The sequence below is a fragment of the Rhinolophus sinicus genome, linkage group LG02 (genome assembly GCF_036562045.2).
Source record: "Rhinolophus sinicus isolate RSC01 linkage group LG02, ASM3656204v1, whole genome shotgun sequence".
NCBI lineage: Eukaryota > Metazoa > Chordata > Mammalia > Chiroptera > Rhinolophidae > Rhinolophus > Rhinolophus sinicus.
Genome location: NC_133752.1, coordinates 127,510,738 through 128,664,170, shown reverse-complemented (window position 1 = coordinate 128,664,170; position 1,153,433 = coordinate 127,510,738). Strand labels below are relative to the sequence as shown.

General features: G+C 35.5%; 3 protein-coding genes, 1 long non-coding RNA gene, 1 other non-coding gene and 2 pseudogenes across 7 annotated transcripts; 5 read left to right on the top strand and 2 right to left on the bottom strand.

Annotated features, from left to right (window-relative positions):
• Positions 1–69,906: 69,906 nt before the first annotated feature.
• LOC141570300 (U6atac minor spliceosomal RNA) lies at positions 69,907–70,032 on the top strand. Its single transcript, XR_012494305.1, has one exon. It is a non-coding gene; the product is annotated as a U6atac minor spliceosomal RNA (small nuclear RNA).
• Positions 70,033–190,659: 120,627 nt separating this feature from the next.
• Positions 190,660–198,158, bottom strand: LOC141568638 (UPF0729 protein C18orf32 homolog pseudogene; annotated as a pseudogene).
• A 274,490-nt stretch (positions 198,159–472,648) lies between these two features.
• SYT1 (synaptotagmin 1) lies at positions 472,649–978,528 on the top strand. 3 transcript variants are annotated; one of them, XM_074325375.1, is made up of 11 exons: positions 472,649–473,036; positions 573,934–574,047; positions 633,556–633,613; positions 789,277–789,459; positions 835,868–836,052; positions 842,029–842,151; positions 845,511–845,678; positions 848,980–849,147; positions 888,940–889,057; positions 971,138–971,271; positions 975,437–978,528. In XM_074325375.1, exons 4-11 carry the CDS (start codon positions 789,294–789,296, stop codon positions 975,641–975,643), a joined length of 1,269 nt encoding a protein of 422 aa, XP_074181476.1. In that variant the 5' UTR covers positions 472,649–473,036; positions 573,934–574,047; positions 633,556–633,613; positions 789,277–789,293; the 3' UTR covers positions 975,644–978,528. The 3 variants fall into 3 exon arrangements, with proteins under 3 accessions (XP_074181476.1, XP_074181478.1, XP_074181477.1); XM_074325377.1 differs by having other exon boundaries at positions 472,652–473,036; positions 842,038–842,151; XM_074325376.1 differs by lacking the exon at positions 633,556–633,613 and having other exon boundaries at positions 472,669–473,036.
• A 48,418-nt stretch (positions 978,529–1,026,946) lies between these two features.
• On the top strand, positions 1,026,947–1,032,333 carry LOC141568541 (uncharacterized). The gene is made up of 4 exons (XR_012491687.1): positions 1,026,947–1,027,154; positions 1,028,839–1,028,997; positions 1,029,356–1,029,437; positions 1,031,765–1,032,333. It is a non-coding gene; the product is annotated as an uncharacterized LOC141568541 (long non-coding RNA).
• Positions 1,032,334–1,047,043: 14,710 nt separating this feature from the next.
• Positions 1,047,044–1,144,839, bottom strand: PAWR (pro-apoptotic WT1 regulator). The gene is made up of 6 exons (XM_019751255.2): positions 1,144,007–1,144,839; positions 1,078,199–1,078,330; positions 1,067,961–1,067,995; positions 1,053,529–1,053,676; positions 1,051,765–1,051,869; positions 1,047,044–1,049,725 (listed from the first exon to the last, which is right to left on the bottom strand). Exons 1-6 carry the CDS (start codon positions 1,144,529–1,144,531, stop codon positions 1,049,639–1,049,641), a joined length of 1,032 nt encoding a protein of 343 aa, XP_019606814.2. The 5' UTR covers positions 1,144,532–1,144,839; the 3' UTR covers positions 1,047,044–1,049,638.
• LOC109457962 (large ribosomal subunit protein eL36) lies at positions 1,073,769–1,088,520 on the top strand (annotated as a pseudogene).
• On the top strand, positions 1,144,620–1,153,047 carry LOC141570015 (uncharacterized). Its single transcript, XM_074324874.1, has 3 exons — positions 1,144,620–1,144,713; positions 1,144,832–1,145,220; positions 1,152,585–1,153,047. Exons 1-3 carry the CDS (start codon positions 1,144,620–1,144,622, stop codon positions 1,152,735–1,152,737), a joined length of 636 nt encoding a protein of 211 aa, XP_074180975.1. The 3' UTR covers positions 1,152,738–1,153,047.
• Positions 1,153,048–1,153,433: the final 386 nt, after the last annotated feature.

Below are 1,153,433 nucleotides of genomic sequence, written 5' to 3'. Positions count from 1 at the left end.
GAGAGCAGAGAGAAAATTGTATATGACCTTGCATTATCCATCTAACCGTAGCAAAGCTGTGCAAAATGTCATTGAGATTTCCCACTGGATACAACTCCATCATGTTACCTATTAGGGAGGTGACAGACTTTCTACTTATGTTGCCCTTGTGAGAAAACCCCTAGAGTATTAAATTCAGTCCTGGATAACTCAATACTAAAGAAATAGAAAGACTGAAGGGGGCTTGGAGAAAAACAACATTGTAAGAAATATCATAGGATCATAGGACTGAAAGGGACCCAGAAAGGTCATCTAATCTCCCAGCCTGCCTCTGGCAATGATTGCATTTAAGCCATTGAATCTCCTTTGAGAAAGGAAATTGTACAGCATTTCTACTGTTTTAATATTTCAGATATGTATTTGGGACATTTAACCTAAACACACCAAACTATAACACTTTTTTTGTAATTTCTTCAAAAAAAATTCAGTAAAGTGCACAAATTTTAGGTTTAAAGCTCCATGAATTTTTACAAATAAGTATACTAGTGAGATTACAACTGAAATCTAAATATATGATGTTCTCAGCATTCCAGAAACCTTCTTCAATCCCCTACAAGTCAATCCTCAGCCCCAAACACACTGAAATTAACTACCACTCTTATTTCTATACCTATTAATTAGTTTTCCTTGTTTTGAAATTCATGTATATGTAATTATATATGTTGGTCTTTTTTTCTGGGCTTCTAAAAATTCAGTATTGTATATTGCAGCCTTGAATAAAGGAATTTGTTTTTGCTATTCTATATTTCATTGTATGAATTATAGCACAATTTATCCATTCTACTGTTGATGAATATTTTGGGTGCTTTTTTCCATTTTGTCTATTATAAATAGTCTTTTTGGGCATTTCTGTGTACATCACTTGGTAAAATGACATACTCATTTCTGTTAGGGAAATACCTACAATGGGATTGCTAGAGTAAACAGCATGTGTATTAGCTTCAGCAGATTCACCAAACTCTCAATTTACCCTTTCATTATCAGTGCATAAGAATTCCTGTTTTTTCACAATCTTCCCACAACTTGGCAATGTAATTTATTTTTAAATTGTAACCACTCTGGTAGTGTGTAATGATGTCTCACTGAGGTTCTAACTTGCATTTTCTTGACGCCTAATGAAGTTGAGTACCCTTTCATATTCTTATTGGATGTGTTGATATCCTCTTTTAAATACCTGTTCACGACCTGATGTTTTTAATTGTGCATTAAGGAAATTATGTATGTGTGTGTGCCCGTGCATATAACTTTTTAGATCTGAGACTGTCTTTGATTTAGGGCATCCAAGTTTATGTCAGAGGTTACGCCTTGATAGCCAATCTAAAGAAGAAAGAAAAAGAAAATACAGGATTGCAGGAGGATGCACTAATGGAAGAGGCATGAAATTGATGTACATCACTTTTACACACATTCTAGTAGTCAAAATTAATTTTGGCTACAGGAGTGCCATAGCTACAGAAAAATGTAATTGTCATGTAGAGACTATAAGTTTGTTTGAACACCTAGTCTCTGGCACATAAAAAATAATTCTATAGAAAAGTTTTTAGCAAGCAAGGGATGTCAGTGTCATCATTAAATCAACCTAATTTGGTAGCACATGTTTAGATTGTCTCTGTTAGAATCCAAAAGTATGTGCTTACCACTCATTTCTGATTTTGACTATATTTACATATATAAATGAATTCATCCCATCTAACACTTTGTTATATTAAATTAATTTCATAGATATTCCTGTTATATAGATTTCTCAGTCTTTTATAGAATCCCAGAGTTGAAAAAGAACTCAGAGGTCATCTGGTCCAATCCTTATCCAAAGCATAAATCCCCTCCAGCTGGTTAAACTCATTTTTAATTCCAAAGCTATTCTCCAAGCTTCTAGTCATTTCATCAGCAAACTTAATTAACAGGGAGTCTATTCAATCTATGTACTCATGAGGCCAGCTTAACAAAATTAATAAATATATAATTTGGCTGACTGCACAGTGAGGTGAAAGAGGTGGGAGTCATGTGCATTAATTCAATGCCTGTGATTCCTTTCATAACATTACCAAGCAATATTAGATAATCTTGCATTCACTTTGCTGTGAAAAAAAAAAAAAATCTGCCTAGTTACAACAGCATGCTCTTGGGAGATCAAAAATAAAATATTATGCTTATAAGTTAAAATGTGCTAGATGGACAAATTAACATTTCAGATTAAACCATGGGAAGCAAAAAACACCTAAGTCAGTAACTTAATGGAATTTTTCTTGAAGAATGTACCAATTTTAGTAAAGTTACCATGACTGATGACTGTGGATGATCAGTGGCCAAGCTGCCTTTATTAGGTAGTGCCATGTATATAAACTGTAATATAAAAAAATGTTCCCTGGGGTTGCTCAGTCCACAGACACTTGCTCGTAACCAGTTCATGCATATTCCAATTTCAACAAAAAGGAAAATAAAAAGTTTGAATGGATATCATGTAACATTTGAAATTTAAATATGGTCACAAATATGCCATTAAGAATATCTGATCTCCAGTTATAATGTAGATTGGTAACTTTCATTTTGATGGATATGTGTTCTTTTATCATTAACATCATGCTAGTTTTCACTGGTCATGCCACATCTAGTGAATATTACTGACTCAACAATTGCGTGTTTCCCTACAGAGGCACAATGAAACCCATATTATGATTGACAATAACTGTCATGAGACGTACAGTGTAAATTATGATTATGAAAAAATAACTTCATCGACTTTTAAGTTTTGCATTTTAAGTGAATTTTTGTGGCTTCAAAATGACTTTTGCAAACACAAAAGATTGTTCAGAGGTCAATTTTTGTTTTTAAAATGTATATTTTGTTTATTAAAGGAGCCAGATCTTAAGATTTTAAGTTTACAAGTATTTTTATTTTGTTTGTAAGTAAAGCAAATGTGAACAGTCACTTTTAAGAGCACTTTTGATGAATATGGGGTTCCCTTCATAAAACTGGAAATTTAAATGCCTTGAAATTATAATTATAAACTTTAAAGTATTAAATTTCTTTTTTATGTTTTTCAATTACCTAAGAGATAAATCTTCTAATTCATTCCAATTAATTTAGGAGTGTTTCCAAAAGGAATTTTTTAGGGTTATTTCCTTGCGAACTAACTGCTGTTAGTTAGTTCTAATCCAGAGATTCACCCTGAAGCTGACAAGAACTGGGGTGAGTTTTTTCGTTTTCTTTTCCTTTTTTTTTTGCATACTTATGACTGCTCTAATGAAACCCTTTCTTACTGCCGTTTATTACAGACTCCAAAATTTAAAGAGAACATTGGTCAGGGAGCAGAAAAACACGAGGGTTAAGTTGTATCATTACCTAATTTACAAGTCAGATTAGAGTCTCTAAACCTCAACGAGGTGACTGTGATCTTGGTTGCATATAACCAATGCATTTTCTAAGTCATTCAACTCTGAATTATGTTTATATTTTCTTTCCTATCTACTATGACCATAGTTCCTAAAGATAATAAACTAATATCTTACTGAATTTTTAAAATTTTACATTGATATATATGTGCCTTTTTGTCACACTTTTAAAGTCATACTACTGACATATAAAATTAAATATTATGTATTAATTTTATATACAGTTATCTGATTTATTTGTTTCATGTTATATGCACCAAAGTTGGGGTAGGGTGGAGTAGGGAGTAAGGGTACAGAAATGAAGTCACTCTTGATCATTGAACTATCTCCCAATTACTATTCTTAGATTTTCCTTGTATTTTATCTCAGTGTTCCAGGTATATCTTGCAATGAAATTTCTTAAAGTAGTATGAGTTTTCTATCAGGTAGCAGTAACACCTAGAACATATCCAGAAAATATATCCACACCGTCCCTCTCTATTCAGGGATGCCATCATATCAAAACAGTCTATAAAGATCAAAGCCAACCAAGGGAATGAATGTATTCTATGCAACCTGTTCTCCAGAGTCCTGGCTTAATGTACAGGCAGATTTCAGAGAACCTAGTCATGCTTCTCAAACTAGAGTACCTTCCAGATGACAGCTTATGTAAATATGCCAATGACTTTCTACAGCTACAGGATAACCAAGGCCAATTTCAATTCAATGCTAATTTTCCTTGAACATTTGGAGAAAAATTGATTTCAGTGTGTGTATGACGTGTGATTAAAAAATACAGTGAATGTTTAAATTTTAAAAATTATGACAAAAGACACATTGCCTTTAATCGCCCTCAAAATACTCCCCCTCACTTTGAACATACTTTTCCCATCATTTTTGTCACTATCTGAAGCAGTTCTGGAAGTCCTCTTTCATGACTGTCTTTAGTTGCGCTCTGTGGCTGCCTCGATGTCCTGCATCATTTTGACTTTGGGGAAGAGCCAGAAGTCACAAGGTGCCAGATCTGGTGAATAAGGTGGATGAGAACACACCATAATGTTTTTATTTGACAGAAATTGTCATATACCAGAAGTGATGTGTGACACAAAGTGTTGTCATGATAGAAGATGATTGATGGCACACTTTAAAATACACCTTCTCCCAACCGTTGCTCACACCTGACTGACTGCACCAAACAAATTGAAACTTGTCACACACTGTTACTAAGGTTGAATGTGCTGCTTCTTGTATTGAAGATCCCTGCCTTTCCCTTGGATGCCACTTAGCAGCAGCATTACCTTACTGTTTGATCACAAAGAAAAGGCTCCATGTCACACATCACTTCTGGTACAGCAATTTGTCAAATAAAAACATACGGTATGTTCTCATTCACCTTATTCACCGGATCTGGCACCATGCAACTTCTGGCTCTTCCCCAAAGTCAGAATGATTCAGGACATCAAGGCAGTCACAAGAGGACAACTAAAGACACTCACAAAAGAGGACTTCCAGAACTGCTTCAGAAAGTGGCAAGAATGATGGGATAATTGTGTTCGAAGTGAGGTGGATAAATGGCACTCTCTTTCACTGTAATAATTTTTTATTTAAATATTCTCTGTGTTGTTTGATCACACCTCATACTTTTAAAATGCACTTCTATGCATGCTTATATGTAACACAGATAGAATCTCACTTCATTACGTCAGCCAATCTCATAGATATTTTTTGACAGTGAGTTCTTTTGAGATACTAGGGCATTCTGTGATATGGTTTATTTAAAAAAGTATTTCAGAGTAAATAAAGTATACCAATATATGGCATGGATGAGTGGTAACAACTTTTTTGTTGAAGTTATGGAGGGTGACATTAAAAATTTTTTGAAAAATTTATGTCACCTTATGAACAATTTAAATTTTTATTCTTACTTAAAATAAACTTGACTCTCAAAAATCCATTCATCTCCATGCTATAATTATTGTAGATCAGATGTTTGGTTATATGTTGTATTGCTTAGTTTCTCTCTCTCAGTAAGTGTACGAAATAGTTCAAGTTTTGTGATTTAGTGATAATTAACATTTAAATATTTTATTTAAACATATGTTAACTTGAAATAATAATATAGAAATTAAAAAATTAAAAAATCTTAAAGATATGAAAATTAACCTGCTAAAATGTACAACATAATACAATAAGATCAAAGCAACATTAAATTATTAACACAATAGCAAAGAAGATATTATCATCATTTTAGTCATAACATGTAACTTGATGGTAGGTGGCAATGAACAGTCAAGAAAGAATGTGTTTATATGTTTTTTTAAACTATTAATACCAAAGATAAAGGTAAGTTGTCCACCTCAGCAAAAATTATATAAATTCATGTCTTTTGTATAATTCTACATACATGGTAATCATGGACAGTTTATTTATTTATTTATTTATTAATTAATTTATATTCAATATTATTTTATATTAATTTCATGTGTACAGCATAGTTGTTAGACATTTATGTAATTTAAGAAGTGATCTCCCTTGACTAGTCTACTACCCACTTGGAACTAAATATAGTTATTACTATATTACTGACTATATTCTCTATGCTTTACTTTACATCCTCATGACTATTTTGTAAGTACCAATTTGTATTTCTTAACCCCTTCACCTTTTTCACTCTGCCCCTCAACTGCCTTTCCATTTATCATCCCAATAAATCTAGTACCCATCTGACAGCATACATTGTTATTACAATATTATTGGCTATATTCCTTATGCCAGCACTGGGCTTAGAGGAGCCTCCAGAGGCCAAGCCTCAAACTGAGGGCAGCTGTTGCTAATGCCAGGTTAGCAGCTGCTCAGCCAGAGGTACAGGAGATGTTGAAGCCAGATGCTGCTTGTTTGGGTTTTGTGAATCTTTGAGAGATTTTAGGAAAGTCTGCAGCATGAGCTAACACAGATTGTTTGTATGGAAAAGCCACTGGAAGCAGCTTGGGTGTGCCCAAAAGTTGGATGGGGTGGCAAATCAGGGAATCAGAGCAGATGAAAGGTGTTAACCAAACTGATGGAGACTCAGATATGGTGGCGGCCTGCGTCTGCACGCAAGAAGGAGGAGGGCTCAAGAAAGAAACAATCACTTCCTCCAGCTTCTCCATCCAGGAGAAAGCTGCCCCTCCAGCTCTCATTCTGAAGTTAGACAACTGAGTTCCTCCCCATATGTCCTGGTGCCTTTATATCTGCTTCCCCAGCACTGGAGCTCAGAATGAATGAATCTGTTAGCAGGTAAGTTCGTGCGGGGGCCCCTTAAGAGGAACTCCTGAGAGTGCAGCCACCTTATGTCTCACTCAGCCACAGTATCTGCTGGTTTGCACAGCCAGAAGTTATGGAGACTTCTCTCCTCAGCACTAAAAACCTGGGCTGGGGCGGGGCTGGGACCCCTTGCTCCTCAGGGGAGGACCTCCATAGCTGAGTTATCTGTCTGGATTTTTAATGGTCACACTTTGGTGTGGGACCAGCCTATTCCATGTCTCTGCCCCTTCTACCAGTCTCAAGGCGGCTTCTGTATGTTCTTAGTTTGTAGGGCTTTAGTTAAGCTAGACTTCAGGTGATTCTCAATGATGGTTGTTGTGTAGTTTAGTTGTAATTGATGTGTTCCTGAGAGGAGGTGAGCAGAGCAGTTACCTACTCCGCCATCTTGGCCAGAAATTCTAATCATACTCGTAGATAATTAAAATGCAAATCACCAGCTGACTTCGCAGATAAAAGAAAAATATTGTTTATGGGACAAAAATAAAATAATAACAATCAAAATAACAAAAATTGCTTGAAGCTTATTTCAAGGTCAGCTTTAGAACTACCTAAAAAGATTAAGTTCTAGACTAGTATATGAGCTTACCTTTTTAGGTAGTAATTGATATAATTATTATTACCATATTGTAGAGATAGTGAAAATGTGTAGGTCAGAAAGAGACAGCAAAATTGAAAACAAAAGTGTTTTATTAAACAACGCTAGGTAATTGCAATTTAAATGTGTTAAAGACATGGGTCCAAATGGTTGAGAGACTGGTAAATCTGATTCTTTATTTTACAGTTGAATTACACCATGAATATGAATTATTTTTCCATTTCATTTGCCTTCAATATATTTATGTTTCTATGAAGATATCTATGAAAACCAACATTTAAAGAATGATGGATGACAAATTACTTGGTGAAAAAATAGGATAAAGATGGTACACTGATTCTTTAAAAAACTTATTTTCTGAGAGAAAATAGAGTCAAATTTGTATGAAAAAAGATTGGGAATGGTAACCCACGTTAAAGTCAGTGTTTATCTTCTTTATTTTTCTTCAAAATTGTTTGGCTATTCTTGTCTCTTTGCAACTTCACATTATTTTTAAAATCAGTTTTTCAAATGCCGTGAAAAAAAAATTGTCTGGATTTTCAACTGAAATTTCATTGAAATTATACATAAATTTGGAGGAAATTGATATCTATATATTATTGATATTGATATATTGTTGAGTCTTGCAATTTAGGAAAATCCCTCCAACTATTTATGCATTCTTCAACATTTCTCAACAATATTTTTTAGTTTTGTATGTAGACTTTCTATATCTTTCTTTTTATTGCCCGTGCTTTAGTCTCAATATATTTTATTAACTTACTTATCTTCCAACTAGGCCTCTCTTCAGCTATGTCTAATCTGCTGTCAAATCCATCTGAGTTATTTCTTTTTGATATTTATTGTATTCCTTAGTTCTAGATTTTTCATGGTTTCCATAGTAATTCTTCATAGATTCTGGTTATATGCTGATATTAACAATATGCCCCCAATTTTCTTTAATATATTAATCATAGCTATTTCAAAGTCCATGCCTGATATCTCTAATGTCAATATCTCCTATAGGCTTTCTATTTTGCTTTTGATTGTGGTAATTCAGTGTATCAGATGTGGTGTGGTCTATTGCTGTCAGTTAATTTTTGATTACATGCTGAATATTGTGTATGAAAAATTATTGATATTTGAATCTTTTGAAGATGTTATTTTTTCTTCATTGAGGATTTCCTTTTGCCTCTGGTAGGAGTTAGACTAGGAGAAGATCATTCATGCCAATCATAGTTTAAATTAGATCTCTGTCATTGTGAAGACTATTTCTGATTCTCCATTAGTTCTTTGCTGTAGCCTTTCAAGCATCTCCACTGAAAATTTAAGCATTTCATCAAGATCCCTCCTCACTGATAGACTCTGGCTACATTCTTTTTTTCTTTCTCACCTCTTGAAACTGATAAAAGCTACTCAGTGGCTCATCCGTTACTAACAAACTGTCAGATGCTCCCAGGACAAAAGATGTACTAAATGCCAGGCTGTCCCTCTGCACTTCTCTGAGGATCTTGGCTATACATTTGAGTACGTTGGTAGCTCCCTCATGTCTTCAAACAGATGTTTTTAATAAATGTCATCCAACTTTTGAGAGGCACTGCACATGACTTCTGCACCCAAGGCTTTCTCAGGGAGAGGTCATTTTGGGATAATAGGCCTAGAATGTTTTATGCTCCCAGAGCCTTTCTTATGGTTTCTCAGTCATAGCCAGAGATTATACCTATATCATATCAATAAATCTGGATGAAAATTGGAAAACTCACTCGATATCTTGCCTGCACAGTAAAAATGGTTGTCAGTGCTTCTGCCTGATCCTTTTAAGCAGGAGCACCAGAATTGGAGTTTCAACAAGCTCAAAAGATACAACATAAAAAATATATAGCACTGCTGTGATTCCCAAAGGATAAGTATTACTAGATATGAGACATCTTTTAGGAGGTATAAAGATACAGTGTTACATAGCAATGACTGAGAACATAACTCTTTTCAATTCTCTCTCAATCCTCTGATCACCTAAGATCAATAATTTTTAAGACTATTTCTCTAAACACTTTTCTACCACTGTCCCTTTTAAAAAGACAGAGAAATAGCTTTTGGCAGGCAATAATACCACAGTTGGATATTTACCATTGTTTTGTTTTTGTTGCATTTTTATAATTATTTCATATTTATAGTTTTTAAATATGACAGATTTGAAACTCCCTTTCAAATAAAATTGAAGTAAAAATCTGTTAATTTTAAATAAATTAAGGCAATAATAGTATAGTTGATACATAGATATGGCAAACACTGATGGATGTGTGTTAACACTGAGGCCATTTTTAAAGCCACTGATGTACAGGATAATTGGTGATTTAAAAAAAAAAAATTAAGCTAAATACACAAATCCATGACAGAATTTACTCTCAGAGTTTTAAGCTAGTTTAAGAACCATTTTCAGTTCAGTGTCTTTTATTTCCTTTTGTTTACAAAAGAGTGTTAGCTGAATGCCCTCTAGCAGAGCAAAGGGTCTAGGTCACCCTGTGACTCTATGCTCTTCCCTCCAACCAAGATGACACCTGGCTGGAAGGAGGGACATGATGCAGTCGGTTGAGATCCGGACACATATTTCCTTTTGACAGGAGCACAGATTTTTCCCTCTCTGGAAAGATCCCTAAAGACAGCAGCTATTCAGCCTCACCTCTAACACATCCCTAACCTTGTCCCTTTTGGAGGAGGGCCAAGAAATTCCTCCAGGATGAGACAAAGTATAGGATCCATTACAGAAAAGATCCTTATGATAGAAAGAGTGCAGCACAAATATTGATGAGACATTATTACTAGTATAAGACAACTGTCTTCCCCATATATAGTACCAAATGGAATGAGGGGACATTTAGATGCTAACTTATAATCTTTCTTTCTTTTTCTTTTAAATCTAAAGCTTATTTAAATAACAACTAACTCCTCACTAACTCCTCAGAGTCACTAAGATCTATAAATCACTTTTTTTTTTTTTTAATGCTGAGGAAAAGAAAAAGATTACCTCTAAGTGCTTCAAATCCCAGCAGTGTTTTTAATGAACCAAGCTTATTTTTAATCAATACTTAAGCTGTGGGGTTTCTTTTTATTTTTATTTTTATTTTTTTATGGTGCTGCTTTTAGATTTCTGTGCTTGCAAAGAGATAATAGCAAATGTCATGCTTGGGAAAAGGAAGTGCCTTTGATGCTGCAAATCAATAAGAAGCATTGTTCAGCTAAGTATGACAGATAAATGTGAACACCACTCCCCAATCTTATAAAAAAATCCTCATCATCGGCAGGTGGGTGCTGGAAGAGGTAGCCTCTGAGCCTGGAACTTTATTAGGATATTTGCAGAAATCTTTTCAGGTTAATATGAGTCAAATGTAATGCATTCCAGAACATTAAACCTGTCTTTAATTGTTAATCTCCTTTATTTGTAGACCATTTTATTCTGAACAAAGCGCTCCTTACCTCACATTGTTTAAACCTCACAACAATCCCGACAGGCAGCCAAAGTGGGTTTTTACTATATTCATCTGACTGATGGAAAATAGGGTACTCAAAGATATTAGGCAATTCATTAGTCCAAGGTCATACACGTGGTAAATGGTAGAGCACAATGGGTACATAATTCATATAGAAGGTGAGGAGAGTGAATTTGTCCTTACTTCGTAGCCAAAATTTTATCCATGGATATATTGAAGAGAAGGAGCTAAGAAAGAATATTTGAAAACTCAGTTTCAAATGTAAGACTAATTCAATGCAAATTAAATTCTTTAAATCCAATTTAATCATTATTAATTTATTCAGTTAATATTTATTGTACGCTGACTGTAGGCTAGACATAGTTCTGACACTGAGAATAGGGCAAAAACCAAGGCAGTAGCAATCCCTGAGCTTAAGAAATTTAAAGTCTAACAAGCGATATAGTTAAACATTTTCTTTGAATATTTTATCCAGTTTTCTTATTGAATAGCTTGGCATTGTACATTGAAATTTAAAATGGATGAGTTTGATGCCACAATTCTACTTTTAAGAATTTATCCTAAAGGACATCAGATGTATATGCAAAGATTCATACATTGTATATTTTCAGAATTTTCTAGTAACAAAAACTGGAAGTAATATGTATGTCCATTAGTATAGGGATGGTTAAATATATTATGATACAATCACATAAGGGAATACTATTTCAATATTATAAATAATTATATGTTGACATATAATTATTGACAGTTATGGATAATAAAAGCTGCCCATAATATTATTTTTAATAAACCAGTTAGAGATTATGTGAGGAAGGGGAAAAATTCCCCTTTCCCTCTAGTTCTTTTTGGCTGGCTAAACAATTAAATCAACAGGAGGCAGATGGACAAGAGAAAATCAAATTTAGTGTTGTGAGCATGGGGTTTCCACATGCATGAGGCAGTCAGAGATGCCACATACATGAGAGGTTCAAAGATAGAAAGGGGCATGGAGGTAAATAAGACATCCTGAGCTAGGGATGAGATAAGGTTCTTTGGGGGCTTCAGAAGGTCATTGCAGGATGATTAGAAGAGCAGAACGTTAGTAAATAGAAGTTTGTCCTATCCTATGGATAGGTCAAAAGAAGTTATAATCTCTTCCGGGTAAGTCCTCTAATTCAAATTCTTCTAGGGGTGGGGGAGGGGGATGGTTCTCTTGAGTCTGAAGCTAAAATTGCCTTTAGCTCAAATAATCAGCACTACCATTAAGGTACATCTTGGGGTGGCTTGTTCTGGACCCCCACAATTGTATTGCTTGGTTTATCAAATTTATGTAATGTTATTAGTGTATATACATAAGCCTGAAGGGCTTTCTGAAAAAATAGCCAAATGTTAGCAATTACCTCTGAATGATTAGATTTCACTCATTTTTGCTTTGTTTTTAAGCTTTTTGTATTGTTTTATTTTTGATAAGCATGTTGTATTTTATGATTACAAAATAATACCATTTTCATTAAAATTATTTGTTAAAGATTAGTTATTTAAATAGCATGCAGCCTTATAATAAAATGTGTTCTTAAGAAAATTTTGGAACATGACTTTATGATTTGAATATGTAGGACTTTTTGCTTGTAGTGCCTTGTTCCATTTTTCATGTTATTTTGTTACTTAAATTGCTCCATTTGGAGTCTGTTATATTATAGCATATATTTGACATGTTAGAAGCCTATCCTGATATCATTCATTCATTTGAACTTGGTTATTCCATGGGCCACATTGTATTTCCTTATTATGGTTAGTTTCTATCCAAATTTCCAAAAAACAAACAAATGAAAAAATGGGTAGCTTCTCTTTTCAACCACTATCAGTCTCATACTAAAACCTTTATGAAGAGTTTTGGTTTAGCATTTAGTTTTTATTTCTTCTCAGGTAAATTTTTTCCAAAGACAAACAATTATTTTTCCTAAATTCCATCTAAGAGGATACAATTTCTTCCACTTTCTGAGGCCTAATCTTAACTTACACGATAAAAATGCCAGTTCTGCTTTGTCTGCGACTGATGGAGAAAAAAGGATAATCTGTTTATTTAATGCCTTGATTCATATAATTTGGATTTCCTGAAGCTTTTATCCCCCCTTTGGGAATCTTTGAATTTGGGACAGACGTTCTATACTTCTTTTTAATAGAAACTTATACAAATTCTCATGTAAGGTATTTAGATTGTGAAAAGTAGAGGATGCAACATTCTTGATATAAATGAACAGATTCTCTTACTGACATGGCACAATATATCACCAAAGATTTTCTACTGTACCAATGCCTGGGACGGAAAAAAAGAACAGACGTAAATAAAATTGGAGCAGTCACAACTTTGAGTTCCCAACCTCAGGACTTCGGTCAGTAAAGCTCTTTAATGTCTGTATTGAGAAGAGTCATGATAACATTGAGAGGGAAATAAATGTGTGGTCTGAATTTCCAACTCCTGATCCCAAAAGTGATACCCATTTCATACTATGACTTGTTTCAAAGGATCTCCGAAGCCAGCTTTTTCACTTATTATATGTGCTTTAAATGGGAAGCAGCAATCATTACTTGCCTTGATCAGAGCCATTTAACCTTAAATATATATGTAATCACCTTTTTAGAATGACATCACCAGCATTTTCTACATAGGGATGGTGATATTAACTTATAATGGTGGCCATGATGAGATAGTCTTTGACAACCAGCATGTACTTATTGGCAGAATGCTGAAATCCATCACTGATATCTGCCAACTGCAAAAACACGCCACATTTGCCCTCTGTTGAAGTTGCAACTGACACTCTACATTCTGGAAGGTTATACAAACCAATCTTCTTTGGCTGGTTTATAAGAGAAATCCTTAAGAATTAAAATATTAGTGAAAATTCTTATTTTAGGGAGGAAAAAGAAGCAGTTGTCTGTGATGATTAAGAAAAAAGGACTCTAACTCAGGTCTGTCTAATCTGTGTGACTTGGACAGTTATTAGAATTCTGTGTTTCTTCATTGGTAAATGGGGATGTTGCTTGTTTTTCTTCAGAGGTTGCTATGAAGATATTTTCAGTCTTTCATTCTGAGCCAAGTACTTTGCTACCAGTATATTTAGTCTTTACAGTGGATAAAGGAAGTTCTCGTAGATAAACTAATCCTAATGGATGAAAAGTTTAGTAAATGAACAAAGTTTATTTACTTGAAGTAAATAAAGAGTGGTGAGTGGTCTTTCAGCACGATAAGGCCAGATTTGTTAGTCCTTGACAATATGGTTAAAATTATACTAATGTCATCCCAGTAGCAATGAACACAACAACTACATAGTCCATAGATGTTGATTAACAGGGCTCCCTGGAGAAATGGCCAGTTCTAGGACTGGGTCAGTATTTTACAAGATGAACCTAGATCATCTTATAGTTCCAGAAAGAAAAGAAGTACTTCCACACATCCAGGGGAAGGGATATATGACACAGGAGCCAGATACAAGAGCTTCCAACAGCCAAAGCTGGACAAATTTGAGTAGCTAGTACTAGATTTATACCCAAGATATTAATTAATATCTCTGAGTCTTTGCTTATATAAATAAATGAGTAAATCAGTAAATGGGGTAGAATAGATGAATCTCCCATGTAGAAAAATTCCAAATAATTTATGTAGATAATTTGTCCTCAGGGAATTGGAGTATAACTCCCCACTCCATAAGTGTGGGCTGTATATAGCAGTGACTTTTAAAAAAATTAATATAAAAAGAGGGGGAAAAGAGTAATTACAATGGAGAAACCTGACAGATACTACCTCAGCCAAGTGATCAAGGTAAACATCAACAGTGATGAGTCATGTTAATGGTATATACCCTAGATAAAATGTGATGACAATTGTCTTTTTCAGAAACTTTTCCTCTCTTGTCTTTCTCTCAAAACCGATAACCACAGTCAGACAAATGCAATTGAGGGACATTGTACAAAATACCTGACAGTACTCTTCAAAATGTTGAAGGTCATCAAAATAAGGAAAGCCTTAGAAACTGTCGCAGCCAATTAGAGCCTCAGGAGGCATGCTAACTACAGGTATAGCTCCTTGTATTGCTCTTCACTTTATTGCGCTTCACAGATGTTACATTTTTTATAAATTGAAGGCAAGACCTTCTATCGACAGAAAGATGATGACTCACTTTATTGTGATACTCTGTTGTGGTATCACAATATCTGCGGGTATCACAAGCCCGCAATATCTACGAGGTACATCTGTACATACAATGTGGCATCCTGGATGGGATTTTGGAACAGAAAAAAAGGCCATTAGGAAAAAACCACGGGAAGCTGAATGAAGTAGGGGCTTTAGTTAATAATAATGCATCAATATTTACTAGTTATTGGAAATGTATCACTAATATTAATAACGGGAAACTTAAAGTGAGATATATGAAACTCTGTACCATCTTTGAAATATTTCTGTAGTCCAAACTATCCTAAATAGAAATTCATTTAGAAGTTATATTAACAAGAAACTTTCTTCCTCATATAGATACAACAGGGTTCTTCACAATAAAATCGTTCCTTGGGGAGTGAGGTGAGACATGAGGTAAGAAGAAAACCAGTGAGAACCAGGAGTAAAAGCCTCTCATTCTCATTCCTGCAAGCTGGACAGGAATTCATTACTTTCTCTTACAGAACAAGGAAACGATGAGATGTAAACACCTGTTTCTATCTTCAGAGCCAGCAGAAATGATGTACAGAAATTACCAAATATTTGCAATTGGAAATTTTAAGGCAATAATGATTTTTTTTTCTAGAGTAATGTATAATAAGACCTAAGAAAAAAAGGAGGGTTAGAGAGCACCTTTGGAAGTAAAGGGCAGAAATGGAAGGAACATACCTTAGTGACCCCACAGGATAAAAAAGGGGTGAGGAAGTGAGGTCCGGATCCCATACCCCTCCTTCTTGCTAAACCTCTACTACAGCTTAGGTAAATTGCCTAGTTCCTTGAGAAAAGAAATGCATAAAACTTTGCAGCTCTGTGTGTGTGTGTGTGTGTGTGTGTGTTCAGTTCAGGAAGTGTTGGGGATGGTAATGGTGGTAACCTCGCCCACCCAAACCTGTTCCCAAAATAGACAGCACAGGCTGCTGCTTGGTCTTGCTGGACTACTGTGAGATGCCTCTTCTCAAAGTGATACAACTGAAGACTTTGGAAGTTTCATTCCTGTTCCTCCAAGGATACTTAGGGACACTTTGTGGGTCAGGGGGGAAAAAAAGAGCCTCTCTGACAATTTACATTTTCTCTCAGAAGAAAAAAATTAAGAACACTAAAATAATACTTTATTGTCCTTTATTAATATTTCGAGTGGATCCTTGATTATTGAAATAGCAGCGTGTGTTCATCACTCTGATAATAAAAGTGAGCTAAATATAATGACATCGGCACTTTCCGCAAAGCCATTCTACACACTCAAGGGCACAGAAACCCTTGGAGGTGCGGCCAGTCAGTCTGCAGAGCAGCATGGGGCTGAGTCAGCACTCCTGCCCTGCAGGCTGCCAGTGGGACTTGGCAGATAGTTGGCAGCTGAGGAAAGCAACACAGATGCTCAAGTTTTATATAATGTGTTGAGTTTCTTCCCCTCTCTTTCACTCAGAAACCTAGGTGACATTTTTGTGTTCAATTCTCAAACAAAAGGGCTGTACACTGGAGGCTTACTGGAAGGATACACAGGAGAAAAGTGCAGCTAGATGTTGTGGGAGCCAGCAATTGCCTTCCAAGCAGGACTTACGGAGACGAGTTACACTTGGAAGCTGGAAGCTTATTCAGGGGAACTCACTGATTGCTCAGAAGCAGGCGTTTTTACATGGTGCACTAGTGCTCTATGATTTGGGTGACTTTTTCGTTCTCTCAATCTCTCTGTCTCTAAGTTTTTCACTGTTTATTATTTTCACTTATTTTTCATAGCATCTGCTTTCTCAAGGCTTTTGCAACTATCATCAGAATCTCCCGGCCTGCCTCATAGTTAGAGAATCTGGTTCATTTGGAACTTCAGCATCTGGTTCAAAGAATTCCTGTTGGGCAGGGCTTTTTTACTGTAGTGGACGAGTGGCCATCTTATAATTGGGTAAAGTCAATGGACATCGCCAACATGCTTGTGGAAAACTGAACAGTGAGCACTACTCTGGCAGGATAATTCAGCTGAAAAAAATTCAGATTAATTCCTTGCCCCTCAGGGAATACTTCGAGATGCCCAGTAGGTCAGAAAATGAAGCGGCCTTTTAGGTATAGTCAACTCTAGTTAAAGAGGACGGCACTGCAGTTTTTTTCCTGGATGCCACTTGCCTAGGCCACTGCCCTCAGCAGAAGGCAGCTGTGGGCATGGGCATTTTCCCCATAATGTCCTGTGGGCACAGCAGGCATTGGGGTGACCATCTTTCCTCTCCTACCCTTAGTCATTCCCCCTCAGACTAGCCATAATTCCATAGTACAGTAATGAAATGTTTCTGAAGTTTTTTAAGAATGAGGACCCAACTATGTTTACAAAGGCATTTTGTGGTAGGTTTGCACAGAAGCTCGGAAACCATATATCCCTTGGAATATGAAAGTGGCAGATAGCCTAAGGGCCCTCTGGCGGGCTGTGAAGTAGGTATGGCTGGGGAGAGGCACCCAGTAAGAAACATGTGGCTTTCTCCTTTCTTCTTTAACTTGGGTTTTGTTTCATCACATCCCTTTCATTCATGCTCTTTGTCATTGGCAATTCATCTCCAGGTCTCCCTTAACTCTGAGATAGTTCCCCAGCAAGTCAATAAGGCTTCCAAAAACTAGCACTGTGGTTTATTTTTATTATTTAATTTCAATAATTATTAGACTGCCTTTTTTTGCAACTTTTTTTTTTAATGTCATGCCCTCTTTCAGTCTGAATTTGATTCCTTCTATCTGCACATGTGACTAACACTGGTGTGCACTAGGGAATTGATGTTTTAATTAAAAATATAAGAAGAATAAAAATAATTTCCACCTCACTATTACATGCTATAAATATTGGGATTGTATTAAACTGTGTTGCACAAATATGCCTTCTAAAGGAGAGTTTCCCTGTAATAGAGATCGGTTTTCCTCACAATTTATATCAAAGAACACCAAAATCAAATCTGAAATTTGAAAGGAACTCACAAAAGAAGGACCGGTTTTCTACCAATTTCATGTAAATTATACTCTGTAAAATAATGCATAACATTTAGAGACAAATATTCTATAAGATTCTATGTGTATTCAAGGATTTTGGACTAGTTTTTCTTATTTTTCATAAAGTCTAATGCTAAAGATCTATTTGCATATTTTTATATAAAAGTTATACCAATAAATTGTTTATGTCCAAAAATGATATATTTTTGCTTTTTTCCTTATTCTGACTATGGAGACATGAATCTCTTCTTTTTTTTTCTCCTTTAAGATATGCTCTATTTCACAGCAGCTCGAATATAATAAAGACCTCAGGCACTGCAGAACTTACTACCGTATTTCTTTAGGTGTGGCATTGACAACACTTCCAATTCCAATTTGAAATGACTATAATACAGCAAGCTGTATCACATATGAATTTACTCATGTGGATGCTTATTGAAAATAGATAATAATTGCTCCTACTGTTATTGTTATTTTAAAGTTGAGTACTTAGAATCCTATTACTCATCTCATATTGAACATAATGGTATTTTTAAAGTCTTAATGGATATATTTGTGTTTTAGCTCAATAGAATATTTGAATGCACGCAATTTAAATGGATGAGCTGCTGGGATACTATTCTTTCTAAAACTGTGTTCTTCCTAAAGCTCTTTCTACTAGCTCCTCATTATCTCTGACAGCTAATATTTATTTTGTGCCCTCAAGCACATGGCCAAGGGATAGAAACCATCCTAGGCTCAACCCCACAAAAGCTCAAGCTCTAAAATAGGAAAGTGTTGCCAAATTTTATCAATTTCCACTTGGTGGTTTCATTCATTCTCTCCTTTCTGTTCCCAGTGCCACCAACCTAGTTCAATCCTTATAGCATTATCCACCTCTGTGTTTTAGTAGCTTCCTAGCTGAACTAGCGAAGCTGTTATACTCATGGTGTCCCTCCAAGTTAATGTTATTCAAAGAACATTGTCCGATCATGTCACTTTCTTACACATGTAAGAAATGTATAAGTCATTTAATTAAGTGAATTAATTTTTGTAAAGATTTTATTTAAAACATACAATATTGTTATTTTCAGGGGTATGCCATAGTTAGTCAGCATTTATATATCTGAAGAAGTGATCACCATGATAAGTCCAGCAACCATCTGACTCTGTACCACGCTATCACAATATTGTTGACTATATTCCCTATGCTGTACATTACATCCCCATGACATATGTTTTATACCTGGAAATTTGGACCTCTTATTCCCTTTTACCTTTTTCCCCTTTTAATTTTTGAATTAAAGTTGACATTCAGTTATTTTATATTAATTTCAGGTGTACAGCATAGTGGCTAGAAATTTATATAATTTAAGAAGTCATCCCCTGACTAGTATACTACCTACCTAGCACTATACATAATTATTACCATATCATTGACTTTATTCCCTATACTTTACTTTACATCCCCAAAACTATTTTGTAACTACCAATTTGTACTTCTTATCCCATCACCTTTTTCACCCTGCCCCTAACCCCCTCCAATCTATCACCCCAACAAATCTAGTACCCATCTGACACCATACATAGTTGTCACAATATTATTGATTATATTTCTTATGCTATACACTACATCCTCCTAACTACTCTACTTTGTAGAAACCAATTTATACTTCTTAACCCTTTCCTCTTTTTTCACCCACCCCCCATTTCCATCCCATCTGGCAACCATTAAAATGTTCTCTGTATCTATGAGTTTGCTTCTGTTGTGCTTGTTTATTTTGTGCTTTAGAGTCCACATATAAGTGAAATCACATTGCATCTGTTTTTTTCCTGTCTGATATATTCCATTCAGCACTAAATGCTCCAGGTCCATCCATGCTGCCACAGATGGCAAGAACTTATTCCTTTCCATGACCGAGGAATATTCATTCCATTGTATATATGTACCACCTCCTCTTTGCCCATTCTTCTATCATTGAACACGCAGGCTGCGTCCAGATCTTGGCCACTGCAAACAATGTTGCAATGAACATATGAATGCACATGTCTCCTAGAACTAGCATTTTGGGTTTCTTCAGATAAATACCCTAAAGTGGAATTACTGGGTCCTCCTTTGTTTCTTCTTATAGCCTTTGTTTTAAAGTCTATTTCATCTGATACAAGTATTGCTACCCCAGCTTTTTTTTTCCATTTTCATTAAATAATTTTTTCCATCCCTTTACTTTCAGTCTGTGTGTATCTTTCCCTCTGAAGTGTGTCTCTTGTAGGCAGCATATATAAGGGTTTTGTTTTCTTATCCATTCAGCCCTTCTGTGTCTTTTGATTGAAGTATTTAATCTATTTACATTGAAAGTAATTACTGATATGAAGCTATTGCCATTTTGTTATTCATAATTTTTATTTTTTTTTCACATCTTAAACAAGTCCCTTTAAGAATCCTTGTAATACTGATTTTGTGGTGATGAAATTTTTTTAGCTTTTTCTTGTCTTGGAAGCTCTTTCTCTGTCCTTCAATTCTAAATGATAGCTGTGCTGAGTAGAGCTCCCTTGGTTGTAAGTCCTGGCTTTTTATCACATTAAATATTTGTGCCAATCCCTTCTGGCCTGCAATGTTTCTGTTGAGAAATCAGCTGACAGTCTTATGGGAGTTCCTTTATAAGTTACTAGTTGCCTTTCTCTTCCTGCTTTTAGGATTCTCTCTTTGTCTTTAACCTTTGCCATTTTAATTATAATGTGTCTTGGTGTGGGCCTGAATTTATCCTATTTGGCACTCTCTGTGCTCCCTGGACTTATATGTTTATTTTCTTTGCCAGGTTAAGAAAATTTTCAGTCATTATTTCTTCAAATAGGTTCTTAATTCCTTGCTTTTTCTCTTTTCCTTCTGATAAACCTATAATGAGGGTGGTATGCTTAATGTTGTCCCAGACATCTCTTAAATTATCCTCATTTTTTTTGGATTATTTTTTTCATTTTGCTGTTCTGATTGGGTGTTTTCTGCTACCTTTTCTTCCAAATCACTGATTTGATCCTCTGCTTCATCTAGTCTGCTGGTAATTCCTTCTGGTGCATTCTTCCTTTCTGTTATTGTATTCTTCACCTTTGACTGGTTCTTTTATATGGTTTCTATGTATTTTTTTATGCTTGTTATTTCTCTGTTGATGTTCTCAGTAAGTTTCTTGAGCATCCTTATAACCATTGTTTTGAACTCTGTATCTGGTAGATGGCTTCCCTCCATTTTGTTTAGGTCTTTTTCTCAAGTTTTCTCCTATTCTTTAATTTGGGATGTATTTCTTTGTTTCCTCATTTTGGCCTCCTCTCTGTGTTCATTTCTATGTATTAGGTGGGTCTGCAATGTCTCTCAGCCTTAACCAGGTGGCCTTATGTAGCAGGTGCCCTGTGGACCCGTGGTACAGCATCCCTGAAAACCTGCTCTGGGTGCTCCAGGAGTGTCCCTTGTGTGAGTCCCTCCTATTATAGTTGAGTCTTGATTGCTATTGGCATGTCAATGGGTGAGATTGATCCACAGGGTGATTGGCTGTGGGATGTGGCTACATCCACAGTTTATGGGCTGCTGTGCAGGGGGATTACCCCACTGAGTGATATTTGCCCCAGAGGGCTCTGGTGCTTGTTGACACTGCCCTTTGTGTGCTGCTTGTGGGACTAATTGGGCAGTGCTCCACTGTGTCCTGAAGCCAACCTCCAAGTATGTTTGTTCTGGGGCCTCATAGGAAGGACTCGAGTGCAGGCTCAGGTCACCCACTGCCTGTGACTGGCCAGGGACATCCTGGTAGTAGCTACAAAGCAATCCACAGTTTTTTCGTGCCTATGCTAAACCTGGAAGCACCTGGGAGAGGCCATACGGTGAACTAAGGACAGTTGCCACCAGTACTGGGCCTGGGAGAGCTCACAAAAAGTCAGGAGACTCCAAGGTCTGCTGCCACTTGCCAGCTCCTTTAAGGTTCAGCTACTGATAGAGCCTCATATGGTATGTGAGCTGGGTGAGGCAGGGTCTCAGGGAGTTACTAGAGTGGGAAGAGTTGTGGAGTTGTGGTCACCTGGTTAATGTAAATTCTGGTTTGGTGCTAGTGCTGAACCTGGAATGACTCAGCAAAAATCTCAGAGCACGCTGAGGCTATATGACACCCACCTAGGGCCTACCAGACTCCAATAATTTTCCAAGAAAAAGTGCAATGTGGGCAGGGCTGGCTGCTCATGGACAAAGTGCCTCTTATATTGGGAAGTTGGGTGGGGCAGGGTCCCAGCAGAGTTCACTAGACCAATCAGAGTCAGATTTACCTGTGGGAGAGGGCTCAGCATAGGAAAGATGGTGCACGGGAGCAGGACCCTTCACAGAGAAAATGGTGACCATCCTCCAGCCTTCGCCACAAAGCCACGCACCTCAGTCTACGCCCCCATATGCCTCCAACAACCCCCGAGTCATCATCCCTCCATCATCCTTGCAACCCAGGGTGGGTACCTGGGAGCAAATGAGTCTGTGCAGGGGCTGTTTAAGAGGATGTCTGGTTTTCCGCAGCCTTCTGTCCCACATGAAAGGTTGGAATTCTCACTGTTTTTCACAGCCAGAAGTTGTGGGGCTTCTCTTTTGGTACCAGTACTCTGGGATGGGGAGCCTGGTGTGGGGGGCTGGGGTCCCTCACTCCTCTAGGGGGAATCTCCACAGCAGACATATCCCTCTTGATTCTCAACCACCACACAGAAGTTGGGGCCTGTTCCGCATTTCTGCCTCTCCTACAAGTTTTGACATGGCTTCTTCATTATGTTTTTAATTATAGGACTTCTATTTGGCTAGACTTCAGGTGTTTGTCCAGGCTGATTTTTCTATAATTTAGTTGTAATTTTAATGTGTTCACAAAAGGACACCAGCACAGTGTTTATCCACTCTGCCATATTGGATCCTCTTAAGTCAATTAATTTAATTCAATGACTTCTAATAGTTTTAGATATTATAAGTACTTACTAGGTTCAGGAATTGCACTGTGCTGTGCTAATATGAAGATGAATAAAACAGCAATCTTGCCTTTGAGACATTTATATATTCCTAGGGAAAAATTTTATGTAGTATTTACTATGTAGATTTTACTAGAAATTAAATGCATAATTTATAGCCATATTGATATGTCTATAAGTAAGTGCATACATATAGAGTCACACAGATAAATCTAAGAGATGTAGAGTGGGTATAAACCTGGGTCCATTAATTGAGGAGTGCAAAAAAACATTGAATTTTGTATAAAAATTCAGTTTCCAAAGTGAGCCTTCATTTTACATATGTGACAGAAATGTAACTGTCTGAACCTTACTTTTAGACTCTAGCACTTATGCCAAGTTTCTGGAAAGCAGAAGAGGGACAAAAGAAAGGAATATGTTGAATTAAGCCCTCTGTTTTACAATTTTTTTAATCTATAAATTGACATAATTGTCTTGTATGTCTCATGGATTTTCGCATATTAGGAATAGATAATGTATCTAAAGCATTTAGCACATTGATTGACTCTACAAAGAACTCAATAAGTGTTCATTTTTATTATTAATTTTTTCTTGAAATGACTTAGGAATGTCTATATTTGGGATAATGGGTGTGTGAAGGTTTTATTTCAAGTCATATCAGCAGAGTTGAGGTGCTGTTCTCACAAATTACTAGTTACCAGTGATGTGACAAACTCACGGTGGTGCCACTGCCAAGAATATCCCTTGATTATCCTCTTTACTATTTAAGAACTTCTGTTATCTTTGTTTTCTTTGCACACACTCTTTGTGATACTCTTAACTGTTCTCTTTTCCTGTCTCTCTCAAATCCCGCCCCCACTCCTTCTTTCCATACTTCTTCAAATAATCTAGCAACTTTCCTTTATGTTTCTTTCTCTCTATCATTTATCTCCCGGGTTCTTAATATTGACTGTAACTTTGCATTCAGGAGCATACCAAGCAATTGGGTTTTTGTTTGTTTGTTTGTTTTTGGTTTTGGTTTTGTTTTTTGTTTTTTGTTTTTCTTATAGGGCGTTAGAATAATTTTTAACAGGAGTAAGACAAAAATAGGTGGAAACACTTTCTTGGCCCCCAAATTCTGAAAATTCAGAAGGAAACATTTTAATTTATTTGTAGGGAAATTATTTTTCAATGTGGAATCACTTTTCTAAAAATTATATTTATGTTAAGAGATGTTTGATAATCACAATGGCTTGCGATGATGATGATGATGATGGTGATGGTGATGGTGATGGTGATGGTGATGGTGGTACTCCTTAATAACAGGCTATGGTCCTCCCCCTTGTATTTCCAGCAAGTAGCAGAGTACTTGGCATGTGGTAGTACTTAGAAAACTTGTAAAGAAAAGAATAAATAAAAGAATAATTAATGAGTATATAAGTATGATTATAATATAATGTTTACGATATAATAATTATGATGTGTGAATCTGTAGTCCTTTTTTTGGTCAATATACCTGCTGAAACTCATATGTTCAAACTCAGGCTTCACCAATTCTGGGAGACTTAGGAACAGAAACACATATACACCTTACAAATATATCCCATACCCAATTTAATCAATCATTTAAATACTTGCCTCACTCTGGAAGACTAATACTGACGATGCTGTGCTCAAATCCCTATGACTCTTTAAAGAAGCCCCACACAGTTTCAGAATTATTTCACTCCCTGAGAATATCCCAGGGATAAAGCCCTTGTGGAATTTCTTTTCTGTTTACAGAGATGTTTTAGCTGGCCTACTTGAGATAGTGTTAAAAACTCAGGGAAAGCATAATTATTATCTGAGAAGTCTATGTTTATCTTTTTAGTTGTAGCAAAAAGTCTTTAAAATTTGACTTATGAAGAAAGACTCTGAACATCAGATGATTAATATTTTACAAAAACAAAGATCAAATTGAGAAGAAAAGGAATTCATTACCCATACCAGAATAAAATTACTAATGTGCCAATATGGGAAAGGTCATTGTATGTGATACTTGCATTATACATAAAGAGATGAGGCTTCTTTTGAAGTGTTTATTACAGTGATTTGCCATGGACTGAGTTATGCAATCACTGTGTATAATTGAAATGCAGAGTCTCTGAGTCCTGTAGTAACACACTAGTGTTTTTTTACAACCTAGGACACACTGTTGGCTATTTGTGAACATACTTTATGTTTAGAGAAGAAAAAGGAATTAGCTGTTTATATACCAGATGTGTAACCTCATAATAAAACATAATTGCTGTAAGACTATTGACATCTCAGTATGATGTGATTTCTTTCTAGCTAGTAAAAGATTATTTCATGAGCTTTGTTATGGAAGTGTTAAAGTACAAGTTTATAAAAAGAAGCATAGAGTGGTGTAGTGAGCTGATATAGAGACTTCGAATCAGAACACATGAATTCACATTACAGCTCCCTTCCTTCTCCTGATAAAACTGGACAAATGTCAACCTCCCTGAGCCACCAGTTTCTCATCTTTAAGTGGTGGGAACAATATCTACTCATCTCACACACACACACACACACACACACACACACACACACACACACAAGTTTTTTAGGCTAAAGTAAAAATAAATAAATAAAATTACAAAGTGGCATAAAATGCTAGTTAAGTTTTAAAAATAATAGTTTTCATTATTGCAAAGAATTAATAAGAGTGAGATATTCTCAATGACCACACTGAAATGAAGGTGGTTCTTATGATACTTGTTGATTTCTCTGTGGCTTTTCTAGGATCTATCACAGTTCTGAAAGATGTTTGTGAAAGTGTAGCTTTAGTTTCAATTCTTAATCTAATGTGTTCATTATTTGATACATCACTTTGGGAGGGGGGGCAGACAGATTTCCCAAGCATTTTCCCATTTACCCTTTATGTATCTATGCAAGACAATTATGTATGCTATTTTTGAATGGTTTATAAGGAAATATGTGGAAAAATTTTGTTTTTTCTATGATTATTTTCTTAGGCTCGGTTAATAGGTTGCTGCATTACTTAGTGAGTCTAGACTTGAGTATCCTGTTTGCACATGAATAATTATCACTGTGAGGCTGCCAGCACTTGTTTGAGAGTAAAAGTTACATTAACTTTCTGACTTGAGTAAAAATGCTTTCTACAGAAAATGTTTATGACACTTTCTTCTACTCTTCCTTTTTCTCTTTTTAACTGTCATATCTCAGATACACACACAAAAAATGAGCTTCTAGTTGTATTGAGGACGATTATCTCCAAATACTATTTTTTAGTTATTTAAATAAATTCTATATTTAAGAAAATGTGGAATGGTTTTAATTAACAAAATAATTTTCTATATATTTTAATAAAATAAACCTCTACATGAAGTTCAGGCATAACTACATTATTTAATGAAATATGTGGAGAAAATGGATTCAACAGTCCTGGGTTACTAACTGTGTAACTTTGTTAGCTAACTTGTCTGACTCTCCATTTTCTCTTCCATAAGATAAGAAGAGGAGTAATAGTACGTAATCTAGTAACACAGATTTGTGGTGGAGATCAAGGGTGCTTATACAGTGTACAACGATGTACTATAAAATGTGAAATATTATATATATATATGTACATATATCCTTATTAATGGATATCTTTATCACACTAGAAACATCATTTAAATGCATTCAATATGGCAGGTTCCCTTCTTTTTGAAACACCTTTGTTGAAAGAAAGGCTACCAATTTCTGGTCATGTCTTTTGTTTCCCTTTGTTGTATCCTCTTCCTCTGTATATCTCTTCAGTGTAGCTATGAGAGCCATTTAATATTTAATCTTCTCTCTTCACTTCTTATATTCCTACTGGTTGGGCTTTTTCTGTAATTCACAAATTCATCTTGCTATGACTGTCTCCTGAATCATATTCCTCATTCTGGAAAATTGTAACAGCACTTGCCTAACCACTCATGTCAGAATCTACATTCTTTAAAATCTACATTCAACAGATTACCAAGAATCGCTAAATTTACCACTCAAAGATTTCGCAGATTTCTCTGTAGACACTGTCTTTACTCAACATTGCCTCACTCAGACTGCTAAAATAGCCTCTTAATTTCCCCATCTTCAGTCTCACCTCAATCCAGATGAATCCAAATTATTCTGTTCAAGTGATCTTTCTAAAACACTTTCTGGACTTTGGTTTTCCATGGCTTGTAATTCTTTAATGGGTTCCTGTACTCTACAGGACAAAGTACAACCTCCGTATTACGCAAGCATTTTTCATACTGTTTTCTTATATGCACTTCATTCCAGATATACAGACCTGGTGGGATTTACAAAAATAGAGCATGAATTCCAAAATTCTGTGCCTTTGTACATGTTCCTTTTTTTGAAGTGGCCCTTTGTTTCACCCCCTCATTGCCTAAGGAAACGCTCACCTCAAACTTAACTTCCTCTCCGGAGTTTTACCTGTGCCAAGAGGCTCTTTGAGGCCTATACTCCTTTGTGATTTTACAGAATCCTTTTTATTCTAGGACTGACTACAGGCTTCAAGAAGATTCTATTATAAATATTTCTCTTATGTTTTTCTTCCTCACTAGTCTGAGCTTATTCTTCTCTGGTCTCTTTTTCTACTAAAAAAATAAAAATGCTTGTTAAATGTTTACAGAAAGAATTAATTAATGATAATGCAGTTTAGTCTTTCATTTCTTATCAACTCCAAAATAATAAGAAAAAGAGAAGACAAGGAAAATCTTGGGAAATCGGAATAAAGTGAGGGACCAGTGTGATAAGCTTCCATCAACTTTATCAGAAAGAAACCTCTTTCCCTGTTTGTTCTGTGCACCAAAAGAGATTCTTTCTGACTTGTTGTTTGTGACAAGTTAGGGCCTGTCCTGTGACTCTATTTTGTTTGTAAAGACTATATGTAGTTATCATTGTTTAATGAAATACCACAAAATGTTTTTCTGAGGTTTCAGATTAGTAAATGGCTTTCTTTTCATGAAAGCATTAAAAACTAGTAATTCTGACCAATAATGCTTCACATTTTTGAACATTAGACTTTCTTTATATCTCTAATTTATAGGTTTTGTGGGTAAATTCACATTTATTACAAACATATTTGTAGATAAAAACATCTTTTGAAAGAAATATATATAATGCTTTTTTATTTATGCTAGGTTATTTGCCTGACATTATATCTATTTTTAAGAGTAAAAACAAGCACCTGAGCAATAAATGAATAGGATTTAAAAGCAGCACCTTGTTGTCGTCAGAGAACCCTGAAGTACAATGTGTGATCATATTCCTGAAGCCCAAGATCCATCATGACAGGGAGCTAGTATATCATATTGTCATGGCAACAGGATGTCTTTTCAGGTCTAAATTAGTTTGTGTTGCAGATCTATAACTTTACAGGATTACCCAAAGCTTTTCAAAAACAAGTTGTATTGCTTCCATGGTGCATGCTGTATGCTAAAAATTCATGGCGCTATTGCAAATGGTAATTTGAGTGTTCATTACTTTTGTTCTTTTTGTCTCCAAAGCGTGCAGTTATCAGACTGAAACGGTTATGCCTGAGTGTTTTGTTTTGTCATTCAATATAGAACTGTGGGGGTAAAGATTTTCTTCCCAGTATTTGCTGTACAAAGACTCTGGATTTAGGTTTTTGAATATTTGGATATGTATTTGGAAATATATGTATTCTTTCATTGAGACAATAATGATGAAAAACAAGCAGCTATTTTAATGGGCTGGATATTACGAACTTAACAAGCTTTATATGTTATCCCCAAAAGCCAAAACCTTGCAGCACTGTCAATTCTTTCTGCATGGAAAAGATACTTGTCCTGCAGATTCTCTGTAAACAGTGAGGAAAAACAATGATCAATGGTCCTGTTCATTGCAAATGTCCTTGACACCTCACATTGCAGCACACGCTTAACAGCTCATTTGGAAGCAGGGGAGTGAGAACCACCACAAAGAGTGAGAAGGAGAGAATGAGGGGGGTTGGAGGGTGTGTGTGTGTGTGTGTGTGTGTGAGAGAGAGAGAGAGAGAGAGAGAGAGAGAGAGAGAGAGCTATTTGTGGTTGCTTTCTTTGCATTCTTTGTAATTGTTAACCCCTTAGAGATGAAAATTTCCCACATCAATATGCACTGTAGTATTATTCCCTCCAGTAAAGCAAATTGCTTTTGTAAGTCAGCTTCGTCTTTAAAGAGGCATACAGATGAAGGTTATGGACAGAATGTGAAATAGAGAAAGCACTTCGTGATGGTATTAATACTGAAGTAAGAGGAAAAGCATCTGCAGATTAAAAACAAATAACTACACTGGGAACTAAACTATACTACGTTATACCTTTTTTTCTATTGCCAATTATTTGTCTCAGTGTATACATGTATGGATGATGAAAACGATAAGATACAAGACATTCAGTAGGTTTTTGAAGTGGACCTCAGGAGTTTTTGTCTTGTTACTATTTTTGTAATTTGATTTTTTCCCCCTGCTTCTTTCTGAATATGACATAGATAGCAAGAGCTAAAATCTCGGAGTTCTTATGCCTGTTTATCTGCTATCTATTTGCCTAGAAATATGATAACTTGCATGTAGTCCATTTCATTATTTATAGTTTGATTTAAAGAAAAACTAAATTTGTGGGTCTCATTATAATTATTAGTCACAACTCCTCTGAAGTTCTTAGCTGTATGTTTTAGGAAAGAAAATGAGGAGTGTTGTATTAGATAAGAATAGAGAAACAACCATTTGTTTGGTTAGCAAAAATTAATCCTTTACTTCCATTGTTGGAAAATCGACTAAGCTTCTAACATCCATGGAGATGATATAGCATGCCTATTGCAGAAAGACAAGAATACCATTTTAATATCACAGCAAACCAGATGTTCAGGGCATGCTTTACTCCAGGTTCTGAGTATAGATTAGACATTTTTCTTTTAGGTTCCTCAAGCCTGGAGCCATTTATGAGTATTACAGACACTCTGTAGATCCCCAGTGGATTGAACGAGTAAAGACTTGCTTTAAAATTCCAGCTTGTTCCAAGAAAATTGCTTTTGGTGATGGAAAAGTTTCTTCATATATTTCTGCTGGTAATAAGTGTCATAATATTAAGTAAGCATCCTTAGAACATTTTTCAAAGGGCCGGGATTTTATATGCAATGAGTTGGAGAGAAGGTCCAATCTTTGTAAAGTACAGTTAAACTCCTCTCTTTTCATTCCCTCTCCCCTACACACTCGCACTAAGGGAACATTAAGCTCAAACTCATTTGAGGGAAAGAGAATCATCACCAGAAGAGACTGTTTCACTTCTTCAGGGACTATATTTGTAAGGAATATTCAATCAAGATGCGGTTGGTTGAATGGTACCCATCCCCTGCCCTCCCCAAAAGATACATCCACGTAAAATCCTTGGATCCAGTTAATGCTACCTTATTTGGAAATAGGAATTTTGCAGATGTGATTAAGTTTTGGATCTTGAGATGAGTTTTTCCTAGATTATCCGCCTGAGCCCTAAAGACACAAACAAGTGTCTATGTAAGAGAAAGATAGAGGGAGATTTGAGACAAACAAGCAGAAGAAAAGAAGGTAATGTGACCATGTAAGGAGAGATTGGAGTCATTTATCCACAAGTCTAGGAATGCCAACTGCCACCAGCAGCTGGAAGAGGCAAGGAAGGTAATCTCCCGTAGAGCCTCTGGAGGGAGTGCAACCCTGCTGATACCTTGATTTCAGAGTTCTGGCTTCCATGACCGTGAGAGAATACATTTCTGTCTTGCATGATGACACCAAGTTTGTGGTAATTTGTTACAGCAACCACAGGAAATTAATACACAGAGGATCATGAGACCTGAGTGAGTGATATGTGATGGTTACTGCTTCACCAACATCCCTCTTCCCACGCCCTTTCCCCTCTCTCAGTCTGTGCAATCATAGGAGAGAAGCAACCAGTTGGAAATTGAGAAAGCCATCATATTGCTTTGAGCTATTCCTGTTTCCTTCTGCCAACACTCTCCCTTGGCTCTTATGCACCACCCTGCTCCCAACACACCAACTTTAACATCAGTGGCTTTGCTTCTTATTCACATCCCCCTTTCTGCCTTACCTTCTTTGAACTCACTATCATTCCCAGGTTTTATGTTTCCAAAATGTACTGCTTCCCAATAAAAAAAAATATTGTTTGTGTCTCTTAAAATGTTTGAGATGCTTTTGAATCAAAGCTTTTGCAACTTCTGGCGTTTTCTCCAGAAAATTCTAGGTTTAACTAGGAACTGATCATAGAGGGATGCCAAAAAAAGGAATATATAGAAGAGGGCTGGCTGCCAAATGCAGTCTCTTCTGTTGCTTCTGTTTTTAGATCTGTGTATTTTTTCTCTTTTGCAATTATCAATATCCTTTATGGCTAGCACCTGCCATTCTCCTAAAAATAACAGCAATCAAATTGGACACTAATTGGTGAGTTTGTTTCTTTCTAGCATTTTTAAGGCAAAGGCTGTTGAGAGATTCTGGTCATAGAAAAATAGGAGATTTTGGTTTGTCTTATAGCAACAAATATAATTTTCCAATCATTATATGAAATAATTGACTTAGAAGAGATGGATTGCTTACTCATGTTTGCTTTCACATCCAAGCAAAAGAGAAATCACTGTAATTGCAGTGAGTTGAAAGGCTGGACAAGGCTATAAACTCTTATAGCTTCATCCTTTGCCACCATCTGATATAGTGGCAGAGATAAAATTTGAACATGCAGTAGCTGATAAAATTGACTTTCTCTAACTACATATTTTTGATTGTGTGTAGAGAGCATGGAGCCTGATGGCTAGAGATGGACAAACAGTTGAGGAAAGTGTAAAGATGGTTAAAATATCAGTTCATATTGAGACTATTTTGACACTGCATTTTCTTTGGTAGCACCAGGTAAAAATCCTATTTATCAATGATGCAACTTTTGTGGAGCTGCTCCCTTACATAATAGTTGGAAATTGAATTAATAATCCAGTAATTCATTAATAAGCTATTCTAAGTTTAAACAGGAATCTCTGTTGTAATTAAGCTTATGATCTTTGGAATCAGACAGGATTACAATTCTGACTCTGAAATATATTCCTAGACTTTTGTGTCATCTTACTTAATTATTTGTGTCTTATTTTCCACATTATCATTGAAATGGTTATAATACCTACCTCAAAGAGTTATGAAAATTAAAAGAGGCAATGCATAGCAAAAGGAGCAATGGTTGTCCCATAGTGTGTGTTCAAAAATGTGTACTATTGCTATTTCTATATGACAAACCCTGGAAATCCTCAAGTATGCTTTCTAGTATAAATCCAGAGAAGACAAAAAGGAACATGTAAATTAGTGTGAGTTAAGCATTCCCTGAACTGCTTTGAATGTCTAAATAATTTAGAGGAGCAATAAACTCTGAAAAGGGGATTGTTTGAGATGCACAGGAACAGAGGATATTTCCATGTAGTGACAATTAATTTAAACTCTAATAAATAAAAATAAGGAATAAATTAAAGTCGATTTAGCAAGCTACGAACATGAAAGAATGTTTAGTCAATGGAAATCTTGAATTTACAACGGGTATACCCTACTCCAAAATAAACCAGAAAAGTATGGTAAAGCATGACAACATGTTCCTCCATATTTTTGGTTTTCATCTTTATTGCTGTGAAATAGTAAGATAATCAGTGTTAGGAGGAGGGAGAGAGGAAAGAGAAAAAGCAATCAGCAGAATTTCAGGGCTCAGGCACTGGGAATGTTAGAAATTTAGTCCTCATGAAAATACTGGAAGTCAAGTACTCTCACTTAATAAGTGAAGGAATTGAGACGCAGAAAGATTAAATAACCTCTCCAGTATCCTTAGCTTATGTGGGTTACAAAAATAAAAGAAAGTATTTTTGTCCCTTTTTTCGGAGTCTACTTGATGATAATCAATGAATAGAAAACCTGGGGAACAGTTTCATTTGGTAGAGCTTGACTTCCTTTTTTATGCACCGCTATTAGTTATCTTAATGTATATATTTACAACTGTTCCAGATGGTGTTATGGGGGAGAAAACAAACAGAATAAATGCTTACAACGGGAGAGAAAGGAGGTGAGGAAGAACCATTTTCTCTCCCTTGGATTAATATTCCTAGGGAAATAACTCAAAGTGGATGGTACAATACCTCATCAAAGCTCATCTCAGATGTCAGTTCAGATAGCCTGTTACTTTGTATAATTCAAGAATTTAGGCATGGAAGCCAACAGGTCTAGATTTTACATGAAGCAAGAAATTCCAAGGTTTTGAAATCTATACTATTAGCAAAAATCATCATACTCAGGAGACAGTAAAATAGTTTGCCATTAAAAATATACTGAGGAGTGAGGAAAATAATTTTAAACTTGATTCTTGGTTTATTCCCCAAAATAGTGGGGTTCTTAAATTGTGGTCCCCACGGTAGCAGCATCATCCTTACTTGGTAATTAGCTAGAAATGCAAATTTTCAGACTCATTTGTAGAATAAGAAACTCTGGGGGTGGGGCCCAGCAATCTGTGCCTTAACAAGCTTTCCAGGTGATTCTAATACAAGGTAACTTTTGAGAACCCCTCTCCTAGAGTTGCAAATGAAGACTAAATAAAGGAAATGACAGAGGGAGTGAACTTAAAAGATCTGTTGCAGGGATTTCTCTTTCCAAGGAACAAAGTGAAACAGTGACAGAAAAAGAGAAAAGTCATCTTTAAAAAATAAAAATAAAAAAAGGTCTTGACTGAGACACACTATCAGAACTCCAAAGGCAGGCATTTGTCTTCCTAGCACTTCCTTGCTCAGGAACCCAAGGGCAAGACTATCACAAAGGGACAGAAATCAAAACATGAAGGCAGAGAACTTGAAAAGAGGCCCTGTGCCCACATTCTCTTTCCTAACGCAGCCAGGAACAGAATTCTTGGGAACTTTGGAGCATTGCATTGATGGTGACCATAAGCATAAATTGTTCCCATCTCTGGACCTGTTGAGGGGCCTCTGTGGAAGCACCCTGTGTGCCTGCGCAGTGACATATCTGTGTTCCTGAGCTGCCCTCTAGCCTCAGGACGAATTTGTGGGATGTCTGAGGAGAGATGCAAATGCTGTTTGATTGTCCTCAGGTGTTCTTCTGCTCCTCTGCCCAGTGTGGCTGTGCAGCCAAGCCTCATTTCTCATGGCTTTGTGAAACGTTGTTAAAAGCCACCTTTTTTTTCCAACAAACAGTGCCCATCAGGGCACTTAGAAATAAATGCCAACCTGTGCCATTTGAGAAGAAGAATATAGTACTGGCACTGGAGTTCACAAGATGTCAACACGAAAGCTACGGAACAGAATCCTGGAACTAGCCAGAGTCCCTGAGGTCTTCTTGTCCAAATACCCTACTTCTCAGATGAGGAAATGTAACCATGGAGAAATTAAGTAACTGATACAAGGTCACACGTGAGCAAAGACAACTCTGTTCCGGGTCTTAATTTACTCAACAAATACTGATTAAGCATCTAGTAAGTGCTGGATAGTAGATGAACAATGATGAGTAAGACTAAGCCTTTGCTTTCAAAACTCTTACCTCCTAGTGGACAAACTCAATAAGAAAACAAGTGATTATGTGGAATTTAGTAATTTAAATAATACAGATAAGCCTGTGGCACTATACGAGCACATAGTAGGGCATCTAAGTCAACCTTGGAGACTGTTAATGACCGCTGTGAACCAGGGACAGCTCCGTACCTTCCATTTCTTCTTGAATGAAAGCATCTTTGACCATCATCCTATTCTCACCTCACCATTATATGTTGGGTACAGATAAGCAAAGAAGCCTTGTGGTTCACAGGTCTACAGATTGAGTGGAACTGCACTTGAGGCTGATTTAGCTGAGAGATCCTGGGCTTCAAGCCAGTCCCCTAACAGGATGAGTCTTTGAGGCTGCTGGGAAGAGGATGAGTATATTTTGCACATGGGAGAAATGTGACTATAATGGCCAGAGGATAGGCGATGGTCAGTAATTTTCAAAATGGTGGCCACCAAGTGTTTTCCTATCTATAGCACATGCTAATCTTCACATCAGAATAGGGTCTAATTTTCCTCCTGTTAAACTCAACTGTCCTGACTGACCAGCTTGGTCAATAATATATAGCAGAAATGATATGTGAGTACTTCAAAGTTAGCTCATAGGAAAGCTCGTTGCTTTCACCTGGGCCCCTGGGAACTCTGTGTTTGAGATGCTCCCTCTTGGAACCCGGTGCGCATGCCTTGAGATCCCAAGCCACATAGAATGGCCACAGTTGACAGGCCTAACTAAGCTCCCTGCCCACAGCCACTATCTGTGGCCAGCCATATGTATAAGTCATTCTGGACATTCAGCCTAGTGAAGTCTTCAGATGACCACAGCCCCAGGCTAACATCTGCCTGCAGCTGTTGAGAGACCCCAAGTGAGAACTGCCCAGGTATGTCCAGTCAACCTACAGAACCAGGAGAGATAGTAATAACCCATTTTGAGCCCTCAAGGTTTGGGCTGGTTTACTGCATAGCAACAGATACTTGAAATACCGTCTTATACATGAGGAGGCCAAAAGAATTAAGTAACTTGTTGGAAGTAACAAAGTACGTCACAGAGTCTAGAATTTAAGGTTTTAAGACATATTACTTTATTTCCCAGCATTCCCTCCAACTCACTATATTTTATTTCTTCCCACTGTTAATATATCAGACATTTACTATGTGACCTTGACTGAGCCTAATTCCTCATCTATGAAATGAGATGCTAGACTGAAAAAAAAAAAAAAAAACAACAAACAAAAACAGTGACTCTTTAGACAGAATTTTTTGATTGTCTATTCAGTACATATTTTTTTAATGCTACTATAAGCCAAGCCCTGGACTCTTATCATCACACTTTCCTTTAACGACTTCACTGTATAGGATACTATGCTGATACAGGATGAGAATAGTTATGTTATTTAAGGTTAAAGCTTAGGTGCTTTATCAGTGAGATCCTCAAATATAGTTATTCAAATATAATATAGTTTTTTGTTTGTTTTGGTTTTTTGTGGTTGTTTACTTAATAGTTCAGGCAGTCACAGCTGGTGAGGCAAACCTGCTCCAGGAGATGTGAGGCAATTGTTCTTTCCACCATGTCCCTCCACCTTCAAAGACAGTGTGCTATCTGTATGGTTGAAGCTGGGTCAACACACACCCATGAAAGGTGATTAAAACACCAAATGGAGGGCATCGATTTATTTTAAGTACGTGAAAAGGAGGTTGTCATTAGGCTCCCATTCCTATTGTGAATTTAGTCCTATGACCACACCTAGTTGCAAGGGGGGCTGAGAAATATTGCCTCTAGCTGGGCAGCTACAATTATATTGTTATGGACAAAGGAGAGAAAGATGTTGGGAAACAACTAACAGTTTTCTATAGATAAGAAATATTAGCATAAATATTATCACATCAATATTTCCATTCTTAAAATTTATGTGGAGAGCAGCCAACAATGCTGCTGGGTAATTACGATATACGTTGCCTAAAGTCTAAAGGGTGAGTTGAATTTGTCTATAATACGTGTAAAAAGTGTTGGGGTTATTTTTGGCCATTTCTGACAACTTTGTTTTTAAAATATTTTCAGCCTCTGAGGAATTCTATATTTAGAAATGTAGAGAATACCTAAAATTCTTAAATTCTCTAAGTGAAGATGTGATCAAAGAGTGAATTTGGTCTTGGGTTTCTATCTTCATCTGCTTGCTATGAGATTTCTTATTCTAGGGAAATTCTCCCCCTAACTACTGAAGAATATTAGAACCAAATTATGAGCATCTTTTTTATAGCAAACCACTTGATTCACCATATTCTCTTAACATCTAATAAAGTTCACGCACTGAATTTTCTTGAAATCTACCTACAATGGGTACTCTTCATCTACCTTTATTTGTATTTAGCTTAGAGGGCTATTTTCTACAAAATCCTATCTGATCCTGACAACATAAGCAGTACATTGGCTAGGTCTCATATGATTTAATAATATTGTTAGCCTCAGGATTAATTTAGTTCAATTTTTACAGTTCAAATTCCATAAGCATTGTAACAAACAATTTTATAATATATAGCAAGACTATTAAAATAAATCAGATGAAAAACCAGACTTTCAGAAGCTCTTCTAATGAAATTATTGGTAATTTATTCACAAGAAATTATTTCTAACAGAATACATCACATCCTGCATCATCTGTAACTGTTATATTTCTTTCAGAATGACATATATGTCTTTCAAATGGCTCCATATTAATAGTTGGAGACAGGAATTCTTTGAAGAAAAATTTTAAAACCAATTATTAGATTATATAAATTAACAAATGCTTATTATTAGATCTATTAGATTGACTTATTAAATCTCATTATGTCCATCTCTAAACCATAGTGATTAAAAAACTATTATAGTCACATAATAGACTGTTTTTCATGAAACATCCAGTTAATTTAGTTAAATAATCATTTTTCTAAAAAAGAAAAAGTTCCAGTAAACTCAAACAAAATTAGTTTGACTGCTTTTTGGACTTATGAACTTACTGACTTGTCATTTGAGTCAAGATATTCATATCAATTATGTGTATAGTTAAAGCCCATGAATCTTAAAGTTCACTAACTCCCATCTAATACAGTCAGAATGTATATAGTCTTAAACTATTGAGACTCAAATTACATGTTACAAAATAATTTAATCTATCAGATTTTTGTGGCTAAAGTGTGGCTTCTTCCAACTTACATATTCAGAAATTACAGCCTTAGCATTTGCAAAACTATTTAAAATAATCACAGAGATGAAAACTTAATATTCTATTATAGATATAGCTGGAACTATATGCACACTGAAAAATCCAACCTGCCTTTTTATGCACAATTGAAGTAACTCTTTTCACATTTCTTTGGTTGTTTTTGATACAGCTTTCTAAACAACTGACTCAGATCTGTCACTACAGTATCCAGAATATCTGATTGCTGCTCGATTTCCCACCATCTTTTTGATTTCTTGACCATTGTCTAGGTTAATGCCAATATGATTGGAATGAGATACAGAATTTCATGCTGAGCTTCACTCCTATGAGTAAGTATTCTAAGTAACCACTTTCTTGCATATACAATAGTGTAGGTGATGGAAATATGGAAAAGCTAGCACATCTGGAGTACAGTAGGACCTTTAAGAAGATTTATCATGAACAGCTCATGTTTAAGCTTTGAGTATCAGGAAAAGTAAGAGATAACTTAGTAGGTGATAAAAAAATGATAACCATTGCTAATCAGAATGGTAGTTTCTAGTGAAGGGCTAGAGAGTTCTACCCTATCAAGTATTATATCCACAGATACAAAATTTATATAGGCATATTCATACACTTTGTGATGATATAAGATACGGATTTACACATGCAATGTATTTTTATATCAAGATGTCAAATGCTTTGACAGTCTTTTGGGCTGAATCTATGAATCAAATCTAGGACTTCACCCTTTTCCTCAACATCACCCTTTTCCCCACCAGTAAAGGATAGTGAGATATTGAGATGTGGCTGAAAACCAAAAATTGACAAATCAAACCCTAAAATCTAAGTGAAACTTTTCCAAATTAATAGAAGTACAATATCTCAAGCCAGTATGAGCATGATGACTATTTTTATTGGTCAGTTTATGAATGAAATTTTGATTTGATATATTTAAGCTTATAGTAATCACATGGTGAAGAGATATAGGCAGGGGAATTGAAAGCACTCAGCATGTTTATGCTACAGAAGAGAAGATTTAGTGGGAGGCAGAAAAAGCATAGTATTTTTTCATTGTCATAGGAATGACAGACTAAGCTTACTGTACATGGCTCCAAGGGCATAAACAGGAAACTGCAGGCTGAAGGGGCAGATGTAGCCTTGACTTAGAGGAGAATTTTGTAACTGAGCTGTCCTGTCCCGAGACAGAATGAGTCACTCAAGAGAATAATCAATTCCTCATTTTGAGAGTTTTCAATAACAGGCTAGACTATTATTGGCAAATATAACATTTTAGAAGTTCAACTATTACATAAGTAGATGATAAAGTGAAATGATAGATGATCTCCTTTCCAATGCTCTAACATCTACATGTTTTACACTTTTTCTCTGGAGATTGACTGGAAAAACATGTTTTGGGATAAAAAGTTTATTTTAGGTTTTTACTTTTAATAATAATTTGAATTCCAGGTTGAGATAAAAGCAATTTATATAAACAAAACATTTCATTAAAAAGATTGCTGAAATTAGAATTTAATATTTATCAACCCTGTGAGATAACTTGCATATTTTTGAGGTAGTAGAAGAAATTATGAAAGAAAGTGTTGGTGGAGTCTTCCACAATTAAAAACAAACCAAAAGAAAAAAAAAGTCTTCCAGAATGCTTTTAATGAGCTATAATAAAATTAAAATAACACATAAAATGGAAAGCCATTTATACTACTTGCAAGGAGTTAATACACATACACACACACAAAATAAACAAGCTTACACAAATATACAAAGCACATTTTGAAATCCTTAGAGATAAATATTCGAAGAATAATACAATTTGCAAAGAAGGAATACAGATATTAAATGTATAGAAAATTTTACTTTCTAGTAATAAATTAAATGTCAATTACATCAACTTTGGAATAATTTTACACCTATTAAATTAACAATATTGTAAAGATGATTGGACCCAGGTACAAATGAATTTATTGGGAAGTTATACATATATACACTTTATAAGGAATTGCAAATTGTTATAATTTGTTTGTTAAGCAATATTGTAATATGATCATTTGTTTGGTATTGGGAGGAAATCCTTCGTAGGTCTTTCTCATTTCTGTACATCATGTGAACAGATGCACTGATGCCTTTGCTCTAGAAAACCTTTTCAAGGGTATTTAATAGCAAACAGCCTTTGAAGATAAGGACAGTTAGTGCCTTTTTACTACTCAGTATCATAAAAGTAATGTTTCCCCCTGAGGGCAAAAGGCAGTTATTCGTACTGCTCATTATAAAAATATTGAGATATGAAAAAGACTGAGGGTTCCTTTCCTGTAACTCAGCCCACTGCATTTGCAGGTGTCCCCTGCCCTTCTTAATATTACCCAGTGGGAGTCAGGGCTTGAGGAACTGATACAAGAAAAATTATGGTATTTTGGTTATTTCTATTTCTGTGCATGTGAAACTGTCCTTTATCTCTGGCCCTGGTGTCTTGTGTGTTCTGTTGGCATCCATGAAACTATGGCAGACTTGCCTGCTAGTTCTACAAATAGGGAAAAATCTCAGTTCTTGACATCCAGCATAGAGACAATACAGTGTATTTATGTGTAGAAGGAACATGAGCTTTGGATCAAACCATTTCATAGTGAAATCAATCTCTGCCTTTAAGTTATCCTGGGTAAATCTTGAGACCTCTCATAGTCCCAGTTCCTCATCTCCAGAATGGAAGATGATCATGCCTAACTTTTAACATTTAGGGGAATATTCAGTAAGAAAAAGCAGGTAACGTGCTGACATTTTGACCTGGCAAATACAAAAAATATAATTAATGCTTATATGAGTATTTGTCTTTCCCTTCTTCCTGCCCCCCCAAAAAAAATTTCCATCTCATGGGCATTCAACTTAAGAATGTCAATTAGCAAAAATAAACTCGTAATTTTTTAATAAATCACATTTATTGCATATTAGTCTCTTTTTTACTTGACAGGATGTTCGGCCAAGATCAGGAGTTGTGTATCCTGGTCATCCAACCTGTTAAGAGCTTTCTTACCATTACTGAATCAAGTTCTGAAATGTTCTTATATGGTGTTAAGTCCAACTGCAAAGGTATCTGGAGAGAAACAGGGAGATTGGCAACCATATCAGACAGCATCTTAATAAATCGACCCTAGAAAGCTTAAGGATAGGAAGGAAGGTTGTATGTGTTTGTTTGCTTCTTTATCATTTTTTGCCTGGGGTGTTGCTTATCTCCTCAGTCTCTGATATTATTCCCAAATTATCTGAGGCAAGTTTATCAGGAAAGGTATCTGAGGCAATTTTCTCTTTCTCTTCATTCTCACCATCTCCAAAAGACCTGGATATGGTTCAAATGAGTCTTCCATCTGTTTCTTCTCCCAGTGCCATGGCTTCAATCCTCTTTCTTAAAGCTGTATTTCCCTTTGAACACTAATTACTGCCTGGGATCTGAATCAAGTTTGTTTCTCAACCTCAGACTCAATGACTCTGCTGAGCCAGATTCCTTTTAACCTGTAAACACTAAATAGGCTTATATTCTCTGCCTATTTTTCTCGTGGGTGTTGTTTTTTTACTTCTTATTTTGTAGGTACTCCTTATGTGTTCTTCCTATGAAACACATCATTTGAAGGTTTGCTTGTTCGTAATTTGCTTTTGCTGATTGTGTTTTTAATTATGAAAATGTTGAAGTAATAGATTTTTAAATGACTTCTGGAATTGAGGTTATAACTTGGAAGCCTTTCTTTACTCCAAGACAGTAAAGAAGTATGCCCATATTTATTTTCTTCTAGTATTTACAAGGTCTTGTTTTCTTTTCTAGACTTATCTTGCTGCCTGTTCTGTTGCTGTGTAACAATGTGAGTGTTTACTTCTGATTCAGTTTGGATTTTCAGTGAGAAAGGAGTCAATTCACCGTGTAGAATAAAAACATAATAAAATGAATGAGTTAATACATTTATGATTTTAAATTCATTTGATATTGGAAAAATAAGGAAAGACTCAGTGTGTTATAAATTTTTTTAAAAGCCCTGGTATGGCGGTATTGTGTATTTTAAGTGTACATCAAGCTTTCTGGAGACACCTTGAGATGGATGTTTAGTGTGTTGGTGTTACATTTTCAGACATGTCCCCAAGGTCTCATTATTTGTCTTTTCATTCTTGCACCTTCAGCAACTAGAAATGCCTTTGATATTTCAAAATCCTGTTGTATCTTTTTACTGTAAATTTAGATTTTGAATGCCATTGTCACTTGCTGAATGCACATTTGTAAGAAATGTGCAAATAAGCAAATCTTTTTCAAGTGTATTTTGGCTAAATTATCTTACCTTGATGAATAGTTCCAAAACAAAAGACATGGGTGATAGTCATTACCTAGTTTTGTTGTTGCTACCTTGGCAAACTACAAAAGACAATTAAAAGTAACCATTTGTTCTAATTTATAAAGAGTAGAGTTTTGTTTTGTTTTCTGTTGCCCCTAGAATTTGGCTTTGTACAGCTACTGTTAGCGAGCTAGAGCTATAGAAATATACTTGATAAAGTAACAAAATGAAAATGCTTTCATGACTATAAACAGATAACACCTTACTCAGACAGTGACTAGTTATTTTCTGTTGAAAGAACATTTATTTCAGTAGCGGCACTGAAATATTGAATATAAAAATAATATTATTAAATATCCCTAAGTAATTATAAGTAATTGTGTCTATTATTATTATTAATAAAGACAGCATGTAGCATTCAACCTTAACATTTATGAGTTGGGTAAATAGCTACTGCAAGCCTCAGTTTTTTCATGTGTTTAATGTAGATAATAGTATCTACCTCATTAGTTGATTATAAGAATAAAATGAGACTGCATCTACCGTTGTAAGCACACAATTCTAGGAGAGTACGGATAGGAAGAGAATGCATGCTTATTGCCACAGAATCTTACTTTACACCTCTGTATGTGACTTCACATTAATTTCTTTTAGACATAAAGCTTACTTCCATATTTTTCTATTTATAGATTAAATGGTTTCTTTAATAAAAACCATCAAACTAAAAACCATACACACGTTCATATTTACAAGCAGATTATTGTTTTGAAAGTCTGTTTATAAATCTGTTCAGAGTTCAAGATTTAGGAAAGGTGATTTAAGTTTATAGTTCTTTCTGTAAGTATAAGAGTAAGACTATATTCTTCGGAGTTTTAAAGAAATTCATAGTCTTTTTTTCTTACAAATGTGTGTTCTATTCAGCAACTTTATTTAAAGTAGGCCAACTACTTTATCAACATTGAAAATCTGTGAAATAAAGTAATTTGATTTCAACTTTATGTTTTTTGAGTTTATCTTAGGGCTGTGCTATCTAGTAAGATAGCCACTTATGCTATTTAAATGTAAATATAAATGAATTAAAGTATAATTATAATACTAACTTTAAAATATTATTAATTAAATAATATTGGAAATTTAGTTCTAAGTTGCACTAGCCACATCCAATGCTCAGTAGTCACATATGGGAAGTGGTTATTTTATTGAACAACACAGATATAGAACATTTTTTATCATCGTAGAAAGCTCTGTTGGCCAATGTAATCTCATAGAATCTTAGGAGCTACTCCTTTACACAGGGGTAATAGGCTCTGACCTCCTGTGCTTGATATATTTTTACAACAGACACTTCTTTAATATTAAATTTGAGGTTTTAGATCAATTCCCAACCTTCTCCTGCATTAACATTATATTAGTTGGCATCTGGCATTGAAGCTATTACTTTAATTCCGTGACCCTCAGTCTTGGCTGCACATTAGAAACCACTTGGAGAGATTTTTAAAAATATCTAGATATACAGGCTACAGGCTATATCACAGATCAATTAAATTGAGAATCCCTGAGGATGGGCTAGCAGACATTAGTATTTTCAATGCCCTCACAGTGAGTCCAATATCTGGCAAAGTTCATCAACTGTGGATTCAGTCACACAGATCTGGTTTTCCCATTGGTTTACTCATTTTTCTCATCAGTTGGTAATCGTGTCTTGCAAAGGCCCATAGCTCGTGATTTATGCTTTTCTCTTAAGATATTACATTCCATAATCACTTTTTTATGCACATGTAACATTATTTTCTCACAAATTGCTTAATTTCATTAGTACTATTTTCATTCCAAATGAGAACAAAAAAAAAAGCCAAAAAGAAAAACCAGGTAGAGGAAAATAAAATGATCATATACTACCCTTTTTCAAATGCTTGTAAAAGTGAGAGTTAAGGTACTTTTGCCCTAGAGTGCTGCATTTATCCATGCACAAACTTTTTTAATTTAAAAGTTCATAAATGTAAGAGCTTCTGTATTGAGATCCTTCCAAACAAAATGATTTTCTAGGAACAAGCTTAAAACTACCTATTTTGGTAAGTCTCATAGTGCAAAAAAATTATATTGAGAACTTTAGGCAAATGCTAACATTTTCTTTAAATAACAGGTGAGGAAAATCTGTGGATGGTGATAATTGAGAAGAAATACATCTGTGAAATAGTATTTTAAGCCCATGTGGCACTGAAATTATATTTTGCTCATCTATCAAAATAATCCAATATGACAGCAAGTGCTAGATATTCCCCAATAACTACTCTTTCTTTTTTGTCGATTAATAATAACACTTTTAGTTGATAATAGTAAGATTTTTAAAGATGAGATTTAAAAAAAGAAATGAAAACTTTATAAATTTAAGGGACTAAATTTAATATATACAGAGAAAGGATAATGCTGAGTCATTATGGAGGTTGAATGAACATAATAGTTTGAATATTGTTTCAGCTCAATAGTAGAAAATAAAGATAATAGTGGCTTGATCAAAAGAGACTTTCTTCTGTTTCATGTGAAAGCCTAGAAAGTTGATCTAAACTAGTATGGTAATTCTATAAATACCAAATATCCGTACTTCTTCTACTTATTTTTATTTTATTTATTTATTTATTTTTTGCCCTTTCATCTTTAACAAGCAGCTTCCATCTCATGGAACAATATGGTTTTTACTAGTTAGAAGAAGGAGAATACAAATGGAAAATAGAGGGCATATTTCTTTCCTTTATGGCCATGAATTGGAAGTTACACATGGTAGCCCTACGAGTATTCACATTTCATTAGCCAGGACTTAGTCATAAGGCTATACCTAAGTGTAAGGGAAGTTGGGAAATTTTGTCTTGAGTAGTTTAGTGTTCAACCCAAAATCCTGTAGGTATATAAGAGGAAAGAATAGAAGAATAGATTTGCGAGGCAAATATTAATCTCTACAATAAGGCATTCAAATATTTAGACACATATTCCTCTACCTTAAACATGCTCTCCCCACTACCTCATCAAATGAGACAACCATTACTAAACTCAGCTTAAAATCTAGGATTTCTGAATGATATAGTTTTCCTCTTTAGATTTTAAACAACAGCTTAAAATAAAAATTTTATCCATGGATAGTTACAGAGTCTGGCATTTCTTAGGAAGACACCTTACAGAGTTAATTAGGAAGAAGAAAACGTCAAGTGTTACTTTTAGACATCTTCCAAAAATACTGTCCTGCTTGAGTTGCCATTTTATATTTCTTATTAGAAAATGAAAGTTATGAGGAGTGACAGTAAGATACCACTAAGGATTCAATTGTCAAATCACATTCATAAAATCTAGAGATGTGACCCAGTATCAAACTTTTCTAATAATTCAAAGGAAAAAGAGGTAAAATATGGTAAAGTCTGAGACTAATAACACAGTTTTCCACGTCTTTCCTTATCGCATTGGTATCTAACCTGACACAGATTTAATATATGAATCTTAAGTGATGTGTGAAGGGCACTGCTGATACAAAGGGAGATGTGATGGTCATAAAACTCATTTCATACTTTGTTAATTGCATAGCTGATGTGGCATTTGTATCTAGCCATGCCTCATATATCCATAAGGCCCAGGTTTGTTTACCATTAACAATCTGAGTAATCAAGATAGAGTCTGTTAAAAGCATCCACAGATAAGAACTTTCCATTACCTTCCTACTTGTAACTACTAGTAAAATGTTGAATTAACTTGTTTACTTAGAGATTTAATTAGGTGTCATTTTTCCCAATAAAGATGGCTTATGCAAAGGGAAAATGTAAGAGACCATATAACATAAAGTCAAAATGTAGGATGGCTCAAGTTTGGTTCAGAGACTTTATTATCACAGCACAGACCCATACTCTTTTCTTCTTTCCACTCTGCAATTTCAGTGTGTTGGCGTCTATCCATAGGTTGGTTTCCTCTTGGTCACCAGAAGGCTGCCACAGCTCCAGGTAGCACATTCTCTTTTTATAAAAAATGAAAATGTTTTCTAAGAGCCCATCAACAAACTTAACCTTGGTGTCACTGAAGAAGACAGAGTCACCTGCCCACACTCTATCTGAGAGACACTGAGTGACTATCTAGTATTTTCTGCCACCAGAATGAGAAAGTAGGATCTACCAGCAAAAAAGAAAAGGGCAGAGGAGGGAATGGCCATTGTTTAACCAACTGAAAGTGTCCTCTTCTACGCCTTTAAAATTTGTTTCTAATGCAAAATATAAACAGCAAGATTGTTGTCTTTTCTATAGTTCCACACAAGTCTTCCTAGTTCAGAGCTAATCTCCTCTACTGAACTTTGATGAAATTTCATTTGAAACTGTCATTGACTAGAAAAATTGAGAGTTACCCATGAGAAATCACTCCGAGAGTTAACTCAGGCGATCCTTAAACCATATTAATCTCCAAGAAGAGCTAAAAAAGCAAGTACCAAAAATAGTTCAGAGGGATTTTTTAAATACTGCTATTATATTGTCCCTATTAGTATTCATCATCACTATGAAAGGTCTATAATTTAAAAATCATACTGATATAATGTGTGTAAGCCTACTACACACATTATGTGAAAAATAAAAACGTCTAGGTGGTATCATCATTATTCAATGTTAATTTGAAAATACTTTAAAACTCACAAAAATGGTTATGCTTTAGGATCATGATACAGAAGTAAGCCATATAAAAATCATTTATTCAGTTACCATGAAAAAATATTTTAAACCTTTTTCCTCTTCTTTATTAGTGTTTTATAGCACAACCTAAGAACTTTATTAAAGCTCCTCATAGTAACTTTTGCTCATAGTTAAAAGAAAAACTACATAAACTTTTCTCTCTATAATTGTGGCTCCCAACTACTATACATAAGGAAATTTTGGATCAATCTAATGTTTACCAATGAAATATAACTGAAAACCATTATCTAGTGTAATTGTAATTCTTCACCACACCGTTATTTTGGTAAAATTCTTATATTGGTTAAATTATCTGCAAAATTAATTCCTCCTGATTGCTTGCAAGCAAATGATTACTTAGCCTTGGGGCAACACTTCAAGTTGATGCTTGAGTCCTGCCCCAAGTTTGAGGTTTTCTTAAGGAAAGCTAGAAGGAGAGATGACTCTAGTTAGGCTGTGAGTCACTTCCTGGAGGTGCAAAAGTGCAAGTACTTTAATATGGTTATACTGGTAGAATTTCAGAAGCAAGAAATAGTATAGTGGAGGGAAGGGGTGTGATATAAAAAAGGGATTAAGTTCTGAGCATTTGAAATCTTTGGAAAGCTAAAGAGATGATAGTAGTTCAATTTCAGTAAGAAACCAGTACTGGATTTGGGAAAGATGGGAAGGGGAAATTCAGGAATGGATCTTACTGGTGGGACAAATACTGAGATGGTTAAGGTCTGTGGGATATAGAATTACAAGGTGGAAGAATTAAATGATGAGACTAAGTCAATCTTACCTTCCTAGCTTTCTTTCATATGTTGATCCTTTTGGTCTTTCAGTATCTATAGCACTTTGCTCATGCATGTCTGATTCTCTGTGGCTCCTTTAAATTGCCATAACCTACACTTGGAGCTCACTGCCTAAAAATTAAGACCAATTTGTCACCTCTGACTGCTTTGTCTGAACTTCTTTTTTATTGCAAATGTCTTCAATGGCTTTCCATTGATCTTACTGTTCAAGACCAAAATTCAAGAAACGACCTATAAGGTTCTGCATCATCTAACTCTGACCAGTCTCCCCAACCTATCACTCCCTGTCTCCATCACCCTTTTCACTTTCTGTGCTCCTGCCTCACCGGCCAGTGTTTACTTCCTCCAATGCCTACTTCAGGGTCTTTGTGCATGTTCTTTCTCTTCTTTCTTTTTGCCTATCCCCCTTCTTCAAATCTTAGCTCAAATTTTACCTCCCTCTTTCACAGCATTTAATTGGTAATTATATATCTGTGTAACATTAATATCTGCCTCAGTTGGAACCAAGGCTGAATCTATTTCTAAGAATCCTCAAAGCCTGGACAGGTCTAGCAAGCAATAAGGACAAATCCAGTATAAACATACAGAGAATGCCAAAAAAATGTGTACACATGTTAAAAAAGGAAAAAAACTGCATTAAAAGTGTAATACTCAATATATACCAATAACAAAAGATGAATACAAGTCATGTGTATACCTTTGTTTGGCACCCCTGATATCTGTAAGGGACAGAGAGTATCCGGAGAGAAAACTCATTCTAAATAATGGGTTCCCAGTGGAGGTTAGATAAAGCAACCTTTCTCCAAAGAGACACATGTGAATTACATAAAGTGGGGGGCTACCCTGCCTGTTGCATATTTTAATACACCCGCCTCCAGAGATGTGACCCAGTGGATGAAACACTGTGTAGCTTAATTTTTGTCTGTCGATGAAAGGGTGGTATAGGCTTCAGGGATGTGAAGTAGAAGTGATCCAATACCTCTCCCCCTTTCCAACCACAGCTTCCTGTTACACTAAGGAAAATAGAAAGCCATCAGAAAATAACTTCCTCTACATTCTCCATTACATACCGTCTACTCTAGAGTGTATCCCTACTCTCTATAGTCCCTGCTGTCACTAAGGATGCAATGCTCCTGCTCCTACCTCATACTAACTCTACTGTTTCCTCTCTTGGTCTTATACCCTCTTACTTACTTAAGAACATTTCTCCATTAAGTCCCCCTTCTCTATCCAGTATTTTCATTCTTTTCCACTTTACTAACTCAATCGCATAGTCATAAAAACAGACTGTAATATCCACCACGTTAAAATCAAAACAACTGCTTTTATCCAATATTTACCTTCAGCTGCTCCACACTATTTTCTGCTCACCTGTATAAAACTCTTTGTAAAGGTCGTTCATATTCTGTTTCAAATTTCTCTCCTCCCATTTTCTCTTGAATCCTCTCCAGCTAGTCTTTCATCCATACTACTCCACTAAAACACATCTGATCAATGTCACCACAGACCTCCAAATTGCTAAACCCAGTCAATCGCAGACCCCATCTTATTAAAAACATCATGAAAATTTGACACTTGATTACTCCTTCTTCCTCAAAACAGTCTCTATCAGTCTGTTTTATCAGTTTCTTGTTATTACCCTAATCTTACAATATCGCAATGCCACAGAGCTCAGTCGTACTTCTTTACTTCTGCCCACTCTCCAAAAGGACCTCATGTAGTCTCATCACCTGAAACACCATCTGAAATACACCAAAGATTTCCAAATATATAATCAGAGTTAGACTCGTATAACCTACTTGCCTTTCAACACCGGCGCCTGAATGTGGAATAGACACCTCAAGCTTAGTAAGTCAAAAATCAAACTACTGCTATTCTTCCTCCCCCAAAACCGTTTCTACCACAGCAACGCAATAGTCACAAAGTTCCCTTCAAAATGTCAGTCAGATCATGTCAGTCCTCTGTTTGAGCCTTTCCAACAGCTTTCTTATCTCACTTAGAGTGAAATCTAAAAATACAATGATTTATAAACACCTATATCAATCACCTGCCTCCTCTTATTTTTCTGGCCTGTATCCTACCAGTGTGTTCTGTGGTTTCCTAGATTCTGTGTTCGTCTGCTTTGCATCCATTAATCACAGGTCCAAACTAATGGCCAAACTTGTTTACATCTCCCCTGTGATCCAATTTTTGCAGGCACATGAAAATGATACCATAAACTCTCCAAGTAATCCTGAGCCCATACTCCCAAACACCTCCCTTATCTAACTCGCACAGACTAAGCTAATATTTTTCCTGTCTGAGTCAGCCAAGGGTCAGATACCAGACAACTATGGACAGCTCCAATGTTCCAGAATGCCCAGAAATTGATGAAACTAGCCCATCTTAAGCTGTGTACCCTGCCTGGCCTTTCTGTGGAAATCCCAGTCAAAGTGGTGGCCTGTGCTTTCCCCTCAGTCATGCTTCTGCCTCCAGATCAAACCCAGTGCTTCTGGCAAGCGGCTCTGCGTGGTTTGGCATGCTGTCTTCTTTAGGGAACTGTAGGCAATGCATTCTTCCTTAAATGACGTTAAACTCTCTGTGTTGTCACTCAGTCACCTTTATAAATTAAGATCTGGGCACAATTTGCACTGTTGCACTCATTTACTCCCCTCCAGCCTCCCTGGTTGATCTCCTTACTGTTCCTCATGTGAACTGAGCATACTCTCCTCCCAGGGTTTTTGTCTTGTTCTTCCTTTTCACTGGAATTCTCTCCCACAGTTATTCACGTGGTGGAACCCCTCCTTTTCTTCAGGACTTGCTCAAATGTTATCTTATCAGCAAGGCGTTGGCTGATACCCCCTTAAGAATAGCAATTTCCTTTCACCTTCCCCACCCTAAATTGACACTGTCTGTTCTCCTTAACCTGCTTTATTTTGTTTCCCCATAGACTATATCACCACCTAAAGTATTACCTGTTTGCTTTTCTAGAAATGTGACTAGAACATAAGCTGCATGAGGAAAAGAGCTTTGTGCACAATGTAGCTCCAGAGCCTAGAGCAGTATTTAAAATAAAGTAGATATTCAGGAAATATTATTGGTTGGATGGATCAATAAATGAATGAATGAATGAATGAATGAACAAACCAACGAACGAATGAACATGGCCACTCCCAGGTTAGTCGAAGGGGCTGTGGACAAGATGGTCAGGAATAAAATATGAACACTTGTCTGTTTGTATCCCTATTTTAATCATCCCAACTTGCCCTTGTTCCCCATCACCCATGGGTAAGATACACGCTTCGATCTGACTTGGGAGGGGGTTGAGTACATTGAAATGTGAAAGAGAAAAGTTAATTTATCATTATAAAGGATAACTAAAAGCAACAAAATATGACAAAATAGGGAGTCAGTCTCTGGGGGCTCTCCTAAGGTGCCTGGTGGAGTGGCAGTAGTGTCCAGTGAGACCCCATGGGGCCCAGGAAGCATGAAGACACTAGAAGATAACAGGCATTCTATTTGATCCATTATCTTGCATCGGAATGTCGAATTGTGTTCAGAAATATTACATAGGATGAAAACAAAAGTCTGACACTACATAGTCCTGACACTACATAGCTTATTATGGGCTTTCCTCTCATCAGCCATGCTGTCTTCTCTGTCATGTAGAGAAACATAAACTACTCTGATATTTTCTTTCCAATATTTATATACTGAGTTGTATATAATGTTGTCCTTTTTACTCTTTTTAAATAGTAGCAAATTGATCATCATGTAGCATCTTCAATTTTTCACCCAGATATATAATTTTATTTCTAGATGAATTCTCCCTCCTTTTCTCATGGAAGAAATCTTTTCCAGTTTTAAGAACCTATACTAGCCTCAAAAGATATACATTTTCACATATTGTTTCTAACCATATATTTTACATATGAACATTGAATGGCTTTATAGATGAATGCACAGACAGGCTTTTTAATGGTTGGGGTCTTCAACTGTTTCTCAGCTGGGTCCTTAAAACCTAATTATTAGTTAATACATTGTTTGCAGCCTACAGTTTTTTTCACATTTGACCTTTAAAAAAAGAAATTAAATGCTTATGTTGTGCCAGGAATCGTTAGGCACTGTTTTAGTGGAAGAAAGAGCGAAACAGTATAGATATATGCTATTATAAAATTGATATAATTTTTGGTGTTTTAAAATTACATTGTTTATAAATTCAAATAGGAATTTCTGATTAACTGAAATGCTAAATTATTGCAACAGGTAGTTTCAGCTGTTACATACTCATAGTCATGGCGTAGCTGTTTTTCTTCAACTCTCTTGTTCATGTCTCTCTCTCTGCTTTCATTTCCTAATTCGGGGAAAGAGGCTGGTTGGTTCTCTCCCTGACCATCTCCACTCTTTTCTCCTTTCAATTAATCTTATTACAGCTGATAGAGGAATCTTTGTATATCAATGTAGTAAATATATGTCCCTGCTGAAATCCCTTTGATGGTCTCCCATTGTCAATAAAACGAAGTTCCATTGCTTAAGTGGAATCCAAAGCCCTCCCAACTTCACCCCACTGAGCTTTTATCTCTTGCTGTTATCCTTCCTCTATGTTAGGCTTTCCTTACACCATGATATACACTGTTTTCTGTAAATGACCTGAACTCTTTTTTTTTAAATCTCTGTTTTGTTCATGTGGTTTTCTCTGCCTAGAAGGACCAATCATATTTTTCCTTTCAAATTGCCACCTCCTTTGTGAAGTGTTTCTAAACACTTCTGGTTGGAATTAGCTTCTGTAGTTTTTACCTATCATGTTTTAATAGCACTTATAACATTCCTCATTTCATTTCCATCGTGTATTTCAATTGTTTATCACATCTCTCATGAATCTACATAGTTGAAGTAAAAGACCATTTCTGATCCATAGTCATGCCTTGTACAGCAGTGGGTTGGACCCCTGAATGTACAAGACTCAAATATTTATCAAATCAGAATTCATATATTTATATAACAAAGTTAAATAATCTTTCCTGAGTTCACAAGTATCCATATGTTTGATTTATTTTTTCACTCCTTTCCTGTCTTTGAAACAGCCTGGCTAGGAATTAGTGCATATGAAGTTTGGGCAATTAAGTTCGCGAACTCATCCTAGAAAAATTGCTACACACCTCATTGCTAAATACCACTATGGTCACCTTCAAAGTACTTCCCTTGGGAAGCTATGCACTGACACCAGCACTTAGTCCACCCTTCAAAGCAATTTGGAATTCTTTTTCGGGAATGACCATCAGAGTATCGTCATATTACCCTTGATGTCCTGAAGATTATTAAAATGTCTTCCTTTCAATATTTCCTTTTTCTTTGGGTAAAGAAAGAAGTCATTGGGGGCCAGATCAAGTGAGTAGGGAGGGTGTTCCAATACAGTTATTTGTTTACTGGCTAAAATCTCCCTCACAGACAGTGCCGTGTGAGCTGGTGCATTGTTGTGATGCAAGAGCCATGAATTGTTGGTGAAAAATTCAGGTTGTCTAACTTTTTCACTGCCTTTTCAGCACTTCCAAATAGTTAACTTGGTTAACTGTTTGTCCAGTTGGTACAAATTCATAGTGAATAATCCCTCTGATATCAAAAATGGTTAGCAACATCATTGCAACAAGTTCATGAACTTAATTGTTAGACCTCATACACCTCCCTGACAGGCCTTCCGTCAGCATTTTGTCACAGAGATCTAATTTTGATTTTTACTTTCTCAATCTAGTGTAGTATTGGGCAATCCTGCATTTTTATGCACAGATAATAATAATCTTAGAGATTAGTTATAAATTAATAACGATAAACAAAACGCCACAGATGATTGTCTCGTTTTAAGTTTCTCACTTTTGGTCTCGGTTTCCTCTTACTTATGAGGGTGATCTCTCTAGTCACTGCCCACCTGTGCATACTGTTTTAATAGTATCACCCATCAAGACCTAGTCCAGTTTTGCCACTTTGATTTTCATATTTTAAAGTCAATTATTAAATTGAGTAAGAAATCTCTGCTGGAAACCTTGCATTAATTATGGAAACAATCACATTATCAACTGTCAGCCCCCTTCTGCTGGAGGACAACAGAAGGACACTCAGGGAGGCGAGCAGCTCCACATCCATCCTGAATGCTCAAGTCATCTTGCCAGCATCACCTCTCATCTGTTTTCAGAACTGAATGAAATGATGGATGTTGAAACTACTTTGTAAGGTCTAAAGCACTAGCCACATCTCGGGGATCATTATTATCAGTTTTGATGCCAGCTTTATGGTGTGATCACAAGGCCATGACATTTTTGTTTTAAGCAAATGTACTAGCAATTATACAACTGAATGAGTTTTAGCCTCCTCAAATAGTATTTGGGAAGTTCTCCACTTATTGCAACAATGCTCCTATTGCTCAAACATGATTTAGAATCCATTCAAAAACAGAGAAGGAATTATTAATAATGTGTCCACTGTAATTTTTAAGAAAACTAGTTGTCATTATGGCATATACACTAAAGCTACATAATGCTAAATACATAATTTTGGACAATTAAACATTTCATAAAGCAGAGATGGGGATCTTAACAAGAAAGATACCACTTGATGTTGTTTGCCTTCAGATATAGTGTAATAAGAAGTAACTATACAGTAAAAGCTATGGAATATTCTTGCCAAAAATTTCAACCTGAATCTGATCAACATCTAGATCTAAAAACCAAATTAAAGAATATATATATGATATATATAGGATAGAGGAGCATTAAAGGGTAAGGTGATATAGTTAGTAAAATCCATAATTTAGAAATTCTATGGAAAGAATAGCCCAGTTTCTTTGGCCAAAAGGATTAGGAAAAAAAAATTAAAAGAGGACAATGTATTGTTATAGGTTGAAACAGGTGTAAGCGACAGATTAATCAAATGCTAAATGTTGAACTTGTTTGGACTCTAATTTAAACAAATCAACTTGAAGACATTTATGAGACAATCAAGGACAGTTGAGCACTGATGGGATATTTGATAATATTATTAATTTTATTTTGAATTTACATGTGACCATGGTTTTATGGTTCTATTACAAAACAAAGCATATCTTTTAGCAGTATATAGAGAAATATTTACTAATGAAATGTTATAATGTCTAGAATTTGCTTTCATATGCTCCAATAGTGTGAAGTCGAGTGAAAGAGGGAAGAGATGAAACAAGAATGGTAGAATATTGTGACTGATGAAACTAAGTTATAGTTTAATTGGTGTTAATTATACTCTTCCCTCTAGTTTTGTGTATAATTGAAAATTTTATAATAAAAAGTTCAAAATAAAAACATAAAGTAAGCATTTAAAGAGAAATTAGAGGTGTGAGAATATTTCTGGGTCTCACAAGTCCCAGTTTATAGAAGATAGCTGCTCTCTTGCCCCTGGGTTATACAAGATATCCTCAAACTCCGCTCTTTTTAAATTAAGTTTGCACTGAGATTCTATTTGCAACTGAGATCCCTAACTAATACATAGGACCAGCCAAAAAGAATGCTAATGAGCTTGCTTGGTAGTTGTATTAGAGAACTAAAAATGTTTCAATCTGCTTTAAAAATGACCTGTAAAAGGTATCATTACTTTCGTTTAAGTCATTTCAGCCATTGTTGGACATATTTTTCATCTAAAATAAAATTAAATAAGATTGAGCCTCTTGAAGAAGTATCACTAAGAAAAAAACAAAGAGAAAATGAGCTAAAAATACTCAAATTAAATCAGTGATTCTCAACCAGGGATGATTTTGCCCCATAGGAAACATTTGTTGATTTTGATATCATGACAGGAAGGAGATGGGGGTGGCAAGAGCAGGGAGGTACTGCTAGCAATATTGGGTAAAGGCCAGAGATGCTGTTAAACATCCTGCAATGCACAGGACAGCTTCCCTCCCTCTTTCCCCAGATAAAACCAACATGCTCAAAATGTCCTTAGTACGGAAACTATTACTTTAAATGTGAGGCAGTCAAATATCCCTTGAATTTTTTTGTCTATTTTAGCACTTGTTAATGTATTCAGCACTACTTACATTATGAAACATCATACATGAAAATATAGGCAAAAATCTGTTTTTCTTGAAGTTTGGGAAACAGTTATAGTGCAACCCTGAAAAAAAAATCAATCAACAATGATTGATTTTCTAGCAAATAAAAAATGTTATTTTCTGTCTTTAAAATTATATCTCTTCACATATTTGGAGTCATTAATTCTTTGCTAGCTTGATGAGTTATAAATAGTAATTGTTCTATTCGTCCAAATTACAGGCAATTATATTAATTTTCAGCTGACTTAGAACATGATATATTAGAAAAATTGAAAATACGTATTTTAGATGGTCTTAGTTGAAATTTTATTTCATTTTGCCATCTCTAGACAAATATTATACTAATACATTTATAAATATCAAAGGTGCTTCAAAAGTTATATCTTGTTATAACAACAGTATAATACTCATATTCATTTATACTTAGTGCAGAAAATGTACTATTAAAGCAGTTTGTTGTCTTTTGGGGGCCTTGGTGTTTTAATTTAAGAAAGTAAATTTTTAATTTAAAAACCCAATATGTTTTTGAGGTACTAAAACAAAAGGAAAAAAAGAGCTAATATTTCCCCCCTAATTACCTATTGTTATGTGAGTAACATATGCCATACTTTAGTGGGATGGGAAATACTATCACTTAAATACTTTTTTAAAATAACTTATAAAAATGTACCATGGTATTTTAAAGACATATCCAAAGGGTATATTTTACTCTTATAACCACTCTTATAATTTTCTTGTGTTAATAATTATTTTTCTGCTTTCCCCTTTTTTAGGTATTTCTTCCTTATTTACTGTTGCCTTTTTTTTTAAAATTGAGATCTCAGTTTTACATTCTACTTTCCCCCTAAATATATGTTGGTCATGCACTCCTTATTTCTATCCTCCATCATAATTTTTGCATGCATGATTACCTTAAAATCTGATGTTAATCAATAGTTCTCTAATATTCTTGGAAACTTGAAAGTTTTACAACCCTCAGTCTTGCATGTCATTTATTACAAAATTATAACTCGTCTTTTTTCTTTTTTAAACTACAATTTGGGTGGCTTAATCACAGAAATTTCTGTTATTTGTTGTCTCACAGTTTTAGAGGTTAGTTTTCCAAAACCAGTGTATCAGCAGGGTTAGTTCCTTTTGAGGGTCGTTCCAGGCCGTTCTCCTTGCCTTACAGGTGGCCATGTTCTTCCTTATGTCCCTTTGGATAATCTTCCCTCTGTGCATGTCTTTGTACACAAATTTCCGCTTTTTATAAAGACTCCAGTCATATTAGATTAGGGCCTACCCTGGTGACCTCGCTTTAACTTGATTATCTCTGTGAAGACCCTATTTCAAAATATATGGTGATGGAAGGAGAACTGACTCTGGGTGGGGAACACACAGTATGATATATAGGTGATGTATTACAGAATTGTACATCTTGAAGCCTATGTAATTTTACTAACCATTGTCACCCCAATAAATTTTAATTAAAAAAAATATGGTCACATTCTGAGCTACTAGGCTTTAGGACTTCAATATATGAATGTTGGGGCACCCGATTCAACCATAACACTCCCCAAATTAGACATTATTATGATGATCATCAATTTTTACTGTCAATGTTTGTTTAAATTTATGTTTATTGTTTCCTTTGCTCTAAAATGAAATGATAGGTTCTGAAATGTTTCTGGATTTGATTCCTTCCTTCATCAAAACAAGTTATTTTAGTGAGTTTCTATTTGTAATAAACTTTTATCTGGAAATGTCTTCATTCATTCTACCTCCTGACTGATAGATTATCTGTGTACTCCTTTTGAGTTGACAGTTATTTTCTTTCAGAAGTTTGAAGGTATTGTTCTACTGCCTTTTGGCTTACTTTGTTGCTATGGGAAGTTTCCTGTCAGTGCCAGTTTTTACTTCTTTGCACATATGTGTTCTCCTCATAATTGCTTTATACCCCCCTTTTTTTGAATTTTTACTGTTGTAAACTTAGGTTTCAATTAGTTTTTATGTATCCAGGTTTGAATTTGTTGAGCTCCCTGAACATGAAGAATCATATCCTTATAAATTCTAAAAGTTCTCAATGTTATTTCTTGGAAATTTTTTTCTTCCCTTTTCCTTTTATTCTCTTCTTTGAACTGGAAGACATTTTTCTTTAATCGCTCATGTCTTTTCACCTTTCTTTTATACTTTCTGTGACTTTGAAAATATTCCTTAGCTTCTTGTGCAAGCATCTCTGTATTTGTTGAATTTTACCCCATGTATGAATTTTGTTTGGTAAGGTTTTTTCATGAAAATTTAGTTTTTTATACAGTTCCATCCCTAATCTATGGGGGGCTCAGGAGAAGTATACAAACAAAGGCCTACATATCATATGTCTATATATTTAAACACTACAAATTAAGGTATTGAGTAAAATATGTTCTGTCTTCTAATTTTGTCAAATAAACTTTCATAACGATGTGAAAGGCTCCGTTTGAATTTAGAATTCTTTGACTCTTCATATATCTGTGTTAGAATGTGGTGGTACAAAGAAAGCCATCTCCTAGCCCCTGAAGCCTGCTCCCCTTCTCTACTCACGCTTGTATCCATCCTATTACATAGGGGATCCCCCCACTTGCATGTAGACACAGCATCCATGCATCCAAGCACCATCCCTGCCCCCATCAACAGCTCTCCCTTACTCAACCTTCCAGCCAGGAGATGTGAGTACCAATGGCTCAATCTGCTCTTAGGATGATCAACACACGGAAGAGACCCAAACAAAATGTGGAGCAGGCTAAGTAAGGTCACGCAGGCAGGGAATTTGGGTTCCTCTGTATCAAAAGCATGATCTAGAAGAGGAGAGCTAGAGACTCTTACTGGGCAAGTCTCCTTGAATCCATGTTGCTTACCCTTTGAAGACGGACATGCCCAGAGAAGGACCATCCAGGCTCTCCAAAGTGCAGGACTCAGGCATAGGCCTCTCATGCTTAGATGTAGGGGCGTTACATTTTTGGAAATAGAAGGATTGTTATCATTCCTTAAACTATCAGGAGCTTTTTCTGTGCCCACTACTAAAAAGTAGTCTGCTCATGAATAAGAAATACAACAACAAATATAGCCAATATAGTATATGTTGCGATTTCTATTTGCGAGGAACCAAGCTAGTGCTAACATATATTTTCTCATTCACATCCCTTGGTTTTACTACTTCCTATCCATCCTTACTGTCACTATTCATTCAGGTTTTTATTACCTTTCTCCTAGACTATTGGAATAGTTCCCTGGTGGGTCTCCCTATCTTACTTAAACATGATTTGTTTTCAGGCTTTTTATTGACTTCAAGATGAGATTCAAATACCTAGTGTGATTTCCAGAGGCATCTGTGATATCAACTGTTACCATCTTTCCTACTTAAGACCTTATCAGCCCTCCTTTTTATCTTCTAGCCATATCAACAAATTTGTAGTCTCTTGAATGTCCTTTCCATTTCCTAACTCCATCTTTTTCTTTTCTGTGCCACTTCTACATTTCTCTACATGTTATTTTTTCAATGAAGCCTTTTCTTGGCAAGCTGGTAGAATTCTTTGTGCCCCAACTGTATGCTGCTATTGTAGCATTTAAAGTGAATTAGATATATTGCCTTATATGTTTGTCTCCCCCTACTGGACTGTGAGACACTTGTCTTGGTTTATGGTAGCATCACGCGCGGCTACATTGAGAGCTGCCCACCAAACACTGAGTAAATATTTTCTGAACAAGTGAATAAATAAGCAATCAAATGCTATCTTGCTGCCTGATTAATCCTAAGGAACACATTACAGCCTGTTCTTTTTCTCTCTTTAGATCACCTTATAGGATAGTTTAGGGTAGTACAAGATGGAGGAAAACGCAACCGGTTATGAGGAGTGCTGAGTTCCTTAAGGCTTCTTATACCACAGAGAAATGGAGATGGCTTTGTAGCTGAGTCACTTCCTGCAGGCACCCTTTGCGGAATGGTTTAAGATCCATGTTCTTTCTCAAGTGATTGTGGTTTGTTTGTTTGGTTGTTTGTTTTTCCAATGATCTGTCTCTACTATTAAGGGGGGGAAAATCAGACTTATTAGAACAGAAGAAAGGAATGTCACCTTTTAGCAGTCTGTAAGGCCTCAGGCAAATCTTTCCAAGAAGAAAACTCTTTTAATTGTTCTCAAACCTTCTTCAGTGAAAGTGAAACCAAAGTATAGTATTTCCATTTTTCTTCCTCCCTTCCTTTTTTCTTCCTTCCTTTTTCTTCCTTTCTTCTTTTCTTTCTTTCCTTCCTTCCTTCCTTCCTTCCTTCCTTCCTTCCTTCCTTCCTTCCTTCCTTCTTTCCCTCCTTCCTTCTTTCTTTCAGTATATGATGTAGAATTGTGTAAGTGCCTTTTGCTATGGTCCATGTCATTTCAGTTTAAATGCTGGAAGCCTTAGTTCTTATGGATTAAAGCCTATATATGAAAAAACAGTGTATAAGTGACACCTGTAATAGAAGAAGCTGTAGAAATAATTTTTAGAAAACATTTTCAGTTTAAAGGGTTTTACTTGTTAAAAAAGTAATTCATTTATGTTTTCTTCCATTTTGTACTGGCATAGATTAACCCCTGGTCATTCACAGAAAGTGAAAGAATTCACAGAAAGTGAAAGAATTCACAGAAAGTGAAACAATTCACAGACTCAAAAGGGATAGAAGTTAGAAAGTTTCTTTAAGAAGAAAGGTGCCGGCAGAGAGGCTGCCAGGTGTAGAGTCTCAAGTGGACAACTGCACCTAACTTTAGGTGAGCATTTTCTTATGTAGGAAAGGATAGGTAAATTTTCTTACAGCAGGAGATATGACGTCTAGACTGAGGTCATTTGATTGACACGTGCAGGTTATACAACTAGTTTCTTTCTGCACATGCTCTTACCCATAATGCATACAGAAAAGCTTACAGGGGTGGAGGGGTACAAGCCTTAATGTTCATTTAATTCCAATTGTATTATAATGAGGCTGGAGTTCATGCTGGGGGCAGGCTTCAACTATTTGTGTGGGGGTCAACTTGATTTTTCTGGTTGGGTCTTATCTCTTTTTTCTAAGGATGTTCTGATAAGATTTATCCCTAGGGGCTGAGTTTGGGCGGTCCCTGGGGAGAGGACCCGGCCCGTGCAGTCCTGCTTGGGCTCACTTTTATTTACTCTTTTTCTGCCTCATCTCATTTTACATTGTATTTTATTAATAAACTCAACATTCAACCAAATACAGTTGTCCCTTGAACAACACAAGTTTGAACTATGCAGGTCCACTCATATGCAATTTGTTTTTCAATAAACATTATAAATGTATTTTCTCTTTCTTATGATTTTCTTAATATTTTCTTTCTCCAGTTTATTTTATTGTAAGAAAATAGTATCTAATACATATATCATACAAAATATGTGTTAATTGATTGTTTATATTATTGGTAAGACTTCAGGACAACAGTAGGCTATTACTATTTAAGTTTAGGGGAAGTCAAACGTTACATGTAGATTTTCCAATGTACCGGGGTGGAGAGCGGTTGGTGCCTCCGACCCTCATGTTGTTTAAAGGTCAACTGTTTTATATTGTTACATATTTCTCAGCACACAAAGGACTATTCTGATGACTTCACATTGTTTTATGATGACCAATTCTGGACTCTTCCAGAAGGTTTCTTGATGACTGGGAAGAGGAACTAGAATATATCTTCAGTGTGAGCTGTTGCAGGTGCTCTAACTGCCAGCCCATCAAAATCAGGCTATAAAACTTGGTTTAACATCTGAACCTGAAAGTTATGGATGTCTGTTACTTGGCTCGGGCAAAATCTCAGTCTGTGCACATTGAGAGAATGAAAACGTTTACCAATTTCAGCAGTTCTCTATTTTACAAATATCGTTGTAATCACGTCCAAATCAACTTTAAGTCTGGAAAATCCCCATGAGTCAGAATTATGAAATGTGAATGTGAATGTACATGTGAATGTCATGGTGACTTTCCTGTAACACAGTTTGTTAAACATTGTCCTTTTTAATACTGCCAACCTTCCCCCCTTCTTCCACTCCCACTCCATGGTGCTGTGCATTCTGGCTATTATGAGCACTTTCATATTCTTGCATTGATGAGTTAATTTAAGAAAACTTCATTAAGGTCTCGTTATGCATGGCACCGTTCTAGATGCTGGCATAAACAAGATGAACTCGGTACAGGCAACATGCTTAAGGTGTTCATAGTCTGAAAGAAAGGGCAGTCATGAATACAAGCAATTACAGTGTGTGTTAAGTACAAACTCTAGGCAACACTTGGGATTTTAAGGGAGCATACAGGAGGGAGGTAGCAGTGAGATTATTAAAAGGAGGAAACAAATTCCAGATAAAGCAGATACCATGAACAAGAGTTTGAGTTGGAGTCTCATAATGTTTAGGTTGATAGAATATAGCTCAAGATTCAAGTATAAGATAAAGAGGGATGGGATTGGAAGCTCCAGTTTGCATGCATATATGGAACTAATGGGGGTCAGTCTAACAACTGTGTGAGCCAAATAACAGCGAGGTAGGCTTGACTCCTTTCTGTTGAGGCCCGAGGGAAGCATGGGTAGGGGTAAAGGAGAGGTGAACATAAAAAAGAAAAATAATTCTGGGATGTCATCTGTTTAGAATTATGCTTTGTCTTTTAGTATTTGTAGAAATATCTGTACATAATTTGTGAAGCAGCATTTTCTAATGGTCAACAATAAGTTTGTTTCTGGATATTATACTATTTTGTGTCAAAATACTGCAGCTATCAGAGAAGTGATAATCAATTACAGAGTCGGGTTGAACCGAAGAAGGATGAAAAGTGATAAATATATTAGATATAGTCGTCATTACAGAGGGGGCTGTTAGAGAAGGAACACGGAAGAGACTCTTCGTTAGCTTGTGACGATAGCCAAAATGACACCTTCTTACTCTGAAATGGATTTGCTGTTTTATACTGCGTTGGAAGTGCTTATGGGATGTTGAGTTTGTTATTTTTGTAACTAAAAATCTTAATGGCATATATTGCTTACAAGCATTTTTATTTAAATAATAATATTTTTAAAAACCCAGAAGCCTCAACGTTCAGCACCACCACCTTCTTTGAAGAGTCAATATATTGTCTCAAACCACATTTTAAAAATAAAGTTTTGTCTAAAATTTATTTTTGTTTGAACACTTGCGAAACCTTGTTCACTGTGGAAATTTTTACTCACTGAGAATCACTGTTCATTTTCCTCTAGATTTCGTGTCATTCCAAACTGAAATTAAAAAATATATAAAAATAAAAAATGAAAAAAATAAAAATTAGTTTTCTAAAGAGGTACATTTATATTTTTTCCTATTGTGAAGCCAAGCCATATGGAGCACGCCCTCAGACCAGTGCTAAGAAAAAGACAGCTGCTTTTTTTTCTATCCGAGTCATGTGCTGGGGACAAATGCAGTCTGAAAAAGATGTGACTATGAGCTCAGAGCAATCCTAAGAATTTGAGGTATGGTGATAGGGGCTCATTATTTATTTTGAATTCTACTGTGAAACCCACTGAAACTCATTCCTAGTCATGTTACTGATTCCAGGTACTTGCATTTCTATGCTTTTTATTTCCAATTGTGAAGGACTTAAAGGCGTATAAAGAGAGATTTATTTTTCCAGTTAAAGGTGTATAAGAGAGATTTATTTTTCCTTTCTTCTCTTTTGTCCTTGTTGTTTGGTCTTATATCTAGGAGTAGGTCTGGTTTTTTGTTCCTGAAATCATCCTTCACCTGAGGTTATCACTAAATGTAAGCTTCCTTTAATAATCAAGTACGCAGAATTCAACTGAAGCATATAAAGCTGAAACTTGCCTTCTAGACCCATAGGTTTAAAACTGCTGGTTTTGATACATTAATGAGTGGATAAATTAATTGTGTGGGTTTGACTAACGTTTTACTAACAGATGCTCGTAGAAAATATTAGAGTATTACAAATAATTAGGGTAGGTTTCATGTTATTAAACTTTTGTTTTAGTTATACATACAAATGAATGGAAAAGTCTGCTGGATTTTCCCCAGATGCCTATTTGCCTCTTAAGATGATAACAACACTTCAACTACATTTTCCATCCACCCTTTAGCTGTGTGGCCATATAACTTTGAAGAGCACCAGAATATGCCACCCCAAAATATGCCTCTTTGGCATATGGATTTATTTTAAGCTACGTAAAAGCCACCAAAAATCAGCAGAAGCAGGAAAAGCTCTAAAAACAGGGCACACATTTTCCCTTTGTAAAGAAAATTTCCATTTATTCAAGCTGCTCCCTCTCCCATACCTGGAGGAGGGGGGCTCTTAACAACTCTTATCAATGGAGAAGGTACCCTCTCATTTAAATTTGCATAGCAAATCTAATAAACAATCCTTGTTTACCATACTTACCTGGTCACCTTCCCATAACTTGCCTGCCCTGCCTGGAATCCCCAAACCCTTGTTCCTTTGTTTAGCCTAAGATGGTATATAAGCCCAAGTTCTCACCAGCTCTTTGAGTTCAGCATTGATGGGTGCAACCCTGTGTACATTCACAATGCACAGGTTAGTAAACTTCTGTTCACTTTTCTCTTCTTAGTCTGTCTTTGGCCAGTCTAATTTACAGAGTCCTGGTTGGAAAACCTAAGATGGGTAGAGGAAAAGAGTTTTTTTCCTCTACTATAGCCTAATTCTGGTAAAGGGATGTGAATAGAGTGAAGTATTCTACGTTGGGTTATACCTTTGAAGAAAGGAAATGGGGTCTCTTTCCTCTGATTTCCACTTTAGCTGGAATGCAGGCATTTTGGTGACAGCTGGAGGAGTGAAACCACTAAATAGAAATTGCATACTCACCAGAATGGCCAGACAAGGAGGTCTAATGAGCCTGGATCCCTGAGGATTATGGAACATCCATCTCAGCCCTGGACTCAATTAGCTGACTTCTAATTAAGAGATAAACAAACAACTCTTTTGTTTCAGCTTTTATTATTTTGGATTCTCTCTGACCATGATTGAATTGATACTCCAGTTAATGCAGATAGCAGTACCTGGGAGTGGAGCTGTAGGAACACCTAAAAATGTCATAGTGGCTTACTGATTAGGTGGTATGGACTGAGAACACAGAGATTGGACTGGAAAGCTGTTGACAATAAATATGTCCTAGTAAAACATTTGCCAAATTTGACTTGCAGAAATCTTGGATATCAGACCCTGTGCCATCTGACCCTTTAATGTATACTCTTATCACCTATTGGCTGTTTATTTCTTCTTAAATTTTAAAACTATTCTGCTACATGACAAGTCCTACTGGAGAGCTGACACTCAAGTTCGAACTAGCCTAAAAGGAAGAGACTGGATCTCTGGCAAGGTAGGCTTTCTGTGTATTTGGCCTGCAGTCTAAATTGACTGAGAGTCTTACAATGCAGGGCCTTATCAGTCAGTCCTGACGTTGTAGGAATATTTTTCTGTGAGTCCCCAAATGATGTAGGGGAATTTTGTGTGAGTGAGTGCCGGTATCATGTCTCATGAGACCAAAGGATGGAAACACAGACCCAGGAGAGGTAAAGAGTTTTAAAAAGAGGATAGTTTATTGAAAGCAAAGAGTCAGAGATCCTGAGCAGGAGGGGGTCCGGAATGGGGGTACCAGTGACTGAGGCAAAAGTTCTTACTTTTATACCTTCCCTTGCCTGTTTGGGGAAAGAGAGCTGGAGCCTTTTAATGGAATTCGTCTACCAGGTTTGTTCTGTTAGCCCATCCTAAAGGGATTAGCAAAATAACATATTCCTATCTATCAGATCTCTTCCGTTTGTCAGGCCAAAAGGAATTTTATGATTAACTTCAAGGTGCTGTTACATTTGTCCTGGAGCAAAGGAGTGATTTCAAAACCTGGAGTTTTAGGTATGCTTTTTGTTTATCCCTCCAGGGACTTCCCTGTCTACTTAAAAACGTGGTAACTAACCTGTCTCATTGATAGGAAACAAAGGCATTTGTGCCCTAACTGAGGCAGTGATAAAATGCGTCTCTAAATCAAGAAAACAGTTTTAGCAGGAGATAAGAGTGGATAAAACCCTTACAAGGCCAGATAATGGGAGCCAGCCCATTGGGAAACATTAGATTAAGGACATTGCCTTCCAACTTAAGCCAATTGTTTTATTTGGCCCTAAGGTATTCACTATTATATTGAGCATGAATGATTGGCAGGGTACAGAAGCATATAAACAAAAGACCAGAATTTCAGGCTCAAAAGCAACTTACAGGTGAGAATATGGTCATTATTTACTTGCGACCAGAATCAATGAAAGTAAAGAGTCCGTTGGCCTTCTAAAAGTTTTTTGCAACATTGTGTTACCAAAGAAATTGTGGGCTAGTCTTGCAAAATTCTATTGTAGTTCACCCCTTAAAGCAATCTTTGTCTCCCTAAACTGTCCAACCAGCAGGAAGCAGCTTGCCGATATTCTGAAGCTCACAAGTTGGGAATACTCTGTAAGGTTGGCTTGCTATGTGGCCATGGAGATAAAGGACATGCAAGAGCCTCCCTGAAAACAAAGTCAGACATTGGCTGGATGCTTACCAAGGGGATCTGCTCCAAAGCTTAGAACCGAGGCCTGGCAGAGCAAAACATAAGAGACTACTCTGCTGCCGTGACAGTCAGTCCTGTCACAGTGGTGGTGCTGTTTTTATTTTTCCCTTTTCTGAATTCTGTTTTTTATTATCTCTATTCGGTTCCTGTTTCTATCCATCACTGTATATTAAGTTGGGGACATATAACTCAATTTGATTTGTAGTTTGTCAGTTCACTCCCAGTTTTGATAGAAATGCACCTCACCCAGAGAGGCCAGACTTGGAACAGGATTGGAGGACCTGGATGGGACTTAGGCTTGTCTCTTTTGCAGAGTGGGAGGGCAGGAGCATGCTTTAACAGTGAAAGAAAAGAAAAATGTGACCTCCATGGGCAGTGATGGCAAAGACTGAGGTAGACTTCAACACCCGTTGTCCTCTTCTGTGGCAGACAAAGCTCCCCGTCTACCAAATGTCACGCTCCCATTCATAGGACCGAGTTGGTCTTGGGAAGTGGGTGCTCATCCCGGGACTACATTTTCTAGCCCCTCTTGTACCTACATGGGATCGTATAACTACTTGCCAGTGAATGCGAGTCCATGTGACACGTGGAGTCTGTCATTTTTTGGCCAAGTTGTTTAAGAAGCATGCATACCTTCTCCATCCTCTTTGCTCACTTTCCCATGAGTAGAAAGGAGAAGGCAATCTCACTGCACCTCAGCAATTAAATCTATATATTGGAGATGGCAGAGCCACCTTCAGTCTGAGTCTCTGAACAAATGCCGAACATAAGTGAGAAATGCACTTTCATTGTGTGTGACCTATTTCGCACTTAGAAAAGCCTCTCCTTTTTTTTTCTCTTTTGTTTGTTTATAAATAGCAGATAATTTTACCCTGCCTAACATACCTTTTTACATGTAATAGAGGGTTGATTGGGCACATGGTCACCGAGCTACAGTCTGTATTTTCTAGTCTCTTTTGCACCTGGATGTGGCTACATGACTAAAGCCTGCCAGTGGGATACAAACTGAGGCAATCTATGTAACTTCTGTGACATGCCCTGTAAGAGAAGGGATATGCCCTCCTCTTTCATTTTTATTTCTTCCCACTAATTGAATGTGGGTGTGATGCTAAGAAGAGAAGTACCCAAATTAGACAAACAAGTGGTCTGATCAGGAACGCAGGTTACCAAGACAGATGGAGCCTAGGTCGGCATGATCGGTCTGGGCCTCCTATTTGGAATTTTACATGAAAAATAAACTTCTTTCTTATTTAAATCATGATTATATAACAGGTCTCTCTGTTACAGTGTATGAACAGATAGTTTATCTTATGCATATACGTATGTGTGATTAACAGGAAAATTTATTTTTGCTGTAGGTTGTAGTTTAAAGAAAGTTTAACTAGACTGTTCCATTGTGTTAATTCTATTAATATTCTTTTTTCTATTAATAATCTGATGCCTATTAATTTCTCCTAAGCATTCTCCTTTTCATGACACCTCAGTAGATCAAGGGTTCATAAACTCAGTGCCTTTTTATGCTGTCTTCCTCCCCTAGATATTGTATTTGTAATCAATGCAGGGAAGAAAAAATATTCTTTTCCTTTACCCTTCTAGGTTCTTGGCAGACACCCCTGTAATAAAAGATGGGTTAACAGGAGAAATATAAACAGAAATTTAATAACAGGTATTCCTCCAGTATACATGGGAGAGACTAAAGAAAACTAAGCAACATGCCAAAATGGCCCAATCCACAACCTTAAATACCATCCGCAGATAAAGATAAGAGGTGTTGGTGGTGGGGAGGCCAGTTGTGGGAGGTCACCAAGAGCACAGTAAACCAGGATGCGATTGTTAAGCAGATTTAAATCCTGGCCTTCTCCACTGATAACTCTTTCTAGAGATACCTGCACAAATGGAGAATTTCCTTATAAATGTAAATGTCTTGCACAGCTGCACAACTTGCATACCTGCACAACTGCATACCTGCACAACTGCATACCTGCACAACTGCATACCTGCACAACTCTTTCTAGAGGGAGCTACCTGCACAAATGGAGATTTTCCTTATAAATGTAAATGTCTTTCATGTAGAGGTAATTTTTAATGGGTTTTCAGAGCTTCTCCTGTGTCTGCAGTTTATTAAAAATGGTAAGGGGGGAGGGGAGTGGTAGAAGAGGAAAAGGGGATCAAACACGGTGATGGAAGGAGAACTGACTCTGGGTGGTGAACACACAATGGGATTTATAGATGATGTATTATAGAAATGTGCACTTGAAACTGGTATAATCCCATTCATTGGTGAGTAAGATTTAGGACTTTTGAATTTTAATGCAAGCAAGGATGACAATTTTATCTCACATCAATAAATTGCCCAGTCCTTTTGGAATAGAAATAATATAAACATTGATAAATTAATAAATGAGTAACTCATAGCAAATAAGTTAAAAATTAATGAAAAAAAATACTTGGCCAGATGAAGCTGTGTTTCTTGGTAGTTTATGTTGTAGTTCTACTTCCCATGTAAACCAATGATTAGCTTGCTAAGCAGAGAATAAATTAATGTGGATTAGTTTTTTTTGTTTTTAAATTATAATATTAACTATGTGTGGAACAAAGTTGTTTTCTTTAAAATTTCCTATTTAAAATGCACAGCTCTGGACTTTATGGGATTTAAATATCAAAGTCTAATAAAGGATGAGTACCCTGGATAAAGTAAGCACAAAGATCAATCAGTGCCACTCACTCTTCCACTTTAATTATCTTATTTATTTGCCTTCGACGAAGGAATGTATGTAATAGAACCTTAAAATCAACACTAGTGTTGATTCACTTGTTCGTGTGTTTTAATCTTGGGGGACTGGCTAAGTGACTGTTTACAGTCACTTGGGAAGCATCTATGATCTGATAACAGTGGGAACAGGATCTTGAAGAAATGAGGACATTCCATTAGGAGATAGATTTGTGTCTCTTCGATCTACCACTAAGAAGTTTTATGTCAGGGCAAATTGTAGCAATATTTGGACCTCTATTTCATCACCTCTGCAATGAGGGGTATATGCTAGAGGAGCCCTAAAATTCCTTCAAGTTCAAATGATGAGTTAAAGGAAAAAAACTGTAATAAAAAAATAATAAAGTGACACATCATAATGACGGATTCCTATTTTGAAGGAAAGGAGTGGATTTAGATGTGTATTTTGCTTTTGGGAAATAACCCAAAGTATAGTATAGGTCTTCACACTGTATCTTAGAAACATTCTCAATGCTCCCAATTTCTTCGGATTGTTTTGGCATCTCACCCCTTCATCTCAGCTCAACAGTAAATGACTGTTAAAATTTTATCCCCCAGATGGCAGTGCAGCATTCCAAGTTTAGAATGGTCTAGCCCAGTGCGGTAGAATAGGCAATACAAGCTTGCCTCTGGCACATTTCTGCCCTATGTTTCTTCCTTTGGGAGGAAATGTACTACAATTCTAATGTAACAAGGCTCGAGCAATCAGAGACAAATAGCTAATTTTGAAGCGAACACAGCAGCTATCTACTTCCACGCTTGCATAGCACCATGTCCAGCAAATAGCAAGTAAGACAGTCATATAAAGTAATCTACTGAAATAATGAGAGTTTAAAAATGGTTAGGTCAGAGAAGTCACCTATAGTTTTAATTTTTAATTTTGCATGTTATTTTATCAGAGTTTGAAAACATTTATTAAGTGTAATAGGATTAAGTAACTGCTTAGCAATTATTTGTAAAATATATAAATGAAATGGATAGCATCCACCATAACCTTCATTTAAAGAATTATAAGCTACTTTTGCTATTACAATTGCTGAGATATGCTTATAAGACATATAAAGACTAACAAAACAGCTTCATGTGGTGTTGTATGAAAGGACAGAAGGTTAGTGCTCCCCTTGACAAGGATGGAAGAGGCCCTCGGGCCTAGCAACATGCATACGGTTAAGGTATTGCCGCCTACTTTGTGGCATCTAACTGTAATTTAATTTTTTTTAAAGTATATATATATATATCTTCATGTGGTAAGAAGAAAAGTCAGGGAGGAGACCACGTTTCAATTTCATGATAAAAAGCTAGTGGAACCATTTGGATCAAAACAATTCTGTTCATCTATATGATGGTCAAAGAGATTAGAGTGAATTTTGTACGCTTCCACTATACGTTGTGGAAATTCTCCGCATTGTGGAAATCTATATTATGAAATTTTAGATTCATAATACTGAAGAAATACTCATTGGTAATGTCATGAAAGTAGTATAAGTAAGGATAGGAAAACAAAATTTTAAAAGTCTCTGAAGGGCCATCTTACAAATAAAAAAAATAGTTCATTTTGATGGATTGTAGAATGTGGTCACATTTTTATGTTCTGGAGATTTCTTTACCTTTAAGTTCAATGAAGTCTTCTTTCCAGTTTCATATTTCTTAGTAACAGAATGGATTAATACCACAGAGATTGGGCAAATAAGAATAAAAGTTTTGTTTTTCTTTAACCACAGAATTTGGGTTATTTTGTTGGAGCTGCTGCTTATAGACTTTCTACCTTGACCAGACATACCCCAGATGAATATTTAGTTACAGAATAAAATTCTGTCATTCTATACCTAGTCTTCTAAATAGTACCATACTTCTCAAATCAAGTCAATTAAGGAAAAAAATCCATATATGCACTGTAATATTCTAATCACTGCTTGGGATACAAAGAAAAATACATTATATCTGATTTCAATGAGTTTATACTCTAGTGGCGGTGATAAGCAAATTGCAAATAACCCTGGACAGAACAGGAGCTGGAAAAGAGGCAGATGGTAAGAATCATGGGCTCTGAAGCCAGCATGCTAGGATTAATATCTTGGCTCTGCCTCCTAATATTTTTGTAGCGTTGGAAATATTACTTTTCTGGTTTCTTTATAAAACAGATGATTGGGTATTTATACGAAATAAATAAAAACACTAATTTGAAAAGCTAGCTATACCTCCATGTTCACTGCACCATTATTTACAGTAGCCAATATATGGAAATAACCTAAATGTCCATAGATAGATGAATGGATAAAGAAAATGCAATATATATATATATATATAAAATTAAATACTGCTCAGCCATAAAAAGAAGGAAATTGTACCATTTGCAACATACTAAGTGAAAAAGTCAGACAGAGTAAGACAAATACCTTATGGTCTTGCTTATATATGGAATCTAAGAACAAAAAGCAAACTCAGGGATATAGAGAACAAACTGATGGTTGCCAGAAGTGGTTGGTAGGGTGGGAGATAGGCCAAATGGATAAAAGTGATCAAAAGTTACAAACTTCCAGTAATAAAATAAATAAGTCCTAGGGTATAATATACAGTATGGTGACTACAATTAATAATACTATGTTTCATATTTGAAAGTTGCTACCAGTGTAGATGTTAAAAGTGCTCATCACAAGGAAAAAAAAAATTGTACCTAGGTATGGTGATGGATGTTAACTAGATTTATTGTGGTGATCACTTTGCAATATATATAAATATTGAATCATTATGTTGTACACCTGAAACTATCATGTTTTTGTCAATTACAGCTCAATTTTTTTTTGAAGCAGATGATAATAAGAGTACCTATCTCATAGGATTGTTTTGAAAAAATGAGTTGAGTGAAGTGCTTGCCATTATAGCAAATTGATTAACAGTTAAAAGAAAAGTCTTAGAGTTAAGAGGAGTAAGAGGAAGGATATACCAGTAAATAAAGTAACCTTTGAGATTAGCCCTTAAAGAAACCCTTTAAGAATTGTCAAGGATAGAGACATTAAAGGGAGTGGGGGAGGCGGGATGGGAAGGGAACTTCAGCCTAAGATGGTAGTAGGCCAGATGTTAAGATGCAGGGGCAATAGCTTAGTTTGGCTGCAAATAGAGTCAGGGAGAAGAAAATGTAGGCCCACACATATATCAGGGGTGCCAAAAATATGTATACAAGTGGACGCTTTGGTCAACGTTGCTCAAGTAGTAGTTCGCCATAATCAGAAGTGTCTGGATGCTGATGGTAAACACTTTGAGCACCTCTTGTAATTTCAGAAGTCATATGTGACTCTTACTCATCTTTTGTTGTCAGTATATATTGAGTAGTACATTTTATACAGTTTCCCTTTCTTAAAATGTGTAGATATTTTTTGTACCCTCTGTATGTTAAGAATATATTGCATTGGGCTAGTTAGGAGATACTGCTTAATTTAAAAATATGGAATGACACTGAAGATTTTTGACACAGTAGATGGATAGTCAGATTTACACAGCAAACGTCTCATTCTGGTAGCACTATGACAGAGAAATTGAGTGTAGAAGGAACTAGAGACAGTGAGATCAGAGATGAGGAAGACAACAGAATCCAGGACAACAGGAATAGCCCTGATCATCACTAAATGATTACTGGTTGGCTTGCCAACAGATTTAAAAATTGCCTTAGCTACATAAAGGCCCTTTCAGTAACCTGCAAATTTTTGTCTTTCCTGTCAGAATGCAGAGTCCCACTCTTTCTCCCATATACATAGCATTTCAGATGCAAAGTTTAAAACTTCTACACAGAAATAGCTACATTTATCAACAGCCCTTCTTCCCTGCTCCCTGAACACTCTAAGACACAAACACAGAAGGAGCCACATCTTTTCCTCATAACTGCAGTTTATTTTGAGGAAGACTGAACAGGTTGAGGCTTACAACAGTAACTTTTTTTTCCACTTAGTTATTTTTTCTGATATCCCCATCAGTGATAAACTTGATCTAGCAAGAGACCCATTAGATGGAGCACATACAATGTCTATCGTCCCCCTTTTCACTTTTTCTTGTTTTGTTATTTTTCATTGTTGTTTATTTTCTGCCTTATTTTCTTTTTCCATCGGACTCTGATCTGTTTCTTACCCTCCATCATTAACCTTTATCCTTTTTCTTCCCACCTTCTTCTTAAATTGAATCAAAATACTTGAATGCTTTCCTTTACTTCTCTCTTCCCACCAGTGAGGGGTCTTCATTTAGCTGGGCTTTGCTGTTTTGAACAAACAATGCGATCTGACATAAAGCAACAGGAGTCCAGATGGGATGGTGATCTCATGCCCTGTTCCAATTGTGGAAGAACAGCCTGAATTACTGAGTAGAAACGGAATCATTTGAACTCTTGAATCTGCACTAGGATAAGTTCAATTATAAGTCTCTAGGAGAGCAATAAATGACCTTGATATGAAGCCTTCTTCAGGAACTTTCCCAATTTCCAGCTTTGATCACGGAGACTCTTAGTTATTTATTCATTTTTTTTTTTTTTTATTGGGGTGACAATTGTTAGTGAAATTACATAGATTTCAGGTGTACAATTCTGTATTACGTCATCTATAAATCCCATTGTGTGTTCACCACCCAGAGTCAGTTCTCATTCCATCACCATATATTTGATCCCCTTTACCCTCATCTTCCACCCCCACCCCCGTTACCCTCTGGTAACCACTAAACTATTGTCTGTGTCTATGAGTTTTTGTTTCTCATTTGTTTGTGTTCTTTTGTTGTTTTTGGTGTATATACCACATACCAGTGAAATCATATGGTTCTCTGCTTTTTCTGTCTGACTTATTTCACTTAGCATTATACTCTCAAGATCCATCCATGTTGTCACAAATGTTCCTATATCATCTTTTCTTACCGCCGAATAGTATTCCATTGTGTATATATACCACAACTTCTTTATCCATTCATCTATCGAAGGACATTTTGGTTGTTTCCATGTCTTGGCCACTGTAAACAAAGCTGCAATGAACATTGGAGCACACGTGTCTTTATGTATAAATGTTTTCAGATTTTTTGGGTAGATACCCAGGAGAGGGATTGCTGGGTCATATGGTAATTCTATTCGTAATTTTTTGAGGAACCTCCACACTGCCTTCCATAACGGCTGCACCAGTCTGCATTCCCACCAACAGTGTATGAGGGTTCCTTTTTCTCCACAGCCTCTCCAACACTTGTTACTATTTGTCTTGTTGATGATAGCCATTCTGACTGGGGTGAGGTGATATCTCATTGTGGTTTTGATTTGCATTTCTCTGATGATTAGTGATGTTGAGCATTTTTTCATATGTCTATTTGCCATTTGTATGTCCTCTTTGGAGAAATGTCTCTTCAGGTCCTCTGCCCATTTTTCAATTGGGTTGTTTGTTTTCTTGTGGTTGAGTTTCATGAGTTCCTTGTATATTTTGGATATTAGCCCCTTAATGGAGCCACTGTTTGCAAAAATCTTTTCCCATTCACTTGGTTGCCTCTTTATTATGTCGATGGTTTCTTTTACTGTGCAGAAGCTTTTAACTTTCATATAGTCTCATTCGTTTATTTTAGCTTTTACTTCCATTGCCTATGGAGTCAAATTCATAAAACGCTCTTTGAACCCAGGTCCATAAGTTTAGTACCTATGTTTTCTTCTATGCAGTTGTGTCAGGTCTTATGCTTAAGTCTTTGATCCATTTTGAATTAATTTTGGTACATGGTGACAGATAGCAGTCCAGTTTCATTCTTTTGCATGTGGCTATCCAATTCTCCCAGCACCATTTATTGAAGAGGCTGTCTTTGCTCCACTGTATGTTTTTAGCTTCTTTGTCAAAATTATCTGTCCATATTTATGTGGTTTTATTTCTGGGATCTCAATTCTATTCCATTGATCTATGTGTCTGTTTTTCTGGCAATACCATGCTGTTTTGATTATTGTAGCCCTGTAGTACAAGCTAAAGTCAGGAGTGTGATACCTCCAGTATTGTTCTTTTTCCTTAAGATTGCTTTGGCTATTCGGGGTCTTTTGTGGTTCCAAACAAATCTGATGATTTTTTGTTCTATTTCTTTAAAAAATGCCATTGGGATTTTGATGGGGATAGCATTAAGTCTGTATAATGCTTTGGGTAACATGGCTATTTTAACTATGTTGATTCTTCCAATCCTTGAGCACGGAATGTTTTTCCATTTCTGTGTGTCTTCATCAATTTCTTTTAAAAATGTCTTACAGTTTTCAGCATATAGGTCTTTCACATCCTTGGTTAAGTTTATTCCTAGGTATTTTATTCTTTTTGCTGCAATTGCAAAAGGAATTTTTTTTAAATTTCTTTTTCTGAGATTTCATTGTTAGTATATAGGAATGCAATGGACTTTTGTACGTTGATTTTGTAGCTGGCAACTTTACTGTATTCGTTGATTGTTTCTAATAGCTTTTTGGTGGAGTCTTTAGGGTTTTCTATATATAGCATCATGTCATCTGCAAAGAGTGATAATTTAACTTCTTCATTCCCAATTTGGATGCCTTTTATTTCTTTCTCTTGCCTGATTGCTCTGGCAAGGACTTCCAACACTATGTTGAAAAGCAGAGGTGATAGGGGACAGCCCTGTCGTGTTCCTGAACGTAGAGCAAAGGGCTTCAGTTTTTCACCATTAATTATGAGATTAGCTGAGGGTTTGTCATATATGGCCTTTATTATGTTAAGGTATTTTCCTTCTATACCTATTTTATTAAGTGTTTTAATCATAAATGGATGTTGTATCTTGTCAAATGCTTTTTCTGCATCAATTGATATAATCATATGATTTTTGTCCTTTATTTTGTTTATGTGATGTATCACATTGATGGATTTGCAGATGTTGAACCATCCTTGTGCTCCTGGGATGAACCCCACTTGGTCGTGATGAATAATCTTTTTAATGCATTGTTGTATTCGACTTGCTAGAATTTTGTTTAGGATTTTTGCATCTGTATTCATCAGAGATATTGGTCTGTAGTTTTCTTTTTTGTGTTGTCCTTACCAGGTTTTGGTATCAGGGTAATGTTGGCCTCATAAAATGAGTTAGGGAGTACTGTCTCTTCTTCAATTTTTTGGAAGAGTTTGAGCAGGATTGGTATTAGATCCTCTTTGAAGGTTTGGTAGAATTCACTAGTGAAGCCATCTGGTCCCGGACTTTTGCTTTTGGGAAGGTTTTGGATGACTGATTCAATTTTGTTACTGGTGATCGGTCTGTTTAGATTTTCCAGTTCTTCATGGTTCAGCCTTGGAAGGCTATATGTTTCTAAGAACTTGTCCATTTCTTCTAGGTTATTGAATTTGGTGGCATATAGTCCTTCATAGTATTCTTGGATGATCCTTTGTATTTCTGTGGTGTCCGTGATAACTTCCCCTTTTTCATTTCTGATTTTGTTAATTAGTGTCTTTTCTCTTTTTATCTTAGTGAGTCTAGCCAAGGGTTTGTCAATTTTGTTAATCTTTTCAAAGAACCAGCTCTTTGTCACATTAATTTTTTCTATTGTCTTTTTGTTCTCTATTTCATTTAGTTCTGCTCTGATTTTTGTTATTTCCTTTCTTCTGCTGACCTTGGGTTTCACTTGTTCTTCTTTTTCTAGTTCTTTAAGGTGTAACATGAGGTTATTTATTTGGGATTTTTCTTGTTTCTTGAGATAGGCCTGTAATGATATAAATTTCCCTCTTAAAACTGCTTTCGCTGCATCCCAAAATTTTGGTAGGATGTATTTTCATTGTCATTTGTTTCTATGTATCTTTTGATCTCTCCTCTAATTTCTTCTTTGACCCAGTCATTCTTTAAAAGTATGTTGTTTAATCTCCATGTATTTGTGTTTTTCCTGCTTTCTTTTTGCAGTTGATATCCAATTTCAAAGCCTTGTGATCAGAGAATATGCTTGGTATGATTTCAATCTTCTTAAATTTGCTGAGGCTGATTTTATGTCCCAATATATGGTCTATCCTTGAGAATGTTCCATGTACACTAGAAAAGAATGTATAGTCTGATGTTTTAGGATGAAGTGCTCTATATATGTCAATTATGTCCATTTCATCTAATGTGTCATTTAGGGCTGCTATTTCATTATTTATTTTCTGTTTGGATGATCTATCCATAGCTGTCAATGATGTATTTAAGTCCCCTAGTATAATTGTGTTTTGGTCAATTTCTCCCTTTAGTTCTGTTAGTAGTTGCTTGGTATATTTCGGTGCTCCCTGATTGGGGGCATAAATATTGATGACTGTTATGTCTTCTTACTGTACAGTCCCCTTTACCATTATGAAATGTCCATCTCTGTCTCTTGTTATCTTTTTCACCCTGAAGTCTGTTTCATCTGATATTATTATGGCTACACCTGATTTTCTCTGGGTACCATTTGCTTGGAGTGTCCATTTCCACCCTTTCACTTTGAGTCTATGCTTGTCCTTGTAGCTGAGATGTGTCTCTTGGAGACAGCATATGGTTGGGTTTAGTTTTTGATCCAATCTGCTACTCTGTGCCTTTTTATTGGTGAGTTCAGTCCATTTACATTTAGGGTGATTATTGATATGTGAGGATTTCCTGTCATTCTATCTTTAGTTTTCTGGTAAGGCTGTGTCTCCATTGTTTCTTTGCCTTTTGTTGTTGTCTATTATTTCTGTGTGGTGGTATTCTATGATGTTTCCCTCTGTTTCTTCTTTTATTACAGTATATATTTCAGTTCTGGATTTATTTTGAGTGGTTACCCTTAAGTTTATGTAAAAGAAAGTTTGATATTTAGAGTATTCCATTTTCTTCAGCATGCTTACTTTCTCCATTCCCATATTCCGGTGGAGGCCTTCACTCTCCCCCTTTTCAAGTTTTGGTTGCCACAAATTGTCCCTCTTGATGGTTGTCGAATAGCCTCCTTTAGTATTTCTTGTAATGCAGGTCGTGTATTAGAAAATTCCCTCAGCCACTGTATGTCTGGAAAGGTCTTTATTCCTCCTTCATATCTAAAGGATATCTTTGCTGGATATATTATTGTGGCTCATGATTTCTCTCTTTCAATAGTTTGAATATTTGGTTTCACTCCCTCCTGGCTTGTAGAGTTTCTGCTGAAAAATCTGATGATAATCTAATGGGCTTTCCTTTTTAAGGTACCGTCTTCTTTTCCCTGGCTGCCTTGAGGATTCTTTCTTTGTCGTGGATTTTAGACAGCTTCAATACAATGTGCCTTGGAGAAGGCCTGTTGGGATTCAGGTAATTAGGTGTTCTATTTGCTCTTGTTCGAGGATCCAGTTCTGTCCACTAGTTTGGGAAGTTTTCATCGACAATTTGTTTGAATATATTCTCTGTTCCTTCTCTCTTTCTTCTCCTTCTGGTATGCCCATTATTCTTATATTGCTCTTTCTGATGGAGTCAGAATGTTCTTGTAGAGTTCTTTCATTTCTTTTAAGTCTCAAGTCTCTTTCTTCTTCCATCTATGTAATTTCCAGGTTTCTATCTTCAGTGTCACTGATTCTTTCCTCCATCTGGTCAACTCTACTACCTAAGCTGGTTATTTCATTCTTAATTTCTTCTATTGAGTTCTTAATCTCCAGAAATTCTATTTGGTTCTTTTTTAAAATTTCAATCTCTTTCATAAAATGCTCATGTTGTTCTTTGATTGTGTTTCTGAGTTCATTAAACTGCCTTTCTGTGTTTTCTTGCATCTCGTTGAGTTTTTTCAGAACTGCAATCTTGAATTCTCTGTCATTTAAGTCACATATTTCCATATCTTTAAGTTCCTTTTCTGGAGACTTTTCACTTTCTTTCTGAGCTGTCTTGTTGCCTTGGTTATTCATGGCAATTACTGATTTATTATTTCTCTTCCTAGACATCTACAGGAGTGGCTTCTGCAACAGGTTGATAGGAAGAGGTCTTTCTTTTGTTTTCCAGTACTTGTTGGTAGAATGTTTTATTTTCTCTCCAACTGCAGCCTTTTTTTCTCTCTCACATGGTAGTGCTATGTTTTCTCTGCACTATTCCAGCTTCTCACACAATGAGGGGATTTCCTGGGAGATGGGCTTCTCCTCTGTTAATAGTTCGCCTGGGTCACAGGGTGTAGTGTCCATGTGGGTATGTGGAGAACTTTTGAAGTTCCAAAGCTCTTCCTGCACCAGATTCAGATCCCGTATGTTTCAGCAGTTCTGTTTACTCCTGCAGGGATCCGCCCAGATAGGTTGGGCCATGGGCGGAGTGAGTTGTGAGAGGTGGCCCAGAGCAGTGGCGGCGACCCCCACCACAGCTGGTCTTGTTTCCACAACTCCCTCCCCTTTGCCGGAACTAGTTGGGCTGCGAATCTGTGTCTGCAGTCCATGGTTCTCAGAACAGCAAATATTGTGTTCTTTTGATCTGACACTGCTACTATTCCTCTTCTAGCACCGGGCAGGTGGGGCCAGGTGAGCTCTGGGAGGGTACGGAGGGGGCGGCTCGTCTCAGTGCCTAAGGCTCCGTTCTCTGCTTGGCAGTGAGGGTTTAAGCCACTGTTTTGAGCCTTCTTCCCTCAGTCTTTTCTCTGAGGACTCTGCCGTGAGCGTTGGGTTCAGCCGTGTTATATGCTGTCCCCTCAGCCCTGTGTATTAGAAAATTCCCATAAATGGAGCCCTAGCAGTCCGAGTTCTTCCCTCTCCCACAGCTGCGGTAGTTCCGGGATGCAGCGAGCTCGGAGCACTGAGATAGGTCTGCATCCTGCGCCCACGTGGCTCCGTCTCTGTGCTTCTCCCTTCCCTCCTCCCCCGCTCGTGCAATTCACCCACCTTTAGGTGAATTTAGTAGTGGGTCTCTTCGTCTTGCCTGTCTGCTGTGCAGGGTGTCCTTTGTGGAGTTATAGTTGTTTGGTTAGTTGTAAATTCCAGGGGAGATTTACAGAGGCTCATCTCACGTGTCATTTTGATGTCCCCTGAGACTTTTGAGTCCCCCGAGACTCTTGGTTAAAAGAAAAGGTTTAGTTGATGAAAAAAGAACCAGAAAATAGCAAACTTTCAGGAAACCAAGTGTTCTATCACATCTCACATCACATCTCCATGGCCTCAGGGTCTTTCTTCTGGGTACTCTAACTGGTTACTCACTTCAGCCATCTGGTTTTATTTACTTCCACCTACATATGACCAAAAGAGGTTGTTCCAAGCTCCTAAATTGACATGCCTTCAGTTCCAGATGTCAGCACCAGGAGATGAGTATCTGAAGAATGAGCTACTTACTGTTGGTCCAATTAATTTGGGCCCTGGAGGCATAAGATGTGGCTTATAGGGACTATATTGGTGATGATATGATGCTGTTTTCATTTGAAAAAAGAAAAGAAAATCAGTGTATTAAATGACTTTGGTTTCTTCTATAATGTCAGAGTTTTACATTGGATTCTCTGCAATGGGAAAGCCAATGGGTGAAGATAGGCGGCAAATGGAGGTGCTCCTGGGAGGAATTTTAGATGCTAGTCCTAGAAGTGGTACTCATCACTTCAATCCACTTTCCATTGCCAGAGCTCAGTCACAGGTCTCATCTAAATGCAAGGGAGGCTGGTAAATTCTGTCTTTTACCCATGAGCCCAGGAGTAAAAGAAATGGAATTATCTTTGCAATAGTGCCCTATCCTTGTTGGTCAATAGGGAAGTTATCAGAAGAACAGTGTTGGGTGTTGGGCAGAAACTCCAAAGATGTCTTCTATTATGAAACAACTGTCTGGCTAATATAGTGACTTCAGCAAAGCCTTGGTTGGCTTGCTCAATTCCTAGACTAGTTTGAATTGCTTGTTTCAAATAAAGGATGTGATTTTCTGACAGCATTCAAGAGAATTAAAGAAATGACTTTATTTCCTTTTGCTGCTGCTCATCTATGTTCTCAGATAATGTATTGGTAATCTCTATTTCTTTTTAATGTCATCTTTAGGAGAGAAAATTCCATTTCAGCCAAGAAATTTCATTCTGTAATTACATCACAAAGAATCACTTTATAAAGAAGGCATTGGCTTTGAATTTCTGTCAGTTTTGATTTAAGTAGATGGAAATCATGGAATATATATCACAAACAGCAAGCTTTTTTTAAGCTTTGCAAGCCAGGTGTATTTCAGCCCTCCAAAGCATTTGACAAGCCTAGGATCTGCTTATCAAACCTATGTCTAATAAGTTTAACAAATAAACACATTGTTCATAAAACACAAATATGAATGATATTTCAGACAGGAGAGAACAGAGCTGTCTCTCAAAATGAAGTTCCATTGTTTCAATACATCCGGTTCCCCTCCAACCCCAACTATTCTAGCAAGGTTGGCTGCAAGTGCTATGTTCGCTCAACTTCAAGAAATCTGTAATAATCAAACCTTTAAATTACCTCTTCTGTTTCCCAGAAACCTGCTAGAAAATATACTGTGGGAGTGTAGAAGGAATCCTAGCTGTTAGAAACCATGTCGGCTCATCACAGAAATGTGATTTCCACGATTACTACCACACCAGTAGTAAAAATTTAGGAAATGAGCCTTTTCATCTCTAGTTCCCCATTTCTGCTGCTAAAGCCAAGAGACCCCCATTGGTATGCATGCCATTGACCTCCACAGGGCCCTGTAGGAGTATAGCTCTGCACACTTACAAGACGATAGATACTGAATGTGCATGTTGCTGTGTAGGCAGAAAGCTAATCCCTAGATTGTCTTTAAAGAACCCAAATACCATATCAAAGCAATATGCCTAAGCTTATGCATTTTCTAAGCCACTGAACACATTTTAGAATAAATAAATCAGATTTCATGGGCCAGAGACAACTCACTGGAGAAAACTTATTATATTTATGCAAGGTTGAAAATTATTGAGAATTGTGTTTTGAATGATAAATAATATGTTTTAAAAACTCCACAAATTTCACATCCCCATGTGCTAAGCCAGAAACCTGGGAGATGTTCTCTCTTCATCTCCCACACCCAGTCGTTTATGACAACCTGTTGAGACCACTTTCTATAACTCCCCTAAATCTGCTTATTTCTCTTCCAACTGCACTGCTATCACCTCAGTCCGGGCTCCATCACTTCTCACCTCATACATTTCTACTTGCTGCTCAAATTGAGGATCTCAGTTCAGTAGCATCAGCATCACTCTGGAGCTCATTAGAAATATGGAATCTCAGGTTCCACCCAAACCTCTTTATTATCTGCATGTTGACAAGATCCCCAGATGATTTATGTGCATGTTGCATTTTGAAAACACTGACATATCTTCCTACCTCCAGCTTTATTCATCTCCATTCCATTCTGAACACCAAAGCCAGAGCAACCATTATAGAATGCAAATCTGATCACATCACTATCTTGCTAAGACTCTTCCATGTCTTCTCCTTGCTTTTTGGCTAAAGGAGTAAAGCTTCAAATTAAATTACAAAGCCCTGCATGACCTGATTCGTGATTACCTCCCCTCCTTCATCTCATAACACTTTCTCTCCCACACAACACTATAGCCATCTGTGTTCTAAATGTGACCCCCCCCCTTTTTTTTTTCTTCAAATGGGGTCTTTGCTCTTGTTCTCTAGCCTGGGATATTCTTTCCCCCACATCGGTCACCCTCAGTTCTTTAGACTTCAATGTAAATGTCAGTTTGTTAGGAACTCTACCCTCTGACCACCTTGATCTCTTAGCATCATTTCTTGCCTAGTCATAATACCCAACACTGTATTAACTTGCTCAGTGCACATTCTTCCAAATAAACTTTAATTTTCAGAAGGACAAAGACCCTATCTGTCCGGTGCAGAAGCAATTTCCCTGGTGCTTAAGAGAGCAGCTGGCACATGACAGTTGTGAAAGAGTGACCAAATGAAATAACTTCTCATCAAGATGAATGGGCAGTTTTCCACATCTTTAAGAATAACTGTCTTCCAAAATTATGAGGTTTTGTCACAGGGAAGATGGATCTGAGTTATTCGGATGGGTTCCTGAGGGCAAGGTGATATAGGCAGGGTCCATGAATGACTGCACCGCTATATCTGAGCATGTTGTTGGAACCAAAATATCTCTTGACTAGATGAACCAGAACCAGTAAATACAAGTTTTAGGAAGAGAGAAAACATTCAAGAAACAACTTAATATCATTTACCGGGTACTAATAATGGAATGGATTGTTTGGTGAGGAAGCTCAAACTAAATGACCATTTAAAGGCAGGATATGGAATATAAAATTCCTGCCTTAGAAAGTAGTCAAAGTAGATGGTGTATCAGATCCTTCGCAACTTTAGGAGTCATTATTTTATCAGTTCCTCTGTAAGGGGAAATGGTGTTAATCATAAATGCTAGCTTTAATTTTTTTAAAAAGTGACTCCCACTTGTTAATAATTATATCACTAGTTTTATACAGAGCCTGGTCGTATGTTGTTTTATTATTTGGTGTAATCAAAAGACTGACACCAAATATTTCCCTATTTGGTTGTTACCAGTCCTTAAACTCCACCATTAGAGTCACTCCTTGGAAAATGTTCTTTCCCCAGGCACCAATGTTAAGAAGCAAATGTTACAGGAGAGGCAATGTATGTGGCTATTATCTGTAATTTCCATCTGCATTTGAGGTCTTTTATGAAAACCTATTCTTATAGTTGAGAGTAAGTGATGGAGGGGGTAGGGATAGAGTGTTAGCGTTCAGAAAGTGAGAGAACTTTGGATACTGCTCAGTTAAAATCTCTCCATCAGACTTTTTAGATGCCTCAATCTAAATATTGTGTTTCTTCGTGTGATTTTCTCTTTTATCAACCTCATTCAAAATATATGCAGGTGCCTATTATGTGCCAAGCATTCACTGTGCAAGGTACTTTAGATACATCAGTGAACCAAAGAGACAAAAATAGACAAAACATCTGCCACTGTGAACCTTGAATTTTCATGAAGTGTGGTGCAAAGACCAAGAATGCCAGCATCACCTGGAAACTTGTAAGAAATACAAAAATATAAATGTCGCCTAGAGCTAGTAAATCACGTTCTGCCTTTTAACAAGATCCTCAGATTACTCATGTTTAAGTTTGAGAAACACTCTTGTAGTGTACCTGTCCTTTATTTTGCAGTATTTTCACATTTTTAATGGACATATATATCTACCTGTTTATTTGGTTAAACCCTGTTTGCTCCACTAAACTAGAAGCTGTATGAGGTCAGAGACTAATGGGCAGAGATGGAAGAAATAGGGAAATGTCAGTAAAAAAGTTGATCTGTTATTCAGCTCTGCCAAGGGACATACTTTGCTTTCCACAAAGTTCTCTTTTCAGTCTCACCAACTGATTCACCCACTGCCTAGAAGGTTGGGAAACTGTAATCTAGCAGGAGAATTAGCTAATGTATGTGAATTATTTTCTGCCTTCTGCCTCTGCTTCATTATCTATTGCATTTTTAAAGCTTGCATGAAAAATAATTGACTAGCATAAGAATATTTGTAATAAAAATCAATGGCATTCATTCCCATGGATTAAAAAAAAAACCAACTTGTGGTTTGCGGTACTTGCAAAATCAATGTAGAAACTCTGCCTCTACTTTTATACCTGATTTAAGATTTTCTTTTCTATTCTAATTTTAGAACATAATGTGTCCTCTTTAACAGGCACAGTAGGCTTTCCTGGATGATAGGATTGTCCCTACATTGAACTATTTATAACCTATACCTTATACAAGGAATTGGCAAACTATGTCCCGTGGGCCAAATCTGACTGACCATCCCCATTCATTTTTATGTGACCCATAAAGAAAGAATTTTTTTTACATTTCTCAGTGGTTAAAAAAAAAGTCAAAAGAAAACTATTTCATGACACATGAGAATTATATAAAATTCAAATTTCAGTGTCTATAAATAAAGTTTGATTGGAACACAGCCATGCTCATTCATTTGTGTATTGTCTATTCCTGCATTCATGCTATAAAGGCAGAGAGGAGTAACTGAAACAAAACATATGGCTTCAAAACTTAAAATTACTATCTGGGCCTTCAGAAGAAAAATTAGTCAATCTCTGTTCTATAGTAGAGCCTTAGAAGTATAAAATGAACCATGTGTGTATTTTTAACTTTTCTGATAGATACATTTTTAAAAAGTAAAAAAAAGAAATTAATCTAAAAATATTTTATCCTAATATATCCCAATTACTATTTCAATATGTAATCAATATTAAAAATTCTTTATGAGATATTTTGCATTCATTTTTTGTACTAAGTCTTCAAAATCCAGTGTGTATTTTATACCTACAGCACAGCTCAATTCGAACGTGCCACGTTTCAAGTGCTAATAGGTGCGTGTGGCTAGCGGTTACCATATTAGAAAGTGCAGCTTTAGAGCATGTAGTGAAAAGTTGAATAATTTAGTTCATCTTAATTGTAGAGATGGAATTAAAAGTTATTATAGTATCAATATTAAATGATATCAGTTATAAGAATATGGTAAAGGAAATTTTACCTTGTAGCCTAAGACAACCCTTCTCTGATGTGCCAAGGAGGCAGAGCATTATAGGCATGTGGAAAATAACATTATAAAGACAAGTATTCAGACTTCTTGGACTCAGGTTTGCATAACAGAAGAAAATTTTTTCCCTAAGATTTCTGGAAAGAGAGAAACAAAACCTTGATAGGATATGTGGATGTAAGAAATGTCCAAACCTGTAGAGAATTTTAATGAGTTTATGTGAGCTAAATTGACCACAATTGCACAGATGAAAAATCTCAATGGATTAAGAAAATGCTCCAGAGAATGGCCATTTTGCAGCTTATTTTATGCATTAGAATCAAAGGAAGAGACGTAGAAGTGTTAGATGAAATCCATTGATGGTAGATTAAGTGGATGGGAGACAGCAAAGCAGGGAAATCTCTGGGATTGGATAAAAAGTAAAATGGAGAGACACATATTTCTTTTACATCGGTGAGTACATGACAGTTAATAATTAACATTACAGCACACAGAGATGGTATTTGGGGGACAAGATAACAATGAGGGGTTCTGTGGTCTTGTGCTTTGGTGCAGTGGGCTGTGCCCTGAGGGGTCTGGAAAAAGGGATGATTCTGGTATGTTATCTTAGATGCAAAAAGACAATAGGCAGGCTCACTTAAGGTAAAGATTGACCTTTGCCAAGGAAGCTTCAGGCCCAGGATGTGACTACCTACCAGGACCTGCTTCTAGTTAGGAATTTTTTATATTCAGTCCTTCCTATGTGGTTAATTTTGGTCTCTGAGTTTGTAGGGCTTACCAGGCTGGTATCCCCAGAGCTTGTTAGGTTTAACATGTGGCCCCTCTTTCATCCACGCTTACAATTTATTTGTCAGGAAAAAAGAGTTGGATTAATTTGTGGATTCGAATGCTCTATAGAAATGAGTGGAAGAGAGAGAGAAAAAGAGAGATCCAGAGATACTTCATCTAAAAAGTGCCATTGTAGCCTATTACTTAGCATAATCCATTTAATCTACTTTAAATGAACCACTGAGAAGACCACAAAAAATTTGTTTGACTTGAACCCCTTGAAAATAGAACACTGAGGATATTTTAAATATAGGATACTGTGATATTGTGATTTATAAGAAATATGTATTGATCTTTCAGATGACCAAAATATATTTCTCATAAATGTTTGGTCTTTGTCCACAATTCCTTGGAATTACTTAAGTGTTGAGAGTGAATAAAAGGTCTTTTGTTATGTCAATGAGTTACTGTAGAAAGTCCCTAAGGGGGCGGGGGTGGGGGGTGGGGGGGGTACTGGTTGCCAATGGAGCCAACCACATAATTAGAGTGTTGAAACTTTCAGTTCCTCCACCTGGCTTCTGGGGCGGTTGAATCAGTTGCCAACAGCCAATGGTTTAATAAGTCTGACTATGTGAGGAGGACTCCTTAAAAACCTGGGAGGACAGGGTTTGGAGTGCTCCGTTGGTGAACACGTGGAGGTTTAGGGAGAGTGGTGCTCCTGGAGAGGGCATGGAAGCTCTGTACCATCTCCCACATACCTTGCCCTATGCATCGCTTCTATCTGCTCTTCCTGAGTTATACCCTTTTATAAAAACACCAACGGTCTATCTAGGAAATAACATGTTTCTCTGAGTTCTATGATCTGTTCTAGCAAATTAATGGAACCCAAGGAGGGGATTGTGTGTACCTCCAACTGTAGCTAGTCAGTCAGAAGTGCAGGTAACTTAGGCTTGATCTGGTGTCTGAAGTGTGTGTGTGTGTGTGTGTGTGTGTGTGTGTGTGTGTGTGTGTGGTGGGTGGGGAGGAGGGCAGTCTTATAGAACTGGACCCTAAACCATGGAATCTGTGATATCTGGGTAGATAGTGTCAGAGTTGAGTTGAATCCTTAGACACCCTGCTGGTGGTCCTGAGAATTGTTTGTTGGTGTGGGGGAACCCCCTCATGTGGAAATTGAATCTCAAAACACCCTTTTCAGCCACTCTTTCCAAAGAGAGCTGTATTTACAGCCTCGGATAAGGCAGTAGGGCTTGTTTTCAATGTCTGGGATTTCTTTTCTATTTAGCATGCAGAACAGCATCCAACAGCCTTCCAAGTTACTAAATGAAGGCCTCCACATTAGTGCTTCCCTTCACTTACCATCTGTTCTTTTTTTAAAACAAAAGTGCCTCAGCTGTGCTGGAAATAGACAAAGTTCATGATTTTTAATTCTGGCTTCTATTTCTTAGCATTAGGTAGCTCTAATTACCTACCACTATCTCAGTTTCCCTCTCTGTTAAATGGGGATAATGATGATCAAATAATGGGCACAACAGAAGCAGGGGTTAGAAATATTCTGTTTTATCTGTTTGCTTAGATGGAAAGAACATGGTGCTGTTTTAGTGCAATACAAATGCACACACACACACACACAGAAAATGTCCTTTGCTATTTAGCAACTCATTTGCTTTTCCTGCTCTAAAAGATCCAACTTTCCTTAATTAAGTTTGGCAACCAATGGGCATCTCCTTCAGGTAAAACCTGTTTCATAACAAAAATAAAAGGATTTGACAAGGCGCTGGGATAGTTTCCAGTTCAGGGCAGGACATTAGAGGATAATTCAATGAAAGAGATAGAAGGTCTGAGAAGGCAAAGGATGACTCTTAATTTTACACAACAACAGAGCAATGTTTGCAGCAGACAAAAGTGAGCATCAAACAGAAGGATTTTTGTAAGGAAAACATATTCACACCTGAAGAGCATTCTACATTTTTGTTGGTTTGGTGTGGATCTATCCTGTGCTGACATAACACATTCTTTTGTATATTAGTCTTTGTGATTCTTCGCTCTTGTGGCCCTGAGACTTATAATGATATATTATTTCCACCAAGGGCAGGGTGTGCCTTATGATGGATGAGAGATCCCACAGTGAAGGAGATCCATCATCTCTTACAGTTGAGTTAATTGAAGTGACTCTGCCTGTGGCCAGTTGTCTGAAAGTACCCTTTAAAAAAGAATCTGGATGTGGCATGATGTGCACTTTATTTCGGGAATATGGCTGACCCTGTCACAGGAACCTTGGTAAAAAACACTAAACAAGTGGTCTACTAAAATGAGACACAAAACCATGGGAAGGTGACCTGTGATGATTTGGACATTTGACTGACTTCTGGAATAGACTAAAATGTGAGCCCTAAGAGTGCCCATTTTTCCTAACCAGGCCATAGAGCTGCTGAATGTCCTAAAGAGCCCCATTGGAAACCTCTGTTTTATAGCATAGCTAATGACTTAGTTTTCATAGATCTGAGTTATTAAATAATGAGAACTAGAGATAGTCCTGAAAGTATTCTACTATGGTATGTAAAATGTAAAGTTTGCTCCTTTAAGTTCAACAATACACAGATGAAAAGGTGTAAGCTTAGGAAAAAATGTTCTAGTTGCAGTTGCATTAACTCTAGCTGGGTAGAGTTGAGAAGTTCATTAACCAGGTCTGAATCTTTCTTTCCTTAACTTTTCCATGAATGTGCATTGAACCTGATGCATTGCAAGGCAGTATGGGGGAGACTAGCCACATGTATGTAGCCACACTGCAAAGTAGCTACTGCAAATGAGAGACTCATTTTAACTGTTATTTCATTTTAATTCATCTAAATTTAAATTTGAAAACAAAGTTACTGGAAATTTATTTTAATATTGATTATGTACTGGAATGAAATTAATTTAAATGTCACATTAAAATTAATTTCTCTTTTTTTGTTTTGTTTGTTTTTGTTTTGCTTTTTCTTCAACATGGCTATTAGAAAATTTAACCTTGCCTATGTGGCTTTCATTATATTTCTTTTGGGCAGTGCTATTCTAGAGAAATAATTCTCATTCACTGTCCTACTTTCATGGACATTTATAAAAATATAAATGTTCAATAGAAATATTAACGAGCTGTATTTTTTTCTCCTGTCCATAACTACAATTTATTTCCTTTTCCCACTTTAAACATTAAGTAGTTTTCATAAGAGGGAACCTATATTCTAGGTGAACAGGGGGGAATATCACTTTCCATAGGAACATAAACTCTTCACATTTATGGTTCATCTGTGCCTGCTCTACAAATCCAGAAAGGGCCATTGACCTTAGATTTAACTTTGCTCCTTTTAAGGACATGCTTCAGACACATCATTTGGAGATTAAAGACTACCTAAATTGCTAAGTCTGATGGGTCTTTCTTAGTTGAAGGACAAAGGAGAGGTATGTTTGTCCATGCTGTGCAATCTGAGGAGTGTAAGTTTTCTAGATTTTGAAGGAAATGAGGTATTTGCTTTTCTCTCATCAGCAGGGAGGATCATGACGCTGCTGGATCTTTAAGAGCAGTGTCTTGACCTTTCTTGCACAGCCCCGGACATTTAAAGGTCAGGATAATCAAGCCTATTCAGAGGTGAAAACTGCCATTTCACGATTTCATCAGCCAACTTCTCCTAGATATCATACGCACAGGGATTAAGATCAGCGTGTCATCATGTCCGAAAAATAGCACAGAAGCAAATGCATTTAGACAGATGTTTGCAAATGGACTGTATCTTTCCTGAATAGCTGAGACGGATATTTAGGCTGAGGTGGGGCATGCTTATCAAATGGATCTATTGATCAATTAGATATTATTGAAAACAATATTGCAAAATTAACATACTTTCTTGGCTGCATAGTAGTTTGCCGTAGAAAAACATCTGTATTCCGAACATCTTATAGTTGGTCACCCAAATAGGAAGCTTTGCCCCTTTAGTTCCGAACAGTATGCTCTATTTTTGATGGTTGAGACTGCTTTCATATTTTATTTTCTTCAGTGTCTTCTCTGTGCTTACACAAACTGGGACTTGCATGTTTCTGTAGCTGCCCTTGCATAGTGTCTTATCGGTATCATTCAAAGCTCTTTGTTTGTCTTTTATCTGGTGTTTTGTTTCTAATAGCCTAGCTTTTTTTTTTTTTTTTTTTTCTGCATATATTTCTTATTTCCAATCATTGTCATTTCAACAAATTTCCTCAAAGACCAAGAAATTTCCTTCACCCTAACTGCTTTTGAAGAGCTTCTGAAGGCTAATCACTCAACAGTGAAACAGCATTGCTACACCTGACTGCTTTTATATCTTTCATTCATGTATATTTTATTTCTCTGGAAAGAGAAAAGGTAGGAACTGACAGTGTTCTCTGACTTCTATTTCCCCTCTTTCTTAGAATGATAATCACTAGAAATATCTTTTTTCTAGGACAAGATGTTTGTGTATTTTTGACATTAAGACTCTCCTTCCCTGCTGATGACTTGTGTCTGAGGGAGAGGGGCACACAGTACCTCATGAAGAGGAAACCATTTCTCACAGGCAAGTCAGAATGACAGGCCTTGAAAATAAAGATATTGTGCTGATACAGATATGAAAACAAAGCATATCCACAGTCAAACATTATTAGGTGCCCAGTGTAGCAGGGCATCTACCGTGGTCTTCTTGAAAACTGATGGTCTGTCATCTGAAGATAGAATACAAAGATTATTGGTGGTACAGACCATCATTTTCAATGTAGCACACAATTAGGGCCTCCACAGTGTAGCTCAATTAAAGAAAATATTTTAATAGTTTTGTTTGCTTAATCTGGTCCAATTTGCTATTTTATTGCCTGACATTTTATAACACCTATTGAGCTTGAAAATCTATCGATATTTTATTATGAAGGAAGACTTCTTTAATTCCAAATCATTCCCTGAAAGGATATTCTGAAGTTCTTTGTAATCTTTTTAACAGGGAAGGTGATAAAATAAAACATAGCAATTCCCTTATAAGCTACTGGGAGCCTTATTGCTATGGTTATTACCTCTCCTCTCCTCTCTCTCTCTCTCTCCATCTATCCCATTACATCTCCCCTCCTTCCCTCTCTCTCTTTCAGGATTACTGATGCTAATATTATTTTTTATCCACCCTGCATAATTGTGCATATGTCAGGACTTAAGAATTTAATACCATTGATGCCATGGCGCTTATCACCTCCTTTTAGTTTAGATGTGACCTACCAGGCATGTTAGGTGGCAGTAAATACAACAGATAATTCTCATACATCACAATAAATGGCCATTAGCAACTACTAGAAATGAAGGGAATAATTTGAGCTGTTTATACTGTAAAATCAGTCCTTGGTACCAGCACTTCAAGAACAAAATGAGAAGTGAAGTGGAAAATTTGGTATTTCAATCAAAGAACATTTTTCCTGCATTTGTGTTTTCTCATTGGACCAGGCCACAGTGCTTTTTTGTTGTGGTTAGAAAATAAATCCATATTAAATGTATGTGCTTCTTTCAGAGAGGGGAATAATTATCTGTAGTTTCACAAGTTATGTTTTTCACACTTGGTTCTCTGTATAAAATCTTTCTAAAAGGAAAAATCTCATATTATTACAGAATCATGGATTAAACTTTAGTGTGATCATTTTATTTAACAGATTTGGATTAAAATTTGGGTAACAAAGAGAATCTTTAAAGCAAAACTATTTCTGTGTCCTGTTGCATGACCCCAGAAATGATTTGTTCATTGTTTACAATTAATTCCTTATAATTAATGATCTTATTGACTAAACTCCTTTAAAGTTTCTGATGCGTGAGTAATGATCAGTCACTCTTTCAAAAGAAATCATCAGCTATTTTCAAGGCATTTTGATGAAGGCTGTATCAGATAGAATAAGCTAGGTAATTCTGTGGTAATGATAACTACAAAATATTAGTGGCTTACTAAAAAAAAGAAAAAAAAGACATTTCTTTTTCATGTCCATTGCAGGGCAGCTGTGGCTTTACTCCACATTATCTTTACTATAGGATTCATGATCAAATAGGCACTCTCTGGAACCTTGATTTAGTTGACAAAGCCAACAGAGAACATGCAAAACATGTGCTCACAAGTGATACCCACAACTTCACTCACATTTCATTGGCCCAAACAAGTCACATGGCCAAATTTCTTAAACAGCATAGTCATGTAATATCCTCCCACAAGGAGGCGCTCTGAAAGGAGGCATCAACTATGTGTGAATAGTAATATAATCTACCTCAGAGAGTAGATCTCCCTCAGAGAGCGAGATGAGAACTAAAAAATATCTGGTGGCTTTTAGTTTTACAAACCAATGTCTTTGACCATATTTCACCTTAAATACCAAAGAGAAATCAGCATTTTTATGTTTCTAAAACCTAAATTAGAACAAAGTGTATATAAAATCCAAATGCTTAGAGTAGGAAAAAGGTAAGTTGAAATGTGAGGGGAGGGACAGAACTTATTGTCCCTCCATTAGTATTAAAATTAGGATCAAATTGTTATTGACCAATTTACCAAATAAAATCTTGGCACATTTCGTGCCAGATCAGCTAAAAGCTAGGCACAATTATTTATTATAATAGAATTGTACTGTAGTCTAATATATTTTTGGGTTAAAATATGCATTATTTATTTAACAACATTTATTTTGAAGAGATATAACATAAATATAAACAGGAAGAGAATTTCACAGGAGTTTCTGATGCTTTGCCCTAAATATTTAATTTAATAATTGTGAAAGGGGCTATGAAGACTGTATATACTAATATATATTTCTTCATAAATCACCAGTATATTTTCACAGCTATGTCCAGCATTGAGAAATTTTAGAGGAACTTATTTGTATTTTGAGGAACATATTGATATACTTCTCTGTTTCTTCGTCTGGAGATCATTTTATGTAAATTGGCGTTAATATTCTAGTCCCAAGTAATCTGTATGAGTACTCTCCTGGAAAACTCCCAGTCCAATCTGGATTCGTAAGTCTTCCCTTACTTTCTTATCTTCATGAAATCAGGACATAGTGTTAAAATTGACCAATTACACTCTAGTAATACTTTTTCACTACTTGATGGAGTAAGGACTTCTGTTGTACTTTATAAATTCAGCATGAGCAATTGCTGCTATTTCATAATAGCTTGCTAAGAATTAGCCAGTGTTTGTAACTGCTGGACTTGAAGGTTAAGGTCATTCCTTAGGTATATGGCAAGAGCTCCTGATTGGGGAGAAGCTCAAGGTCCTGTGAATTTGAATCAGAGCCAAAAGAAAAAAGGAAAGGCACATGTGAACTGAGACATTGAGTCACTATGGACTTCATTTTCTTGCTACAATGTTTGTGTTCATGTTTATCTTATTATATATTTAGGGAGCGTGCCCAGGGTGCTTAGTAATATTTTTGCAATGTATGTGAAACAAATCTCTACTCTGAAGAGCTCAGAACCCAAAAAATAAAATAAAATGACAGACCTGCAAATATGTAATGCACATTTCCTATGGGTGCCCCTTTTTATTTACTTTTAATTTTTCAAATCTCTGTTAAAGCTCTGTGCAAATTATATGCTGTTATGCTTTCTTTCTGGCTTATCTTCACTGCAGAGTTGTGGAAAGGACAGATAACTATTTCCTTTTTTACCAAAATATCCAAGGTTATCAAAGCAGGGCCGCAACTTGTTATCCTCAATTTTAGATTTAGCAGTTGACTCCCTTTAGAACAGTTACTGCTTATCGCACTTTGCATGAAATCAAACTCTGATTTTTAAACCCTCAAATAAGTTCACAAACATTTCATCTTCAATAGCTAATTTTTCTTGAATATAATGGGTGAACATTCTGCTATCTTGATGAAAAAGCTTTAGCTTGAATTATGTTCTGTTATTTTATTTATAAAACTAGGGTTAAATGAGATGTTACAGATGAAGCTTAGATTTAAAATATTCAAACTAATTAAAGTGGGAGACTTCACAGATGAGAATGAGATGTGTATTTCAGATTGTGAAGCTCAACAAATATTATGGATACTGCCCTAAATCTTCATACCAGAGGGACTTGGGAATGTGCTTATTTGTTTGAAACCAAATATTGAATATCAAATTCAGAAAATTAAAATAAATCTCACTGAATAATGTATTAAGCATAATGTAGTGTGGGTATTAGAGTTTGATTTTTTAAGCGAGAATCCTCTAGCTCCTTGAGAAGATAATACACATAAAGGACTTGACACATACTGTGTTTCCCCGAAAATAAGACCAGGTCTTATATTAATTTTTGCTCTAAAAGACACATTAAGGCTTATGTTCAGGGAGATGTCATCCTGAAAAATCATGCTAGTGCTTATTTTCTGGTTAGGTCTTATTTTGGGGGAAACATGGTAGTAAACAGCTATTTTCTAGTCATGTGAATCTGGGCAGCTTTTTCAGCATTTCTGAGATTTCCTTTTTATATCTGTTAAATTGGAATAATAGTAGTCACTTCTGGAGATTGTTATGAGGATTGAATGAGTATTGACAATGCCTAGTGATGTACCTCACGGTTTGAAGGTATACATATATGTTAAAATGTTAAATCCCTTGTTATTGGTTATGCATTCTTTGAATCACTGAAATAACTGTTATTACTTTCAAAACTAAATTTAGAGTCAGAAGTTTTGGTTTTGAAATTCAACTTAGTCACTTTCTCGTTGCACCTTCTTGGGAAAAAGATGTAATCACCATTTAAAATATGGAGATAATAATAGCATACAAGGTCTGACAATTAAGTTCCTGAACTTGCGACTGTGACAGCACTGTACAAACAGCTCAGTAAGGCTTCATAACCTTGGTATGTCAGTGTCTCACAGCTGTGTTCGTGTCAATGTGTGGCAGTGTCTTGCTGATGGCATTCATTATTGTTGTTGCATGTTTTTGTGTGCCATCACAAGAATGTCTGAACTTGAATTAGACCAACAAACAAACATTAAATTTCTTATTAAACTTGACAAGAGTGGGAGTTAGTCCAACTTTATGGGGTGATGCTATAAAGAGATAAGTGTACAAATGGATTAAACATTTTTCTGAGGGGAGAGAACACGTCACTGATGAAAAGAGGTCAGGGTGGCCAGTGACAAGCAGAACTGATGAAATCATTGCAAAAAATCATCAAATTTTGCGTCAAAATCATCAGCTGACTGTGAGAAGCATAGCAGACCAAGTAAACATTGACAGAGAAACAGTTAGGAAAGTCTTAACTGAAAATCTTGGCATGAGAAACATGTGAGCAAAAACGGTCCTGAAGGAGCTCACCAATGAACAGAACTAAAGGAGAGTTGAAGTTTGCCAAGACCTTTTGGAGAGGCAAGACGATGTTTTGGGCCGTGTTATCATTGGTGGTGAAACATGCGTGTGCCAATAAAAACCTGAAACAAAGTGTCAAAGTGCACAATGGAAGTCAGTCAATTCTCCATGACCAAAAAATTTCCGTCAGTCCAAATCAAACATCAAAACGATGTTGCTAACCTTTTTTGATATCAGAGGGATTATTCATTATGAATGTGTACTAACTGGGCAAACAGTTAACCAAGTTTACTATTTGGAAATGCTGAAAAGGCTGCATGAAAAAGTTAGACGACGTGAACTTTTCACCAACAATTCATGACTCTTGCATCACAACAATGCACCAGCTCACACGGCACTGTCTGTGAGGAGTTTTTAGCCAGTAAACAAATAACTGTATTGGAACACCCTCCCTACTCACCTGATCTGGTCCCCAATGACATCTTTCTTAGCCCAAAGATAAAGGAAATATTGAAAGGAAGACATTTTGATGATATTCAGAACATCGAGGGTAATACGACGACAGCTCTGATGGCCATTCCAGCAAAAGAGTTCCCAAATTGCTTTGAAGGGTGGACTAGGTGCTGGCACTGGCGCAGAGCTTCCCAAGGGGAGTACTTTGAAGGTGATCATAGTGATATTCAGCAGTGAGGTATGTAGCACTTTTTCTAGGATGAGTTTGGGTACTTAACCGTCAAACTGCACGTGTGTGTGTGTGTGTGTGTGTGTACTATTTCTATTATTTAAAAATTTCCTAGACATAATAACCTTTTAATTCAAAGTATAATCATTTGTGTTCCCATTATAGAGAAGAAGCATCTGAGAGTGCTTTTGGACTTATGAAAGTTTATGCAGTATGTTCAGGTTTACATGGTTAGTACAGAGTTGGGACTTAGATTTCATACATCTTTAGTCCCTCAGGTTTTGTCCTCTAAGCAACTGAAATATAGGAATTCTCAATTAATGAAAATGTTGAAACTTGATTTAGAAGATATGGATAAGGTAATTATGATATTTGGTTTCTTTGAAATGAGAGAACATTAGATAAAATATTAAGACAAATACAAAAGCTAGTGAATCTAAAGTTTAAAGGGACTTTGATGATTGTGGGGGTGGTATGGACTTAGACTGATCTGTAATCTTTATTTTATAAAGGGGACATTTCCAAATTTGGGGTGAAATTATTATATCGTTTTAGTTAGTCATTTAATTTGTGTACTCCCTTCATATTTGTAGAATAAGGAAAAATAATGAGCTTATTCAATAAGTTACTGTCTTAACATTCTATGATGTATTCCTATGTTAAAATATTACTGGATCATGGAATTGCAAGGAAATGCACATCTTCTATGAGTGATATATTTGGATAGTGCAAGAGTTTCTAATGGGAAGGGAAATGAGAATTAGTGGACACCTAGAAAATGTAAAAAATGTCATGTATATGTGCAAATGCATTGTTCTGTGAAGAAGTTCAGAGCTTTGATGAGATTCTGAAAGTTGTTCATGACCATACAGAGGTTATATAGAGGAAGGAGCTTTGGAATAAGAACTGCTGAAATTCTTACAGACTCCTATATGTAAATTGCTTACTTTATGGGGTAATGGAGATATTATATGATGTATAAGTTAAGAACTGGTTTTGAGAGTGTGTGTACGTGCATGCAGTATACAGTAGTTCTCATTTTCATTCATTGCTTGAGGAATAAAGTCCAGATTCCTTATCTTGGCATTCAAGAACATGGATGATTTGTATCAAACTGTCTTTTCTGTCTTCCTTTCCCTCACTCTGTTCTCTGGTCACTCAGAATGGATTATTCATTCTCAAGGACCATCCTCACATTCTTATTCCTCTAGGTTCTTGTTGACGTTACTCATTCTGTCCAAAGTCCTTCCTGCCTGTTTATCTGACCTAAATTTGGCCCAGATATTAAGGTTCAATTCAAGGGTTGCTATTATACCTCAGTGAAACCGTTGTTAATTTCTCCATGAAGATTTTTTTTTTTTACTTCTTTTAATTCCATGGCTAATGGAATTGCTAATGTTCTGAATATATTTTATTTAACAAAAAGGTCATGTGTGTATCCTATAACTTTTCTCTTAGGCTATATGCTCCTTGAGTCAAGCACCATATTTTCTTCAACTTTGTGTGTGCCTAAAACCCAGATAAAGAAAAAGCTGATTATATGTTTGTGGAATTACTGAATGATTCTAGTCAACTCCTTACCTACAGAGAGAAATAAATCTCTGATATTCTAAGCATGTGCGCATCTATGTTATCCTATACTGAGAATTTCCAATAAGCTCTCTGGCTTGAATGATATGGAAATTCAAATGCAGGAAAAAAAAATATTTCTCTTTCCTTCAGAAGAACACACAATGGACTTCATGTAACACCTAAGTCAGTGTCTGAGCCTCACACATGGATAAATTGTCCTAAAATAATTCAAAAGGTTAAAAAATACAGTATGTTTTATAAAGTTAGTTAACCTTTCCTTTAAAGTAATAAAACTCCCATTAATATTAACTACAGAACCTGTAATTGTTTTCCTCTTTTAACTTTTGTTCCATTAAAGTGATTATTTTGTTAAATAACTTTTGTTTCAGAACTGGCTGTCCTGACTGACTAATCAAGTTACTACCCACTCTTTTCCTCACAAACTGCAGCTCCCTGATGTACTCAGATTCTCTCTTTGTTCACAGTAGCTGAATATTTCAGGAGAAAATGTCCCAGGGAGCACTATTGTAGAATATTAAAAAGAAATATGTTGCCAGTGGGAAGCCATTGTATTCTCACCTCTCATAACTACATAGATGGCACAAAAGTTTGAGAGCTTTTTTAGCTAAAGAGGTGTGTAAAAATATAACCTGTTAATAATAATCAGTGATAACAGTGTGTATTGCTTACTTAATGCCTTATAGGTGCAACAACTTAGGTGTTGACCTTTCATTTATGTAAAATCTCTATACTTCTGTGTAGCCAGAAACTCAACTTTAACTGTGTCCTTCCTTTCCAGAGGTCAACATTTGGCAAATAATTACCCATAATAATTCTTAATCTCCTTTAGTCTAAGTGTTTCTTGTTCCCCTAAAATGTTGAAGGGGGGGGGGGGAGAGAGAGAGAGAGAGAGAGAGAGAGAGAGAGAGAGAGAGAGAGAGAACAAAAATTGTGTTGGGTGATAGCACTCAGTGAACTTAGGTAGAATAAATTTCTTGCCTGTGATGAAACCAATCAATCTCCAGAACACTGAGAAACTTATTTATTGATTATAAAGAGCATTGCAAGGGAAAAGATATTAGGAGAGACTAAAGTTATCACAAAATGGTTCTAGAAATTGGCTTCCGTCTCCAAGTGAATTGCTGCACATTGTCTTTATCCGTTATCAAAACACTGCACTTGCAACAACAGATGAGATTACAGGAAAGAGAAAAACAACAAACACACACATACAAATACCACAAAAAAAACTTCCCACAACCTTTTAGTGGGAAATAAAATATTTTGGCAAGAATTCCTACAGATCTTTATATTAAAACAATGGCTCATTTTAAAAAAAAAAAAAAAAGATTTTGATAAACCTTGATAAATCTTGACTTCACTGGCGTTAATCAAATAGCCTCTGCCTGAAAACGTGAGGGCTGCACTAAGATATTTTTAGAACCATTTTATCATACATTTCGTGCCTTTAGAGGATGTAGTTGCTAATTTTTCTAATAAGGTCACCTTTCAGTAGATGGAGTGTGTTTTCAAACTCTTGTGGGGTACTTGCCTAAAAATAAGGCCAATTTGTGTAAGCTAAAGATCCTTATTTTAACCCATGTCTTTCTCCTTACAGTATACCCAAATTAGAAGAAGAACACGGCTTTGGCAGCACTTATTTATATTGATGTCTGTGTCTTTCTTTGCATAGTTCAGTAAATGAATTTAGTGATGTAGGAATTCACTTCTGCCCTAGGTTTCTTTTATTTGGTGATCTTGAAGACAAAGGAAACCTTCCCTGATTCTTTTGTACTGACACGCACAGCGCGGCAGCCCAGGCTTTCCATAGAAAAGGAGCTCAGTGAACCTTTTTGACTGGTGTCTGGAGCCACGTAGTCAAATGGGGACAGGTTAAAACAATGTTCATACTTTCTTACCTCAAGGATATGCAGAGTGAGGAAGTAGGTCTTGTCACCCTAGCTGATGAATGAAATGGTTTAGGGATCAAAGGTTCTCTCATTTGGAGAGCTGGCAAAGTGTGTTCCTCTCGTTTTAACCCCAGTTATGCCTAATACATGGACTTAAGTTATTTTGCGAAGCAGCAGGAGGCACCAACTTTCTCTGAATGTTTTTATGAAAGTCTTCCTCCACTTGTAATTTTCATCCCTATGTGGATCCCTTAATAAAAATCCTAAACCTTTTATCGCTGAACTGTAAAACACATTTCAAGCTGAAGGGTGTTAACGGTTTCAAAGATAGTGTGTACTAAAGATAATGAGTGTTCTAGAGTGCTAATTGAAACAGTGGGAGAGAATGGTTACTTTCCAAATATCCCAGAGTAGTGCTATGTCCAAAGGTGGTGGCATAAATAAGCCAAACTAATGGACTCTGGTTTCTTAAGCCAGAGACCAAATGCAGAAATTTTAAGAAAGAAGTGTTTTTTATGCCATGAAAATTTGATAAGCACCATTCGTAAATTAATATTTTTTTAAAAAACAACTGTTTAACACAGACAAAAGAACTTTACCATATGTTAGTATTTCATTTGTTTAGAATATGGCTGGGGTATAAATATAAGATTGGTGAAAAAGTGTGGTTTTTGCAGTTATTTTTAACCCTTTAAACCACAATTACTTTTGCACCAACCTAATACTATTATTTTGATGCACCAGTTTTCTTTGATATGAAATAGTTACTTAATGGATTATTCTGATTGAATTCATATTTTTAACTTCCGAGTGATACACAGAAAACTATTTTAATTTTAACTCATTCATTTGTGAATTAAAATTTATTGAACACACATAAAGAAGAGAGAGTGAGGTTGCAAAGATGAATTAGACATGAATCTTTTTTTAACCACCCCCCTTAGCTCTTTGCCCTCTGGTAACCATTAAACTATTGTCTATGTCTATAAGTTTTTGTTTCTTTATTTGTTTGTCTTGTTCCTTTGTTGCTTTCAATTTTGTATTCCACACATCAGTGAAATCATATGGTTCTTGACTTTTTCTGTCTGACTTACTTTGTTTAGCATAATAATCTCAAGATCCATCCATGTTGTTACAAATGGCACTATTTCATCTTTTCTTATGACAGAATAGTATTCCATTGTATATATATATACCACATCTTCTTTTATTTACAGTGGCCAAAACACGGAAACAATCAAAGGACACTTTGGTTATTTTCATGTTTTGGCCTCTGTAAATAAAGCTGAAATGAATATTGGAGCACATATATCTTTACGGATAAATGTTTCCAGATTTTTTTGGTATATAACCCAGGAGAGGGATTGCTAAATCATATGGTAATTATATTCTTAATTTTTTGAGGAACCTCCACACTGCCTTCCATAGCAACTGTACCAGTCTGTATTCCTGAATAGACATTTCTCCAAAGAGGACATACAAAGGGCAAATAAACATATGAAAAAATGCTCAACATCACTAATCATCAGAGAAATGCAAATAAAAACCACAATGAGGTATCACCTCACACCAGTTAGAATGGCTATCATCAACAAGACAAATAATAACAAGTGTTGGAGAGGCTGTAGAGAAAAAGGAACTCTCATACACGGTTTGTGGGAATGCAGATTAGACAAGAATCTTGATCTCAAGAATATTTAAATTAGTAGAAAATAAAACATGTACATACAAAACGATAGTGAAAGTGGAAATTGATAAATGCCACACACAAAGTGCTGTTTATTTCAATGTTTTGTGTCAAAAATTTAATGAAAACATGTAACTCCATTATCTTGGCTTGTAAATAAAGCTTACTAGATACAATTGACTGTTTGATGTTAGAAAATTTACAGTTCACTCTTCCTAAATATCAGTGCTTATTATACAGCAATACAGAAAATAAAAAAAATTGAAATGAATCAGTTGTGACCCCATAACAATAAATGTAACAATACTCATGGGTTCTGCTTAGAAAATTGGGGTATTTCTGTTTTATATCTTAGGTACTACAAAATAGTGCCTAATACATTTCGCCATTCAATTTTAAGACACAGATTACAAGCCCACAGGTCTGAGTGATCTGAGTGTTTCGAGGAGCTGAATTAATTGTCATTATGAAAACAAAATAATTAATAATTTAAGATTATCGACAGTTAAAAAGAGCTTAAATAACACATACTGATTGTCAATATTTCCATTGCTTTCAAGGAATATGGTCTTCACTAAGGTTAAAAAAATTGCTTTGAACTTCCTTTACTAAAAGCAATTAACACAAAAGAATTTAAACCCAAATAAAATTGGCACACATAGGTTACATTGTGATAGAATAGTAATTGAAATTAGAAGACCTGGGTTCAAATCTCAACTGTGTGAATTGGACAAGCCCACCTGCGTATTGAAATCTGCAAACCCACTTCATAAGTTTGATAGTAGTAAATAAAAGAGTATTAGCAAAAGTACATTGCAGACATTCCTTGTGTTGTATTTATCATTATTATTTCTCTGAAATTTTGGTATGTTTAATATTATGTTGATCTTTATTCCTTAAATGGAGCCTTCTATTCACAAAAATAATGGCTCCTGATTATTGCCATCTTTACAGGAGCAGAAATCACCTGTATTCCATTGTTTGCTTGTTATTCTCAATGAATTCCTGAAGAGACAGTTTTGGATTCTCATGCATTATGTTAGTTTGCTATGGCTGTCTTTACAAAGTACCATAGACGAGGTAGTTTGGACACTAGATATTTCATTTTCTCATAGTTCTAGAGATTAGAAGTCCAAAATCAAGATGACTGCAGGACCAGTTCTTTTTGAGGACTGTAAGGAAAGAATCTGTTTGAGGCCTCTCTCTTTGGCTTGTAGATGTCCATCTTTGCCCTGTATTCTTCCCTCTGTGTGTTTCTGGTCCAGATTTCCTGTTCTTATAAGGACACCAGTTATAGTGTCCTTATTAGGATTAGGGCCCACTTCAGCAAGTTCACTTTAATTTAACAACCATTTAAAGACCCTATCTCCAAATAGAGTTACATTTCAAAGTACTGAATTAGGTTTTCAACATATGAATTTTGAGGGAGCCAGACACAATTTACCCCATAGCATGTATTATGATGGATTGAGAGAGAGTTATACAATTTCTGTGGCAAAGGTCTGCAAATGACATTATATAACACCTAGAAATTAGAATGAAATATGAATATATATATATATATATATTTCTGGAAAGTATTTGTTACTTGAAGACATTCTGTTCTAGTCTATCTTTTACAGTGGAATTATTGTTCCAAATCACAATTTCCTTCAATGAGCCAAGGAAAGGAAGAAATCTATTCAAATAGCAAACAAATCAGCCGGCATCTAATGCCAGGCTAGTGCCCTCTGGAGATGCTCTATATTGGCTAGTCGTCTATTTTCTTCTAACCATATGGTTTTGTGCAGATGATTTAGCACAAAAATAACCTTCTTCAGTGAATAGTGGTGCCATGTGCAGAAAGCTCGCCCTTATTTTTTTAACCGCTCACAGTGGTATAACCCCCACAGGAAAGGCATCTGTCCTTCAGCAACAGTTCAAACAATGGAGGTTATAGATTTGACAACTCACTGAAATGTCACAGAGAATCATTTTCTAAACAGAAATCTGCCATCCCTCTATATTGAAGTCCAGAACTTAAACAATGAGACAGAAGCTTTCGCTAGATCTGTGGGGTTGATTTTTATATATAATTTTTTTTTAGCATTTTAATATTTTATTTTCATTTATTAAACCAATGGAAAATGATATAACCTACTATTTTTCCCACTTTTTCTTTTTTTATTATTGATTTAAAGAATGGAGATTTATGGATGAATAAATACTTTCAGTACTTAAACTATGTTGTAACAAGAAAGTATACATAATAGTGCTGTATGGTCCTAAGTTTGTTTCTGGCTTTATGCATAATTCTTTTGAAACTGGGAGAAAATACAATATTTTTTAAATCATAAAATTTGTGTTTGCAAAATGAGGGTAGGAAGAGTAAATTATGGCATATAGCTAATATGAAGATAAAATGTTAGAACCAACATTAAAAATTAAGTCAGCTCTCAGTAGGCTAGTTTCTATCCAGCAGGACAAAGATCCTGATGAATAGGTGTCTTAGTACTTTTCATTCATTCATTCATTCATTCATTCATTCATTCATTCATTCATTCATTCTGTTGTGCTAGGCATTATCCTATACTCTTGGGATACACCAATGAATAAAACAAAGACCTTTCTCCTTGTAGATTTTACATTTTAGTAGGAGGAGATGTGCAATAAACAGTAAGCACAAAAATATACGTAAATGATATAATTATATTAGAATGTACAAAAAGAAAGAAGTAGAGCAAGTTGATGTAAACTGAGATGCTGCATTAGGGATACGGGATTAGATTTAAAATGAAGGGTCAGGATAGAGCCTCAAAGACTGTTTTAGGCCATACCATTTTTATTTTATTTTTCATAATACAAAAAAACGTTGCTTGAAATGAATCATTTTTGTATTAATTCTTCTTCCTTAAAAATAAAATCAGCTTTCAGAGTAAGGTATAAAGCATTTAACAAAGCACTAGTATTTAAGGTATTTTATTCAATAGCATGTTTCTTTGTCTGGCTCTTTAATAAATGGTAATGCTTTACTCTTGTAGTCTTCCATTGTCCCTGCCTAAGAAACTTGATTTGAACTCTCTAGCTCACTAGTCTCCTATCTCTCTCTCCTAAGTTTAAACCTGTGCCTCACGTTTCAATTCTATATCTGTAGACATGAGAATGTCACTGATACTGCAAAAATCTCAAGACATTTGTGTTTTCCAGGCAACTCCCAGTAGTGTTTGTTCATTTTTGTCTAGATGCCATGTGACATAAAAGGAAAAGAAAGGCAAGCTTCAAAATAAAAATTATCCATGGTAATGTGATATTGAATAACCCCAAGGTACATATAATTCTAGGTTAATTTGCTGTTAGCAATGCCTGTGCCACCAATTCAAGGTTTTGTGGCCAGGTCTTAAAAGCAAGTCCCTAAGCCCAGGAAATGTTAGTAAAAGGGCAAAATTGTATTTTTAACGAGAAAGGCAAACGAAGATAAAGGGGCACAAAGTCAGAGAGGGTACCTTGAAAATATACAATGCTCTATGAAGCTGGCAAAACATTATGAGACATCTAATTTCAGCTGTCAAAAGGGCTCACATCGATTTTTGTGTTCATTGTATGCACTCGTAGGGTCCTCTAAATGGAGTCTTATTTATTTGGCTCTTATATAACCTATCTTTCTCGGGGGAAAGTTAATAGTGCTTTCTAGTAGGAAAATAGGAGCTTAGTTTAGATTGGAATAGTTGAGAGTTCATTTTGCTTTGGTTGAGATTCAAGAGAATGAAAAGTCTCAGACTTTCTCAAGGTAAAGAAGTCAACAGAAATCCAGGAATCCTAAATCACTGCTTTAAATGCGAGCCGTTTTTGTCCTCCTGCTACATGCTTTTGTTAGGCAGGATCTGATCCATCTATTTTCAGCCTCCCCAACCCTGATGGCACAAAACTGCTTCAGAGAATGAAAAGTGTATCATGACTCAGTTTAAAATAATACTTTTTGTAAGACAGCATTTAAAAGCTGTCCAAAAATTACACCCAGACCCTGACCAAAAGAATCTGTCTAGGAAATATTATATGTCCTTATGGATGACTCAGTTCTATTGTTAACAAAATAGTCTTTTCCTAAAATCCCTTGGCAATAGCTTATTAAAACAAGCCATTTTGTTATCTTACTTTCACAACATGACATAGTTATTCTAATAGTACTTAGAAATAGAAAATGGAATTGTTTCACTTGGCCATTATATTTTCTTTTGTCATATTTTATTGTCTATTTATTGCATACTGAGGGGTTTTGTTTTTAGAGCTCTTGAAATAGATTTAATGTGTTAATTTAACTCCTGGTTTGGTGCATAGAATAATCTTCAATGTTAGACTGTATAATCTAATCATGCTTCCACTGGTCTAATTATCTTAAGATAAAACAACAGGTCAAGTAATATTTTATCGTTTAGTTAACTATACCAAGAAAATAATAATTTTGTAAAGTTTCAAAAGTGGTAGATTTTCTGTAATCAACCAAACCCTCAGACTGGCGGGAATATGGATAACCATTGTGTTTACTAAGTCAAAAAGTTGAATCTGAGTTCTGACACCTATGCATCCACCTATGTGTCTATCTATCTATCTGGAACAGGGCAGCTCTTGTATTACATTTTTCAGATCCCCAGAAGTCTGTTTCACATGTTCTGTAGTGTCACCTATTTGGATGGATTCTGAAAAAAATTCATGATATTAAAAACAAAGATAGACAAGGCAGAGAAATGTCTCAGAATTACTTCATTGTGTATTCCAGAAATCTTACAAGGCTTCTAACTTTGGGGAGGCACTTTCAGTTACACAGATACAATAGGACCTCTTTTAAATGCACAATTCTAGAATATCAAAAGAGACATTTTGGGGATGACTTCTTGGCTCTTTGAACTTAGTAACTCCTGGGACAAGGGTGATATGCAGAAATCTTGGGAAATAAAATAGATAGTGTGACAGAAATAATAAATAAAATCCAGTTATTGATGACCAACAAATATGCCTACTCTTCCCTTAAGGAGGCAAACCCATGTAACCTCTTTCCCTGAAAACCATTCTGTACTAGTGGCTAGACCTAAAAGAGATCAAAGAACTACCAGTGGGGGAACTACCAGATAACTGGACCAATATAAGGTATCTGTTTCCTTCCTGGAACTTAAAACTCCATATGAAATGTTGTATTATAGTAAGGATGATTTTATTTGTGTTTTGCAGAGACATTTAAGAAAGAAGGTATGTGAACTGACATACCTACAGTGTATAAAATGCTTTTATTTATGTTATCAAAGTTCATCCTTATATTAACTGTGTGGGTTAAGTCCAGGTTCCTCCAGCTTAGAAATGATGAAACTGAAGCTCAAAGTCATGTGACTTGATTAGTGCTAGACCTGAGAAGTGGTACAGGTAACCAAGAATATGGTTACAAAATTTGAACTTCTACTACTTCAAAATGTTGGTGCTATGCTTGTAACTTGGTTTAGATTGTTATTCATGTCTTACAGCAAACTGTAATGCAGATACCTTTGTTTCATTATTATCCCATTATTATCCTTTTTTTACAGAGAAGGAAACAATTTCAGAGAGGTTTAGAGGAGTGGTTCCCAAAATCTACTCACCATCAGAATTGCATGACGAGTTTGAAAAAATGTTGACTCAAGGGATCCATGCCCAAATATTTTTATTTAATGAATCTTTCCTGAGGGATTTATAATTCTTTAAACCTCTTCAGGGGATTCTAACATGCCACTAGGGTTCAGAAAGACTGAGTAGTGGACAGTTTTATTAGTTGAAGAACAGAGATTTGAACTCCCATTTATCTATGCTGTAGCACTATGTGAAACCAGGAAGTAGGTGAGATTTGAATGCTATTACAAAATCATTGACATTATGTAATTTAATGCTTATAATAATGCTCTGTGGCAAATATTTACCTCTTAGTGCTAATGGACACACAGAATTATATTATTTATTGTTGCAAAGCAGTCTTTATGAGCTTAAAATAACACACATTGAGGAATTCTACTTCCAGGAAGATGGACTAGATATACATTTTCCTGTCCCTTCCACTAAGGGCAAGTAAAATCCATGAACATTACAGTACACGAAGCAAATAGAAGAAAACTCTGAAAGGTAGAGAAAAGAAGGTAGACTGGCTAGGTCACTCAATGCCTAGAGAATGGTTGTCAATTCCCTTTTATTTTTCCTTTTATTTGTTTGTTTGTTTTCTAAGATTCCATTGCTTGTTGTCCAATGTGATAGTTTGAAATTTAATCACATTTACTCTTAAAAACAACTTTATTGAGATATAATTCATTTACATTACAGTTCATCCATTTAAAAATATGCAATTCAATGGTTTTTAATATACTCACAGATATGTGCATCCATCTGCACAACCAACTTTAGAACAGTTTCATCATCCCAAAGCGAAACCCCATATTATTTAGCTGTTATCTCCTATTTTCCTATCCACTGAGCCCTAAGAAACACTAATTTACTGTCATTCTCTATAGACTCATCTACTCTGGATATTTCATATAAATGAAATAAAATAATACATGGTCTTTTGCGACCAGCTTCTTTCACAGCATAATGTTGTGAAACTTCATTCTTGTTGTGGCATTCATCAGTATTTTTTTTTTTTAATAGTTGACTTATATTCCGTTGTATAGATACCCCATATTTTGTGTATCCATTTATCTATTGATTCACATTTGAGTTGTTTCCACCTTTGGCTAATGCGAATAATGAATAGTGCTGGGAAAATTCACTGATTAGTTTTTGTTTGAATACCTGTTTTCAATTATTTTGAGTCTATACCTAGAAGTAGAATTGCTGGGTCATGTGTTTAATATTTTTTAGGAATTGCCAAATGTTTTTTGGAGCTGCACTGCTTCACATTCTCACTAGCAATGTATGAGTGTGATGGTTCCACTTGTCCATATCATCACCAACACTTGTTTTCTTCCATTACAATTACAATTACTACTTCTAAAATGATTACTTCTACTACTACTACTACTATTACTACCACCTCCATCCTAGTAGATGTAAAGTAATATCTCATTGTGGTTTTGATTTGTATTTCTCAATGATTAATTATGAGCATTTTACATGTGCTTGTTAGTCATTTATATATCTTGGTAAAACTCTTTGTTTAAATTCTTTGTCCATTTTTTAACTGGGTTGTCTAATTTTATGTGGTTGAGTTGTAAGAGCTCAGTATGTATTTTGAATACTCTTATCAATATGTAATTTGAGATCAAACTGTAAATGTATAACAGAGACATAACAAGAAAATTTCCAAACACATAGAAAATGAAACAGTGCATTTCTAAATAATTCATAGACCAAAGAGAACATCTCAAGGGAAACTTAAAAATATACATTGAGCTGAATGAAACAAAAAATACAACATATTAAAGTTAGTGGGGTACAGCTAAATCAGTTTTTTTTATAGAAAGCACATTTATAGCATTAAATGAATACCTTAGAAAACAGTGAAAATTTCAAATCAATAATCTTTAACCTTTCTGCTAAAGACCCTAGAAAAAAAAGAGCAATATAAACCTAGAAGTAATTGCAAGCAAGGAAATAAAGATGAGAGCAGAAATCAATAAAATTAATTGGAAACAGAAAAGCAATAGGAAAAACAAAACAAAACAAAACAAAACAAAACAATGACACAAAGAATTGGTTCTTTAAAAAGATCAGTAAAATTGGCACATCTTCAGCAAAACTGACCAAATACAAAACAAAACAAAGAAGACACAGATTATTGATTCAGGACTGAAACAGGATATATCACTACAGATCCTAAAGACATTACAAGGATAACGAGGGAATACCATGAACAACTCTACCCATACAAATTTGACAAAAAATTTTCAAAAACCACAAACTACCACAACTCTCTTAATATGAAATATATAACTAGAGTAGTCCTATACATTTTAAGGAAATTGAATTTACAATTTATTTTTTTCCAAAAATATGTCTAATCCTAGATGATTTCACTAGAAAATTACACCAAATTGTTGAAGAAAAATTAACACCAATTCTAAACAACCTTTCCAGAAAAGAGAAAAAACAGTATCACTTCCAATTCATTTTATGAGCTAGTACTACCTTGATACCAAAACTAGACAAAGACAATACAAGAAAATGGAACTGCAGACTGATATCCCTCATGAATCAGACTCACGATCCCTTAAGAAAATATTAGTAGGTAAAACTTAGTCATAAGGAATTATATATCATGACCAAGTAGGCTTTATTTCAGGATGCAAAGCTATTTCAATACTGGAAAATAAATCAATATAGTCCACCATATTAACAATCTAAAGGAAAAGCCACATGATCATATAATTCACTTCAGAAAAAGAATTTGACAAAATTCAGCAGTCATTTATGATAAAGTCTTTCAGAAAACTAGCAATAATGGGAGCTTTCTCATTTCAATAACAAACATCTACAAAAATCCTACACCTAAAATCATTACTTAATGAAGACAGACTGAATACTTCTGACTTAGTTTCAAGAACTAAGCAAGAATATCTGTTCTCACTATGCTTATTTAGCACAGTACAGAAAATTTTAGCCAGTGCAATAAGAAAAGGAAATAAAAACATATAGACTGGAAAAAAAGAAAAGAAATAAACTGTCCCAAGTTACAGATGACATGATAATCTACATAGATAATTGAAAGAATTCTTAAGCAAATAAATAATTTCAGCAATATTACAGGATATAAGATAAATCTATAAAAATCAATTTTATTTCTAAATATCAACAATTAACACATGGACAAAATTACTAAAAAAAAAAAAAAAAAAAAAAAGAATGACTTAGGTGTAAATCTAACCAAACATAGAGAGGAACTGTGTGATGAAAATGACGCAATGCTGATAAAAAAAATTTTAAAAAAATCCAAAAGAAAAAATCATAGTATTTAAATATAAGAATCGAAATAAATGCAGAAACATATTGTTTTCATTAATTGAAAGATTCACATAGTAAAGATGACCATTCTTTCCAAGTTGATATAAAGATTTAATGCAATACTTATCAAAGTCCCATCAATATATTTTGTAGAAATAGACAATGATTATTCTAAAATTTGTATAAATGGCAAAGGAACTAAAACAGGTGAATTGATTTTGTAAATGATGAATGAAGGGAGGAAATGAGCCTACCAGATGTTAAGATTTATGATATAGTATAGCTATGGTTAAAAAAAAGGGGGGGGGGCAACATGAAGATTGTTGGGAAGTTTTTGTATCTTGACTGTGTCAGTGTCAGTACCTGGAATGACATACTATACTTTTGCAAAAATGTTTCCATTAGGGAAAACCAGGCAAAGGGTACAGTGCCTATCTCTCTGTAATATTTCATACAACTGCATGGGAATCCACAATTACCTCCAAATTAAAAGTTTCATTGAAAAATATTTAATTTATTCTCTCACATTTTCTGTGGGTTAGACATCCAGGCATAGTTTAACTGGTTCCTCTACAAGGCTGTAACCAAACTGTCAGGCAGGATTGGGTTCTCAACTAAAAGAATCTGCTCATGATGAATCTGCTTTCAAACTCAGGTCATTATTGGCAGCCTTCACTTTTTGTGGATTGTTAGATGAAAAGCTTCCATTTCTTGCTGAGCCACCTTCAATTCCTTGCCATGTGGCTTTCCCAATATGGCTGCTTGCTTCATCAAAGCCAGTTAGGGAGGGAGACACTTAGCTAGACAGATGTCATAATCTTATGTAAGATAATCATAGAAGTGACACCTATCATCTTTCCCATATTTTATTGGTTAGAAACAAGTCACAGTCCAATAACACTCAGGGGGAGGGGACTGCACCAGGTCATGAGTACGGAGACAGGGATGACTGGGGCTATCTTAGAGTGTCTCCTGCGCATATATTTACGAGTATATACATTTCTTTCCAAAACCATTGGTTTTGATTTCATTGGGACTGCATTCACTACTTTCTTAAGTATTTGACAGCTATACAATATGATTCTAAGTAATATCAGCTATGGTCTACATTTACAGTAGATCGTAGAACTGAAGGAGGCTAGAACATTTTTATCATATGAAATACAATGTATTCAAGCAGACTGAGAAATTGTATCCTATTCACATTAGACATTTTTAGATTATATGTTAAATCTCTTAGACTTCTGGAAAACTAGAGAACTTGGTATATGAGTATGCTTATAACAGCAATCTGAACAGGTTAATGTAATATCCCCCAAAACAACATTATCATTTGGAAAAACTTTTATCCTTTGAAAGAAACTTTTTCTACTGCATCTTACTTTTGTGGCAAAAATTCTTTTTGGAAAACTTTTCAATTGCTTTCTAAAGCTTAGAAAAGGCTTAGAAATCTTTTCAAAATAGAAAAAGTATTCCACATGACATCTTTTGTAGAGTGAATTCATTCAAGTTCCCAGTGACCTTGTAAGTATATTCAAATCACAATTCATCAATTAAGTAATAAATTTAGATTATTGTGAAGATTTGCATTGTTAACCTGTCTTTACTAGAAACCAAAATATTCCCCTTTTAAGAAAATGATGATGTGACACTTTCATTCTTCTTGTACTTCCTTTGCATTCCAAGACTTCTTAAATATTCCTTATTGTGCCTCTGAGAATAACTTTCAAATATTTCTTAATGCTCAGATAATAATGGAAATCACTTGGAAATAATAATGACAGAAATCACCATCATCATTATCATCATAACAAGAATAATTCACAAAAATAATACCTGCTATCTGGGTATCTCTAATCTCTGTATGTAAAATATGTAAGATTAAAAATGAGGAACTCCCTTTACTTTCTCTCTCCTTAAAAAAGAAACACACACACACACACACACACACACACACACACACAAACACACGTAAGTTTCCCTTTCCTTACATGGAAAGAATGACATTTGTCTCATATCTCTTCTGAGTCACACCCCAGCCCCCCATGTGGCCCTTGCCCGTCCGCGTCGCCTGCTTTCCCCAGGGCTGATCGTGGCCCCTTTTGTATCATCCTAATGGCGCCACAAAAATAAAACTGCTGATGGGAAACACCTTCTACTAAAATTTTCTGAGCTAACAGAGGGGTTTTCTGCACGGTACTGAATGAAGAACCATGTATATGCATTGTTATAATCAGGGTTCTTAAATGTTTCTTAGCTCTTTCTGTTGGATAATACATCACTGACCAATGTTCTTACCTGGCCTCTGCTCTTTCTCATGATGAGAAAGAGCTTGTCCATTTCCACAAAAACCTCCTCCAGTTCCCAAATGTGTTTCTTTATCATGCAGAGCACTTGACTATCCTCCTAGATCACATCCATAAGGCCTGAGCTTTCATAATTCTCAAAGCATCTACCTTAATGGTTTTTTCTAGATAACAGTAGTTCTTTGCCTAAAAATAATCCTGATATATTCCCAAGGCACAACACAAACTCTTAGTAGGTTTAAAAGGAACAACTTTTCCAGCTTCATAATAATAACCACTGCCATTCACTAAGAGATAAAGTACTCATAATTATCATTTACTGAGCTGTTCCAGCATTCTTGGACCATTCTATCTTTTCTACATATTTGGAGTTACTTAATTTTCAGAATAGCTCTGTTATATTTTATTTTACAATATAGTGATTGTGAGGAGAAGCTATACAAGCTTTAAAAGCATGTATATTCCAACAATACTACTAGATTGAAAAAACTCTAATTTTCCCCAGGATTCAAGAATAGGGAGCTTGGATAATTTTCCTGGCATATGGGAGAGCCAGATGTTTCTGGTTGCAGAATCTTCCAAATTAATCACAAGACCTTACTATATACAAACCTGAATTCCTGTGAAGAAAGATGTATACTTTTATGATATTATCTGTTGTGGTAACTAGAATAATGCCCTCCTCCCCAGATGTCTACGTCCCAATTCCAGGGACCTTATGAATATGTTAGATTATGTGACAAAGGGGAATTAAGATCATAGGTAGAATTAAGGTTGTAATCAACTGATCTTAAAATAGGGAGATTATTCTTGATTATTCAATGTAATACAAGGGTCTTTGAAACTGTGGAAGAGGTAAAGAGAGGAGTCAATGTCAGAGTAATTCTGTGTAAACAAGACTTGACAAACTCTTGGTGGGTTTAAAAAGAACAACTGGCTATTACTGGCTTTGAAGATGGGCTGGCGACAGGAGTCAAGGTATGCAGGCAGCCTTAAGAAGGTGAGAAATGCAAGAAAATAGAATGTTTCTTAGCTTCCAGAAAGGAACACAGCCCTGCTGGCATCTTGATTTAGCCCAGTGAAACCCATTTTTGGACATCTGACCTGCAGAACTATAAGATAATGCATCTGTATTGCTGTAAGCCACTAAACCTGTGGTAATTAGTTACAGCAATAGTGGGAAACTAATACATCTGTCTTGACTTTTTATTATCTCTTATTCCACTGTTTTTAGTTTGAAAATTATTATGCTTGATTGATATGTCAGTTGACACCTGACATTTCCCTCCCCCTTGACACTTCTAAGTAGCAGAACTTGTATTTCTGTTTCGTTTTGAGCTTAACAATTTTCAATGCCCATTTTTGTCATTAAAAACAGAAAAACAAACAAACCAAAAAAACTCAGTCTTCTTTGGCATTTAAGCTTCCAAACTTCATGTTAGCCAAAGGAAATAGAAGGTATGGCAACCAAGTATTCTTTAGATCTCATGAATTCTGGAGGAGGTGAAACATAAAAATGTCATGGGAGTTTTTGTTGTTGTTGTTGTTAGAAATTTTCCAGGTAAAGAAGAGGGAGTAGGGTATGGTCAAGATAGCCAGGTGCAATAACATGGTCCAAAACACAAAATACTGAAAGATACTGGTACACACAATGTAAATGAGGCAGGAATGAAAGATGAGATGGGAAAGGATCATAAACTAGATTGTAAAGGGATGCAATTGCCCCTCTAGGAAATTTGGATTTTATGTTGGAGGCTATGGGGAACCTGAGGAATATTTCACCCAGGAAGAACATGATCGTAGGTGAGTTTGGAAAGTAAATGGAGGAAACAATGCAGTGAATGGAATTATGTATCAAGGACAGAGGCTGGGAAATAAATTAAGAGGATTTTTAGAACACTAGGAAAAGATAACTGTAGTTATAATATATAGTTGTGGCCCCGGGAGTGGGAAAAAGTGAAGAGGTGTAAAAGGTATCACGACAGAATCAATAGTACCTGTTGACTAAATGTGGACTGTGAGAAAGCCCAAGAGGTCATGTTGCTGGTGAGGAGAACAAGATGTACATATGGGAAGTATGTTCACCTATCTGGGCAAAGTAACCAAGCTGAGGTAGAAGATGTGGTGTTCGGTTTGGGTTGAGTTTGAGTTATTCCGGGTCATTCTGTTGGAAATATGAATCACTACCACTTTCTCCTGGAGTTTTACTCTTTGCTCCTACTGTGTACCTGTCAGTTTCCAGGACCTACTTCTTGCATGCTGATAAATCATCCAGCTCTTCCTTTGGCGTATGCTGTGCCAGCCTCTGTCAAGTAATCTGTGATCAAGTACAGACATCTTTCATTAATTCAGTCTGCTTTTGCAGTGTCTTAGCACATTAACAAAATTAAACATTGTAACATCGTGAAGACATAGTGGGAAATCACATGGAGACCTGCTATTTAATAAAGAAGTGATACAAATGAAAGTTTAGGAAAGAACGAAATGATACGGCTGAAGCAAATGTAATAGACCATGACATCACAGAGCCTGTAAGAGGTCAATATGACATTTGGGACAATTGGGGAACAGGTTTTATTGACTGCTTCAATATTGTAGTTTGGCCATAACAAAAATCTGTGTATGATTTGATAATGTCAGATCAATGATAATAGAACCTCTTAATCTAATCTACTGTTCTGTTTATCGAACTGACTGGTGCTATTATTTGTACCTCACAGAGTAAAAGTGAATTGTAATTGGACTTGTTCTAGTATTAAAGGCTCACTGTTAGTATTTGTTGAGGATTACCTGCCAACGTATAGGACTGTGCTAAATGTGACGGGGGGATTAGGATGTATAAAATGAGATTCCTGTCACCAGGGAGGTGAACAATCACAAGAAGCCATTCAAATTACAAAAAAAAACCCAAAAAAAACCAAAAGAAATCAATTATCTGTGCATCTTATACATGAGTAATTCAATAAGCACTAGCTAAATTCACCTGTAATATTTTGTTTTATTATGACAGTTCTAGAGTGCAAAATATTATTTATTTTATGGAAATAGTATAACAACTTGAAAAAAAAACTACTATATATTATTAGATTGGTGCAAAACTGATTGTGGTTTAAAAGGTTAAAAATAATTGCAAAAACCGCAATGACTTCTGCACCAACCTAATACAAGTTTCTAAAAGGTAAAGGCTGTGTGCTTTTAGCTCATCAACCAAAGTACCAAAAGGCCACATTTACTAATTGCTGATTGTTACATTTCTAGCAGGTAATTTTTGTGTAATTCAAGAATGTCCTGTAATGAATGAGGGTGTGTACTTAAGCCAACAGTATATTACTTGAGCTTGGAGGTCTTTAAAAATCTGCCTCTATAAACAGGCCGCGGAACAATGACTTCCTGCAAGGGATAAAAACAGATATTTTAAAGGTTTAGGAAAGCCTATCTAGCATGTTAGTTTCTAGTCTGCAGAGCAAATCCCTTGCATGCCTTAAAAAAGATTGATTTTTGATGTAAAGGCACATTTAATCAGAGCTTTGAAAATCTGAAAAGTGTCTGTGAGGGTTTGCTTCTCAGTGGGTTGGAAATCTATTAGTATATAGCCAAGAAGTTACTGAATAGCAGAAATAAGACTTTTTAAGGATTCTGATAGGAAATTTGACGGGACATACCAAAGAACTACATTTCTAAAAGCATAGCACTGAAGCTCCTCTAACAGAAATATAACAAAATACATTCTTATTAGCATATTACTGTGGTCATGCTTCCTTCATTATGTAGTAAAAGTTAACCAACCTCGCAGACATTTCAAAATGTGAACTTCTAAAAATATTACCATCTAGAAACATTTTAGTGTCACTGGCCATTCTAGTCAATGATTCTGGGTTATTTCTAACCCCTTATAAAACAATGTGTGTGCTGTAGTGTCTACCATTTAGTTATATTTCTGTACATTCATGGTGTTGATAAGCAGTGCTCATAATGAGGTCCTACCTGACTACAAGACAGAGTTACTCCTTTTCTATCTTTTCTCATTTGGTTTGATACTGCTAATTTCTAAGGCATTCTCTCTATTTTCAGTTTGACCCCCTTCCCTTCGATTTTACACTCTGCCACCACAGTGAACTCTTTAAAATGCGAACCAAATCATGTCACCCAGTGCTTAAGATCCTTCTATCATTACTATTACCAGGAAGATAACATCAAATACCAGAAGGTGTGAACTCGCTAGAGCAAATTACTTAGGCAGGCAGGCAGTGTGTGTACACCAGCTGCCATGCTGGCATCCCAACTGGTCCGTCCTTCCACCCCAGGAGGTGTGGTGCAACAAACATACTGGGAATAGCACGTGGGAGATTACAGTTTCTAAGGTACATTTTTTATACCATGATTATGCACCCCATAATCAAAATTTTGCCCACTTTGTTATTTTTATGTCTCATGTAACTAGAATATATTTGTTTACAATTTCTACTCAAATTCAGGAAAAGTTAGCTTAAAATGATACATTTTGCAGAGAGCCATTGGAGAGCGAAAGATAAGAAATCACATTAAGAGGAAGGACATCATTTTAGTTACCTCTCTGTCATTGTACCCTGACTCCTCCCTGTTTCTCTTATCCTAGACATTAGTTAACATGAATACTACAAATAGATATTTTTTTCCTTCTCATTTCCCCTAATTTTTATCTCCAAAACTGGCATCCCTTTGTACTTAGTTATTCCTGTTTACTTCAAATTTCTTCTGTGCTAACCTCTTCCTTTCAAAACTTTGGGTCCACATTCTTCCATGAATGTGTAAATAAGTGTCATTACTTTCCACAGGTAGCATATCTCTTGATTTTTCCCTCTTCTCAAAGTCACTAAAACTCACAATATCAGTAAACGAGTTCAGTGTTCTCAAGGGAGAACCTAGGATCTTTAATAAAATTCATATACTCTGCTTACGGCACTGTTTTTACTCTTTTGAAGTCACCCACCTACCTTCCAGAGGAGATTTAAATTCTTTCCTCACTGATTTCAACATTTGTTTCAGAGCCCTTATTTCCATCCTCTGGTTTGATTTTGTATCGAAGACGGCTAATTATCTCCCAACTATGCAGGATCTCAATATGCAGTCTTTATTTTTTCATTTTAACAAAGAGCCCCATCACATGTATCAGAACATGGTCAGCCAACCTGAATTTCAGAATTACTTTATGGAGCTAAACTGCTGTAATAGATGCCTACATTTAGAATATAACATTAGGGAGCAGTATAGTTATTTGAGTGAGTGTATTTTGGGGTGTGTTGTAAAAGCAGCTTAGCCTGTACACAGCCTAACAGAGCCCCTTGATGGCACCTTTAAAATCTCTGAGAGCAACTTCTCTCTATCCAAAGACTACTATTTCTTTTTTCACCTCAGCTACCTATAACCTTAGAAATCTTTATACTCTAAGAAATCAAATATCAAAATCCCCTCTTTGTTTATAATTTTCTATGCACCTTAATCTTTGTGTATCTTAATTTTCTTGTAAGCATAATAATTCTAGACTAGGAAAGTAAACCTTACACAGTTCATGGTGAACCTTCAATTGTGTGATGTGTGGGCTGCATCATAAAGACAAAGAGAAGCAAACCATGTATCACAGGATTCATTCAAAGGCGTGAAATGATGAAAACGAACTTTAGAAAAGCTTCTAGCGGAATTGTGGAGAAAGACTTGGAGAAATGCAAGATTGGATGCTGGGAAAATTAAAGGAGGTTATTTGAGTAATCTAGGAGGGAAGTAATTATGCCCTAAGGTAGGTGGTGTCTCTGAGAATAGAGAGAATGAAAGCACTCCTGAGATATCTAGGAGGAAGAATTTTATCTAAATGGAGATTCTGTCACTAGTTTAATATATGAGTCTAGAGCTCACAAAAGGATCTAAGTAGATCAAGATTTGATTGTCATAAGCATGGGTGGTAGATATTAACTAGAGCCCTGGGGCTCGATTGGTAAGCTGCCCAAGGAAACTGTGTAGAATAGAGACTCTAAGACAAAATCCCAGGGACTGACAACATTCAAGGATATTGGGCAGTGATTCTCAATGCTCAGAGGGGAGTGGAATTTGGGGATTCTCAGAATAAGAGAATGCCCAGAGAAGGAGTGGAAAATGTATAATTTTAAACAAACAACACGCTAATCCTTTGCTTTAGTTTCTTCCCAGTTGTCTTTCATTTATTTTTGAAATTTTAAATAACATTATTCTTAAAAATAATAACAAGTGAATTTTTTTAGGCTAATTTTAGGATGTAGGTAGTTTTTTGAGTTGAGCAAGAGCAGCCAGAGAAGTTTGGAATAGAGAATGTAGGATTGCCTAGTCAATGGGAGATGAAGAAATATTTGAGGGCAGAGTTTGGCTGGGAAAAGGATAAAGTGGTAATGAGGTAGCCAAAAGGGGAAGCAGGAGTAAATCAGGGCGATTCGTTCTTAAATCGGAAATTTTGAGATGTATAACTACTGAAGAGAAGGATTGAGTGAAGGGAAATGAGGTATAATCTATAAATTAAGTCACTGGGAAAGAAGAAAAGTGGTTTCAGAGTACATGTAAGCATTGTCGTTAGACAAAAATTATAACATTTCTTCAATTGTAAATGGAGGGAAGGAAGAAACAATGATTAAGTTTTATGTGGATTTTAGGTTTGGTAACAAGAAGTTTAGAATTCTATTTTGTTCTTCCATTTATCTGAGGGATTCTGCCTAAAATTTAAATAACTTTCATTGCTTTCAAATGTTATGTTTTCTTAATTTTATTTGTGCATGCATGTTTATACATGTATGAATATATGTGTCTGTATGAATATAGGTATTTATGAATGTATGTGTGCATGAATATATGTATGATCGCATGTGTACATGCATGTGTGTGGGGGGTATGAATGTATATATTTTTGTTTGCATTTCTGAATGTATATAGATTCCAGGCAGCATACCTTGGAGGCTAAGAGTAAAGACTCTGACTGAGACCATGTGTTTCTTATCCTGGTCTCACCATTTATTCTTTGTGTGACCTTGGGCAAGTTACTTTATTTCTTCAAACTTTACTTTTCCATATGTAATGATGAAAATAATAATAGTATATGTTTCATATGGGAATTTTGAGGATTAAATGAAATAAACCACACACATGGAAGGCAGGGCACCTAATTACTTTCTGTGTTATAGATGTTATTATTTTAAATTTTTATCCTTTCTGTATTTTACATTTTGATGCCTCTTTTTGTTTATTTTTGTTTCCTTTTATATATTTTTATTTGCTTTATGAAAACTCATTTGTTTTTTATATTATGCATTATTTTGAAATTAATACCCTATTTCTAATCCAAATATTAAAAATAATCTAATCCTATCTATCCATCATCTTATTTTACATGTTGAATGAGTGAAGATATTTTGGTGCTTTCGGATGTAAGAAATCTAAAACTTCTATTTTCTTCTATACCAACCTCCTCCTTGTTTCAAGTGATATATCCATCTTAAAAAAAGTGTTAATCTTTCAAAGAAACCATGCATGCCTAATATTTTGCAAACACATTTACCACACTTTTTATTATTTCTATATGTTTTCTATATGTTCAACTCTTTTCCTTGTCTATCAGTAGCCTTTCGTCTCACAATTTACCATCCCTGATCTTGTTTGTTTATTTCATCCATTAATCACCTATGAATCTTTTTAGAGAAACTTTTTCAAAATAATGGTTTATTTTATGAGACTGTCTAGCTATTGCCTCACATTTGAACACCAGTTTGGCAAACGTGCAAATCACTGGTGATAATCTTTCCCTTCAACTTCTATAATATCGTTTCACCATGCTCAGACATGTGGTGTTATAAAGAAGTGTTGGGCCACCTTGCATCTTGCTTTTTCTGTGTTTAAAGTATTCTTTATGCTTAGCTTTTGCCAGTGTCACCAAGCTATCCTTTTCTTGTGTGGCCTTTGTTATTAATTTACTTGGAACATGACTAGACTCTCAGTCTCAAAATATAGATTATTTTTTAAAAACTGGATAATTTTCTATAATTCCTCTTTGATTATCATTTATACTCTACTTATTCTGGGAAATCACTCTTATACAAGCTGTATTTCCAGTTGGCTTGCCATTTCTCTCATTTTCTCTGTCAGTAGACTCTCTTTGCCCTTTTGCTCTGGATTCCTCACTGCCTTTTCAGTGTTGTCCTATAAGTCACTAATTAAGTTTTCTGTGACGTCAAGTCTGCTAATTATTGATTCAGTCGAAAGTATTTTTGTTTTTAATTCAATAAATGTGCTGTTTATCAACAATTTTTCCTCACCTTTGTCGTATTTCTATTTCATAGGGGCAATGTTTACTGTTTTGTTTTTCTTTCTTCTGTTCCTTAAGGAGAATGGGAAGCTACTGAGTCAGACACTATTCTCTACTTGTACTGAAACTCTTTCCAATATGCTTCTTAGTGATTTTTTTTGTGTGTGTGTGTTTTTTTTTTGTTGTTAATTATCTTTCTTAAAAAATAAATGTACTTTTCATGTAGTTTTACAACTATAAATTGCTCTGTCACAAATTGTCACAATTTTCTATCCAAATTCTTCATATAGGTTCCCACTAATATGCTAGTGCTTGTTTGCCTCCTGAAACTCTTAATAGAGCACCTCAGTTTCCACATAAAATTAACGTGTCCAAACTAGACTAAACATCATCTTTTTCCCCTTCCAAACTCCCACACAGCCATACTATCATTCTGCCAATCATCCAGCATTAATCGGAGCATCACTTACGCTTCTTCTTTTTGACCCTTTCTTAAAGGCAGAGTTTCCAGTTGCACAGTGATTGATGTGGTGTTTCCTTTACATGTGTGCTGTTCCTTCTCATGTTACATGTTTACTACTGTAATCACGATTTGGTCTTGTTCTAAAAGCAACCTGTGTAATTTTGTCAGATTATTCTTTTTAAAGTTTAACTCCAATAATGCATTTCTTCAGAAGCTTTCAATAACTCTCTTTTGCTCACTGAATTAAGTACACACTCTTCCCCATGGCATTCAAGACTTGTCAGAACATTACCCAATATTGATCCAATCTACATGTAAAGTCTTATCTTCCACCAGTCAATGCATACTGCAGTTTTGATGGACCAACTGGTCTGCAAGGGTGTCTGTGGCTGCCCACCAATATTCTCCTAGAAGGCATTCCCTTCCCAGTTTATTTTAATTCTGAAAAATATATTGAACTCTATTATGAGGCAAGAATGCTTAGTTATTAGCTATTAAACTATAAATATAATGTATCTTAACCGATGACTCTGACATATATAGCTCATAATACAATGTGATACTATGCTCCTAAATCAAAGTGCAATGGGAGCACAGAACAGAAACTGATGAATTCTGTTCAGGGGATTTAGGGTAGGCTCCACAGAGAAGGTGATTTTAGAGCAGTAACAGAAAAGATAAATTTGAGTTCACTATCCAGAGAAGAGTGAGATGGCATTCCATAAAGTGGGGACAATATGAGAAGAGTAAAAAAAAGGTAACAATTTATGGTATATTTAGAAAAAGATAAATACTCTGGCATACTAATCCTTGATGTACATACAACAAGGCATAGAACATGGCCTGGAATGTAGTATATGCTTAATAGGTATTTGTTGGATAAATAAATGAAAGACTATGAGACTTGGGAGTATTAAACGTGCATAATGGAAGACAGGATAGGAAAGCAAGCGTGAAACTATATTGTAAATGTGCAAATGTCAACTCAGAAATTCAGACTTTATCTTACGGACAACTGGGAAGCAGAGAAATGTTTTGCATGTGAAATTGAATGTTAAAATGAAAGTTCCAGCCAAAATTTTAAGAGTACAGATACCATACCAGATACTATAATAAAAGAAGCAGTGAGATACATCATTCTATAGAACTTTTACATATAAGAATTGGCCACAAACCAGGTTTGCAACTCTTTAACTGGTCAAAAAATTACGAAGAGTACACATAGGTTCATTAAGTGGAGCTTGAGAAAGTGGAGAGGAAAGCTGTTCTATGAGTCTCAGTTCCACCTATGACAGGGAGAGTTGGGGGTGCTTTTCCTTCACCTTAAGTCAGAAAAGGAGGGTGTTAAGACCACTCCCATATTTTAATAGGCACCCTCTGCAATTTTGAAGAGATGTGTGGGCAGATAGTTGACTCTTCCTTTCAAAATTCTAAAATCAGAAAAATGACTAAAAAGCTATTCTAATAGCTAACAGAAAGGACAAGAGGGTTTCTGTTGTGGCAAAGAAGGATTGATTGCTTGAGTGTTTTCTATGGGCCACACATAAGTCAGGAATTAAAGGAAATCTATGGGTATTATCTTAGGTCCTGTGTAAAGGGTTGTCTGCAGGAGCAAGCAGACATCTATTACTGGAATCTGGATTATGTGGGGAAGGAGTAATTGACCATTCAGAACAGAGATGCTCTTGTTTGGATTTAGGGAACCACAGATGAGAGATCATCAGTGACTGGGCAATCTCCTGAGGGCACTAATGAGGGAAGAGTGTGCTCTGGACAGCTGCTAAAACCACTGAATGAAGCTAAGTACCATGAGGTCCGTTCTGCCCTTTGTTCTGCTCTGCCACTCCTGGGCTCATCTCTGCAGAGGTCAGAAACTAATATTTTCAAGCTGGGAAGAGGAAGAAAGCACCTATTCTGTTTCAGATATTGATTTGATGCTTGGAATGCATCAAGGAATTAAACAGATTTAAATCCCTATTCACATGGGGTTTGCATTCTAATTGTCCAAGATGAACAATAAGCAATACACATGACACCTGAGCGACTTTTACGGGAACCAAGAAGATAGCAGAGTTTGCCACTCCAAAATATGCCTTTTAGGATATTGATTATTGTAAGCTGGTTATTCTTAAGAAACAAAAGACTCAGGAAGAAACTCTGAACTTTCCCCTAACGACCTAAAAAAAATTAAATAAAGGACCTGCTCTAGGAAGGGAGATATCATCATAGATAATTATAGTTTAATATGAACTAGTGTGTGGTAGACAGGAAGAACTTAGCCAGGCCGATTTGATCAAAGTTCTCTCTGTGCCCCACTGTTAAAGATGGGATAGCAAACATTTATTTATCAAACATTTGCTTTTCTATCTCCATGTGAATTGCCTTCCTCCCCTTTCAAGTCCTAAACCAGTAACCACGCCCCCTGCCCCCACCTCCACTCCCTGCCCCTGCTTCTCCTTAGCTCCAGGTGGCAAATAAGCCTCAACTGTCCAATGTGCCCTCATGTCTCATATTCTTGTGGAGCTCCATATATATATATGCACACACACACACACACACACACACACACACACACACACACACATAATTTGGTCATTTTCTTCTATTAATCTGCTTTATGTTGATTTGATTATTAGTTCAAACCAAGACCTTAGAAAGGTGGAGGAAAGTTTATTTTTCTGCCCTCACAATAGTAAAGTACAATAGAATAAAGAAAACCATAGAGTAAGGTAAAAGAATTTTTAAAAAGATGGGTTGGCGATATCACCATTTTAAATAGGCCCTTCTTAGAAGGGAAGATGTGAGCCGAGTCTTGAGGCAGGTAAGAGAGCTTGCCATGGCTATTTGGAGGAAAGAGCCAATTCCAAAGCCTTAGTGTGGGATGGTGCTGGGTGATTTGGGAAACAAGCAATCTTGTGTGGCTGAACAGTGAGCCGGGGGTATAGTTAAAGGGGATGAGGTCAAAGACATAATAGCAGCCAAATTGCGTCAGGCCTTGAAGCTCATTGCAAGGACTTTGACTTTTATATTGAGTGAGGCAGGAAACCATTAGAAGAACTACACAAACGAGAGACTTGATTTGACTTCATGTTGTATAAGAATTGCTCCTTTGATCTCTGTAGCCTTTTTTTTTTACTGGTCCTATGACATTTACCAAAGCTGATTTTTTTTAATAATATGGTTATTTGTGTATAAGTCTCCTCTTATAAATTTTAAATTCACGCATCAAAGAGGTCTAAGTCTTACTCAGCTTTGTATCACTTACAGTGAATAACCAGTACTTTACACGTAAATGATACTCAACCTGCATTTGTCAGAATATTGTTTTATATTCCTGTTGATGTAAGAAAGTCCAAACCTGTAGAGAATTTTTATAATAACTTACTTGAACCAAACAGAGGATATATCTGGAAGCAAGATCTTAACAGACTGAGAAAAAATGTTTCCAAGAAATGACAGTTTGCAGCTTCTTTTATGCATTTGGAATTAAGGAGGGGACTAAGGGAGATTACACGAAGGTGGGAGAAAACAAGGTGCCTATCAGATTACAGAATAGTTAACAAGATTATGTGTTATTTTGAGGATGGTCATGCTTTAGAAAGAGGGACCTGAAAAAAGGGCATTCAAAGGTGTGCTAACCTAGATGCACAGAAACAGTGGACAAGGCTTGCTTAACGCAAAGAGAAGCCGTTTGCTAAAGACATTATAAACCTGGAGTGTAGCTACCCACCATGATCTGCCCAGTTAGAAATTTATGATGAACTCATATGTGAGGTTACTTTTCTTAGAACTGCTTTTTCATCCACATTCCTTTAGGCAAGTGATGGTAGGGGAGGAAACATGATTTTCCCTTTACTCTTCTGGTTCTTGCCTGAGATACCCCCGGTAATAAAAGACAGATGAAGTGGAGAAAAACAAATGGAAAGTTTAATAACATATATACCTCCTGCATACATGGGAGACAGCCAAAAATAATGTGTGCCTCCACCAAATGATCCAAACCACTACCTTAAATAACATTTCTAACTAAAAACAAAAGAAAATGTTGGGGTTTGGAGGATAGGCCAACCCCTTGGGAGGTTACCAAGCAAAGAGCAGTAAAAAAGGATTAGGTTGTTATGTAGATATAAGTTACCTTGTGTAATAATAAGAGTTTCTAGAGATTTAGAACACTCCCCTCAACCTGGTACAGAGAGGAAGACAGACTTACAAATGGAGAGTTCCCGTGTAAATGTAAGAACTTCTACTTAGTTTTCAGAACTTCTCCTGTGTCTGCTGTTTTCGTTTTTGTCTTTTTAAATAATCTGTTTGCCAGAGAGACATATTTTGAGGTGACAAATTATTCTTTCCTTTATGATATTGATATAGTCTGGTACTCAAATAATTATTTTATCAGCTAGAGTACTGAATTATTTTGGAGTCATTTTGCTTTTATGTGAAATAGTGTAAATTGCATTTTGTATTTGACTACAGCATATGCAGTGGTGGGAAACTTCTCTTCTAGGTTCTTTGGATGGTCTAATATTTAAATTGACAAAAGACAGATTAATCGAAGACACACAAATTTTGTATGTACAAGAGCCCCATAAAAATATGAGACTCCCTGGCAGTCAGGTAATAGAAACCCAAATACCATCCTGAGCTAAAGAGAAGGGGGGAAGGGTCTGGAAGATGATTCACAGGAAGATGAGGAGAGCAGGTGTTTGGTAAACAAATGTTTGCCCTGTCATGCAGGTAAATCCTTCTGATATAAAAAGTATCCCTGGTAACAGGTCTCTTCCTGGTACAGGTTCCCTATATAAATTCTTTTAGACAGTTAAGGGCGAGGTAAAAGACTCTTCCTGAGTTGGCTGAGTCCTGATTATCTTCAATCTGAAATAATCCAAAATCTTGCACTTGAAATAATCCAAAATAGCACATTCTGGCATGGTGTATTCTTTTCTCCCTCATATAGAAATTAGGTCATTCTACTCTATCCTGTTAGTCTCTATAATAGAAAACAATTTCTTTCAGGTCTCTAATCATAATTGGATCTGATTTTTTCATTTGTTGCCTTTCTTCTTTATTTTCTGGGTCTCCTCTAGAGCCTGAGATCCCTGAATATCTTGTTCACTGTTGGATCCTTAATGTCTAATTCACTGACACACAGTGAGTAATCACAGACATTGTTGAATGAATGCGTGAAAGAATGAGAATAGTGTCCCATTATCATATCACTCTATACAACTAGAAAGGATCATCCAATTGAATGCAAATCATCCATTTCTTTCCATATGTCTCATGGCTAGAGTCAGACTTCTAGAGTAAATCATGATATTTTCATTACTTTAAGAGAAAGGAAAAAAGAATAAACAAAGAAAGAAGCAGAAGGACAAGAAGGGAAGGCTAAAAGGAGGGAAGAAGGGAAGAAACAAGGAAGGAAGAAGGAGAAAAGGAAGGAAGAGAAAGAGAGAGAAAGGGAGGGCAGTGAAAGGGTGCAGAATAGGCCATCCCAAAATATGCCTCAGATATAAAGATTATTATGAGCTGGTTATTTTAAAAATAAAAACAGCAGAAATGGGAGAAGCTTTGAAAACCAAGTAGAAGTTACACTATTATAAGAGACATTTACATTTGTATGGGAAATCTTCATTTGTAAGGGTGTCTTTCTTTTTTTACCAGGGAGAGAAGGATGACTAAAACTCTAGAAATGTTATTAATAAAGAAGGCCTTGACTTAGTTCTGCGTAACAATCACACCCTGCACTAGTATGCTTTACCTGATAACCTACCATAACTAGTTTCCTCCACCTCTGAAATTTTATCTTTAGCTGAAAATGGTATTCAAGGTAATGGCTTGGGTCATTTGGGGGAGTTACTAAGTATATATGTAATTCAATTTTCTGTTTGTTTTTCTCCTCTTAATCTGTCTTTTATTGCAGGACCATTTCAGCCAAGAACTAAGAAGGGTAGGGGAAACATCATTTTTCTTTCCTCATAGACAAAAGGAGGGAGAAAGAAAGGAAGGACAATTCTTCATTGCTGCTGAGATTTCTTTTCTTCCCATATCATTTTGAGTTCCCCACCTTATCTTTTGCACACAATTGGTTCCATATTGCTTTTTGCCTCACCATTTTTAATGTTTAAGCAATGAAAGGTACATTATGGAATAATACTTTCTGACTTGCTTGACATTGAATGATCCAAAAAAAAAAAAATCCATTTCTCAGTGGAATTTTTATTCTGCTTGTCAAGGAACTAGTGAGATTTACCTAGCCTCTTTACATATTAGGCAGCAATCATGCAGAACATAATAGCCAAGAACCTAGTGATTAATGCAGCTGACTGTGGAAATCAACTTCACTGAACTCACTTCATTGTAGAATGATTCTAGACCATTAAAACTCCTTACGTAAAGTAAGACACCATCGCCATTATTTCAATTACAATGGAAAATGCAGGATTTCGAAAAACATAACAGAACTGAAATCCTACCCTGCCAACATCTTACACAATCTTGTAAGTTGTCAAAAACATGTTATCTGTGGTTCTTTTTAAAATCTCACACAATATATATAGCATCAACTTTGTCCAGGAGGTAAAGAAGGAATCCTGCAACAAGTCATAAAAGAGAAAAGAAATAGAGAGGTCAATAGACCTGCTTTTCCCTGACAATAAGTGAAATTCAGCCTTCATGACCTAAATTACCTTGGCACTGATTATTTGCTTTGTTATGTACACTTTTTTTTTTTTTTTTAAGGAAAATAATAAGCTTTTTACTGAGGCATTATCAACAATTTTGTTGTCATAAATCAATTTCATTTTGTGATGTAGGGGAGAAAAAATAATGCTCATTCTATCCTTCTAAGTTCTTCTGACTGGTCTAATAATTAAAGTGACATGAAGTAGTTTAACAGGAGAAAATAAATTTACTATGTATCAGATGTGAGTTTTCCATAAGAATAGGGGACGCAAGGACAAACTGGGCAGTTAAGACATATATGCCATTTTGAGATAAGGAGCAATGGGCGGAGAGGTGGGGTTTGGGGTTTGGGACTTCAAAGGGGAGAAATGAAGTTCACATGGACATAAAAATAACAAATGCTTGGTGAAGAAACATTTTTTGCCTGGCCATTTTAACAAGGGGACACAGAGAGGACTTTGATCAAATGGGCCTGGCTAGGTTCCTCGCTGTCTATCACACTAGTTCATATTAAACTATAGTTACCTGTGATTATAGGTCCCTTCCTGGAGCAGGTCCTCTAACTTCTTTTAGGTAGTTAGGGGGAAGGTCAGAGTTTCTTCCCGAGTCTTTCGTTTCTTGAAAATAACTAACTTACAATCATCAATATCCCAAAAGGCATATTTTGGGGTGGCAAAATCTTCTTCCCCTTAATACTATACAGTTATTGAAAAAAAAAAAAAAAGCATGGGCTGAATAGTTTTTGTCTGTGTTGCTCAAACTCTATTACTGACATGACTTTTCTGACTATATTTCATTTATTAAGACACCAGTTTTTAATTTAATGTCCTGTCTGTATCACATGTCATGGAAAAAAGTTCTCATAGGTTAGAGCACTTGTTGCCTGGAATCAGGCAAGCTGGGTTCCAAACCTAAGTTAAATTCTGACATGTGCGGCAACAAACATCAGAATACATATATCTTTATGGATAAATGTTTTCAGATTATTTTGGGTAGATACCCAGGAGAGGGATTGCTGGGTCATAAGGTAATTCTATTCTTAATGTTTTGAGGAACCTCCACACTGCCTTCCATAGCGGCTGCACCAATCTGCATTCCCACCAACAGTGTATGAGGGTTCCTTTTTCTCCACAGCCTCTCCAACACTTGTTACTATTTGTCTTGTTGATGATAGCCATTCTGAGGTGATATCTCATTGTGGTTTTTATTTGCATTTCTCTGATGATTAGTAATGTTGAGCACTTTTTCATGTCTATTGTCATTTGTATGTCCTCTTTGAAGAAATGTCTCTTCAGGTCCTCTGCCCATTTTTTAATTGGATTGTTTTTGTTGTTGTTGTTGAGTTGTATGAGTTCCTTATATATTTTGGATATTAGCCCCTTATCCATGGCATTGTTTGCAAATTTCTTTTCCCATTTGGTTGGTTGCCTCTTTATTTTGCCGATGGTTTCTTTTGCCTGTCAGAAGCTTTGCAGCTTTATTTATGGTGGTCAAGACATGGAAACAACCAAAGTGTCCTTCGATAGATGATTGTATAAAGAAGATGTGGTATATATACACAATGGGATACTATTCTGCCATAAAAGATGAAATACTGCCATTTGCAGCAACATGGATAGATCTTGAAATTATTATGCTAAGTGAAAAAAATTAGACAGAAAAAGTCAAGAACCATATGATTTCACTGATATGTAGTATATAAAACTGAAAACAACAAAAGAATAAGACAAACAAATGGAGAAACAAAAACTCATAGACACACAATAGTTTAGTGATTACCAGAGTGTAAGGGGGGAGGGGGGTGGTAGATGAGGGTAAAAGGGATCAAATATATGGTGATGGAAATGTTACTGACTCTGGGTGGTGAACACACAATGTGATATATAGATGATGTATTACAGAACTGTACACCTGAGACATATCAACTTTACTAACAATTGTCACCTCAATAAACTTTAATTAAAAAAGAAATTCTGACGTGCTAATACCCTCTCTCGTTTTGACTTTGTTAAATCATTAATTGTTCTTAGCATCAGCTTTGTGATCTGAAAATGAGAATAAACATAAAACTATTTTAATAGTTATAATAAATATTGAAGAGAAAGTGGATGTAAACCCCCTTTTAAAATTATTTTTAAAAACTACAAATGTGTAGGGTGACATTGCTATTGCCACATGGCCAAACCTTAAGCCTGTATTATTTTTGATCATATGGAAGTTACCTTTTTTCTCCCTTTTCCTTTTAAAATAGATCATTTCTGTCATGGGTTGACTAAGGCCCCCCCCAAAAAAGATATATGACCAAGTCCTAATCCTTGGAATTTGTGAATGTGACCTTATTTGGAAAAGGGTCTTAGATGTAATTGAGTTACGGGTCTTGAGATGAATTCATCTTGGATTTGGGCTGAACACTTGAGTGACAGGTGTTCGTGTAAGAGACAGACAGAGGGAGACTGGAGCTACAGAGATACATGAGGAGAAGATGAAATGTGGAGGCAGAGATTGGAGTTATGTAGCCCTAAATCAAGAAGCACCATAGATTACCAACAGCCACCAGAAGCTATTATAGAAGGGAGAAGACAGTGTGGATTTTTCCTCAGAACCTCAGAAGAAATTAATTCTGCACTCACCTTGATTTAGAATTTTTGGCATCCAGAACTGTGAGGGAATAAACTTTTGTTGTTTTAGGCTATCCAGTTTGTGGTAATTGGTTATGGCAGCCCTAGCAAACTGATACAATTGTCATTAGGTTATTGTAAGAGTGAGTGACCAGCCTGGACGATTACTGAGTTCTGAATGCACTCTGGATTCAAAGTTAATAATAATTAGAAAAGAAAAGTCTCCAAGATGCTCTTTAAAGTACTTTCCACTCTTGTACCAAAGGATATGAAACTGTTTGAATAGAATGACTTCATTGTGAAGATAATAGAAATTTGTTCTCTTTCTTTCAAAAATCAAGGAGGCTGAGCTTCAATTCTAAGTTACATTTCATATTTGAGTATAAATTTATATCCCACTGTTGGAGCGTAGGCAAAAATTATTTGAATAAATTTAAGTTCCTTTTCAACCCCTTCCAGAGTAAATAATTCATCTGTTCATAGTTTCATTTTTGGTATGCATACATGTTGCAAACATTGTATTTGTTTTATTTACTTGGAAATATATTATTTGCAAAAATAAGTTTGAACAAATACATTCTTCAGATCACTCTATCTTAGTAATAGACTTATGAGTTAATTATTAATGCACTTTGTTAGAGACTTAATTTTCTAAAATATCTGATACATATTAATGAGTAAAACGTATGACCTACTAGTTTTTTAAATGTAATACTTATATTTCCTTATAAAATGAAAAAGGGAAATACTTCTTACATCTTCATAATAAGCCATACTGCTGATTCTGTTTCTACTCTTGGGGAAAAAAAAACCTAATAAATGAGGTGGAAGAAGTAAAAGGGGATCAGCTCTTTTATGAATCACATTCATTTTTTGTGTTTGAACTCAGATAGCTCTTGCTGACCTGATCTCATTTACTTTTAGCTCCTTACTAAATTAGGGAGGTTAGAGGTAGGAGGGGTCCAACCATAAAGATAGTAAGCAGCCATTCAGCAAAAACACTACAAAAAATTCTCTTGCTATTCTTCTTTATCAGAGGGGAGATTATGAGTACAAATGAAACAGAGATTCTCAAAGATTCGTGAAAATGGATTTGTTTGAATCTTGTCAACGCAGAGGAATTCTACAGGCTGGTCCTTGGGCCTGTCCTGTTTTTGTGGTTACCAAGAAGCATTAGGGCAGAGGTTCTTAACCTTTTTGTGCCATGTACCCCTTTGACAGCCTGAAGAGGCCTCTGACTTCCTCCTCTGAATTATGCTTTTTTTGTTTATTTGTTTGTCTCTTTTTAACCTTTTGTTTTAAAATAATTATGGGCTCATAGGAAGTTGCAAAAACAATTCATAGAGTCTGTTAATCTTTCATTTAGCTTTCCTCAATGTCGACAACATATATAACTGAACCAAAACATCAAAACCAGGAAATTCATATCAGTACAATAACAACCAGATTACAGAATTTATTCACGTGTCATAGGGTTTTGCATACAATCAGTTGTGTGTATGTGGCAGGGGGGGGGGAACGTGTATATCTCTACGTATCACATTTTTTCAGCATTGTTGAGATTGTTGATTTTGAATTCATTGTCTCATACTATATTTTTCATATCAGCTTTAAATGTATCATGCTGCTATGTCTTATATCATATATTGTCATATCTTCCTAACATCATCTCTGTAATTATTTCAGACCTGTAAACAGCAACAAAATTTTATTGGTGATAAAATGATAAGAAAAAGTAAAAAGAAGTAAAACATAGATCAAATATTCAGCCCACCTATATGGAACAGTAGGTAGGTACAAAGAGTTTTCTTGCTAGGAACTGGAAGATCCTTTTCCAAAGAAGGAAAATTCAGCTTCCATAGCAAAAGCCATTAGAAATAATTTGCCAAAAAGGAGATGAGAGCATTATAAATTTATTGTAAGAATCATTCATTCTTTTTATGTTATTTAGAAGTTTAGAAGCCAAAGAATATTACTTTGATTGAAGACTTGAGTTTAAGACCCAATTTTGGCTCTATGGCCTGAGGTAAATCACTTAACCTCTTGGAATCTCAGTTTATACAGCTGCTGTAAAAGAGGAAACCAGATACTTTAAAAATGCTGTAAACATAAAACAGTTGTTTTGTTTTGTTTTGTTTTCCATAGGCTGTGGCAGGTATGTATTCAGCAAAACTATAAAATAAGAAACTTACTCTTTGGGATTCCATGTCCGTTTGCATTATGACACGTTGAGTTGGATCTCTCACTAGGTTTTTTGCTGGTCCTAAATCCCTCCTCTAAATGGCTCCCTATTATCTAGTGTGCTATTATTCCAACCACGATACACTGTGGACAAGTATTTACCAAATCTATTTGATTACAGACTGTCTCCCCTTTTCACCGAAAACTATTAGGAAACCACTTTGGGAAACACTTTCCTCAGTCTTTATCCCCTAGCATCAGAACATTTCTATTTTTTTGTATCTATCCTACTAGACTTCATTTTAGACGATATTTGATAAACCTATTCATTTTATTCTGATAAGGGGGTAGGGAGGGCTACATACAGTTAACTTATTCATTTTTTAAAAATTATAAATCAAAAGAATTTTAAACCTCTAAATCATAGAGAAAGTGTTTTAATGGAGCAAACTTGTTTTCCATAGTTTGTATTCTACAGAATATGACCTGCCGGGCTTTGATTAGATAGGTGCTAACTTCCCTCACATACCAGAGTCTAACTCTTATTGCACCTTTTTTAAGGTAAACATGATATATTTTTCCTGTGTGGTTATAATCTTACAAAACATTTCACTCTCATTTTTGACATTAAAAATGTCTGATTTCAAAAACCTGTTTTCTAGCCTGAGCAGGGATGGGAAAAGTCAAATTAGACATGTTCATATTGGCAAATGTTATTATTCTCTTTCTTAGCTTTCCCAGTAGCTAGCATTGTCACTTACCATTGGTGACAGGCTTGACTTGGGATTCAGGTTCTCCTCCCATGTTTTACGTGCCACTTCTGAGTTTTCCATCTGATAGATGGATCTAACATCTATCTCAGTGGCCTCCTGTCAGCACCTCTATTGCATTATCACTGTAAAACCCTTACACATATTTTATATCCTCTCAGTCGCAAAGCTAAAAAAGAAAATTGCCTATTTCAAGATGTTTATCAAGTGGAGTGCACTATCTGGGACAAGCATTAGGTGCTTTTTCAAGCTATTTCACAACATAGCTCATTTTTTAGAATAGTCAGGTTAAATTAGTTAAATAACAATAAGGAGAATGCCCTCAGTTTTAAAATCAATTACAGCAATTCTGAAGCATTTTTACCAGTATAGTAAATTAGGAGAGTGTTGGATTTCACCCCTAAAACATGGCATTATTTTGGAGAATAAAGCTGATGTGCTGAGCTAGCCGTCACCTTCCTGTGTGAGTGTCTAAATGAGTGATATGAAGTGACCACACACTTGAGAGATTGGGTGTGTGTTAGGGCAGGTGGAGAAGTTTGGGGAAGAGCAGTCCTTTCCCATAGTGCATGAATATAAGACAATCCTTTGTTTTTGAGTACGGGTTGGCAAACCTTTTCTGTAGAGGGCCAGAGAGTAAATACTTGATGCTTTGGTGGTCATAGAGTCTCTCACAATTACTCAACTCTGTCAAAACTATACTGTGGAGGCTGTGTTCCAATACAATATTATTTATGGACGTTGAAGCTTGCTTGTATTTTATATGATTCTCGTGTGTCGTGAAATGTCCTCCCTTTAATGTTTTTCATCCATACAAAAATATATAAACCATTCTTAACTCATGGCTTGTATAAAACCCAGGATTTAGACCATGAGTTGAGCCATGGGTTGCTAACTCCGGTTTTAGGGCAACAACTGATATGTGCAAAGACTTGAGATAGATATCAATACATATTTTTTAATCTAACTGGACATTTGTTGAGATCTGTTCCTTGTTTTCTTTGAGTTTTTCTTAAAAAAATCAAAGTCAGTATGGACAGTCTATGTTATTGCTAGTCAATCTGGGAAAAAGTTAAAACTTTAAGTGGTCCAATAAAAATAATAGTAAAAAAGAAATTATTGCCTTGTATGGATGATGTTAAGCCTTGGTGACCTTAAAACTAGCTCTTAGTACACAGAGAAACATTCCTCCTCACTACATATCAAAACTTTCTGTTCCACATTCTTCTTACAGGAAGAAAAGGGAAAGATAGGGCAACCCACAGTTCTTTTTTCTTTTAGTTCTTCCCTTCTTTTCCTAAAGCCTGAAAATAGAAAATGTTGGTGGAATGGGTGTGTATCAAAAAGTGAAAGAAAAACAGTTGTGTTAGTTTTTTTTCTGCACTTCCATTGTTCTAGTAAGAACAACGTATAGATGTATATATGAGCTACGAAAGGCAAATTGTGTAACTAGGTGACTCCACACACAAGTTAAATGCTCTTATATTCTCATTTAAAACTGATATTGCAAAAAAATAAAGATGAATGACACAATTCATGCTCATAATTTAAAATTTTAATTTTTTTCCACTTAAAATGACGTTAGTAAATAATAAACACGATGAGGAGTTGCAAAAAGACTGTGGAAGAAAGGAAAAACTTTATATTTTCTTACCTTTAGCAACAATTTCTCCGATACTTTTGGAACAAGAGACGTGACCCGATCTTTTCATTTTGCACAGGGCCCCACAGATTACGTAACTCTACTTAGCATATATTGTTCGTAGAGTCAGCAAGCCAGCCGTCTGTGGCCCACCTGGCATCTAGCTAAGAAAACATCAGCTGTATCTCAGAGCATCCCTCCTCAGTGATTCCTTCCCTATCTCTTTGGCAAAATGAGGTGTTTCATCTTCTGTGAACTCACAATAATTGGTACCCCTTACTCACTCATAGTCATTTATTTCACAAATATTTGTTGCCTGCTAATATTCCAGGCACTGTTCTGAGTGCATTGTATACCTTCCTAAATGGTAATGTCCTCCTATTCTGTTTTCCTTCCTACCTTTCCTGCTACGTATAATGTTCTTGTAGATACCGGCTGTGTTTTTCAGTCACTGATTTGTTTATTCATTTTAAAACACTAGTGAGGGCCTACTACATGTCAGCCACTGTGTTTCAATCATAGTTTTTAATCCTCGGACATAAGCAGTGTGTAAACAGAAATTGATAATTGATAGCTCTTTTATAAACAACCAAATGGATGAAACAAACAGAAGCTATAAATGTAGTTTAGTAAAACCCACTCATAAAATCCAGTCATTGTCATGGACTTGAGTGGAAAGAAGAAACCTCAAGTAAAGAACTATATTTATCCATGGTAATTTTATCAGCTATTTTTCATCTCCATTTCTTAGTTCACTGTCAGAGACTTCAAATAGGCTTCTGGATGAGTTATATCAGTTACCTGTGAGTCATCAAATGGCAAACCTGGAACAGCAGTTTTGGATGTCAATGTTTACCAGCAGAGAAGCCAGCCCTGCTGCCCTTGAAATTCACTGAGCTGCATATGACGATAGGAAGATACCCAAGAAGTTATAAATATGTAAGAAGGGAAAACATTTCCTTAGGGCATTCTGAAGCATAACTTCAGGCAATAGGGCAAAGCTATGAAATGTTGTTGGGAGAACAGCAGTGTACACAGTAAGCCAATATACATGTCAGAATAAGGACATTTTTTTTTTTTTTTAATCAAAGGGTCCAACAATGGATGGCAAATGTCAGAATCACAGGCATGAAGTTGCCTTGATTTCAAGCACTGTAATTACAACCCAGAAGGATTTCTTACAGACTTCATTAGAAAACTATCAGAGGAAACAAACAAACAAAGAGACAGACAAAAGACAGAGTGAAATGAAATGTAGAGGGCGATGAATGATGGAAAGTGAGTCTAAAGAGTCATGCTAATGCCAGACTATAGTGTCTATTGTATAGAGTTGCTAAAATATTTACCTGTCTTCTGAAATCAAGGAAGGAGTTAACAGAGCTTTCTTAAGTAGTAGAATCTATTGATTGTGTTAGCAAAAGGACATAGCAATGTGGTACAGTTTTAGAGTCGAATAAGTTGGAGTGAGGCACGTGAGTATTTTGGGAATAGCATTTCAATCAGGGGCAAGTACAGTAAGTGCAGTTAAGAACCTGTAAGGTGGGTGACGTGAGTCAAATTGAGTCATTAATGGGGAGATTTGTAGGAGATAAAAATTATGGAGATAGATGTTCCAGAGGGAACATCATAAAAGAGCTCATAAGTTGTGGTTGGGACTTTGATTTTTATTCTAGTTGCAATGGAAGCCATTGCCGTGTTTTGAATTGCAGAGTGGCGTATCTGATGTCTAGTTAAGAAGGCTCATGTTGACCACTCTGCATAGATGCAAAGGTAGAAGGAGAGAGGTTGTTTAGGTGCTGAGAGACGACAATGGCTTGTAGCAAGATTTTCATCACAGAAAATGATGATATGTAGTAAGATTCTAGATGTATTTTAACAGTGTTTATTGCTATGATGTTAACAGTGTTTATTGCTAATTAAATGTGAAAAAATAGAAAAAGAGAAGATGAGTATAACTTCAAAGTTTTGAGCATTTCAGTGAATGTTGGAGCTGGGATGGGAAACACTTGAAAACCATAGGGGAGAAAAAACTTGATGGGAGTGAGGTAATTTAAATGTTCGGTTTTTCACATGTTAAGTATGAAATGCTTGTTAGACAACCTAGCAGGGATGTCAACTGGGCATTGTGTATGATTTGAATTGAAAATGAACCCATAGACAAAGGAGATCAATTAGAGAATGTTATGGGAAAAGAACACACACACACAAACACACACACACACTCACCAGGAATATAATGTATTTTAAGTTTATTAGGTACCAGAATGGACTTGATACTTAAATTATATTGCTTAATTCCCATCATAACCCTGTAGGGGAAAGTAGTATTTCCATGTGGCAGACAGGGAAACTGAGATACCAGGTGGTTAAAAGCTATCAAATGGTGGATTTGTTATTCTAAAACTTGTGTTTCTGTCATGATGCCTAATGATCTCCACAATAATGAAGAACAGCAGCGATTGTGGTGTAGGTGGGGATAAAACGAAATTCAACAACCAAAAGGAACAAACAACTTACAGTTTTGGTGACCTCTCACCCATTTTTATGGGGATGTATTCAGAGTATGAGTCTAGGCCGGGGTATGTGGAATATAGATGGATCATTTCTGGGATTTTCCTCTAAACATCTCCCCTGACTGAAGTCAACACTTTCCATCTTCTTCATGGTTCTTTACATTCAAGAAAAGAACAATAGTCAGTGTAGACAAAAAAAAAAATAAAGGGCATAGCATGGCTTATGTGGCTCACAATTAGGTCCTTTATTTCTTTATAGAAATCTTTTCTTTTTATAATTGGATATTTGTGATATTATTTGATTGATTCTTACCTCTTCCATCAGAACTTAACTTGTGTGAGAATAGGGTCTTTTCTCTGCTTTAACCACAAGGATAACTCCAGCTTGCAACATAGTGTCTGCTATATTTTAAGCACTTATGTGTATTCATTGAATGAATAGGTGAGTAAACAAAAGACTGTGGCAAAATTCACTTAGGTTTCATGGGGCAGCCCCACTCTGCCTTTCTCTGTTCTTGTCTTTCCTTATGAAGGGGGTCTGTACAGGATCCCCTTTCCAATATTCTACTGTTAGATTTAAGGCAGTGACCAGAAGAAAACAGAGTAAATTTTAGTTGGGGGAATAATAATGATAGACTTTTTAGAAAAAAATTTAATAAGCTCTTTATGAATATTCTTTTATTCTTGAAATTAAATGTTTAATTAGCACCATGATTTAACTTCATTTCTTACTTCCTTTTACCTAAAAGACTGCTTGGTTCAAGTCTCATAGGACATTCATAGTAAACATTTGTTAAATGAACGAGTAAATCCTGATAGGATGATGTATTGATTTAAAGCTCTGAACAGCACCAAAGCTGCAATGTGATAACAGGTTAAAAAAATGCAGCTGCTATCATGGGGCATATGTTAGTTTTTATACAGTCCCTTGCCTTGCAATGACAATCTTAGCACTTAGATAATCAGGCACTTTTTTTTGGACCTGTCTGAACCTTCTTCTTTGATGTGTGAAATTCTCTTAGCCATTAAATAAAGCAAAAGTTTGAATATAAGTTATTCAAAGAAAGGATGTAACTGTGAGAGGACAGCATGGGCTTTGCAGAAAATTTTTTCAGTGAAGTGAAAAAAGGCTTTTCAAAGCCCAGCAGTTGCTACTATGTATTTGACCCACTGTTTCAAGGCTGCAATTTCAGATGTTGTGCAAACTCTGATAGAATATAACACCACCAAAAGAACAGTGTTCTCTTCCTGAACCTTGCCTCTTGCTGATAGAATATAAAGTGTAATAGCAAAGAAAATTTTCGGCCGAGACTCCAGCTTCAAAAGACAAAACATGTGGGTTGCTTCTTAGCGGGAGTGAAACATATACATTTCTATGGGAAGATGGGGAGTCAGAGGTTACAATCTGTGGAATACCTCTCAAGGAGGACTCAATATCGAAATGCTCGTTAAAGGTGCCATGGCGGGCACAGAAGTCCAGAACGGTAATGCTTCAAGATGCCGAAAGAAAAGTGAGAGGGAAAGCTTTTCCTCTTGTACTTCGTTTAATCTTCTGTCATTTTGTATAGTAAGAGGCTGTACAGGTTTGTAGCCTAGGAGCAAGAGGCTGTACTAGGTAAATGTGCTTTGATTTGATTTTATCTTTTTAAATTTTTATCCTCAAAATATAAATCAGGGTACTACGATTGGTCGCAAAAACTTTCAAATAAAAATTCCTGAAAGGAGTATAGAAATACAAATCTTCTCTTACATTCATTAGGGAATAGTCTGTTTTGGAGAATCAACTGTCATGATTGTTGAGGTTGATCTTATGTGGATTATTGGAGAGTACAGAAAAGGAATTGAATATGTCAGACAGAACTCTTTGACTTGGGCAACTGGTTAATGGGTGATGCCATTCACTGAATTAGGAAAGACAGGAAAATGAATTGATTCTGGAAAGAAGATAACGTGTTCTTTTTGACATATTCTGGTTGTGGTATCTGTTTTATTCACTACTCAATAACCAATGCTTAGCAGAGATCTGGCACATAGCAGTTGCTAAATGAATTTGTTAAATGAATGAATAAATGAATGACATAATGGAACGCTTAAAGATACAGCTGGAAAGACTTGAGTTGGAGACAGACTTAGGAATCATCAGTATTTGGGTGGTAATTCATGGGGATTAATTAATGGGAATTATAAAAAGAAGTCCTGTAGAGAGAAGCTGTAAGAGTGAATGACAGACTTTTGAACTAACTATGTTTTCTTACAGGCTACAATTATTTATCTGTAATAAATTATTTATCTATAAGTACATTATCTGTAATTTATCTACCCTAGAATTGGGCAGACAATTTTAGGCCCTTATCTGAGTGTAGGACTTCCTGGAAACGGTGCCATGGAGATCAAGAGAATATACTTGGAGTCAGTCTTGTGCATTGAGTGAAGGCCCAGGAATAGGAAGAAGCAGGAGAACAAGTAAATATGTTGAGCTCCTGTTGATAATTTGCTGTTATAGCTTTCCTAGCCATCTCATTTAATTGCAATATCAACTTTATGGGGGGAAGGAGGACAGAAATGGAGCTGGCATTCACCATTTCTGTGTGATGGATCTAACTGGTCACACTTCTGTGCTGAATGGTTGGCACTTGTTCATTATTAACTTGCTAACTATTATTAGTATCACCCTTGAAAGTAGGCATTACATCATACTCCACTTAACAAAGGGGTCTTGTTCTGAGAAATGTGTCCTCAGGCGGATTCATTGTGCAAACATGACAAGTGCACTTACACAAACCTAGCAGGTGTAGCCTACTACACACCTAGGCGGTATGGTGTAGTCTATTGTTCCTGGGCTACAAATCTATACAGCATGTTACTGAACAAAACAACACAAGATTAAATCAAGCGCAAGAGACGATGATGCAATCAAGAGAGGCAGTAAACACGAGATGTATGAAGCTACTGCCTGCCTAACACAGCATATTGTTTTACAGCAAACTTTATAGTTTATAAGTAGAAAGGGTACACTCTAAGATAACACTAAAAGTATAATATAGTAAATGCATAAACCAGTAACAGAGTTGTTTATTATTTTTATCAAAAGTTATTACTGTACAGAATTTTGTATGCTATAGTTCTTATAACTGGCGGTGCAGTAGGTTTGTTTCCATCAGCATCACCACAAACACATGAGGAATGTGTTGTGCTATGATGCTATAACAGCTATGACAGTCACTAGGTGACAGGAGCTTTTCAGTTCCATTATGATCTTATGTGACCACCATCATATATGGGGTTCCTCATTGACCAAAACATGTTACATGGCACATGACTGTTTTAACCATATTTAGCAAACAAGGAAAATAATGCTCAGAGACAGAAAGTTCAAGGTCAGCCACGCTGTGAACCTGCTGGACAGTTATGCCATCAAACCCCCAAAGCTCCCCTGAGCTGCTGTCCTGGAGCTCCCAGCTCTCTGTTCCTCTCCTCCCCAATGGCAGAGAGAGAAGAAACATGTGCACCAAAGGGCAAGAACTCTTTGTATATGCAGGCTGTAGCCTCCATCATGTTCACCTCTTGGATGAATATTCTCTTAATAGGCCAGTGGTTGTTTTGAGTTGGAACTGCCATGAAAATATCATAGGTATTGCCTATTTGCGGATTTTGTGGAGTCTTTCTGCCTCCTGGCAAATCCACCTTCTTACTTTAGTTTTTAAGTCACTGATTCTGTAGAATTGATTAAAACCCGCCTCCTTTTCTCTATCTGGTTTTGCCTCTTTGTAGTTGCCCTCAGACCAACATTAAACACATCTTAAACCCATAGTTTCTACACACAAAAAAACAGTATATTTTATGTAACAAATAATACAAAGCATAATTTTGTTGTCTATGCTCTTTGAATGAAATCTAGAAATGATAAGTTTTAAGTGTGGAGACAATCATGAGAGTGGTGTGTCAGTAAGACACTGCATAGCATAGTTAAATCGGATCTGGGGTTGCTCTGACAGGGAACCTTCAGATGCAGATGACAGCTACTTAAAGGGATTCATTTAGGGAATTTAAATGGCTTGCATATTGTGTATGAAACATTCTATCTTCTTTAATAATGAGCAACAAGTTGCAAGACTAATGGAGTAGGTAAGATTGAAAAAAATTCATTTGTGATGAATCCTTTGATAAACTGCATCTAAAATGTATATTTTATAGTCAGTATTCTTAAGAGTAAACAAGCAGATAGAGTTTTGGAATTAGTTTTGTTCTAAAAATTCTTATTTGCTTAAAATATCTTTGCTGAAACTTCTTTCCAGCTGTAATTAAGGATTTGTTTTTAACAGTTAAATCAAGTAACAAAAACGACTTAGATTTAGAGTCTTTTTTTTTCTTTTAAAGGAATACTCATAGGAATACCTTTTTTAAAAGTTTCTGCTGAAAAATTAGCTGTAAGGCAATAGCAGTATCACAAATTCACAATTTTAATTAACATTGCATTAATTAGCAACGCATAGATTAAAATTCAAGAAAATGAATGCCTATGTGTTTATGTGAGGTGTATTAGTGCCAGTTTCTCAGTGTTTTCGTAGTTTTAATTATTTCAGAGAGATTTTTAAAATTGATTTGCTTACTGATTTTTTAAATTACCCATCACCAAATTTGGAAGGGATTTGTTATAAAACCGGAGCTTGCTTGATTAACAAAACCATTCAATACTTGCTGCTGATATTTCTAAGAAGTTCAGCATCTAATCATTTATAATATTTTCTTAAAGTATGTGTTATTTTACTTTTCAGGAATATTAGTTCTTAATGAATCATTTAGCATTTACTCATTTGGGTCTTAATGAGCAAAGAAACTGTCAGGAGAAAGTGAATTATATCCTGCAAATATAACATCAGGCCCAGTTATGCATATAAATGCTCATTTGATTGACAGTGAAAAGTAAAAAAACACCAGTTACCCTCAGCTCTTCTCTCTTTCCTTCCACACCCAATCATACATTACCCCAATAGATCCCACTAAATACATGATTTCATAGTTTATTTCTCTTCTTGAACTCTAGCAGTTAAATTCAGGCTATCATCTTATATGTAAACTCTGGTATCAGTCTCCCCTCAGCCCAATTCTTCAGGTGGCTGCCAGAATTATTTCTATTGTATGTATATATTTGTTTGTTTGTGACACTCAGCATTCAATTCCCCATCTATTGGCCTTTTCAATGAAGGCACCAACTATAGGATTGTTTCAGATTGGCGTCATTCCAGTCCTGACCAGTCAAGCTCCCCATGCCTCCCCCTCCCATACCCAACACAGTGATTTGTTCAGGTTGGAGACTATGAGCCAATTTGGTGCAATCAGATTAAATCTTGGAATGTACAGGCTAGCTACTGAGGAGAAACACTCTTCTGTTTAGAGTAGAGCCTGGGGGCAAGTGTTCCTGGGGTTGTTGGTAGCTGTCTGGCTACTTGAAAGAACCTTGAGATTCAGAAGAGCGCTTTGGAAAACTGACTCTGTTTTCTTTTGGATTAGTGCTTGGAAAGAATGTAGCTCTAATGCTTTGGCAGTTTTCTTGCCACCAGGTGGAGCCTGAAATAAAAGCAGCATGGACGAAAGCATGCTGAGTGCATCCTGGGGGAACAGTTTAAACTGAATCAACCAGCTGCTAAAGCTACCCCCATGAGACCTTTTTATTTGAGATTTCTGTCCCTGTCAACCAAATGGACCCTAACTGCTCATCTTTAGACTTAAGGTATAAGCTACTTACCAGAGCTTTCTATTGTCTTTCTAGTTTCTATTTCGTTTATTTTTGTTCTGATCTTCATTATGTCTTTCGTTTTGCAATCTTTGGGCTTAGTTTATTCTTCTTTTCCTACTTCCTTGAGATATAAAGTTAGGTTGTTTATTTGAGATCTTTCTTTTTTACTAATGTAGGTATTCATCACTATAAACTTCCTTTTTAAAACTGCTTTTGCTTCCTCTCATAAATTTTGTTAAACGTTTGCCTCACTATACTTTCTGACTCACTTTCTGATTTCTTTATTGACCCATTGATTGTTCAGGAGTGTATTTTATTAAATCGAGGTATTTGTGAATTTTCCAATTTCCCTCTTGTTCTTGATTTCTAGAGTCATATTATTGTGCTCCATAAAGATACTTGATATGAAGTCAACTCTAAATTTGTTAAGACTTTATGGTCCAACATATGATCTATCCCGGAGAATGTTCCATGTGCACTTGAGAAGAATGCATATTCTGGTACTGTTGAAAGCAATGTTCTGTATATGTCTATTAAATTCATTTTATCTATAGTGTTATTAAAGTTCACTGTTTCTGTATTGATTTTCTGTCTGGATAATCTATCCAATGTTAGAAGTGGAGTAATGAATTCCGCTACTATTATTGTATTGCTGTTTATTTCTTCTTTTGGTTCTCCCTATAGTTAATATTTACTTTAAATGAAGCTGTTGGGTCTGCAGTAGGGTCAGCATTTGGCAGGCTTATTACTAGGGACTCAAGCATGTATTTATCATGTCTGGTCCTTAGGTTAAGGGACTGCCTCTAGGACCTTATTCACTAGGCCTTTACAAGGTGCACAGACATGTGTGGCTCCTGCCAGTTACCTGGAAGGCTTCCTGCCATATCACTGGATATGCTCCTGGGTGGGCAGGAACTGAGTCCCAGTGCTATTTTGGGTTCACAGCCAGGGTTGAGGTCTGCAGATGTTGTCAAGGCCTTCTGGCAGGTCCTTGAATGAATAAGACTGCTTCCTGACCAAAGCTGGGAGGGGCTGAAGCCAAGTCACAGGACCATTCCAGGATCTGTAGTCAGGTCAAGGTTGGCAGGTTACCTCCAGGAGCATAGGTGGGTGTGTGGGTTTTGGGTGAGCTGAACTGCTTGTGAACCATAGCTGGGAGAGGCTGAAGCTGACACAAGCCCATTTTAGGATCTGCTGTTGAACTGAAGTTGGCTGGCCTCCCCCTTGGGGCACTGACGGGCATGCTTCCCAGCAAGACCCTGGGTCAGCAAGACTCCTCATGAACTGGAGCTGGGAAGGACTGGAGCAGAGTAGAGGGCTCTTTCAGCATCTCTAGGGGCCTGAGGGGAAAGTCTCCCACAAGCCTTCTATGTCAGCAGGACTGCTCGTGGACTAGGGATGCTTAATGTAACATTCAACCATATTCTCTGTTCCCACAAAATAACATTTCACTAGACTAAATATAAAATTAATGAAATAGTATGTGGTTCAATTTGCTATAAATCTGACAGTAGAGCGAACGCCAAAGTGGCATAGTGAATTATCTCTCTCCTTCTCTCCCTCTCTTTCCTTCCCCCTCTTTTCACATTTACCATGCTGCACCTAAGCCTGTATATACTCTTCAGTTTAAAGGGTGAGCATATATCTTTATTTTTTAGTAAAATGGATGGCATTTCTAGTTGAGTGGATGAATAAATGAGTGCATAAATGCATGAATGAGAGGAAGGTTATGCAACAATGATGGACATATTGTATTTCTGGATACTCTTTTACGACAGTCAATAAAAGGATTATAGTACTGATCAATGGAGCTCCTTAATTACTCTTTTGGTAAGGGAAAATTTTGACCTTAGAGATGAAAGTCTGACTGAAGAAAGTGAACTCTGCCTTTGATATTGAGCCCACTTGGCCCACATAAGACCTTTAATTGATGGAATCTAAGATGGTATGTGTTAAATCATGAAAACTCTGGGGTTCAGAGAAGCTGATAAATTATTTTTAGAACACAAATCAGGTTATGAGAGAGAGAGAGAGAGAGAGAGAGAGAGAGAGAGAGAGAGAGAGAATGCTTCAGATGAACAAAGGCCTTTGGGAAAACTACATTAAGGAAAAAATATATATACTATATAAGTAGGTCTATCATAACTATATGACTATAACAGTGGTTATATCTTGATTTCAAATAGACTTACTATTTTTTTCTTTTTTGTTTTGGATTTAATTAGTTTTCTGTTTTGCTTTTCAATCAGTGAAAAGTAAAATGAATACAAAATATTTTTGATCAAATATATCTGCTATTTAATGAATAGTTAATCAAAGCCTGATGGTTAACAAGTCCTGTTCTGCATACAACACTTTTTCTTTCAATTTTAACAACAGAAATGATAATAGACAGGCATAGGAAGGAAAAAAAAATCATTTGGGGCATTTCACCTGAAGAATGATTGAGTACCCATTATTCTTTATTCAAGTTAAACATAAATAGCTAAAGTAAAGTATTTCTCATTTAGTTATGATTCTAGGAAATAAAGGGGGGACATTTAGGGGGACATTTTCTAAACTGTGTTCAATGGAACATTAGCATCCTAAAAGTTTGCCAATAGGCATTCCTTAGAAGAGTTTTACAATCAAATGAGTTTGGGAAACTTGAAATTAAATGAAATAAAACAGGTTTATTTTACAGCTAGTTTCTTAGAGCCGTTTCATGTAATAATGTGCCTTGTGATTCTCCAGGGAGGAAATACAATGTGTATCCTAAATTTTCACCAAGAATTCCCATAACAACTAATTCCCATAACAACAATAACAACAAAAAACAAAAACACATGGCATAATACAGTTTGGGGAAGATATGATGGAAGATTTCTGCCACTACATTTAAGGACATAATACTCAACAATGGCTGGTTATTGCTGATTTTACCTTTACATTCTTTTGGTTCACTTTAAATGTATTTCTATCCTCAAACATAAAATTACCTTCCATTGTTTTCTTTTTATTTTTGAGAGATTGAATCAATATATCTTTTTTATAAGAAAGATAAGTTGTTATGAACTATATTCTCTTACAATAAGAAACATACAGAATATTTATTTATTTGTTTATTTATTTATTAGTTTATTTTTTATTGTAACATTTCTAGGCATACAAAAAGGTATAAAGAATGATATAATGAATACCTACCTGTGTAAGTACCAGCTTTAAGAAATAAAACAGTACAATAAAGTTGAGTTTCCCTAGTCCCCTCTTTCTCCTCTTCTACTATATCTAAGGGGTGGCATCTCATGAATTTCAAAATTTCGAATACAGGTCTTTTTATTTTTACTCTATGAATATTTTGTGTGAATGGTACAATGTTGCATATGTCCTTCTATACTCTTGTTTTTCCCCTCAGTAGTGTGGTTTTGAGCTCTTCCATGTTAATGATTTCAAGGCCACCATGATTAAAAAACAAATAAATAAACAGACAAAAAACCCCACCTTGGGGTGAGTGGCAAACTTACAACTTCCTGATGTGGGAGTCTTTAAATTCGTTAAGGTTTAATCAATGACCTAATATATGGTTAACTATCATAAATGTCCCATTTGTTTCTGAAACACGTCTGTTCTCCAATTTTTGAATGCTGTTCTTTATATGAATATGATATATGGGCGTATTTTTTATCCTATTGGTTCCATGTTTTATAAACTCACATTTATTTTGTCTATTGATATCAGCTCCTAAAAAAGATATTTTTTTCAGGGTTTTTTGTGTGTTTTGTTTTGTTTTTAGTTTCAGGTATATAAACAACATAATGATTAGACATTTACACACCTCACAAAGTGATAATTCACCTCCAAGTCTACTACCCCCTCTTACATCTTATGTAGCTGTTACTATACCATTGACTATATTCCCTGTGCTATACTTTATATCCCATGTACAACTATATATTTAATTATAGTTTACATTCAATATTATTCTATATCAGCTTCAGGTGTACAGGGCAGTGCTCAGGCATCTACACAATCTACAAATTGATCCCCATGATAAGTCCAGTGCCCATCTGGCCCCCCACATGATATATACAACATTACTGATTATATTCCCCACACTGTGTTTCATGTCTCTGTGACTATTTTGTGACTACCAATTTGTACTTTCTAGCCCCATTTACCTTCTCCCACATCCCCCATCCCCCTCCCATCTAGCAACCATCAGTTTGTTCTCCGTATCTATGAGTCTATTTCTGCTTTGTTTGTTCATTTATTCTGTTCTTTAGATTCTACATATAAGTGAGATCATATGGTATTTGTCTTTCTCAGTCTGGCTTATTTCACTTACCATAATCTTCTCTAGGTCCATCTATGTTGTTGCAAATGGTAAGATTTCATTCTTTTTTATGGCAGAGTAGTGCTTCATTGTATAAATGTACCGTAATTTCTTTATCCAATTGTCTATTGACAGCAGAAAGATGTTTTAAAATTTTGCGCATTCAAGTACATACAATTTTCTTACTTTAACTTTGTCAAATTCCTTTCATAATTCTTTCACTTTTTGCTTTATGTCCTTTTTTCATTCGTATTAGTAGATACAAAGTAATTTAGAATTATTATATCATGTCTTCTTGGTAGGTAAAACAAACTATTAAATTATTATATGTGTTCTACTTTGTCTTTAACAATGCTTTTTTTTTCTTTTTTTAAACCTTTAAGTCTATTTTGCTTGATAGTAACGTAGCTAAAACTAGTTTTCACAAACTTTGATTTTTAATATATTTCTGGGACCCTATGTTTTAGATATGTCTCCTTAAACAATATAGTTTAACACAACCTGGAAATATCTATTTTAAACTGATAAATTGAATTACTTTATATTTTTCATATACTTGCACTTTTTCTAATAGACATTTCTAGCTTTCAATTTATCCTCCTTTCTCTTCTTTTTTAAATATTAGAGTGACTTCTTTTGGAATGTTTGAGATATTTTCACATTACATGTTTTCCTATACTGATTTGAAAGTTATACCTCATTCTGTTCTTTAATAGTCATCCTTAACCATTTAGGATGTGTATTTAAGAAAATCTACAGTTGATATCTCTGTATGCCTTCTGATCAATTCAGTATGCTTTGACTCCCATTACTTCTTTCCAATTTACATAGTATCGTTTTCCATTATTTTATTTCCACCAGAACAATCTTGGTTTTTATCTCCCAAAATATTATTAAAGCTACTGCATTATACAGTCATCATTTGCTTAGATTCACTCACACATTTATGATTTTTCTTGGTCACCATTACTTTTTTCCATTTCACTTTTCCCGCTTTGGTTTAGTTTCCTTTCAGAAGCTTCTGTATAGGAGGTCCATTGGAGGTAAATCCTCTGTTTTTTTTTTTTTTTTTAAATGTCCGTATTTCATCTTGTTTCCAGGTGAAAGTTTATGTTAGTACTTAATTCTAGGTTAACAGTTATTTTCATTAAGAACTGTGTAGCACTATCCCACTCTCTTCTGGTTTCAGTTGCTACTGTTGAAATGTCCGCTTTAGTCTGTGTTTTTATGATGTGTCTAAACAATGACAAGATAAAATTGACTATCAGGATCCTGAGTCATCTCTCACTCAAGAAGCTGCAACTTAATGCCCAGTTCTCTATACATTACAGACAAGTCTCTGCTACCTCATGCCCCTGAAATCCTGTGTATTTAAAAGTGATATAACCCCCGAAACTGAAAAAATGTATTAGTAGCCATTCCTACCTTCACTCTACCTCTTGCCTCCCACGCCACTCTTCTTTATTGACAACGAGAGAATTGAAAGATCTTTAGATCAAAAAATCAGAATAGTTCAGGTGTAGTCTGTCCATTGGACATTAGACTGGGGGTGAGTGTCCCTCTGAAAATGTGACAATCAGGCCACAAAGATGCCTTGGCCCTTTGGCTACTAGAGAAGCCTGGAAAATAACCCATCTTTTAAATTTAGGGCATGATTCATCAACTGCATTAAGAGGGGGCTGAGCTACACCAAAATAACTGTTGAGCCATTTAAAAGAACTAGATAAGTAACAAGGAGGGTTGAGATATGCAATATATAGAGAACTTAGGCATTTACATTCTGAATCATTAGGACATGTTAGATTCTGTCTTGGTGGAGAACCCACTAATGCTAAAATTTCTCATGACTGCTAAACTGGGGGAAGAATATATACCTCAATTATTGACAAGATTATTTTGAGTCTGGATTCCTCAAAATTCCTCCTTTTGTTTTCAAAACAATGTATATAAAGTGTCAGGGGTGCATAGAGATTATTTGGGGTATCATTCTCTGGGTGAAAGACTTCTTTAATACATAGGTACATGAAATGATATTGAAAAACGATCTATCAGGTCTCTGAGTAGGACAAATGTGTGAGAGTTTTATCATGGAAATCAAGAAAGAGGGATGAAATTTAGGCCTAAACTCAAACGAGTGTCAAAATCAATCAAAGCAGTTGACTAAATGGAGGCATTTTTATAGGACCTGTATCCATAAATAAATAGATATTTATATGGATTTAAGAGATCTGAAATGGAATGCTTTGAGAATTAAAAATATGTCCTGAAGTATGTTTTTTTTTTTTTTTTCCTGTCACAGTCTGATGAGCATTCAGTTGGAATTTTGTGGCACATTTACAAAATAAAAATGAGATTCCATTAGTTTGCACAATGTTTTTAATGTCACATATTCTCTGTCACTGGGACAATTGTCATCCACCCCCCACATCTTGTCTCTCCATCCAAAAAAGAGAATATTAGTGCTGTTAGGCATGCCATATTGAATTATAGGGAAGATATGCTGGACATACAACTCCCTGCATCCAAGACTGAAACACAAAAATTACACACTGAATGTGTTGTTCTGATGAAAAACATGAAATTCCCTTTGATTTTTACAATACTTTATACTGTCTGGAAATTATGGGCTGGCATTTTGAAATTCCATTTTAGAAGAGGAAAATGAATATTTTAGAAAAATACTTCTTATGGCATATATTGTGTCAGAATGGATTTGTTTTTCAAATGGTGGATATCCTTATGGCCGGATTCTATCTTTGAAAACAGAAGAAAAGGGATGGAAAATATCATGTGACTTAAATACATCTTTCTGTATCTTAACTTCCAATTGTTTCTTTAAGAACGGACACAGAAAGATTGATTCCACTGCTACTGAAAACTGTCAGAAGATGAGAAGCAGTTTCTGCAAGAAAAGCAGACAGCAAACAAAACTAAGATACCAAAAGTGAACGCCACAAATCCTGAATAGAACACGACATGGATAAACTAATCTGTTCCACTTCATTAAGTCACACCCAAGGTGGAGAAGTTTGTAGGACTCTGCTATACATAGAGGTCAAAGTGGTATGTGTTTTTTTTTCCAACATAAATTCTAATTGTTCAGAGATATGAAGGTGAAGAATGCAAATATTGCAGAGTGGTTAAAAGAGTGGGAGCTCTGTGGTAAGACTGAAACTGGTTTCAGATCCTTAGTGTGTCATTTACTAGTTAAGTGCAGGCAAGTTACTTAATCTAAGTCGTATTTCCCACATCTGTCGATGCCTATGTCACAGGATAATTGTTTATTGTATGAAGAGTGAGAAGCAAATAAATTACCATCAGCATTAAGTAAAATGCAAGAACTCAGCAAAATGCCTCAGCATGCATATATTAAGTTCTCAGTAAATGTAGCTTATTATTTTTATTTATTGTTATTATAAGACAAAAAGATTGCCGTGCAAGAAATAGCCAAATTCTGATTTTAAACTTTTTCAAATTTTTTATAGTAAATTAATACTATTAGTAACTTCACAGATGGAAGTTACCATAAACTTTAATTAACTGTGGAAAAAAAATTTTAAAAACATTTTTATATTATCTCAACTCTGCTTTATCTGCTTCCCTGATTATGATAAGCTTTGAACACATCTTCCAAAAGTAAGTACTTGTCAGAACTCCTAATGGCCTCCAAGGAGAGAGATGTCAAGAAATTCATTTGAAGACTATTTTGGTGTTTAAGCCTGCTGAGACTGTGTCTCTAAAATTTAACACTCAGTGGAATCAATAAATGATCATTGTATCATCAAGAAATCAGATACACCCCTCCAAACATTCCAGTGACCCATTCCTTTCATATTCTTATGTGAAGAGATTCATGCTCATTTTCATATTGTTATGTGAAGAAATTTATACTCAGAATGCTTGTGTGTGTGTGTGTGTGTGTGTGTGTGTGTGTGTGTTTATGTATGTGCATTTAGAATGCTAAGTTTGAATCATTTAGTGATCTGAAGTAGATTCTTCTCATGGAGCAGCTATGTGTTTGTAGAATTGTACTAATCTTATCATTTAGTCAAGCAACATAATGCATTTACTTACGTGCTACCACATCCAACAAATCCAGTACTTTTCCTTATTTAATTACATATTAATATGGAAAGACTTACCTGAAAAGCATATCTTTAATTGGATAAAAAGTTCTACCATTCTAAATTTTCAATTCTCCCTAGATTGGTCAGGACTCTTCATTAAAAGTATGAGTAATCAACTTTAACAAGATTAAGAATAGAGGAAATATAAGAAAATATAAGACAGAGACAACTCAGGAACTCAAAGCTAGGAAAAGACTCAAGTCTCAAAAAGCAGGATTGCAATAAGAAATTGGTGAACCGTTAGACATTTTGTAGCTTATCTTTTTATACCTGTTGTGTCATTTTACCCTTAAAGGTTGACCTCTTCTATTTCTTGGCCTATATTGTGTGGGGAAGATGGCTGGCTTACATCTGCTTATGCATGCTTAAAATATAACAAAAATGGCTTACTTTGAACTAGAATTCCTTATTTTTCAATTCTAGATTCTCAGGGGAGAGAAACTCAGGAGAGAGAAGCTTGGGTCAAATATGCAAGAGTGGAATAAAGTTTTGACATAGAAGTAAGAGGTACTATAAACATGATTCCCTAGTTTCTCACCTTTCAGGTTTTTTGAGGCATTAAAGAGTAATAATGAGCTAAGCTGATACCATAAAGGAAGTCTACTGCTCTTCCTTTGCATCCCAATGTCTAAAGATGAGCGTCTCAGAACATTATAGGAGGTGCAACATTTATTTCATGTCCACTTTGATGCCCCTCTCCCAAGTTTTCTTTGTTGTAGTTGTGCCTTAATCTTTGTCATAGGTATTCCTTCTTAAAAATCTGTTGATTTTTTTATGTGGCCCCTTCCAGGATTAAGTGTGATTACTTTGAATCATACTTCTGCATTCTGTTGGTAGTATATTTTTCTAATTGAATGTTCTGATATTCATAATTTTAGTAAGATATTATTCATTCTAATATCTACAACATTCATAAATACTATCCCTGGCTTGAATCAACTCTTAGAATATTACTCAACACGTTGTCCTGAATAGATACACATATACATATACATATACATATACATATACATATACATATACATATACATATACATACATGCAGCTATAACTCACCAGGTGATACCTTTTAAACTTATTAGGCAAAAGTCATGATATAATAAAAATCAATGAGTGTGTGTGTGTGTGTACACGTGTGTGTGCATGTGTGTTTGGTGGGAGATTAATGTGGCATAGTGGTTTGTGGGAGCTGTCAAACATTGAAGAAATGTGGTCTCTTTCTCCAAATACTACTGACATAAAAAGAGGGAAATAGAACCTGTACCTACATGTCCTAGAATCTTGAGAATCCTGCATGGGTTTTAAAAACATAAGTATCAACTGATGGGAGCTTAGTCGTCTATTGCATGTGTATTTGAGCATAATTTTACAAGTTTGAGGTTTCATTCCCAGCCTTCTATTGATTTGCGTGGCATATTATTTTCCTAGACTATGAAAAGTTCCCTACTGTCGACTTCAGTCAGCTCTCCATTTAACAAGAGCTGGCAGTCAACACACAGCTTGAGCTAGTGAGACTCCCAAGAGGACTCCAGAGGACATGTTGCTAATCTCCACTTCCTCAATATTCCAAAGATTCAATCCCCTTCCCCATTTCTCTCACTCTTAGCAAATGATTTTACTTACAATTTTCCTGAGAAAATTAAACTCATCTAATATGGATTGCATCATCTTTAATCTATGTTCTTGTTCTTACTGGTATTACTTCCTACATCTGCTGAAACATTACTCCATCAAAAAGATCTATCCTTCAATCTTTTCTTTTCGCCTTATAACATGAATAAACCCCTCTACTTTAAAAGAGATTCCCATTTGATCCCTTAAATTACTATCCCTTTTTCCCCTTTCTTCTCCTCCAGACGACTTAACATAAATATCTACACTTAACTGCCCCCACTTCCACACTACCAACATGTTGAGTGCTTACAATCTAACTTCTGTTCTTAATTTTTTACCAGGTGACTAACTATTAATACTATCACAATTTTCCAATACTTAGGAGCTATACCAGGGTTACCTAAAAAACGTATACAAATAGACACTTTATTCAACGTTGCTCAAGCAGTAGTTCGCTGTAATCAGAAGTGTCTGGATGCTGATGGTAACCACTTTGAGCACCTCTTGTAATTGTAGAAGTCAAATGCTACATGTATTCATTTTTTGATATTGGTATATATTGAGTATTACAATATTAATAGTTTTCCTTTATTAAAATATGTATACATTTTTTGGCACCCTCTATGTGTGTGTGTGTGTGTGTGTGTGTGTATGTGTGTGTGTATATATATACATATATATAAGAAGATTTATAAGCAGATTGTTTTAGAAAAAAATACCTAGTGTTCATCAAGGTGATTTTCAAATCTGTCTGGAATAAAATTATTATTTTATTAATTTAATTACAATATATTATAAAATAAAATCCAACAAGAAATCCAAACTTCTGCATAAATTGTAATAGCTCATTACAGTAAACAATTATAAATAAAAATAAAACAAATATAATGACAGCAATGAATATTGGTACTTAACAGAGTTACAATACATAAATTGAAAGAGAACTGGGGGAATTAAAAATTCCCCACTATATCCCTTGTATGCCTTTTAGATCTGCAGGGGTTCCTCCCAACACCCTCTTAAACTTTACCTTAGCCACTATCTCTCCCACCTTCTTGATAAATCAAATTGCAAACCTATGGCTTTTAAACCATGATAACAATTTCTCCCTCTAGTGCAAGCCAATTTTGACCAGCTATTCCTGAAACTAGCTGAACTTCAGATGAGTCCCTTTTTAAAGACTTATACATTTTTCCTTTGTTCTGAAAGATAGCTTCTGGGCTTCTGAGTAAAAACTTATAATTAATGGAGATCTGTTTGATTTTTCCCCCCACAAAATCTAATGTATTTTATGATATGACCTACAGAGTGATAGCAGAGAGAGATCAAAAGAATCTCAATAATAAAAAGTTATGTAGAAGAGGAGAAACCAGGAAAGGAGAATCAAAGGAGTTGGACGGAAATCAAGGTAAAATGGTATCCTGAAAAACTGCAGAGGAAGGAGTCTCAAAAAGGAGGAAATGGTTGACTTTCAAATGCTGCAGAAGAGTCAAGTAAAAAGGGAAGAAGTATCATTATGATTTTTATTATTTTTGTAAATACGGAGGATGCCAAAAAAATGTATACACATTTTAAGAAAGGAAAAAAAAACTATTAAAATTGTAATACTCAAAATATACCAATAACAAAAGAAGAATGCAAGTCATGTGTATACATTTTTTGGTACCCCCGGTATGTATGTGTATTGATGCATTGTAAATCCACAATAACATTGTGAGTGGCCAAGTTAGTGTCCATGTAGAGCATCACCACAATCTATGCCATAAATACATCCATCACCTCCAAAAGTTTCCTCCAACCCTCTTTATTATTAGTAGCAGTAGTATTAGTACTCATAGTATTATTGTCATCATTATTAGTTCAGAGCTTAAGACCTACCCTCTTGGCAAATTTTTAAGTACATAATACAGTATTGTTAACTATAGGTTTTATGCTGTACCATGGATCTCTAGGAATTCTTCCTATTGTATAACTGAAACTCTGAACTCTTTACTAATATCTCCCCATATCCACCCACCCCAGTGCCTCGCAGCCACCAATCTACTCTGCTTCTATGAGTATGACTATTTTAGATTTCCTCGTATAAGTGGTATTATGTAGTATATGTTTTTCCATGTCTGGCTTATTTCACTTTGCATAATGTCCTTTCAAGTTCATTCATGTTGACAGGATTTCCTTCTTTTTTTAAGGCTGAGTAATAGTCCCTCATATGTTAATACCATGTATTCTTTATCCATTTTTCCATTGATGGACATTTAGCTTTCTTCCATATTTTGGATATTGTGAATTATGCTACAGTAAACATGGGAGTGCAGATATCTCTTCCCGATCATGATTTGAATTTCTTTGGCTATATATACTCAGAAGTAGAGTTGCTGGATCACATGGTAACTCTCTTTTTAATTTTTTGACAAACCTCCATAGTGGTTGCACCAATTTACATTCCTGCCAAAAGTGTACTAGTGTTCTTTTCACTCCACATTCTCGATAATACTGATATACATCCATATTTACCAGGGATATTTTCCTGTAGTTATTTTTGTTTTATTTTCTTTTTTGTGTTGATTGTCTGGTTTAATACCAGCGTGAAACTGCCCCACTGGCAGCTCAGCGACATCTCGTTGTCTTCAATCTATATGTGGAGGGCATAGCTCACTGGCCCATGTGGGAATCGAACTGTTGTTTAGAGCTCCCACTCTAACCAACTGAGCTAACTGTCCACCCCTATTCTTATATTTTTTAAATTATGTAAAATTTGATACACACAAATGAATATATGTGTACATGGTAAGAATAAAATGTGTTGGTCCATTTTGATTCCAATATCAAACATATTATTTCATGGAATTTTCTTCTGGGCACATACAAATCTGGGTTCTAAGAATCAAACTCATTAAAACGTCGATTTTATGAATCTTGGCTACCTTTGACCCTACGAAATTTTAAAACAAGGCAAATGGTTAGGAATTTTGTGTATTACTGAGTTTATTTAAAATTTTTTTAATGCAACAACTCTAGCTATCAACCTATCTGAACAACTAATGATTTTTCTTGGTATCCAGCAGGCTTTCTTCAAATTCTTATTTCTAAATTGTTCTGAAAGTAGTCAGTAACCTCTTGAGCCACATAAAATATGTATTGAAACAAGTTTTTGCCTCAATTTGTTTTTCATAATGTCTTTTAGAGATGTCCCTTGTATCCCAGAAGAACACAGAGAGCTATTTTGTTTTATTGTGTGATGATAAAATGAAATGCTGTCCCCTCTACACTATATAGAACAATAATACGTTGTTCATAAAATGTAGGTTCTCTTCTTTCATAGAAACATTTGAATTTAACTTCTTTGTTGGTTTTCCTTATACTTGTGTGTAATTTTTTGAGGATTTCTTTCTCAACCTATTTTCATACAATTAAAGCTTTATAAAAAACACAAATGTGACTTTAAAATACATTTTTGTACTGTGTAATACTATTCTTTTATTGCAGAGTTCCTCAAGTCCAATTTGATAACATAAATATTTTATCCAGATAACTGAAACAATGTTTGTATTAATGATTGTCAATCCACACTATGGGGAAATATATAGGCAATTTCTATATTCCACTGTTAACCTTTGTTGTTTATCAGGTAAGGCAATGAGAACCCTTGGGCAAATCCTATAGCCCCATAAGCTATAGAAGACAGAAGAAAATAAAAAAATATAGACTTCCTACCTTCCATTTCTTCTCCTCTAATACTTTTGAACACCTACCTCTACTTGTTATCTCTTTAGGAAGAAGGCCAGTCAAGACTCAACTTCTTCAATTTTAGGGAGAGAATCAAAGGGCCCTGAATACTATTAGGAAGTTTATCCATCTTTCAATTAGTTGTTTGCTTTGTTCTATTTTAGATAGTATGTACACATTGCAGATATTAAGTAAATAAATGTTGATTTTGAGAGAGTTGTACTTATTTATTATAACCTCCGTTTATTCTTATAATTATATGAGAAAAGAATTGGAGGCTTCCATCTCTTGCTTCCTGAAGCAGCTTATCCTCCTGTAAGCCTTGGGACAGCCTCTTGAAATTCACACTTGCTTCCTTACCATTTGTCTCCAGTTGAGGCAAAATGTTACATCAGTGCTTGCTACCAGGTTAAATTCTGTGATAATCTTACTATCCCTGGTTTTGTATAATTTCAAAAGAGGACGCTCTCTTCCACTCCATGGGTATCATAGATTTTTAAAAAACCGATAGAAGAAAATTAGGGTGAAATTTAAACATTAAATTCCATGGACCATGTATTTGAAGATTTAAAAACTATGTGTTTCACTTGGATCTGCTGGGAATAATTATTTCATATGAATCATCTGTATGCTTCAGAAAAGACATGGAACAACTTGTTTTTCTTAGTGTAGAACTTCACAAAGTTTTTTGTTTCTCCAACAGGAAGGAAAGAGGTCATTAAAATTTTCATAATAAATTGGTTCAATTTAATTGATTAATATTGTTTACCACTTAACTTCTATCCTTGTATTAATCATGAAGCTGTATTAAATTCCTCAAGGGAACAGTATTAATATTTATGTGAAACATGACCTTGATACAAGAATTCAGCTTTTCTGCATTCAAGTAATTATTTTCTTAATGTAAATAAATGACAATCATTTCTATAAATCTTAAAGAGAAAAAGTCACTACAGAAAACCCCTGATATGAAATGTTCCAAGCTGCTTTCCTAAAATATTTCCCACAGAAGAATCTTTCTTTCACATCCTAATCTCAGGTTAAAACCAACATAATTTCCTTTTGGAAAAAAGACAAGAATTTCTTAGATATTCGGGGAATTATTACTAAGATAAACATACTGTTAATGGAGATGAAACCATAAGCAACTTTATATAATTATATAAATAATGAATGTTACATTAGACTTTAACATTATGCACAAATTGGTCATCTTTTTAAAATATTCATGTAAGTAATGGGAAGCAATTGAGTGAAAATGGTCAAATTGCCTTTGTGGAGGCAGGTATAACCCAAGGGGAGATTAAATAGGGCACATGTATGAAGGTTTCCATTTTATGTAAGAAAAAGGAGAAGATTCCTTTCTTTTCAACACATAAATATGTGGCTCAGGGCAAGGCAAGAAGACTATACCCTTGGTCTTTTTCCTCATAAACAGAGATCTTGCTTTTTCACCTTTATAGCAATTTTGTAGGCTATGTTTTTATCAGTTTTGCAATAGAAAATAAAGATTGCTGGTGTATTCCTGAATGCAGGAGGATTGGTTTTAGCCACAGGCTTCGAATATTATCAATTTGCCATGAGGCTTGGAGAAACTGAAATGTGGTTGTTTCTTCTTAGTGCAGAGGGGGCAAGCTCTGCAAAGTTTGCACAACTAATTACTGTTTTCAGTGTTTATAGAGATGATCCATAACTAATAAACCTTCAGGCAATACTTTAATCAAGAACAGATATTTCATCTTTTTTGATTTTGTTACTTTAGCTGGATATTTTCAGAATGGTTCATGTTATTAATTCTCTATTCATCAAATCATTGTCCTCACGAAGCTTCCCTCTAATGGAAATCTGATTTTATTTTTCGATTTCATCAGATGAAGGGGTTTATCCTAGCTAATCAGCAAGCAATTATTGGATGTATGTGCTACACCAGATTAACTCTAGGTATGATCCCTAAACAATACACTTTTAATACGTAAGGGAGACCATATAAAAGATCCCGAAGAAATTGGCAAACAGGTAAGATAGTCCAGGCAAATTATGCAAGTTTTATCTATTTTTAAGTGTTGTATTGTGTGATATATATGTATGACCATATGTTACAAAACCAAAATTAGAATCCATGTTCCAATAAATTATTTTTATTTTATTATTGGGTATGAGAAACTGGGAAAGGTAGTTTAAGTGCTGCATTAATGGAATTTTCAGGGCACTATAATAGTTTATGGAGATAGCAAACAAATATTTGAAATTAGATTTGTTCCCAAGAATCTGAGATATAAAGGTACTTTGGAAGTTCAAATATAACAAAAAATAATGAAAACTGGAACCCAACTACTCAGGCCTTTATATTCATGGACCAACATAAAATATTTTTTTCTCATTTGTCCTTATGTCGGTCCATGTTGGTCCTCATGTTGGTCCATGAAAAATGTATCATGAATCAGTATTTGAGAAACTGGTGTTGAAGTAATCCAATGTGGCTTGATAGACACAATAAGCTGGGTTGCTCAAGCAAATTGGATTTGGGTAAACAGAGGAAGGATCAAAAGAAATTTCAGGTCAGGGGAATTACATATTTGAAGAAACTGAATCCAGGAAGAATCTAGCACATTTGCAGAACTATGATGTGGGTGGTATTTAAGTGAAAAGTACATAGTGTTGATTAGTTGGACATGAGGAATCATCAGCAAAATGTAGCCAGGATTATGGAAGGCGTGGAAAACCAGACGGTCTAGGCAAAATAGATGATCTGAATTATCACACACTGCTATGGTAGTGAGGCATGGAGTCAAATATAAGAATATTATAACTTTATATTTCTTTAAAACTTATATTAATGATAGATTAGTGTATTTCATGATGACTGTATTTTTTTCTAAAATTTGAGTTCTTTTTTTCTAATAATTTAAAACATATCGAAAGAACTTTGTTTCCTCCTCCTTCTCTTCTTCTCTGCTATTTTATCCTTCCCTCCTCTCTTTGTCTCTCTGTTTCTCTCTCTAAACACACACACACACACACACACACACACACACACACACACACATATGGTAATCGATTAAACTTGAATGAATATAAGAAAAACAATTGATGACTTTTGTAGTGTTTCTTTTATTTTTCCTATGGTACTATAATTTACTCCCTTGCTCCTATGTCCTAAAACTGTTTTTGAATACAAGAATAAAAACAAATCCCACTCTAATTTCTGGAAGTTCGTAGAAGGAAACTAATATGTATTAAACAAAAGCTGCTTGATAATCACTGATTGGATATCCTGCATGCGTACATCACTTTGATCTTCTAAGCAACCGTAGTAAGGAAAGATTATTTCCATATTACAAAAGAGAATATTGAAAATCCAAGAGTTTAATGAGTTTGCTCAAGACCACACAGTAGGTAAAATTTCAGAGGCTAGATTTGAATCCAGGTCTGTCTGGCTCTAAAACCTTTTTCACTCCTCTGTACAACACTCAAACAAAATACTGCCTCCACAGAGACAGTAGTCTAGAAGATTAAAATTAAATTGATCTTTTTAATACCCCATTTGTTTGAGATGATTCAGTGAAGTGTGTGTTTCTTTTACCTTTCAGTTCTGGGCCATGAAACAGTCACTTGTCAATTGTAATGGAAATAAAAACCGCAACAACTGATTAGAGTCTTTATTTGTCTATAAGGAGCCGTAAATTATGTCAGGAATCATGGATCTCAGGGCTACTGTTTGTAGTCAACAGAGAAAATAAACTGCAGGCAATTTTCCTGATAGTAAATAGTGAAAGCAATGATTGTGGCAGGAAAAACGTTAGCAAAATAGAATTGGCCCTTTTTTTGTTTATGACTCTCAGCTATTCACATTCTTACGGCTAATTCTGTTTTATCTGAATAGTGAAAGGTATAAAGAGAAAATTACAATATAATTACATGCTAATTTTAAAACACGGTACCCTGATCAGTGAATTTGCTGAATAATAAATGCTTCCCTCATCCATTGTGTCCCTGTCTGTGTATCAGTAACTCCCAACTACCTGATAGATAGTTCATTAAGGAAAAGAAAATGCTAAGATTTTCACAGCTCTTTTGCTCTATTCAGTAATTATCATTCTTGTCTTATTCACCTGCCCCACTTACTTCCATTGCTTTTGTTAGAGAAATGGTATCAGCTGACATTCGTTCAGCCCTTACTATGCGCAAAGTCCTGCTGAAGCACATTACAAGTGATGGCTTACTTATTCTTCCTACTTACCCTATGAGGCCCATTCTCTTATCATCCCTGTTTTACCGGTGTAGAACCTGATGATTAAACTGGTTATGGAGTAGTGATTTGAACTCGGGCACTCTGACTGTGGAGGCTAAACACTTAAGCCCTCCATTGTGCCACTCAATGTCAATGAGGAATTTAAACTGTTCTAAGTCTCATTTTCATTATTGGTAATATGTAGATAATATTTTCTAACTTTCAGAATTGTGAAGATTAAATTAGATAATTTATTAAGATGATTACCAGAGTGCCTGACACGAAGCATTTTCTCATTAACAGCAACTAAAGAGTAGTTGCTATTAATTATTCTATATTTAATTGTATATTAAGCTTAGTTATATATTATATAAATGAAATATGAATTGCATATTAATTATTATTATCTTTATTTGTATTGTGACATACCTGTCTTCTTCTAATATAGAACAGGATTTGTTATTTACATTTGTACTCAAGGTGCATAGTACATAGTGTTTAAAAATTAGAAGCTAGTTAACACACATTTATTGAACCAATTAGAAATATACGAAGTACTTAAGTAGTGCCATGTGTTTTGAGAGTTAGTTTTAAAATTAATTTATACTTTCCATACAGGAACCTTTGTGGAATGGAAAAATTTGATGCCTCTTAAAATTCCTTTCGTTGGATATACCATGTGATCTCTAATAAAGGGCAAAGAATGGTAAATTTCAATCATTAAATTCACTGAGAAATGCTAGAAATTGATGAGTATATAAAGTGTTCCTGGTGATATTTTTTACCTAATAATGCAACCTTCAGAAACTCACAGATATAAAGCCTAGATATTTATTTCATAGTGGTTGCAAAGAAAGATGTTTTGTCCAGTTATGCTATAAACAACAGTGACATGTTTCTTGAAAGTATTATAATTCAAGGAAGGGACATACTGTCAGATGATGGAATGCATTTTAAAAACTCTGCTATACTGGTAGCTTAACATTTAGTATATATAAATACAAATGACAAATATTTGCAATATCATAACTATTTTCTAATAACATGTATACTGTTTAAAGCAGTGACAATCTTGTCAACTTGTAGGTCTATCTAGAGTGAAATTAGTGAAAGAGATCTGGAGCTTATGAAAAGAGATTGGTATGTTGGCACAATATTGAAACTAGTAAGTAAATTTAGAAGCATCTAATTTCTCTTTTTTTCTATTCTGCTTTTAATCCCCTCATTCAGAGTCTCATTCAAGTGTGGAATTTCTCATGAATTCATCCTCCTCATCACTCATGCTTTTTGTTAATTTTCTTTCTCCAGTGTTCTACAGTAGAAATGGCATTTATTCATTATTAGAGTCATTTAACGTATTTAAAGATTGCACACTAAGTGGATGGATTTTGGCACACATATTAAAAGGTTCAAATCCTGTCTCAACCACCTAACAACAGCTGTGTGACCTCTCTAATTATCTAATTATCAATTTCCTAATCTATAATGTCTAATGGATATAGTGATACCACACCCCTGAGGTTGTTGTGAGAAATAAAATTTCGCTACATGTAAATATGGCCATTTGAAATTAATCTTGGAAATAGGCAGGAAACACAAAAATAAACAAATAGAAATATAAGAATGCATTCTATAAACTATACAACACAATATAAATGTTTACAGGAAGAGAAGCAGAGGTATCCACCTATTGTCCAGGAATATATGATATTTCCTCCTCCAAATCATTGTTGGCAGCCTGGGTCAGAGATTGCACTACATAAGGAAATAAGAATTCTAAGAAACGAAATTAAGGAGCAAATTTCCTAGGGGAAATTAAGGTGTTTACAATAATCAGAATATGTAAATCAGGAATTAGGTAAAGTGACATTGTGGAATATGATAAGAACATCTCTTACACAAGGTGAATTAGAGTGAATATAGCATTCTAGTCAGTATAGAGTATGTTCCTATATTTCCCTTTCTCATTCCCATGTTTCCTCTTGATTTAATTCAATGAATCCAATTAATAGGGATTAGTGTGAAAGACAAACTACAGCAGGATTACAATGGGGACATAAGGAAAAGAGTAGCTTTATTTATCAAGTGCATGAGAACATCTAGGAATGAAACAACTCATCAAATTAAAGAAATTATTATTAAACTTGATTATTATTTGCCATACATTGTTAAATAATATTTAGTGTCCATTTTAAAATGGAGTTCACATATAGCTCTTTTGAAAAAATAATTACAAATATGCCTGACTTTCTCTCTTTCTTCCTTCACCTCTCTTGCCTCTCTCCGATCCTTTCAAATATTCTGGCATGAACAACAATCAATGATTTTACAAAGGATATTTGCACAGTTTTAGTACTTTGAACAAAATAGCATGAGGTGTGCTCATCTTTCTTAAAAATTAACTTTAAAGAGCCTACTGAAACCCAGGAAACACACAGAGACTGAATTTCACAGCTAATGAATACATATTTATATTTCATCAGATCTGTTAATGTGAATCCCTCTGTTTGCCTGAAGACACCAGAACCTGTCAAAGAAAGGCCTTACTAATAAGTCTTTGATGCGCTGAAAAATCTTGTATTTTTGTTTTTCTTTTTTTCCCAAAGTTTTTACAGATGGATAAAAAAAATATGATTCATGCATCCTTAGCGTGCCGTTTTTACCAATAGGGGTGGAATGTTTGATATAGAGAAAATATACTTTTTAAGAACATATCATGGAGTAGGCACCACAAAAAGTAGAGACAGGGAAACAGGAAAGGAGATTGTGATTCTTTAGCAATGACTTTGGTGTTTATAGCTTCTAGTACAAAGACTGGTTTTTCGTACAATTTAGGCTTTTCAAAGAGGACAGTATAAGAATTCTAGATGACTCAGAAAAAAACACCACAGATATGATGGCTTAATCTGAACATGAAAGACACTGCCTTCAGAGAGATAAAAAGAACAGATCTTATTTAGAAAGATCTGGAAATATCAAGAAAAGGTGGACAAAGGACTGGGAACAAATTGCCACGATTATAGCAGGTCTGTATAAAGCGAGGAAGAAGAGATACTGGGTCCACAGGACCAGTGGAAGGATGTGGTGAGAATCCTGGCAGTAGTTTTTCCTGTTACTCTTCCTGTCTTCTCTTGAGTTAAGAAATTCCCCCCATTTTACATTACGCCACCTAGTGTTCACCTCTTGCCCACACATCCTGTGGTCAAAGCCAGCACAAATAGGATGGATGGTCCACAAACAAGATTGAGGGACAGCTAGAGAAGTTCTTCTGACTTAAAAGACAACTTCTGGAATTCTGTCTTCAGAGATTCAGTTCTTTGGGTTGTTAAGCAAACTCCTTTAACATTAAAGAAAGAAAAAAAACAGGAAGGAAGAAGGAAGAGAGGGAGGGAGGAAGGAAGGAGGGAAAGAAAGAAGGAAGGAAGGGAGAGAGGGAGGGTGGGAGGGACGAAGGGATGAAGGGAGGGAAAGTTGAGTTTGATCAATTGTTGAGGAGGAAAGAGATTTAGAGAAAATAAAATGAGAATTTCAACACAGTGGTTTTTGAAAAAATGTCCAGCATGCTGCCTCTTCTCCTTGTTTAAACTCCAGATCATAAGTGATAGAAATCCTGGAAAAGTTTGGAAAGTTCACAGGATAACACAGACTCTGCCTGAATTCCCAACATATAACCCAGGAGACAACAAATCTTATAGAGCAACACAGGATTCCCATGGAGCCTGAAAAATAGGGGTATCCAGGCTGATGGAAGAGTGACATACTCCCAATTTCACCATATTGTGAAATCTTTAAAAGTAGTCCCCAAATAGCCTAGGATCAACACAGAAAGCACATTGTGACTAGAAGCCGTATTGAAACAGCATAGCAACAATAGGCAGTGTGACATTATGATGTTGAGCAGAAGAAATGATCTGTGCTTTGAATGGAAACCAGGAAATTCAGATGCCAGCATTTGGACCAGATTTCTCCTGCAATTGTACCCCACACCAAGATGACTGAGTTGCCTTTGTTTAGCACAATTAACTTATCCATAATAGTGTGTAAATAGATTGATTTGGGAATTATATTTGCAAGGGGTAAAAAAAATTACATTTTATTTTAGTTCACCTAATTGAACCACTGTATTATAATTAATTAAAAAATCAAATGGCAACATACTTAATGTTGAAGCACTAAAAACAGTTTTCAATACTTTCAGGAACAAAAGAAGGATATCTGCTATCACTAAAATTATTTACTGTTATTCTGGAAATTCTATGTAATGCCATAAAAAATGACATACAAGTGAGGCCACCTGTTATCATCGCAGATCAAATGATTGTCTTCCTAGGAAACCAAAAAGAATTAACTGAAAGTCTGTTAGAAATAGTAAAGTAGTACCCAAACTGACTGGTTACAAAGTATACATAGAAAAATCAATATATGTTACACTGTTTAAAAGAACATGATTAAAGACCTAAATATTAATAGCTAAAAAAATTGATAAAATTATTAGAGGAAATTTTTATGACTTTGAGTAGAGAATTCCTGAAATACAAGTATATATGTCTTGAACATCTATTATGTTTTTATTTAATCATATATAGTATTTTAATTATATATATCAATCTAATATATATGTCTATTTTAAACTGAAATATGATTAAATTAATATATATGATTAGATTAATATATATTATTAAATATATATGATTAAATAAAAATATAAATGATGTTAAAGACATACTGGGAGAAAATATTTGTGAGATACATAACAAAGAATTAATATGCATAATGTACAAAGAACTTTGCATATAATATAGTAGATAAGTACACAAACTCTGGGGTCACCTTGCTGGAGTTTGAATCCCACTTTGGCTCCTTACCAGCTGTGTGACCTTGGGAAAGTACTTCAAACTCTCTAGGTGGTGCTCTCAGCAATATCAATATACTTTGCATATAATATAGTAGATAAACACACAATATACTGTGAATAGCTCCCAAATACTCAAACAATTTATTCACATAGATTTTTGAAACTCACCTTTTTATTATGTATAAAAACTTTCATCAAAATGAAGTTGGTGGTAGCAAAAGACCTATTTATAATTCACTGAGATGGTTAGGACCTAAGATCAGAGGAAATACTACACAATTGACCTTTAGGGAAAGGGATATCTTGTCTCCTAAGGGGTTCATTTTATTTTTTATTTTATTTTATTTTATTTTATTTTATTTTATTTTATTTTATTTTTTATGTTTTCAAAATAAGTTCCCAAACAAACAACAGTTGTTTATCTATTTCATGGCTAATTTTTAAATGACAAGACAATATAATAATAATTTGTGATAAAATTAATAGCTTCTAATTCTTTTGAATAGTCAAACTTTAGTTTAGAGGGAATTCGTTAGCCTTTGGTAGTGAGTTCAATCTCCAAGTCATGTTTTTGGTTTTGAAATATAAGTGACAGATTTCAATCTCTCATTCAATCAGTTGGAGGGAACTTCTGCTATACTTCAATACTTTGGGAATACCTTGTTTGTTTGCTTTTTAGACAAAAGTATTGAACTGATGCCATTCTCAAAACCCATAAATTTGCATAATCAGGTATTGATTTCTATTGCAATACATAGTTTTTATGATAAATGTCCTATGATGTAAGAACATTTTTAAATAACATCTTCAATAACCTCTCTAAGTTTCAATGCAAATGTACTATAATATATGTTTTTATTGATATTAATTACATTTGCGAATGCAAATTTATAAATTTTTCTCATGAAAGTCAAATTTTGAGTGTCAGAAATTGATGCAGTGTGATTAGTCTCTCTGGGACCAAAGTGATATATTATGGGGCTTAGGCTATGTTGGGACAGGAAGTCTCTCAGAGAAAATTAATTTGACTTACACAGGAAATTTCATAAAGAAGAACTTGTTATTCAAATAAAGATTTTTGTACAGAAGCAGTGCTTCATAAAATCAGGGAGAGTGTTGTTTACCAAGAAATGAAACTTAGGTAGCTAATTTAAGATGTTTATGAAGTAAATGAATATGTACTTTCTCTCATTCTCCCACTCTTCTTTCTTTCTTTCTTTCTTTCTTTTCTTTCTTTCTTTCTTTCTTTCTTTCTTTCTTTCTTTCTTTCTTTCTTTCTTTCTTCCTTCCTTCCTTCCTTCCTTCCTTCCTTCCTTCCTTCCTTCCTTCCTTTCTTTCTTTCTTTCTTTCTTTCTTTCTTTCTTTCTTTCTTTCTTTCTTGTGTTATCTGATTTTCTATTTATATTTATAAAAGAATCAAGTCCAGCAATGCGAATTAGATTGCCAGGGACAAAAAAAAAAGTTTTTTAATTAGATTTAAACTTTGGGTCCATTTTGTTCTCTTAGGATTTGAATAATCAGCATTTATTTTTTATCACTAGTCTTGTGACATGACAGCTGACATGTCTAAAACATGCCAATAATTTTCTCCAAGCCTTTGAATGTTTTCAAGTCTGTATAAGAGATTATTTCTCTCATCATCAATAAGAGGCAAGAAAGGCCCTAATGACAATTTTTCATTAGCCTTATCTTCAGCGCAATGAAATTCAGTGCAATGAAATTCAAATAATAGCAGCTTTAAAGTCAGATTGTGTAAGTGTACCATTTACTAGCTGCATAGATTCAGTTTTCTCAATGAATAATAATAATAATATCTTAGAAATTTCATGAAGATGCTATAAAATGAAACATATAAAAGGCTATATATTATTTATATATATACACATATATATGTAATATATACATATTACATATATATACATATACTACAACAATTTTTGACCCATAGTGATGTTCAACAAATGTATTTATATTCTTCCTCTTTTTCCATTTCCTTTCCCTCTCTTAAACTTATGAAATCCTTACTAATAAGTGGTATTAATTGTCAGTATTCTGTACCTACCTGAAAACTTTGTAGATCTCTTCTCTAACTACTTGGAATATAACTTTCCATTCTGCATTGAAAGAGAAAAGACACCTGATCCAATTGTGAATCATGTTAAAAGAAAATTATCTCATGTTCATGTGAGTGAGGAGAAATTCATAAACTTCCTCAAAATACATTTGTTTTTTTCTGAACATCATTTAAAATATTTATTAGCTTTCCAGTTTTAATCAATTTTATTGAGTAAATGCTTTCTAGTTGTTTTGATGTTGACTCGCTTCAAATATTTTCCTGTCACTTATTTTGATATAGCAGTGGACTTGTCTCAAAAATGTCTTTATTTTGAACACTTACTTGATAGTGCTATTGTTTTTAAAGATATTCATTAAAATATAGCTAACATACAATATTATATTAGTTTCATGTGTACACTGTAGTTATTCAACATTTATATACCTCAGAAGTGATCACCATGATAAGTCCAGCAACCATCTGACACTGTATCACGCTGTCACAATATTATAGATTATATTCCTTATGCTGTACATTACATCCCCATGACTTATTTGTTTTATACCTGGAAATTCCCCTTCACCTCTCCATCCTTTGTAATTTTTCAATTACAGTTGACATTCAGTATTATTTTATATTAATTTCAGGTGTGCAGCATAGTGTTAGACATTTATATAAGAAGTGATCCCCTGACTAGTCTAGTACCCACCTGGCACTATACATAGTTACTACCATATCATTGACTATATTCTCTATGCTTCTCTATACTTTACTTTACATCCCCATGACTATTTTGTAACTACGAATTTGCACTTAATCCCTTCACCTTTTTCACGCTGCCTCCAACCCCCCTCCCATCTATCACCTAAAGACACCTAAAGAGAACACTGTATTCAAATACAACGAGAAAATGATTGCTTATTGTATCAGTCATTGTACTCAGGTGAAAACAAAGTAGCAATGTATTAAAGTTCATTAGGTAGTTCAAAGTAACTTCTGGAGAGCCAAAGACTAGCAGGAATAATCTCCATGATAACATGTGAACTATTGTAGAAAAGAGATCACTGTCATTCCCTAGCTGCAGAAATAACATAGTTCTCAGGGTCAACACAGTTTGAACCATGGATGCTAGTAATGGACAGAAAACAAACTTCCATCCTGTCTACTCTTACAGGATCTGACTCCTTTAACACATTACTCACTGCAAGATGGATTCTGCACATGCTTCTTGTTTTTCCTACCTGTCTCATAAAGATTCCTCTTGTTCTTCCTAGCTGCCTCATAGAGGTGTGTCCAATTGGTAGAATCTAAGTCACCTGCCTATGCCCTAGCTGGGCTTGTCTTTAGAGGGATAGGACTCACAGTGTGGGAATTTTCCCAAATACCCAAAAGGTATTCACATCATTTAGGGCAAACCAAACATGACAAATATACACAACAGCAAAGAATCATCAATTAGCTTCTGAGCCATATAACTTTAATTTATCTTTTACCTTACTCTTAATTATTGATTGTTTTTCTCAGAGTCATAAGCGTGTAGCAAGGTTTTGGAACATTTTAGTGTTTCAATAAAATGGATTTTTCTTTCATATAGGATAAAGACAAAATTGGTTGTTGTTGATGATGATGGTTTTCACTGTGATTATATTTGAATATCTAACAAAAAGTGAGAGAAGTTTCCTAGAAGATTATAAACCAGTTATAGTTTTAAACATAAAACTTTAGATTTTGATATACTGTGGGAAGTACGTATAGTCTAATTTAGCTATTTCTCTTTTAATATATTTATTCCTTCCTAGAAGCAGATTGAAAAATTTAGTCCTCTCTCCTTTAAAACTGATAAGATTAGATAATGATTGAGTAAAATACTGTCTTAAAAAGTGTATGCAACTATTGTGAAAATCACAGTTATAGAATTATATACTATAAACATCAATGCAGGCATTTTAGTTATGATTTATGAACTATATTTTCATTTCTGGATGGTAATATTTTTCTGCTTAGCTTTTTTTTTAATCCTTTCCTTAACTTGAATCTAATTTTAATAGCTCTCATGTATAAATTCTTTACCAAGAATTTTTAAATACATATATTATTCATTTAAATATTTTACATATATTTATAAAGATGTCAGGTGCACTTAAATAATGGGTTGTTTCATAATGGTTTTTTGTTTTGCCTCATTTAAGTAAAATGGAACTGAGCCTCCCCAAAAAAACAACAAAAAAAAACAAAACTCTGAACAATTTTCATTATTTAGGTCACCATTACAGAAAGGCAGAAAGTGAGGCTGAAATCCTGAGTCAGAATTAGAAGGGTGGTATATGTGAATATGTGGCAGAACTGCAGGTAAATTGCGTCAGAGGAAGATCATTCAAGAAAAAAATGTTTGGCGTAAGGTGAATACGCTGAAGGATGGTATACACCTTTATTGGAGACAAATTCTTCCTTCACCATAATTTTTAGACCCAAGCCATTTAGGGGCTGTTAAAGTTCCCTGTAGAATCACCCCTTTACTCTTTGGGTTATTTAGTCCACACACCTGACTATGCAGGAATGAAGAATTCTAATGGAGGTCTTTGTGGGATTGTAAAGCAAGTGTTACTTCCATCGGTTTATTACTGTGTATTTCTATGCAAGGCTGGCAGAAAATTGGGCCATGCATGAATTCCTTTCGAATCAGTCAGCCAGACTACAACTTACCGCAATTGAAAAGACTTTGTCACAGTTGCCAAGGATGTTTGAACAAGCCAGATTTCCACAGCTTCCCACAGGGGAATCCTGACACATTTGTCATTTCCTAAATCAAACAGTGGCCTTGTTGTTTTGCTAACTTTACCGATGGCAGATCTTCTCTCCCCACAAGTACTGAGAACCTGACCGAGGGGGCTGAACAGTCTGCAGAAATATGTACCGCAGCCAGGATTGTCAAGCTGCTTGAGTGTTCCCTTGAGCTAAGAGACTTCAAACACTGTATGATACAATTCCTTGGACTAGCAAAGGAATTTTCAGAATAAAGTGTCTTTGTGTGTTTGACCGTGTAATAGATGCAGCACTCAGAAAGATTAATCTGATCATTATCCAAAGAATAGAACAGAAGGGAAATCCTGGCGTGGTACACCTTTAATTATGTCAAACACAACAACAAAATAAAACAACAACAATCTATTTGGAACACTTCATCCTTTTCAGGCTTTCTCACGTTTAGTTCATTTGACTATAACAACCTCATGAGACTTGAGACAATGTAATGTGTGGCTGAGCACAGGATTGGGAACCCTAAAATGTGGATCCAAGCTACAATTAAATGATGAGTCATTAGGGTCTGAGTGACATTGTGTACAAGATAATGTGAGGATAAATGTGATGATGAATGAGCAAAGTGCTTTATAAAAAGGCTTTGCAGATATAAAGCAATGATTTTCAAGTGAAGTGGACAATATTCGAGTAAGCAGAGTTGTGTACTATCATTTATCCAACCCAGGACATCTGTGAAGATTCAAAAAAATATACAAAGAAAGAAAACCAATGAAAAACCAGACCTCTATGGACAAGCAGGGCGAGCATTTGGACTATTATCATTTATGCTTGAAAGAAAAAGATGACCCTTGAAACCTGGAGAAATCTAGGACATCTGGGTTATATAAGGAACTCTTTGAAATGTAGCAATTATTTCTGGTCAGATAACATTGCAGGAAAGTTTTTATCATTCTGTTGTATGTGGAACAAACAGTACCTGTTCAGGTTCTAGAAACTGAATGATGCTGCTCATTTGAAGAAGCAGCAGCTAGAGGTGGCAGTTTTGACTTGACTATGAATCTATGGTGGGGGTGGGGGGGGAGAAAGAGGGAGAGAGAGAGAGAGAGAGAGAGAGAGAGAGAGAGAGAGAGAGGATTATCCAACAGACAATAATTTTATTTTCAGACTCTAGAGAAGTTCAGTCTCCATCTCCCATGAAAAATTAAATGTGTGTGTGTATGTGTCACACATGCAAAAAAAATGCTTACTTATAGGGCAAGGCTCGGGAATTTGGATGAAATTATGAACAGCACTATTGAAGCTGCTCTAATTTTAAATTCCCTCTTGCAGCTGCAGCATCCTGCTCTATTCTCTATGAATACAAAACATTGATTTAAATAAAAGTAGTTATCTGCATCATACTTCCTTTCACCAGCTGCAGAACTATCATAAGCCTTTGGTTTACTTCTTCTTAGAGTTATAGAAATAGTCATTTAAGATTGAAATAGTACTGTCTCCTATTCCAGTCCCTAGATCCTGCCAAATTTAACCTAATGTCAATTAATGTGACTGGTTTTACATTTAACGAAGGAATTAATGTGGTTCTTTCTGTGAAGTAGAGAGGAAATTGTTTTGAAGAAGGTCCAGTTTCTCTGTTGTCCACAGGTTCTGTCCTAGAGTCGATTGTACGGTTGACTTCCTGGATAGTAGTTCCTGAACAATGCACGGTCTGTCTTTCTTCTTGCCCTTGCAAAGCTTCTCCTTCTTTCTCTTATTTATCTTCAGAAAGTCTGTCTTAACAAGACTTTTCTTTCTGACCTGCCCTTGCATTGATAGTACACACAGACACAAGTCGCTTTAGGCGCCTCTTTTGTGTTTCCAAAGCACTATAAACCTCCATAGCAACACACATTTTATGAGAGCCTGATATGAGCACAGTCTGTATCTGTATTTCACCCACAGTTGTACCCTCAGCACAGATTGCACAGTGGATTCTTAATAAAAAATAATTAAACAAATGGAAGACAGGAATGGGTGTATTGCCAGTTTTCTTGCTCGTCTCTTCTAGTGCCTAATACTCGGCCTAGTACAAAGTAGGTGCTTAATAAGAAATATGTTGAAGAAATAAACAAACCCAGTTTATTACAGTGATTTTCACTTGTCTGTGTTGACCATACTAGGAAGAGAACTGTGAAGGCAGGACAGGAGCCTGTATTCCCTTCATCCTTCTCACTTGTGCTAGAATAAACTTAACGGTACCTATGGTGCTTAAAGCCCATGTTGGTCCAAACCTTACTCACCTATTCTGCTTCATGTCTTGCCTCTTACCAGACTTCTGCTCTCCAGCCCACACGATTACCCGCTGAATTACTGCAGACCTAATAAATCCAGCTTTCTTGTCAGACCGCTTGTGGGGGCAGAGCCCCAGAAAGAAGTTTCCAGGCTCTCGGCCTCACATAGACAGGTGCCTGGCTCAGGTAGTAAATGGCCATCAACTGTGATTGCATGGCCATCAGCTGTGGCTAGTTGGCCGTCAGCTGTAACCAACGAGCCATTGGCCACAAATATAACTGCTGTGGCTACGCTAGCAGAGAGAGGAGAGAAGAATGGGGGCTAGCAAGAAGATGGTGGCTGGGCGGGCAAGTGTGGATGGCGGTTTGCAGACAGTGTGGATCCAGCCTCCAGTGAGAGTATAGTGCCGCCAGAGAGAATATAGTGGTATGACTCCCCTACCTATGGCTCCATGGGTGTTCCTTTTTGGCCTCACCATATCCTGCGTTCTTATGTAGGGAGCGGGAGTAGAGACCCCGCAGGCCGCCCCGCATGACAAATGGCGCAGCGAGCAGGGTCTCCCGCATGACACCGTTGCATGTTTTTCCTTCAATCAGAAATATCCTTCATACTTCTTCACTTTGCTTCTTCAGCACTCAGGGCTTGAAATTAACATCAGTTTCTCCGAAGACCCTTTCCTGATACACCAGGTTGACGTTGGGGGAGTTTTTATGTGTTGTTATTTTGCATAATGAGCTTCCCCTGCTATAATAGCTATATTTTGTTGTAAATTATGAGATATCAAGTCCTTTGAAGCCCATTTCCACTAAAGGACATTGAGGGTCATTTCATTTAAGGTAAACCACAAGATTTTTAACTATGCAGCACAAAGGCTTAGGGGATGAAACCACTATTTGCCATTTCAGCTTCATCTCAGTCTTAGGATCTTTGGCCATAATGTCTCATCTAGTTGAAAAATTATTTTACCTTCCGTGAAAGTTCCTTCTCACCTTTCAGTCCTTGCTGACAGCCCAGGGCCTCTTCTGTGAACCCAGTGACTAGTTATTTCCTAGTTCAAAATATTCATTGCACAAATTAATGAGCTATCACTGTGCAGCTGACTGCACAAATAAGATGTAAGCTTATCATATTTTAGTTAAATCTGTAATCCTTTTACAAAATATTCAGTGACTATGTGCTTTAACAAAGAAAGGTTTAATACTCGGAAGATGCATCATACACATAGATTTACTTAGTATATGGCTTATTATTTCTCTCTTCCTTCTCCTACAGCTAGAACAGCTAAGAGCCAGGAGTTGGTTGTGTTGTTCTTCCCTCTTTACATCAATTAAATTCTTCAACAAGAATACCAAAGTAATATTTAGAAAGGAAAATGTTTCACCCACTACAGTTGAGAGTGCATGAGTTTAATGGCCACATCAATAAATAATCAATGCAAGGTTATAGTATTCACCTGGGCAAATTGTATAAACTAGATAGTTATTGTTTTAATTAAGCTCTAGAGCTCTTCCCATTAAGACCATTGCTGAAAGACGTGAAGGGAGAGAAAACAAAATGGATGTAGGGCATTTGAGTGTCTGAGCAAGACAAAAATGATGGGGAAACTTATCAATTTTGTATTATATAATGAAATCAGTTTGAGAAGTCAGATTGCAGGAGCAAGTTTTCTCAGTTTTCTGTACAGCACCTGATGTACTATATGCCTTAATGAACTGAGTCCTCCTTATGCCCAAGAACGTCTATATGAAGGGCTAAGAGCTGCTTAGTAAACCTGCTGTGCACATCCGTGAAATGGTAGCGATGCAAATTAAAGTGTTATGCAGAAGGCACTGGTGAGTCAGTGAAGGGATTTAAAAGAAGAGATGAATAATGTGTGATTATTTCACTTGAGGTTTAAGCTTACTGAAGTCATGGGAAATTAATAATGGCTCAAAAAAAGATTTAGATATATCATGGGCTCTGTCTCCTACAGATGTAAAAAAGCTGAGAATATTAAATATTCAGATTAACCACACATTAAGTTTTTGCTGTATATCAGTGGTTCAACTACAAGCTTTCTATATTTTTTCTCTAAGCTTCCTACGAACCTATGAGATTCAGGTTGGTATTATTCAAATCATTTCAGAGGTGAGGAAATTAGTAACTGCCCCCATGTCACATGCATACTGTGTTTCCCTGAAAATAAGACCTAGCCAGACCATCAGCTCTCATGTGTCTTTTGGAGCAAAAATTAATATAAGACCTGGTCTGATATAACACTTGGTGTTAAATTATAGTAAAATAAGACCAAGTCTTATATTAATTTTTGCTCCAAAAGACGCATTAGAGCTGATGGTCCGGCTAGGTCTTATTTTCGGGGAAACACAGTATTAGATGTCCGAGCTAGAATTTGAACCCAGGACAGTTGCACCCCAAATATCAGGGAATTTCCTCACCACTTAGCACATATTTATTTATTCCTGAAAATAACCCTGTTGAGACAGTGCCGTTAGCCTCATCCGCATTTTGTGGATGAGAAAATTGAAATCCAGAATTCAATAACTAACATAAGGCCATACCCCCAGTCCATGGTACAGATGGGATTTGAAACCGGATCTTTTTCGATCCTGTGCAGTCTTTTTTCCTGCTGGATTTGCTTTGATATGGCAGTCCCATGTCATACTCTAGTGACTCTGGGTGAGAAGGCAAAAAATCATTTCCCTTTCACACAATTAAGAGAGTTATCTTCACTTAGATAAGTAAACAAGGTGCTTGGAAATTGTGGCTATACATAATGGGGATTTCTTGAAACCAAACTTTTATAGGCTTACATGTCAGTATGATTTTGCTGTTCGAAAAGTATTTCTGTTTAATATCTGTGCATTTGAAATCAGTTAGTGCCAAGGACTATTCGAGCAACTTGCTGAAATTCTGAATTGAATTATTAATTGATTAATTTACTCTAGCAAAATCTAGCCTATGTTGACTAAAAAAAATCTGCATTCTTCCCAGCTCTGCCACTTTCTAGTTAGGAAACATTGAGTAACTTCTTTAATCTTTCCGTACTTCAGCATCCTTGTCTGCAAAATGTGGGAAATAATAATGCCAATCTTATACCGGAATTGTGGAGTTAAATCAATTAATATATTTATGGTCCTTAGACCAGTGTTGATACAAAGTAAAATCTTGTCTTTAGCTTCAATCCCCCATTATCTCAGATGCTTACAGATAAAAAGGATGAAACACTGTGTATAGTCTAAGAAGTTAACCAGGCTCTTCAAAGCAGTCATTTCAAAGCTTCTGCTGAATTTCTGGACTTGTAAAGGGAAGCCCTGACCTGAGTTGACAACAGGAACAGTGGAAAGCTAAATTGCTCTGCGTTAGGAAATGGGAAGCACTGTCATTAGTGTCATATTTGGGTTTATGTCTATATGTTTTTGCTTTTATTAGGAAAAAGATAAGAAAGAAAGAATAAATCACATGGAATCACTAAATCTCATAGTGGCCCAAGGATGAGAAATAATAATAATAATAATAATCAATCTTAAGATGTTTTTGTCCCTCTGATGTAAAACCATATTCATCTCCTCCAAACTTACAGTCACATAAAACCTTAGTAAATATTGTTTTTTGGTTTTTTTTTGGTATTTGCCTTTGATTTATTTTATGGTTGAAATTGCTTTTTGGAGGTCAAAGAATGGAGTTGAGGACAATGCCATAGCAAAGGTAAAGGATCATAAATGGTAGAGTCAGAAATAGTATCCAGAGAAAAATGCTGTAGAGCATCATCTATAGCCTAACTATAATACATTCATAGTCAATTCCAGTGTTATCCACTAAAATCCCAGGATATCAATATCAGAAACTATTAAAAATTTTGTTTATTGAATGAGAAATCAAAAAGGGAAAGGACACCAGTGGCATCAACCCCCTAGAATCTCCATGCCTCCATCTTTTGTCCAAGAGTAGAAGGCTCTCATGAGTCTGTCATGCTTCTCCTAGGGATGGATGAAGCTTCTCGACCATGGCTGAGTCTTGGAAGTTTCCACCTTTCTACTCTGGAGATAGCAGACTTTTAGTGAATCGTAAGTGTGGAATGAGTACATGGCCAACCCAAATAGTTCCCAACTGTGATGGTTCAGGATATTTATTGATCTCTTTCTCCCCTACGACATAAACACCACCACTCTCTCCTTCTACCAGAAGATAAGGCATTGCTCTTAGGCTGTTTTCGTTTAAAGCAAAAGACTGATGTGTCCCAGTGGTTTATGTCTTCCTCAGTTCTGACATAGGAGAGGTTGTCTGACATCTATTGGTTTAACATTTTTATTTTTTATGTAAGGAGATAAGTTTGTTGAAGTAAAATATGTATCCTGTTGGACTGTGTTTGGTCATAGATTGTTTTAAATTCATAAAATATTTGATCCAAATAGTGGAACATAGTAGTACACCATTTACTTATCCTAAAGGGAGAAAAGTCACCTGCAAAAGAAAATTTATATGTTCAGGTTTAAATATGCTTCACCCTTTTTAGGGGGAATATTAGATAATAGAAAGCATAACTTCAATAAATATTATATTTAATAATGTTAAGGTATCTTATCTCTTTTCGTCTCCCCAAATCTGCTCTCCCCTCTCCCCCATTTAGTACATGTATTGGTGAAGGTACTGGATTATTCACAGCACATATCATGGCAATTCTAGCCAATTTCATCAATAGGCAATTGGTAAATATACAAAATATTGATTATTTCATTTAGTCTTCACAAGAACCCTGTACAAATGATGAAACAGCCTTAAGGTGAGTTTAGATATTTTACTAAAATCACAAGCTAATGAGGACAGAACTGGGATTTCAACCCAGGTCCATATCTCTATTACTGCTATAATGAATCCTACAATAATAGCGTCTCATGAATTAAGCACTGATTATATAATGGTTACTATATTAGATAATCATCTCATTTAATGTTCCAAACAACCTCTGGAGTAGTAAAGATTACTCATTATTCTCACTTTAGTGTACAAAGCCCTTATCATATTTGATCCTTACAGCCAAGGAACCCTGGGGTCCTACACCCACAGCCATTAAGTGGTAGATCTATGCATTGAATCTGTATCTCTTGGTTTCCAAAGTTTTTCTTTAACTACAGTCTACATCTTTCTGTCCACCTCCCAGTCTTATCCCTTAACTCCTAAAATCCTCCTTGGAAGCTATTACTACACTCTCCTCTTTCTACTCATTCCTTTCTATCTGTTCTTGACACCATCTTTGAGGTCCTTGTTTCACTAGTGCTGCTCAAATATTAGGAAGGGTGATCCCACTCAGACATTCCAGTTTTATCAAACTATCATAAAGTTCCTGGCCGCTATTTGATTACCCCTGTTTTAAGTCATTGCAAAATGCTATATATAGTTTCTGGCAGAAAAAAATTGAATCACATCTCCATAGGTAGAGTGGAAAGAATTTAAAGTCAAACAACTCAAAAGGTGAAAACAGCAGATTATTCTTGGTCTACCTGAGATTTCTAAGTTTTATTCTCTCAGATTTTGAGGTATTACTTCTCAGGAATCATTCCCCTCAAAAGTTGGGGTGCTAATTATCTTTCAATTTTTTTCTTACAAATATTGATGCTACTAAGATCCTAAATGTGCTAATATTGATGTCATCTTGCTCCATAACGATACTTTTGCTGCTTGAAGTGATACAACGTTCAAATTTAAATAGGACACAGGAGAAGAAAAGTCATTTTACTCTCACATTAATTCATATTTAATAAGGCAATACTAAGAATTCACTAATTTACAGATGAATCAACTGCCCTTTCTTAAAGGAGCTTTCATTATTGTAGGTAAGATAGGTATACAGATAACTATAAGAGAAGGTAAAAATAATGAGTATAATTTAGAAATTTAAAAAAGGGCTCTTTGGAATTCAGAGAAGAGATTTATGACTTCTAAAGGGGTGGAATGTAAAAAAGAGTAGGAAAAACTTTTGAGGAGGTAGTATTTCAACTGGTTACATACGATTTGGATTAAAGGTGCATGTTCAAGAAGCATTACTGACACAAGACATAAGAAGATCAGTAGAAGTAATAAATCAAAGGGTATACATATGGGAGCAATATTTTGTGTGACTGAGAAGTGAGGTGCATAAGAGGAAGTAATGGGGATAAAATTATAAAAAATAAATTTTGGAAAATATTGACTACCAAGCAAAGGCATTTGGGTTTGTTCATTATTCGATGGAGAGCCATTGGAGAATTTAAACAAAGGGTTTACATGGTCAGAACTGAACTTCAATAGTACTAATCTGACAATAAAGTCGAGAGTTGATTGGAAGGGGGAGAGTCCAAATAAGACAAGTTAGAAAACTAGGCCAACATTTTGGAAGAAAGGTAAAGAGAAGCTGAATAATGCAGGTTCTGAGAAGGAAATTAGGGTTTAATGAGGTCCAGTAGGACTTGGTCCAATCAGAAATAGAAGGCAAAGAGAGGAAAGAGTCAAAGCTGAGTTAATTCTAGAATCAGTATAGAATTAAGGAAACCAGAATAAAGAACAGGAGTGGGGAAAAGGAATAGAGCTCGGTATACATGGAACCTGAGGGTTAAGTAGAACATCCAAGTGGAGAAATCTAAGAGAAATTGGAAATATTGACTGGACTATGGATTTCTTTGGGGAACAACACAGAGAATTTTCTGTTTTTAGAGTTTCTAATTTAATTTTAGATAAACTTGAAGTAGCAGTTAATTATATTCTACCCAGAAGAACATTTAGGAAGGAGAAGGAAAATAATTATTTTAGAATTATAATACTAGATAGCTGATAAATCTGATTGGAAAATACCTTAGAGATGCTTACAATGGATGTTTTCTATTCCTAAGTCAGACACATCTATTCTCTTAAATATCTCCTGGGGGACAGTTTCAATTGATGTTTAAAATTGGAATGGTCAAAAAATTACTATTATAACTCATTATTTAAATCTCATCTATTGTAACTTAAGATAATTTACACTCATTTTAGAGATATTCTCTATTGTTCATTTGCATCTTTTAATCAAATTGTACTCATTACTGACTATCAGCTCTAGAACTGTTTTTTCATTAATCACCTTCATATTTATATTTTACTCTTGAATTCAAATTTACTGATATGAATTGTCAGGAATTTTCAATTATTTCTTGATATATTTGAAAGATTTTTAATTCTTTTATCTTTCATTGTATTTATAGTGTACTTCAGCATAACATTACTTTGATGTCTGGTTGAGATAACTTGATGCTTCAGAAATATAATGAAAATGTTAATGACAGAACACAGAGAATTTATTTTTACATTTGTGGCATTTGGGGAATGCTTTTCTTCTTGCTTAGATCTGGCCTGAGGCATAGATAGTAAACTATTGGGGTGATTTAAGTCTTCGATATACCAGGCTTTACCTACTCGATATGCAGTTTTATAGTACATATATATATTTTTTTCCAAGACAAAAAAATGTCTATTTTATCTGGAAATTAACTAAAAATATAACCACACATGAAGTAAATTTTCTAGTCCCTTTCAAAATCTATTAATAATTTACTTTTTCTTGGACACAATTCCACTTTATCATGGTCATGCTTGTTCTCTTGACATCATTGGAAACAATGACATCATTGGAAACAATGATGTACATCCTTTTTCTGTTTTAGACTTGCATTTCACTTAACTTCAGTGACAATGAATACCAATGGTTTTGCACCTGTCAACCTGGTGAACATCTGGTTGCCCTTCTCTTTTTACTCTATACACCACTCAAAGAAAGATTATCAATTCCTATCGCTTCGTCCATTCTTTGTTAGTGATTCCCTAATTTTCTACCGTGGGTAGAGATTACCTAGCCATCTTTGACTCTTTTATATTTATGTTTAAATCATATCCTGTTCAACATAAGTCATAAATAATCTGTGTGTACTCCTCACTGACCCCATTGCCACTACTATAGACTGTGTTGTGATCATCACCCTGGATTGTTAAAATCAACTTCTAATTTACCCTGCCTCTAATTATCTACCTTGCTATGCCAAAGAGCATAATACACATATCTGTAGCATGCACCCAAATCTTCCAGAGCTTTCTTAACATGCCATCCAAGGCTCTTGGATGCTAGCTATAAACTTTTCAGAGAAAACTGAAATTCTCTCCCCCTGACAATATGTATTCTTTATTGATGAGTGTACTTTGGGTCTCTTGTCTCTATTCCTTTCCTCATGATCTTCTATGTTCCCAGGACAAACTTCCACTCATTATCTGCTTTATAAATTCCTGCACATTTTTAAAGGCTTAGCTCAAGTATCATCCCCTGTAGTTTCCTTTGATTCCTCTATCAGATTCACATTTTATCTTTATCTGATATTTCATAGATCTATCTATATACCACCATTATAGAACTCATCATGCTCTACTGCAGGAAAAGGTTTTTATACCTGAATGCATTTAGAAGATTGACAGCTTCCCACGGGTAGATGTGTCTTATTTCCCAGTGCCAACTATAGTACCAGAAATTACCATGCTCTCAATAATTGTTTAAATCACTGTTTTATCCTATTGAGAGGCTTAGAAAAACAACTGTTTCAAAGGGGGAACAGAGAACCGGATCCTGGAGGATAAAAAGCTATTGGGTTTTAATTTTTCACACAGAAATATCACTATAATCAGGACAAATGTCATTAACAGTGTATAGAGAATAAAGCAGCAGCTCTTCTGGAATACAAGCTGCACTTGGGGCAGTAGTCCTATTGCTATCTGGTGGATGAAGCATGTTTGATGAACAGCTAGCCAGACTGGACAAATGAAGGTAGGTATGAAAGCATCACATGAGAATTAGCAATACAGGATGGCCTCTGAATTAAGACTTTAGTAATAAAACAGCTTTACTGAGAATCAGGACATAAAGATGACCCCTAGTTACCCAGTAGACAAGATCACGCCTCTTTGTATGCACACATCTGTCTTCTCCATAGTATCTCTACTCTTATCACTTCTTCATTCTTTCTTTCTTGTTCATTCTTCTTCCAGATTAAAAAAACGTATATATGCGCATTAAAAAATACACACACACACACACACACACACACACACACACACACTCACACTCACACTCACACTCACATATGGGATCAATAAGGAGTAAGATTAAGGAAACAATAAGAAAGAATTTCTTGAGATTTATACACTTTATTCTCAGCTTCACGCTTATTCTATATTAGCGAAAGTAGTGCTAGCTGTACTACCAAGTAAATTCCAAAGTCTCAGTAGTTGAACACAATGGAGGTCTCCTTGTTGCCCACATAAATTCCAATTGGCAGTTTTTGTGTTGGGAGTGAGGGTAGAATGAGTCTGTGGTGAGTGTGTGGGAGGATAAATGTGTATAGTACGTGCAGTAGAGGGAATTTCTGCTCCAGACAGTCATTCGGGAATCCAAGCTGATAGAGACTCTACTTTCTTCAGCATAGATCTCAATCAAATGGACGTTTATAACTCTAATGCCATCTGTGAAATGAATTCTAGCCAAGTGCCAAGGAGAAAAGGGAATTGGATTCTGGAACACTAAGCCAATTTCTGCCACACTAAGCACAAGTGATACTACCTAGAGGTAGCAAGAGAATATTTCAGCTGTTATATTTATATTCATATTCATATATACCAATATGTATATGTACTTATAAAGCTACAAAAGAAATTCTGATAGAACATTCTTTTAAAGTAGAACAATAATCACATACTTTTCAAGTGTCTCCAGATGACATCACTAAGCTGTTCTTTAGTAAATTCATTTTATATTTTGGAGGCAGTGACTATAATATTATATATATATATATATATACACACACACACATACATATACATATATGTTGTGCACATTTTTTTCTTAAAAAAAACAGTAAGAACTTAAATCATATTTACTTAAGGATTCAAATGTAAATAGATTTGTGGGTGGAAGTGATTTACGTGTCATATAAATAATCTTATTTTTGTTTTGAGGGAACTGGAAGAAGCATGAAAGAGCAATACTGACATTCTTTGAGTGAATATAGGAAGATTGATTGTGAGTACATGAATTGCTGGAGAACTGAAGAGTAAATAACATAGATTTCCTTGATGATTGCACAGTTCCAGCTATAATTTCTACAATAATGTGACTTACTTTACAGAAAAATTAAGTTGAATTTCAAAATAAGAAAGGTAGCTTTGTCTAATGGATAATATGAGGTCAGAGTAACCCATTTCTGTCTCTGTACAAAGTATTTGCAAACACACCATTCTCACACTGTCCTTATAATTGCTAAACCTCAACCCTGGGCAATTAGTAAACTCTAGTAGGAAGAACCAGGATCTCACTTTGCAGTTGACCAAACACAGGTGCAACATTATTTTATTTGTCTTACGTTTAAATAGTGATAAATAGAGCCCCAGATTTCTTTTTTTTCCCTTAGTATGGTCTTGGAACTAATTCCATTGTCAGCTTCTTGCCCACACATCACACACACTTAAACATAGCATAATAGGATTTCATGTTTGTTTATTTCATCTCTGAAACACATCAGCAGTATATTATCAATGGGCCAGTGTCCTGTGCACCCCAGAACTGAGAGACACTCTCCCTCTAAGTGGACTTCTTTATGCCTTTACTGTTTGTGATTCTCTCTGCATGCACTCTGTCAACTTCATGTTAAATTGTACCCCAAGTAGCACTGTAATTTCATTTGATGCCTGGAGGGGTGAACATCAGTTAGTTACAAGTGTTCAAAAGGCTCCTGACTGGCAGGTTACATTATTCTTGTATGAGAATTTCAAATTGCTTTGAAGGCGTTTTCAATAATGTCAACAGGTTGCAAAACTTTTAAATGATTTTGCCACTTATCTTTGCCACCATTCCATTAGAACTCTAGATGTATCTACAGTGTTTAACACAGCCTGATCCTGGCCTCTCCAGATTTTTCTTTCTTTTTAATCTGTTTTGATTTTCTCAGAAATCAATAACATAACTATGTAGAAGAAAGAACTTTAATCAACAAGGAAGAGCTCAAAAAGTCAAAGTGATTTACGGTAGCTTCTCAAATGTTCGTGTCTGTACAAATCACCTGGGGATTTTGTGAAAAATGCACATTAAGATTCAAGTGGGTCTGGGGAGCACTTTCGATTCTACATTTCTGATAAAATCCCAGATAATGCTGATGTTGTTGGTCTGTGGATCGAAATGTGAGTGACAAGGAATAACATTTCAGTGGTCTGCAAAGCTAAATGTTAGCTACAAGCCTAAGACATATCCACAAATTTAAGTCTCTTGTTTTCTGATTAGTAAAATAAGGTCTAATATATTGTTTCAAAATATAATTGTTGTTAAGATACCTTAAGATTCACTTGAGGCTACTCATAATTTTTTAAACTTAATCCTTGGCAATTAACAAACCTGGTAGGAAGAGCCAGTAGTCCCAACGATCTGTCCTGAAGATCCTGGCTTCTAAATTCTGGGGAACAAATGGAGCAAATAAGAAATTTCACATAATAATTTGCTTCATAGTTGTCTTATTGAAGAGCCACAGAAATGTGGATCTATCTTAGCATCGCTGTTATTTAGCACAATATCTTATTTATTTCTCAGTATATATTCAGTGAATAAAAGAGTGCAATAATCTCTCATAGTTAAGAAATGTTGAAAACCAATGGCCTGCATAGGTCTGAGTCAGTTAATCTTCCTGATAGACATATTTTCCCCCCACAGAAGTATATTAAATAAAAGATATGCTCTCCCCAGATAATATGAATGGGTTTGTTGAAAGACTTTCACTATATAAACTTATTAGCAGTGATGTGTATTCAGGAAATAATCCAAGAAAGATATTTAAAAAAAATGGAAGATAGGAAGGATAATTCAATTAGTGATAAGAACTTAAGAAATGGAAGAAGGTAATGTAGTGAATGAGGCAATAATAAGAGATTCCAGATAAATAAAAAATAGGTAAGAAACATTGCATCTGGCATCAACTATATGCAGAATACATTAATGAGTGAAAGAATGAACAGTTATTATCTTTCTCCAAAGAAGTTGAACCCATGTTTTCAGAGAAGAAACTCATTTGTTCTATAGAGAGAATGCATAAAACTTTAACTCTAGGACGAATTATATAGATAGTGCAGTGTTGCTTTTCTCAGTGCTGAAAGTAAGATATGCAGCCACAGTTAGCAGAGAAGGAAAATTTTCCATTCACAGCATGTAGCATTTGTTTAGGGCTGTCAAAAGTGCATGTTGTGTTTCACCATTACAAGTTCAAATCCGCTGAAGCTGATAAAGGACAGTGAACTTTGAGAGACTCTGGACACCAGACCCTCACTCAAACTAAATGAAGACTTTCCTGACTAATGAACAATGGAACCTGTTTTAATCAACTGTGTTCAAACATATTGACTCATCTGAGTCATATCTGTAGTGCAAATTTTCAATCCTTAATTGACATAACCACCACAAACTCACTCTTTGTAACATTTAAAACCCCATGAAATTTCCCCTTGTCCAGGAGGTTAATAAACTATGGCTACAGACTGGATGTTTGCTTTGTCCAGATTCGTATGTTGAAATCCTAACCCATAATGTGATGGTTTTAGGAGGTGGGGCCTTTGGGAGGTGTTTATGTCACGAGGATGGCACCCTCATGAATGGAATTAGTGCCCTCATAAAAGATATCACTAGAGAGCTCCCTCACTCCTTCCATCATATGAGGGCACAGAAGTCAGAGGTCTGCCACCAGAAGAGGGTTCTCACCAGAACCTGACCATGCTTACTGGCATTCTGATCTGGGACTTCCTGGCCTCTAAAACTGTGAGGAAAGTTGTTCTTCTGTTATAGCAGTTACAACCTATGTTCTTCTGTTATAGCAGCCCAAACAGACTGAGACTTTTGCTACTTCTAAAGCTCTGAGAGTCTCTGTTTTGTTCTTTACGAGTTGCTGAATTAGCCAATTTCAAGGAGGTTGTGTATCTAGGAAGGAGAAAAGCATGTTTGAAGTATCAGTTAGGTTGGCAATAGTCACATAGTTCCCTTCTACCCCAGATACACGATAAATGAAGCCATTAGGACAAATCTAGGAGATATTTTAAGGGTTGTGAAGATATGAGCTCTACTTGAATGACAGTAGATGTTGCCCCATCTTTTTCCAGTTAAACCTTGGTACTCTATAGATAGGACAGCAAACAATGTACATGTTCTGGATATGATGGGCTTTGTCTCGACTATGTCATATACACATAAAAATGTTTCCAGGGAAAACTGAGACATCATACACTCGGGGAGATGTTACATAAGATATATTCACTTGTTCATTCATTAATTTATTCATTCTTTCATTCGACAAATATTTATTGAATATGGAGTGTATACAAAGCATTCTTCTATGTTCTTAGGGAACAGCAAGGAACAAAAGTGAAAATCCCTGTACTCTTAATGTGTGTGTGTGTGTCTAGGGAGGTACAATTATGGATCAGATAGTAATTGTATATAATTTTAAAAACTTTGGCTTTTCTTCAAACTTTTATTTTCAATACATATATATTTTTTAATTATTTTTTTCAGTTACAGTTGACATTCAATATTATTTTATATTGGTTTCAGCTGTACAGCATAGTGGTTAGACATTTATATAATTTATGAAGTAATCCCTTCTAATTACTCTAGTACCCACCTGGCACTATACATAATTATGACAACATTATTAACTATATTCCCTATGCTTGATTGTACATTTCCATGACTATTTTGTAATATGAATTTGTACTTCTTAATCCCGTCACCTTTTTCACCCAGCCTCCCAAGCCCTCCCATCTGGCAATCATCAGTTTTTTTCTCTGTATCTATGAGTATGTTTCTGTTGTGCTTGTTCATTAATTTTGTTCTTTAGATTCCACATAAGTGAGATCACATGGTATTTGTTTTTCTCTTTCTGACTTATTTCACTTAGCATAGTACCCTCTAGTTCCATCCATGTTGTAACAAATGATAAGATTTAATTCCTTTTTATGGCCAAGTAATATTCCAGTGTATATGTGTACCACTTCTTCTTTATCTGATTGTCTACTGATGGACACTTGGATTGCTTCCATATTTTGGCTATTGTAAATAGTGCTGCAATGAACATAGGAGTGCACATACTTTTCATATTAGTGTTTTGGATTTCTTCAGATAAATACCCATAAGTGGAATTGCTAAGTCATAAGGTAGCTCTATTTTCAGTTTTTTGAGGAACTTCCAAACCATTTCCCATAGTGGTTGCACCAATTTGCAATACCACCAACAGTACGCAAGGTACCTTTTTCTCCACATCTTCACCAGCACTTGCTAGTTGTTAATTAATTGATGATGGTCTTTCTGGCAGGTGTAAGGTGAAATCTCATTGTGCTTTTGATTTGCATTTCTCTGATGATTAGTGATATTGAGCATCTTTTCATATGTCTATTTGCCGTCTGTATGTCCTCTTTGGAGAAATGTCTATTTAGGTCCTCTGCCCATTTGTTAATTGGATTTTTGTGTGTGTGTGTTGAGTTGTATGAGTTTTTAATAAATTTTTGATATTAACTCCTTATCAGATGTATCATTGGTGAATATCTTCTCCCATTCAGTAGGCTGTCTTTTTGTTTTGTTGATGGTTTCTTTTGCTGTGCAAAAACTTTTTAGTGGGATGTAGTCCCATTTGTTTATTTTTTCTTTTATTTCCCTTGCCTGAGGAGATACATCAGAAAAAAAAAATATCACTGAGTGCATCAGAGAATTTACTGCCTATATTTTCCTCTAGGAGTTTTATGATTTCAGATCTTATATTTAAGTCTTTAATTCATTTTGAGTTTATTGTATATGGAATAAGAAGGTGGTCCAATATCATTTTTTTGCATGTATCTGTTCAGTTTTCCCAGCACCATTTATTGAATAGACTGCCTTTACTCCACTGCATGTTCTTGCCTCCTTTGTCATAGATTAAATGACTATATAGGAATAGATTTATTTCTGGACTCTATTTTATTTCATTGATCTATGTGTCTGTTTTTATGCCAGTTCCATGCTGTTTTGAGTACTATGGCCTTGTAGTATAGTTTGATATCAGGTAGCATGATACCTCCAATGTGGTTCTTCTTTCTCAAGATTGCTGTGGCTATTCGAGGTCTTTTCTGGTTCCATATAAATTTTAAGTTTATTTGTTCTAGACTGTGAAAATACCTTAGGTATTTTCACAGGGATTGCATTGAATTTATAGATTGCTTTGGGTAAAATGGACATTTTAACAATGTTGCTTCTTCTTATCCATGAGCACAGCATGTGTGCTTCTATTTATTTGTATTTTCTTCAATTTCTTTCTTCAGTGTCTTATTGTTTCTTACGTATAGGTCTTTTATCACCGTGGTTAAATTTATTCCTAGACATTTTTTTGACGCAATTGTAAATGGGATTGTTTTCTTAATTTCTCTCTGACAGTTCATTATTGGTGTTTAAAAATGCAATCAATTTCTGAACATTAATTTTGTATCCTGCTACTTTACTGAATCATTTATCAGTTCTAACAGATTTTTTGATGGAATCTTTGGCATTCTCTCTATATAGTATCATGTCATCTGCAAATAATGACCATTTTACTTCTTCCTAAAAACTTTGGCTTTAAATTTGAATGAAATCAGAATTTTTGGAAGGGCTTTGAGCAGAGGAAAGACATGACCTCATGTTAACATAGAATAATTTGGCCATTTACTAGGAATACATTGAAATGGAGTGATTGTGTAAACAGAGACCATTGAATATATTTTTAAAATCCCAGTGAGAGAAGACTGTGATATATACTGAGGGGATAAAGTGGAAATGGTGAAAAGAAATTGGATTCTGGATATGTTTTGAAGGCAGAGATGGAAATATTTGCTGATAGATCTAATGTGGGTTATGAAAAAATGAGAGAAGTTAATTATACCTCCAAGATGTGGGGGCTTAGCCAGTGGAAGGTTCAGGATGAGGATATAAATTTAAAGGTCACGATGTTATAGATAGTATTTTAAGCCAGGAGACTGGATAAGATTATTTTCATATAAAAGAGTAGAGGCTCAAATACTGAGTCCTGTGATGCTTCAATATCAAGAGTTTGAGGATAGGAACAGAAACCAGCAACTGAACCTCGGGGGGAGGGGAGCAGCTAGTATGGTCAAAGAAAGAATAACTATAGAAATCCTCAGCAATAAATTACTCCCAGTCAGCACAGGAGAAACCTTCAGTAATTCAAAAGTGAAAATAAGTGAGAAGATGAAAATGAATTTTTTCTGACCTCTGTGTATCAATGTACAGAATATAGAAAGTGATACTTAGAAATGTGATGAGATATCATCATCATCATTATTAACAATTAAAATGATAAAACAAGTACCATTTAAGTTATACACTTTAATAATTGAAAGTGGTAATATTAATGTTCACTTTTTTTGTGGAAAATGAAGATGAGAAGGATAAGTAACATTATCAAGTTCATTCAGAAACAAAGAACTGAGAGGAGACAGGAGTTACAACCGGAAATCAGACATCAAGTAGAGCGGAAGGACATTTGTAACTTTGAACCTAGAACATTCATTATAATTAAATTAAAATTGTTAGAATAGCATATATTCATCAGAGTGTATTAAATATAAGTACAGTTTAAAGAATAATGATAAAGCAAATAGTATAACTGCTACCACGGGCATGGAATTGAATATTGTCATAACTCTAGAAACTTTTTTTTTTAAAACTGAATATTCAATGTATTTTTTTAGGAATGGAAGGAATGCAACACAGATTAGAATTTTATAATATACAAATTAGACATTTATGTAAAAAGGGTTCCATTTTTCAAAGAAATTCCCCCTCTTTCCCTGTCTTTGCAATCTTTCTCAGAGCAGTAAGCAGTGATGACTACTTTGGAGATAAGCTGCTCCATTGCATTGGGCAATGACTTTAACTTTGTGTTTCAAGTCATCATCATCTCCAAAAACTCCCTTTATTTCACTGCACAGTCTCACTGCACTGTTTCATAGTAAAAATGTACTGTTCAAATTCAAAGAGTCTGAACAACAACAAAAAACTACAGGCCCAAAGATGTTTAGGTACTGATTTCATAACAATGTCTATTGGCACAAACCTTCATATTATTAAAACTGCAATAATAGGAATGAAAACTACTTTAATAAAAAAGAAACGAAACTCAGGAATGAAATCATTAGCTACAACTAAAGACATCTTAATTATAGTACCATGTATTTCCTGATTAGCATCAGGTGAGTATCTAAATTATCTACCCAGAATTCTGTTCTAAGAGAAAATGTCAGACAATTACAAAGAAGGTGTTTCAGATTATCAGGTCCATTCTGAAACCAGTGAGGTCCTCTGGGACAATCACTTTAGTCTTTCTTTTTATCAGAGATTTATGTTGGTCCTTTGGTTGGTAATCCATTTATGTCTGCACATTTTTAGTCTACTTTGCCTTTTATCATTGGATTCTCACAAAGCTTTTCTAGGCCACATATGACTCACTAAGGGAGAATGCAGAGGGTATGTTTGGCTCCAAGAACTGCTTGTAGACTCAGAGGAGAATGGGAATGATGATACAAGAAATGCACACTACTGTCCCAGGCTTGAGCTCCTGACTGAGACCACCAAACCCAAAAGCAAGAAACTTTTCAAATGCCCCTTCCACATCAACACCTTGCCTCTCCTCCCAGAAGTAACCACTATCCTGGTTTCTTTATTGTTCTAACTAATTCTTTATTGTTCTAAGTACTTGTGCCACATATGTACAAACGCTTAAACCTTGTAATTATTTTGCTTATTTTTAAACATTATATAAAAAGTTTCATACTCATTTATGTATTTTAGCATCAGAACTGCAACCAGCTATATCCAACATCATAGCTATTAGGACTAAAAACTAAAACTAAGTGTTGTCAATGTGACTTAGTTGTTCGTTACAGGAAATCTTTGTTCAGGAAGTGGAAAACTGTAAACCAATGAATAACACCACTGTGTGCTTCAGAAAATTTACATTAAATTTTTTTTGAGATTTTATAGGCATACATTTTATTCTTTATAAATTTATAAACATTTGCAAAAATTAAGAGATGTTTTTCATGTAGCGATATACTTAGTGGACATCAATTGGTAGGGATTGATAGAAAAATTGGGAAAACATAGCAAACACCCGCTTACCACCACCCCCGCCCCCAAGTATTTCTTTGAAATACATTTTATCCTGGGAAGTAATCGCTGATCTGTTTTTATTTTATTTTATTTAAAATTTTTATTGGGGAATATTGGGGAACAGTGTATTTTTCAAGGATCCATCAGCTCCATGTCAAGTTGTTTTTTCAATCTAGTTGTGGAGAGTGCAGCTCAGCTCCAGGTAAAGTTGTTGTTTTCTTTTTTTTCTTTTTTTTTTTAAAGATTTTTAGGGTGACAATTGTTAGTAAAGTTACATAAATTTCAGGTGTACAATTCTGTAATACATCATCCATATCTCACATTACATGTTCACCACCCAGAGTCAGTTCTTTCTCCATCACCATATATTTGACCCCATTTACCCTCTTCTAGAATCTCCCTCCCCCCTTACCCTCTGGGAACCACTAAACTATTGTCTATGTCTATGAGTTTTTGTTTCTTCATTTGTTTGTCTAGTTCTTTTGTTGTTTTCAGTTTTATATACCACATATCAGTGAAATCATATGGTTCTCTACTTTTTCTGTCTGACTTATTTCGCTTAGCATAATAATCTCAAGATCCATCCATGTTGTCTCAAATGGTACTATTCCATCTTATGGCTGATTAAAAATTTTATGAGACAACTGCTCAAAGCTATTAAAGATAATCATTTTGCTATATTTACAAATCTAAATGTATGGTGTCACAGGCTTCTCATAATCCAACCTCTTCCCTGACTCGAAAACCTCACTTTGAACTACTTGTGCCAAGACTCCATGATCCTAAAACTATCTTTCTTACAACTCCCACTTTCTGAATCAGTGCTAAGACATTTCTCAGGTGGTGTTATCCCTTACAGAAGTTATTCCAGTAAATTTAGCTTTTCTTTATTAACAGGTTGTCTGATGATACTTTGGGGAGTTCACCAAACTTGGGGAACTTTTGGGGTATCCCACTGAGATTCATTCAAAACTATCTCACTACCACAGTTCAAAGTGCTTGACTCAGAAAAGTGTTCTCCACAGAGGTCCTTTGAGCCTCTCACTCACTGCTCGGTGGAATTAACCTAACCGTGAGTCTCAGCACTGACACCTTTTCTTTGAACTCCAAATATTTATCTCGTATCCCAGAAGTAGGATCTCTTTAAAGGGTCTGTTGGTTTTCTGATCAGATTTGAAATCTCTCTTTTTTGTGTGAAAACTTACCCTGGGACTACAAATGCTAGTATTGGTTTTGTTTGTCCTTTTCAATTTACTTTGTAAATCTCTAAGAAAGAGTCTGTAGGGAGAAGATGTGCATTAGCTCAATAAGTCTGTCCTCAAAAAAGTTTGAAAGTCTCTTCAGGAATCCCTTGGGCAGACTTTGCCTTGGGTCACATTTTCAAAACTTTTAAAAGAACTTCTTCAATGGTTTTTGTAACTTATCTGTTTGGTTCTATCTATCTGGATTTGAGAAATTGGTTGGGCTCTTGATTGATGATAGATGCTCGGTAGGATAATTTCCGAAGACAATTTTTTTTATATGCACCTCTCATAATGACTGTTGCATTTCTCATGGGCCATTTACATGTAGGTCTTTAATCCACAGGAAACTGGTTTTTATATAAAGTGTGAAGTAAATATTTAATTTCATTATTCCTCTATATGCATGTATAATTTTCCAGAACATTTAGGGAAAAGTGTGTCTTTTCCCACTGATCTGCAGTGCTATTTCTGTCATATGTTGTGTTTATGTATATATTGGTTAGTTTCTTGGCTTCCTATTATGTTCCTTTGGCTAGCCCAGGACTGTTGGCACACTTTTCCAATTACTATATTTTTATTATAAGCCTTGATATATATTCGTGCAATCCATCCCACTTTGTTCTTCTTTATGAATGCCTTGGCTATTTAGACCTCTTTTACTGTTTTATACAATGAAGAATAAGCCTGTCAAGATTGACCAAAAAAAGTTAGGATCTTGTTTGGATGGCATTGAATCCATAAAACAATATGGGGAGAAGTGACATTTTTTCAATATTGGGTATTCCTGTCAAGAACATGTCATACTTCTCTATTTAGTTCTTCAATTAAATTTTATAATTTTATTTACAGAAGTATTGTATATATTTGCAGATACATTCATAGATATTTTGCATTTGTGATTGTATAACAGATGGTATCTTTCAATTTTTTCATATTCTAATTAGTTGTTGATGCTTTATAGAAAAGCAATAGGTATTTATATTTTTATTTTCCTCTAGTCAACCTGCTAACCTCTCTTATTAAGTCTAATAATTTACTTGTATATTCTCTTGATAATACAGATCACAATCACAAAATACAGATATCATCACTAAACAATAAGAGTTTTGTATTTTCCATCTAATCTTAGTCTATTTACCTTTATTTGCCCTACTGCTTGGTGAGGAACTCCCAGGAAAATGCTGAATGGAAATGTTGAAGAAAGAATTCACTTCAGATCATCATGTAAAGGAAAAACTCTCAATATTTTGTTGTTAAATATGACATTTGCTCTAAATATAATGGAGACATCATTTAGAAGATTAAGGAAGGTCCTTTCTATTCAAGTTTTCTAAGAATATTAATTTTTAAATCATGAATGTAAACATTTATTACAAGTATTCTGTTCATAACTCCACAAAGAAATGTGGTATCATCCTCCCTGCTCTTATTCTCAGGTTCCTACAATCAGTCTATCTTATGGTCTCTACCCTCAAAAAAAAACAATCTGACTACTTCTCATCGTCCCAATCCCCTACTGTTGTTGAGGTCGTCTTCCTAGCTCCTGGTTATGCAAAACATCTCCAACCTAATTGGACTCTGCTTCCACCCTTGTGCACTGAGGGCAAATGTTTATCATATAAGTCAATCAGACCACATGACTTTCCAATTCAAACTCTTCTAACTGCTACCCCCCCAACCCCTCCACCCCCACTGAGGATAAAAGCCAGAGTCCTGACAAGGCCAGTCTATACTCTTTAGAACCTCTTTCTCCCACATGTGCAATGCTCTTCCTTCATTCTCCTCTATTCTTTCCTGACTCTCGGAACTCCAGCACAGCTGTTCTTCCTGTTCCACGGATGTGTGAGGCTTGTTCTTATTCAGCACCTTGCACTCACTGGCCTACTACATAGGATGCTCTTTTATCTACCTGCATGCCAGACATTGTGAAGTCTTCACTCGGAAGTCATTTCTTCATTGATGTCTTCTCTAAACACTGTAATTAAAATTATATATGATGCCCATTCATACCTTGTCCCCTTATTTTTTCCTTAGCATTTATCAACATATATCATACCATGAATTTGGCATATTTTTTGACCCCTGTTTTACAAACAAGAATGGAAACTTCACAAGCGCAGACCTTTCTGTCTGTTTTATTCAATACTGTATTCTCAGAGCATAGAACAATACCTGGGCTGCAGTACTATGCAATAAGTTAGTTAGTTATTGTCTTTTTTATTTCTGAAATTTAAAATATGCGATATAATTTTATATAGTTTCCTGTTCCCTGTGCATACTTTCACATTTGTATTTTATTTATTTAATTCTAGTAAGCATTCATATTCTATAATCTATGTCTGATAATTCCAACTTCTAAAATCTTTTTTGAGGTTGTTTTAGCTCCTTTATTTCTATTGGTTCTCGAAGATAGTGTGATTTCCTTACTTTTGACTGTGAGTTTCCCCAGAGGGCATTTGCATTTTCTTCTGGCAAGCACCTACAACACTATTTCTCTAGACTTCATGAAAATCAATGTATAACATGAGGGTTTATTTGCAGTACATAGGTAATACAATTTTGTTATAGAGATCCGTGGAGCTCCATCTGAGAAACTTTTTTCCTCTTCTGCTCTGCTTGGAGCTGAGGTGATTTTTTATGCAATCTCTTGGGATGGAGATAGGGGAAGGTTTATTTATGGTTTGCCCTTTCACTAAAGTGTAGAAAAGTTTGGAGTTCCAGCCTTCTCTTCTATTGGATTCTCAAGCTTAGCCGGTGATTGTGTTTGATTTTGGTTCCCACTTCCAACAGTCCATCATAAGGATAAGTAGATTTTGCTAGTTTGATGAATGCTTTCAAGACAGATGTGTTTTCATTGATACGCTTATCTCACTTGGTTCCTACTTTCCCTTTGTCACATATTTCGCAAACTTTAAAAAGTATTTTTAAAACAACGTTAAAAGCATTTTAGTTGTTTTCAAGAGAAAGGATAGTCCACATAACTTAGCTCATTATATTAATAGGAATAGGATTTAAACATTTATTTTCAATCATATTATAAAAATAACATAAAAATGTAATGAAAACTTTAGAAATTTAAGAAAAGGGAAAAAATGACCTAACAAGATACCATATTAATACTAACCTATTAGCATTTTAATTTATGCTATATCAGTTTAAATTCATATTTTAAAATATGACTGTCAAACTTTATCCATGATTTTGCATTGTTTTTATCACTTAATGCCTTATCATAAGTGGTGAGCCTTGTTGCAGCCTTAGAAGTAGTTTTTGCATTATAGTGTTGATTAACAACTCAAGGCTTGGAGTCAAACTGAGGTAGGTGATGTTGGATCTGCCGGGAGTTTCTGAGTGTGGGCTGGGATCTTGTCTCGTGAAGCCGAAGAATGGAAACACGGACCAGGAAAGGCAAAAAGTTTTAAAAAGAGGATAATTTTTTAGAGGCAGGAGAAGAGGTTGCAGCTCCCGAGCAGGAGGGGGTCCCGAATGGGGGGTGCCCCATGACTGAAGCAAAACCTCTTAGTTTTATACCTTCCCTTGCCTGCTTGGGGAAGGGGAACTGTTTGAAGAAGGGAACTGGCACCTTCTAATGAAATTCGTCTACCAGGTTGGTTCTGCTTGCCCATCCTAAAGGAATTAGCAAAGTAACCCACTCTTTATCTATCAGATCTGCTCCATTTGTCAGGCCAAAATGAATTTTATGATTAATCTCAAGGCCTTGTTACGTTATGTCCTAGAGCGAAGGAGTGATTTTAAAACCTGAAGTTTTAGGGTATGACTGTCTTTGTTTATTCCACCAGGGACCTCCCTGTTTACCTAGGGACATGCTAACTCTCCTGTATCAAAATTACTTATTTCTACTTTTTCACTTTTACTGTGTGATCTACAGTAAGCCATTTAAACTCTGTTTTTCAGTTTTCTCATCTCTAAAATTTGGTCTTCCTTTCATTGTTGTTGTGAGTAAATTAAACAAAATGAGTGATACATGTAAACAACTTGGAACAATATTGGTCACAATTGGGCCTTAGCAAACGTTAATTTTTATAACCACATTTATATTTTAATAGTTTTACTTAATCTACTATGCATCATAACAATCAACTTTTTAATAATTATTTTTAATACTAGTTTATTTTGGATTATTTTCAATTGCTTTAATTAATGTAAATAATATTATGATGGACATCACCGGTTATCAGTTTTCTCCATATTTAGATTATTTCCTTGGGAAAATATCAAAATATCCACTACATGCATATGTTTATTGTTTTGGTACATAATGCCCAATACAAATTCAAAAGGATTACAGCAATGAACAGTAAAGGCTCTGCTCAGTTTAAATTATAGAATGGTCAATTATTGCTACTTAGACAAATATATTGCTGTTGTTATTTTGACAGGTGTCTAATTACTTGTAAGAATGAGTATTTTACCTTATGTTTGTTTATTATTATTTGTTTTACTGTTTTTCAAAATTATCTGGGTTTTTTTTGTTTTGGTTTATTTTGCCTATTTGTATTTTGAGATATTTTTTCCTATTGATTTTATGAGATTTTTTTTTATATAATAAAGAGATTAACCTTTGGTCTGTCATATTTCTGCCACTATTTTTCCTACTCTGTTTAACTTTTAATTCTAGTTTTTGTTTTTGCATGCAGAAATTTATACTTTTTATATCTTTGAACCTGTAGACACTTTCCTTTGGAATTTTTCCACTCACTTCTAGACTATGAAATTTCTTACCCTGAAGAGATTTATTAAACAGTATCTTTTTTTCCTCCTTAGGCTAAAATTTAGTGTTTACACTTAGCTACTTAGTTAAAATTCAGTTCATTTGGTATATAATGCTATGTAAAAAACCAAGCAGAATCTTTTCTAGATTGCTCACTATATATTCTAAATCCATTAATTAAGTAACTGCCCCTCCATTGATCTGAGATGCCACTTTTATATTTGTTAATGTATTAACTGTGTTAAAATTTCAAGTGTGATTTTGTTCTTCAATGTAAACCAATATGTTTATGATCTCTGGACTATCTTTATAACCAGGTATATTATATTTTGAGATAGGAAAAGAGTTCCTATTATATAACAATTCATAATGAACAGATTTTGAGGTTATCAGTTATGTACTTTTGTGCTGAAGAATAGGTATCCTCATTCATTCGTAGCTGCTGAATGGAAAAAGGATTCAATCACTTAGTTTGTCTCTAAAATTACAGTAAGTTGGATTGGAACATAATGAAGAATTTTCTCACAATTAGAGCTTTTCGAATGGAATTGACCATCTCAGGAAGCAATGAGTTCCCCTTCACCAACTGTAGTTAAAGAAAGTAGTTAAGTAAGAGCTCATTGCCAATTGGAGGATTTTCATAAAGAGTTCTTACTGTTTTGTACTAGAGGACTCCAGGGTACATTTCAGCTTTCAGCTTTAATGTTTCTTTAATTTACCTGCGCATGTGTAATTTTCACACTGTAAGATTTAGAGAGGGTAGGAGAATTTTGGTTAACTTTTGAGTAGGTCACAAACCATAGAACAAATGATTTCATCTAATTCTATTTAAATGACAGAATTGGCATAGATTCTCATCAAGTTTAATGTCTACACCAAACTCTACTCTTTCTCAACAGTGATATCAAAGTAGGGAATAGATCCACACCTAAGAGAAAAACACAAGGCTTATTTAGAAGTTCCCTACGTAGTTTTAGAAGTTGAATAAAACAGTCAAATGTACTTACCCAAAGAGGCTTCATACCATTACTGACTTTAAGGGGAATAATGATGATGAATCTATAAAACCATATATAAATTGCATTGAAAGCAAAGTTATATCTTATCTATTTAGCTGAGAAAAAAATTAACATTGAATTCTAGGATATTTTTAAAAAATTATAAGGCAATAAATCAAGAATTTAATAAAATATAATCCTGATAGAAAGATATTTATTCTGTAAAATAAATTGCTTCAAAAAATTGATGAGAATAAAATGTAATTAATATAGGTGTTACATTTAAGTGGATGTACCGTGTTTCCCCAAAAATAAAATCTAGCCAATCAGCTCTAATGCATCTTTTGGAGCAAAAATTAATATAAGACCCGGTATTATGTCTTATATTAATTTTTGCTCCAAAAGATGCATTAGGGCTGATTGTCTGGCTAGGTCTTATTTTCGGGGAAACACGGTATATAGGATTTAAAATTTGGCTTTCCCTTATAGTTAGAAAAATGTTGATGGAATTATAACCTCTCAATATGCTTATTAATCTCTCTTCTGTGATAACCTGAACATTTATCTGAACCCTTAATAATCAAAACAGTGTAAGTGGGTGGTTCTCATTGAAGAAATGTAATATACTGATGCATTTCCTGTGAAGCAAGGAGAACGCCATAAAAATACACACCACAGAGGAGGTAAGAATCTATGACTTGTAAGATGACTCTCAGGAGTTAATGAAATTAACACAGTGAATGAAATTTCTGCACCTGTGACTCCAAGAAACTTTGTAGACAGGTCAAAACAAATTGCACGTTTGGTACTTCCTCTTCTGCTTTATGTCTGCAGACACAAGCTGAACTATTTACATGGTACAGATGGTTCACAGTTCCTGGAACAAACACAGAGGAATTTGTAATGTATGATCATAATTTCAAAAATTTTGCATTTCCTTTTGTGCAAGAATCATTTAGTATAATGTGTCTACTGACAATCATTTTCGTTGTAAAATGTATAAACGTACACAAAGTGGTTTCACACATTTGAAGAGGAACATCCTTATTTTCAAAGAAATTGACATCAGAGTATAGGTTAAAAAATGAAAATAATAAATAGTGTTTTCATATGATTAAGTATTTAACAAGGAATAAGATGAAGACTTTTCTTGTGTCTCAGCTTCCTCAACTATTCAATGAGAATGATGATAGTACCTACTTCACTGGGAATTGAAAGATGAATTAATGAGTATGAAGCATAAGTGCTATGTTAATTGTCAATGCATATGCTTATTGTGCCTTTTAGTTTCATTAAGTATGATATGCTTATGTTCAAGTTGTCTGTTTATTAGCTTGTGCTAGGCACAATAAAGAGGAGGGGTGAATAAAATTGTAAACATAGGAGACAGACATGAGTTAAAACAGTCATAAGATCGGATGTGATGTTACAATAAATTGACTGGGAGACATGGTTCAGGCTAGAGGTGGGTGGATGATTGAGGAAGACAATCTGGGGGGGGCAGGTTTAAGCAGTTATTCATGGTTCAGAAATTCTGGTCCCTTGACCAGAAATATTCCTTTTATACATAAGCCAAAATTCTCCATGGTACTCTTTCAAGCTGCCTGATATTCTCCCAACTAGAGACATCCTACTTAAGTTCAGAAGCTTTTAAAACACATTCATTTCCCAACAATCCTCTAAATATGTTGTGCCTTTTCATATCTCTAGGCCTCTGAAAATTCAGTTCTCTGCCTGGAATGCACGTTGTATCTCCCATCTGGCCTGCTACAGACATCTGACAATCATGTTCTCACCCTCCAAAGTCCAGCTGAAAATTACTTCAACAGTGGAGATTTCTTCAACTCCTCAGCAGGTATGGTGTGCTGCCCTTCCCTTGGCATTTTCACAATGTTTTGGTTTGTGTCTTATAATGCATTTATCAAATCATGTATGATAGTTTGTCTATACTACCTAAAATAAATTTTGAGCTACCTAAAACAGTGCTGAGCTACCTAAAAACAAGGATCAGATCTTCCCCTACTGGATCTTCTAAAATCTAGCAGGTTTCTAACAGATGATTTTGCTTGAGTTGATAAATATAATAGTTTTCATATTATAACTTGCTAAAAATAACATAGACACAGAAACATGGCGGCCAGAGTAAGAGGGGGCAGACAGAAGTATCTTTAGGGGTGCTAGTTCTAGGAACGCACCTGGAAGCAAGGCTTCAGTAATCTCCAGATGAGAGGAAGGATTTCCAGGATTTCACAGACTTTGAGACAAAATTAAAAACAAACCAGCTACTTCTCAACTCTGCCCAGGACAAGCTCTGAGAAGAGGGTCTTCAAATCAAATTGCTGTTCCTTTGAATTGTACCCCCTTCAAAAAAGCCATCAAAAATATATTGTAGTAGTTCTTGAATTTTATTATTTCTGTCTTTTTTACTCTCCAGGAGTTTAATTAATGTGCTAAGTTTAATTTTTAAGATTTCATGCTTCTTACACTGCATTTCCCTTTCCAGGGAAATTTTATGAAAAAAAGTTCTATACAAATTTTAAAGCAAAAAGCTTACTTTTTGCACTATCAATTCAAAAATGTGTATCAAACTGAATTTTTCACAAAATCAGTACTATGCTAGGTCTGACTATGAAGGGGAAGAATCATACAAAGACGTCCAAACATGGTGTCTGCTCTGAAGGAGCTCTCAGGGTCATAGGGTAGTAATATATTTATAGCACTTTACAGGTAAAAAGAATGCTTTCATGTGTTGAGTCTCATTTCACCTTCTTTCTACATTATCCTGTACTTTTAAACAGATGAAGAAACTAAAAGTAAGAGATTAAATGACAATTGAGTTCACAGCTCTTAAGAGGAAGAACAGGGACTTGAAAATGGGTTTTCTGACTAGAAATTACTTATCTTTTTAGTACACCTATTTTGTTCTTTTGTAAGACTCAGAATCAAGTTGAGTAAGCCTGATCTGAAGAAGCCCAGTTTAACATTGGAGAAGGCACATTTCCAGTGCCTTTAGATATATATATCTAAAAAATGTATACACATTTTAAGAAAGAAAAAACTGTGTTAAAATTGCGTTGATGGTAACCACTTTGAGTACCTCTTGTAATTGCAGAAGTCAAATGTGACTTGTATTTGTCTTTCGTTATCAGTATTTTTTGTAATATTGATAAATACTGATAAATAAATAAAATTATCAGTAATTATAATATGAGTATTATAATTTTAATACAGTTATTTTTCCTTTCTTAAAATGTATGTACATTTTTTTTGGCATCCTCCCTCTGTGTATACCGGGGGTACCAAAAAAATGTATATATACCCAAGAGGGATGAGCTATAATATTGGGGAGTGAGATGAGAAAGAAATTTCCTGAAGGAGTTTTTATTTTTAAGCTGAATTTTGAAGAACAAGTAAGTGCTAGCTTGAGAAAAATTGGGAAGATTCTACCTTCATGTAGAGAGGACAAAGTGTATACCTGTACAGAGGTAGGAAGAGACAGGATGCATTTGGAGAATTAGAAGTACTGTGTTTCCCTGAAAATAAGACCTAGCTGGACCATCAACTCTAAAGTGCCTTTTGGAGCAATAATTAATATAAGATCTCATCTTATATAATATAATTATCTGTTCTTTGAAAATAGGAAACAATTTCTCTTTTTGTTTAATTCTGTAAGTCTGTATCTAGGACTGTACTTAGAGCATAGTAGGTACTCAGTAAATACTGAGTCAGTTGAATAACCAAATGTTTAGTAGGTGCTTGGAAGATAGTAGTATAAGTGTCATACATGAGACTGGGCCTTAGCAAAGAGAATGCATGCAGGTACTTGATTCTGGGTCTGGGTTCCGAATAGTCCATTCTGTGGAATGTGTACACAAAATTCATGCCTAAGGAATGCAAATTTTAAGGAGCAACTGAAGGAAAAGGAATTTGTGCTGCCATTAACCTCGACTTTGCCCAGCTGTTCTTTTTCTAAGCTCATCAAATCTAATACTCTTAATATCAGACCTGGTTCCTGGAGATGCTGTTTCATCTGTTAGCACCAGAATCAGCATGTGAATTCTCCCATGATGTGCACTGGTCTATCAAGGGTAGGTCCCACTTGCAACTGGAGGTCTTCTTACAGGTGGTCTATTGCCCACCTGTCTTCTGAGTTGCAGAGTTCCACCAGCAATATTCAAGGGTGCCATCAGCTTTAATGGACAGCCACTGCTCCTTCTGTGCATTCGTGTATAAGGCAAGCTGTATATGTTCCCTCTATCTGGACATCTCACAACTAACTTCGGTGCTGCCGCTATTATAGCATGAGACAACTGTGGCATGTTTAGATCGTAAAATCTAAATTTTGTGCTATTCTGGATTTAAGATTCTAATTAGACTCAGAGAAATGACAACATTGTGGGGGTGTGAAGTTACCTTCATGTCAGCTGAATGTTACTCCTTTATACTTATGTGGCAGAGAAGGTTGTGATTTGCTTTAGTATTTCATGACAGATACTGTTCAGCTTTCTGTCAACAGCTGGCCATTTGATGTACGCGCAACTGTTCTTCAAACAGGTAACAGAAATGTCTTAGAGTAATTCTCCAAACACAACCAAAGTAGTTTTTCTAAGTGATTGCAACAATAACAATCATTTTCCCAATTTCTGTTACATTCCAGAACATGAATAAGGCAAGCAGGGTAAGACTGGATGCTGGGTAAAGAGTTGCTTGTTGTGATCTGAGTACAGAGTGATAATGGCCTGAACTAAGATGGGAGCAGTGGAATTAGAGGGAAATGAAGGGATCTAAACGTATAAGAGCTATGAATTACGTGAGTTGGCGTTAAGATTGAGAGGTGATAAGCAAGAGGGAGAATCAGTGATGACTCACTCCCACCCCAATAATTTTAAGCACCCCATTTACATGCTCCATGCACTTTTCCTTTTGTGACAGTCCAAATATATGTTATTTCTTGTTAAATTTTATTCTTCACTGTTCTGTTGAACCTGAAAGAAGGCAGGGGCCACATCTGTCTTTTGCATCACAGTATCTTTAGCAGCTGATGGAGTGGATAAATGACCTTCACCAAGATGTGGATCATAGAAGAAGGAGCAGATTGGAGTTGGGTGAAGAAAGTGATAGTTATGGGCACATCTGAAACATTCAGATGGAGCTCTGTCATAACAAGTCTGAGACAGCCCTTTGGAATCAGGAGAGAGTTTTCTGCTGGACGTTTAGGTGAGGGAGCCATCAACATTTAGATAGTAATTGAAGCTATATAGAGGCTTTATCATCTATAGAGAACTTTTATGGTTAGAGAAGACATGTCAGAATTGTGGGAACACTAGAATTTAAGGATACGTAGCTAAAAGCTCACTTCTCTTTAAAGAAGTTAAGTGAACTGAAGAATTAAAATCAACCTTTGATTTCAGTACCAAAATCTCATTGATTACCTTGCTAAGTGTAACTTCTATGGGGTTTTGGCAATGAAATATTTTTGTAACAGGTGGTCTGGCTTCTACCACTTTTTGGAATGGCTATTTCCTTTTATGCAAATTTAGCACACTTGCCTTTCTTTCTCCACAGTTGCTCAGAGTTTACATTTTCAGTACAGAGTTTTCATCAATTTTATTATGAAGAGGTATACTTTACTCTAGTAGAGATCTTTAAAAATGCTGACTAAATCTTTTACCTGTGACTATTTTTTTCTCCTGTTCCGTATAATTCCACTCTGTAAGTTTCATCAGACTTGTATGAGTCACTGCAATGGTGAGTCAGGTTTTCTGTAAGTTTCTAATAAATTTGGTAGAAAGAGGGACGTTTTCAAGCCAACCTACAAATGACTTGTGTGACTGTCATGAAATTTTGGGTTGCAGTATCACAGATAGCCTTGACTTTAGAAACTCATTGTTTTTCCATCCAAATTTTCATGCTCCCATAGGTGAACGTCATGAAAATCCATCTCAAATTGTTCAGGTTACAGAAAAAGGAATGGACAGTAGTAATAACCTAACTCTATGCCAGTCACATCTGAACTAAACAAAACATATCTTCAGTAATCCCAACCTTTGAAACATCCATCATCTATACAATCAAGTTCAAAACAAACTTATCACCAAATGTCCCACATATGCAGCTGGAGAAACAAATGCAGGGAATAATGAAGTCTGTATCAAAGAACTAACAAAGCATGGCACAGGAGTCAAGGCATAGATTTGCTGGCCAAGATCTCAGAAGAGCAATAATAATTTTTGCCTTGTTACGCAGCAGGTGTGCACATTGGATGGGAATTAAGTCATCTTCTGATATGCCAGCAAAGGGCCTGTTCCCTACATTGAGATAGGGGAGTACTGACTTCCCTCAGCTCCCTGGAATATTGCTGAATTGAATCCCGACTGCTATTGTAGCAGATAGAGCCTGAATTATTTGGAGGACTTCAGTTATCATGGGTGTATCATGGGGCTTGAGGAATAGATTATTTCGTTCCTAATGTTGTAAATTTGATTTTCTTTCTGAACACCTGCTAAAGGACTAACTAAATCATTTACCAGTGTGAAATACATCACATTGAAAGTTGAGAGTGGCTGTATTTATTCTCATGGAGCCATATTTCCCAAGTCAGCTTTATTCTGTAGAGCCAGAAATGAATTTCTTAAGGAAGGTTTTATAACAGTTGACTCTTTCCAAGCTAAAGAACATTGTTGAGTATTTGCAGGTTATACAAAGTAGTCAGAATTGATTAAAATGTAGAAAGACTTTAGATTTTTTTTAATGGATATTTGTCTCACATTTTAAGTCTCTTAGTTGTGAAACTAGTATATGCAATTGTTATACTTTTACCCAAAGAAGTTCTGATTGCATTCTCACTGACAGTCTCCACAAACAAGTTTAATAATTAATAGGCAGGAAAAACAAACTGTCCTCCTACTACAAAAAGTAGGACAGAATTAGGTCACACATAGTTTGGGGAGGAAACTTAGAAGCTCTGCCTTGCTTTTTGAAAGAAATATAAAGTTTCTACTTTGCATCTTTTTGCCACTTTCCTGAAGTTAAAAGAAAATGAGCTACTGAGATTAAAATTAGGGAAATAAATTAATAATATGTGCATTAATATTTGCATTAATTCTGCAAATCTCTTGGAGCAGTAGAAAAGTAAACAAAAAACAAAACAAAAAAACTGATTTTATACCTTTGGTATCCTCAACAATATACACGAACTTAGGAAGAACATACATAACATTTTAAATATACAGTAGAATAGTCCATGATATGTAAAATCTTTTTGAAAAGATAATAATGAATATAACTCTAATGTAGTATTGTCACCAGAGTTTAGCTTACTTATTTACTTTGAGATACCTCTGAAAATAAAATCACATTGTTTCAGAAGAGAAGGAAATGTATTTCTAAATTGAAAATGACCTTTAAAGTAATCATTCTGGGAATAAAGATTGTTTGGTGAATTCTTCTTTGGAAACGGCTTCAGAATCAGACTCACATACGAAATTCAGGTTTTTATTATAGCAATATATTTGGGACCCTAAACTATATTACCAAGATGTCAGGTACATTATTCACAGAATTTATCAAAATAAATTTTATACCCATTATTCCTATTAATAGGAGAAACCGATTGTGCTCCCAAAGTGTCATATCCAGTATGGCCTCACTACATAATAAAGAAAATCTCCCCTTTGTTATTTCTTTAAAAAGAAAGATCCAAACACCTAATTACAAAGGCCAAGTACGTCAAACCTTGAGTCAAACCTCAAGGCAGACCTGAGTCGTCATCAGTTTCCCAGAAGTCTAACATAAGTCGTCGGGACACAGGAGCAGGACCTCTGCATTGCAGTGCTTCTCACGTTGCATCAGTACAGCTGTAGCAACTCTGGGAGATCTACCTACCACGATGGCAGGGAAGCTGGAAGCAGGGAAAGTATTGTTGAGAACATAATTCTAATCGTTAGAGGGAAATGTAACGGAGCTCTGATACGCTCCTTGGGTTCTCAGTATTTACAAACCAAGAAGAGATATGTTTATTGTTGCTTGTAGGTAGATGAGGCTGGTGTCGAGAGAAGTAGACACAGGGGATGGAAACACCGCCAAACATTTCAAAATGATGTGCATTAGAATCTAAAGATAACTTTGAAAGAGATGTTTAAAACTTGAACGTAATTATTTGAATTGGAATCAATCTTCAGGCTTGCACATTTGCTACTTTGAAGTGCTTCACCATCCATCTGGGAGTATAACTTCCAGTATATTATTTAAATAATACTTACGACCTTTATCTTTTAAAGTCACAGTGCTTACATTTCACGCCTTATGCTGACTGGATTTTAAATTATCTGCCTATTTAAATTTGAAATTTGCTATAAGGAATGATAGGCGTATTATGACCCCTAGATCCCAGTTGAATTTCTTACATTTGTTATGTTATTAGAATAAAATATGAGGATGTTATCGGCATCTTGTCAGCTCTGTTTCCCTCACAGTGAAGATTTCTAATGTTTGAGACACTAAGGTTGTATGTATTATATTAAATATATAACCCCCATAATACAATAGGCAGACTGAGATGAATTAATTTTACATTCTATAATTTCTCCTTTATTACCTTTATTTTCTCCCTGGATTAACTCTGTGCATGTTTGTCTTCACAACTTGATTTTTAAGCTACTTCAAGAGTTTGGACTATGTTTCATTGAAATTTATATCCTACACGTAATCTAGGGGATTGTTTTCTATTTGAACGTTTTTATTTAAAAAATCATTAGGACATGTGAGAATTCATGTGAATATAAGGACAAAGCACAAAGAGACACGTGGAAAGGTTGGGTGAAACGTACCCTATGGTTGAACACTGACTCTTTTCCTAGGCAACCCAAATAAGCAGCTATTGATTTTCTGAAAGCGCTATGCTACTTGTAATTGCTACTGCGAGTTTAACAAGGAGAGGGAGGTCTTAGGAAATGCTCTGAAATTATTGCAGTGAAGTAACAGAAAGCTACCTTATAAGGTCTGTGTGCTATCTTGCTGAGGGTAAGACTGGTCGTACAACGACCAACAAGCCAAGTGAATTATTGTTAACCCGAGGACCAATACTGAATAGGTGTTGATGAGCTGAGAATGTATGTGCTAGAAGGAGAGGGCAACGGAGCAGCTGATGTTCACGTTGCTGGACCAAATTAGGAGCTACTACATGGGTATGGAGCCACCTCCGCCTTCCTCAGGATATTTTCATACCAGGAAGGCTGTGCTAAGATGGAGGTTGGAGGACGAATTGTTTATGTTTTAAGTACCTTAAAGCAGAAAGCAGAGATTATTTACAATGTTCATGCAAAGCAAGAAATAGAAACACTTACTAAAAGGATCAAGGGCATTGACATTGAACTATGACCAGGTCATCAGTTTTCAGGTGGAAAAGGAGAAGAGGGAACTTCTCTGGAGAAAACTATTTGGAGTTAAGAAAGAAACGAAAACACAGCTCTCTTTTGGAAATGTTTGGTAAGGGAGGGCTAGAGTTTTGTCTTTATAGTTTGCCCCCTAATGCCTCAATGGAATTAGAGTATTTAGTAGGTTTTAATGTTTATTTTCAATTTATTTTTATTTTAAAATTTTCTTAATTTTAATCTCTCTATTCTATTTTCAAAACCACTAAACTTATTTCTTTTGTAAAAAGAAGAAAAAATTTAAAAAGGTAGAAAATACTCGGGCTTGTATTAGTTTTCTTCGCTCTGTTAAAGCAGATTGAAAATGGACTGTGAAGTCGTTTCTTTATGAACAACCAAATATCCCATTCTTTGCTGAAATGATCTTTTTGGTTAATTAAATATGTTGCAGGTATTTACACTTCTTTGTGGGCAGAGCACTTTACATGGGCAGTTTCAGCAATATCCTACTCTTAATACATGCTATAAGAACTTAAGCTATTAAAGGATGTATGTTTCTTTTCATTAACTGTCAATTTCCTGTTTTTGTTGTTGTTGTTTTTTGTTTGTTTTTGTTTTTGCTTATCTCTTTGGAATCTTTGCTAATGTAAACTTAAATGGCCAGTAGTTCTCACCAGAATATTGAATGAATAGCTCTGTCTGAAAAGGTTATTGTTTCCTAGACTTTCAATTTCCAGTGTATCCCTCAATTCTTCATCCTCTACCCTTGAAACATTCTCTTGCTTGCAGTCTATGTCAACAATTCACCCTGCCTAATCAATCTCTCTTGTCTGTTCCATTGCAAAAACTGCCATGGTAAGAGTAGTGAATGTAAGATGTGAGCTTTAATTTCCAATTCCGTATGCACTTGGACCACGTCCTAAGGAAGCTGTGAGTTTTCAGTATCCAATTTTTTTTTTTTAAGCAAGCGTTTGTTATGCATAAGTCTGGCAGATGGCCACAACACCTGGGACAATTAAGCCCTGGGGATGGATGGATAGTTTCTAAGGTGAGCAGAATTTTCCATCTGCTTAAATGGTGCTTTAGGGGTTTACACATTCCAGTGTTGACCGCCCCAGGAGTGTGCCTCACACAAGCCTACCTTTTGTCCCCCAGATACTCTTTAACTATCCTTCTAAAAAGTAGGAAAAGCAGGAAAATAAAAATTTACTCTATTTTACGGCTGTCTGGCTGCTGTAAATGGATAACTTAGATCCTTTAGGTTTATCTTTAAAAAATAAGATCAGTTTTCATGAAATTGCACTCAGATTTTAAATTCATGATTTATTTTGGTTTATTCTGCTGGAGAACATTCCAAAGCCAGAATTAAACGCTAAAGAATAAACTAGTCCATTTAAAATGTATTGGTATACCATGTTACACATTGTGGCTACCAACATTTTGAGTCAGTCCCCCCCACCCCTCCAAGGACCCATCACCCCCTACCACTGTGCAACCCACTCATTAATGTTGTATAATAGAATCCTGCCAAATTAGTTTTAGGAATATGTAATCTGGAACTTAGGTTGTTATTTTGAAGGTTTGTTTCTTAGGATAAAGCCACAGGAAATCTTTTGTGAATTGAGCAGGGTGTTTTTTGTTTGTTTTTCTGTTTGAGAATGTACAATACATTGGCTAATATAGGGAAGCTCTTACATCCTTGCAAACTTTAGTCACATTGCCATGTAAAGTCATTGCCAAGTTTTCAAAAATGAGCCTGGACTGCTATTCCAGTTCACCACTGTTCCTCCTCCGTGGCAGATGGCACTAACTTATGCAGGGGACGCAGCTGAAACTGTGCGGTGGAGATGTCATTCCACTGCTCACGGTTTAGATTTGGTTGCTCTGAAGAAGTTTTATGCCAGAGAGTTAGAGCTTCTCAGTCTTCTTCACGCTCTGTCCCCAGCTGGTGTTTGCTTTTCTCCCCATTTCCTCTAGACCATCCACTCCCCATCATTATTTCTGAACCATATTGACTGATATGGTTTGCTGATAATTCCTGAATATGCATTGTTAGCTCTGAGTCACAGTGCCCTTCTGGCTTAAATAGCTGGGCAAGCTTATGGCATTACTTGGAGAATCCTCTAAATGCTGAGGCCCAACCTGTCAAAAAGTTGCAGTAGCATGAAGGACTAAAGAGCATGGTCCTTGGATTCAGGTAGACCACATTTGAACTTGGCTGTGCCACTTGTTGTCAGTGTAGCTTTAGGGCATCTACTTGACCTATGCTATTTATCGAATGGAAATAGTAATTCTTTAGCAGCCTCACAGGGGTTTGGGGGATTAAATGGAATCAAATCTTTATGTTTAATATAGTAAATGGTAAACAATTGTTTACCATTGTTGGTAAAAAATTCTCACTGCCAATTTCCTGATAGTTGTAAGCTTCCAACTTTGGAATTATCTTTAATTTTTCACCCCTTTACCTTCTAAATCAAATCCATTGCCATGCTTTATTAATTATGGTGCTCCTATTTTTCTGTGTCCATGGTTATATTTTTTATTGGTTCAGACCATCATCACAAATCTGGAGTACTGCTATGTTTTACATCCAAATATCTTTACCTTTTTCTATCCCATTTAATATAATTACATTTTCTTTCCATTTTTAAACCTGAGTTTGACCTACAATGTACCATAATGATTGCTAGGCCATGTCATAGATAGGGTTGCTAAACGCCTTGGGAAGACACTATTAATTAAGGCTTAGACTCTGGATCCAGGTTACTTGGGTTCAAATACCAGCTCAACAATTTATTGGCTATGAAACTTTGGACAAGTTACTTAATATTTCTTTATTTCAGGTTCCTCATCTCTAATAAAGATATAATAATAGTATCTCATGTCATAATGGTTTTTATAAGAAATAAAAGAGACAATACATCTAAGCATGACTAACATGTAGAAAGCACTCATAATTGTTAATTTTTATTATCTTCAAATATTTCTTTTAGCATTGGCCTCTCAATTTAAATACCTACAATGATCACCTCTTCATTTTCCATAAAATTGAAGTTTCTTTGAGTTTTCCAGTAACTTCCTTTTAATCAGTTCATACCAAGTTCTTTGGCACCTGCTAAATGTACACATTCAGTTTGCATACACATTCACTTATTTTCTCTCCTGTGTGATCCCTATACCTCCAATCACCGTGATTTCTGCACAATATAGACTCTCTGTCTCAGTCAAACCATTATACTTACCCATGTTTCATTTTGAGCTGTACAGAATCTGATGACTCAGTGAATTCACCTAAGTCATTCCTACGTTTCTATTTTTTATGTGTTTGCTAATTTCTGAATTCTGCTCGGAACTCGCTTTTCAAGAATCTTTCCATTACTAAGTGCTCCTAAAGTAACCACTTTTGCATCCCCTCTGCCAATTACTGTCTGTTTGTGCTTTGTTGAATCTATTACTCCACAAACCTGCTTAAATCTTTCTGCTCCAGCCACATTGGTCTCCTGCTGTTCCCAAGGCAGACCAGCTAGCTATTCATGCATTGTAGCATCATTGCACTTGCTTTTCCCTTTAACTGAAAATAATGCTTTTCTTTAGATATCTGCATGGTTTGTGCTCTTACTTCATTCAGGTCTCTGCTCAAAGATCACCACCACAAAGAATCACACCATCATCCTTACATGGTTTGATTTTTCTTTGTAGCATTTGGTATAGGTGATTCTGATGTTCAATTGTGTGTTGTTTTTTCCCCCACTAGGGGGCAGAGCCATTGACTGTTTTGTTCACTTTTGTTCTGTCCCCAGATCCTAGCGCAGTGTCCTTTATGTAGTAGACTCTCAATTAATATTTATTGGTTGGATGAATGAATGAATTCATCCTCCACCAAAAAAAATAATTCGAAATACTTAAAGTTTTGGGATAATATCTTTGATTTTGTAACATACTACCTTATATTGTGATATGGAGGAAAACATGCTGGTTTTAGAACAAAAATGGCCCAAATAATAAATAAATTCTTATTTATTATCTGTGTGAATCCCAGGAAACATCTCTCCAAGCCTCAACATCTCTTTGTATAAATATAGTAATACCCACTGAGATGATTAACTTTTTGTGAACTTGCCTGGAGAATATAGTGTCTGGCGCTTTTATCAAACACCAGCCCAGATGCTGCTGTGAAGGCATTTTTCAGGTGTGATTAATATTTAGGTAAGTAGATTTCGAATGAAGCAGATTACTTTACATAATGTGGGTTGTCCTGATCCAATCACTTGAATGTTTTAAGAGGAAGGACTAACATTTCAGAAAGGAGAAAGAATTCTGCCTCAAGACTGCAACATAGAAACTCTTCCTGGGTTTCTAGTGGGCAGATTTTGGACTCAAGTTGCAACATGAACACTTCCCTGGATTTCCAGCCTCCTGGCCTGCTCTAAAGATTTCAGGTTTATCAGCCCCCACAATTGTGTGAGCCAATTTCTTAAAATGTCATATTCTCTCCCACTCCTTCTCTCTCTTTCTTATATCCTCTCTCCGTGTGTGTGTGTGTGTGTGTGTGTGTGTGTGTGTGTGTGTCCTCATGTACATACATACCATATCCTATTGGTTTGTTTTTCTTTTCCCCCTCTGGAGAATGCTGACTAATAAACCTACCTTGTTTGATTGAAGCTAGGATGAAATGAGGTAATGTGTTGAAAACTCTCTGGGAAGTAGTGGTAATTATTATTGTATGGTCAGTCAATTCTTTTGGCAGTTTATTATGCCTGCTACTTAGGAGGTACTCAATACGTATATGAAGGATGAATGAATAAATGAATGTAAGAAATCGGATGCCCGCTGAACAAATGTTATTGCAGATAACTGTACAAACTCATATGATTTGGTTGCCATTAAGCATTTCTGAGTCGTCTTTGAGGATGAATGTACAGCACATCGCGTTCCCTGGGGAGAGTCCAAGGCAGCCTATTCATATGCAACATCATTCACTGGAAATAAGTCAGTATTTCTTTTTGATGGCAAAAGTACAGTTTGAAAATGAAAGGAAGTCGAATGCTAAATCACACCATGAAACTGCCAACAGCTTTGAGATAAACCTCATTTTCTACATTTGAAAACACTTCCTAAGAGTGTTTTGAACACTAGTTAGCTAATTGGGGCAATGCTCTTTGAAAAAACTATATACATATTATACAAATGTTAACTACTTTAGTTCAGATAGAAATGGGAGGTGGTAAGGGATTTTTAAAGTGTTTGAGCATCTGGAAATTAAGTACACAAATTTTAAGATTATATAAATTTAGATGGTGTTCTGGTGAGATAGTATTATGTTCCAAAGAACTGAAAAGGTTGAAATAATCACTGTAGAAATTTAGTAGATTTGCATGTGTTATAAATGTGTAATGTAGGATACGGGCTTGGAGGCTTATCAGATGTCCTATTTGGGGTCTGCCTGAAGGTATCAACTAAGAAGTAGAACCATGTGTCAGGGATGGCAGAGCAAACATGAGGACAGTGGTAGGAGAATTTAGTGACAACCAAGCATCCTCACCAAAGCATAGGCTTTAGAGAGACATTTGCGGAGTAGATGAGAGAGGAAGGAATAATTGAAAAATGAGATGATGCTGGAAACCAAATTGTCTACTTTCAGTTTTGCCTAGTTTCCGTACCAGAGTCCTTAAAAAGAACATGGCATTTTAAAACAACATTGACATTCATACAGAGGGTGGAAATATCCTGAAATTCAGCAGCAAGTCTAGTTATCTTCAAGCGTCAACTTAGGATAAGTCCCCAACCCTACTGCCGCTGTCTTTCCAATGTCCCCTGATTTGATACCATGTTTCCCCGAAAATAAGACCTAGCCAGACAATCAGCTCTAATGTGTCTTTTGGAGCAAAAGTTAATATAAGACCTAGTGTTACATTATATTATATTATATAAGACCTGGTCTTATAGTAAAATAAGACATGGTATTATACTATATTATATTATATTATATTATAGTTATATTATATTATATTATATTATATTATATTATATTATATTATATTATATTATAGATATTATATTATATTATATTATATATTATATTATACCTAGTCTTATATTATAGAAAAATAAGAATGGGTCTTATATTAATTTTTGCTCCAAAAGATGCATTAGAGCTGATTGTCTCGCTAGATCTTATTTTCGGGGAAACACGGTAGCAGTGCAGTGAGAATTTTAGCAAAAAGTTAGAGGAAATGTGTAGATTTTAGTTATTTTCTTAGCATTTGAATTCAGGGCAACTACAGGGTATCAGCTTCTAGATGTGTTCAAGATGTCATTTTTTTTTTTTTAATGAAGTTTCACCAACATTGGAGATATTTGAGGGATAGAAAGAACACATTAAAGGAATCAAAGCAAGTTCATAGACTTTCCCCCTGGAATCCGAGGTTCCCTAAGTGACACAAAATATCTTGTGGCTGCGTGTGCCTACGATAAATGGCCATTTTGGACATAAGTTAAATTTCCTGTTTTAAAGAAGAAGAGAGAGATTTGCCCTAGAGCAATAGAGCTTGCAAAACGGAGGTACCATAAGCTGAAATGTTTTTACAATCCACACTAAACTTTTATGCCCCATGCCATAAACGGGGGGTGTCCAAACTTTTTTCAACATTTTTCACCGAGGGCCATATGTGGTAAAATACACAAACAGCCAGGCCACTCACTTGAGGTGAAGTACGTATTGCCTCACCTGGTTTATTTAAGTAACTAAATATATTTTTGGAATTTGCTGTGGGCCAATTAACAATGGATCACGGGCTGCCATAATTTGGACACCCCTGCCATAAATACTCAGGAGTTGTCCTTCACAATGTCTCTTTGGGTACTCAGTGCTCTTTGACTTGTAGGGGGTCCATGGACGGGCAGCATCAGTCAGCAGCACACAGCACCTGGGAAGCAAACGGAGATAGCAGTAGCAGGGTAACAAATAACAAGAGTGGCCTTGACAGGGAAGGGCATGAAAAGGGGCTGAGGCAGCCCTCCACTGAGATATGCTGCAGTATGAGGAAGAGGTCAGGGACCAGCTGAGTGACTTAGGGAGAACCACTGAAGGACCAATTTTAAGCCAAATGATCTGTAATATGAGGGATCCAGTCTCTCCGTACCCAGCCCCACTCGATCATTATTTTTCAATAAGCAAGATGGAATTTGTTACAAATGACTATTCTGTTGCTATGCACAGGTCTAAAGTGCCTTCAGTCTGATAACACTATTAAATAAGCTGCGAGATATCACTCAGCATGTGTATTTTTGAATAGAATTTAAAATAATTGCTACTAAAGCTTTCAACAGAGGGGAAGAACCTTCCCCTCACCCCCATCTCTTTAGTTTTATAGTTCAACGTCACGTTGTTCTGAGCATAGCTGCCTCTTGGGCCTTTTCAGAAAGCGTTGTCACCAAAGTTAAAAAAAATCTGCCAAATTGGGTTTTAAGAAGAACAATGCATGTCTTTATTGATTTTTTTGCTTGTTTGTTTTCATTTTTGTTAAATTGCAGATACATCATTCTGTGCACAGCTGGACACTGCACTTTCAAATACTTTTCCCCTCTCAGATATTAAAAAAAAAATACATACATATATTTGCTAAATTATCCATCACCCAAATACACACACAAAATAGTTTTATTAACCAATTTTATACTTCGAGGTGACAGATCTGTCTACAGAAACTTACCACTCAAGGGCTAGATAAGCTGGTATTGCTTCAGACAGGCAGCCGACATGTTGGCCACAGGTTTTGTTGTCTAAATCTGCTAAATGAAACCCCACACCAACAGTGGTCATTAAGCAATAAGGGTACAGATATTGTCAGAGAATCTAGAAACCATAAAATCTGCATGCTGTATGATAAATTTGCATATGCAATTAAAGAGGTCTTAACTTCAAGTCCAAAAACTAAGTGATTTCCTGAACTTAGTGCTCTTATGTTTCATCTCAGTGGTCACGTCTGCACCGCTGAAATTTACAACTGGTTTTGTCATGATGCTTTTGGAAGCATAGGGTAGGAGTGAGCATGTTTCTAGCTTCTAGCAGGGAATCAAGCTTCAGATGATGCATTTAGGCACAAAAAGACAGAAAAGGTCTCTTGTTTTGTCTCCTTTTTGTACAGGGTAAATGAGGTTAAAATTTTAATTTTATATTTTAATTAATCTGGTAGTCACAGTTCAACACTAGCTAGTGGTAAGGAAAGAGTTGGATGAATCTGACTCCTATTATTTTGATATTTCTCTTCTATCATATTGTCTTAATAGGATAAACTATAGCTACAGTAAAGAATTTAGAGATAACCCGCAACATTTTACAATTAATTATGATCTCTTCTTCTGTGATCCCATAAGAGCTGTCTGAGAGGTGTTCATGGAAGCTGAAAATAGCCAGTGACTTGTTACTCATACAACTCTACTTCTGAGAAAAATATATTAGGATAAGACTTCCTCTGGCTTTTCTAGTATGCAAACCTAATCATATCAGTTCAACATACAAAAACAACTAAATAAAACTCTTAAAGACTCACTTCCTGTGGCTCACGGTCATATCTATGTAGAATTGATGAAATAAAGGTTTTTCAACAATATTATTGATTTTCAGTTATTTGTAATTTATCCAAACCAACTAATATTGATATGTACTAAATATAACTTAATTGTTAGGATGACTAAAAATAACATATCAATAACTTTTCTAAACAGTGCTTTCCATTTCTTTTTATTTTATTATTATAAATTTTTCATTTATTAATTTAACACACACTTACCGAAAATAAACTATGCTTCAGGCATTGTGAAAACCTTTGAGAATATAAAGATAAACAGCAGAATCCCTCCCCCAGTAGTTCAAATTTCTTAGTGCTTAGGAGGGATTTCAGAGAGTTTTAAATCCAGTCTAATATTCTTTGCAGCTGCTGTTGCATATTTCATGGAAAGACTGGTGGCCAAAGCGCAAGGAGGGGAGTCAGAGGATATGAGTTAGAATCCTAGTTCTGTCATCTGCTTGGTGAGTAGTCTTGGGTAAGCCAGTGAAGAGTAAAACTCTTAAGCTTGTTTCCTAATTTATAAAATAGGGATGTAACAACGCCTATCACTTAGGGTTGTTGTATGAATGAAATGAATTGATATCATATCAAGTGCCTAATACAGTGACTTGCATAGGTTCCACATTATAAATAATAGCTATTTTCAAGGAATTAACATCCAAGGAAGACAGCTTATTCTGTTTTTCAACAGTTCTAATTGTCACAAAGTTCTGAAATCTGCCTCCCTGAAAATTCCAACCATTGGAACTCATTGTGTTCACTGGAGCAGATAAGTTTAATTCTTTGTTCCACATGAACACCCTTATGATATCAGAACAGAGTTTCTAGCCATCTTCATTTTTTCCCAGTTGTACATCTGCAGTGAACATTTATTGTTACCTATTTTTTTCTTAAATGTAATGAATATATTAGAAGTTTCAAAAATCATTTATGCTAGAGTGGGAATCAGAATAGGATGGAACATTTTGCACCTAATTTAAATCTGTTTAGTAATAGAAATTAGAAAATAATCTCTCTTCTAAGTTTTATTTATAATATAAATCCCCATAAACTTTCATCAAGGTGGTAGTTTCTTAGCCCCTTTCCAACCTGTTTACTAAGTCATGTTCTAAATACAAATCTGCTTTTCTACTCATTGCCCTAAGTGAAACTTCAGCTTACTTAGCCTAGTGGTTTGCAAAGTTTTTGGTCTTCTGACACCACCTACACCCTTAAAATTTACCGATGACCTCCAAAACTTTTATTTATATTGGTTAAATCCATGTGTATTTACTGTTCTAGAAACTAAAATTGAGAGAAGTATTTATTAATTCATTAAAAAATAACAGCTCCATTATATATTAACACAAATAACATATTTTTATGAAAATAACATTTTCAAAAACAAAAAGACATAGTGAGCAGAGTGGCATTGTTTAATATTCTTGTAAATAAACGTTCAATGTTTAGCTTAATAAAAGCAACTGAATTATCCTATCTGCTTCTACATTCAATGTTGTAATGTATTGTTTTGGTTGAAGTATGTGACAAAAATCATACCTTGCCGAGATATGTAGCTGGAAAATAGACTACTTTAATAGTCTTTTTCAGGTAATTGTGAATATTCTTCGATACCATGACAAATCTCAATAAATGGTAGTTTCTTATAGGGTAGTTGAAATGTGTGATCTCAAATGATATTAATGACCTTTCTTAGTCTGCTAAATTAAAATCTATTGATCTAACTTGCACTTTAAAGGGAACTTTTACCCAAAATTACCCAAATGTAATTTTGTAATATCATGTCATGATTACATGGAAAATATTGGTTCACTGAGTTACACAGATATTCCAAAAGTTGATGCATTTCATTATATAATACCAAAAATATCACATTCATTGATATCACCCTGAATCTCATAAAAAGTATGTTAACTACTGGAAAGCTGTCAAGCTCATGGTGGCAGATACAGGTTTGCCCAAATTCTAATTTTCTCTAAAACTTACATTTTGTCATTGGCAATAAATACTGTCAGTTGTTTACCTTATCCTGACAAATTACTTTGTTCACTTTCAAGAAAATATCTGACACTTGTTATAACACTTGTTTTGACATTATGGAACACCTGGTAGATGTTGGGGACCACAGGGATCCTCAGACCACACTTAGAGAACTGCTGTCTTCGCCCTTAATAAGTCCCCCTACAAGTAGCAGCCTGTCTTCCTCCCCTACTGTGTCTCTAATCTGCTCTGGCCTTCCCATCCTTGCCCTCTGAAAATCCTGAACTCTTAGTTTCCTGTATATCCCGGGCTTCTCTCACACTTCATCTCTACCTGTGATACCCTGCTAAAGACTCATTTTTTTTTTTTTGGCCAAGATTCATGAAACCTTTCCTGAACTGTTTCATGTATTATTAAGATATGATTAACCACTGCCTCCATGAATCTTTACTGTATATACCTTGTACTTACTTTTAGCATTGCCCTTACATAATTTCATTTGTATATAGATCTACCTTTTACTTTTACACAGTTAATTCAAATACTGTGATTCTGTCTTATTATTCTCTATATCAGAAAGGATATCCTAGCTTACCAATTATCAACTTGAACAGGTTTCTTAAACACTGTGAGGACTGAACTAGAAAATGTATACATCGGCTCAAAATACCAAGTATAACCATTATTACTAAATGTTTTTGAGGGATTACCCCATGAACAAGAGAATTGTTTTAACATCAAAATAATTAGTTAGAATTGAGTCTATAAAACTGAGTTTATAAGGATTTCTTGTCTTATATTTTTCTATACAGGACCTTAATTCTACACAGTGATTTATTTGGGTAATTTTTGCTTTTTTGTGAACTCTTTTTGGTAAGCAAAGATTTTCCAGAGATGATACTTCTCTGTTCTGTACTGAAGTCCTCTCCTCTACTCCAGTCCTTGGGTTTATGCCATGAAGCTCTGTATTTTAAGCACATTAATGGGGTTCAGGCTCTCACTGATGCAGTCAGTCTAGACTGTCCTTTCCTGACCAAGACATCCATTAACTACGTCCTGCTGTCTCTCAAGAAATTCTTCGGCTATTATTCCTAATGCTACCGTATCAGTTTAGATCCCTATCCCTTCTCACCTGGCCTATTCCAAATAGTTTCCAGTCCCCCTTACCTACAATTTAATCTCCATTCGGATTCCAGAGAGCTCTTCATAAAAATGCAAATATGACCAAAAAACCTTTATTAGCTACCTGTCACACACAAAGCGAAGTCAAATCTCTTTTGTAAAACATATTAAGTCTCTGTAGGCTGTCACCTCTTTATTTCTTGCTAAACGAACTTCTCATTTCATTCCTTCTGCCCCACCCCATCTCTCATGCAATTGCAGTTCCTAGAATATGAAATATCTATATTTTATGGCTCCATTTTTTTTTCTATTCCTGGGATGCCTTTCTGAAAATTACCAGTAAGCTTCCCAGATTCAGCTCTTTTCTGCTCTGATGTCATTTTGCTATGACTTTCCCCTCTCCAGAGTTTATTTAAGCTCTGTGTACTATAATGATTTATGTCATAGAGCACAGCACTTTGTTATATCTATTTGTGTTTATATCTGTCTTCCTTCACACACTAAGGCATATTTACAGAGCCTTCCAGTCATAAACTTTTCCACAGGAAACTGTTCTCCCTAAATGCCTGCTATAGAAAGATCCATGGCTTGGACCATGTAATTCTGTTCTGGCAAGGTCTTCTGATCAGGAATGTGCAACTGACAAGAAGGCAGCTACTCCAAAGGAGCCTCAGTGACCTCTGACTAATGACCAGTGGCATACCAAGTGTGAACATTTGAGCTCGCCTGATTAGATTGTCTTTGGCAAACTGAGTTGCAAAGAACTAAGTAATAATCACTAGGGTCAAGATGGCAGAGTAACTAAATGCTGTGCTTGTCTCCTCTCATGACAACACCAAAATTACAAGTAAACTACAGAAACGACCATCATTGAGAATCACCTGAAGTCTAGCTGAACAAAAGTCCTACTACTAAGGGCATACAGAAAAAGCCACCTTGAGACTGATAGGAAGGGCAGAGATATGGAACGGGGTTGTCCCATGCCCACGGGTTGCGTTTAAAAGTCAGGAGGGATATCTTGGCTGCAGAGATCCCCAGCAGAGAGGGGGGGATCCCAGTCCCACACCAGGTTCCCCAGCCCAGGTTTACAGTGCCAGGAAGACAAGTCCCCACAACTTCTGGCTGTGAAGACCAGCAGAGATCATGGCTGAGTGAGACAGAGGGTGGCTGGAAACCAGGCGTTCATCTTAAAGGGCCCCCTAATGAACTTACTTGTTGACAGACTCACTCACTCTGAGTTCCAGCTCTGGGGCAGCAGCGCAAAAGGTGCCAAGGTCATATGGAGAGAAACTGAATTGTCTGGGATGTCTTTCTCAAAGACCTGGGAGCCATCCCTTTGAAATGTAAGCATCAAGAAAAAAATAGAATTATCTCCTAGTCTCAGTGGGAGGGTAGGAGCCTAACTTCAATAAGTACCAATTAGCAAACACAGATGGCCTCATCACATTGACCAGCTTCCCCCTTAACTTCCTCTAGTACTTTTCCACTAGCTCGCTCCAGTGCTTAAAGCTCTCCTGCTTTTTGTTTCAATGGAATTGAATTCAGTTTTATACTGAAGTCCTCGCCTCCACTGCAGTAACTTGGATAATATCTGTCTTGCTGTTTTCAATGTGTCCACTGCAATTTCTTTTTAACGTTCTTGTAATTACTCTTTAACATCTCATACACTGTGCTTCCACACAGTATATATTTAAGAAATATTTTTTGAATGAATAAATGGATGCAAAAACAAATAAAAGCTAAAACTTTGAGAGGGAAGGAAAGAAACATAAGATAAAGAATTTATCAAGTATGTAGAGGGAGAATGAAAGAACATATGTTTAGAGAGTAGAGAGAGGGAAGGAAGGACAGGGGACAGAGAGCAAAGTAGAGACCACCTCTTAGCTGTCTCTGTTAGTTTCATATATATATAAATGTATATACACACACACACTATATACACAACATATATATGGTGTATGTGTGTGTGTGTGTGTGTGTATATACAGAGGGTGCCAAAAATGTATACACATTTTAAGAAAAACTGTATTAAAATTGTACTACTCAATATATACTGATAAGAAAAGATGACTACAAGTCATGTTTGACTTCTGCAATTACAAGAGGTGCTCAAAGTGGTTACCATCAGTGTCCAGACACTTCTGATTATGGCGAACTACTGCTTGAGCAACGTTGAACAGTGTCCACTTGTATACATTTTTTTGGCACTCCCAGTGTATGTATGTATATGTACTATAAAAAAGTATCAGAGTATGTATATATTATACTATATATTATAATAAAGTATGAATATATATAGATATATACTATAATATATAAGAATATATATATATATATACACACACATACACACTAAGGATATAATAAGTATATCCTTACAATAAACCTGCTTTTTCTTAAGTTTAGTAGAGTGAATTCTCTGAATCTCTGATCCTTGCTACTAGATGAAGCCAATTAGATCACTCTGTATTAGACTGTGATCTCTTATATAAGACCTCATCTTTGAACCTGGGGTGCCTGGCATTGTACCTACTATGTATCAGGTATTCACTGGCCAGATTTTGAATAAAAACATAAATATATCAATATCTTACTGTTCCACCCTCCTCTTAACTAGATCTTCTAACAGTTTATGAAGAGATTATGGACAAAATATAGTATATGTGGTTAAGATTAGCAAGAGCTAAAGAACTGTCTTATCTTGGGATAGAAATAGTAAGTTTGAATACTAGCAGAAGAAAATCAAGTTCTTTTGGAGTTGGTAATTGATAATTGTGCCTCCCCCACATCAATTTCTGGTTGTTAGAAATTGGAATTTTTATTAAATTGAGACAATTTAGTAAAACTTCTAGAACTACTAAGAGAAAAATGCATTTAGATTTCAAGTTCCAATTTTGTTATCACTTCTTTACATTTTGCAAACATAGAGTGCCTGGTTGTGCTGGAAACCCTAATCAAACCTGTCAGAGGAAACAATCAATAAATAAATAGCATAGAGACGCATGTTCCATTTGTATGACCCCTCTAACCCTATGGCTTTTCCAATTCTAATCTTGCAATCAGACATTTTCTTGGGTGAACTTTATCACTTTACTATTGTTTTTATAAGACAGCAGTCCTTGTTCCCTTCTCATATATATATTTTTGATCTGGGAGGAAAAACAGTATTCTGCATAGCTTCACAGTGCCATCTTTTGCCAGTTAACTTTGATGAACTCTGTGTCCATTCTCCACAACAATGGACTTTCCCCCTCTAAGAATCTGAAAGTCTTTTATATACTATCTAGACCTCTAAAGCAAAACAAAAAGTATCTGAAGGATTCGTAAGTCCTCGATGCTCATTATTTTAGTAATTTAGTTGAACAGGAAGATAGATATGATGTTTCTACTTATCGATCTATTTCAAGTGAACAATCTTTTGTGTGAGATAATTCTTTTTTTAAGCCGTCTAGTAAGATGTGAGAAAAGCATTTGTCTTTGACTTTAATTCCGGGCTTTTTTAGACCAGTCTTAAGGGATGTGTAACGAATGATTCACGATAAAAAGTTATGGAATTCTTTTTCTAAGGTGCAAATGTCAAAGCTGAATTGAGGTTCTTAAGTCAGTCTTCAGCCATAGGGCTCTAAAAAACAGTGCTCTCTATCCAAGTCTCAGCAGGTTAGACCTGCCCTAGCTAAATGTTAAATACAATCCAAGCATAGACTATACATGAAGGGGAGTCTGAGGGGATATGTTGTTCGCTACAGGGTCAAATACATAGTTTAAATCAGTCTCATAGCATCCTGGTTTCTTAGAAGAGGGAAGTATCTGTATTGAGTGCAATGGATAGTCCAGGGAGACTACGGTGTGTTTTGTTCTGCCTCTATTATGTAAAACGATTCAGGGAAGGTTGGAGACAAAAAAAAAAAAATATATATATATATATATAAACCACCCACATGGGTACAAGCACACACATTCATTTAATCATCTACCGATCTGCTTTCATTTGACAAAAGCAAAACTATTCAATGTTAAAGATTGAATAACCTCTCAGGAGACAAGGTTTGGAACATCATTTATTAAAGTTACAGTGAGATGCTTGAGTATCTCATGTTTTTCATACTCTATGGGAAATGTGATCAGATGGTAGCAATAAAAAATGGGATTTTCCTGATCCTCACTCCAAGGTCATATTTTTCTTGTTTTACTCTAGCTTTTAATTACATTTAACATTTATTATTACATATTCAAAATTAGGTAGAGCCTGTAACCTGCTGAGACATGTTACATCTGCCCTTTCCTAGGGAGATTTCATCTGACATTTCAAGTAAACTATTTAGATGTTTTTCCATTTTTCTATCTGGGGAAAAATTATGGGAACTCTAGTTCATTGTGGTTTGATTCAAGGACCTGGATAAACAAAATGTCTCCCAGAAAATACGACTTGCTTCAGAAGTTTAAAATGTTTATTTATTGTAATTACTGTTAGGAGGAATTGAACTATGATAGCTGCCATTTAAGAATAATTATTATAAGCTGTACTACCCAGCAAAATATGGTAATCAGGCTTAGAATATTTCTTTGTGGTCCTGATTAACATTCTGGAAGTTATTAAGGAGCCTTAAGCAAGGAGTGAGGCTATAAAGACCAATATGCAGAAAAGTTTTAAAACGATATAGCTGAAAAGTAAAAATATTGTCAGTAATTTAAATATTTCCTTATCAGACATCATAGATAAAAATATTGATATCTTTGGTCTTCACACTGATGGAATATAACACTGGTGCAGAAAATGAAGTCTGCTACATTCTCAATGGAAGTCATTTTCCTTGAGGCTAACACTTGGCATTTATCTGGTAGTTCATTCATTCATTCATTCAACAAGCATCTCATAGAGATACTACGGTGCATCAAGCAGCATATCAGGGCTTAATTTAAAGAGGAATAGAACAGCTTAAAGGAGGCCTGCTAAGGAAGGTGAAATATGTTGTGGACATTATACGATGCTGTTATTAGTACTGGAATAAGTAAACAGAAATGAGAGCTCTCTCAAAAACGTTCAAGGGCTTCCCATTTCATTTACAGTCGTGGAAACGCTTTACTTAAGTTGTCCTTCCCTTTAGCTTCCTACACTCTTCCTTTTGGCCACTTTGCTCCAACTGCATGTGTCCTTCAGGTTCTTCATCATTTCAAGACTTTTCTGGACTCGAAGCTTCTGCCTAGTCTCCTCTCTCTGTCTGGGCCACTCCTGCCCTGCTCTCTGCATGGGTCTCCCCTCTCATCCTTTGGACATGGAGTAAGTATCATAGCCATATTGTGGTTTTTCCCTGTCCACCTTAACTAAGGAGGCTTCCTCTGTCAGTTTTTATTCTTTTTGTGCGTGTGTATTAGCATCATTAACATAATTCATCATCAGATGCCATTTATTTATTTATTTATTTATTTATTTATTTATTTGTATGTATGTATGTATGGTCTCTATTGTATAGTGTAAGCTTGATGGGATCCACTGTATTATATATTAAAATGAAAAAAAAAAGAACAAAGATGTATTTATTACTCCCAAAGAGTCCTTGGTGATTAATATTTGAGGATTTGACCAGTAAAGTAGGTAGCCTCTCAGATGAATAGATCCCTAGACTAGACAGAAATAAACATTAAATGTGCCAAATCACACTATTTCCTATTTTGGACCCCAGACCTCGTAGAGCAGGAAGTTTCCATGTATAGATAGATATTCCATACCTGACAATAATTGGGAACTTGAGCTTAGCACTGTGCAGCAAGACATCTACAATATTGATTTAAAAAAAAAAAATTGAATATCTAGGCATTATTTAGTCTAAATCTTTATTTAAACTATACAAAATTATGTTTTAGAATGTTTCTCTGATGAAATATTTATAAATTCACACTTTCTTTCTACCTTGTAAAAATTGTCTGAAATTACAGAAAACATTAATGATTGTGAAGTTTGCATATCCTAGTTATATAGGGTACGCTTTTGGCATTTTTGTGTAAGTTTAGCCTGTTACTTCACTCTCCTTTACATTTTATTATATAAACCTAAACTGCAATTTCCTTATGCTCCTACTTTTTTCCCCCTCTTTTATGGTAAATGACTTCATAGTTCTTTGTAAAAATCCAATCATCTCACTTGTCCATATAAACCATTTTCTCAGAATAGGCTATTTTGCTTTGAGAGCTCCCATCATTCTTGAAAAATTCTGCTTGTTTCTCCCCGGTGGTTAAGATAAACTGTTGTACCTTTTGGAAAACAAAACTGCTGAAATCCTAGCTTGTAAGTCAAATAGGAGGACACAGTGACTCTCTAACCTGAACGATAATTTCAGCATTAGAGAGGTTATGTAGCATCTGGATAATTGAAATAAATCTCAAATAACAAAGCAGTTGAATTTCAGTAAAATTTTGAAGAAAGTTGTATAATTTGTCCTATGAGAAACAAAACCGAATTCCATCTTTAAATGGTCTGTTATTTACAGCAATATAGCAGAAGAATAGGGTTAGTTAGTGAACTAAAAATGAGTCATGTGCTAGTCTGACAAATCAGCATGTTATTGGATATCAAAACAGTTGTATAATTTCTAGAAGCAGCAAAAATATTTGTTTCTAGAAATGAAAGGAGCCCCTTGGCCACTGACCTGGCTTTTCTGGAATTAAAAAGTGAAAGTGTTTAGGAATCTGTTTTCTTATGTTTGTCTAAAAACGTAATACTATTTTGTAAACAAATTAACAGTTGTTCAGAAGAGTTTAAAAAATAAAAAGAAATAGATTCTGTTTGTTAGAGAAACATGAGTTGGATTATACTGAGATTTTTTTCAGGACTGAAATGGTGTGGTAAAGGGGCAGGGAGAGAATGCACAATGCAGATTGTCAATTGAAAATGTAAAACTTGGATCAAAGATTTTGCTAAAAGTGGTTGCTTGCTATGGTAGCAAGAAGTAAACATAGATATTAATGGGGAGGAAAATGCCATGTAGTGGTATCAGATAGGATCAGAGTGGCAAGAGAGAGTTTTATTTTCTTTCTAATTTGGAATGAAAAAAAATAAAAATGAGAAGAGTGAGTCCAGCAGGGACAAATCATAATTCAACTGAAACATATCCAAAATAGTCACTGTGTTACTTCAGGCTCATGGGGAGAGCCAGGTCTGGGTGAGAGAGTCCTTCCCCCAGGTAATAGTGATGGGCTACCTCAAAGCCACACTCTAGGGGGGAGGGGGGAGACGAAGGCTGAACAGCTGGAGCCCAGGTTTGCTATGTCTCTGGGTTTAACGCAGAAGGTCTAATATATGAGTTTTATATCTAATGAAAATAATAATCAAGTAGATATGTGTGTGTCTTTTTAATTTTTTCAAAAGGAGTTATATTTTTTGATTCTAAGATACCTGCGAATGAAAGATGCATTGAAGTAATAACTTTTTGAAAACAGTGGTGCATTTTACTTTTAATTCATCATCTTGTTTAAGAAACAATAAAATATGAAAATCTAGGATTTATTATAAAATATACAAATGATGACAGAAGTTCTATATATGCACATAACACCATCCAATGCAAAATATAAATGTGATCTAGATGAGCATCACTAAGCTTCACATACTACGTTTAATTTTTATGTGCTCTTCAAATTTAATGACTTGTGATCACAATGAGAATCTTACCGCTCCTCTCCGTCTCAGAATTCTGTGTCCTCTACTCCAGGCTCCTGTACCTTACCCCAGTCTCCTCCTAGGTATGACAGCAAGCACGAGGAACTTGACTTCCTCAAGAATCCTTGGCCTCCTCCCACCTTCTAAAGTTAGAGAATGTGGATTTTCTGGAGCAATTTGCGCTTTTAAAACACCTTAGCCCATAAGAAATTTGTCCTTCCTTTGCCAAAAGCCCTGTGCTTAAATGACAAAGGAGAGTGATCTTTTCGGTTTTAGCATGGGTATACAATTAAAGAAAGGCAGTGACTATGTATGTTTTTTGCTTTGGGCCCATTTTATCTCAATGTGCCTTGAGGGCCATCACCAACCATCCATATGTTTATGAAATTCTTGCCTGTACAATGTAATTGGCCATACAACTGAGCATATAGGTAATCAGTTCCTTTGCCTGCCAAAGCATGTACGCTGTCATAGGGGTTTTTCATCCAAGAGGGAGTACCTGTTTGGAATTTGTGCAAACGTACAATATAGGCTAGTGAGTAGTGACTAGCTATGCCAATGGTCACAAGCAGGGGGGCCCCCTGTAGATACAGTTTGAAGCAAGAAGAGACAGACCTGGGTATGGATGTTAGTGTATCTAGAAAGCCCATTTTAACATGGGTACTTTTCAGCAGCAGTAAAAGCAATAAAATGATCATCTTAACTACCGTTCATTCAGCATTTACTATCTACCTTCCTCTGTGCTTTATCTGATCTTATTTTCTCACTCAAAACTCAAAATCAACTTGTGAGACCTGTGGTTTGAATCCTCAAATTTCAGGTGAGGCTTAGGACAATTGAGTACCTCACCGAAGGACAAACCTCTAGTAAGTGGAAGGAACAAGAGTCTCTCTGAAGACTCAGTGCCAGGACCCTTAATGCGTTGTTGTCCTGATGCTGCCACAGGGTTCTTTTTGGGAGTCCCTCTATGTACCAGCTTCCTATTTCTTCTATAACATATTACCACAAACTTAGTAGCTTAAAATCATCCAAAATAAATTTTTGTATAGTTCTGCAGGTCAGAAGTCCTAATTGGATCTCACTGGGCTAAAATCAAGGTGTCAGCAGGGCTTTATTTCTTTCTGGAGGCTGTAGAGTCATATACCAAGAGACATTATATAAAATGTTTGCCATTAACGATTAAACAATACAGTCAACTACATTTTGGAAGCATCACATTGTCAAAGGAACATAATTAGGTTCTCACATTTCTTCTCTGTTATCATAAAGATCAAAGACCTAAGTGCCCAGAGGGTGTGTGTTTGTGTGTGTGTGTGTGTGTGTGTGTGTGTGTGTGTTCAGTTGAAGGTGGAAGTGCAATCCAAGAATCTTTTACTTATTCTAATGATCACTTATTTGTGAAGGTCATATGAAAACAAATTATATGCTATGAATATACTATCAGTAAAGAGTTTTTAAGACTTATTTCAGGAACCTGAATGAAGAGCCAAAAGTAAGAATTAAAGAACATGAGTATTAAGGTAAAACAGGCTTGAGGGTCTTCCCTAACTTAGTTTTGCCATCTAACTAAGGATAGCACTAGTTGGCAAAGAGTAGTAAGATTCTGGATGATTTTTTGTTTGTTCTTTCAAATTTTGGTGGGTATGTTTTCCAAAGTTTAGACAATAAACATGTATTACTTTAACAACATGGCAATGGACTGAATGTTTGTATTTCCCCCCCAGTTCCTATCTTGAAGCCCTCATCTACAATGTGATGGTATTAGGAGGATAAAACCACTGGTGTGCTAAAGTTGGTTTGCACCAGTTCATGAGAGCTAATTGTTAGTGTCTATTCCTGGCCCAATTCTGTTTCTCACGGCATCATGAAATCAGCTATGGTAGAAGTAAAAACCAGCCAATGCTCTTTAATCAAGACATTCTCTCTGACCAGAGAGCCAGTGATTAAAAATTTAAACCAATGCTTTTAACAAAATTCAAGTTATAAAATATTACCATTCCTATATCTATCTAACATTTGGGGAATAGAATAAAATGTTGGTCTTTTAATAAAATAAAACCAAGTATTTCCCTTCTACCAGATTAAGTCACTTAGAAGCCCTACACCCTGATGAGAATACAGCGCCCAACAATATCAAATCATAAAAATATGTGTCAGAAAATCCAACCAAGGTCTAGCTCATCTCCACGCACAAGAAAAAAAATGGTATTTTTTGAAATAAACACATTTAAAAAAATGTGTGCCTTTGCTTTGTAAGTCACTAAAATATCTGATTGGTTTGCATATTGAGTTATCCTGCATCAGCCTCCCTTTTATGTGTTCATTTCTTGGTACATTAAAGATATATTTAGAAAGGGAACACTGGCTCAGCATTTATTTTTCAGTACATGGTATGGATAGATAGATATTGTGTTTTTTAATTTCATTTTAAAAGTAACATCCTAAGGAGGGTGTTATTCTCATTTTTATGTTTGAAGACAAACTCAAAGAGCTTAAATAAATTACCATTCTAAGTGTTTAGAGCGTTGATTTTATTCCATCTCTCTGAATGCAACTATTATTGCACAAACACACACTACATTGGGTATAGCCTCTTATAATCGCTCTCTTTTTTTACTTTCTAAAACATGTTTATTTGAAATAAATGAGCTTTGTTCACATCTCTTCTCTGCTCCATTTTCCTAAAGGCTGCCACTACGGTCCTTTACATACTGTTCCTATTTTTTTCATGGTAGTTATTTTAGAGGGATGATAATTTTTCTCTCCACCACCCCCCCAAAAGAATCCCACATCCATCTCATACCAATGTGGGTGATCAAATTCTAATAAAAAGAGGCTTCATCATGGACTTTCAGCCCCTAAATAGTAGAGACAGCTCAGTCTGAAAAGTGGACGTAAGAGTAAAATGTCTGCAGAGATGAAAAAGGGGACTTTTGATTTCCAGAAGTTCTTATAATCTCTTATAACTAGAGGAATATGGTGACTGACTAGTACATAAAATAAGTTAAAGCTGTACTGGCAAATTGCCATGGCAACATATTTAATTTTGTATGACATTTTATATACACAGGTGACACAAAAGGCCTTCTTGAAGAGAGGCACTTTTCATTATCCATTATTCTTTGGCCCACTCTCTTTCTAGTTCTAGTCCTACTTTTGATATCTAGACGTATTCAGGCTATATTTGTTAAATGAATAAATGAAAAGTTAGTAGTTTTCTTATATCCTTTCTGAAATGATTCTGATAATACTGTTCTTTATTTACTATCTGTAGATCACTGAAGCAAATCCACATATAGTACCTCATTTTACTCTCACATCTGAATGGAATTGATTCAACTTATGAATGCTTCAACGAATGCTTCACTTAAATCCGTTCAATTAGTTAATGGCAGGGACACAGTTATAGAGCCAGATGACTCCTCGATCATGCTCAACACACATATGTATAATTATATAAACCATGAACAAATTCCTTTGAAATTTTATGAAAATTTGAATATATACTTTTACATCAAAATTATTACTTTAGCAATTAATAAAATGTCTAGAATCTTATTAACTTTCATTGTAATGAACTCAGATATGCCCATATGGTCAATTTCCTCAATGTGACCATAGTTTGAAAGTTAAGTTGAAAAGAGCATAGAATCTAAAGTGAGAAAAAGAGGAATATCAGAAAGGACTTTCTGGAGCCTTCTGAAAAACTGATGGAGAGACTTCAAAAATTTAAAAAACTACTGGAACTTTTGGAAATGGATTAGACCGATGTTCTTTTTTGTTTTTCTGTTTTCCATTGTGCCTCAGTCTTATTTTGAATTGGGTCATAACATTTTTGAGATAAAATTTAATTGCAGTCAATTCTAGCTTATCTGCAAATATTTTTACTTTTAAAATTACATACAGTCCTTTTCCTTTCCCTCCCAGGCTGGGTCCAGGCCTGGGGATACGGGGTCCTTTTTTGGGAGATCAAGACCAGGCAAAGAAGTATTCAGACATGAGCACCTGGGCAAATGCTTTACGAAATCAATTATCTCAAATTCTATTAAAAATTAAAATGATATTATTATTCTATAAATTAGAATTATGCAAGTTTGGTTGAATAAATAATGGTACATGTACAACAAAGAATGTTATACTATGTAGCCACTTAAAAGAATGAAGCTGATTCAAATGACCTGGAGTGATTTGCAATTTTCACAAGCTACCACTGATTGAAAATAACACAGAGAGAGGCGAGATAATTATTTTGAGTATACACTTATGAATTATGTAAAAAAAATCTCATGTATGTTCCTCTATGTCTGTATGCCACTAAGAGTGTGGAAAATGCAGATTTTTGTGCTCGGATGATTTAGACACATTACCTAGGGCTTCTGGTTATGGTTGTAGTGAGATAGATGTAGGCGGGTGGAATGGAGAGAAACAATAAGGAAGAAGAGGCAACTACATAAAAGAAAATAGTACCAAAATTGTATTTATGATCACATTTGTGTAAAATTGTGTGTGTGTGTGTGTGTGTATCAGTATAAATGTGCATTAGAGATAATAGAGGTACAGAAGGTTTATATTAGGTTGGTGCAAAATAATTACAGTTTTTGCCATTATTTTTAACCTTTTAAACCACAGTTACTTTTGCACCAACCTACTGTCTAGTAAGAAAAAGATGTGAAGTGTAAGAATATTAGCACATGAGAATATTTAACAATGGTATTTAACAGTTCAATGGGAATCGAAATAAGGGGTATATATGTAAGGTAATATTTAGCTTTGCCTTTGTATCACTTCATGTATATTATTTAAATCAAGATATTTAAATATGGCAGCAGGTGAAGGCAGTTAAAATGTAAAGAAAAAATATATGTTCTTGTACTCATGCATATATCATTCATACAATCAAAAGAGAAGCTGGAAATAATTATTTTTGCTAAGCATTTTTTCATGCAAAGAGTACATAAACTTAGCACTGATTGCATTTTTATATGATGTGATTTTTGAAATCAAAGGAAATCTTAATTATATCATAAAGAATACCCATTATTACATCAACATTTTCTATATTATCTATAATTTATTTCAGTTGTTTGATAGTTTCTTTTCCGTTGGATGTACTTTTCAAAGAAACTAATTGGTAACTTGTTCTTTACCAAGTTTTGAAATGATCATCAAGTGGAAGAACATGAATATGAGTCACAAAGTATTACTTTTATGTTATTGAATGCATTCTAATTATCTCTGTGTGCTTCTTTGCTGGAAGCGTGTTTTTCTCCTTACAGAGCCATTAATTTTCACAAAGATGAATTTTTAAACCATTTCAAATTATTTTACTTTGGTGTTCCATACTCCCAACCAGCAGGGTAGTCTAATTTGATGATTTTGGAGGAATAAACTGAATTAATCAGTTTTGAGATAAATACATTAACAATATGTTTAATTTTAAAAGAATAAACAAAACCTCAGATATCTGTAGTGAGAATGAAAGCATATTCTACCTATAGTATTATTCCTATTTCTATGGATACTTATTTAAGATCTGTAAATATCATCACACCAAAATAAATATATGCTGGCTAATTTTAACTAAGGAAAGAATATAAACAATATTTTTTTCTTATAAGTAAGAGTATACAAAATTATGAGGCATTTTTAGCGTATAAATCTTTGTATTTGCCTAACTAAAAAATTACTCTCACTTTGTAAAAGAATATGAACTTGAGCTTCCATCATATAACAAATATAAAATTTCTATCAGGACTATAACTCATTGAAATAAAATAAAAGATTAAATAAAAGAACATTAAAAATAAAAATGTTCAGGAGTTTAGATATATTGTATCACGTTAGTATGATGTTGCAAAACTAGTTTCCACTTTGATTTGCTGATTCTGCTTTTATCAAGTAGCAAGCAATGCTTTCTATAAATTAATGTAACTATTTTTTATTTTATTTTAGGGTTATACACAGTAACTATCACAAACAATAAATATAAACAATGCTTTGTGTATGGTACTATATTAAAAGAGAATCTTAAATATGGGTACACAAGTCACTCCTAAAAATGAAACATATGCATAGATAATAATGTAAATGGAAAATTTATGATTAGCTAAGTAGTGTCCCTTATACACTTGGGGTTCCTGCCTCTCATCCCAGGGAGAAATCCTCCCCCTTTGTTCTTCCAGTGCTTGTTTTTAGGGGGAAATTCTCCCAGGGGTAGCAAAATGAATAGAGGCTTGGGAATCCAAGTACCAGAGAGTAAATCCTTGTTAACACTAATTCAATGGCAAGACTCTTGGTAAAGTTTCACAATCTGATTTAGTAGTTTTTTGTTTTGTTTTGTTTTTGTTTTTATTTATTTTTTTTGCTTGCCTGCAAAATGGGGGCACAATGATTAGGGTTATCAAACAACATAATGTATCTGCACATAGACAGGTTATTTGTTCCACCTTAACTGCACCTGTTCTCTATTCTATTTCCACTTCCACAACTTCTCCGTTTCTCTGCTCCCCTTTGCAGCAATAGCTCTTGAAATAGATTTCTATAGTTAGAACATTCAATTTTTCTCTTAAACTCTCTCCACTAAGGCGGGTACCCCTCCACAGACACTGTTCCTGTCATGTCTGCAGTGATGGCCACAGCGCTAAACCCAAAAGTCAGCGCTTACCATTCTTCTTGTCACAGTTGAGTTCTCCTTCCTTTGGAAATACTTTTCTGTAGCTTCCATGACAACACGTTCTCATGACTTCTTTCCTACAGCACAGGCTGCTTCTTCTCAATATCTTTTGTTTTCCTTCTCATCTCCCTGATTTCTTAATTTTAGAGTGCCTCCAATCTTAGTTCTTGGACTTCTTCTCTACCCAGCCAACCCCTGAATGAGCACACTCAATGACATGGATGGCTTTTAAATACAGTTTATATGCTGATGATTCCCAAGTTATGTCTTTGTCGTCTCTACTCCTTCCTGAACTCTCTAAAGTTGCATATTCACCTACACTCTGGACATCTCCATTTGAGTATTGAATATATAGCTTAAACTTAACCAGGCCAAAATTGAACTCCTGATCACCTCTCCCACACCTTTATCCAGCATTTCCCCCATCTCAGTTATGGCCACAGCAGCCATCCAGCTGGTTAGGCCAAGGCCTTGAAGTCATCATGGATACATTCAATCAGACAGAAGTCCTTTCAACTTTAAAAATAACCAAAATAGACATATCATCACTTCCGCTGCTATCAGTCTAGTCTGAGCCACCATCTTTCTCTTTGGGATTGACACTATATCCTTCTAAGTGTTTTTTTATCTTCCTTCTCTTGTCCTTTTATGTTTCTTCTCACTCCAGAAATATAGTAATTTTGTTTTTTTAATTGTAAGTCAGATCATGGTTCTGACCTCCTCTGATCTCTGCAATGACTCTGACGTCATTCAAAGTAAAAAACGGTCCTGCACATCATCTTCAAACCCTAGATAATCTGCTCTGGCATTAATTTTTGGACTTCTTTGCAACCCTTCTTCCCCTTTCTCACTGTCTCTAGCTGCACAGACTTCTGCTATTTAGAGACTATCTCTAGCATGTTGCTACCTAAGAACTTTGTAATCGAGTTTTCATTCCCTGCGGTGCTTTTCTTCCAGATATCAGTATAGTTTGCTCCTGTGTCTCCTTTATATCTTTGCTCCTCATTTCCCTCCTTAAAATGCAAATTCTCAGCACTTTTTATCTTTTTCCCTTACTAGACTTATTTTGGCTGCACCCACCACCTTGTGATACACTGCATCATTTATTTGCCCAAGGAGAATGAGACTGTAAGCTCCCTCAGGATAAGGTCCTGGTCTGTTTTGTTCACTGCTCTCTTCTCAGAAAAGTGCCTGTCATATAATAAATGATCAATAAATATTTATTCATGGAATGAACGAATGCGTAAGAAAGCATTTTGTGAAATAAAAAGCACTATAAAAGCAGAGGTTATTATGTTTTTCCTGGTACTACAAGACACGATTAAAATAACTAACCATGCATGTAACTAGGCAGAGCAATTGGGTTGGAACTTCCTTACATTGGTTTGGAGGGCACACAGGTCCCAGGGACATAATACTTGTCTACTACATATATACACTGAATTATTATATACAATATACATGTTATGTATCTTGGCTACTATATTTGCACTCCATTATTAGCAGTCTGCCTTGCTATTTGCATATAAGCATTTTGAGAGCAAAGACCATGAAAATCAGGCCAGGTCAATGTTGTGTGACAGTGCGGTTAAGTGTTGCTTTGAGACGTTGCACCCCATTGAGTAGGACATATTAACAAAAAATGCTGTAACTTAAAACAATGAATAGAAGAATCAAACTAAAACTTGCAACAGGTTTAGAGGAAGACATCAAAGAGTTTCCTTAAAAGTCTGTCTTACATTGATTGCTACTTTATGAAAACTAAACCTCCTTGTCAAGAAACAGCACGGGTCATGACAGAGAATCTGTGTAGTTATAGTGCTCTGAGTGAGAACAGCAATGCCCAATAATAACGTCCATATTTTTATTGACTGTTTTTTTTACCCACTCTCACATGGCTCTATATACTATGGACAGAATCTTAAATACCTTGGATGAATGAAAAGAGTAAGGTGTGAGTGTCAAGTTTCCTGTTATATCTTATATATACTTTGAAAATCAGAAAAGAAAACTTTCCTGGCAGAAGAGTAGCTATCACACAATATTCTGGACTACCGTATGATAAAATTATAAAAAGAATAGGACAGAAAGAAAAGATCCACAGTATTCTCTTTTTGCCCAGAGTAACCACAGCAACCTCCATTGTAGCTTTGTATTTCAAAACTTTCATAAGCCACTTAAGCTTTGCGTGGGGAAAAGGAAAAGGGAAAAGGTAAACATGATAACATTCTCTTTTTCCATCTTCACACTTAGTGTCTTGGTTCTGCACTCATATTCCCAGTGGTACGGCCACTGTCTTCTCACTTTTTTTTTTTTCCTGATTCCAGGCTCAATTCTTTCCATCCTCCACGAAGCCGTCAGTGATTTTCCTACCACATGAATATGAGTTTGTTTTCCCTCTGCTTTCTGTCTTTAAATGTCTCCCACATATACAGTCAGTGTGGAACACGAGGCCTTCCAGGAGCCTACTTCTCCAATCTGAAGGTGAGGAGGAGGAGAAGGATAACAGCTGTCATTTATTAAACATCTTATTTTCCTAGACACTAGGAAGACATTTTAGGTGCCTGTTTCATTTAATCTTCCCAGAATCCCAACAAGGTAATTATTATTCTCTCCTTCTAACAAATGAGACTCAGATGAGTCATTTAATATGTTCAAAGCCACATAGCTGCTCATGGGTGGGTCGGGGCTATGAGCTTGTCCGACTTCAAAGTTCGTGTTCTTTCCTCTGTGATCATAATTTAAAGCTTAGTCAGATGAATCTACTTGGAATTCCCAGATGATTCTCCAGGTTTACATACCACTCTGTCTTTGTGCAGTGTGCTCTCATGGTCTGAAATGCTCTCTCTCCTTGATCACTTGGAAAGTCATTATTCATTCATCAAACAACTAATGCCCTCCTTTTTCTCTGAAGCCCTCCCTGCTATCCTTCCTGCCTAGAGACATTTAGGTAATCATCTCCCTCTACTGCCTCAGTCAATCCTGTGTATAACTTTATTACAATGCCTAAATTATCACATTAATGATTAAGGTTTGCATATCTGACTCAATTTTTTTTTACTATAATTTCACTTAGGGCAAGTATCATAAATTATTCATTGTACATTTTATGCATTTTATAAGAGCAATTTTAAGTAATTCCAAAACATTATAATCAAAGAAAAATGCTTTGCAAACAACTGTATTTTATATCTTACATGCATTTCACCACCTGCTGTTGAGAGATATTTGTCTCTGTTTAATCATGGAAAGCCGTATTTATTATTATTTTTTTAATTGATGCACTTGGTGTCTCTGAACTGAATTATTTGGCTCCAAGTCCCTGCTGCTTTTTGCTAACCAAGGTATTTCCCTTGTTACGTGTTCCGACTTTTCCTCTTGCGGCTGAGTACAGGCCTGAGATCTGTTGGACTTCCTGTGGTGCTGAGGCTGGGTGCATTTGGGGAAAAAAAGAAAAGAAAAAAGATGGTCTGGGAGAATAAGTAACCATTACTAGGGGTAGCATTTGGTCATATGAATGATATCTTTTAGATGGCCGAGGCTGAAATGAAATGCTGACTATCTCTGCTCAGTTACATGCAGTTATCTGCTACTTGCCTAAAAGGACAGTGATGTTAGAAGGCACATCCTGCTTCTGCTTTTTCTGACTCCTTGGCCTTCCTGGGGTGAGCGTCCTCTAAATTCTGTACTTCTGTTATCGCTATTTTGTCAAAAAGAATTTTCAGATCCCTAATCTCTAGGCATAAGAAATGAACAAATTCTCTTGCCCCTGTGATTTGGAGCAGGAAGGAATAGTATTTGTTACTCTTGTGTTTCCCCGAAAATAAGACCTAGCCAGATAATCAGCTCTAATGCATCTTTTGCAGCAAAAATTAATATAAGACCCGGTCTTATTTTACTATAACATAAGATTGGGTATAATAATATAATATAATATAATATAATATAATATAATATAATATAATATAATATATACATGGTATTATATAATATATTATTTATAATACTGGGTCTTATATTAATTCCTGCTCCAAAAGATGCATTAGAGCTGATTGTCTCTAAGTCTTATTTTTGGGGAAACAGGGTAGAAAGACCACCTCCTATGATTAGCAAACATAGACTATGATCTCTCTCTCTTTTTTTGTTTACTCCAAGTTTAATAACTCACTGTATAGCTGCTGAGAAAAGAATAATACTATATTTAATGCAGAAAAATGAGAATGACATTCTAACTCCAACTGTACAAATGGAAAAAGAAAACTAGAGTTTTAACCTTAGTCTTTGGTTACTATTTGAGGATTACATAGACAGAGATTTATAGTTTTGGAAATGCATGCATTCAAGAACAAAATTTATAATAGTTTATGAGTACTTATGAGCCTGACATTGGGGTATGTACTTTAGTTACTAAAATAAATAAGGTTAATTTGTTCTCTCAACAATCTTTGGATTCTAGTTGATGAAACAGACATACACATAGATAATTATAACACAATGTATAGACAGTTGAAGTGCACTCTTATTACAATGCAGATCAATGCTTCCAGAATAATCTTTTAAAAAACAAGCCATGTTACACTCTAGTTTTAAACTCTTGAATACCTTTCTATTGTTTAATGGATAATAGTCAAACTCATCGTGACATGGACCCTGAATACTTTTCTAAACTTATTCTTAAAGAACCATTTTAACACTCCATGCCTTAGCCAAACCAAGATACTATGCTTGCAGTAATCTTCTCTTCCTCTGACTTTAATTATGTACAAAATCATTTGACACAATCAGGATACATATATTATGCGTGTATGTGTGTGTGTAGATGTATATGATTTTTGACTCCCCAACTAGATTTTAAATGCTCAGAAAAAATAAAGCCTGTATCTTATTCTTTGTCTTGACCCAAGGGATAACAGTGATAAACTAATATGCAGTTGCACTATATACTTATTAGAAAATGAAGAACAAAAAAGCAAAAAAGAGAAAGGAAGGAAAATTTAGTAGATAGCAAAGTTGAGAGTGAGAGAGAGAATAGTGTTTGGCTCCAGAGCCTGAGACTGTACCTGCTACAATTGCACACATTGTCCACTGCAGTTGCCACTAGTCACATGTGGCTGTTTAAATATAAATTTAATGAAATAATTATTAATTAAATAAACAAATAAAATTCAGTTCCTCAGCCAAACCGACCACATTCTCTGTTCTTGTTCTCTGTATGTAACTAGTGGATGCCTTACTGGAAAATGCAGACCATTTTCATCATTGGAAAAAATTCTATCATACAGCACTGAGACATAGAATATAATGACTTCTGCTCCTAAGTGCAGATATATTGCCCAAACTTTTAGAAACCTTCAGATATTTTTAAAGTAAACAATGTTAGAGTTTCAAATAGTATCATAAAGGAACCATGTACAGAAGAGAAGTTTAGTGTGTGTTGAATTACCTTTGTGTTTGTGGTAACTTCATTCAACTTCTCTTTTCGCTACAGAAAGCCACATTTTATTAACACAGACCTGCTAACAGTCACATATATACCTCTTCACACACATACCTGCTTTGATTGGCCAAAGAAGATGTGATGGTCCAAAGAGGGTTGTTAATCAATATTAATCAATTATAACCATTTATTAAGAGGTACTTTGGGTTTAAAATTTAATCTACCTTAATGTTAGGGATGACGGATTTCTGACATACACAATATATTTCATATTTATTCTATTAAAATGGATATTTAACCCATCAGAATAATCTATTTGTAAACAAATGAAAGGTAAAAAGTTGAAAGTCTGTTTAAGATACCAAGATGAGGGATTACAGATCAAAATGGCAGTGTGAGGTGAGCCTCTGTAAAGCTCTCCTGGAATTTACAACTAATCGAGCAACAATAACTCCACAAAGGACTCCCTGCACAGCAGACAGGCAAGACAAAGAGGCCCACTACTGAATTCACCTAAAGGTGAGCGAATCGCGCACGGGGAGGAAGGAAGGGAGAAGTGCGGAGACGGAGCCCCGTGGGCACCGGATACAGACCTAGCTCAGTGCTCTGAGCTCGCTGCATCCCGGAACTACCGCAGCTACGGGAGAGAGAAGAACTTGGCCTGCTAGGGCTCTGCTTATGGCCCACAGGGCTGAGGGGGCAGCATATAGCACGGCTGAACCCAACACTCATGGCAGAGACCGCAGAGAAAAGACTGAGGGAAGAAGGCTGAAAATGGTGGTTTAAGCCCTCACTGCTGAGCAGAGAACAGAAGCCTTAGGGACTGAGACTAGCCGCCCCCTCCCTACCCTCCCAGAGCTCGCCTTGCCCCACCTGCCCGGTGCTAGAAGCGAAACAGTAGCAGTGTCAGATCAAAAGAACAGAACATTTGCTATTCTGAGAACTGTGGACTGCAGACACAGATTCCCAGCCCAACTAGTTCCGGCAAAGGGGAGGGAGCTGTGGAAGCAGGACCAGCTGTGGTGGTGGTCGCAGCCATTGCTCTGGGCCACCTCTCACAACTCATCCTGCCCCTGGCCCCACCTATCTGGGCGGATCCCTGCAGGAGTAAACAGAACTGCTGAAACATACCGGCTCTGAATCTGGTTCAGGAAGAGCTTTGGAACTTCAAAAACTCTCCGCATACCCACAAGGACACTGCACCCTGTGACCCAGGTGAACTATTAACAGAGGAGAAGCCCATCTCCCAGGGAATCCCCCCATTGTGTAAGAAGCTGGAATAGTGCAGAGAAAACATAGCACTGCCGTGTGAGAGAGAAAAAAAGGCTGCAGTCGGAGAGAAAATAAAACATTCTACCAACAAGTACTGGAAAACAAAAGAAAGACCTCTTCCTATCAACCTGTTGCAGAAGCCATTATTGCAGATGTCTAGGAAGAGAAATAATAAATCAGTAATTGCCATGAATAACCAAGGCAATAAGACAGCTCAGAAAGAAAGTGAAAAGTCTCCAGAAAAGGAACTTAAAGATGTGGAAATTTGTGACTTAAATGACAGAGAATTCAAGACTGCAGTACTGAAAAATCTCAACGAGATGTAAGAAAACACAGAAAGGCAGTTTAATGAACTCAGAAACACAATCAAAGAACAACATGAGCATTTTATGAAAGAGGTTGAAATTTTTAAAAAAAAAGAATCAAATAGAATTTCTGGAGATTAAGACCTCAATAGAAGAAATTAAGAATGAAATAACCAGCTTAGGTAGTAGAGTTGACTAGATGGAGGAAAGAATCAGTGACATCGAAGATAGAAACCTGGAAATTACACAGATGGAAGAAGAAAGAGACTTGAGACTTAAAAGAAATGAAAGAACTCTACAAGAACTTTCTGACTCCATCAGAAAGAGCAATATAAGAATAATGGGCATACCAGAAGGAGAAGAAAGAGAGAAGGGAACAGAGAATATATTCAAATAAATTGTCGATGAGAACTTCCCAAACTTGTGGACAGAACTGGACCCTCGAATCCAGGAAGCAAATAGAACACCTAATTACCTCAATCCCAACAGGCCTTCTCCAAGGCACATTGTATTGAAGCTGTCTAAAATCAACGACAAACAAAGAATCCTCAAGGCAGCCAGGGAAAAGAAGACGGTAACTTACAAAGGAAAGCCCATTAGATTATCATCAGATTTTTCAGCAGAAACTTTACAAGCAGGAGGGAGTGGAACCAAATATTCAAACTATTGAAAGAGAGAAACTATGAGCCAAGAATAATATATCTAGCAAAGATATCCTTTAGATATTCTGAAGGAGGAATAAAGACCTTTCCAGACATACAGAAGCTGAGGGAATTTTCTAATACACGACCTGCACTACAAGAAATACTAAAGGAAGCTATTCGACCACCATCAGCAGGGACAATTTGTGGCAACCAAAACATAAAAAGGGGGAGAGTAAAGGCCTGAACCGGAATACGGGAATGGAGAAAGTAAGCATGCTGAAGAAAACGGAATACTCTAAATATCAAACTTTCTTTTACATAAACTTAAGGGTAACCACTCAAAAAAAATCCAGAACTGAAATATATACTGTAATAAAAGAAGAAACAGAGGGAAACATCATAGAATACCACCACACAGAAATAATAGACAACAACAAAAAGGCAAAGAAACAATGGAGACACAGCCTTACCAGAAAACTAAAGATAGAATGACAGGAAATCCTCACATATCAATAATCACCCTAAATGTAAATGGACTGAACTCACCAATAAAAAGTCACAGAGTAGCAAATTAGATAAAAAAACTAAACAAAACCATATGCTGTCTCCAAGAGACACATCTCAGCTACAAGGACAAGCATAGACTCAAAGTGAAAGGGTGGAAATTGACACTCCAAGCAAATGGTACCCAGAGAAAATCAGGTGTAGCCATAATGATACCAGATGAAACAGACTTCAGGGTGAAAAAGATAACAAGAGACAAAGATGGACATTTCATAATGGTAAAGGGGACTATACAACAAGAAGACATAACAGTCATCAATATTTATGCCCCCAATCAGGGAGCACCGAAATATACCAAGCAACTACTAACAGAACTAAAGGGAGAAATTGACCAAAACACAATTATACTAGTGGACTTAAATACATCATTGACAGCTATGGATAGATCATCCAAACAGAAAATACATAATGCAATAGCAGCCCTAAATGATACATTAGATGAAATGGACATAATTGATATATAGAGCACTTCATCCTTTAACATCAGACTATACATTCTTTTCTAGTGTACATGGAACATTCTCAAGGCTAGACCATATATTGCGACACAAAATCAGCCTCAGCAAATTTAAGAACATTGAAATCACACCAAGCATATTCTCTGATCACAAGGCTTTGAAATTGGGTATCAACTGCAAAAAGAAAGCAGGAAAACACACAAATACATGGAGATGAAACAACATACTTTTAAAGAACGACTGGGTCAAAGAAGAAATTAGAGGAGAGATCAAAAGATACATAGAAACAAATGACAATGAAAATACATCCTACCAAAATTTGGGGATTCAGTGAAAGCAGTTTTAAGAGGGAAATTTATATCATTACAGGCCTATCTCAAGAAACAAGAAAAATCCCAAATAAATAACCTCATGTTACACCTTAAAAAACTAGAAAAAGAAGAACAAGTGAAACCCAAGGTCAGCAGAAGAAAGGAAATAACAAAAATCAGAGCAGAACTAAATGAAATAGAGAACAAAAAGACAATAGAAAAAATTAATGTGACAAAGAGCTGGTTCTTTGAAAAGATTAACAAAATTGACAAACCCTTGGCTAGACTCACTAAGATAAAAAGAGAGAAGACACTAATTAACAAAATCAGAAATGAAAACGGGGAAGTTATCACGGACACCACAGAAATACAAAGGATCATCCAAGAATACTATGAAGGACTATATGCCACCAAATTCAATAACCTAGAAGAAATGGACAAGTTCTTAGAAACATATAGCCTTCCAAGGCTGAACCATGAAGAACTGGAAAATCTAAACAGACCAATCACCAGTAACAAAATTGAATCAGTCATCCAAAACCTTCCCAAAAGCAAAAGTCCAGGACCAGATGGCTTCACTAGTGAATTCTACCAAACCTTCAAAGAGGATCTAATACCAATCCTGCACAAACTCTTCCAAAAAATTGAAGAAGAGACAGTACTCCCTAACTCATTTTATGAGGCCAACATTACCCTGATACCAAAACCTGGTAAGGACAACACAAAAAAAGAAAACTACAGACCAATATCTCTGATGAATACAGATGCAAAAATCCTAAACAAAATTCTAGCAAATCGAATACAACAATGCATTAAAAAGATTATTCATCACGACCAAGTTGGGTTCATCCCCGGGACACAAGGATGGTTCAACACCCGCAAATCCATCAATGTGATACATCACATAAACAAAATAAAGGACAAAAATCATATGATTATATCAATTGATGCAGAAAAAGCATTTAAGATACAACATCCATTTATGATTAAAACACTTAATAAAATAGGTATAGAAGGAAAATACCTTAACATAATAAAGGCCATATATGACAAGCCCTCAGCTAATCTCATAATTAATGGTGAAAAACTGAAGCCCTTTGCTCTAAGTTCAGGAACACTACAGGACTGTCCCCTATCACCTCTTCTTTTCAACATAGTGTTGGAAATCCTTGCCAGAGCAATAGGGCAAGAGAAAGAAATAAAAGCTATCCAAATTAGGAATGAAGAAGTTAAATTGTCACTCTTTGCAGATGACATGATGCTATATATAGAAAACCCTAAAGACTCCACCAAAAAGCTATTAGAAACAACCAACGAATACAGTAAAGTTGGCGGCTACAAAATCAACATACAAAAGTCCATTGCATTCCTATATACTGACAATGAAATCTCAGAAAAAGAAATACGAAAAACAATTCCTTTTGCAATTGCAGCAAAAAGAATAAAAAGAATAAACTTAACCAGGGATGTGAAAGACTTATATGCTGAAAACTTTAAGACATTTTTAAAAGAAATTGAAGAAGACACAAAGAAATGGAAAGACATTCCGTGCTCATGGATTGGAAGAATCAACATAGTTAAAATGGCCATATTACCCAAAGCAATATACAGATTTAATGCAATCCCCATCAAAATCCCAATGGCATTTTTTAAAGAAATAGAACAAAAAATCATCAGATTTGTTTGGAACCACAAAAGACCCTGAATAGCCAAAGCAATCTTAAGAAAAAAGAACAATACTGGAGGTATCACACTTCCTGACTTTGGCTTGTACTACAGGGCTACAATAATCAAAACAGCATGGTATTGGCAGAAAAACAGACACATAGACCAATGGAATAGAATTGAGAACCCAGAAATAAAACCACATAAATATGGACAGATAATTTTTGACAAAGAAGCTAAAAACATACAATGGAGGAAAGACAGCCTCTTCAATAAATGGTGCTGGGAGAATTGGATAGCCACGTGCAAAAGAATGAAACTGGACTGCTATCTGTCACCATGTACCAAAATTAATTCAAAATGGATCAAAGACTTAAGCATAAGACCTGACACAATAAACTGCATAGAAGAAAACATAGGTACTAAACTTATGGACCTTGGGTTCAAAGAGCATTTTATGAATTTGACTCCAAAGGCAATGGAAGTAAAAGCTAAAATAAACGAATGGGACTATATGAAACTTAAAAGCTTCTGCACAGCAAAAGAAACCATCGACAAAATAAAGAGGCAACCAACTGAATGGGAGAAGATTTTTGCAAACAATGCCTCTGATAAGGGGCTAATATCCAAAATATACAAGGAACTCATGAAACTCAACAACAAAAAAACAAACAACCCAATTGAAAAATGGGCAGAGGACCTGAAGAGACATTTCTCCAAAGAGGACATACAAATGGCAAATAGACATATGAAAAAATGCTCAACATCACTAATCATCAGAGAAATGCAAATCAAAACCACAATGAGATATCACCTCACCCCAGTCAGAATGGCTATCATCAAGACAAATAGTAACAAGTGTTGGAGAGGCTGTGGAGAAAAAGGAATCCTCATACACTGTTGGTGGGAATGAAGACTGATGCAGCCGTTATGGAAGGCAGTGTGGAGGTTCCTCAAAAAATTACAAATAGAATTACCATATGACCCAGCAATCCCTCTCCTGGGTATCTACCCAAAAAACCTGAAAACATTTATACATAAAGACACGTGTGCTCCAATGTTCATTGCAGCTTTGTTTACGGTGGCAAAGACATGGAAACAACCAAAATGTCCTTCAATAGATGAATGGATAAAGAAGTTTGGTCTATATACACAATGGAATACTATTCGGCGGTAAGAAAAAATGATATAGGAACATTTGTGACAACATGGATGGATCTTGAGAGTATAATGCTAAGTGAAATAAGTCAGACAGAAAAAGCAGAGAACCATATGATTTCACTGATATGTGGTATATAAACCAAAAACAACAAAAGAACAAGACAAACAAATGAGAAACAAAAACTCATAGACACAGACAATAGTTTAGTGGTTACCAGAGGGTGAGGGGGGTGGGGGGTGGGAGATGAAGGTAAGGGGGATCAAATATATGGTGATAGAAGGAGAACTGACTCTGGGTGGTGAACACACAATGGGATTTATAGATGATGTAATACAGAATTGTACACCTGAAATCTATGTAATTTTACTAACGATTGTCACCCCAATAAATTAAAAAAAAAAAGATACCAAGATGATTGAGATTGCAAATAGAAAAGAGGTAAAATATTAAACCTCATAAGAATCTAGGGGAAAAAACATTCATATACATTATGCAGGTATTCTCGAAACCAGTATTTTTAGTTTATGATATATTTAAGTTATTACGATATCTAAGAGTGGGCATGCTTTATAAAAATCAAAATAGTTAAGGAAGGTAACCAGATAAGAATGGCTCAAATCTTGAATCATTCAAATGTCCAAATATTATCAAGGGATTCTCATCTTACTGAGAAAATGAGAAGATCTGAATATATGTTAATAAAGTGTTCATAGTCAAGCCATTAGGTGTTTGAAGCCTCATTCTTCTTTGCAGAGAGTTGTTGTAGATCAAGTTAAAACAATATTTGTCCTAACTTATTTAGGTGAATATCGTTTCAAGGATCACTAGTAGAGAAACGATGACAGGCGAGTGTTTTTTTGCAGTGAAAGAAAAAATGTAAATTAAAGTAGACTACTTCAAAGCATTGAAACAGAATTTTAAGATATAGTCCTACTTGCTCTGATAGTTTTGAAATCTGCAGTAGCTGTTAATAAGGTCATCCTAAATCAGATACAATTTTCAATATTGAATGCAGCTCTTGTAATTTGTATGTACTATATTACATATTAGAGAAATGAAACGGGTAAGCCTGTATATATTTTAGGTATCTACACTTTTTAAAGGTGACTTTTATTTTGTATTAAAATTCTGTGTACCTTTTGTTTTTATGCAAAGATAATGTATTCCAACATGACATTTGAGAAAATCATGATGGGTATTCTTTTTTCCTTCCTTCCTCCCTTTTTTCTTCCTTTCTTTTTATGAAGATTTAGTGAACCCCTACTTTGTGCCACAAACTATGGGACATGTATGGTCATCAGCAGTAAACCAAATAGAGATGTTCTTTACCTTCTTGGAACTTACAGCATGGAAGAGACAAATTGAAAATTTATGATGCAGTGCAGATATAATTCTCACATCATATTACATTATAGAGGCAAATTAATATCACAAGTAATGCAAATTACAGCTGCCAGAGTAATCTACCAATACTCTCTAAATTGGATTCCCCACTATACGTCATTTAATGTGCTATTATTTGCAACAAAGAGAAAATTCAAGTCAATTTGCTTTAAAAAATTAAAGTGTTCCATTACTCCTTTATAAAATGTCCAAAGGGAAGGTGTGATTCTATCAAGGCCCTCACCTCTGCTTCATCCCTTGCTGGCATCCCTCATCCTGCAGCTATTGCTGGCCTCAGAACAACACATCACATAATCAGAGAAGAGAAACACTTTTTCAGAAACAGTGATCAATCTTTGCAATTCTCAGCAATCTGAATTGGGTCAAATACTCACCAATTACTGTGTTAATTCCAATAAAATGCAGGACACCACAGCAAAGAAGGGATGCTTTTGGCATAAAGAGGAGCCAATGGCATTTGGGGAGGCAGCTGAGATCCATTCTTTGCACACTTTGCCTTACACTGGACGTCAAATAATACAAACTGGACTAACTCTGAAGGTGGGGAAATAGAGGGCAGTACTCTTATAAAATACTTGCTTTTATAGTCCTTCTTTTACAGGAAAACATAGTATAAAATGTTATAATACATGGTATCTAGAAAATTGTTCACCATTTTTATAACTTATTTTCCCCCCTAGTTACTAAATAGTCATTGCATATGGAGAAACTCTGACATGAAACTATTAGAAGATTTACCAAAATTCAAAACTAGCTCATCCTAGTATTTTTAACGATTGCGTATTTTGCAATATGTGGTCCAAAATCTCATTGTCACATCGTGATAAAGACTGGATATGAGGATATACAGCGTAACAAATGGTAGGGAAACAACATATACTGCTTGCTGTTGATACTACTGGTGTTGTGGCCACTTAGTGACTGCTCGGCTTTGAGTAATTTGCTTAATAACTACATGCCTCAGTTTCTTGATTTCAAAAATTAGGTTACTGAGGCCCTGTTACGTAACATTGCAATGGGGAGCAATCGGGATAATGTATATAAAGTCACATGGACAAGTCTTATCTATTGATCAATAATACAGAGTAGTAATATTATCTATTGATTAATAACTCGGTTATCAAACATGAGGAAATATGTTTTGCATATATCAAACATTATGTATTGTAATAGAAGAGTTGGTCAAAGTAGTTAATAAATAATTGCCTCAAATATCTCTCTTATCTAGAAATTATCTGTTCCCCTCAATTTTACTCTAAAGTATTCACTTGGTCGTGCTAAGTGTTTAAGGCTGAGTGAAATTTAATACATTTTCAACACAAAATATTCCGTTCAGGGAGCACAAAAGCACTCCTTTCCTACAGACCAGCAAGAGCAGCAGGAGATGCTCAGAGATGGAGTTGGACAGGGAGAGTTCTTCTAGTTGAGAACTTGTTCCTAGGTCAGGTGCCATATGGGCCTACTGACATTTGAAAATGTAGTTTTTTTTATTTTTGGGGGGTTTTCTTCATGCAGCTTTTTCTTTTCTGGCATTGAAGTGTTATATTGATTTCCCTAAAGAAGCAACAGGGAAATGAACTGTAACAAATGCTGTTATTTCTGGAATGAACCCCTCAAGTCCTAGAGAATGGCCTGGGATTAGAGAAATCATTGGTACTCTTAAAGAATCTCATCTCTCCACTGAACAAAAGTGCAGAAAGCATGGCGGATGTTGTAAACAATTATGATTTTAATAGAAAAATGCCTCATTGAAATGGTTTGAATTCTTTGCAGAGATGGCACACAGATTTTGACTAAATAAATCCATAAAGATAAATGAAGTTCTAAAATATATTGAATGAAGAACCAGAGAATAGGCTTATTTCATGTTCTTCAGATGACAGCTTTTGATCATGTGGTTAATATTTTTAACTTACCTTTGATGAAAACTCTGAGGCATAAACTTAATTAAAATTTACATGAATGTATGCATAGACATCAAATAAATGTACGTTATACTTTATCAAAATGAGAAACTCTTCTGGAATTTTAAAAATTAAATATACAGAAATGAACATCTGTAGATTTCCCAATTATGAATTGCTTGAAATAATTTTGTAATTATACCATTGCTTGTCACATATACAGAATGTTAGGACATCTGGTTGTAAATAGTTCAGTTATAATTTAAAAAGTATTCTACTAAAAATTAATTATGAAGATATGTCCAAATTAGTCTGCCACCACCCCCACCCCCACCGTTTTTTTTTTACATTTTTTTTCTTGACAATTGAACAATTTTCTTTCAGGTATAAATTTAATAGTGTTAATTTATTAAGGAAGTAAGTTCTTTAATAGTGAGAGATGAAGGAATTTAAGACTCAAAGTTGATGTACCTGGCCTATTTTAATTACTTAATTAATTAACTAACTCCCTTGCTAGTGAATATAACCAGGTTTTCAAACCCCTAGTTTTTCTATACTCTTCTCCAGCACATGTTACCATGGAATAAGCCTAGAATTAATTTAGGCCAAGCTTCTACTCATTATGAATCCAGATTATAGTGTCTTGAGAAAGAAACCATTGCTTCTCTGATTAAACAGAGATTTGGCACACTATCACCCAATTCATTTTCAGATAGTTCTAAATCATTCAGTTCTTTCTAATAGTAAGCTGAAAGTTGCTTTTGCACAACTTTCATTCACTGCTTCTGGCATTTTTGATGTAGTGAAAAAAACAAGACAAAACCACAACACATGCTTCTTCTCTCAAAAAGTAAAAGTTGGCTCTTCTAACATCTCCACATCCCTCAACATCTCCTTTTTCAAATCAAAACAGTTCCATCAATCATTCTTTATGCATTGAATGCAATAAGCCCTCAAGTATAACCAGTTGAAATGAATTTCTATCAATTGAGCTATTTATGGAGGCTTTTTTTTTATGGAGTTGTAACCATGATTTCATAAGTATAATTCTTTACCTACCCACCTGAAATTTTACACCTGAAACAACCACCAAAAAAGCCCCCTGAAAAAATGCTAATACAATTTGACCAATAAAAGTATTGTGAGATGTTAAATGAACTTTTCTTGGTTTTGTATTAAGGTTTGTAAATGTTGTTCTTCCCTGATACCTTTGTGACCATTACTGTACATTTGTCAGATGACTTGTGTTTATAAAGATTGTCTTCTGGCATAAGGCAGAGAGGATCCAGCTGTGACGTGACCACAGGATTTTGTCTCTCTTAAACTCATCAACTACAGTATATCTGATACCTCTTAATGTCTATTACATTAAAAACACACTACAGTTGAAGACCATTCTAAGAGGAGTGTCCCACAGGGGTTTGCTTGTCTGTTTTACTTCCGTAAACCCAGTTTATTATCTCTTGCATGAACCAATATTAGAACCTAGACAGCTTGCTTGCCTCAAGTGTCTCCACCAGTTCACCCTCCATATTGATAATAGGACTAATTTTAGAATGTGTATCTTCTTATATTTTCTCTATAAGTGGAACTTGAGCTCTAATGAAATTCATAAAATTGCTCAGATTATGTAGGGCCTTGCAGTTTAAGTCAAGGATTGGGAAAAATCCCATAGGTAATGTAAAGTCATTAAAAGTTTTAGAACAGGAAACAAAAATGATAAAAATTTTGACCTAAGAAGATTGTTCTATTAGAGTCTGGCAGAAAAAAAATTTACACAATGCAAACTGGAAGTAAGTCAAACATAAAATTTTCACTTTGTGTTTTGCTCTGTTACTGACAGGCTGGGGAAAAGAATATAAAAAATTTAATCCTTTTCTTGCTAGCATATGAAATAGGTGATTTCACTATTTTACAAAAAACAAACATATGAATTTAAGTGGTATTTCAAAATAAATGTGTTATACCTTAAAAGGAAAGATAAAATAACAAATATTATGGTGAAAGTATAATGAACTAATCAAATTCTTAATATCATTGTATAAATATACATAGGTAATACTTTCAATATTATAGCTTTTCAAATACTCTTAGAATTAAAAATAATGAAAATGTACAAATGATGTCCATATTATTACACTGATTAAGATATGTGATGTTTAACAGGCATAACCTATCGCTTTGTTGATGGCGATGGGTTGATGGGAAGTTATAGGGTCTGTATGTGAGCATAATAGACAGAAAATAACCAAGATAATGAAACATCAGCTGTACAACTTTTATAATTGGCATCCAATTATTAACCACATCAGTTTAATTTAAACACAGCACACAACACAGTAACAAAACCAATTCATGGTTACCATGGTAAATTCAAACACATAGAGAAAGCCAGCTGTGAATCACTATTGCAAACATTCAATTATTAACTCAATCAGCTTCCGCTAAAGGACCTACTACTGTATTACACAGGCAATTAGTAACTGCCACAGAATAGCGCAGTGTTGTGCATACTTTCTTATTGTTATGTGTCAGGAAATACTTTGATAGTATTATCCACATAACATCACCCACCTCAGAGTCACCAGAACTGCAATTTCTTATTCTAGGGTAGCAAAGTATTTGAATTTATAATATAAAGTGAAATTTACAAAGTATTAAACTATTATGTTTTAAATGTGTTTTATATACAGGATTACAGCAATTGACAATAAATGACTCTTCTCTTACCTGTCTTAGACACAGTAAGTGCTATTATGTATAAACAAACCCATCACTAAAGTTGAATAACAGTAGTAATTGAAATTTTATGAGTCATTAGTAAAAAAACTTTTATCACTCAATGCAAATTTATTCATTTTTTCTTTTACTTAAAATTTCCAATATTAATATGACCCAGAGTTCACTCCATACTCTATCTAGTGTGTGTATGCATGTGTATGTGTGTGTTTTGTCTGTGGACTCAGAGCAGAAGAGATAGTGCAGACATTGAGCATCATTAGATGATAAAAACCTTGAAGGCAGAGCTGCCTGTCCATTTTGATCACCGTTTTATTCCCAGTGAGACACACAATAGATTCATACGAGATATCTGTTCAATGAAGGAAAAGAGAATGGTATCTGATCAAAGAAATGTATTTCTGGAATAAGGAATAGTGCTAGTTTCTTTTGGGGTTTGGAGTTCATCAGTGAAAATGATTTTAAAGGGGGAGTTCCATAGATGTTTTAAGTAAAACAGCCTAGTTGCATACTTTGACAGACCAATAGCATATGTAGGCTATGTAGGCTCTCATTAGTGCATTCTGTAAAAATCAGGTCTCATTTATATTCACACATGTAGTTGGTCTTTAAAGTCCATAGTTTAAAAGGAATTTTTTGAAATTCCTTACAGATGGAAAAAGAAGTGCTCTAGCAACAAACAATGAATTACCTACTCAATAGTCCAGGTGTTCAAAACTAATCTTTCGGGTTTCTTTGATGTCTTTGTACATAAAGCATCGAGTAAAAGAGCAAATATATATTCTTAAAATGAGATGTCTGAGTTGGTCTTTAGGAGATGGCAAATTCCCTTTCAGCAGAACTTTAGAGCCAGAATTCTGGAGTTAGTGTCTCAAATTGTTTTATCAGTCTATGAACATTACTCAAATTTGTCTTATTTACAGTTGATTAACTATGGGCTGTGCTATCATTTCTAATGATTTTGGAAGTTGCGCATTCGTTATTTACTTAATGAACACATATAGTCCACCTCTTCTGTGCCATCACTCAGTTAGATAATACATATTCAAGGTGAAGAAGATCTCATGACCCAGTAGGTAGGCAATAAAATGGTGTGGGGAGGAGAATAGGATCCTGAGCAGAGAAAGTCCTGCCCTAAGAAAGAAGGGTGTGTAAGGTGAATGGTATGGGCCAGTAGTTGTAAAGCTAGCCAGGGATAGATCATTAAAACAAGCAAACAAAACTATTTTATTTATGTTTTTAACAGGTAATAAGATGCAGAAAGTGGCATGACAACTTGTTCGATGAAAAAGTTTGCTTTGGCAACCAATACTGTGGTTGATAAGTGTAACAGAAAATAGACAAGACACAATCTGACAAATTAGAAGCTTATTTTGATACATATGCCACAAAATAAGGAAAGCCTGACTTAAGTAGAAGCAGTAGAAATGTAGGAAAGAAGATAACCAAGAAAGGTAAGAGGCTGATATAATCTGCAGTACTTGTTCATCACTGGAGGTTGGTGAGAGGAAGAGTCTGAAAGGAATTTGGAATAAATTGAAAGACTGAATGAATAACAATGGCATTCACTAGGAAGGGGGTAACAGAAAAGAGATTACGTTTTGGAGAAAAACATGATATCCACTTTGGGCACTAGATGTATGTTATTATATCACAAGTAAAGATTTCCAAGAGGCAGATAAATGTATAGCTTTGGAATTTAAAAAAAAGTCTGGGCTAGAGACAACTTTGAAAATGATCGGCATAAATGATAACCAAAGCTATGGGAGAGCGGAGGTTATACTGGGAGAGTGATATCATCTAACAAATTCTTATCTTTGTTTTGGTGGAAAAAGTCAGGAAAAATCATGAAAAGATCACATTTTAAGAAAGTTGCATGCCTCAAATATTAGGACTGCTCAAACAAATGACTTTAAGAAATTGTATGAGTAGTAAATGAATATGGGGTGTAGAGAGATTGTTAAGGACATTTGTTCACAAAGTCACATGCAATTGACTTGTCCCTTCCATCAGATTCCCTCCATACTACAGACAGTATAGTTTTCAAGAGAAACTGAGGATATCTTTCCTTACTCAGGTTTCAAATTGGAAATGGGTTTAAAAGCTCAAAATGTTTTAAATGATTATTGAATTTATTTTTTTGTATTTTCTTAAAAATTATAATCTCCATTTTCTACACAGATTATGTGAGTTAGAGCTCTTATAGCCGCAATAATAGAAAACTGAAATCAAAGTAATTTAAACAATAAAAAATGCATAGACTCACATCACCAAAAGATTAATGGTAGGTAAGTCTTATTGATTCGGAGATGTAGCAACATCATCAAGGACCATGTGTTTTCCATCTATATGCTTTGACCTTGGCTTCATCCTGAGGCTGGTTCCCGGAATGATTACTCATGGTGGTAGGATGACTGCCAATAGCAAACAAGGTTGCATGCTTCCATGTTCACGTCAGCAGCGTAAAACAGGAGATTTCCATGCCTTTCTTTTATGAATAAGACTGATTAGTCTTAGAAGCCTCCAACTCACCTCTGAAAAGAGTATCATTAGTCAGCATTGGAAAACTTGATGAAAATTACTCTTACATAACTCAGATCCACTTCTAGAGTTGAGTGGTGAAGCCAGGTTCCTTCAGCCATGTGGATATTGTTGGAAAGGATAGAAATGTATACAAAATTGAGGATCTGTTGGGAATGCATAAAGTAATTGTTTAGGTAGGTCAGTGTCAGCAATGCCTGCTGCAAGGTGCTTTAGTTCTATATTAATAATCTTAAGAGGGGAGGAGGGTGGTAGATGAGGGTAAATGGCGTTAAATATATTGTGATAGAAGCAGAACCGACTCTGGGTGGTGAACACACAATGTGATATATAGATGATGTATTACAGAATTGTACACTTGAAACCTGTGTAATTTTACTAACCATTGTCACCCAAAAAGTTTTAATAAAAAATTTTTAAATGCTAATAGTTTTAGAGAAATGTATCAAGAAAAGTGCTACTCACTTTATATGAATTATCACTGTTAATTGTCATAACGCTCTTTGTTTAGGTGATATTATATCCATTTTGCAATGGAAAAGATGGGACATTATATAATTTACTTGTAGTCTAACAAATGCAGGTCTCGATTCCATTTTTGTCTTCCTCCCAAGCTATTTGCCTTGACATTTCATTCAATCTCAAGGACTCTTTATCTTTCTGCCTCATTTCCCTTTTGTTGATAAAGATATTGTTTCTTTCCAAACGATTGACCAAGGCCTGTTTGGTGACCGTAAGTCTTCAGGTGTCTGAGGAACATCATTCATATAGGAAATCTCCTTTTTCTCATTGTGACCCACTTCCAACCTAGATGTCCAGGAGAATATCATAAAGTCACATGCTCAGAAAACTGTGTGATTCCTGGAGTCTCTTGTGCACAACAGGATATATGCAACAGTTCTGCTAGGAAGCAGACACGAAAATAATTATCTCAGAGCTCCTGGTTTATACAGGTGCTCTCAGAAAGAGGAACAAGGCTAAAGCTTTCTGCTGAAAATCTATTCGTTTCACAAATTAGAAGCAGCAAGGTAGATCCGAATTTAAACTTAGACTGTTTCATGAAAGCAAGCCTGCTAGTTTAGAAAAGCTACTTGGGGAGTCAGCCTTTTAAAGGTCATGAGATAGCAGCAAAATGTTATTTTTCTTCACTAGCTATACATTAGGCAAAGTGAAGAGAATCTCCTTTATATCTGCTCTGGATAATATGGGTGTAGAGTTTCTTTTGTGAAACATGTTTTTTCATTACAAAAATGTGATTTCACTGATATGTGGTATATAAACCAAAAACAACAAAAGAACAAGACAAACAAATGAGAAACAGAAACTCATAGACACAGACAATAGTTTAGTGGTTACCAGAGGTTAAGGGGGTGGGGGTTGGGGGGTGGGAGATGAAGGTAAGGGGGATCAAATATATGGTTATGGAAGGAGAACTGACTCTGGGTGATGAACACACAATGGGATTTATAGATGATGTAATACAGAATTGTACACCTGAAATCTATGTAATTTTACTAACAATTGTCACCCCAATAAATTTAATAAAAAAATAAAATAAATAAAAGAAAAAAAAATCAAAAAAAAGAAAAATTCAAACTAGATGAAAGAGACCTAATAAATGAGCAAAATGCTGACTATCAGAGCTTGCATTTGAAGATGCTTGTTATATTCTAATTTAATAAATGATTAATATTTTTCTTGATATGACTTGATCAAAAGTCCATATATCAAGAATTTGGATTGAAAAAGGCTTGGATTTGATTATATTTTATAGGGTTGATTGGATGATCAGACATTTTTCAATCACTAAGCACATACACAATTCCTGATTGGGAAGTAAAATGTAAGATAAACCAAAGTTAGAAAAGACGATGATTAATTATTTTCTCCTTCAAGAAGTTATTTAAATATGATTTATTTTCTAAGGGAAACCGTGTTCATTCACTTACTTTAAAACCATATTTAGCACAGGCAAGGAGCTATACATAGAATGAGATGTGAATCCTGCCATAAAGTGGCTGACAGTGGAATAGGGAAATAAGATTTGTGTTTAAATAACTAAAATACAATGTACAATCAGAAGTACCACATAAAAGTGCCAGCAAAAGTGATGGTATTGCCAAGGGACAACAAGTATTACATTTAATTGAATAATCAGGGAAGATTTGGTGGGCAGGTAGCGCTTAAGCTGAATTTGAGGATTTGGAACTTGTAGGTAAAGAAAATGAAGGTTCTTCGCAGGAAGTAGGGACATCACAATGATCAAAACAGTAAAGCAGGGAGTATGAATAGCTATTAGATGGTAGATTAATTTAAATGGAGGTCAGTGCCTAGGTCCCTGTTTCTTCTTGTGGGAGGAGACTGACCTTATCTAAGATGAAAGTTTTTCTCATCTGGAGCTTGAGAGTTGATTAATATGTTCCCAGCTTTGGGTGTTCCCTCCCTCAGATACATGGACAAAACCAACCTAGACTTTCAGTCTGGAGCATGAAAGGGGTGTTCAGAATGGCAGTGAGGCTGAACTGGGACCAGTGGAAAGTGAGATTGGGCCCAGGTGTTTTATTGTCAGAGGGAGGTAGAAGTCAGAGAGTTTGTTTGGTGGGGAGGGGGCAGATTTGGCCGTGGTGTTTCTGGAAGCCTGTGTCTGTCTTGTAGCGAATTCTGTTTGTTCTGTCTTCCTAATGTTTTCAAATGTTGGACTTAAAGATAAAGATTATTTGAGGAAAAATAAAAGGTGCATAAGTAGGGGTTGTGATTCATTTGCCTTTAATTCTTCAGTATCGAAGTATAGGCCTGCAAAAAACAGATGCTTACTAAAAGTTTTCATTTTTAATTGTCAGACATCTTATGTCAATGGACAAAATGAAATGAATGGGGAAAAAATGGTGAGTGGAAAAATGATTTAGAGGGGTTGCAAGAGACCAGCAGTGAACCTAACTGGGCCTTGGCTAGGGTGGTAATGCTGGCAATAGGGGGAGGCTATGACTGGTAAATATTTCAAAGGTAGAACTGACAGGATTTGAAAACTGATAGGCTATTAGAGTCAAGGATGAGATCCAAGTTGATTCTTAGTTTTGAACCTGGGGTTTGTGAATTTGGTGATGAAAAGAACGTACATATATAAGGAAGACAAAAATAATATTATGAAGTAACATAAAAAGTTTAGTTTTGAGCATGTGTTTAAGGTGACAGAGATATATTTTAGATGGTTAATAATAAGTAGTAGGACAGGCAAGCCTGATCTTTGCACGAGGTAAGGGCTAGAGATAAATTCCATGGAGGCATTTGAACCATGCTGATTGAGAAAGGAGGGCCTCAATACAAGATAAGAGCCAAGGGGAAGTTTTGAGGAAATCCTTATTTAGGGGAGTTTGAAGAAAACCTGGAGAATTTTTATTTTTTAATTATTAGTTTCAGGGGTACAAAGCAATGTAATAGCTGGACATTTACACCCGTCTCCCTCAAATTGCCACCCCTTTGACATTGCACATAGCCTCCACAGTTCCACTCACCCCAATAGCCAAGACATGGAAACAACCAAAGTGCCCATCGGTAGATGACTGGATTAAGAAACTGTGATACATTTATGCAAGAGAAGTTGTTGTTTTTTTAGTTAAAGTTTATTGAGGTGACAATTGTTAGTAAAGTTACATAGGTTTCAGGTGTACAATTCTGTATTACATCATCTATAAATCACATGGTATGTTCACCACCCAGACTCAGTTCTCCTTCCATCACCATATATTTGATCCCATTTACTCTCATCTACCACCCACCTCCCCTCTTACCCTCTGGTAACTACTAAAACTGTGTCTATGAGTTTTTGTTTCCTTGTCTTGTTGCTTTCAGTTTTATATCCCACATATCAGTGAAATCATATGGTTCTCGACTATTTTTGTCTGTCTTATTTCGCTAGCATAATAATCTCAAGATCCATCCATATTGTCACAAATGGCACTATTTTGTCTTTTCTTATGGCAGAGTAGTATTCCATTGTGTATATATACCACATCTTCTTTACCCAATCATCTATCGAAGGACACTTTGGTTGTTTCCATGTCTTGAGAAGTTTTTATAGACATAATTTCAATAAGCTTTTTTGTTTAATGACAATACTAGAAATTAATGAGCTAATAGGAAGCAGAAGTATCAGGACTATACTTGAACTCCTTCCAGGCCAAGGAGAGAAAAATCCAAATTCAAGCTTAAGCATGGGAATGCAAGTCACAAATCAGCCATGTTGGCCTCTTTACCACTCTTTATTTGGTATTGTGGACATAGTAGTTGTTCAATAAATGTTTAAAGATATTTGAATTAAATAGATTAAATAGGTTAAAAATCAATAATTTGTTGTGGAATAATTACTTTATTCTTTTTATTTTCTTTTTAAAATTACAGGTATAATATCATCTTACTATGAAAAACTCAAACAAAAAAAGTAAATAGTGAAAAGGAAATTGGAAATTACCATGAATGTTTTATCTGTTAATATAAATTAATATGTTAATATATGTTAATACAGTATTAATATATAATATTAAAATGTGTCTTAGATATTTTATATGAAACATGAATATATATATATATATATATATATATATATATGAATTTTCTTTTTACCCTTCACAATACATTATGGGAAATTTATCCTATCAGTACATGTACATCTATCTTACTATTTTTAGCAGCTGTATATATTGTTACATAATAGGATATGCAATAATCAGTTTTATCATACCATTACTAATGGGCACTTAAATAGATGCAATTTTTTTTTATATTTAGCAATAGTGATACATTGTACATTCTTATACAAATGTAATTGTGCATTGGTGTGACTAATTTTGTAAGATAGATTCCTTTTAGTTAAAGAGCATACACATTGCAAATTTTGTTAGTTATTGCCAAATTATCCTTCAAAGAGTCAGTATCAATATAAATTCTCTACAATTACACAAGCAAATATATAAAGGAACTCAACTACAACTTTTTTGTTCCTTACTATTTCGACAATAAGGATTTAAGTTCCAAACATCACTTTTTTGTTAAGTATTAAAAATTATATTTGTTATGTGAAACCTGGAGCAATGAACAAGCATTTCCTGTAATAAAAATATGCCACACTATTTTTCTCCTTCAGTTCCCATCTCTTGATTCCACTAAAACATGCATGTTCCTTGGAAGAGTTGGGCTGATTGCAACTGAGTTGTATAGTGTAGGTATGGTAACTCTAACATGAACAGGAAACCCACAAATATCCAGGAGATAATCAGGTAACAAGAATATGTGAAGTTGGTCTTGTTTGATACAACTGGGAATCTGAACAGGAAGAATCATATACCTAATATAACAGGGACATTCAAATGTAATTTAGTTTCATAGCACTTGCATATTAATCATCCAAGTTCAGTGTTATTTAACACATATTTTAAAATTATGCTCATCCAACATAGCACATCTGTGGGGCAGATTCTACCAACATAGCTAGTTTTAATTCAGTACCTATGGTGATGCTTGGGGTCCAAATTGGGTCTGAGTGGGTGACTCATGCCCTATTTCAGTATCTTTGATCCGGAAGACCTTTGGCCACTAGAGAGGAGGGAGACCATGTCTGCAAAAGGGTAATGGGGTCTGCTCTGAAGACCTAGTACTTGCCCTACATATCTTATATTTATAAAGCAGTTTTATTGAAAAGTATGTAAATCTATCACTTAAACTTCATAACCTCTCTTGTAAGTTATTATCAACATTTTATAGATCAGAAATTAAAGAGGCCTGGACAAGTAACTTGCTCCAAGTTTACGTGCAAGTAAATTGCACAGTAAACATCTAACTTAAATTTTACTGCAGAGCTAGAGCTCTTTCTAAGATACCACCATTATTCCTGTGAGTACCTGAAATAATTTCTGGAGTAAAAGTCTCTGGAGAAATCCCAGATCATGTCTTAAATTATACTGTGTCGCATGTTTAGGCATTTGGAAATTAAAAGCTGTAAGTGGTTAAGGTCCTATCTCTATGGGGGCACGTCCAGCGGACAAATAATCGTTCAGGGTAATTCATTGCCTCAATATGGGTATTAGAGTGCTATGCAGTGCTACCAACTAGGAAGAACAAGCTACAAATTGTAAGGACTCGACATTTAAACTGTGTATTCCTGTGGGAAGTGAGAAATAACAACCAAGTTACTAGGAATACAAAAGTGACCAGCTATATCTGAGAATGTCACAGTCCTTTGAAAGAGCAGTTATAAAATTTTGTAGAAATCATTAAAGATTAGTATTTTCCATGGGCAATAAAAATCAAATTCTAACCAGCTCAATAAAGATGACCAAAACTAAAATTAAATTGTAAACATTGTGGTCAATCTTTTCAATAACTTTAAACATTTGTCTAATCTCTTATTTATATCATCTCAGCTAATGGACTACATCCATTTATTCTAGTTTTAGAAGTAATTTTAAAGTGTAAACATGTATAAAATCAGCACTATTTCTTATCGGATATATTCATAGCACCTTATTCTCCTATCCATCCACGTGTAATTCATATCTTTCCATACTACTGAAATAAGAAGAAGCACCAAATACCTGATGTGAATTTGAAAAGTAGAATCACAATGTATTCATTTGTCTTAGATGTCCTATGTTATTATCTTTAGGGACAACCTCATTTATTTTTAAACATATATTCATTTAAAACTTGATACGCACGACAGAGGTATATTTAGACTCCATGTGCTAGCTGCTATAATAAACCATTCTAAAAATATCAATGACTTAATATAATAAGGTGGTATTTTCTGCCTTGTGTCATAGACAATTGTGGATCAGTTGGGATAGGAAAAGCTATGGTCCATAGAGTCATTTCGGGACCTGGGCAGTTTCACCTATGGCCATATCATCCTCTGAGGCTTTCGAGTTCTCCAGAAGGTATGTTATATCCAGGCAGCAAACCAGGAAAGAGAGCATGGAGGTCACATGATTTGATGCTTGTGCACCAGGCTTGAAGATGGTCACAATACATCACGTTTTATGACATTCCATTGTCCCCAAACCCTAACCATGTGACCAGGCCTACCCTAAAACTTAAAGGTCATTTAGAAATATAGTTTTAAAGGATTCCAAAGGAGAAACTAGAATATAGACCATGTCGGTGCTAGCAATCTTTACCACATGTAACTACTTGACAAATATTTCTCAAATATCTGTCTCATGCTTTACTTTAAACCAGCACTAACAAACATTAATAATAATCATCATCATCAAGAAAGAAGAAAGTACTCTACTCAAAATATATAATTATTTTTTTCTATATCTGTTGTAAAACTGCTAGATTCTCTAAATATTCAAAGTAACCTCCTTTGTATATTTTGTTCATTATATTAGTGAATAATAGAAAATTAAATAAAATATTAAATAAAATATTTTAAATAGCTAGGAGAGTGGTACCACAGGATTTATCATATGGTGACATATTATGCAATATATTTGGAAAAATATTTAACAAGATGGGAGATTATCCTGATATATTTTTACCAGCTTTATTGAGGCATAACTGATATATAATACACCACATATAGTTAAAGTGTACAGATGGATGAATTTTGATATATGTATGTGTCCATGAAACCATCACTACAATCAAGAAAATACATAAATCCATCATCCTGAAAATTTTTATCTTGCTCATTTATAATCATTGGCCACTGCTACTTATCTCCATGCAACCACTTACCTGCTTTCTGTCACTGTAGTTCTCGTTATATGTGGTTTTATATAAGTGGAATTATATAGATATGTGCTCTTTGTGTGCTTCATTTCACTCAGCATAATTATTCTTAGATGAATCCATGTGTTTTTATGTATCGTAGTTCATTCTTTTCTAATGTTAAGTAGTATTCCATTATAGTGTAGTATAGTAGTATTCCATTATCCCACAGTTAATCTTTCTATTTATCTAGTGATGGACATCACGGTTGTTTCCAGTTTTGGACTATTACAAATAAAGATGCTATGAACATCCATGTACAAGTCCTTGTACAGACTTATGCTCTTTTTTTCTCTTGGGTAGATATCTAGAAGTGATAAGTCTGGATCATATGCTAGGTGTTATATGTAACTTTTTAAATAACATTTGTCAAATGGCTTTTCAAAGTGGTTATAGCATTTTATATTCCCACTAGCAGTTTATGAATTTCTAGTTCATTCATATCCTTACCAACTTTTTCATGGTCAGTCTTTTTAGTTTCAGCCATGCTGTAAGTTTGTGGTGGTATCTCATTGTGTTTTTGATCTGCATTTCTATAACTAATAATGTTGAGCATTTTTCCATATTTATATAGACCATCCAAATATCATCTTAGGCGATATCTCAATTCAAATATCATTCCTATTTTTCAGTTGAGTTTTGAGAGGTGACCCTTTGCCCTTGGCATTGCTCTACCCACTGTAGTTGATAAAGTAGACCGGCACCTTGGCCTTGTGCCCTCTGGGCCCATGTTGGCAGCAGCATCCTTTGAGCCAGCCTTAGAGTTATCATTTCATTTTCTTGAAGGAAAAGACATGTTCACAGCTCAGTAGCTCCAACAGCCTCCTCATTTCATCCCATCGCTGGCCCCTTCAGTCTAAGCCAGCAATACTTCTTCTTAAGTGGTCGCTTGGATCCACGAGTTGCACTTCTAATCTCTCCAGCAACGTTTGTACAACCATACCTTGGCCCTGTTTCCTATAACATTAACTGGATAGGCTGAGATTTTTCCAGATCATCAAATTCTTGTTCCTTTTCTCTTAACAGTTCTTTTTTAAATTTATCTCTTTTCTCTCACATTGGCTATAAGCAGTAAGGTGCAACCAGGTTGCACCTTCACAGTTTGCTGGGAAATCTCAGCTAATTATCCAAGTTCATTGCTGAAAATTCCACTTTCTACCCAAAAGCAGAAAATAATGCAGCCAAGATTTTTGCCAAATTGCAAATGAATATATATATATATATATATATATGTGTGTATATGTGTGTGTGTATATACATATATACATATATAATGTACTAAATATATATAATGTTACATTATATATATAATGTACTATATAGTACATATACTATATACTATGTAGTAGTATATATATAGTATATAGTATGTATATATAGTATATGGTATATAGTGTATATATAGTATATAGTATATATAGTATATAGTATATACTATACTATAGTACATACTGTATACTATATATACTATATACTATATAGTATATATACTATATACTATATATACTATGTATATGCACTATATATATTATATAATGTACTATATATACTATATATAGTACATAAATATATATATAGTACATAAATATATATATATTTAGTACATATATATTTAGTACATAAATGTCATTATACTGTATATAAATTTCTCTCATATTTTCCTTTGCCAATACATTTCAAACATTCTATTTTGGTACTCCTATACATGTGTAAATACACGCACATGTATATAATTCTTTTTAATGTTATGTTTATAATATTTATAATAGTTTCACATTCTTCTCCATCCTCCAATAGTTGTGTGATCTTAGGGCAAGTTACTCAGTTTTTCTCTACCCCAGTTTTCCTTATCTAAAAAAACTGAGCTCATTGAATATTTATTTCATAGGTTGGTTATAAGAATTGAATTATAACCCACGTAAAGCTATTAGAACGGTATGTGGCAGAGAGAAAACCCTAAAGAATTGTCACCATTATTCTTACTTTCAAGAATCCATGCCGGTTCTTATGCCTGTGACCAGAACTCCTGGACATGAAAGTTCCTTTTAACCATTGTTGAGTGAGGTATTCCTTCTACCAAGTGTCTCTCCACTCTTGTTAAGTTCTCCTTTACCCGGCACTTCAGCCAGTCACTCAGGTGATCATAAAATTTACCACTGACAATGTGAAAAGCAGTCACATTCTGGATAACATGGGTGTCACTTTTCACTGTCCTGGCGGCTTTCTTCTTCTTCCATTGCCAGCCAGGCTCCACTCCACATGGCACCCTCTGAAACTGATAGCCTCTGACACGTTGCCCAGAAACATTTTGCTGTAAAGCAGCTATGTCACTTTTTGGTGGCCCATATAGTCAACCCTATAATATGACATCCCAAAAAGTCTCCATCCTCAAAGCAGCAGAAAAGTTTTTATGTTCAAAATAAAATTATTTTTAATTCAGTTATTATTATTATTATTATTGTTATTTTGGTAGAGGAGAAAAACATTGACATGAAGTCGGAGTGTTAGATTGGCACATTCTCAAAAGGCAGTAACCTATTACTTTGGAGTGCAGCATAGGACGAAATGTATTCTCATTTAAAATTTGTTAGTAAAATTTTGATTAACCCTTAAATGCATCAATTTGATTCATTAGTTTTCAACCAAATAAGTTGTCAGGGAAGCAGAACTATAAGAATCATAATCTGATAACTTAATCTACCATCCAGGTGTGAATTTTTAAAAACATCTCCAGTTCAAATTCTCTAGTAAGATTCTAGTGGGCAGTATGGAAAACAATTTAATGTGGGTAAAGTTGGTCTCCATTTATAAAATCACAATGGTGTTTAAGTCCGTAACATAAATTTCAAGAAAACTGAATTCAAGGAATCTTCTCTTCATTGTATCTGTTATGTTTATACAACTGGCAGCTGTTTTTAAGAAAGAAGATGAGCTTTTGCTCCATCTTTAAAACTGGGTACAAGCCAATTCAAGGTTAAAGTTGCAGCATGCTCCTTGGGTCTTGGGACAATTTTTGTTTAGAGAAGTTTGCTCTTGAGAAGGTGGCTGCATGAAAGAGTCTCCCTTGGCCCCACAGCAGCTGTTAAAAATCCATTCGGAGGTTTTAAGCAAAGTTCACTTGATTGTAGGTCAGTACCCGGTGGATAAATCACAAAATTGCTTCAAATAATGTACGTGATTTGCTTTCTCCCTGCTGAGGAGAAGCTCTGAGCTGAGAAAGCATGAAGTAAGAATTGTTTCCTCACCCCTAAGGTTAATGCCCTTGTCACAGCTGAAGTCACTGTCAAGGAAACACAGAGAAGTAGCTTAAAATTCAACTGTTTTCATCAATCTGCCACAGGCAGCAGAAAACAAATGATTGTGGTTCCTATCTGAGCCAGTGGCAGGGCATTTGTTAAAGTACAAAGATAAAAGCAAGGGACAAGAAATTCTTTGGCCAAGAGCATGAATGAAATATGCCACCAAAAAAAGCGAGGCCTTTCAAAAATGGTGTCTTGTAGTTACTGAGGCCTGTTAGGGTAGCGAAGTGTACTGTTTTGGTGAATTTGTGTTAGGTGTAAATGTTCCCCTTTGTAGTATTAGGCTATTGGCCCCCTGCTGCAAGAACAATCTTTTTCAAGCACCATTTTCATCATGTCATTCCTACTCAAGGACCCTTACAGAAAAGCACCCTGGTGTCTACCATATTTAATCCAAACTCTTCAGCCTGGCACCCCCAGTGGTCTTCTCCAACTGATCCTTGCCAGTATTACACCAGCAAACAGGCTCTCTTCAGTCCATTTAAATAGATTGGCTTGCTTTCCTCCACATAATTTTTTTTTCTCCTAGAAACTGCTTTAAGATTCTGTTCCTTGTTCTCCTCTAGCCTTGAATTTTTTTCTTATTGCCAAAGCTAGACATTCTCACATCCACTTTCATTCCATGCCTGTTTAATTCTCTAACATTAGCTTTGAAAGTGGCTTCTCTCAGGAAGTCTTCCCTGAATCACCAATGGTCCTATTTTATTAATTTTGATTCTGTATCCCTATGTTCAATGTATACTTTGTACTATTTTTAAATATGCATATATTCTGCACTGTGAATTTTGCTTCTATAAGTTTGGTGTCTCAGACTCGAGTTAAAAATATAACAACGGTAGCATGTTTTATGTTTGTCTTCCTGATTAGTTGATTATCATTCTTTCTTTTGTTTATTTAATGAATGTTTGTTATTTAATTACTATATGTTAGGAACATTGCTAAATTCTGAGTCCAAAACTAGACAATAAAGTGTTCCAGTCTGAGGGAATACTTAAGTTCTAATTGATTTGAGACCAAAGTGTTGTGAGAGTACAGAAGTTGGGCAAAGTTTTCTGCGAGAAACACTCATCTTAATCTATATGTGATTCCACTAGAGATAAACTAGGAATTTCTGGGACAGAGGAAACAAGTTCAAGTATCTCATTAATGTAATGTAATAAAATATTTTTGTGGGAAGTCAGAATATAAATATGGTTTTTAAAAGCCTCTACTTTATCTTCATGTTAGCACAATTATTTTTTTTTGTCCTGGACAGGTTTGCTGAATGTAAGGTTATTTCAAAAATTTGATTGCTCTAAAAAGATGCCTTTCTAGGTAGTGCATATTAGAGAATTACGTAGAATGTACCTGGGGGGGTCTCAGAAACTAAATAAATATTATGATCCTCCGTAGGTCACAAAACGTAGACATGCTCAGATAGTCACCCACTCAACGACCTTTTCTCATTACCCTCAACCTTTCAACAACATTCCTGGCTATTAATCACTTCTTCTTCATTAAACTCTTTTTTGCTCCAAGGCACAAAATTTCTGGTTCATTCCTTATCTCCCTGACAACTGACGGTGTTTTTTTTCTCCCTCACATTCCTGTGAACATGGTGAATTTCCATATTTTAGGAATTGCTCATTACTTTCTGTTCTCACCCCTCTATGTTCTATAGAAGAGAGCACCTTTCCTTTTCCTAGCTCATCCTCAAGAGAGGAGAAGAAACTGTTTCATGTAACGGATGAGAATTAGAGATAGTGATTAGGTCACATTTACTATAGGGTGAGGTCACGTCTTGTGCAGCTTCCCCTTATGCACTGCCGACTGCCAGCCTTCATGGGATGAGGAGTACTTGACCTTTAGGGCAGATATTCATCCTTGCACATTTCTACCTCTACGTCGTCTGAGAAGGGAAAGGGACATATAAGTTATTCTAACATCCACTGTTTAGATCCAGCCATCCTGCTTCTCAGTGCTTCTGTGACCTTTATCTACTTCATTACCTGGATCCCTGCTGAGGCTATAGTTGGAGGGCCAAGGCTAATTTATCTTCAGTTGGAGGAGGCCCCCTCTTCTCTTTTTTCTTGTTCTGCAGGGCAGACTAACTAGGTCAGATTGGGACCGGATTCCTAGACCAAGTAATATATAATATAATACAGATGTGCAGCTGATATTAGTACTATATTATTGAGAAATTATTTAGGATAAGAAAAATGTTACATGGAAAAGTCGGAGTTTCAATATGTAGCCTTTTTCGTCTGTATGGATGTATAGACTTACTTTTATTAAATAGTTTGATTCTTTTATTATTTCTTCCCCCATAATTTGTCTTGTCATCTGTAAACCAACTTTGAAAGTAGTTAAGTCTCATATGAGCTACAGAGTAGAAATATATGAGATTCTCGGCGTAAATGTTAGTTCCATATATTTGAGTTGATGGCCAATTTTGGAAGCTATATTGATACTGATCAGAGTTCTCCAGAGAAACAATCAATAAATTTAATAGGTGTGTGTGTGTGTGTGTGTGTGTGTGTGTGTGTGTGTGTGTCCATAATCTAGTCTAGAAGGATAGAGGCCCAGGGAAGAGCCAACTTGGAGTTCAAGTCCAAAGGCAGTCTTCTGGCAGAATTCTATCTTTTGGGGGAGAGATCAGTCTTTGTTCTATTACAGTCTGCAACTGATTGGATGAGTCCCCCCCATATTGTGGAGGGCAATTTGCTTTACTGAAAGTCACCAATGTAAATGTTAATCTCACCCAAAAGAACCATTTTCACAGAAGCATCCAGAATAACGTTTGACCAAATATCTGGGCACTGTGACTCAACCAAGTGAACACATAAAATTAACCATCACAGAAGCCAAAGGTTTCCCTCTTTGTCTTTAGATCTCATCAAAAGTTAAGAAGGGAACTGCCCAAGGCTCATCTTTTGAATTCACACAGTTTGACCATGAATTCATGAATCACAATCCTTCTACCACTGCCAACCCATTACAAACACCATATACCCTAACACTAGCTCTATTATTCACTGAAGTGTTCTTAACCCTGATTAATCAACAAATAGAACAATTTAAGTGTCCATTGATGGATGTGAATTAATAAAGAAAACGTGATTATATATATATATATATATATATATATATATATATATATATATATATATATATATATATATATATATATATATATATATATAAAACCCTAACCCTATATGTATATAAATACATATACCAGGGGTGCTAAAAAATGTATAAACATTTTAAGAATTGTTATCTATGTATTACTTTTCGAAGTTGAATTGACCTTGACACTTTTGATGAATACTGACTAGTTATTTTGTAAAATATAATGATTTGAGTTATCCGTTTATATTGGGTATTACAATTTTAATACAGTGTTTTCCTTTCTTAAAATGTGTATACATTTTTTGGCACCCTCTGTATATATATAAATTTTATTCAGCCATGAAAAGAATGAAATCTTGCTATTTGTGACAACATGGATGGACCTTGAAAGTATTACGCTATGTGAAATAATCCAGAAAGAGAAAGTCAAATATCATGTGATGTTGTTTATATGTAAAATCTTAAAAAGAAAAAAAAAAAGCAAAGACAAAGTCATAGGCACAGAGAACAGATTGGTGGTTGCTAGAGGCGGGGGGTGGGGGCGGGGATGGGTGAAATGGGTGAAGGTGGTCAAAAGGTACAAATTTTCTGTTATAAAATGAATAAGACCTGGGGATGTAATCTACTCCATGGTGACTTTAGTTAATAATACTTTATTGTACATTTAAAAATTGCTGAAAGATTAAATCTTAAAAGTCTTCATTACAAGAAAAAAATTCTACCTAAGCGTGATAATGGAGGTTAACTAGATTAACTGTGGTGATCATTTTGCAATATATCCATGTATCCAATCATTTTGTTGTACAACTAAAATTAATATAAAGTTACATGTCAATTATATCTCTATAAACAACACAACCAATATATAATGAGTGCTTATTAGATTCCATACACTATTCCAGGTACTTCTTCATATGTAATTTATCTTTGCCTGAAGGTAAAAATTCTCACAAACTCTCCCATAGATATTCCCTAACCCATGAGTTGGTAAACTTTTTCTTCTGTAAAGGGCTAAATAATAACTACTTTACACTTTGCAAGCCAGATGGTCTGTGGCACAAATTTCAACCCCGCCATTTTTAGTATGAATGCCTCAAGAGACAATACATAAATGGATGGGAGTGGCTATGGTCCAATAAACATTTACAAAAATTGGCAGTAGTTTGGATTTGTCCCATGAGCCAAGTTTGCCAATGATTGCCCTATTTGGTGGATACAATCATATTCCTCCATTTTTCTAGTATTATCATTATGATATCCTTGCAATGAGTAGTCCAATTACTGAGACAACCAAAAGTGATAGCTACTTATGTTTAGCAGTTAAAAGCCTAACTCTACTTCTCTAAACTGCTTTTTTTGCCCCATTATTTCTAGTGCAAGATTTCTGTAATTTCTCTACTTTACCTTTGCCCTGCAATGTTTTGGTGACTTATGCTGCTTTCTATGATTTCATTTACTTGAGTATTTTCTGCTGACTAAACTTGATGTTATTCCCTCCTCCAATAAAATACATTTCTATTTGAATCAATAGTATACGTCTAGATCAATGGACCTTTAGATTTTTTATGTAGACAACCTTAGTGGATCAGATGATAGTCAAATATAATATCTCCATGACTGTTTATGATCTGGTAAGTAGATTAGAGACTGGAAAGGATTAATGTGTCCAGTAAAATCTTTTCATGCCTTAAGACTGGAAGTTTCAGTTCCAACACTTTGTCACATTGAATAGACTGTCTAAAATCAAAGAAGTAAATAGTTGTCGTATTAATGTTCTTTAAAAAATAAGTACAAGAAATAATTTAATTCTTGTATTTTTAACATTACCTGCCTTAGTTTTATTAGTTTATTAGGTATTAGACATAAAAATATAATAAGGTATTTGATTATTTGATTTTCATGGTGTGACTCAAATTAGATCTATATATCACATGTCTTTGTGTATGTAAGAGTAAAGTTATCTCAAAAATAAATCAAGCAGACTGAGGCAATGAGAGAATAAATCATTGACAGAATATGTAAGCAGATTATCAGAGAATAAAGTCATTTCCGCAGAGAATAAAGTTATTACTGTACTAATAGTAACTTATCCTTGATTCCAGAGATGTAAAAATGATAATAAAGCAAATGTAATGAATTAACAAGTTATTTGTTTGTTTAAACAGGAGGGGGGAATCTATTAGGTTGAAGTTTTGTGTTTTTTATTAGTATTGCTTTGTTGTTTCTAACATTTGAGTTGGAGTGAAAATGCAATTAGTTTATTCTCATAAATAGATGTTAGGTCTAAAGCCCACTTCTGAGAACTTCAAAAGAGGGATTTTTTTTTTTTCCCTAGTACCATGGCCAACTACAAAAAAATTATTTTCTCCATAAAACATTTTGAAATACTATGTAACATAACAATCTTTCAGATGCACAGCTGATTTCACATGAAAATAAAGGAAAATACCCCGGTTCCAAAATCAAAGAAAAGTCTGGAAACCTGAATCATCAATTGGAACTGAAGCTGTATCCACCCCGAGTGCCTTTATAGATCTCAGAAATCTAGAACCTTGGACTATAAAAACCACTCTGAATTTACAAAAAAAAAAAAAAGGCTTTCGTATATGCACAAGGACAAAGAAGGAGGACAAAGGACAAAGAACTGAATTCCCCCACACAAACCTGGGACGCTTGCAAGACTACGGCTACAGTGAAAAGGAAGATTGAAGAAAAATCTATTGCCCTAAGGACTGGGGAAAAAAAGTCTATTTATTGCCCTAAGAAAATGACAAGGAAACAAGCCTGTTGACCTGCAACATGAAAAAAAGGAAGTTCCTGAGAATTAAATTCCATACTGCTCTTCTGGAAATTTGAGGTTTACATTTATATTACCTGCAAAGTACAGAAAATAATAAGAAAAAAAAAAAGAATAAATTGCAACAGTCAAAGTTGGTAGCCTGCAGAGATATGTGGCAGAGGTAAAGTGAATTCTTTCTCAAGGGGTACCATATATGAGAATCATCAGAAGCAACGGACAGTATAATTAAACTTATAAGAATATGATATAATTAGAAATATCAGAAAAAGAATATAAAACATGTATTAAATATATAAAGAAAAAAGAAACTACAAATATTAGCAAGGTGGATCCGAAAACAACAAAAGAATATCTGGAGCAATGAAAATTATAATTTTTAAAATTAAAACTCAATGGAAAATTAAAATGTATCGGTCCCAACTGAAAACAGAATTAGTGAACTGTAAAACTTAATCTGAAAAAAATTACACACAATATAACAAAATAAAACAACAAAAAAAGAAATGCATTTGACAATTCAAATATACTCTTTCCAGTACACACGAAACAGTGCAAAACTATTACTTATTCTCTGAACAGAATGCAATAACTTAGACACCAATAACAAAATAAATTTAAAAAGGCAACTGGAAATTTAAAAACACACTACAAAGAAGCAGCATTATTAAAATTAGAAAATAATTTGAATTCCACAATATTATATATCAACCTATGACAAATAGCTGAAGTGATGTATGGAAGAAAACAGACACCCTATCACTTGTGTTGGTTAAAAAAATCAAGCTAAGAATCCATCCAAAGAACTTAGAAATAAAACAATGAAATTAATGCAAATAAAGTGGAGAAACTAGAAAAATAAAGTTAAAACCAAATATTAGAGAAGATCAATAAAGCCATAAATTTGTTGAAAAATAAAAATGACTGATATAATAGACAAATTTTTGACAAGAATAATCAAGGAAAAAAGAGAAAGACGTGAGTAAATATTACTAAAAATGTAAAGGGAAATACTATAATTATAGACAGAATAAAGAGTAAAAATACTAAAACAATCATTACGAAAAACTCTAGGCCATTAAATTTGAAAACATATAAAATGATAAATTTCCTAAAACAAAAAAGTAACGTATGATAGTGACTCCAAAATAAATAGAAATTCTGGATATTTTTTTGATCATTAAGGAAATTCAATCAGATTAATCAGAAGCTATAAATCTATCCATCAAATACCATAACTATTAAACTACTAGGCCTATATTGTTTTACAAATAAATTCTAACAAAAGTCCAAAGTAAAGAGAGGCCTAGTAACATAGATTAGATAAAGAGGAGTAATATTCTCAAATTTTTCTTATGAGACTAGTGGTAAATCAAAAATGAATATAGCCTATGCAATTTCATTTCTGTTAACATTGGTGAATTTCACAAACTGTATTGAATAAAACCATTATTAATTAGAGACGGTAAAAGAGTAAAGTGTGCCTGAGAATTACAGATAAAAAAAACTTAGTTTCGTGTTTCTTCTTTAAGAAGGAGGAGAGTGTGAAAGTATGAAATAAGAGACGATTACACTCTATACTTAAACTGGTTCAGTATATTGTTAATATATTTTCTCTTGTCTGAAAAATTTTAGAGTAAAATGTATTTGAAAAAAGGAGATAAAAACTGCTCAAAATTTTCAGTTTTGTTTCCTTTATTATCATATGGCCTACCAGTCTAGGATGCCATTTTAAAAATATTCATCCCCAGAAAAATTTTGGCTGAATTCCTTCTGGAGTAGTTACTTCACTACATGGATGTTTACATATCTCTAGCTTTACTTTCTAATTCTTATGTTGTTCCAGATTCATAATACTTCTCGAGCAAATGGTCTGAAAGAAAAAGTGTATCATTTGCTATACAATAAAAACTAAGGATCACGATAAAAATCTCTCAATTATGTCTATAACTTTCAAAAGCTATTTGATATGAAGACTAGGTCTGAAGCAATTTGGCTCTTTTAAGAAATACTCAAAACCCAAAAGTTATTCCAGGAAAACAGAATTAACGAAGCTCTGTTCAATCATTCGCTGGCATTAAGTGAGTTAAAGTGTGTGTGTACTGTATGTCCTGCCCTATTTAACTAGGGGTAGTAAGTATATCCAGTGATGTAAGCAATGAATGAAACTTGGTTGATGCAAAGGTTTAGGAAATACGATATGATTCCCTTTTAAAATATGTAGGTAAAAAATAAAAGTGATCACAAACCATGAATGTAGAAATAAGACGTAATATAGGCTAAATAGAGGAATTTGGCATTCATATTTTTACTAGTAAAAAGAGTGGTAAAAGTTGCTACATAGGAGAATTGATTTATTGTAACAAAAAATAATAATAATAAAAACAATAAAACCTAGAAAGAACAAAGCTTAAACAAGCGTCTTTGACAGAGTAGGGGCACCAAACTAAAGATGTAATGAGGAGGAGAATATCCATAGTGTGTGACTCTTACAAGATGTTGATAAAACTTCTTCAAAATAGAACATTCAAAGGAATTATAAGGTTTATAAAAAGGCAATATAGGGCTCAATGTGGGATTAAAGAATCCAGTGTGTAGTCACCACAGTAGTACTTGGCACAACTCAACCATGCAGGGGCTAGATTGTCATAAAATTGTCAAACAGCTGTGACATGTGAGGAAGTGATACATATTCCTGTTTGAGCAGCAGAAGCAAAAAAGGATAAAGCATGCTGTGGCACGAGGTAGCACAGTGTGACACAGCTGTAGGGTGACTAAAATGAGAAAACCAATCAGTTAGCTTCTAGCAATACAAAACACATTATAGAGCAAAGAGACAAAGATGCAAGTAGTGGTCGGTCCCATAAACCAGAGGCAGCTGTGACCCAAGGGCACTCTTAATGGTAGAACTTTGCAAAGGAATATTCCTTAGGCATTTTAACTTGGGGACAAGAAATCATGCACTATCCTAATCCTGAGGGAAGCCTCAGAGGAGGTGACTTTGAGCCGGGTCCTGAATGAAGTGAGGGACCGAATCTGAGAAAAGAACATGTAGGAAATAATACAAAGATGCTGAGCCAGAAGCTTTCATGGTATGGAGATTCACTACACACAATAGCATATTAAAAGCTTTGACAAGTCCAGCTTTAAAGAATCTTTTTTTAAAAATCTGTTAGTATTTCTCCAATTTTTTGGTTTCAAATTGTATTGGTTATTGTTAGGGTGTTTTTCCTTAAATGCGTATTAGTGTGTTATGTTAGATATTTCACGTCCAAGTCCCAATCATTTTGCAAGTTCTACCTTTTGTTTTTCCTCTATAAGGAAAAACAGATGAAGGCAAGTAAAAATGTAGCTTCTTAGCATATTCCCTAACTCATAATAGTAAATTTGCATTAAGTAAATGAAACATCAGGTGTTATTATTATAGTTCCTTCAGACTAGGTCAGGGACACACATTTTCAGTTCCACAGGCATTGCCACCACACAATTTCAATATTTCTCAGCTCATCTTGGAATCACCTCCCCAATCAGTCTTACTGTCTCCTGCCACCTTCTGGATCCATCGCATTATGCAACCCCTGCTGGAGTAATCACCTTGAAAAGCAGTTTCATCTAATTGCTTCTCTGATCAATAACTGTTTCTGCACTGGTTACAGAATAAAGTTTCAAACGTTCTTATCTGATGTTCAAGGCTCTTGAGATTGCACCAAAATCTACTTTAAAAATTCTTATCTCCCACACTAGCCCACCTTGAAATTTCCTACCTATTACCATGCTCAGTGTTCTGCACCATCTTATATAATATCTCCCTCCCCCAATATAAATCTAATTCACATCACTCATATTTCAAACCCTATGTTCTTTTAAGAACCTTTCATTACCATCATGCAGCTCACAGTTCTTTTTCTTCCTCCTCAATTTCAATTATATTTGTTGTCTGTACCATTAAAGTGATATATACATGTATGGAAATTATATTGTGTGTTTCCTTAAGGTATGAATGATTTACTTCTTTTATTTCTATTAACACCAGAAGGATTGTCAACTCATAACAAATACTCAACATATATGTTAATTAATTAAACACTTACATGTAAAATACTGTAAACAAATATAATTCATGAATTTGCTAACATACCGTGTTTCCCCTAAAATAAGATCTGACTGGACCATCAGCTCTAATGTGTCTTTTGGAGCAAAAATTAATATAAGACCTGGTCTTATTTTACTATAATATAAGACTGGTATGATATGAGATAATATCATATCATATCATAAATATAATGTAATAAATGCCGGTTCTTGTATTAATTTTTGCTCCAAAAGGCATTAGAGACGATTGTCCAGCTAGGTCTTATTTTCGGGGAAACATGGTAGTTGCTCTCATTCCACCATTTCTTAAGGTTTGGCTTGTTCCCTAATACTTTTCCATTTTCCCCTCTTATCCCAGACATACTTTATAAAATGCATTCTTCATATAGTCTCTCTTTCTCTCTCTCTACGTATACATATATATACACATACATTTGCACAAACATATACATATATACTTACCACATATGCAGTTTCTCTCTATACATATCAGATATGAAATACACAGTGTTGGTTTGACAACATAAAGTCACATTTGCTACTACTACCTAGGTTATCATTAATTTTCATTTCTGAGAATTAAATAAATCAAGATTGTTAAATCTCACCCATTACTCGTCTTTGCAAATAAAGTTTATTGGAACACAACCATGTCCACTTATTTACATATTGCCTATAGTTGCTTTCCCTCTAAAAGGAGAAATTGAGTAGTTGCGTTATGGAGCATATGGCACACAAACCCTACAATATTTACTATGACCCTTACAGAAAATGTTTGCTGACGCCTGATACAAAATAAGAGAAAATGTAATACTTTTTGTTTACATAGTTATTGAGACCTGATGTCATAAATGGATGATATTCTTCTTTTTGACTTCTCCCTTTATCCACCCATAGGAACATTATATGCAAATCATCCTTTTGTTGTTCAAGGCTTTCAGCTTGAGGTATACTGGTCTTGAAAAATGTGGAAAATGTTATAAGGAGATCTCAGAAGGTGTAGAAGTTGAACTTAATCCAGAATTATTTCCTTCCAAAGTTCCTTTGATTATGCTAGACCTAATTAGCAAGCTAAGTATTAGCACAAGGGATGTGTTTGCTTTGCAAAATCAAATCAATTGCACAATTTATGTTTCCTGCAGCTGCTACTTCCCATTTTTATAGAAGCAGATCTATTCCAGCTGTGGGTATGAGCAGCTCTGCCTCACTGATAGTGAAGACGTTTCAGGCTCATCAATACTGACACCAACAGCCAAAGCTTGTAAACAAGTTTCTTAACAACAAAAAAATAAAAGTAAAAAAAATAAAAGGTCACTATTTTAGAGCTGAAAAACCACTAAAATTTAACATATTATAGGTATTTAGCAAGTCTGAGCAAATAGAATAATATACATTATTACACAGTAATGTATCAATTTCAAGGTTCATTCTACATTCTCGGAGTTTGAATTATATTTATGTATTTATGCAGTCCCCAAATAACACATTAAATTACTGAAGTATGACAAATTCTAATAATATAACATTGAAGAATAATATTCTTTTTCCTTTATAACATAACCTTAGCGACTAAAGAGAGGGTATACCTCATTTTAAAGAGACAACCAGTCTCTTGTTAATGAGTTAACAAACAAACTCATTTGCCATCCTCAATAAATTTCATTGATCTTGTCACATTCAAGCATACATCTGTGCAATATCTAAGGTATGGGTTTGGGCTCAATCTTTTCTTACTTATTAATGTCTGTTTTGCTTAATAAATCTCTGGCAATTAGTCATGTTCTTATTTTTCTAGTTCTACCAACCATTTATTGTATTAGTATTCCATTCGTTTTGAAATTAGCAGTGATATTAAACATTCCCAGAACTGTGAAAATATGACTTCTTGCCAAGCAATATATAAGAGCTGCATGTAGTGAAATGTAAATGGAATCACACAGTACCTTAAACAATAAATGTAATTGATGCCTGCTCACAGAGCAAGATTCTGAAATCACTGTCATTAACTTTTCCTGTGTGTTGAGAATTGTTGGTGAAAGCTGAGATTTTAGCCAAAATTATTTTCATACATTAGCACAAGCATATTCTGCATTTTTTGTTGTTATACATTTGCTAATTTGCACCTCATATTTCAAAATTTCTACTTCTACTGAAGTAGGGGTATATACTTAAGGATATCACAAATTGACACTGAAAAGGACAAAGAAAATAACATACAGTCACTATAATAACATGTAATATTATTTGAAAGTCTAAGAGATTTGGAATTTGTACATTAACATAACGTTTTGGTTTGTGCACATGGCAATTACTTTTGAGCCGACACATTCATTTAAAACTTAATTTTAGAAAAAAAAATTATGTGCCTGTCTTATAATGTCATTAGCACCAGTAGAAGAAATTCTCCTGAGCTTCTCTCAGTATCTCAGTCATGTGGGAAGAGTTGTACATGTGAGTAAGAGAAACATTTGATGAGGGAATCTAGGAGTAGGGACAATTTTTAATGATACGGATTCATATTTCATAAAGTGTATTTCTACAGTGGCATGGTAAAAGTTAAAACTAACATTATTCCATGGTTGAATAATTTTTGGAAAATATTGTATGTGATTTTTATTGAAAAGTTAGTATTCATTTGTGCATTAGAGGTTCTAAAGAATCCTAATTCAGGAATCCTACTTTTTTGTTTGTTTGTTTGTTTGTTTCCTTTGTTTCAATTTACCCTTTATTCTGCAAATTTATTTTATCATGAAGTGATTTCTCTAAGTAAAGCTATTGATACCTTTTGGAACAAATATTCCAAAAAACATTTGGGGAAAGATGGAACTAGGTCTTTGAAAAAACAGATGAAAACACACATGGGGTATGCAAAGCTTATAGGGCTTGGCCAATCTCTTGCCAGATTCATTCACAGCAGATGCCAATTCTAGGTTCATGGAGGTGATCTCCGGTTAAGAGGTGACTTTGCAAAAGAAGACACTCATATAGGAGCTGGGAGCATGACAGTGACTCTCATGCTTCTTAGATGTGTATATGACAAAAGGAGACCTTTCAAGGAATGCCCAGTTGTCCTCTGTGACACTGAGAATTTCTATCTGCTAAGAGCCACATGCTTCCTAAAGACCATATCCCTTGTTAAATAAACTATATAGCCAAGACCTACAGTCACACCATGTATCAGTAAAAATAATTATACAACACACTTCTTCCCAAACCAGGGGATCTTTGGGCCTTTTGCAATTGAATTAAACAAACATTTACAGAGACCAGTACATGTGTCCAACCCTATGTTAAGGCTGGAGATTAAAAAAAAAAGATAAAACAAAAGTCTCAAAGGAGTAACAACTTAGTGCAGGATACAGTCATATACACAAATAACTTTAAAAGTATGATAAATCCTGTGATGGTGGAATAATTCAAGTGTCATAGGAACACTGGTGAGGGGAGAAATATATTCTGCCTGTGGAAGACAGTGGTAAAAGGTGGCCAGAATTTCACAGAGTAGTTAACATTTTTTCTAAAATTATTTAATAATAAACAAAATAATTTAATGGAAATAATTCACTCCATGAAAAAGAAAAAATGGACTAAGAAACCTATTGCCTAGTACAGAGACAAATCTTTAAGTTGGGTCACAAGCCACTAAGAACAACTCTATCAGATCACTGTGTCATCTATATCTAGCAATGGCCTTGAGTAGTAATGGCTACTGGTCTGGAGAATTTACTGTGTATAAGACATACTTATTAGGTCCTAGGCATACACTTGTGAATAAGACACAAATGTCAGGCTTAAGATTCTAACAATATAATGCAAAAAAAAAAAATAAATAAAAATGCAAATAGGCAATTAAAGTAAGCATTTAAAAAATAAATATGCAAAATTCTTCCTGATTTAGTTCATTATGTTTTTGAAGAGTTTACTATGCTGAGAGATACAGTGGTGAACAAAACATTCTGACTATAGCCCTTAGGAATTTACAGTCATGGATAGACTTAGATAAAGCTCTGATTCTAGTGTTCGTATGAGTGTGTGCATGTGTAAATGTTTATAGAAAATTTCAAGTTATCTCCTTTGTAAAATAATCCATCAGTGAGTCTCAGCTGCCATATAGGCAATGATTCAGTTTCAAGACTGCAAAATGGATCGCTGTAAAAACTCAATGCATACTATGCACATGAATTCATACACTTACACATTACAAGCTCCCTGATTGATACCTCTAGTTGACTCAGTATTGGAGAGTTTTTCTCAATGTGCCATTTATGTTTTGGATATTTTCTGGTATTACTAAATCCTTTTATTAAGAGTTGGGATGGGATAGGTAGACAAAGAGAATTTTTGTATATATATATATATATATCTTTGTTTTCTCTAACATTTTGCACATAGGGCTTGCGATATCATTGATTTATTTTTTGTGAAATAATTTTTATTTTGCAATTACGGTTGGCATTCAATGTTACTTTATATTAGTTTCAAGTGTACAGTGTAGTGGTTACACATTTATATAATTTACTTGTATGTAATAACTATGTATGGTACCAGGTGAGTACTAGACTAATCTAGGGGGATCACTTCATACATTATATAAATGTCTAAATTATATAAATTAACATGAATAAAATCCCGAAAATGAAGTATCAATGATGGTGAAACTTAGGAAATATTTTAAAGAAAATAAAAGGTCCACAACCTCATATCCTACAGGTCATTGTTCAAATCTCACCTTTGTAGGGAGGCTTTCCCTCTCCACTGGATTTAAGATTTTGGGTTTCCACCGCCATCCTCACATTCCCTATTTCACTTACCTTCTTATTTGTTTCCATCAAGCAACTAGACCAGTTCTTGCTCCATAGTAGGTGCTAATATTTGTTGAGTGAATGAATTATAGATTAAGTAGAAGAAAAATGAAATCAACTCATTGCTTACGGAACATAATATAAAGGCAGCTGATAACAGGAAAAAAAGCACAGTATTAATCTTTAGATTCATCTTCTTCCATAATGGAGATGTTTTCAAAGTAAAAGGAAAGAACACACATTAAAAAGGAAATTAATCTTTGCACAAGTCAGGATAGATCAGTCTATGCTGGAGTTAAAAAAAAGCCCACAATTTTACAGTCCTGTGTAGGTTTGGCACTCTCCTTGGCAAGACACAGATTTATAGGCTCTTTCCATCTTGTGTTGCTGGTATCTTAACCACATGGTGCTCATGGTCACTGCGGAAAGGAAGAGTGGGGGATTATGCAAGGGTTTTTATGGCCAGAGTTGTAAGATATAGATAGGTAGATGGTAGATAGCTGATAGATAAGATAGATGAGATAGGTAGGTAGATAGATAGATAGATAGATAGATAGATAGATAGATAGATAGATAGACAGACAGACAGATAGATATTGACAGCATTCCATAGCTTATGCAAGTTTTCTTAAACAATATAAGCATCAGGACTGGGGCAGAGAGATAGATATGGATGGATGGATGGACGGACGGACGGACGGACAGACGGACGGACAGACAGACAGATAGATAGATAGATAGATAATAGATAAATGTCCCTTCACATCTTACTGGTCAAAATTGAGTCATATGGTTCAAATATAACTGCAAAGGAGGTTGGAAATGTCCTCCAGTATTCTCAGGAAGAGGAAATGGTTTGATATGCACTTTATGATATGATATGTTTGATAGACAGTCTTTGATGCCGTGCTCAAAGTAGATAGCCACTTAAGTGAATTCAAGTCCCCAACCCAAATTAATTGAACATCATATGTAAGGAATTTACATGTTTAATTGTGGAATCATTAAGAGTAATTCTATTTCAGTTTTGAAAAAATAGAAGTCATGCCAAAAGAATTGAGGTGGGAAATGTTTTCTCAAATTTGGTTTTTAACATGGTGAACAAGACAAATTCTAAGAAGTCAAACTGGAGAACATATACATTTTCTGTAAAACTCTAGAAAAGATGGTTAAACAGATGGCTTAAGAACCCCCCAAAAGCAAGTGGTGATAGCTAGGAGCAAACATGAGTTCATTAATAAGTCAGCATAGTTGGCATAATTATCGACTAAGCTCATGACCTAAGAAGGCTGAGATGGACAGGAATAGAGTGGATAAAACTACCAAGCTTAAAGAATCTTTTAATAAGCTGAGACAAGGAGACAAAATCATTCTCCAATGTTCATATGAAAAGAAAACAGGGATGTTAGTAGACTATAAACTCAATGTTAAGTCAGCAATTTGAAAAATACAATAAAGAAGTAAATCTATTCTTAGACTATATAGTAGTAATGGATCAAATTCAAGAATAATTAGTTGTTTACAAAGCCTGTCATGTCCAAATGTGATTCTACTTAATTTTTAACACTCAACAAAATTCCAGCTAACTGTATTTGTTATCTTTCTCTTATAAGGAATTTCTTCTGTTATCTCTAGCCTGATTAATGACTGCATTATCTATCTCATCTCACAACACGAAATATGGGAGTGGTTCTTGATTCATTCCTCTGTTTCACCTTTTATATTTATATAAAATCAATATTTTATCTTCTATATTTTATATTTTTATTTATTCTGTTTTATCACTATCTTCCTTAATTATATTTCCTGTTTTCTGCTCCCCATGCTTTATTTTAGTATTAAAATAGAATTAAAATAGTCCCTTAAGTAAACTTATTACTTCCAGTGCCAACTCTCTCCAATTTAACATCCACACTGCGGGAAGTGATATTTCTAAAATATATGCTTCAGTTAGGTTATTTTCTTATGTAAAGTCCTTCTCAATTTTTTGGTAGGATACATTTTAAATTCCTTAGAAAGACATGCCAATTATGGTGCAGTGTAGTATTGTTGTTCAAACAGTAGACTATGCTCTGAAACAGTTACAAAATAAATTTACTCTTTTATGATCATTTAAAAAATTAAATAGACTGTACCCAAATAGAAATATCCAAATAAATCAAACATAGTAAGGATTACTATAAATTTGTAGTACTTGAGATACATGCAAACACACACACACACACACACACACACACACACACTAATTTATGACATAAAATACATTTCTCACGGTCGATTGCAGTTTAAAAAAATTACTTTGAAAGCCACTGCCATAATGGTTAAGAGCGTGGCCTCTGGAGCAAGATGACCGGAGTTCCAAATTGAGTTATACAGTTTACTAGCTGCATAATGTTGAGCAAATTACTTAACTGTGTTCTAGTTTTCTCATTGGTAATGAAGCAAAGAATGATATCTACCATTGAGATTATTTTGAAGATAAATGAGTTTATATATGTAAATGTATAGGAAAGTACCTGGCTCAATGTATTTATTCAATGAATGTTAACTATATTGTTGGGAGGTTAATTTGTTTTAGTATTATTTTTTTAAATTTGGCTCTGTCTAGCTCTATACCTTATTTAACCTCCCCTATGTCACTTGCTTCACTACAGTCTATTTGAATTACTTAACATTCTTTGAATGTACTGTTGAGTTTAGCAGCTGATAAGTGAAGAAACTCGGGCAGAGAGGAGTAACATACTTTGCTGGAGTTCACAGAGCCACTTACTGTGTGGTGTGCTGAAGGCCAAAGCTCACGCTCTCGAGAGCCATGCCACACTATTTCTATTGCCTGCACTATAAACAGGGTGGCAACCATCTAAAATTCAGTCATTCTCATTCATCTTTGTTGTGCATCACTTACTGAAGTTCCCAACTCTGTACTATATATCTGTCTTTCATAGTAGATTGTCTTCCCCCTACTTGAAATGCTCTTCTTTCAAAAGCTTTCCTGGAAAAGTCTGATACATCCTTCTAGATTCTGCTCACAAGCATCACTCTCTAAACGCAACTTCTGATAAGCAGAATTAGTTCCTATTTCCTTGTACTCCAAAAGTGCTTTGTGATTTCCTCTAACAGTATTACTCAAATTGTGTTATAGGGAACTATAGCCTAATGAAATGCAAAACAAACAAACAAACAAACAAACAAACCGTCATTGTGGTCAAATTTTTGAAATGCTACACACACTCTGACTTCTTTTACTTAGGAAAATAACAAAGTATATTAGCATTTTAAAGGCTCAGAGAAGACCTACAGGAAAGATGACGATTTTTCTTTTTTTTTTTCCAGATTTTAAAATAAACATTGAACCATTATTTTTGCATAATAATTACTATATTAAGAAATCTCTTTGGAAGTGCTGCACTGTTAGAATTTATATCCCTAAGTTGGGATTTTTTTTTTTTCCAGGCCTACACCTTTCACTTGAGTGTTGTAGTGGACATTTTGGCTATCCAATGTTGGAATGCTCTTTCTGCTTCGTGATAATCCTCCAATATTTGGGAAAAGGGACTTCACCCACCAATACAAATGCAGAAGGAGCTATATTAACTTTGGACACCGGATGCCTAATTACCTTTTTTTATCTAGAAGTTTGACACTTAAGAGAAAATCAGCAAAGTACGAGTATATTGATGGCTATCTGTGTCCACTAGTATTGGGGCCATTGCTTTCCTGTGTCACTCAGCTTTTACTGCACAACAAACAAAAATCTCAGTGGCATACAACAAAGGCATTTGTTCCTCACTCATGCATTACATGTTAACTGGGGCTCAGCTGGACTTGGCTCCAGGCCATGCCTCATGTTTTGGTCTTCTCCATATGGCTCACATTTTTCTGGGACAGCAAGATACCTCACGCATGCACATTCCAGGCATATGTCAAGCCTCTGTTGTTTTATGCCCACTAACATCCTGCTGGCCACAGCAAGTCCCGTGGCCAAGCCCAAAGTGAAGAGACTAGGAAATATACTTCTCTACCAGGAGACCATGACAAGCCTCTGAGTGTACAATGTTATTTTGAGCGAATGGAGAAGTGAGAGCATAATACAATCTGTCACGTGTCCTACGCACACATTTCCGCAGTTGAGCCTTAACTCCTTTGGAGCCTTCTGGAGAGTATTTCTCTAGGCTTCCTATTGATTTGATGAGCTGCCCTTCAGCAGTGACATTTCCAATAACATGGCATCATATGGGCACGTGGGACAGTCTTTGGGCACAAAGATGTCTTCAAATGACATCAGGAGGCAACAGCCAACCTTATAACTTCATAAATCCAAATCCTGATTCATAAGTCTCCTCCATAAAATGCTCTCCCATCAAATATCTGGTTACCAGAAACATTGATCATTGTACAGGGTGTGATTTTTTTTTTTTTTTTTAGGAATTTAGCTTAAAAATAATATATATCACCTTTATTAGGATATGTTATTTCAGTAATTTTCATTCCAAATTCCTGGTTTGTAATATCTTTTAAACCAATATTTTCATCAAAATACTTTCATAAATATAAATTGGAAGTAATAATATGTATGATTTTTAGTTGCTTTTTTTTTTTTTTTTCTATTAGAAATCAAATTTGGAGTGGTGGGTGGGATGTCTCCAAATACTTACATTGGTAAATATCAAATAATTGAGCTGAGTTTCAAACAGTCAGCAGGAACTATTTTTTCCACACATGTAATATTCATCTCAGTTGCTAAATATGTAAGTGGTACTTAATTAATATTGCTATTAATTGGTATTAAGGCTTAATATTTAAAAGAGTACTTCACTTCAAGGCAGATGATATTAGACATCAAAAGAACGCTAGCTAACAATGAAATATGCAAACCAAAGCCTGGAATGAAGAAAATTTCCATTATACGTGGGAAAAACAAGGAAGCCTGGTGATCACTCAATGTGAATTATTCTCAATGCCCTCCCTTATGGTTAGAATTGTGAGCATGCAGAGTGATGCCCCTGCACGTCTGTGACTACTAGAGGGAATTGAGCGAGAGCACTACTGTCTATCCCAGAAGAAAGTAACATCTTAAAATACCTTGTAATGCAAGATAATGAGCTGATATGATTACGAGCTAATAGACTCCATTACATACACAGTACCTGACTGGGGTCCGTCTGAGATTCCTCTTCTCTCACTCCAGATGCCACTCTGCTATGATTTTCTTTCTCTCCTTTTACTGTTAGTGTACAGATTTACTGTTACTTTGTATGTTTAATTTTGTTCTAAAAAACTTTCAGTGAATTCTGGTCTAAGCTGGTATCAGGTGTCTGAAAAGTAAGTATAAAATCAATGCTTTGTAAACCGCAGGAAAGAATATTGACTAACCAGTAGGGAGATGCATCACTGCGAGACAGTGGCCTACACACTCAGGTTACTATTTGCAACAAAACAGTACTGTTTCTTCAAACTGCAATTATTTTTCCTGAAAGGAATAATTCTTGGTGGCAGGCTATATGTGCCATGGAAACTGTATCAGTTAGTTTATCACTTGAGTTTAGCTGAATGTAACAGAAAACCTAAATATAGCAGATTTTAAAATGTGGTATTTATTATTCTGTCAAGAAAGATAGGTTGGGGAGCAGACCCTCCCAACTTCCACTCTCATTGTCCAGAATTCTGATTTTCCAGAATTTAGCCACCTGGCCAATGCTACCTGCAAGGCCTTGCTTTTTATTGGAAATATTGCCACACTCAACTAAATAGTAAGGAAGAAAAGATTAGTCACGTATCTAATCCAACAACGACACTCCTGGAACCTGATGGTAAGTGAATACCTCATGTTAAGGAAGACAAACACAGCCAGGGAGTAAAATATTATCTCATTTGATAAGAAGAGTAATGTACTCCAGGTGACTGCAGGAGCAAAGCATTTGGAACTTTCAAGGAATTTTATCAGACAAAGATAAACAGGCAAGAATGTCTTTATTCAAGAGAGTTGCAGTAAGGGAGAGGGAGAGAACTTACCTCCACAGAAACAAAAGGTGAGAGAAGTTTTAAGCACTGTTAGCTAATGGAAAAGTACTGGAGGGCCTTGGATTGAGGGGAGCTTGGTAAATGTGATTGTGCCATCTGTGTTTGCTAAATTGACACTTATCAAAGTTAGGTTCTGACCCCCCTACACAGACTGGGAGATAGGAGCCCTAGCTTTCCTGATGATTACATTTCAAAGGGATGACTCCCAACTTCTGGAGAAAGACATTTCTGGGTTGTGAAAATGGCAAGAGCCTAGGAAAAGATTTATATCTTTTCTTGGAGAAACTCCAAGGAAGAAAGGGTTCAGGGGTCTATAGTCAAGAGGAAACCTGTCTAAAGTTTTGTCAAGCTGAGAGGAATGTTAAGAACCTCTTGGTCAATCTCGTTGTTTAGAAACACTATTTTATGTTTATGATAAAAAGACTAAATTTAAGTCAGTTTCTAAAAGTTGTTTTTAAATTCTCGAGAGTCAATATACCTCCTTATTGCCTGCACCTCAGGGCAGACTACTCCCACTGCTCACTCACCATATCCTTGGGATGCTACGTGCTGCAGGTGAGATTAATTTTATAGACTAGTCAATAAGAAGTTTAAATATGTGTATTTAATATTCTGAAAGACATATATGAAGTCACAGTGGTCATTAAAATGAACAAGAAATAGCAAAGCAAAAGTAGGTATAAATGAAACAAGAATAAATGTATGTGAAGTATGAGTAAGACATACTGGAAATGAAAATTATATTCACTGAAATAAATATTCGATCAGACTTAATCCTAGAGAATTAGTGAAAAGTATAGTACCAGACACTCAGAGCAAAGAGACAGACAGCTTAAGTGATTTGAAAGATAACTTGGAAAACTCAAACAAGTATCTACAGGAATTCCTGAATAAAAGAATGGGAGATAGTAGAAAGGCAACATCTACATGGCTAAATACTGCAAATTTCCCAAAATTAAAGACACAGGTTTTCAGATACAAAGTTTTACTGTGAGTACTGAGTAGGGTCAGTAAAGATAAATACAACATCTAAACCTGTTGTATTGAAACCTGAGGACATCAGCAACACAGAGACAAATCTTAGAAAAGTAACAGAGTAAATTCAAATTAGCAACAAATAATCAACAGTCATCAGATATCTCATCAAAAGTAAAAGTGGAACATCATCTTAAAGGAGTAAAGGACAATAATTGTGGAACAAAACTATCATAGCTTGATAAATTATAAATTAGGTGCACTGGCGAAATAAAGATATTTTCAGTCATACCAGATTTAATTAAGACAATACACTAAAAAAAAGTATTAGAGAATATTTCGTATGAAAAAAAAGTAAAACCAGCAGGTAGGCAACAATGTAGCACACAAATTGATAAAATATTTTGTAAATGAATTGTAAAATAGTGGTAATTTTTGTATTGAAAAAAGTATAGCTAAAAGTCTTGACAATTGAAAAAATGATTTTGCTCTTTTGCATCATAAAAATGTAAACTAACTTTAAATGCATTGCCATTTATAATTTGTAATTAAGCAGGAATATTTCAATGGGTAACAAAAGATTGGAAATACAATATATAGCTCCCAAGAGCAGCAGGTGAACAGCAGGAGGGGAGGGAGATGACAGAATTTTATCAAACCTCCAGAAGGCAGAAAAAGTAAATATATAATTAATCATAATATAAGTGAGTATTAAACTTATTTATTAAAATATTAGTACAAATGATTCAAGTCACCTGCAATTTATTTGTGTTCATACAAAATCCAGGAGAATTTGTATAAATATTATTAAAACTATGTGAAAGTTCAGCAAGATGATTTTAGATGAAAGAACATATCAGAACATAAAAATTAATGATTTTTCTTTATACTAATGAAAGTCAAACTAGAAAATATAATTGAAAAAATACTTTACAGAATCTTAAGTTACATAGAAATAAATCTCATAATATATGCAAGATCATAATGGAAAAGTTTTAAAACATTGAGAAGCATAAGAGAACATGCCAATAAGTGGAAATTATAAAGTGTTTAAGAATAGAAAGACTCAGTACCTTGAATATGTCAAATTGTCCTCAATTAATCTATAAATTCATAGCAATTCTAATCAAAATCCCAACAAGTGTTTTCAAGGAACAGAACAAGCTAACATAAAAAAGCATAAGCATGCATAAAAGACCAAAAAAAGGTAAGGTTATTTTGAAACTAACAAAATATGATGATTTTTTTTTTCTGTAGGACAGCAAAATATACTATCAGAATGTCATAGGAATTAAGACAAATTGGTTTAGACAAATATACTGAGGGAACAGAATATTGAGCCCACAAACAGACTCTAAAATAATGTATATTGAAGCCTGACTAAGATGTCACTACAATAAAATGTGGAAAGAATGGATCACTCAAAAAATAGTGCCAAGGTAACTGGTTATCCAAATGGGAAAAACATTAGAATAGATTCAGACCTTGAATCACACGTAGTACACATGCACGCATGTGAGCGTATACACACACACACACCCTTTCTAATTGGATTAAAAACTGTAAAACCTTGAACTTTTTTTTTTTTTAAAAAAAGGAGGACATGTTTATAATTTCAAGATAAGGTTTTCTTCTTTTAGAAAACACCCCAACAGTACATATAATTCTTAAAACTATACATGTTACTTCATTAAAATGAAACACTTTTGTACCACAAAAAAAAAAACCCACCATGAATGAAGAGTTAAGAAAAGCCATAAAAGTGAGAAGATATTTGAATGTGTAAGACCAATAAAACAATAATATCCAGAATGTATATAGAACACTCTTAAATTATAAACACATGAATCCATTTTAAAAACATAACATTGAACAAGACACAAGTTAAAAGTGATAAGTATAATGTAATATTTATCTGAAAATTGAGAATATGCCAAACATATCTAGTTTGTAGATCTATTCATATGTAAAATAGTATAAAATAGTGGAAAATATATTTAAAATTCAGATGGATTGGGAAAACACCATTTTAGGATTACACAAAAGATTTCAAGGATATTTATCATTGTTATGGGTTATACTTTGTTCCCCCCAAATTCATATGTTGAAGTCTTAACTCCCTAGTACCCAAGAATGTGACCCACTTGAAAATGGCGTTGCTGCAAATGTAATTGGATAAATTAAAATGAGGTCATACTGAGTAGGGTGGCCCTTTATCCAATATAACTAATGTCTTTATAAAAAGGGAGAATTTGGACACAGATATGCACACAAGGAGAATGTCATGTGAAGATGAGTTATGCTGCCACGCGCCAAAGAACACCAGAGGCTAGCAGACAGATCCAGAAACAGATCCTTCCCTAGCACCTTCAGGGGGAGTGTGGCTCTGCTGACACCTCAATTTCAGACATCTGGCCCCCAGAACTATGACGTGACAAATTTCTGTTGTTTAAGGCAATCGGTTTGTGATATGCTGTCAGGCAGCCACAGCAAACTAATTGTCATATTTTTATTTCTTAAAAATGATGTACAGTAGTTCTGTAAAAACTTTAAAATGGATAAAACTGAGTGATAATTACACGGAGGCATGCCATGTTATTCTCTGTGCTTACCTCTGACTTGAAAATGTCATGATCTAAAAAATTCCAATCACCAAAGATATAATAAAATAGAAAAGATATTCAATTGTAGAAGTCATTAGAATGTATTTTTTAAATCCCTCTCATGAATAGCAAAAGTAAAGTCCTAAACAGTAATAAATAGTGAGTATACTGAAAATCAGTAGAGTTGAAAAAATTATTCTTTAAATTTAAGCAAAACTGAAAAATACAATTAAGAAAAAATATTTATAAGCATAAAATATGTAAAGAAATGGAATATGAATGTAAAGAATTCAAAATATATGGAGATGATTTTTAAAAGAATAACGATACAAATAGCAAAGTTGCATATTAATATGTTAAAATATTTGAGAAAGAGAATGTTTTTTAAAAATACTATAAATCACCTGATATACATTTAGGAGAAAAATCCTAAAGTCCCACTCTATAAATGTAGAAAGTATGTATCATATAATTTATAAAAGAGGAACTACACAATTTTTAAAATAATCACAGTTACACATAACATATATGCAAATTAAAATAATGGAAAAGATTGTCATCTACCACTCTGCTTCAAAAAAATCCAAACGTTTCCAGGCATGGAAAGTTTAGGTGTCAGGGTCAAACGGACCACTGCAAGAAAATGAGAGGTGATAAAGGATTTTGACATTCAAAAGTAGAAACATCACTCTGCAGAAGTCCTCTGTACATTGTTTTCTGTATGTCCTTTTAACTGTCTCTTACACTAGACTGAAGCATCTTGAAAGCAATTTTGTTGTTATTGTTTTTGCTTTAATATTCCTTGGCACTTAAGAAAAAATGTACACATGAAAATGCACAATGTTGGCAATGTGTAGGTAAAAACTAAGTTCATTACACTGTTGGGAAGAATAGGCATTGGAAAAACTCAGGAAAATAATTTTGCAATATTCAGCAATAACCTCTAATTTCTATTTTCTGCAATAAATCCATTTCTTAAAATCTAGTCTAAAGAAGTAATCAGAAATCCAAACAAAGGTGTGTTTTGTTTTTTTTTTGTCAAATATGGTCATCGCCTATAATAGTAAAAAACTAGAAACTTCCCAAATATCCAGCAACTGGAAAATTATGTAAATTATAGTACAGCATATGATGCTATCTTTTAAATAAACTCAGACAATAATTTTTAATGATGTTAAAAATGCCTATGATATGGCTTGACTCAGTTTTCCTAATCATATATGGAGAATAATATCAACCATGTGAGCAATAATCAGAGAAAAGGAACATACCTAAATACAGAGTGCACAAATTCTTTTAATTTTTCATCAGTGCTAACCTTTTCATCCAATGTTAACCTTTATTTTTTTAAAGTTTCTCTGAAAGTAACTTTATTGATGCATAATTCATATGCTCTTTTAAAGTGTCCAATTCACAAAGTTATGTATCGATCACTGCTATCTAATTCCAGGACATTTTCATCATCCCCCAAAGAAACTCCATACCCATAGAGTCACACTCTACCATATGCCGCATTTTTCTCCGCCCCTGAAAACCACTAATCTACTTTCTGTCTCTACAGATTCACCTATTCTGGACATTTCATGTGAATGAAATCATACAATATTGTTTCTTTTACTTAGCATGTCATCAAGGTTCATCCATGTTGTAGAATGTATCAGAACATCACCCCAGTGTTATGATTGAATAGTATTCCATTGTCTGACTATACACATTCTGTTTAGCCCTCCACCAGTTGATTGACATTTGGGTTGCTTGCACTTTTTGTTTATTATGAATATGTTGCTATGAACATTCATGTATAAGTATTTCTGTGCACATATTCTTTTGTTTCTGTATTCATTTGTCTTGGCTGTATAACTTGGAGGGGCATAACCATTTTACATTCCTAGCAGCAGTGTTTGAGGGTTTCAGTTTCTCCACATTCTCACCAAAACTCATAGTTTCCTTTTGATTAGCATTTCCCTAGTGACTAATGGTGAGCATCTTTTCATGTGCTTATTGGCTATTTGTATATCTTTGAAGAAATATCTATTCAAATCCTTTGTCCATTTTAAAATTGAGTTGTGTTTTTTATGGTTGAATCACAATAGTTCTTTATGTAGTCTTCATACTAGACCCTCATTAGAATATGATTTTCCAACATTTTCTTCCACTCTATGTTTTGTCTTTTGACTTTCATGATAGTCTCCTTTGGATACCCAGTTTTTAACAAACAGTTTATATATTTGTTCTTTCATTGCTGTGAATTTGGTGTCACATTTAAGAAATGACTGTCTAATTCAAAGTTATGAAGATGTATACCTGTTTCCATTGAAGAGTTTTATAGGTTTAGTTCTTACATGTAGACAGGGTACTTATGTATTTAAAGTGGACTCAGCATCTGGGTGTAAATATTTGCTTAATTCACTTGTTGTCCATATGGTACTCTTAACTGTGCCTGACTTTCCCTAATTGAAACAGTGTCTGCTTTACTATTTTTAGAGAACAAATCTTCCCTCTCCTTCCAGGAATGGAGGGGGAAAGGCACCAAGTTGCATGAAGTATGGGATGGGATGAAGGCAGTACTCCACATTTTTTTTTTTTATTAAAATTTGTTGGGATGACAATGGTTAGTAAAATTACATAGGTTTCAGGTATATAATTCCGTAATACATCAACCACCTCCACCTTTACCTCAGAGGCAACAGGTGTCACCAATACTTAATTATGATTATCAGGTGTCAATGTCTGTGGTATAAATTGGGCTGTTTCTGAGCTTTCCCTGTAACTGCTTTGGTATCCAGCACCCTAAGACCTGGTAAGTAAGTTGGCTCTTTTCTATTTACACTTCAGTTTAAGAAATTGTGCTGTTATTTTATTCTTTTGTTCCTTTTGATCCTAAGTTTTAAATAAAATCCATCCTGTAGTTTCAGTAGGAATTCAGGAGGGAGTAAAAGTAAATGCCTGTTTCTATTCTGCCATCTTTATCTAGAAGTTGGGAGAAGTGTCTTTTATCAAGTTATCTGTTACTTGTGTCAAAAATCCAGAAATAGCAAAATCTAAACCACCAAATAAGCAGTATTTAGTTAAGGTTAATTGTGCATATAAAAATAATTTACAAACTGGGAGTCTCCAAAAATAAAAACTGATATAAAGTCCAGGGCAGGAAGTTACAGGATGGATTATAAAGTGAACATGAGGAAGCTGTTTAATCTTTACAATAATTAATTATTATAATGGGGTTTTCCAGACAGTAAATGATTGGTTAAAAGTAATTATCTCATAACATTTTTTATTGGAAGGTGACTTAAGTTGTGGTGTTTTTTTCTGTTTATGATTGTCAGAGGGTTATGCAGGTGGCATGTGGGGTCTCTGGTCCCGCTCCCCACATAAGAATGCAGGATATGGTGTGGCCAAAAAAAGAACACCCACGGAGCCATAGATAGGGGAGTCATACCACTATATTCTCGCTGGTGGCTAGGTTGGAGACACAGGAGGCAGGAGCCACACTATCCGCAACCTGCCGTCCACTTCTCTCTGCCAACCAACCTCACTTGCTAGCTGCAATCCGTTCTTGCTAGCTCAGCTACCATCTTCTTGCTAGCCCCATTTTTCCGCTAGCATAGCCATGGCAGTTATATTAGTGGCCAATGGCTCACGAGTTACAGCTGACGGTCAACTAGCCACAGCTGATGGCCATCCAATCACAGTTGATGGCCATTTACTACCTGAGCCAGCACCTTTCCACGTGAGGGCGAGAGCCTGGAAACTGCTCTCCTGGCTCTGACCCCACCCAGAGGCAGCTACAAAAACTAGCCTAAGTTAAGTTTTGCTTATGTTCATGAAATAAGCTAGATTTAGTTTTGCGTTGGTAGCCTACATGGTTTTGTCAGCTCAGAGAATTCTCAAGTCTGGTCTCCATTTTGTATTTAACAGTTGAAGCAAATTCGAGCCTCTACTGTGTGATTTTTTTCTACTTTAGTTCTATCTACTTACTAGTGTTATTTCTTCTCATATTTTGTTATGTTTTCTGATAGAGTGGGTCTCCAAAGTTGTGGTGAATTTTTTGTAATTGCTTTATGGATATTTTAATGATAGGCAGAGAGACATTGTATTATAATAGAATTTTCTAGTGAGAGATCACTTTGAATGAGAAACTATTAATTTTGTTCAGAAAAATTATGACAAGATTAGATGAGAAACTAGAATCTGGGATGCTGGCTTTGGATATTGTAGGGACAGAGTCCCAGAGAACAGTTTCCAGGCTCTCGGCCTCACGTGGAACGGTGCTGACTCGGGTAGTAGATGGCCATCAGCTGTGGCTAATTGACCCTCAGCTGTTACCAGTTAGCCAATTAGCCCCTGATATAACTGCCAGGGCTGTTCTGGTTGGTGAGTCAGAGAGTTGAGTCAAGAGTTGGTTGGCAGGCAGAAAAGTGGACAGCAGGTTGCAGGTCGTGTGACTCCAGCCTCCAGGGAGACTATAGTGGTATGACTCCCCTATCTATGACTCTGTGGGTGTTCCTTTTTGGCCTCACCATGTCCTGCATTCTTATGTGGGGAGCGGGACTTGAGGCCCTGCAAGCCGCCCCGCACGACAAATGGCATCGGAACGAACAGGGTCTCCCGCACAATAGATCTTTTGTTTCTTAAGAGAAAAAAAGCCTTTTACCACATTAAAAAAAAATAACATCTCATTACCTGAGGTTTATTTCAGTATATCCAGGTCATCACACATCGCAAATGTTCGATGAGTATGGTTAGGTAGTTACTCTTCTGAGAGCTCCTCTTACAGCAAAACTCCTGAAAAGAGCTGTCTGTACACACTTTATCATGCTCACTCCCTGGATAATATTCAATCTCATGACTCTAAATGCTATCAATAAGATAATGGGTTAAATGCATTTAAACTTAAAGAAGGTCAGAGACAGTTACAACTGTCTTAATTACATCCTCCTGTTGGTTCCTTCTGTCGTGTGGGGGACCCTGTTCGCTGCGCCATTTGTCATGCGGGGAGGCCTGCAGGGTCTCTGCTCCCGCTCCCCATACAAGAATGCAGGATATGGTGAGGCCAAAAAGGAACACCCACGGAGCCATAGGTAGGGGAGTCATACCACTATATTCTCTCTGGCGGCACTATACTCTCAATGGAGGCTGGATCCACACTGTCCGCAAACCGCCATCCACACTTGCCAGGCCAGCCGCCATCTTCTTACTAGCCCCCATTCTCTCTCTCTTCTCCTTCTCCTCTGCTAGCGTAGCCACAGCAGTTATATTAGTGGCCAATGGCTCACTGGTTACAGCTGACGGCCAACTAGCCACAGCTGATGGCCATGCAATCACAGTTGATGGCCATTTACTACCTGAGCCAGCACCTGTCTATGTGAGGCCGAGAGCCTGGAAGCTGCTTTCTGGGGCTCTGCCCCCACACCTTCCCATGTTGTTTCAGTCTCAGTAAAGGGCTCTAGCAGTTACCATGTTGCTCAGGCCCAAATACTAACAGTAATTATTTTTTAATTGAGGTATAATTGACATATAACATTTTATGAGTTTTAGTTGTACAACATAATGATTCGATATTTGTATATATTATGAAATGATCACCACAATAAGTTTATTAACATCCACCACCGTATGTAGCAAATGAGTCTCTTTCACCTAAAGTCAAGGCACTGTTCAAATGGCTGCTTCTGCCCTGGGCCATAAAGGAAGTGAATCTGTGCATAAGCCCGATAAGAGCCTTTTCTCAGTTCACAGCCAGCTGGGTCATGTGGGTGTGATCCTGGTTGGTTTTCCAGCTAGATGCTCTGGGAGGTGCAGGTCTTAAAAGTTGGAGAGCTTGATGTGGGATACGAACTCTTTGCTCTTTAGGGAGAAGCTCTGTATTTTGGGTTTTCTCCAGATTGTGGATCACTGCACTGTGGGTAGAGGGGGCTGTATGGCAAGATTGTGTCTCGGCTTTTGCTATCTGCTTGGATGTGGTTTTATTCTCATGTGCCCAATACAAAGTTGCTGTGCTAGTTTTCTGGGGTTCCCCCTGCCACAAGAGAAAACTGCTCTATAAGTAGCTGTAGATGCAGTGTGTTTGGAGGAGGAGCTGAGTCCAGGACCTTTCTGTCACCATCTTGAACTGGAACCAAAGGCAATCATTTTGGAAAGAAAATATGATAAATGATGTGTTTGCTGTTTGAACATGGGACTCTGCCATGATTATCCATGATCTACTTCTCAAAACCACATGCTGATTTTGTGTATTCATATGGGTGAAAGTTAACAATGATGTCCCTTAAATTCATCTCTTGTAAAATGGTTACAATTGCATACAAATTTTATCAAATAATTTACATTTAATACTTGGTAAATTTCATTTTTGTATAAATGAAGTTAAATGACAGCAGAGTTATTTTAATTCTGATTATTCAATAATTCTGATTATTTAAAAAGTATCATTTTCATTTTCACCATTCTTCCATCTGTACTTTTGATCTGGATGAGCGTTTTATCCTTTACAAACTAATCTCCGATTAAAAACTGCTCCTGGGAATATGCTGATAATTTTAATCAGGAACAATGAAATCTCTGATTTTATTTAGTACTTGAATGTGGTAGAATATCATAGACTCTCAAATATACAGCTTTTAAAAATAAAATTCAAAATAACCAAAACCAACTGCATGTGTTACTTTTAAGGTAACTCAAACAAATATCTTTTCTGTGCAGGTTTTCATGCCAGTATTGAAAATTAAATGCCTAGATCTTTCCTAGTTGAATAGACACTGTAGTCTATTATTTCGTTCTTCTTTATTACAGAAGACTATAGCCTTTTAAAAATGAAATACACTAAACAAACAAACAAACAAACAACAACAAAAACCCACTGTAATGGAGTGTTCAAAAAACAAAGGCAGTAGAAAATTCAATCCTACAAACATAAGCTACATAACTCAGAATTTGTCCCAGAGATTCATAAATAATAAAAAATAAAAAGATAAAGATAGGAAAAGAGAATTTCTTTAGGAATTGTGCAGTGTGTGCATTCCCAGTTGCATGAAAAATTGTCTTAGACTGGAGGTTACTTTTGAAAAATGCAGACTCCTGCTTAAATGCCAAAAGACTCTGCCAATCTCCTCACAGTAGTACACTTAGCTTACAGACAGATGTTAAACAAAGCTTCTCTCACTCTGTGACTTCAGGTTGATATGCTTCATAAACACCTTTCTTGGTAGAACAAAAGGCACAGTATAAGCTGGAAGACTTTGCAATTCTTATGTGATAATGATGCTGGTCCTAATCTAGCTACTTAAGGGCATTTGTCCTTCAACTATCAAACTATAAGATACACAGTTTAATTATAGGTCTTTTGTTTCCCCACATGCAAGTCACTTGTGAGTCAGTAAATTAGATAATTGCCTATATTTTGAGAGAAATAATAGAAACATGAACTAAGAAATTTTTGTAGTAAGATCCTATTTGAAAAATGGTTGAGAACTAAGGCAAAATCATCCTCATTAATTATTTTAATTACACCTCTAGCCATCTATTTATTTTCATTGTTGTTGAGTGGAGTGATAGGTACCTGGATGCAGAAACTTCTTTATTTTTAAATTGAGGCATAATCAACATATAACATTATGTTAATTTCAGGTATACAACATAATTATTCAATATTTGTATACACTGAGAAACAATCACAAGAAGTTTAGTTAACATCTGTCACCATACATAGTTAACAATTTTGTTTTCTTGTGATGAGAACTTTTAAGATTTATTCTTAGCAACTTTCAAATATGCAATACAGTGTTATGAACTGTAGTCACCATGCTGTATATTCTACCCCCCATAACTTATTTATTTTATAAAGATACTGGAAGTTTATTTATTTTATAAAGGTACTGGAAGTTTATTTATTTTATAATGGTACTGGAAGTTTGTGGGGACAGAGTCCCAGAGAGCAGTTTCCAGGCTCTTGGTCTCACATGGAAAGGTGCTGGCTCGGGTAGTAATGGCTGTCAGCTGTGGCTAATTGACCCTCAGCTGTTACCAGTTAGCCAATCAGCCCCTGATATAACTGCCAGGGCTGCGCTGGTTGGTGAGTCGAGTTGAGTGAGTCGGTCGGTTGGCAGAAAAGCGGACAACAGATTGCAGGTCGTGTGACTCCAGCCTCCAGTGAGACTATAGTGCTACCAGTGAGACTATAGTGGTATGACTCCCCTACCTATGGCTCCGTGGGTGTCCCTTTTTGGCCTAGCCACATCCTGCATTCTGATGTGGGGAGCAGGACTAGAGACCCCGCAGGTCATCTCGCACGACAAATGGCGGAGCGAGCAGGGTCCCTTGCACTACAAATTTATTCATTTTATAAAGGTACTGGAAGTGTAGTTATTTTATAAAGGTACTGGAAGTTTATTTATTTTATGAGGGTACTAGAAGTTTATTTTATAAAGGTACTGGAAGTTTGTACCTTTGATCCCCTTCATCTGTTTCACCAAACCCTTTCCCCCTGCCTCTAGCAACCACCAAACCACATTCTGTATCCATGAGCTCAGATGGTTTGTTTGTATTTGAGATTCCACGTACAAGTGAGATCATGTGGCATTTGTCTTTTTCTGATTTATTTCACTGATCATAGTGCCCTCAAGGTCCATTCATGTTGTCACAAATTGCAAGATTTTATTCTTTTTTATGGCTAAATAACATTCCATTGTGTATATGTACCACATCTTCTTTGTCTATTCATGTTAATGGACACCTAGGTTGCTTCCAAATCTTGGCTATTATAAACAGTGCTGCAGTGAACATGGGGTAGATATATCTTTTTGAGTCATTGTGGGGACAGAGCCCCAGAAAGTAGTTTACAGGCTCTCGGCCTCACGTGGCAAGGTGCTGGCTCGGGTAGTGGATGGCCGTCAGCTGTGGCTGGTTGGCCGTAGGCTGTGGCCAGTTGGCCAATTGGCCGCTAGTATAACTGCTGCGGCTATGGAGGAGAGCCGAGGAGAGCCGAGGAGAGCCGAGGAGAGCCGAGGAAAGCCGAGGAGAGCCGAGGATTGCCGAGGAGAGCCGAGGAATAGAGTCGAGGAGAGTGGAGGAGAGTCGTCAGTCGGTTGGCGGGAAGGAGGACAGCAGGTCGCATGTCCGGTGGGCCCAGCCTCCAGTGAGACCATAGTGGTATGACTCCCCTACCTATGGCTCCGTGGGTGTTCCTTTTTTGGCCTCACCATATCCTGCATTCTTATGTGGGGAGCGGGACCAGAGACCCCGCAGGCCGCCCCGCACGACAAATGGCTCAGCGAGCAGGGTCACATGACAGTCATTGTGTTTCGGGGTTTTTTGGGGGGATAAATGCCCAGCAGTGGAATTTCTGGATCCTCTGGTAGTTATATTTTTTAATTTTTTGAGGAAACTCCATACTGTTTTCCATAGTGGCTGCACAAATTGACATTCTCATCAACAGTGTATAAGGGTTCCCTTTTCTCCACATCCTCGCAAGCATTTGTTATTTCTTGTCTTTTTGATAGCAGCCATTCTAACAGGTGTGAGGTGATATCTCATTGCAATTCGATTTGCATTTCCCTGCCGATCAGTGCTGTTGAGCATCTTTTCATGACTTGTTGGCCACCTGTATGTCATCTTTGGAGAAATGTCTATTCAGATCTTCTGCCCGTTGTTTTTTTTCTATAGTTGCATGAGTTCTTTATATATCAGAAGCTGTTCCTGTAAGTCCTGTGGCTCTAAGGTTTCTGAGAGATACCCATGAACTCTGCTCTGGGCTGGTACTTTCTACTTCCCATTGGGCATGGTTCTCAGGAAGGTCCAATTTACTCTGTTTAATGGGCCTCTACCTGGAGAGTGATGTTATGGGGGATCCAAGGAACTGTTTCCCTCATACCTTACCTGGAGGAGATTATGTTCTAGTACAAATTTTACTTTTTAGCCAAGCCCAAAGGAAAAATAATTTCCCCATAGTTAACAAGGAAGCCATCTGGATGGAGGGAATGAGGAGGGAAGTTGCACTGGCTCCCTCATGGGGTTTTGAGCCCACTGCACTGAGGCTCGTAAGAGGAGACCTGATTTTTCACTTGCCTCTCACACATCCCCATTTTATTTTTAATTTCCAAAGCAGACATCTTTCATTTTCTTTTCCAAGAAATGAAGTTGTAAAGGTCAACTATGTCACCGAGAATATAAGGGTTCTTGGGTAGCTTTTTGATAGAGGAAAAACAAACTAGTATTTTTGTCATTGAAAATGTATTTTTTAATTTCTCTTAAATCTTTTTGCCTATACATCTCAAAGATGCTTGCATTCTGAACATACCTAAAGCTAATAAGAACTGAACTAGTTAAACATTAGAATGTGTGGAAATACTTTGCCTTCTTTATTTTATATTACCAATTTTATTAAATGATCTAAATTTCCAATAGAGAAAAAGTAGCAGTAGGAGAAAGTTTGTATAGTAAATCTTCTGCAATTAATTCTATTAAATTCCCTATATGCTAAAAGACTTGCTAGTGTATTTTCTATTTGGAAAATTGTGTGTGTGTGTGTGTGTGTGGGGGTGGTATATCAGAATTAGAAAAATAAAATATTTCAGTAGAGTCAGAGACACTGTGTTCTATAACTATAGGAAGTAGGATTGAAAGCAAGACTGGAATTGAGGTTGAAATAATTAAGCCATATCTTTGAGATGCCACTATTGAATATTTACCGAATGTATTAACATCCCAAAAGACTACATTAATATTTTTCCCCAGAAAATTTCAGATTGTCATTTCAGTCTTCTTGGTGATGAGGCAATCTCACAGTAATGCAAAGACCAGACTATTTGTTCTCCCTCATTAACTACCCCAAATCGTAAATGAATGCCTCCTCTCACTGCAGTCACTCTCTGTTTAGCCTCAAGCTCTCCTTATAACTTTATGACATGAAGTCCTTCTCAGCCACTTCTCAGTGAGGGCTGCTTTATACAGGTTACCAACGCCTTCCTAAATTGTCCATTCGGAGTCTTACCCTAGAAAAACCAAAACGTCAGAGCAGGTTTACAGTCCTCCCCTCCCCCAAAAGGTAAAGGGGAAGTGAAGAATCTAAGAGAATTAAGGCAAGTTGAGAGAAGTAGCTCTTTCTGTCTCATCCTTTTCACACAACCTCGAGACAAGTGTCACTATTAGGAACTAGGATCTTGAAATTTTATTGGCAATTATGCTAATCTGTTGAGCTTTGTGAGCAAAGGGGTGAAAGTCCTGCGCGCATGAAGGTGATCTCTCTTTGGTGCCATTGCTTAATGGATGGTGAAGAAATAAAACGCAGCTAGAGGGAGTTATTTTCCCTTTGCAAAGTCCATCTCTTTTGCTGTCCATCTTTCCTCTCCTCCTTGACTCCGATACTTGCCTCCAGAATAGAATGGCTCTTGGAAGTTTTCTCTAAACCTTGGGGAGGAATGTCAGAGCATTAGTTAACAAGGTCACTTGGGCAAGTCTGTTTCATTAGGGAAGGAATTGCTTTGAGATTTGAAGATAGAGCCCCAGCTTGGAATGAAAACCATTCTGTGTATACTATTCTCCAAGATTATTTTTCCCTTGGAAACCTTGTGTAGAAGTGTAGTTGATCTTAGAACAAGTCTAAATAGTATAACTTCATTTTAATTTTAGCTTCCACGTGATGATACTTGTACCTGACACTTGTTTTGAGCTATTTTTAATTTGCCATTGTTTTTAAGCATTCTTCCAATCTACCAACTTTATTTTGCTCAAAATATGAGTAAAAAAATAGTGAATTAGATTTTGAGAGAATATAAAATAATATTATTTATAATTACAGCCTAGTTGAGAGGATTCAATGTATAGGTAAATAAGATAAAGTACAATAGTGTTGATAAGTAACATGAGACTAGAAAACGAAACCTAAAACCTTAGTCACTCAGACCAGATTTTTTTTCCATTTAGTGTTATTAGGAAGTTTCCATAGTAAAGGTGGACTTTAAGCAGGATCTTAATGAGTTAGTAGAATGCCAGTGGTGTTTACACTAATAGTTATTACTTGTTATGAGAATGACAGAGGAAAGGCAGGAAAAAATGAAAAATTTTTTTGCATATACTCAAAAGCTGGAGTCTTTAAGTTTGCAAGTACTTAATACAATGCTAGGAATTATAACTCAAAACTGGAAATGGGATCAGATCATTAAGAACTTGAATACTAATCTGAGCTCTTTGCAATTATTCTGAAAAAAAATTATGATTTTGGAACAGGGATTCTAATTGAAGATGCAGAATGGTTTATTTGATAATGATATGCTTGCTACTTCTGGGCCAATCCCACATCCTCTCTGTCCATTAAAACCCACTGTTTGCCCTTAAATCTATCAATATTACATCCAGAGTGATCTCAATATGACACAAAATGGACTATGCCCTGTCCAAACCCTTCAATGATTCTTCAATGCTTATGGGATAAAGGAAACATGATTTCATGTGACTTCCCAGACCCTGCAGGCCTGGGAGCCTACTTCTGCTTCAGTGTAATGTTCTGTCATTCTCCACATGAGAAGTAAGTGATAGACTTGTATTTCGATGAGAATCTGAAGATAATTTTAAAATGCAAAAACTGATTTAAGTAAATGTAATATGGGAAGGGGAATTGCAGTTGACTTTGAGTGTTGATTCATAAAATGGTGGTAATCATTTAAAAAGCTAAACCAGAAGACAGAAAGCTAGATGAGTTAGGAATCATTTTGCATTGCTTCCTGTTGGGTTTGAGAACCACATGCAGTTGATAGATGGGGCCCAGAATGCATCTAGGAGTAAAAGTAGACCTAGTAATTGACTATTGATAATTTTAGGAATAATGGTGAAAGGGGAAGCCACACAAATTAAAATTGACAAGGGAATTGTGTAGAAAGAAAGACAGCAAAGATCCACTGAACATTTTATAACGTGCACAGTTAGTAAGTGAGTGTCAGAGGCACCGAGGGAGAGAGACACCTTCATAGAGACGATCTCTAGAGAAAGACTTTGTAAATTAGAAGGCTACACACACACACACACACACACACACACACACACACACACACACACGTGCGCACCTTTATGTACTCACTAGCATATACATACTACTCCACTTTCCATCTCCCTGTTCTGCTTGGTTGTTCTTCATAGCACTTTCCACCATCACTTATTTATTAATGTGTCTAATATGTCACCCTTCGTGAGAACAGAGACTTTGTTTCATGTCCACTATATATCTGTTCCTCAGAATAGTATTTGGAACATGGAAGGATTTTAATCGATCTTTGCTAAACTAGCTGAAGAAAAATGAAGGCATAAACTCACATGGTACTGAGACATTTTCTAGCAATACTGAGCATTTCAGCTTTTTGGAATGGAGAAAAATGATTCACCCAGAGTGACTCTGGGTGGAGGAATTCTTAGATGCTATCAGACACATTATTGAAAAGATGGGTCAAGCTACACAACTAAGAGGCAAGTAAGGCTAGAAAGGGATTATGGGTGTGGAGGAAAAGGTAAGTATACACGAGCATTCTGCAGACATGAAGAAGTGAGACAGAAGACCTTGTGGAGATTGCAGTGAGGGACAAGAAATGTTAAATTTGAGAGACTGCCTTAGCTCATTTTCCTCTGTCCTTCAGTGATTTATTTTTTCTCCACCCCTGTGACTTTAATTGTCATCTGAATGAAATGCATAGAGTGTCTGGCAGTTCTGATTACCTTCCTATCCTGGCTCTCCCTTAGTTCTGCATGCTCATCTACAAGCACTTCCTCACCATGTACTCTCTTTCCTCCACATTAGGTTAATACCATCCAAGAGCATTCTGGCCCTTTTCATAATTTATTGTCTTTATACGTGCTGATCCCACTATTTAGAAAATGTTACCTACTCGGCTTTTGCTTCTATTATGGTGCTTACCATGTTTTCCTTTTTCTTTCCTTTTATTGTGACTTTCTGCAAAAATTTGTATACGTAAAGCATAATACAGTGCCTGATGAATTGTATATGCTGAATGAAAGGGAAGCGGTACTGGGAAGTAGTTGAGCACCCTGGAGTTCAAAGTTAAGAGAAGGTTACAAGTACAAATTTTGGGGGAAACACACCTAATTTGAATTAAGTCACTAGTTTTTTTGTTGTTGTTGTAGAACTTGAAAAAGTCACTTAATGTGCTTTTTTATTATAGTAGAAAATTTCAAGGATATACAAAATCAAAGAGAATGGTACTTTGAACCTCCCTCGTGCTCATCATGTATCATCAGTTATTATTAACATAAGTCAAATCTTGTTTCATCTATACCCTATCTACTGTTCCCTTCTCCTTCTGAACTGTTTTGAAGCAAATCCCAAACTTTATTCTAATCCATAAATACTTCATCATGTATCATTAAAAGACAAGGACTATTTTTGTAAGACCTTATAACATCTCAAAAATTGATAATTTATTTGTCTTGTTCTTTTGTTGCTTTCAGTTTTATATCCCATGTATCAATGAAATCATAGGGTTCTTGAATAATGATTTCTTAATATCATCAAACATACAATTCAAATTTTGTGTAATCTCTAAATAAGCATATATGTTGTCTAAACAGCTACTTTGTGAGAACCAGTTTCCTAATAATTTCCCATGTCATGTGTTGATGCGCCTTTTAAGTATATGTAAATAGTTTCCTCTTTCTCTTTTTATTTCCTCCTTGCTATTTTGCTGTTGAAGAAACCAATTTCTCTTTGACTATAGAGCAGTACAGTGGTACCTCAGTTTTCGAACATAATCTGTTCCTGAAGACTGTTCGAGTTCTGAAATGTTCGAAAACTGAGGCACGGTTCCCCCAGAGAAAGTATGCAAAATGAATTAATCCGTTCCAGACCTTTAAAACCAACCCTTAAATCTGCAAATTTAGCATGAATTTTACTATCTAATGATACCATAGATCCATAAAATTTACGGCGTTCGTAAACTGAAATGTTCATCAATGGAGATGTTCGAAAACCGAGGTACCACTGTACTTCTCAAATATGAATGAGTCTATGAATTACCTGAGAATCTTGTTTAAAAATGCAGATTCTGAGTCAGTAGGTCTGGGTTCTAACAGACTCCCACCTAATGCCAAAGCTGCTGGTCCCTGCGGCGCACTTCAGAAACAGGAGCGGAGAGTTTTCACATTTCCGGATTTGCTAATTTCATCTTCACGATGTCACCTGCCATGTTCTTCTGTACTTCATGATATCCTGTAGACTGATAGTTATACCTAGAATCATGGTTTGATCCTTGGCTACTCAATAGCATCCCTGAGGAACTTTACAAAATCTTGATGTCCAACCCACACTCCAGACAAGATATTCAGGATAAAATCCTTGATTCTTTTATTTACCCATTTTTAGAACACTGAGTTGTTTCTCTATCATCTTCTAAGCGATTTTGTTTAACTTTATTAATATGTTTGTATCTATTTACCTATCTATATACATAGATAACCAAGAGTCTTCATAAAAAAGGAATTCGGTATTTTGCAACATGTATTGATGAACCATCTAAAGTTCAAATAGGGTGCTGTTTTTGGTGGTGGTAATGGATTTTTTTTCTTCTTTTTGTCTTCTTGTTCTGTATCTTTTTGGAAGTTATAAAAGCACAAGAGTCTCAGGGAAAATGTGTCACCAGCAGCAATAAGTCCACTTTTACACTTGGCACTGACACCTCTGCTGTGGCCTGACCTCTATACCTGGACTGCTGCCTCTCCAGCTGTGAGTACAGGTCCCCTCTGTATCCTGTGGACCCCAGACCAGGTGTGTGTCTCTGCTACAGCTCTAAGGGTAAGAAAATTATTTTCCATGTGCCCAAAGCTCCCCTCACGCCTCTCTGTTTTTAGGCTGAGTATAGACTTTTGTCAGGGACTGGAAGATTCTTTGTCTTCTAAAACAATGCTGCTTTCAGCACTGCAAAATTCCTCAAGTCAGGGCAATAGTGGACCTTGCTCACTGACTAGAAATAGAGGTGGGAAAATATGGAGAACATAACAAATTCAAAAATTTGTCATTGACAGGAGTCTCCTGTCCACTTTCTCACTTTCCTAATACAGCTTTAAAGACAGCATTTACATGAACAACACAATATTAAACTTACCTTAGAGAAACACACCTGCAGATGTTATGAATGTGGACGGAGGCCACTGAAAATTTACAGTTAATCTGAATGCTTTCAGAAAAATATTTCCTCATATGTATTTGTCCATAATAGCGTTCAAGATTTTAATCTGCAGTCTGTCTAGTAATCAAAGGCAGTAGTTAATAAGTGTGCTTCAAATGAAAAGAATCTCCTTGAATATAATTAATTTCAAGGGTTTTTTTGTTTTGTTTTGTTTTGGGTTTTTTTGGAGTTTACAATGGGATTTTAAAAATAAAACACATATAAGATCAGAGTACTTTGGAACATTTGTGTGAATGAGCTCTGATTTTTCAAATCCAGAGTCTTAAAATATGATGAAAATAAAAATATTGCCAGAAAATAAATTATACTCTACAGTTAGCTAGAGGCTAATTATTTTTTTCAACTGCTGCTGTTGATTTATATCCATTATTTTCACCATAATATGGACTATATTGAGGAGTAGGTGCTTTAAAAGTATAAAGTAGTATTATAATTATTATGATTAGCATAATACTTCATAAATTACAAAATACACTGAATGTATATATACACCAGCTCAAAATCTCATTAAATCCTGATAATATCCCTGTGAGACAGATACTGTTATAATATTTTTATTGAGATAGAAACAGGCTCAGCAAAATAAGGGCTCATAGACAGAAATCGATCTATTGGAAATTAGAATTCAGGTTTTCTGATTGAAGATCCTGGTGTGCTTTTTTTATGAGCTGACTAGATCCACATGAAATCTAGTATGAGAGGCATAATAATGTTTAGGACTACTCATATATCTGATTAAATAATCAAGCAAATGATTTGCTAATATGCTAAATAACTGTACATGTGTATATCACATTAAAAATGTTAAATATCTTTACTGTCTTAATCTCATTTTAGCCTTGTAAGAAGTCTGTGAGTTAGTACTTCAACACCTTACAAATGAATAAACAGAGGTCAAATGAAGTTATCGAACGCATTCAAAATTACTAATTTATATTGTGACAAAGCCAGATAATATTCAATCCTTTTAATTCCCCAAAGTGACCCTTTCCACTAGAAACACTTCATTTATTAATATTTAGCCTAAAACTTACCAACATAATCAGATTAAGTGACCAATACCTGTTTTAGGACTCCGAATCTGTCTAAATTTACGTGGGGGAAATATGCCTATGAGAAAGTGTATTTTCTTTTTAAAACACAACAAAAAACCCAGCTATGTTTGCCATTTGTAATTATACAAATCTGCTACATAGTTTTATGTGTACTGCTACTAACCTTTGCTCTACTGATTGGTTTAATCCTTTAGCCCAATATTTAGCTATAAAGCAAATTATAAAATAAACATTTGGTGTAAAAGAGAACAGACATTTTGTTTCCAAAGGTAGGGATATTGACCTGAGTACAAATTACCGTCTGAGAAACATCCTACATCATTAAGACTTTGACTGTTATCAGCATTAGACTTTCAGAATTTTCTCTCTCTCAGATGTTGTTACAGAGAAACTGAACATATTGTGCAGTTGAGTCCCCAGGGCTTTGCAAGCCACACAGCTGTGAAAGTTCTTCTCCTGAAGTGAGTTGGGCTGAAGTAAAAAGGTTTATTTAAGACCATAATGAGATGATTCAGGAGGGAAGTAGTTTTCAGCCCAATTACCACCAGCTGATTTGGGAAATCTATCTTGATACCTCTATCCAAGGAAAGAGTATTTGGATATCTGCTACTTTATGGAAAATGGTAAAGATGGCTATGATATTTAAAAGACAAAATAATCAACTAAGTAAGTACTTCTGATAGAAGAAGAGCGTGATTCCATTGCTTATAGTGACACCCAAGATTCAATATGAATTAAACATGTTTTGAAAATTCTGAGAGTCTTCTGGGAACTTCAGACAGCCCATCAGCAAGCTAGCCATGTGACTAACCAGAGGTGACTTTAGAACTGCCAGTTTCCTAACCAGGGAAGCTTTCCAAAGAGCCATATGCCACTAGAAATATGACTGTCATAATTTAGCATCTGAACCTAATGCTTGCTTTCCAGCTTAAAGAAATGGTGAAATGTTACACTAGAATGTTGAAACATTCTAGTGTAATTCTCTCTTGTATCCAATTAAATTGTTGTGTTATTTAGTAGCCAGAAGGCAAAATGACTAGTTATGGATATAAAAAATTAAAAGCCACTAGGAACAGGATCTTAAACTTCAGAAGCAGAAAACCTTGTTTAAATATAACAGTGTTATGCTACTTCACACTGCTCTAAACCTTTCCAGTTCCCTTCAAGGTCTTGATTCCTGAATAATGAAACCCAGGCATAAGAAAGGTACCGAAAATATCATGCATACAGTTGTGACATAAATATGTCTATGCTCCTAGGGCTTTACATGTTAACAGAGACCAAGAAACCTTAAGTAAAAATAATGACACTCTAGGGAATTACATTCAGGCACCAGTGAGCAGGAGGGAGAAGTATATTTCAGGGCATTGGTCCCTGTTCAGCATGCCAGAAATCATATGACATGAACAGATGACTTACTCCAGCCATATGTAAGTTTGGTCCCAAAATTGAGACTGTATTTCTCTGGTTGCCTATAAAGCAACAATTTCCTTCATCCCAATAATAATAACAATAAAAATATTAGCACTGTACATTAGTTGCTAATACGTTATTTTATTCTTAACAAATCAGTTACACAAGGCACTTATTCCTCCCTTCCTCCCTACTACCCCCCATTTTTCAGAAAAGACATACGCAGGAGATCTAAATTGCTTCCTAATAAATAAGTCTTATGAATTAGAATGAATTTTCTGGGCTGAAAAAGCTCAGGACTCATTGATTTTGGTAGGATTCTCCAGAGGCATGCATGCCTGTCACAAAAGGAACATTTTCACTGAATGAAAAGTGAGAATAGCAGCTATAGCTACACTGGGAAGTGCTATGAGCATGAGATGTAGGAAAAAGCAAATCCAGAGAACAGAAAAAAAGATTAAAAGGAAAGGAAAAAAATAAAGGAAATAATGAAAGGAATGAAAATTAGATGAAAGGAAATAATAAAAATATCCCAGGAATTCTAATACATATTTCTGTTGTTGGAAAAGGGGAGAAAATTGCTTGTGATCTTCATATTTAAAGATGTTTCCTGACCTACTCTCAACAAGTTGCAGATTTGAAATTGTGAAAATTATGAGGGTCTTCCAAAAAGAAACTCACATTTTTGACCAAAACACTTTGTAAGCTACCGTCTCCAAATGATGAGATAAGACAAGACAAAGAGAGAGAGACATCCACAAAGCAATTTCTTTATGACCACATAAAGTTTTTTCCTAAGGATCAAGCCTGCTGGTTTGATTACATTAATTTCATTTTATCATATACTCTGATATTGACCACCATTGAGATGTATCCATCTATCCAAATGAAACTGGAGGAAGAAAAGAATATTCAGAAGAGTAGACAAAGCACCCGAAGCAAAGATTAGGAATAGAATATTGAGCAGGGTAGATAGATAGTTGAAGTACTCAGAGATCTTTCTATATATTTTTTAGATATTCTACTTTCTAAGTAACAATGTACCATATTCCTAGTATTCATATTCCTAATATTCATATTTCTAAAATTTATATCTCTGCCATATTAAAATATAAAATATTAAAATATGTCATATTTTCAACCTTGAGAACAATATAATACTATGGAGGAGTGACTAAAATAATGAACGCTCCCATTCCATTTTTCCAATGTGCTTTTAGGAGCGCTCAAGTATGCAGCATCATTAGGAATAATGGTACTATGCTTCGTGCAGATTGAACAAAATGGAAAAAGATACATTAAGAAATTGTATCACATTAAGATGAGATCCTCCATTTTACCTTCATACGTATCTAATATTTGGGGTAAACTTTAGGTTTCCATTAGATGTTAATCTAATTGGTTAACACAACTATTGGTATCGCTCATGTTTTATTGCTCATGCCAGACTCTTAAGGGAATAAGATTAGCTTAAGAAAGAAAAATAAGAGGAGTTCTGAAGGTTAATGAAACTAAGGGTAGCAAAGAAGGAAGATGTTAGTTCTGGCACAAGAGCTGAGAATTTCACGTACAGGAGCATCTGTCTCCTGTCTGAAGGCCTATTACTATTAAATTGGTCAAAGCAACAGCACCTAATGCAGTTTTATGTTTTATACAGTGGAAGGGCATCTTTGACAAAGTTGAAAGAGGATTCTTGAGTTCACGGAAAACTCTTACTTTAACAAATGGAGTTTTCTTTATACATCCTGACCTGAGACCATTCATTTCTTGCCTTCATCAAGTCGATCTACATAGTTCTGAACAAACCTGAATATAGTTGTCCTGAGTATAGAACAAAGCCATAGAGCGTACCGCCTATAATGGACGGCCCAAATAGAGAAGGGATGCAAGTCCAGTAGAAACAGGCTATAAGGTGATTGAGGGCCACTGAAAGGCATTATAGCCAGAGGGAGAATCTCAGTCACAGTTAATGAGGAAACCAAATATCACGGTCACAGAAAAAGAACTGAGCATCAGGAACCAGGTAACTGAATTGCCTTTCCGATACAGAAACAAGCCTCCATTGACACTGGAACACCATCTGGTTCCTTTCAATACTGGTAATGGTGTGTTAGGATAGATCTGCTGCCTTTGCAATTATTCCCTTCTATTACTGACTTCCTGATAAAAAGTCTAATATACTCTGTGTACTGCTTAAAGAAGTACTACCTTCATAACAGATAAATCCTGAAATATTAGAGGCTTAATCTAATAGGTATGGTGGACTTGGTTATCTGTCAATAAAAAAGTGTCAACTTCTTTGGAAGTAGAGTCATTGTTGAGAAGCAACAGTCCAGGACAGAGCTTTATTTTACAACCCCATAGAATCGAGGCAGTGAGCATCTCACTGAATTTTGACCAATGGAATATTGGTAGAAGGACTTATCTCTCTACTGGGCCTATCTCTTGAAAAGCAGACAAACAACCTACCTCACATGTGCAATGTGCTTTCCGCTTTCCATTTTCCCTCCTCAGCAAGTTGTCAAAGTCCAGGGAAAATGGAAATCATGTACAGTAGATGGCAATCTTCTTTCAGCTGGATTTCTGATTAAGTAGAGTAGAAATCCCCACCTCAGCCACCTGCAAAATCTGAAATTTATGACGTTTACAAACTGGCCAATTCTTGATCTATAGCTTTCATCTAATGCTTGCTAAATTCAGCCTGGAGCAACTCCTAAGATTTTATTTCTATCCTCTTTCCTAAGAGCTACAGACAAGGGGTAGTCTGCCTTCAAAAGTATGGGTGACAATTTAACCCAATGTGCTTTCACTGCATAATATGTATCAACAGTTCCAAATACAAATAGCAGTTTTCTAATAACCAACCACCCTACAACTAAGCCAATTTCACGTATTTTAGTTTAATTTTTTTAATGACACAACACCACTTCAGATACCAATTTCTCTGTCAGTGTAAGGAAACACTAATAGTGTAACAGATAATCCTGGAGTCTTAGGGTTAAGACAATAACATGGTTTCTCACCCAAGTAAAAGCCAATTGGCAGCATAGAAAGAGGGCGTTCTACTTCATGCAGTCTTTCTGGGACCCAGGATGACAAAGGTTTTCCTATCCTCATGTTTCCAAGCCACCCTGGGAATGCAAACCCAGATGTTAAGAGTGATAAGAGAGTGTGTATGGAGAGTATACAGAATGTTTCAATAGTCCAGGCCTGAAAGTATCATATAACCAGCACCATCTAGATGCAAGGGACTTGTGTGGAAAGAAGAGTGGAAAACATAGTTCCTGTCTGGGTATCTACTGCCCCAAAACAGCTACACCATAGTCAATACCTAGTTACCCAGGCCATATTTTTTGGCTATTACAAAATAAACATCAATGACAAATGACAACAGCAAAACAAACAAACAAAACAACCTCACAAAACAATCAGAATAATAAAAGTAACCACTTATTGAATATCTACTACATACCAGACTCATAAAGATCCATGCTAATCCTCACAGCCCATGGCCACCCAGCAGGAGCCACAAAGCAATCTGCAGATGGCTGTTGCCCATGCCACAAAGCAACCTTGGAAGTGCCTCGAGAGGCCAAGCCACAAACCAAGGCCAGCTGCCACTAGTGCCAGGCTTAGCACTGCTTAGCCAGAGATACAGGACACGCTCAAGGCAGATGCTGCTTGTCTGGGTTTTGTGAACCTTTGAGAGACCCTAGGAAAGTCTGCATCATGAACTAAGGCAGGTGGTTTGTATGAAAAAGCCACTGGAAACAGCTTGGGTGTGCTGAAAGTTGGGTGGAGCAGGGTCTCAGAATCACCAGGGTATGGCAAACATACAGGCATTAGCCAGCTTGATAGAGACTCAGATATGACAGCCACCTGCATTTGCACGCTGAGAAATGGGAGGGCTCAACAAAGAAATAATGGCCTCCGCCAGCTTCTCTATCCGGGAGAAAGCTGCCCCTCACACCCCCATCCCAAAGCCAGACAACACAGTTTCCTACCATATGTTCCTGCCGCCTCTTTAACTGCTGCCCCAGAGCCGGATCTCAGAGCTAATGAGTCTGGTGGTAAGTCAGTTAATGGTCCCTTTAAGAGAAGCATCTGGGAGTGCAGCCACACTCAGTCTCACTCAGCCACAATCTCCGCTGGTTTTCACAACCAGAAATTATGGGGACTTCTTTCCCCGGCACTGGAACCCTAGGCTGGGCAGGGCCTGGGACCCCTTGCTCCTCTGGGAGGGAACTCCACAGCTAAGATATCCCTCCCAATTTTTAATTGGTCACATGTGGATGTGGGACCATTTTGTTCCATGACTGCACCCCTCCTACCAGTTTCAAGGTGGCTTTTTCTGCATTTCCTTAATTGTAGGGCTTCAGTTCAGCAAGATTTCAGGTGATATTCAATGATGGTTGTTCTATAGTTTAGTTGTAATTGATGTGGTCCTGAGAGAAGGTAAGCACAGCATTTACTTACTGCACTATCTTGATTGGAATTCTTCCCATACTCACATTTTAAACTCAAGTTTTCTTATTCCAAAATTTGTGATCTTCTGCAGTACACATTTCTATACCTTATTTAATAATAATTTGTAAGTTCTGGCCAATAGGATGATTAAGATTGGAAATATAAATAGTAAGTATAACTCTTAGAAATTAAGAGGCAAGGATATTTTACTTATCATGTAATGCTCATATACCTATGAGGTCAGACAATTAAGTTTGAGATCTCATCCTAGAAAAAGTACTACATACCTCATTGCTGAATATCACTACAGTCACCTTCAAAGTACTCCCCTTGGGAAGCTATGCACCAACACCAGCACCTAGTCCACCCTTCAAAGCAATTTTGGAACTCTTTTTCTGGAATGGCCATTAGAGCTGTCGTTATATAACCCCTGATGTCCTGAATGTCATCAAAATGTCTTCCTTTCAATATTTCCTTTATCTTTGGGTAAACAAAGAAATCATTGGGGGCCAGATCAGGTGAGTAGGGAGAGTGTTTCAAAGTTATTTGTTTACTGGCTAAAAAATTCCTCACAGACAGTGCTGTGTGAACTGGTGCATTGTCGTGATGAAACAGCCATGAATTGTTGGCAAAAAGTTCAGGTCGTCTAACTTTTCATGCAGCTTCTTCAACACTTTCAAATAGTAAACTTGGTTAACTGTCCAGTTGGTACAAATTTATAATGAATAATCCCTCTGATATCAAAAAAGGTTAGCAATATTGTTGCAACAATTTCACAAACTAAATTGTCAGATTTCGTAAAACATTTAATATAAAAATGGCATAAATGAAATTCAATAGCTTTTGTGTATATTGTTAGAAAAAAATTGCTGTTTCATATTTTACTGAATCAAATTTAAATGAAAATATTTTGGAAAGTAATTATTTTCATATGATTATTTTTAGAAAGTTCTTCTAAGCCAAAAAAACTAAGTATAGAGAAAGCACTAAGCTTTATACAATGAAAGATAGGAGGAAATATAAATATTTAGCAATACCAAATGGGTTAAACAACCTCTTGATGTAATGTCATACAACTATAAAAAAAAAATGTTCAATCCATTCAAAATACTATAATAGAATATAGAAAATGCTTAAGTTGCTGTGACAAGTTAAAATAGTGTACTATTTTTTTACAATATGAACACAACTCTTTATATAACATAAAAACAAAACTTAATGTATAGAAAACCAGGATACACACCAAGTATTAATTGTAGCTATTTTATATAAAAGGAAATAGTTGTTTTTGTCTTTATTTCTCTAATTGTTTTTTTTTTCCCTCACTATCTCTTGCATGGATAAAATTTACAATAGAAAAAAATATCTGACCTTTTATTTTAATGAGTGTGGCAGATAATTATACTTGTGAAAGTAAGAGTGATTAATGCAATTATCATCTGCAATCAGCAGTTTGGTATAACACCTTCCATGACCTACTCAATAAATGAGCAATCATAAATGTCTATGATATGCTAAGTAGCTACTTAAACCCCGTCAAAATATGTAGCCCTATATATTTCATTTAAAACTAGTTCTGTTACTTTTTCCAATGTAGAAAATTAAAGTTCTGAGCTTTTAAATTATTGTAGTAGGACATCATCATCACCATCATCATCATCCTTATTCTCATTTTCTCACTTTAGATATTTAACATAGATACTCAGAAAATATATGTTGTTCCAGAATAGCATCCTAATAAATTCAAAGACTTCTGATATGCTTTTATATTGATGAACTATTGTTGATAATTTTTGCTTAGCAGTCTCATCCAAATCTTCTCTGGCCAATTTTTCTAACGGGAGAGCAGAACTTCATGTTTTATAGCAAAATATGTGCCTATTTGAAGGACTGCAACACCATTACACACTTGAATAATCCTTATTCCATGAACCCCTATGTATTTACATCTGCTTTTGTTACTTTATAACTATAACTACCACCTCCATCCTGGAGAAAGCCTTGATAAGAGAAGCTAATTTCCAAGTATGCTATGGGATCCCGACCATTTTGCCCCAATATTTTTCATTTCCACCATCTCTTTAAATTATTATAGATCAAGTTCCTAATTCACATCTTGTTTTAGTCAAACCTTTTTCTCAATCCTGATATCAACAAAAGTGCAAGCTAGATTCTCTCTAATAATGAAATTATATTGTTATTTGACATAACAAAAATTGAACTATGATCTTCTCTACTGCTAATGTATGGTCAAATCATTCATCCACTAATAATTCACATTTATTTAATTGTGTTTTTTGTCCCCAAACATTTTAGATGCCACCTCCTTGTAGAAATCTTCCCTGACCCTGCAGGCTGACCTTGCAGAGTAAGCTGCCCCTTTTCTGAGTTCTTGTGACCTTCCATGCTTCTCCCAGTTGGGGAGAAGCTCCAACAGAATGGAAAATTAGCATGTGACTAAAATGCTGGCCACCGAACATGGCTTCCACCTAAGCCATTACTGACTCAGACATAACTCACTTACAAAGGAGAATGGCCGTTAGGTTAGATTTATGAAAGCCTCAGCATCTAAGATCATGTCTATCTGAAAAGTGTTACTGTGACTAAAACCACATAAGTAATTTGTCATGCCTGTCCTCATTGAGAAAACAATCCATCCAAGGCCTTTAAGCTTTAACTATCTTGCACCCAAAAACATGTCCCCATCATTTCCTCATAAAGCTTGTCAAACATAAGTAGCCACCTCTATGCACGGAAACAATATAGTCCTAGTCTTAGGCCATATAGAGTACATATGTAAAACATACAAACTATAGAATCATGGAACATGAAACAACTGCAATATCTGGTGGAATAAAAGAAGTTAAGACTCAAAGACAAGCTTGTTCCTTGAGATAAAAGATTTGTTCCTTTGTCCTTTGTTGAGTTTAATCATCTTTAGGTCTCTAGTCCACTCCTTTCCCTGTTCAAAGGAAATCATCTGGGAGAGCAGCAGGGCCAAGACTCTCAAATTAGACTAATTTCTAGATTCAGTTCCATGAAAGAGAGGTCTTCTAGAAGAGGTTGGGTAAATATCATCTAATTTGATTCTTGCATTCTCTAAAGTTTTTACCAATGTAATGACTACAATCAAGGGATTCATTCTCTGGGCTTGTTCACCATAATTATTAAGGACCTAACTCTGAAAAGATTCCACCTGGCACAAAAGGGGTATGGTCCCTTTAACATAAAGTATATCAGGTAAGACATGGCCCACTGAGTCATCCAGACACTCTGAGGAGACTTTCAGGGTATCCTAATGCTTCTCTCTCAGGGAGCTAGCCAGAACACTGCATTTTCTGTCAGACTTTCTAACCCACTTAGCACTCTATGTCTGGGCCTGGCCTTTCGTTTGTTTGCCTTAAGCCTGGACCTGATTTAGTTAGACAAGCAGCTCCAGCCAGATTCTTGTCATTTAAAGTAACTTCCTGACTCTCTTTATTTTGTCACTATCTCTAGCCTGTTTCTGACAGCCTGGGAAAACTTTTTCAATGATCATTTTCTTCATACATAAACATTTAAATTCCAAAATAAATTTAAATCAGCCGCTTCAAGTTCGATTTTATAATATTTAAATATATTTAAAGCTCAAAAGGCAAGCTTGCAGCTTAAAAGAAATGTATACAGAGAGAATCTTCTTATAAGGCAAAGATGCCTGAAAGAAAAGAGGGAGGAATGTGTGGTGAAATAGGCGTTGGACTGGCAGTTAGAAAACAATCTGCATCCCAGCTCTCCAAAGGCTTATTGTATAATCTCAGGGGTGCAAAAGCATCTCACCTTTCAACTTAAATTTCTTGTCCTTTCCAATTGAAGTGTTGGATCAAGAAATCTCCATGTTCTCATCAGCTTTAAAATTTTACTAAGTTACATTTTTAACTGCCACCTGAATTACATATGTAGAGGTTCCAAGCCTCTGCATAAGTGTCAACACAAATGACCCATTACATACAGCAGTCCCCAATTTCACCTGTGAACTACGCCTCTCATCAGACAAAGTCATAGGCTCTTACTCTGAATGGAGATAATTGTAGCTCATGTGAAATTAGACATTGGTTAGTTTTTCAATAGTCTGCTTTACACATAGTAATTTCCCACCTTTAAAAGGTAGGATAATTGTGCCTTTTATCACAGGGTTGTTATTAACATTTAATAAGATAATACATATTCTGGTGCTAGTATGGTATATCTAGAGGTAAAGAGAGTGAGTTTCATTTTTGACATTTAGATAGAATTGCCTATAGGCCATTGGATATTCTGGTCTAAAACCATGAGAGACATAGAACTAGATGTAAAATTGTTAGTCAAATAATTTGTCTGTCTTCTTCCCCCTCCCCTCCATCTCCACTATCCCTAATGATTAAAGTGTGGCAGAATCCATGCTCATAATTGAATTCACTGTAGTATCTACAGTGTTTGTCATAGTACGTGGCCCATTGTAGGGCTTCATGTTTGGTGGAAGTCAGTGGGATTTTGGAGGTACCTGAGAAGGAACAGGTTAAGAAAAATTCAGGGAGGCCAATTAGAAGGCTATTATAGTAATAGAATAGAAATGTTTATAACTTAGAAAATATTATTAACAGTGAAGATAGAATGATGTGGATGCACTTGAGAGACATTTACAAGGTAGAGTCAACAATACTAGGATTAAGTGGACATGACTAGAAGGAAGAGAGAGGAGTCTGCCAGATTTTTTAGCCTGAATTGAGTAGGAGATGGTGTCATTTACAGAGTGAATAGAGGTTTTGTACATATTAAATTTGAGATGACTGTGAGCTACCCAAATGTGAAACAGATGGTTAGAGATGAGAACCTTGAAATCAGAAGCAATGTGAGAGCTCTAGAAAAACAACATTCAGATTGTAAGTGAAGCCATGGAAGTGCATGGCATTTCTTAGATGAGAGGACATAGAATGGCTGGAGAGTCTAGAAGAGGATCCTGATATATTTTTTAACATATCATGATATAGTTCAGAAGGAAGAGCCAATTAATGAGACCAATGAATAGATGACAGAGAGACTGTGGCAAAATCTGGAGAGGCAGTATCATGAAAGCCAAGGGCAGAGTAGTATTTCTAGGAAAACGGGGTGATCAAATGCAGTGGAGTCATGAAAATGATGAGTTCTTAGAGGCATCCATTTGATTTAGTGACAGAGCTCATTGATGAACTCAGTAAGAGCAGATCCTGTGGAAGGGAAAGAGGAAATTAGCACCTACTGAGAAGTAAGTGAGAAGTGAAGATGCTGAGACACTGAACATAAACAACTTTTTTTGATTCTTGCTAAGTGTTGTTAAGGAGAAAACAGAGCAATAAGTGGAAAAGAGCATGTGATAAGTGAGGGGTATTTTTTGTCTGTTTTTAAATATAGGTGAAATTGATCATGTTAAAATTATATTGGAAGGAGCTGGTAGAAAAGTCATGTTTGAAAATATAAGAAAGAGGTAAGTAAAACAACAAATTTTTGAGAGGATAAACAAATGGGATTCCAAACAAAGGTAAAGGAGTTGTTCTTATTCCACTGTAACTAGAAAAATGTAGAAAAATTATAACTATAGTTAAATGAAGGTTTAATACACAAGTTCAGGTAGTTTTCACTCAATGGCATCAGAGAATAAAGGTGAGGATGGGAATTCAGAGCTTTGAGGAGAGTAGAGAAGTACAGAGTAATCCTTGGACAGAATAAGAATGTTGCAGAAGAAGAAAAGAAAAAAGAAAGAAAAAGACGTTCCATGAAGAAAACAAAGTAAAAACAGAAACAACAAAAAAGAGTGGAAAGCAGAGAAAAGGAGTCATTAAAGAAAAGCAGCTGTTGAAGTAAATAGACATGATTGGTCAGTAGAAACAAGTGCCGGTCACTCCACTCCATTCCCCATGTGTTGCAGCATTAACACATCATCTCATTCCAGTGTAAGTTTTTCACAAGTCCCCACCACCCCATCTCTTCTAACTTCTCCAGTTAATGCCAGAAAATAATTTATTCTTTCTTTTTGGTCTAAGTGGTTTCTACTTTCTTTGTTCTATTCATGAGCCTAAATTGTCCACTAGTTATTGTTTATGAAGTGTATAGCATACTAGTAAAACTACCTAGTTCAAGGAAGAGGAAAATCACATATTTTGAAATGAAAAAGGCAAAATAAATCACAACTACTCACCAGTTTCAAGCAGGTTATAAACTCAGTTTCCCCCATTTATCTCATTACCTCTTTTACTTGAGTCTGCTTCATCTTAGGCTCCAATGAATCAAAATTTTAAAACACTTTTAATATTTATAACATATTCTTATATATTGAGAGATTAACCCCTTATCAGCTATATAGTTTGTAAATATTTCTTCCATCCTGTACATATTAGCACCCTCATTTTCATTGCAGCACTGTTCACAACAGCCAAATTGTGGAAAAAACCTAAATGTCCATTGTCAAGAAAATAGATTAAAAAAAAAAAAAAAAAATATATATATATATATATATATATATATATATATATATATATATATATATATGGTATAGGCATACAGTGGAATAGTATTCAGCATTTAAAGAGAACAAAATTTTGCAATATGAGACATGCATGAACCTTAAGGATGTTATGCTAAATGAAATAAACCAGTAACAGAAAGACAAATACTGTCTGATTCCAGTTACATGAGGTATCTAAAATAGTCAGAATCATAGAGTAGAATGATGGTTGCTAGGACTAGGGGCAAATGGAGAATCACTAATCAATGGGCAAAACATTTCAGTTAAGCAAAATGAATAAGCTCTAGAGATCTGCTGTACAACATTATACCATAGTCAGCAATAATGTACACTGAAAAATTTAAGAGGGTAGGTCTTAAATATTCTTAACATTTCATATTAACAGTATTATAAACAATGTGCCAACTACCAAAAAGGAAAAGGAAAAAACAATCACAATCCAATAATCCCAAATAACTTGATACTTAGCCTACTAGTACTTCTTGGCACACACATCCCTGATATTTTAAATATCACAATCACAGCAATATGGTTTGTTTTATTTTTTCTTAAAAATAACACGTTACTACAGCTATATTTGACATAAAATCACGTCAATCGTTATAAGTCTGTTACAATCTGTTTTAGGCACTGTAGATACAAAGGTTACCAAGACAGAGATACTAATGATGTACAAATTGATAAAGTATGGTTCAAAAAAATAATAGAGGTATGAATAAAATAATGGAAAAACAAATGAGTAATTCAGAAAAAGCATCACAGAGGAGGAAGTATCCTAAAATCTGCATAGGAACTGACAATCCTATATGAAAGAAGCCTAATTATTTCCCTAATTTTGTAGGTAATTAAACTGACACACACATGATTAATAACTTGTCTGAAGTCACACAGCTAATATGTCATGTGGCTAGGATTTATACTCTGGTGGCAGAGCCCATGCTTTTTAATCATTATTAGGTGATGCCGTTTCCTTTCACCAGCAGAACTTTATTTAGTAGAAGGTATGCACAAAGGCAGGGCAATAAAAGTCTATGATATAGTCAAAGAAGAGTTAGATGTTATCTCTAGTTGTGTAGAGGGTTGATGTAAGGTAATAAAAGTGATGACACTGGAAGAGTAGTTTGCAAATAGATTATAAAAAGCATTTAATGCCATGTGAAGAAACTTGGAGTTTATCCTGCAGGCAACAGAGAGCCAGCCACTCAAGGATTTTAAGCAGGAGGAAGACATGGTTTTTGTGTGGGCTTCCAATTCATAATATTGGCATCACCTATTCTAAAGTTAGAAATCGCTTGTTAATTGTTTTCTTCATGTTCTATTTTTAACTTGCTTTTAGAGGGACGAAGATGTCATCAAGAACATTGACAGTAGTACCAGCTTAGATGGAGGAAGACTATCTGAGCCAAAGTCCACGGGGAAGCTGGGAAAATGTTAGGTTAGGATAGGTACTATGCACCTTTGCCTAGGTATAATGGCTTCAGAGCTCCTGCCGCAAGCGGAAGGGCCATCTTCTCCCTATTGCTGTGTTGCCCGGGTAGCCTTGGTTATACTATAGAAACTGAAGAAGGGACAAACAAAGAGACACCAGCTTTAAAGGTAAAGTGGATATAGCTGATTAAGTGAAGGATGTAAATTTACTACTTCTCTCCAGTAATAAATTTACATCCTTCACTACTGATTACGGACTTTCTTTTCCGGTTACTTTGCTACCCTCATTGTTCTTTCCCTTTCACTTTTTCTTTTTTTTTTACTGCTTTATGACTACAAGTAGAATGCATTCTTGGCTTCATCTTCATTGCTTGAGTAATATGCAATGATTTTACTGGAAAATATAATAGAATTTCAAAATCAATGATATAATTAAAGATGTCATTTTCCAAACCTGAAAAGTACTGTTTATCCACTTGAGAATCTGTCTTTTGGTTTTCCATGGTATTAGATATGATATAGAACAAGTGTTTTGGAGATATATCAGTCTTATTATTTCAAGTGCACTTTCTACCTCACCCTCCAAACAAACAAACAAAACAAAATAAAACTTCTTCCTAGAGCTACGAAGTGTCAAAAAGACTTGGTCAAGTGTCAAAAAGACTTGGTCGAAGCTTCAGAGCTTGATTTTTCTTTTCTCTTTTCAATTAGGAGTGGCAGAGAAACCCAAACTATTAAAACATGTGAAAAAAGGCCTAAAGGATAGAGCTGCGTCACTTCAGAGCACTGGTACTAAATAGGATTTGTTCATGCTCTCTTTTAGCAGATCCACATTGAAGGGACAGATCATGTTTTCTTATTTAGCAAATTGGACCATTTCCTTTCTTAGTTAACAATTAACAACCAGCCAAACTTTATGTGCTTCCTTTCATTTTGCAGCTGAAATTTGTAAAGCGATGGACTCTGCTCCTCTGCTTCCTAGAGATTAAAGGCAATTAGTCACACTTTGCCAAAAATCCAGTCTCACAGGAAGAATATTAAATTAAGGTGAATACATATGCCCACGTCCCTCAGTTAGGAAACTTAAGCAGCAGAACAAATAAAAAGGGAAAAGTTTTGCTGTATTGGAGGGACTGATAACTAGAACTGAGGCTTGAATTCTAAGGCTGAGTTCTGCCACACCCGTCTTATCTGTTTATGAGAAACACTGTTTGAGCTAGAAATGCCCTAGGTAAACATCTCACCTTATTTATCTGTTCATTTCCTCCCTCTTGTACATCTTTTTGTTCTACACATCACCCACTGCATCACCAGCTGCCTGTTTTTAATCCCCTCATATAAAGGTAAAAGTGAATTGGTGTTGGTGGATGCTGTCTGGAACAAGCAAAGCTTATCCCAAAGGAACAAGTCTCTGATAATGAATTTCAGGCAGTGTAACACCTGGATCAGTGTACTTTACAAAAATTATTTTTTGAAGTTTAAATTATTGTTGCCATACAAATGTATATTTCAGGTGTACAACATAGTGTTTCAACATTTTTATACCTTACAAAGTGACCCTCACAAAAAGTCTAGTAACCATCTGTCATAGTACATAGTTATTGCAATACCAGGGGTACCAAAAAAATGTATATAAGTGGACACTTTGGTCAAAATTGCTCAAGCAGTAGTTTGGCGTAGTCAGAAGTGTCTGGACGCTGATGATAAACACTTTGAGCTCCTCTTGTGATTGCAGAAGTCAAATGTGACTTGTATTCATCTTTTGTTATCGGTATATATTGGGTCTTACAATTTTAATACAGTTTTCCTGTCTTAAAGTGTGTATGCATTTTTTCAGCACCCTCTGTACATTCCCCATACTGTGGGAAGCAGATGAGTCAAAGTGGTTCTCCTAGGTCTTACTGCATCTTGATTATGAAGCATGACTTTGCTCTTCATAGTATAGTCACTGTATCTGTGCTACCTGAACTTGAGTCCCAGGTTCACTGCATACATATACTTGATGGAGCTATGGAAATGTACTTGGGCACACTATTTCATTTCTGGTTTTAGTTTCCTCCTCTCTACAGCTGAAATGATAAAGGTAATAATAATGCCTACCTTGTAGGATCACAGGAGGGTTAAAGGAGTTACTACATGTAAAGTGCTTACAACTATGTTGGCCACAGCAACTATTCAATAATTGTTACCTGTTATTTACTTCTACATTTACTCAGTTTTTTGTTTTTGTTTTTAAAGAAAAAAGAAAGATGCTTAGTATCAATTTTGGTATCAGTTCCCAAGGCTCACTATTGATACGAATATTAATAAAAGAATGTATGTTAATGTTTTGATTTACAGTTTGTGGGTTTAAATACCTGCAATTCTGTCTGATAAACTTACTGTTTTTACTGAGCTCCCTTTCTTCCAAAGATGGTGGTAGAGGCAGAGGAGATGCTGTATCATGATAGAGTAGAAAAAGGCTTGGACTTATAAGACTTATTTCAAATCCTTGTTCTGCCTCTTAAAATCTAAGTAGCCTATTAAATTTCTCTGGGTCTCACTTAGTCCTTTGTGAAATGGAGTCCTTGTCTGCCTTTGTAGCAATTGCCCATTTGGTTGGGTTATGGTGGTTTATGGAGAAGAACACTTATCCATACTTAATGAAATGGAATATTGAAGAAGAAAGACAGAGGTTTGTGGTGGGATATAGGTTCAGCCATGGTAAGAATTATATATGTCTCCGTTTCTCCTCCCTACTAAATATCAGTTCCTACCAAGTGATCCGCTAATTGTTGATCTGGCTGAATGGGCACTGCTTTCATAATGTCCCTTGGGAAAGCCAATCAGCCAGTGCAATCAGTGCAACTTCAACTAACTTTCTCTGCATGTTTTTCCCTTGGCTTTATAACATTTCTGACTTTTCTCCTACTTTATTGGCTGTGCTTTCTAGGATGGTTATTGGAGGCTTATCTCTTTTTAACTACTCCATTTAAACGTCCAGGTGCTCTTTCCTTTTCCCTCTGCTATTTGTATTCTATATTTCTCTTGGATGATCTTAATAGCTTCAAGTACCATTTGTAAACTGGTTACCCCCAATGCACACCTATCTCTAGGTCAGCCTTCTCTACTGTGCTTTGGACTAGCTAGCCACTTGTGTAAACCTCTGTGGGATGTCTCACAATCATCTGAAGCTCAGTAGTCCAGTTTTAAACACCAATCCCAGGTAAAGAATGTTGTCTTACATGCTTAGAAAATGACACTGCTACCCACCCAGTTTCAGGCCAGAAACCTGAGAAAAACCATCTTAGAAATTGTTTTGTATGTAACCTCCATTATCACCTCTTAAATATTCTTCCTCCTTACTGTTTCTCACTTTTGCAATCTACTCCTTTTTTTTTTTTAATTTAACCCCTCATGGCTTCTTGACTGAGTGAGTATAATAGTCTTAAAGTGGTCTCCTTATGCGTAATATTTTATTCTCAAGTCTTGCCTCAAATTATGACCATACTAATCTCTCTTAAGGCAGAACTGAACTTGTCTTTCTCCTGTAAAAAATAATTGATAATGTCATACCCCCAAATTGTAGTCTCCCACAGCCTTTAAAATAAAATGTAAAATACACAGGCTAGTCCATGGGCATTTCATACTCGGCCTCGCCTCTTTGTCTTGTCACTAGAATGTGCATGAGGTATTCACATTTATCACCCTGAGGTCACAGGACAATTTCTGACAGAGACATAAAGAACAGTGGTGGTGATATAGGAACCCGGAGTCTAGTGTGTTCCTGGGATTCCTGGTCTCATGTACCTGAAGAATGAGAACGCAGACCAGAGAGGCAAGGGTTAAGCTGTACAGTTTAATTGTAAAGCACAAGAGAAAAAGCTCTCTGAAGAGGGGGGATCCGAAAATGGAATGCCCCCCTCCCCCGCTCGCCAACAGGGCTATGCTAGGAACTATAATGTCTCTGAGTCAGAGCTAATTGGTCTCCTGTACTTGGGCAATTAACTTTGGAAGGCTCTGTAAGCTCATTGCCCCCACCACCGCCCCCAGCCCTACCCCACGTCTTTACACCTGAGCTGATAGTTTTGGCCAGCTCTGCAGCTTGAATGGCTTTGTGAGCTATTAAAGTTATTTCTTCTGGCTTTGTTATGGTCTCCGCCTTAATCCCCTCCACCTTGGCCATGTCCCTGACTGCCTATGATTTTTCTATCTCAGTTGGATTCAGGCAGGACAAAGAATTACATTTGAGGCACTTCCTCTTTCACACCAAATTACTTCCAGAAACAAAGGAATGTCATTTAGGAGTTGTTGGTTGTGGATCCAGGAAATTCAGTGACACACTTTTTAAATAACGTTAGTTGGAATCTACAAGCTGAGGGGAGTAGAGTGTATCTGGGTTAATTAATGGTGTGTTTTTTAAACCTTAAACACTCTTGGTGTAGGGATCATAAATTAATGAACTTTCTATACCTTATGTTTAATACAATGTTGAGCACATATTAAGCACTAATTAAATTATAATTTAGGGAATACATGAGAAAGCATAGGAGAAGATGCTATCAGCATGCATTTGACCCTGCACTCACTTCTTTATGATAGTATTCAGTGTTAGAAAATGAAAAGAAAAGGAGATATTAACCAGAAATTTAAAATGTTTATTATTGAGATTGAATTTACATAGAGTAAATTCACAGGTTTTTGATTGTTTATTTGTTTTTATTAATTTCAGGTGTACAAGACAACATAATGATTAGATATTTACCAATTTATATTTCCTAATCCATTCACCTTTCTCGTCCATCCCTAATCCTCTCCCATCTGCAACTATCAGTTTGTTCACTGTATTTATGAGTCTGTTTCTGTTCTGTTTGCTCATTTATTCTTGTCTGTAGATTGCACATGTAAGTGAGACCACATAGTATTTAGTATTTGTCATTCTCAGCCTGACTTACTTTACTTATCTAATATCTTCTAGGTCCTTCCATGTTGTTGCAAATGGTAAGATGTCATTCTTTTTTATGGCAGAGTAATACTTCATTGTATAAATGTATGACAATCTCTTTATCCAATAGTCTATTGATGAGCATTTCAGTTGTTTCCATATCTTGGCTAGTGTGAATAGCACTGCAGTAAACATGCAGACGCATATATTTTTTTTGAATTAGTGTTTTAGATTTCTTTGGCTAAATACCCAAGAGTGGAATTGCTGGGTCATAAAGTAGATCTATTTTTAATTATTTTGAGGAAACTCCATGCTGTTTTCCATAGTGCTGCACCAAGTTGCAATGCCACCAGCAGAGCACGAGGGTTCCCTTTTCTCCACATTCTCGCCAGCACTTGTTGTTTGTTGACTCATTGATGATAGTCATTCTGACAGGAGTGAAGTGGTATTTCATTTGGTTTTTATTTGCATTTCTCTGATGATTAGTGATGTTGAGCAACTTTTCATATGTCTATTGGCCATCTGTATGAGGTGTGATAAAAAATATGGTGAATATTTGAGTAAAAAAATTTATTACAGTAAAAGACACATTGCCATTAATCCCCCCCAAATACTCCCCCTTACTTCAAACACACTTAACCCATCATTCTTCCACTTTCTGAACCAGTTGTGGAAGTCCTCTTTTATGAGTGTCTTTAGTTGTACTGTCGTGGCTGCCGCAATGTCCTGAATCAATTCAAAATGTTTACCTTTCATGATCATTTTGACTTTGGGGAAGAGCCAGGAGTCACATGGTGCCAGAATTGATGAATAAGGTGGATGAGGACACACCATAATGTTTTTATTTGACATAAATTGACATGACAGAAGCGATGTGTGACACGGAGCGTTGTCAAGATGGAGGATGATTTACGGCACACTTTAAAACACACCTTCTCTCAACCGTAATTCACTCCTGGCTGACTGCACAAAACAAGCTGAAACTTCTCACACACTGTTCCTAAGGTTTGACGCGCTGCTTCCCAGATTGAAGATCCAGCTTTTTCGTTGTCTGGCACTTGGCAGCAGCATTCACCATAGTTTTTGATCACAAGGAGGAAAGGCTCTGTGTCACACATTGCTTCTGGTATACGGCAATTTCTGTTGAATAAAAACATTATGGTGTGTCCTCATCCACCTTATTCACCAGATCTGGCATCGTGCGACTTCTAGCTCTTCTCCAAAGTCAAAATGCCCATGAAAGGTAAATGTTTTGAATCGCTTCGGTACATCCAGGCAGCCACGACCGCACAACTAAAGACACTCAGGAAAAAGGACTTCCAGAACTGCTTCAGAAAGTGACAAGAATGATGGGATAGGTGTGTTTGAAGTGAGGGGGAGTATTTTGATGAGGATTAATGTCAGTGTCTTTTACAGTAATTTTTTTGTTATTTAATTTAAACATTCACTGTATTTTTGGATCAAACCTCATATGTCCTCTTTGGAGAAATGTCTATTCACGTCTTCTGCCCATTTTTTAACTCAATTGTATTACATTTCTGATGTTGAGTTGTATGAGTTATGTATAAAATTTGGATACTAACCCCTTATCAGATGTATCCTTAGCAAATATCTTCTCCCATTCAGTTGGATTTTTTTGTTTTGTTGATGGTTTCCTTTGCTATAAAAAATCTTTTATACTAAAATCTTTTAGTTTGATGTAGTCCCATTTGTTTATTTTTTTCTTTTGTTTTGCTTGCCTGAGGACTGAGGAGATATATCAGTAAAAATATTGCAAAGGATAATGTCTGAGAGTTTACTTCCTATATTTTCTTCTAGTAGTTTTATGGTTTTGGGTCTTGTGTTTAAGTCTTTATTGCACTTTGAATTTATTCTTGTACATGGCATAAGAAGCTTGTCCAGTTTGATTTTTTTGCAAGTATCTGTCCAGTTTTCCCAGCATCATTTATTAAATAGACTGTCTTTACCCCAGTGTAAATTCTTGCTTCCTTTGTGATACATTAAATGACCATTTAAGCATAGATTTATTTCTGGCTCTCTATTCTTTTCCATTGATCTATGTGTCTGTTTTTTATGCCAATACCATGCTGTTTTTGATTACTATAGCCTTTAGCGTAACATGATACCTACAGCTGTCTTCTTTCGCAGTATTGCTATGGCTATTCAGGGTCTTTTATGGTTCCATATATATTTTAGGATTATTTGTTTTAGTTCTGTGAAAAGTGCCATTGGTATTTTGATAGGGATTGTGTTGAATCTATATATTGCTTTGGGTAGTATGGACATTTTAACTATATTCTTTCTCTCTACCCATGAACATAATATATGTATCCATTTATTTGTATCTTTTTAAATTTCTCTCTTCAATGTCTTATATGTTTCTGAGTACAAGTCTTGCTTCCCTGATTAAATTTATTCAGTAGTGTTTTATTTTTTTCTGATGCAATTGTAAATGGGATTGTTTTCTTATTCTCTTTCTGATAGGTTGCTATTGGTGTATAAAAATGCAACCAGTTTCTAAATATTAATTTTGTATCCTGCTACTTTACTGAATTAATTTATCAGTTCTAATATTTTTTTTTGTTAGAATCTTTAGGATTCTGTATACATAGTATCATGTCACCTGCAAATAATGACAGTTTTGCTTCTTCCTTTCCAGTTTGGATGCCTTTATTTATTTATTATTTTTTTTCTTGTCTGATTGCTGTGGCTAGGACTTCCAAACTATGTTGAATAAAAGTTGTGAAAGTAGGCTTTCTTGCCTTGTTCCTGGTCTTAGGGAGAAGACTTTTATTTAGCTTTTCCCCATTGAGTATGAGGTTAACTGTGGGTTTGTCATATATTTCCTTTATTATGTTGAGATATATTCCCGCTATTCCCTCTTTGCTGAGAGTTCTTTTCATAAATGGATCCTGGATTTTGTCAAATACTTTATCTGCATCTATTGACAGACCATGTGATATTTGTCTTTTATTTTATTTATATGGTGTATTACATTGATTAATTTTTGTATCTATGTTCATTAAGGATATTGGCCTATAGATTTGGGGCTTTTTTGGTAATGTCTTTGTCTGGTTTGGAAATTGGCATAATGATGGACTCGTAAAATGAGTTTGGGAACCTTCCCTTCTCTTGGATTTTTTGGAATAGTTTGAAGAGAATAGGTGTTAATTTTTTTTTTTTTTAGATGTTTAGTCCTGTGAAGCCATCTGGTTCAGGACTTTTGTTTTTTGGGAGCCTGTTGATTACTGATTCTATTTTGTTGGTAGTAATTGGTCTGTTCAGATTTTCTGTTTCTTTTTGATTCAGCCTTGGAGAATTGTATGCTTCTAGAAATTTATCCTTTTCTTCTACATTGTCCAATTTGTTGCTCATAGTATTTTCTTAATTTTTTGGAATTTCTGTGGTGTTGGTTGTCACTTCTCTTTCATTTGTTATTTTATTTATTTGGGTCCTCTCTCTTTTTTTCTTGATCAGTCTGGTTAAAGGTTTGTCAATTTTGTTTATATTTTTTAAAAAATCTCTTGGTTTCATTGATCCTTTGTTGTTGTTTTTTGTCTCTTTTTAGATTATTTCCACTCTGATCTTTATTATTTCCTTCCCTGTACTCATTTTGTGCTTTGTTTGCTGTTCTTTTTACAGTTCCCTTTGGTATAAAGATAGACTGTTGATTTCAGATTTTTCCTGTTTCTTTAAGTAGGCCTGTATTGCTATGAATTTTCATTTTAGGACTGCTTTCACTGTATCCCATAGATTTTGAGTCATTGTGTTTTCATTTTCATTTGTCTCAAGATATCTTTTGATTTCTTCTTTAATATCACTGTTGACCCACTTATTATTTAGTAGTATGTTATTTCATCTTCATGTGTTTGTATGTTTTTCAGGTTTTTTCTTGTAGTTGATTTCTAGTTTCATACCATTGTGGTCAGAGAAGACACTTGGTATGAGTTCAATCTTCATACATTTATTGAAACTTGTTTTGTAGCCTAACATGTGGTCTCTCTTGGAGGATGTTCCATGTGCACTTGAAAACAATGTATATTCTGCTGCTTTGGGGTGAAATGCTCTAAAAATATCATCTAAATCTATCTGATACAGCATGTCATTTAGGACCTCTGCTTCTGTATTGATTTTCTGTCTGGAAGATCTGTCCTTTGGTGTCAGTGGGGTGTTAAAGTCCCCTACTATGATTGTGTTACTGTTGATCTCTATCCCTATGTTGGTCAATATTTGCTTTGTATATTTAGGTGCTCCTATGTCAGGTGCATAAATGTTTACTAGGGTGATGTCCACTTGTTGGATTGATCCCTTTATTATTAGTTAATGTCCTTCTTTGTCTCTTATTATAGTTTTCATTTTGAAATCTATTTTGTCCTGTATAAGTATTGCTAACACAGCCTTTTTCTCATTTCCATTTTTGTGAAATATCTTTTCCATCCCTTTGCTTTCAGTCTGGGTGTGTCTTTCAATCTAAGGTGGGTGTCTTGTAGACAGCATATGCATGGGTCTTGTTTTCTTATCCACTCAACTACCCTATGTCTTTTTTTATTTTTAGTAACATTTTTCTATATATCACATTGTGTGCTTACCCTATGTCTTTTGCTTGGAGCATTTAATCCATTCACATTTAAAGTGATTGTTGATAGGTACATAGTTACTGCCATTTTTTTATTCACATTTTGTATCTTTGTTTGTTTTCTCCTTTCTTTTGCTTAAAGTAGACCTTTTAACATTTCTTGTAATACTGGCTTGGTGGTAATAGATTCCTTTAGCTGTTTCTTGTCTGGAAAGCTCTTTATTTCTCCTTTAATTTAAATGATAGTTTTGCTGAGTAGTGTAATCTTGGTTGTAGGTCCTCGCTTTTTATCACGTTGATTATTTCCTGCCACTCCCTTCCAGCTGGCAAAGTTTCTGTTGAGAATTCAGCTGATAGTCTTATGGGAGCTCCTTTGTAAGTAAGTACTTGTCTTTCTCTTACTGCTTTTAGAATTCTTTCCTTGTCTTTAACCTTTTCCATTTTAATTATGATGTGTCTTGGCATGGGCCTTTTTGGGTTCATCTTGTTTGGGACTCTCTGCATGTCCTCGGTTGTATGTCTATTGCCTTCTCCAGGTTAGGGAACTTTTCAGTCATTATTTCTTCAAATAAGTTCTCAATCCCTTGCTCTCTCTCTTCTGGTACTCTTATGATGTGAATGTTGTTATACTTGATGTTGTCCCACATGTCCCTTAAATTGTCTTCATTTTGTTTTTATTCTTTTTGTTGTGGTGGTGCTGGTGGTGGTTGTGGTTGAGTGTTTTCTGCTACCTTTTCTTCTACAGCACTGACTAAATCTTCTGCTTTATCTAATCTGCTGTTGATTCCTTCTAGTGCATTCTTCATGTTAGTTATTGTATTCTTTACTTATGACTGGTTCTTTTTTATGGTTTTTATGTCCTCCTTATGCTTGCTATCTCTTTGTTGAAATGCTCATTAAGTTCCTTAAGCATTCTATAATCAGTTTTTAAAATTCTGTCTCAGTTAGATTGGTCTCCTCCATTTTATTTAGTTCTATTTCTGGAGGTTTCTCTTGTTTTCCTCATTCTGGCTGCCACTCTGTGTTTGCTTCTATGTGTTAAGTAGATCTCCCATATCTCTTAATCTTTGTTAGGTGACCTTATGTAGTGTTTGTCCTGTGTGGTCTAATGGTGCAGTCTCCTTGATCTCCTTTGCATATGTTTCAGGAGTATGCCTTGAGTGTGTTGGGTGTGTTCTCCTATTGTACTTGAGCCTTGATTGCTTTTGGCACATCGGTCAGTGGGATTGACTCCCAGACTCATTGTGAGGATTGGCTATTCCCACAGCATATGAGCTGCTATGCAGGGGCTGACACCACAGATGGGGATTCCCCCTGCAGGTTCTTATGCCTGTTGAAAATTCCCTTTTGGTGTACTGCATGTAAGGCTAACCAGGTAGCGCTCTGGTGTGGTCTGAGACTGGCTTGTCTGTGTGTTGTTTCTGATGTCTCTTGGGAGGGGCTCCTGTACTGGCCAATTTCAGCCTTACCTGTGACCAGCCCAGGGCAACATGGTAGGAGCTACAAAGCTATATGTGGTTGTCTGCTGCTGATGCTGGACTTGGAGGTATGTGAGTGTGGTCTTTCTGTGAATCAAGGCTGGCTGTCCCCAGTAGTGGATGTGAGGTAGGTTAGCAAAAAGCCCAGGGCCCCCTAGGCCTATTGCCTGTCAGGCCCAGATGTTGAACAAGCCTCCTTAGGTGTACATGGGCTGGGCTGGTTAACCCAATGTTGAGTGCCCTCGGCGATGCAGCACTAGATGGGTGGGGAGTCCCAAGGAATCATGAGACATAGCAAGTGTTTTTCACAAAGTTAATGCAGATTAAGTTCTTATGGCCTGTGACCACTTCACACAGCACCCTGAGAACACCTGAATCATACACAGCTCATCTTGGGGCAGTGCCTGGCCTGTGATCACTTTGAGAAACACCCTTAGAATACCACTGCCAGCCTCTGCTTACCTCAGGCTCACAAATTCCTGAGAGCTGCCCAAGAGTGGCTGCAGCACAGGTCTTGGGTTACTGCCCATAAGGAAACATTTCCCGGGCTGCATTGGCCTGCATCTGCATCAAAAAGGCTTCGGCAACCTGTGGGGGCAGCGCTAGCAACCCAGCAGTCAAGAGTGTCCCAGGCAATGTATACCAGCTGTGTGGGAGGCAGGGAGTGAGAGCATCACCAAGGCAGTGTGCACGTGCAGATTCCACCAGACCAATGTGGTCACAGACTTAGCACTTTTGGAGCCAGCTTAACATTGAAAAGATGGCACCCTCCTATAGGCCACAGGTGTGTCAGGCTCCACACAGGGACAACAATGGCTCCTGTCCCTCTGGCTCCCACTCTGAAGCCACACAACTCAGTCCTTCCCTGCACATTAATGAGCCTTCATGCTGCTGTCCCCCCACCAGAGACAAGGTGAGTATTTGCAAGTGAGTGAGTCTTATTTAGATGGCATCTGGGTTTCCAGCTACCTTCTGCCCCACTGAGACAGGCAGACAGAGTCCTTGCTAATTTTTACTGCCAGATGCTGTGGGAACTCTTCTTTCCCACATAGGACTCGAAGCCTGGGGAGCCCAAAGTGGGGCTAGGACTCCTCCCTCCTCACGGGGGACCTCTGCCAGTGAGGTGTCCCTCCCAGCATTCAAACACCATCCACAGGCTTGGGGTCAGCCTGCTTCATGTGTAGCCCCTCCTACCAGTCTCAATGTGGCCTCTTTATATCCTTAGTTATAGGGGTTTTGTTCAGTTAGTCTTCAGGTGATTCTTGAGGTTGATTGTGCTATAATTTATTTGTAATTTTGGGTGTGATCCTGGGATGCAGTAGGCATAGCATTTTACCTAATTCACCATCTTGCCCAGATTCCCTCACTGTTCTTAACTGTACAGTGTGAGGTTTTCACAAATATATACACCAATATAAAGATCGTCCCAATCAAGATACAGAAAATTTCCATCATCCTAGTTCTTTTGTGCTCTCTTTCAGGCAATCCCCCCACTCCCACCCAAGCAGCCACTTTGCTTATTTCCAACATCATAAATTAGTTTGTCTGTTCTTGAGCTTTGTATAAGTAGAATCATGTAATGTACACATTTTTGTGTTAGCTTCTTTTGCTCATCATGTTTTAAAGATTCATCCATGATGTTGAAGGTATCAATTTTTAAGTAACTTTTTATTGACTAGCATTCCATTGGATGAATAAAATATACAAACATTTATTTATACATTTATCTGTTGATGGACATTTCTACCCTGACTCCTCCCCGCCTCCAACCACCACCACCACCATACACACACAGTTTTGGCTCTTATAAATGAAGCTGCTGAGAAAATTCTTCTACAAATATTTCTGTGGACATATCTTTCATTTCTCTTGGGTAGAAACGTAAGAGTGGATTGGTTGCTCACATATTAAGTATATGTTGAATTTATAAGAAATTGCCAAAATGTTTTCCAAAATAATTGTAAGATTTTATACCTCTACCAAATATGAGAGTTCTAGTTGCTCCACATTTTCATAACACTTGGAATTGATGATGTTAAAATTTCAGCCATCCTAGTGAGTTTTAATTTGTGGTTTTAATTTGATTTTCTTTGATTACTAATAATGATGAGCATCTTTTTATGTACTTATTTCTATTATGGAACATTTTTGTGACATTGTGTTTATACAAATATTTTGTCCATTTTATTGGCAAAATTGGAGTTATTTGTAACTTTAATGAGTTGTGAGACAAGTGTGGCTTGTGTTATTTTCTTAATATTGTCTTTTGAAGAGTAGAACTTATTTTACTGAAGTCTAATTTATTAGTATTTTATTATGTTTATTGACTTTTGTTCTAAGAAATCTTTGTCCACCCAAGATCATATATGCATTGTCTTATTAATTTTGAATTAATTTTTGTGTATGTATGAGATATGAAATAGAGTTCATTATTTTCCATGTGCATATCAAGTTGTTTTAAATAATTTATTGAAAATTTTCCTTTCTGCATTAAATTGCTTTGTCACATTCTAAAGAGTACATTAACTATATGTGTTTGTCTATTTCTAATTCTCTGTTCCATTCCCAATCGACTTATTGATCCACACCATCTCATACCATGTGATTGCTGTAGATTAAAAGTAATTTGTAAAATTAATTAGTGTAAGTCTGTTCTTCCAAGGTTATTTTGGCTATTTGATGTCCTTTGCATTTAATAGTTTCCATACATATTTTAGAATCAGCGTGTTTTATTTCTACCAGAGAAGAAAGAAGAGGGGAGGAAAGAGAGAGGGAGAGATGGAGGAAGGAGGGAGGCTTGTTGGGATTTTGATTGGAATTGATCAGTGTTGGAACTGACACCTTAATAATGTTGGATCATCTAATTAATACACTGCTATGTTTCTCAATTTATTTAATTTTTCTTTTTTCCCTACAGTGTTTTATCATTTTCCAACGTAAAGATCTTAAATATTTTTTTACTAACTATATCCTTATTTTTCATGATATTATAAATGATACTGGTGTCTGATTTTCATAATCCAACTGTTCCTCAGTTATAAAAATGCAGTTAATTTTTGCATATTGTCCTTGTGAACTATAACCTGGATAATTTGCTTAGTAATTCTAGCATTTCTTCTCTTCTCTCTTTCTCAGTAGATTTTTTTGAATTTACTGTGAGCTAAGTAATGTTGTCTATGAAAAAAAAATACATTTCATTTTTCCTTTTCGAACTTTGATATTTTTGTTTATTTTCCTGGTCTTACTGCACTGGGTGGCAACTCCATTCTAGAATTGTTACAAATAATGAGAACAGACAACCTTGCCTGGTTCCCTTAGAAAGGAAAGTATGCAGTCATTAAGTATGATGCTAACTATAGATAATTTCTTATAGATGACTTTTATCAGATTGAAGGCTTTCCTCATATTCCTGTTTTGTTAAAAATTTTTATCATAAATGGGCATGGGATTTGATCAAATGCTATTTTTGTGCCTATTTTCTATCTACACAAATTCTTAAATGTTTAATAGACTTCATCAGTAAAGTCATTTGGCCCTAATGTTTTATTTGTGGGAAAGTTTTAAATTATGAGTTCAAGTTAATTGGTATAGGGTTGTTCAAGATCACTATTTGTTATTGGGTTAGTTTTGATAACTTGTGTCTTCAAAGGAATTTGTTCATAATATTCCCTTATAATTATTTGAATGCCTGTAGAATCAATAGTAATTCTTCTTTATTCCTGATACTGACAATGGGCATTTTTTGTCTTTTGTTGTTGTTGTTCATTGCAGCTAGTGTTTTATCAATTTTGTTTCTGTTTCTCAAAAACTGTTTTTAGTTTTATTGATTTTTCTCTATTTTCTATTTTCTACCTCGTAATTTTCTGTTTTTAAAATTTACTCTCTTCTGCTTACTTGGACTTTAATTTGATTTTTTTGAAGCTTCTTAAGGTGGAAACTTGGATCAAATATTTTAGAACTCTTTTTTTTAAAGCTATACATTTTTTCTGTGAACCCTATGTCACTATACTCTGCAAAATCTGAAGGCTGATTTCTCCCTGGAATCATTTTATTAAAGTTTCTTTTCAAGTGCTACTTTTTCTTAATCCCACAAAGAAGTATGATTTTCATTTTGTCTTGATTTTTCTTATTTTCATCATGGGAAAAAAGGTCTTTCAAATATTTACATCTTACCCTGTAGTGGAAGTCTATTCAATGGTGTTTTAGAGTAGATGTCTTAAAAATAGTGAGGTTCTGCTAATGCTCACTTTAAAAAAAAAGTATTATTAGCATCTTTCCCCATTTTCCTAAATTACCCCTAAATAAAATTCTGGCATACTAATTCTGGAAGATGTCAGAAAAATTACTTTAAAAAACAAAATGGTAAATGTAAGAGATAGCTTTTCTAGGCAAGAAAACAATTAGATAACCATTTTAATTTTTTTCTCTAAATGAGTTGCTGAGTTGTTAAATTCCAAGGTAAGGTTATATAATAGCTCTCTCACATCCTTTTATTTCTGCTTTATTATTTTTTTTAGTTCTGCTTTAAAAAGTTGAAGAATAAAGAAACATTTTATTCTACCATAAGATTTATAAGATATTCGATTTTTTAGATAAAAAAATATGTTTTCATGAATGACAGCTATTACTTCTATTCTAGAACATGTATACTTCAATACTCAGAGAAATTGCCATGAACTCCCAAAGGGTCACCTTTATTGTAGATTACTCATGTCAGATCACCCTACTGTGAGAGGGTAAAGCCATGCCAACTTGATGGTTTTATTTCAATAGATTTCATTTTATGCTTATGGCTGTCACTTGACTCTCTGGTTGCATTAGAAAAAGGCATGGTTAAAGGAGTCCCATTGTGAAGAGAAACCAGGAAAAAGCTTTGCTTTGAGGCAAGAGCTAATTCACTATTCTGTAGGGACTGATATTCATCTATCCTTCAATAAAAGCTAATGGCTCAATAGGCCCAATGCACTTAGCTATTCTAGGAAGAAGTTGATGCTTGGGAACTAGGATTCAATCAGGAATCATGCATAAGTGCTATTACTGCATATAAAAATATACTTACACCTACTTTATATAAAATATGACTAAATGCTTTTAAAAACTAATCAACTGACTTTAGCTTTGTCAATATTACGCAGACATTTCAAAATGTTATAGTTTTTGGATGAGGTGCTACTGAACATCAGATTAGGTATTACAGCAAATGATGATATCAACTAATTAGAAGATAAGTAAGCCTCTGGCCTGGAAATCAGCCTTGTATTCCCAAGGTACTTTAATGGAATAGATATATTTAAGCGATGTCATTTAAAAACAACTCAATGACCGATGTTTACTATTTAGTATTCAGATATCTTACCTAATAAAAGGAAATAAGCTTTCTCATAGAAGGTGTTTTGCCAAACATTCCCAAGAGTAAGAGTAATTTCCTTTTTATATGAGTAGTGTGTTGGCTATGCACATCACATCTGGTAAGCAGAGAGAAAACGACACGTCGAGAAAGGATGCAAACGAGAGAAATAAGCAGCATAACATTTGGAGATGATGTTCTTGTATAGATAAAGAGCAGAGTGCCTTTGTAAAATGTGCTGCATCGGTTGGAGATAGTATGCCCTGGGTATGAGTAATGAGTGATCAACGCAAAAAGAAAAGGCTTTAAAACACCTTCTCTTCTCTTAATTACATACTATTTCTTTAGATGATTCATTTTAGTTAAAACAGAGAAATCACGTTAAATTAGTTGCAATTGCATGAAGACAGAGAAGTTTGAAAATGATTTTGATTTGCCAACTACTCTTAATATAAAAATCATGTGCTACTGTTTTTATCATTTTAACCACAGTGATATCTGCTTTCAGTGTTATTTGGGATGATCTGAAGCTAAAGGCAAAAACTTAATTCGTAAAAGGGATGCACTGTCTTCCTAATGTGTTCAATGTAACCGTGCTTATGCATAGACAAGTGGGGCTTTATGTAAGTTGCATCAATAGATATTTATTGACTTAACATTCTACTCACAAATGTTTGAGTATTATCTGGCATTTGAGAATTGTCATATATCTTGAACTTTTAAGTCTCCAGATGCTGAAACAATTTTAGATGTGGTCTAAGCAAATAGCAAGTGCCCCACTATGAGTTTTTTCTTCTTAAGATGATAGGATATAAATTAAACCCTAGGAGTTGTGTTACATATTGAACACCATTTATGAACTCTCTCTCTCTGGACTTCAGTTTGCTCAAGAGGATAATGAGAAGTGTGACTTATATGATGATCTATACCTCTAATAGTTTTAATGTTTCATGATTGTGTGATTGTAGTCATTGTTCATTACAAAGGGTAGAAGTAGGCAGAGTTTCTTTACCCAAGAACATCCTATCCAAAATGTCTTAGATTGTTGGTTTCATCTCTAGGCAGTTGTGACCTTTGAGAGATTTAGGAGCATCTGAAATAATTGGTGGCATTTTATTTTTCCAAGGTTAAAATGAATTGCTCATTCTTTGTAAAAAATGAATTTTGATATTTTGTATAGGTTTCTTCATTTGAAGAGGGGATATAAAACCAGGGTGGTTTGAAAATGGTAGCTATTTGGCTTAGAGACACATCTTACTTATTTGTGAATCCTAGAATAAAACTAAGAAATTTCACAGTTGATTAACAGTATTAGTATTTATTGAGCATTATATGTGCCAAGAATTCTAAGTGCTCTAATATATGAATTAATGTAACCCTCACAACTATTCTTTGAGTCAGGTATTATGGTTATACCCACTTTACAGATGACTCACAAGAGATTAAGTAATTTGCACAAGGTATTAATAAGAGGTCAAGCTGAAGATTCAACCCATATGTTCCAGCTCCACAGTCTGCATTTATAATTAATACATTATAGTATTTCTATGGAATAGATACATGTTGAATTCGACACTATCACTACAGTTCAAGGTCATTGGTTTTACTTTTTAACACCAAGTTGGATAACATGGATCATCTTAGTGATCTGTGGCAGCTGAGTTCTCCTGCTTAGAGGGTCCTCAGATACAATTATCAGAGTCTTTCTTTTCCAGATCGTGACTTAGTTGTGTATTCACTATTCACTCAACTATTGACTATCTATAATAGGCCACTAGCCTAGTGGGCTTGGACTGCTATAACAAAATACCATCAACTTAATGGCTTAAACAACAGAGATTTATTTTTCACAGGTCTAAATGCTGGAAGTCACAAATCAAGTTTCCAGCATGTTTAGGTCCGGTGAGAGCCCTCTTTCTGACTTGTAGACGGCTGCCTTCTTATGGCATAGCGACCAAGCTCTGGTGTCTTCCCTTCCTACATGGCTCTACTTTCCTCACCTCATCTAAATTTAATTACTTCCCAAAGGCCTTACCCCCTAATACCATCACATTGAGGGTTAGGGCTTCAACATAGGAATTTGGAGAGACAAACATTCCATCCCTAACAGCCAGATAACTGCTCCCTTTCCTGGGGATACAGTAGTGAACAAAGCAGACAAAAAGCCTTGCCCACGTGAAACTTAGAGTCCCCTAAGGAAGATAAATAATAAGCAAGATATATAAGTAAAATATTTAGACAACAAGTGCTAAGAGAGATAAAAGGCAGGAAAGAAGAAAGCTAGCGTGTTGAAATTTTGGATAGAATGGTTGAGACAGTTTTCTGAGAAGTGGCTTCTTCATCTGAATGAGCCAAGCTGGGGATGAGCCAGGGCAGAGGGTGTGAGGTAGAGCCTCGCTGGTCTGTACAAGACAACAATAAAACGGGGTGTCTCAACTGCTGTGAATTCAGGAGAAAGTGTGAGAGATTAGGTTCGAGAAGCAAAGGGAGCCCAGACCACGGACATCCTTCCAAATCATAATATTAGCCTCAGATTTGATTCTGAATGAGATGAAAGCTATTGGAGAATTTTGAGTGGAGGAGTGACATGATCTGACTTTCAGTTTAACAGAATAATTCTGGCTGCTCTGCTGAAAATAAACTGAAGAAGCAGAGAGACCAGTTAGAAGGCTTTTACCTGTCAATTTATTGAAAGAGATTAGGCAAATGGGTGCTAATCATGTCTCATCTGAATTGATCAAATGTTTTGTTTGCTGCACAGAGAAAATTTGAATGTGATTTTTATGCTAATTTGAGAAGACTTCCAAGAATGTTGGCAAAGTGCACAAGGCATTAATCTCCTTCAAACTCTTGCAAAGAAGGAAAACAACCAAAATTGAATATAAACTACATATCTATTGAAACTACACAGTAGCAGTAAGGCCATACTTCAAATTCTAAAGGTTATCTGCTAGATAATATACAATTTACACCTAGATGAAGCACTCCTCAACTTAACAAATATTACCTAATATCCTAATGTAACAAAGGGTTTAGAAGGTAAACGGAAACATTCTGCAGGCTACTACTAAATTCTCTAGCATGGGGGTTGATAACGAGAGTTGTTTTTGGACTCAGTCTTGTTCCACAGAAAAGGAAGGAATCTTCTGACCACGCAAAATAACCATGATTTACAATTTTACAGGAAAGGTGCTAGATTGTAGCTATAGCTGGATCAAAGAAGCAACAAGGGAACAATAGTGTGGGGACATTTGGGGTCAACAAAGACATTCTTTGTATAGGTTCCATAGCAAAAATTCTATGAGGCATAGAGAAGCAAAAATTAATACAAGACCCAGTTTTATTTTACTATAAGACCGGGTATTATATAATATATTATATAAGTCTTATATTAATGTTTGCTCCAAAAGATGCATTAGGGCTGATTGTCCGGCTAGGTCTTATTTTTGGGGAAACCGGGTATTTGCTTCTGCAAGCCTAGATATGGGGAGCTCATCCTGACCTCATATCTGACCAGAAAAGACAATAGGAAATGGAAATCAATAAATCTGTAGGAAAAGTTGACAAGAAAGTAGCTGCCTAATGCCCTGTTTCCCTTAGTAACCACGCGTCCAAAGAGTTGAATAAGCTGAACAATTGGACAAAGGAAAAAATCATTAATAACACTGAGCTCTCCAATTTAACACATTGAAGCAATGCCATAAGAGGTAGGAATCCGAAGAGAATCTCTGAACAATATTTAGGTGCAAACAGTGGCCTCAGCAAAATTTTATATTAAAAGCAAAATTAAAAATAAATGCAGCATTAAATTGAAGTAAAAACTCTCCATCAAAATGAAAGAAATTTCTGTGTAAAGCTTAGATAAGTAGGTTCTAGAATTTTAGAAAAGAATCGCTTTATTCTCTCAGGTAAAGACTTGAAAGGTAAGATGCAAAATATCAAATAAATGATCAGTTGGAAAAGGAGCTACCAGGACTAATTAAAATAGATAATTTCAAAAACATATTGAAATAGAGCAAAATTATATTACTAGGATTCATTTCATGGCATGCCAGACAGATTCGCGTAGTATAAGTAAATACTGAGGAAAAAGGAATAGAAATGAATATTGTCAGAGGAAAAATTGTATTAGACAAAACAGGAGGACTTTCTTCAGGTTATTATAATAATGGAGAAAGATCAGAATGAAATCTGAACTCAACTCTGCTGAAAAAAGGTGGCAGGAGGGTCTTTAAGTGCTGATGTGCAAGAGACCATAAAACTTCTTGTCATATCTTCCTGACAAGAGATAGTTTTACATCTTGGAGCGAGACAAGTTAGGTTCCTACCATCCCACAGAAACTGGGAGTTTGATGTACTCTTTCCCCGATGATTACGTTTCAAAGGGGGTCCTGGGAAACCTATGTTTCCCAGATCCTTGAGAGAAGCGGCCCTAGCGTGTAAAAAGACTTAAATCGCAAAGGAAAAGAGAAACAATGTATAATGACAGGTTTCCTAAAGTAAGTGCTCTGAGAAAGAGGAGGGGAGGGACCTCTGTGGTTAGGCTGTCTGGATTTTGTAAGGCAGGTGAGATGAGGTCACATGCAGGAAAGAGTCTGTGTAAAATTTAGTCAGGCTGAGGGAAACTTTTAAATCCTTGGCCAGTGTAGACGATATATAGTTGATATGCAAAGCCAGACAATGGAGATCCAATTCACATGTAAGTAAATAAAAGACATAATAAAGACATAATAAAAGAATCAGTCCTGAAATCAATTAACACCTGGATTGGTACATATTCAGATCATGTTCTAGGAAAATTAACACCAAGGCTTACTTTGATGAAGTACATAAACTTTAAAGATAAAAAAAAAAAAAAAAATCTCATAGGTTCCAGGGAAATAAAACCATAATACAATTCCACAGGAGGAGAAATATTTAGCCAGACCACCTTCAGACCTCAGATCACCAAGTGTGGTCCAATGACATTTGAGTATTTGCAGAGACTGGTCAGACGGCAGAGAGCAATAAATTTCAAGCTAAGAAAGTCTGTCTTAATTTTTTTTCCCCTTATGTACTTTGTTTTTACAGCTTTATTGAAGTGTCATTTATATCCAGTAAATTGATGTCCATATTGAAATGTGATAAATTTCAACATACGTATAGACCCATAAAACCATTACCACAGTTAAATAACAAACATTTCAATGAACTTCTAAAGTTTCCTGGTAACTCTTCTGTAATCCAATTCTTCCACCATCCCATACCCAAACAACGACTGATCTGCCTTCTCTCATGATGTAAATTTGCATTTTTAAAATTTTACAAAAGATGGCGTCATATGTTATACACCCATTCGTGGAGGAAGAGAATGTGGCTTTTGTCACTTAGCATATTTGCTTTGGAAATCTCATATGAATCCATTTGTTGTTTTGTTTTTTTTAAATTACTGAATAGTATTCCACTATGATTACATCACAATTTGATACATCTGTTGGTTGTCATTTGGGTTGTTTCTAGCTTTTAGTTGAAAGTTTTAGCTTTTAGTAAAGAATCCCAAACAAATATATCTCCAATGAAAATTTGTGTACAAGCAAGTCTTTGTGTGGAAATAAGCTTTAATTTCTTTAAAGACCTGGAAGTGAAATGAAACTGTTGCATCATAAGGTAGTGAATTCTTAATTTTGTAAGACTCTTACCACCAGCAGTTTATGAGATTTGCAACTGGTCTACATCCACGCATACGAACACTCGCTATGGCCAGTAGAAATTCAAGTGGGTGTTTTTTGGTATTATGTTTTGTTTTTTTAATTTTTTTAAAAAATATTTCAATTATAATTGATATACAATATTATATTACTTTCAGGTATACAACATAGTGATTAAACATTTATATAACTTATGAAGTGATCACCCCAATTAGTGCAGTACCCATCTGACACTGTACATAGTTATTACAATATTATTGATTATGTTCCCTATGCTGTACTTTACCTCCATGTGATTGTTTTTATAACTGGCAATTTGTACATCTTAATCCCTTCCCCTTTATCACCTATCCCTCTAAACCCCTTCCCATCTGGAACGTTGTGTTTTTCATTTGCACTTCACTGATGACTAATGATCTTGTGTTTACTTGCCATTTGTAAATCTTCTTTGATGAAATGTCTGTTCAAATCTTTTGTCTGTTTGTTTATTTTTAATTAGGATGTGTGTCTTTATTATTGAGTTGAAAGAGTTCTTTATATATTGTGGATTCAAGTTCTTCATCAGTGATATGTTTGCCAATATCGTTTCATAGTTTATGGCTTGCCTTTTCCTCACCTTAACAATGGGTATTGAAGAGTTAGAAGTTTGTAATTTTGATAAAGTCCCATTCATCAATTGTTTATGGCTCATTTTAGTGTTTTTATTTGTTTGTTTTTGTGTTTTTTAAAGAAATGTTTCATAATATAGAATCACAAAAATTTTCTTCAGTGTTTTCTAATAGAAGTTTCATAGTGTTAACTGTAATGTTTAGATATAAGACCCATTTCAAGTAAATTATTGTATGTGGTATAAGGTAAAGAAGGCCTTAGGTTCATTATTTTGTATATAGATAATCAATTGCTCCAGCACTATTTTTTGGAAAGATTATTCTTTCCCTAATGAAAATTGTCTTTGTACCTTTGTCAAAAGCAATTGGAAATATATAGATGAATATTTTTCTAGACTCTCCATTCTGTTCTGTTGTTCTATCTATTCATCTATTTTTGCACCAATACTGCATTGTCTAATTGTCTAGATTACTGTGGTTTAATGGTACATTTTGAAATCTGTTATTATAACTCCTCTAACTTTGTTCTTCTTGGTGAAAATTATTTATTCCAGGACATTTGCATTATTGGCATTGTCATATAAATTTTAGAATCATCCTGTCAACTTCTATCAAAAAAGTCTTCTGGGATTTTGGTTGGGACTGTGTTGAATTATAGGTTGAATTGTGGAGAATCAACCTCTCAACAATAATAAGTCTTTCAGTCTATAATCATGATGTATTTCTGCATTTTTTATATTATTTTAAGTTTCTCTCAGCAATGGTTTGTGTTTTTGTTGTAAAAGAATTGCACAATTTTATCAAATTTATCCATTAGTATTTCATATCTTAAAGCTATCCATTGTATTTTAATTGCATTAGGTTTGAAATTTAAATTATTAATTGTGTTACTGGTATATAGAAACAAAATAGATTTCTTTGTATTGACCTTATACTCTATAACTTTGCTTTTTTGTGGATTTCTTATGTATTTCCTTTTTACCAGCTTTATTGAGGTATAGTTGACAATTAAAAATTGAATGGATACATTGTGAAATATTCACCATAATCTTCTTTATTTTATGTCAGCTCTTCCCAACTGGGTATTCCAAAATCAATGCATGCTACATTCTGTCTCACCCCCACTCTGAAGATTCATTTCAAATATTAGCACATTAAAGTATTAAAAAATTCCACACAAATATGTAGCTTTTTAAAACAATGTTTCTCAATATATTTGACTGCAAAAACTTTTTTTGAGGAACAACTTTTAATATTGCTCAAACTTTAGTAACAGTCCCCAAAATTGCAGTCTTAGGTCATTTGATCAAAAGATTGGCATCAATAAATGGGTGTTTTGGGGAGAGTAACACAGTTGCTGTGAATAGAATGGATTGGAAGCCAGGAGAGCTTACCAACTAGAAAGCCATTGAGATAGCTATTGCAATAAGCCAGACAGGAGGAGACGAGAGCCCAGAGAGTTGTAAAGAAAGAATTGATGAAATGCCTTGCTGACTTCCCTTTGCCTGAAATGCCCTGTTATCTCCTTCCCAACATGGATTTCAAAGAATCAGTTTTGTTTGAATAACTACTACAACAAGGAGAATATGGTTGTAGTATTTACTCCTTGACAAAGTGTAACCACTATTTTCCCCCTTGCTTCTACAGTCTTCTTACTGTCTTTATTTGAATGAACATGCAACTTGTTGTCAACAGGTTAGCTAGTTACAATAAATAGAATACTTCATTAATATTAAAAATCAGTGTTGGTAGGCTCTGCCTCCAAAACCATCCATAAAAAAAATACGGTTTGTTTTATAATCTTGGTCAAATCCCACTTCCTCACAAAGGAATCCTAGACCATGGTCTCATATATTAACTCTCTCACCTCTGTTGTAATTGTCTTCTATGGAAGGACTCTCAGATAATTGCTTACCCTCTCCTCAGCACCATCTATGGTCTATTGCACTAGGTACAAGATAAGTACTAATTGATTAGATGTAAACATTTTTCTGGATTTTCTATTTGATAAAGAGACTGTGAATTTTAATAAAATGTTCTGTGTATATTGGAGAGAAATGAAATGGAATAGAATAATTTCTCATGGAAAGGTAACAGCCTCTAAAAATGTGAAGTTTAAAGGGAACATATACACACAAGTAAATTAGTAGAAAATTATACTTGTGAACTTGTTTTAAATTCATCTGATCTCTAGTAAGATAAGTGAGAATACATAGACAAAACTATTCAGCAATAGAGCTTTTTTGGAAATGAAATGTTTGAATACATCATTTTCTTCTAAGCAGGCAGAAGTGAATGCAAACTGAGCATTTAAGTTGCCTGACTACCCTTTTAAAAAATTCCCACAGAAAAAGTACAGGTACTAATAGCATTTTATTAGATTCTCGCTTATGAAGAGTAGGACATTGAAATAAAAATTGTACTTGTGATTTTAGTAATGGAGTATAAGCTCTGCAGTCAAGGGAGTCAGTAAAATTTGATTTGAATCCCAGCTTTTGTTTTGTTAGCTAAATGATCCTGGGCAAATCATTCTATAACTGTCTATCAGTATCTTCCTATTTTGAAAATAATAGCATATTCCTCAAAGGATTGCTGTGAGGCCCATGAGATAATAGATGTAAGTTGGTATAAACAGTAAAGTAAGTAGGTTCTGTTTTATTCTTGTGTAATTCATTGTACGATATTGGAGGATGTTTGAACAAAATTGCTTTTGGTAAACAAAGAAATAGAACATCTAAATTAATTTTAGGACCATTAATTTCAGAAATACGTACTTAAGACAATAAAAATTCGATTTCACTGAATTGTTTACATGCGGAGAGGAAATGTCATAGGCCCCACAATGATTTTCACTGGATTTTTAGGAAAAGTACATAGTCCAAAGCCACAGAGTTTTCTTCCTATGTTTTTTCTAGAAATTTTGGTTTTGGATTTTACATTTAGGTCTATACTGCATCTTGAGTTAATTCCTTATGGGATGCAAGGTATGGATTGAAGTTCATTTTTTTGCATATGGATCACCAGTTATTCCAGCATGATTTATTGAAACAACAATCTTCTCTCCGATGAACTGTTTTTGCACCTTTGTTAATAACCAGTGGTCCATAAATATATGGGTCTATTTCTGACTTGCCCTTTTGTTCCATTGAGCTATATCTACTGTCTTGTTTATTGTGGCTTTACAAGAAGTTAGGTAGGGTTAATACTCCAATTATTTCAAACTTATTTGCTATTCTAGGTTCTGTGAATTTCGATATTGTTTTTAAAATTTGCCAAACTCTACAAAATTACCTCTTCAGTTTTGATTAGGATTGAGTTAAATGTATAGATCAACCTGGAGGGAACTTGCATCTTTAAAACACTGAATCTTCCAACCCACTTAGAAGGTATATCTTTCTATTAAGACTTTAATTTATCTCAGCAATTTTTTGAAGTTTTCAGATCTTTAATATCTTTGGTCAGATTTATCCTTGGGTATCCATATTTTTGGATGCTATTGTAAAGGGTATTACTTTAAAAATTTCAAGCATTTTGAAACAAGTTTGGCAGTATCTTAAAAATTAAACATACTTCTGACATATGATCCAGACTTTTCTCTTCTAGATATTTACCCAAGAGAAATGAAAGCATATGTCCATTAAAAAGACTGTACAGAAATATTCACAGCAGGTCTATTTATAATAGCCAAAAGCTGGAAACAACTCAAATACCCATCAAAAGGTGAATGAATAAACAAACTGTGACACACACACACACACACACACACACACACACAATGAAATAACACTTAACAATAAAAAGGAATAAACTATTGATCCACATCTAGAACATGAATGAATCTAAAAATAATTGTATTGAGTAAAAGAAGCCAAATGAAAAATAGAACAACCTATATTATTTTATTTATATAAAATTCTATGAATCCAAACTAATCCATAGTGGCATAAAACAAATTATTGGTTACCAGGAATGGGGTGAGGGGTTGGGAGGTGTACTGGTTTCCTAGGTCTGCCATAACAAAAAAAAGTCTGGGTGGTTTAAATAACAGAAATTGATGTTCTCAAAGTTTGGGAGGCCAGCAGTCCTAGATCAAGGTGTGGGCAGGTTTGGTTTCTCCTGGGGCCTCTCTCCTTGGCTTGTAAATGACTGCCTTCTTGCCGTCTTTGGATGCCCTTTCCTCTGTGTCTGCAAGCATCCCTGGTATCTATCTTTTCTTATGAGGACATCAATTATATTGGATTAGGGTCCCATCCTTATGACCTCATTAACCTTAATTACCTCCTTAAATGCCCTATCTCCAAAATACAGCCACATTGGGGGGTAAGTCTTCAACATATGAATTTGGAGGGTGACACAATTCGATCCATAGTATTCCATCCTTTGCCCCCCCCAATTTATGTCCCTCTCTTATGCAAAATATATTTGCACCTTCTCAACAGCCCCCAAAGTATTAACTTATTTCAGCATCAACTCTAATTTCAAAGTCTCGTATGAATATCTAAATCAGGTATGAGTGCGATTTGAGAAAGAATTCATCCTGAGAGAAAATTCCTCTCCAGCCCTGTGAAACTAGACAAGTTACGTCTTTTCTAAAAATACAATGGTGAGACATGGGTAGGCTAGCCATTCCCATTCTAAAAGGGAAAAATCAAAAAGAAGAAAGGGGTGACAAATCCCAATCAAGTTCAAAACCTAACAAGACAAATTCCATTAGAGGTTACGGATCAAGAATAATCCTCTTTGGCTTAATTTTCCACTCTCTGGGAGTCTCTGGGGAGGCAGCGTCACCCCCATGGTTCTAGGTGGTGAGCCTTCCCCCAAGACTGTGGGCAGCAGCCTTGTCCCTGAGGCTCTAGCCTGCTAAAAGGGAGCAGGGGACAGCCTAGGCCTTTGAAACCAAGGAGGAAAAGCCTTGTCCCCCTCCCCCACCTCAGGCCTGTGTACTCTAAGCCTGAAGTGGGAGTCTCAGCCCTGCTGATCTCTGAATCACCTTCAAGGTCATTCTTACTTTTTCTTAAAGGATAACACACATTCACAGTGGAATAGCTCTATTGTTCCGTCCTGTAGAATCCAAAATGCCTGGTAGCCTTTCATTTTGTCCCAGCTCTGTTCCCTTTAGTCCCAGTTGTCAATGTTTCCTCTGACATAATTCCATCTCTATTCCTGGTTTCTTCTGCCGAGATGGCTGATTAAATCCATAAGGAACATCCATGATCTCTTTATCAAATGATTTTCTAGCTACATCCTTGGTTTTCTTCTCTCCAGAACACACTTTCTCCTGGGAAATTTCCCAATCTTCAAGTTCTTGTTCCTTTTTACTTAATAATTCCTTCAATTTATTTCTCTATTCCTGTATTTTACTACAGGAAGGAGAAACCAGGCTGCAGTTTCAATACTTGCCTTCAAAATATCCTCAGCTAAATATCTGCGGCATTTTAATTTCTACTTTTCTGAAAATATGAAAATGCAATTCAGCCAAGTACTTTTTGCCACTTTGTAACAAGGATTGGCTTTCCTCCAGTTGTTGATAACTTGTTCCTCATTTCCCTCTGAGAACCCACTAACACCACCTTTGATTTCCGTATTCCTACCAATCCCTTTAAGACAATCGAGGCATTTTTAAAAAATGCATCTCAAAACTTTTCCAACCTCTACCCGTTACTTAATTCTAAGGTCACTTTCACATTCTTAGGTATTTGTTACAGCAGTGCCCCAGTACTTGTTACCAAAATTGAAATTAGGATTCTCAAGAGAAACAGAACCAATAGGATGTGGATATTTATTAATTTATTTATATTAATATACCCTTTTTCCCTGAAAATAAAGCCTAGCCAGACAATCAGCTCTGATGCGTCTTTTGGAGCAATAATTAATATAAGACCCAGTATTATATTATTTTATTTTATATTATACTATATTATATTATATTATATTATATTATATTATATTATATTAGACCTGGTCTTATAGTAAAATAAGATTGGGTCTTATATTAATTTTTGCTCCAAAAGATGCATTAGAGCTGATTGTCCAGCTAGGTCTTATTTTCAGGGAAACATGGCGTATATAATATATGTAATATATATTATATGTAATATATATTATATGTAATATATATTATATGTAATAATTATATATATATATATATTTATTTATTTATTTATCATAAGGAATTGGCTGTTGTGATTATAGAGGATGGCCAGTAAAAAAATCCTCATTTTAGGCTGACAGACTCAAGACCCAGGATTGCTAATGGTGCAGATGGAGTCTTAGGGCAGTCTGCTGAATTCCCTGTTGCTTGGGGAACCTGTTCCTTTCATTATTATGAAGGCCTTCAATTGATTGAATGAGGCCCACCCATATTATGGACAGCAATCTGCTTTACCCAAAAAGCACCGATTTAAATGTCAACCTCATCCAAAAACATCCTCAAGTCGAAACATAGAATTACCATCTCAAGTTTAGATTACGTTAGTTATCTTCATTCTGGTGATAGTTTCATGGGTATATACAAATCTCCTAAATTACCAAATGACATACTTAGAAATCTGTAGTTTATTCTATGACAAATATACTCAATAAAGCCATTAAAATATTATTGAGAAACAAATGCTAGGACTAATTTTCATATGTATATATGACAATTATGTCATTTATTGATCAAGACCTATCTCAGGAGATTTTTTTTAGGATATTAATAAACCACATGATTGGCAAGCAAAATTAATCAGAAACACGTGTTTAATAAGTTCCTGTATTTCTAACCAGAAAGATCACCTAATGAGTAGAAACCTGCTACAAAGAAAAAAAAAGTTTCAGCAAGTTTGCATCTACTTTGTATTCACTTTTCATCCAATAATGTATATTATCAAAAGAAACATATTAAATTCCACCAAGAAAATAAAGAAGAAATGGTAAATTCATAGCTCTAGGTCTTTTTTAAATATGTGTGTGTTCATTTATTATGTTAACCGAAAGTCTAGAAAAATTGTGTTTCATGTCTATGACTAACTGAATTATTTCTGTTTAGTTTGATAACTGATGATTTTACATAATAACTTTCTAACAAGAGATAGCAAAGTCAGTATAGAGAGAAGCTAACATCAATTACCACAGATCAAAATGCAATGCAAAGGAGAGTTAGTGAATATCTGTAAGAATTAAGTTGTTAAATTCCGTGATATTTAAAAAATTCACAACTAGTTGTTGCTCCCATGCTGTTGTACACAGGAGCTCTCCCTGCTATTTATTATTCGATTTAACAATATATTTCCCAACTACGTATTAGTAAACATTTGATATGAAGTGGCTGTTTACCCAAATGACAGGTCTGAATTCCATAGCATAATAATTAATGAATATGCACATATACAGTCTTAAGGATTCAATTAAACATAAATTTAGAAAGTAATTCATAATTTGGGGAGTTCTCTGCATCTGACTCCAAACAATAAACATGATTTCTTATACATATTCTAATTTTCCTTTGAACAGACTGTTTTTATATTTAACGTATTACCCATAAATTTATTAGTATTTAAGTCACACACTTACCAAGTAGGGAAGTGAGGGGTTACACTGTTTTTTTTAATAAACAGAAACTGCTTATAGCTTCTCACATAGAAGACCAAATACTTATATGAATGAGATATAAGGTATTTTATTAATAAATGCCACACACAACACTTACCCTATTCTTTGTAGACTCTACCTACTTTGCTTTTTAAATGTCATCCATATTTATCAGACTGCATGGTTCTTGACATTTAGGATTTTTTTTTAATCAAATTGTAACTGAAGCTTTGACAGTAGGAACTAATTATCAAGGGACCAAGAGTAACTTCATTTTTGTTTTCAGCAGCAAGCTATTGTAAAACTATGAATTATCAGTTATTTGTGATACTCCATAGTGGGGGCTTTTATTATCATAATATAGTTAAGTCTTTCTTAAAGTACTTCATAGTTCTTGGAAATTTCCAGGGAAAGTTTCAGAAATTAAGGTTGATGTATTAGACAAGTTATTCTGTCCTTTTGTCTTCCAAATCATCTATATATGTTGTATTAAAAAAAAGTCTTAAAAATCTTTTATAAAACAAAAGCCTTACTTGAGAAGATGCATTTAATGGAAATATTTCCCCATGAAAAGTGCATTAAACAAATATTACAATGTCTATCTCTGATCATTCAAATTAATCTTTTTAAAAAGCCCTATCTCATAGTGTATTAATGACTAGTCAATATTTTATAAACTTTAATATTTCCACTAGATATATTTGCAAATGATCAGCAATATTATAATTGTTTTCCTGCTCTTCAATCAGTCATGATAATATATATAATTCAACGTATGTTAAGAAACCTCAGGACCCACTAGGGAAAAAATGTGCTTACTAGGAAACTTGTAATAAAAATAGTGAATTTATCAAGAATTGTGAAGGATCTGAGATTTTACTCTCCTTCAAGTTAACAAATTAGTCTGCCATAGTTATATAATTGCCGATATAAGACACAAGACATGTAACTTTTCACAGCAATAGTAGTGGACAGTATAATTTTTGCTTTGGTTCCCTAATCCTCTGTTTTCACAGGGTGACATGAAGAGTACTAGTTGACATCTGCATATCCAATGGGTTGCATTACAGGAGAGGAACTGTGAGCTTGAGGAGCTGACTGTTTTATAATGAGCAATAAATGTGCCTAACATTTGCTCTGAAAAGAGGCACTATCTTTCTCTTTCAGGGTTGTTCATGACTCTAGAAAATAGAGTCCAAAAAATTGCCACTGCCTCTGACCTCAAGACATGTAAAAACATGAAAAATCCATGGACAATAGTCTTGCAGTAGTATTGCCTTATGTATGTGTCTTTAAAGTAGCAAACTCCTCTAATGGGTATTGATCATATGACTGACATTAACATTTTTCAAAAGTCTCAGTATATTGAGACCTATGAAATTAAATTAATTTGTCAATTTTCTTACCATAATTTAGGCATTTTATATAAAAATCCTACATGAAGGGCAAGTTTATGATCTTCAGAAGAATATTTTGCTAATTTTAAGGTAATGCTGAACAGCAGCTATGCACTGAAAAAATATGTAACTGAAAAGGAATTATAGTAAAACCAAACATATTTTAATATACAATAATTTCCCCTTATCCTCTCAGGGGATATGTTCCAAGAACCCCAGTGGATGCTTGAAACTATATATATATTAAAATAAGACCATTTTTTTGCTCCAAAAGACGCATTAGAATTGATGGTCCAACTGGGTGTTATTTTGGGGGAAACATGGTTCTTCTTAAAAAAAATGACACAAGTCTTTGGCTTACAAATAAAAAGCATAAAGAATAAAACCAAAAACCATGAGAATGAGAATAACAGGGGAAAAAGTCAAGCAGGAGGAGAGTTAAATCAATGACAGCAAGGTAGGGGAAGCTGCAGCAGCACAAAGCTTGGCTCTGAACTTCCTGGCAGCCAGGGTAAAGCAGAAAATGAGCTCATTTGCTTGCTAAATTTACAAATTTAACTTTATCGTAGGTATACATGTATAGGAAAAAACATATATATATATGTAATCTCCACACCTACTATGTTTTTTTCCTATACATGCATACCTACGATAAAGTTAAATTTGTAAATTGGGCATCATAAAAGATTAATGATAACTAATAAAAAATAGAACAGTTATAGCAATATACTTTAATAAAAGTTATGTGAATGGCTTTGGGGTCGATATTAAGTAAAATAAGACTTACGTGAACACAAGCCCTGTGATACCGAGACAGTCAGTCAGATAACTGACTGACTATCAGAAGACTGATGGGTGGGTGATGTATATAGGGTGGGTATGCTGGACAAAGGGATGATTCACATCCTGAGTGGGATAGAGCAGGACAGTGAGATACTTTATCACACTACTCAGAATGGTGAGCAATTTAAAACTTATGAGGTGTTTATTTCTGGAATTTTTTATTTAATATTTTTAGAGTGAAGTTAACCACACATAGCTGAAACTGTGGAAAACAAAACTATGAATGAGGGGGGACTACTGTAAATACAAATAATAAGGTGTGAATAAAAGCTAAAATAGACAAGAGAGTGAAAATAACAGAGCCTGGAAATGGCCAATATTTGATATTTGCAAGGCATTCAGAGAGTCTGATTTAGCTTTTTGTTTTAGATAGCTACCAGGTTTCCGGCTTCTAAACTATGAATAGATGTGTTTCCTTTTCTAGATTTTATGCCCTAACATTCAGTGTTCTTCTGCCCTAGTCTTGCCCATGAAATGTGGGCTCATTCGGTAAGAACCATCAGGAATATCGGCCCTGGGACATAAAGCCATCACTAGGGAGTGGTACCCAATCCAAGCACACTGAGTGATATGCTGTGTGTCAGGGAGAACAACTGCCCATGGGATGCTCGGTCAAAGCCTCTGCCCAGCAAGTGCAGTCTTTATTGGATGGACTTAAAATTATTCAGTTGGATATGCTCTTGTGATTTTCAAATGGGACACACACTAAGATTTAAATAGGGGATGCTTGATGATGAGGGTTTGGTCATTTGAGTTGCTATTTAGCCTGAAGCACAGTAAGATAATTTATTTCTATTCTTCTCCAGCCTATTACACATTCAATTCATAAAAACTGAGAGTGGGATCCAGTAACTATGCAACTGCTCAGATGGCTTTCCACACGTGCTCACTTCTCCTTACACTGAGACAATAAATCCTCATTACCTACAACAAACTGAGTACATATCTTCCCTCCAAGGGAAGAGTTTCCCTGATACACATAGGATTAATTAAGACCAAAATATATAATTTACTATATGGTTAGTTTAATGACAACTATACACAAACTTGCATATATTATATCATGTAAATCTATTGTAATTTCCAATCCCTCCTTTGTAGGAATTATTAAACGTGTTATTTATATGTGGCTGAGATTCATTATGTTTCTGTTGGGACAGTATAGTCAAATTTTTGCACCCTGGTTTTTTTTCTGTGTCTTCATCATTTCTCTAGAAAAACATTTAATATCAATTTGAGGGGATTCTACGTCTTAATCAGAAGCTACTCAAAATCTAATTTTAATTAGAGAACCCTTGTAGATTGAGTTTATGTAACTCAGGATAACTCTGCTTTTAATTGTATCCTGAATTGCCCAAAAGGTTAGACTGGCTTTTCCCCTTCCAATACAGTTTTAGTATCAGTGCCAATTTGCCCCCGACACAAAGGTTTGTTGGACATTTCACAGGACAATACACCCTTCTGTTTTTTCTCACTCTAGGAATACTTTGCTTATACTTGCAAAAGAATTGCAGCAGATATCTTTCCCTCTAAATCTGTAATCTATGGTGCTGCAATCCACAAGGGGTGGGGGAGGGATGTGGAGGCAGGAGGTCAGGGTTTTCTTCTCTTCTCCAGATACTTTTAAGGAGGAGCGATAATCTCATGGAGACCCAACGTGAAAATTCTCACCATGTGCACAAAACTTTGATTTCCTGTACATCACTATATTTTACATTTCTTTTAATTTTACAGTGTCTCTTCACTTTCATAGTACTGGTTATATTGTTCAATTTTTTTTCACGATCTCTGGTGTATAGGGTATCATTTATTTATTTTTTAGTTGTACATTAACATAAAATTTTAGTTGTAAAACTGCTCTGAAGATGTCTGAGGAAAAGGGGAAAACTAAGATCTACCAATGATAGAAATTACTTTGCTATAGTGAAGATGAAATTAAATGTGTGATTGTAACATTAGCACTCTATGTACTTGATAACTTCTCAAATTTCTAATACTAATGCAAATTTCTTACATGTTTTTACTCTTGACATAATTTTAATTTTTCATAGTTTTCTGATCATCTCTTGAAAAAAAGTAATTTGTTTTAGTGGAAACAGTATGGATTTAGGAATCAGACAAATCGAAACTCAAAATATAGTTCTCCCACTCATTATGTATTCAAACTTGAGAAAGTCATCATGCCCGCAAAGCCTCAGTTTCATCATCAGTAAATTAAGACTAATAATATCTAGTTTGCAGAGGCTTTGAGATTTTGCTATTACATGGGGAAAATACTAGGTCATTGTTTGCTCTCAAAAGTTTTTTAAAAATTAGCTTTGACATATTGGAATATTTACCAGTCTCATGTATATAGTGAATTTTTTCTTTTGGTGTTTGGTAATCAGTCTCTTAAAAACTTGTTATCTTTAATATAAGTAAAAAGATAATGCTATTTTCACCCAGACCTTTTCTGCTCTCTAACATGTTAATATTATCCATGCTTTCTTTAAGTTTCCATAATAATTTGCTCTGCCTTTCTGGGGGTGTGTGTCGGGGGTGGGCTGTGTAGCTGTGTGCGCATCACACACACAAGCACACAATGTCTGGATAAAAGGCACATCAAATAATAAAAGTTGCTTTCTCTGGTAAGTACCATAGCAGCTAGGAGAAGGAATGCAGTTATTTTAACTATAGAATTTTATACAGTGTGTATATTTATAATATACCATGTGTCCCCGAAAATAAGACCGGATCTTATATTAATTTTTGCTCCAAAAGATGCATTAGGGCATATTTTCAGGGGATGTCTTATTTTTTCATGTACAACAATCTACATTTATTCAAATACAATCATGTCATCTTCTTCTGGAACATCATCATACTGTACTAAATGCGTCCGTCTGACTGATGATCTTGACTGGAGCTTATTTTCAGTGTAGGTCTTATTTTCAGGGAAACATGATAACATGATAGTATGTCATATTGTTAAAATGATATTTAAGCTGACAAAAATGATAGCTTTGTTTCTTTTACTTTTTGACTTTGAAAACATTAAATTTATTCCACCAACTACCTTTAAATTCAGGCAATCATCTTCTTTGCTATCCCCTAAGACCGCTACTTGATCTAGCTCTTTCTTAAATCAGGAAACAAAATCATGTGACTTTATTATTTTAACTTATTATGTTATGCCTCTTTATGTCTCCGTTGGAATATTGATTTTAAACCCCTCACCAGGAAGGCTGTTATTAAAAAAAAAAAAATCATGATAGCCTATAGTGGATAATGAAGTTTATCATAGTAGTAACAAGCATGACATAGCAATGATTTTCTTTATTTAGGTTGCATATTGTTCATAACCAAATAATTGATCCCACACCAGCCTACTTAGAGTTCCTATGAGTCCAGAGAGACATTGTAAAGTAGCTACTATCGTAGAAAAGACTTTAGATGCAGTGTGTCTCTTATAACATATTGCTGTTTGGTGATCTCCAAGGAGTCTTTAAAAAATAGATTTTCTCCGTGGCAGGCTTACCTATGCAATTCTTTTTTGATTACAGTTTCCTTCTTTCTCTTTTTTCAAATCTTTCAAAAGTAGCAATACCTGAATTCACAAAACAACATCACTGTTACTCTTTATTATATAAAGTAGTTTTATAAACAAGGAGCTTTATATTCTCATATTTTATGACTAAATGATATATGCTCAAAGCAAGACCGCTATTCAGCCCAGATGCACAGTTTTCAAATGTGCCAGATGTTCTAGATATTCACATACATGAATCTTTCTAATCTACTTAAAAAAAAAAAAAAGCGCCACAGCTCTGAGCCCCCTCGGTACCTCCCCCAGTATTTTGGCTATCCTGTCAAGACTGCCTCAAGATCTAGGGTTAATGAGGTCACATTTGAAACAGTAGGAGCCTCCAGGACTGTACTTTAGCATGTGTTTATCGGTGTCATAATCCTTGCTAAATATTGAATGTCAAGGGGTGCTGTTTGGATGTTAATGATATATTGCATATTATTTTTGTTAGAATTTCTTATAATTAGAAGTATAGAGGAAAAAGCTCATCTAAGTATACTTTTGCATCTAATCCCAAGAACAAGGGCTATGTCTTTATCACCCAGACCTCTTTGGATCGGTCTAGTTTGGAGATGTTGTCTGGCATAGACATGGAGGTCTCACTGTCCATCCAGTGATTCCCTGGACACCACAACTCCCTTTATGGTAAAGAAAAAAAGAAACAAAAAGATCGGAAGTTGAGATTACCTGGATTCGAACCTTGGTTTTGTTACTCCATTAGCTGTGAGACCTTAGGTCACACATTTAAATTTTCTATGCCCTCCCTATCTGTAAAATGGTCTAGTCTATCTCATGGAATTTTTTTTAATTAAAATTTGTTGGGGTGACAAGCGTTAGTAAAATTGCATAGGTTTTAAGTGCACAATTCTATAATATTCCATCAATATACACACTAAAGTACAGTGTTCACTACCCAGAGTTAGTTCTCCTTCCATCACCATATATTTGACCCCCTTTACCCTCATCTACCATGCCCTCCCCCCTTACCCCCTGGTAACCACTAAACTATTGACTGTGTCTATGAGATTTTGTTTCTTTATTTGTTTGTCTTGTTCCTTTGTTGCTTTCAGTTTCATATCCCACATACAATGAAATCATATGATTCTTGACTTTTTCTGTGCAATTTATTTTGCTCAGCATAATAATCTCAGGATCTATCCATGTTGTCTCAAATGGTACTATTTCGTCTTTTCTTATGGCAGAGTAGTATTCCACTATGTATATATACCACAACTTCTTTATCCAATCATCTATCGAAGGACACTTAGTTGTTTCCTTGTTTTGGCCACCATAGATAAAGCCATAATGAACATTGGGGCACATATATCTTTACAGATAAATGTTTTCAGATTTTTTGGGTATATACCCAGGAAAAGGATTGCTGAGTCATATGCTAACTCTATTCTTAATTTTTTGAGGACCCTCCACACTGCCTTCTATAGTGGCTGCACCAATCTGCATTCCCACCAGCAGTGTATGAGGGTTCCTTTTTCTCCACAGCCTCTCAAATATTTGTTATTATTTGTCTCATTGATGATAGCCATTCTAACCAGTGTGAGGTGATATTTCATTGTAGTTTTTATTTGCATTTCCCTGATGATTAGTGATGTTGAGCATCTTTTTATATGTCTATTGGTCATCTATCTGTATGTCTTCTTTGGAGAAATGTCTATTCAGATCACTTGCCCATTTTTTAATTGGATTGTTGGTTTTTATGTTGTTGAGTTGTATGAATTGTTATGAGAATCATACGAGATACTTAATATAAAGCACTTATAAAAGTGTATGGCCAATATTATGTTCAGGAAATATTAGTTGTTACTGTAGTGTTGGTGGTCAGAGTTATTACTGTGTCATAGTGTCGTCACTCAGCAGGTCTGCTGATTTTCTGTGATCCTTAAATTTAAACCTAACTTTTAGAAAGCATAAGTAATTGTTCTACAATCTATCCTGGCAGAAAGTAAAAGTTTTCCTTCAATCTACTAAAAAAAATTATTTCTGTAAAAAACAGTACTCATTATCAAATCACCTTTAATAAAACGTAGTAATAGTAAAGCATTGTAATAATTTAGTTACAATTTGGTCTCCATACTTGCCCTCCTTCTCTCCTTCTCCTAGAAAGAAGATAAAGTAGTTTTTGGCATTCCACACAGTAGGTAAGACATAGCAACAATCAGAGCTACTATTTACTTAATGCCATGTATATAAGTATATATTTTTTGATTCTTTCAGCACTCCTTAAAAGTAGCTGTCATTATTCCCATTTTATAGCTAAGGAAACAGGTTATGGGAAAGGCTAAATACCTTTTCTAAGATTACAGGACTAATAAATTGCATAGTTGTATTCCTAATTCATGCTCAGATGATTAAGCCATTGGTAAAAGTGTTCAGTGAATAAATAGCCACTATGAGATTTGAATGGAAAAATCTATGGTGAATCTGCTTCTGTATATTTTCATGATATACATATACATATATATATATATATATGCTGCATAAAAAATGATTATTTTAGAAACTGAATCTTTCTGCTCCTAAATTAACTCTTCTGTGACAACTGTATACTTAGTAGCTAAAGAGGAGGCTTATCAATATAATGATATTGTGTACTTTCAGTCTATTTCTTAAACTCAATTAGTGAGAAAAATGAAGTTCTTAGGGTAAAATAAGTATTTCAACTTAGGGGTTATGGGCACGAGTTACATTCATCAGCCTTGGTATAAAATATATTTAAAAATTTTTTTTTTGCATTCACAAGAAAAACCCTTGTTGTATCTTTATAACTTTTGCCTGTCAGAATGGTTTAAAATAGTTTTTGTAATCTTGGGATATTCTTTCATTAAACTAATCCAAAAGCTTGAAAGAGGAACAGAACATTTTCCTTTCAAAGTGAAAAAACTAATCACATTTAACATAGATAACATTCCTGTTTTAATAGGTTAAAATAAGAAATACCCACAAATTGCTAAAACTATTTTAGATTAACATCACTAATAGGTTAAATATTTATTCGATATTGAACAACTCGTTTATAAAATTGTGATGATTCACCTGATTCTTACCTGGCGTGTAACTATCTCTAATAGTTATATATCGACTTTGCTTTGCTTTATTTTCCATAATGTCTTTCCTTACTCATTTCCACAATTCACTTTTACCTCCACATTTCTGAGTACCTAATGGTGCTCTATTCTAGCTAACGCTCTATTCTATCTTTGGAATAATCTTGACAGGCAAGGGACTTCTGATGATGCTGAAAATAATTCATCTCTCTGAGATTTATATAATATTTAATTAGAAGCAGGAGAATACATCCAAAGGGAAAAGATTTTAATGTCAAGGTGAAAATGAATTTTTCTTTCTGATTCTGAGGCTATCTTAGTTTTTTTGTTTTATTTTTAAAAATCCCAGAGACAATATAATGAGAGATCCAGTCTATTATATAAATGATTCCACCATCTAATTTGATTTTTATTTTACTTTTCAAATAAAGAGAAAGGAGTAAAATCAAATAATTAAATCAAACCTAAATGCAAAGTTTGAGCTGATCCACTAATTCTGCTGTATGTTCTCTGCAAATAACAAGCATATTATATCTAGCTTTATCATGGGGGTAAAATTATGATTTCTTCTCTAGCTTAATGTGAATAGTACATCATTTATGAATGATCATTATTCATAGAAAAAAGTCCACCTTTTGAAACTGAGCACCTTCCCAAATTGTTACTACTAATTGTTACTTCAGAATAACTCATCTCCAAAAAAAAAAAAGTTAATCAGTCTGCAACTGTATAATTTTTCCAATGAAATTAGCTGGTACCGTCACTTAAATTTCTGGAATCTTTTTTTTTTTTTTTTCATGGTAAAACATTCTGTCAACTGCCAAAGTTCAGCTTAATGCCAAGACAGTAAAACGCTAAAATTAAATGTCATTCTCAATTTAAACAATTGAAACAAAAATCCAGCTCTTATTGAGTAAATTAAACAAAAGATTTTGACATCAGAGATCACTGAGAAAAATGCCCAAACAAAAGCATGTGCAATGTTAATCAGTAAATCCTTGAAAAGCCCTGACTAAAGACACAAGCATATTGTAGTATTTTAATACATGGTGAGATTTTTTTCAATTTACATAAACTGGATTAAAAAGGATTCGAAGTGTAGGTGTTTTAATTCAATAGCTAATCTATGGAAAAAAAAAAAAACAATGGAAGGCTTTATTACGTTTTTGTAAAACTGACCTTTTCACACACCTTCAAAATTGTGTAAAGCTAGGCTACTCAAACAGATTGTAATGCGCAGAGACCCATGGTTTGGTTTGACTCTGCCCTACAGAGTAACTGCTGTAGCATGGTTGCTCATCAAACAGTTCTCTTTGCCCTGACAAACAGTGGTGTGTTCATAGCAATGCAGTTAGCACAGTCTTCTGAGATTAAGGACCAAGAAAGCAGGCTATGTTGCTTTAACATTCTTTGCACTATGCAGTCTCTCTCTCTGTAATCTCGTATTTAAGAATCATGGGTAGAACTAAATTATCAAATGGACAAATAATTCACAATTACATCAGAATCATTAATCAATCCTAACAGGAGCTTAATCTCAAACTGAGTGGTACTCAACTTCAGACCAAAAGGATGGAATTTGAGAGAAACAGACTAAGAGACATGCTATCATCTGTTTCCCAAATTCTCACAGTTTGCCCTCATAGTAAATAAAGTCATCAGGCAGTAATTTATTTTATTTTGCCCTATGGAGGCTATAAGAAGTACCCATTATAAAAATTTTTCATCTTTGGTGCCCTTTATAGATCATCTTTTGAGAACATCCGTAAAGACAGCATTGAATAGCAGAAATTTCCATGAAATGCAGAATAAGAAAATTTAAATTCCTGTCTTGGCTTTGATACTTACAAGTGCTATAACCTTTTACGTGGCACTTAATCCCCTTGGGCCTCAGTTGTCTCATTTGAAAAAGAGCAGGTTGGACCAAGTAGTTTCTACCACCTTTCCTAACTCTAAATATTCATACATTTCTTATTACATTCTCTCAGATATAGGGTGATAGCATGAGTCTGTCATTTACCTATTGTCTCTCAGTTCCTAACCCACCTCTGCTTTGTGAGGCTCGGAATGGGGACTCTGCAAACCACATGTCTCTTTTGCCACCTGATTTCCTGTTCGATTCTGACCATAAAAAGCACAGACGGCAAAGCTGAAGCAATTATATGGGACTTGGTTCTTTTGGGGTTTTTTGTCGGTTGGTTGGTTTTTCTTCCATGAGCAATGTCTAGCAATCATACATTGACCTCACAATTGGTTCGGAAGTCTTTCAAAACGCCTACTTTTTCAGCCCTCGATGTTTAGCCATTTCCCTATATGAAATTCCTCATTGTAGGTTCCAAAGCTCTGTCTGGACTTAGACTTGTATTTAGAAAATGGTGTAGTAGCTCAAGTCATACAAGTATGTAACAGAGAGACAGGAGCCATGTCTATTTTTTTTAACCTGTTCACTGATGCATTCACAGTCTAAAACACAGTAAGTTCCAAATATATAATGGCTAAGTGAATATGGCCTTTTAAAGACAGGTGACTTTGATTCAAATCCTACCCTTATAACTCAAAAGTTCTGTGATCCTGAAAAAATTTCCTAACATTTCTGACCCTCAATTAAATATTCTAAAAAAAAAAAAAAAAAAAAAAAAAGAAAGAAAGAAAGAAAAATGAAAAAAAAACAAACATAGAAATTGGTTTTAGTAATTCCTGGTCACTTGCAAAAAAACCATCTCAAAGGATTTAGTTTTTCTTGTATAACTTAAAGTCCCCAGCATCCAGCAGATTGTCTGGCTCCTGGCTAATACACAATACATTTGTGTTTAATGAATGATAAGTAAAGGGTGCATTAATGAACAAAAGAAATATTTATAACTGGCCAGAACAAGGTGGGTATTTGAAAATTTTGACTATACCACCTTATTATCTTTGCAAGACTCAGTATTCCCCATAGAAGAGAAACTATGGCAGTAAGGGCCATATTTTCCTTCACTCTGTTCTCTGTGTGCAGCATAGCACCCAGGCATAGTGATATTTGTGAATAGTTTAATGAAACATACTGATAATAGTACTCAACTACAGTACATGCCTCATCTTGCTCCTGGTTGCAGTCAATCTCCTTTTTTTATTACTCTGTGTATAGAGTAATGCCCTGTGTACAGACATGGTACACTTGTATTTGAGAGAGTTCAAAACACATTCCACAAATTACTAGCTGTTAACCTCTCTATTCACCAGCTTTCTGATATGGAAACTGAGATTATAATAGTACCTATTTCATAGAGCTGTTTTGAGGATTAAATAAGTTACTACATCAAAAGCTTTTAGAACAATGCCAAACGTACAGTAATCACTCAGTAATACTAGCTGTTGTTCTCAGGGCATATATTCAGAGTTATTAAACTCTTATTTTTGAAATAGGTGAAGTAAAGATTATAAATAAGCCAATTACTGAGTTAGTTATACTCTTAGAGGCATAAAAACTACTTGTTGAGAACATTATTTTGGTTACAAGAAAATAAGATTGATATTCATTTTTATGAATATTATTTTATCAAAGGATGATAAAAAGATAAAACATAACCTTTGCAATGTTGGGTTCAGTTGACACCCTGCAGAATGGGACATATTGTCTAATCCAAGAGAAAAAAAAATATATAAAATTATAATTCCCATTTTGTTACAGTTTAGGTAAACATGATACACAAAATAAACGTTTCAATTCTTGAAAAATGCAATAACTACTTTCAGTGAACTGTTTATATATGTGTATGTGTGTGTATACCTATACATATATGCTTTAAATATATTATACATGTATGTATAGGTATACACATAGATGCACGCATATATATTTATATTTCTTGTGTACTTTTAAAAAACTTTCAGCTTACTGTCTTCTTTAGTATTATAAAAAGCATTGTTTGTAAATTGAGGGAGATAACGGAATCCACTTTAATTTGGAATTCTATATGATTTATTATTCAAGTTAATGGTTCTTTCCAACTTAAAAATTTTTTTATTGTTGAAGCACTTTGCTCAGAAATTTTAAATAGGTATGTATGTCTGCAACAATTGTCTCAAAATAATGAACTGTGCAATTCTTGTCATTAAAACAAAAGATCTGAATTCTCCCTAATGACTTGTTCACTTCTCTATATTTCCTGCCAGTATATATATGATTGTGAGAAAAGCTTTGCTCACATTATGTTTTAGAAATGCATTTTACACACTCAAATTTTGCTGAAGCAACATGAAAAGGTTGGATCTAAGTAGATAAATAAAACGGCGCACATGTTTTGAAAGCTAATATGTGTGTGTGTGTGTGTGTGTGTGTGTGTGTGTATTCTAGATATAGATACATAGATATAACTATTTTTGAGCATCCATTAATTAATTTTGCCAGTGAACATACAAAGTAGTGTCATTACCCAACAGAAATCCAGACCAGAAACCTGGCAGCCTTTCTCCCCTGACGTCTAACTGGTCACTGAGGGTTATTATACAAATGAACCAAAGGTGGCCTCTGTGCATTAGTCCTTAGGTTGTTTATTTCTTCACTGCAGGCTGAGCCCTGTTAACTCAGAAGCTCACCAGCTCCAAACCCAAGTTTTCATATATCTAATTATTTTCAAAATAACCCCACTAAGCAAGTTTTAGCCATTTAGAGCCTATCTGCTTTACATATTACAGAAAAAAAACTTATCACATCTGCTGCTAGAGACTTGTAGTTAAATGACCTCAAGTTTCTATGGGTCTTCAGAGTTGTCTGAATCAAAGGCTGTAAATCATGTTGCTGAGTGATATCATCTAGACACATAAGCCCCTATCTAATTCCCCTCATCCCTGAGTTTAGTTCTCCCCTCTAAATGATGCCCCCTCCCGCCCCCTGGGGTTTATGAGCTTCCAATAGTGTCTTGCAGTGCGGGACCTTTCTTCTCATGAGTCTCTGTCCAACCACCAGTCAGTGAGCCTTGTTGCAGATCACTGCATCTCACAATTCTATCTTTTTCCTTGATCATCCCCCAAACCTCTTTTTGCTTTTATCTTTTATTTTTTTTTTAACATCTCTAGGATCCACTCTTCATTTTTTCACCCTGGCCACAATTGCAGTGGTTCAAGACTCACCATCATCTTTAGCTTCAACTTTTAAAATAGGCTTGTAACCAGTCTCTCCACCTTCAGTCTTCCCTTCCACACAATTGGCAGAATGACCTTCTCAAACATAAGCCTGATTATATTATGCGCTGCTTAGTATTTTTCATTAGTTAGTTTATAACACTGTGGCTTTGTTGAATTGAAGTAGGCAACGTGAATGTCTGATTCTAAACTTTTAAAATCACATCAATGTATAAATATGAATAATACCTAAAAAATTGAAATACAGTGTTACAAGTTATGTGAAAATAGGTAGGACTACAGAGAAGCAAAATATTAATTATTAGACTGTGACATGTGAAAAGACCGCCAAAGAAATTTTCATACATGTTTTTAAAATACTACATTAGATTTAAAATTATGTGAAGCATATTACAATGATTCCCAAATTGGTCTATGTTATTTTGATGTCCATAAACAGCACTGTCATTCATACAAGAATTCAAAAGACACAGGATTTTAAAAAGTAGTAGAAAAAAAATATAAATAGCATTTGATTTTCCAAATGTGCAAATTTACATGTCCATTCTAGCGAAACTTGTTTAAGTTAGGTTGGATTCATTTGTCATTTAAGAATTCATAAATTAATTCCAGAAAATAAATCTAGAAAAGTTTTCCTGAGAAAATTTTAGTCCCTTTTTACCATACTCTTTTCTAATATCTGGAATGTTTTATATCTTGCAAAGTTCAAATACCAAAGCTGTCCTCCAATATTTGTTCAGTTATTTAATATCTAGTGTTCTAGTCCCTTTATATACCAAGCTCTGTGCTTGGTGCTGATATGGAGACAAATAGAAAAGATACCTGACCTATAGCAGTTTAAAATGTTTTATAGGAAACAAAACATATAAACAAATAATTCTATGAGTAAAAATAACCATGCTGAGTTTTGTTTATAAAGATACAGGTATAGTTTAAAGGAGTCACAATTAATACCCTTCCAGTGAGTAGAGAGAAAGTTTGTAAAGAAGAAATCTTTAGCCTAAATCCTCAGAGTTCTTTAAAATACACAGAAGTTGACTGAGGGGTCCCTTCAAACTAGGGTCTAGTCCACTCCAGGACTCTAACTATTAAATAACCTGATATATAGTATGTCATTTTATGCAATATATGTAATAGCATTTCTCTAGCATGAGCTTTCAGATTTAGCTGTCTATCACTAGAAGTTTAGAGAAGTTTAAGAGATAAACATAATCTAGTCATTTAACCTATACATCTGTCTTCGGGAAAGTGTCCTTAGAGTTATCTCAAGTACATTTTTATCATTGTACTTCACCATAAAGTGGTAATTAAATCCTCACGATTTGCAGTTTAAAGTAGAAAAATGTATGCACTGCACAGATAAAATATGATAGAAATTATCTGTGCCTCTCAGTTTCTTCATCTGCAAAATAGGAATGTAAAAACCACGTAGGGTTATGGAAAGGAGGATTATATATGGAACGTGCTTATAAGAGTGTCTGTCACACAGTAAATCTACATAAATGTTATTTATTATTATCATCAACATCATCATCATTACTGCAATATTCTGAACACTCATGTGTATTTTTTCAACGACTCTTTAAATGAGACAAAATAGACAGACAGTAATTTTCACGTAGTGTTACTTACATTTCTGTTATCTTAATGTAGATGTAGTAGTTATTTGCCATAGAATAGTTGATAAATTGACTTGTAACAGATCACTTATGGGTTAACTTAAGGTGATCTGAGATGCTCTGTGCCTAACCTATAATATCATGCGTGAAGGGCCACCGATGCTGTCTGGATATAAATGACTCCCATGACTTCCAGCCCTGGAAATGAGTGGAGTGTAGAGGAGAGACATGGTTTAAAAGATATAGAGCCAAAAGCTAGTCTGTGAAAAGTCTTTCTAATCTTACAGGTCATGTACAAAGGAAACTTGACAAATGTTTCCCAAATTAGATGGTGATTCTAAAAATCTGTGTGATACTGTCATTTATGGGTTGTAAATCTAAAACAATAATTTCTAGACTATCAATAAAAGAGAAATCAATTTACTCTGGTAGAAGAACTACTTTTCTTTATTCTCTATAGAAAATGATTTTAAAAATTACTATCATAGGAAGATGCAATGAAGACGTTTACAGCCACCATGTGTAGGAGAAGAGCATTATAAAAGACAGTGTCAATCAGTTAATGAATACAAATATGCTTTATTTCCTCATCTTTGTGATATTTGTGGTCTCAACCAGCTTTTAATAAGTTATACTTTATTTGGGTTTCTTATTCTCAATGAATAATCACCGCACCAATTTTTACTCTCAATTTTGTATTGTTTTTTAAACAGAGCTCCTCAGATTGTTTCATTCAGGCTGTCTCCTTGAAGACTGTTGTTATATCTGATTTATAGTAGAAGAAACTGAGGCACAAAACCAAAAGTCACCCAGCTAACAAGTGATAGAGCAGGATTGATATGTTAAATGTGATGAGAAATGCAAGGATTACAACTATGGATAGGAACCTAGGGAAAACAGATCAAGTGTCCAATGTGATGAAGGAAGATAAAAGAAAAATAAATTACACACATTTGCAACCCAGAGAAGCATGTCTTTGTATCTTGAACAGGTTGAGGGATGGAGAGGATATTGGCAGAAGTTTAGAGATTAGCAGGGAGGTACTCTGAGGACAGTTTGGGAGGAGGGTGAAGAGCAGCCAGGAAAGGAAGAGAACGAAAGGGAATAAAAGAAAGATAAGGATGAAGGGAGAGAAAGCGTGAGAAAAATAAAGCTTTTGGTTTGACTGAACAATCTGTTAAGGTTCTATCTCCAAAGAATAGACGCCAACTTGAAAGTTTGTTTTTCGGTAATAGTGTGTGAGGAACATATGTGACCTATCTAGGGAAAATTTATTACTTGGCTCACTTAATGTAAGCTTACAGTTAAAAAAATTAAAAAAGTAAAGGAAAAGTTGAATATAAAGAAGGATGAAATAAAAACAGTAGTTATCCCAGGTCTAAGTAAAAATTGTATGTGATTATTCAACACTTTGTAATATACAATAAAATAACATCTTTATAGCCTAAATGGAAATTTTAAGTTAAAGCTCACAAATTTTGAAGAAACTGTTTACAGTAAGATAATTAAAAATAGATTTAAATAATGAAAAGTATCCTAATCACTCAATTATATTGCCACATGGCACCACCAAAACAAAGATAATCTGATGATATAAAATATTTATCTAGATTGTTTAAATACGTATTCAATTATTTCCCTTTTTTCACCCTAAATCACTTAATACAAGATATCTTAGTACGAGGCTGAGCCATGAACCAAAAAGCTGTTTATAATATTGACAATCATTCCTTCATTTATTTACACATTCATTCAAAAATATTGAATACCTTTTGTATTCTAAGTACTATGCTTTGTGCTGGAAAACAATGGCTAGCAAAACCAGCCAGAGACAGAAGTTAATCAAATAGTTACATAAATGAATGTATGACTATAGTGTGAGATAAATACTATAAAGGAAAGTCATGGAATGATAAGATGTCCCTGAGGATGTGTCTATCTGAATGAAGCATAGTGATGGGAAGAATATTCTAGTTGAGAGAATCAGTCATGTTAAAGTCACTGTGTCTTAGCTTAAGAAGAAGAAAGGTAGAGAATGGTTTGAAAAGAGGAAAATATGAATGAAGAGGAAAGTAGCTACAGGTGACAAGTGAAGTAGGCCAGAAGACAGTGTCTGCTTGGGTTAGGTGACAGTGTTGGGAATTGGGAGAAATGGAAGTATTCAAGAAATACTTATGTGATAAAATACAAAAGATTAATGATAAATTGGATATGGGAAGGGTGCTGAAAGGAAGGCCAGTATCAGAAACAACTCTCAGATTTTCAGTTTGTGCTTCTAGATAGATGCTTCCACTTACTAAGGTGGAAAATAGCAGAAAGGTGCTATGAAAGGATGGTGGTGATAAAGAATTTTATCAGGATTACACTGGACTGTTCCAAAGATTCACTGCTAATCAGCCTTACTCTACAACTCAAGGCTCTACATTAAGCCACAATTACCTCTAATGATAAATGACTATATAGGCATAAATCACTTAGCAGTGAGCAGTATTTCATCATCTTCACAGATAATTCTATAATAAACCAAGGGAAGTGTAACAGCACAGATTACATTCTGTTCTTTAATTAGGTGGTTTCTTCTGGCTCATATAATTGTTAATTAGGTGGCAGAATGGAAACAGAATATGTACACATATATGCAAGAACAAAGTTGGCCTTTTAAAAATCTATGCTAAATGTGTTTTTCTTTACATTATTCCTAAGTAGCCTTCCTGGAAAATGTAGTCAATTTACTATAATCAGTTTTTTGATCTCATCTCCCAACATAATTTCAACCAGAGTAAGACTTTTCCACTTAACAAACAAAACAAAAATCTAGTTAGTCTTCATACTTGGCTGCAAAATGATTTATTACTAAAGAGCACCATAATAAGAAAATTATCCTTGCCTATCCCAAACTGCATTTTTGCACAATTCTCATTTTTATTTTTTGATGATTAATGAATGATATATACAACAGATGAGAATTATGTATTCCTATTCAATATTCAATAGATTTAAGCTTCTCTCAGAATATACTGTATTCATTAATACTTTTATGGTCCCATAACTTTCCAAATTTACTTTAGTTCTTTAAGTGTGGATTCTAAGGACAGATGTTGAGTACATGTCAGATTTTGATTCAATCATTTTATTCCCCACAGTGTTAAAAATGCACTAGCTCATGGAATTTTTAAAATTAGAGCTAATTTCAGATAAGAAAATCAAAGCCCAGAGAGGTGAAGCCAGGCTTTCCCAGTCACATAGGAAGTTCCGACCAGACCAGAGCTCGGGCTAGAGCTGTATGGGTCCAGCCCAGAGTTTCTTCTACTGGGCTGGACCCATACAGCTTCTTTCTTGTACACTACTTCTTCATGAACATTGGCTCCCAAAGCCATTTCATTTGACACTTACTAGATGCTATATAAGTTCCTTGATAGTATCTCCAATGTTTGGTCACCTCTTAACGTCACATTTTTACAGATGAGGGACCTGAGGCATAGAGGCTGAATACTTTACCCCAGTAAAGGGTAGAAATCTATTCCAACCCATGAAGTTTGACTCTGCATCAGTGCAGTTAACCAGTACTCCAGGCTGTCTTTTTAGAAAGGAGCTCAAAACAGCTGAACCTGAAAATGCTGTCCTTTTTATAATCATGTATATTTATTTTATTAATTTTATTTTATATAAAAATATGTATACTTTATTCCATTAATATGAGCAATTTATTTAAAACTTTCTAAAATATATTTTTATTGTTGAATATGAGAGATAAATTATCATGAGCCTTTAGTCAGTAACATCACCTAAACTTAATTTAATATGAGGTCTGACAGTTGCGTTCATGAACTTGCCACTGTGTGTTTACATTGGCAGCACTGTACAAACAGCTGGGTAAGTTTTCATAACCTTGGCATATCCGTGTCTCACAGCTGTGTTCCATGTGGATGTGTGGCGGTGTCTTGCCGAATGGCATTCATTATTGTTGTTGAGTGTTTTGTGTGCCATTGTGGCAATGTCTTAGCTTGAATTAGAACAATGAACCAACATTAAATTTCTTGTTAAACTTGGCAAGAGTGGAAGTGAAATCAGGGACATGTTAGTCCAAGTTTATGGGGATAGTGTCATGAAGAAAATGGCAGTGTATAAATGGATTAAACATTTTTCTGAGGGGAGAGAACACATCGCTGATGAAGAAAGGTCAGGGCGGCCAGTAATGAGCAGAACTGACCAAAACATTGCAAAAATTCTTTGATTTCTACGTCAAAATTGTCAGCTGACTATGAGAAGCACAGCAGACCAAGTAAAGATTGATATAGAAAAAGTTAAGAAAATCTGAACTGAAAATCTTGGCATGAGAAAGGTGTGTGCAAAAATGGTCCTGAAGGAGTACACTGATGAACAAAAGGAAAGGAGAGTTGACATTTGCCAAGATGTTTTGGAGAGGCAAGACGATGTTTTGGGCCATGTTATCACTGGTGATGAAACATGGGTGTACCAATATGACCCTGAAACAAAGCGTCAAAGTGCACAATGGAAGTCAGCCAATTCTCCATGACCAAAATAGTTCCATGAGTCCAAATCAAGAGTCAAAACGATGTTGCTAACCTTCTTTGATATCACAGGGATTATTCATTATGAATTTATACCAACTGGGTAAACAGTTAACGAAGTTTACTCTTTGGAACTGCGGAAAAGACTGCATGAAAAAGTTAGACGACCTGAACTTTTCAGCCACAATTCATGGCTCTTGCATCACAACAGCACTGTCTATGAGGGAGTTTTTAGCCAGTAAACAAATAACTGTACTGGAACACCCTCCCTTCTCACCTGATCTGGCCCCCAATGACTTTTTTCTTTACCCAAAGATCAAGAAAATATTGAAAAGAAGACATTTTGATGACATACAGGACATCAAAGGTAATGCAACAACAGCTCTGATGGCCATTCCAGAAAAAGTTCCAAAATTGCTTTGAAGGGTGGACTGGGTGCTGGCCTCGGTGCCTAACTTCCCAAGGGGAGTACTTTGAAGGTGACCCACCAATGAGGTATATAGTACTTTTTCTAGGATGAGTTCACGAATGTAATTGTCAGACCTTGTATGTTTACCTCTAAATAGACTAACATTCTTTATATTCTACAAGGAATTCTTGTTACTATGACTGTTGAGCTATCATGGTGTAAAGTTATCACAGAATTCCCTAATATCCTTGAGAATTAGAATAACTTAATTCAGTAAAACTTCCAGTCTGGTTAGTTTTATTCTTTTTTGTAGTGAAAAAGTGATAAAGTAGCAAAGAAAGCCCAAAACGGCCCCATTACAAGTGTATCATATCTTTATTTGAACCATATTCTACCCTGCATTGTTTTAAGCCTTCCATTTAAACATCATTTTTATTGCTGCAGATGTGCATAGAAAAATAATATTGAATAGAATGAATTAAAAACAGTTGATGTTTTATGAGAGTTTCTACTGTGATATTCTCTACAGACATTGAAGCTCTATTAGAACTATGGATGGGTGGGGTAAAGGAAAAAAAATTACTGTTGGAATAGGAGCTAGGTATTTTCACATAAATTACCTTATTTTTTCACAGTTATAAGATATGCATATATTTTATTCATTTTACAAATAAGGAAACTAAGGCACAAAAAGGGAAAAGAATGTGCACAACACCCAGCCAATTATAGGCAAATTCAAGACCCAGATCCAGGAATATCTGTATGGTAGCTGAAGCTTTCCCTGCTACTTTGTGCCAAGTAGTCTACAAGTGCACAGATAACGTCTAACATTTTTGAGGAAAAGAGAAGCAAGGGGAAAATTTTGTTGAAGAAATCAAGAGCATTTCATGGTAGGGTGTGTAGAAGGGGAAGAGGTAACGTGGAGACTAGTATGGATGTCAATGAAGAGAAAACAAGGGAGAGAGACCACACAGTGGGAAAGACGGGGAGTGTGAACAGAATAGGTTGGGGTACCAGAAGGAGAGGGGGGATGTTTTCCAGGAGTTACCGTATGACATAGAAGAGAGAGAGAGTATATCTATCTAATGATAACAAGTCACAATTCATTGACTTTTGAGTATCTTTAAAGCCTGAGCAAAGATTTAATAGTTTTCTGATAGAAAGTTGTTATTTGAATGTAATTCTGCATAAACTCTGAATCATGTTGGTGCTCAATTCTATTAGTGTTACACACTAATGATGTATATTGATAATAAATTCATTCATAGATATTTCTTCATATTATCTCCTGTCTTTTCCCCTCTTTCTTTTTACTATGAGGGAAGGACAGAGAAGATGATGAAAGACTATCCTAGACTTAGAAACATATGTATAAGTAGTATTTATAGGAATCAATGTAAATACAATATATTAGCATTTTGGGTAAATTGAATAAAATTGAGTTTTACAGTATTTTGAATTGTTTAATTTAAGCAATTATAACTAAAAGTACTATTAGCTATTACCGTGTACCTGGATGTATATGGAAAAATATGCTTCTTTCATTTCCCAGCATTCTTCTCAGACATCCATCTCTATATTACTATTTCCGTTTCCTCAGATTTCAGATACTCTTTATTTATTCATTTGTGTATAATTTCTTGGTCAAAAACTTCCCTGATTTTACTCATCTATCCACTTCCCAAAAGGAATAAGTACCTACTATGTGCCAAATTCCCCATGAAGTTTTGCCTTTTACTCCCACCCTATCCCCACGCTGCTATATGAGTTGCTTGTCCTGGGATTACCCACAGAGTAAATATAATTACAATCAATCTTTGAATCCCTTTCCTCTCCTAATGCAGGACTATCCACTATATCATCATAGAGAAATGGTCAAATAGCTTCAGCCCAGGAAGATATATTCTATTTTTAAGCAGAAAAATATAAAATAACTTTTAGGAACTTACTCCTTTTCAAATCAAGCAGACTCCCTAGACTAAGGCTTAAAAGTGGCTTAGAAATTTGAAAAGAACTATTAGAGTAAAAGAAAAATGAAAAAAAATGAGAAACCCTTCTCAAAAATGTGGGTTATATGGAGGATTAAAAATATTTGGGCACAATGAGTTCTGTAAATGCCTTTAGTTGACTCTTGGGCACTTCTCATTTCATTTACAGGGAACAGAATGCATACTCCTCCCAGCCATCTTTCAAAGTACCTCAGGATACTAAGAGGAGTCAGTTCCTAATGAGAAAGTGTGATTTTTGCCAATAGCTGCAGCCAATTGTAAATATCCTAGTGAAAAAAAAATCTGAAAAAATAGAGCTTTTCAATGAGATAATCATAAATTTTGATATATTACTATTTTGAAAGTGTATCTGTAAAATATTTAACATTGCACCTTACAGAGACTACATGTAATCTTTTCAAATGTTCATAGAATTTTTTAGAAGTGTTGATGCAACCATTACAAAACAAGATCTTATATTAAGCTAAGTTATAAAGAACAGTTTAGAAAATTCCCCAAAGTAGAAATTTACTAGATGCTTTGTCTGACCATAGTAACATGACATAGAGTTTGATAAAATTTTTCAGCCTAATAGAGGAAGTCTTTGCATGTAGCCCACGTCCACTGACCTTCTATGAAATAAGTGAACTATATCCATTCATAGGTGTTATTTATCAGCAAAGGTCTATTTATACTGAATCTATTTGAAGAATTTCTATTTTGACCTTGACTGAATCTTGCATTATTCCTACACAGTCCTTGACTGATCAGAGAAAAGTAGGTTGGGGGGTAAAATGAAAGATGAAGTAGGACTAAGGGAAAATTTTGCCCCAATTTTTACTTATACTCCAGGTCCAAAAATGGAATAAAAAGTGTAAAATACCAAGGATTCATTTTTAAAATAGATTTTAATGGAATAAGAGAGCATTGTGTGGTATCTTCTCACTAAAATGTAAAAAAGTAAACTTGAATGTTAAGAGTGATATTGGGAGATCCCTTATAAGATCTTTTAGCTCCCTCTCTGAGGTTGGCAGAAAAGAAAAAATTACGATATTTTCTGTATTCAATATTTTTTTTTAATTTTATTAAATTTATCGGAGTGATATTGGTTAGTGAATTTATATAGGTTTCAAGTGTACAATTCTATAATACATCATTTATATGTTGCATAGCGTGTTCACCACCCAGAGTCAGTTCTCCTTCCATCACCATGTATTTGACCCTCTTTTTCCTCTTTTACCAGCCCCCTTTCCCCTTCCGCTCTGATAACCACTGAACTGTTGTCTGTGTTTATGATTTTTTGTTTGTCACTTTCAGTTTTATATCCCACATATGAATGAAATCATATGGTTCTTGACTTTTTCTGTCTGACTTATTTCTGTATTTGATTTTGAGATGCTCAGTTTCATTTTATTCTAGACTCAGTTTTGTTTTAAGTTTGACAATATGGCCTGGCTTCCTAGTGTATTTCTTCCAAAAGCAGTATACTGAAACAAGATTGCAGTGTCGATGATTGTATAATTAGGAGAACTGTGAAGAAAGCTTTCACACCTCTGCCCTGGTGGATGAAATAAACAGCTCCATGGGATGAATCTTTAAAACATTGAAGGATTTAGAAAATAAGTGTTCTGTTGGTGATTCATGCAACCCCTTTTAATTTGGGTTACATTTATCATTTAGTTATGCAGAATGATGCTTGAGTGAGCAATCCTTTTCTTGGAGAAAGGTAAGCTTAGATATTTCTTGACTTACCATAGCTGATAGAAAAAATGGATGCATGTTAAAAACAGTACTTCTCAATATTTAGTGTATGATATGTAAATCATCTGGAGATCTTATAAAATTTATATTTCCAGGCCCCACTCCATGATGCTCATTTTTAATAGACAAGATTTGGGCAGAGTGATCTCCATTCTGAATAAATCTTCAGGTTACTTTGTTACAGATGGTCTTAGGATCACATTTTGAGAAACACTGGAGTAAAACACAGTCTTCTATTAATCAGTTTACAGAAGAGGGATGCATCTGTAACTTACCTATGATAGGCATAAATCTTTGTCTTTACATCATCAAGACACCTTTTAAATCCTCTTATTAATAGATTCAGAAACAATTATAATGAGATATAGTAAACAACCCCCCAAATAATGTTTTTTTGGGCCTGTATATATTTTTTTGTTGTTGTTGTTTTTGTTGTTGTTAAGTACCGGGAAAATTCTGATGACACAAAGACCATTGAGAATATGAAATTATTCGGTCAACACAATCATAAGAATCGAGATCTTAATCAGAAATCCAGGGAACATGAAATAAGAAGCTAATAAGAGAAACTAAGGGAAGCTACAGCTTCTGCTTTACCAGAATGGAAATCATAGAACTATCCAGAAAAATCAGAATACAATGGTCTAGACGGGATTGTGTCAGTTCTGATAATTAAAGAGCTTGGAAGTCCTCACTCTTGTCCTTATAACAAAAAAATAAAAAAGCTAGACACATTGGAAATCTTTTATTTTTCTTAGACACATTTCAGAAATGAGGTTGTAAGCAAAACCAACCCTCTGAAATCTGGAGAGACAGAAGCATAGTGAGAGTCACATCTGAGATATGCTACCTTGGAGCAGGAGACTGGAGTCATAAGCTAACTGGTACAACACTTAAATCATAACTTTGACAAATTTTTAGAAGTGGAGGTTCCTGGTGGTCAATGGCACCTGGCTATTCTCTTTAGATAATTGAAGAAATATCCACTTGGAAGTTAATTTAAAGTTTCAACATACACTCAGGAATGTCAGCAGTCTTTGGTTGGTTTTGTTCTGCAGTTGTTAACAGATTAACCTCTCCTGTCCCTTCTTCCACTTTCTGCCTGCTTTAATTTAATTTAGGGCATCTCAGAATTTCTTTCCTTGTCAGTTCTCATATTGAAAATCTGAGAAAAATCCTCTCCTATGCCTGACAGAGGGAGGGGAAGAGTGTATTATGAAATACACTCAATACCTTCTCCATAACAAAGACCTGCTCTCCAATGAACAATAATTTGTGAACCTTATCTCATCTGAAAGAAGGTCATTCCTCCAGTTCCAGCCTCCATACCCTCTCTGTTTGACCTAAAGTGTGAGGCGAGGAAACAGTCACAAGAGTTCAGGGCTTCAAAGAAATAAATTAGAATAAAGGATGGGAGTAGAGGTGGGGTGGAGAGCTATACTTCTAAAAAAAACACTTGTGAAGGTCACAGCCCACACACACCCACTAAAAGATTGATACTTAATCATAAGACTATAGAAATATCCCTCTCCCCGCACCTTACCACCACACCCACGGGACTCCAGTGTAATAACAGTAAATCATAGTAAAAGAACTCAAGACACTAGCTCTCTCTGCAGAGGAGTATGTATATCTATAGCTTCAACATATTAAAATATTTCTAAAACAAGTAAAAGGAAAATAGTATCACCCTGGGACAAAAATTCAGAGCAAGAAAAATATTCAGTTCTTTGACTTGGCGTTTGACAGCTGCCTACAGTAGATAACATCTAGCCTGATTGCAGTGTCTTCATTAATTCAGTTATGCACTCAATTCAGCAGGTATTTGTTGATATTTAATATGCGACATACATCCGATTTAGGAGCTAGAAATGTTCATTTATTCCCTTAGTTCACATTTATTGAGGGGCCACTATAAGACTATCCCTAGAAATTTCCAAGATGAATTGGACATGCTTCTTATGGTTAAATAGGTCAGAAAAATGGGAGAAAAACACAAGAAAAAATTACAATAAAAAATACAATACAATAAAAAATACAATATAATAAAACATTAAATACACTCTGGCAGAACATGCACAAAGTGTTATGGAACTATAGGATATGTCACCTAACTGAGCCTAAAGGCTAAGGAGGATTTTTGTTACATGCTTTTTCTGAGCTGTAAGACAAAGTTCAAGATGGTAGTTAAGCTCCAGAAGCAGGCAGGAAGAATATAAGTGAGGTCAAATACTGCAGAGAGAGTATGAGCAATGAGAAAAACAAAAAGGAATATTCAGGGAGCCACGCACAGTTTAGTGGGGACTTTACCTCAGGAATGTTAGGAGATGACGCTGGAGGGAAAAGCAGGATTGTAGAGAGGCTTAAGCCATGTTATGGAATTTTATTTTTTTTTTACTGTGGGGATAGCACATGGATTTTAAGCTGGAAAATGGCATGGTCAGCTTTAGAAAGACGTATTTCTCTCTTTGAGAATCACATGGCCTCAGATATCAAGCTTTTTTCATAGGAGATGTATTTCCTTTAGTCTTTGAGGAAACCCAGAGTTTGGGGATAAAGAAATAAATTCTTGACATCATACCAGTGCCAAGGAGAAAAATTAAGGGCTCAAGGAAAGATAAATCCAGTGAGAGTTATCTTAGTAATTTCCTTTTTTTTTTCTTTTTTACAAGAAAGTTGGAACTATGAATTCCAAGTTCCAAGGCTGATCTTTAGAAACATCTATTTTAAGGATGAGAACATTTAAAGATATCTGTATAATAGGTTGGCATGTGTAGGAGGAAGGTATTTTGTATACTCGGCATAACCTGAGCAGGATCACTGAAATGGTCACAAGCAAGGCATGGTCATAATTGAAATTCAACTTTTGGTTTCTTCTTATTAAAATGTGGCTTTTGGTTAGCATTATAAAATGCCACATGACATAATACATGAAAGCACCTTCTTTTGATCTTGCTATAGAGATCACAGAAAAATATAACCTTCCTCTTCGTGAACTAAATGAAGCAAATTATACTGAGGGCTGCGAAAGAGAAAATTACATGTTGTCTTCAATTTCGGCAATAGAATAATAATTTTAATAAAAACTTTCCCTATTAATTTTGTCAGTCACTTTCCTTCTATTTGTTACTGTTGGATGACTAACTATCCCAGTAGTCTAGACAGGCTCACATGAAAAGTTTTGTTCTTAGGCAAAAGTTTTCTTAGAGGTCTCATAGAATTTAGTATTCTCACTCATTTGCCAAAAAATGAAATGAATGTGGCACATAAGAAACTCAAATTTGTTGAGAAGAGAGATAATTTGAAAAAAATCTGACAGGGCACTGGATCTCAGATTTCATGTGCCACAGAATCACCTGTTAAGATCCTTTAACATATAAATAAATGCTCCAGTCTCCAGCTCTGTTGGTCTCAAGAGGGAAAATAGCACCTACATTTTTAACAACCTCCTTAGACATTTCTCAAACCCAAAGTTTGAAAATCAGGGTTAGCAAATGATAAAAACCTTCCTGCATCCGTTTGAAAACTGATTTTTAAATATTACAGTAAGATCAAGAATGACTCTTTACTTCATGCTTAAACATACTTATTTCTAAAATTTTAAATTATCGGTTCAAGTACGCACATCATGTAGAATATAAAAATTTACGAAGACGAAAAGATAGTAACTAAGAGATGTAAAAGACTCAATATAGTAAAAGGGAAGTTAATAAAAAGTAAAATTTCTGATAGTTTCATATGAGAATGCAACTGTCATATGAGAATCCTACTGTCTAGGACTAGTTATCAAATATGAATCAAAGTATGCTTGTTGGGAGGGAAATGAGATTATGGCTGAACAAATGCTTTGAAAATAGTGAGTTTATATATATATATTTTTTAATGAAGTGGGGAGAAGGGTGGTAGATGAGGGTGAACAGGATCAACTACACAGTGATGAAAGGAGAACTGACTCTGTGTGGTGAACACATAATGTGATATGTAGATGATGTAATACAGAACTGTATACCTGATACCGATGTAACTTTACTAACCATTGTCACCACAATAAACTTTCATTAAAAACTAAATAAGTAAATAAATAACTTGTGAAAAAAAAGGAAACATGTATATTTTGAAGTAATATATTCAACAAGAATGTGAAAAGAAAAGGTGCCAAAAGTTAGGTTAATGGGGGAAAAAACTGAAAAGCAATAGTCTCTAAAACAGGATTTCAGTTTTCTGGTATTAATAGTTTGTTTTCATTAATTAATACCAACTCTTGGTATTAATAGTTTGTGGGGTTTTTTTTTTCTTTTAAACGTGTATAATGTGAAAGAAACAAATCTACCTCAAGCAAGCACATGTTTCAAATTTTTGGATGTTGGTGCAAAGAAAACACACCTGTGCAATAAAAATATTTCGCATTGATTAAGCATGCAGTCCAGTGTTTATGAAAAAGAGTTCTTTCCCCTATTTATACTTTTCTCAGTTGTGCTGTGAAATTTCCACCTGTCTCAGAAATACTCCATAAAATTAAATAACGAAGAGAATTTATTTTAAAGAGAGTGTGCATTAACCTGTGACAGCTAGTTTGTTGAAGGACCCCATAAATGCCTCTCACTTTAAATCAATGAGGTTGACGTAATCCTAGTTGAACCTTCAGGGCATGGCAGAAAGGAAGGGACATGAGGGACTAGAAGGCAAGTGTTCCACAGTTAACTCCTGCTCAGTTTGAAAAGTCAGTCTCCTGTCAGACTTTTATAGATCTGTGCCTCCCCGGGGCTACTGCAAACTTCTAGCTTCTGCTCTTCTGATTCAGTTGTGCAATCTCAAATAAATACAGTGGATAACCTTCTGAGTACAGAGAAACAAAATATGGAGTCTGAAACTTTGCTAAACTTTAAAAATGTCAGAATGATTTCCCCCAGGCCTGAAGATTCTATCACTCTATGTTTCAGTGAAAGGCAGCCAGCCCTGTTTTTATATTGGAGCGACCAGTAGGAAAATACACTGGGCAGTGAATGTGAGACTGCGAAGAGAGGAGTCACAGCGGACCAAAGCATCAGGTTAATGTGAGAAAAGGGTTCAATTCCTGATTCTGATAGTCATTCTCTGTATGACCTTAGCTATTGTCTCTAAGCCTTCTTCCTCATCTGACAATGGTGATAATATGTATGCTAATGGAGTCTTGTGATGACTAAATGTTGTAATTCATGTAAAGTACTTGAGAAACTGTCTAGGACTAGTATCAATGAGTAAAAAATATGTAGCCAGAATCATTCATTTCTGGCATATTTACTGATCACCTCCTTTGTGTGATAGGGGTGGCAGGTTTATCAAAATTGTTTGTGAGCACCTCTAATATTTTGAGGAGCACTTTAGAGGGACCTAGAAAGCCCATAATTCGTATTTAGGTATAAATAGATATTGAGGAAAGGGAACAGGACTGTTTCATATGCAAGGATTTCCAAGTAGTTTTGAGGGACTATAAATTTACAGTGGCAAAAGATGACCCACTTAAATCATTTTTGCAATGGTATATTTGTTACAATTAATGAACCAATATTGATATATTGAGAACCATCTCAATTGTCTCCTGTCCTGATATCTATCTTCTCTTATGATGTCACCCCACACATTTCTGTGCATCCTCCCCATAATTTCATTTTTTCAATGTTTCCTCTCCTTCTAATTCTTCTCTCTGGGATGGCCCTTTCATAGTAAACACACTTTCCTATATACTCAACAGTTTACTTCAGTATTATTAACTAAAATGTATAATTTATTCAGGTAGTCTCAGTTCTACCCTAATGTTCCTTTTTTTGTTGTTGTTCCAGAATTGTATCCTGAATAACATTGCATTACCTACATGGTCACGTCTCCTTAAACTCTTCTTGGCTCAACTTTCTTTGCTTTTGATGACCTTGTTAGTTTTAAACATTGTCAGTCAGGTATTTTGTATAATGTTTGTTTGATGTCTTTCTCATGATTAGACAAGGATAATGTGCTTTGGGGAAAGAACACAGAGATAAGGTGCCATTCTCTATACAAAATGTCAAAGGTACATATTAGCAATATGACTTCTCACTGTTGATGTAACCTGTCTTCATTTTCTATTACTATTATAACAAATTACCACAAACTTAGAAGCTTAAACAACAAAAATTATTACCTGATTTTTCTATAGGTTACAAATCCAAAATGGGTCTCTCTAGGCTAAAAATTAAGATGTCAGAAGAGTTGTATTCTTTTTCAGGGGCTCTAGAGTAGCTTGCCTGTTTGTTTGACTTTCTAGCCTCGGAGGCTGTCCACATTCCCTAACTCCGGTTTCTTTTCTCCACCTTCAAAGTCAATAATGTTGCATCTTTCTATTCATTTCTTTTATAGTCACACTCCCTCTTACTTTTCTGATTTCCTCTTTCATTTTGAAGGACCCTTGTGATTCCATTAGGCCCACCTGACTATTACATGATAATTTTCCTATCTTAAGGTCAACCAGTTAACAACCTTAATTTCATCTGCAACCTTAATTCCCCTTTGCTATATAACGTAATAAGTATATTCACATATTCCAGGGACTATGATATGGACATTTTTGGGACCTTTATGCAGTTTATCATATCAACCTTGATCACCAGCGTAAGGTATTAATTTTTTTTCTCCCTTTCCATAATATACTCTCTGGAAGAATTTCACGATGTGCAGTCTACAGGAAGTGACACTGTGCCTCCATACGGGCATAGTATCTACAAGTTATTTGGAAGTTGTTCTCCCACTTATTATTCAATTTTCTCCCACTTATTCAATCATCGTTTATCACTATACATTTGAGGATATTTATTTTGGATTATAATCTAAAACAACTCAGTTTTGTTTCTTAAGTTTTTGCAGCTTGACTATTGGGAGCTTTTTCAGGAGACTCCTGTATCCCTTTGACATATCTCATATTTTTTTTTGCTTGAGCTCTTTTCTTACTTTCTTGAATTACAAAATGCTCTAGGCTTATTTTATATGCTTCCTGCTCCATTCCAAGAATTAGCCATTTCTCTAAGGAGCTCTTGTTCCTTTCATTGGAGTCGAAAGTCTGGGTGCTAGGTATGCTTGTTGCTATTAGGGTGTCATTGCATCTAGAGCCTCACAGCTGACAGAGCATGGATACATATATACATATATATACTAACCTATGCATAAACACGTATTTACAAGTATTTTTGTATTTAGCCACCTATACCTATATTAGCTAACCATGCATTCATACTGATGTCTCCAAATCTCATCAGTTACTATAGGGACCGATCATTCCAGCTTCTTTCCTTTGCTTATCTGTAACCTCCCATTCCAAGACTGGCAAACCTTACACATACCAGCCCCTTCCATTTCCTTAATTGTTTAATTCCAGTATACATATCAAGTGTGCTCAGAATTGTTAATCCATATGCCCACTGGTAACAACTTTATCAACCAGAGTACAGTTGTTATGCACAGTTCCTGTTGCCTTTAGTCTAATATACTCCACCCATTTCCAAAGTTATTTGGGTCAGCCAGTTGTTCTCCCACCCCATCCAGTGAGGTTGTTTTATATCATTGTAATACAGTTAGACTTTTTTGGTCACATTTAACGTTTTATCCTGTGATTCCCCTGAGACCCTGAATAATTTCACAAACATTTGCATATGTTGAGGTTCACTGTTTATACTGTAAAGGTCTATGAATTTTGACAAATGCTTAATGTCCTGTATTCACCACTAGAGAGTTACACAGAACAATTTTCAACCCTAAAAAAGTTCCTGTGCTTCACCAGTTCTAACCCCTACCCTTTGAACTCCTGACAATCAATAATAGGTTTACTCTCTCTAGTTTTGCCTTTTCAGAATGTTATACAATTGGTATCATGCAGTATGTAGCTTTCTCAGACTGATTTATCTTACTAGCTTTGTACATTTAAGATTCATCTATGTTTTTGTATGGCTTGACAGCTCATTTTATTGTTAAATGATATTTTATTGTATAGATGTCCTATAACCTATCAATTCATCTATTGTAGGACATTTTGGCTGCTTCCAATTTTGGAATTATGAATAAATTTACTATAAATACTTACCTTCAGGTTTTTGTGTAGGCATAGATTTTCAAATCAATTGGGTAAATGCATAGCAGTATGACTGCAGGATTGTATGGTATAACTATGTTCACCTTTCTAAAAAACTGTCAAACCATATTCTAAATTCATTGTAACATTTTGTATCCCCACCAGTAATGAACAAGGCTTTCTATTGTCCTGCATCTTTACAAATATTGGTAGTGTTAATGTTTTTTAGATTTTGGCCGTTCTGATAGATATGTAGTATTATCTCACTGCTGTTTTAATTTGCATTTTACCAATGACAAATGATGTTGAGAATTTTTTCCCGTTGCCATTTTTATATCTTCTTTGATGAGGTGTCTGTTCAGACCTTTTGCCCATATTTTTTTTTGAGTTTTCCTTTTTTTCTTATTGCTGAGGTTTAATAGTTCTTTGTATATTTTGGATACTGTCCTTTGCCAGATACATGTTTTGTAAATATTTTTCTCCCAGTCTGTGGCTTGTCTTTTCATGCTCTTAAAAGTGTCATTTGCAGAGAAGTTGTTTTATTTTATTTTATTTTATTTTATTTTAATGAAGTGTAGCTTTTCACTTTTCTATTTCATGGATTTTGTTATTGTTATCGTATTTTAAAACTCATTGCCAACTCAAGGTCAGGTATATTTTGTTTTATGTTTCCATCAGAAATTTCATTGCTTGGAGCTTCACATTTAGGTATATGACCCACTTTGAGTTTGTGTGAGGTATAATAACTGTGTCTAGGTAAATTTTTTCGTTTGTTTGTTTTTTGCATATGACTTCCAATTATTCCAGCATCATTAGTTGAATAGACTGTTATCACTCCATTAAATTCCACTAGCACCTTTATTAAAAATCAGTCGACTATATTTGTGTGTGTGTGTTTCTGGGTCCTCTGTCAATTCCATCAATCTTTGTGTCTTTTTTCTTCCAAAACCATGCTACTTTGATTACCACAGCTTTATAATAGGTCTTGAAATTGAGTAGTATGAGTCCTTCAACTTTGTTTTTCTTCAGCATTTTGTCAGTTATTCCAGGTCCATTTTCTTTTTCCATATAAACGTTAAAATAAGTTTGCTGCTTAGAAATTGCTTGCTGGGAACTTAACTGGGATTATATTGACTATAACTATATTGAATCTAGATCAAGTTGTAAATAAATGATATTTTAATAATGTATATTACCTAGTAATCTAGAGGTGAGAGAGAACATCCTAGTATTGTTTCTGGTCTTGGGGTGAAAATGTCTAATGTTTTACCGTTAAGTATGATATTAGCTATAGGGTTTATATAAATTCTGTATATAAGGAATATAAATAAGGAAGTTTCCTTTTATTTATAGTTTTGTCAAAGGCATTTTAATTAACATGTCTGCTGGTTGATTGACATCTCAGCTAGGGACTGTCAGAGGAACACACACATGCGACCTCTCCATGTGACTTGGGTTTCTTTACATCTTGGTAGCTGGTCTATCAGGATGAGCAATCTAAGTGAGAGAGTCTGGTGGAAACGGTCTCAACCTCTATGGCTTATCCTCAGCAGGCATGCAAAGTCACTTCCACTACATTCTATTTATTAGAAGCAAGTCACTAAGGTCATTCTATAGCTAAGGAAAAAGGGATTAGATTCCATCTCTTGATGGAAGAGTGTCAAAGGATTTGTGGAAAAGTTTTTAAATTTTCCACAATGATTCATTTCTTAAAGGTGGAAACGTTAGTATCAGTACTCTCTGTGGAATAGAAATACTGGCTGCTCTAGAATAGACTAGTCATGGTCTAATTTGATTTCTGCTTTTGGGGTCTCTTAGCACAGGTATTCGGTTAAGCTCTTTCCATATTTTTCAAATCAGATGAGCTCAGGGCAACATACAAGGCATAGCTCTTAGAAGTGCAGATGCGACAGATACAGGATAAAGAGAGAGAACAGCAGAAAAAGTAAGGGGACAAGGCAGGCTTGTGGGGAGTTTTGAATTCTGGTATCATCTGTGTATTGTAGAGTCCCTTCACCAGAAGAAAACAAATCTATCATGCATAATAATTTCTTCACTTGGAAGTAAGTTAGTTTCTCAACTGTGTGAATATCAGATAAAGTTCAGAGAAATCCTTTAGCTACCTTTGCTACTGAACAATCTCCTAAATATAATTATAATAAAAGAGAGTGTGTTCAGCCAGGGAAGAAAGATAAACAGTATACTCTTAATCAATTAAATTTTTATCATCAAAACAGCCATTCTTCTGTTGAGTTTGATTGGAAGTGTCAAAATGTAACAGACCATCCTCAATGACTTACAACTACCATGTTTCCCCGAAAATAAGACATAACCGGAAAGTAAGCCCTAGCATGATTTTTCAGGATGACATCCCCTGAATATAAGCCCTAATGCATCTTTTGGAGCAATAATTAATATAAGACCTGGTCTTGTTTTCAGGGAAACACAGTAATTGGAGTGGCAGAATATACATAAAAAGATAGCTGAGGAAGCATAGTTAAAATATATAATGTTTGAAAAGATAATAACTAGCATGGGACTTTTTCAGGAGGAAATCATTTAGGAAAGCTTTGTATAAAACATACACAGTTAGAGTAATTGACAAGGCAAATTAGGTTATAAATTTTGTGGAAACACAATAACTGTGCTAACTTGACTAAATTACTTAATCTCTCTGAACCACCTATTTTCTAAATTGAACACCTATTTTCTAAACTGAACAAGCTAGTGATAAAATTCAAGTCATTGTGTTGTGATAATTGTGTGACATGCCATTTATGAAAAGCTTACAGTATCATGCTTGGAATACACAGTAAGTGTTCAATTAATGTTGGTTTCATTGTCCCAATTTTTTATCTTTATCATTATACTGGGGAGGGAAAAATGTACTATCTCTAGGAGTAAAAAGACCATTATAATCTTGCATAGTAGTCTAGGACAAAGATTGGCAAACTTTTTCTGTAAAGGCCAGATGATAAATACTTCTGGCTTTGCTGGTCAGACAATCACTGGCATACCAACCCATGTGCCGTTGTTGCTCCGAACAGCCATAGACAGTGCAGACATGAGTGAGTTCTGATAAAATTATTATATAACGTTTACTTGCAAAAACAAGCAATGGGCCAATTTGGCTTGTGGACCTGGTGTACTGGCTTCTGGTCTAGGAAAAATTACATTAAGTAAAGTTACAAGGGGTAGGAATTCATGAACAATTATTTTGGAAGAAAAAGTAAATATTGGCTAGAGTGCTGGTTTGGGGTAGGAGAAAGCGTGGGGTAAGATTGGAGAGGAAGCAGTGAGAGCCTTGAATGTCAAGATTAAACGTTTAGAATTTATTGTGAAAGTCAAGTTACAACATTTGGAAATATTTATTTGGTGATTTATTGTTAAATAACGTCATATAAGGTAAAGAACATTTGAGACACTGACTGCGATATCATGTCTTTAATGCAGTGGTTCTGTGCAGTTTTGCACGCTTCCTCTGTGTTCCTATAGCTCTCTGACTTTCTCTAGTTCACTTTCAGCGATCTGTTTACTTGCCACCTGGTTTTTCTACCTGTAGACTGAGAGCTTCTGGAATGCAAAGAACTTGACTGTTTTTAAATCACTGTTGCTGAACACAGCAACTGGCACTGAAAAAAAACATATTACACACAAACAGACATATAATACATGTCTACATGTATATACGCATGTATATACACACATGTATTTTTTTTACAAGTGAGATGACTACTTATTCAAAAAATCGTAACAAAGAAATATACACAATCAAAACTAAAAGGTCCCTGTAATCTCATACCACAAAGGTACCATAATTAAGAACTTACTCTATATTCTTTCAGACACTATTCTCTGCTCATCCTGATTTCATTTTTGTATAACATTTTAAAATATTCTGAAGTTAAAATTTACACATAATATATTTTTCTTAATTCAATGTAATATAGGAAGCATAATTCACACTATCAGATATTGAGTGCAATTATTTTTTGTCATGTCTGCATTATAATGCGTTAAACTGATAAAGTCCTAATTTTACTTAATGATTTTTCTATTATAGGTTATTTAGGTTCCTTCCATTTTTGTCAATTATTAATAAAACATGAATAATAGTCTTTAAGGGTTTAACTACAAATGAATTGAATTGGTACTTAAAATACATTCTCAAGAGTAAGATTAGTGAATCATAACCTGTATCTCTAGTTACATTGTCAGCAGGTATGTGAGTTACATGAGTGTGGCAGCCTCACACAAATACCATTAGCATCGCCACTTTCTTCCTATTCCCCTTCCTCTCTCTGTATATATATATATATATATATATATATATATATATATATATATATATATCAAATTTTATATATACAAATTAAAGTTAATGTATATTAAATAATTTAACAAAATAAAATATACCCAATCATTGCTTCATCTTGTGTTCAACTGATTGGTAAAATATAATACTTTATACAACATTTATTTCTCATTTGTGTTTTCTCATGTCATTATCCTATTTATTACAGCTTTCATTTTCACATGAATTTGAATGAGTTTTTTATGTACTATAGGTATTAACCTTTTATATGTGCTTGATTCGACTTCCTGTAAGTGATGTTTTCATTATGTGCCTCTAGGATTGTTACGTTGCATTCTCATCATCATTAATTTCTGAATACTGACTTGGAATATTCCTTACTTATTTCATAACTTAATACTGGGAGACTATGACTTTATTTTCAGTAATCAGAGTTTTTTTTTTTTTTATAGATACACTGTTATAGCAGAGATACATAGTAGTCAAGAAAAACAGTTGGTGATATTTCTGATTTTTCTGTATTAAATCTTACTTGTGGTTTAATATTTGATAAATTTTGATAAATTCTATCTAGTCATTAAAGCTAATGTCTGTTAATTCTATTGCATTATGTAGGATAATATTATTTATTTAATTTATATATCTGATTTTATCACCTTCATATGTCAATGAATATTTAAAATAACTAAACTTTATCACTTCAATTGTATTTTTGTACAATTTTTCTTATAACGGATTTATTCCCATTTTGTGACAACTTAGCATTGTTTGGTGCAACTAGATATATAATAACATTGCTGTTTTAATTAGTGACTGATTTTCTACTTACAACAGTATTCTTTAAAACAGAAAAATCACAAAATTTGGGACATAGAAAATGAAAATATTAGATATACCTATGACTAGAGAAACCTAATATTAACTGATTGCATACAATTCTTTATCTTTTTAAATGAACATAGTGATATTTATTAAAGATATGTCATTTTTACATACAAAACAGGTCATACTCTGCATACTCATTTTTTTCCATTGTGGTAAATTTATGTATGTGCAAAATAGAAGTGTTTTTTTAATGATTTTTTAATCTTTTTTTTTATTACAGTTGCCATGCATAATACTAGTTTCAGATGTACAGCATAGAGATTAGACATTTGTATAACTTATGAAGTGATCACCCCTATGCATCTAGTACCCATCTGACACCATAGATAGTTATTACAATATTACTGACTGTATTCCTTAGGCTATACTTTACATCCCTATGACTATTTTGTAACTACCAATTTGTATTTTTTAAGCCCTTCACCCTTTTCACGCAACTTCCAATCCCTCTCCCATGCAGCAACCATGAAAATGTTCTCTGTATCTAAATATAAGTCTGTTTCTGTTTTGTTTGTTCATTTACTTTGTTCTTAAATTTCACATATAAGTGAAATCATATGGCATTTGTCTTTCTCTGTCTAACTTACTCCACTCAACACAATACCTTCTAGGTCCTTCCACATTGTTGCAGATGCAAGATTTCATTTCTTTTATGGCTGAGTAATATTCCATTGTATATATGCACCACCTCATCTTTATTCATTTATCCATTGATGGACACCCAGGTTGCCTCTATATCTTGGTTATCGTAAATAATGCTGCAATGAACATGGATATTCTGTTCTTTCATTTGGGATATGTTTCTCCTGTGTTTGTTTCTATGTATTAAGTAGAGCTGCTATGTATCCCAGTCTTAGTAGAGTGGCCTTATATAGTACGTGTCCTGTGGGGCCCAGTGACACAGTCTTCCTGGTCACCTGAGCTGGGTGCAACAGGTATGTTGTGTGTACCCTCCCGTTGTAGTTGAATCTTGGTTGCTGTTTGCACATCAGTGGGAGGGATTGACACTCAGGCTTACTGGTTGTGAGGACTACTGACCATGACTACAGCTGAGGAGCTGTTGTGTTGGGGCTAAACCTATGGAGCAGGATTCACTTTAGCTGGGCCCTGGTGCCTCCCCATTCTGCTGTTGGGGTTTGTCATCAGCAGAGGCAGCTGGGTGGTGTTCTGGCTCAGACCAAAGCCAGCCACTGGGCATGCCGGCCCCGGGACCTCCTAAGAGGGGCCCCACCATGGGTCAAGTTCAGCCTCCACATGGCCACCTTCCATGAGTCACAAAGGAATTCACAGGTGTCTTCCATCCACACTAGTCTGAGAGGTACCTGGGAGAGGCTAAGCTGCAAACTGCTAGTGCTGGGCTTCGGGCTGCTTAGCAAGAGGTACAAGACACACCAAGGCCAGATGACTTTGGGGTTTGTGAACCTTTGAGATATTTAGGAATGTTTGCAGCATGAACCAAAACAGACCATTTGTATGGAAAAGCTGTTGGAAGTGGCTTGGTGGTGGGCTTGTGAGTTGAATGGGGCAAGGCCTCAGTGAATCACCAAGGCAGGGCCATCAATTTTAGCCAGGTTGATGGAAACGCTGATATGATGACTACTTACATCTGCAGACTGGAAAGGGAGAGGGTCAACAAAGATACAATGGCTTCTACCAGCACTTCTATCTGGGAGAAAGCTGTCCCTCCAGCCTTTGCCATGCAGCCAGACAGTTCAATTCCTCCCTGTATGTCCCTGGTGCCTTTCAAGCTGCTTCCCCAGTGCTACAGCTCAGCGAGTAGTTCTATATGTAGGCCCTTTAAAAATAATGCCTAGGTCTCAGGCCATCCTTCATCTCACTCAGCCACAATCTCTGCTGTTTTTCACAGCCAAACGTTGAGGGTACTTCTCTTCCTGGCACTGGAAGCCTGAGCTGGGGAGCCTAGTGTGGGGCTGGGACCCCTTGCTCCTCAGGGAGGACCTCTGCATATATCTGTCCTGAATTTTTAACCTTTACATGTGGGTATAGGGACCAGCCCATTCTGCATCTCCACCCCTCCTACCACTCAATGTGGATTTTTCTATATGTCCTTAGTTATAAGACTTCCGTTCAGCTAGACTTCAGGTGATTCTCAGTGATGGTTGTTCTCAATGATGTAGTTTAGTTGTAACGTTGATGTTGTCATGTGGGGATGCAAACACAGCATTTATCTACTCTGCCATCTTGGTTGGATATCCCCAACATAGAAGTCTGTGAAATACAATCCTATTTTGTCTAATGTATGTATATATAGAATCACATAACAAATACTCCAATCAAGGTATAGGATATTTCCATCATTTTGACAAGTTCCTTTTACTACCTTCCAAGTAAATCTCCCCATATTCTGATTTTTACCACCACAGATAATATTGCCTATTCTTGAATTTCATATAAATGATATTATACAGCTTGTATACATATCTGGTTTCTTTCACACAAATATATATATATATATATATATATATATATATATATATATATATATATATGCATGCCTGAGTTGATACATGCAATATATATACATGCAATATATATACATATATATGTATATATATTGCATGTATCAACTCAGATATTTTAATGTTGAGAAGTGTCTTATTTTAATGAATATAAAATATTTTTGTCTATGATTCTGATAAAGGTTATTTGAGTTAATTCCAAATTTTGGCTATTAAAAATATTAAGAAAAATTTGCTGCCAAGGTATTTCCCAAAGTGGTTGTGCAAATGTACCCTTTCACTTGCAATATATGAGTGTTCTCTTGTTCCACATTCATGGAGAATTTCGTATTGGCAATCTTTTTATTTTTAACAGTGGCAAAAGTCATATAATATGAAATTTACCATAAGTGGCATTTAGTACATAGTGTTGTACAGCCATCACCACTATAGTTCAAGAATATTTTTATCACTCCAAAGGGAAACCCCAATCCCATTAAACAATCACTTTCCATTATTTGCTTCCTCCCCTCAAAACTTTTTTTCTGTTTCAATCTCTCTCTATTCTCTTTCTTGGATTTCATGTATGTAATGATAGACTGCCTGACATTTTCCTTTAAGTCACTGAGGCTGTATTCCTGTTTTTCAGTCTTTCTTTTTTGTGGATCTTGTGACAGAATTATTTTTATTAATTTGTGTGTAAGACCCATTTATTATTTAGTCTCTAATCTGCTGTTAAGCTCATTTAGTACTCAGGTGTTTTTTTCAGGTGACATAATTATCAGTACTAGAATTTTCATTTGATTCTTACTTATATATCTTATTGCTCTGCTGAGATTTCCTATTTACTCATTATACCCATATTTTATTTAAGTTTTTAAATATTTGTAATAGTTATGTTAGAGATTTAGGCTACTAATTCCAACATCTAGGCCATCTTGAAGTTCTTTTTCTATTAACTTCTTTTATCTTTATTTCTTGCATCTTTTCTTGCTTTTTTATATTTATAATACTTTTTAATTAGAATTTATTGGCGTGACAGTCATTAGTAAAATTACATAGATTTCAAGTGTACAATTCTATAACACGTCATCTATATATCACATTGTGTATTCGCCACACAGAGTCAGTTCTCCTTCCATCACCATATATTTGACCCTGTTTACACTCTTTCACCACCCCCCTCCTCCCCTTACTGTCTGGTAACCACTGAACTATTGTCTGTGTCTATGAGTTTTTGTTTGTCTTGTTCCTTTGTTGCTTTCAGTTTTATATCCCACATATCAGTGAAGTCAGATGGTTCTCGACTTACAATACTTTTAAATTATATTCTGGACATTGTAGTTGATGCAGTATGGGATCTGAATGTTGTCTCTCTTAAAGGGTATCGGATTTTATATAATCAGGCCAATCAATCATTAACGGATAATTAATTATAACTTGTCAGAAAGGGGAGTGTGTGAGTGTGTTTGTGTTTTATTTTTATGTGTTTGTACATAGGTTCTACAGCTCTCAGCCAAGGATACATGGGGAATCTCTATGCAGTGTTGTGTGCCCACTTCTCTGTGAAGATTTCTCTTCTTTAGCACCTTTCCCAGTAAATTCTAGTCACCTCAGCAGCATGTCTGGTGTCTGCCCCGTCAGCTTAGCATGACTTGTAGGCTCTGCTTGAGCTCCATTCTTTTGTAGCATAGTCTGAAAGGAGACCACAGGCAGAAGATAAGGGTAAATATGCACTTCACCTGGCTTGTCTCCCTTCCCTTGCACATCATAGTTTTGTACTGCTTGTATTTAACGTTTGTAAACAGTTTTCTAAAATATTTTGTCGAGTTTTATAGTTGTTTGCATGGCAGGTCTAGAAGGGCATGTTTAGTAATAGTTACTACATAATGGGTAATAGAAATCTTTTATCATTTAACCTTTATCATTTAAAAATCACACTGTATTGTAAAATGATAATTGATATTCATAAAAATATTGTTTTGTCTATCCTTGCGATATTTTTGTTCAAGTGTGATATATATACATATCCCAATTTTTTTTAGCTTTGCTGTGTTTTTCATATTTTTTTATGAAGCATATTGTTGGTTAAAAATCAATTTAGAAAGTAACTTAGAAACTCCTTGAAGGGCAGTAATTATATTCCATAGCAATAAAATTGTAATAAGATATGTTAAATATTGGAGTAGTAAGTTAAAAAAAAAAGAATTAAGATGATAACATGGGAAGTAATCTTCAGGGAAATGATACATAAAAATCCTACTGAAGGGTACATTACAGTGTGGAGGTTACTGCAAGGTCCAAAGAACATAATGTGGGAATAGAGAAAATTAGAGGGTATGAGATAGAGGTTCTGCTGGCTCAACGTATGTGTTTATTTACTATACTTCATTACAGAGACCTCTTTAATATAAGGGTTATAGAAATGTGAACACTGACATAGAATAAAAATAGATTATGAAGAATACAGAAAAATAAAATTGAGGTCAAAACATTAAAATCCATGACCATGTTAAAGAAGCCACAAGTTTGCCCAGGAGATTCCTGGTAAACAAGGGAAAGAAGAAAAATGAACATAGTATTTATTATGCTAAAAGAAAATCTAGATGTTTAGAATATAGTTTAGTTAACATATTGGTTCCAAGAGCAAAGAGATTTCTATGATGGATTCTTACAGAGATAGTACATTTCAGCATGTTCTATAATTATATTAAAGACAAAGATACAGTTTCCTGAAGTAACATAATCACATATTTTGGTGTTCAGGTATAGTTTTCTTTCCTTTACACTGCTCATCCATTCTAACAAATACAATATATTGACAAATACTATGTTTTATTGTAAAAGATTGGTGTCCTTGATCTGCAGTAGTTTGTCCTTAATATTACTTGTAAATATTGTTTAGCCTTTTTTTTGCATATTCACTCTTTTTTTGTATGTGTTATTATTATTAGATATATGTAATATTTATATATACTATTTCTATTATGTGTATATATAGTCTTATATTACAGTTGATATTGTTCCTGGTTAGATTAATAAATGTGATTGCTGAACCATATTTTTCTCTGACTCGTTGATAGAATGATTTATATGAATACATTTCATAAACCATAAACATAATTTGACTGTACAATAAATAACTCTTCTTTGTCAAATATGTATATTTATCTATATAGCTCTCTCTATATATATATCTATGTCTAATATATATATTAGCTATATATAATATGATATATATTACATATCTATATATCTGTATCATATATATATATATATACACACACACATATATCTGAATGGAAGAATGGATAATTCAGGAGGAAGGAAAAACCCAAATCCTAAAAACTAACTTCCTATGTTGGATATAAAATGTATGTCTTGCAATGACTAACATTCACTTACCAGTTTGCCAAATGGCCAAATGGGAGATTTAGGAGCAGTAATCTTACAGAAAAATACTGGCTCAAGGCTTATAATTGACCTTTTTGATATTTATTATAGTTCAGTCTGCTCAGTTCCTAGCTTTCTTTAAACTCTGAAATGTTGAGACTATGCTAATCTTAACAGGAATGTTAAGCTTTAGCCTTCCCAGATATAAGAGCATATTTGCATACCATGAACTTTATAGTGATCTTATAATTCCTCAGATGTCTCTGATATATTTAAAGATGAATAAAATCCATCTCACAGAACTGAGATGGAAAATTAAAGGTAAAATTTGATTTTCACTAATTCTAAACTTTAAAGGCATCATCTTGGTAGAACAAGAAATGTTTTAAAACTTCTCACTCCCATATTTCTTGATCATGATCCCTAAGTGGGTAATCTTGCATTGGGAAGTAGTAATGAATATTTATTTTACTTGTATGTCCACACATGTCCTTTCTTCTTTTACTATCTATTATATATAAGTATGAGTTAGTCTAGTTTATGGGGAAAAATTAAATGACAACCCGAGTTAGAAACAGCATAAAGATATCAGGTAAAAAAAAAAAAAAAAATGGAGGATATTAGCAACTGAAGAAAGGGTTTAATCAACCTTTTCATGTGCAACTTTCTTTAAAAATGTGTTTCAAATTATGTCATGCTCATAATTCTAGAAACTAGATGAAACCTTATCAAAGAAAACTATAAAGCAGTCATGATAAAGTGACTAGACAGGAAACATGAGAGAGACAGGAGTTAGTAGAATCTGATATTACAGTTGATATTGTTCCTGCTTAGATTAAATAAATGTGATTCCTGGACCAACTTTTTCTCTGACTCGTTGATAGGATGATTTATATGAATACATTTCATAAAACATGAGCAATATTTGACTGTACTCTGAATAACCTTTCTTTGTCAATGATTATTTTTTTGCTATACTCCTAGGTATTTATTTAGTATTGAATATCTCTAAAAAGATAGATTTTGGTCTCCTGATAGATTTTTGTATCACTGGTAAGCAAGATTCATAAAATTTATTGAGAAACAACCTATATTTTCTATTTGCTGGAATATTGTATGGACTTTTCATTTGAAATCATTGAAAAAGTTATTTAAGTGATCCGTGGACATTACCTACTTTGGTTGTAATTCTTTAACAAACTTTTTATTTACCCTATTAGTGGTAAATTTTGTCTTGTTTCTTATTCAATTTTGTACATTTCAGTTTTTCTAGAAAATTGCCAATTGAATAAAATTTTTAAATGTATATCAGCATAGAATAGGATTCCTAAAAATGGAGTTTTGGAGATACTGGACTCAGAAACTAACAGTTATACTAAGAAATAAATGTATTCCTTAATAAAATAAATTTGCATATTATAACAGGGAAGTTAAAAATCAGCAATATGCATTAAACTGTCTTATCTTCTGAAAAATCCTAGTCAGAATATCTCCTTGTTTTTGTTTAACCTGATATTTCCTAAATATACTTGAACATTGACACTCTACTACCACACAAGAACTTGTCCTATAACATACCATAACAGTACTTTGTGGGACAATGGCGTAGAAACACTAGTATACAGACATGAAAAGTGATCTCCTATATTGACTTATCTATTTATAAATATATTATTTTTGTAATTACAAAAAGGGAATACACATTGTAAAATATATAGAAATATAAATGTGAACAAAGTTGGTGTAAGTCTTCATTTCTCTTCCTCCATTTGTGTTTCCTTTTATAGATTTCTGAATGGAAGAATTATTCATTTATTTTTTCTTCTTAATTATTAAGTAATATGTTAATTTTAACATATGAATTAGTTTTTAACTGCAGAATTTATTGCATCATTTGTATTTTTTATTTATATTTTTTCAAATTCTTTGGTTCCTTATTTGAAACATAATTATCTGAGAATGTTTCTTTTGTTAATTTAATAGTAAATGAAGATGTCTTATTTAAACGTTTTTCATTAACATTCACTTTGTTGCCCTGTAATTAGACATTATGCTTGTATAAATATGATTTTTAGGAGGTTATTGAAGTATTCTATGTACCTTAGTATTTAATAAGGTTGGTAAATGTTTTTTAAAAATATGTAGTCTTTCCTTGCAAAGTAAAATACTCAATATGAATCATATTATTATATTAATAATTTGTTCATTACACAATATTCAGACAAGATTCATTCAAAAAAGCACATTAAAAAAATGCCAAGATTGTGGTTGTTCCAGGTAAATATATTTAGCAAGAGAGGCATGAAAGCATTAAAGGTATTTGCAGAAGAATATTATCATTGTTAATAATTATAATGTTTTAAACTTCCATTGATTTATCTATTTTGCCTAATTTGTCTGCCTGAATTTTGAATGTTTACTTTGAACAATTCAACTACAGTCACACTTCCTTCAATTTTCATTGAATTTATAATAATTTTTTCTTTAAATTGAGTCATTCATTCATTCAACGAATATTTACGAAATATCTATCATATACTCCACAATTTTTATGGGTACTGTGGATATATTAGCTAATTTAAAAAAATAAAAAAATCCTTGCCCATATTGAGATCATTTTCTAGTATCACAGTACCATCCTTGATTCTGATATTTGACACAAAGATAATGAAAGATACATAGTAATTTTTGCTTGCTCTTTTATTAGTATACCTGTTCAGTATAAGTTGTCAACTTTTAATATTTGCACTTCTGCTTCTTTAAATGTGTACCACCTGGCAAAATTTTACTTATACTTTGATTTTTTAAATTCTTTCTCTCATTTCTTTGTTGTTCATTTTTTTTCATGATGCATATACCATTCTTTTATACCACAGATATTATTATCTGTTCTATTTTTGTCTGTTCTATTCATTCACTATTTATTGGTACACAGCCTGGAGCAGGCAGCTTTCTAATCCTTTGGAACAGAGAGAAGTGGAATATATCCAAGGTTCCCACTTCTCTGGAATTTTCCTTCAAGTGGGGAGAGACAGATCCTATTTTAAATATTAGGAAATGCTAAGAAGACAATAAAGCTCCATCCACGTTGTCACAAATGGCACTATTTTATCTTTTCTTATGTTAGAATAGTATTCCATTGTGTATATATACCACATCTTCTTTGTCCAATCACCTATAGAAGGACACTGGTTGTTTCCATGTCTTGCGGTAATTAGTAAGTAAGTAAGTAAATAAGTAAATAAATAAATAAATAAATAAATAAATAAATAAATAAATAAATACAGCTGCAATGAACATCGGAGCACATATATCTTAATGGATAAATGTTGTCACATTTTTTTGTGTAGAGACCCAGGAGATGGATTGCTGGGTCATATGATAATTCTATTCTTGATTTTTTGAGAAACTGCCACACTGCCTTCCATAGTGGCTGCACCAGTCTGCATTCCCACCAACAGTGTATGAGGGTTCCTTTTTCTCCACAGCCTCTCCAACACTTGTTACTATTTGTCTTGTTGATGATAACCATTCTAACTGGTGTGAGGTGATATCTCATTGTGGTCTTGAGATTATTATGCTAAGCAAAATAAGTCATACAGAAAACTCAAGAACCATATGATTTCACTGATGTGGTATATAAAACTGAAAACAACAAACGAACAAGACAAAAAAATGAAGAAGCAAAAACTCACAGACACAGACAATAGTTTGGTGGTTACTGGAGGGTAAGGAGGGAGAGGGGTGGTAGATGAGGGTAAAAGGGATCAAATATGTGGTAATGGAAGGAGGACTGATTCTGGGTGGTGAACACACAATGTGATTTATAGATGATGTAATACAGAATTGTACACCTGAAATCTATGTAACTTTGCTAACAGTTGTTACCCCAATGAACTTTAATTAAAAAAAAGGAGGACAATAAAGCAGTTAAATGAGATAAAGGGGGTATGAGATATTCTAGATAAGTGCACAGGGCAGATTTCTCTGAGTAGGTGGCATTTGCTGGTTTCTGAATCAAGATCCAGTCATGGAAGGATTTAAGAGAATAGTGTTCTAGGTAGACAAAAAAATATATCTTTAGCAATTGGAAAAAAATATATGTTTAGCAATTGGAAGAAAGATGTTGTAGGTGTATTGCATGGAGCAAGTGGGAATGAGGTTTAGAGTGTATGCAGGAGCCAGGGCTTTTGTTTTATAGAGTGAGTCACGCATGCAACAGGATGTTAAAATAAGACTGCTCCCATAGTGAAGTTTCACCTCAAATCCCAGGACAATCAGTACAAAGTAACCTGTCATTCTACATAATAGAACCTTATACAAGATGGGTCAGAGGTAACCAAACTGGTTCAGCCATTGTGAACTCATCTCCCACCACAATATTATGTGAACAAAAGCTAAGAATTTCTTCAAGAGGGCATTTTCTATGAAGAGAAGAAGGAATTCTATGATGAAAGCCCAATAAACTTAGACCTGTTATTCCATCACAGCCATAAAAAACAACAACAACAGCATGTTCAAAAAGACTAATAGGTGTCCTGGGATGGGACTGGCACTGAAACTGGTGCCTGTGCCAAGCCTGAAAAATACCTGAAGACCAGATGCTGGCTGGAGGGTCTGGTATGGCAGTGTCCATGAGAGAGAGAGGTGCTGGAAACTGAGCGAGGTTCAGAGTTTGGCAGATAAGGACCCTGCAGGGGTTTTCCTATGGAAAACATCTGAGGAAGGAGGCTGGATGAGAATCAGCCTGATAAGGAAGGAAAATGCAGTGGTTCCAGGTTGCTAGCACCTGCCACATGAGGTTGTGCATTCTGGCAATTTCTTACCCTGGCTGAGGCTGCCCTAGCTTGAGCTGGGTATGAAGCAGAACCTGGAACTCATCCACTATTCCACTTGGTATGTTGCGCCAGGCATCAGAGAGGGAAGAAGAAAAGAAGCTTTGACAGGAAAGAGATAGTCAGCTTTTGCTTCGTATCAAAGTTTATACATTTGGGCTTTATAAATTACAAAATGAAGCTTTTAGTCAATATCTGAAGTGACTAAAAATCTATGAACTCTAGGTGGTATTTAGGAACAGGGCCATGAAAAAAATCTATTTTAATAATTGCACTTCTACAAGTTTATTTTGTTCAATAAATTGACTGCTAGGACAAATTATATATATATATATATATATATATATATATATATATATATATATGAATATATATTTATATATATTATATATAGATCCATTTATTTTCCTATGTGACAGGTTTGGTCTTACTGTCTGCACATATTTAGGCTATTTTTATTGATGTTACCTGAGAAGTACATTATATTAATATTTTTAATTATTTGCTTTCTTATTAAGAATGTTTAATGGTTACATTATTTTTAATTTTGGAATTAATTTTTAGACTGAAAGTTTCTGTTTTTCTACTTAAATCCTTTTAAAATCACAATTCCCTTGTTCTTCCATTCTTTGTGTCATGTCTCACAGTCGTCTTTGATTAGAATGTCTCTTTCGTTAAATTTTTAAAGAAAGTAGATTGGCCTCAATGTCTGAGAATAACTTTGCATTGCTTTTGTATAGATGACAACTAGGTAGATAAATATTTTGAATTTGCAATTGTTTTTCCGTTAGAACCTTTTTTCTGAATGTTGTACAGATGACTACTGAAAATCTAATTTTGTTTCTAAGGGTATTTGTAGAATTTTGCTTCTTCCTTCATCCTTTTCATTACCAGACTTTGTCTGGGATTATGTCTCTTGCCCTTACTTAAATTGCTTTAGAAATACGTTCAAAAACTTTTTTTCCAGGTCAAAGTGTTTTCCTTTGCATTTATTTGATCACTGCTTCTAATTCATGTATTTTGTGTCTCTTTCTGAGAGCTGTATTATATGCAATTTTAAACTCCTTGTATCTTACATGAGACGGTCCCAAGAACAAGGGTCCCCTGCTTGGAACCTGTAGTCATAGGGATGTTATGAGTGTCTTCCCTAGTTGCTTTTGCAGCATTTCAACTTTCATGTAAGAAGCTTGCTCTGCCCGCCTACTAACATGGATTCATCAAAGTTTCAAAAAGCTGATGATTCTTTTTTTCTAGTTTTCAGCATTGATATGGGTTTATCCTGCATTTTTTTTTCTTCGTTTGGCCATTTCTGTGGAAATCTGGGAGGGAGTTATATCCATCTGTATTGTAATAACAAGTTTATCCAGACATCTAAAAGCACTTATTTTAAGCAATGTTATATGCTGCACCTTAGACATATCTATAATTACATCACTGAATGTAATGTCTAAGATAAATTTACAGAAGTAGAAATATTGGTTACTAATTATAAACACTGAAATCTTTTGATGCATACTGTCAAAATGTTTTCCGGAAATGTACTTTCAAATTATAAATCCTCTATCAATAGATGGTATCTGTCTTTCTATTGTTTTTCCATTTTGATAGGCTAAAAAGTACATCTCAATATTTAAGTAAACTTGAGTTTTCTTCCAGTGAGGTTGAACATAATTTCATAAAATAACTTGATGTTTTGTAAATTGTCTTTTCAGATCTTCAATCTTTTTTAAACAACTTTCAATAGGTCACTTATAAAGTTGAAACTGTTCTTTGTTTGTTAAGCCCCCTAAAGTCAGATTATTTTAGTTATAGTAACTAATATATAGTTACTGCATTAATAATAAACAGTAATAATGTACAATAACTAATATTCTTTACAGGCTTGCCTGTAATGAATATACTCTTTTATTCCTATTTTTATTTTACATAGTTGAGATTATTTTACATATGATTTTCACAATGGTCAGCACAGGAATATTTACAGGTTTTATCTTTGTCAAGGATTCCTTTTTTGGAGAAGCAAAATAATATAACTTTTTGTTTAGTTTTTCTTTCACCACAATGATTTTAAGTGGTTTTTAAAAATATGAAAATAAATCTCATGTAAATTGTAGGATTAAGAATGTGGCTCAGAAATCACATTCTCCTTCAGGGAGAATAAAAATTCAAAACCAAAATTTTCCAGTCCACGTGAGAAAAACTGAACAAATCAAATGAATTCCCAAAGTGAAGAAACAAATTGTATTAAAATTTAAAAAGTTCTTTTTTACTACAAGTGCTTCTTTTTTTAGGGTATGATTTTTCTTGTATTTTTCTCTATAAAGCTCCATAAAAACAGGGTACACTTCTGTTTTGATCACCAACTTATCCCAATGCTTGGCAGAGTACCTGACATGTATTGTCATACTAAAATATTTGTTGATTATAAAAAGAAAATCTTAAAGTTTTATGTGAGTGTATGCTCTCTTTTTCTATGTGTGTGTGTATTCAATAAAAGTATATAGGTGGTATGTTTTCTGAGCCCTTACGTATTTGGGAGTTTCATTATCTTCTAACATGGAAGAAATTCGTTTTTCTATAAAATTCTTGAGTTTTAAACTTGTTGGTGAGTACTTTTTACTACTATTCTACTGCCTTTAGCATTTTATTATATGTGAGTATAAAATTCAAAACTGTTTCTCTCCAAAGTTTATAGGCTTTGGTTCTCATCTCCTTTTGAAATTTAAAACTTTACTAAGACATTTCTTGATATGGATCTTACTTAACAGATTTGTGGGGGAAAGCACAGTGGTTCCCTTTTATCTATATAATTGTTCCTATTTTATCGAAAACAAAGTTCCTCATTTCTGTTCTTAATTATTCTTCACACATTTATAATTCTTGGTTTACTCTCCATTTTTCTTCTTTTATACCTACTATGTTCTCTCCCTTGTCATTTCCATTTGTTAGACTTTTCTTTTTAATAATAATAATAATAATAATGAGGAGGAGGAGGAGAAGGAGGAGGAGGAAGAGGGGAAGAAGAAGAAAAAGGAGGAGGAGAGCAGCAGCAGCAGTCAGTCTCTTCCACTGGAAAAGCTCTTTCAAAAGCACTTCTTATGACAAGGAGAAATACAAAATTAAGCTGCAAAACTTCTCAAAAGTAATCATAATAAACAGCTAAGCCAAGCGGAGACCAGAGCAGTTAGGCAAAGCCACAGTCAATCCATTAATCTGAAAAGAAAAAAATAATGTGTATTATAAAGGCAATCTAATTTTGTGGTTGTTTGTAGAAAAAGTTGATTAACATATTGAAAACTAATACATTGAGAACAGATTAGAAGCATTTCTTAAAGTCTGAAATAAAACAAGTATGTCACTATTATTACTATTTAACATTTTGCTGAGTTGTTAGCCAATGAAATTAGATAAAAGAATGCAGTTAGAGAAATAAGAATAAAAATTGAGAGGAGTTTTGAGGATGATGTGACTTTATATCTAGAAAACCCAGAAGAATTAATGGGAAAACTATAACTAATAAGAGAATGTGGTAAAAATAACAGGAAATAGTGATACAGAAATCAATACAATGAGTAACCAGTTAGAAGATATGTCAAAGAAAATCCTATTTTCCATAGTAACAGCAATAACAACAGCAAAGAAATATCTAGCACAAGCTTGAAGTTATACAAAAACTATATGAGGAAAAGGTTAAAACCCCCCCAAAAACATAAGCAAATAGAAGACATTTAAACAAATGAAAAACAAAAACACTAATTGCTCTTGCATACGAAAACTCAACATCATAAAAATAATGTTTCTTTCTAAGTTGTAAATTTGCATGATTTCTATAAAAAATATTAACAGGCTACATCAATTATAAAATATATATAGAGAAAAATAAACAAATATGAATTACCAGGAAAATACACTAAAAAATGGACTATATGGTGATATGGCCCTACCAGAAATTAAAATGTATCTTAACAGCTCTATAGTTAAAACTATTTCATTAGGTTCAGACCTACCAATGGAACATGTTCGTAAGTCCACAAATACATAGACATAAATACATGTGGAAATGTAATATATAGAAAATAAGACATCTCAAATATGTGAGGAAATGCGGACTTTTTTGCTAAAGATTGTGGTGACTCATTAGTCATTTGAAAAGAGATAAAATTGGGTCCATATCTTACATCATACTGCAAAATAAGTTTATGTTGTACTTAAAGAAAGCACGGGTAAATTGTTTTATAACCAGAGAAAGGAGAAAACTTTTAACTATAATTCAAAACATTACTAGACTTGAGTACATAAAAATTTGCATTCATGGAAACACCATAAAAATAAAAATTATGATTACATACTGGCTGAAAAATAACATTTGCGACATATAATACAAAAGACTATTCGCTGTAAGAACAGACTGTTCAAAGAGGAAGAAGTGAAAATGGCCTTTTAACATGTGAGGAGACAGTCAACCTTGTTAATAATAATGAATATAGAAATACATAATAAGAACATATATTAATATATAATAATACATACATATATATTATAATAGAGATAGATACCTGTAGAATAGAGGGCTTACTAAGAAAAAGTCACGTAATAGATGTCATTATGCTTAAATTACTTCTGTTTCAAATCTCACATTTCTGGACTAAACATAAAATCACTATAGAAAATAAGAGAAAAGCACTTCTACAATATCTTTAAGGTGGAAATGTTCACATTTTTTTAGGTCTCAGTACCAATTTGTTTTTAATTGAAATTTTATCAACTTTGTCATTATTTGAAATTCTTCACAGACTCAGACAGTAGATCGTCTGTATGAGTTTTACTGTTTCTTTTTTTTTTAAATTAAAGTTTATTGGGGTGACAATTGTTAGTAAAGTTACATAGATTTCAGGTGTACAACTCTGTAATACATTTTCTATATCTCACGTTGTGTGTTCACCACCCAGAGTCAGTTGTCTTTCCATCACCATATATTAGACATCATTTACCCTCTTCTAGAGTCTCCTTCCCCCATTACCCTCTGGTATCTCCTAAACTATTGCCTATGTCTATGAGTTTTTATTCCTTCATCTGTTTGTCTGCATTATACTTTGCATTATACTGCTCCCCAAAACTTACTAATTAAATTATAAAATCTTAATTATTTTATTTTTATGATATATTTCTAAGATCTGACAAGATAAATATTACTGTCCATCTTAACATGGTTTGGCTAATCTTGTTTATCTATTTTACTTAGTTAATATTCCAAGTCACTCTGCAATAAAAAAAATAAAAATAAAAAAACCTTTCCCATTTGACATTTTTCTTAAAATTGCTTAAACCTATAATTATTAGAGAAAACTTTGGGGATTTATATTTTGTTACTATAAAGGCTCATGATATGCCTCTTCATTTATAAGATTTCACTCATATACTTTAATATTTTTTCATAATTTTCATAATGTAGTTTCATTATATTTATTGTTAAACTTTTCTGAATGTTTTCTATGTTTATATACCAGTTGTTATATAGGACAGCTATTTATTTTGTACCCAGGCATTTTGCTTTCTCATCAGTTCTAATAGATAGGAAAGCATTTTGACTACAAATATTTATGACTGTGATGTCAGATTTCCAAAAGCATGTATCTGATTTGTGGCTTATTGACTTAATAAAATATCAGACTGATAATTCTCCTTTTCTTAAACCAAATTATAATGAAAATACTTTCAGATTTGCATTCAAATATGATGCTGACTGTTCTTCTTAGTAACGTATCTATTCTTAGTTTACTATTGGGAATTTTCTGTAATATCCCATTATTAGTACCCACTTTAAAAAGTGGGAATTCCAGATCTCTTAGGAAGACATCCCAATAATTAATAACCCACATTGTCAGGAAATAACTTTATACCTCACTTAAATCCATAGTGCTTCAATTCAAATCAACTACTTATACTATCCCTCATGAATTGAGGTAGTTCATAATCAACATTTTGTTACATCTCTCAGTGTTTATTTTTCTTCTATGAAAATTATTCCTCCTGCTTCAATTATTCTCACATATGCTTCAAATATATTCAGTGAAGAGAATGCTCATCTGAACAAATATATCATGGGATAAATTTCAATTACTATTATTACCTCCAATTCCCTTGTATGACTATATTTATCAAGCCTGAAAAGGTTTCAAGTAGCCCTGGGCCAAATGTTTTAAATTTATTTAATTTTTAACTTATCACTCAGAAAAACATGCTAATCAAAGAGATTATTCTAATTTTACTGTAAATAATAAGTAAAAGGAAATTCTTGGGAATTGACATTTCTGATAAAAGTAAATATAATTAGAAAACTGGTTGAGCTGTATAAAAGGTTTTTGTTTTTTTTAAAGGATTCTGCATTGAAGATTGTATTTTCATTGAAGGTTCTATTAACAACCATCAGTTGTTAATGGAGTTTAGATAACTAAGAAATAATGTTAGATGATTAGTCAAAGTTAAATATGAATACTGGAAACTATATATGAATTAGAATGCACTTTGTTAAATACATAATACCAGCAAGTAAATGAATAGCAAGGCAATAAAAATACTGATAAAAATACTGAATGATATTTCAACTTACATCCAAGACTATATGGTTTTAACTTTTGATGTTAGATAATAGAAGGGAAAGTTGGTTTTATTTTTGTTTTAAAAGAGTATTATTTTTCTGTACAAATATTGGGTAGCCCAAGGGAAGTTAAAAATGAGGACTACATTGATATTATTAGGTATACATGCTTGGAAGCACTTCTCAAGACTTGAGACAGACAGGTACTTTTAGTTGATCAAAAGTTTTACTGCGGTATAATAAATTCTAAATAAAAGTTTGTTGAATTAAAGAATGACTGTATCCATGTATTAAAGTCAGCTGAATATGGTTTTATGAGAAGATTCCAAAACAAACTATCCATGAAAGATTTACTTTCATATTAATCTTTTATTTCAAAATTGATTAATTTGTTTCTTCAAAAAGTAGAAATTATGAACGTCTGGATCATGTAATCTGACTGCAATTTTCAGTTCCATTCAATGTAAATAAAAATGAAATTCTCTTGGTGTTCCTCTAAATATGTCTATTTTTCTTCAAGAACTGTCCGAAAATATAAGATAAGTATGAACTACTATCCCATACTAATACAGCTCTCCCTGGGTGTAAATCTGTGAAGGACAATGTTTCCTCTTCATACATTGCCAATTACCAAAGGTTTTGAACTTCTAAATACTGAGTCTACTGCGATCACCCATCATGATTAAAATCAGAAATCTTTCAAGTGTCACTAATTTAAATAGGGCTTTTGTTATTTTATAAAATCCAATGGACCATTCTGAATGGCTGAGTTAACTTCTTTCCCTTAACCATTGCACCAGTGGTCTAATTCAGTCTTTATAAAACAATTCTTCCTATGTTCCTACGGCCTAAGCAAAACTGAGTTGAACTAAAGGGGGGAAAATAGATATTGTTGATAGAAACCAGAAAGAGATATTTTTGCTCATTACTTTCGCTTTTTTTTCTTCTAATTAACTTGGACTTTTCAAGGTAAATGGATTGTCGAACAGTTGTTAGTATGTTAGTTATTCAGTGTTATGGGAAAATGCAATACAACTGACGGTTGACTCTGTCTGCTTTGAGGTTTAAAAGCTTCTCCACAAATACTGTGCCATTTCATTTTTGGAACAAGCCAGTGAAAGAGTAAAGACATTTATGAGGAAGGAAATCTGATAGAGAGGAGGAATTTAACATGGTTTTCTGATTCCCAAAACAATCTCCAGACCTTACATATCTCTGACAATAGAAGAAAAAGGGGGTAAATGGCTATTATCTGGCACAGACAAATTTTATGTGGGCTCTGTATATTCATTTGTTCAATACAAATTTATTGAGTTCCTGTAATGTGATAATTACTGATAGGCACTTGTGATACAATGATAAACAACAAAGATAAATTCCATGCTTTCATGGGGCTGATACCCTAGAATGAGAAGACAGAAAATTAACAAACATACAAACTAAAAAAAAGTGCTATGTAAATAGACTTCTAATTTTGGCTAAAATGGGGTAACAGACAAATGCTCCACCAGAAAATAAAAAAGAGAAGGCTGATTTAAAGGAAAAACAGATTTAAAACATTATAGTCATCAGAGAACCACTAAGGACTTGGGGCACATATCCCTGAGAAAAAGCAGGTGTAAGTAAACCAACATTTTAAAGCTCCTTCTTCCCCTCAGTATTCTAAACACAAGACAGGAAATTGATGAACGTACCATGAAGCCAGGGAAAAGGCCTCTACTAATAGAAAAGTAGGATTGCTTTTGGCAGCTATGAGGTTAGAAAGGCAAACTATAAAAACATAAGGGGCCAGAATTCCAGTAAGAATAGCGTGGAGCCCTGATAGCAATATTGTGTCACTTTCACTCAAGATATTTGCCAAATTTTAAGTCTGCATGGGGCACAAGATTGATAAACCAGCCACAAACTCTGGAAAAAATTTGAAGGACATTTTTTTCAGTAGTCTCCACATGTTGAGACCAGGATTAGAGTTCAGAACACACGAGTGAACACCCCAGCTGTACCTGGAGGGCTACATCCAAGGATTGTGGATAATCCAAAAGTGGACAAAGCCTTAATAATCCTGAATAATCAGCCTTAAGCAGAGCCTTGACCGAGTCATAATAACAATCCACACCCCATGCGCTTAGCAACAGAAAGGTTAAATACTTTTTCCAAAATTTCTTTTGATCCCCCTTTTATTATTTTTTATTGAGGTATAAAAACATATTTTATTAGTTTCAGGTGTGCAATGTAATGGTTCAATATTTGTATATATATATTGAAATGATTGCCATAAGTCTACTTAACATCCGCCACCATACATCATCACAATTTTTTTCTTGTGATAAGAACTTTTAAGATTTACTCTCAGCAACTTTCAAATATACAATAGAGCATTTTCAACTATAGTCACCATGTTGTATATTGCATCTCCATGACTTATTTTACTGAAGATTTGTAGCTTTTGACCTGACCCCTTCACCCATTTTATAGCATTCCCCTACCCCATACACACACGCGCGCGCGCGCACACTCACACACACACGCCACACCCTGCTTCTGGCAGCTACTAATCTGTTTTCTGTATCTATAAGCTTGCTAGGGGTTGTTTTGTTTATTTCAGATTCCACATATAAAGGAGATAGCATGGTATTTGTCTTTCTGTCTGACTTATTTCACTTAGCATAACATCCTTAAGGTCTATCCATATTGTTGTAAAAGGCAAGATTTCATTTTTTTTATGGCTAAATAATATTCGTGTGTGTGTGTGTGTGTGTGTGTGTGTGTGTGTGTGTAGCTCACATTTTTTAATCCATTCATCCATCAGTGGACACTTAGGTTTTTTTCCATGTCTTGGCTATAGAAAATAATGCATCAATGAATATGAGGGTGCATATATCCTTTTAAGTAACTGTTTTTTCTTTGACTATCCAGAAGTGGAATTGCTGGAACATATGGTAATTCTATCTTTAATTTTTTGAGAAAGCTCCATACTGTTTTCCATAGTAGATGCACCAATTTATTTCCCACCAACAGTGCACAGGTTTCCCTTTTCTCCATATCCTTGCCAACACTTACTTTTTGTCTTTTTGATAATAGCCATACTGACAGGTGTGAGGTGATTATTCATCGTGGTGTTCATTTGCATTTCCCTGATGATTTCTGCTGTTAAGCATCTTTTCATCTACTTGTTGGCCATCTGTATGATCTTTGAAAAAATGTCTATACAGACCCTCTGCCTGTTTTTTAATAAAATTGATTTTTTTTGCTAATGATTTATATGTGTTTTTCATATATTTTGGATATTAGCTTCTTATCAGATATAGGATTTGCTAATATTTTCCCCCATCCATTAAGCAACATTTTCATTTTGTTGATGATTTCCTTTGCTGTGCAGAAGCTGTTTAGTTTGATGTAGTTTACTTCTTTATTTTTTGTTGTGTTTCCTTTTGGTGTCAAATACAAAAAAATTATCACCAGGACTAATGTCAAGAAGCTAACCATCCATGCTTTCTTCTAGTTTTATGGTTTCAGGTCTTACATTCAAGTCTTTAATCCATTTTGAGTTAATTCTTGTATATGGTATAAGATAGAGGTCCAGTTTCATTCTTTTACATGTGGCTGTCCAGTTTTCCCAACACCATTTATTGAAGAGACAGTGCTTTCCCATTGTATATTCTTGGTTGCTTTTGTTATAAATTAATGGACTTTATATGCACAGATTTATTTCTGAGTTCTCTATTCTGTTGCATTGACCTTTGTCTATTTTTATGCCAATACCATACTGTTTTGATTACTGTAGCTTTGTAATACAGTTTGAAATCAGGGAACATAATGCCTTCAGCTTTGTTTTTTTTTTTTTTTCTTTTTCTTCTTTAGATTACTTTGGCTATCTGAGGTCTCTTTTGTGGTTCCACACAAAGTTTAGGATTGTTTGTTCTATTTCTGTGAATAATGTCATTGGAATTCGGATAGTGATAGTGCAGGTGGTTACCCCACATAAGGTAGATCCCAATAAGACATTAAGGTCTGTTTTGTTGACCTAAGAAAAGGGGTGGAAGAAATCTTGTTAAATGCCAAAATGTATGCATAAAAAAAAATCTATGAACATATTATTATGTTTGAGATCACCTCAATCATGGTGTTGAACTAAGCTTGAATGCTTCGAGATATTGAGCTAGATATTACTTCCCTAACCCCATGCACACATATCTGCCTAGTAAGTATCAACTAGGTGCTCATGAGAAAAACCATCTCTAATATGACAAAATAAATAATTTATTTTCCCCTTGCATATCTAAGATATTCTGTGAGTTAAATTTTGCAATTTTAGTGTATAAGCATTTGGAATATAACCTGTTACCTGTGCTTTAAACATTTCCTTAAATTATTTTTGCTTAATTTGAAAGATATCCATTTGATAATAGCTGATGATACATTATTTTAGAGTATTCTTTAGAACTACTCACTATTAATTTTATGAGAGACTCTACATTATGTTGGTGAGCCTGGCTTTTTAAAATTGTGTTCAGTTGCCTTCAATGGTTACTTAACAATAAACATAATTAAAGTTTTTAAGAAGCATATATAAATTTGGAAAAATTGGGGGGAAAAACTAAACCAAACAAGTAGTGTTTGGATTATTGTTTTTACAGTAAGGACTTTATTTATAGCTACTCTGATTGAGTTATTGATATGCAGCTGAAAAATCACATTTTATTTTCCTTCTCTGGTTATTATAGTCAAAACAACAAAGCCATTATTTTATTTTTAATTATAATCTTTTCAGTTTTCTGCATTCCATTTCTTTTCAAGTGTATACAGTTTACTATGTCAGTTTTCACCTTAGGATGACAGTTTCATTTTCTAGAACTTCTGAAAACTCATGAACCATACTTTTTCATGATTTTTTGAAACATTATTTTCTTTTGACCTGCCATGTGAAAATATTGGAAGTTACTACTAATAATAAGCCCATTTCTATGGAAATGGTCTAGATATTATTTCATCAGTCTTGCTTGATGCTGAACAATTCATGAAATGCTTGTTGAATTTCAATAAGCAGTTCATGAATACTTGAATTGAGAGATTCCGTTTAAAAAATCAGAAACTGATAAGTTCCATCAGTGACAAACACTATCCCACTGAATTCAAACTGGTTCTGGAACACCTCTTTTAAAACTCATCCTGAATGCCCTCACAGCAGTGGGAATAGACAAGGTGTGACCACAAGGTAACCAATCCATTTTCTTGGGTGGTTTGTAAAATGGGCTCCCTGGACACAATTCCAGAAGAAGAGTTCCAAAAATGTTTCAAGCTGTGGTAGCATCACTGTAATCAAGGTTCCCAGGGTGATTTCTTAGAAGGTCAACACTCATTGTGGTACTTGTTAGTAATCATCCTTGTTACTTAATGGTCACACCTTTTACATTGGTGTAAGGTACGTGGCAACTGAAAGAATGCCTTTCAAAGGTCCTTGGAGAGGGTGGTGCAAGGAGCTTCATTCGCATCTGAGGAGAACTGGAAAATAAAATAAATTACATCCCTTGTTCTGTCAGTGTAAACCCTTATCCTGCCATGGATACATTTTTAATTGCTCTCCTTAAAAGCTTAATCCAAAATCCTTAGAAGTAAACAACTCTCTACCATTATCCTAATACAAGTGAACAGCTTCTCAATCCTGCCCTGATTTTCAGAAAGGGGAAAAAAAAATCATTCAAATATCATTCTGAAATATAGTTTCTACAAGCGTTTTCCTATGGGTGATCTCACTAGCCTATTAAACGTTTATAACCACACACAACTTGAAATATGGATGTGTAAGTATGTTAGCAGTGCGTAATCTCACTGTTCAGAAGATATCCAGCTCTCACAGTGAGCTGATTTCCAGAACTGTAACTGCACCAGCTCTCCAGGCAGCTGAAGCTGCAAGTCCAGCCTCCTCTCTCTCCCTTAGAGAAGAATAGGTGATAGCAACAATCCATGTGGGCGGAAACTGAAGAAATGGAAAAATAAAGTCGAGGAGGAGGGGAAGGTGGCACACACATGGCCGTGATGGGATAAATGACACAGCTTGAATTCACAGAGCTTCCTGTCCCTCGTCTCAGACTGATGATGCACATAGCTTTTTTTTATTTTTTATTCCTTTTTTTAAATTAGCAAACATAATCCTTACTAAGCACCTGGCTGTTTGGCTCCCAGACTGCTTCAGTGTCTGTCTCCTTTCATCTGTCATTTTAAAGCAAAATATGAATGCAGTGTCACTGCTTCAAGAGATTCACTGGGAGCCTCGTGATATTTTTCCAAGGACAGGCACACTTAAAACTCCAGCTCTGTAATGGAATAATAAAGGAGTGATGACAAGAATAAGCAAATGGTTTAGGGCAAAAATCATAATCTACTTTCCAAAAGTAAGTTTTAAGAATTGTATTGCTAGCCCACGTCATGACTAAATTGCTAAATAACTACAATGAGATAATAGATTATCATAAGTAAATGTTTGGGATCACACGGATAGCACAATTTTCTGTTGATTTGAGTAAATATTGAAATTTTTGTTATATCACTATATCAACATGTCATTTTATTCAACAATATAAATGTTTAAATCTTCTGTGGCTGCTTATGGGAATTCAGCCCACTCATCCGTTCTGTACCTATTGCAATTAGCTGTAAACACACAATTCCCAAGGTAGACAATTTAAGGCTGGGTGGAAAGGCTGGCTGTCCTTACTATTTCTTAGACACAATTGGATAGGTTATTGCTTACACCAAGGTCTTTTATCCTTCCACACAGGAATGCATAGAGCAGCACTAATTTTTGACTAGTGACATTCTTCACAGGACAGTCCACTATTATAAGTCATTGTTTCAGCTGAGCCTATACATGAAGCAAAATGAGAGGATGTGAAAGCTTTAAAGGTGCCAGTTCTTCGGGGTCCAGGAGACAGTCACAGAGTGACAGCAGTTCAGTAAGGGCTGTGTCAATGGCCCATCATGACAAGAGCCACCAGTGATTTCATGGACCCACTTCCCCTTTGACGTATGTGAAGTCTTATACCATACTTCCCCCAAAATAACACCAAATCTTATATTAATTTTTGCTCCAAAAGACTCATTAGGGCATGTTTTCAGGGGATATCTTATTTTTTCATGTACAACAATCTACATTTATTCAAATACAGCCATGTCATCTTCTGGAACATCGTCATAACTTACTAAACGTGTCCGTCTGGCTGACGATCTTAACTGGGGATTATTTGGGGGGTAGGTCTTATTTTCAGGGAAACACGGTATATAAAAAGAAGGGCCATAGTTATACGGAAAAGAGGGCAAGCAAATATAAACGTTGAAAAAAAATAGGCAAGTTGAATATACACCTGATTCTGCCATGATACTCTGTTATGGAAAAAACAATCAATATGAAATGATGGAATTAAAAAATAGTTATATATGGGAGGAAATGTCCAACCACATGGACATTTGAGAATGCTTTTGGGCAGTCTCCATTACAAGTATGGGTATAGACACCACTTTATTTCCTTTTTGATAAGTGTTTTTACAAGTTTCACATTTCAAATGTGTTCTAAAATCTGTGCTACAGAGCTAATGTGAAAATAGCCTAATTCTAAAATTATATTCTTAGTGCTGTTACTGCATGTATCTACTTTGGAAAATAATTAAAGTGCTTAATATCTTGAAAACTTATATTGAGAAATCTCATGAATAAAATATGCACCAGTATTTCCAATTGACAATGTGTGAAATAACGGATCCCAGGACGATATTTATGTTTAAAAATTATAGCCTTACATTTGACAAATAATTTTCCAAGTATAAACTAAAGCTCTTTGGCATAAGTTATTATTTTAGCTTTATTGATTACCATCAAGTAAGTATAGATTCTGGTAAAAGTTGACTCAGTTAAAGATCTGGCTCTTCAAATAAAAGATTGCAGTTGATCTAAACTCTCAAAAACTCTTGATGGATTACCTCAGATTCACAGGAAATATATTTCAGTTTTCAGAGAAGTTAGCTGCTTCAAAGACAATCTGTCTAAACACTTTCACAGCTTTAGTCAGTAGGACTTTTTATGAAGTAAGCAGCACACACTATTGCTTAAGATCATGAGATACAGATAAAGGCTGACCTAAATTTCATACTATGGTTAACCACTTACTTGCTTTTTGGGCTTGAACAAATCTCATAAAGTCACAAAGTCTTGGCTTTCAGATTTATTAAATAAAGATGTCAAAAATGTATCACAGGAATTTTTGAGAGAATTTAAATAATATGAATAAGTTGTTTATGACAATGCCTGGTACGTGTGAGATGTTGCTGTTACTATTACAAATCAGAAGTAAAGTTTAAATTACAGTGGATTAAACTGCGATCTAAGTAGAGAACATCAGATTGATTGCAAACTGAGTATAGAATATCATTGTATTATGTTGGGAAGTTAACATATGCCTCTTAATAACTTGTATCCAAATTTTCAGGGTGGCCAGGTACCATTATTACCCTGTTTCCCCAAAAGTAAAACCTAGCCAGACAATCAGCTCTAATGAGTCTTTTGGAGCAAAAATTAATATAAGACCCAGTCTTATAGTATATTATATTATACAAGACTGGGTGTTATAGTAAAATAAGACTCGGTCTTATATTATATTATATAAGAATGGGTCTTATAGTAAAATATATTACATTATATTATATTATATTATATTATATTATATTATATTATATTATATTATACTGAGACTGATAGTAAAATAAGACCTGGTATTATATTAATTTTTGCTCCAAAAGACGCATTCAAATTGATTGTCCAGCTGGGTCTTATTTTTGGGGAAACACAGTATTATTAAACCTTGAAAGAACAGCTTCATCTGACAATTACATAACTTGAACTAGTTGTTCTTTAGTTAAACAGTGGTATTGACCTAAAATCAGGAAGTTTAATCAGTTTATATTGAAAAAATAAATTAAGGCAACCTAAGATATAAAGAAAATCAAACCAGAAAGAAGAATAATCTTATCTTCATGAAATGAAAATGGGAATGTCACAGGTATTTGAGATGTCTTACCCTCCACCAACAAAGAATTTAAAGAGACAGAGAGAAATGAGAGAATAGGTATTACATGATCCAGCAATTCATATTGGAAGCTTTCATTCTTCAGGTCAGTAGATCAAATATGATCTCAGACAGTACAGAAAACTCTAAGTATACCCTTTATTTCTGCTGTGGAAAAGAGTATAATTAAGCTCTTTCCCACCCAGCTTCACACCAGACTCAGAGGGCTCACCCAGGAATGAGTCACTGCTCTGATGCGATGATTGCCCTGGGCAGAGCCAAAGCAGTGATTAAATAGCTCAGAGCTGGAGGGAACTTCAGCATTAATTCTCCTTCATGCTTAAATGAAGGCTGATTCTGGAGTCTAGCCAATGATTGCAAGGGATTTAGGAGGATGGTCTTCTGCAAACCATCCACAGGAACTGAGGCCAATAGGCTCTCCACTGAGCAGATCAAGTACAGGCTGGGGAGCTCTTGGGCTAATTTGTTTTTTATATGTGATGAATATTTTTAAACGTACATTATTATTTATACTTTAAAAGTTGACTATGTAAAATGAATTTTCAGTTAACTTACACTATAAATGGTCCGCAACAAATGAACAACTAAAGATACAAAAAAAAACACAAAGAAAAAAACCCATTATTCAACAAATGACTACGTTATTCTTTAGAATAAAACACTACGTTTTTTGTGTGCAATCTATATTATAGTCCTTAACTCTTATTTGGTCACATGGGAAGACTATTATAATGATCCAAAAGGATCACTTCTAAAGTGCTCAAAACAATATATGTTAATTGGCCCAGAAAGTGTAGTGGATGCTGGTTAGTTTCACTGGTTGACCATGATGCAGCTGCCAGGGTCACTGGCTTAAATTATGCATGTCCAGGTTAGCCATAGATAGCCATGCATTGCATTGAGAAAAATTATGCATTGAGAAAAATTCAGTTTCATACCCACAGTTTGTGCACATTTTCACAACTGATATGAATTTTAAATCATCTACCATGTTGTATGTGTATGAAGGATTTTATTAAACCCATCAGCACTGTTCATTGCTCAAAAATATATTTGGGGAGTTATGAAGACAAAGTGTATTGTACAAAGTGACTCATACATAGATTTGATTGTGAACCTCTATATGCTTGTAATCAAAGATAGATTGAACTGACAGAATGTGGAGTGCAGATCATTATTATTATGTAAATAAGTCATTAAAATGCATTCAAAGAAGTTGGAATTCATTTTCAGTTATAACTGGAAATGCTCTTCTAGTAGAAAGAGGAAGACAATGAATGCAACTTTATCATGCTTAAACTCTCCCACTTTGACGCCACACTCCTCTCATACTTTTGTGGTTTCTCTCTTTCCATTTTGATTCAAGGGGCCTTGAACAGTTATCTCAATAATGAGAGCCTTGGAGTTGAATTCCCATTTTAGCTGTCTCATTTGGGGCAAATGTTTAAAAGGATTTTAAGATTTACTCCCTTAGCAACTTTCAAATATGCAATATACTATTATTAACTATACTTGTCATGCTGTATGTTGAATCCCCATGACCTATTTATTTGATAACTTATAGAAATTTGTATCTTCTTTTGACCTCCTTCACCAGTTTTGTCCATCTTCTCCTCCCTGACTCTGGCAACCACTAATCTGTTCTCTGTATCTGTGAGCTTTGGCGTGTTCTTTGTTGTTGTTTGTTTCTTTGTTTCTTTAGAGTCCACGTATAAGTGAGATCATAAAATATTTGTCTTTCTGTCTGACTTATTTTACTTAGCATAATGCCTTCGAGGTCCATCCATGTTATCACAAATGGCAAGATTTCATTCTTTTTATATGGCTAAATAATACTACTGTGTGTGTGTGTGTGTGTGTGTGACACTTTCTTTATCCTTTCATGCATGGATGGACATTTAGGTTGTGTCTGTATCTTCGCTATTGGTGAAACTGCTGCAGTGAACATGGGGACACATATATCTTTTTGAGTTAGTGTTTTTATTTTCTTCAAATAAATACCAAGAAGTGGAATTGCTGGATCATATGGTAGTTCTTTTTTATTTTTTATTTTTCTTTTTCTTTTTAGGAACCTCCATACCATACACTTTTCCATAGTGGCTGCATTTATATTCCTACCAACAGTGCACAAGGGTTCCCTTTTCTCTGCATCCTTGCCAGCACCTCTTATTTGTTAACTTTTTGATGATAACCATACTAACAGGTATAAGATGATATCTATTGTGGTTTTGATTTGCATTTACTTGATGATTAGTGATATTGAGCCATTTTGTCATGGACCTAGTGGCCGTGTCTTCTTTGGAAAAAAATGTCTATTCATATTTTCTTCCCATTTTTTAATTGGATTGTTTTTTTGCTATAGAGTTATATGCGTTTTTACATATTTTGGATATTAGCCCCTTATCAGACATATGACTTGCAAATACCTTCTCTCATTTGGTAGGTTGCCTTTTTGTTTTGTTGAGGATCTTCTTTGCTGTGTAGAAACTTTTTAGTTTGATGTTGCCCCACTTGTTTATTGTTAAGTTTGTTGCTTTTGCTTGGTGTCAGACGTAGAAAATGATCACCAAGACCTATGTCAGATTAAAATAATCATCACCAAGACCTGCTTACCACCTATGTTTGTTCTAGGAGTTTTACAGTTTCAGGTCTTACATTCAAGTCCTTAATCCATTATTTTTGTGTATGGTATATGATAGTGGTCCAGTTTCATTCTTTTGCATGTGACTGTCCAGTTTTCCCAGCACTACTTATTGAAGAGACTGTCTTTTCCCATTGTATATCCTTGGCTGCTTTGTCATATATTAGTTGACCATATGTGAATGGCTTTATTTCTAGGTCCTCTCTTCTGTTCCGTTGATCTGTGTCTGTTTTTATGTCAATACCATACATGTTTTGATTACTATAGCTTTGTAATATAGGTGAAATCAGGGAGCATGATGTCCAGCTTTTTTCTTCTTTCTTTAAATTACTACGACTATCTGAGATCTTTTGTGGTTCCATACAAATTTTAGGATTATTTATTCTATTACTGTGAAGAATGTCATTGAATTTGTTAGGGATTGCATTGAATTTGTATATGCTTTGGGTAGTATGGATATTTTAACAATATTAAACTTCCCATCCATTAGCAAGAAATTTATTTCCATTTATTTTTATTTTATTCAATTTCTTTGATCAATGTCTTACAATTTTCAACTTACAGGTTTTTCACCTCCTTGGTTAAACTTATTCCTAGGCATTGTATTCTTTTGGATACAATTGATGGGATTATTTTCTTAATTTCTCTTTCTGATAGTATGCTATTAGTATATGGAAATATAACCATTTTTTATATTGATTTTGTATTTTGTAAATATACTGAATTTGTCGGTTTATTCTAATAGATTTTTTGGTGGAGTCTTTAGGGTTTTCTATATATAGTCTCATTTCATATAACAATAGTGACAGTTTTACTTTTTTCTTTCTAATTTGGATGCCTTTTATTTATTTAATTTTTTATTCCCTAATTGCTCTGGCTAAACTTTCTAATACTATGTTGAATTAAAGTGGTGAGAGTGGGCATCTTTGTCTTGTTCCTGATCTTAGAGGAAAAGCATTCAGCTTTTCATCATTGAGTATACTATTAGCTGTGACCTTATCATATGTGGTCTTTATTATGTTGAGATATGTTCCCTCTCTACCTACTTTGTGGACTTTGAATTTTGTCATATTATTTTTCTGCACCTATGTATTGATCACACAGTTTGTATCCTTCATCTTGCTAATATGGTATATCACATTTATTGATTTGGGGATGGTGAGCCATCCTTTCATCCCTGGATTACAGTCTACCAGATTATGGTATATGGTCCTTTTAATATATTGAATTCAGTTTGAGAGTATTTTCTTGATGGTTTTTGCATCTATGTTCATCAAGGCAATTGGCCTGTAATTTTCTTGTGGCATCCTTTCCTGGTTTTTGTATCAGGGTAATAATGAATTTGTACAAGTTTGGAAGTATTCATTCTTTTTTATTTTTTGGAAGATTTTGAGAAGGATTGGTATTAATTCTTCTTTGATCATTTGGTGGAATCCACCAACGAAACCATCTCGTCCTGGAATTTTGTTTATTGAAAGGTTTTTGATTACTGATTCAATCTCTTTACTAGTAATTGGTCTATTGGGTTTATTTCTTCATGATTCAGTTTTGGTAGATTGTATGTTTCTAGGAATTCATCCACTTCTTCTAGGTTGTGCAATTTGTTGGTATATAATTGTTCATAATGGTATATTATGAACCTTTGTATTTCTGTGGTATCAGTTGAAATTTGTCCTCTTTCATTTCTGATTTTATCTATTTGAGCCCTCTGTCAGTTTTTTTCTTGTTATATCTAACTAAAGGTTTGTAAATTTTGTTTATCTTTTCAAAGAACCAGCTCTTAGTTTCATTGATACTATCTATTGTCTTTTTAGTCTCTATTGCGTTTATTTCCACTCTGATCTTTGTTGTTTCCTATGTTATTCTTATTTTGGGCTTTGTTTGTTCTTTTTCTAGTTCTTTGAGATGTAAAGTTTATTTGAGATTTTCCTTCTTTCTTGAGATTTATCATTTATCATTATGAACTTTCTTCATAGAGTTGCTTTTCCTGCAACCCATAAATTTTGGCATGCTGTATTTCCACTTTCATTTGTCTCAATGTATTTTGCTAAATGTTTTTTGTAGACTCATTTGTTGTTCACTAGTATGTTGTTTAATGTCCATATATTTATTAATTCTCCAGTTTTCTTCTTGTAATTGATTTCTAATTTCATACCATTGTGGTTAGAAAAGGTACTTGACATGATTTCAATCTTCTTAAATTTATTAAGAGTTATTTTGTGGACTTATATGTGATCTATCCTGGAGAAAGTTCCACATGCACTCCAGAAGAATGTGTATTCTGCCACTTTTAGATGGAATGTTCTATATGGATTTATTTTTATCTGCTCTATTTTTATAAAGTTTTCAAAATTCTACCATTACTATTTTACTTTTTGTGAGCCAATGTATTTACAACTCCAAACCCTAAAAAATAAAACCAAATACCCAATGATATTTGCAATAAAATGCACAAGTTTTCTTCTCTTCATGCTATTCAGTACCAGATTAATTTCTTTTCCATCAAATACAGCTGTATTGAAAATCACTTTTATGAGTGAATTTGCATGCTTTAAATCAATTACTGTTTCTGCCTCCCTATGTCATTTAAATGGAAGAGCAATGTTAAATGGCAGAAATGTATTTCTTAAAAGGCTATTAATTTTTTTCCTAAAATTTTCACCCTTCTATGAGAACTACAAAATGGGAAAGAGGTTTTTTTCTATGTATGTCTAATCAGATACTATAATGTGTAAGTAATGTTAATTTGTATGTCACATCTAGAATATAATACAAATTGCATAATCATAAGGAAGATTTATATTTGAATTAAAATACACTAATGCATTGAAATACTGAATATATATATATATATATATATATATATATATATGGCTTAAAATTAGTAAGTTAATTAGTTCGGGACATAAAAATAATACAAAAAATTTAACTCAATTCAGTAAAATATGAAATGTGGATCCATTGATATATTTTTTTTCTATTTGGGACTTCTTAATTTATTTTATTTTTGTGGTCACTATTGGTTTCCAGTTCTGGTTTTCATAACATTTTTCTTCTTTACCTTTTCTCTTATTTATTCAGATGGCTGACTCTTCAGCAAAAGCTATGTCTTCTTCAACTGATAGTATATTCAACCCACTAATTTGTGCTTTATATAGTGGAGGAGAATCATGTTTATTACAATCAACAAAGAGTTAAATAATGCTGCCGATATATTATATACTGTGATGTAGATATGAAAATTCTGTGAAAGAATATTAAATAATATGGGAAAATAATTTTTAAATAGTTTAAAAAGATCAAATGTAAGATATATAACGTATTTAATCATAAATATTGTTACAGTTTTATAAAGAAATATGTATATATACATAGAGAATCCTAGAGGTTAACACGCCAAAATAATTTTCAATATGCTGAGGGTTTTCAGAGCTGGAACGTGCAATTAGAGATAACATTACTTTTCTTTTTTATATATTTCTTTATTTTCCAAAATTTGTATTAATTGTAGAATTTAGTATAAAATTTTTGAAGGTCACTGCCTTACTTCATTCATATCCAGTCTGATTTTATGAACAGAGACAATAACGTATCTTTACTAACAAGGGTGGAAAGTTCAGCTAACTACTTTGTTTACTATTACAAATTGAGAAACAATTAATTTCTCCATCTTCTCTTAATTATATCCAATTTAAAATTACATATACTGAAGAGGAAACAAACTATAGTGGAAATAAACCTAGCCAGTCAACTTCAGAGTATTTCAATATGACAATAATGTCAATAACATTTTATCTTAGAGTTACTGGTTTCCAGTTTTGTAGCCAATCATTTTAAAAAATGAAAATAAGGATTTTTTTTTAAACAGGGGTGAGAGAGCACCAGATAGAATAATATTTTGATTTTGTCTTTTAAGTTTTACTATAGGCTTTAAATCATTGCAAAGAACTTTTCAATTTTTATATATTTTTTCCTTTGTGAAAGTAATAAATGTTGAAAGGTTCTGTAAAATATAAGTGACGCTTTATGCATTGATAAAACAAAGCTACAAAGAGCATATCGCTCAGACAAGACCCAATTGAGCATGAGTTTTAACTGTAATCTTGGCTGACATTTATCTAAAATTGCCTCCTACTTTGTCATTACACTATAACAGGTACAAGTGTGAGTGGCCCATAAATCAGAGGTTCTCTAATTCTGTCTGAAAAATCAAGGCTGATTTATTTAAATTTATCTGAAATCCCAAGGCCCTTAGAGAATGGATTATTAAATAGAGATATATGGCTCTATGAAAGGTAGCCGACATTGTTCTATGGTCTATAAAAGCTCTATACTCGCCCCAGTCTTTTATCATATCACAATTCTGTATTTCAGAATAGCAGGTATATATAAAAAAGTAATCTTTACTTTATTGAAAAGTTTCAACCCATCCTGTTTAAGTTGTATAAAATGTCTCTAAAACTAGCCTTGAGGAGCTTTCTAAGAGAATGGTAACTATTTTTTGTTTGTTTGTTTTTTAATTAAATCTTTCATTCAAGAATTCTACCAAGGAAGTTCAGAGATGGTTGTGTGTCTATTATATACATGGAGATTCCAAAGAGGTACATTTTCTAGTCAATTTTATGGATCAGTGCCAGATTCCTGTCTTCCAGTTTTCCTCTACGATAGTATTTTCTCATTCACCATGCATGGATATAAGAGGAAAATGGCATATATTTACATATATATATTAAATTACTGCCATCTTTTATTATATTTACATCTCTAAGTGTTTGACTTATAAAACAAAGGACTTAAGGTCTTTCTTTAAAGAACATCAAAAACAAACCAAAAATCACAAAATTCTAATTTTATCTTAAGAACAAATTTTAAATTAAATAACTATCTGGTGATATATCTTTATGCCTGATATGCTGTTATTTAATATTTTGATCCAAATTTCAAATTACTTGTTACACAAAATATCATATGAAGAGTAAGTGCAGTTACTTTACAGTTTATTTTGTGCCTCAGTAAAACAAAATTTGACTTCAGAGTCTCCAGAAAGCATCTACCTCTAATTGTACTCTTAAAAATTTAGCCCATAATTTATTCTTTTCATGGAAAATACAATTTAAAATTTGTCAAGAATCCCTACTAAAGCATATATGTTGGTGAAGTAAACATCTTTTTTTTTTTTAATCTGAAATCAATGGAAAGATGAAAATTCCAAAATTTGTAAGGTTCACCTCCACAATGAATTTCTTTTATGAAACTAAATTCTAATCAGTTGTTCTCATAAAAGTTTCAAAATTATGCCAGTTGCAGGAATCCTTCATAAACGTTGCATGGACTTAAAGTCTTTACTTTGTAAGAGCACCATTTTAGTGCTCTCAATTTGGCCAGTTCCCTCCTGCAAGATCAATGTGGGACAGTAAAGAGAAAACAGCCATAAATGGTAAAACCACAGAAAGTTTCTTGGTTCTGTTTTGAACTAGTGTGTGCATCTTGTGTCAGGGAGTGGAGATGGAGGACAGCGAATAGAATTTTTGGCTTGGGACAAGATATTGCTTCAGAATGATAAAACAAAAATAAAAAGAACTCTGGGATTTTGTTCTTGCTTCTCCCTGCCACTGCGTTGGGGCACAATGTCTGCCTGACATTGGCAATGATTTAGAGCACTAGTCAAGGATTTATCAGGAAAGAAACCTGAAGCCCTATGCAATTCTGATTAAAATAGGTGAAAATAACTTAATTTAGGCAGTGCTTCCCCACCCTCCCTTCCTAAATTTACGGGGCTGATAAATTATAATCTAAAATGGATCTCCTCCAAGTGTTTTGTGTGTATGTGTGTGTGTGAGGGGGGCGGGGGGTTGTGGGAAAAGGTTGAAGATAAAGCCTTTTCTGATTCTAGGTAGTAAAGATGAATTGTCCATGTTTTTCTAGTGACTCTGTGTCTTCACCCTAGGGCTCATTTGCTCTCTACTCCTTTAGCTCTTTGGAGCTGTCAGGACCTTCCCAAATTGTCTAATAAATAACTGTTAGACTAGGAGCAACTGAGTTCAGTAGGTTATATAAAATAATAATAATAATAAAATTAACCTCTCCCCACACACTATTTATTAAATAAACTTCCCTTCACTCCAAAGAAGATAATTTTGAACAAATAGAGTAAATCACCCAAACTCATATCTTCTGTGCACATAATAATCTATTATTGCTGGTCCAGAAAAATACTGTTAAGTTTATCAACAACAGTAAAAGGAGCTCATCATTCATTTAAAAAAAAAAAAACTACTGTGAGAAGAAAAGATAAAGTACAATTACAATTTTTCAGCTGAAAAATTTCTGCAAACCATGAAGCAGAGGAAAACTGGTATATAACATCAATATAAATTAAACCTAATTAAATGTTGCAGATAAAGTACACCACAATGAACTACATATTCAAAAATAAAATGTTAATGGAATACAACATGATTCAGAAAATTAAAGAAAATCATAAAATCAACTAACAAATAAGTATTAAGATAAAAATGCCTAGTGGAGAATAAATATGACTGAATTTACAGTGATAGATATAGAGAACATGAATATAAAATGTAAAGGGAACAAAAATAAAGTTTGAAAAAAAATAGATTAAGATATGAAAAACAGTATGTAGGCACAGAAGATCCAACATACCTGCAATTAAGATTAGAAGGACTAATAACAAAACAAAATAATACAACAGAGCTAAATATTTTTAATTTCCTGAAATAAAAGCAGACTTGATTTGTCTATTGAAAGGGTCTACCTTTGTATCTACAAAAATTAACCTGGAGGAGTCAAGGCCAAAATATGTCAAAGTAAAATTATTAGAAAATCTGTGCTTCTTAAATAAATAAATAACAACAAAAACTAAGTGAAAGAAAGAAATTGATATGAATAAAGCTTCTAATGTGAAGTAGCCTTTCAAAACATTTTCTGTTGTTTAAAGTGGGATGATTCTCTCATTATTGAATTATAAAATTTCTCTGTATATTCTATATTAAAATATTTTATCAGATAAATGTTTTCAAATATTTTCTCCCATTTTATAGCTTGCATTTTCACATGTGGCTATTAAGCACTTGAAATGTGGTAAGTGTGACTAGGGAATTTAATTTTTAAATTTTACTTAAATTTAGTTAATTTAAATTTAAATACAAATAGACAAAAGGAGATACACAAATGCCCAAACAGCACATAAAAATGTGTTTAACACCATTAATCATTTGGGAAATTAAAATTAAACTATAATGACACAACACTGTGAACATACTACTAAGGCTAAAGTGAAAGAAACTGGCAATATCAAGTGTCTGTCAGAACGTAGAAAACCTGGAAACCTCATCTGTCTCTTAAAATATACTTTGGCAGTTTCTTATAAACATAAATGCACAAATCCCACTTTTACATATTTACCGAAAAGTAAACGTATTTACTCAGTGACTTATACATGAATATTCATAAAATTTCATTTATAATGTCCACAAACTATAAACTATAAAAATGTCTATTAACTGATGAATTGATAAACAAATGTGGCAAATCTATACAAAGGGAACAAATTGTTTATTCCACAACAATAAGGATGAATATTAAAAGTATGATGCTAAGTAAAAGAAGCCTGAAAAAAAATCATATATAATTCCACTTATATAAAATTCCACAGAGAGGATTTAAATAATAATTGTCAGCAATGTACTGGGTATGTGGAGGGGACCTACTGCAAAAGAACATGATGTAACTTTTTGAGGTAAGGGATATATTCTATATTTTGATTTTGGTGGTAGTTATATGAATATATACATTTGTCTCAAAATTTATCCTGTGATTCACTTGATGGATTTTACTGTATGTAAAAGTTGATGAATGTTACTGTATGTAACATACACCTCAATTAAGCTGATTATAATGTTCTTAGAAATGTATGATTATGAAAATAGTACTTATAAAACCGGTAGAATTCAGCAAAACCCATGCTTTGTGGATAACTTTCTTAAAGCCTTTAATATTTATATTAGAAAGGTAAGAAGCATCAAAATGAATAAGTTCAACATGCATCTGCAAAAATTACTATAGAATACACCCAGAAGAAGTAGAACAAGAGACACAATAAAAGAAAAACAAAATCATTATATAAAAACAAATATAATAAAGAGGACCAAAAACAGCTAAAAACTAAACATGGGCCAACTTGGCAAGCGGAGTCAGGTTTTCAGTGGTGAATTTGTTGGTGCTTTTTTTTTTTTTTTCCTTTTTTGCTGGTACTTCTTACATTATTATATTTATTAAAATTATCTAATGAATAACCAAACAAAATGTGCTAAATAATGACAATGATAACTGTTTCCGAAGAATAAGGCTTATTACTCATCGAACTCTGTACATCTGCCTTTATGCTTTTCCTCAACAAACTCAAATAATATTAACAATAACCTAATATTACTTTTTAGATATGCATGTATTTCAAGATATTACACATTTGAATTTTCTATTTTAAACTTTTCAAATTTTTAAATTTTCACAAGAATGTCTTTATAAGGAAATATTCAAGTGAGTAGCGATATTATGTTTTAACACTATTTCATTGACTTTTTGAAATATGAGCTCAAAACAGCATGATGTATATTCATGTGTGATAACAAATAAATACTGTGAAACATTTCTACCCAGGAAAGTGTCTTGTAGCGTATGTACATATATGCATACATATAGTATATACATATATACACATGTGTTGTATTTTATGTGCTGTATATACTATAATATAATGCGTGTAAATGCACATATATATTTTACATCTTCATTGTTCACTGTAATAGAAAATAAATTTTTGAAAACTGATATATGTACTTATCTCTACCACTGTAGAAAAATGTGCCATATGCAGAATTTGTATAATTTATGAAGACATACAGACTAAAATATTTATGAACTAGAACCGCTAGAAAACATCAGTGCTTGTGCATTTGTTTTTTTCAATGAATGTGATTACAAAACCAGAAACATAACCTTACTGTATTCTTTATCATTTGAGAAAAGTAATTAAAAGTTCTTCATTTATTGGCAGACATACAGTGACAGTATCATAAGAGTTGATTAGATCCAAAACAGAAAATAAAAACAAATTCCTAGGCCTACACTGGTACTTATTATGTAGAAATACTGCTTTAAAACTTCTTAGTTATCAATTAGTCATGGAATAGCAAATATGCCTGAATAGAACTATCTCTATACTTAAAATTACACCTATATACTCATTTTTATATGAAAATCAGTTTTCTCTCTTACTTAGCCTTACAAGAGCACCTGCATAAATTTTCATTGGAATAATCAGTTTGGGTGCTTAAATATTCAGATTCTGAGAAGTCAGTAGGAATACCAAAAGAGATGTAATGTAGAGCTGCAGAAACAAATCAATCAATGACATTTTAGTAACTCAAGCTCAAGAGAAGTTTATGTCTTACTCACTTATTAGTGCAAGAGGTGAAACCTGATCTCCAGGCAGCTCTTCTTTAAATGCTAATTAGGAGACCAAGGATCTTCCATCTGTGGTCCTACTACACTGTAGATTCTCATTATCATTTACATCCAGACATTGGAGAGGAAAAGAGTATGGAGCTGGCCCATCCATCTTTTTTGACCTTTGTCCGGGATATGGCACATAGTCCTTCCACTTTATTCTGTCCATTAGAACTCAGTGACATGCTCACACCTAACCACAAGAAAGCCTAAGGAATATAATCAGTTGGTGTGCCCAGGAAGAAGAGCAAATAAATTTCAGTAAATAGCAGTTTCTAATAATATAGAAGTTAATTTTATCCTGTATATTAACATCTAAGTGCTGTTATGTAAGAAAGCTGAGTTCCTATGGTAGAAAATATACAGCATGGTGTCATAAAAAGAGGATGAATTAAGAATCATTTTACTTGAGCTCTATGCTCTCTCCACCTTTAATAACTGAGGAAATAGGCCAATCATTAAACCTCAGTGAAACTCCATTTTAAAGAGCTTTGTGGCTGGATTTGCTCTAAGATTAGCTGCAACTCTAAAATGCTATAATTACACTTTGACAGTTTCTGAGGAGTTGAGTGAGACTTAAATGTAGAAATTTCCAACAAATTAAAAGGTGAAGAATACTTTCTGAAATGAATATTAAGGTTCATGTGGACATTTTTTTATTATATATTAGAGTTAAGCTATTCTTTTTATAGAAATTAAACTAGAAGTCAATAAGTAACTGTTATATACCAATTGACATTAGTCATAACTTTTTTTTAAATTTCATGTTTTTCACCATTTGGCGGTGATATCCTTATTTCAGGCATATTGTAGATACTCAGTAAATATGTGTTGAATGAATAAATGGATGACATGAATTAAAATGAAATTTAACTCTTATAGCCTGTATCCATGTAAAAATATCTCTTTATAGATAATCTCCATGGCTAATTGCAAAAATAAATAAATAAATATATACATAAGAAAAGATTACTATAACAAAATATTTAAATGCAATACTTTCTCTCCATAGCATGTTGCAAATGAAATTTGGATTGGTCTAATAATTAAACTAGCTCTAGCAAAAATCGAAAAATGTAATTTTATAACTGTGACCAGTAAGTGCATAGATATAATGTCGTTGAAATGAAAAAGGCTGCATTTTTCATAACATATTATATACCAGCATTGATATTTTGGGAGGAATTTCCTAAGGGAAAGAACTGGAGAAGGAATGTAATGTGTAAATGCAAAAGGATTTCGATTCTAAAGCTGGCAGAAAGCTTTAAAACACTATAGGATAATTGACACATTTGGTCCTTTCATATTCTGGAATACAACTACAATTCCATTCAACCAGAAACATAGAGGAGAATTTTTCATTCTCCAGGGCTTTTGAGAGAGAAAATTTTATTTATATTCAAGTAAATGCAGGCAAATTTCATCCACATATTTAAATAATTAATTCTTGCATTTGTTCATTTCTCCAAGAAACACTTCTTTGGTTATACATATTTTATCTCTCATAGTTTTCTTTTAAAAGATGTAATTGACATATAACATTACACTGGTTTCAAGTATAAAGATATAATTGACGAGTAACATTACATTGGTTTCAATATTTGTATATACAGTTGGTCTTCCATATCCATGGGTTCTGCATTCTCGAATTCAATGAAACTCAGATTGAAAGTTTCAAAAAAATTGTTACATCATTGCTGACTTACACAATGTAATTAGGCCTATGATGGTTGTGTCTGTAGTGAACATGTACAAACTTATTTTTGTCGTCATTATTTTCTAAACAATACAGTATAACAACTATTGACATAGCATTTAAACAGTATTCAATTTTAAAAGTAATATAGAGATGATTTAAAGTATATGGGAAGATGTACATAAGTTACATATAAATACTTTGCTACTTTATATAAGGTACTTGAGTGGATTTTGGTATCTGTGGGGGATCCTGCAACTAATCCCCCAAGGATACTGAGGAACAATTGTATTTGGAAATGATCACCACAATAAGTCTAATTAACATTCATCACTATACATAGTTAAAAAAATGTTCTTCTTGTGATGCAAACTTTAAAGATTTGTTCTCTTAAAAACTTTTAAATATACAGTACAGTATTATTAACTGTAGTCCCTAGGCTATACATTATATCTCCATGTCATTTTTATTTTATAATAGGAAGTTTACACATTTTGATCCCCTTCACCCATTTCACCTACTTCCCACTCCCTCTTCTGGCAACCACCAATCTGTTCTCTGTATCCATAAGCTCAGATTGTTTGTTTGTTTCTTAGATCCTACGTATAAATGAAATTATATGGTATTTTTCTATCTCTTTCTGGCTTATTTCACTTAGCATAGTGCCTTCAATATCTATCCATCTCATCACAAATGGCAAGATTTCATTCTTTTTTATGGCTGAATAATGCACAGTGTGTGTGTGTTGGGGGGGTGACATTTTCTTTATCCTTTCATGCATTAATGAACATTTAGGTTGTTTCCATAACTTGGCAATTATAAAAATTGCTGTAGTTAACACAAGGATACATATATCTTTTTGAGTTAGTGTTTTCATTTTCTTCAAATAAACACCAAGAAATGGAATTACTGGATCATATGGTAATTTTATTTTTAACTTTTTTTAGGAACATCCATATTCTTTTCCATACTGGCTATATTTATATTCCCACCAACAGTGCACAAGGGTTCCCTTTTCTCTACATCCTCACCAGCATTTGTTAGTTCTTGTCATTTTTATTATAGCCATTCTAACAGGTGGGAGGTGATATTTCATTGTGGTTCTGATTTCATTTACTTGATGATTAGTGATATTGAGGCATTGTATCATGGACTTGGTGGCCATCTGTATGTCTTCTTTGGAAAGATGTCTACTCATATCTTCCCATTTTTTAATTCTATTGTTAATTTGATTTTTGCTATAGAATTACATTTTTTAATATATTATGAATATTAGCCCCTTATCAGATATATGATTTGCAAATACCTTCTCTCATTCAATAGGTTGACTTTTTATCTTGTTAAGACTCTCCTTTACTGTGCAGCTTTTGAGTTTGATATTGTCCCACTTGTTTATTTTTACTTTAATTGTTTTGGCTTTGGTGTCAGATTCAAAATATCATTACCAAGACCTATGTCAAGGAGCTTACTACCTATGTGTTCTCTAGGAGTTTTATGGTTTTAGGTCTTCAAGTGTTTAATCCATTTTGAGTTAATTTTTGTGTATGATGTGAGATAGTCCAGTTTCATTCTCTTGCATGTGGCTGTCCATTTTTCCAACGCCATTTATTGAGGAGACTGTCTTTTCCCCATTGTATATTCTTGGCGGCTTTGTCATAAATTAATTGACCATACATGCATGTGTTTATTCTGGACACTTTCTGTTGCCTTGATCTGTATGTCTGTTTTTATGTCGATATCATACTATTTTGATTAATATAGCTCTGTAATATAGTTTGAAATTCGAGAAATTGTTGCCTCCATCTTTCTTCATCTCTCTTTAGATTGCTTTGGCTATTTGTGTAATTTGTGGTGCAATCTTCAACAAATATTTATTAAGTACTTTCTGGGGGTGAAACACATCTCTAAGTCTCCATGCATGCAAGTGAGATAAACACACATAATGCCTTGCATTATACACTATGCAATGTATAATCACCAATGATAAATCTCCCATTACAGTATTGAATTGGGGAAAAGGCGTGAATCTGACATTCATCAATTATAAAAATGCAAAATAGTAAGTAATTAAAATTAATGTAAAGAGATTATTTTCATGTAAAAAAAATGAAGTGAGGTAATGGAGGGTTTAAACACTATTTTCTCTGCCTTTTAGTATCTAGAGGGTGTGGAAATGCTAGAAAAATTATTACAGATATAAAAATAGGTAGATATTGTGAACTTCATTAATTCATTTATTCATTCTGCAAATGTTTATTGAATTATTACCATCGGGCCAAGATACAAAGATAATAAAATATTCTTTAGACAAGAAATAAACAGTTGCAAAACAATTTAATAGAATTATAAAAAGTAGTACAGTGCTATAGAGAACATAGAAAGGCTACTTAATACAGGCAAGCATACATCCTAATTGAAGATAATTGGTACGTGTAAGGGAAAACTTCAAGGAGTTAATTGTCTAAAGCAGAATGGTACAGAAAAGGGGCTATATTTTGACTAAAAATTGAAACCTGGCAGCTCACTGTGTGAACTCAGGCACATGACATCAATTCTCTGAGCCTCAGTGGCCTCATGCATGTCAAGAATTGTTGCAAGGATTTAAAATATAGGCCCAGGGGCTGGTGCAAAGCAGATCTTCTGTAAATAGAAACTAGTGTTAGAATCATTTAAGCAGTCTTAAATTTAAGTAAGAGTAGTCAAGGATGTTCCAGAGAAAGAAAAGTGCAAATGGCATAGGCTAGGGTAATAGAATGACTTTATATTAGATCCCCAGGTAACAGTTGAGAAGCCGACAGGAGGTAGGCTGAATAGTGAAAAGATTAATAGAGAATGACTCCAGAGAGGTAAAGTGGTAGAAGTTAGATAACGCCGGACTTGTATGATATGCTAAGGAATGGTACATAATCAGATTTTTTTTTACAGAAAATTATTCCGATGGCAGCTGGAGGGTTAATTGGAGATGGAGTAATACTGCAGGGAGAGCGCTAACATACAAAACATTCAGAGACATGCATCCATTCTTCCTATGTACATGGCACAATGAGGGGTACTATCGATACATACATGTAGAGCTGTCTGCTTTTAAATCCAGGAGAGAAGTTCTGAGGCTTGAAATAGTGGAAAAAGAGGGAGGACTTTAGAGGTATAATCGACAAGAATATATGACCAAGTAGATGTAGGATTTGAGACAGAGAAGGGTCAGTGTGACTCTCAAGTTTCTGACTGAAGCACCTAGGTAGACTAGAGGCAGGACAGTACTGGGTGGAGAGCAGAGCACGGTCTCTAGAGAAAAGGCTGCTTGGCTTCCACTGCTGGCTTCATCATTGTGTAGCTGACATACCTTGCGTAAGCAGCTCCTCCACTTACCAGCAATACGCCTGGGGTAGAACAGGGAAGAATTGGCCCTCAGTGAAGTAGAGAACTCTTCCTAACTAAAACTTGTTATACTATATTTAAAAAGCTTGAGGTAGAAATATAAGCAAGGTATGTGATTAATGGTTTGGCTGCTGCACTGCCCAATGCAGGAGCTACAAACTACCTGTGGCTATTTAAGCTTCACCTAAAGTTCAAAAAATTATCTCTTTAGTCACACGTATTGTATTGCAAGTGATCAGAAGTTCCATGTGTGTGGTGGCCACCATATCAGACAACAATTGTGCACATGGATCCCATTACCACAGACGACCGAATGGACACTGCTGAAAGCCTTCAATGACTTGGGAGGAACCAGATTCTTTTAACAAGTGGTTTGGGGTAAGAGCAATGTTTCTGGCCCTTTTAGAGTAGGCCTAGAGTGCAGAAATATTTTTGTTCTATCTGAATGTTTAATAAAAGCCCCTCTCTCAAATGGAAACTCAATCAAAGACACCAGTTCCCTTGGTATTTGTATGTCATTCTGTCTCATTCTAATCACCTGACTGTTCTATTGGTTACTAAACAAAGTGGGCATTTGATAGTAAGAAACAATCTCCATCAGTTCAACATCACAGTCTTCCACTCATTTAGTGCTGACCTCGCTGTGCCACATAGAAGAACCCAATTTTCCAGTAACAGTCACCATCCCAAAGCCCCCAATTCAATAAAATACCACAAAGGGTGCATCCAACTAGATACCCAGTATCAAGCTTACGACATTGGATGTGTTCCATTATTGAGGAGGCATGGAAGAGACATGTATTCTAGATTTAGATTTATTTTTTCTGCTCATCATTTTATACCAGCACAAACATTCATAGACGAGGTAAATGCCTGATCTACCCTCTTGGTATGATGATATCATTGCTTCAAAGGAAAAGTGTCATGGAAAAAGTAAAATTCAAAACTATGCTTCATTGGCCCTGTCAGTTAACTGACCATCAAGAAATAGCTGGTATTCTAGAATGATGAAATTTCTATTACAAATTAATTTCTCCAGCACAGGGAGTCCATCATTTTTAGGTTTGGGTTCTGTCCTGAGGATTGGTAAATGATCTCTATGCATGTAATCTTTCTCGTGTAGCTAGAACTCATATGTCAGGTCTCCTAGCATGGAGTTTGACACGGTGCCTGCCCTTAGAAAACCAAATGATCCACTTTTTAAAAATGTAATTGAAACAATATCTACACCAATTAAAAACTGATACTGCTACTTGTGCATTTGGGTTTCTTCACGGGTAAGAAGAGTTAGAGAACAATCCCCAACTGAAGATTGCAGAATTGCTATGGGCAGTGGATCTGTTTTAAGGAACACTGGGTTATAATCTCCCCACTCTAGCCCTCCTTATTCTGCTCTGCATATTCTTTTTCGTATTTATTACATGCTATCATTATATAAAATTATTTGTGTTCAATATTTATTATATGCCACTTCATGCTTGAATGTAAGTGACTCAAGGACAAAGATATTTGTTTTGCTCACCAATGTTTCCTACTGTATAGAACAGAGCCTAGAGTATATTAGTCACTTAACAAAGACATATTGAATGAATTGAAGCATGAATGGAACCGGAGACTCCCCTAATGTCACCTGTTCAGTGATAAAAGGTAATGGAACACTATTGCAATCCATTAAAAGTTGGATCACTGTCAGGCTCAGCTCCCACAAGAATATTGAGTCATCCTTCTAAGTTGAAACAAACAAACAAAAACAAACAAAAAACCAAACATTGCTAAAGGCAAAAGTAATAATGAATTGGCAATAGAGTTTAAAGTCATAAATACCAACTGTGGCTCCATGACAGAAGGGGGCTATGCCTGAAGAAAGAGAGGATGATTGTTTTTGCTTGGATTTTTCCTTCTTTTCTCCCTTTTTTCCACTAGTATTTATAAATCACTTTTACTGAGTCTACCATTAGGTAGACTTAATGAAATAAAAGGTGTCACCTACAAGTCTTGGGCTTACACACCTTGACTCTTGGAGCTGTCTGCAATAACTGATGAGATTTTAGATTGTTTCCCTTTGTGGAGGAAATTAGGTATATTTGCAGGATATTATTTTTAGAAATGTAGTGTAGGTAGAAGAATGTGTGAGGGAAGTATAGGCATCCAAAAGAATAACTGTATAAACATTTCATGGTTTGGGGTGCTATTAACATTGAACCATCCTTTCACTGGTAAAAGAGAAAACAACATGTATATTTGTTTCATTTCTCACTATGGCAACTGAGGGAAATGGTATGTAACAACAGCAAAGGCATGTGAAATTATCAGAAGTTCAGCCTTGAGTGTTGTATGTGAAATGAATGATGTAAAGGCAATAAGATTGCTGGTATTTATTAAAGTCAATTGTGACTGTGTCCAGACAAAGAAAATACCCCAGCTATTTATTTTATTTAGGAAGTACACATATAGATCTATAGACTATGTGCCAAGCCCAGCCCTAAGGGTTGTACAAATATTAACTACTTTAGAAACTTCTATTAGTCATTGACGCTTTTTGCCACAAATTCCGGACTCATAGAAGGGTTGCGCTCCCTGATGTTCGGTGTAATCAAGTGATCAGTTTTGGCCAGTGAGCTGTAAATAGAAGTGAAGCATGTCACTTTCAGTCCTATTAACGAGTTGTTCATATGATACCCTTTGGCCCTCTTTTACCTGTGTTATGGTCATTGACAATATTCCAGAGAATGGCTCCTTCTTCAGCCTCGATATACGAGTGAAGACACCAACACAGAACGGTTATTCAGCCAACCCATATGGAACATGTACCATGAGCATGAAATTAATCTTTATTTTAAAGATAGTGAGATTTGGGGAGTTGTTTGTTATCAGAGCATAGATATCCGTCACCTAATACAAACCCTTATGAGGTAGGTATGTTATTCCCATTTACAAAGGAATCTGAGCCACAGAGAGATTAAGTAATTTACACAAGCACACATAGTATAAGCAGCAAATCCAGGATTCAAACCCACTTAAACTGGCTTTACAGTCCATACTCATAACTGATAGGCTATGCTGACTGTAATAGACTACCATTTATAAAGGATGATTTCTGTCCTTTCTGATTTTCTTGCTTTCAGACTTGGCATTGTTCCTGTGTGTCTTCCAAGATTCTCCATTAGCTACCCATATTAGTGTGGGTCCTCCAATACGATTAGCTTTTCTTTCTTAAAATAGCCAGTTGTTTTGGTGCTTATATCCAAGAACCCTGAAAGAACCATGTATATGCATACATGATTTTTTAAAAAATCTTAACAGCAGTGGGGATTCACTGAAGTGGTTTAGGCAGAGGAAGTACCTGATCTCATTGTGTTAAATATCAACTATCTCCTTTTTTGTACAAAATTAGAAGTGTATTTTATAAATTAGAAATGTATTAAAACAAATTCACTAAAATAGGTATATTGGTAGAATGTCTTTAAAGTTTCTAATGAATTGGGTCATAAATCTGAGAAATTTTTAAATATTAGAAAAAGGCAATGAGGTAATATTATCTTCTCATTATGATGCTAACCTCAAATAATCCCAACTCATATACAATATACGCTTTTCAATCCTTAGAAATGCCTTCTATAATGATATGACTAAGGCGATATATTGTCAAAGTCCTACACAGCTACTTTTCTATTCACTATTGATCTTAAAGTGTTTTCCAAAATTCTGCTTAAACATTTGGAACTCTGTTTTAAAGGTTACAAAAGAAGTTCTGAAAAACTAAGCCTGGATTTAATGTTTAATGCAACTGCCAATTGCTTTTCAATTTGGTATTAAAAAATATTTAGACAGTAGGTTGAAAGTTTTTATGCCTAGCATTGAAAAGTGGTTTTTGCCTCCAGAATGTCTAATATAATAATATGTGATCATACAGAAGCCTAAGAAATTTTTTGTTGAAAATGGCTCAAACTGAATACCTCTCTCTTAGAGGTGAGACAATGCATATTGCCATCTTTGTCTTTCGTTGTTTCCATAATTGCCAGATTCCTTAAGTCAGGTTTTAAAGTCTGAAAATAATCAAAGCAAAATAACAATTTCACCCATGACAGTTGAAAATTGCAGAGAAATTTCCTTACTATTTGTATACATTAAGCCCTTCATTGGTAGTATAGGACTACATGTTATCACATAGAACCAACTATAATTTTTACTTTTTAGGGTTTGTAAGATAGTAAAAGGCTAACAGAATACAAGGAAGATAATTTTTTTTAGACAACATAAAAGAAAAAAGCTATGCTTATAACTCTTATTTCATCATTTGCCCCCATTTTTTATAAAAATTGGGTATATTCCCTATATCTGTGTATGTTTATTGTGATTTGTTATTATGGGATTTTTTTTTAATCATCCCCATTGCAATGACTTCTGCTTTCTATGTGAATAGAGAATATTAATAAATTTAGGGCTGTTGTTCCTAAGTAAGTTTTGCCAGAGTGTCAACAGAATCTTTTCTGTAAAAATACATTTTCATTTTTGCACTAAGCAAGGATGAATTAACATATGCAAGTCCTATGACTTTGTTTTTGTAATTGTTGATCTTGTTGCATGACCCTATTGTCTTAAAGTAAGATTTGTTCCTTGGTTTAAGGTTTAATAATATTGCTAAGCAAGGACATTTGTCTAGCAAGTAATGTTGAGAATAAAATCCAGGGATGCTGTGAATATTTTTTTTTGTCATTAACATTGCCTAGTCATGCTACAATTTTTTATCATAACCTCTCTCCAGTGATAGAGTGGAATGGTCTAGAAGTTGCCTGCTGAGGTAAAACTGTAAGTTAGAGACTATTTCAGTTTGCCCCAGCATGAAACAAGCCTAACACCTTAGTGGCCCAGGACCATTCAGACCTCGAAGATGTCAACCATCAGGCAGAGGCATGAAAGTGGTCACAGAACAGCTAGCAGGTATGGTCTTTTGGCAGAATACAAAATGGGCATGGCCTGACTCATAGTGCAGAATTGCCTCGGACTTGGAGGCCCCAAAATAGTGAATTAAAAGTGTCTATTTAGAATCCAGTAAAAAACCTGAAACATGAAGAATTAGGATAATTTTAATATTTGTGTACACTATTTCTCCAATAGTGAATATGAAATAACTGGGCTTTTCTTGTTTGATTTGGAAATTTGACTCTTATTAATCTCATTATCTGTCTAAATTCTTGCTTGTGACTGTTATCTGGATAAGAATATAACAATGAAAATAATAAGCATTAATTCTAAAGTACGATTAGCTTTGAAGTCTGTCAATTGAACATTTTGTTAGTTCCGTAAATGAGGGGAGAATGTGATCTATAATTACATTATTTATTTACCTGGAAGAACAGGAAGATCTAAACATATGTTTCAAAATCACAGTTAGATGGCTCCTTGCAGTGAGCTCAGTAATCCATGATAATTTGATGCAAACTGACATTTGGCTAAACCTGTGACAAGGAAAAAAAGCAAATTTTCTTTGGAAAACAGTGAATAATCTCCTAGAATCCTGAAAATGGGATAAATAGGTAGTACAGATTAAAATATAAGACTTCCTGACTGAATATAAGCTCATAAGTATCGCAGCACTTTCCTTCCTCCAAATTTTCAGCAAGCCTATATTTACGAAAGCCTCTTAGATCCCTTTCTTTTTGCCCTATGCACTTGTTTATTGTTTTTGAAAACTCCCCAGTGACTGAAGACATTTTTCTTAACAGGTAATTTTTCAATGAAATGTCATTTTGGTTTTGTGAGTATCCTTAGTGGCATGTACCAAATGACTCATTTTATTTGTGACCAGAGCCAAATTCAAATTAAATTTTCCAGAGGAGACAAGTTAATGTTTAACCTATTGTGCCACCTGGCATCCTAAATTAAATTTCCTGAACTGTTTTCACTGAGAACAGAATCAGGTATATTGTTTTGTAAAGACATTTTCAACTGTCAGCTGTGACTTCAATCATTTTTATAGTTATATAATTAACCCATTTGCTATAATTAATAAGTAATAAACATCCAAGATTCTTGATTTTGAAAATGACAATTGGGTTATTTCCTTCTATGGAACTGTAATAACTTATATGCTGAAAATTAAAGAAATATTAAAACCTCTTACCTGAACTTCCATTATAAATCATGTATAGGATATTGTGCCCCATGAATAATACGATAGAGTAAAATATTGATTTGAGATTAAGACCCAAATCAGTTTAATTTCAAAGCTCATGTTCTTTCTACCACATAACAGTAGAATTACAGACATTTTGTTAATTTTTATGGAAAGCATGAACATTATAAAGTTAAATATAAAAAGAATTCAGACCACTTCAAAATGGCATCTAGACACAAAGCTCTAATAATATATATACATCTAAAAAATGTAACACTTAATAAGGCTTTTATATATATATAGAATTCTGAGTCATTAGGCCACTTACTGTCCAGAGTAGCCTGGCACGTCACCAAAACACTATGTGTTCCGGTAAGTCACCAATTTGCATTCTAGCAGCAACTTGTTCATTTATGTTCAAATATTCAAGATGGCTATATATGTTTGACTAATCCCAAAATGAGCCCCTTTAAATAGTAACACATTTTACACTGCTCTGTTAAAAAAACTAAATAAGATGAATTTATGAGTAAATATTTTCTTTTTTCTTTTTACTTCAGAAACAATTTCTCCCTTTTTGAAATTCCTATATTTACGAAAGTACAGACCTTGCTTCAGACAAGGCTTCAAATTTCAGGTCCACCACCTCTTAGATGGGTAATTGTAGGAAGTAGTTGACCTCTTTGGGCTGTATCTGTACAATGGGAATAATAATAATAGCAACAACAATAACAATGACCTCATTTGGTAATTATGAGAATTACACAATATAATTTATGTAAAATACTTCAAACAATACCAGCATAGAGTGAGTACTCAAAAACCTCATGTAATATTGTTAGGTGCTAAAGTCTTCATATTTACAGTGCCTTCGCGTGATAGTACTCAGTCACTACTGTGTTTCTTTTCTCCTTTCCATCCTTTTTGCCTCATTTCTTCTTGCCACCAGTGTTAAATAACAATTGTAAAATATTTAGAAACAAACAAACAAAATGCATGATGTCTCCGTCCAAGCACATGGACAATAAATATTTGGAGGTGTTTCTTCTCAATCTATTTTTTTCCCTTTATGGTTTTATATATATATATATATATATATATATATATATATATATATATACACACATATATACATATATCTATATATATGTATATATACACACACACACACACATATATATATATATATATATATATACATATGGTTATATATATACATATATAGCTATATAGTGATATATACTGTTCTGCTCATATTGCATTTATAATTCTAGGTCTTGCTTTATTCACATAATGTTACAAAAACAGAAAGAAAATCTCTTTACCACAAAATAGACAACATTTTAATAGTTTAAGTTATGAATATTTGCTGGGTTATTCAACAAACCCCCTATTGTAGACCATTGAGTTTACTTTCATTTTCTTTCATCGTTACAGCTAATGCTATGACTCATTAATTCACCAAGAGGCTTCTCTGGCCAGAAGATACAGTAGTGAACAAAAAAGGCAGAATCCCCACCTTTGTGGAGCTGATTTTCTAGCTGGAGAAGGAACATAAACAGATAACCACTATATACATAAAAAAGAATGACAGGTGCTAGAAAGAACACTAAGGCAAGATATGAGTATAAAAGGTAATGGGGAAGCTCTCTTTTAGACAAGCTGAATTTAGAAAGCCTCTCTGAGGAAAAGATATTTGAACAGATACCTAAATGAAATGATTAAATCATAAAATTTTAGTGCATAAAACTTCTTATTGCAAATCTTTTTGAATATTTATATTACTATACATGGATGAAAATTAGTAAACACAAAAAAGTAAATTATTTAATGTCATATCCTAAAATTAATTCCCAGCAAACATTTAGCATAAAAAAACAATAACATTGTACCTTATTAACAATAGCAAAATAAGCGTATTTGACTCCCTGGTTGATATGTGAGTAGTTCAAAATATAGCTTAGAGAGTTACTCAGGCCAAATTTCTTGTCTGGTAGGTTAGAGGTATTGGATCTGAAAAACAACTTTGGTTTTATATATACCAGCATAATCCTCATCATCTGTTTATGAAAGAAAATATAATCAACGTCCACGGCTATGATCCGAACAGGCTCCTCTGTTTGTGTTAGTTATTGGCAACAGCATATCTACAGATTTATACACTTTTAAAACAATCCAAAATTCCTGTGGAATCCCAGTAGACAGAAATCTGTTATATTTAGCAATATGTAACTTGCAAAGGATTTCCGATAGTTAGGGTGCATGATGGAGGTTGCCTTTGCTTAGAAGTTTACATAATCACGTACAGTCAAGCTTCCTGGAGAAGTTCCCACATTCAGCGCTACAGCCCTTTGATCATAATACCATATGACAAATGTCATGAAATATATTCCTATAAAGTGAAATAAATCTTGTTCTTTAAACCAGAAATGACTATAAAAATCACCGTCATGGAAATTTCACTCACATGCATATTTTGTGTAAGAATACTGAATGACAATTAGGTGGTAGTGGTGTTTTTAATTAAGGACAAGATTAAACCTGACTTATCAGATTCTCACAGTGTAAGCTGAACATTTTAGTCTGTTTGCTACAGTAAAAACATGACACATTGACCTCAAAGTATTTGAGGGTCGTTCAATTTTCTTTGACTCAAAGGAAAAATAAAATGGATTTTGATGAGTTGTCTTGATGAGATAAATGCATCCAATATTTATATATCTGTTCTTTTATAGTATATTTATATATTTAGAGATAGAACAGCATTATATATATAATATATATAATTATGTTATAATATATTATTATAATATATAATTATAATTAAAATATATTATATTATATATTATATATTATTTTATATATTATATTATAATTATCATTAAACATATTATATTTAATTATATTAAATTATATTAAATATTATATTCAATTATATTAAATATAATATAATTATTGTATTATATATTATATAATATATATTATATAATATATATTATATTATATATTATATATATTATAATATATAATATATAATATATAATATATAATAATATATTATTATAATATATAATTATGTTATATAGTATATAGCAATGCAGGTAGGTTTCTATTTCACATAGATGGGAAGTTACAGAGCTCAAAAATCTAAACCAAGACTTAGGTATATTTAGAATTCTCATATTGGAGATACATTAATTTTAAGAGTGGAAATGTTGAGTAATAAAGAGAAGTAAAGTGAAAACAGACCTAGAAACTATAGGGAAGAATTACGCTAAGAACAGGAAGATAAGGGTCAAAAGAAGAGGCAGGGGGAGAAGTAAAAAAGGCGACAAAGAATGGATAGAAATAAGGAGGCAAAAGGGAAAGGAAGAGAAAAATGTAGGTAGAAAGGATTATGTCACAACTCAAAAAAAAAAAGGAGAGAGATTAGAAAGGAAAAAGAATGGAAGTAAAAGAAAATTGAGAAAGGGGCAAAAGAGAAATTCCAAGTCACCATTCTTGTGACTGAAAGTTGCACAATTCCACTACGACTAGGTTGCAATTAATTGATTAAGAAGAAAACATCGTGGGCTGGCCCAGTGGCTCAGGTGGTTGGAGCTCCATGCTCCTAACGCCGAGGTCGCTGGTTCGATTCCCACATGGGCCAGTGAGCTATGCCCTCTACAGCTAAGATTGTGAACAACTGCTCTCCCCCAGAGCTGGGCTGCCATGAGCAGCCGGAGGTCAGCGTGGGCTGCTGTGTGCTGCCAAGGGCTACCATGTGCTGCCCTGTGCGGCCAGCAGCTGGTGAGAGCTGCCTCGTCCTACAGACAACTTGCAACCACTGGCGACTGACTGCCTCAGTTGGGGGGTGGGGGGAGGAGCGCAAGGCTCATAATATCAACATGGGTCAGGGAGCTGTGTCCTACACAGCTAGACTGAGAAACCACGGCTTGAACCAGAGTTTGGGGAGGGGGGTGGCAGAGGTGGAAGAAAGTGGGTTAAAAAAAAAAAGAAAGAAGAAAACATCTCATGAGGACACACACGTGTCTCAGAGAACAAAAGCCATGGAAGTCCAACCCGGTCTTTCCAAGGACTAGGAAATGGGAAGCTGACAGTGTCAAAGACTCTTTTCTAGAGTATTTTATGTATTTGCTCTAGTCTTCTCCTTTGGAAGACTGGCTTCTGGTGGGAAGTTTGGTTTTGTTACAGTTGCCAGTTTTTGCATCTACTCAGTGCAATCAACATGAGAGACTGACTAGGATTTCTGAATTTCAGTCCCAAATTATCAAAGAAGCTTGTTTGATCCAGTTGGATCAAGGACTCACCCTTGTTGATAAGAGGTTTAAACAGCCTTCACCAGGGTGTGATAACTAAGATTAATTATTCTTCCACCTATGAATTGGGGGATAGTTCTTAGGGAAAGAAGTCATGGAATAGGTAGAAAAGTTAAAAAATACTAACTTCTTAGCAGTAAAGATTAATTAAAGGAATAATGGAAAAAGAATGTCTGTAGGTCAAGAGGTCAGTGAAGTAAAAGGATTGTTAAATTACAAAAAACCGCGGGGCGGGGGGGAGGAAGAGAGACTATGATAGAAAAAAACACAGGAAGAGTAATGAGGCAATAGAAGAATAGTATGGTAAAGAAGAATCTACTCAATTACAACCATCATGCTTCATATTAACATCTGTGCTTATAAAAACTCCTTAACACCATAAAAATTTATTTCTAGCTTTACATTTTCAGGGAGAATGAAATGTCTGCTCATGAATTTATATAAACTTAACCCTCTACAAGTGACATCTCTTGAGGGCAAGGATTGAGTCGTGTAGTGTGTTAAGGATGATTAATATGAGATCTACCCTCTTAGATTTTAACATGTATAATAAAGTATTATTCACTACAGGCATAATGTTGTACAGCAGATCTCTAGAACTTATTTATCTTGAATAATTGAAACTATATGCCCCATGATTGGCAACTCCCCAGTTCTTCTTCCCATCAACACCTGTCAGCCAGCATTCTACTCTGCTTCTATGGTGTAAGTTTGACTATTTTCGATATCTCATGTAAATGGAATCACACAGTATTTGTTTTGTGACAGGCTTATTTTTTACTTAGCATAATGTCTTCAAGGTTTATCCACGTTGTTACATATTGCAGAATTTCCTTCAATTTTAAAGCTGAATAATATTTCATTGTATGCATATACCATACTTTCTTGATCTATTCATACGTCGATGGACATTGAGGTTGTTTCCATATGTTGGCTATTATAAACAGTGCTACAATGAATAGGGGAGTGCTAATATTTCTTCAAGATCCTGATTTCAATTATTTTAGACAATTATCCAGAGATGTGATTGCTGGATCAAATGGTGGTTCTATTTTTAAGTTTCTGCAAAACTTCCATACAGTTTTCCATAGAGACTGCACCATTTTGAGTTCTCAACAGTGTAGAAGGGTCCACGTTTCTCCACATCCTCACCAACATTTGTTGTCTTTTCTTTTTATTGTAGCCTTTCCAACAGGTGTGAGGTAGTATCTCATTATGGTTTTGACATACATTTTTCTGATAATTAGTGACTTTGAGCATCTTTTAATATACCTGTTAGTCATTTGCATATCTTCTTTGAAGAAATGCTGTTCAAGTCTTTAGCCTATTTTTTAAATCAGGTTGTTAGGAGTGATTTTGCTATTGAGTTGTAGAAGGTCATTATATGTTTTGGAAATTGACCCCTTATCAGATACATGGTTTGCAAATGTTTTCTCCTATTCCATAGGTTGCCTTTTTTGTTTTGTTGATCGTTTCCTTTGTTTCTTCAGAAGCTTTTTAGTTTGATTCAGTCCCATTGTCTATTTTACTTTTGTGGCTTACATTTTTGATGTCATATCAAAGAAATCATTGCCACAACCAATGTCATGAAGATTTTTTTCCTATGGTTTCTCCTCTGAGTTTTATAGTTTCAGGTGCTACATTTAAGTCTTTAATCTATTTTGAGTTGATTTTTGTGTAAGGTATAAGATATGAGTCTAATTTCATTGTTTTGCATGCAGCTGTCCAGATTTCCCCAAACCATTTATTAACGACTATCCTTTCTCCATTTTGTATTTTTGGCCAGTCTTGTCAATGATCAGTTTATAATTATATGTGCGGATTTATTTCTGGGATCTATATCCTGTTTTATTAATCTACATATTTGTCTTTATGGCAGTACCATACTGTTCAGTTACTATAGTTTGAAATCAGTGAGATGCCTCCAGATTTGTTCTTCTTTCTCAAGATTGTTTAGGCCATTTGGGTTTCTCTGTGATTCCGTATGAATTTAATATATTTTTTGTTTGTTTGTTTGTTTCTATTTCTATTTAAAAACCATTGGGATTTTGATAGGAGTTGCATTGAATCTGTTGATCACTTTGAGTGGTATGAACATTTGAAAAATACTGCCTTCCAATCCATAAACAAAAGATGTCTTTCCTTTTTCCTTGTATTTTCTTTAATCAGTGTTTTATAGTTTTCAGTGTATAATTCTTTCACCTTCTTAAGCTCATTCCTAAGTATTTTATTATATCTGATGCTACTATAAGTGATATTGTTTTCTTAATTTCCTTTTCAGATTGTTCCTTGTTAGTGTGTGGAAAAACAACTGATTTTTGTATGTTGATTTTATATCCTGCAACTGTACTGACTACATTTATTATTATTAAGAGGTTTTTGTGACATCTTGGGGATTTTCTTAAGATCATGTCATCTGCAAACAGAAAATTTTACTTTTCTTGTTCACTTTGGATGCCTTTTATTTACTTTTGTCTAATTGCTCCAGATAGGACTTCTAGTACTATGTTGAATAGAAGTGGTTAGAGTGGCACACTTGCCTTGTGCCTGATTTTAGAGGAAAAAATTTGATTTTCATTATTGAATGTTATGTTCAATGTAGGCTTTTGATATATGGCCTTTATTATGTTGAGGTAATTTCCTACTCTTTGTAGTTTGTTTGTTGGGTTTTTTTTTTTTTTAATTTTTTAAATTTATTGGGGTGACAATTGTTAGTAAAATTACGTAGATTTCAGGTGTACAATTCTGTATTACATCATCTATAAATTCCATTGTGTGTTCACCACCCAGAGTCAGTTCTCCTTCCATCACCATATATTTGATCCTCCTTACCCTCATCTCCCACCCTCCACTCCCCACCCCACCCCCCTTTGTAGTTTGTTTTTATGATGAAAAAATGTTGAATTTGATCAAATGCTTTTTATGAATCTATAGAGATGACCATGTGATTTTTATCCTTTTTATTTTTTTATTAATATGGTATATCACATTAATTGATATTTAAAGCTTCCTTGCATTTTGTATATGGTTTAATGGTATCTCTTACATCCTTGAATTTTGGGCATGGTGATGGCATCCCAGGGATAAATCCTACTTGGTCATGGTGTATGAAACTTTCAATTGCTGTTGAATTTTGTTTGCTGTGATTTTGCTGAAGACTTTTACATCTATATTTAGCAGGGATATTAGCCTATTAGCCTGTAGTTTTCTTTTTTTTTTTTTTTTTTTGTGGTATCTTTATCTGGATTTGGTATCAAGGTAATTCTGGATTCATAATATGTGTTTGGGAGTATTTCCCTTTTATCATTTTTTTTGGAAAAGTTTGAGAAGGATTAGCATTAACTTTCTTTAAATAGTAGAATTCACCAGTAAATTCATCTGGATTTGGGCTTTTCTTTTTAGGATATTTCTAATAATTGATGCCATCTATTTATTATTTATAGGTTTATTCACACTTTCTATTTCTTGATGATAAGTCTTGGTGCATTGTATTTTTCTAGGAATTTGTCCATTTATTCTAAGTTATCCAATTTGTTGGTGTTTTACTTTTCACAAGTAGTCTCTTATGACCCTTTTTATTTCTGTGACATTGGTTAACTATCTCTTTTATTTCTGATTTTATTTTTTGAGATTTTCTCTTTTTTTTATCTAGCAACCTAGCTAATGTTTGTCAATTTTGTTTATTAAAAAGTCAACTCATAGTTTCACTGATTTTTTCGGTTTTCTTTAGTTTCTGTTTATTTTGGTTCTAATCTTTATTATTTCATTCCTTCTGTTACTTTTAAACTCAGTTTTTTCCTCTTTTTTTAGTTTCTTGGGGTGTAAAGTTAGGATGTTTATTTAGAAACTTTCCTCTTTTTCTTTTTTTTTATCTTAATATTTATCACCAAAAACTTCGCTCTTGGTACTTATTTTACTGCATCCCATAATTTTTGGTGTGTTGTGATTTCACTTTCATTTTCTTCAAGATATTTTCTAATGCCTCTTTTGATCTCTTCTTTGACTATTGGTTGTTCAAAAGTATGTTGTTTAATTTCCACATATATTTGAAATTTTCATTTTTTTCTTCTGGTATTTCTTTTTTCATTCCATAGTGCTTGGAAAGGTATTTGGTATGGTTTTTAATATTTTTAAATTTGATAAGGTGTTTTGTTTTCTTGAAAATATTGTCATTCTGCCGTTTTTGAGTTCCCATCTAAGTCAGTTTGATCTATAATGTTGTTTAAGTCTGTCATTTCTCTATTGATTTTTTTTTTCTGGTTGTTGTAGTCATTATTGACAATGTGGTAACAAAATTTACTATTACTGTGTTGCTCTGTATTTTTCTCTTTAGTTCTGTCAAATTTTACTTTATATATTTAGGTATTCTGATCTTGGGTACATATATGTTTATAATTGTTATATTTTCCTGTTGAATTGACACTTTTATCATTATTTAATATACTTCCTTTTCTGTTTTGACAGTGTTTGACTTAGAATCTATTTTGTGTTACGTAAGTGTAGCCACTTCTGCTCTCTTCTGGCTATCATTTGCATGGAATATATTTTTTCCATCTTTTTACTTCCAACCTATGTGTGTCCATAAATCAAAGGTCTCTCCTAGCCAGAATATTGCTGGATCTTGCTTTTTCTTTGTTCACCCACTGTATGTCTTTTGATTAGAGAGTTCAATCCATTTATTGGGTTGGTGCAAAAGTAATTGCGGTTTTTGCAATTTTTAACTTTTAAAACTGCAATTACTTTTGCACCAACCTAATACATTTGGAATAGTTATTGATAGGAAAGTAAACCAATTTAATTACCATTTTTGTTTTCTGTTCATCTTACTGTTCTTTTGTCACTATTTTTCTCTCTTGCTGTCTTCTCTTATGTCTTACTTTTTTTTTGTATTGATTTATTTTTCCTTGAATAACTTCTATAGGTATTTATTTGTGGTAATCATGGGACTCATGTAAAATATATTTATAACAGTTTATTTTAATCAGAGAACAACTTCAATCTTATACAAAAAAAAACACTGTACACTTTTGTTTCCCCCTCACATATACTTTATTATTGATACCACAATTTACATCTATTTATATTGTGTATCTATTTGTATATTTTAGTCATAGTTATAATGTGTATACTTTTCATTTTTAACTATTATACTAGAATTTAAAATGTTTCACCCATTTTCATTAGTAATGTAGTATTCTGCATTTGTCTATATATTTACCTTTACCGATGAGTTTTATACCTTATGTTGTAATGTTACTGTTTAGCTTTCTTATTTGTTTCAACTTGAAGAACTTTCTGTAGCATTTCATGTAAGACAGATCAAGTGGCGACAAATGCCTTCAGCTTTTATTTATCTGATAAAGTCTTTATATCTCCTACATTTTTGATGGACATTTGCCAGTGTAGTATTTTTTAGTTGACAATTGTTTTTTCCTTCAGTGCTTTGAATAAATCATCCTACTCATTCTGGCGTGCAAGATTTCTGCTTAAAAATCTGCTCATAGTATTATGGGGAAGCTCTTGTACATGACAAATCACTTTTGTCTTGTTGCTTTCAAAATTCTCTCTTTGTCTTTGACTTTTGACAATTTGATGATAGAAATGCTCCTTAGCTTCCAATGGAGGTTACATTTCAATAACACCATCTAAGTTGAAAATCATAAGTCAGAAATGAATTTAATACACCTTTTCTACCAAATGTCTTAGATTAGTCTAACCTGCCTTAAACAAGCTCAGAACCCAATATCCAGAAACTTTGGCTACACAGTACATTGTAGAATATTGATTGTTTATCCTTGTGATCACATGCCTTATTAGAAGCTGTGAATTGCTGCTACTACCTCATAAAAGAGCATTATACCACTTATTGGTAGCCTGGAAAAAGGTCAAAATTCAAAGTGTGGTTCCTAATGAAAGCATATCACTTTTGCACTACTGTAAAGTTGAAAAATCTAAGTCATAAGGCAAACTATTGTAAGTCAGGGACCGTCTGTAATGTGTCTCTATGAATTTTCCTGGGTTCATCTTATTTGGGATCCTTTGGGTTTCCTGGATCTAGATATCCATTTCCTTTCCCAGATTTGGGAACTTTTCAGTCACTGTTTCTTTGACTAAGCTTTCTCTCTTTATTCTCCTGCTGGGACTTCCATAATGTGTATTTTTGTTGATATCCTATAAATCCCTTAAACTTTTTTCTTTAACTCTTTTTTATTCTTTCTTCTTTTTGCTCCTCTGACTGGATACTATCAAATCACCAGTGCTCACATCATTTGAATTTTTCAGTTCAGTTGTTGTATCTTTCAGCTCCAGTATTAATGTTTGTTTGTTTTTAATTTTCTTTTTGTTGAAATTATCTTTGTTCATGCATCACTCTTCTGAGCATAATGAGCACTCTTATAATCATTATTTCTAATTTTCTGTCAGGTAATTCATATGTCTTCATTTCATTAGGATTAGTTTCTGGAGTTTTTTTTGTTCTTTGTTCAGATTGTATTTCCATGTTTCTTAATTTCCCTTAACTCACTGTTAGTATACACACATTAAAAAAAAAAAAATGCCACCTCTCTGTCTTCACAAATTGGTCTCATACAAAAGATGACACTCACCAATCAAGCTAGCCAAAACTCCTGTAGGCCTTGCAAATATATTTGCTAGTCTAAACCACCATTGTTGTTCTTAGTAGCCCCTAGACAGAAGAGACAAAAGCTAATCTCTTGATTATCAACTTGAACATTAATGAACAGTTAAACTCTTTCCCTCCCCAGGGAGAAGTTGGAGCTGAAGTTTTCTGCTTGCTCAATCTTTGCTAGATTGAGGGATGGAGATGTGATGAATGTTGGTGTGATAGCTCAAATTACCTTCTTCATTCTCAGTTTCCCCATTCATCTAAAATATGCCTGGTCCCATAAGCATTCTTATTCAGGCAGGACAGACTAGTCTCTTGGTTTGGACCCCTAGAACAGTTGGAATGTTTGAAGGACAATTTAATTATTTCCCTCCCCAAAGGAAAGTTGTGAGCTGGGTTTTTTGCTTGCTTATTCAATGTTGAGCTGAGGGATGAGCTGGAGCAAGTACCCACACACTAGTTTAACTCATTGCTTTTGTTCTCTATAGTTTCCAGGGGTCTAGCATATATGCTGGGTTCCATCAATACTCTGAGACAAGAAAGACAAAAGGCAATAACTCAGGTAGCACTCAGAGAAGCTGGAATGGTGAATATGTGGTCCAACTCTTCCCCAGGGAGAAGCTGAACACTGTGTTGTTTGGTTTTTCGCCCTTGACTTGCTCTATATTGGTCTTGAGGAGGAGCTGTGGTGAATTGCAGTTCAGATTTCTGCCTTGGTTCTTTGTAGTCCTAGAGATCTAGCATTTGTTACTCCTGTCAGTACTCTGAGACAGGTGAGATAGAAGCCCGTCCCTCAGGCTGCACCAAAACAGAGTGTTGTATGAGTGATGTTACTCTTTACTCTGGAATAAGGTGGGCACTGTGCATTTCCTGATTGTATGGCACTGCATCAGAGGTAGGGTTTATAGCAAGAGGAAGTCTCCCATTTTCCTTCCAGTTTTTATGTGGCTGATTTCACTTTTACCTAGGCTACAGGAGCCTCAATCTAATTTTTGGATATCTCACAAAGGGAATTGATTCAATTGCTACTGAATCAGTCTGCCCATGGGGGGAAGGAGAGTCCAGGTCTTCCTATTCTGTCATTTCTGAGGTCACTTAAATCTTATTCATTTTTGTGCCAGCACTTTGCAGAATGCCAGGCACTTAATCCATGCTTATGAATTGATGATAGGAAATCATACATTGTTGAGATATTGTGCTATTAGTTGATTCACTGAATGATATTTATTCAAAAAATAATTGAGTTTATTCTATTTCCTAAACCAACTTTTTCTAAATATGAAAGATTACCCACAAGAAATATGAAGATAGAATGGCCAGCCCAATGCACCAAATACTTTACATTAGGTTTTTTGAGGAAGCCAAATAAAAAGAATCCTTCTTTCCTATCTGCCTCCCAGACGAATTGAGAGGCAAGACAAAAGGCCAGCATATGGAGAAACAAAATATCTCTTTTATTGCTGATAAAGTTTAAAAGGAAGGACATAGTGAAAAAATGAAAATTGCTCACAGGACGCACAGAAATAGACTGACTTAGCAACCAGGCGGCTTTGCATTGGGCCAGGCTCCTTACAAAAGAGTCTGCCACCAAAGGAGTCAGGAGAAAATGTGATATCTCAGAATTCTACAAAGGAAGAAAACAGGAATGGTTACTCCACAATACTCCAAATTAGTGTCCATAAATCTAAATTGTAATGAGTGAGATGATGCATTAACTAATACTGAAACCAAAATATCAATGAATTATAAGAAAAAGTGATAACCAAAAAGTTTTACTAAATTTTGTCTTAGATAAAGATTTAATTTCTCTCATGAATGATGTCACCAATTTATGCTTGTAATTAATTTATCATTACAGTTTTGTTTTTTTAAATGACAACAGCTAAGGCTTTGATTATACTTCTCCTACATTAATTTAGTGGAAGCTATCCAATAGCAATCCATTATACTTTTCCAGTTAAGTTAGCGTGATGAACTTTTAATAACTCTTTTAATAACCATTATGATGATCAATAATATCGTGAAATCGAAATTACTCTTGATGACGTTTTTGACTTTGTGTAGTAACAGTGCTCAGTCATTGATTCTGGTCCTCTGAGAAATAAAAGACATTATTAATATATTTTTCTACTGTTATCAAGAAAAGTGGCCAAGTGAACATAGACTAGGCTAGACTTAACAAGATTTTAAAAAACAGGCTATTTCATTAGCTAAGCTAAAATTTTCATTTTATTTCATTGTGATTTTCTAGCTCTATGATTTTTCTAGTAAAATAAAATACAGATTGAAGGGATGGGATTTGATTTGGAATTAAGAGTAATAGATGGGACATCTATTTATATTGAAGAGCTTCATGTCATAGGGTCGGTCATGTATTCAGATCACCCACAAAGGCAAATATTGAGTTTAACTTAAACCTAATTTCCAAGTGGCATCCTCTGGGGTAAAGATTCTTTAAATCTTTATGTTCAGTGGGTGGCTTTTTCTTTTTGGTCTGTGGAAACACATGTCTAGACTCCCTCAATTAGTGAAAGCAAGGAAACTTCAATAATTTAACCTGATTTGTGTCTTGAGGGAAAGCTGTCAAATTGCATGCTGAGATCCTCCTAGGATATAGTATAAAGAAATTTCTGCAGGTGGTTGAGAGGTGTCCTTTATGCAACTGTGGTAGTGAAATAAAAATTGCTTACTCTAGGAACACTGACTATATGATATTTAAATTGTCTGTGTACTGCTTATATAGTTTACATTGCTGTAGGGGGAGGAAGGCTCACAGTTATGTTTCCATCCTCCCATCATCATTGCCTACACACACTGAATATTACAAGCAAAGCAAGTTGTACCGTATTTTTTATTTTAAATTTTCATTGCTTATGTAACATACTGTCACTAAAAAAAAAAAAAATGCAATATACATATAAAGAGAAGAAGAAATTTAGGAAGATTTTTCCTATAAGCGAGCACTTAAATATAAATACTATTAATGTTTTAATAAACATTCAGATACATTTATATGAATGTATGTTTTCTTTGTTTAACTTTCCTTCAAACATTCATGTATTTATTCACCAATACATTAAGAATATTTTATATGCATTTTTAAATATTTTCTAATCAAATACAAATATATAACATTTGGACAAAATGGAAGGAAAATACAATAATTTGTAATTACTATACATCCTTGTTCCCAGACACAACTACTGATAATATTTTAAGATAGATAGCTATTTATTTCATTTTCTACTTCGTATCCTGAATAATTGGGATAATTAACATAATAAGAACATGTTCCATGCCAATAAATGTAGAGAGACATCAGCAATGTAGGGATCAAAAGCGTTGTTTCTAGAGTCAGAATGTCTGGCGTTCTGATCCACGCTGCCACTTCGTTGTTGTGGAACACCAGATAAATGATTTAACTCTATTAAATATCATCTCTTTATTGGGAATAATAGCCTACCTATCTAATGTGGCTGTTTTAAAGCAACTAATACATAGCATTTTATATAACATAATATAACATAAAATCTTATAATTGTATTTTACACCATTACTGCATAGTTTGCCAAGCGAGTAGATATACCAGAGATTATTTAATTCTTCTAGTGGACTTTTATAGAAACTCCAATTTGTCACTATGAAAAATAATGTCTGCAAAGAAAATCTTTATGCATGCATTCTTTTATGCTTACCTAATTATTTTTTAGAATACATTACATGAAATGGGAAATTAAGTCCAAGATTGTTTTGTTTGAAAGAATTTTAGGAAATACGGACATTTTTGCACTTAAAAATGTTTAAATTATATAAAGAAAACTATGGACAAACCCCAAAAGGACTCCCTAATATCAACAGATGCCATTGCTTAAACTTGCACAGAATGAAAGGACTTGTCCAATTTCTTGGCATTTTATTCTTCATAATAGTCTCATGATTCTTTGTACTTTTATGTTATCAGTAGTAACATCTCTCTCATTTCTTTATTTGAGTCCTTTCTCTTTTTTTTTCTTGGTGAGTTGAGCTAAAGCTTTGTTTATTTGCTTTATCTAAAACAAAACTAAACAAAACAGAACAAAAAAAACCTCTTAATTTCATTAATCTTTTCTATTTTCAAGTTCAAAGTCTTTTTAGTCACTGTTTCACTTATTTCCACTCTGACATTTATGTCCTTCTTTCTACTGACTTTGGACTTTCTATTTCCTTGAGGTGTAACCTTAGACTGCTTGAGATCTTCCTTGTTTCTTAATGTGTTTCTTGCTACAACTGTCTCTCTTAGAACTGTTTTTTTTTACTATATTCCATAAGTTTTGGTATGTTGTATTTCCATTTTCACTAACATCAAGGAATTTTTTTCTTTTTCTTTTTATTTCTTCATTAATTAATTGATTGTTCATTAGCAAGATGTTTAATCTCCACATGTTTGTGAATTTTCCAGTTGTATTTTGTAGCATTTCTACTTTCATAATTTTGTGGTTGGTAAAGATGCTTGAAATAATTGTAGTATTCTTTTATTTTTATTTTTTTTAAGGAGGGCACAGCTCACAGTGGCCCATGTTGAGACTGAACTGGCAACCTTGGTGTTATACACACCATGCTCTAACCAACTGAGCTAACCAGCCACCCTAATTGTAGTATTCTTATATGTTATGAACTAACATTTAACTTCTTGCTTATTTTGAATTGCAGATAATTTTGGAAAATTACTAGTTCTACACTGTGACTTTTTTTGTGAATTATCTCATAAAAATTATGAAACTCAATAATAAATGTCACAATAATGAAGTACAGGACTCTATTCAGAAATGTCTTAGTGTGTTGAAATAGCCTAAAAACTTTGCTGATATATTCAAGGTCCTCAATTTTAGTTCCTTTTAGGATTGTCTTCATGACCATGGGAATGGTTTTTATTCTCTACAAGTGAATTTCTCATCTTACACATAGAAAAAAATAAGTCTTGATTTCATGAGGGATCATTTTGCTTGATTTATACAATTCTTAAATGGTTAAAAATGTCTAAAGAGCTTTTGTTAAAATAGTTTTAAAAAATGCTATATGACCAAAATTATTCCAACTGCTATATGAAATCATTAATTTTTTGTTTCCCCATATTATACCCATTTAATCTCATTGAAATGTCAAGAGAGCTATCTGCCCTAAAAACCTAAAATTATATTACTTATATTTAACCAAGATGTTTCTTCTACTGTTATTGTTCTTTGCCCATTTTGCATACAATTTAACCAGTATCTATTCTCTTATTCTAAAACAAATAACGTCTGTATCAAGGATTTTTAAATTGTCATACTTCAGATTTTGCCAGTTAATACCCTTTCCTTAAATTTATATTTTTAAGTTATGAAGAACAGCTTTCCAAGTTCAAATAAACACCTTTTCAAAGACCATGGCTTTATTACTCTATTTTTATAATTCTTAAAAAAAAAAAACTTATAAGTATCAATATATTCCACTTTAGTTTTAGTGATGTTTAATTTTATTAAATGTCATTATAAAATAATTTACTTTCATAGTGATTTTTATTAAGTGAAATAAAGTATTAAATGTGCATAGCATTATCATTTAAGATGCTCAATAAGTTGTAGTTTGACTATTGCTTCTAGATGATTAAGTACTGACGGTTCATTTATTTGGGAGCCTAAATAAAAAGTGCACAGTTTCAAGTATGATAATCATGCAGAACTTCATATTTTATGGAATGAGGGAAATAAAAGTTAATCATATCACTTTAAAAAAATATAGGAAAATCAGGGTGGTTGGTTTGTTAGAGCGTGGTGCTGATAACACCAAGATTGCTGGTTCGATCCCCGCATGGTGTCCTCCTTATGAAATATATATATATATATCAATGACTTTCATATATATATATAGTCATTGATGTAAAATGGACAGTGAAGAAATAAAATCTTATTAATGTTTTCAAACAATTTATTTTTTCTAATGTACAAAAAAAAAAGAAAACTGGTTAAAGAACATGCCTGAAGATCTTACAGTAGAAAATGCTTTCATATTCATTTTGAAACAGAAAACTTCCCACAATCCACTGGGATGAAAGCAAAGCAAGTGAGCTCCTGCGGTGTTATATGTTTGAGAGCAATGAAATCTCCCCAGTACAAGCATTAATATGCATTTTAAAAGACTATATTAAAGCACAGTATCGGCATGCTTTAAAAATAAACTTGTGGTTACACAGCAAAATTGGCATATGTGTGTTGCTCCATCTTTTCCAGTCTCACCAAATACAAAACACCCATCTGTATAATCCTGTAAAGCTGGAACTTGTAAATCCAGAAGATTTGCAATTGTTTGAGTTGAAAATAACATTTAAATAGCCCAAAAGCAAATATTGTAAACTATGACTTGGATTTAAGCTACTTAGTTAGCTGCAGTCAGAACTTGCACACGTGCCGGACAGTACAATTTTTAAAGCATGTAGAAAATTTAGAGGACTCTTGATGACCAAGGAATTGTCAGAGGAGGCCAAAGGAACAGGGTTATAATGTGGAAGGAAGGAAGGAAGGAAGGAAGGAAGGAAGGAAGGAAGGAAGGAAGGAAGGAAGGAAGGAAGGAAGGAAGGAAGGAGGGAAGGAAAAAAACAGATTTAAAAATATCTTATAATCCTTCCTCAGACTTAATTTGTCTAATGTTGTAGAAACTGAGGGAATACACAGATATTTTATTGAGTAGGACATCTGTCCTGTGATGTCCTGATAACATCTCAGATTTAATGAGGGGGCCAGAAAAGTTAGATTCAGTATAAAAATGTTTTGATAAATTTCACTTGTGGATGCTAGACTAGAAACAGAAGAAACTTAAAGAAGAAACTTCAGCCTGGCACCCCATCAACATTCAATTAGAATATATAATCCAAGTCTCTTAACCGTACTACATATGACCATCAAAACTGATATTCTTAACACATAAAACATATAACTTTATTCTCTTGTCCCACTCTTACCTTCTGGACACATGGGATCAACTCTTTCTCTTACTGATTTTTTTATTGTGGTAAAAAAAATATATATATATATATATAAATCAGAACATAATATGTACTCTTTTAACCATGCTAAAGCATGCAATTCACTGGCATTTTGGACTTTCACAATGTTGTCCAATTATCCCCACTGTCTAGTTCCAGAACATTTTTATAACTGCAAATGGAATCCCTATACACAGTAAGCAGTAGCTCTCCATTCATTCCTCTCCTCTGACTCTGGCAGCCACTAACTTGCTTTGTTTCTCTATGGATTTGCAGTGCCCAAGTTTTACACTTCCTTTGTTAAAATTATTCCTAATTGTAAAATCATAATTCCTGTTATGATTTTACAAATATAAAACTCTGTCTTCTGGAAATAGACATAGTTTTATGTTTTTCATTCCAATTTGGATGTCTTTTATTTCTTTTCCTTGACTTGTTGAATATCATTATCATGAAATGGTGTTGCATTTTGTGAAACTTTTATTCTGCATCAAGTGAAATGATCATATTTTTTTGTACCTCCCTTCAAACAATGTGTGGCATATTATATTGATTTTGGTGTGTTCAACCATTCTTGCATTCCTAGAATAAATCTCACTTGGTTATGGTGTATAGTCCTTTAAATACATGACTATATTCAGTTTGCTCATATAGGGTACAGGATTTTTGCATCTATGTTTATAAAAATGTTGGTCCGTAGTTTTCTTGTTATATGTTTAGCTTTTTATGTTTTCAGGCTACTCTCAAAGACTGTGTAAAGAAAGTGTTTCCTATTTTTCTAATTTTTGAAAGAGTTTGAGAAGGATTTGAGTTAATGCTTCTGCAAAAATTTGGTAGACTTAACCATTAAAGTGATCTGCTCTTGCACTTTTGGTTGAGAGGTTTTGTAGGGGGTTTTCATGTGGTTTTAATTTGTAACTTTATGAAAACTAATGATTTGAGTTTTCATGTACTTATTAGCCATTCATACTTTTCTTATATGAAGTGTCTATTCAAATCTGTCCACCATTTTTTAATTGTCTAGCTGTCTTTTTATTATTGGGTTGTGGGAATTATTAATTTATCATGGATATAAATCAGATAGATGTTTGTAATTTTTTGTAAATATATGCCTTACCTATTCAATTTCTTAAACAGTTTTTTTGAAGAGATTTTCAATATTGATGAAGTTTAATTTGTTAGTATTTTCCTTTAATAGTTATTAGTGTATTCTAAGAAGCTAGGAACTCTTTAAGCATTCTTGATTTAAGTTCTTTGTCAGATATATGCATTACAAATGACTTCTGGTTTGTAATCTGCTTTTCATTAACAGTGTCTTTTGATGATCAGTTCTTAATTTAATGAAGTTCATTATGACAATCTTTCCATTAATGAATAGTTATCTCTGTGTTCCATTTAAGAACTATTAATATTTTCCTACTTCGAGCTGATATTCTCCTATGCTTTATTCTGGAAACTGTACTGATTTTCCTTCCACATTAAGGATATGCTCTATTTCCACTTGTACAGTTGGATAAATATATCCAATTGGTTTGGTATCATTTATTGAAAATAAATTTCCACTGACTTAAAGATGTTCCTTAGTTACAAAATTAGGAATTGTAGATATACATTATCTATCTATCTATTTATCTATCTATCTATCTGTATATATACATATATGAGTGCTTCCGGACTCTACATTCAGTTCCATTGGACCATTTGTCTATTTTTATACCAGTAACTCACAGTTATTTATTTATTTACTTTGTGTATTTATTTATTTTTACAATTTTAATATATTTCCTCATAGATATCCAAACTATTCTAATTTCAACATGTAATCAATGTTTACAAAATTGAAATAGTTAACATATTTCATACTAAGTGTTTGAAATCCGGTATGTGTTTTCCACTTACAGCACATTAAAATTTGGACTAGCCACATTTTAAGTGATTAGTAGCCACACATGACTAGTAACTACCATATTTATTGATCAGCACAGGTGTGAACTGGAAATCACAAGAGGGCAGTGACCTTGTCTAATGTTTAAAGATCTTTATTGGAATATAGCTAACATACAGTATTATATTAGTTTTAGGTGTACACCATAGTTATTCAACATTTATATACCTAAAGAAGTGATCCCCATGATAAGTCCAGCAACCATCGGACACCATACCACGCTATCACAATGTTATTGACTATATTCCCCATGCTGGATATTATATCTCCCTGACTTATTTGTTTTATACCTGGATATATGGACTTTTTACACCTCTTCATTTTCCCCCAACCTTTTTAATTTTTCAGCAGTAACACATATCTAGTTTCATATGTGTTAGTTTCATATCTAGTAGTGAAAGACTTTCAACTCTGTTAAACTTCTTTGAGAATTTCATGGAAACCATAAAATCTTTATGGCTCTCTATAAATGTTTAACCATCTTGTCAATTTATATTAAAATTGGTATTGAATTGAAACATTAAATCAATATGGGAGAAATTGACTTTAATATTTACTCCTGCAATACTAGAATATGGTATATTTTTTCATTTATTTAGGTTTCCTTACATTTTTCTCAGCAATGTTTACAAATTTAATGCAGAGATCATAAGCATATTTTGTCAGGTTTATTTTTAGGCATTTAATATCCCATGATGTTATTGTAAACAGTATCATGTTAAATATAATTTCTAAGTATTTGTTTCTAATAGAGATAGAAACTGATTAATTTTTGTTTATTGACCATTTATCTAAAAAACTTGGTAAATTCACTTATTAATTCTAAAACTGTGTTTGTAGATTCTTTTAGATATCCTGCTTACAGAAACATAATTTGTAAACAATGACATATTTATTTTACATATGTCTCTAACATATTTCTCTGTGAATGTGGTTAGATGAGACATGTTTTCCAGAATCTTCTACGGATGATGATAAAATAAAGTTGATGCAGACGTACTTGTGTGTCATATAGAAGACAGAAGTTGAACCGTAGCTATTATTCACTGAGGGTTCCCATGCTCAGATGGGGTATCAGACAGAACTGGCAGATGTATAGCAGAAAGAACCTGACAGTTTCTGGCTTGTCCTTGCATCTCTCTATTCCATGTCAAGTTCTTCTTCCCAACAACGCTCACAGACTCATAACCAGACACTTAGTTGCAGACCTACAGAAATAATAAGTAGAAAGGCACAACCTCCAGAAACTTATCCATAAGCTTCATGTGTTAAATCCCTATTAAACTTTAAGTTTACAATTATAAAGGATAAATAACTTAAACCTCTCACAATTTTGCATAAAGCAAACAAATAACAAAAACTATTGTTCAGCACTCGGAAGATATTTCTAATGATAAAAGGATGTGAAATGAGTTTCTACCTTATGATGGGTTGCCTGGAAAATAATAGAATTGAAGCTTGAGGGACTATGTAAAGAAATAGTTGTTTAAGATCATTATTTTTAAAAAACCACTATAGTCAAACAATAAACTGTTTTATATTTAAAAGTTAAATGTCTGTCAGCTTCTGCAATATTAACAGTGTAGCTTATTCAATCATTGTTATTTTAGCACTATTTAATGTGTGGTTTGCAAACAGATAAAATGCTACAAAAATTTAAAGTACTATCTAAAACTTAATATTCTACACATTAAGTTTGAGATTAAGAGCATCTGTTCTAATTGAGATTAAATAAAAACTTCAGTTCAATTTCTTAATGTTTTGAAACCTCCTCAGTTTAAATAAAAGTATAAGCCCATGGATTGATTATTCAGCTGAGAAACCCACACTAAAGCAGGGAAATGGAGACTTTGGGAAAGAATAAGACAATTTGGGGGTGACTGGTTAGCTCAGTTGGTTAGAGCATGGTGCTGGTAGCACCAAGGTTGCCGGTTCAATCCCCGCATTGGCCACTGTGAGCTGCGCCCTCCTTAAAAAAATTAAAATAATAATAATAATAAAAAGACAATTATAAGCAATACTCATTGAATAGATGGTATTAAGTTCTTAATTCTCGCAGCATAAATGTTTATATTAGACATGCCAACACATTCAGCACCATTTTAATGAAAGACCTAAGAAAGCTACATTTTGCAGACACATTATTTAAACAAAGTCAAATCATAGAAATCTCAACTGTGTACACTTTAATTTTTACTACAGTCATTCTCTTTACAAAAATATCTAACCTGTAGCCTTAGAAATAGGCAGCATAGCAAACTTAATTTCCCATACTTGAGGTCAATTCAAGTTTGTATTACCATTATTTACTGGCTCTTTTCTTCCTGTTTTTCATATTTGCCTTCAATTCAGTCTATTTTATTTATCTTTGACCTTCTCTTAATCAATTCCAAAGTTCTGTGATCTGTTAAACTTGCACAGAATCTGCTCCCCGTTGGCTCATCTCCATGTGAAATTGTGCAAATGTGAAATTCTTACTCGTTAACCTAATACCGCCACAGTTTTTTCATCTCTTGGGAAAAAACCATTTCTGATCATTGAATTAAAATGGCTACCTTTGCCTACTTGCTTTGTTTTGAGCATGCTCACTGGCATACACTGAACCTAGGCCTCGGTATTCCATTTGGTATCAGTGTGTACTCTGACTTTACCTATGCAGACATTACAGAGGGAGAATGGGTAAAGCAGCAGGCAGAGGTAGCATCAGTAGAACCAGTTTGCACTCCCTATTACCATTCATTGCTCTGTAATGTTTAGCAAGGCTTGTAAACAATCTGATTCTCAGTTTCATCCTCTGGTATGTGGGACAATGGAAATGACGTTAGAGTGCTATGAGATTAAGATGATACAGATAGAAATACTCTATAAAACACAAAGTATTGCCTTTATAAAATATGCTGATTTTGAAGATAACTGCAGTATTGCAAGATACAGCACTAATGTTTTTCTCCTTTAGAAATAGAATTAAAAGTGGTGGTTAGAAAACTCAATCTGAGGGCTGGCCCGGTGGCTCAGGTGCTTGGAGCTCCGTGCTCCTAACTCTGAAGGCTGCCCGTTCGATTCCCACATGGGCCAGTGGGCTCTCAACCACAAGGTTGCTGGTTCAACATCTCGAGTCCCTCAAGGGATGGTGGGCAGCGCCCCCTGCAACTAGCAACGGCAACAGGACCTGGAGCTGAGCTGTGCCCTCCACAACTAAGATAGAAAGGACAACAATTTGACTTGGAAAAAAAGTCCTGGAAGTACACACTGTTCCCCTTACCCAATAAAACCTTAAAAAAAAAAAAAAGAAAACTCAATGTGAGATTATTGTTACCAAATTTTGAGAGTATAATAGATTACATAGTGTTTTGTGAATTCTTTAGAGGAGTATTTTGACAATGTTTCCATTCAAATATGTATACTTAAATTCCAAACAATTGCCTTACAAATAAACTTATAATTAATTAGGTAACTATTAATTGTAAGTAAACATATCTCCTCATGGTAGTCTTTATAAGAAAATAAGATTTAAGGATTATTTTAAGTAAGGTTAAAGTTGTTGAGATAGCAGTGTTAGGCTTATTCCCTTGTTAAAATTTTTATGTTTGGACAGTAATACAAATGACAAGTTTTTCTTTCTTATTTATCTCCATGAATTTAATCACAAATAAACAATAACAATCCAAAAATTGTTTTCTATAACCTTGACCTAATTTCCAGACCTGAGTATTACTGACCTAAGTATCATAACCATATCTGCTTTCCCTAGGCAGCTTAAAGTCTCAAACCCACACTTAACTCACATTCTTTTTAAACTATGCTTTTTCTTCATTTGCCCTCTATCTAATAGTTATTCAATTAACCAATTCTGAAATCGAGTATCCTGCCTAGATTTCTCCCTGTCCATTACCTCTGACCTCAAACCTGGAAAAAATTTAAATATATCTGTTAAACATCTCCCAATATGTCCCATCTAATGCATTTCATTACTACTGACTTCATTCAGGCCCACATATATGCCTAAACCAGGAGCCAGCAAACTTTCCTTTGTAAAGGTTAGAGAGCAAATGCTTTAGGCTTTGTAGTTCGTACTACCTGGATGAGTACCAACTGCTTATCTCTGTGGCTGTAGTGTGAAAACAGCACGGACAAAGGATAAACAAATGCGTGTGGCTGGGTTCCAAAAATATCTGTTTACAAAAACAGGCAGTCAGACCCTAGCTTGTAGATAAAGATAAACCTTAAAATGAACAAGTTGGATCTATAAGAAATTAATCTGTATGTCAAGATAAAATTCAACAAACTTTAAAAGAAGACAGTGGACAATTTGGCAATGTAATATTCACAATGTCCTACATCCAATAAAAAATGAAATACTAGATAGTAGAAGAAACAGTAAAATTTGATACATAATCGGGAAGAAAATCAATCAATTGAAAATAAAAAACAGATATAAAAATGACAGAATTAGCAAACAAGGATTTTGAAAGAGCTATTATAAATTTAAGTGCTTACAGATAACTATAAACATAACAGAGGGAGAAACAGAAGATAATAAAACCAATGAATATTCTGAAGCTGAAAGCATAATATTTGAAATGAAAATTGATAGACTAAATAACAGATGAGATACTCAAATAAATAGAACAGTGTATATAAAGACACAGCAATAAAACTATCACTATAGAAGTAAACTGAGTAAAAGGGAGGGAAAAGCCCTGCATTTTGGATATCTGTGGAACAATATTAAACAGTCTAATATCTGTAAAAGTGAAATCCTAGTAAAAAAGAAAGGAAGTTAGAATGAACAGAAAAAACACTTTAAAAAGTAATGGTCAGGATATTTCCTAATTTGATTAAAACTCTAAATCCACAGATTAAATATACTCAATAACCATAAGCAAGATAAACACAAAGAAAATTGCACCCAAACGAATCATATTTAAATTGTTAAAAATAAATAATGAACGGAAATACTAAAAGTAGGTGGAGAAAATGAACACATACAGAGGGTGCCAAGAAAATGTATACACATTTTAAGAAAGGAGAAAACTATATTAAAATTGTAATACTCAATATATACTGATAACGAAAGATGAATACAAGTCATGTGTATACATATTTTTTGGCAGCCCTGGCATATAGGCCAAGAAAGAAAAGAAATATCACTCACTTACCATAAAAACTAATCCAGACTAGAAGATAATGAAGAAGTTTCTAAGTCCAGGGGGAAAAAAAACAAACAAAAAAACAGAAACACATATTAGCCTAGAATTCTATGTTCAGTGAAAACAGCCTTCAAAAATTAAAGAGATTTTTAAACTAAAGTTCAGATAACTTGTGAATAGCCAATTTATACAACAACAAATATTATTATAAGATGTTTTTTAGGCTGAATAAAAATGAACCCAAATAAAAACATAGAAATGCAGGAAACAATACAAATAACAATAAAGTTTGTGGGTAAATATAAAAGAATATTTTATAAAACTATTGCTAATAATGAAGATTTGAAATATTTGGATAATTAAAATGAGTTGCCAGAATTATGCTAGTGATAGCATGGGAATAAATGGAGTTAAGTGTTCCTAACTTACATCATTATTGACAAAGTGGTAAATATAATAAAGTGTATTAGATTGTAGTAAATAAAGGATATATGTTCTATAAAGTAATTGCTGAAAGAATAGTAAAAATAGTGCATTGAATCAACTAGATTTGCACATGGGAAAAAAATGAATGTTGTCCTATACATAAACATCAATTCCAGATGGATTACCTATTTAAATGTTAAAAGTAACAAGCAAAGCTTTTAGATTAAAACATAGGAAATTGTCATTAGTACTTTGGAGTAAGCAAAGATTTCTTATACAGGATGTAAAACAAGTTACCACAAGGGAAAGATGTGAAAAGTTGTGCTACACACACACAAAAAAAGAACAGAGACCCAATACATTTTATTTGATGCTACAGTAACCTTGATATCAAAACCAGCAAGTATAGTTCAAGAAAAAAATTCTAGTCGAATCTTAATCAACAATACAAATGCAAACATCTTAAAATATCATCAAATCAAATCCAGCAATTAAAATAGTACATTATATTAGTTCATTTATATCAAAAGTACAAGATTAATTCAATATTGAAATACACATTAATATAAATCACATTAACAAATTAAAATAAAATTGCCCTCTAAGTGCAGAAAAAAAAAATCTAGACAAAATTCAACATCCATGATTGAAAAATAAAATTAAAAAATAAAAAGTGAACCAGAAATAAGAGAGCTTTCTCGCCCTAAAAAAAGACTTTGTCACAAACTATACGGTAAACAATATACTAATTGGAAACATATCAAAAGTAGTTTCTGTAAAGTGAAAGTAATAAAGATCTTTAGGTGGATGTTCTACCCAATGTGATAATCAAGCAAAAGTTTTTTTAAAAAAAAGAAAATTATAACTGTTGGGAAAAGTAAAAGTCATTATTCATAGATTATATGTTTGTCTCCAAAGAAAACATAAATAATGTGCAAATTATCATTATTAAATAGTTTAGCAGGGCTGCTACAAAAGTCAATTTCATTTTTGTGAGGAAATGTAAGTTTTAAAATGGTAAAATAAAATAAAAATGGGTACATAAGCAATAAACAATAAAAATGGGTACATAAACAAAATCTAAGAAAAAATGTACAATGCCTTTGAGTCAGTCATAATGATGCCAATTTTTAAATCCCCAAATTAATTTTTAAAAAGTGTGAATAATATTAATAGAGGAAATTTTGCTGAAAATATACAAGGAGATTCCAAATTACATATGAGCATGTTAAAGATAAAGAACAGTCAAGACATTTTGGGAGTACAAGAAGGAAGATGCAGTGGAGAAGGAGGAGTGGGGAAGGCTCTTTGGGTGATCAACATCTATTATACATTTACATATTTAAGACAGTATACTGTTGATGCCAATAGATAAAGAAGCCAATAGAATAGAAAGGAGACTTAGAAACAGAATCATGTGTATATGAAAAAGTGATTTAGACAGAGCTAGCATTATAATAATGCTAATATTATTATTAATATTAGCATTAGCATTAGGTTGATGGGGGGAAGGACAGGCTCTCAGTAACTATGTTGGGACAACTGGTCCTCAGTGTAGAAAAAATGGGTCTAAATTCTACCTCAAAGCAAATGCAAAAAATAATTTAAGATGTATTAAGGACTCAAACATAAAAGATTAAAATGTATTTTATAAATATTGATGATATAAAGTAAAAGAATGATAATATTGTACTACACTAAATTAAGCATGTCTCTTCATGAAATGAAAAGAGAACAAAATGAAAACACAAGTCACAACTAAGTGAAGATATCTGCAATATATATAACCAAAAAAGTATTAATGTAAAGAATATATAAAGAGCTCCAATAAATCAAAAGACCAAAAATAAATAATATATTGGCATTTCACAGAGAAGGAAATACAAATATCCAATAAACATATGGTAGAATTCTAAAATTTCTCAGTAATTAGGAAAATACAAATTAACTCAAAAATATATCATTGATAGCCATCAAATGAAGAAAAATTAAAACTTTATTAACATTTGTTGGTATTTCTTTTCTCATTCCAAACAAATAAGCACTTCCATTCCTAATTTGGGGCTATTTTTTTTAAATAAAGTTCCTGGATTGTAAAAACTTCAGATCCACAAAACCTGGATCCATGTCTTACCCTAAGTGTATACTCAAGAAAACTTGGCGCATGCAGAACAAAAAACATGTATGAGAATGATCATAGCAGTACCGTATGTAATAGCAGATAATCAAAAACAACGCAAATATCTACAGACAGAAGAATAAGTAACAATGATATAGTCATACAATTGAAAACAGTGTATGAGTTACAATGAATAAATTTCAGCTACAGGGATAAATCAGCAAACCTACTCTTTTTCTTTAATGTATTTATTTATTTTATTAGTTTCAGGTGTACAAAACAATGTAATAGTTTAGACATTTATCGTTTATATCCCTCACACAGTGATAACCCCCCTCCCCCCATCTACTACCCCTCTGACATCGCACAGAGCCATTACATTTCCACTGTCTCTATTCCTAATGCTGTACTCCACTTCTTGTAACCATATATATATATATATGTAAAATTGTAGTTGGATATATATATGTAAAATTGTAGTTGACATTCATTATTGTTCAGCTTCAGGTGTACAGTGCGGTGATCAGGCATCTACGTCATCCCTGAGGTGGTCTCCCTAATGAGACAAGAGTCCATCGGATACCCTACAAAATCTTTACAACATTATTGATTACATTCCCCAAATTGACTTTCGTATCCCAATGGCAATCTTGTGGTTACCGACTGTGCTTTCTAATCCGCTCACTTTCCCCCTTATCCCCACCTCTCTTCACATCTAGCAACCCTCAGTTTTTCCTCTACGTGTCTGAGACTGTTTCTGATTAGTTCATTCATTTATTCTTTTCTTTAGATTCCACATGCAGACAGAGTAAGACAACTACCATAGGATCTCACTAAACCTACTCTTAAACTACGATAGTGACTTGGAGAAATATATATTACAGCATTATTCTATTTATAAAAACTTCAAAAATAGGAAAAGCTGAAAATATTTTTAGAGATACATGCATAGTGATAAAGCTATAAAGAGTAGAGAGATAATGGTAAATGAAAAATACAGGATAATGGTATACATAGAAAGGAGTATCAGATGGGGGAGAATAAATGGGTGATGCAAAGGTAATTTTTAATACTTAATTTTTGAAGACTGATGGTGGCTATACTGGTGGTTTGATTAATAACCTTAAACCATTTATACTATTTCATAATGAAAATTTCTAAGAGTTCTAAAGCCATCAGCTAAAACTCAGTAAGCTCATTCATTAAGGAGAGTGGCTGGAAAAATATCCCTGTTCTATTTCCCTTGGTGTTGATGAGACTATTATATGATAAATGGTATATAAGCTATTCCTACATAAACCTTTCAAGTTACTCTGTATTTCTGGAGTCTACTAGAATAGGATCGGAGTCCTTGAAAGTTATTCTGAATACGTCTTAAATTTCTATTAAGATTGTCAAGTCTTGGGAGTTGAGACGTGAAAGGTGAAGCATTTACTTGCTATGCGATATTGAAACAGATCCTTAATATTTCTGTCTTGTTTTCTCAAAAATATTTGTGATTATTTATATCCCATTGACTTCCCAGTACACAAATCTATTCCTCCATCTCTGCTTAAGATAGAAAACATGGGGATACACACAAAGGACAGCTCTGGTCTTGGAGATGTCATTATCATTGTATCCACAATGCCACCTGCAATGGAAACATGCTCCCAGACCAAGAGACCAATCACTCTCTCCCACCCCCTCCTTCTGCCACCTCTGTCAAAAGTCTTGAATATCCAAAAATTAAGCATGCCCAGGTTCATGATAGACTTTTATGCTGGTGCTCGATGTAGGGAGCCTGGTGTCCTTATCTTTCCTTTTGGTTCTATATTCAATAAACTTTCCTTCAAAATCTTACTAATTTTGGATGCTTCATTCTTAATTTAGTATTAGGTGAATTAGGAACAAATGGACAAGGATGCATATAAATTATTGAAGCAAATCCATATAATCTATTCTGCAAAAAGCCTTCCAGGAGTGTCCTAGAATGAATCAGACTTACCTGTGTCTTTTCTGCCCACAATCAGAACACTAAGGACTATTCCAGAATCAGATTTTAAAGTAGAGGTCTTGAGTGTCTGTCATGCTTCTCTCCCTATCGATATCATTAGAACATTTTAGCTCATTGAAAACACAGAATATTTCCACACCCCTGCCCCACCCTACCTTAGCTATCTATCTCTATGCCTTTCGGAAAGTGAATTAATCAATCTGGACCCACTTTTTTCCCCCACATAAATTGAATGAAGCAGTTGAACTATAATTCTCTACATGTTCAGTTAAATAGAAATCGTCCCTCTGATTTTAAAGGGAATTAATATAAAATTTAATGTTGTTCTTGCTTTATTAGCAAACTTATTTTCACCACAGTATATTCCCTGTATGATAGAGTATTTGAAAGATATATCATTTGTTTTCTAAGACCTTTGGCTAACATTAGCTCAAACTACTTTTATTTTGCCCTTGAGATAGATTCACCTAAATAATATTTTCCTTGCTAACCTCAACTGCCTGACACAGTATATTACTTTTTGAGTCACTGTCCTCCTTTTCATTTCCAATATTTTCTTAGCCATAACTTTAAGAAAAGGCTTTTGTAAAGCCACATTGAATACTGCTAGCTCTTTATTTTCTTTTCTTGGGAAATTGTAAAGCATTGTAGTTCAATTATGGGGTTCTTACTCTCTGCCCTAGAGACTTGACTCCCATCTGTATTCATCTTCTTTTTTTCTCTCTCTCAATTCTAGATTCCTTTATTTTACACCGTGGGTGTTCAATTGAAAAATCCATGTGGTTAATTTCTTTTTATCTAATTCTGATACAGAGAGCCCTGATGTGTTTTCCTTATGAGTTGGCTATAAAATGATTAGCAGTACTGCCAGACCAAATGATCCCGAGAGAAAGAAATGGAAGGGTAACCAAAATGGATGGCTCCATCTTTTTTGCTAGAAAACAAAAAACATAGGTGTTCATGACTTTTTTACCTCTAGAATTAGAATTTTCTTAATTTTAAAAAGTAATAGAAACTTTTAATAAACAACAGTATTTAAATACAAATTCTCTAAAAATCAAATTATTCATGTCCTAGAAGATTACAGTCTAAGACCAAGACATGCAAAATAGATGACTGCTGACATTTTATGTACAAACTAGTTCTAATAACATGGATTAACTCTCTTCTAACTTCAGTGATCATAGGTGAAGAGGATATTGTGAATATACCTAACTATAGGCTTAAATGGATTAGAGGATAGGAGGAAATCCAATCTCCCAGAAATATGAAAAAAATAAGTAGCAGCAGCAGCAGCAATGATAATGATAAAATAATAATAATGGTTAATATCATTAAGTCCTTGCTTTGTACTTGGAACTAGCACTTATGCACAGCTTTACTTAATCTCTACAAAAAAACCTCAGAATATATTGTACTTGTTATTTTGTACTTATTATACATGAGGAAACAGGCTTGGAGGGGTCTTATATATTTTTCAAGATCACATAAACAATTAGTCTTGAAGCTGAAGTTCTATCCAAATTCTTGCCCCAGAAAACAAGCTTTTAATCAATCCTCTGTCTGTCCTGGAAACAATAAAACAAAAAAGCCTGGATCTTGAAGGGCAATGGCAGAAAATGTATATATAAAATAAAAAGAATAATAATAATATATATGTATGTATGTATGTATATACACACACAATAGGTAAACAATATATAACAATAGGTAAAATTTAGAAAAGTTTGTTATTTCTTTCACAACACTAGGTAATGACACTTATGAATAGATTTCACCAGAAAACTAGGGTGGTTATTAAAGATATAAAGTTTAATGATACATGAGAGTCTTGATTAAATGGAACTCTTTAGTACCACTGATTGACTAGGATATACAAGCCTTTCCACCAACATGGAGTATTTTCTTGGTACCTCTCACGTATTCTTTCTGTAGTCTACAGAAAACATTGCCTAAGTTTACACTTAATGAATTTCTTGTTTCTAGAGTCTCTAATTCCCACTCTTGCCATAAGACACACTTTTCTCCTCAGTGCCCCAATCCAATTTAGTTTCTATTCTGATCCTGTAGCCTAAAATAGATGGCAAAGGGAACATTAAAGTTGTAAATAGATGAAGCCATTGAAAAAGGAATAAAGAAAATGATGACAATGGGATCTCAATCAAAGCAAAACTGTGAAGGAAAGCTAACAAAAGTGGGGATTTTAGGCAAAAATGAGGAAACAAAACATTAAACAAAATAGATTAAATCAGTTCTAGAAATAGCAAATAATTTTTTAAAAAAATACACAACCAGGGAATCAGTTAAATCTCCATAGCATAAGATACAGAGATTCTAGATTAAAAAGTACCTGAGAAATGGGATAAAGAGAAAAAAAGACAATTGACCTGATCTGTCTTTTAATTAAGATGTGTCTGCTATAAAGGGAAAGAGACGATATGTACTCTCTGCAACAGAAAAGTACGATATGTCAACCCAGTTAGTATCATGTGGGGCTATTTAGCCCATTCCTTGAACTTGGGGAGCACACAGGAGACAGAATAAAAATCTTAGTCTTGCAAAAACTAAAGTGTATCTACATCCACTGTGTAAGTAAAGTTTTAATATTCATGAACAAAAATGTTATTCTAAAATTAATTACAACATACATGTAAACCCCATTTCTTGTTATCCAACAGTCTGCCTCAAGGACCTTTGGCATACAAGCATCTAACACAATCTCACTGTCTAGGATCCTGACCACTGAGGGAGAGTGATTGTTGGGTAGGAGGTGAAGTAGACAGGAAGAGAAATTGGCTAAAATACTGATGATAAGATAAGAGTGTGGAACAGAGATAACTAATCTCGACTCATATTCTACTTACTCATTTTGTCTAAAATAAGCTTATTTGTTTCTACATGTAGCTACTGGGTGCAGTTATAATTAAAACATGCAGTTTTTAATTATTGGAATCTAGGGAGTGTGCTAGGAGTATATTTCGACTAAAGATGTCTATTAGGTGGATATTATACTAATTCTCTCATACAAAGACATTTACTAGAAAACAATATTAGAGAGGTAGTTGATTCTTCTTTTTCTCCTTCTCCTCCCCTCCTCCTTTTTCTTCATCAAGTACTTAAAATTGATTTTAAACTAATGTCTATTATCTCCTTTCTCCAACTATGAAACTATTCTAAAATAAGATAATGGAAGATACATATTTACATAAAGTTACTATTTTTTTCAAATACACAATTACTTGTCATTAAAGGAATTCGTTTACATCAAGGTTGTCATCTTTTCTCCTGTACTGAGAATAAGGATTTTAATCTTAAACATTACATAAATAGGAGAGGTTTAATTAAAACTTGAAGAAATGTGTTACTGTTAATTGAATTCTTGCTACAGTTACCTTTGCAAACCAATGTTAATGAAACTCCAGTTCATAGTGGATGGATTTGGGGAATTGAGATAGCTATTTATTTCCTTACCTGAGATGCCATGATAATCTTCTCAGTAAAATAAAAGAACCCAATTAAGAGAGTTCTCAGTTGTAGCTATTGATCAAGTGTACACAAACTGCTAGGATTTTCTAAGCAAAACAAATCAGAGGTTCAAAGACCATCAGATAAGGTCAGTGAGAGGGAAAGGGAAATATTTCTTTGCGTTTTAAAAGGCTTTCACCTGTGGAGCAGAGACTGGACTTGCTCCTACCTGGAGCTTGGGTCTGTTCCCGCCCCTCGCCTTGCTCTTTGTCCCTTCCCCCACTCGCTGAACCTCCCAGTTTGGTATCTGTCAGTATTACCAAGCTATAAACTGCCTTAGAGCTTAGAGACAATCAGGTCAGCACAGCTCTCGGAAGAGAAAAGCTTCTTACTTCCGAGCAGAATCAGTGAGGGTAAAGAGAGGAAGGAGGGAGGGAACCCACGCTTTAGTCGTCACTGTGCTGGCAAAGGGTGGAGAGAGATGGTGGGAAGAGGCTGGCAGAAACAATCCCCAACAACGTCGTACTTGACCCAAGTCTACAAACTTATTGGTCACTGCAGTGGAAACTCCAGTGTACTCTCCACTGCCTCGCAGCTTCCGCTGCTGGGTGGAGTCGCGCTCCCGGCCCCACCTGTGAGACCGAGCTGCCTCAGCGTCTCTGGTCCACAGTACCCCTCGCGATAAGTCTCCGGGCATCGAGCAACGCTCAGGTTATTCCACTCCGGCTTCCACGCCCGGAATCCCGACCAAATAATATCATTAACCTCCAGTAGCCCAGGGGGCCACCTCCCGGTGGCTCCGTTTGTGGGCACTCGTGCGGAATCCTTTCATACCCAGTCCTGCTCTGCTTTCACAACTCCGTCGGGTCAAAGGACCAAAGACAAACTTCTGCCTCTCCTTCCCCTTTCCCACCTTTTCAAAACCCCACAGCTTGCGAACCCACACACATCGGAACTCCTAGGGCACTGTTGCAGTCTGGGCATGCTCAGTTTCAGGGCAGGTTTTGATTGAAAGTTAAAAAAAAAGAAGAAAAAAGCTTTGTATTATGCTGTCTCCTCCCGTGCATAGGGCTTTCCGAACAGGTTTCGGGGCATCCCTGCTCCTACCCAAAGGGTATATCGGATGCCCTTGATTGCGTCTCCTCGGGCTCTGTCCCCTCCTAGTTCACTCCCCTCCCATTAGCCCTCCCCCAACCCCCTCTTCAGGTCCCTGTCCGCTGTGGGGATGGAGAGACACTAACAGAACTGGGAAGGGCGATCTTGGCTGAGCGGATCCACCTATTATTAGTGAGCCTGGATTGGCTCCTCGGCAGAGCGTACCGGAGGTGGAACCAATCAGGTGGCCGGGGCTGGGAGATGATGGGCGGCAGCCTCCTCACTGGAGGGATTCCTGGAGAAGCTGCAGTGTGGGGATGCTCTAGACCGAGTGCTGCCCCCAGTGTCTTTCCACTTCCTCCTGCAGCGGCGGCAGCAGCACTACTTAGCAGAGACAGCAACTTGAGGCTGCACCGGGCAAACCCCCCAGGGTGGTCCTCAGCGGAGAGGGGGGCTCAGCGCCCCGAAGGGGTGTGTGTAGGGTGGGGGCGGCCAGCTGGGACCAGCTGGTGGCCCTGGAAACCTCCCACACACCCACACCCACACACCCCTTTTGTGTTACAGGCTGCCCCTCCAAGAACAGAGGCAGCGAGCAGACGTGTGTGCCTTGCACGGGTCCGCCGGGGAAAGCAGTGGGGACAGAGACCAGCAGCACCTCCTAGTCTTCCCTCCAGGTAAGACCGCGGGACTGGCGGCGCGGCCACCTAGGTGGTGCCTATTTGTTTGAATCTGTCTGCAAGATTGTGTTCTCGGTACACATGGGTTTTGGTGGTGGGAGGCTGAGACCTGGGGAGGGAGCCCCGGGTGGCCTATTGTGAGAAATATAATAAGACCACATGTGCATCTCCTGGAAAAGCACTTTGCACAGTGCCGGTGATTTAGACCCTGGAGTTGATGGTGGGCATCCCCCATCTTCTTGCTCCGTCTTTCTTTCCCTCATTCTCCCTCCTCTATCCACCACTCCAGTCTCAATCTCTCACCTCCCTCCACACCTTCCTCAATCTCTTTCATCTCCACCCTTCTTCCATCCTAAGCACGCACAGGGTTTCTTTCTCCTCCTGGGGAGGATTGCCTTTTCTCAGAGGAAAGAACGGGGTGGTGAAGGAAGAAAGAATTCTTTTTGCCCGGGGGAGAAGAAAAACAAGGTAGAATACAACCGCTGTGACAATTAGAGTACAGAAAGCAGTTGAACCAAAAGAAGCAAGTAGATAAGCCATCCAGCCTGGGCTGTCAGAGAGGGGAAGCATCAAGTTTGACTTCATCTCCTTGCAAGAGGCTATGTCTCTCACTCGATTCGTTCCAATGGAACAAAAATAAACCACTGATCCAACCCACATTCAACTGCTTAACTGCTGTTGTTTTTAAGTGTCAACCATCTGACTTTTCCTGTGTCCATCTGTCCTGTGGGGCTGACTATTTGGTATTGACCTTCATTGGTAATATCTGAACTTTGAGGTGTTTCTCGAGTAAAGAAAAAAATTAAAAACAGATTACTTTCCTGAGGTTCTCTGGTATGGCCTTTATGTTGGGGGGCAAAAAAAAAAGTGTAAAGTTTCAAACATTTGTAAGTGACACCAGTATTATGAGGAGGCTTGGATTTCTACTTTAAGAAAGATAATTTAGTTAGCTTTGCGTACATGTTGATTTTCACTTTCTGTAATATTAACCCTTTGGTGAAATACAGCAACCATTTAACTTTTGTGCTAAAGCTACTTTTGTGTACACATTGTCATTTCATTCTACCTTTCTACTATCTATTTGCATTTTATCGCCTGGATATCAAATTCACGTCTTGCCTTGTTTTCTTTTAATAAGAATATTTAATAGATTGAAACTGTATAAACATCATGTTTACATGCTTTATTTAGAAGGCATATGGAAGCTCAGTTAGCCAATAATTCTTTTGTTCTGGAACAAAGTTTAGAAAGTAATGGCAGGAAGATAACCTTAAATTTTAAAAATCTTAAAGGGGAAATGTTTTTGTTCTCAAGAAAGAGAAAGATAGCAAAACAACTATGTGCCCTGACTGACTGCATAATAGGTCAAGTACAAAATACTTGTGGGACAGAGCCTTGACGGCAGCTGCAGCAATTTCCAATTCCATCATCAATGATATAAGCTTTCCTTTCCTATTATGCATCAGAGATATCTAAGTGATTACTGTCAGATGGGAGGAAGTAGAGAGAAGTGCCTAGTTGAATCTAATGGGGAAGCATTCCAAGTGGGTCCTACATGAGTGCAGGGAAGCTGGAAGATGCTAGTATGTCCAGATAAGTCTTTTCCTTTGATTTACCAGGGGAAATGCCAACTCTTACATTTTTTTCTACATGTCCACTTGGGAAGAGAAAAGGGAATCTTCTTTCTCAACTCTTCCTAATCTTCCTCCCTAATCTATGCACCCCAGAAAGTATTTTTTCACCATATATCCTAGCACATAAGTTTTATACACCAACTTAGAGAAGAGCTAGTTTCTTTTGCCATCAATGTAATGAATATTATTTTCTCAACCATTTTCCATTTGATGCACTTATTTCTTCTAAATAGAATTACCGAGAATCACAAAAAAACAAGATCTTTCTAGAGCTTTGACATTTAAATGTTCTTTTTTCTTTTTCCTTTTTAATGTAGTGTCTTTGTTGACAGCTAACTCTAATTTTTAGAGGTGCCACCTTTTGGTTCCAAGGACAAAAGGACAATTGCTTAATTGCCTCATGTGTATACAACTGAATTAACAAGTTTAGACATGAAAAGATGTTCAAAAAGGAAATCAAGTGTGTTCCATGTGAGCAAAATAAGATTCTGTTTGCGTATTTCTCCACTGTCTTAGGAAACGTAAAAGTTTAGGCTTCTTGGTTTGTGACATTTATTTTCATGACTCTTTACAAATGTTAATTACAGCAATGACATGTAAAAGATATGTATTTAGTTTTTCACATACTTCTGAAAAATTAAGTCTGTATATATACTAGAAGTCAGAACTAATTCCAGTAGTTCCAATAATGAGTGGCTTGAGAAGAGACTTTATTACTGTCATCACACAGAATGTTCTGGTATAACAATTTCATACAATCTTCATCTTTTCTCCATTTAAAAGAATAGCTTTGTAAATCTTATTACTGTTTCAGGACAAATATGGCAATTAGACTTTAACATATTTTTATCAGAACTAAAGATTGCTAAAATACAGGACAAATTCTAACATACTAATTCCATGAAATACTACATAATGGACAGTTGTTGCAGAGTAGTTTTAAACTCCATTTCATAATGGAGAGTATTAGTTATTTTCTCTGGTCAAATTATCAGATAGTTCTAATCAAGATATACAAAATTTGATAACATGGTATTTAGATTACAGGATTTGCATATTAGACTTAGTGCTAACTTAAAATAAAAGTAGAATGTAGTAGCTTCTCTTCATTATATTTGCAAAATGAACTGGAAGATTAATAAATAAAACACGAGATGTGTTAGAAATGTAATTTGAACTTACCGTTAACCTAATGATACATGGACATACTATCAATTCATCTCTTTTGAGGTCAGTATTTTAATCAATTTAGAGCGAATCCCCAAAGCAGGTTTTTGGAGCTATCTAATCTTATAGAACTCACACTTAAGACAGACATTTATATTAGCCTGTAATACTTATAGCTGTTACGGTTTCCAGTTTGTGCAATGACCAGGAAGAGATGTCATTAATTCCAAATTGGAACATAATATTTCTTTCCCTAATGGAAGTGATTAAATAATTTGGGGGAGAGAAAGCAAAAATAAAACAGTTTGATTACATAATAGAGCAAATTTGGTCTAATATTTTAGAAAACCAAGACTAAAGTTAGGCTTTATGCCATTGCATTATGTAGCTGTGGGTCTTGCAAATGTTTTGCTAAAAAAAAGTAATGCTTTCTAAAATTAAATATCTAATCTACTTGTGATTTAAATTGTTTTAAATGATTTTCCTGTTATAAATATATCTGTATCAAAATTCTACAATAGAAGAGAAGCTTTCTAGCTGAGTTTGTTTTCCATTAAAATTGACCAAAGTATTTAAAAAGGGATGTGGAAGTCTAAATAAATAATTTTTTTCAACTAGTATTCAAGGATATATATGCATATGTGTGTACATATATTTATGTATATTAAAATTATGAAAATTTTCTGAAAGGATTAGAAACTAATGGAAAATAACATATAATCTTCTGAAACTAGGGAGTACTCCTTCTAAAAGTACCATTCAAAGAAAAATGACATTATGTTGTGGATGCTTTTAATGGCTTTTTGGTTGAAAGGCTAGGAATACCCAGAGGCAAAATTAATAGGGGTCTAGTTCTTTCACTTTGAACAGCCCTTCTGTGGCTTTGGGAAGAAGTGATTTTTATATGAATCATGGATGAAAAAAATTTCTCAGTACCAGAAAATACACTTCTATGTAGAGGTAGCAAATAAGATGAAATCCTATTTTTACATGATGTGGACATAACAGGGTGATAAAGTTTCTGTCTTTTTAAGGCTTTTATCAAGTGTTTCTTTCAAAGTTTGGGTAAAGATATACTTGTTCTGAATAGTTTACATAATTGAATGATACGATTATCATTGCTTTTTCTTTTTGGTAAGGGGTGTGGATTGGTATCTCTAATAATTCCTCTAGGAATGATCAATATTTTTTTCATAATATTTTTGTAAACCTGATTCAAATCTTTCCATTAAGTGTGGCCATTTTTTAAAATAAAGTTTAATCTTTCCAATATGAAGAAAACAACAATTTTCCGTCAGCTTCTCTGTAATTTTAAGAGAGGCCTTGAAGAGCTATTTTTATATTGATTATAAGATAAACTGGCAGCAGGACATATGAATGTCGTTCTACTCATATGTGTTAGTAATAGAAAAATAAACATATTTTTAAATATATTGCAAATACATTCATGCTGTCTATTGCAAGTAAGACAACACGCTATCCTTTCCAGTATATAGGAATAAAACTCTAACCCTCAATGTTTTATTTAAAAAATAAAACAACTTTTAAAGTGTACAATGAGAAATATTTCTATATTGTAGGAAGAGTAAGTACCAGAGATACAATTTCTGTACTTTTAAGCATAATTTTAGAGGTCCTATTGCAAAGAAGCCTCCTTTTAAACTATTCCTTTCCTTAATTTAAAAACAATATTTGAGTTCTAAAACAAATCAAAACCAATGTAGAATAAAAATAGCACATTTATGATAGAGCTAGAAATGAATTTGCTGCCACATCTTTGAAAAATGCAAAGCAGTTGTTTTTTAATTTATGCAATTTTCATAATTTTAATATTAGTCAAACCACAGGTTCTAACTGTTTAGAACTAGTTTTGATTCTCCTTGGGTTTGTTTTGTCTCTACAAATACACTCAATTCTTGGAAGGGATGTGGCACCCTGGTTTCCATAATTTACCAGTAATGTAAGTGAGAGGAAGTCAAAGTTGATCTTCTTTGGTTAATGCTATGATGGAGGTACAAAGAACAAAATACTGGCCATTCCTATATAGGTCTCACATGTAGTATGTTGAACATATTAATATTACACATGGCGAGTCTATTTTATTAAACAGCTCTGGAAAATTATAAAGCAGATGAGGATAATAAATGCTTCTACTCCTTAGTTGCTTATACCAAATGGGAGCTGGAAAATTTCCATGTAGAGTGAGAAGGTCTGTTTTTTCAGCTAGTATAAGAATCTGGTGAAACTTTTTGGTTAAGATATAATTTCCTAACAGCTCTGTTAGATAACATTTCATTGCACATACCAAATTACAACCATGCTACAGCAACTGCAAATACTGTGAATAAGACATTTAGCTAAGTGCCTCCATCGAGAATCACTTTTTGGTTGAAATATCCAGTTAATCAAATCCAGGTATGGTACTGAAACATGGTCTTACTTGATCCCAGTGAACTTGTTTCTCTATTTGTGAAATGTAGCTTTGCTTATAATTCTAATGGGCTTAGAGTTCATATCATTAACTATTATTTTTGCCAAAGGGTATTATGTAAGTAAAAAGAGTTGCTTGCTGTTTCCTGCAATAGATAAATGTTTTCTTTTTCTTTCTAAATAATTCAACTAGTTAATCAAAGATGAAATGCACATAGGCACTAAAACACAAACAGAATCAAAGGGTTATTTAAATGTGATATATTCTTTTTTTTAAACATTCTTATCCTGCAATTGCTTAAATGAGAGCTTAACTCTTGTCCTCCTCCCACACCTTCCAGGAGTATAACCATCTTTAAATTTGCATGGGAACAGAGGGGAAATCAGGCAAACCCACAAGGCACCTCTGGTGAGAGTTGCCTGGGTGTGGCCTCCAGGGGACAGCCTCTTGTTTTGACCTGAGGCCCATTTCCTTTCTGGACTAGCCTCCTTACTTGTCACCCCAGGCCTCACTCTAGCTTGGAAACAGATAATTGGATTTACTAATTGCTACGTTGATATTTTCATCATCAGGAAGGCAAAAGCACAAGAAAATAGTCAGGCAAAAGATACACAGCTATATCAACCTTAGTATTAATATTTATATAAAATGTGATGCTGCATCTTATATAGGTTTTAGGATAATTGATAAAATAGCCTTTCTTTCATGGAGTTTCTTTTGATTACTCACCAGTGATTCAAGCAAAGATGAGGTTGTTAAACCATGAATCAGTGTAACTTTTTTTTACTAATTTACAACAGTGGATAAAACTGAAACAATTGTTTTTGTTTTTTGTTTTTTAATTAAAGCTTATTGAGGTGACACTTGTTAGTAAAGTTACATAGATTTCAGGTGTACAATTCTATATTACATCATCTGTAAATCACATTGTGTGTTCACCACCCAGAGTCAGTTCTCCTTCCATCACCGTATATTTGATCCCCTTTACCCTCATCTACCACCTCTCTTCCCCCTTATGAAACAATTGTTAAAAAGAATTCCAAATCCTTGGGTTGGCTTTAGTACTTCCCAATTCCATCTGTGTCTTGTTATGAAGACTCTTAAACATTCACATACCGCATCCTCATAATCACAGATATTGAGAACCAGTTTGTTTTTCTAAGGAATCTCTGGATATTATTGTGAAACATCGCATGAGGTAGTTTTAGGATGGATTACTAATCTATTTGCAAACATAATTTTATGTGAGAGTTATGTAAATATAAACAACAACATAGCATCACAGCAGCAGGCTACACTCACTAAAGTCATTTTCGAATTCTTTGAACTCTCCTTGAGAAGCCAATTGAGTGTATTTTTTTCCTCATGATATACTGCTCCCCACTATTCTATGCACTACAAACAATGGATAGGTCCTTATTCACCACCTATGACATATGCAAATTGCTTACAAGGAAAAAAATAACAAATGTTTTTTAGAAAAATGACTCAATGATCTTTGAAACAAGGCCAGTGATGTAACAGGTTACTAAGGCCTAGCTGAGCTCCTCTAAGCAATCAGGCTTTGAGTTAGCGAGATTACTAAAAGGAAAAGTTGACACAATTTCTTAGGAGAAAGACAAGGTAGCAAAGCACTGAATCTGTTTCTGACTTGGAATGCCTGCCAGATTCTGGTTTACAAGGCTGGCTTTCTGCCTAATCCCTAGCATTTTCATCAGATTTGAGGAATGCATAAAGTGAACCAGTGGGCATTAGAGAATATTTCTAGAGCACCAGAATCTCTTCTATAAATAGAATAACGTCACCATCCTATTTTAATCAATGTCCAGAATCCATGGCCACAGATTTTATATTTAAATATATATATATATATCAGACCGTTATATGCCTAACAGTGCTTGCGTTTTGTCTGTCTGTGTTCAGGAAATTCTTCTGTTAAAACCTTAGTTAACAACATGATGTTACAAGTAATGTATCTATTTTTAGTGGTTTTATTATAACTGTTAAATTTAAAAAGCCAAGCAATCACCTTGAAATACATCTGAGTTTAGTAATTCAAGGAAGTGACATTTCAACAAAAAGCCAACATACTTCTAGATTAACCCAAACTGCCCTGCTGTTAAATAGTGTGTGTGTGGGGGGGAGGTGAGGGTGCACCCAAAAAACAAAAAGTACTTGATATATACGTTTTCAATTTTTTTTTTTGGGGGGGGGAGAATCAAAGACACACTCTTACATACCACAAAATGAATATTGATAGGCGAGAGTCGACTACTTCAGGAAAACGTGGAGTAGGCTTTATTTCCATTATGCCTTTGAGAATCTGTTTCATCATTTATATATTGAATACATAGCAACAGATTTACTTCTCTTGACTTCTGAACTTTCAGACTTGCACATATTGAAGCATATTACTACTCACTGCTGGAGTAAAAGAGATTTGTTCACCTCTCCAGATAAAAGAGTAATACAGTAATTTTCTTGCATTCCCTTCTCTTCCTTGAATTTTCATCCTTTCTCATTTTCTTCCTTTCCTACCCTCTCCTTATTCATTCTTTCTTTTTTCCTTTCTTTTTTTTATATATCTTAATGAATTATTTTCCTATAGAACCATTAACTGGGAGCTTGATACTCTAGACCCTGTACTACTAATCTCTCTCTACCAGCTGGATTATTATTATTATTTTGTCAACAACCAAGAAATTTAATTCTTAGGTTTTTTTGTGCATTTTGGGTTAGCTTCATAAAGCACATGTATAGATAAATAAGGGAGCAGACTCTCGATTTGTTTATGTAAGTAGCATATTTAAATGGAATTGCCATGATTTGAATGTTTAAGTTCTTAACTGTAAAGACTGGCCTACTGGTAATTTCTGGAACAAACCCGATTGCAGAGAGAAAGAACAATAATGTTTAAAAGATCAAAAATAAAAAGACAAATAAGTTGGCATGTATTATGAGGCACCTTTCTTTTTTTTTTTCCATTTCACTCATCCAATGATAATTAAATCATTGTTCTCATGACAGTTGTATAGCACTGTATTTTTAAAATTATATTGCCTTATTTGATTTTGATAAACAGTCTCCATTTTATAGATGAAATAAAGGAGATTCAGCAGTTAAGTTACCTGCCTGCAACTAGACACTCATGAAGCCTTTTATAACTTTCACCTACAGAATCATAGTGCCTCAGCATTTAATAAAGGAAAAGAAGTATATCTTTTAATTCTCTCAGTATATAAAAAACTAGTTAGCTATTTCTCACCAAAAATAAAAACAAAAATCTAACATCATCACTGAATATCGGATATATAGTCTTTATTCTTCTCATTGAAAAGATAAGAACATTTTAATATACTGTCATTACTTCTTTTACTCTAACTTTGAAATAAATTATATTTGTCTTTTTTAAATTGTTCACAGAACAGTTTTCTCATCTATAAGAGAAGTCACTAAGCTTGAGTCACTAGGCTCAGTTGACCTTCAGTCATTGCTATATCACATATCACTGTGATATTGAATGTCTTCTCATTGATTTCCTTATTTGTAAACTATGTAGTCCTAAGCTACTTCCTTGAGTACACAAAGATGCAATTGAAATAATGTGTTTTGGAGCTTTACCACAAATTCTCCAATGGAATCTCTCATTTTTCTCATGGGTACTCACACACATAACTTCTCACTTTTTTCTGAACCTAACATTAATGGAAGTTGTTGAGTCTCTTGATGCTTTTTCTCTTCCATTCTAAGGGAGAAAGGGCTAAGCAGGAGATATAGCCAAGCCCCAATAATTACTCACCCATAATGTGTGAAGTCCATCAATTGGCAATTCTTTGTGTTAGGACTGAAACACAATTGTGAGTGACTGCCAAGAGCCATACACATTGCAACATGGATTAACATAATTGACTTTCTAGCTGATCTGATACAAGGAAACAAGTTTTAATTGGGAAAGGCCTATAGAAAGAATGCAAGATTAATTAGAACATAGAATAGGTCATTATGGGGATTTTTGGACAAACACAGGGTAATCATATTATGTTCTTACTACATCTCAGGCATTTTCCTGTATACTTTTCATGCTTGCTTCATTCCATTAATATTCCCAATAACCATATAATATTGGTGCTAATTTATATTTTTTATCTTTATTAAATTTATTAAATTGACCTAAGTTAGTAAAATTATATAGGTTTCAAATATACATTTCTATAATACATCATCTATATATTGTATTGTGTGTTCACCACCCACAATCAGTTCTCCTTCCATCAGCATGTATTTGACCCCTTTTACCCTCTTCTACCACCCTCCATCCCCCCTTACCCTCTGGTAACTATTAAACTGTTGTCTGTATCTATGAGTTTTTGTTTGTCTTGCTCATTTGTTATGTTCAGTTTTATATGCCACATACAAGTGAAGTCATATGGTTCTCCACTTGTTTTGTCTGATTTATTTCGCTTAGTATAATAATCTCGACATCCATCCATGTTGTCGCAAGTGGAAGTATTTCATCTTTTCTTATGGCTGAGTAATATTCCATTGTATATATGTATCACATCTTCTTTATCCAATCATCTATCGAAGGGCACTTTGGTTGTTTCTGTGTCTTGGCCAACGTAAATAAAGCTACAATGAACATCAGAATACAAATATCTTTATGGATAAAAGTTTTCATATTTGGGGAGTAGATTCCCAGAAGAGGGATTGCTGCGTCATATAATAATTTTATTCTTAATTTTTTGAGTAAACTCCATATTGTTTTCTATACTAGCTGTACCAATTTACATTTCCACCAGCAGTGTATGAGGGTTCCATTTTCTCCACAACCTCTCCAACACTTGTTATTACTTGTCTTTGTTGATAATAGCCATTCTAAAATGTGTGAGTTGCAATTTTTAAATGAGGGAATTGTCACACAACTATATAACTACTATGTAGCAGGATGTGGATTCAAATCCAGACAGTCTATATTTACAAAGCCAATACTCAGCCATAATTAATCGTATAACTATTTAGCTCCTCACTGGCAGAAGAGGAACAGATGGCAGCAAAGTGTTAGAAGTGACCTAAAGAAATTGACGTGTCATAAGCAAACTTTATCCATTTCATAGTTTAACTTAATGACCATCATGGCAATATGATCAAAGCATGAAACTTGAAGTCTTATAGACCTGGGTATTAATACCTACTCTAACATGGGGAGCTTCAATAATATATTTTACTATAAAAGTCTGATTTCAACAGGAAGGGAAAGTAATAACATTTGCAAGATGCTGGGACTCTGTTAATAATAGCAGAGACTACCATCCTTGCCCCCCCTTTTTTTTTTCAGTTAGGAATTCTTTCAATTATAAATATGCCACCTAACTCAAAATGGTTTGAGAAAGAAAAGAGATTCTAGAGGTCAGGTTAGCACAAAGTTCAGGAATATCCTGCATTGGTCATAGCCGGAAATGGGAAATCAAACCATATGATCAGAACCAGGCATATCATTTCCCACCCCCACCTACGTCCCACCACCCATCCTACTTTTCTTTGCATTATTTAGAGTCACATTTTTTTCTTTACAGTGGTTAAGAATGTTTCCAGTGACTATAGGATTGTATAAGAAACCATGTAAAGTGGTCTTTTTTTCCAAAAATTTCCAGGATGAGCTTGATTGGAACAACTTACGTCATTTGCCATGGACCCGTCACTATGTTGCAGGCTATGAAATATGACATTTTTGTAAGCCAGTCCTTGTATAATCTCTGGATATGAGAGTTGAACATAGCATCACTCAACTATGTAGAAAGAGTTCTGCTGTTGCAAGAAGGAAATGATTAGATTTAGAGCAGACAAAAGCAACACATGCCTACTAGCTGATAAGGTACGGGCATTGACCCACCAGAAAGGATGCTTGCTGGCTCTGATGCTGGAGCAGGTCCCTTAGTGTCCCAGACATTAACCCCTTCACTGATGGTTCAGGGAAAGATCTAGGGAATTCTAGGGAAAGGCCCATAGTAGTTGTGGATGTGGAGAGAAGTGGCCCTCAGAAGGCTTGAAGCAATGGCTGTTTACAAACAGGTTTGGAAATATTCAATAATTTAATAAGCAGTATGACTATACCAGCATGAAAAGCCTGAATATCGGAGGCTGAGGACTGAGTTGAGTGTAATTTAGCTCTAGTTGGGTCCTTGCCTTATTGCTTTGGCTTTTTCTTTTTTAATGCAGTGGGAAGAGAGGACTTGAGGATGTTTAGATTCTCAGCTCACTAGAGCAGAGAGTAGCCAGCTGAAGATACTTCCTGGGCCACCTTTGTATATGTCAGTCCTTAATATTTTTGTTAGTTTTGTGTCAGTGATGTTACTTCAAGGAGTTTTAAAGTTTACTTCATAATTGCTCTAACTACATATGTATTGCTACAGATGCCACAGAATAAATTTGCACAAAAACTGCACATTTTCTCTTTGCTGTACCTCAAACTGAAAGGGAATTATTTAGAAATAATGTGTTTCTTTAGTAAGTGCCATGATGTGCCTATTACACACCAGGCACTGTTTTGGATGTTGGGAATACAGAAACAAGCATAGCAGACAAGTACTTTGCTTTTAAGGAGCTTGCATTCAATGGGAGGAGACAGACAATTAAAAACAACACCAACGACGGAAACCTAAGATGATGTTAAATAGTAAGAAATGCTATAAATTAATAAAACAGCCTAATAAATAAGACATAGTAGCCCTGTGGACTCTGGTAAACGAAAAATATGTAAATTTAGGCATAAAAGGAGAAGCAGCCAGCTATGTATCTATCAGGGGAAGAATATTGTAGCTAGAGGAAACCCCCAGTGTGGAAGGTCTGCAGTGGGAATAAGTCTGGGCTACAGTAGTCCCCTTTAATCATCGTTTTGCTTTCTGTGGTTTCAGTTTCCCATCATGAACTACAGTCCAAAAATATTAAATGGAACATTCCGGAAATAAACAACTCATAAGTTTTAAATTGTGTGCCATTCTGAGTAGCATGATGAAATCTCACGCCATCCTGCTCCCTCTTGCCTGGGATATGAATCATCTATTTGTCCCGCATCCCCCTTCACACCCCTCTAGGTTACCAGATTGACTGTTGTGGTATTGCAGTGCCTATGTTCAAGTTGCCCTTATTTTACTTAATAATGGGCCCAAAGCACAAGAGTAGTGATGCTCTCAATTTGGATATGCAAAAGAGAAGCTGTAAAGTGCTTACTTTGAGTGAAAAAGTATGTATGGATAGGGAAAAAAAAGTATATATAGGGTTCGGCAATATCCACGGTTTCAGGCATCCACTGGGGGCCATAGATAAGGGGGACACTGTAATTATGGAATGGACAAAAGGCAAATGTAGCTGAAGTGTACAAATACTGGTTTCATGAGTTTACCCCTGCTTCAATATTTTAATGAAAAACAATCTACAAACATTATTAAGGAAAATTTCAAAACAATATAACCTGAACATTATTTAAATGTACAAGTATGTGGTGTCTCAATTCTGTATTATATGTTTTCAGACTGTGTTCATATACTCACATTATTTTTTATGGTACAGTCATTGAATACATACATATTTCTACCCTGACACTGAAAATGAATTCTCAGGTGTCATATAGGTGTATATTTTCATCCGCCATTTTCATCTTCAGAAGAGTAACTCCTTTTCTTTTATGGCATGTATTCCATAAATACTTATTGCATATCTTTTGTTAAATCTTAATAACCTTTCCCCTTTTGCCCTCATTTCTAAGGGCATTAAACACACAACCTACCTCCAATTTTATTATTTCTCTGAATTTAAGTGAACATCATGGCTTTTTATCACAGTAATGATTTTTTCCCACTGTAATTTCCTTTCGAGTATATATTTGATAATATCCTACCAAACTCTAATTTAGATTTTGAAACAAAAGTAAATAAACACTGAAACATAATGAAACAAATCATTTTGTGTCGATTATCATTTAGACAACACAGGTCTTAGAGCATTAACCGGAAATTATTTTTCCTCTCTCTCGATTCATATCCTGGTTTCAAGAACTCAATAACCAAAGTCTACCTAGGTCACTATATGATAGTAAACTAGGTGCTTACACAGGCATATTATCTTGTGTGAGGCTGCAGTAACACTCAATATGCTGCAGCAATAATGAAGCAATAATTAAAGCGTCAATCTTAAATGGCCTTCTTTTTCCCCCTAAGACTCCTATAGATAGTATACTCTGATTATAACATATTTTGAAAATGGAGTTTTCGTTGCAAAATTCACACAAAATCACCGATGTGTAAACATAGCAAGAGTATAATGGACTATTCTGCTCAATAAACGATATGCTCTATGTTTTCCTTATCTACGAAATCAAGGCTCTTTATCTTAAATATTTGTCTTATGTTTTAGTACATTTATACTTATATCCTTGTGTATATAATGTATTTGAATTTTTAATATCTGATTACTAAATGCAAGCTTTTCAGGATTTTGCAATGAAATTTTTTATCATCTCTGATTCTCTAGTACCTGACAGATATTAGGAAGAAAGCATTCTATAGAATGTTTATTGAACGAGTGAATGAATCCACTAAATCTATATTTTCTAATATTTTTGAATGATATCCAGACTCAGTACATAAACACATATGCACACAAGATGCACAAAAGTTCTGTGAATGTTTCTTACTGGTGTTGTATCCTGATTATTTTCCAATTATCTTTTTTAAAATTTATTAAAACATACTTGTTATGACCAATTAAGTTAATGTAACAACCTACTCATGGGTAACAATCTGTAGTTTTATAAACACTTCCCTAAAAAGTTTTACCAGTTTTTAAAGAATTATAGTACATTTAAAATCGTGTTTAAACATATGTAAGTATAATTCAATGGATATATAAGAACTTGCAGTGGCTTATTTTGAATATAGGGTATTATCATACTTTAAATGCATGAAATTTAATAGAATTTCCATACCAAAATTATAATGCTTTTTCTATATTCACATATAGGTGATTTTGGGTGAATTTACACTGATGATTTTCTTAAAGCCTGCAATGAATCTGGCACTAGTGCTATTATTGGCTATTCTCCATCAAGCAGATCCATGTTGGTTTGCTACCTTCTGAGGAATTCAGGTAATAGCTATTAGTTATAATAGCTATCAGTGAAAAGATATTATGCTTTCTTTTGGTTGAAATGGTGTCTATACGTTGTACTTTTTTTGGTTATGGGTAAACTTTCTTATAGAATAGAGGACTATACAAAGATATGATAGATAATTTTTCTTCCTTTAAAGTAGTGAGTAGAGAACTAGTCTATGGAACCGACAGACAGTGAAAATTGAGCATAAGTATTTAGGGTTTTGTGTTTGAATTAAAAAACAAATAACACAAAACCCGTCAACCTGGCACTAACTTCATGATGTTGGGATTTTACTAGATGATATCTGTGATACCCTGCTGTGCGAATGTGTGAGCATCTGTAATTAATCATGGCATTTTCCTGCAAGGTCATTAGACATATAAGTGGCTCAGCACAGAAATGCTCCTTTGGCTTGCCTACTATCCATATGAGTTTTCTCATAATGGTGGAAAAGGTTGGAGATTATGTCCTCAATTTTTCAGGCATTCATTAATATGCTCAAAAATATTTAAAGAGTATAAACTCTCAAACATTATCAACCACTATAGAAGAATAAAGTATAGTTCAGTTAAGAGAGACACCATAAACAAGTAATGATAATATACTTAGATGTGAGCTGTGAAATAAGGTATATATGGTAGGATACACTGTGGTAGCAAACAGTACAAAAATCTCTGGGATTACATACCTAAGCCTTACTTCTTTCTTATACTACATAAGCTTTGTGGATCATTGTGTGTGTGTATATTGATGGAGAGATGGAGAGGGTTGGAGAGGTCTTTTGATTTACATAGTCATTCAGGGACCCAAACTGATGAGGACTTCAGTGACTTATACCATTGTCATCTCAACATACTGTTTAAGGATTCATTGCAGTAGAAAGGAAAGTGCTGGGAGTTTTCTCACTAGCAATTAATTACTTTGACCCTATAAGAGGCATATATAATTTCTGGTCATAGACCATAAGCCAGATCCAGTCTACATGGCCTGTAACTGCAAGGGTATAGAAAGTATAGCATACCACCACCACCACCACCACCACCACCACCACCACCACCACCACCCACCCACCCCCCAAGTCCAGGCTTGGAAGGGGAGGATATTGCCAAGTTCTTGAAGCATCATCTGTTAAGTTGCAACAGGAAAGTGCAAAGCTTTTTGAAAGCACAGGAGAGTGAAAATGATCAATTAGTCAAGACAATGATGGCTTCAAAGAGGGGTGGATGCACAAGCTGCTCTCTGAGGGACTTTTATATTATTATGAGAGATGCTTAATTCATTCTTTAATGAAATCTTCTCTTTACCTGAATCTCAGACAATGGATATGCATTTGATTAAGAATACCGGCACTCCTGACAACTTTGGAGAATGAACTTAATCATTTATGTCTAACTAGGAATCCTAACATGTAATACAACTGCCAACTTAATAGATCTATATGGATATCTTAAAGATACCTCAAATTTCCCACATTCAAAACAGAACTCACTCTCTTCACCAACAAATCTAGTCCTTCCCCAATGATTCTAGTCCTAATGAATGATTCCACCATCTATCTAATTGTGTTTTCTAGAAACCTGGGAGTCATCTTTGTTTTCACCTGTCCCTCATGCTTCACCTCATATCCAAAATATATGATGTCTTGATCATTTTTAGCTCACAAATATCTTTTAAATATGTTTACTTCTCCCTACCTCCACTGCCATATCATAATCACACCAACTTGTCTTCTCAATTCTGCTATTCTTAACTTGACGTTCAAGTCCATGCAATATTGACTCCTCCCATTCATCAGTCTCTCATTCTCATGTTTTGGCCACACTGGCCTTCTTTCAATTTTTAATACTCCGAACTTCTTTCTGCTTCTGAGCTCTAGCACAATCTGCTCCCTATGCTTGGAGCAGCATGGTATATATCTACTATTGGCAGACACTAACATTGTAAATTCAGCAATGTAATAGGGCTGGCCATTTAAAAGCAAATTTTTATTATTTATATCTGAGAGTAAATGTTTTAGTTTTCAATGATATAAGTGTATAGATATGTCATTTTTCAAAACAACTGAAGAACTGTCAAAAAATTAGCAAACTCTGTGTGGTAAAAAGGGATTTGAACAGTAATTGAAACATTTTTCATATTTTGGGAAACCCTAAGTAGAGTTTCAGTTTGAAGTTGTTGAATACTTAACTGCTTTGAGAGAGGAAATTTATTTGTAAATTCGTGTCTTACCAGTGAGGATACTGATGAGGCTAAACTGAAGGAAATCTTAAGAGGGATGTAGAGAAGTGCTTTAATTACATATTGCTAAAAATTAACCTAGGATTCTTTACCAATTATTTTGGCAATGTGTTTTCTCAGAATCATGGCATCAGAGATTTTTTTTTTTTTTTTTTTGGTTTGTTTGTTTCCTTTCCTCGTAATGGGAACACTCTGTGACCTTACATCCTCTGGGTATGAAAATGTATTTAAAAAAATACCTGAACAAAATGCAGTGAAAAAAAAATCTTCTAGCTAAAGACAAAATAGTGAGACTGTAACAGAAATACAGCCTGATATGATTTTTCAAAATCTCTGATGAATGATTACTAATTTGAGAATAACTGTGTAAAAAAATCTCTGAGATTATGTGTATATTTCTGTGCTTCCAATAATAATGCATTAAATTATAAAATTATAGCAGTGGAGAATTAATGTTTATTTTCACACTGCAAAAAAATCAGATTGAACTTAAGTGCCCTATGAGTGCAGGAATCATTTCTTTATTGTTTCCAATTATATCCTCAGTGTCGGCTGACCTGGCAGTCCTTAGCACTTACTAAACAAGCAGTTAAAAATCTTTGGTGGATACTGCTGGATGAATCACTCTGTTGATTTTTTTTATTTGGATCTCACTCATTTCTATTTTTCTTCAAACTAATATAGTAACTTTATGTGTGGACTTGATGATAAGAGTCTTCATGAACTGGATTTAGTTCATTTTCATACAAGGCAAAATATAACTTCCTTTCTTTTATCAGTCCTTACTGCCCTACAATAAATCAGCCAGCTAGCTCACTATTAAATTCCAAATGAATGTGTGTTAATTTAAGTGTTCATTTTGTGAGAGATAATTAAAAGTAAAAACATGTTATGTAATAATAGATCCCAATTCCACTTTAATGAGACCACTATTTTGGATTTGGGTCAGTGATAACTAGTATCTGAAATAATCATTCTTTTACTTTATCTTTCCCTTTCTTTTCCTCTCCACCTTTTTCCTTCCTTCTCTGGTTTTTATCTGTTTCCTCAATTATATCATAAATCTCTATTGCATTCAAAGGACAAAGTGTTCTATTTCTGAAAAAGATGTACTTTCTGTATAGATTTTCAATATATGTTTAATACGCGATATTGGAAACTGGTATTTTTAAGAAAAGTGTGGTTTATTGCTTGTAAAAAGCTATGTTTTTAAAGAAATATTTTAATTTGATTTTTGAATAAAAATTTATTCCATTAAAATATTAAAAATACTTAATAACCCAAAAATATGTAAGTTAAAAAATAAATGTTCTTTCAGACCCCTTGTTGTCTTCCCAGAGGCAATCACTGTTAACAGCCTCTAATATCCCCTAACAGAAATATGTGCGTATGTGAGCTTACATCGCATTTAAAATCAATGTTCCATTATATATGCAATGTTCTGCACATTTTAAGTTATTAGATTATTTTATTTACATTGGAAATATTTTTATTTCATACAGACTACAATTATTTTGTAATGTACATAATCTATTTTATGTATTAGGAAGAGTTATATCTATTACTTTTGGTTAATATAACATGAAATAATTCTACAAAAGATGTTAATCGCAAGTGATTCAGTTTATTTTAACTTTAAGTTATTATAATTTAGTTTTATAATTTTAAGGTTTTTTTGCATAATTTGTGATAATTGTGACAATACACAGATATATTAAATTATTTTATAGATTTGATCATATTTAAGCATTTTCATAAAATTATGCTTTCCTCATCTCATTCTTTGTCAACAGGTAATGCAATCTTTTCTTTAAAAATATTTTCTTCAATAATTATCATTAGAGATCATAATTTTTTATAGTATTTTTAATGTTTGATTTCCTATATATTTTCAGACACAATTATAAATAAAATTCTATAATCACATTTAATATATGTAATGTTCAAGGCTGCAATATGTTAATCTTAAGGATTTTAAAGTATTTTACAATGTAAAATTGTTAAGAACCTTGCACCTTTTAGCTACAGGACCAATTTTTAAAAATTAAAATATGGGCTGTGGAAGATGTGCGAAGAATATTAAGTTTAAGGGGATTTATAAAATTTGTTTAATAATAACAGTTTACATGTAGGTAGCTTTAATTACATATTATGTGCTGTCCTAAGTATTTTTGTGCATGATTTATTTAATCCTACCTCAAACCCTTTGTGATGTTTGTACTATTATTATGCCTATTTTTGGAAACAAAGTTAACGGTCAGAGAAATGATGCTATTTGCTTGCTGTCATAAAGCTGTTAAGTATCACAACTGGGTCTCAGTCCAGGGGCCTGGGTGGCAGAAAAAGTTGGCTTTAGAGCCAATTTATTGTTTAATTAATTCAAAAACCTGAGCATTCATTCAAAATTACTCATTATCAATAGTTTCCAGCTCTCAAAAAGCTTACCTTTAAGGGAGTAGAAAATAAGTCAGTGGAGAAAAGAAAGAAAGCACAAAGGGGAGAAGGAGGGAGGAAAGAAGGGAGGGACTTTGCTGGTAGTATGTTTTACCTTGCAAGTGCTATCAAAAAAAGTCAAAATTTAAAAAAAAAAAAAATCCAAGGAAAGAACGTAGAGAGTGCAGGGTTGGGGGGCAGGGAATGGATGTAGAACGCACTTTTAATAAGGGTGATCAGTGAAGGTCACGTTTGAGCACAGATCTCAAAGAGGTGTGAAATTGAGCTTTGGTAAGAGGTAGGACATGCCTAATGATTTGACGAAAGCAAAGAGGCCACTGTGGACCATGGAGTGGCCTGAGAAAGCACCAGAAGCTTATTTGAGAGAGGTAAGATGGGGTTGTGTAGTGTAGGGCACTGGGACGTCTTTGGCTTTTATTCTGAACGAGATGGGAAACTATTGAAGTGTTTTGAGCAGAAGAGTAACACGTTCCCACTTACGTTCTGAAGGGTCATTTTGAATAAAATGTTCTCGCTAGAATAGACTGAGTGGGCCTAGGGTGGAAACAAGGAAAAGTTTGCTCTTTGTAGGTTTATGTTGGAAACAAAACTGTGTTTCGTAGGTTTTGTGACCACTAAATACATTAAGAGAGCAGTGGAATGCTCAGGAATGTTACCACAGAATGTTTATAAAAAATGGATTTAACTTCTAGCATACAAGGCAGAGTTCATCATAACACTGATTTTATTTTATGTTTTTAGCATTTTATATATACATTTCCTAGCTACCTTGCCATCTAATGCATGGTCTTGGAGCAAGCAGATAAAAGTTGGGCTAACTTCAAGGCATCTGGGAAAGCAGCAGGACAATTTTTTCTCTTTTCTTTCTATGCTTGAAAGACTTACTAATGCACTCTCAGACGTCAGCCGAAAAGAAGCATTAAGGGTTCATGAATATAGAGTGAGTGAAATTGGTTCTAAAAGCCATCCTCCATAAAATACCTGGATCGGCATTGCTTTTCAAGAAAATTGTTTTTAGACAAAATGCTCTTGCTTTTCAGTATTTTACATTTAATTTCATTTTAAACAAAAATATATCAATGTCAACATCCGAAATGATATCCACTCAGCTGAAGGCTGATTTTGAAAGCTATACAACATTTTATGTAATTTCCTAAAATTAACGATCATTTAAATGTTGCTTGTCATAGTCGAATACAAAGCAAGAATTTAAGAATTAAAAGATATTTGTAACCCTTAGAGCTGTGATAATCTATATTTTACTCAGTACATACTCCTGGTGTTTTAGGTGCACAGTCAGCAAATACTTTTCTATTGTTTACTATGAGATAAGCATTCAGACAGATATTGTAGGCTTTTTTTTAGAAAAAACATTTTGTTTTTCCAAGGAGAATATTATAGAAAGAGCTAAGAAAGAGCCATAACATACTTTCAGTGAAAAGTATAAGACAGTGTATTATTTGTTGCTAACGTAAATTGATATTTAAGTAAAAGACTTGGTTGATAAACAGATACAAGCTATTTAAGGTTAAGTCATTCAATAAGATTTCATGACCTATAAGTGCTATTTTGTCATGTAATCGGTATTCTCACAAGTCAGGAGGATAGAATGCCAGCTGGTGGAATTAAGATAATATCCAATAACACTTGTACTTTCTACCTAATAATATCATTGTTTGTTCGTTTACCTTCCCTATTACAACACGAGCTCCTAGAGAGTAGGGAGGATATCTTAATTGTCTTTATATCGCAAAAAATATCTTACATATAGTCAATATTCAATAAATATTTACTGATTGAATGAAGTATGTGATTTCTCCTAAAATGGAAAAATACAATTTCAGTATCTACATATTTTTTAGGAGAAATAGATTATTACTGCTTCTTTGAGAGTTCTGGCTGTTACTCAAAAGGGATAGTATGGGCTTATTGAAAGAATGCTTACTTTTTCAAGATGGAAATATTTGAAACTAGCTAAATTTTATTTCCAAAGAGGATTGCTCAAGTTTTATACCCCAAAACTTATGAGAGCATTTACGTTGAGATTGTAGTTAGCAATCAAACTTACTACATGGGAAAAGTGAGATGTTAATGAGTACCATTAGTAGTAGTCATAAAAAGTATAAATTACTAGAAACTCATGTAAAATATTTTTAAAATCATTTTTTAAACAGGTCTGTTTTTCCCCAACTTTTATGATTTGGGAGGATTAAGTATTGCCCTTGTATGTAGAACACTGCACAATTGACTGTGTAACGTAGGTGTAAGTAGATTGCTCATTTCCCATTTTACTTTTCCTTTCCTGGCTATCCTTGTGTACAATTCCCTGGGTAAATGGATAAACTCATCTCCATTTTTTTAAGCTTTAAGGAAACATATTTAATCTGCTAAGGTAATGAAACATATTCAACCTACTGAGAGATAATGCATGTAAAGTGATTAGTGTAGCGCTTGATACAGAAAAGTTCAGTAAGTCATGATTATATCTACTCTTAATAATCTTGTTGGAGTTGTTCACTTTTTTAAATGCTTCAGCGATCACTTTTTCTAACTAGCTTCTGAACTCTACACGGTTTTACATTCCTCTGTCTGGTAATTGGTTAATATCTTTGGGATCTTCTGAGTCATGCTTCATCAGGAAACCAAGGGTGTGATTTGCATTTCGGCATATCCTCCTCATCCCTCCTGCTCACTGTCACTTCTATTTTTACTTTAGAGCACAAGGTTCTTTAAAGCATCTTATATTCTGAGACTTCCTGTAGCCACAGATTTCCTGCCTGCTTTTCTATAAGAAATATATACTTGATAACAAATCTTTACTAGAAAAAGATAGTTGTAGCTAGATTAATACCTAAGGCCAAAGCTTTTCTTTTCTCCTAAATCCCCTACTCTTTCCACTCTTTGGACTATTATCAATTTTCTGTCCCCCTTCTCCCAGAGCACCTGTTCCAGTTAATTTTATTAAACAATTCAAAAATGACTTGAGTACCTATAGTTAATCCATTGACAAGCATGTATTGAATTCGTACTTTGTCCAAGGGTGTTTGTTAAACCACTAATTCAGGGTATTTTATCCCAGCATCCATATTGCTTCAAGGGTTTCAGAATATTTTCCCTGAAATTATATGCAAAATGTGGTGTGTATGTTTGCATATGCATTTTCTGGGAGATGAGCTCCTAGCATCCATTAGATTGTCAAGGGTGAAGACCCCCCAAAAATTAAGTCACCCACTAGAGAGGCAAAAATGCATAAAACATATTCCTGTGGTTGAGGAGTTTGTAATATAAGTGAAATGGCCGTATAAAAACAAGGGTGAAATGGTGTTTGATACAATAGGTAAGAACAAAATCACTAATACATTAGAGGGAAGAACTGGGACTTGATCTGAGTTTAGAAATAAGTTATTTATTAAAGTTTCATGAGACTTCCATCTTTTGGGGAAAAGAGCATGAGAAGGCCTTGGAATTAATATTGATTAGGGTGTTTGGGAAGATAACAGCCTATGTCTTGAATGATACTGGTTTATAAAAAAGTTATTGAATACATGAGATATTAATAATTCCCATGGTTTAAAATGTTGATAGTAAAAAGATGCATGGTAGATTATCTTTTAGATAACCTTCCTTAGATTTAAAAATATTTAGATTCTGAAAATCTTAAATATTCAAGAATTTTTTTTAAATACCTCTTAATAACAGCAATCAGCATGATATATCATTACAAAAGACTGCAGTCAATTTCACAGACATTAAGTACTGTTCTTTAACAGCAAATTACGCTGTAGTATTCATGCCGACCTAGACTGAATATTTGTATTTCAGATTTCTTAAATATATCCAGGGCATTTTGTTCTAAGCTTCTGTTTTATTCAGATGGGGAAAAAATGTTCAAATTCCATGGCTTATGAGAGTAGACATCTCCTCTTGAATATCACAGTGTTATTTCAAAATTACTGTACCTTAAACTGGACTGTCTATGACCTTATTTTTTTACTTACTTCCTTTTCTTTCCCTCCTTTTCTGAGCTTCACAGATTCTATTAATTGCAATCAGTCTTCTCCAACTCACTCATTCTTCTCAAAATTGGCCATTTCTTCCTGGAAATCTTTCTTCATCTGCTCCTTATACCATATTTTTTAGTCTTTAGTCCCCAACTCTATTTTCATTTCCATTGCTCTGATCTCCCAGAGTCAGACTCTCTTTCCTTTCCATCAATTTAAATATTGCCCTACTTTCAAGCTTAGCTGAAAAACCATCATCTTAGAATGTTTCTAAATAAGAACTATGCAACAGTAATTGTGCTCCTAACAGGAATACTTCTAGATTTTAGGAATGTACTTGGTACCATGTTTTATACTATAATATATTTTTCTTATGGGTTTCTTTAGAATTAATCTTACTGATTTTTCATGTATATGTATGTTAGTTATCGTCCCCAATGAACTATAATCTTCTTACCTGCAGGATCAAGTCTCTTGTTGGTTTTTGTTTGTTTGCTTTGTTTTGTTTTATCCATAAGAGCATTAAGCACAACATGCGTTCTCGCTATGTAGTCATCTGGGCATCAAATGGGCATCAAAATAAGAGTACTCTCTTCATAGACTTGTCAGGAGTAGTAAATGCGATGAGTCATATTAATTGTTTATGGGAATCTTGAACAATAGTAAAAACTCATGAGTTAGTTCTTAAAATTATGGCTATTTAAGTCAGAATTTATGATGTACCCTCTTTTTAGGTTTCTATACCATCCCGTAAAATACCTTGAACGTAAATATGTACTCAAATGAATCATTCATAAAAGAATTGATTATTTCAAGACAAGATAATTTTGAAATACAAAATGAGAAAAGACAAAATATACTTCCTCATAAAACTAACTTATGACATTTAGAATAATAGGACTAAATAATCAACACTTTAAATAAAACAATAAAAAATGCTTAAATATAATACTTATTCTGTTCATGTAAAATAATATTAGTTTTAGCAATTATTAAAGAACTGGAATACTTGTGCTTCCCACATAATTAGCAGACTCTAAAAAAACACATTTGGTAGTTTAAACTGTGGCATTTTCATCTGAAAAATAAAATATGTTATCATAGAACATTTTTATTTCTGTGATTAAGGATTATTTAAAAAATATTTTAAAGGTATTCTATTAGAAAACTTCTTTTGTTGTTGATTCATGTTTTTTGCTAAATCCAAAATATTTTAAGAAAGAATATGTATTTGGAGTCAGAGGACTCAATAAATGAATGATTGTAATATGTGCAGTGTTTGAATAATGAAAGCTAATTCTAGTCTATTAAGGAGATTCAAAAGTACCTGAATAACTGTAACTGTGGCAAATGCTTTCTTAAGTTTGTTCTGTATTTGGATCTATGGACTATATTGCAGTTTATAGCCTCTTTAATGATTTGGAGTTGCAATCTAGAAAAAATCTGGCCTCCCACTATTCCAGGGACCTTCTGAAAAATATATTAATAGTAAAGAAGAAAGAAAATGGACAAAGTAACCCAAGGACAGGAGGAAAGCTCAGCTATTTAGTTACCATGAAACGGGCTTTATCCTGGTGCCTTTTCCTCACACGTAAAATGGAAATAATCCTACTGACTTCAAAGTAAAGTGGTGGATAAAGCGCCTAGGTTAATTTCTGGCATATAGTCTGTGACTTTGCTATATGAATATATGAATGAAAGAATTTGTTTTTAGAAATCCAATTCTATGTGTCTCAAAATCCCTTTGCTCTTCTCTTTTTCCTAAGCATTTAGTGTAATGTTAGAACTGCATTTATTCTTTTCTACTAATTTAAATTGCTACTCACACTGTTTGAATAAAAGAGCTATTTATTTCTACTAGTACTAACTAGCAAATGAGTAGTGTCTTTGCCGGAATTATAAGAAAAATACAGTGGAAAACATACTTGAAAGAAAGAAGCTATGGAAACACATGATAAAGAAATAACAAGGTTAATTATGAAGGAGAACTTCATAGCTACCTTTGTCTGTGGAAGAACAAGAAAATACAGTCACTGGAAAAAACATAAATCTCTTGGACAAAGAAATTTTTCTGAAAAGCCCAAAATTTTCTCTGAAACTTGTTCTTACTATAAGAGAGAACAAATACATTCTGAAACATGGATTAAGAGAGCTTAATTTGAAATGAACAGCAACCACCCTCCCCAAGGGGGAAATATCCCCAAACTATGTATCCTCATATAAATGAAGACTTGACAGTATTTAGGAGTCAACAGTATCTCTGTTAATTATTTATAATATAGATACCAAAGCCACTTAATTTGTTTTTTATTTAAAACAGTATCAAATATAATCTACATTAAAATATTAAAAATTATGTGAAATGCTATCTTTGAATTGGCTTTATTTTTTGAGGAATACAAAAAGAAAAAACAAGTTATTTTATGTATTTTACAAAGGATGATAATGATTTTAGAGTTCAATGTATTAAAAACATTTTCTACAGAAAAATTAGATTGGATTCAGTTAAAGAAACTATAATTAGAAAATTTACCTTCCTTAAATCCCAGAACCTCACAATATTGTGTTGAAGTCCTTTTGACCTCTGTGCAATATCTAAATAGACTTACAACATTGTCATCAGTCAGTTAAAAAACACGTTTAAAAATTTATATTTGTATATACTTTTCTTATATTTTTACATATAAACTACAGAAGCAGACAATGCATTTAAATACATAACAGCTTCACAATGTTTAAACTAAAATGTGTCCCAGAGAAGATTTTGTACCTTGTTTCTTTCAAATATAATTTGGAAAATATTCAGGCTAATTTTTATATGTTATATAAAATTATATAGAATTACATATATTGTATAATCAAATGCCAAATATCAGGATATTCAAGATTTCTGAGCTTTAGAGAAAATGCTACTTTTCTTTCTCTGTTTTCAATGGTATCAACATAGAAATATTACTTAAACTATCTTAGAGTACATCAGGTAGGACTAAATGTTTTTTGACCGGAAGTTAAACTTTTTTATTAGACCAGTGCTCCGACGCTGTCCAAATGCTGAAAGTGAATCTTCATCATGGCATGTAACTCTGTCAAGCTGAAAAGTGGTAGTACAAGACTGTTGTGAAAAGGCATCTGCAGCAGTTTGTCCTGATTCTTTCAAAGGAGTGGACAGGTGATTCAAATTAGATCCCATCCAATGATTTGCTCTATGCAACTAATAAGGATTTATATAATTTATTAAGTGCCATAGGGCAGACCCTATGTGAGGGCTTTACATCTGTCATCTCACAAAGATCATACTTGACCTATTAATAAGTGTGTACTAAAAACTAAAACTTTGGCAGGACAGAGGGAGGTTTTCCTTCCCAGTGCTTTTGGAATATTATCTTGATAAGGGAATACAGTGTTGAGGTTCTGGCATTCTCACTGTTTTTTTTTGTTTTATGGAGTTTGTCCATATACCACTTCTGCCCTGGCAAAACTGAAATGCCCAAGTCAGGAAATGAACCAAATATAAAGGCCCACTTGGAGCTTGTGTTGAGGCAGCCTTCCTCATCTTCAGCTCCCAAAAGGGTAGAACATCTCAGACTAAAAAATCCTACTAACCAAAACTCCTAACATTACAAACCAAAAATCTTCTCAGACATTTAGGAATGCTCAAATGTTATGATTATAGTTTCTAAATCTTTTACTCTGTCTATATGTTTGAAAAGTGTTATCTGGAGTCAGATTCTTATGCTAACACTTCATTTAATAATTGTGCAAACTTGAGCATATTATTTAACCTTGTTGTCTCATATTTCTTACCTGTAAAATTGGAATAAGAATAGTACTACCTCATAGACTTGTTTGGGTGATTTAAGTGACTTAAAAAATGCCAATGTTCTTGGAACAGTGCCTAAGAAAAGGTAACAATAAATGGTAATGATCATTATTGTTTTTGTTATTTTCTCATATGTAGGGTGTCCCTATCCCATGCCAAGAAAGTTCAGTCAACTTAAAGGGGGAAATATCAGTCAACATAACGAGTTGGTGCCAGAATATTTACTTTCAATTTGGGTGTTTTATCATTGTGTTAAAGACTAATAAACAGCATTATTTCTATTCTCAAAACTTCCTCAGCCCTCTGATCTTCCCAGAGTCATAGAAAGTAGGATTTGAATGGCTTTCATCTAGTTTGTCTTAGTAATAGACCCACAGTCCATCAAGAAACAAATGCCATTCTATGGCCCTAGTTAAACAGAATTCATGATTGCTTTTTCCCCTAGGACTGCATTGCAACCACAGATGAGAATGGCAGACTGCCAGCAGGCTCTGCCAGCTGGCTTTCTACCGCACTCTGGGTTTGAGAGAATAAGAGCATGGATATTTTTGATTCTGTAGGCCAATTCAAGCACAATTCACAATGAGGAAGAAAACCTCTAACAGTGATTTCACATGTAGTGAAGTTATATCTTTAACACTTAAAAAATGCTATATATATATATATATATATATATATATATATTCTTGCAAAATGGATACTGGCAAATTATCAGCTAAAAATGGACATTTAACAAAAAGTATAATGTGCAACTGTTAATTGCAGATCCAGTAATGATACACAATGATATAACTGTTGATAATAAAATGTTTCATTCATTCCTTCTTTCATTCATGTCTTCCATACACAGTGCCTACTGTGTGCTCAGCAGTTAGCATGACACTGCCCCCACTTCATTATTGACGGCTGTGAGTTGGCAAGTTCTGCTGTGCTATTTTTGCTTATATTAGACTAATACTAGAAAATAATGCTCACTAAATGTCACCATTTTCAAGTAAAATTTGAGATTAAAAGTTCTCATTTAACTCTCAGTGTTTGAGGTTATTGATGAAGTCCCCATGGGTGCGTCTAGTGTAGGGCTTTGCCTTGACCTCCAGTGTATTTCTGGAGCTACAACAGTATTGCACAAGTTCAAAACTACAATGCAATAAATAGTTGAATGAATTAATATGGAAATCTAAGTAAATAAAAAATGGCCATTAGGGGAATTAAGCTAATGATGAAAAGCTGCAAACCCTGGAAAAAAATATTTTCACTTCCAAAACTATGTAATATTTTCCAGATATAATTTTGCTTTATATTTAACAATATATTTTATGTATTAAACATATATTAATGTATTATATGGTAAAATATGTTTCTGTAAGTGTGTGTGGTTATAATCTACACCATTTATATTTTTAAAAAATATTTTTGTAAAATATTAACACTTTTCCCCTAAATTAGATTTTTTTTTTCTTACCTAAGAAGATTTTTCTCTTTGAAATTCAATGTAGCTCTTAAAAAGGTTCTGTTTACTGTTTAATCAGCAAACTTAACATAATTTTTTTTTTAACCTGGCTCTTAAAACACTGTGAAAAACTTTTCCCCTAATATTCTTAGTTCAATATGCTTTATAACTTTTATCAATGCTTTTTAATGAAACTCCAAAATAATTTTCTAGCTAGATTTTTTTTTATAGGTGAAACAGAATATTCTTCCAATATGTCTTCACCTTTTAAATGAAGTCATTAATTTTGTTCTATAATTGAATTTAGCTCCTAGTTTTTTGTTTTTGATTTTTTAATCTAAGATACTTTTAGAAACACAAATTAAGAAAATTGTATGGTAGAATCCTTATCCAAATTAAAAATGTCGTTATCTTATAATTGTAGTACAGTAAGACCAAACACAAATATGACAAAATCAGTTAATAAATGGTCATCGAAAATTGCTGATAGAGCTATTGGTGGTGATCAAGAGAGGCAGTGAACAAGGATCGCTGTATTTCCATAGTTTTCTGGTAAAATAAACATTTCTACGGGAAGAAAATTACTGAAAAAATGTTTCTTTCATTCTGTCATTCAGCAAATATTAATTAGGCGTTTTGTCAGGCACCCTTCTATTTATTACTAGGGAGGGCTAGATTGGTGAACAAGCTAGACCACATTCTGCTATCCCAGAACTTACATTCAGCAGAAGACAGATATTAATAAGTACATGAGCAAATAAATATGTTGAAATCAGGTGGATTTAATTGTGAGAAGACAATAAAACAGCACAGAGAGTGGCTATGGAGAGTCACAGCCAATTTTGATGGAATAGTCAAGGAAGTCTGGTTTGAACTAAGACCTAAATGACAGACACCAGCCTTTGGAAGATCTGTGACAGATGCTCTAGGCAGAAGAAAGAGCTAAAAGCCCCAAGGGATACACTTGAGCTTAGTGTGTTTGAGAAATGGAAAGAAGGTACCTTTGACTGGAGCATGTAGAACTAGGAAAAGGATGGGCGAAGAGACTAAAGATAACACAGAGTAACATTCTGCAGAACCTGGGAGTCCATGGAAAGCATTGAAATGTACTCCACGTGCTATGAAGAATTGTAAACAGCATGTCAGGCTCCTATTTATAGTTTTAGAAGAAAATTGTTTTATGTGAAAGAATATTTTTCTGTACCTCTTAAAATTACATGCATTTGGATTCCTCTTGCTGCTACATTCTTGTTTTTTAATTTAAGTACTCAACACTGTCAAAATGCTTGTAGTTTTTAAAGTAATGTGGTTTGTCAGAACACCAAAAGAATTAAAATCACTTACCATATTATTTAAAAAACTTAAAAATAGTTTTAAAGTTCTTTATAATATATTTGAAGTATACAATATCCAATCAATTTAATTAGCTATATTCTTCCTACATAAAAACTTCACACATATATTAGAAATTATATATATATATATATATATATATATATATATATATATATATATATATATATATGTCTTTCTTGCTGACTTGATACTACTAATCCATTGCTTCTCTAACTAGAAAAAAATAGTTGGGAAAAATGTTTCCCAGTTCAACCATTTAATCATCAGCATTTTTTCATGATGACAAAATTGCATATTTTCCTGAAACAGCAACTTTGAATTGAATTTGGACCTCTTAAAATAATTTTTCCTGAAGAGAAAGTCTTCTTCCTTGATTGATGACGATTATAGTTGATTACGAGTTTTTGAGATTTTATTTTGTGTAGTATTTTTCCTCTTATTTTTTAAACATGAATATCTGCCAAGCAAATGGTATATTTAAACCCCTGGGAAGTTCAAAAGTGATGTGAGACAACAAAGGGAGTTCTTTTATATTTCAATATCCTCTGTAATTAACATCTCTTAGTATTAGTAAATGAAGCTTTTGCCTGCTTTAGACTTTCATTTTAGTGGTTGAGGCCATTATTGTTTGTGGGAAAGGATAATCTAGCTGTTAAAAGTAACAGAAGTATAAACCGAGAGTAATTGGAAGAGATAATTTGCCATTATTAAACATGTCCAAATATTTGTTCTTGTAGTTGTTGACAAAAATGGTGATGTCAGGCCACACCAATTCTCCTTTTCAGGTGGCAACTGCTTGTTGTTGTTTGCCCTCTATAGTCATGTGATCACAACCCATTATATACTACATGTTTGAGACAGCATCTTTAAAATGGAGAATCCTCTTCATGTAAGCTATGTAGGTGCTGCTTCTTTACTGCTAAATATTCTAGCTATGTGCTTCAACTAATCCTCACTTACTCTGGTCATAGAAACACTCTTAATCTTAACATTATGTGTACCTATGCCCATTGATGCTTGGAAAATGAAAATGTATTTTCTTACATAGATTTTTAAGGACCCATTTGAAGGCAAACTTGGCATACAACGGTGGTCGAAACATAAAGGGTACTTTAGGGACGTCTTTGTACCCTCTAATAAGGCAAATAGTTTGGAACACTTTATATAGCGCCGTCTCACAGAGAGTTATTTATTTATAAACTATATATCAAAATCGCATAGGTAATATAAGCCAGCAGACAAACTGAAATTATGGGACAGAAAAACAAATTTATCAGTTATAATACCTGTCACCTATTGAAATTCAGCCATGTTAATGAATATTGATATTATTGATTTTTCCCCAGGGTTTTTTTTCTTCTTCTAAAATATTGATATTATTGATTTTCCGTAGTTTTTTTTTTCTTCTTCTTCTTCTAAAAAGTGGAAAACTATGAGCTACTTAACAACCAAATACATGTCGTTGGGTAGATATCAAATCAAGATCTGTTTAGTAAGTATTAAATGTACATCTGTTCAGGGCAAATCAATATATTGGATCCATGGTAAAGAAAATCAATGAATCTAATTATTGGCATTCTGAACTTATTTAACGATCTGCACCTAAAGATATTTGATGAAAAGAAGGTAGTAGGTGTTATATGATAAGCAATTAAAAGTACTCAAAAGTAATTCTCGTATTAAAAGCTAACAGAATTCCATAAATATGGATAGTGAAAAAGAAAAGGAGTTCGAACTTAAATGAATCTATTTTAACTATTGATTTTTGATTTGTTTGAACCTAAATAATAAAGATAGTAATATGTATTGCTGGCTCCCTGAGCACTTTATCTGAGCCAGGAGCTTCTCTAAACTCATTATTATTCAGAACACTTTATAAAATAGACATTATCATGAAGCAAATAAAGCATGCAGAGATTAAGTAAAGTTGAAGCAGTTTTCAAAATGAGGATGATATCATACATTGCAATTAATTTAATTTTGTATGTTTATTTAAAGAAAAATCTTTCATTTCCCCATAATTGGCTAAATATTTTATAAATAGTTTCTTATTAGACATTTAAAAATTATTTACATTCTTAAACTTGGAAGAATTAATAAATTATGTTTTTAATCTTTCTGTAAACTCCTTGGATACTAATGAAACCTTGCAAATATAATATAATTAAATATTTTTTAAGAGGAGATTACAGATTATTCTGATTTTTTTACATTATTAAAATGGAAGAACCAATGGATCAATTTGTTTTATCTTTCTTTAAAACCCTGTGGATCTAAATGATATATTGCATAATATATTAGGTTGGTGCAAAAGATATTGCGGTTTAAAAGATGAAAAACAATTGTAAAAACCATAATTACTTTTGCACCAACCTAATAATACAGTAAGTAATGTAGCAAATTGAGGTTAAAAAAAGCAGAAAAGCAATGGTAATTGTCTTATTTCTGTAAAAAGTGAATACTTTAAGAACTACAATAAAGGAAGCAGTCGCTCTCTACTTTCAATTTAAAAACAGACTAAATAGTGTTAATTATAGGAATAATAAAATAATTAAAACTACTTTCAATACTTAAAGGTAAGACATAATATAATGGGGGTTTTCAAAGGAATTTGATATCACTCACCGTGATTTAGGTTCAGCATGACCTTAAATCTATTAGCTAGGCATAAATTTATTTTTCTGTCTTATGAACTCCATGACAGCTTTAAGCCTGCGTACACGTAAAACGTAAACAATAGTTTTCCCCAAGGCAGTTACTCTTTAAGTATCCCAAATAGTTGTTTTGCTTCTCCTGGGGAGTGAGAGTCATTAGTCAGGGTCCCCTGCTTCTCTTAATTAAAAAATAGTCAAATTTTAGCTGATGAAGATAAAGGTATTAGATACATTGTTTCTTTAATGTGAAATATTGCACAAGCAGTTTTTTTTATATGAGGTGATAAATTCTGTACCAGTGTATGGTCTCTGAAAAATTGCTCAGCAGATCAGCTTTAAGCATCAAGTTCTTTGAAAGTTTGCTTCCTTCAAATTTTGATTGTAGGAAAATAAATTATATCTGTATTATTAACTTTTATTAATAAAGAAAATGCAAGAAGATCCATTATGGTTGCTTAAAATATACTCTTTGAGTATTACAGGGTAAAGCTTGTATGAAATTAATTTTTATTGTTTCTACATGCTTGCTGCCACAAGTGGCATTCTTACGTGGCAGGACTTGAATGAAATCTAAAGGAAGTCAACCTGCTTGTTAACTTTTCTAAAGGCTACAGTATAGTTTCACAAAGAATTGGTTTAATTAAAAAAATAAAACCTGAGTTGCCCCTGTGCTGGGGTAGATGCTTGGCTCTAGAAGAACTGTCTTGAAAATGCAGAGAATGATTAAAAAGGGGAACGTCTCTGGATGGGAAATTAACAGTAGGGTCCGTAAGTGCAACAGTTTTGCTCACAGAAAAATATCTGTGTTTCCAAGTGAACCTAAAGTATTTTTTTAAAAGACAAAGGCCAAATTCTCCAGCGCAGAGAATTTAGACAGATTGATGGCCTGTGTAAAGTGTCAAGTGAGACACTATAAAATTTAGGGATCCATCCTGGAGATATAAAACTTGAAAAGAGATATAATGAATGTTTAGAAAATGACTAAGATTATGAAGAGTGGATAGACACATTATTCACTTCCTTCCCCAGTATTGAAAGAGGTCAAAAGAAAATAATTCTTGGACAAATGAAGAAATTAAATAAAATTATATGTTATATAAGAAAATGGTTAAGCTACAGAACTGTCCACATACAAAAAAAGACTGAAAGTGTACATTGGACCTCGAAGTTTTGTATTTGAAAGAGGCTATTCAACTATAGTCACCATGCTGTATATTACATCTCTAAAACTTATTTATATTGTACCTGGAAATGTGTACCTTTTGACCCCCTTTATCCATTTCACCTGCCCCTCGTCTTTGGCAGCCACCAATCTGTTCTCTGTATCCATGAGTTCAATATTTTTATTTATTTTTAATTTTATTAAATTTATTGACGTGACAGAGTTCAATATTTTTAGATTGCACATATATCTGAGATCATACAATATTTGTCTTTCTCTGTCTAATTTCATTTACCATAATGCCCTCAAGTTCCATCCATGTAGTAACAAATGGCAGTATATCCTTCATTTTTATGGCTGAATAATATCCGTGTGTGTGTGTGTGTGTGTGTGTGTGTGTGTGTATTTTCTTTATTCATTCACCCATTGATGGGCACTTAGGTGGTTTTCATGTCTCGGCAATTGTAAGTAATGCTGCAATGATTTTGGGGGGTGCAGATATATTTTTTGTTTTGTTTTTTGTTTTATGGAGGTACAATTGACATACATTATTACATTAGTGTCAGATGTAAAATGTAATGGTTTGATATTTTCATATATATTGTAAAATGATCACCACAGTGAGTCTAGTTAACATCCATCACTATACATAGTTACAATTTTTGTGTGTGTGTGATTAGGACTTTTAAGAAGTACTCTCTTTGCAACTTTCAAATATGCAATACAGTATTATTAACCAATAGTCACAATGCTGTATATTACATTCCACGTCTTATTTTATAACTGGAAGTTTGTACCTTTTGACCCTCTTAACTCATCCCCCACCCCAGCCTCTGGCAACCACCAATCTGTTCTCTGTGTCTACGAGCTTGGTTTTTAATTTTTTTTAATCATATTTCTTTTATTGATTTCTCATATGTGAGATCATACAGTATTTGTCTTTCTCTGGCTTATTTCACTTAGAATAATGCCTTCAAATTCAATGCATGTTGTCGCAAATAAATTTTTTTATGGCTGAATAATTTGTGTGTGTGTGTGTGTGTGTGTGTGTGTGACATTTGCTTTATTCACCCAGCCATTGATGGACACTTAGGTTGTTTCCATATCTTGGCTTTTGTCAATAATGCTGTAATGAATGTGGGGTTGCATATGTCTTTTTGAGTCAGTGTTTTATTTTCTTTGTATAAATACCCAGAGGTGGAATTGCTGGATCATGTGATAGTTCCATTTTGTAATTTTTGAGGAACCTCCGTACTGTTTTCCATAGTGGCTGCACAAATTTACATTCCCACCAACAGTGCATAAGTGTTTCCTTTTCTCCACATCCTCACCAATACTTGCTATTACTTGTCTTGTTGATGACAGCCATTGTACCAGGTGCGAGGTGGTATCTCATTTATGGTTTTCATTTGTGTGTCCCTGATGATTAGTGACATTGAACTTCTTTTCATGTACTTCTTGGTCATCTGTGTGCCTTCTTTGGAAAAATATCTATTCAGAGCCTCTGCCCACTTTTTTATCAGATTGTTTGTTTGTTTTGCTATTGAGCTGTATGAGTTCTTTATATATTTTGGTTAACCCCTTATCTGATATATTATTTGAAAATATTTTCTCCTATTCAGTAGGTTGCCATTTCATTTTGTTGATGTTTTCCTTTGCTGTGCAGAAGCTTTTTAGTTAGATATAGTCCCACTTGTTTGGTTTTGCTTTTGTTGCCATTGCTTTTGGTGTCAAACCCCCCCAAAATCACTGCCAAGACTGATTCAAGGAGCTTGAAAATACGTTGTGAAATGTTTTAGACTTCACATGACATACTTGAGCATAAAATGTCTCACACCCTATACATGTATTTTCTAACCCAAGTGTAAGTGGGATTGTTAGTTATTAATTATTGAAACCTCATTTTAGAATGATTTCTGCATTAAAAATCCTCAAAGCAGGAACAATTTGGAAAAGGGTAAGCCATTCATTTTTATGCCTCTCACCTTTTAATATATATCTTCTACAATGCATTAATTTAGATTTTGCTTTTCTTATTGTTATTTATTTTCATTTTAATTTCAGTTTTACTAAAATAAACATAAATATCTGAACATAGAAGTACTATTTCTTTTAAGATAAATGACTTTGGAAAAGGAAAGATCAACATCTTCAACTATTTAAACAATTTAAAAATTACAGCACATTGCAGGGCTATTAAAAATGTAAATAATGTAAAACCTAGTTAAATCTCTAATATGGTGAAAATAGTTCTAATTACATGTGATGTAGCAACAAAAAAGTTTTTTTTCCAGAGGAGTTTCTCATATTTTGTAAACACTGATGAGTTTTTTTTCTTCCCTGAGGTAAGATAAAAATATTTGTAATTTAGGAATATTCTTCTTTGTTATGTATGTCAAGGAATCTGAAGAAATCAAAACAATATGTTTAGCATACTCTCAATTAAGCCAGTGAATAAAAATATAAATGAAAAGAATTTATATATTTAGTAAGCGCAATTACAGAAGATGTTTTATAAAAGAAGGAGATGGATTAGATTATTTTCAATAATATTAAGAGTGTCTTTAAAAATCTAGAAAAAACAAAAACATTAGTCATTAAGTATTGATGGTTGGTTTTATTCTAGGCATTTATGTATATATCTAAAAAGAATAGGAAGACGTTATAATGTAAAACTGCGTTTCCTCATGTTAAGTGGAAATTCATTCATACATTGAACAAATAGCTATGAGTACTTAGCAATGCCAGAGTGCTCCAAGTGCTGAAGGTATAGCCATGAACAAAACAGATAAAAATGTCTGCCCTCATAAAGTTTACATTCTAATGGAGGGAAGCAGACAGACATACCAAAAAGTAAAATATTTAGTATGTCGGATGGTAAAAGTGCTACTGGAGAAAGAAAAAGGGAAAAGGGCATACCAACAACAGGAGTATGAGCTGTCCCTGGGCCACCCACTCATTTGGTGACTCACATCAAAGAGGAATGACTTAGAAGTGAAATTAGAGCAAACAGAGAATTAGTTCTGCCTTGATGCAGGCAGTGATCAAACTGGGGGTGTTCTGGAAGACAAATTGATGAAGGTCCAGGAAAAAGCAGTGTTCTGGACTCCACCTTCACTCTGCCAGAGCAAACAGTATCCCTAGGTGATTCCGATTATTTTCTTTTTATTGTCATCTCATCACTAAAACACCAATTTGAATGCCTACCGTGCCTGGCGTCATGCTCTATCTTGTGAATACAACGATGATTAAGACTTCATAACTGCACATGAAAAGCTTAAATTCTGGCACTTTGATAATACCTACTGGTATAATTCTTTGATGTAAACTATCTAAAGATTAGATTTTCCATGTTTCGGTTCATTAAAGCATATTTATGGTAAACTGTTGTCAGAAAGGACATTTCATGTTTTTTGAGGACTTTGTTTAGGTTTTGGGGTAGGGACTTCATATACATTACTTCATAAAATCAGTAAACTATTTCCAGGAGTTGGGTATTATGATTCTTATTTTAATATAAGAGCAAAACGATATCCAAGTTCATGGAGTAAGCAGTAGCAGAGCAGACAATTGAATCCAAAGTCTTCGTTTAGTTTTTTTCCAAAATATGATGTGTACAAAGTCAGCGCATGAGATTCATTTTGTAGCTTGATGATATCATTATTGCATGCACAATAATCAATTAAATTATGTGAAAATGTGTGAAATCAAAAGATAATGGTATCTATCATAATACATTGTCATAAAGAAGAACCAAGGAATCAAGCTCCTCCAAGGAAAGTGATGAAGTTTAGGTGATGATGCTTAGAGATTTACATCCTCAAAGCAGTCCCCCTTTCCTGAACTTGCATAATTATTAGGGCATTAACTACTAAGTTCTCCTTTTATACACTGATGGAAGTCTCAAACGATGAGCTGTCTGAAGGCAAAATATAAAATGCCATATGCAGTTAGGTCAAACACTCTGATCTGCCTCCCAGTTATTACTGTCACAAAGCTACTTTTTATTTTGTCAAATGAAGTAAAAATGTGAGTTTGTCTATGCCTTCAACCAGAAAAATACCATAAAAAACACAAGTTCTTGGGACTTAATAGAAGTAAAATGATCAAGATGGCTGCTTATGTAAAACATTGGTCAAATTCTCTGCCTTATACTTTAAAGGGAAGGAGTAATTTAAATTCCCTCTCAGCTATAGAGCGGAGAAAGGCTTTTCCCCAGCCATTTCTTGAGTCTGTGATATCTGGAATTGCTCAGCCAGCAGCCATGTTGTTGCCTGGAAAATAAGCAAATTCCATTTTATGCCCAAAAGGTATAACTAATTAGGTTTATTAGAAAATTTCAGACAACACTACAGTCTTACTTTGATTTTTTTTTCTCTCATCTCCTTGTTTACACAAAGACACACATACTTTTGTTTACATCTCTCTCTCTCTCTCTCTCTCTCGTAAATAGATGAAGTTATTGTGCCCCTGGTAAATGATAGAAAGATGGAATTTTCAGAAACTCAAGGAAAAGACTCTATCAAAGATTCTCTGGACTTATCAACTAACCTTCACGAGCTGACAGTTCAGCCTGGAGCAAATCACTTCGCCTCCCTTAGCCTCAGTTTCCTCATATTCACAATCTCCAAAGTTCTGTAAAATTTCTATTTACTCATTCAACTAATATTCATGTAATTTATAATTTCCAGGCTTACAGGATCTTTCTTATTACATTATTCTAGTTGAAATACTATATTAAACTTGAAGAATCCAAAAATTGATGAATTGTTTTTTGTTTTCTTTAAATTTTGTTGTTTTTTCAGTACTGGTAATATTATTTCTAAATATAATGTTACTTTAAGGGCACATGGTGCAACTTCAGAGTCCCTGCCAGTTTTGATAATTACATACCTCAATAGTATAAAACTAAACAGAATTCAACAGTTCATTCTTAAACCAGAATCTTTGCCAATCATCCTACTCTAGTGATCAGAAGTCATAATTTCCCCCCAATCACTAAAACACAGTTGTGCTATGCTCAATGGTTCTTTGATGATATTTCTGGTTTATCCTGTGTTGTAATACTACTTATTTCAGTAAATAAAATAGGCTCACAAAAATGTTGCAATTAAAATGAGTAAAGAAGGATGTATGGACAGAGTCCACTATTTTGGCCCTTGAGAGAATTTCACTTGTCCAGGTTGAACCTCCTACCTGGCATTTCCAGGAAATCAATTATTTCACTTAGGTTCTGGGACACTAATTGATACTATATATTTTCAGATACACACACACAAAAAAAAGATAGAAAAATCAGAACACAATTCATTAATGTATAAAGTCATTTCGGTCAACCAAAAGATTCATAATGTATGCATGTCAAAGAGGACTTGGGAATTGCATTTTATGGCACATGGCCCATCTCCAAGTGACTACAGAATGATTGTTTCTGTTCAAAAAGTTTATCTTCCTGGTATAACACTCAACAAATACATATACTTCTCCTTTTTTTTAGCCTCTCTGCAGATTCCGTGCTCGAATTCACATTTTCATTAACTCATTGTAAATATTTCCAGAGTGATTATTTTATATGAATGTATGATTGGTTTAGTGACTTTCTAGGATTAGATTATGCCATTATTTCTTATCAGCTACTCATTTATAAAACATCTCTCAGCATGAGTTACTTCTAAATTGTTTTGCTTCATCTATTTGTTTCCTTATTTTTCAAGTAGAAAAGATGACTGTTTCTCAGATCTTGTCTTCAAATTTTTTCAGCATATATAATTGCTTTCTATTGTTAAGATTCTAATTAAACTCTGACTGTGACGAAAATCATGAATACAAGAGCTTAGACTTTAGGAAAAAAATCCAAAATCCAGATACATGTATGCTTCTTTCTTGTATTCCCAAAGAACTGTTACAAAAACATCCTAACCAGATTTATTTGATGTCATGTTTTCTTTACAGTTTAACCTTGGCCCTTGTGTAATTTAAACCAATTAGATAGATATATAGCTATAGCTATAGTTATATGAGTAGATATATATATAGATTTTGTCTTCATTTTCCTCCATGAGGGAAAATACAGACAATATCTATAATCAATATAATATTTATTTGTTTTCCTAAATATTGATATTACCACACTAGTATTTAAATAACACACACCTATCTCAATGTAATTCATTTTACTTTTGATTTTTCTACAGTCTGATAGTATGTTTCTAACTTAGTTTTCAAAGTGTCGAATACCACATAAAGTAGGTTGTTAATTTTAGTTTAATAAATGTGTTCTCTCTTGAAATAATAGTCAAATAATAAAGTCATTAAGTACTACTGATACACTAGGACCATCTGAAGTGTCATTTGATTGTCATCCTCCTTCCTCCGCTGTTCTCATACATTTAACTAGGGATTATCAGCCTCAATTCTAACACTTTCTGCCTTTGTCATGTGCACTTCAGACCAAGAAATAGAGTAGAAGCTACTTCTTCACCATTGGGTGGGCCTCAAAATCATTTATCTACTAGATTGAAAGCTTCCTGAGGGCAAGCATCATATTATCTTAGTAGCCATAATGCTTAATATAGCCCACAGTGCATAGTAGGTATTTAATAAATTTTTTTTAAGCAAATGGATAAATAACGAATTGAATAAACAAAAGTATGAACCCTAAACCTTGACCTCCCTTTCTAGTGCTTACTAATTCCTTTGCCACATATTCAGGGTATCCATTTCCAAACATTCACTCTCTGCCTAAAACCTTACATTAAGCCTGTATAAACTTTATTATATTCTAGAGGTAAAATTATATAACTTCTTAGGGATTTTTTTTTCTGCTCCTCTTATTCATTCCTTATCTCAGCTTAAATCCTTGGATATTTACACCTACGTAGTTCAGACTATAAACATTCATTTGTTCATTCATTCAGTTGGTGTTTATTGATTTCCTACTATCTGCTAGACATTTTGGATACAAACAGGAATGAAATCAAGTACAGCCTTTGCCTTCATACAAATTACAATCTAGAAAAGGAGAAAGGGAGCAATTAGATCATGATTGCAAAAAATATAAATTTACAACTGAAAAATGTTACAAAAGAACATATGATATGCAGTGCTCTGAGAGCTCTTGGTAAGGACATTTTACCTTATTGGGTAAGCTAGACTTTCCTGAATAAGGTACACATAGGCTAATATCTGAAGGATAAACTGGAAATTAAATAGGTGATAAGAATGGGGGATAGAAGCCAGGCAAATTCTTGAGAGAGAGTAGTAAGTCAACTGAAAAGGCCACTATGCTAAAGTACAAGGAAGGCATAAAAGTGTGCTACAAGAAATGATTAAAGAAATAGAGATAGTTAGATCATGTAGGGTTTTTAGGTCATGTTGAGATTTATCTAAGAGTGATGGGAGGTCACTGAATGGTGTTGAACAAGGGAGAGAAGTGATCAGATTTTCAATTTTAAATGATCTTTGAAGCTTCTGGGTTGTAAGTGAGCTAAAGAGGGACTAAGGTGGATGTGAATAGATTAATTTGTGGTCAAGATGAGTTTTCTGGCTTGTACAGCTAGATGGATGAGGGTGTTATTCATCAAGACGAAAAACACACTAAGTGTGTGGGAAGATCACGAATTTGATTTTGGACATTAATGTGTATTTGGAAATAAATCCTAGGAGAGATGGCTTATAGGAAATTGAATATATTGGCTTAGAGCACAGCAGAAATAATTTGTGTTTAGGTAGTAATTCAAGCTGTGGATGTGGGGCTCAGTATAGAATAAAAAGAGAGAAAGCCTGAGTATGAACTTTGAGGCACTCCACTGTGTAATGTCTGTGTACACAAAAACGAGCCTTCCAGGAACAAAGAGCTGACACGGAGGAAGAAGTATAATACATGTGTGACAGAAGGCCGGGGAAGAAAATGTTTGGAATGGAGAGAAGACATTGTGTCAAAAAACTACTGGAATATCACCTGAAATCTGAAAAACTGTTAATTAGATTTAATGACAGAAATTATTGGTAATCTCAGCAAGAGCTGTTTGAATGGACTGATGAGATCAGAAACCACAATAATGAAGAGTTCGTGGAAGTTAAGATGGAGATAAGTATAGACAACTCTAGCCTCTCTAAGCCTCTCTCTCTGAGTATATTGTCGATGACTCCCTGAGGAAGTAAGGTGACTTAATTCCTGGGAAATCCTTTTCCAGTGCCATATTTCTTGTTCTTTCTTTATTCTAAACAAACTAGTGATGAAGTTCTAGAATGGGTCCTTACTAGGACTGGACACTGTGTTAAATTACTAAACATGGTGAATATTTGCTCACTGTACTGCCTAATTGCATTAATAGAATCATAAAGTCTTCAGTGCAGCTTGAAGTACAATATAATTGATCATATCTATGTCTGATTTACTACTTCCATGACTCCCTGGGTGATTTTCTATGATATTTTGTTAAGTTTCCTCTGTAGCATTTAGGAAATGGAATGTAGAATTGGGGTACATAAGAAATGTAATATCAGGGATGGAATATTCGATATGAGTCAATTGTGATATCTTACTCCATTTCCTCCCTTCCTTCTTTCCTTCCTTCCTACTTTCCTTCCTTCCCTCCTTCCCTCCCTCCAAGAAATGAACACTTAATGATTATTCTGCATCATACAAGTCATTAGCTGATTAATAGAAAAGGTAAATAAGAGATAATGACAAGTACACTGAAATTGCTAAAACAGAAAGTTTACATCAGAATAAACAAAGATTAATTTTTAAAAAAAAGATTGAAGAGAATGTGATTAAGAGAATGAGTGTGATAGATACTTTTGATGCAAGGCTATGTGTGATGTGATAAATTGAGCACTATTAAGAAAATATAAGTTAACAAAGATTATCCTAAACTGCACAGGTCTAAAAATAAAGAGACATTGGTTATTGTTAATCTACATATCAATTTTGGGGACTGAATATAAACGACAGGTATCACGCAATGGAAGTATTCTCAAGACTCCGTAATCACTGGGAACATGTCAAAGGAAAAGCAGTCAATTTGGAGTCAAAAGAAGCTTCACATGCAACATACTTTAAAGAGGAGATAATAAGCTAAAGTAATATTTTTAGTTTATTAGAAATCATGTGTTGGTAGAACATCCAAATGTGCAAATATAAGGCAAAAGAAAATTAAAACACTTAGGTTACTATACAGCTACCTATACATTTTCTCAAATGCTCCCTAGGGCCCACTCAGTAACCAGCATTTTCTAAGGTATGGTCTAGATTGATAGACAAGTGAGAAAATCCGTTGATTGAAAATATGTTACAAATCTATTTAGTTATATTTACTTATATAAGACTGGAAAGTTAAATTTTACTTTTAATTGTAAGTAGAATCTTTTTATTTATTTCTAGTAGGCATTGCAGAATCTGTTGTTCTTAGATGACATAAGTAAAACACCTCAACTTTGTCTTAAGAAAATGTACAAAATACTTTTCTTTTAATATATTTTTTTAATTTTTCTATTACAGTTGACATACAATATTATATTAGTTTCAGGTGTACAACATAGTGATTGGATACTTATAAAACTTACAAAATGATCACCCCTATAAATCTAGCACCCGTGTAACACCATACACAGTTATTATATTATTGACTATATTCCTTATGTTACACTTTACATTCTCATGACTATGTTGCAACTACAAATTTGAGCTTCTTAACCAGTTCCCCTTTTTCACCTGTTCCCCCAACCCAACCTCCCATCGGGCAACCATAAAAATGTATACAATAGTCTTGGTTTCCCATATAAAGTTCTTATAAATAAGACTTATTTTTTAAGGAAATAAATTATATTTCTCTACCATTTTAAAGACACATTTCATATATTTCTTGTATTTCCTTTAAAAAATAATTTATAAGCATATTCATTTTGGATCAATCTACACTTACTATAAGATCTAATAGTGACCAAGAATTGTTATGTAATTTTAAACTAAGCCAAATACACTATTTTTTCCATATTAGTTGAGTAAACACTTGCGTAAACACTTAAGTATGAGAATGATATTTCTCAAAAAATTATTAAATTACTATTTAATGTAACATTAGATACTTTAATGATATTTAAGGAACTTCATATATCAGGGGTGCCAAAAAATGTACACATTTTAAAAGAGGTTATTTATGTATTACTTTTTGAAGTTGAATTGAATTACGGTAACAATGTGTAGTATGATATTCGCTCAAAAGATGGCCATTAATCAAATGAATGCTAGTGTCATTCATTGTATTACAATTGTAATATAGTTTTTTCCTGTCTTAAAATGTGTATACATTTTTTTGGCACCCTCTGTATTTTTCTCTACTTTTCATAATCATTTAAAATTCATACATGTTTGACAAATGCTTTATTATGCTCATTTTCCAGACTTTTTATTTGAAAATTAACCTCAGATGACAATTATGATTTTTATAAAATGCAGAATTCTTCCTTCATTCCTTGCTCTAAACAAGTCTTTAAATAGATATTGCCAAAAACGTGAGTTGTTAGGTTTCTTTTGTTATTGTTGGGTTTTTGTTTTGTTTTTGCTTTGCTTGACTAATCAAATCTCTTGTAATACTTACTTGATTTAGTAAAATATATGATTCACTTGACTCATAGTGATGTATACGAGAAATTATTAAACTCACAGTAATTGAAGTCTAATTATTAACCAGTGATCCAGATGATGAACAAATTAGCTTTATGCATCGCTAGTCACATATGTGGAACAATTGAAAGGGAGTAATGGTATCTTCCTATCCAAAATATTAATTGTGTCTCTAGGAGTCCCCTAAAAACTTAAATATCTTTGGAAAAATAATGGATTTAGGAAAGGGCACTGAATTGGACTTGCCTTGGGAAAATCAATTAATCTTACTTAGTTTTAATTTTTTCATTTGCAAAATACAGATACGTTTTACTTACCACGCAGATGTTCTGACTCAAGTAAGATAACATATGTGACTTTTTTGAACTAGAAGGATGGCATTAATCTTCTTCATTAATTAAAGTTATTCTTTTTGTCACCTATCAAATCCATCCCTTAGTGAAATTCTGAGGAACTAGATATACAGCAGAAAGTTTTCTTTTTCTTTTTTTAAATTAAAATTTATTGGGGTGACAATGGTTAGTAAAGTTACATAGGTTTCAGGTATACAGTTCTATAATACATCATCTATATATCACATTGTGTGTTCACCAAGCAGAAAGTTTTCAAAGAGGTTTTGGGAAAATGATTGTCGGTCTTTGATACTGGAGAAATGAGGACTATAGCAAAGATACCCTGGAAAGTATTTTTGAGGGTGGAAAGAAGAAAATTGTGCTAACATAGAAGAGTGAGGTGCATAACTGGGAACTGGAAAGAAACTGCTATTTCCAGGTTTTGTCCCTGGAATCTATTCTGATAATAGACTATGATCTTCGGCAGCGAATGTTTTTATATGCTGTAGCCACTGAGGAGTTGAATGAGTTAAACTTACTTTAACAGCAACAAATTATAGAATAATTTGTTTTCTTTTATTGATGCACATATTATATATGTTTCCACTTCAATGTCCTCATTTGCATAAGTTTAAAGAGGCATATGAATTTCAGCTCCGAGGCTGGTATGCGATAGTTTATGGGTCCCTATACCTTGTGATATCTGCTTAAAGACACATACAGCTCAAATGCGGTATTAGAAACTTTTCTTATTTTTCTCCTTATAAAACCTCTGCATTTAACTCTGAGTCAAGAATGCTGTTTTGTTTTCTACTATGTCTTTTCATGCATGAATTCATACACACGAATACCTACTTTTGTGAGATATGAGGCTTTATACAGTTTGATAATCCATTATACCTATCCTCAATTTACATGCTATCTAATACATGTACGCATATTTGTAATACACAAATGAAGGTTTTAAATACCACATGGGTAGTGCAGAATATTCGTATATGGGGGTTCCAAGTGATAACTCTTACCACAGTTAGTGAAAGTGGGCATCTTGGAGGAAGTGCCTTTTGAGCTATACCTTAAAAATGACTGATAATCTCTTCAAAAAGATACACTGGAGATAAATTATGAGCTATTGAAAGTTTTAGAATAGGAAATAATATCATCAGACAGATACTTTAAAAAGATTGACGTGGTGGCTTGTTCCAGATTGATTGAAAAGCAAGGGATGTTTCTGCAAATCAAAATGCAGTGAGTGCTCTATTTTAATAATAGGTCAGTGATTCCCAAGTACTGAGCCCCCTGCTACAGAAGCATCTGCAGACAGTTTTTAAAAAAGAAAAGAAAACAAAAAATCCAGCAAATGTCCAGGTCTCTCCTGAGACTCTGATTCAGTGGGTCTTATATAGAACCCAGAAACAATATTGAAAATCCATCAAGTGATTTGGTGCATAGCCAAGGTTAGGAACCACAGATTGCAATGATAAAACTTCTGGTTTTGTTAGAAGAAACTGGAATTAGGATAAGATAATAGGGCCAAAAAAAAAAAAAAAAAAAAAGTTGGAATGACATAGAAAGCTAGTTGCTATTAATTGCTCAGCATTCAAACTGACAGTTCTTTCTATTTGCATTTTATAAAATGCACCTGTGAAAAGTGTTGTCTTCTTTTATTGCTATATTTATAGGGCATTTAATATCTATTTTTCTGCCATTTTTCCTGCTATTTTTCTCACTTGATCAATACAAATTTTGTCAAAATAACTTTCAAAAGTGTTTTCTCTACTGATTCTACTGTATCTATTGATATAGATTGCTGATTATAATTCTGAAGTAATTTTAAGATTTGTAAGTCCTTTGATAATTACATTGAATATTTAAAATTACTTCCACCATAGATATTTTTATAGAAGATTTTTAGGAAGAATATTATGAACGAATTAAGAAAGAAAACCATTATGTTTGAAACAGTTTTCAGGGCTTTGTTACCCACTTCGCATCTCAAATTCTATATATTTTTTATTAAGATTCCCAAAGGCACAAGGATAGAAACTGTGATTTATCTTTCAATGTACATTTAACATAGTAGTATTTAATTATGTTTATGGGGATGTCTTATTCTAGAGTTTAATCAGATTTTTCTAGGTCTAAATAATATTCAGTATTTATTTTAATTAAGTGTAAAGTATACTAAAAATGATGGGAAAAGATAAAAGGAAAGAACCCCAATAGAAGACTCAGGTTTCAGTTGTTAATTCTGTAAATGTAGAATAGCTCAGCTCTCTAGCTGAGCCAGGCAGACAAGATTTGAAATCATGTGTAGGACCCATCTGTTGAGCCAGGATTTTCTTTTAATTTCATTGAAATGTCTGAATAGGTCACTTAGCCTAATGTATGGTTTTTCTAGTAAATAATATAAATCATGGCAAAACCAAAATTCTTATATGAAGTAAATGATAATAAAGGTAATTGCAAATAAGGACATTCAAAACTTCTTAATAAAGAATATTTGAGGAGGGCATAGATTTGGTTATTGAAATCAACATTCATTATGACTGACATCCAAAATTCAGCCTAGCTAAATTCATTTATTTCCCTTCTATCTTACCTTATTGTTTACTGACAATTAAACATATTTAGTTTATTGTTTACTATTGATGTGTTCTCTTGAACTGTACAGATTTTTTTTCTATTGATGTGCATAGAAACTAAGCATAGTATTCTTTATTTACAAGTATCCAGGTTAGTTGTACCCAATGGAAACCCCTTTTTAATTACATTTAGAACTCTTTTCTCTGTCAAAGTCTCTGGGGTTAATATTTATGAAACCATAGTTTTCAATTACTGTTTTGCTACTCCTTTTTTTTTTTCAAGAATATAAACTTGAAAACCTTTCTCTTCACAGTCTCAGTATAAATTCTCAAAGCAGTTACCAATGACCCTGAGCTTTATTAGAAAGTTCTTTCCTATATTGACTTGAAATGTTTTCTTATATTTCCACATGTAGCTCAGTCCCTTGTGGCTATACAGAACAAATTTTATTCCACACAACAGCCTTTCAATTATTTGAAGATGGTTATGTTCATACTCCTACACCATCTCTGCCCTAGGCCATTTTTCATCAGTCACTGCTTTGATTTCTTTACCATCCAGTCTTTTCAATATAATCCCAATTAGTCTACATACCCAGAGTTGATGGCAGGACCACACGATAGTCTGAACATCACAGAATAAAGGAGGACCCACACTTCCCTTGTTCTTGAGCATATATTTTCATTAACACCACTGCCACCCAGCCACACATAAGCTCACCTGTTCAGGTTAGCTTGTAAGATGATTGTTTCATAATGTTGGCTCATATTAAATTTAAAGTTAACTAGAATTTGGGCCTGAGATAGAAATCAAGCATCAGTAGTTGGATAGTCCAAAAAAAGCAAGTTAAATCTTAAGAACTTGGGTTTATATTGAACAAATCTTTTAGGAATTTTAAAAGCCATATATTGTTAAGAGATTGTTAAGTCCTCTTTCTATGGTGTTTAAGTACTCTCATATCATATCCTGTAATAATATAGCTTAGAAATGTACACGTAAATGTACACATTTTTATTCTTTTTTTCATTTTTGCTTAAATAAGACAGTGCACCATACATGCTCTGACTGGGCTTGATTCCTCCAGAAAAGAGACTAGGAAAATATTGATGGGAGAAGAATCTTTCCTTTTCTCTTCCTCTCCATTCCAAGCCGGTTGCCTGCCAAAGCCTCATCCCTACCTGTAAAACTGCCAGCATCATTTCATGCAGCGTGTGTATGCAATTTGCTTTGCTGGGGAGCTATATCAGGGCAGTGTTGGCTGATTGAGAGAATTGAAAGCTACAGACACTGGGACAAGAGGACCAAAATGTAACCAAAACGGACCCAAAAGGACCAAAATGTAACTAGCTCATATGCCCTGTGGGCATATGAGCATATGAGCTAGTTACATTTTGGTCCTCTTCCAAGCAAGGGAGATAAAACTCTAGAACAGGGGAGGCTGGCTAAACTGACAGCGCTCTCCTGAATAGTACAAATGACCCTCCTTGCAGGTGCGTTATTCACTAAGCAGTATTCATCAGCGTGCCACTGAGACAAACACAAACAATATATAAAGAGATCAATTCGAGTCCAATTTTATATAAAGGATAATCCTCATAGAATTATTTATAATGAAAAGAAAAAGGATGCAATCCAGGTAGCTAATAATTATAGCATTAAATATATGCGGTCTGACAATTAAGTTCGCGAACTTGTTGCAACAATGTTGTTAACCTTTTTTGATATCAGAGGGATTATTCATTATGAATTTGTACCAACTGGACAAACAGTTAACCAAGTTTACTATTTGGAAGTGCCAAAAAGGCTGCGTGTAAAAGTTGCACGACTTGAACTTTTTGCCAACAATTCATGGCTCTTGAATCACGACAATGCATCAGCTCACACGGCACTGTCTGTGAGGGAGTTTTTAGCCAGTAAACAAATAACTGTATTGAAACACCCTCCCTACTCACCTGATCTGACCCCCAATGACTTCTTTCTTTACCCGAAGATAAAGGAAATATTGAAAGGAAGACATTTTGATGACATTCAGGACATCAAGGGTAATATGACGACAGCTTTGATGGGAAGAGTTCCAAAATTGCTTTGAAGGGAGGACTAGGCACTAGTGTCGGTACACAGCTTCCCAAGGGGAGCACTTCAAAGGTGACTGTAGTGATATTCAGCAATGAGGTATGTAGTACTTTTTTAGGATGAGTTTGCGAACTTAATTGTCCAACCTCGTAGTACGTCTATAAGATACTGATGAGATACTAAATTAAAAAAATCAAATTTTAATGTAGTATGTATAGTGGTTCACATCTTAAAATGCATAAATGATATATTTGGAGAAATAAAGATACTAATTGAGACTGATATCTAGAGCCAGGAGAAATGAAAGATTATAAACCAAAATTTTAAAGGATTTATTGCTAGATGATGGAGTTATTGATGAGTTATTATTTTAGTTTTTGTATCTGTGCTTATATGTGTTATAGAAATATACAGGCACTAAAGCTGCTACTTTTGTAATAAAACCATATATAATTTAAAAATTTTAAATAAAGTTACAATAGTTACGAAAAGTAATGTTTCCAGTTTACAAACAGCAGAAACCAGCTTCTAGGGAACTTGAGCAAAAAAAAATAAATAAATAAATAAAAGAAAAAAGAAAGGATGCATTGGAGGGCTATCTAAGAACTCTCCAATTCTGCTGGATCCAAGCTTGGAAAAGATGTTAAGGAAATCGGTATACTAGTGGAGGCTTGGATCAGGCAAAACAAGGGAAAGGTCTCTTTAGACTTCTAACTGGTACCTTGTCACTGGAGAGCTGATCTGTGCCGTAGTCACTGGACACATTTGCTCCCATGCCCAGAATAAACCCTAACTGTCCTTATATCTTTACCTCATTTTGTAAGGATACAGTAGTTTAAGGTGGGATGATATATATCATTGGGCCATAACTCGTGGCATATATCCATGCCCGTGCTTCTAGGACTCTGTATGGTTCACCTCTACTTCTCTTGGCTTTAGGTGAGGTGGAGGCACATCTACTATTTTGAGATTTCTGTCATCTGTCTCCAATAGAAAGGGTGTTGGAGGCTAAGTTGTGGCAAATGTATATCAAAGGTTGGAATGGTATTGTAAAATAGTGTGTTAATACTTCTCTAGAAGTCCTTTAATACGATCCTTAATATAGAATTTTATCTGTGCTAGAAAGTCTAAGTGTGTGTGCTACAATTCCTGAGACTCTGGAACATTTCAGTAATGTATATTATGTGGCTAAGACATAATAAAAATGTATTCTCCTGGATACCAATATGTGGACTAATTTATGCATGCATTGCTAGCCTCAGACACCATATATCAGTGTCACTATATTCTAAAGCATCATCAGGGTGTTTTCTGCTCAAGAGAGCTATGACAGTCTTTTTGAAAAATTAAGTCAGGATGAATTACTAAGTTAATTGCCAAAATTAAAAAACATACTTTTATTTTTTGTGTAATATGTAGGAAACTATGTTCTTTTTATTTATTAATAGACTAGAAAGAAATATGTAAACTAAATTAAAGTCATGGAAATCCATGATTAGGTTAATAATGTAGTGACAACTTCTTACTAGTAAAATAATAACATTGAATAAAGGCGTTCTCTGCACTTTAAGATGGTTTACAAGGTCACAGAGAAAGTTAAAGATGTAGTACCTGCCACTGAGTTGTTTTATGAGTTAATAGGTGACATTCAACATATGAAAATGAGAAGACAGAATACATATCATAGATAATTTATATCTCTATCACTTACAGATGTGTGCTAAGGGATATGGGAATGGCTTTAACCATTGAGGTTCATTTAATACAAATTCAGGAAGCAACTGAGTTTTCAATTCACATGTTTTTCATTTCTTGATTTTTATTCAGTCAGAAGCATTTTTGTAATTTTTTTCTAACCAAAAGATCTCTAAGTAAGCATTTTTTTATTAAAAATCTCACCTATTGAGAATATATTTTCATTGAGGAAGAGGGAAAGAGCCCTTTAAATCGTTCTTTTATTTTTGCATAAATTAAGTCTCAATTAGCAATTCAAAGCCTTCTATGATTCGTTGAGTTGAAATTAATTCCCTTCCTTTCCCTCCATATTGCCCCTGAACTTTGCTTTTACCTGTATTATCTCATTCAAGTTTGCATTATATAATGAGGATAATAATGGACCACTTAGTGATTAAGAAATCAAAGTTTAGACAGTTTAGCTAATTTGTTCAGAGTTGTGTCGCTTACAAATAAAATACTAAGATTCAATCTTGAACAGTCTGATTCTCCAGTCCATATTTTCAGTCCCTACATTATTAATAGATTATATATTTTCTTCTCTGAATCATTAACTTTCGGAGCTAAAGGCATCCATCTTATTTAGTAATATAACTGCCATATTACTTAAGACCATCATGACCTCAAAATAAATAAGATTAAAAGAAAATAAACCAAAATGTTCAGTACAGTTGCTGTGTAGTGTGATGATAAGTAATTAATTTCATCCTTTTACTATTTTAATATATTTCCTAATATTCTATAATGAATAGAAGTCAGCATAAAGGATAGTTAAGAGTAGGACTTATAATTTCTCCCTTGCTTTATGATTATAACAAGTTATGTTAAGTTTTAGTTATCTGTAACTCCCTTCTCTGACACAGAAAACCTAGCTCCAGTCATCTACAATATATTTATATGTTTGAGCCTAAACCACATATAAAATAGTTTTAAAATTATTAACTCATTTATCAATCTGATAAATCAATCTGATTTATCAATCTGAAAAAAAAAGATTCCTACGATGTAGAATTTAATATTTGTTTTGAGTTCTTTGAGCCTTCATACGGAAGATATATAGTCTAAATATTCAAAATCCAAATAGTTTAAAATTACCTGAATTCTTACCCTTCCCCCTTGCCCAATGTAGCTGTTACTCATTTGAAATGTGACGCTGTTCGTATTTTTGTTTTAGCTTTTTAGATCCCACTGCCTGAATGATCCTGTTTTCTTTTTTAAGCATTTGAAACATTAAAATTTTCAAAAAAACAGAACTCGCTTTCTTCATGGAACTTTTGAGGAGTAAATAAGATTATAAATGTTTGGATTTTACATATTCCCTGGTACCTATTTAGGTTCCAAAAAATTAATCTACCTATTCATTTAATAATATTGCTTTTCCTATGTTCAATTACACCCTCTAATTACTTAATACCTTTTCCTCCCATCTATGAAACCAAATTGGAATGCAAATATGTGAATAAAATTCTTCTCAAACTTTGATATTTTAAGTCTTATTAGGAAAAGATTATTGTATCCTTGTAACAATTGATCACAAAACACTGTTGTGTTTAGTTTCCAGTTAAGAATCAATGGCCTATTTTATTCCTTAAGAAGTAGAAATATGTTCCCGAAAACTTTTAACAAGAAAGAGTTACCGTAAATGTTGTAAATATATTGTTTATTAAGCCTCCTTTTCAAAGTTCATTGTTGGACTGTGGATTTCTATGAGTTTTCAGAGCTGAATATTGAGATAATTCTGTGAATCATTACTCAACAGTGTTACCTAAGATCATAGGTAGTGCTTTTTCTTTAAATCAGATAATAGTATTTTATTTTTCCATATTAAAGCCTGTTTATTCATAACTGAATTGAACTATATTTTTAATATTCAATTAGGTTTAATTTTTTGATAATGTTCTATTTGTTGTGTGTTAAGGGGACATTGAAAAATAAAAGTTTGATTATTGTTGAGATTTTCCTACTGGCTTTGTGTAAGTTCCTGGATATCTTTAGTCCATAATATATATACTCTACCTATCTCACGGAGACAGCTTTTTTTGGGGGGAGGGAGAGTATAAGAACCTATTTTCATTTTCCATACTAATAAACAATTTGAATACAAAAAAAGGTAGCAATGTAGTTAACTGCATGTGGTATAAGCATAATGTTATTGCAGGAACAATGTAGAAAATATATCAGAGTTAGACTTCATTTCAATAATGCCTTTAAAATGAGAAAAATAGCTGTAATTCTGTATAAAGGTCATAATTGTTAGATTGGAGTAAAACAAACAAAGAATCCTGAGGCATGTCTGAAGAAACAAGCAAATTACATGCTTAACTAATTCTAAGAGATAAGGTTTCTAGATTAAGTCCTGCTCCACAAAAAGAGGGGGAGGAAGCAAGCATTATCTCATTAAAATCACTGTTATTTTAATGCATTTCTTTAAAGCAAAAGCTTTGTTTCTGGAAACATCTAATATTGCTGCATATTCCTCATGAATTCTTCTGTGCATACTTGAATAATGATTCTAATGTGTATGCTTTACTGATATTCAATAAATATGTCAGAGAATAGATTTCTCATAGTTAAATGTTCGCAATAAAATTTATGGATCAAATTTAGGTATTTCTTCTATTGGGAGAAATATATATATTCTTAATAAAAGACATTTCTTTTTATGATCATGTATAAAAGTTATTAAATTTTGTAAAAATTTTATAAACATTTAATTTTACTCTGGCATCATGACTAAGCAGTAGAAGAAACAAAAAAGGAAACTATTTATAGAGAACTCATAAATGATAAAAATAACCATGAACCATAAACCTTTAGGGAAGCAAATAAAGATGATATTCAGGATCAAAAATATAACACCCATGTAGTTATTAGCAATATAACACTCTCCCTGAGATGGTTTCCTTTAAGTATACTTTCTATATTCTTGATAATATGTAGAAACATACGGACATTTTCTTGTCCATATCTTAACAGCAGTGTGAACTTAGAGTTGTTAAAGTACAAATTGTACACATTCACAGTGTTAGCTGTAATACATTCTTAGTAAATATATTTCAATTTGACAGGAAAATCTAACATATGATTCTGTAGCTCAGATATGTTAGAAAATGCTTATTCATATGTAGAAAAACTTTTTTTTACTAAAAATTTATTGGGGGTGTCAATGGTTAGTAAAGTTATAGAGGTTTCAGGTATACAATTCTGTAATACATCACATACCACCCAGAGTCAGTTCTGTTTCCATCACCATATATTTGATCCCTTTTATCCTCATCTACCACTTCCCTCCCTTAATATATTAATTATTTTATGTAGTATACAGATGCTTATGCTTGTTTAGTACCCAATTTTCTATTTCTGGGTCTCATCTTCCAAATGAGGTAAATACAACAGCCCCTCCCCCACCCCCAGCAGTACCTGTATTGTATTTTCTGTGCCATGTCTGGAGCTCCCAAAAGCCCCATTTTTCCTGCACCGCCACCTCTCTTGAAGATTTCTTTATTTTCTGAATTCTCATGAATCCTTTATATGTCCACCTTTATCTGTCCTTGTTGTTGGTGAAATAAGTGGACCTTTCAAATATCATCACCAGAATGCATTTGGGTTCTAGCTGCATGTTGAACCCCAGGACTTCATTGGGGTGCTTTGGAAACCCAGTCTTTATTGTAAGGTTATTTCCATGAGAAATTGGACTCAGTGTTCTAAACAATTCACTAGAAATTTTACTACTACTACTTTAGGTCATGATTTTTTTTTTTTAATTTGTATCTCCCATCTATTGTGAAATATGTCCCATTCTATAATTCTGGTCATGGGATCATGCCTTTTTCTTGACCCTTTTGAAAGGACATTCCAAACTGTCTAGAGTATGTTTCTAACTAATTACTGTTTTTACCCTCCTTGTTGGTATGCATTAAGCATTGAAGAGAAATTATCCTAATAACTTTCTTTTCCTTCTCCAGATGAACGATGAAATTATTAGCATGGCAAAGAATAATATTTATTAGCTTTCCACTTTTACTACTATAAGATTTCTCATAGATACCAGAAAAATGTAAAGCCCCCATTGCTGCAAAAACTTGCCTTTCTATCACCTAATCTTTAAATTATCATTAGGGATAAAGCCCCTATAGCCTCCAGCCAATCAGCCACCTGTAGCACAGTACCTCCCCTGTAACAGGATGCTTCTTTCTGCATTTCTGTTCATTTATTCTAATGCTATTTTATATGCTTCCCCTCAAAAATCTATGGATTTCTCGCTATCTTATTTTTCAGTATTTCACCTCATTTTTCCCTGCTGGAACTCAAAAGTATGCATTTAAACTTGCAGCAAATAATACTGACAAAAAATAAAAAGTATTTTGGTATTATAAAGTGATAGCTTAGAAAGATATAACTTATAACAGCAATAGAAGTATTTTGAACATTTTCTCTTCTTGGGCAATCTCTTTAGTAACTATTGTAAGACATTTGACACTCCATTTTAAAGGATAAATATTTGACTCACATTCAATGTGATTGATAATAAAATTACCAAGCTAAAAGGTTGTTGAGAAAATCAAAATGCAATATTTGTTAAATGTTTTATAAGCTGCAAATAGCAAGACACATTTGATAGTTATATATGTACAATTTCATACTGATGTATAAGTACTTTCTGATAAGGAGAGAGAGAGAGAGAGAGAGAGAGAGAGAGAGAGAGAGAGAGAGAGAGATTGGGTAGACCTATTTGTAAAAAAGAGTAAAATCCTATAAAGAAAGCTGATATTGAAAAACTGAAGGCAGACGTGGAATGAAAAATACAATGAAAATAGATCAGAACACATTTTCAAACAAGACAGAATAGCTATGTATGCAATTTTGGGAACAGGGAGGAGAGAAATTAAGGAAATATTAGCATTGTAAACCAAAAAGTCAGAAGTCAGGAAAGAATAGAGCTAATGACTTAAGAGTCTTTTAGAAATAGCACTAAGCTGTGAAACATAAAAATGGTCATTAGATTTGGGAAGACTGCTTGAGGCCTTATATATTGATAATGACCAAAGAGCAGGATGCAGATATTTTTTAAGACTGTTAATATACGTATGTTCTATAGGTGGATATTGGAGAGTGGTCAAACCTCAAGCATAAGTAAATGATTTAACCAAAATTTGATCTCTTGAATGCAATTTATCTCTTCAATGGCTGGAGGTTAAAATGAGCAACAGGTAAAACCAGGGCATAAATTTTAGAGTGAGACAGATTGAAGCTTGGATCCCAGTTCTGCCACTTCCGTAGCTATGTAATTTTGTGCAAATTACTTATCTTCTTCGAGTCTCATTTCTCTCATCTGTTAAACTGGGGTAAAAATAATATCTAATACGGCTGTCAGGAAAAAAAATGTGTTGCTATACTTGAGACTGAATATATGCTTATCAAATGGTCAATAAGTTAAGTATTCAGAGACCTTGCTTCTTTCTACAGAGCTGAGGACTCTTCAATCCACATCTTGTGAATTCAAATTGGGTACTTAGAAATGAGTGAACAAGTGTGTGGGCATGATGTAGATTTATTTATTTTTCTCTTAGGGGTTATTTTGACAGTTTTCTTTTGAGAATGCTAACAGGCTTTCTGTAGCTTTCCTACCAGCTTCAATGGTTCTGTGTCTCTTGCTGGCAACTACTTTCTGTCAATAGAGATGGGCCAATTTATTTGAGAGAGAGAGGCTCTTTGAGTGCAATGTGTGCCAGTCACGCAGATGACTTTCCTAATCTAATGAGGTAGAGAACAGGCAGGAGGAAAAGCAGTGTTGGCAAAAGCAGAGTCTGTTTTCTGTCCCCATCTCTCCCATCCAGGCAGGAATAGCTGGCACAAGAGCCACTTTCTACAAGAATTCCTAAAATTTGGTATGACTTGAGAAGGATGACTCTCATAGATGTTATGTCTGAGACAGTGCATGGTTGAGTGTGTCAGTGTGTTTGGACAGCCACTTTCTTTCACTGCAAGGTGTGTTTCCTTTTATCCTTAGTGATAGTCATTTGGATTGTGAAATTGTTCTTGTTTGTAAAAGTATGAGAGGCTGAATTTGGTTCTTCTTCTAAATCTATAACATCTTCAGAATATTATCTGAATATTCAAATTTAGGTCTTGGTTTTGTTTCATTATTCATTCATTGCCATAATGGGTTTCCTCATGAGAAAGTACTTGAAAGTACAGTGGCCTGATATTGGCAACCAGGAGAATGAATGCCTGCATTCTGCACCTCAGTTTCCTCATATATATGTTAGTAGGAGATATGTCAGTAGTTTTTATTTGTCTCATAGGATTATACTGAATGTCAATTATATTTGTTTTAAAATATCTACAAAGCTATTTGTGCCTCCAAAATTGTCTAATTTTGTAAAAATACTAATTTTAAAAGGATCTCTATGGTAATGAGTTTAGTTACATTGTCAGTTTAAAATATTTTGATTTCCATTTTATTTAAAATGTAAAATCCACTATGAGTTAAGTTTGCTATGTGAAATTTTACAAATTTGTGTAAATATTACCATCACATATAAATCCCATTTTGTTCCATTTTATAACTATCGTTATTTTTTATCTGACTGTCCTTGTAATTTTCATTTCAGTTGCCTTTAGGGAATAATATGAGACTCTTCTAGAGCTAATTTAACTCCTATCAATTCTTACCAATAAAAGTCAAAAATTATACAAAATTATATAAACATTTTATTCACTTGCATAAGAGGCAGTCCATTCAATTGCTAAATCAGTTCTATATTAAAACAATTATTCATTTTATTTCATCACTTCAACTGTAGGCTAATAAACTCTTACAGCCCTTCTGAAACACAAAACGCAGTAAGTCTTACATGAATAAGAGTTACTTTCTCATGTAAGACTTCCTCAGTGTAAGAAACACTTTAAAATTTCTACATAAAGCCAATGTTTGTCACATCAAGATGTCCCAAATTTTAAAGGTTATCAGGCATCACTCTTGGTATCCTTGAAAATTATTTATTTGATTTTGAGGAAAGTCTCTAAGCAGTCAAGTTGAGTAATATTTTTAACTTAATTTTCCTGCCTTAAAAGGGTACACCTGTGAAGAAATATCTAGGTCACATATAATATACTCAGCTCTCTTCTCCCATCTTGTTTTATGCTCTGTGGGTTGGGATGCATATGGTTAGATGAATTTGTGTGAGTAATATTAGAACAATCTTGACCTCAGTTTATCAACTTCTCAAAGAATTTGTTGTGTGAGGTATAGAGCCTCTGAGAAACCATAACTTGAAGAAGGAAGACTAAATTGAAGAGGTCAAAAAATGCCTATAACTTGCTAAATAAAAATTTTGTCATATATTGTCAAGAGTAGTTCAGGAAAACTGTTCTAGTGACTTCTAAGTCCTTGAATTCAGCACTATAAAAATTTTTAATTTTGATTTAAATTTAAATATCCTGTTTCCTGAGGTACCAATTCTTTCCAACCTAAACTATTTGTCAAGTTTAGACGATGAGAAAGTATATTAGCATTTTTCTAATACAATTTATCAAATTCATCCATTTGAAAGAGTAAAGAAAGATATGAGTTAAATATCCTCAACTTTGTGTTTTGGATCCCCTTGCAGATTATCCATTTTAGGACTAGTTTCATAATTTCTGAATACTTGCAATAAATTTCTATGATAAATATTAGCAAAAAATCTGCAGAGAAAATTTTTCTTATATGTCCTTGTTTTGCCTCTTCAAGAGAAAAAAGGAAACAGAGAGAGAAGAGAGATGGAGTAGAATTCTGATAGATTTAGATTTAAAGAAGCATGCATGGTTTGTGTGTTTGGTTCTTTCCAGAAATAGGAAATTCATTACAAGAAATTAGAGATAATCTACATTTAAGGGTTCTGTTTATATGTCTCATTGGTCATGGTCTCTCCAATGAAAGAACATTTAATACATCTTTATTGAGTAAATAATTTTTTTAATTTGAATTTATAAAAGATCTTGTAGACAATCCTTTGAGATGAGTAAAAACATATTATCATATCTCTTTTTGGTTTTGCTGCTAACTTGTCTTTCTGACCCAGAATCAGTGCCAATCCATTCTACTTGTAAAAGACCTAAGAGTCCTCGGAATAAGAAGGAAGAGAGCTATGAGACCACTGGTTTTCTCTCATATCTGGAACTGAGAAAGCCTGTCAACCAATCAAAACATGGATTAAATGTCTCTGTGGTAAAACCATATGTTGAAGTGAAAAATCTAAAGAGATAAATATGTAGGTTAAAATTAAATATGAGCTGTTTTTGAAAAAGATACACTGAAACTGACTATAGAAAGAGGTCAACGCTCTGATAAAGTTGATGCACAACCTATCTTTAGAGAATAGTACAAGCACTGAAAGCAGCTGCAAGACTGGTGGTAAATACTCGTAGTACCACCATAATTTATGGATTCTAATAGGACATACCAGTATATTACATGTTGGTAACTGAAGTGTGAGAAACCAAAGACCACACTCTGGCTTGTAATCCACAGAAATCATGCCTTGCCTAGGAAGTTTAGATTTGGTTGGATCCATTTCCAATGAATGAAGGTCAGAAGTCTGAAAAAAACTAAAATCGAATCTCCGAGAATTTAAAAAAATTAAGTGATAGTACATTCTGGGCCTAGATAATTTGGAATTTGAATTTGAACAGAAGAGCAACCGTGGGTAGCAATTAGGCCTCTTGTGATGACATTAGAGATATCTCCAGGGTGGTACTGGTTGCATTTCTCATGAAGATTGCTCTAAAGTCTGCTGCAGACTCTGCTAAATAAGATTCTGAAAGGCAAGTGTTAGGTCTCATTGATTTACTGAATTATTTACTCAATTAATAAATTGTTGAGCTCTTCCCATGAGCCAGGCAGTACTCTAGGCCATAAAGCTACAACATAGGCATGGCCTGTGTTTTGGGCAACCTAGTTTTATTGCTTTGATAAAGATAACATTATTCACCAGAAGGGAAGCTAAATGTTATAAGAAAGAACAGTACAGAAGTAAGACCCCCTCCTTAAAAGGAGGCAAATACACAAGAATGAAAATTAAAGGATGGGTTATGATTGGGTAAATAAAAAGATGAGATTAATTGCTCTTTACTCATGTTGATAATTAATGGAGTATCTCCATAATACTAATCCTTTCTAAGATGTAAAATTCTTTCATAGACTGGTTTCAGTTTGTCATTTGCCGATGAGGGCTTTTACATAGCACTTAAGAGAAATCTGCGTAAGTCAAAACAACAAATGGGCAATCCTTCCTAGTATACCAAATTATTACAGCTAAGAATATACATAAACTAAGAAATTTGCTGTAGTCATTTGCAAGGGGGGTGTACTTACTGGTAGCCACTATAGCTATAGATAGAGCAGAGTAAATCCATCTTGCTATCACCTAGAAATCAGTATTTTGATAGTCTCATAAAATATTTTAAAATATGAAGACTCAAATTTCCTTTAAAGTAAATAAAGATATAGTAAATAGGCAAGGCTTTGGATATAAGATAGGAAAAAGTTGGAGAAAAATTATTGCATTATTATCAAAATGAATTATCAAGTTCCACTGTATTTATGTCACTTCTTTTAGAGTGGAATAGTTAGGAGAAAATTTAATCTTTGTCTTCAAAGAATGTACAGTTTAAAAGGAAAATTTTAATGTAGAAAAGATTAACTGATAAATAGAATATATTCTATTTGGGAATGTTTACTTAGATAAGGGTATACTATTCTCACTTCCTTATCTGTAATGATAGTTGGATCAGCATTATTTCTAAGTTTGCTAGTAAATTGAAAACTATATAATTTTGAACTTAAACCCTATGGGTTCAAGTTCAAATGATAACTTCTATGCTTGCTGTTACAAAATTGGAAGATTAGACCTTGGCTACTGATCGTTTGTTCAATCATTACATATATTTTACATCTTTTAAACGGCTTTCAATATAATTCTTGTGAATTGGCTTTGCAAGTATGCCTGTTTATATTTTTCTATCTTTAGAGTATTTATAGGTAGCATTGGGAGGTGTGTTTAATTACAATGTTTCCTTATAAAGAAGCCAGACTTTCACTAAATAGCAAATAGTGTTCACTAAATAATAATGTTAACTAAATAATAATAAGTGTAAATGATTTATTAGTATATGTGGACAATAATTGTCTCTAAATGTAACTTAGTCTGGCAACTTTGCATAAACAAGTAAGGAAGCTTTGATTTAAGGCTTTTTGCAACAAGAGAGACTAGAACCTAATCAGAGCTCTACTGCACTGACAAAGGGCAGGAGCGTTTCAAAAGGTGGTGTGGAGGGGCTCTTACACCATCTCTGCTTGCTAATTGGCTTTACCTAAAGGAAAAGGAAACGTCCTCATATCTTCCAGACTGGAAATAGTTTTACAACTTGGAGCAAGGCATCCATTCTACCCTTAGACAGACATTAAAATATAGGGGCGTTATCTTCACAGGGATGGCTCACAGGTCCTTTTGAAAGACATTTCTGGGATTTAAAACTGGTAAGAAGCTTTTTAAAAAGATTTACATTTCAAAGAAGCAGAGAAAGATTTCACAATTACAAGGTTTCTAAAGGAAACGCTCTATGAAAAGTGAGATCAAGTTCCCAGAGTCTGGAAGAAGACTGCCTCAAGTGTAGTCAAGCTGAGGGGCGTTGCCATGATCAATAAAGTACGTTGTAGATATGTTATAATTTGGACTTCTTTTCCAAGGTTCTTTGACTGGACTTCTGGTGTGACTCATTTAGACCTTTGGAAAGTGAGAGAACCCATAGGGATGATGCTTTTGGCACTCTTCGTTACTCTGTTTATTTCTGCTTTTGTGGCCTTTAAATCCTATAAATTGAAAAGATATTAGATATTTATTCTAGTAACAAACAAAAACGAAATTGTATCTTAATTTATTAGAATCTCACAAAAGAGGATTATAATAGAAATACAATTAGTAGCAGCATTTTTAGTACTTTTATTGAACATATTCATCACGTTGCACAGAAAAGGCGTGTGGTTATATTATAAAGATAAGTAAGTTGAGTCACGCTGAACGATGACTTAAATAGAATACCCACATTTTCATATTAGCAGCTTCCAACCTTCAAACTTGAATTAAAACACTGTTTATATGTCATCTTGTTTAGGAGACAGCAATAACTATAAATTCTCTTTCTCCTTCAGAATCTTTTAAAACAAAAAAAGCCTTTTTGGAAAATTCTGTAATGCTCTAATTCGGAAACATTATTCAGAGTAAAATAGCTCATAAAAATATTGATAGGACCTACGCAGATAATTTTTAATACTCTGAAAGCCAGAGCTCTCTAATATTTTTTGAAAGCCGTTTGGGGTAATTAGGTATGGTTTTCCAGTTACTTGGAGAAGAGCACATGTAAGTGGTATTTCTGAGATCCCGTTTTCATACTGCAATGTGATGCTATGCTGACTGTAGGAAGGAATGTGAGGGTGAGGCAGTTAACAGTTGATGTAAACACTTTGAACTCGGAGTCTTTGAACTATATTTGAGAGAATTATAGCCATGGCTAAAAATAATCTTATTTTTGCATTTTTCTTCTTCTTTTTTTTCTGTCTTTATTTCCTTCTGCCATTCCTGTACAGCTGGATTCTTGGGGTCTCCTCTCTCCTGCTTTCCAACCTTTCCTTCCATTTCTTTCTCCTTTAACACTGCTCTTCTCTAGGAAACTAGGACACTGAAAAAAATATTTAACTTCCCACAGTCATCAGGGAGTAAGCCCTAACCATGCCAGCACTCAGTAAGCCATGCCTGAAGTTTCAACTTTTCCTTTGGGTTTAATAGGATGAAGCTAGCTGTGGAATAGAAATTGAGAAATGTGGCTCTACTGATAAGGAAAGCTTTCCATAAAGTATGGATGAGGAACAATTGGCCAGATTTCCTTCCAGAGTGTTTCATGGCTATGATAGTGCCTATTTTATCCTTTGGCTTCTATGGAGAAATTATGTAGGATAATCACCCTCCATCTATTTGCTCAGGTGCAAGAAAACAAAAGGCCCTAAAAGGTACACACAGACTCACACATACAGAAGCATGTCAAGCACACTAAATTATAGAAAAGAATAATTCATCAATAAAGTAAATGTTATGAAGTCCTGTGACTCATCCTTCATGATTTACTCATAACACAAATTAAAAAGTAATTTTGAAGCAAGCTGACAGATTGGACCAGAGGCATAAATCTAAGCTCTCCAGGAAGTGTAAGTCTGCACGGTAACATTATGAGAACAGCTGCTATCTTTGTGTCACTCACACATAAGCTGCTGCCTTTGTTGACCCTAAGGATGACAAAACCAGTTAGCAGATTAGAAATTGCCAGAAATCAAGGGTACCTTGCTTGAGAATCACGAAAAATGATTAGTGTTTTGATGATGGTATTTATTGTTCATCTAAGGATTTATATAGAATATGAGTGTTTTGTGTGGAAACATCTGCTGCTTCAGGAGAGTATCCATCACTCAGCTGTCCAATGACATCGGCAATGGGACAATCTGCATCTAAGAAGACTTTTGGGTCAGCGGCACTGCTGAATTTCCAAACATGGACTAAAACTTTTAATCAGGTTGTTTTTGTTGTTGTTTTAATAAAATAAACCTAGTTTATAAAATGAGCTGTTGAACAGTTTAATGTAAAAGGAAGCATTTCAAAGCCTCTTTCGTTTCAATGTAAATGTGGCTTTTCATATTCTTGTTTTTCTAGACACCTGACATCGAAGTCACCTTTAAAACTTGCAAAGGAAGCTTCTAAACTTAAATGTTTTCTTTAGGATTTAAGTTATTTCTTTTCACTGTTAAAAGACAAATGCTACCTAAGCTTTATTTTCCTGTAAAGTCAGGGACACTGAATTAACAGGGGAAAGGGTAGGACTTTGGAACATCTAGGTCAGGGCTTTGAAATTAGAGCTCACAGCAGTGTCGTGCTTTGTGGATAATTAAAATCGATACAAAATAATTATACAGTCAGAAGGATCTCCAGATACCTAATCCAGTCCCTTGCCTCCAGGAGAAACTAGCTCTAGTCTAAACTAACCTCCACACAGGCATTCGGGTTACATGAGAGAAATGGGGTCCCTATATTCACTTTCTGCGCTTACTAAGAACATTGCAAGTGTGTCTTGGTAACATGTTTTTAGAAAGAGGTTATTGTTTTTATAAGCATGAGGTAATCATCATACAGTGGTCTTCTACATTCCCAAGATTTAGCAATGGAAGACAGTGATGGCCAAAATGGCACTCATGTTTCATATTACATTGACAGAGATTTTAGGATTTCTGACAGTATCCCATCTGCTAAGAGGTTTTATTTTTAGTGTCTCTTATGCTATATCTTAAAAGTATGTATCAAGAGCAACTTCCTCCATGAAACCTTACTAATATGGATAGCCATATACCCATTGTTTATTTTCTTTTTGGTTCTTTTATGTAGTAAGACTTTAGGATACATACATTACTGTATTATACATTATACTGTATACATTACTGTGTAATTGTCTTCATAAGTCACAGAATACAGAAAAGAGATTGTGAAGACAGTGGTTGTAGATAATAATAAATTGGAAGTACTTCCTCAAATAGAAACCTTGTATTTTGACCATTCGAGATGGCAGGATTAAAGGAAATACTGTGGCTCCGCGTAGGATGAAGTGCCATCTGGTAGCCCGATGTTGAATATTGATTAAAAGTTCTTTTCCGTTTTTTTCAAAGCAAGTTTCCCTAAAACTTGAAAGTATCCTTGGACTAATCCACCAATCTAACTTGACACATTACTTTAGGGTGTTTGAAGTCTACTGATGTACAAAAACTTCAAGAATCATTGCCCTTTTCTTTCTTAAAGTGTTCTAAAAAGTGAAATTAAATTCCAAGTGACCATCCACAATCTTTTGTTGTAGACTAATTTTTCCCATTAAATTTTCCTTGAAGAAAGTAGAACACTAATGGAATTTGTTTTACTTTGTTCTTATGATATTTGACCTCTATAAAATACAACAACAACAAAAAAAGCTTAAAAAAAGAGAATAAATTAGGAGAAACGTAACGCTGGAATAGAGAATTTAAATCAACCAGGAAACTCAACACTTCTCATGATTGTCCTTCTCTCTTCTGAAGACAGAATAATAAATTAGAGCAGATTTAGTAATAATATTACAAACTAGCATTTGCGGAGGAATAACTAAGTAGAGAGTATTGTGCTGGGCTCTGGGGACTAGCATTCAAGGACTTCTAATTAAGGTGGAGAGATGGCAAATGCTAATTTACATCTATATATGTATGTATGTATGTATATATACACACGTATAAGTTCCCACTGCCGCTCAAAGACCATCACTTTTCTGTCATACTAAACTCTTCCTCTACATATACTTCTCAGGACTGTCAATTAATCATTGAGTACATGGCAATCTGGCTTATGACCCCAGTTTCAAGCATCCATTTGTACAACTTCAATGTCTTTATGGAGGAACCATCATTTATTCCAACACCCTTCATTGACACTCCATTCAACAAACATCATCAAAGCTTAGGACCAAAGAAAAGAATGAATTTTTTGTTTGAGTCTTTATTAGAACCTATCTCTTTCTCCTTTCAGCCTCCAGGCCCTTCAACACTATAATTACTAATTTGATCTTCCTAAAACACCACAGGAATTCAATTCACCACATGATTCCCAGTATCACATGCTCAGTCTTCTTATTCTGATATTCCAAGACCATCAAAATTGGCCCTCAACTTTTGTCTCTAGACATTGTTTTATTACTTGCACAAGATTATAATTAATCTAACAGTTCTCAAAATATGCCTAATTTTCCAGACTCCAAGACACTCTTGTGGCCTCTCTCAATCTTTTTCTACCCTCGCCCCCCAAAACACTCTCCTTTAGGATTCATATGATCAGGTATTCTATGACCTTTTACTATGAAAGGATCCCTGTCCATCTCAGAAGTTACACAGAATTGTGTCCCATTATTTGAAAGCATCTTTTTCTTTGTTTTGCGGTTAACTGTATATTTACCTAAGTCTCCTTAACTACTTAAAAGGTGGAACCAGCTTATTGTGTTAGTAAAATAGGATATTATTAGTTCAGTGTCTGCCTCTAATTAGCTCTTTCTGACAATATTACTTCACTCCTCCACTCTACAGTTGTATAGTATGTAATATGAAAATGTCAGTTAAAATGGTGTCTTAAATTTTGTATGTGTTCTATAAAATTATCAAAAAAACTGCCCAGGACTTTCTATTTTTTCCACATTATTCTCTATAGAGTAGCCTAAAAATAGTAGATATTTAATAAGTATTCATTAATATTCATTGAATAAAAAGTGTATATTTACTAAATCTGTTAGAAATGATTTACTTTCTTTTGTACAGAGCACAATTTTTAAGGAGTTAATAATCCACTTAAGAATATAGTTCACAGTCATCTACCACTTTTCATCATATCTGTGATTGGATTTCCCCAATGAGCTCCATTTTTCAGGTCACATCTTTAGCCTATGACAAATATTAAAACTAGTATAAAAAGTATGGCATGCCAGGTTTGGAACAACAGACTTTTAAGTTTCAGTGACAAGTTGTACAATGTCACAATGCAACAATTTCTTTGAAAAGACTTTGCAAAACCTCTCAATTATACCTCATCATTACGGTTCTTGTGCCTTCTTGAATATTTCTCTAATAAAACTGTAAAATTTACCTTGTTTTTCACCATTAACAAAGTTCCATCACATAGTTCATCTTGTTTGAACCCCATAATAAATCAGAAATTGTAACTCCTTCCTGTTGAATTGGTTGCCTATAGAATTTTGCATAATTATATAGATTTTTTTTTTTTTTTCAAATGATGATATCTTGTAAACATGGCAAGTTGTATCTTTCAGAAACTCATAGGGTTTTGGGTTTATACGTTAAGAGACATTGAAAACTTAGTTTATTTTTACAGAAACTTTAGAATTTTAAGAATCTCTGAAAAAAAAAGAATCTCTGAAAAACTGTGTGTGCCAACAGATGCTTAATTTTCACTACAGCCCAAATATATGCTATACCCTAAATAACAGTTATCTTCACAAATGCCATCCCTCCACCCACCACCCCCATCCCCAATGTGTAGTTCTAGAATGCTTTTCTTAGCTATTAAAGAGACTAATTTCATTTGCCTTTGCCCTAAAGCTAAGTAAAATAAATATTTTTAATAAATAAATTACTACAAATAGCACAGTTTCTATTTAAAAAGTGAAAATAAGCCATTAATCAGCCTCACAACTTTAATTTTATTTGTGTACCATTAATATTTGTAAGTGGACTTCACTTTAGACTTGTTTGTCTTGGGAGTTCAGAATACAAATATAACAACAAAATTCCTGAAAAAATTTCAGCTGATTTAAAGCCACTTGAAGAATTGTTGAAAAGAGAGATTTTCTTTTTTTTTAATTAAAGTTTATTAGGGTAACAATGGTTAGTAAAGTTACATAGGTTTCAGATGTACAATTCTGTAATACATCATCTATATATCACATTGTGTGTTCACCACCTGGAGTCAGTTCTCCTTATCACTATATATATATATATATATATTTCTTAATAATGCAAGTTTTTAAAAAAATGTATACCCACAGATATGTGTGGAACAGAAAGGAATTTGGAAATACAGCAATTCAACTGTTGAATTCTTTTCAGAATAAATAAGGGACTATTTCATAGAATATTAATATATTATCCATATGTGCATATACATATGTATTCATACATATAAATTATGTGTATTTTTTTCTTTGTAGGATTGCACAATTTCTGGTTATTCAATGATGTACTTAGACAAATGTTACCAAGCCAAACCTCTCTCCTCTGTTCAGGAAATGAGATGAGTGGTGCTTATGTGAAATACTCATGAATCATCAGTCTTTGGTGGTAATCTAGTCACATTAGTTTTGTGCTTCACTAATAATGTGGGTTTTGGCAGTGTAAGTCAAATACACAAATCTAATGATATTAATGCCAAATCACTTCTGTTTGTAGAGAGTAAAGGATGGAAAATTGTGCTCAATCTGCCCCCATTCAGTCCTCTACCCACTCTCCCAGAGCCTGCATGCCTCTTACAGCCTACCTAAAACTGAAGGCAGCCCTTCTTTCTTGGCTTTACTTTTTTTTCTAATATTACTTAGCCTTGTAGAAGATCTGAGCCAGAATAAAAGAAGTTCAAACCCTGCACTTTCCTCTTTAATGTCACCATCTCTTTGACATTGTTCAAAGAAAAAACTCAGATCCTTTTTTTCTAAAGCAGTAATATCCATGATAGGCAATATAACTCAGGTAGACAATGTTACAACATGTTTATACTTATGTATGAAAGAATTCTGTATATTTATGTTAGAGAATTCTAAAATAACCCATTTCAGTAAAACATTTTTTAAAAATATTTAAAATATGTTTTTCCCCCCAAAGATCAGCCCTCTTACAAGGAGGGAACAGATTTATTCATTCCATAAGAATTTGCCAGGCATCTCCTAAGCAAACAACAAGAAAGGCAAAGTTTCTGCCCTCAAGAGCTTACATTCTCGTAACACTTAATGAATAAAGGCATGTATTTGTCAAACCGGGAGCTAGTCAGTAATTCTAGACTGCCCATAACATCTTCCATTGAATACATAATAAATACTTGTCCGATTATACATTTAGTCACCAGATTGGAAGGCCAGTGAAGACACATTTTAGCTAAAATATCTCAGTTTTGGAGTGAACTAACAAACGCACTGGATTTGAGCAGAATGTAGTGTAGAAGTATTTATTTGTTATGAGTCTGCTCTTAGTATAAAGGATATAAGAATTATGTTACACCTGTTTTCGAAAAACCCAACTTTACAAATTTTATTTTCCAAGATGTTTATTGACGTCTATTTATTAACTAAGAATGGTATATTCGTATATTTGATGGAGTATCACCGAAGGGTTTTTGGATCTTATTTTCCTATCCCTGAAAGATTTGCAGCTACTTTCCTTCACCAGCTTGGTTTCATTCTCTTCTCCCCTGGAGCCCTGGTTTCCTGGCAAATACCTAGCATGTTATGGATTTAGGAATTAATCTTTGCCATGGTGCTTTAGATGGTGAAGTCCTTGTGACCAATTCTTTAGCCTCTCTCTGGGCACAACTGGGCAAAGTGAAAACATGCCAAAAGATGGAGAGGAAAGGGGCGTGGAATATTTGCATTGGAGATTTTTCACTGGTGAAGCCCTTTTCTTGAGGCCAGATTACACATCATAACCTGGAATTGGAAACCCAGTGGCTGGTGAATTGGGGCTTTTCTAAGAGACAAGCCAAACAATTTATGTTAGAGTCATGGACTCTTCACGCAGGCTATCAAATTCAACCAGATGCAACAGTGCCTGACAACAGTTTGACAGAGTCTAGAAAAGAAAAACAGATTTACTTAAGGGAAAATGGCTGATAAGAGATTAAAAATTTTAAATGTGTACTGAAACTGCTGCTGTTCATGCTGTTAATATTCTCAGTGCCAACAGACCACGGAAAGGATAGAGACAGCTAGTGCAGCTTTGGAAGATGACAAGGTGTTTGTTTGGCTTGTTTCTATGGTTTATGCAAATTATTATTGTTCTTTATGGAACTACTTGGGTTATTTTCTTTTGGTTTAGAAAAACTTGGGCTTGTTGTAAGGGGTGCTATGTAAAAAAAAATGATAGAATTTAAAGAATTTGAGTCTTTATATGGATAATAACTGCTAGAGTATATCTTTTATATGAACCAATCTTTTAAAAAGATTAATCAATATTTTAATCTAATAGAATATCCCCATCATCTAGTAGTGTTTTAAAATACCAGTTTAAAATTTCAAGTTCATTTTTTCCAGAGTTTTTAAAGAACCATAGATATAACGTTTGTAAAAAAAATGGATAGATTTAACAGTGGTGATGGAGAATAACACAAATCAAATACATAAAAGGTCCTACAAATTATATTAACCATTTAATTAGAAAAGAGAGAATACCATTTCTCAGATAATTTTTTAAAGTCAATATTAGTATAACTCACTATATTAAAAGCTCTCAAAATGAGAGAATTAGTCATGGAATAACATTTTCTACAATTAATGACATATTTAATTTTCTTATTTAGTCATATAGCTATCTTTACTCCTAATCAAAATATAATTTAGAGAATGTATTATTTCATCTAGAAATTAACAGCTGGCTTGTAAGAAACACTTATGTCAGGTTAATTACTGCCTTTTTAAATTTTATAATATGCTGTGACAGAAAGTTAATGATGTTCACAGTATTTAGCATAGTTCGTAACCCATATTTTAATGAAAATATAGTGTTATTAATGATGTACATTCTACAGATATACACCAATTTCTATTCATTTTATGTCTGTATAATTCTATAAAAAGAAGCCAAATTCATTCTATTTATTAATTTAGGCTTCATGGAGTAAAATTTGCATTCACTATATTCATGTGTATATGGGATTATATGAATTTAATCAACCCAAGACATGACAAGTGGTGTTTGACTGACCATTTTCTCAAGATTCTAATCTGGTCAAGAATTCATTTTCCTTTCATCTTATCACAGATATATGAGCATCTTTAATTAGACTGTCCAGGTTAGCATTTTAAGTAGTATCCATTCCCTTCATGCTCACTGTGCCAAAAGTGAGGTAAGAACTTACACAGTGTCCATAGAAAGATGCTACCACAGCAAGCATAGACATTAAATACGTCATATCTCCGATTCTGGTGTCTCCAATGTAAGTTCCTTATACACAATAATTTAAAGGCCCTTTTAACTGTAGTAAAAAGCAGGGTCCCATACATTATAGTACCTCAATTGTAAAACTCCAAATTCTTAAATAAGGCCATCTATTTCTTTCCTGAATTCAGTGGTTGTCTTTATACCAGTGGCTAGTGGTTGGATATAGGACTTCTCCAAACCAAGGATTACAATAATAGCAAAGACATGGCATATCCTTAGACTAACATGGAAACAGTTGTTTTTGGAATCATAGATGTAAAAATACTAGAAAGCATGTCATAATAATTTTGCCGTAGATACTTTGGAAATGTGGGATTGCTAGAGAATACTTTCAGGAATGTTGATGACTAATCAAGATGTCTACACAATAAGGAATGTGAAATAAAGTTTACTATTCTTATAAAATAATACCAAGCAGTATCTTCAGACCTATGATGAGTAAAATGTGTCCACTGGTTTCAAGATAATTCTAAGTGAGTGTAGAATGTGTGAATTGTCACACAACAGTAGAGCAGACTTTTAAAAATCTTAAATAATATCAAGTTTGAGAGACTTCAATCACAACACCATTTCATGTATAAACCACTTTTAAATGTCTGTATTCTAGAGATTGATTGACAACAGTGGGTGTTTCTGAGTCGTTGCTAGAGAAATACCTAAGATGGGATGTAGCGGAAGGAAGTTCCTCTAAAAGAAGAGAACGGATAGGAGCCAGCTTTGGAAATTCATTTCTGAGTGAGAAAATACAACAGACTTTCAAATCTCTCATTTTGGCATATGCTTCACATTGAAAAGGAAGCATATGAGAAAAACAGAAGAGCTAGAGAGAATAATAAGGTAGTTCCCTCTCATTAGCCCAAAAGGACAAAGGTGAAACTAAGGCAATCTAAATTACGTTAAATTATCTGAACTATAAAAACCTTTGAGATATAAATTTGCCTCTAATTGAATAGGAACAGAGTAGATATAAATGAATATTATAATCAATCAGTGTACATAGAAGCAGAATAAGATTTTTTCCCCCCAAAAGCTACAAATGTTTTAGCATTTTTCTGTTAAATAATGGTTCTCAAAAAAAAATTCAAAACCAAAGAAAATAAAAGCCTCCTTGGAATTATACCCCCCAAAAAATAACTATAATTTTAGTTTAGTGTGAAGCCTTTCACACTAAACTATATATATAAATATATATACTGATAATATATAAGTATATATACTTTTACATTAATGGGTTTTTCCGTAATGCTATTCTGCAGATACTTTTTCACTCAATCATATAAGATATAAAATTATTTATCAACACATGAACCTGTTTTAATTTTTTGTCACTATAGGGTTTCATTAAATGGATGAAGGTAGCCCCATAATTCCTTTAAGAAACCTCTTTCTGAAGTATATTCTTGCTATGATAATATAAACAATCATGCAATATACATATTTTAGTCAAATTACATTTTGACAGTTTCGGACAAGCCCCAGTGATGAAAAGGGACCAATTTCAGTGGCGTACATGCAAAGTGCCAGGAACTTTTTTACATAGTATTTCATGTAATCACAACCATCTTTGGAAGTAGGAATTGTGAGCATCGAACATCTTTTTATAGAACAGGATAATGTGTTCAGAGAGGTTAAAAAGTTCATTGAAAGACACGTAACTAGTAAATGGCAAAGCTAATATTCAAAACCAGTTATGTTTGAATGATTCCTTGTTCTTGCTATGCGAACGAACTGTGAAAAAATCACTTCAAGTGTCTGCTTTATTTAATTAGATCATGCCTTTTTAGTCATATGGTTTGACTCTCAAATTTTTTTCTTTAACTACAGCTCATAATTTTTTTTTAAGAGAATTATTAAACAAAAATTGTGCTATTCTGTTTATCCTCTAATCCCCATAACAGGAAACCTGTTTGCTCTGACCAAAATGGAGTAGCCATTGCACTAGCACTAAAGTACCAATTTACAAATAATTTTAGAAGGAATGATGTATTTAAATTTTAAATACAAAGTAATACCACATCCATACATTTCAAAAGAGAATGTTTTTACGTCCAATACATTTTTATATTATTTTGGAGGACATTGGTGTGAATGTGAATAGTAACCCTCTATGCAAATGGACAATGTGTTTCCTTCAGTATAATAGTTAAATTCAGACTCTCAGTATGTGGATTAACTCTTCAGTTATCCTGGGATTATCCTGGTTCAGGATAATCCCATTGTTTCCATAACAAAGCCTTATATCTAACCTTTTACAAAACAGAGATTTTTATTTTGGATAAATGTTCTTGTTGTCTCCTAATTATGTGTCACTCCATTATGGGACCAGCAGCTTCATTCACTTATTAAGCAAAAATGTATTGAACAATTATTATTTACTGGATTTATGTTGAACTCTAGAGATAGAGAAACAAATTAGACATAGCATCCATGTCCTCAATGAGCTACCAGTGTGGTCAGTAGAAAAGGCAAATAAGCAGGGGATTGATACAAAATATGATACAAGGTTAAATTGACAGCCCAGTGATTCTTTTGGGTCTCAATGTCTTAAGACATATGAGAAATACTGTTATTTATGTTTTTAGGACAATAATAATATGGAATTTAATAATATAACAATTCTAGAGTAATTATGATACTCCAGGGGGGGAAACACTAGTTTAAAACATATCACTTAATACGTGATATCAGGTTGTAACTATATAAACAAATAAGATGTCTGGTTAACATTAAAATAAGACTCTCAGTCGTGTTAAGAGTCAGCACAATGAACCACCATTCAGCATCATGTTAGAAGCCAGATGAATGACCAGACTTTGTGTTCACCCAAGTGGATGCTTTGCCGTAGTGTAGTCACAGGCTCCATGCAGCTCCTAGTGATCTGGCTACGAGAGTGCTTGCCGGAGCCTATGTGTCACTCAGGATGTCTCTAGCCTCTGCACTTCTGTCTGCTCTTAATGACCACACTCAACAAGCCCCAGCTTTCCAAGGAGACTCCACTAATTAGCTTAGTTGATACAGCATCTGGTAGCTCATTGGTGGGATAAACAAAAAAGACTCCTGAAGTGAAGGATGGAAAAATGAATTCTCCAGGCCATGAAGACCAAAATGAAATTACGAGCATACAACCCAAAGGCATGAGAAGCCTGATCATTTACATTAGCCGTGTCTTTAACACTGCCTGGCACCAAATCCCAGGCCCAAATGGAGATAATTGGAATTACATAATGCTCAGCACTTCAGTTGGGCACCAGTTTCATAATATAATAAAACTTATCATTTGTAAGCCTGTCTGACTTTTTGAAAAAAGACCGAGAACAATTTGATCTGTCCTGCTACAGCAGACATGGATGCAGGTGGTTTAAAAACAAAGCATTTAATCAGGCAGGGTTTTACTTAAACTACTTGATGATTCATCATCCAGCCTCTGCTCATTGTCAATTGTGCCTGTTTGAGCTATTATTTATAGAATATTTAAAGACGACATGTGCCTCTGTCTTGGGTTCTATTGTGCTATAAATTATAGCTCCAATTTGTTTTAAATTCGGCATGGACTGTCAGGATGTCGTGACTCATGCTCTGTTTAGACGACTACTGTATAGTAGTTAATACCAAAAAGCACTCTTGCGACTACCATGTTTCCCCGAAAATAAGACCTAGCCGGACAATTAACTCTAATGCATCTTTTGGAGCAAAAATTAATATAAGACCCAGTCTTATATTTTATATTATATAAAACCCAGTCTTATAGTAAAATAAAACCGGGTCTTATACTAATTTTTGTTCCAAAAGACTCATTAGAGCTGACTGTCTGGCTAGGTCTTATTTTCGGGGAAACATGGTACTAATTTAATGGTAATTATGGAATATTCCTAGACTCTAGTTTTGTCAGGTTTTACCACCATAAAATCATACTCCTACATTTTCTTATGTTCTTTTTGTTTTGAGAGGGCAAATTCAGTCAATGGCTTAATGAACGCTGTAGATTCTGGTTTCCTAAAATGTCCGTCACTGTACAAGATTGCTCAGGATAACACAACCCTTTCTCCATCATGAAAAAAGACCAACATTTATGGTATTCCCTGAGTAGAGACTGCTTGTATTTCTTATATCACATTCTATACGTTGAGGTATTTTTTTTCTTAATCTGACTATTGAAAACAAAGCAAATCATAAACAGATTAAAGAAAGGAAAAGAAAACCTCAAATGGCAAAATCATAAGGACAGAATATTGTTACTCGTTATGTTTAGCACTTAATAATTGCAATTAAATAGATATTTAACTTACTTTAACACATAGGCTCCCTGAAAGCAGAATAATCCATCTTTATCACTGTACCCTCAGTGCTTAACCATGCAATAGTAGGGACACCAATCAGTAGATTGATAGGAGGAATTGATGCATGAATGAATGACTCTGGAAGACAAGTTATGTGGCTAGATCATCAGGAGGCTGGAGAAAGTTAGAAAAAATAGTAAAGGTTGAGAATAGGACTGAACAATATAGAGACTAGCTGAAAAGAATATACAGAGTGTGCCAAAGAAATGTATATACATTTTAAGAAAGGAAAAAAATTGCATTAAAATTGCAATTGTCAATATATTCCGATAACAAAAGATGAATACAAGTCATGTGTATACATTTTTTTGGCACCCCAGGTATGCAGAACCAGCCTAAGATTCCACCTCTATCTTAGACTGTTTGGGTTGCTATAAGAAATCACCAGACGGACAGCCTTCTTTTCACTGTGTCCTTACTTGGTGGATGGGGCCAGGGAGCTCTCTGTGGTGTCTTTTATAAGGGCACTAATCCCATTCATGTGGGTTCCACCCTCATGACCTAACCATCTATCCAAAGGTTCCATCTCCTAATACCATTGCACTGGTGGTTAGGTATTTAAAATATGAATTTGGTTGGGACACAAACATTCACTTTATAGCAACTTTAAAATGAGCATCTCCTCCTCAAAGAATATTTTGCTGCTAGTGCACCCAGAATATTTATTTGTTACAGCTCCTAGGGGTACTTAAATGGAGTTTGTTCATCTTTTCATTTCCAGCATTGAGTGCAGTACATTATTAAGTACTCAGAGAGCATTTATGGATGGATGGAATCAGTATATACACAGTATCATCATTCAATCCTAAAGTCTTGTCTGTTTTAAAGACAGTGGAGGTATTGTATTGAGAAGCTATGCAAATTGTATAATCCACCAGAAGAAATGTCTCTAAGCACTCAGGCATCCAGCAAACAAATTTTAATGCAATTTGAAAATTCAAACCACAGTATGAGGTTAAGAGAACACAAATCTACTTTGCCAGAGGGAAAAGGTTTTTGACACTTTTCCTTTAAAAAATCAAGAAGAAAAGGCAGTGGGCCATGGAGAGGGCGAGTAAGAAGTATGGAATATGTGGGTGAAGATAGTGTGTCAAATTTTGCATTAAGTGTAGCAAGGTTTGCTTTGAGCTCCTAGCCAGGGATGATTTTTACCTATTCAAATTTCAAAAGCAATCCTTAATGATAGTTCAATGTCCACTAATACTTTAGTCAGTTATATTTTAGGGTCGGTGATATGCTGAAGAATTTTTCAGATGTGTTTGGCAAACACAGGCACTTAATAGAATTTTTCAACTATTTAGAAAATCAGAGAGATGTTTCCTCTAGGTGCTTCATTTGTGGCCTTAGAGAAATAATGCATTAATCTGCAATTAGACCGTGTCATCTTTCAGGATGTTTAGCTAAGGTGAAGTGTGTAATTAGACATTTTAAATTGCATGTCACCTCCACCTACTGGGTTGACACATGTTGTTTTCTCATTGGTACAGTTCTGTGTAAGGATTTACTCCGTATATCCAGAAGTCACCTTGACCATGAAAATAAGGCAGTTGCAACTTACAGCCTCAGAATTAAATCAAACATTATCTTCCATTATTTGTGTACTCTAACTTCAATACATTTAAGTTTTTCTTTTTACTTACTAATTTAATATGATTTGTATACTTTTAAAGATATATTTAATTTTATATCTTTTAAAGATATAATAAATTTATTATAATTTTACAGATATAATAAATTATCAAAATAATTAGCAGATAAAGAATCTGTTATATGTACCCTGTCCACCATTCATTTTGGTAGAAATATACATGAAGATAGATAGATAGACAGATATAGAGTATATGTAAATATCGTCTTAATATTGAACTCAATCTAGTTTCATCAGTTTGTTGTACATGTAATAATTACCTCTGAGCATTTATTTTCAATAATGGCATGCCTGTATTATAAATAACTTTAAATATGTATTTTTCATTTGAGATTTTGTTAAATATTAGCATGTGAGGGAAAATAAAATATGTAGCTAATATTTGTGTGTATATATTAAATGCTAAATGGCAAAGATCTATTTGCTAAAATGCACTTAAACTAATGCAGTGTGGCCTGCATTATATTTCTCTACTCTTTTATTGCAGTGTTAATCAGGAATTTAAATTCTATTTTTGGGCATGGTATCCTGAGTACTATGTAAAACGGAAGTAATGATGGAATTTTTGTTTTAGTGTTAACAACCGTTGTCCTGGGAGCTAATTAAAATCTTTATCTGAACCTTGAAGTTGGGCAATCTGTGTGAATGCATGTGCTGAGTTCATATGCCTTTTGAGATTTTTTTTTCAATTTTCTAATTTCACATTTCTAGTTTTTTATCCTGCTATTAAATCAGTATTTCTTGATAGCGCTAAATACTGTTCAGCTTAAAGTGACTGTTGAAAAAGAGTTTCTAAGATATTTTGAAATCCTTTGAGAGGAGAAAACATAATTTTTCAAGTGTTTAACAATAATTTAGGAGTTCCAGTGAGTCTTGCCTGGCTGTTACACAGCATCTCATAGTAGAGTGATATCTAGATGATCAGCAGGAGCAGAAGATGAGAAAAATATTGCTGGATGGGTTTTCAAACACACCATTCAGGTTTTGTCAGCATATCTTGAATGGGGTAATACTGGTTGGACCTCAGGGGGAAAGAAATGCTTATTTGTCATAGAGGGGTTTCATTGTAATCATTGGCAGCCATCGTGTCATTGAACTAAACCTTGCCTATTGTGGTGAATTCCTTTTTACTTTTCATGGAGAAAATACTAATTTTCAAAAATGGAGATGAAATATTATCTTAGCATCACAGTGTATTGACTAAGAAAGCTGGTGGGTTAGTTGCTTTTTTTTTTTTTTTTTTTTTAATGACAGACATCTTAAAAGATTTTGTTATTCAGGACAATGAAACCCTTATAGTACAAAGCTAGTCGTTACTTGAATAATATCTTTACTAAATAATGACCAGGAAGAAAATAATCTTTTCTCACCCTGTACCTAACAGTTTTATGGGAACACACATTTTTATGCATTTTATTTTCTGTCATTATGTGTATGTATATATAAAGGTAGATAGATTATATAGATAGATATAGGATGGATGGATGGATGGATGGATGGATGGATGGATGGATGGATAGGCAAACATTCAAAAATAGTTTCTCCTTGCTCTATGGTCATATAGTAGATCAACTGAATTTTCTTGTGTCTTTCAGTATTTCAAGGTCAAACTCATTTTAAAATTGCTATTTTTCTTTGACTGAAAATAAAGTTGATCAGTGTAGAATGGGGTCGTGTAAGATCAAGGTGTGTGGTAAGTATAGAATCTGAGAAATTATGATAAAATGAAATCGCATTCCTTTATATTGAACTTAGGTCTTATTTTTCTGAATGAAAATGTGTGTAGTAATTGGAAGGGAATACTTCAGTAACAATGGAGTATTATCATTGTTGGAATGACTGGTTTTGTATTTGTGTTTTGTGTATGTGTTTAATAAATGTATCACACAAGTGAAATAACACTCTCTGAGAAACATTTGGAACAATTTAACGTACTATATTAATATAGAGTTGCTAAAGAAACTGGAGGCACACTGTTTGAGTTTGAATCCTGGCTCCTCCACCTCTTACTTCTATGATGGACAATTTATTAAACCTTTTGTCTCAGTTTCCTTCTCTGTAAAATTGGGATAATAGCATCTATGTCATTGTCTTAAGGATTGAGTTAATATCCCTCTCCCTCCCTTTGTTAGAAAACTTCAGGAGGTCTTTTGTGTTTTTAAAGGATGTATTCTAAATACCTGCAACGGTGATCGCAATCTTATATTTTAAATGCTCATCAAAAATGAAAAAAGTGTGTCATGTCATAATTAACTACTAGCAAGAACATTTATGAATAAACTCTGTGTTTTGATAGCAGTTTAAGATTACTCTGTTATTTACTGAGATTTGAACTCCTATGTAATTGATAAATTAATCAGTAAAGAATACTTACAGAACTCTGAAAAAAAATACAGGTTATGATCCTCATCAAAATTTGCCCTTGTGGTGAATTCTTTTTAGCTTTTCATGGAGAAAATACTAATTTTCAAAAATGGAGATGAAATATTATCTTAGCATCACAGTTTATTGACTAAGAAAGGTGGAGGGTTCTTTGTTTTGTTTTGTTTTCATGACAGAAATCTTAAAAGATTTTGGTGTTCAGGACAATGAAGCCCATTATAATAGAAAGCTAATAATTACTTGAATAATATCTTACTAAATACTAATAACAACATAAGTAAGCTTAATAGCCAAGCTTATTCACTACTGAAGTCAGCGTTCTAGTGCTAATAGTAAATCTGTTTTGTACTTTTTATCTTATATTTCCTTTATCAAACCCTCTGTTCTATTCAGTGTCATCTGCTTGTAGATCAGCAGATGTCTCTCTTTATAGCTGTAACGTCATAACTTGTACAGTGCCTGGCACATAGTAGGCTCTCAATAAATGGTAGCTGGATGAACAAATGGTAATGAATGAAAATGTTAGTACATTTTAATTTATTTCGGCTATATTGTGTTTAGTTAATTTTAAGAAGTAATAAAGTTAATATCGAGACTCTTTCGCTAAAGGTACAGTGGTGGGAAAACCAGGACTTAAGGTATGGTGGAAGAGTTAAATGGTAACAGAGGACAGTTGTCACTTAGACATGGCTTAGATCTATGGAAACTGGCAGCCATTGTCGAGAATTATGCATTATCGCCATTTGCTGACAAATGGTAAATGTGATTTCAAATTTATCACCAGTAAGGTATTTATTGGCTAAAACCACTGCTGATTGACTTCATTAATAGTTAAATTAGAAAACCAAAACAATAAGTGAAAAAATTTAACTAAAATAGTTAAGTTAGAAAACCAAAAGTATAAGTGAAATAAGTGAAAAGTGAGGGAAAAAACTCACATTTTGCAGCAGGTTTTGTATGAGATAACTATATATTTGAAGATATATGGAATTTCTCCTTAAGATCATACCATATTTCATTGATAAGCAAGTCTTCTGTTGATGACCTTTTGGTATTCAGGTATAAGAATCCTACAGTTATGGAGTTATTCTGAAATCCATTCTACATATCAAACCTTACACTTCAGAATTGTGTCCCTTCTCCTATCTGTCTGCCCTAGCTCTATCCTCAGTATATTTGATGATTTTCTACTTAAGCGTGTTAGCAGACCCCCTTTCTCTGGAACACATTTACCCCATTTTTTTAAAACCCATCTGAAAACCCATCTGCGCCCCAAAGCCTTTCCTGACTAGAAAGAGAAAAATCAAATAGGAGACCCAGGTCAGCGACTTTCGATGAAAATGTCCATCAGAGTGAACATGGATTTTATCTTGAGGCCAATATAACAGAGGACGAGCGAGATAATGCCATAAAAAGACTTGCTGCTGAACGTTGCATACACTTGATTCACCCAGGTATCCACTGATTGAGGGAAAACAATGAACAGGCATCTACTTAGTTAATCTGTTAACTTATGTTCCTTGATTATTGGGAAGAATACCTAATAAGTATTTGTGGGTTTTTCTTTTCTATTTAAATGAAAATGTTTTCTAAATATCCTAGAGCAAACTCTTCTACTTTCTCATTCTACCACTTGCTGAAGCACTTACTATATTCAAGTATTGAGCTGAACTCTTTTTTTTCAAGGAATACAAAAAACTCGGGTTGTTTCTGTTAATTGCTTGTTGCAACAAAATGGATTCACAAAGATTAAATCATTTGCTCACGGTCACATAGCCAGTAGGTGTCAAGAGCCAGAATTGGACCCTGTATCTTTCTAAATGAAAAGCCTGAGAGTCAAAATACTGGCCCAAATATACTACACTTTCATTTTGACTAAAATGAATCTGACATGTACGTTAAAAGAAATAACAAAACACCAAAGGTCTTAATCTCATAAGGTATTTTCAAATATACTCCCCAAATAAACAAATGTTAAACCCCCCAAAATGTGTAAAAGCAATAACATTATAGCATATTATTTGGTTAAGAAATCATTTAAGATTCTAAAATTAGTTTACTCAACCTGCATTTTTATTAACATTCTAGCATTCAGATAATTTTCAAACATTAGAAATAACTTAGAAATTTCCTTTCTCTCCATTCCTTCTCTTTTCCCCTAATTCCTCAGATAGCTTCATTTGCGATCATAGCCTCTTCCAATTCTGTTCACATTGTAATTTTTAAGGAAAATTTGAAAAGGCTATTTTGAGTATACCTTTCATCTTTCTTTATGAAGACAGTTATAGTTAGAGATAAAGGTTAATCTCTCTTCTCCGAATACCCTTTAATAAATGGTATCCTTCTGAGGTCCAGTTAGTTCCAAACCACAACAAAAATACTGCACACAAGAGCTGTCACTTAGAAGGCAAGGAATCAATAAATACTTCAGATTTCTTTTTAATTTATTTCACAAATCCAAACAGAAGTTTATTGATCACTTCCTTGCCATCTTGCCATGGTTGTTTTTGTTTGTTCATATACTCCAAAGTTATCATTCTGACCTAGTCCCCACCAGGCAAGTTTAGGCACATACCAAAGATCATTCAAAAGAGCATGTATTATTCTTTGTAGTAATTGATTTTTATTATTTGCAGCAATAATTTAAGTAAAGGAAAGTGTACTATGCTTTAATCTCATTTTGTATCAATTGTATGAGTGTGAAAAACAGTCAAGATCCATTTAATATTGATTTAGAATAATATAGGGCCTAAGAGGCTATTGTTTATAATATATATGAAATTAGTTTGTATGTAAATATTTATTCTTATAATATACCCATTTTAAACTTTATTTTCTCAGTTTTTCAGCAAATTATTCAGTCGATTATTTACTTTCTTTACAAATTGATAGGAAGCTATATATATTAACTTGTATAAGCTCTATTTTGTGGAACTTAGGCAGTGTTCTAAGAATCATTTGGAAGAAAGATTTTCTTATTAAATACATATGTTATAAATTTACTTAGAATAAAATTATATGTAACTTCAAATGCAGCATTTTAAGATGTTTGCTTAGAGCTACTGAAATTACAATCCTATTTAAGAGTAATTATAATCAAAAAGCTTCCATACATAAAAATATTGGTTTTATTGTGCTTCAAATGTCCTTTATTCCTTCTGTACCCATCTCCTATTACAAGCGTGTTTATGAATCGATGCTGCTACCTTAAAATGTAAATGAGGATGTGTTCTACTAGAGAGGCTTTTCGATATGAACCCAAAAAAAAGAAGTTATTAGATACAATATTCTGATGGATGCTTCTTACCAGAGGCACCTAGAAAGAAACAATCAATCAAACATATAGATTCTGATTCTTACTACAGAACAATAGATGCCAGGGCTTCTTAAACAAATGTGTCTTCATCACAGAATGCTGCTGAGCTCTACCCTGTTTCAAGCTAATAAAAACACAGTTGCAATGCCCACTGTAAAACAAGGGAGGAACTCAGTGGAAAAGAGAGATAACAGTTGGAAATGCTTTCAGGTCATTTGGAACTGTAAGTGTATTTGAATGTCATGCCAAGATCAGGAGGGATGCATGACGTGACTCTGTTTCTGAGGAACGTAGTTCTAAAGTGTTTGAACTACAGGAGTCAAGAAACAAAGACAAACTACTGGTGATTTTGAAAAACCATCTAAAGCCCAAGTGGGAAGACCTACATTCCAGAGGGGTTTAAAGATGTCATGTGATTTAAAAGTAGTTTAATTAAAATAATTTTAAAATCTTTCATATACTTTATTGTCTAATACTCAATACATTAGTAAAGAAACAATAAAAATCACAACTTTACCACTTGCATATTTTGTTGGGAGTTTTGCGTACCATGGAAGAAAAAAGGTAAAAGTGGAAATCTTAGTTAGTTTTTTAACCATGTTTGAATCCATTCTTTTAGATTTCATTCTAACTTTTAGCCTTTCCAGATTTTCTCTTAACAAGCATTTTAAGTAATGGCATAAATTTTAACAATTTATAAAATATTTTTTTTTATAATTTAAATGTAGATAGAATCTCGCAGTAGAGCGATCTGCAAAGTCAATGCTCATTTCTGGAGTCAAAAAGTAAATATGTTTAATAATTTGAAAACTAGAAACACCTTTCTGAATCAATTGTTCTCACCTACTTCTTCATGGAAAAAAGAAGTGAGCTCCTATAGCAATGAATTGAATCATTTGGTGAGCTAGGTGTAATGGACAGATAAATATATTCACATGGTCCCTGCCTCTGGCACATCACAGTCTATTGGAAAAGACCAGCAAGTAAAGATGCAGAGTAGAGCAGTAGCAGTAGTGTCACATTAAGAGAGGGGCATGGGATACTCTGAGGTACAAAGGAATGATTCTCACTCAAATCAATGGGTGAGGGATGGCTTCTGGGAAATGTGAATTGGATGGAATGAGGAACACTTTGAAGAATTTTAACTGAGAAAAAGTAGGCTAACTAAAAATTTTAAAGAAGGACCTACCATAGTTTTCCCTGTAGAATTAAAAAATATATATTAAGTTATAATCGAGTTATGCAATTTTCTATTAGCCCGTTATCTGTGTCCACATAGTGGCTAAGGAACTTATAGTGGAGGCCAAGAGCAATATAAAACTATTGCAATTCTATTTTTTAATAGCCCAATATGGATCTGTCATCCATTAATTATCTCAAGTTTTCTTTAAAGATAGTTATATTTTCATTCTACCTCTCTGAAGCAGTACATTTCATTACTCAAAATGTCCATTGGGTAGGATATTTCATATTTATTCTGTTGTTGTCTTAAGTTTGCTATTTCAAGCTTTGAGTAGTTGTTACTCCCTTAAATTGCAGTGATTCAAGATTTCTGTGAGCAAGTTCACATTGACCCAATCAACTGCTTTCATGTCATTATAGAAATTGATTATATCCTTTGTCTTTCTAAACAGAGCTATTATCTTTGCAAACATGTCTCCTGTAGCAGTCAGCTTTTTCTTTGGATCCCAAGAAGCAGGTCACATAAGAGAAATGAGAAGGTAGTTGTAGGCTACATTGCTTAAATAATGAGCAGTTCTTATGCATTACTAATGGTAACTTGAAAAGTACTTATGCAGAAGGACACTTAGCACCAGATAAAATGATCATCCTTCCAGAAGATGTGAGCTATGTAAATGAGTGGGAAGAATTGTGAAACATTGAATCCCTTTTTCTATTTGACAAGTCACATTTTGGTTGGTGAACATGATCATTTACTAAGTACCTCATGCGTTACTTGACCAACTTTGTGGTAAAATCTTTGGACTCATATATTATTCAGAACCAATCAGAGACTAACTCTAATATTGATACATGCCTACAGTGTTTTTTAATGTCATATAATTCCCTATAACAAAATTGTATTGGGGTGAAAGTATCGGATTGTGTTTTTGTTGTTTCATAGGGTTTTCTCCTTTTTTGGTTTTAAGCTACCTTAGCTTGGTTTTGTTTTGCTTACTTCAAACTTTTTGACTGTCCTGATATGGAGAGTCTATGCAGAAGCTTGGGTCGCTTTGCTAAGTTAGGGAATTATCTGAATAAGATAAGTTATCCAATGGATCATATATATATAGACATTATCTCATAGGATTGTGACAATGATTAAATAATACCAGTGTTTAGAATATTGCTTGGCACACAGTAATCACTCACTAGCATTCTTTTGAGGATATATAATTAATACTATTATCACTCCATAAGTCAATTACCTTACTTTTTTCCATGCCAACCTACCCTGTGTAGCCTATAAGTTATCAATAAAAACTGAACATCACTACTAGAAAACTAGTTCAAAGTCTATGACCTAAATACTACATCAACCATGCATGTCAACTTTGCAAAGAGGTTAGATAATGTGGTGAGTGTATATATGTGAGTGTGTTTGGGGCAGGGAAGGGGAGAGTTGGCCTGTATGCATACTCAGTCCCAATCTAATAGGATGATTCTAAAAGCAAGCTGTTAGAATTCAAAATTTTTTAAAAAAATAATTGGATGATAGGAATAACGAATTTAGTTCATCAGAATTGGGAATAAATAATTGTGCAACTTAACTTCTCCATGACCATTTCCCTGAAATCTATTACCTAAGCAACAGCCCAAGTGATGCTTTGAAAATTCATGTGATCAAGTTACTACCCTACTTAACGCTCTTTAATGATTTTAAAAATTATAAGGGAAAAAAAGTCCAAAATCCTTGCTATGACATTCCAGGGTCTCTGGGAGCTGAGTCCTCCTTCCCTTCCCCACCTTATGGCTCCTCTCTCCCACTTTGCTTTCTGTGGTCCAGTTGTTCTGGTCACATGCTCAGTCCCTGCAGAAACTGCCTGTGCTGAAACAGCTCCCCGGAACACTTTTTCCTCCAGGCCTCATTCAACTAATTTTTAATTACAATTTAGATCTCAACACAGTGGCTGGCACCTAGTAAGTGCTCATGAATGAAAAAAGGATGACTAGTTAGTTCATTGAATGTGTATTTCCTCAGAAGTTCTCTGTAATAAAGGATCATTTGAAGTTTTTTCATTAGTTTCCCCTCTATATTGAATTAGTTTTATATTAAAGTTGAAACTCAATTGAAAGATTCCCATCCTTTTATTCATATTCATATATCTTAATTTTAAAGAGATTCTTATATCAGGTTAATAAAGTCCTTTATCTGCTACTGTACTCTTTTAAGATTTGGTTTTAATATACTAATAAAAGGAAATGAGGTAACACATCCTCTCTTTAGAATTTTGGAAGATTTGGAGATAAGGTCTAAAACTTAGCTCACCAAAAAATGGGATGACTGCACATATAAATTCTATAATGAATGGTCACAATATAATAGTGGGTATGCTGTACATGGCATAAAAACTGTTTTACAATTTGTGCTCTAGAGAAGATATAAAACTATAGCCATATAGAAATAATGAAGTTAAAAAAAATCTTAAAAGGAAAAAAAACACATATGTAAGCTATACAACATTGATTTCCTACAATTGTATCAAGTCCCCTCTCTCAGCAGCCTTCATTGTTTAGAACATGGAACTGTGAGGGATAAAGAAAGAAATCCTTTCAAAGAAAAAATATTTGGGTCCCAGAAGCTGATGAATTTTCTTCAAGGGTAGCCCAAAGAAAGATAATAGCTTCTGAGCTTTACTTTAAATATAAACAGGTTGTTGTGACCAAATAAATGTGAAGAATTTAGAATTCTGCACAATTCTAAAATACTGATATGAGTAATAGCAAGATTTTATTATTAACTACTAGTAATTCCAATAAATACCAATATGCTACTGAGGAAAATGATTTATTTTATGTGCACTAAATAAAAGAGAAATGAGACCTAATCCAAAATGAGAAATTATTTCTAATCTCATTTCTAAACTTTAAAACATTGTTCATCATTTTAAATCTTTCAAGAGTTTACTAATTCACTTCTATTTCCTCCTATTTGTTAGTTTCACAGCATCTTGGAAAAGAATATCTGTTATATGAATTTTTAGAAAGCAGGAATTAAAAATTGTGGGTTTTTTTAAGTTTAAGGAATGTCTTTTTTCTTTTTAGTTCATGAAAATACTTGTTGATATATGTGTGTATCCTGAATGTCTCGCACTAGTAATGTCTTCTGAGTAACAATTAGAAGTACATGCACAGAAGTATCTCTATGCTTATTCTTGTGTCATCATGTACCATTTTATTTTGTTATATTTTATTCCATTGCCCACTCTATGTTCTCTCTCGTTCTGCCTCTGACAGCTCTTTCAAGAGATATACTTTGAATCTATAATTTACTTGTCTTTTTGACACACTCTCTACTTTTAGAAATTTCTTCTACTTTGTCTTCCAACACAATACTCTTTTTTTTTTGTTGTTTGATTATTGGGCATATTACATTTTCTTTAGCCACCTCATATTAAATGTTAGTGTTCCCCAAGGATGCCCAATCCATTTTCCCTTCTTACTCTTTATGTTTCCTGGGAGATTTCAGCTATTCCGTCAGCCTCTGCTTTCACCTATATACAAACAATCTCAATTCTCTATCCCCAGCTCTCAAATCTGTTGTTTATTCCTTACTTTCACAAATTAGGGTAGTCAAGAGTGTGAATGTTGACGACAAAATGCTTAGATGTAAATGTCATTGTTACTTATTGGTTATGTGATCTTGGGCAAATTATTGAATATCTTTGTGCCTCATTTTCTCATACGAAATATGGAAAATATGGTACCTTTTCCATAGCATTGTTTTCAGGGTTAAATTAGCTATATGTGTAAAAATCTTGGAGTAGAACCTGGTACATAATCACTGTTGTTATTACTGATTGAGCAGATGTTATAAGCACAGGGAAATATAATTCTGAGCAAACAAGACATGACCCTTGCCTCCTGGAACATACAGTTTATAATCCTCTATTCTAACTTCCTACTAGATATCTGTGCTTGATTGACCTACTGGTATTTCAAACACAAGGTATTTAAATACAAATCAAGCACATGCCTCCCCCTAAAATCTACATCTAGTCCTGATAACAGTTAACATCTTTAATATGGTTACCTGGTAAATTGAACATTACTTCAGTTACACTTTATAGAAAAAAAAAGAAAACACATTCTGAGGGTTTCCACAGGTTTGACTCAAGCATTCAGACACATGCTGATGATCACACAGTAGTAAGTTCTACAGCTGACACTTGAATCAAGATCGTTCTCTATGCCCTTTAACCATCATAATACTCTATCTCCATATATACCATGTTGCCTGGAACCAGAGAGATCATCAGTAAAAATTCTTGAATGAATAAATACATTGATCCCTTTATAAGTTCAGAGTTCACATTTTTTGACTATGTCTAGTTTATGTTCTGTTAGAAAACAGGGTAGTGGGAAGGGACCAACATTTGCTGAGCACCAATCATTTACATACCTTAATCATTCATTTGTCATACTTCATCTTATTCTGTCCGTATAACTCTAAGACTGGTACCATTATCATCATTTAAAGATATGGAATTTGAACAATTTTCTCAAGATTCCTGAGCTGGTAATGTGCTAAAGTCACAATTCAATTCCAAGTCTGTGTAATTCTAGGGACCCACAATCTTTCTACTACACCATCTTCCCTATTTATTTTGCCTGGCTCTCTATGGAGAGTAGTTTCCTCTTACAGCACATTTTTAGCTTTCACAACATATATGTCAAACATTTCTGTCATAACACTTGTTTCAGATAAGTCAGAATAAAAACATTGGCAAGGTAAGTCACCTATCTCTCTATCTACAAAGTCTTAGACTAAACCCAGATGTATGTATGATTCAAAAATTCAAGCATGTGAATCAATCCCTTATATTTTTTTATTTATCCCTTCCATGTTTTTACAGATTATAAAACACTCACAAAAGTTAGTATTTATAAAGACATTGTCTTGCAAATAAGTATTGAGCAAATTTAAGTGAAATAATTGTTAATTTCTGAATTATATGTGACTATTAATTAAATATATGCTTCTACTCTCTTGAATTTTTCCAGTAGATTACTGAACACCTCCTTGTTCAAAAACTAAATACCAAGGATAATCGATAACATTTTAGCTAATATTTGAGCATAAACTATTAGGGACAACGATATAGTTTTATTTTCTTGTGTCACAGTAGAGAATGGCATCTTAGCCAGCCTAGCACAATGGTGACACATTTCCTGATTTGTTTTCTCACACATCCTTATGCTCAATTTAACAAATATGTATTAAGTTCACACTGTGGTCAAAGTGACACTAAGAAGGATATAAAATAGGCTACAATATCATTTCTGCCTCTCAGAAATTAATCATCTGATGACAAAAGTAGACATGTATGCAATCAACTGCAGTATTGGGGAAAATAAAGTGAGTCTTTTAATAGAAATACGAAGTGCTCTGGAAGTGTAAAGCAAGGCTAGAGGGCAGAGCAGTGTGGAGATTGGGTTGAAGTGGCAGGATATGAAAGGGAAGACATCAGTTATGAAGTTAAAGCACAGATAGGCAATAACATGATAAGAACCTGGATTAGCCAGTGAACTGATAGAATAGATGGGAAAGAATACCAGGGACATTTCAGGGGAAGAATCAATAATATGTGACACTTCATCAGATGTGGGAGTGGAAATTCGGTGGAGTCAAAGATGAATTTAAGTTTTCTTATCAGATACTGAACTAGGGAACACAAAATGAGGAGAAGCTGTGAGGGAGTGTGCCACATTTCATTTGAGGTTTATGAGTTTAATATACCAGCGGGACATCTATAAGTAGATAACCACCAGGAAGAAATTTAGGTCTAGAGTATAGTGAGGCCAGCGTTAAAGATGAAGTGTGAGGAGTAATCTGCATAGCAATAATATTGAAACTAATAATATGAGGGTACATGGAAGAATATAGAAACAGAGAGCTGAGGATAAAACCTTACAGGGTTTAAATATGGATATGATAAAGGAAGAATAAGCAGAAAAAGACACTAAAATAAAACAAAGACCTACAAAAACCAAAGATTGTGTGTATTGACACACAACCAAAGTTCTGAGACAGTGGAATGGTACTTAACAATCACACTGGTGTAGAGAAGTTGAAAATTGAGGTTAGTAGGTGTTGGATTTGACAGTTCTGAGGTTCACGATGACTTTAGTAGAATGAATGAGAAAGCCAGATTGCTAAAGATTTAATAGACATAAGGAAGTAAGTGCAGAAAAGTCTACCGTGAAAGTTTCATACTAAAGAGGAGAAAGGATGGTGTATCTTAAAAGGAGAGGCAATGTAGAATTAATATTTTGGCTTAGTATGGAGAAAATTGAACTTGTTTGTAAATGGGTAGAAAACAGAAAGAGAGAGGAAAAAGAGTAAGGTTTTTTTATCCGGGTCCATAGTGTAGGAGTCTATTTTGGGCTTCAGGATTTTTTTGTTTTTATCTCTTAAAAGCAAAAACTACATATTGAATATATGTGAATTTTTATTGAAAGAGTCATGAGATTCTCATAAGGATGTATACTCCCCAATAAAAGAAACTTTGGAATCTGAAATATACAAAGGAAAAATTTTACGCAATGGCCAAGGAAACAGGATGAAATTAATTTGAGAGGACATATACTCTACATCATTTCATTGAAAAGTTCATCTGTGAATCTCAAAGTGTTCCATGTACATTTACCAACAAAGTTAAAAAGAATAGCTCATATCTTAATTTACTCTAAATTCTGAAGAAAAAGACCTAAAAGTATTTTCAGTGTAATTCAATAAATGATTACTGAACACTTGCCCAGTCTGTGCCAGGCCTAGTGCAGCGTCGACTCAAACAATTATGCAGGACACCTAACCCAGAGTTTAAAGGAATCATACCAATCTGAGAATTAGTACTAGTTTTAGCAGACATAATATCCAAGCTGAGACATGAAAAACCCTTTCATTCAACAAAGGTTTATGGAGTGCCCATATGGTCCAGATACTATCCAAAGTGCTGGTATCATGGGCACGCATAAAATAAAAATGTCTGCTTTCATGCATTGCAGCATGAGGGAAACAAAATAAATAAATGGACAAATAAAGTCTATAATGTCAGGTCTTGATAACAGTTATAAAGAACATAAACATGGGGAAAGGGCACAGTGGCTCTGGAAGACTTCCCTACAAAGGTGACATGTGATAAAAGATGGGAATAAACTGAGGAAATGAGCCATGCAAATATCCAGGGAAAGATCATGAGTAGAGGGAAGAGTAAGTGCAAAGGCTCTTGGTAGGAACACGCTTTTTGACCTGGAGGAAGGGCCAGTTTGTCTAGAGTAGACTGAGGATGCTGGAGAATGGTAGCTAAGGCCAGGAAAGCCCTTATGTGCCATGGTAAGGAATTGGAATAAGAATAAGTGAGGAATGGAGGAAGTAGCTTGATTTATTCCAGAAGTTGATTTGAGGATGTGAAAACTGAGGGAAGTATGAGAAAGCTGGAGAAGACATCAAGGTTGTCGTAAAAGGCAGGACACTTAACCCTATGTCTAACTTCAACTTTTACAAAATAAAGGGCCTTGTAAGCATAAGGAGTTCAAACTTACCCTCAGAGCAACAGGGAGCCATTGACGATTTTAACTGGGAGAGTGACATAATTCATCAGTTTTGCATTTTCAGTTTTGCATTTTCACTGGATAATTTGTGAAAGATGCCTCGTCAGGGTATCATGATTATCTTCAGGGAGAAAATTTATAAGTGATAACCCCAGCCTCAATATCTATTGCTCTGTCTACTAGTACCTTCTCTTCTAAGAATCGCCTTGTTATATGCTTAAGTATTTTAGACAAATTAATCTGGTGTTAGTGTATAGGATAGATTGGAGGTAGATTATTCCAGAGGTGGTTGCAGTGCTCCAGGTATAAAGTGATAAAGACCCGAATCAGCCTTCTCAATGCATTAATGGTGCCAATGGAGAGGAAAAGGCAATTTGCTATTAGATGCATTAAGAAGAAAGAATTAATAGAATTGGGCCTGATTACGCTAAGAGGGAAGGAGGCAAAGATGATTCCCTATGATGTGCATGACTAAAGTAACTGTCATTTATATTTGTGCTTAGCCGATTATAAATTGCCAATAAACCCTACTGAAATGAATGAACAGATGACCAAATGAGAGAGAAAGGAATCAATGTATGTGTGGGGAGTGGGCAGGGGGGGCGTGGGAGTTAGTTTTAGTTTTAGGCATTATGAGTTTGAAAAGAAAATGTGAAGATCTTTGCCTGAACTAAAACAAGCCATCAGCACACTATGCCCACTTCACATCCTAAACTATCTCAGCAGTATTATGTATATATTAGCCAATTCATCTTGGTTCACCGATCTTTTAGCCATACACTAAGAAATATAGGAGAATGTTACGTCAATGAGAATTAGCCTGAAAGACTGATAGCTGGAATACAGATCTCAGCTTAACCTCTCACTAATAGTGTGACTTTGAACAATTTATGTAATCATTCTATTCCTGAGTTTCCAATCTGTAAAATGGGGATACTAGTATATCTTCCCTCATATGGTATTAAAGAACTTGATAAATGATCTACAACCCACTCGCCTTCAACAGTACACTAGAAGCATAAGGTTTGCAGATAAAAGACATCAAGAGATAACTTAATTATCCAAGATTCTCTACCAGGAGATGTTGATGTTTATCTCTTTGCACAAGACACTGTGCTGAATATAATTCTTCAGATTGAAATAGGTATATTCTAATATAGTAGGTTTAGAAAATTATATACATTTTCTTATTTTGCAGTGCCTGAAGATCTAAGAGTTTTCAAAGTAAACATATTTCACTGATTTGTATGTATATATTTTAAAGAACATGGAAATAATTAAAGTAGCTCTTTTTTTTTAAGTTTTACATATTCTAAAATTTCATCTGTATATCATTAATAATTCAGTCATTTATTGGACTTGATTTTAAACTTTACACAATTTCTAACTTCACTTTTTTGAGTAGCTCTTTTTAGTTCACAGTACCTTTAGAAATATAAAATAATTCTAGGGACTAAAAATAAATATCCTATTCTCCTTTTCTCCAATGTAATTGATGGACTCAAAATGTTAGTGATTCTTCAGTAGCTTTAATTGTTGTGTGCTTCTACGTCTGATTTAAGAAACAGGTAATTTATTAATTTAATGGCTCAGTTGAGATTCATACAGTTGTCTTCTACTCATATTCTCTTCTTATTGCCCAAATAATATGTAGAAGATACGGCATTTTAAAAAAATAAGTAATTTATGAAGTTTAGAAACAAAAAGTGGTTACTATTACATGTACAAGTTATTTCATAGAGCCTTTCTTATCCTATTGTACTTGCTATGTCTGGGTTTTCTGAGTTTTCTCATATCTGTGTTCTTCTGCCACAGACAGTGTGAGGTAGAAATCTAGGACATGCTCAATGTTTTGTTCAAAATAAATGCATACCATAAAATAATTTTTTTAATTTTGTAATTTACTTCATTTCTTTATTGATATGCTCTTTTCTCATCAAGGTATATGGCTCCTTCTGTAAATTATTTTTTAAAAATTGTTGTGGCTTAACTATAACTTGGTTTATTTAGTGCTTATTTATGTAAAAAACAGCTTGATTTTTTTTCACTGGATAATACATAGCCATTCAACCAACATCAGTATACTCTGCCTTCATTATTGTAGTTACTTTTTATGATTGTATTGCCTTTTTATGAATATTTACCTTTTTACAGTTTCTTGCATTTTAAATGCATTTTCTAAACTATTTATTATGTATATATTTGTTCATGTCTTTATTTTTATATCTGGCAGTCCAATACTGGTATTGAATTTAGCAAATAGTAACAGAATTTTAATTGAGTTTTATAAGAACCAAAGCAACATAATGTCAGATTTTATCTGTCTTGTTTGCCCCTGTAACTTCAGACCTACAAAAATGCCTGCCACATAATTGCTCAATAAATACGTATGTGTTGATATAATAGAGAGAAGAAAGGAAAAATAGAGAACAAAAAGAGAGGAAAAGATTAATTAATAAGACTTTTTTTTGCCCTCAAGAGACTAAGAGGCAAGATAAGAAACATGACATGTGAATAAAAATTATAAATAACAATCAGTACGGTGATGAGATATACACTCCAATAAAGCATAACTGTACGTGTGCCTTCAGCATTGAAGAATGCGATTCTTTAGGATGTAGTGTTTTAAAATTTGTGTTAACTTTACATTAAAAAGAATAATTATATCAATAATATTAGCATTAACAATAGCCAAACCAATGGGGCTTATTATATGCTAACATTTTAATTGAATTAATTTATCCAATTTTCAAAGCAGCACTATGGGAGAATTATTATATTCATTTTTTTGAATGAGTAAATTGAGGATTATAGTTAGGAAGTGCTGGAGCCTGGATTTGAACTCAAGCTGTCAGAAGACAGAACCCAATGATAACCAAAAAATAACCATTTTTGAAAGAGCAATTCAGTTCTTTACTGTAAATATCACTCAATATTTATTTTCCATACAAGAGTCCATTCACTTTTTTTGTTAAACTGGATTTATAGTAAAATAGTAAGTGATATATACTCGTAACAATAGAAATATTATTCCAAACTTTTTTAAAGTTTAAATTTATTAAGTAGCATAAGTGTTAATAAATTATGCTTTATTGAAAGACTTATTAAAAGAGCACATTTTGACACAAGTAACTAAATAAAATCTAAGCACATGTCAATGTTCTGTTGGTTCTAACAGTTTGTGTCTCTACTCGACTTTTAACCTCACCTATAAATTATTGCTAGTTCTCTTTCCCTGCTTCTCTTGTGCATGTAAGAAAGTCTTCTGGAACTCAGACAACTGATTGCTGTGCAGAGTAAATTTTTAACATCTTGGTTTATTCAATCCAAGAATGATTGTGAAATTGAGGCTGTAACTGACACAGATAGTGCCATAAAATGAATTACTTTGGCTTTAGTCATAACGCATTATGTGTGTGTGTGTGTGTGTGTGTGTGTGTGTGTGTGTGTGTGTGTGTGTGTGTACCTTACCTGTTCGTGTGCTTTTCCTAGATCTATTCTCCCAAAGATTTTTTACCTGGACTTCAGATCAGAGTTCCCCTAAATTCTCATAGTAGACTACTGTTACTAGGGTTGCTCTTATTTGTTATCTAGTAATTAATATGCAACTAACAATGGTCAATAGATCATGTGCATGATGGCTAGTTTTTGCAAATCTCTACACTATATTTCTTTCCTAACTCAATTGATTGTAAAAAGTCCAAAACTCTTTGAAATAATTTAAAACCAAACTTTAAAACAAATTTACAAAAGTAAAAAGAAATATATTCATTTGTCCTCACAAAGGACTAGAGAAACTGAAGGCAATCACTTGAACAAAAACAGGCTGTTAAAATTCACAGTGTATTATTCCATGCTGAGATTCTAGGAAAAGAAAAAAAAGATGAAAGTAAATGCATTGTTTTTTGGATTAAATTACACAAGAGAACCATGCTTTTCAAATGCACTTTGATCAATTCACAAAGAAAAATTATATAAAATTCCTTGTAGCTTTCATCTCACATTGACTAATTTTGATAAAGGATTTCTCCCTGACATTTTTGCTTAAAAAATGCAAAAAAAAATTAATGCTAATAATAAAGCAAAACTTGATTTTCTGAGTATTTTATGCTATTTTAATGTTGTATTCTTAGAAGTAAAGTGCTATATTGGTTTGACTTGAATCATGCACATAGGAAATATAAAGTCTATGATGAAAATGGCACTTTTCACTCACTAGTTTGAGAATCAAAAGATATGAATGTGAGAACTTGGGCAAGTGAAATTTCATTTCTCAACATTTTATCAAGGAGGGGAATCATTGATTCTTTTTGAGAATCTGGTAAAGATGCATAAATACATAAATGCCTACAATCTTACCTAATATGTCAGGGGGTATGCAGATTTCTTGGAGCTATGGTGCCCACCAATAGGTAATGAAACCAACAACTAGGTAATTCTGAAATATTTTTGCATTCTGTGTTTCTAATACAATTTGCAAACATTTTATCCTAAATTATTCTTTTAACTGGGAAAAAAAATTTGAATGATGTAAGTAAAAGCCTAGCTCTACTATTTTTTGTCTTTGCCCATTGCAAACAAGATTGCTCTTATGCAAATATCCTGTAGAGCATCTTGGCAAAAGAAATTTTCTAATATAATTATTCTTCAAAAATTAATGTCTTGGTTAATTTGCTGCTATATCATCTGATTTGCTTACACATAAGGTCAAAAACCTGGGGTAATTTCTCATAAACTAATGATTTATATTTTCTTTACCAAGGTCTACTAAATCCTTTAACCTACATTGACTACTATAAAGTTAATTTTCCATATTTGAGCAATACTCATATTATCCTTTTTAAAATTATACCATAAAATTGAACATATATGTCAAAATTAAGCCCATCATAAGCAAATAAACTCTGGAAATTTTTAACACATTCCTCTAGATTATTTAAGCTGTTTGATATGTTAAAACAATTTATATGTAACCCAATAAAATTTATAGTACATATGTTCAGTGGAAGAAAATAATTGGTAAATTAGAAACATCTTATTCTATGGAAATAGTATATTAAAATTCCTAACTTATTACATATTTTTTGCCTATCAGCTTTATAAATTTACATATGTGCCATAAAACTATACTCTTAATATTACAAAATTTGAAGTACATGCATTTGGGTTTGGTATATTCCTATAAATTCCCTGTCGAATAATGGGTAAATGATTAGATCTTACTCTATAATGATTGAACCTAAAATCTAAGAGAAATATGTTAGCACAAAATGTATTTTGCTTTTATCTTTTATTTTTCATACATTTGCTTTGCCCAAATAGGTTTATTTATGCCTTTTCCATAAGCTACAACTCTATATATACTGTTTTTAATGATGACTCACCAGGAGCACATTTTATTAATCTAATATGCTATACTTTATCATGCAACATTGATCACGCATGAAAGTAACTTAGGGGGAAGAATAACACTAAATGATTGCTAGCAACTACTAGGAGATAATTTTCTAAATTATCCACTCACTTATACATTCAAGATGTATTTCCTGAACTGCTACAAGTATGTGCCAAATGATGTTCTAGGCCCCAGACATGCATCAGTGAGCTAACCTGGGGAAAAAAAAAAAATAGCTCTTACAGGCTTTTGAAGATGTGGTGGTGGAAAAAAGAAACAAACAAGTATACGAGGTCTGACAATTAAGTTCGCAAACTCATCCTAGAAAAAGTGCTACACACCTCATTGCTGAATATCACTATAATCACCTTCGAAGTACTCCCCTTGGGAAGCTATGTACCAATGCCAGTGTCTAGTCCACCCTTCAAAGCATTTTTGGAACTACTTTACTGGAATGGCCATCAGAGCTGTAGTCGTATTACCCTTGATATCCTGAATGTCATCAAAATGTTGTCCTTTCAATATTTCCTTTAACTTCGGGTAAAGAAAGAAGCCATTGGGGGCCAGATCAGGTGAGTAAGGAGGGTATTCCAGTACAGTGATTTGTTTACTGACTAAAAATTCCCTTACAGACAGTGCTGTGCGAGCTTGTGCATTGTCGTGACACAAGAGCCATGAATTGTTGGTGAAAAGTTCAGGTCATTTTCATCTAACTTTTTCACGCAGCCTTTTCAGCACTTCCAAATAGTAAGCTTGGTTAACTGTTTGTCCAGTTGGTACAAATTCATAATGAATAATCCCTCTGGTATCAAAGAAAGTTAGCAAGTTCATTACAACAAGTTTGCAAATTTAATCGTCTGACCTCGTATATGTAGAATAATAAGTATTATAAAGAAAAATGCAACTTAATTGTAAGTTAAAAAAATAAATCAACCAACTAAACATCAAGGAGTCAGAAAATTAATTTTTAAATCAATATAATTTTTACTGCTGAGAGTAGGTAAAATAATTTTTTTTTAAATTAGAGTTTATTGGGGTGCCAATTGTGAGTAAAGTTACATAGGTTTCAGGTGTACAATTCTGTAATCCATCATCTATATGTCACATTGTGTGCTCACCACCCAGAGTCAGTTCTCCTTCCATCACCATATATTTGATCCCTTTTACCCTCATCTACCATCTGTGTACCAGAATTAACTCAAAATGGATCAAGGACCTAAACATAAGACCTGAAACAATAAACTGCATAGAAGAAAACATAGATACTAAACTTATGGACCTTGGGTTCAAAGAGGATTTTATAAATTTGACTTCAAAAGCAAGGGAAGTAAAAGCTAAAATAAATGAGTGGAACTATATCAAACTAAAAAGCTTCTGCACAGCAAAAGAAACCATCGACAAATTAAAGAGGCAACCAACCAAATGGGAGAAGATTTTTGTAAACAACGCCTCCGATAAGGGGCTAATATCCAAAATATATAAGGAACTCATGCTCAACAACAAAAAACAATCCAATTAAAAAAATGGGCAGAGGACCTGAATTAGACATTTCTCCAAAGAGGACATACAAGTGGCCAATAGACTCATGCAAAGAGGTTTTTTAAATTTCATCCTGGTAAGTGTCCCTACACACCCCCAACCCCAATCCATCATTCAAAGAATAACTAAAGGGATTAGAGCCTTCAGTGGTTTCCCACGGATCCCTCACCTAGAGCTCTCAGCAGAGGCTAACCCAGTTCTGCCTCCAGCCTTCACATGCTCCCTATTTCTCTGTACTCACTATATTATAACCACATTGACCTTTTGTTGTTGTTTCTCAAACATATAAATCTGCTCCTGTCTCAGGACTTCACACATACACTGTTCCACCTTGAGTCTACCCCTTCACCCACCCCCACCCCCAACATACCTCCAAACCCAGCCAATTCCTAAATGTGACTTCTACATGGAAGCCAATTCTGGATGAGGCCTCCTGCTTTCACTTTCCTAGCATTTTTTCCTGTCCTTTTGGGAACTTATTATGATTTAAATTATGTAATTACATATGTTCTTTGTGTGTGTGTATTTGTCATCTATCTCTCTCTAAGCAAGCTCCTTGGGGTGAAGTGAGGGGGCACTGAGGTAGCTATTTCTCTCTTTTGCCAATGAACTTGAAGTGTCTTGGACCCTGCCTGACACAAAATAAGCATTTAGAAAATTGTTTCTGAGAGAGAGAATGAATTTCCATCAAAAATGTCTTCAGTTTACAAAACATGGTTTTATGCAACATATTGGGCAAAGTGAGTTCTAGTGGGAGCTGGTAATATCCTTTAAACCATGTGACTGTGCAAATGAGTCTAGTTAAATCTTGTGTTTTTAAATCTGTGTTACACACTGTTCCTGCCCCAGACTCTGCTGGAAGTCTACTGCTTGCTTGTAGGCTCATAATCCCAATGACAGATGGTTTTTAATCTTTGCTATTTGGCTTCCAGAATGGGAGTATATTTCTAATTCATGTATTCTCTGCAACATGTAGAAAATGACTCCGGTTGACTGTGCTTTCTGAGTAATCAAATACTTTCTGGGACCTATAGCCATAGGGAAAAGGTTTTAAATGCTTTCTGGCGGGGAAAAAACCACTTTATGCTTAGAATCACTGTTGGAAAAAAGATCCAATTGTGAAAAGCCACAATTGTGTAAATCGTTAAATAATTTCAGGGCTGCATCGTGTGATCACCTCATGCCCAATATCTGAAGGAGGCACACACACACATACAAGCTCACAGTTTCCCACTTCTTTCAAAATGAGAAATTAGAATTCTCCTTAAGGACGAGAAGAACCTTTGTTCAGCACTTAACATTGCCTAAATCTTCATTATGGTACTTATCAATTTGTAGTAATATTCTTATTTTATTTCCATCTCTGTCTCCCCAACTCTTTCAGAAGCACAAAAACTATCTTGTTTTCTTTTTTATCCCCAAGATCTGTTCACCCCCCAAAAAGGTCCATAAGGACACTCCATTAACATTCACTGAATGAATCACAGATAATAAATATTTATAATGGAAACATCCTGAGCTGAAGTCAACCGTCCCTTGTCTATCTCAGGCAGGCAAAATGGAGCTCAGAAGCCACTCCGGAAATAGAGCTCTCGTATGCAGGATCTATTTCTTTAAACCAACAGTTAAGGTTTTCCCACACCTTGCAAACCCACAGAAGATTTTTCTACATGGATTTATGCCATAATGATGCTGGTCCATTAATTGTCAAATAGGACTCCTTAATAACAGCAGAAGAACTATAAAATTCTGTTCAAAATATAACGAAAGCTGCCAGTGATTGTGTGTTCATTTATCTTGTAGTAGGAAAACTTGAATCCTCAAATCACAGGGTGTTGCCATGTTAGCTTCCTCTAGAGAATTGAAACCCAAACTGAAAAGAGAGCAACATGGTGTGATTCGTATCAGAGCCACTGGGATCTGCAGAGCCTCCCTTCTTAATTGGGGCGACAAGATTCAGCTGATAACTTAAATCTCCCTACTTGTGTTTCAACCTCAGAGTTTGGGGATTTCATTTTCTGAAAATCTTTCTTTAAAAATCTCAAATATAAGAAAGTAGTTTGTTCTCTATCAGAGAATAGATATATGCAATAAAAAGTGCATTAAGGAAAACAAAGACTAAAGGAAGAAGGGAAAAAAGAATGCAAAAGAAAGGAGAGAGGGAGGGAGGAGGCAAGGACAAAAGAATCAAGGAGGGAAGGGAACTATTAAAATATTTGATAGAGATCCTCTGCAACTCAGGTGCTTTTGTATGTGCAATATTTCAGTGTCCTTCCTACGTAAATAGCAATGCCGTTCCTTTTTATTAGCACTGTGGCAGCTGTTGTTGCTTACAAAGAGATTCACAAATCAAAATAGACTCAGTTAGCTTTTCAATAATTCTAAAAGGTGGGAGAACATTGCCAGGGAAGGATAGCACTTCAGTATCCTAACAAGGAGTCTTGTTAGCAAAACAAAGTATGAATTGCTTCGAGATAATTCCCTGCAGAAGATAATTCCACTGGGCACCTTCTGTGGCAGCACATGCTTTTTATCTTCAATAGACCAATGCCATTGAACAAGAGTTGTCAGGAGAAATGTGTAAAACTCGCTTTTTTTGAAACATTTATTCTTCTAGATTTTTCTTTATGTCAGCATGATTCACACCTATTGATTCTTAGCCTGGAGCACCCGGCACAACCAGGAATTGAGGAAGCTGGAGCAGGATGTGAATAATGAATGGGCTGCATAAGCAGAACGCTATGTGCCCAGATAGTAGCAGAGGCAAGCGCAGAGTTGCAGGCCAGCATTTTGATGGATTATTTCTTTTATTTTTCTCCCTCAAGGGAAAACAAGAACGAGCAAGAACTTGAGTGACAAACGCCTGAATTCAGCTTGGAAGTCTGTTCATTTGCCTATCGCTTCATTCCTGGAAATTGCACTGCAACGGTCTGATTAAGGTACTTGGGAAAAGCAGAAACTTTGAAAGGTTTTGTTAACGATGCTCCCCCTATCCCCACACATGATCTTCATTAACCAATCAAATAGCTTATTTGGTCTAAGTCATTTCCAACACTTTCACTAGGCATAAACATAATTCTATTAAATACATTGGTGATTGAATTATCTCACTAATTATTACTTGTAGTCCAATGTTACTAAAGTTTTGGATTTCTAAAGAATCGCTTTTCACATTACTCTCACATGTGGGGTGGGGGAAGCAATTGTACAGAAGATGAGAGGTCTGTATCGCTTACTTTAAAAATGTTTTTGATATTAAATATTAGTATTTGTCATGCCCTTTGAAATTATTACTACTGTTAATGCCCTTCAAGTCCTACTTTAGTCGACAGGGCCCTGGTGGTTTACATAACATCTTTTTTGCTTTTTCCTACTCTCATTTTATACTTCATAATATCCAAAGTTGTCATGGTTCATTATCTGTAGATGATCTTGAGCAGCCTTGCGTTCTAAAAGAATATGCCCTGGCATCTGCCTCTGTGCTTTTGTGCCTTGCTGTACAGATGATATTTTAGCTAGGGTATTGGGGAGGGGGGCAGGAGTGGAGGCAGTATTTGTCTCAGGGTGATGTTTCTTTGCGCTGTACTATGTCTCACTCTTTCATATATGCCTAATTCAACAACAAAGTACATATATCACATCGTGACGATACATGTTAGCGTATATAATTAGGGTTGTAGAGTATCTGCTTGAATGTCTTAACTAATGAATTCCATCAAATTCAATTATCATTCTTAGGCTATTCATTAACCAATCAAATTGCTTCTTTGGTCTAAGTCATTTCCAACACTTTCACTAGGCATAAACATAATTCTGTCAAATACATTGCAGGTGATTGAATTATCTCACTAATCATTATTTGTAGTCCAATGTTACTAAAGTTCTGGATTTCTAAAGAATTGCTTTTCACATTACTCTCACTGTACAGAGGAGAAATAATGTTACAGTATGAAGCTATGTCTTGAAGACTTTATTCCACTATTTGCATCTTAGTTTTTCCCTGAGGAAGTTGGCTACAATCAATCTCCAATACTAAAATCACATAGAAATAAACCCAGTATACACTCCTATAAATTCATCAACTTATTAAATAAATCTATCCAGCAGGCTTGTGTTATAAGTTCTTCATCTTTTGGGAATGAACTATTTTAGTACTAGAAGTTTCTCCTCTCTCTCATGCAATATGATACTACAGAATAGGATCACAGTTGCTATTGTTGAAACACATTTTTTTTCTAATTTTCATAATTTCTTTACATGGATTAGAAAAACAAAGTAGTCTGAAAATGCATGTACCTGGATCAAAAGAACTTTAGTTTCACAGAAAGCAATTTTCACAGTACTAACGTCTAATGGTTTTTGCAATCATTTTATAATGAAGGGCAGGTTGATGTCCTGACAGTGTGGGTTTACCATACAGTTTAAAACATTTTCATTTTATTCTCTTATACTTTGAGGCATTCTAGGAATAATTTCTTCTTCTATTCTGAAAATATTCCAAGAAGCATCTCAAAAATGTAGCCTGAAGTCAGCCTACAAAAATATATATCCCGAGTTCCATGCCAGCCTTACTTAATCAGAATCACTGGGAGTGGACTCTAGAGCCAGCATTTTAAATAAGTGTATCAGATCTTTCCAATGCACTCCAAAATTTGAGAACCACTACTCTATAATATGAGAGCAAGGAAACAGCTGAGAGGAAAACACTGCAAAATTACAGACATATAATTGATATCAAACTTAAAAATACTGAAATTCAATTAAATTTGGATTTTTTTTTTCCTACATATGTTTATTTCCTATTTCTGCACCAAGGATTTTATACTATTTTATTTCCCCTTTCATCTGAGTGTTAAATATTTTTAAATTAAAAATTCAATATTAAGGATGTCAAGGATATGAATGTCTATTAATTTAAAAGCTTCTCTCCCAAAATAAAATAATAAAAAAATAAAAGTTTCCCAAAGTTGCCAAATAATATAAATGGTATCTATAATAGCCAAAGGTATTAAATTTAGAGTTTATACAATTATTTTTCACATTTGAATCTTTAGTTTTACAAAGCTTTCTAAGTAACAAGTCATTTTTTCAATATTAGCTATATGTACGTAACACCACTTCTTTTAAGAATTCCAACCTGTGTTTTTGTTATGGTTTCCATTGACTCAACTCCTAGGAGTGATGAACTTTCAAAAGATAATTTCTTGGTACAAGTAAGTTAACCAATTTGGGTTCAGGATTTTCCATGTATTCATAAATGAATATTTCTATGTTATCTCATTTTAGTAAGAGAATTTTCTCATAGCTTTATTTTTAGTGCAAACAAGGTATACATTGTTTGCCAACTCAATATGCCAAACTCTAAAGTAAGTATACATTGTAGTGAGAGGGAACAAAGAACTGTCTTCTGCATGCAAAGAATGTTGTGATTACCTTTGGCACTGGATGAAAGCAAAAAGCAACATTAGACATAGTAGGGAAACTACAGGGCATGTTTGACCCATAAAATTAACTCTTGCATTCGACATGGTAGACTCCACTGAGACAAGGGTCTAAAAAGGGCAAATGGTCAAAATCTTTAGGTTTTCAGGTACACTTATTTTATGAAATAAATGTGTCCTGAAATGATTGGAATAATTTCAGTTGTTTTCAAAATCCATAAGAATCCTTTTATAAATTAAAAAACCCTGGTTTTCAGCTAGTTTTAAAGATCGTATTTATTATATAGGCATTGACTTCAATTGGGTTGTGTTTCAAAAGTTTAATTTATAAGTTAAATATTTAGAACTCAAAACACATTTTCACACAGAAACAATGCTATAAATGATGTTAGATGATCAGATTCAAGTTTTGTAAATCCACAACATTATAGTCAAATCATATGATTTGTGAAAATAAAACTTTACAGTGAAATATAGTAGAAAAAAATACTCTATGATTCTAAAAATTAAACCAATTAGACAAATTTTTTTTTGGTTTACTTTGAATATCATTGCTAAAGGAAAGCAAGTTGAGTATAAGGACATTAGAAATTGAAAGAGAGGGTAGTAGTTTTTTCTAAAACACAGAGAAAGTCATTATAACATGATCAGGATTCTCCTCATCAGAGGAATGGCAGATGTAGGGAAGGGGTACTGGTAGAGCTAAAGCATGAGGACCAAAATGGTCTCAGATAGGGGTAGCCAAGCAGTATTAAACTATTAAGTTTCTGCTTAAGTTTCTGCTATTAAGTAGAAAGGATGTTCATTAAGGTTATGTGTATAAGTCAGGGGAACAGGTGTACTCGATTATTATAAAATGAATACATACATCTAGTAGTTACACATCCTTTCAGAAAGCATATGCATAGAGGAAATGTTTAAGCAGAGACAATGAGCATGCATGCTAATTAAATGAGCATCTGTGAATGGTGTGAAGACAGAGAACTGGTAAGTCTCATCGTCTTTTTCTCTGAAGTACTCAACCTACCACTCAAGGCTTTATCGAACTCCACTGAAGAATCCTGTCCTCTGTGTCTTTCGAAAAGTTCAGCATCAAGTATTGCAGTATAATAAGTTCACCAATTTCTTGCATTAGCCATATAGTTGTTCCTTTAATTTACCAAATATTTATTGAATGCATGCTATGTATTTAGGCACTATGCTTAATTGGTTACTTTTAGACCAGATATTAGGCCACAAAGAATTTTTTGTTCTATTTGACGTTTAGCATTTTATATTTTACTATTTCTCTTTATTTTCTGTTCATTAAATTTAGATGGTTTGAGAGAACAAGTAGCATATGTGCCTAGGGAGGGAAGAGCAGTAGTGTGAAGAACTCAGGGAGTAAGGACCAAATAAGGACATATCTGTCATTACTCCTCTAGATTTTGGATTCCAAGAAAATCTTAGAGCCCTAAGTAGACACCCCTCCCCCGCACCCCCACTATAGTCCCATTTAACATGAAGAACAAGTGTCACAGATAGAAAATCAAACAGAACTACTTCCTCATTACTAAAATTCTCTATTCAAGGAAAACTTAGCAATTTCAAAATAGAAGCTGGTAATACATAGCATCTCCAGATTTGATCTAAGCCTCACTAAGAGGCTAATCTGCAGTATAAGAGAGTTAGAAAGCCATCTTGGAAAAGGGGCCCATAAATGTTTATCAAGTCTAATTTCCAGCAAAATAAAATATCTAAAAGAAAAGTTTTCAAAATCTCTATTGCTATTTAGCTTGAGGCACAACAGAATTCCTTATGTAAGTTCGTAAAATCCCTCTTCACTCTGAAAATTCCACTGGGAGAAAATGGTTCATTTCCCATTGAAAAGAGTTGTTAAAAGAGTTTTTTCAATGTAAAGCACCCCTCTTTTCCATTCCATTCTCAAGAACTAAGAGCAAAGGATAAGATGGAGTGTTGTCAATATTCAAAGGTGAGTTAGGACAGGAATGGTCAATGCCTACACTGAGTTATTTCAACATCTATTTGGCAACTTTCAAAAACTACTATAAAAACCTGGCCTTAATAAGACTACAAGGATATCAGCTCCCAATTCTGTGTGAATTTTCCAAATGCTTTTGTTCCCCCATCCCTTTGAAGTGATACTTGAAAATTACCTCATTGTCACCAGTTATATTCACATATGAACTTGTTTGAAGTTCCCTACAGTTGGGCTTTCAGTCCAAATGTTTGTGTCTCCTCCTCTCCCTTGACCCAACACACTTTGTTCATCATGAAATCTGAGTACACATATTTATTTATTCAACAGTGATTTTTGTTAAGCATCTTCTATGCCAATTACTCTTCCAAGCCCTCTGGGCCCCTGTTCTCATAAAGATTTTATTTTAGTAGAAAGGAAGACAATTACCAAAGAACAAATAATTATTTAGACCCACTAAAATATTGGTCATTCAGTTACTCTAATCACATTCTTCTCTACCTTTTTCCCTCCAAGTTTTATTTAGTCAGTTATCCTACTCTTCATTTTAATCTTATTGATTCTGACTGTTGTCAACCACGCACTAAAATCAATGTGATCCACTTATTTTAACTCTTTTAAGGCTTTCCATCTTCTTAAATGGAAAGGACAAGGAATGCATAAATTTACATATTAGATAAAGCTGAATTGCCTGAGAAATCTAATCCGCATAGCTAGGCCTAAGTAATGCAAGGGTGGCTGCGCTGTGGCCATTACGAAATCAAATATCCACAACCTAGGCCTCAAAGGGCATCTTTTGTGATCCTGAGATTTTTCTTAATTACATTTCCCAGTGACTAAGCGTCCTATTCTGGGACACAACAGAATAAATCAGAGCTCTGTTGCCCTGCCTGTCTGGCAAAGTAACTTTGGTATGGATTAAGTTGGGCTAGTCACTCCTAAATTCAATACAATTTGTACATATCTAGTCAATATAAAAAAGAAAATCAATGTGGCAATAGGAAATAAAATGATTTATTTGACGATACCCACTATAAAGCAGGAAATAGATGATAAGAAAGAATACCTAGCGACTTTTAAGAATATATAAATTGTTTAAGAAGAGATAAACCTAACCTGAATGAGTTATAGAAACGACATTAATCCTTGATAATTTCTCTTAAACAAATCATTAGTTCAAATAATTATCACATAAAAATAAACAAATAACATTAAAATGCAACATTTAATGAGTATAATTCCATTACGTGGTAGTTAGGCAGGATAGTGTTTTCCCACCAGTTTCTTCTATATAGGCAACAGCATTCAAACCAAAAATCTAAGTTTGTGTTTTTCTACTGAAAGAAATGTCTCTGATGAATAGCAGAGATGATTTCTGTGCATATACCTGACTTTATAAAAAGTAATCTTTCTGTTCATCCCAAAGTTGAATTGATATTGCTTTCAAGCATTTATTACAATTTCTCCTTATAGATCTCAAATATACCATTTAGTTTCTAGGTCTCTGATACCTTAAAACATATAACAGTTTAATATATCTATTGCATTTTCTGAAAAAAAATGTTTTAGTTGGTAGTTTTTCTTCTGTATTTAACAAAACAAATAATTTCTTTCACAGTTACAACAATTTTTGCAGTTTCAGTGAACTAAAAATGTAGTAACTGAAAATAGCCTTTGCCTATTATTTATTATTCAGAAAATAAAAGCTAAATATATTAATAATTATATCAATAAAGGTTATTTAGTTTCTTATACTAACAATTCCTGTTTATATACAGCAAAATACAGATTTTTTCCTAACGGAAAATACTTTTCTACATTACAAAAGCCTTTTCATTCCTTCCCTGAAACTACATTTTTCAGCTTGTGGAACCCATTTATTCCACATGGACACTGAAATTTAGTTCATGAAACAGAATAAATATCTGTTTATATGTCTCTCTATAATGGAATTTTGGACTGTGATGAGTAGTTTTCTATATACACATGAAGGATTAGATACATATCTCTTTACTTTCCAAAAATGTCATCAGTATTGTCAGTCTCTGAACATAGTTGGGAAACTGCCTCAATGTTTCAGGTATTTCTTATTAAAAAAAATAGTCGCAATGCAGAATGAAGAAATACTAAAATTTTATGAACCATAACTATGAAATAGTAAAACTCCCTTTAGAAGAAAAAAAAAAAAAGCTCATAAACTGAAATTTATATCCAAATGAGTATTTCCCTTCACTATGTTCACCTTGGGTTTCAGAAAAGCTACCACTGATCAAAATATTTGGTTAACACATTTTTTGGAATTGTCTTTAGAGCCACCTTATGCACCAGAAAGCATTTCTCAAAAAACACTGGGAAGACATTGCATTATTATGGCCAGTGAAAATGTGGAGGCCCACTTTCTGAGACATTTCTTTTAATGCAATTTATATCTTCAAATGAAATAGGCATCCATCAAGTATATTTTTTATTCTAAACAGCACATTTTTTTTTCAGACAGAAAGGTATCTATCACATAAAAGGAGGGCTCTGAGACTGAGGTGCTCACGAGGTCACATGCTGGGTAAAGGACATTATAGTCTATGCCCAGACTATTACAGTAGACTCTTTCAAGATTATTTAAATAAATAAATAAATAAATAAATAAATAGCAAGCAAAGAAATAAATACAAACAGGAAACACAAAGTTTCAGGCTGGATCAATTAGTGGGCTTACTGTTTTACTCACCTTTTGTTACTCGTATGTCATTGACTTACATCCTTACCTCAGACAAGTATGCAAGGTACTTACTAGAACCCATAAGACTATACATGACGGGTGCCTGTTATCCTTTACAATCTCTTCCAGAAAGGAGAAGTGGAGGGAATACTTTCTAATTCATTTTATGAGGCCAAAATTACCCTAATACCAAAACACGACAAAGACTTTACAAGAAAAGAAAACTGCAGACCAATAGTTCTCAGTAACATAGATGCAAAAATCCCCAACAAAAGTAAAGCTCAGTAGCTATCATGGCAGGTGACAAAGGTAATGGTGCCACGGAGGGATGTTCTGCCTTCTAATATCGTCTGTTCATTCTTTCAACCAACATTCCTGTTCTGAACACTATTCTGTGTGGTCAAGAGGTCAGATTTGTTACCATCCTTCATTTGGTCAGTTCCTTATTAAATCATCCAACAGAAATTTCTTGAATATGTATAATGTGCTATAGCTGGCACTGGGGAACACAGCAGTGAGCAAAACAGGCCAACCCCTCTCCTGTGGAACTTACATTTTACTGGGGAAATAAACAATAAAGAAGATACACATGAAAAAGATATAACACCTTAGTGATACATGCTAAGAAGGAAATAAGAATTTAATGTGTACACGGGGTGAAATTTACATAGGTTTTTCAGAAGTGGCTTCATTGAGGAAGTTATTTTATACAGATGCTGTCAAAAAAATGTATACACATTTTAAGAAAGGAAAAAAAAACTGTTTTAAAATTGTAATACTCAATATATACCGATAACAAAAGATGAATACAAGTCACATTTAACTTCTGCAATTACAAGTGGTGCTCAAAGTGGTTACCATCAGTGTAATTTTAATAGTTTTTTTTTCCTTTCTTAAAATGTGTAGGCATTTTTTGGGGCACCCTCTGTATAAAACCCTAAAGGATGTGAAGGAGAGAACCTTGGCAATGTCTTATGGAAAAGAAGAGGTAGAAAGAACAAGACACAATTATTAGGAGGCCAGTGAAGAGGGAGAAAAGGGAGGTGGTTGGAGATAAATTTGAAGAGGTAAATGGAAAACGATAAGGAGTTTAGAATTTCTGTCTAGAGTCATGTAAAGCCATTGGATGGTTTTCAATAAAAGAATACCATAAAATAATTGACTAGGATAAAAATGTATTCTAGTTTCTTTGGAGAAGATATATTTAGGTGTCAAAAGTACAGGCAGAGAGATCAGTAGGAAGTTATTGCCATAATGCAGGCCAGGAAGCTATCAGAGGTTAGTAGTTTCGATTAGGCTCCTGGCAAACTAATGGTAAGGAGTAAAGAGACTTGAGATGTATTTTGAAAGTAGAACCTGTAAGACTTTTAATGGATTAGTTATGAGGAATAATTAAGAATTATCGTAGGGCCCTTTTTCCAGAGAGCGTCCAAAACGGAAAACCTGAACTCTTTGCCACCTTGATGGGCCCTGAGCTCCACAAGGACAGAAGCTCCTTGAGCTTCACTCAGGACCTTGTCCTATGTATGTCTTCATCTAGCTATTGATTCGTAGCCTTTACTACCCTTAATAATAAATCAGTAATCCAGCGAGTAAATGAGTTTCCTTGAGTTCTGTGAGCTGTTCTAGGAAATTAATTGAACCCAAGGAGGGGGTCTTGGGATCCTCTGATTCAGAAGTACAGGTAACAGCCTGGGCTTGTGACTGGAATCTGAAGTGGAGGGCAGTCTTGTGGGACTGAGCCCTTAACCTGTGGAATCTGATTCAGTCTCTGGGTAGATAGTGTCAGAATTGAGTTGAATTCTGGAACACCCTTCTAGAGAATTACTTGTTGGTGTGGGGGAAGCTGCCACGCTTGCTAGAATTGGATCTGGAAACCCTCTTTATCTCATCAAGAATTTTTTCAAAAATAGACTTTAATGTGTTGTTTTGTTAGGATTAAATTCCTCACTTCACAAGACTCTTTGGAATGGCAGGGAACACTTTCCCATCCAGTAAAATAACAAAATCATACATGGTCCTGATGATATTTTCCGCATGCTTACTATGTTCCAAACACAACAGTAAGACCTTTCTAGGTATTAGCTCTTTTGAAACACTCAGTAGACCTATGTGTTGGCAACACTACTTTCTTTAGCAGATGGGAAACTTGAGACTCAGAGAAGGAAAAAAAAAAAAGAATTATCCTAGGTTTTGCCTTGAAAACTTGGTGAAGGCATTTACTGTATTGAAGAAGACTCAAACAGGAATAGGTAAGGGAGGAGAAAACAAGTTTTGTGTTTTACGTAGTGCATTTAAGACTCTCATTGGACTTTCAAGCGTTGTCAAATAGGCAGATGTAGGAGGCTGGACCCCAGGGGAAAGAATGGGATGAAGATATCAAAATAAGGTTTGCTTATTAAGTGAGATGCTCTTAAAGAACATCTTACTAAAAACTGCTTAAATATTAGTGACATTTGTTGTCTCTTTATTATGTCTACGTTTATTAAATCTAACTTTAGAAAGTACCAGGGTTAACTTGGTAGATAATTGATATAAAAAACCATAGGTTCCCAGCACCTATGACAATATGTACTATATAGTAGATACTCAGTGAATATTCATTTACTCTTCTGTAAATGAGGATACTTTGAAAGTAACTGATCTGTATCACATTTCATAATATATACAGAACTTAATTTATGTGATTCCTGGTAAGATCTTTTTTTTTTTTTAATGACATTTGTTGGAATTTTTCTCTGAGTAGGAAAGTAAATTATATGTAGAAATCATTCCCATCTCACTATTTTAAACTTAGCTGTCCTTTCTTTTAGGGAATTTGTTGTCCCTCTCAATCCACATTTTCTACTTCAAAATATAGAAGGAATAAAATGACTATATTTTCCTGGCCATAGTAGTTGGTCTAAGGCTGGTCACTGAACACAAGCCAAGCCAACCATGAAATCGTTGTATGGTTATAATGATTTTATGTGCACATATGTTTTCATACTCGTAGGCCCTTAACCTATGTCCTCCACTGCCTCTTAATTTAAAAATTGACTGGTATGACAATGACCTGCAGTTTCATACTATGTTTTCATAACTTTGAAATTATAATTTGCCTGTGAGGCAAGATACAAATAATCTTCCTTGTGAAAAATATAATTATATTTCTGGGTTTATGGGCCTAAGGGATATAAATTGGAATCTGGACAAGAAGTGTAGCTAATATCACAAGAATTATCTTAACTGGTTCCTCAGTTTGCCTCTCTACAAAACGTTTATTTCTTATTTACTAACTCTAGTACTCTTTCTCAAAATAATTACAATTGTACAATATATACATCATTTGCCTATTGCCCTTCTAAGGAAGGAGGGATTAAGTTATTTGAGGTTCATTTGCTAAGTGACAGAAACTGTCGTGGATATTAGAATTTTTCTGAGAAATAAAATGTGATCAACACATCTGAATGTTCCACAGCCTAGTTGGAGACTGAAGGTAGTGTGTGCGGTGAAATAAACACAAAAGGGGACTTGGAAGTGCCTAGGATAAATGAGACCCAGACACAGATTTCAGAGAAAGAAAAAGGAGTCAGATGTAAATATATCTGACGCAGGGACTGTGCTGGAAAGTTAATGAAATCAGTAAGAAACGGAGAGATTAAATCAGCCTGGGGGAATGGGTAAGGGTAGGTAGACAGACCTGTTAAAGAATCGGAAATGGGACAATCAGAAATAATAGGACAGCTTAGAAAATTCATAGGAGAATGGAAGAAACTGAATTCCAGAAAATAAGTTTCTCTGTTTGTGCACCTTTAGCAGAAGTCATTGAATAGTATTTGAACATGAGCTTGTGTATGGGAATGTGTCAGGTGGCCTGGCAATCTCTGTGAGTAGGGTTCATAGGTAGTAGTAACTGTTTCTTTGTTTGCTGAGAATATCCCAAATGCCAAGTACTGTAGCAGAAGCAAATCAAAGGCAGAGGCCTTTGTCCTCAAAAAGGTCATAATCTCTGATGAAAAGATAAGTAAATAAACAATGGGATAAAATATATTTACCACAGCTCTCCTATTATTGCATTTTTTCCCCACTTTTAAAAACTAATCCTAGTACCCCATTGGCATTTAATTCATGACTATGGTTTATACTGTCCTTCCATTCAGTTACTTTGTTCTATTTGTTCTATTATAGAGAAAACAATGTGAGTTGATATCTGCATATGTTTTTAAAGTACAAATCCTTATCTGTGTCTGCCATATCACACTCTATTGTGAGAAGTTCAAAATTTAGTTTCTTTCTTAAATTTAATTATCTGGTACTTTCCTACTACAGTCTGCCTCCTATTGACATGTCAAATTTCATTTACTTCACATATCTTTTGTGTGTGTTCTCCTTGATGTTGATAACAGTGGCTGGTGTAAGAGCTTATCTGCTTTTGATTCTGAAAATGTAATAAAAAAGGCAAATACAAAGTAACAGCCACATGTACTAGTTATTCAACCATCCACCCCGTTTCTGTATCAATATTGGGGGAATATGGTGTGTATGCTGTAACTCAGTCTCTCTGGTATCAAATAGATAAACACCAATGACAAGGGACAGCACTTCATTGACAAATACATGAAGGAATAAATTGTTGAAACAAAACAAGCTAAAGTGGTCTTATAAGAATCTTTGTTTTATAAGAATCTAAGGTGCAATAATTTCATAAATTTGATCCATTGTATTTTACTTCAGAACAGCATTACTCTTCTTTTTATCTAACAATTGATGAATAGAAATGACACAAGAATTAGGAGAAATTTGACTCTTTATTCTGTTTTGGTTTTAACTCCATTTACTCCATTTCAGTATCTCTTAAGCATTATCAAAATTAAAGGTATATAAAGAAGTTATGTAGTTCTTGCCTGATTCTAGGCAGATTTGTAATTTGAAAAAGCCTACTAAGAAGGGAAATGAATAACATTTTATAGAAACTCTTCCTTATATCTAATTCAAATCCTTAATAGTCTGTATTAACCTGTTTTCTTTTTTCTTATAAATATCTATACTAGAGTATTGTTTCTCTTTGGCCCATAGCCATTGTCAAAAATATTACACTTAATTGATACAGACATTCAGAAATTGTGGGCCCCAAGATAATTAATTTTGTTTCCTTTAGATTGCACAGATGAAAGTAAAATTTGATTTATAATTAAAAGAAGGGAAGATTAGTCATTATTATTTTATATAAAAGATTGTTTTTCATCGTTTATTTAAAACCATGAATCAGACAATTTTATCCAAGAAAATTCTTAAGGAATCATGTTGATTTTCAAATATGATTAGAAAAACTAAGACATTCAGCTTTGTCCTTTCTGTGAACTCTTTCTTAGATTAACAAGTTTTCTTGATCTCATCATTTTTGATGCTATTTATAAAATTGATGGTTGTATGTAAGCACTTGAATCTATTTATAATTTTATAAAATCATGCTGAATTGTTTTTGTGGCTAAGTATGTTTGTGCCAAGATAATTTGGTTCTATATTTGATTTGGGTGGATTACTGTTTGAGCAAAAAGCTGATAATTTTGTAGTGAGGGTCATTACATGAAGAGTCCTTATTTCCCAGAATCTTTATTCAGGGGCCTCAGAATGTAGATGGGGGCACCCATCTACATTCACCAAGGTCAGGCTATTCACCAAGGTCATTGCCTGCTCATACCATTGTGCTTTCACCAACTCAAAGTCACCCTGGTAGTCAGGAAGATTAATTTATAGGGAAAAGAAAGGAATAACTCCTTCTTTACCTATACCCTAAGAGCCACAAACAACAAATATCACCTGGAAGTCACTGTGGGAAAATGGAATAGTCAAGAGTTTTAGAAGTGGGTATGTCTGGACTTGAGTCTTCTCTCTGCCAGCTACGTGTTTGTGACTCTGGCCATGGTAATTAACCTCCCCAGTGTATTGTCATTTATATGCAATAATTTAAAGGGATCCTTCCAACATGATCTCAAAAACAAGAAGGAAATGTAGATATGGTTTTCCAAACCATTTTGACTTCGAATTTGTCAGTGGCATAAGGTTCCATTAAGATATAACTTAAAATAGTGCTTGTAAAACAGTGGAGAGATACCTATAAGTGAGTCATGGAATCAAATTATTGTTTTGTGACTAGCATTTTTAAATGCAATAGAATAGAATGAAATGAAAACAACATATTACCTCATATGCGATGAGAATTAGTATTGCTTTGTGAAACTTTTACTTCAGTTCTGTATTTGCGCTGTGTGTTCTTAGATGCGCTATAAAATGTATTTCTTACCAATGTTATTGCATTAAGTCAAGTAGCTAAGTTACTTTATGTTCATGTACAAGTGATGTATAGAAACTCACAATGCCCATTCAGTTGGATTTGTGGGGGGCGAAATCAAATAGGTTAGTACATCCTCAATTGGTTTAAGAACTGCTTTTATGAATCGTTCCTCGAAATTCATATGCTAAGACTACTGCAGAGAAACTTCTCTATTCATTTCTTCTACACACTTTGATATTTGTTCTCTGACATTTTTTGTGAGCCAAAAGATGGTTACTTCATGCAAATAAAATGGTGTGCATTAACCAACAACTCATCCATTCTGACAGCACTGTATCTAATGACTTAAAGCCTGTATTATGTTTCTCTATTTTCTAAAACAGATTATGAAACTGTCAGGTTAAATTATCCTGAATCCCAATCTGTGAATGGACATATAGTTATAGGAAAAATATATTCCTTATCAGAACAAGCAGATGTGCTCAAAATATTGACTGAGCTACATAAACTTTTGGGCATCGTATATCTTGCAATGAAGGACAGTAATGTTGAAATACTTATATGTCTATTTTCTGGGAATTTGATATTTTCCCTTCAGAAAAATCATTTTCCACATTCTTGATGAAATCAGGTTGATGCATCAAGTCAGCCATCCTTGAATATTTGAGGCCGTTGACATTAGGTCCTGTAATGCTATTTTACATATTGCTTACTGGTGTGGATACCCAGTGAGACATTCAACTATTCCACTGGGACCCACTTTTGTTTTTCTAAGAGCAGTTGCACATCCACAATATCCAGCTCTGTAAAGGAAAGCTCTCAAACTAAATAGACTGTGCTCATTTATGTTAAACTATTTCCTCCCGAGTAGAGATTCTCTACAATCAACCTCTCAGGGTAATTTAGTCTTTCCCAGGTATTGTTCCCCAATCTTGAATATTGATGATTTACTGAAAGAATTTAACCACCTAAAGTTTTGCTGTGTCTTGAAGCATCGACAAAACACCAAACTAAGTCTTTACCATTTTAATTACACCATTTATGATCAATAAAATATTACAGTTCTTCCAATGTTACCGTTCCTTCTTTTTTGAGAAGAGACTAATGAGTGAATGTCTACATAGTTTGCCCCTTTAAAAGATATTCATTGAATGGCCTGTCTATTGCAATGCCTAGCTCATTCACATTTACTTTAGAAGTTGCATCATTTTTGTGTGTTTTTTCATTTGGTGGGAGTCCTTTGTTCTGAGGTTGACATTTTTGAAACTAATGCTTCCAACCATCAATATCCAATGCTGCAGAGCTTTTGTTTTCTTCAGACAGCCCTCATTTTGTTTCTTCAGACCGACCATCCCACCTGCAATTGTTGTGCTGAAGCTCACGAGACTATACACAGAGTACAGCAGGGCAAAGCAACTAAGCCAGTGATTCTCAACCTGGGCTGCACATTGGAATCGCCTGCAGAGTTTCAAAAATACTAATGTCTGGGTTCGCCTCCTGAGATTCTGATTTAATGGATCCGAACTGAGGCGTGGGCATTAATATTTTCAACTCTCACAGAGGTTGTCTAATGCACAGTGAAGTCTGAGAACCACCGATAGAAATTTTAACAAGAATTCCCATCTATAGCTGTGTGTATTCTATCTCACTGAAGCACAGACTTTGGAATAAGCAAAAAGCTAATATCCATATCCACTTTTAGTAACCCATTTTGGTGATGAGCTAGCTGTCTACTGTTTATAAAGTTCTTGCCATTTTCCTTAAATTCATCAGAGTGGAGTTCAGGTTTCAAAAGGGGTGAGAAACAATATCCATAATAGCCCTTAAGTCACTCTTTCATATCCACTGCAAGATTATTCTACCCACCTGAAGATTTGGGCAGCTTTCTCCTGAGAGTAATTAACATCTGTGTAAAGATGTAATCACCTGAAGCAGCTATGTAAGCAAGAGCGATCTCAAGAGCTTTCGTTTCTAGCAGCAAAGAAATTGTATTACAGCTGCATTTTCTCCAGCATATCTTAGAGCATCAGTGTAATCAGTATTAGAATGAAGCATTGTAAGACTGAATGACAGAAAGAGATTAATTTCTATTCAATATCTACATCTGTTGGTTCTACAAAGCAGATTAGGCTGGGAAAGACTAATGGAGGGTTTTACCCTTCGCCTTTGACTCTGGGCAAATTTCAGTTGCTGCCGAAGTTCACCAGGAGGAAAAAAATAAATGAAGTAGCCTCAAACGTAACCAATCTACAAACTAACTGCTGTTTGAATGAACTGAGTTGTTATTTGGGTTCAGTCTTAATTTGCATTGACAATGGCATCCTTCCGTTTAGAAAGAAAGATTTGTTTTACTGTGTAATATGATATACTTTTAGAGTCATAAACTTGCCTGAAGTTTCTGAACAGAACTTACTGTTTTTCACATGACAGTTTAACTAATAATCCAGGTCTATCTCCATTATTATTACTGAAAGGGCTACAAATATAATTATGGGTATAATTTTACTTTTTTCTTTCCACTTTCATGTCATTTATTTTATAAAGAAAATTGAAAGATCTCCATCAGCTTTTGCTATAACTTTAATGTTTCAATGCCTCAGTGCATTAGGTGACATGTAAAAAATAGGCATTAATAGTAATTTTCAATGAATATAATATTTCTGTTTGATATCAAAGTCCAGCTGCTCTCGCGAAAATCCCTTGATCACCTGTATAGCCATGATTTTTGCTGAGGGAAAGCTTTCTAAGCATTGATTTTCATCGAGGGGAAGGCTGATTCCAGGATTTTATAAGAGAATCTTACAAAAACTACCTTTCCCTTTGACTAAAAGCTATACTATATTGATACCAATTAAGAGGAAATCCTGAAATGGGAATTCTGCCAGGTGTCTGAAAGTTGTTTTACTAACACTTTGTTGAAACCCTAGAGAAGAGTTTTAAATTTCCCTTAGTGGTTATTTTTTTTATGTTAATAGTAAAGGGTATTCTTAAAGGTCCCCAAAAGTCGGTAAGACTACATTGACACTCTTAGATGGTCAAGAGATAGGTTTCTAAATATTCATACTTACGAACAGCTTCTATAAGAATAATTCCTCGCCTGAAACTAAAACAAAACAAAACAACAACAACAAAAAAGAATGACTCCAAAGGACAGGAAGTTCTGAGGATGCTATGGAATCCTATATCATACCCTTCAACCCCTTCTATCTGCTTCACCCACCCAAGTTCACTGGCAAAATACAGGGAATGGATCAAATAAATCGGAAAGATGAAAAACAAAGATAATCTCATGCAAGTGGCCTTGGAAATGCAATGCTTAAATGAAACAGGGATTGTATTATTAAAAGGATTAATATAGTCTTGATCACAGGATTAAGTAAGAATCTTTGAATGGCATGTCATGGAAACCATGTGAGCTTGCATAAATCTCAGTGATATTATCAGAAAGACACTAGAGTATCTACAGAATCCAAAGAGGCTTTAATCTTTCATACCTCAGGGAGAGTGGGAGCCAATGCATTGCTATGTATCTCAGTGAGAGGAATATGTTCTCCAGGCTTCTAGAATCTCCTAGAGGCTGAACAACTAAATTCCCTATACCTCTCAGTTCAAATTCCAAATTAGTAGGAAAGTAATATGATTTTTCCATTTGTGCTAAAGGGTCCATCCCATATTAATTAGCAATAGCCAGGAAAGATGTTCTTGGAACAAAAACATGACCTTTGGGAGGCATTCCTATGGACAGTGTGGCAGTTCTCAATTACCATGTTTCTCCAAAAATAAGACCTAGCCAAACCATCAGCTCTAATGCACCTTTTGGAGCCAAAATTAACATAAGACCTGGGTTTATTTTAATATAACATAAAATTATTATATTATAAAATTATAAAAATTATAAAATTAATTATAATATAATACAATACCGGGTCTTATATTAATTTTGGCTCCAAAAGATGCATTAGAGCTGATGGTCCTCCTAGGTCTTATTTTCAGGGAAACACAGTAGGAAGGCCCAGACAGGTAACCAAATAGGATTCTATTATTATTTTCATAGGGTCCTGAAAATAAATAGGAAACAATCAAAATACAGGGACATTTATGGATCATGTTATTCCCAAAGCCTCAGGCCTTTCTGTTTTGCCTAAAGTGTTTTTTATATTCTTAACTGCTATTAAGTAATTGTGCACTGAGAGAAGGTGGTAATATGTTGCTTTTTTAAAGATAGAAGCATGAACAATCTTGAGAATGGGCAGCGGTTCCCTTTCTCTTGTTTCTGAGTGAATGCTAGAGGAGTGGGCCCTGAGTGATCCTCTTCCTTCCCAGAAGTTAACTTGTACTCTAAATCTGTCTCTTTTCACTTTCCATTTTTCTTTCCCCCTGTTTTGGGAAGAGAAATGGAGACAAAAAAGTGAAGTTAGGGCGAGAAGATGAGTGGGAGGGAAGAGAAAGAGAAAGGTATTGAGGACAGAAGAAAGAATGAGGAAAAAGAAAGGCATGAGAGGAAAGAGAGTGTCTTTCAGAGGACACTACATTCAAACAATGCATTCCCTCCCCCAATAACTGAATGGAAAATAAGCAGGGAGCAAACTTCACAAAATAATTTTCGACAATTGAAGCTGGGCTTTACGGACACCCTAGTCCATCTCAGTGCCCGTAATGCCTAAAATGACTTTCCTAGAGCGCAGAGCCTTAATGAGGAAGGACCAAGTTGATTTAATTTTTTTTAAAAAAAGGTACCAATAGATTCAAGTCAAATCTTTAACCAAGACAGTTTTTATAGACTTGAAGAGAAGCAGAGCAGAAAATTAAATAACCCAAAAGAAAAGGGGAATAAAAGCAGAATTTGAGAGTGCCCCCTGAAAAAAACAAATCAAAAAAAACCAAAAACCTTTCTTTCTTCATAGTTTGCCCAGTGCTGTCTTTTTATTCATTTTATTTCATTTACCTATGATAAATAAAAATACTAAAATTAAGACCAAGCATGAATTTATTTCACAGATACTGACTTTCAAGTTAGCTGATGGGAGAGTTAGTAGGGCAAGAGCACAGGGCCAGGATTTCACTAAGAAACACATTTCATTCATTTATTTCACAAACACATTAGGAAGGCAATCCTAAATGTGTAAATTCAGGGTAACCCTTATCCATTTTCTGAAGTCACACCTTTCTGCCAGGGAAAATTGCTGCTTGTTTTGTCTGTGCCACTAGACTATAAGCTCTGAAAGGAGAGACACCGTATCTTCTGTGTAAAAACTGAATACACAGCAGCTAGCGTAAGGACTGTACATGGGGTAGCGCATAACATTTGCTGAAGGGATATTAAATCATGAAACAGTGTGTACACAGCAATGTGACCTTTGGGAAACATGGGGAGGCAGCATTGAATCGGCGCAGTGTTCAAGAGTGGCCATCCTCAGTTAGACTGTCTTGGTTCAAATCACAGCTGTCATTTTCTAGCCTGGTGATCTCTGCCGCTTTGTTTCACCTCTTGGAACTCTGTTTCCTTCTCTGCAAAACTGGGTTCAAAACTGGAAACTGCTTCCTTTTCTACAAAACTGGGTTCATCATATGAGCTTCCTCTTGAGATAGTTCTTAAAAATAAATTAGCTAATGGACATAAGGCATAGAGCACATCACCTGCCACACAACGAGTGCTCAGAAAGATTAAGCATAACAAGTGTCATGCGAAGTTATAGGCAAAACTCAGTCAAAATTTGTAAATATCTTGAATTTTGGTATTGGTAGAAATTTTTGCTGTGACACTCTTTTCTTGTCAAGGGATGGATAGAGGGAAGGTAGTAAAAAGGTCCTGGTTTTGGCTAATGACACCGATGTCCTAGAGCAGCAAATCAGCAAATCACTGTGATTATGTGACCGAACATGGCTTATTAGAATAGTCCTTGTTCTATTAACTAACCAATAAATAAACTATAATATATTCAGCTAGGAAACTCTGATCCACCACGTCTTTGGGGATCCACATTTGCTGTTTTTCGTCCAATATTAGCATGGTACAAGAATATTAGCATGCTTGTGGCTGTGAGTGTTTTGGCACCTTCGATTGTAACGCCCTCTCTCGGAGGGCAGCCAGTGATTTGGAAGCAACACGATGGTATAATTGCTAAAGGCAGATTCTTCAATGCATATCCATTGTTTCATTTTGTGGGGCATATTTTTAGAAAGTCTATATCTGATATATTTTCATATTTTTTAATCTAAACATGGGAGATTAATGGTGTTGATCAAAACTAGGATAACCATGGTATAAACTGCTCTGACAGCCCTGCTAATGACAAGCTCAATTCTGAATTTTATTGCCCTTCCTTTTCTAACCCCTCCAGGCTGGCAGAAATAGTTTATCTTGGATTAAATTTATGTCTGTCAGAACACATGTGCTTAATGGCAACTAGAATTAAGATAATCTCATGCTCAAAATCTAAATATGTTACAGAGACAAAAAGTATGTGTGATGCAGGGTCCAGTGTATTACTTTTGTCCACTGTATTAGAGATAAATCAGGAATCGGTCACTGTCAGTAGTTAATGAATTCAATATGTTAGTGAGGTGGAGGGGCTCATCAGCAAAATGTAGAAGCTGGTTAATATTCCTACAAAGAATTCATTCACTTCAACAAGATGTAATTTGAGAGAAAAGGTTCTAATCACCACACATTTTAAATAAGCACTTACATTAAATAGGTGAGAGGGTTTTGATTTACAGCTGAGTATTTCATACTGAGAATAGCTGATTATTTTAAATGTATCAGGGAGGTTAGTGGAAATATACGGAATGTTTGGAATGTGAAATAAATGCAAGCATTACTGGTGTTAAATCAGATTATATTAAATTGCATTAGGATATGTTAAAATACAGGGCAGAGTATATTTCAAAAGTAATTCAAAATTAATTCACCATTACTAAGCTGTGATTCAGATGCTAACAAAATGGACAGTAGAGTGCTATTTTTATTTTTCAGGTAAGCAGTGGAAAGATTAAAAATGTAAACTTACTCCTTGGAAATAAAATACCTCCCTTGTTTTTAAATATAAATGTTATTTAAAAATCACTTTTTAGAGCTCCCTTAATCACTTTTTCATTTTGAATATATAAAGCTCTCTGTCCTTAAGGGAAAATTTTCTATTTGTCTCTACCATTGACACTATACAGGCTGACACTGGAGTTTCTAATGATGCCTTAGTCATACACGTTTTCCTGAGGCCAAAAAACTAATCAGTGTTTTGTTTTCCCCAGAAAAAAAAATTATCACCTTTTCAAAACTTGACTATTGTTGAACCAAGTGGTTTACCCTTTCTATCAATGTCTGTTGGTTACATGTCTATGTACTGAGACACTCCAAGAAATGCCAACTTAAATTCCCAAAATGTCGTTACTTAAAATAAGCAAACAATAGACACAAAATCATCTTAGCCAAATTGTCAACAGAAATAGTTTCAAACAAATTAAATAACTGAACAATAGCTTTTAAGGAATTCTAGAAGTTCATGCTTCCAATTATTCGCCAATGAGATATTTTTCCTGTAGGCAGAGTGCTACTCTTGTATACACCTTAATTCATATACTATTCTAGTGTAAAAATCACAGTAAGTTTAAGGGACTCTAGGATATTTCCAGCTTAACCTTTTGAATAGCTAAAAACTACCAGTGTGATAATCAGTTTCTCTATTTCACATGTTATATTCGATAGACTAAAATGGTGATACTTTATACTTTTTATATTATAAAGTTCACTTCAGTTGAAAAAAAAAAAAAGTCCCTAATCTCACTAAGAAAGCCACTGCTAGAGTGATGGGAGAACATTCTGGAGTTTCATTACTCACAAATGATTTAGAGGACATCAACTGTAGATCCTATGATTAATTGGATTCAAAAATCAACGCTTAAAATTTTTTTATTAGTAAAATATTGAACTCTAACCTATTTTATAAATAAGAAGACAGCCCAAACACATTATTTAAGGGCAGAATGTGATTAGGGTTGACAAGACCAAAGATGTTACACAGCTCTCCCTAAAGATGGTGTGCTATTAGTGACTACAAAAAGGCTGGAAGAAGAGAGCACACCACCATTATCTGACTAATTGCTTTGTAAAGTGCCTTTAGAAAAACTGACTAAAAGGCACTCTATACTACCAATTTATGGTCTATTCTCGTGTCAATGATGCCCGAGAGAACAGCACATTGTAAAGTCTGTTTTTGAGATGACAATATTTTTATCAAAGTGATGCTGATTTTAAAATACTCTCTTACTGAAAGGTGAAAGTAATTATCTGCTTTTCACAATGCAAAGCTCATCATTTGAGTGTTCACTTTCAACTTCAGCTTTCTTCATCCAAATAAACTTTCAACTTTTCTTTGGTTTTGGCACTTGCTTCAAATTTAGAAGAAGAAGAGTATGCATATTAATTTCAGTGATTGGATTTTTGTTTGGTAATTTCAAGGTTTTATAATTCTATTTTAAGAATGTCCTCTGATTTAATCAGATGCATGGCAAAGCGACTAAAATATTTAAAGGATAAACTGCTGTTGTGGGGTACATAGAAATGTTTGCAGATCCCTTTAAAAAATGGATCTCCTTATTGTTTTTCCTTAAACTTTTCAAAAAAGTTAAAACAATTGTACTATAATTTTTACTATAATCTTCCTCTGGTTAAAAAGAATGGTGGAATTGACTGGATAAAGTAAATTTAAGGAAGGATGAAGTGCATCCGCCCAGTGTGCTTCCTCTCTGGTCATAAAGACTATAAATTAAGAGTCATCATGGCATATGCTCACTGCACAATTATTACAATTCTAATTTATGAACAACTTATTTGCTTTTATATAAAATTTACTTGGTAAGAAGAACAGCAATGCATTTGTGACTGTAAGATGAAATATTTATTGTTTGGCTTCTCATTGTTACGTTTTATTATTATTATCATTATGAGGAGGAAATTTGCTTACAATAATGTTGTCTCATCATTTCAGTTTTCAAAGTGTTTTCAAATGAATTAAATTTGGCTTTTGAACTGCAAGTTCAGTAGCCAGGTAGCAAGCAAGCTACACATAAAATGTTCTCATGCTGTGTTTACTTAGATGCCCTGAACTCTTGCCCTGAGTTTATTTCGTTTATATTCCATGTCTGTTCAAACTGTGAATTTAGTTTAGCATCACTAAACACATTACATTTGCGTAATGACTGTGTGTTCCTTGAATCTCAAATTCACTGAGTCACTCCTTTGGTATCCTTCTATTGTTAAATTAGGCAAGAGGGTAAAAAGTAAGGAAAGATGAGAAGAATGGGAGCCCAAGGGGCCAGGGGAATGCTTGAACTCTTTTTCACTTTGTTTGGAAAATAATTTCATGAAACCTGAAGTATTGGGCTTGAAATATATATACCAGGGATGCCAAAAAAATGTATACACATTGGTATTCATCTTTTGTTATCGGTATATATTGAGTATTACAATTTTAGTACAGTTTTTGCCTTTTTTAAAATGTGTATACAATTTTTGGCACCCTCTGTATATAGTTTTTGAAGATCAGTATGAAGCTTTCTTTTAAAATGAGTAGCAGGATATTACATTTATGTAGCACCTTTCACACCCTAAGGAGTAAGTTTTAAACAATATACAGAGCACAGCAATCACTTTACCCACCAATTGGAATGAACACAGCAGAGGTTTAACAGAACACAATACTAAATCATTTAAGAAAGAGTACAGTCTCCAAAAGAAACTACGGGGTATGGTGTGTGGTAGGGGGAGACTCAAGAAAAACATACTACAATCTCTCAACTTAGAATCTGGCCAGGACTTTCAGGCCAAACACTCCTGTCCATTCCAATTTTTCCCTTAAACACTTCAGTGCCTTTGACCCAATGATCAGTGTCTTGACATTTTAGTGTTTCTGTCTCATAACATTTTCTGGATCTAGTCCCGGGATAACTATTGCTCCAGAACTGACCCAGAAAGACCCAGAAAGAAAAATTCCACTGAATGATTTCTGATTTTCACTCTTCTAATGCACCTGGGTTCCCACCTGCATGTCTCCTTGTCAAATGCCACCAGTCCTAATCAATGTTAGTAATATTGAAATGCATATGTTGTTTAAAATCCAAAGTAGTAGATTATAAGATAGACTTTTCTAATTTCTTGTAATTCTGAAAAGACATATGCTTAAGACATCACTGCAAAATTAGGTTTTGAGAGATTCGATGAAGTGAATAATGTATGTACTAGTAAAACGGATCTGATACGTGTCATTGAGGGATTGTTGCTTCTTTGATTCTGTCTACTTTAATTTACACTGCACTGTAGATCTTTCCAAAGCCCTGAACGATATTGATCATTCTACAGGTATATATATTTCATTTCCCCTTGTGAAGAAACATATTTTCATAATTTTTGTGATCTGCCTCTATTTAATTTTTGGTGGCATAGCCTACCTTCTCAATTCATAAATATGTTGGACAGTTCCTTTTCATTTTTCATAATTCTATAGAAACTCTACAAAGAAGAATGTAGGCTTTGAAGTCAGCTTTCTTTTTTCTTCATCTGGCAGGTTTGAATCATCACTCCCTCAAGAAGGATTAATTTCTTTTTTTCCAATTTTAAAGTAACAATTGCCAGCATCTTGAAAAGCATCATTATGTGGAAAAACCGCCGTGAGCAGAAACCATAATAGAATAATTAACCTTTGTCTTTACAGTAACTATGACACTACTAAGGATTCAATTTTCTCTGCTTTCAAATATCTAATAAGCCTGCTTTTTTTATTTACCTAATACTCTAATCAAAAAAAGACAATCACATGTAGTATATATACATATATATGCATGCAAAATGAAGAAAACATATTCATATCAATTAAATTTTTGTTTGATTTACAGTCAGTAGTGGTGAAAGGTACCAGCTGTCTAAATTTCATAAAGTAATATGTTAAAATTTAAAAGTAAGTTACATTTTTACTGAAAATAAATTAGATCATAAATATAAAGGTAATGACAATTGTAATTGCAAATAATTACGGCATGTAACTAATTCAGCCAATTCTTACTGACTTCTCTTATGTGCCTAATGAATTCCATAAGTTAGACATAAAGTATTTAGAATAGTGCTGGGAAATGTTGAGCTCTATGTAAATTTTCCATCATTATATTATTGTTTATATATATATATTGTTATATAATTGCATTTCAACAAAATTTCAATAATATGTTTAAGCTATTTCATTTTGTTGGGTTGGGGCTAAAGATAAAGATATTTAGCATTGCTATTGGTTTGGGGTATTTCAGTAGTATAGTATGAATCATTAATATGTACAAGGCAAAAATGAGAATGCAATTTGGATATAGATGTGGGAATTTTTCGAGTATAATATGTTCCAATTTCCTTTAAGTACCCTATCTCATTTCATTTCACAACATTATGAGAAAAATATTATTTCCAAATTAGATAAAGAAAATGTAGCAGAAAGGGTAATTTACTCTAGGCCACATGGCTGTAAGTGATAGATCAAGGCAGCTGACTCTAAAACCCTTTCCGCTCAACAGTGACAATGGTTTGGTGCACAATATGCTGATACAACTTCAAACTTTCAAAGGAGAACTACACAAAAACATGCAGCTTAACTTGACATGTGTTATACTTCCTGAAAAGAAGGGTTCCCTAGACGTAACTGGAAAACCTGATAGATGACATCTCAGAAAGAGTCTGGGATCCTTACCATGTGAGCACAACAACACTTTCTGGTCGGTCACCTTCTGTGTCTTAGCAGATAATAAGCCTCCTCTATGATCATGCTCGTTTTGCTCACCTTAGCAATACTCAATGAGTTAAGCGGAATATCTTGTTTCAAGGGTCTCAACTAATATCATATGTTACAGACCAACTGTATACTTTTGAAAGGGAACATGAATGAACTCACAATATATCTGAACCCATTTAATAATACTGTTTTAACATGACAATATTTTACTCATATCATGAAATCTATTAAATGTTTATTAATAGATAAAATACCCCATAGAAATAAAACAAGCAAACAAAAAACATAGATTTTAAGGTCACGCAAACCTAGATTGAAATCCCATTTTCCTTTTACTGGATCTAAGGCAAGTCATTTCAACTCACTAATCTGCAGTTTCTTTCCAGCAAAAATACGGCTAATAATAGTGTCTCTGTCATAGGGCTGCTGTACATTAACCATGTATTAAATGAAATAATACATGTAAAACACAGGGTATCTGACCTATGGGCAGCACTTTATAAATTATCATTATTTTTATTCATACACAGGCATCATTATTAATGTATATATCAGATAGGATAGATTCTTAAGATCAAATAGATGTGGCCCTTACATAGACATAGGGGTTATGAACTGAAAAGATGGGCAGTAAACAAGCATTGGCCATTCAGTTTACTAATTACTATGCTAGAAGAGGAATAAAATCAAGAGTTTCACAGGAAATATAGTCAATAATATTGTAATAACTATGTACAGTGTCAGATGGGTACTAGACTTATCAGGGTGATCACTTCATAAGTTACAGAAATGTCTAATCACTGTGTTGTACACCTGAAACTAATATGATATAATATATGTAAACTGTAATTAAAAAAACCTGTTAAATTATTTTTTAAAAGAGATCCAAAGTCTTTCACTTAGGTTAAAAAACCGTTCCAAATGAGAACTTGTTCTACTGAAGATAGATATTTCATGAGACTCCTGATCCAATCCCACATCTTCAAATCATCCTTACCACCACGGAATACCTGAGCACTCATGGATTCGTATCAGATACTTCAGGGAGTGAGTGATGAGGTTTGGATGGGTACTCAGTTTGCCTGGCTTTCTTTTCTCTAATTGTTTTGCATTGAAGAGTGATGGTATGCCTTTTGGGATGCCATATGTCTTCGTTCTTAACAAACAAATGTGACAGTGGGTTAAAAACAAAAGAAAAAAACAAAACTAGCGTGTTTTAAACTCAAGGTTCTCTTTTAGGGAAGACCAAACTTCTGAAATTGACTGGAAATACCGATTTCCATGTTAGCTTGGAAAGGAAAGGATGGCATTCGCTACTTTTGGATTTTCTATCTCAGGCAGGTCTACTTGTGACCGCTTATAAAGATCACTTATATAAGGCATGGGGATTCAAGTATTAGATTTTGTGTCAAGGGGATACTTGGTTAGGACTGGTCAATGCAGCAATTTGCCAATAGCTCGCACCTGTATTACCAAAGTGCCAACAGCAGTGGGCGACAATTATGCAAGGAACGGTTTCCATAATGAATTGTAATTTAGCCTACCGTGAGGGGAAACGAGAAGGCAATGGCAGTGACCATGAAAGAGCTCCAGGCAACAGACGCTCTTTTTGGAAAACTAATCATGTTACTAAGAATGATGACATTGCAGGCTTGGGTATTTGGCTTTTTTTGTCTTTTGGCCATCAGTAGGGATTAACATCTGGTGCCATCTTCTGAAGAGTCCCTGAAATGACATCTGTCCTACCTGTTTGCATGTCTTTTTTTCATTTTGTTTTGATTTTGGTTATCTAAAATGTACTCGTACAATGCAGGATCACTACCTATTCACAGAAAGATATTCTCAGAAAGCTTCAGAGCTTTACATAGTAAGTTTAATACATGGAGGATAAGCCGGGGATGCTACAACACAGTTTCCCCTTTCTCCATGCTGAGCCATGTGAAAGCATGTGGTGAAACATGTTATTACCTCGGTTAACTTGTTTGAAGTACAATTTAGTTGCAAGTGATTAAGATGTTTTGCATTGGTTAGTGACTTCAATTAATATATAGCTTCTGCTACATTGTTATTTTGTACATTTTTAAAGCTGCTAGGAGAAATCTAAAAAAAGATAAAAAAGAAGTACATGTGCATCCATACAAATATACTCCTACAGTGCTCTACTCATTTAACATTTCAGTTTGTGACAGTTTTAAGCCTGAAATTATTCACAGTTACCTTGTTGGCCATTTTTCAGCAAAAGGGCTGCTGCTATAGACAGGTGTGGCAGCCAGCCAGGAGAAACTAGGCATAGAGGAGATGCAAATTTCCCCTCAAAATTAGGTGAGGGGAAATAATGCGACTAAGTATAGCAGCTATTTAAATCCAACCCTAACTTAAGGCTCATCTCAAGTCCCTCCTCCCCTACATACTTCTCCTTTAATTACTACAGGCCATGATGACTTTTCTGTCGTCTGGACTTCGACAGCTCACAATTTATTCAGGTAATTTTAAAATTAAAATCAAGATGTATTTTATAATTTTATGTGCAAGTTAACCATTTGGGACATGAAACTATTTTCCCAGAGGGAGAAAAACATGTTTTATTATTATTATTTTAGTCAACATTACTAATATTAGGAAATTATTGCCTGGATCAGTTCCCAGAGTGACTAACCATCATATAGCCATGACAGTATTGTTAGAACTTGATGTCCTAAAGGACCTCTGTGTCCCAATATCTATAGTTTTCTTCTTTTTAAGTTCACTGATCATCTGAACTCAGAAGGTAGAGGAAGGTCAAGTTTGGGGGTGAAGGGGAGAAACTAGATAATACTTGTATCTTATTTTGCTACCCTATGTTGACTTTCATCTCCTGGGAGATGCCAGGAAAAGGCTTTGGGTGCCAAAGGTGAATAGAAGATTTAGGGGCTCAAGTCTCATTAGAAAGGTAATGAAAGATTTTCAGTGCAAATCTCATCAAAGACAGAAAAGAATTCTGGGAGTAGATGACTTCAGAGATAGGGAATATATCTGGATGAGAGGTATGGGTAATGGCCCCCTTCATTCAGTCAACATCCAAGTAACAAATGCTTAGTAGGTGTCAGGCACTGGTTTTAGGAAGTTCTTGGAGATACAGCATTAAATATGTTAACCAGGATCCTTGCTTTCAAGGAATTTATACTATAGTGGAATAAAAAGAAAATAGACCCACATACATATAGTTATTACTGTGGTGTGGGGAAAAAACCCATAAAACCATAAATGGGATAATGAGTAGTATGTTGAGGGTAGAAGGGCCATTTATATAGGATGGAGGGTCACAGGCTTCTCTGAGTTGAAACCTAAAGAGTAACAACCGTCCTGGAATATCTGGAGAAAGAGGGTTCCAAACAGAGGCTTCAGCATGTGCAAGAGTCGTCAGGCAGGAGTGACCCTGACTTGAGAAGGAGAGTATAAGAAGTTTAGTGCAAAGCAAAGTGTTAGATGAAATAACCAGAGCAAAACATATAGGACACCATAAGCTAGGAAAGGAGGTTAGATTGTATTCTAATTGTCATGGGGGCCACTGAAATATTTTACCAGAGAAATAGTATGACCAAGTTTAATATTCGAGGAGCTCACTCAGTCTACTGGGTAGAATACTGACTGTTGGTAGAAAAGACTAGAATTAAGAGAGTACAGCATTTATCCAAGGAAAAGATGGTATTTTGAACTGTGATAGTAGTTGTGGGATCAGGGAGAGCTTGGCAGATTTGGACCATTTTGTGGATGTAGAATTGGTAGGTTTTGATCATGTGAAGATTCAGGGAAAGAGGACTCGCAGATGAGTCCCAGGGTGCTGGTCTCAGCAGCAGGTTGGATGCTTCAGGAGCTCCACAAGTCCTGTGTCATCTCCTACTGTTCACTGTTGGTTTTCGTTAGCCTGATTTCCCCAAATAATACCTTCATGGACAAGTATCTTCTATGTCCATAGTGTCTATTACAGCTCTGAGGACACAGCCGGGGTTCTATACTATAAAACGTCATCGATTTATTTTCTCTACTATTGGAACAAGAAAACATTATTCAACAACAATTGTCTTCCATAGGAGAAACATTATCATGATATTTTTAGAAACCTCAACTTTGCTCTAAACATATTTACGTTTCCATGATGACTTAAAACATTATTATTCCATTTAGAAGCCTTGCATTACATTTTAAATTGGAGTGGTTCACTTTCATTAAATGTTTAACTTGCATGCAGATATCTCCTTTTGTTACCATGTGACAACTTCTATTGTAGCTGTTGTGAAATGCAAGATGGTATTTTAAAAGCTTTATAAGTTTTTAATACTTTCCATAAGAAAACAAACCTCTTTCAACCTTGTGTATTCCCGTAACAATGCTTTAAATCTTAGTGTCTTTATCCTTCCCATTTAGATAAAGATCCCTCTGATATTCTTTTGTTTTGGGCTTCCAATCATTTATGCAAGGTCGTACACTCTGTGGATTGTCTAAAGCAGCAGGCCAACCTATTGTCAGTTTTCCCTGACAACCAGAATAATCTTTGGTTGTCTTTGTACTTCATTATTGGTGAGTAAAAGGCAGCAAAGCAAATGGTAGCTAGTAATATTAAATTGGATATATGAAGTTCTTAATTGCTTCCTAGCACCATGTTAAACACTTACATGCTCTTTTTCACTTAATCAATGTAAATACCCTATGAAATAAATAGCATAATTATCCCCATTTTACGGATAAAGACGAAAACTTAAAGGTTAAAGGCTGTGCCTAAGATCACCTGTCAATCAGAAGAACTGAAATAAATAGAAATGCACAACTCAAACTCTTGACTGTAAGGTACATTGCTTATTGACTTTAGACAATCAGTCCAGTGAATACTTTGGTTATTTTATAATTTGGTTAATGTTAAATATTTTGATTTTCCACGTTACGAATTCCCCTGTGGCTTTAACCTGTAGCTCTTTCTTTTCCCACCAATAGCAATTCTATTTGTCTCATTATCCTCTTATTCTTTCTTTCACTATCATTTTTTTCTCCCTAACCCAGACTTGGTGCTTTACTCCATAGGTACCTAAAGCTCAGCTCAGAGAAGGCATTGTGTATATTTGATGAGGGCATTGCTATCCTAATCCTCTCTCCTGAACCCACAATACCGAGCTCCAACAATATTTCCAAGATTTTATGAATGGTATACCGCTTTGTGGAGTCTGAGGTCTGTACCAGGGCTTCTATGGGCTTCTTGTCATTGCTAAGTGAATACTATAGCATTCCTATCATTGGAGGTTAATGTTCCTTTACCCTGTTCTTTCAATATTTTTCTACTATGATGGAGAAAGAGGTTGAAAAAATCAATAGAATTAGAATTGAAAAGAGACCATGACAAGATGAAAATAGAACAGAAACAAACTGAATGATCTTTTTTCCAGTTTAAGTTCAAGATTAGATTAGGGGTCTCTTGCATTTCTCAGAAAATAAAAGGTAGAGAATATCTCACAGTTATCTGTCATACATCCTGTTCTCACTTTGGTTGCCTTCCATGGCATCCTCCATTTCAGTCTGAACAAATTCTCTTCTCCAAATTACGTCGCCTTGTATTTTCTTAACGGAGACCAAGTTGTCTGTAATAACGTATTTTCACTGCCTTCATTCATTAACATCATACCTTTCGCTTCTCCTCTTGCTATGAAGAGGGGAGGCTTTCATATCTGAACCACCCACTAATCAAGCCCACTGAACTGTTCTTTACTATATTCCTTATTAAATGTGGGTTCTTTATTAACAAGTTCAGTGTCTCCTATAATACCTCCAAGATACCCAGATCCTGATCGTTTTTACTCTCACCTGTACTTCCTCCATTTCTTCACTGTAGACTCCTAAAGTCCTGTTCTGCTCTCAATGTTTAGGCCATCCTTATGAATGTCCAGATTACTATCTATATTTTCATTATTTATTTTAATCCTTAAAGACAATTTTCTTCTAAAGATCTTCTAAATATACCCTTTATTTAATACTCATCTAATTCCTGAGCAATCTTGCTCTGATGAGGATGCCTTCATTTTCCAAGTCTGTTTGATTTCCCCTTTGAAGGAAGGATGGAGGCATTTTGGACTAGGATTATAGCTGCAGGTGAGAAGTAGCCATGTTTGGGCCGTTATGCCAATCATTGTTGCAAAGTTCTACCAGAATTTGATGTCTATTTCTTAATAATAGTTTTCAAGTAATAAAAACATTTAATATTTACTGCATATTTATTTCATTCAATAAGTATTTCAAAGAGCCTATTAGGGGCAGCCGGTTGGCTCAGTTGGTTAGAGTCCAGTGCTCATAACACCAACGTCACCAGTTCAATTCCCACATCAGCCAGTGAGCTGCACCCTCCATAACGAGATTGAAAACAACAACTTGACTTGGAGCTGATAGGTCCTGGGAAGATACACTGTTCCCCAATATTCTCCAATTTTTTAAAAAAAGTGCTTATTAAGTGCCAGGTATTCTGTTAGATATTGACAGTTCTACTGAGCACAAAATAGACAATGTCTCTCAGAGTAGCTTAGAAGAAATGTAACTTGGCAGTTTAATTACAAAGAAGTGTAATGAGTGATTTGGGAAGTTACAGGGAGATGTGAATCTGTAGCAGGATCAGGCCATCTAGTTAAGAAGGAAATGACATTTCATCTGACATCCACAGAATGGTAAGAGTTAACGCTACCCTAGCACTGGGGAGAGAAAGTTGAAACAGACAGTGCACCTGACCTCAATAAACTTATAATACAGGTGTGTATGTGCTTTCTGAGAGATCTTACTAGAAATAGTTCAAATAAACTAGGAAGAACTTTTAGACTAGTTTTCTTAACTTTGTACTTAAAATTCACCTGAGCTTTAAAAAACATGTATCTCTGCTTAGGTATTTACCCCAAATCTCCTGTATTAAAATTTCTGGTTGTGGATTCTGGGACTCTGCATTTTCTAAGTTCCCCAGTGATTCTTATATATATGAATGCCTGGGACTCGTTGCCTAAGATTTAAACATAGGTTTTCTTGAGAGTCACCTATGAAATGTTTTACATTTGCGGGTTCTTAAACCTAAGAACCTGGAAGGTCTGGAACTTAGAGGCCCAGAATCTTCATTTTTAGGAATCAGTCCAGTTGATTCTGTCTCAAGTTTAGGTGGACCACACAGGGATAAGCTGTGCTCTAAACTTTTACAACAACATTATCTGTTATGGGAGAAAACTATGGACTAGACATTGATTTCAGTTTTAGAAGATTAGATCCAATCACCTAAATGGTGGCTTACTTCCAGGCCCCGTCTAGCTCAAGCCACCTTCCACTCAAGCATTATACTAAGCCCGTACTACTCTGATATACAAATGGCAAACCACTTTTCTTTGGTCATAAAAATACAAGTACATGAGGAGCTTTCAGTATGAAAGGAAAGCACTTAGGCTTTTCCAATTCTTTTATTTGTCATTGTGACACTTCTGAGATCTGTGTGATCAAGTCACCACTGTGTGGCTCTTGCTTTCGGAAACAGCTGAGAAAAATGTTTATAATATCTCCTGGTTCTCCGTGGAGTGTCTAATAGGCAAAAACTAACAACGTCCTATAGACAAGTCTTCAATCCTTTTGAGAAAAGCAGAGTGTGTCTTGTAGCTGCTTCCCATGCCTTTTCCCAGACTGTCACTGCCTTGCAGTCAGAACGGTAATCATCCTTTGGTGGTTTTCCACCACTTTATGACAAAGTCATCTATTGAATGAGGCCTACCATGCTCTACAGGATGCGCCCAGATGCTTCATTAACTACGCCACATGTCTTTTCTGCCCCTCCTTCTACTCAGTCTTCTCTACCTGGAGATCTCTGCCATCTCTGCTTGCTTCCACATCAGACCAACTAACACTCACCTTTCACATGTCAACTCACGAGTCACTTACTTAGAAAATCCTGCCTTGATTCCTAGTCAAGGTCAGTTCAATTTAACGATTTCCATCTTGTAGAGTGCTTTCTGAGTGTTATTACTATACTCTTTAATGAGTTTATTTGCTTAATATCTCTGTAACTAGACTGAAAATAGAGACTGTCTTTTTATTCACCATATTGTCTACACTTAGAAGGTGCTTAGTCAATATTTGTTCAAGTGAATGAAGAGTTTAAAATACTCTGAGAGTCAGGTCCTAGATTTCAATCACTCCGTGAGTTTATCAAATATTTACTCAATATTTGCAATGTGCTGAACCCAATAATAGATACCAGGAATGCAGAGTGAACTGTTTGTGAGCTGTACTCACAACACGCACTCTTGGTTTTAGCCAACTTTCTTCCAAATAGATGTGGTCCTATCACTCATTTCTGTAAGTGGTAGGCCTTTCTCACTAATTCATCCCCCCAATTTATCTGGAAGCAACTTGGGCATATTTCATTATATTTCTTCTTTTTCCCACACTCCTATCCCAGTTCTATGAGGTTTAAATAAAATGTCCAATCAAGACCAATTCTAGAAAACAAACCAAAATCTCAGCTCAATTTTCGATTAGTATATGTAAAAAACACTTTTTTTCTATGTAGTTACAGATTGTACAGGGTTGCAAAAAATATTAGGAAATTAGTCCATTTCTTTTTTCTTCAATTTAGAATAAGAGTCCATCATTATGATCAATTATTAAAATTATTAAAATTAATCTAAAGTATTTTTGATAACTTCTAGTGGGAAAAAAATTAAAATACTTCCATCAATAACAACTCTCAGAGTAAGTACAATTTATTTTTTCTTAAATCTGACCTAACATCTACATTCAAATGTGATTCCAACACTTTTCAAATACTTGATACCATTTAGAATAGTGTTTAGAGTTCTTCTGGTCTTTAACCATTCCATATCATGTCTATGTTTGGTACAAATATTTCTTCTCCTTGAAAATGTATTCCAAAATTTAAGTTAAAATGTTCAAAGCTAAAGTTGTACTCTAACGTAAGTTTATATTACATAGACCTGACTCCATTTTAAGTGTTTGTAATATAGCCCTTCATTTTAAATAATAAGTAACCAACTTCTCATTTGCTTTTATTCTTTTTTGTTTAACTGTCACCTCAATTCACATCACCAGATATTGTCTCTTGGGTGGTTTCTTTACCTGACTATCGTTTTTGCTGCCTGTATCACTTTTAACCACCTGGCTAATGGTTTGGACTATAAGAGTCAGAACCTACAAGTAAATAGCCAAAAGAATGAAAGTGTATGCATTAAATAGACTTAGCCAATAAAGATTATATTACTCCAGTTTTGTGCAGCCAGATCTATGTCTAATGGACCAAAGTATCACAGCACCTGTTTGTTTAACTGAATTCAAAGTAGACAGTTGTTGGAAACAGTCAGTTCTACATGAAAACAGTTTGTTCAGAGGCTTTTGTTAGTGACACAATAATATTCTTATTCCACTATGTTCATCCTTTATACCAATGTTCTCCCATGTTCGTACTTATTGAATATATGGTGCTAGTGTTTATTTTTGCCAAGAGAGGTAGGCCAAGATTAGCTTCACTTTACAAATGAAAAGAGGTAAGGAGAGGTTAAATGACTTTGCCAAGGTCACACAGTGAGTACACAGCCAATCTAAGATGAAAACGAAATGCAATGAGCCATGGTGCCTCCCTTCCTGGGAAATCATTTATCAAGCACTTATCCCAAATCAAGATTAATTGGATCAGAAGATAGCTCTTACTTCACTGAAACACATTCAACTAATATAGCTGAGATCTGTTATTTATGTGTTACCATTCCAAATAGAGTGTGTAATGAAAAAAGAACTGCAAAGTTAAAAGCAGCAGTTCTTTTCCTCCAAATAACATCAAAGATTTCATAACCTTTCACTGTCACATCTGTGTGAAGTCAGGCATTTTTAGTGATTTTTTTTTCACATATTATGTCCAGATAAAAGCTAAAAAGAATAGGTTTATAGCTCTTTGATGCTCTAATCTCATAGTTGTTTCTAGAATTACAGCCGCATCAAGTGTGTTTCCATAAGCATTATGATTTCCTTTTGAGCTACATTGTTCCTATTTAAACAGCTGTCCTCAGTTCTACTGCTGTCATACTGCTTGTAATTATATTTCAACTAAAAACTATTGTTGCCTTTTCATTTATAACTTGGCAAAGAAGAGCAACTTAAACTACAGAGAGGTCAGTTTTTCAGAACTGGGATCAATTGAATTATTTACTAAGTGCACTGGTGTCAGAAATATTATCCTGTGGTATATTTATAAATTTAAAGGGGAAAAACTCAATTACAGAATCCATGAGCATTACATGGGTAGCAATGCTTTCTGCAACTTAATTTGAAATGGATTTTAAAACTGAGTAAACGTTGTTTCTGTCATGTCATGAAGGAGGCAGTGACTATGTCAATTTCCTGTTGAAGCTTCAGATTTAAAGCTCTATACTCCTGCTCAGTGAGTAACAACTTAATAAATAACTCCCCATTAGGCATCATGTGAGAAAAGTTTTAGTGTTTACTAGAAGGATAGGATAGGCCACCATGGATCCAAATTTCACCATACACTAGCTAAAATCATTTTGTGATATATATATATATATATATATATATATATATATATATATATATTTCTTTTTTTTTAATTAAAGTTTAATGGGGTGACAATTGTTAGTAAAGTTACATAGGTTTCACTTCGGACATTTGAAGAGACAAAGCACTGGTCTTTAATTATGTACTCCCAGATATGAACAAAGAGTTTATTGTGTTCATATTAGTCCTCTTATTTCCATCACCCTCTTTGAAGTTACCAGCTATTCAGGGTTGTTGACCTACTTGAAATCCCTGACTGGAAGAGGGGGGAAAGTATAGTGACTGTATAATATTTCACAAGATTTCCAAGGTGGTGCTAACGAAGACAACCTCAAGACAGGTAGCTGAGAACTGGGAACTGTTATGTTTTATCAGAAGTAGATATTTACATGTAAGGAAAGCATGTCAGATCCGGAGACAAGAGTTTTAGAAATCATAGTAGTATGCACATTTTACACTTATTTGAATTAAGCACTTATTTTGTGCCAGGCACTGTGCTAAATATTAAGAATACAGAAATGACTAATTATAGCCCTTGTCTTCAGTGAGCTCACAATCTAATGAAATAAACCGGCATGTAAGCAAATAACTACAATGGAGTAGTAGAGTCTCTCTCTGAGGCATGTAGATCAACGAAGAAACATCAACTAGGGTAGTTTGGGTGGGGGCGACTTTCACTGAAGAGATAATGCTTCAATCATTTTTCAAAGTATTTTTTAAAATCACAGAACTGATAAATAAGCAGGGTTGCGAGGAACATTGGGGGACACTGCACTGGGAAATATAAAATGGCATGACACACTGGGTAGGGGACTTCAACAGAGTCAGAACCTGTTGTGAGCCAGTGTTGGAAAAAGAGGTTGAAAGTGTAAAAAAGAGATTAGGGTGGATGGGGGGGTGGAGTGGGGGGTTGTCACTGTGTGAGAGATACAAATGAAAAATGTCTACCTATTACATTGTTTTGTGCACCTGAAACTAATAAAAAAAAAATGGAAGAAGAAAAGGATTAGGTTGACAAAAAGCCGGCAAGCTCTGCTACGGAATTCCAGATTCTTGAAAACTGACATAATTAGACTCTGTACTTTGATAAAATAACTCTGTCAGCAAGGTAATAAATAGACAGAAGGAGTAATGTGAAGCATTCAAAATTAGAAACTAGTAGTGGGGAGCCTCATAAGGAAACAGAAGGAAACCATGGTGATGGTCCAGGCAGAGGGTGTGAGGTGGTCAGTGGGTATGGTTAAAAAGTAACTGATTTGAGAGGAAATCGTTTTTCTTGGAAGGCTGGTGCAACATGGTTGGCTATGGATAATGAGGGAGGGAGGAAACCAAGGTTTCTTTTGTCAGTAGGAAGAGGTCTTGGTTTAGGTCAAAAGATAGGGCTTTTCAAAGTTTTTTTATATCTATTGAGTCCTTTATTTCATATGATACAAATTTTTAGTGAAAGCCAAGTGCTAGAGAGGGAAATGAATACTAGAAATGGATTTCTTCGGAAATAGATATGGCTAGCAAAAATTAACCTAAAGGCCTAGCAAAAATCAGTAGGTATATGACCTTGTGTGAGTCTCTTGGACTCTCCCTGACATTCAATTTTATTATCCTTAAAACAAGAGACTAATATCTGCCTCACAGAATTATGTCTAGGGCTAAATGAAATAGTATAAAGGGTTTTATGTTCTCCTCAGCACATAATAAGCACTTTATAAATGGTAGTTATTTGTCAAAATCCTATTGAAAGAAGGACATGTATCAGTTAAATTAAGGAGTTGCTGTATCTCAATTTTTATATTCTTTTCAATCTTGTTTCACTTTTTTATTCACTCAAAAAGAAGTTTTTGAGCATCTCTCCTGTATCAAAACATCTGGGGATACAAGCTTGCTGGTTATGGTCTGACAGTCTTATAGGAAGAGAAATATAGTCAAATAAAAACAATGTAATATAATCTCATAGTTCATAAATATATAGGCATAATGTTTAATTAGTGTATTCTGTTAATGCTTTAAAATAATTTAATTGGGGGGAGTGATTCCTTAAAACTTCTGCAGCAATTTGAAGCCCAATTATTTTATCTAAAACGTAACTAGTTTGAAATATCACAAACAGTCTGAGAATTATATTGCAAAACTTAGAGGATACAGCTACATAAATCAATTTAAAAGGTGATAATACCATAAATGTAACAAATGCAATCATTGTAACTCGGAGTGTCTACATAACACAGCTGGTACCTGTCTATACGTAATGATCAAGAGTAGCCAACATGAGAGATATTATTTTCCATAATATACCCTTCCGGTTTGTACTTTGTAGGTTGCTTTCAACTTTGCTAAGCAAAATGCCAGTTTGGATTTTTTTGTTTTTTTGTTTTTTGGGGTTTTTTTAGAAGTAGCAAAACAACCTAGAGCACTTTTTCCTACTAAACTCATTCAATGTCGAAGACAGAGAAAATTATTGGCTAGAGAAACCAGAAGCAAAATTTTCAAGGGAAGTTAAGATACTAATCAATTATGGTGATAATGTATCAAAAATGCTTTCATTTTTATATTCCATTTAACAAGTAGGTGTTTCCTGTGATGCAAAAATAATAATTATTTTTTCTTTCAACACCTCTACAAATTGCTTTTGTGTAATACACTGTGCCACAGGATACCTACCCAGAAAGCTGATGCAAAACCTCATTTTGAGAAACAAAAGCAGTGTCAATTTATATGGCAAGAGAATGAATACTACATTCAATACAAGTTGATATAGGATCTGACACTTCAAATCTAAAATAAATTATTTGGAAGGCCCACTATCTTCTTTCCCTGACCTTGGTATTAACAGCATTTATGACCTTGGAGGCAGATGAAGTCCAATGCTAAGGACGTTTTTCATCAGTATGAATTAGCAGTTTTTTAATGTATGTTTCTGCAATCTTCAGTTTGTTTTCCAATGTGTAATTTCTATCGCCCTAAATGAACTTAACCAGCAGCATGTTGCGAATGTGACTCATTTCATCTGTGCCTACGGTTTGCATGATGTTGCTGCAACAAGACCACCTGATAGATTTTTGAGCCTAGGAAGTTGTCCATTTCAATTAACAGAACACCCAGGACGTTTCCCTGTCTGGATAGTAAAAGTGTGGTCTGATTTGCCTCCTTTCTGAAATAGAAGAAAATATTATGTACTGTTAATATCAAGTCAAAAAAAATTGAAACACATGTCTTAATAGGAACTGAATATAAAAAATAGGAAAAAAATATATATCTGTATATATGCTGGAACTTAGAGAAGTGTAATTTCTCTCCACCCACACACATTACAGTGTATGTGCCTTTCCTAATTCTGTCACTTCTGTAGAAAAATAGACAGACACGTTCATGACTTTATATTGCTGATATTACCTGCTGTCACCTGTCCATAGCAATAGAGCTGGGCTTTCTGTGCTTGAGAAAAACTGAAGAAAATGCATCATTCTAATGGTTAAATATTGTTTACTCTATGAACCCTTTGAAGAAACCTGTGGTGCTTAATTCCTCCTAGGCTAGTGCTAAACAAGGTTACCTAATGGGTGGTAAAGTAAAAACACAGTGTAATGAGGACTCCAAACGGGTTCATGAAGAATCAATGCTGCTTTTCAATAATACTTTAATGAGATCAGAAACTCTGACATTGTCTGATGCTTAGTCGGCAATGGTGCGTGCTGGACTTTTAATATAATTGCACATGTAAACCATACCTTTTCTAGTTCAATTCAATGTCTCTATGTTCTATTCTTGATGTATCTCTTTTTGTTAATAGTTTTTGTAAGCCTACTATCAAGAAGGAGAAAGAGGGAAACAAACTAAGCAAAGCTCCTTTCAACTATAAAAACATCCCTGCAAACATATGAGGCATTCTTTAGATACACCATTTTATATAGTTAAGCTTCACAAACTTGTCTCTGCAGCAGGCTGCACATTTAGCTGGGAGACAACTGAGTTATAAAATTGGTTTTGGATTATTGAGAAAAGAAATACAGCTAAAGAGTAGAGATTCTGTCATGAGTCCATAAAATAGGAACTTTTCTTTCTTCTGTTAAATTTCTCTCTCTGATACTGGTTTATTTTCCTTTATATGGAGAATGGTCATTATCAAGATTCCTCTCTCTTTTTCTCCACGCACAGTGGCCTTTAATTAAAATTGTGCATATATATGTAGTGATGAGCTGAGGCTAACATCTTGCAAAAACTTTCTTTCTTTAAAAAAATCCAGTGATTGCAGAAAAAGAATAATAGCATTATACAACTTGGGAGCTGAAAAGATGAGTACCTAACGCCCCCAAAAAGTCATTTTAAAGATGAAAACTACTGTCCAAGGAGTTGATTTGCTCCAGATCAGAAAACCCACAAGTAATGGACGAACAGCATGCCATAGATGGGCATAGAACAGCATGCCCCTAGAAAACCATTTTACCTTTCAGTGTGCTGTATAACTCGACAATAGAATCAGGGATTTAGAAAATGTATAGTGCCCAAACCTAGGCTTTTTAAGGAAATAATTTACTATAACTTGTATTTTTAATTTATCTTTCAAAGAATTGAATTTGGTCTAAGTAGCATTCATTAACATTTTTATTCTGTTGCCAAAATAAGTACGTTTCTTGTATTTTGATGTCCCTTTTACTTTTTCAAAACATCTTAAAATGTATCATTTTATTTTGTCATCACAGCTGTATTCGTTTTTCTGTTTTGTGTTGTGTTTTCCCCACTGAGGGCACTGAGAAACAGGGAGGTAAAATAGGACCTTACCAAGTTCACAAAGCAATTCATACAGACATTGACGATATAATTATGAGTGCCAATGAATTTGCAGAAGGGATAGAGAGGAAACTTACTATTAAAAAGGGTTGACTGATTTGTGCTCAACTATTGCACAGAGTTAAATGTGTTATTTAATTCTCTGTGAAGAAGCGTTACCTTAATTCCCAGCATGATATACTGAGTCTCAGACAAGGTACATACTTTAACTGAAGCTTTAAAACCATTGAAAGGCAAAACTGGGATTCAAACTCAGGACTGTCACTCCAAAACAAATGCTGGGTCCTTTAGATTAGTGTCTCCAGATAAGTGTGGTCTGAGGACCCCTGCAAGCCCAAAGACCTTTTCAGGAAGTCTATGAGATCAAAACTATTTTTGTAATAATACCTTTTTAAATCTCACTAATGATTTTATAGTGATGTTTTCCAGAGGTTACATGATGCAAATGTGTAAAATAATGACGCTCTTCTCACTAATATTTTTTGGAATGTAGTTATTTTTTTAAACATGGTAACTTTATTAACATGTTATAGGTTTATTGTTCATTGTTATTTTTAAAAAAAATATTTTGCATTCTTACTTTTAACTTCTAGTAGGTTATGTATCTGTAGATGTAACTCAGAAACACAAAAGCTCCCTTGGAAACTTCAATAATTTTTAAGTGTGTAAAGTGGTTCTGAAACCCAAAACTTTTGAGAACCACTATGCTAGCTAGATAAAGCTTCCTCGCTAAGTAAAATTGGAAACTGCAATACACAGCAAAACAGCCCAGGACCTATCTTTCAAATAACAAGAAAATCTGTGTACATCAGATTTTCCTAGTGCTAGAAATGACGTTTGGATAAGACCTTGCTGCCATGTCGTTTATTTAACTTATCCTAGAAAGAAATCTGTAATTGTTGTTGTTTTCTTGGAGGTTATGAGTTGTGAATTGTCACTATAATCAGGTATTTAAATGTAACTCTCACGGCTTAGTTTTAGCAAAAGACCACGAAGGAAATGACAAGTGATAAAACCCACACTTTCCAAAGGGAGGGTCTGGAGTTACATAGACCTTTCAAAGGCAAGTTTTAAAATTGTTTTGACAACACCTCTCCTACCTGGATGAAATGAAAGGTTAGAAGTGGGAAAAACCAGGTTGTTGGAAATTCAATACTTTCTTTAAGTACACTTGTCAGTATGCTCTGTGTCTTTAAGGGGGAGACAAAGAAAGCTTCCCTCTCGCATAAAACCTAGAGAATGGAGCTTTAGAGAGACCATCTAGAGATCCTCATCTGTGACATATGGAGTCTCTGGGGCCCCATGCTGATAGTTGACCCAAAGCAGAAAAAATCAAAAAGCTGGATGTGGTGACTGGCGTAGCTCTCAAATAGAGGAGCATGAAGTGGAGACTTCACAGAGTACAGGCTGTCCCCCAGAGGTTGACAGGAACAAGTATGGTGAGCCTACCCTCTGGGACCAGATATTGAAGAAACAGCCTGAAGTTTTTGGTATTTTTAGCAACTATTTTTTAATATATATTTTATAATTCATAATAATACGTTTATTTTTACATAATTTTATTAGGTTATTTCATTCCTACAGAAAACTTACAAGGATAGTGCAAAGAAATCCCGTACACTCTTTGCCAACATTCAGCAATTATGTATATGTTGTGCCATTTGCTTTATCATTCCCTTTCTCTATCTCTTTCTTTCTCTATCTCTGTATCAGTCTCTCTCTCCCCCCAGGCACATGCACACACACACACACACACATGCACACACACACACACACACACACTGTTTGTTATTTTTCCAGAACCATTTATCTGTAGGTTGGAGACAGTATGGCTCTTTATCCCTAAACACTTCAGTGTGTATTTCCTAAGAATAAGTCCATCTCCTTATAGAACCACAGTACAGTGGTTCCCACATCAGGAAATTTCTCCTTGATACTACAGTATTACCTAATCTATAGCGGATTTTTTTTTCAAATTCTTCCCAAGAGGACTGCCTGCAAGGGCATCCTGACCCCAACAGGGGGAGAACTGCTGATTCCCAAAGGTTGAAAGAAGAAGTATGAAGGGTGAATAGCTGAAAATGCATAGGTCTCTAACCCAGTCCTGAGTGACAAGCAAGGATTCTAGAGAATTGGCAGTGGGGACAGGAAGAACTCATGCGCTAAAACAAAATTCAAGGACTTATTTGGTGGGAAATGGGGTTGAAAGAGGCACCTGGCCAGTAAGCATGACGGCAAATTCAGAGATGGATTTGAAAGCACCAACCCAGGGCTCCTGCCTGTGCCTTCTGCCCAGCATCAGAATTGATTGCAAAACCCAAGCTATGCTGCTTAATGGCCAAGATTAGCTGCTATATTATTATCCAATGCCAGAATTCTGCTTGACAGTATATTACAGCAATCTGTAAGAGATCTCTATCATTCTCTAAATACAGAGGCATTTATTCGTTTACTAATCAAATATTAACTGAATGTCTACATTGTAAAGTCCTGGACTAAGATTCAATTCCTGAGCCATCTCTTCAATATTCATTCATTTATTTGTGTATTTATTCAACAAATATTTACTGAGAAGTAGAATGTACCATACTTTCTAGGTGCTAGGAAAACAGTATTCGACTAAAATAGGCAAGATCCCTGCTGTCCTGGAAGTTATTTTCTAGGGTACTTGTCCTTGTTTAGCTTGACTATAATCTCTCCAAGGGGGATGATGCAATGATGTTTTATTGTGTTGCACACTGTAGTTTTATGCTGTAGTTATTAAGGAAGTGTTTGAATCAGAGAATTAAGCTAAAGGAGAATTTAGTCCAGCTTTGTTCCCTGTAATGATGTGTTATCTTCTTGAATTCCTTCTTGATAGCTACATATTTGATTTTTTAATAGCTCCAGGATAATGGGTACTTAATCTTGCATTTATTGTGACCTTTTGACAGTTGATTGCAATGCAGAATACACTTACTCAAAATATGCTTATAAAATGTTTCTTTAGGTGGACAGAATTCATACGTTCAGAAGCTAAAGCCCACATATGTGTATGCTAATTAATTATTGTGAATACCAAGTGTGACTGTTGATTTTCTATCTAAAGTTCTATGCATGGTTTTACCATTTAGGCAGCTCTCATTTGTCTAGAAGTATTTGACATGATACATGTTTGAAACACTCAAGACTGAATCGGAGTAATTTTCTCTTGGAAGCAAAAAAAAAGTAAAATGTCTGAACCATCATTACTTTTACGTCAGTGTGCATCATGAGCCTCATCAGCATGATTCCATTTCCTCTAAGGTGACTTTAAAAACTCTTAAACTCAAAGCCGAAATATAATGATATTGGCTTGTTAAGCTTGATAGAAGCATTGGGAAGCCTGGGAGTGATGCTTAAACTATTTTGAACCTTGCAGTTTCTAATAGCCTTTTTGAAAACATCATCAGAAACAAAGTTTAATAGATTGCTTAGGGAATGTCATTCTAGACACAAATCTAGAAAGAAAAATTAGAAATACACTTTGTATCAGAGTTCTGGCTATTATGTTACATTGCACAATAAAAGCCTGATTTGACTTCTTGATTTCTTAGTCATAAACATACATATGTATTTGTGTATACATACATAGATATGTATTCATACATGTGTATATAGGTTTATATTTCATTCTGCAATGTATGCAATATATACATATATGTTTATAAACGTGTGTGATAGCTATTTGATGGTAGAAAGTGATAAAGAATGCCTGTCTGACTCTAGAGCTTTTTTTTTCTTTTGTACCAAACTCTATATTTGTATAAGTGACCTTTGAGAAGGTTGGTAATATTGATGCACACACTGATACATTGCCGGGAAGTTCATTTTGATTTTGCTAAAGAGAATCAGCTTATGTCTATATATGAGAGTACAGCTATTTCAAAATGAATCTTTCCCTCAGTATTATATATGAGATACTGAAAGTAGATATTTTAAAAACAAACTTGAAATACAAATGCCTTTAGGATATTACAGTAAAGAATTATAGTTTAAAGTTTGGTTGGTTAATTTTATGCCATTTATTTTAGTTTCCCATAATTTTTTAAGGAAATATTACTTTGAAGTGTTTTAGATTGCTTTCTTTTCAAACTCTAAGTTAACATATTGGCTACAGCAGTCTATGCTTCTGTTGGAATACTTTCAAGAAAAAAATGTTATTAACCCATTGAAAATAATAATTATGTCTGTTTCATAAACATATTCCCATTATACAGAGTTATTATATTTTCCTGATCAAGGAGATTTTAGTGGCTGGTTATAGAAACGAGGAAGTGGAGACTCAAATAATTCTGAGGTGTTTAATGCAGTTGTATATTCATCACTGAAAAAAATTCCCCATTCTCATGCACTTAACATGGTATTTCTTAAAAAAGAAAATGCTATTCTGCAGTTATAAAGACCAAAAAGACATATTCAATAAACCACTGTCCTTTTGTTTTATTGAATTGCTTGGTTTATTTGTTTTTAACTATTAGAATATATTTAAAGCTGTTTGAAAACTCACACAGCATTAAATACTGATTTGTTCCTTCTACATATTTTATAGACCCCTCAAAATTATTCACAAAATAATATAACTGATTTGTTCCTTCTACATATTTTTATAGACCACTCAAAATTATTCACAAAATAATACAACCTTAATATTTGGAAAATGCTTTATCTGCTGTATTAAAGAACTTATGTTCTTGCTGTGTTTTGCCACTTCTTGAGCACAACCAACGTTCCCCTGCCTCAGGCCACTGTGCTTCCATTTCTCTCCACCTCGGTGGTTCTGATCTATATCCTCACACAGTTGTCCTCTTCAGTTTTTTCTGGTCTCTACTCACACCTTTCCGGGGTGGCCTTTCCTGACCAGCCTATCTAAAATAGCCTCTCCTGCCTGCTTCCTGCTTAATTCTTTTGAGCCTTACCTGCATATATTTTTCTTCATAGCCATTATTACTACCTGGAGTTACAGTGATTCACTTTCTCATCGATTCCGTGAGGATAAAGATCTTGTCTGCTATATTCACCTGTATGAACAATGCCTACCATCTTGAAGGTGCTCCAAAAAATCCTTTTTAAGATGGATGATAGGTGGATACATAGCTATAGAAATAGATAATCTAAGTTCTGTTGAACGAATACAGCAGGCAAGCTGAAAACCAAAAGATTTAGGCAAGGGACAACTACACACACTTAAAGCCAATTTATGATCAAATACTATCATATCCAAAGTGTCTGAACAAACGAATTCCTTTTTTCTCAGAAGTAGTCAAATGAAAACATAATATGCTGTGGATGTTTTAACTTGAAACAATAGAAATGTTATTTAAAAACAAAAATAAGAAGCTATATTAAGAAATTCTTTTTGCAACAATTAATTTAAAGCTATAGCACCACACCAATTATTTTGGATTTGCTTTAAATAAATAGAAACCAGATTTGCCATGGAATTCACATCAACCGTTGGGCAAACTTTAATAGTCATTTGCCTGGCTGTGGATGGATATATCTCCTAATACACAGCCAGATATTCGAGTTTGCCAATCTCTTTGTGTAGGCATAGTATGAATTGATGAAAATCTCCATATTTCATCAGGGTAAAAGAACAAAAGAGAGACATTGAATATTACCAGATCCAAAAATAAGATTATTGCTTGTTTCTTCAAGTAGTTTTCTAGAAATACATGGTTACTTTTATCATCTTAAAGATGTCTCCATGAAAAATGTGCTAGAAAACTTCAGAAAAATAACGCATTGTTTGTTGACAAGACACTTTAAATTTCCTTTCTGCAGAGTTACTTGTGTTCTACTAGTCCTGTCAGACCTTATTATATTTCTTTACTCAACAGAAAAATATACTTTAAACATAATCTTCTCGTATTATTGTTCTTCTGGAAATGTAAATATGAATGTTGTAATATAACCTGTATTCCTAGCTTTAGAGATTCAAAATCCAAAACCACAGAATTAAACAATATGGACAGAGATGATTGCTATTTAAAGGTTTTCTCTTTTCCCCAAAGAAAAAGTCAGAACATGCATGTTTATTTCAGAGAGTCTAAGCTCCATGAGAGTAAAATCCATATGTATACAGTGAGACTTTATATCCACAGCACATAGGACTATAGCTGGCACTTAGTAGACACTCAATATATCTTTCTTAGATTAAAACAAAAAATGTTGTCATATTAATGACCTCCCCCCACCCAGAAAAAAGAATTATAATGCAATATTAGACATTTAGGTATTATTGATAAATGGTAATAACGATGCAGTCTTATTTTTGGTTTAAAATGTGTTGATTTTTCTGAACTTGATATTGGGAAGAAACGAAATATATCAACATGATGATTGTGGAGTTGGGTGAAGATTTAATGCTTTTCCTTAGGTAAAAACTACACTTTACCGCTAACCTTATCTCAAGAACAACCGAGTAGTTGAAATGGGAATAAGAAATAAAAAATACATGTAGGGATTCCTGCCATTCAGTATGAAATAATAACAGCAATAGATTTTCTAAGAGTGCCATTTCAAAGGACTCTTTTATATTAACAATAGTCACACAAATATTTCTTTTTTCTCTATTCAGTGGATGGAATACTACTCTCTTATTCAGGAAGCTATACAAGATATATTCAGCTTTTGAAGTCCTGCATAGTAGTAGGATACTTTCTCGTTTCTAGGTAATTTTTACTAATGCAGATGTCAATTATGCTTTCAAACTTTTCAATATCTAGCCCTTGTGCGTTATGGGTAGTAAAGATGCATTTTGTTTTGTAGCCTTTGTTAATGCATTTGCAGATTGCATTAAAAGAATAGGACAAAATTACTCCATACTTCAGTATCAACAGTGCAAATTGTTTTCTTTTTTTAATCTACACATGGTGTTAGTGTAGTACATTGTACAAACCAGTAAAAAAAAATAAGTGACTAGTGTTGATTCTGGAAAGTTTTAGGCCTGGAGCAAAAATGTATTTTTTTAATGCTTCTCAAAACTGAACAACAGAAAAGGTAAACAAAATGGAATATGAAACCAAACATATACTTTGCCTTCTTCCTACCATCCAGATTCAGAAACATTTGCAACTTCTGACTTGGTGGTTAATTTAGCTTCACTTGTACAATTATGGAAATTAAAATATTTCTCATGCATGTAATGCTATTCTCTAGGTAATGAACCTTGAATGAAGTTTTATTTATATAGATGTACTAAGTGTAAACATAGGAGGTTATATAGTAATTGCAAGTTAGCTAATTAATTATAGCTGTAATAAATGTTTCTTTAAGAAATCCTAAGGTAACATGTTGCAAGTAAAGATAATTTTATAGCCAACTGTGTTATCAAAATAATGTTCTTTATTCCACCATTTGTTGAACAGTAACCTTAACTGAATGTTACAACGTTTGTAACCACCCGCATAGTATAAATTCTAATACATTTAGGTGTCATCGTGTTTAGTTTTTACGTCAGGCTTACTTCACTGTCTATACTTACTTTTCTTTTTCCCTCGTGAATACAGATTGTCAGTGCCATATAAAAACAACTATAGGAATTTTTGTGATTTTAAATCAAACAATGTCTTTTCTTCAATGTCATGAATTTCAGTATTAAAAGCATTTCTATGAAAGAAACAAAATATTATACACTTTATAATATACTTTAAAATTTTTGCCTATGTTCTGATAAATTTTATTCAAATGTTTTTGTAGCACAAAGTTAAATAAAACATTACCTTATCAAAGGAATACTACCAAATTGCTTTGTTACATTGATCTTCTGAGAAGAACAATTGATCTCTTGAGACACCTGCATTCGTTCCTTGTTGCACTCTGCAATCTCATTCTGAGGTTGTCTACAAAATGGTCCAATCTACTTTACCTGCCTGATTTCTCGCTCCTCCATACTTACCTTATTCTCCTGCCATACCAACCTACTGTCTAGAAACCAAACATGCCCAGTGCTTTCCCCCTGAGACACTTCTTCCTGTCAAAACTCACAAAGAACAATGATCATCCAAGTACTATATGCCATCAGGGTTTTTACTACTCCCACCATTGAGTTTTAATTTGCATAGATAGAGAACTCATCATAGTTTGCCTTGTTTAAGAGTTATGGGTGGGTTCAACTTTCCCTTGTCCACTGTGTCTTCAGGATTAAAATTTCTTGAGAGCAGAAATTCCTTAATAGTTCTCATTTTTGTATGTGGAAAAATGCTTGGAAAGTACCTGCTCCAAAAGTGTGTGTGTGTGTGTGTTATATACATATATATGATATATATACACACATCTCTATGCCATAATTCAATACATATAAATATATTCCAGAAAGAATAATGCATGCATGGTTAAGCACAGAATAAATAAAAATCTAGATGGTAGAAATATAGATATATACACATATATCTAAATTTCATAATTTTACATATACTATAGATTATATATAATATAATATAGATTATATATATTTTTCCAGAAAAAATAAAATATGCATAAAGTGCAGAACAAACACCTGAAATTTAAGGATTTATTTATCTAAACAACATTTACTAAAATTAGCTTCCTCAATAAAACTGAGATTAAGTGAAATAATCATCAAAATAGTATCATTTGCAGTGAAATTAACTATTAATACCATGATCATTTGATTCCTCACGTGTTAAAAATCTCTTTTCAAAAGTCAGTAGGAACATTTTCTGACTTAGTTACAGCGGCGTGTATATTTATTTTATTGTACACCTCCTGCAAACACTGCTGATCATCAATTTGAAATAATATACACTTTGAGGTTGTGGTAGACGATGCTCAATGTATTGATTGGGGTCTCCGTGTTAACTTATTTTCTTAGCACTTGCTTCTTTTTGAGAAAGGAGCATGAAGACTAGGTGCCATGGAAACAACCTCTAAAGATCATGGGGATTCTGTTATCACTTATCAGAACATTCAGGAGAATTTCATAATTTCAGCTTAAATATCCCTAATTCACCCAGTCTTCTCTTATTCCCTAGTAAGGTGACAATCCTTGTTATTTTCCTGTCACGTACTTTTATATTAAACACATTACACAATTGCCCCGGCTCTTTAGCTTAGAACCTGAAAGGCAAGTGCATGAGTGCATAATGGGCTAGAGGCTAAGGTATGAAGGGTAGCGGTCATCTATCTGGGAGAGAGAAAAAGCAGAATAGTATAGAATAAAAGTAGTATTCTGCTATTGGCATTCCTACCCATGGAAGTGTCGAGAGCCTATGCCCATACATGGGAAAGTGTGTCCTGTACCCCTTTTCTTTTCTATCAAGGGTCATAATATTTATTCAATTATATACACTTCATATAAGGCTTTATGAAAAGCCTTAGTTTATAAATCTAAATAAATGTTCTAGGAGATAATTAAAAATTATTTTCATTCCCTATACAATAACTAAACGTCTTATAGAAATCAAGTAACTTTTCCATGTGCACATAAAAACCAAGAGGGTAGCTAGCATTAAGTCTGTCTATGAGCAATTGCAGGCCTGATTGGACGGCACCTCCAAATTGGGAAAGTAGATTTTTAGTTAGAAGATGCTGTGCAGAGAAAGCAGACTGACTGGGGTCTTCAGTAGTTTAGCTCAACTAATATTTATTTAGAACCCCATGTATTCTAAGCAATGTACTAGGTTCTGTGAATCTCTTGGAGAGCTGGCATTATCATGGGTTAAACAACAAAAACAGACTTTAATGTAATGTACTAAGTGTTGTGACAGAGGTATGAGTTGGCATTTTACAGACAAGGACCATTTGTTCTACTTCCATTTGTTCCACACAACTCCTAGAATAGTACCATAGAAATTCAAAAAAACATTTGTTGAGATTAGCCTGATTAGAGAGATGAAACAGTAGCTTCTTTTGGAGCCACATCTAGTGTATTGACAACAAGACTGGGATTCGTAGTCAACGAGGAAAAAGGTCTGTGCTTCTCATCAGCCTCTGCCAACCGAGTTTACTAAGCTTAATATAATTAGTATTCAATGGTGAGCTTTATGTGGACATTCTAGTTCATGTTATGATTGTTATAATAGTAAAATTAGAAATCATGTGGTAGATGATATTACATAGTCTCCACTAAAGTATGTTGAAGTGAAATATTATATGATTATTTTCTGAGTCTCTACTAGACCAAGACTATGAAAGTGATTACAATAAAATCAGTTTCTTTTCAAAAATAATATGACCTTACCCTATAACTGAAGAGGAAATTGCAATGCTAGGGGATTCCATGGCAACTACGACGACGACACTACTAAGAAACAGTAAAAATTCACTTGCTCTAGTATGCAATTAAAAAATAATTTTTATTTCAAATTGAAGGTTGGTCTCTTCGGTTGTTTTCTATCAGATAGCCAAAAACTCAGGCCTTTATAACCTCTGCCTAGAGACCTACCTCCAAGGAAATTTGCCTGTTTTAAGGAATTAGTTCTAAGGAACTAATCTTGATTGTATTATTTTTGTCAATGAAAATTAGTTGCCATTCACATTAGACACCTAAAGGATCAAAGAGTAGAAACTGAGAAAAGAGCTCACTCATGTTCTTGTCTCACTTGTTCGGCTGTTATTCTATTCACTATGTCATTTCATGGGTGAAATGAGAATCTTTTTCAAACCCAAATAAAACTGTCTCAAATTTTTAAGTGAAATTGTATTGCAATCTCCCCCAAATATCTAATGCTAGAGAGCCCAAGTACTTTTCTCTACTGAGAAATTTAATATGATAACTATATATTCCCTATGTAATTTGGTGGATACTCTCTCTCTCTCTCAAATATATTTAGGTTTTTTAAACATCTTTGAATTCTTTGAATAAACCATTAATTTAGAATTTTATAAGATTGCATTTATGGTCATTTTAAGAAAAATAATATTTTTATCAGAATTAGGTGGTTGTTTTTTTGCCACAAGTATCTTATTTAGCACCTTTTCTCCTCTGGTCTTTTCTATTATCAATTTGTTTTCATCCATTGATCGGGGAATCTAAGAGTCTTGTGTTCTGAAACTATGACTTCATATGTATTCACTTTCAAAATGAAAATCATGTTCTCTTCTTTGAAATTCTTACCAATTCCAACTCCCACACATTTCAATCTAAGAAATAGCTTTTGAAATGTGTTTTCTCCACAAAGTTTTGTTTTTTTTTTCTTTTTGACCTTTTGAATTAAAGAAGTGCTATCCATTTAAAGAATTGAAGGGGGAAGGGGAGATGGTAGAAGAAGGTAAAGGGGGTCAAATATGTGGTGATGGAAGGAAAACTGACTGGGTGGTGAACACACGATGTGACACACAGATGCTGTATTACAGAATGGTACACCTGAAACCTATGTAATTTTACTAACCATTGTCACCCCCAATAAATGTAACTTTAAAAAGGCCAAAAATAAAAATAAAATAAAGAATTGAGAGTGAGGCTATTTGAGTTAACATGGACCTTTGTATTCCCAAGTCATCACATAATGTCTTTTAGCTATCCCCCTGGTATTCATCTCTTAACTTAGATAGTCACTCAAATTTTGTTGATTCTAATTAATAGAAAATGTATCTCTCAACTTTCATGACCACCTAATATAATTCTCTGTGAACTATGTAGATATTCAGAGATAAAAATAGTGTGACAAATGTTTTATGCTTCTTATAAATATATACTGAAAGTATCCAACTATAGTAAATTATCTTATGGAGATGAAACTGTTATGTTGATTTTGGAATCTTTTGTTTAATATAAAAAGAATGATATTCAGGTAAAATTTCCAGGAGAACTGATGAAACTTTAAAAGGTTGCACACTGAACATTTCTTGAAAAGGCTCCTATTTTTAAGGCTTTTTGTTGTTCTAAGATTAGATACATTCAATTACTTTTAGAACTCAAAGATACTTCAATAAATCAGTTAATCCAATCTTCTCCCTTAGGGTAAGTATTGTGTTACCCCATTTACCAATGAAGCAATTAAGACAAAGAAAACTTATTTGAATTGCTTCAGGTGACACACATCTATTAAGTAGGGAGAAATGTCTAGAAAGTAAGTTTTCTACCTTCTGAAAGCCATTTCCAGCACTACAGGGACTTGGTTGCAAGGGAAAAACAGGATTCAGATACAGACAGACCTGAATTGAGATCTTGGTTCCACCACTTACTAACTCTAAAGAAGTTGTGAACTGAGTTTGCTAATATGTAAACAGAGATTTAACACCTACTTCAACATGTCCTTGTGAAGCTGAATGTGAAAACTATATGCAATCTGCTGAGTTTAGCTTATTAAATAACATTTTTTTAAAAAATCATGCTATTTCTCCAAAAATAGGCATATAACCTCCCATAATGAATCCTTGAAGAGGGCAGTTTTCATGTGAATATAAAGATCCAGGATACCTCTGAACCAATCTGTACTGATGTTTATATTTGTACACTCTTTTTATTTGGTTGGTGCAAAAGTAATTGCAGTTTAAAAGGTTAGAAATGTTTGCAAAAACCGCAATTACTTTTGCACCAACCTAAAGTTTACCAGTAAGAAAGACAGAGATGAAGATGATGTCTTGAGAATAAGTTTAACATGAGAAATTGCTTGGTTTCTATTTTATCTCTACATTGTTCCCCAAGTAGATATTAAATAGAGGACTGAAGACCACTTCTTCTAGGCTATGGTTTTGTCATGGCTGGCCCTGAACTTCCAGCTTGATACCTTCTCATGGTACTAAGTTAAACCCAAAATACAGCAAAGCACTCAAGTTGAGCCAATCAGCATATCTCATTCCATATCCCAAGATCCCACTTATTTGTTCAATAACACTTTGCTGGATTTGACTTTGCAGCAAACCAAGGCTTAAATAAATCATTTTCTCTCCTTCAGCCTTAAATCTGTATATAGAATTGCTGCTTCGCTCTCCCTGCCTAAGCTAAAACAATTTGGAAAGCTGAGTCAACTTACTTTCATTTCTTGTCATTTCACCAACACTCTCTATCCTGGTAAGACATGTGCAGTTTTTACAGATACCTTGGAGCCACTTCTAAAATGATTTGGTCGGCTTCTTTTTATAAAGTCAGAAATTATGCAAGTATCTACTTTATCTAAATATTCTCCATTGTTTCTAATTGTGGAAGTGCCAGAATCTATATAGAAATCAAAACCCTTTGAAAATAGTGCAGTTCTTTTCTGTTTTCTCTCCTTTGTGCTTCCTCCTTTTTTGTACTCGGTGCTGCCCACAGACACACTAATTCAAGCCATCACTGACCAGCTTTTTACAGGGATATTGCCACCAACGTCTTGATTCGAACATAGAATTATAAGAAACATTGTGCTTGCTCTGTTCTGACAAAGCTGGAAAAGTTGGACCCTGCTCACCTCCGCAGTGAATCAGACTGAAATGGCAAGCTTATTTCAAGTCATAGTTTCAGGTGCCTTTAAGGATATTTAACTACGTAGAACTTCCAAGTTTGGGGGGAAAAAAAAAAAAAAAAGGTATACGTTTCATTTCCACATGCTAGGTCCTTGGCCGCTCTTCGCAAAAATGCCTAGGAAATAGGACAATGAGAAGAAAACAAAGTAAGGACTTCACAGTAGTCCCAGGACCACCAACCATGCTTGGTGGCCAAGGAGTCATTTTGGGTAGCTGCCAAGGAGCATTCTAGTTCATTTTCTGAGCTCAGGGTATATCCTGCCCATCTCCATCAGCCGATGAGCATTTATTTTGCACTTACTCAGTTTTAACTCATTTTATTGTAGGAAAGCACAAATTGCAGAACATGGCCTTCTCTAGTTATCAATTCAAAATTAGCATAGACGTAACTGGGGAAAACAATGAGATCATATATAAATGAAGGATAAATTAGGTGTTATAGAATGTAAGTGCTCTGTAAGGTTTTAGGAAAGAAAACACTTGAAAACAGAGTTGATTACTGTAGGCTTCATGGAGGTGTCAGCAATTGTGCCTGGTGGGTCTTGAATTAAATATCATTTTCTGGAATTAAGTATAGACCCTAAGAGTTTCTTCAGCTTTCTCTCCTCTAAGATGGGCAGTGCCAATTCTGTGACCTTGTAGTAAGAGAGAATTTACATAAACTCCTGCCATTTTATGGCTTCTTTTGAACACTCTATATTACTGTGCACTTGGGGACCCTAGATATGAAAGCAGGGAGTGTGTAGTCACTTTAATCATAATAAAAGGAACATAAAGATTTCTACATCTGCATGTCTGTATCAAAAGAACACGAAAATGTCACTTCATACTTACCAAAACCATTAATCACCTTTTGCATTCTCTCTTCTATATTAAAGTCTCTTTCAACGGGATTTATTTTCCATTACTTGAATCAATGCACTGTTCTTTTATTCTTTTTTTTTCTATTTTCCCCCATTTTTCTTCATTTAAAACCCATATGAGGCTATTCTCTTCTATAAAAATGTTCACAGTTGCTCATTTTAATAAGCAGAACCATTACAGAAATAAGAGCTGGAGGGCACCTTGGAGAATCACCTTTTCCCACTCTCTCATTTCACAGCTGATAAAATTGAGGTCAAAATAGATTAAATGATTTGCCTAAAGTCACACACTAGATAGAGGCAGAAACCAACTAGGATTATATGACACTAAATTTTACTTTCATCAATGTACAATATTATTCATTCAACAAATATCTATTTACATGGCAGGCACTATTCTAGGGACTGGAGACTCGTAGGGGCTCCTATAGGCCATTGTCACTAGTGTTTCTGCAGGGTTCTCCTCCCTTAAGTATGCTCACCGTGACTTTGTTATACCTTTTTATTTTAATAGTTTTCTTTCTTCGTGCTTTGATAAGGTCCTTATCTTCACTGAATCCCAATTAACCTCCCCAAGCTTCTCATTTAATTAATTCCCATCCTCCTTTTCAACATACAAACTGGCTCTCCTGACTTAGTGCCATTCTGCCTCATTATCTACCCCCCATTCTAAAACAATTATTTTGAATATAATGAAAATGTTAAACATGGTTGAACCCAGTATGTGATTATTGTCACTGCAACTGCCAACAAATGTTGTAGTATGTTTCGACTGGGATAACAAAGTGTCACAACAGAACAATGAGTAGACCCTTCATCCTGCCCCCCCTTTTTTCAATCTTGGTTGGTAAATATTTCCTTCTATCCTAATGAGGAGAGGCTTGCAGGCTTAAGCCTCTTAAGTGGCTGTACACACAAGAGGAAAAAAAAGAGAAAAAATTATTTGCCCTAATTACGAGGCACAATCTTTTGGCCTCCATCCTTCCTGTCAAGGAAACTTCCTATTCCATATTACTGACTCCCTGTCAGGAACATCATAGGGACCTGTAGCGATTCCATTTATTTATGGAACATTTGTTTGTTCACTCTGTTACTTGATGAATTATTTTCCTTTTATTGCCTAATGCCCTCCAATAGTCATCCAGATAAACGTCATTATTTTATATAGTTAGAGACAGAATGAAACAATCTTGTGCTTAATGAACAAAATAAATATAGAGCACACAGTTCAGTGTAATGTTTTGTAGAGATACTGGAAAATGGCACTTTGTTATTTTAATAGTTTTCCTGTCTCTTTTTGGATACTGTTTGTTTTGATATTTCATAAATTCTCATAAAAAGTTGCAAATTAGTATAAGAAGTTCTTCTGTGCCCTTTACCTAGATTAACTAATTGTTTTCATTTCATCCTAGATCATTTTCACTGTCTCATAAAATATATACATACATTATACACATAATATAATACGTATATATGTGTGTATACATGATTCATATAGTTTTACGAACCATTTGAGAATAAGTTGGAGACACAGTATACTTCATTGTAAGTACTTAAGTACTTTAGCATATATTTCAGTGTGTTTGCTAAGAATAGGACATTTGCTTACATCACACAACACAGTTATCAATCACAGGTAATTTACCGTAGATATAATACCATTATCTAATTCATAATCCACATTCACATTTCATCAATTGTCACAATACTGTTTTTAATAGCTAATTGTGTTTATCCCCCATTGGTCCAGGATCTAATCTAGAATCATATGATACACTCAGTTGTCATGCAATACTTTATTTTTGTTGTTACTTAAAAGCTTACATTCAGTCACTAATGAATGGCCTGGATTGGCATAGTGTCTCTATTTTAAAGTAATCTCTGCTTGCTGTCTACTGTTCCCAGAAAAAGAATTTAAGCCAAAAGATGTCTTAGAAATCCCTTAGGATTAGTGATATCTGCGCTGAGGGAATGGCACATCAACTTTGTATCTATGTTCTAACCACAAGATTTGTCATTTCAATAGTAGGGAGCCCAAGAAAGAGAAAATTGGAGTTTAACAACATTTTACAATTTTGACATTTAAAACTTGGGCTAGGGATTCTGTTGACATTTCAGTCCAACTGGCACTACAGGAATATGAGTAGTGTTTACAAGGGGCCTTGTTGGAAGGATTCACAGGGCACGTTCTAAATCCAACCCTAAATAAGTATTTACCTTAGTGCAGTGTTAGGAAAAACTCAATTAAAATCAATATATAGTCATCAAAATGAAGCATTTGAGATATTTAAAACCAAGTGTGGATGTAAATATTAATTGTCATTCTTGAAAGTAAGTTTGGATATAAATATTAATCATTTGTCATTCTTGAAAGTAAGTCCCCTTTCAAAAACACAGCTGTGCATTTTTAAGTGTCTACCATTAAAAGGAATAGTTTCCTTCCCCCACCCATAAAAATTACAAGAAAAGGCAAGGATTTGTAGTACTTGTACTGCCTGAAGCATGCAGTGTTTTGTTTAATTCTGTAATAGAATTATGGTTAGGGATCCAAAGCTTCAGCAGTTTGATTTCTAGCCACTGTTGAGTAGTAATCCCTAAGTCTCAGATAATTTTCTCTTTTCTCATGTCAGGCCTGCTTCTAAAACTGGATAAAAAGAACATGAGTCATCAGCTTCACTGACTATGAGTGCATGGAATGTTTTGTGAAAAATATATAAACCTACTTAAACTGATGCTTATTTTTTTTTTTTTTTTTAGAATTGTATAAACACATAAAAGTACCAAGGCTCAATACTAGACAATGTCTGAATCAGACCAACAGATAACCCATGGTATTACTGAAAAGCCAGATCGATGACAAAGTATGCATGTCAGTAGTCAGCCCATAGATTAAAAGTAAAAATGTAGTTTGTCCCCTACAGTAGAACAGGCTTGCCCATTCATCCTTGTGATAGATAGGTATGCATGCAAAACCAAACTGAAATCAAATCCCTGCAGATGGTTCATAAGTCACAAAAACTGTTTAATCCTTTCACTGCATCCCTTAGGGAAGCCTGCCCCTTGGTAGGCAATAATGTACAACATGCAGAATGTCAAGTGTTCCCTTAGTTTTTTTAGTAGAAAGCTTTCGTTTTCTCTACCAGGTTCCAACCCGCCCCCCGCAAATTTCTTGTAAAGGACTCTTGGTCACTCTGCTACTTTAATATGTACATCCATAGAATTATCTCGTAGTTGTTTTAATAGGAAAAGTGTCAATGTACTGAAACTATATATATAGATATCTTACCTAAAATTGACTGTGGCTCAAAGTCGTGTTTCAAGAGGCAGCCAGACAAATCTATGTGCATTTCTATGGCGCTCTTTGTAATGGCTTTTACTAGAAAACAGCTGAGTTTCAAGCAGGAATTAATATGAAAGCAGACCTTGGAGGCTTAACCACCGAGCAGATGCAGTAAATGCAGCTTGGAACTATAGCTGTCACTTCAGATCTTTTCCACTGATTACCTGTGTGAGTCAATCGCCAGAGCTGCTGGCATTATAATATTTTGGTTGAATATGGAGAGTGTACGAACTCTTAAAACAGGTTAACATGCCTGTTATGAACTTATTTTTAAATATTCTATTCTTTCTTGATTTTCTCTCTACCTAAATTTTTTGAAGAGTACAAATAATAAGAACATATGCAAAAGATAATAAGAACATATGCAAAAGGTACCTGTCCCCAGCACTGTGAAATTTTTTATTTGTGAGTTGTTAACTTGTCAAACCAAATCAGAATTTCGTGATCTCTTTATTACATTAAAGCAATTCCTGATATTGACTCTTAGGAAGGACTTAATTGTGTTATTTCCAAACTAAAAGTTGTACTTTTTTCTGCAATAACATGAGATTAATTTTCTCCTGATGGACTTATTTTATATACATAATCTACTACCTATCTAGATCTAAATTGATCTAGCTATCTATGTATCTATCTCTGCTAAATAGTATTAGGTTATATCTGGACATTGATTTGGCTCTGAAAATAGGCAAATATGTGTAATATACTGAAGTGATCCTAACATTAGTGAAATTCTAAAATTCAAAAGTAACATGATATGTATAAGGTTGATTTATAATAATCATTGATATTCAATATAGCACTAGGCATTTAATTGACTAATAATTGTATGATTCTTTAATGAATATAATAATGTAATAGTCTCTAACAATGTCTGCCTAAATTAGTATCATTTCAATTTTCAAGTTGAAAAACCATGATACAGGAAACATAATTAACTTTTCTGAAAAACAGTATATAAACTTACCACAGAATCTTGATCTCTAGCTCTTCAAAACAACTTTAAAATCCTTATCTATCTATCTATCATCATCATATATATGTATGTATATATGTATGTGTATATATATATATGAATAGATAATGGAAATACTAATGGTGCATATATATATATACGTATATATATACATATATATGATATTATACTGTATTTGGATTATGCATTGCAAGATTTTTAAGTTGAAATATTGAATAATAAAATTAATCAGTTATATTTATGACCATCTGAAATGATTCTGAACTATGTATGGTCTCCTAACCACTGTGCATATTGTTTTCCTTTTAGAAAACAAGAATATAAAAGAAAACAGACACCAAAATCCCCCAGAATTTCTAACAGAACAGTAAGTACTTTAATGATACAATAATTATAGTAGAGCTTCTATACAATTAAAAGAGCTTATAAATTTCTTTTACAGAAATATTCCTTTCTGTTTTCAAAAATAAGAAATTAATATACTAGGCAAATGGAGCCTTCTACAACTCAATTTCAGTTTACTGGAGTAAACTGAAAATCATTTATCATACAATTAATCCTTTTAGATAAGAGGCCAAGGTAATCCTTGTGATACATCAATGTGGCAGAAAATGGTTATGTTGATTACACCACATCTTTTGACTGGCATCATATCATGTTAAAATCTAACAAAGAAAAAGTAGTAAGTAAAATTTAATCAGAATGCCTCACATTTGTTGTATATGATAACAAAATTGATTCATTTTAAACAGAATCAATATGCTTAGTGTGTTTGGTATGTTTATAAGCGTTAAGTTGGAATTATAAAAAATGGCAACCATCTGCAGGCTTAAAATCTATGGCTTTATTTCATTAGTACATTTCTTTTCAATCTTCTCATAACTGCACTATGACATGTCTTTCCTTACATAGTTATTATTAGATAATAATTGTTTTCCTAAATGTTTTTATTAAACAAAATTAAATGTATTCCTGATATAATTTCATGGTAAAGTTCGTGTGTGTGTGTGTGTGTGTGTGTGTGTATATCTCAATGGAAAGGATATGTGGTAAAAAAATGCATAAGTAATTTTTCCAGGTTGTAGGTACACAAATTACACTTAATAAAATTTTTGAGTTTCCAAAGAACTTTAATGCATAAATCACATCTTAATTTAAATAATTAAATATAATTAACCATGGTTATGATATAAATCTAACATCTTAAATCTACTTTATTTATTGGAAGTATTAGAGAAGCAGGGAGAGAAGGATGTTTCTTTTACTACCCTGTCTGAATATTTATTATTCAAGTGCAGCATCACTTTACATAAAACACTCTATCTCACTTTTTGCTGTAATTATGGATGGCCATATACTTTAAATTTTTAAATCAGAAATTTACAAAACCCAAAATTTTCAAAAACGTTTCCTTCATTTAAAAAATAAACTCCAAATATGTGAAATGGTGTTTTGAGGTGACGGAGCAAGTTATGAACAGGTTTACATAGCTCTGGGTGCAAGAAAGAGCATTTAAAAATCAGATTTTTTATCATGTAACAAGAAAACTCTGCTAATTTAAATGAATTGCAAGGTATGAAATAAATGAGCAATTCCTTTTTGACGTATTTTTTTACCATTAAAAAGTTGAATATTTCAATGACAGAACCATACAAATCTGTTTTAAGCTCTTTATTCAAAAGCCAGATAACATCTACCCTACCCCCTCACAATTTCTTAGCCATCTTGTAATTTCACTGTTAAAAGCCATCTGTGACTGTTTTCTGATCTAATTTATCTATAAGTGACTTGATCTATTATTCAGGTGTGACTTATATAAGTGATTTGATTTTAATTGTAATTTGCATAATTGTATTGAAATAGGATTTAGTACGGCATTCTTTGGAGGGAACTGACACAAGTAATGAGATCTGCCCATTTAGAGTAATCCTAAAGAAAATAATGTACATGTTTCAAGAAAGAAATCATGCCTTTTCTTGGTGTGTTTGTGGTTTGGGGCAGTATTTTCTTTTAGGCTTTGTCTTTTATTTAACAACTACATGCTACATCACTCATCAGTAACTGTAAGGAAAAATGACTCTTAACTCGAACCCAAATAATAAAAAAGTGTTATTCCTTGAACATTTTATAAAATGCTTATGAAAGAAAATACTCTGAATTAAAATAATACTGTCAAAACATAAACATCTTAACATATTCTTAATCTCCAAAGAGTTCATGAGTTAGATGTGTCAGCACATGGAATAAAGCATGATACAAGTTGATGATATTGGATAATACAGTGAATATTTCTCATCTTTATCATCTACAGAATTTGTCCCAATGTTGCAAGCCCATGAATAAATGAGTTTTTACAATTTATATTTGAATCAAATCTTTTAAGTGAAAGATTTTTTTAGCATAGGAAAGTTGTACTAACCTCCTATAATTTTTCCTCAAAGCCCATAGCTTAAAAACAATTGGGTAATTGATTAAAATATTACCAAGGATCTTGAGAGTACACTGAACTTATATTTCACAAAAAAGTTTTTGTGCTCAAAAAAGTTAAAGGGTAAGGAAAGATAAGAAAAGCACCATTGGAAATTGTATTTTAAAATAATTTTTCTCTCGATTGCTGAACACTCAGGGGTACTTTCAAGAACTCCATGGGTCAGCTCTCTACAGACTCTGAAAACACTCGATTATAATAATAACAAAGGGACATTTAAAAATACATCCAGAAGCTCAGGCATGCTTCTTGGAAACGATTCACATTATCCTATATTTGCTAAACCTCTTTAAATATTACCAGGAGTTGATGTTCTCACTCAAAGAATGGCTATTATTAACAATCTTGCTTTCCTGGCACACCAAATAGAAGAAGAAGTATTCAGTAAGAAAAGTCCTAATAGAAAGCAGATTTTAACTAGGAAAGCATTTTGTGATTCATTAGAGAACAGATATTATTTGCAAATGCCCCTCAGAAGCTTAATTGAGTCAAACCTTTCTCTATTCCAAGTAACAAGTCCTTGTAATCAAAAAGTATAGACGTGTGTGTAATAGTAGCATAAAACTAGGAAAAAAACGTATCTATTCAGTCCAATATATTCTCATTTTATAGACATTACCTCCTCTAATATCCTTATTTATAGAGGGCCAGATAAGTCATTTATCTCAGCACTCAATATCTAGTGGCAGAATCAAGAAAAATTCTGGCTTAATTAACCCACTATTTTTTTCTATCTGCCGTATTACCTGAAAGTGCTTATATAAAAAATGAGGGTCTCAGATTGGTTCAAGAAGCTGCTTCTCAAACTTTAAACTTCTTTCAACCAAAACTCTAATGAAAATTTATACAAATAACTTTGCCTAGTCTTTACCTGCCCAAAACTTTATTTTGATATAGCTCATTAGTATAATATTTATAGTGGAAAGAATTATGTACATATATATATAGAGAGAGAGAGGGAATTGGAGTCCTGGCTTCAGCCAACTCCCCCTCTCATAGTGCAGAGTTCCAGAGCATAGGAGAAGGTAATGACATTCAAGATCATACAGCTACAAAACTACTAGATAATAATACATATGTACATAAAATCTGTCATCAACAACAGATAAGCAATCACCTCTTTGCTTCTCTGTTTTCGTATCTGGATAATGAAAAAAAATCTTCCCAGTCTACTCCCCAAGACTCTGTGAGATCATATTAGCTATATAATGATCACTGCAGTGATGTTTAAATATAAATTTTGGCTATCGAATTGTTGTATAAAACCTTACATTATACTACTGTAAGAGAACGTTTTGTGAAAATTTGCCTTTACTCTTTCGGGAATCCCATATGTCATTTACAAGAGTGTGTGGCTGCTGATACCGAAGTGGTTGATTGATTTGTTTTAGACAATAATGGTCATCCAGAAAAAAATTCCCTTTTCCTTAAATTTATAATTGACCCTCAATCCTGGTCAGCTTTCTCACACATAGATCTAAGAGAGTTCTTATATAAAAGGAAGAGAGCTAAGAAAGGAAAGGGAACATTTATTGGGCTCTTAGCTTATGTCAGATGTTTTAGTAATCATAAGATTAAATTTTATTTAAGTATCAAAAGAATTCTTCCTATGTTATTACAGTTTCATAGACGATGAAAATGCAAACTGAAAGCTTTACAAAGTTAGCCTAATCAGTAAGCAGCAGAACCACCATTTGAACTCAGCTCTGTCTGATTACCCTTTTCCAAGTTATCACTCTTAACTAAACACAGCACAACTGGTAAAGGCAAGACATATTTCATTTTCCTATATAAATGATGGCATGGTGAGCGGAGGTAAAAGTACTGACTGTATCACTTTTTAAAATGTCTTTTGTCTATGTAAAATACATGTGATGTGCCTATGATGTTACTTTTCTTTATCACCTATCAATAAACATTAGACTGTATTGTGTATATTTGTCCTTCAGATGCTAAAATTAAACCTTGATAGGAGAATGTAATTATTAAAAACAGCTATCTTTCGATAGAAAATTCCCTTTAAAATCTTTGGTACAACTTTGGAAATTCATTCTTTTGTATATTCCTCATTCTTTATTTAACAGATGCTATTGAGTACCTACTGTATACATTGTCCTAGCTGCTAGAGACACAGAGTGAACAAAGCACAGTCTCTTCATCAAGTAGCTTATAGAGTAATTACAAATATTGGAATATTCACTTTATTAAGAGACTAGTACTACTTTGGTTTATATTAATAAACTCTCTTTTTTAAGATATTCATCTGATGAATAATGGTCAGAATCACTATGTTTTTGTTTACCAAATGATTCAGAGTTTTGTCACTTTCTGTGGAACATTGGGAAAGATGGGTTTTCCACAACAGTTATCGTTCATGACAAAGCTAAAGCTAATCCATGTTTCATGACTTAGGCTATTTTCTAGAATACTAAAGAAGGAAACTTCTACAATCTTATGATAGCATACTTTGGGCTTTGGAAACTCATCTTCTGTGTTCAAATCCCAGCTCCACTATTTATTTGAGCTACAAGACGTAGAGCAATTTAACAGTCCTCTATATGTTTTAATTTCTTCATTGAGTGATTGTAATAATCATACGAGTTAAAGATATACAGAGATTTTATTTGTTTATATAGCAGTTAATAGTTTGTAATAGCAGTTTATATCTTGTTAATAGTCAGTGTTGTATTAAAGTTAGCTATTATAATTAATAAATAAAATTCAATCCATGACTTCTAGAAGTATTAATCTTTGATTTGGATGTTCTCGTTGATATTAGTTTATTTTATTTTGAAAACGTCATCAACTTTCATGACTCTGAAATATAACTTGTGTATTTGCAAAAGAGATGAAGTGGGAATGCCTTAAAATCAGTCAAGTCTAAAATTAATAAGACTTTAAAACAAATGATTCAGCTGTCTGAATAATTAATGCTAATTTTGATCTGCTCTAACATTCTGATTTCTTTACTTATTTTTCTTTACCAGAGCATTACTTTGGGTTGCGTTATTTATTTGCATAATTAAGATTGTTGGCAGTGAATGAAGGAGCTGTGTTCAAGTCCTATTTCTGCCTCTTACTGGCTTTATGATCTCAGGAAGACAATTTAACCTCTTTGCCTCAATATCCTCTTCTATAAAAATGAAGCTAATGAAGTCTATGTAAAGGTTTCATATGAGAATTCTAATAGAGTTGACCCTTGAACCACACAGGTTTGAACTGCTCAGGGCCACTTATACATAGATTTTTTTGTTTTGTTTTAAATAAATATACAGTAGGACCTTCATATTCTTGGGTTTCGCATCCACAGATTCAACCAACTGCAGGTCAAAAAAAATATTTTCAGCTTGCAGTTGGGAAGCCGTGGATGTGAAGGGCCAACTGTATGAATTGTTCTACACCATTTTATGTAAGGCACTTGAGCATCATGGATCTTGGTATCTGCAGTGGGTCTGGAACAATCCCCTGTGGACACCAAGGGACAACTGTTGTTACATTTTTAGGGATTTTCTATTGTGCGGGGGTTGGTGCCCCTAACCTCAGCCTCATTCAAGGGTCAACTGCACATGTTTATTAAGTGTTTATTACAGAAGTTAATACAATGTCATCAGCAAATAGTAATTCTGTTGTGATATTTGCCATTAAAGGCAACTCCTTTGCAATATTAAGAAGGCATTCTTTTAAAATTATGACACATATACAAGTCTGCAAGGAATAAAGAGGAAGGAAAGTGTGAAGGAAAAGGAAAGTAGAGGATAGTTAGAAATCTTGAATGCAAGATGAAATTAGGTTTTGATACACTAGGATATAGGCATGCTCTGGGAGGAGTCCACCATCAGCTCTCTCCTGAAGGCCTCTTCCTCCTTAAAGCATATACTGAAATTAGAAAAGGTCAACAACAGCATGACACCCTTTCAGAGAAGTCAAAATTAAGACTTGAGACATTCTGACAGTCTTCATGGCCCTATAAGGAAGCCGAGTCAGTATGCATTATGACGTGATGGATACCAAAAAGGTGTTCTACCCTACCGTGAAATTACTTCCTTTGGAGTCAAAAATGGAGTTATTGTCTCCAGAGAAAACAAATCTAACAAACTATAAACTGTTCAAGTTTCCAGAAATAAATTACATTCAACACATGTTATTACATGCACCATGTTTAAAGGACAGTTTTATACCACTATATGGCAAATGATACTCTTCTTTAAAAAATTGTAAATAAAATTTTGTATGTGATATCTGCAATTAACATGACAAAATTATTTTTTCACCAAGGAAATCTCAAACCACAAAAATTGCTTATTTTGCCCCTTCTCCCCCATGATAAATAATATTTTGAGTTTCCTCCTCGTTTTAGTACCTCAATTGTTTTCAGTTAGTAAATTTTCATATCCACCATTTTCATTTGACTTGATTGTTTAAGTCATTCTTTTGCAAATACCATTAAATTCCTTCATAATACTGTCATAGATTACCTATGCTAACATCACTACCCCTTCTAATGTCAAATATTGTTCTGCCTCTGAAGATAAGTATATCCCAATCTTCATAATAACTGTCCATATAGCAACAAAATATAATTCATGGTAAATATTATTTCTCTCCTGTCTTTAAAATAGAATCCTTACATAAACTACAATTCTCTTCCTAGTATAAAATATGAGAAATCTGGTTCAGCATATGCTCCATTGTACATTTGAGCAATTTATGTTCCCTGTTCTTATGGTTAATAGGAATTGCTTAACCCTGCTATTGTTTTTATTTTCCACTTTCAAAAGAATCTGGCAAAGCCTGTGTTTATGAATTGTACAAAATGTTTCAGAATGAGAAAATAATGTCTCTAAACAAATGTTCAAACTGCATTGGTTTGCTAATTCAATGACCCCCATAGTGATATTACATAAATTTTCAATAGTCTGAAATGTTTTGTAAGAAATCATTCTGAGCAACAGTTTTAAAGTTCCTCAGGGTACTTGTTTATCCATTTTATCTTTGCGTTTAGCATTGACACAATTTGCCATAACATCTCCTGGAAAGTTATTTATTTTTTATTAGGTATGTAATATTTGAACTATGAGGATTGAACCTTGGATTTTTCTTTCCTTTTGTTCTTTAAAATATTTTTTTTCTAATTTTAGAGAAGGTTTTCTTAATGCCCCCAAATTATGTCTTAGAGCATTTAATACCACTGTATTTTAGAATACAATATTTTTTTATATATCTGAATTATGCCTATTAGCATAATTCTAGAAAAAAATGAGTTTGCATAATTTGTTAATTATTAACATATCCATTATTTCCATTAAGGTAAGATTTAAACAATTATCAATGTTTTACAAAAGGTAAAGCCAAATTTCTCATTAAATGAGACGGCTGAAATAATTAGAGAAAACATAGGCAGTCTCCAACCCAGGAAAGAGTTATATAACAAAATCCATTTTAAGATGTTTTCTTTCCATTTTATAAGATGGATATTTACTAAGAGAAGTTGCACAAATAAACCTGTGAAAATCCACAGTCTACGCCAAACCACAATATTTATAGCATTGGGAATGGGGACTGGGTGAGTGAGACGGAGATAGGAGCAAAATGTTTCTCCATTTTTCCTGACAATCACCAGCTAAAATTTGAAAACTAAGTACAGCTGGCTTTCCACACTGCCTCATCTATTTCTAACTTTTGCTTTTTCCTGATGTAATTCTACTTCCCATCTGATATTCTCAAGCTAAATTTTCTTTAAAGTGCTTTTGGCTTCAAATTTCCTAACACTACTTTTCTCTTGACCAAAATGCCTCAATGCAGCTGGTATGAGAAAACACCCAAGAAAAAAGGAACTAGGTCAAAGCATTCTCTTTGCTTCTCCACCCCGTACCCTCACAATGTTTAACACCAATAAAGAAATGACATAAGGGATTTTAGGCCGTGTGAGGTCCTGAAGTGCTGAACTGAGGTAGTGTGGGTGGAGACAGGACCCACAGGCCCTGGACACAGCATCCCTGTACTGCTATGAGGTGTTAACATTTCCTTCCAATCACCTACCTAGGACGCCAGAGTTTATTTTAGTACCTACGTGGTTTCCCAGTGGTTTTTGTGAGGCTTGTGAAGAGCATTTAATACCACTGTTCAATGAGGTGCAATAGGCCAAAAGCTGTTCAATGAGGCGCAATAGGCCAAAAATTATCTGTGCTTTTTTTTCTTCTTCTGTAATGTAACTTATTTAAAGTATGTGATGAAATAATACTATTTATCTATAGTTCATTTTTAAAATTTTTTGAACACCCTAAATAAAAAACATCCACTCGTGAAGTAAATATTTATAAATATCCACTCTAGATGAAGAAAATTATTTTATGTGTACCATTGCCTTAGTTCAGGCTGTTATAATAAACTCTCACAGGCTGGGGAGTTTACAAACAATAGACATTTACTTCTCACAGTTCTGGAGACTGGAAGCCTGAGATCAGGGTACCAGCATGGCCGTGCTCTGGTGAGAGCTCGTCCAGGTTACAGGCTTCTCTTTGTTTTATCCCCCCAGGGCGGAAAGAGTGCTCCCGGGGGTCCCTTTTTCTAAGGTTACTAATCCAGTTCATGACGGCTCCATTCCATGACCTAACCACCTCCAATGACCCCACTCCCTCATACCATCACACTGAGCATTAGAATTTCAACATGTGAATTGGTGAGTGCAGACTCGATCCATTGCTACCATCTACAACCACCCATTCTATTTGACAAGTCAGATCAAGGAAATAACCTTCAAATTTTAACTGTCAGTGTTCAGCATAACTCTGAATGTAAATATGATGAATATCTTTTCAAGAATAACCCCACTAGTCATCATAACACAAATGCTATGCTCTTTCTGTGCTGGCATCAGCAATTATGGAAGTGGCACGGTGAGGCCAGGCCAGACTGTTGCATCTCATTTTGCCAGGCTATTGTCAGTCCACCCCAGCCAGCCATGCCTCTGTCCCGGGTCTTACAGCAAAACGGGTGGCCCCCTGAGAGCTTTACATGGAATGTGCCTGTGAAGTTTATATTCATATCCATATTTCATAAATGATGAGACTGAGATTCTAAGAGGCAAGCTAACGTTGGCTCTGTAACAAAGTTTATCGTTTTTGAGCCAAATACAGGCCTGGGTCTATATAATGCTGAAACCAGTATTCTTAAACACACAAATTTCACGAACTTACTCTGAAATGATGTTTGAAGAGTTTTCTTTCTTTGCATAAGAGGGTGAACCCCTGAGTACGGTCGGCAAATCATCTTTGTCTCCCAGACCCTGGCACAGAGTAGGTGCTCAATGCTCATTGAACTGAAGTGATGACTTGCTTAGCCAGATCTACCATAGTGATGGCTTTATAAAGTTCCCTTGTCCCTTATTTTTCCTTACTGTTCTACAACTAGATTAATCCACATCTGCAAACATGCCATTACAATAAGTTTTTATTTTCAAGAGCTGTATGTTTAGCTTTAGACAAATATACCATTAATTTTTGAACTTTTTTAAAATTGTGATAAAATATACAATTTACTGTTCTAACCATTTTTAAATGGTATTAATACATTCATTCATTCGTGCAGTTGTACATACAGCCATCATCAACACCTACCTCCAAAACTTTTTCATCTTCCCTAACTGAAACTCCATGTCTATTAAATAATAATCCCCCACTCCCTGGGTCCACAGCCCCTGGAAACCACCATCCTACTTTTGGTCTCTTCACTACATTAGGAAAGTCATATTAGTGGAATCCTGTAGTTTTTGTCTATCTGGGTCTGTCTTATTTCACTTAGCATACTGTCTTCAAGGTTCATCTATGTTACAGCATGTGTCAGAATTTCCATACATTGTAAGGCTGAATAATATTCTATTGTGTGTATACGTTGCATTTTGTTGGTTCATTTATCCTATAATTGATTGAATAAGGTAGTTGTCGGAAGTGGAATATTTTTGCCAATTCACTCACTAAAGATGAAAATACAGAAATGCAATGAGTTTGTGACTTCTAGAATATCTTTTTATATCATAAACCCTAAAATTAATCACAGAAAATCAGTTCAGTATAGGCAATCAGAAGAAATAGATGAGTTTAAGATAATTTAGCATTTGTGAGTCATAAATATGCCACATTTTAATTCCTCAGACGAGAATCAGCCAGTCTTCATTTGATTACCTTATGTTTTTATACACTGACTGTGCTTCAGAAGATTTGCAAAGTTAGGGGTGTTTTTAAATTACCACTTCTCTAAAAATAAGTAAGATAATAGGGAGGGTATTGTTGATTCAAATAGGAATGTATATTTATAGACTTCAACTTTTCTAATACTACCATTTAACTTCTAATCCATGTATTATGAAATATTATTGTTCAAGAATTACTGAATGAATCTTAATAAACAAAAAGGAAATGATTTACTTATCATTCCTTTATATTTTCAACAAATATTACTTCCATGCTTAGTAATAATTTTATAGCTAGAATTTATTAATTGCAAGATACACACACATACATACGTATATATCACATTATAGTGGAATGGATGAACACTCTAAAATTAATTATCGTAGTATGAAAATAAGAAATACTTGGAAGCCAGCAGGTGAACATGACTTAACACTGCCTGAAAAACTTTACAAAGGAAAGGGCATTCCATCTTGATCTTACATGACTTATTTCCATGCTGGTTTTCTACTTTGGCAATGAATCGACTTAAGCATATTAAGGTTGGTTAAGGTTGAGGCTATAATGAGATTATGAAGGTCAAGTTAAAGTATTTGAAGTTTACCTCTAGCCAATGGAAAACCATTGTTTTCATGTTTTTCTTGTTATTTTTTTCCACTTAATATTCTGTAGAAGTTTTGGTAATAGAATAGTAGCAATTAAAAAATAAGTTTAAGAAAAGCAATTCCTTTGTTAGCTTGTATTAGTCTTTGTTTTCTTTTTCTTTCTTTTTTTTTTTTTTTTAATGTCCTTGCATTGTAGAAATGAGTCAAGATTTAAGCATATGACCTTGCCTCTTTTTCAGAACCATCACTTCTTCTCAGGTGATCCTCAATAGTGTGATTCATAAAAACATTTGTTATTAAATTGTTAGTCACAAAATAGTCATGAGGATGTGAAATACAGTACAAGGAATATAACCTACAATGTTGTAAAGACTATGTAGGGTGTCAGATGGGTACTGGATTTATCGGGGGGGATCACTTCATAGATTACATAAATGCCTAACCACTGTGCTGTACACCTGAAACTAATATAAAATAATATTGAATGTCAACTATAATTACATATATAACTACATATATATATAATGTATATGTATATATATAATTTTATATATTTACCTGGTTCATGTATCTATCTATGAATATATGTGAAAAAATTAAAATTATATAAAAGCAAAAAATAATTTTAAAAGTCTGAACACTCATGGGAAAAAAAACAAAACCAAACCATTTGTTATAAAAACTAAAGCCTGCTTCCCAAGGTCTCTGTTGCTTTAAGTTACTGCTGTAGTGAGGGAATTTCACAGTGCTGTTATGCTTTGGGTTAATACAGTTGTGTGTTTTGCTCGGGAAAGACAATTCTGATACTGTCCTATTGATTCAGATGTTTTCTGACAGTAGCTGCCTACCAGGTTTGCCTTCATTGACTTTTCAATGTTCTGTTACAAATAACTTGCATGTACAATTTGATATTGAAGGACACAGAAGGTTCCCCACTGTGCATGAAGTTGGAGTGGCCCTGACCTGTGGGGTGGTGAGTGCTTATGATTCTGAAAATCACCCCCTTGTCCTGAGCTGTTGCCATAAAAGAGTTGTGTTTTCTGTTATTCTTTTTTATTCCCCTTGTTTCATTCTTCCACACATTCCAATGTGCCTCTTATGCTTTAAAGGTTTAAACTTTATTCTTAGAAATACCGCAAACTGACTGAAACTTGAACTATAAAGTCATAGGTGTTTTCTTATTTTATTTATTTTTTAAAAAATATTTGGACTCCAAGATAGCTAGAATTGTAAGTACTTATTAGTACAGTTTTAAAGAAATCTTACTTGCTTGATTTTTTATAAAATTGTGGATGGTTAGAAATGTGTGTTACAATAAAAATAACTATCATTTATTGAATGCCTACCATTTGCCATGCTCTGTGCATTGCGATTTTCACATGTTATCTATAATTTTGACAACACAGCAAGGTAGGCATCATTACCCCATTTTACAGATGACGAACCTAAGACTTTGAGAGGTTAAGTCACTTGCCTGACATAGTAATAATTACTTCTATCTTTCTAATCACACTTGACTTTTAGTCATCTAAAATGACGGTAATATTGTTTGGATTTGCAGAGTACAATTTGCATAGAAATTTCACTTATAGTACCTCTTTCAACCTCACAAAACGGTTTTCTATACTTTGCATCCATCTTACTCTTTGTGAGACCATTTGAAGCTCTAGATTCAGAAATGGATTGTGGATTTCATTGTGCTGAAATATGATATGACCCTTTGTTAAGTCAGCATCATTTGTAATAATGGCCTCATTTCTACCACTACTAGTTTATATTTGTATTTTATGAAGAGAGAAGGCAGCTGGAGTACTTGACTATTGATGCCCTTACACAATTTGGGGGAATATTCTCACCTAGGCAATAGTTGCCTAAAGCAGAAACATGGTAATGCTTTGAGATCAAACTTCTATGTCCCAGAAAACTATGTAGAAAATATATACATAGCTATTTCCTGCAGTCTGCTACAGCATCCTTTCCCTTTAAAGACATTCCAGTTTGTGCAGTCTCTTCCCATATGGCCATATAAATCAAAGCATCCTGCTCTTTGAATAAGCATGGGAGAGAGGGGAGGAAAAGGACATCCAGCAAGACAGAGGACGCCTAACAGTGCTACACAAAGGTAATATGAAAATGGGTAGTAAGCATATTTGTCTCATTACTTACTATTAGTCCCAAAACTCAATAACATTAGATTAGATTCTCTGAAATAATCTAGGGAAGGGAAGTACAAGTTGGATAATGGGAACAACAAACAAAAAAGGTGGAAGAGTAAAGAGAGAAAAGAAATAAAGCCACATGTATGCTACCCTCTGTCCCCCCATGGGAACACAAAACCACCCTAGTCACCATTCTGGAAAGTACCACGTTCTTTCAAACACAAGAGCTTTGGCTCAAGGAGTTGACCCCCCTTTTCCTGAGCTAACCTCCTCCTAGGCTGAGGTGATTTCTTTCTCTCTTCTATATTCCCAGAGCATCTAGGACACATTTGTACTGTAGCACCCATCTGATCTGCTGGATACAAGTAAAATCAACCAGCAGTAGGGTAACCTAGCCACCTCTTCACCTCCACTACTTCAGAGAGCAATCCAGCTCTTTGAGCACAAATGCATAGCACACAGTACATAATTCTACTCAGTCGTTCAACAAACCAGACCCTGTGCTAGCACTGAGGGCTGTACTCAAAGAATGTTTGAAGAAAGGAGGAAAGAAGCAAGAGATCAAAAGTCTAGGGGTGGGAAGTAGAAGGAAGAAAGGGAGGCCAAAGATGTAAGTAATGATTTAATCTATCACATAATATTTCATAGGAAACATAATGTTTTCTTTTAGCAAAGAAATTTATTTGAAAAAAATACATATTTCAGAGTGCTTCAGAACTCACAGTGGAGATGAGGGAAATGAGTTTTATATAAGACTAGACATCAGATCTTAGATGTATTTATTCACACGAATTTGCAAGTTTATTTTTCATATGACTAAAATATTTTCACTTTCATATATAAGAAGACAAGATCTTTGTTTACGCCTTAGCCAACAAATTTTAGAAACAGACTCTAAGTTTATATAATGTAGCAAATGAAGTGAGAAGACAAAAGAATTTTATCTGCAAATCTACAAATCACTGCATTAGAACAATCTGAATTAATGCAAAATCTACCCTATACATGTGTGAGTACGTGAATGTCTGCGTGTGTGTGTTCTTTTTGGTCTGCATGAGACTGATTATGCTAATTTATACCAGTGCTCCTAACAGGAACTAACTGCTCCCCCAGGTAAATACCATTTACTATTCATTCTCCTGCGAAGGCATTCTTTAGTTTTAGTTTCTCTTTTTTTACCCTCAGCCCTGCCTTCCCTCATCAGTCCTAAGAAAACCCTGCTTTTTTTTTTATTGCTTCTAGAGCTTTCAGGGGTTTCATACTGCCATTCTACTGTACTTCATGCATTCCAATTAGAAACCCAAGGGTAGAGTGTGTACATGAGGAGGCTTTCTTGCTCTGCTTAATGACTGAAACTTGTTTCCAATTACTGCCATACCTGTGGGCAGACAGCGTATCAAATAGAGCTGCTATTTTATGTTTCTTCCTATCTCCCTGCTACTGAAAAACAAATATCCCAGTCACAATAATTAGCAGTCACTAAAAGCAAGGAGATAAACAATAAATAAATAAATAAATAAATAAATAAATAAATAAATAAATAAATAAAACAATCTTGAGAAATACATTCAAGTGTGATACTAAAATATTTATTATATGGCTGACCCTTGAAAAACATGGGGATTGTGAGCACTGGCCCCCACCCCCCAGCACAATTGCAAATCTGTGTGTCATTTTTGATTTCCCAAAAACTTTACTAATAGCCTACTATTGACAAGAGACCTTGCAAAGAACATAAATGTTTATTAACACATATTTTATATGTTATATGTATTGTATACAGAATTCTTACAATGAAGTAAGTTAGAGAAAAGAAAATGTTATTAAGAAAATCATAAGAAAAAATTCATTTACAGTTTGGTACTAATATTAATTGAGACCATAAGTTCATGTTGTTTGTTTACAAAATGAATTGCCTATCAGTACCTATATCAATACTGTCTTCTATGATATAAAATGCTGTAGATGTTATGCATATTAATAACACTTTTCAGGATCTTACAGTTTAATTGATAATAAACAGAAAATTGAATAAGATGGTAAAAAATAGAGGAGAGAGGGGAGGAAAACTTAGTGCTCTAGCTAAAGGGTTGCCAAAGTTACAAAAGAGCAAAGTAATTATTCACAAGATAGCAAAAGAGATATTCAACAAAAATAAATTGGATTATGGATTGGAAGGAAGAAACCACACACATACACACCCATGTGCACATATGTATCACCCACACACGTGATGTACTAGTCACATACACACACACACAAAAGATGTACACAGACTCCACTGCACACATATCATACACACAAAACCACACAACACACTTGCACATACACTCACAAGCATGCACAGCAAAGTTATGCTCCCCATTTAATTAGTTAAGGATATAAAATTTTATCAGAAGTTAACCCATAGTATCTTCACTAGATCATCAAGCACCCCAGGGAAGACTCACACCAGCCTATGACTAGACATGCAACAACACCTGTAAAGCATAATTGTTTTTGCAACAGTGGACTTTCATAGCAGTGTACAGTATCATTCTAGAAAAATCATAAATTTACAATCTATGTACTTCACATTAAGAGAAAGTGGCACATCTTTTGGTTTTCAAACTAAACTCAGTGACATCTCAAACCAAATTCAGTGGCATTTAGGCCATGCATCATGGAGGAAGAGAGAGAAGTCCGTGCCCAGGAGCCATGAGCACTACTGCATTTCCTTGTATTAAATATTATGGATTATAGTTAGTCTAATACTGAATTGATACAATGGGAAAAACAACCCTTGCCTAATGAGGGATAAGGGAAATAATGTGTGTAACATACCTAACACAATAATATGTACAAGATGCTCAAAAAAGGCAATGAAGAAGAGTAAAGCATATTTTAACCTCTTTGTCAAAACTGATGATTTCCAGCTGCTCTTGGTTTGGGTGATTTCCCTCACAAAATCCACTAACTTCAAACCCTAAAAAAGCAATTGCGTTTTTCAATTTGATCACCTTTTAATGTCCTAAGAAATATTAGTAAGGGCTACTGAGCCCACATTAATCTGTCTCTGAAATTTGAATAAAACCTTAAAACTTTCAAAGATAAATCAGAAATACACATTACATAAGTGTTACTAATCTATTTCCTCAATGCAGTCAGTACAATGTGGTTTTAGATGATATATTTATTCACAGAAACCTTCCTGCTGTGACACATAACAAGCCATTCAGGTTGTGAGAGCCACCCAACTTATAAAAATAAACACGCTTTTATAAAAGAACAGAGATTTTTCAAAATTCTTTGAAATATCAAGAAGAGGATAAGGTGATACATGTTGATAAAAGGTAATTTTGTGTTATTAAAATCATATAGCTCATACCCATCCATTCTTTAAGATTTTTTTTTACAAGAAAATGTAGTCCTTATGTGTATTGAATTCATACAGTTGACTTTAAATTCTGTTTCTTGTATTAAGCAGAAAAATAGAGTTATGGAACTGTGGAATTGGAATTGGAAGATGTGCACTTCAGTGCCGTTTAAATATTAAAATATTAGGAAACTATGTGGATACATAGGCATTTTTGAGAGTCAAGTCTACGTCTTTTTTTTTTTTTTTAATTTTAACCTTTAAGCTGCTTTCCTTGGAGTCCTTTAGAGAAAAATTTATTATAAAGCTAAGATTCTATAAAAACCACAGCTTTCCAAAAGGTTTTATATGAACCTTGAAGCAAATCACTAACAAGATATGAACTCAAGCAAGGCCACAGATGATTCTAGCAGTTGGTTTGTAAGGAGACCTTGTAATGTAGACTTGTTGGGGTTTCCAGGTAAAACATCAATAGCAACTGTACTTTCATGCTCAGTGGTGTCGAAAGGCAGAGGGGAGAAGTCAGGATATTGGCACCATGTCCTGAACTTTAAAGGTTCACTGTAACTCTCCCAATTCTTTATCCTAGTATATAACCTCTCCTAGGATCAGCTGCCCTAGGCTCAGAGAAAACGGAGACGTTGTTCAAGACCACACACACCAAGTAGGAACTGACGGGGAATATGTGATTCTCCTCCACATTTCAGGGTTGAGTACAATCATTTGGCGATATGGCCTCTATCACTTCATTTTCACAAGTACGCACCCAGGCAGCAAGCCTGAAAAGAGAAATATCATGCCCAGAGCTCCTGCTACGTTTTGGATTTCGTTCTTATTAATTTGGGTTGTAGTTGCAAAAAGCCAGGCCAGAAATGACCTTTGATTATTTTATGAAACCCAAACACACTTGTCAAACCCAACCATGCAAAACGGCACAAATTAAGTCAACTTTCATTCTGATTTTGTGCCAATTGGAATGAAGCCTCTGGTGGGCTGGACAGCTCTATTTCCTGCTTTCAATTTCAGAGTCCAAATTAGTAAATCAAACTTTAAAAAGCTGTCTAAAATAATTAATTAGGTCATAATTACTCAGAAGCATATTTTATAGTGTACTCTAATCTAGTATCTGGTCTAAATGCTTGAAAAGGGTATCAGTTTCATTATTAAGGAATTAATTATAATTGGGCCTAATCCTTTGGTGATGGAGGTTGGAAAAAAAAAAATCTAGGGATAAACTGTTCACATATGTGAAGTAGATACATTGTTTTAGAGCTCAAGAGTGCTAGTTGTGCTCTGGAATTATTTTACACTTACAATATTATTCCTTTTTTAAAACCTTATAAACATCTCCCAACAAATAAATGCCTCATAGGAAAAAAGCGCCCTCTGTCTGAATGTGTTTATCACACATGGACAACCGATTTTCCTCCTACTCTATCCCAAACATTTTCAATAATCAGCACATTGGTACAAAGAAGACAAAGGGAATGCATGTGTTGTACCAGCCACTGTACAAGGGAATTTTACCCACATTATCCCATTTAGTCTAATAATATAACGTATTATCCTGTGAGGGATGTATGACGTGTACAGAGTGAGGCGTAAAGGTTCAAGGAGATTGAGTGATTTTCACCGACTTAATAAAGGCGAGATCTAAGAATCGAATTCAGGCCTAACTAATTCCAATCTCACCCTGTTTTTACTATCTCAGTATTTCTCACAATTGGGGTCCTAGTAGAATATTTTCTTGAGAGTTCATGAGTATCATGAGATGATTTTTTAAAATTCTGTCCTTTCATTTCAATAATAATCAACAAGTGTAATATATTTCACCATTTATAAATACAAAACAGCTACTTGGCAGTGATCATTCAAAAATAAAAAACATTTTAATAGAAAGCAACTTCACTTGTTAGGTCATGATTTCCCAAACCCTCCCTCAAGCCTCCTGAGTGATGCTCAAAGATCTTTTTTTTTTTTTAATTTTTTTTTAAAGATGCTTATGCCCGACTCATTCTTGTAAAACCGGGTCCTACACAGCCATAGAATGTTTCTTATGGACTCCTGAGTATTTTTAACTAATTCTTCAAATTCCAGGTTGTATTTGTTTATTTTCACAAGCACTAATGATCCTCACACCACATGTTACAATATCAATAGGTGTAAAGAAGTATCCAGTCACAAATTCTTGAGTTTGAGTTATACCAGTTCATTATGGGAAATTTTATTTGACCAACCATTAGGAGCCAGTGTGAGCATCTGAAACAAGACCAGTGATTTGATCAAATGATTCTTAGAGAAGATGATTCTTGCTGTTTTACACATTTAATAATATTACTGAATTTTAACTAGACCACCAAGTTCTCTTTTATGTATTGTTTGGCCCTGATTTACATACATTTCAATGAGTTCCATGAAACCTAGTGTGATACCTTTGTCCCTTTCATATGCTAGTACAGCATGCTTTTATTTCACAAATAGCTTTCTTCAACTGACATTTTAATGCCATATTCACAAGAAATCAAGCAGAAATGCTAAATACAATTTGTTTTGTCTTTGAGGTGGTGATTTAAAGAGATTTCCATCAGAAAAGCTATATGAAAGATAATATATGCAATTACTAAGGAGTTACATTGTCTCATGTAAAAATATTACCTCACATCAATATTTACACAAAACAATATAACTTTTTACCAATTGCAACTAAAGAAAACAATCTCTTCTTTTAAACACAACATTACTATCTTTGATATAAAGGCTCTTAAGTTATATGAAAACTAATTTCCCAAATTTTCTCTTACATGGACAATGAAGAATGCCAAGAGGGAAAAATGTTGCTATTTTTTAAATTTCCTACTCATTTATTTTTAATGTTTCTTTTAGAATCTAGCAAATCAAATAAAAATTCAACTTATCATGAATAGTAATAACACCTGAGATCAATATAGCTTACCTGTACCTATTCATGTCAGAGAGAAAATATAATTATGGACCATTTTAATACCTTTCCTGCGTATGTAGGCCAAAAGGGATTGTGAAACCAAAGCTATACCGTTCAATAAATCAGAGGCAGCTAATAATTATAGTTTTATGGGTAAATTGCTACAGTGAATTAATGTGTTTTTCAGAAGAAAGAGAAACAGTGATGACAGATGCATATCTATAAATGGCAATAAGCAACATGAAGCCAAGAACACAGGTAATTGACCTGGTAAGGGTTGCACAACAGTATAAACCACAGCAGCTAAAAAAAAGGCTTACATCCATAAGTAGACAAGCAATCAAGAAATCTTTTAAGAACTATTTCTTCTACTACTTTATTGAATGCCACAAGAACATATTACATACGTAACTAAAGCCATAACACTGACTTAAGTTCTTTTCAAAAATTTAGTTTTGAAGTCATTAAGAAACTTTTCATTTTCCCACATATTTTGTTTTTATATTTGTTTATACACATTTCTGTTTTCCACAACTGTCTTGAAATGTTGAGGCTCTGAGTCTTTTTCTTTTTTAATATTTATGGATATTATAACATTAATTTTAATAGTAATTAAAAATTAACATTGAAATATAAAAAAGAATCTAAGAATTCCTGTTCCATAGAATGAGGGCAATTAATACCACTTGTATGTGACTTGACATTGACAGAATATACAAGTATGTCTGGCAGTGAATACATGATAAATACAAATTGTGGATATAGTCAGATATTAAAATTCCTTTCTGGAACTCAGTCCTTTTGGCAAACCTAAGTATTGTAAAACTCTTTATATTTTAATTGGAAAAAAGTGCTTGGATAAAAGGATAGTTTCTACTTCTATCCCTTTCTAAAAATAAATGTGCTGCTGTTTTGAGATGCAAAAATCATAAAATCAAATAGAACTGAATTAAATATTTCATCACCCAACAGATTCAATAAATAATAAATAAGAAAAATAAATATAAAGATATGCTCGGATATAACCTTGAACATAATGCTTTACAGAGTCGTAAGAATTTTCAAAATGCCTTCCATTTTCATCTTCTTAAATTTTTCAAAAGCCACTTACGATGTCATAGATAAATAATAATGCCTCCATTATAACTACCGCCCATCTTGTGAAAGCTGTTTATCACAAATTCCTGCTATTTTGTATAATTAACCTACCAATATACAGAATGAGTAACATCCCAAGTCTGACCCAGATAGACTTGGGAACCTAAGCACACATCTGTGAGAGAAGAGCAATTTGTTTAGTTTTAAGATTTTTGTCTCCAAGTTGTTTTATAGGCCTCAAGAAAGTCTAATGACTACCCTGAGAGGCCATTTGCTGTTACTGACAATTTATGATGAAGAAACGGATGGCTAACTAATTTGCCCAGTGCCAAAGAAAGTCAGATTAGGGTTTTTAACCTCCAATTTTTAAGTCCAATTGTTACTCACATTGTGCCAGCTTTATTTAACCTCGCTTTCTTTTTTTTATATTTTTATTTTTTTTATTTTAGGAATGTGGCATCATTTGTTACTGCAAAACTATACTTGTGTCTATACTTATACTTGAGATTACACTTCTATTTTAAATTCCTATTTCTGTCACTAACAGCTTTTTAAAAGTTTTTCTCCTCTTTTTGTTTCAAGCTCTATTTTCTTCCAGAAAATTAAACTAGAAAGTTTCATTAAAAACTGCGTCATCTTTCTTTAAATTAACCAAAACCTCACAGAAGTAACAGTGGAAAATCTCAAACCCATGTTCCCCTCAAAACACAGTCTGAATAAAGAGAGTTTTGCCTTCCAAAAGTGAAGATGTATAAACAAAAGAAAACAAGTTACTTGAAATCTTGACCCTCCCTTTTTGAAGAAACTACATCTGAACTCTAACTAAAAAAACAACATAAAAATAGAAGGAACTTGGTCTATCTTCAACTGTGTTGGTGTTTGAAAACCACAGACTGTTCTTCAGGATATTCTAAAGTGTAGAGAAACCTTAGTAAATCAATACCAGTAGTTTATTTTTTAAATCATTTATTGATTAATTCTCAACATTTTATTTACTATCTTCTATGTCAGACACCATGAACATTGATGTTACAATAATAAATAATAAGGCCTTGCCTTTAAAAAATTCTGAGACAGAGGAGAAAGAGAGGAAAAAATTAAAAACAAAACAAAACAGACCAAAAAAAGCCTCTAAAAATTTGTGTTAAGAGAGTACAAAAGCAGTAATTACTCTTGTGGACAGTAAATATTTTAGATTGGAAAACTGAATCTCGAAGAATGAATGTTTATTAAATGCCTACCGTAATTCTTTCCTAGGACTGCCATAACAAATTATTACAGATTTAGAGGGCTTAAAACAACAGAAATTTATTCTCTTATAGTCTGGAAGCTAGAAATCCAAAGTCAAGGTGTCAGTTGAGCCATGCTTTCTTTCTTTCTTTCTGTTTTTAATTAAAGTTTATTGGAGTAACAATGGTTAGTAAAGTTACATAGGAAGGAGAACTGACTCTGGGCCATGCTTTCTTGAACCCTCTAGGAAAGTATTCTTCCTTGTCTTTCCAGCTTCTGGTAGCCCTAAACATTCCTTGCTTTGTGGCAGCAGAACTCCAATCTCTGTCTCTGCCTTCACAGAGTTGTCATCCTTCCATCTCTGTCTCTTTTTTTCTTCTTATTATAGTTCACCAGTCATAGTGGATTTAGGGTCCATCCAGTTAAGACCTCATCTTAACTTAATTACATCAGCAAAGGACCTATTCCCAAATAAGTTCATAGTTACAGGTACCAGAGGTTAGGACTCAGTTATCTTTTTAGGGGACACAATTCAACACACAAAACTTGGTGCTCACTAAAACACTAGATTCCTGCCCTCCTTGGCTTAAAGGTAAAAACGGTTTCATTTAAAAATAATTCAACAATTTTTTGGCCATTCACAGCTCTTTCTATGGGCTTTTAGACATACAATTCTCAGTTTTTCATTATTATCTATACCATTTATTATTCTCTCTTTAAATATGAAAAGGATTATCTTCTCTGAACAAGGAAAAAAGGTAAACTAGATTTCATTAGCAATTAAAGATGGGGATGAAAAGGAGCAATGGCCCTTTAAAACAAACTAATCATAGATATTGAAGAATCACTCTCTCTGGTGATTTGTTTAAATAATGAACTGATAAAATGGATAATAAAATCTTGTCCACAGATGAGGAAGGGTGTTAAATGACCCCCTGGAGTAACTTCAATGGCAGTAATTTATACAATAAAATTTGAAATTTTTGAAAATAGCATGACACATAAGCAGGAATGTTTATGGCAGATTGACATATTTTTATTTGTAATAGGTATTTTACATTTATAATGCATGTCTAACCTGAAAATATACTTTAAAAAAATATTTGAGTTTCTTATATTCTCTATGAATATGTAAATAGTATGTAAAAATATTTTCAAATTTTTGTTTTAGCTGAATGTTACAAAATTACTGCATTCAGCAAATTTCAAACTATATGCTAGACCTTGCAGAGAAAAAGGCATTTTCAATGATATGAAGAAGCATATTATTACTCTAAGTGTTATATTGGTATAAAATCGGTCTTCAGAGATTTCACCAGGATAAAAGTCGCAGGATGGTAGATATTTCAGCAAAATGGAATGATTAATTGATTCAGCTAGGATATATTGCTAGACACTGGTCAAGACACTGGAAATTCAGTAGTGAACACAATGGTGTAAGTTCCTGCCCTCAAGTGGGTGGGGAGGTCAGAGAGGTGTAGCCAGATAAAATATAGGAGCCTTGTTACACTTGAATTGCAGGGAAAAAAACGACAAATACATTTTTAGTATAAGTGTTTACCTCAGTATTTGAAATGCTTGAATAACTACACAATGAAAAAGTTTTCAGTTTATGTAATAAGTAATAATGTAATACATCTGATGCAATATTTAGGACACACATACACTAGAAAGATTTTCGTTGTTCATCTGAAATTCAAATTTAACTAGGTGCCCTATATTTTTATTGGCTAAATCTGACAATCCTAAGGGAGAGAGACAGACCATAAACACACACAAAAAGTAGTATGCCATACGGTGATAAATGCTACGATGAAAAATAAAGTAGGGTTAGGAGAATTGGGGGTGCTACGAGAGTAGGGGTCACCATTCCATATATCAGAGGAAAGAACTCTCCAAGAAAGAGACATTTGAGCACAGACTGGAAGTGAGGGTGTGGTCTATACTACCATCTGAGGGAAGAGCTTTCCTGACTAAAAAGACAACAAGTGAAAATTCCTGACGCAGGAAAACTGTAGGGTTCCCAGGAAATAGAGAGAGTCCAGTGCTCTGGAGCAGAGGGAGCAAAGGGAAGGACAAGTTATTGATTTGCCCTTTCAGATTTGTAATTAGCTACAATTAATCATTTGGCATTACTCAAGATAGAATATTTAGTTGTATGCCTATTGTCTCTCTCTGCCTCTCTCAGTCTTTCTGTCTCTCTCTTTATCTCTGCCTCAACAAATGCACATGTATGTGTGTGTGTGTGTGTGCACTTGTGTGTTACTTATAGACTAAATGCAAAGTAATGTCTGCTACAAGAAAAAAATAATGACCCACTTAATTAATGTGGGCCTTATTTACACTTGTGGTGTCAATTTTGATCACTTGCTTATTTAACTAAAATATTCTGCTTTCCTTGCAGAATATTAGCATCCATCTATGAATAATAATGTATTCACATTCTGTAAGTATGTTGGAGTGCCACACATTTTGCATTTTGCCACAGAGACCAAGACACAGGGAGTATTTTTATTTAACGAAACCTCTAATCAAACTCTATACATGTCCTAGCAATTGTTTAACCTTCAAAATAACACCAGATATAAGGAATCTAATGCCCAAATTTGTTAATCTCATTCTTTGTTCTGAAAATCAGCCTCTGTTTAACATTCTATCACACTTAGTTCTTGCCCCTGCAACCCTTCTCTCCACACAGCTCTGGTCCTTGTGGCCTCATGTGAATTTAGCACTGCCTGCAATTTTAAACATCAGGGATTTAAATAGCTCTAGATCCCAGGGATGCCTGTACAGCATTTGTGTTCAGGTTCTGCCTCCTGGTGCCTAAATCTCTGTCCTGGTAGCTTCCCAATACTATGACCCCTAGACACCTGGACCTCTCTGTTTCTCCTGTTGTTAATTCTAAAAACGCATTCGTTCTCTGCTCTCTGGCCGTGGTTTGTCTGATAGACTGAACTTTGTATCAGCATGTGGACCTGCTCGTAGTGTTCACTCAAGCTCAATTCATGGATGTGGTTGCAGACCTTCTATCTCCATCTGCCCTCCATGGATTTGGCAGGGCCAGGACACTTGGGAGTAAGGTAAGGTCCTCCCTGTTTCCAGCAGTGGCACTGGCTGGATATCGCTCCTCACTTCTTGTTTTCCAAAGAGTGAAAATAAAACCAAAATTACTATACCCTTTACTCTGACCCCTCAAATCAAAATCGCATTACATATAAATATCCTACATCTCAAGGCTCTCTAATTCGAGGCACCGTACACATATTGTTACAGATTTCCAGAGCCAGGCATTAGAAGAACCCGTATTTGCAGAAACTAGAATCTTAACTAAACATTTCTAATCTCTTCACTATTATATACTTTTGCCGAAATGATAACATGAGTTCCTCCCTCTCAATTCACCAACCCCTTGCTTGCTAGCCAAAATCACCAAGCCTTCTGAAATTTATAGTACATGTATCTTTCTGGTTATTGACCCACTGTCTTTTGAGTTTTTCACGTGATGCCCGCTAGAACGTCCCCTTTTTGTGCTACTTCAAGCAGGCTTACCTGTCTAGCTCCGGCAGACAGTTAACTCTCCCTCTCTCTTCCCAGCAAGTGTCTATCTCTGGAGCATGATGCATAGTTCAGCCAAAGAACCCTTTCCCAGTGTAAGTAAACAGAGCCATGTTTGACTAGGTCTCCAGAGGAAACACATAATTGTCCTCTCCGCTGGGGGAGAGTGCTTCTGATGCTTTACTATTTATGTTCAAGATCTAAAATTTCATCCACCAGTCATATGAACTTAATCCCTAAGTCGTTCCTCACTTGTTAAAAGGAGGATATTGGCTATTTGATCTCCAAGGTCACCTACACCCATGAAGTCTGTGATGCAACTATTCATCACATTTGGCAGATCCTCTTCTCTTTATCAAACAAGTCTATGGAATCAGACAGAAAGAATGAAATTGATCCCAGGCATGATTACGCTCTTATCAGGATTTCTATCTTCATAGTCATGTACTCATTTTTTTAATAGAAACCCACAAGAAGAGGCAATTACATAAATCACAGATAAATATATATTAGATTATTATAAATCATAAACTATATCAGCTTTAAGAATAGGATATTACTAGTATTTCCTAATAGAAGTACTGTGATATTTTGTATAGTGTTACCTTTTTACTTTCTGTTAATTCTTTACCACCTTATTTGGAGGTGAGTACATACATAGTTTTAGATTTCTCAAAATTAAGCAGCTCAGATGAAATAAAATTGTGTTCCTGTTCCTCTGGTTTCGCTTTTCACAGTGGGTATTGCAAGTGGGAAACATTCAGAGTGAGTCTCCTTATAAAAATGTTAATGGTGAGAAATGATTGTATCATAAGGCTTACACTCCATGATTAGCTGTAAATTAATAATATTTAAAGAACGTATTTGAAAATGACTCAGCCAGTCACATTATCTGGGAGCTCCCAAATAACTGGAATGGCTGTTTTTTAAAATTAATTGGGATGATTTCTTAATTTTCTGTATAAATGTTTATAAGTCACCAGTGGGTATGTCTTCTCCATACTCTTACTTGCTAGACCCACCCTGTCAATTCCCCAGTCAATCCTGATGAAGTTCAAATGCCTTTGCCCAGATACAAGTTTTAGCCCAGCAGTGCATTGGGTCTGGTATATATTACTAATATGCCCAGTAAGCTCCAGCCCTACATCTATTTCCCAGCTCTAGTCATTGTACTAACCTATCATGAAGCTTCTGCTTCAAGTTCCTGCTAGATTTGAGCACCCTTGGCTGAAGGCTTGGCCCCACTTGATTTCTGTCAGCCACACATATAGAGAACAAGAAGGTATTTTTTCCTACAGCATTGCCATGTCCCATGCCCCATTCAGAAATGGGCTCCTCGGCTTAAAGACACAGCACTGCCATTTGACTAACGTTGGCCTTGAGCTACAGCTTGTTCTTTCACGACTATCTCCTACTCATACTATTGGATTCAATACCCACAGTAACCACACAGAGATTTGCCATTTTACATAGGACAGCCCATGGGAAGTTCTGCTTTCCAGTTTCCATGATTTTGCCCATATCTCTTTGCATTGCCTCTTGTTGATGAAATGGCACTTTGACCTATTTTGACATTTCCAAATAAGAAGGGAAATTACATAATTGACTCATTCATATTGACTTGTTATTCAATGGGAAAATAACTGAGATTGTTTATGAATAACCCTATTTTAAAAGAAAAATGGTTAATAAGCAAGGTGGTTGACCATCAAGTGTTTACAAATATAAATAATTATTTAGGTAAAGACATAAACTTTCACAAGAGAATTATATATTTTCTGCTTTTTGATAGGTTTTGCTTTTCCTATATAGTTATCTGAAGGGAACTATAAAAAGCTGATTTAAAATAATGTCACATAAAAATAAATGATGGGCCACTGTATTATCACTTTAATCTTTCTGGCTCTTTTAGAAATAATGTGCTCATTTTTAATTATATGCTTTTTTCTGGTTTGGTAATTTTTTTTGCATTTACATTTCAAATCATTAAAAAGTACTATTCATATTATTTCTGGTTCATTTTCTGAAATATTTTTGTATAAAATTTTATGTTAGTAAGAACACAGCAAAATTTTTAAAAACTATATTTTAACATATCTTCCTGGTTTTTAAAACTGTTGCTTCCCATGAAAGACTTCTTTTCCAAGATTTCTATAAGCTATCAATAGAACCATCAAATTAACGTTGCCCTTTCTTTTACTCACTGGCCATCATCCAGTTCTAAGGTAAACTCCTGACCATCATTTGAGCAGCAGAGCAACATTGGGAAAGAGCATGTTGACTTCAGAGTCAGCAGAGTTGGTAGCTAATTCTGGCTTTGCCACCTACCTGCACTCTGCTCTTGGAACTTACCCTTTCTCTAGCCCTGAAATTCTCTCATTTCTAAGAAGTAAGAATGTCAGTATCTTCTTCATCCAAAGTCATTGGAAGGACAAAAATAGACAATATATGTAAAGACCTTACTTAGTTCAGTGCTTGACATAAATAGTAGGAGCTTAATAAAAAATTATTTAAAATAACATATACAATTATAAATCTCTGGAGGAACTGAAGATGTTGATAATGCAATGCTTAAATCTATTCTAATTATACCCATGATTTTATTAAAAGCCTCTTATATTTTCCATTATTTTTTATGATACTAATATATCACCTTTTAAAGGTAGAACCTATGGCTACTATTTGAGGTACAAAATATCCTATAAGATTCTATTTTGTGCCAGAATCATTTTTTTCAGAATTAGATAGATAGATATAGATATAGACATAGATATAAAAGCATTATATAATGTATTTATAATTATGTGAACTATATATATTATGTATACTATATAATCTATTTATAATGATGTTAGTTATATATATTATATAAATAGATGATATAGAATACACACACACAGACAGACACACATACACAATGATACTAATGGATACTGAACCCATGCAGTACCACTTCATGGAGAGTCAAGAGTAGTGTTAAATAAACTCAGCTATATTCAAGAGTAAAATTAGAAAGTCACATGAATTAAGGTAAAAAGAATGACAAGATCTTTCTAAAAATTCTTTTTAACAGGGGTCTGATTTAAGCTACAACCCAGAATCTCCAGCACATTAGGGTATTTTAGAATACCCTACAAAATTTGAAAATAAAGAATGAAAATATTTAACATACAACCAGTGAAATAAAAAATAACACTAACACAGAAAGTACTGTGATAAGCTTTAAAGAACATGGGAAGAATATTCCAACTCATTTAAACTCACCCTCCAGCAAAGAATAATAATTTTTACTTTGATTTATAATCTATATCAAAGACAGTGACTCAAATGGATCCTGTGATATATGGAATATTAGATATATCAAAGACCCCCTACTCCAGGCTCTATAAATCTTAGAACTTAAGACAACTGGAATGTGTTTGTGGGATTTTTTTTTTTTAGAATGTAGAATAGGAAATTTTATCTAGCTAAATTTAAATTTTCATTACTACAGATTATCATCTCATTTAAATTAAGGTATATATGTTATTTGAGTTAACTACCTAGATATTTTATACATATATGTCAAATGAAATTAATATATCAGAGTATCATGGTAAAATGATATTTTGGGCTACTTTAATTGCTTTGTTTTTTTCTTATTCATAGCAATGTTCTCTATGAGCCACAGAAACTGTGGAATGTATGTTATGTTATAAACATAAAAATAAATAATCTTATTCTTTTGAAAGGCCACAATAATTTCAAAGAACCATTTGCAGTCGACATACACTAAAATGAAATACACTGAAGTGATAAAACAGACTTTGAGTCTTAGGTGATAGTGGCTGTTATTAACGTTGAACAGGTCTAGAGACATGAAACATGGGCCATCTGTCCTTTTTGCTGACTCGAGAATATTTTTAAAACAAGATCAGTACTTTCAGATGACTGCTGATTGTTATGGATGAAAAGAACCTTAAAATCACAGTGCAGTATTTTCTAATCCTCATATGTGAGTCACTGTTACAAAAGTAAAACCTTCACTTCTTCAGAAATAAATATGCTCTTTCAATGAGATCAAACATTTCAATGATACTTATATTGAATTTAATATTATATAGTTGGGTCCTATAGGAAAACAGAGTGAGGATTTAGTATGTGGACATTTACATACATTTACCTACAATTACATGCAATTAATATGTAGACATTCCAGAGACTGAGCACACCATCTACCACTCTCCTGCCATCAGCTCAGCCTCAGTGAGCCTGGCAGGTACTTCAGGGATTAAACTGTTTGGGATCAATTTAATCCCTAATATCATTTATATACAGATACAGATATATAACATCACTGTATAGCAAAAATCATTGTATTTGGACAAAAACATCATTTATATAACATCAAGTATTTGGATGAAAAAGGAGAATTATGCAAATTGCTTAGTTCTTTTTACATTGTACCACAAACATCTGGCTATTTTGGGACATCTGCATGTTTGACAACCACCAATCTCAATATGATTAACTGAGCATTTCATCTTTTATCTACATGATTTGGCACCAAGGAGAAACAGATTTAATGATTATTAATTAACCTTCTGGTCCAAGGAGAGCTAGAAAATTTTCTATTGTGAGACAGAATGAAAAGACATTCACTACACTAAAACTATGTGCCTAAATCTGAATCTGAAAGAAATCACAATTGATGCTGGTGGATGTACATATAAATACATTTTCTTTTATCTTGGAGACAAAACCTCAAAAAGATGGCAGGGTTGAATAGTTAGCTTGTATAAGCTAAATATCATGAGTGAAAACTTGATGAGAAAGATTTACATATAAATTAGCAGTGAGGACGCCAGGCAATGTTTGCACTCTGTTATCTTAAAGGCATTGGGACCTTAGCAAGGCCACTCAGGCTTTCTGCTCCATTGCCACAGCTCCACAAAGTTAACCTATCTGCTACAAGGATGCCGTTAGACTAATCGAGTTGGTCACTTCCACTGTCCATAGCTTGTCAAAATAGTTTAAGATGACAGATGGTTCAGGGAATTTTGGAGTCTTGACAATAGATCTGAGGCTAGAAATTGTCTATGGCCATGTCGTAGCTTTACAATAAGAGCAGACTGAAGGAAAAGCTATTGCAACTAGATGGGGGATTTACAGTCATAATGCAAAGTTATTTAGATGGTGTAGAGCTGTACGTGTATTTGGGCAGTGAAGAGGATGAATGTGGTGGGGATGGATCTCTAATGAAACTGAAAAGGGTTGGGATTGAAAAGATTTAAATAAGAGAGAGAGACTGGAAAAGCTATATATCATGTCAAAAGCAATTTGTGTGTGTGTGTGTGTGTGTATGTGTGTGTGTGTACGCTAGCCTATACACATAAGCTATTTCAGGTTCCTGAATTGCCTCATTTTTTCTCCTCTTCCAGGAAAGGCCAAATACCTAACAACATTTTAAAACTTGTGTATAAAATCTACAAAAAAAGAGAAAACTATATATTACTACATTTTGACCTATACAATGCAATATGGACATTATGTCTCATTAATTCACTTTTTGTCCAAGTTATACATGCGGTGTATTAATCTGCATCTAGTAATTGGTCTTGATTTCTCTCTGTATTCAATAGTTTATTCTCCCTATCAAATTATAAATTACATTCCATAATTTGCTCCTCTTAATATTCTGTGTTAATTCAAGTACATCTGCCAGCTCTCTTGGGAGCTTCTAAGACCTCAAGTGACTGCTTTACCATTGAATTCATCTCGCTGTAACAGAGTGTTTCTCATAAGCTTCTTAGTGTCTTACATGATAGCGATTAGTGACCTTAAAAACCTTAGTTTCTTTGTATCCCAATTTTCTCTATAAAATAGAAGTAGTATTTACATTGGCATTAAATTTTTTCCTACTAAAACTATTGTGGCCAAAAACAATAGTGTAGTAACTTGAGCCTCAAATGCTCATATATTGGAATATAGGTGTATATTCAACATAGATTTTGGGGGGAAATTTTGATCCTTCTCTAGATACCACCTAAAAGAGGAAATGATATGGCCTTTCATCCAGACATATGTTCTTTTTGGTTAATCAGTTTTCATAAAGGCTTATACACCCATCTCCAGCTCAAAGTTTGCAAGAGGTAGTCTCAATTATCATCACAGAATAGCAACCCTCCAGTTATTGCAAGGAAATGCAAAAATTCATTTATTAATTCATTTAGCATACACGCTTGTATAGCTACTATATCCCAGGCATTAGCCTAACCACAGGAATGTAACTATGAACAAACATAATCCCTATTCTCAAGAAACTGGAAGAATAGAGCAGCAATCACACAGTGAATGAGTAAAACACACACACACACACACAAACATGCACCTCAAAAAAAAAAAAAAGAACATCTGCATTGATAGAGAATAGCTGCTAGGGAATCCTAGGAAGATAATACAAAAATATAAACACACACCTCATAATAAGTGCTATGAAAAAAACAACTTGAGCAGTGAGAGAGAATAACAATTAGGGAATTATGAAAAGATGGTAGCTTGAATATATCTCTGCTACTTCTATGTTGGACCCAAGCTGCTGCTGAGGCTTCATGTGCTGCTGGGGTCTTGAAAGAAAGAGCATGTGCAGGAATTTTTTCTTCATGAGCCAAGGAAGAGGCAGGGACCAGTGGGGGAGAGGCCTGAAGGGAGGCCCTAGTAAATGTGGTAGATTCCGGCAAAACTCTGGCCTGAGGCGAGTGGATGAGAAAAGCCTGTCCCCAGATGGGTTCTTGTCAGGTCTATCAGTCTCCCCAAGCCTTGAGCAGCTTCCCCATGAAGACAGGATTTTTCAAATGAAGAAACAAAAAAGCAAACACCATAAAAGAAATGATTGTTACTGATCACGTCACTAGGATTTAAAAATAAAACGTATGAAAAGAAACTTAAAAATGTGAAAGGCCATGACAAGATTAAGAAAACATATTTTTAAAAAGCTCAGAAGAAAAAGGGGCAAAAGAGTAGGCATTTTGTTAAGAAAAAAAAAACAGAATGCTAATAAATACATCAAAAGATGTTAAGGCTCCCTAACAATTTCTGAAATATTAATTATGAGAGATTGACCAAAATTAATTAATCTCATGTTACCAAGGTGGTGATGAAGATATGGAAAGGTAAAATTCAGATACGTTACTGGTTAAAGTATAGATTAGACCACCACAAAGGAGAACACCTTCAAAATAACTGGTAAATTTGAATGTGCTCATGAGCTATGACTCAGCAGTTTTACGACTAGATGAATTCCCTAGTGAAACTGGAACATTTCCATAAGGAGTTATGTATAAGGAGGCTCAAGTCAGCTCCCTTTGTAAGAGTGACACTTAGCAACACCTAATTATTCTTTAGTAGGGAAATGGATAAACTGTGCTCACGTGGTAGGATAATAAACCAGAATTAAAACAAATGAACTATATTTACATGTATTGACCTGGATAAATTACAATAGCCATGGTGATTTTTAAAGAGCAAGTTGAAAAAAGAAAGTATTAAAGATTTCAAGTTGTAAAAATGTATTAAATGTAAAAAATGCATTTATAAAAAAAGGTTTATATACCATGTTTCCCTGAAAATAAGACCTAGCCAGACATTTACTATAAGACCCGGTCTTTAATATAATATAATATAGTATAGTATAGTATAGTATAGTATAGTATAGTATAGTATAGTATAGTATAGTATAATATAATACCGGGTCTTCCATTAATGTTTGCTTCAGAAGATGCATTAGAGCTGATTGTCCAGCTAGGTCTTATTTTTGGGGAAACACGGTGAAAACTCTGAACTCTAAAAATAATATATATATATATTTTTACACAGATATCCATATTCTATAAAATACAAAATTATGCAGAGTTATAAATATATACAGACTTCAGGAAAGCGGTTACATCTGAAAAGTAAGAGGGGGAAAGAGAGGTGAGGCTTTAGCTGTCTGAAACATTTTGTCTTACAAGGAGAGTGCACGCTTGGATGCAGAGATGTCAACATGATAGTATCTGTTCATTCATGGAAGTGGACGCCTTTATAGTATTATTTTTGTATTAGATGAAATGGCAATTACAGTGGAAGATTTCACAAACATAAATAGCTCATAACAAGAACAAAAGCCACAGTTTGTCAAGGAGTGAGATGGGGCTGAGAGGATCTAATGTCATAGAGGTGTAGAAGAGCAGAGTGACTGTGCAGTGTGTTACTGTACAAAACAACATGAGATTAAGTCAAGCACAAGAGAGAATGGTGCAATCAAGAGATGCGGTAAACAGAAGATGTATGAGGCTGCTGCTGGCACAGTTTTATAGCAAAAACTTTTTTGTACTCCATTCCCTGTAGTTTATTCACTTTTGCAATGAAAGAGTACACTCTAAAATAACTATAAAATGTATAGTATAATAAAAATATAACCAGTAACATAGTCATTTATTATCATTATCAAGTATTCTGTACTGTACATCACTGTATGTTCTCTACTTTTATATGGCTGGCAGCACAGTGGGTTTATTTATACCACCATCACCACAAACATGTGAGTAATGCATTCCGCTACCATGGATGACAGCTATGATGTCACCAGGTGACAGGAATTTTTCAATTCCATTATACTCTTATGGAACCACCATTGTGTATGTGATCCATCATTGACTAAAATGTCATTATGTGGCACATGACTGTATATTTATTTATTTAAACCTCCATCATTTTTCCTACTTATATGCCAAGATATGTACTCCGTTTTGGACACTAGAAATATAAAATTCATAAGGTTACATTAAAAGGTAATAAGGAATTAAGTAGCAATCTCAAAACACCGTGATGAGAAATCGTTCTTTTCTGCAGTTTCGAATGAACATTGAACAAATAGCATTTTTGATAGAAACTTTCTTCCAGCCCCTGTAGTCCAGAGTCTGCTATTCTGGATATTTTAATGGGTGAAACACTCTTGGCTACACACGCATGTGAAATGTTTATTAAAAGAAGCATCCTGGTCATTGTCTTGTAAAGATGATTCTGACAGCCTAGTTCTTTATGAACTATTAGTATGTTGGCTTGGCCTGACTTTGGACCAGGTAGCCACTGAAGCAGAAAAATCACTGCCAGCGTTGTCAAATATCATTGGTGCAATGTGCCTTTCTATGTGCCTGGCTGAGCAGCTGCCAAGGACATTGGATGTGGGGTTTTCTCCCAAGGCATGTGAATCAGAATCCAAGCTGGAAGACTAGTGCATGGCTGGGTATTCTTGGTAGGCCTCCAGGCATTCTACATTCATTTATAAAATGCTTTCTTTCTACTTCAAATTAGTTTTATGTTCTTTCCAATCACCATTGTAATACTCTTTTAACTTTATATTCTGAGTTTGAAATAGCCTGATAGGATTGACTGAAGCATTAAAAAACAAAACAAAACAAAAAACACAGAGTTACAATGGTCAGAAATAAAAGAAAAACCAGTAACCAAGTTGACAGTTACCTTCACTTTTGCAGTGAAAGAGTACACTCTAAAATAACTATAAAATGTATAGTATAATAAAAATATAACCGGTAACATTTATTATCATTACTAATGATAATAGATCATTGTGTAAGTATGTAATTCAGGTCTTTTCTCATTTTCCGCATCTAAATTATGTCTTTGTTTTGAATGAAATCGTGGGGATTGTGTTTACAGAGCTGTGAATACACCTCCAAAATTTGTAATGCTCCTGGTTGTTCTCTGACTTTATTGCAAATGGGACGTCAGTGTCTGGTTGATGGGAGAGCTACAAAAACAACAGAAGGAGAGTTATCACAAGTGTCTTTATGGAAGGCATTAGCTTGGGATAATTAATCAGAATGGGATACTTATTTTAATCTAGCTAAGCAAATTGAACTAAACATTTTCTTCCTGGATTTATAGTTTAATGCCAATTTAGGTTCAAATATTGTATTTCTTTACATTGTTAGTCATAATGTGTGTTGTTGGGGTATCCATCACTTAATAAGCATGTATTTGACACCTCCTACATGCCTGGCTTTTGGAATTCAGAGGTGAATAGGACAATGTTTCTGTCCTCAAGTGGTTCCTAGTCTGGTGGAGGAGGAAGGGAAGTAGACCAGGAATGTGTAAATGGTGTCAAACCCAGTGGCAGTAACATGTACTGGGCACAGGAGCAACAGAAGAAAATGGAAGTTCAGGGAAGGCTTCCTGGAGAAAGTGACATGACAGTGATTGGAAGTCTGAGTTTTGTCATTTGTTCATCAAAAGGATCCACATATAAAAGAATTAAAATAGGGCACCTGAACAATTTGTATGGGGCTTTATGTTTAAATAGCATTTTCATTGTTATTCACCAATTAATTCCTTCCTTCCTTTTATAAAAACCTCTCAAAGTATACAAACTAGTGTCTCTGATTTTTCAAGTTAGGGAACTGGCTCTCAGTGTTCACAGTTATTTGAATGAGATACTCAATGAATATGTATTCCATGCATACTTACCTCTCTGTGCCTCAGTTCTTTTACCGGTAAAATTAACATAATAAGCATACCCCTCTCTTAGGAATAAATGAAATAATACATGTTATTAACATAGAAGAGTTTTGAACTTAAAATCAGTGTTTTATAAGCCAGTTATTATCACTAGCTATGGTATGCTAGGTACAGTTGCAAGCACTGATATGAGCAAAACAAAAGCTGGCTTTCGTGGAGTTTACAGTGTAGCTGGTGTAGAGTGATAAAGGGAGAGTGAAAGGAAATGAAGTTGAATGATTTTCTGGAGGAAGGAAGGCACAGATTACATGAGAATGTATGATTATAAGAAATATATAAGAATTTAGAATTTTAAACAAAAAATGAACATGATCTAACTTATGCTTTGCAAGAATTACTTACACACTGAATAGACTAAAGAAGGGCAAGGATGGAGAAAGCAGACCAGGCAGAAGACTATTCAGATAATAGTGGCTTTGGGCCAGATTTGCGGGGGTGGGGGGCGGAGCGGGGGAAGGAACGCAAGGCAGAGAGAAGTGGTCAAAATCTGGATGTATTTACAAGGTTTAACAGGTAGAATTCACGAATTCACTGTTGGATTGGATATGTGGTGTTCAAAAAAACCGAGAGGATTTAGAATTTGGGCCTAAGCAGACTGATTGAAGCTATCATGTCTTGACATGGGGCATTTTATGAGGAAGACAACTGACAAATTTAGAAATCAAAATTTCCATTTCAGATAATACTAAATAAATGATGAATATTATATGGTACTGCAAAAGACCAAGGAATTGACTTGGTTTAGGAAAAATCAATAGAAATGAAAAGAAGAAATATATTAATATGCTTGACTATCCAAAGTGAGGGGTGGGAGATAATAAGGGTCATAAAAGAGAAGTATTGTTTGGATCTGAATGGGAAGAATCACATGGAATAGTAATGAGAATGCAAACTGGAGGTTAAGTGATCAGGGCTTGGAAAGCTAAAAGGAACAGCTTGAGCTACATTTCTAGATGATTGACCACAGTTAAAAATTTTACAAGTTGATTTGAGCTAAGGATCTTAGCATTTATCACATGACATTGAGTTATTTGTTTCTGTGGCTTCGCTCTCCCACTATACTCTAAATCCCCCTGTATTTATCCACCTTTGTTCTACCATCACCTAGCACAGTGCCTGGAACATGGTCTGTACTCAATGATTGCTTGTGGAAGTAAATTGAAAGGAAATGGCTTGTGCCCAAATAGGAACTCTAATTGAGATTGTAGGCTCCCTGGGTATGCCCCAGTCTAAATTCAAACCACTCCAGTTTGCAGAGCACTCAGGGTTGCCGAGAAAGTTCCAGATAATCTGTTTCAGCACGACAAAGAAGCTGTTTCCCATCGCCTGAAAACAATACTTAGCCTCCTGCTAATACCTCATTTTGCCTCATCCCAGGGACAAGAGCAACGCTTCAATGCTTCTCTTTCTCTTACATTTAACTTGCTAACCTTCAAGTCAAATTTAACCCTGGTCTACTTGAAGAAAATACGGAGATAGAGTTTCTCCTTTCCTCTGCAGGCTCATTTGTCTGCACTCTAATGCTCTCAAACTCAGAGAAAAACGCATCTGTTTTGAAACATTTGTGTGGCATTGATTGCTCCCCATGCGATTATTCCAACAACAACTGTGTAACAACATTAGGGTGAATGTAATCTCTGTAGCTGGTCTCGCGTGGGCTAACACCCCAGTGAGATGGACAAATACCCTAAAACGCATCTCCACTTTTCTCTGAGGCTTGTCTTTTCAATAAGAGTTTATTTACTATATCTCCTACTTGTTTTGAGTGAGTGATATATTTCTTGAAGATTTCTCGTCCTTTTTACTTGAAAACACAGTATTTTTATTGTAGAAAAGTATCCCAATAAAAAAGTTTTTAAAGATATGAGAAAGGATATCACTTTAAGTTGGTACAAACTGTTCAAATTTTGATAACAATAAATCAACTAAAAGTGTGGGATACCATCTTTTTCCTCTAGCCCCACTTACAGCCAAGTGCATATCATTCCAAAATATCTGCCCCTGTCTTATTTCTTACTTCTCCTCCTCTCCCTGCTATAATTCCAATCTCCCATAATACCTCTTACACTTACTCCTGTCTTAGCCATCAACTAAATGCCCCCTCATAATTGAATATTTGAGATCCGGAGAGACCCATAAGCAGTAGGGGCTTATGAAAATCCTATTTTCTGGGTGCCCAGAAGTTGGTAAGGTGGAACAATGTACCTGCTCACAAGGATCTTCCAATCTGCTGAGAGAGAGAACATGTAAACACGTTTTGCTAAGTGTGATTCATGCTTCAATCGACATGTCCAAAGAAGAGGGCTTTAACTCTTTCTGGGTCAGTCAAGGAATATCCCACTGCAAAGATGGTGCTTAGCTGAATCGTAAATAAGTAGGAGTTTGCCAACAAGGGGAGGCAATTTAGGTGAGAAAAAGCAGTATGTTCAAGGAACAGAGGAATTCAGTTGTATGGCCCATTAGGAGTGTGATGTGACTGGGAAGAAGGGTAGTGAAAGGTAAGGGGCCAGATGCTGAATGAACAGATATTAAAGCATTTTGAGCAGAGGCATGTCTTCATCACATTGGAAGCAATATGGAAGATGAATGGACGTAGGTATACCAATTTCAAGTAAAAGTCTACTGGCATGTTTGCAATGAGGTAGGACAGAGTCAAGGAGATTAAGAGGTTAGGACAGAATGCAGAGATTTTCAGCAATCAGAATTTACACAAGTTAATGAGAGTACAGGAACCAAGATGAGGGAGGAGAGGGAAGTAATGGATAACTCCCAAGTGTCATTAACCAAAATAGAGAATGAAAGAGATATTTGCTGGGGTTGAATTGGCATGGGAAAGATAGTATGCCTGATTTTGGAAGTATTGAGTGTAAGGACCCTGTGATACAAGTTGGGTTATATATGTGGAAGCCTTTGTGTAGGCAGAAATATTGAAGTCATACGTGTGGATGCAGTTGCTCAAGGTAGGAACGTGTAGAGTAAAAAGGGGCATGGGATGAAGCAAAAACAACATTTGAGACCGTGCCAAGGGCCCAGGTTTATTCCCTTACTGATGTAGTCAAAGTTCAAGAGACCCAGAATGGGCCTGCTCTGTCTAAACTAGTCTAAGGGATATCAGCCATACTCCTGGGAGAGCTCAAGTACACTGCGGGTATCAAAAAAATGTATATAAGTGGACACTTTGGCCAGTGTTGCTCAAGCAGTACTTCGCCATAATCAGAAGTGTCTGAATGCTGATGGTAATCACTTTGAGCACCTCTTGTAATTGCAGAAGTCAAACGTGACTTCTATTCATCATTTGTTATTGGTATATATTGAGTATTACAATTTCAATACAGTTTTCCTTTCTTAAAATGTGTATACATTTTTTTGGCACCCTCTATGTATTCTCTGGTTTGCAAAGCTGAAAACAAGATATCCTAATGCTCCAGTGAAGCACGAGACCATCAGAATGATCCATTAGCCAGAAGTCATTGATATCATCTATCCACAGGGTTTAAACCTCTGAGGTCTTAGCAGTTTTTGGAGGAGCTATAGAAACAAAATTCCCCCTTTTCTTATGAATACCTTTAGGAGCCGGTATCACTATAAGATACTATTTAATCTTTGAAAGTCCCTCTGGAAAATCAAAACACTCATAAAATAGAGCTAAGATCTTGTCAAACAAGGCCTTACCCAGCCCTGTTCCAAGAGGAAAGCAGTCATTTGCTCTCTGAAAAATGACTTACTTGCTTTCTCTATGGAACAGTAACAAAACTATCACAACTGTAAATGTATTTATAACAATAATAGAAATTTTTAACTTTCAAGGATCTTGCTGAGAAATTGATAAGGCAGGACTTCCAAAGTTACATTGCTAGTTACTACCTAGAGAAGACCCTTGCTATCCTTACCTCCTTGAGTGTGACACCACAAAGCTAGTCACTTGTGTGTGTGCACACACGTGTACATGTGCGCACGCGCGCACACACACACATTTACCTCTAATACAATAGTTATTCCATGATCTTTTTGAAATTTGTTTTGTTATCCAAAACAATTTTTTCAGTTGTTTTTACTTAATCTCTCTGGGCTAATGTTTCACCTTAGCTACCATTAGTTTCTATGCTGTGCTAAAGCATAGGAGTTTCAGTTTCTTTATTTCCTCTTCGCATACTTATATCAAAGAGATGTTAACATCCAGTTTTATGCATAAATCTGAATCTCCAACAGGCTAAACAACTTGTCCAAGGTCATATATCTACAAAGAGCCATAGCCAATATCTGAAACTAAGTCTTTCTGACACGAAAGCCCCCACTTCTTCTAAAACACTGTCATCTCCAAATGATTTGGGTGAAAGGCAGTCCTTACTAATGCTAAATTACTTTGAATCTGTTAATTCCAGAATTCAGCATTTAATAGCAACATTATTGTATTCTAGTAATAAAACAAGAATGGAAAATCCTGAAGTATTGGCAACAAGAGCACAATAAAAATAAAACACCCTTCAATAGGGATTCAATTAATGTTGGCTGGATCTAAACGTGTCTACGTCAAACACTAGCATTGATGTTACCTAGACTCAAAGGATATATTAGAAATTCAGGTTGTGAAGATGTGGTTTCAATGAAGTACTTTAAAATAATCTTCAAAAAGAAATGATTTTACAAAGAGTCCAATTTATCACAAGTGAAAACTTTTGAGGTTCTGGCTAATGGGGACTCAGCACAGTGTGCCCATTGTCGCCCTCCTGGGCACGCCCTCCTAGCCACGTGGTGCTCTGCAATGGTGCAGGAGGAGAGACTCACACACCAGCAGAGGCACCTTCAGGACCAGCTGAGGGGCTGAATCTTTCTGAACTACAGGCAGCTCCTAAAATGGATCGGATTAAGCGGAACATGATCTCCAAATTGTTGTCTCTCCATATGTTACTTCAGAACCCATGAACAGCAGCACACTAAAGTAATTAGTTGAAGAGCGATTCTGCCTGGTCCAATGTATGATTATTGATTTTTTGGTGTGTGTTTTTGTTTGTTTGGTTGTTGTTGTTGTTGTTTGTCCTTCAGAGCTTTACTGTAGCCTCTCAAGGACAAATGAGGAAATTAATTTCACAAAACAAAAAAATTTAGTAAATGGGAACTTTCCACATTGTGAACACAGGAAAGAGGGAAATAAGAGAAAAGATGAAAGTTGTACCTAAATTCTGTCCTTTAGGAGCTCAACCCAATCATGGCAATGACAAACCTATATAAACTTTACCAATTAAAGGCAATGCAGCCAGGAGGTCAATTTTGTCTACGTGGCTCACTGTCCATTATATTACTGATCCTAAGGATAATTTTAATTATGATGTCACTTTATCCTTCTCACCAGTAAAGAAATATATGAATAAAAAAAATTAAAAAAAAACATATTTTTCCCACAAGAAGAGAAGCTCTATCACAGTAATGTTCTTTTTGTCTAAACATTATTTATTCATTGCAACTGGGAGTTTTAAAACAATGCAATTTGGAATAAACATATGCCTGGTTAATGTTATATGTTAGAGAGGAACAAAAAAATTAATAATTTAAAGCCCTATAGTTGTTAGGCTTCTGGTTTGGTAGAAATGGACTCTTGAGGAAGAAGAGTGAAGAATTATTCAAAAATCAGAAATATTAAAGGAATCACAACTTCTTAGATGGTGAATGTTGTCCTTTGTAAATATAAAGTAGGATTTCAAAAACTCATATAGGTTGTCATTTCTAGTAATGTGAAGAAAAGTATTGACAAATAACTTTAAAGGACTGAGAATTTTTTTGGGAATCTGTGTCTCTGTGAACAACACTTAGACACTTTCAAGTAACGGTTGTGTCCTGTGTGATTTTATTTAAATGGCACAGACACTGCTGATTATGACAGTGGCTTTCTTACTGAAATCATTGCAGATGTATGAGTTTAGCTTTCTCAAGGCACAGCACTAAGCCGCTGTGGTTCTCTTCCAGATAATCCTAGTGAGAATCTCAGGCCGTGTATTTCCATCCAACACCCCGGTGATTTTATGCATGCTGAGGTTTTAGAATCCCAGTAATTCATATGGTGCCGTAGACATCTCCCAAGTTTTGTCAAATTATTAAATAATTTACATGATTTTCCAACATTAAGATAACAATATATTTTCCATCCGTGATATAGACGAGAATTTAAAGAAGAAGATTTTATGCTAAATAATAATAACCAACACTTAAAATGCTTTTTTAGTGCCAGGTACTCTTTTAAGTAGTAATTCATTAATATTAGTTTATTGAGTACCCACAGCAACTGTATGAATTATGATACTTATCTCCATTTTAGGTTGAGAAGAGGAGGCACAGAGAGTTTGAATAATTTGTCTTAGGTCACACTGCTAGCAAGTAGCAGAGCTAACTTTGACCTCATGAATTCTGGCTCCCAAAGCCTCACCTGCACTCCCAGGTCATATTATGTCTTACACATTTGTCTTTGAAAACTGTATTGTTTAAAAAGTCATAATAATAGGGGGGAAATGCTCTCAACATATTGTTTGTTGTAAAAGAAGGAGGAAGTGGAGGAGAAGACTGAAATATTTTGCAAACATTTGTGAAAATATGCCTGGGAGAAAAAAGAACACTGAAAAGGTAGAAACCAACACACTTGTTATCTGGTGATGGGCTTGCAGTGATTTATTATGTTTGTTCTGTTTTCTGAATTCCCTGTACTAAGGTTATGAAAGAAAATGAGTCACTCATGTAACTAGAAAACAATAATTGAGTCATTTTACAGAATTATTACTTATAGTCACGATTGACCTATTTCATAAAACTATCAATTGATTTAGATTTTTAATTATACTATTTTTATATTTAACTTAGCTATCTTTAGAACTATGCAAATATATATCCATATAGTGCCTGGATTTGTTTCTCATTTGAATAATGGCTGAATTCTTACACACAAATCCTATATTTTTATATTGTTTTTAGTTGCTCTATGAAAATTAATTCAAACCACTCTTACCATTTGCAACAACGTGGATGGACCTAGAGGGTATTATGCTAACTGAAATAAGTCAGACTGAGAAAGACAAATACCATATGATGTCACTTATATGTGGAATCTAAAGAACAGAATAAATGAACAAACAAAACAGAAATATATTCATAGATAACAAAGGAAAAACTGATGGTTGCTAGAAGGGAGGGGGGTTGGGAGAATGGGTGCGAAAGGTGAAGAAATTTGAACGTACAAATTGGTAGTCACAAAATAGTGATGGGGATGTGAAATACAGTGTGGGGAATATAGTCAATAATGTAAAAACTATGTATAGTGCAAGGTGGGTACTAGACTTATCGGGGGAATCACTTCATAGATTATATAAATGCCTACCCTCTGTCCTGTACACCTGAAACTGATATAAAGTAATATTGAATGTCAACATATATATATATATATATATATATATATATATATATATATATATATATGTATATATATGTATATACACATATATACATATATATATATGCATGATATAAAGTACTGCATAGGGAGTATAGACAGTGGTATTGTAATGGTATGTACGCTATCAGATGGGTAGTAGATTGTTGGGGTTATCACTTTGTGAGGGGTGTAAATGTCTAATCATTATGCTGTTTTGTATACCCGAAACTAATAAAAAAATAAGCTGAAAGAAAGAAAGAATTCAAACCACATTGTCACACTGAAAATAAATATGCCCCTTCTATATCACTGCAATGGAAAACTTAATCATATCTTATTTTGTTCTCCAATTTATTATGTTCATAAGGGAATAAATAAGGCTATTTGTCAGTAGGTATATTTTTTATTGCCAACAGTATTTATTTCAATGTTAGAATCCAGAATATTATACTTTAAAATAAAAGGGAAAAGACAGGTATAACTATACCTGTCTTCAGAGCAGCATTAGTCACAATAACCAAAAGGTAGAAGCAACCCAAGTCTCCATCAATGGATAAATGAACAAATAAAATACAGTGTATACGTACAATGGAATATTTTTCAGCCTTATAAAGGGAGGAAATTCTGACACATGCTACAACATGGATGAACCTTGAAGACATTATGCTAAGTCAAATCAGCCAATACAAAAGGACAAATATTCTATGATTCCACTTATATAGATACACCTAGAATAATCACATTCATAGAGACAGAAAATAGAATGGTGTTTGACAGAGACTAGGGGCAGGGGGAAATGGGGAATTAGTATTTGATGAGTTCAGTTTCATTTGTGAGGGTGAAAAAGGTCTGGAGATGGATGGTGGTGACTGTTGCATAACAATGTAAACGTACTTAATGCCACAAAATTGCATACCTAAAAATGGTTAAAATGGTAAATTTTATAGAAATAGAATGATGTTCAATATTATTTCTCCTATTTGTTATTTCCTTCAAGAAAGATCACACTCTGAATATCTTGAAGTGTCCTATTCGTAAATGGGTTGTACTCATAAAAACGCTTTGACAGACATTGACATCTTTCTGGAAAAAGTTTTCTTGAATTTATTTCCTTCAAATTGAACTTTGATCATAATATATCTCTGCTTTTTTTTTTTTAAATTGGAGAATATTGGGAAACAGTGTGCTTTTCCAGGATGTCAAGTTGTTGTTTTTCAATCTAGTTGTGGAGGACGCAGTTCATTGGCCCATGTGGGAATTGAACAAGCAATCTTGCTGTTCAGAGCTCACTCTCTAACCAACTGAGCCATCCAGCTGCCCCTATCTCTACTTTCTTGAACTCTTTATGGTTTGCATTCACATTATGAATAAAAGACAAATTCTATAAAAGGCCATTCATAATATCAGTCTCTGTGCATACATATTAAAATAAAATTTAACAAATACTGAATCAATATTTAAATTGGGATAGATATTAAAGCATAAAATCAGTAAAATATAATAAATATAAACAATAAAATAAAATATTAAAAGCCTATCTTTCAAATATTCGGGGACTGGAATATTCCAAAAAAAGGAAATAGCATGTTTGAAGGTCCTCACATTGGCACATCTTGAGTTCAAGAAACAAAAAGGCCAACATGGCTGGAGCAGAGTAGACGGGTGGTGCAGCATGAGGTCAGATCAGAGGGCCAACAGGCCAACAGATCATGATGGATGAAAAAGGAGAGATGTTCCAGCGAGAAGAGCAAGGTCCCAGAAAGAATTCAGTTAGCACAGTGACAGAATGGTTGAACACATATGGTCATTGAAAGCAAATGGCTTGGCTTCAAGTGCTAGCATACCTGCTTCCTAATTGTTTAGCATTTGCCAAAATGACCTATTTCATCAAGCCTCAGTTTCCACATCTTTATGCAAAAATAACCATGATGTCTACCTTGCAGTTTGTGATGAGTACTTACCCATATAATGCATGTAAAGGGCTTAGCGAAGTGTCTAGCACTAATGAAAGTGACCACATTAAAGCATCTGGGGGAACGCAATTAAATTCAGTTTCACTGTTACATATGGGGAAGAGTAATGGAAGATGAGTCTACAACTATAACTGGAACTGAAATAATAGAATACAGAACACCAGACTGTTCCATAAGCTGGAGAGAATCACTATAAACTATTTTAGCACTGAAGTGATATATTAGTGTTAGGATTTGGAAAGATTAATATAGCAATTATTTACAAAATATTTTGGTTACTGGACATACAGAAGTAGAAAAATCAATTAGGAAGCAATTTAATTTGTTCTGCAATAGGGACCAAGAAGAGGAAATGGATTGCAGACATTATGGAAGTTAAATTGATAGGACTTTGAAACGAAGTGAATAAGTGCAGGCATCAAAGGTGGGGGCCTGAGAGAATACTTGAAATAGAGATGGTGATAGAACCAGTTTGAGTCAAAAGAAAATGACTCAGCTGTGGACATGGCTGGACTGAGATTCCAGCAGATATCCAGCCTGCAGTAGAAATGCAGAACTATTAATAAAATATGGGAAACGTACTGGTTGGAATGTAGGTTGACATATCATCAACATTCAGATTATAGCGAAAGCCCCAATTTTTGGTGAGATATTGTTGCCAAGAGAGAACAGAAATACATGAGAACAATGCTAAAGGCATAGCCCCAACATCCAAATATACTTCACTGGCAAGAACAGAAGAATGAGCCTGGGAAGGGAGTGGTCATATGATCAAAAGACAGCCAGAAGACAATGAACAAATTTTATATGTCAATTGTATATAAATGCGATCTAAATAATTTAAACACTTTCATTCATTGGACAGGATGCCAAACAACTAATTTAAAATTAATGGACAATGCTTTTCACTCATAATGAAAATGATGTAAAAATTCTTGAGTTCTGTCTTTTTTCTTTTCTATCTAATTTATTTGCAAAGCCCCTATAAGGAGGTATGTTTTAATGTTCCATTTCTAAAGTATAGAATAACTTCCTAAGGAAGTTGTGAAATATTGAAACCCTGAATAACTGCCTAGAAGATAGGTCCTGTTAACCGCATGAAAAATAGTTTTCCTTTGACATAATAGGTAAAAGCAATGAAATTATTTCCTCTTTAAATGACTCCACACCTATGGTGGCTTTTAGGAATGCATATGAAATGAAGTGTTATCACAAAAGCCTTTTTTTCTTTGCTGCAATCATTTTTGCCCTACTTTATCTTTAATCATGCTAGAAACAAAGTAGAAACAAAACCAAGTATAAATAAAAATGATATACATTATTTCATGTTACAAGTTGTTTGCCCCCATATCTCACTTTGTGTTGTACAGGCCAGAATTTATGTTAACAGAAATAAAAAGTTTTTCTTCTTCAAACAAGCAGACTTATTTATATAAGTAAAATTATTAATAAGATTTTTAAAATAGTACAACTGATATAAAATATTGAAATACTACGACAAGGTATATGTTAATTAGCTTGCACATGTCAAATAAATATCTGGAAAACTATAAATGACCAAAAACAATTGAGTCCTACATGAGAAATAGTTAGAGATATAGGTCAATTTTTTTCCAATTGAAAAAAAAAAAAAAAAGTGGGCTGCCCTCCAATATTTTCTCTGGGGTTTTCTCTGTAATAAGGTACATTAAGGAATAAAAATTAACAAGAAAGAGAGGCAGTTCCATAGCAACCTATGAATAAGAACTTCCAAAATCCAGTTTTTTCTAAAATAAAACTTCATGGGCTTTAGACCTTATTTTCCTGTGAGTAGTTGGAGATTTTCATCTCTCTAAATCATGGGACACCCTCGGAAAGCTAGGAAACATTCTATTGTTAATTCATGTATAGCATATGTTTTTACACTTTTCATTCTAAAGTTAATTATTAATATCAGAGGTTTGCATCCTAGCTACACCATTAATAAAACAGATTTTAATTTTATAAATGATAATAGTTGATATGACAGTTTAGTTTAACCAACATTTGCTTTTTAGAATGTCAGCTAATAAAGTCAGAGCTTTAATTAAACATATATAGGCTTGAAATTAAAGCATAAATAGAATTGCACAGAAAAATATTGCTTCGTATTGGTTCTGAAATAATACAGGCTAACAATTGTTGAACTCTTACCAACTGCCAGATGATGTGCTTAGTTATCACCTGCATTACTTCCTTTAATGTTCACAATAATTTTATAATTAAGTACCACTGTTATTTAAAAGTCAAATGATTAAGTGATTTGCCAAAGGACACACAACAAAAAAGTGATGAAGTTGAACTGTGTATCCATTGGTCTAACTCAACAAACAGTGCTCCTCACCAGTCATCCACACCGTGGGTAACTTTAGCTTATTTATTTTTCAAAATATCACTATATATAGTGTAGCAATGAAATATGAAGAATGTTCTACATCTAACTCATCCTCACTTATAACTCACTTACAATGTAAAACAATCTAGTTTCAGTGCAAACAACAACAAAAATCCTTATGTGTCTCCATGATCAAGAATAGCGTTCCTAATGAAACTTGGGACAGAAGGCTGTGGAGCAAAGAAGAGAAAACCTTTCCGGGAATATATCAAAATCCAAGGGGATGTTTTTGTACTACACTCACCCTACCTCCCAAATACAGAATTCTTCACCGTTCTTTCTCATGCTTTACATACCATTGTAAATACTCTTCCTCTTCCTGGAATATCTGTTCTGCCTCTACCAGCTTGGGGACTAAGTTTATTTTACAGGTCTCCATTCACATGTTGCCTTCCCCAGGAAGTCTTCCTGTCCCCATACTTTGTTAGGTGCCTTTGTCCATCTTGTGATTAACACCCTGTCCCCTCCTCCCTATCATATCATATCATGTGATACACAGTTATCTAATTCTCGATATTTTTTTCTAATTCTCTTCTAGACTATCAGATCCTTCCAAACAAAGTGAGATTTTCATTTATCTTAATGTACTAGTAAATTATAAAAATAAAAGCTATTATTTTTATCTCCAGTGACCACCATAATGTTTGCCACAGACCCAACACTCAAAAAGTACTTGTTGAATAAACAAACATATTTTACCGTATCTCATGGTTTGCTCATGGTTTGCTCATGTGCTATATCATTCAGTTTTCATATTAAGCCTGTATGGTCAGTGTCATGTTTTTATGTTTAAATAATGAGAAATCCGAAACACAGAAAAGTTAAGAAACTGCAACAACAGCAACAAAAACAACTGAGACTCAAACTCAAGTCTTTGGACTCAGCACCAGGTGTTGTTTCTCTTCCACTCAGATGAGAAATTGGTTTAGAAAATTGCAAGAGGTAACTCTGGTATACCAAATTTCATGCTCTGAAAATTTTTACTACACTGAAGTGGTAGCATGCCACAGAAAATTTTTAACGTTCCATTTCAAGTTAAATGGACAAAATAAGAGTGTTTTTCAATTCAGTAACTGTTTATTGCAGAGCATAGTGGTAGTAAATAATAGATACAGTCTTTGCCCTTGAGAAAACTGAAAGTTGAGTAAAAAGGGATCAGAGAAAACACAAATAACTTTAACTCAAGGCAAACAAAGAGATATTACAAGAGAGTCAATATTTCATTGGACAAATCTTAACCAAATAATTAATTCTATGTGCCAAGCTTGGTGCAAGGTACTAGGTATATGAGATTTTTAAAACAGGGGGTGGGCTCCCAAAAGAAAGAGATGTCATCCAGAGGGCTGAATTAAAAACAAACATATGAAATGGTAGAATCTGAGAGGAAGCTTAAAGAGCTGGTTGACTTTCAAAGGACAAGAATAAGGTTGGTCTTTTTGGGAAGATATTGAGACATTAAACAACAGCTTCAAGGTAGAGGTGTGTGTGCATGTTTTGGAAAGAACTAGGTTAATTGGAGTAGTAAGGGGGAAAAAATGGGTGAATAAGAATGAAATGTTAGGACCTTAAATGTCAGCCAAAGGAATTAATTCATAATTTGATAAGCTGTGAGGAGCCACTGAGAGTTTTAAAAGCAGAGTGACATTACAGGAGCTGGGATCTGTAAAGATTTATCTACCAGGTACATGTAGGATGCTAACTATGATAAAGTAGTATCATTTAATTGCACCATTTTACTACAGAAAATATTTAGGTGATCTAAAATACACATTTTTTTAGTGTTTTTTTCCCCCTAAAATAGATAAAACAATTTTCAGAGAGTCCCCACTGATGAGTTTTCATACTAAACAAAATGCCTATTAGGGTGAGAGATTGCAACTCAGTACAGTTAAATTGGATTTGTTATCTCTTGGAACTAAACTCCCCTTGGTAGTTGTAGAGAACTTCTCTTGCAGGTTAGAAAAGAAGAACATGAAGCACACAGTAATTTTTCATAGTTATTCCAGGTGACATCTAAACTGTCAGAGTGTAGACAAAGGAAAGGCAAATAAATTAGACAAATAAAAGAGTTTCTTTAGACTCATCCTCAAACACCAACAGAAGTATATAAAGAGATAATGAACTTGTCCAGGGTGGCTGCTGCTGAATGAGAAAGCCCAGATAGCTTTCAATTCCAAAATGTATTCCACAGAAAAGTCACTTTGAATTGCTGTTTTCGAAGAGAGTCATTTTCTGAATAATTGTATTCCACATATAAGTTAACCAAAATATTTTATGTATTATATGTCAGTTCTAATTGTATTGATACTAAGCATACTCATATATTACTAGACATGATTTTAGCAACTGACAACCCTACATGTCTTAAAGCATCAACTTCAATGATTTAACTTGATGTTTTTATCAAATAAAATAAGATACTGTTATGGTGCTGTACCACTGAATCTAGTTTGGGCATTGAATAAATAGTTCTTTAATAATACATATTTTATACTAAAGAGATATGGCTTTCAAATTATATTGTATTAGGTGGCCAAAGAACTCTCAATTATAAATTCCATCTGATGATCTACAAAAGAAAATTTCTATTGTCAATTAAATTTTGGAAATTGCCATGTGTCTTTCCTTTAGAGCTATACATACTGCACATTAGCATACTGAAGTCTGATACATTCTGCCTAAAACAAAATGTGTAACTTAATTCAACCCAGTTCTTTCCAACCTTATTTAACCATATAATGTTTCATTTCCTTTAAAATCTATTCATAGCCCATGCTAACTTTAGGAAATATTACTTGAGAACAAGAACATCATTACACACCAGGGAAATGTCAAGTTTTAATAAACGATCTGTTGACCACTAACCCCACTTCCTAACAAAGCTACTACGGAGTCAAACTATGGGCTACTCACCTTTAACATAGGTGTTCGTAGGATTTCCATTTTCCTATTTAGTTCTGCCTCAAAAATGGAAAATTATCTCTGATCATTTTGTCTCCCCATCTCTGCTGCCTCCGTTCATTCATTCAATTAATGTTTTCTGTGTTCTGACTTGGTGAGGGAGCACGCTGTATTCTGGCGATAAAGGGTGAGCACAACTCCATGGTCCTCACCATCACTAAACAAGCCATGTAGTGGGAGAAAGAGACAAGGAAAGAGCCTGATATGTGTTTGCTAAGGAAGAGACCTCACACTGGGAACACAGTTCAGGAGCAGCCATACTGCCTTGGTGGATTAAGGTGGTCCTGTGAGGAAACTGAAATCTGAAGAATGAATTGGTGAGAGAGAAAAAACAATTTCAGCACAGACCTTGGTGTGGGAGACCATGACCTTTAAGGGAAAAGTATGTACAGTCATTCACTCCATCCACGTAGTATGGAGCCCAAGGGAAAAATCATGTCCTCACTTTTGTATTTCCCTTCTCAGGAAAGCTTGGAAACACTGTCCAAATCCTGATACCTGGAGGATAAGCCAAAGGTGAGGGCGGGTGGCTCTGGCCTTTAGAAGCTTGACCCTCTGTTCCTTGATTAGGTAGCTGCTTTTATTCAAGGTAAGGAGCTGACGCTGGAATCTCCCCCCCTCCATGATTTAAGTCCAGGGCTCCATAGGGCAACACAGCTACCCCACAATCCCTCCTCTATAGCTTTATGCAACCCTCGAGAAGTTCTTTCATGTAGCATTCAACTCTACTATTGCTACCACAAGTGAAAACCAGAAGCACTACTTCCCTGAGACAGAATACAGCTATCTGAAGTATGTTCCCCAAATACGGGAAATGTTAGGATACTAATAGCCAGACCTATATGGGTTTATTTACTTCTTATCAAAACACGGATTTGTCCTTGAGGGGAAAGTCCACTGGACTGTTAAATCAATGTGTATGTCATAGATAGGCCAGAACAATGAGTTTCTTAAATTGACAATGGCATCATTATTCATATGAACTCAAAAACACTAAATTGGCAACATTCTAATAAAATGAAGATTAAAATGCTTTAAAAATGAAAAACTCGAATACGCTGTTGCATGCAATGATTCTACATTTTTAAAAAGGAAACATTTCCAGGAGGATTTGAATAATTTATCATCCCGACCAGACCTCTCCCACTTTTTTCCCTTTAAAGTCGAAAATAGTACAATTATTATGTTATGCTTCATAAAATAGTAAATTATTTTCAATTATTGTAAATTTGTAGTAGCAATAAAGAGTGTGTGTGTCGAACAACACACTTCCTATGGTCATCTTGAAATTTATTACAATATTCTAACTCTAAAAAGAGTTTCAAAAACATGTTGCCTCATTTTCCTTGCCTCTGGGCAGAACTGGGTTGCAAATAATTCCAGAAAAATAACTATCTAAAGAAAAGATCCAATAATTATTCTCGTTAGCTACAGGGTTCAATTACATTTATATAGAGACAATTATTTTTTCCCATATGGCACATTTCTTAATGTTTCCTTATGTTGCTACTCAACTAAATTCTCAAAAATTTATATTCTACCGCCTCAACACAAATGAATGGTCTCTGAACAACAAAACTTAATTAATTGAATCTGTCAATAGCTTTACCCCATGACCTTTTGAAAAACCCTTTCATTTCTTTGCCCTGACATTTCTATTTTTGTCTAAGCAAAAATACTGCCTAGATAAATTTTTAACCACCTCTAGGTGAAATCTATAAAAAAAAGAAAAGAGTGCTTTAAGAGTAATAGAGTTATCTACTCTCCGCACAAAAACATTTTGCTGTTCCCACAGACATCCAGAAATAAAGTAAGCACAGCTTCCTCCACTGACATATAATATTAGTGATATTTAAAAATTATAATTACAAAATTTTGTTGGGAATCTGGTAGATGCCAGATAGCCTCTGTAAAGGTTTCACACAGTCTACGGTTCTCCTTTTATCACCGAGCCCACCATCTAGGTTCCCTTTCAGAGCTGCCCTTCCACAACTTAGGGCTGCTTTTAGGGGTTCTAGAACAGTTCTGAGATCATGCATTAGTCTGTCAACCATGTATGTATTAAATTCCTACAGAGTTTCTGTCTTCCCCACATGCTGAAAGCTGCAAGGGACAGAGGGCTGGAGTCCAGTGACATGTAAAGGATAGCACACAACCTTTCAAATCAGAAAGATCTGTTTGATCACTGACTCTGTCACTAACTAGCTAGACGATCTTGGAAATGTCATTTATCTTCTCTGAGTTTCAAGGCTCTCATCATTTAAATGGCATAATGACGCCTACCTCACAGGGTAGAATAAGAATTAAATGAGATAGTTTATGGAAAACAAAGAGTAGACAGCCAAAGGAATTGGCCCTCAGTCCAATTTGCAGTTACTGTTCCTATTAGATGTTCTTGTTAGTAGTATTATTATGTCTATTGGGAATGCCAGAGCATGGAGGCCCAAAAAGCCCAATGGAGAAGTTTAGGATTGGTATTAGTGTTTCCTGAGAGAAGTGGTTGGCATTTTATGCTGTCGGGGATATACACAATATTCAATGGAGTAAAAGTTACATGACTATTAAGATAAAGGAGTTCCTCTATGGGGAGATGAGGTATTGATTTAGGATGTACACAACATCTCTGATTAAGCAAGAAACCCTCTCATTAGTATCCCACTGTATAGGTGGGGAACAGAAGGCTTACAGTATTAAGGTTACATGCCCAACATGATACAACTCGGATTCAAACCCAGGATTTCTGAGCCCAAAGTCAATGCATTATCCATTTATACTAGTCTTCGCCCTCTGCCTTTTAGGACAGCGGTCCTTCCCATATTCGTCCCCAAATAGTCGTCTTCTTAGTCATGGCCCATTTTGAATTCCCATTGCATGTTATACACACTTTATTATAGCATAACTATTTACTATATTCTCTTTCCACTCAACTGTGAGCTCCAGGAGGTCAAAGAGAATTTCTTGTTCATCTTTGTATCTCAAGGCCTACACTTAATTTGAGTTCCACCTCTAAAGGGCTGAGAGGGCAAGTTGCTTCTGCCCTACTCCAATGAGGGCAATCAGGGTTCTTATCTAGACTCCTCTGGAATCCACAAGCATTTCTGCAAATGGGGAAGCATCCATGTCGAGATTGGTGGATAGTAAAGATGAATGAGAAAGCCAAGATACAAAATTCTAAGCCTTTCAGATCTGGACTAAGGATACATTTTTGAGCTTAGGAGTTGCTTCTTGAAAGTCCTGTTACTTAAGAGATTAATCTACCAGCAATATACAAGGACAAATTAGTGAGAGATGGAGGTTCTGATAAAATCAGTCATTGGCTAATTAAATTCCCTCTTCACTCAGTTTCACTACAATTAAAATATAAATGGTCTGATTACATTTTTGACGCCTTGCTATGTATCGAGAAATACAATATTCCTAAGTGGGTTTCCCCTTTGCTTTTCTCTGCTTTAATATAATGCCGTCATTATCCGTGTGGGCCCACAGTGCTCCATGTTAAATTCACCAACTGCTGTTCTGCACATTCCCTCAGCCAATTTATTTCAATTTCAGAAGGAGCAACCCACGCCACAGTGGATGACTGCTGACTGCAGTTCCACACCATCACTCCTCAGGAGTCAACTCGTACCAAGCAAAAAGCTTCCCCATGTGGGCACCGCCGTGATCAGTCCCCTGGAGGCAGCAGACCCCAGTTTCTGTACATGGGTGCAGAGCTGCATGCAGACAGCTCATCTGCCTCTAGCACAGGACTAGATTTTTATGTTAAAAAAAGAAAGAAAAAAGCAATAGGAAATGTAAAGGAAAAGACATCGATGGCACAGTGAAGATTTTCAAACCAGTCGTTATCCCATGTAAGAGCTAGGTCATATTCACAAAACAGTTGGTGGTGGCCAGGTATCATAAATGCTTATGTTTACTTTTGGAAAATATTATAGAATTTTTAGGGGACCAGCTTAAAACTCATAATTTTCATAGTTACGGCCTAACTGTGCAGGAAATTTTCCTCAAGTGCCTATCATCAACTGAAAATAGCTAATATTTACTAAATAAATTTGTACTAAGCTGGACAAAAGGGGCAGAAAATCTGGAGTACAGGCCAGTAAAGCTGCTCTTTGATCCATCTGACCTCCCTGCTCTTGTCTCTGATTTTCTCTACCTGCTGATTACATAAATAATTTGATCCTTCTAGAAGTAATCTAGCCTATCATTTGACAAGATCCTTTATTCTTGAATGACACTGTCATTTACCCCATTATCTTCCACTTGTGAATAGCATATTAGAATAAGCTGCTTTGCTTATTTTACATGTGTACTTGTGAATTATTGGTTATGTATCATCACATTCCAGCTAAAATTATGATTTTATTATAGAAGTGGACATTTGTAGAAATATATGTCAACAGTCTATTAGAGTAGGGTTTTCAAATTTGGGTTGTACATTATCATAAGACTAAACTTTTTTCAAGTGTAATATTAAGCAACATTTTTGTCATGTAATTTCAGTAGAGAAGCCGTTGCATCCAAGTCAACATGAAATTTTCATGTGCTAGTATTGGTTCAAAAACAAATGGCATACTGCATTTCTTCTCCTGTTTAAAATGGTAATCAAGTTTACCATCTTCACTATGTGACAAAGCAAACAGCGCTAGTATAGAAATGAGGAAGGAGGCAAAAAGAGCATTTAGTGGACATCAAAATTGAGTCAAACACTGTACATGTATAATCCCCTCTAAGTTTCGCAACACAAAAATGAAGCGGTTATTATCTGCATTTCAGGGTTATTAAGTAATTTACCAAATGTGTCCTGCTAGCTCTTTAAATGGTGTAACTCCACACGCTTCTGTCCTGAGCACTCTGTTTTTCTATGGTACATAATTTCCCTGGGTGCCCTTACCCCTTTACGTGTTTTCAGTTGCTACTTATATACTCTGATCACTCTCAAGTGCATTATTTCGCACATAACCTTTCTCCGAAACATCATACCCATATACCCAACTGCCTACCATATAACTCCAAGTATCCACTATTGATTTCCTTGTTCTCTCTACTCTGTCTCCAATATTCTTCAGGGTTTGAAGTACCACCATCCAGCCAGGGTAGAAGAGGACTAGTCATTTTATTTTTCTCTGTTACCTCTGATGTCCTCTTATGAATTTTACCTCCTCAATAACATGTAAGCTCAACTAGAGAGTCTATGGCTGTCCTCTGTACCCTCACTAACTTCTCCTCTTTATGTCTATCATCATCTCTTGCCCAGACACCTAACAGGTTCTCCAGCCTTCAGTTTTAATGCCCTCAATACTGTCGAAGAAATCAATATACATGTATGCAAATATGCGATTTCTCTTTTTAAAACCCTTCAGTGGCACTCCATTTCTTGTATAATAAGAAATAGGCTAAACTCCCTAACAAGGCCCTCCTTGATCTGGTTCATACTTTCTTCTATAAAGCTTCATCCCCCACCCTCACTTTATTCTCTAGCAACACCAACTCCTTGTATTTTTTTCCTCACATAACATGATTTCTCTTTGGTTATAAGATTCCTTCAGCATGGAAGGTCCTTCTTATCTACGCCCTCAGTTTTTCTGGCTGACTCCTGTTGACACTTTAAGATTCAGGAAATGTCACTATCACCAGAAATCCTTCTCTGACCCAGTCCGACCGACATCTGAATGGTGGCTTTATATTTGGAATTTGCTAACTAAGTGTCTACAGACTTGAATTGACATCATTGGTGTTGAAGTTTAGAGAACAGAAATGTATGCTTGCAAATGAATTAGAAAAGCTTAAGACTTGTTGAAACAAATAAAGAGGAACACTCCAAATAATTTTGGAAGATTCCTGAATTAGATTGTGATTTTTTTTTTCTGATCTAAATTACTTAAATAGCTTTATTGTCCCCTTGAGTAAAGACGCAAACTAATTAGGCATCCTCCGAGGCACAGATGGGCGAACTATCATCTCCCTTCCTTTTTTTTTAATCTTTAGTATAACCAGATGTAGTGAAAATCCCAGTTGCCTCTTCAAGGTCTGCTGTGGAACAGTAGGATCCAAGAGACTGGGCCAGCCAACCAAGCTTCACATATGTAACCCCAAGGCCTCCCCAGAAGTAATGAATTCTGCTCCCCGTCCTACTGCTGATAGGAAATATAACCACACAAAGAAACCAGCCTGTGCTTGGGAAGAAAGACATTTACCCAAGTCAGAATGTCTTATGTCTTACGTAGGGATGTGATCCCAGTCATTGCAGAACAGAGCAATAAATTCATGCATTTTTTTTAAAATACGAATTTCAAAATTTGATAGAGCTGCTTAGTCCCACTTCCTATTGCCCATGTTTCTTGGATTTCAATTTAGCAGTCGGAGTTTTATAGTCACAGTACATAACTTGTCTAAAATCACGTAAGTTATCAGTCAAGCAGGACTTACATGATATATGGTTATGCACCGTCTTCTAAGACATTTTTGTCTCCCCAACCCCCACCCCATACATTAGCTGAGTGGGGAAAAAAAGTATCAGTAAAGGACTGATCAGTTATGTTTCATAGATTAAATATGTGATGAAATTATAAGTGAATTTCCTTCAACAGTTCGTTCTTATAGCTCATAGGTAGCATACGTACTCATCATCTGGTCCACATTCTTCGTTTTGTGGCTGAGAGTCCAATGTATGTGGCAGTTCAGTGACTCAATGATGACGGCAGGGCCAATGTCACCTTACACCCCAAGGCCCTGACCTGGAAGTTCTACTGCACCTTACACACTTTTCTTTATTTCCAAAAGTAATAATTTACGAGAGGGAGCCAATATTCTGAGTAGTGAGCTATAATATTTCAGCCCGGCAGAAATCATCGATGTGTAGACACAAATTACCCTTTATAGAATAGCGGTACCTTGGTCCATCATGTTTTCCCTATATGCTCCAAGGTTGGGGTCTATTTCTCCTCCCTGAAACTACTCCCAGCCTGTCTTTTCCTTCCCTTCTCCTCTGGCAAACCTAGTTCCCAATCCTGAGGACCCCACTGTTCACATCCACACCACTCTGCCCTGTCTGATGCTCAGAATGTGGGGAATGAGTTTCGCTACCAAGAGATGTTCAAAATACCCCTTTCCCCAGCCTTCTGGGGCTTGGCCTATGAATGTTTATGGTCTGTAGTGGCAAGCAGCCTTATATGCTAACTGAAGGTGAAAGCTTTTTCCTGTCTAGTGGGTTTCTCTAACATCCTAGAACACTCTAGAATAAAATGTAGAATACACTTTCAAATGACATCAAATAAATCAAAAGGAAAAGTAGACTGTTTTTCAACATTGGTAGCCTTTCATTGATGTTAGAAGCAGGGCCTCTATAATGACATATTCAATTTTACCTTTCATCCTTTCCCCACTCGGGGCTCATTAACCACAGAGAGTTACTCTCCACCCACAAGTGGTTCCAGTGCCCATCCCTTGCTGTGTACGCCTTGGGTTGGGTGTAAGGTCAGAATAATGACTACTGACAAGCAGCGAGCCTGCTAAACTTGTGTACCGGAGAAGCTACTAGAAAATGTTTGTTTTTATTAGCTGCTTTCAAAAAAATTGTTCTGGAGCCTTGGTAGTGTCTCCAGTGCCCCAAAGACAGACCTTAGAGGAAAAGTCAAACCTTGTATTTGCTTAATTACCAATAACCTGTCAAGGTATTGAATACTACACAACATAGTAGATGCCATTCAAGTTAAGCAGCATTTATCAAGTTCTGAATACATGACAGCCAGACATATACAAAAATGGAAAGTCCTGCTCCCCATGGTAACAGAGAACTCAGAAAAGCTGCATTTATTTAACCACCCATTTTCATAAAATGGTTCCCCTCTTGTCATTGCTTTCCAGCACTTTTTGAAGTAGATATCTCCTGTCCATCATGTTTCCTGGCAAGATTTATAAGATCCTTCAAATTACAAAACTATAGCACATGTCTTAAGTATTCTCTCTTTTCAAGTTCATCATCATTCACATAATTAGATTTAAATGACTGTAGAAATGATACGAAATTGCTTTGAAAAGTGTCAATAAACAGATTCACACTCCAAATAATTGTGTGAATTTTTAACTAGTTATTAAATTTTTTTTTTGTAAATTGAGCTATTATTGAACTTGAATATATCTAATTCAGATTGCAAATGGGATAAGTAAAGCAAATTTTTCTGGTCATCTATAAGTTCTATTCATTTTACTGCCTATAAATTAAGTCTGGTAAGTTTGAATGAAAGATATGAAAATATTTGAAGGCAAATGATATTTAAGGTAATGCTTTCTTCCATCAAGTTTTTAGTAAATAAAAAATTCTTAATGATTTTGAGAATGATGGTTCTTGTCTTCCCTATATTGCTTAAACTTCCCGGTTATAATTCTAACTATTAATATAACTTGCTCTATATTTTTAATAAATGATGACACCTCCTCAAGAACATAATCATTAATATCTGTCATTTTTAAAAGAATTTTGACTGAAAATGAAGAGTTATGATGAGAGGACACCCTGGTTTTACAAGAGATTTTATCCTTCCTTTTGGGGACAAGTTCTGCAGCCATCCACAGAAATGTGTGTTTAATTCAATTATGATGGGAAGAATGAAATATCTTACTAAAGCTTCAAATTACTTTGCCATTAATCCACATGTTTCTGATAAGCTCCAACACTAAGCAAGGCAGAAGCTCATGGATTCCTAGGCAAAACCTACTGAAAGTCTCCTTCTATCTAAAAATGTGTCTTATATTGGCTGCCTTAGCATTGAAATTCCAATCATTGGGTTCAAATCTTTGGGCTAGTGCATTGTTTCTAAAGGTATCTGTCTCAAAGCACAGTGAGCGAGCGAGTGAGTGAGTGAGTATAAGGTGTAGTTGCAGAGATAAAATAGAAAAAGGATAAATGTCCTATTAACAAATTTATAGAATTGATTTTCATATCCCTTAGGTATAGCTTCAGAAATCAGGAAAGAAGAGAATCTTAGAGAAAACAAAATAGGTAATTACACTAAAATAGTAACACCTAATGCTTAATTTCATTTGATCCTCTAGATACAGGATACCAGAAATCACCAATGTGTTGGTGATACTGTGGATTTGGTGCCAGACCACCGTGGTAAAGTGTCATAATGGAGTGCTTTCCCTTCTGTTTGTAAAAATTGTGCTACACCTGTGAAACACAATAAAGTGAAGCTCAATAAAAGGAGGTATGCCTGTACTGACATTGTTCCCATTCTATAGATAAAGAAACTGAGGCTTAGGGATTGAGTGACTTTTTCAAGCCTGTGCTTGTAACCACAGCACAGTCTTATTGTATTGCAAACATTTTGTTTACTGACATTTGAGAAACACAGTCACAGCATATACCCAGCTCTTTTGTACATATACTTTTTACCTTCTGGAAAAAATAAAATTGAAGTACGTTATACTTCCTTAATTGTCAGCAGGCGTCTAAAGGTCTAGCTTTCTGTTTTTGCTGTCAGAACACAATGAGCTCAAATGAGTGATTCCTGATAAACCTGAAGCAAATAAATAGGAATGCCTTTTAAAATTTAATAAAGTTTTTTAATTTTTTGACCAATACATTAATAAAAATAGAGGGAAAAAATCCAGAATAGCTTTACTCTTCCCCTGAAGGAGACTAATTAAGGTCTCTTTCAGATAGCAATGGGAAAATGCGTTCCTCCCTTCTCTTTTGTTGTTGCTCTTGTCAGATTTTTGCTAACATTTATCAATCATATACTATGTGCCACACACTGTGACAAGAACCAGCATTTATGTACTCAGTGAGGTTTTCATGAACTAAGCCACAGTTAAATTGTCAGCACTTATTCTGTAAAAGTCAATCTTTAATTCACACTTTGACTCTACCCTAAGCATAGACAGGAGTATATTGCCTTTATAGTTAGTTACGTAACCTGCCTTAGGAAGGAATTCTGCAACACCAACCGGATGTGATGGGAACAGTATAGTCACCCAGTGTTTGAGTACACTCTTTGCAACTTTCTTTTTGTATGATCTTGGAGACATTACCCAACCTCTCAGTACTTTCATTCTCTCATCTGAAAAATGATACCAAATTCAAAGGATTATCGTGAGGAAGAATTTAGATAAATTATACATTACCTGGAAATAAGAGCCCAATAAAATAAAAGTATTTTTTTTCACTGTCACCATCGTTATCATTTTTTAGATGATGCATCCTCAGATTCTTCAGGAAGAAAATGAGCAAGAAATAGAAAATGGGAATCCTTCATGTAGTAGTTATATACATTGTATATATACAACTATATATTGCTGTTGTATTCTATTTGGTGACTAAAAACTCATATCCTTATCCTTTTTTAATTAAAATGTATTGGGGTGACAGTGATCAACAAAACTACATAAGTTTCAAGTGTACAATTCTACAATACATCGTCTATATTTTTTAAGTTTATCAAATATATGGCCCATAAAGGTTGGAAAAGTTACATATGGAGTAGTCTGAGTAAAATTAAAGTTCTTAATTTATTTCAAATGAAGCTGAAGGGGGACAAAAATTGGAGATTACTCCAGAAAAAAAAAAAGAGAGAGAGAGAAAAGAAAAGGTAATCATGAGAGGAAGAAAAGAAAATATGCTGGGTGTTTCTTCTCCATTCTCTGCCCTTGTGTGATTTTCTTACTTTTTAAACAAGGACTATAACATTTACATAACTATCCTTGATTCTTATTATTTCTGATGAAGAGTAACTCATCCCTTCATTGGTATGTGTCTTAGGGTTTAGCAGATCGCTTTATCTCAGAAAGTTAAACTACAGAACCCTCAAGAAAAATGGGTAGAAACTCTTAAAAACTATATATGCATAAAATAACTTTTTCTTTCCTACTTCTTAGTTCAGGACTGCGTTCTTGTTTGGCAGGCATTGTAAACAAAAATGTTTAGTGCTCTTGGCTTATTTATACAAAATTTAAAATATGAAAAACGTATATTGTTCTCTTAACCTCTCTAACATCAATACGATTTTATTAATAGATATGTTACATTCCTAAATCAGGGTAAAATCTCAGGCCCATCATAGCTCTTAACATGCATGCATAGGGCAAGGGCAGAACAACTAACCATTTTATAATGATATATAATCCATCTGATTCTTAGAAAGGGCACTGGGCAGGGGTCCAGAGATAAGTTGCAATCCCACTGGACTACAACCTTTTTGAGGGACCGAACAAACTACTCTGGCCCTCAATTTCTTCATATAAAGTAGTCAGGGGAAGGAGATTGCCTTCTGATTCTAACTTCTTTGGATTTGTGATTCTTTCAGTATGTCTCATGATTTTGTTGTTCATTCCCCTCATACAATTCATATATATAACAGAGTGCTACAGTGTCAAAACTCTTTAGAGGTGGTCTAAAGAACTTTAGAGATTTATGGATCTATGGAACTTTAGAGATTTCCATAACTGTGTTCTGATAAACCCCAGGATTCTTCAAAGAATATTTGAGGACTCCAAAATGCTTGATTTACTTTTCACATAAATCTTGACTATTTTTTAAATCAAAACAGAACAGCATGGACACCTAAATGTGTTATAAGCCAAATGCTAACACAAAGAAGACCGACAATGAGCTAACTTTTATCTTCACTGACCTTACAAAATGCAAATGCTATAAAATCCAATTCCTAAAATCAATCTACATTCATAAAATATTTCTTTTGACTGTTATTTATATCGAAGTCTAAAACAACAAATCACTTTGAAAGGCCGATTTTATCAGAGACATGAAACATTCATGTATTGCAAAAATACTAGTCTGATGACAGGGAGTATAATGAATTGGGGTAAAGAAAGAAGAGATGGGAAGCTAATACCTATGCATGAAGCTATCATAAGTTAGTTGAAGTTCTTTTTTCTTTTGAGTTGAGGACCCCATTTTGTTTCTTTTGAGGTCGGGTATTTGAATATCGCAATAATTTGGAGTGTAGACTTACTACAATGGCTTAGTGTCTACTAGAAAATTGTTATTAAAGGTTTCCTTGTACATAAAGGTTTCCTTGAACCAAAGGTTTTCTGGTTCGGCATTGCTACCCCCAAAGAATGAGAGGATGGATCTCCACTTGGGAGGAATCAGCCAGAACGGCAAAGAGAGATGTGTAAAAGTCAGTATGGAAGAACACAGAATTCAATGGCTGATTCACCTACAGAAAGATGTAAACACTGCTTCTTGCATCTCAGTGAGGGGGGAAATGATGGCAACTTTGACAGAAATAGGAAAGTTACAGTTTTGAAAGGAAAAATTATGAGCGCAATTTTAGAAACCTGGAGTTTGAAGAGACAGCAGGCCATCTGGTATAAATTCCCAATGAACAGACCAGAATTCAGGAGAGAGGCCTAGCTAGAATTATGGATTTGGTAGTCATCCATGTCTGTAGATTGCAGGCTTCAGGTATCACAAATTATCTGTTATTCTTGAATCTGGAAGTGCCAGTCATGCTGGCAATTTTCTGCCACTCTTTCCAATAAAACGTTCACATTCTGATTTCACTATGACTCAGTAAATTGCCTCAAATCTGATACACCATTTTCCCTGTTGCAGGGTGTCAAAACCAAACCTGCCTCCACTTTAAGTATAAAAGTTTAAAACAGTGTTGCGTATATGTAAACGGAATAATTACATCTTCCTTTACTTGAGCACTATGGAAGTGTGAATAAAATAATAAATCATTTTCACCAATCAATGCCAGTAATTCAGGTTTACACAGGTATATTTGAATTACGATAAGAGAAAAGGAGAGCTGATGATTTCTATTTGATTGTGGGATGTATAGCATCATCGAAATGACTAGGTAAATGCTAGGGCACATTTTTCTGGATGTGGAAAAATGGATTGGGTATTCAGAAGAACCTAAATGAAAATGTCAGGGTAACGATGAGATTTTGTACTTTAGCACACTCTGATGATTGGTACATAGCAAGAATTTGATTGTGGCTTTATTGAAAGTAGGAAATTGAACTTTCAAAGACTGCCTATACTGGAATATAGTAAAATGTTCCTTTATTTTGCATACCAGCTTTTTTCTAATATGTATGTTTTTAATAGAATGTTATGTGGCTAGTATACTATATGTCTCTCTCATGACATTTCATCCCATGAATGCAGATTTTCTTCTAACTTTATTTCTTTGTAAGTAAAAATTACTCTAAACTTTTCTCAGATACTAATAAATAAGTGACAAGGGTTCAATGAGTAGCTACCACGTGCCTACCACAAGGGTAAGCATTACGAAAGTTTTATCTGAAGAAATTACAATCTGTTGGGGAGGCAAGATTAGAAACTCATAAAATAATATTCAATATTTCATTTGGTTATAAGGAAGAGTAAGAATTGGGTGGAAATACCCCCTGGGTTGACATGAGTGTCTTGCTTTTGATTGACAAAGGCACTTATGGAGACATCAGCTTGTCTGACTCCATGCTTTTACTTTTAGGGCCACAGGATATGGGATGGTGATAGTAAGTGGAATTTATTCCCTTGATAGAAGTAGAAAGATTAAGAAATTCAGGTATCCTTTGGAGTGGTTAAGTTTCCGAACAAATGAGATCCTAGCAAGCATAATTTTAAAAAGCGGTTAATTAAAAGCTTTTGATGTCTGAGCTAGGGGGAGCAAATCAAAGTGGCAAACTTTCATTCCAAGTCATGTCAGTGCTCTGAAGCCCAGAAGGGTAGCCTAAGACAACACTGCCTAGAAATTTTCCTGAATGCCTGAAAAGAGTTAAGTTGAGTTCAGCTTAGCCTGGAAAATGAGTCTATGTTTAAAATAAGTCATGAATTTTTAGATTTAACATTTAGACAGAAAAGAAAACTCACTTAGTTTTTCATGATTATAAAAATAAATGTATCATTGGAGTTAGTAGACATCCTTTCCGCTTTTATCTATTGAGCAATTATTAACAGCCAGACATGTGCCTACTATATTATCTCCATTAAACTTTGTACAATATTGTGATGTTGGTCCTTTAATTATCCCAGTTTACAAAGAAAAAAAAAAACATGGAGAAGTTAAGTAACTTTCAAGATTCATCAGCTCACAAGAGGAGAGATTAGGATTGAAACTCAAACATGCTAACCCCAAAATCATCTTGTTCACCACCACCTTGATTGGCAGTAAACCTCAGACATTGCATATCAATGTACTGGGGTCAATTAGTTCCTGGTTGCAAACAAACCTCTAGTCTCCAAGTATTTTTTTACCCTACATAGCTCTATTGCACTCGTTTTCATAGCAACTAATAATATATATAATCCCACAACAATGACTATTATTGAAGACGGCGAGTGTATCTATGTAATTTTCATTTTTAACATGTTATGTAATGTATTTTTGGCTTAAACATTTCTTCTTGGTCAATAATTTATTGCTTTTATTGAACTAAAAGAAAAACATGTTCAATGAAGTTATTACATGTAAGACGTAATTAAAATGGCAGCGTGAGGTGAGCCTCCGTAAATCTCCCCTGGAATTTACAACAAATTGAACAACTATAACTCCACAAAGGACTCCCTGCTCAGCAGACAGGCAAGACTAAGAGGCACACTACGGAATTCACCTAAAGGTGGGCAAATTGCAGGAGCAGGGGAGAAGGGAAGGGAGAAATGCGGGGACAGAGCTGCGCAGGCGCAGGATACAGACCTAGCTCAGTGCTCAGACCTCACTGCATCTGGGAACTACCGCAGCTGTGGGAGAGGGAAGAGCTCGGACTGCTAGGGCTCCGCTTATGGCCCACAGGGCTGAGGGGACAGCATATAACACGGCTGAACCCAACACTCACGGCAGAGACCTCGGAGCAAAGACTGAGGGAAGAAGGCTGAAAACAGCGGTTTAAACCCTCACTGCCAAGCAGAGAATGGAAGCCTTAGGCACTGAGACTAGCCACCCCCTCCCTACCCTCCCAGAGCTCACCCCGCCCCCACCTTCCCGGTGCTAGAAGCGGAACAGTAGCAGTGTCAGATCAAAATAACAAAATATTGCTGTTTTGAGAACTGTGGACTGCAGACACAGATTCACAGCGCAACTAGTTCCAGCAAAGGGGAGGGAGCTGTGGAAGCTGGACTGGCTGTGGTGATGGTCGCCACCATTGCTCTAGACCACCTTTCACAACTCACCTCACCCCTCTCCCCACCTATCTGGGCGGATCCCTGCAGGAGTAAACAGAACTGCTGAAACACATGGGCTCTGAATCTGGTGCGGGAAGAGCTTTGGAACTTCAAAAGCTCTCCACACACCCACACTGCGCCCTGTGACCCAGGCAAACTATTAACAGAGGAGAAGCCCATCTCCCAGGGAATACCCACATTGTGTGAGAAGCTGGAATAGTGCAGAGAAAACATAACACTACAGTGTGAGAGAGAATAAAGGGCTGCAGTCAGAGAGAAAATAAAACATTCTATCAACACACACTGGAAAACAATAGAAAGACCTCTTCATATTAACCTGTTGCAGAACCCACTCCTGTAGATGTCTAGGAAGAGAAATAATAAATAATTAATTGCCATGAATAACCAGGCAACAAGACAGCTCAGGAAGAATGTGAAAAGTCTCCAGAAAATGAAGTTAAAGATATGGAAATATGTGACTTAAATGACAGAGAATTCAAGATTGCAGTTCTGAAAATCTCCATGAGATGCAAGAAAACACTGAAAGGCAGTTTAATGAATTCAGAAATACATTCAAAAAACAACATGAGCATTTTACCAAAGAGATTGAAATTTTAAAAAAGAACCAAATAGAATTTCTGGAGATTAAGAACTCAATAGAAGAAATTAAGAATGAAATAGCCAGTTTAGGAAGTACAGTGCACCAGATGGAGGAAAGAATCAGTGACATCAAAGAGAGAAACCTGGAAATGACATGGATGGAAGAACAAAGAGACTTGAGACTTAAAAGAAGTGAAAGAACTCTACAAGAACTTTCTGACTCCATTAGAAAGAGCAATATAAGAATAATGGGCATACCAGAAGGAGAAGAAAGAGAGAAGGGAACAGACAGTATATTCAAACAAATAGTCGATGAGAACTTTCCAAACTTGTGGAAAGAACTGGATCCTCAAATCCAAGAAGCAAACAGAACACCTAATTACCTCAACCCCAACAGGCCTTCTCCAAGGCACACTGTATTGAAGCTGTCAAAAATCAATGACAAAGAAAGAACCCTAAGACAGCCAGGGAAAAGAAGACGGTAACCTACAAAGGAAAGCCCATTAGATTATCATCAGATTTTTCAGCAGAAACTCTACAATCCAGGAGGGAGGGGAACCAAATATTCAAACTATTGAAAGAGAGAAATTATGAGCCAAGAATAATATATCCAGCAAAGATATCCTTTAGATTTGAAGGAGGAATAAAGACCTTTCCAGACATACAGAAGCTGAGGGAATTTTCTAATACACGACCTGCACTACAAGAAATACTAAAGGAGGCTATTCAACCACCATCAACAGGGACAATTTGTGACAACCAAAACTGAAAAAGGGGAGAGTAAAGGCCTGAACTGGAATATGGGAATGGAGAAAGTAAGCGTGCTGAAGAAAATGGAATACTCTAAATATCAAACTTTCTTTTACATAAACTTAAGGGTAACCACTCAAAAAAAATCCAGAACTGAAATATATACTGTAATAAAAGAAGAAACAGAGGGAAACATCATAGAATACCACCACACAGAAATAATAGACAACAACAAAAAGGCAAAGAAACAATGGAGACACAGTCTTACCAGAAAACTAAAGATAGAATGACAGGAAATCCTCACATATCAATAATCACCCTAAATGTAAATGGACTGAACTCACCAATAAAAAGGCACAGAGTAGCAGATTGGATCAAAAAACTAAACCCAACCATATGCTGTCTCCAAGAGACACATCTCAGCTACAAGGACAAGCATAGACTCAAAGTGAAAGGGTGGAAATTGACACTCCAAGCAAATGGTACCCAGAGAAAATCAGGTGTAGCCATAATGATATCAGATGAAACAGACTTCAGGGTGAAAAAGATAACAAGAGACAAAGATGGACATTTCATAATGGTAAAGGGGACTATACAACAAGAAGACATAACAGTCATCAATATTTATGCCCCCAATCAGGGAGCACCGAAATATACCAAGCAACTACTAACAGAACTAAAGGGAGAAATTGACCAAAACACAGTTATACTAGAGTACCTAAATACATCATTGACAGCTATGGATAGATCATCCAAACAGAAAAAAAATAATGAAATAGCAGCCCTATATGACACATTAGATGAAATGGACATAATTGACATATATAGAGCACTTCATCCTAAAACATCAGATTATACATTTTTTCTAGCGTACATGGAACATTCTCAAGGATAGACATATATTGGGACATAAAATCAGCCTCAGCAAATTTAAGAAGACTGAAATCATACCAAGCATATTCTCTGATCACAAGGCTTTGAAATTGGACATCAACTGCAAAAAGAAAGCAGGAAAAAACACAAATACATGGAGATTAAACCATGTACTTTTAAAGAACAACTGGGTTAAAGAAGAAATTAGAGATCAAAATATACTTAGAAACAAATGAGATGAAAATACATCCTACCAAAATTTTGGGGATGCAACAAAGGCAGTTTTAAGAGGGAAATTTATATCATTACAGGCCTATCTCAAGAAACAAGAAAAATCCCAAATAAATAACCTCATGTTCCACCTTAAAGAACTAAAAAAAGAAGAACAAATGAAACCCAAGGTCAGCGGATGAAAGAAAATAACAAAAATCAGAGCAGAACTAAATGATATAGAGAACAAAAAGACAGTAGAAAAAATTAATGTAACAAAGAGCTGGTTCTTTGAAAAGATTAACAAAATTGACAAACCCTTGGCTAGACTCACTAAGATAAAAAGAGAGAAGACACTAATTAACAAAATCAGAAATGAAAGAGGGGAAGTTATCACGGACACCACAGAAATACAAAGGATCATCCAAGAATACTATGAAGGACTATATGCCACCAAATTCAATAACCTAGAAGAAATGGAAAAGGTCTTAGAAACATATAGCCTTCCAAGGCTGAACCATGAAGAACTGGAAAATCTAAACAGACCGATCACCAGTAACGAAATTGAATCAGTCATCCAAAACCTTACCAAAAGCAAAAGTCCGGGACGAGATGGCTTCACTAGTGAATTCTACCAAACCTTCAAAGAGGATCTAATACCAATCCTACTCAAACTCTTTCAAAAAATTGAGGAAGAGACAGTACTCCCCACCTCATTTTATGAGGCCAACATTACCCTGATACCAAAACCTGGCAAGGACAACACAAAAAAAGAAAACTACAGACCAATATCTCTCATGAATACAGATGCAAAAATCCTAACCAAAATTCTAGCAAATCGAATGCAACAATGCATTAGAAAGATTATTCATCATGACCAAGTGGGGTTCATCCCCAGGGCACAAGGATGGTTCAACATCCGCAAATCCATAAACAAAATAAAGGACAAAAATCATATGATTATATCAATTGATGCAGAAAAAGCATTTGACAAGATACAACATCCATTTATGATTAAAACACTTAATAAAATAGGTATAGAAGGAAAATACCTTAACATAATAAAGGCCATATATGACAAACCCTCAGCTAATCTCATAATTAATGGTGAAAAACTGAAGCCCTTTGCTCTACGTTCAGGAACACGACAGGGCTGTCCCCTATCACCTCTGCTTTTCAACATAGTGTTGGAAGTCCTTGCCAGAGCAATCAGGCAAGAGAAAGAAACAAAAGGCATCCAAATTGGGAATGAAGAAGTTAAATTGTCACTCTTTGCAGATGACATGATGCTATATATAGAAAACCCTAAAGACTCCACCAAAAAGCTATTAGAAACAATCAACAAATACAGTAAAATTGCCGGCTACAACATCAATGTACAAAAGTCTATTGCATTCCTATATATTAATAATGAAATCCCAGAAAAATAAAAAAAAATAAAACAATTCCTTTTGCATCTGCAGCAAAAAGAATAAAATACCTAGGAATAAACTTAACCAAGGATGTGAAAGACCTATATGAAAACTATGAGACATTTTTTAAAGAAATGGAAGAAGACACAAAGAAATGGGAAAACATTCTGTGCTCATGGATTGGAAGATCAACATAGTTAAAATGGCCATATTACCCAAAGCAATATACAGATTTAATGCAATCCCCATAAAAATCCCAATGGCATTTTTTAAAGAAATAGAACAAAAAAACATCAGATTTGTTTGGAACCACAAAAAACCCCAAATAGCCAAAGCAACCTTAAGAGAAAAGAACAATACTGGAGATATCACACTCCCTGACTTTAGCTTCTACTACAGGGCTACAATAATCAAAACAGCATGGTATTGGCAGAAAAACAGACACATAGACCAATGGAATAGAATTTAGAACCCAGAAGTGAAACCACATAAATATGGACAGACAATTTTTGATGAAGAGGCAAAAAACACACAATGGATAAAAGACAGCCTCTTCAACAAATGGTGCTGGCAGAATTGGAAAGCCACATGCAAAAGAATGAAACTGGACTGCTATCTGTCACCATGTACCAAAATTAATTTAAAATGGCTCAAAGACTTAAGCACAAGATCTGAAACAGTAAACTGCATAGAAGAAAACATAGGTACTAAACTTATGGACCTTGGGTTCAAAGAGCATTTTATGAATTTGACTCCAAACGCAATGGAAGTAAAAGCTAAAATAAATGAATGGGACTATATGAAACTTAAAAGCTTCTGCACAGCAAAAGAAACCATCGACAAACTAAAGAGGCAACCAACTGAATGGGGGAAGATTTTTGAAAACAGTGCCTCTGATAAGGGGCTAATATCCAAAATATACAAGGAACTCATACAACTCAACAACAAAAAAAACAAACAACTCAATTGAAAAATGGGCAGAGGACCTGAAGAGACATTTCTCCAAAGAGGACATACAGATGGCAAATAGACATATGGAAAAATGCTCAACATCACTAATCATCAGAGAAATGCAAATAAAAACTGCAATGAGATATCACCTCACCCCAGTTAGAATGGCTATCATCAAGACAAATAGTAACAAGTGTTGGAGAGGCTGTGGAGAAAAAGGAACCCTCATACACTGTTGGTGGGAATGCAGACTGGTGCAGCCGTTATGGAAGACCGTGTGGAGGTTCCTCAGAAAATTACGAATAGAATTACCATATGACCCAGCAATCCCTCTCCTGGTATCTACTCAAAAAATCTGAAAACATTTACCCATAAAGACACGTGTGCTCCAAGGTTCACTGCAGCTTTATTTACGGTGGCCAAGACATGGAAACAGCCAAAATGCCCTTTGATAGATGAATGGATACAGAAGTTTTGGTCTATATACACAATGGAATACTATTCAGCGATAAGAAAAGATGAAATAGTACAATTTGTGACAACATAAATGGATCTTGAGATTATAATGCTAAGCGAAATAAGTCAGACAGAAAAAGCAGAGAACCATATGATTTCACTGATATGTGTTGTATAAACTAAAAACAACAAAAGAAGAAGACAAACAAATGAGAAACAAAAACTCATAGACACAGACAATAGTTTAGTGGTTACCAAAGGTAAGGGGGTGGGGGTGGGAGATGAGGGTAAAGGGGATCAAATATATGGTGATGGAAGGAGAACTGACTCTGGGTGGTGAACACACAATGGGATTTATAGATGATGTAATACAGAATTGTACACCTAAAATCTATGTAATTTTACTAACAATTTTTACCCCAATAAACTTAAAAAAAAAGTTATTACATGTACATGATAAATCCCTTATATTAAAAAAAAATAAGTAAATCATGTTTCTTGTGTTTTTAATTAACTGTAATAGCAACTGATCATTTTTAAATATGGGTTTCCTCTATATTAAAAACTGTAATAGCAACTGATCAATTTTAAATACGGTTTCCTCTATATTCAAATCTTTATTGATTTCCCTCTCCATTTATAATTCTGCAGGTATTTCTTACCTAGGAGAAAAGAAAAAATTATCAATTATTTCATTATTCAAGGTATGCAAGGTATAGGTAGTCATTTCCATAGTTCATATCAAATATCTGTCCCAAAGTATTATTCCAAAAACATCAATAACAACAGTTAGGTCTACAATTTCTTCAATGACGGGTGTTTCAGGTACAGTACTTGGAACTTTTTTGTATTTGGCACTTTACATCCATTATATAATTATTATTCATCTCCATCCCATAAAGAACCTATCATTACCCCCAATTATACAAGAGCAATGTGGCTCACAGAAGTGAAATAGCTCTCCTAAGTCATAAATTAGAAGTACAAAAGCTGTTTCCAAAACCAAGACTGCCTGGCTCCTAACATGAAATTTTTACCCTGTCACCATGCTGCTTCCAAGACACCTTTGAAAATACTGAAAATTAAACCATCAGAGTAAAAATAAGATCTTGAACTCGTTTCACTTTTGGTTTTTACTTCATCAACACTTAACACATATGCTTTGATCTTAAGTGAATAAAAATTAAGTTTCGCTGTAGTTCTGTAATTTGTTTCTTTGTGTGTTTAGTATCCTATCAACCCTTTGTTAGTATGGCTGACATTTCCAGCATTGGTATTTATGTATATGATCCTGCTTTTGTATTGACTATGGATATTTCTTTCTTTATCCCTGAACAAATCTCTTTGCTGACATGTAGTTAGCAGATATTTATTTCACTCTGCAAGCAGTAATGCATAAAAATATGATCTTAGATATTCATGTCCTTTCTCAAGCCCCAACACATACTGATTTAACCATCACATCATTCATAGATATTTATTTCACCATGACTAGAAGAACAACATAAATAATTAATATTGATTTCCCCAATCTTGCCTCTAAGCAGTACAGCTTTCGCTAGTACTGATTTATAGAGAAATACTTTATCTCTGAAGCTCTTTGACATTTAAATATTTAGCTCTCATTTCACAGGACACTAAATATTACTGGGGTACACAAAAAGAACTGTTAAAAAAGCAGTAATTTAAACTCAGAACCTGAGAAATCAACTGACACCAATTCATTTCCCATGAGATTTTGAAAAGATGTATCTACGAATCTATATTCTCAGCACCAAATTTGTATTTTCAATCTCAAAAGAGACAGAAACATTGTTGCTCTTAATAAAACCTTGAATAATATTTTGTTGTATTCCCCAAATACAATAACACCAATAACTAGTAGTCTATTAGTATTTACAACTTAATCTCTGATCTCCATGCACCACCTCCTTTTGACCCTAGCTCTGCAACTTTGGGTGAGTTACTGAACCCTCTCCAGGCTATTCTTTCCTCATCTCCAGCATGGAAAATAAATCCACAGATTCAATGAGAATATGTGTGTTATATAGATAATTTCTTGATAAACATAAGCAAATATATATGATGTACTATATATCAGCAAATATATAGTATATGGTACTATATATGCATAAAAATATATACAAAACAATCAATGCCTGGAACACATGTAGCAGGCTCTCAATATGTGTAAGCTCCCTCCTTTTCCTTTTCATATACATACATCACATACTATCTGTTAAATACATTATACCTTATCACATACTACATGGTACATACATACTATAAAGTATAATATATAGTAAATATACACTTTACTTTATCACATACTGTATCACCTCTATATCACATCCATATCTTAAATTCACATATTTTAAATACATTATACTTTGTTAGGCTTAAGATGGGACTGAAGATGGAACCAGGATGAAGCAAGTACACAGAATTTAAGATTTGGGGGGCAGGGAACTCAGTAATTGGGTAAATATTTTAATGCAATTTTAAAAAAATAGAATTCATCCAAAATTCCATGATGAATAAAATAACAAAATATTAAATGAAGGCAAGATTAGTATTACTGGGTTTTCCTTCTCCTCAGGCTCCGGGACAGCTCATCCCAGCAATACTTTCACCAGAATTACGTAAGCATGTGACACAGCTCTTAGCCTCTCTGCGGAAACAATATCCCATATCTGTGTTCTTAGTCCTGGGCCTCTTGCCTGAGGGAGCTCACAGCCTCACGCTTTTTTTCCCAGTCTGAGGCCAAGAGGTTTGTGGCTTGAAACTGGAGCTAGGAATAAAGGCTCAAGTAAGGGCTGAGAACTTGAGAAAGCAAAAATGGGCAAGTCCAGGGAGTCACAGAGAGGTAGTAATGCGGAGCTTCCGTTCTCAAACTTGCAAGCTGGAAAGGCCACAAACAACTGTCTCTTTGCCCATTCTGTTTCAGTGTCCTCATCCAAGAAAGACTGCTAACCATGACAATGAACAAATATCCATGTTTCTATAATGATTTTGAGAAGCACAAAACAAATGTCTGGCTCCTCTTAGGTCTATGACTCCATACTTATTTTTCATTCTATCAGACTTGGGAGAAAGGCCCCTGAGGGTTAATAGTTATCTAAGTACTTAGTATATATAGATATGGGGTTAATTTTAGTAGTGCTTTTGTGAAATTGGAATGATTACATTCTCTTTCTATAATGTTTTCCTGTTATTTCGTGTTGCACCTTTTCCCAAATATTTAAATAAGCCTCTACTAAAACTACATTTTAGACCAAATTAAAGTGCTTGAAGTTACTTGGTTTTGATTTGTTCTCTCACTGAAAGAAGACACACTGCCCTCTTTGGTTACGCCCGGGGAAAGAATTGTATCAGCAGTAGGTTAACACAGAATCACCAGGCAGTGGAGCAGAATTTCTGAGTGGGTGACAGTGTTTCTTTTCCTCACTTACCAAATTGTACACAAAATATATCAGCAGTTAGTGTTGCCACGTATGCAGCATTTCAGGTGGGCTCTGGCTTGGCAGGAAAAGATCATACAAACCTACAGAAAGTCCCTGATTTATTTAACAAATATACTGAAATTAATGGAAACACAGAAGCTCCCCACAGCAGGAGCAGATATGTGGCATATGGCTTTCCTCTTGCCCCTGGGTTCCCTGAGGGGTACACAGCTGCCAGAGACTCACTGCATCTAGGGAAGGCCCTCCTAGTAATAAAAAGATAGCCAAGTTTTTTCTATGCCACAGTGTTTCAAAACATGGGGCATATAACACCAGTCCAGGTGAACTTAGACTAATAACTTATATGTGCTCATTAAGAGAACGTTGACAAACTTTAGACTCTACTGGTTCTTCTACAGACTCTCATTTGGAAACCCACATTTTGTTCTGGTATAGAAAGCAGAGTCAGGTTTCCCTTTACAGTATATCTGCCTCTAGAATTCTGGTGTCTCCAAAAACCATTTTCTAGCCAAATACCCCTTGATATAGATTTAGTAAACTTTTACTAGGTGGTTTTAATACACAGTTTGGTCTGAAGGTAACAAATAAACTTCTCTGAAATATATTTAGATTTTACTACATGCAAAGTTATGTGCCTGTTGCATTCTCAGAGCAAAGGAATGCATTTGATTTCAGGCGTACCTGACTTATAAAAGACTGTGATTATTACCATCCATCCCAGTCACCTGGAATACTTATCAAATACAGACTTTGTGGGCTTCTCCCTCAATTTACTCCTGAATTACAACCTTTGGAGATGGGGCCCAGAAATTGATATTTTTACAAGCTCCCAGTTGACTCATGCATGCGAAAGCTTGGACTCCACTGATTTGCATCCTGGTTGCATTGACTCTTTGAGGATTTGAAGTTCTGGTTATCTTAAGGGGAGATGCCCATAGGTAAACAGGTTGTCAGCACCACTGTGCTGTTCTTTGCCTCCCTCAAAAAAACCACATGGTTGGCTGGCCTCAATACACTCTGGTCACTACCCAACTTGAGCTCAGTCTGCCTATATCAGAATGAACTGGCAGTCAGGGCCACACAGGATCAAGGGAGTAAAATTCCTAGGTGGCCATCTTGAAAAAATTAGGCCAGCTTTTTTCTCTTCCCTTCTATCTTGGATTCTGTTAAAACAAATACTATTTTTATCTGTGAAACAAAATATGGATGCCATCTGTTTCCTTTCAGATATCAGAGTTCTATAATGTTTTTCACTCAGCAACAAATACTTATTTCACCCCTCCTTATGTTTATTCATCCTCATTTCCCCTTCCATCTGCCTTATCTGATCAAATTTAATCTATACATTGGTATATTAATCTATTCTTTATGGTTCATTTTGTCCCCAATTTAGGCCTGTGGAACTTTCTATTTTAATATCTTGTGATACTCTATAGATTCCTTACTTCTTCAAAAATGTACTCCTTTGAAAATGTACAAGTAATGTATATTTGTATCTGCTCTTTATTAAGTTTATCTATTATTTAGATGCATACAATATTATATATGATATTAGACAGACGTGTTAGAATGGATGGTTTAACTAAAATAAGCTAATTTGTTTGCTTCTATTAATGCTATTATGGTTAGATAGGTTAACACATTTGAAAAATATGAGGAATATATGCTAAATTATTTTTCATTTCATAGCCCAAGAAAAGAAAAAGCAATGTTTTAATATTGTCAATAGAAATCATTGAGTAATTGGGGCAAAGATTGAAAATATTTAGATTATTAATGATTATTTGGATGTGGAGGCTAGGTATTATCTATTTGAAAAAATACATGTGAACCTACAACTGCTCTAAAAAAGAAAAATAAGGTCTTAAAAAAAAAATAACAAAATAAACTGCTATTCAGAAATACTTTACTTGACATAATTAAGTTGAGCCCAGGATGTGATATTCATTACTTCTTCTGCTTTCATGATCTTTTGTAGTTTATTGATCCCATATTTATTTTCTAAGGAGTATCATGGGGACATAAGAACACATTGCATTAGGATGCATAATTCATTAGGTTAAACAGGACATGTCATTGACTTGGGTTTCTTTCTTCAGGGTGCTCCCAAAGTGCATCAGATCCCAGCTTAGGAGATAGCAATTCAAGGTGCAGAATTAGCATATTGTTTCTCAGGGAATGAATGCCCTTGAATGTGCTTGAGTAGCTGTCTGGTGTGAGGCCTGAGCAGAATTGCTGAGAGCCCTAGAGAAGCAGGTTCCAGGCACCATGCAGTAATCCTGTGCGGCTCTGCCTAGTTTGGAATCTCAGGAAAGGTCTTCAGAAAATGTCAGGGTCATTACTGAGTGATTAACACACAGACAGTGCAGGTCAGCCTTGTACCTGGGAACTCTCAACTCACTCACATTACAGCACACCTATGCAGCATTCCAAAGCTGCTCCTGGGGTGCCAGGAAAGCATCTCACCTTTACTTCTAAACAGTCTGAAGTTACTACTGACAAATAATTGAGAAGTTAAGACCCTTCTTTGCTACTATTTGAACATTTACATTACTCATCTTTTTATGAGAGGGCTTCAATCTGTGCATTTTCGGGAAGGAAATAAATACATGGCTGGCTGGAGTAAGTAAACTGAAAATGTGGCCAGAAAAAAAGAAAAACAAATCAACGTTCATATAGACCAACCATAAGACTTAATAAGACTTTTTATTCATCTCACATGCCAGGAAACTGTCACTTACTTAGATAGATAAAATAGAATGTTTCCATTTGGCAAAATGCTTGGAGGTGGAGAAAAAATTAATCAATCAAATGAGAACATTAGTGAAATGAGGAGAACTAAGACACTATCAGTATATCACAATTTCATGTGAACTTTCATTTGTCTTTTGAGCAGCAGAATAAAGTGACTGTCACTGCTTTAAATCACTTGAAAACCAGAACTCTTTTTTGAGTGCTGTCACTCATTGTTGAATATACCTGTGTATGAGTCGACGGTCCAGGGTTTTGAATCAGAGAATAGTTTATTTATTTCATTGTGTTAGCCACTGAAAGCATGAGGAATATCACTTTTGTTTACAGAAAACTGAAATAGGAATGCTATGATATAGTATTCCTATGCCTCGAGTCCATTTTAAGACAGGAGGTCAAGCTCAAGTTGTCCTTAGACAAGTGAGATGCAGAAATAACAAAACTTCAAACCCGAGATTGTTTTCATATAACCTTGCATGTCCATGATTTTGAGAAAAATCTTACATTTTAAAAAATGGTGGAAGATTAGGTATAGAGAGTAATATACAGTTTTCTCTGATGACACTCCAAAAATGGATTCTTAAGAGCAGATCCTGTTAAGATCTTTTCATGTTGCTAGGAGAATTGTTACCATAGGAACAATGGTACTAGTAAGTACCACTTACACATACATAGCACATAACCTGGAAAGTCATTTAATTAAAATAGCTTTAGAATTTTATGCTGTTGTCTTTTGCAGCATTTGTGTATATAGTATAACTTACTAAGCCCTCTTTCAGATAAACACGTCTAAATTTGCTCACTGCCAGCTTTCATGGGTTTAAATCTTCACTCTGTTACATTGAAATTTTGTCTCTCTTCAGTATATAAGAAAAAAAATATTCTAAACTCAACTGTCATTTTTATTTGGCACACTGAGTCAGCCCTGGTGGGCTGCCGTAATCAAATAAGAAAATCAAAGAAACCATTGGTGCTGCTGCACATTTGTGTCATGTTTCACCCATAACCCAGTACTTTTATCTTGAGTAATATTTTGAAAACATAAAATCAGAACAAGTAGCCATCCTGAAATTCCTTAAAACATGATTTTTCTAATTTTTCATTAAAAAGCGTGAACTCTAATCAAATGGAAGAGTTCACCTCAAGCTACGTTGGGAAATTTTCCTCTACTTTTCCCCTTAAAAGAATAGTGCATAAGACTACACTACACAGGTACTGACTGCAGCCCTGTGGTTTACTGTTCAAAGAATATGCTAGCTCAGGTTAGAGAGCTCCCTAAGCCCAAAATCTTGAAGTCTAACTTCAGGACTTCAAGTGTTAACATATTACCAGGAAACAAATTGGGAGAAGGATTCCCACATCATGGCTGTGAATTTATGGAATGTTTTTGGATTTCCTCAACTACTGTAGCCAGGGAGTTTTAGGGGGGTATTGGTGAAGACAAAGCTTACTGCACTTAACCACAATAGGCTTCTTCTAATATCACATCCATCATTACCTCTTTGACTTACCATTTTCCTCCAAAATTAGCCCATTTGCTTTAATTTACATCAATTACTTTTCCATTTTTATCATTAAGGTATGCTATCTATTACTGCAACTGTGCGATATACTTCCAGGGCATCAAAGTTATTTCCCCTGGATTCCAAAAGCAGACAGGAAACCCTATTAACAAGATTTTACATCTAATAACATACATAAAATACTGCCTTTATAATATAGGGAACAGAGACATGGGCCTGAGAACATGAATCTCTTCCCCACATTCTTCAGTAAGACACTTCCAGAAGGGCTTGGCTTAACAATCTCCGCTGCCCTCATTGGGAATAGAGAAAAGGGTTTTTGACTGGGTGAAGACTTCCAAGAGCATCCAGACCTCAGGCATCTATGGCCTAGGTGACACAATTGCTACTTACAAAGGACTAAGGTAAACAATACCAGGAGGTGACCTTTCCAATAAAACTCCTTCGTTGGTGTCCTCATGCATTGGCTAACCCAGCACTGGGAATACCACTTAACCCTCTTTACATCTCATCTCGTTTTGTTTAGAGAGTCTTGTCTCCCAAGGAAATAGTCATGGCATAAGTTTCCAATGAGAAATAAAGAGCATAATCTTACTCCATAGTATTGGAGTACTAATGAGGATGAAACTAAATAATGCATATAAAGGTACATAGCACAGTGTCTGAAATACAATAACTCTTGAACAGATGACAGCTTCCACTATTACATAATCCACAGAACTGGTTAAGAATGAAATTGCACTAATATCCCTAATGTGATCAGTTTTACCTGGGTTTGTTTAAGAATTCACTTCTCTTATGACTATCATTCATGGATCTTTTACTTTAAAATCTAAAATTAATTCAGGTTCCAGTTTGGTGTTTTCCAAACTTGATAAAAGGAAATACTCGCGAGACAAAAAATATATTGGTTATAAAAAATACCACTATAAGAGGCAATGATAACATTTATTTAAAAAAAAATCATAAAGTCATAGAAACCAGAAATTTTTAAAACCTAACATGCCATCAATTCTGCTTGCTCACTCTCAGCACTTTAGGGTTTTGTCTAGTCTTCATTTCTAATGTTCCAAGTGATAAAGTGCCTATTTTATCACTTTTTTTTTCAATAAAAAACTCGAAAAACTCTTTTGTAATCAATAAATATTATTGTCAAAGACTTTACTGATACTCTGACCAAGTTTTATATTTTATTCATTCCATTTTGTTATTTTTAGTTATGACCCAGAGTATTCCCAAGCTTTGTATTCTGCTTCTCAGACTTCCATATATTGGATGGCCAACTTAGTAATATACATATTTTACCTTCATGGTATCCTAAAGATTTTCTCTCACTTATTCTTCTCCTTTGATCAAAGACCAGTGCTTATTTACATCTTTCATAATGTAATTTTTGCACTTCCTACTGTTTGTTTGCACTTCCTACTTTTGCTTTTCATTAGATTGCCTCAAAAGACAATTTAATTTACCCTTTCATTGGGTTTGCACTTCATTTTACCTATTTTTTTATAATTCTCAATTATACTTATGACTTTTTAAGTCTTAGATCCTCATAAGTGTAAACAAAAGGACTCTTGAACTCAAGAGTACACACACAGTGTACCCTATGTCCAAGCTCCTTTGGAGTAGAAACCATGCTGTGTAAGTCTATTTTGTGCCGAAACTCACACAGCTGAGTGTTTTTGTACATAGTAGTTGTTCAATAAATGTTATGTTGAATTTTCTTCTCACAAAGCAACATAGCTAACTGAAAATAAAAGCAATAATTTTCTTGAGACTTGAAGGCAAACAAGTAAATTTTACTAAATTAGAAAGAAATACTCTTTTAGAGAAACTTCTTAAACGAAAAAATTATATGTGAGACAATTAATAAGTGAGAGTCAATTAAACTCCCTTTTTATGTCGCTATATAAAAACTAGCCACAAAATTATAAACAATAAAACTACTTAAGTTCAGGGTGACATCAGAAACATGGCGCTTGAGGGGTCCCCTTGATCTCTCCCCTTGAAGTTACAAAAAGTTGAACAGCTATAATTCAACAAAGGATTCCCGACATAATACACAAACACATCTGAGAGATCTCACACGGGAACATCTGAAGGTGGGTGAATGGGAGTGAACAGAGAAGGAAGGAGGGGAGAAGTGCGGAGATGGGACCGTGGGACCATGAACGCTGCCTGGAACTCACTGCAGACCCAGGAGAGAGGAGGATTGAGGCTGCAGGTATACTCTCTGTGGCCCCAAGACATCCTGCCAGAGTGATTAGTATATAACACAGATGAAGCCAGCAATTGGGGCCAAGACCTCAGGGCAAAGACTGAATACAGAAGTGTGACAACGGTGGTCTAAGATCCCCAGTGTCAGATTAAAGAACAGAATATCTACAGCCCTAGAACTGGAGAGACAGTTCCTGAGTGGCAGATGCACACTGTGGCTAATGCCAGTGACAAGGGAGGAGATATAAGGGTGAAGCAGTTGTGGTCTGACAGTTGCCATTACTCAGAGAACCAAGACACAAACACACTAGCTGCCTCTCTGAACCCACTTCGCCCCCACCTTTCATGACTGATCTAGGGCTGCTGAGGTGCACAGCTCTGCATCAGCTGCAGGGGCAGCACCAGGATTTCAAGGATGCAGAACCCCATCGCCCACCACATCCTCCCATGGGGGTGGTGCCCTGAGACCAAGGTGACCCGATCACAGAGGAGTCACCCACTTCCCCAGGAAATCTTCCACCCCAAGAAGCTGGAAGAGAAAATAAAATGCTCTAGTGACACCTACTGGAAAGCAAAAGACCTCTTCATATCAACCTGCTGCAGAATTCATTCCCATAAGTGCCCAGGAGGAGAAATAATTCATTACTTATAATAAATAACCAAGGTAATAAGGCAACTCAGAAAGAAAATTTAAAAATCTCCAGAGAACTTAAAGAAAATATGTGACTTAAATGACAGAGAACAAGATTGCAGTTCTGAAAAAAACTCAATGAAATGCCAGAAAACTCAGACAGTTTAATGAACTCAGAAATAAAATTAACAAACAAAATGAATACTTGACCAAAGACATTGAAAAAACAACAACAAATAGAAAATCTGGAGCTGGAGAACTCAGTCAAAGAGATGAAGAATGAGATAGCCAGCTTTGGAAATAGAGCTGACCAGATGGAGAAAAGAAATAGTGATATCAAAGATAGAAGTCTAGAAATGATACAGATATAAGAAGAGAGACACTTGGGAATTAAAAGAAATGAAAGAACTCGACGAGATATATCTGACTTCATCAGACACTGTAATATAAGAATAATGTGTATACAGAAGGAGAAACAATGGAGAAGTTTCACAGAGAACCTATTTAAACAAATAGTTGATAACAACTTCCCAAACCTATGGAAACAAGTGGATCCTTAAATCCAAGAAACAAACAGACACCTAAATACCACAATCCTAAAAGGCCTTATCCAAGGCATATTATATAGAAAAATGCAAAAGTTAATGACAAAGAAAGAATTCTCAAGGCAACCAGGGAAAAGAAGACAATAACCTACAAAGGAAAGCCCATTTGCTTATCATCAGATATTTCAGCAGAAACTCTACAAGCCAGGAGGGAGTAGAATCAAATATTCAAACTATGGAAAGAGATTATCAGGCAAGAATAATATATCCAGGAAAATTATCTTTTAGATATGAAAGAGGCATAAAGACCTTTCCGGATATACAGAAGCTGAGGGAATTTTCTACCATAAGTCCGGCATTATAGGAAATACTAAAGGATGCAATTTGACATGAAACAAAAAGACAAAAGGATACAAAACTATGAGCAAGATTACTAACAGACAGAAGCAGGAAAAGACAACCCCTACACAGCATTGGGCACTATACACTAAACATAACATAAGGGTAAAAAAGATAAAAACATAAAAGAAGGAAAAAGAGAAGAAGAAGACTTTGCTACAGCAACTCAGAAATGAACTCACAGCATAAATAGAGATAATTTGTGACAAAAAAAAACATAAAAGGGGAAGGAGTAAAGGTCTAAACTGCAAAGGGCAAGTGGAGATAAGACGCATGCTGAAGAAAAAGGACTACTGTATGAAACATTATTTTATATAAACCTAATGGCAACTACTCACAAAAAATCCAGAACTGAGACATATAACATAAAAAAAGACAAAAAAAAAAAAATAATAATGGAATACCAACAAACTAAAATAACAAACAGATATATAAGGGCAAAGAAACAATGGAGACACTGAGCTGCCAGAAAACAACAGATAAAAAGGCTATAGGAAATCCTAATATATCAATAATCATCCTAAGTGAAAATGGTCTGAACTCACCAATAAAAATGCCCAGAGTAGCAGATTGGGTCAAAAAACAAAACCCAAACATATGCTACCTTAAAGAGACATATCTCAGCTGCAAGGACAAATATAGACTCAAAGTGAAAGGGTGAAAAACAATACTCCAAGCAAATAGCATCCATAGAAAAGTGGGTGTAGCCAAACATATATCTGAAAACCAACTTCAGGATAAAAATGGTAACAAGAGACAAAGATGAATGCTTTATAATGATAAAGGAGACAATGCAAGAAGACATAACACATCAATATATTAGGTTGGTGCAAAAGTAATTGTGGTTTAAAAGGTTAAAAACAATTGTAAAAACTGCAATTACTTTTGCACCAGCCTAATATATGCTCCCAATCAGGGGGCACCAAAATATATAAAGCCACTACTGAGAGAACTAAAGGTAGAAACTGACAAAAACACATTTATAGCAAGGAACATAAATACACCATTGAGAGCTAACCACTGAAAGATCATCCAAACAGAAAGTCAATAAGGAAATATCAGCCTTTAAAGACATTAGACCAAATGGACATAACTGATATTTACAAAGTCTTTCACCCTGGAACACCAGATGAATATACATTCTTTTCTAGTGTGTGAGGAACATTCTCAAGGATAGACCATATGTTGAGACACAAAACTAGCCTCAGCAAATTTAAGAAGACTAAAATCATACCACGTATATTCTCCAACCACAATGCTTTGAAATTGGAGATCAACTGCAAAAATAAAGCAGGAAAAACCACAAATATGTGGAGATTAAACAACATGCTTTTAAAGAACGACTGGTTCAAATAAAAGGAGAGATCAAAAGATACACAGAAACAAATGAGAATGAAACTACATCATATCAAAATTATTGGGATATTGCAAAAGCAGTGTTATGAGGGAAATTTATATCATTGTAGGCCTAGCTCAAGAAATAAGAAAAAAATCCCAAATAAACAACCTAACATTACATCTTAAAGAACTAGAAAAGAAGAAAAAATGAAACCTAAAGTCAGCAGAAGGAAATAAAAATTAGAGCAGAATTACATTAAATAGAGAACAAAAAGACAGTAGAAAAAAAGTAATGCAACAAAGAACTGATTCTTTGAAAAGATTAATAAAATTGACAAACCCATGGCTAGACTCACTAAGGAAAACAGAGAAAAGACACAAACTAAATCAGAAATAAAAGAGGAAAAGTTTTGACAGATACCACAGAAATACAAAGGATCATACAAAAATACTATGAAGGACCATATGCCACCAAATTCAATAACCTAGAAGAAATGGACAAGTTCTTAGAAATAGATAACCCTCCTAGACTGAATCACGAAGAACTGGAAAATCTAAATAGACCAATCAACAGTAAGGAATTTGAAACAATCACCCAAAACCTCCCCAAGAGCAAAAGTCTAGAACAGATGACTTCACTATTCTACCAAACATTTAAAGATGAATTCATACCGTTCCTCCTCAAATTCTTCCAAAAAATGGAAGTAAAGGTAATACTTCCTAATTCATTTTACGAGGCCAACATTACCTTGATAGAAAAACTTTGTAAAGACAACACACACACAAAAAGAAAATTACAGACCAAGATCTCTGATGAATACAGATGAAAAATCCTAAACAAAATAGTAGCAAATTGAATATCATACATTTAAAAGATTTTGAATCACAATCATGTGGGGTTCCTTCCGGGGCACAAGGATGGTTCAACACATGCAAATCAACCAAAGAGATACACCACATAAACAAAATAAAGGATGAGTATCTTATCATCATATCAATAGATGGAGAAAAAGCATCTGACAAGATACAACATCCATTATGATTAAAACACTTAATAAAATGGGTTTAGAAGGAAATTGCCTCAACATAACAAAGACCATATATGACAAACACTCAGCTAAAATCATACTTAACAGTGAAAAACTGAAAGCTTTTCCTCAAATATCAGGAATAAAACACAAATGTCCCTTGTCATCACTGTTATTCAACATAGTATCAGAAGTCCTAGCCAACATAGTATTGGAAGTCATAGCCAGAGCAATTAGGTGAGAGAAAGAAAAGACATCTAAATTGAATGATGCAGTTAAATTGTCACTTTTTGCAGATGACATGATTCTTTATGTAGAAAACCCTAAAGACTCCACCAAAAAACTATTAGAAACAGGGCCGGCCCGGTGGCTCAGGCGGTTAGAGCTCCATGCTCCTAACTCCGAAGCCTGCCAGTTCGATTCCCACATGGGCCAGTGGGCTCTCAACAAGGTTGCTGGTTCAACTCCTCAAGTCCCGCAGGGGATGGTGGGCAGCGCCCCCTGCAACTGGGATTGAGCACAGCACCTTGAGCTGAGCTGCCTCCCGGATGGCTCAGTTGGTTGGAGCACAGGCTCTCAATCACAAGTTTGCCAGTTTGACTCCTTGAGTCCCACAAGGGATGATGGGCAGCGTCCCCTGCTGCTCAGCTCCCGGATGGCTCAATTGGTTGGAGTGCGTCCTCTCAACCACAAGGTTGCTGGTTCGACTACCGCAGGGGTGGTGGGCTGTGCCCCCTGCAACTGGCAATGGCAACTGGACCTGCAGCTGAGCTGCGCCCTCCACAACTAAGACTGAAAGGATGGCAGCTTGGGGCTGAACGGCACCCTCCACAGCTGGGATTGGGGGGGACAACAACTTGACTTGGAAAAAAAAAAGGCCTGGAAGTGCACACTGTTCCCCAATAAAGTCCTGTTCCCCTTCCCCAATAAAATCTTAAACAAAAACAAAAAAAAAGCTATTAGAAACAATAAACAAATACAGTAAAGTTGCAGGATGCCAATGTATAAAAATTGTTCCTTACATACCAACAATGAAATTTCATAGAAATGAAAAAAAAATTCTTTTGCAATTGTAACAAAAAGAATACTTAGAAATAAACTTAACAAAGAATGTGAAGGACCTCTACACTGAAAACTATAAGACATTATTTTTTTAAAAAAATGAAGAGGACACAAAGAAATGGAAAGATATTCTGTGTTCATGAATGGAAAGAATCAACATAGTTAAAATAGTATATCACCCAAAGGAATATACAAGTTTAATGCAACACCCATCAAAATAGGGGGCATTTTTTAAAGAAATAGAACAAAAAATCATCAGCTTTGTATGGAATCACAAAACACCCCAAGTAGACAGAGCAATCCTAAGAAAAAAGAACAAGGCCAGAGGTTTCACACTCCCTGACTTCAGTTTATACTACAAAGCAACAATAATCAAAAGAGCATGGAATTGGCAGAAAAACAGACATACATACCAATGAAATAGAATTGAGAACCCAGAAATAAATCCACATATATATGGGCAGATAATTTTTGACAAAGTAGCCAAAACATACAATAGAAAAAAGATAACCTTTTCAATAAATGGTGCTGGGAAAGCCACGTGCAAAACAATAAAACTAGACTGCAATCTGTCACCATGTACCAAATTAACTCAAAATGAATCAAAGACCTAAACATAAGGCCTGAAAAAATAAATTGCATAGAAGAAAGCATAGGTACTAAACTTATGGACCTTGGGTTCAAAGAGGATTTTATGAATTTGACCTCAAAGTTTAGGAAAGTAAAAGCAAAAATAAATAAATGGGATTATATCAAACTAAAAATCTTCTGCACAGCAAAAGACACCATCAACAAAACAAAGAGGCAACCAATTGAATGGGAGAAGATATTAGCAAACAACACCTCCCATAAGGGGGTAATATCCAAAATATATAAAGAACTCATACAACTTAATAACAAAAATCGCAAACAATCTAATTAAAAAATGGGCAGAAGACTTGAAGAGACACTTCTCCCAAGAAGACAGATGGCCAACTGATATATGAGAAAATGCTCAGCTTCACTAGTCATTAGAGAGCTACTAGCTATTAACAAATCAAAACCACAATGAGATACCATCTTACACCTATTAGAATGGCTGTTGTCAACAAGACAAGGAATAACAGGTGTTGGAGAGGTTGTGAAGAAAAAAGGAACCCTCATACACTGCTGGTGGGAATATAAATTGGTACAGCCACTATGGAAAACAATATGGAGCTTCCTCAAAAAATTAAGACTAGAATTACCATATAACCCAGCAATCCCTCTTCTGCATATGTATCAAAAAAATCTGAAAGCATTTATCTGTAAAGATATATGTACCCTTATGTTTATTACAGCATTATTCACAGTGGTCAACATATGGAAACACCCAAAGTGTCCTTTGACACATGATAATAGATAAATAAGATCGTACATATATACAATGAAGTACTGATCAGCCATAAGAAAAGATGAATAATGCCACTAGCAACAACATGGATGGATCTTGAGATTCTTAGCATTATCATGCTGAGTGAAATAAGTCAGGCAGAAAAAGTCGAGAACCATATGACTTCACTCATGTGAAATATAAAACTGAAAGCAACAAATGAACAAGACAAAGAAACAAACAAAAAATCACAGACACAAAAAACTGTTTAGTGGGTACCAGAAGGGAAGTGGGAAGGGGGGATGGTAGAAGAGGGTAAAGGGGGTTCAAAAATATGGTGATGGAAGGCAACTGACTCTGGGTGGTGAACACATAATGCAATATATAGATGATGTATTATAGAAATGTGCACTTGAATCCCATATAATTTTACTAACCATTGTCACCCCCAATAAATTTAACATAATTTTTCTTAAAACTACCTAAGTTTTCACAGAATCACCAGAATTTATTCTGACTGCATCTGAAAGAAATATTTCTATAAACCATGCCACAGAGGTTATTCTTTTATTGATGTTTATTTATCCATTTCAATTACTCTTTATTTTTCTTACTCTGTTTCTTACCTTTTAACCCCTTGTCATAACCAGTCTTGCAAGTGCCCTGGCATTGCACTTCATTGTGAATTTCATATTTCTTAGCAAACTTCCCATGTCAACTTCCAGATGAGTATTTCAGACTTTTAAATAAACCTACTTAATGAGTACTTCTATCAGTTACTTTGCTTGGATTTTATCCCTTTTACTGCTCTGATAAGACCTTATACTTTTTCTTCATATAATCATTTACAAAGGTAATTATGCAATTATTTGTTTGTTTAATGTCTGAGTCTTCTGCTAAACTGCAGGTCCATGAAGAGAGTAGCCATATTTGTCTTGTTCACTACTATATCTATCTCACTACTATGTGCTAGCATTTAAGAGTTATACAATAAATACTTACTGAACAAGTAAAGAAATGAAGGAAGGAATAGGTACAATTTTCTGATAAAATGTCCATTTGCTTAAGCAACTGATGAATTACTCTATGTACATCTTTATTTTTTAGTACTCCTTATATGGGTATGAATTATCTAGGAATATAAATATGGACTTACCTTTGGTTCATCTGTGCATAAAGAATAGAGAGTGATATTTCCCATACTGACCTTAACAAAGATACTGGTTGGACAGAATTTACTGGATTTTTCTGTTGAGTCATTTCTCACCATTGGAACTCCATTCTCCTAGTGGAGAAGTAACCAAAAGGAAAATAGGAGCTGCTGGAGTGAGTTAAATTGTACCTCAAGAAGGTAAAATGGCTTGGAATTGAGAAAGTAATAGCCAGACCTTTTCTATAATAATAATGAAACAGATCAATTAATCCAAGTATCAGTCATCTTTGTTAAACATCACTGTAGTTCTTCGTGTTCAGAAGATGAAAAACTGATGAATATATTTCCTTACATTTTAAGTGTCATAGAATATTTCTTTATTAGATAGGAAAATTCTAGTCATCGTCACTATCTAGTGAAAACGTATAGTTTACTCTGAAATTTGTTACATCTCAGGTTGTTTTAATAATAATGCCTATAACTGTATTTAATAAATTCAACACAAAAAGCAACTATGCTCTTCTTTCTGCATTTTTTTCCAAGGGCTAAGTTGCTTGTGGCTTCTGCACTGTGGATTTCTAAGTCTTTTTTCTCGATATTTATTTCATCAATTTACTAACCATTGATTGCAGATTTCAAAGAACAATCTCCACTCTAAAACTTACCAAGGCCTTACGTGCTTATTTCTATTCTACCTCAAACGTTGTAAACGGTAACAAATTCACTCAGTGTTCTAGAATGTGTACTATACATGCCTAATAATACATTACCCGATTTTCTAAATCTATGTAGCTTTGACTCATCTTCATTAAAAATCTGTTTTCAAACTACAATTTAGGATTTTTAACATTTCAAAATATGATTTAGAATATTTTATAATTTTGTTATATAAATTCTAAAGAGTATAATTTCATAACTCAAAATACTTAATGTTTATTTTTGTCTGATTCGTTCAATGCTTCTAAACAGAATCATTTTGTTTATAGTAGGAACCATTTAGCCATACTGAACATAAGTCATTTAAGAATTAGCACTAGCTAACAGATGTACTTTCTCACAAGTTATGAGACGCTGTCACCATTCTTAATGTTTTTTATGTATAAAAATTTACTCCTGATAGCAAAAACCCAATGAGCTTGGCATCATTAGCAACAGACCTATTTTGCAGAGAAGTGGGACAAAAGTTTTAAGTACCTTCCCCCCAAAATCACACAGCCAATGATTCAAATGCAAACATGCCAAGCTTTAAATAGTCGTTATATCTCCACTGCCTCTCTTTATACATGTAATGTTTTAGGTCCTATGGAGAAAGAAAGGAAATTTTAAAAACAAATCAAATAGCCATCACAATAAAACAAAAACCTTTTCAGTCCTCAAAGAGCTTTTAATCCTGAGCGAGTTTACACCTCAACACATTAACAACCCTCCCCACCCTAAACATAGTCCCACAGGTAGGCAGCACATTTGCACACTCACAGCCAACACATTGTATACACACCCATATACACACTTTAAAGTAGAAAGCAAGTTACAAGAGAAGGTAAATTAACCTTTGGGTAGGAAACAGTTCATTAAAAGAAACAGAACTCACCTATTGTATGGAGATTATAAACTAGACGCCAGGCCTTTTCCATATACTCTCATGTAATCTTCCTCACTTCATAGAACATAAAACTGAGGCTAAAGGAAGTTCAATAATTTGCTGAGGAGCACAAAGACAGTGATGAAAGAGCTCTAATTTAAACTAGGTTCTGAGTGCAAGTCCGTGATACTAACACAGCACAGCACAGAAGAGATGATGCTTTGAGTAGTATGAAACGCTCATGTGCTCGAGACACCACAAAACCCAGTAGGAGACACTAATAATAAGGAACAGTGTCTTCACTTCAGCAACTCTGGAAAATAATAAACTTTAAAATATGGTCTTCTGGAGTGATGAAGTTAACGAATGATCTAAGCCTGTTGAAATTCAACACAGAATATTTTCTGAGAGTTTTTAGATCTGCCTTAAGTTTTTTAAAACTTTTAACTGTGATTAATGTCTGTCTACGAGGGAAAGGAGATAGACTAAATGGCATATATCCACTTTTAAAAATACATAAAACTCCAGAATGTAAATATTGTTTATAAAATGAATCTTTATCATCATCACCAAAAATTAACCATTGAAGCTGTCTACTATTTAAGCTGCACCTCTTAGCTAATATCATATTTATTCTTGACCATTATCTTCTTTATTCCCCAAGTACATGAAAAGAAAACCCAGGCCTTTAGCAAATATACTTTTAGTGTTTCCTTAATTGCAGATTTCCATTACAATTCAAAGTGAAGAAAAGGAGCTGAGGTCTGTATACTTTAAGGTCTACACCCATTTTATTCTAATAAACTGATTTTTCTTATATCTTTGTGAGTGCTGAAAGTGGGAAGACAGCTCACTATAATGCTTACTGCTATGACTATAACATACGTTTGCACAATTTTAAGTAGACTTTGTAAAGTTAAACCACATTAAATGACCTAAAATTCAAAAGTTTCTCAACTAATAACTATGTTTCTTAAAATTTGTGTTTCAATACTATACACCTGTAGCTACAGTATTTGAATTGAACAGTCCCATCACAATGATTCAAAATATGTCAACGGATACAAAGGAAGTTATGCCTAAGGAGTCCATGAAAATCTATGAGACATATGAAATATCAATCCTAGGAATTTTGAAGTTTCAGTATTTGTAAGTGAGGATGACAGTCAAAATCTTTCAAGGATATATAAGGGAATCTTTATTTAGCGAAGCAGCAAAGAATTCCAGCGCTAATATATAATTGATTTGAAATAGGAACTTTTGGAGCCACATCTGGAGAATAGAATAATATAAGCCACTACAGGTAGTAATTACTGAAGGTAATTGTAATGCAGCTTGAGTGGTAAACATTAATGAAAAAAAACAGACTTCTAAGCAAATAAAATCTCAAGCATCAAAAAGACAAAGTTTGTGATAAATGGTTCATTTAGACATGCAGTGCTGTGTGGGCAAAATTGGATTGCAATCATAGCCATTTCAAAAAAAGAAAACATTAGGAGAAAAGAAAATTGGACAGAAATGGCATGGAAATTACAGCCTTGGATCCATTCTGGAAAACTTTTTTTTTGAAGCATCATCATGAGTGGGCAGTAAACTCCTTTTACACTCCTGTTAAAACCTTTATGAAAGCATGAAGACCCTAAGATAGAAATAAGCAATTCAGGACTGACAATGGAAGTATTTTTCAGTGATAATCTTTCTTCCATAAAACTGCAAAATTAAGTCTACTGTTAAATTACTATCTGATTTTACATTTGTCACCTTTAATTTCAAATGAAAGTCCTTAAGAATCATCCTTGACCTGTCCAATTAAAGATCAGGTAATAAGCACATCTTTCCTGGTAACTAATACAGAGACGACACAATTTCACAAAAATAAAAAGTATTTTAAAGTTCCGTGTTACATCATGGAGAAAATCATGGTTCCAAGAATCACTATATGAATAACAATACACACCTTGGAACATAACTGGGCAATCTTTACAGAAACAGATCTTTGGTTATTATAAATGATGCCCTATAGTTTCCAGAGACATGCAGTGCTACGTCTGTATTTGCAGAAACTTAAATTAATTCCTACAGCTTTGAAACAATAATGATCATAGACTTGTTCAATCACTATTAAAATGTGTGTAATTTGGTTGTAAGACATTAAAATTGAAATTACCCATTGGCTTTCTTTATTAAATACTGGCAATTAGTCGTTTCATAAGGTTTTTTGACCTATTTTGTTAAATCCAGGTTTTTAAATTAGCTACCCAGTAATCATTTAAATTAGTTCTTACATATGAAATCATTTTAGATAATTATCTTTGGGAGAATGTTACATCCTGACGTTAAAAAAAAGAATTATTGGTAAATATGTATAAAAACATTACATTTCAGTAAGTAGCAGCTCTAATCTTCTGGGAAGCCTGTTTAAAGCATATTTGCAATGCCTGAAGCAAAATCTTGGTTTATTTTCTTATTTTATTTGACTTGACTACATTCTGTTTTCATTAACATTTTCTCTTTGACCTTTTGAGTTATAGACCCTTTCTAACCTAAAAGATATTATTATGAAAGAAGAAAAGTATCTGTTTTATATCTTTGAAAGTATTACCTAAAAGTGGTGTGAAATTTCAAATGAAATGACTAACATGATTTTTCTATGAAAGGTTTTTAATTCAACTATGAGTGACCTAGTTTCTTACTAAGATTTGTTAACCATATATAATTTCTGTGAACAAAATGGCCCATTTTTATGACACTTTTAAGGCTTTTTTTCTAAACCATCTCTATTAAAGTTAAGTAGCATAAAATAACTTTCTAAATAGACGTTCCCTTGGATAATTGCAACATACAATACATCCTTTTGAATCCGTAAGATATGGAAATTCTTGCCCTGACCCTTGAAGAACCCACAGTCTAATGGAAAAGATGGACAAGTAGCAAATTAACACATAATATGATGAGCACTATAAGGGGGTACTTAAACATCACTGCCTCAGAGACCGATAAATTAGGTTATAGTCCCTTATAATATACTGCTTTAGCACACGGAACTGCCCTTTTTGAAATACTCTACATCCTGTATGGCAAGTACCTTTTCAAATCTATCTTCCTGACAGACCATAGATTCTATGAGGATCCATTTCCTCTCTCGTGCATTACAGTACATGCAGTGCCTCGCACCATTTCTGCCACATAATAATTGCTTTACACGTTCTTGAATACATGGATGAGTGAGAGTGAATGAATGAATGAAATATGTGAATGGGATGTTCTATTATATAACCCATCCCAGAACATTTTTAAGTGAGAATTCAGCTAAGTTATAAAGGAAAGTCCAGATGAACACGGTGAGGAAGCGCACGAAAGACAAGAAACACATGCAAAGGTACAGAGAGAAGAAAGAGCACAGAGCAGCTAAGATCATCAGCAAGTTATCTGAAATGGCGAGCAGTTGTGAAACAACAGTGATGCAGCACATTTGTTGAAATATTTTCTTCTTTTCATCTTAACTCTTTCCTCCATGTCAAACAAGCAACCCATTCCTTGCCTAGAAGGATTCTCTTTCCAGGGAAGAAAAGAGAAACAGCCAGAAGTCAACAGAACTTACTGATTTTGATAAGAACATAAACACATTGAAGAGATATGCTTAGTGTCCAGGAAAAAGAGCATAAAGGGGAGCATGCTTTTGAGGACCAGGAGAGAGTAAGAAGAGAGACTCCATGACACAGATAAAGACAGCTAGCTTGTCAGTGCCTTAGAAAGATGGTAATGACCATGCACCAGCTTCCCCAAATATCCCTGTGCCCCAAGCATGGAATGGAGGAAAAAGAGCCACTGGGGTGACAAACACATTAAGAGACTATGCTTGCTTAGATGTTGGGCATCTCAGGGGTTAGACTAGGATGAGCAGATGAATTATGACCAGAGGAAATTCCATGACCGTGGCAAATCCCTGGAACTTTGGAACAACGTTGAGGTAATAAAGTCCATCTTTACTAAGATTGGCATTCCCACCTGCCAGGAAGGATGGAAGCTTGAAGCCAGTTTCAATGTGATTCCAAAAAATTAAGAAATGCAATATTTTTTGTTGCTTAAATTTTTAACTTCAAATTCATATGTCCTACCTAACCAAGAGAGTTAGATTGGAACCACTTCATTGAAGGGCATTGTGTGTGTGTGTGTGTGTGTGTGTGTGTGTGTGTGTGTGTGTGTATGGCTAATAAGTTTGAACTTGATTCGGAATAGAGTCAGCCATTCATGGTTTTCCATCAGGGGTATTGCAGGTTTAGAAAGAAGTTTTATGAACATCACCCTAATGGCAACAGACGTTTGGATTGGATAGCAACAAGACTAGTAGGAATTCTACCAGGTATGGACAATAATGCGAAATCAAGATTGTAAGCACAGAAAGGAACTAATGATTTGAGAGGTATTTGGGATATAAAATCATCCTGACTGGATGTGTATGGTAAAAGAAAAGGAATCTCAAATGACTCCGAAATATCTGGTTGGCCTGGAGATGGGGCGGAGGGGAGATGCAGAGAAGAGGTATAATGTTATCACTTGTACATAAAGAATATTGGGAAAGGTTGCTGCTGAGATAAGGGAGAAAATAATCTGGAGCTCAGGAGAGAGGAATTTGAGGGCTCATCAGTAAAGACAAAGATTAAGGCATATATTTGAGACATACCCCAGGAAATGCGTAGAGAGGAAAAGGGCCAAGAAAGGAACTCTGTGTACTCAGGAAAAGAAGTTTTATAGATGATTGAGGAAGAGTGGGCAGAAAGCTAAAGAACAGCAGAGAATAATTTCAGAGAACAAATGAGAAGGAAATTTTTCAGGAAAGAGAAATGTCAACTGTGTCAGATGCTATGAAAGTCAAGCCAGTAAAATACATTTTGGTAAATTTGAACAAAAATATACTTGGTGAGGAAACTAGATTTTGGAAAATATTAAATATGAGATCTTAGATAACCTAGGAGAAAAGAATATTAAGATATGGAAAAGCATGTGGAACCAGACTTCAATGAATCAAGAAAGAAATTCTAGGTGATGAAATAGATGCATAATGAATTTTGACCAGAAGAGGAAATAGACATGCAGGACTCTACATGGGTTTTAGGATCAGGGAAGCTGGGTCATCTTGTTCTTGTTGCTGCTTCATGGGGGAGATTTGAATAGTGTGTATCGTGAAGAGCAGGGAGGAAAAATAGAGTTTGAAGAAAAAACAAAGAAAGGATAAGAGAATGGTATCCTGTGGCTGCAAAAATACAGAAAGGTACAAAATGGAGATAAATACAGAGGGAAGGAAGTTAGATTCCTTATGAAATCAGAATCATTTCATGTGTTTACAGGAAGAAGTGGATGAAAAGTGCCAAATGTCAAGGAAATTATTGTCTGCTTACCTCTAGTTTCCTGAGAGAAAACAGATGAGAAAGTAATTGTCTATTATGTGAAGAATATTATGTGAGGAATTACCTATTTTCATATAATCTTATGGTATCTAACGATCTATTATGTCTTTTCTATGAGGAATTATATAGAGAAATTTCTATTATGTGAGAGAGGAACTGTCTGCTGAGAGTGAGGACACAATTTGGAAGACTGAGAATAGTGAGCATAGTAAATATTTGAAGAACAGAGTGGGAGGGGAAGCTGCCTGGGGATAAGTGAAATGATTATAGTAATTTTTGTTGGGAGCAAAAAGCTTTCTTTTCGGGTCTAAACTGTGGAAGTTAGTTTACTGATAGTGGTTTATAAAAGTCAGAGAAAAAAATGTAAAAAGCAGTAAGGCCAATTTAGACCTAGGAGAAACCTTAGGTTTCAACTAGCCATATTACTCTCATTTATATATAAGGTAACTCGAGACTTGACAGGTAAAGTAACTCACCCAAAGCTCAGTAGTGGCATCCTACCCCAATCTCTGCTGCCATACCAGAAGTCTCTCACTCCTGCACTTGCCTCTTGATAAATGGCTTTCATTTACACATAAGAAAGATTTACCGGGAGGCTTGTTTTGCAAGATCAGCAGAGCACACAGAGCCTGGCAGCAGTGTGGAAAAGCTTTTAAATCCATCATTTTCTCTGAATCTTTACCACCCGTTCAGTTTTCAGAAACTGGAAACTGTGGCTTCAAGCACCCTGGTTATTAAGTATATAGACACTTAATTTCACTAGAGAAATCTCATGACTTAGTCCTTAAAAAAAGATATACCTCGATAAAAACATTCTAGGGGATTTTTTTTTTACTCCAATAATTAACTTTGCTTTTAACAAATACAGGAATAATTTCATAAACAGTTTATTTAGCTTCTCAAACATATGAACATCACCTGACTTTTGAATACTCTTAGGCTATAGTTTCTCAGGGACAATTTCGCTGGAAATTGTTGAACAACAGCTTCTTTATTTAATTTCTGGCATGAAATTGAGTTACAGGGTTTTTTGTTTTGTTTTGTTTTGTTTTGTTTTGTTTTTTCATGGTTGCTAGTGATTATAAAAGCCTTTCATATCCCTAGCTTTCCCTATAAGTGCTCTTGTTGCACCTTATTTTTCAAATCTTCTAAAAAGGAAAAACAACAACAACAAAGAATGTTTCCAATTTTAGGCAGGTGAAATATCACATTCTATACATACAAAGTTTAAAAGAGTATCAGTGTGTTTTCCAGTTTGCACTTCACTTAGATCTAAAGGAAAAATCCCAGATTTTAGAAATACTAAGGAAGCACCAAAACAGGGAAGCCCACAAAAAAGTTTTCATGCAGGGAAGAGAGAAGAATATTGGATCAATGTCTTGGGATTGCTAATTATAAGAGAAAAAAACTAGCTTTTTTAATGATGAAGAAGCACAAAGCTCCATTCAGACTTACTACTCTCCTCAGTTATATATAAGGAAATTCAAGACTTGGAAGATAAAACTGCATTTATATGGACAATGATCCACTGACACCTTTTTTCCCAAGTCATGATCAACGGCTCAACACAAACATGAATTACAAAGCATCAAATGCAAAAGAAAGCCTTACTGGGGGAGGTTGGGAGAAGCTGTGCTGGGTTCCAGGGTCTGGGGAGTAGCCAAATTACTTAATTTCTCAGGCTTCTCAGTTTTTGTCATCTGAAAAATGGACATTTTAAACTAGAGAGGTGGTAGATGATGGTAAAAGGGATCAAATATATGGTGATGGAGAACTGAATCTGGGTGGTGAACATACAATGTGATACATATATGATATATTACAGAATTGTACACCTGAAACCTATGTAACTTTACTAATAATTGTCACCCCAGTAAACTTAAAAAAAGAAAGAAAGAAAGAAAGAAACTAGAGAGTCCTTATGATCCTGCCAATCTGCCTAAATTCTCCTGGGTTTGAATTTAATAATAAACCTATTTCTTTGGCTAACTTTCTACAGGAATTATAGGTAGAGGGAAGATGCATTGAACATGCAGGACAATTCTGTTCTGTTTTACTGTCTAAAAGAAAAAATGAGCTATAATTTTTAATGGTTTATAGGCTACCCTAATGCATCAATGTTATGGAATGGCTATGATTAAAATTCAATTTATGAACAATAGGGACACATTAATTATGACTAGAAAAACAAACATATGCAAAGAGAAGATAATATGTTTTATGTACAAATTATCCTACCATAGGAGAGAGATGATTCAAACTGTGTGACACTTATAATCCTTCTTTTCCTGAAATGGTGTTACTTTCTCATGCTTTTACTTCATTGGGGGGACTTCACAGATGATAAGCTCTCTGGCATGAAAAACTATTTAATTTCAACAAAAATTTCTTAGGGAATTTAAAAACTCGGGGGTCTTTATTTAAAATGAGGCATGATCATGGTGCTATACGATCCTCTGTAGTCTGTCTATCCATGTATTCAGTTGACATTAGAGGTTCAGAAAGGAAGTCGAATTGAATATGTATCAATTGAACATCAAGGATGTACTACCTGCCAGCCAATGTTGGTAAAAATACTGTCTCCATTTTGCAGTCAGAGAAACTGATGTTCAGAAAGTTTGAAGAACTTACAAAGCCAAGCAGATTTTAAATGGCAAATATGAGAATTGAGTTTCTGACTTTATAAATTTCAAGTCCAGTGATGTTCCTCACTGGATTATATGGTCTTTAACTACCTTCTATTAATCATTTATATGAGGCTTGACTGAGATTTATGAGTTTGTGCTAATACTAATCTAATTCATGTTTAAATTTCTATGGTATAAGCCACAGTTAAAATACTCAGAGGCGTGTTAAGGAGCCACTGAAGTGCAAAGTTTTAAGAAATTACATCCAAAAAACTATTATTTTAGATTTCTTTAACATTACCCTGAAATAATAGTTAACACTTCTTGAGTGCTTACTATATTGTTCTGAGAACTTAACTGGTATTATAGAAATTCATTTAATCTTCAAAACAACTCTATGGCATTGTGGGGTTTTTTTCTCCATTTTTAACAAACAAGGAATCTGAGGGACAGAGAGGTGACATACAAGGTCACACAGCTGGTAGGTTTTGGAGCTAGGCTATGGAGTTACCAGCTCTAACTCTAGAGTTCATGCTCCACACCACTCTCAGGTAGACTGTATAACATTTTATCCAATGAATACGTATAGCTCACGGTGGAGGACGACAGGAGAAGTTCTGGAGAATGAAGCATTGAGAAAATATTGCTGTTGAGGCATGGTGACCACAGGGAGAGAATGTGAAACCCCTTGAAGAAGGGACACTGAAAGCAAATTTCTTCATAGCTTCACTTGGGAATTTGTGAAGACTAGTTCAGAAGGGAAAGCACATAGATTTGAGCCATTGGAGTCAATATAAGCAAGGCATAGGGAGAAAATTGCTGCTTCTGTGCCACTGAAAGTACTCGGCATGCTTAGAGGTACTCATTACTGAATCCACCTACTAAGAAGCTTACAAAAGAGCCAGGAAATTCTCTCTACTCCCACATAAAGCAGCCATATGGCCATGGCACCATCACACTACTCCTCTGAACACTTATGCACAGGATCTAATGGGCAAGAAAAAGTAAAGACAAATATTTGACTAAATTCATGAGCCAAGTTTAAAAATTGAAAGTATACCAACAGTAAGCTAAGGGAAAAATGAGATTGCTCCACTCTAAAATATGTGGTATCTTGCTGCAGGACATACTAAAGAACTATACCCATTGCCATGGAGGACTAAATAAATGTAAGAGATAGGAAAATAAAGATTGAAAGTTTCATAGAATTACTTTATCAAAAAATAATAAAATATTAGGATGGGCTGCCAAGAGGGATTATACAGCCTCTGTGTATGAATGTTAGAAGTTATGCTGTTTATCTTTATTAATTAAAAATACAGATGTCTAAAAGCGGAGACTCCTGAGAATCTCACTATTTAATATAAAATTTCATATTCAGCTATAATCATTGTCTGAGGCATCAACAAATCAAAAACATGCCTGAATTTCTTTGTTGAGTTTATATATATATTTAAAATAGAATAAAATTTTCTTTTCATCTAGGCACCAAATCAACTGTACACATTTTGTTTAAAATCTGTGAATAATTAAGTAGTGTGCTAGATTCATAGAGTGATGTCTCTAAGTAATACAAATTATGCTTTAAATGCACTTTATGTATCAGGAAAGAGCCTATCAGAGTTATAATTCCATTCATACACTCTTTTGAAATATTAGAATATCTTGTTTGGCTTTTAAAGTGGGCATTAAAATGGAAAAACTTTTCTGTCAAATTTTTAGTGGTGAATCCATTTCAGAAGGAAAAAAAGGAATTCTTCTGTTGGCTTCAGGCCTCTTTTGAGTACTCCCTCTTTACACAGAACTTGATGAGCATTTTTACTAACATTCTATGGGAATTTGATAACAATTTATAACTTCAGTATAGGATTTTGTGGCCTAATCACCCATTGTTATATGTATGGACCTGATAACTAAATCATTTTCTCAGTCTCTAGCCAGTATTTCTAGAGAAACCACACATTAAAATTCATTTGAGTCTAACATTTGGTCGTTATACACCTACATCAAATAATATGTGCTACGTATGTTACATATATTACCTAATACTAAGAACAGTCTTGAACAACATGGGTACTGTCATTATTCCTTTTATAAATGAAAAACACCAAGAGTCAGTAGTATCTTACAAAATGAAAGAGCAGGATTTTGCTGCAAATTTAGTAGGTCTATCTGACTATGAAGCCCATGATCAGGGAAAATCACTGGGTACTCATTTGATTTGCCTGCTTTTACAGGGTAGTTATTTGTGTGTCTAATGCTTTGAGGTAGTTTGCCTTCATAGACTAGGATTATCTCAAACTACATGAAAAATACAGGCTGTTTAGCTTTTTAATATTTTTTAATTCATTTGTTTTTTAAATTATTCAAAAAAATAGTGAAAAATATTAACACAATTTAAAGTCCTGATTAGATGCAGTCAGTGACATCTCTCAGAAAAGAACCCTCCTTGGCAAGCATTACTGCCAATTGCACAAGCAATCACTTCCAGGTCACTTTTCCCCTCACTAAGAGAGGCCAGAAGTGTCCAAATGGTCACCTCCTGGACTGGCTCAGGCAGGAGAGACAGATGAATGGAGAGGAAGAAAAGGGAGTGGCATGAGAGATAGGTGCTGAGAAGAGGGAAATAAAGAGTTCAAGTAGGATCATTAGCCCAATCTTAGGGCTCAGTTATCATTCCTTCTCCTGCCATCTCTGCACCCCTATGTGCTTAGGATCCCGTCCTTTCCACTGTCAGGCAAGCTTGTTCTACAAGACAAAGTGAACTGCTTGCAGCTTACTGCAAGGGAAGATTTTAGCTGTGACCTTTAAAAACACAGTATTCTATAGGCATGACTATCATTCACCCTTTGCATTGATGTGGCTGGTTGGAGTTACGACACCAAGTTATGTTCCTTGGGCAATTAAAAACTGCAAAAAAACAGACTGCCATGAGGTGAGAAAACCGAAATAGCTACTTCAGACACAATCTCAGTCCCACCACTATTTTAAGACTTCCTGTTCAAAGTCTAGGTGATAAGAAATCCCCTACTTTAAATGAAGCCTTAAACATGCTTAATTCTCTGTATACACAGGACTTAACAAAACTAACTTACCCATTTGACCATACATGATAGATTTGTGCTGCTAGTCAATGTTTATCTGATGCACCATTTATTCAGTAAATATACTTACGGAGTGCAAATGTGTGTCAGGAACTAGATTGAGGGTTGTATTGTCCCTGTCAGGGAAAGACTTGCCCTTTAATTGAGGAGGCAAACAATTATAGGACATTATACTAAAAATTGTACCTTTGTTGTGCACCTGGAACTCTCCTGATTTAAATGTATTAGCTCTTATAAATCTCTCAACAACCTTTTAAACAGTGCTATTATTATCCCCACTTTACTGATGGAGAAAATGGGACAAAGAGAGACTTAGTGACTACTAATTTATCAAGCTCGTAAGTGCTGGAGCTTGACTCAAACTCATGCAGTCTGGCTGCAGAGTCCCTGATTTCAGCCACCTTGCTATAAAACACGAAAAATAGAAAGGGACTCTCTGAGGGTAGATCCAGGAAATACTTCTGAAAAATGAAATTAAACCTGAACTCTAAAAAATAGGTTAGATTTAGTCAAAGAAGTCTTTCAAGATAAAACATACGGCCCGTACTGAAGGCATGACAGTTTGTTCAAGAAAGTGACATTTAAAGTGTGTGGAAGAAATGAAGAAAGCCATGGAAATACATTAGGACCAGATGGGGAAGAAAAGCCTTTTATGCTATGCTGAGGGATTTTTATCCTATGAACAACAGAGAAACAACAAAGATTTCCAAAGAAGGTAAGGACAGGTAAACATTAAGTTTGAGTATGGGCTGGTGGATTCCATCAAATAACAGAAAAACTAAAATGTGGACATTAGGTAGACTTAGGGATTGTATGAACATATCACATTCAGCATTTTGTTTTCTAAGATTTGTTCTGGCTACTGACAAAATAAATAAATTAAAAAATCACCAGGAAGTGATGAGAAAGAGAGGAAACAGAGAAATCATAGAGCCTAGGAAAGTATTCACAAAACAAATAGCATGTTTCATCAAACCCAAGCCACCATCTACTGTAAAGCACATGATTTTGAGAAACACGAAGACATAAAAATGTTCCTAATTAAACACCATCTATTATAAGACACATTCCAATTTCATAAATATAAAAATGTAGAAGTGAGTACATTGTAGAACCTATGAAATATGGTATAATAACTGAAGCAAAAGTACGTTTAATTACTGGTCCTAGTCAGTGAGTAAATTAGCACATAAATTAATTGAACAAATATTTATTAAATATTGGTATATAGAAATATAATGGAGATGGTGAGAATGACAATAGTGACTGAAGGAAAGAAATGATAATGGATCTAAGGAGAGACATGAGCTGGATCTGTCTTTAATGGTCTCTGGAACTGGACTCTTTTTGACATTGACACCCTTTTTTGAACAAGATGCATTCTTCACCTCAAAAAAAAAGTTTTCTTAAAGTAGAACTGTTGGGCTTTGTTGTGCTACTGAATACAGATGGTGAGGGAGAGAGCTTTAAAGATAACCATTAAATATCTAAGATGACTGACAAGGTAACTTTGAGACCAACACACAAAAAGAAGAGCATATTGGGCTTTGAGATCATGAGTTTGGCTTGGGACATGCTGAAGATAAAATGAAAGGTAGGACTTACATGTGGGCATGTCAGCAGGTAGTTGGAATAAATGCCCAGTCCCTTTTCAGGAAAGACGACAAGGCCAGAAATTATTGATTTAGAAAGCATCCAAGTGGTGTGGCCAATGAAACCATGCAAGTGGACGGAGACATCTACAAGAAGTCTGGCCAAGAGAAGACATTGATGTGACCTAGGGGAAAGCATTAGGAATAACTGAGAGGAGATGGATTCAAGACATACTATAAAGATAAAATTTCTCAGACTTGATATCAAGGATTCTTAAGGATTGGAGGAAAGTTGATTTCATTAAGAGATATGGGAAGTTAAGAAGTAAAGCAGTTTGGCTGCGGAGGAGTAAAAATTTCAATGTAAGATGTGCTGTGCTGAAAGTGCTGCCAGGATATGCAAGTAAAAATGATCCAAATGCATTTGAAAATCTATAGTCTACTTCTGGATATGGGTCAGATCTGAAGATATAAATTTAAGAGTCATCTATTCATAGTGAAAGTTGTTGTGTAGTAGAAATGATTCAACCACAGGATTTTAAAGTGAGTTATATTTAGGTGGAAGGAGTAGTTTAGCCTACACTAAATAACACTATTTAATAAGAAACTAAAACAACTGTGATTTATTGAATTCATATATGTGTGAGACATTCTGCATGTGATATTTATAATACTTATAAATCACCACTGACAGATACTCAAATCTTCCTTTTACAAATGAGGAAACTCTGAGGTTTAGTACCTGTCCCAGGGTCACATAGCTGGCAAATGGCAGTGTGGGAATTTGAACCTAAGCCTCTTGCTTAAAAACCCTCGAGCTTCATAATGTACTCCCAGCCTGCACAAAGCCCAACTTCCTGTGATTGTTGCACAATGCTCTTCTTCCTTATAAAGCACATGCAACAATTTCAAATGCTGAAACAGGACACTAGTAAGGCATGTGCTTGAGAGTCTTGAGCTGGATCTATCCCTCCTGGTACCTGGAACTGTGTGCTTTTGACATTGACACCCTTCTTTTGACCCTGAGGACTCATTCTTTACCTCTACAAAAAACACCAAAAAAACAAAACAAAAAAATTTTCTTAAAGCTTGTGACTTTCTTACTCTATTTTCATTTTCCCACTTTTGACTAAAACATGGAAATGAAGAACTATTTCTCTACCATAAGAAAACAATGTAATATGATAAGATCAAAAGGTGCTTGAAATCAGTGGTGAGGACTATATGGCACAATGGAGAGTAAGGGTGAAGGGGGTGGTAGAAGTGGGAAAAGGGGGTCAAGTATATGGTGATGGAAGGACTGACTCTGGGTGGTGAGCACACAATGTGATATATAGATGATCTATTATAGAAATGCACACTTGACACCTATATAATGTTACTAACCAATGTCACCCCAATACATTTAATTAAGATTTTTAGAAGAATAAAAAGGTTGCCAGCCTTCAAAGTACTCTGTTACCAAATCTTCAGATTTTGTAAGATAAAGTGGAAACCTAAAATCTTAGGTGAAACCTTCCATTTTTAGTGTGATTCATTATTTTAAACGCCATGTAGGCTAAAGAAATCCTAGGAGTAAATGAACACTAAATGGTGCCAGTTTATAACCATAATGTTCTTCCATGTGACAACCTCTAGTATCGAAGACAACACCCTGCCTTATATTCTTCAATTTCAGTTGAAGACTATAGTTTCATATTTCGAGTTCCTTCTAGTGTTGCTTGAGTTACAAAACTTTACTCTCCTTCGAACAGAATCCATTCTGTCAGTGTTCTTCTTAACTTAAGACAACTAGAGCTGAACAATCATGAAGCTTTCCTCTGACCCTTACAGAATTCAATTGTTCCATGACTGTCTTTGTGCTGAGCAGTGTATGCTAATGAAACCTAGTAGTGCAGGAGCTTTTTTTCTTGGCATTTACATAACTTCATTGTGCCTAATGAGTTTCAGTCAACAGAAAAACCTTAGTTATTTTTTGTATTAACTTCCAAGATCAATTTTATGCATCCAATACTTGCAGTTACTTTGTTTTGAAATTAAATGCAAGACTTTATATTTCCTCTATTAAACTTTATTTTATTGGGGTGGGGGTCCCATTATTCTAGATTTCAGGTAGAGTTTTCAATCATCGATCTCTTTCCACAACTCCAAGTATAAAGATGTCCAGTTCACTCCATGCATTATTCTCAGACACAGTAAATGTCCATGGGAAATCTTGTCTACCAGCATATACATCATTTCAAAAGGTCGAAGGTAGAACTGATCCTTAATTAGAATACTACATTAGCCCTTAAGTAACACACACACACACACACTTTTGTACGAATAATCACAGCATCTTTCGCATTTGCCGGAATTACTCTTACGCATGGAGAGACATACACTGGCACATCGACTGATATATGGGGTGAGAGTTCAACAAATTCACCTATGTGCTTCTTCTGCCATTATCCAGAATTCTAGCTTGCAAATTGTTTCCTATATTTATCTTCATTAAAAAATCCCTTGCTCGTAATTGCAAATATACACTTAATCATAAATTGAAGAACATTCTCTTCTTGTTTCTCCACGTGAAAGAGAACTAATCCACGAGTACGAATTTATCTGACTGATTGGGGCCTTTGCACTACCTATGGTTTTCTTCAGTGAACTATGCAGACTATAGTATAATGATAGCAACTCATGCTTCTTAAGGCCTCACCACGTGCCAAGCACTATGCCATGCACTTTATGTAAGTCATCTCCTGTATTCCTTAAGAGCAACGCTTACAGAAGGACTTACTAGACACACTTAACAGTCGAGGCACTGAGACATAAAGAATTTACGTAGCCTCACAATGATTGCCAGGATCAATTTTCCAACTAGTTCTGTTTGCACTGAAAACCCTGCTCTCAACTGTTGCTGTCATTGCTAGGCAGGTCACTGGCTTTTTCTTTGATTTAGTCAAATAAAATACTGATTAGACAGTGGTGCCTACAATCACTAAAGAGCCCTGAGTTTTGTGGAAGACCAAGGCTTATTTGACAGGTGAGTATCAAACCCTAAAGTGGGAATACCCTGGTCATCTGCTACTAGGCCTTTTCAACCTTTTCAAATCAAGGAGTAGGTGGTGGGTACTTGTTCAAACATAGAAAGTCCTTAACAATGTGTTAGGTATGTGCTTTAGGGCCCAAAACACTTCTTCATTTCTTTAATCAAATTGTTGGTAAAATACTGAATGGGAAAGAAATCTGGACTATACCATTGGATTGTGAATTTCTACCTTTTCTCAACTATGACACATATGATGACATATATCTGGACCACATTCCCAATGCACACTGCACTTCTAATCTGCAATTTCCTTTTTACAAAAAAAAAAAAAAATACATTAGCAGGAAAGGGAATAAAGCATGATGTTATCATGGAGACAACATCAAATCAGATATACTTTTTTAAGTAAGTGATTAAGAAATGTTGATACTTTATTATCAATGATGAATCACAGTTGTCACGCCGTATCTTTAGGGGATTGGTTCCAGCACTCCCATGATACCAAAATCCCTTTTATAAAATGGCACAGAGCAATACAGAGGGCCCTCCACACCTGCAGATTCTAACCACAGATCAAAACACTGGGTTAGCAGTTGGTTGAATCCATGGATTTGAAACCCTCAAATATGGAGGACCAACTCTACTAGAAGTCAAACACTACTGTGGAGAACCTCTTAGCTTGGAAGCTCTCACAAAGAATTTAATGTGTGTTTTACCTTTTTTTTTTTTTTTGGCTTTCTATTGTTCCACCAACTATTGGTTCATCTAAACTAGACTGTACTTTCAGTCCTCATTTTTCCATTTAGTTTACAAAAACATCATAAGACATTGTATAAAATGCCTCACTAAATTAAAAATTGTGTGTGTATAAAATATTCACAAATTGGTCCACCCAAATCAGAGTTGCTCTCATAAACTAGATGAGAAAATGGGAAGGCACTATGTGTGTTTACCTGCTTTAAAGCATGCCCTGAGCAAAACAATGTAAAGAGAAATCCTTAATAATGACTATTTTCAGTGGATGAAATCTCTATTGAGCCGCCCTAATTTTGTATTTGGGAATTCAATGTTAAACCATTTTTTAATATGTCAAAACATTAGTTTCTTATGAGAGGGGGCATGCAGTAACAGGCATTGTTTGTTTTGCGAAGTGGATAGATTCCATTTATATTTAGTTATTTAATGGGTCAAGAAACAATCAGTTTTTACATTTCACAAATGAGAAATGGCAAATACACGAAGGGAAACGGTGATATAGTCAGAAGAGTTTTGGATATCTAAATTACTGTTGATTGAGATTTACCCCCTTATCAAGACGTTGATATAAAGTCAAAGGCAAATGAAGTAAAAAGCTAAAAGTGACCTTTTAGCTATCATAGTCTATTGTAAATCAATTGAGCACCGTTTGACAAGAAGTAGGAAATGAGGAAATCTTGTACCAGAATCCATGTGTAACCGGGGAAAAAAGTTTGTTTTTCATCATCTTCAAAATTTTTGCTCAAGTGTTTCCCATTAGTGTTCAGAAATGTAATTTTCCTTAGACAAATATCATCTCAGTTAAGGAATTTTTTTTTTCTTTTTCTATGTGACATTTTTGCTGCATTAATCTTTAGAAATGATTTTTTATGTCATCTATGGTTGTAAACTGTAATTGAGAAGTTAGGGAAAAAAATCTGTTGATTAATTATATAGTTACACAATATTTAAACTATCACACCTATTGCATATTTTTAGCTTGAGAGGATTCTTTACAAATAAAAGCTTTTATTTTGTGGGTTGGTCGACATCCCAACTAAGATTTAGAATAGTGTCAGAAAGGTTTTGTTCATTAAACTTATCCCAAAATTTCTAATGTTCTATATTCTTTAAGGAAAATATGGTTACTGATTTTATATGATGGTTGTACCATGAAGGCTCTTCTATAAAAATCTGTTTCACTGAAAATGTATCCCTTGAGCAAACGCCTAAAAAATTAATCTCGATTGCAGTTGAAGATAGCAATTTGGAAAAATTATTTATCCTTACAATAACTCAAGAGCTTTTATCATCCAGCACTTGCTGTTTGAAGACCTGACTTCCATCCGTAAATAAGAAAATATTAATCTGTGTGTTTTTAATCCTTGTAACACAACTTAATCTTTTTGCTAGACTATTCTATGAGTTAATGAGTACATTGTAAATGGGAATAGAATTGTCAACCTTCTCCGTAGTTTATAAAGACATATATTAAACATGCACAATAGGATGAACACTAAAGCACATTTTCTTCTAAGTAAATTATATTATAGGAAACTTCCTTTAGTTGCTTCAGGATAAAATCTAATTACTTGCTACAAATTCACCCACTGTTTTGCCTGACTTCTTACACAAAAACATATTACTGTTTACAAGAAATCATTATCCTTTCTTTTCAAATGGAAATGGAATAAAAACATTAAACAATAATTAAAATTGAATATCATGCTGGATTCTTTGACTAGTGTGTTGTAAGATTTGGTTATACAAAACATGGGACATCCTGCCAACAGCTACCACTGACCTGTCAGTCACACGAATGAGCCATTTTGGAATTGAATCCTCCCGCCCTAATCATGCCTTCAGATGACTGCAGCCCTGGCTGACATAGTGGACTGCAACCTAATAAGTCCCTGAGTCAGAATTATGCAGCTAAGCTCTTCCCTAATTCCTGACCCACAGAAACTATGAAATAGTAAATGTTGATTGTTGTTTTAAGACAAAAAAAAAAAAAAGGACAGTATCTATAGAAAAATTTTTTACTAGAACTTAAGTGCCATGAGACCTGCCTTTTTGCAAAGCATCACTTTGATACAAATAATTTTTCAGAAGGCAACTTAGAATTTTGAAATATACAGCAGTTGTCAGAGCTAGTATAAGTTCTGCTGGTAATTAATTTTTTAAAAATTCAATTCTGATCAATCCCACCATAATAATCGCAATATAATGTATCACTACTGAACATAAAGGTTTAATGCAATGCATAGAATAGAATTCAATACCTGATTTTAATAGTGGTCACTTGATATCCTCTGCAAGAAAAAATAATCTCTATACTGATGTATAAACTACAGAGAGTATCTGGGAGGAAAAGATGATACTCTAAAGAATATTTTAGGGGGGAAAAATAGGGTATTGAATATCTACGTAGGTCATCTCTTTAGTCCAATTATTTTTTAGTTTCATTTTTGTGAAGCCCTCGTAATGGTTTAAAAGCATCACAAAAATTCCCAGATCCTGGTTGATATATTCTCCTTCCATTTTCATAAATGCAGTTGGCATCAAAATAGGTATAAAAATGCCTACCTTGTGAGGATCAAATGAGATAATGTACATGAAAGCACTACAGATGCTATACAAATGTTATTTTGATTCTACGGGAAGATTTTATTAGAGACAGCATTGGTAGAGTGAAGGTATACGTGGACTCAGTGTTTCAAACATCTTCGTTTTCCTGTCTGTGTTCTCCTGAGCAAACCATGTAATGCCTCTGAATTTCACGTTTCTATATATAAAACGAGTGTAATAATTTCTACCACAGTACTGTTCTGTAAATCACCTCAAACAAAATGAGATCTATAATGAAAGTTATTTGTAAACAATGAAGCAAACTATAACATTGTTATTAGAGTAATTACTCATGAAATTTAGTGTAGTTAAAAGAATAGAATTTATAGCAAAATAAATGGAATTGTTTAATTAAAATATTTATTTACAAAGGCTAAGCAATTGAAGTGAGTTGTTATCAAATAACCATCTCAGTGTCCCTATGAGGAGGGCAGAGAAATGGTAGACAAATCCTGGCATTGCACATCTTACCATTTCAAGGAAAGGAGGGCATACATTGGGTCTCTACAATGTATAAAGGAAATAAACAACAAATATTTATTTATGTTATAAGCCATTTTAATGTTTAAATCTGTCACCCAGAATCAATAAAACTTGTTAAAGTATAAATTGTGCACAAAACACTCTCTTATGTTCTGATTTATGGGTGTTGGTGTGTGTGTGTAAATGAGTAGGGATGGAGTGAAATGTATTCTACAATAGATTGTAAATATATGTTTCCTTCCCTTCCCTTGATAAACTTATATACTTGTAAACTTACAACATATTATGATATGAAGAAGCATAAAATGTCAAATGACTTGTACAAGAATGTATAATTGAAACTTATTGAGCCTACTGTGTAGAAGCTATTTTTTTACAAAAAAAAAAAAAAAATGAATATTAAAAGACTAAGATGTCAGGGACCAAATATTTGTAACTATACACTCCCCAAAGTCCAATAAGTTAAAATTAAAGCAAAGAATTAAGACTACATTAGGGATGGCCAGTTAGCTCAGTTGATTAGAGCGTGGTGCTTAACAACACCAAGGTTGCCGGTTCGATACCCGCATGGGCCACTGTAAGCTGTGACCTCTTTAAAAAAAAAAAAAGAATATATTATGTTAAGGTCTAACACACATGTATACTCTTAACTTTGTAGTCTTCCAGTGATTTGTTTAGACATGCAAAAAGACAGGGAGCTTAGTGGAGTCAAGCAAATCTAGTATATTTGAGTGACAGTTGTCAAGTTACCTCACCAGCCTCAGTTTCCTCAACTGCAAATGAGATAAATTTTAACTCATTAGGCCATTGTGAGGATTCAGCATTATAATGAACATTATAAAGTGACCAAAACTGTGCCAGGCAAATGCTTGGAGCTCAATAAGTAAGCAATTATATTCAATAAGTCAGGAATCTTCATTTTTAATAAACTTACCAAGTGATATTTCGATATGGCAAAAATGGGACACCCTGCACTGAATTTAATACTTTTTCTCTTTCCACAGAGTTCTGCTAGTTCTTACCGGTGAATCGTTAATATTTATAGAATCAAGACATTTCATTTTTACATTTTAAATTTACATTTCAAATTTTTTTCAATGTAGTCACTAAGAAGATAAGGGACAGTACTTATCATAGTTAGAAAAATCACACACAATTTCATAATTTTTTTTTCCATTGAAAGAATTGTTTCAACACAGGAAACAATTGTTGTGTGCGTTTTATGCGTGTTAAATAGGAAGGGGCTAAAGGATATATTTGAATTTAATAGCGTGGAAGATTGGGTTATTTATGGTAATGAGGATGCTGGGGTGTTTAGTAAAGAGGTAATGGGAGTAGCTGCTTTATATAGCTATGGTGTCTGGCTGGTGATTGTTACTGGGCTGTCTCTACCTGTTGGAGTGGTTGTTGTTCTGGAGGATACTCATGGAGGCTGAGCATAACTAGGCTTAGGATCAGTGTTAAGAGGAAAGAGAGGAAATATAGTTTGATTTGGCCCTTTTGGCTTGATACTAGGGTGGAGGTCTTCATTTGGAGCAGGGAGATTGATTTAGGCAGGGTATTTTCTATTCAGGTCAAATCTAGTAATAGGAAGGCCATTTTTTGGGTCAGAAATAGGTTTATTAATGGTATGGAACGGTGTATTACAGTTGGGAAATAGCCAAGTAGATTGGAGAACTTAAATGGGGTTGAGGGGTGGTTAAATTTTAGGTTTTGTGTTGTCATGTGATCATAGAGGGAGAGTTTGGAGTGGTGCAGCTGCAGGCCAACAAACGCCAAAGACTGCTGGAAACCTCCAGAAGCTAGAAGAGGCAAGAAAGGATTCCTTCCTAGAGGCTTTGGAGGGGATGTGGCCCTGCCCTGATTTCAGACTTCAAGCTTCCAAAAGTTTCTAAGAGAGTAAATTTCTATTGTTTTAAGCTCCTGAGTTTGTTGCACATTGTTAAGGCAGCCCTAGGAAGCTAATGCAGACTAATTCCCATTCCCAGGGTACACTACGTACTTTACATATCTTAGATTCTGGTCCCTTAGAGAAATGCCACTTCATATTCTCCACAGTATAACTTGGTTATTAATCCTGGACAATTTTCTATGACTCTTGTGGGTAGAATTATTGCTTATGTCTGTGTTTCTTTGGAAACATTTACGAAAATTTACTAAAACAACAAAAAATATTTATTTGTTTCTGTATTTCACTGTTATACTATCACCCTATCAAGAAAATATTTCATTCGTAGCACTTACCTAGAGCTTGGTCCTTAGAAATATTTGAGCTTAGGTATATTGTTATTTGAGGTTAAGGATGTGACTTTTGAGATCAGAACTAGCTATTGTTTACTAAATGTGTATAAGATAAAATGAGATGAGAGGCTAATTATCTATAGGTTTGCCTCAATTAGTAGGTAATGTTTTCTAATTTAACTAGGCCTCAATGACAATCATCAACAGTCAAGTTTCTAAGCAGCTTCCTTATGTCCTTTTTTCCATTAGTTTCCTCACCTTTAAAGTTTTCAATATTCCTTTCAAGCATCTTGAATAGTTGAGCAGCAATTTTCCCTGTTTGCAGCAATCACCAGTTGAATGCTTTTGTGAATGAGAAATTAAATGGATTTTCAACAATGTAGATACTTTTAAATGAGAGTTCCAATGAAATTGGATGAATCAAGGGACAGCTGGAAGTCTGTGATTTTCTGCATTTGCAAATGTCTTTCTTTTAAAAAAAATGCCATCTTTAGAACTACAGATACTAACCCATTAATGGCAGTGCCTTATTTTTTTTTAGAAAATTATCTTTTTTTTTTTTATGTCTCCAAAAGTTTACATAAGAACAGTTAAGCAAAGTAGCCAACTATACTTATCAAGTTGTATAAAGGGCACTAAATATAACACTGGAAAATAGAGGAGTCCTACAAAACATTTATGTGCCTGACTTCTAGAAATCTAAAGTATAAATGGTATGAAAAATATGTTTTTCAATCTACACAGAATATAAGAACTTATGCAAGGAAAATAGAAATATATACAAACTTGTTTAGCTACCTGCTTGTTTTTATCACAAGCGGGCAAAATGATTCAGAGATTTACTGCACATAGTGAGACAATTTTAAAGCCTTCTCTGGAACAAGATGAAATCAGTGAAGGTTTAAAGGTGGGGTAAGTTTACCTGCAAAGGCTGAACAAATCTGACCTGTTGGTGGGGTGAGGTGAAGCAGCTGTCTTTGAAAGGGGAATGTTGGGTTTTGCCATGTATGCTTCTGAGAAAGAAGTGTGGCATGAGGAGATCAATACTTAAAGTAGACGATTCTCACTGTCACTAGATAACCATAAAAGAGGAAGAATCATTTGACCTTCATATTAGTCACACTGTCACATATAAAATAGGTCTTCCAAATGAATTCCCACGACTTTTATATATTCCCTCTAGAATTCAGTTACGCATTCATACATGGGTAAATCTGTCAAAACCACTGCATGATTTTCCAGAAGAGAGGTAAGGCAGCAGACTGATTAGAAACACCAGCTCTGGAGCTGGACCTCCTGGGTGTAGATCTTAGCTCTCTTCCTCACCAGCTGTAAGACTGGGATAAACTACTTAGTCTCTCCAAACTTCAGACTCCTCATCTGTAAGATGGGGATAATAGTAATGTCTCCCTTCTTGTTTTAATGAGCGAATTCAAGGATCACGTGTTGAAGTACTGTAAGTTTCCATTTAACGCTGTAGACTTGTTCTTAGAAATCAACATTCAAGCAAAACAAAACCATTTTCACCATAGGCTAAATGATATAAACCAAAATTCAGTTCCAATCGCTTACTTCTGGCCACAAAAACATCACCAAACTTCTAAGTAAAGATTCAAAACACTTCTCATATTAGAAATTGAAGGAAAAAAATGAACTGGGCGTACATGTAAGAAAGATTATAAAAACGAGTAAGATAATTCTTTTCCAACCCGCTTGTTCCAGTTGAGGATCTCAGGTGGCTGGCACCTCTCCCATCAGATCAGAGTGCAAAGCAGGAACCCACCCCGGACAGGACGCCCTTCCATCCCAGGGCACACTCACACCACACTCACTCAGATTGGGACAATTTGAACACACCAATTCACCTCAATGCACATGTTTGGGATGTGAGAGGAAAACAGAGTACGCATAGAAAATCCACACAGACATGGGGAGAACAAGCCAACTCCACACACACAGTGGCCCCTGCCAGGACTCAATTGTTTTTCATCAACGTTATAATATAACGATTTTGAACAAAATGACGTTATTCAAGGACTTGTTGTACTTACACAATATTTAGCACATTATAAATGCTCAATAATTGTAATTGTTGTTAAGATTTCTAGATTTAGAGATCATTTATTTTTAAGGAATCTTTACTACTGCATCATGTAAATCTGTATTTCTTTTATTGATTTCTGTAATAGAGAAAAATAATGTCAAAACAAAAATTCAAAATGAATTATCCAAGTGCCTAAGTAATTTATAAAATAGACGTGTGGACATTTTAAAATTTACAACAACATTTTAACTCACTGGAGTTGCACAACTATTGCTTATATAATGCTCCTAGGTGCTTTGATCTAAGTGTATAAATTACACACATTTTCAATTTTCTTTCAAGCATAAAATGTATGCATGATCTAACTTTAGGTAAATTGGCACTTATGTTCAAATATTTCACTTTTTTTAATTAAAGTTTGTTGAGGAACAATTGTTAGTAAAGTTAAATAGATTTTAGACGTACAATTGTGTAATACATCGTCTATGTATCACATAGCTTATTCGCCACCCAGAGTCAGTGGTGAACACGTAATGTGCTATATAGACGATGTATTACAGAATTGTAATCACCGTATATTTGATCCCCTTTACCCTCATATACCAGCCCCCTCCCATGTGCTCCAATGTTCATTGCAGTTTTATTTATGGTGACCGAGTCATGGAAACAACAAAAGTGTCCTTCCATAGATGAATGGATAAAGAAGATGTGGTATATATACATAATGGAATACTATTCTGCCATAAGAAAAGATGAAATAATACCATTTGTGACAACATGGATGGATCTTGAGATTATTATGCTAAGCAAAATAAGTCAGACAGAAAAAGTCGAGAAGCATATGATTTCACTGATATGTGGTATATAAAACTGAAAACAACGAAAGAACAAGACAAACAAATGAAGAAACAAAATTTCATAAACACAGACAATAGTTTAGTGGTTAGCAAAGACTTTACTTTTTAAGTGGTAAGACAATTTTTCAGAATAACTGAAAAAATCATTATTAAAAATTATGAAGACATAATATCTGGTTAATGAAGTTAAAATAACTGTAATGTCTATTTAAAAGCAGACCTTGGTAATTGGAAAAGATTAGATCTTTTAGTGTTTTGTGCTGTTATTGTTGTTTTTGTTATTTCATTTATTTTCCTTTCTTCTATCTTAGAAGTTTTTTCTAGAGAGTGGGGTTAGTTATGTAAGGAAAAACAAATATGATAGTATTTATAATTCTCTGAATTAAATTTATGAGCTAAAAAAATATTCATACCATTCAGGATTTGTCAATTTTCTAGTGAATTACAGTTCTCCATTTTTATCATTTTTTATTCTGGAACTTTGATGATCTATTCCTCAACTTCACAAATTAGTTTTACAGATTAAAACATTTTTTTCTTAAGCCTATGGCAGAAGCATCTTCCCATGAAAATACTGTGATCGTTTGACAACAATACAGGGTTTTATACTCTAGATGCCTTTCTCACATTGGCAGCGTAGTTCAATTTGATGAATATATGTCAAGATTCTACTATATACAATACAGATCAGTAAAAGTTACTGACTTCAAAAAGGAGTTTTGCATCTAGTAAGAGAGGTGGCAAAGGAATAAAAGGATGTGGCATAAGTGGCATACAAACTCTTGGGACTTTAGCGGGCTGATTAATAGCATCCCTATCTTTTTCTTCCAGAGTCCAAAACTGTATCAAAGTTAGTCGCTTTTTGGAGCATATTACAGTAGTCACCCCTTATCCAGGAGATATATCTAAGTCTCCCCAGTGGATGCCTGAAACCGTGGATAGTACCGAACACTAAATATATTTTTTCCTATACATGCATAATTATGATAAAGTTTAATTTACCAATTAGGCACAGCAAGAGACTAACAATAACTAATAAAATAGATTATAACAATATACTGTAATAAAAAGTATATGAATGTGCTCTCTCTCTCAAAATAGTTTATTGTACTATACTCACCTTTTTACTTAAAGGAAGCACTTTACGGCTTCTCTTTGGCATATCCAAACTGCCAGCATCTCCACTCTTGCTCTTTGGGACCATTAAGTAAAATAAGAGTGACTTGAACACAAGTACTGTGATCCCACGACAGTTGATCTGATAACTGAGATGCTACTAAATGACTAAATGGCATGGAGTGTATACAGCGAGAAGACACTAGACAAGTGGATGCTTCACATCCTAGGTGGCAGGAGATTTCATCACAGTATTCAGAGCAGCACCTGATATAAAACTTATGGATTGTTTATTTCTGGAATTTTCCATTTAATATTTTTGGAACATGGTTGGCCACGGGTATCACAAATCACAGAAAGCAAATTTGTGGATAATGGGAGACTACTGTAATTGAACTATAGAGCTTAAATTGTGTCCTCAGTGTAGTTCCCTGAATTGAGCTTACAATTCAAGTCTGAAAAGGCAGAGTATAGTCCTGTAAGTTAGCATGAACCCTGTCTGTAGGCAGGCAGATGGATAATAAAAACTTTTTATTGCCCTGGGTCAAACATGCACAATTTCTTCTCCAGGATTCATTAATCAGAGAGGGCATTTCTCCCCTGGGGAGAATGGATGGAGGAAGGGAGCCAATAAGATGGAGTGTCACTCCCCATTCCTTATTTTTCCCTTTAGGAAATGCAGTAGAAATTCCCCCTTCACTTGGAGGGAATGTGAGAAGTGAAATTAAATGTTCTTCCTAAAGGAGAGAAAACATGTATGGAGTTTAAAAAAGAAAGAGTCCAGATGGATGGAATGAACAGGAATAATTCAGAAAGGTGGATAGCATCTGAGATAGGCTTAAAAGAGGAATGTAAATTAGATAGACAAGAAGAAAGAACAGGTCTACTAATGAGGAGCCTGATAGAAAGTCCAGAAAAAACTAGAAGACTATCCAAGCATCAATGAGGACCCACTTGACACGGAAGTGAATTTTTAATGAACATAGAATGATTTGAGACTTTCTTTATTAATAGTTAGGAGGCCAGGTATAGCCAGTCATTTTAGGTGCTTAAGATGAGCAAGCACATGTGGTGTATATTTAAGTGGATGTGACATTCTATGGAAATAGTATATTATTAAGTAGATGTTGTGGGGTTCAGGCTTAGTTGCTGGACAACTGAGACTGGTATCTGTTACAGACTAGAAAGAGTAGAAAATGAGGAAAATAATGAATAGATTTATACGGAAAAGAAAAAGACAGAAGGCTATAGTGAAAGAGAAAAATTTTGCAACATATAACATGGAGAGTGGAGCAATGGCCAGAGATGAAACCCAGTCTATGATTATGAAAATTATTAGAATTGAAGAAACAAGACATTTTGAGGGCTAAACTGCAGAGGGTCATCAATGGATGTTGAGATCACTAAGGATGCCTCAAAGAATGGTGGTAGAATACAGGACAAGTCCGTCAAGGGAGGTGGACACCCATCCTAGAAGTTGTTGGTGACAATGGTGAAGAGTTAAATAGCCTAACAATAGAAAATGTAAGTGGTTTAAGTAAGTACTGTTGATTAAGCATCTGGAATTAGTATTGAGGAACAAATATTGGGCCTTATAGGAAAATAAGAGACCTGAGGGTGAAATTGGGTTTTAGTTAATAAAAGGTAAAAATAGTTTAGAGAAAGATTTGAGGATTTATTACAAGATGCAATAAAATGCAGGCACTCAAAAACATACTGTGCATGAACACTAATAAGGGAATGGCCAAAGAAGGGCAATCTAGACAGGAAAAAGGATGGGGCGACTACCAATAGCAAGGATTAAGGAAACAATGGTTTGAGAGACAAGCTCTAGAAAACTGTTGACAATACTGGAGGTGGCATCATTTAATCATTTTCAGTCCTTTGGAATGGTGTTGCCAAGTCACTTTGGGATGTTGAAAAATTCCTTCAACACCTTATAATTGGGAACAGAAACGGGCGTCATCCTATTGGAGCTTGCTGCTAATGATTGGGGAGTTTTTAGAGACAAATGCATGATCTTGCAAACACATTCTAATGTAGTCACAATGCCATCCAGTGGTTAGTTTGGTTACTTTTTCAGGTACTTTCCATTGCTCTTTAAGAATATATTTTAATTTATACTCACGATTCATCTAAGTATCAGCAAGCTGCTATGAAAATCATTTTATTGTATCTTCATAAGTCACATAGGAGAGATTTCATTTGCTATCTACTTCTAAGCTAATGGAGTTATCATATTCAGCTCGTTTTCTATATGTGTTATGCTCTTGGAAACATGATTTAGCCTGTCTTCTATTGAAGTTAATACAATAAAGAACCATGCGATAGTGGGTCTTACCCTGGGTTCAATTTTAGTTCTAATAGAAACACAATGAAAAATAACATCTGCGACATAGGCCTGGTTGGTCATAGGGAAAGGAATGGGTATTTTCTGCCGTGATTTTATCCATGCAATGGGTTTTATCCTTCACAGTATGCTCATCAGTATAGTAATAATGTCGTACATACTTTGACTTGACTTGTATTTAGTCTCTGTCTGCAAGATCACATGGGCAAATTTAGCTGGGAGACTTTATTTTGGCTGCTGACAAAGTAAGATAAATCAAGATGCCATTTAAAAGGAACCATTCTCAAAATTTTTGCAAAAGCACAGCTTTCAAATGCACTGAACATCTCTTTAAACACATATTTAATAGTAATTTTTAGAGACATCACATTTGGGACATTCAAACCTTGGGCAATGAAATTCTCTATTGCCATCAAAATTCATTATTTGAATCTCCATGGTACGTTAATTTTGTGAGGTAGCTACTTTATTCTTCAATGAAGCAAAAGCAAGAGTAGAGACAATTTCATCATCTTTACCATCATCTATATGTGGCATCACCAAACAGTTTGTGCATGAAGAACCTATGACGGCCTTTTGGTTTACCACTTTACTAGCAGGCATAAACATATCTAAGCCACCTTAGAAAACATACGATATCTAATATTGTTTCTTAAGATCGAGAGGGGTAGTGTCACCACAGTCAACTATGTTAAACTGATGCAGTTTTATAAATCATTTCAATTTGAAAATGATTGGAGCCATTTGTCATTTGATTATTTTCACACTATGTCCTTAGACTGCTTAAATTCAGTTCAGAAATGTAAAATTGATTTGGAGAAGAAGATGGTATTGATGTAAATGATGGCTCTGTCTGCAGATTTTCAAAGCAAGAGATCTAATGCTACCCAGCCTGAGTGGCAAAACTGATGACGACAATCATAATAGAAAGCTTTATACTTCATATGAGTTATTGCATTTGATCTTATCTCATGCAATTAAATACTCTACACTATTTATCATTATTAAATACTGAATTTTTTTACTAAACTCTGCTACTCTATGTACAATCTGCTCCATGCAATGCATTTTTCAGTTGTTTCATTGTTATTGTGTTTTATATTTTTTGAACTTTACATTTGAAAATATTTTTATCTTAAAAAAATCACTGAATAGAATAGCGCAATGAACACATCTATACCCTTTGCTTATACCAAATGGTAACTTTTCATCACATTTTCTATATTTGTTAGAAGTAAAAACAAGAATACACTCCACATAGCCACAATACCAATATCACATGCCCCCAAATTGAACATTAATACAATAGTATCAAATATAATGTTGAAATGTAGACTTCTTCCAGTTGTCCAAAAATGTCCTTGATAGGTACATTGTAAAGGTACACTTCTACCTTTATGATTATTATATCATGCTCCTCAAATACCTTTTACACAGTGGTTTTAGCATCTATGGATTCTGGCCTGAATCACTTAGTTTATTGGCTATTACAAAAAAAGGTGATTTTCTAACTTTATCATTACTTCTACATTTTGAGACAGCCTTCTGCTATAAAAAGTTCTCTTCCTTTTATTTAATACTATCACCCTGAGCTCATGAATTCCTTTTGTTTTTTTCAATGTTTTATAATCTATTGCCATCATTTCTTTTCTTTTCAAGCTCACGTTGTCCTAAACTTGGCCAGTGGGAGCCCATGGAAAACAGCTCCTGTGCCTTTCTGACATATCCCAACAGATTTTGGAAATGTCCTTATTTTCTTACACAATAAGTTGCTCCTTCTTGAACCTTCCCAATCCCAGCCTTTGAACCAAGTCCTGATGTTTTTCTTTCTTCTTTTTTTTTTTCTATAAGTAATTGTATTTAGAAACCAAAATATACTCATCTTTACATGAATATCTTTCTTCTGGGCTCTTTTGGTAGACAGAGCTAGATATTTGTTTTTTAATAATGCATTCAAACTTATGCCTCTAAGTCAAATCCAAAACTATAGATTTTTCCCTATTTCCTCCCATTCCATACGTGTATCTCCCATCTGTCACTATAGGAACACTGGTTTCTAACAACATCCATATATTTATCATTTGCTCTGTCTACAAATACACAAAACAGTGGTTTCATACTTACTACACAAAGGAAAGTACTGAGAACAAACTTACTTATGTCAAGTTCAAAATTTTTTAACTATCCTTTTGCCTTAGACTATGTACCACTAAGGTTTTTCACCTAAAAATGTGTGCTGAAACTCACTCTACACCAGTTCATAGAGATGCCCTTTATTTTTTATAACTTTATGGCACTCTATTTTATAGATATATCAGAATTTACTCAACTGGTAGCCTCTAATTTGTCAAGTAGGGTTCTTTTTTTCAATATTATTCCACAAGGACTAAATTTGTGTATATTCTTTTGTATTTTTGAAGGTGTATCTTCAGGGTAAATTCCTAGAAGTGAGATTGCAGAGACAAGGGCTATCAAAAATGTGTATTTTTGTCAAATATTGCCAAATTCCCCTCCATAGAAATTATGCCATTTGCATTTCTATCCTTATACTTCTTTAGGTAACCAAATCATTATTTCTCTCTGAAAATGTTAACAATGTTAATTGTTTAAATAATGTTAAATGATAAAAACTTTTATAGAACAAGTATTAAGAACTCTGTACACCCACTTCCTGTTTCTAAACTCAAATTTAAATTATATAAGTGGCAGATGCCACTTCAGAAATAGAGCAAGATTATAATACCAGACAAACCTGAATAAGTGGAATATTTTGAAGGTTTTGTATTTATGATTGCTTTTCTATTGGACTAATTAAAAATATAAAATAATTAATACAATGGAAATATAGAAGGGAAGTAATCTCAGGGATTTATCTTTATGGATCATGTTAAAAGACAGGGAAGTACTGACAATATGAAATGATGGAGTGTACATCATGCTGTTATTTCCTAGAGTCTATATACTATATATGCTACTCTCTATTCAAAATACAATCTTCTCTGTCTTCATTTTTTTTCTGTAGGGCTCTCATTGGTTTCCATATCAACCCTATGTCTTCCCAGATCCCTAATATTACTATTTAAACAGTTCCTGAGATCGCACAATCTGATTTCCCATTTCCCATTCCCAAGCCAATAACTCATGTGATTGGAACCACTACAGATTCTCTTCACGTAACTCAATGGGCTTTCACTGCCACTCAGCAGTACATCCTTCTCCAGGCTGCAGACGTCTGAAATTCACCCCTTAATGCCTTCTCTTTAAGCTAATAACCTTGGTTTTTACTTTATGTGAAGGCCAAAGGCATTCAATTAGTGTTCCTACCAATTCTATCCTCCCTACCTTAAACCTCTTTGTTTTTCTGCTTCTTGTTTCTCTTCCTCCAGGCTAATCCTTTCCCCAAGTCCTCCACCACCCACCCCACAACACACACACTTGCACTTTTCCTCTGGAACAATGCTCCATAAATTATTTCCTTTTTAGCTTACTTTTTTTTTTTTTCAGTCTTCCTCTCCTCTAGCAACTTCTCTGTCTACACAAAGGCTTAGGTCTCTCACATTATACAGATAGCTTCCTTCACCTCCTGACCTAAGTTATGACTTTTATACTGCAAAATTCTGAAAAATCACGATTTTAAAGACATAGCTTCTGTTTACTCTTATCAAGCCCTTGTAATTTGGCTCCCACTTCATAAAATCTGTTCTCTTAAAAGTTCCCAGTGATCCCTAAACTCTAATTCCAGGATCCTTTGTTATCATGCTTTTCTTCCTGAACATTCCTTCTCTCTCTTGTTCATTAGTTTGTCTCAACTCTTAAACTTAGGTATTTCCTGAAAATCTTCCATAAGCCTTACTTTGAGTAGTTCACCGGGTAAACAACATGCTGGAAAACCATGCAATAGGATATGTGTCCTGGATTAGGAAAATGATGTAACGCATATTGGGGAGCTTATTGCATAATGCCTAAGAGAATAGGCATATAGATATACTCAGATTATATGGTGACAGATAACAGTTAGGTAACACATATAGATAGGTTCAGATTATACGCCACGTAATTCTAGGACTTCATTTCTTGAGCCAATACATACCACAATATTTATGGTCCAATACTTCTTGGGCCAATACACATCACAGCAACAATTTTTAACTGACTGAAAGCAGAGGTCTGAACTATAGTTAAAATAAGGGGGGTGGGAGGAGGGGGGTGGGAGATGAAGGTAAGGGGGATCAAATGTATGGTGATGGAAGGAGAACTGACTCTGGGTGATGAACACACAATGGGATTTATAGATGATGTAATACAGAATTGTACACCTGAAATCTATGTAATTTTACTAATAATTGTCACCCCAATAAATTTAATTAAAAATAAAAATAAAAGTGAACACCTCAACTAAGAAAATAAAAATAAATAAAAAAAATTTAAAAATAAAGTAAATAAATGCTAACTCTTCTTTTAGCATTTCCGCTAAAAAGATTTTCTTTTAATCCGATATCTAAATGAAAATTGCATTGTATGACAATAGCTAATCTGCTTTTGGTTATGGCATTAATAATCATCCATTAATTGTATTAGAAATCAGCTCTATTTCTCTATTTGTAATGGCCTAACAATTTGGAATATTTAAGTATTTTCTATGATAATAATACTGTTACAGCTCCAATTAATATAACTTGGTCTTTAGAGTAATCATTCAGAATAAGAACCAAATGTGTTATATTCGTTAAGTCAGGAATTTAGGCAATATTTAATTATACATCCTCTACATTATAGCAAATATTTATTGCTATTATATGCAAGTCACTATTCTGGGCCTTAGGAATTCAAGCCAGACAAAATCTTGGACTCCGGGGCATACACATTTCATCTGAATGAATTAGACCAGCTTACATGTTACAGGATATGTAGCTTATATCTGTCTCTTCCTTTAGTGAGTGGTACTGCATAGAGTAAATCAGCTATATTAGTGAACACATTAAATTAGACAGAAAGATATTTTGTCTTCTACAAATAGGAACTGTCCGTGTTGGCCAGTGGTTAAAAACTTAAGGGTGACCTTGCCCCAGGGAATTTCCAGCAATATATGAAAACATTTTTGGTTGCCACAGCTGGTGGGAAGTTCTACTCTCATCGAGCAACACTGATAAACATCCTACAATGCACAGGACAGCCTACCGAACAAAGACTCATCCCATCCACAGAGTCAGCAGGGCCAAGGCTAAGAAACCCTGCTCTAGGCTCCCCGGCCCCTGTGGCTTGAATTCTCTATTAGGAGAGGACATAAACCGTGTTCTCCCACAGCCTCTCTCCTACCTCTGATCACATAGACCTCCCTTCAAGTTCATTTCTCTAATCTTTTTTGTTCCATGGGTAACCATATAATGTTCAACTGAGATCTGTACCTTCTATTTGTTTTCTGAGTTGTTCTCAAAGGTCAATCAATGCTTACTAAAGCTTTAGAGCAAGCACTAAGTTAGCAAATTCTTTGCCTGCTGGGCATAATTACAGGAAACAACTTCATTTTTAAAATCTCATAGCGGGAGCGGCTGGATGGCTCAGTTGTTTAGAGCTCGAGCTCTCAACAAACAACAAGGTTGCCAGTACAATTCCTATATGAGAAGGTGGGCTGCGCCACCCGCAACTAAAGATTGAAAACAGCAACTGGACTTAGGGCTGAGCTGCGCCCTCCACAACTAGATTGAAGGACAATGACTTGGAGCTGATGGGCCCTGGAGAAACACACCGTTCTCCAATATTCACCAATAAAACTTAAAAAAAGAAAAAAAAAAAAGAGTTTAATATCATAACAAGAAGCACAAGTATAATTCACAAATTATAATTCCTTTTCAGTGTGTGCCCTGAGCAGCTCACAGCAGGGCCAAATCACAGCCTCGCCACCCACCATTTTTCTAGCCACCCTTCCTGAAATATCAGAGGCAATAAACTTCCCAGGGTCAAGAGACATTCTGCAGTTTTGCCTACACGGACCAGTATTTTTCCCACATAGTACTATGTCGCTATAAAATAGTCAATAAATTATTATTTAATTCATAAATAGAACTAGAAACTTAGTCATTATTAGTATTGTTATATTTCATATGGTAGAAAATTTACAGGGGTCTTAGTTGTTAGTCCAAAAGTTACTTGTGTTTTCCGTTTCTTTTAAATGCTACCTAAACTCTTTAGGTTACAATGTCATAATTTACCTATATAACTATGGCAGGATATGAACTCATCACTTAACAGTCATGCTCCAGATGGAATTTATACCTTTATTATTTATGCAACATTAGTTAATTCATTTAAACTTTCAAAGGCTGAATTTAGTAATGCATCAAATAAATGTGTTGAGCTATTATCTGGCAGGAGAATTCTGGATTTCAATGCTGTATCTATCACCAGTTTCTAACCATGTGACCATCAGCAAGTCACCTTACAATTTAGAGAGATTACAAGGAGATGCGATTAATCTGAGCATTACATTGCTGTTGTCACCCCCACATGGTTGTGTTGTATTCATCGTCTAGTTCTACAGACATGACTCATTACCATCCCAAACTGTATCTAAGAGATGATATCTAGTATTCAGGGTGATATCCAGTATTCTAAATCAGCCAAAATTAGGTAGCTTTGTAAACTCTCTATTTCAGCTCTCCCCCCTCCAGTAATGTAATGATACTCTGTATCTAGGCATCAAAGTATAGGAGTGGAAATGTATTGTGTATGTCGATAGTTCCAAAGGTCATCTTTCTTAACATGCAAACACTATTTTAGATTCACTAGAAAACTCCTCATACACTGGAAATTGAATACTTCTTTTTAGACTAGTAAAGGTTGAACATTTTCTCCGGAAATTCTCTTATCTCAGAATTTCTCTTCTTTCCTAACATAAAACGGCATGTGCTCTGTTCTTACAGCAAGAACATCTTCACTAACAAACAGAAATGTCACCTAGCAAAAGGAAGTATTGAGAGCCCGGTCTTCCCCACTATGAACTGACATTTTGGTCTGTAGCTACTAATCCTCAACAGCGCTGCTTACACCGCAGACATCACTTCTGGATTCTGTGAATGTCTAATTATCTGTGCTCTCAAGTGTCAATCACCAATACTTAAAAAGAGTCACCTACTAGAATGACAAATAACTAGGTGCTGAGGAAATATTACCATGGAGCTAAATGCCATTTCATTTACACTGCACCTATCCAACTGCATTTTAATTTATCCAGACCATTTTTCTAGGCAGTCCCGTTGACTATGGTAAAATCTCCACTTCCTTCGGTACTCTTGAGGTCGGGTGCACATTGGAGTGATTACAGTGGAATATTTTATAGAATGACCTTTCAAATACCCCTTCTGTGTTAGATTTAGTAAGAGTACTCAGATAATAAGTAGGCACACTACATCTTGTTATACATGTTTGCATGCAGAAGGAATGCTCTAATTCTTCAAGGAGCTGATAACTTTATTGGAGATAAAAGACAAATATGTGTGGGGGAAAAAAGGAAGTCATTCAGAAAATAATAAATACTATGATGATTTATAGCAAATTGTCACAGTACCAGCTATCTTCAAGCAGAATGGACTAAAGATGTAGAAAAGTAGTGTACAGAAGAAATGGTTTGAAAATATCCATGATTATGGACCAGTTCCTTCTAACCCAGTAATTTATTATTTAATGATTAGACGTTTGATAGCAAAGTTAACTATACGTGTTTTGTCTATAAAGTACATTTTATGTTTTCATTAATTTCCTTTAGAATATCTGGGAGATGTTATTTTTTAAAATCTTCAAAATTTTTGGTTGACGAAAATTTAAGCGCAATCCTACAGCATGTCAGGAATTAAAGTGTTTTATCTTCTCATATTTTTGTCCTCATAGAGTTCATTTTGCAGTTACAGCATTTTATATATCATGTTTCTTTGTTCAACAAGCTCCTTTCATCCTTTTCCTTGAAACTATACGATTTTCTTGAGGCAAGGATCTGCACACTTTCACATCTTCTAAAACTTTCCTTGTCTTTCTTTTCTAGTATCCCCTGGATTTTACATGTCAAATGTACAATAATTGTAAATGACATGACAAAATTCAGTTACTCACTTTATCAATTCTGCACATTCAAACTTCTTGTTACTGATTCCACTATCCATGCATGATACATAGTTAATTTGCATTTTATTTGTATGTTTACACATAAACAATTACTTTGTAAAAAGTATTCTTACAGTATAGTGGAGAGAGTATAGTCCTGCTGTATCTCAACACTTTCTTTTCTCAAGTGTAGAAGGGGAATTTTGGAATTGATTGCATTCCTTTCCCCATAACTTATTATGTGTATGTTTTGTATTCATGTGCCCTCTAATTTCTTACTCTCCCCAGGTTTAGAAAAGAAATTAAACTTCTAAAAATTTTTATTTAAGCAAAAGGAAGTAATTTTATTCACAAACTGTATTTCAGTTAGCAAAAACATCTCTGAGAGATTAAGTAATTCCCCAAAGTATAAATGTTTAATAAATGGTAAAGTCAGAAGTGAACTCCCAGCCCCCTGATTTCCCACACCATACACGAGCTGTAGGATACACTTCTTACCAGATTTCTCCTGAAATTGTAATTTGTCATCTTCTAAGTAGTAGACTATGAAGGCCTGAGATTCATTTTCATTGCAAATGAATAATTAGTGAATGTCAATTTCATGTTCTCTCAGTCCATGCAAAAGACAAAAATAGTCATGTTAAAACTCTTAACAAGCTCTTTACCCATGATGATACACCAATTCTTGGAGATAATGAACATAAACATTATCGTTTTCCTCCTTAAAAGATCATCTAATCTGGTCTCACTTAAAAGTTTACTTAACATTTGTCTTCTTTACATATAACTTCAGGAGTGTTTTGCTAATTAAATACAAGAAATTTAGTCACTTCTTCTAAACATTATTTTATCTACACTTGATTTTAGACTTTTTTGTTTCTTTTTTTTTTCTACACCCCCTGCAGCACAAGATATCTCACACCCCAACCAGCTGCCATCTGGCATGTTTTACATAACTCTCTAAGCCCATTCAAGTGGCAATATACCAGAGAAGAATAAAAAAATATATACTGGATGGAGCCCAGGAACTGTGCTCCAAATAGCCTTTTAAAAGTCACTGAGCATAACAGTGGGAATAATGGGAGGTCATAGCAGCAGCTGCTTGGGGAACGCTGGAATAATTCTCTCATCGTCATGTTGCAGGTAGAGTCCAGGAAGCAATGCTCAGTGCCGCCACTTTCTCCCTTAGTTTTTATGCCTGTCTATCACTCACATCTCAACAGCTGACAAGCACCTGGGATTCAATTCCTGCTGGATTTCATAAATTCACATTAATTTCGGTGATTTCCCAATTGTAACAGTGAGAACCTTCCCCCAAGTTGGGCTAGCAGCTTTAATATTTCATCGCATACTCATGTATCACCCCATGTTATTTTTAGTTTCTAATAGAGCGACGAGACACAGCTTCATAAAAGATTAGTAGAAGCCCTGCAAATAGCTTTCTCATTGTTCTAGTAGGTGGTTGTTCCTTTTCCCAGGAGGGCAGACAGAATTCCCTTCAAAGAAGGTATATTTGGTAGTGAACAACAGGGAAACTTCCCAAGACCACATAATATTCATATGTGAGAATATCTAATTTTGATTTCCCCAAGACAGCCTGCCACTATTCAGCTATTATTAGAAGGCACCAGCTAATCTTTACATTTTGACTCTTTCCCCTCAATCCTTCCCATTTGTGTTATTGAAAAAATATATTATGTTTCTGTATTTCCACATTTCTTTCAGTGAGATAGCAAGACCCCATTGGGAAACAGATATTATTTTTCAAAAGAAATGCCCTATATATACAACATTCCTCTCAGTTTCAATGGCAAATAATTCATTTACACAATATTGGTGTAACTTTTACTTTTATTGTGCTGTTTTTAAAAGAATTTCCTATTCCATTTATCTTATTCATCCAGAGATTTTTATAAGATTGTTTAGCATGCAATATAGTGAAAGGACCAAAATACCAGAAAATATTTTTAGAATGGAGACATTCTACAAATGACAGATTTCTTCCCATTTTAGGCCTTATGAAAAATGGATTTGAAACTTATAAAAAATGTATCTGGAACATCTGAGTGCAAGATTTTTATTGGATTTTAGAATTCAGATCGATGGTTTAAAAGTAATTTTTTTCTTTTCTGAAAGTGGCCATGCCAAATTGATTTTTAAGGAGAAAGGGTGTAATTTGGATTTTAAACTATTTTCTAAGGACTTATATAGTTTTCACTTATCTTGACTTCTTTCATTATTACATCCTCATGGATTAGGGAAAGCATGTGTTATAATAACTCTTTTATAAGTATTAACAGTAGGTAAAGCTGTAAATAAGGCTTCATTTCTCTTTGTTTCATTTCACATTTTTAGTTCCACATCTATTATACACACAGTGTGGTTTTATAGCTAACACTCTTTCCCCTATCTTTAAAAAAGGGTCTTATTATCTTATAGCATTACCCAGAGAGATAATTTGCTTCCTCCCTCCCACCACCCCAAATAGTAAGGGGAAGAAATAATCATCTCACATGAATAAATCACTAATGGTAAAACTTCAAGTAAAAATCCAATGAGTGGGGGATAGATATCTAGAAGAAATAACTGGAAAATTTTCAAGCCTATGAAAATGTATAGAGGAGTAGGGTGAATCCCATTTTATTATTCCGATCAGATTCAAAAATCTGAGTATTAAATCACTAACCCAATTTTTAAAATCTTGATTCTCAAACTCTGAAAGTAGTTCTTTCTCAGTCAGATTTCTTATTTCTTTGATAGTTGCATCAACTTCCACTAATTTTAGCATAGCTAAAGGAGTAAACAGCTAACTGAATAAAAAGGTGACTGGATTGGAAATCAAAAATCCAAGTCTAGTCTGATTTGCTGCCATCTAGCTTTCTGACTTTGGAAGTAACTATGTCTTCCTGAATGTTATTTTCCTCCTCTCATATTAGGCATCTGAAGTGTTTTGTTTTGTTTTTTAATTGGTTCTGTAACAGTCTTCTTTGGTTTAAATTTGGACTCTACCCTCTACTAGCTGTAGTGTCTTACACAAGCTATTTAATCTGTCCACACTACTTTTCTCATCTATAAAATGGAGATCATTGCAATACTTACTTGGAAGGAATTATATGAAATGAGGTAAGTATGTAGGTTGATTCTAATAATTTTTAAGTATATGTGAGTCTAAGAGCTATATTCAAGTTATCCCAATAAATAGTTAGTATAACTGAAAAAATGTAAACAATTTTAAATATTTGTATAATAGCTGAAGCTTTATCAATTGCTTATTATGTGTCAAACATTGCATAAGTCTTTCATTTGTAAATCTCATTTAATCCTCTCAGTGTAGAAGATACAATCATCCTTGGTCTACCCACGAGAAAACTAAAGCTTAGTTAATCACATAGTCACACAAGTAAAAAAGTACTTAAGTAGTAGTAAACAGTTTTTATCCCAGAATTTCTTCTTTGAATCACTATGTTATACTGCCTTCCATCCTAGAGTCTTCTGCCTTCAGAATTAATATCTAATTAAATGCAGTACGAGATTCTAACAAAAATCAACCTTTCCATTTTGAATCATTTTTATGATCCATGTCAGATCTACATTAATGCTATTCCAAACTTGCCAGTGAACTTTGAGCATGCTAACCCATAAACTCAGAGTGTTTTAAAACCACCAGTTGCTCTTCACCCCCATCCTTTCCTTTCAAAATCACATATGAAAGATCAAGTTTTGGGGGACGCTCAGACACTTGTTTAGATTTAGCCTAGGATTCACCTAAAACTAGATAAAATTAGTGTTGAAAGGCATAAGAGCTCCATAGAAGAAACTACTATATCAACACATATGAGCACACAAACACATGGACACCCACATGCCCCTTCATTTCAAATGTAAGAAGTCAAAGTTGTAACACCGTTGTTTTCCATATATGGTGGAAATTATGAAATTTGAAATTGATACATTTCAATTCCCCAGTTATGGTACCAACACTCCACTGCATTGGGAAAAGACATCTGTTATTTCATTCTCCAGGTTAATTCTCTTCCTTCAGAGAAATGATTTTCAGCTATTTTAGACTGTATGTCCTTCATTTGGAAATCAATTTATATTCATGCACTCACAGTCATCTTTCACTAATGTCATAGATTGATGGACTTAAGAAGCCTAGCTTTTCCCTAGTTCTGTTTGCAAGGCTAATTTTTACAGCATTTGATCATTTCACCTCCAGTTGCTCCTTTTTCCAGGATGTTGTGTCTTACAATCATTTCTTTGATAGATATTTATATAATAGTTTGCTCTATCTATAAAATGTGTCTATGCCTCTCATAATGAGAGCAGGTACTTATGAAAGCAGAAAGGTTCATATCCTTTGTGCTAATTATTCACAGAAAGTTCCCCAATGAGATCATTGGAATGTGTGTCTTGGAACAGAGACGATTAGGAGCTAGTTGCTCATACAACACCTATATTATTGGCTCCTAATTTGCACTGAATATATGTAAACTCTTTGCTCAGTTTCTCAGGTATCCTATTATTGGTTTACTCTTTCTGCTGTTATTATTACTAAATTTAAATTAGTCACTGGGTCTCTCAATGTAAATCACTATTCCTTTACCAAAAGCCATTGGTGCCAATAAAGAATGACTCAATGACAGATATGAATATAGATGTATAGATATTCCTGATCTCTAAGTCTGCATACATAATACATTTTTCCTTTGTTAATTTTACTTATCAAGAACATGTATTAAAAGAATCTAACTATTTTGCTCTTCAAGGGCAGATGCATGAAATTTTCTTCTGAAGCAGTAGATTCTAGTTCATGAGAAGCCTTGGTAATAAAGAAGAGTGAATTCCTTATAATGATTCTTACTAATAGAAATATTTGTGATTATAGTATAACATCCTATATTTTAGTTGCTATGCAATTAACATTTTCTCTTTTCTTCTACCTTCTGATACACTTATACACATGAGGATTTGTAGGTTTCATTGTACCAAGATGATTAGGTAGAGATATTTGTTGCAATTTTAAGGAGAATTTTAGGATATTTTCCAGATGTCAAATATGAGTGATAAGTGATTTCTTCCTTGCTGTCAACAAACTTGTATTGGGCATTACTATGTCCCAGGAACTTTGCACATACATAAGATCTCTTCATTTAATCCTCATAGCAACTTGTGAGGTACTTGCTGATCCAGTAAGGAAAATAGAACATATACCTAAATGACCGCAATTTAAGGCATAAATTGATGACTGTCATAAGCAAGGTATAGAGCTATATAGCAACAGAGGTACAGGAGAAACTTTCCTTCTATCTGAAGAAAAATTTTTTAAACCTACATGAAAGGGTAACATTAGGGTCAGATCTGAGGGAAAAATGTATTTCTAATTTTATTCCAAATCCTATGACTTTCTCTTCTCTGTAGATGTGAACTATTACTAGCATTATTCTTGTGTTGAATAAACAAGACAAGGGTAGTACCTTGGCACATGTGAAATGAAGATGAGGGTGTAAGGAAAACAGGAAGAGCTAGGACAGAGCAAATGTGAAGTACCTAGCAAGGACTATGAGTGAGAAGGAAGAGGAGTGTATGTTTTCATGAAAAAAAAAAAAGTAAAAGATGAAAAGAACCAAGATTTTATTCCTCATGAGTGAAAAATAAAAGGGTAAGTAGGAAAGTCATTATTTAATGCTCCCTTCCTAAAACCACCAGTTGACAACATCAAGATCGTCTAGTTTATTTGTTGCCTGAGTTGACCTAACTAGTGTCAGGAGAATCTGTCTTCTGATTATATGTATAGGACATTTGAGGCTCAGATGCTCATTACTCAAGAAGTAATTATGAGGATGAAGTAAGAAGTGCTTCATCTGTTGATGGTCTGGAAGTTTACTAATGTGAATACCTAGTACGTGAAGAAAAGGGATGCAAAGGAGGAAACGGCACCAGTTTTGATGGTGGGAAATGTGACCTTTGCCCCACAGCCATGCTGAGTTATTTTGCTTGTAGGTGAAGTGTTTTGTGAAATCATTCTGGATTGCTCCAGGGTCAGCCTGGTTGACTTTCTCTCACTCACCATTCCTGGAAGAACTACATAACTACCCCCAACATTACCCCCAGTGTATAAGAATTGATTAATGTGAATAAATTCACCATTTATCACTTATTCAAATACTAAGACTCACTGACACTGACCTCTTAACAAAAATCAAACCAAACTTTTTTGTCCTTCTTTTCCTGTAAGTTGATACCAATATCAATATCAATGCTTCTCATAGGTGGATTCTCTAGAATCAGATGATTCAAAACTGTGGCCTCTCAAGCTGGCAAGTTATATATAAACTAAGGTCGGTTCTTTTCAAGTAGCCTTATGTTCCATTATACACAATGCCATAGTCTGTGGACTACCTTATGGACCCCAAACAATTTCTTAATAGCCTGAAAGAGGTCCTATAACTTTCCAATAAACTTCAGGAAAAATGCATAGGATAATGAAATAAGTCCAAGAAATGATCTCTTAAGCATCCTGTTTATACCAGAGATTGTTCTGGACCTAAAGGGATGAAGCAATACCACTACAGGACTCTCAACAAGCTTACAATCTACTATAAGAAAACTATGTGTATAAAATAAATACAATGCTAGGCAATAGAACATAAGAGACATACTACTAGGAAATTTCCTACCAGGAAAATAAATTCTGACTGGGCTGGCTCAGAGAAGGAAACAGTTGACATAGAACTTGAAGCATTAAAAAGATTAGAATAGTAAAGAATTAGTTGGGGGCAGAGTGGGGGAAACTGGTGTCCTATCCATATGGTGAAGTACTTAATAGAGTAGAAATTCAGCAGTGAATTTACACCAAGAATTTATTTTCAATCCTCTTTAAAGTATTTTACTTTAAAAAAATTATTTTATTTATTTCCATATTTTTGTTTTTATTATTATTAAGACCCATCAATACATCATGACCAAAATATATTTTATTTTCTGTAACTTGCAAAAAACAGATAAAGCTAACTTTAATCTTTCTTATTCATTTGTTCATCAAATTTCACAGCAGTTTTGCTCTTTTGGATTCATTTTTGTTTTATTTTTCCATACATCTTAGGTATTTTTAAATCCAAATATGTTATGATAAATAATTATCATACAGCATATTAGAATTATCAGATTCCCCAGATTAGTTTAAAAATTGGAATTTAAGTAAAAATATAATTGGCTATAAAATTCATAGACTCATATGATGGCAATCATCTAGCTTCTGTTGAACCCCAAATTTCAAGTCACTGCTAAGCACTGAAACGTGTTTAATTAAATTCATTCAGAAGAGTAGCTTTCTATGAAAGTGAGCATCTGAAGCAAAAATCATCTATAGTCTAAATAACCTTTGAAAATAAGCCTACCATACAATTCAGAAGGCTAATTTTTCCTATCTCTCAGTAAATCTAGCACAACATTGAAAGAGGTAATGATTTTCAGTGCAAGATCTAAATGAAATAATCCCCTTGAGTTAGAAGTCATGTTGTGTAAAAAAATTTAATTGTTGTTGTTTTCATATTTTTTCTAACCGGGTATGTTTAATGTTACCTATGTTTAATTATAAAATGATTGCAGTGGTTCTCAAAGATAAAACATGCATCAAAATCACGTGGAAGTCTTGTTAAACTAGAATGCAGAATTCCACCCTCAGTAGATCTGGGGCGGGGCTTGAGAATTTGCATTTCCAACAAATTACCATAATTCTGATACTACTTGTCCAGGGACTTCACTTTGAAAATGAGTCTGTGTGTGTGTGTGCATATATACACACACGCATACACACATATACATATATAAACATACATGCACATATACAAACACACATATATAAATATCTACTTTTAAAAGAAATTCTTGGTTATGAAGAGTGTTTTTTAAAGTACCTGTGTGCGTATGCATCATTCAAGCACAAATATTCTTTAAACTATCAGTCCTTTCTTAGTTTTTCAGTTGTGTTTATAATTACTTCTGTCCTACAGAGCTGCTTTGATGTGCAAAGCTGGCAAAACTAATTCTCAGCTACTGGGAAGCTTTAAATGCTGAGGTCAAATTGTCAGGAGAATCTTGTCTGGATGGGTTTAATGCCAGGAAGATAGATACAAATTGGCATTTCAATAAGCTACTTTGCTAAACTTTAATAACATAAATTCTGTTAAACTTGGAGTCCTGATTAAAACACAAATAAAGGAGGAAATCCCTATTGTTAACTAAGCCCATTTCGCCTATTTGTTGCTATCTCTTTTAATTTGTAAGGGCATGTCAGGCTGTGTAATGAAATCTATTCTCTACTTGCTAAATCTTTGATTTTTGCCTTTCCCACATGTTATTAGGTTAGTGCAAAAGTAATTGCAGTTTAAAAGGTTAAAAACCAATTGCAAAAATCGCAATTACTTTTGCACCAACCTAATAGATGTACCTACATGACTGATGTGACTTTAATAGCTGCTTCCCTACCTTTGCAGAAAATGTAAAAATGTTTTGAAAATTGTTTATTGTCTTTCTGTCATTTCTCTCATAGCTTTCTAATGTTTTTTATATTGTTTATAATCTGTTTTCAGAGTCCAAAATTTTTAACTTCCTTTTTTATGCCACCAAAATGGAAATCATATCTACATTTATTTATGTATTTATTTAAAAAAGAAATGCTGTATTTTGTTGGGTGAAGTAGTACATTCTGTCTCCCAACTGTTTCGTTTAATTAAAAATTATCCCTCACACAATCACATACCTAAATAAAAGAGATAACCCCGAAAAAAGATAACACAATGTAAGCAAGTTAGGGTTGGGGAGTGTGAGAACACAGAACTTCAGAAACATGGGGACCATTTAACACCCAAGCAGCTGATCACAAAGTTATCATCGGGCTTTGGGACTGAATATGGAGGAGGGCGAGAGGATGTCCAAAGTAGCATAAGGAATGACTGAAAATAAAGGAGTAGCCATAACAGATTAAAATGGGCCAAATTCACAATTTTGTCACATGATCTACTTCTTTTGCAGTCAACTTGGGAGGAATTAGGGTAGATAATATATGAATATAAACCATAAAAATAAAAAATATTAAAAAATCAAATTACCTACTTTCTCCCCTTTTATAAGAATATGTAAAGTTATAGAAGACAAGGTTTAAAACTACGTATCTCACTTTAATTGCTCTATTGACAATTTCTTATCTACAGAGACCGGCCTCTAGTGGCATGAATAATTTAAAACTACTTGCAGTGTTTAAATTTGAAGACATAAATTCTATTCGTTCAATACCTATTTATTAAGCAACTTCTATGTAGTAGGTGAAAGGAATACAGCTGTGAACACACATCCCTCGCTCAGCCTGGTGGTTACAGCGTACTAATAAACAACTCACCGCAATACCCTACGAAAATAGAAGCACGTGGAGTTATGAACAATGTGTCAAGGGGTCATAGTCCTAATTGTAATGTCTGGGTGCTCCTGCCTAATTTAAGGAACCTTAATTTAGAATTTAATTTAAATTATATGTGAAAAAAATCAGTCTACTCTGTATATCCTTTCCTTTAGCAACAACTACAGAGAAGAAATGTATCCCTTTAACCTTTGAGGAGGTTATTTTCCCTTTCAACAGAGGGGGAAGCTTCAGATCAGAACTAATTGTTCTGTGATTGATTAATACTTTCCCTCCCATGGCTATGTACAGGCGGGATGGCATGCATTGTACACACAACAGGAGGTAAGAGAGTCAATCAATTAGGAGAACAATTAGTTCCAGTTTCTACAATTTATTTGAGCTTGTAGATGAAATTGCCTGAAAATATTAAGAACATTAAAGATCAGTGATGAGACCTAAAGAAACAAATTTATATTCAAATTTTAGAGACAGATGCTTCAGTTGACACTGCTTTTCTGCAGACAGGCAATGCTAACACAATAACAATTACCATTTGGCAGCAATTAATAAATAGGCTGTCAAAACCAGTCAAGTTGTCTTCATGGTTTTGGAAAACTGCTGATTTTAGCATTGATATGATGAGGCTGAAGTGTTCCTGAAAAGCTTAACATTATTAATTAACTTAGAGGAGGTGATTCTGTGAGACCCTTTCTACAGGTCTTAGGTTGAAAATTTTGGGAACCAAGCATTCAGTGCAACTTGGTATCTTCCACGGGGTCCATACTTGATATTTGTATTTAGAAAAATGCAGTATGTAAGAATATTCTAAGATTTATGAGACTGATGAATTTACAACCAAGAAAACATGAGTCAAATTGAAGTAATAGAATTTGATGGGATCCTCAGGTCACATTGAATTCTAGATTTAGTTTGTGTTGCAATATCATGGTATAAAATTCAGGTGGGGCTGGAAATCAGGTTAATGGCCTAGCTTTAGATGAACTCAAAGTCATATTCAATGCAGAAGAATCTGGAATCCTGAGCCTGGCAAGAATTTGAGGCCTCTCTGGTCCAGGGAATGAAAAACCAGAAAGAAAGGAATAAAAATGGTCAAGAACATTTCATTGAAAACAGTGAAAAAAGCAAAACGTTCAAGAACTTTAATACAAATACTATTTCTTTTAAAGGAAGATATAAGAAGGAGTTTTAAGCTTGGATATCAGCCTATCCTTACCTAATAATGATCAGAGCTACTTCAGCCCAGAACGTAAATCCTCAAGCAATTTAACATACCTATTAGTTTGTCCAGATTTCAGTGAAGGAATAAAGTGCTGGTGTTAACGTGTGTATGTATAATATTTAAAACCCAAACACATTCTAAGAGTAATTGCTCTAGAACTACTCAAATTTAATCCCTCAGAGAAAATTTGTATTTGTTTAAAAGGTGTCACTGTTATCTTGATGAATAAATAATTTCCTGCTAAAAAACTCTCTGATACAAATAAGGCAGCTAAGAAATAAGAAAAATAAAACATCACTATTACCAGAAAAACAAGGTAATACTAACAGAGAAAATTCATTCTACATATTACATCTATTTCTAGACCAAAACAGAAAGAATTCATATCATCCCACACAAGTTTTCCTAACTTTTAAATTTTGTAATTTGTAATTCTAGGAAAAGCAAACTGATATTCTCAGCCCCTTGTCTGTGGTGTTTTAGTAGTTATATCAACTTTCATTCTCTAATTAATTTTACTAATCTCTTTAATTAAAGAATAAGTAAATCAGGACAAGGGGGTAAAAATGCATTAATTGCAAGAACAATGGTAGAAAATAATTCAGGTGACCCACCTACCAACTGATCTTGTCAGCATTGCTTTGCTATCTTGTTAATATTCTAATTTCTGTTTTATGATTCTTCATGGAATAAAATGTTTCACAGTTAATCTCCATGGTACTTTTGTTTCTAAACTCTCTAAAAGATGTTGATTTGGCAGTAGCCAAATGTTTGAATATAAATTTATTTTATGCAATACACAGAAAACAAGTATTTTATTGATATAAAATATGGTTTCTTTCTTTGTGAAATTACAGTAAAAGTTATTTTGAAACAGCATGATCCCTCTCTGGACAGTACTAGAATTTCATGCCTAAATTAAGTTGAACATTAATTTTTATGAGTTTTTGGGTCTCACGCCGTAGTGTAAATCTCCATGGTTCAAAGTGTCAGGGGAGTAGAGATGTAGATAAAAGCTTCCAGAAACAAGATGTAAGTGTGAAAGATGACAGAATGATCATGAGGGAAGAAATTGCTATAGCTTTTCTCTTTCATTTCTATTCATAAAGAAAATACTTAAATTTAAGGACAGTCATTTTCTTTCAATCTGGTTGATAACAGCAAAAGGCTCAGGCCTAAATTTATACGTAACACAGTAAATTCCCAGACATCATGGAGACAGGCCGCTTTAAGAAGAGGAAAGCCTGCAGAATGTTTAGAACTACACTCCTTGTATGGTGACATTCTGAAATCAATTGACATTCCGATATTGATGTTCAGGCTTCCTTCACAGAAGAAGTGTTTAAAATCTTTAACTGGCATCACCAAGGGAGGAGGCTCAAAGGCAGTAGAGACTCCAGCAGTTGTGGTCTGAGTTCTTTTGAGCCTCTTCAATGCCGCACCACTCTTATGTCGTCTGAAATGCTGTTTTCTCATTCAGAACCATATTCAGTCTCTGATAATGGGCTTCTACCAAGTGCCATCTTAATGAGCTGATTTCTAAGAGACTTTTCTTCTCACACCCTCTGCAAAATGCTGGCTGGCTTCTTTACTTGTTATCGTGAATAACAGCATGATTTTGCAGCTACATGTTCCCCTCTTTCAACACTGAATGCTCTATATCCGTTCCCTCTCTACCAGCTGCTTTCTCTCCACTGTCAGCATTTTATGATGAAAAAGATTCAGTAACAATGTGTGCCCAATATTGTGTAGGCTCAGGATTTGAATCAGGCCTCCATTTTTACTGTTGAAATGCCATCACCTCTCCGAATACCAGTTCTCTCCAAAATTGAACGTAATCTGAAATAACATGCAAAACTTGGAAACGCATCCAGACCTACTCATGACACAAGAGAAAAATAAAGAATCGTGTGCAAATTCACCTAAGTTTACCAAAGTTTGTATGTTTCACTCCATCATAACAGAGAAATGCAGTATCCGTTTTTACAAATATTATGAACATATACCCTAAACACTATCAAATCTCTACCATATCATTGTAAGGATTGAGACATAGTGCTGAGTATTGCAAATGCAAATATGAATAAAACCTTATCCCAAAACTCAAGGGCCTTAAAGGCTAGTGGGAAAAATAGATACATATGCAGAAAGCCATGATAGAATTCCAGAAATGCAATAAAAATTCATGAAAATCCTCATCTTCTCCAACATAAAGGAGAGGAGTCTTTTTATATATTAAAGAAAAGAGGGCATGACATGTTTTCATTAGAAGAACATATAGCTAGGACTTCTGTTCCTGATGGCTTATTAACCAGAAGAGATTATTTATACTTCCTTCCAAAAGCTATTGAAATACAAGAAAAAAATACAAAAAGAAAGGGGTGAATCACATAAAACTCTGGGCAATGCAATGGTACCTTAACAAATCAGAAATTCTGAGGTATTTCCAAAGGATAGAAAGCATTTTATAATAATTGATAAAAACACCAGATCTGAGAAAATTGTAACTCAAAAGTACGTAGCAAAAATGTACTCCAAAGGAACCATTTTTCCACAGCTGAATCTAAATATTCTAACAAATTGATCAGGACTTTTGCCGGGAGAGTAATTGCCTTGGAGTAATTTATTAATGGAGAACTGCCTACTCACAGCTGGGCAATTGGCTCTAATTTATACGAACGTAGTAAAAGCCACTCTGAAAGCACTCTGAGTAATGAGGGGAGGATTCTGGGAAAGGTTTAAGACCAAAAGAGAAGCAAAACAGGGCACTCTGAATCTCAAAGGGGCATGAAGAAGAAGAGTAGGAGGGTCCCCTCGGCTAGAAAAAAATATGGGCCACTCCCAGAGAAGTGCCTTCCTTACCTTAATAATCGAGGTAATTCTTGGCCTACCTATTGCTACCTGCCCAGGCATCTAGAAGGAATGTGTGCTCATCAATACACTTTAACCAGGTACCCCAAGTTCTCACTCAATTCTTCCATTCAGAGAAGAGGCTAACTGGATGAAAAGGCTTGACCAATTTATAAGAAATCTATATCACTCACTAATATTTATCAACATAAGATTCAAACAAAGATGTTCTGGCTTCAGAGCCCATGCTCTTATCTAGTACATAACTGGTCTAGGTATATATTGGCCCAGTCCATATAACTTAGTAATATAACCTGGCCCCAACCTATGTCATATTTGCATTTATTAAAGGAGATTTTTTTGTTAAGTCCAACAAATATCCAATTGGTGAACCGTCAACCTGTACAAATAGTTGAAAAGGTAAAAATAAATCAAGGAAATGTATTTTGGAACCAGAATGTTACTACACAGATCAGCCAGTCATTCCATGGAGTCACCTTTAGATCTGTTCCTGAATCTTTCTGACTCTCAGAACTTGTTCATTTCTGAAGCATAAGAGCCTCTAGAAGCCTCATACTTTTTGGGCTAATGTTCTTACCACTGTAGTGAAACCAGTTAAGTGCTAGGAAAGGGTAATTCCCACGTACTCCCTGAAAGTTGGGGCTCCTAAGTGGTTGACTATCTCTGAGTCCTGCAAAACCTTGTCAGAGCCAAAGAGCTTCAGAAATTCTAACCTGTTTCATACAGAATCCCCCAAAATACCTTCAGTAGCAGCTGCCATTTTGTTTAAAAATGGATAAATCTGAAAATGTAGTTAGAACCTATTGCATAGAGAAAGATGAACACCCTCCATCAAGAAACAGAATTATTCTTTTTTTCATTTCTTTCTGAGTCTAACTGGTATTTCTATGAGACCAGAACGTGATGTCGTGGAGAGGTAGACAGAAAACGTTGTGCATATTCCAGAATCTGGCCTTCAAAGTGATAGGCTCAGAAAGTTGTTTTGAAACTAATCTTTAGGTATGACTCACACTAAACAATTCATGAGGCTAATGAATAACCCAGAATGCCAATATTTGTTAGGACCTGGACATGGCATCTTTCACCTGTGCATTCTCTCCTAATAGAGAAATCTACATGGCAAATAATACTATATTCACCTCCACAAGTCAGAGAAGGATCTCCTTGCATCCACCTCTGCAATAGGGATGGATATATTATTTACAGGACGATTATTATTGTTGTTATTATTATTATTGTGAACCCTACATTAAAATAATTATCAACTACCATTGAATGCCGGCTATGGGCTTATTAACATATTATCTAATTTTATAATAGATTTTTAAGTTGTGTATTACTAAACACTTTTAACAGATGAGAAAACACTAGATCAGAATGCAAGTGACACATTCTTTTTTGTGTAGCTAAGAGTCAGAACTGACTCCCTCTCAAGTTGGCCGTCCGAGAGCTCCAATGTGCTCAGCGAGAGCCTCCTTTGTTTAACTTACCAGTCACATCTCCTGAAGTCTCCTCTCCTTTTGATTGCTTTTGTCTTTGTTTTTTACACCCTAATTCCTACATTTCATTATGAATTATTCTTTCTATGTTGTTATTATTTGTACCTTTGTAACTTTAAACATTTTAGTAGAGCTATATTTGGCCTTTTTTCTACTTCTAGCCTTAAAAATTCTGTGATTTTAAGTAATCTCTCATATTTCAGTTGATTTTGTAATTTTACTTCATTAATTTCAGTAGTACTTTATTAGAATTCCTTTTTTTGGCACAATACTTTGACACAATCTTTTGGTTTTGTTTTTTTATTTTTTTTCCCTACTGATTTCGTCTTTGATTGCAAAGCTCCTGAGGGGTTTCTGAAAACAAAATCTCCAGTAAACAAGGAGAAGTATATTAAGCCATATCTTCTGTTTTATTCTGTATTTCACCTTCTATAATACAGGGTGACTTTTAGTGGATTGAATCATTGCTCATATTTTATTCCTGCTATCAGTATACTTTTATTGTAGTAAAAGTGTTAGTTTATCTGTAATATGATAGTCAGCTATGAATTTGTGGTAGTGTGCCCTCACTCTGAACTGTCTCCTTAGCCAGTTGAATAGTAATTGAAATTCAGCTATTGATAGTACCTGTTTTAAGGAAAAGCAGTTGCAGTATTAAGAGCCATGGAAGAAAAAAACACACACAAACATTTGGCTAAATATAAACATTTTCTCCTAACAAATGCATCACAGTTTGTAACCAAACTGATGAAACAAACGAGGTTCTAATCATCAATGACCTTGACCTTCACAGAACGGAACATTGCAAAGCCTCCCCATGTATATTGCTTTGCAATAAGGTTGAGATGTTTTCCACTTAAGAATCTTAAAAAGTTGTGGTAATGTGGCATTTGAGATTAAAAGTCATGTAACAGTTTTCAAAGAGGAAGTTGGGTACAGGGTGCTTTAGACCACTTTTCAGTTTTCTTTTAATATATCATAATATCAAATTATTGATCAATAAGTTTGGGCATAAAGCCTAAAGAGATAAGAGGACTGCTTATAGAATGACTTTATTTACATGAAATTATAGTGTTTGTAATTACTGAATATAAAATTAAAAGGCCATTTAGCTCCATATATTGCTGTCAATAAGCCAGCATGCCTGTTTATGATGCAAATGAGAGGGTATTTACGGATTGTGTTTCTCAACATATCACTCTGAACTCTTTCTTTGAGGATCGAAGATAGAAACTGCAGTATGTTCATCAGTCCTATTTATTATTGAGCCACTCAGATAGAAATGGCATGAAGTTCAACTGTTGTCTGAAATTAAAGTTTTTAAAAAGCCGCAACTGATTTTTATCAGAGTAATATTTTTCACAATGATGCTTAAATGTGAGATGGTGCTTCGATGATATTTTATAGGAAATCTGTTCTTAAGCTCACTTCCTTGAAGTGTATGATCTGGGTTTGTCAAGAGGAAAGACAAAAAATCTTCATGAATATGTCCCTAACTTTATCAAAGACCGACATGTTAGAGAGAGAGAAAATAAACTGTTTCTAATTAAGAGACAAAAGCAAAGAAGCAGCAGCAAAAGAAAAAGAAACTCACTAAGAAACACTTGGAGACTATGCTACACAGTAGACATTATAGGGTACCTGACTTTCAAATATTCTTTCTAATCCTTTGACTCCCCCTGATTTACTTCTAAAGTACTCCAAGTAGATCCAGGCATAGTTGTACACTGTTCCCTCACTCACACACTTGGATTGATGGACACATTAGAAGGTAGGGCATCCAATAAGAATACAAGGTACAAAATGGAACCTTACCTGAACATTTCAGATCTTTCATGAAAGATGAAACCAATTATAAAACCCATTTTTTTTTGCATTTCTAATCAATTCAATTCGTATTTATCTAGCACCATAGGATGCAAGGTAATGATGTCCACCATAATTTATAGGATGTAAGGAAGATACAACCCTGTTCCGAATAGAGAAAATGTATTTTGCACCAACCTACTACTTCATTATCCGATTTCCACAGTAACAAAAACAAATTTACTTTTTCTATAGGTTTATTTTCTACTATGCTATACCTTCTTGGCTTCTTGCTAATATCCTGTGTGCCTTGACCCCTGGTTTTTAATTCTCAATAAGTTTAACACTCAATACATTTTTGCTTTTTTTTTAACTTTTAAAACTGCAATTATTTTTGCACCAACCTAATATTGGCATCTAATAGCTTTTGGCTGCAAACAACAGCAAACGTAACACAAAATTGATTAAGCCATAAAAATAAAAAAAAAATGTACTATTTCCCATGGGGAGAAGTCCCAAGGACGGTGTGGTGTTCGTAGTGTTGGTTAATACAGCAGCTCGATATCATCGTTCAGGCTTTCAGCTCTGGCATCCATACAGTATCAGCCTTCTCTTTCACTAGCACACAATGCAGTTCACAGGAAGCAGTCCCAGGTACCACATACAGACACAACCACCCCTAGCAGAAGGGACATTAGAGACATTACTTCCCATGCATATATTTTTAAGAGTTATAAAAACTCTCCCAGAAGTTACCCAACAAATTTCCTCTTATATTACAAGCCCAAATTGGATCATATGCCTTTGCCTAACCAACCACTGGCAAAAACAATGGGATTACTATGATTGGTGTACAGACTAATAAGATTTACCTATAAGTGAGGGATAAAGAACAGTAGCTGCCTGAAAAAAATTGGGGCTTTTCTTAAATCAAAAGGAAGGAATAGCTGTTAGGTAAGCAATGGACATGTGGTTTCATTTATTAGTATTTTGTAAATGGTGGATATTTTTCATTCATGTCTCATGTCCCCAAATTAATTCATTAGCACACAACAGAAGGTACATTTCAGGAAGAAGAAGAAGGCAAATCACCACTTGTCATACTTTATATCTGATATATTTAGAATATAAACTTACTCTTCAGGCCCAACTATATTCAGATATTTTAAATCTCAGTGGTTTTCTACGTGGTGTGTTATCTCAGTACAGTCGCCCATAACCATTTCTAGTACAGCATATATCACACTAGATTTTAACCATCTGTATGTATCCCCATGCATACAGATGGTGAATGAACTACTTGAAATTTATCCAAAGCACCTCGTACCATGTTGCACACATTGTAGACACCCAATTTATTCATTCGTTCAACATTTATCTATTCATTTATTAGCAAGGCAGAATTCCATAGGCCCTAGAGCTAGCCTGTTTCAGCTCATATCCTCACTCCAGCACTTACTAGCTGTGCAACCTTTGGCAAGTTTTCTCATCTATAATAGAGAAATAATAGTATTGCCTGACTCACGGGGTTTATTTTGTGAACATTAAATGAGCTTATATGTTTAAAGCTCTTATAAAAATGTCTGCCTCATAGTATGGTCTTATTAAATGTTAACTATTTTTACTTATTAATATACTATTTCTAATGTAGATTGCAGAATTTTTCATCCTATTTACCACCACCAGAACCACATATAGATTGCATCTCTCTGTGTGACAACACAATGACAGTTTGAATACAGTTTGATAAAAGAGGGCTTAGATTTTCTCTCAAGTGCCTGCAGCTCAGAAACAGCAAGAGTTTAGAGCTGAGTTTCAGCAAAGCAATGGAGAATGAGAATTCCAAATTATTTGTCTGTTGCTTCTAGAGAAAACACTTTGAAAGCCAATTGGCTTGATCCAGCTAAGCTGTATCTTTTTAATAACTGCCAAAAGTGTCTAGTTTAATCTTACTATATAGAAGTTAAAGAGAAGTAACCTCAATTAATATGTACACAATAAGCATTGTCACTAAAAACTTGTTAAATTGATCCATGTAAGATTTCAATTACATCTCTAGATTTCTGTATCTACCTTTTCTATCAAAAAATAAAAATGAAGAGAGTCTGACTCTTACTGTATCATTTCTAAAACACTGTAAAATACACTTGAAGTCTTTATAATTCATTTGAAAAGGCTATTTTGATATCTCTTCTTGATCATGACCCTGCCATTCTTACTAAAATCTTAGGAGGCTCTTGAAAGCTATAAAAGTTATTTATTGAGTGGCGCTTTTAAAATAAATGACAATTTTTGAAACTGCCGTAAAATATTTCATTAATAGAAGAATGGGTGCACAATAGATTAGAAAAACAATAATTTGTGAATTCAGTATTAAATGCTTTTAGAAATAGCTCTATGTTGTAATTGTCAAGATTTGTTTCCCTTCTGTAGGTGGGAAATTTTCAATTTTGTGTAAGATCTTGACTTTCTGTATCATTTTTATAGTAATTCAGGACTTAGCTTTTTGACTTGCATATAATTTGTTTCTTTCCATTCTTTTATTCTCTATATTATAGGTCTGAGGAGGGGGAAATGAGGCAGCAATGAATATAGTTTCACTTGGCTCATGGATTCATTTTTATGTTAGCTATTTCTTCTGAAATTTATATTGAGTACAATTGCTAAATATAAATTGAGGTGATTGATTTGGAAATTAAAAACTCAGTTTGTTTAAAATTTTATAACATTTATTACTTTATAATACATTATTTGTAAATAATGCTCATGTTTTCTCTTCATTCTGTAGGAAATCTGTGTTTCATATACTCTAAGGAACAATTAATTAAAGATTCACTGTTATTTTATATACCACTAAGAAAAAATGTTGCAAATTAAACTATGTCAAAAACGGTTTCACATCATTTGAATTTTTATTTTGTACATATTGAATGATAAACTTATTCAGACAGATATTATTTTTGTCACTCTCATACATAAAGAAGAAAATAAAACAAAATAGATCAGTTAATTAATTCTTAAGATTTTTAAGTCTGTTCTCAACTCAAGAGTTGATGATGTCCATCTTTTACACGCCATTTATTTTTCTTTGTGCCATCAAAATTGTAGATAAAGCATTTCTTTAAACATTGCTCCACTAATGCTTCCGAAATCTTTCAAACTACTTGATTCTCATTCTGTTACTATGTTTCCCTGAAAATAAGACCAGATCTTATATTAATTTTTGCTCCAAAAGATGCATTAGGGCTTATACTCAGGGGATGTCATCCTGAAAAGTCATGCTAGGGCTTATTTTCCAGTTTGGTCTTGTTTTCGGGGAAACACGGTAATTTTGATTGTATAAGCTTACAATGGAAAGCGTCAGAGCACAACCAGGATTTAGATGCCTTCCTCAAATTGTCTTTAAAACCCTTTTGCCATGACGGTCAGATATACTTGGATCTGAATGAACATTTCCATCCGCTGACTGCAGATGGAAACTTCCAGAAAGGAAGTTTAGGAAAGCAGATGTACATTTTTATATATTCTTGTGTTTTTCAAGAATGAATAATAGGAGATTCTTATACTTATAAATAATGTCATTTATATACAAAGCAGCTCAACTTGTTATTAAATGCATAAAATAGTCACAACATCATTTTGTTTTTTTGTGGGGGGAAAAAAAAAAAAAAAAACTTGAAATCAATTAACTCAGCAAAAGAGTTAACTGATTTGTTGACTGGAGCATCAACAGGAATTACAAGCAGGTTGAACATGCCCAGGCCTGGTAGACAGTGATAGTAAAATGCCATGGATTATAAAGCCAATGCCCATTTCGGAGATGTACAACTATGAGGAAATAATGTATTGTGAAAACAAAAAGCATGCAGTTAAATGTTTTAATCACTCCACTACCCATCTCCGTGGCACTTTTCTAAGCCTACACAACAGGAGCCCCATATCACCCTATATCATCAGTTCTCTCACTCTTCCACGTACATCTTGTTGTGAACACAGTGCAGATCAGTAACAGAATTCACCACCACTGGCTATAAATTCAAACATTCCAGAAACTACCAAGCCTAATGAACCTACACAATAGGTTTTAGTTCTCATTATGCCTTCTTGATTATAAGGTGCAGGTAGTCAGATCACTGTCAATATTAGTATTTGCAGGATACTATATACTGCAACTTAAAGCTGAAAACCAGGCCAAAGGAAACAGGAAAACTGAGGGATGCACTGCACGGTGATAACAGGTGTGAGCCCTGAGGTCGGCCGTGTTTGGAATCCTGGCTCCACCACATGTTAACTATGTGACAATGGGCATGTTTCTTCTCTATGCCTCAGTTTCTTCAGAGTATTCTATAGCTAAATTCCTGAAGGAGAGAATCTTATTGGCCTCACTCACCTTTTCATGCCAAACAGTGTCACTGGCCTCAGGCCAGCGCCTAAGTGAGCTGTCATTGAATTAGGTCCTCATTCCTCCTTAAATCCACAGTGACTGTGGCTGTATGAGGTGGTCATACAATCTACATAGACTCTTTTTTCGCCATGAGAGCCTTTGCGCAAGGCAGTTTCACTGAAAAGGAGCTGTGGATGGGCAAGAACTAGGGTTCACATCCCAAGTATATCTCCTACCCACCATCTGCAGGATTTAGAGCGAGGTCTCTTTCTCCTCAGAAAAGAAATAAAGTTTAAAAAAAAAAAAAGATATAAAGATTTTGAACAAGTTGGTCAGCTTGGAAATAAACCTTAGTAATAATGATCCTTTTTGACATAGGACATTATTCTTTCTTTAAACAATGAAAATTAGAGATGGGAAAATAATTGAACTCTTATTAGAACCAGTGCCCTTCTACCATTAAGGAGATGAATCTTGAGAAACTTGTTCTACTTGTCTTGGAGAGACAGGGATGGAAGGAGATCAACAGTGAGAATTAGAAAATATGGAGAATAATTCATATTAAAAACACGAAAACTGGAAGATGGTAAGCCAGAGTTTTCCTACCTCTAGTAGGAGTATCTCGCTATTTTATATTATTTATTGATTTATTAATTGTTTTAGTAGCTTGCCATTTTAAAAGTTTGATCTTTTTTTTTTAATTAAGGTTTATTGGGGTGACAATTGTTAGTAAACTTACATAGATTTCAGGTGTACAATTCTGTAATACATCATGTATATATTATATTGTGTGTTCACCACCCAGAGTCAGTTCTCTTTCCATCACCATGTATTTGATCCCCTTTGATCTCTGATCTTTAATACAAATGTTTGCCTTTTAAGCTATTCTGCTGTTTTGAACACCACTCATCAGCCCCTCTCTCTGCTTATTCCCCTTGGATCCAAATTTCCTATTGTCTGATCCTATTTGCTACTTCTTATTCATGCTGTCTGTTTCCTGGCGATCAGAGTTGTGTTCTCAGCTGTCTAACTATGTCAAGAAGATACTGTGACTTGTAATTCACCACTATTTGTGTCAATGAATGCTGTCATGGGGCATATTAGAGTTTCCATAACGGCAGGAAGAGGCATCCAGGAGAAACTCGTGAGCTGTCTTGATAGTGTGAATTGGCATCTTATTCTTTTTTTCTCTGACGCTACACAAAGTATAGGTCTCAGGAAACACACATAACATGCATCAGGTATCCAGTATGTGACAAAGGAAACCTAACAATAAATGAGTATTGTACTCCCTTTGGAGGACAAATATACTTTAAAAAAACAAAGAAACTAAGAAGAAAGAAAAGAAAAAGATGAGGAGAGCAGGAGAATTTTGATCAGAGAGCAGGAGAAGTGGGGGAGGGAGAAAGACAGGAGAAAGAAAACCAACATGGCTGTAGGAGGCTGAAGAGAGACAGGCTTAAAAGGCAGAGAAAAACACCTTCTATAGAGCCAGGAACTAGAGACTGTGGTGATGATTTCATAGGTGTATACTTATTTCTAGACTCATTAATATGCATACATATTCCCAAACTCATCAATATGTATATATTGCATATATTACATGTGTAAAGCTTTTTGTATGTCAATCATACATACATACATACATAATTCTTAGAAAATGCAGCTGATGGGTATCCAGTACTTCCGCCTACATCACGTTCTTCCAAAGACACCTCCAGAATAATAATGTATACACCGCAACCATGTTTGTAGTGTGGTATTTGTAGGATTGGGAGGAATGTTGATTCTTTTCTCAAAGTTAAGCGAAGCAGGCCCATTTGTATCCAATTTACACAAGCATTTATGAGATACTGCGTGAAAACCATACTCCTAAGCAAAATTCTCCCTGCATTTCTTCGGAGACTTTTGTGACTAGATAAATATGGGAAATCTGGAGGTACCTAGATCTATTTTTAAAAAAAGAAGAAGGAAAAAACCCCAGGTGGCTGTGCATTTTATGGTTTTGTGAAGGTAGGATGTACCTGCTGTGCTTCCATTTGCTTCACAGTCTGAAAAACCACCTTTCATCTCCAACCATTTTATTGGCACTGTTACCAGAAGTCAGCTCTTTTCTGACATGATAGGGAATATATAATCTCTAGCTTCCCTCTTACTTCTTTCAAGAAAAAGTTTCTAAACTGGGAAGAAGCTACACCCACCCCACCCCACCCCCGCCCCGCCTGACATTCAAACATCTGCAAACTTGTGGAAGATTGTGATAATGATGCTACACTTCACTTACTGCCTAAGGATCCTTAGATATGGAAAGAATTTGAATGAAACTTTTGACGGTGGCTCATTTTTTCCCCCAAAATCTCTCAGAGTGGGTGTCATAAACGGAATTCTCTGGGAAACAGCACTGAGTCAGAGGTGGCTTATTGGGGTATGCTTTCTATGTAAGGGAGTAGAGGAAGCAGGTTTGAGCAAAGGCAGTTGCTGAACTGAGATGCAGTTACCATGAGCTGTAGCTGATTCAACCAGATCCTTCAGAAATGAACCAATTTGAAGCAGGAGGCCTGGCCTTTATAACAGCATCTCCCAGGCATTGGATGTGGGATGTCCCTGAGGACGTGAGTTTAACCTCGGGCAAGGCAGTTTTCTTCAGTCCAGGGTGATTCTATAGAAAGATTTCATATCTGTGAATTGTCAGCGGACAGGACTCCCTGAAAATGAAAGCCTCATTCCTGAAAGGCAGGGAAAGATGCACATGATGTCTTATGGTTTCCACCTACACCTACAGAAGATCAAAGGAAATTCTGATGGAATAAAATCACTGTATTCTGTCCTGCACCTCAAAAATGCATTCTATGACATTCCGTATTATCTCCCAGATTCTTTATAAAAATTACCCCAAAAGTTACTTTCAGTTTGGGGCAATTCTGCATTAGAATATTTTTTTAGTAATAATGTTTTCAATATTTCTTTGAACTTCTCCTGTTTCCTCTTTAATTTTGCATGCTGTTGTTACAAAATACAATACACAAATAGAGGTGGTACTAGTGATTTCTCCAGAAATCATTATGTTTATGCAGTATGGTAGATTATCTCACTATATAATCTGAGAAATCGTTATCAATTTGTAGACCTGGAGATAGACATAATTAAAGTCCTACTAAGTAGAATAAATACAAGGAATGGAGAGAAGTTGTCATGGCAACCAAAATCCTGGTTTTCCTCCTTTTACACCAAAAAAGTATTAACCTTTAAAATACCTTAATATTTTTTCTACATTGTATTTTAATCAGTGGCCATTTTGCATATTATATTTGCTAAATAGAGCAAATAAACATAGCCGAATCACTCGTTCTTGCAATTTAGCTTCTTACATTACATTTTAAAGTATTTTTTGAAAATCTGGCCTTTGGAAATTAAACTCTTTGTAAGATCCAGTTTTCTCAAAAGCAAAGCAGTTTTAAAGGTGTGTTTTTTTTCTTCTTTGTGGAATTTAAAATAATTCAGGTTTATAATATATTTACAATGTATAGATATGGAGAGGAAAGTAACTCTTTTACTGCAAGGATATCATTTCTAAATATACCCTTCCATCCGCTTTATACAAAAGATTTTATTTACAGAATTTGGACATACGTAATGTTTCATAACTTGTATTTTTCATCTAACACTCTACTGTATTTCCAGGTTTGCAAATATTTACCTCTAAGATAATTTTAATAACATTTTACAGATTACCATAATTTAAGAAGTCTCTCTGGTAGGCAGTTTCTGGTCTTCTAATATTAGAAATAATTTACTGTTAATATCCTTATATTAAATTGTCTGTACACCTAAAGTTAATTATCTCTTTTGAATTTCTAGAAAAAGAGTGAGAGCTTCCACAGCCTTTGATATGTTCTATTACTTTGACCTCTATGAAATATTATTCTAACCTATGATCTTCCCCAGGTCCCCAGTTTTTTGTACCCTCTTTCATATCTATACTTAGCTACATTTACAAATTAATACATATTATCTCATTATTATTTGAACATCCAGTTTGTTGACTCTGTGAGATTAAACTTTTTTTTCTTTGAGAATTGTTTGCTCATGTCCTTTGTACTAAACTTTCTTCTAAATGGGAATTTATTTTTCTGTTCAGTATTTCTCTTGGTGTATTCCAAGATACTAAATTCCACTTTAACTAAATGATTATACCTCTAAAACTATGTAATTAGTAAGATGACTTGTGTTTTCCATTTACTGGTAAACCAATTCAAAAGAAAACCATAAATACCTTCCCAGTACTGATTTAATTGTTTAATAATACTTAAATGTTATTATGAGAGTAACCCAGAAGGAACCCTTGGTGAGGCTAAAGCTATGTAGGACAAATCACTTAACCTCTCCACATCCCAATTTCTTCTGTAAAGTAAGACAGAATTACTTTTTCTCATTACCTTAATGAGAACTGCGGATATTATACTTAAATATCAATGACAATATTTTGGCACATAGTAGGTTCTTAATAAATGGCATCTTTAGTTTTTATTAGCCCCAGTTAGTAGTACAATATTGTAGTATGTCCCTTATTATAATTGTTTTCTAAACCACAGGTCTCAAATCATTAGTGGATTATGAAACTAATGTACACAATTTGGAGATACAACTAGAATTGTTTAGTAAAAAAGAATGAACTTGAATATATCAAAGTAATTCACATGTAGTAAGGGCCAATGTTATGTGAAACTTTCATTCTATATATAACATGCAGGTGGAGAGAGTGTTATAATGGAGTACGGTATAAAATGTATTTCTTAAAGGTAGCAGCTGAAGTTTTGGGGTTGTCAAAAACTTTCAAGCAAAACAATTTTATTAGATACTTGTCTCACTCATAGTGTGCAAGCTTCTTATTCTACAGTGGCTAAGACACATAAGTTCTAATTACTACTATATGACTTTGAACCAGTTGCATAACCTCTGTATGTCTCAGTTTCCTCACCCGTGAAATAAGATAAAATTATATCTCATAGGAGTGGTATGAGAACCATATGATTTCATAAAACTAAACCACTTTGCAGGTACTCAATAACTGTTGGCTGTTATTTTATCAAGACTTGAGTAGAATATAAAGGTTTTTTCTGAATTAGTGAACAATGCCACATGCACTAAAGTACATAAGAGAATATAAAGTCATTTGGACTGAATAATTAGCTACTTTTTCTATCTACAAATGATGCTTCTTGATAAGCACCTTACATCCATAAATATGAATTTTCAAGAGCCATGTAGCTATTCTTAGTTTTGCTATTTATAAACAATATTATCTGTCAAAATATGAAGGAATAAAAATGAAATATTAAACAATCAATTAGTCTTTCTTTGTCAGTATATTAGATCCTTAATTACCCATTATATTTTTGTATTTTATGAAATACGTTTTTTTTAATTTACAGTTGTAAACATTAAGTAGAAGGAGCATGTCTATATATTTTTTACAATCTTTTTTTTTAATCAGAAATAGTAGGGATAATATCATTAGCTAGTAAGAACTGAAAGTTTATAACTTTTACCTTTGATGAAACACCTCCCAAGCACACATTATGTTTGAAAGGATTGTTTTGGGAAATTATAAAAACATTGTTTGCTTCCTTAGAAAAAAATACTGCGTAAACTGCAAATGCATTTACGAAATGTTGACTCTACTTAATGAAAGTCTTATTTTTCCTATAGTCTTTTAGATCATTCAACTTACATGTGGAAATAATTTATATTCCAAATAATCTGGGATAATATGAAAATACTTAACAGCCCAGGTGGCAAAGGACCCAACTACCTGTGTGCACAAAAGCTACAAACAATGAGTATTACCCCCACTTGGAGGTAGTATCTGAACATCAGTCTAGGAGACCAGCAACGATACCCCACTTCCAGAATATGACCAAAATTGAGCTCAAACACAGACAATGTGCCTTTAATTTAATGACAGCTCTATTGTATTTAGCTAGCTGTATCTAACACATCATTTCCTTTAAATCCCATAGGAAACTATAATTCCTCAAATATCCTCAACTAGCCTGTGGAGATAAGCAATAATGCCTATCATAGCTGGAGATTCTTACAGCAGAGGAACAAATTCATTTTTTGAATACATACATACTAATATTTCATACATATGTATGGGTTTCTGTGCATACTTTTAGTCTTGCTGACTCAGATGAAATATAAAAGTTATCAATATCGATAGTTTCACATAAGTTATGCAAAGAGTACTTCACGTTTTTGCATGGAGACAAGATTCTAAGCTAAACAGAATCAGAAAATCAGGAAAAGCTTCTGGAAAGTGACCTTATGTTGGAAAAAGATAAAAATTTTTCCACAATCTGGAATATTCTGGGCTGCCAAGTTCTATGAGGGAAGAAGGGAAGGAGAGCGGGAAGGAGGGAGTGAGGGGGATAGATTTATTCATTAATCAACTGATCAATAGCTGGAACAAGCTTACATGCTAGATTGCTAAGTTCTTTGCCTAGATTATCTCATTTTATACTCATTAAGACGGTATGTATTTTGTATGATCAGTCTCATTTTACAAATAAAGAAACTGAAGAACAGAGATCTGAACTTGCATCTGTCTGATTCTACCTTTCACGACAATATTAGTAGCTACTTGCAGAAACTTTAAAGCTTAAAAAAAGAGAACTATTATAAAATAAATATTGATTATCTATGTATTCATATTAGCCTCAGCCATCACCTCCATCCAGAAGATCCAAAATCTCTGGATTTTTATTAAGATTTTAATAATAACCCCATACATTTGAGATTATTCTTCTTTCAATTGTACTTCCACTAAATAGATAAGTATGCATAATTAATTCACAGAAGGTTTGAGTTCTATAAAACTCCTTTATCTATTTGCTGGTTATCTCTACTTCCTTGCAAATAAAAAGGGCTTTATGGGTCCCAACTTTCCTGCTGAGACAGTGAAGTTACTTATGCCCAGGCTTGTTTGCACTTATCTATTTCTGCCCAGAGTCATGTTTACTTTCTTACCAGCACAGCCTGAAATCTTAAGTCACACAGTAAAATTAATAAAGTCCAGAATATGTTTAGATTGGAGAATATGACTTCAATTACACCTTTTTAGAATACCTCCCTTACATTTATAGAGTACTTCACATGTCTAAAAAAAATCTAGGTAAGGCAGGTTTCAGTTCTCCATATTTCAAAAGGCAGATAAATTGAGGTCAAATGCATTGTCAAAATTTAGCTAGTGAAGAGGACTAGAATTCATGTGTGCTGTATCCAAAGCTAAAATTTTTTTCATTGACGATTTTAAGGATTGTTTTCTTAACATTTTGGAGATAAACAAACATTTAAAATAATTGAATGAATTCATTTAATAAATTCAATAATATATTCAAAATAAATAAACTTAAATAATTAGACAAGTCATGTTTCATTATCGGTGCCTTGGTATATATAGTCAATCATGTCATGTACAGTGGCTTCAAAAATTCACCATCAAGACAAGTAAATTATTGAGCAGAGTACTGTTTACAGTAAATGTCAAAAAAAAAAAAGAAAGAAAGAAAGAAAAAATATGACTGGAAGGAAAACATACCATCCATAAATGACTAAATACCATTCAAGAACTAATTTCTGAATAACGTTTATAACATCTTAGAACATCAATGTTATCATAGTTTTCTTCATAACCATTTCAGAATTCACTAGGTAACATTTTAAATGTTATCACTTATCAACAGTTCCAATATATTTCATCTCTTTATTTCAGGGAATACAAAATATTTTGAGTATAGAGCATATATGTTGTCAGCAACTGTTTCATACAAATTTAAATTACAAAGTTAAATCTACACAGCAAACAATTGCCTACATAAATAACTAATAGATCTGACAGTTTATGTAGTATTGTTGGGAGAGAATGCTTTCAGTAACTATGTCTGGGCTTACCTTCTGGGGAAGAATCTCCACTGTGGTGCCATAAATATTTTATGAACCAACATAAAGTAATATGCTAATGATAGACTATTTACTCAGTGAGCAGGTGCATCTCTGATGTTTTTTTCATCTTTGGTATATCTTTGATGTGGGATCAGTTAAGCCATTTTGAATTATTCTTTTTTGTTTCCCTCCCCTCACAGTTCCACCTGAACCTAAAATGGTGAGTGAGAGTCATCATGAGGCTCTGGCAGCCCCGCCAGTTACTACTGTTGCTACTGTTCTACCAAATAATGCCACAGAGCCAGCCAGTCCTGGAGAAGGAAAGGAAGATGCCTTTTCTAAGCTGAAGGAGAAGTTCATGAATGAGTTACATAAAATTCCATGTGAGTATTATAGATTGTTCCGTGAGTAAAAATAAATGGTTGAAAATCACTTTACCCATTGGATACAAGGCAGACTTCCTCTTAACATACTATATACATACATTTAACTTTTTTTATTATAGGAATGGTAGTGTTCCAATAATAAAGTGGAATATTCTTGGAAATGGAATATTTTATTAAGTCTTTAAATATAATTAATGAAAATCCACTTTATAAAATAATCTGTATCTTGTGTTCAGTGTAAGTGGGTCCTTTTTTTGTATCTTCTTTAGTGTCTGTCTCTCTAGAATACTAATGTTTATGGCTTGTGCTATATTTTAGTTTTGTATTTATGAAACCATTGTAAAAATCATTCCTAAGTAATACCTAAAATGCACTTTCCCTATTGGAAGCTTGATTTCCTTTTATCAATTTATTAATATTTCAAAATATTTTGCAGTTTTTAAATGTTTCTTTGTTGTCATCAGGCAATAAAAAGTAATTTGTACCTAAGTTTATTTGTATGAGTGTAGCACTCAGTCCAAGCAGTGGCATTTAATTTAAATTTTAAACCACACGGTTGTTGTTTTTTGCCTTTGGATTTGAACTCTTATTGTGTACTGAACACTTTCCTACGTGCTAGAAAAATAAGTTTCAGCCCTCACAAAGCTTAAATTCTAGTGGGGGAAAGAAGTAATAAATCAATAAAGAGCCAAATATGTATAGTACCTCATGTAGTGATAAATGATATAAGAAAAACTGAAAGGGCATAAGTGGGATAGGATAGAGGCCAGAGAGTAGAAGGTTCTTATTATTTAGAATGATGGAGCTGGTTTTCTTTGTAAGGAAACCCTGAGGTAGTCGGGGAGGAAGTTATAAAAAAACCTGGGAAATAAAATCCCTTATGCAAGAATCTTCCTGAAACTGCCAGGAGCTCCGTGTGCCTTAAGTACAATGAACAAGATGGAGAGGGTAGAAGATGAGTCTGGATTGTAGCAGAGTCCATGTACAAGGGGCATTGCAGATTGCTCTAAGGAATTTGGATTTTACCCTGAGTGAAATAAAATGCCTTTGGAGGGATTTGAACAGAGGTGTCCCAGGATCTGACTTAGGTTTTTCTTTAAAATCACTCGATATTGTGTTGAAATATGCTTGGACGGGCATGGGCAGAAGATAAAGCTAGCTGTTGGAATAATCCAGATGAGAGATTTATAAATTTGTAAGAGAATTATTCTCTGAGACCAATGAGAAACTAAATGAAAAAAATACAAGGAATCACCTTCTTACCCCTCAAGTAATTTACCATTGATTGATCTCTCTGTCCACTTTTAACACATTCGTGTTCACATGACAGACACACTTAGCACAGTTGTCAGTAATGACCATTCTCAGTAAGAAGACCCCCAACCTAGTGGAGATGGAGATGGTCCAATAGATAGAGCCCTAGGGTAGGAAACGCAGGCTCCCGGTTCTCTGCCTTGCTCTGCTGCTGAGCTGATGGACTGACCTGGGTATTTTGATATACGTTTGAGCTCATAACTACATGGCAAAATCCAAATGTGTATATCATGAGGGCAAACTCCCACCTGAATATTTTATCAAACTGTTTGCTTTAAAAGAAATGTGTTACAGGGAAGCAGAGGCAGCAATGAGCAACACCAAACCAAATGCATATTCTGCCCTGTCTTCAATACTATCTCCTCCTCTGTAAGAGCAAACAATATGAGAGACATGACAACATCGAAAACTTTGGGATTGAATGTTTCCCATGTATCTATGTAATCCATTCTCTCATCTACTTTAGGCCTTTACCCAAATGGTATCTTCTTAGTTAGAACTTCCCCAACCGCACTACTTAAAAGTCTCACCCATTTGACCCACCCCATCCTTGCCAGCATTTCCTGTCCTACCGCTTGTTTTTTATTCCTCACTATTATTACTTAGCACCATTTGCAATACTATGTATTTTATTATTTGTTTTTAAATCATTTTTGCTCCTTCCAAAATAATGTAAGCTTTACAAGGGCAAAAAGGTGGGTCTGCTCTATGCATAGTTATATCTGTGGTGGTGCCTGGGATATAACTATACGTGAGACACTCAATATCTGTTTGTTTGAATGAATGAATGAATGGTCAATTTAACTTATATCCTGAGCCACCCCTCTTAAACTTTGATGCCTTAAGGTGGTTAAAAATTAAAGGATATTAAAAATTCTTAATTTCTAATACTAAGGAAAACATGTTTTCAATGCTTGACTGTCATTCACACTGGAAAAGCGAGTTGTTTCCATGCTTAGTGAGAACCATGATTTAACCTTTGCCACTTAGAGCCAGGTATGATTACTTTATATTTTCCTTCCTGTTCCTCAGTAGGAAAACAATCAGCTGGAAAAAATCATCTGTGAAAATCGCCCTTCTTTGTTTTCTTTCTTTTGGCTCACCTCATTTCATTCCTTCCCAAGCCACTGTCTCACTCCTGTGTCCCTTTCTGGGACACTGGAAATCAGCCCAGTTTTCTCCTCCATGGAGATTTGCTTTTAACCAGCAACCTAAAATAACAGAATGTCAGAGGATATAGAAATACTATGTTGTTAGCTCTCTCCCTGATCTAATAGGAAAAAGGAAATCAAATACCTAAATTATTTTAAATGGTATGGTAAATAAGTGCTAGAAAAAACTGTATCATAAATATAGCCATCTAGATTTATTAAAAATATGTAACTAAATATTTCACACTTTTATTTTTAATCCATTACAATTTTTACTGCCAGTGTAACTGAAATTTCTAATGGGATTTATACACAGGGAGCAACACTAAACAAAAATAAAACATCCCTAAAATTACATTCCTTTAGGAGCATATGTTATATAAAGGTTATCGCTTTTGACTTGGCATAATATAGTATGACGCTAATGACAGGTAACAAATTAGAATATTAATCGATTTCAGTCTCTGACCGAAATCTTGGCTATCTGGCAGATGTGTTTTTTGCAAAATTGATAGCAAACAGCTTTACTCTGTCACTTGAAATTCCCACTTGTGAGAAGAGCAGTGTCACAATGGCAGTGAGTGTGCATGTCATTAGTGGGGTCATCTGCACGGACCAGCATGGAACATATTCAGACCAAATTGCCTGATGATATCATCCATAACACCATGGGGCTTAAAATAAAAAAAGGAAAAGGAAATGGTAAATGCTGAGCATTTTTATCTTCCAATTCATTCTGCACACTGTTATCTAAATGAAGCAGACAAGCTTTCTCAGAATGTTTCTTTATTTTGCAGCTTTGATTTTAATATGACTAGGGCCATGGTTGGTTTGTAAAGCATGAACTCGTGTCATCCAAATAGCTGTGATTAAGATTTTGATATTTATGAGCTTCTTGAAGTAGAGTGCACCTTTCCTGAAGCATAGCAGCAAACCAAATAGCCGGAACCTGATTCTCAGTCTAGAATACGAGCAAGTGGGCTAAGGGTAGTCACATCATTCATGCAGAAATACTATTGGATAGACATTTTAACGTAGGGATTAAAAACACAAGCTCTAGTCACAGACTGCATGGGTTCAAATCTTAGCTCTACTACATACTAGCTCTGTGACCTTGGGAATGTTATTTAATCTTTCTGTGTATCAGTTTCTTCCCATATAAAATGGGGACGAAAATAATATTTCCATCATAGCTTGTTGTGTGAAAGTATCAGTGCATATAAAGTGCTTAGCAGAGTGTCTGGCACCGAGTAACCATTCTATAAATGGTAGGTATTATTAAACTCAAACTGTCATTTTTCACAAGCCTATTTCTATTTTATAGAAGCCCTCTATTCAGGTCAGACAGACACCCAAATTAAGAAAATTCCGGAAATTTTGCGGCCCAATATATATGCATTTCATTTCTCAAACTCATTCCAACAATGCCTCATCTAGGAAAAACAACCTTTTGGTGTTTCCTCTTCCCATCATCTCCTCTAATTTCCTTTAAAAAAAAATCCCTATAATTTCATTTTCTTACTCCATCATTCCTTTTAGCACATACACATACTCAAGGTTCGTATATTTGATGAAACTCCATGCACACTAAGGGCTTAAGAAATGTCAGTTTTCCTCTTTCATTTTCTAAACTTTTCTTCTTACCTTACGTCCTGTCAACTACTACTGTTTTCCTCCTTCATATCTACACCAAACAGACTGAAAAACGTAACCTAGATTCTGACATCTGTTTCTTCAACTCCCATCAACAACTCAGCTCCTTCCACTGAAATTTCCATCCTCCAAGTAAATGATTTGTTAAAATGATTTTAATGAAGTCTCAGGTACTCCTTGATGCACAATTAAGAGGGTCATTGTCAACCTTCCTTCGGTCTAATGTTTCTGCTTCGTTGTCACCAACATTCAAAACCTCTTGATTTCCGGGACTCCACTCTCCTTTCCTCCTCTTCCTTTCCTCCTTATTTTCATTGACTGGTCCTCCATTTTCATCGTCTTTTCTTCCCTTGAGCAGTAAAGTTCCTTATTTACAGGGTTCCATTTTTAATCCTATTCCATTCTTATTCCACCTGCTCTCCCTGGGTACTTATATTCACCCAGCCAACAATTCTATTAAGAAACCTCATTATCATCCTTGTCGCCCTGATATATTTCACCTCCAATTCTATACCTGCATTCATGCAAGTCCTGTTAATTCTCCTGAAAAACCTCTCAAAACCAGCCAGCACATCCACTCGGGTCTTCTCCCATGATTCTCTCTCTTCCTGGACCCCATCCCCCTTAACCCTGACCCCTTCTTTTTCATTCAAGAACCAGTTCAAATGTTATCACTTGAATGAGAAGTTCCATCATTTCCTAAAGCACAATGATTTGAGTCTTCCTCCAACCTTTCAAAGCTCTTCATTAAATATCTTGGTTATCTGGTTTGGGTGTGTATTTTTCTTGTTTTGCCTGTCTTTCTCACTGAAATGTAAATTCCTCAGAGGCAAGAACAATTTCTTACACATCTTTGTATCTCCCCTACTTGGAACTACCTGACATCGTACTAGAAACAACTATATAGGTATTATCACATTACACATAATGCCATTATACCAAACAAACACTGATTTCTTGTGCCATGCTTGGAGAAACTGATCTAGAGAGCAATAGTTTTCACACCTTTTTAGCTAAAGATCCCTTTGTTCAAATAGAAAAAAGAAACCTACATGAAACACATCAGAGCTGCTGAGGTGTGTTAAATGTTTCTCACTCACCCTCCCTAGATACTCACATCAACAGCTCTAAAGACACTGGCTGTATGAAACACAGTTGAAAAGTACTTGCCTGAAAAGTAGGTATATCAGTGTTTTCTCTCATAGTAACAGCCAGTGAAACTCAACAACCCGTAGTGATATAGTTGGTTAAACATGGCGCAAGCAAATATTCACTGAGGAGCAAAAATGCAGTCCAGTAGCTTTATTTTCCCTCATGTAACTACAGGATGAACATAATGTAATTGTACGCCATGTCACTGCTACATATGTTAATGTCATGAACATAATGTTAATTTAAGAAGACAATTTTAAGAAATATATGAAGAGAACCATTAGGAACATACAATAATAAATAGCATGTGAATAACAATATAATGGTCACCAATGTTTATTGAGCACTTAGCATGGAAGTATGTGCTGTGCTTTCTATAAAATCAGTCTCCATTTGGCCTTGTGAAAACTCTACTAGATGAGAACAATTATTATCACCATTTTTCACATAAGAAAGACAAGGCTCAGTATAGTAAGTGATTTGTTCAAAGAAGTGCAGGTTGTAAGTGCAGGGTGTGTCAAGAAAAATTTTGCACTTTTATGATTATGCCTTTAATAGAACATCACAGAGGCTGCAAATGACCTCCACTCCTACTCACAGCCGACTTGAAACTATTAAGTTCTATTTGTCTCTTCATAGATACTGGTTGATCTTTCATATTCATCTTTGATATTTGTTTTAAATGACTGAATACTCGGAACACAAATTTAATACTAATTCGGAGTTTCTCATTGCATTATCTGGCTTTAAAGACAAGTACTTATTTATTCACTGCAGGTTTTTGCCTTCCGTGGGTTGCACTCACTTACTCTGGCAGGTTGTCATGTAAAGAACCCATTATTACCTAAGTACTACTAGGTACACTTTGTTTCATTGCATAAATGAACTCTGTATGTAACTCAGCTTCAGCTCTCATCTGTTGACTCGATTCTTCTCACTTCAGAAAAGCATTGGCTAAAATGTTAAGTGCTATTATTCATCGTTAACCTCTATTAAATTGAAATATCTTTAAGAAAAAAGTGGCAATACTGATGCACTCTTTTCAGAGCAACTGCTTTGTGATATTGAGTGACTTCGTCAGTGCAGTTCTGAAGGAGTATATGTGGGACGAGGACACTTAGAGAGAAGGGTGCAGTGCATCACAGCTCAACGTAGTGATCCATGTTTCCATTTGATAAACATATGTTCCATTTTATTTTAGTTGTATTATTTCATCTACATTTGAAGTTTAATTCTGATTTAAGATATAGAACATATGTGTGTGTGTGTGTGAATATTGTGTGTGTGTGTTTTAAGAGTTAAAAACGTAATCCTGTGGCAGAAAGACAGCTTCGTTCTTATTAGAGTTGGCACTGCCCTACAATATGAGTATATTGTGACTATTCATTAGGCCATTTTTAGTGTGCAATATGGGCATGAGGGACAGCTATTGGCATTTAGAAGCCACAGGCCGAGGGACCTATACATCTTGCAACATATGAGACAGTTTCACACAATGAAAATTGCCCCTCATTCTGCATAAATTTCAAAACCTCCATAAAATATGCATGTAGAAGGAAATCCTGTTCATAATATCTGAACCTAAAACCATTTGTCATATAAACACAAAGCATTTTTGCATGGCCCTAATATCAGCTGAATATACTAGCTTTCATTCTAATGTGCATCGAACCTCTGACTTTTCATGTTCTCGTTACATTTTGAAAATCTTCTGCTTGTCTTCATTTTCTAATTCATTTGTCTTCTCATATAGTGGTGCCTGAAGATTTTTATACTGAAATACAAATTATTTCATTATAAATTACTTTCTTCTTATATTTCTTTTATAGTTAGCACATTTTATTGATTTGTGCTAAACTTACATATGTAGATATGTTGTATTATCATTGTTTATACTCAGAGAGTAAAAGGATTATAAATTATTTGTTATAAACTGGGGTGCTGTGGATAATACTGATTTTAAAGAATAATGAGCAACATGACCTTACCAATATCCTATATTCAATATGGAAACCTGACAAAAAGTATATGGCATTCATGCCGTATTTCAGGAAGTTTGTTTAAATACGTTCTTGAATTTTGTTTCCCTCTTGGAAGCCTATTATGCAGAAAATTCCCCCAAGAAATTCATGCCTTTAAATTGAACTAGTGTTGGGAGATTTTATAAACTTCTAAAGCATTGGTAATACAGAGTAATGGTAAACATGTAAAGCCACCAAGTGAATTATGATCTCAGGGAAGTTTCTAAACCTTCTTTAGCTACATTCCACTAGCGTTTCCAAAGATATTAAGTAAATTCACCTGAGAAAAATAAGGGAGTGAACCATATTTTGGACATGTATTAAAAACTGCTCAGGAATTACCATGTGGACATATTATACAGATACACAAATATATTTTAAAATAGCTTGAAACCTCTATTCTTTATTACATAGCAACTGCATGTCAAAATAGGCTACATTTTCACCAAGGGAAGTCTGACTACCAATGCAAACCTATAAAGAAAATAGAATGAGAGAAGCTCAGCAACTGCTGTTTTCTCCTCTCTCTAATGACTATGTAGATCTTTTATTGCATTGCTGACCTGTCAGGTGAGTTTCTATTAAATTGGATAAAGAATTTAGAAACAGAAACCAAAGGGAACTTATGTGATGCACCATCATATTTTTAGCACTCAGCTTTATTTTCCTTTGTTTTGATTTTCACTGTTGAGAATACGCTACTAAAGGAATTTAATTTGATGCCTTCTGAGTCCACATGTCGCCCCAGTCTGCCATTTAAGTGACTTAGGTAAACTTTAAAATAAAAATTCAGAAGATATTGACCCATTTAAAGGTTTCTTCCCCAAGCAACACTTTCATTGAAACTACTGTCCTGGAGAAACGTCAAAACTACTTGAACCTTCTCCCTTTTTCTTTTCTCTTTCAAGCTTTTTACATATACAGGTTAAAATGAAAAAAAAGGGGGGGTGGAGGGAGGCAATGGTACTACAAATAATAGAAATATATTTGACTGATACATATATCATTTACTGAAAGTAGTGTGTACCTATCTACAGAAACTTAGAAAAGATCCAGGATTTCAGGGTAATATACCTTAATTGACTGAGTTATATTGTTCAGTGCCTTCACAGTAAAGTTTTATTGTAATCATTTCCTTTTTATAAGGACTTGGATGAGATTCTTTAAAATCAGGAAACTATTACAGTGTATTAAAAACACTGCTACTACAATCATGTAACTATTACTCCCTACATTTTTCAGTATACTTCAGTAACCCTAAGGGGTTAACACTTTGTCTAGAAAGCTGTGTTAATAATCACTCATGCCATTACTGCCTGTATGACCTTGGGCAAGTCATTTAATCTCTCTGTAAAATAAGGATTGTATAGTACTCTACTGTGGGAAGACGTAATAAAATGCTTAAAACAATATCTGGAATACAGTATTGGCCATATTCAAAGTTCAAGCTTCCAGTGCATATTTATACAGCATATGCTACATGCTAAGTTGTGTATGCTCTACTTAGGAACTAAACCAAAGCACATAATTTCAACCTGTTTCTGGGATACAATAGCATTGCAAACTCAGCATTCTTCTGCCTCTAAATTAAAATGTCTTAGTATGACATCGATGGCTTTTTATGAGATGATTTGATAACGGTTCTTAGGTAAGTTCCTGCCTCTCGTGCAACTATTTCCCCTCACACAGTTTGCTTCAGCTGGACAGAAACTAAACTCTAGGAGTTACCAAATTTATTATCCATAGTATCCCTTGCTTCAAAGTCTTTGTACAAACCCTGTACTCTGCCTGAAATTTCTTGCTTGTCTAGCGGGACAATTTCCAGTTTTCCTTCAGAATTCTCCTCTTTTTTAAAGCTTCTCATGCTACCAACCTCCTAATCTATTAATCAGCAATTCTGCCTCTGTGGTTAGTCTCTACATATGTTTATATTGTTACTTATTTGTGTTTTCTCTTAGTATCAACCAATCTGCATGAGACCAGAGGCTATCTTTTCATGTTTGTGTCTCCAGCCCCAGCACAAAATTTGGCTCATAGGAGGCAGAATTATTATTCTCCTTTACCTCAAAAGATCCTAATAATCCCATTAGCAAGAAAAGGGCTTCCATTCATAGATACAGAGAACAGCTTGGTGGTTGCCAGCAGCAGGGGTTGGGGGAGTGGTGAAATGGGTGAAGGGGTCAAAAGGTACAAACTTCCAGTTTCAAAATCAGTCCTGGAAATATAATGTACAATATGTTGACTATAGTTAGTACTGTATGCTATATTTTAAAGTTGCCAAGAGAATAGATCTTAAAAGTTCTCATCACAAGAAAAAAAAATGTAACTATATGTGGTAATAGATGTTAATTGGACTTACTGTGGTGATCATTTTGCAATATGTACAAATACCGAATCATTATGTTATATACCTGAAACTAGTCCACTTAATGTCAATTATATCTCAATTTAAAAAAAAAGAAAGAAAGAAAGCAAATGGTCTCCAAAAGGGTCTTACTGATAAGGAGTAATAATTATCATCAAAGCGAAATTCCACATCATGCTGGACTAAAGGTGAGCGCTTCTACAGCCATTCTGCTTTCTCTCAACCACTCATCACTGCACAACCCACCTGTTCTCTTTCTCCCTCTCTTTTGATTTTCATCTCCATTTCCTTGAACTTTCGTTCACTTTGTCATCTTCTGATCTCTTTCCTCGTTGCCTGCACTGAATAAAAATGTTCCGTGTTTTATTCTCTTCGGCCTGGCAGCAGCCCAATTCAACATTAAAATACAATCAGCCACCAAATTGGTCATCAGAGTAAACAGTTCTCCCGACAAGCATTTTTATTCAAGTGGAGAGATGGGACTTAGCACTAGTTTCATCTTTTAATTTTAAAAATAATGCATTGTATTAGAATGCCCATGAAACAAGATGAACTCATTTTTTATGGCAATTGCTATACAACACAGTCCAGTTTCCAGTGCTTTCATGGAGAGAGTTCAAAGATAGCTGGAAGTATGTTACAGCATCTTTTCCTGCGATGAGGACTTTGTGAGGTTTTCTTTGGTGAGTAGCTTTTTGTAGAAAACTTGTATGAATTTCTCTGTTTTACCTTATCAGCCACACAAAGCATAGCAGTTCTGTCTTTCAGCTACTGTTCTTGCCAATAATGCCAAAACTGTGAATATCATTTGAAGTGGTGCTTCAAAATGGCCTTGCCAGCCATCTTCTGCCCACATTAATTTTCACTGTTCCATGTCACCTCACCTTTCCACAGCTGCTGTCACCCATGCCCCTTTCTTTTCCAGATCTGCTAATGTGGCTCTAATGTGATTTACCTGGCTGCCTTCCAGGTCCTTCCTCGTCAGAACAGAATCTGTTTTGCTATTTTGCAGTAAGTAGTCTTCGGCTATGACAGCAAAGCTCCTGATGTGGAAGCCCCATTACTTTCATAAGAGTTTGAGTTTGCTAATTTTTCTGCAAGCTGAGCACTGCCATCATTTTACCAGCGCTTCCATTATAGGAAACATATAGATGGTTCCCAAAGTCATTTCTGCTGTTTTTATCTTCCTTTTGGAGTTTGACGCGCCTTTGCTTCTTTATGGATTACCTGCTTTGGCCATTCACTCAGCCAGGGACATTTGGCCCCGTATGTACAAGGCAACCAATACTACGTACCTCACTCTTACTGATACTCTCTTCTTCCTTGGCTTCTGATACTATATACTCTAAGTCTCCTTTTTTTCTTTCTCAGTGTTCTTTCTCTTTCTCTCTGCCTCTTCTAATCACTTACAAGTAGGTGCTTTCCAAGGATCTGCCTCTGACATTTCTATCTCTATGATTTCTTTACAATTTCGGGACTTCTTATACCATGTTTATGTAAAACACACTCATAACTCAATCCCTAGCATTGCTGTCTCTATTGAGCTCCCCCCTTGTTATATTAACTTTATTAAGAATGGTTTGTATACAATAATGTGCACCCATTGTAAATATATAGTTCTGTGCATTTTGACAAATGTAGGCGATATAATCATCACTCCAAAAATTTGCCTCTAGTTCCTTTCCATCGATTCCTGCACTGGTTCTAGGCAAGAATCGATCTGCATTCTGTCACTATAGATTACTTTTGACTGTTGTAGCATTTCAAAAAAATGGAATCATGTGTTATCTATTTTTCTGGTTTCTTCCACTCAGTATAATGTCCTTGAGATTCATCCATGTTCTTGTGTATATCAGTAGTCCATTCCGTTTTATTGCTACACTAAATAATATTCCATTGTATGGATAGTCACAACTTGCTTGTCTGTTGATGGACATTTAGGTTGTTTTCAGCTTGAGGTTCTTAAGAGTAAAACTGCTATATATAAATATTTTTGTGCAAGTCTTTGAGTGGATATATGTTTATATTTTCATTTTCTTGGGAAGTAGCTAAGTGTGGAATTGCTGGGTAGTATGGTATTTTTTACTTTATATTTAAAAACTTTCAAACTGTTTTCCTAAAGTAGTCATGCTATTTATATCCTAAGAGCAATGTATTAAACATCTCGTTGCTCCATGTCCCTACCAAGTTAAAACCGTAAACCTTCTAGAAGAAAACATAGGAGATGATTTCTTGACCTTGATGGAGGCAAAGGTTTTCCTAAAAGGACACCAAAAGCAATAACTATAAAAGGAAAAGTTGATAAATTAGACTTCTTCAAAAGTAAATACTTATGCTTTCAAAACGCAACATTAAGAAAATGAAAATGCAAGTCACAGACTAGGAGAGAATGTACGCAATACATATACATGTATTTGACAAGTTCTTTCCAGAAAAAAAAAATATATACATACATACATATATATATATATATATATATATATATATATATATATATATATATATATATATATACACACACACACACACACACATATATATGTATATATATGTATATATATCGCCGCTTACAAAAATCAGCAAAAGATTTGAACTGACACTTAATGAATGAATACACATGGAGCTGATAAGTTCATGTAAAAATGTTCAACATTTTTAATCATTAGGAAATGCAATTTAAAACTACAATGAATTCCATTTTTTTATAAAAAATTTTTTATTATTATTTTTTAAGGAGGGCATAGCTCATAGTGGCCCATATGGGGATCGAACGAGCAAACAGTGTTATCAGCACCACGCTCTAACCAACTGAGCTAATCAGCCCCCCAATGAATTCCATTTTTAAAGCTCTTTAAGATCCTTTCATCTGTATATGCCATTTGTGATTAAAATTCTATATATCCAAAACTAAACTTACCTTCTTTTTCCACACACACACTCTGCTACCCTGAAGCTCAAAACCCTAGCATCATGTTTGATTCTTCTCAATTTTTGTCTCCATCGTCCAACTAGTTAACAAACACTATTGCCTCATTCTTGGTTCTCTTTCTCCTCTCCATTCCCACTGCCACTGCTCTGTTTGATCCCTCATCTATAGGTCAATTATTTAGAGCCTCCTAAGAGATCTTCCCACAACCACTTTCCTCTGTTGACCAATCCATTGTACATGAATCTTCCAGATGATTCTTCCTGTAGCCCAGCTCTGAACACGCAAACCCCTTGCTCAAAAACCTTCAGTACTTCCCCTTTAGCTGACTTTTGACATCCAAGACCTTCTGTACTCTAGCCCCAATCTATCTTTCCTACCTTTCTGCTTCTTTGAAACGAACTATTCACTGTTCCACAGAGACATCTCCCCATTTCCTGCCTTTATACCTTAATGCACAGTTTTCCTACATCTGAAATGCCATTCTCCCCATCTCTGTATAACCAAGCCTCCCTACCCTAAAAGATCCGGGCTCAATTCAAATGCTAGCTTTTCTGTACTACTACTCCTGAACATGCATTATCACTCTTTTAATACACTTATCATCTTCTACCATGTAGTATTATTGTACTCATACCTTATTTTCCTGACCAGACTTTAATGTTTCAGAAGATAGCCTTGGTGTTTGACCCATCCTTTTGCACTCTAGACACATGCTATATGCCTTACAAAGAGTGAGCAGCCAATAAATGTGCATGGCATGGATGAATGGCTTGGTGGTAGAATACAAAACAGAGTAAGTTATCATTTTCATAATCTAATAGGAGAGATAAGATATGCAGAGAAATAATAATAATATAAGACAGTGATGCATGCTGAAACTTAAATATATAGAGGAGTCATCCAAGATGAGACTGGAAATATAATATGGAATTAGGTTAGAGAGGGGCCATCAATATCAGGCTAAGGAGTTTAGACTTTATTTAATAGTTAAAGAGGAGCCAGGAACCATTCAAAATATTTAAACATGGAAGTAACATAATTATAGTTTTGTTTTAGAAACATCAATCTGGCAATTATGTGTGGGTAGGGTGGATTGCAAGGGGAGAGCCAGGAGAGAGGGACAAAGCATGAAAGAGGCAATTGAAGGAACCCTAGAGATAATGAAAGCCTAAATTTCTGTGGCAAGGAAGGCACAAATGTGACAGCCTCTGTGAACATACAGTTGACAGGCACTGCAACGGGAGCTAAGGGTGTCTAGGAAACAGAAAAATTAAAAATAATTCCAGAGAAGCTGCATAACCATTTCAGGGTCATGCCTTGTAGGGAATGAGGAAAGCAAGAGAAACTCCAGCATTAGAAATTGAGGATTGACCACGTATCAGTTGATGTTGGAAAGGTGGATAGTTGTTATTAGTAATAATGTAGGCGGTGGAGAAAGAGCGTCAATGATAAATTCTTAAAATACAAAACTCAAGGATGAGTAGAGAAATCGATGAAAAGACAAATGAGCTGTCAGAGATCTGTGGGTGAAGAAGTATAGTGTCATAGAAGCTAAGTAAAGAGAGTTTCTGAGAAACAGCAGCCAGTTTGATTCAAAACAAATTGAGAATGTACTGCTTGAAATTTGGGACAACCAATAACGACTAAAACATACAAATCTGCTCTTAGGGTATTTTCAGTCTAGTAGGGAAGAAGGAGCAGATATCATCATCATCATCACCATTACCAGTATTTTCTTAGTGAGCAGTGCTATATATTGAATTACGATTTGACCAATGATTCCTGATAACAACCCTATTGGGTATATATGTATGATCCTAATTTTATAGGGGAGCAGAGTCTCAAAGATGCTAAGGAAAACATACTTTAGTACAGAGCATAATGAAAGAAGAATTAAAGAGAGGTACAAGTAAGCAAAACACAGAGGAGGAAGATATGAATTACAGGAGTTAAGAAAGAGATGGCCTTGAATTACGCTTTGAGCCAGAGAAGGATTTGCACAACAAAAGAATTGATAGAAAGGCCTTCCATACAGAATAACATGAGCTGTGAGTACCATCACAGAGTTTTATGGTTAACAATTTGGTTGGTTTGATTGGATTGTAGGATATATTTAATGATATAGTTGGAAGAGAAAGCAGGTTGACCTCATTTTTGAGAACATTTAATGCTTTGCTTAAGCGGGTCATACTTCATTCTGCAAACCGTAATAAACCTCTATGGGATTGAAGGAATACAGTGTGATCCAGCTAAATTTTTTTTGACCGTGAAAAGAAATAATTAAAGATATAAGAATCCAGGCATGGCAAATGCTGCAAATAGATCATGGAAGATTTTGCCTGAGAAAAGGCCAGTGGATTTAGAGTTCTCTATTGACCTTGGAAAGCCTTGTTTCCTTAGAGAGCTGGAATCAGAAGCCAGCGTTCAGGGTGTGAGGCAAGGAGTTAAGAAGTGAGAAAGTGAAAGCAGTGAGTGTTAACTGTTCTCTCCCATGAGAATACAAACAGAATTATAGCTCATGCACTTAACAGGATGAAGGGAAATTGGATAAGTGTTGAGGTGGTTACAGAATTAGATGAAAGGAAGTAGGCTGTCATTACCATCAGAAAAGCTAACTCTTTCCTGGCTACTTCTGAATGCCACCACACATCCACACCCCTGGTGTTATCACAAATCTCTCGTATTTTCTGCAGCAGAAGTTACTTATGAACTTCTCTGTCCCAAGTTCACGACAGTCCGCTGATAGTTTCAACATTAGAAACTCAGGTGCATTCAAGTATCTCATTTATTTTGAGTGTAAAGTGTTTCTGAGACCACATACCAACATATTTGCACTAGTTTTTTTTCTTTCTTGATCGTCCTCCTTGTTCTTGGACTTTCCATAGGCCTCATGCTTCCGGCACTTGCCAATTATATTCTTATGTAAGAGCTATTTGTCTTCTTTTTCCAGATGAGTCTAACTTCTTTAGGAGCAGAGATGGACATTCTCATATATAGTGCTCCTATAGAATAGACACTAAATAATTACTTACTGAATTAATTTTGGAGACTATGTTTCACTATTATAAAGATATGCCAAAAATTGGTTTGTGGAGAGGTATTAGTTTTCTAAAAGCTGCATAAATGCTTACAACACATTTAGGGCCTTAAAACAATACACATTTGTTATCTCACAGTTTGCATGCGTCAAGAATCCAAGCACAGTTTAACTGATGCAAAGTTGGCAATCAATGTGGCAACTATGCAGAAGAGCAACTCAGGACTCTTTTCCAAGTTCCTTCATATTTGGGCAGAAATTCGGTTCCTTGTCATTTTAGGACTAAGGCCCTCAGTTTCTAGAGGCACCCCTTTTATAGGTAGTTTACCCTTCTTCAGGGTAAGTGGGAGAACCTCTCTCACCTCAGAAAGGGCCAAATCCCTCTTGAAGGGCTTTCACCTGATTAAGTCAGGCCCACCCAGAATAATCTCCCTTTTAGTTAATTTAAAATCAACCGATTTGGGACGTTACAATCTTTCACCCTCGCCATATAAAGTAGCTATCATATCACTTGTTTTGCCCATGATCAAAGCCAGGGAATTCCAGAGGATGTGAACCTGAGGAGTACTGAGAGGGATGGGGGGAGTCTTAGGAACCATCCTAGAATTCTGCTACCACAGATAAGGAAAGGGAAAGAGAGCATGTGGGAGGGAGCCAAAGAATTCTTACCTAAAAGGCAATAGAGATTTTCTTTTCTCTAATTTTAATTTGTACTGTGTACATTTTATTTATTTATTTATTTATTTTTTTTACAAAATTAAGAGCATTTGAACTAAAAAGCATCACTCATTCTCATTTTCTTCTTTTCTTCTTTTTGGTGGCATTTCCTGATAATCACAAATATAGTTTGTTTTCACAGGGTTAGCAGCAGCCCAGTTTTAGTGATGAGGTATTACAGTGCAGGTTCTTTGTGTCTGAGCAATGCTAAAGGGTATGAAAGCTAACACCGTTCTCTATTCCTAACGCTCAATCTAGTAAATCCTTCCAAGGGTATAGTTTGGTAATTAGTGCATATGCACAGGATTCAGGTATCTATGAAAATACCATGGATCCTAGGTTGGAGATACTGTTCCAATTCCAAACTTCTCCTTTGAGGAAAATTGATTAAGAAGAAGGAAAGTTTCTGTTCTTAGTATGAACTCAAACATAGCAGTTGGAATTGTGAGGTACCTTGAGCTAATCTCAATATAATTAGAAATTATGTTTGACACATTTTTAAATGATTATGTATTACAAGTTCCTGACATATCCTTTAAAAGAAATGTGCGCATGAAGAAAAATATTGAGAATACTTTATTTTAAAAGGGGTGAGGGGCATGTATTAGTAAAGACCTCCAAAATTCAAAGTTTAGATTCTTGGTGTACCTCACACTCCAAAAGCTGCTTCAAACACACGTGAGGTGAGCCCCTCATCATTCCTGGAACTGACATATGTCTGACTAAAGTGAGTTTTCAAAAATATTCAGAATCTTACTATAAAAACTAAATTATTTTTAAAATCCCAGCAATGAAAACTTCATTTTAGCCATGAACTGAAAGGGGAAACTTATTATTTACTTGTTTTGAAAACCACTTTAATCCTAAACCACAATTAATGTCAGCCAAATGACTAAGGTTTATACACGGATACCCAGTAGCCATGTCTATTACATGCTTCACATTCCCACAAGGAGTTTGGATTTTTCCTACTATTGAGGGGTAAGAAAATCCTATGAGGAAAGAGTCCGGGGGGGAGAAAAATGTTAAATAAGGACTTTTTCTCAGTGGCAACTTCTAAATATTTTTTTCCAAAACATAAAATTCATGTTTTTAGAAAGCAGAAGAAAATGACTAAATAGAAAATGTTAGTGATGTTAGTAGAAGGAAAAAATAATGTATCTACATTAAACAATTACAAATATGTTTTAAATGGAAAAGTACACAGCAGGTGTTGTGGGTTGAATTGTATCTCCTAAAAAAGATACATTGAAATCCTAACTCATGCTGCCTGCGAATGTGACCTTATTTGGAAAAATGGTCTTCAAAGACCTAATCCAGTTAAGATTATGTCATACTGGCGTAGGGCAGTTCTTAATCTAATATGACTAATGTCCTTATAAGAAGAGAAGAAGAGACACAGACAGAGACACACAGAGAGAACATCATGTGGCAACAGAGGCAGGAACGGGAGTGATTATCTATCTACAGACCCAGAAACACCCAGGATTGTGGGCAACACCGGAAGCTAAAAGAAAGGCATGAAACAGATTCTTTCTCACAGACTTCAGAGAGCATGGCCATGCCAACACTTTGATTTTGGACTTCTAGCCTCCAGAACTAAGAGAATAAATCCTTAATGTATTAAGCCATCCAGTCTATGGGGATTTGTTTCGGTGGCTCTTGGAAATAAGGGGGCAAGGTGTATGAGAAGCACCTGGATCCTTGTGAATGAACACTTAGATCACTTTTCCATCTCTGCTCAAGGTCATTCCCAGTCACCTCTCCTCAGGTAGAGTGTGTCACTTAACAAGAAAAAGGGTGCCGAGAGGCTAAGGAAGAATGAGCTTTCATCTATTTCATCATCTTCCCTCAGGACTCTTCCAAAGGCAAGGGCAATTAGACATCTTTTTATAGCTACGTAACCAATACATTCTCATTTCTTCCGTTTACCAGTACTTTGGGTGTTCTCACTAGTACACAGCTGTTCAAAGATCAGAAGTTGCAAACCAGCAACTTATGAGGAACAACTTAGGAGATAGGAATGGATTTTCTTGCAGTTAGACTCTACAATGTTGTTTTCAAACATTCTTGGCATAGAACTAACATACTGCTGGGATATAGAGAGTGTAATGAAAAGCAGCACAAGCAAAGTCAATGATTCATAACTCTTCGCTATGTGATGTATGGTGCATGACTGCATGTGAGGATAAACTTTTGTCCAGAGGCACTTTCCCCAGAGGTACCTCCCTCGTGTGCTGAGCTTATAGAACACTGCTTTGTGTACTGTGGCTTAATTGTCATAACAGCCACAATTTACTGAGTATGTACCTAGTAATCCACAGGCACTCTGCGTTATTTCATTTATTCCTTACAACAACCTTATGAGGTAGATGCTAGTATTACACCCTGTTTATAAATAAGGAATTGAAAGTTAGCTTGATTTAGTAGCCAAGGTCATTCAACTGCTAAGTAGCAGCAGAGGATGAAACCTATCCCAAATCTATCCAGGCTCTTAACTACTGCAAGATGCTCTCTCTTCCCAAAACATCCACAGGTAGATTATGTGTTGTCCCCATCTATAACTCGTATATGAGGATGCTATAGATTGAACATGTCGTCCCAAGGTTATGTTGAAACCTAATCCCAATGTGATGGTATTTGGAGGTGGGGCCTTTGAGAAGCGACTAGGTCACGAGGGTGAAGTCCTCATAGACAAGATTATTTCCTTTGTAAAAGAGGCCCCAGAGAGCTCCTTCGTGCCTACCACCACTTAAGAACACAGGGAAGACAGCTGTCTATGAACCCGGAAGTGGTCCCACACCAGACACGAACTCTGCCCATGCTTTGATCTTACCTCCAGAACTGTAAGAAATTTCTGTTGTTTATAGGTATTCCTGCTATAGCAACCTGAACTAAGACAAGGTATTTGCCACTTTTCTCCTAAAATTGTCTCCAAAATTTGAAGAGATAATTTTCCCATTTTTTTTCCCTTTTCCGCGACTTTTTTTCTCTACAGCTTGTTAAGTAGAATTTCTTAAATTACTCAAGTACAACCATATGCTTTCTCACATTTCAGTATCAAGCAAAACATCGGGCTGAGCACTTTTTTTTTGCAACATTGATGTAACTGTGTGGTAAAGAGTACTTGTTAGATCCTTCTTGGGTCTCTATTTGAAATATTCTAAAACAAAAATCAGTGCAGCAAGAATGAATTTGAGAACCTTACTTAGGAGCAAGGATTGCTAAAGTTAGAGATGCATTGCAGAAAGTCTCATCCCTTTTCCCATTTTCCAAAGTCAAGGATCACAGCTCTTTAAAATTACTGGCCAGCAGATGGTCTCTAAAGCTAAACCCATCCCAAAGTGGCATTGACTTGTTGCTTTCAATGACTGACCTTAATTGAAATGTTACTTATCAAAAAACTACTCTCTCAGTGTGCTAAGTATCCTTATCCCAGAAATGGCAAGCAAATTTAGCAGTGCCATCAAGGGGTGGGGGCAAGGCAACATTACAAATATAGTTAGCCTGTAAAAGGAGGGAGGGGAAGGAAAGAAAATGCAGGGCAGCCGCGGGGTGGGGGGCAGTAAAATTACACCTAATAAAGTTTAAGAATCTAGTATAAATGTAATGATTTAAAAGCACAATACAGTATACTCCATCGTAATGTAAAAATAATGTTATCCATTTGACCCACTTTCACAACGGACTCTCATACCACATTTTCAAATGTGTTAGAACAATTGATCAATTCGCTTCAATTCCATTCTGGGAACTTAAGTACTGCAATGAAGGATTTCATACTGGTAATTATCGGTATTCTCTGCTCTTTTCCTGGCCTAAAATTAAGGTGCCTTCGTCAATACCTTCATTACTATCATTTGCTTTGCACATCGCTGCACCCTCATTATCTTTACAATTTGCTGACACTTTTTTTTTTCTGTTTGGTACCCATGACCCTCAAGAACCTTCCACATGGTTTCCCTCACAGTCCTTTTGTATTTTTTTCTTTCACAGAAACTTTCATTTCCTATACACTTCTGCAGAAAATACCGAATTTGATCACAAAACTAAAGGGATCCATACTATAGTACCCATTTCCCCCTAAGTTTTCACCCATTTCAATTTAGTACTTGTTAAGCTAGTGAAACTGGAGTTCTCATTTTACTTTGAACAGCTTTTTTTCTAAAATGAGATTTCTCTCTTTAGTTTAAATGACAAAAAAGGAAAGAGCACTTTAAAAGTTATTCTAAAACTTGTCTGATGAAGTAGGTTGCAGTCTTAGAAAGTGAATGCAATTCCTGGAAATTGTTGCCACTGTGACAGTTATTATGACTGCGAAATCTAGTATGAGCAATGAGTTTTTTCACCAAAGGAATGACTCTGAAACTGTTATGTCTGTGTATAAACCATGCTTTAAAAAATAATCACCTTGCTCATTACTTGAAAACTCAACTATAAATAAATAACTTTTAACCTTTCTTTGACTTCTTAAGCAGAACATTTTACTTTTGTACAGAATTTTATGAGAGCTAATGTTTCTGGGAAGAAAAATATAACTGCAAAGAATTGTGGCAAAAAGAAGAAAATAATTCTGAAATTAATAATAATCTCCTGCAATTTCATTATTCCCAAGACTAAGACAAACTTATCTGAGGAGGAGCAATTCAGGAGAAAACCTCCAACTAATCTCCAGTTTCCCTAAAAATATTTTATAAAAATCATGCAAAAGACTTAATAGAGGATAGATTATGAAGACCAGGAAACATATTAGAGGTCAATTGCAAAAGATAAGGGTCCTCTTGAGGCTACTGGGTATAACAGGTATTTTAGGAGGTGATTGTTTTGAGGATGAAAATGAAAGGTGAAATGAGAAATCAAAATGGATTACAACTTTAAGTCTAGGGAAAGTTGAGAGAATGAGGGAGCAATGATAAAAACTGGAAAATTGTGAGCATATTTTTTATAAAGGAAAATGAGGCAAACCTAAAAATGAAGAGAGCCCAATCGTGGATGGCCTGGAGTGCTGGCGTCATTGGGGGCCCCTGCAGTATTTTCAGCAGGAAAGCAACCTGACCAGAGCTTATGACAATTACTCTGTGCATGTATATCAGAATGAATTGGGGAAGGGAGCAGCTGGAGAAAGAGAATCAGTTAAGAGGTTATCCGAATAGACTAGGCAAGAGGTAATAAGAGCCTGGCTTCAGTCATGGAAATGGAAATTCAAAGAGGGAAATCTGTGAAAACAGAGTTCCCTTTTCCAGTCTGCTACTTATTTTTGTCTCCATTCTTTTGTTCACATTGCCTGTCATTCCCTCATCATCTTGACATGTGAATTCTGCACATCCTTCTTGATACCCACCTTCATGAGGCCATTCTAATGCTTCCATTTGTTCTCTGCATTTTCACATTTTCCTTACCTTTGCCTCTAATGCAATGATTATTCATTCTATCTTGTACCACAGTCATTTATGGTCACCTCTTGTCTCAACTACTGTGAGTTCCTAGAAGATTGAGGTGATGCCTTAGTTTCTTTCTATCACCCTTTTCCAACTCAGTGGCTAGAACATAAGGGTTCAAAATAAGGGTGACAGAGTATTCATTTGTTGGGGGTGCAACATGGATAAAGTGATACAGCTGGCAACGTACTCTAGCTGGGAAATGAAGGAGTAACAGCAAGACTTTCAAAGGAGAAGAGGGTTTTATTTAATTAAAAAGCTAAAATCTGTTTCTAATTCCAAGTATCATTAGAAATCAGGGAAAGTGAAGATAATTGAACTTACTGATTTTTTTCTTATCACTTGTGACCTTCCAAGATATGGTTTTTATACAGAAGATATTAAGACTTAAGGGAGGGTATTTCAAAGTCAAGAACAACCAGGCATCTTTGTATAGCTATGTAACAAATATATTCTCATTTCTTTCATTTACAGTACTTTTGATGTTTTAACCATCACATTGCTGTAAAAAGATATCAAATTGCCAACTAGCAACTTATTAGGTACAACTTATGAGGTAGGAATGGCTTTTCTCGTAGTTAGGTTTTATAATATCGTTTTTAAAACATTCTTGGCAGAGAACTAACATACTACTGTTGGGATATACAGAGCATAATGAAAAGTAGCACAAGCAAAATCAGTGATTCACAACTATTGGCTTTGGGAGAAAAAATTATGAGGCATTATTAAGGATGCTAGTGTTATCGACATCTCACTAGCAACTGGAAAAAATAAAAACATAGATCCCTTCACACATAGATTATTCTGCAACCACCTGCCCATTGGCAGTTGATCACTCAATATTTAATGAATACGTGTTGTGTGCTAAACAACCTTCTAGCATACACAGCAATGGCAGTGGGGAGAGTTACAACACCATAGATGCTTAGGGCTCATAGACATAGATACTCAAAAGGCCCAGTTATACAAAGGGAAAAAACACACACATATTCAAAGAGTTGGAGAGCATTTTCCAGAGCAGGAGGTCAAAAAACATAGGAAACTAGAAACTACAGAATAAACTAGTTTCATTCTCCTGTTTATATTTTAGCTATTTTCCAACTCTCCAACATGTTACCTGGAGCTATATGGCTTTCCCAGGCTTAGTGGTGTTGAAGACTGACTATGTACCTTGTTCCTCTCTCTTCACTTTTTCTGCAATGTCTTCCATCCAAGTGTGAAGTGTGAGAAGACAAAGGCATCTAGAGGAGAAAGATCGGGGGCGGGGGAGGGGGGGAGGCACCCATATCTATCATAAAGGACTCGCTGCTGATTAAGATAGTTGGAGAAAAGTTAAAGGTAAATTTTTAAGCAAATGGCTAGCAAGCATTGAGCAGAGGTAAGTGGTGAGTACCTCCAGGAAGCAGGCAGAAGCTAGGATCTGATGACAATTTGGAGGTACTAGGCAGGTAATGTGGCTAATAGCTAACAGCAGGAGCCCAACCACGGAGGTGATCTCAGTCCTTTGGCTGGATCAACAAGAGAAGATTAGGTCTCCAACCCTGGAAAAACTGGTCTTAAGATTTTTTATCCCAAGGTCAGTTTAGAAGAGTAAAGTCCCATGAGAGAAACTGGACAAGAATGGTAAAGATTAAGGTTTTGAAATCAGACACGGGAAGTGAATCGCCAAATCAAAATAAGGCTAATAGAAAGCTAGAGCTCCTTCAAGGCCCTAGACAAGACACAGTTGGGGTCTTGACCCCAACAAATAATAATAATTACCATTAATTTAGTAATTATTAACTGCTTTACCTGACTTTTATTTAATCTTCAGACAATTCTATAAGACGGGTATTATCATTATTTCCATTTTAGAGAGACTAACTTGCCCAAAGTTGTACAACTAGCAGGTAGCCATGAGGGTACAAAATTCATAAGTGTGTGGGTAAAAGGAGGGTTTAGGACAAGCGCTGAGCTTGTTACAACAAAACAAGGACTTCCTTCTAGAAGTCCTTCCAGGAAAGAGGAGACCAGTGCTGAGTATGTCTGCCTTCCAGGGTAAGTTACCTTCCCATATCATAGAGCTCTTAGCCGCCGTTCTCACAATACCTTTATTAATACATAAAGCCCCAATATGTAAATATATTCCTACTATTCCCATCAAGGACGTCTCTGGAATACTCACTTAAGTTGAAGCAACTCTCAGATATATCCACTCCTTTGAGTCATTTAAAATATTTTAAATTTGAGAGTAATCCTCATACACAACTGTGGTATAGCTCTAGAGATATTTTTATTGCTGCATTATAGATAGTCTCTAATAAAATATTTATAAATGAAATGTTCAAGCCAGAGACTTAGGGTACTACAATTTGGGTCATTCTATTATAATAATCAAAAGTTAAAAAAAAAAAAAGTCTTCACACAATAAAATGGCCAATGCATTCATCAGTATTCTTTTGATGAAACCCAATTCCAACTTATGTAAATAAGTAAATTTTTTAGTTCTTGGAACTAACAAATACCTACCTACCCTAGCTCCGACGTATCTGTGTCCTAGAACTGAAATAATATCATCAGAATTCAATTTTTTTTTTCTAGCCATTAGTTTAGATTTCTTCTATTTTGACTTCTCTTAGCAGGGGTTCTCTACAGGGTGGATGCCTAGCAGCTCAAGAATAATATTCAACCAGCATAGTAAGCTCAGTATAAAGTGGTTTCACTCGTTCAACAAATATATACTGAGAGCCTACTGTGCTGCCCTAAATATAGAGATATATCAGTGAAAAAGATAGGAAAATGTCTGCCCTTTTACTGCCATTTCTAGATTAGTATTTGTCTTAATAGTCCCGAGTCTGAGTACTATTACATTGACTTGAATCCTGTGCCCTTTTATGCACCAATCATTATGCCCTGGGGAGAACGGCATGTTCTAATTCACCAGACCTGAGACTCATGCCCATGTTTAAAGAAGCGAAGACAGGATTAATAACACCCAAGTCACCTTGATTAAAAATGAGGAAGCAGTAGTTTTTCAAAGAGGAATTGAGGTGCTTTTACCAAAGAACAGGGGTGAACCTAAGGGAAATTATTTTCGATTAAAACCTCAAAAGCCAAATTCAGGGGGTTTAGATGAGGAAATCTCCCCAGAAAACGTAGATTTACTCAGATAAAAGAACATTAAAATGTGAGCTAAATAGGCTTCCAGAATCACCAAGTCTAAATTCTCCTCCATTCAGTCAAGGAGCACTGGTAGGAAAACAGTTTTCCAATAAAGGTAGGTTGGGTGCAGTCACACTTCTATGGAAGATAGCTATCTGCCATTATTGTCTGAATATATGCTTTATTTATGTATAGAATTTAAACATTAACCAAGTGAATAGCTCTGGGCTATAGGTTCCTCAAGGATGGTGGAAAGTGCGTTCAATGTTTTCTCACTCCAGGTGAGTAGAGCTCAAGCTATTCAAGATTGAGGCCTCAGGCTTCGTAATTTATAAAATTTACTTTGCTCTTCTGTGTCATGCAAGAAAAACTACCCCCTATGCTTTGGGAAAATTGATTCAAAATTTGTCTAATATGCTGACTCCAGCTTACTGAGTAGTAACTGACAGGTATTTTCTTTCCTTTTTTTTTTTAATTAAAATTTATTGGGTGACAGTGGTTAGTAAAGTTACATAGGTTTCAAGTGTACAATTCTGTAATACATCATCTATATATCACATTGTGTGTTCACCACCCAGAATCAACAGGATCAAATATATGACGATGGAAGGAGAACTGACAGGTATTTTCTGAAGAAGTTTTATTATATTGTTTCCAACAACCATGTTATGTTTTTTAAGATAGATAGATCAACCAAAAAAAGACCAAATACAGATGATACATAGATAATTGATAGGGTGTGTGTGTGTGTGTGTGTGTGTGTGTGTGTACATATTTGAAAAGCAAAATTATTAGAGATTAATGATATGGAAGTTAAAAATGTAGATTTTGCAGCTAAACTGCCTAAGTTAACATCATGAGTCTGACATGAACCTACCAAATGATCTTGAGCAAGAAACTGCTCTGAGACAGTTTTTCATCAAAGAATGAAAATACCACTACTCACATTGTAAGATTTTTGCACATATGAAATACATTTACACATATTAAAAACTTAGAACAATCCCTGTTATAGAGTTAACATTCAGTTCATTTTAATCATCTTACTCAGACGACTTCTGCCACATGTAACACGATTCTCATCTGAAGCTGATACAGTGATCATTAGTACTGTTCAACAAGTATTTCTGCTCATGTCTCCTTAGAGGCACACAACATAATTTTACTTCCTCACTCTCTTGTGGGCATTGCTGTGTGACCAGTTCTGGGAAGTTAATTGTGAGTAGAAATGATATGTGTCACTCCTGCCCTAGAGTATTTGCTTGCAGATAAGAGACTCTTCCTTCTCGAACCAAAACCAGCCATTTTGGAAATGGATCTCCTCCATGAACCCAGATCCTTGAGTGACTACAATAGGCAGAAGAAGCCCTGCTGACCTACAAAGAGCTCTAGCATGAATGACAATAAGCCTGTGTTGTTTTAAGTTGCTGAGACTTGGGACTGTTGGTGACTGATAGGTATCCTAACTTCTCCTGACTTGATACAGGCAACTCATGCGATAAAACATTTAATTGTCTCAGATAAATTAAACTTTAGCAAAGGGAGGTCCTGCTAGTTTACAGTTCCAAGCCAGTAAGTCAGTGAGCTTCCCTTGGCCTTCTCTGCATGACTGAAAGATAGTTTGGGCCTTTCTAAACACTACATACATAACAATTCAATCAGGTCATGGGATAACAGGGTAGAAACAGCAAAACGGGTGTTTCCCTTCGGTGCCCTTTCATCAGGAAAAAAAATATTTCCCAGTAGTTTCCTGCAGATTTCCTTTATACAGTGTTAGCAGTCCTGGTTTTTATGCCGAGACCTCAATCAATCCGTGACAAAAAGAAAGGAATTACAAAACGGACTTAATCCGGTCGTCATTCATCTCGTAGATCTGGGGGAGGGGCCTCCTATTTTTTAGTATAATATGCCCGTATCATAATCCCTATATGATGCCTGAACAAAATCAGTGTTCGCTTAGCAAAGAGTAAGGAAGAAGAATGGTTGTTAGTCTAAGAAACCTAGAGTATTTTTCACAAGAGTCATGGCCTATATGACTTCTTGTAGAATTGAGAGAGGACCTTTAAAAATGAGGTTCCCATGTATTAGGTTAGTGCAAAAGTAATTGCAGTTTTTGCAATTATTTTTAACCTTTTAAACCGCAATTACTTTTGCACCAACTTAATAATTATGGGATAAGCAATCATCCTAGGAGAGGATTTTAGGTCTACTCAGAAGATACTGAGGCATACTTGTAAATGTCTCTCTGCTTGCATATTACAATGGATAATGTGGATTTCTAAATAGATTTGCTCAGCCACATTCTTACACACCTAATAATTTAATATACACTTAAGTATATTAATGAGAATGTGTTATGTGAATTAATTGCCTAGATTATAATTATCCAAACTTTAAGCAGTTCTTGTATTGAACTATCTGCCTAACATACAAAATGGCTTCAAAAAAATAACACAATTTGTAGTTCAAAAGCGTGGATTTCGGTTAAAAGCTAAAAGCAGATGGAAAAGCCTTGTCTTTCCATAACACGCAGAATGGTGAGAGAAAAACATTCCACCTTATCGTGTACATTTTCCTTATTAATATTTGCAATTCCAACTTTTAATAGCGCATGTGTATTTAATTCCCTCTGACTATTAAAATGCAAACCATTCAGTGTTCAAAATAGGATCCCAAAAAGGATTCTCCGGCTTTGTTTGTTAGCTTGCAGAATCCCATAACTGCAGATTGATTTTAAATTATCTGGGGAATTGTTATTGTTACTGTTTTTAAAATCTCTGCCATTATACTTGTTTTAGAACATCACTTAAATTATCAAACCATTACCCTCTCAAGTAGAAATGTCTTGCCAACACTTGTAATTTCTGAGTTATTTGTGCTACAATTACAAAAGTTCTACTGAACATTTTGATCAACGCTAGGGATGGAAATATACATTTTTCTCATGCTGTAGCTCCAAGGTCTTTAAAAGGAGTTGGTCAGCAAGCCCAAACCAGTTTTTGATCAGGAGATCTACACTACTAACAGTAGGTATCCTTCCAAAAGTTTACTATCAGTAGGAATCCTTCTAAAAATTTCATGCCTGATGCAGAAAAATGCTGCCCACCCAAATTTATTAACCATGTTTCTTTTATATCCTACACTTGAATTCTATCTCTGAGTAGCAATATTACAAAACTTATTTGTACAATACCAGGATATTGTATTTTTCCCTGCGTATATCTATGAATCACTTTTAAATTAACTTTAAGAAATCTCAAATCAAAGCTTGCTAATGTAGAGTACCCCTTCCAGCAGAGACCATTTTACTAACAAAAATAGCTTCTAGCAACTTGCTAAGAGAGTCTCTGTGTGGCTGTGGCCAAGATAAATGACCTCGAAGATTTAGAGCAACAAAGACAATTTTGTTGAATTTTCCCTTAACAGATTATTTAGCAGAATGTATCAAAATTTCGTTTTATCTGAAACTGAAGAAAATGTGTTAGAAGTCAGAAGAAGACAACAGTTCACTTTCAACCTTGTAGACAAAGGTATATCAATTAAGATGTGGAAAAATAGTCAACCCTTAGATTTCTAAATCTCTAGACCAGTATTTTTGATAGCTGAAAGCTTGTGTTTGATGATTAGCAGTCTTATACTGAGGTTAAATGATGTTTTCTCATGGCTAATACTAGCTAAATCTATTTATCATCTTGCTTGAGGTCACACTTTTGGTGCAGAACAAACAGAAACGGGGGGGGGGGGGGGGGGGGAGAAAAACCAGAAACCAGAAATCTATCCTTATCATCTCACTGGAACATTACTGTTAAGTGAACCAAGAAAGAAAGAAAGCATCTCACTCTGAATTTCAAATAATTTTGGAAATGGATATTTGCTTCCATATCCCCTCTGAATAGTACTGGGTTACGTATGGCTTTGGAAGTGAAAAATCCCTTGTTGTACATAGTGGGTAAAAGAGGAGGAAGAAAACTAACTCAGATGTTTTAAGATGCATCAGATGACATCTCAATCTTTTCCTCTGATGCTTAGCATTTGATTTCCCTAAGGGCAAGACTACTAAAAGGAGCAAGAGATCAACTTCTTAAATGAGGAAGCAAATTAAGCAGTTAATGTAAAAAGAGATTATTTTCTTTTGCTCTGAAAATAAATATCTCATTCTCAGCACAAGACCAACTTGAAGTACACCTTTATTTTACATATCCCTGCAGAGTGCATATTTAAGAACACTAAAGAATAATGATTCTGATTTATTGTGTTCCAAAATGATTGTGACAGTTGGAAGGCGGGGTTTTATGTTTCTTCCCTTTTGTTTTTCTGACTTAGTATCCTGTCTGACTTTCAAACAGTGCAAATGAAATGAGAATACCACACAGACAAGGTACGGGGGGGAACCTCCTGAACAGCTTCACTTTGTCAACTGTGATAGTCCTTCTGTTACAGGAAAGAGGGTTCCTGGCTTCACATAGGAAAGAAGTCAAACACAATCTAGAATTGGAAGTAAAAGGAAGTTTATTGAGCAGAGAGTAAGAAAAGGTCCATCTCTCAGAGTGGAGGTCTGTAATCGCTAGTGGAAGAGAGACCCCCATCCAGCCCCTCAGCTAGGCTTTATATGTGTTTTCTGTTTCTATAGAAAATTCAGTGGTATGGGGGGAAAGGAGGATAGAAAAACAATGGTAAGTTCAATCTCACTAAGATGCAACAAGAATAGGAGCAGGTTGTTTTTAACTCTTGTAAAGCACAACCAGTGTTTTCTTTCCACGGGCTTAACTCCAGGGATGGTTCTAATGGACTCTCTAGTCTCCAGAGAGATTGCTGTGTGATTGATTAACGTCTGCCTGAGTTCTGTGTCTGGGAGCACGTAGGCAGCTGGCTTGGAATCCAACCTCCTAGTTCCATCTTCTGTAAAAATAGTCCTCATGCCTCTTCCTTGTATTACTTCCAAGAGCAAGTATGACTTCTGAGCTGCACAGAATACATAGCATGGGTTTCTGGGCATGTGGGATGTCTTTGTGTCATTTGAGAGTCAAATCGTGTATGGTATATTTACTATTCTGCCATGGTTTTAAAGTTAAGGTATTTTGATGCTAACACATCAAAGTTCAAAGAGCTGTTAAGATTTTGCTATGATGTATGCTCCAGTTCTCTTAGGAATAAAAAGTTAAGTCTAAAAAGATCCTAAGAAGACAGTTACGTAAAAGTATAAAGCAATGTGCAGGGGGACAAAAAAAAAGCACTGGAATTTGTGTAGTGATTAGAGAAAACAGAATACAATCCTATGTGGCCTCAGCAGGACCCATAATCTTTCAGTTCTTCTGCTTGGTGTGGGGTAAATGGATATCACACTTTATTCCTTTTGGCTTGACTTAAGTTTTGATAATAATGTCTGAAACAATTAAAGAAGTCCATGTAGTAACATGAGAAAATTCATAATGAAAAGAGCTGAATACAAAATTGTATGTGCTATGACGGCAACTCTAAATATCTGTGTATAGTTGAGGACGAGAAGTGAAAATGTAAAGAGGTGTAAAAATGGTAGAATTTTGAGATATTTAGAAAGAAATTCACAGAAAGGCTATTTGAAGTTTGGTGATCAAGAAAGGAAAAATAGAACTTGAGAAAAATGGAAGCTTCTTTCACATAAAACAAAGGAAATGTTCAGTATAAATCAATTTAAACATTCAGTATAGAACTAGTTTGAGCTTCAGCTCGTTTCCTTCCTCCTCTCCTCTCTGTACTTACCATATCATTTGACATTCTTCCGATTAAAGAAAAACCCTTTTGTATGAATATCTAGAGTTAATATTTGTAGTCCTACAAGGAAATATAATTCAGATCTAAATTTAAAGTTAAAAGTAAATTCAGTTTTTAAATATTACAATCACTGCAATAAATTGAATTTCCTATTTATTGAATAATCTGAATTCGATATAATCTAACATATGTAGGCTTAGAGCTTAAAATCAAGCATGTAAAATAAGACAATGATTAAAGGAAAGACGGAAAATGACTCACTTCTATCATAACTATGCCATTAAAAAAACAAAGCTTTTTCTAAAAGAGCTTGATTATGTGGAGACATATAAGGCAAAGGGCAAATGCACCTCAGAAAGATTTAGAAACACCTATTTTTCCTACAGGCAGTCATGGTCAGATACACCAAAACCTGCTGAACCTGAATTCCAAAAAGATTTAATTCACTGTTCCTTATTTCCCAAGGCCTTGGATAAATTCAAAGACAGCACTGCTTTGATAAAACTCAGAGTAGAACCGCTAGTTTATCTACTATTCTGTTGGATTTACTTTTTTTTTTTTTAGCAATTTCAATCAATTGCTTTGAAATTGGAAAGTACTCTAAATATCTTGTCATGATTGTTTGAAGTCAATAAGCAATTACTGAAAAAGACTATTTCATTTGACTACAAAGACAATTTTTTAAAGACTTTGTTGTTGTTCTCTGCCCCTTAATGATGGAGACAGTCATACTATAACAGAAACATTCTGAGAACAAATTTTTATCAGTGCCTTACTTCACACACATGCACACCAACATGTCTTCAAAAACTGAGGTACAAGATGCTTCCTTAGAGAGCCATAAATATTCTATTTTGCTGTAATGCTACTTTAACAAGAAGTTCAGACTTACGAAATCAAAATGACTATAACAACAAGTATTTTCAAATCAACCCTAATACCCAGAAAGTGAGGAGCGCATCTTTCCCAGCTGTCAACTTCCTCCTGTGCCTGAGATCCTTCTTGCAGCACCTATAAATAATTTTATTTTTCTCCACTCCACATTGCTCACCCAATGATCAAATCGATTCAAAAGTTGAAATCAAGAACCCTTCCGTTTACATCAGAGTGTTGGATTACTTTCCTAAGAGAATATTTCTAATTCAGTCATTAGAGACATGTCTCATTTTTCTTCTCCCTAGACCTGGGTCTCAAGCCATTCTGTTAAAGGGAAAGAGGGGTAATTTTATTATAGTAAAATATATGGTGTGGCTGGTTAGCTCAGTTGGTTCGAGTGTGGTGCTGATAACATCAAGTTTGCCAGTTTGATACCCGCATGGGCTACTGCGAGCTGCACCCTTTTAATAAATGAATGAATGAATGAATGAATGAATGAATAAGTAAATAAAATATGTGACCATATTATAATATTAAAGGATAAAGACGCATCTTGCAGATGGTATGGTGATTCCCTCTACCTGGAAAAGCTCTGCATAGCTGAATCATGGTGAACTGCTGAGGATGGCCTAGGGGTCACTCACTGTTGGGACCTGAGCCATCTCAGACTGTCCCTAAAGCCAATCCCTCCTCCATCTCTCATTGTTCTTGGGGCGGTGAAGGCTACTGAGTGCTCAGTAGTCTCATACTACGATGCAGGTTTCTCAAACAAGAATTAGTATAATTTACAGCCACAGGCTTAAAACCCAGGAAGACACTATAAGCAATGGGCAGGCACAAAACACAAAACTGCTTGCTAATTTTCACTGTCTCTAAGGCTTCATGATTTCTGCCAGATCTACTTTTCAAACAAATTCTTCCAGTATGTATCAATACTTAAGAGACTTCTACTTCTCTGTCCCCAATATTTTCATTCTCTTTTGCTACACTATATTCATTTCCTCTGTCTTCCTTCTCAGAAAATAGAGAACTGGCCCTTAATTCCTTATAAATCTAGTAGATCCCATTGTCTAAGACTTAAATGCCTTCTTTATGCTACATTAACTCCAAATTGTCTCTATTCCTTCCAAGTTGTAGAAATTATACTGGGCCAATTTTCTCTTCCTTTAATTTTTAAGAGAGGCAAATAGAACCAGGTCTTCGGAGGCAACCCAGCAGGTTTCCTATTATTTTGTTGTTTGAGTTTAATCATTTTAAATACATTACCAAGAAATACACTTACAATAAAAAGAATATATATATATTAAATTTTTAGAAGAGAATTTGATGTATGTTTCTTATTACTTAAAATGAGAACGAGAACTAACATTCATTAAACTGCATCTATATGCCAGGTGTTCAGATATATCAGCTCACATAATTCCCTTAATTATTACCATGGTATTATTATTCCCACTTTTCACGTAGAGAAATAAAGGCTCAAAGAAGAGAAAAGACTCACTGAGTTATAAAATCTTTGACTTCAAACCTCTAGTACCTTCTGTTATACCATGAGGAGTTGAAGTAGTATGTGACAGTATAACTGATTTTCTATGATTTTACTGTTTTCATCATTACATTTCACATTAAAATTTATACATAAACACTCATTTTAACTAAAAATCAAATCATGTTGACATCATATCAAAATATCTGCTCTGTATGGGCAATTAACCCAAATTTACTTTGCTCTAGGAAGGCACAGCCCTCGTGTACTGTTATAAACAATACCAAAATAATCATTATGTTTCAGCCATTTCAGAAACTTATTTTCCACACTGTAATGATTCTGATCAGTTGTGCTAACAAGACTTTTTCTCCTTATACTTTTCTTCCTTCCAAGGAGCCCATTTTGTTTTATAGCATCGTTGGACTTTTGCCTAGAAAAATTTAAAACTCACTCAAAATAAACAATATTTATCTCAACTTTCTAAAGAAAAAGAAACTTCTCCTATCTAACTCCAACCTCGTGACTCTTCTGTGATATTTCCCCAGCCGTGGGTGTTAGCATCTGCTGTTTTAAAATCTTTGGTTTTGACTGGTGGGGCCTGGGGTGAGGAGTAGAGCCAAGATAGCTTTTTACATTAAAAATTATATAATTATGCCACATGTCTAACTCCACAGATTGCTGGAATTTTATGAAAGTATATACATCTTGAAGCTCATTTTAATCATGTTCACATTTGTATTTTTGAGGTTGTTCCTGGGATTCTCACCCATTTAACCATTAAAATAAAGCAACTGACATCCTTCTCACAATGTAGGGCCACGGAGGTGCCAACTGCTTTCTCTGCCACCTCCTGAGCACTGCTGAGGCTGAGACAGCTCCTCAACTCTTCTGGAAATGTACTGCAACTCTCACACCATTTCCCACTTACTCTCCCCATTTCACAATTGTGATGGTTCTCAGAGACAATCAGAAAAAGTGCCAAAGAACAAAATAGCTCCAAATAGCTTTCCCCAACTCCACACTCAGTTCTCCTGTCTCTTGACTCCCTCACATATCACGTAGGCATAATGCAGCCCGCAAGAGGTAGAGTAAACTGAAGAGAGAGAAGCAAGGCATGAGGCAGCACTTCAGGAAGGACCAAGAGTCAAGTTTGAAACACAGGGTTCAAGGAGAGAGCTGACCCAGGTTCCCGTATACAAAGGGTTACTTACTGCCCCCTTTGCAATGTCCATAGAATGCATTCCTTCCATTTGTCTCAAACGCAAAAGACTTCAGAGAGCACTGATTAAAGAAATGATTTAGTGCAATCAATCACCACTTACAAGTCAATGAGCTCTCCTTCTGAAGTCAGTGCTTTTTCAGTAGGAGATAGTACCCTCCATTCATTTCTTTGTTGTTGTGTTTTTTTCCAAAATCATTCCAATGATTATTTTATGTCTAGTCCTCTGCTATTTTCTTTCTTTCTGTTCATCATGCTTAATTTAAAATAAACATCTTCTTCAGAGATAATAGCTTGATCCTTAGTTAAAAAGATTTACCCACTTCAGTCCACTAAACTTTGTTTTATTCTTTCACTTAAAACCGTTAAGATGAACTTCCAATATAAAATTTTACATTGCTTGAACAGCCTTTGCTTAAATATGTTATATATCGACTATAGTTGTTTTAAAAATCTCAAGAGGCCGCTAGTATAATAAGATAATTATATTTCTTCCAGGCAATGTCTGGATTTAGTGATCCTATAAGGATATAAGCATTCCAATATTTGCACAGTCGCCAGGTTCTTGACTTTGATGGTTACATATAAGGAAAACACTGAAGAAAAAAAAAAATCCACAGCCATTCTTTCCATTAAGTTTTATGGATTTTAATCCTTAAAGTCCTCTAGCTATTTCACTATTTTACTAAATTATATTAAAATGTAAATTTCAACCAACATTACAATTCTAGTCAAAATCACCAAAAGAAAACTATAGGCTCCTGACCCCATTTTCTTGAAAATTTGAGTAGAGACAACAGAAAATTAATGAATGTGACATATTCAATGAATATGGATTGGAATAATTTAAATAGTAAAGGACCAAAAAATGTGACCCTTGGTAAATTTAAATCCTATCATCAGTGCTTGATTTGAAACAGAAATTATTAGATTGGATTAACAGAGTTTGAAGGACTGAGTTTGAGATTGGGCCATCATTTTTCCCTAGAATCTTTGGACAATCATGTATTTGGTACCTTAAATTTACCATCAATGAATGAAGATAATATTACCTATATGAAATCATAAACCCAACTATTTTGTAAATTATTCAGTGGAAACCTATGGTATAAAGTCAAAATTGGCTCTTAATAAAAAAAATGATTCTTATAATTTAAATACATATGTAAATAAGTATTGAATAAAAAAATGTTGGATTGAGGTAGCTTTTTCAGTCACTTTAAAATACCTGGCAACTTTGAAAAGAACAAAAAAGGAACATCCAAGAGCATATTATTGTTATTGCACAAGCACTATAGAATTGAGAGCATGTTCAAGCAAAATCTACCACTTCGCCAGTAGAAAGAGTGAAAATCTTGTCACTAATGCTTTATTATTGTGGTAAAACATTTACCTCAGGTACTGTCAGCTAGGCTAACTAATTATTGAAAATAGAAAGTAGTGCACATTATGTTTATTGCCATTAGAACAAGTCTAATAGTATTCTAATACTGCTTGCATTATTCAAATAACAAACAAGTTTTGGCCACTGTGATTTTAAAGGACAATTATTTCTTCACTCCAAAAGTTTGATTCATCCATTCTATTCTTTACCCATGAATAGCTTGAGCACTACCAAAATGCTTTGCCTTTCAGTTTTCCAACAGCAATCTATTTCAGAATGTTACCCTGACATTCTGCTATATTTTTAAGGCAGAACATGTCGAGTATATTAGGAGTTGTATTATATATACAATTGCATGCATTTCAATTTTTATTTACATAACTTTCGAGTTTGCTTTTTCAGCCAAGTTGTAAGCATTTTCAAATTATGAAATTTAATAAGAATTGCTGGCAAATAGTAACTGGCATTTAAAACCTTCCTTCATTGTTGTCCACTATACTAAGCATTTTGCATATTATAAATTTACATATCACAAATCACTTACAGAGTTTTTATCATTATCACCTTTCTCCATCTACCTCCTATGTTATAGTCAAACCAGGGTCCAAAACGTTTAAATAACTTGATCGAATTTATTTAAGTGGCAGAACTTGGAGTCAAGATCCATGATGTATCTTACATCTAATACTGCCCTGTTAGGATTATTAATCATTTTTGACAAGTAATTTTCATTGATTTGGCATAAACAATTAAAAATTATTTCAGTCATAAGAAGTCTAATAGTAATATACAAATGTGATCACAAAACTAAACTCTTCGTAACAGTAATAAAATTAGTGAGTGATCATTTTTTCAGCGTGGACACAAAACAATGCCAGAATATGTGGAAAGAACATGAAAATTGAATTTCAAAGGCCTGTCTCATCCCAAATCTACTAGGAATCTCATTATGGAGACCACAGTTCAGATCCTTGGTGTTCTAGCCTATAAAATGGAGATTATGATATCCAGCTTTGCTACTCTATAGTGTAGTTTTTAGGGTCAAATCACAATGTGAGAGGGTCTCAAAGAACTCTATAAATAAGAAATTGAATAAATGCAGTAGTCCCCCCTTTATCTGCAGTTTTGCTTTCTGCAGCTTCAGTTACCCATGGTCAACTGCAGTCTGAACATTTGAAATGGAAAATCCCAGAAATAAACAAATTCATAAGTGTTGTTGTTTTTTTCATTTTTATGTAGTTTCTTTTTTTTAAAATTTAATTTATTAAATTTATTGGGGTGACAATTGTTAGTAAAATTACATAGATTTCAGGTGTACAATTCTGTATTACATCATCTATAAATCCCATTGTGTGTTCATCACCCAGAGTCAGTTCTCCTTCCATCACCATATATTTGATCCCCCTTACCTTCATCTCCCACCCCCCACCCCCCACCCCCTTACCCTCTGGCAACCACTAAACTATTATCTGTGTCTATGAGTTTCTGTTTCTCATTTGTTTGTCTTGTTCTTTTGTTGTTTTTGGTTTATATACCACATATCAGTGAAATCACATGGTTCTCTGCTTTTTCTGTCTGACTTGTTTCGCTCAGCATTACTCTCTCAAGATCCATCCATGTTGTCACAAATGTTCCTATATCATCTTTTCTTACCGCCGAATAGTATTCCATTGGGTATATATACCACAACTTCTTTATCCATTCATCTATCGAAGGACATTTTGGTTGTTTCCATGTCTTGGCCACCGTAAACAAAGCTGTAATGAACATTGGAGCACACATGTCTTTATCTCTAAATGTTTTCAGATTTTTTTGGTAGATACCCAGGAGAGGGATTGCTGGGTCATATGGTAATTCTATTCGTAATTTTTTGAGGAACCTCCACACTGCCTTCCATAACGGCTGCACCAGTCTGCATTCCCACCAACAGTGTATGAGGGTTCCTTTTTCTCCACAGCCTCTCCAACATTTGTTACTATTTGTCTTGTTGATGATAGCCATTCTGACTGGGGTGAGGTGATATCTCATTGTGGTTTTGATTTGCATTTCTCTGATGATTAGTGATGTTGAGCATTTTTTCATATGTCTATTGGCCATTTGTATGTCCTCTTTGGAGAAATGTCTCTTCAAGTCCTCTGCCCATTTTTCAATTGGGTTGTTTGTTTTTTTGTTGTTGAGTTGCATGAGTTCCTTGTATATTCTGGATATTAGCCCCTTATCGGAGGCACTGTTTGCAAAAATCTTCTCCCATTCAGTTGGTTGCCTCTTTATTTTGTCGATGGTTTCTTTTGCTGTGCAGAAGCTTTTAAGTTTCATATAGTCCCATTCGTTTATTTTAGCTTTTACTTCCATTGCCTTTGGAGTCAAATTCATAAAATGCTCTTTGAACCCAAGGTCCATAAGTTTAGTACCTATATTTTCTTCTATGCAGTTTATTGGGTCAGGTCTTATGCTTAAGTCTTTGATCCATTTTGAAATTCATAAGTTTTAAATTGTGTACCATTCGTTCTGACACTGTGCCAATCCACTGTCCCACCTAAGAGATGAATCATCCCTTTGTCCAGTATGTCCCCCTGTTAGTCACCATGGTGTCATAGTGCTTATCTTTAAGAAACCATATTTAATAATGGCCCCAAAGCAAAGAGTACCAATGCTGGCAATTCGGAGATGCCCAAGAGAAATTGTAAAGTGCTTCCTTTAAGGGAAAATGTGAAAGTTCTCTATTTAATTTTTAAAAATTGCAATTTAAAGTTCCTGATATTTACAGTAAGAATGAATCTTCTATCCGTGAAATTGTGATGCAGGAAAAAGAAATGTGTGCAAGTTTTGCTGTTGCACCTCAAAATACAAAAGTTATGGCCACAGTGCATGATAAGTGCTTGTTAAGATGGAAAAGGCATTCAATTAGTGGGTGGAAGACATAAATAGAAAACGTGTTCTGGCTGAAAACAATGTCTTACACCAGAAAGCATTGATCTATATGAAGACTTCAGCAAGAGATTCCCTGAAATGAGTGACACCAAGCTATTTACTGAAAGGTAGGGATGGTTACACAGATTCAGGAATAGATTTGGACTATTCCAAATCTAAAATTTACTGGTGACAGAGAGGTCGATCACATTCACATAACCTTATTACAATATATTGTTATAATTATTCTATTATTAGTTATTGTTAATCTCTTACAGTGCCTAATTTATAATTAAAATGTATCATAGGTATGTATGTACAGGAAAGATCATAGTATATATAGGGTTCAGTACTACTTAAGATTTCAGGCATCCACTAAGGGGCTTAGAATGTATCCTCCCACTGGATAAGGGCAGGTGCTGGATATAAGAAGGGGAAAACCATTCAGCAGTACTAATACAATTTTAAGAGAATCTCTTCAAGGGAGTGTACAAAAAAAATTATTAATGAAAAATCATAGACAGAAACAAAAATGACCCTATAGCTTTGCCTGTGGTCTACCTAGAATAAAAAAATAAGGAATACTTGCATAGATTTCCTAAATGATCTGGAAAAGTTGACATATTTCTGAAGTTTTATCAGGATTTGATACGTAATATTTAAAAAAAAAAGAAGCGTACCCATTAGTTTTAAAAATGTGTTTGACGGAGCCATGTCCTCACTATATGTGAACAATATTTGAAGAAGACTTCCTCTGCCTCTACTTATAATTTCAGTTATTCAATAAGCATTTGCTTAAGACTTACCATGTGCACAACCCAACTGATGCTTCATGGAAGGCAAAGGAAAAAAGATAACAGGATCCCTTTTCAGGTAGCCTCTGCATGTCGAAGAAACAAAGCTACTAGAAAACAAGGATCTTTATGATTATACAAGTCAGAAGGCAAAAATAAATGTGGATGAGAGACAAAGTAAAGGGTTTGTGTGCGGTATTACTCAGGTAGACATTTAAAGAAAGTCTATTGGGAGTCTTTTAAAGGAAGAAATGACTAAGTTTGACAAAGAAAAGAGAATAAAGGGAATTCTACATTTTTAGTGAAGATCTGTGAGAATATACACACAAAAAGCAAGATTCGTGCAGAGCCTTGAGGTCATATGTTCACAGTTGCAGTTTTTAGAAGTACAGGCACTACACAGAAGATGGATAGGAAGGGAAAAAGAAAAAGAAAAAAGAAAAAGCCACTTTATACAAGATTGACTGGCATAGGGAAGCCCCTTCAAAAACAAGAACAGGAAATGAATCCAGGATCGGGGGAACTGCAGAAGAATAAAGCTGAAAGTTCAAATCCAAAAACCAGCAAACAAAAAGAAGAAATGGCACTGCAAATTGGGAATTGGACAGATGAAAGTGCCACAAAGAGAAATACACTGAGAAAAACAGAGAAAACAATTGGAGAGGAAAATTAATGTTGGGTCTATAGCCATAGGAATCCATTGGATAATCAAGGAAAAATGTCCTGTGAATAGCTAGACAAGCAAGGGGCTTTGTTTTCACTGTTGTCTACCTGTCACTTCGTATAGTAATGAAATTAATGAGCCTGACTCTTCCCTTTTATGAGTGGAAGGACTCAAACATCCTGCTTTCTGCTCATGCATAACAACCATGCAGTTCTCCTGTCAGTAAAATCAAATCTCTCCAAGTTACAGGGAATTCTAAAAACATATCGCCTGTGCCTAGAATAATAAACAGAAAGTACATGGGGGAAAAAAACTCTTTCAAGAAGCAGGTAATAAGGCTAAGTGACATTTTTTGTTTGTTTCTTGTAACTGTTGGCCTGGAGCTGTAAAATACCATAGGGAAGCAGGGAATATATCTGCCCCTTTAACTGATACTTTTTTTTTAAATCATAATTGGATTCCATCATAGTAACATTAAACTCCTTATCATAAAACATGTAGATACTCAAACACTGAATTATCTAAAAGCCACCAACAGGTGTTATGTTTAATTCTTAGACTAGATTATTTTTCCCCCTTGGGCATCTTTGAGAGAAAGCAGATAAAAGAAATTGCTAACCAAATTCAAAGCATCACAATAAAGGCATATATTAACTAGATCAGAATCCAAGAGATGATGATTTTGAAGACTTCTAATACATAAGTTAAACCTGAGATATAACTCTTTTCTAGTTTTGAACTTAGAAATCAGAACTCCAGAGAGACACGCTGCAAATTTTATGGGATAAATGGATTTCCCTTCAACCACGAAACTGTGTTATCCACTGCATGACTGAAAACTGTTAGAACTTCCAAAGTCTTCAGAACTGATTAGCCCGTGAGGTGCCTGCACCTCTGCCAACTTACCTGGCATCCCTTTATGTTTACCAATGCAGTGTCCCTGGAGCCTGCAGACAGCGAGCACCTAGGCTGACTGTAGAGCCTTATCTAAATCCTCTGGAAGTTGTGCTAGGGCTTATCTCTGCCTGGAGACCCAGCATCACTGTCCCTGTCACTTTTCAGACATTCCAATATTGTGAAGACATGGATGACTTTGCCTTATCGTTGAAAGCAGACGATTATAAACATTTTATAAAATTAATTATTTGGCTAACACCTATGCATATAAAATGACCTTCAGTCAACTAATTTTTGTTATCAAGACTGATCATTGCATTCAGAAAGAAATAGCAATAACCTTAGTTATTCAGCAGGGGGTGTGAATTTGTTCAGTAGCACTGCATATAATGAAATCAGATCAACAGAAGGAGGTTCTGGTAAAAATTTGTCAATATAAAGATTGTGATTTTGTGCATATCAAAGCAATATAATGTATTTTACAGAATTTTTTTTAATTTTATTTGTTTCAGGTGCATTTTTTTAATTTTATTAGTTTCAGGTGCACAAGACAAAGCAATACTTAGACGTTTATCATTTATATCCCTCATACTGTGTGAAGCCCCCTCCCCCCATCCACTATCCCTCTGACATCGCACAGAGCCATTACATTTCCAGGCTCTATTTCTAATGCTTTACAGAATTTTTTATGTATTCATAGTTTTTAAAGAGGTAATGGGCAAAGAGAGGCAGGTTTCCCATTTTATTAAACTTTAAGGTGTTAAAAAATAATTCTAAACCAGTGTTCATTTGACAAGTAGAATGAGATTGTTCTGACGACAGTAGAATCAGAATCTAGCAAAGACCCCATTTAATTTGGCATTTCACATGCTTTCAGGTATTGTTCACAATTTGTTTCATGTGTTTTAAGAAATCTGCCCAACTGGACAGTAACTGTTTATTTCACATTTGTTCACTATTCCTCCAATGTACTGATCATTAATGTGTTAAGGAGACATTCGAATGAGTGATGAGTGAAAGAATGAGACTCCCTCCTACATACACAGTCCATCTGCCTTAAAAAGCCACAGGTAGCTGACTCAGGTCAATAGCTTGGATCATTTTTACAGGCTATTTATACAGAAATATCTTCCAGTTGGTTTTTTCTCAGGGGCACATATTAAAAAGCTAGACAAAACTATGTAAGAGGAAAATATTAAATTGGTTCTTAAGGAGGCAATTTTGAAGGTTATTTAGAGATTACATGTGTTCAATACAAGGAAATATCTTTTCATTTAATATGATAAAAAAATCTAAAGTAGATTTTCTTAAGTCTGTTTTATTGAGAGCTTTGTTTGACAAGGTAGTCACTGGGTGGTACGTTTAATTTAAAGCAGTCTAAAAAAAAACAAAGGAAAGAAGGGGAAGAGAAAGGAAGAAAGGGGAAGGGAAGGGAAGGGAAGGGAAGGGAAGGGAAGGGAAGGGAAGGGAAGGGAAGGGAAGGGAAGAAATAGCCAGACTGGATGGCGGGAGGGAATCAGGAAGAGACAGGGAGGAAGGAACAGAACTGAATTCCCAAAATGCTATTTTCACTGTGTGAATAAGCAAGGCTTCAGAGCTCCACGAAGCCTTCCTTGAACTCGAGGATCCTTCATTTTGCCCTTTACCAACCTGCTACCTACACGGCCTACCTATTTCACTGAATTTTGTGCTTAACTCTGTATTGCTTCCTATCTCTTTCTAGTTTTTTCTCCCCCCCTGGGGATTAGTCTTCATAAGCTCCTAGAGAAAGGGACCTATTTTCTCTGTATTGTTTCCCACCACCTCCAGCACAGTAAACAGCAGATACACAAGAAGAAATAAACAAAAGGTTAAACGACCGACCAAATGAAGGAGGAAGTTTTCCCTAATTCACTAATCTTGGTGAATTTTACCCTGATGTTCTCAGAAAGGAGTTTTTAATTTGGAGTCCTGGTGTCCTCAACCTATGGAATTGTGATCTCCACAAGGGTATCTCACACACTCCCAACTCTGTAAAAATTTAATCTCTCTCTTACATATTTCCCATCAAGGGTCCATAGCCTGTCATATTTTAAAAGGGGCATGTAATTCAAAAGAAGCTTAGAACTACCACTCTAAAGAGTGAGGAATAGGTAAGTTTGTTTTATACTCAGGAGCCAAGAATGCAGAGTCTTTGAAGCCATTTCAGTCTCTACTGAGAAATTCTTCATCTTGACCTGACTGGTTGGTTTAATTTTAAACCACTTTCTGTATGACTTTGCACATTATTTCAAATCTTGCCTTTAATGTTTTGTCTCCAGAGGTGGTTAATGAGTATATTAATCCACATATTTCCAGAGGTTGTTTTTTTTTTTTTTCTATTTGCATTATATAATTTAGTAAAAGCTTTAAAATGCAAGGCTTATTTTTAAAGCTGTTTTTGAAAAATGATTACTCTTGTGCGTTTTTAAAAATTATAAACAGTCTCAGAGCAAAACTTTGAAATACATTATTACTTTTCCTACTGGTGAACAGCAAAATTATTTTCATGTTGTATCTTTACCTTGTGTCCATGTATGATCTAGAAAGATTATGTATTGTTTTGTGTAAAACTAGAAGTTGGCAAAAAGCTTCATTAAATGTAAGAATAAAGAAATATGTAGATTATTTATAAAATGAATTACAGACATTAACACAGTGGTGAGGCACTCATATGACAAAATAGAGATATGTCAAAGGCAGAAAATGCTTGATGTTATTGCTAAATTTTTGTAGTGGCCATAGCAACGGTTTATTACCTGTGTCAACTTGAGGCTCTTGGCTGAAATATCTAGGACTGATGCAAATGAACAAGCTTATATTTCTCAGAGAGGAAAATACAGCTGATCTTGTGAAAGAGACATGTATTTAAGGTTATTTCATCATATGGTGAGTGGGAATGGAACTGATAAATAATGCAGAGCTATCCCTGAAAGTGAAATCAAGGCAGGAAACACAAAAACTGGTAAGTTTTGCCCTAGATTAAACCCTACACCCAATAAGTAAGTCCACCAAGAGGTTACCAGCCTAGGAGATTGCAATAGCTGAATGGGAATGAGACAGGAGACGATCAGAGCTAAGGAAATGGGACTGAAAGCAGACCTAGGAAAACACACTTGAGATGGTGGCGTACCTCAGAGACCGTGCACACTGCTTCTACTTGACCGTAAGAACATAACTATGTGAGTTTCTTTCAAGCCCCCTAACATTTACTGAGCACTGTTAAGTTGATAGCACTGAGTTAGGCATTTTAGAAAATGAAAGAAAAAAAAACCTACTTAGAAGTCAGAGCTCAAAATCAGAAGAATTAGAGGAGCATAGCCTTTGGCCCTAAGACACGTGGTGTAAATCTTAAAAAGCTCTTCTCCCCAATTGCTCATTCTGTAGGTGTGGGCACAATGTGTGTCTGATAAGCAGATTTCTTGCTGTAATCCCATGTTCCTATCCCTTAACTCCTTTTGGTGAAAAAGTGTGTCTGTGTTTTCACTATTTTCTTTTTGTGAAGTTGTCAGATGATCTTTGTCTTGTTTTGTGTAATTTAAGAGACTTTTATGTAGCTCTCTGAGAGACTATCACATAAGTCCAAGTGGGAGAATAAATTATGAAGTTCAGAATGAACAGTCATTAGTAAGTCTGTCTTGCCTGCAATAAATACATAGGCTCATTCATGCCTGTAGGGTTTGAACTAGATCAAAAGAGGTAAGAAGCTTTGAAATGAGGTATTATGAATGATATCATGGGTTACATAAGATTACTTTAATTTACTTTTTTGTTAATATGATTGTTTAGTGAGATTAGAGGCCTATGAGAAAACATGTCTTTGGGTGTGGGCTTATCTATAACTTTCATACAAATATTTCTTTGATTGAAAACACAATTTCAGAAGTTGTAATATTATATGTCCTTAGGTTAACATCTAGTAGTTAATCATAAACTGGAATAATAGGCATAGTAAATATTCTACACTATGAAGCTAAATACAGAGACAGCAAAAAGAGTAGGTTTTCTCAGATTTGAAGAGAAGTTAATTTTTCTGTTATTACTTTATCAAAGTACTCCTGCATTGAGTTCAGCAGTCATTGGTACTAATGATGTTTATGTAGCTAAAAGAGAACTTTTCCTACAATTTCAGTGTCCAATATCTTTTTTGATTACAACAGGCAAACTTAATTACTTCTGATTACTCTCAATAGTTGAATTCCTTTCCAAGCAAAGTGAAATCCTAAATGTTCCCACAAGAATTTATTTTTATAAGCACAAATATAGGGGTACCAAATAAGAAAATAGATTCACTTTTAATAGATAAACACCTATAATAAAAAATGCTTCTTTGAATATACTTATTTATACTTATTTATATATGCTTTACTATTTTAAACAGCTTACAAATCTGAAATCTCTCCTCTTACCTAAAAATCATCTCTTACTCCTCTCAATCCCAGTAGCATATCCACTGAACTCATCTCAGTGAATTCATCTTTCTTTTTATATATTCATAGGTATGTATGTTTTATGTCTCCACATACACGCTGAGCTCTCCTACCCGGAATACTTAGCTCCATGCCTTGAATATAAAGAAATATCTAACATTGAGTTCTTGCTATGTGCTCGATGTCCATTCTAAACTTTTTAGTATATTAACTCCTTTCATCTTCAAAAGACATGAAATGGGTACTACTATTATCTTCCCTTTATAGAGAAGGAAACAGAAACTCAGAATAGTTAAGCCATCTGGCCTGAGTATCTAGTAAACCTGTATTCAACCCTGGTTTTAGAACCACTGAACACATAACCATTGTCCTGCCTCTGGGGACCCTGAGTGGGTAAATTTCCCCATGATTGACTTTCAGAGCACCAAATACTTCTTCCTAACCTTCACTACCATTATGATATTACATTCATTTTTCTGTTTGATTAATGTCTGCCCCTCCCATTGTACTCTGACATAATAGAACCCCTAGTCTTTAATAGATAAGTAGTAGCAGCTAATATTTATTGACGTTTTACGAAGTTCCAGGCATTGCACCTTATTTTAATCTTCAAAAAGACTATGAACTACCAATTTACCTTTACTTTAGAGACGAGGAAACTGAGGTAGAAAGAGGTTAGACAAAGTCACACAGATAGTAAATCTCAGAGCCAGGATGTAAATTCACAAAACAAACTCCAGATCTATGCTCTGAATGAATATATTAATGAAAGTCTAGAGATGTCTTAATGAAAATCTAGTTTGGAGGGGCAGGGAAAGCAATAGGGAGGAAATGACATTTGCCATATCTGTAAGGGAAAAGTCAAAAAGATAGAAACAACACTCTAGGCAGAGGAAACAACATGCATAAAATAATGCAGAATAGTGTCCCTAGAGCATAATAGGTGCTCGATAAATAGGAATGAATGAGTGACTATCTTTATGGCCCATGACTTAAAGGTTTTGCATATAGACGTGTTTTGTTGCTAATATTCTCTGCACATTTTTTTCTTTCAGTGCCATCGTGGGCCTTAATTGCCATAGCCATAGTCGTGGTCCTTTTAGTCCTGACCTGCTGCTTTTGTATCTGTAAGAAATGTTTGTTCAAAAAGAAAAACAAGAAGAAGGGAAAGGAAAAGGGAGGAAAGAATGCCATTAACATGAAAGATGTGAAAGACTTAGGGAAGACCATGAAAGATCAGGTAATGTATTCATTCCATATTTCTTCTTAGATTATTTTACTGGAAATTAATAAATAATTTATTTTATTCCGGATAAATATAGAAATAAACTTCCAGGCATGTGTCATTGTTGTAAAGATGCTTAGGAATCCTTTCAGTCATTACTCAATATCCCAAAGTGCAATGGACACTTGGTAGGGTTTTCCAGTCTCCTATGCATGTTACCCAGAAAAGGGCATCCATGACCACCATGGTCATCTTGATAGCACGAGCATATAGCAGTGATGCCTGAACATTCTGATTACATCTGTTTAGCCAGTCTTAATTGGGTTTAGAGTTTGAGAAACAGATGAAAGAGCATCCAAGTGTTCTCCTTCTTGCACAGGGCACCTTTCTGGCATTGTCACTGTTCTTAATTACTGTTCAATAATGGAGTCTTGAAGCCGTTTGTCACACTTGATGACTACCATTCCTATGTATCCATCCAGCTCTATAATCAGTGCTCAGGAACAATGAGTTATACAGAGGAAGGGAGAAAAGTATGAAACGGTCCTAAAGAACAGGGCAGAATTGGAAGGCAAAATTCTTATTTGCTCACTTTGGGATAATTAAAACCATAATGCAGATTACGAAAGCTATCTGTGTTATCTTCCCAAGCCTGAGGAAGCTATTTGGATGTCCTTTATATTGTTGTCTATTTTTACTAAATTAACTGGATGGTTTGGTTCAGAATTGTTTACTATGAATAATTACAATGATTAAATGCCACTTCATTTTTTTGGAATCACATTCATATTGGATATTTCTAAAGAACCTTTTATTCATATTTTAAAACGTAGAGAGATTATTTTCAGAGAAATTACATTTTCAGTTATCAGTGTTTTCCTTCAAATAATTCAAAAGTTCTATGTATTCCCAAATAGCAACATATACAGGCAATTTTATAAATTCCTCTTAGAGTATTCATTACGACTGAGTGAACTTTTCAATAAGTGAATCTCCTTAAGAACAATTTACTCAAGGCAGGCATTTTAGTACATTTGCATAGTTTCCTAGTTAATCACACTCTCAGGATGCGAACCCCTCTCTCCAGCTTGAGTTTTAAGCACTTTTTCTCAAAGACAGTAATGTCCATTGACGACATTTTCATAAAGGCTTGTTTTTCACTTGCTGCACTTTTGTTTGGTTTCAGAGCTCTAGAGTGGATGTAATGCCAGTGTGGTCATGCTGAGAGAGCTTTGTCCTAAGCTCAGAGTAAGAAGGGTTACATTGTTCTGAAAATTTCTAATCACCGCCACAGAAACCCATGCACAAATGTTCAACCACAAGTCTAATAAGAATTTTTCTCTTTGGTTAATTTGTTACGTAAAAATTAAATTTTTAAATCATGTCTTGCTTTATTTCAACATTTCCATAGTAAACAGGACTTGATATAGATCTCTTTGAACTTATTGAAAGAAGAATAGAAACTATCTTCTAGATGGACATCACTGAATAATTTTCATGTGAATTTCAGCTATAGAGATGAAACAGTAGTTTGAAAACACAATACCATCACATTCATAACCACAATAAAATCGAAATGTGGTTTTCCATTATGCTAGAATTAAAAGTTAAAAGCACCAAAAATATTAAATGATACCTAGAGTATTTCTTCCTAGGATAAGAAATTTGTATTTTTCTTTGTGAAATTTGTTCTGTATGATATAAGGCTGTAATTTATAGAATCGTAGTAGTGTTTATTACCCTATTGTGACCTGGATAAATGACCAAGATCTCAAAGGTAATGACCAAGATCTCTAATAAAAACAGAGAATTGCAGTAAATTTTCCATTGATCACCTATTCCTTTGAATGAGAAGGGAAAAGAAAAATGAGTCAAATAAGGAAATACTAAGTAGTTAGTCATGTTTATTGTAATCTACTGTCACAAGATAGCATTTAGGATTTCAACCATTCAAAAAAGTGTTTTTAATCATTTTAAGTAAATAAGTTTGTCTATGCAGGATTTTACAGGTATTATTTTGGCTTATGAATAATTAAATGTTCAGAATGAACTATAATTTGGACAAGTGAAAGTAGGCCCGATTAGTAAACAGTTATATAACAGTAGCTTATGATACTTTTTAAGGCAGACAAAAGTAGCTAATAATGGGTTCTATCATTTTAGGAAGAGGAAGGACAAAGGAGCAAAACGGAATGTGTAGATTTAAAGATACTGCATCACATTTGATCTTCCAAATTCAAAACTACATTAACACAAAGTAAAATTGTTCTTAATTTATATTTTCAGAATATTTTAAACAGAACATGAATATGAACATGGGGAAGATACTATAGATAATCTATGCCTCTCATTTAAAAACAGATATGAGAGACATTTTAGATATATCTTAAGATACAGAGGCTCTAGGGAAATCAATAAATTTTTACTATTTCAATCTATATAAAAACTCACAGAAATTCAAATTTCAATGATCGTGGCAACATGTCTCTATGGTAAGATTTTATAACCAAAGAAGGATTTTTAAATATTCTGTAATGACAACAACAACAAAAAAGTAACTATAGATAGTGTATTTGTACAGCAAAGGATATATACATATATTTAAGCTTTTTTTTTAATGCCTTAAAACTTGAGGACACTAAAAATACAGAGGGAAAATATCAACCTGGCAAGTCATAGGTCTGGAAAGGTCATTTCTCCATGGTTTTCACTAATGTGTCTAGATATTTTAATTTTTATTTCTTCCCTCTATGTCCTCCTTATCTGTGTTGTGTCTCATGACTGTTCTGGACTGTCCCTTGCGGTAGGTTTCCTCTGCTACTTAGATCCACTTAAGTCAAAGCTCGGATTTAGTGGCCTGGCAGCTGGGGCTCCACAGCTGAGGGTATACACCATTCTGACACACATCAAGAGGCTGAACTAAATTGATTTTTTTTTTTCAAGATGAAGGGTTCTTGTTTTAAATATGACTAACTGATTAAATAGAGCATTATTAGAAAGCTCAAGTTTTTAACTGATGGTCACATGGAGAAAACTCAGTCCTTTGTAATCTTTTTAGTATGCCTTATCCAATCCAAATTTGAACAATTGAACTGAGAATGAACAAGTGCTCCTTCTAATGGTTGTAAACTAAGCAAGCACCTTTTGAATGTTGAAGGAAGCCAGGAACGTCTGCACTAAATCACTGAAATTTAAAACAAGGTCTGATGTCTGCGCCACAGCATTTTCTACAGCAATTTACCAAACTCTCAGAAAGGCCAGGTTTATAAGCTTTTTCCTCTGCATTTTGTTCCAGAGGAGAAGGGGGGAGAGAGAAGAGGAAGGTGCTGTTCTTGAGATATCATAATGGCTACTGATTTAATAGGCCTGAATTTAACAGAATAGTACAAAAATTGTCTTGCTTAAACTCAGCCTTTGGGACAAGAATAGACTTAATCACTTCAATGAGGAACAGTGGCACTGAGAAATTATCAAAAATTTAGCCCTATTTCATGCAGAATAATTACAGAGATGGTCCTGCACCTTTTATTAGGGCAAAACCCACTTAGGGAGAAGGAGATTTAATATCTCAGCTACTTCAAAATGCACTGGGCTGAAACATAATATGTAAATTGTCAGTTGTGCAAGAGACCTTTGAAAAAGTGTTTAATCCATGAAATATATTATTATGGTAGAGTAACCTGCAGATTTTTGAGACAGAAATATGCATTAGTTTGCTATTATTTTAAAAAATATTAAAATCTTACAGGGAGGCAAATTACCTATGCTATAATTTTGTAAGCACATCTTCTATGTCAGTGTTAAAGGCTTACACACAGATTTTGAAAGAGCAATGGGATTTCATGCTCAAGTCCTCTCATTAAACTCAGTAGTCTTTTCTTGTCACTTTACTACCATGTTCCTTTTAGTGATACGCGCACCACCCCCCAAATTAAAAGATTACTATAAATTTTTAAATAATTATGTTGTTTCCTGTCTTTGGCTCTCAGTAGATCAACATTTTACTATTCAAGGAAACATCCAAGTACAAATGAAAATTTCCAAATTAAATGGTGCATGGCTAACCAGATTTGTAAAGGTTTCTACACTGATATAACAGTGGTAATTTTCAATTCTCTAAACTCATTGTAGACTCCTGAAATTTTTCAAGATGCACAAAAGAGAGATATCTCTGCCTACAGCTCAACTATATGATCTTGCCACCCAAATACATTCTATTAATATGATGCCACCAAGTTTCACTTTGGGGAGGTCAAATTGGAATTAGCTAGGTTAGAGCCAAACAGGAAAATCCTGTCAATTCAGAGACTGGGGGCGCCATTTTGAAGCACCGTTAAGGGTCTCTGTGTTAATGGAAAAGCAAACAGAAACTTTCTCTCAGCAGGGGAAAGGCTGGTGGAGGGAAACCATGTGGTCTGGGAGGTGGGGAGAGATGGAGAGATGGGGAGGTTGGTAATGGAGCTGTAGGCTGATGATTCTGATGCCTTTTTGTAGCCTGGTTATATACTTCTTGCATTCAAGTTCTATAAGAATGATCAGATGTATTTGATTGCTGACAAGAATTAAGATTTCCTTACTTTGTCAGAGAGGTAATGCAGTCTACCAGTCCTATGTCTTAATTTGATTTCTGTGAGGTTGTACACTAATACACACACATACACACCAAAGACAATGAAAATGCTATAACCGAAAACTAGGAGAGGGTATTTGCTATATATATAACAACGGAAAGCTTGAGACCATTATACACAGAGTCGCTACTAATTAGTAAGAGGCAAACAACACAATAGAAAAATGAGTCATGGCTATAGACTGGCAGTCCCCAAAAGAAAAAAAGAAAAATGATGAATATAAAGACTTAAAATTTTTTCAACCTTACTAGTAGTTACGGAAATGTAACACTATCATTTTAAATTTTGAATAATAACTATGCATTGATTTCTAATTTTTTCTAAATCTTTAAAGCAATAAGAATGCACATTCCTAGAAGCAAAGCTTCTAACATTTATAATCTTTCTAACCTTTCATTTTATTAGCAAAATTCTTGCACTTAATGGGAAAATGTATATTTTTTTAAAAGAGGAGCATTTGAATGTATTTTATGAAATAATGAGCTTTCTAGTATTCCAGTTTATGTTACACTTGTTTTAGGTTATAAAAAATATTCAACTAGTACTAACTGAGTTTTGAGAGTTCAACACCATGATTTTTGTTCATTAATGCAAAATAAACTTTTACTCCAATTTTAGTTTGACAAAATTGCAAATATATCTCCTTTTACCTTTTGATATCAAATGGACCTGTAAATCAGTTTAATTCAGCCTAGCTTTCTGTGGAGCTGTTATGAAAATAAAATGGTAAACTTAAACTGGAAGTGGGGTAGATTTTTCTCTAAACACGCATTTGCTGATGGCATGTGTTTTCCCCTTTTTCCATAACCATTATAAATGTTGATGTGAAATATAGGAAATTAAAATTTTCTGAGACTCACTCAACTATTTCTTTCATAGGAAACAAGGCCACAGAAGGCCGTGCATTTCATATAAATTACTCCACTGCATGTAGCAATGGTGTTTTACATGATGGTTAGCTTAGATCGCTTTAACCTACACGACTGTGAAACCTGGCCTGGTTAATAGCATGTCTATCACACCTCCGAAAGAAGCAGTTTTAGCAGAGCCAAATATAATACCAAGTGACATTTTCTTTGCAACAACTTTACATTTTTTGCTTGCAATATTCTTAGGGGCTTCTTCCATTGCTTCCATGTTGCTTGCTGACTGCGGGGGGGAAGGGGAGGAAATTCCGTGCACAAATGGAATTTAAAAAATATGTAAGCAGCCAATGTGAATGTGTGTCAGACAAACTGAGATTCCCAGCATCTTAGTGCTTGCTTCTAACAGCTTGGAAGTACAACCACAGGCCCAGTTTCATTTGAATTTTGATGAAAATTCACCTGAATTCACATATGGTCTATTTCCCTACTCGTAGGCCCTTAAGGATGATGATGCTGAAACAGGATTGACTGATGGGGAAGAGAAAGAAGAACCCAAAGAAGAGGAGAAATTGGGAAAACTTCAGTATTCACTGGATTATGATTTCCAGAATAACCAGGTCTGAAGGGGAAAATGTTTTCTAATTCCATTACGTTTTCTGAAATTACCAAGTAGAAATTGAAGCAAGATACTTCTTAAAGCATTTTGTTTGCTGCAAGAGGAAAATGCAATTATCAAAGCTATTGATGAAATAATTTCTAAGTACAGGCAGTCCCCTACTTGCTAATTTAACTTCTGGTAATTAGAATTCACAGTATTCAACCAATTACATCTACTTATGGCACTGACAATAGGCAAGCAGAATACAAATAAACTTGAAGCAGTCCGTCTGATTCAGAGATCTCCCAGCCACAGTCTCGCCCCCACAGGCCCCTCCCTCATCCTGTGCTAAAACAATCTTCCTTGCACTTCATGGATTTAGATCCAACCAAGGTGAGAGGCTTTTGAGCTAGGCCACCACTCAAGGCAAAGTTTTGAAACATAATATAACAGTTTTGTAAGGAATCAAAGATGGAAAATTGTAGTCCATGAATTTCAAAGGTAGGAATGCCTTATATAATACCATGATGGTAGATAAAACTTCTTATGCTAATGAGATAGCAGTTGTAAAATAGTAGAAAGACCAAAAACGTGATTTCTAGCGCCTATGACTGCTCTCCAAAAAGTGACAGAGAACTAAAGGAGGTAACGAAACAGGCATTCCTGCTTCAATTTCTCAAAAAGCTGTGAAGTGCCACCTCCATTAATGATATTAGCCACCTTTCATTGACTAACTGTTATAGAAGTAGCACAAAGGTAAATGTTAGAAATCGCTCTACATAAAAACACCTTCTAGGTTCCATGACATTGATGAATATGCCCCTTTATCTTCTGAATTGTTAAAGAAATTAAAAAGTTAGATGAGAATTGGTGAAATTGACTGAGTTAGAGACCAGACTCATAAGAATCCCTAGGACATAGCCCTTCTCCAAAGAGGAGAGTTTTAAATCTCTCCAGTTTGTTTTGTTTCACTCATCATTTTCGGTGAGGAAGAACTGATAAACATGAAGTCAATACAATTATTATTAATGCAACTTGTGTTAAGTATTTCGAGTTTGATGAGGAATGAACCACAAATAAATTAAACACCAATGCTCAGCTTTGACAGCTATTGTCCAAAGTCAATAAAGCTGTGAGAGTTCTAGGCTGTTGCAGAAATTCTGGGCTTTATTTAGAAACTGACAGTTCAAATAATGTCTTCACTTTCTGAAGTTTCCAGAGGTTTCCTCACAAAGAATGTGGGGATATGCTCTGTCATATTAAAAATAATTTTATTTGATCAGCTTCATTATAGCCCAGGCTAGTTAATTCATAATACATTTTAGAAAGCTGCATATTGGTTACAGATACAGGTATAGGTATGGACTTATTCAGATTTATAGGTATACCATTCATAGTTAAATAGGGCATTTGATATCACTTCTACCAAAATTTGATCATCTTGACTGGGTTGACAGCAAAATTTCCTATTATTTATATATTCTAGGGAAAGGTCAAATTATGTTATCTTAACACACATGTTTTCCAGAAAATTAACCTGCCTTTATATATGCATCCAACACTTTTCTACTAATTTATTCTATTTAAAAAGGCATTTCATTTTGAGGATCTAAAAGATTCTACCTAATGAAATTTTTTTTTTTTTTTTTTAGTATTATTCACTGATTTTTCTAAATGTTCTCAGCTAATTTGATTTATAAAATGATTCCTATGACTCATGGAAGATAAAGTCAGAGGAACTTCCCAGATAAGGCTGTAATTATATACATACGTTTGTTTACCAAAACTAAAAGACAACCCTGAGTATTAATTTAGAGGCTTTCATGGTAGAGAGAAATCTGATACTTGTCTCTCAGGCAGAAGTCAGAGGAGAGTTGGAAGAATTACACCATTTATCAATAAATTTCCAAAATCTTTAAAATATAGATGATCTAGTTTTAAAGAGTTTAGGTATATTTCTAGAGCTTTCCCTACCCAAAAGAAAATGTATTGGCAAAAGTGAGGAGAAAACAGATTCTTGCTTATTCACATGCAATCTAAAGGCAGATCCCAAATACCAATTGGCAAACCAAGAAGCAAGCTGTTTTATTTCCTAATCATGTCTTTATAACATGATGCCTGTTGTAGCTATTCTTTGACCATCTGTCTGTGTTTTGTATACCTACAACTCAGTGTTCTCTTATTGCTATTATTGTATGAAGATATCACAAAGACACTGAAGCATTAAAATGAAAACATAATTATTCAGGTTATGGATGCAGGTTAAAAAATGAGTCAATTAACCAAAACTAACTTACAAACATGGTGGGTCAATCTTATAGGAAATAGGTGTGACTTTTGGTCGGTGAAGGGAAAGGGGATGAATTGCTTTTCCACCCTGGTGGCTAAGTCTCAGACTCAAGTTTTCAGGCTCTGATGTAAAAAGCTATGGTGTGACTGCATTTACTGAATAGTATATACCTTGAACAACAATAAAAGTGTTTACTTTTGTTTCCCATATGGATGTAAAGCAGTCTATTGACACAAAATGTCTGATGGCAGGGCATCTATCTAGAATAGTCCATTCACAGCTTTTGTTTTCTTTGCAAAATTATTTAAAATGCCAGCCTATAGCAAGACATAGGAATATATCACTAAGAAAACAGATTTAAAGAAATACAGAGATTTCTTCTGTATATGAAAAACAAAGCAGAAACTTAGTCACAGTTACCAGTATAAAGCATGTCTGGAATCTTCCTTTCCATTATATGAAGGGATATTATATTTCTTTAACTCCACGTCTTATATTTAAACACAGAATTTAACATATAATAATCATCTTACTGTAAGTTAAAACAAAAAGTAGCCAGCATACAAGTAAAAGTCAAATATGATAAAAACTTGAAGATCTTATTTTTATCTCAAAACGCTACCTGATTTCTAAGCAATTTCTATTTAGCTAGTCTGACACTTTAGTTCAGAATGAAATTTTCCTACTTTATAATTACACACTGTGATTGTTTAACAATTTATTTCCACTTACAAATCATGCCTTAGAAAGAAAAATAATGCACAAGGGCTTTTAGTAACTGGGAAGTTATTTGATTGCAACTCTTTTGCAAATATGAATTCCATATTTAACTGTAATCAGCAACCTTTTAAAAGCCTCTTTTGTGTTTAAAATCAGGCTTCCTGGAGCCTACATCTGTCATAATTGGGTTTCTGAAGCCTATAGAGCTTGCTTCATTTGCCTTCCGCGTTCAGATTCATAAGAGAAACAATGTTTATTAAAAGCGACGCAGAAGAGGGAGAAATCAAAGTATGCAGGCTTGTGAACAAAGCAGTCTTTTCCCAAATGTCCACCACCTTGTGTGTACTGTGTTGTGTTGTTCATTTCAGTTGCTGGTAGGCATCATCCAGGCTGCTGAACTGCCCGCCTTAGATATGGGGGGCACATCTGATCCCTATGTGAAAGTGTTTCTGCTGCCTGATAAAAAGAAGAAATTTGAGACGAAAGTCCACCGAAAGACCCTTAATCCTGTCTTCAATGAGCAATTTACTTTCAAGGTATTGTTTCATACTTACTCATAATTTTTCCCTGTTGTTTTAGATAGAAGACTGATCTTATCCTGACACGTTCATAGATGTACATGCACATGACGACTTGTTCAGAGGCTTCAAGTGATTCTACTCAGAATATTTAAAATCCTCATTTTCCATCCAGTGAGGATTCTAAATTGCATTTAGATTTGGCCAAAGTACAATTCAGTGTGGCCATTTCAGAATGGATTGTGACTAAGATGTCATATTCACATCTAAAAAGTGAGGTCAGCTTCAAGTGTGCCAACGAGCTCGAGCATTTCCCCCTCTTCTAAAATAAAGTCAAAGAAATAATGAAATTAATTTTCTCAGATTCAAAGTTTCTGAAATAGGTAAACCCTGCTGCAATCACAGAATGAAGGAAGCTATGTCCCATCGTTTAAAAGGTACGAATGGATATCACTCTCGTTGCAACCTTCTGTGTGCACAGGGCAAATTGAGCTCTCTAAAACCATTCTTCTCGACCTATCAATAAAAAGAAGGGGATTTTCTTTTTATTTTTTTTTTTACTGTAGGTCTGCCTTTACAGCATGTTCCCTTTACTCTAGGCTCTTCCCTGGTGTTCTTCACCTTGTTGAGATACCTCAGTTGATAGACAAGAACAAAGAGGGATTCCAGCTGTATAATAACGACGGGAAAATGTGCTCTGCAGTCCTCAGGCACCTCCTCATACACAAGTTCCACAGCGCTTGTCTAGAAGTCATGTATAAAAATAATTCTTTTGTGGATATATTTAACATGTAAAAATTTAAAAAGTGCATTACTTAAAACAGTACATTTCTATACAGTGAAATGTATGTGGATATGCCCGTAGGCTGATCCAAAATCATCCGTTCACCAGCGTGTGCCTCATGGTAGCAGACATTCTAGTGTGAAAGAAATGGATGAAACTGAGGCCATGAGTCGTCTTCTAGAACCTTGTTTCATTTTGTAAAAGAGCAGGGTTTCATTTTGGTACTCCTGAGTTTTTAAGACAAAAGTCCCTAATGGGATATCAGTAATCCTATTTAAAATCTACTCTTTTCTATACCCAGATAGAGTAGCAGTAAAAACATTCTGGAAATACTCAGCTTATGAAGAGCTAACCACTATGGTCAATATACCACAGAAAACATAAAATGAATGGGATTTATAGATGATGTAATACAGAATTGTACACCTGAAATCTATGTAATTTTACTAATAATTGTCACCCCAATAAATTTAAAAAATAAATTATAAAAATAAAGAAAACATAAAATGAAAATAAAACTAAAAAATATTGCAAACGATAACCACAATCACTTTATTTGACTAAGTATTACACTTAATTTAGGTCAGCTCTTTCTAACTACAATTTAGTAAGCAGATTCTTAAGTTTTTTGAAATAATATTGTGAGGGCATTGTTTTTGAGTTTGTTATTTCTTTTAAAATATACTGCCAATAATTTTATTAGTAATTTCTGTGTCTTCAAGAAGTATAATTATTGAAATTTTGAAACTGGCTATAAAATTTTGTCAGGTTCCATTTTATTTCAAGAAGGTTGATCAAACCATAAATTAATCTAAAGTCCAATATATTTTAATGCATTTAAGAAATATGTCACTATTTCTAGGGAACTGGCTAGTTTATCCAGTAGTTGTTATCGATTATGCATCTTGAAATGCCAATAGGCAATATGATATAGGAGTGGAAGCCTAATAGAGTTTAAAGAGGATTGGCTTTAAAACTGAGTTCAAATCCACTTAACATGAACTCTATATGCCCCCAACTACATGCTTCCTTTCCCCAAAACAAACTCCCACCTAAAGGAGCTATCAAACATTCAAATGATAAGCATTTATTAAGTGCCTACTGTGTGCCAACACTGAGCTAAACACCTTCCATATATTAATTCAGCCTCAAAGAGTCCTGTGACACAGGCACTAGTACTATCGCTATTTGATAGATTGAAAAGCTGAGATTTATTCACTTGTCCCAGTCCCTTCAGCTGGGAAGTGGGTAAGCCCAGCCCTATCTGACCCCAATTCTAGGTTTTTGACTGATGCCACCTCAGTACAATCACAAAAATAATCTAAAGAGACTTTAGAAATCAGATGAAATTTCCAAGAGTTTATCCTCACTCTAAAATTTCTTATTTCTTCCTTTGAAATTTAGCTCTTCGGAAAAGTTTGGGGATTTTTTTTTTCCTTCTTGAATGGAAAAAGCATTGTGCCTAGCACTTCATTGTAGTATTTTAATCAGATTCCAAATCGATAAATGACAGAAAATTAAAACTCTTCTGAAAAACTAAAATTTCTTGTACGTATATATTGTCCAATATTCGTCCTTCTTCCCTTCTTAACATACAGAATTAACTGAGAAATGTTTGCTGGGGCATAAGATAATCATTTACACTGATAAAATAGGAAGCGTATAAAAATTGATCAAACCTTCAATACAAATCTAAACCATTTCTTAATTAGGCACTTCTACCCAGTTACTGAAGTGTATATCACCTGGACTGCACTGCTCTCCCTGAATATTAAAAATGTCACTAATAAACCTCCCAACCCATAGCATCTGTCCCAGATATATTTGAACAGCTGGAGAATTCATCAGTTCTTGGCCTTTTGCCATCACTCATCCTAAAGAGTGTCATACCTAAGAATGAACTTCAAGATCTCTGTTATAATGCATCCTTGATATTCAAAATATCAATTTTCTTCTCAGTTCTTGTCAATCGGTAAATTATTTTAGGATGTAGATGAGGCACCTTGTGAATTTCATTAAAGTCCTCTCCGACTCCTAGCATACCTTTTAATAAGTCACTGTTCCGTCAAAATATGGCACCCCAAAGGCTTGAAAGAGTTAATATAACTTTTGAAAACAAGTTTTCTACCTGAGTAAGTTACATGTTAACAATATAACTTATCTTAACAATGATCACAAAACACTCTACAAAAAAAAAAAAAAGAACTAAAAAAAACATATAGTAAAATTGGTTTGGTTTATTCTTGTATTAATCTTGAAGTGTTTATAGCATGACTAATAGTAGGATCCATTATTAATAATACTAACAGCTTTGGGTTAAAGTGACAAATTACTAAAGGAAGTCTCCATTTTCTCCCGAGTAATTTAAGCCTCAAGCAGTTAGTCAAATGATTCAATTTAAGAAAATACCAAAAGCACAATTATCTCCCTGTCCTGTTTATCCAACATAAATATTAAAATTAAGTACTGTAAACAAGTAACATGTTTTAAGCATTTTTGTGACCAGATATTTTATCCTCATCTCTTGTAATTTAGGTGCCGTACTCAGAATTGGGTGGCAAAACCCTGGTGATGGCTGTCTATGATTTTGATCGTTTCTCCAAGCATGACATTATTGGGGAATTTAAAGTCCCAATGAACACAGTGGATTTCGGTCACGTAACTGAGGAGTGGCGCGATCTGCAAAGTGCTGAGAAGGAAGAGGTAAGAAAAACATTAGCATTTCTAAGATGACAACCTGAACTAGCCAGTTCCCACTCTCATAATAGCCTATTGAGAGATGTTCTTCACAAAGAGTGATGTGGGCCTCCAGCTGCTGACAGCTGCCAAAATAGGGTCAGGGGATTGAATAACCTCATCAAAACTCATACAGATCTTCTGGATGTTATTTGAAAGAAAAGAGAAGGATTTGTGCACCAGGGCTAGAGACAACTCCCTGGACACACGCACACACAATCTGTTCCTAAAAGCTTCCCAAATGCTATACATCCACCTACTTCTTTAAAAGGACGTTAAAACATCATGTTATTCTTTGTATTTTTCCACAATCATTCTGTGTTTCTACATAGGGTAAGTAGCTATTAAAGAGAAAGAAATGGTACTTTTTCCTTGGTTATTACTGCACATCACAGACATTTCATTGCTTCTTCTGAACATACCAGAGTATGATGGGTGAAACATCAAATATAATTCGCAAAAGCTGACATTAAAGCCCTTTTCTAAAGGACTCGCATTTTTATAATGCTCTTTACCTTGTTTTTTTCCCAGTTTTAATAGCTTAGCCCAGGATTTTTCTGTGATTTAAAAGGGGAAGTCCAATATCCTCAGTGCATTTAAACTACATGATAATCAATTCTATTTGATTATGCCATGTCTGCCTGGCATTAGCGTTTTTTCTGTAAGCATATCTCAGTAGGCCAATACCAGGAAAGTAAACAACTCTTAGCTTCTCTGAATTCCAAAAGCAAATCCTTTTTCAGCCATTTTTTGGATCCTGACATGAGTTTATAATTACCCAAGGGCTTGCCAATAGGTTCCGTCATTTAGGATCCCTAGATTTCTTAAGATGTGGACACTTTGGGGCCACCATCCTTCAGAAAAACTCAGCCAAGCCCATAACCTGGGAATCCTCTCTGCCTAAGGTTTTCTGTGACCAATGTAATCAATTGAGTTTTTAAGAATAGGCTTGGGATTGCTCTACTGAAACAGAATTTTATTAGTACTCTAAAATTATTATTTGGTTGTACAAAAGGAGTCCAAATTATTTGAGTCAAACTCTGCTTTCTTTTTGGAAGGAAATATATATAACTTAACCAAATAAGTTAGTCAAAATTAGGTGCTTGAATATTGAGATAGATTTAGCCCTACTGTGGATTTTCAGGAACTCAAGGATAATACTGAGCTTTTAAATTTTATGATTTTATAAGTGGTTCCCCCTATGAGCAAACTAATATCAATATTAAATTGAACATCTGAAAAGAGAAACATTCAATCATTTGACCATTATGCTTCTGATCATTTAATGAAGTAGTCAGCTATTTCATTGAATTTTTATATTTTATTGGAATGCCTGGCTCTGTGTAAATTCCTTGCAGCTGGGTTGGCGGGGGCAAATTGGGACCATAAATATTTATTAACTAATTGGTTTTTATTAATTAACTGTGTTTTGGGTTGGCTTGTTGGTTGAATATCGTGCTTCACAATACCCACCTGTCCAGATTGCATGTCTCCCACGATTCATCTCCACCTGGTAACTATCAAGTGGTCTGGAATTCCAAGACTGCACCCCACTGGGTTTCTGAAAAGTTGGTAAATATTTTTGCTTGAGTGAAGGGGATGTAAGCCATCAAGTGATTTTTCTCTTTCAAAAATTCTTGAATACAGATAGAGTTTGAGGCTTGGCACTAAGCCGAAGGGTTTGGACTCGAAAGTCTAGAAGGTTAAGTAGACTGCCCAAAAAGAATCACATTTTATCTCACCCCCTTAGTTGCCCTCTCCTCTTTCCTCCATGTCTTATCTCTCTAAGACTTTTGTCACCCAATTCATTCAAAAATATTCATTATTCAAATACGTATTATACCCTCTATATTTCTAGAACTGCACTAGGTGTTAAAAAGAAGTGAAAAGGGCAAACTGCCCCTGCTTTCATAGGGTTTAGTGTTGTCTCATTTTTCTCCCTCACTCCAAGCTTTGCCTTGTTTATTGCCAGCTAGACTGATTTCTGGAAGACGTCGTGTCTTGAAGACCAAACACACCTCGGTTTCAGTCCTGACCAATCCATTTACTAGCTCAGAGAATCACTTACGCTCTCTAACATTCAGTTATTAATCTAGAAAGTGGCCTAACATCATCTACCCCTTATCTGACATATTAAGAAGGCTAAAGTTCCTAGCATAGAGCACAGTATGTAACAAGTGCTGAATAAGCAAGAGATCTCCCATTTTTCCTTCTTGACCAATCTTAGTGTTTTGTTTCTCTTGTTTTTCATCTCCCTATGCATTCTCCCATTTCCCTCTATCTATATCTACTTCTCTATTCTTTTTCTCACCGCCATTGTACTATTGAATGTCTCTAGAAGTTTTTAACGAGAAATAATTCTATAATTACATTTTTTAACTCTGGGGCTTTTCCTCTTTGATATCTAGTCAGGGATAGTGATTTCTGGTTTTCAGTTGAGTGATATAGGAAACCTCATGAAACAGATGTCTAACTTACAGAATATCTCTGGATGACTAGACTCAGGTATAAGCTTTATCATAATAAATTAACTAAGATTCCAATTATATTTTATATCTGAAGGATCACACATTCTCACTGATATGTGCTCTACATGCTCTCTTTTTAAACTACTGTCCATTAACTGCAGAAAATTATTGTGTGAATAAACTGAAGCCTTGGATTGACTTCAGTTCTCACAATTTTAAAGAAATTGTTTTTCCATTTTACATAAGTAATTCTGTTCATGACTTTAATTTCCTTTCATCTAAAAGTATTAAATGTTATTTTTAACATCATAAGGAATTAAAGATACTAAAGAAAGTGAGAAAAAACTTCAAGAAACAGCTTTAGAATCTAAAAATCAAACCACTAACATACATAGTAGTCTGTTCAAATAGAGACTTAGATTTAAGCAGGTTAAATTCAAAGTACTAAGTGCCAATCCTGTGATTTTGATAGAATGGGGTATGGTTTTAGATTGTTTTTGCGTTTGTTTGTTTTTGCCAGAAAGCTATAAAATATAAAAGTCATAGATGCTGAAGCAATTATGTAAGTGAAGAAACTGTGTGTTATTTTAGTGATCAATTAAATGTGCAAGCAATTTAGAAAAAAAAAATGGGAAGGAGCTTTATCTGAAATTTGCTAAGCATATGTTTAAAACAGGCGGTGTGGAACAGATAAGCTATGCCAGGAAGAGCCCTAAGCAGCACACAGCTTTCTCTGTTAGATTCTAGCCCCTGGTGAAAACATCTCTGGTGAGGTTTCCATTCTGACTTTATCAATGTTTCTCTAATTAACATAACCAAAGTCATCTTACTGGCTTAGGTTCACTTGCCTTGTTTTCTGTTGCATGGTTGACCATTCTCTCTCCTTCTTCCTCCCAACAGATTAATTTTACCCTGCAGATAGTTATACCTTGCTCTTCCTTTTGTTTCTTTAAAACAGAAATATATATCTTCTGAGTTTTGGGAAATGGTTACATATAAAATTATTTTCTTAATTTTCCCATTTTCAGTATGGGGCTTCAAAAATCATCCTTTATAATCAGTATATACAGTTTTTCCATTTGCAAAAAGCTTCTTATATGTATAGCCTCAGGCTGCCTATTTTGATTTTTTGAGATTTTCTTCCTTCTAATCATCCAAAAGATATTTATGCCACCTGCAAGTCAAACCTGAAACCAATCTTCAGATTTTTAGATAATCCATTCATTTAATATTTTCACTTAATTACTTCAAATGTTACAATCAATAGCTATAAACCCATTTTTTAAATTTTTATTTATGATCATTTTAGAAATTTTCTCAGTCCTGAATCCCAGTATCAAATACAGCTTCAAAGCATTTAGATTCTTTGTATTTTAGTATTTTGTTCCTATTTTTTATCCCCATTCCTTTCAGTACTTCTTATCTCTGAAAACAGCAAAATAGAACTTGAGATTTCTTTTTTTTTTTTAGCAAGTCTGTCTCATAACTTGACCACTACTGTTTTGTCTCCATTAGGGAATAAGTCTATCATCTCTGCTTTGTGTAGAATTCAGTAACGCCTGATTTTTAAATGAGATGCTGTAATCCAGTGCAAATGGAAAAAAAAAAAATTGATTGCTGAATTAAAGCAAGTTGGGACATAATTTAATTAGTACTCAAGCAGAAGGGAAGAGAAGCTACTTTAGTGCCTTAATAGAAAATCAATTTTGCCAGAAAATTTCACATTTTTAAACCTAATTAGAAAAACATTCACTTCACAGAAAAGCATTTGGAGAATACCCATTCAATCAAACAGTCAGTTTTTTAGCTTCCAATGGGCAATTACTTGATACTTCTTTAGAATGAGTTCAAGTCATGATTGCATCTTTTGTCCAAGGATCATGCAAGAACTGATGATATTTCTAAGAATTTAGCAGTCAGAGGGTAACTCATGCCCTCCAAGAATCTCTGTACAACAAACTAATGCCCTGAATGAAAATCCTTATAAAAAGTTAACTGCTGGAACGTTGTACATGAATGCCAATAAGAACCTTCCTTGTCATTCACAATCTATCACATGAGAGAAATGCAATGAAGACACTGACTTTGATCCATAGCATTCCAGGAAGGTAGGATTACTGGTAATTGTTTACTTGTTCGTTGCCTATCTTCCCGACTAGACTCTAAGCTCTGTCCCAGGGGCCATATCTATTCTTTCCCACTGTGAAACCAAGTTTGTTCACAGAGGCAAGCAAAAAGATTTCTGAATGAGTAAATGGAAAGAGGGGATTATTATGCTGTAAGAGATGTTTCAAAACTTCCTTTTTAAAGTTCATGTTAATAATAGTAATTATGTTGTTTTACAAATGAAAGCTAAAGTGTTCTGAAAGCCTGTCAACAAAATATCTTAACACCAAATAATGAAAAGAGTTTAGTACCTCTCTGTTTTTTTTTCAGTCTGTTTTCTTTAAAAAGAGAAGCAGTATAGATGCTTAGCAAAATCATTGTTACTGTTTTTGTTGATGGTCATGAAAATGATAGTTTTTCTCTTTTTTTTATGATAAAGACTTATACAGTATCTCTTCCTTCTCTGTAACCCTTTTTTCATCCTATTTCCATGATGCACAGAGAGCTTGGAGCTTAGCTTAATTTAACTTTTAAAGTTAACATCTAGTTAAAGCTAAGATGCATCATGGAAATGTACACAGAGGGAAATGAGGAAATCGGTCACAAGGAAATTTCAAAGAATCTGAACAAAATCTTAGTTTCTCTTAGATAGGCTATCTGTTGTTAGTCAGATTTAGAATATAATACATATGTAGTATTGAATTGTTTTCTAATATATCAAGACCATGATATATTATAGTGTACTTAGTATCTATATGTCCATTTTGTGGTACTTGGAACATAATGATTTTCCTTTCAACTATTACAGAAATTGCATTTGATTTTTTTGATATGTCTTTGTCCATAACTATGTTTTACTTGATTCTGACTGTTTGGTCAGAATTTCAATCACCAGTTATAATTATATCGTTATGCATAATAAGTATCATCTGCTTCAGAATGTGATTTCTAAGATCATAGGCAAAAGCAAATAACTTGAAATATCCCTCAAGTGTGTAGGACTGTAATTTGATTGCCTGTCTAGTTGAAAAGACTTTTCAGGCACAAATGGAGGGAACCAAATTCTTACTTCACTACATTTCTAAATGAAAATTTGATTTTTTTTTTATTGTGAATTCCCTAAAAAATGAATATAAATTTAGACTGTAAAGACTTAAGTGGGAGGAGAGACCCTGGGCATTTTCAAAATGCCCTTCGATGAAAGTTCCATTGCTCTCCCTCCCCCATTGTCATACCTTAACCTGCTATTACACAATACCCTCCCTATCACAGCTATAACCAAAGGCGTGTGTTCTCAGCCCTGCGTCTTTGTTTACAAAATTCATTTTCATTCAAGTTTACCTTAGCTTCTTTACGCTATAAACACAAATAAAAGCTACCATTTACCTGGAGCCTATGTGTGCCAGCAAAAATAATCCTCATAACATTCATTAAAATTGGCATTATTAAATCTGCTTTACAGAATGAGGGGAAAACAGCTGTGGAGCCCAGGAAATCTAATTTGTCCAAGTTCATACAACAGTGCCATAGCTACAATCCAAATACAGGTCTGAAGCCCACACTCTTTCATCATACCGTCGTCTTCAAAAGGTCTTTCTCAAGCTTTTCATCCAGAAAGTATAGCTGCAAACTCAATTTAAATGCAAAACAAAACTAGTTTTTCTTAGTTTTGGCTTTTTGGTGGTGGTGGTGGTGGGAGAGGGGTGCATATTAACATTTGGTCAGTTTGCTTTGACAATTTACATCTAGTTGAAGTCTACATATATATTTTCCCTTTCAAATATTATAACACATTGCAAATGTATGCAACATGGGGGGGAAGCATTAATAGCTATGGCATTTTAGTTCTTAATAGTAGTTCATAAAAACTCAGCATGAATTCCTGCCCAGGATACAAAGTTCTAAAATTCAAAGGTACTCATTAACACAAACATGTTATTATTCACTCATGAGTGCTGAGGAATTTAATGATGACAGGGATTCTGCTTTCCATTTTTTAAAAAATCTTCATTAAATAGAATATAAATTTCCATCAATCCAGTCAAAACACATATTGAATATCTGTGAAATTAGCTCTGTAAAGTGTATAAAACGGAAGATTAAAATTCACATATGGGAAATGGTCAGTAATTGTAGCACAATTTCATAATGCAAAACAAAAAAAAGCTTCAAAGTAAGCCAAATAAGAAGTATAAACTGTGTGAGTCAGGATAAAAATAAAATTAATAAAGTACTATGTTCAGCTTCTAGTTTCCTTTTTGCCATTACAGAAAGGAAAATTTAAAACTATTTCTCACCTCCTGTTAGAATTTTTAAAAGACTCACAAGCTAGACCATCTTTCCTGTGAGAAAGGGTAGCACAATGAATAAAATTGGTACCTTAAATTAGGTTAACTAGAATGTAAAGCATACATCATATTTACTAGTTTTTTCCCCATTGTTCATTTTCAGTTGCCTTAACTTTAGTGCTATATTTTAAAAATAAGTGGTTACCATAGGTATTCATGAAAACAGGTTGTAGTTGAATGTCTAAACTAGTATTGTGTTTTCAAAAGTAATTTATTAATCAGATTGAGGGTACACCTTGTATTTAGTGATTTTGCTTGCATTTTAATAAAATTTCCTAAGTCTTTTTTTCTTAAATCCAATTACTGATCCTATACAAGTTATGATGATGCAGCATTATGAAAAACTGGTTGTTTTCACTGGTGTTCAATGTGCCCAACAAAATCTTACATCATACAATATTTGTATTAATTAATGAAACTTCAGTGATATACCTCGTACACATTTTAAGTCTTTCTGTCTTTTATACAATGGTGCTCTATCCTATTGTTTTCTTTTCAAGCAAGCGTCTGAACACTTGCATTTGCATATTCTTATCCAAAAGCACCCACATCTGAGTGGGTTTTTAAAGATGATAAAATGTTTTTCTTCACCTAGAATGGTTTCTACACACTTGTGGCCAATAGACTCAAAACATCAGTTGTGTGACTATGGGAAAGGTGAACCTACTAGAAGAAAGCTCTTACAAAAGCTTACAACCAAACAAGTGATGCATTTGTACCATGATTTAACAGTCTACTTGGATCTTTCCTGCAGTGATTCATTCCTTTATTTATACAGTAGCTATGTAAAATAATATTGCTGTGAATTCATATTGTAATCGATAAAGTGCTTTAATCAGAAAAAAAAAGTATAAGTTAAAATGTACCATACATTTTAAGTGAGAAGAAAAGGCATGAACAGAGAGGCTCCATGGAAGAGTTGAAAAAAGTATGCCAGTCGTTAAAACTGAGTAGAATCTGAGTAGGCATAAAGAAGCTGAAAATGCCTCCTACAAGTTAAAAGAGATCAGCAAGAACAAATTTACAGAGCTGGAACCAGGCCCAGGTAAGAGTAGAGTGAAAGCTTCAGCAGGTACCCTGAGAAATAAGATTGAATGAAGTAGTTTAGTGACAGTTTGTCCCATAATATCAGACTAATAAATCTAAACTCAGGACACTAAGGATACCTTGTAAAATGTGTTCTTCCCAAGGACAAGGGTTGGAATATGAAAGCCAGACACCCCACCCCCGACCCCTGTGCCCAGCACTCTAGTAAGTGCTTTTCTCACATTACCTCATGTAATCCTTGGAGCAGCCACGTGGGGTAACTAACTCTTCATATCCCTATTTTGAACATTAGAAAGTGTAATTGGCCCTGTGCTACCCAGAAAATAGGTAAGAGAACAGAATAAAGATTTCAACTCAGGTCTAATTCCCAAACCATCTTTCTCTTTACTTTGCCACATTGCCAGTTCTCTAACTGATGCTCAGTGAGTGTAATGACATGGTCTATCTTGTTTACCTTCTTATACCCAGTGCCAATGCATCATGAGTCATATCATCCTCAAGGAAGTCATCGATGAAAGATACCCAATTACTCCAGTTGTACAATGGTGTGTACAACTTACGCTTATATGGTACCCCAAAATATTTTAAATTCGGCTCCTTTTTCCAAAAGTATTTCTCGGTGTACAATATAGATTCTTTTCTGCGTCCTCTATAGTGGCTTATCTTTGTCGTTAAGAGGTAAATTTATTGAAATGGCCATAAACTATTTAGGGCCAAGTATAGACTACGAGTTGATGATGAAATTCAATAAAATAGTTTTAGTGATTGTGGTAAATGAGGTGGAGGTCCCTGTCAGGCTTATATTCTGACTCTGACCAAAATGTTTCTTGAACATTAACATCATTACATTGTCTCTCAAAGGGTCAGTCTGGGAAAACTCACTGGGAGATGTAAGTTCTGATACATGTATTGTCAAGGAAATCTAATTGTTTTCATAGAAACTAGTGCAGATGTTTGTTTTTCTTCTTATTCAAAGAATAAAAGGAGTGAGAGTTTTCAGTTAAATTTTAAATAAAAGCAGAGCAAAGTGGTTTAGAAGCATGGATTTCATGAATATAGATTAGCAGAGCAGAAAATGAGGAGTGGAGGTTGAAATGGAAACAAAAAGGAGAACGAGGAAACTGTTACAGACAAGAGCAATCTTGCCTACACCTGGTTTCCTACTGAAACAGCCAAGAGAATTTTTGAGTGGGAAGTAATGTGATCAATGCAGGAGAAGGTCTTTTTCTGTCGTGTCCGCCATCTTCCACACATTCGGATTTCTTACACGTGATCTTTTCAAGTGAGTTCATCATATGTTTTGGAACAATTTTTTTTTAATTACCTTGTTTGTGGATTCTTCAAATTAGATGTTTTTACCTTCTGTCTTACTCCTACCTCACTTTGAGCAAGCCAAATGTTTGCACTGTGAAGTCTTTAATCCATTACAATCTGTTACTCAGCATTAGATGAAATGTCAGCAATTGAGTTGTACTATTTGTACTACGAAATAAGGGAGAATAATGAGGACTTGCTGAAAAACAACAGCTTAAATAATTAAAGGATGAAAGAGAGAGAATGCGCATACACACAAACTTACTTGTTGTAAACTAGGCTGAAGTTTTTTCCAATTATGAACAAGAGACCTTTAAATATTGCAAATTTTATTCCTTCTTTCTTTCATTTATTCAACATACATTTATTAAGCCCCTTTTGTAAGCCAGGGACTGTGCTAATTTCTAGGGATACAATAGTGAATAAGATAGACCCATTAAGCCTACTCAATTGTAATTAAATGGTAAGACAGTACTGCAAGTACATAAGATCTCTGGCCCTGGACTCAACCTATGTGGCTCTAACCATGACTTACTTATTCTTGGTATGTCCTTGGGCTTGTTACTTAACCTTTCTGCAAAATGGGATTCATATTACCCACCTCCATGAGTTGTGATATGCTCTAAATGTAATGCACTTAGAACAGTACTTAGCACCTAATAAATGCTCAATAAATACTAGTTATTTTTAGTATTGAGAACACTGATCAGAGCCCTTATTTCCTTGCTGGCTGAAAAGCAGCGCTCTGACCACAGGACTTATATCCTCCCTTTTGTGAGGATGCTAAGACAGCCTAAGGTTTCAGAAGGCATTTTCATACATGGTTTTGATGAAAGGGAGAGCTTAGACCCCACCTGCGAGAGGCTGTGGAAGTGAAAAGAGGTCACAAAGGCCAATCCAGGGTAAGGTTCAGCATGCATGAGTGGAAGGTGGTACTAATACAATGTGGCCCCAATGACTGCGTATTTCTCTGTGCTCTGACATACAATAATGAACTCAACATTCAGGCCATGCTAATAATAAAAAAGACTGACAATAACAAGCATTGGCAAGCATGTGGAAAACTTGGAACCCTCATACATTTCTGGTGGGAAAGTAAAACTGTGCAACCACTTTGGAAAACCGATAACAGTTTCTTAAAATGTTAGAGCATCATCATATAAACTAGCAATTTCACTCCTGGTATAGACCCAAGAAAAATGGAGACACACATGCACACAAAAAATTATGCAAGAATGTTCAGAGCAATATTTTTCATAATTGCCAAAAAAGAGAACAAAAATTTCCATTCGCTGATGATTAAACAAAACATGTTATATCTATATGGTAGAATATTATTCAGCCATTAAAAAAAAAGAATGAAGGATTGGTTCATGCTACAACGTGGATGAACCAGAAAAGGGAAATCTACACAGAAAGCAGATTAATGGCTGCCAAGGCTGGGAGTTGGGGGGAAAGGAGGAGTAGAAAGGCAGGAATGAGGAATGGCAATTAATAGGTGTAAGCTTCTTTGTGGGCTGATGAAAATATTCTAAAATTAGATAGTACTGATGGCTACACAACTCTAAACATACTAAAAGTCACTGAACTGTATACTTTGTGAGGGTGAATTTTATGGCATGTGAATTATATCTCAACAAAGCTGTTTTTGAAAACAAGTTTCAGGCACTGAAACCCCAAACATGGAAGTATGATATTCTAGGTGGATCTGGGGCGCCATTTGAAACAGAACTCAGGTCTGCTGAGAATTCTTTCCCAATACTGCTTCAAAAGTTGAGGGATAATCCCTCAAAATATGCTAGTCTTCCTGTAAACCAGAGCACTTGTCTCCAAGGTGATGCTCCTTACGACCATGCTTCTTGACAGAAGGTCCCAGACCCAATTCCAACGTGGAGAGAGGGGTTCCCCCCACCCAACACCAACAAGCAGTTCCCAGACACCAGCAGAGCATCCAGGAATTCAACTCAATTCTGACCTTATCTACCCCAAGATAGAATCAGATTACACAGGTGAAGGGTTCTGTCCCACAAGACTGTTCTCCACGCCATGCACAGACACACACTTCAGACATCAGCCACAAGCCCAGCCTTGTACCTGTGCTTCTGACCAACTGGCTACAGATTGGAGGTTCCAGGACCCCCTCCAAGCATTGGCCATTGACAACTGATTCAACCAGCCCCTCTGCAAAGGTCAAGGCGTGGGACTGAAAGTTTTGATCCTCTAGTCACTTGGTTGGCTCCGCTGGCAACCAGCCTCCCATCCTTAGATGCTGTCTACTTCAGCTCAATAACAAAAGATGCCTTTTTCACTCTCAACACTTGGAAGGGTTTGGGGAGCTGTGAGCCAGTAATTGCGGACAAAGCCCAAATATACCATGTTTCCCTGAAAATAAGACCTAGCCGGACCCTCAGCTCTAATGTGTCTTTTGGAGCAAAAATGAATATAAGATTGGGTCCGGAACTTTTGCTCCAAAAGACGCGTTAGAGCTGATGGTCCAGCTAGGTCTTATTTTGGGGGAAACACAGTATATATGAAATATATATTTTGATCATCTAAGTGACCAAATACATATTTCTTGCTTCATTACAGCACATTCCTATTCTCTAAGTGTCTAGCCACATAATGCTGTTTCATAAGAAGGGTAGGCTATTAATAGTTAAATTTGGGGGAGTAAAAGTTATATGCAGATTTTCCACTGTACCGGGAGGGTCGGCACTGCTAACCCCTACTGTGTTCAGTGTCAGCTATATTTGATACTTTTGCACATCACAGTAGTTAGTTAGCTCTTAGAAGAAAAGTGTGGTACAGATCACATGAGGACAGAACTCGGGGTTCAAATCCTATAAGTTCTCTGAGCTTTATTCCCTTATAAGTAAAATGCTGTTGAAAATGTCAAACAGATAGGTACTTACATGTTTGAAATTTATCTTTCTTGGTTTTTTTTTTAAATGATTTTTAGCAAATGTATAGAGTTGTGCAACAATCAGAACCTAATTTTAGAACACTTTCGTCACCCCAAAGTGAACTCTTGTGCTTATTTGCAATCACTTCCCATTCCCACTCCTCATTCCCAGGCCACTATTAATCTGCTTTGTCTCTATGGATGTGCCCATTCTAGACATTGCGTATCAATGTAATCCTACAATATGTGACCTTAAAAAGTTATATTTGAAACACAGGTTTGTCTGATACCAAATTAATTCCTAACTTAAACAGATATATCGAGTAACATTACTTTCTCTATTTTATAGGTGGGGGGAGGGAAAAATCCATTGTTTCCAATACCATTTAACAGTTTTGGGAGTATTTTTCCTCTCACTGTAAGGCCAGTGATGGTCTCCGTGTATGTCTTCCCCCCACTTCTGTCTACCCTTTCCAGATTTCAAGTGGCTGAAAGCAGCGGAATAGCCCCTAAGCTCTTAGGAAATCTGATGGAAGAATACTCCGTCAGTGTCCTTCAGACAAAACTCCTGGCACTTAGTGTCTCCTGCCAGCCTTATCTCCTCTCTTCTTTATCCCTTCAGAAAGGGGATTCGGAACAAATAAAACATTTAGCTTACTTTTTCTCTCCACTGTAAATGCCCCCACGTTGCTAATAATGTGCCATTATTTTCTCCCTGAGATGGACCACAGCAAGATTGCGAGCCAAGGATGTACATCCGAGTGCTCCGTGGGGTGTCCTCTGCATTCCAGGAGTGGCCACGGACGCAGGAGAGCACTGGGCAGTAGGAAAACCTAGGGCACAGCAATCCAGCCTTGTACAAACCATCTCCTTACACCTTTAAAATGCTTAGAGGCCAATGTTCTTAGAGGGGATGGCTTTCATCCCAGCATGAGCACTGCTTTCAACACCCTTTCGGAAAGTACCTTCTACATCAGTATTTTTCTTTCCATGTGGAACATAGTTTATCTGCAAGAACAATTTGTGGACTTGGGATAAAACTAAAGTATAGAGATGAGCATTTGTGAGTGAAGCAGAAAGCCCCATGGACAATTCGATTAAAAGTGGAAAAACTATTTCCTTTGAAAATACTTCATTCTCTAAGCTGCCAGTACCCTGGGAGGTGATGAGACGTTGTTGTTTACCAAAAGTTAACCAATGGCTCTTCAGTTTAAGATGTTATTTCTACATGAATAAATCAATATTCTGAAAAGTTTCTCCCCTGAATTTTCACTTTCCGCTAGGGTTTAAAGAGGGGGAGAAAGGAATGTTTTTCAGGAACCAGCACGCTGTCAGAAACAGTCTGTTCTTAATTGTAGCTGGGTGTCAAAACAACAACAACAAAAAAAAATCGAGTGAGATTAGAATATTAAAATATGTCAAGAGCCTGAAGGCTATATTTTGACTTTAGAACATATTTTTGGATAGCCTAGCCTATAAAGAGAGAAGGCAGACAGTCTTTAAATGCTTGCCTGATATAAAATTTTAACTTAGAACCTGAGGAGAGATGCATTCTTCTTTTTGAGGTCACCGACTTTCCAAGCAACATCATACTGACACTTTGTTTATATTGAAGCTATGTTTGAAAATGACACAGGTGGAGAGGGGAGGTTAAAAAAAAGAAAGAAAGAAAGAAAATGACACAAAGGCTATGGAACCTGAGTGTCACAGGATTGCCTAATTTTATTAAAACAAAATTACCACTTTTGTTTCTTTTTGGAGGACAATTTTCAAAGCTCTGTTGCCTAGTAGAGCACAAACTTACTTTGAACCGTATTTAAATTCACCTCTATTTAGGGTTTGTATGAGCCACACACTGTGGTAAGTGTGCTAGCTCATTTACCCCTCACAACACTATGGGCTAGGTACCATTATTATCCCAAATTTATAGACCAAGAAGCTGCAACTCGGAGAAGATGGAATAGCACAAGGTAACGCAGTTAATGGAGTGCTGAAAATTCAGACTTTGATCTGAATCCAAAGATATACTCAATCAGGCTCGGTTGCCTGTAAGAAAGAGGTCACAGGGCCCTTGGTAGAAATAGTACTTGAGCCTGCAAATGAACACACACACTGCACACTTCAGGTAGTTTGTTCCCATAGTTCGCCCACCTCCGAGGCCGCCACCACCATACTGTGCAAAGAGAGGGCTGCGACAGCCTGCCTCGATGTAACGTCTCTCCCTATTCCCAGTTCTCTTAGCTGCTCCCAAGCTTTCTGGGTCAATCTTTCTGTGACATACATATGTCTGTGAAAGATCCCAAATAGGATTCACATTCTGTGTCCATTTCTCTCTATTCCTCATTCTCTGATTGGTTCCATTTATTATATTGTAAGTTCCTGGAAGGAGAAAATAATTGCTTCCATCTCTTTCATCACCTTTCTTTATCAGGTGTGATGAATGAACATGGATGAATGAACAGTATTAAATTAGGTATACTTGAACATAAGAGAAATTTCTTTGCAAAACAAAATGTCTTTGTATGCTTAGAGTTTTCTAAGCCCTGTGTTTCATAAAACAATAAAAGAAATTCCTTATTAGCACACTATAGGGAAGATGAGACATTGAACTCTGCAGAATTGCCCAATTTTTTGTCATTACTAAACTAATTTTTGAAAAACAATATATCTGCCCAATATGGATGATTGGCTTATAAACTACTACAATTTGAAATGCGGCAATGACCATCCTCCTCGATTTCCATTTCAAAATTCTACCTCCTGTGAGAAAAAGAGAGAAAGCAGAGGAAAAACATGAACTGTATCTTACAAAACCAGATGACTACTAAATGCATATCATCTGGTTCCCAATTAATCCTTTCTTCAAATACAAATATTTACTATTTGGAATAAATTGTACCATTCCTTCTTGGAGATTTTCATGTCATCTTTATATGAATTATTTTAGCCAATTTTACATACAACTTAGTCAAATTCTTAAACCCTTTTTATGGCAGATCTGAATTTTAGCATGATAACTAGCCTTTGTTAACTGAGCAGTTGCTGTTGTCATTTTCAATTATAACTTTCAAAGCCTTTGGATCAGTGGTGCTAGACCTGTTTCCTGCGCTGGCAGCATCTCTATCAGGTGAATTCTAGAGACCTTACTTCTCATCACAACCCCCATAAACCCAACCTCTTCCTCCTGCTGGTTATGCTCCTTCTTCAAAAGTTACCTAATTCTGTAATCCTAATTGCTGATCAATTCCTTTGGGAGGGAAAACAATTTATAAATGTAATTTAAATCTGAAATAATTACTCTGAAATAGTCTAGCTCAATTAAATCTCACAAACTGTGTTACAGATGGTATTAAGCCAGATTTGCAAATGAGGAAACTGGGGTATGCAGAAGCTAAGAAACTTGTCTGTAACTATATAACTAGGAAATAATGACCAGACATTTAGATCAATGGTTTGCCTTATTCTAAAGTCCATGTTAATTACTGTTTATTTTATTTTTAAATTATTTTAGGCAGGGACTTTACTTCAAATTCCTAGTACTGAGAGTTAGGAAATTGTTCAAGAAAAGTGTAGGGGATCCCGGTAATTTACTTACAAAAGAAATGTAGCATGTGACTATGGTGGCCTTTTAACAAATGAATTGGGGTTCTTCCTAATGAAGTAACCAGGATCAGACAGGTGCCCATTTAAATAGCACACATGAAGTCTGAATTCTTACTCTTTCTCTTTTGGTGTGGTAGAGGAAAGGACATTTTTTTGTTCCAGTGACTGTTACTCCCTCCACATACAAAAGTGCTGAATCTGAAAAGAGATGGGACATCGCTGAATTTTAACAAGGGTGATTTAAGCCAGTGCTGATGTTTTGGGGCATCTAATGTGAGTCTGAGATAAGTATTTACCAGGATGTGTTGTACAAGTCACCAGAGGATGATATCATGGAAAAACCCAGTACACAATCAGAAAGATCAAACCTTCTTTCAGTCTCTCCTGCTCAGCACTTAATGAATTCAGTGCCCTGGGCTAGAACTTAGGTAATGGGAGCACAAACCAGGTCGTTATGTGTCATTTCTACTGGAGGATAATGCATGAAACATCGTGTGATCTTCTCTAAGTGGAGCACAGAGCCACTTGCGCAGCCATTAGTTTGAGTGCAAGGATGAAAGGTAGGAAGCAGAGGCTGAGGCACAACCCACAGTGTAGTGGACTGTTTCTCTCCTGGCCCTGATGTGGTGACAGGCCATCGCCCACTGCCCCGCCCATTCTCAATATACCAGCCCTACCAATGTAAGCAAATACTTCAGGATGCCTCCTTTCGAGATAAAACCGTATGCACTTGACTTCAAAGCTGAGAATGGAAATAATTCATTTCCTAAATGTGAGTGCTGGCATACCTACACAAAGTTTTGTAACTGGTAAGCCAAACATCCCCAAGAGCTTAAGATAGAAAGTTATTCAAACATATTCTGAGATAGTGAAAATTAAAGACTAATCTATCGCCACATGGAAACTGCTATCTGACATCATCTTCTATGCCTCATCCTTCCTATAAAAAGGCTCTGAGGACACTTACTTTCTTCCTTAAAAGGTCAATCTGTTTGGATTAGCGTTCATGTTCCATTTATTTCAACTTTTATTAGTTCATACTTTTCCCCATCAATGTAGATCATTAAACAAGTGATAAGTTTAAATTTTACATTATTTCTGTTCTTCTGAGAGTAACGGTGACTATTATTAACATTACCTCACATTTGCATGTTACTTTCATGTCCTCTAGAGGCCACTGGGACCCAGCCCTCGACTTCCAAACCAACTTCTCTCCTCCCTCAAGTCTCAGGGCTGTGGCATCTACGGTAGTTGCCAATCTGATTTGGGTTGACAATAGAAGAACCAGAATCTTTTTTTCTTGGAATAAGAGAACTGAGTAATGAATGTTCATTAATTGGGGGTAAAACATTGATTGAGGCAGCTAGAAAGACCTTGTGGCGCCACTGAAGTACAAAAAGAGAGGCATTCAAAGGTGGCATGGAAAGCAAAGATGACCCTCCTGGAAGTGGTAAATGTTCAGACAGGTATCTAAGAAGCTTACCTCTCTGGAGGATTTTAGAAATAAGAATGGGGGCATGGATTTGTAGTCCTGCTTCAAGGTAAGGGAATACACAAGGTGATTTCTCGTGGGACCTAGCAGTCCTGTGATTCATCAATGGTGCTTAAAAAGCAAAACCATGAAAGAAGGAGAGCTGTTGCATCAATCTAAATCAAGGCTTACCTGTACTTTATCATTTTTTTAACTGCTAATCTCTCCCCGCATTTTCATAGGACCTATCACAGTAGGACATACCCTCCACAATTACTTTGACAAACAACTGTGTCAGTACTTAGGTTTTTAGTCTCTTTCAAAGCACTCAATTTTGACATTGAAAAATAGCAGAAACTGATTCCTAAAGCTCTGGACTACAGTGATAGATTTGGGGAGTTGATTTAGCTGAGTGGATTTCCATATATCAGCCCTTGGCTAACTTTCCTGAGCAAGTGCCTACAGGCAGTAAACTCTCAGTGGAAAGTTAGATAAATGCAATAAAAACAATAGTCATATCATGTTGACTTTCCTGCCATGTACCCTGTAAAAAAGATAGCAGGTTTAAAAGCAAAATCTTTTTTTTATTTTTTTAATGAGCGTTACTTACAGGAAAAAATTCTGCCCAGAGATGTGAAATTTCACATAGTGAAGCACAAACAGAAGCACTAACAATCTGAGAGCCTCTGTCATGATACCTAAACTATACAGATATTCGTGTTCATGGATGGCAACTTGTTCTAACTTATAATTTCACACATCAAAATGGGCTCAGTGTTCAACAATAAGAAGAGGAATAGTAACCTCAGACATAATTATATAAAAAATACTTTAGTATGTTAAGCAGAAAAAGGCAAAATATAAGATTTTATACACATATATGTTTTGTTGTAGGTTTTAAAATATTTGCATATGGATAAAGATAATTTGGGGATCTATGAAAATTAGAATGTTGTCTTAGCTCACTTCAGATCAAATGATACACACAGACTGAAAGTAAAGGGATGGGGAAAAGATATTTTATGAAAGTAGAAATGAAAATAAATAAATAAAAAGGCTGGAGAAGCAAAACTTATACCAGACAAAATAGACTTTAAAACAAAAGCCGTAACAAGTGACAAAGCAGGACTCAATAATCCTACTTCTGGGTAATTATCCAAAGAAACCCAAAACGCTACTTCAAGGGGACATGTGCATCCATATGTTCATTGCAGTTATTATTTACAATGACCAAGCTGTGGAGGCAGCCTGGGTGTCTGTCAATGAATGAATGGATAAAGAGGTGGTACATGTATGCAGTGGAATATTGATTGGCCATGGAAGGGAATGGGTTCTCGCCATCTGGATGGACCTGGAGGATATTGTGCTGAGCGGAGTATGTCAGACAGAAAAAGAGACGCAATGTGATCTCACTTATATGTGGAATCTAAAGAACAACGAACAAAGCAGAAACAAACAAAAAAAAGAATATTGTCTTAGGATTCTAAGATGATATTTTTGGTCCCATTTTCAACATACATATGTACATATAAATGCACACACACACATACATATTTGACATAAAAAATGAACATTTTTTCAAAATTCAGTCTAGTACATTCTGGTTTCAGAATAGGTTTGTTTTTTGAAGTTCTGTACCACAAGTTACAAGAAAATGGGGAGTAAACCCATGTGATTCCCCCTTCATTCCTTTCTCTGCTCCTAAGACCTCTGCCCCCTACCATACACACACATTGAATGAGATTCCATTTTAACTTTTATTCAGCTGACGAGTTATCCTTTTCCTTTTCCCAGGATAGTTTGCCCTAGAAATTTTCCCATAGATTATCCCAGAAAAGCATTCAGTATTTTCCCTTAAGAAATGAGAAAGTAGGAAGGTCAAAATAGTTCACCACTTAAAAATAAGACTTAAAACACACCTGCAGTACACTGTGGGATTTGAGGGGTGCGCCTTCACACCTGTCTTATGTCACCGGGAAAGTGAGAAATCTGGAAAGGGCTAAGAAAAGCTGTGTGGCTGAAATAAAATCTTGACTGGCAAAGAGAAGTTTTTGTGGCGAATGTTTCCAGGCCCTACAAAAGAATGGGGTAAAATAATATGATAAAGACTTCTACCTTGGGTTAATGCAGCAGAAACTATATTGTTAAAAGGCTTTCATCACCTTTGAGATGCCATCGCACAATCATATTGATCCGAAATACTTCCTTGAAGCATGGATTTGAAAACACTTGCATTTTTAATGGCAGCTGAGTTCTGTCTCAAGTAGCCATCGAATTTCTGTTCCCCTCTCCTGTCACCACAGGAAACTCTTGGTGGCTGGCAGGTTTGCACCATTGCAATAAAATCTAGTAAACTTTGGATATTTGACTAATATCTGAATCCCACCTGAGCATCTTCCCAGGAAGAGTGTGAGGCTCTGGGGAGAACGAACTAGCCAGTCATTTCTATAAGACCTTTGGCCTGCTTCTGACAGCTAAGGAGACCTGACTTCCTGCCTGGCACCAGAAGCTCAGGGACTAAGACTTCACAGTCTTTACTGTCACTTTCTAAATCACCGTTTCAAAGAGTGACAGAGGATACCTTCTTGATGGGGAAAAGCCATGTTATGGCTGAAAAGAATAAAAGCGTATAACCTCCTTCTTGGTAGATGTGGAAAAACAAATCATCAGTTACTGAACAAGAAAAATAAATACTGTGATGCAGCTAATTTCATACCGAAAAACTAAAAAGAACTTATTTATGAGCTTGCTATTATTGCCTTTTCAGTGCAAGTTCAGGTCTGTTTGTAAATGCCAACTTTGAATAATTCAAAAATGTGTGTGAAATCAGTTCCATGAAACCTACAGTGTACGGAAAGCAGAGAAAGGGTGGCCTACTTCGTGTAAGGCCTATGATTTCCTCTTTTCATATTGATTGAACACAGTTGCAGAGCAGACTCATGGAACAAACAGGGTCTCTGCAGTCAGGTAGAACTGATTCAAACTGCCTCTGCCATCCATGAACTATGCAAACTTGGAGAAGTCAGCTAACCTCTCATTGCTTTAATTTCCTTAGGCAGAAGATGGAAAATACAAAACCTCATCACAGTGTTAATTATACCTCAATTACAAATCAAAAGAAACCTCCTCACATAATATTATAATAAGATGCAGTACATGAAAACACCCTAAACTTATAAGCATGCGATGAATATTTCCTTTCCTCTTTTTCCTTCTTCTACACTGTTGGGCTATTATAATTTACACAATAACTCATAAATTGTATTACTTAAATTTCTTACTACCTCTTTAAAATACAAAGACCGTATTTCTTGATAGAGACAAAATGCGTAAAGCTTAAATCATGTGCCATAAAATATTTTCTTACAGCATAGTCCAGCAAAATGCAACAGAAATATTTTTTGCCATTCATAGACAGTTATTTTTAGCATAATTATTTAAAAATTCAACTACTTTGATGGTTTCCAATGCCTGGCAATCCAAAAAACTTTTAGACCATGTGACTTCAACTCTTTATGCTGCCATTGGGCTATTTAGTCTGTGAGACCTATGACAAGCTATAGTTAATAAGTTTTCCGTGATGTCTAAAGTAACAATATTAACATGCCGTTGTGAGTTAAATTAATTTTGTTTTGTGCACTGGCCTGCATAAGCGTGAATGACATTTAGAAATATGATCAGGCAGTAGCTGAGAAAGAGCCAAGTGGCAAGGCAAAATGGGATGCACTCACTAGAGCGGGCAGCCAGCTGCGGGTGCAGGAAGAGGGGTGCAGGATATGACAGCAGACGTAGTGGGGGGTGTTTCAGTTCATTTTGGCTTTTACAAAAATTCCTGAAAAGAGATTTTTGTCTTTAGAGAAACTCAAGATGTTTGATATCTTGCCTCCCTGTTTGGAAATGAAAGAGCATCTCCGGCTAATCTCTGATTTCAAGTGTCTTCAAACCACAGATTTTTTTTTCTGCTTGTAACAGGCAGCTGATTGGTAATAGCTTTTGAGTGGATGACCATCAAGCGGCATTTTAAAGTCCTAATGGTGGAGCTTTTTTCAGAGACCTCTTCAGAATCCCTGCCACACACCCTGCCAACGACACAGAGAAATGTGCTGTCTGTAAACAATTAAGAGATACAGGTTGAATCTAGAAGGAAAATAAGATGACTCAGGGATCAGATGGCTGAAGTGGCTAGTATAGTATCTTGTCTTTTTCTATTTGAGCTCTAATATTGTAAGTGTTGCAACCAGAATTCAAGTGATGAGGAAATTAAACATTTCCCTACTAAGGTGGTCACTATAGATAGGAACTATAGACTAGTTTATATTATATAGAAATAGATTAGATTAGATTATAGTAACAGGAACTATATAATAATCTAACAAGGCTGTGTACCTCCTCGTACTATAAGCTAGACAAATTACTCTAGGCCACATCCGTTAGTAATAAGCCTTACATTTCTTTCAGGTATCTGTTAGCACATTTTTCTTTTTTCTGTCTGCTTAGAAGTACTATTGCCATGCCACCCAATTTTTAAACTTGTATATAAAAGTTCCTCTATTTTAATAAAATTAAGAGCACTGTATTCTGGTCTGTACATATTTTTTAATATCCACAACCATCCCACATGACATGGAAGTATTCTTATCCCCATTTTACACAGGAAAAGTGGAGGGACTCCCCACAGTCATGTGACTGTTAAGTTACAGAGTCTTTACGTATTTTAACTCAGGTCAATCTGACTCCAAAGCTTATGCTCCAGGTGATACATAACTACAAAGACCCTGCTCTGTTTCTTTCCAGCAATCAATCCATTGTATGTGCTAACTGCACATGTTAGTAGCTGTGAGTTCTGTACCTTCTGAGTTTAATTATCTCAAATGAAAACATGCCAGCAAAGGAAAAAGCTCCATTGTGGAAAATTTTTCATTAATCTGATGATCCCACTCGACAAATATACATCTACAGATCATTCTGTGCTGGGCTCTGGTGATACCAAGATGAATTAGACATTGTTTCTCCACTCCGGGAGTTCATAGCTGATGAGAAAGGAATGAGTTCAAAATGGATGACCAGAATGTGAATTTGAAGTGGATTATAAAGGATGATTAGGAATTCAGCAGGTTGATCATAAGGCTTTCCAAGCAGAGGAAGCAGGGTTAGCATTTGGAACTTTTAGGGAACAAAATACCCAGATATGGTTAGGATCTAGTACCGTGAGAGGAAAATAACTGGGGTGAGGCAGGACCAGAAAAATAAATAAGGGTAATATTTTAGGGCCTTGAATGTGGGAATTAACATTTTATTCTCATAGCTGGGAGCCAGAAAGATATGAAAGTTGCCAGTGGCAGCGTCAGTTTTGTGCTTTAGGAAGTTGATACATTGGCAATACAAGGATGAATTTCAGGCTGTTGCCTCCATTTTGAAGGGTGTTGCCGAGTCTATGAAATTATATGGCAGTGAAAATAAAAACTCCAACTCGAAAAGGGTTTTAAGAAATAGATTTAAAGAACTTTGTTACCATTTAGAGAGAGGGATGAGGGGCAGAGAACCATTAGAAATTACTCTGTTTTAGCTTGGTTGACTGAGAAATGAGCCAACAAGGCAATAAATGAAATTACAGAAAATTGCACTAATTTTAAAGAAAAACAGTTCTATTTTGGACATGTCGATTAAAACAGAGTTCATTTTCATTTAAGATCATATTTATACCCTCTTTTTCCCCCACTACAAGTTATTTAATTTAAATGCTTTATATATAGTATCAATGTTCTCCTGAATTGTATCATACCTACATTTACTAGCACTGCTTCATTTTTTCAATTCCATTATCTTCCTACTAGTCTAGTAGAAAGTAGGAAGTATTTTCCTAACTTGCTCATAAATAAAGCCAAAAATCATACACTTTTTCCAAAAAAAAAGAAAAATCTTCCGAAGGGAAAAAAAGTCCTGAAGAACAGAAAATGGCCATTACTTTTACTCCAGTTTATGCTGGTCCATTTTCAGTCTTCCTCATGAATTTCTTCATTTCTATTTCAACTCATCCCAGTTAGTGCTAGATGTAATAAACCACAACAACCCTCATCCAAGCTCAAGGCACTGAGGGATTGAGTTGGGGAGGGGGGGGAGGGGGAACAAAATCCAAACTACGTTTACCCAAGTGTAGGATTCAGTGGACCTCGACTCTGAGAGACCTACTGTGTGGGGAGACCCGGAGCCTGCAAGTGTGGTGAGATACACATCTGCACACAGACACCTTACCAGGCCCCCCTCTTGGCTGTCCCTGACTATTCTGTCCCTGATTCTTCCAAGAGCAACCTAGTAAGAGGGTTAACTTAGAGTGATGTGTCTATATAAACGTTCACATGGCATTAGCCTTCCATTAATTACTACAACAAAATGTGAGTGTCTATTACATGCCAGGCACTGTACACGGCACAAGCTGAGTAGGAAACACACAAAGATGGATAAAATACGATTTTTTAAAGGAAGCATTTTTAATTGTATATGAATAGAAATACTACTATACTTAAATAATAAAATAACTAGCATGCATTGTGCACCTACCATGTTCTAGGCACTGTTTTTTCTTTTTTTCTTTTTTTCGGCATTGCTCTAAGCACTTATATATCTCATTTAATCATCACAACTTGTTGAGATTAGTACTATCATTACCCTCATTTTATACAGTTAGGAAACTGAAGCTTAGGGAAATGAAACTAGCTGTCCAAGTTCACCTAGCTAGTAAGTGGCAAACCAGGGGTTCAAATTTAGGTCTCTGACTTCAGCTCTACATATAGCCCAACGGGTCCCTCAGTGAGACCATCTGTATCCACTAACGAGAAGGGAGAATATAGCACTACTCACTTGTTTTGAGAAGGTGACTTGCTTTCATATTTTTCTAATTCACTGCTTAAAATTTCTTGCATGTATCCTCTCATTTGCAAAGTTTAGCCTTCTGGTTTTTTTTCTTATTTGACCTCACAAAGTCCCTGTAAGGGGAGAGGAATACATTTTATTATCCCTTCTGATTCAAGGCGATGTAATACATCTCCTTTTAGTCAATGTATTTAACTCTGGCAACCTCAGAAATGTAAAGGAAAGTCAGGGAGCTTGTGTTTGAATATGCTTCTGCTCCTCTGAGAAACCCTTTTCATCTCAACAGTCTGCAGATGAAAGACCTTGAGACGGTCATTCAGGAATTATAGCCTGCTGATTCCTGTGCATTCAAGACGACCTGGAAGCAATTACAAATTGTTTAACAGATGATGCATAATATTAGAGATGAAGAATCTGGCTGCGAACACTTACACCAGGGAAATCCTGCCATGTGATTTTTTTTCAGTTCAGCACCCTGTGCTAAGGGGATCTTAATGACACATTGTTAAATACTATCAAATTATGATCCAATATTAAAAGAAAATTAAAATTTCAGAAGTTTCACCACATAGAAGAAAGAACATGGACGTTGATGCTTAATAGACCTGTATTCCACGTTTAAATAACCATGTGATCTTAAGAGAGCTCCTTCATAGGGCCAAGCCTCAATTTGTCTTGGAGATAATGATAACCTACCTTTTATGGCTGTGAAGATATCAAATAAGTCATATGAAGTACCCAACACATAGCAGTTGATCCATAAATGACAGCCTGTTATCAATAACTACTAATGTTTATTGAGCACTTACTATGTGCCAAATTCTGTTGTATACACTGCAAGTATATTAACTGTTTAATCCTCACAATGATCCCTTGATTTGGGTCCTTTGGTCATTCTTATTTTACTAACAAGGATACAAATTCCCACAAAGGTAAAGAATATTCCCAGGTCACACAGCTAGTAAATGACAAGCCAAGATTTGATTACAGCAGTCTCATTGCAGTCTTAACCATGGCACTAACTGTCATTAAAATCATTTTTGAGAACCTAGTATCTTTTAGGAATACAGACTTAACTTTCAGTCTGTTTTCTTTTCTTGATGTACCTTATCATCTGTAACCACAGTAAACTTTCTCAATGATCCATGGAAAAATGACCCCAACTTATTTCTGTAAGCTGTTCAATTTTACCCTCAGGCACAATTGAGGAATATTCTTAATTTATAAGAGAAATACCTTCTTTCAGAAAGCTTTCCCACCTAACTCTACCATTCTCACCTATAAGTGACATCATTGGCTCATTTCTCTACCTGTAAGGCACTCTAGATAAATTGAGAAGTAGTCATTCCAATACTGCAGTTTTTTACACTTTTTGTGATTTTTTTTCCTTAAGCTTAAACCTACAAGACTCTTCTATCTTAGCATCTCACAAAAATAGTCATTTGTATCTATGATTCATCTCCTTCAGCCAAATGGTTTTAAATATTCAAGGACTCTGACAGCCTAAAGGCCTTTTTCACATAATGCAATTTTATACATATTCTTTTCAGCATCAAATTCAAAATGCTGCCCCTTAGGTATCACAAGTTCTTTCCCCTAGTTGAGAGATATTTGCGGGAGAGAGGTCATCTGAAATTTGTGTAATTTTTTAATGGTTTTTTTTGTTCATTTATTTGCCAAACATTAATATGCATTTCAAAGGAATGGAAATAAGGATTACCTCAGGCTCTTAATTTGTCCCTTTGTAGAATTTATTGAACAACAGTGGTTACTACTTTTCTGAGGTAGAAATCCACAGAAATCAGCAAACTTCTTTAAGGTACTGTATTGGTAAACATGCTTTTATGGGATTTTATAAGTGGTAAAGTTCTCTTTTTAAAAAATTTTATTACTGATCTCCACTAATAAGATGTCACATACTAAAATCATAGATAAAACAAAACCCTAATAAAATGATAAAGGTCATATGGTAAAATTGACCAGAAATGTATGGACCAGTTCTCGTTTACGTTTTCTAGAAACTTACTAAATTTCCTTCATAAAAATATGATGCTCAAAAGCCAGACTGCCACTACAAATAAGGTGGAAAATTATCCAGGTTTAAAATACCTCAGGTTATAATTGCATAACACATGCTTTTTATAAAAAATTATTCCAGTATTCATTTCTCATAAAAATCTGTGATGTCCTTTACATAACTGAAAAACCCCTGACATCTCAGCAGGGTCACTCCAGCTGCAAGTGTGAACACATACAAAATGAAGCCAATGAAACATACCTATGTGTTTTCTTTGTCTGAAGAGCATGGCTTCCCTTCAAATTCCCATCATACTTATTTGCGGATAAACTATATTTTTGCACCTCGCAATTCAGTGACATCCACATTTCCATGCAAGGGACCATTGAATTCCCTAATGATGTTCTGATTTTTCTTAACAGTGAACACCAGTGAACTTTCCCCTAGGCAAACCAGATGGAAACTAAATTGTTTCTGCAAAATGAACAATTTGTGAAATCTTGGCAAATTGAATTCCAAATATACTTCGGGATGATCTTGACTTCCTCTGTTAATTCTGCCACAACATGTAATGTGTTTAAGGCCTACATGAGAAATACACTAATTAGTTGCATAACCTTTAGGTAGAAATGAATGAGAAGATCACCATGGAAAGATGAAAGTCAGAAACTCTGAAAAAGAAGTAATATGCAAATAGGACAGCTTCGCTAAGAAACTGAGGTTAATGTAGGGGAGATTAGAGATGTTTGTGATTACCTTTAAATTGGTGATCTATTCTGTGAAGGCGGTAACTAAAGTTAAGCAAATTTCTTCAAGTCAGTTGTATAACAAAGAAGAAAATCTAAATTCAAATTCCTAAACTATATGCCTTTAATTTGCTGCTCCATATACTCTCCTCTATATCAGAAAACTAATTAAATGGACTGTGCATGAGAAAGATTGTTTCTATTACCCGGAATCTAATTATATTATTTTCCCAGTGACACTAGGAAACTATCAAGTAAATGCAACATGCTTGAGGCACAAAAAATGGACTGTACTTTCTTTTTTAGCTCAAGTAAAGAAGTCTTAGAATTCTCCTAGCATTCCCTCTATAGAGGGTTCTAATTCCCCTGGATATGACTAAAATGCCCATAGTCATAATTGGGATTTATAAGTATAAATTCAGAAATTCAAATATTCTACCTCAGCTATTATGTCATCAAGTAATGAGGGGTCTTTTGCATCTTTACAAGATCCAGCCATAGCTAAATCTAAATTTAAAGTGGGTTTGTTTGCATCTTTACAAGATCCAGCCACTCAATGTCTAAAGAAAATAATGAGGCAAAGGGAGTAGGGGAAACTGCTTAAAAATGGTTAGTCTACTGATACTAAACTAGCAAGAAAAATATTAGTACCTTTCATGTACAGAACAGATTTAGTATTATAAAGCTCTTGTCTACCTTTGATTTCATTTTATCCTCACCATTTCTTTATTATAAAAAGTAGTTGATTATATATAAATCTAATTTCAATTTCTCTCCAATCATCAAACAGCGTCTGTTCCCAATGTTACTCATATATCATTTTTAAAACCTATTCAGTCCTCCCAAGTCATTATTGGTTTCTCTTTGCCGCTTTTGTATTTTTATCCTGTCTGTTCTCCCAATGATCTGTATACATTGTCCTTGCCATGTCTACTCTCCCACAAAACTTGATCCCCAAAATCCTACTTCCTTTCTTTTTGCTTTGAATAAAATATACGTATATATGATATCTTAACTCTAAAGAAAATTTCATTATCAGCTTTGTGCTAGACACAGTTGTTGTTTTTTCTATCACTAGTTCATAGAGCATAGATTTTCTTTTTCTTCCTCATAGTCTTTTTTTTCTCCTCCTCTTTATAGGGGTGCTTCCGGCCTACGAGGCAGGAACCTAACAAAGAACCAGATGTTTCCTCCTTTACTCTGCTGTGAGCCTCTCAGAAGGCAGAACTTATGATTTCTGTCATTTAACCCAAAATCCTTATCGCAGATGACTTTTCCCCATAGTCTTGACCAACGAATGCCAAACTTTTCTTACTACTGCACAAAAACTAAGAATTGCCATTTTTCCTCTGTCCTATGTCTTTCATACAGTAAGACATGGTGTCTCTTGACCTGTAACTTTATATTGACCTTTAGCCATAGGGCAGATGTGGGGTTAGGGAAAGCTGATTAAAATATAGGCCTTGTTTAATGAAAGAGAGATATAGGTGAACAGACATCTAGAGGGTAACACTATACAAACACTATACGAATACTAAGAGTTTGGAAAGGTGCCATGGAAACACAAAGAGGAAAGAAGGGTCAAACTCTCATGAGAATGGTCAGGGAAAGACTCAGTTGAGATGGCACACGAGAAATAAGTAAGAGTCCAAGAGAAAAACAAAGGGAGGTTATACCAGGCAAAGGAAGCAGCATGTTTAAAATTTAGAAGCCACAAGACAGTATGGTGCAATCAAAAACATGCAAGTAGTAGTTCTCCTTGTTCTATTTCTTGCAACCCCAAATAAATGTGTTTTCACATAGTAATGTTTCTGCTGTATAAATGTACATCTCCTTCGATAATTCTTTGTATAATACTTTCACCATTTTCCTTCTTATGTCCACGGCCTTTATCCTCTACTCTGGTAGCATCTTCATAGGTTGCGCTGTATATTTTCAAAAATCTTTTCAAGTGAAACCACCCTTTCCAAGTCTGTCAGAAGGGCAGTCATGTTTAGTCTGGATCCTCCCATTTCTGCCATCTTAACTGTTCTTGCTCCTGAAGATTAGGAGAGCCAGGAACATTAACAAAGCTGGTCTCTTTCTTTCCCACTACAGACTCACGCTCGCACATCTAACCCAGGGTCTCCCTCTCCAACTATCCATTTCCCCCTCTGTGTGGTGTTCTTCCTCTACTGATGAGTAGCAAGAACCCCAAGTTAACCCCTTCAAGAGTATAAATTTCCCTCTTACTGTAAAGTACTTATATTTTATTGCAAAATCTCATTGTGCTTCCAAATCGTGGCACTCTGTCTTTTATATTACGTAGTCCTACCGCAAGCAGTGCTTTCTCTATAGCTATGTGGTTTTCTTAGGCCTCCAAATCCCTATAAATTAGCCCGTTTTCTAGTCTTACTGTGATGCAATTGACTATCTGCTTTCTTTCTGGGATCTAATCCCTCCTCTTGCCTCATACTCTCCTGTATTCTCCCCCCCCCGCCCCCGAACTTGGATCTCATCTATAGAAAACCTGTTATTTTTGTCTTTTGTGGCCTTTCCTTGCATTAGGTTCTCTAGGGACTCTTCTTTATTCCCAATCCTTTCTTTATTCCTCTCTGGACTTCAAACATACGCTTCTCTTCTTGGGTAGTGGTTTTCCTTTCCTCTGCAAGAGCCATCTTCTCCAGGCATTTTTATCTTGTTCTTCCTCTCTCTGACAAGCTTATCTAAATTTCGGCTGTACCTTCAAATCCATTTTTGAAGAATTATAAATAATATGTAACATGTAACACTAATATTTTCTTCCATTTGATCAATTGTTATTTCCTCCATCAACCCCAAGAGTACCCAATGGCAACCTTTTCAAGTGGCCATCTCCCCACAAATATATTCCTTCCTTTCTTGTTCTTTCTGCTCATATGATTTGTTGACACACATATAAAGGACATTGCTGGCTGTTTCAACAGCAGCCAGAAGGCATCTCTGATCTGGATTAAAAACAACCAGAATGTAGAGTGCCCCTGCGCCTCTCAAACGTTTTTTATTTCACACTTCTCCATTTCCCTAGCCTAATGCCAAATCTCTCTACCGCTGTTAATGGAACTTCAGCACATTGTAGTATTCTTTTTTTTTTTTTTTCAATGAAATTGCTTTATGACCTATATCCCCTGTTTCAGTCCTGAAGAGAACTAACAGTCTTTAGCTTTAGCTTGGGGAAATCACCACAGTGCCTGGTGCTTTTCCTTCCGTTAGAGTCTACGAAATATATCCATTTTCTCTGTCATCTGAGGTTCACATCAAACTCTTTATTTCTGTGGATTTGAATTACTGAAAATACGTCTCCTGAGTTCTTCCCAATTGAACTAATAATTAGGGTCCCACCACATAGTCCCTCACTAGGCAACAGCTCTCATCCTTATGAAGTGAATCCACAGAAAGACCTTTTTCAAAATCCTCCCACTGCTTTCCTCACCATTCCGAGTTTTTTATTTTCCTTACCTTCTCTCTTCCTTCTGTCCTCTTTCTAATAGAAGATAAATAGACAAACGAGCTTCTCCTTTACTTTCCTCCTCAAGTTTCTTTTCTCCCCCTCTATCCCTTTCCCTGTTTTCCCACTGCCTTGCCTCCCGAACTCCAACTCTTCAGGGATTTTGTTGTTGTTGTTGTTTCCTGTTTTTTCTCTTTTTCCAAGACTCTTATTTGCAATGGACAGAACCCATGACCAAATGAAACCAGAGTGGAGAAGCTGCGTTGGCCTCTCTGAACTCCATAGCCTTGCTTTTTAGTAGCCCTTCTCTCCTTACCAGCTTCTGTGTGACTTGCCTAAGTCTATACCATCCTCTCTTTATCACCTTCTTTTTGGGTTTTTACTCCATGATTTTGAGCTCCCTTTGGTTCACAGAAGGGTCTCGTGTAATCCTCACATAATGATGAAGCAGGTATTAATTATCTGTTTTAATGGTACAGGAAGAACTTGCTTACGATGCCCCCCATGAGCTGGTTAGTGGCAGAACTCAGGTCTGCTGAGCAGTCACCCTCTCCTCTTTTTACCCAGCCCTCCCTGTGGAGAAAAAGAATCTTCCTGGGGCAATGACATCTCCTAATTCTGTGACATCTCCATTCTCTCCCAATTCCCTCTTGGTCACCATCATCCCAATCCTAAAAAGAGAAATGTATTCTCTAGAAAGAACAGCACCCTGGCTTCTGAGTTCTCTTTCAAAACCCTATTCCCCCATAGTTTGCTCTCAATTTAGTTAGGATGCTACAGAGTGACAGAAGGTCAGGCTATAAACTCTTTGCAGTTGTTGGCTTGATGAGTAAAAATTTAATGCTGCTCTATCAGTAAGTGTATGTGGAATTCATTCAAATGTACATCTTGTGCACTAGAGATGACACTTCTCAGGGTTCAAAGTGCCAAACAATGCCTTTCAAGGATTATTTGGCATCATTTGTCATGAATGCTACAGGATCAATGACCCACCTTTGGACATAATATTTCTTTACAATGTTTCCTTTACATCTGCATAAGTCGAATCTACATTTTTATTTAGAAATATGTGTTACCCATATTTCAAAATTACTTGGTATCCACAAGAAGATAACACAGTTTCCCATAATCCAAATAACTATTTGGAAGAGGCCCCTTTACCTCAGAGCCTCAAAGTCACATGAGGACAAGAAAACAGAGTATTTCAAATTCTAGGACAGAAAATCAAGGACATGTAGTTGATAGAGGAAGAATGTTAACTGGACAAAGCAACTTGGTAAAGGTTTGTCTTTGGATACCTTCCACAAATTGTTCTCCATTATTTCCCTCTCTCCTCTTCACATGTCCTCATAAAATTGGTCATTTACCAGGATCCTATTAAAGCCCTCTACTAACTAAAAGCAGCATCCCAAACTATGGGGGTCTATACACACCATCTTCCCCATTTTTGCCCATCTCCATTCAAGATAAATCTTCCATAACCCAAGAAACTTGTCAACTAAAATTTAATACCATGATGGCTTGCCATGTCATCCACTAGGGGGCAAAACAGTATTCCATATTATTTTAAAGGACTCCTAGAGATGTAGAGCTTTAGTGAAGGGAATGAAGGGTGGAATTTCAGGCACCACGGCATGCTACAGCATGAGGAGTCTTGACAAAAAAATTTCTGGGACTCACTTTCCAGTCCGCATTCTGTTCACATTCCCCTACCTGCACTCAAAACTCACCTAATATGAAATTAAGTACAACAAATTCCTCTACCTTCTCCCTAACGCTCCTTCATAATATATGTTTCTATAATGGCACTTACCATTTTATGTTGAAGTTTTGTTTTTATGCCTGCTCTCCCCAGCACAGAATAAGTTTCTTACTAGCAAGAACAAGTTTTAATGATCCCTGTTCCCAGTACCTTGCACCATGACTGACATTGAAAACACAATATAAGGGCTTAATAAGCTGAATTAATGAAGTATAAAACTAAGTGTTGCTCGTTTTCTATAAACCACACAAAATGAAATGAAATGAATCAGTAATAGTACTTTTGGAAACACCATTTAGAATTCATTCATTTATTTGTATTATTGTCAGGCTAGGTTACAGTAACAAATAGACCCAAACATGTGATGATTCGGCCAAAGAGAAACTTATTTCTTGCTCACTCAACAGTACAAGGTGGTACCACATTGGCAGGTAGGGCTCTGCTTTCCTACCGGAACCATTCAGAAATCTGGCTGATTGAACCTCTGCCATCTTCAGTATGTGGATTCCAAAGTCATTGTCTGCCGTAGGAGAGAGAAAAAGATCATAGGAAGGAGTTTGGGGGAGTGGTGCACATCACTTCTCGCTAGTAGTTTCTGCCAGAGTGAGCATTCATTCTTTGACTCAATGAAAGTGTACTAATCATCTCCTATGTGCCTGGTACTATGCACATAGAAGACAAGGTACCATACAAACATGATCAAATTCATAGACGTGAGATACAATCCACTCATCACACAAATCAATACATGCCTGCGTCACATGGCTACAGTTACTGTACGTGATTATAACACATGATTACTATAACCAATATCTCAAAGGAAGAGTTCAGGGAGCCACTAAATATATAAAAGGGCCTTATTTAGTCTGGTAAGTCAGGTAAGTGTTCTCCAAATAAGTGAACTTTGAGGTGAGGCCTGAAAGATGAGTACAATTCACATGACATATTTAATGATATGAAAAAAAAACACTGATATGATTGGAGCACAGAGGGGAAAGCAGCATAAGATGAGGATAAGGAGTAAGCAGGTACCAGACCTTGGAGACTATCATAACTGATGGTAAAGACGTGGCTCTTTATCCCAAGACAGACAGAAGACCTACTTGAGGATTGTATTTGTTATGAAAAAGGTGACTCTAACCACTGTATTTTAAGAGTAAATTCAAGGAGATTAAGAGATTATTGGAATAATGCAGATAACAGATTATTGGATTAGGGTGGTAAGTAGTCTAATATTGGAATATTAGAGATTTATTTGTTAGGGACAGAAACAAGTAAACCCACTTGAGAAATTACTAATAGATTAAATCATAACTCTAATGAAGTCAAAGGTCAATGATAATGCCCAGTTTTCTGGTTTGAGTACTAATTGGAGGCTGGTACCAATCACTGAAATAGAATGAACCAGTTTGTGAGAAAGATCGTCAATTCAGTTTTTGGCTCTAAAATGTGTATGAAATATTTTAATGTGGACATGATGGGCAGTTGGATGTATAAGTCTGGAGCACAGATAAAAGGTCTTAACTGAAGATACAAATTTTGGAATCCCTTCTAGATTGTAATTAAAGCTGTAGACTGGGATAATATTAGTTTACGAAGGAAAGAAATGGACTAGGACTAAATCTTGGGAAAGGAGACGAAGAATGGGTGGCCAGAGGCAGATAAATCAAGAAAGCACTGTATTAGACAATCCAAGGAAGAGAGGGAAGTCAACAAATTCTGCTGAGAGTTCAGGTTAATGAGACCTGAAAAAACATTTGGCTTACTAAGATGGATGTAGCAAACACTCCTATAGTACATTTGATGTGCCAGGCACTCTTCTAAATACCTTACTTTGCCTGACATTTTGCTTTCCTTATTTGGTTCATTGGGTTTGTATGCTTTATTGTGTCCCAGTGTCTAGAACAGCGCCTGGCACATAGGAAGTGCCCAATAAATATCCTGTTCATAAATATCCCAATTAATATTCACTGTTTTATGAACAAACAGTGAGTTAATGCCCATGCTTCTGTCCAGTGCTCTTCCCGTCACTCTGTTCTGCACTTTCCTCTTACTATTAATAGGCATTTTGATTTTCTGTTTTCATCATTCTTATTTTGATCATTTCAGATTATCCATTTTTCTGTTGTTAAATATTATTTCTAATAGGACTACAGGTGTATAACAATCAAAATAGACATTAAAAATATCATGAAGAAATTCTGAAGCTCTAAATCAAATAGAAGTCCCCCTTTAATTAAATTAGGTAAATTTTACACTTATACAAAATAACTTGGTTTAAGCGTTTAGGGACTTTGCATGTGCATTCCTGTGCCTAGAACATTCTTGCCCTCTTCTTCATGGGGCTCACATTGACTCTTCCTGCTGAATCTTCACATCTCAGCTCAGGTACCAGCTCTTCCAGGACACTTATATGTCACCTACCCCCCCCACCCACCCACCCATATACACACTAGTTCTGGTTAAAAGGGGAGAGCCCGAGATTTGTCTCAAAGCTACATTTGCATGGCAAGCACATTAGTTTTACAAAGAATATGCATCTGGCGTGGCTGATGAAATTGATAATGTCTATCGGGGATATAAATCTCCAACTACTGGCCTCCTTTCGTCAGTCTGATTACTAGACCCAGCAAAGTTTCAACCTTCTCTACTTTGCTCCCATAGCATTTGTGCCACTTATATGGTTCAGGGAACACATTATATTGTGTTTCTTTATCTAAATCTGTCTCTCCTCTATATTCCGAACTTCTTAAAATCATCTTATTCACTAGGTATAGAGGGAGCCTAGACTAGAACATGGTAGAGTCCCTGGTGAAACTAAATATATGTTTAATGAGAAATGAATGAACAATGGAATGAATACAAAGTGAATGGATTATAGAGTATCCTCACAAAATACTTATTCAAAGACATAACATGCTGTCTCCTTCACCTGAACAACTTACTGTATGCTCTGGCCTAATGTGTGCATTAGGCCAGAGTCAGTCTTTTTTGCTTGGGTACATCCACAGCAACATTTCACACTGTGACCATCTGGACCATTAGATGTAAATACCGATTTGGCAGATACTTCAGGGATATGAGAGTAGTTGTGGGAATAAAATGAATTTCAAAGATACTACCACACAAAGGACATATTTAACACCATTCTGTTATTAAAATTAAAAACCTGACCTTGTCTGTCTTATAAATAAAAAACATGTTAGGTTTTTGTGTTTTGTTTTGTTTTTTTTTTCACAAATAGAGAATATGCATAGTCGGGATTTTATTTTGATAGGTTATTGGATTGCCATTTGTTTATTTGTCACCTCTTAATAGATTCCCAACCTCAGAGAAAAATCCTCTACTCCGAAAATCTATTGCCAATTTAAAACAGAAAAATCCTAAGATTAACATAAATAGAATATGTCCTTTTAAAATGTCACAGCATTAAGTCAATTCAGGTACCTGTTTAAAACTCATTCAAAAGTACAGCATTTCCACCAAGCATGTGAACTTAGCCCCATTTGCAAAGGTCATTAAGTGAACCCCTCTTTTTATATATAAAACAATGCATGGTGTTATAGAAACCATCATATAAATATTCATTTTAAATCAAACTTTTATTTATCCATTAGATATGACCTCTGTTCTAATACCTATGTGCTTTTCAAAAAGGAATGGTATTGCTGTAGTCGTCTATTAAATCATTAATTTCTGTCTACTCTATTTAGTGGCTGCTTGAAAAAAAAATAATGGAATTATCAAGCAGCTCAGAACAAAGGTGCTTTCTGATTGTCAGCTCCATATTGTAAAAAAGCAGGTTAATTTCTCCGAATCTCACAGTTGGAGCTTTCTAACACTAACTGGCAGTTTCCACCTAGCTATCAAGGCAATTGGCTAAAATAAATTATACATAAATTTGAAATTCCTAATAGTAATAAGGCCCCTTCATGAGATAATCACACCAGCAAAAGTGCTCATCTGTCAGCTGCAACTCTACAGGGTCTTTGAATTATCTTACAAAATCTACATTTCCAGAAATGTTTTCATTTCTAGTTTTATGATAGGGCTAACGTGGCATTGAAAATGGAATATCCATGTGGGTGGTCAGTTGAAATATTAGTCATTCCAATCTGACAGTAAAAAAAAACTCAAAACTCAAAACTTTGATTTTGAGTCAAAGGACCTTGCTTCATTCAGTTCCACACTGAGAAACCTATGTAACCTTAGTAACCTTTGAGTCTTAAAGTCTTCATTTATAAAACGGACATAACAGTATCTACTTCACAGGGCTGTTATGGAGAAAACTAGACAGAATTACCAAGGAGCAGTACAGATCTGACATGCAGATTTGGGTATCATCTTCCTACATAAATTTTCCAAGAACTACTTTCGTTTCCCATTGCCATAACCCCACTAAAGGAAAAGGTTTTTAAAATTTAGAAAATCTTCGTTTCTAGAACTTTAGAGTGATAGATAAAATGTTTAATACTAAATCTTTATATTATTATCCAATCAAATTTCTTCCAAACTGACATGTGAAAATTATGAAATAAGAGTTTGATGTGAAACTCTCCACATAAAACTTTCAGATCGTTCTGAGGATGAATGGATAAATAAATGTGGTCCATCCACACAATGGAACACTATTCAGCCTTAAAAACAAGGAAAATTCTGACGCAGGCTATAATGTCAGTCAGCCCTGAGAATTTTATGCTGAGTGAAATAAACCAGACACAAAAGGAAAGAGCAAATTAAAAAAACAAAAACAAAAAAACTTTCAGATCATTCTAATCCTTCTATGTAGATGACAAAAGATACAGTAAAACTTCCACATGCTAAAACCATACTCTAGTGCATCACCATCTAATCAAATGTCCTAAACCAATGAATCGAGGACAGATTTAGCATGTAATGGAAGAAAGTTGTCCCATTCTCAAACTTTTCATTTTAGAAAATTATTAAAGCTGATTTTTAAAGAATTAGAGAAAGCATATACTTATACCTTAGGTAGTTACAACGCAGAAAATGTAATGAACAAGATAAAGGTTCATATGAATTGAATAGGTTCCTCGCATCTTTCTAGAAAATTAGTTTTTCCCTATCTGCCTGATGCCATAAAAGACACAAATTCCAGAAAAAAACAGTGACTAGCTTTCAAATGGCTTACAGATCCAGAAGTAATACTATTTTAAAACACTGAAAAGTAACTTCCATTGATTAATATAAAAAGTACATGTTTAATTTAGCATACCAATTATGATAATTTTATAAGCAAATGAAATTTTACATGTCCAAATTTCTAAATTAGGTAAATGTAGATCTGTAAAGGGTGCTAAAATAAGTATTTTTTCATATTTCTCTTTCTCTCATATTTTCTTGTTCACACACTCATTCTTCCTCCAACCCATAGCTTTAAAATTACAGGTACTTTACATATTTCTCCTACTTGAGGTGTGTTTTTCAAACTCTATAATTGCTCTCTTCTAAAGCTAAATATTATGTAAAACCTTAAAATTCCCTATCCATCACAGATTGAATAAAAAGATACTAAAAGATAGGCAAGTTGGGGCATTTCTTTGTTTAAAACAATTGAGATGCCCATAAATTAATTGTGGAATTAAATGATAGGCCACAAAGAGAAGTGTCATTTAAGAGAGAACAGTCATGTCTAAAATGCCTAATTAGAACTGTTACAATAACCTGGTTCTGCAACAGAGTGAGTTCCCCAGGGAAAGTATTGTGGCGAAAAGACAGAATCCTGCAAAACGAACCCTCCTCTTCATGAGCATTTTTTTAACAGAAATTGTGTTCATTTACATTTCTCTTATAATATTCAGATGAATTTGTCTACACTTTGTATTAATTTCTATGATATTGACTCTCATTCTGGTGTTCAAAGACTGTGAAAAGTAATTTATTCCACTAGATTCTCCTGATGGGTGAATTAATTTGTAGGGGTGAATAGGCACTTCTGGTGAAGTTAGCAAGTTAGAAGTCACTATTATCTATACTAATGGAAAAGCGTTATGACCTACATCACTCAAAATGGGATATTACCTAAAATTGCCATTTATTTGCTTTTTCGAATAGTGTAGAAAGTGAATTCAGGCAAGGACCCTGTCTTTAAGGAGTTTACAGTCATGTAGGAAAACTAAGACATGTGCACAATAAGACAAAAAAAGAACGTCCTTAGTAACATAAGATGGGTAAGATCTATGAGCATTCAAGGAATGAGAGAATTGGGGCTATAAATTCACATGGTGATGTTTTCAAAAAAGCATTATTTAAGGAAAAAGAGTTTTCTCTCTCTCTCTCTCTCTCTCTCTCTCTCACACACACACACACACACACACACACAGAATATATTAGTTCTCACCTATAGATAAATCATAGAACAGGTGATTGATTACCTTTTCTTTCTTTAAAGGTGGATATACTGAGTACCCTAAAAAAGGAATTACATTTCCTTAAATTGTTAAATTACATCTAGGCAGTTATTTCCACAGTGGAGACACTGGCTCATTTAACATACGTGAAGTTATAGATAAGGCCAAACACAGTCATAGTAAGAGTAGAACATGAGACGACATTAGGCTACGGTCTTCTGTGCGTCATTCCTGTATTAAAAGTCTATGCAGAAGTCTGACACAACCATTACCTTCTTTGGATTCAGAGGTCAACCTGTTTTTGCAGGAGGGGTGGGAGCAATAAGCAACCAACCCTCATTTACCATATGCCTAATTTCCTGGGTCAGAAAGCAGTCTAGAGTCTCCAGCATCTCCCACCACATCTCTCTCATGCGTATAAATATGAATGCTAAAGTTCTAATACCATGGTTCTTAACTAGTTATCCCAAAGAGTAAGATACTTAAGGTCGGAGAACCCATCGCAGTCCTTTCTGAAAAACAAATAAATAAATAAAAGTTCTATATACCATCATTTTAAACTGACTCATCTGTTCAGAAATGCCTGAGTACAGGACTGGTGAATGTGCTTTGGGCCTAAAACACGGTACCAGTGAAATAACATGAGGGACTGTGGGATGCTCTGTTTTATATTACTATGTATGGGTTTTCCAAACTGCCACTTAGATTTTTACAAATATTAGGATAAGGAAAAAGAACTCCCTTGAAATGAATAAAACTGAAAGTGCAAAAATTTACTTTGTTGCCTTTCATGTACTAAAAAGTCAGAATTTGTCGTCAATAAATAGAATATAGTGGAACACAAATAAAAGTCTTTTTCCCCAAAATCTAAAGTATTAATTATAATCCTATTTGAAATGCAAAGAGACAAAAATGCAGGTAGGGTTGGTTTTACTACAAAAGTGTTAGGCTCCTTTCAAAAGTATTTAATAAAGTTATGAAAATTTTATTCTAAGAAAGTCATCTTGGGCTCATTTCCTGAACTGTTGAATTATGGATATATTTTGACGAATGTTAAAGTACAAAAGAGCTGTTTATAAACTGAAAAGGGTTACAGTCAGTCTTAATGATACCTTGGTAAATGAAAGACCACTGGATAAACGACAACGAACCTAAGAGTTTTCAAATTCTGTCATAATCCTCCTCCTGAGGAATTTACAGTGCATATGTACAAACTATATTCACCTTTACCTGAAAAGTTACTTAAACCTTCATATTGGATTTCACAGCAAGAGAAATTGGGTGATATCTGCTTCTCCCTTCGCTATGTACCTACGGCTGGCAAACTGACGGTTGTCATTCTGGAGGCAAAGAACCTGAAGAAGATGGATGTAGGGGGCTTATCTGGTAAGTCTGTGATGTTTATTGTTTTCTTTAAATGCTATTTCTTCATGGTTACCAAATGCATAGCACACAAGCTGTGACTCCCTAGTGCTTAATTGATCACAGTTCTCTTTCCTACGGAGGCTGGAAGCAATCTCAAAATGTATCCCAACACAGCACCCCAGGAAGCCACTCTCAATTTATTGGAATTGGCACAGAAAATGAAATCTATTTTCCTGCTTCATAGCCAAGTGATCAGTTGTCAGTTCTATAGCATTGAAGGCTGAAGATGTCTGCTTCTCTTCAAAAAGGCAATGCCTATGACCAATTATAATTTTGTTGAGTTCTTTTTTAGTCAAAATTCACCCAGGATACAAAAAATAGTGCTTATCTGAGACTTAGGTATTTGATGGCCTAGCATAGTTTTTAACAATACTGTTTTATTAAAGATTTTGCATTTGAAATATATGTGAGCAAATAAAATCTGTTTGAGGGTAAGTCCCCATGGTGATGCATTTATTTTCTACAGCTTATATTGGGGATGGAAAAGACTTGGACCTAAAGTTCTATGCAACCCCACCTTCGTTTAAAAAAAAAAAAATAAGTACCATACTCTTGTTCAAAAGCAAAGTCAACTCAAGGACTTGTCATTTCCATAGTTGAATATAATTTTTTATTTTCTTCTCTGTGCGATTAAATCAATTATATTTAATTTTCCACTAAATTATTGCAGTGTGAGACATTTTCTTGATATGTCACAAGGTCATCATAAACAGATTATGGTTGTCATTGTTTGTGGCCATGGCACTAGAACTAACATTACTGGTTATGCAGTGCTTTCTCTAATAAAAATATTGCGAACTTCAAAAGGTCACCCAAATGCAGCCTGGTGATTTTATATTCCAAAGCATAACAGCTAAAAGATGCTAAAGCTGAGTTTCTACTTACTGAACCACTAATTTGTCAACAAAATTCTTCTGGTGCCTAAGTTTATTTCTCTTTATAAGTAAATTGCCTGAGGATGCTGTACTAATTCTTTCAAGTCACTAAGACCTCATTTAATAGCTGACTGCTTCTATTGCTTAATAGCATAAAGAACAAATTTAAAGCAATGAGCACACTTTCCTCTAAAAATGTGAAGAGTACTTAATGTGTCTAAGATGTAGAATATATGCATATATGTATATAAGTGTCTCTACACATATACCTTTCCTAGCCCTGTCCTCTGAAAAGACCTTAAAACAGACTGATCAATTAGTAATGAGCATCCCTAGCACCAGATATGGTTTGAAAATAGAATTTCTCACTAAAAGAACCTGGGGCTTATTAGAGAAATGGGAGATTCCAGGTGTGACACAGGAACTATACAAGACAAGCCCAGAACATCTCATCATACCTGAAAGCAAGGAAGCTACCAAAGACTAGTGGTGTCATGTCAGACTTAGGAGCAACCTTAAAAAGGCTTCCAATGGCCAAAGATGTAATCGTTTAAACTTCATAAATGCAATATATTTAAACACTAGTAAATGCAATGTATTTTAACCTAAAAAAAAAAAATAACGCCATAATGAGTATTTCATGTGACTACATGTGAAAAAATTCTGAGAACTGTTTAAGCACAAAAACAGTTCACTCCCAGATTTCTACTTAGTACGCTGAGGTATGACTTCAGACACCTTTGACCTTTTCCTTTCCTTTAGTCCAATAGCCAGATACTATTACATGTCCCTTTGTACCCACTCACACAGGTTCCAAACTTCAATGTCAACCATGTCATCATCACGTGTGTCTAGTACTCCCCTGGTCTGCCTCCCAGTTTATATTATACCCTTCAGCGCTGCCTCCATTCCTCGCTTAAGTCATGATCTTCACCTAGAATTCTCTTCCTTCCAATAATGACTAGCTAAATCCTATCCATTCTTCAGGCCCAGCTTAAGTCTTACTTCCTCCATCGATTAAACAAGTGTGCCCCTACCTTATGTTAGGCATTGTTCTGAAGGTAGGTTTACGTCAGTGAACAAAACAGGCAAAAAACCCTGCCCTCATCCAGCTTACATTTTAATGTGGGAAGTGAATAAATAAGAAAAGCACACAGTATGCCAAGAGGTAAAAAGTGCCACCGAGAAAGCAACGCACAGAAGTAGGATAAGGATGCTGGGAAGTCATGGTAAATGGGACAGTCAGAGAAAGCCTCATGAGTAGGTAACATTTTGACAACATTCTGAAAAGGAACCTTGGGGTCTCTGGGGGAGAGAACATTTTAGGAGTAGGGACTCCATAAAGCCTTTTCTGATCCATCCCACTAGAACAAATCTTTCTCTTTTTTAAATGCCAATAGCAGTTTGCATCCTTCAAACATCATGCTTCTCTCACTAGAATGTGCATCTGTATTCCCACGATGCCCTCACTGAGTGGTAGCACTGAGCATAGCTGCTGAATGAACAATGAATTATTTACAAAGGAGCTATGGCCTGAAAAAACAAGTTTTGCATTTCAAATTTGTTTAACCTACTTACCATTAAAATAACTTTAAGCACTTGGATGGTCTGTCTCAAAGTAAGTTGACCTATGTATGTCCTACGAGACCAAAATTATATAATGAGATTATTCCAGGTAATTCAAAGGTCGAATTATATTTGCCAGAAATTGGAACCAATGTGGGTTGTTTTGCCAAAGTTTAAACCCCACACTGCCAATACTTGCAATTTGACATTGGACAAGTTATTTAAGCTTTCTAAGCTTTATTGCATTATCTATAAAGTGGAAGTAATAAGAGAACCTTGTTTCTATGATTACTGTGATAAAAAAAAATGAATGAAAGCACTGGTTCTGACACACCTAAGTGCTTGCTAAATATTATTGTAATTATTTCCATTAATAACTTTATCAAATCTTGGGTTAAATATGCAAAATGCAAAAACAACCAATGGACAGTTTAACCAATTATTTGATTCAATGGAAAAAGAAAGTTCATTTGTTTGTTTGATGGGACTGGCTGCTCAATTCAGGCAAAATAATATCAGTAGACTATGTTTTACACATACCCATCTGTGATTAAGGCAAGGTATGGAATTAATCAACAAAATTGAAGAAAATAAGAAATGGAATTTTTTTTAATAATTTTTCTTACTACTCTCCAACAGAGACTGTTTATTTCTTTCCCACTGTGTTAATTCAAAATGCACTGCACAAAGATTTTATCTCTATCATATATCCATGGAGCAAACCATGCAAATCCCAACCCTCCTTGTTTTGCAATTTAAAAATCCCCTTTCTAGAAATATCTTGGTTTATTCATGTGGCTGTCATGATAGACCTGTGATGAATTTCTGAAGCTAATATTCTCAGAAAATTGAAGCTTAGAGACATTAGATAATGTACCTGAATCATCTTGATCCATGTCTGGCACATAGATACTAAAGGTGCCTCCTCTGCCTGGAGCTGAAACACCAAGATGGGGTCCCCAGGGTTACTAAGGCTAGAAATGGACGCCTCAAGGATTGTTGGAAATCAACACATCCTTGAAGACTGAAGAAATTTCCACATGTATAAATCCCTATGAACACTCCCAGTCAAACAGCTCCCTGGCACTCCCTGTCTTTTCTTCCCAGAATCATAAATTGACTTTGTTACCTCACTGATGGCTTCTAGAAGATTTCTCTTCTTGCTTGATCCAGTATGAAACAGAATGCAGTCTCACAAACAAATCCATTTCCCTTTCCCTGAAGCTAGCACCTAAGTCCTTTTGAAATGTTTCTAAGTGTTTGTACTGCTAGGAACCATGGCAAATCAACAAGGATAAAAAGTGTGTAGCCCTACTGCCTAAATTGTGAAGAGAACAACAAAAGCGTGTCAAGTAAGATGTCAAGGGATTCAAATCAGACGCATCTATTCCAGCAGCCTCCTAAACATCAAGGAGCTAGAGAGGTGGCGATGAGGCAGGATCAGGTCAGAGATGCCCCCCAGAGCTGGTTCGAGAAAATGTGGTTAAGTGTTCTCCCACATCATTTCTTTCTCCCTTTTACTTTCTGCCCCAAACGCCACCCCCAGTCTTCTTGACCATCATCAGTCCTGTCTTATCTCTGCGGGATTTGTCCTATAAAAAGCAAAGAGTAGGGCTATAGAAGAGATTCCTCCAAAGCATCTAAGTCTCCAAAAAAAATAAGGAGGACGGGGCAATGAGATTCAGAAAAGGCAGCAACTACTTGAGGAAGATGATGGAGGGATTAAAAAAAAGGGGACTTATGGCAGTAAAGGAGTCAACATCCCTATATGTCCGACTGCCAGTCTATGGATTAGCCACTGAGACCGAAATCAAGAACACTGACCTTGCCCGCCCACCCATCCAAGCCCCTCCCCTCGCACATATTCCCTCCTTTCTATAAGATGCAATTTAAAAAAGTTGTTCATGGGTTTGTCTTCTCTCATTTCTATCATCCTAGAAATATAACTTGGGAAATATAGCCAATTTAAATGTTTGAAGTCATCTAGGAAAAGAACAATTTATTCATCCTAAGGGAACCACTAGATTCCACATAGAAACCATGAATCAGCAGAGACAAATCATTCTTTCAAGCATTATTTATCAAGATGCGATACTCTAGCCAGATGGGAGGGAAGTTGGAGGGAAGGGTAAAAAAGAAGGGATTAAAAAGTACAAATTGGTAGTTACAAAAAAGTCATGGGGATGCAAAGTATAGCATAAAGAATATAGTCAATATTGTGATAACTGGAGGTGGTATCAGATGGGTACTAGATGCATAGGGGTGATCACTTCATAAGTTATGTAAATGTCTAATCTCTATGTTGTACATGTGAAATTAATATGTCAACTATAATAGAAAAATAAAAAATATATTTAAAGAAAAAAAAGGATGTAATATTCTACCTACATCAGAGTCATCCAGGGTCCATGTTAAAATGTAAGATTTCAGGGACTACTGCAGTCTTAGCTATAACTGAATATCTAGTGGCAGAAACCTAGAAATTACATTTTAAACAATGCCTCATGTTATTCTTATGCATCTTACGTTTGAAAACTACACTTTATAGAGTGTACAGAGAGTAATCATATTGCAATATATAAACTTATCAAATCAAGATGTTTGATACCTTAAATTTACACAACGTTATATGTCAATTATATCTTAAATTAAAAAAAAGAAAACTACACTTTAGAGACTTAAATGCTACCTTATAGTTTTAGCTGAGGTTCAGGTCAGACAAATTCCAAGTTAGAATTCTTTTGGTCAGTGATACAGAATATATCCTTTGCCTTAGACACTGGAATTTTCTTTATAAGAAGTTCCATTTCCTTCATCAGCCCAGTATTCTCTTTACTGAAAGATACCTTGCCCACTTGTCTAAATTACTGTCTTTTTTTCTTCAGTCTCTTCCACTAAAAGAGAAGATAAAAGCACTGGATGGTTCTTTTATACATTTGTTACCACCACCCTATCTGTACCTTCCATTAGTGCTGAAAGCATGACAAAGAAAACCACTCCAAATTCAATTGATTTGAGCTAAAAGCCACTAGTCTGGGAGCTGGGCCAATAAATAAAGTAGCAAAAACTTATATGAGCCAATTAGATATGGATATGCAAATGAACTGGCCATGATATCAGGGTCAAGCAATAATATGCAAATAAACTGGCATCTTATTGAGCTAACAAGACAGGAATATGCATAAGTTGGCTGTGATGTCAGAAGCCTTCCTCATGATTTTAGGCTTGAATGTTAGAATATCAAATTCTGTGACACTTCAAAATGTTTAATTACAATACTGATAAAATAATCTGAATCCCTAAGATGTGAATAAATTGATCTAAAAACAAATGACAAATCTTTAAACTGGATCATCCTAGAAACTGAGCGGTTAAGAAGGGTATAGCCAAGCCCAATGCAAGCTGAGAGCTAGGCACAATTACCACAGGATGGATAGAAATGTTCTGTCTGAAGGACTAATAGTGGTTTGAAGGAAATGAGAAGAGCAGATACGGAGTGTGGGCTATTTCAGCAATCCAAAGAAACGAGTGATAGGTTACAATGAATTTGTTAGAACAGTTAGCACAAAAACTCCTAAATAAGTCCTTTAGCTGGAAGGTACGTATCCAATCATTCAGTAAACATCATCTGAATACACCCTCTGAGCTGGGCACCATGCCAGTCCTTGGGTATGTAAGGAAAAGTCACAACAGACACTTGCACAGCGGAGGGTGAGCCAGAACACCATCCTAAATGTTTTACGTACGTTAACTGATTTAATCCGCATTACAACACTATGAGGTAGGTACTATTTTTAATGCTATTTTATCCATGGAACTGAAGCACAGAGAGGAAACTGACCTTCCGAAGGTCACAGAATTATACATGCAGAGTTAGGGTGTCAACCCAAACAGTCTCTCTTCAGACTCCATGAATAAAACATACGACATCTAAGTCCTTAGCCTTTCTCAGCAGGTGAAACCTGGAGAGCAGATGGCTAACTACATGTTACAGTTTGAGAGATGGCCAAAAATTCTGCCTCATTCCAAAATTCCTTTAAATCCAAACTAAAATTCCATCATGAAAGCCATTAATATAAATTGGTTGATTGTTTGATTAGTTTTTGGCTACTTAGAAAAGACGGGATCAATGAGTCCATAAGACCAGATATTAATAGATTACATTAATATTATGTAATAGATTTCCAGGCTGAAAGGACCACCTCAGTTTCTCCCTGTGTACAGACTGGCACGTTATTTTAGTGATCGATTCTTTGCATACTAAAGAGGATGAAACACAAAAACAGTATAGTGATATCAGTGATAAAGGTGAAAGGATGTTGCCAGAACATTTTGAAAGCAAGTCCAGGTCTAAGGTATTTGAATGACTACTAGATGGTAGAGAAAGATTAGAGAAAAAATGCATCTACTACTCAATTTTATCAAGGCCTGACTCTGGAAGACAGTGTGTGTGATATTGTGGGGGTAGGGGGTGATCAGTAGATGTAATAGTACAAAAGCTTACTACCCCTCTGTGGGGTCAAAATTAGATGTTTAAATATTAAAATTGAAGAAACTGGAACTTCAATTGACAATGTACCAGGAAAATAGAGCTCAACTGGAAAATGTTGACAAGAGAAACCCACAGATGGACAAGTGAAACTAGTGAGCACCAAAGAGGTCTGAGCTAAGGCATTTTTACTCATCAAAATGAAACTCCCAATTTAGAAGGTGACAAATGCTTTCGGCCATTGAAATGCCAAGTTCAGTGGATAAGTGTAAAACATCTTGCTGGGTTGAGTAAGCCAAAATGTGGCAGATGAACTTCAGTGTGAGCAAGTTTAGAAATAATACATTGAAAGAAAAAAATTAGACTATAAATAATAGGGTCAATTATAAACCAAGAAAAAGGTCACACAGAAGAATCCAGGGAAGACATTCACAAAGTGTATTATTACAACCAAAGTGGCTTGGTGTTGTCACAGATTTTGTAAATATGTACAAGAGCGGGAAAACGCCCTACCTTTGTCCAAGACTAAAGCTAAAACTCATCCATGTATGGAGTATATGTATTTATGGTTGCCCACCTCAGGCAAGATATAATGGTATTAGATGACTAACTGCGAGAGGAAAGCGGCTAAAACAGGGATGAAGGGGCTGTGTGAGGACAGGCTAAGATTGGGACTTTGTAGTCTAGAAAAGGAAAGCTGAGCGGAGAAATGATTAAAGTCTGAAAATCATGAAAGGCAGAGCTAGAGTAATACCAATCTGTTTATCACATACCACAATACTAGAATTAAGAAGCGACCTTGATGTTTGAAAGCACATAGATAAAAGGGAGGGCCATTCAGAAAGATCTCAAAGGCACTTTTCTACTCAAAAGTTCTTTGTCAAACTTTTTTTGCTACTTTCCAGTTGGGGAGTAAAAGCTGGTTACTCTAGGAAACGGAACATACATGTATGGGTCTGTTTTGAGCTATCTGCTTAAAAGGGGACATCTCCACACCTTTATTTTGTGCTGTCTTATAGGGCCCCCATGCCGTTCCATGGGTAACTAGCAGAAACTGACCCCACAGCTGCATCTCTCACAAATCCAACCCAGAAGGGCTACATTCCCATCCTTGAGTTGACCATTTTATCCTCTGCTCTCCACTCCATATACAGGAAAGGACTAAGGAGAGTCAAATTTTTTTTTTAAGAGATCATTGTGTTGGCACAATTAAGGCCCCAAATTATTCCTGTTTTTTTAAAAACTACATCGGGTGGGCTTTTCAAGAGTTATTAGCCATATTATCCACATTTGATAAAGATTTTTTCCTAATAAAACTATTAAAAATATATAGCAAATACATATGCCATCTTTTTCTTCCTTTTATGAAGTTACAAGATTCCTGTCACCTACAACAGGTGACAATGGCAAATACTATTGAGTCTCAAACACTGTAACAATGCTCAAAGGAATAAACATCAGAAATGATCTTTTTTAAAAAATCGTACTTTATTATAGTCACCTCCACCTCCAAAAGGATATTTGGGTTGTAGTTGGTCCCTCATTCCCTTATTCCTAATGTCTGTTAGGTTTAAACGTGTCCCTCTCTTTTCCTCTTCTCCGTAGTCTTCCTTCACTGTGGCACCAGGAGCCACTCTGAGAGCAAGGATTGTGTCTAACTATGTTTGCATGCTCATGTTACATGTTAGGGGAACATGTTAGGGGAACAGCCCTCAACGTTCCCTGCCTAAACAACCAGTTAGGAATTTTTAAATTCTGCCAGCTTAGCTGGTTATTTTGTCTTCATCTTCTATCTGATCTGACTTAATTTTTCCTACTGAAATTCTTTGGGCACCATATAGTAATCTTATTACACTAGCAATAGCTAACACAAAATAAAAATTAAAAAATGTAAAAATTAAGAAATATAATTATTGCTTTATTTTAGCTGTCATTTTCAGATTTTTCTTCCTTCTTTTATTCCCCCTCATCCCCTTTAGTAGTAACTGTCTCCAGGAAATAATGTAGACATTACTACAGCTATTCCTCACAATCATAAAGATATTTTTCAGCAAAGAAATAAAGACAAAAATGGTCCCCTGGTCACATCTTTTGCCCAGCATGAACAGATAAGGTAATGATTCAGCATCTTACTTGCTTTGTAGACTAACTCCTTATAAAAGGAAGTCAAGAGATCATAGCAGCTGGTTGCCTTCGTGAATTACTAATAACCTAACTGCTATATTTCATTCTCAGTGATCCCTGCAAAACTAGGTGGCTCCCTATAAATTTCTTTCTACAAATAAATGATTAGGTTTTTACTTAGGTAATTAACTTTTTTACTTAGCAATATGAAATAAGCACATTATTTTATATTCTTGGCAACATTAAACTGCTTTTACCCAAAACAAAAGCAATATGCTTGATTAACTTAAGAAATTCATAGATTCCAAACTACTAATTTCAGGCAATATGATAGTGTAATTAATGGTCCCCCATGAACCAAAAATTGCTAATGCATATTTAGTGATAATATACTTGCATATATATAATACATAGTGATAATATACTTGCAGAACTAATACACATATATACATATATATACATATACACATATATATACATATACATATATGTATATACATATATATACACACATATATATATCTTTCAGGTTTCACAGTTATCTACTGATCTTACAGCTGGCATTTGTGTATAATATTATGAACTTTCATATCATAATTAAGGGGAAAAATGCTTTTACAATATTTCCCTAGACTTTTAGTTTTAAACTTTTATAAAAGCTTAAGAAATAAAGTTAATATAACCTATAACCCCACCACTTATTTTTAATATGGGAGGTAAAAAATTAAGTCCCCAAACTAGTCCCTCTAATCCCTTCCCATTCAGAGACAGTTAATTGTCTCAAGAAATAATTTGAAATTTTATATCCATATTTTCTTTTCTGCATTATATAAATTATACACACACAAATATATATGCACTCTACAAAAATGGGATCATATCCAACACATTATTCTCTAATGTTTTTCACTACAATAAATAGAGATCCTTCCAGGCCAGTACACATGGATATGCTATTCCTATTACACTCATTGCATAGCATCTCTTTGTTTGCAAGTATCATAACATATTTAGTAAATCCCTTATAAATATATAATTTTATGAGGAAAACTATTTAATTGCACCAAAGGACTTCAAACAAGACCTAAATAAATAGAATAATGTGCTCCTGGATAGGAATATAGTAAAGATGTCAGTTCCTCCCAAATTAGTATTAAATGCCATAAATGAAGTTAAAAGTAACAGACTGGAAGAAGATAAGGAATTAATATCTCTATAATAGAAAGAGCTCCTACTGTCAATAAGAGAAAGAAAAACAATGGGGGGAAGTTTCCATTTCTGTTTAATGTTCCTAAAATTTCCTTGCTGCTACTTCTACTATTGGCTCCTGAGGCTGAAAGGTAAAATTTACACAGTCTGATCATGCTTCTAAGAAAGAATTTTAAAGTAAGATGCAATTACCCTAAGTTCAAAACCTAAAAATGTGTTGCTTTAAAAAGACAACTGCAATTGATTGCAAAGAGGACCAAAAAAAATCAGGTCATTAGCTTGTAGATTTTCATCGGCTATATTTTCAGGAGTTTGAATCCATTAAAACACTCAATCCAGCAGCATTGTTTTGATAGCAAATTGAGGATATCTGTGACAGTCACTTAGAGCCAATGTAAAAATACATTCCCTTACAAAAGTAAAAACCAACATTTTTAAGAGAATTTCTCAATTTCTAGACTTTACAAAACTACTTAAATATTTGAAAGCTGCTTATACTAAAAGTTGCCAATTCATGTTTTATATAAGAATTTCACTGAAAAACTTTAAAAATAGTTTAGTGGCAGAGATTTTAGAAGAGGCAGTGAATGCTTATGAATTATGTAAGCCTGAACTTTCATTTTAATAACTTCATTAAAATATAAAAACCTTAAAAGCCTCTCAACAGGAATTTAACTTTATGGAAATGCTTTATATGTGCCCTGACCTTGCCAAAAGGCATGCCTAAGGCATGATTTAGCAGTTATTACAGGGCAAAGCTTAATAATAAATACCTATCTGAAAATGGCAGCATTTGTCCTTGCCTCCTTGGCCTCCAGTGGAGTTGCAACTCAGCCATAAACAGACCCTCTCCTGAGAGACAGCAGGATGCACTGGGAAAGAAACAGTGACTGACATTGGAAAACCTGGGTCTGAAGCCTTTAACCTTTCTTATCCTCAGTCTGTTCATCTATCGGGGTGTTAATGACAACACTTGCATTAGTAGGAGAAGTACAGCAGGTCCTCAGATACTGTCATCTCCCTTGTAACATTGAGGAGACACTGTAGGAACTTAACTTTTGTTTATATCAATGGGCCTGTAGTTAAATTGGTTGCATTATACTTCGTTGCACTTCAAGTCACAGAACCGATTGGCAATGTTTGGTGAGGACTTACTGTAATGTCCGTGGAAACTGTACATTAACAGCGCTACATACATGTTGGTTATTTCTAAGCAAGAGGCAGTTCTTGATTAGCTATTTTTCTCACCACATCGTGGTTCCTAGAAAATATGTTCCTACATGGCTAACTATTGCATGTGTGTGCATGCTTAAAGAATGGACCTCCACTATTTACACAGCGGTCATCAGCTTAGATGAACTTATACTACAGGAACAGGCTAAGGCTCACCAGCAAATTCTGCTCCCCTCTTCTGTTACTATTTGGCCGCAAGACTCAATATATTTTATAAGACATAAGAACCTCAGTATGTTTCTCAATTACTATATTTCTACCTCTAAGTTATTTATTTGAATTTTCTGATACCACCTTTCCAACCCGTTTTTTTTTGTTTGTTTTTTTTTGGGGGGGTTTTTTTTTATAACAGACCCAAGACAAACACAGCTAGTTAGGCCAATAAATAGGAATAAAGAGGAAGAATAGAGCCTCTGTCATCCTAATTATGAAGTTAGTGCCTGGTTGCTGGACAAATGCTCCCTCGCTCTAAAATGAAACACCACAAGATGGAACCAGCTGTTGCTATGTTAATTTGGCTAGAAGTGGCAGGGCCTGGTCCCAGTGTAACCACCCCCCGCCCCACCTCCACTTGTCTTTCCAAATAATGGTGCCCCAGCTAATGAATACTTAATTGGACACTGTATAAGTCACCATTCATTGCCCATTGTTGGTGCGGAATTGAGTGGTCAAGATTCCAACTTTCATTTAACTTCACAAATTCTCAAATCTTTACAAATAATGCTAACACCAAAACGAGAAGAAAAGTGCCTATATAAACGGTCACAACTTTGCAGCCCTTCAGCCCTCTTCAGTTTGTCTTCCTCTACCTGATTTCCTTTTCTATATCAAACATATTCCCAGGCTGTGCTCATACTGGCATTTTTTTCTGAAATGAAAAAATTCTGCCTGGATTATGCATCTGCTCTACAGCCTTCACCTTAGATGAATTGCTTTCCTTGCCAAGAGGAAAAGCAGCTCAGTGAAAATACTGAGAAACATGGTAAGAAATGTGAAAAAGTGTTGTGTATTAGTCCTACAGCAGCGATGCTTCCTCTATGCCACTATGATTTGTTACTTAACTAATTGTTAAATTTGCCCATATCAGTAATGTTGAACAGGGCCTGTCTCAAATAACTAGCCAGCCTGACCCAAGGTTAAACCAATTGCTTAGGAAACATTTTCTCTGAAGTTATGAACCTAAAGACTATCTATATTCCACAGCCCAGGGATAAAAGTGTCAACGTTTCACAGGATGCTAAGGGAGACATAAACATGAAATTAGGAGGTACATGCCAGCCACATCTTCAAATTTAAAATTAAAAAAAAAAAAAAAATGTTCTTCACATATACCGCAAGCAGGGATCCTTTTATTTTTAATAAAGGTATCTTTAGTATTCCTGTAATAGAATTCAACAAAATAAAATTCAAGTATTATGTAAGTTTAGCCCAAAGCGAAAGAGAAAGATATTATCTTCTTTTTACATAGCCAAATCATATAGATATAAATTTGGGTATATTAATAGATAGATGTGTCTTTCAAAATCAACTTGCCCACACACGATTATAATATAGATTTTGATTCTTATAACAGCCACTTGAAATTTTTTTTTAAAAATCTAAAGTAGTCCAGCCATCTTCAATGCTGTCAAAGATACGAGTTGTATTAGAAATTAATATTCGCTTGCAAGAAAGATGCAGGAATGGGATTTTTTTTTTCCATCTTGTGAGGGTCAATGAACAAAAAGATGTTTCTTTTTATTTGTTTGACTGCTCTTGGTTTGGGTGGTTCTTGTCATTGCCTAACTGCATTTAAATTTCAAAATTATTTCATCCGAAATGTAAAACAGCAGTGAAATGTTATTACCAACAGAGATGATTCATTTCAAAGATGAGATTCCATCAACAGAGCTTCTACACTCTCCACTGAGAAGTCTGGAATATTGCATTTGTTTCTGGAAACACATTTGAGAAGAGAGACATTAACTTTCTGAAGCAAATCCAGAGGGAAATCAGGGTCACTCAGAGGGCACACACACTCTCGGGTGAGGAACTGTTCAAGGAATTGGAGATGTTAAAGCCGCAAAAGAAAAGACTTAGGGAGAACACAGTAACTGCCTGCACATATGTGAGAAAAGAATTGACCTTACTCTTGTTAACTATAAAGATCTGAGCTGGGATCAACGGGTATAAGCAATGAAGGTACAGACTTGGTTCTACCCATTTCAGTACCTAAGCAAAGGCCAGAGGCAAGTTTAGCAGATGACGTCCTACTCACCTCCATGGGTTAGGGAGTTAACTTGTTACATCCCTCCAATCTCCCAAAACTGTCTCACTCTAGGTGAGAACTAAAGCTCCAAAACATCATGCCCAACCTGGAGCAGGTATCAGCACATGGAAGAACACATCTATTAAAGACAAATTTACCCTCACCAAGAGCCAGTATTTTATTTTTCCTTTAAAAACTTAAGGATGAAAGAGACTACTACTGGTGATGGTGATGATGGTGATGGTGATGATGATGATAAATAGCTATAGTCTAGTCAATACTTTTGATCCTGTTTAATCCTAACCATAATCCCATGAGGTTGATTTTATCCCCATATGCAAATGAGGAAAGGAAGGCTTGGAAAAGTAAAGTGACTTGCTCAGGGTCACAGAGTGAATAAGTGGCACATCTGGTCCTCACTCTGGCTGTGTCTGGTACCTAAGCTTGCCTGTGTACCCACTACATTCCACAGTCTAGACTGCACACTCTCTAATTTCAATCAGCGATAATCCCCAAACCATAGAAACCTCAACCCTAGAAGATAATAAATGCTTTTGAGGTGCAAAATGATCATCAGTTGACTCACAATTAATGCCCTCTATAGATTATTTTGACAAAGTAACAATATCCAACTGTGCCTGCAAATGCCAACACATGCAAATCCCTATGACTTAAAAGATAAATAGCAAATGCCCTAATGAGGAAAAGAAAACTGCTCTGTATTCTTTTTTTTCTGTTTCTTATTTCTGCTGGAAAATCGTGTCCAGAAGGAATCTATGTTCTTTTCAATAACTGGAAAAAAAAAAAAAAAAAAAAAACAAGGAAGTTTAGTGTTTCCAAGTTGACATAATACAGAAAGAGCAACCATGAAACAGTGAGCTGTGGCTTCCCAGCGGGAAGACAATCATATGCAGCCAGGGAGTTCCTGGGCAGTTTTAATTTACTTTTAATCATTTCAGAAGTCATGCCTCAGAGGTATGAATTGAAAGTTTCATAGCATCTTGCCTTTTTTTTTTTTTTGTCCCTCCTTTTTTAGTTTGGCAAAAAGTACTAAAACCAAACAAAAAAGAAATGGGTAGAACCAATCTAAGAACCAATTTGCTTCTCCTAGAAACTTTAGATATCCTAGCCTCATCTTCATTATTCTTTATTTTTCACTGTCCACATATTTCACTTGACCAGACTTGTCTTCCTTTGATTGTGTCCTATAAATACCTTTTCTCATTCATGAGACTGTGAAGTTCTTTAATCATCACGGTTGCCAGGCACCCTATTTATTTCTTTTTCTGTGTTTCCATGGCACACTAGATTTATCCCTTCCCACAACCTATCACACACTATAGGTATCTGTGGCTCTTTCTCTGTGAATTTCTTTTGCCAGAGACCTAACTGAATACATTTTTACATGGCCATCATCTAGCATTACCTAGCGTATAGTAGACCCCCAAAACAGCTGAAATTTAAATGAAAATAAGGACATTTTATCCCCCACATTGGGCTTATAGTACGAACGAAACTGAATTGAATCAGATCAAATTGAACTAAATTGAATGTATTAAGATATTATGCCACAATAAAGTTATCCAGATTATATTTAATGACAAATTGATTAGCATAGCCTACGCACAGCTATGATGCTGTGATTCTAATGACTGATAGGCCTAGGATTACCTATTATGATACCATAGAAAAGACAGCAACATTTGGGCATAATGCAGAGGGTGCCGAAAAATGTATACACATTTTAAGAAAGGAAAAATTTGTACTAAAATTGTAATACAATGAATCATGCTAGCATTCATTTGATTAATGCCATCCTGTTGAGCGAACGTCATACTACACTTTGCTACCGTAATTCAATTCCATTTCAAAAAGTAATATATAGATAATGCACTTAAGATATGTACATGGTTTTTTTTGGCACCCCCTGTATTGTAGTTAGTTCTTTAAACTGAGGCCATAATGGTAGACACAATCTAAATCATTATGTACTTAGTGTAGCTAGGAAATGTAGAACCAACCTCTGGAAGGTTGACAGTACTTCAGAAAAAGGCAAATAATGTATAAAGGAATATGAATTGACACTGTCAATTCTACGAGATGATCCCCCAAACAGATCTTAAATTTCATTTCCTGGGCTAAGTCACCTTCTTGATCCAAGATTTGCTGTAATCCCAGAAGGAGAGGTATCCAATCACCACCAGACCCTCAACCCACTCCTCTCTTGTTAGCTCTGGCTTCTAAAAACCGGTCAATCAGCATCAATCACCATCAGGGCAAAGCCCTGTGTTAGACACTTGAAATTCAGTCAGTGAGATGGGCATTGTCTATTTACGAAGCCTACAGTCTCAAAAAGATCAACTATACGCAAGTACAAAAATAATTACAAATCCTGTTTTAAAAAAATCAACAGAATGTGAAATGAAACGAGGTTTTCCTCACCCAATGAATGTAGTAGACTGATTTAGGAGTTATAGGCAATTCTGCTCTCAAAATTATATCCCTTTGCATCAAAAATTTATAAACCAGATAAACATTTGGTAAAATGCAAACTGATGATGGGTGGGTAGAGATATCCCTTCTTTACAATCTCTGCTTAACTAGCATAGAGTTGTCTAATGATGAGATCAGATGTCTTCAAATTCTGATGCTGTTCACCTATCAGTAAAGCCTTTGGAGCACACTCCTCCTTATATGTTTACTTCTAGGCTTATAAATTTTGTACATTTACTATTGTAGTAATATAAAATGGATACAATAAATTTATTTAAAACTAGAAAAAAGTAAAGGCTAAAAAGCAAATGTAAAATACTCATTTTATAATCTTTTATGAATAAAAATGTTCTCCTTTAAAATGTTACTAATATTACTATCACGTTAGTAAATATACCTCATTATATTTGAAGACAGTTTTAACTTTGTGACAAAGCAATTCATAAATATTAGATGTTTTCACTTAGCTTTAAAGAGTGTAGCATCTGCAAAAATACCTCACAAAGGCACAATATTCCTAATATTTAATAGGGACTTAGTTTAAAATTTAGTAAATATAAATCAGTATACCACATTGTTTGAAGTTTTTGATGTCTGTTTAAATTTTTAGTCAACTTCTCTCACCTAAAAGGGATTATTTTTTACATCTAATTAGACCAACACAGAGCTCACTGCAGAAGTTGAAGAGGTGCCAGCTGTCATTGTTATTTTTCACTCACGTGAAATGTATTTGCATTATTAAATTTTCAAACCACCGCTGTTGTGTTTCAGGAATCATTTTAAGCAACATGCTCATTTTGTGAGGATTAGTTTGTTACAGTTAAACAATATAATCCATAAATCAGTATAACTTTGGCTCATATAAAGCTGCAGTACATGGCAAAACACTAAAAGCAAATAAACAAGTGAGGGCCCCACGTTACCCCACCCCTTCCTCACCCCCCACGGTGGTGCTCAGCTGCCTCCTCAGCAACCCTTGAATACTGTGTGTGAATCTTGCCCAAACAAGGGCACCACTATGGTTCTATATCTCAGATCTTAGTAAATCTGTAATCCTTTATTATCTTTAGAAGAAAAAATACATAAAGCAGAAATTCTATTTTCTTCCCCATGGGGAACATCTAATTCCTCACTATAGAGACTATAGAAGACTAAAGGTTTCTAGTTTAGAAACCAAAAACCTGCCAAACGTACATTTTTTCTTTTACCGCAGGCAGAAAAATGTATTTCAATTTTTCTTCCTTTAACAACCAATTACTCATTAACCCAGAAGAACAATGCATTGTAATTTATCAATGCAATGTATAATGTTTATGTAAAAACGGTACACATTCTGATAAATGGTAAGCTCTTCATAAACTTCAGAGATAACATCATAATCTAAAGAGATAAACGCATATAAAGAGGCACTAAGCTAGTTAGTTTCAGGACTTGCCGTGTCACACAAAGGATAGGAATGAATGGCTGGATGTCTAACTGGTAAACAAGAAAACTGGAGAGTATTTGAAGAACTATCCTAGGGACAAAAGCATAAAATCATGCACTCACCAAATACGTAGTAAATACCTTCCTGCTAAGTATCACAGCAGGCTAGAAGCTGGAGATACAAAGATGAATAAAATGTGCTTCATGCTCAGAGCTGACTCAGGGAAAGCCACTTAAAAAGACATGCGTGAGATTTAGATCAGGAATCTACAAACCTTTCCTATAAAGGACCAGATAGATACTTTAGGCTTTGTAGGCCATATGGTCTCTTGCAACTATTCAACTCTGCCCTTGTAATACAAAAACAGACATAGACAATATGTAAACAGTGGATGTGGCTGTGTTCTAATAAAACTTTATTTGTGGACACTGACATTTGAGTTTCATATAAATTCATGTCTCATGAAATGTTACTCTTTTTGTTTTGTTTCAACCTTTAAAAAAGTAAAAACTTTCTTAGCATATGGCCTACAAAAACCACGCAGCAGCCGGATTTGGTCCATAGGCAGCCATTTGCTGAGCCCTGAAAAAGCTTAATAGGACTTTAGAGGAGCTCAGAGGAAGGGTAGGTAACCCCACCTGGGGGTGTTGGGAGACTTCCTGGAGAATGAACTGAGCTAAAGGATTATGTAGCTCAAGGGACAGTATGAGCAAAGGCACAGCTGTGTGAAACGGACTGGGAAGTGCCAATGAACCACAAGCCACATCGCTACAGCAGAGAAGAGAAATGAAGTTGGAGAGAAAAGCCAGGGTGATCAAGGAAATTGAACTTTATGCTGAGGAGGTGGTGAGCAGCCACCGAGGGATTTAAGTAGGAAGTCTGTGTTGGAATGGACCGCAGTGGATGGAGCATTCCAGAACAGCAATTCCAGCTCTGTCTGTGAAGTCAGTCTGATGTGTGTTAGGATCCCAGTTCTGCCTCTAACCAAGCATCTGACCTCAAATCAGGTTTCTTTTCTAAATCTCAATTCCCTCATTTGACTATCAACATAATACCTGTCTTAGTGTTTGTTATTCTTTATTTTTGCACTGTTTGCTTCCTTTATGGCACATAGCGTCGCAATTGGTAACAGGGGTTCCATGCTAACTTAACTGATGTCCCACCTGGATTGCAGGAATGTGTCATTATCAACGTACATCACGTACCTAGCATGACGTCTGACAGAGCAGGTGTTCAAAAGGAATTAATGAATAAATGGAAAAAAATATCAACCAATCATGAAGCCAACATTCTCCCACCTTTTCATTCTATCAGCCAGTGTCTATGCTAACTTCTTGTTTTGCAAGGATAAATATGCTGCACCATTTAAAACTTGGGGGGAAAAGCAATGAGAAAAAAAATGTATCATTTATTCTCTATACAATTATCTTATCCATAATAGGTTTATTTTCCTGAGAGAATTCTAATTCCGTTACATTTTAGTACATGGTGGTTGTTTTTTCCCTCTTCCACGAAGATGCATTTCCTTCAAGAAATTGTCTTTAGGCAATTTTCTAATTTATGTGGCACTAGACTTGAAGTGAAGCAAAAGTTTTTCAGTGCACAGTTCATCAGACTTTTAAACTTAAACTCAGAGATAGGATAACAAGTGGCCCATTTCAATAATGATCCACAAATGTCTCTATCCCTCCATGTGTAAATTGCCAAAAGGGCTTCGTTATTTCACTGCCCAATATCACATCACAGTGTAAGTTGTGCATATATGATTTATCTAATCATGAGATTTCTAGGACTCTTGTTTCAGGGCAAATCAGAAAGCAATATGTAATTTTTATGTGAAATTACTCCTTAGTGCTCAAGTTCATTCATTCATTCAATAAATGTCTACTGAGCACCTACTGTGTGCCATGCAATGTTAAGTCTTTCCTTTTAGAGATATTCATGGAACATATTTTTAACATGTTTACTTTGTAAACAACTGTCAGCCAATTTCTTTTTCCTATTATATGTATGGGTAATAATGACCTACTTGGAAAAATCCTAACAATTCTAGTTGTAGAATATAAAAAATCATAGGACTATTTAAAGCATATGGATTTTAAAAAGCATGATCTTCAGTTTCTGTCATCCTTCTATTTTCCAAGAAGTTATGTCAGCATCCTAAAATCTAACCTCATTTACATATGAAAGAGTTGCTTTTGAAAACTCAGATGTTGGGCTTATTGCCATTGTTGTATAAACAACTTAGTTTCCCTTTTTTCCTTTTGGCTCTACAATGCTTTAGGAGTGATTAGAAATTGAGAATATCCAGGATGCTGAAGTGACACATAATTTAATCAACATACCAAATCCGTTATGTAGAAAAACCCTGTCACTTTCCAAGGAGTGCTCTTAATTGCATTCCAACACATATTTTGTCATCACTCAAGTCTTGAATAAAATTAAACAGGAGACAGTATACCTGAGAAAACAGTTTAATTATATTTCTGAAAATGAGTTCTTTCCAAGAAACTTCTGTCCAAATGTGATGAGATCCCTGGGACTTTTTAATTTTAATTTTCAATTACTAACTTGTTACCCAAAATAAGTGAGAAGATACATATTCATTCAGTTTCATACATATATATTCTATGAATATTTGTATTTATACATGCATTCTATTTCATATATATGTATATATATGTACATATATATACAAATACATATATATATTTCATATATATGTATATATATATACACAATATCCTGTGTATATTGTGTATATTTCACTAAAATGCTAAGTTGTCCTTAGGATTTTGGATAAAATTTTATATATATATATATATATATATGTATATATATATGTATGTATATGTATATATATGTGTATATATATGTATGTATATATATGTATGTATATGTATATATATGTGTATATATATGTATGTATATGTATATATATGTGTATATATATGTATGTATATATATGTATATATATGTATATATGTATATATATATATATACATACACATATATATATATATATATATATATATGTATATATATGTGTATATATATATAAAATTTTATCCAAAATCCTAAGGACAACTTAGCATTTTAGTGAAATATACACAATATACACAGGATTTAGACTTAACATTCAAAAACAAACAAACAAACAAAACAGAAACAGACTCATAGATACAGAGAACAAACTGATGGTTGCCAGAGGGGAGAGGGATTGGGGAGCTGGATGAAAAAGGTGAGGGGATTAAGAAATACAAATTCATAGTTACAAAATAGTCAAGGATACGTAAAGTACAGCATAGAGAATATAGTTAGTAATATTACAAAAATTATGTGTAATAACAGGTGGTTACTAGACTAATGGGAGAGAATCGCTGCATAAATTATATAAATACCTAACCACTATGCTATACACCTGAAACAAATGTAAAATATTGAATGTCAATATTAACTGAAAAGTAACTTTTAAAAAAAGACTTAATATTCAAGTAGGCACATAGTAAGTACCCAAAAATAACTGTTGAATCTATTAAGAATAGATTTAACTCAGTGTTTGTTGTCCCTTCCTCTTCTTCCCTAATAGCTTCATTCACTCATTAATTCAAAAAGTATAGCACACTTACTATGTGCTAGGCAGTTCTGGAGGCTAAGGATATAGTAGTGAATAAAACAGGAAATTCTCCTTCATGAGAGGGAGAGGAAACATTCTAGAAAGAAGAAAACAACACTAAACATGACAAGCGAGTAAATTACAAAGTGTGCTAGATAATTGTTTAGGACAAAAATGGAGCCGAGAATGCTTATGAAAATGGTCATATGCTGAATATATTTTGAAGGAAGAACCAACAGGAATTGCTTCTGACTATAAAAGAGAGTGAGGAGCCAAGAACGGGTGCACTGATTTTGGCCTGAGTAACTAACAGGAAGAACGGAGTTGCTAAACACTGAGATGGGGAAATCTGCAATGGGCCAGGTTCAGGGAGAGTGAGCAGGATGGGATTCCTATGGAAAATGTTTAATTTATGATACCAACTAGAATAGATAGAGATAGTTAGTATGTAGTTGAACATCAGTGGTTATCACTCAAGTATATTTGAAAACTATGGTATCTTTCTCATTTTTTTCTTCATGTTGTCTAATTCTTAAAGCCATTAACTATATAAAACACAGGCCACACATCATGGCACTTATCCTCATCTTCACGCTTAATCCTCATCCTGGATTTTCATTCCTTTTTTATGCCACATACTATACTGAAAATACTTGTCTCAGATTATCAAACTCAAATTTCTCTTCCCTTATAAATCTTTTCCTAACTAGAAGATGCTCAAGGCTTAAATCCTTTATGAAATCCTTCAAATTCAATCCTATTTACTGATGCATGCATTTCTCCAGGACAGATCTAGAAACCTTCAGAAATATCACCAAGTATGACCTAGTTTGGAGACTCTTCTACTGTTATATAATTGTCACACATAAATACCAACTCTGAACACTCCAAAAAGAAAAGTTTACTGAAAACAACCTCTTTGGTTCTTCTCACAACTAAACAGGCTGGAGTACGTAGCCTACTGAGTCAATTTACAGAAATGAATGCGTAAATAAAAATAACTGTTTTTTTAAAAAAATCAACTGATGAGAGATTAGTTTAGTGTCTTCATAGACTTCATTAAAAGCAAGTCTGGATCCTGATTTGCAGTGATTTTTCACACCAGTCTGATCTAAGAGTCACTTGTAAAAGTCAAAAGCACAATTTACTAACCCCAGTGGTTACAAAAACAAACAAAACATGACCCACAGTTGGGCAAATGCTTTTGATGAGACATTAGTATTAAATCACAAACTCATGCCAAGGACAAAAGTTTAGATTGGAATCCAGATCAGCAGTGATTAAACTAAGTACATGCTGGAATGCCCACACAACCAAAGGACTCCACTTGGAGAAGCACTAAATACCGTAACTAAAAATCGTCATTAGATGAATTTACAGCCCAAATTAGGAAAGCTCATATCAATTACATGCAGAGCCTAGGAAATTTGTGGAAGTCATCATAGTGACTTCCTAAGTCATTAAAAAAATTAGTATGTTTGAAAACAGGTCTTTGGTTAAAGTGTTTCCTTTCAAAATGGTTGTAGGAATCAAGGATCTGTTACCTTCTGTATTCTTCCATGATAATCGCCTCCTGAGAAAAGAAATGCGTTTAATTCTATTGTTCCTGTCATGTTTGTGACAATTTACATCCTCATTTTCAGTTCTGAGATTAGGTTCGGTAAATGGTTTACAGACCCAATAAGCATATCAACAGAGAATTTTTTAGCAACTTAATAAAAATGCAGGCAAGACAATGGGATATGCTTGAAATAACAAATCACTTGATTGCTTAATTAGGTTAGCAAGACAGCCACAAAATGAAACCCTACCATTTTTAAAACTTCAGTTGAAAACATTTCTGGGTAATGGCATGTACATTTTCAAGAGATAAAGAAAATTGGCCTACTGAAGGTTACCAAACGGTGCCAGCTGTGTGCCATTCCCAGTAATCCTCTGAGGACCCTGAAAACACATAATGGTTTTGTAATCATCCTAAAATCTCAAAGAGCAGTCTAAGCTACACAATACAGCAGTCCCCCTTACCCGAAGTTTCACTTTTCAAGGTTTTAGATACCATGGTCAACAGTCCAAAAATATTAAATGGAAAATTCCTGAAATAAATAATTCATAAATTTTAAATCACGCACCATTCTGAGTAGCATGATAAAATCTCACCATCCCACCTAGAACGTGAATCATTGCTTTGTCCAGCATCTCCACACACTATACGCTCCCTGCCTGTTAGTCACTTAGTAGCATGTAGGTTATCAGATCACCTGTCCTAGTATGGCAGTGCTTGTGTTAAGTAACCTCTATTTTACTTACAGCCCCAAAGCACAAGAGTAGCCAGGCTGGCGATTCAGATATTTCAAAGAGAAGCTATAAAGTGCTTTCTTTAAGGAAAAAAACATAGTATATATAGAGTTCAATACTATCCACAGTTTCAAGCATCCACCAAGCGTCTTAGAACAGATTCCCCCATGGATAAGAGGATACTATCATCACACACTAAATCTGTAAAGCTTCCTGGTGTTTTATGGAAAGTCATAATTCGCCCAAGTTTTGGGGTTGGTTGAAATCTTTATTTCCAAGCTTAGTAGCAAACCTTTGGAAGCTGTGATTTCAAATAAGCCTCTCTGTTGTGTCTTTTGCATCTTAATATTGTAATCATAGATATGTTTCTATAGTGAAACAGCATCAAATAGAACTGTAACTTTAACAAACATGTCTACTTAGAGGATACTAAAATTACCTAAAAGGGAATATAACAAAAACAATAGCTATTATTGAGGGTTTCTATTTTCTACTCATTGTGCTGAACACTTTACATACATTCTGGCATCTTATTGTCACAATAAACCAGAGATAGGTGTTATTTACCCCATTGGAGAGATGGGTAAACAGGCCTCAGGAAGCTAAATAACTTGCCAAGTTCATGCCAGAAAGTAAATGACTGCACCAATAATTTAAATTATGTCTTCTGACACCACTTGGATGTTTTCTGATCTGGGAATCTAAATAAAACCCCTTTCCTGAAACACTTTGACCTCTTTTAGAATTGACCTATTTTACTTAAAAAAATTCCAATTGCTATGAAGGTCAATCTAAGATTTTTAACTCAAATACTGGCCTTTCAACACTCCTTCAACTCCCCTTTAAAAAGAAGAAATAACACCTGTCATTTAGATCTTTTGAGAAAATATTAACAGCAGGAACTAATTAGCATACTCTAAAAGACAAATAGTTCTGGGAGTTTGGAGTGACTCTTTGGCAAAGATCCAATTGGAAATGTGCTCCTCCAGTGTATTTATTCACATTTATACTTTATTCAGTCAGCCAATTAGCAAATATCTATCACTCTTCTGTCTGCGCCTGGGGTCAAGTCAGTGCTTTCCTAAAAATGAAGAGGGCTTGTTTGGCAGAATGAAAGATTTCCTTGCAATTCCCCAAGGGGAATTCTGAAAAGGCTCTCCCTTCAACCTCATTATCGCCTAGAAACATCTTCCAGTGCCTTCTTCCTTCTTGAAATTCCAAATTTCCTGGTTCTGCTTAAGCAATCCCATATGCAGGATCCCAACATTAGAGGAGCGTATGTGTGTGTCCCAGAATGCCACAGCCATAAAACAGGGTTAGCGACAATGTGTAACGCTATGTGGTCTGATAGAGTAGAATCTAGAAGCAACTGCTACCGTATGCTCTGTGCTGGGCACTGTGATAAATACTTGACCAGTTTTGCCTCATTTAAATCCTATGACATTTCTAGGAAGTGCACCCCATCAATATCAACATTTTGCAGTTGAGATAACAATGGCGTAGAGACCCAAGAAATGTAAAGTCCATGCCTTTCACTACTAATACCACATTTTCTCAGGATTTAATAGTTTAACTTTCTTAAAAAATTAAAGATCAGTGACCTACATTAAGCTATAATAACTGTCATTCTGAATTCCCTAGTTCCTACTTTAAAACACAACCCTTTCGATCTTTTAAAGGCTAGTATGTGTATTATTTTCTCTCTCCAAAGGAACCTATTCTTTGTCCAAACATAAAACTGTACACCTGAACTTTGTAAAACTCTGTAGCTGAGACAGTCTCAAGTTCCAATCGAATCAGATAGTTCTTATCAAATTTCCATGAAGATAAAAGGGCCACCATGGTTACAAAATGCAGGGCCACAAAAGCCAAGGTCCAGGTACCGCATGGAAATGCAGAAGCATCTCTGTGTACTTACTGCCCATCTTTGGACCCAGCAAGTCAAGGGGGTTGAAGGATTTGAATTCTGAATTCCTATTAGAATAACAGCTGCCAAGAACAAGCCCTGAATGTACGGCTTTTCCCTGTAGAGAAAAATGAGGAGCTTATCATGCAGGTCTTTGTCAAGATAATACCTGCACCTGTTGTCAGGCTAAAGATTTAGACACTCCTGGATAAAATGCCAGGTCTGCTGTGTCCGGGTTAGGGAGTGTGGTTGAGCTACAAATTGCTTGGAAGAAAGCTGATTTAAGGTTGCCATGGCAAAGAAAAGCACACAATGAGAAGCTTTTACATTAATATTTTCTATGTCTTGTTATGCTAGGATTGTCCAGCTGAGGGGCACCTTTTTATACGTCCACTGACACGCACAGATAAAATAATAAAAACTAATTATAGTGTATTATAATGATTTCTGGGCTTTGCCTCAGAGGGGCACACATCTGGCTAGGTAATTACTTCTCTGACAGATAGGTTTTTACATGAGAATTGAGGACAATGCGTCTAGTTTATTGCCTGCTGATGAGACCACAGGGGAGGAAGGTCATGAGGCATGCTTATTAAGACCATTTTAGTCAATGTGTTTTTCAATCAGTTGTCAAGATACCCACCCCCGTGAAAGAACTGCTTGGTGTGGAAATGACAGTGATTCTCAGTGGTGGGAGTCTGTTACTTCAGGGGAGTAAGTGATACGAGATTGTTCTTGGGTTGAAGAGGAAGGTATTTCTTAAAAATATGATGTCTTTGCTTATCGTGTGCCAAAGTTTATTCCTAGTGCAAAAGAGAGGGCCAGATTCTTTATTCCACTTACATTCCCGGAGAGATTATTTTCCCCCTACTAATTCAGATCCAAGTTCCTATACGATTCTGGACAATGTATAGCAGGTACTCTGACCCCAAGAATTTATTTTCAAAAGCACACAAACACTTGTGCTTTGCTCCCTTCCACATCCTCTTGAGGAACTCATTCCTTTCCCCCACTCCCTAATTGACTTTGCCAGGAAAATGGGGGTGGTAATGCTCTCCCCTGGTTATTTACTCACAGATAGTTAAGAATCTATAGAAGGAAAGAAAACACAGAAAGGTAGAAAATTCAGAGGGAGGAAAAAAGTAAAAAAAAAAAACCTAAATACAGCTTTTTCAGAAATTCAAAAATATACACGTGCACTGCCCTTCTGAAAATATTCCGTCTTACTATAATGATGTGGGTTCAGCACTCCCCTCCTAGCCTCCTTCCCTAAGTATAGAGATTCAAATAAAAAAATACGTTTATTACTTTAAAAGTGTGGCAAATGATTGGTACTGCAAATACTGAGCAGAGATTCCTGGGGTTTGATGAATATAAATGTCACACTGTATGCAGTTCTTTCTACAGATTACTAAATAAGTTCAGGTATTATACAAATACAAGCACTTTTAGACAGTTCATAAAATATAAGATTTTCTCCAAGTAGTCTGTGTGGTGTTTCGTACTATAGATAATCTAGGATCACCTTCCATGTCTTCTATACATGCTCTAAGAGAAATTTATCAGCACCAAATATAGCTATTAAAACATTTATTCCTGGCATGCTGCTGTACTTTGTAGAACAGACATATATTTATTTCCTCCCTAACTATAAATGCTTTTATCCCGTTCAATATGGTACAATAGCAAAATAAATTCATGTGGTAGGACAGCTATTCAAGATAGTTTTTTTAAGTGTTTTTTCAAAAAAAAACCCAAGACCAAAAGAACTCTTTTTGCCCTTTATGTACATTTTGCTGTTGTCCCTTGCAAAATTTACAGAGTTAGACAAAACCCCCAGTGGAATGATCAGAATTTAATTAGGTTTATTTGTTGTTGCAACAGCTTTCAAATTCTGTCCTCTTATGAAGGAGTGAATCCCTAGATTACTCACAGACATGAAAATAAAACTACAGAGAGGAATTTTTACTTTGCATTTCTGAGTTCTTAATCATGTAAAGCACCTGGGTCTTTCTAAAAGATGCAAATCCTTCTTTGTCTTTATTATTTTGATGAGCTAACAAGATGAATTCATCTCGAGAACACTATAAAAACTGAAGTGTGATAAATGGCCCAAAGAATATAACCTCTCCTGAATCACACCTATTATTTAGAAATTCTCTGGGGAAACTAGAATCTTATAGAAGTATTATTTGTGCCCTGGTTATTCAACTAGAGTATTTACCCTCTTCTGGAGAACTTAGTATTGAGGGTGGGCTGAGAGCTGATCCTTTTAATATGGAAGATTTTTCAAAAATAAAGGAAATTGAGTTTTAGTAATTGAAGCAAATTCTCCATATGCATGTTTTTGTATTTGACCGAGTGCTGAACTATACAGTAAACAGCAACTGAAAAAGAGTTCCCAGTTTTGAAAACATCCAGCAGACTTAAGTATTATTATTTACCCTAATGAACTCAAACATATGATCATTACAATTGCTAATAAGAAAGCTTTCGTGTAAGTCTTTAAAACACGTATTTTATACACAAAATATAAACAAATTTTATATCATTAGATTTATATGTCAAAAACATATTTTAATTTTTCAATTTTTCAATTACAGTTGGCATACAATATTATATTAGTTTCAGGTATATAGCATAGTTGTTAGACATCTACATACCTTACGAAGTGATCACCCCGGTAAGTCTAGTACCCATCTGAGACCATATATAGTTATCACAATATTGTTGACTATATTCCCTATGCTGTACTTTACATCCCCCATTATTATAATTGGCAATTTGTACTTCTTAATCCTTTTCACCCTCTTCATCCTTCCCACCAACCCAAAAGCAATCTTTAAGATGCCTATAATTCTCTAACTCTTGGGTATCAAACAAGACTTATTGAACAGTTGTATTAAAATAAGTAGAAATTTATCATCTACAAAAGACTTGTAACCAGAGTAGCCTATAACTGAGTTAGGTATAAAAAATGTTTAATACTCAGCTTAGCATTGGCATGTAAAATTTATGAGTTCAACTGAAAAAAAATTTTAAGTGGCTTTACATTGCCTAGCTATATGGATTACAGACAAAACTGCTACAGCACTGAGGTAAATGACAATTTAGACAAACATTTTGGACACTATCCTGCTGGATCTGAAGCCCCATATACTTAGAGCCACAATGATGATTTTAATTTATAGTTCCATCCTTTCAAGTTTTTTGTTTTTGTTTCTTATTAGTTTCAGGTGTACAAAACAATGCCATAGTTAGATATTTCACCCTTCACAAAGTGATAAACCCTCTCCCCCAGTCTATTGCCCCTCTGACATCATATATATCTATTACAATTCCACTGACTCTATCCCTATGCTGTACTCCATATCCCATGACTATAAATATATTAAATTATAGTTGACATACAATATTATTCAGCTTCAGCTTCAGGTGTATACTGCAGTGGTCAAGCAACTACACCTCCCATGAAGGGGTCTCCTTAATAAGACATGTGCCCATCTGATACCCTATAAAATCTTTACAACATTATTGATTATATTCCCCAAACTGTCTTTCATATCCCTGTGGCAATATTGTAGTTACCAATTTATGCTGTCTAATCCCTTCCCCTTCAAGTTTTGAATAGAAGCATATCAGCAAACAAGAATAAAAGTTGACTCAGTACTGTTGGCAGATGTGAGAAAATATCATCTCTTATTATAGGATAGGTTTAATTGACTTTCTCCTAAATCACAGACATTATGTTCCTAATGTGTTTATAGTTTATAGTATATAGGTGTTTAATACCCAAATCTTTGAATTATTGTTTGATTATTTACTCTTTTCTGGTAATGGTTATTCCCACCCAACAATTTGTAATAAACAGCTGATGGCGTGAGGGTGGGGTGAAGTATTGGGTTTCAGTGTAGAACAAGCTACTATCAAAAAAAAATTTTTTTCCAAATTCTATGGAGACCACGACTATATAATCAGTTATTGTAAATGAATTCTCAAGATTATGTATTTCTTATTTTTTGTTTTCTATCTATTTGTGGATGCTCAATCAAGGTTTATGTATATTCATTGATTTTTCAAGCCTCATTAGGCTTCAAAACATAACTTGAAACTTTATGCTCTTCCCCCAAAAAATGTCACCCACATTTAAAATTAAAGTCATGACACCAAAATTGCTGGTGGCAGAGTACCAGAATTTACAATTCAAAATGGTAAGGGCAAAATTGTAAACTAGACTACATATGCGGGATTTTAGAATAAATTGGTCTATTAGGCCAAAGTCACCAATTTGAAAGGTAGCATCCATCAACTGTAGGTATAAATTCAATTACCTGTTTTTTAATTCAGGAAAATGTGTTGTATTATGAACATACTAAATGACGGAAGTAAAGCCATGAATAGAATGTGCCACCAGTGTCTTAGGTGAAAACATACACCGTGATACATAACTCTCCATAGATGGCTTCCTTTCCTGCTTTTGTCCGTTAGCTGCATAAAGTGGTCTATCATTATGTGAACACGCTAGAAAAACCCTGCAGTCAAAAGGAAAACAATCTTTGTTATGGAAAACTCTGGCTAGCCTAAGATTAAGGTAATGCAGGTGAATGTTATTGCCATGGTCTCTAATACCGGTCTCCTGCTGTCAGAACTGCTTCTTTAAATCAATATTGGTAAATCCTGAGCCTTGAAATTAACCCCTAAGGGGTGTCCAGTCCATCACCTTACTATTAGATAAAATTGCTTTAAAGCATTCCCCAAGAAAGTTACCACATTCCTCTGCAAAGAGATGTGGTTCCTGACAAATATATATATTTGTTATACATGTTACAATATATGTATTGACATATGTATACCATATAACAAATATATTTGGAAATAAATTTCCAATCAAAAAAATTTACAAATAGAAGATTCCTTTGGAAATAGCCACACGTTTACCCAAATATGGAAACCCCTGGTGTGTGGGTCTTTAAATAGCTATCCCGACCGTATCTCTGTAACCTAATAATAATATACAGAAATTCTCACAGCCCTTTCCTGAAGTTAGTAGTTTCCAGGCATCCACGCCTAGTCCCATGCATGCCTGGCTGTGTGGGTGCCCCTGCTACAACCTCACGGTTGCTTCAGTTTCCCCATCACTTCCAACCTCTCTGCTCCTCCCACCTTGTACACAGCCAGTGTTTCCACTGTCCTGCACTCTTCTCATCCTTCTTGCTTTCTCTCCCAACATTAACCTCACATATGTGAAAGACCTTCTACTGGAACAATAACCTGTTGCAGCATTTCATAAAGTCATTCTGAACACATCACCTGCCCAGTCACCTGCCTGTAGGGGATAAAGGAGATCCGAGACATACTTATTATTGCAAGTCACAATCATGGTAACGTCTTAACCTGTCTTTTATCTCATCTCAATTTATCTCCATTTTCAGCACTTCTATCTCCACTCTCCTACCCACCTTATAATCTTTGAATATTTTATCTTACTGGTATCCTTGGTAAGAGGAATATTTTTGCACATATTATACATTTTTGCTTGAAGAAACTTTCAGGGACAGCAGTAGCCCAGAGAAGCAATTGGAAATCTAGTGGTAATTCATAAGTAAGGATCTGCCTCTTTTTTCTACCTGAGTTAAGTTTAATGCACTAAACTGAGTTCTGGTTGTAACATAATTAGAACAATAAGTATGGGCAAGTCATATAATTGGTCCAGATATGCATCTCTCCAATGAAAAGTATTCAACTATTTGACATCTAAGGCCTCTTCCTTCTTTAAAAATCAATGATTTATTAAATAGGTTTAGAAAACTGGCCAGAGTCACTGTAAAGAATAAAAATAATGTTGAAGTATTTCAAATATGATGCTATTTAAATATCAGCTCTGCGGACATTTTTGGAATATTTCTAGCCAGTCATAATCACTGCTTTACTATTCTATTATTTTTTCTATGTGTATTTGATTAAAGACGATGCATAAAATTCTTTTTCTATGCATTGTATTGAGGATGCCAATTAATTTAAATTGTATTTTTTTAAGTTGTTTATAATGTTAATATGTTCTTAAGAAATGCCCAAGTAATATTTGCTAGGAGAGAGGCTAAAATGCCAATAGATGGCCTTGGAAATTTCTGTGATATCTAATTATGTATACATCCAGACTATTCATGTTTGGCATACTCGTACAAGGTTAACTGCTGGAAACTGGAATGGTTTGACCAATCCTCGCAATGGAATTGACATCTTTTAACTTTTTTATTAAACTTTTTCTTAACTTTTTATCATTATGAGCATTTTTAGGTGATATATTTAATCCAAAACCTTTGACAGCGCATGAAGATCATTAAATTTTCAAACACTTAATGTCATTGTTTCATTGACACAAAACAACCTCTACATTCTTTGTGCATTTTTGTGTGTGTATAGCTCTAGGAGATGATAGATGAAGCTGGGTCAGAAAATATCTGCAGTACCATGTAATATTTTTCTTATTTCTTGGTCGCTGTCTTTCAACACTCATACATTTACCTGTGTCCTTTTTCTCTTCAACATACACACATACACACTGTGTCTTGCTTCTTTCAAGCAAACAAAAACTACTGATTCCAAGGAAAGATTATATGCTTGAAACAGTATAAATGTTGTAGCTATGGAAACTTCTAAGAAGGGTTTCTCTGTTCTATTCATAGGAAAACTTATGAAAGAAGCAGATATTTTAAATCCCAATTTCCAGGGCTAAATATATTATAAAATTTGTTATACAAGGACATGATATATACATACATGATTTCAGCCCTCTTTTGCTAAGCCTGTGACATATCGAAGTGCTCTCATTTCACAAACTCCAAAGGAATTCATCTTTGAATGCCATTAAGGATGTTTATCTAAATGCTAGAAACCTGATATACCCATAACGTTTAGAAAAATTTGCTTTGTAAGTAGATTTATCCTACTTCTCCATTACTCTCTCTGACTCTATCTACTTCCAACAGAATTGGATGTAATCAAGTTAGTCTCATTCACATTTATAAACCTTGATAATAAAAATGTGGAAATACCAGTTTTCTGACTCAAGACACATTTTGAACCGACTGTAGAATATCTTACTAATCAAATCTTTTAGGAACACAAATGTCAACCATAGTTTTGAATAAAGAAACTGACTCCATCATGTTGTTAAATTCTAATATGAGCCATCTATACTTTTCCCAGGATGGTATCCTTCAATAGACCTAATACACTAAATTAAATAAGACAGCTAAGAACTTTTTAGTTAACCTAAGTAATTCAAGACACTGCCATTTGCAAAGAGCTTCATGTGACTCAGTCACCATTAAGCATTTCACAGAGAATAGTCTATCTCACCCTATGAGGTAGGTACTGTAATTACTGTTTTGCAGATGAGGAAACACACTTTACGAACTTAAATAATTATCCATAATTATAGAGGTGGAGCTAGATTCAAATCAAGTTTTTCTGGCTCCTAAATCATTATGGTATACTGCACCCTAGCAGTATATGTATATTCAGGTTCTTTCCTATTGCACCAAAATATGCTGCTACCCCATCTTGATGGCTGAAGAGATTCAACTCTCAGTTCTAGCACATGTAATACCTCACAACTTTAAATGCAACTCTGGAAGTATTCAAGACTATAGTGCTCAATTTCCAAGCTGCTGAATTTGAATTCAAAGTCTTTAATGTGCTTCATTCTGGCCACTCCGTGCAAATTATGTCACTATGAGCAAGGCAATAATCATGACTTTCAAGATCAGTCAGTCGCTAGGCCCATTGGTTAAACAGTTGTTCTCAGTCACTGGAGTGCATTAGAATTTCTTGGGATACTTGTTCCCAGACCCACCCCAGTGATTCTGATTCAGTATCTCTGGGATAGGGACTCTGGTGTCTACATATTAAACCCTGGGGATTCTGATGCAATGTCTTAAAGAATCACCCTTTCAGAATCACTAGCTTAAAGATACACAACAGAAACAAAAGACAATAGTGGGTTTTGAAACACAGTGCAAAAAAAGCTTTCAAAGATTCCTTCCTATTCTGAAATGTATACATCTGGGGATGCCAAAATCATGTTGCTTAAATATTTTTTTAAAAGCCCCCTAGGAATGGAAAAACCTAATTTAATAAAGAAGGACACAGTCCATAGGTCATTAACTCCCAAGCATGCATTTGGAAAATGGCTGAGAGCTAAAGTGGCCCATTTTCATTATTCTCTGAATGTGGAAAAGATGCTGCCAAGAGCAAAGAAAAGAAGACATTCTCTTCTGTGGTCACTGAAATTGAACTTTTAGTTGATTCCCCCAACAGTTATGAGTAGATAGTAAGAATTACACATGATTATACCACTTAGGAAAGTGAGAGAAAGAAACAGATGGATTTTTATTCAGGATGACTGATTTGTTGTGATCAGAAACCAAGAAATTTTAAAATACCAAAGAGTACAAACCTGCATGTGAGTTTTGGGAAACAACGGGCAGAAGGCTAGATGTCACAACCAAAAATAATGCCATCAATATAGCCAAGTTTCTAAGCTACATACGTAGCAAATATCAATCCATTGTTGAAAGTGCTCCAATTCATTCACAATTTGAACTCTTCATCACAATGTGCCATATCTACAGCACATGAACAGCACATATCACAAAAATAATGCTCTTTCACAAGTGGTACCAATAGATACGTGAGATATGACAACTTTTGTGAGAGTTTAGATACTGTTTTGTGTGAGTATCTCCATGGCCACATTTTCAATCTGCTTAAAATATGTTTAAAATACTCTAAATAGGCAAGTTTCCACAGGAATATATTTTGGACAACAAGTTAAAAAGAATTGCAAACTGTTTTGTAAAAAAAAAATTTTTCCTAGCATACCTACAAAACTACAACTTTTTGCATTTTGAAAAATTATATGTAATAGGAAAAACAAGTAATGTACACAGATTTCCTAATTTATAGTAAAATTGTCAGCTGTACAAGATTATATAGGAACATAGTGAATAATACAGATTGTTGCTATATAAGTGAGAATATACACTGGTTTATAGAAAATGAGAACAGGAAGATGGAGGATACTTCTTGACTATCTACTTGACCTCATTTGTGACATACAATTTACTTGGAGTACAAGAACAAGAAGTAAAGAATATCAAGAGAGGTAAACCAATTTAAGCTGATGCAAAATTTTAAAAGACAAATATATACATGTCTGATGTATATAAAATAGAGATGATTCAGTGAGTTTAGTCAAGATTAATCTGGTCCAGTTAATAAAGAAATCTGAGTATAACTAGTCTAAGCATGTCTGGATATACAATCCGAACAGCATTTTTTTTAGACTTCTGTCAGCCTCTTTCCAACTCCCCGCCCCGCCCCCATCCCTGTCTTTTCCTCTGCCTTTTGGGAAAGGAACAAAGATGGAGCAACTCCACCAATCTTTACCCCTCTGCCAAACCCTAACATCTCTCTATTGTTCTATTCTGGGAGAAACAGCTGCCATTTCAATGTATAGTTTGTTTCTAACCTGAAAGCTATAGCAGGGGCTACATTGAAGAGGTAATCCATTATTGGGCTGCAGTCTGCTCTAATGTTTTAGCATCTGGTCACATGTATGATTTAAAGTCAGACAAATACATAAACTATTCACGTAGCCCAGGTAGCTGGGTGATAAACATCTGGTAAATGATAGGGAAATATAGCTAGGCATTAACTTGAATTGCAGTGGACCAGCAGATATGAATATGATTTGGGATCTCACTGAAGCAGTTGTCAAAATGGAAATAATATTGCTTTTACTGGGGAGGAAAAATTGAAAACAGTGAAAATGCAACTATAAAAAAATTACAGAAAGAAGCTCAAACAGTGTGTCAGGTTTAACCTGTGTAGGCAATTGATAAACACTGATAAAGAGAGATTTGCTGTGACAGTATATACAACAGTCTGCAGGATGATTCAGTATGCAAATACGAACCCATTTAAACTCATAAAGATCAATACCAATCAGAAGTTGATGACACACCATCCACCCTTTATTCACATATCTCATCTTAGAGGTTGACATTTCAGAATTCATACATTTTTAAAGATGCTTGACTATTGGGATAGGAATTGAACTTTCGGTTTATTTTATGTTAAAGAAAAATTGTTTCAGCCTACATCAATAAACTAATACCTAACCAGAATTCATCAAAACAGATTTCCACTGCATCATTTCAAAAAACCAGACCGTATGTTCTGCCTTTTATCTTTCAAATGCTAAAACATCTGGACCATACATTTAATCTTACCAATGACACATCTGCACAATAAAGTTTCTCGATATTCAGTGCATTTAGTCATTAAATGGATTAGCCTGTGTACATAAAATTATCTCCATAATTATCAATACAATTAAGATTAAATAGATGAATCTCATGAGAATCTTACTGTTTGAAGACTTTTATCATTCACAATTTTTTTTTATATTATTTTTAAATGCCAAGATGATTTTAAAGGACCTGATCCATAATAGGCATTAACACATTTGCCAAATGAATGAGGGAAAAGGAAGGAAAAATAGAGAGGAAGACTGGTTATAGAACAGACATCAATCAATTGTGTCTGCATTACAAAAACTGAGTGATTTAGTTGTAGATTAATTAGTGAAGTAGAGAGCCCAACATTTACCATAGTCTTCAATAGTATCTTTGATTTGTGAAGTAATAAAGATATTTCTTCTCTGGTCTATGTGTAGTGTATATTTTATTAAAGGTGTCTAATGAAAGAAGAGTACAAGAAGACTATCAAGGGGGATAAAATCAATTTAAGTTGATGCATTATCATATCAAAAATAGGATAACTTACAGTGAACTTAAAATGTCATCATTCCATACTCGGTAAAGAAAACAAGTATCCAGCTTTTCTTAAATTAATCCTTAATAATAAATTTCAGGGAGACTTATAGCCCACAAGACAGCCATTAACTATTTTTACATTATGGCTGCAAAATACTCAATAATACTTTGTATACTAAACGAGTTACTATACTTATGAATATAATTTTTAATTAATGCTCAGATATGAAGTCATCTATAACCATTTCTAAACCAAATGTTTTACTACTTTAGAAACTGAGGTATTTATTATATTGACCATCTGATAGGGTCCAAAAAGTTTGCTAACAGATTTCAAGGTAACAACACTTTATAATGGTGAATAGTTATCATCTGTGATCACACCCATTACAGGAAGATTGGTTGATGTGGTTTCTGCCCCAAACTGATACTTTGTATTTCACTTGAATACATATTAAGAGAATATATCTGATAGTTTTGTAGCATAGAGAAAATATTAATATTGATTTATTAAATTGAATATGAATGCAGTCTTTCTCAACCCTCTCACTATGTCAGTCACCTTAAGAGATTTTTAAAATACAGATGCCCAGGTTCTATTCCAAGAGATGGTTGAAGGTCGCAGGAAGCAGTTATTTTTTTTTAACTTTCCCCGGGCATTACCAACGTAGTACAAAACTGGATTAAATGAAGTCATCATATGTTTTTTTCTGACTGAAAATAAAGGAATAGCGCTCAAAGAACAGAAGTTGTATAAATTATACATCCAGGCTAAGGGACATAATCACAGGTTAAATGGAGAAAATTATGGCGCAAATACTTTGTGTGGCCTCGTGAAAGGATGATATTTTTCAGATAGTCTGTCAGCAGACATTTGAGCATTTATTTAGTGCCAGTATCTATCATATAGATTCTGGGAATAGAAAGGTTAACATAACAGTTTGCCGGTAAGGAACTTATACTGTAATAGGGAGAGTCTTAAAGAGGATGCAGAGTGGAGGGGTGTAATTCATAGAAAAAATATATCAGATGGTTCCTTTTATTAAACATATCCTAATCCCAACAGCTTCCAATATAGGAAAAACTTACACAATGTTTTCTGCTAGCAACTGTAAATTCTATATTACTATGAAGAATTGAAACCTCTGAAGTTTTCGTCTCTTAAAACTTTTGGTGAATTTTTAGTCTTGTAACTGAATGAGGTTAGATTATATTAATGTTACAACACATTCTGAATCACGGTTTTTTTCTAGGCTGAAAGTTGACCTCCTAATTGAATTAATTTCTAAATATAAAATATTTCTCCTGTTACTACCAATTGTATTCCATTTGTCATTTGTTGCATTTTGGAAACTAATTAGTACGCAAGTTCGGTCTGAACCCACAGAACAAGAGAACTTTGGGACAGGAGGGCCCTTGTTAGAACACAGGCTGAGCTCCTCTAAAAGACAAGGGGAAATCTGTTCAAAGGCTGTTGAAGGAACTTGACACTTTATGTAGACAGAACACTAAGGCCTCCTCTCTGAGTTCATGGCAATTGCTATCTGCTACTTAATAACTGATTTATATGTTAAGCAAGCACTGTCAAAACTCTGTGGAATCACTGTGTTTAATTTTTAACTTATCCTTTAACTTATCCTCACTTCATATTGTCAAGCAACGTAATTTTCCTGATGATAGGGACCAGATGTTACATACGGCACATGTGTCTTAATGCCTATTAAGGTGGGAAATCTGTAATAGTGAGTCGGTAAATATCTGAACAAAATAAACCGTTAATAGAATATGGTCGCTCTACTCCAGAAGCTAAGAATAAAATTAAGTAGATTATAAAATACAATTGAATTAATGTTAATGTGTACAAATCAACATATATAACATTTTGTCAACAGACATGTTTGAAATCATTTGCAAACGGCATTTACTTATGAGGAAAGTTTTCTAGGTGATTTCATCTAAATCACTTTCTAAAAGAAAAGTGTTAAGTATATGAATTGGACACGTTTTATAAACAATGACGTTTGAGTCGAAGGGAGAACTTGACATTGGCAGACAAAAAAACAAATTCTGTTTCACAATCATTCCTTTTACCATATTTTTGTCACAGCCCTTCTAGGTGCTTGCTTTCCAAACCACTGGTCCAAATCACTGGTTAGGTCAACATGGCCATACAAATAACCAGCACAGTAGATTAAATCATGTCATTTCAGAAAGCCTCCTCTGTATTTTTGCCTACTTATTTAGTCAGCATTGGCAGCATTCATACACAGCCCAGTATTGCTGTGCCTGGTCCTTTGAAATTCTGTAGTCTTAGAATTCTCTTATTTCAAAGGTGGGGGTTGGACTAGAGCAGAATTGACAGGGAATATAGATCCTTTCCTTGGTCTTTTCAAGTTTTAGAAGCGTTTTTGATGTTGTTCTTTTAAAATACAGATGGTTATATAACATTGTAACAAGTCACCTGTAGTAATTTGAATAGGGTTTTTTTTGGCTTTTTAAAAGCTCAATCATTGCCTTCAGCAGATAATTTCAAAGAAAATATTATGATAAAAGATAAAGTAAAAATTCAGATGTGATGTTATTTAGACGTTATATTTAATTTTCTTTAGCAGTCAATTAAAGGGTTAAATATATTGCCAAAAAAGGAAAAATAAGGCCTTCCTTGGCTTTATTTATACTGGGAACAGTCTACTTTGTTACGTTTATCTCATCTTCCACAGGGTATCTGAAGAGAAAGCAGATTATGCCTTATCAAAGTACATTTAATGATTGCTGACAGATTTGTTTTTAAAGGCACCTTTTCATACATAAATGAGGAGAAATTAAAATGCTCCCGTGGTAGATATGGCAGAGTGAAGAAGTGGCTCTCAGACCTTGGCTTGCTTCTGAATCAGCTGGAAGTCTGGCTGAAATTCAGACTGGCCAAGCAGAGGTCTGGGGCGGTGCCCATGGATCTGCGGGCCTCACAAGTCCCCAGGGGACGCCGCTGTTGGAGGTCCTGAATACAGGATGCTTAGCCATCTCTTGCGTTTCTTGAGGAATAAAATCTAAGCTAATTCGCGATATGCACAAGAATACCATTTTAAGAAAAGCTTTCACAGATCTTTAACCACATTCATACGCAGCTCCGTTAGGCAAACCAAACGGACTTGAATGAAAGCAAAGTTTATCTGAGCCTCTTCCTCTCTAAGGCCAAGATGACAAACATACCTAGTCTCCCCTTTTCTCCTATTCTTGGGTCTCCACTTTTCCTCCAACTACCCTACTCCAACGAGTCATACTTTCTCCCTCTTCTATGCCTAACTTATTTTTTATATACAGAAGGTGCCAAAAACAGGTATATACCTTTTAAGAGAGGAAAAAAACTGTAGTAAAATTGTAATACAATGAATGATGGCTAGCACTCATTTGATTAACGCCATCTTTTGAGCAAACATCATACCATAATTCAATTGAACTTCGAAAAGAAATACACAGACAACATCTCTTAAAATGTGTCCATTTTTTGGCACCTCCAGTATTTACAGACAGGATGACATCATAAAAATAAGTGGGCACAGGGATGTAAGGCAAGTTACCAAGTTGAGCTACAATTTCTCCACTAAAACATAAGGATAGTATCTACTCCTTACAGCTATTGTTGATAATAAAATGATATGTATATAGAATCAAGTACAAAGCCCCACACACAGGAGGCCTTCTCTCCTACTGCTTGCAAAATGAGTTTCCATCCTTCTGGAACTTCCAGCCTCTATGTATCATTACATTAATTTCCCTGTCAACTGCACTTTGTGACACTCGCCCTGAATCTCCCCTAGGGTACCAGGCAGAAAGTGAGCGCTGACGATGCCAGGCAGGGTTTTCAGAAGGCAGAGAAACACAAAGAGGGGGGCAGGGAGGGAGCGAAGGAGGGAGAGAGGGATGTCTGCTTGCAAAAAAGCAGAGGGCCAGAAGTCAAGAACTATAGAACTTTGTGGCCATCTTAATCACCTGTGGCTAAACAGCTTTCACCACAGATAACCATGCCATCTGACAGAACACAACAGATGCGACCACACAATGCTTGGTAGTAAATTTTAGACCAAGGGTACATTGCTGAAAGGCAGGTATTATTTTGTTCCTGGTAACTCATTGTTGTTGCTGTGCTACTGCCCTGTATCCAGAGGACACACTAGTGTATTTGGTTTCCATGAAGTCCATGTATGAGCCTAAAACAACCAAATTTCCAATCCAAATTGGAACAAATATCTTACGTTTTTTTCATTCACTCCTTCGGACAATATCACAATAATCTATGCCTTCAAGTAAGTAGCCTAGCAAGTTTGACAAACACTATAGAAGCAGTTAGGGATATGGCATCTGGGTGCCAGCTCTAGTAAAAAATGTGACTTTGAATAAACCTCAAGTTTTTTATGTCTATTACCCCCAAGATGGACATAATGCACCTGGTTCGTAATCGACTTTTCATTGTTATTATGTGTCATGTGGGGTCTCTGGTCCCGCTCCCCACATAAGAATGCAGCACATGGTGAGGCCAAAAAGGAACACCCACGGAGCCATAGATAGGGGGGTCATACCACTATAGTCTCTGCCAGCCGGGTGAGACACATGAAGTAGGATCCACACGATCCGCAATCCGCCATCCGCCATCCACTTCTGCCTACCAACCAACCAACTGACGCAGTCACAGCAGTTATATCAGTGGCTAATTGGCTAACTGGTTACAGCTGATGGCCACCTACCACCCGAGCCAGCACCTTTCCACGTGAGGCCGAGAGCCTGGAAACTACTCTCTGGGACTCTGTCCCCACATTATGATCTACATCAAATGCTTCAAAAAAGTCAAGTAAGGGCAAATGTAATGCTGTTAACCAAGTTGAACTAACTATATGAACTAGAATCAAGTCAATTATCAGCTTTTCTATATACCACATATTAAGAATGTGCTATTATATTCCCCAAATACTCTCACTTAATATTCATGAAGCTAATAATCTAAAACCTGTGACAAAAATTCAGCGTTGCTACTTTTTCCACTTTGGAAAAAATGCTTTTGTGAGTACCTTTGTTAGCCAGCAGATTTCTGTAAAAAGAATTTTAATTTTCAACTTATTTCATGTGTCAGTAGGAGATCACCACATGAAAGGTAGATGTTAAAAATAATTAAATATCAAACTTTTTAGGAAGAGAATAAGAAGGTGGACCATCCCTGGGAGTTTTCTCATGACACTATCTGCAGAACAAGTACTTACCTTAGCATTTTCAGAACAGTGGACCCCTTCACAGATTTTCTGACACTAGAGTTGACCCACCAGCTTGAGTCAATCTACACCCCACTCCTCGCAGGCTCACATAATAAGAATTCCTCCCATAAAAATGTTTCCATAACGCTACACACAAACCTCCTGGGAATAGCTCCTCTCTTGCTTGGAAGTTGCCATATCGCACTTGACCAGTAGGTGCTGCCATCTAAACACGTGTGATTTTTTTCCTTTCAGTCTGAACACAAGTTCAAGGTTTCAAGCCTTGGAAGATAAAATCTGGGTGTCGAGTTTGATAAGTCTTTTTTTACAGTGGTTATCTAGGATTGATCACTTCTGAAGGCTCTAATTTCTGTTCGAGCTCACTTAAAACAAGGCAGCCTGAGAAATACCCCACTTGGATTGGCAATTTAAGAAGCAGATTTTCACAGGTGTTTCCTCTGTGCTGCAAACCTAAATAGCCCCCTAAGTTTAATCACATCCATGCCAGAGGCAGAAAAAAACTGCAGCAAAAGATGAAAAGAGAGCAAGCTCAGTAAAGCTTATGGCTCCCCAAGAACTGTTTTGATGTAGAGATCTCTGTGAAAGCTCATTAAATCCTCAGTGTGTGAGGCAGAACTTTGGGAAAAGTTAAAATGAAGATAATAAGACACCATATCCACCCCTACCGTCTATTTGTAAAGCATTCAGAATACTCCAAGGAATTTCCATGTGACTCCCCAGCATATTAAGGGCCTGAAATACCTCTTCCAGGTAAACCACAGTCCAACTAAATAACCACAGTCCAGTTACATACTTGGGAGACACAGTTAATTTTGTTAGAACATTGACCACAACAAAGCTACTTTAAATGCAACTCAAAGAAATGGTCCCTGTGATGGAGAGCCAGTTAGGTTGTCTTCATGAGAAAAGAGCAGCCCCCACACAGCATGAATGATAATAAAAGGCATTAAATGACAGGTGTGTAAGAGGAAAGCCAATAAGGTTTGTATTCCCAGCACTTTTATTTACTAGAAAATATTCATAAGGTTTATCCTCAGGCGTAAGCCAGAAACCGAATGGAAATAAGACCTTGTATTAGGGTTCTCCCGAGAAACAAAACCAACAGAATGTTATAGGTGTGTGTAGAAAGATAGTAATTTTAAGCCATTGACTCACAAATTCGTAGAGGTCAGCAAGTCCAAGGCAGGTTAGCAGAGCAGGAAAGGAGGCTGGAGACCTAGGGAAGAGTTGATGTTGCAAGCCGACCCCAAAGGCAGTCTACTGGCAGCTTTCCCTCTTCCTCTGTGCAGGTCAGCCTTTTTATATGAAGGCCTTCAGTTGGCTGAGGCCCACCTTGTTCTAACTTATGTAATTACCTGTTAAAGGACCCTATTGCCAAATAAACTCACATTCACATTCGGGGGGGTACTGGGATTAGGACTTCAACATATGAATGGGAGGTGGGGGGACACAATACAGCTTATTAAAGGCCTGAATGGGTATTATTATGATCTAGAGATTAAACAATAGAAAGACGAAGATGGGGAGAGGTTGGTAAAAACATGTGTGTTTTGGTGCAGTGATTCTCAAAGTGTGGTCGGGCATCATCAACAACACCTGGGAAGTGGTTAGAAATGCAAATTCTCAGACCCCACCCAAATGCTACTGCATCTGTGAGTGGGCTCAGCCATTTCTTTTTAAAATGGCTTCCCGGTGATTCCAGCGAAGGCTAAAGTTTGAGAGCAACTCACTTACAAGTTGATTACAAGAACAATGCGACCTAAGAAATTTTCCAACAAACATGGATGTAAATACTGTTTAATCCGTGTGTTTTCTTTAAGTATATTAAGCTGAACCATATTTTAGAAATGAACGTTGGAACCCATTCTACTCTTACACATTGGAACTGAAGCCAGAGCTCCAAGGATAAGCACATAACAACTGCCAAAGAACTTGGCCTCTAAGAACAAATTTCTCAGGGTAAAAGCAAAACTGTGGGTACCCAGTCAAGCTAATTTATCAAATACCAGAGCAGTCTAATTGCTGTCTGTCTGGTTGGAGGCTTCAATTACCTTATGCAATTCCCATAAAGGGACTTGGCAAACTAAATTATAATGGTTGAACATAGTAAAATTCATTCTACTTTCATTCTTTAAAATGAAAAACTAGAAATAGAACTGTTAAGTGATCACTTTTGAGCAAGAATCAAATTTGTATTATGCTACACGTGGCCCCCAAACACCGTCTGCACACTCACAACATTAGCCTTTGCAAATATACTGACCAGGAAATCTCTGGTCACGCCTGCCGCCATGCCCTTTGAGAATCTACACTACAGCATCAGGAGCAAAATGAACGCATGCACCTGTGAGTTATTTCCAAGCCTCAGAAGACGGTCAGAGCTACAAACAAGAGTACACATAAGCAATTTATCTGAAGAAGTTAGCCTCATCTGCAGCATCTGTGCTGCGAGGTGTCAGGTACATACCACTAAAGGTAGAGCATATGTCCAGGAAACGTTTCCGCCTTGCCTAGCACAGTTCTCAGAACAAACAAAAGATCCAGCAGTATCACACTGCCTAAGACCACTAGATCCAGCCTTCCTAATTATTTATGTAATTCATGCGGCAAGAATTTCCCAGGTCTTCGGAGAAAAAAGACTCTTTATGGAGCCTAACTTTTTTACATTGGCTATTAAGAAGGTCAAGTGGTCCTTTGGATGGGATGTGGATCTAGAAATACCCTCTTTGTGACATTCTGTCACAGAATGACTCTGTGAGCTTAACCTATTTGGGCAGGACTGATGTGACTAAGGTTCCTAACTACTTGCAAGTTGCAGTATTTAACTGTGTCCAGGTGGAATAGAGAGCCTTGTCACACTGAGCAATTATGCCAGCAGTTTATTGATTGGAAAGTTGATGTTTGTCTGGTGCCACAAGAATGAGGGCAGTCCCTTAGCTGGAAGCTCATGTTCTAGACAAATAGGCAGGTAATCTGTACTCATTTTTCACTCCTCCATGACTCATTCTTCTCTGGGGTTATACAGTACTCCCCTTGGGGTGATTTGTTTCCTGTGACTAATCATACGGTGTGTTCCTCTCCTGTGAATAATAAATGAACCCAACTTAAATTTAGCATCAGGAACTATTCTGAAAGGAAAATAGGTTTACATGAGTAGCGTCTTCAGGTTTTGAGAAGAGGCCATCCCACAAATACAGGAAGGGCCTTGATGATGAGAGATAGGACACCACCACCTGTCATGACTCTTACGACGCAGTGGCACCACCATCTCTGTCCCACTTCCCCTCCCACAGCCCAGTTAGCTGCTCCCTGGAGTTCCCTGCCAACTCTTAGTTGGGAAGCCATTGCATCCTGGAATAGTTATCCCCGTTTGCTGTACCGTGGGGATGGCTCTGATGGCCACATCCTCAGAAATGCAAACACTAAGCTCTGAGAAGACCCAGAGATCTCTTTGTGTACAGGTTCTTGACCTCACTTGTAGATGGGATGTATCCACATCAAAGCTCTTTCGATAGCTCCTCCTCAAATCAAAAGAAGATCAGATTTGTCTCTGTTCCATCAAATCTCTTTATACATGGCCCATGCAGAGATCTTAATTTCAGAGTGGAAGTGTTTGTCCTTCATGCAGTGGACTCAGAGTAGGACCACGTTGCTGTCTTCTTTTCCTCCATCTTTGACCACATCTCCGCCTCAGAGACCTCTCCTCGCCAGCTCTCTCCTCCTATACACACTAATCTTCACTCCCTTCATCCTGTTCATGCTGTCTTCTCACACTGACCACTGACAAAAGATGCCGCCAACCTGTTCCAGAACAGGTCGAATGGCAAAACTCAAATATACGGGCAATATTCCTGATGCAAGAGGAATCCATTTGGCTTGGGTGTGACACTTGAATTTAAAGCAAATGTACGTCAAGGCATTTCTGGGTGAGCCACTCTGAACAGGAGATGGCAGTATCAGCCAAGAGATTTGGGCACCCTTTCCCAGTCCTAACAAAGGGCATTTCCTGTCTCCTGATTTCAGTTCTGAGCATAATTTTGCCTCACCTAGGCCTACGTAGCTAAATAATGTATCCAAAGCCCAGACCTTCTGGAGTTCCACAACTATCAGAGAACTAAAAATTGCTCAAATTGAAGACTGAACACCAAATGAATAAGGTGGGGAGCTGTTACTAAGTCTCACTGCAAAGGAAAGAAGGAGCCCTCCAGAAAGCAGATACTCCTACTCAGAAAGTTTTTGGAAAGCACAAAAATTTGATATCTATGCACATTCTTACTAAGACTTTAAGCAAGTTATTTAAAGAGGTGACTCAGCCAATGCCCAGATGTGGATTAAAGAGGTGAGGAATTTTTCCTCGCAGACTTCACAAAAGGTTAAATAAGATAATAGCCAGGGAAAACTTTGTAAACTATAACATGCTATACACATTCAAGAAAGGCATTTTTGTTGGTTTCCCTCTGCACCACTTTTTTTCCCCCTTTTTACTTTCCTTTTTTTTGTCCAGGTAATTCAGCTAGAAGCAGTTTGGCCATGGGTCTATTATTTCTCTGATAATTATAATTTCCCAGAGAGTTATGGCACACAAATTACTTTGTAATAGCTCTAAATTCTTTGCTTCATCCTGAGTCCACAATTATGCTCTCACCCAGGCTCCTGTCATCTGCTGTCTTGATTTATGAAACCTTCTGTTCTCTGATCTCCTTGTTTCTTACCTCTGCCTCCTTTAAAACTTACGAAATGTTGCTCCAAGGTCAAATTTCTCATCGTTACAGCATTAAGTTCTCAGGTGTAATCATTACTGTCTTAATAAAGCAGGCAGTTAGTTCCACAACAGTCTGTTTCAACCACTAGATAATTGCTCAGCCTTCACTATATAATCCCCACCTTGTCCCTTCCTAGGATTCCAGAACCACTGTGTTGTGATTCAAAACATCTATTAATCTGGCTCATGTATTAATTAAAATTTTATTTCTAGTCAAGCATGTGATGGGTCAAGTGCTGCATATAAATAAGGAAACTATAACTAATCATAACCTATTTTACTTGGAGTGAGAACAATATAACCGGAAAGCTTTCTGGTAACTTCCATATACTTACAGACTCTTTGCAAAAGTTGAAAAAAATACCTAACATTTAAAGTATTGCATAATCAGGTTGGTATTCTGGTAGAAGATTTATGAGGCATGCAACCAAGCAAAATTTTTGATGTAGTTAATAAGGCAAAGACATATTATTTCACTTTGCCCCACTTGTGACCCAGAGTGAATTATATCCACAGTAAAATTAGACCTAACTGGACTCTGGTACCTGAATAGCCAAGAGGTATAGAAATTTCCAGCACAGCTTTATTAGTGAGTGGGATATAAGAAGACCATAATCTAAAGCCAGTCCTCAGTTTTATTATTTATTTTACTGCCTTGATCATTCTTCTGCACTCATTTGGCTTGAAGGCACAGACATTCCCTGTTGATTATCTCGACTTGGCAGTGGGTTTCTGCTACACATTTTGATTCCTAATATGGTAGCAGAAGAGGCTTTTGTATGAGTTCCAGTGAGTTTCTCTGGGCTTGTGGAATGCAGTGAGGAAAGAATCCTACAGAGATGAAAACATGAACATTTGCATTGATGAAGAGAAAAATTAAAGAAGGAAAGAAAAAAGGGGATGTCTCTCTAAAAAAAAAAAATGTGTCATGTGTCTTTTTTTCTTTTTCTTTTTTTCTTTCGGCCCCTTCCATTTCTAATAATGTCTTCCAGTTAGGGAATGAGAGGAGTTAATGTTGTGTTCTTTAATTGTCTATATTTTATGACCATTTCAAAAATCATTTTGAAATGCCTGAGTGTTTCTTACTGAAGCAATGCTAACAAAATACACTTTTCATCATAATCAAGATTTAAATCTTTGAAGCACCCAATCACACTACTCTGTAAATTAGCCACATAATGATGACATCTGACAAAATAACGTTCATGTCTCCCAAAGAGAGTAATAGATCATGCTGTCTACTCAGGGTACAAATTATACTATTCCTCTTCATTTTTGTTACAATATGAACTAATGCTAAAGAATCATGTATTGATTGTTTCAGAGTTCAATACAATTTTTCTCTCAAAGTCATAAGTTAGTTCACAGCAATATTGATTTGGTAAAAATTCTTGAACCAATACATCCCATATGACGAACTTTCCTTTAGTAAAGGGATCATTTTTCCCCTAAATGTATTTGTTAAAGGCCTCTGTACTTTATTAAGCTACATTTACACAGTGTAAAATGTCCTTATTTTCATCATCATTAACATTCATTTAATGTGTCTTTTATATAATTAAGAATTACATTTGGCAGCTATGGCTTCCAAATTGGCCATATCAACATTTGAGGACATGTATGTATAGGCTTATTTACTACATTTTAAAAAAAAATCACTAATGAGAGAGAGTAATCTAGAAATCCAAGAAATTCATCATGCTAGTGTAGGTACATGTGAAAGTATGTTTTCTATGATGCTGCAAATATTTTCTTTTTCTGCACAACTAATTCTAAGAAGCCCTTCAATAAAGGGTTCTAATCAGTTAGTAACAACCACAAATGTAATTAGCCCATTTATTTAATTGGGCCCAGGAGCAGCTACAAATAACTGAAAACCCCAAATAACAGTGGTTTAAATGAAATAGAAATTTATGTTTCTGTAATATGAAATAGTGTGAAGGTAAACTGTCCAAAACCGACATGGTATCTCCATCTATCACAAAGAACCTAGACTATCTTTCCCTTCTGCCATCCTTTCCATGTGGCTTCCATGTCAAGGACCTATATGGCAGCCAGTACATCCAGGTGAGAAGAAAAAAGGGGAAGATAAGGGTAAATCCTTCAGTGAAAGTTCTCAAAGTCCCACATGGTACTTCCACTTACATCTCAATGGACAGAATCTAATCTTCACCATCTTACCTGCAAGGGAAGCTGGGAAATATGTCCTTTATTCTGGGTGGCAATGTGTCCAGCAGAAAATTGGGATGCTAAAACTAAAGGAAAAGGGTGAAGTGAATATTAAAGTAGGCAACACATGGTTTCTGTCATAGGTTCATGGCCTCTTGACTCACTATCATTGTCATGGTCACACAATTACTTAGCTTCCCCATACATATTCATATTTATTTATTTAAATTAAATTACTGTGTTTCCCCGAAAATAAGACCGGGTCTTATATAAAGGTTTGCTTCAAAAGATGCATTAGGGCTTATGTTCAGGGGATGTCATCTTGAAATAAGCTAGGGCTTATTTTCCGGTTAGGTTTTATTTTCAGGGAAACACAGTAGCTTTTTTGTTGCTCTAACATAAGTATATATAAATTATGGAAAATATTAATATGAATATAATTAGAATAAAGTTATATACAAATTTAAAATTCACCATTCAGAAATAAGTGGGGTTAACTGACTCTGGGTGGTGAACACACAATGGGATTTATAGATGATGTAATACAGAATTGTACACCTGAAATCTATGTAATTTTACTAACAATTGTCACCCCAATAAATTTTAAAAAATAAATTATATTAAAAAAAAAGTTGACACACACACACACAAAAAAAAATAAGTGGGGTTTATTTTTTGGTACATAGTTCCAGGCCTATCTTTATGGACAGATGTGTATCTACATACTTTCCATAATAAAGTTGGACTATACAAAGCATAGTAATTTTTAGCCTTTTTACCAATACAATATAGTGAACATATTTATGCATGAATCTTTTCAACATTGTTTTAAATGGCTGAAGATTATTTCATTATGTGATCATACCATAATTTATTTCACCAGTGTCCAATTGTTGAACATTTTAGTCATTTCAAGTTTTTGTATATTATAAACCACACTACAATTAACATCTTTGTCACTACATCTTTGCTCATATCCTCAATCATCTTCCTTAGAAGGTAGATTTTCTGATCAAAGAGTATGAAAATCTTAAGGCCAAATTCATGCCAACTTCCCCTCCAGGAAGACTGTTAACATTTTACATTGTTATCCTCCCTTCTGAGTATGACTGTACCCTTCCACCAATGAGTGTTAAATGATTTTTTTAAGTCTGCCAAGTTGATAGACCAAAATGTAGAGTCTTGTTTTTATTTGTATTTCTTTGATTACTATCGAAGTTGAACATGTCTCCCTGCCTTAGATTTAGCCTTCTTTATTGTTGTGAAAAGCTATGACAGAAGAGAAGGAGGTTCACAGGCTCATATTGGGAAATACTAACTTCAGACAGGAAGGAACAAGTCCCTGGTTGGTAGATAACTCATGGGTGCTGACTCATGAATGGCTGCATAAAAGAAGACATTATCTTTTCATTTCAAGTGGCACCCAATGAAGAATGTCACCTGACCACTTCAAGTAAGGTACCCCAATTTGTTCCTTCACTGTTTGAGAAAGAGGCTACCGTGATCTCTGTTTCAAGTTGTGTTGAGCTTGAAGGACAAGGCTTAATGTGTGATTTATGGGTTTCCTCCCAGCCCATTTATTCCCTCAAGTTGAATGTCAAGCTCTTGTCTCATCTGAGTGGCAAGTAAAAATATTCAGAGGGGCTCAAATTTAATTCAGGTAGTCAGTGAACCCCAAGATCTATCTGCTAAACTACTTTCCTACCAAATAGTGTATCTCCTATCTAAATTTGTAACTGACCTGAAAACAACTTTGTGCCCTTAAGTATCTGATGATGTGTCACATTTTGCTTCATCTGAAACCAAGGTGGTTTACACTAAGTAGTCAGATTACAACATGCCAGTCAAACAGCTGTTTCTATCGTTTCCTGATGTTCCTGATGTTGGCTAAGTAGAGAACCTTACATATTTTAGGCACACGGTATCTGTGAATGGGATTGATATTTTCTTGCTTGCGTGTTAGATAAGTTACTCTGGAGTGGTTTACTTCTGCAGCTTTTTAATCCTTCCCGTGTGCCCAAAAGCCAATTAGCAAATGAAGAGTTAATAATAAGATATAGTTTGAACACCATCGGATAATTCCCAATTAGACCATAAGCACAACACTTCAGCTAATTGCATGCCTAAATACTAAGGTGTAACTAAAAATAGGAGGAATAAAAATAAAGTTCATCTTCTACCAGCAAAACCAAAAATCAAACAATGAACCACAACTATCGCTTTTTCTCTGTAGGCCTAACCATTCTTTTCCATATATGTAAAGAAGGCAAATAATGCATTTTTGTTTACAATTTAGGCTGAGCCTTGTAGAGTGACTCACGTGGAGCGTACAGCAATGAAAATTTAGTGGGCAGTAACATGGAATGCTACAAGCCCATAGGAACGTAAGACACCATTGGGGTTTGCCCCTCCTCCATCTGTCTTGCTGTAGTCCTTTTTTCTTCCTCTGTGGGAGAAGCTATTTAGAGTCAAGCATCATTAAATCAGAATGCAAAGGAAGGAGAAAATGAATATGGGTTAATTGCATTCTGGATGCCACTGAACCACACACAGTTGGTACAAATTATTATTGTGCGTTCCAAGAAGACAAATAATTTGGTGAAGCTGGAATATGGGTGTGTACCAGAAAGTAGCCTCAAATGAGGATTCTGAGTGTGTGTGTGTGTGTGTGTGTGTGTGTGTGTGTGTGTGTGCATGTGTGCAGGGTGGGGATGCATATAGATCCTTGTACTTCATGCTAAGAAGTTGGGACTTAGTTCTGAAGCAGGACTCTCCCTGGAGACTTGCAGCTACTGTCCAGAAATGTCTCATTATTTGTAATTTGGCACATTCTGTGTGATCTTCTCCCCTTTACTGCACAAAGAAGCCTTATATCTGCAATCTTGACAGAGAAGTAAAACCTTTATTCCTTATCAGCACATCTGCAGGGTAAGCAAAGGGAACACTATGATGAGAGCATCTATAATTGAGCTGAAGACCTCTTCCTGCTAACAACTGCTGGGAGATAAAAGGAATCCAATCAATATAAGACAGATAGGCACCAACTACTAAAGCAATGACTTTTTTTGTAATAGGAGTAGCAAGAAGGCAGAGACCAATGAGGGCTGTAAGAATCACAGAGAACTTTCTCCGAGGAGGTGACGTTTGCTACCCTTCTCAGACTTAAGGCAAAATCTTTAGGGTCCTGAAGAATCAAATGGCAGTAGGACGCCAGGGAACCATTTCTTCAGTAGGCATGGGCAAAAATAGACAAGTCCCTGGTCTCACGACCACCACAGAAAACACAGGAGCCTATATTTTTTGCAGGGCCTTGTTAGGATGTCTGCACTTAGATAACTGCCTCTTTTCATTGGCCTTTATTTCTTTTCCATTTTATTTACTTGTTTACATAGAATTATTTGTTTAAAATTCACTTTTAAATTATAAACGTAATATGTAATTATGACAAAGCAGTAAAAACAGAAGTGTAAAGTCTCTCTCCACCCCCATACCTAACCCTTGCATCCAGAGATAACCACTGTTTCAGGCATATCTTTCCAGAAATTTTCCACACATATTTATGCATAGAATCTATATTATGTATAAATATTATCATACTATTTTACTTTTTTTTAATATAACTATGCTATAGTGATAGCTCTATAAGGTTGATACAGGAGACACTTAACAAAGGCAATCTGGTTGAAAAAAGGGTCCTGAAGCTTTGTTGTAATACACTTTATATAAAATAGGATATCAACTGTCTATATCCAGGAACAGAGAGTGTGGAAAGTAGTGAATACAAAAGCCCCACCAAACTATTCCTTGGCTTTTCCTACCACTTGGGCGTCTTGGCATAATAGTTGACTACCATTCCATTGTGTGAATGGACCATCATTTTGTAATCATTCCCTAGTAGTAGATATACAGATTGTAGGTAGGCTTTTGGCTTCATACACTCCTTTGAATGTCTTTGTACATATATTTTTAGATATTTAAGCAAGGGAACCTATAGCATAAATGCTCCCAAGTGGAATCCCTGAGTGGAAGGAATGTGTGCGTTTTAAGTGTTGATAAAATGTTGTGAAATGGCTCTCCCAAGACTTTTCAGTTTAGTCGACGGGAGAGATGGGAAAGACAATGTTTGTATTTTAGGATTCCTTGTAGAAGGTGTGAGCTGTGCTGCCACGGTAACCAGTTCTGCAAGCTGAAAGTCAACCTACCTATGTGAAACTAGGATCCCAGCCATGCATGAAAGTTCGGCTTTCTTTGAGCTTTTGATGTCTCAAAGCAGTTTGCATTAGTAGTACAGCTAAACTCTGGAGTGGCATAGTCCTGTCGACATTAACAATCATTTTTATTCTAGCTTTCTGGAGTGTAGATAGCTATTAGAGTGTTTCCATTCCAAACCCAGGGAGAATTCCATTGAGAAAACAAGAGAGAGTAAGCGGCGCAGACCAAGTCTGAGCTGCTGTTTATCAGGAAGGCAGACAGAAAGAAACAAGGTAGACAGACAAGTTCAGGAAATTGAATAAGGAACTATGTGATTGGCACGTGATCATTTTCATCTCATGAAAGTAAAGGTACAGTAGATGTTTGCCTGAAAGCCCCTAGAAGAGGGGATGGCAGCAAGACTGAATGACAAAGATGAAAAGTTCAGCTCCTTTGCTATTTTCATCTCATGGGCAAATGCTTTTCAGAAACATATGACTTCATCTTCCTTACTATATACATACATATATATGTAAATGTATATATAAACAAATATATATATATATATATATATATATATATATATCCTCCTCTAAGTAGAGTTTGGGTGTACATTCATGTTTTTGTAGTAAAATAACAGATGATCACTTTATTTTCAAAGATAAAAAACATGACTGGTAGAAAAATGGCAGCATTGGTAATTTCATTTCAGGGTTTTTTCAAATATCTTTTTAAAATGCAGTTAATATAATAAGCCTTCTCATACATAATTTATGTTACTGATTAAACTCTAAAAGTGGAATGCAAAAGACTGAATCCATTTTTTTTTCTTTTTTTTTTTTTGCTATGAGAATAAGCAAAAAGTAATCAGCGATGTTAATATTTCAAACAGTAAACCACTGGAAATTTATTTCTGCTCTTAAAAAAATTGGGATTAATAAGTTCCATTATACATGTGCTTTTGATGAAGAAAAGAGGTGTAAAAGGTACAATATGCTCTAGAAAATGATTATACCTTCAATGAAATACAAAAGAATAGCTCCTTTGTTGTTAAGAAATCTTGACAACATGATTTGAAAACCAATCACAAATTACAAAAATAAACCAAAAATCCAAATATGTACATATACATGTGTTCATTCTTTCCATTCTTCAAATTTCCTATATTATACAACAGCAATATATTTTTAACAATCGAAATTTTAAAGCAGGTATCCATTGTTAGTCGTCAAATGTGTCTGTTTAGTAAAATTTGAGGGCAGCACAAAAACAACGGAAGTACATTTTCATTTAGTCTCTCATGCTTCTACAATTACTTTGTCATAGATACCTGTGTTTTCCTCCTAACCATGTTTTCTTAAATTTTACTTTTATTTATGATTATTTGAGTTTTGTGTTTGTTATGTGTTGGATTTCTTTTTCTAATGTCATACAAAGCATTTCTAAAGTGATCTTCAAGGCAATGAGAGTTGCCATGTAATAGTATAAGTCCTGTTGCTCAGGCCTCCTGACTAACCCCGTTTCCACCTCTGCCTCCTTTCCTAGGGTGGCCAGGGTTTGGGTCCTCACTTCTCCAGTGAGGGCCACAGCCTCCCAAAGCCAGGCCCCTGGGCTCCTGCCCTGCCCTTCCTTCCACTCTCCTACTACTGCCAACGGTGTATTCCTAAAGCAAAATCTCACTGTGCCACTCTCCTATTGACAATCCTTAATTGGCTTTAATTAGCTTCTCACTGTCTTCATGATGAAACCCAAATTCCTTAGAATGCTCTACAAGCAGCTTCATGACCAGGCCCAGGTCTGCCTCTCCAAAGGGCATCACTTGTATCTCATGTGCTCTGTGCTCAAGCCATAATAACAACACACTGTGTCACACATGGAAGCTTTTGTGGGTATCGTTACTCGGTGTCATGCAGGGTGTCATGTGGGGTCTCTGGTCCTGCTCCCCACATAAGAATGCAGGATATGGTAAGGCCAAAAAGGAACACCCACAGAGCCATAGGTAGGGGAGTCATACCACTATAGTCTCACTGGAGGTTGGGTTAGAGACACAGGAAGCAGGAGCCACACGATCCACAACCTGCTCTCTGCTTCTCTGCCAACCAACCTCACTTGCTAACTGCAATCCGCCTCTCTGCAATCCGCAATCCACAATCTGTGCTTGCTAGCTTAGCCACAGCAGTTATATCAGTGGCTAACGGGTAACCAGTAACAGCTGATGGTCAACTAGTCACAGTTGATGGCCATCTACTACCTGAGCCAGCACTTTTCCACGTGAGGCCGAGAGCCTGGAAACTGCTCTCTGGGACTCTTTCCCCACACTCAGCTTGGACAGTCATCTCCCAGCTTCCAACCTGGAGAACCCCTAATTCACTTTCTAAAATGGTGCTTCTCAGGCCTTCATGTCCATATAAATCCCCTGGGGGATCTTTTTAAAATGAAGCGCTCACACCTGATAGACAGTACAACACACTGACTAGCTCTGTGGCCTTGTGGGTAATTCCACTCCCCTACCTCTGCTGCACAGCATAGCCCAGACGGTTTCCAAACACTTGGCCTTGCACAAAAGAGTGAAGGAAAGCCAAGGCACAATGGATGATCTCCCGCAGAGAGTCTGGGCAAGAGGTGGCATATCAAAGACATTTGCAGGTCTGAGTAGAGAAAGAATTAGTAGAAATAAACAGCTCTCCAAGGTTTCTTCAATCATGTCACAAACATGACAGGAGAGGCCCACAGTAACTGTCCCAACAATGGTAAATTATGGCCCTGAAAGTTTGTCCACAGTATGTCGGGCTGTTAAGGCATCATGTGCAGTACAGTGGTTCTCAGTGCCGAATGTGTATTATAATCACCTGAGAAGTGATATTTATAAAATATGAACACCTAGAGCCCTGCCCCAGCCCATCTAATTCAGAAGCTCTAGGGGTGGGGCCAAGGGGTGAGCAGGTTTGAATATTCTCCTGGTGATTATCCTGTGAACCCAGAGTTGATAACCACTGAGAGCATCACCTCACTGGATGTTTGAAGTTCCCTGTAGTTGCCTCAAAGGTGAACGTCCAGCTTCAGCGTAAGCACTACAACTAATCGACCTCTGAGTCTTTTATCCATTATAGGCCAAATAAAACCAGTCCAAGATCTTTTGCCTTTTTTCCTCATGTGGCATGCACTAATGAATTATAACTGAGAATTTCCTTGTTTGCACCTGTATCTTCCATCAAAGTTAAGAAATTCGTAAGTTGATAGAGTATGTGACCCATAGAAAGAAGGAAGCTGCATTCATTTGGAAAAGAAAATTCCAAGTCAGGTTGATTCCCTGTCTTCTAAGTCTTAATATTCTACCTTGCTTTCATTCTCCACAAATCCATCACGAATCCCTCAGTCATGGCAGTGAGCTCACAGCATCCTGCAGGTCAGGGTGGGTCACTTTGGCTGGATCTGCACTTTCAAGATAACGGGATTCAGTTACATGTATAAGCACAGACCCCTCCGGTGTTGACTATCACACTGCCAAATGTGAAAGGGCATTAGCTAGATACATGGCAGGAACATCGTAACTTTTAGATGAATCCCAATCAAAGCTCCTCAATTTTTCAAATGAAATATTTCAGACCTCACAATAATAAGTATAATATAAAGAATACTCATGTACGCACTGCATAAAAGAATCATAACATATATAATCAAAACACCCTGGGTATCCGTCCCTATCCCTTTTCTCTCATTCTCTCCTCAGAGGTAACCGTTATCTTGAATCTGAGTTTATGATTCTCAGGTCTGTTTTCCTATTTTATGTTCATCATTCCTACACGTGTTATTATTACGTACACACCGAGTTTTGGGTTTACATGTTTTCAGTTATACAAATGGTTTTATACTCTATGTATTTTATGTTTTCAAACTTTACATAAATAGTACCATAGTATGTATCCTGACACAGTTTGTCTCTCCATATTCTATTCGTGAGATGTACCCATGTTGTTTAATGCAAACTTGTTACTTTTTAATTGCTGTATAGCATTCCCTCATAGGACTACACCCCACGTGATGTTTACATTTTTCTGTTGATGGATGTTTGGGTTGTTTTCAGTTTCTTGTTGTCACAAACAATGCCACAAGAAGCATTCCTATTCGTGTTTCCTTATGCAAATGTGGGAGATCATCTCTAGGATATTCACATAAGAGTGGGATTGCTGGGATGTCATGAAACCACTTCTTCAGCTTTTCTAGACATTACCAAACTCCAGCTCACATCCTTGTCATCATAAATATTGTTCACTTTTAAATGTTTAGCCTATTTTAATTGGTGTGTTTTTCCCTAAAAACCCTACAGAGGGCAGCATATCCTGGTCATTACACTTCCTATGCTGCATTCCAGTTTATGGCTCCCTTCCTTCTTTACTATTTGAAATCCTTTGACCTGTAAATCAATTACTCTTCAGCCCACGCTCTTACCCCTCAATCAGCTCCTGGGCAGTATCTTACAAGGACAGACAAATATAACACTATCTGAAAGCTGAAAGCTCCCTCCCACTTTTCCCTCCACATTTCTGGCACATTTCTGTCTTCTGACAGCATGGGAGGGACATAGAGACATGTCGATCTTGAATTAAATACTTTTTCCAGTTCAAAGTGGCATAAGAGAGGATGTGAGGAGACAGCAAAGTCTTCCACTGTTCCGAAGCAGTGATATGTAACCTCATCAGAAGGCACTGCACACTGTCAGAAACTGCTTATGTAAATTGGAGAAATACTGAGAAGTAGGGAAAGGTATTGCAAAGCAGTAGTGGCTTTGGTTTTCATCTGGAACAGAAGATATTTATTCCTTTGCCTTCTTAGTTACATTGTTCCTCGTTCCCTAAGGAAGAAAAACAATGTTCGGTTTCAATACACCGCCTTGAATTTCTCTCATTTTGTACTGAGCTATAGTCCTGCCAAGTCCAGAGTTCTAGGGTGGGAATGTAGCCTTCAAAGATGCATTCCTTTCAACAAAGCAGATGTGAAATTGAGCTGTACTTAAAGATTTAAAATGGCCATTTTAGGAATGCGTTTATTGTTAGGATTTTCAAAGTGCTCCTACAATGACCAACCTGCTTGGAGTACTGTTTCCTTCCTGAAACTGGATTTTAAGATTTCAGTACTTTAAAATGAATGAATGAATGAATGAATGAATGAGAAATTTTTATTGCTGTCCTTGAGGGAAGCAGACAAATAAATATGATTTGCTTTGGGATTGATTACTGTTTTGAGTTATTAAATCTTTCTCCCCTCCATTATCATAGATCAAACTTCCTTCAAATGGAATCTGCCAAACACTCTTTCAGCAAAGATGTTAATAGGTGTTCTAGGAAGTGAAATACATTTCAATGTAAATGTTGGGGTAAAGAATGTTTTTAAAAAGAAAATCAGGTTTGTCTAATGCAAAACGTCTTAAAGTTATTTACATGCTGTATGTATTACGAATCTCTAAGGCAGAGACTTTTAAAGATTCTGGGTTTCTAAGTGGTTGACCACAGTTCCCTTCTTCATGAAACATCTGACAGGATTACAGTTCAAAAGACACACTTTGGAAAATGCTAGGATAGATATTCTAAGGTTGCTTATACCATCATCCCTAATAATTGAAACCAGAAATTCACAAGACCCAATTATATGTCATCCCCTGACTGAAATTCTTTCATCATAGGATGTCGGTCTTGACATCTTCCTTCTGTTTTGAATGCTATTGTGGAGATATTTGAGGCGAGCCTAATTTTTGCTTCCTTGTCAGTGACTTGCTTTTTTTTTTTTTTTTTTTTCTGCTTCAATGCTTGAGGAATGTCTGTATTCTTGAATTTCAATTATTCAATCAGGGATTCGTTTGTAGTGTTGAGCATTCTGTTATCAACGCTCCCTAGAACATGATATACTCTTTTAACCTGTGGATGTCACTATTCTTTGTCTTTAGTGAATTTCCTTGTATAATATTTTTGAATACTTTTCCTGTTTCATTTATTGGATCCTCTTCTTCAGAGACATCAGTTTTGCTTATGTTAAGTGCTTTGGAACGCCAATCTATTATCTTCTAATTTCTTTGCAAGCTTTCTTCTAGGTCAATAATTTTATTTGCAGCCATGTTTATTTTGTTCCTTGCTATGTCACCTTTCTTTATTTGTTCTCTAATATTGTTTTTATCCTCAAACTCCTTAATTCAATAACGTCCCTGTTGTTCTATCATCTCATCTTTGAGCTCATATTTTTTCTGAATTCATGTTCTCATTAACTTGATTCAGAGTACAAAACACTTGCAAGGAATTTTGTTTTGTTCTTTGGATTATATTTTCTTTAAGAGTAGGAGATTTATCATTCTACTGCATGTCATGTTCCTGTTATGGGTTGATTGGCTTTGTTTGTTTTTCTTCGGGAGCACTGCTTTAGCACATTTACATATTTGTCACTTTATTCTCTCCCCGTCTTGTTCATCCCTGAATAGCTCTATACAGAACTTTTCTTTGTTCTGATCTACCATAGACGACTTCTCCTTGACTCCATTTCCATCGACTGTAAGTTGTTTTCCCCAGGTATCATTTGAGAAGTTGGTATTGAATACCATCCATTTTACCGTAGGTTGATGGAGGGGGTAGAGAAGGGAAAGGAGAAGATCTTTGGAGGCTGTGGACATCTATGTGAATTAGAACTCCTGGTTCTGCTCTCGCCTGTGGGATTTATTGGTGTTCTGAACTAAGTTTTAATCCTTCCCTTCAATCAAGACTCATACACACTGACTGGGAACACTCTGGGACTTTTTTCCAATCATTCAGCAAATTTTTGTTGAGTACCTATTCTCTGCTAGGCACTATTCTAACCAAGACACTTGGAACACAACTGTGTGAATGAATGAGACAAAATACCCTTTCTCATGAGTTTATATTCATTATGGTGGTATGTCTACTGATACAATATGGTATCGGAAAGAAGCAGCCCACTTCCGCCTACTTGCCATTCACTACCCCTTAGCCAAAAGAGGGGAGAAAATAAGGATAGTCACTAAGTCCGATTCTCTCTAGATGTGAAGGCAATGGAGAAGTCATCCATTCACTGATAAAGCTTCACAGGGGCAGAGAAGGAGGTCAGGGTTGGGGGCTGCACTGTGTCACTCCAAATCTTTTCTTTTTTCGGCCAGCAGTTTGCATGTGTGTGTAGGTATGCGTGTTTTGTTTTGGTGTCCATATTAAGTTTCACTACTTGCCTTATTTGGTGGTTGATTTAATGTTGGGGAGGAGGGATCTAGTGTTTCTTGTTGACATTCACTTTTTTAGTTGAGAGACAGAAAGAGAGAGAGGAAGACTCTGTGATCTGTGATCTGTTGTCACTCCACCGCCTTCACCTGGAGTCCTCAATTACCTCTCTTAGCTAGTTCTTTTAACACCCTACCTGTGATCTCAAATATAAGATCACTGTGAATTAGCTCCTTTCTCAGAATTATTCAAGTACTTTAAGACACAGCTTAAAAAAAAAAAAAAAACGACAACATAAAGCTGAAGTGGTTTGTCTGGATTGTGGGCCAGCTTCTCTTGGCTGAAAAACATTTCAAGGACTTCAACTTCAAAGTACTTCTAAGAAGTTGGTTGGTCTTATCCCTGGACACTGAAAAATGGATTTCTTCATATCTAGGAAACACATTTGTCAGAAAAGTTCTTCAATTTCATGATACCTGTGCTCAGGATTGTTCTTGCACAATCCCATAAGAATCCAAGCTCTTTCCTAAATATGTCAAACCTATACAGATAGTGGTAGATAGAGACAGTAAATGAGAATAAATACCCATCCCTAGACTTCCACCAAGATATGAGCTCTGAATTAGTATCAGAAACCCCAAGCACCTAGAACTATTTGCTTAACTGAGACAGTAAAAGAAATAACCAAACACTCATGCCTTTTATTGCAAACAGTAAGAGACTGAGCATTACCTACAAATGTCTCCCAAATAAATCATACTTAATTCAGATTATGAAGAGAATATTTGATAAATGCTGTACTTATAAGGGAATTTGCATGGCACTAGATTTCATCTTCTTGTGTCACTACCATGCATCTAATGTAATTTCCTCTGTCCAGAAATGTAATCCTCAAGCCAGTTGCCTTGAAAGCTGGTTACCGTGGAAATGATTATCAGTATCATGATGACCTATTTAAAGGAATTTCTGCATTGCCAGACAAGAAATAACAATAGAGAGAGCCTTGCAAATGAATGATGCTTTCCCTAACAGTACTTTTACAAAAAAATGCCAGATATACTGTGTGTGTGTGTGTGTGTGTGTGTGTGTGTGTGTGTGTAGATTTGTTCATGATTAGGATTTGCAAAGGTTTTCTTGTGAAATGGCAATTATCCTTAAGCACTCCAAGAGGAAAGATGGTAGCACAGAAAACAGCAGGTATATGCATTTAAGCATCTTTCCTCTTCCTACTACTTGAAATGTACGGCCATGGTTACACTGATTTTTCAGCAGTGTTAGCATAGCTTCCATTTCTTGCTCAGCCTCTGTTTCTTGAGGATTTTCTAGGGGTACTGGAATGTGGTTGATGGGTGGTTGGTGAGGATTGATTTTTACAAAACAACTGATTGGCCATTGATAGTTCCTAAATAAAACCGTGACTACTTTGATGGCTGTCTTGATTTCCTCAGAATTATGTCACAGAGTCTACTCTCTACCCTCTCTTTGGTCTGCAATTTTTCTGAGACTTTTGTTTGTGATGGTATGCAGATCTGGCTTAATGGTTTAAGTTTAAATGTTTTTCATTAATCATTGTGCTATCCATTGACACTTCAGCTGCTGCCTTTTACTTATTTATTTTTGAGAAATTTTTACTATTTTAATGTGCACCTGTAAAAATTCCAGTGATAAATATTAAAACTTTAAAACTTTATTTTGATCTTAGAAGTAGCAAAAAACAATGTAAGCCAAGCATTACCCCAAATAGAAAAAATAGACCGAATTTCCTCCTTCTAACCCAACAAGGTCATGTTTTATGTCATTTTTATATTTGTTCTTATGTTTTCAGGTGAATTCCTTTTTCCACGCACATCTCTCATTGTAATTGCTTTCAAGGTAATAGCAATGTGTCCATATTTTCTACCATCTAATCACATCATCCAACAAAGTGCTGACATAATGAATGTTCAATAAACCTGATGCAACTTATAAGGTGCCCTCCAAGAACTTTCAAAACCTCTTTAACCATATTTTCCAAGTCAGTTTTCATCTGCTCATGATCTCAATGGCCATGCAGCAAGATTAAGAAGTAATCGCCCTTTTTAAAACCATGTACAGTGAGTCTGTTTTCCACAGAGAATCTTGAATCAAGGTCACTTAACTCATTTGGGCTCTCTTTTCAATTTCTGTCCTAAAGACCTGTCCTGCCTGAAATCACATTGCTCTGAACTGAGGGCAAATATCAAATTCATATTAGTTACCTCACTAAATTCTTTACACCGGTCTGGCTACCATGTTGAAAATGCCATTATAAGAAAATTTTCTTTCATTTGACTACATATAACTCTCTTTCAATATTTTTGAGAGGAAAATACACTGATATTTTAACTAACAATTTCTTAGCTAAATTTTAACTCCAATGAGTCTAGCACAAATTAATCTTGTAAAATGTTGACTTCTCTCCATCTAACAGAGTTGTGTAGGAATGGTTTTACCCAAAAAGCATTAATATTACTGGTGTATGGCCTTTGACTCATTTATTCCATTTCCTTAAAAAGGCATTAAAAACACAGAGAGCTTTTCCATTTAATTCAGAGCCCATAAATGGTAGCTTCTCTTAGAACATAATGTCTGCCCTCTTATTTGTTTGTTCAGTAGAGATATTTAACTGTCTCTTTAAAATGGCCTCCAGATTAAATAATAAGTTGTGAGGTTTTTGGAGTATATTCACATCCAGCACTGATGGTAAGAATTAACCCTTTTGAAACTGGACTTGGAATCCTATTCATCAAGAATATGTCTAACAAGACTCAAAATCAGACCTCTGACTCTGCCCGATAACTCCACAGAATTAATTCACTCTGCATTCTCTTGGAAGGATTTTCAAGGCAAATCATGAGCTTGCTTTAGACTATTTCCTCCTCCGTGTCTAATCTTCCCTTCTAGAGATGATAATGCTTAGCATTTAGCACAAGCAACTCTTCCCACCCTGAAGCTAAACTGGGAAGAATGAGAACAGAGTGTTCTAGCCTCATCCATACCACAGGCAGTTATTCAAGGGAGAAAAACATATTTCAGAGCCTTTTGCTAGATAAACGTGCTTTACAAATAGGGCACAATCTTCTGAAGAATGATATGGAATAGCTTTTCTCCAAAACGATTCCATGGCTTTCTTTATTCCCTCTGCTCTAAGAAAATACATGTCCTTAACTGCTCGCAACCCAATGCAAATTATTGTAGGAACTCACTACAATTATTCCAGCTGGTAATTTTTGTCAAATTCTGTTCAGTCTGGAGCAGCACCTGTTAAGAGTCTTTCTGATGAGAAGCTCAGGGAAGGGGTTGTTGGATAAATCAGCTAGTTCACGGAGTCCCATTTGCCATCCTTTTAGTAGAGTACAGCCATCTTTTATGAGGATTGAAAACAGAGAAGCTGCTTCAAAATGGAGAGTCAGGGTTTCCATGAAGAAGTTATATTAGAGCTGAGTTTTGTTAAAGAGGTTTGGAGCTGGGGGGCGAGGGGAGGCATGAAGAAGAGGCCTTCCAGGCATGAGGCCCCAAAGAGGGATGAAACACAGTACACTGGAGGTGCTGACGGGACAATGTGGCTGGAGCAGAGGCAGCAAGGGGACAGTATCCTGAGAGACGAAGCTGGAGATGCAGGGATGAGCCAGATCATTCAGGATCTGATAGTCTGCTTAAGGAATGTGAACATCTAAGTTACAGCATCATTACTGGGTTGGAAATAAGCTAAGGAGTTATATCATGTTTTAATCATCCCTCCTTGTACAATGTATATATTCTAAAGTTGAGAGTTTACGAATGTTGAATTAGGAAGAATTAGAAGTTTATGAAAGTTGAATCAGGACCCTTGTCATAACTAATATTAATGGTGTGACCATGGACCAATTACTTCGTCTCGAGTTCCTCAACTGTAAAATGGAGGTAACAGTACCTATCTCTCAGGTGGTCATGAAGAATAAATGAGATACACTAAAGAGAATGAATAGTACAGTGCCTGCTAAGAGCTTTTTAACAGTTGGGAAGAATATGCAGCACAGCCCTTAGCTGTGGGCAAAGAGGGGCCCTGCTCTGGAATGCAGAGTTTAGAGGACCCCACTCTGGTCCTCCTCAGGCGACACTTCCAGGAGATGAATAGTCCACAGGACCAACAGGACATACTCATCCAGAGGCCGCACTGAACTCTCCATTCTAGACTAGGCTCTGGGTCCCTGGACCCAAGGTTCCCTCCCGAAAAATGATCTCAAGTTGACCCACAAGGTCTTTGAAAACTTTTCCCTAAGTATGACCACCTGAAGGCAGGTACATACTCCATGGCTGAGGAGCAGCTTTTGAAGACTGGTGAATGAAGCTTGCACATGCAAGCCAGGGTGTCCCCATATGTGCACTGCTTACCATGCACACTGGAGCTGACAGTGAGCAGGGGGTAGGACACGGCAGGGCCGTGAGCAAACTCTCCCACACTGCCAGTTCTCATCGCAGAACCTCCAGGAGTCTGAGAATTCCCCATTTAAAACTAATCATTATGAAAGTCTGTTTGTCAATATATGAGAAGAGAAAATACATATTTTAACAATTTGTATTTTAATGTGTAACTTTTAACAATTTGACAGATGGTACATGGACTTACGTTTGTAGTCTTCACCTGGGTCCTGCAAATGTTACAGGCACATGCGATCCTACAGTTTATAAAATTCTGCATATCATGCAAAATTCCATTTCGCTTAAACCACCTTAAGATGTATGGGTCACCTATTTATGAAAATCATGTTAGGGTAGCCATGCATGGGAAGCCTGGAAAGACCAAAGGAAAAAGCAAGTTGAAAGAAAAATAATCCATCTAGTGACCTCTTTCCCTGTCTCCATAAGCCTAAATACTATCCAAATATCACTGTATTTATGTTTTATGAAATTGGACATCTGTATGTGGAGGTGGAGGGAGAAGAAGGCAGGAGAGCTGATGATTTTTAGAAATTAACAGAAGGTTAGTTCTCTCTTTCTGTCACTTGTTTGGACTCCCTAAACATAGAGCTTTAAATTCAAACTAAGCATTTCCAACTAAGTGAAGGGTGTCTGTCTGCTCTGAATTCCTCTCACTGTCATTGCTGTACAAATCATTTAGCAAGAAAACATACGCTGTCTTATGCTAACCTTCCTACTACAAAAATATGTGGATTGATTTGAACTTAACTTTTCACGAATTTATGTCTCTTCTCTTCTGAACTATCAGCTCGTTGAGGAACAAACCAGTTTCCATAATTTTCTGTAACCCGTCACTTTCTTCCCTAAGAGTTGCCCCATAGACATTTACGTGTCACTGATTCATTCAGTCATTTAACAAATATTTACTGGATCCCTACCATGTGCCAGGCTCTATGGCAACCATGGGGAAACAGGATTGAACAGGACACTGGCTGAAACATAAATACCTGGCACACAATAGGCACTCAGTAAATGAGTAACTGAGTGGATGGATGGATGGATGGATGGATGGATGGATGGATGGATGGATGGAAGGAAGGAAGGAAGGAAGGAAGGATGGATGGATGGATGGATGGATGGATGGATGGATAAATTCTGTAGCACAGAGCTGAGAAACAATGTTAAGAAAAATGGAATAAGCACTTAAGTTATCTTAGACTAAAAGTCACCAAGGTGAAAGATGTCAGCCTGTACAATGTCTGTGATTCAAGAAAATGGAAAATGTGGGAAAAGTAAGACCAGCCCTAGCACCGACACCTCTGGGCCATCTCTGTGGCCATTTAGTATGTGGCTCTGGAATCTTGTAAAGAATTAAACCCTTTCATAGAAACCAAATTTTCTATATAAAGAATTTAGCTAACTCTAAAGCCCAGATGTAACTCCCACTTCTCCCAGATGTAGGGAGGAAGTATCTTGGCTGATGTCAATTCCCAAGAAATCAGTGTATACAATCACATTGTTGTGAGTTTTTACTGAGACCTGAAATAGTGATACGTAGTGATTGACTTTAATCCCAAATTCACTTCAAAAAAAAAACAAAAAACAGTGAAATCATCACAGAATGTTACTCCATGTCATTTTCCTATATGCGGTATAATATTGAAGCCATGATTTGTTTTTATTTTCTCCTTACAATATTGTAAGCAAACCAAATTACCAAGCTAGAAGTTGATCTCTCCTGCAAAGCTACTTATCTTGTTGATGTGTAGAGCACCAGCAGATTTCAAACAAAGTTTCACAGCTTCATGGATGAGAACCATATTTGGCCATCAATGAATTAAAATGAACTCTCTCTCTCTCTCTGGAAGGATAAGGGAAATAACCATTAAAATAAAGAAACTTAATAACAAGGCAACCAGGGTGTTCAAATTTTGTTTAAAAGAAAAAAGGACATGCATTATTCATATTATAAAATCTCAAGCCAAAGGTACAAAGTATGAGTTATCAACAATAATACGAGTCTTAAAATCACTATCTCTTTTTCTAAAGGGAAAATGAAAGCTGCATCGTTCATCCTCTTCTAGGTCCACAGGTTCAACCATACCACTTAAAGGCAGGAAAGGGAACAGCAAAGAGAAAGAAACCCTTCTGAGGACAATAAAACTATTTCTTTTTCAAGCAGAAAAAGAAGCACTGAGACATTTCCAGCTAAGAAAACTTAGGGGCCATTCCCTCACTCACGAGGAGATCTACACAGACCCTTGACAAGTTCTAGAAACAATTCAAAATGAGGACATGCCCCTGGAAATATTTCTACATCTCTCCCTCAATTATCCTAAGACAGTCTCAGTCCATAAACTTTCTAATGCTTAGACAGCAGATTGTTTAGAAGACATAGACATTCTAAAGCACATACTTGTAAGGAATAGGATGTTAACGAGAGTAAAATTGATTCTGACTAAACCAACTGGAGAACTGGGTGAGCCTGAGGTAACCAACCCCATTATTGAGCTCTAATCCTGTTCAGCCATATTATGTGGAAAAGCATCTGTAGTCTCACATTGTTTTCATTTCATACTCAAGTTGAATTGCCTGGAAACTATCTCGATGTGGATAAGGAGTAGCATCCATTTGACATATTATATGTGCTTAAAAAATCCCAGCAATGTTACCAAATAACAATGTTACCAATGTTATTTCATCAAGTAAAAATGTCCCATATTACTGTAAAAAAAAAAAAAAAAAAAGAAGAAATATCTTACTAGTGACTTTTCCTCTGGCATAAATAAGAAGCTAAGCCCAAAACTCCAGGGGGAAAAAAAGTCAAAATTTGCCATTTGCAGTTTTGTTTGCTTTACTGAATGCTTTGAGTGGTTTTGTTTTCGTGAACCAGCGCATACAAACAGTTTATACTTGGTCATTCCACCGAAGTCTTTGTAGTCATCCAGAAAGAATCAAACATAATTACTACCCCTCCTACTGTCACGTATTTGCCCTTCCCAAAATATTTCCCAAAGTAGGGGGGGAAAGGGTTGAATTATAGACAAAGAATTTCACCTTAAAAACTGAACAGAAAATATTTGGATTTTGCAAACAGAATGTGCTCTCCCTCCTCTACCGAGTGTGGAACTCACCCCCTCACCCTGCTCCTTTACCCGCCCAGAAACACGCCACATCTGTGAAATTTTTCTTTGCTGTACCCCTGTTCTCCAGTTTTTGTACATGCATTCCTACATTTTTAGTCACGGCTGGCAGTCACGTACAGTCCATTTGGCAACATTAGAAATGACAGTTGGAAGTTGGTGGCTTCCTCCAGCACAACCAAAAATGCTTTCCACTTAATGCATAATGATAGCATTTTGCATATATGGTTTTGTCTCCTCAAAGCACTCTGCCACCACTAATGAACCAAATGAGCCTTTGCTATTTTATGATCGGTCTCATTAACATGAGGTTGATTTTCTCTGTGGCCATCACTAGTAAACATTGCACTTAACTAATGAAAATTCATCTTTAAATTGTGTGCTCCCATAGAAAATTTTCCCAGAATATATTTTTAATGCTGCATCCTTACTACCACATTACAGGGAGCATTGTAAACTATAAGGACACAAGCGCTGCGATATAGTCTTCTCTAAGTACTTGTAAATTACTTAAAAAAAGGCCACCCTCAAGTAAATGTGTTGTAACTGTCAGTGATGGAAATAGAAATTGTTTGCTCCGTGAACCCTATTACGATTTAATTATTTGTATACTGTTAAATGATTGGTTTACTGATGAAATAGACTTAGTCAATAAGTGCACAGGAAAGGCTGCAGTGGGCAAAGAATCTCTGAATCCTAAACCTGCCATGTTTTAACTCTGCTGTCTCTGCTACTACTGGCCCACTTTATATAAGTGCTTGGTGTCTCGTTCCTAAGAATTTGATCTCAAGTGGGAAGGAATGTCTCTCTACAAATAAGTGTACGCACATTTCCAAGTTCAGACAGAAATGGAATCCTAGAGGTCCTAGGTTGAGAAACTCTATAAACATTGGCTATTGCCTCCCAACTTCCAATCCCCACTGTCTTGGTAAGAGCCTTCTAATTCCTGTTTAAGGAACCGCTGCATTCTATTCTGAGCCTATGCTTAGAATAGAGTTGAGCCCACCCCGAACTCCAAAGGTAGGACTCCCAGCCCTCCTGATTGGCTTGGGGATGGACCCCGAACTAAGCCAGCCTGGCTCATCACATTCTCTTCACCAGAATTAATACGGAGTAGATATTTCATCTGTATTAGTCCAATCAGACTGAACCGGGGCTTTTCCTGGGAATTCTGACATAGACTCTAATGCCTTGGGTGGTATCATGTGGTGATATATATGAGACTTGTTCTGATGTAGTCATTCACATCCTTAAGAGGAAAGTTGAGAAGGTCTTGAGGAGGCCACCATGTGGAATTTCAGGAGGACTTCACAGAAAACAGAGCAGAGACACAGGCAAACCTGGGACCTTGCTGATACTGTTGAATCTGAATCAGATAGGGAACAGTCTGAACTGCTGTAACAAAGAGACTCCAAAATACAGCAGCTCAAAAAGATAGTATTTCTATTACCATGACGTCTGTGTGTGTGTGGCAAGATTGGCAGGCAGTTTGGAACGGTGAGGTTAACTAGAGACCCAGGATATTCCTATCTTGTTGTTCATTCCCCTAGAGTGTTGTTTTCATGTTGCAAGGTAAAAGCTGGTTCACTGTTCTCCCGTCGCACATTTCAGTAGCAAGAAAAAAGAAAGGAAGAGTGGAGGGCATGAACCTTATTTTAATAAAGTAGGGTTTAACAATTTCAGCTCTATTGACATTTGATTCCTGATGATTCTTTACTGTTGAGGGCTGTACTATACATTGTAGGATGTTTAGCAGAATCCCTGGCTGCTGCCCACTCAATGTCCATATCATTCCACTCCCAAGTTATGACAACCAAAAATGGTTCTAGACATTGCAAAGTGTCTGGGGGGCAAAATGGTCCCCCAGAAGAACCATTGTTTTAAGGATAAGCTGTGAAATTTACATACATATTTCCAATAGCCACTCAGAAGTTAGTCAATTGGTCATACTGAGTCCTAAGAGAATCTGAGAGAACTACTTCTCTGGTGCCCACGTAAACCTTCAATTCTATTGCTAAAGAAGAAAGGTAAATAGATTTTAGGGGACAAGTAACAATCTTTTCCACACAGCCCTACCTGTGAACTTTTCCATCATAAAAGTCAATAAGTTACCGTTACAATTTATACTATTTTAAAATGGGTTTACAGTCACTTGGAATTCAGAACCCTAATTATGCAAGTATTACTTTTTTTACCCAACACTCTAAGTTGAAATTTTGTGAACATTATACAAAGACAAAAAGACGAAAGGAATAATACCTGAAGTCACTCAGAAGCTGGGCACTGGCTCAGAAGAATTGAACAAAACAGCTGAAAAGGCTATTTCTTATCAAGAGAAGTTTGGTTGAAATGGAAAGGCCATGGTTATAAGTGCCCACGGTCATTGTGGTAGTTAAGAAAGAAGACAGTATAATTATGCAAAATTGTCAACATGAAAACTGCAGGCATCTTACATTATTTGGCTTTGAACTGCTGCTTTCTAGCTCTCATTGTAAATACAAAATGCCTTTAGTGGCTTCTTTATATCTCACACAAAAGGATCATTGCTTACAGCCAGCTGTTTTGCAATTATATTTCTATGAAGTTAGCATAATGTGATATTAGAATTGCCTAAGGGAAGAAGGGGGTGACAGTGTGCTAGGGTATTAGAGGCTGGAATAGTAATGGAAGAAGCTCCCATATTACAAGTGGGTAGTCTTCCCAAAATGCATCTTGAAGCCAATAGTTCTGAATTCAAAACACATTTGCCATAGGAATGTTGTTTTTATGTTATTAGATTACCAGAGAAGTCCTCCAATACCAGAAAAGAACAAGATATGTTCTTTGCAAGCATACAAAAGGAAATGTGCAGGGCAGAGAAAGATTCATCTTTCAAAGAGAAAGTTTCTGACTGAGAAAGTCATCAGTAACATCTTCAGGGATGACGTGGGAAAAGAAAGAAATGGCATTTCAGGCTAAAGGGCACGGCGTTTTAAATTATCTGTGATGACTGTGAACCAGGAGTAGAGCAATAGTTTGTGAAAATGAAACAAGTAAGTTAGAATGGGGTGGTGAAAGCCATGGTAAAGTTTGGATTTTTTTTAGTTGTTAAGCTACTAAAGGTTTTTAATGAGGGGAATGGTGTAGTCAAATATAGTTTTAGTAATTATGTAAAGAATGGTTTGAGGACATAGTCAGAAGAGAGATTGAATTTCTGATCTTGAAATGTGACAATGAGTTAGAGAGAGGGAACCAACCAGAGACAACATGAAGGTAAATTGGCAGAATGACCATATACAGAGGAAGCCAAAAAAATGTACACACATTTTAAGAAAGGGAAACGATATTAAAATTGTAATACTCAATATATACTGATAACAAAAGATGAATACAAATCATGTTTGACTTCTGCAATTATAAGAGGTGCTCAAAGTGGTTACCATCAGCGTCCGGACACTCCTGATTACGGCAAACTACTGCTTGAGCAACGTTGACCAAAGTGTCCACTTGTATATATATTTTTTGTCACCCCCGGTATTCATGGGAAGTAGAGATGTCTCCAAATTTTCTAACTTTTTGGTTCGATGGCACAAGAACAGGCTTAAAAGGAGGACAGGGGGTAATGAGTTCAGTAGGTTTCCTGTCTGAAGCATCCGAGAAGAGCTGAGGTGGTTATGACCTTATAGTACAGCATATAGGCTGTATTTATGTTTCTGCAAAGCTTGCCCGTTTTGTCCCTATAATTGAAGGAAAACCACTTACTGAATTTTATACTTAGTTCCAAAGTCTTCCTCCAGTACAAGTTTACTCTGTATTTTGGGGGTTGGGAATGTATCTCTACAAGTTAAAACCATGCTGGTGACATCAGTGTTAGTGAAGACATTGCATTCCATTGCCAGACTCTGTGGCCAGACACTTTGCTTAACAGAAGTAGCAATTATATTGGAAGCATAAGGTTGCATTGTAAGACATCTGAGAAAGGTAATGTAGAGAAAAATCCTATTAAGTGTTAAAATAATATCAAACATGATTAAGTTTATAAAATATGTCTGAGAGTCTTGGGGCAGATGAAAGGACAGAAGAAAATAAAGAAGGGTCAGCTCATGCGCAGAGAGAAAAAGAGGAAAGCAAAGGATTGTTTAGCAGAAGTAGTGCTATTATAGTCTTCTAGGGCTGCTATAACCGAATCCCATAGACTGGATGGCTTAAACAACAAACATTTATTTCTCATAGTTCTGGAGGTTGGGAGTGTGAGATCAGGGTGCTGCCTGGCCGGGTTGTTGGTGAAGGTCTCTTCCTGGTTTACAACTGTCTTCTTGTTGTATCCTCACACAGCGAAGAGAAGATCACTTCTCTCACATCCTTTCTTACAAGTCTCCACCCTCATGACCTAATTACTCCCCAAAGATCCTATGTCTTAATACCAACACAGTGGGATTTAGGGTTTCAACATATAAATTTTGGGAGAACACAAACATTTAGTCCATAACAAGTGGATAATGCCTGCTAAGGTTGTATCAATAATTATCTGTGGCGAAAAAGGAACCCTTATACACTGCTGGTGGGAAAGTAAATCGGTACAGCCACTATGGAAAACAGTACAGAGGTTCCTCAAAAAATTAAGAATAGAATTACCATATGATTCAGCAATCCCTCTCCTGGGTATATACCCAAAAAAATCTGAAAACATTTATCCATAAAGATATATATACTCCAATGTTCACTGCAGCATTATTCACGGTGGCCAAGATACAAAACAACCAAAGTGTCCTTGAATAAGTGATTGGATAAAGAAGATGTGGCACATATATACACAATGGAATACTATTCTGCCATAAGAAAAGATGAAATACTGCCTTTTGCAACAATATGGATGGATCTTGAGATTATTATGCTAAACAAAATAAGTCAGACAGAAAAAGTCGAGAACCATATGATTTCACTGATATGTGGGATGTAAAACTGAAGGCAACAAAGAAACAAGACAAATAAATAAAGAAACAAAAACTCATAGACATAGACAATAGTTTAGTGGTTACCAGAGGGTAAGAGGGGAGAGGGAATGGTAGAAGAGGGTAAAGGGGGTCAAATATATGGAGACGGAAGGAGAACAGATTCTGGGTGGTGAACACACAATGCAATGTATAGATGATGTATTATAGAATTGTACACTTGAAACCTATGTAACTTTGTTGACCATTGTCACCCCAATAAATTTTAATTTTAAAAAAATATTATACCAGATAAAATTTTAAGCAGAAACAAAAATAATAATTATCTGGAAGTGAGAGAACTTCTAGAGTTCCTTTTGACTGCCAACCTCCCCATTCCCACCACCTCCATAGACAGTCATCAAATCAACCAAGCCTTTGTACAGCATGGTAGATGGTAGAGAAGGTTGGTAATTGAAACAACAGAAAAATAGGGGCATACATATGTCATCACCGTTCTTACTCCCTGACCAAAAGAGGATGGCAGATTCATTGTATCCAGGGAACATCAGAGGCAGGTGAGTGGGATGGGATGCAGTGCCTGAAGGACGATGGGTAGATGATAACTCATTCTGTCTAGAGCTAAATATCAGAGCATCATGGCTAAATCAGCCTTCTAGGAATTGGTCATTGGAAGAAACCCTTCAGAAAGGAAACTCCTACCAATTAATATGGGAGACTTAAGTGAGAGGATTTCCATTCAAGATTAATGCCAAATAGGGACAAAATAAACAAAATATTGACATCAGACATCCAATCCATGAATTATATTCAGAAGAAGCTGCCCACTGGCAGAGCTGTAGAATTTCCATTCTACCTTCAGAGTCGCTCTTAAGCTGGACCTGACCAAGCAATCACAAAACCAGTCAAATGAGGTCTATATCCTGATCTCTGAAAATGGCCACAGAGACCAAAGCATTCTATCTGGTCATTATCCTGGGACCCTGGGATCCTCACATGGCATAGTCAATGCTTTCAAGTCTCACAGATTTGGTGGTGACGTACAATAAAAGACTCAGCAAATCGTATCATTGGAGCTCTAATACAATGATTTCCTATTCCCCACTTAGGATAGGAAAGAGTTAAAAAAAAAGAAAGGCAGAGTCCTAAGGTTAGGTGGAAATCAGAAAGAAGAAACAAGGCTATAAAATTTTCTCATGGCAGAAAGGAATTAACAGGAAATAAGGGAAGAGTTATAGATACTACCCTTCTCCAACAAGCAATAGGTACAGATAACCCCCATATAACATGGCACTTCTACAACACGGTTTCGATCTAACATGATTCACGAATTGAGGAAAACACTCATACAACACGGCATCCTAGAACACGGTTTCACTCTAACATGATTTGGGAATTAGAGAAATCCCCAATCAACATGGAGCATAATAAGAGTTTTTAAGAGCAAAAGATATGTCATTCAAAATTAGGGAACTCCCCAAATAACACGGAACGTAATAAAAGCTTTTAAGAGCAAAAGATATCTCATTTGAAATTTTTCATTCGAGCGTGTATGTCATATCAGATTTGGCTGCAGAATTTCCTAAATGAAGATCCTTTCACTGAAAGAAGCACAAAGTTTAAGAAAGAACTTCACAAATGCTTAGCACCATATAATGAAATTTATAAAGATCTCTCAGCTAAAAGCAAGCAATCTAAAATAACAGATTTGTTGCAAAAAGTACAGAAAAGAAGTCAAGATAATGCTGAAGGAAGTTCAGAGGATGAAGATATCTTGTCAAAAAGAGAATGCCTTCGGTTAATGGTTAATGGTGCTTAGTAGTGATGACGAAGAAAACATTATTTAATACATATTAATATGTTATACTTTTGGTGAAAATTGCTTTAATAAAGATTTGTCTCTTAATTATAAAAATATAATAGTGTGTTTTTAAATTTTTGGAACCTAACCCCCTTTTTTGTACTAGGTCTTTGTTTCATATAACATGGATTCGCATAACATGGCATTTTTAGGAATCTAACAACCATGTTATATGAGGGTTACCTGTATTACCCTTTCAAAGCTGACGGCTTTCTTTTTTTCATTTGTTTCGTTTTCTCATTTTAAGCAGCATAAGGAAAATAAATGGTTTATGCGTAATATGCCTAAGTGTGTAAACATTAGCTGGCCTCCGTATCTGGAAAGAAAGCTCAATAAATCATCGTTTTGACACACTATCCTAGAGCCTCAGTAATAAGTGTACACTTGCAACTCTCAAGTTTAACTTTTCAGCTCTATATAATTTAACCTACTGACTTCAGGAGCAGGAGGAAACTGTACAAGATGTTGAATTAGTTTCCCATCTCACCCCTCAAGACCACCTTATACATGCATGCATACATAATGAATGAAGCTCTCCCTTTCTCTTTCATCTCATACATGATTAAATTCTTCATTACATTCTTCATTAATGACCCGGTGGCTTAGAGTGGATATACTTCTTTTCAGAAGTCACTCTGGCACTTGGAGCAGCTTGGCTGACTTCTACAGAAATGGAAAGACTTTTCCCCGTTTGCTAACTGTGGATACCAATTCAGGAAAATGAGTTGGAGGGGAGTCTGCTATGTACATGCTGACTTAGATGTCAGCCCTTACTCAAAACTGTGATAATAGTTAATAATAATATGTGCCAGGCACGCTTTGAAACACTTTCCCTGTAGTAACTCAATTTACTCTTCACAACTCTATGAGCTAGGTGTTATCATCCTCACGAACTGAAGTTGAAAGAACTATGGCACAAAGAGGTTAAATAACTTGTCCAAGACCACACGGCTAGTAGCAAACCCAAGAGTCGAGTTAGTCTGGCTCCAGGACTATACTTGTAAACGCTATACTAAATTGTTTCCCCCAACATATCACAAAGAGCAACAGATTCAGAGTCAGAAGACCCTGGTTTGACTGCTTCGGGGGTAGGGGGAACCAGCCTTCCTGAGCCCCCGTTTCCTCACTGAGATTGTTGTAAAGATTAAAGGAGATGATACAAAATTTTAAAACATTTATAACCTTAAAGTACTCTAAAAATATAAAGGAATATTATTATATTAAACCTAATCTGACTTTACAAATTATTCTCTAGCATTTCATCCATTTTCACTAATTTTACCATGAATCCGGAAACATCTGTACATGACTATTCATCTTCTGATTGTATGCTCTAGTTAACAATTTTTTAATTAAAAAGATAAACTATTTGAAGGTTTTTGCTTTCAAGAACCGAATAATCATTTTTAGGAGATTGGACAGAATATAAATTATTTCCAAAATTTCATTTTCTAGACCTATTTAAATTTAACTCTTGTCCTCAAACCTCGCAAGATAAAAGAACCTTCTCTTCGACTTTGGTTGTTGCATTCGTTTTCTGTTGTTGCCATGATAAACTACCACAAAGTTAGTTTAAAAACAGCACGTTAATTATCTGATATTTCTGAAGGTTAGAAGTCGGACACAGGTATCACTGAGCTAAAATGGAGGTGTCAGCAGGGTTGCATTGCTTTCTGGAGGCTCCAGGTGAGAATCTATTTCCTTGCGTTTTCCAATTTCTAGAGGCCATTGCATTCTGTGGTGTGTGGGCGCCCTCCTCCATCTTCAAAACCAGCAACGTAACATACCTCTGACCCTTCTTCTATTGCCACATCTCTTTCTGACCACAGCCAGGAAAGGTTTTCCATGTTTAAAGACTCGTGATTAGATCAGGCCCTCTTTGATGATCTAGGATAATCTTCTCATCGCCAGATCTTTAACCTTAATCACATTTGCAAAGCCCCTTTTGCCATATAAGTTAATATATTCACTGGGTTCTGAGGATTAGAATGGGGACATCCTTTGGGGGAGCTATTATCCACCCTGCCAAAATTGTGAACATAGGAACAAAACCCCCAATTTTGTATATTAAAAAGTCTTGTCAACATATAAAAGTTTGAGGGTGAATCATTACAGTGTCCTGAAAAACCTCCAAATCATAACAGCTATTACAACAGAAAGGAGATAAAGTCCAGTTAAGCTGATTTCAGATAAAAAGAAAGCCTGACAAATGGTTATTGAAGGGTAGCCAAGCTACATCAATAACAAAACCAAACAATAAACCTGAAAATCATCCAAAATGAGGTGATAAATCTGTACTCAATGTACCTGCAGTTTATTATTGGGAATGAAGAACCTTCCTTCTGATTCCAGTCTATCGTTTTTGAGAACTGAAAAGTTATAGTCATATACTATTAGAGACTAGATAGACATCAGAAAACAGACCTTCCTTTCTATCAAAGTTAGAAAAACAAAGAGGCCCTATACCTTTTTAAAGGTAAGTTAAACAAATAAAAGCAGCAAAGTGTCCCAAGTCTTGCATTTGTTTCAATGGCAACAGGGATTATGTAAATGGTGTTGAAGAAGGGTTGTTGGTATATCTCGATGGTGACGAGTTCCATCAGTGCTTCTGTTGGGGACAGGGCAAAGCAATGAAGCCAGAGAGAAATGGATTCCCTGAGGACGGTGGCCTAATTTTATAGCTTGTACACTTACCCATGGTATTTACATGTTTACAAAAACCTAATGGAAGTTTAGGCGCCACACATGGGGTCCAGCTGTTGTACTCAAGAAAAGCAAAAGCAACACCAATGAGTCTCATTACAGCCTGTTTTACCATTTCCATAAAATTATGTCCTGTTATGCAAGGGCCAGGACTTCTAAGCCACCAAGAGACTCTGAATTCACAAGGATTTGCTTTATGATTTGAGGATTTGCTAAAACAGAACAAATTTAATTATACAGAGTCCCACTTTGCAAGAGAGGTGATCCTTACTATAAAATGTGCATCCTTACAGCATGGGTGTGACTCAGGTGGGTTTATTTCCATTTAGAAGACTCAGCCATTGTTAAGGAGATAGGAGCAAGGTCTAGATCCCAGAAGAAGTTATTAATGAGTTCAAGGGATTAGGGTCATCTCCAAAGGAAGCAGAATTCAGGACAAGACTTCAGTGAAGTAAAAGAACCAGAGGACACTTGTGAAATCAAGCCAATCAAGGAGTGGATGCAAATGAAGAAGATTGGAGAAACTGGAGAAGCAATCTAATACTTCAGACACCTGGACCAAGAAGATTCTCAAATACTCCCACCATGGGTACATAACATATCAGGCTTAGACAGTCAAGACTTACCCATGGACAAAACCTGATAAAGAATAAGACCTCTAACAATCTATGGAAAGGGAGAAAATATTTGCAAACTGTATATCAGATAAGAAGTCAATATCCAAAATATATATGGGACTTATACATCTCAATAGCAAAAAAAAGGTGCGGGGGACTCAAAACCCAATAAGCTAATTAAAAATGTGCAGAGGCTCTAAATAGGTATTTTTCCAGAGAACACATACAAATACATGAAAAGATGCTCAAAATCACTAATCGTAAGGGAACTGCAAATCAAAGCCATAATGAAATATCACCTCACGTGATAAAATGGCTATCATTAAAAAGATAAGAGATAGCAAGTACTTGCGAGGATATGGAGAAAAGGGAACCCTTGTACACTATTGGTGGCAATATAAATTGGTATAGCCACTATGGAAAACAGTACGGAGGTTCCTCAAAAAATTAAGAATAGAGCTACCATATGTTCCAGCAATTCCATTTCTGGGTATATATTCGAAGGAAATGAAGTCACTGTCTTGAAGAGATATCTACAGTCCCCATGCACAATGTTCACTGCAGCATTATTCACAATAGCCAAGACAGAGAAACAACCTAAGTGTCCATCCATGAATAAATGGATTTTAAAAATGTGACACACACACACACACACACACACACACACATACACACATTCTCTCACACACACTAGCATATTATTCAGCCACAAAAAAATAAGTAGTTCCTGCCATTTGCAATAAGTGAAATGAGTCAGACAGCGAAAGACAAATACTGCATTATCTCACTTATATGTGGAATCTATTTAAGAAAGACAAACTCATAAAAAAAAGAGTAGAATGGTGGTTTCTAGGAAATGGGGACATGAGGGAAATGAGATGTTGGTCAAAGGGTACAAACTTCCAGCTATAAGATAAGATCTTGGGATGTAATGTACAAGGTTGGACAATTACATGCGCGAACTCATCCTAGAAAAAGTGCTACATACCTCATTGCTGAATATCACTATGGTCACCTTCAAAGTACTCCCCTTGGGAAGCTATGCACCAGTGCAAGAACCTAGTCCACCCTTCAAAGCAATTTTGGAACTCTTTTTCTGGAATGGCCAGCAGAGCTGTCGTTGTATTTCCATTGATGTCCTGAATGTCATCAAAATGTCTTCCTTTCAATATTTTCTTTATCTTCGGGTAAAGTAAGAAGTCATTGGGGGCCAGATCAGGTGAGTAGGGAGGGTGTTCCAATACAGTTGTTTGTTTACTGGCTAAAAACTCCCTCACAGACAGTGCCGTGTGAGCTGGTGCATTGTCGTGATGCAAGAGCCACGGATTGTTGGCGAAAAGTTCAGGTCGTCTAACTTTTTCATGCAGCCTTTTCAGTACTTCCAAATAGTAAACTTGGTTAACTGTTTGTCCATTTGGTACAAATTCATAATGAAAAATCCCTCTGATATAAAAAAATGGTTAGCAACATCCTTGCAACAAGTTCGTGAACTTAATTGTCTGACCTCGTATAACATGGTGACTACAGTTGGTAATGCTATATTTCATACTTAAAAGCTGCTAAGAGAGTAGAGCTTAAATGGTCTTACCACACACACACACACACACACACACACACACACACAATTGTAATTACATGAGGTGATGGATGTGTTCGCTAACCTTATTGTGGTAATCACTTCACAGCACATACACATATCGAATCATCACATTGTACACCTTAAGCTTACACAATGTTATGCCAATTATATCTCAATAAAACTGGGTGAAAAAAGAATAAGATCTCTGCGTGACTGCCAGCCTTGGTCATGAGTATGATGGGAATTTTGCCTGCAAAGTATGTTTCTTTGGTACCAGTATGAGAATGAATCTGCAAAGGTAAAGGCTGATACCACCTATTCATAACAGATCCAAACTTGCTCCTCTCCCAGCGCTCAATCCTCTCTTTTAAGTATCATGAAATGATAGAATACCTCTGAATCGTTGGCAGAACTGGCAGAGTTTGCTTGTGAAAGTCGCAGATCAGCAGAGTTACCTCTCGGACCTCACCACCTACCTCTCCCCGCTTGCCTTCTTTTTGTTCCCCAAACACGTGGAAGCATGTGCACCTTAGGGCCTTCACATGTATTGCTCTTTTTGGCAGGTACAGGCTTCCACTACATGGTCAAATGACTGCCTCCTTCCTGTCAGCTCAAACCTGGCCTCCTCAGTGAGGACTTGGAGGATTGCCCTTTCGAAACGACCTTGTTCTCCCCAAGGCATTAATCGCATTACATCGGAGCTCATATTGAAATCTGAAATCGGGTTTTTAATCTGCTTACTCAAATGGCGGATGCACAAGGAATTTTCTTGTCATTTACTGTGTTATATGAATAAATAAACAGTCAATTGTGCTTTTCTTGAGAAAACCTGTGCCTTAGTTAGGCTGAAGTTTCAACACAGAAACAGGAGACAGAAACATTGATTTAGGGTATTGAGTATTTGAGTATTGGTCAGTGCAAAAGAGCCACTGGAGACTTCACCATTGTATAAATGTACAAGGGGTTGGGATGGAGAAGCCAGGGAACTTCATAAGCAAACAAGGTCTCTGAACCAAAAGTCAACCTTGGCTGTGAACGATAAGGTAGATGACCAGTAAAAAAGCATAAAATAAAATAAAAATTAAACAGGCCATATTTTCCATTCCTTTGCAATTATTACAGTACTTTTTATTTTTAACTGACCAGCTATATTTAGTTGGCAGAGCTGTTTTCTCATCTCTAGGTCTGGTTTTTAAAGATAGTCTTCATTTTGATGAAAATCTTCATCACGAGCTCCTTGTGACTGGATGTAACATTAAAAACAAAAAAATCCAAACTACACATATCCAAGTAATGCAGGCTTTGGGACAATGAGAAGACAGGACTGAGAGTAAGGTGACTGACATTATGGGGGCCTACAGAAGTTCCACTTATTCATTCAACGAAAACTGAATAGTCTCAGGTACTGTTTAGTAAATTCAATCAGTGAATTTGGCAGACCAAGTTTCTGCGGTTCGGGGTTTATTTTCTACTGGGGATAGGAGGAGAGAGATTAAAAACTACATTTTCTGGTCTGCAGTTTTGTCTTCTTAAAATCTGTGGGTAGACTATGTTATCTGCAAAGTTCCTCCCAGCTCTATATGTTCTGAAAGAGAGGAAAGAAATTTTGGGAGGCTTAGCAGTGGTGATTTTAAGGGCGTAAAATTACGGATGATTTCTATGTTTCTCTTTTTTGACGTTGTTGTTTGTCACTGCTTTCTGATTTTTTTTTTTTTTTTCTATCCTGAAGATGCATTACATATGAAGTAGGAAAATGTTTAAGAAAATAGTAGAAAGATTTGGGGCATTGGTTCTCAGTGACCTGAAAGTATGTCATTCATCCATTAGCAATGAGAAGTGTAAATGGGAATAATCTCACCTCTCCAGTGACTTACTTATTACCTGATTGTTAGCTAATAAGGTTTGGGGAAAACTGCTAAGGGAATCTTGCTGCTCCTTTTCTCATTACCTGTGTGTGTAATGGCTTATTCTTCTGTGAACCCTTGGAGCTCTCTCTACCCAGTCTACTTAGGGATGCTCAGGCACAGCTCCTGGATCCTCTCTCTCTCTCTCTCTCTCTCTCTCTCTCTCTCCACACACACACACCCTTCAACATTTATATTTCAGTTTAAATGTCACCTCCACAAAGAGGCCTCACCTGAGTGAGCTAAGAATTTCATGCCTACCTTAGACTCATCATACTGACCCTGGTCGTCTCTATCGTATCTTTATTCTACTCTTTTCTTCCAGAGCAGTCTTCTCACCTTGTCATTTCATAGGCATTTCTTTTCTTTACAAGCCTATTGTCTGTGTGTCCACAAGTCTGAAGTTCCATCATGAAAACAAGGACGGTCTGTTCTGTTCCCTACTATATCCCTAAGGCCTAACTGACACTGGTTGAGTAAATGAATAAATGAATGAATGCATGAAATGTCTCCTTTGTCCTCTCTCCGTCGCGAGTTATTCCCGCACACCGGTACGCTGCAGCCAGTTCTTTACCAGCTCACAGAGACAACTGTTAAATGTTCAGCAATTTAGTAAGCCAGGTATTAAACTGTTAGTAGCTTGAAATCAGCTATCCTGAGAGTGCCGAAACCATGGACACCAGCAAATGCTAAGTGTCAAGCCTGTTTTTGCCCAAAGAGCTGGTTTACAAGCCCACCACCGCTCTCTTCTCTTAAATCCAACTATAAATATTGATGCTACCATGGCAGAAAGTATGGACCATAGGTTACTTTAAATCTTTCAATTAAATATGAAATGCTAGAACTACTAAATACATGCCATACAATTATTTTCCTGTTGGGACTACTTGGTCTTTTATAAGCTACATTATAACCTAAAATATGTGTCTCTGATCTCCTAAAGGTTTCGTTTCTGTTTTTCAGATCCTTACGTGAAGATTCATCTGATGCAGAATGGCAAGCGGCTGAAGAAGAAAAAGACAACAATCAAAAAGAACACACTTAATCCCTACTACAATGAGTCGTTCAGCTTTGAAGTACCTTTTGAGCAAATCCAGGTAATGTCGAACCTAATTTTCTTTTCCCATTCAACTTCATCCACATAAATTAAGCACACAGACCTTGTAAATTATCAGGGCACATGCCTTCCATTAGAATTGCTATTCTTATTCCCATGCACATTTGCTGCTCAAGCTATAGCAAGAAGGAAAAGATAAAACACACAGCACAGGATGTGCTGATTCATCAGCCCAAAACAGCTGGCATTCTGTTGAACAGAAATAAAGTAGGAAAGAGAAAATCAACAGAACAACTCTGCTAACCTAAAAAGTACATACACAAAGAGTAAAAGGCCAAAAGCAAATGAGCTTTCACTATTTACTGCCAGTCCATAATATGTAATTCTTCATATCACATCTTTATAGCAAAAAAAAAATACAGATAAGAGAAATATTTTGGTTGGTGCTAAATATGCCTCTTTAATCTTTTATCATTAAAACACAATTCAAAATAGAAAAATTAGGCTAAGTCGTATTTTTAATTGTTTAAATTCAGCTTCTTGTTTCTGAGTTGGAGTGGATGGGTATTTTTGTAAAGATGGAATCTTAATTTGCTAGATAAAAATTGTTATGATAGGAAGCATTCTATTAAAGACCTTGTGGTTAAAATAGGATGCTACATAGAGCCGCAATGATAGTATATGATCTTTTAATAATTTTTAAATACATTGAAGGTTTCCTCATCTTATATCCATAGTGAGACTATTGGAATCCAAAGTTTATACCCAATAATTATGGGCTATTTCATACTAATCTGTAATGGATATCAGACAGTCAGATTGCTTAAAGCAACACTACTTTTGTTTTGTTAAATAATTGATGTGGGTCCATCTTTTCAATAATATAACAGTTTGCAAGTAATTTGAAGGAGAAGTGAAGGGTAGGCCTCAAAACTACACTGCAACTTGAAACTTTCTGAAGGTCCAGAATAACAAAAGTCAGCAGATATTTGTTAGTTCCATATTTTCACTTTTAATCTATTCTTAGAATATAGGATTTTATGAATTAATCACACCTTTATTCCATGAAGATTAACATAATAGCTACATTTATTGTATATTTATTTAGTGCCTCGACCCAAATTAAGCACTTTACATGCACCATCTCATTTAATCCTTATAATAACCTTGTGGGAGAGTTTCCATTATTATCCCAATTTTATATCTAAGGAAACTGAGGTTTAGAATTTCCTCAATATAAAACAGGGACAATAACAATTGGCATAAAGTAAGATTATGCCTGGAAGAGCACTCAGAAAAGTGCCAAGCACATAGGAACACTCAGTAAATGGTTCCCATCATTATTATTCACAATGTTGACATTGTCTCTTTTGCAAATTAACATTTTATTAGAAAATGGATCTAACAACAAGATTAAAGCAATCTCGATATCAGCGCTATCCAACAGAACTCTGTGGGGATGGAAATGTTTGTCATCCATGCTGTCCATCACAGTAGCCACCTGCCACTTGTGGGTAACGAGCACCCCAGTCACTAATGTGATCAAGGAACTTGATTTCATTTTAATTTATTTAAATTTGAACAGCTACTTTCCAATTGTGGCTAGTAGGTACTATATTGTATAGGGCAGTTTTTTAAAAATCAAGAATGCCACCATCCTCACATTGGTTCATGCTTGTTCTTTTTTCTAACTTTTCTCATATACATGGCAACAAATTACACGTATTTATTAGGTTGGTGCAAAAATAATTGCAGTTTTTGCAATTATGTTTAACCTTTTTAACTGCAATTACTTTTGCACCAACCTAATACTTTCAACAGCTGTTACATAAGTAAATAACATTGCAGAAGACATGGATTCCCTGTCCGCAATCATTTGTTCACTAGCCTGAACCAGTGAGCTCACTGCTTTTGACCCACTGGCAAACCTCTAAGATATTCAATCTTCTCCAACAACTTATTTCACAATATTTGTTCAGTGAACCCTTTTGAGTTCTAAGACTTTCTTCCTATGGAAACTAATACCTCCTGGCATTTTGTTTTTTAATTCCACAAAACAACAGAAGGCAGCCCATGGAGATGAAAAATCCTACTGCAAACCTTCTCCTTTGAGCTACATGTCTATACCTTTAAAAAAGAAATAGTAAATGTCCCTTTTCAACTATAAATTGCAGCAAATGTAAAGCACATTAAAAATAAGGCATACATTGGGTTTCTGGAGCAGCATTTTGGAGGAGAGAACAGAGACAGTCAGGACAGAGATAGCCTGGGCCCCATCCATATACAGTAAATCAGGCACAGAAATAACGAGCAAGCCTTCGACTGCATCCCTCTTTCCCTGCCGCTGGAGTCAATTTGTTCTGTTCTTTTCTTCCCGCCCCCACCTCCACCCCAGGAAGCCGCTTTCCTAGTCTTTGCATCTCCCTAGAGAAAATAATTGAGCATTTTACATGCTATAATAGGGGTTTAGATTTCCTTTACCCGAAGGTTATAAGATTGTCTTTCTGTCTCTATCCCTATGAAATATAAGAGAAGCAAAATATGCTGATTTCCAAAAGCACCTGAAAATGTTGCACTCTCCTCACCCCACCCCGCAAAAAAAAAAAAAAAAAAAGACGTGTATAAACTACATCAGCAGCTGGAAAAATTAATCCAAGGCTTTCATAAGGATATTCTCTCCTGAGGGCTATTAATCAATACATTCCTAGATGAATAATCAAAACTCACTCCAACCTCCAAAAACCCTTGTTACCTTTGTGCACAATGCCCTGAATGTCCCCCCACCCCCCACCCCAGTCCCCACTTTCCTGCCATATGACTGCATCCTGATGAATTCTTCTGGGAAAAGTTCTCAGGACCAAGCTGAGTCTGTTCTCAGTTCCAAATACCTGCCTGTGGAAGGTATTCCCTTGACAATGGAATCAATCTAAGGCTGCACAAGGGAAAACCCAAATTTGTCTCCTTTCTTGCCAGTGTGTGGCATTTCACATTCTAAATTCCACTTTGAGAAGTGAACGTTGTCTCTGATCTGAAACTGTACCTGGGTGTCTTCTCCCACACATTGGGGAAAGAATGCAGTCCTCAGAGTACAAAGTCCACTGGAGGGGCAGAACCCAGCTGGCTTCCATCATTACATGTTCTGCTTTTCTTAACTCTGGCCACCAAATGTTATGCATTCTGCTTTACTCTCAGCTCTTCCTTTATCCTTGCACTCAGTTACTAGATGGGAGCCGTTGCATATTTTGACTAAGCGAATTCATTCCTTAGGAAGCAGAACTAAAATGTGTTCTTAAAAAGTGTTTCTTTCATATCACAATGGTATGGGTTTGCTTTCATCAGTTCAGTTCAAGAAATGAGTTATTAAATAAACCTTAAAACCTAATGGAACCTCTGAAATAAATCATATATGGCCTAAAAGCTTATTTCCATTTGATGTCAGTGCCAGATACAGAGTAGTAGTTACTCAATAAATGTTTATTGAGAGAATGTATGAGTGAGAAATTGTATCTTTACATCATTACTACTTTTTAAAGACTTTCACCCTGCTGTCACATTTTATACTCACAACAATTCTGTGATTAGCTAAAATTCTATAGTAGCTTTATGTAAAATGCTGGTTCTTTTCCCCCAAAATGGGATGGCAGTACATGGTTGCCTTGGGAATTGTAACCCCCCAAAAAAATGATCTGAGTACCAATGTCACAAATTTCACAGATGAGACATTGAACCCAATTGAAACCAATGGATTTAGAGGAGAATACAATGGACACAGTCAACAGAGTGTGTTGGTTGGCATGGACCAAAGGACTCATTCCTCACATGCCTCCAGGCAGGTGACATAACTGCTCTGAGCTCCAGCATTTTGTCTATATAACGGCAATATTAAATAGGACCTATTCTGAGAGGTAACCAAGTAGTTCATGTAAAAGACTGAGAACAGTGCCAAATACAGAATAAACATGGGCATTTACTGAGTAGTTTGAAGATGCTAAGGAGATGATGAGGACCACATAACAGTGATGATGATATAATAATGGCAAAATAGGGATGACTCGGGTTTTTGTGTTCAAGTCATTTTCAGCCTTGTCCTGGTGTTTGGAGATTGGTTCTTCTTGTTTCCAATCCCTTCGGTCTCAAGGAAACTTTGTAATAGGGCGGTCTCTCTAGCGCTGACTGATGAATATTTATTTTGTGTCCTCTTTCAGAAAGTGCAAGTGGTGGTAACTGTTTTGGACTATGACAAGATCGGCAAGAACGATGCCATCGGCAAGGTCTTTGTGGGCTACAATAGCACCGGGGCGGAGCTGCGACATTGGTCAGACATGCTGGCCAACCCCCGGCGACCCATCGCCCAGTGGCACACCCTACAGGTCGAGGAGGAAGTCGATGCCATGCTGGCCGTCAAGAAGTAAAGGAAAGAAGCCTTTCTGCATTTGCTCACATAGTGCTCTTTAGCCAGTATCTGTAAATACCTCAGTAAGATGGGTCCTTTCGTTGTTCCAGCCATGCGTTCCTAACACAATTCAGTGGTACGTCAAATCCTGTTTTGATTTGCACAAATTTAAACGTAGAGAGCCCCTGAGTCCTTCATCATACCACTGCCCTCCAAATCTACTCTTCTTTTAAGCAATATGATGTGTAGATAGAGCATGACTGAAATTATTTATTGTATCACACTGTTGTACATACCAGTATGCTAAAGATTTATTTCTAGTTTGTGTATTTGTATGTTGTAAGCGTTTCCTAATCTGTGTATATCTAGATGTTTTTAATAAGATGTTCTATTTTAAACTATGTAAATTGACTGAGATATAGGAGAGCTGATAATATATTATATGGTAAATATAGCATCGTCTGCATTCCAGCAAAAATATCAACTTGTAAGGCACTAGTACAGTGAAACTGACATCTTAAAGGACAACTTAAACTTGAGCTTTCTATCGAATCACTTGAGTACCAAGGTACACTTACACCACATCCAATTTTGTAGAATTTCTTCACAGGCAAATTAGTATGATCTGAGCAGCATAGTACGATCTGATCTCCAGGAAGCATAGCCACAAAACAGAATAGCACCCGTCTGTACATATTTACAAAGCTAAAATCAGGGCTTCACTCTTACATTTGAAGAAGCACTGAACAGGAGTTAACGATTTCATTTTATCGCATATAGAATAACAACAGGATGGTGTCTGTGCGTGCGCGTGAGTGTGCATGTGTGTGCGTGCATGGTGTGTGCATTTGTTTAGGGATGGGGGTGGGGGGAGAAGAAGATGGGAGAAGTCAGCATTTCTGAAATATTGCCTGACTATTTGAAAAAAAAACAAAAAAAGTAGCTCTCCGTTATCACCTTTATACAAAACGGTCATCCTGTGACTTCTATTCCAGATTTCACACCTCTAATAATTCGAAAAGGTTTGCACACTAGACTTTGTAACACAATATTTTATTATACAAAACCAGATTAGGAGGAATGCAGAATATTTTTAACACAGCAATCTGTGCTTATTACACAAAATTACTTTGTGGTAAACAGACAGTATTGTAATCCCATCAGAAGATGAAAAAAAAAAACAACAATTAGCCATAGTTCTGAAATGCACTTCGATTAAGCCAAAACAGACAGCTAGTGATCTTTTTATATGCTCTTTTTACTTACATAAGTTTTAATTTGTCCTTTAAAAAAAGGTGAAACAAAACCAAGAACAAGTTCTAGAAAACTGAAGCAACCTCTTATGTATTCTAGATGCTTGATTTAGGAGGAGTTTTTAAATGTTTTCAATGTTATTATGTAGTAAATGGCACTATTATGAAGCTACTAGTCATTCCATAAGCGTCTTCAAGGACTGCTCTGTGTAACACTGTGACTGCCGTGTGTGCTTAGACACGTAGTTTCCTCAGTGGATAGCACTCAATTTATTCCGTAGTGATATTGTAAACAATACTGCCATTCCCTTCTACTGCACTGCCCAAGGTGTGTGTAGCACAAACAGTTCTCATTACAAAGGACCAATTCAGAACTGAAAAGCTATGCATAGGACAAGGAAGATTCGTAGACTGGGGAGGAACACACAGCATTTTGTCAAGCACTGTGCAATATTCCATATTTTTCCACACTATAGTAGACAACCACTCTGTGGAAGGGCAGCCTGTTATCTCACACTGCATCCAGTCTTTTCTCCCACTGACTTCTGTGGCCCATTGTAACCTCTAGGCCACAGAGAGCAGTGATGCCCTGGAGTGAAGGCCGATCTTCACAAATACCAACACAAAATGGAGCAAAACTAAGCAGTAGCCTCATGTTCAGACTTTAGGGCATCATGCCACATTAAAAAACAAGCAAACAAAAACAAACAAACAAAACTCAAACAGAATTCAAACAAGGGCTGATGAGAGGCTTCGAACTGGGTTGTTTCCTAAGAAAACTAGAATTCCTGTCATCATTCTTTCCTTGTCAAAGAGGCAAGCCCTTTGACCTTTCAGCCCAGTCACAGCAAACTCTACAACTGGGACAGACACCAAGCACAAAAGAAGATCTCCCTCTTTGCTGGATGGTCCATGCTTTTGTAAAAAAACATAAATAGAAAATGCATGAGTCATGATGTGAGATTAAATATCAGTTTGGACAGAGTTGTCAAAGGAGAATCTTCCTAATTTAAAGGACCAAACCCCACTAAAGAGAGGGAGTTGACTGACTTTTAAAATTCCTTCAATGCCAGAAACTGACATTTAATTTTCACTGTATTCAGCTTTAAGTTGTTCACACTGAAACGACACTTTAAAACAAGCAGGTTCGAGCTGCCGAATACACATTATTTCTTGCATTAAAGTACTACTAATGCATTCTCTTCCAACACTGCCAGACATGGGATATTGTCACCATAGAATTAGTTGGTATTATGCCACCTTTCACAAGTCAGTGACCGAACCTGCGTTGAGACCAAGATTCATCCTCAGATAAGCCACATGTACCTTTCTGACAAAGCTGTGGAAAGTATTAGAATCTGATGCTCTAGAAAGATCCTAGTTGCCTTTGTGTATATTTACTGCCTGCTTGAGTGTTTCTATGTGTGGGTTTTCTCTGTATCCTGTAGAAATGTTGGGGTGTTTTCTTCTGCCATATGGCTCGTGACCCACGAGCCAACTCCTTTAGCTGTATTTTACCTTCATTTTTGATGAGGTGGTTTAAATTTTGTTTCACTTTGTGTAGTGAATTCGCCAGTAGTTTTCTGATTGTTGTTCAAAATGACTTAAACATATTACACAGATATTCAATAAAAATGTTTTATTTCCTGTTGATGTTGCTGCCTTTGAACTCTTTTTCTTGCCTGACTCTGGCAGTTAAGTGGATGGATGGCCTGTTGACTTGTGGGGCTGGAAGAAGGGGCCGCTGAACAAACACTCGCCCTGAATGCCAGCCTCTGAGTCACATCTGTGGAAACACAATGGCTGAGGGGAACGCAATGCTGAGAGCGCATGTGGCCGTTGCTGCCCAGCGGTCCTGGGCAGAATCATTTTCTACATATGTTTCTCTGTTCCCGTTTATGATCAGTTCGTCTGGCACACTGTCAGGTTTCCTGCTTTGCCCAAAATGTGTCCTCAAGGGTTTTAATTCTAGAACCTAAGTCACAAAGCCTCTCCAGAGTAAGGCTGAAAGTAAGATTTTCTAAACCTCATTTTTGGAGGAGAGCATGACCCATGGAACTCCTCACCCACTGCAATGATCAGGTAAAACGAACACCTTTCCTCCACTAACTTCAATATGTATCACATGCCTATAGTGTACTGTGTTTTCACTGGATGCTGGAGGTACAACAAAGGATGTAATAAGGGGCTCAGTCTCAGACACGTGTACATGTACTGTCACCATACACTACAACGTGCACCTTGAATCCCTGAGAATTTTCACTAGACCACACACAGGGGACACCACGGCATGCCACCTGATCCCCCTTTTGCATTGAGGCTATCAGCCTGCAGTTGCCAGGAGCCATGCCTGCTGACAGATAGCAGCTGTGTCCCTCTCCCTCTACTGAGGAAGCTGCCTTACCTGAGAGGTCATGCCTGCTCCCCGGGCAGCCCACGTCCCATGACCTGGATCTGTCCTGGGCACCATCTCGGTTTCACAGCCCCAGGGTTAGCTGAGAATGCCTTTGCCACTGCGTTGCAGTTCAACCCCTCCTTCTGCCTTAACAGGTCCCCTTGCTCCTTTACAGATGTTGTTGCCAAGTGCAGTCCCCAGTAAAACCCCTTCATCCCAGGCTGCCTCCTGAGGAACCTAGCCTAGAACACATCCTCAGGGAGCAGGGAGATAGCAGGAAACGTTTTCTAAAGAAGACAACACCATAGGCAAATCCTAAAGGAACCGGTCGAAGTTACCCCAGTCAGTGAGGATGCAAGACTGTGCCAAATTCACCTCAGTTCACAAGGCCATGATGAGATTTTTGAGAGTTGGCTACACCATACTCCCATCAGCCAGCTTTGATGAGGCACTGCCAACTAAAGACAGGGAGTAAGCCAAAACTGCTTAAACAGCCAACAGACCACTTAATTACTGCACGCTCTGAGGAAACGACTGGCAAAGTTCTAAATACAAGCTGACCAAAGGACGCTTGAGGCCCACTCGGGGTAGGTACCAAGAAAAAAGAAAAATCAGCGTTATAAATACATGTGTTTGGTTTTCAGGGGTGAGCATTTTGTTTTTCTTAAATAGCTACTGACATTAGGTTAAAAACTAGAATATTTCTTAATGAATTTAAAAAAAAAAATCATCCCATCCTTTTATCAATGTGTTTTCCCAAAAGGTTTTTAGGTCTCGGGCACATGTGCTTAGAATATTCCTTAGGTGTTTTAGTCAGGAAAACAAAACCACTCCAGGTATTTGAAAGAGGGAATTTTATAGGAAATGGGCCACATAGAGGGCTGAGAAAGCAGAGACAGTGGGTCAACCCAGAGTATAACAGATACCGCCTGGTACTATACGCCGGGGGTGCCCTAACAAAATACCACAGATTGGGTGGCTTAAACAACAAAACTTGATTTTCTCACAGTTCTGGAGGTCTGAAGTCGAGATCAAGGTGCAGGGCGGGTTGGTTTCTTCGGAGGCGCCTCTCCTTGGCCTGCAGATGGTGTTCTGTGTGTGTGTGTCTGTCTCCTAACCTCCTCCTCGTATAAGGACATGAGTCCTACTGGTGTAGTGTCTGCCCTAACGAACTCATTTTCACTTAATTACCCCTTTAAGGACCCTCTTTCCAAATACAGTCACATTCTGACATATTGGGAGCTAGGACTTCAACATAGGAACGTGGTGGGCAGGTAAGGAGCATGACTGAGCCAATATGGCCCCTCCTAAGTCTGCGAAAACAAGACGGAGAAGAGAGAGTCGCCCAGAACTTTAGAGGAGGGCCTAGAACCTGGGGGAGTTCCATTTTTCTGGGGCCACATAGGGTCTCAGGTGCTGGTGGGGGGACCAACAGACACACTCCACCTTGGGGGTTCGGGACCTGCCTGGAGATCCTGATCCAGTAGCAGCTCACCGTGGCTAGAGGAAAACTGGCAGGAGCGAGAAACAGGATGAGGGACCCTTCCGCTCTCCTCCTACCTTCCATCTCAGCCAGTGCCTCCACTAGCAGAACCTAATCAGAGTCAGGTGGTGAGGGAGTCGAGGAAACAGCCTGCTGGGTCTGAGAGCCCACCCCATGACCACAGCAGAACACACACAGGTGGGAATGAGGGCAGAGAACAAACAGGCCAATGACCGACGCATAGGTGTCTTAGTCTGTTCAGGCTGCTCTACCAAACATACCATAGACAGGATAATTTAAACAACACATAATTATTTCTCACTTCTCGGCTAAGAAGTCCAAGATCAAGGCACCAGCAGATTCCGTGTCTGGTAGGAGGCTGTCTTCTTGCTGTGTCCTCAGGAGGTAAAAGGGTAAGAGAGTTCCCTGGGGTCTCTTTTACCAAGGCCTCCCCCTCATGACCTAATCACCTCCCAAAGGCTCCCACTGCCTAACACAATCACAGTGAGTGAGAGGATTTCAACATAAAAATTTGGGGGGATACAAACATTCAGTCCATAACATTAGGGGACTTTTTAGCAGCTGCATAGACTTTCTAAACGCTCTCGTGTCTTCTTCGGAGGATTCTGGTGGACGTATCTGAGCCACACAAGGCATCCCACCCCTGATGAAACAGATGCACAGAAACCACATTCTTTTTATGCAGAGAGTTTCCTATTACAGATCTGAAAATTCCAACCGTGATTGCACTGACCTGCTCCCTGCAACACATCTTCATTATGTATGCACCGGGCTCTTGGATGTTTAGCAACTGATTTAAGCTGTACACACATCTTTACCATAAAACAGTCACACAGTGACTTTGGAATACGAAGGTAAAAAAAAAGCGGGAAAATAAAAGTAAGAAATAGCCTGATACTAAATGTACAAAGAAATATTCCAAGACCTACAGAACAATAAATATGCAGGAGTAAACATCAAAAAGGAGCAGTAATAAAAACACCATGCAAAGCTGCGGATTACTTGTGGCATCTAAGTTCGGAGGCTGGCTGAAAGTTACCTGCATTTTAAAATCTGCCTTTCAGCCATATCCGTGACTTCACCCACCCCCACCAATACACATCCCCAGAGTCCCCACACCCACCTTCTTCTCTGACAGTAACCATCCTCTCAACAAAGCCTTTTCCCCTGTGCAAAATGTACCTGTCCCTGCCAACATGCATACAAGGTTAAACAGGATTTTGTACTGATGGATTCAGGACTCATTTCCTTTTCAGCTGTCCCCTTTACCTCTGTCACTTTCCTGCCTCCTCCAGGCTGGGGTTGCAGCAAAGTGTCAATGTCCTTTGCAGGCAGAATTGTTTGAATTGCCTGTGGAAGGAACCCAACTCATGCTGGATTAAGGAAAAAAGAGAGAGAAGGGGAAGAAGGGGGGGAGGAAGAGAAAGAAAGACAGAGATATAGAGACAGAGAGAATTATTGGCTCATCGAAGCAGGAAGTTCAAGGTATGATTACATTCAGGAACAGGTGGATCAAGGACCTCAAACAATGTCACCATTCTCTTTGTCTCTCTGTCTCTGTCTCTGTCTCTGTCTGTCTCTCTGTCTCTCTGTCTCTCTCTCTTCCCCTCCGTCCAGTGTCTCCATGTGACAGCACAGATGGCCCTTAGCACCTCCAAATTTATATTCTTCCAGCTTAGCATGCTTGCAGAGAGTGCTCTTCTCACAATTACATCACCAAAATTCCCAGACCTGACATGAATGCTTGGATCACAGGCCCTCCTTAAACTAATCACTATGACACAGTTCACTTTAGCTAAGGCTGAGTCATGTCCCCAACCCTACAGCCACAGAAATGGGGTAAAGATGGTTCCTCAGAGGAAAATCAAAATGCTATTACCAAAATAATAAAATAAAATCAAAGAAAGAAAAAAAAGTTTTTTAAAAAAGTGCTATTACCAAGGAAGAAAAGTGGGTATTGGGCAGAGAAAAACGACACGCATCTAGTATTCGGCCCCTGCTACGCCTGTGCCCTAACAGGAGGGACGCTGAAGGCACAAACTCAGGCCCCAGCAGTAGCTGGTCCTTCTTCCCCTTGACCAAAAGCAGTGTTGGAAAGGCAAATGTGAAAGTATGCACCAATTATCTGAAAACATCCATTCACCTTCCCATTTATTGTCAGGAAAACCAGTCATCTGCTGTATATTGTAAGCAGCCTTTATTCAAAAGCATTGAGTCATTGACACAATTTTAGATGCCTGAATTCATTAAAAAATGATTATTATAGAAACTTAACAGGCAGAAAGGGAAATAGAGAGGAAAAAAAAACACCTCTCTACACACCCTTTATGCTTTTCCCTATGGGCCAACAGTCTTGGTCCATATACAATCACCTCTTAAATACCCTTAATCATAGATGCATAGAATTTAGTATCAGTTTCTTTCACTTAATGTGAGAAACGGGACTTTTTTTTGTTGCCACATAGTCTTTATAATTTTTATTTTTAATGGCCACCTGACTTTTCTTCAGGTAGATAAACAAAAACATATTCAACTATTTCCCTAGTATCAGATATTTAAACAATTACTAATGTATTTCTTACATGAAAAATATTGCAATGGATACTTCCGTGGATATTTTATTTATTTATTTATCTATCTATCTATTATTAAATAGATTTTATCTATTGATTTTCTTAAGATAAGTTTCCAGAATTTTCCAATTTGATTTCTTGGAAGTTTCCACAAAAATACACTGCCATTGGTGTTACATGTTCCAGTTTTCCCACAGCCTCCCCAGCTGTGGGCATTGTGCTTTTCATGTCTGACAACTGGAGAGGGTCATGTGCCTCCGTAATGAGCAGCCAGAGCTAAAATCTGAGTCTCTCCCTCTGGGGCCACTGTCTTCCTCATTACTCCAGGCAGTTTGGTTAAAAACAAAAAACCCATGACATGAGAAAAGCATTGGCAGAGAGCCTGAGGAGAGAGGGCAGCAGGAGAGCCTCGAGGAAGATTAGGGTTGAGCTGTGGCAATTTCCTCCCTCACCTTCACGTCAAGTCCCATTGACCGAGCCCTGAGAAGTTTCCTGGGTCCTCCCTGCTCTGCTTCCACCACCAAGTCCCTCATTCATCATGTCTCACCTTCAGTACCATGGCAGCCTCACCAGGGCGTCCCCATAGCCAGCTTCACCTGCTCCAGCTCTCTCCGTACAGTGTAAGGAGCTCCAGCTTGAGAGCCCACAGCTCTGGGTTCAAATCCTGGTTCATTCACTTAGCTGCATAGCCCCAGACGAGTTCCTTCATTTTGCGTATTAAAGATAATGGATATTAAAACCTAGTACAAATAAGCATTCAATAAATGTTAGTTATTATCTTCTAAATCTAGCCCGGAGTCAACAAACTTTATCTGTAAAGGAAACTATTTGGGGCTTCGTGGGCAATATGTTCTCTACTGCCATCTTCTCTTCTCTTCTTCCTGCCATCCGACAACCATCCATCCTCCTTTCCTTTCCAACCCTTTAAAAATATAAAAACCTTTGTGCTCACTTTGTCAGCACATACACTAAACATGCAAAAAACTTTTGTAGTAAATAGGTCATACAAATACAGGCAGCTATAGTTGGTGGACTAGATTCAAGTTGCAACCCTCTGCTTCTTAAAAACCTCCCACCTTCCTCTTTCTTACAGATTAACATTTAAATTCTTTAGCATCACGCTCAAGGCTGTCCCCACATATTACCCACCTCCCCCCGCTCTCCTTCAAGCCCTGCCCCATATTCTAGCTACACAGTCCCATGAACAAATCCCTGTGTGCTCACATCTCCATGCCGTCACTAAGGCCATCCCCTCTACCTGAAATTTCCCAACAAAACCCTACAGGTCGGTGACCGAAATGGGAAATGAAGGAAGGATGTGGAGACACTCAGGCAATGTAGGGAAGGAGAAAAATGTGCCATTTATTTCCAAACGCAATGCACTGTCACTCTGTGAAGCACAACCTAAATTCTCAGGCTTAGCTCATTATGTGCCCTTCTAGACCTCGCGTGGTTCCTTCTCTACCTAACTGCCTCCGAACCTTAGGCAAACAATAATGCTCTTTAGGTTAACATTGCCTGAAAGGCTCACCCCTTCCTTGAACATATTGAAGCACTTTTTTTTTAATTCAGGGGGAAAATGAACATATTTCAGAATATTAAAGCAATGCTTCCTCTAGCAGATATGGGATAGATGATTTACAAATTATAAAAAGGAATTGGAAGATAGGTCCCCGACTAATTTCCTATGTCACAGTTGCCTCATTTCCTCACATTTCCCTAAAATATTGCTTCTGGACTTCTCACGGCCAGGACTCAGACCCAGGTGACTCAAATTAGGCAGGGGACAGTAATGTATAGGCTGAGTGACACTAAGTTTTGGTTTGCCTCGAGCTCCGATGATAACTGCTTCTGTCCCATGGCTGGGAAGGAGCCTTTGGGTCTCTTTTGCCTCCCCAACCCCAGAAACCACTGTGACTTCAGACTCACCCAGGCATGCATATCTACCCTGAAAATATGTCCTACTTCATCGAGAGTTCTTTAGGAAGATGTATACCTCTCTACATATTTATTCAATACTTACTCGGAACTAAGTGTTAATTCTTCAGCTGGGCGTCTGTGAGGCAGACAGGTGGCATCACATTCTGGGCTAAATTGTATCCCCTCCACCCCCAAATTCAGTTGAAGCCCTAACTCCCAGTATCTCAGAATGTGACAGTATTTGGAGATAAAGCCTTTAAAGAGGTGATTAAGTTAAAATGAGCTCATTGGGGTGGGCCCTAATCCAATCTGACCGGTGTCCTTATGCAGAAAGGAGATTAGGACACACAGAGAGAGACACCAGAGGTGCACATACATAGAGGAAAGATGTGAAGAGTTAGCAAGAGGGTGGCCATTTGCAAACCAAAGAGAGGCCTCAGAGGAAACCAACTCTGCTGGCACCTTGATCTTGGACTTCCAACTTCCAGAACTATGAGACAATAAATTTGTGTTGTTTAAGCCACCCAGTCTGTAGTACTTTATTATGGCAGCCCTAGCAGACTACTTACAGGGCCCTCCCCTTTGGCCTTTAACACAACTCAAAAGGCTTCAACCTAAGTGAAACCAGCCTTCCCAGGATTGCAGACCAGACCTCTCTGGCCCTCCCTCTGACTAGAAACAGATCACATTATGGGCTAATGTTTGTCCCAACAGATTCTTCACCTCACACTCCCTCCTCCTCTCACCTTCTTGGACATTACAGCCCCTCTCCTCCTGCCCCATTTACCTACTCCCCCGTTCACATCTTTTTCTGCAAAACTCTGGACTCTGGACACAGGAAGGGGAGGAGGTTTAGGCATGGTGAATATCTTTCCTTTGTCTCAGATGTATGCTGTGTTAGTCAGAGTTCTCCAGAGAAACAAAACCAATAGGATATGTAGAAGGAGATGGATTTCACGAATTGGCTCACATGATGGGAGAGTCGGGGAAGAGTTGAGTCCAACGACAGCCTGCTGGCAGAATTCCTTCTCGTTCAGGGGAAGTCGATTTTGTTTGTTTGTTTGTTTGTTTGTTACTAAGCTCTTCAATTGATCGGATGAGGCCCATCCACATTACGGAGCGCAATCTGCTTTACCAAGGTCCACTGACTTAAATGTTAATTTAAAAAACACCTTCAGAGCAACAGAAAATTCTGGAATAATGTTTGACCAAATACCTGAGCACCGTGACCTAGCCAAGTGGACACATAAAATTAACCGACACACATGTCTTCCTTGCTTTGCCTCTAGCTAAGATGAGGACTATTAGATTGGTGCAAAAGTAATTGCAGTTTGAAAGGCTAAAAATAATAGCAAAAACTGCAATCACTTCTGCACCAACCTAATACTTTGCTCTGTCCTTACTGCACTGCTTAGAAGGGCAATGATGAAAAGGACAGTCACTAGCCAGCCACATCAGCCTACTGAGCATTTGGAATGAGGCTAATCCAAGCTGAGACGTTCTGTACGCATAAAATACACGCTAGGTTTCAAAGACTAAGTATAACAAAAAGAATGTAAAATATCTCATTAATATTTTATATTGATTTCACCAGGAAGTGATCGTGTTGAGGATATATTAAGTATGTATTCCTTTCCTGTAGCTGCCATACAAACTGTTAAAAACAGTGGTTTGAAACAACACAAATGTATGATCTTACGTTTCTGTAGTTCAAAAGACTAGCGCGGGTGTCAGTGGGCTAAAAATCAATGTTTTCGCAGGGCTGCGTTCCTTCTGGAGGTTCTGTGAGAGTCTGTATCGTTGTCTTTTCCGGCTTCTAGAGGATACCCAAATTCCTTGGCTAGTGGGCCCCTTGTTCCACCTTCAAAGCCTGCAGTATCTTCTCCTCACCGTTCCTCACAGCTCTCTGACCACTGCCACAGCCAGGGAGAGAGTCTCCATTTTTCAGGATTCATGTGATGAGGTTGAGCCCAGCTAGATGACTCAGGGCCACCTGGATAATCTCCTCATCTCGAGGTCCTAAACTTGGATCACATCTGCAAAGTCCCTTTGCCATGGAAGAAACATTCACGTTTTAGGGATCCTGATATCTTTGGGGCCACTATTCTGCCTATCACATTGTGTTAAATAAATATTATTTCCACTTGTTGTTCTTACTTTTCGTACTGTAGTCACTAAAAAAATTTTTTTAATTACATATGTGGCTCTCCTTTGTGGCTCACGTTATATTTTTATTGTTCAACACTATCCTAGAAATTGAGAAACACAGAGATCAAGGGACTTGTCAACTGTTATAGCTCAATAATGATGCCGAGAGCTTTGTAGTGCCTCGGGGCTCAGACCTCTCCCCCTGCCACACTCACCCTAGGTGATCTCATCCTGCCTAATGACTTAAAAGCTATTTATGAGCTGATGACTCCAAACTTGTTCTCTCCAGCCCAGACCTTACCCTTGAACTCATATACCCACCTGCCTACTCAGTGAGTGTTTCCATTAGGATGTTTAATAGGCGCCTCAAATGTAATATGTCTCAAACTGAACCCTTGTTCTCCTCCAGCACCAGTCCCATTCTCCATCCCAACCTGCTGCCCATATAGTTTTGTCCCTGCCAGTAAGGCCCAAAACCTCAGAGTTAACCTTAACTACGCTTTTTCTTTCCTGACCCATATCCCATGTATCAGCAAGTTCTGTCAGTTCCACCTCTGAAATACATCCAGTATCTAATTATTCTCAATATTCTACCACCTGGTCCACGACACCATTTTCTTTCACCTTCATCAACTCAGCCCTATAATTGCCCTCTATGCTTTCATCCTTCTCCCTTCCAGTTTATTTTTGGTAGAGCAGCCACAGTTATCATGATAAAACATGTAGATCATGTCATTCCTCCCATTAGAATTCTCCAGTGGTTTTCTATCGCCCTCAAAAGAAAAAACTTACTTCCTTATCGTGTTCTCCAAAGCCTTCCATGGTCTGGCCTCTAACTACTGAGGGGCCTAATCATGTACCACTCTCTCCTCGGCCTACCCCACTCATTGCTACTTGCCACCTTGCTACTCCGCAGACATGCCAAACATGCTCTCCCATCAGGGCCTTTGCACCTGCTGCACCTGTTGTTCCCTTGACTTCAGCAGCCATTCTCCACAGAGATCCCCACATCTCATTCCTGAATTTTCTTCAGGTCCTTAATTAAATATCAACTTTCAGCACCCCCAAGCCATCACCCTCTCTCCCCCTACTCTGCCATATTTTTCTTCATAAAACGTCAGATCTGACATGGTAAATGTTTTCTTGTTTATCTGTTTACCGCCTATTTCTCCTCAGTGAAATGCATCCATAAGGACAGAGTTTTTCGTCTGCGTTGTTCATTCCTGTATCTCCAGCATGTAGAACAGTGTCTGGCACATAACAGCCACTCAATATATACTGACAAATAAATATATAACCTAATTGACTCAGAAAGGATTAGTAGTGTTAGGCTGAATAATTAAGAATAAGCTAGATAACTATGTACGCAATATTATTTTTTCAGAACTTTATTATTTACTTCTTACAGATCTTTAAAGGCATCTTTAAAGACTTATCAACTACATTACTGGTTTTCAGATGAGATTCGTATCCTTCAAAGAGCAAGTGGTTTCAGATCCGAGTTGCCCTTGTGCCGTTCAAAATCAGTTTTTCTTACATGGATAATTGTTCAAATTTAGACTTTAGAACTCACAGAATCAAAAATGCAGATAATTGCTGTTATAATAAATGGAAAAGCAGCAAAAATTACCAATATTTTCACTTCATTTAACCTCTAATCAACTGTCAAGCAAAACATCCTTCCCAACTGACAGCTTCAGTTGGTAAATGAAAGGGCCTGCTTTTCTCAGCTCCTTGTCACATCACAAGTCTCAGAAAGCAAACTAATTGCTTATCACTTATCATGCAGAATGAGAACAGGGGCATTATATTTTTTTATTATGGTACAACTCTATTTCCCTATTAGCTAATGTTTTTGGAGCTGTTGAACTCAACTTACAAATTGCATTTTTTTCTCTCAACCCATAGAGAAAGGAACTGTTTATGACTTTGAAGTAAATTTTTCCTTTGCTTTATTTTTCTTAAAATCACACTGCACTTGACATAATTGTCTACATGCAATACTGTCATGTTTTAAAGAAACTTCCAAAACGTCAACAGCCTTCATCTTCTTACCATAAAACCTTGAGGTAATGTCTGTATTTTCCCCCAGTCTTTACCAGTGTCATGACCCTTAAAGACATAAAAAATAAGAAAAGTTGTTCGGCTAAATCACTTTAAAAATTACTAGAAAATTGGACCTAAGAAGAGTATTACAAAGTTGAAAATAAATGTCATAATTCATAAGTTAAGGGCAATAGAAACTCTTGCCCTACCAGATATTAAAAAGTTAGATGGGGATGACCAGTTAGCTCAGTTGGTTAGAGCATGGTGCTGATAACACCACGGTTGCCGGTTCGATCCCCGCATGGGCCACTGTGAGCTGTGCCCTCCTTAAAAAAAAAAAAAAAATTAGATGGTCACCATACCACACAGATACTCCAATGGAATAGAATAGAAAGTCCATAAAGATATAGATATAGATGTAGATATAGATACATGGATATGTAGATAGACATATATGGTATATGAGAAAGCAGTCATTTCAATAGATTTTAAAAATAGAATGTCTCATAACTGTCCAGTCATTTGGAAAACAAAACATTTAAATCCTACATCAGCTAGGAATATTCTGCCTACAAGTAACAAAACAAAAACAAAAACTAACAGAGGCTTAAAACACAAGGATGTTGAATGTTACCTAACATGAAGCCCAAAGGGAGGCAGTCCCAGGATTGGTTGGTTCAATACTTTAAGGATCATTTTGAGTACCCAGACTCTTTTTATCTTTCCTCTTCACCATCCTCCATGGGTTGGCTTTTTGAGCTTGGGCATGTTGCCTCATGATCCAAGATGGTTGCCCTAACTCAAGACATCAAGTATTCACATATGAAAGGCAAGAGGTAAATATAGGCCAGGCTAGAGAGAGAGTGGGGAGCTCTCCTTTAGTGCATTTATCCTTTTATCAAGAAGTTAAACTGTCTTTTCAGAAACCTCCCAGAAAAATTTCTCTTCTGTCTCATTGGCTAGGCTAAGTCCAGAACCATTCCTTGTTGCAAAGGATGCGGTTTAAGCCATTATCTGACTTTTTCAATCTCATCAGTTGGTAGGTGGACAAAGAACAAAGAGGTTGAAATGGATATTGGGTAGCTAATCAGACCCTCCATAATGCATATCAAATACAGACTTCTGAGCATCATGACAGTAAATGCTACTGAACTAGCCCTCCTCCAATATATAACTAGAAAACTAGAAAAAATATGTGAAGTATCAGATATCAGTCAACAAGACAGAGCTTGCTGAAAAAGGAAAACAAGTGAGGTGAACCACACGACCATCCCAGCTTTTTTCCTGGAGAATCTTTCATACTGCAGAAGGAAGGGGAGCCTACACAAAGTATAGTCGTCTTGCTGAGCTGAGGAAACAGAGATCAAAGCACACAGTTACTGAAGTGGCTGGAATTTGTGGTGCAGGCTACCGGAAAAAAGGGAGATGTACAGAGAAGGAGCTCCGAAAATCTGCATAGGAGTCCCCTTATGCCCTTAGCCAAATACTCAACTGTGTGTGTACAAAATGACACTCCATGAGGCTGGGCCAAAAGGAACTATTGGGGAAGGAACAACCACCAGGATGCTGAGAACTGAGCAACCAAAGCCTGCATGGGCCTAATAGACATTTGAGTTCCAACCAGTTATCATGAAAAGACCTTGGTGAACACCCCGGATATTTGGTGGAGACTCCCAGAGAGGCTATGCTCGAGGTATGGCTAATGTAGCCCTAGAATAACGACTGCTCTACACCTGCCCTAACAAAGCTGAAAAAGAAACCTGGAAAGAGTCATGCTGATTCACAAGTACATTAACTCCCGACTAAACAAAAGTCACTGTTAAGGAAGGAAAAAAGAAATCCAGACAATCAATTTTGTAGCATCTATCATATGCATATATAAGCAAAAATTACTAAGACAATATAAGGAAGAAAAATGTGACCCATAACCAAGAGAAAATCAGTCAGTAGAAACAAAATTAAATGGGCACACTTAAAATATTTAAAGGTAAAGTGAAAATATAAATGTGCCTGAAGAAAATGCAGGTGGAAATTTCCAAGCTTTACACTGAAAGTAAAAGTATAAATAAAATGATTGCTAAATTTAATTACCTATGAATTTAAAACACCTGCGAATTGACAACGAAACACTTCATGAACTGAATTAAAATAAGCAGCAAACTGGAAAGGGGAATGAAACAACTATGGAAAATGGCTAGAATTATTAACATATAAAGGCTTTTGAGATTAATAAGAAAAAAATGATGCTATTTTTTAAAGTAATGCTTATAAAAAGCATACCGTAAAAAAATTAAATAAATAAAAAATGAAAATTACCAATGGCCAATAAACATAAAAATGTTCAGCCTCATTAATAAGATAAATGCATTTAAGCACCAAAAGTTTATTTCATGTAATGGATTGGTGAAGATTAAACAGAATAATATCTCGTTAACAATGGGTAAAGGGCGACTTTTACATACCACCTGGGGAAGACTGTACGGCTCTATTATGAAAGGGTAATTTGGCAGCATTTGTCGACAGCTGAGAAACTGTAATACCCAACCCTGCAATTCTACTTCTAAGCACATAACCTAAGAAAATAGGCTATATACCTGGGAAAGTGCCAGGAAATTTCTATGATGACGTGCATCACAGGGTAGTTTATCGCAAGCAGTGGATTCTAAGGACAAAATGGCAGCCGACATTGACTCTGTGACCCTTGCATGAGGTAAGGAGACAAAAAGTCTGTGGGTGAAAACTAAAAGACCCATCCCACTTAACTCTGTCATACTTAAGGACCCAAGACATCCTCCTCGAGGGCATCCTTAACTGAAGTTAACACAGAGGAAGGAGCCATTGAAAGAGCCTGCTGCCCCTATGCAGACAGGAAGGTAAGCACAGTGCCAGGGAGAAGGTTCTGCTTCAGAGCAGCAGAGCCTGCAGGTGAGCTTCTAGATTGCTTTGTGTTACATGAAAGATACTCATGGATGTTTCCAGAAATACTCATGTGAGAGGACCCGTTAGCAAGGGGTCAAGAAGGAAGCAAGACCCAAGGGATTTGAGTTTTCTAGTTAACATATCCACCAAGAAGTGAGATGTGGGAACAAAAACCCACCTTCTTAATTACCTTTTCTTTGAGTAATAGCCTAGTTCCATTAAAAAAAAAAAAAAAAAATCCACTTCTGGTCTAGAGTCCAAAGCAACTGGAGAATTAAATTTCTCTTACTTGGTTTCTAAGTTCCTCCCCCAAATGTCTTTGTCTTCTCTCACTGTAGGACATTCAGTTAGTGTTTTCACTGATCATATGTTTTTTTTAAGTAGATTTCTATTTTTTTTTTTTTACTTTTTCATAAAGTCAGTTTACTATTTTTTATTAACAGATTTCTACTTGATGTAATTTTTAGAGATAGCAGGATCATGGGAACATTTTTTTCCTTTTTAGTTTTTTTCTAAAAAAAAAATATAACCATGTTTTGAAACTTACAAGTAACAAGGTAAAAAAAAGATGCATCCATGGGGAAGCAAAAGTGACAATCAGATACTGTCATGGACACACTAGTACTTACGTGCTCTTTTTATATTTTTACCTTGTATTAAAGTTATTCTTGATATAATTTTTATCTCCACCAGACCACATTCCAAATATATGTCCAGAGAAAAAAACTCTCTAAACTGAACTTTTTGAGAGCAGGGACTTTTGCACATCATTGATTCTTTTATTCAACAAAAGTAATTGTGGACAGAGCGCTTAAAAGTGCCAGGCACTGGGTTTTGCACTGTCTTTATGACCTGAACAAAAGAGATACAATTTGTTCCAACAAGAATTTTAGGTAAAGGGATTGTGTTTTATTTCTTTGTACCTAGGGGTCTCACAAATGCAGGGAAGAAAGGAGACACTGGATAAATGTTACCTTAACTATTGCTGATGGCTTTGGGCACCAGGGCCTTTATTCTAGTCTCCCAAACTCCTGAGGCATTATATATTCCACCATCCTCCTTCCATTCGGTGTTTCAGTCTCAGCTGTACTTTTGCAGACACCCTGCTCCACAAGACAAGGAAACACAAACCACATTAACAGCTCTGCAAAATCAGGGTTCCAGAGGGGAACAAATGAAGCAATCCTAGATGGGTCTATAAATCACTGTCTTCTCTTCAGTAAGAGAGAATTATTATTATTATTGCTGTGTTTGTGACCATTGTAGGAGGCTACTATATAGAGATCTTTGATGAAAGAGTTAATGAAGGGGTATGTGCTATTGAAAAAATGATATGAAACAAGAAGATAGAAGTTAATATGGCTGGTTCTTTAAGGAAAAATAGAATGTGTGTGTGTGTGTGTGTGTGTGAGAGAGAGAGAGAGAGAGAGAGAGAGAGAGAGAGAGAGAAGAGTAGAGAGAGAATAGGGGAAGAACTTCAATGATTTTGTTATTGCTCAAACATTTTTGGAATTCCTTTTGGTAACAGTATTCATTAAAAATATGCTAGGAATAGATTTAACTAAAGTTTTTGGATACAGGTAAAATAAAAAAAAATTTTCTTTTGGTCAATGAAAAGATAAAATTCTACTCATTCTTTCTCAAATTAGGATCCATTTTATACTACTCTCAAAAATAAATCACCAAAAGAGTTCTATGGCCAAAGAAGTTCAGAAACTATTTCATTCTATTTTCCCCCTTGGAAATTTACAATGAATATTTCTATCATATTATTGACTCTTGAAACATAACAGTGGGTTCCCAAACTAATTTCACTCAGAAATCTTTTTTTAAAAAGATTTATATCTCATAGAATGCAAATTGGAAAATCTTCTTTTTTAAATAATGCATGATTTTCTTGTGTCTTTTTTTCGTAAGAATATTATCCCTTAAAGCACTTTTTTACTGATGTATAATTGACATACATCATTATCCTATTAGTTTTAGGTGTATATCATAGTGACTTGATATTTATATATATTACAAAATGATCGCCCTGTCTAGTTACAATCTGTCACCAAACAAAGTTATTACAATATTATCAACTATATTCCCTACGCTTTACATGACATCCTCATAACTTATTTATTTTATAACTGGAATTTTGTACCTCTTAATCCCCTTCACCTATTTCACCCAACCCCACCCCCACAACCACCAGTTTGTTTCCTGTGTCTATGACTTTGTTTCCTGTGTCTATGACTTTGTTTCTGTTTTGTTTTGTTGATTTGTTTTGTTTTTCAGATTCTACATCTGAATGAAATCATATGGTGTTTGTCTTTCTCAGTCTGAATTATTTCACTTGGCATAATATCATGTAGGTCTGGTCTATCCATGTTGTCAAAAATGGCAAAATTCCATTTATTTTCATGGCTGAGTATTATTTCATTGTATATTCCACGACTTCATTATCTGTTTATCTGTGGATGGACACATAGGTTGCTTCCATATCTAGGCTATTGTAAATAGTGCTGCAATCAACATATGGGTGCATACAGCTCATAGAATTAGTGTTTTTGCTTTCTTCAGAAAAATACCCAGAAGTGGAGTTGCTGGATCATATAGTAGTTCTATTTTAAATTTTTTGAGGAACCTCCATACTGTTTTCCATAGTGGCTGCACCATTTTACATTCCCGCCAAGAGTGTACAAGGGTTGCCTTTTTCCCACATCCTCGCCAACATTGTTATTTTTTGACTTTTTGGTACCGTGCTTCCCCGAAAATAAGACCTGGTCTTATGTTAATTTTTGTTCCAAAAGATGCATTAGGGCTTATGTTCAGGGGATGTCATCCTGAAAAATCATGTTAGGGCTTATTTTCTGGTTAGGTCTTATTTTCGGGGAAACACGGTAATAGCCAGAATTGAAAGCCCAGAAATAAACCCACACTTAATGGTCAATTAATGTATGACAAATCAGGAAAGAATATACAATGGAAAAAAAGAAAGTTTCTTCAATAAATGGTGTTGGGAAAACTGGACAACTACATGCAAAAGAATGAAACTGTACCACTATCGTGCACCACAAACAAAAATAAATTCAGAACAGATTAAAGATTTGAATGCAAGACCTGCAACTATAAAATTCTTAGAAGGAAACATAAGCAATAAGCTCTATGAAATCATCTTAGCAGTACTGTTTTTGGATAAGACTCCTCAGGCAAGGGCAACAAAAGCAAAAGTAAACAAATGGGAGTACATCAAACCAAAAAGCTTTTGCATAGTTCAGGAAACCTTGAACAAAACGAAAAGGCAACGGACATACTGAATGGGAGAAGATATTTGCAAATCACACATCCAATAAGGAGTTAATAACCAAAATATATAAATAATATATAAAATCTAATATAAAAACAAACAAACAACTGATTAAAAAACTAGGCAGAGGACTTGAATAGACATTTTCCCAAAGAGGACATACAGATGGCCAAGAGACATATGAAAAGATGCTCAACTTCATTAATCATCAGGGAAATACAAATCAAAACCACAATGAAATATCACCCCATACCCGTGAGAATGGCTATTATCTTGTGTCATTTAAAATTTTTTTTCTAAAATCTCTTGCTGGGACATAAAGATTTTAGATATACCTATTTTTAAAATCAGTTACTGTAGCAAACATATTATCATTTTATATTCATTTTTCCTTTCTACCTTTACAAATCTCTTTTGTTCCATGTGGCAATTTGCTCAGCTTAAAATACTCACCTCACCTACATCTCCTTGTAGCCTTGTGACCAAATTTTAGTAAGTGATATCTAAGCAGAAGCAATTAGGTATGGCTTCTAGGAAAGCTAAATACGAGGTATGAATTCTGCAGGTGTGCCCATTCAGCCTTTGGTCTCTGTCCCTTTATCCTAAGGGGACCCAGTTATGACACCTGAGATGTAGGCAGCATCCTGCAACCATGACACCAAAGCCACACTCTAAGTAAACTTGGGGAGTGGAGCAGGCACATGGGAGTAACCTGGGTCCCTGACAATATTATTGGGCTGTCCTGGGTTCCAGAACTTCTTTTTGTTTCAAAAAAATTAACTTCTTTCTTTTGTTTAAACCATTGTCTGTCACGTATTCTTTTAATTTTAACCAAACACTTTCTTAACTGGGAGCCACACTTATGATCACAATTCACATAATTTTATCTCGCAGTGAGTTGTGTTTTTTTTTGGCTTATTACACTTATACTTTTGTTTTTTGTTTGTTTTTTTAACTTTTTCTTTTCTTTTTTTTTAAATTTATTTTAAGTGTGTTTTTCCAGGACCTATCAGTTCCAAGTCAAGTAGTTGTTTCAATCTAGTTGTGGAGGGCGCAGCTCACAGTGGCTCATGTGGGGATCAACTAAGCAACCCTGGTGTTACCAGCATCGCACTCTAACCAACTGAGCTAATAGGCCGCCCCTCTTGTGTTTTGTTGTATGTAAATCACCCCAAACCCTTCTTGGCAGTAGGTATAGTGTACCTGATTCAATAAAAATATATGTGTTTATAACTATTGCAAGCTCTACACTGAAAACTTCAGTGAGTCACCAATAAAGGCATTAAGTTGTCTGCAAAGATTTCTCTAATCTGAGTATTGATCAAAGAATTTAAAACTGTTAGCTTTGTTTAATTTCATAGCAATCACCTCCTATAAATTTGGTTTGTAATATAATTCTATTCATACTTGCAAGTGAAATAAATGAAAATAAATATTGTGATAAGAATTTTATTTCATCCTTTGTAAAATTATAAATGCCCTTAAGTATTTTTATCTCAGGTTGAGATGTCAGGATCTGGATATACATCTTTAACTTCATTGTTCTCTTTGTATGGAGAAAACCTGATTTCATGCCCATTCCCTGCACAATTGAACTCCAGAATGCTGGGAGACGGATAGCTCTAAAATATGTGGGCAAAATGAAGGGGATATAAATTGCTGAGGATTATCATCATCTTGATGGCATTGTAGTTTTTTGCTCTTTTTTAGATACAGATTCAGTGACTGGGAAGAGAGATACAATTGAACTCTGTAAGTCTACGCAAGAATGGAAGGACAATAACCCAAACCACTCTCCAGGTTTATTGGAGATTGGCTGCTTGGCCATTGTTGCAAATTGCCCTGCAATTTTCAAAGGTAACTATAGAGACTTGAAATTTTTATCTGTGGAAAAGTGATGAGAGAGAATCAAGACTCATTTAGGAAGCTGCACCTGATTGAAAAAGGGCCAAAGAAATTAAGCCCACTTCTGGAAATTTCCATGCATATTAGTTCTTCATAATTACAAATGGGATTCTATGGAGTATTCAGGTTGTCACTTAAAGACTTGTGCAATAACCTGCCGTAAAGAGACAGATATCAAGGAGAGGCGATAATCTGTGGCAAGAGCTAACTGAGATAAATTAAAAAGAAAATGCCTCTCAGTTTTGCATCCAAAAAGAATTTCTGTTAGGTAAGTAATTAATTCAAAACAGATCCTGAACAACTGATAGATTTAACAAACTTTATTGAGGGCCTGTCATTTGTTAGCACTGAGATTTATACTAAGCATACAAAATGCATTCGTATAGCAAAAGTATGTGACTTTAAAAGGTTTACAACTGAATGGGAAATATAAGAAATATATAAGAGCAAAATAAATAATGGTATATAACTAAGTATGCTACACCGAGCGATACATCCAAAGTGACTACAGGAATAAATACAGGGCCACGGGTAAGGTCTGTCTAGGTAGGCAGAAGGGTTTGAATCCTTCTTCCATCACACTCAACCTTTGTGACTCTAGACATGTTACATACCCTCAGCTGTAAACCTCAGTTTCTTCATCTGTAAAATGGATTTTATAATTATACCTATTGCACAAGGTTGTTTTAAGGATTAAATATAATATATGTAAAACGTTTAGTACGGAGTCGGGCAAAAGTAAGTACACAAAAAAATATTACCCATTATAAATAATTATTGGAGGAATGATAACTGAAGACTGGGTCTGTAGCTGAACTGAAAGTCTTTCCCGAAATGTTCCAAAAGATCTAATGTAAACAAATAGAGGACAGAGGAAAAGGAATAACTCAAAGCATGGACCAACATGAGTACGTATCGGTAACCAGGCATGCACTGGGCATGTTTTGGAGTCCATAAATTTGAATGTAACTGAGCACTAGTCCTTAACTTAAAAAAAAAAAAAAAAAATGAATATTGCAATGAATAAAGAAGCAAAGGACATGAGCAGCAAATTCACAAAGTAGAAAATAATTAGTAAACAAGCATATGAGAAAATATTCAGTCTTACTAGGAATCAAAAAATGCAGATTAAAACACAATGAGAGGAAGATAGATTCAAGATGGTGGAAAAGTAAGCACACAACTCTAATTACTCTCTTAAACCCCCAAATCCCAAAAATGACAAGAATGATATAAAGAAAACAGAACAAAGTGCCATCAGACTAGAAATGCTGTGAAATTCTTGAACTATGAAAATCACCCTGTACTAGATTAATGGAGCAAACCCAAAAAAGTGCAAAAAAAAGAAAAAAAAAACTTCACTGCAGTGATGCTAGCCATTCTGGAGGTTATCCAAGTTCACAGGTAATTAAAACATGGAGGAGGTGGGATGATTGATTGGGGGAGTTATTGGGTAGCTGCTGTAAAAGATACATCCTGAAATCTCACTGGTTTAACACAATAGAAGCTTATTTCCCTCACTTGCCTCATGTGCCATCAGCAGCAGCGATCAGAGTGGGAGCTCTGGGCAGCGGACTGCTGCAATCTGTCCTTCAAGCTGACTGAAGGACATCAAACTACAGCTTTAGCTATTTCCCTGGGATAAGAAAGAGGGTGGATGCCATAACGCCCTTTGCTTGGAGGCATCCTGCGTCATGCCCCTCGGGGATCCCTGTGCTTGGGAGCAACTTCCTTGAAATTTTCTAAGTCTGGTGCCTAGAACAGCCTGGAGATAGCTGTGTCATCCACTCAGGACACCCCAAGTCTGGACCTGGTCCCACATAGGTTATGGTAACCAAAAGCCTCTCTCTGAACTATTCCAAGCTTCCTCCAATGACGGAGAATGGCCGGGCTGTCTGAACATTTTTCTCTCCTCTTCCCCTCTTTCTCGGGGAGCCCAATTATATGTAGTTTAGACTGATATTATCCTAGAGAGCATGATGCTCTATGTAAGGTTTTGTAGGCTTCTTGCTCGCTAGGCTTTCTTTTGGATAGTTTCTGTTACTGAAATACACTGATCTTATCTTCCCCAGTGTCTCATCTGCTGTTAATCCCACCCAGTCTATTTTTCATTGTAGATATGGCATTTTTCATCTTTAAAAGTTACTCTGGGGTGTGTATATATATATATATATATATATATATATATATATGTATTATATGTGTGTGTATATATATATGTGTGTGTATATATATATATATATATACACATACATACACATATATACATAGATATGTATATATATATATATATTTCCATATAAATATTAAATATATATATAAATATATCTCCCATTTCTCTTCCCAACATGCTCATGTTTTCTTCTACTTTCATGAACATATGGAGCATATTTATAGTAGATGCTTTAATGTCCTTTTTTGCTAGTTCTATCGTCTCTGGAGTTTGTTGTATTCTTTTAAATAAGATTGGATATATTTCTGGCACACAGATAAGTTACTTGGAGTTAGCTGAATGTTTTCAAGACTTATTTTAAAGCTTTGTTATAGTGTGTCCAGAGCAGTCATTAGTCAAGGGTTAATTTAGTTCCAGTCTAAGTCTTATAAAGACAAAATTCTTTGGAGGTTTCCATCCAATGTGTTTTATATGATGAGGTATTTCCACCATGGCTGGTGGGAACATGAACTATTCCCAGACTTGTCTGAATTCTGGTAATTGTTCTACCTACTACTTTCTGATGGTGGCTCTTCCGTTCTCAGAGTTTTCCTCTCACACAGATAGATCAGTACTGGGCCAAAAACTCAGGAGTGACCCTGTACAGCTCATTTGCCCACCTCCCTCCCTCTCTCCCGCCTCTCAAAATTTTGAGAAATACTGACTGCTTAATCTCAAAAAAAAAAAAAAAATGGTGTTATAAATTTATATTCCACCAAGAGTTTTTGAGAGTGCCTATTTTCCTCCATTCATGCCAATATTAATGATCACCAATCTTAAAATACTGGATATGGATAGGCAATAATCAGAAAAGGAAACACATATGCTCAATCCTAGTTCAGAACATAGAAACTCAAAGCAAAAGATTATGAAAACAGCAACATAGTAGAAATAGGGACCACGCAAAAAGAGAAAGCATAAAACAATATGTTATTAATCAGGGAAGATATTGCATTCATAAAACAAAACAAAACAAAAACCTATTTTTAAAGGGATTTTCAGAAGACAAAAAAGTGTCCTCGTAAGTTGAAAATGTGAGCATAAAAGTTAAAAAAGAAAAAATAAACTACAGGGGTTGAGGAAATTTCCCATAGGTGGCACACTCACATATAAAAACAAAAACAAAAAAAAACAAAGATATGTGAAATAAGAGAAAAGATAAGAAAAACAAAAGATCCAATCCAGGATATCCAATGGCTAACTAGTATGGGCTCCAGAAACAGAAACAAAGAGTAGAAAATCATCAACAAATAATTGAGGAACACTAACCAAAACTGAGATGCTAGATTGAAAGGGTCCACTGATTGCCCAGTATAGTGGATTGAAATAAGCCTACAATGAGGCACATTATTATGAAATTTCCAAACAGGGGGGCAAAGAAAAGATTCTAGAAATGTTGAGAGAGAGAGAGAGAGAGAGAGAGAGAGAGAGAGAATGGAGAAATGACTTCAAATGATATCCAATCTAGAATTCCATACTCAACCCAACCATCAAACAAGTGTGAAGATGGAATACAGGCATTTTAAGATATTCATAACCTCCAAAAATAATAATAATCTAGCTCCCATTAACTCATTATTAACTAAAACTGATTAATGTGCTCCACTAAAATGAAAAAATAAACCAAAAAAGAGAAACAGATGAGATTTAGGAAAACAGGAGGCCCAACACAAAGGAAAGCAAATGGAATGTCCAGGAGAAAAGTGAAAAAAGATCCCAAGATGGCAGCTATATAACAAGTATAGAGGGGAACCAGAACAGTGTTTTGCAAAAGACTGACACACTAAGGACTGCCATTAGCAAGATCCTCTTGCCTTTTTGCCGTCATTTTAATCGGAGGATAGAATGCCAAAATAAGGTCTGGCTGATTCTCATATGCACTTGTCTTATGTGAACCATGAGCTGGGGATTCTCTTCTCCACTCCACACCCTGACTCTTGGATCAGCTGAGAATACTCATTCATCTCAAGAGAAATGCTTTGCTTTCATCTATCCCTGGAAGTTTGAGGTAGACCATAGTAAGCTTAAAAAGAGGAAAATACAAAGCAGTCTTTTCCCTTCATTCTATTCCTACTGGACATCCAGTATCTGCCTCGTCTATTCTCCCACCAGATGCCCCCACTGTGGGAAGCCCTGCTCCCCACAATTCACAACTGACTGTGCCGCTGATTTCCCCAAAAGGGGCTCCTGAAAACTTTGGGGGGCTCCTGAAGGCCATGACCCTTTGGGAAAACCACAATGAACACAGAATTAGTAGAGCGTTTCCTCTAGAAGGAGGTTATAATCACAGAGGCACAGAGCCATCTCTAAAGTGTCAGTAATGTTTTCATCTAGTTGTTGTGTTCACAAACTTTTCATTTTCTAATTATTCTTTAAAACATACATACACATTGTTGTATACACTCTTCTGTGTATGTGATACACTTCACAATAAACAGAAAAAATATGTAGCAACATAATATGCCTCACCGGAAACGTAGGCCATACAACTGAATGCGTGCTGTGATTGCAACTATGTGCATTACACGGCTGGGGTGAAGCGTGGAAGGCAGTTATACCCAAATGAGAACAGTGAATTCTAGTTGGAAGGTTATGCATGACTTTCTCACAAACCCAACAGTTTCCGAGTGACTTCAAACACACCATCCCATTTAGTCCTCACCATTCTGTAAGGCAAAGATCTTCACAATATCCATATTGCAAACGGAGAAGCAGAGGCTTCCATGGTTTAACAAAGCTTACCCATCCTCTCACAGTCAGGGAATAGCAGACCTGGTCAAACCTGTAGCCATGTAACCTCTCTACATCACTCTCCTCTCTTACCTTCGGTAAGTGACAATCTCACTAAGCCTCAGCTTCTTCATCTGTAAAGTAATAATAATAATAATGATGACAACAAGGCTTTATTTATCAGGATTAAATGAAATAAAGCATGTAAATCACTTTACTATAAAATCTAGCACATAATAAATACTCAATAACTGTTATGTATCAATGATAGTAATGTTATCATTAAGATTTGATTAGATAGTTGATTTCAGTACTATTCTACTAGACATTAAGCATACAAGAATGAATATAGGCACGTGTCCAGCAGAAACAAATAAAACAAACTCAGGAACCTATGGAAATGGTGGAAATATGTATATATATGTGTGTGTGTATATATATGTGTGTGTGTGTGTGTGTGTGTGTGTGTGTGTGTGTGTGTGATGCTATGGGAACAGACAGGGAGGACGCTTGGATTGGGTCTGACAAAGTGAAGACAGCTGCGAGAGGCTTCCTGGAGAAAATGTTACATACTCAGAGATATACAGTTGAATCGGAAAGGAATCTATGAGACTATGTCCAGACTGGCCTTACCCCTCACCTTGACTCCATGATATTTGAAAAAGTTAAAAATCAAGAGCCATGGTTGGTGGAAAGAAAAGCAGGTTTATTCAGAATACTTCCTGGGGTCTGGTCTGTTTTAAGATAATGTAATCTCTGGACTCCAGACTGCGACTGGCCACCGCAGCCTGAGGCCTTATGTGTATTCTGGGTACCTGAGGATTAAGAAATTGCCCTTTCCGGGTTAGGATTTTATTAATTGAATGGATTAACGAGGTATGCGTAGCCTTGAGAGAGGGAACAAAACAGAGTTCTTAAGTTAATCAGTGAGGAGAGAAACAAAGAAACTAGCTGAATATCAGGGTGGATCTAACTAACTGCCATGCGGGTAGATAGGGAGAGCTATTCGGTGAGTCACACTACAAACTAGCTGAGTCTAATTACGCTATTGATTTACCAAATTTCACCCTCACAACCTGAGAAAAGGGAAAATGAAGATAGTGAAGTTAAGGCAAGGATATTACTATACCCAGGGCTTAATATTACCCTACTAAAAAGTTCAACAGTGACTGTTAAAATAAATCAAAGAAATAAAGACAAAAGTTTTGATAACTAAAAGATAACTAGTATCAGAAAAATTGGAATATGTAATGGAAATTACATAATATCAAAGGAATTGTTAATTTTGTTGTGTGTGATACAGTGTGTGACATTATATTTTTTAATGTCTTTTTTTTTTTTATCAATATGAAGTTCAATTTCCATAGTTACCTTAACTTACACAAGTGGCCTACATGGAAATGGGATGTGAGGGCAGGGGTGCAGTGATAATTATAAAAGAAAGTGTCATAAGAAAGAAATCACCAGGAATTCAATGAGAATAATCTTATCTCTACTTTTATATATGTCTGACATTTTCCATAATAAAATTTTTAAATTTAAAAAGTCACTAGTGACTTGAAGTAAGCTGTTTCAGATAAATGTTGTGGGGGAGAAGACAGATTGCAAAAGGTCAAAGAATACATGAGTGATGCTATGTGAAGGCAAAGAATGTAGCTTGACTCACGCATTTTGGCCATATCCCAGTGGGGCATCAGGTTGAAACAATGGAGATAAGATGGAAATAACTGCACAGACATATACAGAAATAAATATGGTTTGGCTAATTATAAGGGAAATCTAAACACACTTGTGCGTCCAAAGGAAGGAGCCCGCGGAGGGAGAAAGATTTAAAAAGTAAAAGAGAAGAGATGGTAGATTAAAATTCCAGGTGACAAGGATGGGTCCTGCGAGGAGAGGTGATACAGCCATCAATAAGAGCATCAGAAACTGCTTTCAAGTCCATGTTAGACGGGACAAAACCTACAGCTCTCTGCCAGCCTGGGTTGCTACTTGTATCCGGGAGGCAGCAGCCATAACCTTTAGAGCTGGATGGAGCTATTTTGACGCAAGGCCTGACACTGGAGGGCACAAGGCTACCAACAAAAAGGAGGCAACGGCAGATGAAGACACAGGTACAAAGAGCCAGCAAGACAGCTAGTCAGAGTGAAAAATCTGATATGGAATAGAATCTGGCATGAGGTGGATCATACCACTCACCAGAGCCCTGACGCTACCCAGTCTCAGGTCTCAAGCTCCGGAAGGGCAGGAGATCGGGCCCAGGCTGGAGTTAGTAATCTGAGGGTTAAGATGGGGTCAGCCTGAGGTAAAGGCGAGAGCGGGGCAAACGGGGTAGAGAGAAGCTGTGTCTATTTTGGAGAAACCACAAGACCCGGATTCAACAGGCCCTGAATCTCAAGGGTCAGTTCAAACCTGGGCCATCCTTTTTGGTGTAAAGGGCAGCAGTCTGCTTCAATGGCTACTCACTAACAGAACCCATGTTATTATCTAATAGTGAAGTTAATGATGCAGGAATTTTGACTCACCACTTCTCTGTAATACAATTTCCACAGTGACTCTTAAGTTGGCCCATGGTGGGAGAAAATTATTCCAAAATAATGATCATTAAAAAAAAAAAAAAAATTCAATGAGAGGAAATTATTCCCCTTCTCCATGCAAATCAAAGAAACCTTTCCTGCCTTTTCCCCTACATCCATCCAAACAGGTACCTGAATCAGTGGTCCTTTGAGAACCAACCATAACTAGAATTGTTAAGGAACTAGAATTCCACCAGAACAAATTATTTTCTTAACAATGCCAGCTGAGGAACTGAGACTATTTGTTGCACTGTGTAGTTTGCCTTAATAGGGCACCATTAAAATTCCCTCTTCCGTTCACTACTTGAGATGCAAAGCCAAGGCAATGGTCCACTAGGTGCGAGTACAGATATTCTAATTAGCGACACTGTAACCAGGGTTTCTGCCCACCAATATGCTAAATTATGTGAATTGCATGAAAAGTGAAACAGAGTGGCAAGTGTTGCAGATCGGCCTTCTGAGCCGAATCCATATTCTGCTTCTAATTAGAGCCACAAAGATTTCCTATAAAATCTCACATTTCTAACTCTCTATCCCTCCGTTATTGACTCTTCCTTCGAGCCACCTCACCCACAGTCTTCACAGCAACACTCGCTTGTGTGTGTTTTTTTACCCTGCGACACAATCCATTTCCCCTCACCAGGAATTCTCACTGACAATACCTGGAGAGCCAAGTTATTCTCAGAGAACAGCTTGCCCAGTGCTGGGCTTCATTTGTCTTTCCCCATGGGTCATTTATCACAGGGAGGTGGCCTGTTGAGGCAAATCCTAATTGAAAGCCTGTGTGTTCTCCGGGGTGGAACCTGGATGCCAGCACCGAGTAAAGGGAATTATTTGGCACTGTGCACACAGGTGGAACTGGACACAGCCCCACCAGCTGGCAGTCACACACGCGCTGTCATTGTCTTTGGAAGGAAGATTCTCCCAATTCTTAGAGAAGAGGAATCATATAGTATTGCAGTTTTCACGTGCAGTCTGAGCTCTCCCCCACGCCAAAGGCTTTGTGGCTTTGTTTCTATAGTAGCTTTAATTACCTTAAAAATCAGAACCCAACAGAAGAAAGTTGATTCTGTGGACAAAAAAAAAAAAAAAAAAAGGCCACATACTAAACCGGACAAGTTCAGGGGAGGCCTACCGGGCAGGCCCTACAAATTCAGAGACCAAAATTAACCACACAGGAGGGTCTGAACATAAAATTGCTACCTAAAAGCGGGTCTTGGCCAGTAGCCATCTCCTTGGCCTGAAGCTTCCTTGGTCAATCTGTACCGTAAGTGAGCCCGTCTATTGGTTTTTTTTGTTTGTTTGGTTGGTTGGTTTTTTTTTTTTGCATCTAAGATAACATGCCCTTGGAATGATCGGAGTCACCCCTTTTTCCGGACGCCAAAGGGCAGAACCCACCACACCAGAGCAGGAAACTACAGAACCCCTCCCTGTTGTTGCCAGCCCTTGATTACCATCTCTGTGCTGTAAAATGCTATTAACTATCCTGTACCCACCAATGTAAAAGAAGTATCTGTTTCCCCAATTTACTTTTTATTCAATCAATCCCACAGATTTCCCTGCTTTGTTTTCTCCCACCCCCTTACGCTACCACCAATGGATTTCATGTAACCTCCTCCTTCAATTCTAATGTATAAAATAAGTTGCAAAACCATCATTTTTCCGGAGCATTTCCTCAATCCCCTGAGATTTTGTTTCCCAGCAATTGTCATCAGTTTGGCTCAGATAAACTCTTTTAAGTTTTCTCTTAGGCTGGATGTTTTTTCGTGGACAATTCTAAATTTAGGTGTGTTCCTACATCCATTTCCTCACTCTTCCCCACCCTCTCTCCACTCAGTTGGGCTTGACATTACAAGTAGAATCCATTTACAAATACCTCAGGCACATTCATTCACTCAGCAAACACAAACAAATGCCTGTTATCCACTGGGCATGTCCAAATCACTGGAGAAAGATAGAACTTCGATTTTGAAAAAGAATTATATACCATGATAACACAAACACTGGTTGTTGATTTTCAACATTTAGAGTCTGTGTCTGCATAAAACTTGGAATTCTTTAAAAAATGGACAGAGCAGAATGTGAATGGTGGCGAAGTGATGATGCAAAAAGCACAGATGACAAATGTTGGGAAGTGGAAGGGAGGGAAGCTTGCTGAGGAGAAGGGTTGAGGAATCAAGAGATACTTTCTAGAGTCTATGGAAGAAGAAATAAAGGTATAAATAAATGAAAGCTACTGATTTCATTATAGTGGATGTCCCCAGTGCCTGACCTATGGCCACCTCCCTTTCTCTCCCCTTCCCCCCACCTTTTCTTGTTAGCAAAGCCCAGATTGTATTTATGTGTCCACATTATTCTTTGGAATCATGTGCTTAGGAACGATCAGGGATAAAATAAGATTAATCTACATCTGGTAACTCCTCACCCTTTGTCAGTCAGTAGTAGGTACGTGGATGCTTTTAGCCAAAGAGATATAAGGAGAAATGTGCACTGGGCTCCTGGGAGAGATAGAAAGGAAGAATAGGCTCTCAAATTCTTTTAGACATTACCTGAATTAATTAACCTTATAGCTGACCTAACTTGAAACATCTTATTGAGGGGAAAATATATTTCCCTTACTGCTTAAGTATTTGGCATTGATTTTCTCTTACCAGAAGTGAGAGCAACCTAACATACGACAACCCATTAAGGAATTAAAAATGATGATTTAAATGTACTGGACGTAAGCACAAAAGAAGGGAGGAGGAAATAGTAAGTGAAGGAAATTCTCATGTATAATGGCAGGTTAGTAGATAATACAGACACAACTAATTTTTTAAAAAAAGAAAAAAAGGAGCAGCATAAGAATTGTATTTAGAGAGATGGAAGTAGTCATCAGAAGAAACAAATACAAATGTGACCAGAGGTGAGGAGCGGAGGGGTGGGTAAACATTACTTTTCATGATAAGTCCATTTGCACTATTTTGTTTTTAAACTATGTGCATGTATTGCTTTTGATAAAAGTGTTAAGATGTACAAACGAAAGAGAAATGAATTCTAAACTAGAAATTAATTTCCTCTTCTGGAGGCACTAAAGAGAAAATAAGACTTTTTCTCAGAGACAAATCAGCAAATTAACAGAAGCACTTTTAACCAAGGAAGAGTTCTAAGGACCCTAACGCTTTTCCTTGTGCTATCAGTGTAGGAGTGCTCCCTTTCTGCAGATGTGGATTGGGCTTTTGGCAGTGAAAGTGTTTGAAATAGGAGATAAGGGAGCTTGGAGGGCAAAGAAAGAGAAGAATCCCCCAGCTACAATGCAAGCAGTTTTCCTCTTCCTTCAAACAACGCAAATGACACAGACTGATTCCATTTTGCTACAGTGAAATAGGCAGGAGGTGTATGAGTTGGGTAACTAAGCAAACTGAATTTCTCCCCCACTAAAGTAAGACACACATTTTCTCCAAGCTGATGTCACTCTTAAAAGTGTAAGAGAAAATTGCCCTGGTTATCTTGACCGTCTCCCCGGGGATAGGAACAAAGCTCACACTTCAAACTGCCGCCTCCCACGCCTCTTTGACACTGTTGGCTAAAAGGCACTAGTGACCTAACTTGCACCCGCAGCATAGCTTTAAATCAGCTGAGGACATTCCTTTTCAACAAACCCCAAAGCTGTAATGCCACAATGTTGTTCCCAGGGGGATCAGAGTTACGGAAACAAATTCTAGGAAGACAACAATCCTGTAACTCCCAGAGTCCCAGGGAAGTAAATATGTATTTCCAACCTCATTCGCTTAATGATGTCTCACTGAACTCGTGGTTAATAGGCCATTTCTTTTAAGCTGGTTTTCAGTAATGTAAGCCATACATACTGGTTTGAAATCAGTTCATATAAATCCTAACTTGAATCTAGTAGAGTCTTCTTAAAACTAACCTATTACAATATTAAATATGCAGTTACCTAGCCGTGCATATTTCTAGGACTATATCCTACAGAAATAGAACATACAAGGTTGTGCATTGTAGCATCACTGGTTACAGAAAAAAAAAAAAAAAATCTGGACACGATCTAAAAGTCAAACAGCAGGAGGCTGATGAAACCAATAATGCCGTGTCCATACTATGGAATATCACACAGCTATTAAAACAAAAAAAAAATTAAAACTAGATAGAACTCTATGAATTTTCATAGATATCCGTGATATATTGTTATATAAAAAGGCAAATTGTGAAATACGTGCACATTATAATTCCATATTTATCCCCCCTGAAAAGTCTGTATGTATGTATGTATATGTGTGACTGGTTTTTTCATGTAACTGGGGGCATGAATCACCCCTTGGTCCAGCGTCTCCTTACCCTTAAGGACTTAGTAGCATCTCAGTTATCAGATTGATTGTTGTGGGATCACAGTGCTTGTGTTAAAGTCACCCTTATTTTACTTAACGGTCCCAAAGCACAAGAGTAGTGAAGCTGGCAATTAGGATATGCCCAAGAAAAGCTGTAAAGTGCCTCCTTTAAGTGAAAAGGCGAAAGTTCTTGATTTAAGAAGGAAAGAAAAAAAAATCATATGCTGAGGTTGCTAAGATCTACAGTAAGAACAAATTTTCTATCCATGAAATGGCCTAATTTGTAAATCCAACTGTATCATAGGTAAGCATGCATAGGAAAAAACATAGTATACAGAGGGTTCTGTACTATCTGTGGTTTTGGGCATTTACTGGGCGTCTTGGAACGTATCCCCTGAGGCTAAGAGGGGCCTACTGTATACTATGGGAGTCTACAAAACCTACTTCTCAGAGTTGTTAAAAAAGAATCAAAGGAGACAGTTCCCTCCCCTTCCACTCACCTTTCTTGCCTCATAAAGAACACTGTTGGGGGGAAGCAGGATGGCTCAGTTGGTTAGAGTGCAAGCTCTGAACAGGGCTGGTGGTTCGATTCCCACATGGGCCAGTGAGCTGCGCCCTCCACACATAGATTGAAGACAACAAGCTGACGCTGAGCTTCCGGAGGGGCGGCCGGATGGCTCAGTTGGTTAGAGCACAAGCTCTCAACAACAAGGTTGCTGGTTCAACTCCCACATGGGATGGTGGGCTGCACCCCCTGCAGCTAAGATTGAAAACGGTGACTGGACTTGGAGCTGAGCTGCGTCCTCCTCAACTAGATTGAAGGACAATGACTTGGAGCTGATGGGCCCTGGAGAAACACACTGTTCCCCAATATTCCCCAATAAAAATTAAAAGGGAGGGAGGGAGGGAGGGAGGGAGGGAGGGAGGGAGGGAGGGAGGGAGGAAAGAAAGAAAGAAAGAAAGAAAGAAAGAAAGAAAGAAAGAAAGAAAGAAAGAAAGAAAGAAAGAAAGAAAGAAAGAAAGAAAGAAAGAAAGAAAGAAAGAAAGAAAGCAAGCAAGCTGTTGGTCACAAGCTACCATGTCCTTTGCTACTCAAAACCATACCCTCCCAGTTCCATTTATACCTTTAACCTATTTTTCAAAAATTCTCTCAGAGTGAGAGCTCTCCAAATTCTCTAGATTGCTCTAGACGTGAAATCTTAACATATATCTTCATCATGGAAGATTATCTCACAGCTTCTAAAACCTACGATCTTTTTCATATATCCCAATAGCGTGTAGGCATGGTGCTATGTTTTGTACAGTAATAAAAAAAAATTAAAAAAATATTGTAGACTCATGGTCATTTGACTCTAACACCTTTTTCAGCTCTACTTGAACATGATTTGCTGTTTCTGGCCTTGGATTTGTAATATTTGTTAGCAGCTCTGTGGGAGGGACAGTGGTCAACAATTTTTAGAGAGAAATGTTCATTAGCGCCAAAGAGGAAAACTCAGTGGGATTTAGATAATACAAGGTCTAGTAAATAAGAAATGGGAAAATAACACAGACAGGGGAGAAGCTATAGCTCTGTCCCCTATCGTGTACCCTGAGACGGAACCAGTCATACCGATTCTGTATTCTCACACAGCATCGGTGACCAGAAAGTCCTTTCATCCCATCTCTGGCTGGTCCAAGGATCATACTCCCCAGGGACCTAGCACTTCATAATAATGATTCATTATTTATTCCAGCCCCAGGCTATTTCAAATGAGTGTTTCAAAGCACTGCTGGTTATTATATTGGATTTAACTGTACTCATGCATTTACTGACACCACGGGAACCACCAAAAGGCAGTGGTCTCCAAAGCTCTTTGAAAGCTGCATCTTTATTGGATTTTCTTTCACGAATCCCAAAACCTAGCATAGTCTTTTCTACAATAATTAATCAAAATAAATGTAGTTGCTAAGTGAATTAATAAGTAAATCTTTAAACAAACTAGCAGAGTATAAAACTAACGATTTTAAAGTTTTAAGGAATCTTTTTTTTCTTAATGAACTCACCAAACCTTTTCCAAGCCTGTGCCAACATAACCATGAGGGTAGGAGCTGCTTGTGGCATCACCTGGCATCATGAGGCACTCGATAAATATTTGCTGAGGAAATGAATGGCAAGCTAGATTACAACAACAAATGATTCTCATTCTTTTTCCTCATGACATTATATAAGTTCTGTGGAATCGAAATTGGAAACTTACCTCTGCTCCTTTTTTATCTACCTTTAATTTCTCTGCCTGGGCTCACTGCTACCTAAGCCATAGTGTCCATATATCCTACAAAGAGAAAGCTACACAACACATTGGAGAGCAAATTCAATGGGCCGATTCCAAGACATTTCCAGAAAACCGAAGTCTTCAGAAACAACAGAAGAAAAGGAAACAAAGCAAAACAAACAAAAAGAGCACCCCCAAAGTATAGATACAGTTAATCAAAAAGGATTCTTTAAACCATGGAAGGAAATCTCACCTGAACTCTACTCCAAGTCTTCACAGTTGCAAAGTTAATGACCTCTACCCAGCTTACTTCATTTCTTGACTTCATAAGAAAGGATTTAAAGGAATGAAAAAAAGATGCTGGTGATGACGTAAAAGGTAAACCACATACTTCCTTGGATTGTCCTTGAATTGGAAAAGGACTCAGGTGATAACATATAATAAAGCAATTACATCATGATGAGATTTAAAACCTACTGGTGTTAACTGGTTTGGTAACTTTCTTACTCTGACCCAGAAGCACTGGCTTATGGAATTTCAAGAAGGCACATATTATCAATCTGTCTTTCCTAAGAGGCGCTGAATACACCGATGGTGGCTAAATCACAAGCCTACATATATGAAGGGGCCTGGGAAGGAAGCACAGGTCTGGGAGACTGGAAGGGGACTCCTGTTCATTTACTTTTCATCTCCTTACACTGCTTTCTAATGTGCAAAGCTATTATAGATCAAGTCAGTCCCACATGTAAGACCCTTCAATGATTCCCATTGCCCTTAACATGATGCTCTTGTGCCCTTTCAGCACCTGGGATGAAATTCTCCATCGGGGATCCAATGAAACTCAATATGTTGCTATTATTCATGTTAACTATAAAAACAAAAGTTAATAGTAATTGACAGTAAATAATAATAGACTATAAGTCTTTGTATACACAGAGCCTAAGATAAGGCTTAGAACACAGTAGATGCTTGTTGACTACATGAATTAATGAATGAATGAAAGAAGAAACCAATGAATAAGTGAGACACTATTCTTATAAGATTCTGTCCAGTTGTTTTGATCCAAACTTGTGAATGTTCCTGCTATCTCATATTCATGGAGGGTGGGGTAGAGAGATGGATGTTTAGGTTTTTCTTTCTGTGACTACTCGCATACATATGTATATGTATGTTACACATATATATATATGTATGACATACATATATGCCAATATTCACAGAACAAAAGACCTCTCATATACATATGATAGCCCAACAAAATCAGGCATTTTAGATAAGATATGGTTACTCTCCTCAATAGCGGTTATTGAACCCAAGAAAGTCCTCATTTTCTTTTTTACTTGTGTTTACTTTCTTATCCTCAAGGCTAATTTTTATCACACACTTAACATTCCAAAAGTCCCTGGAGCCAAAAAGCAAACCATTTGATTGAAAATAAAACTGCAACCTGGTCCTCTATTGCCTGCAGAATTCATTAGAATCCCAACTCACTTCTTTATTACCACTTTAGTCTGAGGGAGAAACCTAACTAAAGAAATCATGTGTGGGGCCGGCCCGGTGGTTCAGATGGTTGGAGCTCCGTGCTCCTAACTCCAAAGGCTGCCGATTCGATTCCCACATGGGCCAGTGCTCTCTCAACAACAAAGTTGCCAGTTCAACTCCTTGAGTCGCAAGGGATGGTGGGCTCTGCACCCTGCAACTAAGATTAAACACAGCACCTTGAGCTGAGCTGCCTCCCAGATGGCTCAGTTAGTTGGAGCACGTCTTCTCTACCACAAAGTTGCTGGTTCAACTCCTGAAAGGGATGGTGGGCTGCGCCCTCCTCGACTAAGATTGAAAGGACAACAACTTGACTTGGAAAAAAGTCCTGGAAGTACACAATGTTCCCCAATAAAGTCCTGGGGGAAAAAAAAAAAAAAAAAAGAAGAGGAAAAAAATGATAACTTTAAAAAAAAGAAAAGAAATCATGTGTTGCTGGTATTACCGTTTCACCCAGGCTACAAATGACAGGCCACTGAGTATTGGGAAACAAACCCCCCTCCCCCCCATTATCACCTCAAAGTATCCGCTATGGACATCACTAGCTAGAAGTATTATTGAAGCCTTCTAATTACATCCATGGAGTAGACTGGCACAGGATGACTGATTCCTTTACACAAACCTGAAAAGAACTCTACAGAGAATCATTTTCTCTGTCAAATCCTCCTCTCACCAACACCACCAGAAGCCTTAGTCAACAGCACCACCGTTTACTCATTGCTGAGGCCAAAAAGTTACTTAATAGCCACCCGATTCTTCCCTCTCGTATTCTACATCCAGTCCATCTGTAAGTCCTGAGAGTTCGGACAACAATAAATATCTCTTACACTGACCATTCCACCCCTCACTGTCACCACCCTAGTGTAAGCCCACTAACAGGTCCCCATCACCACAAACTTGTCCCATTTGTCCATCCTCTCCACAGCAGTCAAACTAATTTTTCTACCCTGTTTCCCTAAAAATAAGACCTAGCCGAACCATCAGCTCCAATGCGTATTTTGGAGCAAAAATTAATATAAGACCCGGTATTATATTATATTATATTAATTATATTATATTATATTATATTATATTATTATAAGACCGGGTCTTATATTAAAATAAGACGGGGTTTTATATTAATTTTTGCACCAAAGACACCTTAGACTGATGGTCGGCTAGGTCTTATTTTCGGGGAAACACGGTGATTACATCAGCCTACATTCCTTTCCTGCACAAAACACTCAATGACTTCTCACTGTAAGATGAGTAAATGCCAAGCTCCTAACCATGGCCTAGAAAGCCTTTGGTGACCCAGCCTCTCCCCTCCTCTCCCACCTCATCTGCCTTCTCCCTTGTTTACCACATCCCAACCCACTGGCCTTGTTTCTGGCCAATGTGCTGAGCTTAGCCCCGACTCCCTCAAAATTGTCAAATGGCTTTTTTCTTCCCAACATTCAGACCTTGGTTCAGATGTCACTCCTCAGAAAGATCTTTCCTGACCAATTTAGGTCAATCTCTAACAATTTACCATATTTCCCTTCTTTTATGGTTAGGCTTTTATTACCTGTTTTCTTCAACGAAATTGGAAGCTCCTTAAAGACAGAGACTCATCTGTTTTGTCCTCTGCTCTACCCTCTTGGACTACAATAGTCCCTGGTACAAAGCATGCATTAATAAATACTTGCCAACTGTGTACCACAAAAAAAGAGGGGGGGCTTCTTTTCCACATACCAGATGCTAGTGTTCTGTCAGAATTAGCACACCTGGAAAGCACTATAGTTTGAAAAACAAACAACTTTGAAAGGAATATTTCAGACCTCTGTGAGGTAAGATTTGTATCCCAAAGTAAAGAAATGACTTGTCATGAGCGGACACTAGAGGTAGTTCATCTTTCATTCTCATCGGATTAAGATCTAAAAGTCTGATTTCAACACCCTGAGATCTTCAGTCTAAACCTGAGGAGTGATTTCTCCTCTCCTGTCAATTGATAAACAGAAACTTCTGGACATTCTCACTATTATGCACTCAATCTTTAATGCTTGGAATTCTGTTCGCTTCATCTTAGTGCAGTTACAGCTCCACTCTGTGGAAAAATAGGGAAGACAGGCAATGCAACATAGGTGTGTTACCTATATGACCACTGAGAAAATCTGGGAAAGTGTGAAAAGATTACAGCATGTAAAAGCATGCACAAAATATCAGAATGATGAAGTGTATTTTATTCTTATTTAAATTGGATACAGTAATCTCTAGAAATTAAATATGGATCATGGGCTTGTTAATGTTTGATGATTTCCTTGGTCTCTTTCCATTCTTCCCACCTTTTATTTCCATAGCAGGCTTGAAACTGTTTGCAATTTTCTCCTTGAAGTAATGCATCTCTATTAGTTGACATTGTGACATGTATAAAAATCACAAACATGAAATACAAAGTTCATTCTGGTCAGACCCAGAGACGAGACGATGAAAAGCAAATGATTTCCTATATCTAGATGCTTAGAAATGCAGCCACGGAAACTAGCAGAGGCAGAGTGCCTGTTCTTAAAATGAAAATAATATCATTCACCAACTAGTATCCCTTGAGCCTTGCGACTTCATGACGTTGCCAATAGATATGAGCAACATAGAATTAAGACCAAATCAATTGTCCAGTTGGTTCAGCTTCTAGAAGATCAGGTGCAGAAATCAGCGAATGATTTCTCCCAGTAAAGAACAGAAATATTTTAACATTTCTTAGGATTTAAGACATTGCAATTTGGGGTTTCCAAGGTCTCAAACCATAGCCTGCTTTGTAGTAACACAGCAACACTCAACATAAGAGCTACACCACTTTACCATCTAAGATTTTAAAACCATTTCAGACCCAGTTTCGACATATGATTGAAGGGAAGATTAATATAGTATGAATACAGTATTAATTAATACTTCAGTGAGTTGAATTTGAGCTTCACTATACACTGGGTTTTCACTGGGCTAACTCATTAGAAGGCTTCCAGCCTTAATGAAACTAGGAACGAGGCAAAGTTTATCTTTGGTGACTCAAGATAAACCCTTCATCTTCACTCTCCTCTATGTGCCTGTCACTCTTCAGTTCTTTCCCTTTCCAAATAGCCTCTAAGGAAGAGACCTGAATTCCTTGGCACTAAAACAAACCTCTACTAAAAGCTTCAAGGATGACGTTTCTCAAGGAGCTAAGGACATAAATAGGATCAGAGCTTTGAATTACATTATGTTTTCATGACTAAGAGAACAGGTAGGTAGACTGAGTTTTCCCTGGACCCACAAAATTGTGACACCCAGCAGCTGCCTGCTGACATGGTCCTTAAGCCAACTCAGTCAACAACTTCAAAAATAGGTCCTTCTATCAATGAGTTCATAGCTCACAAACATTTTCATTCATGAAATAATTACAAGAATATTTACAAGACAGAATTAGTACAGAGAAGGGAAAGTTTCACAGAGGAAGCAGTGACTGAGCGTGGTTCCCAAGAACGAATAAGAATTTGTCAGCAGTTGAAGTTAAAGGACACTTGAAGCAATGGGATCAAAAAGGTAAGGTGGGCTGAAAGCATTATAGTAATAGTGTGGTTTCTAATTTACCTCTTCCCCGCCCCAGAAGATCCTAACCTTAGGAATTATGAACTCTGCTTACAAGTATCAGTGCTCAGCTTTAGAAAAACATATGTACCGAGAATATTATTGAGGGATATTCACTGTGTGGAATATAATGATGAGTAAGACTCAGCCCAACTGCAAAATAATTCACAATCTAATGGGTCTAGAGATAGAAATGCATGCATGTGACATAAGAGAATAAAGATTGACCAGGAGGAAGAGAGAATGTAGCGTGAACTGGATAGAAAGTCAGCTGGCCACCACGTTAATCAGCCACTAGCTTCCAAATCGGGATTAACGGTGCGTAGGATCATTGAAAATCCCATCCAGTGAGAAGTTGGTGTCAGGCAGGCCTGCCTGAGTTAGAGAGACCGAGTAGGTGGGAGTGGCTACTTTCTACCCCACCCTCATGTTTCCACTTTGTTGAATAAACCCACCTCCCAAAGATCAGGTTATCCCAGCTGGGGACAGAAACTCAAGGGTTTTACATTTTCCACATCTCCTAACTTATCATGGCAGCCCTCCTGATCATGGGAGAATTCAGCCGCAGCTTACACCGTGTGGGAGAGTTCTCCACGAAAAGGGTGCCCACTTTCCTGGTGGCTCTCACCACAACACCCATCTTACTTGAAAAAAGAAATGAACCCTCAGCATCCTGCTGGTCCCTCAACATCGTGCCTCTGCTGCTAAGGGCTGCCTGTCCCTGTCATCTGGCTGCCTTGGACACATGGCCTCTCTGCTTCATCTCCTTGATGTGAAACTGCATATAAAGATCATTTCAAATGAAATTCGGAAATCCCCAGTCTGAGTACAGCTCTCTAGATGGCTGCCAGCCACTCTCTCTGCTTAGGCCAGTCTTCACTCAGCCAATCAGAGCAGGGGGAGCATTGCTGCTGCTCAAATGTTAACAAAAACTCCTCCCCCTGCAGCTAGATCAGCCTGCTCTGGTCTTCTGCGTTGAGAGTTTGCACTCACTAGGAAGCCTCTGACCCCTTTGGCCAGACATCCAGCTGACTGTTTTGACCAATTATGAATAAGGTAAATATTTTCTTAAGGCTGAACAGTTTGAACAGTTTGACTGAATGCTCTCCAAAGATCCAGGTGCTGGGTCAACTGCACTTTTCCGTTAGAGAAAAAGTCTCATCCCTTCTCTTTTTACCTTTTAAAGTGGTATGGGCAATGTTTGAATTAGTTGCCACTTCTTTTTCTTTTTGCTTTCTTGAGTGTGGAGGTGTGAAAGGCCCATGTTGAAAGAGCCTTTCCGCTGGAGAAAGCATCTCAGGTCTAATCACACGGCTTCAGTTTCTCAGGTATGAGCCCTCAGGCAAAGTGAATGCATTGACAAGGGATAAAAGCAATCTCTGTGAACACCGAGATTTCCATTGCATGGAAAAGATATGAGTAGGGTATCCTGTAGTTTAGAATCACAGAAGCACAGACTCAAAAAGACCTTAGAGACTGTCTCATTTAATCTCTCCTTTTATGATTCAGGGAATTCATTCTCATTCATTCATTCATTCAAAACTGGACAGGATTCACCCCAGGCTAATATTTGTCTCAGTGATTCTCAAAATGTGATCCCAAGACCAGCAGCAGCAACATCACCTGGGATCTTCTAGAAACAAAAACTCTGGAGCCCCATCACAGATGTGCTGCTTCAGAAACTATGGCGGTAGGGCCCAGCCATCTATCTGTATGTTAACAAGTCTTCCAGGTTATTCTAATGAATGCGAGGTTTGAAAATCATGTCCCCATACACTGTAAGTGGAATGTATGAGTCAAGGCTGTTTATTTTAACTAGATTAAACAAAAAAGGGAGTCTGTTGGTCCATGCAACTAAAAAGTTCAGGGAGCAAATACTTCATCCAGAATAATCTGTGAAAACTTCATGTTTTGCTTTTCTTCAACAGCTACAAATTTCCTTCTCAACATCGATTACATGCTGCTAGGGTTCTCCATAGGGTGGTCCCAAACTACCTGTCCAGCTTGACGTCCAACTGCTCTCCGCCAGGCACTTCAGTGAGTCTTTGTGGTCTCCTCCCTGCGCCTTGCCTGTCCCATGCCCATTCCCCATTCACATCCACGAATTCCCCTTGATTGAAACACTTCCATTCCCCTAGCCAATCAAAACTCCTGCCCAGATTTTAAGAGCAAGCTCAAGTGTTACCACTCCTATGAAAAATCCTTTATTTCCTCCAATGTTCTTATAAACTTTCTTGGGAACTCCTAAAGCATTCAGCATCTGACCCATACAATAAATCCCTTAATGACATTTCTAAGTCAGGGACCTTTTCGTTGTAAGAGAAACCATCTGTGCTCATTTAAATAAATGGAGAAAGTTGTTAGGATTCAGAGGGATATCATGTAACCCACCTACAGGATGATAAGCTAAACCTCACCAGGTTTGAAAGGTCATAATATTAGACAAGAACACTCATCCCTCATGGCTCAGTGTGGATGGACATATCCTGGCCTCTCCTAATACATCTCAACCGATTTTGATTAACTGTCCAATTAATCAAAGTGAATTTGGGAGAAGAAAATTCACCAATTTTCTTTTGTAAGGGAGCATTCAACAGCAGGTGCCCATGGCAGGAAAAAGTGGGGGTGGGGCGGAGGGTAGCACTGCAGCTTTCGAATTCTGCATGTGACAAGAGGGTAAATTTATTTCGGGGCTGAAGTCAGTGAGCCCTTATTACTGCAGGGTTGTAGTTTTCCTCCAAACAGCTGAATCAGTAATAAAGTTGACACTTTTATCTCCATCTGTTTGACTTATTTATTTGTCCCTAAATTGGTTCAACTCAGGAGAGAAAGAAGGGGTATTATCATTAGTCACTCTGAAATTTAAATAATTGGCAGCTATTCTCTCTTTCTCTATCTGAAGCTGCACATCTATCATCCCTGCTGTAAATCCACTCCAATTCTTCTCACTCTGAAGACTAACTTCATTTTAATTTCGGCTTCTGCCTCCTCATGGACTTCGGCATGTATGTGGAACTGGGTGTCACCATTAGTGACAGAGTCTGCTAATTCTCCCCCCAAATGTATTCCCCTCTTCTTCTTTAGTAACAGAACACCCACACTTTAGCCAGCTACATGGAAGCCCAGAATACAGAATAAAGAATATATAGATGTGGTCATGTGATTAAGTTCTATACAATGGGATTTAAGTGGCTGTGCACAACCTCTGGAAAGCTATCCTAAAAGAGGGGGAGTTTGCTGTTCTCTTCCAACTTCCTCCTTCCTAGTAGCTACCCTGCAGTGCTCATGTCTGGAGCTCGGGCAGCCATTTTGGACCACGAAGGAGATCAGCGGTATGCTAGAGCTGGCTCGTATCGGCTCAGGAGAGCAGGCTGTGGAACGTTCAGGAATTTTGCAAGCTAGTTGTTATACCATTGGTAGCTTAAAATTGGCCTTGGCGAGACTATTTCCACCATGGGACCCAGGCAAATGCTACACGTCAAGTCTTTTTCCCCCTAGAGAGTCAGCTGACCAGCATACCACTGGATAGAAGCTCAAGTTGAAGATGGCAGAGCAATGACAGAGGGGCCTGAGTCCCCCAGGCCAGGAAATAGCTTGCACACAAACCCTGCACTGCCTATGTTTATGTGAGAGAAAAATAAGTTTCTATCTTGTTTAGTCATCACAGTTTTTGCTTTATATCTCTCAAAACCAAACCAATCCTAACTACCACCTACCTGGGGCACTGGGGCTGACTCAGCATCACCTGACCATACTTTCTGGGTCACTAGGAAACTAAGAAAGATAATCTAACTACTCAACTTAGGTCTGGTTTCCATATCCCTGGCACAATCTATGGGGGACAGGGGTGTGGGTTCCATGGTATAAACCTGACCACATAAATCCATCCTTTTAGCAGGGGCTATGGGTCTACATCTGAAAAAAAAGACATGAGCAGAGCAGGCACCCCAAACTAGTTCAACCTACTACCATTAAATATATTAGCACACAGATACCTTATCATTCCAAGTAGCATCTATTTCTTTGAAGAGTATTTGTTTGAATAATTTTCCAAAACCATTTTATAATTGTTTGCATGCATGTTCCCTATAATTGATAGATATGCATTTTGCCCCTATGCCCTGAGTGCAGTAGACTACACTACACCCTCCCAACCACTGAGAGTTCTGCCATGCTCCCCTGAGTTAAGTGTCTTGTTTACTCCAATGTGCCCTCTCTCCATTTATTTTGTGTTCTCATAAACAGTTCTGAACAATGATGCCTGACAAAAGCTGTTCAAATGATGGTGCTGTGCCTGCCAAGAGGAACGAGAAAGAGTGTCGCAGGGAACCTTCAAACGTCTGTTTTATTGCAGCCCTGGGCACCTTCAAGGAAACAGAGACTAAAGTTCCTCAGGCAATAAGAGACTCATAGAAGTCCTCTGACTTCATAAAAAGCCTCATAAACATTACTGCATCTAGAGCAGAGTGACCGATGACTGAAGATACAGCGGGACTTCAGGGGATAGCGAGAGACTGGACAAGCTATTGCTCATTTACTAAGTGGAAATGCATTTCTGGTGGACTTTGCTATAATGGCCTTTTATGATGCTGGTTCAGTTAGGGTACCCAAATTTAAGAACACATCTGCACCCCTAAGTGTGGTAGGCATCTACTTAAAATGTATGTGTGTGCATAGGTTTCACTTGTGGGTTAATGTTATATCTCTAACTAGATTAAAACTCCTGGAGGACATGGAGGGAAAAAGACAAATCAGACAAGATCCTTGAAGCATTAGAGAAAACAGACAAGTGAAAAGAATACTACAGAATGGTGTGAAAAGTGCTATGAGAGAGGTAAGCAGAGTGTAGTGCTCTTGGCAGTTGACTCTCCATTATTGATTCTACTCCATATGAATAGTCTAATCCACCCATGAGAACCCATTCCACTCAAGGGTCATTGGTTTTAAAATGGACATATGATCCAGTCTTAGTCACCAAGACGTGGAAAGAAATGAGAAGTTTTCTCGTTCCTAAAAAAGATACAAAAAAGAGAAGCTCCCCCTCTTCCTCTGGATTTTGGGGTCAACAACCTACCCAGGGGGCTTACTATAAGGCACTCCGCACTATTTTAGCCAGTGAAAAAGAAGGCCTGTGTGTAAAAAATACTAGATATCTGAGTAGAGAGTCTTTAAGTGCCATAGGAGGAAGCAGCAATCATTGTTCTCATAGTCAGGAGCTAAGCCTCTTAAGAGATCAGCTGCTTTGTATGATAACTGTTTGCAGAAATCTCATCTTAGCCCTACTCTCTCCTACTGTTCTAGGACAAGAACCGTGTCTAAATCAAGCCCCAGGCACAGTGCTTTGTGCAGCCCCACCAGAGAAGTTAAGAAAAAATTAGAGAGCAACAAGTCCATCCAATAAGTGTTTTTCAAGGACTGAAATTGGGTATTTGATGGTGACAAAAACAAAATGATTAGAAAAAAAAATGGGTGGGAAGGGGGATCCCCTCCCCAAAGTCTTCATCCCTCAAACCATCCCTCAAACATAAGCCTGCTTTCTTCAGTTGCATTTCAAGAGCTGTATTTTTCTTATACAAACCTCTCACTTTAAAATTACTTCTAAATGCTGTCCCTTCAGGGTCGCATTCTGCCTTGCACTAGTATGTGACGTTCTTAACCCTCACAAGTGTACCAAAATCACTAGATTTTTTTCTTTTTTTAACTATGAAGGCCCGGGTCTCACTTCTAGACTGATCGAATCTAATGTAAAGCCAGGGCCGAGAACCGTGATATCACTGTGTATGAGACTTTCGTTGGGTACTAAATATCAAGAATTGTTGAGGAAGGCCTATAAGAACAAAACTCTGCCCAACAGTCCATGTCTGGAGGACTTACAGATGTGTACCTTATTAAGGACATGGAGACGGTCAACCTTTCAGCAGACCCACTTTGGCGAAAGAGGAAGGAAGAGAGAAGGACAGGGGCTGGGTGGGATGCATTCTGCAGAACGGTAACTGTCCCTTCTGTTGCCCTCACTGTTCAGGTTAGAATTCGAGCAGGGCCACCCACATGCTTCCCACCACTACCGCTCTGTTGAGGGTTAGAGATCGGCTCCCGTTAGAAAGTTGGCAAATCATGGTGTGGCACACACAGCACCTGATCCTTGGGAGAGTGGAGGGAGGAGCAAATGAGGGATATTGATAGGAAGGAAGGAAGGTAGGAAGGGCTGAAGGCAGGCTGCATGGCCACTCTTTAGAGGAGCAAGGATACAAGGCTTTCACGTGGCTCTGACAGACTCCAAAGAAGAGGGCTGGGTTTAAGCCATCAAGCTGTCCCACGAAGCTATGTGTACCATGGTATAAAAGAATATTGCACCCGAGAGAGCACCACCTGGAATCTGGCCAGGGGCATCCTGTAGAGCCCACTGAAGAACCAGCACATGTGCCCCAAGAAAGAACTGCACACAGACTCCTTCCACAGAGAATTAAGCAAAGGATAGTGTTGGCCAGATAAGCAAGCAGCCACGGCCTACAGAGCGGTGAGTACAAGCTGCCCTCACTAGAAGCAGGCAGATAAGAGGAGCCAGTGTGGCCTTTGGTTCCGACGTCAGACGACAAGCATGGGAAAGAGGCTGGGATGCGAGAGAACAAATCGAGACACCCCCCACCCGACCCTCGAGCACCTAAGACTACTGGTCTTTCTGAGGGTAGACAAGAGAAGGAGGAAGATCTTTGCACAGAAAAAATAAAATGATTTTTAAACTAAAACAAAAACTACTCATCTTAAGACTTTAGTGACACCGTTTTAATAAGTGCAAGGGACACAAGTTACTTGCACTTAGTAACTTGTGTTACTAAGTACCCAGGAGACAGAGTTTTGACAGAACACAGTTAGTAGCAATAATGGGAAAAAGAAAACCCTTATGTTTATCCTCTAACACAAGGAGAGTCTCACAAAAATGATTATACGTGTTAATGTTTGCACTCCTTGAATGTGAGTTGAAGTGTTACCTGTGCTAAGCAACACATTTTTGTTTCCAAGGTTTTTATGGAGACAAAGGTGGAGCAGGGTGGTGGTGTGAGGTGGCTGCAGTGTTTGAGGGTAATATTAAGTCTTCATCAAGAGCCAAACATGCCTCAGGATAATAGGTAAATAAATAATTCAAAACACGAGCCTCACAACCCAACCAACCAAATCATGTTCCCCATGTGATTCTTCTAATTATGACAAAGGTCTTTGGGTTGAGGGGGGTAAGGGGTAGTTTTGTGGTCATCTTTCAAATTGTGAGTTAAGTGCAAAATATAAAAAAAGAATAACCAACTAAAAAAGTTAATGTTGAGATCCAGAGAGACTGATGATAGTACTGAGTCAAATTCTCACCATTTTACCCTCTTTTCCTGGAATGAAGTAAGACTCCAGAAGTTCCAGGATGTAGCAAACCCAGAAACAGTACCCTACAACTCAACCCTGAAAGGACTGATAGCTACAAAGTTGCCTCACTTTGTTTGCCAATGATGTTGAACACAACTAAAATATTACAGCAAATAACTCACATTTTGCATATCTATAGTTGGCTACACAACCACCACCTTTCCCAGAGGCCTCTGTTCCTAGGTCAGCAGACAGGGAAGGACACCGAAATGAGACTCTGGCTTCCCCCACCTGTTCCACAGTCTGAGGTAATTGTGATCTGAGGTGTTTTGAAGGCCCCTCTCCCTCCCTCTGGGCCCAAACCTTCTTACCCTGAGGTCTGCAAAGTACCGCCTGGAATTCTCAGCATTCCTGCCATTCCCTAAGGGCTGAGGCAGCTCTCTAAACATTCTCCCCCACAGGCACCTGAGGAATTAGGCCAAGATTTCTTATGTGGGAAGGCAGCAGGAAGTAAAGTGCAAAGAGCAGCGAGACTATTTGGGAAGATAACAGCGAGGCCTAAAGGGAACACAGACAGGGTAGAGGGTGCTGGGACAGGAGTTGGGTCCACACCAGCAGCAGGTGGTTCTACGGCTCAGCATGGTTGGTGACTTACCTAGAAATGGAATGTGGGCCCGGGGAAGCTGGTACAAAGCTTTGGAGGCTGGGAAGGAACCCAGAGCTCTGGTACAAATCCAATAAAGATTTTTCGCTAGTATCACTTGCTGGAATCCTGGGGGGGGGAATGTTTTCACTAAGACCCTAATGGGATCTCAGAAGCCCATTCACCAGCTTCTCAGACCCGCTGAGATGAACTACATTGACAAGAATTCTCTCCCTCTTCTCCTCCTCTTCTCTTTCCCACTCAATCTGGGAGTTTATTTGGGTAAATTTGCGGGAAAACTGGGATACACCTGCAGTTTATTCACTCAAGCCTCAGACACACCACTAGGGGGCAGTGTCACCACTAATCACGTAACCTGATTTCCTGGGGCTTCAGCGTTCAGGCAGGCCCACCCGCACATTCTGTGACAGGATGTTTCAGAATCTTTCCTTCAATTATCATTGTAAATAAACACACCCAGGGTGGAGACGTCCAGGTGCACATCAAAGCGCAGCATGAATCGCCTGGGCCAAAGTTTCTAGTATATCAGTAACAATCTTGCCCAGTTTTGCAGCACAGTTCAGAATCCAGAGTCTAACCGTGCATGTTTGTCCTTCTGAATTTCTCCCTGAGTTTCGGAATTTCTCTCAGATGCTATCCTCAAGAGCAAAAGAAACTTTTGACAGAAATGCAGAGTTAAATAAGCCAGCTCTGCCTATTTGTACAAGATTCTGTTTTGTTTCCATACTCACGTTAGAAGTGTTTGGCTTGCTCCAAAGCGGGGTTGCCCAACTGGTCAAAGGCTATCAGTAGGTTAGTCATGTATGCAAACACGGGGACCCAAGAGCCACATGTTTCTCTCACCACAGGCACTCAGAGTGTCAACTGGGGCCCAGTAAACCCACTCCTCCGTAATGTGCCAAAGAAAGCAAAGTTACTAGAGGCTTTGGGCTGTTTTGGCAGAAATCTCCTTCCTGTGAGTTCAGCTAATGCCCCCAGACATAGACCTTGCACTTTCACACGGGGGCAGGCTAGTATGTGACTTCTCTGAGATTAGCAGTTTAAGAAGTCATGCAAACTAACCTACTGACTAAAGACCTGGGTGAAATTATAAATCAGGAAGTATTAAAGAAATGGGGTAAAGGATAGAACGGGGGCCTGGCTACTGCTGCCCCAACATGGGTATTGTCCTTCAAACAGGTGACACCTGCCGATACTGAGCTCATCCTCAGTTTATCAGCAGAGGCAGATAAGGTGAGGGAAACATCTGCAGCCAGAGAGATCTCCGGAATTTTCCTACAGTGCTGAAATACCATCCAGAGTTCAAGTGGGCCATATTTGGACAAAGATTGCTGTGTTCTTTTCCTCTCTCTTTTGTATTTTTTACTGCTATATAAGAACATCAACACTCTTTACACAAGGTTAATACTATTATGTTAAGACTTTCCCAAAGGTTTCTCTTCTCCTTTTCTATCCGCTCCCCTCAAAGGATCATGAGTACAGACTATGTTTTTGAGGGGAAAGATAAAATGGAGGAAAAAGTTTATCGAGATTAATCAGGTGGGCATTTGTAACTCAGCAAATCCACATTTACTGAGGAGAAGCTGGAGCTGAAACTTAGTCCCAAGGTTTAAAGATTACTTTCAACAGAAAGCTCCGAGGGTTGGGCCAACATTGTGTTTCACGGCAGGCGAAGGGAGAAAAAAGTACAGAAAAACAAAGGCAGAGAAAATGCTATGGGAGATTACTCCTGACTGAGCAAAACCTGACGAGGTGGAATGTTGACAAAGGGTGGAGTTGGATACAAGAGTTTTGCAGATGGCACGCGTGGCCCTCACCTACCTCCTCACAATCCCGGGAACATTACCAAGAAGGCATCGTGCCCCTTTCTTTTATAGGCACCGCCTTGACAGGATTGTGCCCCCAAGAAATCAAGACACAAGCACCTCTTTGCTTCCAGCTCACCTTTACAAATCCAAGATTTTGGCACACTGGGACAAATAAAAACAGATAGCTCGGAAAGGATAAACAGTAGATGAGACAGAGCCCAGCTGTAACTTGGCTAAACAGAGTTGGTTCAGAACATGACAACTTGGCTTCAATCTGTATTATTCTGAATGTATAATCGATGTGGCTCATCTGTTTCCAGTAAAAGAACTTTTGTTTTGCCTTTTCCTTCTCTACTTTCACTCAGAATGAATGGCTTTCTCATTAGGCGGCGTTCACATGCCCTGAGAAAATGTGCTTGGAAAAGAAAGACTCCCCGGAATCACAGATTAAAATGCCAGCAGAGCTGAGTCGAGTCTTCCCCATTCTGAGCTGGTTAAATGAGAACTCGTGCCGTTCTCCATGCAGGAACTGCTCAGGTAAGACTATTAAAGCCATGGAGCCCTCTACTTAGTGTGGTTATTAAAATCCTGTGGCACTCTGGTGGGTAGTGTGTGGACTGGCAGCCAGAACATTGTTTCACATTCCAGCCCCTGGATTTCCTGGATTTACAGAAGCACAGCAAAGAGCAAAGATTTAGGTCTTGTCACCCATTTTGCAGATATTAATCGAGCACCTACTCAATGTGTACGGCACTGGAGTACAGTAATAAACAAGATCTAGCATTGCCTTTGTTTTCAGAGAGTTTAGTGTCATGAGGGAAACAATCCAGTTATAAGACAATTATAACTTCACACCTGCTAGGATGGCTATCATAAAAAAAAATCAGAAAGTAACAGGTGTTGAGAAGGATGTGAAGAAAGCAGAACCCTCATACATTGTTGATGGGAATGTAAAATGGTATAGCTACTGTGGAAAATAGTTACCATTAAGACCCAGCAATCCCACTCCTAGTAGGTACATATCCAAGAGAACTGAAAACATATGATCATACAAAACCTTACACACAAATGTTCACAGAAGCATTACTCACAAGAGCCCAAAACAAGACACAACCCAAATGTCCATCAACTGACGAATGGATAAACAAAACGTGGCACATACATACAATGGAATGTTATTCAGTCATAAAAAGGAGTGAAGTATTGATAGATGCTACAACCTGGATAAGCCTTGAAAACATTATGTTTGGTTAAAGAAGCCAGATACAAAAGGATACATATTGAATGCTTCCAGTTACATGACATGCCTAGAACAGGGAAATCCAGAGGGAGAAATGAGCTTAGTAGTTGTTAGTGGATGGGGGAGAGGGGAATGGGCTCGATCAGTGGGTTGTGCTTTCTTTTTGGGGTGAAAAAATATTCTGAAATTATATAGTGGAGATGGCTGCCTAACCTTGTGAATGTTCTCAAAACCACTGCACTGTACACTTTTAAGTGGTGAGTTTTACGGTATGTGAATTGTATCTCAATAAAATGAGGTAATTATAAGACACTTTAAAATGACACTTTAGAACAGAGTGCTGTCTGACACATGTGGAGTGGAGCTGGGGAAAGGGTTCCGAAAAACTTTCTGACAGAAGTGACTGTTAAGCAGAGACCATGAAATGTGAGTAGGAGTCAGAGGGGCGGAGGCGGCGGGAGGGTCAGAGCGCGCCCAGCGCAGAGCGGCGCGCACACGGCACCACCGAGGGACAGGACGGGGCCCGCTGAGCTGAAGCGCAGGGGACGCAGTGAGGCCGGGGAATGGAAGGGGCTCACAAGCCGTGCCACGCTCAAGAATCTGGCCTTCACCCTAATTATAACAGGAAACCCTTGAACGAGTTAACGCTCGGGAGCAACAAGATCTGATTTGTTTTCAGAAAAGCTCTTCCAAATGCAGTGAGAAGAAAGGATTGGAGGTGGAGCGAGCATAGGGGCTGGGAGATTAGTGAGGAGGTTATTGTACTGGTGCAAGTCAGAACTGACCAAATAGGGGAAATTGGAAGGTCCTGGGAAGTGTTTCCAACCTTCCTGTAATGCTCTGCCAACCCTCACAACACTGGGCTCCGCCAGGAAGCAAGAGGTGGTTTTGGAGGAGGGGGTGTGAGGCAGCTGAGCTGCCAGCGCCGCCCTGCAAGCCCGCCTCCTCCGCCTTGTCCACACTTTCTATCGTCTCCTGTAGGCTCGGTTGCCCTTTTCAGACCACATGACCATGAAGATCTTCGCCATTTGCAATGGGAAGATAGCATATTCTTTACAGGGTATGGAACTGAGTCAGCAACACTTGAGTTCCAATATTTTCCAGTATTCACTCTGCCGTTTCCAAGCTCTGTGACCTTGGGTAAGTCATTTAATCTCTGGTCTGTTTCCTCAAACGTGACACAGAGGAAGAAAAATGCCTATCTCACAGTTCTTTTTGAGGGGGTTCTAAATAGGACTACCTATGTACCAAAAGCCTTGCACTAGGCCTGCCCTCAAGTGGGTGTTCAACAAATGTACCATTCAAGCCCCCTGGGACTGAAACTGGAGTTCAAGTCACAGTGTGAATTCAATGCAAGCATGACCAAAGGGCACGTAGGTATGACTCACAGGCCTGGTGCTGTCAATGATTTCAACAAGCTAGGAAAGACGATTCCACTGTCATCCATGGCTCCTTAAGTACCATTTCAAAACTCAAATAGATTTAAATTCACTCCTAGAAAGAAAGATCGGAGGGGAGCTCCTCAGACAAGTCATCAAATGAAGCTTGTTTACGCTCAAGCAGGAAGGCCAAAGTTCCAGGTAAGAGGCTCCCCTTTCCAGAGCTCAGCATAACTCCAGGGCAGCAGACCATAGCCATAGTTTGAGGCACTGAACAAATGGAATGTTGTCTGGAATGATAATGTGCAAAGAGAAAAACAGTCCACGTAAACACAGCAGGCAATTTAATTTCAAGAAGCACATTTAACAAGCCACCTACAGTTTTCTAGGCACAAGTGTCTGCTTGAGGTTTTTATGCAGAAAAGAACACATTTAAAGATCAGGCAAGGATAGAAACTATCCAAATATGTTTTAAAACCTTACTTCAGGAGCTTATTATCAGCACTAAAACAAGGAAAAGTGAAGACTTTTCCCTTTTACCGGGTGGCAGGGACAAGAGATAAAACGTAATTTTAATACTGATGTAATCTAGTAAATCGTCTCCAAACCTTTGGAAAGATTTCTCTCTCTCTTCCCTCTCTCTCACATACACACATATATCTTCCATGTATTTGAAATGTGTCTCCCTCTCACTCTCCTCCTACACTATGAAAATTTATCTCCAAAGAAATAACCTTCCTAAGTTACTTTTCTGCCTTCGCGGATCATGTAATGGGTTTCAGAAAGCACAAGGTGGCAGAAGCACACTAAAAATCAGTTGGAATAAGCTCTTGGATATCATGGAAACTGCAGGGACAATCAATTTATTTTTCATAAAAATAAGAGACTTTTCCATTATAAGAACAAATATGCTTAATAAAGTTTAGAAAAGATAACAGTAGAAAGAGGTAAGAGAATTCTATCACCCATAGGTATGGGGAAATGTTTAATGTTCTTCCTAATATGATTAGTGGTTGTGATTATACAAGACATGTAGCTTTATGTCCAACCTTGTATACTTTATAACAAGTTGAGAAAGCACTTTCGAACCATTTTCACACAAAAAAACTCCCCAAAAAACTGTATATTATTTATATAAACAACTTGTTTCAAAAAAGATTTAAGGCATCTGTATGTGTCCCTAGTTTTACAAACACTTTTCATCATTTATTGGGACGTGGCTTATTCAATCTAGCCATTTTCCTTGTAACAACAATTAAGTGAAACATTATTAATAGTGCCTGAGGCAGTAAATTTACATTTTTAAGATATCATTTCCAAGAACACAGAAAAGCCAGTCATCTGAGAATCACAGCTGAACAAATGAAACGGTAACCATCTGTTTTTTTACTAAAACAGAAAATGAAATGATGACATCCTTTCTGTTCGAACAGCACTCACTATTAAGACCTTTGTAACACAAGTAAAAAACAAAACAAAACAATATATTATTTCTTGAGCTGACCTATGTGGACCTGGATCTTCATTTTCTTATTTTTCAAACCTATACCTATAGTGTATAAAATGTATTATATATGTGTGTTTGTGTGTGTGTATATAATTGTGTGTATATATATATATATGTATATATAATTTTATATGTAGAAAATATTAGTGACAAGTACTTTTACAATACTTAAGGATTGCTGAAGCAGCCAAAAGTTTTCTATACTTTTAGAAGATTGCCGCAAACTAGATTTGCTCCCGGAAAATAAACCGAAGGCAACATTCATTTGCTGCTTTGGAATCATTAATCTGAGTGCTGAAAAGAACTGTATAAATCATTTGGCCTAGTCATCTGTTTTAGACAGATTAAAAACCATTCTATTCTCCTCTGTTCAGGTAAGTGAAGGCTTCACCAATATCAGGGGAGACTAAGTGGAAGACAGGGTACTTAGAACCCTGAAGCAAGATCTGAAAATATTCCCTATTATCTCTCCATGTTTCAGTACCTTAATTCATATGTTTAGTCGACGGGTCAAATATGGGAAATTAGAAGTAATATGACTCTTCCCCTTTTCTAAATGAAAACTTAATTTGCTCTATCAAATGAGCAAAATACTTCCGTGGGAGAGGAAACTCAATTGTCAGGAACAAATATTATCTCATTCCAGAAACTCCGGAATGGTAAGTCTTGATTCTCTCCTTTGTTAAGAACTTACTAGGCAATCACGTGAAATTCTCTTCAAGGAACAAACCCGTTCACGACTTTCCAGGCCCCAGACAGAACTCCAAACTAAAGGGCTCTCCCTCTGATGGGTTCACATACTCCTTCCTGACTTCCCACTTTCCAGGTAGCTTTCAAGAAATTCCCCATTTTATTCAAATGCCAGTTCAGAGAGGGGATTTCCTGAACTCTGAGCACCAACATTAAGTCTTCAGTGGGCCAGTGCGTTGCAAGTTGGAAATAACTGAAGGAGAAAACAATCAGCTTAAAGAAAGTATTAGTGCAGGAACTTAGGGCACTTTCTCAACATTTATCTCCTTAGGTCTACATAAGCAACTCAAGACTGAGTCTGGATGATTTGACTATACACCGCCTGACCACAACTGTTTGTGTGTCCCTCGTGACTGAGGTTTCCCCAAACTTGGGTTTATCCATTTCCAGATCCCTGGAGAAGATGAAAAAGCATGAACTATATTAAGTAACATGACTTGTCTATGGAGCATCCACATTTCTCAAAGCCTAAAGATTCTGCCTTGGGAAAACTAGAGAGAAGTAAACAGCAATTATGATGCCCGGAGAAGTGAATCTGTCCGCTGAGTCTTGTCCCCAGACTTCTAATAAAAATAATTTAGGTTTTGGCCCTCAGAACGATTTCTTACAGAAACTGCTTATCATTATACAAGAATAGTTTCCCCTACTTTTTGTTTATTTGTTTTTCCTCTATTTCTATTCTTTCCCACATAGATTAAACCAAAATAAGATTAACCAGACCTAATTTGATTCCAATCCAAGCCACCCACCCTATGTATTCCTTTCCAAATCAAGTTTAATTTACTGACTTCCTTGGGTCCCAACTGAATGACCTACTGGAATTCATGAAAGAGGTCACAGAATAATACTGCAGGTCAAAAAAAGAATGTGAAAAACACAAACAAGCTTGGAAACAGATTGGCCCAAAGACACGACTTGCTTAAGATGTTTCTTGTGGAATTCAAATGATAAAAGATCAGATCTTCCAACTGGAAAAACAGCCAACGGAGAAGCAGACGCATTTGCGTTTACTCATCATTCCTTCCTTCACTCGTTCAACAATTACTGACACCTATTATACAGTCAGACTTGGCGTGCTCAGGGGCTTTAAATAGTAGAGTAGAATTCAGGAGAGTGTTTGCTTTTCTGGTACCCAGTTTTGCACTAAAGCCTTTCTCCCCCCTGCCTCCCCTATTCTTTCTGTATGTTGTGAAATCTGTGAACATAAGCTTTCCTTTTTATCTGCTCTATACGCGTATTTTTGGTGATTTAGAAGCTAAATTAAAAACCTCCCTTTTGATTCTGACAACCAATAGCTTTCCGATTCTTTTAACCCACAGGATTTTAGAACTTTTTTTTTTTAACTTCTTTTAAAGTCAAGACTTACCTCTAAAGGATAAAGTCAATTTCTTTTGCTAACAATAGAACTAATACTATAATTCCTATGTATGGTTTCATATTAGTGGTAAGCCACTAATACTGTTATAGCTCATGTTACAAACTTCCCCAATAATTCTGATCCTCAAAAGCACCTGCATGATATAGAAAGAGATAGTATTATGACCATTTTGTAGATTAGGAAAGAGAGGCTCAGGAAGGGCAAATGACACATCCAAGGTCTCGGCGGGTGGTGACTACACATCTGATCAGTGTTCTACTTTTCCTGAATTTAAATTTAGCTTACAATTTAAGTTTTTGCCTCCTTTATGCCAGGGAATGGGGATGTTGTGCTACAAACATGAAGAATTCCTCCTTATGATTCAGAAGGTCCCTGCTTAGTCCCAAAGTTTTGGTTTTGCTTTAACAATCTATCATCTGCCTTAAAAACAAAAAATAAACAGATGATAACATGATAGCAGACTATAGACACCTCAGACTTCTAGAAATAGAACAAAAATGTTCACTGCTTAGAGCGTGTCATTTGGTGAACCTAAAATCAGAAAAACTATTTTAGCCCTCATTTCAGCATTATTTAGCTAGTTAACCTGGGGCAAGTCCCTTAAATTCTAGGCCAGTTTTACACACTATTAAATGGGCATTAAAAAGACTCTTTAAATTTTATAAGTGATATAAAATCATTAATTCTAAAATATTTTATATAGTACCTAATAATGCTACTGGTATACAGATTCTGAAAAGAGAGAGAAAAGCCCATTTCCAGTTTCATCTCATGTAATATCTTAAGTGACTAGGTACATTTTTTTTTTTCTTTTTGAGGTTTCTTATTTAGTATCTAGAATACTATATGTGTTCCCATATAGTGCATTCTTTAAATTCCTTTTACTGCGATCCCTTTAGACCAGGGGTGTCCAAACTTTTTTCTACGTTTTTCACCAAGGGCCATATGCGGTAAAATACACAAACAGCCGGGCCACTCACTTGAGGTGAAGTACATATTGCCTCACCTGGTTTATTTAAGTAAACTATTTTTGGAATCTGCTGCGGGCCAATAAAAAATGGATCGCGGGCCGCAGTTGGCCCGCGGGCCGCAGTTTGGACACCCCTGCTTTAGACCATGAATCCAAAATTCTGTAGGCATTTTCCCTGTTACATGAGTAGACTGATTGGTTTGCACAAGTTACATAGTAAGTTAGTGGCAGGATGAAAGGTCAAAATCTCTGATCAATACCCTAACCATGCTGAGATCATCAGGTTACACCTCTGCTAACAAGATAGGACCTGTAACACCCTGTCTAATATCAACAGAATTCTCTATGCTGAACCTTATTTTAGCCCGCAGTTTCTTTCGGTTCCCATGCTAATTCTTTTTACCAGACCTGCTTCTTTCTCTTTCTCTATTCATGCCTAACAAGCAAAGAAACGGAGAAAAGAAAAGCTGTAAATGCAGTGCAAAGAATCTTAGTAATCCACAAGGAAAACCTGACTCAATGAGAGTTAACTAAATGGATTTCTTTTCTACAGTTTAGAAAAGTGAATTTTCTTAAATCATCTAATGAGTCTCAGGATATACAGCAGGGTACAATGCTGTTTGTAATAAAATTTCACTTTCATGAAAATTTTTTTCAGAGTCACAAAAATTGGAAATGAGAAAATGCATAACCTGGTTTACAGAAACAGAAAGAAAAACATACCTGTTGGAACTCTGTCACCAGAACAAAACAGTAAAAATTCAGAAAAATCTTTCAGAAAAGGTAGTGTAGTCACCCAAAGAAGTGTATAAATTGGCTAGAGAAGATCTATAGAAATATGAAAAGTCCTTACAGATTAGAAAGAAATGTGCAGAGTGGGTGGACAAAGCCTATGTGGAAATAACAATACCAATAGTTTGGCATTTACCTGTAACACATAATGATCGAGGCATTTTTAAAACTCTTGCTTAATCCTTACCAATGGTAGAGCCTTAAGAAGTTCTACCAGTTCTCTCAGGGAATTAATCTGTTCCCTCTGTGCTCGTTCACATTATGTCTATCCTTTATAGGTAAACATATTAAAGACAGTCTGATTCATTTTATTTTCACCTTGGGCATGTACTATAATGCACTGCCCAATATGTAGCAGAGTTTAAATAGTGGTTTTTCAATTTGGGGTACACATAAAACTCACCAGATTTTGCAAAAAGGCAAATTCCCAGATCCTAGAAAATTGGACTCAGTATATCTATCTGAACTGGATTTAGTGATTCAGATATTTAATAAGCTTTTATTAAGTATTTTATGTGGTAGGTGTTATTCACTCCACTTTATAGACAAGGAAACAGCCATGGGTACAGTCACATGCTAAAGGTCACAAAACTTGTAATAAATAAGAGTCAGTCAGGCCAAAGTAGCAACCAATGTCTCTCATTCACTCATTCATTCATTCTTATATTCGCTTATTTAACAAGTATTTGAAAACCTCCCAAGGGCTTTCAAAAGAAAATGCACTCAGACATCAAATACCAATTATTCTGCACCATTCGCTGACAGTACTGGGAAAGCGTCCCGCAAGCAATGCCGTCCTGAAGTAGCCATCAGAAAGAGTGCAAATGAGAGAAAAGGGATGCCTAGTGTTATTTCTAGAGACAGCAGCCTTTCACTAGTTCAGAAATAGCTTTTTCCTTTGTACACTAAATATTTGAAAAATGGGGAATATATTTTAAAAGTACAGTACCCTTGTAATCTCTTTTTCTGTTTAGTGGCTTACTTGTCCATCTTTTAGATATTAAGAAAATCCATCTCTCTGCTTTAAATCCATGTTACCTTTGGTAACCCTGCCAATTTAAACTGAAGTCCGTAACCCAACAATTTAAATTCAAGTCCCAAATAGTTTTAGTTTAAAAGAAACTGCCTCGTTGAAGTTTTCTCATCAATCTCACTCATGGGAAAAAAGTTGCTACTACTCTGAACTTAATAGAGGTTACACTTTATTTCTTGTATGCTTATAATGACAAGTAAATCACCCATGTTTAAGCTGAGCAGAGTATCATTTTACTCGAGTGATACTCACTGATAATGTAAGGTCTAAGAATGGACAAGTATGAAGATCCAATATAATGTTGGAGAAAATACAACAAAAGGAATTAGACTGTGTGTATGATTTCAATTAGTTCATATAATCGGACAAATAAAAGATCCACATTCTAGTTAAGATTCTTTTTCTAGGTCATAAGACAAACATTACTTTCACACTTGCGCAACTCAGGAGGAAAGATGTTTTGTTCTAGCCCTTTCAAGTACCACTGTGGCGACCTGCCACAGTAATAGAAAATCACCCCTAGTACAGGCACCTACCATGCCCATCCTGTTTCACTGCCTTCTAGTATCCCAAACAACAAAAACTGCTTGTTACACAGGAGCAGGTCAGTAGACAAACAACTTCTTGCTTTGATGTGCTTCCTGTTCTCTGCTATCAGGACATACCGATTACCAGCAATCAGGTACCCTGGAAAAACAGATGGAGAACTAGAGAAAGAAATTGACCTGTGGCCAAGCTTCATGAATTCTAGCTGATTCATCCTGTTTGTTTAGTTCCCATATCACCTTGGCTAATGATACTGCCCTGGAATATATTTGTTCAGGAGTTCGGGCAGGGACATTTCTTGGTAGGAAAACAGGCCCAGGTTGAGCCTGGGGATTTGTGGGGAAGAGAGACCTAACTGGGAAATATTTTCTTCTCAAGCAAACTAACTCAAGAATCTCTTTCTAAAAGATGTTTTCCTTTACCCAAAACTTTGTTCAATGTTTCTTGAGTAGCCACAATTTACCAGGGGCTATGGAGACTGCATTACATTTCTATCAACACATCCTGCATTCTTCTTTAGGACAGAGTTCTGACATGCTTCAAGTGGACTTCTAAGGACAGACAGCCGCCCTAGAAAAACAGAAGTGTAAGACCAGATGAGTTTTATTACTTATCCAGAGCTTCCCGATAACCTTTTTTTTTTTTTTTTTCAAATTTCAGAAAGACAACCATTATAAATTCTCAACTTCTTCACTGGTACATACAGATCACTATAAAACGTGCTTCGTTTTAATTCTTCTCCCATTATAGGTATAAACAGGCACTGTGTCATACATTTTACATGTATTATCTCATTTATTCTCCACAATAACCCAACCAAGTTAGGCACTAGTTTGTCCTTGTTGCAGATGAGGAAATTATAAAGCAACTTGTCCAAGGTCACACAGCATACAGTGGTATGGCCTGGATCTGAATTCAAGTGGGTCCAACTTGGAAGCCACCACTTCATTAGGTGTGTGTATGAAAAACCGAGCAGCCCTCAGGTGTAATTTCATGGTTCATCAGATGTTGAATATATTTTTCGAAATAGTCTTGGCTATGACTGATACCAACCCTCCCTCCCTAGTTCCTTCAAAGCTTGCCTTAAATACGCTAGATCCTAAAGAGTCTCCCCCGATTCCTTTGAGGAATTCATCTTTCCCTCCTCTGCCTATGCACATTACAGTCTGACTCATTCGGGTGTTCCTACGGACTCGGGGTGATTCGGATGCAGGAGTAGAGGGGCTATCACCCTTAAAGAAACTGCCTTCAACTGAGAGCATTTGACATCTTGCTCCCCATTTAGTTTAGCTCAAATAAACTCTTATATGAATTCAAAACAAACAAACCCAAACAACTGCTTGTTTGTAACACTGAATTGAAAGCATATTCTAAAGATGCAAGGATAAAAGTTAATTTCTACTTTTCCTCCAATTAGAAAATTTTGACAACTTCCTATATCTATGATTTTAAGGTATTTTGTAAGCTCTAACCTTCCCTCTAAAGAGATCTGTTGCAGACTAATTTTAGTAGTGGTCAGAGTCCTCAATTAGCAGGTACTAGCAAGATATCGGATTCCATTTATATCACCATATGACCTCAAAGTCAATAAAACAATCCCTCAGTCTTATTTCACCTTCTACACAGACAGCTTTTTAAAAGTTAGTCAGGAAGATTGTATAAAGCCATTTTTAGACCAAGAGAGAGAACCTTTTCCAGTATCCTGGGAAGGGGAAATAGCTCTTACCAATTTATCTTCATTTAGAGTTTTTAAAAATCTAAGTATAAAAGGCGAAATGTTTTAAGGGGTAAATCCTCAAAATTGGATCTAACTCCCCCACATATGTTCTTCCCAAACAAAACATATCTTTAGACAAGAATCACAGGAAAAGGATAAAGTAGCCTGACCACTCAATTGCAAAAAAAGAAAAAAGTAAATGGATGATGATTTCACCATAGGGGAAGTGTTTCTCAAGTAACTAGATATGAAAAGCTTGTACAGCACACTGTACTTAGTTCCACCTCAATTGCAGAGCTCTGAAGGAAAGAAAAACACCGGAAGAAATTGTTTTATTTAACCATGGTTGACTTTGGGAATTTTATGACGTATAGGAATACAGATATTTGGAAATCCATTACAAAATTAAGCATAGAAACTGTGAATAATCACAAATGCTTCAGATGATCAGAATGTACTAGAAAATGTGCAGGCTGACCACCCCATTGAGGACTTACTAGCACTGGCTGGACATTAATGACACGTTTGGGACAAAAATAAAACTCATGTAACAAATTAATGAAAATAGGAATTTGTGCTCTAAATCCCCAATCATTCCCAATTTCTCAAGACCTGGGGAGTAAATCTGTCTTTTTCCAAACATCAGACCTATCAGCGTGATTTTATAACACTAACTATAGTCCATGACATGTATGCAGGCTACTTATCTGTCAAAAGACAAGTGAATTTCAATTCTCATCTTTTTGAAAGATCCAAAGGACAGCCCGAGAAGCTACCGCTCCTCAACCCTCTGTCTACTTTTATTGGGCAACAGAATACAATGGTGTAGGCCAGGGTTTGTCTTTCCTGACTGTGTCCGTAGAACCTTAAGAGAACCTCGCACAGAGTCGTATATAGTAATACTGGTGAACCAACACAAGATACAAAATGTAAGACTTCTAGCTCAAGCTGGTTTCCACACCCGGAATAACAGAATGGAGTCTTCTTTCTGGATGGAAGGATTGGCAGGAGTAGAGGAAAGGGTTTTTGCCAATATTAATTGTCAGGTGGTCCCGTATGTAATGGCTGCCAGCAAGTGGGCTTTATCCTAACCACTGCAAGAACTCCTGGTGGCTCAGTCACATGGTACTTCACAACCTGCCACCAGCCATCATGCAACACTTCTCCTCACATCCAGGGCCGCCAGGAGCCTGGGACTCCCTCAGGATTGCCTCCGAACCCGCTGCAGAAACTTACCAATCGCTGGCACCTCTGCACAGATCCTCTTTCAGATGTGACTGGAGATGGAAATCTCTATTAAAATAAAACACTGTGAGTTTGGGTCAGATTTTAATGGGGGGGGGGGCGGCAGGGACCATAATTTGGGCACCACATTTTTATTATGAATTTAGCTTAACGTATTACATGAGATGAGCTGATGTCTTTTCACATCCAACTCAATGAGTATCCCTATACTTTTACACTTATGTGACTGCATTCTAATTTGAACACTAAATTAACTACTCAAAAAAATAAAACTCTTGACCTACAATCTCCCGAAGGTTCTAGACAGGCATGAATAGATTTAAATTTTCAAAAAAAATTCAAAATATATTAAAGCTCTGCGTACCATTTGCACAAATAAGAAAAATGAGAAGGGGCTGAGAAACACGCCGATTTCTGTCACTGTCTTAAAATTTTCCAGTAAAAGTACACGTTGGAAAATGTTTCAATGTCCTTATAACTTTTAGTTAAGAAGAGCTCTATAAATGCCCTCTGGTTTCTACAGTATCTGATAATTTAGATGGTTGGCAAGGCTTTAACTTTCTACGAATAAAGGTAGCTTAACCAGCTTTTGATTCCAGGTCCTGAAAACAAAATGTACTCGTACAAGATGAGACTGAAACACCTTATGCCAGAAAACAAGGAAGCTACTGATGACCGAAAGGACACAGGAGCCAATCTGAAAGGAGCATCCACTGGCAAAACCTGGGACAATTTGGACATAAACAAATAAGGACTTCAATGGATTAAAACAAATTAAATACATTAAAACAAAACAGCTTCAGAGGTTGCTTGGGTTCTGGCCCATTACTGTAAAATTGGGGGGGAAAAAAGAATCAATGTGATCTTATCTTTCCTATATTTTAGGGAAACCAAGTCAAGTTTCTCTTTGAAGAATTCCAACTAATGTAACTAGAATGACAGAATTAGAAAACTATCATTTTGCAATACCTAATGATATACTGGATCTGGGCAATAATTATCAATGTTTGCTAAAACCACTATATAAAATGTTGATGGGGAACTTTAAAATAAATTAAGCAAACAACATCTTAATCTGTTAATCAATGTTAACATTAAAAGTGAGACAACCAGGCATTATGCACCTTCTGATGTGATTCAATTGGTTGGAAGTACAGGCCACCTACGAAACATTGAATCTAATAAAGCCTCTACAGCTGATTAACAATTTACAGAAAATAGAGGGGTAGATGCAATCAGTCTAATGCAAATGTAGAAAATTCCACAGAGCAAATAATCTAATTTCTTCAATTTGAACAATGGCATAAAAATTAGGAATCTGATTTTATAGGTTAAAAAAAGACTGAGCTATATTAAGCAAATGCGATGGATGGCTCTCATTTGGCTCTTTATTTAAACTAACAGTAAAAGGACATTTTTGAGGTATCCAGGGAAATGTGAATACAAACGATTCCATGATGTGGTAGCCATGAAAACCGGCATCTTCAGGCTCCTCCAGTCATTTAACTGACAGTTGCAGCCGTTGTGGTCTGAACGCACCACCACGGGTGTTCACCTGAGGCCCTGCTGCCTACTGGCTGTGCCCAGCCAACACAGCAGCAGAGCAGGAATACAAAGGCAAGCCCATTCCTGCAAGATGTGGCCCTACTCTGGGAAGGCACCTACGCCTTGAGGGCCTTGCGAAAACTTTCTTCCAAATGCACTGTAGGTTAAGACTTCCTGCTCCCCCATCGCCCTTCCCGCCCTACTTCACATCAGTCAGACCTGTACTGAGGTCTCCCAACCTCCCCTGGCTTTGGCCCCATTTTTCCTCACAGGTGTTTTCCCCCCATAAATTTCTTGCAGGCTTGCCTCTCAGGAGAACCTGAACTAAATAGATAACATTAAGAAATTAGCACTCCATGTGTTAGGTATAATATTGTGGTTATTTCTTAAGCCCTTATCTATTAAAGATACATACTCAAGTACTTTCAGGTTAAATGATTGAAAATTAACTTTAACATCCCAGCAAAACAAATAAATGAAAAGAAAAACAAAATACCCAGCAAAAAGAAAAAATGAGGGGTAAAATAAGATTGGCAAGACACAGGTAATTACTTTGTCTACTTTTTTGTATATCTGAAAATGTCCATAGTAAGAAGCAAAAGATTCCTGACTAGTAATCCTCAAAACTGTCATGGTCATCAAAATCAAGTCAAGTCTGGCCGGCCCAGTGGCTCAGGTGGTTAGAGCTCCGTGCTCCTAACTCCGAAGGCTGCCAGTTCGATTCCCACATGGGCCAGTGGGCTCTCAACCACAAGGTTGCCAGTTCGATTCCTCGAGTCCCGCAAGGGATGGTGGGCAGCACCCCCTGCAACTAAAATTGAACACGGCACCTTGAGCTGAGCTGCCGCTGAGCGTGTCCTCTGAACCACAAGGTTGCCGGTTCGACTCCCGCAAGGGATGGTAGGCTGTGCCCCCCGCACCTAGCAACAGCAACTGGACCTGGAGCTGAGCTGTGCCCTCCACAACTAAGATTGAAAGGACAACAACTTGACTTAAATAAATAAATAATTAAAAAAACCAAAAACGTGGTTTAAAAAAAAAAAAAGTCAAACTCACAATGAAGAAGAGCGTTAGGAAACGACTACTGAATGTAACGTGGTTGGATCTTGGAACAAAGAAAGAACAGGGAAAACCTGAGGAAACCTGAATCAAGTATGGACTTCAGTAAATAATAATTATGAATACTGGTTCACTAATTATGACAAATGCACCATACTAATATTAAGACATTAACAGTGGAAACTGGGTGTGGGTTATTCAAATACCCCAAACTAACTTCACAGTAATTCATTAATCTAAAACTACAGTTTAAGTAGCTAACTTAACTATGTCATCATGTAAGAAAAAAAAAAGATCCAAATTGATAAAAATAGACTTTAATTTTTTTCTTTACTCATTGGGATGCAATATTGTGGATTTCTTACTGATCCATTAGCTGAAAAATGTTACTGATTTTTCTAAGTTCAGAGAGTATACTTTAAAGATTCAGTCTCCCCATGGACCACCTCACAATGTCCATACATGCAAAAAAACAACAAAAACAAAACTATAACTCTGATGAAACATACATTTATTTGTTTCAATAAAGTTTTAAAATTTCACAAGAATGCATGTTACCAAAAACCTTCAGGCAACAACAGAGATCGACTCAACCTTCACAGAAAAACAAAGATTGCATTCCAGTCTCTTGGACTTAAGAATCCATTTCAGTTCCAGAGATAATACTAAACTAATGGGTTTATGTTAAACTGCCAATATCCATGCTGAGGCTTTTCCCGATACAATCTTTTTGCAGTGTAAGCAACAATGAAAAGATCACTTTTTTTTTAACAAGTTCATGTCATTGTACGATGTCCAAAAAGAAAGACCAAGAGCTTCGCTTAAAAATAGAAATGAATAATGCAAATTTGCAAGCTTAGACCTGTGTCACAATCACTTGAAGGGCTTGTTAAAACATGGATTGCAGGGCCTCACCTCACTCAGGTGTTGGGTGGGGCCCAAGAATTTATATTTCTAACAGGTTTCTAAGTAAAGCCAAATCTACTAGTGCATGGACCACACTTTGAGAACCACTGGCAAAATATTTAATAGGACAATGATTATATCATAGAAGTGAGTTTGTCAGAGCATAAGGCACAAAGCATTGCTTTGTGACCTTGGGCAAATTATGCTTCCCAATCTGTAACTTGCATGAGTTTCAAAGAATCAAATAATATTTAAAGCACTTAACACAATGCCTGGCACATACGACTATTGAATTTACTAATTATGGAAACATTTATGCCACACTAAATTAGGGTTAGAGTTATGCTCAAATTGTTAACTGAGTCTCTATGCTTAGCTGTACCTCTTAAGGTATACAGATCTTAAAAGCGTCAGAAAAAACAAGTGGCACTTTCAGGCTTCCTATGATCACCAACTGGCATTTCGGAAGTGTTCCTTTATTCATCCCATTACAATGATCACTGATTTACTTTAAATAGCAAACAATAGTTAATATGATCTTACTGGCATAATTTTACTTTAAATTAGTGATGTCCTTCATTGTCCTGAGTCATCCTTACATGAAATTTTCAATCTGCTATGGAAGGCTAATAATTTTCCAACTTTTCTAACACTATATCGAATATACTGTTACCAAAAGTGATTTGCAAGTTCTTCAAATGGGATTTTCCTGTGCGTTTGACTGATAGCTTTGTTTATACTTTTGTACGACACAATAAAAGAAACCAGACACCTTTCTATTAATTTTTCTTAATTTGCTTCCATAAAACTACAATGCCCACTGATGACATCATCAACCTTTGTTTAACCACAGTTAACAGTTCACATTTTAAAGGAATGCTAAGACTTCTCTGAATAAAAGTCTGTAACATAAAGATTGTGAATAGCTAAACAGGGATGGCAACTGATCATATTTGGATTAACACTAATTTATACAGAATAATTTTGCACACTTTAATGTGAAAAACATACAAAGCTTTTATTTTGTCTTTCACATATAGAAAGTTGAAGTCCAATCTACCTTTCCTAATTGGCTCATCTTAATTTTTTCATATTGCTTGACTATCTGACACCAAGTAGAGAGCTTTTTCCTTTATTAAAAGCATCTTTATTCAGTCACAGAAGTTTTTTGAAAGTGAGAGTAAAATTGTGTATTTGTTCCAGCATTAAGAGGGAAGTTTTGCTTTCTAGCTTCCTTTTTTTTAACCTTACCTGGCTAAACATCAAAATAAAATAATTGGAGTGTTAAAAGATATTATATCTCTTTATCTATCTCTTTAACATGAAGGCCCAGCATTACATAAATTCTTTCCAAGAAGCTGACCAGGAATAAAATGTAACCTCTTGCAGAGGTGAAAAGAGAAGCTAGAGGCCTGAGATTAAGAAAATATGTGGGTATTTACAGCCACTGATAGAATTGTGTGCACAAAGAGTGAATCTAGTGTAAGAAAAAAAAAAGAGAGATTTGATGAAGACTAAGATAAACGGCACCAGTTCCAATTAAGACTAGGAGATCTTGCAAATTTTTTCAATAGGCTTATTCCAATAATGGAGTATGTCCTTATATAAGGACTTGAGACATTATCTAAACAGTCTGACTGAAGGATGCTTGTTCACTTGTTAGACATGTATGACATTACTGAAAAGATTAATTTAGAGTTCTAGAAGTAAAGAAGACTGATTAGCTTGTGCAGGTGGATAAAGAATGACACGTTAGCAAAAGGTTATGTAAACCATTTACTAAAAAAACAAAGGCTGGATTTTTACATTCCTAGACCCCTACTTATCTTTTTCAAACCATGAAGGAACTGAAATTCTTTGAACACCATCAGATTTAGTTGATAACAGTTAAAATTTTGAATTAAGAAAATACTCATGTAGTTTTAAAACAATTAAAATTTTCAGTCAGGTTGAACATGTGTACACTTCTCACTTATTCAAGAAGCCTCACCATTAATGTATTCAGATCTTATCAACACTACATTTATTTTTTAAAACATTATTCTTTCTACAATACTATACTTAAGATTTTTAAAGTATTGCATACTGTTTCAATAAGAGGCACATAAATTAATTAGAATATTAGCAATATCCTTTAACTCCAAAAGTAAAACTCATGGTCTGGGTTTTACTGATAGTACAGGAAGGAAATAATTAACCAGTGTTAAAAAATAAATGAAAATTTACATTTTTATTGGGTCTGACTTTACATGCAAAACATATTAAAAGTGAATCAAGCTGACTAGTCCACAATGAAAACTTATGCAATGGGAATTATGAAAGCTGTCTACACAATACTAATGTGATCAATAAATTATCTAGATGTTTGTCTACAAATATTTGGATTATCTGAATTAGCTGATTTTTCGACATTAAATTTTAGCTTTCATATCATCTTTGCTGGTAGCAGCAGCCACCTGATACTCAAATTTAGAAGAAAAACATAATTATAACAAAAACCCTGAATTGCATAGCCAAATCTTTCAAGAAACAATTTCACCAAAAATATATGCATGTATTAGGTATCCAGAGGGGGGAACCAAAGCAGGCACATAATAAATGTCCATCAAGTGATCATTCTATTATTATCAAAGTGATTGCCCATATGTGAACAGTGCATTAGACTTAAATACCTAAAACAAACCAGTAATCAACAGCCTAGAAAGAAAAACTAACTTAAAAATACCATCAACAGTTTGGTGTCTATGACATACATTGAATTCTTTTTATTTCATTACTGCTATAAATTCCTTTAAAATGTTCTTTTCATAATGCATAATTATCTAATTATGCATTCCACCATTCAGTAAATACTGCAGCAAATAAAATACCTATTAATTAACTAGACCTAAAAGACAATGATTGAACAATTAATACCAAAAACTACTTTTGAATGAACTACTCAGATTAGACCAGGTAATGATACTTAGGAGTGATTCCACTTTATGCTCCTGATTCACACTACACAGACTGACCACTGCTAGTTGGAAGGGCTGGTCTGTGTCTTTTTTTCCCAACTTCTGTAACATCTGTAATTGTATACCCAGGTGACTATTAAACACTTGCGGAAAGAATAGATACGAAAATTTAATGTAAACCCCCTCATCAATATTCCTCTCACATACTCACACATAATTATTTCGGAGATGGGAATATGACTTTAACATGCTATGAGATTCTAGCTAAGTAAAATGAAAAAATATGGGCTCAAGATTTCTTGGGTAATGAATGGTTCAAGTCTTTACACTGAAAACGAAACAAACAACTTCTATGCATCGCTGAGAAACTTATCAGCATGGGGGGAACTGCCTTTGCTGAGGTATCTGATGAGCAAAATGTTCATTGTCTATTAGTATTATGCTTTCAGCTTAATGGAACAAGAAAAGTGTCACGGGTTCTAAGATAATATAAACTAGAATGCTAGTCAATGGGATGTCCTTTATTGAGAACGAGCATAGTTCCAATACAAAAGAAGTTTACTGTTACACATTTGGAATAGTTGAGATATAATAACAGAATGTATAGCGCTGACTCTAACATGTTATTTTAAAGTTCACATTCCTGAATGCTGGTTGATATTCATTTAACATATCTTCCCCCATGAAAAGATGATGTATTTGGTTTCTTACAAGATAAAACTATATGCCTGAATCTTTAACACAATATTAACAAAGGTTATTAAGTGCCAACATTGCATGGAACTTACGAGGCACTGATTCAAGATCATAAAGCAGAAAAGATGAAAGATGACTATCACTGGACATGTGAGTATTGTCTAAGACACCACATCAATTATCAAACCCAAGGTCTTTCCTATTTTGTCTTACAGTGTTGGAATATATCTAATATATTGACTTGTATTATATTCAACAAAGTATTAGTGGACACAAAATCTTGCATTTTAATTTCTAATTATAAAAACCCAGAAAACATAAAACGTGTAACTGAGGTAGATTTTTTACCACAAGAATACACATTGCTTCTACCACAATTAAAAAGTTATTAAAAAAAAAAAATACATTGCTTCATGTATCTGCTGCCCCATACTTAATTTTCTATGTTTTAAACTACTTGAGCAAGTGTGATAGTGCTGATCTACTACAATATATTTAGTCAATTCCCTTAGAAATACAAACCCGAAAACCGTCCTTTTCTTCTTTAAAGGTAACTATAGTGCAATAAAATAACAATGCAGGAGAAATCAAATATAGATTACTTCAGTAATTCACAAGTTAATGCATGTCAGAAATCAGCGAGTCAAGTCATGTTCATTTTAAAGTTAATAACCTTATTGTTTTGAAAATAATATAAACACATTAGAACTTTGGATATGCTTTATTATGCCACAAATTCCCAGGAAATATAAGCAATATTATTTCTGAATAGGACTAATAATCTCACAAATACTATCATTTTATTGACAATAGCCAAGTTTTCTAAGGGTAGTGCACACATATTTACCTTTTTAAAATATCAATGCTTTTTCTAAATTTTAAAGAGAGATTGTAACAGATTCTACTTAATTTTTAACATTCAGTGTAAAAAATCTATGTGTGACATAAGTATGTATTTAACGATGGAAGAACTGCATGTGAAAGCTTGCCTAAGTCGTTAGGCACTGTACTTGCCCTAGGTACCATTATGTACAAGATCATTGTTGGGAATGAATGTTCCTGATAAACTGAAGGAAAGGAAAAAATTCAAAACAGCTCCGTCTTTGGAAGTATTAATAACTGGAATAATTTTAAAAAGGGAAGTGAAATATTCTTTTAATTACATATGGTTAAACAGAAAATTCAAAATACTTCTTTTAGTGAAACCAATACACTAATATATTTTTAAGGCTGGATACTGACAGCATTTTCACAATATCCAAAGTGTAGATGGGAAACTAAACAATACCGATATTTCTGCCACATACCTAAGGGACGGAGGGAGATGAGTAACTCACAGCCAAAGGCGGTGACTGAGCCTGGAAAACCACTTTTGAGTGGGTAGTGGATCACTGTTCCCAGGCTCAGTACTATTCTCTGAAAAGGATGCCCTTATGCAGAAATTCTGCAAATATATCAAGTTTGGTAATCTAACATTGAACTTTTTGGTAAAACAAAATCACACACACACACACACACACACACACACACACACACACAACTTCCCCCAAGACCAGGTTATTAAATAAACTAAAAGGGGGGAAAATGCTGATAGCTAAAATTATGTTAATTCCAGAGTCTCCAATGGAAGGTACAAAAGGAAAAAGGCAATGGCAGCTGTTTCCAAACCCAGGTTATGATCAGTATCATCAGATGGTGTGCTTTAAAAATTCGGTCCAGGGTCTCAACCTAAAACTACCTAGAAACTATAGCTAGGAAATTCTTTTTAAGCAACCCAAGTGATTCTGATAATCAGCCAAGGTTGAAACTTCTGAAATGGAACGGGGTTGGGGATGGGGGGAACCTGGTAATTGCACAGAGTTTTCGTTTCCAACATCAGAATTTTATCATTCACTCTACATTTTTTCCAACTGTCTCACCTTCCCTATTTTTCTAATACTGAATAATGAAGGGACTTGGCAATTGACGGAAGAAGAATTAGCGGGGTGCTCAAAATGGCTATGTATGTTCAAGCCCCTTCTCTTTGTTAGCTGGATAAAAAGGTATCAGTATACTGTTTGAGAGTCAACTATCAGGCCAACATTTCTTAATATATTTTAAAGGAGGGGCTTTACTACTCAACATGAAAATATAACAAAAAACAACTCTGAACACTAATGATACTTAACAGAAAATTCTATAATTCTTCAAAATAATTCTGTTTCTTAAAAATCCACTGTTAGAATGAAAATCCCATAAATTTGAGGTAGGGCAGGCAAGAATTCTCTGACATGAGAACAACTATGTCAGTGTTATTCTCCAAGTTAGAAATTAAACAATGTATTTAAGTACTATTTCTGTTTATGTACTCTTTTGTAATGTAAGTATAAATGTTTTAAGTGTGGATAAATATCTTGGTTCTGATTTTATAAGTGTGGATAAATAACTGGTTTTGATTTTAATGCATATAATTAAATATGGATTTTTTTCTTATACACTGAAATTGTACACACTCTCCAAGCTTGATGAATAAACAACTTTTTACATATCCCATGTTCACTTATAAACCTTGGACTAATAGAAAAGGTAGTACCTATGTAAGAAATTTTACATTAAAATTATAATTGTGTGTTTTTCAGAAGTTACAGTGATTTTAAATTTTCTTCAATATTCAAATACAAAATAGTACATTTTAATTTACTATAGCACAATTCAAGTATTCTCTTAAATTTTATATTTAGCCAACTAGTACATGATATTAAGTGACTTTTTATAATAGCTTTCCTTTTTAAAGATGACTGTTATACAAAATAGTGTAACTCTATATAACTCTAAATTGCTTAGAATAAGTTCAAAGAACAAATGACAGTAGACAAAGATCTTTATGAGTAAATCATCAACACATAAAAGGTTACACACATCAGTAACAAGGCATTTGCAGGTAACTCCCCAAAAGTATTTGAATTCATGTAAACAAAGACTATGTATATTCCTTTAGGGAGAAAATGCACTACCATAGATAAAATATATTCAAATGGTTGTGACTTTAAACCATATATTATTTGAATACCACACAAAAACCAAGAGGCATAACCTATCATTTTAATAACTGAAGGATGTTACTTATTTGTGAAATAACAGGTAGATACTTTTTTGAAACTACTAATGAAAATGAAATATTTTGAAAATAAACATCCACTGTTTACTAGAAATAAATATACATACTTAATGTATTGCAGCATAGGAATATTGTCTTAACATTAGCCATAACATTCAATCAGTAGTTTTAAAATATTTTTTCCCACACTGAGCCTTGAATCTTCTACCTTGTTAGCTGCCCAACAACTTTCAAAAGAGTTTTATTCTCCTGCTTTAGTTGTTCATTTTCATCTTCTATGTCATCTAGGTCCTTAGGGAAACAAAAAGGAAAGTAATATGTGAGTTTTTAAAATACTTTAAAATATTCTGAAGGTGGTTAAAAACACTTCAAAAATACACATTCAAAGACCAAAGACAATTCATATAAGCAATTAATTTGCACCTAAAGGGAGCATCCACTCCTCTCACTGTTACCAAAATATGAGCCAACTCTGGCCAGATCTTTCAGTTTTTCAAGAGAAGGCATAAAAATCAGAATGCTTTAATTCTTTAATTGTGTATCTTCCAATATATAAATAAGTTCTAAAAGTACTCCTATCACCTTGTGTGATTTTTTTATAAGCGTGCATGTTGTGAGGTGCGCATATGAGGAAGTGATAGAACCGAGGCATATGGAAAAATACGATCCGGGGTATATAGAGCTGATCTAGTTCAATTTATATATTAGTCTTCTCTATGACATTTTGTTTGAGGGAAAGGTTTTAGAGCTTAAAAAAAAAAACTCGAAAGCCACTATATTAATCCTAGTGCCATATATATAATAACCATTTGGTAAATACAAAGATAATCCACTCTAAGTTTTAGTTAGAAGAAACATTATTTCAAGGCAGACTATTTACTGATAGTTGGAAAAGCAGACATTTGTAGACGTATCCTTGAAATTCAAAATACTAAAATTTGGAGCATGTGTGCTATTGGATAGTAGTATTCTGATAAATGTAGTATTCTGTCTGGACAATTAGGTAAATGATTTTAAAATGTACAAAAACAGAATCGGCATTTACTCACAAACTAAATGATGCTGAAAAATTAATCTGTTGAAAACAACAATAAAGATACAAGATTCCTAAAATGACTACAACTGAGACCTACCTAAGATTTAGAATTAAATGATGAAATACATTCACGTTTCATTACTAGATTATAAACTCTGTAAGCACAGGTGTTTTATTATTCCCTTTAATGCACACAGTACCTCAGGCAGTGTTAATACACCATCAACATCAAAACTATTTGCAGATTTTATTATACCATAGTCCAGAACCAACAGAGAACGCCTGGGTTTTGAACCAAGATCAAAGGCAGTCTACAAGAATGGAAGAGCTTGTTTACAATTAGGACTCTTGAATACCTGAGATCAAATGCTGGCTCAGCTGATTACTGTGCGATTACTACATATTACCTTAAGAAACTTAAACTCTGAGTTTTAGTGTCATCTATAACCTGTAGTTAATGGCTTAGAGCTTTATTATTCTACACATAATGAAACCTCTCTATTTTCTCTTCTGTCATTGTTAGAGTTAAGATTGGATTAGGAATCTGGTCCTTTTTTCCCTGAAGCAAACACTTCTTTCCTCTATCTTATCTAAAGTCTTCTAAAAAGCAAAACTATGGAATCTCTTATCACCATTACCTAAGTATGATCTAGCATTAATACCTGCTTCTTAGATGGAAAGTAAATTCTAAGGTGGAAAGCGAAAAACAAAGAGCTACAAAAAAATTGTAAGAGAGACCTTGGGGTAAGGCCAATAAACCTAAAGTTGGGGTACATATGTACACCATGTTTCCCTGAAAATAGGTCCAGCTATAAGACCGGGTCTTATATTAACTTTTGCTCCAAAAGACGCATTAGAGCTGAGGTCCGGCTAGGTCTTATTTTTCGGGGAAACAGGTTAATTGAAGAAAAAAATGCGGGGAAAATACAAAGGCATCTGGAATTTCCTATGGCAAGAAAGCAGTAACTATAGTTCTTCACTGAGGCAACTCTGCCAATGCCCTTGTGTGTGCAGTGCAGCCAAACTGCCTCTCATCTCCAGACTCTAACAAAACACAGAACAAACCCAGTCATCAGTCCAGCCCCACAAAAGGATTAAGTGAATGCAACTGATAACTGGCCAGCGAAAAATCAGTTTACAGAATGAAATGATGGTTCTTACTACCACAAATTACTCTCTCATTAACAAAAGAATGAACTCAACAATGAAATTAAATAATTCCTTCACCTTTATGTATTTTTATCCAATTGCCAGAAAAAAGGAAACCATGAAATTGAAATATGTAAAGACTCACTCTATTTAACAGATCGATTTCCTCTTGCAGTTTTCCGATCATTTCCTCTTTATCTTGCATTAATCTCACAAGTCTTAAGTTTTCTTGCCTTTCTCGTAATACTTCCTGGTAGATATAATTACAAAGTTTATTAATTGTAAAGTAATTGATTGTTTATAATCTTAAGTGACATACATCTGGCAAATTTAGTGAAGTACCTTAGATATATGAAGATTCCCAATGAATTTATATGACTTGATGAGGAAAGGAGGAACCCATCCCAGAAACCAACCAGAGAATAAGAGGAAAAATGGAGTTGTAAGGTATATTTCTGATTAAATCTATGTCTTTAACAAATACTAATACTCAATGACTTATCTATCCTCTTTAGCTTATCACCACCATTAGTAATGAAATATTTTTTTAATTGATAATATCCTGTTTGAGGAAATTCAATGTTTTATTAAAAACACAAAGTTTCAGAAAATCACTTTGTTGTATACCTGAAACTAATATAACATTGAATGTCAACTGTAATTGGAAAATAAATTTTTTAAATAGATTAATTTTTTTGAAAAGAAAAGGAGATGGCTCTATGAAACAGTCTAAAGAGAAAAATAATGGTCCTCAATTTTACCTCTGGCTCTGCTAGTTAACTCACAATGAATAAAATGAAGGAACTGAATTGTATTACTTAAATAATGCAACATCTTTTTCAAAGAAATCTTATTCAGAATCCAGGGCCTTAGGCTGGGTCAAAAGAGAAGCAGAACTGAAAAGGTCTTGCCCAGAACGTGGTTTCTTTCCTACTGACCCTCAGAGAAAGCAGCGAGCCAGCCTCCTTCATCAACTGCTGCCAACTACTAACAAGTCACTCTGAATTCTTGTGGAACTTGAAAAGCCTTTTAGAAGAACCCCCTAGAAACTGCTGAACTATGTATTCCTTAAAGTTTTTAACTGAGACCCATAGAACCTAGTATTAAAGGTCAGATGTGAACTAAAAATAATCATAATGTTACAAAAAGAAAACCTTTAAAATTAAATCTCTACTAAAAACAATCTTTATATCACAGGGAATAATTGCAATTCTGCAAAACAAAACATATTTTCAACTATCAGAAAGTAATTCAGTATTAATATCAATTTCAGAGGTTGGATTCTACAGAACAAACTTGAGATCTCATGATTAATAAATGTATGCCCATATTCATTTGTTTTCAGAGATAATACTATAATAAACAAGTTTATTCTTAAAATTGTTTCAAGCATCAAAGATGGCTCTAGGCTCTAATTCAGAACCCAAAAGAAAGTCTACAAATGCCAATCTATACAGATAATATAATAAACATATAGTAGTATATATTGCCACACAGGCTTCTAACCATTCTGAAGGCGAACACTACTTTCAATGTATTAGAGATAGCACTTGACAGAATGGGAGTATCCATTAAATATTAAGGAATACAAGAATTGGCTCTATTTTTAAAAGTTTTAACATCAACAGGACTGGATAGGAAAGTATTAAGGAAATCAGAAAAATGCCTAGCCACAACACATCTAAAAAAAATATACTTAGACAGTGATTGAAAGCTACAATTTGATTATACATGGAAATACCACTTAACACTCATGATATTGTCAATTACTGCTCATCTTTTCCCTTTTTTGGCCCGGTCTCGCTCCTACAAATTTCAATTTATTTTCTTTCCCTGCTGCTATGCAAGTAAAAAAGGAATCAAAATGGTATATTAATTGTATCAATCTTAAATAATTTGTAATTCATACCTTTTCAAGATCTTCAATTTTCTTTTCCAATGTGCTACTTGAGACCAAATTACCTGACGCATTTGCATCCCTGTTATATCTGTTGAACCCACTTCTGTCTGTTCGGGGATATCTACTTGAGACATCTTCTTCAGAGGCAGTGGTTGTGCTATGGAAATAAAAATTGTATTTTATAAAAATACCTAATATACTCAACCAGAAGAATGCCAAGAATATTTTCTATTTACAGCAAACAATTACCATTCCCCTGAGGACACATGGTTATAGTAGCCAACTTATTTATAACTATAGAAGTTAGTCATTATTCCAACACAATGAAAAATTTTTCATTCAACACAATGAAAAACACTCCTTAATTTTTCTGACCAATATCTACTGAGTCACTGTTATTTGCCAGACACTGTTCTGGGTACTGAAGATGGAATAGCACAGACGTGGCCTCTGCCGGTCACAGAGCTTTCAGTTTAACAGTGAATATAATGAATTGTAATAAGGTAGGATGACCATCAGGATACGGTAAGTGTACAGTACTGTGATGAGGAGCTAATGGAGACCATCTGTGAAGAACCGTTTTTTTGTTTGTTTGTTTTTAATTCCAATCTATCATGGATCAATACTTCTGTAAGATCAAATAAACCACTGGGAAAAATAAAAGTAAAAAAAGGCCATACAAAATACAAGTCCAAAATCAAATGTTTTCTTAGATTCAGACCCATAAAATTATATTTCAGTAATGTAATTAGAATAAACAGAAAAAAAAATTACATAAAACTGCATATTTTTCATTGGAAGTATACATATAGGCAAATAATTATAGAAAACAGCTATCAATCTCGTAAGTCATCTGAAGGCTTGCGTAGAGTGGAGAATTTGCCGCTAAACTCACGTGGCTGATGGCAAAAGGCCTCAAGTTTCTCACTGGCTGCTGGCCAGAAGCCTCAGTTCCTCAGTATTTGGGCCTATTCAATGGGCTCTTTTTCACCGTATGGCAGCTGGTTTCCAGAGAGAAAGTGAAAAAGCAACCAAGACAGAGGCTGCAGTATCTGTTCTGACCTCATCTCAGAAGCCACGACATACTATCATGTCAACCCATATGTCAACCCAGTGCGTAATGTGAAAAGGGATTACACCAGGTGTAAACACCAGGAGGTAGGGTTCCTGGGGGCTACCTTGGAGGCTGGCTGCCAGACTTGCTAATTTACCTCAACTAGATTGGACTGCTGATAACACTGCTCACTGCTGACAAGGGATGCGGGATATTTAAACTACATCCATGTTTTGTTTAAATAGCACTCATAACAGAGAAACTAGTTTCACAGGTGTATGCTGACAGAACAGACTTTAAAGCAACTTCAGCAAGCTCAGGATATTCATTTTTAACTTTTACCCCAACCGCAGAAAATGATGCTTTTCAAAATTTGTCTTCAATCCTTCAAGAGTAGTCAGTTTCATTCATTTATCCATCAAAGTTATAGCTACATCTAAAATAAATTTTGATGAAAAAAATGGATTCCTGATCTATTAATTTCCTATGCATTGCTTCTCTTTTCATAGAAAACAAAATTCAAAGTGTCTTATCAAATTTGTAAGGTATTTGATCATAATATTTTGCAAATGTGCAATACTAAAATCACTATCAACTTTGATAATTGTTTCTATTTTGTGGAACCCATCATAACAATTTGTAGAACTTTCCCCCAAAATTTCTAACATCATTTCTGTCCTTTTGATCTTAAATAACACTGAAAACATTTGATACTTCTTCCTTGCATTGCAGACTAAGAAGATTAAAAAAGAAAAAATGAAGCTATCAGGGAAATAAGTCTAATTCACATATTTAATAAGCTGGGGACCAAATTGGTTTCTTAGCTTGTAAAAACACTAAGAGTGAGTTCACCCCATAGTTCAAACACTTTTATCTGAAAATTTCCCATTGAAAATCACTGTATACCTCAGCATACGATAAATCGATTAGTTGAACCTCCAAATTATCATTTACTTTTTAATCTCAAATTTAATACATTAGTATTTAAGTAATCCACACTTCTGGTGAACCACTGTTAATTTACCTGATAATAACAAGTACTGTGTTTCCCCGAAAATAAGACCTACCCAGATCATCAGCTCTAATTTGTCTTTTGGAGTGAAAATGAATATAAGACCCGATCCTATATTAAGACCGGGTCTTGTATTAAAATAAGACTGGGTCTTATATTTATTTTTGCTCCAAAAGGTGCATTAGATCTGATGGCCAGGCTAGGTCTTATTTTCGGGGAAACATGGTATATTGTTTAGTTCAGCTGATACAGCAAGACTTTATCAATGAGAGAAGTAGGACACTAATTTACATTCTCGCACAAGTTCCAGCATGTTTTCCCTGTCACCGTCTCTATATAATCGGAATATACTCCTACAAAAGAAAGCAAAACTCCAAATCCTATTTGTTGGTTTGTTCACCTTTCAAAGTTTTATATACTTCAGAGCATGCTGTGTTTGTCAGCAAGGAAGTTAAAATTCTTCATTCATATCACTGTCATGTTAGCAAAATCAATGTGTTTACCAAATTTTAAGAAAAATTGCTTTGCTATTTTACTTGCCTAAGAACTGGTTTTCTGTATCATCAAACTGTTCCTAAATAATATCACTAAACTGTTCCTAAATATATCAAGTTATGATACTGCTGGAAAGTGTTACATGGATTACCTTCTTTGGTAGAGAATCAACCAACATCTCCTAGCAAACATCTTTGTCTTTTCATTTGTGTGTAGTTTTTAAATGTTGGCAACCGGAAGTGAGACTTTAAAAGAAACTCAAAGCACTAATGATTACATAGCATATGAAACTCTAAAGATCTGCTTCTGTCAGCTTCTTAGCTGTAATATTGACTGTAATATTCTTTCTTTCAAATAATGCATTTGTGGTTGTAAATATATTTATGTCATGCCTATTTTAAATACGACTTAAATTTAGATGGTTTTATTGTTTTAGCAGCCAGTACATCACTGCAAATTACTCACTGTGGTTTTAGCACTTCCCCATCAATGACTAAAAATTAAACTCAATCTAGGAGGATAATGCTTCCCCAACAAAACTAGTACAATCTCTATTGTTTATCTCTTTGAAATTACTTCCATCTCATCATTTGGTTTACCACTACTGTCACATTCAGAAAAGATCTATCTTTTCTTATAAAAAATGTCATTAAAGCTTTTTTATATCGTAAATAGAGTTACAAATAAAGAACATAAATTTTACTCTCAGGATTTAGATAATACTAACAAAAGCAGAACTTAAAAAGAATGAAAAAGATTTTTACTTTTCATTGATTTGCTATTTATTCTAAAAATTATTTTATTAATGGAACAATAATAAGTCTAAATGTGACACATGATTTTTAAAGTAAGTAAATCTTTACATTTTCATCAGTTCTTATACATTTTGGGTTATAAATGATTAATATAAAAATAACACATGTACAGTGGAATACACACTCTTCTCAAGCTCACATGGTACATTCACTAAGACAGGCCATATTCTAGGCCATAAAACACACCATCACAAATTTAAAAGAATATAAATCATACAATGTCTGCTCTCGGATCAAGGATTCAATATAGGATTAAACTAGAAACAAGTAACAGAAAAGATAACTGGAAAATCTTAAAACACATGGAGATTAGACAACACACTTCTAAATTACATATGATCAAAGAAGAAATCTCATGAGAAATTAAAAATATTTTGAACTAAATGAAAATGAATCCACAACTTAAAATTTGTGGAAAGCAGTTAAAGCAGTGCTTAGATTGAAATTTCTAGCATTGAATGCAATATATATAAGAAAAGAATAAAGATCTAAAATCAATACTCTTAGTTTCTATCTTAGGAAACTAGAAAAGGAAGAGCAAATTAAATCTAAAGCAAGCAGAAGAAATTAAATAATTAGAGCAGAAATCAATGAAATTGAAAAACAGGAAACCAATACATAATAGAAAATCAATTAAACCGAAAGGTATTTCATTGAAAAGCTGCATAAAATCAATAAGCCTATAGCCAGGCCAACTAAGAAAAAGAGAGGGCACAGATTTTAACTATATGACATGGTGGAAAAGGCAAAACTATGGAGAGAATAGAAAGATCAGTAGTTGCCAGGGGTGGGGGTAGCGGTGATGGGAAGAGGAATGAACAGCTGAAGCACAGAGGATTCTCAGGGCGAGGAAACTACTCTGTATGACACCATAATGATGGATACATGTCATTCTGCATTTGTCCAAACCCATAGAATGGACCACACCAAGAGTGAGCTACAAACTATAGACTCTGGGTGTTTATGATGTGTCAACATAAGTTCATCAATTATAACAAATGTGCCTCTTGTTGGGCAATGTTGATAATGGGGGAGGCTGTGCATGTGTGAGGGCAGCAGGAATATGGGAAACCTCTACCTTCCCCTCAATTTTGCTGTGAACATTAAACTGCCCTAAAAATTAAATTTAAAAAAATTGCATATGCACTAAGGCACTTGGACTCATCAATATCCTGGTCACCAAGGAGTCCAGTGATCATGCACTTGGATGTGATGACGACAACGTCAAAATGCAAGTCAAGCTTCTAAATATTTACTCTCGAGTTCTGTTCTTATCTAGTCATGGATTGGTAACGAAAGTTCAAGGACCACAGTTTGAGCGGCAGTTACGCTAGAGAATGTTTAAACTAAGACTAAAAAGAGGAATAAGAATGTGCAAATATCTACAGAGAGTATGTGCCTCATCTGAGAAACAGAAAAGTCCAGTATGCCTAAAGCATGAAATGTAAACACAGAAGTGATAAGATACAGCCCTGGAAAAGCAAGCAGGAAACCTGAGAGCTATTTCATAAGAATTTAAACTAATGCTACCCAAATTTTATTCATTACAGCCCCATCTTAGTACATACACGTACCTACAATTTTATAATATGAGTTACAACATAACCATATTATATATGCAGATATTATATACATTATACAAACATATGTGATATAATCACATATTATATAAATCAATGTGACTTATATTATTAAAATAAATATAACAAAAATAGAACATAAAGGGATGAAAAGAACTTAAAATTTATGTTTTAATTATGGTACAAAATTTTGTTCTCACAAAAATTGACTATCATATTTTTAATGAAAGTATAATTTAAAATGCTTCATCGCTTTTTAGGATCTTATTTTAATACATTGTGACAGAAATTCAAAAAGTTAGTTCTCAGATCAAATTGCATATTTGACTCTTCTGGCTATCATAGCAGAAAGAGATGCTTTACAAACAAAGATATTTTTCTGATTTATAAGAACAGATCTGATTTTGTGTATCTTGCCAACTGAAGAATCATGTGATCATCTTTATACTTATATATTTGGTTTGATATTCTCAAATTTCTCCCAGACTTATCCATTTTGTGAATATTACTTAAACTAGACAACAAATCATAAATCCATTTAAACATTCATGTTACAGTATTGTACAACACTCAGAAAATGAACAAACAAAGCATGCTTCCCTCAGGATACCTCCAGTACCAAATGACCATCTGACACATACAGCAAGGAAGTAATGAGTAAATAACTAGTAAACAGGACTGGCTATTAAGTACAAATGTCTTAGCATTTTAGATTAAAAGGGAAATATAAACAGAAGTTTCAATGTTTGCACCTTGCATCCTAACATCACCTTATGCATCACTCTACCTTGAAGACTAGGGGAGACATCATTTAAAGGTCATGGGAAGCCATTAAAGTAGGGAAAAAGACAATCATTTTAACAAAATGCACTGGAGATGAGCAAACTGGAGTGAGGGAGGCCAGACTGGAGGCTATGATAATCACTTATCTAGGTAAGAGATGATGGCATCCTAGATTGGCGTGTATTAGGTTTGTAAGGAATACTGTCGAAATTGTGAAAAATTGTGTTACTTGATCTTACTGCCAAATTTAGCTCTGTTTATTCTAAAAACAGAAATGTTTTTAACCTATTCTGAGTGCAGGATATGCACAGTACAAAATACCCAGAATAAAAGATTGTTTCATTAACTCCAAAAAGTTTGTAACATTCTACTCAGGAATGTTAATTCAAACCCCTAATACAATTCCAAAAAGAATCTCCCCAAAATATTAACTCTAATGTTCAGAAAAGGGAAAAGAATAAACAGTATCATCAAAGATAAATACAACCATTTACTGGAAGTTTTCCCCCCTTGGGGAATTTTTACATTTTCTGTGGAAAGACTAGGAGGTGTTATGTGGGGGAATGAAAAATTGTTATTCTAAAAGTATCATGAGAACAAGATTGGCAGCATTATGAGATTACTGCCAGAGGAATTTTCCACTAAAATAGACATTTTAAAGCTTAGCAATTAGAAGAACTATAAGACTCATGAATAAAATCCTATTTTTATAATGGATATCAAATATTTAGAAGTAGTGGATAAATCATGAAATTCCTAAGTAACCAGAAAGTACATTGTTATTTTTAATATAGTTCATTACCTTATTCCCTACCACCACTCCCACTCTTCAAAACAGCCCCTTACTCTGTGCAGGTCTTCTCTTTCTCCTTCCACCACAGCACACACAACACACAACACACAACACACACACACACACACACACACACACACACAGCAACAATCAAAGACTGAAATCAACTCAGACTCCATTAAAATTGTGATGCAAATTTACTGTAGGAAATGAAAAATGTAAATCATATCTCCAGTAACCCCACCAACCCAGAGATAACTGCCAATACATTTTATTACAACATATTAGTTCTTAATCTTTTTAGATCAAAGATCCCTTTGAAAATCTGATGAAAAATGTAGCGCTTCTCTCAGGTAAATAAACATTATATTCTTTGACACAGAATTTTAGCAGCTCATCAATAGATTTCAAGTTAAGAACACTTTATATATATATTATGTTAGACTTTGTTTTGTATTATACTTTTTGTGATATGCTCTCCCCATTTAACATAAATAGATAATAATTTTCCTATATAATTGATGGTTTTCAATAACATCAGTTTAATGTCAGTACTGTAACTGTTTAAATTAATATGGTATAGCTTATAAACCTATCTTGTTAGAAGTTTAATTTTCTCTATTTAGGGGCTATTGCATGTATGATATGCTCATTTCTGATATATTAAATATAGTGAATTATCTTAAAGAGATCAAATATGACAGTTATCAAATGTACCTGGTTGCTCAAATTTCACTACCTGAGAGCTAGACAAAACAAATTCAGAAAACAAAACATTCTTCCAGATACAGGCCATTATATTAAGTAAGAAAAGCTAAAATTACACACTCCTCATTATTATTTTAATATGCATTTCCTAGACAGTAAATTAGTATTTGACATAAACGTTCACTTTTGTTTTTTCAGAAAAATCAACTAAGCAATACAAAAATTTTCTGGGTACAAGAATAAATAGGGATCACACAAAAACTTGCACATGAATGTTCATAGCATATTTTGTTATATATTCTAATATAATTCACATTAGCCAAAAAGTGGAAACAACCTAAATGTCTATCAACTATGAATGATTGACCAAACTGTGATATATATCCAGGCATATGGTAAGTCTTGAAAACATTAGGCTACATGAAAGAAGCCAGGTCAAAAGGCCACATACTGTATGATTCCATTTATATGAATTATCCAGCAAAGGCGTATCTATAAAGACAGTGAGCAGAGTACTGGATGCTAAGGGCTGGGAATAAGGAAAGATTTGAGTTGACTGCTGAATGGGTATAGCGTTGCCCTTTCTTTTGGTGGGCAGAGGGTAGTTCTGGAACTAGATAGTGGTGATGGCTGTATAACACAGATGGTATAAACCACTGAATTGTATGCTTTCAAAGGATGAATTTTATGATGTTTGAATTTTATAATATTAGGTTGGTGCAAACATAATTGCAGTTTAAAATGTTAAACTGCAAAAACCGCAATTACTTTTGCACCAACCTAATACATCTCAATAAAGCTCTTTAAAAAAAGAGAGTAAGTATGAATAGCATGTTCATGTTAGTGGTTTACTTCCAAGGAAGTATAATACATTGAATGCACTTAAAAATAAATTTACATAAAATATTATTACATAAATTCTCTTTCATGATTATGAAGATATTTTAGATCTTGTTGGACCTCAGGACCATAGAAACAAAAGCTATTTTCTGATACTGTACTGTAGCTAGAACCATGTAAAGACAGCTGAGTAGACTCTGAAATCCATGGCCACTTATGCAGAAGCTACTTTTCAAAATAAAAAAAACCTATGTTAAACAGAAAAAACCCAGTTACTGGTAACTTTCAGTTATTTGAAGTCAAAATAATTAAGCTAAATCAAACTCTGAATCCAACATTCCACATTCTACCCAGATAAATACTATTATATGAGATAAAGCAACATGCAACATATGCTGACAAAGTCAGCCAATTAATATGTTTGATCTCATACAACTCATTAAACTTTACTGTGCCTCAGTTTCCTCATCTGCAAAATGAAGATAATAAAATATCTCTTTCATGAGGCTACTGGAGAATTAACTGAATTAACATATATGGAGAGCATTTTGAATAGTATCTGGTACATAATAAATACTATATAAATCTTGGCTAATATTTACAACATAGAGAAAAGTTCACAAATCCACAAGGGAAGATGTACCAGTATCTCAATTACTTTTAAATTATTATTTTGTGACTTTCATGTGCATTTGCAAAACCCATTAACCGGAAGAGCACAGCCATTGTGTGCCTTATAGCATTTGGTAAAATATTGAACTGATATGCTAACACAGAAATAGAAGATCTGGAGAAGGAATAGATTTCTTTAGAAAAGGTCACATAAGCTCAAGAAGACCAGTGTCTCTTTGATGACTGGGAGATATATTTGGTCTTCTTTAGTCTGGAATTCTTACCTTTAAAGAATTTGGCTGAGTTTTTTGGTTTGACCCTTGACCGACAAACCAAGGACGTGTCTTGTGACTGACCCAGTGGTTCTCCAAACACAAGTGCAAACAAGAACTACTGGTTTTACATGAGTATGAAGCAAGTTCAATGTAGAAAAAAGTTAACATTTGTGTTACAACGTCTTAAATCTTTGCATGAATAGTGTTTCTAAATAAATTACTTTCCAAGCTTAAATATTTTAGTCTATTCAATCTCCTATGAAAGAGCCTAAGAATCAAATCACAACTAAAGGGTTGAACTTCCATGTATTTTAGTTCAAAAACAACAGATTTGATGTAATTCAAGATATAGCATCTTTTAAAAGTGATCCTTCTTCTTCTTGCCACACTAAGTGTCAAAAGGAGGTTTATCCGAAATTTGATGGGAAGTTCTAACACCACACGTGAATGGCTGTGGCTCACACTGAGGTAACCAGTAGATGTGTGAGGCATACATTTTTTGTACTCCTTGTGACTCAGTTGAGCGAGGACAGTTTTCTGGATTTACTTAGTGTTTTTCATGAACAAAATTTTGCATAAGCAAACACAAAATTTGTGTTATGGTCAAATTGTTCCCTAATATATCAATTGGGACAAATTCAATTTTTCAAAACAAGCATTACGGGCAGAGCAGAACTGACTCTGGAAGAGAATATTGGCCCTTAAGGAAAAGAGTCATAGTCACATTTTATCCAAATAAAGCAATTTTGGGAAACAACCAAAAAAAAGAAATTATGGGTCCCCCAAAACAGTTACAGTGTGGGTATCTTGTATATTTATACTACACTTTATTGAAAAGGAGAAATGCAGAGATCGCTCAAATGATACTAGACATTCAGTATACAACTTAAAATAAAAGTTGAAGATACAGTAACTAATGAGCAAATCAGAAGGCAAAGTTGTATGTCTACTATGCTCACAATTATACAAATAAAAAGCCTAGAAAAATAAACTGGAAGTGAAAAATAAAAATGTTAACAGTGACTGACTTGGGTAATAGGGCTATGAGTGGGTTTTTCTAATCCAAATATTCAATCGTAAGAACTGCTTTTAAAATGAAGAACACAAATTTTTAAGTTGTATAAAAATTCTACCCTAATCATTTTCAGTAATTTCAAAATAAATAAATAAATAACCAGGGTAGAAAGGTCCTGACAAAACTACATTAATTATACACAAGGACAATAATAACATGAAACATTACAGACTTGAAATAGAATTTTTGCACTTACGTTTTAGCTTTAACATTAATTCTAATATTCATATCCTGATGTGTCCAATGCTCTTTATAAGAACAAAAATTTCCCTCTCTTATAACTTCAAAAACTTAAAACTTCAAAACCTTAAAAAATATTTCCTCTCTTGTAACTTAACTAATTTCTGCTCAGAGGGAATGTGGTACAACAAAGGATTCACAGAACGAAAGCCTTTTTCCTCATTTTGGAAAGAGGTCTGTCAGGCTGGCTGACTGAGCCTACTGTTAGGTAAGGTGTGTGATAGTGCTTTGCCTACTATTAAAAGCCATATAAATGTAACCTATTGAAGTTACTGTTGGGGAGGATGACTTAGAAGAACTTTGCATAAATGTTACTTATTAATACTGTATTAAACACACTTGTCACAACAAAAGGACCAGTTAATTACTATGTGACCATGATAAAACTTAGTATTTGTCTTAACTTGCTTCCCATGTTTTTTAATCAGTGCCATTCCTAATGGTAAAATTACATGCTTAAATAAGAATGGTAAATTATACATCCTGGTTAATCTTGCCCTTTGCAAGTCATTCAGAAATGTCTTGTCCTTTTTTTAATGAATGAAGGTTTTATTTAGATATCACACCAAGCAGGGTATCCTATTTATAGCCAAACATGTAACAATCTGTCTTATCTTTTAAAAAATGTTTTTTATACTAACTAATGCACTATAAACTTAACCAAGTGAACATTCTATTAATGAAATTCTTGGGGGAAAAAACCATACATGACACTGATCCATCTTTCCTAAACTTTGAGTTTCAGAAATTTCATGGCCGCCATCCCTCCAAATAAAGCTGGCCATCTATGGCTGAAGGTTTTGCATCCACAAATTCAACCAACCTCAGATGCAAAATATTCAGGGGAAAAAAATATTACGTTGTTGCTGACGAGTACTACTATGTAGTTAGGCCTATGATAGTTGCGTCTATTCTGAACATGTACAGACCTTTTTCTTGTCATTATTCCCTAATAAATACAGATAACAACTACTTACATAGCCTATACATTGTATTAGGTATTATACATAATCTAGAGATGATTTAAAGTGTACAGGAGAATGCACAGGCTTATATAAGGGGCTTGCATATCCCCACATTTTGGTATCTGAGTGGAGTCCTGGAACCAATCCCCTGCGTATACTGAAGGACGACTATAGTTCCTCAAAGTTATTTAAACAGGTTTTAAAAAGGAGATCAGTGAATATGTTAGAGATGCTCTTGATAACAGTCAATTCAATAAAATACAGTAGCCCCCTCTTATCCGTGCTTTCACTTTCTGTAATTTCAGTTAACCTGTGGTCAACCGTATTCTGAAAATATTAAATGGAAAATTCCAGAAATAAACAATTCATAAGTTTTAAATTTTGAGCCATTCTCAGTAGTGTGATGAAATGTCACACCATCCCGGATGTGACCCATTCCTTTATCCAGTGTATCCACTCTATGTACACTACCCGTCCACTAGTCATTTGCTACCCTTCTCAGGTGTGAGATCGACTGTCGAGGTACCACAGTTCAAGCACCCCTTGTTGTACTTAATGATGGCTCCAAAGCACAAGAGCAGTGATGCTGGCAATTCAGAGATGCCACAGAGAAGCTGCCATAGAGAAGCCAACAAGTGCTTGTTAAGAATCATCAGAGCAACAGTAGCCTAATGTCGCAATACCTACACCACTCACCTCACTTCATCTCAAGGATGAGTACAGTACAGTAAGGTATTTTGAGACCACATTCACATAACTTTTATTACAGCATATTGTTTATAATTATTCCATTTTATTATTAGCTATTGTTGTTAGTCTCTTATTGTGCCTAATTTATAAATTAAACTTTATCATAGGTATGTAAGTATACAAAGGGTTCAGTATCCATGGTTTCAGGCATCCAATAGGGGTTTGGAACATAACCCCTGTGGGTAAGGAGGGACCACTGTGTGGCATAATTAAGAGTGAGTTCTTAACAGATTCAAAGCTCAAAAAGTACATTCTTGATACTGGTAACAAAAAAATATTTAACTCACAATTTATAACACCACACATGCAAACTAGTCTTGTGGTTGCTTGTACCCTCTGACTTTTTAAGAGTATGTGTACTTTTTAAGAGTATATGTTATTTACCGAAAATATTTTCTAACAAATGATGCCAATTTCTACCCTTTAGCCCATTTCTCCTTGTTTTGATCCCCATTAGTTAGCACACACCTCACCAAGAAACATCCACGCTTTAGTCATTGCTGCAACGTGCTGACAGACTAATGAAAACAATGAGCTGCTGATGCACAGTATAAAAAATTCCTCTAGATAAGGATTTGATAAATTCAGATATAGATTCTAGGTGTTACGTTTTTTGTAAATGTCCTTTTCTTTTTATACAGTATTCCAACTATAAGTTGCTGCCAGTGAATAATGATTAGAAACTTAAAAAAAGTTTTTTCTCTTATAACATTAAACAAGGCTAAACATTTGAAAGCTGAAAAGTAACAAAACACATGCTCTAGACTATGAGAATAAAAAAGTACAAGTATGAGAATAAAAAAACAGGTCACAAGTAATATAATGATCTAAAACAAATGGAAAACCAAATTTCTTCCTGATTTAACACCATAATATGTAAGTAAAGCTTCTGATGAAGATCTATAAGAAAATCATTCCCCTACTGATTCTAATTAAAGAACACAATGTATGTCAGACAGGTACTAGACTTATCGGGGTGATCACTTTGTAAGATATATAAATGTCTAGTTACTATGTTGTACACTGAAACTAATATATTATATGCCAACTGTAACTGAAAAATAAATTCTAAAAAAGAACACAAATCTGGAAAGTGTCAATCATAATTTAAGGTTTATCATTTAATGAAATATATTGTGATTCATACAACAAACTTGATAAGTTACTGAAGTTTATCTTTATTTCCTAAACCAAAACTGATGATAAAAACTTTTTTGGTTTAAGAACGTGGCCTGAAAATAAGCCAAATTATACCTATTTGATTGGCAATGAGTTCTTGCAAAAGAAAAGAAATTCTTTCCATTTTAAACTATTCATGTTATATAAAAATTACCAAATATTAAAATTAGAGCTCCTGTTAATGCGTTATTTTAGATGGACTAACCAATACTTTTAACCAAATATTTTAAAGATTTTAAACTTTAACAGACAAATAGAGAAAAACAAAGTTTTCACATGTATAAAATCTACAGGTAGATGGTCTTGTGCAAGTATGTAGATTCTGGAGTTAGTTCGTGTGAGTTCAATCTAGATTCTGCTGTTGACTAGCTTTGTAACCCCAATGAAATTATTCTACCTCTTTAACCCTACTTCTCTCATCTATGGTAGACATTATAAGCACTTGATAAGATTTACAATTATTCATACTTGTACAATTAGCACAAGTATGACCACATCTTCGGCAACCTTTATGGCTTCAATAAGAAAGAAGGAAGCTAATATTCTAGGCATTTCCATTAAACAGCTTCTCATACCTAATTCTGATTTTTTCCCTATACATATGCACACACTCAAACACGTTTTCTGGTAAAAAGCATTACTCATTACCCAAACTCATATGTTGAAATCCTAACCCCCAATGCGAGGGTATTAGGAGGTGGGCCTTTGGAAGGAGCTTAGGTCAGGAAGGTGGAGTCCTCAGGAGAGGAGTCAGTGCTCTTAGAAAAGAGATCCAGCAGTGCTCCCCAGCCCCTCCCACCAAGTGAGGACAGAATGAGAAGTTGTCAGCGTGCGACCTGGAAAAGGCTCTGACCAGAATCTGACCAAACTGGCCAAACTCTGATCTCTGACTTCTGGCCTCTAGAATTACGAGAAAATAAATTTCTGCTTAAGCCATCCTGTCTATGGCATTTTGCTATGGCAGTCCAAGTTAATACAGGTATATTTTCAACGTTAAATACATAATGGAAAATGATTCTAAGTTTTTATTTTGCTAAGTTCATCAGGCCCATACAAATTCATGGTTGTGCACAGTACTCAAAGGCTGCAAGGTATGTCAGAATAAGTTATGGTTAGACAGACATTACATTCCTGCCTACAGTGTAATTTCTTTTTCTTATTTTTCAAAAAGCTGCTTGGAACAGTTCTAGTTAGTTAACCATGGTGAGACAGACATTACACTCATGTCTACAATATGCTGTAAGTCATAACTTAAGGATTCTTACCTTTTGTATCTGCCTGAAACTGTTCTAGATGGCTCCTGTGAAGTAAAAATAATGACACATCAGTTTGGGTGTGTGTGCAAGCATACAATTCCAGATTATATAAAACAGTTGGTAGAGAATATCTAATTTTGAAAGAAACTAATTTGGAACACTTAACCATTACTTCTAAAAATTCACATTGCTGATCAAACAAAACAAGACCCCACATCTGATTTGTCAGATGAAACCAATCACTTTTTTCAAATTATATTTTTAATTTGGAAGTATTTTAAAAGCTCAGAAAATGGACAAAAGGAGTATCATTTATCACCCAGCAGCTTCAAATATTTTTAGTCAATGAACACTGAAAAAATGCATGATTATAATCCCCTCCCGTCTGTTTTATGCCCTCAATTTTATAAAAAGATCCAATTCACCACATATATAATTATTGCTTATTTTTAAAGACAGCTAAAAATTAAAAATGAGAGTATTTTTCATGCTGATTCTAAACTACCAAAAAAAAAAAAAAGATTGCTAAAAAGTTAACATTAACCATTGAGGTGAAAAAATTATTTCCCTGCAACTAACTGGACAGTCATTTCTCTGTTCAGTCTTTTAACAGCCCAGGTCTTTGGGCTTTGGAGGTCTTTTAACCTCCAAATATGAAGTGTGATCAAATAATATGTAAGTGTTTAAATTTTTAAAAATTTATTACAGTAGAAGACATATTGCCATTAATCCCCCTCAAAATACTTCCGCTCACTTAGAACACCTCCCATTGTTCCTTCCACTTTCTAAAGCAGTCTGGAAGTCTTCTTTCGTGAGTGTCATTAGTTGTGCTATCGTGGCTGCCTCAATGAACTTAATCAATTCAAAACATTTACCTTTCATGGTCATTTTATTTTGACTTTGGGGAAGAGCCAGAAGTCACACGGTGCCAGATCCAGTGAATAAGGTGGATGAGGACACACCATAATGTTTCCATTCGACAGAAATTGCCATATACCAGAAGCGATATGTGACATGGAGCTTTTCATTATGATCAAGAAATACTGTGAATGCTGCTGCCGAGTGCCATCCAACTGAAAGGCAGGGACCTTCAAAACGGGAAGGAACGAATCAAATCTTAGGAACAGTGTGTGACAAGTTTCAACTTGTTTGGTGCAGTCAGTCGGGTGTGAGCTAGGGTTAGAGAAGGTGTGTTTTATAGTGTGCCGTAAATCATGGATCACGCACAAGACATTAACGTGAAACTGGCAAACAGTTTCACCTCCATTATGACAATGCTCCGTGTCACACATCATTTCTGGTTTGGCAATTTCTGTCAAATAAAAACATTACAGTGTGTCCTCATCCACCTTGTTCACTGGATCTGGTACCGTGCAACTTCTGGCTCTTCCCCAAAGTCAAAATGATTCAGGACATCGAGGCAGCCAGGACAGCGCAACTAAAGACACTCACGAAAGAGGACTTCCAGAACTGCTTCAGAAAGTAGCAAGAATGATGGGATAATAAATATGTTCGAAGGGAGGGGGAGTATTTTCAGGGGGATTAATGGCAAAGTGTATTTTAATATTTTTTTTTATTTAAACATTCATTGTATTGTTTGATCACACCTTGTATTTTTACAGTTTCATTTTAATAAAACTGGTCAAAATTAAATGGTGAGTCTTTTTAAAAATGGCCATAACTCTTTTTTCTAGTTACTCACTAAACATCTCCAAGAGAGATCCTACAATTAAGGAATTTCTGATATGGTTAAAATCAGAGAATAAGCTTCCTTTAGAAGATGACCAGATTCCAAACTGAAACAGCAACTACTGACTGCACGGGGGCATTAAGGACACAGCAAAGTGGGGAAACAGTAGAGCAAACCATCCGGTTAAGAGAAAGATTTAGATCCAAGTTCCAACCCCAAAGGCTACTCTGTAGCTGTGGGATCATAAGTAAATTATTTAACTTTTATCAGTCTCAGTTTCCTCATCTCTAAAACAGGAATAACAACAACGTCTATCTTATTGGGTTGTTTTGGAAATTAAGTGAGTAAAACAATTAGCACAACTCCTTTGAAATTAACCAACTGCAGGAAGTCACCAGGTGACAGGATATCAAAATATCCACGTGTGTGGGCTTGACCCCTCAAGCAGGATTACCTCTGGGGAAGCCATGCTTTGAAAGTTGGTTCAAAGACATTTTAACCCTCCCTGGGCATCAGCTGTTCTTACAGCAGGGACAGTGACAAAAGCCTAGCAAATAAACTTTAGAGAGTTTCTTATCTGCCTGTCATTAAAATGGTGCCCCTAAAGATGAGGCAGATGAATCTTTGTACTTTGTATACCAAACGTGTAAAATAGATCTCCTATTTATAAAAATATGAAATCTCTAGTGAATAACAACAAAGAACATACTTTATAAAATCTAGTTTGTGAATTATTTTTGAAAGCATAATAACTGGATTAAAACGATTAATTACTGGTCACTTAGATACGTAAAGCAGATTTTTTAATCTACATTTCTTATTCAAGATATGCCCAGTTTTCTCTTTTTGGCATGAGTATAGAGATCACTTTAAACTCCATCTGTATCTGTCGATTTTGAAAACACATGGGAAGCAGGTAACCACCCCTTAGATTTGATGTTTCTACACATTAAAACAAAATTCTATACAAATATACACTTTACCTTAGATTTGCTAACTAGAAGCCTCTATATTTCTGTGGCCACAAATATTCCCCAAAAAAGGATGACAAATTAATAATTACTGTAACTGTTAAAGTTAGCATATGGTTAAAATCAGAAATGTGGGGGGAAAAGGAAGAATGCCAGTTATCACTGAAACTGCTTATAAAAAACACAACTGCTAAGACTGATACTGGTCTTAAAAGTTTCAAAGACTATGTATTTAGACCATCCAATAACTCCAAAGTCTGTTATACAACTGATATTAAATATACTTTTCCTGAAATAATCTTCCTTGCAATGATGGTTTATATTACTAAAGGGAGGGGTAAAGACCTATGTAGAGCTTAGAAAATGTTGGCAGAGCACAAACTGTTTTGTGTAAGTTTAAACAAAACATTCTGCTGTATGTAAGCTGAGAATGGTCAAGAAGGAAATCCCATGAGCATTGTCTTCACAGGTATACTGGCTGACCAGAACCTACCAAGTATAAACAAATATAAAAGCATATATGATGCAAGATCAGACAAATACAGACCCAACAGAATACAGCAAAACAGTAGCTAAGGTAGTCAAATAAACGAATTAGCAACAAAACCATAGCCAGCACTCAGTAAAATTAAGGCATAACGTGTAGCTGACCCTCAAGACTAAGTTAAAATATCTACACTACACTGGGGTACACAACATAGCAAGATAGATTGAAGATGAGTGTAGAACAAAATATCTGTAAGTATAATTGATAAAATAACTAAGAAAATACAAAATAAAACAAGAACTTTATCAAATTAACAAAAATTTAAAAAGGAAGAACTCATCATTTCCCTTCCTTTCCTGAACGATTCTGTCCTAAAGCCATTAGGTGGGACAGAGCAAGGTGGTAGGGAAACACAGTGGCCTGAGCGGGGTACCGGAACCCTACATGAAGAAGAGTGCTTGGCATAGAGAATCAGAGTCCACACATATGGAGCAGAGTGTCCATACAGCAGGCGGGACTTGCCTGGCCTGAGAAATCAGAGACTGAGCAGAGTAAGGAGTGTGTCTACAAAGCAGGAAAGAGATGGCAGTTTATTAGTCCTGAGGTAAGGTCAGAAAGGGAGTCACATAAAGCAACGTCAATAGCCCCAAGCAGGGTGTGATGGTCATCCATTCAAAAGGGTGGCCCAGAGTAGGGTTTCAGATCCCCAGAAGGGTAAAGACAATGCACCCTGAAAGAGGTGGTCTGGCAAGGGGAATTCACAGCCTGTGCAGGGTGCAGAGAACAGCTCCACAGAGGGATGACCAGGGGTGACGTGCCAGTGCCCTAACAGGATAGAGTGTCCACAGAGTGGTAGCCTAGCCTGGCAGTGTCCAAACCTAATCAGGTTGATGAGGGGTCCCCAATGAACAGCAATCCAGCATGAGGTCTCAGAGTCAGAGCAGGAACAAAGAAAGACCCTTGGGGCGATAGAGGAGCCTGCCCCAGGATGGCAGAAGCTAGGCGGTGTAAGAAGGGAATCCACAGACAGGAAGTCACACACACGGCAAACAGGGTAAGGGGAACATCCTGCAGCGTCACAAGGGAGGCCTAAGCCTGCAGACAGTGAGGAGTGTTCACACACGGGGAGAGCCAACATGGGAAGTCAGAGGGTGGAAGTGTGGGGAAGGTGTGGTCATGGGACACAGGTCACATACAGGGGAACTGAACGAATAAGAAAACATGTTAAGGGTAACAGGAAATAGCTTTCTCTACATCACAAAACGGAGTTACAAGTACCAGAATAAACCCTGTAACATTAATTAGAATTGGAGGTAATGATATAAATTAGTTTCAGTATCTACCTAGATAGATGGATGTACCCAGGTAGATAGGTAGGCAGGCAGCAGACATGGGGGGTGTGTGTGTGTGTGTGTGTGTGTGTGTGTGGTGTGTGTGTGTGTGTACACATACGTACACACATATATAGATATGCATTTTGTAGGTCTGCACATGGAGAGGAACTAGGAATGGTGCTCTCTCAGTAACATGAATTTACCTACAGCCCAGATCTTGGCTTCCAAATACCATTTTCCTGTAAGAGGAATCATGCTTCCTTAGAGAAATGGCTGCTTCCAAGGAAAAGTTAGAGGAGTAAGAAAGTGAAAGATGAGCCTGTATAACATCTTATTATGCCAGAACAAGGAAATATTACAAGACTGATGAAGACGTGGCAAAAGATATGAAAGCTTCGAGGGGCTCCCACTGGTTAATCTGGGATAATTTAAACGTCATAATAAACAATGACGCTATGGTAGGCAGAATAATGACGTCAGAGACGCCCACATCCTAATCCTTAACACCTCCGAACACCTTAGGTTACATGGCAAAGGGAAATTAAGGTTGCTAATCATCGATCCTAAATTGGGAGATTATCCTGGATTATTTGATGGGCCCAATGTAATCAGAAGGGTCATTAAAAGCGGAAGAGAGAGGCAAACAAAGGTCAGAGGGAGCTATGACTAAGAAGAAAGGTCAGAATGACATGATGGAATAAGGACTCTTATTGCTGGCTCTGCAGGAGGAAAGGGTCCATTAGCCAAAGAATAGGGTAGCTGGTAGGAGCTGGCAAGGAAACTGTTTCTCCCCTAGCGCCTCCAAAAAGGAAGGCAGCCCTGATTTGAGCCTATGGTTTCAGTTGTTGATTTTAGCACAATGAGGCCCATGTATGACTCATGATCAAATCCTACAGTGAATGTTTCAATTAAAAAAAAAAACTGTTACAGTAAAAGACACATTGCCATTAATCCACCTCAAAATACTCTCACTCCTTCAAACACACTTATCCCATCGTTCTTGCCACTTTCTGAAGCAGTTCTGGAAGTCTTCCTTCGTGAGTGTCTTTAGTTGGGCTGTTGTGGCTGCCTCCATGTCCTGAATCAATTCAAGAAGTTTGCCTTTCATGGTCATTTTGACTTTGAGGAAGAGCCAGAAGCCAAATGGTGCCAGATCGGGTGAAGAAAGTGAACGAGGACACACCGTCATGTTTTTATTTGACAGAAATTGCCGTACCAGAAGCAACGTGTGACACGGAGCCTTTCTGTTGTGATCACAAAATACAGTGAATGCTGCTGCCCAGTGCGATCCAACGAAAAGGCAGGGATCTTCAACATGGGAAGCAGTGTGTCGAACTTTAGTAACAGTGTGTGACAAGTTTCAACTTGTTCAGTGCTGTCAGTCTTGTGTGAACTACACCAGAGAAGGTTGAGAAAGGGTGTGTTTTAAAGTGTGCCATAAATCATCTTCCATCACGACAACGCCCCGTGTCACACCTCACTTCTGGTATATGGCAATTTCTGTCAAATAAAAACATTACGGTGTGTCCTCATCCACCTTATTCACTGGATCTGACCATGTGACTTCTGGCTCTTCCCCAAAGTCAAAATGATTCAGGACATTGAGGCAGCCACAACAGCACAACTAAAGACACTCATGAAAGAGGACTTCCAGAACTGCTTCAGAAAGTGGCAAGAATGATGGGGTGAGTGTGTTCAAAACGAGGGGGAGTGTCTTGAAAGGGGATTAATGAAAATTATTGCCTTTTACTGTAATAAATTTTTTTTACTTAAACATTCACCATATTGTTTGATCACACCTTGTAGGACTTCCAACTTACAGAACTGTTAAGATGATGAATTTGTGTTGTTTTAAGATACCAGGTTTGTGGTAATTTGTCACAGCAGCAATAAAAAACGAATATAGATGGTAACAGGTTATAACCTATCAGATAAACTAGGTCATAGTGAGTTGATACAAATATATAGATATAACTAGATATATGATAGATAAGCGGATAGAGACAGAAAGATTGATGGGGATTAAGAGATCTACATGGTTCAAAGCACTTATCCACAAAATACTTCTTGAGGAAGGGGCAGTGAAGCCGGGCAAACACCACCCTAATCACTCGACCAAAGTGCTCGCCATCAGCAATAGAACAAACTAAAATCAAGCGCCTCCTGATAGGATACGCAATGAGAACATACATCAGGTCTGTAATATTCTTGACTAAGACATATCATCTGAATCTAATTATAAGTAAACCTTAGATAACCCAAATTGAAGGACATATCATAAAATTACTGACATATAGTCTTTAAAAGAGTTAAAATTAAGAAAGACTGGAACTATTCCAGACTGAAAGAAACTAAAGAGATATGGCAACTAATGCAATACATAACTCTGAATTAGACTGTTTTGCTGTAATTTAAAACATGATTGGGAAAATTGGCAAAACTTGAATAAGGTCTAAATGGTAAGAATGTGTCAATTTTAATTTCCTATTTTTAAGAGCTGTGTTGTGGTTATGTAGAAAACACACAGTAAAGTATTGGGTTAACAGGGCATCAGGTTAGCAACTTAAACAATTTAGGAAGGAAAGTTCTCTGTATAGGACTTGCAACTTTTCAGCAAGCTTGAGATTGTTTTTAAAAGATAAATCAACAAATCAAATAAAAAGAGGAACATAAAACTCACAAAATGCCAAAGATTATATAAACTGACAAACCTTTTTCCATAAGTAATTTAGGCAATATGTGTCAGAAATGCTTACGATGTTTTGTTTTTTGGCCCAGTAAGTTTATCTCTGGAAATATGGCCAAAGAAAATAATTCAAACACAAAAATTTTAATCTACACAGATGATAATTCTAGTATTATTCACAATAGTAAAAAACTTTAACCACTGAGACTTTCCATTAATGGGAAATTTAAGTATTATACACATCAAAAAAGAAAATTCTATCCCACTGAAAATAATACACAAAGAGTTTTAAATAACATGAAAAAATGTTCATGTTGCAACACTTACAAAGAACATTTTGGAAATACCATCAAAATTACAAATGCACATTCCTTTTCACCCAGAAATTCCAGAGCTAGGATTTTATCCTACTGTACACACATATATACGGAACAACATACTGAAACACCACTACATTATTTGTATTAGAGAAAAATTTTATGCTTAAATGACCATCAACAGAAATTAGTTAGAAAAATTATGTACATCTATAAAATAGAATACACTGCCTTTGCAAAAAATAATAGGGAAGCTCCTTACATATTATTACGAAGACTCTCCACAATAAGTGAAAAGAGCAAGATGCAAAAAAGAGTGTTTATATATAAGGAATCTATGTACAGACATATAGATACATACATATATAAATTTGTTTATGGACTACCTCTGGAAAGATATGCAAGAAAAAAAATCACTAGTTGCCTTCAAGGAAGGTAACCATGCAGCTAAGGGAGATTTTTTTTTTTAACCATATGTGCTTTTATATTTTTGATTTTGTTATCCTGTGACTATACATTTCTTTGGTAATAAATTAAGTTAAAGTTTAAAATTTAATAAATAGTTCATAAAAATACAGAGTAAAGAAATAGACCAAACTACGTAATTGTCCCTTTCTTCTTTACATTTTTATTATTTTTCCAATTTTCCATTGATCATGTATTATTTAATCAGAGAATATATAAAAATTTTATCTAGATTATCTAGAAAACATGGTTATGTGTAAAATCATAGCTAAAAAATAAGAAACCTTTTTAAATTATCATTTTTTTATTAAATTATTTGAAAAATGTCAAACAGAAACTTAAAAATATGCTAACCTTTCCCAAAGCATACTGTTTTTTCAAATTCATATTTCCATTTGATCCTTCATTTTTAAAGAGCTATTTCACTGAATGACTCAGATTCACAGATAATGCTAAGAAACGAAGTCTTTCTTTCTGCCCTATTAAAAAAGTCTTAAATCAACTAAACATGCCAATATTTTCTCTCTCTCTGTTTTCTTTTTTGAAGTTGGAGTTGTAAATAAATAGCTATCCTACATGAGTAAAAGCCTACATGAATTTAGGCAGTAACTCAGAGAGAGTCAACTATGTAGACAGAGGGATTCCTCTTCCCACCACAACTTCAATGAGACAATCTGGGACCCATGAAAGCGTTTTAGCCGCACTTTCATCCTAGGCACATAGCCTGGCAAAACAGACACTTGGTGCCAAGGTAAAAAATGAGTCACAATCCTAATTGCTAATGTAACAAATAAGTAAATAAAAATGAAAGAAATACAGAGTGGCCTTAGAAAGAGATTAGAAAAGCTACAGGAAGGAAGCGAACTGGATGAGGCAAAAATCACCTCACAGAGCCCAGATCAGCTGAGGCTGTTCCATATCTGGGTATATATTTGGGAATAAGCCATGTATCCTAACACAAGGCTCCCCAGCTTTGACTGGGTAAAGGCTTCATTCGACAGAAAGAAATCAGTCCTCCTTCTAAAAGCTGCTGCCTGATGTTATTTGAGTATCCCAGAGTACCTGGTATAACCAAGAATTAAACAGGTCTAGAGTCTTCATTAAAATGATATATTGTCTCTATCGTAATAAATTAAGCCTGTATCTTCAACTGGAACAGACCCAGATTTAATTTCAACTTTGTCAGACAAAGGATACAAAGACATTTTAGATTCTGAACAGTCATACAGATGCTGAAACATTGCTTGTTAGCTTATTCCATGTTATTTATAATAGGTACCTAGATAACTATTAGGTATCTAGGACAAGGTACAACTTGTCCTAGAAGTAGCAACTTGGCTACAGGAGAAAAGATAAACCTGCATCACTCAACAATTCTTGTCAATATCATCTGCCTCAAAGAGCAGAGGAGAAAGAAGTTTCACATCTGTATTTCCAAACCACTTTAAAATAATTTGCCTCTCTCTGCCAAATGCCTTTTATCATAACCTTGCAAATTAATATACAAGTTTATATTTCATTTTTTTCATCAATAAAATGGGGAGACGTGTGTACTACTTGGAAACTCCTTTTAAAGTGGTATCTTAATAAAATTCATTAAAAAGTCAAAACTGTAACTCTAAAAAGACAACACAGTAGCTTAAGATCTCAAAATGTCATCAAATTAAGATTAGATTACATCAAGATCACGCCCAAATTACTGTTTATATTAAATGATTCTGCAGAGTGATTTGCTTTATACTGAGGTATCCAAAGACCATCCACTCCCAATTTTATGTGCCACAAGAACTCAAAATAACAGCTAATTAAAACTGAGTTAAATTTTACTTTAAAAAAGTATCTTATAATTACACAGAAATGTAGATGTTTCTGGGAATTCACAATTTTGTGTTTTATTATTATGTTTAAACATTTGACTTTATAGAAACCTGTTGTTCAACTCCTTATTTGCTACGTAATTCTAATTCAAGTATCAACCTAGATCAGAACCTTAAACTTACTGATTTTTACTTTTTTAAAAGCAAAGAGGTAATTATTTTTCTTGGTTGTTTTTACAATTGATACTGTTTATACCTGCTTATTAGTTAAACAGCAAACATTCACTGATCAGGAAATAAAGACCAAACACTGCTTAAGGCAAAAAAGTATTTGGATGTAAGGAATATTGGTAGTTAAACCCATTGAAAATACTTAAGTGGAGCCGATGCTACCAAAATGAGACTAGAAAAATTATTAGTAGTAACTTAAAAATTATCATTAAAATGGCTGGTGACATCCTGGTATTTTTAAATGCTCACCTGTAGCAGATAGGAACTGCCTGGATCTAATAAGCTGACAGCTTCATTCTGCATCGTGTTCTGTTGTGTAATTGCATCTTCTCGTTTCCGCTCTTTCTGTCCTGCTTCATCATCTTCATATTCATCTAAGCACTGAAAGAAATGATAATTACCATTTTATTTCCATATAATACTAATGGAATGTTTTAATAGTATGTGAAGATACATTTGGTATCACTAAAGAAATATTTGTGCTTTCAGAAACTAATTTACACAATAGAGGTGGTTCCTTTCAGCAATATGTACATTTAATTCCTGTAAATTAAATTATCTGCTTAATGCCCATAGCCACACCCCTGCCGACATATCTTTTCGCAGGGTTCGCTTACAGGTAAGGTTCACTCATTCTTTATCATTCATTCAAGAAGTAAACAAACAGACTATGTCTACCTTAAACAAAGCACTTTTGGAGGATAACAAAAGATACATCACAGACACGGAATTTATAGTCTAGCGGGAAGAGATATAGGATAAAGGCCACCGTCTAGTTTAGTAGTACATGTGAGTATATACAGAAGGAGTTTTTTCACCTAGAGAGTACATCTTCTACAAAGACTCTGTAGAAGAGCTTATAATTTCAAGGATGGGTATAACTGGGAACTGCAAAGAAATTTGGATGGTGGGAAGAGCACAGGGAAAATCTTACAGAAAAGGGTGTTTAAAAGGGTGCTAAAAAGCTGAATCAATACCAGCATTACCTATCTCCACTTTTTACATGAAAAAGAAAAAAACAGAAAAGAAACAAAACTCTATCCATTACACCCACTGTCAAATGGGTTACCTATTTCTAACAACTGAACACATTCCCAACCAATACACTGCCCTACAGGGTTCTGTGAGGGACATAAATAAATAACGCCTCTGCAGGCACCCGGCAACCACTGCAACCACTAAGACACTGACCAAAGCACAGAATGGCAGGAGGGATGACAGAACTTACAAACTGTACGAAAAAAACAAAAGACTGAGGCCACTGTGCAAACCAAAAAGGGTCACTGTAGCGTCTGGAATAGGAGGGTCATAGCAGATAAGTAGCACCTTCAAAGACACACGGTCCACCATGGGGCATATGGAAGAAAGCATCTGTCTGACATGGAATCTTAAATTAGGATGATGTGGAGAGGAAGTCAAGGGAAAGAACCGAAGGGGTGAGTTCAAGAAACCAGCAGGCTGAGATTCTAGAGAATGTTCAGGGTCCTCTCCTGTCATGAAACTGCGTGTACCGGTGTCAGCTAGCCCGAGTCATGGAACCCTGTGGGAAGTGGGGCTTGGGTAACTGGTACAAGAAAAATGAGGAGGCTGTGGTGACTGCCATTGCTGTGAGTAATAAACTGTCCTTGACTGCGAACCAGGAAACTAGGGTCTTCTGCCAGGATCCGTGAAACTACAGCGGATTAACATGTTAGACTGCAGGCAAGAGAGGGTCTCCGACCCTTCACAGTTTTTGACAAAGGTGAGGACTGCAAAGGCATAAGCTCTGATCGCAAAGAAATACAAATAATAAGTAGCCTTGAGAAGCCTGTCACTGCATAACCCAAAAAGACGTTATAGTGCTACAATTCCCTGTAAATAAAAATGATCAAAATATATTTTGGGGGAAAAAACCTGTATACAGCAATTCACAGCACAGATTAATAGGGACAAGGACCAAAAGTGGAGCGACTAGTTAAACGACATAGTAGGCAATTTGATCCTATGAAAAATGATATATCCTAGGTAGAAAACAGAATCAAGAAATCTAGTAAAGCATATCCAAAGTTTACGAAATTAGTCCTGATTAGAAAAAGAATCTCTCTTAGGACTTTTTAAAAATTTTTCTCAAACCAATAGAGTATCATGTTTAATGGTAAAATATCAATGAAATTTAAAGCAAAATAATATTTAAGACATTGATGTTCACTATCAATATGGTTGTTGAAATCACTCTGGAAGGGCTGGCTGATAAAACTAGGTAAGAAAAATAAGAGATTTCAGCATTAGAAAGAAGGCAAAATTCCATCATTTCAGATGATATGATATTGTCAAGGAAATAAACTAAAAATATTTCAGAATTATTAGAGTTCCTTAAGATGGTTTTTCAATAAGTATGGAAAAATAAATAGCTTCCCAAAGTAACATCAATGGCCAGTTAGCTTATTTAACAGTAACCATAAATGTAAATCCAAAACCTTTATTAAAAAACTATAAAACTTTACTGAGAAATATAAATTAAAACCTATTCTTAAATTGAGAAAAAATACTTCGATGGTGTCAATGATCTGTAAATCAATTTATAAACTGAATAAAAATGCCAATCGAAATCTTAAGGGAATTTATTTTGGAAAGTAGGGGTGGATCACCTGGACAAATAAATACCTAAGACAACCAGAAAAATTACTTTAAAAAAAAGTTATGGTAGAGCACTTACTCTGGTTAACATTTGAATGTATAAAACCACAATAATGAGAACTGTATGGCAGAGGTCCTAGAACAGCAAAGAGAATTTTTTAAAAGCAAGTCTTCAATAGATAGTACTGAGACAAGAGTCAACTATTGAATGTACTACGGGGGCTGAGAAACAAGAGTACAAGACCTAGAAAGAACAAAGAGCAGTCTCAGTGCTAGTCTTACTCTGAAAGCAATCACCCCTCATTTCCCAGTACCCGGGCTGCAAAAACCCGACCGTAGGATGGAACGTCAGTGGCATACTAGAATTCTTAACTCAGAGTAGTATAGACAGGAAGCACAAGTTGAGGCAGGTAGCCATGAACTCCCCGAGCACTGGGATGTTACTTCTTTGTTTTCATTTCCTGAGATCCAGGCCTTCTTCAACACCAACCTTCCCTCCTCCTACTCCCTCAATACATGTAGATGTAGACTCCTTCATGCCAGCACATTAAAAGAAAGACCAAAAACAAAAACAAAACAAAAAAAAACTCTTCAGTAAATGTTTTATAAATGAATGAATGAGTTACCAAGATGAGACAAATCAGGGAGACAGACTGTGGCACGCCAAGTTAAAACTGAATGCTCTTTTCCATGGCAACACCATTAGCCACTGACGTGGGATCTTTTCATCACACATACTACCTCTGTTGAGTGTGTGTGCATCTTACATTCCAGCAAGTGTTTAGAATACGGATTACTTGATGAATCACAACTTCCCTTCTCAGTTCTTCTAGCAACCAGTACAGTTCTTTTAACAAGCATCCTCCAAATTCTACAAGCTATCTTACGTAACTGTGATAAACACACACAGATGAACAATTTGGTAGAAATGGTGAGAAATGAGAAAAGAATGAAAGCAAAAAAGAACTGAGTTAATGGACAAAGGTGAGTAAAGATATTTTCTACTGCTATTTATTGTAAAGATTAATAATTCTCTTAAGCACATAGTTGACTGGTATCCTTAAGAGAGAGTTGTTTTTAGTTAAGTGCTAGCAAAAGAGAACCAAAAAGAACCCTAAATATTTTTCAAAGTTTAGTTCTATGAATTATAAGCTTTTTATCTCGGAGGGGAACAGATGAAAAAAATAGATGCTGATTTTACATTATACTTATATCAATAATGTGAAACTGAATCCCCTCTTCCCAGCTCTCATTTCTAGATAAATGTAAACATGTAAAAGTTATTCTCTCATTTTATATCCATTAGAAAGTTTCATGAGAACAGGTTTAATGATTATTTGAAACTGAAATTAAAAAGCCAAATTTGCGCCAGCCCGGTGGCTCAGGTGGTTAGAGCTCGCAAGTTCCTAACTCCAAAAGCTGCTGGATCGATTCCCACATGGGCCAGTGGGTTATCACCACAAGGTTGCCAGTTCAATTCCTCGCAAGGGATGGTGGGCTCCGCCCCCTGCAACTACAGATTGAACACGGAACCTTGAGCTGAGCTGCCACTGAGCTCCCGGATGGCTCAGTTGGTTGGAGGGCATCCTCTCAACCACAAGGTTGCCGGTTCAACTCCCGCCAGGGATGGTGGGCTGCGCCCCCTGCAACTGGACCTGGAGCTGAGCTGCGCCCTCCACAACTAAGACTGAAAGAACAACAACTTGAAGCTGAATGGCACCCTCCACAACTAAGATTGAAAGACAATTTGACTTGGAATAAAGTCCTGGAAGTAAACACTGTTCCCCAATAAAGTCCTGTTCCCCTTCCCCATTAAAATCTTAAAAAAAAAAAAAAGAAAAAAAGTCAGATTTTATGAAATAACATCTTTTAAACAGATGATAATAAGCATCATTAAATCTCATCAAGCTCTTTGCTTTTCCCAAAACTGAATTTTAGAGCGTTAAATGTTTTAGTAAATAAATCCCCTGAACAAAAAAGAAACATGTATGATTTTCATTGGTAATAACAAATTACTGAGGTTGAAAAAAAGAGAAGCTAAAACATGTTCTTAAAAAATTACTCATTATCATTGCTACAGATCTGACAAAATAACCCAATAAAAAGGATATTAGGGTATCTTCATAAAATTGTAATCAATTAGGATTCAAAAAACTCTTTAAGTAACAGGAATAGGACAGGACTCAAAAAAACTAACTCATAGGAATAGGATAGAAAACTTAGAAAGATCCAAATATATAGACAAATTGAGTTTACAATAAAAGTGGAAATTCACATCAGTAGGAAAAGACAGATTTTTAAAATATGTGGTTTGGGAATAACTGGATAGCTGTGTTAAAAAAATAAAACTGGATTTATTCCACACACCACATACCAAGATAAATTTCAGTGCATCATTAAAACTAAGCAAAAATTTGAAGACACTCCACCAAAGAAAATATAGGAATGGCAAAATAATACGTGAAAAGAGGCTCAATATCACTAGTTATTAAGGAAATGCAAATTAAAACCATAATGGGCTATCACTACATACCTACTGGAACAACTATAATTAAAACCTGACAATACCAAGTGCTAATGAGAATTTAAGACAATTGAATAGCTTCTATATTTCTAACGGGAACTAAAAATGGTACAGCTATACAGGAAAACAGTTTGGCAGTTTCTTATAAATTTAAATACATATACATTTACCATGTGACCCAGCAATTCTACTCCTAGTTATTACCAAGAGAAATGAAAACATGTTCACTTTAAACTTGTACACACACACAAAAAAAAAAAAAATCAGATTTTTTGGTAATAGCCCAAAACTGGAAGTAGTCCAAATGTCCATTACCTGGTAAACAGATTAACAATTACTAGTACCGCCATGCAGCGGAATACTACTCAGTAACAAAATGAATGAATCTCAAAAGCATTATGCTATGTGAAAGACACCAGAAAACGAGGACTATTTACTGCATCAGTCCACATTCATAAAATTCTAGAGAAAGCAAAAATCATACTGACAGAAAACGTATCTGTGGTTATGAGGGCGGGCTGACTGGAAAAGGGCAGAAGGGGTGATGGAAATGTTCTATATCCTGATTCTCATGGTGGTTTACCCAGTTGTGTACATTTGCCAAAATGCATCAAATTGCACTCTTAAAACAGTAGCATATTATTGTAGGCAAATGACACTTAATAAATATGACATACAGAAAAAGAAATATAGTGGAGCTAGTGAACAAATGAGTCAAAAAAGAAAAGTCTGAACCTAAATCTGAGTAAGCCTCTAAATGCAACTACTAATTATAGGAAATAGAGAGGACAGAAGAACATGGAGACATGGAGATGTAATCATGAAAATCCAGATTTGGGAAACGCTAAGCGGGGGTTGGAAAACTGCAAAAGACCAACAAGCAAATATTTAAGTCTTCTAGGGCTAGGGTAATCTGATTTTTAAAAAAAGTAACCCTTTAAAAATATAAAAACCATTTTTAGTTCTCCATCATACAGAAACAACCCTCTGCTCACCCCTGTTCTAAAAGACAAATGGCAGGTTTCTACAACTAATAAATCGTGGGGGATGGCGGGGGGGGGGGGGGCGCATAAATCCAAAACTCAAAGGATAAGCATATCAACACCAACATATTTACCTCGTTCTGTGTCCTTATTCAAGGAAACTATTTTAAAAATTACCATTTCAGAGTTTGAACAATGAATATATGATAAAATTAAATCTCAGGAGTTTCATGAGATTAAGAAATTATTTTAAGTTTTTTAGGTATGACAGAGATATTGTCCTTTTGTTTAAAAAATATTCCTTACCTTTTACAGATATATACTGAAATATTTAAGAATGAGATAATGTGCCATCTGAGAATTGCTTCAACATAACACGAGATAGAATGGGTCGTGTGTGGTGGCATAGATAAAACTGGCCAGTTGTTTATTTATTTATTTTTTTAGAAGATTTTTTTATTGGGGAAGGGGAACAGGACTTTATTGAAGAACAGTGTATACTTCCAGGACTTTGTTCCAAGTCAAGTTGTTGTCCTTTCAGTCTTAGTTTTGGAGGGCATAGCTCAGTTCCAGGTCCAGTTGCCTTTGCTAGTTGCAGGGCGCGCGCAGCCCACCATCCCTTGCGGGAGTCAAACCGGCAACCTTGTGGTTGAGAGCACGCGCTCCAACCAACTGAGCCATCCGGGAGCTCAGCGGCAGCTCAGCTCAAGGTGCCGTGTTCAATCTTAGTTTCAGGGGGCGCTGCCCACCATGCCTTGCGGGACTCCAGGAATTGAACTGACAACCTTGTGGTTGAGAGCCCATGGCCAGTTGTTAATTTTTGAAGCTGAAGGATGGGGGACTTCATCACACCCATTCTCCTTACTTTTGTATATGACTGAAAATCCCACAAATAATTCAGTTTTAAAAATAATAAAATTTTCACTGACTAAATAACTAGAACTAGATAAATATTTTATTCTAAGGAGCATAACACTTCTGACTTTAGGGAACAAAGTAGTAGAATATGATTTGAAGAAATGGGAAATGTTTAAAATTTGATGTAGATAGAAAAAAAACATAAATGATAGAAAACATACGCATTAAGTATCTTTAGGTTGATTTTTCTTTTTCTTTATAATTGTCTGCAAAGTGTAAGTTAGATTAGAAAAATAAAAGCTAAGAACTCAGATTTTGGAATCAGAGAGACCTAGACTCGAAATTCCAGCCGTCACTTAAAATGGCAATGGAATCTACTATTAACTGAATATTGTCTAGGTGTGTAGGGCACTGTTAAGCACAAACATCTAGTATTTCATATCATTCTCATAAAAACCTTCGGTGGTGTGTAGTACTTTATAGAGAGAAATCTGAGGATTAGAATTAGATAACAAGTTTAAGAGCACAAAGTTATGGAGGGGTGCAGTAAAAACTACTACCTAGCAGTTTAACTATTAACCCTATAAGCAATTTTATAATTGCCAAGAATAACCTACTCATCGAAATCCATTTAGTGCACTGAATTTTTATAAAGAAAAAGAACCAAAAAAGAATAGAAAATATCAGTGAGCACTTTTTTGTAAAATGTTTTTTTCATATTATCTGTGAGTGTCCTGGGTCACTTTGTAGAACACAGAATTACTGGGAGTTGCAGGAAAAAGAGTGGCCATGAATTGGTGAATGTTGTAGCTGGATGACAAGTTATGTAAGGTTCATCTACATTGTAGTTCTGTGTATGTTAACATTTTCACTTTTTTTTTTTTTTAATTTTAAAGGGACTTTCTGACGGAATTCTATCAGGCCTCATTTCCATGTTTACTTAGTCACTGACAGCAAACCAAGCTTTCCCGGGTCTCATCCATCACTGTAGACTCTGATTTCCACATTCCTCTCTCCATTGCCTAATCTGGTTCAATCCTGCATGCCTCCTTTCTAGTCCAAATCATTCCACTGCGCCCCCTGGAATTCCTGATTAACATTTTGTTCTCTTTAGCTGCAAAATGAAATTTAGCTGGCTCCTTGAAAAAGCTTTCCCCTGAACCTCTCTCAACTGGAAGCTATTTATTGTTTAATTTCTCTCCTACGTTAGGGCCTCGTCAAAGGGTTAGTGTCTTTTCTGACTACCTCTCAGGAGCACGTTTCTCCTTTGGCCACAATACTCTAGCCCAACGATTCCCATTCAGTCTACAAGGCATGGAATTCTGTAGAGGAATTTTTGGTCATACCGACGACTAAGGGACCTACTGGTTTATGGACCAGAAGCATGGAATGAGTATCTTGCAATATGAAAAATTAGTCCTCTAAGAAAGAACTGACCCACATCCCATTTGAATTTAAAATGTAATATTGACTAGTCATGCATATGAAAAATTTATAATTATCTGAACCTAAACACATTTTACCTCTATGAAACATAAGGGTGGGGTGTTTACAGGATTTTAAAACATACATAGATTTTTCCAGGAAGACAACTACCCTAAAGATCCAGGGAATACATACAATATTTCGGTTGTTAGTAATTTATTTTTTTAAAAGCTACTCAATATTTTGGAGGATGTCACTAACAGCAAAACTATTCATGGTATTTGAGTCACTAATAAAGCACACTTTCATCAGTCCAAAAGAAAAGTTTGAAAGTCACTGTAGTATATTTTTACAGCTCTAAGACCTTGCTTGAGGCAATAGACTGTATATCACAATAGCAACATTACCACAGCATACCATACTTTTATTACAAAATATGGCCTCTATAGTACATATTCAATAAATGTTTGCTGAATAAATGCTGGGTGTGTAGTGGCGAGACTAGACTGATTGGCCCAGATTACAAAGGATAACGAGCCTAAGGAGTTGGGATTTAAGTCCTAAATACTAAAAAAAGAGCCAGTCATCGCTTAATTTCTTAAATGAATGAGAGATACAATAATATACAGCTTTTGACAGACTAGGTTTAGGGTGATATATATGTGAAATATGCAAATAAACTTGACTTAGAGGTCTTAAGGTTGAAGTTTCCTACTAAAATTTCTTACAACAGCTCAAAGATTTTAACGTATCTAAACTTTAGTAAGTTCATAGACGGAAATAACTGAAAAAGGATCCATTTCATGGTAGCTTTTCCCTATCAATTTTATAAAGCAGAATTCCACAAAACTCAGTTCAGTAAACGTAATCAACATACCATTTTCCTACTTTTAACACAATTGGTATTAACATATTTTTTAAATGTTTCTAATATATGAAGAGCATATTCCATAGGACTTTTTACTCATACTAATAAAAATTCTTGGACAGCAATGGTATACCTAAAGAAAATACACAACCACTACTCACAACTGTTATTTATCTAAAGCTATGCATACTGAGCTAAATAAGAAAATACAATTTTTACAAATATTTCAATTCAAACATATTGAAGACTGTTAAATTACTTTTTAATAAAATAAATGCTTAAACCAAGTTTTGATATTTTGATAGAATAAATTATTTGGTATCCTGTCTTAGTTCTTGGAAGAGTTTTGCTAAATACTGCTTCACATTCCTTTCTCTTTTTTCACATTTGTTCTCCTTTGTAAGTGATGAATCTTGAAACCATTCATCTCCAAACAATACTGACAACAGCTCGTAAAAATAACATCCATTAAAAAGTGCTAGTTCCTTTAATTTTCAGGATCCCCCCCGAAATTTTTAAATTATTATTGTCTTCTAGCCAAATGCTTCAGTCTGTGTAACAGATACACATCTGATCTTAATATAAAGAATCCAGCCGCAGCAGGCACGGCTCTGCGCGACCGAACACATGGCCCTGGGCCTCAGCACCGGCCACGAGGTGACCACGGGCGTCAGCAAGTCAGCGAGCTGAGGCCCGGCCGCCTCCGCGGGTGCCTCACCACACACACCAAGGTCGTGCGGGACGGGATCCGAGAGGTGTGCGGCTTTGGCCTCTACGAGTGGCATGCCAGGGAGCTGCTCAAGGTCTCGAAGGACAAGTGGGCCCTAAAGTTCATCGAGAAAAGGATGGGGACACACATCTGTGCCAAGAGGAAGAGTGGAGCTGGCAGTGTCCTTGCAGCCACGCGGAAGGCAGCAGCCAAAGAGGACTGGGCCCCCCATCCCATGGGTGGAATAGAACCTTTTCGAAAACTTAAAAAAGAATCCACACAAACTCCTTAGGTGTTTTAATTTTTCAATAAAATTTTGTAAAGTATAAATACTTCTCTATAAAGCTCTAACACCAGGGAACATTTTCTTCATGTGAATCTCAATGAGGAATGGAATTACAACAGAACTAAAATGAAATGTAAAATTCAAACAGCCAAGTAAGTTTAATTGTACCTACATACAATAAATCATATAAATGGGGCTCTAAAAGCATGCTGACTGCCCTTTGCGTTTAAATCTAGTACGCAATCTCAGCAAAGCTTTTAGGGAAAAGAAAATTAAAAACCACATACACACTATGGCGCGTGGGGGGGGGTGCGGGGGGGTTTGTATTTAGGATTACACAATTACAAACCATGAATGTGGGTAAGTGCCTGAGCTTTCCAAAATGAAAGTTATTATATCCATGAAAGGTATTAGGGGAGTTAAGACAGATTCCGCTCATTTTCTTCAGCGAAACCATGTCAATCCTATCAGTACTGCTGCTGCTTTATCTGCCTCCCTCTCTAGCAATACCCTTTTCCATCCTCCATTAGTCCTCTATCTAGCATATACCACTCTGTCATCACTCAATCTCTGCCTAGCTTTTCCTTACCTTCCCTCCCTGCTCCTAAGCCAAGAGGTTTATTTTGAAATGGTTAAACAAAAGAAACTTTCCAACATGCAAAAAGAAAACTGAAATAAGATCAAATTAATAAGCATCTCTATAGGAAAAGAACAGAGCAAAATAAACAACTGACCTATCTCCTCTAATTAGGCAGTTGAAGAAAGCTACATGTCTATTATGATTTTAAAAGGGCACACACACACACCCTAAGCTAGAAAGTTTGGGAACTAAGTGGAATAAATTAAATTATGAATTCCCAAGACTAATTATTAAACACTCTGATTAACTTTGCAACAATTTCATCTATCATACTGAATTAGTTATGCTTTCTATCATAAAAACTTGGTAACGTACTACTGTGTTTCCCCGAAAATAAGACCTAGCTGGACAGTCAGCTCTAAGGCATCTTTTGGAGCAAAAATTAATATAAGACCCAGTATTATATTATATATTCTATTGTATTCTATTCTGTTCTAGTCTTATCGTAAAAGAAGAGTAGCTCTTACATTAATTTTTGCTCCAAATGACGCATTAGAGCTGACTGTCCAGCTAGGTCTTATTTTCAGGGAAACATGGTAATAGAAGTACTTTGATTTCACGGGTTCAAAAGCTGAGTATACAATAAAAGTTAGCATTTTAGACAAAAAATGAATCATATTTATAAAGAATCTAAAAATATAATCCTCTAAAGACAAGTGCAAACAGAATTTCATTCTTCTACACTTTTAAAGCACCTTCCCCATCATTAAATTTCTACACTAATACTATCAGATATGGCTCAACCACTGTCAGATCCAACCATGCTACCTTGCGTAGGGATTCCATCAGATCTCAGGACTAAGCAGTGTCAAGTTCTCTAAATAGCAGTATTCATGATTAGAGAGGCAGCACTCTCAGCCATGTCAACAAATAATAATCAAATAGTAATTTAAAAACTATAGTTGGATGCCTTTTATTTAAACAGAAAATGACATTTTTCCTAACTGCAAAATTAATGTACTTTAAAAAAATTCTTTAGAGAAAAAAAGAAGAAATCAGAAATCATCCTTAATCTTAAAATAAACTGTTATCGCTTTGGTACAAAGCCTTCTGCTAGAACTTTTTTTAATTTAGATAATTGTAGGCATCCTGTTTTGAGATCAACTTATATCACCTGTTTTCAACAAAAATTTTAGCAGCTGTATAGTATATCAGATGATGAATATATTAACAGAATGGTTTGTTTAATCATATCTGTGTGGGGACATAAGCTGAATAGCCTTTCACATACATTTCTGTGCACATCTCTATTTTTTTAATGCTCTTTAAACATGCTGCCATATTTTCCTCCAAGGTTGTCCCCACCTTTACTAGTATTTTTTAACTCTCTTTAAACATATTCGGCAAATAATGGTTTCACTGAATCCTAGTTAGCAGGATGAACTTGCATTATCTTTTTATTGGCTTTATGTATTTCTTTACATATCTTCACTTTCTTCACCGATGCCCTTTCTCAATTTTGATATCCGTTTATTTATTTCCTTGGTATTTCTAACAGCTCTCTATATAATAAGATGGTAACCTTTGTCTATTATTTATCGTCAATTTTTTTTCTAGCTCACCTTTCAATTGTGTTTTCCTTTTGAGAATTTCTCCCTGTGGTTTTGTTAAGAAAATGTGTTTTCCAATGTAAGACCTAATAAACATCCTTTCTAATTTTTTCTATCACATTTTTAATTTTTCAACTCATTTCATATTTAATTTGTTGTATAGTGAGGTTGAAATCTAATTTATATGTATATATATATATATATATATATATATATATATATATAAAACAAGCCACTGTTCTAGCCATATGCATGGAAAAATCCAGAAGTGCCACACTGGCAATGCGTTGTATGAGTAATGGCTCCTGGAAGAGTTCAGCATCCCCTGAAGGTTTCATATCCAGGGGTTCTGAGTAACCCATCTCCTCATCACCAACTCAAAACGCTATCTTTATTATATATTTTTATATATGGCTAAGTTTTTAGCTTTCTATTCTGTCCTACTGATCTATCTATATTACCCAAATCATATTCTTTTTATTATAATAGTATATATAGTAATATCTAGCCGTTCTCTCATTATTCATTTTTAAAGTTCTCTTGGCCATTCCCTGCTAATGTTTTCTCCTGGTAGAATAATTATTTCAATACATTTAAATTAACCTATAAATTATTTGGAGAAAACAACTGACAACATCTATTAGCTATGAGACCCTGCAAAATGAGAACAGTAGCTGTACCCATATGACAGAGTTGTTCCTATAAAGGTTAGCAATGAGTGAGAACTTAGAAAATGAAAGTTGATAGGGACTGTGGATAGACACAGCAAACAGAGGTGGAACTGGACTGGACTGGGGAGAGCCAAAAGCAGTAAGGTAGCAGTGAGATGATTCCTAGTTTTCTAGCTCATGATGTCATTCACGTACACAGAACATTTTAAAAGAGGGGAAATGAGTTTGGTGTTGAGCATTTGAAATATCTGTGGCGCATACAAGAGAAAAGGAAGGACCAAGGAACTAATCAAAGGCTAAACCTCTTTTACTAACACTGCAGGGAAGCTCTTAACATGGATCTAAATGCAAATAAGTAAGAAACAGGCAAACAAAATTTGAGAGTTCTGAGGATTCTGTAGTTTCTCTGAGAAATAATTGTGCCCTTCTGCTGACAATCATGGGTAAAAGCTTAGGATGAGGTAATGGGTGTGAAGCAGATTAAAAGTTTCAAGTACATATTGTACGAAATATGAAAGTGGGTGAAATGTAAAGAATTTCCAGACAAGTGCTGAGGGTCTAGCTAAGAATGAAAACCCTAAAACTTCAAAATGGCACCAACCTATAATGTCAGCTGTTACTAATTTTAAAGCTCAGTATTGCTGTGAATCCAATTCTACTATGAAAACTTATCAAAATTTTCAGCAAGTTGTCCAGTTATTTTTAGAATGAGTGTAGAGGAGGGTCTTCCCACATCTCGAATTCAAACAGGTGACTCAAGCAAGTCCTGAGTAGCAGGATATTGTGCAATTATACTTGAACATAACTTTGTTAATATCATTTTCCATCTGGGTTTTTTATTGTAAGTTCCTAAACTTAGTAAGAAAGACTACAGGATGATACTAGTTTTAGGTGAAAATTCCTTCCACAACTTTATATTATACACTTTCTATTATTATCTACAACCTAGGTTTCAATCTAATTAGATTTGATTTTATGCTTAGCAGTTGGGAGGAACAGGTCTGGGTATTTATAACATAAAAATTCCTCTACATGAGTCACACAAACAATGCTGGGAAACAAGCTAAGCATCAGTATAAGGAAAGAGACTATCTTCAGAAAGAACTATCAAAAGAGGCAAATATGTAAAATATTTTCTATGCTATCGATGATGGCTCTTAATCATAACGCTGAGGTCAGAAAAAATAAACATCACACCCTTCAGCTCAATAGCTCAAATTATTGATTATACTCTTAGGGAAGCAACGACACTCAATGCAATGATAATCAATGAAAACAACCCAAAATATCTATATTTAATTTCCAACTATGATCAGATTTAAGCAATTCAGTATTCACAGCCTTTCTTCAGCTACACCCAATGACACAATCTAATCGCATGATAGTTATTCTTCAACTTCCTAGATGTTTGGGAAATATGCTTAGCCACTCTATAATTCAGTTCTACTCATTTGAAAAATGGGGATAACAATAGTTAAGCCCCATAAAAATGCAAAAAGCTAAAACCAGTGATGTACACAGCACTTAGCAAATGGTACATTATAACCCCCATCAAAGAACACGCAATTGCACATAGAAACATGCTAATAATAATAATAGCTAACTTTCACTAGACACTGTGTACCAGGCACTATTCTAATACTTCATTTGGCTTATTTCATTGAATCCTCACATAGGTACTATAGATTATTTGATCAATGCTGTTTCAACTGGAATCATCTTCTCCTTACTTCTCCACGCTAATCCAAACACAAGTATCCAATTCTTCCACAGAGTAGGCACTTTGTATTTGTTGAATATTAATAAAATGAAATTTTATTTCAAATGTAAAAATCAGATTACAAATTCTCAATTTCTTAATTTTTAACTCATTCTAGTTCTTTTTTATATACTGCGTAGCATTGTTCCCTTCTTTCACGGCCAGTCCTATCTACTTAGATTTTAAGGTTCCCAAAGGCGTAAACCTCATCCAACATTGTTTCTACATCCTTCCCTTTTTTTTTTTTATCAGTAATACCTACACAATGCCAACTTAATAAATACAAATACATATTCCCTAACTTAATATTTCCTAAAATGGTCCTATAAAAATTTTAAACAATTTTAATACCAAATTTATTCACTTATTCAGAAACATTCCTTCTGCCTAAAAATACAATTTGAAAACTCTTCATGTACACAGAAATAATTTTTGGTATCTACTTCCTATTTTATCCTAATCAATTTTATTATAGATTCTAATGAGAAACATAGGCTTTTTAAGAACTCTTCATACACAACATGCTTTAAGAAACACTACACAAATGCAATAAAGCCTCATTTCTTCAGCACTGAACAAACAAACCTTCCGTCTTAAGTAATATGGATCACCCTCAATCTCAAACCCCTTCCCCCAAAATAATGAAAAGCAGCGATTAATGAATTTAGAAAATCTGAAATTAAGTCAAGTCTACAAGGATTACAGGTAGAAGTCCTGAAACTTTCTAAATAAGTTACGTCTTACTAGCTTTTGCGGGAATGTTTGTTTGTAAAAACAGAATTTCCAATAGTCAAACTACCTATTCAGATTTTGGGGAGGCAGGGAGAGAGAAAAGTATAGAACAGAAGGCATCTGCTATATGTTGAAATTTCTCCAAAGCTATATATGCTTTTTCTGGGAATTCAGAAATATTTGGTTAAACACAATGACAGAATAATTTGTATACATACTTGAACAAACGTAATGATAGCACTGAATCCTTTGGAACTGAGAAATTACCCTGGAATCTCTTTCATGCTTGTAGAAACAAAACCACCAAACATCATGTCACCTTTGGCCAGAATTTTCAATAAAGAACATCACTATTTGGTCAATACTACTAAAAAGAAATTGCTACATAAGGGAAGGTTACAGGAAATAGGATCCTAGAGGTGAGAGTCCGAGTTTTGCTAAGGCTTCCACAAGCACAACACAAAACTCTGTGCCGGTTCCACAGAGGACCTACCTTTTCTGGTTTAGTGTCTGTAAAGTTCATCCTCAGTCTTCTTTATCCCTTAGAAACAGTCATCTAGCCCCTCTCAAGAAGCTTTATATTTCTGTTTAAATTTCCTTGTCCCCCATGCATATCCTTTCCCCTACACCTCATATAGTCAATCTGAAAATAATTTAATCTTATATAAATAATTCATACTTATACTTTCGTTTTTAAAAACCGTTCCTCTCACACAAAAAATTAAAAGTTGGTATCTACATAAAACAAATGAGCACTTAGCACAGAGGCTAGCACACTGAGTACCTAAATATTAAGCAAATGAATGAACAGGTGACCTAACCAGTAAACTACTCTACGGCCTAGCACGTTCCCTACCCCCGAAGGGTCCTTGCTCAGCACTCCCCTAGTCCTAAATCCTCCACTTCTCTCGCATCCCTCAGGCCAAAACCTCAGGACTCAATCCTATTTGCTGTTCCTTCTTCCTCTATCCCAGGTCTGCAGTGTGTGTGACCCAAGTAGGCAAGCCAAGCTGTACCACCAAAAGACTCTGCCTTTTCAAGCTAATACTTTGGAAACACACATCTCGGCTGTGAAGAAGAGAAAAAACCTGGGAGTAAACTGATTAGTTGGGAGCACAGGGACACAGCTTAAAGGAACTCAATCCTAGACTAGTTTGATGGGTAGGGATCTTGGATGAAAACTTACTAAGTATGCATATGTGCATCTGAGAGTCTGAGGCTGTTGGGGGGATAAGGATAACCAAAGTATATTGGCAACGGCTAGACAGCAAAGAAAGTAAAGAGAAACTAAGAATTTAATCTTCATTTTGTCTAATTACTGTATAACATCCATCATTAAGCGGTAGGTTCATTTAACCTTCATTAAATAGCATTAAACTGTATTTGTGCCCTTAATTCTCAGGGGTTTTTGATTATACAAAGGTAGTTAACTGATACTTAAAAAGTTTTTTTAGAGCAAACATTGTTAATTCAAATATAGGAACAATAATAACAGGTAACAATTATATAGCATTTATGTGCCGGGCACTGTTCTAAGTGCTTTTCAGAGCATAACTTTTAATCTTCACAACTCTATTAGATAGGTACTATTATTATCCCTACTTTACAAATCTGTAAATAGTTAAGCAACCTACCTAAAACACACAGCTAACAAGTGATGGAACTGTTATTTGAACTCAGACAATCTGGTTGCAGAGCCAACGGTTAAGAGGCCATATTACTATTCTGTGGTGACTAGTCAGTTCTCTACTTTTGATGATATAAAAAAAGGTCTCAAGTTGAACAGATATTCTATATAATGTTTATTAACAGGATTAAGAAAGTCTAATGATTTACCAAGGGAAACTGCATATTAATTCCTTTCGTAAGCATTCTGAGGAAACATAAATACATACTTATTTATCTGAGATGCTAAAAGGTGAATGGGCAGTAATAATGGGAAAATATATTTATTGAATTTAAGATGCTATTTATTGAAAAAAATACCATTATTTTACGTGCCACTGAGAAAGAAAACTCTGCCAAACTGTAATACACTATTATTTAAAAACATGCCTTAAATTAAAAGTGAACAAAAGTATAACTAATTCAATGAACTACACTTATCAAGGACTCCTTCAATATGATTGATTAATAAATGAGACCATGTAAAAGAAAATTAGCCTTTCTTGAAATCTGCTATATCATTCTGGGAATCTACATATTTGGAAGAAATTAAAGACTTGAGAACAACCTAAAATCGGGGTTTAAAATTGTATTTGTAGAAAACTTCCATACAACATGAGAAATTGGTTTACCAAACACATGCGTAGGTTAGTGTATATGCATTCATTTGCTGGGGCTGTCATAACAAACCACCACAAACTGGGTAGCTTAAGCAACAGAAATTTATTTTCTCGCAGTTCTGAAGGCTGGAAGTTCAAGATCAAGGTGTCAGCAGGTTTGGTTTCTACGGTGGCCTCTCTCCTTGGTTTGCAGGCAGCTGCCTTCTCACTGTATCCTCACCGGGCCTTTTCTCTGTGCACACAATCCCTGGGGTCTCTCTAACAAGAATACGTGGAATATTGGATTAGCTCCCCACTCTTAGGATCTCATTAAATTATCTTCTTAAAGGTCCTATCTCCAAATACAAGCATATTAGGGGTTAGGGCTTTAACATACGAATGGGGGAGGGGCAACAAAATTCAGCCCATAACAACATATAATAGCTGACCTTAGTGGAACCCGTTCCCGGAATACAAAACATCGTATCTGTTACAGTAAGCTACTATTGAGGTAATAGTATTCAATACAAAGTCATTTCTACATTAGGATCAATCACTCAAAAAAAAAAAAAAAAACCCACAAAAAATAGAATAGCTCTTCATTTGAGACTAAAATAAATTATGGGATTTTTAAAAGTTATTTAATGCTCAAGAAAGTATCCTTATTTTCAGTTGTTGCTATATTCTAAGATCAATTTATATTTTATATTACAAAGGCAAATCTTGTGTTCAGGAAATTTTGCACATTATTCTCTATCTTACTTTAGAATAAGAACCTCTATTTACCTTTGACTCACCAACACCTCACAAAGTGCCCTGCATATGCTCAATAAATATCAGAGGGATGAAGAGTGGAGGGAGAGAAAAAGAAAGTAAGTTAAATATTTATCAATTTAGGGTGTAGCACTCTTAACTCTTAACCTGCTTTTGGTTTGGTACCCTGCAGATTGAACCAAAATACTTAAAATTTTAAAGAAGGTATAAAGATGCACAGAGTAAGTTTAAGAACTAACAGACTTTGGCTGGTTCTTATCTTCATGTCACAGCTCATAAAAGTAGAAAGCACGAAAATCTTATGAACAAATTGTCCCTCTCCCCCTGAATACACATTTAAATGCTATTTGAAAGCAGAAAAACAGTTCAAAAGACTTTTCAAAGCTTACTGGGGCCTATATAATTGCCAGGAGTCTACTAGTTTAAAAGCCGGTTTTTGAAGCCAACTGATTCTGCTGTTTCAACAAGAAATTTTTACAAAATTTCATTTCCTTCCCCCACAAAAAAAACTTCATAAAACACAGCATTTACATATAATATCTATTCTAAACCCTAGATATTCAAAAACCATCCACTGAGTAGTAGGTTCATGCAGGGTTTATCATCTTTGTGGCTCCAATCTGTTATACAAAGAGAAAAGCAGAAGCACAGAGTAAACTGGAACTACATGAAAATAAATATTTTTAAATGGTTACCTATTTTTAAACTATGTAGGAATGTAAGAATGTACACAGCAAAAGTAAAGCCATATCTAAATGTCTGTTGGGGTCTTAACCAAATGAAAACTATTTCAATGGCACTGTACTGAATAACAGATACATGAAAAAAACGTAGACCATTTTTGGTCTGTTATTTGATTTATATCCATGCTCCTCTATAAATTTAGACAATTTAGTATGAAAGCAAATGGTAGGATAATTATCATTACTTTGATTTGACACATCTGAATCAATGAACATTAACACAAAATAGTTAATTAGAAAGAAAAACATTCCTTCAGTACAAAAATGTTTATTATGTGGTATCTTTTCTCTGTAACTGAAATTTAAGATTTGTTTAAATTGCCAAAATCCCATATTGTTGAGTTTTAGTTTATTTTAAAAGGATCCAAAGGTCTTGATGCCATGTCAGAAGAACTGAACAGGAATTTCATAATGGGGAGAAAACAAAATATCTACAGAACATGGTAAGTTCATTTTGTCTTAATTCTGATATTTACTGAAAAATGTGCCTGTGTACAGCACACTTTACACAAAGTCTTTTAAAGAATAATGATATGCCTTTCCCATTACATAGTTCAGATCAAATTATATGCCCAACAATTACAAACACGAAGTATTCATTTACATACCTTCCTTCAGTGTTCAGAATACATTTACCATTGACTAAATCACTTACATAAAAGATTTAAATAGGACACTAAGTGACAAAATTCCATTTATCCATACCTTAACTGTTTTCCTATTCCCTTTATTTAAATAGTGCCTTTCTTCAGAAAGTCAAAAATAAAATGAACTTTTAATTTTTTTTCCCCTTCTTCCGCCTCCCCGCCCACCCCCCACTCCAGTTCAAGCCATTGTTTCTCAGTCCAGTTGTGTAGGACACAGCTCCCTGGCCCACACTGGTATTATGAGCCTTGCACACCCCCCACTCTCCCATACACCCCCATCCCCCACACATCCCCACCCCCACTGGGGCAGTCGCCTCTGGCTGCCGCAGCTCCGGCAGCTCCAGGGAGAGCTGTTGTTCACAATCTTAGCTGTAGAGGGCGCAATGCACTGGCCCATGCAGGAATCGAACCTGCGACCTCGGGGCGTTAGGAGCATGGTGCTCCAACCACCTGAGCCATCGGGCCGGCCCCCTCAGCTTTTCGAAGAACATTCTCCACCCCTCCTCCCTCTTGCCTTAACTAAGTCCAGCTCTTGCTTAGAGTCCGGTTCCTCTGCAGCTCTGTCCAGGGAAAAATACTCCTCTGTCCTTATTTACGCTCGTACAAATTCGTCTTCCTCTTTCAGTACGTAGGAAAAACAACTAGCATCCTTACGATAAAGACCAAAATTCTTCAACAAATTAATACAGGTCTTGGTAACAACATATACAATATTAGTGGTAACAATATTAGTTATTGTTAAAACAGAACTCCAAAATACTTTCAAGAACCCTATCCTGAAATATCAATATCCTCATTATCCCACCTCTAGTGATTCTTTGTGTAATTTGAAGGCTCAGGAAGCCAGCTCAATGTTGCTCATGTTACAGCAATTCAAACAGGCAGCAGCTTTCAGTACCAAGCCCAGGATCTCAATTAGAACACATGGGTTGCAGTCAGGTTCTACTGCCATGAAAGCAAATCCCTCCACCACCTGAGTGAGTCCCCAGTCTCAACCATAAAAAGGGTCATTTTTATATAACCACAGTGATGTTCAAATGAAATTATGCTTTTTAAAACATTTCATAAAATGTTACTTGTTACACAACCTGATACATGATTCCTTCAAATAGTTATACACAGGGCACTGTGTTAGCCAATGAAGATAGAGCAATAAACAAGACAGACATAATCTCTCTCATGGAATTTAGAGTCTAGTTGGGGAAAAAATTAATCTATTTAATCTCAGGTCCCTTCCAATAAAATGACAATGAAGAAATGTTAAAAAGTTATTAGCACCGTAATGACAAAAAAAAGACTTGAGGTGACAAGATGGGAGATGACAGTTAAATTCTGAAATACAGAAAGCAGATGGACAACTGCTGATTTAATAGAGCAGAGAAAGCTGAACTCTATATGTTAGCCAAGGGGGGTGGGGGAGGTTATACCAAGAAATGGAAAAAGGCTTGGGAACTAGAAGTATCAGAAGCCCCTACAGGCAAGGGGAAGGCTTAGGCAAAAACAGCAGAAATGGGGAAAAGTTTACGTAAGAGGAAGTTACGACACTCCACTCAGGCAACTATTTTATCCCCAGTGACAAGGTTCACTCTTACAAATACTGAACGAACCAAAGAGGTGCGTGACTCTGAGGCATCTGTAATAGCCAAGGGAGGGGAAGAACAAATCACACCGAAACAAGGAGTAAAAGTCTACGTATAAAAATAGTGGCATTTTCAGTCTCCTTCCCCCATGTGATCTCAAAACATTAAACTGAAAAAAAGTATTCCCCATATTGAGACATCAGATCTACTACATAAAATGAGAATTTATAATGGTTCCTGTTCACTAAAAAGCCACATTTCACTATTAAAAAAAAATTTACTATGTTCAAGTTTACACAGAAAAAGCGAAAAAGGAGAAAAGGGAATTGCTTTTTAGAGGCTAGATGATTCTGTCAGGGATGCTTTAGGCAGTAAGAGGAAATTCAACACAATTTTAAATAGTACACAAAATGGTTAAGTAGTTATTTTAACATACATTTAAAAATATAGCGAGTCTACTGCACCTATAATTTCACAGATATCATTACTTACCCAAAGCTAAATTTAGAAAATATTATGAACACAGGCACTGTGCAAAAACGACGCAGTATGTAGAAGCCTAAACTTTGAGGCACAACTGCAGAGACGATGACTAAATTAGGTGGTATTGTTAAGGCCAGATAACTAAAATTCCTTCAAGCTCCAAGCATTCCTTCAAATCTGATTATAGGAACATTTGTAATACACATACTTAGGAAGCAAATGTTTTCTGGATATATATTGACATAATGTAGGTTGACCAAAGAGATGCTTTTTCAGAGACATTTTCCCAAGACGGGATATAACATTAGGTAAAATTTGTTCTTTGAGCAACAGTGAAGTTCTAAAAATGGAATAACAGATTAGATGAAGAAACAAGAAAGCATTTAAATAAGGTAGAGGAGAATCAGAAGTTTAGTATTAATACAAAAACTACCATTTATTGAACTTCTACTGAAATACTAAGCACTGAGTTAGGCAATCAAAACAGGTAGTCTTTACAGAACTCCCTTTTACAGATGAAAAATCTAATGCTCAGAAGTTAAGTAATATACTGTGGTCCCAGTTGAGGGGAGGAAAAAGTTGAAGAGGGGAAAACGTATGATATAAAGGGAAAAAATCTCTGATCACCAACTAAGTATCACAATTAAATTCTCAGTATAGTTTTCAAACATTCCTAATATTTGAAAATCCTTATAAAAATCCATAAAGTAAATGACTAAAGACTAATAGGTAAACAAATGACCAATAAATCAGATTTATTCTATTTAGCATTCCAAGGAGGTACTGCACCCAGAAAACCATTCAATTTCATATAATATATTCATCATATCCTAGCTGAGGACTTAATTCCGTTGCTGTTTCAGCCAATGAAGAGTCACAGCAGAAAGAATCGCCAAACTTCTTACATGGTCACATTCCCATGATTCAATTTAACAAAGTCAGAACTGATTAAGCAGCCCAATAAAATTAAAACACTTTTCATATGCTTTATACTTCATCAATTTGTGTCCTTAAAAAGGCAAAGGTTATTTAGCAGTTAAACTTAAATTCTCTTAGTTTTCAGAAATGCTCCTGTATTTCCATTGTTATAAAAAGCAGTCATATTTTTTTAACTAAAGGGAGACTCTGCTCTTCATGCTTTTAAAATGTGCTTTTAATTTTTCTGACTACTGAAGACCTGAATAATGTCACTTGGAAAACAGAAGGCTGAGTGAGCATCTGAGGGCAACAGGAATGTTTTCACAGGCGCAGCTGGTAAATACCGCTGGCTCCCGATGAACATTCTTCCCTAACTGGAAGCCAATCACAACTTTAAAAATCTCGTTACACAGAGCAATGGGAGATCGTTATCTCAATTATCCCTTCATATAAATCTCAAGGATTGAACTAATACTTTAAACATTATCTACATCCGTTCCTTTTTACTGTGTTTCCAACTGAGTCCAGACCCAGAATTAAAATGAACTGAACTAGTCAAACAGGCTTAGATGTTAGATCTTTAGTTTGAGTACTATAAAAAGATGATTTTTGTATGACTTGGGAAGAACAACTTGTGAGACCCAATCAAAAACATAATGTCACAGCAATCCTTCATTGTATTTACATCACAGCAATGTGAGTAAGGCCAGTATGATGGGAAGGAGAAATTCTATACAAACACATTCTATAATAATGTGTTTATAGAATCAGTAAACCTACTTGGATGCTAGAATAAATGATCTTGAACAAAAAGAACTAGTGTCTGAGAAATCTATAAAGCATAATCATATTAAATATATATATACATATGTGTATATTTATTTATTTATTTTGAGGGTGCAGCTCACAGTGGCCCATGCGTGGAACGAACTGGCAACCTTGGTGTTTTTAGCACCATGCTCTAAGCAACTGAGCTAACCACCCACCCTAAATTTTTATTTTTTATTTTTATTTATTTTTTTTATGTAAGGGAAGATTCAGGATAGATATTACTTCAGGCGAAGGAAGGCAGGGAATGGGACAGAAAAGAAGTTCATAGGGAAAGGTAGGTTATTATCAACATTCCAGTTCTTGTGCCGGGTTGCTGATTTCACTGGTTTTTGTTGTATTACTTATAAATAAATATTCAAACACAAAATGAGACAATCACAGACAATGACAAAAATGTGTCACAGACAAGCAATTCTGTGCACTTCAGATGCTGGGTGACAGGCGAGGGTGAGCAACAGCAAAGTGGTCAGGGGTAAGCCTCTCTGGACAGTCCACCGGAGCTGAGGCTCGAATGAGACGGGCCAGCCCTGTGGGGATGAGAATGAAGAGTTTTCCAGGCAGAAGAAACAGCATGTACAAAGGTCTTGAGGTAGGACCAAGCCTTCTGTGTTTCAGGAACAACCAGGAGGCCAGTGTATAATTAATAATAACAACAGCAGCAGCAGCAGCAGCAGCAGCAGTTACCCGGCCAGAGTAAGACCTCTGAGAGGCCCCAGCACTGAAAAGATGGCAGTGCCTATGTCATTTAAAATAAAACAAATACTAAACGGAAAAAGTGGAATACTGTTAGAAAATAATTCAAAAAACCTTTTATTTTTCTCATGATCACAACTTGGATAAGTTTTTGAAATATTAAATCTATTCCCGCCAATTTTCTTCTTATGTTGGTGTCTACGTAGTTGGTGCTCTAAGTACCAGATAACTAATATTTGTTGAGTATTTACTAGACGCCAGGGATGTTTACATCCAAATCCCATTTAATTTGTAAAACAACCATATGAGGGAGAAACTGTTTTTTCCCCCAGTTTAAGATAAGCAAAGACGTATCGGGATACGAATACAGCAATTCTGACACCAACGAGCACTGAACGGCCAGGCTGCCATTGTGAATGTTCAAACGTGGGTATCGTCAGATTTCAGCGAACTATTTGGTCAGGAGCAGGGCCTTCTCCTTCTGAGTGCCCTGTGCCTTTTCCTAAATTTTTAAATAAAGCAAAATACTACATTTCTGAAGTTTAAAGTATTTTTTTCTTCTCACTTAAATTTTTAGTCTAAGTGAACGTATAGAATATACACCATACACATGAACAGGCTAGTCAGAAAAGAAATACAAACAGCCAGTAAGTGTAAACACATACAATCTCAAAGAAAAGCAAATAACAACCAAAGAGAAAATTGCTTAAAGAAACTATGGCACATAATTTGCAATGTGAAGCTTTCCCTTACAAGCCTGAATCCTGGATCCCAGATTTTAGTCTTGTATAAAATATATCTCAGCTCATTTCTCAGTATACCTGCCTCATGTGGTATATCTCAGTTTAGATCTGGCCAGAGAGGATCAGGCTTTTCTCATATCCAGGATGGACTTGGAAAACAAAGTAAGGAGAAAATGAAGGAGGAAGGAACAGTCTGAAGGCTTAAATCCTTGAGTCCCTTCTATAGTGGATTTCTGAACCATTTGTAAAATACTAGAAGGGACTGATATGATCGGTATTTAAAATTTATGCTATAAAAGGAAAGAAAAGCAAGCCAGTGTCATTTGACCAATAATTGGGTAAACAAAAAGTGGTGTATATGTGTGTATATGTACATATATAGACACACACAATAGAATACTAATCAGCCTTAAGAAAATTCTGACACATGCTGCTGACATAGATGAACCTTTGAAGACATTATGCTAAATGAAACAGGCCAGTAACAAAGGGAAAATATAGTATGATTCCACTTCCGTGAGGTAGCTAAAGTAGTCTAATTCATAGACAGAAAGTAGAATGGTGGTATCTAGGAGTGGCGGGGTTGGAAGGGGAAAGGGGAGTTACTGCTTAATGGAGTTTCAGTTTGGGAAGATGAAAAAGTGGCTGCACAACAATGTAAATGTACTTAATGCCACTGAACTGTAACACTTCAAGATAGTTAAAATGGTAAATTTTCTGTTATGTATATTTTACCACAATAAAAAAGGGGGGGGGGGGTAGGAAAGATGATAACAATTAAGCTCACAACTGCCAAGACCCTGAAAGACTTTCAACAGCATTAGTGGAAGTTAAATATTTAATTTACTAAGTAATACAAAGATGCTCATTGGCTAAATAGACCTTGTAATATAGACCACAATCTGATGAATGTGAGGATTTCAGTTAATTAAAGGCAGGCTTTCAATTTAAGTCACTTCAAGTCTTTTATACAAAAAAGCTTCAGATTTGTGATGTCTTTTCAAAAGCTCTTTGAAAAGAGTTCAGTCATAAAGTAAGATAAAAATATGGACAATCATGCACCTATTGCATTTTCCAACCACTCTATTAACCTGTTTCTAAAATGCATTTACAAAGAATGCATATTCTGCAGCAAATCTTTTCATCAAGCACCACGTGAAAACCTTTGGCAGGGACACTGTGCATTCCTGAGAGGATTTAAATTAGTTTATAAGGGACTGAAACCTGGCTTAAAGCAAAGAATTGGATTTAGGATTTGACAAAGAGTTTCTTTTCTGAAGAACTTAAAATGTTCTATCGGGAGTTTTCACATTTAAGTTCTCCATCATTAATAAACAAAACAACATAACATTTTAATTAAAATTATCTTTTGGTATTTTTCTACACATTATTGTGCTAGCTAGCTTTTTCTGTATACAACACTGTAGTATTTGAAATGACATTTCTACTTTTAGCAAAAACAGGACAAAATTAAATATTCCAACTGCAGGAAATCCTGTTTCAATTGTATCATTTAAAAACTCCTAACTGGTCTACTTCTGAAGAACAGAAGTTCTCTCCTAGAAAGCAGGATAATTTTTTAATTCAAATTTCAATCTCCTTAAACACTTTTCACTTGAGTATATACCAGTGCTTATTAAAAATAAGTTCACCCTCTCTTTCTTTACCTTCTTTATTTTAAGATTTTTTATTAAAACATAGCTAACATACCATATATCCGTTTCAGGTGCACATCAGTTATTCAACACACCCTCTCTTTTAATTTCAAATTCTTATTTTTAAAAAAATGTTTGACAAATTATTTTAATTGTAAACAACAGCCACTCATTTAATTTTGCAACTTTCAGTTTAGGCCTAAAAATTCACAAATTGCTCTAAAGGACCCTTATTCTGTAGTGCAAATTACAGAAAATTAAGTATTTCTATAGGTACTATGTGAATGATACGGAGTCTTCCTGTAAGAGCCTAACTGTCAGATCACTAATTTTAGCCAAACATGTTAAAACAGCTGCTATAAACCTGAAAGAGTAAGATGAAAAGATTACCAAAAATGAATTGACAGTCCTTAAAGAATAGACAGGGGGAAAACCAAAAGGTCCTTGTAACAATACTGGAAGATTCTAGCCTTATGACTCAGGAAAATAACATCCTTACTGGTACAACAGTGGTTAGAACAATGGATGAAAGTCTGCTCACAATGGAAGCACCCACCATTTGCATAAATAGTATGTTTTGTTAAATGTGACTGCATTTAAATTTTATCTTAATTACAAATAACTTCCACTAAAGCACCAGTGAAGTGTGTTTGTGTAGGGGGAAAAGAAATGAACTAGTCAATCCAGTGGTTATAATATGACTAATAATAATTATTATTATAACGTGATCACTAAATTGAAGAGAGGATACACTCTCCTATAACCGACAAGGCTTTGCATCATTTCTAAGACAATGGCTCAAAAGACAGACCTACCCCTCCTCTGTGCATAAGCAATGTGTTCCTCCTTCCCATAAATCAACTGACCAAGGAAGGCTCTCGAAGTTTGCTCCACCTCATAACATGGAAAGCTGCTCAAAAGCCTAAATCTGTTGGCGCTTTACCACCTCTTGGGAGGGGGAGTTACCACTTTGGTACTAGCGACAGCCAGCACTTAAATGTCCTTCCTTTTTTTCAGTAACAATCAAAAACTTTTCAGTTTCTTAAGTATTGCTACTATACTATGAGGGAAAAACTTAGAAAGTAGAAGGAAGTATAAGTCTGTTTTTATTAAAGTCATTGAACATCTCTATTAGATTCCTAATGCATTGAAGCTTGCTAAAAATGCAGAACCTCAGGCCTCCACCCAGATTCTTTTTTCAAAGTCTGCATTTTACAAAAGCCTCAAGTGATTTGCATGCACATTAAAGTCTGAGGCTACTGGTCATGGCCACACTTGCCAACCTAACATTCCTAATTAGCCCCAGGCCTAATTCCCTATGACTACGCTCCAAACATTTTTTTTTTTTTAAGATTTTATTGGGGAAGGGGAACAGAACTTTAGTGGGGAACAGTGTGTACTTCCAGGCCTTTTTTCTAAGTCAAGTTGTTATCCTTTCAATCTTAGTTGTGGAGGGTGCCGTTCGGCTTCAAGTAATGTTGTCCTTTCAGTCTTAGTTGTGGAGGGCGCAGCTCAGCTCCAGGTCCAGTTGCCATTGCTAGTTGCAGGGGGCGCAGCCCACCATTCCTTGTGGGAGTTGAACCAGCAACCTTGTGGTTAAGAGCTCGCACTCCAACCAACTGAGCCATCCGGGAGGCAGCTCAGCTCAAGGTGGCGTGTTCAATCTTAGTTGCAGGGGGCAGAGCCCACCATCCCTTGCGGGACTCGAGGAATTGAACTGGCAACCTTGTGGTTAAGAGCCCACTGGCCCATGTGGGAATCGAACCGGAAGCCTTCGGAGTTAGGAGCATGGAGCTCTAACCAACCGCCTGAGCCACCGGGTCGGCCCCGCTCTTAGAATGAAAGTGTGAAAGCAGCTCAAAACCTGAACATGAACTGACACTTTCTCCAATCTCAGACTAACATGAGAGAGGACTTGAACGCAAGTGCAGGTTCTCATTCCTGGCTCTCCTTATGGAGTGCTACAGAAACACTGATGCCCAGGACCAACACACAGAATTAGATACTGAGCATCAGTTCCCTATGTGACTTTAACGTGCAGCTAAAAAAGTAGCCAAGAAACTACAGCTTGGCTTCTCATACTTTATTGCACCCATATATCACCTGTGGATGTGTAAAAACGAAGATTCAACTCAGTAAGTCTGACTTGAGGAGACCTGACATACTGCATTGCTAAGATTCTGAGAAGGAACAGCTCAGCCTCGGTCCATGTGGTCTAACGACTCAGAAGCAGGTTGCCAAAAACAGGTATTTTTAGATTTTGCTCTCGACCCCTTTTTCTCAATAGTCAAATGGGAATATGGTCTCTAACTCAGAATATTCACGTGTCAGACATTGTTTTGGACAAAGCCAATACCAATATTAGCAAAACACATAAAACTCCTACCCTCATGGAGCGTATCGTCTAATGTGAAACAGACAAGTAATTAAAATAGAATGCTAATGGAGAGACCTAGCCCAGATCTGGGTCAAAAGATGATTTCTTAAGCAACAGTTAAAAGAGATGAGCACATTTGGGATGTTATTCCTTCAGGGGCAGAGGGCAGTACATGTCCGAAGATGAGGAAGAACATGTCATATTGGAGGACCCCAGTATTCACCACAGAGGTTGCAACTTACATCCCAATAAATCCATCATAAATTGAAAATATCATAGGTCAAAAATGTATTTAATACATCTAACCTACAGACACTGTGGCTTAGCCTCGCCTACTTTATACATGCTCAGAACGCAATATCCAAAATTCACTGGCAACACTGCACTGTAGAATACCAGCTGCTGACTCTCGCGATCTCCTGGATAACGGGAAGCTGTGGCTTGCTGGGAGCTGCCCAGCATCAGGACAGAGTGTCCTACCACTAGCACGAGGAAAAGAACAAAATTCAAAGTTTGTTTTCTACTGAATGCGTATCCTTTCGCACCATTGTGAAGTCAAAAGATTGTAAGTCAAACCATCATAAGTCAGGGACCATCTGTATTTCTAAAGTCCAGAATGTGAAGGATAAGGGATTGGAGAGAAGAGACTGAAGGGGGACAGCGTGAGCAAAGGCCCAAACGTAAGAATTTTGTAAATGACCTTAAAGAGTTTGGATTTTTCCTAACTCCTTTTCCAACAGGAAAATTGTACAAATAGTGTTTTGATATCTAGCTCTGACTGCAAGACGGAGAACAGACTGGAAGCACATAAATTAATTAGGGGCTACTACCGTGATCCAAGTGAGCAATACTGGCAGCCTGAACTCGTGTAGCAGTAATGAGGATGGGAGAGAAGCAGACGAACCTGAGCAATAGCAAGGAGCTGAAGTTGACAACATACGGTGAGTGAGTGGATATGATGTGGAGGTGGGGCAGGGAAATACGGAAGACAGTCATTTTAATTCAGAACATTCACGTCAATAACTTGGAAAAACGAGGTTGTACTACTCACAAGTTAGGGAACACAGGAACAATTAATTTTAGCAGAAAAAGATCACAAATTTTTAGGAAAAAAAAGAAAGGATCAGTAGGCAGTCTCAAGCTCAAGAGGAAAATAGGCCCTGGGAATAGATTCATAAATTATCAGTAATGACATCTACTTCAGGCCAAGTTGGAGTAACAGGGACCAGATTTACTTTCCTGCCTAAAACAACAAAAGAATAGATCCAATATAGAAAATAAGTTTTCAGACCGATCTTAAGGCAGCACACAGTGACCCTGGGAGACAGAAAACTAACAAGGTGAGCTCTACAATTACTGCCTAGTTTCCAGACTGCAGAACAGGGAGGAAGAACCTCAGCAGAGCTCAGCAATCTCTGTGAATTGAAGAAATGGATGGGGAAGTCCAGGAAGGTCAAGGTAGCTAAAGTTTGCAGGCAGAATTCTGAAGAGGAGAGAGCTGCACAGAGATTTCCAGGGATGATCTCTAGATTTACACGGAGTATCAAGCAGTGCACGCACATGAGGAAGCGTCCCAGAGCTGGGGAGAGAACCATCTGAAACGATGGATTACAAGGAACAAATCTAAACAAAGCTGACACAGGCAACATGACTATGCTGAATGAAGATATGTTTTAAAAGTCCATATTGTACTATGCTTACATTTATATAAAATTCTAGAAAATGCCAAATAATCGACTGTGACAGAAAGCAAATGAGTGGTTGCTTTGGATGGGGGTGATATTACAAAGGAGTATGGGTAAATTTTTAGGGGTTGATGAATATGGTCAATATCTTGATTGTAGTGATGGTTTCATGGGTATATACATGTCAAAGTGTACACTTCAAATGGCTGCAGTTTTCTGACTGTTAATTATATCTCAATAAACCATCAGCATACACTGCAGCTGGAACCTGCAGCTATGGGAGTGGTTGAGATTGCTAAGCAATCATAAATAAATTCAGCAGAAGGTCTAGGATAAGACCATAAAGAATATCAACATTTAAACAAGTTATAAAGCAAAGAGATTGTGAAGGAATGTCCAAAGAATTAGAGGAGAAATCTGGAGAGTGAGACATCACTGAAAAAAAGGAAAAAGTTTTCTTTCAGGGACTCTTTCAAGGAAAGAGCTATCTATCTATGTCTATATGTATATCTGTATCTATATACATAGTTGATGAACGGGGAAAAGAGAGAGGAGGACACGCTAGAGAGGGGCTAATGAATTTGTTTATTTAGCAATATCTAATCAATTTATTTAGCAATATGTGATAGCAAGACAAAGGCAATTAATAGAATGGGCTAATGACAGAAAGTAAAGATGGTTAAGACTGAACTATATACATTGATAACAATGTCATGTTAAAGGAGTATATATACATATAAGTTTAAGAGCCCTCAACATATGTTTACTATTGATCGAAACTCATTTGTAAATATACAAGTAACATTAATAAGGCGTATTCAAATATAGGCATATTACCGCCTATAAAGCCATAATAAGCTTTAGAGGACAGTAACTATTACAGTAGATGCCAAAGCTCACCAAACCGGGGGAGAAAAGTCATAAATCAAAACCTTGCCAGGTCTGTAGTTGAGAGAAATGCAGGCGTCTCCCACACGCTGTTTGCTAGTTCCCAAGATGCTGCTGCTGCTGCTGTTGTTGTTGCTGCTGCTAAAAGTCAAAGCGTCTTCTGATATTATAAGCTGCAAGCTGCATGTAAGTTTTTAAGATGCTAACAAGTTCTCAAGAATGTTGCTGCTGTTGCCGTTGTTGTTGCTGGAAGTTAGGACACCTTCCCATGCTGTAAGCTGCAAGCTGCACACAAGCTTCTAAAATGTTAACAGTTTTCAAGAAGGCTATCCATGGGGAACAACACTGCAGAGGTGGGCAACCAGCCAGACCTCATCAGATCTGCGGCTGGAAGTCAGGACATCCCTGGGTGTTGTAAGCTGCATGTTGCTGGAAGTTTCCAGAAAGTTAAAATGATGAAGAATCACCAATGACAAATGACAAAATGACGATATTACACTGCCAACTGAGGTTTGTCTTATATATCCTTTTAAAAATGTACCTAAGAGCCAAGCTCTTTGTTCCTGCCTCCCACTCCGGGAATGGCCAGTTCCAGGAGGGTACGGCAGTTACTGTGATAAAAATATTGTTTATCTGGCTGAAGGGCCAGTTCATCCGGACAAGTAACATCTACTGTTCCTGCCTGGGGCCATCAGCCCAAGGCCTTCCAAAGCCTGGCAACGTGCCTGTCACGTCGTCCTGATATAACTTAGCTACTTCTTCACTTCATCTGCCAATGGCAGGCAAGACAGACAGAACAAAGAGGGAATTCTCTCAACCCCTGATCAAGAATTCCTTTAACCCTAAGCTAACCATCACCTCACAGCACAGACAGAAAAGCGACCTCATCTCATGTCTCCCCTTCTTGGGAGAATGAGACCCAGAAAGCAACATCATCGCATATTTACCCTGCTCGGGAGAATGAGACTAAAGGGGAAATTTACTGAACCCCTCATCACAGCACAGAAATCACCTCACATACAGGAACAGATAAAAGCTAATAGACAAAAACTCACATCAACCAATGAAGGCAATTTTTTTTAACTTAACATCTTCCCTGACAAAAAGACACAATGGAGTCACATCAGTCAATGAAGGCAAATTTTCTTCATCTTCCATATATAATTTTCTTTTTTTAAAGGAGGGTGCAGCTCACAGTGGCCCACGCAGGGATCGAACCAGCAACCTTGGTGCTACCAGCACCACGATCTAACCAACTAAGCTAACCGGCCACCCCAAGAGCAATCTGTATTGTCAAATGTAAGATAAGGCCTAAAAAATGTTCAATGTACAAAAGACAAGAAGGTTACGAGGTAGGCAACACTGTGTAAGAGAAACAGCACCAAGGTAGTCATTCTTTATTCAGTAATCTGTCACTTTAATTAGAAAGACTAAGAAATATAGTGAAATTTTTATTTTCAGTTTGACAGTTAAAAAAAGCCATGAATCCTAGAGGCCAACAGATTCTTGCATCTGGCACTGGCACCCCTCTAACTAATAAGCTGTATTCAACATAAACAACAGTAATTAACTGTCCTTAATTGAGTCTTTAAAGGAAATTAAATCAGAATCAAGCTAAGAGTTATTAATACACATACTCATTAAGCATGAGGAAAACTCCAACTTGGAAGTCTATCTTCCCATCGAAATTTAATAGGAAACTAAATACTTGAAATTCTTCCAGTTTTTCTTTTTTAATGAATAATAGGGTTATTTATGTTTTTCTATCAGCCAACCAAGCAGAACAACATTTTTGGCTGCAAGTTAGAATAAAAATTTATGTTTATATACAGATGCACATCATCAGTACACATAAGAATTTAATTCAGTAAATTAAATTTAGTGAACAATGTTCAAAACAAATGCAGATTTATCTGTTTTATAAAACTGAAATTCCAATTGAATAAACTAGTCATCCTTCAAAATAATACAAAAAATTAGTTATGTTTAATTGCTTCTTTTAAATGTTTACAGATTCAACTTATTAAATACTCCAAAATTTTAAAAAAGTTATGAAATAAATTCTATTTGTTAAGTCTCCTGGCATTTTTTAATATCTAAACTTAAGCTAAAAATCTCTGCAATACTTTATAGCAGGGGCATTTTAGATATTGGGTAAAATAAGCCAATTATAGAAGGCAAAATATAACCATTACATTCAAACATGGACGGGAATTAAAAACACTGCCCTCATCTTAACTTCATCTCCATTTACACAGCAGTAATACATGACTGGAGAAAGTCCTTTAGTTCACATACTATCCAGACCAACCAATCCCTAAATAAGACTAAAGTGTTAAAAAATTTTTTCACAGTAAATCCCATTTTACAATTATGCACATTTCTATCTGCAATGACTCAGAATATTTATTGCAGTCTTACATAATTTAAGAGGAAAATAACCTATAGTAGCTTGAGACAAGACATTAAGTTAAAAACATCAATGATAAAAACAGAACAGCAAAAGTTTTAAAAAATTATTTTCTGTGATATTTAGAAAGGATTTTGTCTGTGGCCCATCCCATTTCCATTTTTTTTTTTTCTTTTCTGGTATTTAACAAATGAAAATATTTGGGTTTAAAAGACTACATATACACCCCCCAAAAGTAGTTTTACAAATTATTCAAAGGGAGAAAGATTAAGGGGGACAGAGTGAGACATGGAAAGATCCAGTCTTCTTAACCAACTAGTTTGTTACACATAAAAATTGGTGGCAGGGTGGTGGTGGTGATAGCACAGGAGACTTCAAAGAACTGGGCACCATACTACTGTGTTTCCCTGAAAATAAGACCGTGCCGGACCATCAGCTCTAATGCTTCTTTTGGAGCAAAAATTAATATAACACCCGGTATTCGATTCGATTCGATTCTCAGTATTACATTAAAATAAGACCGAGTCTTATATTAATTTTTGCTCCAAAAGATGCATTAGAGCTGATGGTCTGGGTAGGTCTTCTTTTTGGGGAAACACGGTAGTACAACGCGGGCCCACTGGGATATAGAACTATATCCTGCCCAAGAGTCATTTGATGTCAGTTTGAGAAGCACTGGTTTGCATATTAAACCTGCAAGTGGCGTAACATTAAATCTTTTCCTGTCATTACCAAAAATGAGGTCAATATGATCAAATCAGAATGCATGTGTATTTTCTTCAAACTGTCAAGCCCTATCTACATAAATTAGTATTAACGTAAATTAATATATATTAGTATTTTTTTTAAAAAAAGTATGATTCACCTCCTGAGGAAAGAGCTCATGTAACAAATAGCTGTTTTTCTCTCCAAAGCCATTTTTATAATTAACATTTATAGAAGATTCTCTATCACTGTATCTTTAGAATACCATGTGAATTACTACTGCCAAGCAATTTAAAGATAACAGATTTGTTAATCTTTTTATAAGATGACTCACTATCTAGTTCACCTTTCATTCCTTGCAAAGTTTTTCATCCACTGAAAATGCCAGAGTATTAAAAGTTGAATGTTTCTATTGTTATTTTCTTCCCCCCAGATCCATACCGTCCGATGGAAATATACTGTAAGCCACACATATAATTTTAAATGTTCTAGTAGCCACATGAATACAAGTAAAAAGAAACAGGAAAAATTAATTTTAATAATATATTATCTTTAACCCAATAGATCAAAAGTATCATTTCAATATATAATTCATATGGAATATTATGTTTAATAATTTTAATATTAACATTTTTCAAACAAAATCTTCGAAATCCAGTGTGTATCTTATACTTACAGCACATCTCAACACAAACTAGTCACATTTCTGGTGCTCAATAGCCACGTTGGTAGTGGCTATCATAAGGAAACCCTATATGGTGACATAAACAAGAGTTTCACCGACCTGAAGGCTACGAATTCCTGACATTCATGACTACCTAACTGGCTAGAGCAATTAAAAGAAAAGGCTTTTATTTACTCCCTCTCCTTTTATTGTACATCAGAATAAAACTATGAAATTAAATGCAAAAAGATGCAATTCAATATAATAAATATAAAAAGTATATATCTGTGCACTAGCAAAATTAAAAAGATAAAAGACCATTTGGTGAAAGTGAAAGTTGATTAATCGAGTACCTACTATGTCTGATATTAATCTATAAAAAATACAAATACAAAATCAGTCAGTGATTCTCAAACATGACTGGCCTTCAACTGAGGCAAACTGACTTCATAATTAGGAAACTCCACTAAGTCCCATGTTGGTGGTTCCATATTCTTTCTGTCATAAACCCTGAAGACCTTCCTTTTTGGTAATGGCCAATACCTGCTCCATTTCCATACCACACATACTTCCTGCGGCCAGCCTGGAAATGGAACAGTCTCTACTGCAACCCCCTTCTTCTGGCCCTCAAGGCATGAATACAGAATTTTTCTTTAAAACGCAGACCATATTTTGCCATTTGTAATGCGCACCCACGTTTCTGGCCCAAACTTTCAGGGGGAAAAAAAAAATCTTTCATTTTAATTTTTCAATTCAAATTTTTGTTTACATTTAGGTACTTGTTTTTTGTATTATAAAGGAATTTTAGCATTTATTTTTAACATATTATGGTACAAGAAACATTATGTAACAAATAATTATACAACACAAGAACAGATAGAAGGTACAAGAAATTTTATGTACCACTAACAAATTTACAATATATACTCATCATAGAAGGCCAAGAACTCTTCATCATTGCAAGTTCATAGTAAGTTCAACAAAACCAATTATCATATTCCAGGTTATAATCTTGCATATGGATACTGTTATTGATTTCATACACTTTTAACTCATAAGCATAAATGGAAGAATTAAAAACATTTATATAGATATGGAATTAGTGCTTCCAATGCATAATGTGCATCCTTATTTTTCCTTCACAAATTTGTGAAAAAAGGACCCATTATACACAGCAAAATATAGTAATTCTTTTCTCGGAAATTTTTGTGGGTTTTTTTGGAGGTGGGAAGGAGAACAGTGTGTATTTCCAGGACTTTATTGGGGAACAATGTGTTTTTCCCAAGACACATCAGCTCCAAGTTGTCCTTCAATCTAGTTGCGGGGGGCACAGCCCACCATTCCATGCAGGAGTCGAACCAGCAACCTTGTTTTTAAGAGCACACACTCTAACCAACTGAGCCATCTGGCTGCCCTCTCGGAAATTTCTTAATTCCTTACCATGGTTGTATGGATTCTAAAACTTCTAAGAGAGCGATATAAAAGATTTTCCAAATTTATTTGACTATTTGAACTTTTCTCCTCCTCCTGGCCAGGACCATACCCCACCTCTTGCCTCCATTAACTAAATGTGCTCAGGCCTCTCAGCATTCTGCTCTTTTTATATCCAGTATCTCCCTAGGTGACCTACCTACTTTCATATGGTTTAAACAGCACAGATCATTAGTTCTCAAACTGTGTAGTATATCAGCATCACTTGGGCACACGTTGCAAGGGAAAATTCTTGGACACTAACCAAGACCTATAGACTTGGAAACTTTTTGGGTAAACCCTACAACGTGTGTTAAAACAAGTCCTCCAAGTGATGGTGACATGTGCTACAGTTTGAGAACCACTGCCATAGACAGACTGACGAGCTCTAAATTGTTATCTCCAGAGCTCGTCCCTAAAATCCAGATTCAGCCTATCTTAGGATAGCCAAAAAGCATTTTATTATAATTTTAAAAAATCATACAAATGAAAAATGAATATTAATATAGTAAATATATGCTTATAACTAATGGGGAAAAAAAGCTGCCCTTAAGAACTTTGCAAACTCTTAGAAAACTTACGGACAAAAGATTTCAAATTCATTACAGTGTTCATTATCAGCCTTGAAAGAAAGAATCTATGGGGATAGCAACACATATTAGTAAAAGTAGAGAATATCTCTGGAAGGCATACAAGAAAGTAAGTGGTAGCCTATACCTCTTGAAATTTTATCATGGACACGTAACTCTTTCACAAATTAATGTATTATATTTAAGACGATATTACATTTAAGATAACGTTTCACTCTCAGTTACAAGATAGTTTTCTTACTGTCTAAAGTTTTTTTTATTTTAGTAACACTTTAAAAGGCCTATTAAAACTGGCAAATTTGTTATCTAAAAAGCTTGATTCTGCCTTTGCATCATTATGTATGTTAACCCAAGCCTCCTCCCCACCACATTCCCTTACACCCATAAACAATTATTTTCCTAAGCGTCTATGAAAAGCCCGCATGTCATCAATAAAAGATAATATGATCAGTAACTGCCATACCTTAAGCAAGGCTCAAAGACTATAAGGTTCAAGGAATTATAGGAGGGTTATAGCCTGGTTAACTATATTCAGAAAGTAAAATGGAAAAGCAATAAAAGTAAAAATAAATAATAGCACCTCAAACAACCCAAATGTGGCCCCTTGAAAAACATGCAAGTTTCTCAAACTAAAAAAAAAAAGTCTTCTCAAAAATGCCCTAGTGGAATGCAGGAAATGCTACCTGAATTACAGAAAAATCTCAGTCAATAAGTATAGAATTTAAAAGATCCAGACATTCGGGATAGGAACTGGTGATAAAAATCATTTGTAGGAATAATACTTTACATTTGACAAAACAGTTTTTACAGATGATCTCTCATCTGATTCTCACACAACCCTGTAAATTGGCAGTGATATTAGAAAAACTAGGTTGTGATGCATTCTAACAAATAAATCAAAGATCAGAAAACTTAGGTAACTGCTCAGAGTTATACAGCTACAGAAAAGCCAAAAATCTCTTAGTTCTTAGGCTGTGACTTTCTATTGTTTCTCCATACGGGGAACTCTAGAGAGCCTGTTAAAGATCTGTATTTCCATATGAGGAAATCTACATAACCGTAGACTATAAAAGATTTTGCTTTCCTTGGAGACTTCAAATGGAGAATTCAAATGGAGACTGCAGCCAAGAAACCAAGAAAAGGCTGGGACTCAGAAGGTCAGCGATGAAGAATCAGGGAAGATCATCAAGAGCACGGATGTGTCATTAGAGACCAAAGCTAAAATCACCCACACCCTCATATTCCCAATTACTACGCACAGATGTGAAAGCTGAACAGTGAAGAAGGCTGAAAGGAAAAAACAATTGATTCACTTCATATATGGTGTTGGAGGAGAGCTCTCCACAGATACCTTGGACCTCCAGAAAGATAAACTGGAGGGTCCTAGAGTAAATTAAGCCTGGAACGTCACTAGAGACAAAAATGACAAAACTGAAGATGTCCTACTTCATGATGTCCTACATCATGAGAAGGAAGGGTTCTTTGGAAAAGACAATAATGCTGGAAAAAAACAGAAGGCAGGAGGAAAAGAGGAAGACCAAATACAAGATCGATCAACTCCCTAAAAGCCATAGGGATGAATCTACAAGAGCTGAGCAGGGCTGCTGAGGACAGGGCATTGCGGACCATCACTCATTCAGAGTTGCCAGGTGTCAGGGCCAAGTAAAGGTCACGAACACACACAGTCTTGGATTACTAATCTCTTGCTTCCATTCACATCCTCATTCTGGCCCATTCACTAATGATGACACTGCCACGTTAAAATACAGTTCATTTCACTTTGCTTCCGTTTATCTCCTCTGCAAGGCAAAAGTATCATTCACACATAAAGACCAAAGTAGTAACCCAGTTCTTATGGATTCCAGACTAAGAAACCCACAAAGGTTACACTTCTGTAAACTGTAAGTCAAAATGGCACCCATTCCCATCAAGTCTATTCCTAGAGGACAGAGAACAGTAGAGAAATAGTTCTAAAATATGTGAATCAACACTTAAAACCAAAAAAGACAAACATATGGTGATGGAAGGAGAACTGACTCTGGGTGGTGAACACACAATGGGATTTATAGATGATGTAATACAGAATTGTACACCTGAAATCTATGTAATTTTACTAACAACTGTCACCCCAATAAATTAAAAATCAAAAAAGTAAAAATGAAAGAAAGAAACGAAAACATAGGGGGGAAAAAAAAGAAAAAAACAAAAAAGAGATAGGAAAAATGGGCAGGGCACCAACGTCTTCTATCTCCACACCCCAAGTAAAAAATACAGTAAATACAGAGTGAGTGACTGGGTTCCATGGCAACACCAAGAGGGCGAGCTCACGTTACTAAACACCTATACACTCATCATTTGCCCATTACACAAATTATTTTTAAATTAGTGTTAATTATTAAGAATTACTGATTCTAATTTTTATTTTTTATATTAATTCTTAATTGTTATTGAATATGGAATTATTAATATTAATTATTGAGGATGGATTTGGAGCAAGATAAACCTGGATTTCAATCTCAGCATCATTAGTTATTAGTTGTGTAAAACTAAGCAGGTACACAGGTTTCAGATTGGTAAAATGGACAGTTACTTACCTATCTTTAGATTCAAGATTAAATAAATTCAAAGTGCTTACTCAAATTATCAGCCATGTAAGAGTTCTCAGAACAGTGGTAGCTATTTTTACTTGCAACGACAATATAGTATCGTTTCCATTATTTCCTTACGATTAGTGATTTTTTAATTAGCATTTTCTCAATGCTTCCTTACTCCACCTTCACATGCCAAATACCAAGAGTTTAATAACTGTAAGAAACCTAAGAAAAAATGTTTTTAAAATGAAAATTAAAAAAAATAAACCAGACCTCAATAATCTGTTTCAGCTAACATGAAGTTATTACTAAATTATGTAAATCAATGTTTCTCAAAGGTATTGCTGATGGTTCACTGTTATCAGAATTATCTAGTGAGATCTTTAAAATACAGATTCATGTGTCCTATCCTAGACTTGCCAAATCTCTTTTTGTTATTCTACGGCAACTAGATTTTAATAAACATTTGGTTTTTTGTTGTTGTTGTTTGGGGGCGAGGGGATATTAGGGAATACTGTGTTTTTCCAGGACCCATCAGCTCCAAAAACTGTCTTTCAATTTAGTTGTGGAGGACGCAGCTCAGCTCCACATCCAGTGGCCATTTTCAATCTTTAGTTGCGGGGGTGCAGCCCACCATCCCATGTGGGAATTGAACCGACAACCTTGTTGTTCAGAGCTTGAGTTCTAACAAACTGAGCCAACCAGGCACCCCATAAACATTTGTTTTATTAGCCTACTGTGAACTTCTGAAACAGCAACTAAGAGAAATAAAAGTTATATTACATGTAGTGATTTACTAACATCCTAATTAACTTAAGAATGATATGACTAACTAGACTTTGTTTATAATGCAATAAATTGATTAAACATAAATCCAAAGTGTATGTAAAACACATTCCAGGGAAAGTACTAAGCGCTGGCAAATATTAAATTGTCAAAGGAAGTAACAGCTCAGGTATAAGTCTGTCCCACTGCTATACCAAAATACCACAGACCGGGTGGCTTACAAGCAACAGCAATTTATTTCTCACAGTTCTGAAGGCTAGGAAGCCCATGATCAAGGTGCTGGCAGACTGGATCGCTGGTGAGAGCGAGCCTGCTTCCTGAGTCACTGAAGCCTCTGCTCACCTCACGTGAAAGAAAGAGCAAAAAAGCACTCGCTAGAACCTCGCTTATAAAGGCCATTAGTCTCATTCATGAGGGCTCCACCTTCAAGACCTAATCAGCTACCAAAGACCTCCACCTACAAATACCATCATATTGGGGATTAGCTTTCAACATATGAATTAGGGGTGGGGGACAAACATTCAGTCTATAGCAACTTGAAATAAAGTAGTTTATGTTCTAAACAAAAAAATGGCCATTAAAAATAACTAGACCTGTGTTTCCCCGAAAATAAGACCTAGCCGGACCATCAGATCTAATGCATCTTTTGGAGCCAAAATTAATATAAGACCCAGTATTATATATTATATTATAGTATATTATATTATACTATACTATATTATACCCGGCCTTATATTATAGTAAAATAAGACCAGGTCTTATATTAATTTGTGCTCCAAAAGACGCATTAGAGCTGATGGCCTGGCTAGATCTTATTTTCTGGGAAACACGGTAGTAAGAAATTTAGCACTATTTACCTACTTTTCATGAATGATTATTTTCCTAAGAGCTGTACAAAGCTGTACAAATCTCCTTAAAACAGTCACCAGAGACTATCACTTCAAGGGTTGGGGCTGTAACTAGCTACACATTTTTCCCTTTTTTTTTTTTAAGAGAGTTTTCATTACTCAAAAGGATTTAGAGATAAAAGAAAAGAGAATAATGATCTTCTTTCACTACATCTCTGCAAAACTCTCCCTCAATTAAAAACAAGTATATAATAAACATTTTTTAAAAAGGTTTCTTTACTGTCTTAGAATAGTCTCTAAATTCTGGCTCTTTAGGATCATGTCATGCTTTTAGATTATTAATTCCCATAAACTACACTTACCAACTTTTTACATTAAATCTGTACTGGAACATACCCTGAAAGTATATTTTTGTTTATGTTTTTAAACCAATGGTATTAACTTGCTCATATGAGGTCTGACCATTAAGTTCATGAACTTACCACCATGTGCTTCCATTGGCAGCACCGTACAAACAGCTCGGTAAGGTTTCATAACCTTGGTATATCAGTATCTCACAGCTGTGTTTGCGTCAATGTGTGGCAGTGTCTTGCTGAGTGGCCTTCATTATTATTGTGTTTTTGTGTGCCATCGCGAAAATGTCTGAGCTTGAATTAGAGCAAGGAACAAACATTAAATTTCTTGTTAAACTTGGCAAGAGTGGAAGTGAAATCAGAGACACATTAGTCCAAATTTATAGGGATAATGCCAAGAAGAAAACAGCTGTGTACAAATGGATTAAATGTTTTTCTGAGGGGAGAGGACACATCACTGATGAAGACAGGTCAGGGCAGCCAGTAACAAGCAGAACTGATGAAAACATTGCAAAAATTCGATGAACTGTGTGACAAAATTGTCAGCTGACTGTGAGAAGTACAGAAGACCAAGTAAACATCAATAGAGAAACAGGAAAATCTTAACTGAAAATCTTGGCATGAGAAAGGCATGTGCAAAAATGGTCCTAAGGAGCTCACCGATAAACAAAAGCAAAGGAGAGTCGAAGTTTGCCAAGACCTTTTGGAGAGGCAAGACGATGTTGGGCTGTGTTATCACTGGTGATGAAACATGGGTGTACCAATACGATCCTGAAACAAAGAGTCAAAGTACACAATGGAAGTCAGCCAATTCTCCATGACCAAAAAAGTTCCATCAGTCCAAATCAAGAGTCAAAACGACATTGATTGCTTGATATCAGAGGGATTATTCATTATGAATTTGTACCAACTGGATACACAATTAACCAAGTTTACTATCTGGAAGTGCTGAAAAGGCTGAATGAAAAAGTCAGACGACCTGAACTTTTCACCAACACTTCATGGCTCTTGCATCATGACAATGCATCAGCTCACACGGCACTGTCTGTGAGGGAGTTTTTAGCCAGTAAACAAATAACTGTATTGGAACACCCTCCCTACTCACCTGATCTGGCCCCCAATGACTTCTTTTTTTACCTGAAGATAAAGGAAATATTGAAAGGAAGACATTTTGGTGACATTCAGGACATCAAGGGTAATACAATGACGAAAGTTCTGATGGCCATTCCAGAAAGAGTTCCAAAATTGCTTTGAAGGATGGACTAGGTGCTGGCGTCGGTGCATAGCTTCCCAAGGGGAGTACTTTGAAGGTGACCGTAGTGATATTCAGCAATGAGGTATGTAGCACTTTTTCAAGGATGAGTTCGCAAACTTAATTGTCAGATGTTTTTTAGAAAATCAGTATTTTAAAATATTAAAAAGGAAGTCCTAAATGTGATACCTAATTATTTCAAGATCAAAGTAAACATTTTTTCTTAAAGCTCCAAAGTTTATATTTTTCTTAAAAAATGGGTCCAAAAAGTATACTAATAATTGTGTAAGCATAGTCAACATGCATCTACTACCACTTAAGTAAACCAAAATATTTTTTAACTTTGTAGTGAACATTCTGTCATTGCATTCATCATTTACAAGTTCACAACTCCTCTTCAATTTCCAGTAAGAAGAAGGGGGTAGTTCACCAAATATTTTTCCAAAATTCAACAATACTTATATTTTAGGGTTCGATTGTGATGGTTTTCTTTAAACCGTTAATAAAAATGTAAAAAGAAAAAAAAAACATTACAACAATGAAATAAAAGATTTAATTTATTTTCAAAACCGAAATATGTTTCCATGGAATGATGGTAGTTACTCATAAGATTCTCAAAAAAAAAAGTAATATTTTTCAAAGAAACTGTATAAATGCAAGATATATTTAATTTTTTATTGTTCTTATAGTCTACAAATACAAAACTAAAACAGATACGTTCAAACCATAACTATGCTATTAAATTCTAATCTCCAAAGTAATTTTCATCAGGTCCAAAAACAACAAGAGATTAAGTCTAACTGGAAAAGATTTATTTTGCTGACAGATTATTCTATTTGGTTCAGCTTCCTTCCATCCTTCAACTCACATCCTTCTCACTTCTAACGCACATTAAATAACCATTTAAACTGCCAAATATTTTAAGATCTATAGATAGTTGCCTTAATAAACTCATCTCAACATATTTCTATTGTATCATAAAAACTCCAAAAGTGAATTAAAATAAAAATTGTTAAGTACAGGAAAACTGATGCCACATTTCATCTCAAGCATACACAAGTAAGGAATTAAGACGACCTCCCCCTTTCATTTGTGTTTAAGACTTGAGATTTTAGTATGCCTAATTAATCTATTGCTTATGCTACTCTGACACACATCTCCTCTCTCCAGACTTCATTCCATTCCAAGTTTTAGTCTCTGGGTTTTATCATTTATGACAGCTTACAACTCCCAGTCTTGCTTCAAGAGTACTCAAGTTTTGGAAGCAGTTCTAGAAGTAGATTAGACAGTTCACGTTTTCCAAAATCAAACTGTAGCAAAACTAAACATCCCATAATAGAGCCTATGTTTTTCCTTCTATGGAATTAACAGTAATGTATCTCACAATCTACAAGGGCTCTAAACTATTTCCAGACATAATCTTGTTAATCTTTACAACATTTCTATAAGGAAGCAGATAGCATCAGATAACCTGGAAACTTCCAATCCGTTTTAGACTCCTCAATGGTTTCTTAAAGAGATTATAATGTTATTTGATACACTACTAAAATAAGTAACCTGTAAGATACAAACTGCATCTTAATAATTTAAGAAGGCAACTCAAATGTATTAGCAGAGAGCTTCCTTTCCTTTCAAAAGTCTACATGGAAGTGGTTTCAGTTAGTACAAAGGGGGCTTCATGGGCCTCTCTTTCTTTTTCTCATATGGTAAAATAAACGCAATAAGGCTTCTAGCTCCCTAAAGGGAAAGAATCAAACATTTAGCCTATCTTATTTATACAAACTGTATCTCGGGGTAACTAAATAGCTGATAAAAGTTCTCTTTGTAAAATATTCTGGCTAATAAATTAGAAGGGGATGATACAATTAGCACCATTTTGCAACCCCTAATAAAATGGATCTAGACCAACAGCCCCCAAAGCATGATCCAGGCACCACTGTGAGTCCCCAGTAACCTTTTCCAAGAATCTACAGTCAAAACTGTTTTATAATACTAAGATGTTACCTGCTCTTCTCCCTTCCATGCTTTCATGAGGGCACATGAAGTTGCCAGAAGCTACAAGGTATGTGATACTGCAACACACTAAATGATAAAGCAGACAGGAGAACCCAGCTGCTGTCCTCTTTTAAGCTGGACAACAAAGAAATTCACAAGAATTGTAAAACAATACGATCTTCTAAGTTTTTGTTTTGAAAAACAGTTTTCACAAAAAACGTTATTTATATAAATATGCAATGGGTTTATTATTTTTAAATAAATAACATTTCCAAACTTTATTAGTTTTAATTTCTAATAAAGTAAGCACCAATAGACATAACATTTAAAATAAAAACTCTTTAGGGTCCTCAACTAAAATGTTTGGGGACAGCTAATCTAGACAATTCATCGATACCTGCTAACATCACAGAAAGAGAACTGGCCAGACAGTTCTTCCTCCAGATGGATGTACAAAATACCTATGAAGTAGTCATGCCCCCACCACCACCAAATTGAACATTAATCTGATCAAACATCTTGTTTAAATCAAATTCTACCATTTTACAGGAAATACATAAAACTGGTAACACGCTAATAATCTATATTCTACTACAGTGTTCTAATGATTTCACATATACTATCTCCCCAAAGGGTGTATGACAACACAACTTCCCAACTCATCTCCTTGCCTCTGTTGTCCTTTCTCTAACCTATTCTGCACATCATTGCCCATAAGCTGATCTTGTTAAAATCTTGATCTCACAAATACGAATACATTCTCTCAAGTTCTACAGACTGACACAACAACCATAAAAAATTCAGCCCAGTCTTTAAGGTCCTTCACAATTCTTCTCCCCAATTTCACCTATTACAATGATTTCCTAATATAAACCCTCTAGTTCAATCAGGTTGCTAACTCTCACCTTTGTACGTACCACTGTCCACTCTGCTCTGCCTGAAATATGACTCTGCTCTTCATCTGTCCATTTCTTATCAGTCCTTCAAGTTCAGCTCAAATCTCACACTCCATGAAACTTCCTGGGCCATTCAGTCCCCTGGGATCTCTCGCTTCTCTGTACTAACAGTATATGGCATAACATTCAACACTTTATTACGGATTTTTCAATGTTTCAAAATTATCTTATATAATCTTACTTCTCCAAATTAGATTATAAACTGCACAAGGACAAAAGCATGAATTAGAGTCCATCCAAATCCTGACAGTGCTGGTAACAGAACAGATACAGCAATGCAAATGCTCAAAAGGCCTTGTTGAGTATCTAACGTAATATGTACTAAAAAGCCAGTAAATATATTGTAGCTTTATTGGAACATACAAATTATAAAATATTCTGTAGCCATTAAGAACAACACAACAACTATGTATGTCTACTGACATATAAAGATGTTCGTAAGTTATCAATAACAAAAAGGTTAGTATTTGTAAGATGACTACATTTCTGGATAAACGTATTTATGTGTATGCATAAAAATATCCTCAAGAATTGTATACCAAAGCCATAAAGTAACAGTTATTGCATGAGGAATTATGTTTATGAAACAAAAATATGCAGCAATTAAGTCTGCTTTTTAAAAAAGTTTAAAAGGAAATAATATTCACGATATAACGTCAAATGTAAAGATAATATAAATGTACATACAATCCCAATGCATAAAAACAAAAACAGAAGAATGTATTCTGATTGATAGCAATAACCTATAACCCATCTTTGCACAATGTTTTTGCTGTTTTATTTCAAATTTTCTACAAGAAGGCATTACCTTTGTATCATCAAAAATAAACAAACACTATTGCTAAAACACGGTTTGGAGAGGCATTTGACTTCCTCTAAGATAACACATGACAAAGGAAGAGGGGGGGAGACAACATTTGGAGAAGTTGAACAAGTATGCGAAACAAAATTCAAAGGCAACGCCCATGCTTTAGCACCTGTTCTCCAAGCATCTGTATTCAAGGTGAACTGGAAGAACCTGGGAATGGACTAAACACCTGGTTCATATAAAGTATAGGGCAAAGTCGAAACCCAGGGATAATATTAAGTTACACATTTCTCCACGGTTCCTCTCAGAACAGAATCTGGCAATTTAAAATCAACAGAGTCCCCCATCTCCAATACATCCTGCTCCTCCAAAAATGTCCTTCTCAAGTCTATCTTCAGTACAGAATTATTTTTGTAATAAAAAGAATCACTTGGTACAACTTTGTTTACAGCCTATTCTCTCATTTCTTTTTAACCCATGTAAATTTGGATTTACTTATTCTATTGTATGCATTTTATAAGATTTTGTATTATTTACTGTTCTTGGATATCTGTCTCTGAACAAAACCCTCTTAATGATTTCAAATTAGGCAGGCAAAACTTTTTCCATTCCAAAAGCTGTCATAGTTATTGTATAAACAGGTATGACAAAGGAAGAAAATGCCCAACCAACAGTACTAACAAAGAACAGCAGAATCAAGTCTGAATTCCTTGGCATTCCATGCATTCAGATCCATCACAACCAGTCCACATCATTCCTCCTTCCCATGTTTCCCCGAAAATAAAACCTAGCCGGACCATCAGCTCTAATGTGCTTTTAGAGCAAAAATTAAAACCTGGTCTTATTTTAATATAAAACCAGGTATAATATAATGTAAGACTGGGTATAACATGATATATAATATAATATAATATAATATAATATAATATAATATAATATAATATAATATAATATAATATAATATAATATAATATAATATAATATAATATAATATAATATAATATAATACTGGGTATAATATAATATACCCGGTCTTATAAGACCGGGTCTTATATTAATGTTGGCTCCAAAGGATGCATTAGAGCTGATGATCCGGCTCGGTCTTATTTTAGGGACACACGGTATCTGTTCTCCATTCACTCCCCACTGTAAATTCTCTGCACATCAATGTTCCCTCTTACAATATATCCCTCCCTCTTTTCAACAATGATAACCAATGTGTGGGTGGGCCTTGGCACCCAAACAAATCTGGAATCAAATCCAAGTTCTGCCAGTATGGCTTTTGGGCAAGTTACAACTTCTCTGAGAATCAACTTCCTCATCCTGTAAAATGAAGAATAAAAAAATCTACTTTGTGAGAGAATAACATTAAAATGAGAAAGAAGGCATGGAAAGCCCCCAGCACAGAGCTCAGAGCTCGGCACAGTCGGCATGCAGTAGAATGCTATTATTTCCTGGCGCTATGCCTTCCCATGTGCTATTCCTTCTATCTAGAATGTTACTCTGGCCCCCTCTCCACACGGGAAACAGCTATCAGTCAAAACCCAGGGCTTCATACCACTTCATCTTATGTAGCCTTCCTTGACTCCCTTTTGTAATTGGTGGCTTCCTTTTCTGACTGTTCAGTATTTTGTTCTTTTCTCCATCATAGTTCTTATTACACCAAATTGTAATTATTTGTTACCTGTTATGGTCTGACTATTTGTGTCTCCCCAAAATTCCTATGGTGAAATCCTAGCCCCCAATGTTATATAGTATTAGAAGGTCGAGCCTTTGGGAGATTAGGTCATAAGGGTGGAGCCCTCATGAATTGATTAGTGCTGATAAACGAGCCCCCAGAGATCACTCACTCACCCTTCCGCCATGTAAGGACAACAGAGAGTGAACCAGGAAGCAAACCTTCACCAGACACCAATTCTGCTGCCACCCTGATCCTGGACTTTTCAGCCTCCAGAACAGTGAGAGATAAATTTCTGTTGTTTATAAACCACCCAGTGAATGGTATTGTTATAGCAACCTGAACTAAGATATCTTTGTCCCTGAATGAAGAGTGGAAGTTCCTTAAAGACTGGTGAGCTCGCAATTCATCTTTGTATCACCTAGCACTGAGCCTGGGGCACAGAGCAGGCACTCAAATGTATCTGAATAAAATCAACTAAAAAAGAATCTAACAAAAATGCTGTAATATCCGAGGGAGAGGAGTGACAAGGGCAAATGGTACAGACAGGTCAAACAGAATGAAAATACAAAAGATGCTGTCACATTTGGCAATTAGGAAGTCAAAAGCAATCTTGGGAGACCAATTTCAATAAAGTAGTAGGAACTGAGCAGTGAAATGGGAGTTAGCAGGTAAAAACAATGCCTTTAACCTGAACAATTAAGGAAAAAAATTAAGTTGAAGATGAAGCAGAATTAGGAGAACATTTCTTCATGGCAAGATGAACCAAGAGGGAAAGGCCAAGTATTTAAGAAAGAAGGAATAAAATAAGCAAGATTCCAGATAGGAATCAGGGTAGTTAGTCCTGGGAAAGAGGGGAGAGGAAATGCTACACTCACTAGAGTTAAGAAGGTTGATGGTGAAATACAGCTTAAGTTTTGAGGTAAAAGTAGTCTGGGAAAACAAAATTAATACTTTTTTATAACGGACTAGATGGTCTGTAAAAACTTCCAGCTCAAAGAATCCCACTATATAATTTTTCTAATACCAATCAAATACCTCAAATCCATCCATTTCTTTCCTTTCCTACCGTCACTCCCCGAGCAATAAGTAGTAGTATACTCTAAATGAATAATATTCTCATCTCTAGTCACTGTCTGCTCCCTAGCCCATTTTCCATTTTATTATTTGAATGGATCTTCCCAAGCCACTGTTTTCCATATTTTGGATAGAAGGCTGTGGATATGCACATAAAAGTGATATATATGTATGAGTATGTATTTGTAACACTGTAACAATTGTTTAGAAAATTGGATTTGTTACAGTGCAACAGATATGTCAGAGAGCATGCTGAGCATAAGACAAATTTCACATTTGCTCATGCCCAACTGCAAGAAACACTAGGTAAGCACAGAAAACGCAACCCAGCCACACAGAAATACACAAAATGCACACACTTCAAACATCTGCCAGGTAGCTCAGTTCACTGCATGTGTATGAGCCACACCCATCTACACCTGGTGTTGCACTTTCAGTCCAATTTCAGATAACTCTTCCTCCAACCACTTCACAAGTTGCAACGCTTTTGATACCCACTTCTATAAGCAAACTTTGGGTCTTTTTCAAGGTAAAGAGTCATATTTACTACAGTACTTGTGTTTTTCTTCACAACTTAACGTGTAAAATTGTGCTAGTCTTTATTAGGCTTCTAGCTTTTTTAAAATATAAATTTTATTGGGGAATATTCGGGGACAGTGAGTTTCTCCAAGGCCCATCAGCTCCAAGTTATCATCCATCATCCTACAATCTAGTTGTAGAGGGCGCAGCTCACTGGCCCATGTGGGAATCGAACCAGCAACCCTGTCATTTAGAGCTCACCCTCTAACCAACTGAGCCACCTGGCCGCCCCAGGCTTCTAGCTTTTGACATGTCACTGACAAAATCTTTGAGTGTTATGCCCCTAAATTCCACTTTCCATATGCCGTGTGGTTACTATAATTTTGCACACCATGATGAGTTTTAGGAACTTACATGTTGAGTTACAGCTTACACACACTTATTATTATTGCAGCTCTGATAACCAATTTCCCACTGAAATCAAAGGCTATGGAGGATTTTAAAAAAAACAACTCTCGGCATCTTTCACAATTAACTGAAGGTCCTACTACCTATGAGATATTAATACTCTGAATAACCCAAACACTTTTCTTGAAGAATGTTCAGGATACACAATATATGGAGGTAGGAGGGGAATAGCTGTTATATTAAGACAAGTTATCTGCCAATCAGAAAGCTACATAATAGGGCAGAGATGCAGTAGGATCCTTTCCCAACCAAGTAATGCTTAAATATTTTAATATCAAATAACACAAAAATATCCATCCGTAAAAACAGCAAATATAATGGTAGTTGCCAGGGGCTAGTGTGATGGTTGAATAGGGACTTACTGTTTAATAGGTATAGAGAGTTTCTGTTTTATAAGCTGAAAAGAGTTATAGGCTGGGTAGTGGTGATAGCTGCACAACAATCTGAATATATTTAATACCACTCAATGTACACCTAAAAATGGTGAAATTTTATATTATATTATGGGTATTATACAACAACAAAAAATCCATCCCTATGTTTGAAGTAAGACTAATGCCATAAAAATACCCATGATGAATAAATATACAAACATGTATGTAATTCCATTTTTTATGTAGATATACAGAAAAATGATTAGAAACATATTAATATGCATAACAGACAATAAGTTTATCTTCTCATATATTTCCATGAGGGAACTACAATGGACACGTTACTTTTTTTTAAACTCACTACTTTTACCAGCACAAAAAATTAAGATTATAAAAATTTAGTTTGGATCACCTTTTATTTGCATGATAGGATACCAAAATGTCTAGTCAAGAATTTGAAACTTGGGCCGGCCGGGTGGCTCAGGCGGTTGGAGCTCCATGCTCCTAACTCCGAAGGTTGCAGGTTCGATGCCCACATGGGCCAGTGGGCTCTCAACCACAAGGCTGCCAGTTCAACTCCTCGAGTCCCGCAAGGGATGGTGGGCAGCGCCCCCTGCAACTAAGATTGAACACAGTACCTTAAGCTGAGCTGCCGCTGAGCTCCCGGATGGCTCAGTTGGTTGGAGCGCGTGCTCTCAACCACAAGGTTGCCAGTTCAATTCCTCAACTCCCGCAAGGGATGGTGGGCTGTTCCCCCTGCAACTAGCAACCGCAACTGACCTGGAGCTGAGCTGCGCCCTCCACAACTAAGACTGAAAGGACAACTTGACTTGGAAAAAAAAATCCTGGAAGTACACACTGTTCCCCAATAAAGTCCTGTTCCCCTTCCCCAATAAAATCTTAAAAAAAAAAAAATTGAAACCTAAAGTCACTTCAAGAGTTTCACCTAATCTTACTTTTAATTCTTCAAGTACCACCTTCTAAATGATAATTTTGTTCTTCATAACTGAGATTTCCATTCTTTTTAAACACTACAAGTTGCAATGCTTTTCACACCAACTTCTACAAGCAAACTTCAGGTCTTTTTCAAGGTATAGTGTCATATTTAATATAGTACTTATGCATTTCTTCACAATTTATCATGTGTAAAATTGTGCTAGTCTTTATTAGATACTTTTGAAAGATATTTATAAATACTCTACAAGGAGTTCCAAAAGTAACAAAATCATTCCATACTTTACCTAACCCTCAAATTTCTCAAAGAAATAAGATTAATTAGTTCACTCATATGCCCACAAACTTAATATTAAATGGTATCTTTTGAAGTTAATTTTATTACAAAAGATGTTTTCATGCTGTATTTTGAACCGTTTATTTTATTATTTTTATTTGTCTCATCAGTTGATCCCCTAGAATTTACAGAAAGGACTTGTAAACAAATTTTTAGCTGTCACAGAATTGTAACCTACAACATAAATTCCCTCCGCGCTATTCACTTCAGCAAAATCCCAACAAAATACTCAAAGCACAACACACACAAGGGACACGCCTGGAGCACCTGGCACAGGTAACAAGGGAAACCGTGCAATGGGTCCCACAGGCCACCTTCAACATAAGGTCACTCTGCCAAGACCAGGAGAGATTGCAGATCTACTTAATACACAGAAGCAAACAAACGGAGTCAGCAAAAATGAGAAGACAAAGAAACATGTCCCAAATGAAAGAATGAGACAAAACTCCGGAAAAAGAAGTATGCAAAATGGAGACAAACCATCTACCAGATACAGAGTTGAAAACACTGGTTATAAGGATGCTCCATGAACTTAGGGGAAGGATAGAGGGACTCAGTGAGAACGTCAACATATTAATAGAAAAATATTTTTAAAAAGAGAGATAAAGTCAGAAACAAAGAATGCGATAATGACATGAAGAATACATCAGAAGGAATCAACAGAAGATTAGATGAAGCAGAATATATATTCAGCAATCTGGAAGGCAATGTAGAAGAAACACCCAACTGGAACAGCAACAAGAATAAAAAAAAAATGAGGATAGCTTATGGGACCTCTGGGACAATATCAAAGGTACCAATATTCTCATCGTAGAGGTACCAGAAGAAGAGAGAGACAGCAAGTGATTAAAAACCTATTTGAAGACATAATGACTGAAAACGTCCCTAACCTGACAAAGAAAATAGACATACGTACCGTGTTTTCCCGAAAATAACACCCAGCCATCTTATTTTACTATATACTTATGATATTATATAAGACCGGGTCTTACATTCATTTTTGCTCCAAAAGATGCATTAGAGCTGATTGTCCGGCTAGGTCTTATTTTCAGGGAAACGGTTAAGTCCAGGAAGCACAAACAACCCAAACAAGACGAACCCAAACAGGCCCACACCAAGACACATAAGAATTAAAATGCCAAAGGTTAAAGACAAAAAGAAAATCTTAAAAGCAGCAAGAGAAAAGCAGTTTGTCACATACAAGAGAGCTCCCATAAGCTGCTGATTTCTCAACAGAAACTTTGCAGGCCAGAAGGAATTGGCAAGAAATATTCAAAGTGACGAAAGGCAAAAAACCTACAACTAAGATTACTCTACCCAGCAAAGTTATCATTTAGAATTGAAGGAGAGAAATAGTTTCCCAGACAAGAAAAAAGCTAAAGGAGTTCATCACCACTAAACCAACCAGTATTACAAGGACTGTTAAAGAGACTTCTTTAAGAATAAAACATCAAAAATATTAATAAGAAATAATAGGAAAGAAAAAAATGCCCACTAACAAAGGCAAACAGTAAAAACAGTGAGTCAACCAACTACAAAGCTAGTACAAAGTTTAAAAGACAAAAGTAGGAAGACGATGTGTAATTACAACAATAAATTAAGGGATAAAAACAAACATACATGCACAAAAGTAAACAATAATGAAAAAACAAACATGGAGAGGGTGAGTAAAAATTGTAGTGATCTTAGGCTATGTTCAAACTTAAGCAACCATCAACTTAAAAGAAACTGTTATAAGCATAGCTTGTTATATATGAAGAACATGGGAACCACAACCAAAAATCTATAGGAAATATACAAGAAATAAAGAAAGTTATCTAAATACAACTCTGTAGAAAATCAACAACATACAAGAGGATACAGCAAGAGAATAAGAAAGGAACAGAACTATAAAAACAACCAGAAAACAATTAATGAAACGGCAATAACTACCTTGTTTCCCCAAAAATAACACCTAGCTGGACAATCAGCTCTAATGTGACTTTTGGAGCAAAAATTAATATAAGACCCGTTCTTATTTTATTATAAGACTGGGTCTTATATAATGTAATATAATATAATATAATACAATATAACATAATAATATAATAATACCGGATCTTATATTAATTTTTGCTCCAAAAGATTCATTAGAGCTGATTGTCTGGCTAGGTCTTATTTTCAGGGAAAAACGATACATATCTGTCGATAATTACTTTAAGTGTAAATGGACCAAACACTCCAATCAAAAGACAGTTTGTCTGAAAGGATTTAAAAATAAAAGACCTATACATATGCTGCCTACAAGAGACCCACTTCAGAGCGAAAGACACACACTGGCTGACTGAAAACAGCAATGGAAAAAGATATTTCATGCAAATGGAAATAAAACCAGCTGGAGGAGCAATACTTAATATCAAACAAAACAGACTTTAAAACAAAGACTATAACAAGAGACAAAGAGGGGTATCTCATAATGATACAGAGATTAATCCAATAAGTGTCTATAACTCTTGTAAACATCTCAGTACCCAATGTAGGAGCGCCTAAATATATAAAGTAAATATTGATGGACACAAAGAGAGAGAATGACAGTAAGACAGTAATAGTAGGAAACTTAACACCCCATTGACATCAATGGATAGATCATCCAGACAAAAATCAACATGGAAACAGTGACCTTAAATGACACATTAAACCTGATGAACTTAATTGACATTTTTATGACATCTCACCCAAAAGCAGAATATACATTCTTTTCCAGCACACATGGAAAATTTTCCAGGATAGGCCAGATTAGGCCACAAAACAAGTCTCAATATATTTAAGAAGACTGAAATCATATAAAACATCTTCTCCAATCACAATCGTATGAAACTAAGAATCAATTACAAGACAAAAACTGAAAAATATACAAACACGTGGAGGCTAAATAACATTCTGCTAAACAATAAATTGGTTAACAACAAGAACAAGGAAGAAAGCAAAAGATACCTTGAGACAAATGAAAATGAAAACACAGTGACCCAAAAATCTATTGGACATAGCCAAAGCAGTTCTAAGAGGAAAATTTATTGCCATACAGGCCCACCTCAAAAAAACAAGAAAAATCTCAAATAATCAATCTAACCTTACAATTAAAGGAACTAGAAAAAGCAGAACAAACAAAGCCCAAAGTGAGTAGAAGGAAGGAAGTAACAAAATTACAGTGGAAATAAATGAAATAGTTTAAAAAAAATACAAATGATCAATGAAACCATGAGCTGGTTCTTTGAAAAGATACACAATACTGGTAAACCTTTAGCCAAACTCATCAAGAAAAAAGAAGGCTCATCTAGATAAAATCAGAAGAGAAAGAAGAGAAGGGACAATTTACACCACAGAAATACAAATGATTGTAAGAAAATACTATAAACAATTATATGTCAACAAACTGGACAACTAGAAGAACTGGATAAATTCCTAGAAACATAAAAGCTTCCAAGACTAAATCAGGAAGAAACAGAAAATCTGAACAGATCAATAACTACTAATAAAATCAAATCAGCAATCAAAACACTCCCAACAAACAGGAAAATTTAATCAAACAGTCAAAGAAGAATTAATACCAAAACTACTCCAAAAAATTGAAGTGCTCCCAAACTTATTTTATGAGGCCATCATTACTGATACCAAAACCAGACAAAAATAGTACAAAAAAAACAGCGGGGTGTGGGAAGAATTACAAGTCAACATCTCTGCTGAACATGGATGCAAAAATCCTCAAAAAAATATCAGCAAACCAAATTCAGCAATACATTAAAAAGATTATATACTATGATCAAGTGGGATTTATTCCTGGGATGCAAGGTTGGTTTCAATATCCACAAATCAATTAACGTAACTCACCACTTAAACAAAATGAAGGATATAAATCATTTGTTCATACCAATAAATGCAGAAAAAGCATCTGACAAAATCCAACATTCATGATAAAAACTTGCAGCAAAGTGGGGTTAGAGGGAACACACCTCAACATGACGAAAGACCATGCCATCCCAGAATTACCTGTATGAACTCTTGAAATTATGTTGTTTTTTCTCATACCAATATTTAACCATAATTAAATCAGATTTCATAATATTTAAGACAAAAAAAAAAAGGCCATAAATGACAAACTCACAGCTAATATCACACTTAATGGTGAAAAGCTAAAAGCTTTTTCTTCAAGATCAGGAAAAAGACAAGAATGTCCACTTTTACCACTTTTATTCAACAGTCTTGGAAGTCCTGGCCATAGCTATCAGACAAGAAAAATAAATAAAAGGTATTCAAGTTGGAAAGTAAAAAGTAAAACTGCCATTAGTTACAGATGACATACTATATGGACAGAACCCTAAATACTCCACCAAAAAACTATTAGAATAAATGAATTCAGTAAAGTAGCAGTATACAAAATTAATATTCAGAAATCAGTTGCATTTTTGTACACCATAACAAACTTTCAGAAAAAAAATTAAGAAAACAGTATCATTTACAATTGCATCAAAAATAAAATACCAAGGAACAAATTTAACCAACGATGTAAAAAAGCTTGCACTCAGGAAACTATAAGACATTGAAGAAATTGAAGATACAAATAAATGGAAACATACCATGCTCACAGATAAAAAGAATTAATATTGTTAAAACATCCATGCTACTCAAAGCAATCTACAGATTCAATGCAATTATCTATCAAAATACCAACAGTAGTTTTCACAGAATTAGAACAAATAATCCTAAAATGTATATGGACCATAAAAGACCCCGAATAACCTAAACAATCTTGAGAAAGAAGAACAAAGTTGGCAGTATCACACTACCTGATATCAAACTATACCACAAGGCAATAGTAATTAAAACCGCATGGTACTGGCATAAAAACAGACACACAGATTAATGGAATAGAATAGAGCCCTGAAATAAACCCATGCCTAAATGGTCAATTAATCTATGACAAAGGAGGCATGAATATACAATGTGGTAAAGACAGTCTATTAAATAAATGGTGCTCGGAAAACTGGACAGATACATTTAAAAACAAATGAAACTAGACCACTTTCTTACAGCATATACAACAATAAACTCAAAATACATGAAAGACTTAAATGTAAGACCTTTAACCCATAAAACTCCGAGAAGAAAACAGTCAGTAAACTCTCTAACATCGCTCTCAGCAATATTTTTTTGGATATGTCTCCCGGGCATGAGAAACAAAAATTTTTTAAAAATGGGACTACATCAAACTACAAAGTTTTTGCACAGCAAAGGAAACCATCAACAAAAGGAAAAGACAACTTATTGAATGGAAGAAGATATTTGCCAATGACACATCTGATAGGGGTTAATTTCCAAAATATATAAATAACTCATAAAACTCAGCACACACAAAAAAGAAAAAAACACCAAACAATCTGATTTAAAAATGAGCAGAGGAAAAAATAACAAAAAACAAAACGAGCAGAGGACTTGAACAGACATTCCTCCAAAGAAGACATACAGATGACCAAAAGACATGAAAAGACGCTCAACAACACTAACCATAAGGGAAATGCAAATCAAAACCAAAATGAGGTGTCACCTCACACCTTTCAGAATGACTATCATCAACAAATCAACAAACAAGTGTTGGCGAGGATGTGGCGAAAAGGGAACCCTCATGCACTGCTGGTGGGATTGTAAATTGGTGCAGCCACTGTGGAAAACAGTATGAAGGTTCCTCAAAAAATTAAAATACAATTACTATGTGACCCAGCAACTGCACTTCTGGGTATTTATCTGGGAAAAAAAAAAAAAAATCACTAATTCGAAAAGATATATGCACCCCTATGTTCACTGCAGCATTATTGACAATAGCCAAGATATGGAAGCAACCTCAGTGCCCATTAGTATACAAATGGATAAAGATGTATAAAGTGGATAAAGACATAGATACAATGAAATATCACTCAGCCATGAAAAAGAATGAAATCCTGCCATTTATGAAAACATGAATGGACCTACAGTGCATTATGGTAAGTGAACTAAGTCAGTGAAGACAAATACCACATGATTTCACTTATATATGGACTCTAAAAAAACAAAACAAAATAAATGAACAAATAAAACAGAAACAAACTCACAGATGCAGCGAACATTTTGATGGTTGCCAGATGGGAAGGGGTTTGGGGAGAGGGGTGTAAAGGGGAAGGGTACCAATTGCCAGTTATATATAATTATGATGTACAAATTGCCAGTTATAAAAATAGTTATGGGGAAGTAAAGTACTGCATAGGGAATATAGTCAATAATATTTTAATAACTATGTACAGTGTCAGATGGGTACTAGACTTTATCGGGGTGATCACTTCATAAGTTATATAAATGTCTAATCACTATGTTGTACACCTGAAACTAATATTGTATGTCAACTGTAACTGAAAAATCATAAAATTATTTTTTAAAAAACCTACATATGACCCATAAAAATTTGACAAATTGCTAAAGATTATCACAGAATAATTATTAGCCAATTCACATGGTAAGTTTTGAACTTACTGGAACTGTTTCTACCTTTGAAGTATATAATTTTACTTTTGGAAATTAAACATTCTTACAATTTCAATAAGACATAGTGCCTAGTGTATTTTTAACTAACCTAAGGAGAATGCAATCAGGGCTGAGGCTCGATTCTATGCTAGTATGGCTATAAACATAAATGCCTAGGATTCAAACTGCAAGCTGCCTCAGCAATAAACAAATATGTTAAGAATCAATTGGCTACTCAAGGCCTATAGGTCTAATGTGAGAATAGCAAACAACAGGAAAAAATTCTCGCACTTAAGAATATTGTGATAAGATGGATAAAACCTATTTTATAAGTTTGAACTGCTAATTAATAAACAGATTTATAAATATAATTATATCCTTTCACTTAAAGATACCTAAAAATGAAAAATGAGTGAAAATAAAGTTTAAATTACACATTGTTAGGGACTTTTTTTCAGAAGTCTAGGCTTCTTACAAATTCTGGACAAGAAGAAAGGCAGACAACATTCTGCACTAAATATAAGACATTACATAAATGTTTACAAGGTACTTTGAATTTCCAAGTAGCTCAAGTTGTCTGGTACAGTATCTATAAAGTTTTTAATTATTAGGTAGGTGCAAAAGTAATTTCGATTTAAAAGGTTAAAAATAATTGTAAAAACTGCAATTACTTTTGCACCAACCTAACAGAATGAAAAAGATGAGAATGCTTAACATCCCAATAAGAAATTTCCATTAGACATCAACAGCCAGCTATCAATGCAACCTATACAATAACTATAATGTATCATTTGGTAATTTTTAGAACACTTCTCAATTCATGGAACAATTTTATTTGATTCATGTAACAATTCTGTTAGATAATCAGTATCAATTTCCTCTGAGATATCAGTAAACACATACAGGACATTTATGTCCGTTCTTCCCCAAATTTATTATGTACAAGAAACACTCAAGAACAATTAAAATGCAGTTTCAGGTAACCCGCTCCCCATTCCCAGGCTGAGATGAATCCAAGAAATCAACATTTTAGGTAAACAACCAGTATTTAAGTAAATACTGGTACAGGAGTCATCCCACCCACTCCCAGCCACAGTTTTTAAGACACTGAATTAAATGACATACTAAGACTGTAAGTGATCTAAAACTCGATTTGTACTCTGAATCAAAGTCCCCAAATGTTTAGATGGTAGAGCTTTGCAGATCTCCATAAAAGATATGTAAAATTTTAAGTAAATTGAAAATATTCAATTCAATTAAATACCTAATACTAAACTCTAATACAAATGGTAGTAGGTGACCAAGTTTTAAGAAACTTAAAACTAAGGAGATTCTACCATAATTTCATTTTACCTGTGAAATGCAGAAAACTCTGATTAAATTATTTTAACAGCTTTTCATGGTAGGAAAACTGTTGCACTTTACTGAGTGGGGAGCTAAAACTCAGGTACCTCAGGTTCTAGGAACATAATGAAAATTAAGATGAAAATATAAAAGCACTTAGAACACAACTTTGTGAATATACGAAAAACCACTGAACCCTTTAAAAGGGTGAATTTTATGGTATGTGAATTAAATCTTACTTTTTAAAAAGGAAAAAAAAAGCCCTTAGAAAATTTCACTCTAATACTTACCAATAATTTTAAACTTCTAAGATATTATATCAGCATTACTATTAAATAGCATAATTATTTTCTGGCCTACATCACAGATGCGAAAAACCAATGTAGAAATAATAAAGAGCATAAATAAGGCCACTAATTTAATAATGACTTTAAATCAGAATTTTAATGCCACTATTTATATGTTTATTTGCTCTTACATTTGTTCAATAAAGTCCCACTTCATCTGGTTTTCATAAAAGGGCTATTTTCAAACTCTATAGTAATAACTAGCAACTTATATTTTACTGCTAAAATAATCTTTTTATTTCTTAAATTAGGCATACAGTATGTAATACACTGAAAAATATTAAGATGGTTCTTAAGCATCAGGCTTTGAAAGCAGACTATCTCTACCCTGCTTCCTACCACATATATTTATGACCTCAGTCAAGTAAGTAACTTACCCTTTCTGCCCCATTTTCCCATAGGATTGTGTTGAGAATTAAATGCACCAATATATGTAAAGGACTCAGAACAGTGCCTAGCACTTAAACACACCATAAACATCATCTAATTATACAATTATTATTTTTATGAAAAAAGGCATCTCGGCTTAGACAACTCATTACAAATCATAGTATTGAAAATTACCAACAAGCTGAAACATTTAGGAAAGTTTGGCTTAATATCTTATTAAGCAGTCTCAGTATTTATGCTGTAGCTACCCTATTCACAAGTCCAATTTTCTCCAACTCTGAGTCACTGTTAGTTCTTCTCCTGACTCATCACATAGAAAGGTAGACAGTCTGGAATATAATGGGCATACCAAAAGGCATTTCTTAATCTACCTGGATTTACAAGGTTTAAGTGGAACATGTCCTATGCAATGTTCAATAAGTATGCTCAATAATTATGACTTAAATGGCATTCACTTAGAAATGCTTTCTATGTATCAAATGCTCCTTCAAACTATGGAGTAGGTGTTAAAATCCCATCATATCCAAAAGAAAAACCAAAAAAACAACGTATCACTTAAGTAAAATCCAAGATCCACATTTTCTGACTGTTAGCCAAAAATAGATTTATAGTTAGCTGATGGCCTGATATTCAAAATTTGACCAAGCATACATACTATAGATTAGAGGGTCAGAAGCAATCTATGAGCCTACAAAATTGACCTTAATTCCTCTTTAATTCCATACTTTCACTGTTTTCCCCATTCAGGTGGTTCAATGATTTAAGATAAGATAACCTCTAATAAAAAGTTATAGAAAAAAATCTAGGAAAATAAGCCAAATACTACAAGGTGTATTAATTCTTTAAAACTCTCCTTTCCCTAGATGCACACATACACAAAAAAACACAAAAACATTTAAAATATTGCTCTACCTCTTCCTCACTTTCTATGTGAACGTGAGTCACTTTAAACTCTGTAAGCTCCATTTTCTCCTCTAGGAATGGGGATAAAGAGCCTAATTATAACTGCCACATGGGACTGCTGTGATCATTAATTAAGACATCACATAAAGTGCTCTAGCCAACCCCACCATAAAAACAGCAAGTTTCATTCAATGTTAACTTTTCTATTTAAATCAATACCTCAGTGTCACTTGAGTGCTACCTACTAAAAGACTATTTCCTATGGTAACCGTCTGTTAACCTATTCATGCAAATCTACTCAATCACAAAATTTCACAAGCGCTCTGACAACACGGGTGTCTAACTATCTAGGTGTATAACTTCCTCAACTATCCCGGTCCTTGCATTAGGCCCCCTGCTCAGGAAACAGGCTGTACTTAACACTGTACCACAACTGCCTGTATTACTTGAGGGCCTTGTGGGCCAGGCCTCTGTCCTATTCATATCTATATCCCCAGACTGCAGCCCAATAGTTCTTAAACCTGACTCACATTAGAATCACAAGGGGAGCTTATCAAAATATTATGCATGGGATCCATCCCAGACCCACTAAATCATAAGGGGGTCAGGGAGAAAGAGCGTAAGTAATCAGTATGGGGGAGCAGTAATCAGTAGGAGGGAGTATTTTTTTAAGATCCTCACATGATATTAATGTGTTGCCAAGTTAAGAACCACTGCACTCTGCCATTTAAAATACTACACAAGCAGGTATGTATACATGTATGTGTGAATTATTTAGGTATAAATACAAGTCTTAGCTCAAGACCCTCATCCTCAATAGCCTCTCTCAGCCTAATCACCTCTTCCCTTTAAACACACAATATCTCTAATAAACAATTCGTTACATGCTGCACTAAGATGGCTTGCAGGCTGCTAACTCCGTTCTTAAGTTTTTTCATGTAATTATGCCTTAGCTTTCTTCCTAGATTAGTCTTGCTCCTTATTCTTCTTGTTTTCTCCACGGTATTTACAATAGTAGCTTTAACACAAACACGTAATAAAACATTTGACTAGTCTAATAAATGTATACAAAAACTACTGGAAGGCAGGATGTCGCTTCCAAATTATCCAATTTGGGCTATTACCTCCCCCCCATAGAAAAAATGATTTAGAAAACAACTTCAAAAAACACTCTAACAGTAAATGAAAACTAAAGTTTTTCTCAATAACGAGCATCTGTATATTTGTACTTTTTATTACAGTCATAACATGAAGTATCCACCCAGTATTCTACCCTCATCCACCACTTTCAGTTTTTGACCTGCTTCCTTCCTAAAACTATCTTCTAGCTGTTTTGATATCTTTAGGTGCTGTCAGGTACTTTTACAACAATTTTATAATACTCCGTGATTAGTAAAATAAATTAATGCAATGTGTTACACACGTTTAATACTTCTTGAAGGAACTTACTGTTTATCAACCACTAAAATAAGCTTTTTGCATACAAAATGTTTGCTAATCTAATATAAACTTGGTTGGGAATTGGTCTGAAAATAAGTCTTAGTCAACATTATATATAAGTCTATTTTTGAATAATGACAGATTGGTGATTTTTCTGCTTTTATAATAATTTCATACCTGAAAATTTTGTAAAATATTATGACTTTTAAACAGGCGTGCTAAGTAATATTACATGAGAAACTCAACAGAAACTGGCATCCTCAATGTTGAAACTACTAATAGAAATGAATGACACACAATTCTAAAAAAGCAACAACCTAAAGATATAAAAATGCTTCATAGTGAATGGTTTGAAGTTTTGAGTCATATGTTTTACCACTACTAAAATAATTTGGGCGAGTTAAGTTGTTTTCAAACTGAAAATATGGGGAGGAGGCACTCAAGAAGTATGTCTGCTAATTAGATACTGTGATAAAACATTACCATGTTTTGTTGAGTCCTACAGAATGAAACAGATAGAGCCACAGTTAGGACAAAAAGAAAGCACTCCTCAATTCCCTGTTCCATAAAAAAGGTTCAAATTCCACAGACAAAAAAATGGTACCCTGGGTTGTTTGTTTTTAAGGAAGATTAAATTTAGGAGTTGCCAACACCCAAACGAAAAACATTCCAGAGTATTAGACTCAATTATAGTGGGGAGTCATCTACATTCTCAGCACTATGTTCCCTTACCCGAAGTAGGAATATTAACAAAGGATGTTTTTTGGATCTCACAAGATACACCATACTTATTTCCCCCAGTAAACATTACCCTTGTTAAAAAAACAAAAACAAAATGGTATTTGAGAAATAACAATTTTAGCACAAGCAGCCAAATAATGAAGTTTAACATCTGCCAAAATATTTCCCAAAATAAGACCACTGTCAGATGGATAATGAGGAAAAGACTGAAAATGACAAATTCTTTTATTTGGACCATCAGCTACTTTAGAAAATAAACTTTAGGAATGTAGATTTTCCAAAGCCTTGTCTTGTTTCCCCTTAATCTTCGTATTTTTAACTTAAAAAAAAAAAACCCTAGAAATTTGATTACCACTCTTGTGAATTCCTTTTAAAGCAATTTAATGAATAACAGATCTTTTGTGCAAGTAGCAAACCACAGAGGATAGTTTGGCTGGCTGATAAAAAACCTCTCTGAAACACTCATATAAAAATATACCCTTCAAAGACAAACTGATTTTCCAGGTATGGGAATCATATTAAGACTTAAACATTTGGGTATGTTTGATATACACCCTAACTTACTACCAATGCGTTTACTTGAACCACAATTAAAGCTCATAAATTCTTATTATTTACTTGGGGTCAAAGTTGAATAACTCGAAAAGCAGGAGTTTAAAAAAAAAAAAAAAGTAAAACATAAGCCAACGATAAAAAGATGCAACTACTTTGGGTGAAACAAGGTGAGCTACATGAAAGTTAACGAAAACTTGTTTAGGGTTGTTTTATTGAGGGTAGACTGGTGCAGTTACACACTAAGTAAATGTTTCACCAATCACTCTAATAGGAAGATGCTGCTGCCTGCAGAAATATTTTGAGACTGCTCAAAAATACCAAAACAAAACAAAAATCCAACCCTACCACAAATGTTTTCCAGAATACATAGAGCCAAATACTTAAACATGAGATCGTCTTAGTAAAAAGAATTGTGGGTTGCTCCCGTGTTCCTATTGTCCTAAATAGCACTCAGAAGTGTGTGTGTGTGTGTGTGTGTGTGTGTGTGTGTGTTGGGGAGTGCTATTTACAAAGGCTGGTTTATCTATAAAATAGTGCACATACTCATTTGGATGTACTCATCTTGGGTTCACTGAAAGACAAAGTTGTCTTAGATAAATGCTAAGGCCACGTTTCCTTTACAGGTGCTATATTAAACACTGTTAAGAGAGAAAAAGAGATAAACAATATAACTTGAGACGGACACGTGGAAAACTAGAGTATATCGTCATCACCATTAATCAATTTTTCTAACTGATCAAGCATAGAAAAACAAGCCTAGGTGAGCAAGTGCTGGAGCCAGGGTTTGTCTTTCCACCACAGTGGGGAAAAAAGGATCCCGGGTCTGAGACGTTAGCCAGGAAGCCTCAAAAGCACGTGTCCTACTTGGGGTTTTGAGAACTTCCCAGGAAGCATTTGTTCGGAGTAAAACTCCATCACCCTCTGCCTGCCTAACTCAGTGAAAGGATAAGCGATTCGAGGTAGAATAGGGAAACTCTTGGGCCCTGGAGGCCCGGAGCTCCCGGGGAGAAGATTCCAGGAGGCGGCAGCCCCCGCCCCCACCCAGGTCCGGCCGCGGCCCCCGCCGGCTCACCTCCGCCGCCGGGATGTTGACCACGCCGGTAGAGCGCCGCTTCTCCCGCAGCTTCCTCTTCTCGATCTGCCCCTTGCCTTTCCTGGCACTGGGGCCCGAGCTCTTGCCCTTCTCCGGGGCGCCGTCCCGCTCCTCCTCGTCGCCCCGGGCCGGCGGTGTCCCCGAGGCGGCGGCGGCGGCGGCGGCGGCGGCGGCGAGGGGCTCGTCCTCAGGCCGCCGCGGGCCGGGGGCCGCCCGGGTCAGCGCCGCGGGTCCCACCGCGCAGTTCACGCCCCCGGGGGCGGCAGGTGCGGCCGCGCCTCCCGGGAGGTTGTTGTTGAGCTCGTTGGCTGCGGCGGCCGCCGAGGTGCCGACAGCCCCTGGCGGGGGCTTTCCGACCGCGTCGCTACTGCCCCCTCCCGGGGCGGCCGGGCCCGGGGGGCTCTGCTTGGCGCGCAGCTTCTCGCGCTTCGCCTTCCACTCCTCCAGGAAGTCTGTGGTGCTGCCGCTGCCGCCGCCGCCGGTTCGGTAGCCACCGGTCGCCATATTCCCAGCGGGGCCGGCCGGGCTCTCACCTCAGGCCGCCCACCCGGGTTCCGGGCGCCGCCGCCTCTTCCTTCCCGCGGCCCCGAGGATGAGAGAACGACCCCCGCGTGAGGGGGCGGCCGCGGATCCCCCAGCAGCCGGCCGTCTGAGGGGAAACACAAAAGGGGGCGGAGAAGCGAAGCGTAAGGTCCTCGCCCGGCCCGAGGGTCTCCCCGCGGCCGCACCGCTCGGAGCCCCCCACCCAGAGCGCGCCCACTCGTGCCCGCCGGCGAGTGACTGCCGAGTCCCCAACCTGCGAAGTTTGCCCGACGCACCTACACCGCGGGACGGGACGATCACCGCCCCTCGAGGGGAGGAGAAAGGGACTGTCCCCACCCCCGGCCCCCGCCCCATCCCCAGCGGGGTCCGCGCCTACGGCGGTGGGGGAACCAGGGCCGGACCCGGCCACCAGTCGGCCCGTCGCATCTCCTGCACCTCGCTCCGCGCACTGCCGGCCCGGGGTCCCCGCCACCGACACCCCCACTCCCCGGCGAGGCGCGGAGCCCCCAGCCGGCTCCGGAGGAGGCGGGACGTGTAGACACCAGCTATCCAGCGGACTTGGGGAGGGACGGGTGCGGGGGCGGCCGGGGCAGCCCCTTACCTGGGAGGAGTTCGCGGGACGAGGCGCTGGGCTGGGAGCGGGCGCCCAGGTGAGCGGAAGCGGCCGCGCGGAAGGAGCTGCGGCCAACTCGCCGTCCCGAGCTCGCGGCGCACCGGGCTGGGTGGGAGGGAATGAGGGAGGGAGCGAGGGCCGGGAGGGGAGCCGAGCGGCGCCGAAGCGCGGGCGGAAAGGACCGAGACGGCGCGGAGGGGCGAGGCGCTCGATGGGGTGGGGGGGTCGTGCCCGCCGCCGCCCCGCCCCCGGCGCTCAGGTGCACGGCGCCGCGGCCAGCCCGCCGGTCGGACCGCGCATTCCTGGGCTCGCGGCCCCGCGGCGTCTGGCCTCTTGGCGCCTCCGACTCCGGGCGGGAACGGCCCCCCACGCCCTTCACCCGGCTCCTCATCTCCGCCTCTCCCTTCTCCCACCACTCTTCCTTTTAAGTACAAGACAGATTCTTCGAGGGAAAGTCTCGAATGCTGCTGGCAGAGGGGGTAAATGCAATCAACTTGGGATGATTCAGGGCCTGACTAGCCAGGATGGGAAAACACTCGCGCGTCCCTCTGCCTCGTCGCCAACCCCTTTTCAGATGTACTAGGGTGGCAGGTAGAGAATAGAAAGAACTGATACAAACCTAGCACCCTCCCTACTAAGAAAAGTTTGTGGTATTCTAGTGAAAGGGTTACCTAAAAGGAGGGGCTTAAGTCGACAGTGAATTATCAAGGGTTTACTATTATGCTTATAGGAGAAAACTTAAAAACATTTCGACAATGGATTGGATTGGATTGGATCTCAATCCTATTGGAATTTTCTTCTTAACCTTGTCTCTACATCTCCTCTTTGCAGATAGTGAATTTAGCAGCAAAGCTCCCTACCAAAGTACTAAAGCTGTGTTGATGCTGATTTGCTAGGAGCCGGGACGGTGCGTGTCTCTCTGTTTCCATCCTTAATGCGCCATAGGGTAAATCTTATCCTCAGATGCAAGTCATCTAAGATTCCTGGATCAGGGCTGGGTGGGCTGCCCATGACAGCGTCCTAAGGAGACACTACAAGCAATGCCGGGGAAACATCACTGTCATAGGGTACAAATGTACCATTTTGGGAGAAGTAGGCGAGCCCTGAGTCACACTCTTACCTAACAGTAAATCTCTCTTCCTATTTAGTATTCCTGTTTTACCCAGGTGGCTCGCGGTGAGTAGGCAGTCATTGTGTGCCTGCGACAGGAATGAGAACAGGAAAAAGTGATTCACTTGCTATTTATTTCTCAGAGGGAAGGTCATACAGTTATGGTCTTTGGTCTCGCTGTTGGGGTGAACATATGGGTTACCGGGAGAGAGTTCTGGGAAAATCCTTAGAAAGTTAAAGGCCTTCCTTGGGGATGGGTTTAAAACGCGGAGCCTAGCTGGTACCAACCTGGGTGCACCACTTGCAATTCCCAATTACAGATTCTTCATTAGTTTTCTGAGTTTTAAGAGAGGAGAGGGAGGGTTGGGCATTAAACAGATTCATATGAATATGCTTGGAGGGGCTGCAGGATGCAGTGGAAAGAGGATATAGTGAGCCTGGATACAACTATAGGTAGCTGAGAGATCTTGGGCATGTTTAAGTTCTCTGAAACTCAGCTTTCTTTACTATAAAAGTCAGCAATGACAGCATATACAGAGGGTGCCAAAAAAAATGTACACACATTTTAAGAAAGGAAAAGTGTATTAAAATTGTAATTATACCGATAACAAAAGATGAGTACAAGTCACGTTTGACTTCTGCAGTTACAGGAGGTGCTCAAAATGGTTACCATCAGCGTCCAGACACTTCTGATTACGGTGAACTACTATTTGAGCAACGTTGACCAAAGTGTCCAGTTTCATACATTTTAGTATTTTTAAGCTGTTATAAGAATTGACATGCCAGGCGTGTTAACTGTGCTTGGTTCTAGGAAGGCACTCCGTAAATACAGTGCCTTTTATTAATGGGATATCAAGCAGAGAGAATCCTGGGTCTCTAATGTGGGGGGTTGGGTGGAATTAGGCAACAAAGGTACTGCACACACAAATGAACTTGAAAACAATAAGCTGAATAACTAGAATAACACTTATGCCACATAAATTTGTCACTGCATCTCTTAGACCAGTATTAATAGGCTCTGAGTCAGTAATGTTGGCTATTACTGACTTGTGTGGCTTTGAGTAAGTTGCTTAACTTTTGTGCCTCTGTTTACTTACATATAAAATAGGAATAATAATAATACTTCCTACATTGTGAGAGTGTTGTGAAAGTGCCTGAGGTCCTTAGATAAAAGGTAATATGTGAGTACCGGAGTAGTTATTATTAGTCTATAAAGTGCCCTAGGAACCATGGATGAAAGAGATTATTGATGTACAAAGCACTCTATATTATTATTGTTATCATTTATTATACCTTTGTCTTTACCATTCTCAATATTCCCAAAGATATAGTTCACAGACAGACAACTTCCAATAGTGCACCAAGATATTTAGCTGAATCAATCCTAAATTGCAAAATGTTTGTGTATCATCAATCTTTATGTATAGCATTCTGATGAAATAGTCATCAGAGACTCGGAACTTGTTTCTCAGCTGCATCATTATTGACATCTGGGACAAACTAATTCTTTGTTCGGGGAGTTGTCCTGTCCATTGTAGGATATTTAGCATCATCCTTGGCTTTTACCTATTAGATGCCAGTATCTGCCCCCAATACCGGTTGTGACTGCCAAATGTTCCACGAGGGGCAAAATCTTCCCCAGTTGAGAAGCTCTGAGCTAGCTTAAAATAACTAATTTTGGTGACTCACTTGCTCTTAATAATAAAGGGAAGTATGATGCTAACAAAACAAAGAGATTCATTTTAATATGTCAGATTGAAATTTATTCTAAATGTTCAATCTTAATGTTTTCTAGGCAGTGGATTAGCTATAATGTGAAATAGCCTACGTGTATGTGTTGAAATAATTAATAGGATATTGGGAAATAGCCATTTTGCCTGCTGGAGTATATGCAATTCACCCTCTAAAATAAAAATAAGACACGTACATCGTTTTAAAAGTTAAATACTTTAGTTCTGCATGGACTACAGCAAAAGACTGCAACCTACCCTTTCCACTCCCAAAACCCTTTCCAGAAGTTGGAACTGTTTTAACTGTTTTTGCTAATATAGATCTTCATATTTATTTTTTAAATGTTTCTAATATACATCTTCATACTTATATTTTAAATGTCCTTATCTGCTATTCTACTTTTTGATTTTTCCATTTTTCGATATCCTTTACTGACTTCCTAATAAAGAAGAATATTTAACTCTCTTACACTAACTACATATACACTTTCCTTACTCCTAAACTCCCACTATATATCATGATTTTATTGAAGAACATTAAATGTTTATACTGTTATGACTATGCAAATATTGCTCACAGCTGAGCCATACAGTGTACTATGATTTCTTTTATTTTTTAACAACATTTTTCTTGTTGCACAACTATTTTTTTCCATAGTTAAAATTTGTGTTTGTTGTTGTTGTTTTCCTTATCATTAGCTTATTTTTCTGTATACCAGTCACAGATTGACATTAAAACTTTTCACCTCTCAACATTAATCACGTTGTGTACTCTATCAGTTCTATTTCTTTTTTTTTTCAAACTTTTTCTTTCTTTTTTTTCTTTCTTTTTTTTTTAGATTTTATTGGGGAAGGGGAACAGGACTTTATTGGGGAACAGTGTGTACTTCCAGGCCTTTTTTTTTTTTCCAAGTCAAGTTGTTGTCCTCTCAATCTTAGTTGTGGAGGGTGCCGTTCAGCTTCAAGTTGTTGTCCTTTCAGTCTTAGTTGTGGAGGGCACAGCTCAGCTCCAGGTCCAGTTGCTGTTTTCTAGTTGCCGTTTTCTAGTTGCAGGGGGCGCAGCCCAGCATCCCTTGCGGGACTCAAGGAATTGAACTGGCAACCTTGTGGTTGAGAGCCCACTGGCCCATGTGGGAATCGAACCGGCAGCTTTCGGAGTTAGGAGCACGGAGCTCTTAACCGCCTGAGCCACCGGGCGGCCCTATCAGTTCTATTTCTGTTTTCCTTGGAGACATCTCTTCTTAGAGCCCTCCATCCTCTGCTCTAGTCTGGATTGATTTTAAAGCACGTTGCTCTGTGGTTATCCTGGGATGATGCTTCCCTATCATCCTGGGAATCATTTCCTATGCAGACCCCTTGTTTCCTGAATCCCATATTGTCCTCTTGTTTTTTTTCCCCCTCGTTTTAGTGGAGTACATCCTCAATATATTCTGGAGATAGGATTACACATTCTTGGAGACTTTGCAGGTTGGAAAAGGTTTTTAATTTGTCTCTGCACTTGATTAATAGTTTGTTGGGACATAGAACACTAGATTGGATATTTTCGTTCATAACTTTGAACACATCACTATATTGTCTTCTAGTTTCCAGAGTTGATGTTTAGAAAACCAATGGCATTCTGATTCCTTTTACTTTCTCACTGGAAGTTTTTAGATCTTCTTACCCAGATCTTCCAAAATATCTTGAAGATTTGCCCTGATTTGGTCTTTTCCCATGATTATATTAGGCTCAGTGGACCCTTTCATTCTGCTTTCTGCCCTTCAATTGGAAAATTTCCTTGGCCTATAGCTGTGATAATTCTTTCTTTCTTTTTTTCCTGTTCTCTGTTTCTGGAACTCCTCTTAAATAGATGTTGGACTTCTAAGAGCTATCTAATAGTTTTTTTTAATCTTTTTTCTCCTGTTTCTATCTCTTTAGCATGTTGTTCTACTTTCAGTGAAATTTCCCCCACCTTATATGTCAATCTTTCTATTGAATTTTCTGGTTTTGCCACCATGGTTGTCTAAGATTTCTCATTCTCTAAATGCTTTTCTCCATAGTATCCTATTCTTGTGCCATCATCTTTTCTCTCCCTACGGAAATTGAACTTTTCTCCTGCTGGTCTTTCACTGTCTCTTGTCTATGTATTCCTTTTTTTTCTTTTTCATTGTTTTAGTCTTCATCTTTCATGTTAGAGGATTTCCTCATCAGTCTGTTGTTCATTCATATTTAAGACTGCAGCACTTAAAAGCTGATTGGATGCCCCTCTGTGAAAAGGCAGAGCTGACTGATTGATGGTCCTCATTTAGGAGGGTGGTTTTTGGACCCAGGCATGTTGTGAAAGCATGGGTCAAATGTCAGTATCTATGACGTTTTTCTCTTGGCCAGATCGATTTCCCTGAGAGAAACTGTGCTCCTGCCTGTGTTGCCACTTGTCAACTGTTTCAGCCAAGTAGGGAAAAAGAGCTGGAGGAGTCTCACTACTCAACACACGGATTTCACTGAGTCCCTATGCTCAGTGTACCTGGTATTCTCAAGTTCATTACACTCGTGATTCAGTCTCTACAGAGCATTAATTTCCAGCACTCTGCCAAGATCAAGAGAGACAGCCTCCTTGCTACTGAGCCTTGAAGAGCAGAATCTAACTTTTCCTTATGCAGATTTTCAACTAATCCTTCTGTTTTCGCTCCCATCCTTTGCTGTCTTTCAGAGGTATATGCTGTTGCCTTCAACTTCTAGGTTGTCTTTAGGGTTCTTCAGGATAAAAAAGGATTACTTCTTATTGACTTTGTCTCCTGCAGGTGGTTAGAATTCATCTTTCTCCACTCTGCTAAAGTCTTTCTGTTTTCCATCTTTCATTTTCTAAAATTTTCTTCTCATCTCTCATCCTCTTTGTTGTTACTTGTTATGTTATCACTTTACTTTTGTTTTAGTGAAGTTACTTGAGGGAGTAGAGATAAACGTGTGTTCAGTCTTAACAGGAAGTCTAATCAACCCATCGATTCTGCAGATGCTTTGAAATCTAAACCATGATGAAGCCAGATCAGTAGAGACCTATGCACCTTATTTCCCTCCTCACTGAATGACATCATAAGCCCCCCCTAACTGACACTATTAGAAAGCTTTCTGAAATATGTTGTATATTCTGTGGACTGTTTTTGAAGATGTGGCCCATTATATTACATAATATTCCTGTTATTAAAAACCTAGGAAAAAATGTCTGACATTAACATTAAAAATGGTTGTATTTCTTTTTTGTTACTGTTTTTGGGGGGATTTTTTTAACCATAGTAAAACTATGTGTTATGTAACCAGTTTTCCCTTTCTCAATTGACTGCTGGTAATCCTAGGCCAGATTTGTGGCCTATCAAGGAATGATCTAGCTTTTGTGACACCTGAAACTTATACAATCTTGTTTAAGAAAAAGAATAGGAAAGAAAGTAAATACTTAGAGTGAAAAATTTTTTTAATTATAAATTTTAACAAATTGAAAATGCCATAAACATCACAAAAATCCAGAAAAACAACCAAATTACTCATTAATGTATTTTCTGACATGTTTCTATAATACTATATTATCTGCATTTTTATTATTGATTTTATTATAATGTATTAATACATAAAATAGGTGACTTCACCTACAGATTTATCCCCTATTTGTGGTACAAAATATAGATTTGCGTACCACAAACACAGGAACTCTGATAAATTCTATTTGGTACTATTTCAATCAAACAAGCAAATAATGTGTTGTGCATTTATAATTTTATACTTTGTATTATTGAGGATATTCCTGATAGGAAAGAATTATTTTTGACTGGGTGTCAATGAGAATAGAATTCTCTGCTTATTTTACATGTCGGATGATTGGAAGGACTTCCTACAGACTGGCTTTAATGCCCTTAGACTTGCCGTCCCCTACAAGGAGCAACCTTCTTACTGCTGTCATCAGCTAACCTCCCAGTCACATAGACTGAGGACCTTAGCTTCTGGCTGATTGTCTTCTATTTATGTCAGTTCTGAGTGGTAACATATGCAACCTATCCAATCTCCTGGCATCTCAGATACTTGACCTTCTCACTTCCAATAACCATTTCTTCTTTACCCTCTTCATTGAGGCATTTTCATGGTTAGTGTCTTGACTTTGTCATCAGCAGTCAATGCATCGCCAAAATTTCAGTGTAAACACCCTATTTTCCCACCACTTCCTCCTACCCGTCCAGCACACTTACTCTGGTATCCTCAGCCCAACCATTTCTTTTGATCTATTGATCTTGTCATTTTTTTCATTATCTGTCATTGCTTTTCATGTCCTAAATGTCCTTACTTACATTCCTTTAGCTTAGATTCTAAAGTTGCTCATTATTAGCCTCCTCTGTGCCTGCACCTGCTCATCTGAACAAGGTTAGGTAAAAACCGTCTGGCGTGCTTCCGAACCCTGCTTTAAATGACTGTCCATAGTCTCAATGGGGCAGTCCACGCTGTCTGGCAACCCTGCAGTCCTAAATAGCTTGCTCTCCTGTGCTCCAGACTAACTAGTTCATATCAGTCCTTTAAATCTCCAATACTGTCTCCTCCTCAGGTGATGAACTTGGCTGCATACTTCATTGACATCAGAGTGGAGCTCCTCATCTTCAGAAGACAACTCTACCCACGGTTTTTTTTAACTTTTATTTACTTAAGTGAGTTTTTCCAGGACCCATCAGCTCCAAGTCAAGCAGTTGTTTCAATCTAGTTGTGGAGGGTGCAGCTCACAGTCGCCCATGTGAGGATCGAACCGGCAACCTTGGTGTTACGAGCATCGCGCTCTAACCAACTGAGCCAACCAGCCGGCCCCTCTACCCACTTTCTGATATCTGGACCTCCTCTCTGCCTTCTTCCTTTTAGATGAAGTGCTCTACTCCTCTCAGAGCCAGTCCTGCCATTTGTATCTTTCCCTCACAGGGGCTTTGCTCCTACAATTATGTGCTCCTCTAATGCATAAACAATTTCTTCTCTATGAAATCATTTCCTTCAGCATACAAATAAACTCTAGTAAACCCCTCTGTATTTGTATTCTATTTATTGCTGTACCAAATTTCCACAGACTTAGCATCTGAAACAATACAACTCTATCATCTTACAGTTCTGTAGATAGAAGTCCCACACGGTCTCACTGGGCTAAAATCAAGGGGCCAGCAGGGCTGCATTCCTTTCTGGAAGCTCTCAGGAGAATTCATTTCTTAGCCTTTTCCAGCCTCTAGAGGCCACCCACATTCCTCAACTCATGGTCCTCTTTCCACATCTTCAAAGGAAGCAAAGTCACATGTCTTTCTTCCAGAGTCACAAGTCCCTGTGACTCTCTCTTCTGCCTCCCTTTTTCACTTTTAAGTAACCCTGTGATTACTATTAGGAAAAAACAAAAATCAAGTCAGTAAATTTGAAGATTTAA

What these genes read in the sequence shown, in the direction of transcription:
- SYT1 (XM_074325375.1), top strand. Translation starts at nt 789,294, where the DNA reads ATGGTGAGTGAGAGTCATCATGAGGCTCTGGCAGCCCCGCCAGTTACT. An exon ending in TGAGTTACATAAAATTCCAT is followed by an intron (nt 789,460 to 835,867) that starts GTGAGTATTATA and finishes TTTTTCTTTCAG; the next exon opens with TGCCATCGTGGGCCTTAATT. An exon ending in AAAGTGCTGAGAAGGAAGAG is followed by an intron (nt 849,148 to 888,939) that starts GTAAGAAAAACA and finishes TGGATTTCACAG; the next exon opens with CAAGAGAAATTGGGTGATAT.
- PAWR (XM_019751255.2), bottom strand. Translation starts at nt 1,144,531, where the DNA reads ATGGCGACCGGTGGCTACCGAACCGGCGGCGGCGGCAGCGGCAGCACC. An exon ending in GCAGTTCCTATCTGCTACAG is followed by an intron (nt 1,067,996 to 1,078,198) that starts GTGAGCATTTAA and finishes TTTACTTCACAG; the next exon opens with GAGCCATCTAGAACAGTTTC. An exon ending in GTTTCAGGCAGATACAAAAG is followed by an intron (nt 1,053,677 to 1,067,960) that starts GTAAGAATCCTT and finishes TTATTTCCATAG; the next exon opens with CACAACCACTGCCTCTGAAG.
- LOC141570015 (XM_074324874.1), top strand. Translation starts at nt 1,144,620, where the DNA reads ATGAGAGAACGACCCCCGCGTGAGGGGGCGGCCGCGGATCCCCCAGCA. An exon ending in AGGGGGCGGAGAAGCGAAGC is followed by an intron (nt 1,144,714 to 1,144,831) that starts GTAAGGTCCTCG and finishes CAACCTGCGAAG; the next exon opens with TTTGCCCGACGCACCTACAC. An exon ending in GGCTGGGAGCGGGCGCCCAG is followed by an intron (nt 1,145,221 to 1,152,584) that starts GTGAGCGGAAGC and finishes TCTCCTCCTCAG; the next exon opens with GTGATGAACTTGGCTGCATA.